At 37.0% G+C, this 1,153,433-nt stretch overlaps 1 long non-coding RNA gene and 3 pseudogenes across 1 annotated transcript; 3 read left to right on the forward strand and 1 right to left on the reverse strand.

The window, feature by feature from the left end:
• The first annotated feature begins 297 nt into the window (after positions 1-297).
• Positions 298-4,892, forward strand: LOC123383279 (annotated as a pseudogene).
• An 84,997-nt stretch (positions 4,893-89,889) lies between these two features.
• On the forward strand, positions 89,890-932,481 carry LOC111558713. Its single transcript, XR_002739813.2, has 6 exons — positions 89,890-90,715; positions 194,404-194,498; positions 198,867-199,076; positions 533,081-533,227; positions 773,079-773,196; positions 932,187-932,481. It is a non-coding gene; the product is annotated as an uncharacterized LOC111558713 (long non-coding RNA).
• On the forward strand, positions 448,125-450,578 carry LOC101095086 (annotated as a pseudogene).
• Positions 932,482-999,249: 66,768 nt separating the features above from the next.
• Positions 999,250-999,377, reverse strand: LOC111558891 (annotated as a pseudogene).
• Between the last annotated feature and the right edge of the window lie 154,056 nt (positions 999,378-1,153,433).

Here is a 1,153,433-nt window from a genome sequence, read left to right on the forward strand (position 1 = left end):
TCCCCCTTTCTGATAAAATGAGTATTCTTTTTCCCTACCCAATGCCCTTCTGAGCTTACCCTCTTGTTCTAATTGTAGAAGATAAGGAAAAAACAAAAAGTCTGCTTCACTTGAGTTAATGTAATATATCTTGCTACCAAACTTCACATACTTAACGACAGCAGACCACAGGGGGAAGGGCAGCACATTTTGTCCATTACCACCCAGTGTGTAGGAACCCAAGCTATACCAGGTCCATGGGATGGTGCAGAACTACCCCATTCTAAGATATGACTCCAACTTAGAAAATTGATGGTGATGATTAAAGTCAATAAGGTGAGAGGAGCCCAACCTCGCAGGAGATAATGAATGTATCTCTGAGTTCTCTGTTGATGGAAAGTAAAGAAGAGTGTAAGAGATCTGTCCTAAAAAAAAAAGAGGGGGGTGATGACTTGTAGCATTGGGGGCTAAATTGGTAGGTCCATAGGAATTAAATTTGGGATAAGGCAAGGTGAGGAATGAGTATTGGTGTCAAATTTGCCTCCGTAACACATTAACCCATGTCCAAGGAGGAAAAACTCCTTGTTTTTTGTATGGAGTAGTAGGAGGTAAAGGGTAACTGCGTATCAGTGCATGGATTGCCAGAATCTAGATGGGAAGATGGTATTTTTCTTTTTTTTTAAGTTTATTTATTTTGAGAGAGTGTGAGAGGGTTTAGGGCAGAGAGAGAGGGAAAGAGAGAATCCCAAGCAGACTCCTTGCTGTCAGCAGAGCCCAGTGTGGGGCTCAATCCTATGAGCTGCAAGATCATGACCCGAACAGAAACCAAGAGTCAGTTACTTATCAGACTGAGCCACCTAGTCACCCTGGAAAATGGTATTTTTATTGTGGAGTGGAAGTTACAACTTAAAATAAGGCAGAGAAAAGAATCACGATTAGTCCACCTCATGGTGATGTTGGCTATGCTCCATTCTATGTTGTATGCAGCTATAAGTCTTATGAAGTACCAAAATATTCACCTAATAGTACCTTTAAGTTAGAAAATAATGGTATTTGGAAACCACAAACCCAACACTGATTTTGCCAATGTCTTGCTAAGATTCTTAGAACTGTAATCTACCAAAAGGGAGGTGTGAGAGTTTTTAATCTCTTGATATTCCACTTGAGGAATTAGGTATTACTTCATGCCTACTTTGATTCTTCCCGGGAATCTGCATAGTTCAATTTTTTTTTGTCTATTGCTTTATAACGAGGTGACACTGTACCTGGGTATAAAATGGTTAGGTTACTTTCTTCTGTAAACATTGCTCCCTGTATTCTATCAGTGACTGTTGCAGTGAAGATTTTTGAAGCCAGACTGATATTTTCTTTTTATGGGCCTAAGATTCATCTTTTGCTTCACTGCACAGTGTCCTTTATCTCAAAGACTAGGAGTATTTTAAGCTATCTTTGTTTTTCTTTTGTACCAATTTTTCATCTGAGTGAAAGGAAACTTTCAATCTTACAGCTAAATCTTTTAGTCTGAATGATTTTCTGAATAAAATGTTTGCATTTCTTTCATCTTCTTCAGGAACATTTTTTTTGCATATGTTAGATAGTACTTTACTTAATTTCTCCTCTCTATTTTCAGCTGACTTTTCAGAGGCTTGTTTTCTGTATTTTTTATTATTTATTTATTTATTTTTAAGTTTATTTATTTTGAGAGAGAGAGAGAAAGCATGAGCTGGGCAGGGGCAGAGAGAGGGAGAGAGAATCTTAAGCAGGCTCTGCACTGGCAGCACAGAGCCTGACATAAGCCTTGATCCCATGAACTGTGAGATTATGACCTGAGCTGAGATCAAGAGCCAGATGCTTAACTGACCAAGCTACCCAGGTGCTCCTCACGTTTTTTTTTTCCTTTTTGAATATGGCATTTATTTTTATGATGGTTTCACTTTTCTCTACTATTTTTAAGCTTCTTTTCTGGAATCATTTTTCATATTTTTGAATTGCTTCATTATTTTTCTACTGTATTTCTATTTTGGGATTTTATTTAATGTCAACTTGGAATTACATTTTCAACTCCCAAAAAGTAGAGTTTAAAAACCAACATTTCCAAATTTAGTATAAGAAAATGACACTAAATTAAAATCTGTGACTTTCCTTAGACTAATTATATAACTTAGGTTATAGAGCAAACAAACATCCCCAAACCTAGAGAGATGTGTGTTTCTGAAGAGTCACTGTTAAGGTTGATTTATTTGTCTCATAAGCCATTAAAGCCATAAATTAGAAGGAAAATTTAAATGATCATTTTGATGAATTGCTAGAGGTTGATTTGTAACTATCATGACAGTAAAGAATTCCTGAGTGTTTCGGTGTTTCAGGAGTTTCCCGTACTTTCATGGGTTTATGTAAAGGAAGCCCATCAGGTTTTCATAATGCATATCCAAGGAAGGTCCACTTGCGTCTCTGAAAAAATTAGGGAAGAGTGATAATTGTGAAATATATCAAGAGCCTTTTTCATAACAAAATCATACTCCAGGGTTAAAGACCTTCAGGTATTTAGTCCATTTGTGTGAAGGGTATTTTGTTGATTCCATATCCCTTTAGTGTTTTGGTTTCACCTGTGGGCAAAAGATGTAGTCAAAAGAGTTGAAGGATTCAAGGAAATTGACTGGAATGCTGGAGCCAGGCATTGCAGAATAAATGAGCTGAGGAAAAAAGCTACACAAATGGAGTAACAGTTTTGAATGTCAAAGCAATTCAATATAGGCCCACTTAAAGATGGAGATTCAATCATAAGATTCTTTTTTTTTTTAATTGTATTCATTTATTTTGAGAGAGAGGGAGAATGCACATGAGTGGGAGAGGGGCAGAGAGAGAAGTACAGAGAGAATCCCAAGCAGGTTCAACCGTGTCAACACAGAGCCTGATGCAGGGCTCAATCTCATGAACTATGACATCGTTACCTGAGCTGAAATTAAGAGCCAGGAACTTAACCAACTATGCTTCCCAGGTGCCCCTTAATCATAAGATTCTTTAAATCCCCCCAACTTTACACTTTTTCCCCAGCTTTACAGTTTCCAACCATAACAATAGAGCACCAGTATAATAAAAATGGATTAAACCTGAAATTGCTATAGGAACCAGGTTCTTTCTGACTATAATACTTAAGGAATCCCATTGTGATGATGGGAAACAAAAGGAAGCCCATTGTGATGATAGGAAACAAAAGTGGACATTCAAGTAATTTGAAGCATCAGTCACTTATAGAAAGGGAATATGGAAAACACAATAGAAAGAGTAAAATAAAGCCTAATTAGAAAGGAGTATATATCTCCATTCATATTTCTGATGCATTTCCAGTATTCAAGAAAAATTTACAAGGGTGTTATAAACATGAGAAAACACAATATGAATTTTATGTATTGAGAAAATAGCCCATGTACCAGATTCAGACTTGATACAGATGTTGTAATTATCAGGTTGGCAGTTTGAAATCAGTACGATTATGTTATGGACTGAAATATAGAAACAGTAGATAAGATACAAGAAAAGATGAAAAAGAAAATCAGTTAAAAACTCTAAGAATCAAAAGGAAATGCTGGTAAGAAATAACCATTGTGATTCAGAATGCCATTGATGGCCTCAACATAGACTGGATATGGTAAAGGAAATAATCATTGACTTTGAAGATGGGTGTATAGAATCTTCCCAAACTGAAACACATGAACAGAGAATCATGAATATACAGAATAGAACATCTAGGGAAAATATAAAGAGTTGTAAGATGCATATAACTGGAATACCAGGAGGAGAAATAATGAGTACAATAAATATTTGGAGCAGTAATATATAAGAACTTTCCAAATTTAATGGCAGACAATGAACTACAGGTCCAGTATACTCAGAAATACCAAGTATTATCATTATCATTATCATTATCATTATCATTATCATTATCATTATCATTATTTTAAGTTTAGAGAGAGAGTGCATGAGAGGGGGAGGGACACAGAGAGAAGGGAAAAGAAAATCCTAAGTGGGGCTCGATCTAATAAACTGTGAGATCATGACCTGAGCTGAAACCAAGAGTCAGATGCTTAACTGACTGAGCTGCCTAGGCACTCCAAGAAATACCAAGTGTTATTTAAAAAACATACCTACAACTAGATATATATTCCAACTGCATAAAAAAAAATCACAATAGGGGCGCCTGGGTGGTGCAGTCGGTTAAGCGTCCGACTTCAGCCAGGTCACGATCCTATGGTCCGTGAGTTCGAGCCCCGCGTCAGGCTCTGGGCTGATGGCTCAGAGCCCGGAGCCTGTTTCGGATTCTGTGTCTCCCTCTCTCTCTGCCCCTCCCCCGTTCATGTTCTGTCTCTCTCTGTCCCAAAAATAAATAAACGTTGAAAAAAAATTTTAAAAAAAATCACAATAGAGAAAATCTTTAAAACATGATACACCAGACACCGTGTCTCTTCCTGCCTGGGCTCAGACCTAGTTTGGAGCATGTGACCTGGGTAAACGCACCAAGAAAGTCAGAATCCTCTGTAAAGGCAGGACCTGTTATATTGCTGCCTTAGGAAAATGTGGAAGAGGAGTAAAATAATTGAGCATGCCATGTAGACTTGCTCCTTCTATGGAAGAACAAAGATGGAAAGTCAAGCTATGGTGATCTGGCATTGTGGTTCCTGTATGAACATCATAGCTGGTGGTGTGTGAACCTACACCCCCGTTTCTGCTGTCACAATAAACTCTGCCATCAGAAGACTGAGGAGTTGAAAGACCAGTAGAAGCTCTGCCATTTGGAGCATTGCTAGCCTATAACAAAAGGGTTAATGTAAAAAACAAATAATAAAAATAAAGAAAAATGATACACCAAAAATCATACCTATAAAAAAACAAGCAGAGGGGGCACCTGGGTGGCTCAGTCGGTTAAGCATCTGACTTCAGCTTAGGTCATGATCTCATGGCTCGTGGGTTCAAGCCCCACATCAGGCTCTGTGCTTACAGCTCAGAGCCTGGAGCCAGCTTTGGATTCTGTGTCTCCCTCCCTCTCTGCTCTGCCCCTGCTTGCGCTCTCTTTCTCTCTCTCCCTCGAAAGTAAATAAACATTAAAAAAATTATTAAAAAAAACAAGCAGAAGAAATACAGTGGACTTATCCTCTGGAACTATTCAAGCAGCAAGTTAATCGAGTGCTGTAAAGATTTGAGAGAAATAAAACATGTAACAATATACATCCAGAGAAATTAATTCAAAGCAGAACGAGAAATTAGCAGACAAAAACTGAGAATATTCATTATCAGATCTCTCCTGATGGAAAAATGAAAAGAAGTTTCTTGTGCAGAAGGAAAATCATATTTGTTTGATGTTTAGATTTGCATTTCCTTAAATAAGGGTAGAGCATCAGAGAAAGATAAATGAAGTTAAAATATTTTTCTTAATTGACCTAAATGATGACTGTTTACTTAATGTAGAAAATAAGTATTGGGTCATTATAGCATGTACAAGTGGAATGAATGACAGCAATGTGACAATAGAAAGGAGGAATTAGCAAAATATTATAGGGTATCTGTATTGTACATGAAGTGGGTATGATGTTATTTGAAAGTGGATTTATACTTTTAAATTTTTTTTAAGTTTATTTTAAGAGAGAGAGCAAGTGAGCAGGAGAGGGGCAGAGAGGGAGGGAGAGAGAGAATCCCAAGCAGGCTCCACACTGTCAGCACAGAGCCTGATGCACAGCTCTAACTCATAAACCGTGAGATCATGACCTGAGCCAAAAACAAGTGTCGGACGCTTAACTGACTGAACCACCCAGGGGTCCTGAAAGTGGATTTGTATTATTAATAAGTTGTATTGTATACTCTAGGGCAACCAAGAAAACAACTTTTAAAAAGGAGGATATAAAGTGAAAATAGAGAAAATGCTCAATGAAAATATAAAGGGCAGGAAATGAAGGAAAAAGAAATTTTTAAAAAGCAGGTAGTAGAAAACTATTATAAATATAGTAAATATTAATGTAATTATAATCCACATGGCTTTAAATGTGAATGATCTGCATGCACCAGTGGAAGACAGAGATTCTCAGGGTTTGAAAGAAAACTCACAAATTTGATAGCTTACTGAAGTGGACCACTTATGTGATAGGCCAACTACCATAATTCACATGATGGGAAATTGCTAATATGAATAGTGTTAGTACATAACAGCATTTGAGTGAATATTAATAACCTTCCAGAAGGAAAGTGATATATGTTTTCTTGGTTAATCTGTAAGGGATTTAAGGAAGAAATTACAGCAATTTTATATAATCTATCCAGGAAACAGAAGTAGAGAGAACACTTCTAGCACATTCTGTGTAACTAGGATTAATAAAACCCAATAAAGATATTGCAGAAAAGGAAAACTCCAGACCAGTAATTCTTATGAACTTAGGTGCACAAATTCTCAACAAATTTTTAGTAAATTGAATCTAAAAATTGGTCCAGATGTGTTCCAGATATGTAAGACTGGTCCAACATTAAAAATTCAATGAGTGTAATCTATCATGGCAAGCTAAATAAGGAAAATCATATCAATTCATATAGGAAAAGTATTTTGCTCACTCATGATAAAACTCTCAGCAAGATAGAAATAAAAGAACGTTCTCATCTTGATAAGTGACATCTAAAAATGTGCATCTAACATTACTGTAAATGTTGATATACTGGACACTTTACTTTTATGATTGGAGAAAATTCATGGATTTTCTTCTTTACCACTTTTATCTGATTCGTAATGAAAAGCTCAGCTATTACAATAAGATTTCGTTTTTATGTTTTACACATTATAAGGGTGGAATAAAACAGCCTTTATTCCCATATATTATTCTCTATGTAGAAAACTCCACCTGAAAAACTACCCAAAATTTCCTGATTCAATTAATAAGTAAAGCAAATTAAACCCTGCTGGAACTAATAAGCATATATAGCAAGTTTTCAGGATATAGAATAAATATATAAAAGTGAATTGTTTATCTATATACCAGCAATTAACATTTGAAATTAGAGGTAAAAAAATAGTAACATTCACAATGGCACCAGAAATAAATACTGGAATATAAATTTAGTTCAGTATACTTGATTTGTATGCAGAAAACTATAAAACAGGGAAAAGAGAAAAAAAGGACATTTAAATAAATCTCAATTCATGAATTGTTACACTCATTATTGTTAATGTCAATTCTTCCCAATTTTATAGATTTAATGCAGAGCCAAATGAAATTACACCAAGCTATTTTGAAGATACTGAAAGACTGATTCTCAAAGTTATATAAAAAGGAAAATGAAGATTCAGTATAATAGTAAAGAACCAAATTGGAAGAATATCACAATAAAATTTCAAGATTTCTTTAATAATAAGTAACATAACCAAAACAGTATGGATTTGGTGAAAAATAGTAAGACATTTAAATCAGCATAGTAGTGTTGAAAATCTAAAAATAGATTCAAGCAAATACAATGAAATTATATTTGACAAAGACACCATAGTTAGTTAATGGAGAAAGTGTAGATTTTTCAACAAATGGTGCTGGAACAATTTGACATCAATACACACAAAAAATGTAACTAAACATAGATCTTAACCTTTTGACAAACATTAACTACACATGGATCATAGACTTAACTCCAAAATCTAAAACTATAAAACTTCTAGAAGATAACATACGAGCAAATCTATGTAACCTTGAGTTTGGTGATGAGATTTCGATACTAACTGCATCATCCATGAACAAAAAGGATTATAATTTGGATCTTATTGAAATGAAAATTTTCTTCTATGTAAAGGAAAATGTTTAAAGAATGAGAAGAAAAAAAAAAAAAAGAATGAGAAGACAAGCCACTAAGCAGGACAAGATATTTATAAAACATATAACCCCTAAAAGACTTAACCAAACACATACCAAAGAACTATTTTTTATTTGGGTATTATTGACATATATACTAATTACATGTATACAACATAATCATTTGATATTTGTATACACTGTCAATTGATCAACTCAACAGTAAAAAAACCAACCAGATTTTACAGATTGATGAAAGACCTTACCAGACTACTCCCCAAATAACTTCTAGAGACAAGTAACCATATAAAATGATGTTCTGCATTCTATGTGATTAGGGGAATGAAAATTGAATCAGCCACGTATTTCAGCTACACACGCGTTAGATTGGCTAAAATACAATATAACTGATGATGCCAATGCATGGCGAGGATGTGGAGTATCCTTCGTTGCTGGTGGGAATGGAAAAGGGTAAAACAACTGGAAAACATTTTGTTAGTTTCTTACATAACTAAGCATATTCTTACCTTTTTATATAGCAGTCGTGCTCCTAGGTGTTTTCTTAACTGATTTTAAAACTTTAGGCCAAAATTGTGGAAAGAGCCTAAATGTCCATCAACTGATGAATGGATAAAGAAATTGTGGTTTATATACACAATGGAGTACTACGTGGCAATGAGGAAGAATGAAATATGGCCCTTTGTAGCAATGTGGATGGAACTGGAGAGTGTGATGCTAAGTGAAATAAGCCATACAGAGAAAGACAGATACCATATGTTTCCACTCTTCTGTGGATCCTGAGAAACTTAACAGAAACCCATGGGGGGGGGGAGGAAAAAAAAAAGAGGTTAGAGTGGGAGAGAGCCAAAGCATGAGAGACTCTTAAAAACTGAGAACAAACTGAGGGTGGATGGCGGGGTGGGAGGGAGGGGAGGGTGGGTGATGGGTATTGAAGAGGGCATCTTTTGGGATGAGCACTGGGTGTTGTATGGAAACCAACTTGACAATAAATTTCATATATTAAAAAAAAACTTCGGGCCATACAAAACCTGCACAGGAATATTTGTAGTATATATATTCACAAAAATAAAACAGTGGAAGCAACCAAGATATTAAAAAATAGATTAATGTATAATTCAACTATGGTGTATCCATACAATGGAATGCTATTCAGTGGTAGAAAGAAGTGAGCTATAATGCCATGTAAAGACCTAGATAAATTATAAATGAATATTGTTAACAGGAAGAAAACCATCTGAAAAGGCTACGTACTATACCATTCCATTTATGTTACATCTTCTACAAGTAAAATTTTAAGAGATTACAGAGTAGGAGCTTCTATGTGTGCAAGGTGGGGAAAATTTAAGTAAATGTAGCACAGCATAGCTTTTAGAGCAGATCAACTTTTCTGTATGCTACTTTATTGGTAGCAACAACACAATATTTGTTAAAATGAATAGAACTTTACCACACAAGGACTGATCTTTAAGCAACTTTAAAAATCATTTGGGAAGCAAGTAGATCCCATGTTGGAATGGACACTATCCTAAAATACTCTAAATGAATTACATATATATTACATAAATTTACTAAATGGGGCTGGACAAAACTGTGCCAATCTTACTTTTGAATCGAATGGAGATTCTAGGACTAAAGGTAAAAGGAACTATACGTAAGCACTGTATTCTAATTGGTGATTTTTCCCATGGGGTTGTGGATCAACAATTCAGGAACCATTATACTTGTAAATGAGAATTGAAGAATTGTGTAAGGGGATTCCACACAGTAAGACCCAGGTTTTCCAGTGGCTACAGGTAAGGAAGGAACATGCCTCATTGCATTTAAGTTGATATCATTATGAATTTGTTTAGCCTAATATGGATATAAATGGATACATATCATAATAATTATAGTGTACTTGAGTTAGTATACACACACCTATTTCCTAGCCCTGCCCACTGATAGGGCTTAGAAGCAAACATAACTCGGTATGGATAAACCCATCTCATTCCCAGCTTTTGTTTTCTAATACTGTCCAATAAAGAAAAATAAATCTTGTTTTTTTTTAAGTATTATATATATCTCTCTACACAGACCTATATACATTTATTGTTTAAAAAATTGTTGATGTTTATATTTGAGAGAGAGAGAGAGAGAGAGAGAGAGAGAGAGCACAAGCTGGGGGGTGGGACAGAGAAAGAGAGGGAGACACAGAATCCCAAGCAGGCTCCAGGCTCTGAGCTGTCAGCACAGAGCTGATGCGGGGCTTGAACCCACCTGAGTGGAAGTCGGATGCTTAACCAACTGAGCCACCCAGGCGCCCCAGAAATAGAAATCTTTGAATAAGTAGTTTATTGTAGTGCTTTGCAATAGATATATATATACATGTATATAGTGTATATATGTATATATTTATATATATATTATATATGTATATATGTGCATGTATATATATTCTCTATATATGTATATATTCCATATACATATATTCTATATATATGTATATATACATATATATGTATATATGTATATATGTATATATGTATATATGTATATATATTATAGATGTATATATGTGCATGTACATATATTCTATATATATGTATATATGTATATGTATACATATATGTATATGTATATGTATATTCTATATATATGTATGTACCTACATATATATGTATGTATATACTGAAGCATCTTACACTGATAAAGAATAAGGAAGTTCTCCACATAAATAAACAACCCACACTAGTCAATGTATGTTAATGGGATACAGGATCCTATTGAAAGATATCCCAATGTTGAAATCTAGAACAATTTAAGTATCAAAATAAATATTAGATAAAAATTAAATAAGTATTGGATTTTGACATCAAATATAAATGTCTAAGAGCACATACTGCTACAAATGATTTAATCAGAAAATATTTGGGGGAGAATTATCAAATCTGCCATGCATATAATTTATATAGATTTTCCCTAGTCAAGGAGATAGAACATAAATTAAAAATTTTTTTATGTTGTTTATTTGAGAGAGAGTACAAACAGTGGAGGGGCAGGGAGAGAGGGAGACAGATGATCCAAAGCTGACTTTGTGCTAACAGCAGAGAGCCTGAATGTGGGGCTCAAACTCATGAACTGTGAGATCATGACCTGAGCTGAAGTTGGAAGCTCCCTGAGCCACCCAGGCACTCCTGTAACATAAATTCTTATTGCTTAAATGAGATGTACATAGTGACTTTCTGCTAAAATATACTGTAGATAGTGGAGTTAAACATTAACCATTACTGGATAAATCTGACAAACACTGCTTCAACCATGTGATCATGGTTTACATCAATAGTGATGTCATATTTTTTAATACTTTTTTAAAAAAAGCTTATGTATTTTGAGAGAGAGAGAGAGAGAGAGGGAGAGAGAGCAAGGGAGGGGCCGAGAGAGGGACATATAGAATACTAAGTAGGCTCCACACTAGCAGTGAGGAGCCTGCCACAGGGCTCGATCTCAGGAACAATGAGATCATTACCTGAGCCAAAATCAAGTCGCATGCTTAACCGACTGAGCGACCCAGGCTCCCCAAGTGATAAGTCATATTGATAATATGTTCCCATCATATGCCAAGATGAGGATAACACTTTAACTCTTTGATCTTCCACTTAAAAACCCATAACCCAAGTCTAACCATGAGAACATCATAAGCCAAACAACAATTGAAGGACATTAGAAAAAATACCTGAGCAGTGTTATTCCTTAAAAAGGTGATGATCACCAAAAGAAGCCTGAATAACTAATGGCCACAAGAAAGTTATAGACCCACGAATACAAAATATAATGTGGTTTACTGGATATAATATTATAAAAGGGAATGATAGTAGATAAAAACTAATGATATTTGAACATAATATGGACATTAGATATAATGTATTAATATTTGTTCATTAATATAATAAATACACCTTACCCCTGTAAAATGTTAAAATTAAGGGAAGTTGGGTATCAGGTATATGGGAAATCTGTAATATCCTTGCAAAGTTTCTGTAAATCAAATTCTAAAGTAAAGATTTACTTAATAAATGAATAAATAAATGCCTGGAAAAAATGCCACCATTTTTCATTAAGTTCTTTGAGTTAATTATTTAATTATAGAAGTTCTATAGAAACATTTTTCTTGTGTATGTTTGTTATCTGACATTTGCCTTTCCTGCTACTTGCTTTCCTTCTTTTAATGTTAGATACAGGATCTTGTTCTGGTTCCTGTTTTTATTACTCAACTTTAAATTAACTCATTTTTTATAGTTATTCAAAAGTAATTTTTGTGGACCATGGTTAAGGTTGAATTTCTAGGTAAGCAGGAATTTCTATTTCATACTGAAGTTCCTCATGACAAGTTTGAGAGATAATTTTTTTAGCTTTTATATCTCCACAGGGATTAGGAGATTCTGTGGCTGTTCATAATTCCAAGAATGTCCTCAACTCAATGTGATGGGGAAATGCATCCTGCCTGATGGCTTGCCTGTATGTTTCCTTCCCAACCTCACCTCTCATATTATTACTTGGAGTCACACTTTCTGTCAGAATAAATCTATGTCCCCAGACTAAATTGTGCCAACTTACTCATTTTCTCTCAAATTAACACAATTTCAATAACTATCCCTCTTGGAATTTAGGGGGTGTAAAATGCATTGTGAAGTTCAAGTGTAAGAAAACATATGCAGGAATGCCCATGAAAATTTTGGAAAGAGAATAGTTAGCAGAAATGTGTCATATCAGACACTATAATATTGTAGTAAAGATTCATTAACTAAAATATCGTGACACTGGCTTAGGAATGGACAGGGAGATCAGTGAAATAGAACACAAACTCATGAAGTATAATTTTTCTATGAATCTAATTTAGGGTAGACATCTCACCTTGAATACATCATTTTTTCCCATTGCATCATCCCATGTCCACTTTTATCCCCCTTAAATATTTTCTCCACAATGTAATATTAGAATGATCTAAAAATCACAGATACGATCTTATCATTTACCTGGTTAAAACTTACGGCAAGCAGTGCCCATATCTTGGTTTCTAAATATCAACATTCATTTAAAGTATTGAGGCTCCTTGGAGAAATGAGTAATTCTAGGGTTGAAGCAGAGAGCCTCACAACCAAAAAGTGTGTGTGTGTCAGAAGTGTATATGAGCTAACCTGAAAAAGTTACTTATGGTCAAAACTGGAATGTTTGGAGCAACAAAACAAATAAAACAGTATTAGATTATAATTTAAAGTGTAATATAACAATTACATGAGTCTATACTGACATCAGTAAAATATTCAGTAAATGAGGAAGAAGAGACAACTCTTCCTTACAGAAGATGTATACTCAGATGCTTTCCATTCCAGGAAGAGGAACTAAAACTTCCTTGAATGTGGACTGGATTTAGTGACTCTTTCCCAAAGAATATATTCCCCAAAGGGAAAAACGGTTAAGTTTTAATGGAGAAACTTGACAACTATTACTTTATTTATCAGTGAATGTTATCATCATCAGGATAAGTCATATGAATATTATGTACCTCTTAATAGGATTGGATATGGTACTTTCCAAATACTCAATACACATTCTAATCATGAGATGAACATTTCATAACACATATGAACTGTACTCCTCAAAACTGTAAAGTTCATGAAAAACTAGGAAAGAGACAACTAGAGGACACTAAGAGGAGTTACAGCAACTAAGTGCAATGTGTTATCTTAGATGGGATACTGAGACAGAAAAGGATATTAATAGAATAACTCATGAAATTTAAATAAAGCCTGGAGTTTCTCTAATAATAATATACCAACATTGCCTTCTTAATTTTGAGAAATGTACCACAGCAATGTAAGATTATCATGTTATACAACGGTGTGAAGTATATATAGGAAATCTTTGTATTGTCTTTGTAACTTTTCTGTAAATACACGTGTATTGAGAAACTAGATGCTTTCCCCCTAAGTCTGGGAAAAAGATAAGCACATTCTCTCTTTTCAGCCCAATTTGACATCATATTTAAGACCTAGGTAATGTAGTAAGAAAAAGGCATTAAAAGTACACAGATTGGGGAGTTCCTGGGTGGCTCAAGTCAGTTAAGCCTCCAACTCTTGATTTCGGCTCAGGTCATGATCTCACAGTCTGTGAGATTGAGCCCTGCATCAGGCTCCACGCCGTGGAGCCTGCTTCAGATCCTCTGTCTCCCTCTCTGCTCCTCCCTGCCCCTCTCAATTTCTTTCAAAATAAATAAATAAACTTTAAAAAGTTTTTTTTTAAGTACACAGATTTGGATGGTTGAAATAATAGCTCTTTGCCCATGATGACATTATTGTGTATAAATCCCAAAGAAGCAAGAACAACCAAAAATTGCTGGGACCAGTAAACAAGTATAAACAAGGTTGTAGGGTACAAAGTTAATGTCTAAAAGTCAATTTGAGATTTTCTGTATGTCAGAAATGAGCAAAAGTAATTTGAAATTAAAAACACATTTACATTAGCAAAACAAAAAAAAATACTTATGTATAAATCTAACAGAATTTATAGGATCTATAAGAGAAAAACTCTAAAACCCTGTTGAATGAAGTCAAACTGCATCTAAATAAATACAGAGATATTTGATGTCCATAAATAGGGAGAGTGAATATTATTAAGGTGTCAATTCTGTCCATCCTGATCTATTGATTCAATACAGTCTCCATCTAAATCCCTTCCACTTATTTTGTGTGTCTCAACAAACTGACTTTACATTTATATGGAAAATAAAAGACCTAGAATAGCCAACACAATATTGAAGATTGACAAATAAATGAATGAATTAAAGTATGAAGTTAAAGAATAGACCCATGTAAATAAAGTCATGTGATCCTTAAGAGTAAAGGCTGTACAAAAAGGATAATCTTTTGACAAATTGTACTAGAAAAATTGGACATCTGTATGCCTATAAAAAAATGTTGACGCAGACCTTACACTTTAAAATTTTTAACTCACTGGGGAACCTGGGTGGCTCAATCGATTGAGCATCTGATTTTTGATACCAGCTCAGGTCATGATCCCAGTGTCATGGGATCGAGCCCTGTGTCAGACTCTGCACTGGGCATGGAGTCTGCTTGGGATTCTCTCTCTATTTCTCTCTCTCTCCGTCCTTCTCCCCTACTCACATACTATGTCTGTAAAACTATATATACATAAAATTTAACTTAGAATGGATCATAGACTCAAATGTAAAATGCAAATCTACAATTTTTCTAGAAGGCGGCACAGGAGAAAAATTATGTGCCCTTAGGTTTGGCAATGAATTTTAGGTACAACACCAAAATCAAAATATATGAAAGGAAAAATGGCATGTTGGACTTGAATTTATGTTCTGTGAAATATTAAGGGAATGAAAACAAGAAATTATACTGATAAAAAATATGTGCAAAGTACATATCTGAAAGACTTGTATCCAAATATAAAAAGACTACTTAAAACTCAGCAATAAGAAAACAAATGATCCAGGAAGAAAATAGGCAATCATTCTGAACAGATACTTCACCAAAGAAAATAGTAGGAACAAAAAACATATGAAATGATGGTCAGGGGCACCTGGGTGGCTCAGTCGGTTAAGTGTCTGACTTCGGCTCAGGTCATGATCTCATGGTTTGTGGATTCGAGTTCCGCATCAGGCTCTGTGCTGACAGTGTGCAGCCTGCTTGGGATTCTCTCTCTCTTCCTCTCTCTCTGCCCCTCCCCCACTCATGCTTTTTTTCTCTCTCAAAGTAAATAAACTTGAAAAACCATTTAAAAATGATACTCATTATCGTGGGTAATTATGGTATTGTAGATTAAAGTAACAATGAGAAACGATCACATCCTTGTTAGAATGGCAAATATACAAAAACTGACAATACTAAACATTGTTGAGCATGCCAAGCAACAGGAACTGTCATTACTGGTCAGAATGCAAAATGTAGAGTCATGTAGGAAGTGAATTTCATTGTTTCTTGCAAACTACAAATAATCTGATGGTATGATCTGTCATTTGAACTTCCAGATATTTACCTTATTGACGTGAAAACTTATGTCCGTACCAAAACCTGTATGTATCAATATTTCTAATAGCCATATTCATTATTGGCAAAAAGTAAAAGCAATCCCGGTATCCCTTAATAGGTGAATGGATAAAGGGACAATGGTATATTCATGTAATGGAATATTATTCAGTGATGAAATGAAATGACCTATTAAGACACAACAGACATGAGTGGATCTTAAATGCGTATTGTTGAGTCAAAGAAGTAATTGTGGAAAGGTGGCATATGTGTTGCATGATTCCAACCTATATGACATTCTGGAAGAGGCAAAACTACAGAGATCAAGAGGGAGAGGTTTGATCAGATGCAACACACAGGAATTTTTGGTGTGATTATTATCCTGTATGATATTGAAATGGAGGACAGTTGGTTTATGCCTTTATGGAAGCCCTTAGAACTGTAGAACATAAAGAGTGGAACTTCCCATAAATGTATATGATGCTCATAGTTAATAATAACCTGTAAGCATTGGTTCATTAATTATAGCAAATACAACAAACACACTAATGTAAGATGTAAATAATATGGGAAACTGTAGGGTATAGTAAATGAGAACTTTATATTATCTGCTCATTTATTTTTTAGTATTCTTTTTTAGTATACTTTAGCTCGTATATTTTTTTAGTTTAAAAACTCAATGGCTATTTAAAGGGAAAATACAGGCAAGATTGCGAAGGCTACTAACATGACAGCTTTTCTCTATGTGATGAAGGGAAATTTTTTCATGTGACTGTCAGGTCCAGAAAATCATGACAGGACATCATATATCAGCCTTGACATGTGAGAGGAAAGTAGATTTTGTGAAGGAACCAATAACTTGGAAGAAATGTTTAATGTTTCATGTATATTCCCATCCAAATCTCAACAGATTTACATTCTTATTTTTTGACTATTTCAGTGTTCTAAGCAGTTTCTCTCTATGAATGTGAGATGTGATAGTACATGATCACGGTGGTGACGTGGCAAATTGTCAGTTTCACTTTGACTGATTTGTGTCCTAGAAATTTTTTTATCCTTTGCTTCCTCTGTAAAATGAGGTAGTTAGGCTATACAGTCTTCAGGAGCTTTTCTAATCCTAATGTTCTAATGTTTTAGAATTGATAGTTACCTTAATACTTTACTGTCTGTAAAGGAAAGTAATTCTTTCTCATCTCCTAGGGAAGTACCTAATAAACATAAAAGGGACAATTACATAATTGTGGTTAAGGTTATTTACTTATGGTTTCCTGGTAACATAAATACACTAAATTAAATTGTCTTCATAAAAACTTTAATGGGAACTTGACTAACTAGGACCCTGAGTCAACGTTTATTTTGACATTGCCTTTTGTTTTAGTAGAAATAAAATGACAAGAAAAAGTAATTGGAGAGCCACAATGAAAATAAAAACGTATTGTATCTTGCAGGCAGGTCTGTGTTCACTACAAAACATCATGTTATCTCTGTATCCGTTACTGCTTTTTTTAAAACCAGGGGTAGTGTTCTGAGGGAGCCAAAGAATGGAACCAACAAACAAGGTTAAGGGCAGCACATGCCCCAAGTGTATTAGGGTGACAATGAAACAAAAGAAAAAGACTCCTACTACCGGGGAGGGGCTCCTTATAGAGGAGGCCATGAAGGCTTCTGAGAAGGAGGCTTACATGGGTTTATAGTGGCGGGGCCTTTGGAGGGGGAGTAACTGTGCAGTTGCTGAGCCAGGATATGGTCTGGGCCGTTTGCTCCAGGGAGTGGGTATTTCAGAAGGTCCGGTACTCTCTGCTCCATTGTTGTTAACAAGGGGCCGCTTATCCCTATCTGCCCAAGGTCAGTCTATCTCCTGTCTTATATCCACATGTAATCCTGCGTGATGTGACAAAATGGCTTCCACATGATCCCGGAATTTAGAAGAGACTTTGAAACTTAAATTAATATTTCTGTTCACTTGATTCTACTTAATAAGGCAGAAGGACATATTAAGTAGACTTTTAGCATCTAATGTTATAGGAATAGGTTTTATATTTAAAATGGCATTCCATACTACCTGAGGTTACCTAGATATTTTTTATCATAATATTTATCCTAACATTTGAATGCCTTCAATGACCCCTGTTGAGCTCTTCTTGTCATGAATATTGAGTTCTTTTATTCCATTTGATGTTAGTACACATTATAAATTCTCAAGTACATACTTTTTTTTTTAAGTTTTATTTATTTCTGAGAGAGGAGGTGGGGGAGGGGCAGAGAGAGAGAGGAAGAGAGAGAGAGTATCTGAAGCAGGCTCCACACTGTCAGCACAGACCCTGCAGTGGGGCTCGAACCCACAAACCATGAAATCATGAGCTGAGCCAAAGTCGGACGCTTCACCGACTGAGCCACCCAGGCACCCCGTCAGGTACATCACTTCTATATCATGTCTCAGTTTATGGCCATGTGCAAAAAGATGCATATTTATATTTACTAATTTTAATGACATATATTTTGTATTTACTAGCATTATTTCCCTAAGTTTGTATTATATTTCAAAGAATCTTTTTCTCCTTGTGCTCATTCTTTTGAAGATAAGTTCATAAATGGGAAAATTAGAAAAGTCTAGGGTGCTTTATAATAGAATCTCCTGATTTCATTTTCTTTTTTTTTTTTTTTTAATTTTTTTTTTTTCAACGTTTATTTATTTTTGGGACAGAGAGAGACAGAGCATGAACGGGGGAGGGGCAGAGAGAGAGGGAGACACAGAATCGGAAACAGGCTCCAGGCTCTGAGCCATCAGCCCAGAGCCTGACGCGGGGCTCGAACTCACGGACCGCGAGATCGTGACCTGGCTGAAGTCGGACGCTTAACCGACTGCGCCACCCAGGCGCCCCTGATTTCATTTTCTAAAATTGATTTCTTCAAGTAATTTTGATACCTGTAATTATGAACATAAAAAATTGAAGTCTAAACTAGATTCCCCAGCTAATGAATTGTAGGCACCTTTAACATATCACTACTGACCTTGAGTGTGATCATATGGGGACATTTTTTTTATAGAGTAAGTAACTCAGTAATTCAGTTACCTTGTGATAAAATTCTGCTCGGATAAGCAGAAATTGCTTACCACTCTTAAATTCTGCCAATGTTACTATGTTCAAGAAAGTTCATCTCCTGGAACAGACCTGAAACAAGTTTGAGTTAGTATTATCAGCTGGGGAGAACATGGAATTAATTGCTCATGATGCTAATGTTTTGTGGGTTTTTTACACATATTTATAGGATGTCATGTAAGGGGAAAATATTACATGTTCCAAAGATAGCTGAACACTTACTGGAGTTCGTGTGCCAGCTTTCACTTAGATTTGGAGACTAAGTGAATGGAATATTAATACCTCCCTAAAATGCCTCCCATCTTTTGCTACTTAAGTAATCAAAGCACATTTTTTTGCTTTTGGTGAATTAGTGGAAATATCCACAGGCATGATGCTTATTGGATGGTAAATAAAACACCAGGGATCGCATCCCTTTGTTAATCACCAAAAGTCTCCAGGACTTTTAAATTGTAATTACCAATGTTCAGGGCCAGGACTAAGGTGAGCTGAGTGAGGTCTCTGGGGTACAGAATTTTTTTTCTTTGAGAGACAGCGCAGGGGAGAGGGGCAGAGGAGAAAAGAGAGAATCTTAAGCAGGCTGCATGCTCAGCACAGAGCCCAAAGTAGGGCTCAATCCCAGGACCCTGGGATCATGACCTGAGCCAAAATTAATAGTAGAAATTTCAACCAGCTGAGCCACCCAGGTGCTCCCCTGAGGTACAGAATTTAAGAGGGGGCTTATTCTCATGGCTATGACCCCTCAAATCCTGTGCCCAATCCTGGTCCTATACTATAGCCAAACATCTATAAAAATGATAATATGGATTTGGGTTTAATGTCAACTATGGATCACTAAAATGTTTTGAAATACTGTATTAATTTACCATACTATAAGAATTTAAAGCAATTTGAAAACCAAAGCAAACAATGAAGAAAAATGTCTGTTGTATGAATATGTAGCCAGACATACATGTTTTGGAATGCTAATAAAATTAAGGAATATCAGTGCATGAAAATTTTTTGAAATGAAGAGGAAACTCAGTCATGCTCACACTTTGGATTGAGTCCCTCATTTTTAAAAATCTGTTGTATTCATGGAAATTATCTTTCTGTTATATGACTTGCTTTATCTGGAATCAGTAGATTCTCCTGCTATAAATCTCATGTCATTCTGTACCCCAGTATCCAGGAGGTATATACTAGGGGTTGTCCTTGGGCTTGTTATGAAAATAAAAATCAAATATATATTTATATAAAATATGTAATTGTTAAATATAGAAATATACATTATATTAATTATATTTGTAATGAATATATAATTACATTTTAAAATAAATATATTTGTAATAAATGCAACATTCATAATTATGTATAATTATTAATATATAATAGTGTAATAAGCATAATTTATGTTTATTTGTTTATTTTTAATGAATTTGTATGTGCAAAGCATTTATTTGTTATTATTTTTAATGTTATTTTTTTTTTAGCGGGGCTACTGGAAGCAGGGCTCATGTTTTACCCAAAGCAGGGCTTGAGGTCACCCGATGTGGGACTCGAACTAACAAACTGTGAGACCATGACCTGAACCAAAGTCAGATGCTCAAAGACTGAACCACCCAGGTGCCCTTTTTAAAATTTTTTGAAGTAACCTCTACCCCCAATGTGGGGCTCAAACTTTCCACTCAGAGATCAAGAGTCACAGGTTCTACTGAATGAGCCAGCCATGCACCCCTATGTTTCTCTATTTATAGAAATAATTATAATTATATATGCATATATGTATATGTGTGTATATATATACACATATATGTATATGATATATACACATATATATGTACATGTATATGTATATATCATATATGTATATATGTATGTATATGTATACATATGCATATATATGTATATATACATATATGTATGTATATATGTATGTATACATATATGTATATGTATACATATATGTATATATATGTATATATATTATTAGCTCTTTGCATATCTCTGGGTATATATAATTTTGTTTTCCTCATCTGAAAAGTGACTTATGCCTTAAACTTAGGACTATTGGGGGATTAATGAAATAACAAATATAAAACAAGTGGAATGGTGTGTCATACTTGGTAATTCCTGAAAAAGCGATGATGCTAATCGTTTGTGAGCTATGTAATAGTGCATGTCACAATGAAGGAACGTCACTGAAACTAGACTTTTTCCTTTAGGAGAGCACTTCAGGACAGTTAGACAATGGCAATTTATCAGTAGTGTGTTTCACATGTATCCAAGTTTCCTTTTTTTTTTTTTTTTTTTTTAAATAACCTCTATGCCCAGTGTGGGGCTCCACCTCACAAGGCCTAAATCAAGGCCTTACTACTAACTGAGCCAGCCATGAGCCCCTCAAGTTTACATTTATATCATTTTTAACAGCCCCTCTGCAAATTGATTTTTTTCCATCAGGATTACTACAGCTTTTATTATTCAGATGAAGAAGACCTTTGGTAATGGGGATTATATAGCAATAGCTAGTTCTAGGAAGAGACCTATCTTTCATCTTTTCTGATGGTCTATTAAAGGGAGATTTCTCTGCTAGAAAAGGAAAAACACTCGGAATTATTTTTTTTTCTGAAATAAACCTGTTCATTAATTTTGATTGGTATCAGACAGGAAATAGAGTATGTTTCACAACTTGCGTTGTCAGGTTAAGAGTGGTCATCATTGATTGGTGTTACACATTCTTGTGTATCATATATTTTTGCTATAAAGAACTCTACATAGAATTTGGAGCTCAATGATTCTATTGATTTCATACCACTCACTAGTTTACTGCTCTAATTTTGGTTACCTTTGCGACTTTGTAGAAGTTACAATATTTTATACTCTCTGATTGGAATGTAATATACTTTTGCAATGATGGCAAGTTGCAGTGGTGTATGTTATTGATTTTAGTTAATGAAAATCTTGTTACTCTCTTATTTTAATGGGGTATTGCCAGAATTTTGTAACTATAAGCCTGTGTTTTTAATGAAGATTTTCTGTACTTTGAGGGGTTGGGAAGCATATAATGTCAAAGAGAAAATTTTGAAGCGCATTTATCAATATTGTCCCAAGGACTGTGCTTATAAGTTGAGCTGGGCTGGCACTAATAACTGAGAAAACAGACTCCATGTGATGAATAAGCAATTCTCTGACAGGTTCTGTTCCACTATTTGTTTGCTTTTGCAGTTTACAAGTATGTAATAAGCAATAAGTGGTACTTATTTAATTATGCCACAGTATCAATCTTGTTTATCCCAATTAAGTGGAGAAAGGAAAAGAAACAACGAGAATGTGACTTTCCCTAGATGAGAACTCTAAATCGGTGTTTCTGAAAATGTAGGTTGTAGACCACATTTATCAGTAGAGCGAAGGGGAGTTTGATTTCTTAATTGGTAGTTGTGTCTAGCGTCAGCTAAAAGGATAATTGCTAAGCTACCAAAGTTTCTTTTTGGTATTTTCTTACCTGTTCTTTTCACTTTTTCATGTGCTCAGCACCCATGACCTGCTCTTCAGTCGTCCACAGGTCCTCTCTTTTTTCATGCAATGCTCTAGGCTTTGGATGGATTAAATCCATCTCTCTGCACTGCTCCTGTTCCATAATTTCATCATCCAAACCTTCTTCTTTGGTATTCTGTTGTCTCTACGTAAACTAAGAAAGCTTTTGTCCTGAGAAAACATGGCCCATGATTTGTGGACAGCTAAAAGCCCTTTCACTCTTCCTATCATATATTACTATAGATGAACCTTGTTGGCCCATCATTATGTATCCTGGTAGAATTGTTTAAGAAAGTGTTAGAAAATGTCTTTATTGCCCCATGACTGTTTTTCCTGTTGTAGATTAATAAGAGGCCTATGATGCATACTCAGGCGGGTGAATAGAGACTAATAAGGGTATAAAAAATATTTATCCCAGTATTCACCATAAATAATTAAAAAGTTTGATTTCAGAGTCAAGTATGGCATGATGATTTTTCTAGACTAGAATTAAAAGTTGCTTGGAATTGCTAATGGATATGGGGTTTTCTTTTGTGGGAACAAAAGTGTTTTATCATTAGATTGTAGTTGCCAATTGTTCAACCCTGTTAATATACTAAATACCACTGAATTGTATACCTCTTACATGGGCAAATTGTATGGTGCATGAATTAAATCTTAGTAAAACTGTTTTTAAAGTATGTATTTTTGAGTAGATAGTAGAAATACTAATGATTGGGGTGCCTGGGTGGCGCAGTCGGTTAAGCGTCCGACTTCAGCCAGGTCACAATCTCGCGGTCCGTGAGTTCGAGCCCCGCGTCAGGCTCTGGGCTGATGGCTCGGAGCCTGGAGCCTGTTTCCGATTCTGTGTCTCCCTCTCTCTCTGCCCCTCCCCCGTCATGCTCTGTCTCTCTCTGTCCCAAAAATAAATAAAAAAAAACGTTGAAAAAAAAATTAAAAAAAAAAAAAAAGAAATACTAATGATTAAGAGGCTATAGATTATGCTGCGAAATCTGGTTAAGGTGAAGTTTAGATTCATCACTGATAATGATTCTAGGTAAGTTACTGAAATTCTCTGAGCCTTACTTTGCTCACCTGTGAAATGAGGCTAATATTTTCTCATGGTCTTTTTGAGGGTTGCATGGAGGTAATGCATTTAAGGTGCTTAAGAAGATGCCTGGCAACACTGTTATTATATTGATGTATTCATTTCTAAATGTATCTCCTTACATTTTGAAAGGTAACCCAACGTCCTTATTTCTACTCTCACTGCAGAGGCAGAGTAATATGAAGTGAATTGCAGAACCAGATAAAATACACAAACCTTCCTGCCATTGTTGTTTATTTACCATCTGTAGCATAATAATATTAATTACCCAGTAGAAGTGGTGTAAGAATTAATTTAAATTTCACCAGTACAATGATTTACGCAGTGTTCGGCACATAGCTTATAGTCAGTAAATGCCAATTCAATTGTGTAGTCATCCCTGACTAATGCTTCATTTTCTAGTTCCTAGTTTTGCATTAAACAAGGCTCTTAGATGGAAAAACATTGAAGCTACCTTCTGAAAAGTAGTGGGTATCACACACATTTATTCAGTCACTAAGTTGTTTATTTCTTTGGTAAATACTGATACAATGGTGAATAAAACAAACATAGCTGCTTTTCTGTAGAACTTCTAAAATCTTTTTAGTAATTTTCCTCTAGAGAAAAATCTAGGGTGGCCTGAGAGAGGTCTCCCAGGTTGAGAGAAGGGCGTCAAGGTCTGGAACGGCCACTCAGGAATAAAAACACATGTCATCAGAGCTGAAATCCGTGTTCCAGGGAGAGGGAGAGGATGTTGTGTCTGTCAATGCCATTCCTTAGTCATGTGTCAGTGCTTCTCAATATGTGAAGGCTGCCCTTGTTTCTGACCATTTTTTAGGAGTTCCATAGTCTGGCTGTGCTTGTAAGGAGCAGTTGCAACTGACTAAATGTTTCCTGGGACTGCCTTGACAGAGAAATATGAATTGTTTAGAAAATAATAATGATGAAATTGGCCTTTGGAGTTGGGGATATGGTAAAATGAATTCTGTCATTTATACACCGAAAGTGTGCACAATCAGTGTTGTTCTCTCAGGAGCCTAATCAATATCTTCTCGTGGTTCACATTGAGCTCTACTGACACTGACCAGAAAGGGGAAAAATGTTTTAAAATTATTTTGCTACCTCTGGTCATAACAGCCAGTCCAGGGGAATTCAGATATTTATATTTCTGACCAGACTCTGTCACATATATCATGTGGAACGAATTGGGAAACCATATGGCGACACCTATCAAGATAATATATTTATGTGTGTCCTGTAAGTAAGTGTATGTAATTATGACAATAATATATATGACTGACTTAGAATTGGAAGAATGAAGTATGCCCTTGTGTATAAAAACTTATAGGAGACTACTTAGGTCTTTCTGGTGTTTCCCAGCTATTGCAAAATTTGTTGGAAAGGTCCATTATAAAATGTATGTAAATGCATCTTGAAAATTATACACATGCAAAGTAATACTAGTCTGTGCCGAAGTGACTAACAGGTAATTGGACAAAAGAAATGTTTTTCAATATTTGTTTTTGTTGTGGCATATTTTTCAGAGTTCCTGCCTCCCTTGTATGCCCTTGACAACTCCTTTTTTCTTTTTGGTTTTCTAAATTTATGTGTTATTTACGCAAAGGTGTATCACAAATAAAAAGAAAACAAAAAACACATATGCTATCATCTTTGCTGATTGGTCACCATGGTACATTTGTCCTTACCATTTTTTTTAATGTTGATTTATTTTTGAGAGAAATTGAGAGGGAGAGAGAGCCCTGTGAGTGGGGGAGGGGCAGAGAAAGGGGAAGACAGAGGGTCCATAGCAGGCTCTGTGCTGACAGCAGAGAGCCCTGTGTGGGGCTTGAACTCTTGAAGCGTGAAATCATGACGTGAGCCGAAGTCGGGCACTTAACCAACTGAGCCACATAGGTGCCCCTGTCCTTACCATTTCTGTAACTCAAAATTAACAGATGTCAGTGGTATCTGGATTATGTGGCTTGCGGTATAACTTCTGATAAGTTCCATTTGAAATAGACTTGGAACTAAGGGCAATACATGGCAGTAATCAAGCAATGTGATTTTATAATCCAAATTTCATTACCCTACACTGAGAAAAGAGTTATTATACACATGAAAGAAAATCTTTTCTTTCATTAACATCTAGGTATATTAAATTTGGCAATAATTTTTTTGTCCTGAAACCAAAATTTCTGTCTTAGAATTTATTCATCCCAGAGGAAGAAATATTAGTCATGGATATATTTGGGCATTGAAATTATTTTGTATCACTTGTGATCAGTATTATATGATGAGTGTAAAATTGCTTATTTTTGAAAATGTTATCATTGGCAGCAAAAATATAGGCTCTAACATGTTTAAAGTTATATAGATAAAAAGGCTTCCTGTAATTGGACTTATTTTGAACTAAATTAGACACTTGCTGGGGGATCTAATGAGTGATTCTAAAATGTGGTAAAATATGGAGTCTTAACTCTTGTGTGGAAACTCAAGCTTCTGTGTATTGCCCCAAATTCCTAGAGATTAAGTCAGCCTGCTTTGTAGAAGCAACCTACCAGTGGTTAACACTTTGTGATTTCAGGGCGCCTGGGTGGCACAGTCGGTTAAGCATCAGATTCTTGATCTCGGCTCGTGTCATGATCTCACAGTTTGTAGTATTGAGCCCCGTGTCAGGCTCTGCGCTGACAGCGTGGATCCTGCTTGGGATTCTTCCTCTCTCTCTGCCCCTCCCCAGCTTGCTCTCTCTGTCTCTCAAAATAAATAAAAACTTAAAAAAATACTCTTCTGATTTCATTTTTCTGTATTTTTTTTGCCTACCCCCCTTTCCAAAACATGTGACCATTATTTCTTTATTTGGTTTTCCTTTTCTCTTATAACTTTAGTCACTTTTTTGAACACTGCACTTTTGTTGGAATGGTGGCTGTTATATAGTCAAGGCCATTAACTTACTGCTTGTGTATTGGAATAAGTTTCTTGAATGTAAATTATATCACACAGACCAGGAAATAAATGCAAACAACTTCCTTCTTGAATGGAAAAAAGTTACTGTGCATTGACAAAATGTAACTAATTTTACACATACTTGCAAAGATTGCTTTTTGCAATTCAGAATATCCTGTGCTATTAAATTTGTGTATGTTAAAGGAAAGCCATTTTCCTGAGATGAGATGTTTCACATTCAATTATGTCAAAATTCCTCATCTATGACTCCTGATTTTTGACTTCTCCATTTGTGCATCTATTGAATTTTAGACAGTATACAACAGAAATATTGTTTTCAATTTTGGTAAGTTATGCAGAGGAAGGGAACTATAAGTAAACAAAAACTAATTATATATGTTTTAGGTTTTTGAGCAAATACTCGTCTTAGAAATAGGAGACTGGTGCGATAAGTTGACTATATCGGGTTTTTGAATTTTTTTAAATGTTCATTTATTTTTGAGAGTGATAGACACAGAGTGCAAGTGGGGGAAGGGCAGACACACACACACACACACACACACACACACACACACACACACACACACACAGAATCCGAAGCAGGCTCCAGGCTCTGAGCTGTCAGCACAGAGCTCAATGCAGGGCTCCAACTCACCAACTGCAAGATCATGACCTGAGCCGAAGTTAGACACTTAACTGACTGAGCCACCCAGGCGCCCCTGGTTTTTGAATTTTTAAATATCACCTGCTGCTACCAGTCTGAGTGAGACTGAATGTGAGAAATAAAACAGAAAAAGCCGCTGTACTTTAGAGTACCCTTTTTGTGCCATTGATTACAAGATTCTTGTTCACAGGGAGACTGAAGGCCAGTAATTCTTTATGATTTATGTAATATAGATTGTAATTGTAGTCTGTTTGTCTTGTCCATAAATAGGCATAACCACAGCATAGAGAAAGTATCAAAGTCCAGTGGTGATACACAGAGTAATTTTCATCTCCAGTGTTCTGGAAAGAATGTAAGGCCATATCTGCTTTGTCTTCTTAGCCAGAGCCATGTAGACAGGAGCATCCTTCCTTTTAGGAAGGAAGTGGGGGATTAATTTGAAAGAGTCATGATGTGGGAATCATTTTCCAACTCATAGCTAAACCAAAGTTTTTTTATATTTCTTTTTTTTTAAGGTTTATATATTTATTTTGAGAGAGAGGCAGGGGCAGAGAGGGAGAGACAGAATCCCAAGCAGGCTCCATACTGTCAGAACGGAACCCAATGTGGGGCTCTAACTCATGAATCATGAGATCATAACCTGAGCTGAAACCAAGAGGCATTGGCCTGACTGAGCCACCCAGGTGCCCCTAAAGAAAATTCTTAAAAAGTGTATGAAGAAAATGTCTTCTTCACAAATGTTAAAATAACACTGACCTTACTTCCTATTTGATTATTAATACCATCAGTATGATTTTATTAACAAGGAAAATATATAGATAGAAAAATAGAGACGTGGAAATATATTTGACATATCTTCTATGTAAAAAGTAAGTTAACACACTAGATGTATAGAGCAATCCATTTGTATACCCTCTGCACATACAAAAAAGGTGTTTACCTATATGTAAATATATCTTCATGAATGATTTATGAACTAAACTGGTTATCTGTTATTACAAAACAAATCAGTCTTAAATGTAGTGGCTTAAAACTATTATTTTATTTCATTATTGTATCAGTCAACTTTGTTCAGCCACACAGTACTCACCTGACCTTCTCACATGTGTTTGTCATTAATGGTTGCTGAAATTAGAAGTCATTTGAAATTTGAGCCATTTGAAGGCATGTCTTGGTCTTTGAAATCCAGTATGGTGTAATTATATGCCTGGGAGTTGATGCCGACTCAGTTGGGTGTGTAAATTTAGCACCTACATGTGACAATTCTGAGTGCTGAGCTTTTCTAGTGCATGGTGGCTGGGTCCTGAAATGGAGTTTCACAGGAGAAACATACAAAATCCACGTGGAAGTTTTTGTTTAAAGGTCAGTGAAATAAAATATTTTTCTTTAAAAATATAGCTATAGATTTCCAACAACAACAAAATGTATGAGTTACAAAATAAATCGGCGTAAAGCAGTGTTCCTCAGAATGTCTTCTATGCATTGCTTACCCTTTGAAATAGAGTTCTGTAATATTGCCATGTCTGGTCCCTTTTTTATTTGTGTTTTTATTTTAATTCCATTTAGTTAACATACCATGTCGTATTAGTTTCAGGTGTACAATACAGTGATTCAACAGTTCCATACGCCACCAGTTGCTCATCATGACAAGTGCACTCCTTAATCCCCATCACCTGTTTAACCCAGCTCCCCACCCACCTCCCCTCTGGTAACCATCAGTTCCCTATAGATAAGAGTCTGTTTCTGGGTTTGTTCCTCTCTCTCTTTTTTTCCCCTTTTCTCAATTGTTTGTTTCTAAAATTCCACATATGAATGAAATCGTATGGTATTTGTCTTTTTCTGACTAATTTTGCTTAGCCTAATACTCTCTTGCTCTATCCATGTTTTTGTAAATGGTTAGATGTCCTTCTTTTTATGGCAGAGTAATATTTCATTGTGTTTGTGTGTGTGTATATATATATATGTGTATATATATATATATATATACACACATACATATAGTCCATTCATTTATAATCCATTCATCAGTTGATGGAAACTTGGGATTCTTACATATCTTGGTTATTGTAAATAATACTGCTACACGCATAGGGGTGAATATATCCCTTTGAATTAGTGTTTTTGTATTTGGGTAAATACCCAGTAGTGCAATTGCTAGATTGTAGGGTAGTTTGATTTTTAACTTTTTCAGGAACCTCTGGATTGTTTTCAACAGTGGCTGCACCAGTTTGCATTCCCATCACGAGTGTGTGAGTGTTTTTCTCTATATCCTTGTCAACACCTTTTGCCTCTTGTGTTGTTAATTTTAGCCATTCTGACAGGTGTGAGGTGATATCTCATTGTAGTTTTGATTTGCATTTCCCTGATGATAAGTGATGATGAAAATCTTTTCATGTGTTTGTTGGCCATCTGGATGTCTTCTTTGGAGAAATGTCTGTTCATGTCTTTTGCCCATTTTTTAAATTGGATTAATTCACTTTTGGGTGTTGGGTTGTATAAGTTCCTTTTATATTTTGAATACTAACCCTTTATCAGATAGGTTATTTGCAAATATATTCTCCTATTCCATACATTGCCTTTTAGTTTTGGTGATTTTTTCCTTTACTCTATAGAAGCTTTTTATTTTGATATGGTCCCAATAGTTTGGTTTTGATTTTGTTTCCGTTGCCACAGGTGACATAGCTAGAAAAAAAAGTTGCTAAGGCCTATAGCCCCTTTGCTGATAAAGGAAAATAATTTACTTAATTTAGTTATTCTAAGGTTTTCAAATGTATTTAACTGATATTTGTCAAATTACATATTGATGTCTTTTCATATCATAATTCTCAGAACTTACTGGAAAATGCTGCTCTAGTAGTACTTATTTTGTCACATAGGGCAGAAAGCATATAATAATTCATTTTGAAAACAACTAGTTAGCCATTTTGAGAGAAGTAAAATGTACCTGTACCTAAGTTTTTACCACAAATATAGCCTATGTGAATTAAATGTAAATAAACCCGGTGATCTTGATGAACCCTGAGGTGGCTGTTTAAAAATTTTTATGATGAGGAGAAAGTTTTGTAAGTATCATCTCCAATCTGGAAATTATAGCAGATAAATTTGAAAGAGTTATTCAAATTGAAAAAGGACACAAGGAAAAACCAATGACAATAAGAAAAGTTCCTTAATTCCAAAAGCAAGCATAAATAAAGATATAAAATGTTGGAAAATATTGAAAAGAGTAACATCCTTACCATTAAAACGTGTGGTAAACTAGGAGTGCCTGGGTGGCTCAGTCAGTTAAGCATCCAACTTTGGCCCAGGTCGTGATCTCATGGTTCGTGGGTTTGAGCCCAGCATCAGGTTCTGTGCTGACAGCTCAGAGCCTGGAGCCTGCTTCAGATTCTGTGTCTCCCTCTCTCTTTGCCCCTCCCCCCCCTCTCTCTCACAAAAATAACAAACATTAAAAAATATTTTTAAAAAGTGTAGTAAACTAATAGAAAAGTCAAGCATTCACAGAAACAAGGGGTACAAATAGTCATCTAACCAAACAAGAATTTTGAATGGCCAATAGAGTTGGAAAAAGGGTTTATTGTCTCTATTATATAAATACATATTAAAAGAACATGCAAGTTTTTTTACCTATTATGGCAAAAAAAGTATTTTGTCACTAACTGCTGATACAGTATGGAGATAACAAAGTTGATAGAGTTTGATAAGGGCATAAATTGACGAAACCATTCTGGTGGTTTGTGAAGCAATCGATATGAAAATTAAAATTTGGGGCATGCTTTGATGGCTCAATCAGTAGTGTGTGCAACTCTTGTTCTCAGGGTTATGAGTATGAGCCCCGTGTTGGATGTGGAGATTACTTCAATATAAAAAATTCTGAACAAAAATTAAAATTTTGCTTATAATTGTCATTTGTTTGCTAGAAAGAACAATTCTTATATCTCTTATTAAGCCCCTTTTCTAGTTACTTATAGACTTTAGTTAATATTTACTTTCTTCTAATTTGTTATGTTTGGTTTTTTTCTTATTTTTTTGTGGTTAATGCTTGCTTTGCTTACATCCCTCCTTTCTTCTATCATGATACACTTCAAAATGTTAAGAATCTGATTTTTTCTTTCAGTATATCTATGGCCCTATCCCAAAAGTTTCATAAGTTCTTTTTGTGTGTGTTATTTTTTTTTATGTTTTGTGATCCCAGCAACTTTTATTTATCTTCTGAATTTTACTAGTCCAGTCTGTTCCATCCCCAAAGCCCGAGTGACTTTTGAAATTGGTTAGCCTTTCATTGTCCACCAGTTGCACTTAGAATTCATTCCAAATTGTTTACCACAGTGTTTAAAGCTGAGAATAATCTGGCTCCTGACTAAAATTCCAACCTTACCTTGGCCTACACTCGTCTTTGCTTTTCATCATTTAGCCAGAGTATTCTTCCCATAGTGCCTTGAGTACACCAAATACTTGTATTTTCACACGCCCCACCTCTCTTAGTTGGCTGACTTCATTCTTCAGTTCTCTTCCTATCAAATCGTCAGGCTTTCTATCACGCTTCTTTGTTTATTTAAATACCTTTCTACAATTCATTCTGTATCTCATTTCTTTTCTTTAACCAAATAGAAATTGGAGTTATTTTTATCAGAGATTCTTTAAGAACACACAGTGTAAACAAATGAGATGTATTTTGCTGTGCAGATAACTGTGTTCTACATTTTCTTCTATAAAGCAACTGGATGAAAGCTCTGTGAGGACAGGGATCGTGTCTTACTCGCTACTTTTCTTTATTCCAACAAAAAGAGAGAGAAAACAAAATTGAAACATTTTAGAGGCAAAAAGGAGAGTAACCAGAAATCCCAAAGTGTTTCTAATAGTTTCAGGAAAGGAGAACAGTGAAAATGGAATAAAAGAAATACTGCAATTTAGAATAGAATGAAATTGTTGGTTTTTAAAATGAAACTATTGTCAATCAAATAATATCCAAATATTCAAATTGAAGAGGTCTATTGTGAGGGAAAATAGTTTAAGCATGTACTCATTTAAATATATGTTGGCAAATTTTTGCATCTTCAAAGATGAAAAGAAAATCCTAAAAGCTTTGAAGAAAGTAAATGGTGACAGTCTATAAAAGAAATAGAAACATACACAGGAACATAAATATTTGAAGAGACAGGGTTACAAACATGATTGACACATGTAAGGAATCAGAAATTTTTCCTATTACACGCTGAAAAATTTCCTGAGAATTCATTCTGGCAAAATGAAAAGTACATCTGTAAAAGATGACGTAGGTTTACATGAAGTAGAAATTATCAGTGATACTAGTGAAAGAAGTTATTTGTTCTAAACATGGGTTAATTCATAAAGTAAATTAAAATCAATAGCCATCGGGAATTAAAATCCCAGATTTTAAAATGTAGTACTCCCAATATTCAGAATGTTTGCTGGCATACCGTTTTTGCTCCATATACATTTGTGGAACAAATTAGGAGAACATTAGAAGGATGAGAAAGTGAGCCAAAATTCTTGTTAGAGTTAAACTGCTCCAAAAATACAAATACACTCATATTGGATTTTGAAAAATTAGGTATAATAATAAAAGGTCTAAAACAAAATGATGCAGTATGTTGAAATACCAGAATATAAAATATGCCAAGTACAGCATGTTAATCTTAAGTAAATTTCAACAGAAAATGGATTGAATTTAAAGATGAGTTCATGTAAATTACTAACACATATAAGCCACTATGAAAATATAGCTATGAACCTTTGCTATTAGCATCATACCTTTAGGATAAATTGACATAAGCAAATAATCCCCAAAATCATTGTGGGATAGCCTATATAGTAGAGATTTACATTGCAAAAATTAGAATCTACTTTTTTTTGTATTTCAAAATATTCTGGGAGAACTGGAGAAAGCAAGTTGGAAGCTCACATTACAAAACCTATCCGATAAAGGAACTGTTAGTGTTACTAATTATGCTTCCATCCAAGCCAGAAAAATGGATGCCCACCCAGATTGTGTTTGCACACATTGTTTCTTTATAAGTCTTGCATTGTTGTGTCTGATTAGTAGAACTTTGATCACATGCTTGAACTGTGGCTGCACAAGGTACTAAAAAAGAGAATTGTGTATATATTACCATGGCAAAATGGTACTAGTTCACTGTATCCTGTTGTAGTCAACCTAACTGGGCTGCTTCTGGAAACATCATATACCTTTCCACCATTTTTTCTTGTTCTAAGCAACAATAATATGGTTCTACAAAGTATAATGCAAGTAACCCACAAAGAAGTGAGTACACTTACACTCTTTCACTAAAGGGAGAGACCTAACGTTCTCGTCTTTTTAAGTCCAGAATGTTTGGATGTTGATCATTTGTTCTCTAGCTCAGATACATTTGTTTTTAACTGTAAATTGTCGACTAAAATGTACATTTTAGAAGCACAAATACACTATATGGTTACTATATTACTCATTTCTAGAACTGGTTAAGATGACATTTTTCATAGCTGTCTTTACTCCCTATACTCTCCATGTAGTGTTTGTCTTTGCCTGGGAAGTCAGCTGGTTCACATTTTTTACACGGTATCTTAATCTGTTTGGGCTGTTGTAACAAAAAAGCAGAGACTATGTACCTTACAAACAATAGAAATTTATTTATTTCAGTTCTGGAGATTGAATGTCTGAAGTCAAAGTATGAGCACTGTTCGATGAGAGCCTTCTTTTGGGTTGTAGACTTCTCGTATCCTTACATGGAGGAAGGGGCACGGAATCTCTCTTGAGCTTGTGCCCTCATGACCTAAACACCTCCCAAAGTTTCTACTTCCTAATACCATTACCTTTGGTGGTTAGGATTCAACATTTGAACTTTAGGAAGATCATATAAATGTTCATTCATGAGATATCTGTCATTAGTAGTCCTATCTGTGGGGAGTTCTGTGATTTTTCATTAATTGTGTTCCAAACATTCTTCTTGGTTGCAACACTTCATGGCAGAAATCCTATTTCTCCATGATAAGTCAGATAGGAAATATTTACTGAATGTTTTCTACATGCCAGATACTATTGCTGGGTGCTAAGATCCATCCATGAACAATACAGGAAAAGAAACATTCTAGTGTGATGACAAAGGCAATTAATACAATTAACTACCGCATAGGACTTTGTATGGTGACAAAATACTATGAACAAAACTAAAGAAAATAAGCAGGATAGAAAGATTTGCTAGAGCTAAACATGAGATTCTTCAATTTCAAAGTAGATTCTCAGACAAGACTGTGCTAGAAAGATATTTTAGCCTTCTCCAGATTTTACCACATCCAAGTCAGATTCTTTCCAAATGTCTGCCCATCTGCTCAAACAATTATCTACTACCACGAATCAGTATAGATCTTCATCCCGGATTGTCTCTTTATCTGTTCAGATAATGGAATTGACACAAAGGTTTGAAGGCAGAGGTAATTGTAAGTGTGACAATGGGAGAAAGAAAACTATATAATGGGTATTGTCGTTCTAGGTACCCACTTGGTTCCATACTAAGTTTTCCATTAGGTCACTCCAAAATTTAGTCAGCTACCTCTGTGAAATGGGGTTTGTGCTACAAACAGTAATTTCCTTGAGTTTTAGCTTAATGGTCTAATTTCTTTTGATGAAGACAGATCATGTGTCTTCATATTACATAAGGCTCTCACTGAGTTCATTTATGGTGTTGGATAGAAGCATAGTGTGAACATAAGAAAAATCCATATCCAGGTTATCTAGTTCATTGAGGAACGACCGCTGTTGTCTTTATGACAGAAGATCTACAGTATTCTCCACTTGCCAGTGCAGTCATTTCTAGTTATTCTAGGTAATAGCACTGTGTTTGGTATTCAGACTTGTTTTCTACCATTGCTGATTTGGGCACTGGAGCAGATTTCTTCAAATATCTCCATAATAATGTCTTTCATCCTATGTGCTCTTTATTGAAATTGACTTCTCCCTCCTCCATCAAGAAATGGAGTCTGTGCTCCTTTCTCTTGATTGTGGCTGACTACATGATTGACTTTACTAGTAGAGTATAGCATAAATGGAACTATGTCCACTCCAAGATTATGTCACAAAGAGGGCATTCCTAGGGATGCCCACTTTTTGAACCTAGTAACCATGCTACGAAGAAGCCAAGTAGTCCATGGAATTGAAGCTTCAAAGTTCAGCCTCAGCTGAGTTTCTAGCTAATAGTCGTTTGCAATTGCCAGTCATGCATATGGCATATTGGATGCCAATCTGCCAGTTCTTTTTTGAGCTTCCTTAGCTGATTCAAACAAAGAGGGGGCTTGTACTTAAATCCATGCCCAAATTGCAAATTTGTGAGCTAACTAAATTGTTTTTATTTTAAGCCACTAGGTTTCAGTGTGAATTTTTATGCAGCAATAGGTAACTTCAATAGGATCTAAAGAAGACAGTAGTTAACTCAGCAAGGTGAGAATATGGCAGTATATCATCTCTGCCACAATGACCACTATATGCTTCATCTCATTTGCAAAACATTGTATAGACTTGGGAAAGACACCATCATCTGCATGACCTATCATATTGTCCACTGAATTATTGACACCTTTTTCTGTAGATAGTTCTTTTGGTGAGTAATCATAATGGACACACATGTATTCACAGTTTTGCAAATTATAAAATGCCAATTTAGATACTTATTCTAAAGGCTTCTTTTTTTTTTATCAGCGTGCTAATCTCTGGCAATATGGCTAAGTCACAGACAATATGATCAAAGCATTATTTGCTACCCATTAATTAGTGTAGTTCCATCTCTCTGATCATCTATCCTTACAAGCAGTGAGGATAATGGTATTATTGCTCAAATTTGACGATGGAGAGGAGTTCCTGTCCCCACTGTTCATTGGGGCCACCATTCTGTGGGACCAAATTTTTGAGGCAATACACATCAGGAAGTTGCCAGCATGTTTGCATTGCCATCTTTATGTGAGCATTGACTCCTGCCCGCCCCACCCCTGCTCTTAAGGGATTCTGCACTGAGATCACAGGTGTAGTTATAAGAAATGAAGTCAGTGTGATGGAAGTAGGCACACTGGCTTTGTAAGCCACCTGCTGTGTTCAGCAACATGTGTGTCTCCAAGTGCAATCCCTCAAGACCTTGTCCACTTCATAATGCAATCCCACTGGGCATATATGATTTGTGATGGCTGTTATCTTTTTTTTTTTTTAATTTTTTTTTCAACGTTTATTTATTTTTGGGACAGGGAGAGACAGAGCATGAACGGGGGAGGGGCAGAGAGAGAGGGAGACACAGAATCGGAAACAGGCTCCAGCCTCCGAGCCATCAGCCCAGAGCCTGACGCGGGGCTCGAACTCAGGGACCGCGAGATCGTGACCTGGCTGAAGTCGGACACTTAACCGACTGCGCCACCCAGGCGCCCCTGTGATGGCTGTTTTCTTAAGAAGGTATTGCATTGTGAGGCATTCAGGCTCTAGCCTGGCCCAACATTAAGTCAAAAGTGTTTTCCATAAATAAAAAATAGATATTTACTAGAAGAAGCATGATTTTGCTGTAAAATAGTAGCTTTGAACCTTTTAGGGACTGGCATGAATTTTGTGCAGAATTTTGTATAATCCAATACACTTAAAAATTGGATAGTCTTAGACATAGTAGGCCAAGTGGGAAAGATGCTTGCACCATACTGTAGTCTGGAACATATGGAGATCCTTCAATATTTTTTATTTAATCTCTATCCAAAGCTATATATGTTACTTGATACATTGTTTGGAACAGCATACCCAAATCTGGTTTATGTAAATAGTCCCATCAAGTATTGTACCTCTTTTTTAAAGAAAAGTGGAGTAAGGTGTGGGACTTACCTTTACTTTGGTACCTTTACTTTACTTTGTACTGGGCCACTAGCCCCCCAGCAAATTTTATCAGTGTTTAAACTCCCAGTTTTTCCTGGGGTTTATCCTACATTCTGATAAGCATATGTTTGACCAATGTATCTAAGATAACTGATACTTTCTGCTCACCTTGTTCTGTTATCTTACTGTCCTCATAGTATAAATTAGTGTCATGTCCTGTAGCACGACGAAATGATTAAGGTTCCTATGAACTAAATTATAGCAGAAATCTGGAGAGATAACATATCCCTGGGCAAGATGGCAACCGTTAATGCTATACCTACCAGGTGAAAGCTAACTTATTTTTTCATTCTCTTTTTATTCATATGGGAGAAAAAGTAGTTGCCAGCACTATAGCTATATACCAGGTGCTAGAAATTATAATGATTGGTTCCAGAAAATTGACTTGTCTCCTTTGCAGCTGCAGTTGGAGTCACCACCGGATTAAGCTTAAAATATTTTGTTGTTTTTATCAAGATGACTTTGTCTCATGTACAGGCCGAAGATGTGATTTAAATGAAGATAGGAAAGGATGTATATATCTCAATCATATGATAGTGTCATTAATCACTATGATTCTCCTAGGCAATTTTTTTTGAAGGAGTGGGGAATCCGGAGAATTTTCCCATGAGCCATCTCCCCATGAGTGAAGGAACCAACATGGGTATTCTCATTTCTCAGTGTGTCTGTTCCATCTACATATAAGGAACTGGAGTAGATACTACCAGGCCATTTAGAGATATACTGAGCTCCAAAACTCCATTTTTCATTGGAGGTTATAAATCCCCTCTTTGACCAAAGGAATACTGTGGTGTTCTGAGTTCTCAGATACTAACTTTGTCTTAGAGCTAGTGTCCAGTGATACCTGAAAGGCAGGACTAATTTCTTTTCTCAAAGGCCCAATATTGGCAGAAGCCCTTGTGATTTTATCACCGGGTCTTTCCTCAAGGATAGGTCCCTCAATTTCATTCAAAGGTCATGAGTTTGTTAACTAGTTTTAGAGTTGTGGTCTGATTTAGTTGCGGTGACTCATTATTTTGATAGTTAAAGTTCAACTCCTGTAACCAGATTTATAATTGTTTTTCAGGTTTACAAGTGAAAAAACATATTACTGGGCTTCCTACTTGTTTCTGTCATAGGTGTCCAACCAGTTTTTTTCTACCAATGATCCTTGAGGGTTGATTCAATAGCATTAAAACGCTGGTCATGTCCATCAACTTAACCCTGCATATATTGTTAGTGGATGTCAAGTACTACTATTTGGCATCCTCCTCATTCAGATACCCTCTTCCCCATTAAAACGAGAAGGCTTAAAAATTTTTTTTGATGTTTATTTATTTTTGAGAGACAGAGAGAGAAAGGGAGAGAGAGAACATGAGTGAGGGAGGGGCAGAGAGAAAGGGAGACACAGAATCTGAAGCAGGCTCCAGGCTCTGGGCTGTCAGCACAGAGCCTGACACGGGATTTGAACGCATGAACTGGGGGATCATGACCTGAGCTGAAGTCAGACGCTTAGCTGACTGAGCCACCCAGGCACTCCTCGAGAAGTCATTTTAAATGTCAGCTTCTGCTTCTTTAATCTTCAATATTAGGAGGATACCCATTATACTACTTTTCAAAAGATGCTTATTCTACCTTTATCTATGGATTTCTCAATGTCTTTATAAAGGAAGTTTTCTGGATCCTCTGGTAGGACAGATTTAAAGGGTATGTTAGTATGTTACACTTGGGAATTCTATTCCAATGCTCTTATTTCCACATGAATTTGTATTTATTCCCTCTTTATTATAGCTACTGATTTCTTACATCATTATTTAGTGTAGGAGAAAACTGGTTAGTAAACTAACCAAGTACACATAAATGTCTATAACTCTTCGTATTAGCACTTGTAATCTAGAAACTCTGGTAAACTAATCCACAGAAATCAATTTATCTTGAAGAAAATTGTATTCCTCTCTCATCCCTCATCATCAGAATACATTTCCACACCTATGCCCCAGGAATTAGTTAAAATAATTAATACTCTTGAGACAAATCCTTTCGATCCAACATTTGTCCTTAAAGTTTGTCGCATTGCACATTCTATGATCTGACTCCAGTTACAATTTCAGTGACCATGTAGGCTCTTCACAGTGGGGCATCAGGATAATTGGCATACATGTGCAATGTCACTGCCTCAGGAGATGTTGTCACAGGATTCTTTAAGCATGGTTGATTGGCAGAAGGGTTTCTTCTGCTGGCAAGGGAATCTTACTGGTATTTGGATGTCAAAGGTAATCCAGTCCTTGGATGTGATCTTTCAGTGAGGTTTTGAGGTCTAGGGCTTTCTGAATCATCTGAATCCTCTCATCTGTTCCTGTATTATTTATTATAATTAACGCTAGGCACTGGAACAGGTAAATTATTTGATCTCAGTGGCTTAGTAAAATATAGAATTTCTTTAGAAAATATATATGAGAGAGTACAAACAAGGGAGAGGGGCAGAGGGAGAGGGAGAGAATCTCAAGCAGACTCCATACTGAGCATGGAGCCCCACGTGGGCCTTGATTCCATGACCCTGGGATCATGAGCCCAACCAAAATCAAGAGTCAACCAACCAAGCCACTCAGGTGTCCTGAATATAGACTTTTTTTTAACCATCACAGTTTGGTAATTCTTCTCTAAGTGATGATACTAGGGTCTGAGATCATTGTATCATGGAGTTCTGCCATCTTGAAAGATCTTCACATCTATTCACATGGACATGGTAAAGAAACAGGTGAATCTTACAGGATATTTTAAGGATTAGTTCTGAAATTTGTATGCGCCAGTTCAATCCACATTCCATCAGCCAGGAATGTGAGTTTACCCTAAATAAGTGTGGCTAGGCCCCAGGGAGATAAAATAAGATGGTGAAAATTTAAGCTGGTCTTGTCATAGTCTGCTTTTCCATACCCATCAGCTAGATGGTCTTAGACTGTAGTTTAAGCAATGTATCCAATTCAGAATACAAGGTGTCTGCTTAATAAGCATTATTCTGCAGTAGGCACTGATGTCACTTCCTTAGTGTCTCCTGAACTACAATGCAGGTTATCTGCCCACCACTCCATATACCATATATTTTGGTAGAGAATGTATGTAATAACTTCAGGAAACTCTCTTATTAGAAAAGGGGAAGAATGGGAAATGCACAGCACTCAAGTTTAAGTAGTCTAAAATCTTGCTGTGCATACCTTTGTAGGCTCATATATTGTATTATTTAGGGCTATTAATTGTAACCTTCTTTACAAAGTAAACCCCAAATTTCTGTGGCTTAGCCAAATCAAAATGTTTTTGTTTTCTTATTACTTTTATAGTCCAATTTCTGATGGGTGGCCTTTTTAGGTGGCTCTACCTAACTAGCAATTCAGGGAGTTTTTCTCCATTCATCTAGTGGCTTCAAATTTGTTTCTTTCTGTGTAGATATGAGAGCTAGAGAAAGAAGAAGTAATGAAAATAGGAAGGAAGGAAGGAAGGAAGGAAGGAAGGAAGGAAGGAAGGAAGGAAGGAAAGAAGGGAATAAAGATTGCACAGAAGATTTTAGAGCTTAGGCCCAAAAGTGGAAAAGGAATACATAATTTTACTCTCATTCCATTGGCCACAAGGATTAAACTCCTGCATGTAATTGCAAGGGAGCTAGGAAAGTAATCTTTCTGTAAGTATAGAAGGCAGAGGAAGTGGTGTGATGAATACAGCATTGTCTCTGCCACATTCACAATTCTAATTCTTGGGAGTTACATTGTTTCCTAGTAAATACCCTAATTTTTACCTGAGAGACATAAGTTTCACAATTCAGTGAACACTGAAATAAGTGAGCCAAGGGGATCAGAATGTGAATGTAATTTTTGTTTATGTATCTCCAAGGCTGCAAAAGATAACAGACTTTATACATTTTATTATAGAAATTCATATGATCATGACCCGATGTGGGAATATACAATTCTGGCCATGTCATTTTCTTTTTTAAAGTTCTGTCGTCTCCAAAGAAGATATCCAGATGGCTAACAGACACATGAAAAGATGCTCCAGATCAGTTATCATCAGGGAAATACAAATAAAAACTACAATGAGATCTCACCTCACACCTGTCAGAATGGCTAAAATGAACACTAGAGACAAGATGTGTTGGCGAAGATGTGGAGAAAGAGGAACCCTTTTGCACTGTTGGTGGGAATGCAAAGTGATAGACACTCTGGAAATCAGTACAGAAGTTCCTCACAAATTTAAAAATAGAACTATCCTGCAATTCAGCAACTGGATTTCTAGGTATTTACCCAAAGAGTATGAAAATACTCATTCAAAGGAATACATGCACCCCAATGTTTATAGCAGCATTATGTACAATAGCCAAATTATGGAAAGAGCCCAAATGTCCATTGGCTGATGAATGGATGAAGAAGATGTGGTGTATATATATATATATATATATATATATATATATATATATATAATGGAATATCACTCAGCCAAAAAAAAGAGTGAAATCTTGCTATTTGCAATGATGTGGATGGAGCCAGAGAGTATTATGCTAAGTGAAATAAGTCAGGGAAAGACAAATATCATATGATTTCACTCATATGTGGAATTTAAGAAACAAAACAGATGAACATATGGGAAGGGCAGAGAGAAGAGAGTGACACAAACCACAAGAGACTTTTTTTAAAGTATTTATTTTGAGAGAGAGCAAGTGGGGGAGGGGCAGAGAGAGAGAGAGAGAGAGAGAGAGAGAGAGAGAATCCCAAGCAGGCCCCACACTGGCAGCACAGTGCCCAATTCAGGGCTGGAACTCATGAACTATGAGATCATGACCTGAGCCAAAGTCAGACACTTAACCAACTGACCCATCCAGGCGCCCCACAAGGGACTCTTAACAATAGAGAACAAACTGAGGGTTGAGAGAGGAGGTGAGTGGGAGATGGACTTGCCTTCAGTAGATACTTTTTTTTTTTACTACTTAGTATAGGTTGTAATTTAAGTTACATTTTGCTGCTGCTTGAAATGGACTAATAAAGCTTCATTCTCTAATACCAAGAGAGTCATTTTTCATTAAAAGGCAGATCAAATAACCTATACCTAAAGCTCATTTCCCTAAGGGTCTGTGGCCTATAACCATTTATGGTACCAAGTCACACACTAGGAGGAGTTTTCTCTTGCAAACAACAGAATCCACCCTACTTAGTTTAAGAAGAATAGGAATTTATTAAACGCTATTAGGTAGTTTTAAAAATTATTAGGGGCACCTGGGTGGCTCAGTCGGTTAAGCATCCGACTTCAGCTCAGGTCGTGATCTCCCATTTCGTGGGTTTGAGCCCTGTGTCGGGCTCTGTGCCGACAGTTCAGAGCTTGGAGCCTGCTTTGGATTCTGTCTGTCTGTCTGTCTCTGCCCCTCCCCTGCTCATGCTGTCTCTCTCAAAAATAAATAAACATTAAAAATGTTTCTAAAATAAATGGATAGCAGGCTACAAGTCTGTTTTCTCATGTTACTAACTTCTGAGTCAAAGTCTCGCTTGGTTTAACGTGATTCACTATGTTCCATTCCTGTCACCTTATGGCTATGGCAGGTTGAATTGCACAGAAATCAGTGTGTAAGATGGAGGGTTCCTTGCAGAAAACGAACTGAGGAGTATTGTTATGGCCAAATCAGTTTGAGAGTGAAAGATTCAATGTCAGATAGAGGGCAAAGTTGAGGTGTGATGTGTTTGAAAGATGTCATCTAATTGTATGGTGGTCTCTGGAGGTGGAAATGACCTTCACAGTTATCTTCCATTGGGCAAGGGGCAAGAGTTCTATTCACCACAATAATCAGTGAATATATGCAGGTTCCCTCAGAACAGGACACAACGTTGGGTGAGATGACTCTGTTCAGTCAGGGGCAATCCTGGAGAAGGAGACAGCTGAGACCATTCTCAGTGGCTGGGATGAATGTCTTAGTTTTAATGGGGATAGTGGTGGAATATGGTTATTGCACCAAAAGATCCATGATAGTTCACCCTCTTATACCATTTGATGCCACTGAACATCTATTCCTGGATTATTTTTTAAATGTATATTTATTTTTTAATTTTAATTTTTAAAATTTGTTTTCAATGTTTATTTATTTTTGAGAGACAGAGACAGAGTGTGAGTAGGGAAGGGGCAGAGAGAGAGAGGGAGACACAGAATTCAAAGCAGGCTCTAGGCTCTGAGCTGTCAGCACAGAGCCCAACGCGGGGCTCGAACCCACGAAATGTGAGATCGTGACCTGGGCTGAAGTCGGACGACCAACCGACTGAGCCACCCAGGCACCCCTATTTATTTCTGATAGAAAGTGAGTGAGTGGGGGAGGGGCAGAGAGAGAGGGAAACAGAGAATATGAAGCAGGCATCCACGCTGTCAGTGCAAAGCCCGATGCAGGGCATGAACTCATGAACCATGAGATCATGACCTGAGCCAAAGTCAGATGCTCAACCAACTGAGACACCCAGGCGCCCCTATTCCTGGATTCTAATGGACCTCTTCTCCTGGGGGAAACATGTAAGATAGCAGTAATTTGGATGAAATAGGGGCGCCTGGGTGGCTCAGTGCCGGAGTCCAGCTCCAGCAGGTCCAGGGGTTCCCGAAGGAAGAACGGCGTCGGTGAAAATAAAACAAAACTAAAGTAAAAAACTAGAAAATAAAAAACTAAAATAAAAAACTAAAACTAAAATAAAAATGGACACAGACAACAGCAGTGTGTTGAACTGGCCAATTTATTGTCGTAAACGTGGCATTATATATGCTAGTGATTTCCTTGTAACATAAGTCATCTATGTTTTTCTAACATTACCTAATTTTGAAAATGTTCCTATGTGTAAACAACCTTTAAGAAATAACATGGTGATTTTCCCCTAACTTTCCCGCATACCCTTTGATTATAGATTAATTTCTCACATTATTCCATTATGCATCTGCATTTATCTATAATCTACAAAGCATTTGCTTTGCCGTTCTCGTGAAAGGCCCTCCATTTCTCAACACCTCAAGTGGAACAGTTACAGAGACATGACCTCCTAACCACATGAGGCCAGAAGAACAATGTGTTTGCCTCGGTCTGAGGTGCCAGAAAGGGGCTGAAAAAGCCTTAGAAACCCATGCCTCATACATTCTTAGAAAGACAATGCACCTAGGAACCAATGAACCGACTAGGTTCAGTCATCATCTGGAATGCCTCCGGGGGGGCCAGGTGGGCCTAGGGGTTGAAGTCACCTGTGCCCAGAGATATACTCCTTAGTTGCCGGAGTGAGGCTTTCAAATCCATATGTCTCTCCTTTACAGGCCCTCTTTGCTGGCAATTGTATGAGGCTTTCGTTCCTGTAAGTAGAGGAGTCTCCATAGGGGATGGCAAGGGCTAAATGTAAGGCCGCACAATTTCTTGTGGAACCTTATTTTCTTCCCTAATGGTTCTTTTCCCAGGGGGTCTGCCGAGGGCAATTCCCCAACAGACAATACCCCAGGTACTTTTAAGGCCAAATTACCTAAAAGCGGGAGTGCAAGAAGCTTCACTGTCGGTGGGCCTGGGCCGCCCTGCAGTCACCAATCCATTCACAGCCCGGGCCCTGCCACTCAGGCTGGGATAGCTCGGCTTCCAGCAGCTCAGTTGGTTAAGCGTCCGACTTCGGCTCAGGTCATGATCTCACAATCCGTGAGTTTGAGCCCTGCATCAGGCTCTGTGCTGACAGCTCAGAGCCTGGAGCCTGCTTCGGATTCTGTGTCTCCCTCTCTCTCTGACCCTCCCCCATTCATGTTCTCTCGTCTCAAAAATAAATAAACATTAAAAAAAATTTTTTTTTAAATTTGGATGAAAATAGAATTGCTACCACTCCAACTGGTCTTATGTTTGTAGCTTATACTAATTGTTTTTTTCTATCACCACATATCTAGATTCTGCTTTTCATAGACTAGTACTTCTGCTGGTCTTGATGGCTTTCTTGGGTGATCCAGACCCTCATCCTTAAGGTGTCTATCTCATGTACTTTTTAGGCTGTGGCTAATATACTTGTCCATTTATATTCAACACTGGGCATGGACATCCCAAGAGATTAAGAAATGGATCGCTAGGGTGTCAAATATATTCTTCTTTGCCACCAGTGAATCAAAAATCCCTACCTCCTCCTGATGCTCATGGTAAATTGTTCCTTCCAGATTGTTGACTATTTTACCTTCCTGCTGACATCTTGGCATAAAGAGCCTAATATGACTGGGATACAGCCATAGCTTCAGGTTAAATGGGATGCTTTTCATTTTACTTATTCGAAGCATTGCCCTCCATGAACTAAAACTTCTAAACATACAGATTTGAAGTATGGTAACAGGAAGGATGTGTTCCTTAAAGGGGTCATTGAAAGTAACATTGACCAGGGTCAGTCCTACTTTTATCGTTTAGTTCTTGGACTCATGTATTCTACCTAATGAGGATATAGTACTATAAATATGTAACTTATTTAAGTCAGTCGTTGCATCTTCTGCACTGGTTTTTCAACAGTCTTCATCAGCTTATTACTGTATCGGGACATCAGCTTAATAGTGGCATTGTATGTTATTATACCAGTGGATCCCACATTCATTTCTCACTGCCATACCTACTTTGCTATAATGTAGGCCCTTTGATCCAATTCAGTATTAGCAGGACTCAGTGCCTATAGATTAAATGATCTGTAATCCTTCAGAAAATAGTGATGGTTTGAGCTCTCACATTTAGGCAGGAGAACCTAAACCCCGAATATATATCAGTTGTATTCAGGGTGAAGAATTGCTGAAGTAAGTTTAATCTAGTCAACCTGCCCCCAAGTGGGTGGTTGATCTATTCCAGTGATGGTATCCTACTGAGAGCTCACTGTTCTGTTGCCAGCAGTTTGGATATTTGGCAATTTCAGTGGCTCGATCAACCATGGAGAGTGACAACCCATTCTTTTGGTTCAAGCATAGACTTTTTCACTTTCCCTAGGGCTAATCTGTATTGCATTCTTTTAGCTCTATGATAGTCAATTACGGAAACTTACGTACAATGGTCAAGTGATTGCATTTTAATGTTTAATCTCTTCTTTGATGGATGCTCTCTGATGGGCACTGAAATACAATACAGAGATCTTCACAACTTGTACTATGCCCATGGGTCAAAGTTTATGCCCAACCCCAGACATCCTTTTCCTTAGTATTCTAGACTACCTTCTTCAAGTACTTAGGCTATGTAGTCAAGCAGTCTGCCACTGCCGATGAATCCATGTACATCCTTACTGTAGTATGCTTCTAATTCCATAGAAAGTGAGTGACTGGGTATACCACATGGATCTCTATGCATTGGGAAGTTTTCTTCTCACTGCTGTCTTTTATAGCCACCCTTCGGTGGAGTTTCAGCGTAGACCTTCTTAATTTTGTGACTGTTCCCAAATACCTAACTGACCAATGTATGAGCCAGTCTTGGCCTTTTTCCTCCTTGCCTAGCTAATCGTAAGAAATTCACTTGAGACCATAAACATGGGTAAACGTAGAGGCATGAGTGAAACCGTGGTGGCTGTCATGGTGGTCATGGCCACCTGAAGTATATTAGTGCACTCTGGCCCTGCTTGTGCCTGATTATGGATGTACTCTTTCCATCTTAAAATGATTATTGTGAGTCTCATCCTATCTTTTTGAAAACATGAGTATCTAGATTGGCAGTTCTGGCTTCATAGTTCCTTGATACTCTATTGTCAGTTACTCTATCTCTGCCAAAGTGCTGTAATACACTAGGGTCTGCTTCTTTAAAGGTGTCTATTTTTCTATTGGGAACTGTATGGCCTTGATGCAGAACCCTAGATCTGCTACAAAGCCCATTCTTGTTCCATGATCCTCTCAAAACTGTTAGCCTTTCAAGTTATATCTTCTGCTAGTTTGTCACGGGATCAAAAAGGTCCTAATATTGCTTAAGGATCATGTCAAGGAATCTTGTGTTTTCAACTTTTTTGTGGCACTGGTGAATAGTGATCGAAAATCCATTTTAATTAAGTTTTCCAATAATATGGTCCCTGTGTGGAGAGTATCATGGACACTATGCTGTGCTACTCAGAATCCCCTCAGGAATGAAGGATTTATTCTCTTAGCTTCTCAGAGATGGGAAGAAAAGCTACTCACTGATGGGGGAGCTCATATCAAAGATTGATGAACAAAGGGATATAAGGATTCTTGCCCTACTATTCTGACCTGCCTCTGAATGTCCATACTGATGGATTTCACTGAGATCTTTGTTGGGGCTTCATGGCACCTCAACTTCTCCCTCTGGTTAATCCTGCTTCCTCTTAGTCCCTTCCACTCCACAGGTATTGATCCAAAGTGTGTTCTGATTTACTTCCTGCATGCTAATATTAGAGATGTCTTGGGGTGCCTGGGTGGCTCAGTTGGTTAAGCAACCAACTTTGGCTCAGATCACGACCTCATGCTTCGTGAGTTCAAGTCCCACGTCGGGCTCTGTGCTGACAACTCAGAGCCTGGAGCCTGCTTTGGAGTCTGTGTCTCCCTCTCTCTCTGCCACTCATCTGCTTGTGCTCTCTCTCTCTCTCTCTCTCTCTCTCTCAAATATAAATAAACGTTAAAAAATTTTTAATATTAGTGATATCTTGTCAGAGAACCTGATTTGCAACTGAGAGCACAAGCTCCTGAAGAAGGCATGAGAAGGCATGGGTAACGTGAAGAAAGACAGTTCGGAAGATCAGGAGGTGGATATACAGGGCACAAGTAGTTAATGAGGCACTAAGAGACTGATGGCAAACAGGAGGGTCAGTTGCATATTTCATATCTTTTTTGAGAACTAACCATGTTGGCCCCATGATGCAAATTCAGCTATTCAGTATATACAGTTTTATATGTGTGTGTTACATATATATATATATATATATATATATATATATATATACACGTATATATATATATACACGTATATATATATATATATATATACACGTATATATATATGCGTGTATGCAAACACTTAAATATGTGTTTGCATGCCATGTTGTTGTCAGAACAGTCAGTTGACTGATATTCCTTTCTACCAGTTGTTTTGTTTTGGCTTCATGTTATAAGTCCCAGAAAAGGGAAGGTTTTCTGACTAGGTATCTGGGAAAATAATTATGTTTAATTTTGCTGATAGGAAATTTAGCGGCATTCAGTAAAAATGCAAGGAAAGGTCTAGGATCTGAAAATTAGTGTTAACACGTGGAAAATCTCCCAGTCTTCACGAATTAGAGTATTTCGGCTGTCTTCCAAACACTTCCTGATTATTTTTGCTTTTCCTGTTGAATTCTGAGATCTGTCTTGAATGAGGACAGACAGGAGGCAACAGGGGAAGCAAAGAACAGCATTTCCTGTTCTTTGGAAAATTCTCATACAGCTTTGTGGAACATCCTGTCTTGATGTATGCTTTCCTGTCTCTCTTTTTTTTTATCTGCTCGATTGGCTAGCTGAGATCTGCTTCAAGCAGATTTTGCATAATGAAATGACAGAGCATAAATAGCCATGCATTCTGTCAGTATGTCCCTTTCAGTATTTATAATGAAATAAATATTGTTAAGTCTGTTTGTGGCACATCATTTATTCAGTTGGAACAGGTCTTACCTTTAAAAGCCGGATCTATTGAGAAGAATTAAAAGTTCACAAAGCAGGCACCTGGGTGACTCAGTTGGTTGAGTGTCTGATTTCGGCTTAGGTCATGATCTCATGGTTTGTGAGTTCTAGCCCCACATTGGGCTTGCTGCTGCCAGCATGGAGCCCACTTTGGATCCTCTGTCCCCATCTCTGTGCACCACCCCCCCATTCATACCCTCCCTCTCTCTCTCTCTCTCTCTCTCTCTCTCTCTCTCAAAAATAAACATTTTTTTTTAAGTTCACAAAGCAACTTTGTGCTGGAGCTTTTGCACAAGGACTCTCATGCCAAAGAGAAGACACAATCCTTGCCCCTTAGGAGTTTGCAGTCTCTTTGACCACATCAAGTATACACACATGAGGAAAACTGAAAATAGGAGATAATGATTTAATACAGTGCTTCTCAAAGTTGTCTAAATGAAAGGAAAAGTCAACTGATATACCAGGCAGTCTGTGGGATCTTATAAAAGTATATACCTTTACATATGAGGTGTTTTTTGTTTTGTCTTAAAATTGATATAAAAATCTGCTTTATTTTTAAAGTTTTCAGTGGTTTAGGAGAAAAAAGATATGTTCACCTGTTCCCATTCTTTTTTTAATTTTTTTTTACGTTTATTTATTATTGAGAGACAGAGAGACACAGAGTGCGAGCAGGGGAGGGGTGGAGAGAGGGGGAGACATAGAATCTGAAGTAGGCTCCAGGCTCTGAGCTATCAGCATAGAGCCCGACGCAGGGCTCAAACTCGCAAACTGTGAGATCATGACCTGAACCGAAGTCGGTCGCTTACCCAGCTGAGCCACCCAGGCGCCCCACCTGTTCCCATTCTTAATGTAAAATTGACATTCTGGGAACTTGCATTATGTTGTAGTGTGGGGTTTTTTTGGTGATTTTCCTAACATTTGGAATTATGGGGATGTGTATATTCCCTCTGGAAAAATATGGAGCTAATTTCTATTCCCTCAGTTGATCTGTTTCTATTAGAGTACAAGCCTTCTTCATTTCAAAAGACTTTGCATAGTTAACATTAACAAATGGGTCGGGGCGCCTGGGTGGCTTAGTCGCTTGAGCATCCAACTCTTGATCTCAGCTCAGGTCATGATGTCACAGTTCATGAGTTTGAGCCCCACGTCAGGCTGTGCACTAATAGCACAGGGCTTGCTTGGGATTCTGTCTCTCCTCCTCTCTGTCCCTCACTCTCTTGCTCAAAATAAATAAATGAAAATTAAAAAAAAATAAATGTGTCAAGCTTTTAAAAAGTATTTTTCTGTGGGAGGGCCTTTTTACAGCTCTCTGATAGGACTATATAAGTATCATTATAATGCTCTGGGAGGGTTTGTATATGTATATCATTGGTTGGGAATAACTAGAAAGAAACCGTAAGGTAAGTCTTCTTTTAGTCTCCAAGAGTGAATTATTTTGTGCCTGGACTTGTTTTGCTCAAGTGTATTATATTAGTATCCTATAGCTGTTGTAAGAAATTACCACAACCTTAGTGACTTAACACAACATAAATGTTTTATCTGAGTTCTGATGGTCAGAAGTCTGAATTGGCTCTCACTGGCCTAAAATGAAGCTGTCACCTGGCCTGTATCTTTTTCTTGGAGCTTCTACGGAAGCATCGTTTCTTGTTTTTCCAGCCTTTAAAGGCTTCCCACATCCTTTAGCTCTATGGGCACCCCCTGCTTTTTTTTCAAAGTCAGCAATTGCTGTTTAAGCCTTTTTGACATTTCATTACTTTGAAACTGACTCTTCTTCCTTCCTCTTTAACATTTAAGAACTTGTGTGATTATGTGGGGCCCTTCAAGATAATTCAGGATAATCATTTTATTTTAAGGTTACCTCCTGATTAGTGACCTTAATTCCATTCTACCACAATTTCTCTTTTCCTTGTAATTTAACATTCAAAGATACTGGCAATTAGGGCATTTTTGGAAGGACATTATTCTGACTACACTATATATTGTTGTTGACATGTTCTCTCTGAGATTGGAGGAAAACCTCTATTTCACCCTTGCATGTGCCTATGTGAAAAAGAAGTAAAAGCTCTACTCCAGTGGGAAAGATTTCTATGCGTGTGTCAAGTATTCTGGTGTTCCGGTCAAGTATTGATAAATAGCAAAACTGAAAGATCGCTTTGATAAAGCTTAAGCAAGTACATTTAGAATAGGCGAGGGTGTTTGAGTATTTAGTAGATTTTTGTTGTTGATTTGCTTTGGCTTGATTTTTTAATAGGGCATCTTTTGGGTAAGATGAAGGAAAGATCAATCTCATTCACTACCCCCAGCATGCCATACAAATGTTAGCATTATCCTTGCTGCATCATATGAAGACGGTGGGATGGATAGTCTTAATCCACATCTGGTGCCACATGTGGTTCCATGCATCCATGACAGACTGAAAAACCGCTGTCCCCTCTGAATACCTATCGCTTTCTGGATATTGTTGAAATGCTATCTCATCTGCTTTGCTCATTCTTTCTGAGTTTTACATTTTGTATTATCATCTAGGACACAGTTTGTTCACTGAATGGATAGCTTGTTATTTTTCTTTTATTGCTAATGTCCTAGATCAAAATCTGTATAAGTAGCTCATGAGGACAACACAGAACCATTTTTTTTTTATTGCATTGCAGGATGACAAAAATATCTCCTAAGTGTTCACTCCTGAGACTCTGATTCCAGTTTCTTCTATGGTCAGTGGCTGCATCTGAATGAAAGACTTGCTCATTGTGACTCACTGCTCATTATGCTAGAAGTACCAATCTCACTGCTGGAGGAGCCTTCCTGATTACTGGAATATAGGGAAGTGCTACAGTGCAGTTTTCCAGTCTAATATGATTCCCCTCGTGGATGCTACCATAGTCAGTGTGGCAGCTTATGGTTAGTCAGATTTCAATATGTCATGCTATTATGTTGACTATTTGTTTGGCAGGCATCGCCATCAGATTTTTAAGAAGCACTTAAATATGTACCAAATCTTCCTTTTTGCCAGGCATCCTGGGTGAGGAGGGGTTAGAAGAATGTGGGAGAATGAGAGTATCAGCCAGTGTAGGCTAGTTAGCAGTTGATTATGTGAGTGCTGTGAGACAATCACCGATTTAATCTGTCAATGGGCACCTTATTCAAATGCATAGTGCTATTTATAATCATTATTTTGTTGATCACTTAACAGGTTAGGCACCATGGTAAGCATCTTACATATAATATTGTATGTGATCGTTTTCAACAACCATGTGAGTTAAATGCTGTTATTATGTCCATTGACAGTTGAAGAAACCGATACTCAGAGACCTTTCATAAGCTGTTCAAGGTCACCCAGCTAATATGTGGCAGAACAATAATTTTGGTCGTAATCTGAAATAACGTGTAGTAATTTAGTTTCTCCTGAAAGGAAAGCATGTGACAAAGACTTGGGTCAAGGTAGTTTTTTGGGATGGGATCCCAGAAAGGAAAGTCAGAGTGTAGGGAGAATAAGACAGGAAAGAAAAGCCACTACAACAGTGCATTTTTAAGTCACTCATGTCAGTAGTAGAGGCTCAGTTTTACTGGGACCTCCTGAAAATTATACAAAATACTTCCCAAAATAACCTCCCTGAAAAGATAACTAGATGATTTATTCACTGATTCCCATCCTCCAGTGGTTGAGGGTTGTCCCCGGAAGAGTTAGTTGAAGTGCACTTCTGGGCTACATTTGTTCCAGGCCTAAGAGGCATACGAAAGGGCCTTGGGTTAGAAAGCAGAAAGCCCTCAAACAATGCAGGGTTAAGGGGGAAGAGCTGCCAGAAGGAATTTGTCTGAACTCTCCAGGAACTGTTCATCATATCTGCCGTTGAAATTGGAGGTGTTCCAAGAGGCTACGGCATGGGTCACCAGAGGCATTTGTTATAGAATTCTAAATCTTGTGCTCTAAGCCACGATTCGACTTTGATCAAATTGTTTCTCAGGGAAAGATTTTACTCTATGGGTTTTCTGATACTTTCCCTATATATTGATTAACTCTTTGCAAATATTAATTGTGCTCCTATTTTGTTCCAGATACCTTGCAGTATTATGAAGACCTAGAGATAAAAAAAAAAAAGCCAAGGTCTTACTTTCTAGGAAATGTTCATTTCCATGATTATCTGACAAACAGGTGGACAGGATTCAATTGGCTATTACAGGACAATGGAACAAAACTGATTATTTAGGCCTTGTTTGTGTGTGTCATGTATTCAAGTGTGTACATCTCTTTTTGCAAATTGCAGATATGAAACCAATTATGTTCAGAGGTAGAATGTGCTGGAATGTATGTCAAGATATTAAGAATTAACTAAGCCGGCAATAGAAAGTAGAGGTGGAGGATTAGGGGTGAGAAAACAGCTCTTTTCCTGGCAGCATGTGCAGCACATACTTTCCTTCACCTTTGACAACCTTGAACTCATCTTGAAATATCAGTTAAAGCCAGATCTCTGAATAACCTCTCTTGTAGCAATAAGACCCAATGTTTGATTTCCAGAGAATCAACAGACCTTCAAAGTATATGTGATCGTGGTTCGTGTGTATGTGTGCACGCATTCATGTGTGTCTACCTTTTATTTATTTATTTATTTATTTATTTATTTATTTATTTAATTTTAGACAAATCAGGAGTCGGACACTCAACCGACTGAACCCCCCCAGGCATCCCTGTGTCTACATTTTAAACGATGAAAGACAGGCCTGAGCCAGATGTGCGTGAAATACTCAAACTGTCATTCACATATATTTTATTATTCCCAGTCCAATAGGGGCAAAAATCTTAGCCATGTATCCCTGGCTATTTGTTGGTATTTCAAAGCTTCAGCAAGATGCTCTGTCCTTATTCATAAGCAGAGTAATTGGTTGTGTGATTTGAAGAACAGGTTTTGTGATTTGAAGAGGGGAAGAATAACCCCTCTTCCCAAGTAATCTTTTCTACCAAATTATTGTAGTACATCAAAATTCAATATTAGCCATTATTTCCTTTCCCATCATTTTTCTCTCAGATCATGGCACTGAAGTCCCCGATACGACTTAATATGTTAGTGCAATTAAGAGAGGTAACATGGTAAAATGCAAAGATTGTTAAAGGAGTGAAGTTCCATCTACCTGGGTTTTTTATACCAGGGGTACCACTGACTGTGGAATTTTTGGCCATTTACTTATCTGCTCTGAGAAGTATCAGTTTGTCTACCCTTGACATGTAAAGTGACCATTCTTACTACTTAGTTAATAATTGAAATGATGTATCTGAAAGTGCCTAGCAGAGTGAGTCTATACTAAGTGCTCAATAAAAGCCAGGATTTTCTTTCATTCATTGTAGGAGAAGAAGGCTGAGGGAAGTGTGCATATTGCTGATGGAGAGCAGCTAGCCCAGAAAGAAGTGATTGCTGTATTCTATACCTCTCAGCTATTGGCAATGGCCTGTGAGGCTAGGGGAAGAGGTCTTTATTTTATTTTTTTTAAGTTTATTTATTTTTTGAGAGTGGCAGAGAGCAGGGGAGGAGCAGAGACAGAGGGAGACAGAGGATCCAAAGCGGGCAGCACAGAGCCTGATGCGGGGCTCGAACTGACGAACCATGAGATCATGACCCGAGCCAAAGTCAGATGCTGAACCCACAGAGCCACCCAGGCACCCCAGAGAAGAGGTCTTTACAAAAGACATGGACTTAGAAGCCTTTGGCCTTTTTGTGCCTGTAGTCTTTTTCCTTTGTGATCTCTATGCCTCAGTTTATTTACCATCAAAATATGGAGGGAGCCAATTATTTTGACTTAGGTTCATAGAATGTCGCAAGGATACTATACCCAGCTGAGCCTTGGAAATCCTGTACAAGCAGGGGGCATGGCAGAATTAGGAGAATTATATGCAGGGAGAACAGCCACCAGGCTGGTAGAAGGTTGTCATCCCGCCTTCCCCCATCCCCTGCCTTTCCTCCTTAGGTTGGGGATCTGTGTTTGTTTAAGAAAAGGTCAGACAAAAAAGCTTCAAAATTTAGGTCAGCCTACTTCAATTAACTCTCAAGAACCAGGCACCCCACGCCTCATTATGCTGAGCCGTCATCGAGTTCTCTAAAGTAAGGGCATACTAAAATGCTTTACAAGATTCTCTGATTTGTCGCATGCTTGCACTAGAAAGATAAGGGTAGCAGAAAAAAAATTAGCCATCAAATATGAAGGGATCTACATAAACCAAACAAGTAACCCCATTATATAAAGAGGAGACTGCGATAATATGATGGCCTAAATTATTGAATTTTTATGGAATATATGTGTACAGATTGCAAGGGAAACAGTATTTACTGACAGGAAGCAGGTTTTGAGACTGGGGTTTTCTATTACATTTTTCTAAATTATTTTGGATATGAGAGAGCAGGTAAAAGGAAAGTGGATTAAAAATTGAGATTCAGATGATCTGGTTGCTAATTTCCAATTTGTTTGTAACTAGGTATATAAAGTTGAGCAAATATTTTAATCTTTACACGCAAAATAAAGGGATTTCTCTATCACAGATAGCCTCTAAAGTCCCTTTTTCCTATAGCATTTTGTGGCTCTATTTTTGTCAAAGTAATTGTGGGTCCAAATGAGATTTATATATATTTGTGATATATTATTGAGAATTGTAGAGCTAGAAAGTACGCTGGAGTTTGCCTTTAATAAATCATGTTTCATTGACTTTAAAAATTATTCAAAGAGATTTGTAAGATTGTGATGTCTTCCATATAGGGCAATTGCAATTGTAAATAGGAAAATACAAACCATCAGATGAAAGAGAGATACAGGTTTCAGAACTCTTGGGTAAGTTAATACCACAGCTAGAATATGAAATTTGGTTCTGAGCATCCTGGAAGCCAAGGGAACAAGTGAATTAAAGTGGGTTATATTTTATCTCGTTATTACATAAAATGAAAAAGAAAACTTTGCCTCAGGAGGGAAACTTTTCTAACCCTAAAATTAAAATTGCATAGGGAATTCACAGCTTGGATTCTTATATTAAGGGCCATTGGTAAAATTATCCAATGGAAAACCTCTTCAAAATTAGTTTGTGGAATATATAGATAAGTTTCCCCATTTTAGTTTTCTCATCTGCAAATTAGGAATAATTATCTAGGAATGAAAACATATGAGGATTCATCTACATATAGTAATACTATTGTTTAAGATGAGGTATGTATTGAGTTACATGAATTAAAACTTCAGAGATGTATCCAGGGCTTCAAGTAATATCCTGAAGTCTCAACCTCTTTTCCTTTCAAATTGGCTTCATTCTCTTGGAAAGGTCCCACTGGCAACTCTAGGTTCACATTTACTGTATAATCAATGATACCAGAAAAGACGACCTCATCCCTAAGTGTCCAGCCAATATCCTGAACATTTTGATATTGGACAAACTTGTATTGTGTATCAATCTCTGCGTAAATCACTACAGCTGGATTAAGAGAACGCTTTCCTCAGACAGGCATGAGTCAAGTAGCCGTCCATGGAAGAAGGGGCTAGAATGAGTCTCTCCAAACTACATGTATTTAGAACGAAAGTGGGGGTGGGGTGGAGTAAGGTGGGATGGAGAAGGTCCTTCATCAATGGTAGGGACGTCAGACAAAGGAAATAAAAATTATCTCAGTTACAATCAAGTCATATGCAAAACATTGACTGGTCAGTGTGGGAAGATCATGAGGAAATTTAATTGAACTGCAATGTTCAATGTATCAAGAAGGGATAAATTAAAGTATTCATTTTATCATAGGAATCCCCTTGCCATTTGGATGGGAGTTTTCATATCTCATTGACCTGGAAAGTTAATATTTCCTTCTATCATGAAATGTTTTCTATGTTTCCCACCTGCTGTCTTTTAATTGATAGACATCCACTAGGTATGTTAATTCTTCCCAATAATTTACAAACTCTTCCTGGCTTGGGAGTCTTCTCTTTAGGGGACTATATAATTGTCTCCAGTCCATTAGGTATTTTTATCTTTTTCTTTCAATTCAGAGGGCAATTTTATTTTCTCCATTTCTTCTTGGTTGGCTGGAAGCCTCAATTCGGGATTGTCACACTGGCATCAAACATTTCATTCCTCGCAGATTTGTTGTGAGGACCAGATGAGATAATATGAGATATTTGTAAAGTGCTTAGTTTGGCAATGATAGGCACTCAATAAATAGTACAATTAATATGAATATTGTTTAAGTAATAGTAAAATAAACCCCAAGGAACAGATGGTGATGGCACCCATTGTTTTCTTCAGCAGAACCTTGTTTTTTTAATGCCTTGTTGTTGTTTAATGGTACTGGTATCTTTCCAGTCAATCAGACTTAAAACTTCTATAATAATAATTTATTTATTTTTTGTATCTGGTTTCTAACATAATATTAGTGGACAAATTCCATTGGTTGGCTTCCTGGCATATCTCTTATCTATTATTTTTTTCTATCCGTGTGCCACTAATCCAGTTTGAACCTTATTCCTCATTCCCTTTAAAATAGCAATTTACACCTAAATAGCAGTCTCCTTATTTCCAGTCTGTACTCTATTCTGCAGCCAGATTGTTCATGTGATCATGCCACTTCATTGCTTAGAAATCAACGTCCTGGTGGCTTGTAAAGTCCCTACTCCCTCCCGATCCTTATATCTTCGGAGGAGATTTGAATCTAGCTTTTCTGTCTCATGAGTATCCCCCTTCACATACTGCATGATCATGATTCACCAAAAGTGAGCTATTCATATTTTTACATAAATTCCTTGTCATTTCCTGCCATCAGATGTGTGGTATTCTCTCCACTTGGAAAGCTCTTATCTCCTATCATAATGTACCTAAATTCTTCTTATTTATCAAGATCCGCATAAAATGCCGCCTTCTCCATGTAGCCAGCCCTGATTTTTGCAACAAAAAAGCAATCTTTCCTGTCCCTAATTGCCATTTCCTTACTTTGCATGGTATTTTCTACTTTATAATGCCATAAATATGTGAGGGATCTCACTTCTCTTGTCAATTCTATCCATTTTGACACAAATGGTAGAATTTCATTCCTTTTTATGGTTAATTATTATACCATTATGCATACGGCATACCGCGTTGTCTTTATTCATTGATTTAGCCATGGGCACTTTGTTTTCATCTGTTAAAATAAATAATGTCGCAATGATCATGGTGGTGCAGATATCCTTTTCAGGTTCTGATTTCATTTCTTTTAGAAAAATAACCCAAAGTAAAATTGCTTGATCGTATGGTAGTTCTAATTTTAATTTTTTGAGGAATCCATACTGCTTTCTACATTCCTGTACAAATTTACATTCCCACCAGTAGTGCATAAGGGTTCCTTTTTTTGACATCCTCACCAACACTCATTATCTTTTGTCTTTTGGACAATAGCCATTTTAATAGATGAAAGGTCATGTTGTTGTTTTGATTTGGATTTCTTTTAGGTTAGTCACGTTGAGCACCTTTTCATATACTCATTGGGCATTTGTATGTCTTCTTTGGAAAAATATCTATTCTAAATCCTGTCCCCATTTTTAAGTGGATTTTTTTTGTTGTTTAGTTTCATAAGTTCTTTATTTATTTTCAATATTAACCCCTTATGAGATATATGATTTGTTTCCCACATGTAACTTTAAAAATAATCTTTTATAAATTTTTCTTATTTTATTTTTATTTTTTTAATGTTTTCATTTATTTTTGAGCGAGAGAAAGAGCACGAGCAGGAGAGAGGCAGAGAGAGGGAGACACAGAATCTTTAGCAGGCTCCAGGCTTGGAGCTGTCAGCACAGAGCCCGACATGGGGCTTGAACCCACAAACCGTGAGATCATGACCTGAGTCAAAATCAGACACTTAACTGACTGAGCCACCCAGGCACCCCCAAACTTTTCTTATTTTAAAAGCATTGTAAAAGTTTTTAAGTGAAAATCAGGAAATACAAACTAACCACCCCACCTCCAAGAAAACCCACGTCATTCATCTAATCTAGTAGAAGCTGGGGCACCTGACTGGCTCAGTCGGTTGAGCCTCCAACTTCCGCTCAGGTCATAATCTCACAGTTCATGAGTTGGAGCTCCCTGTCTGGCTCTGTGCTGACAGCTCAGAGCCCAGAGCCTGCTTTGAATTCTGTGCTTCCCTCTCTCTCTCTGCCCCTCCCCTGCTTGTGCTCTGTCTCTCTGTCTCTCTCTTTCAGAAATAAACATTAAAAAAATTTAACCTAGTAGAAGCTGAATTATATTAAATTGCTATTTTATAATTTATTTATTTATTTATTTTAAATCAGTACAGGGGCCTCCCGGTAGGAGCCAAACTTAATGCTTTGATTTGGCCTGGTGTGACCCTGAATGGAGAACTATCTGAAGCATACTTGATTAGATCCTGACCCATGGAAACTGAGAGATGATAAATTGATATTTTAAGCTGCTAAATTTGTGATAATTTGTTACACATCGAAAGAAAACTAATATGGTTCCCTGTTATTTTTATCAAAATTGAGTAGATCACAAAGCAAATTCCAATGAATTCTCCAGGGTAAAAATATCACAAATCAAGTTCTGTACCACAAATCAATAACACTAGAGATAAATTTATTTATTTATTTATTTATTTTTTCATGTTTATTTTGAGAGAGAGAGCATGCACATGGGTGAGGGGCAGAGAGAAAGGGAGAGAAAAAGAATCCCAAGCAGGCTCTGCATGCTGTCCACAGAGAGCCCGATGCAGTGCTCAATCTCACAAACCCTGAAATCATAACCTGAGCTGAAATCAAGAGTTGAATGCTTAACCGACCGAGCCACCCAAGTGCCCCAAAACTGGAGATAAATTTAAATTAAAATACAGAATATCCAGTTGCTAAAAAATGTTCAGAACGATATACAAAAGTCTCGCCTTAAGTAAAACTGTTCAAAGAGAAAAGCTAAACCTTGGTTAAGAATGTTGAAGAAGGAGGTTTTTGGGTAATGAGAATGTTACACGCTGATACAGTTGGGATTGGAGAAATCTATAGTGAAATGCAAATTAAAATCCCCAAACATCATAAGGAGTTCAAAAATGAATCAGTATCATGACTCAAGAAAGTGGAAAGACAGTAAAACAGTAAACTAAGCTACAGGAATTAGATGCTAATAAAAATGAATAAATTAAGGGAGCCTGGTGGCTAAGTCAGGTAAGCAATAGGCTCTTGGTCTTGGCTCGGGTCATGATCTCATGGTTTGTAGGTTCGCACCCCACGTTGGGCTCTGCACTGACAACACGGAGCTTGCTTGGGATTCTCTCTCCTCTCTCTCTCTGCCCCTACCCTGCTTGCACTCTTTCTCTCTGTCTCTCGAAATAAATAACTTTTAAAAATTAATTAAAAATGAATAAATTGAAAGCAGAGAAACAGATTTGAAGAAGCTGATGCTAAATAATTTAATAAACAATACAAATGTTAAAGCAAAAGTTTTGATAATAAATTAGGAAGGCTGAAAGAATAGTATAATTTTGAATGAAAGAAGAAGAAATAACCACAGGTAAAAGTTTTAAAATAGTATATTGTGGATCTTTTTTGCTCATAAATTTTAAAACCAGGGTGAATATATGCAAATATTAATTTCCAAATTGACTCAGTAAGAGAGAAAAACTTAGAGAAAACATTATCCATAGACAGAAATTAGAACTCCATTAAAATTTTTGAGCCTGCAGAGTTTCCCTATAAAATTCATTCACACATTCAAATAAAAAAATAGTTTTTATTTATATTGTATCAGGCAATAGACAAAGTAGGGAAGTTCTTTTTCTGGAGAAAGCATTAGCTTAATAATAAAACCTGATAGTTAAAAAGAAAAACAGTAACAATTTTCAGTTCTGAATACAGGTGTGAATCTGAAGTAGGTTCTTAATAAATAGAATTTAAGAGTATAATAATGAATAAGAGAACATGAACGAGTAGATTTTATTCTGGGAATACAAGATAGTTCAGTGTTAGATAATCTGATGATATTTGCAATAGTACTAACAGGTACAAAAAGAAAACGTATACAGTCATTTGTATAGGTGCTAAAAATGATAAAATTCAACATCTCTTATGCATGAAAATATAACAAAATACTAATAGAAAGATGTTTCATTAAAGTAGTAGCTAGCATCATTTTTTATTCAGGTATAATTAACATACTGTATTCTGTTAGTTTCATTACTCAGTGCTCATCTTGATGAGTGTACACTTTTTTTTTATTCGTCTAAGTGTATTTATTCTGAGGGAAAGAGAGAGAAAGAGAGAGAGAGAGAGAGAGAGAGAGAGAGCAGAGGAGGGGCACAGAGAGAGGGAGAGGGAGAGAATTCCAAGGAGGGTCAGCATGGAGCATCACACAGGACTCGAACTCACAAACCATGAGATCATGACCTGAGCCAAAGCCAAGAGCCAGATGCTTAACCCCCTGAGTCACCCAGGCACCCCAGTGATGAGTGTACTCTTAATGCCCTTTATCTGTTCCTTTGTTTGTTTCTGACTTTGTGTCTTTGTTTTATAAATTCCATATATGAGTGAAATCATATGATATTTATCTTTATCTGAGTTATGTTACTTAGCATTATACCCTCCAGGTCCATCCATGTTGTTGCAAATGGCAAATTCTCATTCTCTTTTATGGCTGTGTAATATTCCATTGTGTGTATGTGAGTTTGTGTGTGTGTGTGTGTATGTATTCATATATATATGTATATATATGTATATATATATACATATATATTATATTTTCTTTAACCATTCATTTGTGAATAGACACTTGGTTGCTTTCATATCATTGGCTTTCTAAATAATGCTATAACAAGCATAGGGGTGTGTATATCTTTTCAAAGTAGTGTTATCATTTTCTTTGTGTAGATTCCCAGTAGCATTACTGGATCAGATTATAAGGCAATTATTATTTTTTTTGAGGAACCTCTGTGCTGTTTTCACTCATTTTTTCTTTAAAATTTTATTTAAATTCCAGTTAGAGGTGCCTGAGGGGCTCAGTCAGTTAAGTGTCCAATTCTTGATTTCGGCTCAGGTAATGATCTCAAGGTGCATTAGATCGAGCTCCACGTGGGGTTCTGTAATGAAAGCTTGGGGCCTGCTTGAGATTCTCTCTTTTCCCTCTCTCTCCACCCCCTCCCTTGTTCTCCATCCCCCCATTCTCTTCTGCCCCTCCCCTACTTGTACTTGCTCACTCACTCTCAAAAGAAACAAACTTAAAAAACATTCCTATTAACACAGTGTAATATTACTTGTACATGTACAATATAGTGATTCAACACTTCCATACAATACCTGGTGCTCATCACAGCAAGTACACTCCTTAATACCCATCACCTATTTTATGCTTCCCCACACATCCACCTCCCTCTAGTAACCATCAGGTTGTTCTCTATAGTTAAGAGTCTGTTTCTTGGTTTGCCTCCCTCTCTCTTTTTTTTTTTGTTTCATTTTGCTCCTTTGTTTTGTTTCTTAAATTCCACATATGAGAGATATCATATGGTCTTTGTCTTTCTCTAACTTATTTTGCTTGGCATAATATACTCTAGTGCCATCCACATCATTGCAAATGGTAAGATTTCATTCTTTTTTATAGCTGAGTAATATTCCCCTCTGTGTGTGTGTGTGTGTGTGTGTGTGTGTGTATCACATATTCTTTATTCATTCATCGGTCAGTGGACATCTCAGCTGTTTCCATAATTTGGCTATTTTAGATAATGCTGCTTTAAACATTGGGGTGGATATATTCCTTTGAATCAGTATTTTTGTATCCTTCTGGTAAATACCTAGATGTACAATTGCTGGATTGTAGAGTAGTTCTATTTTTAACATTTGAGGAACCTCCATACCGTTTTGCACAGTGGCTGCACCAGTTTGCATTCCCTCAAACAGATCAAGAGGGTTATCCTTTCTCCATATCTTCACCATCACCTGTTATTTCTTTTGTTGTTAATTTTAGCCATTTTGACAGGTGTGAGGTGATACCTCATTGTAGTTTTGATTTGTGTTTCCTTGGTGATGAGTGATGTTGGGCATCTTTTCATGTGTCAGCCATCTGGATGTCTTCTTTGGAAAAATGTCTGCTCATGTCTCTTGCCCATTTTTTTTTTTTTTGGTACTATTTCTTTTTTGGGTGGTAACTTTTATAAGCTCTTTATATATTTTTGATACTAGCTCCACATCAGGCATGTCATTTGCAAATATCTTCTCCCATTCTGTAGGTTGCCTTTTAGTTTTGTTGATTATTTCCTTTGGTGTGCGGAAGCTTTTTATCTTGATGAAGTCCCAAGAGTTCATTTTTGCTTTGTTTCCCTGGCCTCTGGAGACATATCTAGTAAGAAGTTCCTATGTCTGGTGTCAAAGAGGTTGCTGCCTGTGTTCTCCTCTAGTATTTTGGTTGTTTCCTATCTGCCATTTAGGTCTTTCATCCATTTTAAATTAATTTTTGTGTATAGTGTAAGAAAGTGGTCCAGTTTCATTTTTTTGCATGTTGCTGTCTAATTTTTCCAATAACATTTGTTAAGGAAACTGGTTTTTTTTCCCCATTTATTTTTGTTGTTCTCATTTTTTTCATCAATGTTTTATAGTTTTCAGAGTTTAGGTCTTTCACCTCTTTGGTTAAACTTATTCCTAGATATTTTATTATTTTTTGGTGGGATTGTAAATGGGGTTGTTTTCATAATTTCTCTTTCTGCTGCTTCATTATTGGTGTATAGAAATGCAATAGATTTCTGTACATTGAGTTTGTATCGTGCGACTTTACTGAGTTCATGTGTCAGTTCTAGCAGTTTTTCGGTGGAGTCTTTCAGGTTTTTTTTATATATAGAGTATCCTGTTGTCTGCAAAAAGTGAAAGTTTTATACCTCTTCCTTGTCAATTTGGATGTCTTTTATTTCTTATTGTTGTCTGATTGCTAAGGCTAGGATTTCCAGTACTATTTTCAGTACTAGTGGTGAGAATGGACATACCTGTCTTGTTCCTGACCATAGAGGAAAAGCTCTCACATTTCCCCCATTGAGGATGATATTAGCTGTGTGGTTTTTTTTGTATGTGGCCTTTACTGTGTTGAGGTATGTTCCCTCTATGCCTACTTTTTAAAATGTTTTTATCATGAATTGATGTTGTATTTTCTCAAATGGTTTTTCTGCATCTATTAAGAGGATCATATGGTTCTTATCCTTTCTTTTATTAATGCAGTGTATCATGTTGATTGATGTTCAATTGTTGAACCACCCTTGCAGCCCAGGAGTAAATCCTACTTGATTATGGTGAATGATTCCTTTAACGTACTGTTGGATATGATTTGCTAGTACTTTGTTAAGAATATTTGCATCCATGTTCATCAGGATATTGGCCTGTGGTTCTCTTTTTTAGTTGAGTCTTTATCTGTTATTGGTGTCCGTGTAATGGGGCCTTATAGAATGAATTTGGAAGTGTTCCTTCCATTTCTATTTTTCGAACAGTTTAGAGAAGAATAGGTATTAACTCTTCCTTAAATATTTGGTAGAGTACTCGTGTAAAGCAATTTGTCCCTAGACTTTTGATTGTTGGGAGTTTTTTGATTACTGATTCAGTTTCATTACTGGTTATTGTCTGTTCAAACTTTCTATTTTTTCCCGTTTTAGTTTTGGTAGTTTCTGTGTTTCTAGGATTTTTTCCATTTTATGCAGGTTGTTCAATTTGTTGGCATATAGTTTTTTTCCTAATATTCTCTCATAATTGTTTGTATTTCTGTGGTGTCAGTTGTTTTTTCTTTCTTATTTGTGATTTTATTTTATTTTATTTTTTGGTTCCTTTCTCTCTTCTTTTTGATAATTCTGATTAGGGGTATATCAATTTTATTAATTTTTTCAAAGAAGCAGCTCCTGGTTTCATTGATCTGTTCTGTGTTTTTTCTTTCTTTCTTTCTTTCTTTCTTTCTTTCTTTCTTTCTTTCTTTCGTTTCTATATCCTTTATTTCTGCTCTAAATTTTTTTCCCCTCCTTCTGACTTTAGGCTTTGTTTTTTGTTCTTTTTCTAACTCCTTTAGATGTATGGTTAGATTGATTATTTGAGATTTTTCTTGCTTCTTGATGTAAGTGTGTATTGCTTATTGACTTCCCTCTCAGGACCACTTTTGTTGTATCCGAAAGGTTTTGGACTGATGTGCTCTTATTTTCATTCTTGTCCATGTGTTTTTTTATTTCTTCTTTGATTTCCTGGTCGACCCATTCATCTTATATCATCTTGTTGGATTATCCCCTTTATGACTATGACTATATAATGCCCTTCTTTTTCTGTTTTTAGGATGTTTTTTTAAAGTCTAGTTAGTCTGATATAAGTAATGCTACTCTTATTTTATTTTGACCTCCATTTGAGTGATAAATGTTTCTCCACCCCCTAATTTTCAATCTGCAAGTGTCTTTAGGGTTAAAATGAGTCTCTTGTAGGCAGAATATAGATGAGTCTTGTATTTTTATCTATTCTGATACCTTATGTCTTTTGATTGGAGCATTTAGTCCATTTACATTCAAAGTAATTATTGATAGATATGTATTTTTACCATTTAATTACTTTTTTGCCTTTATTTTCTGGAGATTTTCTCTGATTCTTTCTTATCTTTGTCACTTTTGGTCTCTCCTTTGCATGGAAGGAGTCCCCTTTAACATTTCTTGCAGTACTGTTTTAGCGGTCCATGGACTCCTTTAGTCTATGTTTCTTTGGGAAACTCTTTATCTCTCCTTGTATTCTGAATGGTAGCCTTGATGTACAGAGGATTCCTGGCTGCAAATTTTTTCTATTTGGCACTTTGAATATATCATGCTACTCCCTTCTAGCTTGCCATGTTTCTGTTGAGAGATGTTTACCTAGCCTTATGGGTCTTCCCTTGTAAATTAAGGACTTCTTTTGTCTTGATGCCTTTAAGATGTTTTCTTTATCACTGTAATCTGCAAATTTAATTATAACATGTATTGGGGCTCACCTGCTTTTGTTGATTTTGATGGGATCCTGGATCTGGATGTCTGTTTCCTTCCCCAGATTAGGGAAGGAAATGTTGGGCTTCATTATTTTCCATTATTTTTTCTTCTAGGTCACTAGTTTGTTCCTCTGCATCTTTCAGCCTGCTGTTAACTTCATCAAGAATAATTCCAACCCCACTTATTGCATTCTTCACTTCTGATTGATTTTTTTAAAACTCTTTTATCTCTGGTAACCGTCTCCCTGATGTCTTCTTTTCTCAAGCACAGTGATTATCTGTATGATTTTTGCTTTAAATTCTCCATCAGGTTTATTACTTGTATTTATTTCATTTAGATCTCTTGGTATGGCCTTATCTTGTTCTTTCATTTGGGATGAATTTCTCTGTTTTAGAATTTTCTCTAAGTCTCTGCCTTCTTCTGTATGTTAAAAATTCCAGTTTTGTCTCCTGCTACTAAAAGTAATGACATTATGAAGAAGAGTTCATATAGTGCCCAGTGGCTGACACCGCAGAGTGTGTCTCAGATGTATGTTGTGTGCACTCTAATACCATGTTGTGGCAGCTCTATCCTTCCTGCCATTTTTCTGCATTTCCCCTCCTTGCCTGCTGTGGGCAGTATTTGGTCATTGGCCTGAATGTGCCACATTTTAACTAGGTATGCTGTGATCTGCTTGTGAAATGACACCTGATACCACTTTCACCAGAACTGGGGTCCTTCAGAACTCTCTGGTCAAGAATTGTGGTATGGGAAGGGGTTTGTGCTGGTCTTCTTGGGAAGAGGTCTGCCATGCTGGGACTGAGGCAAGTTTGATTAAGAAAGGCATTCCTGGGGCGCCTGGGTGGCTCATTCGGTTGAGCGTCTGACTTCAGCTGGGGTCATGATCTTGCAGTCTGTGAGTCTGAGCCCCGCATCGGGCTCTGTGCTGACAGCTCAGAGCCTGGAGCCTGCTTCAGATTCTGTGTCTCCCTCTCTTTCTGCCCCTCCCCCACTCATGCTCTGTCTCTCTCTCTCTGTCAAAAATAAACATTAAAAAAATTTTTTTTTTTTAAAAAAAGAAGGGCATTCCTCCCAGAGCATAGGAAAACGGGGCTTGGTGTAAGCAAGTTAGGTCACCAGTCTCCATGTTGACCTGCTTCCCCCAGGAGGATCTGTTTATATGCTGAGGAGCAGGAGAGTGTAATGGTGCCAGCCAGTTCCTTTGCTTTTGGAGATGCTTCTCCATAAATGTTGCCTTTCAGAGAAGAGCTTCTAGAATAGGGCATAATTTCCCCTTTGTGTGCTGCCCCAGATTATTTTTCAGATCACTGTTTCCATACTTTCTGCCTCCTGGTTTTTTCCTACCCTTTCTCTGGGAGAATAGTGCCCTTCTGGCTCTATCCCAGCCAAGGCTGCTGACCTTTAAAGCTCTAGGCATGGGGTGCCTGGGTGGCTCAGTTGGTTAAGCGTCCAACTTCAGCTCAGGTCACCATCTCAGGGTCCGTGAGTTCGAGCCCCGTGTCAGGCTCTGGGCTGATGGCTCAGAGCCTGGAGCCTGCTTCCGATTCTGTGTCTCCCTCTCTCTCTGCCTCTCCCCCATTCATGCTCTGTCTCTCTCTGTCTCAAAAATAAATAAATGTTAAAAAAATTTAAAATAAAACTCTAGGCTTTAGAGATGTGATTTGGTCAGGTTTGGGTAGGGATTTATGCTGGTTTACTGGGGGGGGGGGGGAGTCCTGCTGCCCTGGTACTGAGGCAAACTTGACCATGAAGGGTAGTCCTGCCAGAGCCTAGTGGGTTCAGGCTTGGTATAAGCTAGTTAGGCAGGCTGTGTCAGTGTTTTGCTCCTTGCTCACCTGTGGCTCTGTGTTTATGCTTTTTCGATATGGCTCCTTCTCTCTCTTTAGTTATGTAGTTTGTTCTGTCAGTCTTCAGGTCGATTTCTGGAGTATTTAGGATGATTTGATAGTTACCTAGTTGCATTCATGGGACGTGATGAGTCTAGGTTCTTCCTACTCCATTACCATCTTCTATATTCCTGTTCTGTTTTCCAGTCTGTCTGTACCAATTTATATTCTCACCAACAGTGTAGGAGTGTTCCTTTTTCTCTGCATTTTTGCCAACACCTGTTGTTTCTTGTGTCTTGGATTTTAGCCGTTCTGACAGCTATGAGGTAATACCTCGTTGTAGTTTTCCATTACATTTGCCTGATGATTAATAATGTTGAGCATCTTTTCATGTGTCTGTTTGTCATTTAATTGCCTTTGGAAAAATGTGTATTCAGATACACTGCCCATTTTAATTGGATTATTTAGCTAGCATCATAGTTAATGGTCAAATACTACAACTATTTCTAATATAATTAGGGATAAGGCAAGGATCTCAGAACTAACCAGTATTGTCTAAACCACTAAAGTATGAATATTTTTTGGAAGTGGCAAAATTACCATCATTTTCAGATGATTGTGTATCTAGAACATCCAGGAGCAGCTGATGAAAATGAATTTAATATGAGCAATTTGATAGTTTAGAAAAATATTTGTTTACTGCTTTGGAGTGTAAATTGTAACTGCCCCCAAATCGTATGTTGATGGTCTAAACCCCGCCCCCCACCGCCCCACAATGTGACTGTATTTTGATTTAAGATCTGAAGATGTAGTTGGAGTTAAATGAGGTCATAAAAATGGGCTCTGATATGATAGGATTAATGTTCTTATCAGTAGAGACACTAACAAGCTTGGATATGCTCTATCTCTGTTTCACATAAATAAGTGGTCTTGTGAACACAGTGGAGTGATGTCCTATAAGCCATCAGTGGAGATCTTAGAATGAGCCCTACTTTGCTAGCATCTTCTTGTGGGACTTTCCAGCCTCCAGAACTGTGAGAAATTAATTTCTATTGTTTTCGCCACCCTATTTATAGTACTTGTTGTGACACTCTGAGCTAATATAGCCACCAATTTAAGTAGACAAAATTAGTTCAATTCTCATATTGTAAGTTCATATTTGCACGTTGTATTTTTTCCTCATCCTTTATATATCATATATATATTCATATCTCTGAAATAACTTGTTACATATTTCTTAAATATACAATGTATGTTGGAGTAATACTGATGAAACTATTGAATAAAATCAGATGATCAATTATTATAATTTATAATTATAATTACGTAAGTATTATGTTCAAGTAAAATTGAAAAGGATAGAGTTCTCCATGTACACACACACACACACACACACACACTCACAAATCAGATCTCATTCATAATAGCATAAAAATATTAACAATACATGAAATATACATGAAATGAATAGAACCTGTAAGAAATAAGCTATAACATTTAGCCAAAAGACAAATACTTTGTTGCTTATTGGTTGAAGGTACTGCATATATATGGAGTCTTGGTTTGAATAAATATTTTTCTGCAAGTATTTATTACCAGTGAGTGGCTCTATATTTGTAGAGGTCTTGAAATGGGGCTCAAACAATTCATACATGGGCCTTGTTTGCTGGATGACATTTTTCTAGTTGCAGAGGGAGGGTGTTATGTCTGTTTGGCTAAGGTCTTCACTAATGACATTGAAAAGAATTTAAATGGTATGTTAATTAAATTTGAAATGGTAATAAAGGAGAAAATGTTGTGCACATTATGAGAATCCAAACAATAACCACTCCAGGAGAGGTTAAGGATGTGAGCAGATAAGAAAGCCAGATTTAACGTATCATGTAGATGGCAATCGTGCAGGGAAAATGATCAAAAATAAGATATTTTAGTCTAGGGAGTGTGCTAACTGGAAATCAGCCATGCTGTGAGCATTTGGCAGTCACCAGAATAGAATTAGGCTTAATAAAATTCTCCAGCAAGGAATGGAAAGATTCACACTGAATTTCTAACTTTTCTCTAAAAACAATTTGTTTTAACTTTGAAATGTTCTAAGTGTTGGCATAGCCCATGGTCAAAGGGTCACAGGTTGTGGAGATTGATCTGGATGATCAGACAGCATTCCATATCTGTTACTGAAGTGGAGAGAAATCTCTATACCATGAGTGAAATTTATTATCTGAGGAAAACCTGACTAGTACTTCACTTTTTAGAGAGTACTTTGGAAAAGGGTAAGTGATGATCTTTTAATCTGTCTTTCAGTGGGCCTTTCTGAAAGATCAATCCTTTTAGAACTACTGGAAATGCCTTTTAAAATTCAGATTTCTGGGCTCCACTCCTGACCTAATGAAACAGAGTGGTTGAATATGGGTACATGGAATATGCATTTTAAAAGGGGTGTTTTTTCCCTCTTATGTAATAACTTTTGGGAGCCACTGTTTTATGTTATCGGTACTAAAATTGGATGAATGGATAATAATGTACAAAATAATAACTATAGTTTAATATGGAATGCTTTTTCTGATGACTTGTAATATAAAGGCCCAGATTATCAGGAGGCAGCCATCTGTGCGTATAGAAAGAGAGGCATAGCAACATCGGAGTTAGTGTGTACAGCCTCACAAATTAAGTACTGCACGATTCCACGCGGCAACATTCATGTGAATTGCAACGTGAATGGAACAACCCAAGGTTGGTGCAGTATAGATCCTGAATTAGTATATACAAATTTTCCCATTTAGGACTAGCTTGGTTCTATTGTAAAGAAGAGGATTTAATTCATTTCTATCCTACTCCAAATGAAAAGACTTAGGTTTTCTTTGATCTGTGTTCACTAGAATTTACAAATTTGATATCTGAAGTGCCTTGATCCTGAGATAGGGATGTCATTGGAAGTAAGTTTATACCCTGTTATAATATTATACAGTCACATCTTCATTCATAAGTCGTTCTTCTAGATTTTGGTGAATCATAGTTTTATAACCTGTAGAGTTGAGGGCCATACCCTGGAGCAAGAAAGATGCAACTAAAATACGTTGATCTCACTGAAGCCACTGAAAATATCAGCTAGCTTTGCCCTTGTTATGATTACAGTTGCCATCCTATCATATTATGCATTTTAGTTTGTAAAGAAAAAAAAATTGGTGTTTAAGTATATAAGAAAAGTTGCAGACAGCTTGATGAGCCATAGATTACATTTAGAATATTTTCACTCAAATGCAATTTTTTTCTTTTTGCACCTGCAAGCAGATTGTAACCTTGAGAAGTATCTTATGCACAAAATTAGAGGCCACAGTGGAAAATTTACTTCTGAGAGTAGGTCATCAAAAAGAGCATGCTGAGTCCAGATGCAGAGGAAATTAGAACTTTTGTTTGTTCTCTCTTTGAGGACAATTGTGCCCTCTGTGAAAATTACATAGCCCCTCCTTACGCCGTTTGAGGGGGAGAGAAACCCATTAACAAAACAAGTACGGGAGATATTGGAACACAAAATCAGGAGGAGGAGTTAGGAAAATAATTGAGTTTGAAAACTGCTGAGTCATTATGACTGATTGTATAACCTCAGGGAAGAGAAGGGGAGGGAAAATAAGATACCTGAGTTACAGGAGTATATGGGACTGGGTGAAATAGTTCCTAACAGGGCATGGCTTCTTCCACAGGTTTCCCTTTTCCTGCAAATCATCTGTACTTGACCCTACTGCCCTTTTGGCTTCCTCCTTATTCCTTTCCTTCCTTTTACAACTAAACTTCTGTTTATCATTTGACTTTCTATCCTCTCCATACAGTCCCTCCTCATCCCCTACCTTAAATACGTTTCATCTGAAATTTCTTCCCACCATTATACCAAGTCTGTAATCCTAAAATTCATCAGTGCCATATCAAACCTATCAAATTTATTTCTCAGTCTGTTTCTGTTTTTCTAAATATCTGCTGGAATCTCTCCCTAAATATAACAGCCACAACAAAAGCAAAAACAGCCAAAGCATCACTAATAACAGGACAGATTTTTCATGGAGCACAGCCAGGCCCTTTTCCAGGTACTAACTAATTTGATTCTCCGGAGTCTATGAGGTAGGTGCTTCTATTGTCCTCACTGCGGTGTCTTAATGGGGTGTCTCTATTGGATGGGGGCTCCCAAATATGGGGTGACCTGGTGGAAGCTGGTGGCACAGGAGGTGAAAGAATTCACCTGAGACAGAACAAAGGAGATAGAAGTTTGTTGAATACACCACAAGAGAGCAGCAAGCAGGACAGCAAAGGAGAGGCTGTCTACACGGAGGCAGTGGGTGGAGTCTATTTTTAAAGGGGGAAGATCAGGAGATATGGGACATATGGAATTCTCCCTTTTTTGGTAACTGTGACTAGTTCTAAGTAGTCCATTGGTTAGTTAAGGCCTATGGATATTTTGAGTGTGTCACCTGATGGACCTGTCTGTGTTCAGCCAGGTGGTTGCTGTAGGCCCTCTCTAAGTTCCATTCTCAAGCTTCTTTGCCTAAAAGCAGCCTCTACACTCATAAAGTAACAAGTTTGGAGAGTATTCATAACTTCATCAAGGTCACGTAAAGTAGTAAATTGCAGAGCTAGGAACTAAACTTAGGTACTTTGACTTCTACGTGCTTGGCCACTTGTAAGCTTGCTTGCTGTATGCTTTGTTGGTTCAAATTCAGCATATCTTAAATTAAAGTCTTAAATATTTATCACTAACCCTAAGTGGGGTTTTTTACTTTTTCCACTTTCATGAAATCACCATTTTTTCCAAATCCTTTTATCATTATATTTAAGTATTGGTGATGGGAAATAAGGAGATTTCAACATTTTGATTTACCAATACATGAAAATGTTGATCAAAAACTTTACAACTTTTCCCATAACTATATGGTCAATTAATCTTTGACAAAGCAGGAAAGTATATTCAATGGAAAAAGACAATCTCTTTAAGAAATGGTGTTGGGAAAACTGGACAGTGACATGCAAAAGAATGAAACCAGACCACTTTCTTACACCATACACAAAAATAAATTCAAAATGTGTTAAAGACCCAAATGTGAGATCAGAAACTATAAAAATCCTGGAAGAGAACACAGGCAGTAATTTCTTTAACATCAGCCATAGCAATTTCCTTCTTGATATGTCTTCTGAGACAAGGGAAACAAAAGCAAAAATAAACTTTTGGGATTACATGAAAATAAAAAGCTTCTACACAGTGAAGGAAACAATCAACAAAACTGAAAGGCAACCTATGGAATGGGAGGAGATATTTGCAAATGACATACCTGAGAAACGGTTAGTATCCAAAACACGTGAAAAACTTATAAAACTCAATACCCCCAAAACAATGAATCCAACTTAAAAAAATGGGGAGGAGATATGAATAGACACTTTTCCAAAGAAGACATACAGATAACCAGCAGACACATGGAAAGATGCTCAACATCACTGGTCACCAGGGAAATGTAAATGAAAGAAACAACAGGTGTTAGAGAGGATGTGGAGAAAGGGGAACCCTCTTGCACTGGTGGTGGGAATGCAAACTAGTATAGTCACTCTGGAAAACAGTATGGAAGTTTCTCAAAAAGTTAAAAATGCCACTGCAATCCAGCAATTATGCTACTAGGTATTTATACAAGGAATACAAAAATACTAACTGAAAGTGATTTCTGTACCCCAATGTTTATAGCAGTATTATCTACAATAGCTAAATTATGAAAACAACCTAAGTGTCCATTGACTGATGAATGGATAAGGAAGACGTGGTATTTATATACAATGGAATATTACTCAGCCATCCAAAAGAATGGAATCTTGACATTTACAAAGACATGGATGGAGCTAGAGAGTATTATGCTAAGCAAAATAAGTCAGTCAGAGAAAGACAAATACCATATGATTTCACTCCTATGTGGAATGTAAGAAGTAAGACAAACGAGCAAAGAAAGAGCCAAACCAAGAAGCAGACTCTTTTTATTTTTAAAGTTTATTTATTTTGAGAGAAAAAGCATGAGAGGAGGCGGGCAGAAAGTGAGAGAGAGAAAATCCCAAGCAGGCTTCATGCTGGCAAGCACAGAGCCCAATGCGGGGCTTGATCCCACGAACCATGAGATCATGACCTGAGCCAAAGTCAGACACTTAACTGACTGAGCCAGCCAGGTGTCCCAAGACTTTTAACTATAGAGAACAAACTGGTGGTTACCAGATGGGAGGTGGGTGGGCAGATGGGTTGAATCGAGATGGGAATTTAAAAAAAAAGTACACAAAGAACAACTTCACACCTTTTTAGGCAGAATGTGGATAATTTGATACAGTAACTTATACACAGGTATTTCATAGTTTTTAAGTGTAGATTTCTGTTTTTAAACACTATAGATTTATTTTAATGCTTTTCTGCAAATGCAAATTTCACTTTTAATTCAATTTGATTTTATTTTAAGAAATCTGAGACTTTATTTTTTTAATGTTTATTCATTTTTGAAAGACAAAGAGAGACAGAGTACGAATTGGAGAGCAGGGGGCAGAGAGAGAGAGGGAGACACAGAATCCAAAACAGGCTCCAGGCTCTGAGCTGTTAGCACAGAGAGCGACACAGGGCTTGAACCCACGAACCACAAGATCATGACCTGAGCTGAAGTCGGCTGCTTAACCAACTGAGCCACCTTTATATTTTAACATTCTTTTCATAGCACGGCATCTCGCAGTGGGGTGTGGGGCTGGTATACTAAAAGATTGACTCAGTTCTGCCCATGAATACATCTGAACTGTAAAATAGCTGTAGTTTGAAAATTTCCACAAGTTCTGGCAGTAGTCCTATTCTCTAGTAAAGGGAATTAAAGTAATTATTGGCCAATAGCTCAAGACCAAGGTACTCTTGCTGAGCCTGACATTGTGACTTTGTACAATGACTGAGCCCTTTCTTGCCTTCTTGTGGAAAACTGACCTAAGTGCTTCAGAGTCAAAATATAATGGACACAGAGTCTGAGATAAAGAGGAACAATAGCTTTATCACTTTACAGGGCGAAGGAGGCTTCAGTAGGCTATGGCCTTCAAAAACTGCAACTCCAGAGGAAGGGGCTGGGAGGTTTTATAGGGAAATACAGGATCTAGCTGGTTTTGACAGGAATTGTCGATGTGCTACCAGCCTCCTTAGTCTTGTCTTTAGGGTGGTACAGGGTTCCTGAAACAAAAGGCTAAAAAGGGAGGAGGGGAGGTTTTGGGAAGAGAGGAAAAAAGTTACTTTAAAATCGAGCTTCGCTGAAGGGTTAGTACAGCCATTTTGATTTGTGTTCAACTTTATTCCTTTAAGCATTTTCATTCTTTCCTAAGATCAGGTAGGTCCCTGTGTCCTTCTCCAAAACCCATAACCAGCCTTGTGTTTCCTCCTGTGCTCCATCCTTTGCAAAGTATCCCGAGTTCCTCTAAAATTATGTTTTCTTTCTTTCTTTCTTTCTTTCTTTCTTTCTTTCTTTCTTTCTTTCTTTCTTTCTTTTTAATGTTTGTTTATTTTTGAGACAGAGACAGAGCATGAACAGGGGAGGGGCAGAGAGAGAGGGAGACACAGAATCTGAAACAGGCTCCTGGCTCTGAGCTGTCAGCACAGAGCCTGACGCGGGGCTGGAACCCACAAACAGCGAGATCATGACCTGAACCGAAACCAAGAGTTGGACACTTAACCGACTGAGCCACCCAGGTGCCCCTGAAATTTTGTTCCTAAGTTTTTTTTTATCATTATATATTCCCAGAGACTAGAATCCAAACTCAGAATTTAATTTCCCATGTCTTGACCCTTGAAATCTGCTACCTGATTTCTCTGGCACTTCCTATGTATCTGCCTAGACCTCATGGCTTTCGCATATGGCCCTGGAAGCTCAACACTGTGCAACTCCAGGGGGCACCATTGTGAAATTTGTGATCTGAATGTTGCCCCTGGAGTTGTGCAATGAGGCAGCGCTAAGTAGATCTTGATGTATTTTGTGTTGATAGATTTCTCTCCTTTTGTAACTGCCTTTTGTAACACCTTGCTCCCCCATGTCATGATTATTTGCCTAATATTTCTTACCAGGCTGCCCTGACCTCAGTTATCTACCTTCCTGGACCTCCTAATAATGCCTGCTCTTTAAATACTACTGGCAATGATTACAGATGCCATTTTTTTAAAAGCATCAAAATGGCACAGAAAAAAATCAACTTGTTAGAATGACAAAATTGCAAACCTCAGAATATGTGAAATAGCTTGTTGTCATGGTTCTGATTTTCACTCTGTTCCTTTGAGTGCATATATTATACACACACACACACACACACACACACACACACACACACACATATGCAGCATTGGTTGCTGAAAATATTTATTTAAAAAAATTTTTTTTTAGCATTTATTTATTTTTGAGAGACTGAGAGAGAGCACAAGCAGGGGAGGGGCAGAGAGAGAAGGAGACACAGAATCCAAAGCAGGCTCCGGGCTGTGAGCTGTCAGCACAGAGCCCAAAGTGGGGCTTGAACCCACGAACCATGAGATCATGACCTGAGCCAAAGTTGGATTCTTAAACGATTGAGCCACCCGGACACCCCACTTAAAACATTTTTCTAATTGCATTAATTTCAGTAAGCAGACTGTTTTGCATTTATACCCTCGTACCAGCAAAAACAAATCTAGACTAGTTCTTTGATGATTCAAATACATATACAATACTGGGAGTGTTTTTGCAGAGGGTCTAAGAATACAGCCTGAGTTGTAACTAGATTCTTTTGTGCAATTTTGCTTAAACTTTTGACTGAAAGGGTTGACCACAGTGGATAGTTCACATTCTGTTTGGTCAAGGAAAACTTTCTTCAGGCTGTGTTAGATGGTCATTTTTTAAATGATTTAAAAAGGAACGTGAAGAGGAATACTATTAGAGTTGCCATGATAAAGTACGTTATTTATACATTATATAAGTCAAATACTGTTCTATTGCAGTTAACTGTTTTAGGAGAAATCTAGACATTTCTTAAAAGCAAGTAACCAACTATTTGTTTAGTTGCACAAAATGAAATTTCCAAAGTGTAGAGATTACTTGAACAAATTAGTAGGATTGGTTAGACAGTTACCCTGCGGTTCTGTGAATGCTAGGAAGTTTATGACAGTGGCTCACGGATTTATTATAGTGCCTTTTCATTTCATTACCAACTATAATAAGTTCAAAATATACTTAAGGGCCCTAAACCTAAAGGCCTTTTTTCTCTCAACTGGTTTGAAAGCTCCTTTTTATTTTCATGAAATGTGGATATCATACACAAAAGAAGTAGAGCCATTCCCCATAACTATAAAGAGAGTGACGGAAGAGGTATCATTTTCTCACCTCATGTAAACTGCCTCATTGATGGAACGTTTTTGATTGTCTTGTGTTTTTGCAAAGTGCTGCTAATCAATATTGGCTGAGAGCACAGATTCATAGCAATCACTCTGCTCCAAGGCATATAATTGGAACATGTAATTCTCTAGCCTGCTTAATATAAATGATAACCAATACTATCATATCTTTGTTTAAAGTTTATTAAGTGGGTTGGAAATCACAAATATCTAAGATCCTTGCTGCTTCAATGACTAGACTGAGCACTTTTTTCTCTTCAGCCTCTTTCCATCATTCCCCAAAGGCAGCTTTATTGTATTAGCAAATTCTAGTTAGCTTCCTTCATTGAAGTTTATGATTGTAAGCAATAGCAATCTGACACAAAGTTGGTAGTACTGAAACGTTTAGCCTCAAGTTCTTTCCTTTATTCCTTGGTAACAAAACAAGGTAGATTTACTGTTTGTCCATGCCAAGAAACTTTATTCAGAGTATACCCTTTTTATTTTAGTGAAATGACCAAACAATGGAATATTTAGTGCTCAAAGCTAGGGTTATCTACATTTTATCAGAGGGCATTCAAAGGGAAACACCCATGCTGGTTTCTTATGCTGTGATGCAAGTTTTCCTAGGGAGTCAGGTCAAAGGAGTCTAGACCTAAATCTAGAACAGATTGTTCAAATCAGAGATTACAAATTTAAATGCCTGTAAGAACCAAACCGGTAACATAGATTTGTAATGAATCTAAAAGTGGCATTTTGGGGGGGCGCCTGTGTGGCTCAGTCAGTTGAGCATCTGACTCTTGGTTTCAGCTCAGGTTATGATCTCACGGTTTGTGGATTCATGCCTCACATCAGGTTCCATTCTGACAGTGGGCATCCTGCTTGGGATTCACTCTCTCTCCCTCTCTCTCTGCCCTTCTCTTGCTCGCTCTCTCTCTCAAAATAAATAAACTTAAAAAAATAAATGTAAGTGGCATTTTAAGTAATGGTAGGGTCTGCTATGAACTAGAGATTGTATTCCACTTTTAGATAAATCCAGGTGAGCCTGTGACACTATTTTAATGGAGTTTACATCATATCTATCCTCACACGGCAGCTTGTTAAACTATGGTATTAAAAAAACAAGCTAGTGGGATATTAAAGAATATTAAAGCCTTTGAGAAGTACCATAGTCAATAAACTTGTTTAACCAAGAGTTTCTCAAATGTGACAATGTGACCCTCCCTTCTCAGTATCACTATCCCGCCTCCTTTATGCCTGTGCATCCAACTGTGGGTATTTGGCAAACACACAGTGCCTATTTGTTTCCTGTGGGATTTTAGTTACTTTATGGGATGCAGTTTAGTAAATACTGTTCTTACGGAACCTACTTGAAGGGGTCATAAAAAAAAAACCAAGCAGTCAATTTAATGAAGTTTACTCCTCTTGGATACTATATAATGGGTTCTTGATCTCTGACTGTCCATATTGTGAAACACTAAATATTTGCACTGTCAATTCTTATGTATCTGAAAATCAATTCAAAAGAGTCACTTTCAAGTTGAAATTAGTCATCATGCAAGGTGCCAGTTATGAGCTTTGTAATTTTTCTCATCAGTTAATGTGATACATTGGTTAAGGAATGGGCTATGTTTTGATAGAAACGAGTCCAATAGAGTGATTCTAAAGAAAGACCAATAATTTTCTGTATCACAGAATTGTCCAAATCTATCAAGGGCAAGAAGGTTTTTCCTTTAGAAGTTGAACCAGGAACTGCACGCTGCATTTCCGACTCTATCCCATTATCTAGAACTTAATGTGGATACACCTAACTGTAGGGAGGGTTGGGAATATAGTTTATACCTGGGTTGCCCTGTTCCCAGCTGAAACTGAGAAGAAAAGAATGAGTATTATGGGGACATTTAGCAATCTCTCTTACACCCAGGAAACATTTATGGCCATGGTACAATGTATTAGGTAAGAAGCTTAATGAAAATTCAGTGAATGTCTATTGAAAAAAATGGTCATGTTTTGAGCATAATAATATACATATACACAAATATATTTACTGGATAGGAAAGACAGTATGATTTATCCTTCCCTTTTATATTGATAGGCACTTAATCTTAGTGAACCGCTTGTGTATGTTTATTAAACACTGAATATTAGGAACTTTCTTTATATCAGGCCCTCTACTATGGATTGCAGATGCCATGATGAATATATACATGGCTACTGTCTTGGAGAAGATCATAGCATAGTGAGGATATATATTGTTGCATGATCCCAGAATTTTTTGGCTATGGTCATTTTTTCTTGTTCCTAAAAGGAAAATAGTAAAATAACCCAGAAATCTTTTGGTGGGGAAGAAATTCCTATTGTTGGTATGCAATTCTTACTAAATAAGTTTTCATGTTACTCATTATCCTTATAGGGATTTATTTATTTATGTATTTATATATTTATTTATTTATTATTTTTGAGAAAGCACAAGTGGTGAAAGGGCAGAGAGAGGGGGACAGAAGATCCAAAGTGGGCTCAGCTCTGACACACTGACAATAGCAAGTGCGATGTGGGGTTCAAACTCATGAACCGTGAGATCATGACCTGAGGTAAAATCGGACACTCAACCAACCGAGCCATTCAGGTGCCCTAGGGCTTATTTATTTCTTTTAATAATGTTTCTACTTATTGAAACTCTCCGATGCAATGAAAATCTCAACAAGACCAAATATGTGATTTGTTAACAGAAAACATCTCTAAGAGTGCTACGTGATGATCCTACTTTTCACATTTCTATGATCCTGAAATGCAGTGTGATTGATATAGGACTTGGTTGGGAGTCAAGAAAACTAATTTTAGATTTTTTCAGTTGTCTCAGTTTTATAAAATGTATGATGGAGATAATGAAACTTCTTCCATGTATTTCATACACTGTGAGGTTCAAAAAAGTCAGTACATGTGAAAACGCTTTATAGCCCCTAAACTACTGTGCATTTATTATTACACTATCAAAACTTGGAGATTGATATCAGGACAGTTGTTATCCTTATCATAGCACTTTGATTACATGTTCTAAATATTTTTTGATTTCCTTTACAGTTTATAGGTAAGAGGTGGAGGGCAGTGATAAGAGATGTAAATTGAAAGGTAGAGATTATGTAGGCCATGTCAAGGAATTTGAAAACTTTTCCAAGTGAAATGATAAGTTATTGAATGGTGTGAAACAAGGAAGTAGTGTGATCTGTTTTCCTCTTCTGAAACATTTACTCTGGCTACTTTATGGAGTGTAAACTTTACAAGCAAAAATTAAAAGCAGGAAAAAGACCATCGAGACAATTTTACCACGGTCCAAGCAAAAAAAAAACAAAAACAAAAACAAAAACAAAAAAAAACCCCAAAAGTGGTGTTTGGGGTTAAGGTGTTGGCTGTGGGGATGGAGAGGACAGGGCAGATTTGGGAGATGTTGGAAGTAGAGCTGTTGCTATTATGTAATAATGAGTCTATAAGCAAACCCCTTATTATTATGGTAATAGTATAAATATTGTACTATTTATAGGTGGTATGTACTTGATGCTAGGTCTTTTATTTTTAATCTGTGCAATGCATTGTTTTTTATAAACAGCTTCCTGTCTCTCAATGTTACGTATCCCATGAATTAGTAGAATATCATGAATAATTGCTTCCAAGACCACTTCTTTGATTAAATGAAGTTGGGAGGACTTTTTCTGCCTCAGGTTTTTGTTTATGATTATCACGTAATCAGGTTGATTAGCAAGATTAAGACAGTTATTTAAAGCAGTAAATATAAGGGCACCTGGGTGACTCAGTCAGTTGAGTGTTGACTTCGGCTTAGGTCATGATCTCTCAGTTCATGGGTTCAAGCCCCATGTTGGACCGTGTGCTGACAACTCAGAGTCTGGAGCCTGCTTTGGATTCTGTGTCTCCTGCTCTCTCTGCCCCTCCCCCGCTCTCTGTCTCTCAAAACTAAACATTTAAATAAATAAATAAATAAATAAATAAATAAATAAACTGTAAATATATAGAAATGTGATGTTACACAAAATATTTGTGAAAAAGCAATTGTAATATTAAATAAACTTTCATGAGCAAATGTGGGAAAGCAAGGCCTTAAGGATGAAATCTGTTTTGGGGTTGGACTACTGAGTATATGGAGCAATTTAGAAATCATTGTAAGACTCAGAGAGTAACAGGCTTGTGGGGGAGAATTGCAAATTCTGTTTTGGGTATGTTGAGGTTGAGATGCCTGCTGGATACTCTAACCTGTGGAAGTTCTGAGTCAGCAGTTAAGAGTGTAAATGAGTTTAGGGATTAGATGTTGGGAGGAGATAAAGATATGGGAAATGTGTTTTTGAGTATATGATGAAGGAGATGCCTATTCTATTCTATTCTATTCTATTCTATTCTATTCTATTCTATCCTACTCAACCTGACCCAACCCAACCCTCCCCTCCCCTCCCCTCCCCTTCCTTTCCCTTCCCTTCCCTTCCCTTCCCTCCCCTCCCCTTCCCTCCCCTCCCCTTCCCTATCCTATCCTATCCTATCCTATCCTATCCTACCTATCCAAATAACCATGCCTAGTAGCAAGTTGAATATGTGTTTTTTACTAAGGAGAAAGAACTTGGATATAGATTTTGGAGTCTTCAGTGTATCCACAGCAATTGAAACCATGGAAATGTAAACAATTTTACACTAGCTAAAAATGTAGTGGAGAAAGAAAAGAGGGACCAGTACAGAATCTTGGGGAATACCAGGAGATGAAAGAAGAAGGGAATCCCTGGTAAAAAAAAAGGTAGGAGGAATACCAAAGGAAGAGGGTATTTTTAGGAGTAAGGATTTTTCAACATTATCAAATGTTTTTGGTGGCTCAAGTGTGAGAATGACTGATAACTGTTTTTGGATTTAATGTAAGGAGTTCCTTGACGTCCATGGCGAGAGATGCTTGGGTAAATCACTAGAGATAGAAACCAAATAATGTTGACATAGATTACTGATTGTAGATTCGAAATGGAGATAGTAATTGAACATATTTCTTATAAGAAGCTTGGTTGTGACCTGAAGGAGAAAAATAAGAAAGCAGCTGGACAGGGTTAGGGAGTTATGTTTTTAAGATAGGAGAAACTGAATTTACTTAAATGCTAATGGAAAGGACCTAGTACTTGGAGGTTGAAGATAAGAGAAAGGGTACAATCAATTTAGTATGATTTCTTTTATATGACTGGATACAAAGAATAAATGAAGGTATTAGTCTTAGGCAGAAGAGGAAGTAACTCTGTTGTAATAGGAAGGTAGAAGAAAAGGATGTATGGGTGTGAATGCCAGGGAAAAAAAAGTTAAAGTAGTGATTGGAAAATAACAGAGTCCCCATCCTATTGCTTTCTATGATCTGCGAAGTGGGAGGCAAGTTCACCTACTGAGAGTGAATAGTGGTGGATTAGGGTCAATAATGAGAGAGAATGCTGGAGAGCAAGCCTAAGCAGGAGACCAGAGCAATCCTGTCTTTTTTTCTTTTTAATTTACATTTCATTGCAAAATATTCAAACAGTGGTGAAGTTCATTTGCCAGAAAAGTTCCTTTTACTTCCCCTCAATCCTAACACCTAACTCATTCTTTTTTACTTTTTTAAAATAAATAATTTCAAACACAGCAAATGCAGAGAGAATATCACACTGGACCTCTGTAGCCACCTAGCAGTAATCTTTGATAGCGTCCTCACTTTCAGGCATGACAAGGTGTCCCAGGCTCACCTTGTAAATTTCCTACACCAGACCTAAAGTCAGGGCTTTCTCTTTCTTCATTTTACTGGAATATGGTGGTTAAAGACTGAGCAATATCTATTGACTTCTTTTACATAGATGAGGATTTTTCTTATGTCATTCCCTGTAATCAATAGTTAAATCGTAATTTTTGGTTAAATCAATATTTACTGATTATATTACTATGATCATGTAATATGATTCACACAATGTGTTGTAATTACATTTGTATTCTAGTACAACTTTCTGACTTCCTCCTAAATAATTATTATTCCTTTCTTTAATTTCCTTAAGTCTATGTACTTTGTTCTGTATCCTTGTTCTCAAGCCCTCTAGCTGTTTGTTAATGAACTTTTCCTCACAAATATATCAGAAAATCTATCATCTCCATTCTTTTTTTTTTTTAGATTCAAGTGTGTTAACATATAGTGTAGTATTGGTTTCAGGAGTAGAATTTAGTGATTCATCACTTACGTATAACACCCAGTGCTCATCCCAACAAATGCCCTCCTTAATGCCCATTACCCATTTAGCCCATCCCCCCACCCACCTCCCCTCCATCAACCCTGTTTGTTTGCTATATATAAGAGTGTCTTATGGTTTGCCTCCCTCTGTTTTTCTCTTATTTTATTTTTCCTTCCCTTTGCTTATAATCATCTGCTAAGTTTTTAAAATTCCACATGTGAGTGAAATCATGTGATATCTCTCTTTCTCTGACTGACTTATTACACTTAGTATAATACCCTCTAGTTCCATCCACCTTGTTGCAAATGGCAAGATTTCATTCTTTTTGATTGCTGAGTAGTATTCCATTGTCTATATATACCACATCTTAATCCATTCATCAGTTGTTGGACATTTGGGCTCTTTCCATACTTTGGCTATTGTTGATAGCACTGCTATAAACATTGGGGAGCATGTGCCCCTTCAAAACAGCACACTCATATTCTTTGGATAAATACCTAGTAGTGCTATTGCTAGGTCGTGGGGTTGTTCTCTTTTTAATTTTTGAGGAACCTCCATACTGTTTTCCAGAGTGGCTCCACCAGTTTGCATTGCTACCATCAGAGCAAAAGGGTCCCCCTTTCTCCACATCCTCGCCAATGTCTGTTGTTTCCTGAGTTGTTAATTATCACCATTCTGATGGGTGTGAGGTGATATCACAATGTGGTTTTGATTTGTGTTTCCCTGATGATGAGTGACGTTCATCATCTTTTCATGTGTAGGACAATTCCTTCTGTTTCTCTTTGATTACTTCTTGAATGGTCTTCATTTTTTCCTTTTTTTAAATTGAAAGATACTTGAAACATAATATTGTATATATTTAATGTATGCAATATGTTGATTTGATACATTTATGTAATGTAATATGATTTCACTGTAGTGGTAGCACAGCTATTGTATCATATAATTACCATTTATTTTTGTGATGAGAATAGTTAGGATTCAGTCTCTTGGGGTGTCTAGGTGACTGGGTCGGTTAAGTGTTCAACTTTGGCTCAGGTCATGATCTCGTGATTCATGGGATTGAGCCCCACATTGGGCTCTCTGTTGTCAGCATGGAGACTGTTTAGGATCCTCTGTCTCCCTGTCTCTCTGCCCCTTCCACACTCACACTGTCTCTCTCTCTCTCAAAAATAAGCAAACATGTAAAAAAAAAACCTAGTCTCTTAGCCAGTTTGATGATTATAATATAATATTGTTGTCTGTAACCCCTATACTCTATGTTGGATCTCTGGGACTTATTCATCTACTAGTTGCAAGTTTATAACCTTTAAATAACATCTATTTTATTTCTCTATCCCCAGCTTCTGGTAATCAGTATTTTATTGTTTTCGTGAGGTTGGCTGTTTTAGATTCTACATATAAGTGATACCATACAGTTTTTGTGTTTCTCTTTTGTGTGACTTTTCTTACTTGGCATGATGTCCCCTAGGTTCATCTATGTCTTCTTAAATCTATGGTCAAAGAGCAATACCTCCCCCAATGCAGTAATTGTTGTATTTTATTCTTAAGATTACATTGTCAGTCTTTTTTTTTTTTATGACTTAGCTGTGAGAGTTTGTATCAGCAGCTTCTTGCCAGATACCATTACTATTTAGAAACCTTTTCTGAAGGATTCCTCCTCTATGCAGTGAATTGGTTCTTAATAGATTATTTCCATCTATAAGAGGCCTATGAAAGGACATTAAATGCATTTGTAGCTGTGTAATTTTTTACAGGTGGCATTTTACCAACTACTACAGTTGACCCTTTAATATCATTGGCATTAGGGACATCACTCTCCCTGTCCTTACACACACATTTGAGAAATCCATTTATAACTTTTGTTTCCATAAAAACTTAACTACTAACAACTTATTGTTCACTGGAATCCTTACTGATAACATAAACAGTTGATTATCACATGTTTTGTTTCTTATTTGTGTTATATGCTATTGGATAAAAAGACCTTCCTCTGCCTTGTGGTCCTTCTAGCTGGCCTTAGAATCAAACTGACATGAGACAGATTAAAAGAAGAAAATCAAATTAAATAGGCATACATATGGAGAATCCACACAGAGAAGAGATTCGAAAGACAATGAGGCCACGTGAAGTTTATGTGGGCTAAAGAGAGGGTTGGGTCTGAGGATACAAAGGGGAGAAGGCCATTATCAAGAAGGTGAAAGGAGATGTTTGGAAAGACAAGGTTGCCTTACTATGCAGATTAAGTTCCTTAGGTAAAGGGGAGTCTATTTTAATAGCAGTCTTCCTTTTTCAGGCTCTCCTTTCCAATGTAAATTTAAGTAGTCATCTGGGAGTCAAAGAGCTTTTCCTTCATTTCCTGGGTTTTGATTACTTTTAACTCAAAATAATCTTTATGCCAAAGTGGTCCATCTTTGCACAGCCTGCCCCAGGTCTCTACAATGCTGTGTTTATACAATGAAGTAAGCTAGAAAAAAGAAAATGTTATTAAGGAAAGCATAAGGAAGAGAAAATACATTTCCAGGATTGTGCTGTATCAATACCATAGGTTTCTGTCATCTCTTTACAGGATGAATCGTCTGTCAGTTCATCAATATTGTCTTATGTGATACAGATCACTTTAGATGTTATAACTAGACATCAAAAATGAAAAAAAAATATATAGTCTGTAAGTGCTTGTAAATTTTGATAAATTTTAACTTTTTATAATAGAATCATGTATGTTATGGTAGTAAATGATTAAATAAACTAGTATCTACATATATTTTATCTGTTCATGACTCATCTAACTTTTTCTTAATTCTTTCAATATTTCTATGATATGTGATTTCTCTGTGAGTTTTCTCAAACTGTTACAAAAGCCCCCCCCCAAATTATCCAACATATTTATTGAAAAAAATCTACATATAAATGGCCCCATACATTTTAAGTCTTCATTGCTGAAGGGTCAACTGTACTTGTTACTGCTTGCCTCTTTTCCCTTGATGCCTCTGTTATAGAATCACAGGTGCATAACCATTTTGTGTTATCCTTGGAGGCATTTCTTATGTTCTTAAAAGTACTCTGTGTGCCCATCTTAGATATTATTTAGCTATTTTTTTTTTTAGTTTATTTATTTGTCTTGAGAGAGACAGCGAACACAGGGGAGGGGTAGAGAGAGAATCCCAAGCAGGCTCCATCCTGTCAGCACAGAGCCCGATGTAGGGCTTAGTCTCACCAACCATGGGATCATGACCTGAGCCGAAATCAAGAGTCAGACACTTAACTGACTGAGCCACCCAGGTGCCCCTGTTTAGCTCTTTTCTATAGTGTCTACTTTATTGCCATACTGTGATGATGCCTCAACTCTTCTCAGCCTTAGTTAATTTATAACTCCAGTGAGTCCTTTTTAAAAAAAATTTTTTTTAATGCTTATTTTTGAGAGAGAGAGACAGAGTGTGAGCAGTGGAGGGGCAGAGAGAGAGGGAGACACAGAATCTGAAGCAGGCTCCAGGCTCTGAGCTGTCAGCATAGAGCCCAAAGTGGGGCTCGAACTCACAAACTGAGATCATGACCTGAGCTGAAGTCAGATGCTTAACTGACTGAACCACCCAGGCACCCGACTCCAGTGAATCCTTAACTGGTCCATTCAAGCCTTGGATAACGCTGGTTCACCAACACAGTATAATCAAGTATAAATCTCTCCTTTGTTACAACAATGCCTAGGACAGAATTGTTTACAGAAACTCTTGGTAAATTACATGTTCCTTTCACTTATTTTCTTCTGCTTGAGACATATCTGTCCCTTTTTCTCCATTGAATCCTCTCATTTGTTCTCTTTTTCTTTTCTTTTCTTTTTTTAACGTTTATTAATTTTTGAGAGAGAGAGAGAACGAGCCAGCAAGCAAGAGGGGGAGGGGCAGAGAGAGAAAGAGAGAGTGAATCTCAAACAGGCTTCACATTGTCGGCTCAGAGCCTGATGCAGGGGTCAAACTCATGAACCATGAGTTCAGGACCTGAGCCAAAACCAAGAGTTAGACGCTTAGCTGACTAAGCCACCCAGGTGCCCCTCTTTTTATTATTTAAATATTCTCTACACCCCACGTGGGGCTTGAACTTAGGACCTTGAGATCAAAAGTGTATGCTCTTCTGACTGAGCCATCTAGGCGCCCTTGTTCTCTTTCTTATATCTATGTTTGGATAGCCTTTGTATACAGTGGTATTTGTCTAATTTTCCCACTAGCACAACTTTTTGAATGATCATCTTATTTTTATTATGTTTTTCCTGTCTTCTGTATTACATGGATATCTGTGTCATTTGTAAAATTTTGCTAATTAATTAAAGTCCATAATCTTTTATTAATTCCTGATGGATATTTACATTCAGTGTATTGTACTTATCATTTCTCTGTGGTCAAAGAAAGAAAAACTTAATTTAAGCCAACTTAAATACAAATGGAATTAATAAGCTGAAATAATTAAGAAACCTAAAGGTAGATACCTGTTAGTACCATATCTGGTGCTCTATTTCTCTCCGTACATCAGGATCATTTTTGGGAAAGCTCTTCACATGGCAAGGAAGATAGCTACCATCATACCAAAGTTTATATCTTTAGAGTTTGTAAATCATAAGGGAAGAGTTTCTCTCAATCACAGTGTGCATGTATCAGATTTTATGCAAGAGCTCTGCTTATTCATGCATTAGTCATGGGTCTATATAAGAGAAGAAGTATCTTGATTGGTAGGATGTGGGTCACATGCCCATGTATATATATCTTTAAGGAAGAATCAGGCATTATGTTTAATTGTCCCACTAGAACCATTTATTATGTGGGTAAAATAGATCCTCCAAGGAAAGAAAGTTAACAGTCAAAATTAACATTTAGTATTTATATGACGTTTTACATGATTTTTCTGTATTTTTGCCTTTAAGAATACATTTTTAAAAACTCAGTGGATGGCAGTACTCATGCCTGAAATCATGGTCTTTTCCAAATTTTTTTATTGAAAACTTATATAGTGATTAATATATACTAGACACTATTTTTAGTATTTTATAAATATTAATTCATTAGTATTAGAACCAATGAGGTAGCTACTATGTGCATATTTTAAAGATAAGGAAACTAAATCGTAGAGGGATTGAGTAATTTGCTTATGGCCCCATGGTCAATGAGCATGAAATCCCAATATTTGAACAGAGGCTGTCTGGACCCAATGCCTATGTGCTTAACCATTTCATCCTATGTACTATGCTCCCTCTTTGACACCCTCCTCCTGCCTCATTTATCTTGGTCACAGACTGTGTTGAGCTTAACTTCTATCACATTAATAAATTGCAACCATGTTCTATCTTCTAGAGCTCTCCATCCACTATTGACATTCCGTTCATTCATCCCTGGTACCTTGTTCATGTGTTGTTGTTGTTTTTCCTTTTTCTTTTTTCATGTGGCAAAGTGTTATAGTATTTTACCTGATCTTCTTTTTTTGAGTTCAGTCCTGTGAGACAGGTTTTCCAACTTCCTCTAGGGAAACTTTTCTAAAATACAAATCTAATCATTTGCTTTCCTGATGAAAACTATTAAATAGTTTCCCCAAATTTTAAAGTTAATATTCAAAATCTTTAACACAGCCTACAAAGCCATGAATAAGTTAACCTTTTTCTGATTTTTCAGATACTCCTGACACTCTCACACTTTTGCCTGATTTTTCATACACACCTCTTGCCACTTTCCTACCTATATCTCACATATTGCCCACACTATCTGGCTGTATGACCTTTGGAGAATCTTACTCTCTGACTGAGGTAGCTACTATGTGCATATTTTAAAGATGTCCTGAACTGTAAAATGATGAGGCTAGATTAGAACAGCCCTATGTACCTGTCAAACCCTTAGAAAATCTGTGAATCTAATTCTTTCCTTATCAACTCTTCCACTGTGATATATTTAGCTTTCTGGATCCTTTGTATATATCCATGATAAGTGCTCCTGGATACAAGTTTTAGCTATATATCCTTGGAGGAAGAAAATTTCTTAAGTTTTCCTTTTTTGTACTTTGAGACTAAGAAAGATTTTTAGGAGACACTCAATGTATGTATTTCTTTTGTACACTAATGATTTAAATTCTTAGACCAGAACGGGGTCTGATCTCACCAATTTTATAAGCTGAAGAAAAATACTGAGTTATTTACAGAGTGTCAGCAAATCCTGAAATCAAAGACTAGAATTCAATTTAAAGTTCAGAAACCACAAAGTTGGAATCTTTGTTAATAAATAAATTTCCATGATCATTTTCAATACCATCTTCACTTAAATTGTGTTCATTCATTCTGGTGACTTCCATAGTTTTCCCTTTCTGTTAGCTAAATTAAAGTCTTGTAGCTTTGACGTATATAAACACTAACAGACTCTGAAGGTCTGAGGATTGATTGTTTCTTGTTCTTTTCAGAGTCAATGTTTTGTAAACAGCATTGCAGAACAGACAAGACCTCCATGGCTAGTTGCTTTGTTACAGAGGGGGAAAAAATCCCAATGAACTCTGTATATGGAGGTGAAAGTATATTTTTGAATTTCAATTTAGTTTCCTTTTGTTTATGATTTTCCTAAAAAGGAACTTGCTGCATTTCTGGAGATTTATCATAAAGTGTGAAGATTGAGAAGGAGTTCCTAAGCATACTTTTCAGAAATGTGATTAACTGGCATTTTATAAAATGTAAGACAAATCGATCTCTAGTACCGTGCAGTGCAAGGTTTTTTTGAACAGAATTGGGGCCTGTAGGAAAGAAGAGAATTCAGAAAGGGATTGATTCTTTCCTGCCTCTTTCTGCTTTTCATTACTTGGCTTTTTTTTTTTTTTTTTTTTTCCTGGTAGTGTAGACTTTGGAAACAAGCTGATTAGCGTATGCATCCTGAGTCAGCTACTTCCTAGCTGAGACTGGGCAGTTATTTAACCTCTGTAAGCCTCAGTTTCCTCACAGTCAAGTGGGGATAATAAAAGTACTTATCTTGTAGGATTGTAATAATGATGAAATGGCATAATTCATGTTATGAGCTAGACACAATGTTCACAGTCAGCAAAGATTAGGTGTTGTTATTATTATTAAATATTGCTGCTGTCCCATGGATTGGGGAATATGAAAATTATATTTTATACCACACACCAAATTTAATTCACAATTACCCGTGGGATCTTTCAGTTTTCTTCCTGAAGTTTCTACGTGGCATTCCCGTGCCTCAGTTCACTTTTTAGCTCTCTTGCCTCACACAGGCTCTTAAATCTTCCCTGTTGCCTGAGTAATTCAGTTCTTTCCAAAAGTGCTTTTCCAGTTAACAAAATAAAGACAGGAGAATCACCTAACCTGCCTTTCATAGAAACCAGTTTGGCGCATGTTCAGTAATACTTCAAGCATGTGCCTTGTGGGGACTTGCCCTTTTACCTTGTGTTGCTTAAATGACCCTTTCATCCCCACCCCCACCTACTGTCCTTCCCTCACCACTCTTCTCCTTTCTAAAGAAGGAATTCTACTACTGTGAGCAATATGATTTCTCCAGTGGTAGAAATATTATTCTCCTCAACAGGCAGAAGATTTAGCTTTGGCATATATATTCTATGTAATTGCATTGTTTGGTTGTACCTTTAAGGTCTCAGATCACACACCGGAAGAAGGCCTGTTACTTTTGGAGGAACTTACTGACCAAAGGTAGTTCATGGCCATAGAAGATGGTGAGTTTTGACCATTTACTGGTCTAAATTCTCTATTCTGTATTCTCTGAAGCCTAAGTCGAAGCAACAGAAGTTACTATACCATACTATATCGGATTGGTGTGTTTAAGATATAGGGCATATTAGAAAAGGCCAGGCCTGGATTCACATCCTAGCTCAGACACTTACTGGCTGTGTGAACTTCACTTTTCTGACCTTTGTTATCATCTATGAAATGGGGAAAACACATCATAAGGTTATTTTGAGGATTAAATGTAATACAAATTTAAAGTCCCTGGTATATCCTATACATAATAAATGGTTCTGTAATTGCTTATATGTGCGTGCATATCTTACACATTCTTGGTTGAAGGAAATATCTAGAAGGATGGCCCAAAGTGATATACAGTTCACATCTGAGTATGTGTACCACTAGAAATTATAAACTGTCAAGAGCATAGATGGCTGCTATTAATAGCTATTAATAAATTAAGTCAATGTCAACATGTTTAGAAATGCTCTCTTGACCAGTCTTTTTGTGTGGACTCCGCATCGGCACCAGGACCACCCTGTAGGTCTGTTGTAGAATTGCAGTGTTGTGGGGTCTGCTTTGTAACAAAGTCTTTTTGCTATTTCAACTTCTAAGTAATTTATGTAATTCCTGAGTTCGCCATATCTAATGCTGAATTCTTCTTTATAACAAACAAAATGGTTATCTTTACCAGAGAAAAATAAACTCCTCTGCTTAAGGAGGAGATAGAAGGGAAAAAAAGGAGTCACACCAAAATAAGAGTGTCTTTTGCATGAAAATGTGGCCACTGCATGCTTTCTCAAGCAATCATTTGACAGGCAATGCTTGACAATTAAATGTTGATCCCCTCTTTTACTGTTAGGTCTTCAATACAAAATATCCTGTCAAGATGACAAATGAATCTAATGTGAGCTACAAAAAAAAAAAAAAAAAAAAAAAAAAAAAACCAAAACCCAAGACCTATCTACAGACTCCTCGTGTGAACAGCATGTTGTATATTGGATTAGCTGGAGTTTAATCAGATTTTTTTATAGTCACTGAAAGGAAGGAATCTTCTCCTTTCAAAGCCACTGGAATTACCTATCTATCAATTCTAGAGCATATACATATGTATTTTTTGAGTCCTCTTGGTTCCAGTATTACATGCTGCTTAACGCTGTGTGTAGGTATTATACCTTGTTTTGAATCAAGGTTCTCATTGCTCTTATTCTCTAGGGCCATTACTATCATTTGCTATCAGAGTACTTGAGTCTATCAGCCTGGCTGGCTGTTTTGACTACCAAGAGGAATGTTGGTAGGCTCATCAGCCTTGTCTAAAAGAAAAGAAAGAGAGCTGGGGAATGAGAATTCTTCCTATATCATGCAGACTTCACTTGGTCTTGAACACTCATACCCTACTGCACTTTGATTAGTTAGGGGCCGCTTACCATTCAGATCTTACTTTAAGCTTCATTTTCTGAAGGAAGCTTTCTCTGAAACCTAGAATAGATGAGGTTCCCTTAGTGTACACTCTAATTTTTTAAGTTCATTTATTTATTTTGAAAGATAGTGTGAGCGAGCATGAGCAGGGGGAGGGGCAGAGAGAATGGAGAGAAAGAATCCCAAGCAGGCTCCAAACTGTTAGTGCAGAGCCTGATGCAGAGCTCAAACCCACGAACTGTGAGATCGTGACCTGAGCCGAAACAGTCAGATGCTTAACTGACTGAGCCACCTGGCACCCCAGTATATACTCTAAATGTTCCCTCTACTTTTCCTTAATGACGGTCATCACAGTGTGTCATTATATTAAGTTGACACATAATGCTATTCATGTTGGTCAAAAACAGTGAACTATTGGTAGTTTCATATGGTCTAACCTAAAATAATTATTTGTGGAGTTATTTAATTTCTCTCTCCCTTAGTATACTCTAAGCTCCATCTAGTCAGAATCCAGTCTATTTGTTTACTTCTTTCTGCCTAGTATCTGGCAAAATGTCTGCCATGTAGCAGTTGCTCCATATACATTTGTTGAATGAGTGAATATGACCTGAATACCAATTCCAAGTATCATACATAAAGTCTTGAAATAAGTATTCAGAATACTCTAGACTAGGACAATAATACTGTGTGTGGAGGAACGATTATGCTTTATCGCGGTCGGGGGTACTTTCTAATATAAGTGACACTGCTTCTTCACTATAGATTCTCTTATGTTCCCTATGGTAGTATACGCTTTCCCACTTCACCTACACTCCCCCATCAGAATTACTATTGGATGTTTCTGTGCAGGATGGATGTCTATCGTCTCCCTCAGAGACTCAGTGTAAATACTCTGGCTTCTGACTACTACTTCCCTCACAAACCCGTGCTGTGAGATGAAGCTTTTACTGAAACCAAATCTTTCTGCTTGCTGTTCCCCATTTCTATTTTGGATTTCTTTCCATATGCATCCTTTCTCATGCCCCTGTTCTGTATCTACTAGTAGTCCACCCGTCTTTCAAAGCCCCATTCATGTTCCTCCATTCCTGAGTTGTTTCATGACCATTCAAGGAGGAGTTCTCCCTTCAGACTCCTAGAACACTTCCTTTGTGTCCCATACAATCCTCTTATCACTGAGTTACAACCTAGTTTGACAGTAATTTGGTCTTGTGTGGACTTGCTGTTCTCTTTATGCTTTGCACATTTTTATCCTTCACTGGCAATCATTTGGGAGATACATGCTGCTTTAGGGAAAGGGTTATCCACAAATTTATGTTTAAAAAGCTTAAGATATACTTGTTTTATTATACTAAGCATATTAAGTTTATGAGTTTTTATGTTTAGCAAAAGGCAGCATTCGATTGAAAAGTTGAGAAATGCTTCAAAAGGGAAAATAAGAAGCCACTCTTGGCATTATGTAGAAGTCAAAAACGTTACCTGGCCTGCGGAGAAGAGAAGATGGCACCTTTCCTTTTTCACCCCTCAGAATGTCAGGACATCACAACAACGTATAATGGAATCTTTCTTCATCATTCTTCTGTCTCTTCCTTTCCCAAGAGCCGCAGTTTGGGCTATTAGATTTGGACATAAGGAAGCAGTATAGGACTGAGGTGACTCTTGCTTGGAAGGTCCTTTAGAGGCAGAGTCCAACTTTAGCTACAGAGCGAAGTGAATGAAGTTGGGAGTTAGCTAGTTTCTCTCTAAATTATTAGCCTAGCTTGTTCAATTAGGAGAGAAAATATGAGACAGAACAGAAGTTCTGTCTATCCAAAGAGACTCATTAGGCTGGAGCAAGTTTAGGCTATTCTTTCAGATGTAATTTTGTCATAGACAATTAGACAGATGCATCATCAGTAAATGCCAGAGAAGCAGAAAAGTGTCTTGTCTCTCCAAGTACATTATCAGGTCCTTTAAAATAATGTTCATAGCTTGTACTTTTAGTATTTGAAGCATAGTACATTACAAGTAGTATGTTTTCAACAAATATTTCATTGAATAGCTGAAATTAGTTACTGAAATGACCCTAGGAATCATTAAATTCAATTTCTCCATTTTATAGTTCATGAATGCAACAGACATTTATAATGTGACTACTTTGTACCAAGTACTCTGTCCACTGAAGACCCAAGGACACATAACACAGTAATTGTGTTTGGGGAGTTATAGAGTGAGAAAATGGAAACTCAAAGAAGTAAATTCTTTTGCTTAAAATCATGAGGCTTAGGGTAAATTGGGTTATGAACAGTTAGTGCTATTTTCTTAAAAATGCCTTTCTTGAGTCTTTAGTGATCATACGAGGTAATTATGATCCCTAACTCGTGAACGTTATCCCTACCCCTTGAAAGTTATTCCTTGCTCCTGTTCTAACCCTAGAAGAGGAAATACAATTAGTAAAGCCTGGTACTCTGTTATATCTTACTGTGTATAAGTTACGAATTCCTTCTTAGAGTAAGTGAATCCTTTTATATGTTACTGTCTTTATTACAATAATTTATATAAAGATTTACATATCTGAGCCATCAGCTTAACTTTTGCTTCTATTTCTTTCTTTCTGTTTTTTAAAAGTAAATTCTGAGGACAACTGGGTGGCTCAGTCAGTTAAACATCCGACTTCAGCTCAGGTCATGATCTCATGGTTCATGAGTTTGAGCCCCATGTTGGGCTCTGTGCTGAAAGCTCAGAGCCTGGAGCCTGCTTCTGATTCGGTATCTCCCTCTCTCTCTCTGTCCCTCCCCAGCTTGTGCACACTCTCTCTCACTCTCTCAAAAAAGTAAATAAATAAACATTAAAAAACATTAAAAAGAAGTAAATTCTACACCTAACGTGGGGCTCAAACTCATGACCCTAAGATCAAGAGTCCCATGCTCCCTGACTGAGCCAGCCAGATGCCCCCCCCACCTTCTATATTTCTATTCAGGTTTCTCTTTATCTATGCTTTTGCCTCATTTTTAGAAAACCTGCCTCTGAAGAGTACTTTCTTTCATTTTTATCAAAATAATTTTTATTTATAACAAATATTTTTCAAAATATTTGTTGTAAATTTTAAAGATACAGAATATGTAAGGAAGAAAAAGAAACACCCATAATCGTTCATAACCAGATATGATTACCAAACTTTTTGACATGTTACTTTTGTTTTTGAAGTAAAGTGATGGTGGTTTAATTCTATAATTTTTTTTTAATTTTTTTTCAACTTTTTAAATTTATTTTTGGGACAGAGAGAGACAGAGCATGAACGGGGGAGGGGCAGAGAGAGAGGGAGACACAGAATCGGAAACAGGCTCCAGGCTCTGAGCCATCAGCCCAGAGCCTGACTCGGGGCTCGAACTCACGGACCACGAGATCGTGACCTGGCTGAAGTCGGACGCTTAACCGACTGCGCCACCCAGGCGCCCCATAATTCTATAATTTTTAATTCTGCAAATTGCTTTTTTCCATCAATAATCCTTCTATCATGTGACTGCTATGTGCATGGAATTATGCTTTAATGCAGAGGCATTTTTCATAAAAAATAATTCTAGTGAGAGAGACTTAGACATAGCCTATATACTTAGGTAACTCCAGATTCCATTTATGGAAAAATATGTTGCTTTTGTTTTGGTTTTTGTTGTTGTTGTTGTTTTGTTTTGTTTTGTTTTGCAGAAATACCTTGATAAGTATCTTGGGAGTAGAAGGTTGAATCTTATGCCAAGGCAATTTGAGAGCAAATTTGGCATGAATAGATTACTGAACTCCTTTGTGTAAGAAAATGTAGCAGGAATATAGGGCTAGAGGGTGAGGTGGGTTATGATAGAAATGACAGGACAGGAGAGAGGGAAGAAGTTAGGCAACATGGGAGGTGTCGAGAGCCATGAGAATGATGTGTCCCATGACCCCAAGTTAGTGGTAGGATTGTTGACAGACATTTAACAGCAAAAATCAATAATCAATGTTTATTTCTGTAGCTATAATGGAAAGTCATTTCCCCTTCTCAGACCTCTAGTAAAGTCTGATATACCTGTGTAATCTTGTGCATTCATGTTGCAATGGACTAAATTCGTGCAGATCTAGAGGGAAGTGTTATTTTACCCTCTGCCAACTCCACTGATGCTTTGTAAGTCTGTGGCATTGAATCACGAGATTGGTCTAGGAGTTCCTGGAAGTGACCACAACAATGTGTTCAGATGCTAAAGATGATAATCTGGGTAATGCATACAAAACACGGTTTTAACTTGTTTAGAGTGAAGAGTGTCCATTTTACAAAATCCTTCCTTCTGCTAGAAATAAATTGGAGAATTAGTCTTCGAAGCCTGGAATGTGTTGGGAAGCTGACGTAAAGGTTACATCATAGAATGTAATACATTCTGTAATAGGGGTATGATCAATATCTTTGTTGGTTCTAATGTGAATTGATATTTACATATAAAGATTCTCCATAGCAACTGTCAATTAAACTTTGGTTTGGAACTAGGAGTTAGGAAAATCGTGGCAGTAGTAGACACATTTTTCCACTAAAACACCTATTATCTTCCTTAGAACAACTTTGTCAATAAACTTCCTACAGTACTTAAAACATTTCTGAAAAGATAGCAAGATTCATCAATACAGAGTCAATTTAGTATCTTTTTCTGCCTATTGCCAAAAGATTCAACCTACTGCTTCTCTGTTGTGAGATTTTCCTGACATGCATATGAATCATGACTATCTTCATTTAGGGCTTAGTTGTAGTGCACCCTGTGTTCTAGTAACATAATGAAAACCTATTTTATTTTATTTTATTTTATTTTGTCATTATTATTTCTAAAATATTTATTTATTTTGAGAGAGAGAGAGAGAGAGAGAGAGAGAGAGAGAGAGAGAGAGACAGCGACAGCATGAGTGGGGAATGGTCAGAGAGAGAGGGAGACAGAGAATCCCAAACAGGCTCTCTGCTGTCAGTGCAGAGCCCAGGGTGGGGCTTGAACTCACGAACCACAAGATCATGACCTGAGCTGAAACCGAGAGTCAGACGCTTAACTGACTGAGCCACCCAGGTGCCCCTGGAAACCCATTTTAAAAGACCAATAGATATATCATAGGTCAAGACATCTTTCTAAAATAAGATGCTTTTGTATAGTAAAAACCTGTTATGGTTAACTTACCAAGACATATCTGTTATTCCTATATCCCTACCCCAGCATTATAAACGAGTTCTGCTTTATTGGATTGACTGATTTATCATAATGATTAAATGTGTGTGCCTTAATTCTTGTTCTTTTTCCTTTCTACTCCAATGAAATGCAACTTTTTGAGTTCCTATGAGATGTTGGTGGTTTGTAATGTTTTTCTAGCTGGTAGACGATATTCCATATTGTACTATTGATTGCATTTTTGTCAGGATCTGGAGGCCTGGAATATGGAAGCAGAATATCTCTGACCTGAGATTGAAATCTAGAACACAAGGATAGTTATCAAAAAAAACAAAAACAAACAAACAAACAAACAAACAAAAACCTTTGTAAGTATTTTCTGTACCAGAAGAAGCAGTTTGGAATTAGATCCCAAGTCAGAATGGAGTTATAGAAATGGAGAGCTGAAATGTAAAGTCATATAAGAAAGGAAGTAACTGGAATGGAAATGCGAGGATGTGCAAGGCAGTGAAAGGCAGATGAACTTGGAGTAATTTGTGACACGAAGCCTAGAGTGATACAGAAATTCTCTTCTTTGTTTTAAAGAGTATTGGCATAGTCATGTTGAGTCTAATTCAAAGCAGGGTTTCTGAACCTCAGCACCAGATAATTTTGGACCAGATAATTCTTTGCTGTGTGAGGCTTTCCTGTGTGCTGTTTGATGTTTAGCAGCATCCCTCACCTCTACCCACTAAAGGCCAATAGCACCTCTCCCCCATTGTGAGTTCCTCTGGTCCCCAAATTTCTCCACTCATTGTCACATGTCTCTTTAGGAAGTAGGGGTGAAATTGCCTAGATGAGAGCTAGTGATTGACGGTTTAACAGAAAGAAATTAGTCAAAAGGGTTATAATATGTACTAAGTCTGTATTTGCCAGATATAGATAAACTCCTAATACTGTCTTATTGTCTTTCTCTGTACCTCATAGTTCCAAGGTTGTATCATGTGTCCTTTCTCTCTTATAAAAATTAAGACTGTTGGCATGCCTGAGTGGCTCAGTCTGCTAAGCATCTGACTTCGGCTCAGGTCATGCTCTCACGGTTCACAGGTTTCAGCCCCAAGTTGGGCTCTGTGCTGACAGCTCAGAGCCTGAAGCCTGCTTTGGATTCTGTGTCTCCCTCTGTCTCTGCCCCTCCCCTGCTCACACTGTCTCTCTCGGTCTCTCAAAAATAAATAAATGTTAATTTTTTTTAAATTAAGACTGTTGATTACACTTTTACTGTTATCACAGTAATTCAGGTGATAACAATTATGATAAATTTCATATCCTTAGGTCAGGATATGTATTCAGGATCTACCTTCAAATGAAGAATGGTATCATCAGGCAAAGAAATCCTTAGAGGAATTTCTGACATTTACGCACTCTCAGTTGTGTGTAGGAAAAGTTCTAGACATAAAGGAAATAGGCATTCAAATATATTTTTGATGGGTTTTCTGTTTATGTGGTGCCCCAGCTTAACAGTGCAATATAACCTTTGTGCATGTGTGTGTGTGTGTGTGTGTGTGTGCGCATACGTGTTGATATTCAGAGTTTTGTTAGACTTTATTTCTGTTTGCTCTTACAGAGAATAAAAATGGAAAATAAAACAAGGCAGCTTCCCCCAGTGACACTACTATCCTAGTGTTATTTTGGTCTTCAATCCATCCAGTTTTTGGAGGTTTCCTGTCTGTAACTTTTCAACCATTTCATCCAAGACAGCTGAAAATATTACATAAAATGTTTTCCTTATTTGTTTGTTCACTTGGTTTTTAGAATTCAAGCAATGATCCCAAACTGTCCTCTTCCATTGATTTCTGCAATTACTCATTTTAATAGCTTCTCTTGGACAGCAGGGGATCATCTCTAGTGTTGTAAAGCAGCATTGCCTTTCCTTACTCAAAAACAATTTTAGTGATGAAGATTTATTGGCCTAAACTATTTATAACCTTTTGTTCTGTTTAAGTGCTAGCTGAGCTATATACTAGCATTCTTACTTCAGAACATGTAGGTTACTGTTAGTCCCTTATCCTTTGTTGACAGAACAATCAAGACTCATTTTTAACTCAATGCTATTATTTTTCACAATATTTTGTTTTTATATGGAAGATTTTGAGGACCTTATGTAAGTCCAAATTTTTCCTGAGCCTTCAGTATTTGATTTCTAGATTAATTTTCCATCTTGAAATATCTTATGTCATAAAATTTCCCAAATCTTTAATTTTGAATAGTTGATATGAAATTTGGTAAAATGATTTTAAAATTTCTCTAATGTGCTAAAATTATCCCCAAATTACAAAACTGCCTTGTACAGAAATATAACCACTCTGTGAAAATGCAATGAATGAAAATGTACTTTTACAATCAGTTTAATCAACTAGATGGCCCTTTGGTCCAGTTTTATTTATGTTTTCATGATAAAATTTTGTTCATTATACCCTCTTACACGGTTGGTAGGAATACAAAGTGGTGCAGCCACTCTGGAAAACAGAATGTAGGTTCCTCAAAAAGTTAAAAATAGAACTACTTTATGATCCAGCGATTGCACTACTGGGTATTTACCTAAAGGATACAAAAATACTTATCTGAAGGGGTATGTGCACCTGATATTTATACCAGCACTATCAATAATAGGCAAACGATGGAAGAAACCCAAGTGTCCATTGACTGATGAATAGATAAAAAAGAGGTGGTTGTGTGTGTACACACACACACACACACACACACACACACACACACGGAATATTACTTAGCCATCAAAAAGAATGAAATCTTGTCATTTGCAACAGCATGGATGGAGCTAGAGTGTATTATGCTAAATGAAATAAGTCAGAGAAAAATAAATACCATATGATTTCACTCATATGTAGAATTTAGGAAACAAAACAGATAACATATGGGAAGGGAAAAAAAAGAGAGAGGGAAGCAAACCATAAGAGACTCTTAACGATAGAAAACAAACTGAGAGTTGCTGGAGGGGAGGTGGGGGAGGATGGATGATGGGTATTAAGAAGGGCATTTGTGATGAGCATTGAGTGTTATATGTAAGTGATGAATCACTAAATTCTACTCCTGGAACCAATATTACCTTATATGTTAACTAACAAGCATTTAAATAAAAATTTGGGAGAAACAAAATTTTGTTCATTATAAATACTTAAATACAGATATTTGTGTATAAAAAGTGAAAGGCTTTTATTCATCTCATATCCTCTGCCCAATCCCTCTCTCCTGACATCCCTGCTGATTAAAGTTTGGTTTATAACTTAGAATTTTGTTTTAGGTATACAGAAATAATGTAAGAAATAAGCTATTTTCATGATATACATATATCCACTCACCGACCTATCCAACACATATCTATGTTTTTTAAACATGAAACATGTTCATCTTTTTAAAAATGTTTACTTATTTATTTTTTGAGAGAGAGTGCCTGTGATCGAGCATGCTTGTGTGAGCAGGGGAGGGGCACAGAGAGAAGGCATGCGAGAGAGACAGAGTGAGAGAGAGAGAGAGAGAGAGAGAGAGAGAGAGAGAGACAGAGAGAGAGAGAAACCCCAGCAGGTTCCATGCTGTCAATGCAGAGCTTGAACTCACAAACTGTGAGATCATGACGTGAGCTGAAATCAAGAGTCAGACACTCAACCGACTGAGCCACCCAGGAGCCCCTAATATATACCTAATTTTTTTAAACAACTGCTTGAATATTTCATTGTATAGGTGTAGTACAATTTTTTAAACTGATCCTTAAATGATGGAAATTTATTATAATCATTTTATAATTAAACAGATGATTTTTGAATATATATATCTGTTCTCTAAAAAGACTGAATTGGAGATGAGTAGCCAAAAGTTAAATTCCTAGGATATGCAGACATTATTGGAGGAGCGTATTAGACTTACAGTGCAGCTGGCATTTTAAGCCAAATTTACCCGGACCATAAGTGGAAGGTACTTGCAGTTGACATCTAGCTGTTAATGAGAACTAAATGACATGCTTTAAAGCTTAAAAGTGATCTAAGATAAATATAAAAAAGGAATCAAAGTATCGGGACTGCAGTTTACACAAGAAAATGGGTCATATATTGTTCACCACTTTGACTTAAATGTATTAAGCAATATGGTAAATATTTTTTTAATGGAAGAAAAGAAAAAGAGGAAATGAAGAGATGGAGGGAGAGAAGGAAGGGAAAAGAAAAGAAGGAAGGAAGGAAGGAAGGGAACTTATGAACATCCTTCTAAAAAATGCTTCTGTTTAGCATCAGAAAATCAAGATCTAAATTCAAAGACCTATTTAAATATTTGGGGATAGCTATGAAGTCTTAGATACATCCCTAATTTATGAATGTATGATTATATGCTTTAATAACATATCCTTCAGTGGTTCTGTAAGAGGTTAAACATTAAGCTGCATCCATTTATTTTTGCATTTAGTAAATATTTATTCAGTGGTCATTATGTATGTACCATGCTCTGTTGTGGGATACACATGATTATTGCCTTTAAATTGTGTATAATCTAGGCTTAAATGCACATGCACGTAATTTAATTGACTTAAGAGAACAAAAAGTAGCAATGGGCCAAAGGAGAAAATACATGAGTTTTTGAGTAAGATAGATTTAAGTTCAAATACTGAGTAGCATTGTGACCTTGGCATGTTCATACTACTATTAATCTTCGTTTTCTCATCTATAAAATGAGGAAATTAATATTATTGACCTCATAAGGCTATAATGAAAAAGAATATAATGTATTTAAATACTTAACCTATTGCTTGAAATCATGAAAACACATAATAATGTTGATATGATTATTAGTATTCAATAATAGTGAACACAGGATATGTCTGTAAACAGTATGTGATTAAGTGCCAAATTACAATTATAGATCAGCGGTCAGCAAAATTTTTTTCTGTAAAGGAATACATAGTAAATATTTTAGATTATGCAGACCACATATGATCTCTCTCACAAATTCATTATTTTTGATTAGAACTCTTTAAAAATATAAAAACTACTCTTAACTCAGAGGCTGTACAAAAATATGCCTATGGCTGGATTTAGCCAGAGACTATGGTTTCCAATCCCTGTTATAGATGATAAAGTTCTGTCAGATCTCAAAAAGGATACTAGCTGGCATGTTGAGATTTTGTAAGAGGTGGTGCTTGATTTGGTTCATAGAGAATGAATGGGATATAAATATAATTTGGAATGGTAATTCTCATGTTCTTAGAGCAACTGATAAAAATATTGCTCATAGTATCACCCTGAAAATATATGGACTGCAGACTGTAAATAACTGAAAACAGAATTTAGGAACAGGCTTTTAAATGATAGACCACTCAGTGAGTTTCCTGGACCTACAGATGGGGATAATCCTTGATTATCACCCCTTCTATGAAATTTCCCATAATAATTTTTCTCTATAAACTAGCCTTTTAAAAAATTTCATAAGTATGTATGGGGCACCTGAGTGGCTCAGTCGGTTAAGCCTCTGTCTTTGGCTCAGGTCATGATCTCACAGGTCGTGAGTTCGAGACCCATGCCAGGCTCTGTGCTGACAGCTCAGAGCCTGGAGCCTGCTTCAGATTCTGTGTCTCCCTCTCTCCCTGCCCCCCCCCTTGCGCATTCTCTCTCTCTCTCTCTCTCGATAAATAAATAAATGTTAAAAAAAATTTTAAATTTCATAAGGATGTAAAATTGAGAATTCAGGATATTTGAAAGAGTGGCACAAATATAAGAATAGTTGATTTATACCAAGTGATGTTCCAGGTGACTCACATTCATTAACTCATTTCTTACAATAACCTTATGATGTACATATCATTATTACCACCCCCATTTTACAAATGAGGAAACCAAGACTGAAAGAATTTAGGCAAGCTATCCTATATCTCATAGGATATGAGATTTAAACACAGGTAGTCTGGCTCTTGAGATAATACTCTGAGCATATTTTCTGGGGAGGGGGTTCTGATTCATTAGTGGTCTTAAGACCCATGAGATGGAAACTCAATTTTATATAATTAAAATTTTATCTTAGCTTATCTCCTAGAATATAAATTTTTATCAATAGATTTGAAAGATACACTGATGGAAGACAACTTTTTTGACCATCCACAAATTTCTATGATATTTGGTCTACATATACAACAGAGATAAATACTGTGGGTGGGGGAATATCATCACCTTAAAATATAGACGCTGATATAATCCTCATTTCACAAATGAGGACACAAATTTGGAGAGGTGAAGAAAGTTGTCCATGACATAGCTAATCAAATGGCAGACCCAAGATTTGACCTCAAGCCTGTGTGATGCTAGAGCCCAAGCTTTAACCATCTTACATACTGCCCCCAAGTAATTTACCCCCTGGTTGGGAGAGTAAGGGATATACATATGAAATTATACTAATAGCACCCAATGGTATTCATGAAATTAATTGAATAGACATTAAGTATTGTTCCCATTTAGAGGAAGGAGAGGACATTTTGGGCTGGACTGGACACAGAGGGAGTAACAGTGATGTTAATTTTTATAACAGTCAATCCAAAATTACCAAAGAATAAATTGCGATGTGGGAGTGGGATAGGATTGGCAAAAGTATTGGAGACATTGCAATGGATTTAAGACAATCGCAAATTGGAAAATATTATTTCTGCTGTAATTTATTGTTATGGAGGCAATATACACTAACAATAAATGTTCCAAAAACAAAGAACCAAAGACTAAAGGAAAATGGGAAGTGACATCTGAAATTTATCTCTAAAATATTAAATAATGAGTCATATGAAAACATTGAACAGGAAAGTTAAACATGATACCATTTTGCTACAATACAATCTTTTCATAGCATAGGAAGAAATTAGAATTAGGAATGCTGTATTTTTTTAAAAAGCAGCAACTGCTTTGTGGATACTGTCAACATTTAATAATATGCTAGTGATTTAACAGTTTTAATGCTATGGAACAGGTTATGATTTTTACACTAATAATTTTATTGCATCTTAAAAAATCATCCTATTTTAAACACCAACCTTCTTATTATCTATGTCTGTCCTTTATTATATTTTGATTTAGTCTCATAAGTGGATATAATTTAATGTTTCTAAAAAACTATTATCATCTATCAAGAAGTAAGATCTATTGTTGCATTCATTTTTCTGTTATTCTCTTGAAAAACAATGTGCGATTTCTTTTGCAATTCCTGATAAGGTGGGTATTTTTCTTTGGATTATAAGGTCATTACGAATCTCTGAGTAGATTGATGAAACTGTTAATTTACCTGTCAAGAGAGGGCCACAGATGTATCTGAAAGAGGTATACTAATGGCATAGCACTAATGCAATTTCACAAACGACTTAATGGAGCACATAAAGCATATTTCCTCTATTAAATACACATAGTGTAGAGTCATATCTTGCTTTACGGGCTGTGAAAAATATTTTTAATCAGCTAAAGGATGAAGAGACGCTTCAAGGTTATGCAGATTAAGTTATAAAAAGCCCTTAAACACATAATCCTCAATGAGTGTTCAGGAAGGAAAATTTCAATCAGGGATGTTTGTTTAGATTGACAACTTTTGTGAGTTTCTTAAGTTTCCAAGAGGATTTTAAAAAGAAAATTGGAATGTGAGTGTCATTTTTAAAAAACAAAATAGGGAAAATGCAAAGTTATTCAAGGCTTATGTTCATTAAAAATGTCTATTGCACTGTGATCCTAGATTATTGACCTCTCTTCTAGTCTGGATCAGAGCACAATTATAGCTATAGTTTTTGTTTGATTTCAATTACCTGACTCACCCGTGGATGTTCCTCACTGTCCTTGATACCATAGCCACGTCTTCCTTCTCCTTAGCAGCAATAATTATCAAAATATGTTTAAGTACCAACTTGCTGCCTTATGAGACAAACCCTTTTATACTTCATTCATTTATTCATTGATTCATTCACTTATTTACTCAACAAATCCATACCTAACTTGTAATATTCTCAGCACTCTAGTAGGCCCTTGAGACATAATGGGGTTCAAAATACTTCTATATGTCAATTATACATCAGTAAAATTCAATCTGTGTGACACTGATCTTATTGTGAAGTGGGCTGGGTATTAGACTGAGACGGTACCAGGTAGGGGTTCCAGCCCCTTAATACATAATTGAGGGGTGGCTGCTGTTCCATTTTAGTATGAATATTATGCAAGAAATGGGAAAATGGCATGTAAGGCAGACTTCAGGGAATTAGACATGCCTGGGATCAAGGAAAAAGTCTCTTAGTAGCTTGAGGCAAAAGTCAAAAAGCCTCCAATCACCTGTGGTGAGAGACAAGTGGAAGATCTCCCAGCCAGTGAATCAATCTCTATAACCTCTCCCTTAACTTCCAACTCTTATCTTGCCCCAGACAATAAATGACTATTAGTATCATCATGAGAGTTGTTGGTCTGAAAATTGAAGATCCTGAAGCATTAAGGTCTTTAATCATCCAAGAATAATTAAAATTGTTTTCAGCCAGTTATTCTCCCCCAGTCAATATAAACACACCCTCGAGAAGAGGTGATTCCAAAAGTGGCTTCTGCTTTATATTAAAACATTCTGAGAACTCCATCAGGGTCCCAGGAACTGAATGTTGGTTCCAGCTGGATTACTTCTGAAGTGTGTGATCTTGGGCATATCATGTGACTACCTAGACCTGCAGTTTCCATGTATAGAAAAAAATCTGACTCTGCTTAACATTTGGGATTGTTAGTAGTTCTGATGATATTAAATGTGTGAGCATTTTAAAATTTGTTCTGTGATGTACAAATGTAGGGAATTTTTATTTGAGAGTATCTTAGGCTCTGAAAAAGCCTGCCTTAGTACTTGAGCAGCAAACTGAGTAAGCGTCTCATCTGAAAGTTATTGTAGCAGTGGAAAGTATTTTAAGAGTTTATACTAAAAGTGGAAATGAGAGGTATTTTCATTTTGTTATGCAGGAGATGGAATGGCCCATCATCAGGTGAGTTTAGGGCTGACACTCTTATTCTTAATAAATTTTATATTGACTCTTTATAATACCTATTTAAAAAGCTGTTCTAGACTGTTGTGGCCCTCTTTATAGAAGGGGTTTTGTCTCATAGGTTGAACTGAAGGCCATTGTAGTGTATCAGACACAGGAGCACATTATCTACTCAGTACAGGAAGACAGACATAAAGGCCAGAGACCTAGTTTATGATGTCCCAGTTAATGGTCCCAGTTAATCAACACCACTAAGGTTTTGCAGCATGGAAAGTTTAGCAGTATATCCAGAAAGAAAAGAAAAGAAATTAAACCAAAACATCCTATTATATTTCACCAAAAGTTAAGAAATGTTGTTCTGCAATGAAAACATGCACATGTTTATGATCCCCTCTTTTCTTCCACCCAATTTTCAAGAAAATTTGTTTTCACTAGACTTGCATGTATACTTTATGATGTACAGTTAGGTCAGTTATGAAAAATGCATAAAGTCATGTAACCATTGCCACAATCTTGTGGCCTAAGAAAACTTCATCTTGTTGCCCCTTTGTAGTTAAACCCTACTTCCATTCATAACTCCTGTCAATCCATTCCCTGTCTCTATAGTTCTGCTTTTTCCAGAATGCTTCTTCCATTTATCAGTAAATTATTCCTTTTTATTCCTGAGTAGTATCCCTACTGTATTACTACAGTTCTTTAACACATTCACCTGTTGATGGACATTTGGGTTGTTTCCAATTTTTGGTGGTTATGAATAAAGCTGCTGTTAAACATTCTTATACTGGTTTTTGTGTCAATATAAGATTTCATTTCTCTTGCCATGAATACCTAGGAGTAGGATTGCTGGGTCAAATGAGAAGTATGTATTTAGTGTTACCAGAAACTACCTAATTGTTTTCTAAAGTGCCTGTACCATTTTCTCTTTTCATTTGCAAAGCGAGAGAGTTCCAGTTGCTCTGCATTCTCTCCAGGATTTGGCATTTTCATTGTAATAGATGTGTAATCCTATCTCATTGTGATCTGAATTTGTCTTTATTTCCCTAATGATTAATGAGACTGAGCACACAAAAATGTGCTTATGTACCATTTACATATCTCCTTTGGTGAAAAGTCTCTTCCTGTGGTTTACTCATTTATTTGGGGGGCTCAGTTGGTTAAACATAGGACTCTTGATTTCTGCTTAGGTCATGATCTCCTGGTTTGTGAGCTAGAGCCCCAAGTCAGGCTCTGCACTGACAGCAGGGAGCCTGCTTGGGATACTCTCTCTCTGTCCCTCCCCCACTCTCTCTGGTGTGCTCTCTCTCATAAAATAAATAAATAAACATTTAAAAAATAAATAAAATTAAATTTTGTTTTGTTTCTTTGATAGTTATTTATATATTGTGGATGTAATCCTTTGTCAGATATATGATTTGAGATTATTTTCTTTTAGAATGCAGCTTGTCTTTTCATCCTAGTAATGGAATTATTTTGAGTACAAACATTTTTAATTTTGATGAAGTCCAAATTATCATTACTTTCTCTTTAAATTTGTTGTGCTTTTGGTTTTATATCCAAGAGCTCTTCCAGATCTGAGTCCAGAAATATTTTGGTTCTATGTTTTCTAATGTTGGTTTTATACTTTCTCATTTTACATTTGGGTGTATGATCCATTTTGAGTTAATTTTTTGAATAAAATATAAACAATAGATTGAGGTTTTATTTTTTGCATATGACTGTTCAATTGTTCCAGAACCATGTGTTGAAAAGTTGTGCTATTAGGTACATACACCTTGAGGATTATGATTTCTTCCTGATGATTTGATCCTATTGTCATTATGTAATGTCCCTTTTTAGCCCTGGTAATTTTCCTCATCTGTAAGCCTGGTTTGTCACCTGTCAGCATAGTTACTCCAACTCTCAGTTTGTGTTTGCCAGGTATTTCTTTTTTTTAGACTTTTATTTTTAACCTATGTATATCTACTTCTTTAACATAAGTTTCTTATAGAGAGCATATAGTTGAGTCTTAAAAAGGGTGTTTAGGGGTCTTTTATGCAGCCTAACAGTGTCTGTTTTCGTACCATTTGTTAATGCGGGGTAAAGATAGAGGAGTTAGAGTCAAAAAGAATTTTTGCAGTTTAAAGCTTTATTGGGAACTAAGGTTCCGGGCGAGGTTCCGTGACTCAAGGAGAGAGTCAGGGAAGTCGTGCCCGGGTATGGTGGGGTAAGGTTTTTAAGCTGTAGCAGTTCTGGGTTTAGGCTCGGGTGGGTCTTGCTCTCGTGCCATGTTGTGCTGTTGCTCGGTAATTGGTTGACCTTCAGTTCGTTCTGGAGAGCCGCTTGGGGCTTTCCGTTGGGTTGTGCTGGCGCTCGGTGATTGGTTGCCCTTCAGTTTCTTCCTGCTACTGGCGATGTTTCTTCCCACGCGCTGGCGAGAAGGCCGTCCCCTTCCAGGGACATCCTAACACCATTTACGGTGCATTTTAACAATTTTTCTTGGATTGGGTCTCTAATTTTATTCTGTGTTTTCTGTTGGTCTCATTTTTTGGTGTCTCTGTTTTTCATACTTTGCCTTTTTAAAAAATATTTTGATGTGGTTTGAAGTGTTGGGGTTCAGAGCCGATGGCTAAGAAAGAATTTTTGAGATGTCTTTGGTGCAAAAACAGTGGTTTCATTAAAGCACAGGGACAGGGCTCATGGGCAAAAAGAGCTGCACTGGGGTAGTGAGGGGTGACTGATAGACACTTGGGAGTTGAAGGAGGTAAAGGCAAGGGGAAATTTCCAAAAGGACTTTCATATGCTAAAGAAGACTCTAGGGATACTGGAGGCCTAGCTATTGTCAAGCTAAGGTGGTTTTTCCCTCTAGCAAAACATTAACAGTAAGACTGTGGGAGTTGCTGGAAGAATGTCATATTCTGCTTATCTCAAGTATCTGTCAATGGGCTGCGGTTTATATGGAAATTTAATTTTATCTACAGTTCCTTCTGTATTTGTTTCCCACATCAATTTGAATAGCTTTTAGTATTCTGATTTAATTAATCTGTTTTTTTTCCTATATACCATCATAATTGCTAGTGGTTGCTCAAATTAAAATATACATATCTGTATTTTTGCAGTCTATTTGGAGTTAATATTTTACCACTTCAAGTAAAATGTAGAAGCCTTACAAAAATATAGGGTTCTTTATCTTTCCTCTTGTATGTTAATATTTCTTTGACTTTTGTGATTTCTCATGAAGTCCACCAATCATGCACATTCTCTTATATGTAGTCTCTGGATGCTTTCAATATTTCTTCTTTATTTTTGATTTTTACCTATTTGATTATCATGTATCTGGTATGGTTTTCTTTGGGTTTATCTTTTCTTAGTATGTTATACTTCTTTTTTTTTATAAATTTATTTCTTTCATTAAATTTGAGAGATTATAACTGTTATTTTGTTCAAACGTATTTTGTGTTCCAATCTTTTTCTCCTGTCACCCTGGGACTCCATTGACACAAGTATTAGACCTCTTCAAATTTTCCCACATGTCCTGAGGACTCTATACATTTTGTTAAAATTTGTTTCTCCCTATTATTCTGACTATATAATTTGCCTTAATGTATGTTTATGTTCGCCTCCTATTTCCTCTGTCATCTCCATTCTGCACTTGAGCCCAACCCAGTGAACTTTTTACTTTGGATACTGTGTTTTTCAGTTTTTCAGTTTCTGTTTGGATCTTTATTGTGATATACGTTTATCTGCTTTACATTTTGGTTTCTTATTTCAGGAGTGTTCACCTTTACCTCTTATTGGGTCATTAGAAAAGCTGCTCTAATTGTATTTTTGTGATAATTTCAATATCTAGTTCATCTCACATGTAGCATCTTTTGAATGTCCTTTCCCTTGAGAATTGGTCAGATTTTCCTGTATTTTCTTTTTAATGTCAAGTAATTTTGGATTGCATTCTGGGAATTACGATTATTATGTTACGGGGACAATGGGTTCTATTACAATCTGTTGGAGATTGTTGATATTGTTATTTTAGTATCTAATCAGCATAGTTATTTTCAGACTGTAAGTTCTAACTTGCTTTCTGTGGATAATAGCTTCATTGTTAATTTGTTTGTACAAACTTTTACTGTGCTGTCTGAATCTGAACATCACATGTACCACTCAGCAGTTACTCTGGAATTGAATGGTGGTTTATATCATATTTCAGTTCTCATTCCTTTCCTGTGTTTCTTTGTGTCTGTTCTTTGTATGTACAGACTGGAGTGAGCCTGTTATGTTATTTTCCTACATATATTTAAGGTGTTGGAAAGGAGGAAAGATCTTCCTTTGCCCTATGTTCCTTCTAAGTGGACTTAGAATCAAATTGTCATGATATTTTATGATTTCACTCATATGTGGAATTTGAGAAACTCAACAGATGAACATAGAGGAAGGGAAGGAAAAATAAGATAAAAACAGGGAGGCAAACCATAAGAGACTCTTAAATACATAGAACAAACTTAGGGTTGCGGAAGGGTTGATGGGGGTTGGGTAAATGGGTGATGGGTATTAAGGAGGGCACTTGCTGGGATGAGCACTGGGTGTCATATGTAAGTGATGAATCCCTGGGTTATACTCCTGAAGCCATGACTACACTGTATGTTCACTAACTTGAATTTAAATAAAAAAAAGTAATCAACTGTCATGAAACAGATTGACAAGAGCAAACCAAATTTTTATGTGTACCTATGAGAAATCTACACAGACGTAGAAATTCCAAAGACAGTGTGGCAACATGAACCTTATAGGAACTAATGAGAGGTGTAGGGTCTGAGGATACAAAGGGGAGAAGGCCATTAGCAGGAAGGTTAAAAGGAATTGTTTGGAAAAATAATGTCTCTCTATTTTTCAGATAAGTCCCTTAGGTAAGGCAGAGTCTCTCTCTCTTTTTTTTAAGTTTATTTATTTATTTTGAGAGAGAGGGGAAGAAAGAAAATCTGAAGCAGGCTCAGGCTCAGGGCTGTCACTGCAGGGCTTGGAGCAGAACCCTGAGATCATGACCTGAACCTAAATCAAGAGTGGGACTTTGGGGCACCTGGGTTGCTCAATTGGTTAAGCTGCCGACTTCGGTTCAGGTCATGATCTCGCGGTCTATGAGTTTGAGCCCCACATCAAGCTCTGTGCTGACGGTTCGGAGCCTAGAGCCTGCTTTGGATTCTGTGTCCCCCCTCTCTCTGCCCTTCCCGTGCTCATACTCTGTCTGTCTCTCTTTCAAAAACAAATAAACATTAAAAAAAAAGAGTCCTTTAAAAAAAAAAAAAGAGTGGGAGCTTAACCAACTGAGCCACCCAGGTGTGCCCCAAGGGCAGTCTCTGTTACATAGCTCTATTCCTGGTACAGGCTCTCCTTTCCAATATGAATTCAGGCAGTTGAGGGGAAGACAGAGAGCTTTTCCTGCATCTACTGGGTTTTGATTACTTCTAATTCAAAACAATCTTTATGCCAAAGTGGTCCATTTGGGGTAGCCAGTCCTGGGCCCTTACAATTTCCTCCTCTGAAACTTCCCTCAAATTTCACACATTAAAAGTTGAGCTAGTAAATTGTTCTGTCTTAGCGAACATTAAGTATGTCCTGACATTAGGTATGTTCAGTTAAACTCATTTCAGAATATGGTTATGCAGATGTGTTTTAGTTAGGCCTGTGGTTCAATAAATCAGGTATTAAACAAGAGGTAGCCTATGGAAACAAACAGAAAAAAAAAACCCAGCGGTTAATGATTAGCTCAGAATATAAATCAGTTTTTGATTTCTAAGGATAGTTTGTGGAGAAGATTTCTGGATGTCAAGCTTGAAGTATTTTCAGATAGAAGGAGAGCAGGCAGTGTGGCAGTATGACAGATTTTCCTGGTTTATATCTCAAATGTCTCTTGGTAATATTTCAATGGCCCACACGGCAATAGGCATGACGATTGTCTATACATGAGCTGTTGTGGTGATTTCTCTGAAGTTTACATCAAGTCGTTCATATTTAGTTTGCAGGGTTTCAGAAAATAGGGCAGTTTTATTTCTCAAATGAATCCAATTCAGAAAAGTAGGAGAAAAATAGAAAATGCTAGTTTGGAGAGTGGCAGTCAGGCACCAGAAGAAATCTGGATCTAGTCTAGTTGATAATAAACAGCATTAGAATGTAATATTTTCTCAGGTATGTTGTTCAAACATTTTTTTTCTCTGTATAATCCCCCTCATTTCTATCAAAGATAGCCAAGTTAACATCTGTTTGCAAAACAAGTTTAATCTTTACAGCTTGGCCTAATTAATTACATAAGCACAGCAAGAATAGTGATTTTAAATCTGTTTTGCTGGAACTTAAAAAAATCTGTTTATTTATTTATTTTGAGAGAGAGAGAGAGCATGAGCAGGGGAGGGGCAAAGAGAGAGGAAGAGAGAAAATCCCAAGCATGCTCCACGCTGTCAGCACAGAGCTTGACACAGACCTTGAACCCACGAAACGTGACATCATGACCTGACCTGAAACCAAAAGACTGACGCTTAACTGACTCAGCCACCCAGGAGCCCCTTGCTGGAACTTTTTATAAAGAATTTCTAGATTGAACTTTCCTTAGCCTCTCCAGGCCAGAAGCCAAGCCAAAACTTGCACCAAATGTTTCCAGACTTTGCCTGCAGTACCTACAGATACGGGTGATTTCCCCTCTTCTCCAGGTCTTGCAAATATCTTGAGGTTCTGGAATATTCCAAGAAGTATCCTTCTTTACTCACCAGGAAAGGCTGCTGGAAACTGTAGGGAAGGTCTGAGGCCAGCATCTCCATTGGCTCTATAAAGTCAACCTTAGTTCTTTAAATCTGATCATATCTGAGTTTATGCATATTTCTAATAAGATATTCTAGTCAAAGCCTGGATAATATAACCAGTGATTCCAATTGTATCCTGTTAGAAGAACAAATTCTTATCTTATGTAAATAAATATATAGCCATAAAAATATAACTGTACTCACTGAGTATTTCAATTCTGGAGGGTTCAGATAGGGAGAAAAGATAAATGTTTCAATTCTGCTTTTAATGGTATAATTTATCAAAATTGCCATTGCTTAGGTAGCTTAAGAAAAGATTTCCTTGGATCTGGTAAAACAAAACATTTCAAAAACTTGACAATGTTTAAAGAAGGTCATATAAATTATTATCTTTCTCAGTTCATTCAGTCTCATTAATTTTTATTTTGTTTGAATCCAGTTTTTTCCACTCTTTTGAAACTTTTACCTAATTCAGTTTGATGATTCTATGGTTATCAGAAACCTGTACTCAAAAGAGTTCTCTCTATGAGTCTCGCTGAAGAGGAAACACATTTGCAATAGCATTACTGTAAAACAGTAACTGTAATGACAAGACTTAAAAATGGTCATTGTTGAAGATTTGGTTAGAGTTCATTATGATGAAATTGGCAAGGTAGGTTGGTTATTTCTGTGACATATAGCACCTCAAGATAATAACATACCAGGACATCAGGTTTCTAGGGGTATTATATACTTTTAGAACACTTAATTACAATCTACACAAATATAATCTAATGAGGTTTAATATCTCTTATTTGCAATTCTTCTCATTTTATTTAACATACCAAATATGTCTAATTAATATAATTTCTCACAAAATGTTTGAAATGTTCCAGGAACATCTCAGTGTGCTTGTGGTCAAAAGAATTCATTTTAGAATTTGATTTGGGAAGCATAAGAGACTCTTAAAAACTGAGAACAAACTGAGGGTTGATGGGGGGTGGGAGGGAGGGGAGGGTGGGTGATGGGTATTGAGGAGGGCACCTTTTGGGATGAGCACTGGGTGTTGTATGGAAACCAATTTGACAATAAATTTCATATTAAAAAAAACAAATTTGATTTGGGAAGTATGTCAAAAAATATCCATAGAGTTTGAATTCAATTAAATAGGATCACAGATCGTTATAAAACAATATTTAATCATCCATTTAACCAAAGTGACAATAAAATATTTAAAACCAAATCCAGAAGTTTGCACAGCTGTGAGCAAAATTTTGTGTGTGTATGTTTTTTTTTAATATTAAGACTCAATTTTTTTTTAATAATCAAAAGACCTGATATACATAGGAAATTATTTTGGCAAAATCAAATCCTTGCTTTCTAGGCAGATAACTTTAAAGATAAAAACATTTACACCGTTTTAATAAGAGCAGATTCAATAGTTTAAGAAAAACAAGGTTTAATTTAGCACCAGTGTATTTTTTATATGAAAATTCATTTACTTACTAAAGTTTACTCTAATGTTATCCAGTATCGACCATACATAAAATTCCATTCAAAAGATCCCTTCTCTCTAAACCATCTACAACCTTCCTGTTTACATTCAGAGTTTGTCCTAAGTTTTCCTTCTTTAAATAACCAGTCTTACTTTAGGACAAAATTACCTTCTTTTCTGTTAACAAAAATGTATTCCTTTTACTCATATTTTTTCCCCAAAACACATATCTTACTTTGCTTGAATACAGAGTTATTTATCTTATTTTTGGTAACCTTAATCACATTTATTAGAATTCTTGATGTTTAGAAACTTTAATTTCCAGTGAAAACTATGTAGTAGGCACTTGTGAATGGGTTTGTTATACCAGTATTCTTTTTAAATTAGCAAATGTATGAATACATTTCATGATTTCTAGAAACACGTTTTTCTCATAGTACAATTTTAAAAATAAAGCACAATCTAAGTTTATTAATAGAACTGTATTTATCTTTACTTTTTCTGTAATAAGGGAAAAAGTAGACAAACATGCTCAGTTCTCAATGTTTTACAGTTTTATCTTATTTGTAAGTGATCAAGATATTTAATAAAGTCAATTCAACTCATCATCTAACTCAGTAAAACACCAAAATATCAGGTTAGTATAACTAAACCAAACCATTTGCTCCTTGATGAGTTCCAGATACACAAAGTGGAGTTGTTGCACAAGGTACTTTATTTTCAGCAAATAAAGAGATTATGGGGAATAACTTCCAAAGCCCTGTCCCCCTAAACAAGGGTGAGTTGGTTCCTTTTATTTTGGGTGAGGATAAATTTTCAGATAGGGAAGCCATGTTGTCATATATAGAAGTAGACATAAGGCTACACATGAACCTTAAGGAAACTTACTTATACATAGATTGTATGTTATGTAAATGAGGACTGTGCTCCTCCTTGGGCAGGGATTTTAGAATTATAATGTGGTAAAGGTAGTTGTAGGTCATTCTAGAGGTTACTCCATGGTCCACCTGTGTACACACAAGTCAGAGGTTACACTCATACTGGTCTGGTTGTTCTGGGCTGGTTGTAAGTCTTGTCAGAGCAGTCACTATAGCTTGTGGGGTGGTTTTGGTTTCCATTTCCCTGAGTTAAGATATATTCTGGAAAGAATAGTTTAAGGAGAAATGTGAGTCAAAGGTCAGTGAGTTCAAGCAGGTGGGCAATAAAGGTCAGGTCTTGGGGTGTAGCTGATGACATTACCAAACATTTTGGAAACCATCCAAAAGTTTACCTATAAAATTTTTGACCTTATTTAAATCTATTTAATCTACTTGTTTTTAACAATCATGTTTAGATTAGTCGCAAAATTTCATGACACATTAGACAAAGTCAACCATTATTCTAATTTTTTTGGACCAATGTGCAATAGATACAACAAGAACCCATTCAATGTTAATTAAGCAGGTAAAATAATAGTCTTACATTTAATACATAACTCTATAGACAATTTATTTTATTTTTTGTCTGGTTTTTTTTTTGTTTGTTTTTTTTTTTTTTTCAACGTTTATTTATTTTTGGGACAGAGAGAGACAGAGCATGAACGGGGGAGGGGCAGAGAGAGAGGGAGACACAGAATCGGAAACAGGCTCCAGGCTCTGAGCCATCAGCCCAGAGCCTGACGCGGGGCTCGAACTCACATACCGCGAGATCGTGACCTGGCTGAAGTCGGACGCTTAACCGACTGCGCCACCCAGGCGCCCCGACAATTTATTTTAACTAAACCAACAACCTTATATTAGCTGTAGTATTTACTAGAATATTTTCCAGATCACATGAATTTGAATATGATATTGCTTAGTTTTGATCTTTTAGAGTTTTGGAATGCCCAGTTCTTACAAGAACTTGCCTTCAATCCAACTAAATAGAGCTCTTTGCATATGAATTTTAGCAATACCATCTGGAGTAGAAAAACGATTTTACATTTATAACATATATAAACACATATACACAGGCAAGATGTATGTACATACATTCACAGACAAGATGCAATCTTCTAGCCTTAATTCTTACTAATATATGTAGAAAAGACTTTGAAAGCCAACTTTCTAAGGGGCTCCTGGGTGGCTCAGTTGGCTAAGTGTCCGAGTCTTGATTTCAGTTCAGTCATGATCTCACGATTTGTGGGATGGAGCCCTCCGTCAGGGTCTGTGGTGACAGTGCAGAGCCTGCTTGGGATTCTCTCTCTCTCCTCTCTCTCTGACTCTTCCCATTTTGACACTCTCTCTATCTCTCAAAATAAATACATAAAACATTAAAAAAAACCCACTTTACAAATGCTTTCTTCCTTTTTTCTTTTTCTTTTTGAAAAACTTTTCATAAGGTACTCCCTAATTCTTTATATTTCTAAGAGAAGTATAAAGTCCTGGAGTAGATGGAGGTGGTTGAAAATTTACATCACAAAGGCAGAAAAAGTATCCACATTTTCTCCAAAGTGGATATTTGATATGTATCTTCGGTTATGAGAGGTGCTAGAGTCAGGACTCAAAAGCCATTTTAGTAGCAGTTTATATTTTTAAAAAAGAAAACCTCTTTTTCCTTTTTATTTTTTTAGTTTCAGGCAATTGTGGTCTGTGTTTCTATTTTAAAGACATAAAATTCATAATTTCAAGGGACAGAAAGAATGTGAAACAATTTTTTTTCAAAGTTTCAGGGTTATTGTGATTTAAAATTCACCTTTCTTTCTCCTAAGTACAGGACAACTTGTTCCAATATCTTGACTCTTACAGTATCCTGAAACAATTTCAGAGGGGTAGGAATGGTTTGAAGATCAGTAAAGATAGGTAGGTTTTGACTGGTTTCTAGAGTTGCATTTCTGCTTTTGTAGAGAATTTAAGACAAAGAGTTGTTTTTAATTCCCCAAAGAACTAGATTACAGCCTGAATATCAAGCAAGTAGCCTGCCTTTTTAACTAAATTAGCTTCTTTATATTAGGGTGAACTTTAACTGAAATGGTAATTCAAAAGGTTTTTATCTGTATTAAGTATTTTAATAAAAGCCTTTATATTCAATCTTGGGTTCCATTAGTAAGAGGAACTAGAAGAAATGTTGGTCACCTTTTCTTCTGTAAAGGGAAGGTAGTGAATAACTTATTAACCTTTTGAATTTCTATCTAAATTTTGTAGGGTCTTTTTAATGTGAAGGGAAAAGGGCTTGACTAAAGATTTTGCTGCTATCCAGGAGACATGAATTCTTTTCTAGTAGTGGGTCAAGGGTACACCTGCAAGGACATTACATAGGAATGCCTGACACTGGCACAGGCTGATTATTAATCCACAGAAGGTAGGAACAAAGCAAGTGTTATTTCCATTTTCAGCTGCTTTGTTAAATGTATTCCTGTCTTTCAGCATTCACATGAGCAGTGTGTACACTTTGACCCTAGAAATTAGGCCTGAGTGCTCTTTGTAAATCTTTTAGGGAAAGGTAAGTTAAAATAGGCAGATGAGGCTAGATTTTAAGGAAAATTCACATTGTAGGTGGACATTTGTTTTTAAGTCTTAAGTCTAATATCTGTAATTTCATCTTGTCAGGGGATTCTCTATGTCTAGCCATTATACTAATAAGACGTTTGAGAGCTCTCTATAAAGAATATTTTTCTTTTCAATATAATCAGTTTAAAGGATCCATCATCTGGCTGTTGACGAGTAGGATCTAAATCGCAACTCAAACCCATAAGCCTTAACGGGCTACCCAAAAATGCAAGATGCATCCAAAATGCGCATAGGGGACACTGCCCTATGATCCAAATATTTACTCCCAAAATTATTCTAAGAAAGCATAGACCTTTGTTGCACAGGCGATAAGGGTTATGTGGTGAAAACGGTTTCTCCAGTCTCCCACAAAATGGTGAGACTCCTCCAGGCACAGACCCACTAATCTGTGGCACCAAGTAGGTGATTCCGGAATGGGATTTTACAGCACTAATAAGCAACAAAGGTTGACATGACAAAGGTTTCTTTTTTTTTAATTTTTAAAAATGCTTATTCACTTTTGTGAGAGAGAGAGAGAGAGACAGAGCACAAGTGGGGGTGGGCAAAGGAGAGAGGGAGACACAGAATCTGAAGCAGGCTCCAGGCTCTGAGGCATTAGCACAGAGCCTGATGTGGGGCTCCAACCCAGGAACCGCAAGATCATGACTTGAGCTGAAGTCGGATGCTCAACCAACTGAGCCACCCAGGTGCCCTGACATGACAAAGGTTTCTATGGGATAGAAACTTTCATGACAACACCTTTGCGAGATGGCATGGTCAGGCAGAGGTCAGGCAGAGATAGTCAGGGTCAGATCCCCAGTCTGTTTGACTAGCCCCCAAAGTGCATACTGGTAAGTGCACCCTCTGATGGTGGAGACCAAAGAGAATATTCTCACTGATCACAAAGCCAAACTCTTAGGACATAGAATAAGATGAAGGGGAAAATATATGCACATTAATAGTCTTGGCCAAGCCTTGGGACTCTTGGAGCCTAAAAGGGATGTGCCGTGGGGTTCGAGATTGTGTTGTTTTTACATCGTACTGTGATGCATGGACATTTTCTTGAGCTCCGTAGATGACATAGTGCCAATCTAACTGGTGCTATGGCCAACTTACCATATCACAGAAGTCTTTTTGACGTGGCAAGCACTCTAACATACTGTAAGTGCTCTACCACTATTATTTTGCAGCTTTGGCTTCCGAGAGGTTCCTTAGCAATAGCCTTTACCTCATGTGCACATGAAAAGATACAGAAAAAAAGAATACAGAGACCATATCTGGGATGAAATGGATCCAAAATCTGAGTACTTCACCCAATTTAACCTAAGAGTCACTAGGCCTAAGTAAGTAGTTCCACAATTAATTTCTCCTGCTAATCTAAGTGTAGAAAGGGAGAAAAAGGACTCCCAATATTCTTGCTCCATTGGATTCTATAGATAGAGACTCTGTAAGGCTGACATAGTAAGAAATCTCACTTTCTGCTAGCTGCTTGTTAGATATCCCAAGGATCTTTCAGCCACAGCACTGCCTGGAGTAAGCGGTGTCCAGTGAGGTCAAGTGTACTGCTGACAATACCACCTGTTGGGAAGGAAGAATTTCTGCCCTGTCATCCTTCTAGCTGGAGTTAGAGTCAAATTGTTATGACACAGATTAATAGAACAAAATAAAATTTAATAGGTTTATCTGTAGGAAATCCACACAGACTTGGAAATTCTAAAGACAGTGAGGCAACATGAAGTTTATATGAACTAAGGACAAGGGTAGGATCTTAGGATACAAAGGGGAGAAGGCCAGTTGCTAATGACCTTCCTGCTGGAAGGTGAAAGATGTTTGGAAAAACAATGTTGCCTGATTATGTAGATACATTTCTTTGGTAAAGGGAGTCTCTGTTAATAGCTCTCTTCCTGGTACAGGGTCTCCTGTGGAATGTAAATTTAGGCAGTTCAGAGGAAAGCAAAGAGCTTTTCCTGCAACTGCTGGATTTTGATTACTTTTAACTGAAAATAATCTCTAGGACAAAGTGGCTTTTCTTAGGACAGCTTGCCTTGGGCCCCTACATAGGGATCTTCTATTCTTGCTTTCTTCCATAAGGATTCTACCATGTTCTTTAGCAGCTGGAGTCCTGTTACTCCTGATTCCTCTGGCCAGAAAGATGGGCTGCTTTTCAAATTGGAGCCCTTCTTAAAAGATTTTAAATGGTGGGGCTGCTTCTACGGTGCCTATGCAACGTAAGGTTCAAGGATGTCCCCAGAGTCATGGTAAGACATAAAAGAGAGATGAAATGTAGCAAAATGATGGGGATGAAGACAATAACGAAATACCTGTACACACCTATTAGAATGACTGTAATACAGAAGACTGACAATACTAACTGCTGGTGAGAATGCAGAACAACAAGAATTCTCATTATTTCTAGTGGGAGTGCAAAATGATAATAAAGTGGAAGACAGGTTGACAGTTTCTTTCAAACTATACTTAGCCTTACCATGTAATCCAGCAATCTCTTTGGCATTTTCCCAAATGAGTTGAAAACTTATGTCTACACAAAACTGCACTTGAATATTTATAGCAGCCTTATGCATAATTGCCAAAACGTGGAAGCAACCAAAATGCCCTTCAGTAGTTGGGAGGATAAGTAAACTGTGGCCCATCTATACAATATAATATTATTCAGTGATGAAAAAATTAGCTATCAAGCCACCAGAAGGTATGGAGGAAACTTAAATGCATATGGTTAGAGTAAAAGAATCCAATCTGAAAAGAATGCATACTGCTCGATTACAGTCATATGATTTTTCTGGAAAAGTCCAATGCATCAAAGCAGTAAGAAAGGTGATGTTTGCCAGAGGACCATGGGAAGGGCTGAAGAGTTAAAACACCCTAGATTTGGTTTGGGTAGTGACACCATACTGTTACGGTGGCTAAATGACAGTATGCATTTATCAAAACCCAGAAAACTTCACAGTAAAGAGCAAATCTTAATGTATGGAAATTTAAAATCCTTTAGGAGCTTGAGAGATTGACAAATATGACAAAATAATCTGAATGTATCACAAATGTATGAAACAAGTGAACAGAGTTGGGGAACAAGGTGTTTACTAGTAATTTTAAAAATGGATGGAAACTATAAGACTAAAGTCATGCAGAACTGTATATAAGCATTGTATTCTAGTTGATACAATTGTTTCCCATGGCTTATGAGTTGACCACTTTGAAACCACTACACATGTATACAGCAATAAAACAATTAATTAAATAAATGGATTTCAGATGGTGAGAGCCAGTTTTCTCACTGTTGCCGTGGAAGGTTACAGAGAATTAAGGAGAAGAGACTAGAATGCTTTATGTGTTAATGGTTTAGAGTTGGAGATACTAGTGTGAACTCATAGATACACTTAATATAGATACACATGGATATATATATATATATATATATACATATATATAGAGAGAGAATTATATTTATATACATGAATTAGTATACATACATGTATTTTTTTCCTCTTTTAGTGGAGAAAGCAAAGAAATAACAAGAATCAAGTATCAATGCCATTGCTTATCATCCAGATCTTGGTTTCTAATACCATTGTCCAATAAAATAAACCCCTGATACCTTGGGAAATGCATAAAATGAGCTTGAAAAAAATGAGCTTGGTCCATCTTGTAGTGTCTAAAAATAAGAAAGTACTCCTCTCTAAAAAATAAAAGACCCAAAATTGCAATGGCAGATTATGTCAAAGGGTATCAGAAGCCAAATGAAAGAGCTTCCAATTGTGAAAGTTGAAACATTTTTAGCAATACAACAGCTAAAATAGCATTACATTATATCTTAAAAGATAAAATAAATATTCATGAATAAAACTGATATAAATAAATGATTGAAGAAATATATAAATGAGTAAGAATAGAAAAATCTCCCATGGAGAAAAATCTCAAATAATTTATGTAGCTACTCTGTCCTCAAAGAGGTAGAGAATAACTCTCCCTTTATTATGTTTGGCCTGCGCATAGTGACTATGTTCTAAAGAGTACATTATGGAAAGGGAGGAAAACAAGAGTAAGTTTACAGTGGCGAAACCTGACAAGGACACCTCAAGCCTAGTGATGAAGGTTAATATCAACAGTGATAAGACATATTGATAATATGTTACCTTGATATGATGGTACGTGAACGACTTCTTACCTTTGTGATCTTCTTCCCCAAAACATATTACATCAGAATCATCATAATTACAAGATCAGGAAAATCCCAATTGAGGGAAATTCTATAAAATACCTTGCCAGTAATTCCTCATATCTGTCAAGGTCATCAGAAATGAGGAATGTCTAAGAAACTCATAGGCAAGTAATGGAGGAGACATGTCATGTATATGAAATGCAGCATCCTATATGGCATCTTTGAACAGAAAAACTCCTTGGGGAAAAAGTGAGGAAATCTTACAGTATGGACCTTAATTAATAATAATGTACCAATATTGGTTCATTATTATGAAAATGTTACATGGTAATGTAAGATGTTAATAATTGGGTAAGTGTCAACTATAAGGGTATTCTTTGTACTATCTTTAGAAGAATTCTCGGGGCACCTGGGTGGCGCAGTCGGTTAAGCGTCCGACTTCAGCCAGGTCACGATCTCGCGGCCCGTGAGTTCGAGCCCCGCGTCGGGCTCTGGGCTGATGGCTCAGAGCCTGGAGCCTGTTTCCGATTCTGTGTCTCCCTCTCTCTCTGCCCCTCCCCCATTCATGCTCTGTCTCTCTCTGTCCCAAAAATAAATAAACGTTGAAAAAAAAATTAAAAATAAATAGAAGAATTCTGTTATCTAAAACATTTCTACAGTTTATTTAAAACGATTTTTAGAAAAGAGTGTGATTGTTCCACATTCTTCACCTTTTAGTGGTCTCCCTTACATGTCCTCTGACTATAAATAAGGAGTTACTCCTGGACTTTTTGTGTACAGTGCTTCCTATAGTGCATTTATATAGCCTTTCAAGTGTAATGCAGGATACAAGGAGGGGAGAAAATCTGTGAAACGTACTGTTATTTAAGTTGTGTCTACTGTCTCCAATCTGCTGCCTATTGTTTACTTTCCCCTGCCCTTAGGTGGAGACTTTTATATTTTGTTCAAAGATTGTAGGTGTAATCAGTGGGAGAGAGAAGGTGGAGGTTATGTACACCATCTTGACTAGGATTGGAAATCACAACACAATTTTATTTGGTTGAAAGGAGAACATGTATATCTTTGGATGATTTATTTTTCTTTTTGAAATATCTATATTATAGTCAACTTATTTCCTACGTGCTCAGACCCCACTGAATGTTTCCTATAGCTTCATTCAGAGAATCCCTGCGTGACTGCATCATTTTATGCACTAACCCACAAGTTTATCTGTCATTGATTATAATTCTACATTCAAAGATGAGAGAGATGCTATATATGTATATAAAAATGCCTATGTGTGTGGTGCATCCACCTTTCTATTTGTCTTAGGTATTTATGAGAGATAACCTTACTTAAGCACATGCACAAAATACAAAATATGTTGTATTTTTAACTTGTTTTTTTCAATAATATATATTGTGCATTTTATCATGTCCACACATGCAAATCAATCTCATTAGATTAAGTGGCTGCATGTGTATTTAAGGAAGTTAGATTTAACTCATGGGTAATGGGGAGTATTTAAACATAGTTACCCTCACCATTTACATACATAATTTTGGCTTAATACAGAAGGGAACAAGACAAGAAGTAGGGAGGCTAATAAAGAAGGTGAAGCTGGGGTCCTCCAGTCAATCAGGATGAGGACCTGGAATAAAGTACAGTTTGTTCCGGAAACACGCTTGTTATCCAAAGCACTTGGATATCGAAGCGAATTTCGAGAACCATTGGCTCAGCTGTGATCATGTGACATTCAGCGTCACGTACTACTCTTATTGTAAGACATCGCTTATTTATCAAGTTAAAATTTATTAGAAACGTTTGCTCCTCTTGCGGAACACTCTCAGACCAAGTTACTTGCAATCCAAGGTTTCACTTATTTTGGGGATAGATATGTTTGGATACATTTGAGAAGTGTTTGAGAAATTAACAAAAAAAGTTATGAGGGTTGAATAGGATTTAAGGTAGTGCTTAATTTTATACTATAGAAATGTCTTAATGAACTCTTTTAGCATTGGGTTGTTTTAAGTCCACATAGAGTTCAATATAGAGTTTATGTCAGCATTTCAGTGTGGAGTAACTTTATTTTTTTAATTTTTATTTTTTAAATGTTTATTTTTGGGAAGGAGAGAGAAAGAGAGAGACGGAGAGAGAGAGACAGAGCATGAGTGGGGGAGGGGCAGAGAAAGAGAAGGAGACACAGAATCTGAAATAGGCTCAACCTCTGACCTGTCAGCACCGAGCCCGATGTGGGGCTTGAACTCGGGAACAGCATGATCATGACCTAGGCCAAAGTCGGATGGTTAACCAACTGAGCCACCCAGGCACCCCAAGTGTGGAGTAACTTTAAATGTTCATGGCACAAGTACATTTCGATACCATATCATCTGTATAGTTTCATTCTGTTGATCTAAGGCTAGCTTTATGATTAGGGGGAAATGAAAATTGGTTAAGGAAATTGAGCTTGCATGAATGAAACACTATACTATGTTACTAGCCCTGTACTAAACATTTTATTTACTTGATTGCAGTGTATTAATCTGCTAAAGCTGCCATAACAAAATAATGTAGACTGGATGGTCCAAACAAAAGAAATTTATTTTCTTATACTTCTGAAGGCTATAAGTCCCAGATGCTGTTTTCCTGGCTTTATAGACACCTGCCTTTTTACTATGTTCTCACATGATCTTTACCCACTAGAGTGAGAAAGAGAAAGAGCTCTCTTTCTCTTCTTAAAAGGCCATGAGTCCTATCAGATTAGGGTCCTTCTTTTATGACCTCATTCAACCTTATTTACCTCCTAAAGTCTATCTCCAAAAAAGTTATATTGAGAATTATAGCTTTAACTTATTAATTTTGAGGTGACATGATTCAGTTCATAGCCATCATAGTTAATGCTCATGATAGCCCTACAAAATGTTATTGTCTATATTTTACACATGATGAAATGAAATCTGAAAGATGTTAAGTAAATGGCCTAGGGTTACTGGTCTAATAAGTAATATAATTGCTATTTGAGCCCCCCATCTCTCAGAATCATTCCACTAGACCAGGGGTTGGAAAACTATAGTTCATGAGCCAAAACTGATCCATCACCTGTTTTGTTGAAACATAGCCATGCTCATTTAATTATATATTCTCTAACTGCCTATGGCTGATTTCATGCTACAATGGCAAGTGGAGGAGTAGTGACAGGGTCCGTATGGCCCACAAAGCCTATTGTTTATTATCTGGCACGTTACAGAAAAGGTTTACTGGTCCCTGTACTATATCAAACTGCTATCCAACAAAATTTAATTTTTGATAATTTCCCCACGTCTTTATCAAATTATCACCTTTTTTAAAACCTGTCAGTTTGTGCTACCCTACTTTTCTATTGGTCCTAAGTTTTGTTTAGAGATGATGGCTAGCTAAGGCTGTTGTGTTCATGGATATTAATTGGTTAATGGAAGATGCTGAACCTCTGGCTTTCATGCTCTGCTAGGAAGCATAAATGAATGAACAAGAGAAACGTGTTTTGGAGACATAGACCCTGATGCTGTGAAAGTGGATGTGGAGAAGGTAAATTCTGGAGCACTGGACTAATTTCATGATGTAAAAATGTGTTTCACGAATACAGGTGTCTGGTGTCTGGCTCTCTTGGTAGAGATAGCTCTCCTTGAAACCAAATGTTTACTTTAACAATTTTCACTATAAAGTGGAAGAAATAAAATTGAAAATTGAGTATAGACTCAGCAAAAGCAACCCTAAAGGAATAATGTCATGACTAATTTTGATAGAGATGCTTACTTCTAAAAGGTTTGTGTTGCACAATCAAGTCTAAGTCAAATGCAGTAGAGCCTTAGGGTTATGTTGCCTACTGTTTTGCAGACCCAGATGTATTTTTTGTCAAATCATGTCTCAGGAATCATAACAACTCCATCCATTAGAAGCTAGCCATAATGTGATTTATGTAAATATTAGTCTTATTCTCTATATATAATTTTTGTAAAAGGTATTTATCTTACTGATTATGTGATATCTGTCCTTACAATGGATGACACTACACAGAAGAGAATTGCAACTGATAATATATAGATCACTGAAATATTAAGGTACTTTTATTTATTTTTTGTTTCTTTTTTATTATTTTAATGTTTATTTTTGAGAGAAAGAGGGAGAGTGTGAGTGGGGAAGGGGCTGAGAAAGAGGGAGACCTAGGATCTGGATGGGGTTCAATGCTGACAGCACAGAGCCCGATGTTGGGCTTGAACTCACCAACTGTGAAATGATCACCTAAGACAAAGTCAGACGCTTAAGCAACTGAGCCTCCCAGGCTCCCCTAAAGTACTTTTAAGGTAAATTACATACACACACACACACACACACACACACACACACACACACACGAATAATTGGGCTATTTTTGAATTGCAGTAAATTGTTATGTGACTTGATTTTCACAGTAGGAAAGAAGTCCATTTGATTTAGAATTATCAGGTGTCAGAATCAGAAGAACCATTATAGGTTATTTACTCCAGTATTTTCACTTGATACATGAGGTTAACTGTTGTCCAGAAAGGGAAAGAATTTTACCAAAGTCTCACAGTGTATTTCATGGCAGTGCTTGGACAAGAAGTTCTTAGTCCATTCAAAATATGTGATTTGAGGGGCACCTGTGTTGCTCAGTTGGTTAAGCATCGGACTTCGGCTCAGGTCATGATCTCACAGTTTGTAGGTTTGAACCTCACATCAGGCTGTCTGCTGTAAGTGCAGAGCCTGCTTCTGATCCTCTGTACCCCTCTCACTGCCCCTCCCCTGCTCACGCGCATGTGCTCTCTCTCTCTCTCAAAAATAAATAAACATTAAATAAAATAGGTGATTTCTGTTGCATACCATGTTATAACTAAATGTGATAGGTAGTGGTACAGGTAAAGAAATGATCCATTAGCATTTTTGAAAGAGTTTGTGCAATAGAGGGGACCACATTTGAGTAAAGAAGGGAGAGTATATTTTTAGTATGTCACAGGTAATAAAATCAGACTTCTCCTGGGGTTCCTCCTGTGTGGGGACCTTTCTTCCTACCAGCCCTCCATCTAATAAATGTGTTGCCTATGCCTAAAAGAGTCTTTGCACTGGAAGAATTTTCAGTAGACCTGTAGTATAAACACCCCCATCAGATAATGCAGTCCCCATGCTTTGCCATATATGTGTAGAAAAAGAGCACTTGACTTAAAGTCAGAAAACCTAGATTTAAGTGCTACCAGTGACACCATGGATAGGTCACTTCCCCTTTTTATGTTATTCTCTGTACATGTGAAGTGAAAGTGTTGTACTAGAAGATCATGTCTAAGATTCCTTTTAAGTCTCAAAACTCTGGATTTTTTAATCTTCTAAGTTGTTCATCAATCTCCACTTGACATCTGTGGTAGGAAGAAACTCATTATCTGTGTGGTTACCCGGTTTCAATTTTGGACATCCCTATTTATTAGAAAATAGTTTCCAGAGGCGCCTGGGTACCTCAGTCGGTTAAGCATCAGACTTTGGCTCAGGTCATGATCTCACGATTTGTGGGTTCAACCCCTGCATTGGACTCTGCGCTGGTGGTGTGGAGCCTGCTTGGGATTCTCTCTCTCCCCCTCTCTCTGCCTCTTCCCTGCTTGCATTCTCTCTCACTCTCTCTCAAAATAAATAACTTAAAAAAATTTTTAGAGAAAATAACTTCCATAGTTAGGTCCAAAATCTCTATTCTCATTGTTCCATCTATTAATCATATAAAGTGGAACAAATCTGGTTTCCTTATCTATATAACAGTCCAACAGATATTTGAAGGTACTCAAAATCCTTTTTTTTTTAACAGGCTCAGTCTCCTTAGTTCATTCATTCTGTTTTTTTTTTATATATTTATTTTTGAGAGAAAGAGACAGAGCATGAGCCAAGGAAGGGCAGAGAGAGAGAGGGAGACACAGAATCTGAAGCAGGTTCCAGGCTCTGAGCTGTCAGCACAGAATCTGACCTGGGGCTCGAACTCACGAACCGTGAGATCATGACCTGAGCCAAAGTCAGATGGTTAACTGACTGAGCCACCCAGGTGCCCCTTCTTGGTTCTTTCAACTGTCCTTCACATTATGGTTTATGCCTTCACAGCTATCTTATTGATCCTCCTGTGTATATGTGGTTTGCCACTGTGGAATCCATAAAGTTCCTAGCCCCAAATAACTCATTGGTTTGTTGGGCTATCCCAGAGTAGAAGAGGCCAATCTTTCTTGTTTTACTAATTATATTTATTGCATCACATTTATGTTTAAATAGGTGTATTACACAGCTGCTTTATAGTAAATGTAGAGTCAGTCTACCCAAACATGATTTTATTTACATGTGTGGCTTTAGACTCATATTTTCCTTAGTCTTTACTTGAAAAATTTATTAGACTCATGGTTAAGATTCTGCATAGTAAATAATGAATAATTCATCTTAATAGTTTTGTCCCTGTCTTGTTCATCCAATATGTTCACTCTCTTTTGAGTTCCCTATCATTGACAAAGTTGATATGCCAAACTTCAAAATTTTCTTCCAAATAATTAAGGATTATTTTGAATGAGCAGGATTATAGAATGCCACTGATGTTCTAAGTTGACACTGCTTCTCCTATAACCAAATTCTTGTAAATGTCTCAAAGACAAACCAATCTAATCCGTAGTTTGCTATTTTTTTTTTTTTTTGCATTAAGAGTATTGAGGCTGGTTTTGTTAGATGCCCTGCTGCTGGCCAGATGTTGTGTTCTTGACATTATTTTCCCAGTCATGCAAACCTTCCCTTTTGTAAAGGGAAATTATATTACTTTTGTGTAGCTTGTTATTAATGAGTACATGTGGAATCCTAGAAAAGTATTTATAAAATCCTCTTTTAAATGATTAATATATCACTTATCTTTTTCCTCTATGAAAAGTTAAGAGACATTCATATGTCTCTTGTCTTCCAACATCCATCCCAGGTTTATTCAAATATCACCATTGTCATATTGAAACAGGGCAGCCTGGTGTGTACACCAGAAAGAGAGTAGCCATGAAATCAGATTTGTATTCAACTTTTGTCTCCAATATTGTTCTTTAGCAGGTTAATTATAATGTCAGCCTCAATATTTTTCTTTTAAAATGTAAATAATGCCATCTACTTGGCAAGAAGGGTTGTGAAAGTCAGTAATACTGTATATAACATACCTATTTCATACTAAGAATTTCTGTTGGTGTTACTATTATTTCTTGGAATATATAATTTGTCATTGATACTATTCCTCTAGAATATAATTCATTTAGGTCTGGTTGTTTAATTTCATTGAAGATTATATTCTCTTAAACATTTTTTGTGTGTGGCTCAGGATTCCAATTTCTTCTTAATGACCATTCAAAACTTTTTAATCCAAAGATTATCCTCATACGCACTCTGGCTTTGGATTCCTACCCCGTTGTTGCTTCACGTATAGTCTTAAGGACTGTCTGAAGGTACAGTCTCAGAGGCTGAGGTTCTGAATCAGGGCTTCTCCTTGATGTTGCATGCACAGAGCACGTTCTTTTGTTACTCTTTTACCTTTTATCCTACCTTATTTTAATAATAAAACATATACTTTCCTCATGATTCTTCTTCCTTACTATCTTAGATTTTCACTTGTCGGTTCTTTTTCAGGCCTTTCTAGGTTTTCATAAAATCCAAACTGAAGTATTTGATCCTTGTTTCCTCCCTCTCCCCTTGAGCTCTATAGTTCTATAATAGAAGCCTGTAGAATGTTACAAAGGAAGATTTTTCCTGATTTAGATTGCATATGTATAAGTTCTATTTTCCATGTCACAAATGGCAACACATGATTAGAATGTGTTGGGTATATCTTCCTGATAGATAGTATTCTTCATTAAAATTGCTTTGTCCTAGTATCTGTTTTTAACGTGCACAGGATGGGGGCTAACATGACTGTGTACAGTGTAGAATTGTGCTCAGCAGTAGTAACATCTGGTTGGTTCATATTCAGATTGACCTTAAAATTTCCATGACTTCTCTGTAAAATAGAAATTGGTATCTGTAAATCAGACCATAGCCTCCTGGGGAAATCCCTAGAATCATAGTGAGAAATGAGTTCTGGAATATCTGTGTTTCCTTCTTCCTAGTTACTATGCTAATGAGTACATTTTAGTCCTCAGTCTCTCTTTAGGATTTGAAACTTTTCACTCTTCCTGCTTTCTTAAAAAGTTCTTTTCAATTGGCTTCTATATTTCACACTCCAGATTTTGTTACTTTTTTATATATCCCTTTTCTTTCTTATCTGTTCCTTCTTCTATCTACCCTTCAAACACACTAGTGTTATCTAAAATCCCATGTTCTACTTATTCCTTTCTAAATCCATCTACTCTCCCTGTGCTGTTCATTTCAACTACGTGTCTACCACTTGTAAGTTGACGATTTCTCAATCTTTATCTCTGTTCCAGAAGTCTCGTCCAACCTCTAGATGTGTATATCTAACTTCTTACTGGACATTTCTTTTTTTAAATTTTTTTAATGTTTATTTATTTTTGAGAGAGACAGAGTGTGAGTGGGAGAGGGACAGAGAGAGGGAGACGCAGAATCCAAAGCAAGCTCCAGGCTCTGAGCTGTCAGCACAGAGCACAACGTGGGGCTTGAACTCACAGACCATGAGATCATGACCTGAGCTGAAGTCGGATGCTTAACCGACTGAGCCACCCAGGGGCCCCTTACTGGACATTTCCACTTGGATTTTTCTTGACTTCTCAAGCTAAACATGAAGATAAAAATACCATGTATTATCTTTCTCCCAGTTCTACATTTCTCATAGTAAGCTCTAACTCCATGTATAGTATCACTATAGATCCATGAATTCATTAAATAATATGAATTCTTCCTTTCCCTATGTCCCACTGTGGTGGATTATAAAAGCCTAACATTGGGGTACTTGGGTGGCTCAGTCAGTTAAGCATCCAATGTTGATTTCAGCTCAGGTCATGATTTCATGGTTCATGAGATAGAGCCCCACGTCAGGCTCTGTGCTTACAGCGCACGGTTGTCTTGGGATTCTCTCTCTCCCTCTTTCTCTCTGCTCCTCTCCCACTCACATGCACTCACACGCTTTCTCTCTCAAAAATAAATAAATAAATAAATAAATAAATAAATAAACTTTAAAAAATAAAATAAAAGTCTAACATTTATTTTTATTTCTTCCCATCAAGAGGTGGTCTGTTTCCCCACCCTTTAAATGTGGACTGATGACTTTTTTAGGTGACTATTGGGTGATTTCTGAACCTTGGCCTCAGGCCTTGCAGCTTTACTCTCATTCTCTTAAAACCTGGTATTATCATGTATGAACGCCTAGGTTATCCTGCTGGTTGTCAAGAACAGCCTAGGTTAACTGTCTTCAGGATGAAGTGCAACCACTTGAGCATGATATACAAGATTCTGCATAATGTGGCCTAAGCCATGGTATTGCCACAGCCCTAGCAAGGTACAGTTGTAGTGTGACATATTTTCTTTAGGTCTATACCTTTTTGCCTACTCTTATGTATATAATTCTCTTCTGGAATTCAAGAATTAGTTCTATCATTACACCTCCTCTGATAAGTGTTTTTTGAGCCCCTATATTGCTAGTCTGAGTTTCTTCACCATCTTTGTTGTCCCTTAGCACCTGCTTTTGTCTCTATCCTCGTACTTTAAGCTATATTGTCAATGTACCTACCTATATTCCCAGTAGTCCATATGCTCTTTAAATACAAGCAATGTGCCTTATTCAATTCTCTATTTGTGGTACTTAAATAGTAAAGACTGAAGAGATGAAAATTTGATTAGAAGCATTTATCTAACCAATGTTAGAATGACAAGGAAGTACAGAATATCTAGGCCCTAAGGCTTGAAATAAGTATGTGCGAAGGACATTTATCAATCAGTGTATCCAAATAGATATGGCTGTAGAGATTGGGGGAAAATTTTTTTGTCATACGTTAAATAGTGGCAGTGTTTATGCATTGTGATATGTCTGATAGCAGAAGTAATTTTGGATGAGTGTACCATATTTCAGTTTGTGTTACAACAGTTGGCCTTATACATGGACACACACACATCATATATATATATATATATACATATATATATATACACACATATATACATATATACACACATATATACATATATACACATATATATAAATACACATACATACACACATATACACAGACACATATATATTATTCCTAAGAGAGCTCTAGATCCCAGAAAGTAAGTATAAACTTATTCAATTTTGAATTGTTGAATTTTGAACTATTGTGTTTATATATTATATATAAATGGCATTTAGACTAGTCATACATTTCGTTTGGTTGGAATGTTTATGTAATATAGAGACATGATACACCTGAGGGAGCAGTTTGGGAGAATGTCTGATTAACTGAGGATCTGAATCCATTTAAATGCATATTTATATCAAACAGATGCATGTGTTTATCTGTGTATACACATATAAACATTTTCTGTTTATATGCTCACATGATCTCTATATATAGACCTATGTTTATTGTGTACTGAATTGATGGAAAACTGCTGTATATTCACTTCTTTTAATATTCATCACCAGTGCAGTGTGCATGCTTGAAAGATTTTATGGGAATTATATCTATAGCATAGTGCTCTTGTAGAAAGCTGCCATTTTGTAATTGGTCATGAGTGTTCAGATTTATCCCTATCAAATTGGAGGAAACATTTATCTTTAGATGGTGGGATAGGGTGGAATTGCAAGTAAATTTCAAGTTCTATTCATTTGCATTTAAAATTTTCAATATTTAAGTGCGTATTTTACTTTTACAATCAGCAAAAAAGGAAAAGAAGACAATTTTAAAAAGACATTTGCCAGGGGTGCCTGGGTAGCTCAGTCAGTTAAGTTTCCAACTCTTGATTTCGGCTCAGGTCATTATCTTAAGGTTCAGGCTCTGCACTGTGTGGAACCTGCTCAGGAATCTCTTTCTCCCTCTCTCTGTCCCTTTCCCCTCACTCTGCCTCTCCCCTACTTGCTCACTCTCTCAAAATAAATAAATAAACTTAAAATAAAAGACGTTTGTCAGGTGAATTCTGACCTGAGTAGAACTAATAAAGTAGCAAACCCATTAGATACTGCAATATCATGTAGATTATGACAGCTTTGCTCAGATTTCTTTCAGAGATAAGGAAATTAGTGTCAAGATGACCCTGTATTTTATATTAAACCTACACCGTGTCCACATACTCAAATTTATGAAAATTTAGATTATAATGGGTGCGGCAATTTCAGATTTAACTATATGAATAATCAGAATAATAATTGAGTCCCTGATGATTGCACACTTACAAATTTTTTTGAAATCCATAGATGCACGTTTATATAACAAGAGGAAACTCGAAAATTGGAACCATCTACCTTAGTGTGTGAAGCCTTGATTTTCACAATAGTTTGGCCTATTTTTCATAATCATCTTATTTGCTTCTATTTTAGTGGTAGACTCCTGGTCATACCTCATACTTCATTTTGGGGAAAAAAAAATCAGTCTTCTATTGCCTTTGACAACGGGTAGCATTTTGTTTACCTTTTAAGAGAAAAAACATACAAATTTGATATACGGAGGTGTGCCATTCATTTTAACAGTGACCTTTGGAGTATAAATAACTGCAGTTGTGATCTAACTCATGAGACAATCTTTGAGTTAGACTGGATGATGTCAGGTATGGAATAGATTGGGGTGGGAAGCATCATATCACACCCCTCAAATCACTCTGTTCTTGAAAGTACTTATATCACTTACACCTGAGATGATCCCTCAGTGATAGCATCTGTGATTTGTTTATTCGTGAAAAATGGGATTTCCTGTTTATACAAGGGGGAAGATGCTAATTTGGCTCATCGAAGTAATCCAAGGACTCTTTGAATATAATGTATCACAAGAGGAAGAATTATGTTTTGATGAGTCAGTGTAAATGAATCAGGAACATGTGGGCCTGAACTTCCTTTTATTTAGAGACACAGGAAGGATTCTAAACATTTCAGCTAAAACATTATAAATCTCAATATCAATCCACCTATCAATCCACATCCATGTCATTTGGTTTGAAGCTCAAAAAATTTTGAACTGAAAACAAGGTCAGCCCTGTGTAGTCAGAGATGCATTTTTTACATTAGCTAGTGAACAGATGAAGTCCATTACATTCTGATTTTCCAGAGTTCTTAGTTTCTCCCATTATTAATTAGGTACAGTTTTCTACCTTATAATTTATTTAATTCATATACTTAGTTACCATTTGTTAAGGAAAACAAACCCTGCATAATGATAAATGCGTGTCTGAGTGCTTATTTTATATTAATGCAGTATTTTGCATAGCATAGATGTGAAATAGTCACTATATTAATTGGGTTATCTTTAGATTTTTATTTCTTGCACCAGTGCTCCCTATCATTAGTGCAAATAATCAGTATTTTGAATGGTCCGCAATACTATTCTTCCTCTTCTATTACTTTGTTATTATTTTGACTCTTAACAACTTTGGAAGAGCATGTAGTTATTCATGGAAGTTATATAAATTCCTTGCTCTAACTACATCAGTAGTCAAATATGGTTTTAGTATTTGAGAATGTGCTTCTCTGGAAAAAGAAAAAAGCATGCATTTTTCTTTTGCGCAGTAGGAAACGTTAGTGACTGCCAGCCAAACTTTTCTCCTTGCTGTGTTCTGAATTCTCAATTTCATTAAACAATTTGTAATCTCAGCCTTCAATCCAGTCTGAATAAATGTTGGTCATCTTATGTGATAGAACTCACTGATAGGGCCTCTCTTAATGAGAATTTTGCTGGAGGGGAGTTGGCAGGAACTGAAGAAATTTTGAGTAGTGTTTCTCTATCTTTTCTCAATGACTAGGTTCTGAGTATGAAGCTCAGAAGAAAGAAATGAAAACCTATCTGTTGGGACAGGAGTTTCATAAGAATTGGCTTAGGCACAATTCCTAGAGAGATAATCTAATTTGTTAAGGTATCCTGAAAATGCTGAGGTCATGGGTGTTTTTACTTTAGGACAGTATCAAGATACTTGGAAAGTGTCAGCAAAGAACAAATCTTGTGGGAAACTTACTCTAATAGGCTTTTTGAATTTGCTTTTCTAAAAAATAGTTTTAAAAAGGACAATGGCTTTTTCTTTTTATTTATTAAAATTTTTTTAACGTTTATTTATTATCAAGAGACAGAGAGAGACAGAGCCTGAGCATGGGAGGGGCAGAGAGAGGAGGAGACACAGAATCCGAAGCAGACTCCAGTCTCTGAGCTGTCAGCACAGAGCCCAACATGGGGCTTGAATTTACAAATTACAGGGCTTGAATTACAAACTGACTGAGCCACCTAGGTGCCCCAGACAACAACTTTTTCTTATTTCACTTACCCAAGAGAAACAAACATGCCTGAATCAGAGTGAAATTCATGATTTCATGTAAGGCACTCTTGGTACCAGTTCTGGTTGGGTACAATCATAGTAAAATTACTAGGTAACAATGATGCAGCATTATGAGTGCTGTGAAACATACAATACTTTTTTAAAAGGTGTCATTGACATATAATATTGTATTAGTTTCAGAGACATAACATGATTTGATACTTGCATCATAAAATGGTCACCATAATATATCTTGTTAACATCCATTATCACACATTGCTACTAATTTATTTTCCTTATGATGAGCACTTTTAAGATCTACTCTCTTAGAAACTTTCTAATATGCAATACGGTATTATTAACTATGGTGACCATGCTGTATATTACATTCCTATTACTTATGTTATTACTTACTGGAGATTTATACCAGTTGACCAACCCATTTCACTCACCCCCACCTCCCATGCCCAGGCTCTGGAAATCACCAATCTATTCTTTGTATCTGTGGTCTTAAATAAAAAGCCAAACTTTTGTGATGATGATTGAAGTCACCACTCACAGACCAGAAGGAAAAAATAGCATGCATCCAGAGCAATTCATTATGTGTGTGTGTGTTTGTGTGTCTATGTGTAATAGTTATTTAAGAATAGATTTTCCAGCTATGTTTTTTCTCCTTCTATGTTGAAGCCTAAAAAAAATAGCAGAAGTTAGGTAAATGAACAAGGGCTGGGAAGATGGGAATCAGTTCAGGGCATATGGAATAGCATATGCCACGTCCCAGACATGAAAAAGAACATGACACCTTTAACAACTGAAAAGAATTCAATACAACAGAAGCATATAATGCACTGGCATAAATAGAAGATGTGGGGTTGGGGAGAGAAGTAGGGACCATATCATAAAGGATCTTATGACCCAATGTGTGATTTCAGCCTGATTCTAAGGGTAATGGGTAACCACTGAAGGTTTAAGCAGGAAAGGGATGTTATCGGATTCATGATTTTTTTTAAGTTTATTTATTTCTTTTGAGAGAGAGAGAGTGCATGCGCACATGCAGGGCAGAGAGAGAAGGCCAGAGAGAGGGAAAGAGAGAGAATCCCAAGCGGGCTCTGCACTGATAGTGCAGATAGTTCAATGCTGGGCTCGAACTCATGAACCACGAGATCATGATCTGAGCCGATTTTGAACACTCAACCAACTGAGCCACTCAGGAGCCTCAGATAAATAATTTTTAATGCTCATGTGACTATACTGTAGAGGATGAATTTGAGGACTTAAAAATGGAAGTGGTGAGATGATTTGGGGGGGTTGTTGTAGTAATTAAGAATTTAATAATGAGTAAAGAAAAGTTCATAGCAAATTAAGTTACTCAGAGGCTACTGAGGCGTGAGGAATGATTCCATTGCCAAGGAAATTGAAATGTTCTTAATAAATGTGAAAATGAGATGGCAATAATGATTATCTAAAATGTACAGTACTGTACAGTTTCCAAATAACTTTAAGAACTGTTATCTAATGTAAACCTTTTTAATAGCTTCATAAGGTACATGTTTATATTATGATTATCATTTGTTATGCAAATATATGAATAAAAGTTTGCAGAAGTTCAATGAATGTTTAATGTTATACTGTCAAGAATTGTGAAAGGTTTTAGATTTCACCTACTTGTATCCTAACAAATTAGTTTGACACCGTTTCATGGAGGCTGGAAAAAAGCATAAGATTCCTGGGTCAAAGACAAAGGACTCTGTTACTCATGGCTTTATAGGCAGCATGACTATATTCACATCTGTTTTTGTTGCTGTCCAATTCCTATGGGAGTAATGTGAAATTGACTAACGTGGCTGCCCTACATTTAGTCGTGTGCTTCACAGCTGAGAAGACCTCATCCTAGGAAGCCCCAATATTTTAACCTCCCCCCTACCATTTGCACTGAAGGATGATATTATCTTTAGTATCTTAGACATTAAACAAATCTTCCCTCTGCCTTGGAGGAAGACACTATCTGCATCTCCCAAAGTTTCAAAAACCCTTGGGAACATGATAGTCTGGAACATAGGCTCTCAATGCTTCTGATGAGAAGATGTGTAGAAATGTAAGAAACCCATGGAAAATTATCTGCCAATGATAATCTTTGCTCTTGGATGCCAAGTCCCATGGATGTTCTGTACTCCTGGGTTTTTGTAGGATTTATAATTTTATGAGCACATTTGTAACATTGCATTAAGTCAGAACCTTTATATAGAGATGAGTTTGCTCTGTGACTTGGAGATTTATGCTCACAAATATACAAGTGTAGAATTGTGTATGCTTTCACAGAAATCTTCCCATATTTTTCCTTGTTCTAGCATCTGGGAGATTTTAATTATTGCTAGTGGCTGGATTTAGAGGAATGAAAACTAAAGGAGCATGGCTGAATGTTTGTTTATTTATTAGACTTTCTAAAGTGCTCATTCATGGTGATTGGAACTGCAGGAGAACATCAGTGCTGCCAGAACCATTCAGTGTGAAAGGAAATGACAGGAGCCACAAGGAGCAAGGGAAATGCTTTAGTAGTAGAATCTCAACAAATAATAAAGCTACAGTGGATGTATACATCAATGTTTTACGACTCAGTATCATATTCAGGTGGTATATCAGTTGCATACAGTGAGAAAACCCCATGTAGAGTCTCTAGAGTAAAGTGAAAGACTTACGCTACTTTATAAAGTGCTTGAAAAACTCCAAATCTGAATAAGTTTACAAAACTGGGAAGGAAGGAACCATGAGTTACAGATCACTTTCTGTATGCTGTGTGCTTGTATTCAATTTTTACTGCAACCCTATGAGGTCATTATTATTCTCATTTTAAAGAGGAAGAATATGTGGGACACCTGGCTGGCTCAGTCAATAGTGCATGTGACTCTTTTTTTAAAAGTTTATTTATTTATTTTGAGAGAGACAGAAAGCGTGAGTGGGGAGGAGTGGAGAGAGGGGGAGAGTCCCAAACAGCCTCCGTGCTGCCAGTGCAGAGCCCATAATGGCATTCGAACTCACAAAACTGCGAGATCTTGACCTGAGCCAAAAGCAAGAGTCAGATGTTTAACTGACTGAGCCACCCAGGTGCCCCAGTAGTTCATGAGACTCTTGATCTTATAGTTGTGAGTTCAAGCCGACATTGGGTGTAGAGCTTACTTATAAAAACAGCAATGAGAAAAAAAAAGAGAAATATGAATTTGGGAAAACTAACTTCTTCAAAATTTTACAATTGTCAACTGATCAATCTTAGATTTGAGGTTAGGTATAATTCCCAACACTTATGAGCACTCTATGCCATCACAATACCTATTTATAAATTCTTACACTTTTATAGGATAAGCAGAATTACTATTTTCCAAGAGTACTTGGAGACTCTTAATGCAATATGTTGACATGGTCAAGTTTATGGATTATCCTATTTGGGGAAACTTAAAAATATAGTCAAAAATAGGAAAATAGTGACTGTAATAGGTTGGGGGTGGGAAGAAGGAAAATCAACCATGACTCTATTTGTTAAAGAGTAGAAAACCCTCTAGATACCACCAATGTGTATTTGTATTAGCTAGTTGGATACAAAAGGATATATAAATCCTATCTACCCATCTCAGCCTAATAGAATGTGTTCACAATGGATATGGTTAGATTATCTAGACTACTCAATCAGATCAACTATCTGGAGATTGCTTCATTACTCAGAAATAGTTTATTACAGTAGTTAAAAATCTTGTGGTGGTATTGCCTATACTTTCTGTAAGAAATTGGTCAGTTCATTTATAGAGTTCAGTGAAACTGATTATTTGGGTCCTGTGGACAAATTAATAAAACAAAGTAGTGGTTTAAGGTATAGAATGTTTCCATCTCTAAAAGGATCCAGCATGTTGCCCTTTTATATAGCCTTATTCACTCCTATGTTATCTTCCAATCGCTGCCCCTCATTATTTCCTGGCAACCACTAATCTGTTACCCTTTCTATAATATTGTCATTTGAATAATTCTTTATGAATGAAATAATACAGCATATAATCTTTTCGACATTGGCTTCACTCATTCATCATAATTCTTTTCAGATCCATCCAGAAATGGTAGAATTGTACCATTAAAGTGTATATGTCAGATGTGTATTATTACCATAATTTCCCTTTCCTCTCTTTCTTTTTCTGAAATCACAACATTAGCCAGGATGGACAAACTAAAGGAGTAGCCCTGTAACCAGTCAAAGATGGTAGTGTGGGAACTAAAGAAAAGTTATCTCAAAACTTCAATTTGTAACCATTGTAGTTCCTATTTTTCATGGAAGACCAGAGGTAGGAATGAGGGCTGTAGGCTCCTGACTTTAATTTTCCTTTCAATTGATTCAGTAAGGCATCTTCTCTCCTGGGGAGGGAGATGAATACAGACATACACGTGTATGTGTGTGTGTGTGTGTGTGTGTGTGTGTGTGTGCATGTGTGTGTGTGTGCGTGTGTGTATAATTGTTATTGGAAGTTTATAATTTCTTGTACCTAAATGATAGTGGGAACTTGTTTGAGCATTTGTCAGATTTTTCAGGAATTAGAAATATGTGCAGGCAGCAGGCTTTCCTTCAATTGAATAACTATAATTTCACACTTAACCAAATCTTCCCTCTTCATTAAGTGTAGTACCAAGATAAGTGAAATAAAAATGTGGTGCCAAATAGGAAGACTTTCCTTATGTTTTCACAAAAGAGACAATTTAGAACGGGTATTCTTCTATGGGCTACTAGAATAATTGCAGTGTTAGGATGTTTGTATTCAGGATTGATATCATCTCCCTATTGCTGTGTTTTTAAGGAACATTTCACCTTTGTATCTGAAGCGTTAAAATACTTTTTAGAGACAGCAAAATGTTTCTTTAAGCCTTTTCTCCTACTGGATTTTGTAGAGAGAGGTGCTGTGTGGCTGGGCTCACACCCAGTATTTGGCATATTGCTTGCTATTCTGCAGATTTCAGTTTGTTCTTTCTGGAGAGCAAATCTCAGAGCTGAAACTCTTCTTGTCTATTTTCATTCACAGTGCCAGAATCTTTTGAAATGACTAGGTACATAGAACGGTGTTGGATGGGGGGATTGTGTGAATACATATATAAATGAAAATATACATATACATTTTTGCATTCTGACTAATATCAGTATTAATAGTTCTCAATCTTTTAGACTTAATGGATCTAAGTTATTAGCATCCTGCTGTGAGTGGAGAGGGAGTCGATTTAGGGATTAGGGCCTAACATACTTTAATATCATAGTTAGGAGCTTCATATTGATTCTGAGGAATTCTCATTATAACTACTTGGGAGACTGTTACAGAGAAGGTGGATATGACAAGGGAATGTCTGTAATGCTGACATTATTATTATTACTTAAAATAATAATAATGATTACTTTTTACATGAATTCTTAAATTCCCTATATGAACCAGCAAATTAATCACATCAACCAATATAAAAATGGGCATGCGAGTCGTGCAGTATGTTTCTTAGTCTAGTTTAATGATAAAAGTGGGGTTTACATTGCTTGAAAAACTGACAGTTTGCTTAGAGGATACTTCTGAGACTGAAGAATTTTTCTAATCAGTTTATATTCACTATGAGAAGCTGAGGAGTTCATCTATTTCCTAGAAATTCTGGGAGTTTCTATTTCCCTGATTTTGCTTTGAATATTAAAAGACAAGAGATAGGATAGGTTAGAGATAGAGAGATTGCATTAATGAATTAATATACAAATGGAAGAACTGAATTCTTCCACAGGAGTTACTATCTGCAGATGACTTTGGTATAACAGAGCTGGAGTTAAGAAAGGGAAGGTGAATTTGTAGATGGAAAAATAGATGTAAAAGGAAAGAATGAGCCAACCATCCAGGTGTTTTAGACTAATTTAGATGGCACATGAAAGGAGGTGGCTATTTGTAATTTTGCACATCCTTCATCAATGAATCTAGTCAATTTTTGGATGAAATTTTCATAGAAGCAGTTTTAGAAGTTATTCTAGGATATCAGTTTTTCAAATAGTCCATATGCAGCTTCATTCTTAGGGTATGTGAGTCTAAGGATTCATGTGTTTTAAGATAATCTTCATGGAAGATGTTCTTGAAGATCATCTTCAAGGCAAAATAATCCTTTTAGACACTAATTTCCTACTGTGTTTTTGTGTGTTTTTTAATTGATATGAAATTTGCTTTGTCTAGATAGTTCATATAAATAGAATTATATAAGATGTGACATATTGTGTCTGACTTCTTTCACTTAGCAAGACGTTTTCAAGGTCATCTACATTGCAGCATGTATCAGTACTTCAATCCATTTAACTGATGAATAATATTTCATTGTATGTGTTTGGGATTTTTCTTGTTTCTTGAGATAGGCCTGGATTGCAATGTATTTTCCTCTTAGGACTGCCTTTGCTGCATCCCAAAGGGTTTAGACTGTCATGTTTTCATTTTCATTTGTTTCCATATATTTTTTAATTTTCTCTTTAATCACCTGGTTGACCCATTCATTCTTTAGTAGGATGTCCTTTAACCTCCATGCATTTGGAGGTTTTCCAAACTTTTTCCTGTGGTTGATTTCAAGTTTCATAGCATCGTGATCTGAAAATGTGCATGGTATGGTCTCATTTCTTTTATATTTATTGAAGGCTGTTTTGTGACCCAGTATGTGATCTATCTTGGAGAATGTTCCATGTGCACTCGAGAAGAATGTGTATTCTGCTGCTTTTGGGTGCAAAGTTCTGAATATATCTGTCAAGTCCATCTGGTCCACTGTATCATTCAGGGCCATTGTTTCTTTATTGATTCTCTGTCTAGATGATCTATCCATTGTTGTAAGTGGATTATTAAAGTCCTCTGCAATTCCCACATTCTTATCAATGAGATTTCTTATGTTCATGATTGTTTCATATACTTGGGTGCTCTCATATTGGGTGCATAAGCATTTATAATTGTTAGCTCTCTTGATGGATAGACCCCATAATTATGATATAATGCCCTTCTTCATCTCTTGTTACAGTCTTTAGTTTAAAATCTAGTTTGTCTGATGGTCTACTCCAACTTTCTTTCGAATTCCAGTAGCCTGATAGATGGTTCTCCATCCCCTCACTTTCAATCTGAAGGTGTCCTCAGGTCTAAAATGGGTCTCTTGTAGACAGCAAATAGATGGGTCTTGTTCTTTTTTTTTCCATTCTGATATCCTGTGTCTTTTGATTGGAGCATTTAGTCCATTTACATTCAGTGTTATTACTGAAACATATGGATTTAGACTTATTGTGTTATCTGTAGGTTTCATGCTTGTAGTGATGTCTCTGGTCCTTTGTGGTCTTTGCAACGTTCCACTCACAGAGTCCCCCATAGGATCTCTTGTCAGGCTGGTTTAGTGGTGATGAACTCCTTCAGTTTTTGTTTGCCTTGGAAAACCTTTGTCTCTCCTTCTATTCTGAATGACAGCCTTCCTGGATAAAGGATTCTTGGCTGCATATTTTTCCTATTCAGCATATTGAATATTTCCTGCCATTCCCTTCTGGCCAGCCAAGTTTCAGTAGCTAGATCTGCTACTACTCTTATGTGTCTATCCTTGTAGGTTAAGGCCCGTTTGTCCCTAGCTGCTTTCCGAACTCTCTATCTTTGTATTTTGCCAGTTTCACTATATGTCGTGCAGAAGATCGATTCCTGTTATGTCTTAAGGGAGTTCTCTGTGCCTCCTGGATTTCAACGTCTGTTTTCTTCTCCAGATTGGGGGAGTTCTCAGCTATGATTTGTTCAAGTGCACCTTCTGCCCGCCCCCCCTTCTTCCTGAATTCCTATGATACAGATATTATTACGTTTCATTGAATCACTTAGTTCTCCAGTTCTCACCGTGTGTTCCAGAATTTTTTTATCTCTCTTTTTCTCAGCTTCATCTTTTTCCATAATTTTATCTTCTATTTCACTTATTCTCCCCTCTGCCTCTTCAATCCTCACTGTTACCGCCTCTAGTTTATTTTGCACCTCATTTATAGCATTTAATTTTTCATGACTATTTTTTAGTTCCTTGTTCTCTGAAGCAATAGATTCTCAGCTGTCTTCTATGCTTTTTTTCAAGTCCAGCGATTAATCTTAAGACTATTATTCTAAATTCTTGATCAGATATATTGTTTATATCTGTTTTGATTAATTCTTTAGATGTCATTTCTTCCAGGAATTTCTTTTGAGGAGAATTCTTCTGTTTCATCATTTTGGCTAGTTTGCTGTCCCTTATGTATTTTAAAAGCTTGTTATGTGTCCTGCACCTGCGAGCACTACTATATTAAAGAGGGGTCATACACGTCCAGGGCCTAGCCCTTCAGGAAGTGTTTTTTGGAGTGTGTTACTTGCTCTCTGTTGTTGTGGCTCTGGTTGCTTTATCTCCCTACTTGTAGTGATGTTTAGGACCCTCCACCAGGCATGCTTTGATTTGTTCACTGAAGTAGCCCTGGGGGGAAACAAACAAACAAACAAAAAACCAAAACAAACAAAACAAAAGAAAAAAAAACCCAAAACCCCCCAAACAACAGCCACAACAAAAAACCAAAGGAGTGGGGGCGGTGTTGGTTGAGGAGGCCTTATCCCATACAAAGAAAGAAATGACAGGGACAGGGAAAAAGAAAAGAGAAGAAAATTGGCCAAGCAGAGAAATGATACAGCTTAATCCAGAAAAAGAGAAAGGAAAATAAAGAAGGAGATATAGAACAGGTACAAAGAGAATAGATTAAATATATGTGCTTAAACAAACCAACAACCAGAATAACCAGACTAGAAGAGGGAAGAAATAAGAAGGAGAAAAGGAAGAGAAAAAAATATATATAATAAGAATTGTCCAAGAATTAAATCAGAAAATGCAAAACCGCTGGGTGCCTTAGAACCAGTGGCAGCGCTGGTCTGGAGGAGGGGCCATCTGGTTTGTCAGTGTCAATCCAGCTCCAGTAGATTTGCAGTTACCAGACGTGGAGGGGCGTGGTTAGGTGTGCGTGGGTCCCGTCTCCCCTGTGGGCGAGCTAGGGTTCCCTGAAGCCCCACCTTGTTGCTGATGGGGAGAAAAATGAGGACACCCCAGTCTCTCCTCCCTGGACCGGGTGCCCCAAACCACTGTCTTCAGGTAGTCCTCACGTTGCTATGTGGGCGCGAGTGGGCCGTTTTTGTTTCCGCTTTTCACGCCACAGTTTCCGGTGCCTCTCTGGGGCTTGTCTGCAATTCAAACCCAGATATCCCAAAGGGTCCCGCTCCCCACGCGCCCTGGTTCCAAGGAAGTGTCGCTCTGTCCCACCCATGGAGGGCCTCCTCCCATTGCTGTGTGGGTGCCAACGAGGCAGTTTGTCCTGCTCTGCTGACTCCCACACCTCCCTGGAGCTCTGCTGGGATTTAAACCCTGATGTCTTAAAGGGTCCCACTCCGTGCGTCCCAGTTCCAGGGAAGTGCCGCTGCGCCCGTCCAATAAATGGCTTCTGGTTGGTGGGCGCAGACAGGGTCCTTTGTCCTTTGAACGGCTATATATCCTCTTCCCACAGCACTCGAGGAAGGGGATCACTATTTCCCACTGCGTACTGTGCCTCTGAACTAGTTACGAAGCCCAGGGCTGGCTCCCCTCCTCCCCAGGTGTGCAAACACAGCAGCCGGCTCCAGTCTGGAGAAAGTCCCGCAGTTAGAAATTGGATCTTTCTCTGTTCCTGGTCCATGGTTTTTCTCTTGTCCGGATACAGTCCTATACTTTCACAGCCTCCCTTTCTCCTCCCTTTGTCTCTCCTCAGAAGGGGACCCCTCCCCTCCGTGCCTACACTGCCTGTTTTCTCTCTCCCAGTTCACAATCATGCACCTATGTCCCGCCAGGTTGTCCCCTTGGGCCCCTGGAGATGTCTCTGTCACTCTGGAGCCCGGACTCTTGGAATTCAAAGTCCTGTGGCCTCAACACTGCTGTGTTTGAGGGACGAGGGAACTTAGGGTCCTCCTGCTTCTCTGCCATGTTGGATATTTCATTTTATGTGTCTGCCACAATTATTTTACCCATTCATCTGTTGATGGGTATTTGTGTTGTTTCTACCATTTGGCTATTATGAATAATGTTGCTATAAACATTATTGTATAGTTTTTTAGTACTTGTTTTCAATTCTTTTGATTATATACTTAGAAGTGGCATTCTTGGGTTATATGGTAACTCTATGTTTAACTTCTTGAGAAATTAACTGTTTTCAACAGTAGCTGTTTATTCCCACCTCCCATGTATAAGAGTTCCAATTTCTCTGATTGATATCGGAATGAGACAGGTTTATTAGTTATATATAGTCACAGTGTAACAGAAGTGGGACATGTATCCTAGTCTTTCCAGTTGCAGCCCATTATCATTATATAACTTTTCTACTCCAATGATACCCTTTTGGAAACGGAGCAATAAGTGTTTGTGATTTGTGGTTATGGAGAAAAGGCTTGTGTGTTTATTAATAAAGGAACAGTACGAGGGATTTGTCAAGAATTCTATCATTTGTCAGGCTGTCTTAACCTGACATTAACATTTATTGTGGGTTAAATGTTATAATGATTAACTTTCCTAATATTGATGTCAGACTGTCCAAGATAATTCAAATACCATAAAATTCACTCTTTTTAATTGTAAAACTGAGTGATCTTTCTTTAGTACATTCAAAGAGTAATACAAATTTTAGTCCATCTAAGTTTAGAACATTTTCATCATCCCCAAAAAGTAACTTTGTATTCGTTGATAGTCACTCCCCATTTCACCTTCCCACTCAATCCCTGGCATTGACTAACCTACTTTCCATCTCTATCAGCATACCTATTCTGGTCATTTCATATCAATGCAATTGTACAACATATGGTCACTATTACTTTTTTTTTTCACTTAGCCTAACATTTTCAAGTTGATTCATACTGTAGCATGTACTTCATCTTTTATTATTGCCAAATGATATTCGATTGTACACATATAACATGTTTATTTATTTATTCGTCAATGTACATTAGGATTGTTTATACTTTTGGACAATTATGAATAGTGCTTACATGAATATCCATTTACAATCTTTGAGTAGAAATTTGTTTTCTTTTCTCTTAGTTACACACTTCAAAGTGGAATGACTGGATTATACCATAACTCTATGTTTAGCTTTTTGGTAAACTGCTAAACTTTATTTCCACAATGTCCAAACCATTTTATAATACCACTGCCAATGCATGAGTGTTTCAATTTTTCACATCCTTGCCATCATTTCTTATTGTCTGTCTTTTTAATTTTTTATTTTACTCAATCTAGTGGGTGTGAAATTATCACATTGTGGTTCTAATTTTCATTTACCTCGTAGATTATGATGTTGAGCATTTTTTCATGTATGAGTTGACCGTTTCTGTGTCTTCCTTGGAGAAATGTCTATTCGCATCCTTTACACATTTTAAATTGGTTCATTTATTTTTTATTTTTGAATTGTTACTATTATTTATATATTCTAGAAGCAAATGCTTTAGAAGGTATATGGTCACAAAGTGTCTTCTGTCATTCTGTGGGTTGTCTTCTCTTTCTTTGTGGTTTATTTTGAAACACAGAAGTGTTTAATTTTGACAACGTCAAATTTGTCTATATTTTGTTTTGTTGCTTTGCTTTTGGTGTCATATTTAAGAAAACTTTGTCTAACACAAGGTCTGGTGATTGACCCCTAGTTTTTTATACTAAGAATTTTGTTTTTAGTTCTTACATTTAAGTCCATGATCCAGTTTGAGTTAATGATTGTGTATGGTTCAAGGTTGGAGTTCAAATTTATTTCGCATGTATCAGGAATTGGCAGGTGTAAGGTTGGTAAATTACTACAGCAAACCAAACTGAAAATAACAATCAAGACTCTATTAACTTACTGTGATAGTGTGAGCAAGAGCCTAGAAAGGAGATGCCAGCTTCTCACAGTGTTCCATTTTTTCCTCACAAAGGTGCAGGACATGGTCACATTTTCCAGCAAATATTGGCAGTGGGGTGTTGGCTAGGGTGGTGGGTGATCTCACAGTCAAAAGGCTTCTGCTGTTTTATGGACCTGAGGGCTGGAGAGAATGAGAGAAGAAAGTGTTTGGAGTAGAAAAGTATCTAATACAGGAGGTAAAGCCCTTGATAAGTCTCCAATGAGGCACTTTGGATGGGAATAGAGATGGGCACTGGAGAATGGCCTTTGTTGGGGGATAGGTGACTGAGCCCCTTCAGAGGTTGACATGCATTAACTGTGCAACAAGTCTGGTGTGTAGAATGAAGCTTTCCCTTATGAGGCCTGCCAGATAAAGCCTTTGATAATTGCTTATGGTCTGAGCTGAGAAATCACATACAGCGTTTTGGTCTGGAGCCAGAATCTTCTGCATGTGGATTACCATTTGTCTCAGAAGTGTTTGTTGAAGGAACTATTTCTACACCTTTGAATTGTCTTGATACCCCTATTGAAAATCAACAAGGATTTAATTTAGGACTCTCAATTCTGCTCTATTGATCTAATTCTACTACATTGTTCTATCTTTATGTGATGTTACACTGTCTCAACTGTTGTAGCTGTGTAATATATATTGAAATCATGGACTGTGAGTCTTCCCATTTTGGTCTTCTTTAATAGGATTTTTTTGGCTATTTTGGGTTGCTTGCATTTTCATGTGAATTTTTGAATAATTTTTATCAACTCTTAAGGTCCTTCATCATAAAAAATGAAATTATTTTTTGGATAATGTATTACATTATATATTTTTGAAAATAAATACTTCAATGTGTCACATATAGTAGCTTTGTTAATAGAGCATGTCAGTACCTTGCTTGATTATCTTCTTAAAGAGAGGAGTTTTTATTGAAGAATAATGGAAAATAAATCTGTGAGATCATGGATTAATTACAAAAACATGTATAGGCCTATCTCATCACTTATTTAATTAGAATTTTTGGGCATGTATATAATATAAAGGCATCTGAAAAAATATTAAAATATAGGAGTTACTTAATAGATAGAAGCCATGAGGGAAAATTTTTGATCAAATGTAATAATTTTTTATGGAAAGGCAGTGATAATATTTAATGAAAAATAACAATTCATATTCACTTCATGATTGCTGACTTTAGTCTCACAACTCCCAATAAGAAGAGGAGAAGACCAATATTAATATTGAGTTTCACACAGATGGGAACTGGAGTTCTCAAATTTGAAGTTATTTGCCCCAAGTCACACTGGAAACCAGAGAGTGCCCCAAATGCATTTTTCCTCATCATAAGTAATGATGTTTCCTCTGAACCGTCTGACATCTCTTGGATATAAATTATCATTTTACTCAATACAAAAATATGTATCTGAGTTTAGAATTACATGAGATTTATTAATTATATAGTAGTCAGAGATTTAACCACTTGATGCTGTTCACCCAGTCCTTTATATGTATATACTTTGACCAGTCAGTCACTTTGAAGAGCTTAAACATCCTGCTGTATAGATTTACACGAGTATTTGAGGCAATTGGAGGGCCAAGTAGCTGGTAAAGAAAAGAATTAATGACATTCATAATGTGTAATGGTGAAAACGCCATTGGGGTTAATGGCAAAAGCTTTTTATTCAGACAGGAATCTAAAAGCTAAGTATTAAATATATTGACAGATTTGTTTCAGTAGATATGCTAGGCAATCTGAGATTGGAGTCTCCATCAGCGAAGCCCATCACCTATTTATGGCAGAATTTTCAGTGACTAGCACATTGGAATGTACAGAGTAGGTGCTCAATGAGATAAGTTGAGTAAATAGAAGAAATAAAGCATTCCACGCTGGGAGAACAACATGTATAAAAGTGTTAAGGTTGGGGTGGAGAAGAGGGTTGAAAGGACCTAAGTACTATAATACTAGATGACTTTTGATAACATATTCACTGATGTGGAAAAATTGTTGTCTTTCCATGATGTTTGGTCCTAACACAGAAAAGCTGTTTATTTCTCAAATTCTTAGAGAGTGATGCCTGGATTAGGCCTCAGATATAAATCTCTCTTCCCAGGAATAAGCTAAAAATCTCCATTTCCTCTGAGTTGTTGTTTTTGTTCTTTTTCTCTTTTTTCAATCATTTTCCAATTCACTCTTATTGCCCTTTTCCAATAATAGTTGTACCTTGTCCTTTGTGAGATGAATTTTAATAAACAATGAGCAATAAAGCTAAACCAAAATTTTAGATGGCTGGGGCAAGCTTTAGAGAAAACACAATAATGTCACGAAGATTTATATTCCAAATAACCTAGCCTCTGATAGCATGAAGCTAAGCTCCTTGGATGTCCCTTAAAGAATGTTCCATGTGACAGTCCTTACAAATGCCAGTGCAACCAGAACTCTGGAGCAGAAATCTTTCTTTTTGACCTCCCAGCAATAGAAGACCCAAGAGGAAGCAAGACAGATTGTGAGCTGGAGAGACAGATTCTTTTCTCGGGAAGAACAAAAGTGGATCGTCTTGTCTCTCAATCACATCAAGCAAATATAACTTAGAACTTGAAGTAATACTTCAAATATGATTTTCTTTATTTAGCTTTAGGATACTTTTTTCCCTCCAGGACCTTGAGAGCTGTTGATTATATCCAGTTAATGAAACTGCGATGATGGTTTTAAGCACCTGTGTTGACTTATGTACTTCTAAGCATAGATTACCTCTCCGAGGTTAAAAAACAAATAAACAGACTTCCCTCAAATTATGATCAGTTTGTTTTACTTAGGCAACTATGAATGAGATGAGAAATATTAAAGAATAGAGACTGGGCAGGAAGGATCCTTCCTTGTTAACTGTCTATTAGCAACAATAGGAAGGGAAGCTGATGTCGAAAATGAACATAGGTGAAATATGGAGATTTTCTCCTTGAGAATTTTGAATGACATATGCTGTTTTGATTTCTGCTCATGGTATGGGATAATTTAGACAGAGAAAGGGGGCTTTATTCTTCCATATTGGCTTGAGCCTGCTATCTTACAAATATGTGCTATTGGTTAAAAGGGAGTTTGTATTAGCAAGTACTCATTGTGGTTGGGTTAATTCAACCCCATGATTGACTCAAGTTTCTTGCCTTCCTGGTGGTGTTCAGTACAATATGTCATCGAGAATGAAAGACAGTTTTTGTCTTGAAATATGTGAACTGATAATACCATTGCAGTCAATATACCTACGTATTAAGTTAATCCTGGATAATAAAGAGTGTGCAGTGTGAGGGAGGTTTCAATCTGGCAATCTTTGTGTTTATTATGTCATATACATGCAAATACATTGCTTGAGCAAGAGGATGTCAACTTCCATATTGCTTCAAAGGAATGGAAATAGGTTTCACTTAAAAATCCAGATTTATGACTCCCTTTAAACCTAGAGGATGTTGCCACAGTGGTTTCTTGTTCATGTTGGCAATAGGAAGCTAGAGCTAAGAATAAGTACCTTCATCAGGAAGGGCAGGATCTCTAAAGATTGCCATCATGTCCGCCAATTTCTATTTTTTAGCACCCAGTCCACGTTGTGTATTTAGCTCACTATTCTTGCCACTGTAAGCAACTGTGTTTGAGAGGCCTGGAAACATTGCTATGTGGATAAAATCTAGCCTGAATTGGGTGAAAGATGAAAATTGCAATAATTTTTAAAGAAAAGCAGTTCTCTTCAGGCACATAATTTTTCAGAACCTGGAATCAATCATTGAATCACAGCTTGAATGTGATATTGCTTCCAGGTCCTTAGAAATTATCTAGTCAAATACCCTTAATTTATGAACCAGAAAACCTGAGGTCTGAAGAGTCAAAAAACTTGCCTAGGTCTTTATAGTTACTTTCTAAAACAACTGATATCAGAAATACTCATTCTTGGCCGTTTTTAACCATTCTGCTACTTCCAATTAATACATAGATGTGATATTTTCAAGTAGTACATGATTCAATCTCAACTCTATTTTAATGACCTCACTTACATTCTATCTCTTCTCTGAAGTCTCTCATGACTGGTCCAGGTTATAAGGGCCTACCCCAGTTCATCCCTCCTGTGAATTGTTTTGATATGTATATCCTGTACCACTCACTTGGGTACTTGCTCATTTATTGCCTGGTGCAATAAATAAATACTTAATAACAGTAGAAGTTTTGAGTTCCTCAAGGCACAGCAGTATTGTATATTTTTCTCCACATTAGCATCCAACACTTGGCTGAACACCTAGTAACTGATTAATAGTTGTTGGGTTGCAATGAATTGAACTGAATATCCAGGGCTGCAGCACAAATCAGGAAATTTTGTTTGCTTGAGTGTGCATAAAACAGCCAGGTGCCTCTCTCTAGAAGAGGAGGGTCCGTGCTTTAGTTGACATGCATGCTTTTGTTTTTTATCCACCAGCCACTGCCCAACCCTGGTCTCTGAGCTGTCAATAGGTATTTCTTTGGGTAGAAAGATGCTTCAAGGAAGGGTCTTTGGCATATAACTTTATAAGTAGAGAAATCTAGGAGACACTGTCATCACCTAACTGTCCCTTTTTGAATTTGGAATCCCACAATACCTTTCCTGTACCATTTCACAGCCTCTAACACTTTCTCCCTTGTATTACAACTTTCAACCTTTTATTACAACTATTTGTGGCAATTTAGACCTTGTTCAATAAAAATGGTTAATCAGGCAAAGAGAGTGGTAGATGAATACCCAAATCAATGATAACAATGCCAGATTCAGAAGTCCAAGAGAGCCCAGAAAGCAAATTCTCAGCATTTATGGGGGTGTACAGTGAGTATATACATCATTTCCTATTTGTAGTTTATCACTTCTAGCTCAGAAGTTACATTCTTTGCTTCCACGAAGCTATTGGACCACTGTTCATACTTCATTGACATTTAGGGGAAATATAATCAAACATGAGAACATACCTATTTTTGTTTTTTATTTTGCTTGTTTTGTTATTTAAAAGGTAGATGCCCTAGCATTGCTTGGGGACCAGTGGATGTCATATCTGAGAATAAGATAAGAGAATCTACTGTATATTGCTCCTTTCATCCCCTCAGAATAACAAAATTTTGTTTTGGAGGCCTGCAATTTAACAATTCCCTGATCATTAATATTTTGTCACAGCCATAATTTTTTTCACGAGAAATAAGATACTTAATTCTTTGGATGATATATTTTAGTATTAACTAAAAGCTGAGATGGTGTCTCAGCTAATTAGAATCTGAATCAAATTTGGGAGAGAAGCTTCAGAAATAATGAATAATTTCTTTGGCTGGCTTGTGATGTTCAATTTTCTGTGGAACTGACAACTACCCAATATTGATACCGACAGCCCATTTCAAATGTAAAATCACAAATACAAATAAAGGATTTAAGACCTTCACCATTTGATGTTTTTGAGTCCATCATGTGAAAATTAAGCCTGCCCTATCATGCTATCTTGCAATGAATCTGACACATGTTGGCTGTGCTTATTATAAAATGACCTGTTTTACTTCATTACTTCTTTATCAGAGAAATCTACTATCTCCTGGCAATTTAAAAATCTATCTTAAAATTTCATAGACTGATCATCCTGTTTCTTAGTGAAGTAGGACTTTAGGATCAGTGTAGTTATTTATTAGTTTACTGCAAACTGAAGATATGCCCATTTAGGCCATCCTTTAAAACCCAGGTTGAAGTGTGAAATGATTGATGGGAAACTTTGACATTGGGGCTTAACTGTTTTGGGCACATGTATGGCTACCGAGGTAAGAGCCTCTGAGACCTCTCTGCTTCTTTTGTTAACCCTCAAGCTTAGAAGCTCAAGAGAACAGAAGAAGGAAAGACGCATAAGTCAGAAGGGTAATATATAAAATAAACGAAGAAATTGTAGACTGTGGGATAGAGGAGTAGCAACTTAGCTTGACTGGGCTTATTATCTCTGCCATCCTTTTTGTTCCATCCACAAGCATTTATCAATTATTTACGATATCCTAGGCACTGTTGCATACTATTGTCAAATCTGTCTCCTAGATATTTGAGATATGGGGACTAAAGAGTTATATGCTTTTTAAGGACCCCAGTTGAGTCAGGAAGATAGACAGAAATTCTCTGTTACATTAACCTTTCTATTATACACACAGCATAGATAAAGTGTTTGAGAGTGATTTGAGTTAGTTGGATATAGTCATGGTAGAAGTCTTCATGCATAGTGCCTGGAGTGCAGTGCTAGTAGGGAATAGCCCAAATACAGTGAACACTTACTAGGTGTCAGGCACTCAACTAAGCCCTTAACGTGTATAAACATCCTTAATTCTCAGCAGCAATCCAATGAACTAGATACTATGATATCCATTTTATAGAAAATGAGGTACAGAGAGATTACCTAAATTGTCCAAGGTCACCCAGCTAGTAAGCTGTATAGTAGGGTTTTGAGCTCAGGTGACATGGCTTTAGAGACTAGGCTCCTAATTGATACATGGCACTGTCTCTAATTAAGTGTTAATTGATATCATTGTTGTTATTATGCATATTCTTTATCTGAAATGCCATTGTTACCCGGGTGACATCAAAGTGTGTGTGATTTTTCTTTGCTTTTACATTACTGGAAATTTTATAATTTTATAATTTCCATACCTTTGTGGAGTAAAGAAAATTGAGTTGTTTTACATTTTATATGATAGTGGGGATGACAACAATGATGGTAATAATAGTTAATTACTAGGTGCCAGACACTATCATAAATGCTCCATATTTTTCACACATATATCCTCATGACAACCCCTTTGCATAGGTACAATCAACACCCACTTTACATATAAGAAAAGGAGACTAGCGAAGCTAAATTACTCAAGGTCATATAGCTAAAAAGCAGCAGAGTAGGGATGCAATCCCAACCTTTTACCTCCACAGAGTTTGTGCTTAACCCCCATATGATCCAGTTCATGTAATCTTGACAGTTCTATCACACTGTTTTCCTTAGGAAGTTTGAGGATATTTATTATCCTCCCATCTCCCCCTGCAGTGTTATCTAGGTCCTCTGTGTTACTTAGTGGATAGCATGGTGATGTCTAGAAAACAGAGTATGTGAAGGATGTCCACACACCTCTTCCAATTCCTTACATAAAGAGGGTAGATGGAGGAGACCTTACTGGGATTGGCTTTTTAAACCATGGGTGTACAGCATGCAGTGTGGACAGTCATAGCTATGAACAAAAGGCACTTGAAGAGTCAACAAATACATATTGTGCATCTGCTCTGTATAAGGCAGTTTCCCAGCACTGAGGATAGAGCATGAAGCAAAATAGAGAAGTTTCTCTACCACCATGTGAATTGTATTCTAGTGGAGAAAGATGAACAATAAACAAATTATTAAAATTGCCATAGAGAAGAATAACCAGGAAGTAAGAATAGGAAATGTCATCCAGGAGTGAGGGGATGATATAATTTTAAATAGAATGGTTAGGGCAGGCCATGATGTGAAGGAGATATTTAATTAAAAAAAAAAGTGAGAGATATGTCCACATAAAAGCTTGTACATCAATGTACTACAGTGTATCTAGCATTATTGTTCAAAATATTCAAAAAGTTTATAACCAAATGCCCATCAGCGGATAAACGAGTAAATAAAATATTTATATCTACATGATAACATATTACAAATAAGAATGAATTCTGATATATGCCACAACATGAATGAACTTCAGAGACATGCTAAGTTAAAGGAGCAAGTCACAAAAGGACACAGATTGTATGTTCCATTTATATGAAATTTAGAGAATATGAAGATCCATAGAATCAGAAAGTAGATTAGCAGCTGCCAGGGTCTGGGAGGGAGAATGGGGAACGGTTGTTTTTGTGAATGGGGTTTATTTTTGGAATAATGAAAGTATTCTGAAAGTAGATAGTGGTGCTTACAGCATAACCTTTTGATTATGCTGAAAACTACTAAGCTATACACTATAAAATACTGAACTTTATAGTATGTGAATATTTTATTAATTTTAAAAACCTCAAGACAATATTATATTTAGCCATAGCCCAAGTACATATGGCCAAGTGTGGTTACTTTACGTTGAAGGGCATCCACACAGCCCCTGGAAGTAAAAGGTGGTAGAAACCCAGGTCCTTTCCTAAGCTGATGCCCATCTATCAACAGTAAAGGCAACCAATGCAGAGTATCCTGAGTATTGTGCTGGTCACTCCCAGGTGGGCGGATCTTTGAGAGGTATGATGTCACAAAGACCTCTCAGAACATACCAACCATCTTTGAGCACCATTACCCAAGTCTGTAACTGGGTTGACTATCTGACCGAATAGTACCTTGAAAAGAAAAAAAAATTCTGACACAGGTGTTTCTCTCATGGCCAAATTCCTTAAGTGTTCTCTTAATTCAGGTGAGATCCATAGTTATAACTACATTGGGTTAATCTTTAAGGTGCAGACTGAAAAGTTCATTGTTGTCCTAGAGATCTGGCTAACCCCACTCCAAATATAAGTTCTCAGAGGTAAGAGATTGATGAAAGTACATCATTCATGTATTTAATAAAACAAGAGCTAGATGGCAGTTTATTAAAAAATACTTGCTGGCAAATCCTTTACGTATCATTTTTACACAGCAATCTGTTCATATCATGTATAATCGACACTACCAATTATAATTGTAGATTCTCTAATGTTGAACATATTATACTTTAATACAGTTAATGTTTCTGTCCATCAATGGATGAAAAGAGAAACAGAATATTAGTGTATCTATACAATGCAATATTTTCATCCATAAAAATGAACGTGAAATACTGTTACTTGGTATAATATGGAGGAACCTAAAAAACATCGTGCTAAGTGAAAGAAGTCAGATATAAAAGGCCATATGTTATATGATTCTATTTGTATGAAATGACCAGAATAGACAAATCCACAGACAGAAAGTGAATAAATGGTTGCTACAGGCTGAAAAGATGAGGCAATGGGGAAGTTCAGGTTTAGTGACTATGAACTATCCTTTTGAGTTGTGGAAATTTTTCTGGAATTATACAATGGTGATTACTGTGCAACTGTGTAAAGATACTAAAAAACGCTGAATTTTACACCTTAACAAAGTGAATATTATGTAAATTTTGTCTTAATCAAAATATATTTACAGAAAAGAACTTCCCAAAAATGGTGAAGGTAGAAAAGGATGGAGCCATCCCAATAGCTGAGGAAAGAATTCAAGACGGTACAAATAACCAGTTCAAAGACTTCATAGCCAGAGCACACCTAGCATGTTTTAGAAACATCAAGTCGCCAGTGTTGGATGTAGTAAAGTGATCAGCCGGGACAGTAATAGGGGATGAGGTGTCGGAATTTACAGGGGGCCTTTGGGGGACTTGTAAACCATTTTGTAGACTTGTAGACTTTGACTTCTACTGTAATAAAATGTGGTAACATTGGAGATTTGAACAGAAGAGAAATATGATCTGACTTGAGTTTTTAGAGAGTCATTCTGTCTTTTCTATGGAAAAGAGAGTGTAGCAACACAAGATGTGAAGCAGGGAGGCCCATTAATGGGGCTTTTACAATAATCCAGGCAAAAAATGGTAGTTTTGATGAGAGTCTTAACAGTGGAGGGCATAAGAAATGTTTAGATTTGAGTGCACATTTTTTTGGTTTGAGAAAACAATTCCTAATAAGCTGGGTGGGGAACATAAGAGAAAGAGAAGTCAGTGATGACTCCTACTTTTTTGGCCCAAGCAACTAAAGAATGGAGTCAACTTTAACAATACAGGGAGGGGCGCCTGGGTGGCTCCGTTGGTTGAGTGCCTGACTTCAGCTCAGCTCATGATTTCCTGTTAGTGGGTTCAAGCCCCACATCAGGCTCTGTGCTGACAGCTCAGAACCTGGAGCCTACTCTGGATTCTGTGTCTCCCTCTCTGTCCCTCCTCTGCTTACACTCTGTCTCTCAAAAAAACAAAATAAAACATTAAAGAAAAACAATACAGGGAAATCTGTGATATCAGCAGCTTAGTGGTAGAAGTTTTGAACAATTACCTTTAGCATATCTCTTAGTTATTTCTTTAAAATTTTAGTAGGCAGTTGCATATATACAGCCTACCTATATGAGATACATACCGGTATCTCTTATGATTGGTTAATACCCTGGCAATACCACTCTTTATATATTTTAATATATCCTCTTTATATAAGTCTTCAGTTCAAGTGAAAGGTGTAGATCAGTGATATAATTTGGGCATCTTATCAGCAGACACACATAAATATATTTGTTTTTCAAAGCCATGGGTGTGTGTTTCTCAACGTATTTATTCTTTAATGTGTCAAGTACATGGATTGTAATAGAGAACATATGGTCTTCTAGCAAGGCCTGCATATCAAGGAGCAACAAAGCCCTAACTATTTGAGCTGAATGGTGTTAAGGGCAAATAAAAAAAAAAAAGTGATTTTTTTCCTTCTGCCAAGGGGGAAACTGATTTTCCCCCTCCCTTTTTCAGTACATTCTGTGAGAAACCTATTGTTTGTGACTCCTTCTACTTTTCCTTTGATATCTCTATAGATGTTCTTAGAGTCTAGGTAAGCCTCTTTTGAGCTTTATAACCCAGGAGTGTTTTTCTTAAGGGTCTGGGAGCCATCACTTTGAAATGTAAACATCAAGGAATACAGTGCTTCTATCTCCCTGTCACTGTGGGGATGCCTTGCTCTGAGCTATAACCAAATGCTTCTCCTAGTGATAGAAGTTTTATTTTTCCTTCATACAAAAGCAGTTAGCTAACACAAATGGCTACCACAACGCCAGGTAAATTTGGGATTAACTAAAAAAAAATGTATAACAAGTGGTGTTGTGAGGGCCTCTTATGGGAAGACAAGTTATAGTTAATTGTGGTAATATGTATATAATGGATTATAACTGCTTGCTGATATATATGGTAGAATTTCTCTGTCCTTGTAATCACACAGCATTGCCTATGATGCACATCGTAATCTGTTTTAATGCTTATTCAATAATAAAATGGTTTTCTTTCTTTTATATATCTCATGGAGAACATTCTCTGCCTTGACATGGTATTTTTAATGTGCCCATCATTGGTAATAAAGGGGTAAAAACCTTATAATTTTAAAGTTTCTGTGGGTGCCTTCTACTGATTACTTAAACATAAAAATAAATAAAATAAATCTTAGATGAGAGACCACTTTGTATAGCATACTACTGTATAGATTGAATTTCTGAATATGACAGACACCCAAAGTGGCAGTTCCCCTGTTCCAGAATTTAATGCTCTCCCAGTTTCAGGTTGCCCACTTAGCCTCTGATTCTCTGAAGTCAAAAATCTGTGGATATAGGTTAGGAAGCCTATTCACGTAATAATAGAAAATTATGGGGAACTATTATTTTATGGGTTGAGGATCTAATGAGTAAGAAGATGGAGTTTTCATGGAGCTAATAGTGTAGTTAGAAAGCTAGACAAACAGGTAATGAAAATACAGTAAGATTAAGTGGTTTGGTCGAGGCGCTCCTGAGTGCTCTGGTAAAATGAAAGGATATTTTATAGTCTTTGAGAGCCACAGGAGTCTTCCTGGAGGAAGACTGCTTTAGCTGAGAACTCTTAGCATTAGACAAGGCGATGGAGAGATGGTAAAGGGTGTTCCAGTCTTGTGAAAAATTCTGGATATGAGAGGAAATAACTATATGTGGAGTTGTAACCAGTTTGGTGTAATTAGAGCATGAAATATAGCTAAATAGGGATGGGGATGGTTAGTGACAAGACGTGATACTTGCAGTTCCATGCCTTGTTAAGGAATTTGAACTTAGCAAGTATTGGGAAGCCTTAAGGCAAGACATGGAATGGCATTTTCAAAAAGTTGATTCATTTAGAAAGATCAGTGATGCTGCAATATGAAAAGTAATTTTGAATCTGAAAAGATCGCATGCAGGAAGACTTGATATGATGCAGTGGTTCAGGTTAGAGAAGAGAGTAACTTGGGGATGGAGAGTAATGGCATATTGCAGGATATTTAGGAGGTACAATTCATCAAATACTGGTTTTGATTAGACACAGAGGTAAAGGATGACACAGAGGAAGGAAGTACAGTGCCCACTGTCACTTTCCTCCCCAAATCCCATTGTTGAAAATCCCGCTTTAAAAAAATTGAGTTCATTTTGGCATGTCCTTGATGCTTACCCACATGTATAAGAAACACACTGATACCTGGCAATGGGATGGCCTCCCCCTTTTCCAGAGAAACATGAGCTACAGTCGCATGTTCAAATTCTCTTTGACCTGAGAGACCATAAGTAAATGCATCCTACTTTGTATTATATTTTGAAGCATTTTACTCTTTACCTACTCAAACTCAAAATGATTTAAATGCATCATCTTAAAGAGTGGTGAATTTCCTTGTCACCATCACAGATGCCTAAAGACAGCCTCAAGCAGAATACATTATCAAGTAAAAAAAATAAGAAATGCAAATATTTACCAAAAGTACTCATAAGCTAGCATTCTGCTGATTGTTATAAATGTAACAACCGAAGTAAGAGAATTTAGAAATTGGTAACAATGTTAAAACCTTAATATAAAGTTTAACCTGTTAATTTTACATTTTTATTTAATATCTTTGAGTATGAAGACCAAAATTCATTCTGCCCAGCATAGGGAGATGGAGAAGATATTTAATGACACTCATAATTATTCTCAGTTGTCCATAATATTCAGACAACATTATTATTCACTGTCATTTCATCTGTAGTTCTTCCATAAAATATATATTTAACACTATTTCTTAAATAAAGGTAAAACATATGTACATTAACAATTCCCAATAATGATATCAAAATGATGCATTTAAGTGCCCAGAAATCCAAAACTAGACGTAATGTATCTTGGTTCCTTTAGTAATTTAGTATGCACTTTAGAATATTTTAAAAATTTAGGGACATCATATCATCATTTATAGGGATGATAATTGACCAGTATTTTAGTTACAAATGAAATGATATTAAATAATTCTGTCTTTGGTTCAGAATAGGCCCTGGAACATTTGTTTTTTAGTAAAAAAAATGTTTTTTCAATAAATCCTTGCCACCACTATGAATAGTTGTTACTTGTCTTTCATAGTTTCCAGGGTACCTGTAAAAATTACACTTATTTGGGTATCCTAATGGTTTGCCTTCAATAAAAGTTATTGTTTTTTGGTATTTTTATTTGCAAGGCATACTCAATCCCAGGGCTAAAAATTGCTTTATTAAATAATAAGTATTTCCAATACTCAGAATATTGTAACGCTCACCATCCATCCTCAATTGATTCAAGAGAATGAGAAGTAACATTCTATCATAATGAATAATAGTGTTTCCACTAGGATTACTTTATTCAGTGTTTTCTCCCATGCTAAAATATATTATGTTAAAATGGTATGCATTTATGCAACCTTGACTTTGCAAAAAGAAACACTTAAATAGTCATGTTTCTATTTAATTACAAATATTATATACTTCCTGCAGTCATCATTTTATACTTTAAACAGGTTTTATTTTTATTGCTTTAACAAGCATACTTCAAAAATTAAGGCTATATAGAAGCTTTTAAACAAAATAGCAGATTTATTAATGTCTTCTTTATCAGTCAGAGTCTTGTCAGGAGACAGAATCTAATGAGATGTTTCAAGATATCTATTAGAGAGGAATACTCAGGATAAGGGAACTGTATAACAATTGCAGAGGTTCCCAGGAACCAATCACAATAGGATGCCATTACTACCCTTAGGACTTAAGGTCCACAGGGAGAGAGAGAACAGTGTTACTGGAATTTAGAGTTTGGAGCTAAGAAGTCCTATACTTGAATAAACTGTGACTATAGAAGAACCACAGTTAGACACAGAGCCATTAAATGTGGGTAGAGTTCATAAATATAGGGATCTCTCTTTTCTACCCCTCCAATCTTTTCCTGGTACCTACTAACTAAAAGTAAGAAATAAATAAACGCAACTATCAAAAGTGCTCCAGTAATTCTTTTAAAAGAGAATAGTCTTCCAAGAGCACAGAGCAGCAGGTCAGAAAAAGGTAGAATGTGAATATGGGGAAGAATGGATAGGGACATACAGAGACTAGGAATGACAGCTTCAGAAGTTGAAACATTTTTTTTTCCCTGAACACATCTTGACTTCAAACAGATTTTTAAAAGCAAAGTATGACAACTTTGTTTTTAATGCACTACTCAGATATCTTGGGATCTTTTTGATGTCCTGAAACTTTGAAACTAAGAGTGACCATTTTCAAATAAGGAAAGTGAGAACAACAACAATAATTCCAAATGAGGGAATTAGCACTTTCCATTGTGGACTTTAAATTAGCACTTTAAATTAGCACTTTCCATTGTGGACAAGATCCTCCTTTCTTAGAAATTAGGAGATATTTAAAATATTTGACCACCATTTACTGTCTTAGTGTTCTTTCCTATTTTCCTTGAAATACACAAGTCTTCTCCATTTATCACACATTTTGAAAAAGTGAAGTAGTCTTATAAATGTTGGGGAAGAAAATATTTTCTATACACTTTAAGTTTCTTCTGGCTGACCTAAGAAGTTGACAGGACCATTGTTTGCGGGAGAAAAATCAAATGAAAGTGTCATAACATATGTACCTCCTAAATACATGAGAGAGAGCCAGGAAAATTGAATAACTCCTGAAATGACCAAAGTCATCACCTTAAATACCATCTTCAGATAAAGACAAAAGATGTTAAGGGTCGACAGTCCATTATGAGAGGTTACCAGTAAACACTCAGTAAACAAGAATTATGTTCATTTACAGATTTAAGTCTTTGCCTTCTCAAATGATAGTTTCTAGGGATTGAGTCATCACCCTCTTCTTAGGACATTGAGGTGATACTATTGCAAATGAAGATTTTCTTTGTAAATGTTTCTTACAAAAAGGTAATTTCTACTAGGTTTTCAGAGATTCTCCTGTGTTTACAATTTCTTAGAAATAACCATCTTAACATAGTCAATATGCCTAAGGGGGTTATCATGAATGGCAAAATTTGCTCCCCTACATAAGGAAAAGAATAGTACAAGTATACTGATAAAATGGCAACTACTGTTCATTGTCATATATATATTGGGTGGAAAATCTGGTGTAGAACTTTGGTAACAAACTGGAGGATACATGCACTTCTAAATAAGGCAGACACTAATCAATGATACTGATAATTATTTTCATTTATTAAGTGCTTAATATGTACTATGTTTTCTGTTCATTATCTAATTTAATCCCAATAACAATCTGTTATGTAGATATCCTAATCTATATTTTGCAGATGAAGAAATTAAGACTCAGAGTTGCAATGTGTATGGGCTAAGGGCAGGCTGCCCCAAGATGGACCATTTTGGCATAAAGAATATTTTGAGTTTGAAGGCAATCGAGCACATGTGGGTCAACAGAAACTTTTGCCCCGCCCATAACTATGTAGAAGAATCTAAAAGTGGGAGTGAGTTTTTCCTTGAATAAGTATTATCACCATAGATAAATTTTATCTGAGCCATCTGTATGGCAGGACAAACATCTAATTATCAGACATTTGCTCTTATCCTTATTATTCTGTACATTACTTTTCTTTCTTTTGAAATCCCAGAGCCCTTACCCCTTCTCCTTAGTTCATGAGGACATACATACCTCATTTTGTCTGATTGTCTTTGGATTTTCTATGACTCTGTGGATTCCCCGTGTATATGAAATTAAATTTTTTTCCTCCCGTTAATATGTGTTATGCTAATCTGATTCCTAGTCCATCTTAAAGGACCTTGAAGGGGACCAGAATTCTCACTTCCCTGGTTGTGACTTGCCCAAAGTCATTGTTTTCTGTTCAGGAATGTGAGTTTAGCCTTACCTGCTTTCAAGTTTTCAAAAGAAGTGCAGAATCTAGATATTTGTGTAAAAAGTTCTTTATGTTAAAAAAATTTTTTTTACATTTATTTATTTTTGAGAGACAGAGCACAAGTGGGGGAGGGGCAGAGAGAGAAGGAGACACAGAATCTGAAGCAGGCTCCAAGCTCTGAGCTGTCAGCACAGAGCCCAACGCAGGACTCGAACTCACACACTGTGAGATCATGACCTAAGCCAAAGTCGGACGCTTAACTGACTAAGCCACCCAGGCGCCCCAAAAGTTCTCTGTGTTTAAATGTAGATTAATTTTTTAAATTGTCTTGTGGTCAAGGAAAATACATGTGCAGGTCTGATCTATTTCATGGGCCATTATATGTAAGCTATTGTCCAGGTAGCTGATAAAATTATCATTACCAGAGTCTTTATAATCTCTATTCAAAGGTGTGAGTAATGTGAGGAATTCTGGGTCTTTTGAAGGGAAATATTTGGGGCAGTGGAGCCTTTTGGTGCTCATGAAATCATAGGGAGGCAACTTATTATTTGTAATTTCTGGGCACTTTAAAGGGAGAGGAAGTTCTTTCAAGGGAGAAGTCCCTGGAAATATCTTAATGCCTCATGTAACTATTGCTCTCCTATTATCTTGGGGTGGTAAAGCTGTCAACTTCATCTTATTTGGGACAGCACTGTAACAGTATATAACCCTGTGTTTCACAACAATCTAACAATTTATCTTGTTCACTCAATTCATTGTACAACCACATTATAATATGAACAAAAGCAAAAAGAATGTTCTTTTCCATTCATGTTAATTTTTTTTTCATTTTCCCCACTGATGCTGTAATCACTGGAAGTAGTTTTGGCAGATGTTAAGGCATTTCAGGGTCCCTGGTACTGGGGGATATATTAGTAGCTGGTAATTTCTTTCTCTATAATTTATTCTTTTCATTAGGATTTTTTTTGTAAATGTATAGCACAGAGCCATAATCTATAGTACTGATGGTAAATTTACGTTGAGAATGATAAATATATATTAGGGATAGAGAGCACACATGCAATTGTGTGTACAGGACCATACATTGCAGTGAGTGTGAGGCAAAAGAAAAGGTAGAAAGCTTGGTATGGACAGTTAAGTGCAACGAATCTGAAATTGGAGCAATACCTCAGTCATTTTAGAAGAAAGCTAGCTCTAACTATATTTTTTGATTGTTCATGCAGGCCATCTTTTCTACCTTCTCTACTGTAACACAGTACAGTAAATATAAGATGAAAAATATAGAAAAAAATTGTATTTCAAAATCCACTGTATAGTTCTACATACTATTATTTTGAATGAGAAAAGGCTTCTAATTCACCTGTGTTAAAGTGCTGCTGTAACCTGCCCAAGGGTGCAAGAGCACCCTGCTCTGGCAGTCCCAAGCAGACCAGATTTGGCTCTTTGCTGCTGACATAATCCAAAGGCAGAGATATTAGTGTTGGAGAAACAAAAAGGGAATTTATTTCAGTGAGGCCAACCCTTGGGAGATACTAGACTAATGTCTCAAAAGACTGTCTCCAATGTGTTGAAACGTCTTAAAGGTTTATATAAGGAAAATGTGGAACAAAGTTCACTGGGTACATGCAGGCAGGTGGTGAAGGTCAGGTTGATCATTGTCTCAGGGTCAGTTATGCTGAGTCTTGCTGGCATCTGGGCAGTCCTCATTGCTCGAGTGGGTAGTTTCCATTCCCATCACAGGATTCTTTGCCCTCCAGGTCTTTTGCTTGAGTCAAAAGATAGACTGGAAGGAAGAACTTAATGGGAAAGTACAGGGATGCCTGGCTGGCTCAGTTGGTTTAGAGCATGTGACTCTTGATCTTAGACTTGTGAGTTCAAGCTCCATGTTAGTGGTAGAGTTTACTTGAAAAAAAATTTTAAAAAGTACAAACTCACATCAAAATGGAGGTAGTTAAGGCAATAATAACTGGATCTTCTTTCACTACTATGTTTGAGAAAAGCTGTATTTTATAATATTGTTGAAGATTTTACATTTATTAATAAAACCACCTATTCTGGGCAAATTTTTGTACAGAGAAAAGCCCAGTTAACTTAAAATAATGTGGAAGGATTGTGGAAGAACCAGAAAATAAGGATAATTGGAACCCATCTATAATCCTTCTCATTTAAATCCTAGTTTCAATTTGTTTTGTCTTCAAATCATTTACCAAAACAGCTCACATTTAAGACAACAAGTCTGAATTTAAACCTTTTACCATGTAATTTACATGTGTGTCATAGAAGGATTTCCACTGCCCTTCAAAGTCATTCTAGCTGGAATGAGAATCAAAGTGACATGACACAGATTAACAAGTGAGAATAAAATTTAATAGCATAAACACAAGGAATCTACATGACATGGAAATTGCAAAGACAGTTAATCAACAGGACTCTTATTTGAGCTAAGGAGAGAGTTAGGGGGCTGAAGATACAAAGAGTATAAAGACCATTTGCAGGAAGGTGAGAGGAGTTGTTTGGGGGGAAAATGTTGCTTATTCTGCACATATGATTGTGAGGTTAAGAGCAATCTGCGTTAATAGGTCTTTTCTTGGTATAAGCAGGCAGTTGAAGGGGCAGTAAAGAGCTACTCCTGAATGAGTTGTGTTGTGATTGCTTTTAATTCAGAATAATGTTCTTGCCAAAGTGGCCCATCTTGGGGTGACCTGCCTTTGGCCCTTACAAATTTATGTATAAAACGATAAATGTATGAGGGGTAACACTGAGCTTCAGCCCCAAGGACTTAAATTAATGAGAGCTGAAATGGGAAATCAGCATATGGGAAGCACAGAAGAGTTACAAAATCACCTTTAACAGAAATGAAATGGCTTCCACCCCAGCAGGACTTGATATATAACCCACATGAAACTATTACTATAAGTTAAAAGTAAGTCAGTATCACTCAAAGTGGGCAAATTTGTCAGGCACAGAAGAATGGGAAATAGTGTAACATTGCTTCCCAAGGACTGTGCCAAGCTGATTAAAATGTCGAGTATACATGACATGTGCATCCTGTTACAAATATGACTACTTGATGGTTCTTAAACAGATTTGTTCTATTGGTGGACACTTAGAGGTTTTCCTATATTTTGGTATTACACACAGTACTATAGTGAACGTTCAATTACATGCCTCTTTTTACACTTATGTGTGTGTTTAATCTTGGCCTAATGATGAATATTTTTGAAAATTAAATGAGCATTAGGCATTTTCATGTTTAGTCATATAGGAGAATGTGCATGCTGTCAAAGAATCTCTATGATTGGAGAGTGAAATCTAACATATATGGATGATATAAATTATTCTATAAAGATGTGCAGAATTGTCAGATTATCTGTGTTCTGGGGATTTTGAGAGCCCTGGGGAGTGAGGAAAGTTTTATAGAAACTCTCTTAAACTCAAAAACTACGGTAGACCTTTGCCTGGATATAGAAGTTCGCAATACTGAAAGTTTCCAGTTAATCTCATAATGAAATTCTGCTCCAGTTAGCTGACTTCTGTAATTTTCCAAGTAGAATAATAAAAGTAGTTTTCTAATAACCTAAGGAAGACAATGCAACAAGCTTGTCTGTGAGTTAAATATGGAGTACCAGACTTGGATGGCTAGAGATTGAATTTCCTTAGGCAGTGTTCACATCTCCAAATCCTTCCAAAACAATTTCTGCATATAGAACCTTGATGCATTTATCAAAATGTAGGAAACATTTTTGATACCCCCTAACATGTAAATGCTATAACAAAAGCTACAGCATGAACTTTACTTCTCTCTGTTTTGCATACGTTTGTACTTTTGTACACACACATACACACAGAGCTAAATTTAATCCTCGCATATTTATATCTAGGTAGATACCATTAGTATTACATTTTTACTGAGGAGGTAACTGAGAATTTAGAAAAAGTAAATGACTAGGGGCGCCTGGGTGGCTCAGTCGTTTGAGCGTCTGACTTGGGTTTAAATCCTAGTTTCAGGTCATTCATGATCTCGCGGTTCGTGAGTTCAAGCCCCGTGTCGGGCTCTGTGCTGACAGCTCAGAGCCTAGAGTGTGCTTCAGATTCTGTGTCGCCCTCTCTCTCCGCTCACCCCTACTTGTGCTCTGTCTCTCTCTGTCTTAAAAAAAATGAATAAACATTAAAAAAAAGAAAAGAAAAGAAAAAGTAAATCACTCAACTAACTGGGACTGGCATAGCCATTGGCTCCAAATTTTAACTACTATACTGCAATTTATTTTCATGGTGTTTAGGAAGTTTGCAGATGCCTTGATCAAGAAGAGGAAAAGAATAACAAATTTTCCTTCCTCCATTTGCATTCATACTACGTGGTATGAGAGTCATTTTTGGACAAGTTTCTTTTTATCTACATAGCATTGTAAATAGGGATATTCTGGCTAATTTTACCTTAGTATTCTAGGGTAGAAAGTGATATATTGTGTTAGCTAAATGTGAGGTTTCTGGAGATAGGCTACCTAGATTTTTAATATGATGCTACCATGTATTATCTGTGTAACCTTGGGCAAGTTATTTTCTTTATTTGTAAAATTTAGAAAGTAGTACTTAACCACATTTGTATGTATTAAAATAAGAGAAAATACATCAAAGTAAGTACTCCAAATTGTTATCTATTATCATGCTCACCTGACTGCATTTCCAGGTAGCAAATTTGCTTAGAATAGTGGTTCCAAAATTTCAGTGCATCAGTATCCCCTAAGGATCATGTTAAAGCACAGATTATTGGTTTCCACACCCAGGTTTACTGATTCAGTAAAGCTTAGGCAGGCTTGAAAATTTGTATTTCTAACAAGTTCCCCCATGATGTTGATACTGTTGGTCCAGGGACCACACTTTCAGAATCTGTGGCTTAGAGTGCAGCATTAATAAAATCTAGATTGTACTTTTGGCCTTAATTTTGACCTTTTTATTTTTTTGGTTCTCTATCATCTGAAAACAAGATTATTTGCTTAGAATTGTCAGACCTATCAGAGGTAGGTACTCACATAGGAAGCTTCATGGTTACCAATCTTTGCATCAAGGAAAAATAACTTGAATTTGAAGGTAGAATATTAGGGAAAATCAAAATGTTAATCTTGACCATCTTTGGTTGGTGAGATTATAAATGCTTTGAATTTATGTGTTCTATTTTCAACACTTTTACACTGAAGTCCTATTTTATAAATTAAAGGATTTTTCAGGAACGTAGCCTACTTAAGAGGTCAGTCTGTCATGCCAACTCCAAGAGAAAACATATCTTTCTTTATTCTTGTACCAGTAAAACTTCATAGAATGTCACTCCAATTAGACTCCCTCACCCTGAAGCACCCATCTCTTGTATCTTTTTCTCATCTTGAAGTCAACTCTTGAACAGCTCATTGTAGCACATACTTAATTACAATATGGAGAATAACTCTCAGGTTGTAGGCTGTTATTTCAATGATTCATCGAATTCATTTTCTTACTCTCTTTATTTTGAAAACATCTATTTGTTATCCCTTTAAAAAATTCAGTCTTAAGTCTATTACTAGAGAGCCACCGCCTCCTCCTCCTCCTCCTCCTCCTCCTCCTCCTCCTCCTCCTCCTCCTCCTCCTTCTTCTTCTTCTTCTTCTTCTTCTTCTTCTTCTTCTTCTTCTTCTTCTTCTTCTTCTTTTTTAAATTGTGAGTACCCTGAGCTTGTATCTAGCATGAAACAGTGGGCTACTAATAAAAATGATGGGCCTTTTACATTTCAAGAAATAGTTCTTGATAAACTAAACTATCAAGGCAGTGCTTAATTTTAATGTATAAAGCAGGTGGCATAGGCTTCCCTACTGCTAGCATTAGTTTCTCTAAACTATTCCTGGGAATTCATTAGGGAACATTTGCCACAAAACTTAGCATTGAATGAGTGTAGATATTTAAAGCTGTAGAAGCCCAGCATATCTGGTCAACTTATTTTAAGATATATATAAAAATATAAATCTTTTAAATTCATCACTATGTATCAGGCATTGAACTAGGCACTTTATATGCATTAGTTTCTCACTTAATTCCCACAGCAGTTCTCAGTGGTAGATACTATTATTGTCTACCTTCTTCTGTTGGGGAAATTGAGACCTAATTTCAACTCTTATTTAATTCCAGAGTGTGTTTTAATGCTACCATCAATCACTTTCTTGTTAAGTGGAAATAAGAGCCTGAAGATGTTGTATGTTATATTGGAAAGAACATGGAATCAGACTGGGGTACACACCCTGACTCTGCCAACGCAATGTAGTAGTGTGTCTCTGTATGAAAGTTACATAATCTACCCGAGTCTCCTTATCTATATCTAAGCCTCATTTTTTTTTTTAATTTTTTTTCAACGTTTATTTATTTTTGGGACAGAGAGAGACAGAGCATGAACGGGGGAGGGGCAGAGAGAGAGGGAGACACAGCATCGGAAACAGGCTCCAGGCTCTGAGCCATCAGCCCAGAGCCCGACGTGGGGCTCGAACTCCCGGACCGCGAGATCGTGACCTGGCTGAAGTCGGACGCTTAACCGACTGCGCCACCCAGGCGCCCCCTAAGCCTCATTTTTTTAAAATTGGGAATAAAGTGTTCACTCCCCAGTGCAATGATATAGTTTATTGCATATCTATTGTATGCTTAGCTCTGTACTAGGTAATGTGTGGTTATTTTGGCCATGATTTGTATATACTCATTGGGGGTTTCATTGCAGTATAAACTCCTTTATCTTCATGGAAAAAATAACTGGTAGAAACAGTAAGTATTATAAGCATTCAGGGAGTTGGCATTTGAAACCCTAGCCCTGTCACTTTGCATTTTTTTGACCAAAAGCAAATCCTTTAACTACTCAGTGCCTCTATTTGTCTGTAAAAAAAGTAAATACTAATATTTCCTAATTCATGTGGTTTTTAAGAAGATTAAATGACTTAATATATGTAAAATTCCTGGTTCTAGGACTGGCATTTATTACATATGAGCCAAGATAATGCTAGAGTGACTATATTAATTTTAGATATAATACACTTTAGCTAAAAGAAATTACTAAATATATAGGGAGGGAATACATAGATAGAAGGGGTAAGTTCCTTAGGGAGATTGAGCCATTATAAACATTTTTTTCTTCCAATACTTTATTTATTATTATTATTTTTTAATAATTTATTGTCATGTTAGCTAACATACAGTGTATGCAGTGTACTCTTGGCTTCGGGAATAGGTTCCCATGATTCATCACTTACGTGAAACACCCAGTGCTCATCCCAACAAGTGCCTTCCTCAATGCCCATCTCCCATTTTCCCCACCCCCCAAACCCCCACTGTCATCATCCCTCAGTTTGTTCTCTATATTTAAGAGTCTCTTATGGTTTGCCTCCCTCTCTGTTTGTAACTTATTTTTCCTTCCCTTCCCGTATGGTCTTCTGTTAAGTTTCTCAAATTTCACATATGAGTGAAAACATATGATATCTGTCTTTTTCTGACTGGCTTATTTCACTTAGCATAATACCCTCCAGTTCCATCCATGTTGTTGCAAATGGCAAGATTTCATTCTTTTTTTTTTTAATTTTTTTTCAACGTTTTTATTTATTTTTGGGACAGAGAGAGACAGAGCATGAACGGGGGAGGGGCAGAGAGAGAGGGAGACACAGAATCGGAAACAGGCTCCAGGCTCCTAGCCATCAGCCCAGAGCCTGACGCGGGGCTCGAACTCACGGACCGTGAGATCGTGACCTGGCTGAAGTCGGATGCTTAACCGACTGCGCCACCCAGGCGCCCCAAGATTTCATTCTTTTTGATCGCTGAGTAATATTCCATTGTGTGTGTGTGTGTGTGTGTGTGTGTGTGTGTGTGTACACATCACATCTTCTTTATCCATTCATCAGCTGATGGACATTTGGGCTCTTTCCATACTTTGGCTATTATTGAAAGCACTGCTGTAAATATTGGGGTACATGTGACCCTATGAATCAGCACTCCTGTATCCTTTGGATAGATTCCTAGTAGTGCTATTGCTGGGTCTTAGGGTAATTCTATTTTTAATTTTTTGAGGGACCTCCACACTGTTTTCTGGAGTGGCTGCACTGGTTGGTATTCCTGCCAACAGTGCAAGAGGGTTCCCTTTCACATCCTCATCAAGATCTGTTGTTTCCTGGGTTGTTAATTTCAGCTATTCTGACAGGTGTGGTCACTGTGGTTTTGATTTGTATTTCCCTGATGGTGAGCGATGTTGAACATTAAGATTTTATTTAAATTCAAATTAGTTAACATATAGTGTCGTGTTGGTTTCAGGAGTAGAATTTAGTGATTTATCACTTATGTGTAACAGCCGGTGCTCATCACAAGTGCCCTTCTTAATGCCCATCACCTATTTAACCCATCTCCCACATACTTCCCCTCCAGCAACCCCAGTTTGTTGTCTATAGTTAAGAGTCCCTTATGGTTTGCCTCCTGCCTTGTTTTTATCTTATTTTATTTTTCCTTCCCTTTCCCAATGTTCATCTGTTTTGTTTCTTAAATTCCACATAGGAGTGAAATCCTATGGTATTTTTCTTTCTCTGACTGACTTATTTCACTTAGCATAATACACTTTAGTTCCATCCACATTGTTGCAAATGGCAAGATTTTATTCTTTTTCATCACTGAGTAGTATTCCATTGTATGTATGTATATATACATCACATCTTTTTTTTTAATGTTTATTTTTGAGAGAGAGAGAGAGAGAGAGAGAGAGAGAGAGAGCGTGCAAGCAGAAGAGGGGCAGAGAGAGAGGGAGACACAGAATCTGAAGCAGGCTCCAGGCTCCAAGCTGTCAGCATAGAGCCTGATGTGTGGCTCAAACCCACGGCCCCTGAGATCATGACCTGAGCCGAAGTCAGATGCTTAATCGACTGAGCCATGCAGGCACCCCATATGCCACATCTGTATCCATTCACCAGTCTATGGACATTGGGCTGTTTCCATAATTTGGCCACTGTTGATAGTGCTGCTATTAACATGAGGTGCATGTGCCCCTTCAAATCCGTAGTTTTGTATCCTTTGGGTAAATACCTAGTAGTGCAATTGCTGGGTTGTAGGATAGTTCTATCCTTAACTTTCTGAGGAACCTCTACACTGTTTTCCAGAATGGCTGTACCAGCTTGCATTCCCACCAACAGTGTGAGAGGGTTCCCCTTTCTCTGCATTCTCAACAATATCTGTTGTTCCTGAGTTGTTCAGTTTAGCCATTCTGTCAGGTGTGAAGTGGTATTTCATTGTGGTTTTGATTTGTATTTCCCTGATGATGAATGAGTGATGTTGAGCTGTTTTTCATGTGTCTGTTAGCCATTTGTATGTCTTGTCTAGAGAAGTGTCTGTTTATATCTTCTGCTCATTTCTTTTTTTTTAAATTTTTTTAAACTTTACTTATTTATTTTGAGGGGGAGGGAGGGTGCAGGGGAGGGGCAGAGAGAGAAGGAGAAAGAGAATCCCAAACAGGCTCCACACTGTTAGCACAGAGCCCAATGCAGGACTCAAACTCATGAACTGTGGGATCATGACTTGAGCTGAAACCAAGAGTCATACGCTTAAACGACTGAGCCACCCAGGCACCCCCTGCCCATTTCTTAACTATATTGTTTATTTTGGGGGTGTTGAGTTTGATAAGTTCTTTATCAATTTTGGATACCATCCCTTTATGCAATATGTCATTTGGAAATATCTTCTCCCATTCCATAGGTTGCCTTTTAGTTTTGTTGATTATTTCCTTTGTGAGCCCTTCTAAACTTGATTTCATCTAATAGCATAATTTTGATATAATTTTTTTAAATGGAAAGAAATGGAAGAATTCACCAAAGTATAGGGTGATTTTAACATAATTCTCTCAGTGTTTCATATTTCAGAGATTTTAAAAATAGTAAAATTACAGTTTTTCTATATTCCAATATTTATTTTATATAAAATAAACAAACTTAATCTAATTGACCTGTTTTCATGTGTGCAGTTGTTAAAAGGACTACATATATTAACTACAGACTGTTCATTATTTTTAAGGCTACATGGAACATATTTGAGAATTTACCATGTTTTTTGTCATAAAGCAAATTAGTTCAAATTTCAAAGTAGTATAAAGACCACATTTTGGGGGCTCCTGGTGGTTCATTTGGTTAGGCGTCTGACTCTTGATTTTGGCTCAGGTCATGATCTCATGGTTTGTGGGTTTGAGACCCTTGTGGGGCTCCGTGGAGCCTGCCTGGGATTCTGTCTCTCTCCCTATCTCTCTGCCTTTCCCTTGCTTGCTCTTTCTCTCTCAAAATAAATAAATAAACTTAAAAATTTTTAAAAAGACCACATTTTTCACCAAAACATAATTGAATTAGAAGCCAATAACCAATAGATAGCATGTAAAAATATATACCTAGAAACTGACAGGCACACATGTAAGTAACTCATGGTCAACAAAGAAAGTATAATGGAATTGAAAATTATTTTAACTGAGGATCATGAAATGCTATATATCAAACTTGTGTAAAGCAGCTAAAGTGGTATTTAGTGGAGCAGTTATAGTATTACATGTTTATTTTATTAAATAATAAAAGCTGCAAACTAGTGAGTCAAGCATATAAAACAAGAATTTTAAAAAAGCAATGTAAAAAACATAATTGAAGAGTGGAAAGTAAAAAAATAAAAAGACAAAAATACAATAGAGGAGATGAAAAAATCCCAATAGAAATTATAAAAACATGGACATATGTTTGTCAAGATTAATTAGAAAAAACAGAGAAGACACTCATTATTATAAGTAATGGCTAACTCATAAATACAAATGTAGGAAGGAATATAAAAATTGTGAGAACATTATGATCAGTAACATACCTTATTTATTGAAAGACAAAGGCCAAATGGACAAATTCCCAGGAAAAGATAAATCACCCAAACTGATTTAAGAAGAAGTAGACAGTTTTAATAGTCCTATAGGTATTAATGAATCTGAATCAGTAACTATGATGTTATATTGCCTCCTCATCAAGAATGAAGAAAAAACAAGTGTCTGGATATGATGCTCTGAAGGTAGGCTATGTGAATTTTAGATTCTGCAGTTGAAGAGTTCAAGGGTGCAAAGATTTGGCTTGGTCATCCATAGAATTATTGGGGTGACCCAAAATGATGGAAGGACTCCAGGGGACTGCAGTACTAAAAGGAGAGATTATTATCCAGATGCCAAAATCTTTTAAGAATGAAAGGAAAAATGGTTCATCCAGATGCCTTTTGTCTTGAAAAAACCAGTGTTTTTACACAAAGGTACAGGAGTAATTGTTTGAAAGTTACATTGGAAATTGAGATATGTATCATTTTAATTCCAAATACTGATCGTACAGGGTAGTTCTGAGAAAATTAATGAGCAGCTTTATCCTTTAAGTGTTGCTAAGGAAACAAGATTCAGTTAAGACATTGACAGCATCAATGAAGAATGGGAACCTTGAATTTAAAATTTAATCAATAATTTATGATCTGCAAGCATACCAGCAGTTTGCCTTGAAAAGAAGCTGTTGGGGGTCAGATGGGAGAAAGAGCATTCAACTGGGAATTTAGTTTTAGAGAGGAAAAGAAATAAAACACTTGTTTTTTCCTCTATTCTAGCTATAACGTGGTGGTTAGATGATAAGGAAGGCTAGAAAAATACTTCATAACTCCATCACTCCACTCTCCTCCTTTCTGCCAGTTTAGAATGTTATGAGATCAATTTTTTTTCTTTTTTGATTAAATATTCACAAAATATAACTTAAGATTTGGGATGGAGGCCAAAAAAAGTGAAGCTAAGACCTTTGCTTTGTTGATAACTGCATTTGTTCTCCGTCTAGTTGTAAAGACTTCCTCTTCATTTCAAAGGAGCAAGCATTCCTGCCATTTACCCTCTGCCAGGTCAGTAAGCCAAATCAGTATGGGTACAAGGCTGGTTAACCCTTTGGATTTGGTTCATTTTGTCCATAGCTTCTTGTTTCAGAGAAGCTAACCTGAGGTCTGTTCCAAAAGATTTTGGTTTTATTTTCTTTCTCTCTTGATAATAATGAATAGTTTTAGTTCTAGAATAACTAGAAAGTGGCAACCAGTGTTTTTTTCTTAATGCTAGAGATATGTGAGCTATGCATATACCTTTATTAAACTAACTTGTGAGAAATATACTGTATTTGTAGGGGTTGATAGCAGAGGGGTTTTATCTTTGAATAATTGTTCTTGTAACTTGGTACTTTCCCCAAAAAACTGAGTTGGAGTTAAAGTTATTTGACTTATGGAAACTTTAAAAAAATATATTGCTAAGAGAGTGACATGTCAAAATAGCTGAACATTAATATCATGCCATCTGACATCAATCTAATGATATATTTCTTAGAGAATGAATTTGCCAATTGAATAAAACTTGAAAAAACATTTTCATATGTCAGGCTAACAATGAGAGGGTGTTATAAATGTCCCATATTATGTGAGGGCCTTACACAGTAAAGTCAAATGACTGAATATCAACTTAGTTCATTATCAAGTGGATAAGAAAATTTATTATCTTTGGTGGGGCTTTCACTCTCCCATAGCAGTGCCAAAAAATCATAAGAATAAAAATATGTGAAGTGCTGAATTTACATGACATTTTCCTGATTTTCATGAACTTTGGAGAAATGTTTTGTCAAATATAAATATCTACTTCAGGCCTATTTTTAGTGCCAAAAAAAAAGTATTCCATGGTAGAAAAGCAATGTAGGCATCAATTTCACGAAACAAGACAATAATGGTATAAATCAAAAAAGAAAAGAGAACTCAAAGACAAACAGCTAAGCTTTTCCCTAGTAGATCCTCTTAGGCAAATTAATGCAAAAAGAAAACAAATCCAAGCACACATACAACTTTTTCCTTAAACTATAATAATTGTGGAATGGTTGTTAGTTGTAGGTTTGTCTAGTATTACAGGTTTGGGGTTAATTATATATTTTTAGTATCATCTAAGGACTGTGATTTTTTTTAAAAAAAATTTATTCTCAAGTTAGTTAACATACAGTGTAGTCTTGGCTTCAGAAGTAGAATCCAGTGATTTATCACTTACATATAATACCCAGTGCTCGGGGCACCTGGGTGGCTCAGGTCACGATCTCACTGTCCGTGAGTTCGAGCCCCACGTCGGGCTCTGGGCTGACTGCTCAGAGCCTGGAGCCTGTTTCGGATTCTGTGTCTCCCTCTCTCTCTGACCCTCCCCCGTTCATGCTCTGTCTCTCTCTGTCTCAAAAATAAATAAACGTTAAAAAAAAATTAATACCCAGTGCTCATCCCAACAAGTGCCCTCCTTAATGCTCATCTCCCATTTAGCTCATTCCCTCACCCACATCTCCTCCAGCAACCCTCAGTTTGTTCTCTGTCTTTAAGAGTCCCTTAGGGTTTGCCTCCCTCTCTGTTTTTATCATTTTTCCTTCCCTTTCTCTATGTTCATCTGTTAAGTTTCTCAAATTCCACATATGAATAAAATCATGATATCTATCTCTGATTTATTACAATTAGCATAATACCCTCTAGTTCCATCCATGTTGTTGCAAATGGTAAGATTTCATTTTTTTGTTCACCAAGTAGTATTCCATTATGTGTGTGTGTATTATATATATGTATGTATACATATATATATGCATGCATACATACATATATACATATATTATATATACAATATGTATATGTATACACACATATATACATATATTATATATACATATGTTATGTATATGTATGTATATCACATCTTCTTAATCCATACTTTGGCTATTGTTGATAGCATTGCTATAAACTTTGGGCTGCATGTGCCCCTTTGAATCATCACTCCTGTATCCTTTGGATAAATTCCTAGTAGTGCATTTGCTGGGTCTTAGGGTAATTCTACTTTTAATTTTTTGAGGAACCTTCACACTGTTTTCCAAAGTGGCTGCACCCATTTGCATTTCTGTCAACAGATCAAGAGGGTTCCCTTTTCTCCACATCCTCACCAACATCTGTTGTTTCCTGAGTTGTTAATTATAGCCATTTTGACAGGTATGAGGTGGTATCTCACTGTGGTTTTGATTTGTATTTCCCTGATGATGAGCAATGTTGAGCATCTTTTCATGTGTCTGTTAGCCATCTGGATGTCTTCTTTGGAAAAGTGTTCTGTAAGTCCTTTTAGTCTCTTCACTTTTCATAGTTATTTGTTTGTTGTTTTGTCCTGTTACTCAATTATTTCATCTATCCTCAAATCTGTATATTTATTATTATTTGGTTTTTTTTTTGCTTGATCAAGTCTTCATGTTGAATCAATATAATGAATTTTTAATTTATTACATTTTCAACTTCATAATTTCTGTTTTTTTTTCATTTTTATCTTTTCTCTTTGTTGATATTCTCATTTTGTTCATGTATGTTATTCCTGATTTCAATAGTTGTATATCTGTATTCTTTTTTAGCTTATTGAGCATCATCATGATCGTCACTTTAAATTTCTTGTCAGGTAGCTTATAGATTTATGTTTCTTTAGGGTTGGTTTCTGGCATTTTATTTTTTTTTCATTTTTTGGGGCCACATTTGCCTGTTTCTTTACATGCTTTTACAATTTTCTATGATTTGGTCTTTTGAAGAAACAACCATCTCTCCCAGTTTTTGTGTACTGGCTTTGTGTAAGAGAATACCTTCACAAATCATCCTGCCTGGTGGCTCCAGTTTGGCTCAATCCTTTTCTGATCTGTTGGTCTACCTGGTATCTGACTGCAGATCTTCAGCTCTAATGTGTCACTCACCTCTGTTTTTAGCAGTTTCTATATTTGCCTCCAGTCCCATTAGTATTCCAAGCCAGGTGAGACTTAAATGAACCCTTGTACCATCCCTTAGAGAAACCAGAATGTTGATTACACTGTCTTCTCTTTTGTGTCCATCCCAACGTAGGTGCTCCAGAATGGGTCATTTCTTCCTGGTTGCTTTGCACTATGCCATGCAGGGGGTGGGACAGGAATGGTTGTGATGAACACCATGCATTTTGCTGCCTCTTTTGCTGCAATTCTTTCTTGGTTTTACAATGCTCTGGGTGCTGTATCTTCTCGGTCTCTAGTGTTCTCACAGAGTTATTCTAATCTATACTATGTTGTTGACTTGGTGTCTCTTTGAGTAAAAGGGTCAGTAGCTCCCTACTCTGCCATCTTGCTGACCTAACTCTGCTTGAGTATTCTGAACTGTTCTGAATACCACTAATATTGTTTGTATTCATAGGGTGATCATAGACTACAGTTGAAACCAGCTCCAGATTGAAAAAGAGGGACAGAGAAGCTAAAATTGTTACCTGTTAACTATGAGTTCTGGGGGTAGGGTTAAGCTAATACATGTCTGGCCTATTAAGAATTAACTCTCCCAACAGTTGTGCCAGATAATTATTTCTCCAAGCTTATTCTTATGTGTAAATAGAATGGTTTGGCACTTAAGAAAAACATGTCAGATTATATTAATAATCAGCAGCATTTCTGAAGAAGGCTTTTTCACTCATGAGATTCAGGTTATTAATAAATAAGAGGAATTCATACAGCCCATTTCCCCCCAGGATTTGATTCCACTCTCTGAATCTTCGTTCCAACTGGATACTAAGCCAGCCCTTGGTACGGTTTGCTAGAGAATATCCAATATGTGAGAGCCATTGTAATTTTTCCTCTGGGGCGACAGGGTAAAAAGCTATTCTTACAGCTAATGGCAGCAGTGGTAGAAGGATTACTTTTGTATTGCTCAATGGAATATCACCAAATATCAGCACTAATTGTATTTTCACCCTCACATTAAGTATTTGAGCCAGTCCTCAATTTAGTAATAAAAGGAATAAAAGTATCCTTTGTTAATGGTAAAAATACAAGAGCCAATCCACTTGGGTTCAAATCTATACTCTTCTGTGTACTGGCTTTTGACTTAATGGAAGTCACATAACTTTTCTGTTCTATCTATGAAACAGGCTTAATACTACCTCATATGGTTATTATAAGAATTAAATGAGTTACTAACATGTAAAGCATTTAAAATTGTCTGGCATATCATAGGTATGCCTTTCCTATGAACAACAGTGGTCTTTTTCAAAGGAAGGATACTTAAACACTTCCATCCTGAAATCCTGGGGTCACCTGTTCTTCCTTTGGTATTTCTGACTTAAGGATGTCTTCTATTATTGGGTTGATAAAAGCTAACAACCTAATTTCAGTTTCCAGCTACATTACCTCCCAATTCATGCTGAAAGCACAAAACTTCTGGTATGAGCTTGATAAGTGATAAGGAATCATTTCAGCCACAGTGAAATGATGCTACTTTCTTTTATATCATTTTCTATTTTATTGATATAGAATAGTGTACAGTAATAATCCTGGACTAACAGGCTATCTCCTTCCTTTACTAAGTATGTCACTCTGAGTAAGTAACCTCTCTGAGTCTCAGTCACCTCATTGATAATGTTTCTTTCTTTTCTTTTCTTTTCTTTTCTTTTCTTTTCTTTTCTTTTCTTTTCTTTTCTTTTTTGAGAGAGTGAGTGAATGGGGGAGGGACAGATGGAAAGGGAGAGAGAGAATCTTAAGTAGGCTCTATGCCCAGCGCAGAGCCTGATATGAGGCTTGATCTCACAACCATGAGATCACGACCTGAGCAGAAATTGAGTTGGATGTTTAACGCACTGAGCCACCCAGGCACCCCTCTGTCACCTCATTGATAAAGTAGCATGAAACCATCCCTGACTACTAGTAGGATCTACTTAAACATGCAGTAAGTTTGTAGAAAACAATAAATATTACAGGAAAAGATGACTTTAGTCCATCGTTAATTTTATCCACATTACACATGTACTACACAAATACCCTAACCACTATCATAGATGGTACTTTTTCTTCCTTCATGTCATTTTCCCAGAAACTATTTCATGTCATTTTCCCAGAAAGTATTTCTCTGAGCACTGTATATAAAGTAGCCCACTTTCATCATCCTTTATGGTATTGTCCTGCTTATTGGTTTTATATTGCTTATCACAATCTATAATCATTTTCACTTATTTATTTGCCCATTTAATATCTGTATCAGGTAGCATGATGCTTTGTCCTCTCTGACCATTATGCAGTAGATATGTGGTAGCTTTTGATGGACTTCTGCGGGGTAGGGGAAAATGAGATTTAACTTTCTATTCCCCACTCCCCTTGTGTGGCTGCAGACGACACTAGTGTGCCCATTATCCCTTCTCTTCTACTCTCTCTTTTGAAAATCCTGTCTTCTGCAAGTCTCAGATTCTCTTCAGATTCAAAAGTGTCACTTGTAAGGGAAAGAATAAGATAATGGTTTTGAGTGTAGGAAGTTGGATGACATCATTTTGATGTTTCTATCTACTTTACCACTTCTGGGTGTGATGTGAGTACTGAAGCATGGGTCATCCTTCCTTCTGGCTTCTAATTCTTTCGAAATAATGCAAGTGTTATGACTAGTTATTGTAGCTGAATAGGGAAATTAAGCAGTGCATCTTTTGTCATGTTGTTTAATAGGATCTGTAGGACTCTGCAGACAAAGCATTTACAGTTTAAATGAGCATTTGTTCAGAGTAGGAACACAGTGAGTATAAATCCTTTGAGGAAGCAACTGAAAATTATTTGTCTTCAGACTTTTTGTGCCTTAGGTTTATGAATTGATGGATTCCACGTGCTCACCCCCTCCCTGCTCTATCAAATTCCTAAAAGATGTCTGCTAGGATGTCTTCCATTTGATTTCTTTAAATGTATGACTTGATTCAGAAGAAATTTCCTCATCTCTTTCAGATGTATCTTTTTTGTTAAAACTCAGGAACAGTGGGAAATATCACTTATCTTTGTGGAAATTATATAGAAAGTAGGGATATATACTGATTTACAATCATGAAGCTCAACTTTGTCCCAGTGACTCAGCACCCCCACCCCCGACACACACATACACACACTGTAGCATATCTCAACCTTCCAATCCCATCACTAGGCCTTGCTAGTGGCCAAATGGTGCTATTCAACTACCTCGATGCTTTTGCTTCTGCTGCTGCTATTCTAGCTGTTGGTGTCTGTGGGTATCCAGATGCCCCATACTATATCTCCAGGAGTTCAGTCATTAAAGCAAAACTATTCTTCCTCCGGGAGTTTGCAGCCTTCATAAATTAAACAGGCCCAATTTGCTGCAGATCCATCTTTTAGCTAATAGGTTCCTCCATGATTCCTGTGTAATATATTGCTCCAGCTAGTTCTTGCTTAAGCAGCTTCTCTAGAGCCCCCAGAGGTCTCTTATACAAATTCTGTCAATGGCAAATGAGGGATTTGAGTTGTTTCTTTCTTTTGATTTTTGTGAAGATCATAAAGGTAGAGAATGTTGGCTAAAGTATTCATTTTCCCTGAAACTGCTAGTCTCACCTTGAAATGAGAGTAGTTCACTAGGGGAATCAGTTTCAGATGCTTTTCTAATTATGTGTTCCGTGGTTATCTGGTATAATTGATAGGAAGGATTATCTTATTTCTGTCTACTTCTGCTTATTGTATTATGCTGTTTCTGAGTTATTTGAAAGAATAGGGGAAGGGACAACAGTTGGGGAAAAAGATTTGTTATGTGTCTGTATGGATTATAATATATAAAGAAGGGTAAGCTTTGCAGAATCAATGCATTAATCCAGTACAGCCATGACTTAAGCACAAGAAAATAGTAACTCAAATGGACATTGAGAACAATAGGTATAAGAAGAGAAGAGAAGCAGTTACAAGAGAAAAAATTCCAGACAGTGCCAGACACTTTACTTTTACTACAGTTTCACCTATCAGAAATAGTGCTAAGACATTTGAACCTAATAATTAAGGTTAGGCTTTAGGTTTTGAAAGAAGGCAGACTTAAATTTGAGACCTTGCTCTGCCATATTACAAAGTGACTTTGGTATATGTGTGCACTTTGTGAACTAAGACATATTAATAATTGTACTATTATTCCACATGGCTATTGTAAGAGGTAAACTTAATAATGCATGTAAGTGTTTGGTGGTTTCCTGGCATATATTGAGTATTATCAAAAGATGGCTCTTATTATTACTATCATTAGAAGCAGGCTAAACACAAAGAATTAACGTATGTTTTTCCTCACGTAAGAAGTAGGTACAAGTGGTCCCATCACTCACATATTTAGCCAATCTTGGGCAAATTAGTGAAAATCTCTGCATCTAAGTTTCCTCAAGTATCAAATGGGCATAAAGATGGGACTTGCCACATCAATGTTTAATGTTTAAATGAACTAATTTACTTAAATCTTAGGTATGTGTCTGGTGCCATAGTGAACGCTGTGTAAATGTTAGTGGCCATTTATTGCTCAACTGACCCCAGAAATCAATAGCTTGTGATTTCAAGGTAGAGGGTTCATTTATTCCATTCTCAGGCATTTATTAAATATATACTAGGTGACAGACACTGTTCTTAGGGGTAGAGATGCATCAACAAAAAAGGCAGAAGAATATCACTAACTTTTTTGTGTTTATTTTCTTTGGGAGACTTGTAAGCACACTTAATAAATACCTTATTATATGTTAGAAGGTGATAAGTCCTATGGGAAAAAAATGAGTAGGGAAAGGTATCAGTCGTGTTTGAATGGTGAGGGATAGAGATACTATTAATGAATAAATCAGAAGAGGCCTATTTGAAAAGGTGTCATTTGAGCAAAACTGTAGAAGAGATGAGGAAGGGATCCATCTGGCTCTCTAAAGAAAGTATGTTCCTGACGGAGGAAACATCCAGGAAAACTCTGAGCCAACAGTGTACCTGGTTTATTAAACAAATAGTAGGGGCGCCTGAGTGGCGCGGTCGGTTAAGCGTCCGACTTCAGCCAGGTCACGATCTCGCGGTCCGTGAGTTCGAGCCCCGCGTCAGGCTCTGGGCTGATGGCTCAGAGCCTGGAGCCTGTTTCCGATTCTGTGTCTCCCTCTCTCTCTGCCCCTCCCCCGTTCATGCTCTGTCTCTCTCTGTCCCAAAAATAAATAAAAATGTTGAAAAAAAATTAAAAAAAAATAGTAAAATTTTCAGTGTGCCTGAAGTGGAGTCAACAAGGAAAAGTGATGTAGGAGATGATACCAGAGCCATTCAGGAACCCAGATCACACAGGACCTTGTACATCACTGTATGAAATTTGGATCAGAAGCCATGGAAAGTATTTGAGCAAAGAAGTGATGTGAGCTGACTTATATTTAAATAGATCACAATGGCTGCTGTATTTAGAATAGACCATACGAGGGGGTGATAAAGATGAAAGTAAGGCAGTCAGTTAGGGAACTAGGAAGTAATCTAAGAGAAATTGTGGTTGCCTGTACAAGAGTGATACAAGTGGAAATGGTGAGATCTGGTGAGATTCTTTGTAGTTTGAGATAGGTTTGGCAGGATTTGCAGACTGATTGGATGGTGGAGTATGAAAGAAAGAGGAACCAGGAATAACACTAAGGTTTTTGGCTTGAGTGGAGTTGCCACAAACTCATTGTGGTAAATAGATTCTGAGAGAACTACATGTGGTTTCGGGCCTACTCATGTTTACTCCTTTGTGTGATCACCTCTCCTTGAGTGTGTGAGCGACCAATAACTTGCTTCTAACCAAGAGAATATGTCAAAAATGATGGGAAGTCACTTTCATGATTACATTATTGAAGATAGTCACTTCCATACTACTAGCAGACTCACCTGCTGGCTTTATGAAACAATCAGATATCTTAGAGACGTCCAGGTAGCAAAGAACTAAGGATGGCTTCGGATGGATAGTCAACAAGTATCTGAATCCTGCAAACAAACACATGCTGTTGGGAGTGTATCCTTCTCTCTCAAGCTTTTTAGTGACACCCCAAATATGCATAACACCTTGATTGCAGCTTCCTGAAGTCTCTGGAAACCTGAAGACCCAGCTAAGCCATATTCTGACCCCAAAACATGGTGAAATAACAAATGTGTGTTATGTTAAGTTACTAGGAATGTTGAAACCCATTTGAAAACCTGTGGGGTTATTTGTCTATTTACTGATGATTAGAATTGATAGCTCATATGTAATTCTATGTTTAACTTATTGAAGAACCTCCAAACAGGTTTCCTCAGCAATTTCATCATTTTATTGTCACATCAGGAATATATGAGCATTTTAATTTCTCTATATCCTTAAAAAACTTCTGATTTTTGGTTTTTAAATAATTATTTTAGCCATCTGAATTTGCTTATTAGCTATAAATTTTGTGTGTGTGTGATGTTAAAAGCACATAATATGAGTTCTACAGTCTTAAATTCAGTCTTGTTAACTGTAAGCACAATGTTATATGGCAGATATCTAGAAAATTTTCATCTTGAATGACTGAAACCTTATACTTATTCAACAGCAATTCTCTGTTTCTCCCTTCCCTCAGCCCTTGGCAGCCACCATTCTACTTTCTTCTTTAATGAATTTGACCTCTTTTTTAAAAATATTTTTTTTAATGTTTACTTATTTTTGAGAGAGAGTGACAGAGCATGAGTGGGGGAGGGGCAGAGAGAAAGGGAGACACAGAATCTGAAGCAGGCTCCAGGCTCTGAGCTGTCAGCGCAGAGCCGGATCGGGGGCACAAACTCATGAATTGGGAGATCATGACCTGAGCAGACCAACTGTGCCACCCAGGCACCTCGAATTTGACTTCTTTAGATACCTTATATAAGTGGTATCATGCAGTATTTATACTTTTATGACTATCTTATTTCAGTTAGTATATCTTCAAGGTTCATCCGTGTGTGGCTTACGACACAGGATTTCTTCCTTTTTATAGCCAAATACTATCCCATTGTATGTATATACCATATTTTCTTTATCCATTTATTCATTGATGGATGTTTAGGTTGTTTTACCTCTTGACTACAATGAATAATGTTGTAATGAACATGAGAATGCAGGTATCTCTGCCAAATCCTGACTTTAATCTAAATTTTTTTTTTCTGGCATGGAAACATAAAGAATATATACATACATCATCTTTAAGTACCTATTATAATAATTATTCAGAGTCCACAATTTGTATTATAGATCACTCTTGGTGTGAATTCTCTTCTTCCTTTCTAGTTTGATGCCTTTTATTAATTTTGTTCCTTGCATAATTCCTCTCTCCAAAACTGCTTGTAAAATATTAAATAGGAGTGTTGAGAGAAGATACTCTCTTCTTTCTGATAATAGGGAGAGCTTTCAGTCTTTCACCATTGAGAATGATAGTAGGCATGATTTTTCATAAATGACATATAATTTTGAAGATGGTTCCTTGTATTCTTACTCTGTGGAAAGTTTTTTTTTTTTGCATGAATTGTGTTGCATTTTGGCAAATGTGCTTTATGGATCAATAAAAATGATCATCGATTTTTTTCTTTATTCTGTTAACATGATGTATTACATTGATTGATTTTCATTTGATGACTTATCTGTGCATTCCAGGGATAAATCTCACTTTGTCAATATGTGTAACAATCTGCTTCATTTGTTATTTAATATTTTGTTGAAGATTTTTATGTCTATATTCATAAGGAACATTGCTCTATAGTTTTTCAATGATGCTTTAATTAATTTTAGGGTAATTCTGGCCTTATGCATTAGGAAGTATTAGCTTCTGTTTTTTTGGCAGGGATTTTGAAAGATTAGATTATTTCTTCTTTACATATTTGGTAGAATTCACTGATGAAGCTATCTTGTTCTGGGATATTTTATTGTTGGGAAATATTTGATTACTGATTGAATCTCATTACTTGTTATAAGTTCATTCGAATTCAGGTTTTCTCTTTGTTCTTCAGCCTATTTTTTTCTTTAATAAAATTGACTTCATTTTTTTTTCAGAGAAGTTTATTTTTTTCTGGTTGATTTTGTTTAATTGGCAGTTAGCTATAAATCAATACACTTTAAATTATAGATAATATAAAAATGTGCAAATTACTCTGATTAGTTTAGGAGTTCTCTGTCAAGGACAGTGAAAGTAAGTTGTTAATGTTACTTCTTGATTTTGTAAACCTCCAATATATTGCTTTGTTTCTTTGTTTTTTTTTTAATATAACTTATTGTCAAATTGGTTTCCATACAACACCCAGTGCTCTTCCCAATTCACAGCAGAAGTGAGCAAAGGTACACAGATGTTTAATATAACCGCTGTCCCCATATTTATATAGCATCCTCTGTTAACAACTTTTTCCACCAGACTGGTGTATGTGTTATAATTGATTAACCTTCATTAACATATCATAATCACCCAAAGTCCACAGTTTACAATACAGTTCGCTCTCAGTGTTGTGCATTCATTGGGTTTCGACAAATGTATAATGGCATGTTTCCATCATTTAGTAACATAGTGTATTTTCATTGCCCCAATACTCTATGCTCTGCCTATTCATTTCTTGGTACCATTCCCCCAAACCCAGGCACCAGTTGATCTTTTCACTGATTCCATACTTTTGCCTTTTCCAGAATGTCATATAGTTGGAACCATAGAGTATATATAGCCTTTTCAAATTAGCTTACTTCACTTAGCAATAATGCATTTAGTGTTTCTCCATTCCTTTTCTTGGCTTAATAGTTTATTTGTTTTTAGTGCAAAATAATATTACATTGTCTGGATGTACTACAGATTTTCCATTCATCTAGTCAAGGACATCTTGCTTGCTTTTATGTTTGGGCAGTTATGATGCAAGATGCCCTAAGTATAATAGTATAGAATTTTATGTGGATATAAGTTTTCCAGTTCACTTGGGTATATAGCAAGGAATGTGATTGCTGTATCACATAGTAAAAGTATATTGAATTTATATATACAATATATGTATATTATATATATATATATAATTGTGTAATATATATACCATATATTACACAATATAAATATTATATATATATAAAATATAATATATATATATATATAAACTACCAAGCTGTCTTCCAAATTGGTTGTGCCATTCTGCATTCTGACCAGCAGTGAATGAGTTCCTGAAACTGTGCATACTCATCAGCATTTGGTATTGTTAGTGTTTTGGAATTTGGGGATTCTAAGAAGTTTGTAGCAGTTTCTCATTATTGTTTTATTTTTTTTTTAATTTTTTTCAACGTTTATTTATTTTTGGGACAGAGAGAGACAGAGCATGAACGGGGGAGGGGCAGAGAGAGAGGGAGACACAGAATCGGAAACAGGCTCCAGGCTCCGAGCCATCAGCCCAGAGCCTGACGCGGGGCTTGAACTCACGGACTGCGAGATTGTGACCTGGCTGAAGTCGGACGCTTAACCGACTGCGCCACCCAGGCACCCCTCATTATTGTTTTAATTTGCATCTTTCTGATGGCATATGATGTGGCACATCTTTTCATAGTTTATTTATTTTGCCATCTGTATATCTCCTTTAGTGAGATGTCTGTTAAGGTCTTCAGCCCTTTTTCCTTGTTGCATTTTCAGAGTTCCTTGTGCATTTTGAATAACAATCCCTTTCACATGTGACTTTTGAAAATCCATATCCATGTCTGTGGCTTATTTTCTCATTCTCTTGGCATTGTCTTTTATAGAGCCGAAGTTTTTTTTTTTTTAGTTTGAAGAGGGGTAGATTATCAATTATTTCTTTCATGGATTGTCCCTTTACTATTGTATCTAAAAAGTCATCACCATACCCAAAGTCATCTGGGTTTTCTGCTATGTTTTATCCTAGTTTTATACTTTTGTATTTTACATTTATTCTGTGATACATTTTGATTTGATTTTTGTAAAGGGATTAAGGTTTTAATAGTTTTTTGTTTTGTTTTGTTTTGCATGTGGATGTACAGTTTTCCCTGCATCACTTGTTGAAAAGACAATCTTTGCTCCTTTGTGTTACCTTTGCTCTTTTGTCAAAGATCAGTTGACTATTATTTATGTGGTTTTACTTCTGGGCTTTCTTTTAGTTTCATTGCTCTATTTGTTTATCATTTTTTTAAGATTTTATTTTTTAAGTAATCTCTTCACCCAGTGTGGGGCTTGAACTCACAACCCCAAGAGCAAGAGTCACATGCTCTACCAACTGAGCCAGCCGGGTGTCCCTATTTGTTGTTGTTGTTGTTATTATTATTATTATTAATGCATATTTATTTTTGAGAGAGAGACAGAGACAGAGACAGAGCGTGAGCAGGGGAGGAGCAGAGAGTCAGGGAGACACAGAATCTGAAGCAGGCTCCAGGCTCTGAGGTGTCAGCACAGAGCCCAATGTGGAGCTTGAATTCACAGACCACGAGATCATGACCCGAGCCGAAGTCAGATGCCTAACTGACCGAGCCACCCAGGCTCCCTAGGGTGCCCCTGTTTGTTTATCGTTTAAACAATGCCATATTGTCTTGATTACCATAGCTTTATACTAACTATTGAAGTTGAGTGACAGCTTTCCAAGGTTGTTCTTCTGTAGTATTGTATTGGCTATTCTGGATTTTTTGCCTCTCCATATTAATTTAGCTATCACTTTCTTGATACCCACAAAACAATTTGATGGGATTTTGATTGAGATGTTAGTAAACCCATAGATCAAGTTGGGAAGAACTGATATCTTGACAATGAGTTTTCTATCCATGAATATGGAATTTCCCTCTATTTAGTTTTTCTATGGTTTTGTTCATCAGAGTTTTGCAGCTTTCCTCATGGATCTTGTACATATTTTGTTATATTTATACGTATGTATTTCATTTTACATGTTTTAATGTAAATGATATTCTGTTTTTTATTTGAAATTTCACTTGTTCATTGCTGGCAAATAAAAAGGCAATTTATGTTGATTGGACAAAAGTCCCCAAAAGTTCTGATTATTTTTCCCCCCCAAACCACAGTCATAGTTCTTTTGGAGAAGGCTGGGAGAATGATGAACAGTATAAATTTTGGGGATCGTACCAAGTTCCTTCCTCAAGAGGACCTGGAGTTATTTGCATTCTTTGTGTTCTGGGTATAAAATCTGGCTCAAGTCAGAATTGATTAAGGAACTTTTGACTCTCCTTTTTTTTTTTTTTTAATCATTCTAGTTACTCTTTTCTTCACTTGACAAATAACTTTTCTGATTGTATAGTTCAAGTAAGAATTTAATAGTTTTCTTATGTAGTTTACTTCTAGGAACATCATGATCAACTGGCCAATGCCATTGGGCAACAGGCAGACTATTTTCACTGCTGATTTTACTGTAATGTCCTTTACAACAACCATACCCATTTTGCTATCAGCAGTTGATTGCTGCGAATTAGTCAGTGCCAACCTGTGATCCGTTTACTCATATTGCTTGTAGGTTTCCCATTTTGTGAACCTAGTTCCCATTGCTAGGTCTGGTGTGCACAGAAAACCAATTATGGAGCTCATCAGAATTGGCAGGACCACCGTCACAAACGTATTTCTTACAGTATCAGTGAAAGGCATGTCTTCTGGATTTTCCTAGTGTGGGTTTATAAATCTTAAAAAATGCAATCTAGCATTCCAGTCTCCCTAAACCTTTGATTCATTTTCTCTACATGAAAACGAGGAATTTCTAGTATTTCCACTTCATTCACTCTGGGCCATGTTTTTACTGATATTTCCAGCTAGCCAATCACAGAAACTGTGAGAGCCCTTTATAATGCCTGAGCTACAATATCAAATGAAGAGTCTGCTTAGTTAGCCCATATCAATAAATCCCTCCTGATCCAAATTTGTGTTCCTTTCAATATTATCCCACATCCTTTGTATACATTCTTATTCATATTTCCGATATTGTTGTCTGTATAAGTTTGAAACCTGAGGCTGTTATTTTAGAGTGTAGCATATCTCATTACAGGTCACGCTTTGAACCTCACCTTTAGGGGCCTTCTGGGGCATGTGTTTAGTTATTAGACTAAAGGCAAAGAGAGGTGGTGTGGTTGAGTCCTGCAGAAAATCAGTATTATCTTGCAACTCACCTGCCTAAAGGCTGGCCAGTATTGTTTCCTCACATAATGAAGGGTTAAACCCTGCTTCCTATGGGAAGAGAGAAGGAGGCATCTTCCATTGGTAAAAATGGCTCAGGAGAATTTAGGGTGCTATTGACCCCAGCTTTGTTAAGTGCATTCTACATTTTCCCATCTCATTTTATAGGATCCCATTCTTTCCAAATCAATGTTCTCACTTTCACAATAGATAGCCTGTGAGGCTGGGAGTACAAATTGTGTTGTAATTCATCCAGTCAGGATGCGATTCTGTGTTTGATTTTTCATGTTCTCAGTGCTGTGGCTATACAAAATAAACGTGTCCTTCATGGCACACATAGAAGCTTTTTGGTCATTTATGTGGCACTTGAGCTGGAAATTGAAATCCCTGAGCTCATCCTTTTCTTTCACCACTTTGTCCAGTGATCTTGGGAGTAACCAATGAACCAGCCTCATTATATTTGTTCATTTTCCAAAAATGTTTGAAACTATTGTATACACAGGCACCCAGTTCTTTTTTTATGAAGTAGTTGATTAGGAATATCCAATGGAGCTAATTTGCATATACCTATTGCCAGATCATGCTATGGAGTATCAGTGTTTACTACTGGAAATACAGTCCTTAGAGTTTTTAAATCTAATCTAAAAACAGCAATTTCTATAAACCCTAAATCAATTTAGTCTTTAGAAAACAAATCCTTAAAGTTGTATTCCTCTAGAACCACTCCTTGTATCAAAATCTGTAATATTGAGAGTTTTCTAGATAAATAGAACCAATCATTAGGAGATATCTATATATTTATACATGCTATTTTCATGTAGTTTTATACATTTTTAGACTTACATATTTATATCTACTTTGTATTCCTGAAGACCCGGAAAAGCTAGTGCTGTACTTCTAATATGAGTCTGAAGGCCTGAAGATAACAAAAACCAATAGTGCATGTCCCAGTCTAAAGTCAGAAGACCAAGGACTCAACTCATACATTAGTTAGAAAGATGAAATTCTCCCTTCTTATACCTTTTCATGCTATTCAGGTCCTCAGTGCTTGGAATTGTGCCTACTCATTTTGGGGAGGGAAATCTGTTTTATTTCTTTTTTGGGTGTTGTGTTGAATAAATTCTTCATATATTTTGGGTACTAACCCTTCACATGATATGTCATTTGCAAATATCTTCTCCCATTCCGTATGTTGCTGTTTAGTTTTGTTGATTGTTTTCTTTGCTGTGCAGAAGCTTTGGTTTTGATGTAGTTCCAATAATTCATTTTTGCTTTTATTTCCCTTGCCTCAGGAGACGTATCTAGAAAAATGTTGCTATGGCTGATGTCAAAGAAATTACTGCCTGCGTTCTCTTCTAGGATTTTTATATTTTCAGGTCTCACATTTAGGTCTTAAATCCATTTTGAGTTTATTTTTGTGCATGGTGAAAGAAAGTGGTCTGGTTTTATTCTTTTGCATGTTGCTGTCCAATTTTCCCAGCACCATTTTTTGAAAGGACTGTCTTTTTCCCATTGTATATTCTTTCCTCTTTTGTCAAAAATTAATTGACCGTATAATTGTGGGGTTATTTCTCAGGTTTCTATTCTGTTCAACTATGGTGCCTTCTAAACCTTTTGATGTCCATTGAGATCACAAAAAATTTAATTTAATCCCAATTTACCAATTGATTTTTTATCTTGTCCTTTTTATGTCATATCTAAGGTTCATTCCTATATTTTCTTCTTAGAGTCTCATATTCTTTTTTTTTTTAAGTTTACTTATTTATTTTGAGAGAGAGAGAGGGAGGAGAGAGCACAAATGGAGAAGGGGCAAGGAGAGAGGGAGAGAGAAAATCCCAAGCAGGCTCGGCACTGTCAGTGCAGAGACTGAAGTGGGGCTTGCCTGACCCAAAGTCAGATGCTAAACTGACTAAACCACCCAGGTACCCCTAGAGTCATATTCTTAAAGAGATTTCTTAGGGCTCTTACATTTAGGTCTGCAGACCATTTTCAGTTTAGTTTTTTATGATGTGAGGAAGTCATTTAATTCCCTTCTTTTCCATGTGAATATCAAGTTGTACCAGAATCATTTGTTAAAAGCTATTCTTTCCACATTGAATCATCTTGACACTCTTGTCAAAAATTAGTTGGCCATAAACAAAGGGGTGTTACTTCTGGACTCCCATCTTCCATTCCATTGATCTGTGTGATTATCTGTATGCCATTATTTCTCTTTCTTGATTATTATAGCTGTGTTTCAAGTTTTGAAATCTGTAGCATGAGTCCTCCAACTTTATTCTTTTTTAAGATTGTTTTTGCTATTTGGGTTCCTTTGAATTTCCATATAAATTTTAGGATTAGTTTCTCAATTTCCTAAGAGACAGTTTGCATTTTTATAGATTGTATTGGATCTGTAGGTCAATTTGATGAGTTTTGTCATCTTAGCAATTTTAACTCTTCTGTTCTATGAACATGGGATTACTTTCCATGTATTTTGATCCTCTTTTATTTCTTTCAGCGACTTTTATAGTTTTCAGAGTTTATTCCTAGGCATTTTATTTTTATTGATGCTATTATAAGTTGAATTATTTTCTTTTTTGAAGTTTATTCATTTATTTTTGAGGGGGGCAGCTGGGGCAGAGAGAGGAAGAGAGAGAATCCCAAACAGGCTCCACACTCTGTCAGCACAGAGCTTAATGTGGGGCTCAAATCCACAAACTGTGAGATTATGCCCTGAGTCGAAATCAAGAGTCAGACACTTGACTGACTGAGCCACTCAGGCACCCTGAATTATTTTCTTAATTTAAATTTTTGGATTATTCATTGCTATTGCATGGAAAGTAAATTGATTTGCTTATATTGATTTTTTTATTTTTTTATTTTTTTACTTTTATTTTTTTCAACATTTATTTATTTTTGGGACAGAGAGAGACAGAGCATGAACGGGGGAGGGGCAGAGAGAGAGGGAGACACAGAATCGGAAACAGGCTCCAGGCTCTGAGCCATCAGCCCAGAGCCTGACGCGGGGCTCGAACTCACGGACCGCGAGATCGTGACCTGGCTGAAGTGGACGCTTAACCGACTGCGCCACCCAGGCGCCCCTATACTGATTTTTTTAAATGTTTATTTTTGATAGAGAGACAGAGCATGAGTGGGGGAGGGGCAGAGAGAGAGGGAGACACACAATCCGAATTAGGCTCCAGGCTCTGAGCTGTCAGCACAGAGCCCGATGCAAGGTTGAACTCATGTACAGTGTATGGTAAGACCATGACCTGAGCCGAAGTCAGACGCTCAACAGACTGAGCCACCCAGGTGCCCCTGCTTATATTGATTTTGTATCCTGCTAACTGGCTGAACTCATTTATTCTCTTAGCTTTTTGTGTGAATTCTGTAGGATTTAGTACATACAAAATCTTGCCATCTGCAAATAGAGGTCATGATATTTATTTCCAATATAGAAGCTTGTATATAGTTTTCTTGCACAATCGCTCTGGCTGGAAACTCCAGTACAGTGTTGAATAGGACTAATGAGAGTAGACATTCTTGTTATTCTTGAGTAAATCACTCAGTCTTTCATCATCAAGTATGATGTTAACTGTGTGGTTTTCACAGATGCCCTTTGTAAGCTCCTGTAACTTTCCTTTAGTTTGGTTTATTGGTTTTATTATGAAGGGATATTGTGTTTTGCCAAATTATTTTTCTATTTGTTGATAAAATCATGTGGGTTTTGTCTTTTATTTTCATGATATGGTATATTACATTAATTGATTTTCTGATGTTATAATGCCACACTTTGATGAGTGTATTTTCCTTTATCTTGGAAACAAATGAGACTAGTAGTTTGTGACCATTGGCCCTAATCAAGATATGCCAAAGTAATTGGAATTCAGAGATATGCAGTGAGAGAAAATAATAGCTTTTGAATTTGGCATAAGTTGTGTTTTGTGTTTTTTTTCCCTATAAGTATTTATGTAGTTACAATTTCCCTTTGAGTCCTGGGTAATACATGGGTTGTAATTTGATTTCACTTTGGTTGACAGTATCTACCCATGGAAATGAAGAAATGTATTAGAGCTTCCAGTGCTTTTTCTGGAATATCTACTCTGTAGTCTCTGCAGTGGCACTCCCATTGGCTGTAAGTAAAATCATTTTTGTCTACATCACAATCACTAATGGATTAGTGTCAATGCTGGACTTATGAGTATGTTACCACTGAGTATTTGTACAGTGGTTACCTGGATTTTGTGTGAGTATTTCACTGGGTAATGAAGCTTTAGGCCTTTTGACAAGTATCTGTATTGTATTGTCTCGATATTTCTACCTCATTGTGATCAAAACATCAAATGTAGTCTGACATAGAAAAAGGGAATTTATGTTGGTATATGTTCAATTATTCAAGTGAATACCAGTAATTCCACCTAGCTAGTTAATTTGTTCAACTATTTGAGATTCCCAGTAAGCAGTCGTATTTGAACGAAGTACTGCTTCAAATCAGATGGCCTACAACAAAGTGATAAGCTAGGATGATTTAAATTCATGGTAAGATTTTTGCTTAACTTTTTCTAGGTCAAGATGATCTCTTCTATGTCTTTTGATTTTGAACTCTGAGAATGCAAGAGGATTCCTGTTTAAGTACTAGAATAGATTAAAAAAAATTTTTTTAAGAAAACATTTGGCCATGCCTAAAGGCAATCCTGCAGGGAGTTCTATGTATAGGTGGGCTAGCTGCATGTCAGCAAGAATACAAGTTAGGTCTCTGAATTATCATACAGCAGAATGTCAGCATAGTCTTTAGCTTATCAGATGTCTAAAGTTTTTCTTTAATCGTAGCTTGGCACATCAGAATACTAGGCAGACTTCTGAGAGTTCAGTTTTGAAGTGACTGCTATCGAGCTCCTGACAAAAATGCAGTTGAGATAGCTGATATATGAGAGGGAATTACTGCACTGCATTAACTATCAATTCTTCTGGATTCTAGTCTCATACCAAGTTTGAACCATAGAATGCAATAGACCTGGACTCTATTAGCTGATTTCCTGGTGGAAATACTTCACTTGAGTTATTATTTAATGGATCAATTGTGGCTTTTATGTGTAGTCTAATAAGAAAGAACTATTTTAATAACCTCTTGTATTTTCTGGGAAAAAACAATCTGCAAGATATTGCTATCTATATTAATCAATATAAATATTAGATAATAATATAAATTATCAACTATTAGCCTCTCAATGATAATTCTGCAGATTGTCTTCTAAGAACATTTTGTTCAGCACAGCTTTGTTTTGAGGAAGGAAAATGTGATCGAGAAGTATATTGCATCAGAAAACTTCTCAGGAAGGGCAAGGCTGGTGCTTCTTTTGGTAGATTGGATGAGTATTGAAAACTAGTTTTGCAAAACACTGAAAACAAATTAGGAAGCAAATATGAAAATATACTTTATGGTAAGTATTAACCTGGTTTCTTAATGTAGTATTGTAGTATGAGTTTTATAGGAATCAATTTTGTAGAGGTCATTCATACTTCTTGAATAAGTTTGCCAGAGGCAAGTACCACATAAAGGACCACTACATTTTAAATTTTACATAGTTATCTGTGTGAATGTTGCACTCTGGGTTGTGCAATGTACACTTTGCTTAGTTTTACATGGCAGCCTTTCATCTTTCTCCATTAGCGTTATGATATTTTCAAAAGAATAATTAAAAATTACCAATAACATGTGTTTTTAAAAATCTGTGAACATATGTGTACTTGTGTGTTTGTGTATTGTGCATGCTTGCACTTTGTTCTGATTTTAGCTTAAATCCAATTTGGAAATTTTTTTAGTTTGTGCTGGTTAATTGATTTTCTATTTGTGTCTTTACTTTCAATTCCAGTAAGGGATTCCCAGATATTTCTAACTGAATAATCTGGGCTAACTGAGATTATATATATTTTTTTATGGATTCCCTTTATTAGGTTTATGAAATTTCCTTCTGCTACTAGTGTGCTGAAAGTTTTTATTTTAACTCTTAATTGGTATTAGGGTATGTGCAATGCTTTTTCTGCATCTATTAACTAGATAATACGACTTTAATTTTTGTCTACTTGTGAATTTCATTAATTGCTTTTAAAATGATAAATCAACTTTGTATCACTAGGATAAATCCTACTTAGTCATGATTGTATTATCTTTTTCATATATGGCTGATATGCTGATACTTATTTGTTGCTATTTTATAGAGGAATTTTCTTTCTATATTCATGAGTAATATCCATATCTAATTTTCTTTTGTCATTCTTTGTCAAGTTTTGTTAGTGGAAGTATGCTGGTCTCATAAAATGAGGTGGGAAATGTTCTCTTCTACTATAAGGTTTAAAGGAATTTGTGTATTTTTGGTGTTATTTTTCTTGAAATGTTTGATAGAAGTCACCAGAGAAATCACGTGGGCCTAAAGATTTCTTTGTGGGAACACTTTTGATTTTCTATTCTTTTTTTTTTTTTTAAATAAAGAGGCTGATTCACATTTTCTATTTTGAGTTTTGGTAGATTGTATCTTCCAAGGACTTTGATCATTTCCTCTCAGTTTTCATATTTATTAGCATAAAGCTCTTCATAACTTTTCCTTTTTATACTTTTAATGTCTGTAGGAACTGTAGTGATGCCCCTATTCATTCCCATTATAGGTAATTATTGTCATATTTCTTCTTTTCTTTATTCGTCCAATTAATGATTTACCAATCATATTAATTTTTAAAAGAAAACTGGTTGTATTGAGTTTTTGTATAATTTACCCACTTTCTATTTCATTGATTTTAGGGTTTTTCTATTTGTTGTGTTTAATTTCATATAATATCAACTAGCTTCCATACAGTGTAAGAATCTTAGTATAATTCCATATTGGCCTCTGTTATATATACTTGTGATATTTTTACTTACATTATAAACCTCATAATAAGTTGTTGTACACATATATAGAATGTTTTATTTTTGTTGAATATATGTTTTTATAGTTACCCACATACTTAACTTTTCTGGTGCTCTTCATTTTTTCCTTGACAATCTGGGATTTCATCTGGTATTATATACCCTTTTGCCTGAACAACTACTTTTTAAAATTATTTCTTGTGGTATAAGACCATTGGAGACAAATTCTTTGGCTTTTGCATGTCTGCAAATGTATTCATGTAATCTATTTTTGAAATATAATTTTGGGGGACACCTGGCTGACTCAGTTGGTAGAGTGTGTGACTCTTGATCTTGGGATTGTGAGTTTGAGCCCCATGTTGGGTGTTAAGATTACTTAAAAATAAAATCTTTTTTTAAAGAAATGTAATTTTGCCGTGCATAAAATTCTAACTTGACAGTTTTTTTCAACACTTGAAATATAAAATTTTATGGTCTTCTAGTATCTGTTTAATTTTTTAAAGACGTCAGCTGTTATTGTTCATATCTATGTAGAATTTAGTTTTTCTCTGGCAGATTTTAAGATTATCTTTTTCATTGGTTTGCAGGAATTTTACTCTATAGGCCTAGGTTGATCCAGTTTTCTTTGTTTGTGTCCAACTTGAGGGTTGAGTTTTTCCATTCTGTATGTTGCTGAGTTTGACAGATTGGTTGTCAACAAATTCTTTCCCTCCCAGTTTGGTCTGGTATTCTTCCTATAAATAGTAAAGAGGCCAATTTCACTCTTTTTGAAAATGGGTTGTCTTTGTAAGTTTTTGACTAATAGATTGCCATGGAAGTGATGCCTTGTTACTTTTGGGAACCACCATTCTGGGCCTGTGAACTTACTTTTTCTGCTCCCTTGGAGACCACCTGCAATTTTATAAGGTAGTCCATGCTATCCCTCTGCTGTGGAGGCCATGGAAAGAAGAACTGGAAGATGAGACAGTCTGTGGTATATAAGTGCCCTGCAGGAATCTTAGTTGCCCAGCTAACCTCCAAGGTGAATGCAGTCATATGAGTGACCCCAGTTGATACTATGTCGTTGAGAATTAATACTGAGTCAACCTAAAGACTTGCAAGAAGTAAGAAATCATTTTTGTTTTACTGTGTTTATGGTGCTTGTTAAACCATAATAGATAACTGAATAGAATTATCACAAAGAAGTGGAGTGTTACTTTAACAAAAACACAAAATATATACTATTGTCTTTGACACTGGAGGACAGGAGGAGTAGAGAGGAAGTTGTTGTTGAAGGCTGATAGAGCAGTGAGGAAACTGCTGTTGGCGCGTTTTGTGTAACGTATTGGTACAACATTGATAATATTGCTACTTTTTATAAGTTTGAAGGTAGAAAAAGTACCTAACAAACTTTTAGATCTGGATAAGGTGATTGTCAAAGATTCAAAGGTATGAGTTGGTTTCTTGTAGCTGTCTGTGTATAATAAAGTATGGGAAGTGGGAGAAGAGTTAAAGAAGAGAGTGTTCAGTGTTAAGAAATAATGTGAAGTAAATAGTACCAGTATATGACTTACTGGTTTAGAATTGATAAATCTTTTTTCTCACTTACCACCTTTCCAGCTAACAAATTGTTCTCAAGGTCAAGAATGGCCTCATGCAATTTGTTAAATCCCGAGCACTTCCGAGAATCAAAATCAAATCAAAGTGCAGATATGGAAGGTCCTGGAGGGAAAAGACATAATGAATGTGAAACGAGATTCCACAGTGAGGAGAACCAAGGCCTGGGCACTGCATTGCAGTAGAAGAACTACCCAGTCAACCCACAGAATTGTAAGAAATACTTTCTTTTTTGGTGTTTTAAAGTGCTAAGTCTTTGTAAGCTGTATCTGATATTTGGGCTAATGGTTAGCTTCTATTTAAAATTGCTTTCTCTTGACTATTGGTGGCATTTTCCTGCCTTTTTATTTCTCTCTTTTAAGTGACATATAATTTATTTCACAGTGTTAATGGTCACAAAGCGGGAGTGGCAGCAGTAGGTGAGAGGGGAGAATTTTCATTTTTACTCTATTGATTTGCATATTGTTGAGCTATTTTATCAAGCACTTCTACTTTTGTAAGATAAATACAATTTTAACTACTTTCAGTAAAGTAAAGAACTGTATACAAATTGGTATTCCTTTATGGAATAGAGGGGAGGGCTTGGTCTTCTATTCCTCCATACTGATATGGGCCGTAAAATACAATCCACTTTTTTCTCTTAAAGCTGGATGGGCTCAAAGATGTAGACACTGTTGTTCTGGCCATTTTTTTTTTTAAACTGAATTAATTGCAACCCTTTAAAACTCTTGATTTTTGCATGAAAACAAAATGTGAATAATGTGGATTGTTATTCTGCATGCATTTCTCACACACACATTTTTTGCTGAAAATTTTTATATTACATTTCGAAGTGGTACTTTAGGTATTTAGCTTTAGCTTTCACCGATCAGATATACTTAAATTAGATTTAAAAAGCAGATGTTCTAGCAGCTTCTGTTGGCAAACATGATCACAGAGGTTTTTGGTTTATCTCTAATAGTATTTCTGTCACCAGCTTTGAGGGAATCAAGAACCCGGGGCAGAAGACAAATCCTTTAGTTGTTGTTATTATTTCTGTTGCCAGTGTGGACCTAATATTAATGACATATGTCTGGAAATAACTATTAACTTCCTTACTTTATTGCTCTTGGTTTTGTCAATCAAGAAGACTAGCCTGTAAAACAATCAAAATGGTTTATTTGGTGTCTTAGAGATTGCAATCCAGGAGACACAGAGTGTTCCAAAATCAAAAATGTGCTCTGAATTGAAAGTAGGAAGTTCAGGCTTTGAAGGTAAAAACTAACAAAGTTACATCAGTTGTTTTGAAAGAATTATGATTGGTGGTGGTAAGATTTAAATTGACTGTCTAATACATGATTGATATTTGACTAAGGTGTTACATTATATTTATTTCACTCCAATGTAAAGCATATTTTGTGGGAGGTGGTTGAATTTGCAACTAATAGAAAGTCAATTTTCATGTCATCTAGAGAATTTAAACAGGAGATGTACATAGGCACTACTCCCTCAATATACTTCTGACTCTATTTTGAGTGACTCTTTTACCAATACTTATTCCATTTTGGAATATTTTTTTAAGTGTATTTATTTTGAGAGAGACAGAGACAGCACAAGTCGGGGAGGGGCAGAGAGAAATGGAGAGAGAGAAAGAATCCCAAGCAGGCTTCCAGCACAAAGCCCGATGCAAGGCTCAAACCCATGAAGCCACGAGATCATGACCTGAGCCAAAACCAAGACTGGGATGCTTAACTGACTGAGCCACCCAGGCACCCCCTGGATTTTAGAATCTTTCATAGAGTCAACAGTTCAAGGGAAAAATTCAGGATTTCTCACTTTCCACATTGAAGTTGGGTTGGCATTTTACTTGAGGTCAGATTCTTCATTGTTCTCCTGCCATTCATTCTTCGACACCCAGCCCAACAAATTGCCATCATTTGGTTTCTTTGTGTTGAAGCCCTTTATTTTTCATTCTTAAAAGAGTCTTAGTGGTTTATGGTTTCTTTTATCTCATCTCTGAGTGATATGCAAAGAAAAGTAAGAGATCTGGCAACATATGTCACATATTTTGGTTATAGTAAAAATCAACTAGTTGATAGTTATAGACTCTACCATACACCCAACCTCTCAAATGGAGGTAGCCATATGTTAAATATCATTTTTCATTGTATTTGTAGTTTTTTTTTAATTTAAAATATCCCATTTCTTTCATTTATTTTACTCTCCTGGTCCCTGTTGAGATTTGCTATACTTCTAACTCATCTAAAATTTGTTTGGAAAAAAAAAAAAAGAATTTTGATGAAGGATTGCTGAATATATGAAGGATATAATTCTTTCATTCTGTAAATACTAAAATTTGGCTCAAAGTCAAACCCAGGCCATCAGAAAGCTGTACACTCAAGCTTCGTTGTGTAGGTTGCAGATGCATGTAGTGTTATGGTATTAAACGTTACCATGATGTTAAACACATACACCATAAGAAATAGCTCTATGAAAGTAATTTTTAAAATCAACTTAAGGATGTTGGGCAAACTGTAATGTCACCATTATGAGGACACATAAAAGAGATTATTCACTTAAAGTTTTATCTTATAATTAAGTAATAGATCATATTTTGCTTTTTGCATTTGCTGTTGGAAAAAAAAGAGTTGAAGCTCACTTGAATGGTTGAATTCTTGTAAACATGAACGACTTCATGCATGCATCTGTATATTAAGCTTAAGAATGGCTTTGTCCTACTGTTTAACTTATGTTATTTTTAACCTTATTTCTTGAAGTAATTAAAAATAATCTTACTGTACAATATTTTGAAACCAGTATTGAAACCCCAATTGTTTTTCTCAGATACCAAAGCATTTGATATTTCAACTAGTGGTGTATTAGGTTTTCAATTTTTCAACAACCCCTACAGTCCTTGTTTTTCTTCCCTCCCTTCCTCCCTCCTTTTCCTTCCTTCCTTTCTTCCTTCCTTCTCTACCTCCTCTTCCTTATTATTATTATTATTATTATTATTATTATTATTATTATAGCTTTTCCAGTAAGGATGAAGTAATATCTCATTGTGGTTTTCATTTGAATTTTCCTAATGACTAATGTCGTTGACATTATTTTCTTATGCATACTGGCCATTCTGGAATATCTTTGGAGTAAGGTCAATTCAAGTCCTTCGCCCATTTTTAAATTGATTGTGTTTTTATTGTTGAGTTGAAGATTACTATTTATATTTTTTTCTACATACAAATTTCTTATGAGACATGATTTGAAAAAACTTATACTCATTCTTTATCTTTTTAGTTTCTTAATGAAGACCAAAAAGCAGAAAAGTTTTAAATTTTCTTTAGTGTAATTCATCTATTCTTTTATCACTTGTGCATTTTGTGTCATATCTTAACAAAGTATTGCCTTATGTAAGATCCTGGACTTTTTCTCTTGTATTTTCTCCTGAGAGGTTTACCACTTTAGCTCTTAAATATAGGTATATATTTCAGTTAATTTTTGCATATAGTGTAAGATGGAGGTCCAACTTCATTCTTTGCATAACAATACTCACTTATCACAGCAACATTTGTTAATAGAGACTATTTTTCTCTGTTGAATTGGCATGGCACCCTTGTTTAAATAAAATGACCATAGATTTATCAATTTATTTTCATGTGCTCAATTCCATTCCTTTGGTCCATATATCTATTCTTGTCCCAGTTTCACTTGAAAAAGATGTCACAATGTCACACACACTATAGCTTTGTAATAAGTGTTAAAATTGGGATATGTGAGTCCTCCAACTTGTTCTTCATTTTAAGTATCATTTTGTCTTTTCTGTTTTGTTTTGTTTTTACATTTCTGTACAAATATTATGATAATTTTGTACATTTCTGCATGAAAGTCAGCTGGGATTTTTAGATGATTAATTGGATATGTAGAATTTTTAGGGATTCTTGTCAATATTAAATTTCTGACCCATGAACATGGTTTGTCTTTCCATTTATTTAGATCTTCTATATTTACTTTTTTCCCATTTATTTTCTTTCTTTCTTTCTTTCTTTCTTTCTTTCTTTCTTTCTTTCTTTCTTTCTTTCTTCCTTTCTTTCTTTCATGAAATTTATTGTCAAATTGGTTTCCATACACCACCCAGTGTTCATCCCAACAGGTACCCTCCTCAATGCCCATCACCCACTTTCCCCTTCCCCCCACCCCCCATCAACCCTCAGTTTGTTCTCAGTATTTACTTTTTAGCAATGTTTTTTAGTTTTCAAAGGGTACGTTTGCAAATTTTTTTGTAAAGTTTTTTTCTACATATTTTATGCTTCTTCATGGCATGGTAATGGAGTCATTTTCTTAATTCCATTTCCAGAGTTTTCATAGCTAATGTATAGGTACAATTGATTTTTGTGTATTGATCTCATATCCTGTTACTTGGATGAAATTTTAATGAGTTTTAATAGTCTTTTAGTGGATTTGTTAGGATTTTCCTGATACAATATCATGTCATTTATTTAAAAATTTTTTTTAACGTTTATTCATTTTTTGGGAGACAGAGAGAGAGAGAGTGTGTGTGTGAGTGGGGGAGGGACAGAGAGAGAGGGAGACGCAGAATCCAAAGCAAGCTCCAGGCTCTGAACTGACAGCACAGAGCCCGATATGGGGCTCGAACTCATGGACCGTGAGATCATGGCCTGAGCCGAAGTTGGACGCGTAACTGACTGAGCCACCCAGGTGCCCCTATATCATGTCATTTATGATTAGAGAGTCTTCCTTTCCAATATGGTTTCCTTTTATTTTATTTTATTATTTTGCTTAAAGTGACCTGGTAAAAACCTCCAGTATAATGTTGAATGTAAGTGGCAAGAGAAACATCTCTGTCTTCTTTCCAGTCTTAGTAGGAAAGCACACAGTCTTCATAATTTAATATGATGTTACCTGTGGTTGTCCATAGATGTCTTATATGAGATTAAGGAAATTTCCTTATATATCTTTTTTTTTCATGAAAATATATAGGATTTTGTCAAATACTGGACCTGAGATTTATTCTTTAACATTTTATTTAATTTTTATTTTTAAAAATTTTTTATTTAAGTAATCTCTACACCCATTGTGGGGCTCAAACTCACAACTGAGAGGTGCCTGGGTGGCTCAGTTAATTGGGTATCTGACTCTTGATTTCAGCTCAGGTCATGATCTCACAGTTGGTGAGATCGAGCTCTGAGTGGGGCTGTGTGCCGGCAGTGTGTAGCCTGCTTGGGATTCTCTCTCTCTCTCTCTCTCTCTTTCTCTCTCTCTCTCTCTCTGCCCTTTCCCCACTCACATGCACACACACATACACACACACACATACACACACACAGTCTCTCTCTCTCTCTCAAAATAAATAAATAAACCGTAAAAAAATGTCGGGATTAAAAAATGACACTGAGGTCAAGAGTCACATGCTCTTCTGACTAAGCCAGATAGGCACCCCTATTCTTTAACATTTTAAATGCACAATACTATAATTGTATCTATAGGTACTAAGTTATTCAGCATATCTCTGGAACTTATTTATGTTGTATAGCTGAATATTTACGTGTTGAACAACAAGTACCTGTTTCCCTCTCCCTCTAATTCCTGGTACCAATTTCCTGCTTTTTCAATTGTCCGTTAAGTTTTATTGTGTCCTGGATGTTGTGAATACTATTTTGTTGTGTGTCTGTTTATTCTTGTCTCTCTATTTAAAAACAATGAATTTTATTCTGACAAGCTGTGAAGATATTTGTGAATTGGTTATATCCTTTTGAGTATTTTTTTAAAACATTCTTAGGGGTGGCTCTAGAATTGTATTTGCTAGTTCCAATTTAGTTCTGTCCCTATGTTATGACCTTCCTGGTGTCCATACTGAATGCTTTGTTAATTCAGTGATGTCCCTGTCCTCTGATTGCTGGACAATCAAAGAGCTCTCAGTCTTAGGAACGGTGATAGTTGTTCTGCTTGCTGCTGTCCTCTAGCAGTTGTCCCTTACCTGATACTTGTTCCTCGCCTGACCTTGTGAAGTTTCAATCTACGTTCATTCAGCTTAGTATTTATTGAAACATGCAAGGGAACCTTGTGCTCTTTTCTTGGGTTTTACTTTCTGTTTATTCATTTTTGGATGTCTCATCCTCCCTGAATTCTGATTTCATCCTCCTCATATCCAGCTGTCAAATTTCCAAACCACACAGACTTTTTTTCTTTTGCTCTGTAGCTCAAACACCAGCATTTTAAATCTTAGGATAATTTTCTCTGCTCTGTATGTAGCTCTACTTCAGCAAGCCTAGGTTTATGTATCTTCATCCTGCTAATGTGCCCTTATTCTTTGGTGGGCCATTTCTTACACTTGGTGAAGCCTCGTGTATCTCAACATCCTATAGTGGTTTAATGTCCCAACCATTGATGTGTCCATGCCATTAATTCAGTGATGGTCCTATTCACCTTTGAAGTTTTTCTCTCTCTCCTATCCTGTCAGCAGCCTTTGGTATGCTGCTGCTGTGCCCTTTGTGAAATGTCCATAAGAAAAGATTGGCAGTTGATGCAGATTGTCAAGTGACTAGGGCTTTGCAGGGTTCTACTCCAACATTCCAGCCCACACGCAGTGGCCAAAAGTTAGGAAATATATTGGCTTTTTGTTTTTTCTTCAGTCTGTAACAAGTTTGCTGCTCCTCTTGCTTTGCTTGGAAAATAAGTTATGTGTCTCTTGTCTCCTATGAAGGGTTCATGACTTTATGTAATTTAGATTATTTGGTATACCTTGCCTCCTCAGCCACCTTAATGTGTTAAAAATATGATCATTGTGGCTTTTACAACTTGTTCTCCTTTTTAGAGTGGGAAAGATATTCTCTTGTGACTTTCTAATCATAAACAAATGTGGAATTCTCCCATGGAGCATTTGCGGGTTTTTTATTGACATATTTTTCCTCCACACCACCTTCATCCCATGTGAACTCTGAAAAGAGATGTGCAGCTATGACCGTATGCTTTTATATGAAAAGAAAATTTTCAGTGTGCTTTTTTACTTGTAGGTCACCTCATCTGTGAGGCATCACTTTAGGGAAAGCATAAAAGGTTTTAGCTACTTGTTGAATTAAAAATAACTCTCACTCAAAGTAAAATATTGCTGTTTAAATTGAGGTAATAAGCAAAAAGTTATTAGTGCTAAGAATAAATACCCAAAGTCTGGTATTTATCATTGTTTCCCTTTAATTTCTGAGCTGACAAATGATAATTGCTCAGGCAATTAAAATAATTAGGAAAATGTGGAGTCACAAAAGGAGAAGCCTTTTAGAACGGCAATTTAAATGCATAAGGAGAAATTCTCATATGTTTGCTTCACCTTATCCTGGAATAGACTGATTACCAGGTGCTTTTTAGTGTGTAGACGATTGATAGATCACATGCCATCTGAGTTTTTTCTGGGACATAGGACCACTGGAAACAGGTCTTGAAAGATAGTTCTTATTTTAAAGAAAGATTTGGGGGATCTGGGCACTTATATTCTGTAAATGTCTTGGTAGTAAAGGATACTTTTAAGTTCCATATCTTGTAAACTTGTAGCGTGTGTGTGTGTGTGTGTGTGTGTGTGTGTGTGTGGTGGGAATACACTATTTTGTGCCATGTTTAAATGAAGATAAGAAAAATATGAGTTAAGGGGCACCTGGGTGGCTCAGTCGGTTGAGCGTCCGGCTTTGGCTCAGGGCATGATCTCACAGCTCGTGAGTTCGAGCCCCCATCGGGCTCTGTGCTGACAGCTCAGAGCCTGGAGCCTGCTTCAGATTCTGTGTCTCCCTCTCTCGCTGCCCCTCCCCTGCTCGTGCTCTCTGTCTGTCTCTCTCTCTGTCTCTCTCTCTCAAAAATAAATAAATATTAAAAAAAGAAAAACATGAGTGAAGTCACAGGATGATCTTACCATTTTAGAATGCTTATTCACTCTGTGACCTGCAGGAGGCCGTCTGAAGGGGGCTGTGGAAAGAATTAGAAGACTGACAATAGCTTTGTGAAAGAAATGACATTTTCTGTGAAGAAAAGAATATTCCTGGGTAAAATAGGGCAATCTTAATTTAGAGAGACTATACCTTAAAATCAATCAATGGGGGCATTTCCTCTGAGAACCAGTTTTGTGTGTGTGTGTGTGTGTATACAACAGATACTTAAGCTATTCCATATGCTGACTAGGATTGGTGTCAGAGATTGATTATACCAATTTCTAAGGGGAGACTACTTGCAAAGTAAACAGTTGGCATTTTACTACAATTTTGTAAAATTTGTTCTATTAGTCATGACTTAACTCACTTCGGGCATACTTTCTATTAAGTTATACATTCAGAATATTACACCAAAGTACTGAGAGTTATATGCAACAGTACCAAATTATTTATCTCAGGGAACATCCCCTTGATTTAACTCATTTAAGGCTCTATTCCTTCTAACTTAATATTGGCCTTCATTACCTAGAAAGTTTTTCTTTTCCACAAAAACTCATTTATCGTATTAGACTCCTGTCATGCAGGACATGACGTACTTTTGTGCACAGTACCTATTTATCTACTGTTCATGCACAGATGAAGTGAAATGATTTCAGCTCATGGCAAAATTTAGAACATGATGAGGTTTCAAAGGAGAGTATTCAGTGAATTTAGACAATTCACTATTAAAATGAAGCTCCTGATACTGGGGTCAGCAGTAGTCACTGGGGAGAGATTCTTGAATGTGATAATCTGGGAGGCTTATTTCAAAATAAATTATTATGCCATTTTGTTTTCCATTACATAAACATGATGAATGGTACCAAATGAATGACTTTGATTTGAAAACTAATTCTCCTGAGTGATTTTAGAAAAATGTTCAGAATAACAACTCTAGTCAATCAGCAATTATTTATTGACTGCTCACTTTATGTTAATTTTGTTATTAAGCATAAACATTTATTGAATGTCTGCTCTGTGCAGATCACACTGAAAGTTACACAGAACCCTTAACTAGGCATTACGGAATATGTGGGTTGTCTGTGAATAAACAGAAGGCATAGTCCTTAGTTAATAAGTGAGTGTAAATGCATGTAGTATAAAAATTAGATGTGCATCCACACAAAGCAAAGGGGTGATCTGAGTAGGGTAAATGTAACTAGAGAAAATTCCAACTGGGTTTGCATATAGGGTAAATTATTATGGTGTTAATAGGTATGTTCCATAAATAGGACTGTTTTGAAGCAGGACCAGAACACTCATTTTGTTCAACAAGGCAATCAACTTGTTTTTCCCTACTGGAAGTAGAAATATCCTTTAGGCCCATGAATGAATTTTCATCATACTTTCTCACAATATTTTTATGTATTCTTCAAATTTTGGACTTGAGGTGGACTACTAGTGATGATCTCAAGGGAAGAGAGAAGTCTAAAATAGATTGGTGTCATTTAACTTCTTACTCCCAGCCAAGGGACTGGAACAATGATTGTTGCACTGTGAGTATTGAGAACCACATCATGGAGTTATATTATCAACAGTTCTTCCCACCCATATCTCCTAGCCTTCTTGCAGATAATGGTCTTTGGATATTTTAAAATCTTGGCTAAAATTTATGTTGCTTTGGGACCGGAGCCATAGAAATACTATGTTAGAATATGGTGGAGAGAATCTCTACTTTGTGATATTGGGGAAGGTATAGTATAACCTTCTCAAATGTCTTTGGCAGCAGAAGCCCCTCTAACCAGTTACCTATCTGTTCCAAATGTGGATTTAGATAGATCTTGTTTTTGTGTCAACTTTGCTGTGAAATATGCTATGTGTATCTGATACTTTTTTCTGATTTTTCACCGGATACATTTTTCTGATTAGCTAAAGGTGAGTGTGATATCATTTTCGAAATAAGGGATAACATGTAGCAAGCCCAAAAATTATTTCTCAGTTTACAGATAAATTTCAAATGCAATAAATTTTAACTTATATCACACTTTGAGCCTAATCAGAAGACTTTTTGTGTGAAAACAGTTCACTTAGCTTGGCTCCCTGGGGCTAATTCTGAAGGTGTTAACTTAAACCAACTTATGTGTTTTAAATATATTTTTAATATTTAAAGCCCTTGACATCTTATAAACAAAGCATAACCTACAAGCTGAGTAGATAATAAATATGTTTTGAGGGGTAAAGGGCAGTTACTTGCCATATCTTGTAATTGTTCTTCCCTGCTGCGATCCCAATGCCGTGCAGAGTCTGTGTTAAGAATAATAATCCATTTATCATATCTTTCAATGAGTTCCAGTATGGAACTCTCCAATTTTTAGTAATACTTTAAACCATGGTAGTAGTCTGGAGTATATCTAGGTTGGGATTTTCTTTTCAAAACATTCTTTGAACAGAAACCCTTTTAAGCAACGAGCTCCTCCAGGATCTACTGTGAAGTTGCTGGCAAGGTGCTTCCATTAATAATCCATTCCCAAATTATCCTTCCACAGTGAATCATTTAGAATGATTTAAATGAGTGTGCAAGGATTGTCCAATATGAAGGCTTAAAAGTGGCAATAGCATATCTGTCCTTTCAAGCTACAATAGGCAGTATAACAGAATCTGGGATGCAAAAATACTATATGGAGGTTGGTGTTTGGCTTCTGGCAAAATAGTTACCCACTGGATTTTATGGAGAGTCAGAGAAGAAAGATTTAGCCTCAGTCAGATGATAGTTTATACCCAGGTATTAAATATAGTCCATTTTAACCCAGAGAGGGAAGAACTTTCTAATGAGGTTGAGTTATGTACATACTTACCATATCCTCATTCTTAGATTGATGTTCACAGAACTCGGGATCTGTATAACTACAATAAAACCTTAGATTGCAAGTAACTTATTCTGTGAGTGTTCTGCAAGATGAGAAAACATTTCTAATAACATTTATTTATTTATTTATTTATCAAGCTTGTTTAACTTGATAAACAAGCGATGTCTTGCAATACGAGTAGTATGTGATGTGGTATGTCACATGATCACAATTGAGCCAATGGTTCTTGAAATTTGCTTTGATACGCAAGTGTTTTGGATTACAAGCATGTTTCCGGAACAAATTATGCTCACAAACCAAGGCTTTATGGCATTTAAAATATACACATATATGTATAAGTGCTTTTATGTATAATTTTTTTTCTCAATTCATCTGTTACCTAATCTTGTGTGTGTGTGTGTGTGTGTGTCTGTGTGTGTGTGTGTGTGTGTGTGTGTTTAACCTCCTTTGAAAGGACTGTATAGATTTTTTGATACAGTAACATTATGAGATTGTAACAATCACTTGAAAAGGTAAATTGATTATTTTGTTTACTTGATAAAAAATTCACAGTTTGATTATACTTCCTCTGCTAGATAACAAACTTCCCACGAATCACTATGAGAACACTATGTGACATTGTTAACTACCTACTTTTAAGAACTCATCTATTTTGGTTTGGCATAGTTCTCTGTAGATTCTTCTTTTAACTCTCTGTTAATGTTCTTCATAGGCAACTCTCCGTTTATAGATTTCATGAGGTTTTTGTTCCCCAGACCTCTTTGCATAACTCTCATGTACTCTATCCTTCCTACCTTCATGGTTTATTTTAGTGAATTCGACTCTTCTCCTTATTTAATGATCCCTGTGTCTAACTATCACCCTTATATTTAATTTTGGACATGCATTTCACTCTGCTTTCTGCTTATATAACTTTTATGGATAAATTTGTGGAATTCAAACTCAATATGTATAAAATCAATTACATCATTACTTCTCTTAACCCGTGTTCTCAATCTCATATGTTGTTTCTGTTAGGACTTCACCATCTGTCCAGTCGCCACATGTTAAAAATGTAGCTATCCTTAATTTCATTTTCTCCTCTTTTTTCCCTTCCACAAATATCTCAATCGTTCGCAAAGTCTAACCTATTTTTCTTTGCAATATTTCATCCATCTCCTTTTTTTGTATCATTCCAATTCTGGTTCTTATTTTTTCTCATCTATTCATTTCCTACCTATGCCTGGATTTTTTTTTTAATGTCTTAAAACTTTTCTCAGGGACTGACTCAAACTCATCTACTGGTATAAGACTGTTTTCTCTGTGTTCCTCTTTTACATCATTGTGCACATGGTACTACATCTAAGTTTCTCTAATATAAGCTCATCTATATGTCTGCCTTTTCCTGTTAGATTTTAAGTTCTAAGATGTAGAGGCCATATGTATATATTTGTACCCCTTTGAGTATAATTTAGTGGTTTTTTCTTTCTTTTTTTTTTTTAATTTTTTTCCCAATGTTTATTTATTTTTGGGACAAAGAGAGACAGAGCATGAACGGGGGAGGGGCAGAGAGAGAGGGAGACACAGAATCGGAAACAGGCTCCAGGCTCTGAGCCATCAGCCCAGAGCCTGACGCGGGGCTCGAACTCACGGACCGCGAGATCGTGACCTGGCTGAAGTCGGAGGCTTAACCGACTGCGCCACCCAGGCGCCCCTATAATTCAGTGTTTATATGGAATAGATACTCTGTAAATATTTGTTTAAGTAAACAACGCAGAAAATTTTAATAATAAAGAGTTGATCATTGTGTTGGTCATATTGGCCTTTGTTTTCTATGGAGGAAAATATATCAGGAATTGTTTGGTTGGCAAATATATATTTGGGGAATATATATATATATATATATATATATATATATATAAGATGAAATGTAGTAGTTTTATATTTTTTTAAATTTACCTTTTTATTTTGTTTTATTTATATTTGAATGAGCTTATATCAAAGAGAAAGCAGTAGCTCCTTACAGGGGAGTATTACCATAAGTAACCAAATGCCTACCTAGTTGGCAACCATGAAGTAACTGAAGTCTCACCAAGGTACTGAGGTTCTAGAGTTAAGACTTTGTTCTGAAATTTCCAAAGTGCAGCCTTTTGTAAAATTCTTTTGTCAAGGACATCAGTGTGGGTCCTGGTATAAAAGTAATCTACTGGCCTTTGAGTGCATTCCCAATGAGTAGAGTAATAGGTGACTGGACTGCCAATACATTTCGCTTTGTGGAACCTTGGCCCTGAAAATCCCAGGGGACTTGTTATTTATACCCTATAGTTGTTCATTCCCTTTCTTCTTGTATATTACAATTTCCCCTGGCATTTTCTTTTTTTCATAGGGAAAGGCATCTGGAATGAATCTAAAGACTGAGGTCTCCAAGAAGCCATAGTTTGAAGTTGGTACTATGGCAGTTATCTATCCAAGATGAAACAGTGGAACATTTTAGAAAAATGAACTTAATGTTATTCAAATTTTCAAATGGCATGAATAACACAGTCCATTTGACTTTAAATACATCTTGTTACAGATGACTTGGCCATTAACCTTGGCAATGTCAATCTGTTCTTAGTATCATATTCCATTAAATTACTGTTCCTAATAATAGCTAGAGGTATATTTTACAAGGATCAATGCACTGCTGGCTTCTAAAACCAATATGAGGAAGGTAGGGCTGGGCAAGGGGGATAGAGTGGGGGAAGAGGAAGGGAGAGAGAGAGAAAAAGAAGAGAAGGTGGAGGGGAGATAGAACTATAAAAGGCAAACATTGTAAAAGAGGAATGAAAGAAACAAACACATAGACATGTGCTAATAAAAACAGTCAAATCTGTAAAGGTACAGATCACTGCCTGGAATAGTGAGTTCGTAGTACCTCAGAGGACTCACATCTCTTGCAGGTTCTGTGACAGATTGTCCAGGAGCTATGTCTTAGCCTTCTCGTACAGCCTACTGGTTGAGTAAAGGGTTATATGACTTAAAGTTCTGGCCACAGGTCACTGAACCAGGGACAGACAGCTGATCCAAGGAGAACAATTCATATTCTCTCTGCTAGGAATTTGGAATTGGGACACAACATTCTAGTTAGTCTCTCTTGGTCCCTTGAACTGAGAAGATATAGACTCAGGAACTGAGATTACCATTCTGGCAATGGTGTGTTTATATCATGTTTATGGAAAAGTTAAGAAAATCAATCTTCAGAGAAAGAGATAATACTGAAGCAGTATTCCAGAGAAGAATAGAGACAAGAGCTCATGTAACTACAGACATAGGAAAAGAATAATTAGAGCTCCTGTTAGTCTTCTCATTCCTGGTTTTATCCCATCATGTAGGCCAGCTACGTTTCTTGCCTTTGGTTTCTATACCTTTATTAGTCAGCTTTGGTTGCAGTAACAGAATGCAATAGAGTGAGTGGCTTAAATAACAAGAGATTCGTTTTTCAATGTTATGCAGGCTAGAATTCCTAAATTAGGGTGCCAGCATGGTCTTGTTCTGCTGAGAGCTCTCTTCCTGGCTGCAGACAGCCATGTACTTACTACTGTGTTATCTCGTGGCCAAGTGAGAGGTCTCTGGTGTCTTTTCCTCTTCTTAGAAGGGTACTAGCTCCATCATGACAGCCCCCTCCCATCACCTCATCTAAACCTAATTATCTCCCCATGGCCTCATTTCTAAATACCATCACATTGTGGGTTAGGGCTTCGAATTATGAATATATGGGGGATAAAATACCATCTATATCTTTTCAAAATAAGCAGAATCCTGTATTTATGTTTCAGGTATCTCCAATGGAAATGGCCTCAGAATCTTTATTATTGCTAAGTTCCTCTTGTCCTTCTGTTTCTATTTGTTTACAAGTTATAGTTGGAGAAATACTGTATCACAAGAATACAAAGAGTTGAATTAAGGAATCAAGATCAGCCAATAAATATTTAGATCAGTGTTGGCTGGAAAGAGGGACAACTCAAGAACAAGTCCATGGCTAACGAACAGCAAGAGAGTATTGTGGATAAATGTGAAATACTAAAGTGTTTATAGCTTCCTATGGTATATATGTAGGGACAAAAGGTGATTAGGACAGCCTAAATATATAGGGCCAGTGTAGAGCGATGCTGGCCTTATGCAGCTCTTGTTGTCTAACTGTTCAAACTTAAAATCTAAACAAACACCTATGTCTAAAACACCATCTATTGTATGTAATGAATTCACATAAACAAATGAAAAAAACAGCAAATCATTCTTAATTTCTCTCTTATCTTCGGGTGTTAAATTTAAATAATGCCCAAATTATATTCAGCACTACCTTCAAAACTTCCAGAATATGTCTTCTTTTTTTCTCCATCTTTACTACAACCGTATGACTTTATTTCTCACCTAAACTACTTTAATAGCTGTCCCTTTTGTCCTCTTGGCTGTCATTATTATTCATCCTCTCCAAACTATTTTCCCTAAAGTATCTGGAGAAATCTTTTTTTTTTTTATATGAAATTTATTGACAAATTAGTTTCCATACAACACCCAGTGCTCATCCCAAAAGGTGCCCTCCTCAATACCCATCACCCACCCTCTCCTCCCTCCCACCCCCCATCAACCCTCAGTTTCTTCTCAGTTTTTAAGAGTCTCTTATGCTTTGGCTCTCTCCCACTCTAACCTGTTTTTTTTTTTTTCCTTCCCCTCCCCCATGGGTTCCTGTTAATTTCTCAGGGTCCACATAAGAGTGAAACCATAAGGTATCTGTCTTTCTCTGTATGGCTTATTTCACTTAGCATCACACTCTCCAGTTCCATCCACGTTGCTACAAAAGGCCATATTTCATTTTTTCTCATTGCCACGTAATATTCCATTGTGTATATAAACCACAATTTCTTTATCCATTCATCAGTTGATGGACATTTAGGCTCTTTCCATAATTTGGCTATTGTTGAGAGTGCTGCTATGAACATTGGGGTACAAGTGGCCCTATGCATCAGTACTCCTGTATCCCTTGGATAAATTCCTAGCAGTGCTATTGCTGGGTCATAGGGTAGGTCTATTTTTAATTTTCTGAGGAACCTCCACACTGCTTTCCAGAGCGGCTGCACCAATTTGCATTCCCACCAACAGTGCAAGAGGGTTCCAGGTTTCTCCACATCCTCTCCAGCATCTAGAGTCTCCGGATTTGTTCATTTTGGCCACTCTGACTGGCGTGAGGTGATACCTGAGTGTGGTTTTGATTTGTATTTCCCTGATGAGGAGCGACGCTGAACATCTTTTCATGTGCCTGTTGGCCATCCGGATGTCTTCTTTAGAGAAGTGTCTATTCATGTTTTCTGCCCATTTCTTCACTGGGTTATTTGTTTTTCGGGTGTGGAGTTTGGTGAGCTCTTTATAGATTTTGGATACTAGCCCTTTGTCCGATATGTCATTTGTGAATATCTTTTCCCATTCCGTTGGTTGCCTTTTAGTTTTGTTGGTTGTTTCCTTTGCTGTGCAGAAGCTTTTTATCTTCATAAGGTCCCAGTAATTCACTTTTGCTTTTAATTCCCTTGCCTTTGGGGATGTGTCGAGTAAGAGATTGCTACGGCTGAGGTCAGAGAGGTCTTTTCCTGCTTTCTCCTCTAAGGTTTTGATGGTTTCCTGTCTCACGTTTAGGTCCTTTATCCATTTGGAGTTTATTTTTGTGAATGGTGTGAGAAAGTGGTCTAGTTTCAACCTTCTGCATGTTGCTGTCCAGTTCTCCCAGCACCATTTGTTAAAGAGACTTTCTTTTTTCCATTGGATGTTCTTTCCTGCTTTGTCAAAGATGAGTTGGCCATACGTTTGTGGGTCTAGTTCTGGGGTTTCTATTCTATTCCATTGGTCTATGTGTCTGTTTCTGTGCCAATACCATGCTGTCTTGATGATGACAGCTTTGTAGTAGAGGCTAAAGTCTGGGATTGTGATGCCTCCTGCTTTGGTCTTCTTCTTCAAAATTCCTTTGGCTATTCGGGGCCTTTTGTGGTTCCATATGAATTTTACGATTGCTTGTTCTCGTTTCAAGAAGAATGCTGGTGCAATTTTGATTGGGATTGCATTGAATGTGTAGATAGCTTTGGGTAGTATTGACATTTTGACAATATTTATTTTTCCAATCCATGAGCAGGGAATGTCTTTCCATTTCTTTAAATCTTCTTCAATTTCCTTCATAATCTTTCTATAGTTTTCAGCATACAGATCCTTTACATCTTTGGTTAGATTTATTCCTAGGTATTTTATGCTTCTTGGTGCAATTGTGAATGGGATCAGTTTCTTTATTTGTCTTTCTGTTGCTTCATTGTTAGTGTATAAGAATGCAACTGATTTCTGTACATTGATTTTGTATCCTGCAACTTTGCTGAATTCCTGTATCAGTTCTAGTAGACTTTTGGTGGAGTCTATCGGATTTTCCATGTATAATATCATGTCATCTGCAAAAAGCGAAAGCTTGACTTCGTCTTTGCCAATTTTGATGCCTTTGATTTCCTTTTGTTGTCTGATTGCTGATGCTAGACCTTCCAGCACTATGTTAAACAGCAGCGGTGAGAGTGGGCATCCTTGTCGTGTTCCTGATCTCAGGGAAAAAGCTCTCAGTTTTTCCCCGTTGAGGATGATGTTAGCTGTGGGCTTTTCATAAATGGCTTTTATGATCTTTAAGTATGTTCCTTCTATCCCGACTTTCTCAAGGTTTTTATTAAGAAAGGGTGCTGGATTTTGTCAAAGGCCTTTTCTGCATCGATTGACAGGATCATATGGTTCTTCTCTTTTTTTTTGTTAATGTGATGTATCACATTGATTGATTTGCGAATGTTGAACCAGCCCTGCATCCCAGGAATGAATCCCACTTGATCATGGTGGATAATTCTTTTTATATGCCGTTGAATTCGATTTGCTAGTATCTTATTGAGAATTTTTGCATCCATATTCATCAGGGATATTGGCCTGTAGTTCTCTTTTTTTACTGGGTCTCTGTCTGGTTTAGGAATCAAAGTAATACTGGCTTCATAGAATGAGTCTGGAAGTTTTCCTTCCCTTTCTATTTCTTGGAATAGCTTGAGAAGGATAGGTATTATCTCTGCTTTAAACGTCTGGTAGAACTCCCCTGGGAAGCCATCTGGTCCTGGGCTCTTATTTGTTGGGAGATTTTTGATAACCGATTCAATTTCTTCGCTGGTTATGGGTCTGTTCAAGCTTTCTATTTCCTCCTGATTGAGTTTTGGAAGAGTGTGGGTGTTCAGGAATTTGTCCATTTCTTCCAGGTTGTCCAATTTGTTGGCATATAATTTTTCATAGTATTCCCTGATAATTGTTTGTATCTCTGAGGGATTGGTTGTAATAATTCCATTTTCATTCATGATTTTATCTATTTGGGTCATCTCCCTTTTCTTTTTGAGAAGCCTGGCTAGAGGTTTGTCAATTTTGTTTATTTTTTCAAAAAACCAACTCTTGGTTTCGTTGATCTGCTCTACAGTTTTTTTAGATTCTATATTGTTTATTTCTGCTCTGATCTTTATTATTTCTCTTCTTCTGCTGGGTTTAGGCTGCCTTTGCTGTTCTGCTTCTAGTTCCTTTAGGTGTGCTGTTAGATTTTGTATTTGGGATTTTTCTTGTTTCTTGAGATAGGCCTGGATTGCAATGTATTTTCCTCTCAGGACTGCCTTCGCTGCGTCCCAAAGCGTTTGGATTGTTGTATTTTCATTTTTGTTTGTTTCCATATATTTTTTAATTTCTTCTCTAATTGCCTGGTTGACCCACTCATTCGTTAGTAGGGTGTTCTTTAACCTCCATGCCTTTGGAGGTTTTCCAGACTTTTTCCTGTGGTTGATTTCAAGCTTCATAGCATTGTGGTCTGAAAGTATGCATGGTATAATTTCAATTCTTGTAAACTTATGAAGGGCTGTTTTGTGACCCAGTATATGATCTATCTTGGAGAATGTTCCATGTGCACTCGAGAAGAAAGTATATTCTGTTGCTTTGGGATGCAGCGTTCTAAATATATCTGTCAAGTCCATCTGATCCAATGTCTCATTCAGGGCCCTTGTTTCTTTATTGACCGTGTGTCTAGATGATCTGTCCATTTCTGTAAGTGGGGTGTTAAAGTCCCCTGCAATTACCACATTCTTATCAATAAGGTTGCTTATGTTTATGAGTAATTGTTTTATATATTTGGGGGCTCCGGTATTCGGCGCATAGACATTTATAATTGTTAGCTCTTCCTGATGGATAGACCCTGTAACTATTATATAATGTCCTTCTTCATCTCTTGTTACAGCCTTTAATTTAAAGTCTAGTTTGTCTGATATAAGTATGGCTACTCCAGCTTTCTTTTGGCTTCCAGTCGCATGATAAATAGTTCTCCATCCCCTCACTCTCAATCTAAAGGTGTCCTCAGGTCTAAAATGAGTCTCTTGTAGACAGCAAATAGATGGGTCTTGTTTTTTTATCCATTCTGATACCCTATGTCTTTTGGTTGGTGCATTTAATCCATTTACATTCAGTGTTATTATAGAAAGATACGGGTTGAGAGTCATTGTGATGTCTGTATGTTTTATGCTTGTAGTGATGTCTCTGGGACTTTGTCTCACAGGGTCCCCCTTAGGATCTCTTGTAGGGCTGGTTTAGTGGTGACAAATTCCTTCAGTTTTGTTTGTTTGGGAAAACCTTTATCTCTCCTTCTATTCTAAATGGCAGACTTGCTGGGTAAGTCTGGGCTGCATATTTTTTCTGTCTAGCACCCTGAAAATCTCGTGCCAATTCTTTCTGGCCTGCCAAGTTTCAAAAGAGAGATCAGTTACGAGTCTTATAGGTCTCCCTTTATATGTGAGGGCACGTTTACCCCTTGCTGCTTTCAGAATTTTCTCTTTATCCTTGTATTTTGCCAGTTTCACTATGATATGTTGTGCAGAAGATCGATTCAAGTTACGTCTGAAGGGAGTTCTCTGTGCCTCTTGGATTTCAATGCCTTTTTCCTTCCCCAGTTCAGGGAAGTTCTCAGCTATTATTTCTTCAAGTACCCCTTCAGCACCTTTCCCTCTCTCTTCCTCCTCTGGGATACCAATTATGCGTATATTATTTCTTTTTAGTGTATCACTTAGTTCTCTAATTTTCCCCTCATACTCCTGGATTTTTTTATCTCTCTTTTTCTCAGCTTCCTCTTTTTCCATAACTTTATCCTCTAGTTCACCTATTCTCTCCTCTGCCTCTTCAAGTCGAGCTGTGGTGGTTTCCATTTTGTTATGCATTTCGTTTAAAGCGTTTTTCAGCTCCTCGTGACTGTTCCTTAGTCCCTTGATCTCTGTAGCAAGAGATTCTCTGCTGTCCTGTATACTGTTTTCAAGCCCAGCGATTAATTTTATGACTATTATTCTAAATTCACTTTCTGTTATATTGTTTAAATCGTTTTTGATCAGTTCGTTAGCTGTTGTTATTTCCTGGAGATTCTTCTGAGGGGAATTCTTCCGCTTGGTCATTTTGGATAGTTCCTGGCGTGGTGAGGACCTGCAGGGCCCTTCCCCTGTGTTGTGGTGTATAACTGGAGTTGGTGGGTGGGGCCGCAGTCAGACCTGATGTCTGCCCCCAGCCCACCGCTGGGGCCACAGTCAGACTGGTGTGTGCCTTCTCTTCCCCTCTCCTAGGGGCGGGATTCACTGTGGGGTGGTGTGGCCCGTCTGGGCTACTTGCACACTGCCAGGCTTGTGATGCTGGGGATCTGGCGTATTAGCTGGGGTGGGTAGGCAAGGTGCACGGGGGCAGGAGGGGCAGGCTTAGATCGCTTCTCCTTAGGTGCTCCTCTTCAGGAGGGGCCCTGTGGCCGCGGGAGGGAGTCAGATCCGCTGCCGGAGGTTTGGCTCCACAGAAGCACAGAGTTGGGTGTTTGCGAGGAGCGAGCAAGTTCCCTGGCAGGAACTGGTTCTCTTTGGGATTTTGGCTGGGGGATGGGCGGGGGAGATGGCGCTGGCGAGCGCCTTTGTTCCCCACCAAGCTGAGCTCTGTCGTCAGGGGGCTCAGCAGCTCTCCCTCCCTTTGTCCTCCAGCCTTCCCGCTTTCCGAGCAGAGCTGTTAACTTATGTCCTCCCAGACGCTAAGTCGTGCTTGTTGTGGGAACACAGTCCGTCAGGCCCCTCCGCTTTTGCCAGCCAGACTCGGGGGCTCTGCTTGGCCGGCGAGCCGCCCCTCCGCCCCGGCTCCCTCCCGCCAGTCCGTGGAGCGCGCACCGCCTCGCAGCCCTTCCTACCCTCTTCCGTGGGCCTCTCGTCTGCGTTTGGCTCCGGCGACTCCGTTCTGCTAATCCTCTGGCGGTTTTCTGGGTTATTTAGGCAGGTGTAGGTGGAATCTAAGTGATCAGCAGGACGCGCGGTGAGCCCAGCGTCCTCCTAAGCCGCCATCTTGCCGCTTCCCCTCCTGGAGAAATCTTTTAAAAAAGTACTATATCCCTTTTTCTGCTTAAAATAGTTCATTACTTCCAAATTGTCTGTTGGATAAATTTAAATCTCTGTTTCATGATTATAAGCCCCTCTATGATCCCTGCACTTTTATTTACCTCTTGTAAAAGTGGAAGAGGACTGGATTTCAGTAAAATTTAACTGTTTTTTGTTTCTCATCATATAACCGTCTCCCAGATGAAAAACAAGAACATGGATTCCCTTTACATTGCGTAAAATCTCTTCATAATCCCTCGAAGTATTTCATTCTCCCCAAACGTAACCACTATCACCATAGATTATTTTCACCACTTTTCCTAACTATGTAAATGAAATACGTGTATTACATTATATATGTCTGCTTGGCTCAACATTGTGAGATTTATCCATGTTGTTGCTTGATGCGATATTTCACATATTCTCACTGCTATGTAGGATTTCATTGTATCAATTTGCAACCATTTTAAAATTCATTATACTGTTTATGGACACTTTAGTAGTTTCCAGTTTAGGATTATTACAAATCAAGCTGTTATGATCATCCTCATATATGTCTCTTGATACATATGTACATTCATTTCTATTGGGTGTATACCTAAGAATGAATTATATTCTTTCTTATGATTCAACCCAACTTAAGTGTCATCTCCTTTAGGAAGGCTTCTCCACTCTTCAACCCCACTTTGGGTTAGTTGGTCATCTTCTTTGTGGCCATAGAATCCTATGCTTCTCTCTAAGAGAGTACTTATCACCTCTAATATGATGCATTTACAAGCATGTTTTCCTCAATACATTGTAAGTTCTTTAGGGGCAGGGAACCTACCTTGTTAATCTTTGTAGTTCTAGTACCTAGCAGAGTTCGTGGCACAAGGACCACGTAGAGTGATACATAAATATTAAAGTAATCGAAGAGTGCTGGAATTTTCTAAATAATAAACAAACTAGTTAAATTTATGATCACCTTTTGTGTAACGAGACTGGTGTTGGTGATGTTGGTGATACCAAGTAATAAAAACTGGATTCCTGACCTCAAGAAGCATACAGTTTTGCTCAGAAGGATGAGTTGATATTCATTAAATACTAGAAACAAATAAACTATATGGTAAAATGGATCTTAGTACAATTAGGTTTCAGAGAAAGGGCAAGACTTCTAAAGTTGAAACATTCTGTAGGATGAGCTAGGATGAGTGTTGAAGGAGGATTGTCATGTTTTAGGAAGGAATAATGGAGGGAGGCTGATGAATAGTAAAATGAACCCAGATCTGGTAAATTTATCTTTCATACTTCCCATCACTTCTGTGGACTAAACACTGTGTTTTGAGACAGATTTGCTTTAATACTGAGCTAAAGTAGATATGTCATAATTGTGGAGTCTTCCGTGCCTTGCTAAATAATAAATTGGCCTTTTATCCTTATATATATAGTGAGACTCCAACGGAAATATTTCATGAAAGGAGACGATAAATCTGTGGAACACGATGAGGGTCAGAATTATGGCAGTGATAGTGAAAGTATTGGAGAGAGAGAATGTGGAAGTCATTCAAAGGAAAGCTAAATAGAACATGGTGGTACCAGGATATAGTTGTAGGGTGCTTTTTAATGAAGCCAAAAGGACACTATGTGAATACATTACTTTCTTTTTTTGGGAGGGGGATATATTACTTTCAAAAGAAATATGTTTCTTAGTCAATTTGTGATGCAAAATATGTCAGTGGAACATGGCAACATATAATCATTTTTAAAAATATTTTTAAGTTTATTTATTCATTTTTGAGAGAAAAAGAGTGAACATGAGCAAGCGGGGAAGGGTCAAGTGGGGGGTGGGGACAGAGGATCTGAAGTGAGTTCTGTGCCAACAGCAGAGAGCCTGATGTGGAGTTTGAACCCACAAAACATAGGATCATGACCTGAGCTGAAGGCAGATACTTAATTGAGCCACTGATGTGCCCCAACATATGATCATTTTTAATACTGAGGTTCTTATGACTATGGAAAAAATTTATATTTATTTTTTAAAATTTTTAAAAAGTTTACTTTTATTTATTTTGAGAGAGGAAGAGACAGCATGAGTAGGGGAGGGGCGAAGAGAGAGAGAGAGAGAGAAACCCAAGGAAGCTCCATACTGCCAGTGGGGCTTGAACTCACAGAACTCACATGGGGCCCAAACTCACAAAACTGTGAAATCATGACCTGAGAGGAAACCGAGAGTGAGACGCTTAACCTACTGAGTCACCCAAGTGCCCTTGGTAATATCTTTTAGATCTAACTAAGATTTGACAACAAAATTCTTATACTGAAATGTTGTTTTGCTCCATTATAAGAAATGGCTTGCATTGATGTCTCATCAAAGGCTTTATGAGCTATGGATTTATATGTATATGTGTTTATATGTTATATGTATATGTGTTATATGTATAAGCACACATATACTTTAGAATGAAGGAGTAACAGGCATTTTTCATCAACAGATTGAGCAAGGTCTCCATAAGCAGGAGGTCTTAGGCTTTGAGAAGTGTTTGAACCAAAGATGACTCCAAAATTGCTGCCACAGTAGTAGTTTCTCACTGTACCAGCACATCAGCATCACAGGGTCAGAGATGAGCTTGTTGGGAAGGAAGATCTTCCTCTGCCCTGTGGTCCTTCTGGCTAGACTTTGAGTCAAATTGGTATGAGACAGATTAACAGGAAAAACCAAATTGAATAGGTGTATGCATGGGGAACCCACAGAGACATGAACTTCCAAAGACAAGGAGGGAACGTGGACTTATATGAGCTCAGGAGAGGGGTAGGGTCTAACAATACAAAGGGGAGAAGGCTCATTAGCAGGAATGTGAAAGGAGGAGATGTTTTGAAAAAAAGGGGTGCACTATTATGTACACAAGTTTCTTAGGTGAAGGGGAGTCTTCATCAGTAGCTGTCTTCCTGGCACAGGTTCTCCTTTCCAATATAAATTTAGGCAGTTGAGGGCAAGGCAGAGAGCTTTTCCTGCATCTGCTGGGTTTTGATTACTTTTAATTTGAAATAATCTGTATGCCAAAGTGGCCCATCTTAGGTGATGTGGAAATGGGTTTGGGGCACCTGGGTGGCTCACACAGTTAAGTGTCCAACTTTTGATTTCAGATGAAGTCATGGTCTCATGGTCATGGGATCAAGCCCCCCACCCCCACCCCATTGAGCTCTGAGCTGAGAGCATGGAGCCTGCTTGGGATTCTCTCTCTCCGTCTCTTTCTGCCCCTCCCCTGCTGTCTCTCTCTCTCTCTCTCTCTCTCTCTCTCTCTCTCTCTCTCTCAAAATAAATAAACTTAAAAAAAAAAGAAAGAAACAAATGTTGGAGTTCAGAGCCGATGGCCAAGAAAGGATTCTTGAGACATCTTTCTTTGGTGCAAAAAGGTGATTTTATTAAAGCACAGGGACAGGACCTGTGGGCAGAAAGAGCTGCACTGGAGTTGTGACAGGTGACTGATGATATACTTTCAAGTATATAACCCCTCGAGGGAGGGGGTTGGGAATTGCATAAGTCTCTAAGGAATTTTGGAAGCGAGGTGTCCAGGACCTTAAGGAGACTAGCTATTGTTAGGAAAAGGTCACTTACTACTGTCTAGGAAAACCTCAGTCATGAAACCATTCACATGTATATCAGTGAGCCATAAGCTTGAAGTATGATTGCCAACCTATATCTTAGGTGTTGTGGGTAGAGATAAAGGAAGTTTCCAAAGGAAGTTTTATATGTTAAAGTAGACTTACAGGATCCTGGAAGGTTGGGCTAAGATTGCCTTTTGGCCTTAGCAAAGTGTCATCATCAAGGCAGCTGAGTCATTCCTAGAGGAATGTCACTCTGCCTGTCTCAAAGACTTGTCATTGGGCTGTAAGTTGTAAGGAACTTAGATTTCTTGTAAGGAAATTTAATATTTTATCTTCTTTGTTTTCCACATCACTGGGGACATGTGCCCTTTTTCCCTACTAGCTTTAAAAATATTATTTCCTAGGTACCACCTCTATTGATTTTCATGAGTGACCTGAGAGTCACCATTGGATTTGGGATGATCTTTTAGATACAACACCAAATAATGATCCATGAAAGAAGAAATTGTAAGTTGGACTTCAGTAACATTAAGTACTTCTGCCCTGTGAAAGGCCCTCTTAAGATAATTAAAGTATAAGCCATGGTATAGGAGAAAAATCTTTGCAAAATACATATATGATAAAGTACCAATATCCAAAATATATAAAGAATCTATAAAAATTAAACAATAAGAAAACAAATCAATAAAAACAGGCACATCATCAAAGAAAATATGCAGATGGCAAAGAATCATGTGAAAAGATGCTCATCATACATCACATACCGTTAGTTAATTGCAAATTAAAACAATAATAAGATACTAGTACACACTATTTGAATGGCTAAAATTCAAAAGACTGAAAACTATGCAAGTAGAATGGGAAGCAGCGGGAATTCTCATTCATTCCTGATGGGAATGCTTAATGGTATAGCCCATTGGAAGGCAGTTTGATGGTTTCTTACAAAACTCAACATACTCATCATTCAATCTAGGAGTTTTGCTCTTTGGTATATACCCAAATAAGCTGAAAACTTGTATATACACAAAAACCTGCACATGAGTGTTTATAGCATCTTTATTATAATTGCCACAACACAAAACCAATCAAGATGTTCTTCAATAGTTGAATGGATAAACAAACTATGGTACATCTAGTGATGAAATATTATTTCAAGATAAAAAGAAATTAGCTATCAAACTATGAAAACACATGGAGGAACACTAAAAACATATTGCTAAGTGAAAGAAGCCGTCCGGAAAAAGCTATATATTTAATGATTCCAATTCTATGACATTGTGGTGAAGGCAATACTGTTGCAGGATTTTTTACCTCAATACCTGGGGTTCGTTTTCTTGCTACTTCGAAGAATGAAGAGTTGGACACAAAATGAGCAGCAAGCAAAAGTTTATTAGATATTAAATCAGAAACTAAGAATAATATGAAAGCTGTCTTTACAGAGAGGGGATGCTCGAACGTGAACGCCCGTGACTATAGGCAAGGGTCCTTTCTTTATAAGGTTCTGGTCAGCCCTCCCTTCCCTTCCCCCTCGTTCCTTCTCGGGTTCTACCCTTATTGGCTGGATAACTCTAGGTGCTGGGCTGTCCATTCCTGATTGGCTTGACTCCATTGTGTGAGGAGTCAGACTGGTCATACTGTCCCATGTATAACATAAGTTTTATGGTTTACTTTTTTTAGTTAGGTATTTTGATTGTGAAATTCCTGAGGAGAACCTGAGGATGAGTATGTGGTGTCTGTTACATTCTTAAGAGGGACCTTATGTCTGAGGGGTTTGCTGTAGTGAAATGCTCCTAGCCTTGTTCCAAAATAGGTGTTTTTCCCCACCCAGGGACCTCAGGTCCTAATCTTTCCCTTTCTGCCTATTTTAATCTAGCTTGCCCTATTATAATACTATGGAAACACTGAAAAGATCAGTGGTTGCCATAGGTAGTGGGTTAAGTGAGGGAGGGGTGAATAGGTATGGCACAGATATTTTGGGCAGTGCAACTATTGTGTATAATACAGTAATGATGGACATGTGTCATGCTATATCTTTTAAAACCCATAGAATGTGTAACACAAAGAGCAAATCGTAATGTAAACTCTGGCTTTAGTGAATAATAACGTGTCAATATTGATTCATCAGCTTTAACAATTGTACCACACTGATACAAGATGTAAAAATAATAACGGAAACTTCTCTTGAGACTGGGAGTATGTGGAGACTCTCTTTCCTTTCCTATCAATTTCCTTTCCTATCAAAAATACTCTTAAGATAACCAGTCTTTTATTTAAAAACAAACTATCTAGGTTACTTTAATGTGCTGACATTGTGGAGAATTAATGAACTAAGATGTCTGATCTGGGATCTGGAAGAAATTTGTGGCAATTTATCACAATAGGGAACTCAGCAGGAAAATTGGTGGTATAAATGATGGAGTTCTGCAGAAGATATTACTGTTTAGAATTGCCTGTTAACAATACAGGTAGAGATGCCCAGAAGACATTTCTTTCTTTCTATTACCATGTTTCATATACTATTTCAGATTCAAAACTTTTTTCCAACAACCATTATCCAAGCAATATTTGAAAAGCCAATCACAGTTTAGCATTTAAAAGCCTAATGGATTTGAAAAGAATGACTCAGAGCGAACTTCTAATTAGAAAATATTGCTGGGCTCAAGTTTCTATCCATAGCAACAATGCTTAAATGTTATCTCCTGCTTTGCCTGTAGGTATATATTTTGCCACAAAATAATATACTCTTCCTAGATTTGTAATTTTAACTTCGAAAGAGAGAGAGGTAGAGAGAAGGAAATAGGCACTAAAAACACCCCATACTGTTTGGCATAACAAAAGCATACATATGCATAGAAGAAATTCACATAACTAAACAGAGAAAATGAAATGTATTCCTCCAGAGACAGAAGTATTTCCTAGATAACCAAATAAAACTTCTGTTTAAAGATATTTCTTTCTTTTGTTTGTGGCTACTTAAAATGCTTTACAATTCTTTTCAAAGCAGTTAAGAACTGCATTTTGAACTCTGATGTTGGTTTCATTTATCCTTTCCCTTGCTGCAGACACTCTAGCCGTTCATCAAAATGCAATCTTATCTCTGGAATTTAGAATATTCCAAGCACTACTAAAAATGAATTGGTTTGGTAAGATAAAGCTGAAGTATCATTCTTTTCATTTCTATATAGTTAAAGTTGTCAGTCATCGAAGGTGAGATCTTTAAAGTTTTTCTTTATCTACAAAACGAAAAAAAGAGATTTGAAGTGATTATTGTCCAATAAGCATATTTTAATTGACATTACATTTACATTTGACAGGTAACATTGCAGAATATTAAGATGTATAATGTATTTCTTTGATACATTTAAATGTATTTGATGATGACGTGTATATGTATATATATATACAGTAAAGCCTTGGATTGTGAGTAACTTGTTCTGTGAATGTTCTATAAGACGAGCAAACATTTCTAATAAATTTTAACTTGATAAATGAGCGATGTCTTGCAATACAAGCAGTACGTGATGCTGAACCTCACATGATCACAAGTGAGCCAATGGTTCTTCTCTCTCTCACTCTCTCTCTCTTTCTCTCTCTCTCTTTGGGATTGTGGGTGATCATCTCCCATGCTCGGATGCTCAGTCTCAGGCCACTGTGTTTGGCAGAAATCAGTGATTTTTCAGAATGTTGGAAAGTGCCCACAACCAGCACTAGTGTATTTTTTTGTCACTTCAAAGCACCTCTGGACAGTCCTTTGCTTCATTCTAGGTCAGGCTGCCTGCAGGTATAGACCTTATTGCCAGTTACATTAAATACAGTATATGACAAGAGTTTGTTAATACTGTACTATAGTCAACATCTGTGCAAGTGTATACAATGGCCCCCCATGAAGAACAAGATTCCATTGAGCCAAGAGATAGCAGTGGTTCTGTTAGTGATAGTGAAAGTCGTTCTACACAATAACTCTCCTCTCTCTTGTCTCCCTCACACCAGCCACGAAGGGTTTCAAAATACAGGTTAATTTATTTTTTTTTATATTTTGTATTTTCTTTATGTTTTTGTATAGTTGTATTGTCTTTACATTATTACAGTATTGTAATCATTTTTTTTTTAATTTTTTTTTTCGTTTATTTATTTTTGGGACAGAGAGAGACAGAGCATGAATGGGGGAGGGGCAGAGAGAGAGGGAGACACAGAATCGGAAACAGGCTCCAGGCTCTGAGCCATCAGCCCAGAGCCCGACGCGGGGCTCGAACTCACGGACTGCGAGATCGTGACCTGGCTGAAGTCGGACGCTTAACCGACTGCGCCACCCAGGCGCCCCTATTGTAATCATTTTTATATGAATATTTTTGGGTTGTGGAATGAATCATCAGAGTTTCTATTTTTTCTTATGAGGAAATTCTCTTTGATATATAAATGCTTTGGATTACACACATGTTTCTGGAATGAATTACAACTGCAAACCAAGGTTCTACTGTATATTATTTCTCATGTGATGACATTTATTACATTACATAATTATAGTACAATATTATTGTCTATATTCATTATACTGTATGTTAGATCACTATAGCATACTTATTACTTGTTTTAGTGATAAGTTTGTATCCTTAAGCACTATCACTCTTCCTGCCCCATCCCCTGATAACTGCTATTGTACTATATGTTTTTTATAGGTTGAACTTTTAAAGTTTCCACATATAAGTGATATCATACACTACTTATTTTTCTCTGACTTATCTTGCTTAGTCTCATGTGTTCAAGTTTCATCTGTGTTGTGGCAAATGGGAGGATATCTTCCTTTCTCATGGTTGAATACTATTACGTTGCGTATATGTAGCACATCTTTTTTATCCATCAGTCCACTGATGGCCATTTTGTTTCCATATCTTGGCTACTGTAAATAATGCTGCATTAAACATGAGAGTGCAGATAGGTCATTGAAATCCTGTTTTTATTTTCTTTGGGTATATGTTCAGAAGTGCAATCACTGGATCTTATGGGAGGTCTATTAATTTGTTTGAGGAATCTCCATATTGTTTTCAATAATTGTTAGACCAATTTACATTCCCACCAACAATACATAAATGTTTTCTTTTCACACATCCTCACCAGCACCCGTTTTCTCTTGTCTTCTTGATGATTGTCATTCTGCCAGGTGTGAAATGATACTCCCCTGGATGTTTTGATTTACATTACCCTGGTGACTAGTGATTTTGAGTATATTTTCATATTTCTATTGTCCAATTTGATGTCCTCTTTGAAGATGTCCTCTTTAGTTCTTCTGTCCATTGTTTAGTTAAATGCTTTGGGGTTTTGTTATTGAATCGACTGAGTCCTTGACATATTTTGGATATTAACCCCTTGTCCAATATATGGTTTGCAAATGTTTTCTCTAATTCTATAGGTTGTATCTTCATTTTGTTTTTTCCATTTTTGTGTAGAAACTTTTGAGTTTGATGTAATGTCTGTTGATTTTTGCTTCTGTTGCTTGTGCTTCTGGCATCATGAAAAAAATTGTTGCCAAGAACAATATTGTTGAGTTTTTCCCTGTATTTTTTTTTCTAGGAATTTTATGGTATCAGGTCTTATTTCTTTTTAAGTTTATTTATTTATTTTGAGAGAGAGAGGGAGAGCATGAGTGTGCAAGCGAGGGAGGGGCAGAGAGAGAAGGAGAGACAGAATCCCAAGCAGGCTCTGCAATATCAGCACAGAGCCTGATGCGGGGCTGGAAAACACGAACTGTGAGATCATGGCCTGAGCTGAAATCAAGAGTTAGATGCTTAACCAACTGAGCCACCGAGATGCCCCTCAGGTCTTATATTTAAGACTGTTCCATTTGAAGTTAATTCTTGTCAGTGGTTTGAGATGGGGTCAATCTTATTGTTTTGCATGTGTTTCTCCAGTTTTCCCATTACTGTTGGTTGAAGTGACTATTCATTCTCCATTGGGTATTCTTGACTCCCTTGTCCTGTATTAGTTGACCATATGTGCTGGGGTTTAATTGTTCCATTTTGAATTTTTTTTTTTTTTTGTATAAGGTGTGAGGTTTTAGGTAAAAGTAGATTTCCTTAGGCTATAGATGTCCACTTGCTCTGGCACCATCTGTTTAAAATTCTTTCCTTCCTCTGTTGAATTGCTTTTGCACCTTTGTCAAAAGTAAGTTGAAGATATTTGTGTAGATGTATTTCTGGGTTCTCTATTTTGTTACCTTTCTCTATATGTCTGTGTCTTCACCAATACCACTCTTTCATTACTATTGCTGTGTAATACTTATCCTTGGGAAAAATGATTCTTTCCACTTCCTTTTCATCAAAAGTATTTTAGATTTGGGGCACCTGGGGGGCTCATTCAGTTGAGTGTCTGACTCTTGATTTTGGCTCAGGTCACGATTCCAGGGTCATGGGATCAAGCCCCACATCAAGCTCCACACTGAGCATAGAGCCTGCTTAAGATTCTCTCTCTCTCTCTCTCTCTCTCTCTCTCTCTCTCCCTCTGCCCCTGTCCTCTGCTCCCAGTCTCTCTCTCTCTAAAGTAAACAAAACAAAATGGTATTTTGGATTCTATAAGTCCTGTGCCTTTCCATATAAAGTTTTGAATAATTTTGTCTCCAAAAGTACTTGCTGGAAGTTTGATAGAAATTGTGCTAAATTTATATACCAATTTAGGCAGAATTGACATCTTTACTATTTTGAGTTTCACGATCCCTGAGTATGTTAAATCTTTTAAATTATGTATCTTATAATGTTTTGCTCAGTTTATACCTAAGAATTTTATTTTCCTAAAAGCAATAACTGATATTTTGTGCTATGACTAAGATGAGCTCTCTTGTTGATTCTAGGGAATTTTTGTTTATTTGTTTCGTAAAATAGAGTTGTTGAGATTCTTTACATGGATGATCAAGTCATCTGCAGAATAGACACAGTTTCACTTCTTTTTTTCAAATATGTATGTGTTTTGTTTTCTTTGCTTTATAGTGCTGATTCAAACTTCCAGTATTATTATGAATAAGATTAAAGACAGCAGTTGTCCTTGGCTTGTTCTGGATCAAAGGGGGAAAGCATTCAGTATTTCACCTTTAAATATGTTACTAGTTCTAGTTTGTTTTTAATGAAGCATATTCTAACATATGCGTTTATTGCTATAGATTTCCTTCCTAACTTTAACTGTATATATAACCATATTTTTTTTCTTCTGAAGTGTACTTGATCTGATATTAACAGAGCTACTCCCACTTACTTTTAGTTTAGTGTATTACAAATATATTTGTATTGAATTACAAATATATTTTGCATTCTTTTATACTCAACCAAGTTATTTCCTTGTTTGTATATGTAGAATACAGTTGGCTCCTGTTTTTTTTTTTTTTATCTATTCTGCTAATCTCTGTCTTTTCTTTGGTGTATTTATACCATTTACATGTGGTAATTATTATATGTGGTGCATAACTCTACCATTTTCATATTTGTTTACTGTTCCTTTGTTTTTTCTTGTTGCTCTCTCCTTTCAGTGGATGATTTGCATATTAATAATTTCATCTTTTTCAAAAATCTTCACTCCATATAGTTTTATTCATGGTTGCTATGTGAAATAAAATATACAAGCATAAAAACATTGAGTACCACATCAAATATGACTTAAGAAACAAATGATTACAAGAATGGTTTATTGTATTTGCACTTATTTTGTTTCTTTCCTTTCTTTTTCCTTTCTGAATTTCTAAGCCTTAATGTTTCATGTCATTTCTTTTTAGAGAACTTTCTGTAGCCATTTTGACATGCTAACTTGCTTTCTCAATTCCTCTTTTCCTCTTTTTTTTTTTTTTTGGATTCCCTTGATACAAATGTTGGATCTTTTGTTTTGTTTCACAGACTTCTGAGGCCCTGTTCTTTTTCTCTTACTCTGCTCTCTGCTTTTCAAATTGTGTGAATTCTACTGATCTGTCCTGAAGTTTACCGATTCTTTTCTCAGCCTCTTTCAGTTCTGTATTGAGATGATGCAATAATTTTTTATTTCATTTTTTTTTGCATTTTCCAGTTGTATGGTTTCCATTTGGGTTTTTTTTCCATACTTCTTTACGTTTGCTTAGATTTTATATTTTTTCATTTGTTTAAAGATAATTTATAATTTTTAGGTAAAGCATTTTTATGATGCCTCAGTCCCTGCTGGTTAGGCCCACGGGAGCAGAACGGACTCCCTATGCTTCATTGTGCCACCTGGGGTATGGGGAACACTGAGTTTGTGGGACAGAGAGCCTTTCCCCCAGCCTGCTGTCTGGGTTGCTCTTCAGGCCCGTGAGCTTCATGGCCAGACTCTGTCGGTTCTGCTGGGAAGAGAAAAATATCTACCTGGCCACTTCTGTCATTGCATGGGGCAGGGTGGTCGATAAATGTAGTAGTTTCTGGATCACCCTCTGGCACTAGGTTAGAGGTAAGGAAAAATCAGACCTGTTTTTTTTTCGGCGGGGGTTCCTACTATTGAGTGGTTAGATAGGAAACACCAAGTATGGACCATTGTCTCTTTGGTACAGAGCTGGGAAACATGACACTGTGTTTGCCTTTTGTTGCTGTGCGGATGTGTTCGAGATGGAGGACTTGGTGAGTGATGGGCTTGGAAACGTGAGCCTCGCTGGCGCCTCATTTGCTGGCACAGCTGGCCTCAGCTGCAGTCAAGCAGGCAAGGCACAAGGAATGTGCTGCTGTATTTCTGCTCTCATTGCCAGCGTGTGAAGTATGGCTCCATATTTGATTTTATTTGCTTTATTTTATTTTGTTTCATTTCATTTCATCTATCTATCTATCTATCTATCTATCTATTTATTTTGAGAGAGAGACAGAGAGAGTGAGCAAGGGAGGGGCAGAGAGAGAGGGAGAGAGAGAATCCCACTCAAGCTCCATACCGTCAGTGCAGAGCCTGACATGAGGCTCGAACTCACAACCATGAAATCACGACCTGAGCCGAAATCGAAGAGTCAGACGCTTAACTGACTGAGCCACCCAGGTGCCCCAGTATGGCTCCAACTTTATCTCATCTTCAGTGTTTCTCTATGCATATATAAAGTCTAATAGGGCTAGCCTGTTAATGACTTTTATCTATGGAAGGTGTCACATAATGTAGTTCAGGTGGGGAATTTCCCAAACTTTCATCTTAGAGTTATATGAAATAAATCTTATATGCTCTGGGAGTGTTGTAAAATTGTAATCTTATAATTATATATTAAATTAGCCTAGAAAAACGATGCATAGTTTTAGCCAACAGATTTGATTCAAGGTAGTAAGAAAAGTTTTTCTCTGTAAACATTAGGGAAGCAACTTATAATAAATGCTCTTCTAAGGATGCCTGAGTGACTCAGTTGGTTAAGCGTCTCTTGACTTTGGCTCGGGTCATGATCTCAGTGTTCATGAGACGGAGTCCCGTGTCAGGCTCTGCGCTGATAGTGCAGATCCTGCTTGGGATTCTGTGTCTCCCCATCTCTCTCTGCCCCTCCCCTACTCATGCTCTCTCTCTCTCTTAAAATAAATACATAAACCTAAAAAAAAAAAAAGAATAAATGCTCTTCTAAAGGTTCAAGAATTTCTGCAATACCAGCTCAGTTGCTTCACTGGAAAATGGTCAGGTTGATGTACATCATTTGTTAGATAACTGGCTGATTTCCTAGGAAATTACCATGGACAAACATTTCATACCAGTGATGTCTCTTGTCATCTGTGGCTGTTCTCACACATTGCCTTTACTAACTGCATGCTTACACTGTAGCTCATGAGTGTGTGTGTCTGTACATGTGTGCCCTTGCCTATGTGTGTGTAAGAATAGTAATGAAATGTAGGAAAAATAGGACTTATGTTGCTTTCATGACATTTTATATTACCATATATCTTTGGAATATATTCTTTGTGTAATACATTATTATTCTCTTCCACTCATTTCAAATTCCTGAAAGTCAGTTAACCTACATATTTTTAAATCTTATTTTTAAAAAATCGTATTTTTTAAAATCTTTAAAAAAATTTTTTTTAATGTTTACTTATTTTTGAGAGAGAAAGGCAGAGCGCAAGCAGGAAAGGGACAGAGAGAAAAGGAGACACAGAATCCAAGGCAGGCTCCAGGCTCCAGGCTGTCAGCACAGAGCCCAACACGAGGCTCAAACTCACAAACCGTGACATCATGCCCTGAGCTGTAGTCAGCTGCTTAACTGACTGAGCCACCCAGCACCCCTTAAATCTTATTTTCATATTTTCTACATATTTGGAAAGTTTCATACAATAAATTGTGGAGGCATTCTGATCCAGCAGACTAGTTTTTTAAAAATTACTGAATATTATGTTTCAATATTGAAACGTATAATTATCGTGGCATCTCAGATAAATCTTATTCACAGTTGGTACTGTTGATTGTAGCAGAAAAGTTTGTGACCAGATATAATTAATAATCCTTTATTCATTTTTCAGAAGCCTTTATTGAGCACCTAGTATATTCCAAGCCCAAGATAAAAACAGAAAAGGTTGATAAGACACTGAGTATGATTTTCAAATGCAAAATTTCAATGTTTTAAATGAGATCTTTCCTACTATAGAAATCCTGTTAATGGATAGCACTGTCTACTGGTTCTTCCTTTTCTCAAATACTCTGAGCAAACTCTTGGATGGGAAAAGGTAAGGCCCATTATTAACACGAGTATTGAATTTTATCTGTGTATTCTGTGATACAGTTTTGTGATATTAAAGTATATTGCTAGAAATGAATCTTTTACTAAGCCATGAGTTAGAATGTTTTTGGCTAGATTGGTTTTTTGTTTGAATTTTTTGTTGATTTTATTTTTGTGAGAAAGTTGATAGATCAATTGTATTAAGGGAGTTTTCAAAAGATAAAAATTCTTGGGGCATCTGGGTGGCTCAGTCAGTTAAGAACCCAACTTTGGCTCAGCTCAAGATCTCATGATTCATGAGTTCGACCCCACATTGGGCTCTCTGATGTCAGCCAGAGCCCGCTTCAGATCCTCTGTTCCTTCCTCTCTCTCTGCCCCTCCTCAGCTTGCGCTTTCTCTCTCTCTCAATAATAAACATTAACAAATAAATAAAAGAGAAAAATTCTATCCTAACAGAAGTTATTTTCATCCTTGTGTATTCCTTTCTTATCCTTATCCACTTACACACATGTTTTTACATAATTGCAATTTGTCGTACATATTGTTCTATGTTTTTTGTTTTGCATTTAAAGAGATATAACTCTTAACCACGGTTTATATAAAATAAACACTTTTAACAGCTGAATAGCAATCTAACATTCATGAAGGAGCTTTGTGTATGAAAGGCCAAGTAATGAGTTTAACATTTTTCTTCCCAGTTAACTGATTTTGTTTCAGATTTCACAAATTATTTTACTTGGGTATGAGTTAGTTGGGTTTGTATACTACAACTTTATGAATGTAGGCTTTTCACTGAATTCAGATGAGCTTAAGGCTGAGTCTATATAGATAAATTATTTCACTACCTAAAATAATCTTGAGAAAAAATAGTCACATTGGAGGGTCACACTTAGAGAAAATGGAGATGGGAATGGAGGTAATTAGCATAGGGGCACTCTTCCTTACTTTTTTTTTAACGTTTATTTATTTTGAGAGGGAGAGAGAGAGATAGGGAGAGAGAGAGAGAGAGAGAGAGAGAGAGAGAGAGAAAGAATGAGTCAGCGAGGGGCAGAGAGAGAGGGAGACAGAGAATCCTAAGCATGTTCCACACTGTAGGCGAAGAGCCCGATGTGGGGTTCAAACTGAGGGACTGTGAGATCATGACCTGAGCAGAAATCAAGAGTCGGATACTTAACCAACTGAGCCACCCAGGCACTCCTTCTTACATTCTCTTACAGGATGATTCTCCTTGTTTTAGATACTTGGCACTGTATCTTTATACTTCATCATATAGCACTCCTTGTAACCATGTTATTGTAGTATAAATTAGACGCTTATCACCTTAATTGAGTTGTGTTGAAGTCATATCCTTAATCCAAGAGCTTTAAATTCCACATTTCCTGGATATTACAACCACAGGATACCAATGTAATGTTAGTTACCAAAGGTAGTGAAAAGTGGTCTTTATGCTTTTTCCTTTGTTTATTTTCGACAAAGCAAATAATATTAGTAAGCTTCATTCTGATGCATTTATGCTATTAACTCAGTGAATTGTCTTATTTCAATTAAATGGCTTCATTCAGGTAGAACTTTTAAAGAAACAACTAAGTCTATTCCTATCCTTGTAAATTGCAAGCTCTTCAACATCTGATTGAGGTTTGTGTTGTTTTCTGATCTCATATTTTTTTCCTTGAATACCATATAGGAACCAACTTTGTGAACTCTAACCTTTTTTTTGTAAATGAAAATGAAAATTTCTATTTTGTAAGGGAAGGGACTTGTATTTTAATAAAAGAGTGCACTTGCTTCTTTCTGATACACAGTTCCAGGGGGATTAATTAGTAGAACTCTGATTAAAAATGTGTCATAGTACCTGCTCCTGAAGAATAGTGTTTCCTGCTGAGAGAATCTTGCAGTGCATAGAAGAGAGCTTATAACCCTGTACTTGGAGCTTTTTATTTATTTCATCTGGGAGGTAACATAATACACTTATAAATGGATCTTCATAAATGTAAACAGGGAGACATTTGGTGCAATTTACTCAACCTAAACTTATTATTATGTATATATGTCGTGTTGTCACCTTGTGGGTTCTCACACCATGACAGCCAGCATTAACCCTGTGTTCATCCTGCATGGAGAAAGTGCTTTTTCTTTCCTAGCTAAAACCCTAATTTTGCTCTTTATCTAGGACGCTGATTGATATTACATTTTTGACCAGGTGGGAAATGCTCTCCGCTCAATTTAACTGAATGCTTTTCTCATTTTGAAAAAGACTGTTAGATTCATTGATGACTGTATCTTAGTACTCTTAGGTACATCAATGAAAAATAACTTGTTTTTTCAGCTATCTAGATGTAAAGTGAAAATGAAAGGAAATAAGCAAGAGACATTATTAGAACAGGAACAGGGCATACTAGAGGCAAAAACAAATGAGGAATTGTGGGCAGGATACTTATTATGTCATTATTATGACATCTGTGATTTGTTCTACCAAATAAAATAGACTATGAGCATATTAGTAATATTAAGTCTGCACAAAATTCAAAATTTTGATTTGTCCCAGAAATGAAGAGTAATTGTTGCCATAGACATATTTTATTTGTCTTTATTAAGGGTCTCTCTGCACACAAACTATTGTATGTGGCATGGTAAAATATTAAATTGAAAAAACATTTCTTTCCCTCAGGGACACTGTAATCAAATCATGCTCTTACTCTAAATTGTTTCCATGTGATACCAAAGGATTAGAATGTGTATTTTGCCCTTAGGACAACTGATCTCTAAGCCAAATATTGAATTAAACTGTATCATGTATTAAACACCATAAAAAATCACACTCATTTGCTGAATTTTGATTAATCCTTCATCAGTTTTCTATCTTTATGTATCGTATATTTACATATCTATTAAACCATAAAGCACAGCCAGTTTTTCCAGAGCTTATAGTGAAGAGGATATGCAATGGAAGTAATATACTTTGTGTGAGTTTAGAACTAGAACAAAACTTCAACTTCTGTATGCCTTATATATACTCTAAATAAAATCATATATAAACTGATAAATCATTAGGTTCACTCCTCTTGAGTTTTTCCAGTTTATCTGTAACTTCCTCCTTTGAACTTCCAAATCATCTTACCTCTTTTATAGTTTCATTATCACTTTGCATTACATATTTATTATATCTACTTGTCTTATTCTTTCCACTAAATGGTAACTCCCTTTATCTGTCTGAATCTCCTAGACAATACAGTACAATATCTTATATCTGTTACTGATCTATAGGAGATATGTTATATAAATGACATATGTTATATGTAATACATATCAATATATACTAATAAGAAATGAAGTAATACATTTGACATCTATATATCTTTGACACACTTCTTCTTTTCTTATATGGGAAACTGGATATTCCTAACATCTTCAACTGATTGGATGAGGATCACCAACATCGTGGAGGGTAATCTCCTTTACATACACTCAACTGATTCCAAATGTTAACAACGTCTGTAAAATACTTTCGCAGCAACATTTAGGTCAGTGGGGACTACAGCCTAGCCACATTGGCACGTAAAATTAATTAAACACACACACACACACACACACACACACACACACACACACACACTGGGGCACCTGGATGGCTCAGTGAGTTAAACGTCAGACTTCGGCTCAGGTCATGATCTCATGGTTTGTGGGTTCGAGCCCCGCATTGGGCTCTGTGCTGACAGCTCAGAAACTGGAGCCTGCTTCAGATTCTATGTCTCCCTCTCCCACTCACGCTCTCTCTCTCTCTCTCTCTCAAAAATAAATAAACATTAAAAAACTAATCTTAAATACATACACACACAAACATATACTCAACTGAACCTTGTAAAACCCAGACTTTAGGAATGCTGAGCACCCCCATACAGTTTAAAATTTGCATATAGCTTTTGACACCCCCCCCAAATTATTTACTAATAGCATACTGTTGACTGGAGGCGTTACTGTTAACATAAATAGTGGATTAACTCGTATTTTATGTATGTATTATATATACTGTATTCTTATGTAGCAAACTAAAGAAAATGTTATTAAGAAAATTATAAGAAAGGACAAATACATTTCCAGTATTATACTATAAAAAGTTTGGGATAAGTGGACCCATCCACTTTAAACCAGCATTGTTCAAGGGTAAAGTGTGTATATATGTGTAGGGGGGAGAGAATATGCAACAGGAAGAGAGAGATTACAAAGAATCTGCTGACAATATTGTGGAAACTGGTCATGCAATTCCTGAATCCTGAGGACAGGCAGTCAGTAAGGGAAGATTATGAGATGGTTTGAATACCTGGGCATGGGCTAAATCAAATGATGTTCAGCAGTTCTTTTCTCCACAGATGAAACTTCAGTCCTGCGTTTAACTTCTTCCAAAAGACTTAGATAGACCCAGCTAAATTATCTGCACATGATAATCTGCCTTAAATTCAACTAATTAGGGACTTTAGTTACTTCTGCAAAATAAATTAATAGTAACATCTAGTTAGCATTTGATTAGTTCGGTCTGTTAATCAACTTAAATCAGGGAATTAATTACATTAATTATTAATTAAATTGACATAAAAATCACACTACTAGGAATCAATAAATAAATATTTCAGTGAAAAACTAAATGGATAAAGGTACTTATTTCAAATAGACTTAGGTGATTTAAAAAAAAAATTAATGTTTATTTATTTTGAAGGCAGGGGGCACACACGAGCAGAGAAGGGCAGAGAGAGAGGGAAAGGAGAAAGAATCCCAAGCAGACCCTGCCCTGCCAGCACAGAGCCAGATGTGGGGCTTGAAATCACAAACTGTGAGATCATGACCTGAGCCAAAATCAAGAGTCAGACACTTAACCGACTGAGCAACCCAAGCGCCCCTGGACTTGGGTGATTTAATGCTTTCCAAACTAAGACAATGATTCAAATTTACATGCAATTTTCAATAAACAGTGGAAATATACCACATGCCACTCAGACTTCAGAGTATATATGTGTAATCAAACAATTTATGTTCTGGAACAGCTTCTTTAAGTATCCTCAAGTTTTCTAGAAAGTTGACTAGATACAATGTGCTACTACCGGTGAAACAATCCTCCTTAGGTCACTAAGTTATACTAAATGGTGGCTGACTGAGCATGTGGAAGTAGAAGTTTCTCAGGAGGATGAGAGAAGGATGTGATTAAGGGCAGATGGATTAGGATTTGATGACTTTGATCAGGTTGGTTTCTTCCTCTTATCTTCCAAACATTCAGTTTCACATTGTGATATAGTAGCAAAAATCATCTCCTGGGAGGTTGGTACACTAATAGCTAGCTTGTATTGTGCAGTGCTTGAATTATGCTTTGGATTCCTGCTAGACAAAGTCCAAGGAAAGGATCAGAGGGAGATTTGGTTATCAAAGACAGCTTTGATAGCACAGTTTACAAAGAATTGCAAAAGTAGGCCATGTCACTTATTGTAATTGAAATGTGTGCAAATGGTAGAATCTTGAATGTTGTGGCTGGTTTGATCTTCTATCCAGACCATGAAAATTTTCTCCATGTCTGCAATAAGGCTGTTTTGCTTTCTTATTATTTGTAGGTTCACTGGAATAGCACTTTTAATTTTCTTCAAGAACGTTTCCTTTGCATTCAAAACTTAGCTGTTTGGCACAAAAGGCCAATGTTTCAGCCTATCTCAGCTTTTGAAATGCCTTCCTCACTAAGCTTAATCATTCCTCTTTTTTTTTAAAGTTTATTTTTTTGAGGGGGGAGAGGGGCAGAGAGAGAGGGAGGGAGAGATTCCCAAGTAGGCTCTGCCCTGATGTGGGGCTCAAACTCATGAGCTGTGAGATCATGACCTGAGCCGAAATCAAGAGTCAGATGCTTAGCCCACTGAGCCATCCAGGTGTTGCTAAACTTTTAATGTAAAGCAAGAAATATGTGTGACTCTGCCTAAACGCTTAAAGGCCATGGTAGAGTTATTAATTGGCCTAATTTCAATATTACTGTTTCTCAGAGATTAGGGAGGGCCAAGGAGTGGGAGAGGAACAGGGAAAGGCCAGTCAGTGGAGCAGTCAGAATACTCATGTAATTTATCGATTCAGTTTGCCATCTTCTATGGGTGTGGTTTGTGGTATGCCAAAATAATTAACAATAACACCATCAAAGATTACTGATCATAGATCAACATAAGAAGCATAATAATTAAAATGTTTGAAACATTGGGAGAGAATTACCAAAATGTCATATAGAGTTAAGAGGGGAACAAAATGCCATTGGAAAATTGTGTCTACAGACTTGCTGAATGCATGGTTGCCAAAACCTTCAATTCGTGAAAAATGCATTACCAGCAAAGGGCAATAAAACAAAACACAATAAAATAAGGTATGCTTACATAGAGAAAGTATTACATTTTTTCTTTCTTTTTTTAATTAAAATTTTTTTTCAAGTTTATTTATTTTTGAGAGAGACAGAGACAGCATGAGTTGGGGAGGGGCAGATAGAGAAGGTGAGAGAGAATCCCAAACAGGCTCCAAACTGCCAGCACAGAGCCCGATGTGGGGCTTGAACTCACAAAACCATGAGATCATGACCTGAGATGAAACCAAGAGTTGGACTCTAAACCAACTGAGCCACCCAGGCACCCCGAGAAAGGATTACATTTTTTATTTTCTAAGTTGAAATATGTCGTCACACAGTAGTCAGTCTAATTGCTGATTGTCTAGAGTGGTGCTTTTCAACTATAATATGTAAATGAATCACTTGAAGATCTTGTCAAAATGCAGATTCCAATTCACTAGATGGAAAATAAGCTCTCAGGAGATGCTAATGTCACTTGTCCATGGACCATACTTTAAGTAACTTAGGATACAAATATGTGTGAGTTTCCTAAGTGTTATACATTCGGGAATGAATAGCCTCATAAATTGGATAGTGTTAATTAATATGGCAAGTTAATTCCTTCAAATTCAATCCTGAAATAATGTGTAATGTTTTAACTGACAGTTTAAAGAGTTTTCTAGATAAAAGTACAGCCTCAGATTATACAATTTTGTCCTGTTTTTTTTTTTTATGTCTGACTACCTACCCCCTAGAACAATCATATTCTTATTATCCACAGTTCTCTTCCTTCAGCATCATAAGCAGGACTGAAATTGTGAGTTGGTTATTGTTGCAATTATAATTAGTATTATTCCATTTGATTTCTTGTACCATACACAAAACAGGTAGTATCATCCACTTTTTAAATTAAACTTTTTTGAAGTTAAAATTTTATGATCCGAATGACATAAAAGATTTGTTTTCCATGTTTCAACAAAAATGGTCTTAAGTATATCTTTGGCTTATCTGTTATTCCCTATACATCCCAACCTAAGTTTCTTGGTTCTCAACTTTCTCTATACCTGTGGGAAGCTTCATTGCCATCAGTGGGGAATGTTACGTGGCTTGGCAAATGTCACATAAGAAATAGGCAGCCTGTGAAACTGAAACCAAGCAGAAGTTTTTATTTCCAAAGTGAATCTTTTACTTTAAGATATTCTCATTTCACCATCACACTTATTTTGAGAAATTTAAATGATGAGTCTTTTGGTGTGGCCATAGAGAAATTCTCCATTATATTAAACTGTTTTATTGTAATAAAATTGTAGGTTCACATGCAGTTTTCAGAAAGAATAGAGAAAGATTCTGTGTACCCTTTAACCAGGTTCCCTGGGATAAAATCTTGCAAAATTAGAGTATGATGTCACAACTGGGACATTGACATTGATACGGTCATGACACAGGATATTTCCATCCCTGTAAGAATCCCTCATATCCTGGTATAGACATTTTCACTTCCTTCCCATCCTACCCTTACCTTCATTCATGACAACTAATTTGTTTTCCATTTATATAATTTTATCACTTCTGCAATGTTATGTATATTGGCCTTTTTCACTCAGTGTGTTTCCTTAGGATCCCCCCACCCCAGTTGTTGTATGCAGTATTGGCACGTGACACAGTCTGTTTAACCCTTCACCTGCTAAAGGGAAATTGGAATTGCTTCTAGAATTTAGCTATTATGAATAACATGTTATAAGAATTGAGGTATAAGTTTTCCTGAGAATGAACATTTTATTTTGGGGGATAATACCTGGGAGCGCAACTGCTGGGTTGCATGTCAGTTACAAGTTTTTTCAAAGAAAAAGTCTAGTTTTCTAAAAGAAACTTACAAACTACGTCCACAGTGACTGTAACATTTTTCATTCTTAGGAGTAACATGTAAACGATTGTTTCTTCACTTTATTTATTTTAGTGATCTTGATAGGCGAGGCAGCTTTCATTTACGTTACTCTAAAAGCTAGTAATATGAATAAATTTTCAAGTGAATATATCCTCTTTGCTGAAATATCTTCATATCTTCCGTTCATTTTCTAATTTTTAGATTTGTTTTGTTTTTTCATTTTCTTTTTTACTTTTTCTTATTTATTTATTATTTTTACTGTTGAAATTTGAGAGATACTAGCTCATTGTCGGATGTGTTTTATGAATATTTTCTCCCACTATGTAACTTTTTCTTTCATGGCCTTTTTTTTCTTAACAGGGCCTTTTGTAGATCAACAAACTTTAATTTTGATGCAGTACTATTTATCAATTTTTCTTTTATTGATTATGTTTTCGATGACAAGTCTAAGAACTGTTTGCCTTGCCATACATCCCAAAGATTTCACCTTTTCTATTTTTTAAAAAAGTTTTATGCTTTTAAATTTGACATTAAATTCCGTGATCTGTTTAGAGTTAATCGTGGTCTAAGTTGTAAGGTTTAGGTTGATGTGCATTTGTTTTCCAGTCATGTACAAATGCTTCAGCACCATTTGTTTAAAGGCCAGCTTAATTCCATTAAACTGCTTTTGCACTTTTGCCAAAAATCACATAAGCATATTCATGTGGGTCCATTTGCAGGTTCTTTATTCTGTTTCACTGACCCCTCTGCCCATATCCCCCTGCCATGATTTCTATAGCTGTGTAGTAACCCTTACTATTAGGTAGAGTGATGCCCCTCACATGTGATTCTACTTTTTGAAGACTGTTATAGTTATTTGAGGGCTAGAACATTTGTGTTTAAATTTTATAGTAAGCTTGTCTGTGTCTACACAAATTGTGCAAGTACTTTGATAGGAACTGTGGCAAATCTATAGATCAATTTGTGGGGAAACCATATCTTTACTGTCATGAGTATTCCAGTCTGTGAACACTGTGTCTTTTGACTTATTTTGGTATTTGATTTCTTTCACCTGCATTTTATAGTTTTCAGCAAACAAGTCATGAACATATGTTGTTAGATTTACACTTAAGTATTTTTTGAGCAATTGTAATCATATTACAGTTTAATATTAGTGTCCATGTATTCATTGATTATATATAGGCATATATTTGATATTTTATATTTGTCTTTTCTCCTGTGTCCTTGCTGAATAGACTTATTCTAACAGGGCTTTTTTGTAGGTTTGTTTGATTTCCTATCATATCATCTGCAAATATTGATAGTTTTATTTTTTCCTTTCTCTTTTCTATAGCTTTTAATTTTTTCTTGCTCTATTAGAAACTAGAACTTCTAGCACAGTAAGGATTAAGAATAGTCATAGTAGACATCCTTGCCTTGCTTCTAATCCTGGTGATGAAACATGTATCTTTAACTAGCAAGTGTAACGTTAGAAGATTTTTGTGTAGATGCTATTTATCAGATTGAGGAAGCTCTACTCTATTGTTAATGTTTTTAAAGTTTATTTTATTTCTTTTGAGGGGAAGTGGGGCAGAGAGAGAGGGAGAGAGAGAGAATCCCAAGCAGGCTCCACACTGTCAGCACAAAGCCCGACATGGGGCTCCATCTCATAAACCATGAGATCATGACCTGAGCAGATTTTAAGATGCAGGCGCTTAATCGACTGAGCCACCCAGGTGCCCCTGCTCTACTGTTATTTTTTTGACTGATTTTTTTTTTCATCATGAATCAGTGTTGAATTTTGTCATATGCTTTTGTATATGGCAATTAATGTGATCCTGTCATTCTTTAGTCTGTTAATATGGTAATTACATTGATTGATTTTTAAATATTAAGAGAATGTAGCATCCTTGGAATACAAATCAATTGTCAATGTGTATAATGGTTTTTCTATATTGTTGGGTTCTATTTGTTGATGTTTGGTTCCAGATTCTTGTGCCTATGTTCATTAGAAATTTTTGTACTTTTGGGGCGCCTGGGTGGCGCAGTCGGTTAAGCGTCCGACTTCAGCCAGGTCACGATCTCGCGGTCTGTGAGTTTGAGCCCCGCGTCGGGCTCTGGGCTGATGGCTCAGAGCCTGGAGCCTGTTTCTGATGCTGTGTCTGCCTCTCTCTCTGCCCCTCCCCCGTTCATGCTCTGTCTCTCTCTGTCCCAAAAATAAATAAACATTGGAAAAAAAAAAAAAGAAATTTTTGTACTTTTATTTATTGTACTCTTGTTTATAAAGTTGAACACTGGCTTTATCATAAGAATTGTGAATTATACCTTCCTCTTTGAATTTCTAGAAGAGATTTTGTATAATTTGTATTAATTCTTTCTTAAAGACTTGGTAAAGATACTGAGGCCATCTTGGACTTTATATTTGTTTTAGAGTTTTATAGTTAGAAGTTACATTTACTTAATAGTTATATGGCTATCAAAATATTTTTTTTACACATTGGGTCAGTTGTGGTAGTTTGTGTTTTTCAAATAATTGCTCTATTTTATCAAATTGCCAAATTTATGTGTGGAGATTTGTTTGTAGTATTTCTTTTCTTTTTTTTTTTTTTAATTTTTTTTTTCAACGTTTATTTATTTTTGGGACAGAGAGAGACAGAGCATGAACGGGGGAGGGGCAGAGAGAGAGGGAGACACAGAATCGGAAACAGGCTCCAGGCTCTGAGCCATCATCAGCACAGAGCCCGACGCGGGGCTCGAACTCCCGGACCGCGAGATCGTGACCTAGCTGAAGTCAGACGCTCAACCGACTGCGCCACCCAGGCGCCCCTTATTTTCTTTTTTAAAAAATATTTTATTTTTAACTAATCTCTACACCCACTGTGGGGCTCAAACCCACAACCCAAGATCAAGAGTTGCACACTCTTCCGACTGAGCCAGCCAGATGCCTCTGTAGGTTTTCTTTATTATTTTTGATGTCTGCAGATTCTGTAGTGGTAACTCCTGTTTCATTCTTGATAGTGGTGATTGGTATTTTCTTATTTTTTTTTCTTTATCAGTCTTGGTATAGGTTTATCAATTTTAATGATCTTTCAAAGAACCTACTCTGTGTTCCATTGACTTTATCTAATGTTTTTCTGCTTCAGGGTTCCTCGGGTGGCTCAGTCAGTTAAGCATCTGACTCTTGATTTTGGCTCGGGTCATGATCTCATGGTTCATGGATTCAAGCCCCACAGCAGGTTCTGCACTGGCGATGTGGAGCCTGCTCAGGATTTTCTTTCTCTCCCTCTCTCTCTGCCCCTCCTCTACTTGCACTCTCTTTTTCTTTCTCTGTTTCTCTATTTCAAAATAAATAAATCAACTTCATGTTTTTCCGCTTTCAATTTCATTGATTTCTGCTCTTATGCTTCTTTTTTGATAATGGATGCATTATTTAGTGGTATAAATATTTTTCCCCATACTTCTTTAGATATATGTTGCATATTTTGATATATTGCATTTTCACTTTCATTCTGTTTAGTGTGTTTTCTTATCCCTCTTGAGATTATTTTTTTGAAAATTTTATTTTATTTTATTGTAAGTCTATTTATTTCTTTTAGGAGAGAGAGAGAGAGAGAGAGAGAGAGAGAGAGAGAGGCTTGGGGAGGGGCAGAAAGAGAAGGAGAGAGAGAATCCCAAGCAGGCTTCATTCTGTCAGCTAGGAGCCCAACATGGGATCTTCACCTGAGCTGAAACCATGAGTTCGATGCTTAACTGACTCAGCTACCCAGGTGCCCCTTGAAGATTTTATTTTTAAGTAATCTCTACACCCAATATGGGACTCAAACTCATAACCACGAGATCAGAAGTCACAGCTCTGCAGACTGAGCCACCCTGAGCCAGCCAGGTGTCCCTAGATAGCTCTTTAATCTATGAATCACTCAGAAGTATGTTGGTTCATTTTAAAGTATTTGGTTATTTTACTGTTTTCTTTCTGAGTTTGCTTTCAAGTTTAAACCCATGGTGTTCAGAGAACACACTATATATGATATCAATTCTTTCAAATGTGTTGAGACTTATTTTATGGCCCAGAAAATTGTGTATCCTTTGCATATGTTTTGTGGGTGCTTTTTAAAAAAGTAATCTCTACACACAATGTGGGGCTTGAACTTAAATCCCTGAGATCAAGAGTTGTGCACTCTACATACTGAGTCTGCCAGGTGTCCCTGTATTTTGGGTACTTTATTTAAAAGAATGTGCATTGTGGTGGTGTTTGGTGGAGTGTTTTATAAATGCAAATTCGATCCTATGGTTCATGATGTTCTATTATTCTGTGTCACTGGTTACTTTATTTCTAGTTGTTCTGTCGAATGTTGAGGCAGGACGGGGGTGGGGTGGGGTGGGGGGGTGGGGTGGGGTGGGGGGGGTTGAAGTTGCCAATTATAATTGAGGGTTTGCTCTTGGTTCTTCCAGTTCTGTCGTTTTTTGCATCTCATATATTTTTGTTTGGTACATACACCTCATGGTTGCTAAGTTTTCTTAGTGGATTGACCCTTTTATTTCTGTGTAATATTTCTCTCTCTCTTTCTGTCTCTCATCTGTCTGATATCTACTTTACATGATCTTAATATAGCCATATCTTCTTTTCTTTTGATTAATGTATACTCAACATTCTTTTAGAATTTCATTTTGATCTATCTAGTCTTTTTTTTTTTAAATAAACCTCTTTGGGTAGCTTTTTAAATGGTTGCACTAGATTTTACATTCTATACATGTAACTTCTCACAATGTATTAATGTCATTACCAGTTATGAAGTGTAGAATGCTTACCTCCCTTTATTCTTTCCCATTTAAAATTCATTTGTCTTAAATAATTCTTGTATATACTTTTAAAAGTGCATCATACACTATTTTGTTTTTAATTTTTTAAATTTTATTTTTAATTTTTTAAAATTTACATCCAAATTAGTTAGCATATCATCATACACTCTTATAATTTTTGTTTCAATCATCCAATGTGTTTTAGATAATTCAACAGAAGAAAAATTTACTGTCATTACTCACCTTTTTGCATACTGTATTATTCATTTCTGATGTTCTAAGATTACTTTTTTTTTTTTTATCATTTCCCCTTTGTTAGTGAACTTCCTTTAGCTAGCCTTCCAGGGTAAATCTGCTGGTGACAAACTTCATTTTCCTTTATCAGAGAGTGTCTTGATTTTCTTTTCATTCCTGAAAGATATTTTTGCTCGATATAGGATTTTGCATTGATAGTTCTTTTATTTTTAGCCCTTGAAAAATATTGTGGAAATTCCTTGTGGCTTCCATCTTTTTGTTCACACATTTTGTCTTTCTCCTATAGGCAATGTATTGTGTATCTCTGGCTGCTTTCTTCCTTTCTTTTCTTTTCTTTTTTAAATGTTTACTTATTTTAGAAAGTGAGTGACAGAGTGCAAGCAGGGGAAGAGGCAGAGAGAGAGGGAGACATAATCCAAAGCAGGCTCCAGGCTCTGAGCTGTCAGCACAGAGCCTGACACAGGGCTCGAACTCACGGACTGTTGAGACCATGAACTGGGCTGAAGTGGGAATCCTAACCAATTGAGCCACCCAGGCTCCCCTCTCTGGCTGCTTTCTTTTCTTTCTTTATTTTTTTTTTTTTTAAATTTAATGTTTATTTGTGAGATAGAGAGAGACAGAGTGCAAGCAGGGGAGGGTCAGAGAGAGAGGGAGACACAGAATCTGAAGCAAGCTCCAGGCTCTGAGCTGTCAGCATAGAGCCCGACATGGGGCTCGAACTCGCGGACTGTGAGATCATGACCTGAGTGGAAGTCGGACGCTTAATCGACTGAGCCACCCAGGCTCCACTCAAGCATTCCTTTTAGAATGCTTTCTTTGTTTATGAAATTTAAAACTTTCAAATATGATTAATTTAGATTTTAATCAGTTTTCTTCATTTTTCTGTTCTCTGGTAAGTTCTTTCAACTTGTTGCTTTAATTCTCCATTCAACCCTCATTAAACTTTAATCCTATAATATCTCTGCTCATTACTATTTTACATTTGTCCTGGTCTATTTTTACCAGCTGTGTGGTGTGGGGCAAATTATTTAACCAGTGTGAGCTTTGGTTTCCTTATCTGTAAGATGGATACACAGCTGACCCTTGAACAACACGGGTTTGAACTGCATGGGTCCACTTATATATGGATTTTTTTCAATAAATTTATTGGAAAAAATTTTGGAGATTTGAAACAATTTGAGGAAATCTCATGGATGAACTGCATAGCCTAAAAATATGAAAAAATTAAAAAAAAGTTAGGCATGTCATGAATGCACAAAATATTTGTAGATAACTGGTCTATTTTATCATTTACTACCATAAAATACACATAAGTATGTTATAAAAAGTTAAAATTTATCAAAATTTATGCACACACCACACATGGCACCATTCCCAGTCAAGAGAAATATAAACAAATATAAAGATGCAGTATTAGGTCATAATTGTATAAAATTAACTATAGTAGTACTCTAACTGTATGATTTTATTTCATTTTATTTTTTTAAGTTTTTAAACGTGTATTTATCTTTGAGAGACACAGAGAGACAGAGTGTGAGCAGAGGAGGGGCAGAGAGAGAGGGAGACACAGAATTCAAAGCAGGCTCTAGGCTCTGAGCTGTCAGCACAGAACCTGATGCGGGGCTTGAACTCAAGAACCGCAAGATCATGATCTGAACCGAAGTCAGATGCTTAACTGTCTGAGCCACCCAGGTGCCCCTGGCTGCTTTCAAACTTACTCTTTTTCTTCTTTAGTTTTTGGAAGCCTGAATATGCTGTGCTATGATGTCACCTTCTTTGATTTTATCATGTTTAGCAATCTCTCAGGTTCTTAAAACTGTACTGTCTTCATATGATGAGTAATTTTTAATTGAGTCCTTGACAGTTTGAGTATTATACTTTGATATTCAAGATCTTACTCAAATCTTCTATTTTAGCTGACTTCCTCTGACACCTTTCCAACACTGGAATGGATAAAGGGTGACATTGTGGTAGGAGAGTGCTCTTACTGCCTGGTAGCATTGAAAGTCCTGGATTGTTGCTCAGCCTTTTCTGACATAATCTGCTGGGAATATTGGGGTGTTTCACTGCACCCTGGCAATGGTGGTAGTCTTGGTTCTTGACCTAATCTTTGCCAATATTGGTAGTGTTTGGGTCACTGTTTATTCCATGGTGTTTGGCTCGAGTAGAACTGTTATTTCCTAAATGTTTCTTGCCTTGCTAGGCTGCCTCTTTCATGGTTCTATGGCTAGAGAACAAGATTGTGGGGTTGTTTTTGTTTTTGTTTTTTTGGTTTTTTTTTTTTTTGGTCTGCATTCCTTGGCATTTCCAGATTGCTGTCTTCTTCATCTCCAAGTGTGTGATAGACGAAGAAAAGAAAGCCCAGAGAGTTTGCTATTGTGTTGTTCTTTTTGTCTTGAGTTTTCTAGCTGGTCTTCTATTCTCCACTTTTCAGTTTTCTTGTTTGCTTTATTTCTATATCTATCTAGGTATCTATCTATCTATATCATTTATATATAATGTCTAGGGGTTTTTAAATTTTATTTAGCAGTAGAAATAGGCAATTTTATCTAGGAAGTGGAAATCCCTACTATGCATTTTATAAATGAAGAAATAGATACTTAAAGGAGATACATAAATTACTCTAACAGAGCTAAGTCAACAGAATTGTGAGGCCTCTCTGTTCCTAATTTGTCATCATGTAACATTGTTATAATTACATTATAATGCTAATGCTAATCTTCTCTCTTATTTTAGGTCTTTGAATTTTATCATCAATAAAAAAATCACAAAATAATATTTATCTTTACACTTGCTTCTAGAACCACATGGCATATTCTAAAAGGCCCAATTAGCCATTTGTTGATCATTACTGATTTAGAGAAGTATGGTTTTAAAAGTTTTGAAAGTTATTTTAATTTGTCTTTTTGAAGTTCAATCAGATGTCGACCTCAGGGCTGGGGTTTTAATGAGTTTGTATTTCTTCACTTTTTTAGTAAATTATTTTTATGCATTGAACTGTTTTATTTGCTTGGTTTCAAAATACAGTTTCTTCAAATCAGTTCCCCTTCCCCTAGTATATTTAAATTATGATGCCATTTATTAACTACACAGAAAACTTTTTAGGACATGCCCTTCCTAATGGTGAGTTAATAATACCATTTTTCAAACATGAAAGACAAGACATTATGCATTTTTATTTGTGGGATGTGAATACCACTATAGTGGATATGACCCTTCATGCCATCCTCTGTCATTTTCCAAGTCAGTCCCAGAAAGGAGTTTTGCTCTTCGTGCTTCTTGAAATACAGTATGAATCCATTAATGTTTTAGATTTATAACCTTATTTCTTACCCTGCAGGATAGAGAGTGAACTGTCATATATCTGCAGAGGAAAGCATTTTGTGCAATAAAACAGAAAGAAGATACGCTCTTTGTTCACCCTTCTTTTTTCCCATCCTCCATACCATAGTTCCCATCCCCTTTTCAGCAACTATTCTAAGTATACATCAAAATATAAAAGCATATTCCCCTAAGTGTTAGTGAAGCCTAAAGATGTAAGAAGTCTTAAGAAAGTTTTAGAAGACGGCTTGGCAGCCAAAGTTTTATGAAAGGGTTATACCTGAGCCTGAAATAGATTCCCTAAGTCTTTAGATTGTGAAGTAGGGCTTGGGATAATCAAAGCCCCTGAGCTGGTGACACTCTGGCTATAAGCAGCATCTACATTTATCGTAGTGAAATTAGGTTTAGGAAGCACTGATTTAATTAGTGACATTCACAGAGGCCTCATTCATTCATTGATTAATTTTAGTTCATAAGCAGGATCTGAGGAGAGAATTCAAATCCTGTTTCACTATCTAGGAGAAATTGGGACACTTGAAATAGATTGGTAAACTTTGAGGTTATTACTAAGTTTTTGTAACATATGGTTCAGTGTCATTTTTAGGGACAAAATACCAGACTGGTGTGGCAATATAGAGTACGGCATAAAAATAAAGTTCTAGAGCAAGACAGCTGGGATGGATTCCTACCTTGGCTATTTTCTAGAATAGAGCAGAGGTTAATGCTATTGTCTTTGGAGTCAGATAAGCCTGGGATTTGAAACCAAGGTTTGGTAATTACCAACTTGGGTAAGTTTTTCAACATTGTCTCTGTCTCAGTTACTAATCTCTAAAATGATACTAATAGTAGTAACATATGTTACAATATCACTTTGTGATTAAAGGAATCAATACATAGTTAATAGTAAGCACAAAGAACGGAACTTGGCATATAAATGTTCAACAAGGATTGATTGTTATAAAATGGCATTGTGGCTATCATCATTAGCTGGATTGTAAAGATTACAGGATTCACTTTATGTGATGGAGTTTATGGTTAAAAGGGTAAACCCAGTTATAGTATTTTGTTAAAAAGAAATCCTTTGGTCATTAGGCGAGTGGAATGGGCTTCAAATGATGCTGTGTATTAGAGGTTGTCTATCTGTGTTCTGGATAGTGCGTGGTAAAAGAAGGGGGCAATCACATTTTTATCTCCTCAAAGTTCTAATCAATTACACTGATGAAACCATACTGCCACACCAATTCCTTGTATCGTAAGCTCTGATTAATTATATGATGCAAGTTCCTAGGCATAAGTAACTGATATCCTTGAATGTTCTTATTTGGAATTGTCATAATTATTATGTTGAAAATAAGTTTAGTATGTTGGTTTTATATATTTGTCACCAAGATAAATTCACCAGGAGGTGTTCTTACATGCCTTGTTAAATGTCAGTTCCTCTCAAAGGATAAACATTTCCCACCACAATTTCAAAGCTCCCTGTTTGGCTAGATTTTAAATTTTATCTTGAACAGGGCAAGGTAAAGATAAAAGATTGATTAGCAACTACACCCAATGGTATGACTCATTAAGTCTTTGTTGAATTAATCTTGTGAATTTGAATCATTATCCCAATAACCTAGAGTTAATCTGTTCAGTAAAGTTTAACTAGTAGATAACTTAATTTAGAAAAATACAGTTTTATACAGAGATCAAGATGTTTCTGTGTTGTAGACATCTACAGTCTCTGAATTCACTAAGTTTTTTTTGAAGGTTTCCCCAGAACACATTTGTATTTCTAGGTGTTATATACCAGAAAGATTAATGCAATTCTGGTGTAATTGAGAGACAATTGAAAACAACACAGACTCCTTATTTCTACTTACAGTGAACCACGGTACCTCCACATTTGGGATACGTTAAGAAATTATGATTATTGCAACTGAAGAAAGGTTGAACTGGATAAGTCAGGGAGGGGGAAACTGAAGGCACTGGTTAAGATTTATTTAAAAGGAAAAACAAAGCAATGGAAATGTGTCTTGGAAAAAACAGAACAGCATGAGCTCTCAAGGAAAGATGTGACATTACTAAGATGTCTCATAGGCAAGTGAAAGTAATTATATCACAGCTCTACTTAGTCATCTTTATCCTCAAATCTATGTCTTCCTTAGATTCTTTCACTCAATTAGCAGTACAAACATCCACTCAACCACCCGGCAAAGACACTTGGGAGTTGTGCAGAGTGGTCATTTTCATTCAGTCTTAACATCCAACCCATTGTCAGGTCCTGTCATTTTTACTTCCATCTTCTCTCTCTCTTTTTTGGTAACATTTTAAAAAATGTTTATTTTTTAATAAATAACACTGAAAGTGTCTAATAATAGAACCGAAAGAGAGTGCTCAGGGGCAGGGCAGAGAGAGAGGGAGAGAGAGAATCCCAAGCAGGTATCATACTGTGAGCCTGGAGCCTGATGTGGAGCTTGATCTGAAGAACCATGACATCATGACCTGAGCTGAAATCACGAGTCAGATGCTTAACCCGATGAGCCACCCAGGTGCCCTACTTCCATCTTATCTATTGAATCGAAAGTGTTTTTAAACAGATCCCTCTGCCAATGATTTATTTTGGGATCTCATTATTGTCCATACGTTTATATTAGTATCGTAGTGTTCTCTCCCTGGAATATACAGGCATACCTCTTTTTATTATGCTTTGTTTTAATTTACTTTTTTTTACTTTTACTATATTTTGTATCTCCTTTAGTTCTTCATGTTGTTTTCTGTGGTCTTTTTGTCTCTATTTTTATTATACTTGCTAAAGGTTTTTTGCCTCTTTTTTTTTTAAATGTTTACTTACTTATTTTTGAGAGAGAGAGAGAGCACAAGCTGGGGAGGGGCAGAGAGAGAGATGAAGACACAGAATCTGAAGCAGCTCCAAGTTGTCAGTACAGAGCCCGACACAGGGCTCCAACCCACAAGCTGCAAGATCATGACCTGAGCTGAAGTCAGATGCCTAACCAACTGAGCCACCCAGGTGCCCCTGCCTCTTTTTAGAGAAAAAAAAAAACTCTTGCATTTATCAATGTTGTCATTTTTTCTATTTTATGACTTAAGTATTTCTCAAATTAATTTCATTAATTTTTTCTCCTGTTCCCTAAGGGGCGATTTTATTATTTTGTAATTTCTTAAGTTGATTGAATAGTTTATTTTCATTTTTGTTATTTTATAATAAAGGCATTGAAAATAAATTATTTCACTTGGAACCGGTTTGGTGCCAAATCTCATGAATTTAGAATTTTTGTTATAATTTTTGTTTAAAATTTAGTATTAAATATTTCAAATATGTCGACAGTTTCAGAGAAAATACAGTAACAAACAGCACTTTGTAAAATATTATCATCCCATGTTTTGTCCAAATAGATTTTTTTTTAAATAACACCTTAGGGGTGTCTGGGTGGCTCAGTCAGATAAGCTTCTGACTTCGGTTCAGGTCATGATATGGTTCACGAGTTCGAGCCCCACTTTGGGCTCTGTGCTGACAGCTCAGAGCCTAGAGCCCGCTTGGGATTCTGGGTCTCCCTCTCTCTCTGCCCCTCCCCTGCTTACACTCTGTATCTCTCTCTCTCTCAAAAATAAATAAAAAGATTAAAAAAATAAAAATAAAAACGTAACACTTGAAAGATCAGCTGGAGACCCCTGTTTACCTCCTTCAAAGTTTAATCTCCCTCCATACCTTCCTTTAGTGTGAATTTCATGTTCATCTTCAACATGTATAGCTTCATACATTTACTATATGTTTAAATATCCTGCACAATATATAAGGCTTCTTATAGGTTTTTATACGTATATAAATTGTATCATTTTATAGATATGGTTCAGCAACTGGCTTTGTTTCCATTGCACTTTATGTTTTTGAGAGATGGCTGTTTATATATGAAAATCTCATTCATTTTAGTGGAGATACAGTATATTTTCAATAACATACCACAGGTTATTGATTGATGTTCTTATTTCTGAACTATGCATTCTTATTTATACCCCATGTGTGCTTGGGTAAGAATTTCTGTAGAGTATACTTTTAGATGTGAAATTAAAGCTTCCTAAGTTATTGCCATGTTCGACTTCAAAAGATTTTCCCAAATTATCATGATAACAATTTTTACCCTTCTCAGAAGTATATGAGAATTCCCATTCTTTATTTTTTCACATCCTTACCAACAATCATTTCAGGGAGTTTACAAAAAATATTTTGTGACTATACAGATATGAAACAGTATTTCATTCTTTTTGTATTTCACATTTCCGTAACAAATAATGAAGTCCTCAGCTATTCATATTTTATAGGCTGTTCAGCTTCCTTTTCTTTGAATTTCCTGTTCCTATTATTTGCAGAGTCCCACCATCCCTCCACAACAAACTAATAACCTTCATTGTATTTATTTTATAATCAAAAGAAAAAATTCATTATGAACAATTCAAACAAAGTAAAAATATGTAAAAAGGATACGAAAAATTCACATAAGTCTGCTACACATCTACTCTTGTTTTCAAGGAATCCCACTATTCTGAAATGTAATACTTAATTACCTTTTAAAAACTGATTTTTTTTTTCTTCCCTGTCTGTGTGTTGGCTGCTTCTTTTCCCCATGCTCTGTCAAAGGTGAGACAGTTCATATATTCCCTTTCTCTTTGGTGGGGCTTGTCACTCTTTGGAATTTCATTTATATGCTTGGTTGCCTTGTAATTTCAAGTCTCTTTCTGCCTTCAGGAAAACTTATGATTTTGAAGGTTATTTGGCTTTTCTTCATTATTAGTGTGGAAGCAATGATCTTCACAGCTTTCTGTGCTCCAAGTGGAGGCAGAAGTCTCCATCTTCATTTTTTGGTAATCCCTGTATTTAGACATAATTCACATCCCTTTATTTAGATATAATTCACATACCTAAAATTTACTCTTTTCACATGTAGAATTCTGTGGTTTTTTACATATTCAAAAACGTGCGCTCATTACCAGCATCTCATTCCAAAATATTTCTCTTACCCCAAAAAGCAACTCTATGTCCTTAGTAGTCACTCCTTATTTCCCCTAATCCCATGCCTCTGGCAACCACTCATCTACTTTCTAGCTCTATAAATTTGCCTATTCTAGACATTTCGTATAAGTGGAAGCACACGAGATGTGACCTATTTGTGTCTGACTTCTTTCACTCACCATAAGTTCATCCGTTTTGTACCAGGTATCAGTACTTTAATCCTTTTTATGGTCAAATATTCTAGTGCATGGACATCCTACGTTTCATTTATCTAGTTATCAATGAATGGACATTTGGGTTGTTTCTGCCTTTGGTTTTTATGTGTAATTTTGCTAAGAAAATTGGTTTCCTAGTATTTCTGTGGATACATGTTTCCATTTTTGGGAGCGCATACCTAAGAATGTAATTGCTGAGTCATCTGGTAACTCTCTGTCTTTAACTTTTTTTGAGAAACTGCCAGACTGTTTTCCAAAGTGGCTGCCCGATCTTCATTTTTAATGGATATTTTTTCCAGCATCCATATATCTAAGGTGACAGGGTTTAAATTTTTTTTTTCTTGGTCGTAGCATTTAAAGTTGCTCTTCCATTGTGTTTAGGCATTTATTGTATCTGTTAGGAAGTTGCCATCATTCTTAATGTTTTCACCTTCAAGACAAAGCTCCTTTTTTATATTAATGGTCCATGAAGATGTTTATCTTGTTTTGAACATGAATTTATACCATTTGGTTTCCCTCCCTTTATCTGGGCTCACAAATTTATTCCAAAAGGGACAAATAGTGAAGATTTTAGGCTTTTCAGGCCAAATGGTCTCTGTCATAACTACTCAATTGCCATTAGCATGAAAGTTGCCATGGAAACTATAAAAATGACTGGATTGATTGTGTTTCAATAAAATTTATTTATTAAAAAGTGTGGTGGGCCAGATTTTGCCTGTAGGCCACTGTGTGTTCAGTATTGCTCTTTATAGTTTGTCATTGTTAAGTGTAGGGGCCAAAGGTTTAATTGAAGTATAAATTCTTTGGGCCAAGACTGGAATCACCAATTTTTATCTACTCTGAGACTAGAGGTTTGATTTTTATAATGACCAAAATGTTAGAGTAATTTTTTTCAATTTTCATGTGGGTTTAGTTGTTTTGTTTTTGTTGTTGTTGTTATCCCCTGGTTGCTCATTTCTAGTTTTATTGCACTGGAGATATTATTGGAAACTGTAGGATTAATTTATTGGGCTCTTCTTTGTGTCTTCATATAAGATCAATTTAAAATCTATGGGCACAGGAGTAAAGTGCAATCTTAATTTCTTTTAATAATCCGTATATTACTGTTAAGTCAGTATTTTTACTTGTGGTATTTAGATCTTTATTATTCTGGTTTTTCTCAATTCAGTTGTGAGAAATTGTAAGAACCATCATTACTTTTCTAGGGATTTTTCCTTCCATTTATAACCATTACACCTTTATTTTTCACCTTTATATGTATAACAGAATATTGTATGGGTTTTCATATTTTCCTGAAAGTGGAGAGTTAGATTCCAAAACTGAGGACAAAAATTTGTCAAGTGATCCGCATTCTGAAATAAAGCCAGATACTCTCTTCAAGACTTATTAAAAGGCAATCAATCTGCTTTTGCTATCCATAGTCATCACCACTTGATTCTGCTGTTTTCCTTTTCCAGAATGTAGATATATAAATATAACATAAATAGTTGTTTGTGTTTGGGAGAGCTTTTTTTTGGAATCTAAGCCGTTGGCCTGTTGAGGTATGGTATGACTTTTCCCTGTTTTTTCCATAGGGAGAGGTAGAAATGCTTCTCCCATCTCCAAGCCTCTGAAGGGGGCTTTCCAAGGATTCTTTGTGGAGATTCATTGTACCTGCATGCAAAGTACATTGGTAACTCATTCACAGTTGGATACTTGCTTTTCTAGTTATTTTGTGCTTATAGACACATGGAGAAAAAGTGAATAGGGAAGTAATAGGTGGCTACGAGTGGGGGAGCAATGGAATACCTTGAAGTCCATGTTTGGTGTGGCAAGGATCCATTTCCATGGGTCAAGTGAGTGGATATTGAAGAAATTAGGTGACCCTGAGCTGTCTTTCCGTACTCCATTAAAAAGGGTAACCATGACACCATGCATGACACATACCATGACACCAGCAGCAAAGTCTAAGAAATACATTTTAGAGGTTTAGATCTTGGATTGAAAGTTGAAGAGGCCAACTTCACCTGTTACAAAGTTGCATTATTAGGAAGAATCATCTGTGAACAACCTGAAAAACCGATAAGGTGTCCTGCAAGACAACCTGCACTTGAGTACATAACAGAAGACATGAGTTGTCAGTGTTTATCAGTGATGAATTGGAGGAAAAGCAACTATCAATAAAGCAGTGAATTATGTAAAAGAACCCCTACTATTTTTCCTATTACCTTTTCTCAGGTATTACATCACAAACGAGCTGGAACCAGGAGAGAGGGATGGAGGGGTAAAAGAACATAAAACCACACTTCCTCCTCTCTGCTGTTACCTTTGTTTAAAAGTCAAGGAAAATCTGGAAATCAGGGAGAAAATGAGTTAAGAATATCAAATTTTGAGTTAAAAATTTTTTTTCTAATCACAGCTCTATTTATACTTCTTCACTTTATTACGAAAGTGACAGAAAAGTGTGAGGACAGACTCATTTGTATTCTTTAGAGTTAAAATATTTTATCAAATGAAGCTCCTGACAATATTGTTTTTCTTTATAAGTATACTTCAAAAATTAATGTCCCTTTTGTTTAAAGCAAGGTCTATGCCCAAATGTGGGGCTGAAACTCACAACCCCCTGAGATCAAGAGTCACATACTCTAAATGAGACAGCCAGGGGTCTCAGTTAATGTCCCTTTTAAATCACTATTTTCATTTATGGGAATTTATACTAAGGACATAGACTGTATTTCTGGGTATTTTCCAGGGGTGAAGTATGTTTAGAGGTTTTACTTTGAGTAATATGTGCTGTTTAGTAATCACTGAAAGTGACCAACTATGGAACCTACCTGAAATACCATTAAATGGATTTGGAAGACAGATTCAGCAGGACACAACTGAAAGCACTGACTGGAAAAAAATAATAAAAGTATTTATTATTCATACCTCACAAAGTTCAGAGGCTCAAGAAACCAGTTACTTATATTTTGTCAGATAATTATTTAATAATTAATTAATGGGCAAAGTGGGTGAATGTACATTTATATATTTATATTCTGCTTTCCTTTTCCAGAATATACATGTACAAATATAATATGAACAGTAGTTTGTAGAAAGATGTTTTGTAGTTCTAAGCCAATGTAGAACATAAAATTAATTTTATAAATGATTAAATTATTAATTATATTGTTAATTATTATTTTAGTACTATAGTTTAATAATTTAATAATCAAATACATTATTTAATACACAAAGAATCTTATGCTTTGTCAGTATAAAATAATCTTTTTGTCCCATTTAATTCTTTGTGTCTTGAATTTTACTTTTTTTTAGTATTCTGCAACCTCTACTTTCCTTTAGTTTGCATTTACATTGCCTTTTTTTGTTTACTACTTGTAAAGATTTCCTTTGACAAATTGTTTTTCAACTCAATGTAACACATACATACATATTTATCTATATGCCAACCTATCTAATCTAAAGCTCCATCCATGTCATTGCAAATAGCAAGATTTCATTCTTTTTGGTGGCTCAGTAATATTCCATTGTGTATATAGTACCACATCTTCTTTATCCATCCATCAGTCGATGAACATTTGGTTCTTTCCATAGTTTGGCTATTGTTGATAATCCTGCTATAAACATTGGGGTGCATATGCCCCTTCAAATCAGCATTTTTGTATCCTTTGGACAAATACCTAGTAGTGCAATTGCTGGATTGTAGGATAGTTCTATTTTTACTTTCTTTTTTTTTTCTTTTAAATTTTTTTTTCAACGTTTTTTATTTATTTTTGGGACAGAGAGAGACAGAGCATGAACGGGGGAGGGGCAGAGAGAGAGAGAGACACAGAATCAGAAACAGGCTCCAGGCTCTGAGCCATCAGCCCAGAGCCCGACGCGGGGCTCGAACCCACAAACCGCGAGATCGTGACCTGGCTGAAGTCGGACGCTTAACCGACTGCGCCACCCAGGCGCCCCTATTTTTACTTTCTTGAGGAACCTCCATACTGTTCTCCAGAGTGGCTGCACCAGTTATCATTCCCCCTAACAGTGCAAGAGGGTTCCCTTTCTCCAAATCATCACCAACACCTGTTTCTTGTGTTGTTCATTTTAGCCATTTTGGTAGGTGTGAGGTGGTATCTCATTGTGACTTTGATTTGTGTTTCCCTTATGATGAGTGATGTTGGGCATCTTTTCATTTGTCTATTACCCATCTCAATGTCTTCTTGGGAAAGTGTCTATTCATGTCTTCTGCCTGTTTCTTCACTGGATAATTTGTTTTTTGTGTGTTGAATTTGATAAGTTCTTTTTTTCTTAAGTTTATTTATTTATTTTGAGAGACAGAGAGAGAGCATGGTAGAGGCAGAGAGAGAGGGGGAAAGAGAGAATCCCAAGCAGGCTGTATGCCGACAGCACAGAACCCAATGTAGGGCTCGAACTCACAAACTGTGAGATCGTGACCTCGGTTGAAACCAAGAGCCAGATGTTTAACCAACTGAGCCACCCAGGTGCCCCAGAAGTTTTTTATCTTGATGAAGTCCCTGTAGTTCACTTTTTTTCCTTGGCCTCTAGCAAAATGTCTAGTAAGAAGTTACTCTGGCAGAGGTCAAAGAGGTTGCTGCCTGTGTTCTCCTTTAGGATTTTGATGGTTTTCTGTTTCACATTTAGGTCTTTCATCTAGTTTGAATTTATTTTTATGTATGATGTAAGAAAGTGGTCCAGTTTCATTCTTCCACATATTGCTCTCCAGTTTTCCCACCCCCATTTGTTGAAGGGATTGTCTTTTCTCCATTGGATATTCTTTCCTGTTTTATCTAAGAGGAGTTGACCATATACTTGTGGGTCTATTTCTGGGTTCTCTACGCTGTTCCATCAGTCTATGTGTCTGCTTTTGTGCCTATACCATACTGTCTTGATGACTACAGCTTTATAACATAGCTTGAAATCTGGAATCGTGATGCCTCCAGTTTTGTTTTTAATTTTCAGGATTGCTTTGGCTATTCGGGGTCTTTTGTGGTTCTGTACAAATTTTAGGATCGTTTGTTCTAGCTCTGTGAAAAATGCTGGTAGTGTTTTGATGGGGATTGCATTACATATGTATATTGCTGGGGTGCCTGGGTGGCTCAGTCGTTGGGCATCTGACTTCGGCTCAGGTCATGATCTCACAGTTGTGGGTTTGGGCCCTGCATCGGGCTCTGTGCTGACAGAATCAGAGCCTGGATCCTGCTTTGGATTTTGTGTCTCCCTCTCTCTCTCTGCCCCTCCCCTGCTCGCACTCTGTCTCTCTCTCTCTCTCTCACAATTACATAAACTGTAAAAAGAAATGTGTATATTGCTTTGGGTAGTATAAACATTTTAACAATGTTGTTCCAATTCGTGAGCATGGAATGTTTTTTCATTTCTTTGTGTCCTCTTCAGTTTCTGTCATAAAGGGTTCTATAGTTTTCCAAGGACAGATCTTTTACCTCTTTAGTTAGGTTTATTCCCAAGTATCTTATTGTTTTTGGTGCAATTGCAAATGAGATAAATTCCCTCATTTCTTTTTCTGCTGGTTCGTTATTTGTGTATAGAAATGCAACAGATTTCTGCATGTTGATTTTATATCCTGCCACTTTGCTGAATTCGTGTATTAGTTCTAGCAATTTTTTGGTGGAGTCTCTGAGTTTTCTACATAGAGTATCATGTTGTCTACAAATACTGAAAGTTTGACTTCTTCCTTGCTGATTTGGATACATTTTGCTTCTTTTGGTTGTCTGCCTGCTGAAGCTAAGACTTCTGGTACTATGTTAAATAGTAGTGGTGAGAATGGACATCCTTGTCTTGTTCCTGACCTTAGGGGAAAGGCCCTCAGTTTTTCCCCATTGAGGATGATATTAGCTATGGTCTTTCGTATATGACCTTTATGATGTTGAGGTATTTTCCTTCTATCTATACTTTGTTGAGGGCTTTTATCAAGAATAGGTGCTATAATTTGTCAAATGCTTTTTCTGCATCTATTGACAGGGTCATATAGTTCTTATCCTTTCTTTTACTGATGTGGCGTATCACAATGGTTGTCTTGTGAATATCAAACAAGTTCTGTAGACCAGGAATAAATCCCACTTGATCATGATGAATAATTCTTGTAATGTACTGTTGAATTTGATTTGCTAATATCTTGTTGAGAATTTTTGCATCCATGTTCATCAGGGTGTTGGCCTATAATTCTCCTTTTTAGTGGGGTCTTTTGTTTTGGAATCATGGTAATGTTAGCCTCGTAGGGTGAGTTTCAAAGTTTTCCTTCCATTTGCATTTTTTTGGAACAGTTTGAGAAGAATAGGTATTAACTCTTCTTTAACTGTCTGGAAGTATTCCCCTAGGAAGCCATCTTGCCCGGTACTCTTGTTTGTTGGGAGATTTTTGATTACTGATTCAATTTTTTGCTGGTTATGGCTCTATTCAAATTTTCTAATTCTTCTTGTTTAAGTTTTGGTACTTTGTAATTTTCTAGGAATTTGTCCATTTCTTCCAGATTGCCAGTTTTTTGGCATATAATTATTCATTATATTCTCTTATAATTTTTTGTATTTATGTGGTGTTTGTTGTGACCTCTGCTCTTTCATTTGTGATTTTATCTATTTGGGTCTTTTCTCTTTTCTTTATTTAAATCTGGCTAGGGGTCTATCAATTTTGTTAATTTTTTCGAAGAACCAGCTCTTAGTTTCGTTGATCTGTTCAACAACTGGTTTGTTGTTGTTGTTGTTGTTGTTGTTGTTGTTGTTTGTTTCTATATCATTGATTTCTGCTCTAATCTTAATTATTTCCCTCCTCTGGCTTTAGACTTTATTTGTAATCTTTATTATTTCCCTCCTTCTGCTGGCTTTAGACTTTTTTTGCTGTTCCTTTTCTAACTCCTTTAGGTATAAGGTTAGGTTATGTATTTAGGACCTTTCTTGCTTCTTAAGATAGGCTTGAATTGCAATATACTTCCCTCTTAGGACTGCATTTGCTGCATCCCAAAGGTTTTGGACTGTCATGTTTTCATTTTAATTTACATCCATGTATTTTTAAATTTCTTCTGGTTACCCCTTTTATTCTTTAGTAGGATGTTCTTTAAACTCCAGGTATTTGAGTGTTTTCCAAACGTTTTCTTGTGGTTGACTTCAAGTTTCATAGTGTTGTGACCCCCCAAAAAAATGCGTGGTATGATCTCGGTCTTTTCATACCTGTTGAGGGCTGGTTTATGACCCAGTATGTGATCTCTTCTGGAGAATGTTTCATGTGCAGCTGAGAAGAATGTGTATTCTGCTGCTTTAGGATGAAATGTTCTGAATATATCTGTTAAGTCTGTCCTGTCCAGTGTGTCATTCAAAGCCATTGCTTCCTTGTTGATTTTCTGCTGAGATGATCTGTCTTTTGCTGTAAGTGGGGTGTTAAACAATGATAAATTGATTTATATGTTTGGGTGTCAAGTTGGGGGCATAAATATTTACAATTGTTAGATCTTCTTGATGTATAGACCTCTTAATTATGATATAATACTCTTCTTCATCACTTGTTACAGCCTCCAGACTGGTAAGTCCACGCCTTCACAGACATGCGATCAATCACCCCTCCGGTGTCCCCTACTTCCATCTGCTCCTCACCTTCCCCCTGTCTTGTCCAAGCTGTCCGCCTACCAGGTGGTGCCTCACTTCAGAGTTTATCTCAGGTGCATCTGTGTTTCTAAACCCCACACTTCAGAGACCCCCGTGGCTCAGACCCACAGTGATCCTCTGGGGGGAGGGTCTCACTGTGCTGTGGCTAGGCTGGCTTGCCCAGGAAAGGGTTGCACCCCCACATAGTGGCAGTAGCTCGAGTTTATGGGAAATTTCAACATACAGCCAGCACCAGGTTTTGCTGCCCTCAGCTGGTGTCTTTGTTTCTCTATGCAAGAACATGATGGCTTAATGACACCCCCAGGTCTTTTGCCCGAGGAGAGGCCCTATCAACTCTACCAAATGCATTCCAAGCATGGGAATCACTTCTCCCAGTGCAACCCAGGGGATCCTCAGACCATGCTGCCCTCCTCCGGGGCTCCACCCTGCTTCCTTGCTGGAGCACCACCAGGGGCTCACCTCTGAAACATCAGACCATGCTCTCTGCTATTTATAAAAAACTGGTAGTATTGAAACTCTTTCCTTTTTCCCCCATCAGTGGTTTTGGGGAACAGTTTTCTTGTGCAGTCCCCTGTGCATGTTTTTACTCTTTCTCTCTAAGTGCTTTCAGGGAGAGTGCTTTCTTGTATAATAAACTCAATGTGCTACTCTCTCTCCCCCTTTGTCTTTCTCCTTATGTGAAAACAGCTCCCCCTCTCTGTGGCACAGCCGTTCTTCTGTCTCTCAGTTCACCTCTCCTGTGTTCTCTCCCTCAAATTATGCAGGTTTTTCTGTTCATCCTCAAATCAATTTCCTAGGTGTTCAAAATGGTTTGATGTTGATCTGTGTTTGAGAGATGAGACTCGCCCAGGGTCCCGTTACTACTCTGCCATCTTAACTCCTTCCCACATTTTTTCACTTACAGCTCTTCATGTTACTGAGTCAAAAATAAAATAGTGTTATGTGAATACTCCATATTTGTGATAGAATATTTAGAATACTTTTTATATTGTTTCTTCAATATCTCAATTGTTTCTATATTGGTATTTCTATTTAAATATTTGCTATTCCATTCATCTATCATATCTATATCCATATACTCATATATATAGTTATATATCTGCATTTTAAAAAGTATTTTTAAATTTTCGTTTAAAATGATTACATATGATAAAGATTTTTATCGTTGTATCTATTTTAAGTGATTTCAGCGCTCACCATTTTTCATATTTTATTTTGACTATACTCTCTTGGACTCTATTTTGCTAATCTCTTTGTCAGTTGCAGTGTTCTTTCAAATGTTTCTTTTTAAAAAAATTCATGAAGAGTATGTTTTCAGGTGCCTTCATATATAAGATTTTCTTTCACTTGTCATCACATATGAAAGATGAATAAACTGGGTATAAAATTTTGAGATTAAAAATATTTCCAATAACAGCTCTATTGATATTCTTTATTATGATATTGTTAGAAAAATTTGAAGAAAGCATGATTTTTATTCCTTTGTAGTTAAAATGTTCTATCAACTTGGATAGTGGACAGTGTGTTTTTCTTTATAAGTATAGTTCAAAAGTTAATGCCCTTTCTATTTATTGTTTTAAACATTTTTATTTTTAAGTAATCTTAAAGCCAACATAGTGCTGTACTTAAAACCCCAAGATCAAGAGTTGCATGCTCCACTGACTGAGCCAGCCAGGCGCCCCTGCCCTTTTTAAATCACCATTTTTATTTATGGGTATTTATTATAAGAAAATAAAAAGTATTTCTGAGTATTTTCCAAGCCATACAGAAAGTGTATTAGAATATAGAGAACTAGGAAATAGATGGGTAAGCAGATGATGCCAGCTTTGTGGACAGAATTCTTCCAGCTACAAATGAAGATTTTAGATCACAAAATGCTAGAAATTGCAAAATAGTTTTAACTCTTCTTTATTCTCATTAGAACAATCTCTGCAGGTTTGAATGGATTGTCCTCCCAGAAAGGGAGGACTTTATTCTATAGTTGGTTGTTTATATACTTTCTCCAGTTGAGAGACTGAGAGCACATGGTGATATTTAGTTATAATGTTTGTCTCTGGAGGCAACACATTGCTAATTTGCCTTGCTTTTTTTGAGTACAAAAAGCAGAATTTCACATAAGTGGTTAGAAGAGACAAGATTTTTCAAGAGCCTGATCCAGTGTACTTTGATCCTTCATTACTGGTCACTAGCTTCAGAAATGCAAATCTAACAGGAACGGGGCACACTGACCTTTGCTCAACTTTATTATGAACAGTTATCATAATGTGCCCTTTGTTCTACTAGGAAAAAAATAATGGCTAGGGTAATGCTTGGAACATTAGTCTGTCTCTTTGATAAAGCCCTATGAATAAAATAGGTTGGTCAAAACTGATAGAGATGTTAAAATTTGCAAACAGTGAGTTCCCTTTTTGATACAACCTTCCCTAACAGTAGTTTTAGCATCCTTTTTCATTTCTTTAATTCTGATTTGCAAAAATATTTTTGTTTTTGATTACAAATGATGTCACATAGTTTTTTTTGTGCTTGTTCACCACTTACATTTCTTCTTTTGCAAATTGCCATGTTTGATAAAATAATGTTTATATGTGCCTAAAAGGTTAATAAGCTTGTTGTTTGACATACTGATTGCAAGTTTTCCTAATTTGTTGGCTATATTTTATGTGCATGTGTGTGTGTGTGTGTGTGTGTGTGTATGTTGTTGTTTTACCTACATATTTTATAATTTTAATATTTCCATTTAGTTCAATTGGTAGTTCAACTACCAGCTTTTATTTCTGACTTTAATATTTTTAATATTTTTAAATGAATTTCTCAAACCAAATCTATAAAAATGATAACCTAAAATTTTTCTAGTGTTTTTTTCATTTGTATTTAAAACTTTGAACTCCTTATAAGTTGTTTTGATAAAATCAGTTTTTTTAGTTTTTTTTTGTTAGTGCACGACTGCTTATTGTAATGTGATAGTATTTATTAAATAACATATTTATTCAATAAATTTTAAATAAATTTCAATTTACTTAATAAATAAGTTTTTCTGTGTTGATTTGAAATGGCACATTTATCATGTATAAAGTCCCATGTATTCTCAGGTTTATTTAAATGCCCCATTCTGTTCTTATTGGTCTATTTGTTCTCCTACCAATACTATTTTGTTTGTAAAAATTTTTGTCAGTATGTAAAGTAATGTCAGTATGTAAAAAATTTTAATATATGGCAGGACAAGTCATTTTCTATATATAATATATGAAATCACATTTTCTATGTGATTTTATTTTGTTGTTTTGTTGTTTTGTTTTTTTTTTTTTTTTTAGCTGTTTGCTGCTCCTGTGGATTATTTTGTTCCACAGTATTTTCCATTTGGTTACTGTCAGAATATAGGAAAGATAGTAATTTTGAAAATTTTTTTCTAGTTTGCCCTACTGAACTCCTGTTTTCTCTAATAGATTTATATTTGAATCTGTTGGGTTTTTCAGACAGATAATCATATCTTATACAAATAATTATAATTCTGGTTCTTTTTAATAATATTTACAACTTCTATATTTTTCTAGTTTCTGAATGTTTTTTTTGTGTGGAAGTAGTAGAAATATAAATGCTAATAATTAGAGAGGGAATATTATCTTGGTGCTAATTTTAATGGCTACTGGTGGTGAGGAAAGGGATTATTAGACAATTGTATTTTATCTGCCATCTTACTAGTGCGTTGATCCCACCATTTTCAACTATTCATTCTGCTTTTCTTTCCAAATGTTTTAGCTTGAAAGGGACTTTCTGAAACAAATTTTTTGATTTGCTCTTAGCGGGCAGGGTCACATCATAGATTTGAGTGCATATTTCCACTCTGCCAAGGTATATTGTCAAAAGGAAGAGATGGGATATTTGAGATAAGAAACTTGAAGGCCTTATATGCTAGATGTGAAAGTATTACAAACAAACCAAATCGACAATGGTAAGTACGGGCAAGGTCCCAGTGCTATTTGAAGTCTCCTACATTGGTGCTAGTAATACAAAATGGTGGGCCAGCCAGTCTGGAGAATACACTGGCAATTTGTTGTAGAGTTAAACATGCGCTTAAGGTATGACCATCCATCTGACACTTAGAGATTTCTTATAGAGAAATGAAAATTTATGTTCACACAAAAACTTTTACATGAATATCTATTACAGCTTTATTCACAGTAAGTCCAAACTGGAAACAACCCAAATGTCCCCCAAGTGGAGATGGATCAACTGTGCCACAACCATACAATGGCATACTACTCAGCAATCAGTAATAAAAAGGATCAAACCACTGATACACATGACAACATAAATGGATCTCAAATATACTAGGCTAAACTATAGAACCCTGATTGAATAGTTAACATATTGTGTGATTCCATTTACATGTCATTCTGGAGAAAACAAAATTATAGGGATGAGGAACAGATTGTTGCCAGGAGGTGGGGTAAGTGTGTTTTTACCCCAAACATTTTGCACAAGGTAGTCTTTTGAGATAAGGACAAGTTTTGTATCCCGGTGGTGAAGATATTGGCATGCTGTATGTATATTATTAACATTTGCAGAAGTATACAGCTAAAAAGTGAATTTAACTGGATGTAAATAGTGAATTTTACTGGATGTAAATACAAAAATTTTAAAAATCACAAAATAGAGTCTTCCTTTGAGCTAACACTTGCTTCTCCCTCAGGCAGTTTACCTACAAGGAGCAGAGGTAAGCTTAGATACATCTGTGAGAAAAGCCTAACTGGGAGTTTTCTTCTTAGTGCATGAGTGACATGTAATTTTAACATTTTTTGTTTATTCAGCCACTCTTCTTAGAAAATAATAATATTCTTTAAAATGATATAAAGGTCTTAAGGAGAGATAAAGCGAAATAACAGCTGTAAGTATGAGAAATCATTGAGAACATTTCATATTACTCTACCGAATTTTTGGCATCAGCTTGCACTAGATATAATATTTGGTTATTTCATTAATTGGAATTAATGTTCTGGGTATTCTTGTGTCTTGTTAACTACAAGTTAAGTGCTATTCAAATAATAATACTTATCGGGAATCGTCACTCTAATTCTTCTGTAGTGTTTCTTTTTTATAATTTTTAGCAAGATAATATTTTAAAATATTGTCATGAAATTGTAACTTAGATTCTTTCTTCTTAATTATTCCCATTAAAAGGAATTAAAGAGATGTTCACCATCCAAATACAACAGTGACATACACTGTCTTGTGAGTTATAGAGACAGCGTAGTCAGGTTTCCTTCGACAACTCTAAATTCTGTCATTTGGGTGTCCATCATTTTTCATGATACATCCCATAACTAGATCAACACTTTTTCAATAATTTTTGTACATTCTGCCTCCTGGATTCCTCTTTTATATGTTACCTTTTCTTCTCTCCCACTCCCTTCCTCCAACATTTTTGTCCTAGATTACAGAAATAGTTTTCTACCTAGTTTCTCTTTCTCCTACATAAGCCTCCTTCCTCTTATCCACTAATAATTGTCAAATGAGTAAAGGTATATGAATTCAGGATTTACAGACTGGTATATGCAAATGTGATATGGCAGTCATCCAGACAATAAATATTAGAAACATTATAGCCAGCCCACAAACACTTGAACTTCAGATAATTGCAATCAAATAAATATTACAGTCCTTCTTTCACCCTTGAGATTGGAGAAAATTTAATATAAATGGCTGATAACTAGTTTTAACAGGTTTGAGAAGTAGGTATTATCATGAAGGTTGCTGGGATTGTGAATTGCTATAACCTTTTGGTAACGTAATTTGTTTTTGCACATTAATGTGAAAATAAGCCGTTTTTGGTCCAGAATTCCCACTCTTAGAAATCTATCTTATCTAAATAAAACATATGTACGATGCATACTGCACTATTATTTTAATTACAATGTAATTGTAAAATGTTTCCCTTCTGTAAGGGAATGGATGGCTAAATTATGGTATAGTTGTAGATGTTAAAGATAAAAGTTTACGTCTGTGTCTTTTGGCCGAGAAAGCTCTCTATAATATACGTTCTGTTGGAAAAATGTTGGAGAACAAGTGATATAAGGTGATTACATGTTTACGTAAAGAATAGAGAACCTAAATGTTAGTATTTTTTTGGTGTGTATTTGTAAAAGGCGAAAGATTTATACGATCTGAAGAGAAACCAGAGTATGGTGTGTGTTTGTAATATTACAGAGAAAGGCATGAGAATGGGGATGTTTACCACTCAAGGAAAGATTGTTTGCGTGTTTCAATAAAACAACTAAAATATCAGCACGGGAGTGCCTGGGTGGCTCAGTTGGTTGAGCGACCAACTCTTGATTTTGACTCAGGTCATAATCGCAGGGTCGTGGGATCAAGCCCTGCATTGTGCTCCACACTGAGCCTGTAGCCTGCTTAAGATTCTCTCTCTTTCTCTCTCTCTCTCTTCTCTCTCTCTCCCTCTGCCCCTCTCCCCTGCTCACATTCTGTCTAAAATGAAAAAAAAAACACATCTTTTAAAGAGGTTGAAAATAATTTCTTGTGTCATTAGACATGGCATGGTACTGGGAAGGATATACACCAAACTGGTTACTACTGAATGCTGGTGATTGCTTCCTGTAGCTTGTTGTGCACACTACCGGGCCAGTATAAGAGAGCTGTTAAGAACACAGGGCCTGTATTATAACTATGTGGGTTTGAATACTGGCTCCATTTTTTATAATGTGTGTGATCTCTGGCAAGTTTAGTAATTTACTCAGTGATTCAGTTCCCTCATCAGTAAAACAGGGTGGTAATAATACCTGCTGAATAACGTGGTTATAAGAATGATATGAATTAATATATGCTTAATGCTCAGAATATTCCCTTTTACAAAGTAAGCATTCAAATAAATGTTAGATGTTACTGTAGAATGGTAAGATTTATGTGTATATTTCACTTACTAAGACATGATGTTTTAAAATAAGTATATATGCAGGTAAATCCTATTTATATGTATATAATATTTATCAGCTCTTTGCCCTGAGAATAGGATAATGTCAGTTTAATTTATTTTTCGTAATTTAGAAAATGAATACATATCATTCTGATGAAAACCAAAAACTTATTACAAGCAATATATGCTTGATATTGAGGCAAATAAAGATAAATCACCATACAAACACATTTAAAGCCAAGTCCTAGATTTCAGCCAATTTTATTTCTACATTTCTTTAGCTATAACTTGGATGGCCAGATAATTTATCATCTAATCCCAGGCACGTTTGAGAGTAAAACAGGTCACTTGGAAATTACACCCCCAAAAAAGATCTTAATAGGGGCTGTCTGGATAACTAAGATATGTGGTTATGCTAGCCCCAGTTGAGTTTCCTGACGTACCTGCACTCACCCACTGTAGCCCACCTATATCTACCTTAGATTCACAGTGGTCTCTAAGGGCATCCTGGTTTAGGCTACTGTCGTTCTCCATTTGGATTAATTCAGTAGCTTTCTAAAAGACCTTCCTTCTTCTGCCCTTGTTTTCATTCACTAGTCATAGGTGCCAGAATGATTTTTTTAAATATGTTAAATCATGTCACTCTTCTGCTCAGTTCCTCCAATGACTTTTCGTTTCATTCAGAGTAAAATACAGAGTGTCCTTTCAGTTGTCTTTATAAGACCCTATCCTGTGTGCTGAACCCTGTATCCAAACAGGGATCCCATTTCTCCTCTAACCATATCTTCTACTATTCCCGTATCATTTGTTTACCTCCAGCAACACCACTCAGTTTTTTTGTTCTTCAGACATACCAGTCATGCTTCTACCTCAGGACCTTTGCACTTTCTTTTCTCACTGCATGGTGTGCTTTGTCTGCCAACATCTAAGGGATTTGCTTGCTGGTATTTTTTCAGTTATTTCTCAAAGTCTCCTTCCCCATGAATCCTATGCAACCACTTAATTTAAAAAGGCAAATCACTTGTCCCTGTGATACTCCCATCATTCTTCCCTATTTTATTATTTTCTCTTGTAATTCACCACAACATAAGCCTCTGTGAAGTTAAGAAGATCTTTTATGTCCACTGCTGTATCCATAGTACCCAGCACAGTTCTGGCCACATTGTTGGTACTTAATGAATTGACAATGAAGACAAGCTTTACCTGCTTCCCTAATTTTGTCAAACACAGAGTTATTTATCCTATTGCATTCCAGGAGCTAAACCATGTTCCTTTTGGAGTCATGCCTAATGGCATAACTTCTATGACCACATTGCCTATCCATTCTGAAAAAGCTCATGAATCCAGTCATGACCGCAACTATATGCCATGCCTGCGTGCCAATTTGTAAAGGAAATGTCGAGTTTTTAGAAACATCTTCTCTCTCACATAAGTTTTAAAATAGTTGAGGTAGGAACTGGGAGTCTGTTATCTGTAGTGGTGCAGATCTTTATTTTACAGCCACTAATTCCTCAGAGGAGTAATAATGGATGACAGCAAGAGAAGAAAGATCTCCAGACTCATTTTTGTAGGACACTTTGCCAAGAGGAACATTTATCAGGGCAGTGCACGCATCACATGGAGGTGGGGGCCATGGCGTGATGTGTGAATTTGTTGCCACCACCAAATTAACTCTGCTCAATTCTGTTGTCCTTCCAATTTTATATCCTTGAATTACACATTCATAAAACTGGCCCTCCTTTGGAACGTAAATACAACTGCTTCGAAAATATAATTGTGCATGTTTATCAAGTACCTAATTTGTTTACTTGCCAGTTACTAATTACATATGAAATATAAATGAATCGCAGGCCATATATTCTATGTTAACTACTGCAAGAAAGACGTGTTGTAGGTCCAGTCAACATTAAAGCTGCAGGCAGTAACAATGTTGAACATTTCTGATGTACTGCCCTTCTCAATCCATACATCCAGGTATGTACAATCAACAATTGTTTATATATACAATCACGAAATGTGGCAAAAGAACATATCCCACAGCAATTGTTTTTGAGAAGTTTTCCTGCCATAAGCAGGTACTTGAGCATAACTTATTTTAGTGCCAAGAGCCTGATCTATTCAGAGACTAAAGTTCACAAGGTCAGGACTCTTGTCCATCCTTCCATACTTAGGTGTATAGTTTCCTGAGGCCATTATAACAAATCATCATAAATGTAGTGGCTTAAAATAACAGAAATTTATTCTTTCACAGTTCTAGAGGTCAGAAATCTGAAATCAAGATGTGTCTAGGACCACACTCTTTGGAACCTCTTGGGGTAGGAGTTTTCCTTGCCTCTTTCTATTTCTAGCATCTACCCAGAATTCCTTGGTTTCCTTGGCTTGTGGTTTCTTAATTCCAATCTCTGCTTCCCTCTTTATGTTTTCTTTCCCTGTGTGTCCCTCAAAACGTCTCCTGCCTCTGTGTTGTAAGGATATATTCCATTACATACCTACATGGCGGATAAACCAGAATAAACCCCTCCTCTCCCGATGCTTTACTTTATCATATCTTTTGCAATATAAGGTAATATTCTCTATTTTGCATATAAATTAATATTTACAGGTTGGGGGGTTAGCAAGTGAACATATTTTGTGTGGAGATGATTGTTTTAGCCTACTACAGTAAGACAGTGCTTGACACATAATAGGAAAGTGATAAATTTGGTGCCTTCTATGGTTGAGCAAGTCTGTGTCTCTCTCTGATTTTTTTGGAGTTTGCTTATTGTGACATATCAGTCATTTTGAGGCAATGGAATAAGATTTGATAGACTTCATTTGCTAATCGTTTAGAAAATGGATATTCATTCTTCAACTACAAATGTGATAGTGAGAGAAGCCTCTTTAACCACATGATGCTTGCAATATGTTTATTAGACCATGGCACCAAACTTCTTTTTTTTAAGTTCATTTATTATTATTTATTTTGAGAGAGAGTACGAGCAAGGGAAGTGCAGAGAGAGAGGGAGAGAGAGAGAGTCACAAGCAGGCTCCATGCTGTCAATGCAGAGCCTTAGTGAAGGGCCCGATCTCACGAACCCTGAGAACATGGCCTGAGCAGAGAACAAGAGTCGGATTCAACTGACTGAGCCACCCAGAGGCCCCGGAACACCAAGTTTCTGACCATGAAGAACTACATTTGAATTCTTTTTTCCCCAATATTATGAAACAAAACACTGTAGGGGATGGTGACTATGATACCATAGAAAAGATACTTTCAAGAGCTAAAATATTAATGAAGTATAAACAGTTTGCAGTGGCCATGATTTCAAGACTTATTAGTTCGGTGCCAACTATATTTCAATTTAAAAAGTTATTGGAATTGTTGATATTTTAAAGTAAAAGTTTTACATCACTCTTATATGCATGTATTAAATCTAAATGCCATAGAAATTGGATAACTGCTATTATCCATTTAAAATATAAGTAAAGTTTTCTTTCAGAGTTTCTTTATGAGTAGGATATCTCCTTGTACCTTCATTTCCATTCAGCTATTCAAAAGATTTTTATCCCAATTTAATATATCTGCATGAAAATTGTTTTGTTGGTTTTCAACAAATGGCACTGGAACAATTGAACATCTACATGAAGAAAAAACAAGGAAGAATCTAGACACAGACCTTACAACCTTTACCAAAAATAACTCAAAATGGATCACAGACACAAATGGAAAGTGAAAAGTTACAAAACTCCTGGAAGATAGCATTGGAGAAAAGCTAGATGACCTTGAGGATGGTGATGACTTTTTAGATACAACACCAAACATATGATCCATGAAAGAAGTAATTGATAAGATGGGCTTCATTAAAATTGAAGACTTCTGCTCTGTGAATGACAATATCAAGAGGATGAGAAGATAAGCCATAGACTTTGATAAATATTTGTAGAAGACACAACTTATAAAGGAGTCATATCTAAAATATATAGATAATTCTTAAAATTTAGTAATAAGAAAATATCCCAGTTAAAAATGGGCCAAAGACCTTTTTTTTTAAAAAAAAATAATGTTTATTTCTTTTTGAAGGAGAGAGAGACAGAGCATGAGCACGGAAGGGGCAGAGAGAGAGGGAGACACAGAATCTGAAGTGGGCTCCAGGCTCTGAGCTGTCAGTACAGAGCCCAGTGTGGGGGTCCAACTCACAAGCTGTGAGATCATGACCTGAGCTGAAGTAGGATGCTTAACTGACTGAGCCACCCAAGCACCCAAAAAATAGGCCAAAGACCTTTAAGACACCACCTCAAAAGAGATATGCAGAGGGAAAAGAAGCATATGGAAAGATTCTCCACATATCATATTTCATCATGGAAATGAAATGAAGACAACACTAAGATATTACCACACACCTATTAGAATGGCTAAAATCCAGAACTCTGACAACACCAAATGCTGATGAGGATGTGGAACAATAGGAACTCTCATAGACTGACAGTGAGAATAAATAATGATGTAGCCACTTTGGGAAAAAAGCTTAGAATTTTCTTACAAAACTCAAGGTATTTTTACCATGTGATCCAGCACTCACACTCATTATATACCCAAATGAATTAGAAAACTTATGTTTACATAAAATACTACACTTTATAATTGCCAAGACTTAAAAGCAACCAAGATGTTCTTCAGTAGGTGAATGGATTAGTAAACAGTGGTACATCCAGACAATGGAATAGTATTCAGCACAGAATAAAGTGGACTATCAATCAATGAAAAGACATGGAAGAAACTGATATGTGTATTATGAAGTGAACCACAATCTGAGAAAGCTACATACTGTATGATTCCAATTATGAGAGTTCCCTGAAAAGGCAAAACTATGGAGAAAATAAAAAGATCAGTGGTTTCCAGGCGTTGGAAGTCACAGTGGACAGGGAGTGACCTATATGTAGAGCACAGAGGATTTTTAGGACAGTGAAAACATGATACCATAATTACAAAAAGCCATATGTATGTGTTCAAACCTGTAAATGTACAACACCAAGATGAGCCATAATGTAAACTATGAACTTTGTGTAACTACGATGTGGAATTGTAGTTTCATCAGTTATAGCAAATGTACCTCTGTGATGGGGAATGTTCATAACAGAGAGGCTATGTGCTAGGGCTTGGGTATATGGGAAGTTTCTGTACATTTATGTCACTTGCTGTAAATCTAAAGCTGCTCTAACAAAATAAAGTCTTTAAATTAAAAAAAATCATTTATTGGTCACCTCATTATTCCCTGCAACAAAAAACCAGGATATATACAATATTTTTTAAAAGTCTCATCAACGTTAGTTTCTAAGTGCTTAATTGTTTAGAGTGAATCATCATCACAGTTATAATTTTTATTGTTTCTCAATCAACTTAAATGTATTACAATTTAGTAATTATTACACATTATAAAGTAAAAGTTTATTGAAAATGCATCTGTTAATGAGATAATAGGGAGTTTTCTTTCAAATCAGCTGTCATATCTATGGATTTACAATATTTCTGGATGGAAAGAAAGGATTCAACAGAAATTTATAGCAATATGAAGGGGATATTTTGCACCAGTAAGTGTGGAGCTTACAAAAATTATAATCATTGATTGTTCAGTATTTTTAATTCATGGAGAATTCACAACAACATTTCCTTAATTTAAATATAATTAGGTATGTGATAAGAATGAAGAAATAAGCAAAATATTCATTTAGGAACAGCAGTAAGCAGGAGACAGGTTCCCAAGTTCAAAAAAAGGATACAGATTTGCAGTATTCAATAATCTTTCAGCAAATTGAGATCATTTCTCCTCAGTCTTAATAAGTGTTTAAAATATAAAATGGTACATATTTTTCCTGATATAGTCCTTTGCTAAAGATGTAACATTGTTCTCTCAAGAGGAAATGTGGAATTTCTCCCTCTGCCCTGAAATCTTGCAACATTTTCAAGTGAGACATAATTTAAGACAGAGTTATGGGAGTAATCACCGGGCTCTTTCTTACTACTGAGAATGTTGAAAATGCTGGATGAGCATTCTTTATAGCAAATTGGTATTTTCTGTGATGCTGTTACAAGTCTTCAATATTTTAATTATAAAATAAGTAGTGAACACAGCTTTGCATGTGTATTACCTGGATATAAAAGGAAGCTGCAGCCTTAAATATTTCTTATTGTCTGTTTTCTTTGGTTTTCTGGGACTCCATTTTAGAAGCAGTACATTGTTTGAAAATTCTTGGTGAGTTGAAGAGGAAAAGTCATTAAGCAGAAGTTATCATTATTCCCACTGTTGCACTCCTTAATACATTCAGTTTTTTCCCACACAGGTCAGCATATCCCCTTTCTATTCAATCATTTACTCCTAAAACAGTAGTGTATAAGATCTATTGTGTGTTTACAGTGTCTTTACTTGAAAGAGGCTTTACAAGCAATATTTATAATTTTTACTTTATCAGCTTGGAGATCTTACACAATGTACTCAATATAGTAAGATTAGGGGAAAATGACAAATGGGGTAAATGACAAATATGCTTTTGTAATGTGTATGGAAGATAACTATAGGCATGTTCTCAGTTATTTCAGTTTTAGGGAAGAGGGTATATTGGAATTGAATATCTAGAGATTGAATCTTTTAAAAAAATTCTTTCTTGTATGTCTCTTGGAAAATATCTGGGTAACACCAGACTTATGTATCCTTTAGTTCGAAGACTGCTAATTTAGTGATACAGATTTACTAGAAGACTGCATCTAAACAATATCAAAGGAGTCGAATATTTTATTCAAAACATTGAAAAATAATTTGTTCAAGATATGCTTTGGGCTGATGGGTAAAGAATCTTTCAGATTAGTTATTTGGTTTCATATAAATCAAAACTTACTTTTGTGGGATGCCTGGGTGGCTCAGTTGGTTGGTCTGACTTCAGCTCAAGTCATGATCTCACGGTTCATGAGTTCGAGCCCCACATGGGGCTCTGTGCTGACAGCTCAGAGCCTGGAGCCTGCTTCAGATTCTGTGTCTCCCCCTCTGTCTCTGCCCTCCCCTGCTTGTGTTCTGTCTGTCTGTCTGTCTCTCTCAAAAATAAAAAAACATTAAAAAAAATTAAAAACTTACTTTTGTACCAATAGATAAACTGGCTTAAAAGTTCAAGGCATTGGGGTGCGCCTGGGTGGCTCAGTCAGTTAAGCGTCTGACTTCGGCTCTGGTCATGATCTCAAGGTTCATGGGTTTGAGCCCTGCCTTGGGCTCTGTGCTGACAGCTCAGAGACTGGAGCCTGCTTCTGATTCTGTGTCTCCCTTTCTCTCTTCGCCTCCCCTGCTCATGCTCTGTCTCTCAAAAATAAATAAGGGAAAAAAAATTTTTAAAAAGTTCAAGACCTTTATTTATCTACTCATTTGGCCATATTAAAAATTAAGTTTTAAAAAAGTGTATTCAGTGATGTGGGGTTTCCTGCCAGGAGAGGAGGCATAGTTTAATGATTCCTTTGTTGTTGAACAGATATGTTTTAACTCTTTTGGCAAATGAACTGAACCATGTATGTTGATTACTTCTATTTCATTTGCCTTATGGTCCCATTCCAAAACATTTAAGTGAAATATTTTCAATTTCTTGTTTTATCCCATAATCTTTACTCATTTTCTTATATTCTTAACTGAAAGAACCAGATTTTCTGATCCTTTCAAAGCATGCAAACGTAGAATAATGATTTGAAGGGAAGAGCCAAATTATGCATACTGAATGTTTTAGATAACATTTGAATTTTTTTAGGGTTTTTATTGAAGAAATGCTAAATTCTAAATGTCACCGTCCTCTTCAGGATGCGGAGCTGCTGAACATTTTCACTTGTTTTTGGAAATTAGCAAAGTGCCATCACCTTGAATTTTGTCATGTCTTTGATCGTGACTGAAATTCAGAATTTGAGTTACATTAGTCCCTCCTTATATGCAGTTTTGTTTTCTTTCTGCCATCTTGCTTGCCCCAGGTCCACCTTGCTCAGGAAGCAGATGATCCTCCTTGTGATGAATCTTCAGACTGTCCATGGTAACCTAACTCTACCTCACAGTCCTTTAGCTCAGGTCATCTCATCTTATGGGCATCTTATCGTCTTACACCTTCTCGAGAAGAAGGGTGTTGACAGTACAATAAGATATGTTGAGAGAGAGAGAGAGAGAGAGAGAGAAAATTCACATAATCTTTATTATAGTTTATTATTATAATTGTTCTACTTTATCAGTTTTGTTAATTACTTACCGTGCCTAATTTATAAATTAAACTTTATCATAGATATGTATGTATCGGAAAAAACCATAGTATGTACACATTTTGGTATTATCCACAGTTTCAGGCATCCTGGGGTTCTTGGAATATATACCCAATGGATAAAGGTAGTGGGTGACTGTATTCAATAGTGTCCTCTTGATTTAACCCTCATTCAATCCTCTCATGGGACATGATAAGATACCACATCTTGCCAAGGGTGGTTTCCTTTTGCTTTTTTTTTTATATCAGTTTATAGAAAAGCATAAAATTTTCTTTTTCACTAACAATCAGGAAAATTTGGTAGAGGAAAAAAGCTGCTGGAACTGGTTGAAGTAGTGAAAATGTAGAATACTTCTTATATTATTTTTGCTTTTATAAGATAGGATACTGTGGCTTTTAAAAGACTATCCTTTCTCACCTTCCACGAATGTTTTTCCTCTTTTTTTTTGAGGTCTTTATTTGAATATAGTTGACACACAGTGTTACCTTAGTTTCAGGTGTACAACATAGTGATTTGACAAGTTTATGTCTTTGCTCTATTCACCACAAATGTGGCTACCATCTGTCCCATTACATCGTTATAATATCATTAACTGTATTCCTTATGCTGTGCCTTTTATCCTTGTGACTTATTCATTCCATAACTGGAAGCCTGTTTCTCCTAATTCCCTTCACCCATATTACCCAACCCCTCACCCCCTTCCTCTGGCAACTATTAGTTTCTTCACTGTATTTATAGTTATGATTCATCTTTTTGTTTATTCATTTTTAAGATTCCATTTATGATTGGAATCATATTTGTCTTTCTCCGTCTGACTTATTTCAGTTAGCATAATACTTTGTAGGTTCAATCATGTTGTTTCACGTGGCACAATCTCATCCTTTTTATGGCTGCATAACATTCCATTCTATCTATCTATCCACCATATTTTCCTTACTCATTCATCTGATGATGGACACTTAGTTTGCTTTTATGTCTTAACTATTGTAAATAAAGCTGCAATAAACAGGAGTGCATATATCTTTCGGCGTTAGTGTTCTCATTTTCCCTGGGCAGATACCTAATTGTGGAATTTTTGGATCATATGGTATTTCCATTTTTCATTTTTTGAGGGACCTCCATAGTATTTTCCACAGTGGTGGTACCAACATACAATCCCACAGACAATTTTGAGTATACTATTTATCTACAAATAATTCTTTTTAAATAGAAATTTATTACAAGTAAGTAGCATATCAACTCATATCCTCATATTTAGAAATTCCTTAATAGTGTTGCTGAATAAATTTGAATCCCTACTGTTTCTTTGTCTTGCACCTAGTATATTGTTTCATCTTTATTGTGGTATAATTGATAAATAAAATGGTAAGATATTTAAAGTGTACATTGTGATGATTTGATGTACAAATACGTCGTGGAGGGATTCCTTCCATCTAGTCAATTAGCATATCTATTATCTCACATATTTATCTGTTTTTTATTGGTGATAACATTTCAATTCTATTTTAGCAAATTTCAAGTACATGCTACAACGCTATTGACTATGGTTTCCCTATTATGGTTCCCACTTTCTGTGTCTGTAAATTTGAATCTTTTATTAAAGATTCCATATATAATTGATACCATGCTGTATTTGTCTTTCTCTGTCTGGCTTATTTCCCTTATCATAATGTCCTCCAGATTCATCCAATGTTGTTGCAAATGGCAGGATATCCTCTTTTTTTAAGTTTATTTGTTTATTTTGGGGGGTTTCAGAGAGAGGGAGAGAGAGAATCCCAAGCAGGCTCCACACTGTCAGCACAGAGCCCAATGTGGGGCTCCATCTCACAAACTGTGAGATCATGACCTGAGCCAAAATCAAGAGTCAGAAGCTTAACCGACTAAGCCACCCAGGCGCCCCAAGTATTTTTAAAAAATGGGTGAATGATATTACATTATATCTGCATATAACATGTTTTCTTTATCCGTTCATCCTTTGAGTGACATCTAATTTGTTTTCATATCTTGACTATTGTGAATAATGCTTCAGTGAACATGGGAGTTCTGGTATCTCTTCGAGATCCTATTTACTTTTCCTTTGACATATGTACATAAGTGAGATGTCTTGATCATTCGGTGGTGGTTTTAATTTGTTGAGGAACCTGCATACTGTTTTCTACTGTGTATGCAGCAATTTACATTCTCACCAGCAGTGCCCAAGTGTTCCCTTTCCTCCACATCCTCACCAACACCTTTTATGTCTTCTCATTTTGACGATAGCCGTTTTAACAGGTGTGAAATGATATCTCATCGTGGTTTGATTTGGATTTCTCTGATGATTAGTAATGTTGAACACCTTTTCATGCTCCTGTGTGCCATTTGTATGTCTTTGAGAAAATGTCTATTCTTTCATGCTGCCCAGTTTTTAATTGGATTGTTGTTGTGTGAGTTCTTTGTACATTTTGGATATTAACCCCTGATCAGATATATGATTTGAAAGTGTTTTCTCCCATTCTGTAAGTTGCCTTTTCATTTTATTGATAATTTCCTTTGCTGTGCAGAAGCTTTTAGTTTGATGTACTCACATATAATATAGAATAAAAATATTTCAACTAGAAATTCTTGTGAGTGAAGAGAACCATGACAGTTCTGTATGAAATATATTTTTCTACTTACCAATTGATTATAGCTTTTGACATAGCAAAAAAAAAGGGGGGGGTGGGAAGTTGGGTCTTGGATATTTGTAAGCTAACTTATTTCTCCAAGGCTTTTATTGCTATCTCATATGTTATTTATTCCCCTTTAAAATATTTACACTATGTCTTAAATGACTCAGCAGGTCTTTTTTTTTTTAAGTTTTTATGCAAATAATGTCCCTTGCTTGTTGTACGCAAGACTGCAAGTGTCACAGGATAAAATTAAGTATTGGATCAATGTCTTTGTGATCCATTAGTTTATTATAATGATGGTTTGTTGAAAAAAATGTAATAGAACAGAGACAGAACTAACTTAAATGTAAGATGTAGGTCAGTTTCAAAAGCGTAAATTCTTATTTAGTTAACAGCCATTGAGAAGTCAAGTTTATTTCTAATTCTGTTGTTGTCATAAAGCCTTAAAGCAAGGGTGCTAGTGTTTAAAAATAATATTCTTTCTTGTCATTTTCCATAGGCCTTATCTAATTAATTTAAGGTTTAGTTTAAAATTGTGTCAATGCTATAGATCCCATGTGTGTGGCATGTTTCATTGTTTTGTGTGTTGCTTGCAAAAACAGAAATAGTTTTATTTTCACTTATTGTAAATATATACCTTCATTTTTAATAAAACAAGGAACCACATCAACATGAATATCTATAAGGAATAAATTAATAGGACATCTAAATGTCACTTATTTCTACCATCCAAAGATAATTGGTAACATACTGTGATTTACATTTTTCCAGAAAATTTTATTGTTTATTTTGTCCATTTTAATTCTTTTATTAAACATTCATTAGAGAGGTGTTTTAATGCAAGTTAATAACATGGTATGTTTTTTTATTTAGATTTCAGGCACATAAAATTCAGTCAAAACTCAGTCAATCATATTGCTCACTTCCTGACACTGTCAGCGTTGATATCTGTGGTCAACTGCTGTTTTCTTGTATATCACTTTTTAACTTACCCTTTGTCCCACATAGGAATGCCCCTTCCCCTCCTTCTATCACTGATTCTACTCTAGTAGATTTGAATTAAGTGCTTTTATGGGTGCCTGGGTGGCTCAGTCGGTTAAGTGTCCGCCTTCGGCGCAGGTCATAATCTCACAGTTTGTGAGTTCAAGCCCCGCACCAGGCTCTGTGCTGACAGCTCGGAGCCTGGAGCCTACTTCAGATTCTGTCTCCCTCTCTCTCTGCCTCTGCCCTGCTCATACTTAGTCTCTGTCTCTCAAAAGGTGAATAAATGTTAAAAAAATAAATAAATTAAGTGCTTTTAACCTAGTTTCCATATCATTTTGGGGGATATATATGTGTATCTTTAAAATTATTCAGGGGCACCTGGGTGGCGCAGTCGGTTAAGCGTCCGACTTCAGCCAGGTCACGATCTCGCGCTCCGTGAGTTCGAGCCCCGCGTCGGGCTCTGGGCTGATGGCTCAGAGCCTGGAGCCTGTTTCCGATTCTGTGTCTCCCTCTCTCTCTGCCCCTCCCCCGTTCATGCTCTGTCTCTCTCTGTCCCAAAAATAAATAAACGTTGAAAAAAAATAAAATTATTCAGTATTGGTTTATGTGTGCTTTAAATTTTAAAAAATTATTTATTTATTTAAAATTTATATCTAAGTTAATTAGCATATAGTGCAACAATGATTTCAGGAGTAGATTCCTTAATGCCCCTTACCCATTTAGCCCATTCCCTTCCCACAACCCCTCCAGCAACCCTCTGTTTGTTCTCCATATTTAAGAGTCTCTTATGTTTTGTCCCCCCCCCCATTTTTATATTATTTTTGCTTCTCTTCCACTGTGTTCCTCTGTTCTGTGTCTTAAAGTCCTCATATGAGTGAAGTCATATGATATTTGTCTTTCTCTGACTTACTAATTTCGCTTAGCATAATACCCTCTAGTTCCATCCACGTAGTTGCAAATGGCAAGATTTCATTCTTTTTGATTGCCGAGTAATACTCCATTGTGTATATATTCCACATATTCTTTATCCATTCATCCAGTGATGGACATTTGGGCTCTTTGCATAATTTGGCTATTGTTGATAATGCTGCTGTAAACATCAGGTGCATGTGTCCCTTCAAATTAGTGTTTTTGTATCCTTTGAATGAATACATAATAGTGCAATTGCTGGATCATAGGGTAGTTCTATTTTTAACTTTTTTTGGAACCTCCATAGTGTTTTTCAGAGTGGCTGCACCAGTCTGCATTCCCACCAACAGTGTAAGAGGGTTATCTCTTATGTGTTACCTCTCAATGTGTCATTGCCTGAGCTGTTAATTTTAGCCATTCTGACAGGTGTGAAATGCTATCTCATCATAGTTTTGATTTGTATTTTCCTGATGATGAGTGATGTTGAGCATCTTTTCATGTGTCTGTTAACTGTCTGGATGTCTTCTTTGGAAATATGTCTATTCATGTCTTCTACCCATTACTTCACTGAATTATTTGCTTTTTGGATGTTGATTTTGATACGTTCTTTATAGATTTTGAATACTAAGCCTTTATCAGATATGGTATTTGCAAATACCTTCTGCCATATCATTGGTTGCTTTTTAGTTTTGTTCATTGTTTCCTTTACTGTGCAGAAGCTTTTTATCTTGATTTCTCAGTAGCTCATTTTTGCTTTTGTTTCCCTTGCCTCTGGATATGTGTCTAGTAAGAAGTTTCTATGGCTGGGGCACCTGGGTGGCTCAGTCACTTAAGCACCAGACTTCAGCTCAGGTCATGATCTCAGGGTTTGTGGGTTTGAGCCCCGCGTCGGGCTCTGTGTTGACAGCTCAGAGCCCGGAGCTTGGTTCAGATTCTGTGTCTCCCTCTTTCTGTACCTCCCCCATTCACCCTTTGTCTCTCTCTCAAAAATAAAAATAAACATTAAAAAAAAGAAGTTTCGATGGCTGATGTCAAAGAGGTTACTGCCTATGTTCTCATCTAGGATTTTGATAGCTTCTGCCTACCATTTAGGTCTTTCCTGCATATTGAATTTATTTTTGTGTATGGTGTAAGAAAGTGGTCCAGTTTCATTCTTTACCATGTTGCTATCCAGTTTTCCCAATACCATTTGTTGGAGAGACCTTTTTTTTCCATTGGATATCCTTTCTTGATTTGTTGAAGATAAATTGACCATATAGTTTTGGGTTCATTTCTGGGTTTTCTATCCTGTTCCATGGATCTATGTGTCTGTTTTTGTGTTAGTAGTGTACTGTCTTGATGACTACAGCTTTGTAGTATAGCTTAAAGTCTGGAATCATGATGCCTCCAGCTTTACTTTTATTTTTCAGGATTGCCTTGGCTATTTGGGGTCCTATGTGGTTCTGCACAAATTTTAGATTTGTTTGTTCTAGCTCTGTGAAAAATGCTGGTGATATTTTGATAGGGATTGCATTGACTGTCTACATTGCTTTGTGTAGTATGGACATTTTTTTTAGAGTTTATTCATTTATTTTGAGAGAGAGAGAAAGAAGGCACACATCTGAGTTGGGGAGAGGCAGAGAGGAGGGAGACAGAGAATCCGAAGCAGGCTCCGTGCTATTGGCACAGAGCTCAACATGGAGCTCAGTCCCATGAACTGTGAGATCATTACCTGAGCCAAAATTAAGAGTTGGCCACTTAATTGACTATGCCACCCAGGCACCCCTAGTATGGACATTTTAAGAATATCTATTCTTCTCGTCCATGAGCATGGAATGTTTTTCCCTTGTAGCATCTTTAATTTCTTTCATATGTGTTCTGTCATTTTCAGCATACAGATCTTTTACCTCTGTGGTTAGATTTGTTCCTAGTTATCTTATGAGTTTTGGTGCAATTGTAAATGGGACCAGTTCCTTGATTTCTCTTTCTGCTACTTCATTATTGGTGTACAGAAATGCAACTGATTTCTGTACATTGATTTTTGTATCCTGTGACTTTGCTGAATTTGTATATCAGTTCTAGCAAATTTTTGGTGGAGTCTTTTGGGTTTTGTACATAGAGTATCTTGTCATCTGTGAATAGTGAATTTTTACTTCTTCCTTGCCAGTTTGGATGCCTTTTGTTTTTGTTTTCTATTTGTTGAGGCTAGGAATTCCAGTACTATGTTAAATAACAGTAGTGAGTGTGGACATACTTGTCTTATTCCTGACTGTGGAGGAAAAGTTCTCATTTTTTCCCCATTGAGGATGATATTATCTGTGGGTCTTTCATGTTTGGCATTTATGATGTTGAGGTATGTTCTCTCTATTACTACTTTGTTGAGGGTTTTAATCAAGAATGGATGCTGTACTTTGTCAAATGCATTTTCTGCATCTGTTGAGAGGATCATATAATATTTATCCTTTCTTTTATTAATGTGATGTATCGTGGTGATTGGTTTGTGAATACTGTTACATTGGCTTTTTAATTTAATATCTATCAGGGAGAAGTCCCCCCCCCACCTTTAGGTGTTTTTTTTAATATTTTTTTATTATTTGTAGACTTTTCTCATTTCATAAAAATTTTAGACCTTATAGTCAGCTTTCTAATAAAATATTTCTAGCCTTTTAGTACAATTGGATTATTTATGTATCAATAGGAGGAGAATCAACATTTTTATATTTCTATGTCATCACAGTTTTTCAACCATGGTAAATCTCTCATTTTTTTTTTCAAGAATTTCCTCAATGTAGATATATCAAAATTACTAATGGCACACTGATACTCTGTGTTCTATGGCAGGAATAGATTGGAAGAGTAAGAGTGGAAGTAGTGTACATCTAAAGAGGTTGTTGCAATAGTCTTGGAAAGTGATTATAATTGGTGCCTAGCACTAATGTTATGGTTGTGGACATGGAAATCGAAGGACAGTCGTAGGAGATATTTTGGTGGTGGAGGCAGTATAACGTTTTGGTAATTAACTTTTCAATAGTTGATATGAAGTAATTGTGATGATCAAAGATTACACACAGCTTTCTGGCTTAGTCAACTTGGTAAATAAGGGGTGCCATTACTGAGTATGGAGCAGCCAGAGTTAACAGAAGGAAAGTCAAAAGTCTCATGTGGATGGCTTAGTTTTAAGGTGGGAATAAGCCTCTGTTGTATGCCATACCCGAGCAAATGAAACAAATGTGAGATATAGATTCATAAGCCCTTGTGAACTCAAAATCAATGTTATATACATAGTATTGTATTATTACTGTTATTAATCTTTAAGTTGTTTTATTCATACCTGATTTTTTGTTTCTGCATATCAAAACTGATAGAGTGGAAATCTTAGAAGTTTCTAAGTGTGAATCCCAGATCTGCCATTTTTTAGCTTCTTGAACTTGGGATAATTACTCAACTTTACTGAGTTTTTTATTTTCTTATCACTAAAATCAGTACAGTAGTATATATTTCATATAACTCTTGTGAGGATTAAATGAGAAATTGGTCATTGCACGGTTTTGGCACTGAACATAAGCTTCCAATCTCTCTCCTCTCACCCTCTTGCTTCTATAGATGAGATCTAACTAATAACATACTATAGATATTGTAACTTCTAACTTGCAGGGCAATGACTCTATAATTCTTGATATCTTGCTTACTATACCTTGGTGGACCTCATTTTATAAAATTGATGTGCTTATATAATGTGCATATTTCCTGAATAACATCATTTTCAAAAGTTTTGGAGATTATAACTTAATGAAATCCTATTATGAACCATATTGTAAAATGAAAAACCACTCTCTCCTTCATTTATTCTTTTTCTCCTACTCACATGTAGCTGTCATGATTATGTAGTTGTCATGTCATGATTATGCTTTTTATTATAAGTAATTCTCTTTATTAAAAAAGTTTATATAAGTAATTTAGAAATATATATCAGAACATGTCATTCTTTACAGAAAGTTTAAAAGTAAATGGCAAGACATCGAGGTAGAATATCCCACTATTATGGAATTTAGTTTGAGACTTGTGGAGAAAGGAAGAATGTGTTTACTTATTGCGGGTACTTATTTTGACAGATTCCATCATGCAACAGCATTGTTTTAAGTCATTCACTCTATGCTGTGCTGTCAGTTCTGATAACCAGAAATGCATATTGTTCCATGACAAGTTTAAAAAATGAATGACCATTATTTTGAGTAACAATCGTTATCAAATTGCATGTGAAGTTAAATCTCAAAGTGTGAATTTGCTGTTTTAAAAGAAGCTTATAAAGATGGAAAATGTCAAGTGTAAGTGTTTATTTAGTAGAATTTTGTGTTTTTGTTCTGTATTCTAGAAGTAACAAATCTTAGGTGGTTTTCCAAAATCAGAAAGTAGAAACATGCATAAAATTAAAAAAAAAACCATCAGTAATCAATATCTATTAGTATTTTACATGCTTTTGCAGTTGTTCCTTTGAATTATTTTGTATAATTAAGATAATTTCCTATATGTGTTTCTTGATCCTATCCTATATGTGTTTCTTGATCCCATGTAGTAAAACATTAAAAAAATACTTGTTTTTTGGGGGGTGCCTGGGTGGCTCGGTCAGTTGAGCATCTGACTTCAGCTCAGGTCATGATCTCATGATTTGTGAGTTCGAGCCCCACGTTGGGCTCTGTGCTGACAGCTCAGAGCCTGGAGCCTGCTTCGAATTCTGTGTCTTCTCTCTCTCTGCCCCTCCCATGCTCATGCTCTGTCTCTCTCTCTCAAAAATAAATAAACATTAAAAATACTTGTTTTTGAAGTTACAGATATAGATTTATCTAGATTGTTAAAATTATTTAAAAAATATTTTAATGGTATTAGAGATTCTATTTAATATATGTATCCTACTTTATTGAACACATCTAAGATTTTTGGCCATCAGAGCTGTTTATAATGTTTATACTTTTACTAGTTACCTATTATTTTCCTGTCCAATATCCCTCCCCCTTTTCTGGGATTTACTCCTACTCATTCTCTAGATACGTCATTACTAAAGGTGCTGTTATGTTCTTGTATAACCTTACCATCTAGGACATAGTTGAAAGGTCAAAGTGTTAGCACCTGACCTCAAACTTGGCTAATTATTTCCTTACATAGACCTTTTGGATTTCTAAACTAATAGAACATTGTTTTGTTATGGCTGAAAGTATAAGTTACACATTTTGGAAGCTGTTGGCAGCTGCAAATAGTGTCATATGATAAGGACAGATTTGTAGAGAAAGACAATCAGACATATATTCAGAGAAAAATAGACCTAAAATACATCATTTTAATTCTTGGTCCACTTGTTCCCGAGGAAAGTTGCTCTCCTGTCCTTTCCACAGCTTGGTTGTTCAATCCTTCTTTGGATTAATGAACTAATAATCTCCTCATTGTTAAAAGTTACTTTCAGTAGAGTTTCTGAAACTTACAACAAAATGAGACTTACTTTAAGCACTGTATTGAATACCTTTGAGGGTAGAAAATGATCTGCATTTGAGATGAATTCCTTAGAATATATAATCAAAATAGAATTGCCAGATTACAGTTTTGTATGTTTTAAGGTCTCTGACTAAGAAGATTTAATGTCACCAAGTTTAAAGCCACCAAAGGAGACAGTCCTGATCAAACATCAAGTTTTAGCCTATTCCTGAAGGTAATTGTGAAAAAGATAGCTGAGGAGTTTCAATCAGATAAAGAAGCAGTTGAATCTCACCATGAAAGAAGCCAGAACCATTATGAAAATTTCTATGGAGCAAAGGGCATATGTAAAAGAATGCATAGAAACAACAGTTATTCAACATTTGATATGAATTCTACTCATTTTAAGTGAAGTTAGACAGGATTGATGAATTTTGGGAGAAAAGCTTCCATAGCATCATGTTTTCAGAATGGCATAAAAATAAAGCAACCGTGTCTATGATGCCAAGTCTTACATTACTCAAGGAGATTTTTATGGCTGAACCAATGAATATAAACTACAAGTTAATATGAACTTGTTTTAGTTTGATATCAATGGTAATTCATCAAAATTTGTTTAATAAGGTTAGGTATCCTATCAATCTTCTCATATAAGAATTTGGGAAGAATTTTTAGTCTTGTGATTGGATTCTTCAGCATGACGATTTTCTGGCACATAGAATGTCTTCCTTAAAATGTTTTTGACCAAAGTATGATATTCAGATTGATCACCCATTTTCATTATCAAATTATGTTTATATATGACTGCGTATTTTTTCCCAACAGTGAAATCCATCTTCAAAGAGTAAAGATTTGCTACAGTTGAGGGTATAGAAAGAGACTAAAATGCCTAAAAGTATCAAGAAAGCTTTAGAAATGTATTTTTAAGTAGTGGCTGTCCTATTGTAATAAGTAAATTACCTATGATATGGCTAGTTTCAAGTGAATGTCACTTCTATAGATACATGTGGAGAAAATACATCATTTACTCGGGGGTCATATTTCTTATTTCTTATAACAGCATATCCTAATTTTATTCCATCTGAAGTTACCTTTGTAGCTAATGCCAAATCTTAATTTAGTAGCAAAAGGTTCTGTTATCGTTAGCACAATACTTTGCTTATAGAATGCCCTTTGCAAATACTCATTAAATATATGGGAAGTATAAAAGCCTCTTCAGTCCTATCTGTCCTTCAGTGTTCAGATTCTGTATTTCACTGAGATATCTCAAGAAAGTATTTCCTACATTTCTTTTCAGGAATGAAAACCTTTTCATTTAATTAAATAATCCCAAACTCCTTATGTAACATGTTTCTGCCTTAGGAAAAATTATATATAAGAACTTTTTTCAGTTGCATCTTTAAAATGACAAAATTCACTTACAAGTAGAATTTATAAAAATAGGTAAAAATTAAGTTGAATACCTATGTGTCAGACTCCATTATTGCTCTTTCCAGAGATCTTTTTCCTATAGACATCTTCCGGAAATAAAAATTATTTGTGGGAAAGAAGCTTACAATAAATATGCAGATATTTGTGCACTCTTTTCTGGCCTACCAAATTGGATCTGGTTACAAAACTTGCCTCAATTACATATGCTCTTGCTAAATCAGTCCTTTAGCACTGGATCATGGATTAAACAGATAAGAGCATCCCTCGTTAGTAAGGTTCCCAACTTCCCATCTGGTCTGTGTCCTCCACCCCATAGAATTCATACTATTAAGAACCTAGTAAGTTTCTGCCAACACACATGGGTGTTCCAGTCTTACTATATAGAAGAGGCTTAAGACTCAGCCATCTGATAGGAAGGTAGGTAAAGTACTTGTCTTAAAACTGCAATTACATAGGGCATACATGTATTTTACTTAGTCTGTATACTTATTCGAGATAGCTTGAGGATGCACTGATTGAGATTTTGGTGTGCTTTAACCAGCTACCTCATACTACTATTTGGTGTTACCACTGTCAAAAATCATCTCAGGTTTAACTACCATAAGCTATGTATGTAACTCCTTATTAGAAATAATAAAAATCTCTGGAATATCGAGACAAATTTCTCCAAGTTCAAATTATTTATGCTATTGGAATAGATCTTTATCAGTCTGAATTTCAGGAAGCCCAGAATACCAGGCACCTTGAAAGATTTGGGAAGGAAGGAAGAGGATCTTTACCAGAGATGATGAGAGAAACACAGTAAGGGAACACTGGATCCAGAGAACATGAATTTTAAGAGTTTGGTAGGAGAGGTACATGTGACAGTTTTTACGTTGGTGTAGTGGTATATATTCAATATTGAGCTAACGCAATGCAGATACTTGTTATGGCATGATAGAGAACTTTTAAATGAAATCTTTGGCATGCACATTTTAAGTATTAAGGTTTCTTTTCAGAGCTGAAATTAGTTCATAAAATTAACACACATCCCCCTAAGTATTTCAGGAAGAGGATAGAGAATAAGTAAATCTGAGTTGGGAAAAATTGTAAATGTCGTTTGATGCCTCTGACAACCTGATTTTCCAAAGTGAGTAAGAAGATACCTAAGTCAGTAGCAGAAATATTCCCTAAAAATTCAAAAATTGTTTTGTGGAGATGGATATCTCATGACTGTGGAATAGTCTGTTTCCTGTTACTCATTAATGAAGCCTGAACTGACAGAGTAAGGCCCATGAAGTAGAGAGGGATGCAGAAGGACTGGCTAAAACCGGTAGGAAACAGAAGAGGGTGGGCCATTTGACATATAGAAATGACCGAGACTGTGTTAGTTTGCTCCATCAAGGGTTTTCCCTCATTCTAACTTTTGCCTTTATCCCTGTGTAACAGTACCAAGTGAGAGTTCACTAAGTTGAACTCGGGTCCTGTCCTGGCCAAGAGCCTCGCTTATTAGGATCCCTTATTCCTATATTTGCTTCTTTCTGAGATTACAGTTGACCTTCATACTCAGTCTTGCTTTTTGTGCATGAAAGGGATCACCTTTCCATTTGCTGCATGTTGGGGTTGGGAGCGAAAATTTTAGTGGGTACAATACCAACCCTTTCCCTCTCATGGAATTGTAAGTGATCAATGATAGAAACTACAGAAGAAAATTTACTATTAAGATCGGAAATTTGAGTTCAGTAATCTCTGGTGTCAGCTGCAATTTTTTCAGTGTCTCTCAGAGAAGCAATCTTGGCATGAGGCAGAATTTGTGAGCACCCACAGCAAAAATTACTCAAAATGAGTTTATCAGTTGTAAATCTGCGAGGGACTCCTGTACCTGAGTCTTAAGTATCCTCCCACCCTGTGTACCTTACTTTCTTTTGTTTTTCTCCATATCTCTAGTCCTGTGTAGGGAAATATACCACTACCATGGGGGGACTAGGGTGAAAATCGCATATATATTCAGTGGGGAAAAAGTGAAAATGTTTCCATAAATCACTGCGCAGGTTTGAAAAAAGTAGATGACATCTCTGCCTTTCCCCCCAGGGTTTTTTTTTTTTTTGTTGTTTGTTTTTTTTTTTTTGTTTGTTTGTTTTTTTTTTGTGCTCCAGGGGATGTCAACTCCCCTCTGATTGAATGGCTCGCCTCTAATGTTCTTTGCCATCACCAGAAGGCTCTGCCCCACTGCTCGGCACAGTGTCTGCTGATGTTCTTTGGGTGCTGCTTCTTCCCAGCAGCAGAGAGGGCATCTTGCTTTTGTTAGCTCTTTCCTTGAAACTTGTTACGTGCAGCTGAGCTGCCTATTAGAGCAGTGGTGACATCATGCTGTGCTCTTGGAAGGACCCCGAGTCTAGGTTTAGGAGGTGGGGGATGGCTGAACATTTTTTGAATCCTTATAGCTATGCCAAAGAAGTCCAGGCCAAGACCAGAGAGAACCCTCCCTCTAAAGAGGCTAGATCAAAACCTTCCATTCGGGTGACAACTGCAGCATCAAAGTTTCTTTTTTGACTCTTATAGTAATTTCTACTGTTTTGTTATATAGCACTGGTGAATCCCTGGGTCCCTTGATGTCATATAGTTCAATGATTTTCAAATAGGTTTTACCTGATGCACAGTGAGTGATACAATTTGCATTACAACAGTATAGACATATATAAATATATAAGTAATTGAAACAAGAATTTCATGGAAATATACTAATTGTGAGTCTTTCTGGCATCTTCTGTTCTATCCCTTTTTTGCCAGTTTATTTATTTATTTTTATGTTTCAAATTTTTATTTAAATTCAAGTGAGTTAACATATGTGTAATATTGGTTTCAGGAGTAGAGTTAGTTGATTCATCCCTTACATATAACACTCAATGCTCATCACAAGTGCCCTCCTTAATGCCCATCACCCATTTCGCCTATCCTCTGCCCACCTCCCCTCCAGCAACCCTCAGTTTGTTCTCTATAGTTAAGAGTCTCTTATGGTTTGCCTCCCTCCTAGTTTATTAGAAATCTGCTTGTTACCCACACAATTGATTGCGAAACCTACCAATGGGTTGCCATCAACAAGTCAAGAACATTGATGTAATCCAATGATTTGATTCATAAGTTCCTTCCTTTGTATGTATTCATAAGTTGCTTGTTTTCTTCATTAAAAAAATGATTTTCAATGTCTGTGAGATTGTACTCAACTGTACCCTACATTGATGCCATTTAAAATCCAACAGCTGGGGAAGATGATGTCCTATGTTTCCTGTATCTCCTACATGTATAAGAGGGAGTCTGAGCATGTGAACAGCACACTGGATTGGGAGTGTCAGTCCTCGATTTGACACTATTTAGCTTTAAGACCATGATGCAAGTAGCATCCCCTCCCTAGGTCTCAATTTCCCCCACTGTTATAAAGAGACTAAATTATAAATTATTTCTCAGGCCTGTTTCAGATAGAATCTGTGACTTTATGTCACTTCTTTTGGAGAATTGCTATTCTGATGATCAGGGAAAACATGCATGACGTATTGGTAAGATTTTGTGACTCTCATTTGTTTATAACAAGTAGTGAATTTTATACCTATATTGTGCCTCCGTCCTGTGCCAGATATGTGACAGACTGGGCAAATGCAGTGAGCTAATATGCTGGCACAAATAATGATATCTGAGCTCATAGAACTCTGCTACATAAATCCAAGTCGGAAGGGCTCCTGAGTTTAGTTCTCAGTCTGTGACGCTAGTTGACTGTGAGTCTCACCTTCCTTATCAGTACAACGGACAAACAAAAATGGTGATAGAATCACATAATTATGATATCAGTTGTAGGAAAGAAGTTGGAGATTATTTAATTCTAAGTGCACAGTAGTGTGGTCCAGAGGATGTCCAGACTTGATAGACAAATGCAAAGCAAAAACATCAGTATGGGATGGATTTATTCAGCAGAGCAGAGGAATTACGAAATCTAAAACAGAGAGGAAGGCAAACCATAAGAGGCTCTTAAATACAGAGAAAAAACTGAGGGTTGATGGAGGGGAGGTGGGTGGGATAATGGGGTAAATGGATGACGGGCATTAAAGAGGGCACTTGTTGGGAGGAGCACTGGGTGTCATATGTAAAAGATGAATCACTGGGTTCTACTCCTGAAGCCAAGACTACACTGTATGTTAACTAACTTGAATATAAATAAAAATAAAGGTAAATAAGAAATTAAAAAAAATAATAAAAATGAAAGAAATCTCCCTTAAGTCGAGAGAGACTTTGCTTTTAATCACTTAATACAGTTTGAATGACATCATTGACAAGTTGATTCAGGAGCTGGGAACTAAAATTCTTTTTGGATTTTTGAATGTTTGGGAGAATACTTTTCCTTTGGTACATTATTTTTTCCTTTGGACTGAGTTCAAAATAGATTCTTATCTTTAACAACAGGTATAAAAGTGTGATCTCTGATCCTGAGAGGTCCTCTAGCTCTCACAAACAAAGCTGAAGACTTTATGGTGTCCATATGCAGTATTCAAATTAACCTTGTCCCAACTGTGGAAAGATAAGAAAATTGGTCTTTTATACCCTATTGGGGGACAGGTCCATATCAAAGGAAAAACATGTATGGAGAAGAATCTACTGGGGTAAACAGTGGGCACATATATATTTAATATGGCCTTTATACTTCCTGTGGCTCTTTTTGGGAAATGATCATTACCAAAGTTCTGTAGTTGAAGTGAGTGTTCGTGCACTATTCGGAAATTAGCAAGCATGCTGATTTAATTAGAAGTCAGGGTTGTTCAGCCAGCGTTCTGACTTTTTTCCATTAAGTTTAAAAAAAATAGCCAAGCAAACCTTTTTATTTATTTACGACAAGATAGAGTGCTTCATAATTGTTGGGGAGGATTTTAACTTCTTGATTACTCATTCTAAAGAAAACGAACAAGCCTTTGTCGGTAGGAAGCAATCTGCCTTTGTGACAAATAAGGCCATAAATAACCTATAAATTAATAAACCATTAAAAAAAATTCATAAAATTAAAGTTTCCTGAATTAACCAGTTATTTTAGCATAATATACACATGAATTTATGATACAAAGTATATTTGGGTTTGTTTTTGAAATCAGGGCCTCTGGACTCAATTTACTGTATTATATATCTGTTGGCCCCAGAGTCATCTGTCTTCTAACTGGCAGAGATTTAGGAGTGTATTGTAGAGACCAGTAAACTATGGCCAGTCATCTGTTTCTGTAAATAAAATAGCACACCCATTCATTTGTGTATTGTCTGTGACTGTCTTTGCTGTAGAATGGCAGAGCTGAGTAGTTGCCACAGAGACTGTGTGGCCTCAAAGCCTAAAGTATTTACTATCTGGCTCTCTTTGGAAAAAGTTTGAATACCTCTGGTATAATATACTTGGAAAATAGCATGGAGCAACCAAGCCAATTCATGTTTTAATGGCTGGTAATTCTTCCGCCTGGATTCTTTATCGGATTCCTTCCCATCTTTCTTTGGACTCTGTCCAGTGCGTCATCCTCTCTTTCCTGTATTTTCAACCTTTTCCTCTAATGAATGTCCCAAATCTGTAACATATACTACAGTCTCCCCTGACTTAACAGCAACAACAAAACACCCTAAAAAATAGGCTTTTGCCTTGTTTTACTCTTGCCCTTTGTTTGAGATGCTCCTTTTACTTCCTTACCACCAACCCACATTCCTCAAGGTACCACATCCTGGTTTCCGTGCTTCCACTTTACTGAAACAGGAAAAGGTGACCAGTCTATTGGACACTTACTACCGGATGCTTACAATACTTTATTATCTTGCATAACCTCTTTCCTGCATTTCATGTTACTTATCACTGCATCCTTGAAATTTTTCCTTTGATTTCCATGGTATCACTACACCCAGTGTATCTAGTCTTCGATAGTTTTTTTTTTTCCTCAGCTGCCTTTCTGAGTTTCTCTTTCCTTCATGATCTTGATATGGATGTTATTCTATGTTCTCTCCTTTATATAGTGATATACATAAAGGGAGAAATGCAGAGGCCTTATTCAGTCACATAAACTGAATATCTACCTCTATGCCTAAATCTAAAGCATGTATCTACAATCCAGACATTTTTCCTAAAGTCAGAATCATATCTGTCGTGTGTCATATTTTCCCGCCTAAATCTGTTTCCTAACCTGCCAAATGGTTTCACTATCCAACATGGCATATGCCACAGAAATCTTGTAGTTTTTGTCTTCAAATTATTCTGTTGTTCACTGCCTAAAACTAATTGATTGTTAGGTCTCACAATTATAGCTACTCCTTCTTAACATATCTTATATCTGCTCTCACCCATCAGTCTCCATGACTATAGCCTAGATTAATACGATAGTTTTTTGACCAATCCTGGATGCAGCTGCAAGAGGGTTATTTCTAAAAGTCAAATACAGTCCTTTCAACTTGCCTGCTTATAATTAATATTCATACACTGTAATGTCACCTATATGGCAAAGCACTAAAGACTATACTGCTGTATTTCTGTTGAGGTTTCCTTTGTAGCCTTTCCCCAGTGGCAGATTGTATGATTGCTTCCAATCATTTGTTCCTATCTTAACTGTAAAATGATTATACTTCCCAGTGCATTACTGTGTGATATAATGGCACTCTATGAGATGAACGTAATACCCCATTGTGAGGTTTGAGGTTTGAGTATGTGACTTACTTGGCCAATGAGATATAGATGGAAACAACACTAAATTCTTTCAAACAAGTTCAATCACCTATTTCGTGTTTGTTTGTTTGTTTCCCCCAGTTTGCTCGCTTTTTTCTTTTGTCATGAGATTGGCAAATTTCTATGCTGACTGGAGATGTTGCTCAACAATGACTAATGTAAGCCACCAAGAGTTACAGTTCATTCATAACCATAGCAAACCTAATTCACTTTCACTTTCAATTATTTTCTCAAGGCATCGTGAAGAATTATAATTTCTGTATCATGTCATAAACCGTACCTTCTCCCCATTTTATCGTCTTTTCCATAAAGCCTTTCTGATTCCTCTCCCCATCCCCATCCCAATTATTATCCCAGTCTGTCTCACAGATATATTTCTATCAGGAAAGAAAAAAGTTAACAGTATGTCTGTAACTCTGTCCTCCTTTCTCAAGAAGGTAATGTTGACCTCCACTAAACATACTTATAAACACGGTTGTGGAATTTGCCAACAGAAAGGTAACTAAGAAAACTCTAAGAACTCCTCAGATGGACACACCTGGTCTTTGAAGATTGCTTATTGGAAATAAAAATAAAATTTATAGATTTGTGGGATGCTGCTGCCTGAAGAATGGAAGATAGTTACACAGGTTTCCCATCTGTGTTTAACAAATGCAGTGTAAAAGCTAAGAATGAACTTGTACCATACTCAAAACATATTTGTCATCTTGAAACAAAGATGTGTCTCACTGTTGAAAAAGGGATTTTCAGGGAAGTTATGCTTGATGTAATGCAGCCCTTCCAAAGACAGATATTGCTATATTTGTTCTTGCTTTGTTGTGTTCATTGCCTGTCAGTAAAGTTTGGTGTTGCATATTTATAATTCATGTGGATCTGCTTTGACACTCAAACACTTTGTGATTCAGCATTATCAATTCCCGTAACACATTTTAAAAATAGATCTCAGGACACACCATCTTCACTGTTAATGCATGCTCCTATTCATTCAATTATTTATTCATTCATTTAAAATTATTTATTCATTCATTTAAAATTAAATTAAATCTTATAAACCCACCCAAGTGGAAAATGAGTTGGTTTCCATCTGTCCTTAGGATCCTCCACAATTCTTAACCTTTGGCCACCATACTTATAGTAAGTATTATCTTCAATATGATGTTCATTAATCTCATTTGTTAAAATGATTTTCTATAGTTCTGTGCCTAAAGAAAATGTTCTCTTGTAGTAGTTTTTGATCGTTATAATAAAGATATATATATCTTTGTATATATATATTTTGTATATAATCTGTATATAATCTACTTGGGCTTGCCTTTTTACCCCAAACTTCTATTCTAAAGTGATTGTACAGCTTTATGTCTCCACTGGCAACATAGAAGAGATCTGGTTGGTCTATAGTATTTCCTATACTGGATATTTTAAGAAACCTTAGTTTTTACAAATTTAATGCATATAAAATTATTTCTTATTGTGATTTTGGTTTGTATTTTCATGAATATTACTAAGGTCATTCATCTCTTCATATATTTACTGATATATGAATTTCATCAAGGGAACTCCTGTTTACATCTTTTGCTTTTTAAGAATAAATCTTTTGTTGGGGCGCCTGGGTGGCGCAGTCGGTTAAGCGTCCGACTTCAGCCAGGTCACGATCTCGCGATCCGTGAGTTCGAGCCCCGCGTCGGGCTCTGGGCTGATGGCTCAGAGCCTGGAGCCTGTTTCCGATTCTGTGTCTCCCTCTCTCTCTGCCCCTCCCCCGTTCATGCTCTGTCTCTCTCTGTCCCAAAAATAAATAAACGTTGAAGAATAAATCTTTTGTTGTCTTTTGTTTATTGTTTGTAATAATCATATATTTTCTGGATGATAATTTTCTTTTGGCGATATCTGTTGTACATATCTTCTCCAGTTTCAGGCTCACCTTTTTTATTTCCTTAGGAAAATTGCTGACCAGAAACTCTTAATTTTAATATTATCAATTTCATCAATTGTTTCTTCAAGAGTTAACACTTTTTATAATTTGTGTATGCTATCCTTCAGCACCCTGAGTACAGAAATATTTTCACCTATATTTTCTATTAAGATTCCCATAGCTTTTCTTCTGACATTTATGTCTTTAATCCAACTGGAATTGATTTCTTGTTCAAAGATAACTTTTTCACACCTTCGCTAATCGAATTGCAATTTTGTTTTAACAGATCTATGTCTCCTTCTTAATATAACAAAAATATTTATAATGAGTCTGTTTCTGATACTGCTCTTACATTCTACTGATAATTTTGTCTTTGTTTATGACAGACCTGCACTGTTTTATTATTATATCTTTAAAATATGTCCTGCTATCAAGCAGAAAATGTCTCTCTACAATTTTTGTCTTCAAAAGAAGAAGTTGACTGGTCTTGGATTTTATTATGTAAATTCTTCTAATCATCTTGTCAAGCTCTTCAAACAACCCAGTTGGTATTATAATTAGAAATTTGAGTAAATATATAAACTAATTTGGGATAACCGATATCTTTATTATGATAAATTTCCTGTCTTCTTTTATTTGGATCTTCTTTTTTTATAATTCTTTTTTTAATGTTTATTTATTTGAGAGAGAGAGAGAGAGAGTGCGAGCATGGCATGAGTCAGGGAGGGGCAAAAAGAGAAGGGAACAGAGGATCCAAAGTGGGCTCTGTGCTGACAGCTGCGAGCCCAAAATGGGGCTCGAACTCACGAACTGTGAGTTCCCACCTGAGCAGGCTCCTTACCTGAGCCAAAATAGGACACTCAACCAACTGAGCAACCCAGGCGCCCCTATTTGGATCTTCTGTAGTGTCATTCAGCAAAACATTATACTTTCTTATTCACACAGATGTTGCATATGTTTTGTTAGGCTTACTTTTAGGTACTTCATGGTTTTTCATTAATATGCATTTACCTTAAGCTGAGCTTTGCTAATTATTTGTGGTAGTGTATAGAAAAGCATTTGATTTGGGTAGGTGTAGTTATACCCAGTCACTTATTAAGTTATACAATTATTATTTTTAAAATGTTTTTATTTTTATGTATTTTGAGAGAGAGAGAGAGAGCACGCATGCACAAATGGGGAGGGACAGAGAGAGAGGGAGAGAGAGAATCCCAAGCAGGCTCCTCACTGTCAGTGTGGAACTGGATGAGGGGCTCAGTTCACCAACCATGAGATCTTGACCTGAGCTGAAATCAAGATTCGGAATCTTAACTGACTGAGGGCCCCTAAATTATACAATTACTGTAATAAATTACCGGCAGAATGTTTAGTGTTTTTAAGGAACAATTTATATTACCTCCATATAGTGAAAACTATATTTCTTCCTTTCCAATTCTTTTTTATTTAGTTTACTTTTCTTATTATGCCAATAGAGCCTCTCATACAATGTGAATGGAAGTATAACCTCTAACGTGTTCCTTATTTTAAAGCTAAAACTTTTAGTATTTCTTTCTTAAGATCATGTTTCTTGATATTCTTTATCAGTTTTTATAGATATATTTCATCAGGTAGAGGAAATTTCTTTCCATTCTAGTTTACAAAAAGCTTTTATCATAAATGAATGTTTAGTTACAAGTGCTTTCTTCTGTATTTATTTTCTTGAGGATATAACCAACCTTTTTGTATAATATTGGATTTCATTTGGAGTTTTTACAAATGTAATCATGAGTGAAATTGGTTTATATTGCTCTTTTCTCATATTGCCTCTTCTCTAGTTTCATATCAAGATTATAATAGCCTCAAAGAATGGTCTCAGAGATACTCATTTTCTATTTTATGTAACAACTCATATAAGACTGGAGCAATCTGTTAATTATAATTTGGTAGAGTTCATATATAAACCCATCTGAGCTTGGTATTTTCTATGCAAAAAAGCATTTAACTTTTTATGTCTTTTTTATTTAGTTTGATGGATAATATTTTCCTAAAATTTATCCGGTAAATCAAAGTTCTAAAATTACTGACATAAATTTTAAATAATAGATTCACTATTATAAATATATGCTTAATCTGTATTTCACCCTGTTCTGTTCATAATATTTATTTGTACCTTTTTCCCCTTCAATCAGGAAAGATGATTGTCTAGTTAATCTTTTCAAAGACAAAGCTGGCTTTAGCTTTCTTATTCTGTATTACATCTTGATATTCTATTTAATTGTATTATCTTGCTACTTTTCTAGATTTTTTTTTTTTTTGGATCATAAATATTCAACGGTTTCCCTTTTTTAACTTAAACATTCAAAGCTATAAAATGTCACATGGAAGATTATGTTTATTTTATTTTAAAAGTTATGGTACTTTTTGCCATTATTATGCAGTTCTAAGTTTTAGTTTTTAATTTTATTATGTGTTTTATTTGACCCCTATGCATGAGTTATTGACAAATTGTTTTAAGGCATATCTAGTGTATTATACTAATATATTTTCAGTAATAATCATGAAATGAAGCAAATAGTGATAATTTTACTTTTTTAATTTTTTTAATGTTTATTTTTGAGAGACAGAGAGAGAATGAGCATGAACAGGGGAGGGACAGAAACAGAGGGAGACACAGGATTCAAAGCAGGCCCCAGGCTCTGAGCTGTCAGCACAGAGCCCGACATGGGGCTCAAACCCACAAACCGTGAGATCGTGACCTGAGCGGAAGTCAGAAGCTTAACCAACTGAGCCACCCAGGCACCCCTAAAGAGTGATAATTTTAATTAAAATATGTTTACAGGGAATATTTTCTTATATTAAACTTTATATATATTATCATGCCAGTTAAAAATAGAAAGGAGAAAATAGATTGGATTAATAGTTTGAAATACATTCACTTTTTTGGAAAAATTGGTAAAACAAATTCCTACGTATTCATCTCTCAAAGTAATAATCAAATAACCATTTAACAACTGTAAAATATTTTCTTATATATAAGAAGAAGAATGTAACAAAGAATAAGTGCTTCTTAAAGCTGTTACTATCCTATAAGAAGGGAAAGAATTCAAGAAAGTATCCCAGATGAGAGCAGACTAATGAGATGTGACAACTGAATGCATTGTGGTATCTTGGATTAGATTCTGGCCCATGGGGAGCCTTGGTGGCACAGTGGGTTATATAGCCGACTCTTGATTTTGCTCAGGTCAAGATCTCATGGTTTGCGTGACTTCAAGCCCTGCGTCCGGCAGCGTGCAGAGCCTGCTTGAAATTCTCTCTCTACACCCCTCCCTCTCTCTGTCTCTCAAAATAAATAAACTTAAAAAAAACAGAATCTCAATATTTATATGGGGAAAGATTAATAAAAAAGAAATAGTTAACACACATATGAAAATTGTTCAACTCCATAAATATTAAAACTAACAATTTAAAAATAGATATTATTTACTAGATTTGTGCATATATTTAAGAATATAAAGTATCAGGGGCACCTGGGTGGCTCAGTCAGTTAAGCAACCAACTTCAGCTCGGGTCATGATTTCGCGGTTTGTGAGTTTGAGCCCTGCATTCTGCTCTGAGTTGTCAGTGCAGAGCTGCTTTGGATCCTCTGCCCGCCCACCCCCCTGCTTGCTTGCTCTCTGTCTCTCTTGCCAGTGCAAAAATAAACTTAAAAAAAAAAGAATATAAAATATCAGTCACTGGCAGTCATGCATGACATTATGTTGCTGGAATAGGCAGCATTTTGAAAAGCTAGTGTCATTAAAATGTCCTTAACTTTTATCCCAATAACTCCACTTCTGAGGCATTCATATACGAAAGTAATCGTTAAAAAATTTACAAAACCATAAAAATGAATACAAATTTGTTTAAGATCTTCCTACTCTAATGGGATGGTCTGGGTATGTTTCTGAAACATTACCTGAAACATTGTCAGGAATATTTATTTAGGCTTGACGTGATTTGGAAAGAAACCTACAGGGTTGCTTGGGTTGCTCAGTTGGCTAAGTGTCCCACTGTTGATCTCAACTCAGGGTTGTGAGGGTTGTGAGCCCTACGTTGGGCTCTGTGCTGAGCGTGGAGCCTACTTAAAAAAAAAAAAAACAACTATATTTTTACTGAGCCATTAAACTATTGGGATTTGTTAAAGCAGCTAGTATTACCTTAACCAAAACAATTTTATGGGAATTAAATTATATGCATAAAACATTGAAGACAGAGTCTGTCATAAGGAAAGCTATCAGTAAATATTATGTATTATTGTTGTAACTATTGTTTATAATACCAAAAAAAAATGAAAATAATCCAAGCAACTGTAATGGACATAGGTAATGATGGATGATACATCATTTCAATAGAATATTGGGCAAATATCAAAATATGAAAAAAAACATACACATAAGATATAGCAACATGGGAAATGTACGTTATAAGAAAATATTCCTGGTCACACTATGGACTTAATTTATATTTGGAACTATCACTAAAATCTAATAAACTAGGAATAGTTGAAAGCTACTTGAATGAAAGAGACAGAAGTGTTAACAGGCCATTACTTGTTACCAGTACTTGAGAATTACAGGGAGGAATCTTGGAAGAACTTGGAAATAAGGTTACATTATGACATTTACACGTAATAGATAAAAGCAGAAACATGAGAATCATCTTAAGAAAGGAGAATGTCTCTCAGTTTTTCAAGACGTTATTTTAATCTGATTGAATATATTAACATACAGTGCAGGAAAATATGTAACACTAGGAAATAGAAGGGTTGCAGAGTGGTCAGCCTGGAAGTCGTAGAGACACATTTAGTGTCCAATAAACCACAGTCCAAGGCAGGGAGTAGTAGTAAATCACTTTGATTAATCAAGAGGTCATAATAAAGTAACTGTCAGTGTTTCATTACATAAACACTCTTCTTGTGAAGTGGATGCATTAGCCACCTTTTCATGTTATCAGGAAGCATTAAATTTGATAGACATTTTGGAGAATATTTTGTGAGTTTATATGTTGCTGAAAAATAGAATGCGTTTAAGTAATTCAGTCAGGGGAACACAATCTAATCAAGACCATAAAGATATTAGGAAGATACATGAAAGATAAAATTTGCTTTATAACCAAACATATGGTCAGTTGCAATAAATATATCACATTCAGCTGAAAAAATGTGTTTTCTGTCATTCAATTGCTTTGACACCCTTACAGAAAATTATCTTCCCGTATTTGTATGGTCTTGTGTCCAGACTCTATTTTGTTCTTTTCATCTTTTTGCTTAATTTTCTGTTATACCACACTGCCTTGAACTTTGCACCTTGAAGTGCAGTAATGAAAATTCTCAAACTTTCTTCTATTTTTGCAAAATTGTTTTTGAAATCTTCTTGCCAATTTCTACAAAAAGTCCTGCTGGAATTCTTAGTGACCTTAAATGGAATCTATAGATCAAGTTAGGAAAACTGTTGTCTTTATAATATTGAGCTTTCCAATTTATAATGTAGCATATATCTTCATTTATTTAAGCTTTCTTAATTCCTGTATATTTAATTTACGCTTTTCCCCCTAGCTTTTTGTGGTATAAGCTTCAGGAAATTTTCTGTGGATAGAGAAGAAGTTTTTTTGATTTTCCCTTTACCTATAGTACTTTTAAGGAAGTTATTCCACAATCTTTAGCCATCCTTAGTTTCAGTTGAGAACTCTGTGGGCATTGATTGATATTCGTGTTCCTCTATGCTTCATATATCTTTTTTTCCTATATTAAAAAATTTCAGGGGTGCCTACGTGGCTTAGTTGGTTAAGTGGCCAACTTCGGCTCAGGTCATGATCTCGTGGTTCATGAGTTCGAGCCCCAGGTTGGACTGTGTGCCGACAGCTCAGAGCCTGGAGCCTGCTTCACATTCTGTGTCTCCCAATCTCTCTGTCACTTCCCTGCTCATGCTCTGTCTTTCTCTCTCTCAAAACTAAATTAAAAAAAAAATTAAAAATTTTTTAAAATTTTGTTTAATCTTTGGTTTCCAAAGATTATATTATGAGGTGTTTTGATGTTATTTTTCTTTGTATTTATCCTATTTGGGATTTGGTGTGATACATGGATTGTTTGTTTTTGATTAACTGTGAAAATGTTTTATTTAATATTTCTTCAAAAAATTTTATACCCCATATGCTATATTCTGAGTCTCCAGTTTCAAGTATGTTAGATCATTTCATAGTTGTCCCTGAAGTCATTGAGTCTTTGTTCATTCATTTCAATCATATATTTTAGTTAATTCAAATAGTTTTTACAACCTGCTTTTAAGTTCACTAGTCATTTCTTGTTTTGTGTCTAATTAGTTATTAATTGCATCCATTTTTGGTCCAGTTTAAACATTTCCATTTTGTTCTTTTTTTTTTTTTTTACATATTTTATATGTCTCTTTATATTCCCTATCCCTTCACCCATTATATTATGTAGCAGAACTTTTAACATATTTGTTATATTTATTTTAAAAGTCTTTTTCACCAATTTAATATTCTGTCTCTTGTGTGTCCAATTCTAATTTTCTCTTTCTTTGCATATTAATAATTTTATTGTATATTTTGTATATATTATATATTTCATATAATTATATTGTAAATTCAGGAAATCCTGAATTTGAATTTCTTTTTATGAGTATTTTGTCATCAGAAAATCAAATTTCGGGCATATTATGAACTTTTGGAGGCTTTGTTTTATTTTTGTACTTACTTTTTAATTTTTTTAATTAAAAATTTTTTTAATGTTTATTTATTTTTGACAGACACAGAGAGAGAGAGTACAAGGGAGGGAGGGGCAGAGAGAGAGGGAGACACAGAATCTGAAGCAGGCTCCAGGCTCCGAGCTCTCAGCACAGAGCCTGACAGGGGGCTCGAACTCACTGAACTGTGAGATCATGACTTGAGCCAAAGTCGGATGCTCAACCAACTGAGCCATCCAAGTGCCCCTTTTTAAATTTTTTTAATGTTTATTTTTATTTTTGAGACAGAAAGAGAGACAAAGAGTGAACAGGGGAGGCACAGAGAGAGTGAGACATGGAATCCCAAGCAGGCTCCAGTCTCTGAGCTGTCAGCACAGAGCCAAACAAACGCAGGGCTTGAATTCATAAACTGTGAGATCATGACCTGAGCTGAAGTGAGACGCTTAACCAACCAAGCCACCCAAGAGCCCCTTATGTATGTATGTATGTATGTATGTATGTATGTATGTATTTGTTTATTTAGAGGCGGGGGAGGAGCAGAGTGGAGGAGAGAGAGAATCTCAAGCAGGTTCCACACTGTCAACCCAGAACCCAATGTGGGGCTCGAACCCACGAACCATGAGATCATGATCTGAGCTGAAATCAAGAGTCAGAGGCTTAACTAACTGAACTACCCAGGTGCCCCAATGAAGCTTTATTTTATGACTTGTGTGAATTAACTCCTTAGACTTGTGTCATAATCCTTATTTCAAAGATATGTTCTTTTTGGTTTCAGTGGAAAATTCATAATGTTTATCATTGCATTCTAACTGGTCATGACTCAAACTGTAAGTTCTGTCTCTGTGGCGAAGGCAGCAGCAGAATTCTTTGTTCAGAATTTTCAGGTTTTTATCTTTTTTTCCCTGTTTGAGCTGTGAGGAATCTAGCCTCCACATGTACAGTTAGAAATAGGCTAAGGACTTGACAAAATTCAGAGGCAGATTTTGGTGCTTTCCTTTTTGTATCTTCCTTTTTTCTTTTAGCATTTCCCTCACTATTTGCCATCACTCTGGCAATCTAAACTGTATCCTTTGCCTCTCAGGTCTATAAGACTATGAGTTTTGCCTGAATTCTTGCTGTGCTACACGAAAGTTACTTAGGAGTGTTCCTCAGGAAAAGCCATGTAAACATTCATTTTATTCAGTGGTTACCATCTTTAAAGTATCAGATTGTCTCTAGATTCTGTCTGCTTTTTGTTGTTGTTTTTGCTTTTCTTTTTTTTTTTTGCCTTTGTAAAAAATTAGGTCTATTCTTAAAAGTATTATCTGTGGGAAAGTTAGTCTGATACACACAACTTTACCATTATCCTCTTGGTTCATTCTAATAGATTCATATTCTAATTTTTTTAATGTTTATTTACTTTTGAGAGAAAGAGAGAGACAGAGGCATGAGTGAGGGAGGGGCAGAGAGAGGGAGACACAGAATCCGAAGCAGGCTCCAGGCTCTGAGCTCTCAGCTCTCAGCAGAGAGCCCAATGAGGGGCTTGAACTCTCACAGTGAGATCATGACCTGAGCCAGAGTCAGACACTTAACCGACTGAGCCACCCAGGCACCCCCCCTAATAGATTCATATTCTTTAGTGAAATTCCCCATATTTGCATCTACTTTTGTATCTCTTCCTTTATTTTATGAATCATATTAATCAGTTTTATTTTTGTTAAGTGTTTTCTGGAAGCTCAAATATTTGGATCACCTATGGGTATTTCTTCATTTTTATTTTTTCTTTTTAAATTATTTTATTTATTTAGTTTTTAGTAGGTTCTTTTCCTTAGAATGCTCAGGAACTTTAAACAAGTGCTGGACATGTGTATAAAAATGTTTAGTAGTTCCAGACAGTGTTTTATTCTTTCAGAGACCTTTTTTTCCTTTAAATGTTTATTTGTTTTTGAGAGAGAGAGAGAGAGAGAAAGAGAGAGAGCTTCAGTGACCGAGAGAGAGGGAGACACAGGATCTGAAGCAGGCTCTAGGCTCTGAACTGTCAGTACAGACCCCGAAGTGGGGCCCGAACCCATGAACCATGAGATCATGACCTGAGCTGAAGTTGGACACTTAACCAACTGAATCACCCAGGTGCCCCTCTTTCAGAGATCTTTTATCTGCCAGGTAGATAAAGTTATTCCTTTCAGATACTTTGCTGAGTCTAGGCTGGGTTGCAGTTTTGACTGATGGTCTATGTATCTCTGGTTCATATGTGCCCCTTGGAGCTATCCTCTTAGAATCGCAACTGAAAATCTTACATGTCTAACCAGGGTCCATCCCTCTGACAGGTCTTAAATTTTATTCTTTATCTTCTCAGTACCGTGTCTGTGCTATGTATCATTTTTTTTATTATTCATTTGGATCTTTGCATTTATTTCTTTATATTTAGCTTTAACAAATGAGGTCATAAGGCTCATTCTTGTATATATATATTTGAATATTTTTTTCCATATACAAAAAGATTTTTTGAGAAAGACAAAATTCAATTTTAGAATTTTTATATTAAGATGTAATTCACACATTACAAACTCACCATTTTTACATCATTCAGTTCATTGGGTTTTAGTATATTCACAGAGTTTAGTATGTTCACAGAGTGTCCATTGCAAGACACAGATAAGGAAGAAGTGGGATACATATATACAATGGAATATTTCACAGCCATAAAAAAGGGTGAGATCTTGCCATTTGTGACAACATAGATCGACCAAAGGGTATTATACTAAGTGAAATAAGTCATAATAAGAAAGTCTAGTACAGTATGATTTCATTCATATGTGGATCTAAAAAATAAAATGATTAAGCAACCAAAAAATAGAATGTAACCTATAAATACAGAGAATAAACTGATAGTTGCCAGAGAGAAGGGGATGTAGTATGGGCAAAATGGGTGAATGGGAGTGGGAAATACAGGCTTTGAATTATGCGACGAATAAGTCATGGGCATAAAAGTGTTGAGTCACTGTGTTGTATACCTGAAACTACTAATGTAACATTGAGTGTCAACTATACTGAAAGAAAAGAAAATTAAATATTTAGTTATTTTCAGAGAGAGAGAGAGTACATGTGTACACAAGCAGGGGAAGGGCAGAGAGAGAGGGAGAGAGAGAATCCCAAGCAGGCTCTGTGCTGTCAGCACAGAGCTCCATGCATGGCTTGATCTCACAAATGGCCAGATCATGACCCAAGCCAAAAATAAATTAAAAAAAAAAATCAGCAGAATCTGGGATACCAGCGTGGCTCAGTTGGTTGAGCATCCAACTCTTGATCTCGGCTCAGGTCATGATCTCACGGCTCGTGGGATGGAGCCCCCTGTTGGGCTCTGTGCTGAAAGCATGGAGCCTGTTTGGAATTCTCTCTCTCCCTCTCTCTCTGCCCCTCCCCCTGCTTTTGTGCTCTCTCTCCTTCTCTTTCAAAATAAAAAAATGAACTTAAAAAATTATTTAAAAAGTTTCAGTGAATTAAAAATAAAAGTCTAGAAACAAATTAACAAATCTAGAAACAAATTAATTATTAAGATGTAATTTAAATTTCATAAATTTCACCTTTTCTATAGCATACAATTTTATGATTTTTAGTATATTCACAGAGTTATGCAACCATCACCATTATCTTGTTTCAGAACATTACCAATATAACCCTGGTAACCATGATCAGATACTTTCCAGTTCCCCTACCCCTGTCCTGTGGTAACTGCTGCTCAACTTTTAGTCCATATATTTGCCTATTTTGGACATTTTATATAAATGGAATAATGCAATATGTGACCTTTCAGGTCTGGCTTCTTCTATGTAGGATAATGTTTTCAAGATCCATATTGTAGCATTCATCAGTATTTTATATTCTATTGTATGGATACGCCACATTTTGTTTATCCATTCATTAGTTGATGGGAGTTCAGAGTGTTTCTACATTTTGGCTATTATGAATAATATTCCTTTGTACATGGATGTATACAATTTATTTATAAACATGTTTAGGGTATTGGGTTGTATTGGGTTGTAGTTGTAATATAACTATTAATTTAATTGCTCAGTCATAAAAAGTGGTTCTGTTTAACCTTTTATGGAACTCCCATACTGTTTTCTGATATTTTATTATGGAGTTTTTTGCTTAGCTTTTTACCGACTTCCTCATGCAGCAGCCCTCTGCCCAGGTCCAGCTTGTATATTCTCTTGAATCTATTCAAATAAAACCATTTCCCATGGGAAATGACACTTTCTCCCATTCAAGAATTATTTCCTCTCTGGCCCTCTCAGCTATTTTAATAGGTGTCTCTTACATTATATTAGAATAATTTTGTAATTAAAAAAAATTCTTTCTTTCTTTCTTTCTTTCTTTCTTTCTTTCTTTCTTCCTTCCTTCCTTCCTTCCTTCCTTCCTTCCTTCCTTCCTTCCTTTCTTTGGTGGAAACATTTGTGTGGAATAAATTGATATGTTCTGTCAGGCTGTGCTTTATTTGTATTTTATGCATGATATTTTTTTGCTATACAAAAATGTTCAAATTTAAGGTCACAGATTGTATCCATGGTGTTTTTAATTGGTTGTATTTCCCTCACTTTCATTAAAAAAATATTTTCCAACTCTGCGTATTTTTTAAGCACTCTCTAACGAGTTTCCATATGTCAGCTCTCCTCCACATCCCACACAGTTTTCTCCATTATAAACATTTGGGCATTACTGTGTACATTTGTTATGATTGATGAATCAGTATTGGTAAACTATGATCAAATGAACTCCATAGTTTACATTAGGTCTTTCACCAGTGTTTGTATAGTTCCGTGAGTTTGGACAAAGCAATTTTGTCATTTAAACAGCATTAGAATATCATGCAGACTAGTTTTATGACCTAAAAATACCCTGTGGTCCACTTATTCATCCCTCCTTCTATTCCACCATAGCCTGGAAACCACTGATATTTTTACTCTCTGTATAATTTTTCTTTTTTCAGAATGTCATAAATTTGGAATCATACAGTATATGGTCTTTTTAGAGTGGTTTCTTTAACTTGCCATTCATATTTAAGAGTCATACATATCTTTGCATGGTTTGTCAGGTCATTTTGTAATCACCAAGTAATATTCCACTGTATGAATGTACTGTGTTTGTTGATCCACTAACCTATTGAAAGACATCTTGATTTTTTTCTCACTTTTGTCAGTTCTAAATAAAGTGGAAGTAAATGTAAATAAATAAGTCATTTTTCAACTGAATGTCACCTAGATTTTCCCGTTATCTTCTAGAAGTTTTGCAGTTTTGTATTTTACATTTAGATCTATGATCCATTTTGAGTTAATTTTTGTGAAAAGTTTAAGGTCTGTGCCTGTATTTATTTTTTTTTTTTGAATGGGAACGTCCACTTGTTCCAGCACAATTTGCTGAAATAAATATTTTTGCTCCTTTGAATCGCTTGTCCTCCTGTAGATCAATTGGCTATTTTTATGTGTGTATTTTTCTGTACTTTCTGTATGGTTGCATTTATGTATTCTTTTACTAATTCAATGACATGGTTACTGTGTCTATATAGAATATCTTCAGATTGGATGGTTTTACTCCTCTTACTTTTTCCTTTTCCTTCAATATCATTTTAGCTACCATGACTCCTTTCCCTGTCCATGTAAACATTAAGTCAGTTTATCTAAATCAGTAAATTAACTTGCTGATATTTTGATTGGCACAACATTGAATCTACAGATAAAGTTGAGAAGAACTCATATCTTAATGTTATTGAGTCTTCTTGTACATGAACATGGAACATATTTCCACTTATTTGTATCTTATTTTATTTTTGTTATCAGAGTTTAAAGTTTTCCTCATGTAGATTTTATACTTATTTGTTATATTTATACCTAAGGGTTTTTTAATGCTTATGTAAATGTTGTTGTATTTAAAATTTTTTTGTTCATTTATTTATTTGAGAGAGAGAGAGAGAGAAAGTGCCGGGGTGTGGGCAGAGAGGGAGGGAGAGAGAGAGAGAGAGAGAGAGAGAGAGAGAATCCCAAGCAGGCTCCATGCTCAGTGCAGAGCCTGATGCGGAGCTCAATCCCATGATCCTGGGATCATGACCTGAGCTGAAATCAAGAATCAGACCCTCAACCAACTGAACCACCCAGGCGCCCCTGATGTTGTTGTATTTTAAATTTCAAATTAATTGTTCATTGCTGTTATATAGGAAAGCAACTGACCTCTTATCCTACAATTTTATCTTTTACTAGTTCTGGGAGGTTTTTTGTTGACTTGAGGCATTTCTATGTAGATAGTGATTTCATGTGCAAACAAAGGCAGTTTTATTTTCTTCCTTCCCAATTGATAATACTTTTTATTTCCTTCTCTTATTGCATTAGGTAGATCTTGCACTATGCTGTTGAATATGAGTGATGAAAAGAAACATGCTTTTCTTTTCTTGATCTTAGGGGTAATGCATCTAGTTTCTTGCCATTAAGTATAATGTTATCTTTAGGTTTATTGGAAATGTTCTTTGTCAAGTGAAGTAATTTCCTCTCTATTTCTTATTTGCTAAAAGTCTTTGTCATGAATAGGTATTATTCTTGTAAATATTTTAAGTTTGATTTTTACATTTATGTTTCTACTTTATTAGATATTGATTTTTAGTACGATATGATGAGAGCAGGGGGTTGATTTCTATTTTTTCCTTATGCATAACTCATTTTACCAGTGCCATCTATTTAGATTTACATTCTTATTCCATTGATTTTTAATGTCACTTCTATCATGTATTGTTTGTTCCATATATGTCTTTAAACTCTTCCGTATCATTTATTGTCTCAAATACCACACTGCCTTATTAAATTCTCTAGGAAGCCATGATTAAAGGAAGTATCAAAAAAAATCATGAAGAACATAAACTCAAAAAGCATATTGCCCGTGTTCAGATCTGCTCCTGCCTGTTGCTTGCCCTTGGAAAAATAATGTAACTTCTCCAGAGATATCCCAGATTCTTTTTCTGAAAAATAAGTATGAGAAATAAATGAGTTAATATACATAAAGTACTTAGAACAGTGCCAAACAAATAGGATGTGTTAAGTAAATGTTAGCTGTTATTAGTAAGCTCTTGTAAGCCCCACTTGGTAATTCTAAAAATTGTTTTATATGCCTTCCCTTTGCCTTTCTATGCAGGCTTGGGAACCAGATGTTAAGTTCTCAGAAAAAAAATGATTTAGGTTTGATTAAAACTTCATTGTATTTTATGGGGCACGTGGGTGGCACAGTTGGTTAAGTGCCCGACTTCGCCTCACTTCGCCTCAATCTCATGGATTGTGAGTTCAAGGCCTACGTCTAGCTCTTTGCTGTCAGCACAGAGCCCACTTCAGATCCTCTGTCCTCCTCTCTCTCTGCCCCTCTCCCCACTCTCAAAAATAAATAAAATTATTTTGAAACTACATTGAAGTTTTAGATGCATTTTAGAAAAAGAGACATCTTCATGATATTGAATAATTCTGTGCATAAACTTGGTTTATGTCTACTTTTAAAAATGTATTTTAAAACAATAATATTTTAGACATTTCCCCATAAACATCTTGCTCATTTTGTTAGATTTATAACTTAGCATTGTATTAATTCTTGTTAATAAATTAAACATGGTATTATATTTTGATAGTTTGATGTAGACACCTTTATGATGATAAGGGATGTTTCTTGCATTCATATGTTCTTATAGAATTTAATTATGATTGTTGAATTTATTTAAAATATCTTCCTCCATCAACTGAGATGAAGATATGTTTTATTGGTTTTAAATTTATGTTATGGTAAATTACTTTAAATAATTTTATTTACTCTATATTATTGTCATTTTCTAGGTAAACTTCAATTACACATAATGTATTATCATTTTTAATATATGGTTGAATTATATTTTCTTATATTTTATTTAGAATTTTTTCAACAATATTCATAAATAAGATTTTCTAATAAATTATTTTTATTTTATATTAGCTGGTTTCATTTGATATTAAGATTAAATTATATAAGAGGTGCCTGGGTGGCTCAGTCAGTTAAATATCTGACTCTTGGTTTTGGCTAAGGTCATGATCTCGTGGTTCATGAGATCAAGCCCTGCATCAGACTCTGTGCAGGCAGCATGAAGACTGCTTAGGATTCTCTCCCTCCCTCTCTCTCTACCCCTCCCCGCCAAAAATAAATAAACTTTAAAACAAGATTAAATTATATAATACTACCATAATAAAATGACATAAGTCGTGTTTCCTCCCCTTAAAAGTCTTCAAGATTTAGGTCATCTGGGTGCCCGAGTGGCTCAGTTGGTTAAGCGTCTGACAGTTGGTTTCTGCTCAGGTCATGATCTCACAGTTCGTGAGTTCAAGCCCCATATCAGGCTGTGCGCTGAAAGCACAGAGCCTGCTTGGGATTTCTCTCTCCTTCTGTCTCTGCCCTTCCCTGGATTGTTCTTTCTGTCTCTCTCAAAAAATAAATTAACATTAAAAAATAAAGATTTTGGTCATCTGGTCCTTTATTGACTGGTATACATTTTCAGGTAAAAACTACAAATCTGGTTTTCTTTGGTTAGGGGAATCTATAAAAATTATTGATACAAATTTTTATAGTTCTTTAAAAACCATTGAGATATGACTGATGTACACAGCTCGATTTTTTTTTAACATTTTAAACATTTACTTTATTTTTGAGATAGAGAGACAGAGCTTGAGTTGGGGAGGGGCAGGGAGAGAGGGAGACACAGGATCTAAAGCAGGCTCCTGGCTCTGAGCTGTCAGCACACAGCCCGACTCAGGGCTTGAACTCTTGAACCTTGAGATCGTGACCTGAGCTGAAATCAGTGCTTAACTGACTGAGCCACCCAAGTGCCCCTAAAGCTCCATGTTTCATTTAATGTGTATAATTTGGTGAGTTTGGAGATATGTATACTCCCATAAAACAATCACCACAATGTCATAACCATATCCATCAGCTTCAATAGTTTTTTCTTCCTTCTTTTTTAAGATATGTATGTATGTATAAATAAATAAACTTATTTATTTTTATTTTAGAGAGAGTGCAAGTGGAGGAGAGGGGCAGAGGGAGAGACAGAATCTTAAGCAGGCTCCGTGGTCAGCACAGAACCTAAGCAAGGTTAGATCCTGTGACCCTGGGTTAATGACCTGAGCTGAAATCAAGAGGTGAATGAAATCAAGAGGCTTAACCAACTGAGCCGCCTAGGCACCCCGTGTTTTAATTTTTATACCAGGGTTGAAAGTGATATATGCATCAACATTATGGTATTATACTATTCTGTATCTGCCTGTATATTTACCTTTACCAGTGTGATTTATTTCCTTTGTTCTCGTGTTGCAGTTTAAGGTCCTTTTATTTCAAATTGAAGGACTCCCTTTAGCACTTATGTCTAGTAGTGATGAGTTCCTTCATTTTTTTGATGTAGTAATTCTTTGTCTTCCCTTCATTTTCAAAGAGAATTTTGCAAATTACATTATTGTTAGCAGTTCATTTCTTCCAGTACTTTGAATATGTCATCCTACTCTTTTTTGGCCTACCAGATTTCTGCTGAGAAACCCATCCACTAATAGACCACTTTTCGATTGAGATATAATTGACATATGACATTATGTAGGCTTACAGTGTACAGCATATTGACTTGATACACTTACAGATTGCTGTATGATTATCACTGTAATGTTAGTTGTCACCTCCAGCATGTCAAATATTATCATTGTTTTCTTGTTTTGAGAACAGTTACTATCTGTTTTCAGCAACTTTCAAGTATATGATATATAGTTTCAAACTGCAATCAAAATACTGTGCATTAGGTCCCCAGAACTTACTCACTTTCTGAATGCCAGTTTGTACCCTTTGACAAGCATCTCTCCAATTCCTCTGCCCCAGAGTCCTCAGTAAGCACTATTTTGTTCCCTGTCTTTGGGTTTGGCTAATTTAGATTTCACATATAAATGATATCATACAATATTTGTCTTTCTATTTCTGATTTATCTCACTTATGATAATACTCTAAGGGGCCATCCATGTTGTTGCACATGGCAGAATTCTCTTTTTCTCATGGTTGAATAATATTTTGTTGTATGCATGTGTATATATATCATTTTAATTTTGTTTAATTTTGTGGATGGTTTTCTTTGCTGTGAAGAAACTTGCTTTAGGTTTTGTTGCTCATGCTTTGGTGTCTTATCCAAAAAAAAAAATCATTACCAAGAGCAATGTTAAGTATCCATGTGTATTCTTTTATGTGTTTTATCAGTTCAGGTGTTATGTTTACATATTCATTCTGTGTTAATTTTTGTTAATGATATAAGATAGAAGTCCAATTTTATTTTTCTGTATGTGGTTATCCAGTTTTCTTAGCATCATTTATTGAAGAGATTGTCTTGTCTTCATTGAATATTTTTGGCTCCCTTGTCAAATATTAGTTGAGTATGTACATGGGTTTATTGGTTGACTCTTGAATCTGTTCCATTGGTCTATGTGTCTGTTTTTATGGCAGTTTTTATGCTGTTTGATTACTGTAGCTTTGTAGTGTAGTTTGAAATGAGGAGATGTGATGGTCACAGCTTTGTTCTTAGGATTGCTATTCAGGGTCTTTTATGGTTCCATACAAATTTTTAGTATCCACCAAAAAATTTCTAGAACTGACACAGGAATTTGGTAAAGCCACAAGATACAAAATTAACATACAGAAATCTGTTACATTTCTATACATCAATGATGAAGCAGCAGAAAGAGAAATAAAGGAATTGATCCTATTTCAATTGTACCAAAAAACCATAAGATTCCTAGGAGTAAACTTAACCAGAGAGGTAAATGATCTGTACTTTGAAAGTTATAAAATACTTATGTAAGAAATTGAAGATGACCCAAAGAAGTAGAAAAACATTCCACGCTCATGGGTTGGAAGAGGAAATATCATTAAAATGTTTATAATACCCAAAGCGATCTACACATTTAATGCAATCTCTATCAAAATACCACCAGCATTTTTCACAGAGCTAGAACACACAATCCTAAAATTTGTATGGAACCACAGAAGACCCCAAATAGCCAAAGCAATCTTGAAAAAGAAAAGCAAAACTGGACACATCACAATTCTGGACTTCAAGTTATATTACCAAGCTGTAGTGATCAAGACAGTGTGGTACTGGCACAAGAACAGACACATAGATGAATGGAAGAGAATAGAAAAGCCAGAAATTAACCCACAACTCTATGGTCAACTAATCTTCAACAAAGCAGGAAAGAATATCCAATCGAAAAAAGACAATCTTTTCAACAAGTGGCAACAACATGCAAAGAATGAAACTGGAGCACTTTCTTATATCATACACAAAAATAAATTCAAAATGGATGAAAGACCTAATTGTGAGACAGGAAACCATCAAAATCCTAGAGGAGAACACAGGCAGCAACTTCTTTGATATCAGAAATAGTCTTCCTTTTTTTTATTTTGTAAAAAATGTCATTGGAATTTTATTGGATTTATAGGCTACTTGGGGTAATATGGACATTTTAACTATATTAATTCATTCAGTCCATGAACATAGAATGACTTTCCATTTGTTTGATGTTTAGTCAATAGCCTCATGATTTTCTTCGTAGGTCTTAAATGATTTTTAGTGTCAAGAGCTTTTACTTCCTTTTTTAAATGTATTCCTAAGTATTTTAATTCATCTTATTACAAATTGGGTAGTTTTCTTTATTTCTTTTTCAGATATTTTATTGTCAGTGTAGAGAAACATAACTGATTTCTGTATGCTGATCTTTATATCCCACAGTTTTACTGAATTTGTCGATTAATTCTAACTGTTGGTTGAGTCTTTAGCATTTTCTTTCTCTATACAAGATCATTTGTGGTGGGGTACATGAGCTGGCTGTCAGGGTCTGTGACCCATGTGGCCCAGGCACTGAAGGAGATTTACAGTCAGGCCAACAGGTTATCTGGGTGTGTAGGCAAAATGACCAGTGGGGTCCAATTTTTAATAGTCATAATCAAGTTTGCATTTTCTGTATTTTCTTGATTATATTTTGATATGGCAATTTTTAAAGGAATTTTTAAATGTTTTGTTAAAGTTTTCAAATAGAAAAGGATTAGTGTATTACCTTACAATTTTTAAAAACTTTCTGACCTCTATGGTTACATGTTTCATTTTCCCTTCCACTGTGATTTAATTATACATTTTGTTGAGAATTGTTAACATAGTCTTATCTCTCTATTGCTCTTTACACCCAAATGAGATTGGTTTTCATAGTCTCTATTTTGTCTTTTTTATTTATTACTTATTTCTCATATAACCTCTATTTATTTATACTTCCTTTCATTGCTGTGTTGTCTCATTTCTAAATCATTGGTTTGCAGGCTTAATTCATGAATATTTAATCCTCATTTTTGTATATAATCCTCTTTTATCTATAAAATTTCCATCCAGTCTTTTTTTTTTTTTTTTTAGTTTTTTTAATATATATTTATTTTTGAGACTGAGAGAGAGAGAGAGAGAGAGAGAGAGAGAGAGAGAGAGAATGCAGGGGAGGGGCAGAGAGAGAGAGGGAGACACAGAATCTGAAGCAGGCTCCAGCTCTGAATTGTCACCACAGAACCTGACATGGGGCTTGAACTCACAAACCATGAGATCATGACCTGAGCCAAAGTTGGATGCTGAACCAACTGAGCCACCCAGGTGCCATCCCCCCCCTTTTTTTAAAAATTTCATCCAGTCTTGATAAAAGTCAGAAATCAAAACATGATCTATTTTTACCATTAATTTTCAAACTGGATTATAATTCCATTTATGCTTCCTCTTTCAACTCATATTTTATTTATATATATTTTATAACCTCAAATATAGTGGTTTTATAAATTCTTTTTTGTTATTTATTACTAACATAGTGTTATTCTGGTAAGTAAACCTTGTCTGCATGACACCCATTCTTTGATATTTGTGAAATTTTGAACTGTGGTGATGATCCGTGCTGTACACATAAGGCTATTTTTTATTTTTATTTTAGAGAAAGAGACAGAGCGTGAGCAGGCAGAGGGGCAGAGGAAGAAAGAGTGAGGGAGAGAGGGGATCTTAAGCAGGCTCCATGCTCAGTGCAGAGTCCGACATGGGGTTCTATTCCACGACCCTGGCTGGGATCATGACCTGAGCCAAAATCAAGAGTTGAACACTCAACCGACTGAGCCAGCCATGCATCCCACGTGAGGCTATTTATAATTGAATTTACACTCTCCAGTTCCATCCACGTTGCTACAAAGGGCCATATTTCATTCTTTCTTATTGCCATGTAGTACTCCATTGTGTATATAAACCACAATTTCTTTATCCATTCATCAGTTGATGGACATTTAGTCTTTTTCACTCTTATGTGGATCCTGAGAAACTTAACAGAAACCCATGGGGGAGGGGAAGGAAAAAAAAAGAGGTTAGAGTGGGAGAGAGCCAAAGCATAAGAGACTCTTAAAAACTGAGAACAAACTGAGGGTTGATGGGGGGGGTGGGAGGGAGGGGAGGGTGGGTGATGGGTATTGAGGAGGGCACCTGTTGGGATGAGCACTGGGTGTTGTATGGAAACCAATTTGACAATAAATTTCATATATTAAAAAAAATAAAGTAAAATAAAATTGAATTTAAATGAAAAGTGAAGTCCTGGCATTTAAATTTTCATTAAATAAAATTAAATGCAATTTATTTTTTAATATATGAAATTTATTGTCAAATTGGTTTCCAAAAATTCAATGCAATTTAAAAATTAGTTAATTAGTTATAGTGGCCCTGTTGTCACTGTTCTAAATCCATATGTGATTAGTAGCTGCTAAATTGAATAGAACATTATCTTTATGACAGCAAGTTCTATTGGACAGAGCTTGGAAGAATGTGATCAATTCCAAAAATTTTCCTTATCTGCTTAAGAATAATATGCCCTCACTAAAATTGGTTGATATTGGTTTTATATTTTATTCTTTCTTTTATTTTTTCATCTATCAAACCTGAAAGGGGAGTGTTAGAAGCTCCCACAATGATTGTATATTTGCCATTTCCTACCTAAAATTTATTTAATTTTCACATTTCATCTTTAAAGTCTCTTACTAGATGAATACAAGTTTATAATGTTTATACCCACCTAGTTAATTATTTCCTTTTATTAGACATTGATCATCTTTACCTTTAATAATGCCTTTTTCTCAGAAACCTATTTTATTAATATAAACATAACTACATGTGCTTTCTTTTGATAAGTACTACCCTGGTTTTATTTATTTATTTATTTATTTATTTATTTATTTTAATATAATTTATTGTCAAATTGGCTTACATACAACACCCAGTGCTCATCCCAACAAGTGCCCTCCTCAATGCCCATCACCCCTTTTCCCTCTCCCCCATCCCCTTACCCTAATTTTATCTTATTCAATCTTTTTACCTTCAATCATTCCAAGTCCCTATATTTAAAAAAAATTTTTAATGTTTATTTATTTTTGAGAGAGAGAGAGAGACAGAGCGTGAGCGGGGGAAGGGTAGAGAGAAAGGGAGACACAGAATCCGAAGCAGGCTCCAGGCTCTGAGCTGTCAGTACACAGCCTGATGTGGGGCTTGAACTTATGAACCGTAAGATCATGAGCTGAGCTGAAGTCAGACACTTAACTGACTGAGCCACCCAGGAACCCCCTAAGTCCCTATATTTTATTTATATACCCTCACAGTTATCCAGAGCTTTTAGTCACATGTTTATCAATTTATTTTCTTCATTTTATTTCCCATTCCTATGTTCTCATTTCAGTTTTTTTCCTTTAACTTTTTGTTTGATTAGAAGAGGTCTGTATGTTGTGTTTGTTCAACAGTAATTTAACAAGTTACAAAATTGGGATTTTTTTTAGCAAGTTGACAGTAGCATGTCTTTGCCTACTGGATATATTGTTGCTATGGTGAAGACTGCTGTCAGTTTCATTGTTCTAGCCTAGTGGGCAATGTGTCTTTGATTATATATATATATATATATATATATATATATATATATATATTCTTTATATGTATTATATATTAGGGTTCCTAATATATATTAGGGTTTTTTTTGAAATACTAATTAGGATCATTTTGACAAGCATATCTGAGTGAGACCTCTAATTTTCAACAGTTTTCACACATTATCACTTTTATTATTCTTTCCCTCATTTTCCTTTGCTGTTTCAGAATGGCTTTTGGGTCATCTCAATCAATCTCTCCTATCTGTCTCACATTCTTATGCCCTTTTATCTCTGTGTTGCATTTGGTTTATTTCCTTTATTATTTTCTAGTTTATGGCTTTTGTCTTTAGCTGTGTATCATTTGATATCTGACTATATTGACTATATTTTTCCTTTCCAGGAACATTATATTTCAAACCTGCCTACTATTTTAAAAATAAAGTATGTTGTTTTTTTATGTTTTCATTTTCTCCTTTTGTATATTTATTTTTTATAACTTTATTGGAAGATTTTTCACAATTACACACTGCAGAACGTCCGACAAATTCCAAGGTAACATTAAACACCTTCACAAACAATGAACATTTTGCTGTACTTATTTTATCTATCTCCACTCTGTAATTCTTTGCTAGTATGTGTTTAAGCAAATCTCAGATGTCGTTTATTCCCCCACGCAAGTAACTTCAGTATATATTGCCAAACAATAAAACAAAAAAAAGTCAGGGTTTCTTTTTTCTTTCACATAGCCAAAATGACAAGAAAATTAATACTGGTTCCTTTATCTAAGTATCTAAGTCCATGTTCATATGCAATTTTTTCCCTAATTGTCTACGCTTTAGTTGCTTTCCAGTTGTTTTATTTCTATCAGTTTCCATGCAAAGTGTATTCATTGAAGGTGATTTTTATTTTCTTATGTCTTTTAAGTCTCCTTCAAATTGGACCAAATCAGATTTTCTCATTTTTGCTTTTTATTGGTTCATGAAACCAGATTATCCTGAACAATTACAGTCCATATTCTATATTTGGTTCAATGCTTTATCTTACATGTTGTATCATATTAAGAGACACATAATACCTGCATTTCTCACTTTTAGTGGTACTAACCAATGAGTTTAGGAGGTGACAGTCTGATTCTTTCATTGTAAAGTTCCCATTAATAATTATTGCCCAAATTTCATTTTTTGCTAAATGTTGATTTTTCAGTTTTATTATTTTTGCTGTATTTAATGTAGGAGATCATTTTACATTAACTTTTAATATTCTTCATTTCTTTTGTCCATTTGAAAGTATGCTTGCTTCCTTGTTAACTCAACTATGTTAATATAAATCTTTGCTGGGGCGCCTGGGTGGCTTAGTCGGTTGAGCATCTGACTCTTAACTTCAGCTCAACTTTGGCTCAGGTCGTGATCTCACAGTTCGTGACTTCAAGCCCTGCATTGGGCTCTGTGCTGACAGTGTGGAGCCTGCTTGGTATTTTCTTTGCCTCTCTCTCTGCCACTCCCCTGTTCACTCTGTCTCTCACAAAATAAATAAATAAACTTTAAAAAATCTTTGCAATATTTTATCTAGCATTTTGCTTTCTTTTAAATAATGGGAGAGTTTTTAGTTTTCCATGTTTTAAAAAGTGAAGTTTCCTAAGTATTAATTTTTATAGTTTCTGTCATCATATATTCGTATTTTAAATGTAATATATCATCGATTCATTACCTTTTTTTGTGATTTAAAAAAAAAATTTTAACATTTATTTATTTTTGAGACAGGGAGAGACAGCATGAATGGGGGAGGGTCAGAGAGAGAGGGAGACACAGAATCTGAAAAGGCTCCAGGCTCTGAGCTGTCAGCACAGAGCCCGACGCGGGGCTCGAACTCACGGACCGTGAGATCATGACTTGAGCCAAAGTCGGATGCTTAACCGACTGAGCCACCTAGGCGCCCCGATTAGTAGAATTGTATTTATGCATTTGTCATTTGGGGTGGTTTGATTTCATATCTATATTTTTCTACCTAAGTGACCTTTACTAAGTCGTCTCTTTTGGGTAGGAAATTGAAATTGTTTAATAAACCTTCCTGTACTTAAATATATTAACAGTCTAAATATTCTATATTTTCAAACAAGGTTTTATTGTTTTCTTTTTTTAATTGAATTTTAAATAGCCTCTGCACCCAACAAGGGCCTCAAATTTACAACCCCGAGATCAAGAATCACATGCTCTACTAACTGAGCCAGCCAGGCACCCTTATTGTTTTCTTAAGATAGATCATATCTATATTTTGTTAATCATGGTTCAATTTAGTATGACCCATAAGCTAGATCTCACCTACTGATTATTTTTTATTAAATCTGCAAAAGCATCCATTGTTTGAAAAATTAACAAATGTCTAAGCATTTTATTAAAGTCGAAGTCTAAGTAATACCTTCTCTTACGTGCTTAAAATGCATGAAAAGGAGACACCCAAAATTTCAAAATTCCCCCCCTTTTTCACATCTTATTTCTATTGTAAAAGACAGTAATAGCTGATATTTACACTTGACATGATATGTACTATCACCTTTTTATTGTAAAACACATATAACATAAAATGGACAGTTTCAAACATTTTGAAGTATGCAATTCAGTGGTATTAAGCATCATCATAGTGATGTGTAACCATCACCTGTATCTAGCCCCAGAAATTTTTCATCACCCCAGAAGGAAACTTCACACATATTAAGCAGTCTTCTCTATTATCCATTATTTTTGATGCTTCTGAACATGAAATTATTTTTTCTGACTTTCCTTTTCAGATTGTTCTTTGCTAGTGTATAGAAATATGACTTATTTTGTATATTTATATATCCTGAGACTTGGCTGAATTCATTTATTAACTCTAGTAATCTTGTGTGTGTGTGTGAATTTTTTTATATATATGATCAGGTTGCCTGCAATCATATTCTTGCTTCTTCCATTTCACGTTAGAGGAGCTTTGCTTCCTTTTCTTCTCTGTCTAGAACTTCCAGTACAATATTTACTAGAAATGGCAAAGGTGGGCATCCTTGTCTTTTTCCTGATTTTAGGAGGAAAGCTTCTAATATTTCATCTTTGAGTGTTAGGTTAACTGTGGGTTTTCCATAGATGTCCTTTATCATATTGAATAAGTTTCCTTATATTCCTACTTTTTTGAGTGTTTTCACCGTGAAAGATTGTTGAATTTTGACAAATGATTTTTCCATTAATTGGCATGTGATTTCCCCCCTTTTTTCTGTTAATACAGTATCTTATACAATTTGATTTTCATCTGTTGAACGACCCCTGCATTTCTGAAATAAATCCCACTTGGTCATAATAATCCTTTTACAATGTTTCTGAATTTGATTGGATGGTATCTTGTTAAGGATTTTTGGATTATATTCATGATGGATTTTGGTTGTAGTAGTCTTTTCTTGTGATTGGCTCTGGTATGTGTGCAATTCTGGCCTCACATAGAATGCTTTAGGAAGTGATTCTTTTCTATTCTGTGAAAATATTGAGGATGATTGGTTTTATTTCTTCCATAAATATTTAGTAGAATTCACTGGAAAGGACATATGGTCCTGCCTTTTCTTTGTTTGGAGACTAATTTGTTCAATGTCATTACTTGTTATAGGTATATTCAGGTTTTTTTAATTTCTTCTTAAGTAAGTTTTAGTGATTTGTGTGTATCTACCAATTTGTTCCTTTAACTTAGGTGTTTTAATGTGTGATTGTTCATAACATTTTCTCAAGAGCATTCTTATTTCTGTAAGCTTAGTAGCAATGGTCAAATTTTCATTGCTCATTTTAATAATTTAAATGAGTTTTTTTCTTGGCCATTCTATCTAAAGGTATGTAAATTTTGTTAGTCTTCTCAAAGAACCAACTTTTTTTTCACAGTTAATTTTCTATTCTCTGTTTTGTTTATCTCCACTCTAGTGTTCAATATTTCCTTTGTTCTGATAGCTTTGGTTTTTGTTTCCTTATCTTTTTCTAATATTTACAGTATAATATTAGGTTACTAATTAGAGGTTTTTTAACTTTAAAAAAATTTTGTTTAATATTTATTTAATTTTGAGAGAGGGAGAGAGACAGAGTGTGAGTGGGGGAAGGGCAGAGAGAGAGGGAGGAACAGAATCGGAAGCAGGCTCTGAGCTGTCAGCACAGACCCAGACGTGGGGCTTGAACCCATGAACCCATGAACCCAAGATCATGACCTGAGCCAAAGCCAGACACCCAACCGACTGAGTCACCCAGGTGCCCCAAGTTTTTTTTTTAATATAGCCATTTGCAGCTATAAATTTCTCCAAGCCATGCATTTGCTGCATCCTATAAGTTTTGATATATTCTGTTTTCATTTTCATTTCTCAAAATATATTTTCTAATTTCCTGTGTTATTTCTTCACTGGTCTATTCATTATTTGAGTGTCCTGTTTATTTTCTCACATTTGTGAAATTCCTTCTTTTCCTTTGTTTACTTATTCCTAGTTTCATTTTATTGTTGTCACAAACATACCTGTGTGATTTTAATCTTCTTAAATATATTGAGTCTTGTTTTGTTGCCTAACATATTCTTATCCTGAAGAATGTTCAATGTACACTTGGGAAGCATATATCTTCTACTCTTGTATGAAATGTTTTGTGTATTTTTGTTAGGTCCACTTGGTTTATAATGTTGTCAAGTCTTCTATTTCCTCATTGGTCTTTTTGGTCAGTATTGACAGTAAGTCTTTAAGTTTCCACATGTTATTGTAGAACTTTTTCCTTAATTCTGACAATGCCTGCTTCATATATTCTTAAGTTCAATGTTAGTTGTGTTAAGTTTATAATTGTTATATATTTTGGAATATACTGGTATATTCCAAGGTATATAAAGGTATATTGATACCTTTTTATCAATAAATAATGTCCTCCTTTGTCTATCGTAAGAGTTTAGTATAGCCACCCTAGCTCTCTTTTGGTTATCATTTTTAAATAATATCTTTGTCTAAATTTTTGATTTTATACTATTTGTTTCTTTTGATCTAACATGAGCTTTTTATAAACAGCATACAAATTGATAACTTTTTTCAAATTCATATTTCATTAATAATTTCACCAGCAATAACATTTACTACTACAACTATGTGCTTTACTTGTATTATCCCAAATTATTTAAATTGAATTGTAGTTTACATACAATGTTATATTAGTCTCTGGTACACAACACAGTAATTCAGTAATTCTATACAGTATGCAGTACTTATCACGATAAGTGGAGTCACCATCTGTCACCTTACATTGTTATTGCATTATTGACTATATTCCTTCTGCTGTACTTTTCATCTCCCTGACTTATTTATTTGATAACTGGAAATTTGTACCTCTTAATCCCTTCACCTATTTATTCCAGTCCCCCATCTACATCCCCTCTGGCAATCACAAGTTTGTTCTCTTTATTTAAGAGTCTGTTTTTGTTTTTTCATTTTTAGATACCACATATAAATGAGGTAATATAGTACTTGTCTTTCTCTCTCTAACTTATGGTAACATATGGTACTTGTCTTTCTCTATCTCTCTCTAACTTCACTTAGTATAATACCCGTTAGGTCCATCCACATTGTCACGATGAGATTATCACCTCACACCAGTCAGAAGGACTAGTGTCAAATAAGACAAGAAATAACAAGTGTTGACAAGGATGTGGAGAAAAGAAAAGCCTGGAAACTGTTGGTGGGAATGTAAATTGGTGCAATAACCCAGGAAAATAGTATAGAGATTCCTTTTAAAATTAAAAATTATAAGGGCTCCTGGGTGGCTCAGTCGGTTAAGCTTCTGACTTTGGCTCAGGTCATGATCTCACCGCTAGTGAGTTCAAGCCCCTCATCGGGCTCTGTGCTGACAGCTCAGAGCCTGGAACCTGCTTCAAATTCTGTGTTTCCCTCTGTCTCTGTCTCTCTCTCTCCCCCTCCCCTGCTTGTGCTCTTTGTGTCTCTCAAAAATAAATAAACATTAGGGGCGCCTGGGTGGCGCAGTCGGTTAAGCGTCCGACTTCAGCCAGGTCACGATCTTGCGGTCCGGGAGTTCGAGCCCCGCGTCAGGCTCTGGGCTGATGGCTCAGAGCCTGGAGCCTGTTTCCGCTTCTGTGTCTCCCTCTCTCTCTGCCCCTCCCCCATTCATGCTCTGTCTCTCTCTCTCCCAAAAATAAATAAACGTTGAAAAAAAAAATTTAAAAAAATAAATAAATAAATAAATAAATAAACATTAAAAAATGTTTTTAATTTTAAATTGTAATGCCATATGATCCAGTAATTCTGCTATTTACCTCCCCAAAAACACTCAAGATGTATGCACCCCTATATTTATTACATAATTATTTACAATAGCCAAGATAACGGAAGCAACGAAAGTATCCATCAATAGCTGAATGGATAAACAAGAATGGATATACCTACATGTACACACACACATATACACACCATTCAGTATTACTCAGCCATTAACAAGAATGAAATCTTGTCATTTGCGACAACAAATATATCATGTTTTTTTTTATCCATTTTGCTTATTTTTACCTGTTTGATTAGTGTAATTGTATTTTGCAACTACTGGTAAGAAAGGACTGGTTTCTGCCATTTGCTAGTCTTTTCCTGTGTTTCTTTTTTTTTTTTATTTTTTTTCAACGTTTTTTATTTATTTTTGGGACAGAGAGAGACAGAGCATGAATGGGGGAGGGGCAGAGAGAGAGGGAGACACAGAATCCGAAGCAGGCTCCAGGCTCCAAGCCATCAGCCCAGAGCCTGATGCGGGGCTCGAACTCACGGACCATGAGATCGTGACCTGGCTGAAGTCGGACGCTTAACTGACTGCGCCACCCAGGCGCCCCTTTTCCTGTGTTTCTTATTCCTATTTTTCAATTCCTTCGTTACAGTCTTCTTTTATATTTAATGTAACCCACCACATAGTCCCTAACAAGTCCAAACAAACTCAATTTTGAGAACAAGATATACTGTGCTCTGGAATCAAGAACTTAACACTGGAAACATTAGCTATTTCTTTGAGCTAATACTATATGGAGAGAGCACTGAGGCAAGTTAAAACATCATAAAGCTCTCCTGTGTTTTAGTTGTGTTTTCTTGATCAGGAATTCAGTTTGTTACTGTAAACCTTTGACTAGTTTTCAGTGTTTCAACAAAGTTGATTTTGGCAGTTTGGGCAGATTTTTCATTTTTTCTGTGGAGTAATGGTTCCTTGGAATTTCCTACTCTGACATTTTCAGTGTCCCTGGTCCCTACTGACTAGTTTTGCAAATAAAGTTTTATTGAAACCCTGCCCCACTCGTTTATTGATGTATGATCTCTGGCCACTTTTGCTCTATAATGGCAGAATTGAGTGGTTTCTACACAGACCTAATGGCCACAAAACCTAAAGTTGTGTTGTTTTCCCAATGAATTAAAATGCCAGTTTTATCTTATTCAAATATGGATTCATATTCCTGAGCCATCTGTTATTTTTTGTGTCCAAAAGCTCTGTTGAAGAGTACTATGCTATTTTAATTATTTTATTTATTTATTTATTTATTTATTTATTTATTTATTTATTTATTTTTGAGAGAGTGAGAGAGAGACAGAACACAAGCTGGGGACGGGCAGAGAGAGAGGGAGACACAGAATCTGAAGCAGGCTCCAGACTCTGAGCTGTCAGCCCAGAGCCTGATGCGGGGATCAAACACAAACTGCAAGATCATGACCTGAGCAAAAGTTGGACACTTAACCACTGAGCCACCCAGGCTTCCCTTAATTATTTTACTTTTAGAAGTAATTTTGATCAATGTGTCATTTCATTATGGGTGTTTACATTGTGTTTTTGCTATACGTTCTGGTGTCCTATACGTGGAGATTAGAATTACTTTATCAAAGCTTCTTCAATTCTCTACATTCCTTTTGAAAATTTGAATCATATGTAATATGTAATCTTTTCAGTGTTGAGTTTTTCTTTCCAAAAATATGTCAATTTATTTTTTCCCATCTCTTCCTGTGTTCTCTTTTCATATTCAAATTGAACTGATACATTTTTCTCAATAATTACCAGAATTTTATATTTTATTATTTTGTATAGGTTAATTCACCCCATGTTAAATAACAGTTGTTGTATACAGGCAACATGTTTTATTCCAGGCTATAACAGTAATAATTTTAGTCTTCTGGGGGAAAATAGGTTTCACGTTTTGTGCCAAATGTTACATACTGTTTATGTCTACCTGGGGTACTAGATTTTGGAAGGCTTTTTAGACTTTTGTAACTCAGCTCTAAAGAGGATTTTTATAGTTGATTTCATTAATTTTATGAATGTAGAATAGGGAATCGCAGCAAATATCCTAATTTTACGTATCCGCTTTTCTATTTCACCATTAAACATGACAAATAACTAATGTCACTTATACATTCTTAACAAGTTAAAGAAGTTTCCTCCTACTTTCTTTTTACTAAAAGTGTTATTTTGTCAGAAATTGGTATTTAAATTTATCAAATACAGCTTTTTACAACCATCAAAAATCAGATGGTTCTTTATTAAAGTAAAACAATATACAGAATAAGTTAAAGAATTTCTAATTATGACTCGTGTCATTTCTTGTGATAAAATCTGTTTTGTTGTACATTTTTGTATTAACACATGATAAGACTTGATTTGTTACTTATTTGGGATTTTTGTCTTATATTTATTAGTGGAATTTATCAGTATTTTCATTCTTTCTCTGACAGTGTATATCAGAGAATTAAAAATAATTCCATGCTTTCTATTTTTTTTTATGTCCTATACTATAAGGCATTTTGAGTAAAATAAGAGTGTCTTACTATTAGGCTTCAAGTAGTCTGAATAACACCATTGGTATCCAGTGTCACTCTTAGGAGTAATTCTTTGAGAACCTTTTCAACTTTTCTCATGGTTGCTGGTGTGTGTGTGTGTCATATATATTTATCTCTATCTATCTGTCTTCTATCTATCTATCTATCTATCTATCTATCTATCTATCATCTATGTATCTATCATCTATCTATCTATATTTTTTAATGGGCTCCATGACCATTGTGGAGCTTGAACTCACAACCCTAAGATCAAGAGTCAAATGCTCCACTAAATGGGCAAACCAGGTGCCCCAATGGTTGCTGGTATACTCTTTAAAAGTTAACAGTTATTTATATAAGTATTTTCTGATACATAAAAGTCCATTGTATCAGGTTTTTGTTTTTGTTTTAGTTTTTAGAGAGAATGAGAGTTGGGGAGAAGGGCAGAGAGAGGGAGAGAGAGAGAATCTTAAGTGGGTTCCATGCAGTGCAGAGTTTTATGTAGGCTTCGATCCTGACCCTGGGATCATGATCTGAGCTAAAATCAAGAGGTGGACACTCAAGTGTTTGAGCCACCTAGTTGCCCCCATTGTATAAGTTTTAAAATTTTTATTAGAATGCATTTGAGAATTTTTATACGTCTTTTCTAACTTCATAAATTAACATTTATTTTATTATATATATAAGTTTTGTAATTCACATTGTACTAAGGGCCTATATTGGATAACAATAGTACTTACATAAACATTCCCCTCTACAACCCTGTTGCCCAGATAAAACAACTTCAAACTGGTTAAATACTTTTTCTTCTAAAAAAATTAAGTTTTCCTTCTAGCATTACCTCTATGTTTCAAAGGTATATGCTCATGCCATTATTTATTTAGTGTTATTAGAAATTGTGTATTTATTTCCAGTTATGGCAAAAGAACATTTATCATATAATTCAGACTTAACTTTTATTCCATTTTCCATAGTTATAATTTTAGTGTTTATATTATTATGACTATGTTAATATCATTAACTGCTAAGCCAACCAGTATGCTATGAATGTTTCTTATTTTATAGTTTTGAATTTTCATGCAGTTAATAATTATCATTTTTTTCTTTTTTATTGTTTATTTTTGAGAGGGTGAGAGAGAGAGAACAAGCAAGGGAGGGGCAGAGAGAGAGAGGGGGACAGAGAATCTGAAGTGGGCTCTGTGCTGACAGCAGAGAGCCCTATGCAGGGCTAGAACTCATGAACCGCGAGATCATGATCTGAGCCAAAGTTGGATGCTTAATCAACTGAGCCACCTAGGCACCCCTATTGTGTTTTCTTGTTTTCTTATTAGCTACTTCTTAGTAATTGTTTCAACATTTTCTAAACAATCAAATGCATTGTTTAATCTAGCATTTCTGTTTTTTTTTTTTTTCCTAGGGACCCATTCCCCTTAATCCTTCCTGTCTTCTGCTCTATTCCATAATAATTGGTTTCTGGGTATACCGAAGGTTTGTTATCCTAGGAGTACTTTTTTTTTAAGTGTATTTATTTTGAGAGAGACAGAGAGAGAGAGAGAGTGAGAATCCCAAGCAAGCTCACTGGCTCACCTAGGCTCACCTATCAGTTGTCACCTGTCAGCACAGAGCTCAAGGCGGCATTCAACCTCAGGAATTGCAAGATCAGGACCTGAGCCTACATCAAGAGTCAGATGCTTAGGAGTGAGCCACCCAGGCATCCCTCCTAGGACAACTTTAATTCCTCTTCTATGTTGTTCTCCAAATTTTCTGAATCTGGTGAATATCCTGTTTACTCAACTGTTTTGTTGGAGCAAATTTACCAGTTCCTTCCTATGAAAGGAAATGTAAGGTTACACTTGAGAATTTGGGTGTTATTCTGTTTCTTAATCCTTTAGGATCATGTCTTCTACATACAGTGTTGTGAAATTTCACAATACTGTACCATGGTGTAGGCTTTTTACCAAGCATTTTGTTGGCACATGTTTGGTGTTTTCCATAAGGAGATTCATATCCTTTATGTCCATGAAATTTTTCCACTTTATTTCTTTGATAATTTTCTCTATTTCCTTAGTTTTTAATTTCAGGTTAGTCTACTAATAGACTGTTGTACTTTTTGAATTAATCCTTCAATTAAAAAATCTTCTCTCTCTCATTGTGCAATTTTGTTGTTGTGGTAAGTGTTATTTAAGTTTCTAGGACATTTCTATTTCAATTTCTAATGTTTGACTTAAAATTTTTAGGTCGTCTGGGTGTCTCAGACATTTGAGCGTCCAACTCTTGATTTCAGTTCAGGTCATGATCTCATGGTTGTGAGTTCAAGCCCTGCATTGAGCCCTGCGCTGACAGTGTGGAGCCTGCTTGGGATTTTCTTTCTTTCTCTCTCTCTCTCTTTTTCTCAAAATAAATAAATAAACACTAAAAAAAGTTTAATTCCAAGAACTCTTTATGTTTTCCTAATTCTTCCTCTTTTGGTAACAATCCGTTCTTACTTCAAAGATGAAATATTTTCTCTGAAGATGTTAATTATTGACATTTTTTAATGTTTATCTTTTTTTTCTTTTTATGTTGCTTCCTTTTCTCCTTTTTTTTTTTTTGAGGTGGGAGGGGGTGGGAGGTGTCACTATTCCATTTTCCATGAGTTCACTGGACTTCTAACTCATGGAACTGTTGGTTTACATTTAGGAGTAAACATTAAAGAATTGCTCAGAAGCTCTATGAGTGTGAACAGGACTTTCAAATAGCAAACTTTATTTTTTTTAATGTTTATTTTTGAGAGAGAGAGAGAGAGAGAGAGAGAGAGAGAGCAAGTGGGGGAGGAGAAGTGAGAGAGGGGGAGAGAGGATCCAAAGCTGACTCCGTGTTGACAGCAGAAAGCCCCAAGTGGGGCTTGAACCCGTGAACCACGAGATCATGACCTGAGCTGAAGTCAGATGCTTAACTGACTGAGCCACCCAGGTGCCCCTCAAATAGTAAACTTTAAATTACAGTACAGTAATCCAGCTCTTTCATTAAGAGAATTTACAAATATCTTCTGTAATGTCCTTCTATTTTTTCCATAGATAAATGATCTAATTACCTCCCTAGCAAGTTTAAGCCTGGCTGCTGAAATTCTGGAGGAAGAATAACACAGGGAGCCTAGAATTCCTTAGATTCAGTATGTACATTTTGTTTAATTTAAGCTACATGGTAGCTTTCCTTTTCACTCCATCCTCATTGTGCCCGATTATAAGTCTTTTTCTCACTTTTTATGGTGTCTTTGTTTTGAATTTGCAGTTTCATATCATTCTGTGTAAAGAATTAAAATCTTAAGTTACTAATGTAAATTTCACTGTTTATCTTCCTATTGTGCAATGCCAGTTTGAAATGCAAATATATGAGCATTTAAATCATATGTGAAATAACTGAAATTAAGCAATGTGTGTTTTGTAGGGCTCACACATGTGTATGCATTTCATTCTTATGACAGTAGTGAAAATGCTGCACAAACCTGACAAAACTCGTTTTGTTTCCCTTGTTAATATGTACACATTCTATAGACACTCTGCCTCTGGCTTATTGATGAGTGAGAAGGAATGAATGGAAAAGAAATTACGATTGCTTTATCTTTCCTTTTCCTTTTTAAAAAACAATTTTCAATGTGAGTAGTTGTATAGTGTGGGGTTAAAATTGAGTAGGGATATGGTGGGATTCCCTGGTTGTTCCTGTTTCTTACAATGCTATTGGGCTCATGGGGCCAGTGGGATATGTATGGGACCAGAGTGTGTACCATCAAGCTGTAGAGAGAGGTTCAGTCACAGGTTTATTCACGTAATGCAATTTGTGCTGCTGAATTTTAGGCTTGGATAGGATCTGATTCCAGAGGGGCCCTTGTCCCAAGAGCGAGGGCCTAAGGCCCCTTGACAAGAGGGTTCTTGGGTTTGAAGGAAGAAGGATTCAAGAGCAAGCAGTTTAGAGAAAAGGACATAGATTTATTAAGTAAAGAAGTAACAACAGAGCCACTTCACAGATAAAGTAGTGGTGTCTCCTTCCAGATGGGTAGAGGACCCCCCCTTTGCATCTAACAAAGGGTTATATAATTTTTTCAAATTAGGTTAACTATAAAGGGAGGGGCTTACTCCTTAACATTGGGTTTATCATTTATATTAGGCCATTAGTTTTTTCATTGTCCCCCTGTTGTGGAATTACACACAGGGAGCACTTTTAAGAATGTCTAGCCTTTGTGGCTTTTACTGTCTGAGTGAGTGGGGTCTTATGGTCTTCCATGAGTAGGATCTTGTGACCCTTTTAATGACCTGCTGACTTTTAGGTTAAGGGTCGGCCTAAACCCCACATAGCTTTACTTTGGTCAACTTATCTTCCTGGTCTACCTTCCTTCCTGCCTCAGATCTATGACCCCTTTATTCCTTCCAATTTCTCTCTTTTGGAATGGGGTTGTCTATCCATGCCTGTTACACCATGGTATTTTGGAAACATAACTTGTTTTCTAGTTTTACACGTCTACCTATAGAGAGGAATTTTGTCCCAAGATGTACCATAACCAGAGTATCACCCATAACTGATTAGATGATTAGAAAATGAGATTTAAGACTTTTTGAGTTTGTATGTAGATGAGATTTTGGCCTTAGAGTTAATGTTGGAATGGGTTAAGATGTTTAGGGATGTTGGGATGGTGGGAGTGTATTTTGCACGTGAGAAAGACAAGAATTGCTGGGAGGAATAGAGGATAGACTGTTTGGGGTTGAATTGTACCCTCCCCCAAAATATGTTGAAGTCTTATCCATTGGTATCCATAAAACATGACCTTATTTGGAAATAGGGTATTTGGTGATACAATCCCATTAATATGAGGTCATATTGGTTTAGAGTGGGTGCTCATAAAGTGACTGCTGTCTCTATAAAAGAAAGAGGAAGATTTGGACACTGAGACAAAGAGGAAACACAAAGGGCAGGAGGCCATGGGAAAAAAAAAATGGACTCAGAGATTAGAATTATGCTGCCACAAATGAAGGAATGAAAGATTGCTAGGAACCACCAAAAGCTAAAACAGGCAAGGAAAGAATGTTCCTTAGAAACTCTGGAGGGAAAATGGCCTTGCTGATATCTTGATTTCAGATATCTGGACTCTAGAATGTGAAAGAATACATTTCTGTTGCTTTAAGCCACCCATGTTTGTGGTACTTTTTTGTTTTTTGTTTTTTGTGGGGAGTTTTGGTGGTACTTTGTTTTGACACTCCTAGGAAACAAATATAAAATTATAACCTCTATTTTGTTCAATTTAGGAGAGATTAAATTTTGAGTCATTCTTAGGGAAATGCTCTAAAAATCCACCCAGAATTATAAAAAGGTGCCAGACATCTTTGAAATAAGACACTTGTAGAGGGCACTCTGGAGTTTTGCCCACACTGCTTAACTGTTTAAATCTCTCTGATTCCATGCAGTCTGGTAGCTTTCTTGATTCAGTGCTCTTTTTAAAAATAGGGATTCTTTTCCAAAGCTAAAAACCATTATTCTAGAGGTCCTGCCATCTTTATGCATGTCCATTATTTGTAAAAACAACAAACTTCTCAGTTCTTCTGAGTCTAGGAAAATTTTACCCTCCATAGCACTTACCATACGTGTTTATCAATCTCTTTCTGTCCTATGCTTTCATAAGTAAGGACCATTTACAAAATTATTCTGTATTACTCAAAGTTGTTATTAAGTAACTTCTGCTTGCAATACTTCAAACATGGCTGAAATAAGGGAGCTAAGGCCTAACTAGCTCCTTGGAACTGGAGAACAAAAAATCCACAGAACACAAATTTCTTCTTTCACTTATTTTAACAGCCGTTAATATAAAACAGAAATTAACATAATAATAAACTATACTTTCATATTTCTCATTAATTTTCTTTAAAACATTTAAAATAATTCCCCCACCCCCAGAATTTCATTTCATTGTAGTTGAATAAAATAGCACGCATGATTTTTGCTTGTCAGAGTATTAATTTGGATTACCATCATGTATCTGAGTGTTTCAGTGTGAGTGATGTGATTGAGGAAAGGCACATTAAAGGTAAAGAGTACATTTGAAAACAAAGGATACTGAAGTGCACCAAGACATTTAAAGATAAAAAGAAAATTCAGCCTGTTATCAGAGTCGAAGGCTTTTCAGCTCCCTGAGTCAGTATGAGAATTTACATCTGTAAAGGATACCTGCCACAAAGAGTGTTTATTTCGGGAGCAAGGACTCGACCTTTGCCTCAGCCTACTAACTTGTTTCCCTGCATCCATTTTTTCTCCCTTCTGTGAGAAGTAAGCCCACTGACCCAGTCAAAGGAGGGATGGGGAGACTTGAAGCGCAGTGAAGTGAGGCTTTAATCAGTGTTCTTGCCAGAGCTGCTGTCTGGCGGACAGGAACACTCCCGGCGTTTCAGGAGACAATTTATCTCCTAGTACGCAGGTCCTTCCCGTGCTTCCTCATTGGCTGAGTCCTACAGAGGTTACAACCTTACCCGGAGGTCGCCTATGCCCAGGTAAGGCGAAAGGTGGTCTGATTGGAACAAATGTACCTTCCCTGAGGTGACACAGAGGCTTTCAGTGCCTCCTCCCTTTATTCTATGGCGCATGCTCATTTCAAAGCCGCAAAAATAAGCCCTAGAAAATAAGCCCAAGAAACAGAGGGGAAGAACCAGGAAGTCAAGTGTCTAAGGGTGTGTGTGGGGCGGTGGGGGGTGGCGGGGTGGTTCATACATATTTCCAGTAGGTTGTAAACCTATTGTTAGCTATACAGCACAGCTTTTATTTGGTATTTCTGAAAATGAATCATCTCCCTTACTTCTCACACCTTCCATCCATTTTCTACAGTGTAGTTACAGGTTTCTTTCTAAAATACAGATCTCCCTATTTCACTTATCTATTTATACTTTTTTAATGTTTCTTTATTTTTGAGAGAGAGAGAGACAGAGACAGAGACAGAGCTCCAGCGAGGGAGGGGTAGAAAGAAAGGGGGAGGCAGAATGTGACGCGGAGCTCCAATTCGCAAACCACAAGATCATGACTTGAGCCAAAGTGGGCCGCTTAACTGACTGAGCCACCCAGGCGCCTCTCACTTACCTATTTAAATTCCTGGGGAGCCTGGGTGGCTCAGTCAGTTAATGACTCTTGATTGTGGCTCAGGTCATGATCTCACAGTTCGAGGATTCAACCCCACATCGGCCTCTGAACTGACATTGCTAAGCCTGCTTGGGTTTCTCTCTCTCTCTCTCTCTCTCTCTCTCTCTCTAATCCTCCCCTGCTTTTGCATGTACTCTCTCTCTCCCTCCCCCCCCCCCCCAGTCAAATAAATAAATAAATAAACATTAAGGGGCACCTGTGTGGCTCAGTCTGTTAAGTGTCAGACTTCAGCTCTGGTCATGATCTCATGGTTCGTGAGTTCAAGCTCTGCGTTGGGCTGTCTGCTGACAGCTCTCTTTGGATTCTGTGTCTCCCTCTCCCTTTGCCTCTCCCCCACTCATGCTCTGTCTTTCTGTCTCTCTCTCTCAAAAATAAATAAACATTAAAATAAATAAATAAACAAACGTTAAAAAAAAATTTAAAACCTTTCCAGTCCTTCCCATTACCCTTAGGATGAAGCTTGAAATCCTAAACATTCTGTGACCGTTAATTTTAGGAGCAAACTAACTGGCCCTGGGGTACTCAGATTAAACATTAGTTTGGATGTGTCTCCGAGGGTGTTTCCAGATTAGACCAGCATCTGAATCACTGATTTTACTAAAAGAGATTGTTCTCCTCAAAGTGCTTGAGTCTCCTCCAATCCATTTAGGGCCTGACTAGAACAAAAGGCAGAAAAGGAAAATTGGCCCTTTTTTACTTCCTGCTTGCCTGCATCAGGGAAGCAACTCATCTCATCTCTGGTTCTTAGAGTGAAATTCAAATCATCATGTCTTGGTTCTCAGACTCAAATTCAGACTGAATTATACCACCAGCTTTCCTAGATATTCAACTTACAGATGGGAGATCATGGGACTTCTCAACCTTTATAATTGCATGAGCCAGTTCCTTACAGTAAGTCTGTCTGTCTCTTTCTCTCTTTCCCTTATCTATATATTCTAATGGTTTTGTTTTTCTGGAAAACTCTGAGCAGTACACATTGCTTACAAATACTTCAAGTGTCCAAATGCTGTCTAACTCTCCAGTCTCATTTCTTGTCACAATTACTCTAGAATTATTTTATATACTACACAGTAAATGTCTTTCTTTTTAACTAAATACATAGGGTTTCCTTTTATTTGTATGCCAAGCTTGCTGATTCTCCTCCTTGTGGGTTATTCATAATCTACCATCTCATAATCTCCATTTTCCTGCTCTTTGGGAAATCCTTACCTCATTCTTAGATTCGGTTATATTCCTTGTAGATTTTGTGTCCTCTAACTTAATAGTTTATCATACATTGTTATAACATTTTGGTTTAGTTTTTACTTTTTCTAGATGTATACATTGATGGATTTTTAAAATTAATGCACTTTATTTTTTTAGGAGTTTTAGGTTACAGTGAAATTGGACAATATGGAATTCTTACATACTCCCTGCGAGTCCTTTCCCCACACCTCTCCACCCCCGCTCCCAATTTTCCTTATTATTAATACCTTGCTTTAGTGTGGTATATATGTCACAACTGATGAGTCAATATCGATACATCATTATTACCTAAAGTCCTAATGTTACATTAGGGTTACTCTCTGTGTTGTACATTGTATGAGTTTTGACAAATGTATGATGCCACCTATCTACCACTTCATTACCACTCAGAAGAGGTGTTCTTTCCTTTTTTTTGTTTTTGTTTTTGTTTTTATTGTGGTAAAAGCAGCCCATGTGAGATACACCCTCTTAGCAGATTTTTAACTGTACAATGTGGAACTGTCAACTATAGGCAAAATGGTTTGCAGATTTCTAAGACTTCTTTGTCTTGCATAACTGAATATTTATACCTGTGGAACATCAACTGCATTTCCTCCTACCCCCAGCCACTAGTAGCAAACATTCTACTCTTGGTTTCTATGAGTTTAACTATTTTAGACAGCTTATATAAGTGGATTCATGCATGATTTGTTCTTCTATAACTGGCTTATTTCACTTAGCATGATGTCTTTTAGGTATACCCATGTTGTTACATATGACAGGATTTCCCTCCATTTGAAGGACAAATAATATTCCACATGTATGTGGAATGTATATACCACACTTTCATTATCCATTGATCAGTCAATAGATATTTAAGTTGTTTCCATATCTTGGATGCTATGAATAAGGCTGCAGTGAATGTAGAAGTGCATATATCTCTGAATTCTTGATTCCAGTTCTTTTGGATATACATCCACAAGATGTATATGTATATGTGATTACTGAATCATATGGGAGTTTTATTTGTAATTTTCGGAGGAACCTCCATACTGTTTTACACAGTGGTGGCACCAGTGTATAGTCTCATCAACAGTTTACAAGCGTTCCATTTTCTCCACATTCTTGCCAACACTTAGTATCTTTTGATTCTGGATAATAGCCATTGGTGTGTGATTATATCACAGTGTGGTTTTGATTTGCATTTCCCTCATAATTAGTGACGTTATGCATCTTTTCATATAGCTGTTGCCCATTTGTATCTCTTCCTTTGAGAAATGTCCTTTACCAATTTTCTATTCCGATTGTTTTAGTTGTTACTGTGTCGATGGAGTTTCTTACATATTTTAGATATTAACCCCTAATCAGCTATGTAGTTTACAGATATTGTCTCCAATTCTGTACGTTGCCTTTTAATTCTTTTGATTGGTTCCTTTGCTATGCAGAAGCTTATTAGTTTGAATATTCCCAGTTGTATAATTTTGCTTGTAGCATCATATCCATAGAAATCATTAACAAATCATGAAGCTTTTCCTTTGTTTTCTTCTGAGTTTTATTGTTTCAGGTCTTACATATAAAATTTATTTCATTAAAAATTTGTCATATATATATATATATATATATAAAACAAATATATATATATATGGAGAGAGATATATATATATAACAAATATATATATATATATATATATATATATATATATATATATGGAGAGAGAGAGAACGCACAAGCAGGGGAGAGGGACAGAAAGGGAGAGAGAGGAAGAGAAAGAGAGAGAGAAAGAATGTCAAGCAGACCCCATGCTCAGCATGGAACCAGACATGGGGCTTAATCTGACGACCCTAAGCATGGCAGGAGCCAAAATCAAGAGTTGTATGCTCAACTGACTGAGCCACCTGGGTGCTCCTAAAATTTATTTCATTTTTAGTTGATTTTTGTGTATGGTGTATGATAAGGTTCCAGTTTCATTCTTTTCCATATGGGTATCCCATTTCCTTAACCCCATTTGTTGGAGAAACTATCCTTTTCTCATTGTGTATTCTTGGTACCCTTGTGAAAAATCGGTTGACCACATGTGCTTGTGTTTATTTCTGGGCTCTCTATTATGTTATATTGTGGGGACGTGGGAGGCTCAGTTGGTTAAGAGTCTGACTCTTGATCTCATTTCAGGTCTTGATGTCAAGGTCATGAATTCAAGCCCCATGCTGGGCTCCATGCCAGCATGGAATAAAATCTTTCTATTGTGTTACATTGGTCTATATGTCTATCTTTATGCCAGTATCATACTGTTTTAATAAGTATAGCTTTATAATATGTTCTGAAATCAGGAAGTATGATGTCTCCAGCTTTGTTTTCCTTTCTCAAGATTTTTTTGGATATTTGGGGTCATTCATGGTTCCATATGAATTTTAGAATTGTTTTTCCTATTTCTTTAAAAAAAATGCCATGAGAATTTTGACAGGGATTGCATTTGATCTGTAGATCACTTTGGATAGGATGGTCATTTTAACAGTATTATAAGTTCTAATCTATGAATACAGTATGTCTGTTCATTTGTGTCTTCTTTAATTTCATTAATGATTTATAGTTTTTAATATACAAGTTTTTCACCTCCTTAGTTAAGTTTATTCAGAGGTATTTTATTCCTTTTGAGATTACTGTAAATGGGATTATTTTCTTAATTTCTCTTTTAATATAGTTCATTGTTAGTGTATACAAACACAGCTGATGTTTGTTTCATGCTACTTTAGTGAATTTGTTTATTCTTTTTTTATTTTGTGGAATCTTTAGGGTTTGTACATAGAAGATCATGTCATCAGCCAATGAAGATAAATTTATTTCTTCTTTTATTATTTGGATGCATTTTATTTCTTTTTCTTTTGTAATTGCCCTGGCTAGAACTTACAGTAGTTTGTTGAATAGAAGTGGCAAGAATAAGCATCTTTAATCTCATTCCTGATCTTGGAGGAGAAGCTTTCAGTTTTCCTTCATTGATTATGATGTTAGCTGGACTTGTTATACATGGCTTTTATTATGTTTGGGCATATTCTCTCTATATCTAATTTGTTGAGATTTTTTTACCATGTAGATTCTTGAATTAGCAAATGCCTATTTTTGTATTATTTGAGACTTTTCTGTTTAAAAAACTTCCTTTAACCTTCAATGTAACTACAGATCTGCAGGGAGTAGTAGAATAGTGGCTTTCAGGGGCATGAGGGTAGGAAGGATGGGGAGATATGCTGGTCAAAAGGTATAAGCCTTCAGTGATAGGATAAATAAGCTCTGGGGATGTAATGGATACCATGAGACTATAATGTACTTAAGATTTGCTTTAAAACAATCAGTCATTAATTGTTCTGACCACACATACACAAAATGATAAGTATGTGAGGTGATGGATGTCTTAATTAATGATTAAGTCGTCATTTCACCAAGTATATGTATATCAAATCATATTGTGTACTTTAAATATGTAGTTTCATTTTTCAGTTATACTTCAGTAAAGCTGATAATTAAACAAAAGGGATAGATCTCCTGGTGACAAATTCTTTTTGTTTTTCTTCATGTGAGCATGTTTTTATATTCTCTGTTACTAAAAATGGTGGACAATTCTTTTCTTTCAGCACTTGAAATATTTTTGTAGCTTCTTTTTGGCCCCCATGGTTTCAAATGAGAAATGTGTTGTGTTATTTGTATTGGTGATTTTTTTTTAAAAAAATTTTAATGTTTATTTTTTAAATATTTATTTTTGAGAGACAGAGAGAGAGAGAGAGAGAGCAGGGGAGGGGCAAAGAGAGAGGGGGAAGAGAGAATCCCGTTTAGGCTCCATGCCGTCAAGCGCAGAGCCAAACACAAGGCTTGAGGGCACGAACCGTGAGATCATGACCTGAGCAGAAACCAAGAGTTGGACGCTTAACTGACTGAGCTACCCAGGTGCTCCATTGGTTTTTTAAAAGAGATAATGTGTTGTTTCTCTCTGCTGCTTTCAACATGTTTTCTTTGACTTTTGTTCTCAGAATATTAATTATGTGTCTTAGGCTGGATTTCATTGGACAGATTCTGTCTGATATTACTCACCTTTATGAATCTGTAAGTTTGTGTCTTTCATCACATTTTGGAAGTTTTCAGCTTTTATTTATTTGAATGTTCCTTTAACCCCGCTCTGTTTCTCCTCTCCTTCTGCCATTCTGATGTTACACATTTTTTGTTCCACAGGTCTTTGAAGCTCTTTTCATTTTTTTCAGCATATTCTCTATTATTTAGATGGTGTGAATTCTATTCATCTGTCTTCATTTTCACTAATTTTATCATTTGTCATCCCCACCCTAGTATTGAGCCTGTCCAGTGAGTTTTATTATATTAGTTCTTCGGCCACTCTTTGTAATGTGTCTTCCCAGAAACCTAAAAAAATGCAGATAGAATTTTCAAACTGTTAAGTTTTATTTATTCTTTTCCATTAATTATACTTTCTATTTATAATTTTTCTTTGCTTATTATATTGACTAGAGTCACGATTAAAATGCGTAATAGTAACAGTATCTTTAATATAGTCATGACCTTAATAAAAATCCTTCCAAAATTTTACCAGATATATGATCCTTTTGTAGTGTGTGTGTGTGTGTGTGTGTGTGTGTGTGTGTGTGTGTTTGCAGTTACCCTTCATGAACCTAATGAAATGTTCCTTTATCTTTAGTTTGCTAGGCATTTTTATAATGATGGTACATTGAATTTCATCAAGTACTTTTTCATATCACTGAGATGTTAACATTTTTCCTTTCCAATCTATTAAAGAAATGAACTACAGAGATATATTATCAAATGTTTGTGCCATCCCAAGATCCATCTGACTGGCTTTCACTGTATTACTATTTTAAAATCTTCCTGAATTCAGTTTGCTAATATTTTATTTAGGATTTTTGCTTTTATTAGTATGCACAAGTTTTAGTAATTGTTGTATGTAGTACAGTCTTGTCCAGGTTTGGTATCAAGATTGCGCTAACCACCTAAAGGAGATTACAGTTTACTCTTTTCTGAACTTCGGGAACACTATGTGTAAGGTGACAGTTATATGTTCCTTGATGTTTGTGTTTGAATACATTATAGAAGCATGAAATGGTAGTAAAATGTCTAGTGTCAAACATTTATTTATTTTATACTTTATTGATCTATTCAGATTTGCCACTTATAATTTTGGAAAATTTTGTATACTTTTATATTTTTAAACTATTGTCCACTCTATGTGGGCAAATGTAGTGGCTCAAATTTGTACATAGAAGTCTCATGATAGAGTAATCATCTCAGGTTTTGTCTTCTTTCAGATATACTTGTCAAAATTTCAGGGTTTTGTTTTCAGATTTATTGAGAAATAGACATACATCACTGAGTTTAAGGTATACAGTATGGTGGTTTGATTTACATATACTGTGGAATGATTACCCTGATAAGTTCAGCTTACATCATATAAATACAACAAAAAGAAAAGAAAGAAGGAAAGACTAAAGGAAAAAAAATTCCTTATGTAGAGAATTCATGGCTTTACACATGTAGCAACTTTCTTATATACCATACAGCAGTGTTAGGTACAGTCCCAATATTGTACATTATATCCCTTGTACTTACCTATCTTCTAAGTGCAGTTTTAAGCCTTTGGCCACCTTCCTCTAATTCTCCCTCCCCCCACTCTATACCTCTGGCAATCGTAAGTCTAATCACTTTTTACATGAGTTTTTGGTTATTTTTTATTATTATTTTTTTTGGATTCTACATATAAGTGGGATCATGCAGTATTTGTCTTTCTCTGTCTGATTTAATTCACTTAACATAGTACCTGTAAGGTTCATCCATGTTGTGGCAAATGGTAAGATTTCCCCCCCGCTTGTTTTTTGAGACTCAATAATATTCCATTGTATATATTACCACATCTTCCTTATCCATTCATCCTTTGATAGCCATTTAGGTTATTTCCATGTGTTGGCTACTGTAAATAATGCTGCTGTGAACATGCATTTCTTAATGTTTATCTTTTATTATTTATTTTGAAAGAGAGAGAGGGAGGGAGAGAGAGAGAGATTTTGGGCAAAGGGCAGAGAGAGAGAGAGAGATCTTGGTGGAAGGGCAGAGAGAGAGAGAAAGAGAGAATCCCAAGCAGACTGCACACTGTCAGAGCAGAGCCCAATGTGGGGCTCAAACCCATGAAATTGAGTCAAATGCTCAACTGACTGAGCTATCCAGGCACCCCTATTTTTAATTAGTTTTCAGAAATAACTAATTTTTTAAATCCTTAAAAAAATTTTTTTAATATTTATTTATTCTTGAGAGAGAGAGAGAGAGAGAGAGACAGAGCATGAGCAGGGAAAGGGCAGAGAGAGAGGGGGACACAGAATCCAAAGGAGGCTCCAAGAGCCGAATGTGGGGCTTGAACCCATGAACCATGAGATCATGACCTGAGCCGAAGTTGGACGCTTACCTGACTGAGCCACTCAGGCGTCCCTGAAATAACTCATTTTTAATGGATATTTTCTGCTTTTTTATTTTTTCATTTTCAGCTTTTACATTTGTCCTTTCATTCAGTTTTGTTTGTTCTCATTTTACAGTTCTCTTTCTAGTTTTATATTTCATTAACATAATTCATTTATTTTTAATCCACCATAGTCAATATTTTACCTTCTTAATACAATGTTGGCTACATTTCAGAGGTAGTGTTTTTATTTTCATTTATTTCTAAGTATAATTTATTTCTAAATACACTTTCTTCTTCAATTTCTCTTTAAGGAACAATATATTTGAAATGTCTTTCTTTAATTTCTAAGTTGAATGGAATTTAGGAATGGCCTTTTTAAAAATGATTTCTAAGTTTGTTGATTTGTGGCGTGTGTGAACATGGTTGGTACAATGTGATTACACTAAAAATTTGCATTGCAAGTAATTTTTTCTGTGAGTGTTCTGTAAGACGAGCAAACATTTCTAATAAATTTTAGCTTGGTAAATGAGCAATGTCTTGCAATACAAGTAGTACATGATGCCAAATGTCACACGATCAAAATTGAGCCACAGTTCTAAAAATTTGCTTTGACATATGAGTGCTTTGTATTACAAGCACGTTTCCGGAACAAATTATGGTTGCAAACCAAAGTTTTACTGTATTTTTAATTAGTTAAGACATCCTTTGTCAGTTTTTTAAAAATGTTTACTTACTTTGAGAGAGAGCAAGCGAGCAGGGAAGGGGCAGAGAGAGAGGGAGACAGAGAATCCCAAGCAAACTCCATGCTGTCAGGGCAGAGCCTGCCTTGGGGCTCAACCCCACGAACTGTGAGATCATGACCTGAGTGGAAATCAAGAGTTGGATGATTAACCGACTGAGCCACCCAGGCACCCCAAGACATCCTTTGTCAATTTTTGCAAATGTCTAAATATGTCTTTACCCTAGCTTCAGATATAGATTATGTTTTATTTCCACTTGTCTGTTAAATTTTGTTATTAAAATCCTCTAAAACCTTATTTAATTTATCTGAATTACTGGGTTTTGAGAAAGATCTGCTCAAATTTCTTACTTTTGCATAGTTTTCAAATTTTTCTTTGATAGTCAATATTTTCTTTAACAAAAATACGTTGGCTATGTGAATAAATGCTCATGAATTTTAAAAATCTTTTATATTTGTATATTTTAATTGATTTTCTTTTACCAGTGTATAATATCCTACTTTGTCCTACTTAATGCTTTCTGTAGTGAGACCTATTTTGTCAACACCTGCTTTTATTTTAACATTTACCTGACGTGAATTTTTTATTCATTTATTTTCCACCTTTTTTGCCATCTTATTTAGGTGCCAGTCTTATGAACAGTCATGCTTGGACTTTTTTTTTTTAACGTTTATTTATTTTTGAGACAGAGAGAGACAGAGCATGAACGGGGGAGGGGCAGAGAGAGAGAGAGACACAGAATGGGAAGCAGGCTCCAGGCTCTGAGCCATCAGCCCAGAGCCCGACACGGGGCTCGAAATCACCGACCGCGAGATTGTGACCTGAGCTGAAGTCGGACGCTTAACCGACTGAGCCACCCAGGCACCCCCATGCTTGGACTTTTAAAAAAATTTGAGGATCTCTGTCTTGTATTAGATCATTTTAGCTAATTAAAATTTATGTGAATAATGATACAGTTGGCTTTATTCCTGTCATCTTGTTTTGTGCTTTCTATTTCATTATGTTATCCTATTCTGTATTTGTTGGATGGTTAAACTTATTTACATATTTTTAAATTTTCCTGTTATTTGTTTGGAAATGGATTCTATCACTCTAATTTTTTAGGGTTAATCTACAAGTTAACAAAGACTCTTAATAAACATCTACGAAATAACATTAGTCTGCATTTCCTCTCTCTTCCATTCAATGCTCCTGTTTATTTGTATCACTCCCTTTCAATCTGCAAATTTAGGTCTTTCTTCATTTTAAATTTTAAATCCTATGTCTTTTATGTATTTCAGGTCTCTTCTTTTGGAACACGGTTATCTGAATTTGTTGCTAATAATCTATCTTCTGTTGGGGTGCCTGGGTGGCTCAGTGGGTTGAGTGTCTGGCTTCGGCTCAGGTCATGATCTCACAGCTTGTGAGTTGGAGCCCTGTGTCGGGCTCTGTACTGACAGCTCAGAGCCTGGAGCCTGTTTCGGATTCTGTGTCTCCCTATCTCTCTCTGCTACTCCCCCACTCGTGCTCTGTCTCTCTCTCTCTCTCTCAAAAATAAAAACATCAAAAAAAAATTAAAAAATCTATCTTCTGTAACTATCAGCTCTTATTTTATTCTCTTTGTACTTTGCCTTTTAGTTTTGTGCAATCTGAGAAAGCTGCTTTAGGTACTCTCCAGATGACTGATTTATTTTGTATTAATTATATCTGTTTGTAATGTTATTTTGAAACATGTTATAGTGTTCATTTCCCTCTGCCCCTTTTCCATTATACTATGTATCTCATTTATTGCAATCTTTTATTTCATCAGCACAGCTTTCATCTTCTCTATATAATTTCTGTCTGTTTCCTTCCCTGAGCACAATGCAGATGGTGGTTAACGTTTCCAACTATTTTAGCAATCATTTTAATGAACAATGTTCTTTTCTCTTTAGTATTAATTTTATTTCTTCATATTATTCAGAAAAATATTTTAATGGCCAACTTGTTAATTTGTTCTTTTGCATACTTGACTGTGGCGTAATATTTTTCCTAAAGTGCAGGTGGATTCTCCTTAGATTTCTTCATTAGTTTCCAGGATACTCATAGAAACTTTGCCAGCATCTTTAATTTTTGAATTGATTAAGATAAGTTTAAGTTACGAGTCTGATGTTTCAGTAACCCTATGGTAGGCATAAGATGCCCATGCAGTCAGAGGAGCCCTGGTACAGTAATTTCATGTTTTTGTGGATCTTATTTCAAGAATCAACTTTCTTCATCTAGTTTTCACTTTAGACTGACTTTCACTTCAACTACATTATAATTCATTGTCTGTGCTATTCCTGGTGCTACTGCCAATGTCAGAGAAAACCCTGATATCTTGAGAAGTAGTTGTGAAGATTTAAATAAATGAAGATTTACCCTTTGTTCATGGATTTGAAATTGCGCTCTTGTGGAGATGTTAACTATTCCCAAATTGATTCATAGAGTCAAATTATTGTCAATCAAATTCCTAGTAGGCTCTTTGTTTAGAAATTGAAAACTCATTCTACAATTCATAGGAAAGGCAAAGATACTGGAATAACCAAAATAGTTTTGAATAATACCTGATCTCAAATATTTTTATAAAGCTAAAGCCATCAAAACAGTGTGGTCTTGGCAAAGAGATACATGGAAATCAATGGAACAGGAGAGAGATCAGAAATAGACCCACAGAGGGGCTCAGTTGGGTTAATCATCTGACTGTTAATTTCGGCTTAGGTCATCATCCCATGGTTTATGGGATTGAACCCTGTGCTGGGCTCAGCGCTAACAGCATGGAGCCTGCTTGGGATTCTCTCTCTCCCTCTCTCTGCTCCTCTACACTCACACTCTCTCGCTCTTAAATAAACATTAAAGGAAATCTTAAGGGCACCTGGGTGGCTCAATTGGTTAAGCATCCTACTCTAGATTTTGGCTCAGGTCATGATCTCATGGTTTGTGAATTCAAGCCCCACATCAGGATCTGTGCTGACAGTGTGGAGTCTGCTTGGGATGTTCTCTCTCACTCTCTGTCTCTGCCTTTCCGCCCGCTCGTGGACGTGTTCTCTCCCTCTCTTTCTCAAAATAAACATTTTTTAAAAATCTTAAAAAAAAATAGACCCACACAAATTATGGCCATTTTATTTCTGACAATGATGTAAAGGTAATTAAATATAGCAAGAATAATCTTTTAAAGAAAATATGCTAAAACAATTGGACATTTATGAAAATAGGAATGTCAACATAAACTTCATGCCTTATATAAAAATTAACTGAAAATGGGTCACAGATCTAATTGTAAAATAAAAAGTTATAAAACTTTTAGAAGAAAACATAGGATAAAATGTATGACATTTGGAGTTGGTGATACAGTTTTAAGTAAAGTACAGACAGGTTGCCCATAAAATACAGGATATCAGTCATCTTTAAATTTCAGTTAAACAATGAAAAAATAGTATAAGTGTTCCCCAATTATGTATTTTTATTTGTGGAGAAAATAATAAACATTTTTGAAAAGTAAAAAGAAAAAAAAAGAATCAGGTATGCTGGGGAGACACCAAAGGATTTCTATTTGTTCTGCTCATACTTGCCTTTAATGTTCTTGGAGGTCACTGCTTCTCATTAGGTTCTGCAAAAGTAAGAAGATTCCAGGAGCATGTCTTCCAAATTCTAAAATACGTACCCTTACATCTTAATATTGGGGTTATTCGTGGTGGTTCCCAAGATCTTCACAATTCTTGTGATTGCACATTTTCCAGAGAAAATATTTGAGTAGGTGAAAGTTCATATCTTTTTTCAGTCATGTCTTTCTTGCCTATCTCAAAGAAAAGTTTCTTGTCCCTTTTGTCATTTGAGAGGTATCTTTGCCCAACATCTAATTCCATAGGATTTTCCATATTTTAACTAATTTTTGTCTGTTTCTGGGCAACAGAGTAGAGTCAGAAGGAATGGTTTGGAAGTCTCTTCTTATACCATTAACTTCTAGGAATACAAATCAGGATGGGAAATTGAGAAAGTAACTTGATTTTGCATTCTTGAATACATGCTTTTTTGGTTCATATTATAATTCAGAATTTTATTAGTTTGTGACTGTGTATGAGTTGATTTTCATTAGTGTATCCAGGACAAAGTTAGTAGTTTTGTTACTATTCTTAAGCATTTTTTTTTAGATCCAGAGAATTTCATTCCCAATGTTTAGTTTTTCCCTTCAAATGTTTTTGTTCCCCCTTTGGAACACGTACACTTTTTGCTTTCAATCTCTACTTTCTGTGCTCATTTACTAATTTATACCTCATATTGTTTTATGCTTATTCATAATTTTGCAGGATGCAGGATAAAAGAGACAGTATTAGATTTTCATCCATATCATGTATTTACAGGTGTTTTGTTTTTGTTTTACTTTTTACCATTTAGACCTAGAATTTCTATCTCTTTGTATTGTTTTATATATTATTTAGGTCTTCTTATTTTTCTGATTTTCAATTAAACTTGTCTTTTTCCTTAAATGCCATGTGCTTGTGCCTAAAATACCATGTCTTCCTAAAGTTATACTGAAGAAGTTAAGCATGGGAGATTTTCAGCACTTTTTCATGGGGCCCTTTTAAACGTTTTCCATTCTTTTCAATACTTCTCACTGTCTACTGAAGAAGATTGACATAAAGTTTCAATAAAATGTAATAATGGATACAGGTTCTGTTTCAAGATGGTGATGTAGGAAGATCCTGAATTCACCTCTGATACTGAATCAGCAACTGCATATGGACCAGTTTCCTCTGGAAAAAAAAAAAAAAAAACCCGAAAACTAGTTCAGAAACTCCTAAAGGATGAACAAACATGCAAAAACTACATCAAAGTTCATAAGAGAGGTGGAGACACAATCTCACCACAAACTCCACGCCAGTGCCTGACCCACAGTTGAGTGGGAATGCAAAACCCGGAGAGTTCTATTAGGAGTGAAGGCTTTAAAACCCATATCAGGCACTTCAGCTTTTCAGTGCTGTACCTGAGAGAAAATCCTCCAAAACATCTAGCTTTAAAAACAAAAATGTTCATTTATTTATTTTGAGAGAGAAAGAGGGAGAGAGGGAGAGAGAGCAGGGGAGGGACAGAGAGAGAGAGGGAGAGAGACAATCCCAAGAGGCTCTGCACTGTCAGCGCAGAGGGTGACACGGTCCTTGATCTCACTAATCATGAGGTCTCGACCGGAGCCGAAATCGAGAGTCAGATGCTTAACTGACTGAGCCACTCAGGCACCCCATGTCTAGATTTGTAAACCAATAGGGCTCGTGCCCACGTGACTCACATGGCTGTAGCAAACTGAGAAACTGTTCTTAAAGGGCTTGCATGCTCACATTCAATCTTCCCAGGCGCCAGTGCAGAGGCCGTCAACGAAAGACTCCCGGACTTTATGTGAAAGAGGCTTATTTGGTTGTCTAATTGTCAACCTGAGGCGCAGGCATCTAGTTTAGCACATATCTAGGGACTTGCTAGGTGACTCTTTCAGGACAGAGGCTGCTAGATGCCATCTTTGCGTTGTTTGTTTCTGTCTCATCCCAGCTTGCTGGCATCTCGCCTAAAGGAGCTTGTACCTCTGTGGCCCCCTGAGTTTTGTGGAGACACCTCTGGATCACCTGACTCTGGTGGCCAACAGGGCTTATGCTCTTTGGTTCCAGAGGACAATAACCAGCAGAGAAAGCTTTTGTAGCTGGCCTCCATACTCTGGACACAGCAAGAGGCAGCAGTCCAAGGAGCCTAGTCTTTCTGAGAAAGAAGCCTTAGGGACAGGTTTCTAATTCAACACTCATCTAAGGGCTGACTCAAACCCTTTCCAGAGACCTCAGTTTTTATGCTCTCCTTCTGCTCCCCTCCACAACACAAGCGTTTCCTAGAGGGGAGCTTTTACTCACGTCTGGTGCTGTGCTTTCTACGGCTGCCTCCCGGGGAGGGGAGGTGCCTCTTGTATACCTGCCTCCGTGGCCAAGGGGCTTGTGTTCCTCTGTGTCACAGGTCTGTAACAATGTGACAGAGAGTCAGCTCTGGGATGGCTGCCACCCACAGGAGCCTGTGCAAACAGCACGCTGAAACACATCCCTAGTGTTTCTTTGAAAGCAGCCTATTTGCCGGTTCTGGAGCTTCTGCCTGGGGGCAGACATCTGGCTTGGAACACATCTGTGGGCTTACTGAGATTCTCTTACTGGCCTGATGCCAGTAGACCTCATATGTGCGCTCTCCCTCTGTCTCACTTCAGCTCACTGGTATCCCCTAGAAATGAGCCTATACCCTCATCTGCACCCCAATATTTGCAACTGTCATCCAGAGGACACTTGTAGATTGCCTGGCTCTCATGGCCAGCAGGACTTACACTTATGGTCCCATGGGACTGTATTTATTTGCACACCTTAAAAGCTGCTGCTGAAGGTCTGACTTCCAGTCAGCCTGATTCTGGGTGCCGAGTGAGATCCTCCACTTTGGGACACTGCCAGGTCTCCGTTCACCATCAAGTACTGGAAGCCACTAAAAATAAAATAGCCTGCTTGGACAATGATGATGGTTTACTCTTTGTGCTGTGAAGTTCAATGAGCTTTGACATATGCTTAATGTCTTGTATCTACCATTATGATATTAGGCAGAACAGTTTCACTACACTAAGAAATCCCTCCCCCCTTTACCCAAACTCTTGGCAATCATTGATCGTCTTGTATCCTTTTGCCTTTTCCAGAATATCATATAATTGGGTTTATACACTACATAGACTTGTCAGACTGCTTCTTTCCCTTAGCAATATGTATTTAACATTTATCTATGTCATTTTATGACTTAATGGGTGGTTATTGTTATTATTATTATTATTATTAGTAGTAGTAGTAGTAGTATTTGTATTGCTGAATAAGATTCCATTGTATGGATGTGTCTTGGGTTGTTTATCCAGTCACCTTTTGAAGGGTGTTTTGGTGGTTTCTCATCTTTGGTGATTTCAAATTAGGCTGGTATATTTTTCAGTAGTATAATTTTATTTTTTTCTATAATATCTATTTCTTTGCAGAGATTTTCTTTTTTTTTCAATTATTTTAAGAGAATTATAATTGCCTGTTGAAGCATTTTATGACGTCTGATTTAAAACTGTGGCACGATTTCAATATCTGATTCATCTTAGTATTAGTATCATTTGATTGTTTTTTATGATTCCCAGCGCTGGTTTTCTGGTGCTTGGTAAGAGAGTTGATTTTGTATTGTGTCCTGCATAAATCTGGTATTAGGTGATTCTGTGTTCTATTTAAAATCTCTTAATTTTTTAGGTATTCACCGTGTTTAGTTTTAACGTGCAGATCTTAGCCAACTTTTGTGGGCTATGATTCCAATGACAATTTAATTATCAGAGCCCCTGTGGTACTATTTTGGTCTGCTTGGCTTATGTGTTGTTGCTATGGTTTCCACTGGTCCTGGCTAGTGCTGCAGTAATGGGCAGAAGGGCTTTCTCTAGGCTGGGCAGCCTGGTGATTCTGGGGGGAAGAAGATTCTGGCTTCAGGGGATGAAGAGATTTTCAGTGTCAGGTGATTATTGTGTCCAGTTCTCCATCTGTGATGGTTCCTGGCTTCCTGACGTCTTGAGGGGGTGCCGTAGGGGGTGTTAGTGTCAAGCGTGCAGGAACAAAGACGCAGGGGACTTTGTTTTGGCGAGGTCCTCCTTGCTGATTTATCTGCCACCCCTGCAGCCTGCTGTTTCTTGGTGTGGAGGAGTTTTGCTCAGGCTTTTAGGGGAAAGAGAGCACTTCTTGGGTTAGGCCCCTTGTTGTGGCTGGTCACTGTTGCCAGTGTTGTCTCGCCACTTGGTGAGGATCTTCATTCCAGTGCCATCCAGTTGTCTATTATCTCTAGGTAGATGACAGGGAGTCTCTGGCCTGGTGGAGAAGAGGGTTACTATCCCTTACCACTTGTTGTTACCTGCATTCCTGTTCCATAAAGCAAGCATGAGCCTACTTAGATTGCCTTCTTTTGCTAGAAGGTTCCTGGACCTTAGTCACCTTCTTCTGTAGGATGGGGTGTTGTAACATGTCCTGCTTCTGTGGTTTTCCCTCAGTCCTGATGTCCCTAAACAATTTGCCTTTCTCTTTCTAACTTTCATATCATCCATTGTTTACGACTTGTGTTATTTTCAGAGGTTATTGTTATACTTACAGGAGAAGAGGAGAAGAGCAGGAGGAGAAAGCAGTTTATGCCACCGTGTCTCTATAGGAAGGTAAAACCTTAATTCATAAGTGTTTCATCTCAGGCTTTCTTGTATGATCATTCAATAATTGAATTTTGGACACTTTCTTTTTCAGCTTCTATGTGTGTTGTTTCAAATGGAGTTTCTCCAATGTATAAATAGATAGACCCCCAGTGTTTTTATTGTTGATTAGTAAAATCCACCAAATTTCTGTGTATAAAGCCAGACTATGTATCATCACTCCAGCTTGACTCTTCATAAATGCCAGAATGTATGTTCTGTAGGCCAAAAATCTAACCTAATGATTTATACATCTAGCTAAGAAATACAATGGAGGGAATAAAAATGTTCTGCCTAGGAAGATGTGTCTTGTTTTCGAAAAGTATCCTTTGAAAGAATCTAAAGTAGCCAAATCAAAGACATACACTTAACCAAACTTATAACATCCACAATTTAGCTTTAGAGCTACATGCCCTAAGGCAATGAAAGACCCCTCTATTGGTTGATACATTCTCCAAATTTTGTTATAGCTGACCCTTCAACAACACAAAGGTTAGAGGTGTCAATTGCCCTCTCTGTCAAAAATCTGCATATAACTTTTGCCCCCCCCCCAAACTTAACTACTAATAGCCTGCTGTTTATGGGAAGCTTCACTGATAACATACTTAATGAATACTTACTTTATGTATGTATTATGTGCTGTATTCTTACCAGAAAGTAATCTAGAGAAAAGAAAATGTTATAAAGAAAATCATAAGGGAAAGAGATGCGGCGCCTGGGTGGTTCAGTCGGTTGAGCGACCAACTTCGGTTCCGGTCATGATCTCACAGTTCATGAGTTCAAGCCCTGCGTCAGAGTCTGTGCTGATGGCTCAGAGCCTGGAGCCTGCTTCGGATTCTGTGTCTCCCTCTCTCTGCCCCTTCCCCGCTCATGCTTTGTCTCTCTCTGTCTCTCAAAAATGAATAAACGTTAAAAAAATTAAAAAAAAAAGAAAATCATAAGGGAGAGAAAATAAATTTACACTATTGTATTTATTAGTACCCTAAGTTTACATCATCTCTTTAGATGATGACTCAGTGATCTGTTAGTACCACCTCAATATTGTCTCATATAATACATAGCACTGTAGATGTTATACACATTACTAACATTATACATCAAAAATGAAAAGACGTGAAAACGTAATTCTTACTATTTAGAGATGTAACCATTTATACATTGATAACAAAGTAGCAGCAATGATTGCTTTATGATAGCCTAGTATAATTGATACAGTTGCTTCACAGTAGCCTGGCCTATACGCCAATGAACAGATCATTATAAAATTTTTATGGCATACATTATTGTAGTCATATTCATAATACAGTTGGAAACAGTGTAACTTCTTTAAAAACAAAACATTTACCTGTGATGATAGGCTGATACGCAGTTTCTCTGATGTCTACACAATGAATACTTAGGTAATGATAATGATTTTGACACAAAAGTGTCTCTTACGGTTATTGCCATGCAGCTATTATGTTTTCATGTGAACTCACAAATACTACAGCTAATTTTATCAAATGTACGGCGTAATGATTATTATTTTTTAAATGGAAGTTGAGAATCATTGAGGTCTTCATCCTCATTGCACGTTGAGTAGGCTAAAGAGAAAAAGATAGGTATGTTGTCTCAGGGGTGGCAGAGGTGGAAAATGGGGAGGAGGTGGAAGGAGGGGCAGGAGAGGCAAGGAATACTTAGTGTAACTTGATAGAAATACAATGTAATTTCTGTCTGACATTTTTGTGTTTTCATTTTTCTCCAGTATCTTTGTCCAGTATCAGTCCTTCATCTGCCGTTTGCTTCGATATCAGTTTCTGTATCATAGAAGGTCCATGTTGTAAAAGAGGTCTAAAGCAGTCTTGAATAATTGAAACTCTTCTGCCAGATTGTCTAACATCAATTTGTTTTCTGGCACTGCTTCTTCTACGTCTTCTTCCTCATCATCTAGTGGTGGTTTGGAAATACTCATTTCTCTCAAGCCATCTTCTGTTAATTCCTCTGGCTTGTATCATTGAATGTCTCCATGATCCATACCTTTAAACCTTTTACTCTCCATCTTTGTTTTTTCCATATCCTCAATCTCTTTTATGATTTCCTTGATTTTCTCTGTCATAAATTCTGTGAAATCATGCACAACATTTGGGCATTCTTTTCTCCATCAGGAATTTATTGTTTTGGGATTAATGGCTTTCATGTTTTTTTCTTTAACATGATGGTATATTCAATGCTGTAATCCTTACAGACTTTCATAATGTTCTATCAGGGTTCTCTTCCATAGTGTTGGCAATCCTTTCAATAGAGTACCATGTCTAATGAGCCTTAATGGTCCTTATGACTCCCTGATCTAGAGGATGAATTAGAGATGTTGTGTTAAGGGGCAAGTAGGCCACTTTGACACCTTTGATGTTGAACTCATGGAGTTCTGGGTGGCCAGGGGCATTGTCTAATATCAGAAGAACTTTCTATTTTTTTTTAATTTAATTTTATTTCATGTTAGTTCCAGTATAGTTAACATACAGTATCATGTTAGTTTCAGGTGTACAATATAGTGATTCAATACTTCCATACATCACACAGTGCTCATCATGAGAAGTATACTCCTTAATCCCTATCACCTATTTAACCTGTTCCCCCAACCATCCCCTCTCTGTTAACCACCAATTTGTTCTCATTAGTTAAGAGTCTGATTCTTGGTTTGTTTCTCTCTCCCTCTCTCTCTCCTTCTCCCTCTGTCTCTCTCCCCCCCACCCTTGCTCATTTGTTTTGTTTCCTAAATTCCACATATGAGTGAAAACATATAGCATTTGTCTTTCTCTGACTGACTTCTTTTGCTTAGCATTGTAGTCTGTAGCTCCATGTCATTGCAAATGGAAAGATTCCATCCTTTGTAATGACTGAATAATATTCCTATGTATACATATGTATGCATATCCTCTTTATCCATTCATCAATCAGTGAACACTAAGGCTGTTTCTATAACTTGACTATTGTAAATAATGCTGCTATAAGGGTGCATGTGTCCTTTTGAATTTGTGTTTTTGTATACTTTGGGCTTGATTGCTGGATTGTAGCGTAGTTCTATTTTTAACTTTCTGAGGCAATTCCATACTGTTTTCCATAGTGGCTGCACCAGTTTGCATTCCTACCAACAGCGCATGAGTCTTTCTTTTTTGCCACATCCTCACCAATACCTGTTGTTTCTTGTATTGTTGATTTTAGCTGTTCTGACAAGGGGTTGATATTGCATTGTAGTTTTGATCAATAGGAACAGAACTTTAAAGGGCAGTCCCTTAATGGCAAGTGCTTCCTGACTTCAGGGACAAAACATTGATAGATCCATTCCAGAAAAATGGTTCTCAATGTCCAGGATTTCTTTTTGTACAACCAAAGACTGGCCACTAGTGTTCATCTATCCCCTTTGGGACTTGGGTATTCGCAGCTTTATAGATAAAGGCAATCCTAATCATAAACCTGGCTGCATTTTCATGAAACAGTAGAGGTTGCTTATCCTTTCCTGCCTTCAATCCTGGTTCTTGGTTCTCTCTCTAATAAATTTCCTTTGTGACATTTTCCCCCCACAACACAGCACTTTCATCTGCATTAAAAACCTACTCAAGTAGACATCTTTTGTCCTCAGTATTTTATTTAATGTTGTCTGGAAATTTGTCCGCTGCCTCTTGGTTGGCAAAAGCTTATTCTCCTGTTCTTTTGACATTTTTTTTAAAGCCAAGTTTCTTTCTAAAATTATTAAACCATCCTTTACTGGCATTAAATTCTCCAGCTTTAAATCCTTCATCTTTTGCTTTAAGTTGTCATATAATGACTTTGCTTTTTCTGGAGTCATATTAGAGTCATAGGCATGCCTTTCTTATAGCCATCCTGTACCCACATAAAGGCTGCATTTCAATATGATATACAAAGATGCTTTGCAAAAGTACAAGGTTTTTGCATCTGCTGGCATAGCTGTAGTAATGCCTTCATGAATTTCCTTTTTTCTTTCTTTTTTTTTTTTTGCAATGGTCCTTATGCTATATTCATTTATCTTGAAATGGTGAGCAACCATAGATGCAGACCTCAATCTGCACCATTTTGTATTTAGGGCCAAATGCGTTTTCTAAAGTTCCCTATGCACTTACACCCCAGGTCTCAACTGTGGGATAACCTAACCACATGAAGATTTAGGTCTGCAGAACAGCATTAGTATCTTGTGTCTGGAGAAAAGTGAGAACTAAAAATGGAATCAATTCTCAAATGCTTATTATTTTTTAACAGATTAGATCCAAACAATCAAGAAATATATACCAATGCCTTTTACTCTTCAACTAGGTTCCTCATTCTTCAGAGTTGCAAGTTAAGGGTAAGGCACTAGTCCAATAATATTAATCTGGGGAAGTTTTCCACATGGAAAAGAGAAAGAGTGGAAGATAAGCAATCTAGTAACACTTGGCATCATTAACTTTTTTAAATTGCCGACGTACTAGGCAAAACCTGACATCCCATTATTAGGAATTATATTTCTTTGATTATTATAGATGTTGGACTGCCTCTAATATTTTTTGTAACTATTAATTACCAACTGTTTTGATAATGTCCTGGGAGGCAAATGTCACATATCTCCCGAAATATCCAGTGGCACTTTTGTTACATGGGGTCCTGCATATACTGAGTGAACCAGGAGGCTGACCAATATGAAAATGTCTTTCTTTCATTTGAAATGACTTGCTAAATGCTGCATATTATATCTACATATAGTTTAGGAGACTCAGTCCATTTCTATAAATTGGGACGAAAGACAGGAGATACATCATTTTCTACTATGACTGTAATGTATCTGCTACTGGATATTGTCTGATCACATATAATAGGACTTGGTTATGCTTCTTGTTAACCACCAAAAGATGAACATGCAATTATAGTTCTTGATGATGAGAAGAACTCTAACAAATTTTCCATACCTATGTAGAAGACAACGTATTTCTAGATTTTACTAGCAGTTTACAGTTTGGTTTAAAAATCTAAGTTTATTCTCAGGGTGACTGGGTGGCTCAGTCGGTTAAGCATCCAACTTCAACTCAGGTCATGGTCTCGCAGTCCGTGAGTTCGAGCCCCGCGTCGGGCTCCGGGCTGATGGCTCAGAGCCTGGAGCCTGCTTCGGATTCTGTGTCTCCTCCTCTCTCTGCCCTTTCCATGCTCATGCTCTGTCTGTCTCTCTGTCTCTCAATAATAAATAAACGTTAAAAAAAAAGTTAAAAAATACCAAAGTTTATTCTCTGCATTCCTTGTTTGATTTACTGTGTATCATTCTTATTTCCTCTAAAAGTTTGAGTTTGCTCTTCTGTGAATATATAGAAGTAGTAGGAACTAGTGGTGGCATGGTCACATAGAGGGTTAGGAGTTGGTAGGTTTAAGCCTCAAGCAGTTAACATATTTATGGAACAACTCCCACAGTCCAAATTCTATTTAATCTGAACAGCTGAAGAGATGAAATCTATCTCTGCCATTTGCTAGTTTTTTAAATCTGTGAAAATCACTTCTTTTAGCTTTAATTTTTTCACTTATAGAGTCACTCAGATTAGAGAACAAAATAAAATTAAGGAAACTATTTTGTACATTTTAATTACAGTATACATGTTATAGATTGCTATTATTTTGCAGCCACATCCCCTCTTCTTTTAAATAACATTGTTATTTTTCCTTGTCTTATTTATACCAGCTGCAATTGAGATCACTTATTTCTGCACAGGGGTCAGCAGAGATGGTCTCTATGTACCTTTTCAGATTTCAATATGTCGAGACAGCTCAAGCTCCTAGGTGGTGTGTATGGTCAACTCAGAAATGTCCTTATAATGAGTGAGGCCAATTATTAAGTTTCAAATACTACCCACAGGGCTAGTTTTCACCTTAGTAAGGAATACCTCATTGAGGACCAAAGTTCATTTTCTTTTTTGATCAAACAGGCTTCTCTTGCTTGGATTAAAAATACACACTTAAAAAAAATACACACTTTTTGGAGACTGGTCAAACTCAAGACAAAATGCTCCTTCTATTAGAAGGCCTTTAGAAAATCACATCTTCCAGGATTTCAGGGCTTTTATATCCCTAAATAAGTGGTGTGTGGGAGAAAAATTTAGTTTTCATACTCTTTGGAAGAGAAAAAATACTGATTACAGAAAACCAGTAAGCCAAAGCCTTATTGCCAAATTCTGATGAACCCACCTGACCTTTGTATCTCAGGAGCTTTAATTGTAAGAGGGATATTGGTCTGAGATCTGAGCTTTCCCACTCAATCAGTCATACAAAATCACATTCATCTGTGGGCCCAAAGGAATACCACTCCCAATGGGCCCTCCCTCTTTAGCTAATAAAAAGTTATCTCCTGAAAAGCTTGAGTGATGTAGCTCAAAAGACACCACAACTGTGTGTATGTGTTTTAGAGAGTATGCAAGGCAAGTAAAAAGAAGCCCTTGATTGAGGGGAAAATTCAGATTGAAGACACAGGAATAGCAAAGTATCTAATTGGATATTTTTCAACCCAAATAAATTTATTATGTTTTTTTCATCAGTTAACACTGGTAATTTTAAAAATCAGCTTTATTGAAGCCTAATTTACATATAATAAAATTCACCGTTTTATGTTTATAACTTCGTGCACTTTCACAAAGATATTCAGACCTGTATCCACCACCATAATAAGATATAATGTGTTTATATCACCAGAAAAATTTCCCTCATGATTTCCGTCAGTCCGCTCTTCCCATCCGTAGCCCTTGGCAATCACTGATCTGTCACCGTGGTGTTACGTTTTCCAGAATTTCATATCAACCAGAGCATACGGTATGTCGACTTTTGTGTCTGGTGTCTTTCGCCTGGCATACTGCTTTTCAGATTCATCCATCCTGTTAAGTGTATTAGTAGCACAATCCTTAATTCTGAGTAGTAGTGCACTGTACGGACACTCACCAGCTGATGGACATTTGGTTTGTTCCAGTATTTGGCTTTATGAATAAAGCTGCCATGAATAGTCATGCACACATTTTCATGTGGATGTATGTTTTTATTTGTCCTGCGTTAAGAAATACCTAGCAACAGGATTATTGGATCATATGGTAATTCTTTATTTTGACTTTATAGGAAACGGGTGAACTGTTTGCCAAAGTAGCTGTGCCCTTTTCTGTTTCTATCACCAATATATGACTTACCATTGCTCCCCGTCCTCACCTTCAGTGTAGTTTGTCATTTTTATGCCTAGTCACTTTAGTGCATATGTAGCGGTATCATATTGAAAGTTTGAATTCAAAATTCAATAATGTGTTTTGTCTGAGCTTATTTTTCATTAGTATATCTTTGTCTAAGTTTCTGTTAAAATCTCTTGCATGTTTTAAAGGATCTATGTTCTTCTTACTGAGTTGTAAGAGTTTTTTTTAAATTTATTTTGAGAGAGAGAGCTTGCGTAAACAAATTTTGATTAGATATAAGGCTTGCAAAAATTTTTTTCTTAATCTTTTCTTTCCCTCCTTATTCTTTAAAGTCTCATAAAGTTCAGAAGTTTCTAATTTTCATGTATTTCTACTTATATTTCTTTTCTTTTACATTCTTTACTTAGCCTGAGATCACACAAAGTTTCTCTTATATTTTCTTTTAATAGATTGATAATTCTAGCCTAACCTTGGTGTCTATGTTACATTGCAAATCAATTTTTTGTGTAGTGTGAAAGAACATTAAGGTTATTTGTATTGGTTGCTTGTGGATCTGTAGTTTTCTAAGCACCCTTTGTGGAGAAGTCTTCATTTCCCCATTGAATTATTTCAGCATCATTTTAAAAAATAAAGTTGAGGGGCACCTGGGTGGCTCAGTTGGTTGAGCGACCAACTTTTGTTTTTGGCTCAAGTCATGATCCCAGGGTCGTGAGATCAAGCCCTGCATTGGGCTCTGTGCTGAGTGTGGGCCTGCTTAAGATTCTCTCTCCCTCTGTCTCTGTCTCTGTCTCTCTCTCTCCCTCTGCCCCTCTTCCCTGCTCACATGCACACTCTCTCTCTAAAATAAAATAAATTTTGAGTTGATCATATCATATATGTGTATATTTATTTTCGAATTCACATTTCTGTACTGATCTACATGTCAGTTTTTATGTGAGTGCCACAGTGTCTTGTTTACTATAGCTTTATAGTTAGTCTTAATGTAGTATAAGCTTTCCAACTTTTTCCTTCTATTTCACAATTGTAATGGTTATTCTGAATGTTTGTATTTCCATGTAAGGTTTATTTTTTTAAGTTTTTTTTTAATGTTTATTTATTTTTGAGACAGAGAGACACACACAGAGTGTGAACAGGGGAGGGGCAGAGAGAGGGAGACACAGAATCTGAGGCAGGCTCCGGGCTCTGAGCTGTCAGTACAGCTGACATGGGACTTGAACTCACAAACTGCGAGATCATGACCTGACGGGAAGTCGGACGCTTACCCGGCAGCCACCCAGGTGCCCCTCCATGTAAAGTTTAGAGTTATCTTGTCAATGTCTAAAAAAAAAAAAATAAGCATACAAGGATTTTATTTGGGGTTATATTGGATCTCAGATCAATTTAGAGAAAATTGATACTGTACAATATTGAGTCTTCCATCTTAGAGTTGTGGATCCCTCCTCTCACCCCCCAGAATCTGTGTCACGTAGTGTTATTCTTGTAAATATGTTACATTTCATGACAAAAAGAATTTGGACATGTCATTAAAGTTACTAGTCATTTGACCTTTAAATAGGGAGATTATACGAGGTGCCTGGGTGGCTCAGTCAGTTAAGCGCCCGACTGGCTCAGGTCATGATCTCGTGGTCCGTGGGTTCAAGCCCCACGTCGGGCTCTGTGCTGACAGCCCAGAGCCTGGAGCCTGCTTGGGTTTCTGTGTCTCCCTCTCTCTGCCTCTCCCACACTCACGCTCTGTCTTTCTCTCTCTCTCAAAAATAAACATTAAAATAAAATAAATAAATAAACAGGGAGATTATTCTGGACTATCTGGGAGAGCCAAATATAATCAATCACACGGGTCATTTAAAAGCATGAAACAGGGACAGAATTAGAACCGTTAGAAATCCAAATGTTAATTTTTCAAGCCAATATAGAGAGAACTAAGTGAAGAAAATTCTGTATCTCTTTAATGATTCACATCTCTTTTTTCTATTTGATTAAAGGCCTTGTATTGAGTTAAGTTGCAACTCATGCTGTGTAAGTAGTGGTGGTTGTTGCTGTGTTGATCAAACACGCTGAACATTACACATTGTTTCTGGGGGTTTGCTTTCTTCTCCCAAAATCCATCACCTCACTCTATTCATGGGAAAACAGCAGAGACACCCAAATTGAGGCCATTCTTTAAAATAAGTGATTAGTGTTTTCCAATAGTCTCAAAGTTAGAAACACTCAGGATGTGTCACAGACTGGAAGAGACTGGAGAGAAATAATAGTAAATCAAATGTGAGATGTCAGGTAGGATGCTGGAACAGAAAAAGGTTATTAGTGGAAAAACTGATGAAATTCTAATAAGATGTATGCTTTAGTGAATGATATAGTACAAATGCTGCTACCCCCCCCCCTTTTTTTTGATACTCGTTCCATGGTAATATAAGATATATAACATTAGGGGAATGTGGGTGAAGGATACAGGGGGATATTTTATACTATTCTCACAAGACTGAAGTTCCTTCAAATGAAAAAATGTAAAAAAAAGTTGTAGTAAAGAAATAAAATGGTCTACACATAGTAAAGTTTGGAGGGCATAAGCATATGACAGATAATCTTTGATTGGGGCATAGTCTGTCATTTGACTACAGTAAAGGTTGCCAGCCCTTATGGGCTGAACCTAAGAAACCTGGGTATGATCACAGAGCATAGATGGGTCAGAGCAGCACATAAAAGGAATTTTCATATTTTATTTCCAAGTTTACTGAATACTGCCTCTATGCTCAAGAAGTAACAGCTCACCTGAGGAACAAATCTGTACCAACTGGTTGGCCCATCCCACAAAGCAAAAATACATTTCCCTAATGAAGCCTTTCTGGGAAGTCCATGTCTTAACTAAAGGGAATAACCTTAGGATTAAGGATTTTAAGCATCAGCATAATGGATCATTCTATCTAAGATTTGGAAGCAGACAAGTTCTTGGAGCTATTCTTAATGTATTCTATTGTAGGTGGCTGCCTCTTCTGCTTCATGTATATCAGGGAGTCTGCATTAATCTGTTCTGACTGCTATCTTATTAAATATCTGGTATTTTTCTTCTTCATGCTTTCACTTTTTTTCTCTCTCTAACATTGTCTTTACATCTTCTGCATGATTAAATGGTATTCTTATTTACCTCAGTTATTCAAAGCCCTGGAAATGTACCTGTTTGAAGTGCACTAGCTAATGTACTATATTACATGGGCTTCAGCAGTCAGATTGTGGAACGATTCACAGTTGTTTGTGCTGGAAATTTTTGGTTTGTAATTATCTGCAGGGCACACTGGTAACTTTACAATCTTTATTTCTTAAAAATAATCTAAGACATGCAGAGTGCATGACTGTTGAAACGCACAGTGATTGACTGAAGTGGAAGAAAGATATGAAAAGAAGAAATAAATACCAGAAATGTCCTTCTTTTAAAAAAATTTTTTTTAATGTTTGTTTATTTAGAAAGAGAGAGAGAGAGAATGAGCGGAGGAGGTGCAGGGAGAGAGAGACACACAGAATCTGAAGCAGGCTCCAGGCTCAGAGCAGTCAGCACAGAGCCTGATGCAAGGCCTGAACTCACGAACTGCGAGCTAATGACCTGAGGTGAAGTCAGATGCTTAACAGACTGAGCCAGCCAGGCACCCTCAGAAATGTCCTTCTTAATGCAAGGGAAAAACTTTGCTAGTGTTATTTTCAGAAGGTGAACATTTTGAAGTATAAACCTGAGTTCAACGAACAGAAACTTCCCTGTTTTAAGATATACATATCTTCACCTCTCCATATTACTCTTGAATGCTACAGGAACATTGTTTTTCCTAACAACTAGCTAAAGGATACATTTATTTGACAATTCCGTCTCCAGTGGAAAAAAGTCTGAAAATGACATTCATGTAGCTCCTGAAAGGCCACAGAGCACTCTGTGGAATGCTCCATAAAACAGTAGCAAATACATGTTTAGTTGATTGAATGTAATGGGAAACTAAAAGTTAAGTTATATTTTAAATTCTCAGAAAATGGATGAGGTTTCATATGGATTATCTATGTCTCTTTTTTTCTCTTTCTTAATTGATCACATATGCACACACACACAGTTTTAGCTTGTTTTTCTAATATCTGGTGATTTTATTTGCTGCAAGCTTCATCCCAGTAACATAAATATAATTCAATTATAAAAATTAACAATGGGGGCGCCTGGGTGGCGCAGTCGGTTAAGCGTCCGACTTCAGCCAGGTCACGATCTCGTGGTCCGTGAGTTCGAGCCCCACGTCGGGCTCTGGGCTGATGGCTCAGAGCCTGGAGCCTGTTTCCGATTCTGTGTCTCCCTCTCTCTCTGCTCCTCCCCCGTTCATGCTTTGTCTCTCTCTGTCCCAAAAATGAATAAACGTTGAAAAAAAAATTTTAAAAATTAACAATGTAATTCATATTTTTACTAGGGCATAGAAATTACACATTTTCTCTTTATAAGCAGATAAAACTTTCAGAAAGTTCAGTAAAATCTGCATGAAAATATGAATTGATGAAACCATTATTGACTAAAGATTATTACTGAAAGGTTAAGGCAAATAATCATATTTAATGGAGGAGAATTAATACACTTTACCTTTAAGATCAGACACAAGACAAAAATGCTTTTTATTGCCATCACTGGTTAACATAGTCATGTAATCCTGCAACAGATATTACAATGACAAAATAAATAAGGAATACATGGATTGGAAGGAAAGAAAAAGTACTTACATTTTATATAGATGATATGCTCATTTATATATAGGAACTCCTATGGAATCAACATTCACATTATTAGAACTAATGCATGTTTTCACAGAGAAACAAAAATCAAGAGTCTTTCCGTACCTGGAATAGCTGACTAAGGTATTGTTTCTGTATGGATGAAATGTATTCCTTGCACTGTATTTTCTTCTAGTTTAATCAATGTTTCATAAGGAGACAATAGAGGTAATGAAGCAGAAGGAATATATGAATGATGATTGGCAATTGAGAATTTTCCAAAACTGTCAAAGGCCCTCACTCGATAAACATAAGAAGCACTGTAAAGTGAAGAAAGGATAAGTACAAAGATATTTAAACCAAGAAACATTGTAGTAAAGCTGCTGAAAGTGAACAACAAAGAGAAATCTTTAAAGAAGCTCAAGAAAATGGTTACACGGTATCATTAAGAACAACAATATAACTGGCAGCTTCCTTCTCAACATGAAGAAAAGAGTAAGAATGCAGGGAATAATAATCTTTAATATAAAAATAAAGTAAATGAAGATTTGAAATTCCATGCCGTATCAAACCTATCCATCATGGATCAAGGTGAATGAAATACATTTTGAAAAAAACACAGTGAAAGAATTTATCATCAGCAAACTTGCCCTGTATTTTAAAAGTAGTATTTTGGCTGATGGAAAATTATTCCTGATCATAGTTTATAGATGGAAGATGGAAAAAGTCAAATCTAAATGAATGTTGTAAATATTAATCTACAGAACATCATCAATAACATCTATAATGTTTCCTTAAATGTATATGAAAATAAAATATCCAAAACTTCAAAAGGGGTAAGTGAGGTTAAAGTAGCCTAAGGCCTTTGTATCTTTCAGGATTTGGTCAATGTAATCATTGATAATGGATTTTGAAGCAAAGATTCTTGTTGTAGTCTTTAGGATAAACATTAAAATAGGAGTGAAAGAATGTGCAGCTGAGAGGTTAACAGAGGAATAAAAAGGTATAATAAAACACAATAGATCAAAAAAGTCAGGGAAAGAGAAAAGAGGGTACAGAAGAGAGGTGAGACCAAGAGCAAGCACGTTATATGAGGGCAGATTTTAATTAAGCCCATTAAATATAAGTGAGCATAAAAAAAAATAAAAAAAATATGTATAAGTGAGCATGTCTTCATTAAAGATAAGGAAAGCCTGGTGAAAAAACTAGATACAATGTTTATTATTTTTAAATTTTTTTTAAGATTTTATTTTTAAGCAATCCCTACACCCAATGTGGCACTCGAACCTGCAACCCTGAGATCAAGAGTTGCATGCTCCATCAACTGAGCCAGCAAGGCTCCCCTAGAGATGCCTTTTAAATAGAGTAATAAACAGGTTGAAGAGTAAAATATGAAAAAGGATTACTATACAAACACCAGCAAAAAGAAAAGTGTTCTAGTGTTCTACGCTCATATGACAAAGGTTAAACATAAAAGTAGAAGCATTATTAGAGAGAGTTATTTCATAAGGATACATTCTCAAAATACCAGGGATATGTACACATTCTAACTTTGTATAAACTAATGAAATCTCAAAATATACAAAACAAAAGCTAATATAACTAAAGGAATAGATTAATCTATACTCCTAAGGGATATTTTAACACATATTTCATAGTAAGTTTAGAATAAAATGACAAAAAAATAATAACTTAAGACTGAAAAACACAGTTACCAAATTTGACTTAATGACAGTAGAATGAAGGAAATGATCAAAATAAAGGGAGACATACTAAAATATAAAACAACTATAAAAAATTGTAAATAAAGCCAAACGTCAGATCATTTATGATATGTTTAATTTGGGGATTTTTGTTTCTTTGTTTTTTTTACTCTGTCACAACCAACAAAAAATAAGACAGGACAGAAGTAACCATATGTGGAATAAAAAAGGGGCATCACTTCAGATCCTATGGATTATTATAAAGATATTAACGGAAATTTGAAGAAGTTTATGAGAATAAGTAGATAAAAGGAGAAAGTCTCTTTCAAAATACGTGTGAAAAACTGAAACAAGAGGACATGGAAAATGAGTAACTGTACCTATTAATGAGTTTGATGTCATAATTAATTTGAATCCCTAATGGAAACACTTTTCAATTAATGTCTGCTTATATATAGGATGAAGTGATTTGTGTCCCTCTGAGAACTAGTGGAAATGCCCAGTAATTTTTTTTTCATAATCCACTTAATGCATGAGAGAACAGGGGATAAGATTCTGTACAAGGTTGAAGCATGTAAAGGTAAGCTGAAGATTTGCAGTCATTCAATCATTCTTCCCCCTAGGAACAGCTGCAAATTTCAAATTAGGGAGGATGTTAAGGAATAGAAAGTTGAGAATAAATTGGAAGACAGAAACTAGCAAAACTCTTAGGAATCCTTAGCAGTGGAATGACAGAAAGGAGACTTTAGGGGCCATAGAAATCTGTAGTCTTCTGAAAACATTGGTTATATTCTGAACTTGTGCAGGGTAATAGATTAAAAAGCAAAGTAAAAAACAGGTGAAAAGCAGGAGTTGCAGAATCTTGCAATGTTGAAAATTAAAAGATTATACTTTATTATTCAACAGCAAGAGGAACCCTAATGAACAACACACCAGGCTTAAATTTGAAATTTCTGGTGAACTACCAGATAAGCACATGGTAAACTAGTTGTAAATTGAGGCTTACCAAACCTACAACCCAGCATTGACTCCCATGAGTCCTGTCTTCATTAAATTAGTCATTACCTCCAAATTTAACTGCCTAGCAGAGGATAGTATGAATACTGCTTGATATATGATAAAATCATTTGGAATCTCTAGCATTTTTCTTTTAATATACCATTTCTGGTATTCATAAAATTTCTTGGCATGCCTATAAAACAAGCTGAGAATAGAACAACTAGGCAGAAGATAACAAGGGAGGAGAAGACTTGGCCAACAATATACACAAATAAATAACAATACACACAATAAACACCTATAGAACCTTTCCCTAAAAGAGAGCAGAATACACATTCTTCTCAAGTACACATGGAACATTCTCCAACATAAACCATATACTTGTCCATTAAACAAGTTTGAGAAGACTTAAAGACTTTGGAATCCTACAAGATATGATTTCCTATCACAATAGTATGAAATTAGAAACTAACAACAAATTTACAAAATTCCCAAATAGTGCAAATTAAATAACATACTTCAAAATAACCAAAGGGTCAAAGAAGAAATTACAAAGAATAAAATAAAAGATACTTTGGAATAAATAATACTGAAGACACAACACAAAATATAAGGGATACAGCTAATGCAGTACTCAGAGGGAAACTTAGTTATAAATGCCTCCTTTAAAAAAGAAGAAATATGGGGCGCCTGGGTGGCTCTGTCAGTTAAGCCTCCGACTTTGGCTTAGGTCATGATCTTGTGGTCTATGAGCTCGAGCCCACATCGGGCTCTGTGGAGACAGCTCAGAGCCTGGAGCCTACTTTGGATTCTGTGTCTCCCCCTCTCTCTGCCTCTCCCCTGCTTGCACTCGGTCTCTCTCTCTCTCTCTCTCTCTCTCTCTCTCTCTCTCTCTCTCAAAAATAAACATTTTTAAAAAAACATTAAAAGAATACCACATCAACAACCTAACCTTCTACCTGAAGATACTAGGAAAAGAGCAAAGTGGACAACCCTTTAGCTTGACTGACCAAGAATAAGAAAAGAACTCAAATTACTAAAATCAGTAATGAATAAAAGGATACTGCTATTGATATTACAGAAAGAAAAGAAATGGAATACTATGAGCAACTCTATTACAACAAATTAAATAACTTTGATGAAATGGAAAAATTCCTAGAAAGACAAAAACTTCCTAAAGTCTCAAGAAGAGATGAACTATCTGAAAAGATCAAAAACAAGTTTTATGGGATGAATTTTACTCTCCCTGCACAAGATTCATATGTTGACAATCTTATCTCCAGTACCTCAGAATGTGACCTCATTTGGAAATAGGATCATTGCAGATGTAATTAGTTATGGTGAGGTCAAATGACTGGTGTCCTCATAAACATGAGAAATATGGACTCACATGCACACAGTAATAACACCAAATGATAATGAAAGCAGAGTGGAATGGTGTTTATACAAGCCAAGAAACACCAATGATTGATAGCAAACCAGCAGAAGCTAGAGAGAGGAAAGGAACAGATTTTTCCTCAGGACCCTCAGAAGGAACCAATCCTGCCAACACCTTGATCTCAAATTTCTACTGTCCAGAATTGTGAACATATAGGTTTTTATTGTTTAGGGTACCTAGTGTGTGGCATTTTGTTACAGCAGCCCTAGAAAACTAACATTAGCAGAATGATTAAATTAGTAATGACAAAATGACCCCCTCCACCACTAAAAAAAAGAAAAGCCCAGGCACAAATGGTCTCACTGGTGGATTTTACCAGGCACATAATGAAGAAATTCCAATTCTCCACAAAACCCTCCAAAAACATCAAAGATAAAGGAATATTTCTGTACTCATTCAGTAAAGCCAGCATTATTCTGATACCAAAGCCAGAAATTGAAATCACAAGGAGATTTCATTCTTTTTTATGGCTGAGTAATATTCCATTATATATATATATACATATATATACATACATACATATGTATATACATATATACTACATCTTCCTTATCTATTCATCAATCAATGGACATTGGGCTCTTTTCATAATTTGCTATTGTTGATAATGCTGCTATAAGCGTTGGGGTGTATGTGTCCCTTCGAATCAGTATCTTTGTCAATTGCTGGGTCATAAGGTAGTTCTATTTTTAACTTTTTGAGGAACCTCCATACTGTTTTCTAGAGTTGCTGCACCAGTTTTGCATTCTCAACAACAGTGTAAGAGGGTTCCCCTTTCTTCACATCTTTGCCAACACCTGTTGTTTCCTGTGTTGTTTATTTGAGCCATTCTGACAGTTGCGAGGTAATATATCATTGTAGTTTTGGTTTGTATTTCCCTAATGATGTGTGATGTTGAGCATCTTTTCATGTGTCTGTTAGCCATCTGGATGTCTTCTTTGAAAAATATCTGTCCATGTTTTCTGCCCATTTTTTAACTGGATTATTTGTTTTTTGGGTGTTGAATTTGATAAGTTCTTTACAGGTTCTGGATACTAGCCTTTTATCAGAAATGTCATTTGCAAATATCTTCTCTCATTCCATAAAACAGAATTAAATCTTGCCATTTACAAAGACATGGTTAGAGAGTATTATCCAAAGCTGAATAAGTCAGAGAAAGACAAATAAGTTATGATTTTGCTCACATGTGGAATGTTAGAAACAAAACAGATGAATATAGGGGATAAAAAGAGAAAGAAAGGCAAACTATAAAAGAGAGTCTTAAACTATAGAGAACAAACAGAGTTGCTGGAGGGGAGGTGGACAGGGGGATGTGTTAAATGAGTGATGATTATTAAGGAGGGCACTCGTGATGAGCACTGGGTGTTGTGTGTAAGTGATGAATCACTAAATTCTACACCTGAAACTAATATTACACTATATGTTAACTTAACTTGAATGTAAATTAAAGTTTGAAAAAAAACAATAAAATTTAATAACATGAGAAAAAAACAGAAATCACAAGGAGAGAAATCAGCCCAATATGCCTTAGGAACATAGATATAAAATCTTCAACAAAAACTAGAAAACTGCATCAAGTAATATATAAAAAGTATTATATACCTTGAAAAGGTGGCATTAAGATTGGTTTAAATATAATATTGGTTTAAATCCACAAATTAATTAATAAAACATATGATATTAATATAATAAAGAATAGAAACCTTATCATTACAATAGATGTAGAAAAAGCTTTTGACAAAGAAATAATTCAACAGCCCTCATGATTAAAAACTGAGAAAAAATTGGAATGAAAGGATCTTTTTCAATGTGATAAAAGGCATCTACAAAAATGCCCACAGCTAACATGCTGTATGGATACTTTCCCTATGAGATCAGGAACAAGAAAAGGATTATTGCTCTCACCACTTCTATTCACCATTGTACTTGAGGTATCAGGCAGGGCAATTAAATAGAAAATGAAACAAAAGTCACCCAGATTGGAAAAGAAAAAATATAACTACCTTCATTTGGAACTAAGAAACTAATTTAGTAAGATTACAGGGTACAAGATCAATGTCCAAAATGAATCATATTTCGATCCATTTACAATGAGTAAATAAAAAAATGTGATTAACAATTCCACTTATAACAGCATCAAAATAAATAAGATACTTAGGAATAAATTTAACCAAAAATTAAAATTGATACTCCAAAAACTATAATGCACTGCTGTAATAAATTTTAAAATACCTAGGGGCGCCTGGGTGGCGCAGTCGGTTAAGCGTCCGACTTCAGCCAGGTCACGATCTCACGGTCCGTGAGTTCAAGCCCCGCATCAGGCTCTGGGCTGATGGCTCGGAGCCTGGAGCCTGTTTCCGATTCTGTGTCTCCCTCTCTCTCTGCCCCTCCCCTGTTCATGCTCTGTCTCTCTCTGTCCCAAAAATAAATAAACGTTGAAAAAAAAATTAAAAAAAAATAAAATACCTAAATAAGTAGAAAGAAATTCCAGGTTCATAGGTCAGAAGAATTAATATTAAGATGGGAGTACCTTCAAAAGTGATCTACAGATTACATGTAATCTCTATCAAAATCTCAACAGACTTCTTTGTAGAAATTGACCAGATGACTCTACAATTAATTTGAAAGTTCAAGGGACTCTGAATAGCCACATAATCCTGAATAAAAAATAAAAGAACAAAGTTGGAGGACTTAGACTTCCTGATTTTAATGGTTTCTTGTCTCACATTTAGGTCTTTCATCTATTTTGTATTTATTTTTGTATATGGTATAAGAAAGTGGTCCAATTTCAGTCTTCTGCATGTCACTGTCCAGTTTTCCCAACACCAGTTGTTGAAGAGACTGTCTTCTTCCCATTGCATATTTTTCCTGCTTTGTCAAAGACTAGTTGACCATATAGTTGTAGGTCCATTTCTGCGTTTTCTATTCTTTTCCATTGATCTATGTATCTGTTTTTGTGCCAGTACCATACTCTTCTGATAATTGTACCTTTGTAATATAGCCTAAAGTCTAGAATTGTGATGCCTCCAGCTTTGCTTTTCATTTTCAAAGTTGCTTTGGCTATATGAGGTCTTTTGTGCTTCCATATAACTTTTAGGATTGTTTGTTCTAGCTACGTGAAAGATGCTGGTAGTATTTTGATAGGGATTGCATTAAACGTGTAGATTCCTTTGGATAGTGTAGACATTTTAACAATATTTGTTCTTCCAATTCATGAGCATGGAATATTTTTCCATTTCTTTGTGTCCTCTTCAATTTCTTTCATAAGTGTTCTACAGTTTTCAGAGTAAAGATCTTTTAACTCTTGGGTTAGGTTTATTCCTAGGTATTTTATCGTTTTGGGTGCATTATAAAAGGGATTGATTCCTTGATTTCTCTTTCTCCTGCTTCATTACTGGTGTGTAGAAATACAACAGATTTCTGTATATTGTTTTTATATGCTGTGGCTTTGCTGAATTCATGTATCAATTCTAGTAATTTTTTTGTGAAGTCTTTCAGGTTTTGTACATAGAGTATCATGCCATCCGCGAATAATGAAATATTGACTTATTCCTTGCTGATTTAAATGCCTTTTTTTTCTTTTTGTTGTCTGATTGCTGAGGCTAAGATTTCTGGTACTATGTTAAATAACAATGGTGAGAGTGGACATGCCTGTCTTGTTCCTGACCATAGAGGAAAAGTTCTCATTTTTTTCCCCACTGAGGATGATATTAGTTGTAGGTCTTTCATATATCGCCTTTATGATGTTGACCTATGTTCCTTTTACCCCTACTTTCTTGAGGGTTTTTATCAAAAATGGATGCTGTATTTAGTCAAATGCTTTTTTTGCATGTATTTAGAGGATCATATGTTTCTTATCCTTTCTTTTATTAATATGGCATATCACATTGATGGATTTGTGAATATTGAAGCACCCTTGCTGCCCAGAAATAAATCCCACTTGATCCTGGTAAATAATTCTTTTAATGTACTGTTGGATTTGATTTGCTAGTATCTTGTTGAGAATTTTTGCATCTATGTTCATCAGGGATATTGGCCTATAATTCTTTTTAGTGGGGTCTTTGTTGGGTTTGGGAATAAAGGTTATGCTGGCCTCATAGAGTGAGTTTGGAATTTTTCCTCTCATTTCTATTTTATGGAACATTTTGAGTAGAATAAGTATTAACTATTCTTTAAATATCTGGAAATTCCCAGAATTTCCCTGGGAAGCCAGCTGGCCCTGGGCTTTTGTTTGTTGTGAGATATTTGATTATTGATTCAATTTCTTTTCTGTTTATGGGTCTGTTCAAAATTCTACTTCTTCCTATTTCAGTTTTGGTAGTTTATATGTTTTCAGGAATTTATCCATTTCTTCCAGATTGTCCACCTTTTTGGCATATAATTTTACTTAATATTTTCTTATAATTGTTTGTATTTCTGTGGTGTTTGTTATGATCTCTCCTCTTTCATTCATGATTTTATTTATTTGAGTCCTTTTTCTCTTTTGATAAGTATGGCTAGGGGTTGATCAATGTCATTAATTCTTTTAAGGAACCCACTCCTAGTTTCATTGATTTGTTCTATTTTTTTTTGGTCCTATGTCATTTATTTCTATTCTAATATATTACATCTTCTTCTGGCTTTAGGCTTTATTTGCTATTACTTTTCTAGCTCTGTTAGGTGTAAGGTTAGGTTGTACATTTGAGATCTTTCTTGCTTCTTGAGTTAAGCCTCTTCCCTCTTATAACTTCTTTTGCTGCATCCCAAATGTCTTGGACTATTGTGTTTTCATTTTCATTTGCTTCTGTGTATTTTTTATTTATTATTTAATTTCCTGGTTAACCCATTCATTCTTTAATAGGACATTCTGCAACCTCTATGTATTTGTAGTCTTAATTTTTTTCTTATAGTTGATTTCAGGTTTCATAGAGTCGTGGCCTGAAAATAAACATGGCCTGATCTCAGTCTTTTTGCACTTGTTGAGGCCTGATTTGTGACCCAATATGTGATCTATTCTGGAAAATGTCCCATGTGCATTTGAGAAGAATGTGTATTCTGCTGCTTTAGGATAAAATGTTCTGAATACATCTGTTAAGTGCATCTCGTCCAGTGTGTCATTCAAAGTCATTGTTTCTTTGTTGATTTTCTGCCTAGATCTCTCCGTTGCTGTGAGTTGTTAAAGTCCTCTACTATTATTTATTATTATCAGTGAGTTTCTTTATGTTTGTTATTAATTGATTTATATGTTTGGGTGCTTCTAAGTTGGGAGCATAGTTATAATTGTTAGATCTTCTTGATGCCTAGACCCCTTAATTATGATATAATGCCCTTCTCCATCTCTTACGGTCTTTGTCTTAAAATTTAGTTTTTCTGATATAAGCATAACTACTCCAGCTCTCTTTTGGCATCCCATTAGCATGATAGATGACTCTCCATCCCCTTTCAATCTGCGGATGTCTTTAGGTCAAAAATGAATCTTTTGTAAGGTGGCATATAGATGGGTCTGGTTTTTTATCCATCCTGGTACCCTATGTATTTTGATTGGAGTATTTAGTACATTTACATTCAGAGTGATTATTGATAGATATGAATTTAGTACCATTGTATTACCTGTAAAGTTGTTGTTTCTGGAGATTTTCTCTTTTTAGTCTGTGTTGCTTTTGGTCTTTCTTTCCCACACAAAGTGTCCCCTTTAATATTTCTTGTAGGGCTCGTTCAGTGGTCGTGAACTCTTTTAGTTTTTGTCTGGGAAACTATCTCTCCTTCTATTCTGAATGACAGCCTTGCTGGAGAGAGTATTCTTGGCTGCGTATTTTCCCCATTCAGCACAGTGAATATATCATGCCACTCCCTTCTGGCTTGCCAAGTTGGTGTGGAAAGATCTACTGATAACCTTATTTGTCTTCCCTTATAGGTTAAGGATTTCTTTTTTCTTGCTGCTTTCAGGATTTTTTCCTTATCTCTGTATTTTGCACATTTTACTACCATGTCTTGGTGTTGGCCTGCTTTTGTTGACTTTGATGGGAGTTATCTGTGCCTCCTGGATTTGGATGTCTCTTTCCTCCTGCACATTAGGGAATTTTTCAGCTACAGTTTTCTCAAATAAACTTTCTGCCTCTTTCTCCTCTCTTCTCTTTCTGGGACTCCTATGATATGAATGTTATTATGCTTTATGGAGCCGCTGAGTTCCCTAAGTCCACATTCATGACCCAATATTTTTCTTTCCCTCTTCTATTCAGCTTCATTATTTTCTAGCATTTTATCTTTTATATCACTTATTCATTTCTGTTTTTTCCATCCTCGTGGTCATCACATTCAGTTGGTTTTGTATATCACTTATAGCATTTCTATTTCAGCCTATCAAATTTTTAGGTCTTTTGTCTCTGTGCTAGGGGACTCCCTGGTATCTTCTATGCTTGTCTCAATCTCAATACCCTAGTATCCTTATGATTATTATTTAAAAAATTTTTTTTACATTTATTTATTTTTGAGAGACAGAGTGTGAGCAGAGAAGGGGCAGAGAGAGAGAGGGAGACACAGAAACTGAATCAGGCTCCAGGCTCTGAGCTGTCAGCACAGAGCCCGATGCGGGGCTCGAACTCACAAACTGCAAGATCATGACCTGAGCCGAAGTTGGATGCTTAATCGACTCAGCTACCCAGGCGCCCCAATGGTTGTTATTTTAAATTCTGGTTCAAGCGTATTACTTATGCTTGACAGATCCTTGGCTGTGATTTCTTCTTGCTCTTTCTTTGGGGATGAATTCCTCCATCCTGGCACTATGTCTAGGTTTCTGTCTTCTGTGTGTTAGGAAGGTCTGTTATGTTTCCTGCTCCTGAGAGTAATGGCTATATTAAGAAGAGGTCGTGTACTGTGCAGGGCCCGATGCTTCAGGAAGTGTTTCTGGTGTACGCTATGTGCACTCTGTTGTTGTGTTTGGGCTGCTCTTTCCCTCAGGTCAGTCTTCTGCAGAGTCTCTCTTTGCTTGCAGTGGGGAGTATTTGAACCTTGTTCAGTGAGTAGTGAGTTTTACCTCGGTGTGTTTTGCTTGGCTTGTTAAAAGAGGCTAGATCCTATTTCCCCAAGAGCTGAAGCTTTGCAGCACTCTATGGTCAGTACACTTGGTGGGTGCAGGGGGTTTGTGCTGGTCTTCTGGGGGAGGGGCCCACTGCTACTCTGACTGTAAGGCATACTTGCTCTAGGAAAAAATCCCCTGAAGAGCACGGTGGGGCAGGATTTGATGTAAGCAGCTCAGGCCTGCACTGTGGATGTTGTGCTGCTCACTAAAGTCCATCCCGTGCTGATGGGTGGGGGTAAAAATGACATCAGTCATCTCTCTCACTCTTGAGAGGGGAGTTTGTGCCTGCAGCTCTTCAGGAATCCCTCACAGAAGAGTCTCTCTTCCTTTGTCCCAGGCTTCCCTCAAGTTCCTGCCTTTATTCTGTCCGTGTCTGAGCAGTCTGCCACCTGCTACTGCAGTGCTCCTGTGTTTTATCTCAAGTGCACCACCTGAGTTTCAGAACTCCAAATTTTATGGACCCGGCAAGAAATGAACCCCCACTGATCCTTTGGGGGAAGGTCTTGCCTTGCTGTGGCTGGTGCCAGTTTGTCCCAGAAGGGCAGTTGCACGAATGCACAGTGGCTTGCAGTTTATGGTAAAGTATAGCACAAAGCCGACGTCCAGGTAGATGCCCTCAACAGCTGCCTCTGCTCTTATGCTAATAAATGGGACAGCTTAATGGCACCTGCAGGCGCTTTTGTCCCTGGAGAGGCAGTGCCACCTCTCCCAAGTGTACTCCAAAATGAACTTTCTCCCAGTGCGGCCTAGGGGGATCCTGACTATACTGTCTGCTCCCAGGCCTCTGCCCTCCTCCACAGGAGTACCTATGCTGTAACTATAGCCAGGCTCCACCCTGGTGATGGCAGGGACTTCTAGAACTTCAGACTTTGAGCTCCACTGCTTGTAAAACTTTGCAACTATCAGCGCTCCTTGCTTTCCTCGTCATTGGTTTTGGGGGAGTGTTTCTCTTGTTCAGTGTCCTGTGTCCTGCTATCTCTCTCTTTCTGTCTCTTTCCCAGATCAGGGCTCCCTCCCTGCCACAGCACCAGTGATTCTTTTCTCCCCCCAGAGTCATGTCTCTGCACCTCCTTCCTACCTTCCATGATGTGGCCTCTTTTCTCCTAAATGTGCAGCTTATTCCCTCAGTCCTCAGATTGATTTCCTGGGTGTTCAGAAGCGTTTAATATTTATCTAGCTGTGTTCAAGGGACTAGGCAAAGATAAGGTCCTCCTACTATGCCATCTTAATTCCAGTTTATTGATCAATTTTCAAATGCTGAACCAACATTGTATAACTGTAGCAAATCTCTATTCGTTGTGTAAAATTCTTATGTTCTTATTATGTTTTTGGATTTGCTAATATTTAATTGATTTTTTGCATCATTGTTTATGAGACATATTGCTTGGTGATTTTCCTTTCTTGTAATGCCTTTAGTGTAGTTTTGGTAATAAGGTAATGCAGCCTCATGGAATGAGTTAGGAAATGTTCCTTCTGCTTGTATTTTCTGGAAGCATTTGTAGAGAATTGGTATCATTTCTTCATTATGTTTTGGTAGACTTTACCACTGAAATAATCTGGGCCTGTCACTCTTTTTTTGGAAGGTTATTAATTATTGATTCAATTTTTTAAGTACATACAGACTTACTTAGATGCTATGTTTCTTTTTGCATGTATTTTAGTGGTTTATGTCTTTCATGGAATTTCTCCATTCCATCTCTTGTGAAATTTATGGGCACAGAATTTTTCATAATTTGGGGGTGAAAGTTTGCCCTATAATGTGAGTTTTCTCGTGGGTCCTAGAAAAGTCACTGATTTTTAGTTTGTTCAGCCTTTTTTTTTATTATAAAGACTGGAGTGAAATTGGAAGTCATTTTTAAGTCTAAGGGAGCAGTGTTTACAACAGTGATTTGTGACAACTTTTTCAATGCCACAATAATTTGATGTAGCCTATGGACCCTCATTATAAAAACAAATTAACAAAATTATAATCGCAATATCGAATATAATTCTGTCCTGAAACCCATTCTTGGTGTCCCCTATACTAAGATAGTGTTTTCCAAAATTTCATATTCATGACCAATTTTAACAAAATTGGCCAGCGTTCTTTTTAAACACACAGAGCGATTGACTTGCACCAAACCTACTGAATAGGAATATTTGGGAGAGAGCTTAGAACTCTGTATTCATACAAGCATTACAAGTGATTGTGGTGCATAACATAGTATAAGAACTACTTCTCTTTCCAGATTGCTGCACTCTATGCAGCATTATCACTGCATTCTTTCTCAGTAGAATTCTTAGCATCAATATCCTATCCACATTTTCTTTTCACGCTATTCTTTCCAAATTTCTTTCTTGTCTCTGGTTCCAAGGTTCTCTATACTTGACACATCATCTTCACTTTCCTGGTTTCTAACATTAATGAGGACTTCACCACTTTTCTGTTTTTTACAGGAAGTCTGATTATTCAAATGCAGTGTCAGCTTTCTTTCCTCAAAACTCTTAAAGCTTTTAGTAGTATAATCACATAATATTGTGCTCTGAGGTTTTTTTTTCATATCTAAATATTTTTTGTTCTGAACAATTACCCTTTTAACTAAATATCATGACTAGCACATTTTCTCTCTGAGGGGATACAAAGTTGTTGTTATTAATTTTGATTAAACTTGATTATTGATTATTATCATTTTTGATTATCAATCATGAGTATACATATATATTACATTTATTTATATATGGATATATATATGGTATATATAAATATTGTGTATATATAAGTATCATTAGATATCAGGTGCCCATCTCACACTTTACAGCACTTTTGTGCCTTTTTAAACACTTGTTTTTCCTGTTTCTCCAATTCTCCCATAATATGACTGATTTTATTTTCCCTATGTTATTTACTATGAAGCAGAGTTGGTTATGCATTGTTCTCTAGTTCACATACTTTCTTATAATTCCATTTGTGTATTCACAATGGTTTCTCGCCATTTTTTAGCAAAATTTCAATTGGGAGACCAAAATTTTACTTTTTCTAATTTAAAATATTAAAAAAATTGGAGGCATACTGTGTTTAGTAGAAAGTGACTTCATAAATTAGCTGGCAAAAATTAACATTTAGATTAAAATAGATACACACTTAGAAAATCATGATATGAATGTAAGAAACAATGAAATTTTACAGCTAACCATTATACACACTGATATATACAGCATTGCCAACATCCTAGACAGTTTATTTCTGCTAACAGATCCTCCTTCCCAAAGTAACTACTTTCCTAATTTGTAAAACCTTAAATAAGGTTTTTATATTTTTGATTTTGATATAAATGTTATCACACAGTATACTCTTGTGTCCGATTTCATGTGCTCAGTATTATGTTTGAGCTTCATCAATACTGTGGCATATGATGGGTTGCAAATATTTTCTCCCAACCTGGAAAAAGCTTGCCTTTTCACTTTCTTCATGGAGATTTGTTTATGAAGTGGCTTTTAAATTTTGATGTCCAATTTATCAACTGTCTTATAGTTAGTATTTATGCCATCTTCACCTACTCCAAGATCATGAAGGTATTTTTAGATTATCCTCTATAAGATTGGGTTATCATTTACAAGACTTATTATATTACCTCTTTTTCTATTTCTTTTCTTTTTTTGATTTTATTTATTTAGAGAGAGAGAACATGAGTAGGGAGGGGCAGTGAGAGAGGGAGAGAGAGAGAATCCCAAGCAGGCTCTGCACTGACAGCATAGAGCCTGATGCAGGGCTTGAACTCACAAACTGCAAGATCATGACCTGAGCTGAAACCAAGAATTGGTTTCTTAACCGACTGAGCCACCCGGGTGCCCCTACTTCTTTGTATTTCTATCAACAGTCCCCTTGGAATTTAATTTTGTGTATGGTGTGAGGTATGAGTCAAGACTCTTATTTTCTTTTTAACTATAAAGATATCCAACTGACCCAACACCATTTATTGTTTTTTCTCTATTGTTCTATACTATACTTTTTCCAGTAATAAACTGCCAAATTTAGTGATAACTGTATCTTGCCTTGTTTACTAACAGTCTGTAATCATCATCATCATCATCATCATCATCAGGGAATGTTAGATTTAATTAAATGTTTTTTGTATTGAATGAAACTATCCTATGATTTTCTCTTTTGTTCTATTGATGTGAGAAATCCCATTATTACATAAAGTTTTTATTATGGTAAAAAATATATAACATAAATTTACTGTTTTAACCATCTTTAAGTATACAATTCAGTTGCACCAAGTACATGCACATTGTATAGCGATCACCATTTTCAGTTTCTAGAAGTTTTTTTTTTTAAGTTTGTTTATTTTACAGAGAAAGAGACAGAGAGCACATGTGTGAGTTGGGGAGGGGCAGAGAGAGAGAGAGAGGGAGAGAGAGAATCCCAAGCAGACTTCATGCTGTCAGCACAGAGCCTGATGCAGGTTTCGATCTCATGAACTGTGAGATCATGACATGAGCCAATATCAAGAGTTGGACATGTAACCGACTGAGCCACCCAGGAACCCCGTCTTTAGAACTTTTTAATCATCCCAAATTGGGTTGAGTTTTGAGCAATGGACATACATTCTTTCACTCTTTTTTGTGTACTACTCTAAAGATTGCAAAATGAAATCTTACCTTATTAATAAGCCTAATATAAATTAGAATACTTCCATTTTCTGACCAATTTAAAATGTTTAGAATAGGTTAACTCCACTTAGCTTGTTCTTGTCTTTGTGCTATCTTTGTAATATATTTTAATTTTACATAATCTGCAAATATTTTACACCCCACAGAATATCATTATTATTATTATTTCATGTATTCAACATGAATTTAGATTTTAACTTCACATTCATTCTTTCTCTTGTACATTCTTTCCTGCAATTCCTTCTTTCCATCAGAGATCAGTTTTATTCTGTGTGAACTTCTACATATTCCCTTTAATACTGGTGTGCTGATAGTGGATTTTCTACTTTTTTGTCTTTTGGAGTTTTTGTTTTTTGGTCTTAGAAAGTTGTCATACCTACTTCATTTTAGAAATTACCTTTCTAGGTATAAGTTGCATATAATAAGCTGTGAAAAAAGTTGAAACATGCATGGGTTTTACAAATATACACACCCATGAACCGGTACTCACTCAAGATTTAGAAAAGTTTCACCACTCAGGAAAGTTGCTTCCTGTCCCTCTGCAGTGTTGGGGAGGAAAACCTTTCTCTGCCCTATGGTTCTTCTAAACTAGACTTAGAATCAAATTGACATGAGACAGATTAACAGGAGAAAATCAAATTGAATAGGCATTCTTATGGGAAATCCACACATACATGAAATTCCAAAGATAATGAGGCAATAAGAAGCTTATCTGAACTATGGAGAGGGGTAGTATCTAAGCATACAAAAGGGAGAAACTCATTAGCCAGAAGGTGAAAGGAGATGTTTGGAAAATCAAGGTTGCCCTATTATGCAGGTAAGTTCTTTAGGTGACAGGAATCTCTGTTAATAGCAGCCTTCCTGGAAAGGCTCTCCTTTCCAATATAAATGTAGGCAGTTTTGGGAGAGGCAGAGAGCTTTTCCTGCATCTTTTGGATTTCAATTACTTTTAACTCAAAATAATTGTTATCCTAAGTGGCCGAATTTGGGGACACCTTCCCTGGGTCCCTGTGGCATTAACCACCTTCACCACCCAAGGTAACTACCATTCCCATGTGTATTATTACAGCATAATTTTGTCTAATGTAGAATTTCATATGCTTGGGCCCACATAGTAAATACTCCTTTATCTCTGGCTTCCTTAACAGAAAATACTCTTGTTATCATCTATGTACTAATATGTTCAAATAGTTTTTAATTTTTGTTTCTGAATAGTCTTCCATTATGTGGATATATCATAGTTCAAAATTCTCTTCTTAATGGCGATTTGTATTTTTCCCTATTTTAGTTCTAACTTGACAGCTTATTTTATTTATTTATTTTTTTTAAAGTTCACTTATTTTTGAGACTGAGAGAGACAGAGTACCAGTGGGGGAGGGACAGAGAGAGAGGGAGACACAGAATCCAAAGCCGGCTACAGGCTCTGAACTGTGAATACAGAGCCCAACGTGGGGCTTGAACTCACGGACTGCATGATCATGACCTGAGCTGAAGTCAGATATTTGACCAACTGAGCCACCCAGGTGCCCCTAGACAGCTTATTTTAAATAGAGAAGGTATGAAATTGCTATATAAGTCTTTCTGTGTACATAGGTTTTCATTTCCTTTTAGGAAATAACCAAGGGTAGAAATACTGGGTAATAAATAGGTAATAGGTCGAGGTTTAACTTGTATAAAAAAGTGAAAAATGTGTTTTTCAGATTTATAATTTATAAAATTCATATAATTTCAGATTTAAAAATCAAAAGGTGATTTATACCATTTTGTAATCACAGCCACAATGTATAAGGCTTTAAGCTATTCTACATCTTCACCCTAACTTGAATTTGCCATTTGTTTTCATTTTAGCTATTTTAATGAGGGTAAAGTGATGTCTTTTTGTGGTTTACTTTGTAACTCCCAAATGGCTACTGATGCTTAGCAGCTTTTCATGTTTTATTTAGCCATTCTATGTCTTCTGTCAAGTTTCTAATGAGAAGTATTGCCTACTTTTAAGTTAAAATTTCTGTCTTTTAAATTTCGAATTGTAGGCATTCTTTATATATTCTGAATACAACTTCTTTTTCATATTTATGTTATGAGTATAGTCTCCCAAGTCTATGGTCTGTCTTTATTTCCATAATAACATATTCTCAAGAGCAAAGGTTTTAATGTTGATAAGAGACAGAATTTTATATTTTATTTTAATGATATTTATTCTTTATGTCCTGTTTAAGAAATATTTTTCTACCCCCCAAATCATGAAGGAATTCTTTTGTTTTTCTTCTTGTAGTTTCATTATTTTTTTTTTAATGTTTGTTTATTTTTGAGAGAGAGAGAGACAGAGCGCAAGCAGGGGAGGGACAGAGAGAGAGGGAGACACAGAATCTGAAGCAGGCTCCAGGCTCTGAGCTGTCAGCACAGAGCCCGATGCGGGGATCGAACTCACAGACTGCAAGATCATGACCCCAGCTGAAGTCAGACACTCAACTGGTTGAGCCACCCAGGTGCCCCTTCATAATGTGAATTTTTACATTTATATATGTGATCTATCTTAATTTAATATTTGTGCACCTATCTTAATATTTGTTCATTTAAAAAAAAATAAAGACAGCTAGTTCTTCTGCTGCCAGTTATTGAGAAAAACTATCCTTTCCTCATTGTATTAGTTTGGCATCATTCTAATTTCTGTTTAATGACAGCTGCCAGTTTTCTTATTGCTATTTTTCTGATCATGCGCTTTTATCCATGATTACTCCTGTTTGCAGGAATTTTACTATGATCTTTCTATATGTGAATTTGCTTATACATATTCTTCTTTTGTTTCATAATTCTCACTGATACTGTGGCCTTCTATTCAAATATTTCTTCTGCCCTTTCCTCTGTCACCTCTCTTTTGGTTACTTGTCATGCACATGTATATAAATCATTTCTCCTAACTCTTTTTAAATTTCCCACCCTTCTTTCCCTCTTTGTCCTTTACTCAGTATACACATTATAAACCTGTGTGCCAGTTTAATAATCTTTGCCTCATCTGTGTTTAATACACTGTTTTGCACATCTTTGGAGTTCATTATTTTCAGTTGTTTTCTTTGTTAATTATATAATTTGTTGTTATGAATTCATATTTTATTTTTAAAGCCTTCTTTTTTTCTTGTTTTATTGAACATGTTGTATCAGTTATTCAGTTGATATTAGATTATCAACAATGCACGATATAGAAAAATTTCGAATATTACACTGAATGCTCTTACTGTATCCTACACATAAACTCATCAGCTATGCAGCTATTTTGCTGTGCTTGCTTTAGTGCTTTGTGTGCTTGTATTCATGCGTGTGTGTGTGTGCCACTTCATTATTATTTATTACTTTGCTGAACCTCTTAAGTGTGTTTTGCAAAGGTGACCCTCCACCCCTGTAGTTAGGTTGAATAGTGGCTCCCCACAATATATGCCAGACTAGAACCTCGGAATTACTATGTTATTTTGAATTAAGTTCTCTGCAGATGCACTTAAGATAAAGCCCTCAGATGAGATGATACTTGATTAGGATGGTCCTAAATCCAATGAATGATGTATTTATAAGAGACAGAAAAGGAAAAAAACAAAACAGACCCAGGAGAAAAGGCCATGTGGCGATGTAGGCTGAGACTGGAATGGAGACAATGATACTTGAGGAGCACCAGGAGCTCCCAGAACCTGGAAGAACCAAGGAAAGTTTCTGCCATAGAGCCCTTGGAGGTAGCATGGCCCTGCTGGCAATCTGATTTCAGGCTTCTGGCCTCTAGAACTCGAAGAGAATACATTTCTATTGTTTTAGGCCACCAAATATGTAGCAATTTGTTGTGGCCGCCCTAGCAAACTAATACAACCCCTAAATATCTCACCACATATATCTTGAGAACAAGGATATTCTTGTACACATGTAATACGATTATCAAATCAGAGCACTTAGCATTGTTACAACATTATTATCTAATATATAGTCCTTATCTAATTTCTCCAATTGCCTTACTAATATGATTCATTGAATTTAATTTTTTTCAATTCAAGATCCAAACCAGAATCACACCTTGCATTTACATATCTTTAGGCTACTTGAACCTGAAATAGTACCTCAACTTTTTTTTGTTGTTGTTGGTTTTTTTGATAAGAATGCAGTCCAGTTGTTTTATAGAACGTCCCTCAATCTCAGTTTATCTGATTGTATTCTCATTTCTAGTTTCACGTTTTATTTTAGAAGCAATACTAGATGAATGGTGCTGGTTTGGTCTCAATTCCTCAAATCGGGAGGCACATGGTATTAGGCTGTTCTATAATTGGTGATATTAACTTGGGTCACTTGTTTAAGTGGGGCCCTCCATATTTCTCTACTTAAATGTTACTCCATTTTTAATCAGTAAGTAATTTGTTCAGGGTTACTTGAGAACTGTGTAAATATATTGTTAACCAACAGGTTTTCACCCAATGATGTTAACATCCATTGATGATTATTGCCTTGATCAGCTATTACCTAATGCTTGCAAAATGGTGATTTTCTTACTATCCTATCCTATCCTGTACATTAGTCATCTTCTATGATGAATTAAAGTTTTCCCTTCTCCTTTCTCTTTTTTCTTCCTTCCTTTTACCTTTTCTTCTTCTCGCTCTGTCTCTATCTCTGTCCCTCTCTTTCTCTTTCTCTGTCTTGTTCTCCTCCTCTTTTGTCTTTAGATTTTCAATATGTGGGTTCTTGATTTTATTTTCAATTATGTTATTATCTATTAGACAAATTTTTCATTTTTGTTTTCATTGTACCAGATTTAGGCAGTATGTGCTAAAAATTTGTAATTCTAATCCAGTATTCAAGATCACATTATCTCGTTTGCCTTGTCTCTGCATATTTGTGTCGTTCTTCCTTTGCATTGAGAACCATGCCCCCTTCCAAAGGAAAGTATTTCCTTCTATGGAACACCAAAACCTAAAATGTACAGAATTACTTTACCTTTACCACTACCAAAAGAATACTAAATGAACACATACTAAATGAAGTTGATTTCATTACATTTTTTCCTATCTTTAGTCTGTGGGTATATGTCTGAGGTTGTGTGGGGTTTTTTTCCCTTAAGTCTTTATACATTTGATTCCATCGTGTTCAGTATTTTTGTTTTATTTGATTTGATTTTATGTTTATTGGTTTTGTTTTATTTTTTATAATATAATCAGTCAATATGCTTGTAAATTTCAAATTTATAGCAAAATGTCTCAGAGAAGTGTCACTTAGTCTCCTCTCCATTCTATCCTGTTCTTAGTCCTTGCCTGTGGATAGCCAGTTCACTGGATCTTGGTTATCCTTTTTATGGACTCTTTTTTAAAAAACTAAGCGAATTATATATTAAAGCAGCGTACTTTTTCCCCCTGAAAATTCATCTTGAAAATCACACCAAATCGGTCTATAGAGATCATCCTTATTCCTTTATAGCTACATAGTAATCCATTGTGTATAATTAGTACCCCATTACCCATGGTTTTCTTTCTATAGTTTCACTGATCTGTAGTCAAGCAAGTTCCCAAAGCAGATTATGCTCCTTCTCACATACCATCAGAAGGTCATGAATAGCCTGATGGTACATCACAATGCCTATGTCATTCACCTCACTTCATCTCATCACAGAGGCATTTCATTATCTCACATCATCACATGACAAAGCATGAAGATTACAGTACAGTATTTTGAGAGAGAACAGGTTCTTAGAACTTTTATTAAATTATGTTGCTATAATTATATTTTATTATTACTTATAGTTGTTAATCTCTTATTGTGCCTAATTTATAAATTAAAGTTTATCATAGCTATGTATGTGTAGGAAATCATAGTATATATAGGGTGTGGTACTATCTGCAGGCTCAGGCATCCACTGGGGGTTTGTAGAATGTATCCCTGTGGATAAGGATGGACTTCTGTATATAACATAGTTTAATCAACCTACTGCCGATGTTTGGAGTTTTGCATTGTTAAAACAATGATTTATTATTCGATAGAACAAATAATATTCCAAACCATAACAGCATACAAATGTATTTTCTTGATGTTGATGGCATATCTTGGAGCTAAATTTCTTGATATTGTTTGGTCAAAATGTAAATGCATATGAAATTTTGTTTGATATTGGTAAGTTCCTTTCCAGAAGAGTCGTAATATTTTGCATTTCCACCAGCAATATATGAGTGTTCTTGTTTCCCTACAGCCACTGCAATAGCTTGTGTTGTCTATATTTTGGACACTCCACAAGCTTAAAGATATGAAAGAATATCCTTTAATTCACATTTACCTTAGGTAAAGTTTAGCATTTTTATATTTCTTAAGTCCTCTTATAATATTTTTGTCATTTTTTTGTTGATGATTTTTTCCCATTTCCTATCAATTTTTGGTATTTTTTCCTTTTAAATATCTTTCCTTTTATATGTGATTTTTCTTGGGGCAACTGGGTGCCTCAGTCGGTTAAGTGTTCAACTTCAGCTCCGGTCATGATCTCGGTTCACGAGTTCAAGCCCCACATCAGGCTCTGTGCTGACAGCTTCAGATTCTGTGTCTCCCTCTCTCTCTGCCCTTCCCCACTCGCACTTTGCCTCTCTCTCAAAAGCATATGTGATTTTCCTTGATTATGTTGTTACAAATATGTTCTCCCAGTGTATTATCTATTGATACTGCTTTTTTCTTTTGCCATGGGCAGATTTGTTTAATTAATTTTTTTAAAGTTCATTTTATCAATATTTCTTTTTACTGTGTTGCCATTTGAGTCATTGCTATACACATTATTTTTCATAATCAGGTTACAAATGTCCCCACATTTCTTTCTTCTAATTGTATATATATATATATATATATATACATATATATATATATATATATATACATTATAGATAGATAGATAGATAGATAGATAATTGATTCATTTGGATTTTATTCCTGTGTATTGGGTGAGGTATGGATACAATTTTATCATTATCTACATTACTATTTAGTCATCCTGACATGGTTTGATAAAAATTCCTATATCTGTCCTGGATATTTGAGATGCTACCTTTGTTGTGTAATAAATTTTACTATGTTCTTATCTATTGGAATTTCTGTTCTATTCCACTGATCTCTCTTGTTGCTCAACCAATATAACCTGGTTTTATTTATTTTTTAGTTTATTTATTTATTTTGAGAGAGAGAGAGTACGCACATGTGTAGAGGAGGGGTAGAGAGAAGGAGAGAGAGAATCTGAAGCAGTCTCAGCACTGTCAGCAAGGACCACATGTGGCACTTGAACTCACAAATGTTGAGATCCATGACCTGAGCTGAAATCAAGTCAGACGCTTAACTGACTGAGCCACCCAGTTGCCCCTAACCTGGTTTTAATTTAGAAGCTTTACATTTCATTTCATTTTATTTATTTTTTTTAAACACTTCTTTATTATTGAGAGACAGAGAGAGACAGAGCATAAGCATGGGAGGGGCAGAGATACTGTAAGCAGTATCAATCTAAAGCAGGCTCCAGGCTCTGAGCTGTCAGCACAGAGCCCATTGCGGGGCTCGAACCCACAAAATGCGAGATCATGACCTGGGCCGAAGTTGGACGCCCAACCGACTGAGCCACCCAGGCAGCCCAGAAAAATAGTATATTTCAAAATTCCCTCCCCTCATTGCTCATATTTCTCCTAGTTGTCGTATGTGTTTGTGAATATTATTTTTTACATGAGCTTCAAAACTACCTTATCTAGTTATTGAAAAAAGTCTTCCTGGTATTGCTATTGAGATTTTATTAAATTTATACATTAACTTAGGAATTGGGGAGACATCAAATCTTTATTGTTTTGGCATGTCATAATCAAGAGCAAGTGATATTTTCCATTTTTGTGTATCATCCTCTTTTGTCTTCTAGGAGATGTTTATAGGTTTCCATATGTATATTTTATGTATTTATGTATTTGTTATTAAGTTTTCCCTAAGTATTATATAGAGTTTTATTAATATAAAGGCTATGTCTGACAAATCCATGATCTGTATCCCTTTTGGTTATCTTTGTATTTTTCATTTTTTTTCTTGACTTTGGATCATTTAATCTTGAGACTTTGTGTGTCTGCTACTTTTTAAAATTTTAATGTGAAATATCATATATGAAAAAATATAGAGATAGTTTGAGGCCTTTGCATCTGACCTCTTAGCTAGGTGGAGATCACTTTTATTCTATCAGTGTTTCAGCTGATTAAAGTCAGTCAAATCAAACTCAATTTGGGCAGAGTTTCAGTCTTTGGGAAGGCTGGTCTATTTTTTTTTTTTTTAATTTTTTTTTCCAACGTTTTTTATTTATTTTTGGGACAGAGAGAGACAGAGCATGAACAGGGGAGGGGCAGAGAGAGAGGGAGACACAGAATCTGAAACACAGAAACAGGCTCCAGGCTCCGAGCCATCAGCCCAGAGCCTGACACGGGGCTCGAACTCATGGACGGTGAGATCGTGACCTGGCTGAAGTCGGACGCTCAACCGACTACGCCACCCAGGCGCCCCTAGGCTGGTCTATTTTTGGTTCATCCTTAAACTAGATTATTTTATAAGGCCCAGCCATGTTGACCAGCCCTCAACTCCAATTTCTGTCTCTTTAGCTCCATGAAAATGTTTAAAGCGATGTTCAAATTCTTTGCTTTTTGGCTCTCAGTTATGAATTTGTAAATTCCTATAGAAGATGTGTAGTACCAAATGTTTGGTTCATGTCTCTGTGTTTCACTTCTCTCTAGGATCTTGACCCCTCTACTTTTGCCTTTATTTGTATTTTTCTGATACCTTCAGACATATTTTTTTTAACAAAAAGTTTTTGTTTTGGGGCACCGGGTGGCTCAGTCAGTTAAGTGACTGACTTCGGCTCATGTCATGATCTCATGGTTCCTGAGTTCGAGCCCCACATTGGGCTCTCTGCTGTCAGCACAGAGCCCATTTTGGGTCCTCTGTCCCCTTCTCTCTCTCTTCTCTCTCTGTGCCTTCCCCGCTCAAGCTCTCTCTCTTTTTCCCTTTCTCACAAAAATAAACATTAAAAAAGTTTTTAAAGTTTTTGTTTTAAAATAAATTGTAGTTTCATAGGAAGTTACAAAAATGGTACAGAGAGATACATTTTGCCCTTCATCCAGTTTCCTCCAGTGGTTTATTTTACATTGCTATAGTATATCAAAATAAGGATATTGACAGTGGTACAATACGTATATCTAGTTCTCTGCCATTGTATTGCATGTGTAGATCATGTAACCACCATTGCAATCAGTATAGAATATTCCAAAATTTAAAAAATATTAAAACAATATTTTACCCTGCTTCTCTGTTGATTTTTGAAAGTAAGGTTGTTCTAATTCAGCTAGTCAAATAGGGTCAAAAGCACATGTCCAAATATTAGCTTTATAATGTTTATTTTTTAATATTTATATTAGGAAACTTTCTGACTCTGAGATCATGTATATTATGTGAAAGTTGAAGATGTGAGTTCCAGAATTCTATTCTTTCACATATATGCCTAGTGTCAGGGAGCAAGAATTTCGTCTTCTCTCATGGTCCTTCAGGTTGGACTAAGAATCAAATTGACATAAGACAGATTAACAGAAGAAAATCAAATTTAATTTTGTATATAAGGAGAATCTATACAAAAATGGAAATTCCGAAGTCAGTCTGGCAAAATGAGGTACTTTTTGTCATTCTTAACTGAGGAGAAGCAGATAGGGGCCCAGGACTTCAAAGGGAAAAAATCCAATTCATAGCAAGATAAAAAAGAGTAAGTGGTATCAGGGAAAAAGACATTCCTCTGCCCTATGGTCCTTCTAGGTGGACTTAGAATCAAATTGACATGAGACAGATTAACAGGGGAAAAACAAATTTAGTAGTTATACATATGGGGAATCTACATAGAAGTGAAATTACAAAAACTGAGGCAACAAGATGATATGGGCTAAGGAGAGTGGTATGGCCTGAGCATACAAAGGGGAGAAAGCTAATTAGCAAGAAGGTGAAAAGAGATGTTTGGAAAAACACGATTGCCCTATTATGCAGATAAGTTCCTTAGTTAAAGGGGATTCTCCATTAATAGTGTTTTCCCTGTATATGCTGGGTTTTTTGATTACATATAACTCAAAATAATCTTTCTACCAAAGTGGCCTATCCTGGAGCACCCTGTCCTGGGCTCCTACTTTGGTAACCAAATGCTTTGTTGGTGCAATCAAACTAATTGAATTACAGTTGTCTTGTTTTTGGACAATTTTATCTTTGCATATATACATGTTTAAACTGTTCCTGTATGTTCCCCAAATCAAAACATTTAAATTAAATTGGTGGCTATGCTCCTGCTCTACTGTAGAAGAACTTAGTTTAAGGAATATGGGCACTTAATAGAGAACAAATAGATACTAGTGGCTACTCAGCAGAGTAACGATGCTTGATGAAACATACTTTAGGCACTGATTCTGTTAGAAGTGTACATTATAGCTAAAATATGAAAGGAAATATTACATGTGGAAATATTACAAATAGCCATGAGGTTGGACAAGGGTACCAATGATTTAGAATTTTATATCTGTTAGAATATTAGAGTTTAAGTCCATGATGTGTACTGAAAAGGAAAGAATAGGGAAAGTGGAATGCAAGTAGCAATTAGCATAGGGCAAGAAAACCAGTTCCTAGGCATATGAGTTATTTAAAATACCAAGTATTGGGCTTTGACATTTTTTAAATATAATTTGTCAAATTGGCTAATGTACAAAACTCAGTGCTCATCCCAACAAGTGCTCTCCTCAATGCCCATTACCCATTTTCCCTCTCCCCCACACACCCATCCACCCTCAGTTTGTTCTCTGTATTTAAGAGTCTCTTGTGGTTTGCCTCCCTCCCTCTCTGTTTGTGACTATTTTTTCCCCTTCCCTCCCACCATGGTCTTCTGTTAAGTTTCTCAAGATCCACATATATGTGGGAATTCAAACTGGTGCAGCCACTCTGGAAAACAGTGTGGAGGTTCCTCAAAAAATTAAAAATAGATCTACCCTATGACCCAGAAATAGCCCTGCTAAGAATTTACCCAAGGGATACAGGAGTGCTGATGCATAGGGGCACTTGTACCCCAATGTTTATAGCAGCACTTTCAACAATAGCCAAATGATGGAAAGAGCCTGAATGTCCAACAACTGATGAGTGGATAAAGAAGATATGGTTTATATATACAATGGAATACTACTTGGCAATGAGAAAGAATGAAATATGGCCTTTTGTAGCACTGTGGATGGAACTGGAGAGTGTTATGCTAAGTGAAATAAGTCATACAGAGAAAGACAGATACCATGTTTTCACTCTTCTGTGGATCTTGAGAAACATAACAGAAGGTCATGGGGGAGGGGAAGGGGGAAAAAAAGTTACAAACAGAGGAAGGGAGACGAACCATAAGAGACTCTTAAATACAGAGAGCAAACTGAGGGTTGATGGGGGGTTGGGGAGAGGGGAAAGTGGGTGATGCGCACTGAGGAGGGCACCTGTTGGGATGAGCACTAGGTATTGTATGGAAACCAATTTGACAATAAATTTCATATTAAAAAAAAGATCCGCATATGAATGAAAACATATGATATCTGTCCTTCTCTGACTTATTTCACTCTGTATAATACCTTCCAGTTCCATCCTCATGGATGTTCTAAATATATCTGAAGTTCTAAATATATCTGTCAAGCCCGTCTGGTCCAGTGTATCATTCAGGGCCATTGTTTCTTTATTGATTTTCTGTCTAGATTATCTGTCCTTTGTTGTAAGTGGAGTATTAAAGTCCCTTGAAATTACCACATTCTTACCAATAACATTGCTTATGTTTGTGATTGTTTTATATATTTGTGTACTCCCAAATTCGGTGCATAGACATTTATAATTGTTAGCTCTTCTTGATGGATAGACCCCATAATTATGATATAATGCCCTTCTTCATTTCTTGTTACAGCCTTTCGTTTAATATCTAGTTTGTCTGATATAAGTATGTCTACTCCAGCTTTCTTTTGACTTCCAGTAGTATGATAGATGGTTCTTCATCCCCTCACTTTCAATCTGAAGGTGTCCTCAGGTCTAAATGGGTCTCTTCTAGACAGCAACTAGATGGGTCTTGTTTTGTTTTGTTGTTGTTGTTGTTGTTGTTGTTGTTGTTTTTATACATTTGGATACCCTATGTCTCTTGATTGGAGCGTTTAGTCCATTTACATTCAGTGTTATTATTGAAAGATATGGGTTTAGAGTCATTGTGTTATCTACAGGTTTCATGTTTGTAGTGATGTCTCTGGTACTTTGTGGTCCTTGTAACATTTCACTCACAGAATCCCCCTTAGGATCTCTTGTAGGGCTGGTTTAGTGGTGATGAATTCCTTCAGTTTTTGTTTGTTTGGGAAAACCTTTATCTCTCCTTCTATTCTGAGTGACAAGTTTGCTGGATAAAGGATTCTTGACTGCATATTTTTCCTGCTCATCATGTTGAAAATTTCCTGCCACTCCTTTCTGGCCTGTCAAGTTTCAGTAGATAGGTCGGCTACTACCCTTATGTGTCTACCCTTGTAGGTTAAGTCCTGTTTGTCCCTAGCTGCTTTCAGAATTCTCTCTTTATCTTTGTATTTTGCCAGTTTCACTATAATATGTAATGAAGAATATCAATTCAAGTTACATCTGAAGGGGATGTCTGTGCCTCCTAGAATTCGGTGTCTGTTTTCTTTCCCAGATCGGGGAAGTTCTCAGCTATTATGTGTTCAAGCACATCTTTGGCCCCTTTCTCTCTCTTCTTCTGGAACTCCTATGATAGGGTTATTGTTCTGTTTCACTGAATGACTTAGTTCTCTAATTCTCCCCTCATGATCCAGAATTTTTTATCTCTCTTTTCCTCAGTTTCATCTTTTACCATAATTTTATCTTCTATTTCACCTATTTTCCCCTCTGTCTCTTCAATCCTGTCACCACCTCCCGTTTATTTTGCACCTCATTTATAGCATTTTTTAATTCATCATGAGTATTTTTCAGTTCCTTTGTCTCTGCAGCAGTAGATTCTGTGCTGTCTTCTATGCTTTTTTTCAAGCACAGCAATTAATCTTATGACTATTATTCTAAATTCTTGTTCAGTTATATTGTTTATATCTGTTTTGAGTAACTCTTTAGCTGTCATTTCTTCCTGGAATTTCTTTTGAGGAGAATTCTTCCATCATTTTGGCTACTTTTCTGTCCCTGTGTGTTTTAAAAGCTTGTTATATGCCTTGCACCTGTGAGCACTACCATATTAAAGAGGGATCATACACTCTCCAGGGCTTGGCCCTTCAGGAGGTGTTTTTTGGAGAGTGTGACTTTGGTTACTTCATCTCCCTACTTTTAGTGATGTTTTGGACCCTCCACCAGGTGTGCTTTGATTTGTTCCTTGAAGTAATCCTGGAAAAGAAAACAAACAAAAAACAAAAACATGCAAACACACAAACAAATACACACACACCACACACACACACACACACACACACACACACACACACACACACACACAAAACCAGAAACACTAGCTACAAGTAAACAACAAGGTAGAAGTGGTGCTGATGGAAGAGGCCTTATCCCATACAAAGAGAGAAATGACAGGGTTGGGTAAAAAGAAAAAATAAAAATTGACCAGGCAGACAAACTATAGACTTAATCCAGAGAGAGAGAAAGGAAAATAAAGGAGGCAGGGAAAAAGAAGATAAAGTTGTCCAGACAGAGAGAAACTATAGGGCTTAATCCAGAGAGACAGAAACAAAAATAAAGATGGGGGTGGGGAAAAAGAAGAGAAAATAAAATTGTATCAAAGAAACTAGAGGGCTTAATCCAGAGAGAGAGTAAGGAAATTAAAGAAGGAGGTGGGGAAAAATAAGATAAGATAAATTTGCCCAGACTGAGAAACTATATGGCTTAATCCAGAGAGAGACAAAGGAAAACAAGGAAGGAGGAGTAGAACATGTATCAAGAGAACGGGTGAAATATGTGTCCTTAAACAAACCAACAACCAGAATAACCAGACTAGAGGAGGGAAGAGATAAGAAGAAGAAAAGGAAGGAAGAATATATCTATATAATAAGAATTGTCCGACAATTAAACCAGGCAATGCAACAGTGCTGGTCTGGAGGAGGGGCCGTCTGGTTCATCAGCATCAATCCCCCTCCAGTAGGTATGTAGTTACCAGGAGTGGAGGAGCATGATTTGGTGTACATGGAACTGCCTCCACTGTGGGCACACTGTCTATTCCCTGAAGTGCCCCACCTATGGCCCATCAGGTTGTCACGCTAGGTCCCTAGAATCAACTGTGTCTCTTTTCCTCCCGGACTCTTGGGGTTCAAAGTTCTTTGGCCTCAAGACGGCTTTATTTGAGAGATGAGGGAACTTTGGTTCCCCCTACTTCTCTGCCATGTTAGCCCCTCTTTCCAACCCCTCCTTTCTGAGGAACTGCAGCGTTGACCTGCTCAGATCCTCTGGGGAAGGGTCTCGCTGAGCAATGTCCGGGTGCTGGCCCATCCCTAGGATCGTTCATGAGACCACATTGCTACCTGTGCCCAGAGACTGCAGCTGGGTGCCAGCCCGACCCAGAAAAAGTTCACATGATCATGTAGCAGCAGTATTTAAGGGTTTATGGAAAATCACAGCACACATCTAGCGCCAGGCTTCCCCCTTAACATCCCTGTTCCAACACCAGCAACCGTGGTTGTACTCCAGGGTCTGCTGGGACCTTTGCCTGTAGGGTGGGCTCTACCAAATGTCCTCCCCACAGGGGAACTGCCACTCCCTGTGTGGCCCGTGGACTCATCGTACCTCACTCTCTGCTCTTGGGTATTCGCCCTCCCCACCAGAGCACCTCCAGGTATCGAGCTGTGAAGTTTCAGACTCTGTGCTCCCCGTTTATAGAGTCTTGATGGAGTTTAAACCCTCTCCTGTCTCCTTTCTCCCTTTTTTGTTCAGTCCCTGAAACTATTTCCACTCTTCCACTTTCTCTCCAGCTGCTTATGTGGGTGGGGTGCTTTTCTCATACTCTCCCCCCATCTCCATCCTCTCTCTGCAAGCAAAACAGCTCCCTGCCCTCCATGGCTTCTCTCTCCCCTGGTTCACCTCTCCAGGCTGCATACCTGCCAAGTTCTGTGGTTCGAGTTGTGTAGATTGTTGTGTTAGTCCTCAGATCAGTTTCTAGGTGTGAAAAATGGTTTACTGTTGATCTGGCTGCATTTCAGCAATGAGAAATGCAAAAAAAACTTCCATGCTGTTCTGCCATCTTGGCCCCTCCTAATGGAATTTCATACACAAATCCAGACTTAAATAAGTAGAGATTTATTTAGAAGAAAGACTCTTGCAATAGTCTAGACCCTCTGATCTCAGAAATCTGCAAGTGTCTCAAAAGCAAACAAAAAGGCTTTTCTTTTTTAGGGAGGTGTAAGCAGTAAGTATGGGGAAGTCAGGCAAATGAGAGGAAATGATTCGAGAGGTCTGTCAGGAAATCAGTGTGTTTCACTGTAGTCAGCTGATTCTGAGGATAAGTTGATAAGGCAATATTTTTGGCTTTTTAGTGCTTGCTCAGATTTGAGGACTAGCAGAATTCAGGGACCTTTAGGGAAGAGAGATACCTTATTAAAGTTTGTTCAATACAAAGGAGAGCATTAAAAATGGGCAATTGTGAATACCTAATCAGGAGACAACACTACACAGTACACTCTGTTACTGTAGGAATTCCAATGGACATTAAATAGCCTCTTGTTAAGTATGATATAGAAGAAATTAGTTTTTAATCTGGTGGGAATTTGGCGTAGAGAACCTTTAAGAATTTATTCTAATTTGAAGAACAATTTTGTGTATGATTCAGTGAGGGTTAGTGTTTTCATAAAAAACAAAGAGGTGCCCTTTATGTACATTTTTGGATAATAAGATTTGCTACATCATCTAGTCATTTTATATAGTATCTTTCAATGAAAGTTAGTAAAATCCTTTAAAAGCAAGCTTTCCAATCATCATTTTGTAGATTGTATAAATGAATTATTCAGGACTAAGTATTTCAGAATATCTATTATTCTAGATTGAACAGAGTTGCTGTGTACAGGATATGCATTTCTTCCTAGGAATGCAATAATAGTATGGAAACGATGTGCAGTATTAACATTTAGATAGGTATCATGGGAAAAGCAAAGCTTAAAATGTACCTAGTATGGAGAAAAAAAGAAGAAAGGTTTTGGTTCAATCTTATCAGGCTCACCACTAGTCCATCAATTCAAAGTCAGTTTGGGGAGTGATGTTGCTTTTCAAGCCCTCATGAAAAGACTTCCTGATTCATAGAGGAGGCAAATTTATTTATGTAAATTGACTATTTGGCAATACTTCTGCTTCTTTTAGTGTTGACTGGTCCCACCTCTGATAAGACAGATCTAATTTCATTTCCATTAAAATGCAATAAAAGTACATTTATGAATTTAATAATTTCTTGCCTGAATTTGATAGGAGCATTAAAATTGTCAGCTATGGAGTGTTGTTAATAAATACTGCTTTTTTAATTAAAATAGACTAAAAAACACCTAGGTGGTCAAGGATATTTTTTTATATAGGTTATGAAAAAGAATGAGTTGGTAAAAGAAATAGTAATTTGCCCAAGGGTTTGTTTAATTGGACCCTTTTGCTTATCTCATTGTCAAATTATTTTCAAACCTGTGCTTTTCTTTATAATTTGAATATTGGTGTACTTTATTTTGCATAACTTATTCATCTTCTTGAAAGGAGCAGGAAGAAAATATAAATTTAGGCTTTATAACAAAGCATGAAAAGAGAAAACTGATGTAGTGAATTGTTACTATAATTTTTTGTTCAGAATGCTCTCTTCAAGTTTTATTTTCTGGCATAATTTCTACACTTTTATATGAATTGCTTATGTACATATCATTTTTCTGATACCTTTGTGTGCTTCCTGATATACAGTCTTCCTGATTAAGTACCATTTAGCTGAAGTTCTACATAATCTGAATAGTCAACAACCATTTGCTTTTTAGTAAATAAGGGAAAACGTGTGAAATTAAAAAAAAAATAGAAATGGCTTTTAACCATTATGAGAATCCTTAGTAGCTGAGCTGATCCTGATTTCCCACCTAGTTTAAGTTTCTGACTTCTTATTCCCAGGGGAAAAAAAGAAGAGCTTATCTTTTTTATCATTTAAAAGTCACTTGATTGAATTGGTAGGTCAGAAAGAGGAACAACTTTCATGACATCAAGAGACTTGTATCGGTTTCATAAGTCAGATAGAGAAAGACAAATATCAAATTGTTTCACTAATGTGGAATTAAAGAAATAAAACAAATTAACAAACCAAGAAAAAAAAAAGGAACCCCCCCCTCATATCCTTGAATACGGAGAACAAACTGGTGGTTGCCAGAGAGGAGGTGGGTGGGGGCATGTGTGAAATAGATAAAAGGGATTAAGAGAACACAGCTCCATGAGCACTGAATAATATATAGAAATGTTGAATCATATTGTATACCTGAGACTAATATAGCACTGTATGTTAATTATACTTCAATTTAAAAATGAAAAAAAAAGAGATGTGCATATTGGGGAAGAATATTGGTACCTGGTATCAAACAATTTTGGCTGACTTAATATGAATAGAACTTCCAGTTTAATCTAGATAGTTTGCATCTCTTAATGTTTTCATACTAACATCCCTTTTTATTATATAAATTTAAACTTGATTTAATTTTACTTATTCCACTAATTTATAATTAATTTAATTTAAATATATTTTTATTTTTATTTTTAAATTCAAAATTATAGTTTTACAACTTTTAATCTTAATTTATTATGCTATTTAATATTCATAATCAGTATGCATCTTGATGTATATTAAAAATTTATAGCAGGCTTGCCTGGCTGACCCAGTCAGAAGAGCATGCATCCCTTGGTCTAAGGGTTGTAAGTTCAAGTCCCACATTGGGTGTGGAGATTACTAAAAAAAATAATAAGTAAGCTTTAAAAACAATTTATAACAAATTAAGAGAGAACATCATTGATTTGATAAATGTGTCAAAACTATAAATGTAGAACAAAATCATGCTTAATACCAAAATATTAATAATTCATCCAAAATCAAGAATAACAATACAGGAGTGCTAATGCATAAGAGCACATGTACCCCAAAGTTAATAGAAGTACTTTGAACAATAGCCAAATTATGGAAAGAGCCAAAATGTCCATCAACTGATGAATGGATAAAGAAGATGTGGTTTATGCATACAATGGAATACTACTTGGTGATGAGAAAGAATGAAATCTGGCCATTTGCAGCAACGTGGATGGAACTGGAGGGTATTATGTTAAGTGAAATAAGTCAGTCAGAGAAGGATAGATATCATATGTTTTCACTCATATGTGGATCCTGAGAAACTTAACAGAAGACCAGGGGGCAGGGGAAGGGGAAAAAAAAGTTACAAATAGAGGAAGAGAGGCGAACCATAAGAGACTGTTAAATACAGAGAGCAAACTGAGGGTTGATGGGGGTTGGGGAGAGGGGAAAGTGGGTGATGGTCATTGAGGAGGGCACTTGTTGGGATGAGCATTGGGTGTTGTATGTAAGCCAATCTGACAAATTATATTAAAAAAGAAGAATAACATAATTATTTTTATAATTTTTTATTTTGCTGGAAGACCTAACCATTGCATTAAGACAAAAAATAAAGAGATATAAATATTGGAAATTGATAAAAACATAATTCTTTCAAATGGCTTGATTTTTCTGTCAAAAAATTACTAATACACTAGAAAGAATTTTCCAGTACATCTGCAATATCCAAATAGTTTATTATAAACAGAAAATAAAGATGCATATTAAAACAGGTTCAAGAATTAAAATTTTATTTTGCTATATAAATTTAACCACAAAGATGAAAACTTTATATCAAAAAAAACCAGTAAAACTTCCTGATAGACATACTGTTCTTATCTAAATAAGAAGACCAAACATTATCCTTTGATTCTAAAGATTTCTGAATTTTTTCAACTGTTGGAACTTTTTTTATTATAGTGTAGTTAATATACAGTGTTATATTAGTTTCAGGTGTACACTCTCATGATTCAATGGTTCCATATATTACTCAGTTTTCATCAAGAGAAACGTACTCTTAATCCCCTTCACCTATTTCACCCATCCCCCCATCTCTCTGTTAACTGTGTTTGGGTTTGTCTCTCTCTTTTTTCCTTCTTTGTTTGTTTGTTTTGTTTCTTAAATTTCATATATGTGAAGTCATATGGTGTTTGTTTTTCTCTGGAATATTTCAATTAGCATTACACTCTCTAGCTCTATCCACGTTGTTGCAATTGCAAATTTTCACTCTTTTTATGGCTGAATAGTATTCCATTGCATGTATCTATGTATCTATATCTCTATATCTATCTATCTCTATCTATCTCTATCTCTATCTATCTCTATCTCTATCTCTATCTCTATCATCTATCTATATCTATCTACTACATCTTCTTTACCCATTTATCTATCAATGGACAATTTGGCTGCTTCCACAGTTTGGCTATTGTAAATAACTCTGCAGTAAATATAGGGATGCATATATCTCTTCAAATTATTGCTTTCATATTCTTTGTGTAAAATGAAAAATAGAACTACTCTATGATCCAGTAATTGCAATACATTTTTTGTGGAATGTCCATACTGCCTTCCACAGTGGCTGCAGCAGTTTGCATTCCCACCAACAATACACAAGGGTTCCTTTTTTCCCCCATCCTCACCAATGCTTGTTTCTTGAGTTTTTATCTATTCTGATTGGTGTAAGAAAGTGATCCAATTTCATTCTTTTGCATGTACCTGTTCAATTTTCCCAGCATCATTTGTTGAAGCAACTATCTTTTGCCCATTGCATATTCTTGTCCCCTTTGTCAAAGACTAATTGACTATACGATTGTGGCTTTATTTCTTTATTCTGTTCTATTAATCTATGTGTCTATTTTTATGCCAGTGTCCTGCTGTTTTAATTAGTACAGCTATATAATATAACTTGAAGTCTGGAATTATGATGCCTCCAGTTTCGTTTTTCTTTTTTAAGATTGCTTTGGCTATTTTGGGTCTTTTGTGGTTCTACAAAAATCTTAGAATTGTTTCTTCTAGTTCTGTGAAAAATGCTAGTGGTATATTGATAGGGATTATATTAAATGTGTAGATTGCTTTGGGTAGTATATAAATTTCAACAATGTTTGTTCTTCTAATCCATGAGCATGGGATGCATTTACATTTCTTTGTGTTGTCTTCAATTTGTTTTATTAATGTTATATGGTTTTCAGAGTATGGATCTTTCAACTCTTTGGTTAAGTTTATTCTCAGATATTTTATTATTTTTGGTGTAATTGTAAATGGGATTTTTTTCTTATTTTCTCTTTCTGCTGCTATACTATTAGTATATAGAAATGCAATGGTTTTCTGTACATTAATTTTATATCCTGTGAATTTAATGAATGCATTTATTAGTTCTAGTATTTTTTTTTTGGTGAATTCTTTTGGGTTTTCTATGTACAGTACCATGTCATCTGCAAATAGGGAAAGTTTTACTTCTTCCTTACCAATGTGGATGCCTTTTCTTTTTCTTGTCTGATTTGTATGGCTAAGACTTCCAGGACCATATTGAATAAAAATGGTAAGACTCAACATCCTTGTCTTGTTCCTGACCCTAGGTGAAAAGCTCTAAGTTTTTTCCCCATTGAGTATGATATTAGTTGTGAGTTTTTTATCTATTACCTTTTTAATGTTGAAGTATGTTTCCTCAAAGCCTGTTTTTTGAGGTTTTTATCATAAGTGAATATTGTACTTTGTCAAATGCTTTTTCTGCATCTATAGAAATGATCACGTGGTTCTTATCCTTTCTCTTATTGATGTGATATATTACTTTGACTGATTTTGTGTATATTGAACAACCTTTGCCTTCCCAGAATAAATCCCACTTTATCGTCGTGAATGATTTTTTTAAATATGATTTTAAATGATTTAAAATATGATTTTAAATGATTTAAAAATGATTTTTTTGGATTCAGTTTGCTAGTATTTTGTTGCAGATTTTTGCATGTATGTTCATCAGAGATATTGGCCTGTAGTTCTCTTCTTTTAGTGTCTTTATCTGGTTTGGGGGTTAGGGTAATCCTGGCCTCACAGAATGAATTTGGAAGTTTTCCTTCCTTTTCTACTTTTTGGAATAGGTTGAGTAGAATAGGTATTAACTCTTCTAGTTATATATATAGAGGCTCTCTTTGCCTGTTCTGGGTAGAGCCTGTTCCTGGCCAGTGGGGTGCATTTTAACAAGGTGTACAGTGATCTGCTTGTGAAATGTGACCTGCCACCACAGCCACTAGAACCAAGTCCACACAAAAAACGGAAGTTGGAAAATGCGATGCTAGGGAGCTTTGCACAGGTCTTCTAGGGATGGGGGACTGTAGCACTAGGACTGAGGCAAGGGTGTCTTGGAAGTGAGGATCTGCAGAATCCCCAGGGGGTAGTGCTTGGTGTAAGCAAGTTAGGTAGGGAGTGTTGGTGCTGTTCTGGTTCCTGAAGGTGTCAATGCATTTATGCTGAGGAGCAGGAGAGGGAAATGGTGCCTGCTAGCTCTTTTGTTTCTGGAGGGGTCTCCCTACCATCCCTGCTTTTCCTGGACAAGCTTTGAGATGAGTAAATCACTCTCCCTCTCATGTGTCCCAGGCCTTTTTCAAACTGCTGGCTGTTTATTGTGCTGTGTCTCTTTAATGGTGGGTAAATTCCTGTTGTACTCCAGACTCCCAGAACCAAGCCTGCTGATTTTTAAAATTCCAGGCTTTAAGACCCACTGCTTGTAAGAACTTAGGAAATTTGGCTCCTCTTGCCTTGGTTGGTCTTGACCCATTTCACTCCTCATCTCATCTCTCCGGTTTTTTGGGTTTTTTTTAGCATCTTTGATGTGGCCTCTTCTCTACCTTCAGTAGAGTTTGTTCTGCCAGTCTTCAGGTTGTTTCGTTTTCTGGGTTATTTACACTGATGGGAGTTTTATCTAGTTGAATTTGTGGAATGAGGTGAGTTTAGGATATTCTTAATCTGCCATATTCCCAGACTTCTCTCCATTCAACCAACTTCTGGAAATTTTTCATATTCTTTTTTAATTTAATTTTTTTAATGTTTATTTGTTTTTGACAGACACAGAGACAGAATGCGAGTGGGTTAGAGGCAGAGAGAGAGAGAGAGAGAGAGAGAGAGAGAGAGAGAGACCCAGAATCCGAAGCAGGCTCCAGGCTCTGAGCTGTCAGCATAGAGCCTGTTGCGGGGCTCGAACTCAGGAGCTGTGAGATCATGACCTGAGCCGAAGTTGGATGCTCAACTGACTGAGCCACCCAGGTGCCCCTATCTTAATTCTTTAATAATTTTATCCTCTTTCTTTCTTCTGTTTACTGTTTTATAATTCTTCATAGTATATTGTGTTTATGGAATTGAACTTCTATGTCAGTTATCACTGCTTTTACCTTTATTTTACTTTTAACTTTCTCTCTACTACAATACTTGTATTTCCTCAGTGTTTTTTTTCCAGCAACTCTATTGGGTTACCTTCATATAAAAATCATATTTTTTCTAATACTTTTTCAACATTCAGTTTGGTTTTTAATTATGCTTTTCCTTTTGAGAAAATTGTAGATTGACATGCAGTTGTAAGAAGTAATAGAAATCCCATGTACCCCTTACCCAATTTTTCACAATGAGAGAATCTTGCAAAACTAAAATACAGTATCCTAACTGAGATATTGAAATTTATACAGTAAAGATAGAGGGCATTTCCATTACAAGGATACCTCATGTTGCCTTTTTATAGTCATAGTCAATTCTCTCCCATTCCACCCCTTCCTTACTTAATCTCTGGTGATGTTTAATCTGTTCACCATTTTTATAATTTTATAATTTCAAGAATTTCATATAAAACCTAATGTAAATACAGTGTTTACACAGTATGCATTTGGCTTTGTTCATGCAGCATAATTCTGTGGATATTCATACAGGTAGTTGCATCTATCATTATTTCCTTGCTTTTAATTGCTGAGTCATATTCCATCGTATGGATGTATTACTATTTAACCAATCATCCATTGAAGAATATTAGAATTGTTTCCAGCCTTGGGCTGTTACTAATAAAGCTAGTATAAACATTCATGTATTCGTGTTTGTATGAATATAAATTTTTATTTCTCTGATATAAATCCCCAGGAGTGCAATTGATAGCTTGTGTGGTAGTTGCATGTTCAGTTATTTAAGAAACTGTCAAATTGTTTTCCCAAGTGACTATACCATTTTACATTCCCACCAGCAGCATATGATGTTCTCATATTTATTTGAGGATATTAATTAAATTATTTTTAAATGTTTCTTCTCATTCCTGAACTATATTTATCCTGGGATCAATATTCTGCCATTGTTTTTAAGCTTACTATTTTATTCTGTTGATTTTTATTGTATGTGTTAAATCTTAGTCGCCTGCTCATATACTTCAGAATGAAGTGTTTGGTTGATTATTGTAGGTAGGTTGAAATTGGTTTTCTCTGCTATTGTGTAGGAAGGTGTTTTTCCTGATAAACTGCTCACGTGATTGTGAAGCCTAAATAGATGTTTTGTTTCTGGGGACATGGCTGAACATTTTTAATGGCAAGCTTCATTTTTAGAGATCTCTATGCAGCATGAGAATATTAGACTTGGTGTCCTGAGATGCCTGACTGGGGAATGCTTTAATTCACATGTCAAATTCAATATGTGAAGGTCTAACTACTCATGGAATTAAACGCTCCAGTTTTGGAGTGTGTGTGTGTGTGTGTGTGTGTGTGCGCGCGCGCACACACACGCACATTTTGAACATGGGGCAGGAGGCATGGAAATGGCCTTTCCATTTCTCTGCATGGAGGAGTAAGGCAGGATAGAATGAGTGTGGAGACTGGTCAGTTTTCCATAGATGGTCATTAAAATTAATATCCTTATAGCCTCACTTTTCATCTCTCTGGATCAGTTGGACAGAATGTGATAATAGTGGAGACTGGCACAATTTTATTATAGTCATTCAAATTAATACCTATATACTCCCTCTACATACTGACTTCAGGATAGATCCTCACTGGGGTTTTTCCATAAAGATTAACTCATACTCTACTCTAGCTACTATATTCATGTAGTCAAAACCACATTTAAAATACAGCAAAAGAGGTACCTCTCTGGGCTCCATGCTTTAGATGATTCCACATTACAAACACAAAAGACAGGTTAAATTCATTAAAAAAACATATAGCAACTTCTAAAGAAAAAAAAGAACATACAGCAACTTCTGTCACTTAGCATCTGCCACTCAGACGTGTATCCGTAAGCATAACCATAAGTTCAATGTGACTAACATTATTTGGATCCAGGAAAAAGACCCATTTTCCAACCTGTCTTGCTCTGTGTCAACATGTATCCAAATAGCAAGGAGTTTTATGAGTTGGATACGGATACTGCTTCAAAGTGTGAGAAACATTTGAATGCCCTATGTGACAAAAAACACAAATTAATTAACTAGTTCTATCTTTTGCCTCAGACAACATGAATCCAATAGATTTTTACTTAAGGGAGTATTGTTTCCTAGTAGTTTCAAGCATCCTTTTTGTTCCTTCTCTTTGTGTTCCAAATCCTGTATATGAAGAATGTGCAAATCTACATGATTTTTGTACCCATTGTACAGTGAAGCTGAGAAACACTTTGCAGCAGTTAATAATTTATATTACTCCTAAATGTGCATATATGCAGTTGAAGATGTTGTATGCATAAAGCATGATACCATTTCTTTACGTTGGTAATTAGGGCATTGAAAGAGGCTAAAGCAAGAAAGGGTTCTCCTACAGGTTTCAGAGGCAGATTGGCTCTGGTAACATATTGGTTTCAGACTTCTAGCCTCCAGAACTGAGACAATACATTTCTGTTGTTTTAAGTTACCTGTTTTATGGCACTTTGTTAGAGCTGGCCTAGGAAACTAATATGCTATTATTGTATGGTTTCAATTATGTTAAGTTTGTTGAAGATTTTCTTCTTATGGCCCAATGTATCTTATTTCTTGAATGTTCCCTGAACTCTTGCACATAAATGCTGTAGTTGTTGGTTATTAGCATTCTTTCAGTGTTGATTGGATCAAGTCTTTTGTAACTCCATTGATTTATTTTCTACATGTTCTATCAAGTACTGAGAGGGAAGTTAATTCTCTATTTATGAAAGTTGATTTTTCTATTTCTCCGTTTAGTTTGTCACGTTTTACTTTGTAGACCCAGTAGTTTTAATATGCTTCATATTCAATTTTTATACCTTTCCCTACAGTTTTGCAGTCACTCTGTGCCTTTTTTATTAAATTGTTTCCACTAAAAATCATATAGTTTATTCTTTATTTTAAATTTAATGTGACAATCTTTGCCTTTTTGTTCTAGTGTTAGTCCATTTGTTAACTGGACCAGTGTATTTATTTATTTTGCCTTTCCTGAAGTTCCAATTTTTCATCATGTATATAATTTCTCTTCAGTCTGATGAACTTTTTTCATCATTTATTATATTGTATGTCTGCTTGGGACAGATTCAGCTTGTACCTGAGAAAAATCCATAGGTTGTTTTTATTTCATATTTATCACTTGCAAAGATACCTTCCATGTGTTCATCTAGCTGGTATATAAATTCAGATTTTACATTTATGTTTATGATACAACTGAAATGAAATGTGTAGGACATAAAATAGGATCCAAGTTTATATTTTTTTACCATATTGATACCAGTTCTTCCAGTATCATTTGTTGATAAGAGTTTCTATTCCCCATTAAATTGTAGAGATAGGTTTGTGGAAAACCAAATGTGGAAAACCAAATCCATTTCTAAATTCTTGATTTTACTCCATTCATTGATTCATCTGTCCTTAGATTAATACCATCACTAGGTAAGCATTTTTGTAAGTTTTTTTAAGTTTATTTATTTATTTTGAAAGAGAGAGAGAGAGCATGAACTTTGGAGGGACGGAGAGGGAGAGGGAGAGACAGAGTCCCAAGCAGGCTGCGTGCCATCAGCATAGAGCCCAGTGCGGGGCTTGAACTCATGAACTGTGAGACCATGGCCTGAGCTGAGATCAAGAGTTGGATGCTTAACCAATTGAGCCACCCAGACACCCTGCATTTTTGTAAGTTTTGATATTTGGTAGTAAATGTCTCACAGCATCACTCTCCTTCTTGAAAAGTAGTGTTCAAAAAGTTGTATTGTATAAATTGTAGAATCAGCTTGTCAGTTTCTTCAGTATCTTAACAATATCAATTCTTTCACAATTATTTCACACAAATTATTTTTCCATTTATTTAATCATTCTTTAATATTCTTTATCTATGTTCTAGTTTTCAGTAGTGAGGTCTTAGGCAACTTTCATAAAATTTATTCCTATTCAATACTTGCATGCCATTTTAATGATATTTGGAAATTAAAATTCCACTATTCTGGAATTTTGGAATATATTGGAAAATTCCAATATTTTATTGAGATTATGTTTTAAAACAATTGCTTTTTTTGTATTTTAACTTATATCATGTTACCTTAAATATACTTACAGTTCTAATTTTTTTATTAATAGCTTCAAATATAGTTTTTAAAGCACATAACCATGTTATCTGCAAATAAAAATAGTTTTACTTCTTATCTAATATTTTTGCCTGCTAATTATTTTTCTTGTCTTGTTGCACTGGTTGGGACCTTGGCTATAATGTTGATTCAAAATAATGAGACCAAACATCCTTAGATTTTTCCTGTTATAAAACAGGCTGTTTGATATTATAATAGTGTCTTGTTAGCTTTAAGTCTTTGCTAGAAGCATTTTAGCAGACTGGGGGTGCCTTCTATTTATAATGTGCTGAAAATATTTATTAGGATTCAGTGTTGAATTTATAAAAAAAATTCTATCTCTATTAAGATTCATTATTTTTACTTCTTACTTTTAAAATGGATTTAGAGTCATTTAAATGGATTGTCGAATTTTAAGGCAACCTCACATTCATGATACAAACTCTACTTTGTTATAATCTATTTTCCTTTATCATTATTGATGGATTTAGGTCTATAATGATTTTGCAAGGAATTTTGATTCTATGTTTCTGAGTAATTTTTAACTCTAAGTTTATTTTCTTGTAATGTTCTTCTCAGGCTTTTGTATAAAGATTATATTTTCTCATACAGTCAATTGTGACATGTTTTCTTTTTTCTATTTTGTAAAAATGTTTATGCAAGATTGGTGTTATTTCTTACTTTAATGTTTGATGGTATCCACCAAGAAAACTGTCTGCACCTGTTTAAAATTACCTGGGCCTGCATCCAATGAGTCTTATTATGTTATGCTTTCATTATCATTCAGTATGATTTTTCCCTAAGTTTGTTTGATTTACTATTATGATTCATGTAATATTCATAAATGTACTTGTCAAATATTTGGTTACTTTCTAGGTATCTTATTTCTATTGATTTCAAATTTCATTCAATTATGGTCAATTTATGTGATATGATTTAAATTTTTTGATAGTTTTGAAATAAGCATGTTCTGCAGATGTAATATAGTGCTTCATACCTATTAATTAGTTAATTTCAATTTTTCAGAACCTTTCTTCTCTTCCACATACCTACTCTTTTTGGACCACTCATTCTATAAATTAACAAGTTATGAGGTTTAAAATTTCTGACTTTGTTGTGGATTTACTTGTTTCTCCCTTTAGTTCTGTCAGTTTTTGCTTTATACATTTTCAATTTAAAAAACAATCAGAATACAGATTCAGGATTGTTTTCTCTTCTTTTTTATTTTTGTTTATTAAATACTTTTTAAAGTTTTATTCATTTTGAAAGAGAGAGACAGCGAAAGTGGGGGAGGGATAGAGAGAGAGAGAGAAAATCCCAAATAGGCTTCACGTTGTTGTGTGCAGCCCAACACAGGGCTTGAATCCACAAACCATGAGATCATGACCTGAGGGGAAATGATGAGCCAGCGGCTTAACTGACTAAGCCATCCAGGCACCCCTGTTTTCTCTTCTTGATTAATTATCCCTTTTGTAATTATAAAGTTTTCTTTATATTTGGTGATATACCTTATCTTAAAGTCTACTCTGCCTGATTTTAAAGTAGTTCTTTCAACTTTCTTATTATTAGTATTTTCTGGGTCTATCCATCTGTGTCTTAATACTTAACGTAGGTTTATTGTTTTTTGACCAAACTTTCTATTTCTAAATTAGAATGATTACTCAATTTATATTTAATTAAGTTATTGATACAGTCATATTTAAATGAGCCCTGTTGGTAGATATTTTATGTTTTCAGCATATGTTCTCTGTTACTTTTATCTTTTCTTATCATTTTTGGATTAATCAAGCATTTTAAAATATATATAGTTTTTTTTTTAACTCCTAAGTTTTCTGCTATAGCTTTACATGATATTTTTCAGGTGTTATTCTAAAAATTGTAATATGAGTCTTTAACATCTCATCATTTGCCTTTGAATTATTTTATACTATCTTGTGAACAATATAACTACATAATGACACCGTAATTCTCCTACCTTTTGTGTTCTTGCTATAAACCCCCAGTGACTTTTTTCCATTTTTCTTTCCAAAAACACAAAATTTTGAAAGAAATAGAAGTATGTACATACAATAAAGATAATAAAAATTGTTTAATATTCAACCACATATTTACTTGGGTCTTGTGCTATCTCCTTTAGCATTTCTATTAGTGTAATTCTTCTTGGGATTAATTTTCTCAGCTTTTTAAAAAATGTCTATTTCCCTTCATTTTGAACTATATTTTTTGATGGAGATTTAGTTACGGTGAAAATTTTTTAAATGATTTTTTTTCTTGCCTTCTAGCACTTTAAATATGTCAGCCCATATTATTCTGGCTTCTATGTTTTTTATGAGTAATCAGCTGTCATTCTTATACTTGTCCAAGCTTCATAAATGTGAGGGAAGGGGTTGACTCATGCATCTCATGTTCCATCTTTTCTGAAGGGTTTCTCAGATGATTGCTTCTGTTTTGCCAGTCTTGGAGTTCTAAAAAGGCTAGCACAGTCTAATCACCAGTGTGAGAATAGAAGTGATACATTGGTTTGGTAGATTCCATTGAATACACATTCTTCTCAAGTGAACATGGATCTTTCCCCAAGATAGATCACATGTTATATCACAAAACAATTCTTAGATATTTAAAGGGCACCTGGCTGGCTCAGTCAATACAGCATGCAACTCTTGATCCCAGGGTTGGGAGTTTGAGCCACAAATTGGTTGTAGAGATACTTTTAAAAATAATAAAATAAAAAGAAATTTAAAAAGACTGAAATCAAACAAACTACCATTTCTAACCACAATGTAATGAAACTACCAACTGGTAGAGTGTAAACTGAAAAAGTTACAAATATGTGGCAATTAAACATCACATTCTTGAACAACTATTGTGTAATAACACAACAGTTCAAAGAGGAATCAAGGAAGAAATTATAAAATACCTCAAAACAAATAAAAATAAAACACAACATACCAAAACATGGGAGATGCAGATAAAGCAGTTCTAAGAGGGAAGTGGATAGTTATAAAAACCTACATTAAAATAGAAGAAAGATCTCATAAAACAACCTTACTTTGCTCATTAAGGACGTTGGAAAAGAAAAGCTAAGCCCAAAGTTATCAGAAGGGATGAAATAACAAAGATTAGAATAACAATAAACAAAATAGAAAATGGAAAAAAATAATAGAAGAAAATCAATGAAACTCAGAGGTTGTCTTTTTTTCCTTGAAAATATTTGAGCAATTGGAAAACTCTTGGGTACACTAAGAAAAAAATAGAGAAGACTTCAATCAAAATGAAAGATTAGATGTTATAACTGGTGTCATATTGATACAAAGGATTGTGGGAGACTACTTTGAATAATTATACACCAACAAATTGAATACCCTAGAAGAAATGGATTAAGTCTTGAAAACCTGCAACCTACCAAGACTAAACCATGAAGAAATAAAACATGAGGAATGTCTGAACAGACCTATAATCAGTATTGAGATTGAATCTGTAATCAAACACCTACCAACAAATAACAGCACAGGATCAGATGGTTTCACTGTTGAATTCATACCAAACATTTGAAGAAAAATTAATACCAATCTTTTGCAAAATCTTCTTAAAAATATGAAAGAAAGGTGGAATACTTCCAAACTCATTTTATGAGTCCAGTGCTACTCTGATGCTAAAGACAAAGTCACTACAAGAAAATAAATCTAAGGTCCATAAAAAATGATTCAAAAAAAGAAAGACAACTAAGGGCCAGTGTTCTTGATGGTTATAAATGAAAAACTCCTCGAAAAAAATGAGCAAACTAAGTCCTATAACACATTAAAAAGATTATATGTCATTACCAATTGAGATTTATTTCTGGGACATAAAGATGGTTCAACATATGAAATTCAATTAATTTGACACACAACATTAACAGAATAAAGGATAAAAAAATCACATGATCATCTCAACAAATGTAGAGAAAGTGTTGGACAACATTCAACACCACTTTATTATAAAAACCCTCAATGAACTAGGATTAGAAGGAAATTACCTAAACACAATAAAGGCCATATATATCGATCTTTAACTCAAGGTAAAGATTGAAAGCTTTTATTCTAAGATCAGGAACAAATCAAGGATATCTATTCTTGCACTTCATTTAACATAGCATTAGAATTCTTAGCCAGAGAAATAAAAGGCATTAAATTTAAAGGAAGTACAAGTGTCCCTGTTTTCAGGTAACATATTCTTTTATATAGAAAATTCTAAAGAGTTAAAAATATAACTAATAAAGGATTTCAATAAAGTTGTAAGATACAAACTCAACATACAAAAATCAGTTTTGTTTCTATATACTAGCAACAAAGTGAAAAAGAAATTAGTAAAATAGTCCTGTTTACAGTATCACTAAAAGAATAAAATACAAAAAAATAAACTTAAGAAGATGAGAGACTTGTCCTTTGAAAATGACAAAACATTGATGAAAGAAATTTAACAAGACACAAATGGAAAGACACTCCATGTTCATGGGCAGGAAGACACAATATTGGTTAAATGTTCATAATATCCAAAGTGGTAACACAGATTTAGTGCAGCCCTATCAAGATTCCAATGCCTTTTTTCCCATGGAAATAGAAATACTAATTCCAAAATTCATTTTGAGCCACAAATTGCCAACTCAATTTTGAGAAAAGAACAAAGCTCAAGGTATGACATTTTCTGATTCCAAATATATTACAATGTTATGATACTCAAAATGATACGATGCTGCATAAAGACAGGAATATTGACCAATGGAACAGAACAGAGGGCTCAGAAATAAGTCCGTGTATATATAGTTAGCTGATTGTTGACAAGAGTGCTAAGAATACACAATGGGGAAAAGATTGTCTCTTCAACAAATGGTGTTGTATAAACTAGATATCCACATGCAAAAGAATGAAACTGGACACTTACATTTCACCATACACGAATATCAACTCAAGTTGGATTAAAACCCTAAATATAATAACCAAAACTATAAAATTCCAGAAGAAAATATAGGGGGGAATCTACATACTGTGTAGATTAGGAATGATTTCATGGACATGACACCAAAAGCATAAGCAAGAAAAACAAAAATAAGTGGGATTAAAGTAAAAATTAAAACCTTCTGCACAGCAATGGAAATAATCAATAGAATGAAAAGACAATATATGGATAGAAGAAATGTTTCCAGCCATATATCTGATAAGAGCTGAATATGCAAAATATACTAGGGACTCCTAAAACTCAATGGTTAAAAAACAAAACTTAATAACCTGATTTAAAAATGGCACAATGGCTTGAATAGACGTTTGTGTGAAGAAGACACACAAGTGGACAATAGGTATGTGAAAAAATGCTCCACATCACTAATCATCACAGAAATGTAAAATGGAAACCACGATGAGATACCACTTTACACCTATCAAAGATGACAATTATCAAAACAAGAAACAAGTGTTAGTGATGATGTGGAGAAATCAGATCCCTTGCATACTGGTGATAGTGCAGAATGGTATAGCCATTATGGAAAACAATGTACAGGTTCTTCAAAAAATTAAAAATAGAACTTCCATATGATCCAGCAATTCCACTTCTGGATATTTAGGCAAAACGTTTGAAATCATAATCTCAAGGGGATATTATTATTGCTATGTTTATTATAGCACTGCCGGCATGCCTCATTTTATTGTGCTTCACTTTATTGTATATAGCAGATACTGTGTTTTTTTGCAAATTGAAGCCTTCTGGCAACCCTGTGTACAGCAAGTCTATTGGTGATATTTTTCCAATAGTATTTGCTCACTTCATGTCTCTGTGACATTTTGGTAATTATCACAATATTTCTAACTTTATTATTATTATATTCTTCATGGTGATCTTTGATCAGTTATTACATCTCACTGAAAGCTCAGATAATGGTTAGAATTTTTTTAGCAATAAAGTATTATTGGATTAATGTATGTACATTTTAGACATAATGCTATTACATACTTAATATACTACAGTATAGTGTAAACATAATTTTTATATGCAATAATAAATGAAAAAATTAATTTGACTTTCTTTATTGTGACATTAACTTTATTGCCATGGTCTGGGACTGAACCTGCAATATTTTTGACGTATGCCTTAATTCCCAATAGCCAAAATGTGGAAGCAACATAAATGTCCCTTGACAGGTAAATGTACCATTGACAGGTAAATGGATTACAAAAACATGTGCATACAATTGGATACAAGTCAGCCTTAAACAAGAAGGAAATTCTGAGATTTGCACAACATGGTTCAACTTTGAATAACCAGTCACAGAAAGACAAATTCTGAATGATGCTATTTACATGGGGTCTCTAAATTCGTCAAATGCATAGCATCAGTGATTAGAATGGTGGTTGCCAGAGGCTAGAGGGTAAGATGGGAAGTTCCTAACCATCAGGCATAGTCAAACAAGATGAATAAGCTCGAGAGATCTGCTGTACAAGCTTGTATCTATGATCAACAATTCTATACACATCAAAATTCTTAACGGATCTCATATATAAGTGTTCTTTCCACATTAAACTAAAAAATAGACCAATAATTCAATATATAAATGAGAAAAAGGCATGAGGAAATATTTCACAGTAGTAGAAATATAGCTGAACCTGAAGCAAGTGAATAGATTCTCAACTTCATGCATAACAGGAATGCAAATATAAACTTCATTAAGTTTTTAATTCACACAAAGATTTTTAAATGTCAACAGTGACATATACTGTTTGATATATACTGTTTGGTGATGTTTTGGAGAAACATTGCCAGTCATATATTGCAATGGGCAGCTACTTGACAATATGAAGAATGCAAATATGTAAAATCTATGATCTATAGTTCATCCATATATTTAATGGGTACAAAGTTATTGACCACCACATTGTTTTCAGTAGAAAAGTTGGAAACAACCCAAACAGTCATCAATATAAAGAGTAGACAAATAGGGGTGCCTGGCTGGCTTAGTCGGTTAAGTGTCTGACTTTGGCTCAGGTCTTGATCTCACAGTTCCTGAGTTCTAGCCCCATGTTGGGCTTGCTGCTGTCAATGCGGAGCTTGCTTTGGATCCTCTGTCTCCCTCTCTCTCTCCCACTCTGCCACTTTCCCATGCTCACTCGCTCTCTCTCTCTCTCTCTCTCTCAAAAATAAAAATAAACATTAAAAAAAGACAAATAAATTATGATACATCCACAGAGAGGAATATTATGCAGCTATAAAATGTGACAAAAGCACTCTAAGTACTTTTATGGAATTAGTTCCATGAGATGTTAGTGATATAATCAATAGGCAGTGATATATGTAATATACTGTTTTTTGCAAAAATAGGAAAATAAAAATGTGTATTCTTATTTACATGAGAAAGCACTGTTACATTAACCAAAAAGAAAAATAAGACATATTCCAGTGTTGTATATTGGAACCATGAGAGGAAAATGGTTAGTGGAAACACTGGGATTTTGGTAGGAGAAAGTCTTCTTAATGTAAATTGTGTGTGTGTGTGTGTGTGTGTGTGTGTGTGTGTGTGCACGCACACGTGCGTGTGCACGCAAATCGCAAGAATGCACTACCTCATCGAAAATAAAGATTGTGAAAAGAAAATTGGAAACAGTAAGGAAGAAATCCCAACAGTTTTGAGTATTTAATTTTATTATTGCTTTCCTTAAACATTTATAATATTTTTTTCTTGTGTAAGAAATCCTTCCCTCACCTTATTTCAGAGGCTTTGTTTTCTTTGTTTTGTTTTAAATATTTGCCTCTCAATTCAAGTATTTATTAAAACTACTTTTGATTTTTTGCATATATTGTGAGGAAGGAATAAAACTTATTTCCATCTTAAAAAGTCAATTGTTCTAGCATTATCTATTTTTATTTTGAGATAGAGTCTTCCTAGATAATAGTGCATAAAACACAATGTAAGGAATAATAATAAAGTGTGTGTGATCTGTGTAACCAACTCCAAGGTGAGAAAAATACATTATTTTCAGCATCCCAGAAATTCCTCATACATCTATCCTTTCCCCCACATTAAACATTTTGACATTTATGATAATTATTACATTGCTTTTCTTTATACTTTTTCCACTTATAAAAGTCTATAAATATATTTTTTACTCAATTTTGGGTTTGATGCAAATTGAGCTGTACTACTGTATTACTTACCATTTTAGTTATTGCATTATGTTTGTGAGAATTATGTTTGTGAGAAGTAAGCATCATTATGTGCAGCTATCATTATTTCATTTGTACTACTGCGTAGTATTCAATTATATGAGTATCTCCTAATTTGTTCATTCTACTATTGACAGATATTTGTAATTTTTCTTCCAATCAAGAATGATTATAAGTAGAATATACTGCCTGGTGAACATATGTGGGAGTCATTTTGCTCTGTATACCTAGATAGGACATTGCTATACTTCAAGTCAAGTATTTAAATTTTAGTATGTAATGCTAATAAAATATTTTCCAATGTAGTTGAGCAACTTAAACTTGACTAGTCTTGAATGAGATTCTCCATTGCTTCAAAATTTTACTAACAACTGGTATCATCAGAGGTTTTAGTAATTGCCAATCTGGTGTGTATGCAATACTGTCTCATTGAGACTTTAATTGAAAGTTGTCTGATTACTAATGAATGCATGTTCTTAGTTATTTTCATATATTTTAATATATTTACTGATATTTTCATATATTTTCTGATATTTTCACATATTTACTGGTCAATGTTATTTCCTTGTTTGTAAAGTCTAGTAAAACTTGTATTTAAAATTTGTAATTAATGCTTCATTGTAGTTTGTGTTTGTTCATATAATATACACAACCTTATTTAGCTAAGTATGTTGCAAGCATCATCTCCCCACTTTCTTTCTTTTTTATATTTGCTTAGACAATAAAAATTTATTTTGTCACATTTCTAGAAGCTAGAAATCCATGGTCAACGTGTCAGCAGGTTTGTCGTCTCCTGAGACCCCTTTCCATGGTTTGCAGATCGTCACCTTCTTCCTGTATCCTCACATGCTCATTTCTAAGTCTGTTCTAAATTGTTTAAAAATTTATTTCAGCAGAGTTAACATACAGTGTTATATTACTTTTAGTTGTACTATGTAGTTATTCAACAATTCTATACATTACTTATTGCACATCCTTATAAGTGTACTCTTTAATTCCCATCACCTATTTCACACATCCCCCCATCTACCTCCCCTCTGGTAATCATGTTTGTTCTCTATAGTTAAGAATCAACTTGAAAATATAAACATATTGTCTTATTTATCTTCTAAATAGTTTTGCATTTTATGTGTTGGCCATTTTTCTGTCTTGAGCTTACTTTTATAGCATTTGTAAAAATTGATGTATAATTCATGTAACATATAATTCAACATTTGAAAGTGTACACTTTACCAGTTTTTAGTATATTCCCTATGTTGTGTAACCCTCATCAGTATCTAATTCCAGAACATTTCCATTACTCCATAAAGAACCCATACTTACTAGAAGTTAGTGCCTATCAGTCATTCCTTCCACCTCCTGACAATCACTATTTGGCTTTTCAGTCTCTGGATTTGCCTAATCTAGAATTTTCATATAAATGTTATCATAACATAGAGGCACCTGGGTGGCTCAGTCAGTTGAGCGTCCTACTCTTGATTTCGACTCAGGTCATAATCTCATAATTCATGAGATTGAACCCCAAATTGGGCTCTGTGTTCATAGCATGGGGCTGCTTGAGATTGTCTCTCCTTCTCTCTCCACCCTTCCCCCACTTGTGTTTGCTCACTCTCTCTCAAAATAAATAAACATTAAAAAAATGTTATCATAAAATAGAAGACATTGGACAATGATAGATCTTCTAGATTTGCTTCCAGATACCAGGAATATTTTGCAGCTTTTCAAAACTTTAGGGGAAATCTCATTCCACAGCCTTCCCCTGTATTAATTTCTAGGGCTACCATAATAAAATACCATAGACTGTGTGACTGAAGCAACAGAAATTTATTTTTTTAATTATTTTTTAATGTTGATTTATTTACATTGAGAGAGAGAAAAGGAGAGAGAGAATCCTAAGCAGGCCCCACACTGTCAGCTCAGAGCTGGATGTGGGGCTCGAACCCATGAACAGTGAGATCATGACCTGAACAGAAACCAAGAGTCAGGCACTTAACTGACTGAGCCACCCAGGCACCCCAAGCAACAGAAATTTATTTTCTCACAGTTCTGGATGCTATAAGTCCTAGATCACGGTGTTGGAAGGTTTGATTTTCCCTAAGGTCTCTCTCCTTGGCTTGAAGATGGATTCTTTTTTGTTGTTGTTGTGTCTTCACATGGCTTTTGTCTCTGCACATGCATCCCTTGTTTCTCTCCCTGTCTTCAAATAGAGTCATATTCCAAGGTATTGACTGTTAGGGCTTCCACAGACAAGTTTGGGGGAGAGAAGGCATAATTACTTCCCAAGACTTCCCGAACTTTTTGGTTAGTCTATTGTTTATCCCACCTGTTACCTATCATTTATTATCTCAGGTGGAGGGAGCCTAACACTATCTTAGTCTGTAAATGTTTCCAGGAAATGCTGTTCCCTGCCCTGCAAGTAGCTTTAACACTAGACCAGTTACAGTCAAGTCACTAACATAAAGACAAACATTGAAGCCAGTTTTCCAGGAATACACCGATAAGGTCAGATCCAATAATTAATTGCAATGATTTTTGAATGAAGTTTGTTCTGTTTCTTTTGATACTGGGAAAGTGGACAGTTATTTTCATGGCTACCATTCAGTAGGGAGGCCAGGGATGGGAAAGGGGAAGTTAGAATACCACAAAACTTGCAGTTCTTACAGAGAATAAGTCTTTATTGTGAGGAGGGGAAGCATTTTCCAGGTTGTTATAAACTTTGGTCAATTACCAGATTCCAAAAAATTTGATTATGATGGTTTTGTCGTGTTTTTTCTTGCTTTTATGGATGGTAGAATTTTGGATTTTTATTCTGACATTTTTTAAAAATTTCAACCTGGAATTGATTTTTTCATATTGTATGAAGTGATAGTCCTGTTTCACATGATTCATAAATTGTCTCCATATGAATTTCTTGTAAAGTCCATCCTTTTTCACTCTTATGTAGGGCCACCTCTTTCATACATCAATTGTCTGTACATAGGTTAGTCAGTTTATAGGATTTTTATTTTGCCTAGATGGCATATTAGTCCATCCTTGTCCAAATATCATGGTTTTTTTTAAGTTATTTTACTTTATAATAAATATATATATTTAAACTATTAAAGCAACTTATTCAACCCTTTTATTTTCTTTCTGGAGGTACTTGGCTATTCTTGACCCTTTCTATTCCCATACAAGATATAAAATCAGGTGTGAAGTCCCACAGTACAATTTGTGAGATTTTTATTGCAGTTATATTCAATCTAAAATTGATGTGTTAATTGACATATTTAAAATGTACATCTGTACAATTCAGGGAATCTTTAATTCCACCTTTTAAATTTTGTAATTATACTCAAAAATGCCTTATGATGCTTAGATATATTTATTCTTATTTCATATTTTGACATTTTGAAAAACGGTATGTTTTAATTTTTTTGGTGACTGGCATTGATTATTTAAAGTTAATGTTTTAGCCAACAATCCTACTGAACTACCTTGCCTTTTAGCTAATTGTTTTATTAATGCTAAAATATTTATCAGGTGATTCTTTTTTAATTTTTTTACATACACAATTGTGGTAGGCAGAAATATGCCCCTTTCCTGCAAAGTCCACATCCTAATCACTAGGATGATGAGATTATCTTTTTAAAAAATGTTTATTTATTTTTGAGAAATAGAGCGCATGGGAAGTGCAAAGAGAGAGGGGGACACAGAATCCAAAGCAGGCTACGGAAGCCCCTATGCGGGGCTCAGACCCACAAACCATGAGATCATGACCTGAGCCAAAGTCAGATACCTAACCAACTCAGCTACCCAGGCGCCCCAGAGATTATCTTGAAGTATCCAGGAGGTCCACATGTAATCACACAAGCCCTTAAAAGCGAAAAACAAAGGCATAAGAAGAAATAAAAGAGATCCAAGTCATGGGAAGGATTCAACACATTATATTTGTCTTGTATAGCAAGGGATTCCCATGTCATCAAAATACAGCATATGTAGCACGTCCATTCTACCACCACAAGGAAGTGAGTTCTTTCAAGAATAAGTGAACTTTGCAGAGAAACCTGAGCTCCAGATGAGAAATGAACCCGTGGCCAGTATTTTGATTTTAGCCATCTGAGATCCTAAGCAGAGAATCTAGCCATGTTTTCTTCTAAGAGTTTTATAATTTTAGTTCTTACAGTTAGGCCCTTGATCTATTTTGTGTTGATATTTGTACAGCATGTACATTACGGTTCCAACTTTATTCTTTTGCATGTGGATATCCAATTTCCCCAGCACCATTTGTTGAAAGGACTATCCTTTCTTTCACTAATGGTCTTCTACCCTTGTTCTTACCTTATTTTTCTTTTCTGCTTTAATGTTGTTATTCCTTCCAGTATAATGTTGAGTATCAGAGCGATCTTCAAACTTTCACTGTTATGTTTGACGTTGGTTGTAGTTTTGGTTGTTGTGAGGATTATACATATGTTTGATCAGAGTAAGAGTGACTCCTTTTATGCCTAGTTTACTAAGCTTTAACACGATCTCATGTTAGATTTTATCAGATGCTTTTTCTGCATATTCTAAAATTTTCATATGATTTTCTCCTTTAATTGCCTAATGTAAATACTATACTAAACTGATTATCCGATATTAGACCAACATTATATTTCTCAGATAAATTCCATATCATGATGTAGTATACATTTTAGAAGTTACTGTTTTTGGTTTGCATTTTGTTTAGGATTTTTAGCTTAAAAGAATGACCTCTAAATTTTCCTTTATTACAATGCCATTGATAGATTTTGGATCAAGATTATTTATCTTAATAAAAAGATTTGATGCTTATACTCTCTTCTAGAGTCTGGAAGAATTTCTCTAATGTTATAATTGTTCCTTTGTGAACATTTGGTATGTTTTCTTAGTGGGAAGATTTATTATTAATATAATTTCATTTTTTTCATGTTCAAAGTACTAATATATTCAGATTTTCAAATTTTGTGAGTCAATTTTGTTGCTATATTATCTTATGAATGTATTTCGTTTAACTTTCCAAATGTATTAACATGAAGTTAATATTATCTTTTAAAGTATTAATGTCTAAAACCATCTTTAATTTTGTTAAGTTCTGATCTTTTTAATTCTTGATATTCATTATTTGTGCCATTGCATCTTTTTTTTTATTTTCCTACTCAACCTTGCCAGGGGATAAAGTTTTATTGATCTTTTCAAAGAACCCACTTTTTCTGAATATATCAGTGTCATATCTGGTTTTTATTTTTATTAATTTCTGCTCCTATACTTCTTTTATTTTTACCTTCTCTAAGTTCATTGTATTTTTCCTTTTGAAATGTATTGATATGCATTAATTTATATGCATAATTAATTTTCAGCCTTTTCCTTTTTCTGGTATGGACATTCAATATTACAAAATCTCTTCTTTATATTGCTTCATTTATATCCAATCATACTTGTTAAATTATGTTCTCATTATTGATCATTTTAACATATTTTCTAATGTCTATTATTTAAAATCTGGACCTATGTTGTTTAAAAACTGGAGTTCTAGTTTTCAAATATGATGTTTATCTAGTCATCTAAAAATTGATTTTTAACTTAAATGCATTGTGGTCAGAAAATGTGTTCTGTGATGTTTGCCATATGAAATTTTAATGGAATTTGTCTTATAATCTAGTATACAGTAAATTTTTATAAATGTCTCATGAACATCTTGCAGAGTGCATATGCTGCTGCAGTTAAACACAATAATCTATGCATGCACATAGGTTCAAGATTTTTAGTTTTGTTTTTCAAATCTTTTATAGCCTTAATTATGTATTTTCTACTTGTTCTATCATTGACTGAGAAAATTATTTGTATGTCTGGGTATGGCATGTATAGGATCAAAATAAACTTCTCACAGAACTGTGGGCAAATTGTCCTAATGTCTCATCTGATTCTTGTTTTGTTTTAGGGATTGTTTTTATATTTCCATTATGGAATTTAAAAAATTTTCCTTTAATTTTTTTAAAGTTTCATCCAAATGTTTCAGATTTTGAAACCTTAAAAAAAATTCTTCTTAGACTTCTCATTTGGACACTTAGTCATTCTTTTATTCAGATGTATTTTGCACTATTTATTTTCTTCCTCTTCAATGTCTGTTTTGATCTCTATTGAAAGGGTACTGGAATTATAATACTCATTTTATGTATCTCACTTTTTTTCGTCTCATCTTTTCATACTTTTACATTACATTCCTGGAAGATACCTCAATTTAATCTTACAGTTATTAATTTTATCTTCAGCTTGGGTCATTCTGCTATTCAGCCAAAATATTGAGATTTTATTTCAATAAAATTTGTAGAAATTAAAAATGACTGCTTCAGAGATTTGAGAAAATACAGCATTATAAAATGTAGAGTCAACAATGAGGTATTAATTTCAATATTAGTATTAATAGGAAAAGAGAAACTATTATATTAATGTTGTGTACTCTGTTCAATTTGCAGAATTTTGACATTTTGTTTCTTCAACTGTTGATTATTACTGATTGTATATGCATATTTGTATATAATGGTTAAGATTAATCAAACTGTGGTCACCTGGCTGGCTTAGTCCATAGAGCATGTGACTCTTGATCTTGTGGTGAGATCTACCACATTGGTGGTAGAGTTCTCATTAAAAAACAAAACAAAACAAACAAACAAACAAACACAAAAAAACGATTTATCTGACTGACTACTTTACTTAGATATAAATGATTCCCCTTTTCTTTTGTCTTGAATGCAGGTTAGAATTAAGAGGACACCCTTAGTTTGGGTACTTGTTGAGGTGCATATTTTAGTTACCAGGATTTCTTTAGAGTTTAGTTTCCTGACCTTCTGAATTTAGGGAATCCATGTCTTTTGTGGTGGCTGACAAGAATTAAAGTACTACTCATCTTCTTGTGTAAATAGTCATGTTTTAGAGTGTTCTACTTCTATTTTTATTCTGGGGTCAAAACACTGATAACAGCTACTGTAAGAAAGAAGGAATGAAATGTTTCCACTGTTCTTTAATTACATGGGAAAAGTACCTATTGTGATTTTTCTTATAGTTATATACAGGTTCTGCTAGCAGCAATAATTATTTGTAGGTACCCTTCTCTCTCTTTATGAGATAGAAGGTTCTTCAGCATTTTTTAGTTTTCTTATTAATCTGTTCCTAATTTTTTTGTACCTTTTAAAATTTCTTCTCTCTTCTTGTCTGTTAGAGACTTGCTTTCCTTTTTAGCATGAATGTTGGAGTTGTAATAGTCTATTATTTTAATGGATTTTGAGAGGATGTTAAAGTGACTATATGTTTTATGTTATCATTATTGAATTGAATTTCCTATTTATGTTATTAATATTTTAATTTTAAAAGCCACATGAACTCACTGTGACAAGTAGAATAATTTTTAAAATGCATAAATTAAATCTTAACCAAACTCTCTGCTTGTGTGGGAAGTTAATATAGGAGGCTTGGCTTTTATCCTTTAAAAGACCTGTTTAATTTTTCACAGAGCTAGAACAAACAGTTCTAAAATTTGTATGCAACCATGAAAGACCTCGAATAGCCAAATTAATGTTGAAGAAAAACCCAAAGCTGAAGGCATCACAATTCTGGACTTCAAGCTGTATATATAAAGTTGTAATCATCAAGACAGGATGGTACTGACACAAAAACAGACACATAGATCAATGGAACAGAATAGAGAACCCAGAAACAGACCCACAAATGTATGGCCAATTAATCTTTGACAAAGCAGTAAAGAGTATCCAATGGAAAAAAGACAGTCTCTTCAGCAAATGGTGTTGGGAAAACTGGACAGTGACATGCAGAAGAATGAACCTGGACTACTTTCTTACACCATACACAAAAATAAACTCAAAATGGATGAAAGACCTAAACATAAGATAGGAAACTATCAAAATCCTACAGGAGAAAACAAGCAACAACCTCTTTGACCTCAGCCACAGCAGTTTCTTACCAGATATGTCTCCAGAGGCAAGGGAAACAAAAGCAAAAATGAACTATTGGGACCACATCAAGATAAAAAGCTTCTGCACAGTGAAGGAAACAATCAACAAAACAAAAAGGCTATCTTCAGAATGGGAGGAGATATTTGCAAATGACATATTGGATAAAGGGTTGGTAACTAAAATCTGAAGAACTTATCAAACTCAACACCCAAAAAACAAGTAATCCAGTAAAGAAATGGGCAGAAGACATGAATAGACACTTTTCCAAAGAAGATGTCCAGATGGCTAACAGACAGGTGAAAAGATGCTCAATATCACTTATCATAAGAGAAATACAAATCAAAACCACAATGAGATACTACCTCAACCTGTCAGAGTGGTGAAAATTAACTCAGGAAAGAACAGATTTTGGCAAGGACATGGAAAAAGGGAAACGCTTTTTGAACTGTTGGTGGGAATTCAAACTGGGTGCAGCCACTCTGGAGAACAGTATGGAGGTTCCTCAAAAAATAAAACTAGAGTTACCCCTTGACCCATCAATTGCACTCCTATGTGTTTAGCCAAAGGACACAAAAATTCTGATTCGAAGAGGCACATGCACCCCAATGTTTATAGTAGCTCTATCAACAATAGCCAAATTATGGAAAGAGCCCAAATACCCATCGACTAATGAATGGATAAAGAAGCTGTGGTATGTGTACACACACACACACACACACACACACACACACACACACACACAATGGGATATTACTTGGTAATGAAATAGAATGAAATCTTGCTATTTGCCACAACATTGATGGAACTGGAATGTATCGTTCTAAGCGAAATAAGTAGGTGGAAAGAGACAAATATCAAATGATTTCATTCCTATGTGGAATTTAAGAAAAACAACAGATGAACATTGGGGAAGGGAAGGAAAAATAAGATAAAAACAGAGGGAGGCAAACCATAAGACACTCTCAAATACAGAGAACAAACTGAGGTTTGATAGAAGGGTGGTGGGTCAGGGGGATGGGCTAAATGGGTGATGGGCATTAAGAAGGGCACTTTTTGGGATGAATACTGGTTGTTATTTGTAAGTGATGAATCACTAAATTCTATTCCTAGAACCATTATTACACTATATGTTAACTAACTTGGATTTAAATAAAAGACAAAAATTAAGAAAATAAAAGGCCTGTTTAAATGGTTGACCCTGGGCCTTCATCTTAGAACTTGGATTTGGAGAAAGTTCCCAGTATTCAAGTGATAAAAGTGGCTTACTGTGTCTACACTCCTAGCAAATCTTCCAATCTGGGAGTGCTCTTTGGGACTCCTGACACACTGCTCTAATTTATATCTATCCTCTTGAATTAAACAAGTATTATTCTCTACACTCGTCTCCTCAAAGCTACAATTCATGTTTTGTGCAAACAACTGCAATAAATGCCCATCCCCATATGTGGCTTTGAGGAGACGAGTGTAGAGAACACTGACTGGTAGGGAGGATGTGAGTCAGGGAAAAAAGGAGGCAAATAAAGGTGTATTATTTTAGCACATTACGACTATAGTAAACTGACACTGAAAACTTCTGGGGAACTAGTGGAGGCAGCGTAGAGCCTATCTCAGAGTTATCTCACCCTGGGGGCCAAGGAAGCTGTGAAGGTTATGCTGCAATTACCCATCATTAGTTAAAGGCTGATCTGTCAGGCATTAACACTTAGGCAGTCCTGGCTTACCCCACCTGAAGATGAAGCAGAAGGGTGGAGAGCTGTAAATGCTTACATTAGTATGCTATCATTATTTACTTGAATAGTAAGTTGCTTAGGGGATATAAGCTGGTACAAATACCTTCTACTGCAAGGATTATGCTATATATAGTGTTTGCACTTTGTTTTAGACAAATATAGAACCATTTGTTCTTAATAATATTTGCATAATATTCCATAGCATAGAGGTGCCATAAACGTGCTCAGTGATACCTCTTTTGGTGGACATTTGTTCAAGCCCCCACTCCCTGCTAAAATGTTTACAATAAAAGCTGAAATATAACTTCTTGAGCACATATACTTTCAGAAAAGCACTTTTATTTCTCTAAGATTGATTCACAAAGGAAGGTTTAAGAGGTCATAGGGTATATGCATATTTTTCATTGACATTTCCAGAACAATTTTTGGAAAAAGGTTACTATATACTTTGTATACATATCTATACTACAATTGAATGTTCTCATTCTAGTTTTTAAAAAGTGTAGAAAATAACTCATCTTTAATTTGAAATATCCCGCCAATTAATAAGTCTAAGTATTTTTTCTTTTTTCCAGCTATACTGAAGTAAAAGGAACAAAACTTGTAAATATACTAAAGTTATAAAACAATAATGTTGTTGATATAAATGTACATTGTGAAATGATTAACACAATCAAGCCAATTAACCAGACCATTATATCTTTTAGTTACCATTGTGTGTGTGTGTGTGTGTGTGTGTGTGTGTGCACGCGTATGTTGAGAACACTTAAGATCTACTCAGCAAATTTTACTTACACAGTACAGTATTTTTAAAAAATTTTTTTAAACATTTATTTGTTTTTGAGGGAGAGAGAGAAAAGAGAGGGAGAAAGAACATGAGCGGGGTAGGGGCAGAAAGAGGGAGACAGAAGATCCGAAGCAGGCTCCACACAGCGCAAAGCCCAATGCAGGGCTGGAACCCATGACCATGAGGTCATGACCTGAGCTGAAATGAAGAGTCAGCTGCTTAACTGACTGAGCCACCCAAGCACTACCACAATATAGTATTGTTAAGTGCACATTAGATTTCCAGGTCTATGGAGTCACTATTCTATACATTAGATCTCCAGAACTGATATCTCTTGCATAATTGAAACTCTGTACTCTTTGACCAACATCTCCCCATTTCCCATTTCCCCATGCCTGGCAACCACCATTCTACTCTATACTTATATGAATTTTGACTGTTTTAGGTTCCACATAACTGAGATGGTACAGTATTTTTGTTTCTGCATCTGGCTTATTTTACATAGCTTAATGTCCTTCAAATTTATCTGTGTTGTCACAAGTGAGAATATTATCCTTTCTAAAGGCTGAATAATATTCCATTGTGTGTGTATGTGTAAGTTATCAGACTTTTTTATGTATTCATACATTGGTGGACATTGAGGCTGTTTCCATGTTTTGCCTATTGTCAGTAATACTGCAATGAGCATAAGAGTGTAAATGTGTATCCTGTTCTCATTTCTTTTGGATATATACCCAGAAGTGGAATTCCTGCATCATGTGGTATTTCTATTTTTAATTTTTTGAGAAACCTCCATAATGTTTTCTGTAGTGGCTGCAAAAACTTATATTCTCACAAACAGTATACAAGAGTTCCCTTTTTCCACATCTTTGCTAAAACTGTAAATTTTTTGTCGTTTTCATGATTGCCTTTCTAAACAGTGTGATGTGATATCTCATTGTGGTTTTCATCGGCATTATTCTGATGACTAGTGATGTGAACAACTTTTCATGTATCTGATGGCCATCTGTATGGCTTCTTCAGAAAAATGTCTACTGAGGCCCTCTGCTCTTTTTTCTTTTTTTCTTTTTCTTAATGTTTATTTATTTTTGACAGAGAGAGAGAGAGAGAGAGAGAGAGAGAAAGAGCATGAGCAGGAGAGGGGCAGACACAGAATACAAAGCAGGCTCCAGGCTCCAAGCTATCAGCATAGAGCCCATCACAAGGCTTGAACTCGTGAATTGTGAGATCATGACCAGAGCCGAAGTCGGATGCTTAAACAACTGAACCACCCAGGCTCCCCTCTTCTGCTCTTTTTCCAATTGGATTATTTTTTTGCTGTTGAGTTTATGGGTTGTTTATATATTTTGGATATTAAGCCCTTATCAGATATATGATTTGTAAATCTTTCTCCCATTTCATTGGTTCCCTTTTCATTTTGTTGATTATTTATTTTGCTGTGCAAAACCTCTTTAGTTTGATTTGGCCCCCTTTATTAATTTTTGTTTTTAGTGCTTGTGCTTTTAGCATCAGATCCAAAAAATCTCTGCCAAGACCAACATCAAGAAGGTTTTTCCTATTTTCTTCCAGAAGTTTTACTCTTTCAGATTTTATCTTTAAGTCTTTAATCTATATCAAGTTAATCTTTTCAATGGTGCAATCTAAGGGTACAATTTCATTTTTCTGCATGTGATTAGTTTACCTAGCATCATTTAGTGAAGAGACTATCCATTCCCTATTAAATATTCTTGGAGACCTTGTCAAATGTTAGTTAACCATATATCAAGGATGTATTTCTGGTGACTTTTTTTTGTTCTGTTTTCTGTGTGTCTATTTCTAGGTCAGTACCATATTGTTTTTGATTAGTATAGCTTTGTAACATAGTTTGAAATCAAGAAATATGAAATCAAGAATGAGATAGAAATCTAGTCCTATTATTCCTTTTCAACATTTCTTTGCTTTGTCTTTTTAGGGTCTTTTGTGTTTCCACCTGATTATAAGATTTTTTTTTTCTATTTCTCTAAAGAGTGTCATTGAAATTTTGGTAGGAATTGCATTGAATATGTAGATAACTTTGGGTACTATGGACATTTTAACATTAACTCTTCCAACCCATGAACATCATATGTGTTTACATTTGTCTGTGCTTTATTTTCTTAATGTTAGTTTATTTGAGAGAGAGTGTGTAAGTGAGGGAGGGGCAGAGGGGGAGAGAGAGAATCCCAAGCAGGCTGCACACTCAGCACAGAGCCCGACATGGGTCTTGATCTTATGACCACAGGGTCATGACCTGAGCCGAGATCAAGAATTATAGTCTCAACTGACTGAGCCACCCAGGATCCCTTGTCTGTGCCTTCTTTAATTTCCTACAGCAATTTTCTGTAATTTCCAGTATACAGTTCTTTCACCTATTTGATTAAATTTACCACTAAGTATTTGACTGTTGTTGTTGCTCTTATAAGTGGAACTGTTTCTGGATTTGCTTTTTGGATAGTTGATTGTGTATATACACAAAATTGATTTTTTTTAAAGTTTACTTATTTATTTTGAGAGAAAGAGAGAGAGAATGAGTTGGGGAGTGACAGACAGAGAGAGAGAAGAGAGAATATCCCAAGCAGACTCTGCACTGTTAGCACAGAGCCTAATGTGGAGCTAGATCTCCCGAACCGTGAGATCATGACCTGAGCTGAGATCAAGAGTTGGATGCTTAACTGACTGAGTCACCCAGGTACCCCTCTGAATGCCCTGGATTTTTTTCTTGATTATATATGCCAAAATATGCTGAGTATGTGTTTTAGTTATAACAGTTTGTTGTTGTTGTTGTTGTTGTTGAGTATTTAGAGTTTTCTGCATATGTGATGATGTTATCTGCAAACAGATAATTTTACCTCTTTTTTCTGAATAAGATGGCTTTTACTTAATTTTCTTGTCTAATTGCTTAGCTGGAGTCTCTAGTACTGTACTGAGTAAAAGTGGTTAGAGTGGGCATCTTTATTTTGTTTTAAACCTTAGAGGAAAAGCTTTCAGGTTTTCCCCATTGATTATGATGTTACTGCTTGGATCTGCATATATGGTCTCCATTAAGTTCAGGTAAATTCCTTTGATACCTATTTTATTGACAGTTTTTTAGCATGAATTGATGTTGAACTTTGTCAAATGCTTTTCCTGCATCTATTATGATGATCATGTATTTTTTATCCTTCATTTTGTTAATGTAATATGTCACAGTTAATGATTTGCATATGTAGTCATACTTGCATGCCAAGGATAAATCATCCTTGGCCATAGCATATACTTCAAACGTGCACTTGAGTTTGGTTTGAATATATTTAATTGCAGATGTTTCCGTGTATGTTCATCTGAAATATTGGCCTATGGTGTTCTTTTCCTGTAGTGTCTTTGTATGGCTTTATTATTGTTAAGATTCTGGCCTCTGTAAATGAGTTTGAATGGCTTCCTTCTTCTATTTCTTTGAAAAGTTCATTAATATTTAGGGGCTCCTGGCTGGATTAGTCGATAGAGCATATGCAACTGGTAATCTTAAGGTTGTAAATGCAAGCCTCACATTGTGTGTAGAGATTATGTTAAAAATAAAATCTTAAAATAAAAAGAATATTTAGAATTTAGTAGAATTCACCTGTGGTGTCTTCTAGTGCCGTGTTTTTCTTTGTTGGGAGGCTTTTTATCACAGGGTCAATCTTCTTATGTGCTATTGGTCTGTTCAGGCTTTCTAATTCTTCTTTATTCAACTATGGTAAGTTGTATGCTTCTAGGAACTTATTCATCTTTTGTAGGTTTTCAAATGTGTTGATATGTGATTGTTTATAATAGTTCCTTATGATAAGTTTTAATTCTGAGGCATCCATATGAATGTCTCCTTTTTCACTTCTGATATTTTATTTGAGTCTTCTTTCTTCTCTTCCTCCATTTTTTCCTGCACAGGGGAAATCATGGCAGAAGTGACTTCTTTTGGCACTGAGTTGTTACTGGTATGGGGCATAGGATGATGCAGGTGAAATCTTCCTACCCATTCTATGAATGTCTGGGTATGGTATTCTTGCACTGCCTTCTGTAGAAGTTGTTCCATTACCTCTTAGCTTCATTGTAGCCAATTAAATTTTGGTTTACATTGATACCTGAAATTTCAATACTGTATGGTATATGCTAGTCCTTCCCTATTCATATCTATCTATCTATCTATCTATCTATATGTGAATTTTCCCAACAGTGGGAAACTGGCTTTTCATTATTACACGTGTATGTATATATATATATGTGAATTTTCCCAACAGTGGGAAACTGGCTTTCATTATTTATTCATTTACTTAAGCAATAATACAGATATATAATTTCAGATTTGTGAATCTATAATATTGCAAAAAAATTCTGTTTTCTTACATTCAATATTTATATACATTTAATGTATAAAATTAATATTCAGTGAAAGACACACATTCTTTCAAAAGTACATTGGATGAGATTGATATATGCTCCAGAAAGTTTCTTCATATCTCTTCCCAGTAAATCTCCTCCAGGGGAAATCACTCTTCTTAATTTTTTAAGTCACAGATGATTTTTTTGCAATCTTTTATTTTATTTTATTTTATTTTATTTTATTTTATTTTAATCTTTTTAATGTTTATTTATTTTTGATAGGGAGAGTACAGGCATGGGAGGGGCAGAGAGAGAGGGAGACACAGAATCCAAAGCAGGCTCCAGGCTCTGAGCTGTCAGCACAGAGCCCAACACGGGGCTTGAAGTCACCAACTGTGAGATCATGACCTGAGCTGAAGTTGGATGCTGAACTGACTGAGCCACCCAGGTGCCCAGCAATCTATAATTTTATATAAAATAACTATATAGTATGTACTCTTTGTGTCTATTTTTCTTAGAATATTAACAGTGAGATTTATCCCAACTTATGTGTCAACATTTTTTACAGTATATTGTTCAATAGTAGTCCATGGTATGAATATGTTATAATATGTTTTTGCATTTTCCTCTTTAAGGACATTTGGGCTGTATGTCATTTTAAGCTATTTTGAATGAAGCCTTTATGAATATTCTTGTACATCTCTTTTTAGGGAGATATTTTTACATATCTCTTTAGTAAGTTTTTATCCTGTATAAAAAATGCAATCCTGATGGGGTTATGATGAAAATTGTTTTGAAACAATCTGTTCTATTCAGATCCACTGATCTATTTATCTATCTTTGTGTCACTACCACACTGTCTTGATTAGTGTAGTTAGAGAGTAACTTTGAATTGAAATAGTTCAAGGCCTCAAAATGTGTACTTATTTTCAAGATTGTTTTGGCCATTATAAGACTTTTACATTTCTACGTATGATTTAAGTCAGGTTTTAGTATACATGTTTTGGCTGTTGCTTGATTACTGTTAAATGATTTATAGTACTTAATATTTTAATTTTAATTTCATTTTGTTTGCTGTTATAATACAGAAGTAGAATTTATGTTATTGCTTTGACTGTGGGGAATAAGCTTAGGAATCTCCCGTGCTTACACCAATGGGTTAACAAGGCATAAAGAAGTAAAGAAGTATAAAGCCATAGGATGCCCACACTTGAGTTTGGGTAAACAAGATTAGGTGAATAATGATAGAGAAAGGGGGCTTAGGCCCCCAGAATAGAGACAGAGTGCACAGACCCCAGAATAGAGAGCAAGGGGCAAAGGCCCCAGAATAGGAAGGTGCAAAGGCACCAATATAGAACATAGGTATATGAAGTAAACAAGATTAGGTATTCAGGGCAGAAGTGCCCCCCATTTAATACTATAGCAGAAAGCTGCTTTCACAGGAAGGTAGGACCACGTTAGGTAAGGTAAATTGGGCTATAGACTGCTGATCTGTGGGTGAAGTTGCCCAGAGCGGAGATGATTAACAAAAGAAAAGTGCCTTGTTAACTCTGAGGTCACATGTCCTACCTGTCTCATCCCCAAGGCTAGCTAAGATAAACAGAGATGGTGCCTCATGTCCGATGTAAACAGCCTTCTGCCTGATTGCCCAGCGCCAGGATTTTGTTTTGTATTAACCCAAACCCCTAACCCTGAATATCTTCAAGACCCCCTTCCCCCATGTCCACTAGTTAATGTTCACAGATTCATTGTCTCTTTGTGCACATCCATTGCCATATTTGTAAGCCTTCTGATCCTAATAAAAACGGGGTAAGGACCCTTATCCGGGGCTCTTGTCTTTTCCTGGACATTAGCCATCTCTTACTTTTCATCCTGCATCCCACTCTTTTTCTAGACAAGAGAACTTTAGACTTAGAGTCTACTACATTTGACCTTATATTCTGGAATCTTGCTATATTAACCTATAGCAGTGACTTCTACCGTTCTTTTGGAAGTTATTACATAGATAGCCATGTCCTCTGCTATAAAGTAACAGTTTTATTTTATCCTTTCCAGTATTAGATCCTTTATTTCTATTGTCTTATTGCTGCAATGAAGATATCCAGTACAGTGCTCATTAGACATGATTAGTGAGAGTTTATCATCATCACTTTTTAGATCTTCAAGGGAACACATTCAATATTTCATTATCATTATGTTTATTGTAGGTTTTCCATTGATACTTCAGATTAAATAATTTCTATTCTTAATTTGTTAAGAGCTTCTATTGAATTCAATAAGATATTCAATAAGATACTATTGAATATTGTTGAATAACTTTCCTGCACATATTGAGATGATCATATATTTTTATCTTTCATTCTGTCAATGTCATAAATTACGTGGATAGACTTTCAAATGTGAAACTAACCTTGAATTCCTGTAATTAACTTTACATTGTAATGGTGTGTGATCATTTTGACATATTGCTAGATATATTATAGCAATGCTTTGTTAAGTATTTTTTATCTTAGTTCATAATGGCATTGGCCTGTAGTTTTCTATTCTTGTAACGTATTTTTCTGATTTTGTTACCAGTAATATTTTATCCTCAAAAAATGATTTGGGAAGTGTTCTCTCCTCTATTTTCTTTTTTCTTTTTTCCATTTGACTTGCTTTATTTTAGTGGCCAAGAACTGAACCCACAGTATATCCAAGGTATGCCAGTATCAACTAATTTTATTTTTTAATTTAAATTTATTTTTTAATTTATTGTTTAAATTCAAGTTATTTAACATACAATGTAGTATTGGTTTCAGGAGTAGCGCCCAGTGATTCATCACTTACATATAACACACAGTGCTCATCCCAACAGATGCCCTCCTTAATGCCCATCATCCATTTAGCCACTCCCCTCACCCACCTCCCCTCCAGAAACCCTGTTTGTTCTGTGTATTTAAGAGTCTTTTATGGTGTGTCTCCTTCTGTGTTTTTATCTTATTTTTTCTTTCCCTTCCCCTGTGCTCATCTGTTGTTTCTTAAATTCCACATATGAGTGAAATCATATGATACTCGTTTTTCTCTGTCTTACTTCACTTAGCATAATACTCTCTAGTTCCATCCACATTGTTACAAATGGCAATATTTCATTCTTTTTGTTTGATTGCCAACTAATATTCCATTGTGTGTGTGTCCGTGTGTATAATAATTTGGCTATTGTTGATAGTGCTGCTGTAAAAACTGGCTGAATGTGCCCCTTTGAATCAGCATTTTTGTATCCTTTGGATAAATACCAAGTAGTACAATTGCTGGGTCATAGGGTAGTTCAGTTTTAATTTTTTGAGGAACCTCCAAACTGTTTTCAGAGTAGCTGCACCAGTTTGCATTCCCACCCATAGTGCAAAAGTGTTCCCCTTTCTTCACATCCTCACCAACATCTGTTGTTTCCCGAGTTATTAATTTTCACCATTCTATCAGGTGTGAGTTCCATCGTGGGTTTGATCTGTATTTCTCTTATGATGAGTATTTTGAGCATCTTTTCATGTGTCTGTTAGCCATCTGAATGTCTTCTTTGGAAAAGTGTCTATTCATGTCTTCTGCCTATTTCTTCAATGGATTATTTCTTTTTTTGTGTTGAGTTTGACAACTCATTTATAGATTTTGGATACTAACCCTTTATCCAATATATCATTTGCAAATATCTTCTCCCATTCTGAAGATAGCCTTTTTGTTTTGTTGTTTCCTTCACTGTGCAGAAGCTTTTAATCTTGGTGAGGTCCCAATAGTTCATTAGTTCATTTTTTCTTTTATTTCCCTTGCCTCTGTGTTTGTTTTAGCTCTGTGAAGAATGCTGGCATTATTTTGATAGAGGTTGCATTGAATATGTAGATTGCTTTGGGTAATATAGACATTTGAGAATATTTGTCCTTCTAATCCATGAGCATTGGATGTTTTTCAATTTCTTTGTGTCTTCTTCAATTTCTTTCATAAGCTTTCTATACTTTTCAGCATACAGATCTTTTACCTGTTTGGTTAGGTTTATTCCTAGGTGTTTTATGGTTATTGGTGCAATTATAAATAGGATTAAATTCTTAATTTCTCTTTCTGCTGCTTCATTATTGGTGTATAGAAATGCAACCGATTTCTCTACATTGATTTTACATCCTGCAACTTTGCTGAAATCACGTCTCACTTCTAGTGATTTTTTGGTGGAGTCTTTCAGGTTTTCCATGTAAAGTATCATATCATTTGTGAAGAGTGAGTTTGATTTCTTTGTCAATTTGAATGCCTTTTATTTTTGTTGTCTGGTTGCTGAGGCTAGGACTTCCAGTACTTTTTTGAGTAACAGTGTTGGGAATGGACATCCCTGTTGTGTTCCTGACCTTTGGGAGAAAGCTCTCAGGTTTTCCCAAATGAGGGTGATATTAGCTGTGGGCCTTTAATATATAGCCTTTATGATGTTGAGGTATATTCCTTCTATCCCTACTTTCCTGAGGGCTTTTATCAAGAAAAGATGCCGTATTTTGTCAAATGCTTTTTCTGCATCTATTGAGAGAATCATATGGTTCTTATCCTTTTTTATTATTAATGTAGTGTATCATGTTGATTGATTTGTAAATATTAAACCAGCCCTGCAGCACAGGAATAAATCCCACTTGGTCATGGTGAGTAATTCTTTTTATGTACTGTTGAATTCGATTTGCTAATATCATGAGAATTTTTGCATCCATGTTCATCAGGGATATTGGCCTGTAATTCTCCTTTTTACTGGGGTCTCTATCTGGTTTTGGAATCAAGGTAATGCTGGTGTCATATAATGAGTCTGGAAACTTTCCTTTCATTTGTATTTTTTGGAACAGTTTGAGAAGAATTGATATTAACTCTTTAAATGTTTGGTAGAATTCCCCTAGGAAGCCATCTGGCCCAGGACTCTTGTTTGTTGGGAAATTTTTGATAACTGGTTCAATTTCTTTGCTGGTTATGGCCTGTTCAAAATTTTTATTTTTCCTGTTTCAGTTTTGGTAGTGTGTTAGTGTCTAGGAATTTGTCCATTTCTTTTACAGTGTCCAGATTTTGCATATAATTTTTCATAATATTCTGTTATAATTGTTTGTGTTTCTGTGGTGTTGTTTGTGATCTCTCCTTTTTCATTCATAATTTTATCTATTTGGGTCCTCTCTCTTTTCTTTTTGATAAGTCTAGCTAGGGGTTTGTTAATTCTTTTGAAGAGCCAGCTTTCAGTGCCATTCATCTGATCTACTTTTTTGTTTGTTTCTATATGATTTATTTCTGCTCAAATCTTTATTATTTCCCTTTTTCTGTGGGCTTTTGTCTTTATTTGCCTGCTCCTTTTCTAGTTCCTTTAGGTGTAAGGTTAGGTTGTATATTTGGGACCTTTCATGATTGTTGAGATAGGACTGAATTGCAATGTACTTTCCTCTTAGGACTGTATTTGCTGCATCCCAAAGTATTTTGACTGTCATGTTTTCATTTTCATTTGCTTCCATGTATTTTTTTTTAATTTCTTCTTTAATTTTCTGGTTAAACCATTCATTCTTTAGTAGGATATTCTTTAACTTTCATGTATTTGAGGGCTTTCCAAGTTTTTTCTTATGGTTGATTTCAAGTTTCATAGCATTGTGATCTGAAAATATGCATGATATGATCTGATCTTTTTGTATCTGTTGAGGGCTTGTTTATGACCCAGTATGTGATCTATTCTGGAGAATGTTTCATGTGCAACTGAGAAGAATGTGTATTCTGCTACTCTAGGATGAAATGTTCTGAATATTTTTGTCAAGTTTATCTGGTCCAGTGTGTCATTCAAAGACATTTTTTCCTTTTGATTTTCTGCTTAGATGACCTTTCCATTGTTATAAGTGAAGCATTAAAGTCTCCTACTGTTATGGTGTTATTATCAATGAATTTCTTTATGTTTGTTATTAATTGATTTATATATTTGGGTTGACCAAGTTGGGGGCATAAATATTTACAATTATTAGCTCTTGTGATGGATAGACCCCTTAATTATGATACAATGTCCTTCTTCGTCTCTTGTTACAGTCTTTCTTTTTAAATCTAGTTTAAATATGGCTACTGCAGCTTTCTTTTGATGTCCATTAGTATAATAGATGGTTCTCCATCCCCTCACTTTCAATCTGTAGGTGTTTTTAGATCTAGAATGAGTCTCTTATAAGCAGCCTGTAGATTGATTTTTTTTTAATCCATTCTATTACCCTATGTCTTTTGGCTGGAGCTTTTAGTGCATTTACATTCAGAGTGGATTATTGAAATACATGAAGTTAGTACCATTGTGTTACCTACATGAAGTTAGTACCATTGTGTTACCTATGGAGTTGGTGTTTCTGGTAATGTTTTCTGGTGCTTTGTAGACTCTGTTGCTTTGGTCTTCTCAGAGAGTCTCTCTTAAAATTTCTGGCAGGGCTAGTTTAGTGGTCATGAATTCCTTTAGTTTTTGTTTGTCTGGGAAACTCTTTATCTCTCCATTTATTCTAAATGACGGCCTTGGTGGATAAAGAATTCTTGGCTGCATATTTTCCCCATTTAGCACATTGAATATTTCCTGCCACTCCCTTCTGGCCTGCCACATTTCTGTGGACAGGTCTGCTCCTAACCTTATGTGTCTACCCTTGTAGGTTAAGGAACCCTTGTCCCAAGCTGCTTTCAGAATTCTTTTTATCTTTGTATTTTGTAAGTTTTACTGTGATGTGTCATGGTGTTGACCTTTTTAAATTGATTTTGGGGCAAGTTCTCTGTGCCTCTTGGACTTGAATGCCTGCTTCCTTCCCCAGATTAGGGAAATTCTCAGCTATAATTTGTTCAAATAAATCTTCTGCCCCCCCTTTCCCACTCTTCTTCTGGGAAGAGAACAACATTCTATTATGTGGATGTTGTTTCCTTTAATGTATTCACTTAGGTCTCTAAGTCTCCCCTCATGATCTAATTTCCTTTGCCTCTTTTTTTCAACTTCATTTTTTCCCATAATTCTATCTTCTATTTAACTTATCCTCTCTTCTGCTTCTTAAATTCTTTTTGTCACTCTATCTAGTTTGTTTTGCATCTCAGTTATAGCATTTTTTATTTCATTCTGAGTAGTTCTTATGTCTTTGATTTCTGCAACAAGGATTTCTCTAGTTTCTTCTGTGTTTTTTTTCAAGCCCAGCTAGTGGTTTTATGACAGTTATTCTAAATTCTTGTTGAGATATATTGCTTATATCTGTTTTGGTCAAGTGCCTGGCTTTCATTTCTTTTTGACCTTTCTTTTGGGGAGAATTCCTCCCTCTTGTCATTTTGGCTAACTTTTTGTCTTTTGTGTGTTTTTAAAGCTTGTTATGTTTCTTGCTCCTGAAAGTAGTGCTGTATTAAAAAGGGATAATATACTGTTCAAGGCCTGGCACTTCAAGAAGTTTTTCTGGTGTATGCTGTGTGCACTCTGATGTTGCATTTTGGCTGTTCTCACTGGTCAGTCCTCTGTAGAGCTTCTCTTTGCTTGCAGTGGTGGAGTGTTTGGACCTTTAACTAGGTGTGCTTTGATTTGTTTGTTGAATTAACCCTGAAAAAAGTGGAGGAGGGAGCCTGATACCCAAAAAAGCAAAAAGGAAAGGAAACAGAAAAGAACAAGCAGAGAATCAAAAAAATATAAGACTGATTCCAAAGAAAAAGAAAAAAGAAAGACAAAGAGAAAAAGAAAAAAAGTAAGAAAGCTGATCAAAAAGAGAGGGAGAGAGAGAGAGAGAGAGAAAAAGGAAATGAAAGAACAATGAAACCAGCAAGAAACTATGATTCTGATTCCAAAAGGAAAAAAGAAGAAGAAAGGGAAAGAAAAAACAGAAAAAATAACTACAGGTGTCATTTTGAAGCACTCAATTTTCAGTGCACTTGGTGCATGGGGAGTGCTAGCTGTGCTGGCCTTATGGAGGAGAGGCCTGTTGTGTTGGCTCAGAGTCAGTCTTGCCCCAGTAAATAAGCAATTGCCAGGCATGGGAGCGGGCAGGGTTTGGTGTAAGCAGGTTCCCCCTCCACTGGGGTCCTCTGTGTTGCTCTCTGATGTCCTATGGTCATGGTGTTGAGGGGAAAATAGCACCACCCCATTCTCTCATCCCTGGACTGGGGATCTCACACAACACCACTGTTCAGGCAGCCCTCACAGAATAGCAAGGGCAGTCAACTTGTCCTGCAACACAGCTCTCCTGCATTTGTTCTTTGATGCACGGCTGGGATTCAAAACCCAATGTCTTAAAGGACCCAGCACCATGGTGACCCACTCTCCACCTCTGGAGTAGAGCCTCTCTACCCTGATGATTAAAAGCCTTTGGCTGGATCTTTTGCAGGGTCTTTTGTCCTTGGGGAGGCAATAAACCCTCTTCCAGAAGTATTCTACGAAGGGGATTGTTCTCTCCCAATATACCTCTGAGATCTCTACACCACAATATGCACAACGAGGCCAGCTCCCTCCTTTCTAGGAGCATGGGCCACAGCTTCACTCTGGGGAAAGTCATATTCTTCCAAAACCTCAGAGTTTGAGTTCCAGATGCTGTTCATGAAAAAGAATTGGGACACTCAGTACTTCTCACTCACGAGTCCATGTTCCAGAGACGTTTTCCTCTTGTGCTAACTCGATGCCACACTTTCTCAAGCCCTCTCTCTTTCTCTCCCTTTGTCTCTCCATGGAAAGGGTTCCCTCCCCCCAATGGCACCTCTGTTTTTCTCTCCCCTAATTCACTTCCATAAACCTTGCACCTGCCAAGCAGTCTCCCTCCAACTGTAGAGATACTTCTGCCAGACCTCAGATCAATTTCCTCAGTGTTCCAAGTGATATGACGTCAATACAGCTGTGTTTGAGGGATGAGGAAAGGCCAGGGTCCCTCTACTTCTCCACCATCTTAACTCCCCCAACCTCCATTTTCTTAAGTAATTTTGTAGTTTGGAATTATAACATGTTAGCTACAATTCACATGAAACAATCTGGGTCTGTTGTTTCCTTTTTTTGGAGATTAATTGATTTAATTATTTTAATATGTAAAGGGTTATTTAATTTTTTATTTCCACTTGAGTAAGCTTGGTAATTGTTGCCTTTAAAATATTTTGTCCACTTTATCTAAATGTTTGAATTTATTGGCATAAAATTATTAATAATATTCCTTCATAATTTAAAGTCTACATGATTTGCAGAAATAGTCTCTTTTTTTTCTTGATACTGGAAATTTTTGTCTCCATCATGCTATTCTTATCTGCTTTTCTAAAAGTGCATCAATTTTATTGACCTTTTAGAAGAACTAACTTTGCCTTAATTGATTGTCCCTTTTTTGCGTGTATTTTCTATGTCATTGATTTCTGCCCTTATTTTTTTTCTATGTTCTTTCTTTTATTTTGAATTTCATTTGTTCTTCTTATAGTTTTATAAGGTAGAAGCTTATATCACTGATTTGGGGTAATTGGTCTTTTCTAATGTAAGCATTTAAAGCATAGCTTTCCGTCTATACACTGCTTTAGCTTCACTCATGGGTTATTTAAAAGTATGTTGTTTAATTTCCAAATAATTATGAAAATTCTATATATCTTTTTTGGTACTGGTTTCTAGTTTAATTTCCTTGAGTCAGAGAACATAGCCTGTAAGATTATAAAATTTAAAATTGATGGAGACTTGTTTTGTGGTCCAGCATATGGTCTATGATGAATATGTCATGTTCACTTGAAAAGAAATTTGTATCATGTAATTTGGGGCTAATATTTAAGAAATGAAAGCTAGGTGAATACTAGTGTTACTAACAATGACTGAGAGAAATTGCTATAATTTTGAGTTATGATAATGGATTTTTATCTAATTTTCTTTTTGTCCGTTTCTTTCTCTATGTGTTATTGGGCACACTGAAAATTGTGATTATTTTTTGTTTCCTTGTGAAGTGATAGTTTTTATCATTGGGAAATAGTTCTATCTGCGGAAAAGCTCCTCTTTTGAAATTTTCTTTATCTGACAATAGTGTAAACTGTTCAACTTTCTGAGTTTTGACTTTCAAATCAATGGAATGCTTTCAATTTTTCTTTTTTTTCTCATTTCTTATTTTTAACGTGAATTTCATGTATGCAACATATATCACTTTTTGTTTGTTATCCAACCAGACAATATTTGCCTTTGAAATGGAATATTTAAACTTTGGGCACTTAATCTAATTATCTATATGGTTGGATTATAGTTACTGTTTTGTTACATTTAAAAATATTTTTCCTATATGTCATTTGTATTTCTTGTCTTTTACTTTGGCTTTTAAAATATTTTTCAGTATTTTATTTTAATTCCTCTGGTGAACATTGAGACACACATCTTTGCCTTAATTTTTATATTGCTGCCTTTAAAATTAAAATATGCACTCTTAACTTATAGAAACATAAAGTTAATATTGTTTCTCTTTATGGTAAAATATAAAAGACTTGCAATATTGTAATTATACCCTCTCATTTGTGTGGTTGTTGTCATATACATTTCATTTACATGTTTTAAGCTACACAATACAGTGTTATAATTTTTACATTATAGAATCAATTGCGAACTACTGTCTCTGTTTTTGCTAGGGATACAGATTGTTGCAAGAGTATTTTGTCTGTATTTTCATAATGAAAAACTGCCAAATAATCTGCAAAATCATAACTCTTCTTGAAACCACCAGAGAGCTAAGCTCACAGGCAAATGAGAAATTTTATTTCCAAAAAATGACGAGGTTCTCTGAGGAGAGATAAGAAACATAAACTATTTTGCAGGAGGAAGAGGAAGCTGCCATGGAAGTACTTAACGTGAAACAATTAAAAGTTTTTACAAATTCCAAATGGTTGAATGTGGGCTAACATATCAGTATAGAACAATATAGAGCCCTCCCCCTTGCCCCCACAGAGGTAATATGCATTTACTTAGTCTTTTACATGGTGTCCACTTTTTACATACCAGTAAGTTTGGGGGTGGGACAGAAGACAAGATTGAGAGTAATTGTTGCAGGGGTACTGGCTCCACTGTCAGAAGAGTACAAAGTCTCATACTCTTCTTTGAATCCTCCTTCTCTTATACAAAGAAATTGCCTTTGGCCACTGGGGAAGGAGGAACAAACTATCTCACCCCGAATACTCAGGCAAAGATCCAGTTCTTTCAGAATGAAGGGTAGAAACATAACCATTTTGGCACAGGGTTCAGGGAAAAACCCTCATTTGGGGGGAAGGGTACAGGAAAATCCCTTCTGCTTCTGGACAAGGGGCAACAGCAAAAGTCATCTGCCAAGGGTAAGGGGCGTAGAAACCTCTCCTATAAAAGACCATCTCAAGATGCAAGACAGAATTTGCTGACACAGCATGAGAGGGATAGGAATGACAAGGAATGATAAAACTCATCCACATGAGCCAAGTGTGCAGGTCTTGCCTAAAATATGAGACTTGACAAGAAATACTGGTAATCTCTTTTGTCAACTCAATAAGCCTAACACCAAGTAACAAGCAGAAGTATGCAGCCTCTGGGCATGGGCAAGAGTACAAAGGAAGATCTCTTTTGTGGAAAAAGTGGGAAGGAGCTGCTAAATCTGAGCAGGAATGTTAAATATTACACGTTAGCAACCCAGCCTCACACTACAGATTAACAGCTGATCACTATGGGAAATAAAATATAAGATTGTGTTACACAGAATGTAGCAATATAACAAACTCCACTCTGCTACTGGCTACATTTAATCAAATCACCCAAATAGTGACTAGACAAAAGAAGTGTAAAAAAGAATAATAAAGTAAAATAAAAATAAAAGAAGTTAACCATTTGTGGTAATAAATACTACGTAATTCAGTCTATGCTCTTCTTCTAGATAGTAATTCTGGTATTCATTTACATAAAAATTCAGGAAAATCTATTCATTGTTATGAACTATAGCAGTAATTAGAAATAGACTCAGATGAACCAGAAATTGGAGCTATCAAATAGGGAATTAAAATAACTACTATGTGAGGTGATGGATATGTTAATTAGCTTGATTGTCGTAAGGTTTTCACAAAGTATACATATCTCAAGATATCACATTGGAAACCTTAATTTTTTACAGTTTTGTATGTAGATTACACCTCAAGAAAGCTAAAAAAAAGTAAACAATTGTCATTTTATGTAAAATAATCTAGTCATAAATGTGGACAACATGCATAAAGATATGTGGAATTTCAAAAGAAAGATGGAAACAATGCAAATCCTACAATAAGAAAAAAAGTGGTATCAGTGAAGATTTTCTTTTGGAGCTCCACAGCTTACTGGACAAAACTGAGATAAAAATAAAAGACTTTGAGAATAGATCATTTGTTTATCCACAAACATAAAGAGAAAAGGGACTGAAAGAGGATAAAAAGGAACAAAATATCAAAGAACTATAGAACAAATGAATTAATCTTACATGTAACTGGAAACCCAGACATAGAAGACAATGAGAATGGGAGAGAATAAATATTTGAAATGACAACTTTCCAAAAGTAATGAAAGACAACCAACCACAAATCCAAAAGCCTCACAGAATAGCAGACAGGATAAACACAAAAACACACAAATACCACTACCACCACCACCACAACAAAACCAACAAACACAGAAATTTTAGTCAAACTGCTCAATAACAAAGATAAAAATAAATTTGGGGGAACTCAGATGTGGAGAAGAAACAAAATCCGCAGTAACAAAAATAAAAATTCAACAGACTTCTCATAAGATACTCTGGAATGCACGAGACAATAGATTGAAATCTTCAAAATATGGAAAGAAAAATGTCAGCCAAGAATAATGTATTTTTTTAAAAATGAAGGTGAAATTAAACTTTTTCAGTGAAACAAGTTGAGAGAATTTTTTTGACAGCCTTCCTTCTCTGCAAAAAATTGCAGTCACATAATTAAGTTCTCTGAACACAACAGAATAAAACTAGAAGTCAACAATAGAAACAAATCTGGATACTCCTCAAATATTTTGAAATTAATATACTCTTAAAACTGATGAGATTGTATAATAAATTCTATACACAAACAACAAATTCTATATGCATATAATTATAATAAATTATTGAAATTATATACATGATTATATTTCTGATATACAGTATTTTAAAAAATTAAATGTTGAAATGTATTTGTAAATATCTAAATGTATATTTGTCTAAAACATATATAACAAATATTTATGTATCATTATATAATTTCAACTAAGTTTCTAGAAATCCCATTTATTTCTTTGTCAGATATGTCTAGTCATTCCGGATAATTACTTGTTGCTTTCTCATCCTTGTGACCCCAATCTTTATTTTTTAAAAGTATTTCTTCCATATTCTGCATCTAAATCTGTCAATTATAGCTTCTCCTGACTGTCTATTATAGTAGTTGACCTCCTTATGGTTTTGTGGATCTTTGATTTTGGAGTCTTATTTACTTGATTTAAATCTGTTGGGAATTTTTAGTTGCTAAATTTTGAATATTTTTCTCTGAATAGGATTTGTGTCTACTTCAACCATATTTCACATAGAGGTAATTATTTTATTCTTTCTTGAGATTCCTGGATTAATCTATATATCTTATTTTCAGCTTCTCCACCTTTTAATATATCAAAGCTTAGTATTATAATAACAGTGCTTCCATTGGCTTTTCCCTCATAATAATCTTGTTCTCCCTTCTTGCTATCTAATCACTTCTAGTTCAGATTTATTTTATGAATTTTACCTTTTTCAAAATGTGGGTAATTGTTGGGCTTTTGGAGATCCACCTCTATTTTGTGTTCTTTATGATATTTTAATTATATATCTTCTTTCTAAAATAGAATTGTTTTATAGTAGGATGATCTTTCAATATATCTAATCTGCCATACACTGGTAGCAGGTTTCATTTTCATCCCTTTTTTTTTTTTAACTTTCATTGAATTTTTTGAGGAAAAAAATTAGAGAGAGCATGAGTGGGGAAGGGGCAGAGACAGAGGGAGACACAGAATACGAAGCAGGCTCCAGTCTCTGAGCTGTCAGCACAGAGCCTAGTGCAGTGCTCAAACCCACGAACTGTGAGGTCATGACCTGAGCCAAAGTCGGATGCTTAACCAACTGAGCCACCAAGGCACCCCTACGTTTTGTTGAATTTTTGCCTGATCTCTAATATCTCTGTGATCCTTGGGACCAGTGTGCCCTCTGTTGTTAGACTTAGGGCTTAGATTATAGTGACAAAGCTATGTCACCAAGGGCTAGAAGCTAGAGACCAGAAATGTCTGCTCAGGTATGGCAGGCTAAGAGGTAGCCTGTCTGAGATATCAGGAAAGAGTTAGCCGGCTCAGGTTAGTGTTGGGTCTTTGTCAATAAGAAATTGACTGTGTGCTTGTCAAGCAGATGGTTAAGGAGAAAGGAATTTAAATGCTACTTGCAGTTATACTGGGCAAAGATAACCACAGTCTATTTCTATCAATGACTCTGGAAGCATTGACACTACTGGAGAAAGAACACTCCAGTCTCTAGAAGAACTCATAAAATTAGTCGTTTTGAACCTGGGTACTGTTTTGACATGCTGTTCAGAGTACCAAGATAGGGTCTTGATACAGGAGAATATGATTACGCTGATTACCTGATATAGGTTACAAGGCAAGAACATCAAAATAAGCAAAAAAAAAAAAAAAAAAAAAAAAAAGCCAACAACAAGGCAAAAACCTAGCTTATAATATATAAACAATGACATATAAGAAGGAAGATACCTCTCCTTGCCTTTCCCCCGCTTGCTTTTGTATTCCATCTCTCGGTTCCTTATCAAAACTGAAGAGTAAAAGGATGAATAGATAATTTGCATTTTATTTAAGCTCCCCTGTGTAATATCCTGTTGTCATGATTCAAATACCAATGTTACCTACCAGTAATTCTCATTTCTTTTGGTGTATGCAAATCATGACAATTCACTTTAATGCTTCTTAGCATGTGATAAACACTAATATAAGTACAGTTTTTGCTTTTTCCCAAAAGACTTCAATCTTTCTGAAGACTAGGTTCATATTTGCTTTGTTCATTACTCTTTTCCCATATATATTTCCATATTTTTGAATTAATTAATGATTAAGTATCAGGGAACTTACTATGTAGAATGTGTGGCCAAGGGCTATTTTGATACTATATCCAAAGTGACTGGGGCACCTGGGTGGCTCAGTTAAGCCTCAGACTCTTGATTTTGGCTCAGGCCCTAGCCTCAGGGTCATGAGATTGAGCCCCATGTTGGGCTCTGCACTGATAGTGCGGAGCCTGCTTGGAATTCTGTCTCCCTCTGTCTACCCCTGTCCCACTTGCATGAGCACACACTCTCTCTCAAAATATTTAAAAAAATAATAATAATGTAAAAAATGATTCTCCCTCTGCCCCTCCCCTGCTCGTGCGCATATGCTCTCTCTCAAAAACAAAACAAAACAAAAACAAAAACAAAGTGACAGGTAACATGATGTTCAAAGATAGTTGTTATAGCAATAGCTTTCTAGAAAATTCTTTTTTGTAGACTATGGTTCACTTTCTGGAAAAGATATCTTATTGGCAAATAAGAATAGGCAGACAAAGTTGCATTTTGAATATTCTTTTTTAACAGCTCTTTAATTTAGAATAACATACTCTTTGAGCCTCAGTTTCCTTGTCAATGAAATGGGGACAATAAAAACTGCCCTTTATTGCTACTCTATCTACTGTCCTACTACAGTCAGGAAAGATGAAAGAGAAATTGAACCACCTATATATAAGAAGGATAATTTGTGGGAAAGCATGGGTTGAAGGGGAAATCAATATAAGAAAGATCTTTCTCAAAGAGTAGTCAGTACTCCACGCCCAAGAAGGAAAAGTCTCAGTTGAATAGAAGGCAAGTGTGAAAATTTGGATACTAGGTCATGTTTGCATGTTTGTTTAAAAGGGTAAAGTGAGTCATTGTTAAGTTTTTCTTGAATTATCTAATCTCATCTATTTTGAATTATCTAATCTCACCTATTTTATACCTTACTTTATAATCCATCCATTGTCTTTTTATCTTCCCCTTTACCAAACAGTAATACATTTTATTAACTCTAGGAATGCATTATTTTCATCCAGACTTTGTTGTTTATTGTCACATGGAAGTGGCCTCATACCAATTCATAGACTTGCTGTTAGTATTGAAAAAATAGATTTATGACCCAAATGTATATTAAATTCACATTTCCACAGAATTTGAAAGTGTAAAAAGTATGTGCTGAGCTTTATATAAATCAGTCTAACTTTATATGAGGTACAAATATGATTCAGTATTTAGGAACATTAAAAAACATGTATGATTTTAATATCTGCTAACAGGTGAGCAAGGCATTCAATCTCAATTACTCTAAGTAAGAAATGTAAAGCATATTTATTTTTCATGATATTTATGTACTAAATAAAACCACATCTTAATTTGCTCTGAACTTCTGAGTCTCCAGTTGCTATACCTTGATTTTGGATCCAAAATTTTCAGAGCAAAGGTGACTTATCTGCATAGACATGTTTAGAGACCAGAGGAGAAAATAAGACATGCTGAAGTTATAGCATCATTTTAAGCTTAATTGTATGTACACTAGAAGTAGCCCATGAATTCATCTCCTTCTTAAAGGACATGAATAACTCTCTGGGATTATTTCCCAATATCCTTATTTATTAAAAATAAAACAGGGGCGCCTGGGTGGCGCAGTCGGTTAAGCGTCCGACTTCAGCCAGTTCATGATCTCACGGTCCGTGAGTTTGAGCCCCGCGTCGGGCTCTGGGCTGATGGCTCAGAGCCTGGAGCCTGTTTCCGATTCTGTGTCTCCCTCTGTCTCTGCCCCTCCCCCGTTCATGCTCTGTCTCTCTCTGTCCCAAAAATAAATAAATGTTGAAAAAAAAAATTTTAAAAATAAATAAATAAATAAAACAGAGAAAAACAGATATTTCTAAAACATAGATGGCAAAGACAGAGAAACTTGTAGAAGGACAGACTAAAGAACTGACATTTATCTCTGCCTTCCAATGTTCACTTTCAGCAAAAGCCAAGCAAACATATCCGATCATCCAAGATCTCTTTGCTTCAAATACAGCTGTAGGAAGGCTACTGTGTTGTAAATAATGGATTAGAGACAAGGCTGTTGGCTTTGAGGTTCAAAAGATCCTTAAAATGTTTTTTAAATGAGTATACATACCTAGTAAGAGATAAACGGTATTTAAATCATCCCCGGACCAGACTCTACCAGCCAAGGTAGAACATTAGAGCTTTTAAGAGACAGGAGAATAATTATGTTTACTTATTACAAGTTTTGATGGTGGAGTAAAGGGACCAAGGTGTCTGGAAAACAGTCAGGAGTCCGGTTCTGAGTAGATATTCTTGGGTTGGCTTTCAGAAACTAAAACTGGCTTTGGGCAACAGATTGAGATGTGATTATATGAACAGGGTTTGTGTGTATGTGTGTGTAAAAGAGATGGGGCAGAGGACAGGATTGGAATGTGGGTGGAATGTGGGTGGAATGTGGGTGGAATGTGGGTGGAATGTGGGTGGCAATAGTCACAGCATATTGAGGTTACAGCTAAGCAGAAATTAAGTTAGAATCGTTCATGATTGCTGTCAGGATTCACAGCTGGTACTTGGGCAGAAGGTATAGAGTTGAGTTAGTTATGGTTAAAACTGCGTGTAAGGAAGCAGCTGGGGCAGTTTCAGATCACGTGACTCAGGGATCAAACAAGAATGCCTATAAACACATTTGCCAGTCTTTACATACAAAATTAAGCTCTATCAAACCAGAGCAGACACCAGGCAGTTCTTCATATTGTAAGAGATGTAGGGTGACTGTGACAGAGGATTAAGAGTATACATGGGCCTTTGAAAGAAGCGTGGGTATTTCTCCCATCTTCATAATGGAAGACAATTAATATTCAAAGTCACGACTTTTCCTAACAGTCTATGTGATAAGGGTTCCCATCATACAAATGATTTTTTTTCTCTTTTCTTTAAAAATTTACTACAGGATTCCTTTGAATTATATATAGATTTGTAAAGTTTAGTTAAACAACTTTCCAGCAGTAATCCTCTGTTTTGAACGTTGATAGATCTTTGTAATTTTTGTGTAATACTTGCATTCTGACATTTAATGGAGTTACTTGTTTATCATTTTGGTCCACAAAAACATTGTTACGTGAGTTCTGTCAGAACAAGAATTTGTTTAGTTATTGCAAAGGAAAATTTTATAAACAAATATATACGTTAATAAATTTTCATAAAGTTTTAGACAATATTATAAATTAGTAACCACAAGCAATTTTACCATCAATAAAAAAAAACAACTATTAAAATGTTAGGGTAACTTTTTGTAATCTCCTTCAAAGTATATCTATGCTACTTTGTGGCCTGCTTCTTTCATTTAATAATGTATCTTGGACACGTAGCAATGATGTAAGACAAGAAAGTAATGAGTTAGCCCTATGTGTGCATACACTAGGGAATGGCAGGAAAATGGCACCACAGGGCCACACATCTGGGCAGCAAAGCAGAAGTGGGTGTGAGAGCAGAAGACACCTGCCAGGGCTGGGGCCTTGAGGGGACTGAACTTGTTGGTGAGGCAGGGGTGGGTTGACTTGGCAGGCAGGTTCAGGCTTGTAGGGAATGGGGGGGGGAGGTGTAGCCACCACCCTGATCCTGCTGGAGGTGAACAACCACATCATTGAGGAGATACTCACGCTCAAGTTCAAGAACCCAGCCACCAATAACAAACCAGAAGCAGTAGAAGTAACATTTGTAGATTTCGTTCAATGGAGTCTTCTATCATATTTCAAATCCTAATGGAGACAAAACAAAAGTGATGGTCAGTATTTCTTTGAAATTCTACAAGGAACTTCAGATATTTGGTGCTGATGAGTTATTAAAGAGGGTGTATGGGAGTTTCTTGGTAAATCCCAAATCAAGATACAATGTCTCTTTGCTATACAACCTTGAAAATCTGCCAGAATCCAAGGATTCCATTGTGTATCAGGCTGGCATGTTGAAACGAAATTATTTTGCCTCGGTCTTTGAGAAATACTTCCAATTCCAAGAAGAGGGCAAGGAAGGAGAGAACAGGGCAGTAATCCATTATAGGGATGGTGAGTATAAAAAAGACAGTCACAGTAGTCTTCAGTGTTTAAGGATAACGATGATTTAGTCATTGGAAAAGTGTTCATGCAGGAGTTCAGACAAGATCGGGCGCATTCAGGGTGGCATGGCCTTAGACTATGCAGGAGTTCAAAGGATGCAGAGCCAGCCACACGGTTGCACAGGTCCTCTTTAGACACAGGGCACCTCCTTTGGAGCCAGAAGATGTCAGTGCTGCGGTGGCAAGAACATTGGCTCTGTTAACCTTCATGCTGTTCCCTCGCCACACCAATACCAGTGCTCGAGACTACACCATCAACCTGATCCACACAGAGTTCTAGGACTCTGTGCACAACTGCATTAAGTGCTCTAAGGCCATATTCACACATGTGCACGGGCAAAAACTTCTGACTTCCTCAAGGTTCTGAACCGTGCATGCCCACATGCTCAGGAAAAAGAAATGAAAACAATCACGGGGAAGACCTTTTCGTCCCACTAAATCTTGAGAACAGTAAGAGGAGGCAGCCGACAACTTGCTACTAGATAATCGTAGCCTTTAATGTTGCACCTCTTCAGGTTCTTAAGGGATTCTCTGTTTTTGTTCCGTTTGGGACACGTTTGGAAAATAATTTGCAGAGAGTTGTGCTTGCAAGAACTTCATAGCTGTCAAAAATTAAAAGAATTCCACTTGATCATCTTAGTTCCTTTTCTTTACCTTCCTTCCCTCACACCCCTTCCATTCCTGCCTCTTTTCCAAGCTGTTTCACTTTGCAATATGTTACTACTAATGAGTTGCAGGATAATGCAATCTTAATTTGTTTTCTCCTAAGTATTTGCGCTCAAAGCTCCTATAATCTAAAGAAATACTGTTGAGGTCATGAATAAAGAAAAATCTATCTTTAAAAATAATGAGTTAAGAAATCTTAAAATATGTATGTATATGAATATATAAAATAACATATATACATATATCATCTGTATACTTCTATTTCGTATGCATGTACATATACATGAAAACAGTGGAGTTTGATTATGATTTCATAACTTCTCATGAAAAGACCTAAAAGCAAAGAAGAAAACAACATACATAGTGTACTTAGGAAAAGACCACAAGCAGAAACCACAGATTCTGAAAGTATAGGATCAAATTGAAGTATAATTTCATGATCTCTCACAATTCTTGTAAAATAAAGACATGTAGAATTTTGGAAAAGAGCCCCTTCAATTGTTAATGCCCCTTGAATTGTACAGATGATACTTTGGAAGTTGGAAATGAAAGCAACAAGAAGAGAGCATCACTTTGTAGATGACAAGTGCATTAAGTGCACAAAAGCCGGTATGTTTAGGTGAATGTTATTTATTTATTTATTTATTTATTTATTTATTTATTTATTTATCCATTCATTCATTTATTCATTTTTAAGTACTGCCTCATGGCATTGTCATAGTTTGATGAGTCAATGCATGTAAACATTTGTTTATTTATGAGAGAGAGAGAGAGAGAGCATAAACACATGAGCCAGGGAGGGGCAGAGAGAGTGGGAGAGAGACAGTCCCAAGCATGCATCGAGCCCCATGTGGGGCTCAGTCTTATGACCCTGTGAGATCATGACCTGAGCCATAATCAAGAGTTGGACGCTCAACTGACTGAGCCACCCAGGCACCCCATGAATGTTATTTTTTTAACTGCTACGTCTGTTACCTAAGAGAAATGACTTGGTAGCAAGACTAAACACGTTGGAAAAGGTACAAGGAGATACCTGAGTTTCAGCTTTACAGATGCTAAATAATGTCAGTAATAGCAGGTGAACCATAAAGTATCCAAGTGCTTCTTGTATTTCAGTGGTATTGAATGGATTGTGAAACCAAAAGAAAAACATTTTACTTTTTCCCATGTTGGTTTATGTTCAATGAAGTATAGACTCAACATACATCACTGTATGTCAGAGACCTGAAGAATGAGGCCTATGGAAGTTATGGGCAGTGCTTTAAAAACCTACACGAAGGAATAATTATTTAGAAGTTTCATATGGAAAGCAAAACCTAAGCCCTTAAAATGGGATAACTGGTTTCTCTTAATAAACCAGAACAAATGAAACAAAAAATATATGCATAATTAACTTTATTATGGAATGAAACTCCTCTGAAATAAAGGAATACTTGAATCTGTAGATTGAGTTGTCTCACCATATGCCAGGAAGAAATAAACAAGAATAATCCCTAGATGTCAAAATGGATGACTTTATTGGACTACATGTTTAAAAAATCCCACTGGTGGCCAAAGGAAATGAAAAAAACAACTTACTAAATGAAGTCAAGAATTTACCTTTTTTAAGATTTGTTTTATTTTTTTTTCTTATGGTTAGACTATGGTTATGTGTTTCTGCTAGGACCATAGGATTAACATACCATTTTATCACATAATATCAAGGCGATGTACTATCAATATGATTTATCACTATTCATGTTCATCTTGATCACCTGGCTGAAATAGTGTTTGTCAGATTTCTCCACCCTAAAATTACTCTTTTTTCCTCTTTTCCATACTGTATTCTGGAAATAAGTCACTGTGTATAGCCCACACTTAAAGAGAATGAGGAATTATTCTTGCTCTCCTTAAGGATGGAGTATCTACAAAAAATTTATTTGGAATTCTTCTTCATGACAGATTTGTCTCTTCTCTCCTATTTTTTTCATTTGGTTATTGGTGTATATAAGTATGGACTCATGTATATTTATATTACATTTTGGTTATAATTCAATACTTCTTTTTGTTGTTTTTACTGCTTGAATTGTTCCTGCTTGGCCAACTGAACTCTTTCAGTTGATTCTTGACCTTTTCACATTATTGTGGTGCATGTGTTTGTTTATCACTTTCTAACTTTCTAGACACAAGATGTTCCAGATTCATCATGTGTATTTCCTGTCCTGGTCCTAAAATCAGCCTTTTCTCTGAGGAGTCCTGGTTTCTTTTGTTGGCGAATAGTAGTAGAAATTAAAATCTGGGCAGACCACAAGAGACTCTTAAATACAGAGAACAAACTGAGGGTTGATGGGGGTGGGGAAAATGGATGATGGACAGTAAGGGGGCACTTGTTGGGATGAGAACTGGGTGTTATATGTAAATGATGAATCATTGGATTCTGATCTTGAAGCCAAGACTACACTGTATGTTAACTAACTTGAAAATGAACGAATGATTGAACGAACGAATGAATGAATGAATGAATAAAGAAATTAAAATCTGAGTGCTAGGTGTGATTATTACAACTACAATGTCTAGGTCCTTCAGCTAATAGAGCAAGGAAATATATGTATGTTTAGTTACCTGTGTACATACACAAATCTATGTTTCTATATGTAACTACTTCTATATTAAACTAAACATAAATTCATATCAATGTCTCCTGCTCTACTCCATTACCAGAGAAATGATTCTAGCCCCCTCCCAGTATTTATCTGTAACCTCTTACTCCAATAATGAGAAACCTGGTATTCATCCTTCACCATTCATTAATTTAATTGTTCAGTTCCTAGATATGTTGTAGATTGGTTTCAGATTCCATTAATTTTCAAACTTATTTAGGGTGCTTCCTTATTCTCCATCTCTTTAAGTGAGGTTTATACATTTAGATTATTTTGTCACATTCTGCATTTCATCTGAGATCTCCCAACCTTGTGAATGATTTTTTTAATTGTATACATTATTTCATTCATTGGGATATAAAGTTCTCTAATTTTGACCATCATTGATATCATGTATTTACTATTACAGTGCCATGCAGAATGAATCCATCACCTTAAAATTTAACTGCATGTGGGGAGCCTGGGTGGCTCAGTTGGTTAAGCATACGACTTTGCCTCAGGTTGTAATCTCACAGCTCCTGAGTTCGAGCCCCGCGTCTGGCTCTGTGCCAACAGCTCAGAGCCTGGAGCCTGCTTCTGATTGTGTGTCTCCCTCTCTCTCTCTCTGCCCTTACCCCCCTCATGCTCTGTCTCTCTCTGTCTCAAAAATAAACAAACATTAAAATAAAATTGAAAAAAAATTTTAAAAATTAACTGCATGTTATGAGATTATTAAATTAAGGTTTATTAAGTGGAGCATATTATGCCAAATGATGAGCTGTTGCTCAACAAGTTTGCAATAGAAATTTATGTAGAGAAATTTTTTTTTCATAGGTGTTTTAAGTATTGCCCGTCTGAGAGAGTGTTTCTCCTTAACATTTGAAGGATAATTTCACTGGATATAGAGCTCTTGGTCAGTAGGGTGTTTTGTTTTGTTTTGTTTTGTTTCTTGTTTTCCTCTCATGTCACTTACTTCTTGCTTCTTACTCCATGGTTTCTTTTCTTTCTTTTTTTTTTTGTAATTTTTTTAAATTATAGAGAGCAAGTAGGGGAGAGGGACATTGGGGGAGAGAGAGAGAGAGAGAGAGAGAGAGAGAGAGAGAGAGAGAGAGAGAATCTTAAGCAGGCTCCACGCTCAGCTCAGAGCCCAACATGAGGCTCAATCCCATGACCCTGGGATCATAACCTGAGCTGAAATCAAGAGCTGGACACTCAACCAACTGAGCCACCAGATGCCCCACTTCTTGCTTACATGGTTTCTAAAAAGCCATCTGTTGTAATTCATTTCTGTTCCTCTATAGGTAATGTTCCCACCCCTGCTCCAGCTTCTTTCAAATTTTTGATTGTGTCTTTGGTTTTGTATGGTTTGAATATAATATAACTAGGTATCAGTTTTTTGGTATTTATCCTGCTTGGTCTTCTAATTCAGATCTGTGGTTTGATCTTTCTCATCATTTTTAGAAAATTATGGGTTATTAATTCTCTGAGAATTTCTTCTGAATTGTTTATCTTCCTTGTGTTATTTCAAGTATATGTATATTACATGCTATGGAATTCAGCTCACTGATCATGGATGTTCTGGGATTTTTTTTGTTTCTTAACTCTTTATTTCAGTTTGGCAAGTTTCTATTGACCTGTATGTAAGCTCACTGATTCCATCCTCAACCATGTCCTATCTGCTGATTAAATGGTCATCAAAGACATTCCTCATTGCTTATATGGTATTTATTTTCTAGCATTTTCTTTTATTTCTTTCCTAAAATTTCCATCTTCTGTATATATTGCCCATATGCTTTTGCATGCCATCTACTTTTTCCATTGGAGACTTAAACATATTTATCATCATTAAGTTTCTTTCCTGATAATTTAATCATTGTGTCATACCTGTCTAGTTTGATGCTTGCTTTGTCTTTTCAGCCTGTATTTTTTTCTTGTTTATTTGAATTCCTTTTTTATTTTCTGTTGAAACTGGGAATTTCATGTCAAGTAATAGGAACTGAAGTAAGTAATCCCATAGTATGAAGATTCATGTTAATCTGGCTAATTGTTAGGCTTTTTCATGTTTCATGTTTTGTGTTTTCTGTAGGTGTATGTGCCCAAGGCTACACATTTCTCTTGTGCCCTTGCTTTGGTCTCCCTTGTTTACTTTGGAATTCCCTCAAATACTCATACTAATAGGGTCTGTGGCTTTCAACTCTTGGATCTGTAATCCACTCTTATTACGCTAGAGCCTTGTTGATGTAGTGATAAGTTCTGTAAACCTCAGTATTTTATTGTCCTGTGTCTTGAGACTATAACTTTCACAAGAATTTCTCTGCTCTCTCCCTTTTAGATAACAGAAAAGTTACAAAAGTCTCGGGTGATAGGAATGTCCCTTCAACACCTAGGATAAGGTTCTGGTAAATTCTTTTTCCCTGAAATACCATTTCTTATGAATAAGGCTCTGGATGTATTTCACAATTAAACTTCCCCTCTCCCTGCCAGAACCATTAGGGGACCTTTTTGGAGTTTCCACATGAGAACATGGTAAGATTACTAGAAGTAAAAGCAATGAAAGTGCGGGGCTCCTTCTCAGACTGTGGCTCCCAGCACTTTCTCACTCCCTCTGCCACTTCAGTTCAGTGATAAGTCCAAGGAAAGTTGATTTTAAGATGTTTAGATAATTCATGTAAGGATGGGATGGCAACTTCCATACTCTTCACATATTGGAGCTGAAATCAAGTTTTACCTTTAATTTTAATATAAATTAAATTGTGAGTTTATATTCTTTAATGGTTTTTATTTTTATTGCTGTGGGTTTATTAAATCATTTTTATTGTGTTATATATGACATAGACTTTGCCATTTTAATCACTTTCAATGTGCAATTCTGTGACATTAATTTTGTTTACAACATTGTTGTAACTTATCCTTTATCCCTTATCTGCATTTCTAAAACTTTTTCATCAACTTGAAGAGAAACTTTTTGTACCCATTAAGCAATAACTTCACATTTCACTTCCCCCTGCTCCTAGTAACCTCTGTTATAATTTCTCTCTCTTGAATTTACATGTTCTAGATGTTTCAAATTGGTGGTCATAAAACATTTTTCCTTTAGGGGCGCCTGGGTAGCGCAGTCGGTTAAGCGTCCGACTTCAGCCAGGTCACCATCTTGCGGTCCGTGAGTTCGAGCCCCGCATCAGGCTCTGGGCTGATGGCTCAGAGCCTGGAGCCTGCTTCCGATTCTGTGTCTCCTTCTCTCTCTGCCCCTCCCCCCTTCATGTTCTGTCTCTCTCTGTCTCAAAAATAAATAAACGTTAAAAAAAATTAAAAACATTTTTCCTTTAAATCTGGCTCATTTCATGTAGCATAACATTTTCAAATCCACCCATGATATGATATATACCAAAGTTCATTCCTTTCTATGGCTGGATACTATTATATTGTATATGGATATTATGTTTATCCATTTATCTGCCAATGAACACTTGGATTGTTTCCATCTTTTGGCTATTGCAAATAATGCTACAATGAACATTGGTGTACAGGCATCTGAGTCCTTATTTTCAATTCTTTTGGGTATATACCTAGGAGTCGAGTTGCTAGGTCATGTGGTAAGTATGTGGTTATATTTCTGAGGAACTGCCAAATTTTTTCTCCAAAGTGGTTGAAATATTTTGCAGTCCAGCCTTCAATGCATGAGGATTCCAATTGCTATGTATCCTTATCAACACCAATTTCATGCATTTTTTAAAAATCCTAGTTATCATAGTGTATGATAAGTTCTGTGTTCTTGTGGTTTTGATTTGTATTTACCTAATGACTAGTGATGTTGAGAATCTTTTCATATGTTTATTGGCCATTTGTGTATCCCTTTTGGAGAAATATGTATTCAAAACTTTTGCCAATTTTTAAATTCTGTTGTTTTTCTGTTGTTATAGTTCTTTGTATATTCTTGATATTAATCCCCTATAGGGGTGCCCGGGTGGCTCAGTTAGTTGAGCATCCAAGTAGGTTGATTTTGGCTTGGATTGTGATCCCGGGTAGTGTGATCAATTCTCACTTTGGGCTCTGCACTGACTGTGAAGCCTGCTTGAGATTGTCTCTCCCTCTCTCTCTCCCTCTCTCTCTCTGTCTCTCTCTCCCACTTGCATCCTCTCTCTCTTTCTCTAAAAATGAAAAAGAAAAAATAAAAATAAAATAAAGTAAAATAGGCCCCTATAAGAGATATGCTTTCAAAATATTTTCTCCCATTCTGTAGGTTGTCTTTTTGACACGGCTTATTTTGTTTCTGTGTTTGGACAATTTGATATTGTTTCTTTTGTAGATACCTAATTTTTCTTAGAGTTTGCTGAGCTTCTTGGATCCATACATTTATGTATTTCATCCAATTTGGGAAGTTTTCATCTATTATACGTCCAAATATTCTTTTTGATCCTTTCTCTTCTTATCAGACTCCTATAATTCATATGATGTTCCATTTGATGATGTTCTATAGTTACCTTAGGCTCTTTTCACTTTTCATCATTTTTTTGTCTTTCTGTTCCTCAGACACATTAATTTCAACTGTCCTGTATTTAAGGTTATTGATCCTTTTTTCTGCCTGATGAAATGTGCTGTAAATATCTCTTGTGACTTTTTTCATTTCATTCATTTGACTTCTCAGCTCCAGAATTTCTGTTTGGTTACTTTTATAATGTGAATCTCCTTATTGATATATTCATTTTGTTTTTGCATCATTTCCTTGATTTCATTTAGTTTTTTTTTTGTCCTTATTTACATTTTGGTGTGTGGGCATTCTTAAAACAATTGTTATAAAATCTTTGCCTAATAATTCCAGCATGTGGGCCTCCTCAGGGATGGTTTCTGTCAATTTATTTTGTTCCTTTGAATGGGCTATGCATTCTTGATTTTTTTTTGCCTTGTTATTTTTTGTTAAAAATTGGACATGTGGATATTAAATTATGGTAATTCTGAAAACGAAATTCTCCCTTCAGGTATACTGTGTTCTTTAATGGTTGAAGGTTGTGTAATCTATTTGATTAATGACTTTTCAAAACTAATTTGGAAAAGTCTTTATTCCTTGTGTATGATTACTGAGTTGTCTGTTCACTTTTATTGTGTTTAGCTAGTATTTTTAGCAATCTCCTTGAATGCCCAGAACCAAAGAAAACATCTCTCTCATTCTTTACAGATTGTCACTCTACTAGAGTGTTCCAACAGTTACCCATGCTTGTACTGAGCCTAAGGATCAGGCAAAGGCATAAGTCTCGGGTCTTCTCAGGTCTAATGTGTACATGTGTCTTCCCATGTTCTTGCTTGTAGCCTGCTAAATTTCCTTATAACCATGGGTGCTTTTGATTGACCGTTGTTTTAAAAAGAAACTCCACCTAGCTTTTCCTTCCAGACTTTAGGTGGTCTATTGTATGTCTCAACTTTAATCTCATGTCACAGGCTTCTGAGGTTGTTTGTTCACCTTGTAAAGTTTTTGAGAAATGACTGCCACTTTTCTGGCCTGAGTTAGTTCTCAGTTTGGTGAAACAGGGACAAGTGCCTGGTGACAATACTTCAGGTAATCACCAGACAGGTTAAAGCCAACATACACAATAATTGGTAAGGCCTGCTCTGCTTCTGATGTAACTTGAGAGAAGGTCTCACTCTGGGAATGCAAGCTATTGTCTTTAAGACTGCTGTCAAGCTGGTGAGGGGATGGAGGGAGAACAAGTAAAATGTCACAAAGTTTTGCTACCATGGATAAGTGGCTTTTTTCTTGATTCAATGTTTGTTTGGTTGCTGTAAACCTTTGATTCTTCTCCAGAATTATGACAAAGTTGGTTTTGACATGCTTGTTTTTTGGTTTTACTGTGGAGGGATGAGAGCATGGAGCTGGTTACTCTGCCATTTTGCTGATGTCGCTCCTACATATTTAATTTTACATGATGTGAACAACATGTTCAGAAATTTCATGAAAATTTACCATTCAGTTATCATGAGCTGATTTGAACTAGGTCTAGCACACCTGAGTTTAAACTCATTTAAAGGTATATTATCTATACTTTGAATTACATTATGCTATCCAAGTACAACTATGACCTTTGCCCTCAGAGAATTTCTGTTCTAAAGAAAGTTACTCTAAGTAGGGCATTGTGATATATGTATTAAAGAAAAATTTATGGATTTATGGGATATTAGGTTTCGTTTTGATATTTTCATAAATCATCCTCAATATTCTCTTGATCATAGCATTCTGACTTCTGGTCTCATCTTTGTGGTGTGTGTGTGTGTGAGTGCGTGCGTGTGCGTGTGTGTGTGTGTGTGTGTGTGTGTGTAATGGTTCTGTCATCTCTTCCTAATCATGGCTATTTCTCTCAGTTACAAGAATTTAAATGATTCCATGGGTTTTGCAAAGCTTAGCTAGATATTACTAATTCTCTAGTCAAATGGCAATCTTTCTGAGCCTAGGACTGGCCTTTCTCCCAATTTTCTTGCCTTTACTGGAATCCAATAGCACTGCTTTCATATTATCCTCTAAAATGGCTGAAAGTATACCCTAGTATAATAGTTGATCCACAAGAAGGCTTAATAAAGTTTGTTATACATTTAAAAATTGGTGTCTGCTCATGCCAAAATACTAATCATAGTAGGGGATTTATATGTTTATTATATATATTTTTAGTTGAAAAATAAAATCCTTTGATATTTTAAAAAATAAATACTTCCCATCTGTTATATCAATCCCTCTACAAGTTACAGGAAAAAGCAAGTCTGTCCTTTTTATACTTTCACATTCTAGTGCTATATCTTAAATAACAGGAGGAAATGATTGCTGAGCTGGGTTTGAATCAGATGTAATCAGTCATCCACTGCATATGTGAAGCTTGATTGTGTACTACTTTTGGTTTCCCAGTTAATTAGACATTACAATAGAAAAAATAATAAGATTACATAGGAGCAAAGCTACTTACCATAGAACCAGGTTTAGGTTTTCATATGATTTCAAAACTTATACTAAATAGGTTAATTTATATAATATATATTCAAGCCCATAAATAACTTTAGTTATTTTCTTCCATTCTCCAATCACTGTTGTCACTATTCTTTGAATTCAGAGACTTGCCAAAATTTACCCATTGGCACAGCTTTATTTTTAGGTATGTTGTTCTTTCTCAACTAAAAATCATTGATGCATAGAAATTTTCCATTTGTTCACTGATTTGAAAATAATAATACATAGTACTTTAGCAGCATGTCAAAGGAGCATACAATGCATTCTTTCTCCAAGCTGTAATTGCAGGCCATGCTTTAATGTAAAGCAATTTGCTTTTAAACATGAGAGAGCATATGGCCCAAGGAGAGAGAGAGTCAGTGCTAGAAGGTATTATTTCTTTTATTTATTCTGGAATCTTTCCAAAATCTTCTCTATATTGCTTGAAAGAAGCAAAGATGTTCACAAAGCCACCATAGACCAACATGTCCAAGTCTATAAGATCATCTCAAAATGCACTGAAAAATTCAAAAAAATATGCATAGTTTATATCATCAAGTGGTTGTAAAAACAAACACGCAGAAAATAGTTTGGGTCAGTGGAGCTTGAACATTTGCTCAGATGCCTGAGTCACACATAACTGCTTCTATTCAGAAGTCTCCTCAACAAAATGTGTTGAGGGGTAGAGCTGTCAGTGTAATGCTTCTTTTTATGTGGAATCATAGACGATGGATAAGATTAACCATAGAACATACACAGCTATCAGTTTCTTGGTACTAACTGGGTGTCGTACATTTTGGGGTAATTCCAGATAGCCAATTATGTTATAGTCATGAGAGTTTAGACCAAAAGGGAAATATGTGAGCAGTAAATTTGACCATTTGTGAATGAAAATTTGACCATGTGTGAATGAAAATTTGACCATGTGTGAATGAAAAAGCATGTGCTGTTTTAATGACCAAAGAATTATTGCCATTGCTTTTCTTTCTATCCCAATAAGTTTTGGAGTTCTCATGTAGAAATCTCCAAAGAAATGAGGAGCAGATTGGGGATAGAAAATAATTTTCCAGGAAGATACTTTCTGGAACCATTTGTTAATGTCATTATATCTCTCTGACCAAGCTGGAGCAGCATATCTCCTTTTCAGCCAGGCTCAAAGTAAAACTTATGTAACCATTTGACTCAAGTAATTAAAGATATCATTGTGTTGTATGAAAATGATCAGACTGTCTGGCTGATCATTTTTTTTCATCACTTGTTAAGGTATATTAGGACATTTTCTAAAACAAACTAGATGACATGGGCCATAGTTACCCAATGCATTGTCTACATGATAGTGTTAAAATGCTTTGCAATTGAAATATTGATAGAATTTATAATTTATGATGGACGGGAAACCCAAAATATTTGCAGCCAAAATGGGAGATTTCATAACACAGGCCCAGGGACAAAAGGGTAGGCAATATAACTGGGAAAAAGAGTTTGATATGCTGTTTAGAGAGCACTACCATAATGAGTTTGCCCACAGCTGTTATCAATTCCCACTCTACTCTAAAGGCAGTGAATTATGTGGGGATATGATGATGAATCTCAAGCACTCTCTATGTAACTAAAGCACCCCTGCCTGAGAATATTCCACTTGTGGTTTGATCCTAAATAACTAGTTTTCAAAGCGCAAATGAGCCCATCTATCAAATGTTGTCTTGTTCTTCAGCTTACCTTTCATATTACATTATAGATGGAGGAAAAAATCTATTTGAACTCTTCCATTTGAATTGTGGCCTGTGTTCAGGCAGCTTCTTACTCTAAAAGGGGCATTTTCTTCATTGTTAATAAAAAAAATGCCACAGTTCATACAATTGATGACTATTTAGAAAGCACTTGACCTTTGCTATTATCACCATTATGTGTCTCCAAAGGTCTCCTTTAAGGTGTCAAAGAAATTAGCATTAAAGTGACTAACATGCTTTCTATTTCAGCTGCTTTGACATAACCTTTAAGTAAAAAAGTGTTTGTTTTAGAAATAAATTAATATTTATTTCATTTATTCAGGAGATGCACTGAATGTTTTATAGTTGTCATGTACCATGCTAAATCCTTCCGTGTGCATCATTTCCTAATTCCCACAAAATTCTTTTTTAAAGAGGAAACTTGAGATATAGAGAGGTTTTGTAACCTAATTAAGGTCACATATCTAGTAAAAGGCAAAGCAATTATGTGAACCTATTATCTGAATGTTTAAGTCTGAATTTTTGCCACTATTTTCTGTTATTTTCTTCATTATAAAAATCTATCCCACCCTCATTACAATATTTTTAAAGTACCATTAGTTATGACGTAAAAGTAACACAGAAACTTCTAAACCAGGGTTTCTCAATCTGATCACTCTTGATATTTTGGCTGATTTGTGGTGGGAGGTATCATAAGGGGAGTTTCATACTGTGCATGGTAAGATGTTAGCAGTTTCTCTGGGTCGAACTATTAGCTGCCAAACCACTTACTCCTAGTTGTGACAACCAAAAATGCCTCCAGACAGTCCTGCGTGGGAAGAGGGTAAAATAACCCCTCCTTCTGCTCTGGAGAAAACAATGCCACGTTTCCTTTTTAAGACATTAAATTTGTTATTTTAGTTTTATAATTTTCAATAACCTGGTAGAATCAGAAGTCCATTAAAAATAGATAAATGTATTTTCTTTGATGTTATTTCCATGGAAACTAGGAGAAGGTCATCTTCTATTGTAGTCTTTTCTGGCTGAAGTTTTAAGTTACACAAATCTTGTGTGATTTATAAACATTTTAATTTTTTATTATTTTTTATATGTTTATTTATTTACTGAGAGAAAGAGTGTGCTTGTATGCAGGAGCAGGGGAGGGGCAGAGAGAGAGAGTCCCAAGCAGGCTCCACACTGTCACCGCAGAGCCCATGGGGGCTCAATCCCACGACTGTGAGATCATAACCTGAGCCAAAATCAAGAGTTGAGGCAAAATCAAAGAAAATTATATCATTGCTGAAGTTTTCCTCAAAGGTGGGATCTGAAGGGAAGTCTGTAGAAATCTCAGGCTTTAGAGCATTCTTGAAGTGCATGGTGTAATCTAAGCAGTACTATTAAAACTTGCTGCATGTAGTTTGTTATTCTACAAGCATCATAGTCTTAATTTAACCTTAAAGGCTCTGAATTCTTTAACTATAAATATTTTGGGGTTCCATGAGGTATCATTCATATATAGAGAGACTACCTGGGCATTGTAATTGGAATAGTACCCGCTCCCTTAAAATGTGCATATTTTATGTAGGCATTGTCACCTGTTAAGTTTATGTCAAATTCATGGGGGTACCTTATCTATGTTCATCATTCACCATCCCTTTATCTTCACTTTGAAAGTTATTCTTCAGTCTCAGTCCCCATCGGATAGCCCTCTGTCCCAGGGAGGATTGTCTGCTCACAAGTGTCCCAAATGTCTTCACAAAAGCCCTAAAATGTTTTGAAATGAAACAAATTTCTGGACTGACAACTAAGTGGCAGTTAATCTCTGGCAAATTATAATACATGGTTGTTCAAAGACCACATTGATGAGGGAGTGTGGGATAAGCTGAGGGCAAAATACAGCCCCCCCCCCACCAGGTGGGATATGTGTGATATTTCTCTGACACTTCTGACTACCCAAGAACAAAAGAAAGGGGTTTAAGTGCTTACCATGGTAATGTGGGAAACTAAGGCAAATGAAAAATTAAATTCTCTTATTGCCTACAGACCATTGACAAGCCCTTGAAACAGGCAGAATGACCTCCCTCTAGGAACTCAGCTGCCTCCATGATGACACTTTGCTAGGGGCAAAAGAAAATCTTGGCTTAACATTATCCTTACCCCCTAGGATCCTGTAAGTCTACTTTAACATATAAGGATTCCTTTGAAAACTTCCTTTATTTCAAATCCCCAAGATATATGCTGGCAATCATACTCCAAGCTTATGGCTCCTGATATACATTGGAGGGGTCTCATGACTGAGGTTTTACTAACCAGTAATAAATGGTGTTTCCCTAACAACAGCTAGCCCCTCGAGGTCTTGGAAACCTTGCTTCCAAAATTCCTTAGAGATTCTATCCCTAACCCCCTCCCAATATATAATCAGTTACCCATCGTGACCTCAGTGCAGCTTTTCCTGCCCACGGGTCCTTTCCTCGTGCTTTAATAAAATCACCTTTTTGCACCAAAGATGTCTTCAAGAATTCTTTCTTGGCCATCGGCTCTGGACCACTCCACCATCACCCCAAAACTTCATCACTATTAGGTTTTCCTAGAAATTCACCTTCCCAATTACCTAGTTGACTAATATTTGCTTCCAGATTCTCACTTTCAGGTGCTTCTGTTTTCACTGAGAAAGGAACTTCCTCACCCTCCCACCATCAAATCTACCCACCTATATGCATGTATAGCCATATCCCCTCCTGTGAAAATCACCTCCTATCTAATGCCAACATCTCCTCTTTTGTACTAGTACACAATAAGGTTGCAGCATCTTCCATTTTAAAAACTTCCTTTTGGAACAGAATAGAGAGCCCAGAAACAAACCACACAAGTATAGTCAACTGATTTTTGATAAAGAAGCAGAAGGCAATAAAATGGAGCAAAGATAGTCTTGACAACAAACAGTGCTGGAACAACAAGACATCCACATGCAAAAAAGAAAAAAAAAGAAAAAGAAAAAAGAGTCTAGACACAAACCTTACCCCTTTTACAAAAACTAACCCCAAATGTATTACATACCTACATAATACTTTGGTAATTCTTCTGTATGTGAGATATGTCTCTATTCCATTTATTTATTTATGTAATCATTTATTTATATCATAACTATTCATGGATATTTATTTTATACTTTGGAGTATAATCCAATACTAGTTGATTTTGTTGCTCAAATTCTTCCATTTTGGCCATTAGAAGCTCTGTCGGTTGGTTCCATGCTCAATTTTTAGTGACATAAGCAGAGTCTTACTTTTTTATGATACCCAAGGCCACTTCATTTGCTTCGCTAACTTTTTAACTGAGAAAAAATTTACAAAGAGTGGTTTTTTTCCCCCTAAAGTAAGATGGAATCAATAAGACATATTTTTGAGCCATTAGCTTTGTCTGAAAAGTTCCAATACTTACTCAATCCTGTAGAAAATCTGCCTCAGTTGCTACATCTGCATGGAAGAAGACTTATCTGTGTTTTATAGTGGGAGAAATTTGGGCCAAAGGAAACTTTCTGGAAATGTAAATTCAACCTATCTTTTAAGTTGACAATGTCCGAGTGATGGCTGTTCTTCAGTGATGAGTTGCTTTCATCTCACTGATTCCCCGTTTCCTCTGCACTGAAATGTAAATGTAAATGCTACAAAAGAATGCAGATTCTCTCTTCTTTCACCAGCCTTTCTCAGGAAGGCTCCATTTTATTTCCCTAGCAGTGCTAATTGCTCCCTATTACTTTGCCATTATGCTCCCCTTCCAAAATAAATAATATTTATGAAACATTGGAACAATAAATAAACTGTGTGTTTATTGTGTTTATTCAACACAGGCTTCCTTTCCAAATTGCATGGCTCAGCTCTGACTGCTGTTCAAGCAGAGCCATCATGCTTTCCAAACTGCCCTGCCAACTTGTTTGTCTTTGCATACGCATCTTTTTTTCTTTGAGACTTGGAGAATAGCAATTAGGCAATTCCAGGTGGTGTGGGTACCAGAAGATAATCACATTTTGGAGCCATTAGATGCTTCACACACACACACTTTGCAATTCTCAAGGGTATGATTATCTCCTCTCTACTCTTCTTCATGCCATGTCAATATCCCCTTTTCTTTTCACAGTACTAAGTTATAGATTCTTCAATCCCTTCCCCCCAATTATGTCCATTCAACCATATAATCATACTAAGAACAGTGTCAGAAAACAACCACCACCACAAAAACCAACACAACACTGTACTGAGCCAACATTCTGGTTTTTTTTTTTTTCAACATTTAATTGCAGTATGTGTTATATCTTCCAGTAATACATTGTTTTTGGGAAACTAACGGCACATTTGTAGACATCCAGAATCTAGAGGGATCAAATTTTGGCAGGATTTGTTTGTATCTCATTTTTGTCCTGTATTCCCACCTCATCCTGTTTCATACCTCCCCTAACATTTAGCACAGGGCGTGGGCTAGAGTAGACACCGAAGGGGAGCACAGTATGCTACCCCAGAATGTGCTACTTAGGCATGTGGATTATTTTGGGTTGAAGGTAATCAAGACCCAGGAGACTCAAGAAAATCTTTTACCTCTCCCTTAACTACCTAAAATAATACAGATATTAGACTTGTTTCAGAAAGAGAGCTATTACCAGAGGTAACTTTTAATCTGAAAGACCTATTTATATGGCAGGGCAACATCTAATTACCAAACATCTGCTCTTATTGTCTTGTGAATTGCACTCCTCCCCTTTGAAGCCCCAGGCCCCTATCCCAATCCTTAGGGAAGGCATATAAACATCAAGTGCCTGACTGTCTTTGAGTCTCAAATCTTTGGGGCTCTTGTATGTACAAAATTAAATTTGTTTTTCTTGTAATATGTCTAATGCCAATTTAATTATTAGACCAGCCAAAGAACCTAGAAAGGAAGAAGGGAAAAATTCTCTACCCCTACAGTACACAGTAGTTCATTCATCTTGCAAGTGTTTCCAATCACTTAACACAATACAGCAATGCTTAAAATAGTAACACCAAGCCTAAATATTAATTATCTTCAGAAATATTTTCCAAGGAGTCTCCATTTTTTAATGACTGTGTTTCCTAAACTGTATTCCATAATGCCATAGTGTGCCATAAAATGTTAATAGACCTTGGGGCGCCTGGGTGGCGCAGTTGGTTAAGCGTCCGACTTCAGCCAGGTCACCATCTTGCGGTCCGTGAGTTCGAGCCCCGCGTCGGGCTCTGGGCTGATGGCTCAGAGCCTGGAGCCTGTTTCTGATTCTGTGTCTCCCTCTCTCTCTGCCCCTCCCCCGTTCATGCTCTGTCTCTCTCTGTCCCAAAAAAAATAAATAAACGTTGAAAAAAAAATTAAAAAAAAATGTTAATAGACCATAGAAAATGAATTTCCATGGTTATTCAAGTTTTAAAATGTCTGGGTTAAATAAATTTCATTAATTTGTTAAAAGTTCTGATAAATGCTGTAGTTCTGTACAATGAGACTTCCAAGAGAGACTTTGTTTTTCCATGAAGGGTGTCTAAAATTTATTTGACTATAGAATCCTGTTTTATTTACATGATGCATTATAGGAATAGACCTCCGAAAAATGTTTGAAAACCCAATGAAATTTAATAGTGGAACTAAAAATGCCTAGGTTAGAGATTTATAGCCTGATCTCCATACATAGACTTTAGGGGATCAATGTTAGTATCTTTATTTTTCTGATCTAAACTTAATCTACTGTGGTGTGTGTGTGTGTGTGTGTGTGTGTGTGTGTGTGTGTGTTTGTAGTCCTATCAGATATATAATGCAGATTAATAAGAAATTAATTTCAGCTGGATGAGGTAAACCTGGGGAGGCCTAATTGGAGCAGGTGGCATTTATGTTTGGCTTTGAGAATCTCAAAAGTCAGAGATGGTAAAGAAAGAACATTCCAGCAAAAGTAGACAACTTAAACAAATGTATAGGAACAGTAAAATGCTGGGCATGTTTGAAGTATGGTGAGAGATCCCATTAGGTTTGAGGCTAGGATGCATTAGGTTGAGGTTTAGGATGCATGAGTGGTATAATGGGAAAAAATGTTTAAAAAGTAAATTGGAATCAGATTACGAATATTTTGAATTACATAATCAAGATTTTGGATTTTGATCATTCCGTTTACCCATTCATAACCATTCAGTGGTCTTCCTTTTTTTTTATATAACTTTCCATTTTAGAAAGTAATAGTGATATGATAGATTGTCGAAGAAGACAATGCTCACAAAATGATCAGAAGTTTAAGTGTAACATGATGAGGGCCCTAAATTGGGTAGTGGCAATAAGACGTGAAAAGAATTGTTTAGCTCTAGCTTTTCTACTGACCAGCATAACTGCCTAGTGAGGATCCACATGCCCTTTACTTACTCCATCTTAACACATGCACACCATCTAGACCTGCGCTGTGTAATATGGCAACCAGTAGCCACGTGTGACAATTTACGTTCACTTTTAAATTAATTAAAATTAAAAAAAGATTAGAAATTCAGTTCCTTATTGGCACTAGCCATATTTCAAGTGCCTAATTATGTATATGGGGCTAGTGGCTACCATCTTGGACAGTACAGATAGAGATTATTCCTATATCTGGAGACAGTTCTATTGGAAAACTCTCATGTAAGCTATAAAACATGCAGAAATGTAGCAGCCTGAAATGAATGATTATGCATAGCATAATTTCTGCCAGCGCTGGCCTTCATTGAATTCTGAAGCCGGAGAACCTGGTATTTAGTGTCTCCAACCTGCACTTTCTGCCAAGTCAGTGCTTGCTTTCTCACTCATGTGCTCTCTCTACATGTCTATGTCCTCTGTGTTCCCACAGCAGTCTGTGCTTATCTCTATTGGGGCCCTTAGGACACAGTTGAAACATCGATTTACTTGTTCTTCTCCTCCACTCTATTGTATCTTCCAGCATCTAGCACAGGGGGTGACACAAAGGAGCTCACAGAGGAATTGCCCAGTGAATTTTTGTGAATGAATGAAGAAAGTAACAAAGCCTAGTAGGTCATTAGCGGGGGCACGCATGGCATGAGATATTTTGCTACGAGTGCCTTCAGAAATGGATTTGAATGGAGTGGCTGTGTGGAGTAGGTATAGTGTCCCTCCATAGGAAAGAGGTCACAGTCACAAGCATACTAGAGATGAAGCTTTTCTGGAAGTCTGACAAGTAGAGAAGTGGAGAAGTGCAAGAGCAACTGATTTAGCATCTGGGAGGAAAGGCATAATCCCTTCTTTTCCTGCTGGGTGGGAAGATGTATCAGATTCCATGTACCAGTTGGGGCAAATCCAGGACTTGAAAGGCAGTGTATTGTGGCTAAGCATCCACAATGCTCTGTGTTCATTCATTTCCCAGGATTATCATTTGTGATTCTCCTTGTAATGAAATAATAAACGTACAGAGCCTGACTGAGTTGGGAAATAGAGAGATCACAGGCTGGCTCCCAGTGACATCTTTTGCCTCTCCATAAAAGTAGAGCTGGCTGACAAATAGAGAGGCTGGGACACCTGGGACTGTAGATTAAACAGCACAGCAAGTATGTAGACAAGATAGCTACCTTTGGTAATTAAAGCTGGCCTGCTTAGTACTGGGAGGTAACAAAGATGGCCTGTTTAGTTCTTTTATGTTTGCCTAAAACATGAAAAGCTCTCAGGATTTTTTTCCCCTCTAACCTCACAGGCAAGCAATACATTCCCTGACAAATGGGGCTGTGTTTCTAGGTAAAGCCTGAGTGTGGCTTCAAAATCTGTTAGAATAATGGTTCTCCTCCGTACCAGTCCATTTCCTGAAGTGGTTCCTAATTTGAAATCGCCAATTCTTGCATTTCCATCCCCCTTGTGAGAGCTCAGTTCTCACTGGTGTCAGCAGAAGTAGCTGATCAGTGTGGTGCAAGGAGCCTGATGGATGGCTTTAATTCGCTAGTCCCAGCCTGCCTTTACAGTTACTCAGGTCCTGGAGAGAGCTGGCCACCCAAGGCAGAAATCACTGCCTCTGTGTTTCCACACCTGCCTCAACAGCCTGAGGACGCGGGGATTGGTGCCAAGGAGGAGATACAGAAACAGATATTTCTCATGATCTCTGCCATGCTGGGTGCTGGCAGAACAGTAGAGAAGGTCTTGACATTACATCACCACTGACCACCATCTCCCATTTGCTACCATGGCAAGCTAAGGATGAAATAAGGGCTGCCCCCTTGTCATGACATTGATATAAGATGGGAAATACAGACAACTCTTCTCCAAACTTAAGTTTAGGACAAAGTTTAATTTGAATGCATAGAATGGGTAGCTCCTGGGAAGAAAGCTTTCTGTCAGAATTTCTTTGCTATCCTGTGCGTGGGAGAAATTTTTTTCTGCTCAGTTTGATTTTCCTTTATCAATTAATTTTACCTGTGTTACATTATTTATTGCTACACCTACACTATTGCTACACACTTAAAAAAAGATACCAGGAAAGTGGCAAACTGACTCTAACTAGGTATAATATTGGGCCGGACCCTTCTACTCCTTTAGCCTGGATTTGCCAAGAGATTGGGTTTCCTAAGTGGAGCAGCTTAGTCTTTCAGATGAGTGTATGAAACCACCTCGTTATCTAATTGCATTACACACTTTAGCTTTGTAAGTGATTAGGTACCTGTTATTTAAGAAGGGTATAGAGATGAGAGCAATTCATCACCAAACTAGAGCATTGCTTATCGTAAATTTGATCATCATAACCAGACTACGGAGAGCAAGCACTTCATGGTTTACAACGAATGTTCATGGCTATGATTTCCCTGAATTCTCATAAGAGCACTCTGAGAAAGATTGGTCTCAGGGATTAGTATTATCCTCATTTGACAGTGCAGCACAGTTATAAAAAAGTAGATCACAGGATTTAGAATCCATATTCCTAAGTATTCCAGTATCCCTTACACTGTGCTTCTGTAAGAGACAAATATCTATGTGGCTATATTGGCACTAGGCAAAATCCAAAATCTGGACAAAGGCAAACTGAATTCAGATGGCTATCTGAAGCTCTTCCTAGCAGACATTCTCTGGTATACATTGCTTGCTTCCTCCCTCCCAACTGCTGTGATCCCTGGCTTTGCAAAAACTGCGGGTTCAGCATTGCCCCAAGCTCTGGAACCCATCTGACCCCAGGATGGAAGGGTTTTTCATAGCTACAGGCCACTATTCTGGCACTACTATGTTGCCCGTGTTGCTGTTCCAGTCTTGATCTCACACCACAGTTATGGTAACTGGACCTTGTTCCCAGGATTCAGCTACACCCATCATTCTTTGGTTTGGATGATCAGATCCTTATCCTCTTAATTGTAAGTTCATTTTGTTTAACCTACCACACACTTTCAAGACCCTGTAGGACAGGGTTCAGTCTGCCTCTGTCAATAAAGATTTTTGTCACACAGCTATGCCATTCATTTATGTATTGCCTATGATTGCTTTTGCACCACTAAAGCAGAGTTGAGTAGTTTCAACAGAAACTGCATGTTTGCCTCCAAGTCTAAAGTGTTTACTGTTTGGACATCTATAGAAAAATGTCTGTTGACCCTAGAACCATAGTTCTGCTTTGTTCTTCTACTTGATGTTCTCTGGTAACAGAGAGCCTTTTCCTAAGCCTAGTGCAGTGGCTGGGATGTTCTAGGCCAAAAAGAAATTTCCCTTATGATTGTCTAAGTATGCTGGCTCATTGGCTATAACTAACAACTATCTATCCTTGATTTCCCCTTAACTGTAGCTGGTCTTGCTCCAGGCAGAATACCCCATCACCTAATGTTAGTTGCCCTCTTCCTGCTCACTATGGGCCTCGGACACAATCTGCATTTTAGCCCCCATTTTAATGAGTTCTACTTGTGGAATTAGGCTTCTTCCCATACCCTGTGTCCATGTCTATTCTATCCTCTCAGACCCTACTCTCCATTGTCCTGCATGTCTCAATAGATAGAACTGTTTCCAAGCCCGAGTTTCTCTGATCAGCTGATTCCAGTTGAAGTCAGCTATGTTCCAATTTCTCTGGGCCACTCTTCCTACACTTTTCTGGGAGAGAGAAGGAAAGGTTGAAGTTAGTTTGGACACATTTCTTTTTGAGTGTCTCTCCAATATATATAGCTCCACTCTGGCAAGTTCTTGTGACTATAGGCGATTTAGGGTCACAAGTACCTTAGAAGAATCCAGTTAAAATTGAGTTATAAAAATGTCGGAGCCTGATCATCTTGGTGCTAGGTGTACATGTATTTCCTTTTGACCCATTCTCATAATAGTTACCAATTTCACCCTCTGTCCTCCCCATCATTATTCCTGGAAATGGATTTTGATTCTTACTACACAGGGTCAATCAGTAGCAACTCAGAGCCCCCCACTGACAACAAACAGAGGCTCAAAAGCTTATCATTCAGAGCAGAATTTGAGTTTTATGAGTTGTTTTCTGTAACCTCAAACATCTTAGTAATTCTCTGATGAACCGTATGTGTACCCTAGTAGTAATTCTATCAATGAGCTGATATTAGAGTTTCCATGCTACACAATCTGATCTTTATCATAAGTAAATAATATTCCAGTGCCCTCAAATCAAAGGAATGGATTTAAACACTAGTGTGTTTGCCTTATCACCCCACTGGAGATAACTATATAGGTGACTACCCTCGCCTAAAATTGGAAGCTATACTGACAGCCTTTCCTGATGGCCACCACATGTTTACCTCTGTGTGGAAAGTATCTCACTAAGGTAGGCAGAGTCTCGCAGTCTTTCTTGTACATTTTAGTGCCTGTCGATCTGGTAAATAGGTGCAAATTATTGACCTTTGTTCTTCTTAGCACTGAGCTGTAAGTCAATCTAACAACATTTCTGAATACCCTCATTGTTTCCAACACATTTAGAATTCGTGAGACACTCCTTCCCCCACATGTAACTTTTTTTGTTTTGTAAGGAAAAACGCTGCTATTCCATAAAGCAGAATAATATATTATCTAAGTTAGTGTGCTATACCTTTTCCATCACCCAAATTTTATGGAAAATTTAGGCAAATTGAACGTAGGTGAAAACATCATTTGTGAAGAATTGACCAAGGTGATTGGCACCTTTAAGATTGCTGAAGGAGGGACGCCTGGGTGGTTCAGTTGGTTCAGCGGCCAACTTTGGCTCAGGTCATGATCTCGTGGTTTATGGGTTCGAGCCCTGTGTAGGGCTCTATGCTGACAGCTCAGAGCCTGGGGCCTGCTTCGGAGTCTGTGTCTCCCTCTCTCTCTGCCCCTCCTCAGCTCGCGCTCTGTCTGTCTCTGTCTCTTAAAAATGAATAAACGTTAAAAAAAAATTAAAAAAAAAAAGATTGCTGAAGGTTTCCCTGACCTTAAAAATCATACTGAGGTGGGCCTGGGCTTAGTGAAATCTGAGCGAAATCCCTGGAGATTTGTGTTACATACAGATCTTTTTGAAGTGCTAAGCATACATTTCTGTTTCCTATGGCAGGTTTTGGAAATATTGAACAAAGATGGGGAGAAAATGGCAGGAATCAGGGTTGGCTACTCATCAAACACTTCTGTATAATTGGCTCTGAAATGTAATGAGAGCATAGAATTTGATTTGTGGTTGTGCCCACAGTGGGGTGGGGGGGGGTCTCTTAGGCAGCGGCTGAGAGCAATTGGCCACATAACACATGAAAAAGATTATTGTATAATCAGGCTTTTTGATTCTTGACAAATATTATATTTGTTTGGAGGTAGCTAGATGGACAGAATTAGGAGCATACAGTTGGGCCCTTCTTCCTCAGATTGTAGAGTGGTATTAGGCATGGGAAGGAATTTGGAGATTAATTATTTATACCCTCTTATTTTGTGGATAAGGGAACTGTGGCCTGAGACAGAAAATTACCTGCCTGAGACATATAGTTATTTGGTAGTGCAACCAAGAATTGAACCCCATTTAATAAGGGGTTTCTTTGTTTGTTTGTTTTTGTTTTTGTTTTTGCACTATTTTACTTACCTTCTTTGCTGAGAATGCGACATGGCAAGTGACAAATCTCTACAGACTGTGTACTCCATCTGAATATTGGCCACAGGACATGGGTGAAATTGCTCCATTCTACAGGCAGACTTTTGCTAGATTTTTTTTTTTTTTTTACATGTACGGACTATACTGACCTTTCCCTGACTTCTTTGTTCCAGTCCAAAAAGTATGAAACGTTGGAATGCTTGTAAATATTCTGAACCGAGCTCACTTTGTGAGCTCTCCTTTGCTGGAATGCAAATCTGTGCAAAACGGCTCACTTGATTTAAGTTTCTGTCAACAGTGTTTCTCCTGATTACCTGCCCAGCCTGTGTGAGGAGAGTACTGAAATGCATAGTAGGCTCTATTTGTGTTGAAGACGCACGCCCCTGGTAATTCAATACATACTTTCCTCGACCGACCATCTTAGCACATTACCTGAGAAGAGAAGTTCCAAGATTATGGTTTGTGATTTTCCAACACAGTTATTTCTTACTGTTTTATTAGGGAGGGAGGACTACAGGGACATTTTGTCTTATTCCCATTTGGTGTCTAAATTATGTATCTGAATGGAGCTGCACACTTATATGATTATTAAATATTTGCAATAGGAATCAGAGAGGTGGAAAGGAACATCTAGACTGCTGGCTTTCAAAAACATCTCACCAGTAGCCTGTTTCTCACATATAATAATACGCAATATAGATTAATGTACAGCTACCACACTTAAAGCAAGTGTTGGGAATCTGGGTTTCTGCCTGTTTGCCCTCCTAACCCATACATAATTTGTAAGTTTTGTGGAGCTTTTAAAATTCCATGAAGAATGATTTTACAAATCCTTATAGACTGGAATACTGAGGAACAAACTAGTCTAAGAACTACCAGCGGGTTTGATGTCAGCAGGCCAGGTCTGCAGACCCACAGGCACATCTGCAGGACCCAGAAGGCTGTATGCAGGATACAAATCAAACACAAGCCAACAGGAGGTGAAAGCAGAGTTTATTTTTTTCTAAGTTTATTTATTTACATTGAGAGAGAGAGAGAGCACAAGCAGGGGAGGGGCAGAGAGAGAGAGCGGGAGAGAGAGATCCCAAGCAGGCTCTGCACTGTTAGCACAGAGCCCGATGCGGGGCTCAGACTCATGAATCGTGAGCTCATGACCTGAGCTGAAGTCAAAAGTCGGAAGCTTAACCAACTGAGCTACCCAGGCGCCCTGAAAGCAGAGTTTATTGAAAGTATAGAGAGAGTACAGGTATAGGCAGTGTCTGGGAGATTCAGAAAGGAAAAGGGGGCGTCTACTCTTTGCTTGGCATCTGGAGGTTTTTATTGAGGATCATGGCCTGGTGTATGTGTCCTCTCAGGCATCCAGGAACCAATTAGGACAAAGATGAAGACCTAGGTGTTATTTCTTTTTTTTTTTTAACGTTTTATTTATTTTTGAGACAGGGAGAGACAGAGCATGAACAGGGGAGGGTCAGAGAGAGGGAGACACAGAATCTGAAACAGGCTTCAGGCTCTGAGCTGTCAGCATAGAGCCCGACGCGGGGCTCGAACTCATGGACCGCGAGATCATGACCTGAGCCGAAGTCGGCCGCTTAACCGACTGAGCCACCCAGGCGCCCCTCTTTTTTTTTTTTTTAAGTTTATTTATTTTGAGAGAGAGAGCACTCACACACAAGTGGGGGAGGGGCAGAGAGACAGAATCCCAAGCAGGCTCGGCACAGCCAGCTCAGAGCCCCATGCAGGGCTTGAACCCACGAACTGAGAGATTATGACCTGAACCAAAGTTGGACACTCAATTGACTGAGCCACCCAGCCACCCCCGGGGGCATTATTTCTAGGAGCCAGAAGAGAGGGGAGGAAGGATGGGAGGGGGGTCTTGGCATTGAGATGTTTAGCACTGGTGGTCTGGAATACGCATATAACAATTTCCTCTGGTCATTATCATCTGGTCCGTCCTTATAAATAAATCATGAATTCCTTGTTCCTTACAAGGAGGACGTACACCATTTGCATTGTGAGGGATGTGTAAAGTGGGGGTGCAGGTCCAAGCAAGAGTAGAAGCAGAAAACTGAGCGAAGCAGGTTTTTATAGAGTCCTCCAGTTTCCCTGTTGAGAGCAAATTGATCACTGGGGTCCAGGTATGAATTGAAAACAGTTCAGCACTCTCTATTCTTCTTCCGAACAAGATAGTGAGATGCTAGTGAATGAAAACTGAGATATAAAATTTTGAATAATTGAGCAACTCACAGTGTGTGGTAGGTCCTAAAGTGCTCATTGTTCAATTATTATGTAAAATTAAATAAGGCTGAGCCCCCGAGAATTACCTCCTTCTACCACTATAACACCACATGTGATGAAACATTAGATACTTGTAGTCAGTGGCTTGCTATCTTCTAAAGGAAAAGATGTGTGTAACAATACAGAAAGTGGTACAAAATAGATTATAAAACTAGCAAAACTAAAACTGAAATTTTGAAAGTTTATTGAAATAATTTTAATTTGCTTCTTCTTAGCCTTATAAATCTTTACTTCGAGACTGCCTTTCTCTACATTGCCCAAGCAGACAGTACCTGTTTACTACCATTTTTAGTTAATATATGCTTTAAAACAATAAAATTTTCACTTTTTTAGTATACAGTTCTACAGATTTTGACAACTGCACGGTCAAAAAACACCCCAACCACATAATCAAGATCTAGAGCATTTGCATCACCCTTGTGAGCTCCCCTACGTCTTTTTCTACTTGGTTCTCTGCCCCAGCCTTGGCAATCACTGACCTGCTTGTGATCTCTTTAGTTTGTCCTTTTCCCAGAATTGTCATATGAAAGAAATCAAACACTGTGTTTCCTTTTGAATCTTGCTTTTTTCACCCAGCATAATACCTTTGAGATTTATCCTTGTTATGACCTGTATTAGTAGTTTTCTCCTTTGTTTTGCTGCATAGTATCCCATTATATGGATATACGTTCACCAATTGAAGGATATTTTGGTGGTTTCCAATTTGTGAATGAGGAGGAATAAAGCTGCTATAAACATTTGCGTCCTGATTTTGTGTGAATATAAGTTTTTGGTTTGTTTCTATAAATACCTAAGAGTATTAGTCAATGTAATTAATATGATATGATATGATATAATATAATATGACATGATATATAATTGATGTAATATAATATATAATTAATTTATATAAATACCTAGGAATGGGATGGCTGGGTTAAATGGTTTGTGAATGTCTACTTGTATAAGAAACTGTCAGTTTTTCAAAGTGACTGCAGCATTTTGCATTTACAATGAAATGTAGAAGAGTTAGTTGCACTACATCCTTGCTAAGCCTTTTGTATTGCCAGTGACTTTGTTTTTAACCCATCTCATAGGTGTTTAGTGATATCTCACAGTTTTATTTTCATTTCCCTAATGACTAATAATGTTGAGCATCATTTCATGTGTTACGTGAAATTTGTATATTTTCTTAACTGATACATCTGTGGCCATTTTTTTGTTGGGCTGCTTATTTTTATTACTGAGTTTTGAGAGTTTTTAAATACATTTTTTAGATACAAATCCTTTGACATGTAAATTGAAAATATATTCTCCCAATTTTTGCTTTTCTTTTCATTCTCTGTCTTTTGAAGGGCAAATGTTCTTAATTTTCATGAAGTTCAATTTATAAGAATCTATTTCATGATTTTGTGCCATGTTAAAGGAATTTTGCCTAACCTAAATTCACAAAAATTTTGTACTATGTTTTCTTCTAGAAATATTATTGTTTTAGATTTTACATTTAAGCCTGTGATATATTTTGTTATTTTTTGGTGTATGGGGTGATGAGTAGATTAAGGTTTCTTTTTTCTTCTGTGAGTTTGACTTTTTTTTTTAGATTCCACATATAAGTTTTACCATACAGTATTTGCTTTTTCTGTATCTGCCTTATTTCACTTACCATAATGCCCTCCAAATTCATCGATGTTGTAAGAAATAATAGGATTTCCTTATTTTTTTATGGCTTAGTAATATTGCATTGTAAATATACCACATTTTCTTTATCCGTTCACCCAGCAGTGGACACTTAGGCTGTTCCCATATCTTCAGTATTGTGAATAATTCTGCAACAAACACAATATTGTAGATATCCATTCAAGATAGTGGTTTCATTTCCTTTGGATGTATACCCAGAAGTGGGATTGCTGATCATTTTTTACTGTTTGTTTTTCTTTTCTTTTGAGTCTGGGTACCTAATTAATCTAACAAAATTTGTTGGAAAGAATATCCAATCTATTTAATTACTTTTATGCCTTAGTCCGAACTCAGTTGACCACAATAGCTACCTTTGAGCTCAGCAGAAGCCTATGAGACTGTCAGGCTGAGGGCTTTGCCAAAAAAAAAAAAAAAAAAAATGCTTCATACTAGATAATTGCCAATCAGAAACTTTCTTTAAAGGAAATGAAAGTTCTAATAGAAAGGGCAGGCACTATGGGGAAATCAGGAAGGGGAGAGTGAAGAGGTACAAAGGATAGTAGGCAGAATATATAAGCAGAGCGTCAGGAATTAAGAAAGTATTTGGAGAACTGAAAGCAGGAACAAAACATTGGGTCCTTCTAGTGGAGAGCTGGGGTTGGGAGTAATGGATCTCCACTGTTAGGGACCCTGAAGTAGGACTGAATTTCTATTGACAAGCTGTGTTCCAGATGATAGTCCAGTTTTCTATGAGACCGGTTGTAACATTCAGATTCTTTCCTGTCCTTTTGTACACCTTGCAGTATTCATAATATGAATCTTAATAATCTGTGTGTGCCTCTTTTCTCTGAACACAGGCTCAAAATAGAACGTCAGATTTATACCAGAACCAGGAGTAGGGTCTGGGTCTTTCGACCTGGTATACTGCTGACTCACAGATGAAATATCTTCTGAAGTCAGTGGTATTAAGGGCCAGATTTTGAGAAGGGCTGTTAATGTATCCATGTTGTTTGAATTTGTACAAGAATGAATTCATGTATTGTGTAATTGAAAATAAAGAAAATCAATTGACTATGAATCTGTTGGTCTATTTCAGTACTGTTTTTCCCACTGAAATATGTATCTATCCTTTTGCTATAACACTGGATGGAATATGTTTTATAGTGGGTCTAGAAATTGGGTAGTACAAATCCTAAGGGTTTTTTTTTCAAAGTTGTTTTAGCAATTCTAGTTCCTTTGCATTTTCATATGCATTTTAGAATTATCTTGCTGTTTTCTGCAGTAGTTCTTTTGGAATTCTCTTTAAGATTTTATTCAACGTATAAATGCATTTGGATAGAGTGGGCCATTTTAACAACACTGATTCTTGAAATTCATAACCAGACCATATCTTTATTTATTTAGGTCCTCTGGATTTCATTAATTATTATTTTGTATGTTTTTGCCTACAGATGGTACACATATTTTGTTAGATTATTACCTGAGTATTTGGGGGTTTTTTTGTGTGATATTATAAACTATACTTAAAAAAATAGATTTCTATAGGCGCCTGGATGACTCGGTCAGTTAAGCGTCTGACTCGGGATTTTGGATCAGGTCATGATATTATGGTTCGTACTTTGAGCCCCACATCAGGCTCCACTCTGGCAGTGTGGAGCCTGCTTAGGATTTCCTCTCTCTCTCTCTCTCTCTCTCTCTGTCCCTCCCCAGCTCACACACACACACACACTCTCTCTCTCAAAATGAATAAACACACAAATAAATAAAACGGATTTCTAACTTTTCATTACTAGATCTTATAGATAGATATAATGGATTCTTTTCTATATGAACCTGTATCTTTGATCATAATAATTCTAGTAGTGTGTTTTTTGTTTTTGTTGATTCTTTGAAATTTTCTCCTTGTCTGTATGAATAGGGTTTGTTTTATTTATTCCCTTCAATTCCGTATGCCATTTATTATTTATTTATTTATTTATTTATTTATTTATTTTTTCATTATGGCACTGATTAGAACCTCCAGTAGGATATTGAGTTGAGTGGAGAGAGCAGATAGTGTCTGTTTTACAACCTTAGAAGAAAGGCATTCAGCCTCTCACCATTCAGTGTGATTGAAGGTGATTTATTGAAGATGAACTTTATTAACTTAAAGTTCCTTTCCTTTCCTTTCCTTTCCTTTCCTTTCCTTTCCTCTCCTCTCCTCTCCTCTCCTTTCCTTTCCTTTCTAATTTGCTGAGCATTTTACCATGAATGAATGCTGAATTTTGTCAAATGTTTTTTCTCCATTTATTAAGACTACCGGGTACTTTTTCTTTTGTAGTCTATTGATATGATGAATTACATTGTTTGATTTCTGAGTGTTGAATGATCCTTGCATACCTAGAAAAGCCCCCTATTGATCATGATAGATTATTTACTTTATATATGTAGGATTGCATAGGCTGAAATATTTTTTTAAGTTAATTTATTTTTTTAGCAATCTGTACCCCCAATGTGAGGCTTGAATTTAGAACCTAGAGGTCAAGAGTCACTAGCTCTTCCAACTGAGCCAGCTAGGTGCTAAAACATTTTTAAGAATATTTGGATCTATGTTCATGAAGGAATAATGATCTGTAGTTATAGTTTCTTTAATTTTTATCATCATTTTCTAAGTAAGCTCTATGCCCAATGTGAGCCTTTAACTCATGACCCCAAGATCAAGGGTTGTGTGCTCCACCGACTGAGCCAGCCTGGTGCCCCTGTAGCCATATTTTCTTGTAATGAAATTATCTATTAATATTGCCCTCATAGAATGAGTTTTGAACTCTAGTTTCTTCTTCAGATCTCAGAAAGAGTTTTTTGTATAACTGATATTATTTTTTCTTTAAGTGAATGATAGAATTCCATGGAAAAATCATCTGGGGTTTGAGGAGGTGGTGTGTGTGTGTGTGTGTGTGTGTGTGTGTGTGTATGTGATAGTTTTAAAACACAAATTGATTTTTTATGCATACAATGCAATGTATGTTATTTGTTTCTTTTTGAGTGATCCTTGGTATTTTGTGCCTTTTAAGAAATTTGTTTCACCTATGTAGTCAACTGTATTTGCATAAAATTATTTATAATTCTCATTTATTATCTTTCTCTTTGGTGTCGATAGTGATGTCCCCTCTCATATTCTTAATATTGATAATTTGGGATTTTCTTTTTTTTAACTGGTTGATCGGGCTAGAGTTTTCTAAAGGTTACTGATCTTCTCAAATAATCAGTTTTTGGTTTCATTTATTTAATCCGTTGATATTTAATCTTGATATTATGTTTTCTATTTCATTTTTCAAATTCTTTGCTTTCCTTTTTGATTTAGTTTGCTTTTTGCTTTTAGTCTTTTTTTCTAGTTTTGAAAGCTTTCTTCTTTACTAACGTAGATACATAGTACTATTATTTCCCTCCTAACATTGCATTAGCTGCATTACAAAAATTGTGCTATGCTGTGTTTTTATTTTCATTTTATTCAAAATTCATTCTAAACCTCTCTTTGGTTACTTCTTAGGCTCATGGAAGTGTTATTCAGAAGTAGTCCCTCAGTTTCTAAATATTAAGGGATTTTCTGGGTATTTGTATATAGATTTCTAATGTAAATCCATTGTGTTCAGATAACAGACTTTGAGTTATTTAATAATTTTAAGTGTAATGTCATTCATATCTTTGTTCTTTTGTACTCATGTGTTTTTTCACTGGCTGCTTTTAAGGGTGATTTTTTTTTTTAATATTTTTTTTTTTAACATTTATTTATTTTTGAGACAGAGCATGAACAGGGGAGGGTCAGAGAGAGGGAGACACAGAATCCGAAACAGGTTCCAGGCTCTGAGCTGTCAGCACAGAGCCTGATGTGGGGCTCGAACTCACGGACCGCGAGATCATGACCTGAGCCGAAGTCGGCCGCTTAACTGACTGAGCCACCCAGGCGCCCCAAGGGTGTTTTAAATAACATTTAAAAACAATTTTTTTTATTACGTGATTTGATATAATACTGTTCAGAATTCCTTTCCTTTGTGTTCCTTGGTCTTGTTTCTCTATGAGTTTGCAATTGTTGTTAAATTTTATAAATTCGTTACTTATTAAAGTTTTATTATTTATTTAAAAAATTTCTTGGGAGCCTGGGTGGCTCAGTCATGATGCATCTGGCTTCAACTCAGGTCATGATCTCATGGTTTGTGAGTTCGAGCCCCACACTGGTGAGCTCAAGCCCCACTCCGGTTGAACACAGGCCCTGCTTCAAATGAGCCCCGCTTCTTTCTCTCTTCTCTCTTTCTGCCTCTCATTCACTTGCACCCCCCCCTCAAAAAACCAAAAAACAAAAACAAAAAAATAAAATTTTCTCTTATTTCTTTCTTCTGCTTCAATGACTTCAGTGACATGTATATCATGTCACTGGAAATTATGATAGGTCATTGATACTCTGTTCATTTTTTCCATGTATTTTTTCACTTGTTTCATTTTGTATCATTTCTATTGCTTTACCTTCAGATTTACAAAAAGTTTACTAATTTTTTTATTCTGAAATGTCTAATCTACTATTAATTCCATTTTAAGAACTTTTCTTATCAGAATTTGTATTTTTCATGTGTAAGTTCAGTTGAGGTCTTTTTAATATAATTTCTATGACTTTTTGTAACATTTGTGTTTCTTTATGCCTTCTTAAATATAGAAATATAATTATAGTAACTGGCTTAATGTCTCTATTTACTAATTCTATCATCATCTTTATCATTTCTGTGTTGATTTCAATTAATTAATCTTTTCCTCTCATTCTGTCATATTTTCCTGCATCTTTGAATATCTGGTAAGTGGATGCCAAACGTTACCTTTTTGCATGCTGAATATTATTGCATTTCTGTAAATATCATTTGAAATTTTGGGGGGAGAAATGTCAACTTACTTGCATACAGATTCAACCAAGGCCTCTGTCCTGATGGCACAGCTTCTTTTTCTTTTTTATTGGGCTCTTTATTTCTCATTGTCTTCACAACTGCATGTCATATCTCTGCTTTGCTTTGTGTACCTCCCACCCACATTTTTTCTACTGTACATAGACCTATTGATAGTGTATTGATTTTGAATACCAGAGCCTCCAGCTTAGCAACTCCACTTAACCTAGAAAGCTTATTTCACCCAATGTATTTATATCAACCACAGGAATGATTCTGATTTGCCTTCTGAAATCATGTAACTATTATTTGAGTTCATCATTGTTGCTCAGAAGAAGAACTGTTATGATTGACCTGGTCTAATCAGAAGAGACAGGAAATAGTAGTGAGTAGACAATACAACAAAACAAAATATAGTTCTCCAACTGTACTATGTCAGAGTAAGATTATATGCTCATCTATTACTGGAGGATAATTAGGTTGTAATATTCTTTGATAGGAACTCTCCAATATGTATCAGTAACTTTAAAAAAGTTTATATTTATCACCTATAAATTCCATTTCTTGGAGCTCATCTTAAGGAAATAGACAGATATACAAATATATAAAAGGGGCGCCTGGGTGGCTCAGTCAGTTAAGTGTCTGACTTCGGCTCAGGTCACGATATTACCGTTCAGAGTTGGAGCTTTGCTGACAGTGCGGAGCCTGCTTAGGATTCCATGCTGACAGTGTGGAGCCTGCTTAGGATTCTTTCTCTCCCTCGCTCTCTGCCCCTCCCCTGATCTCTGCCCCTCCCCTGGTCAGCTGTGTGTGTGTGTGTGTCTCTCTCTCTCTCAAAATAAATAAATGAAAAGCTTAAAAAAAGAAAAGAAATATTTATATAAAAGAATGTTTAGTACAGTATAATATAACAAAGGAAAATTGAAAACAATCTTAATGTCCAAGATTAAGACAATGTTTAAATAATATATGGAATAAATATAAAAAACATAATACAATATAATGGGCCATTAAATACTATTTGCATTTAATAATTTCTAATTTATTCATATTACATGAAAACTTGGATTTAAGCAGTAAAACTATAACTAGACTGTGATAACTTATGTGAGTTTACTATGTGTGTTGTACGTACACACATAAAAAACTTTAAAAAAAAAGACTAGATGGCAATACACTGACAAATTAATGGTTAATGTTACATGGCAATATACTTATGAGGGAATTTTATTTTTTTAAGTACTTTGGAATAATCTAAATTTTCAACAATGAACATCTGTTACCTTTTTCCCCTGATGTATATGAAACTTAACTATGACTGAATATCAGTTATTTCTATGGTTAAGAACAGAGGCCAAGGAAGACTGATTGGTTTAAGAAGTGAGAACATTACTCCAGCAGGCTCAATCAGACTCTTTCGCTGGCATTGATACACTGTCTATAGACCTTCATTCTACTCAGGTCTATGTCTTTATTGCTCCCAACATTTCTGCAAATGGTTTTCTTTGATTAGAAGAGAGACTTGGGGAAAATTGGATTAATTCAGTATAATTTTGTTCCAAGGCTAGAAATAGCTTCATATGTTGATGATCATTTTAGGCTTATATCTTCCTCAACATGTGACTATGTATTTATCTAGTAAATTTCCTCATGCAGATCAAACTGCATGAATTACTTCTTTTTAATTTTTTAAAAAAAATTCAAACATGCACAGGGGCACCTGGCTGGTTCAGTCAGTACAACATGCAACTCTTGATCTTGGAGTTGTGAGATTGAGCCCCACTTTGGAGGTAGAGATTACTTAAAAAAAAAAGACAAACAAACATATACAAATATGGATAAATGAGCCTCCAGATACCAACATCCACTTTCTAGAATTATCAAGTTTTGATAATTGCTTCATCTAGTTGCCCCATTATTTTAGTGAGGGACTTCAAAGAAAATTCCAGACATCTTGTAATTCCACTCCAAAACACTTCAGTGTGCATTTTCAAAACCATGAATATTTATTTAGATAAGCAAAATGTCATTATCACACATTTGAAAGTTGACAGAATTTTCTTGTTTTATACCAAAGGTAGTGGCAGAAAACAAATAACACTTTTCCAAAAGGGATAAAATGAACTTTAATAGAGGGATTATTTATAAAGTCATGGGGGGTTAAGAAAAACAACAAGGGATAGGATGGTACTCTGCTGCTGGTGGCACCAGGGACCCATTACTACTACACCTAAAAGACCAAGGAGAGAAAAACAATTGGCGATCTTAAGAATCTAGCTAAATGGAGAGGTTCAAAATGTGACCAACCATCCCTATTTTCCTAGGATTGAGAAATTTCTTGAAATGTGGGATTTGGGGTGCTAAAAATGGGTCAGTCCTAGGAAAACTGGGATAGCTTTGCCCCCTAGGTTCACTAGACAGGAGTTAGGTTTGGTAGAGAGATGCAACCAACATGCCAATCCTCTGGTCGTTTAGCACATCCCAGTGGATAAACCAAACTAGAAACTGAGAGCAGCAGCACTCTTTTATGTAGGTCCCTCAGGTCTGTCTCCATGTGCAGAAAATGAGTGGAGAGTGGATTAGGAGAGATAAGCACAGTTGTATTCACCTTATATCGGTCATTCCTCAAATACCTGATTGCCCAACATATCTACCTGAATTTGTTTTGTAGAATAAGAATCCAAAACATGGTATTTAGTTTAATTTCTTTCAAAGCTTTTAAAAAATCTCTGTAAGTAAACTCTCCTTCTCACGTGGGGCTCATACTCATGACCCTGAGACCAAGAGTTGCATGCTCTACCAAGGAAGCTAGCTAGGTACGCCTTTAAATTTTTTTTAAATGTCTTTTACATTTTAATCCAGAACATTCCTCCTTTGCCCCCCCCTTCTTTATTCTACTGACTTATTGAAGAATCAAGCTTACTTGTTTTATAACTCATAATCAAGATGTGTTTACTTCCCCATGATGTTTTTTAGCTTGTTCCTCTATACCTTTATTTCCTGTAAATAAGAAATTAAGACTTGACTTGCTATAGATTCAATTTTTTTTTGATAAGCATACATCATAGGTGGTAGTTTACAAGTCATATTGTATCACATCATGAGGCAGGTAATGCTTTGTTTTCCTATACTTATATAAAGTATTCAGTGCATTCAGATATCAGTATAATCCCTTTATTATGGCATTCCCCCCCAAATCTTTCATCTAATGGTTTTATCCACTGATGAATACCATTTAAATAAATTAATCCATAAAGGATTATAACATAATTATTTTTCTAAATCTACCATTTCTTCTACATGTGTGAGCAAGGAATCTACTGAGAGGAAGAACTTTTAGTCATAAATGAGGACTATGCCGTTAACCTGAAAGATAGTTTGTACTGTTAAAAGTCAGGAATAAGTTCTTAATTTTTTCTTTGTCTCTCTTGAAAGTAAAATATTGGATACCTACCTACAATAATAACTAATTTTTTTTTGCTTTCTTTCTTTGAGTATTGTTAAGATTGTGGTTTTCTTTTTTATTAATATATTTTTTATTTTCATAGTCTTTGTTGCTTTTGGTTTCTAGATTATATCTTGGAAATACCGCGAATTAGATTTTCTTGTTTTGTAAACTGAGATTCTACATTTAAAATTTTTTAATGTTTATTTTTTATTATTTTTTAATATAATTTATTGTCAAATTGGTTTCCATACAACAATTGTGGTTTTCAATATATTCAATAGAATTTGTTCCTGTTCATGAGTTTTAGTTATGTACTTGCTGTAAGTTCAAGTGTTTAGCTAATTAGATATTATAGATGGTAACTTGAATCTTCTTCTCTAGTATACAAACTATACATTCTGGTTCATCCATGACAATTCTAGTTTATTCCAATTTTCCTATCATAATTATCAATAGCTCTTTCTTTCTTTCTTTCTTCCTTCCTTCCTTCCTTCCTTCCTTCCTTCCTTCCTTCTCTCCCTCCCTCCCTCTGTTCTTTCTTTCTTTCTTTCTTTCTTTCTTTCTTTCTTTCTTTCTTGAATATGTCCCAATTTCAACTAGAAATTATATGGTTACTTTATGGTATGGCCAGCACTACTTTAGCTCTGTATCTTACAGTTCTCTTATACCAGAATTGTTCATATACATTAGACCCTGAAAGAGACAGCCAAGAAGGTAGAGGTAGAAGGGTTCTGTACCGTGTTTTTAGGTAGGTACTCTGGGATCCTGGCAGCCTCTGGAATCTCAAGCATTTTTAGCACTGCTTGCATGGTATGTTCATCCATCAGATACTAGAGAAGATTTGTTGATACTGTCTGTATGATACTTGCTATTAGAACTGCTACATTTCTCAAATGCCCAGCTACTCATTAAATTTAGTTCATTTTGTTCTTGCTCTACTGATAGCCTAATGATCAGTGTGTGCCCATGGAAAGTCACTTCAATTGCCTCAGTGCATAACAAGGGGAAAGACAGGCACAGTGTTCTTTCCTTTAAATTACAGGCCATTTTAACACCTTATCTCCAGAAAGGAAGAAAGTTCAGAACTGGTAAATAGCAACTTACATAATGTTTAAGTTGTTAAGGAGTATTTTATTAAGATGCTGCCTTCAGAGAACGGATTTTTTTAAAATGTTTTTTAGATTTTTTTGAAATTCTCTAGAGATCTTGAGTTACTTTCATAAAGAGTTGCAATATATGATAATGCTCATCGAAGCAGGGTGAGGTTGATTTAGGGCCTAAACAACATAGCAGCTCAGTTTTATTTTTGCACCCCTTCCATAAAAAATTCTTAAGTGACCCAATACCTCTAACCTCCTTCCTTCTAAATTGAGCACCACGAAAGGACCACTTTTTAGTGTCATGAGGAGGGAAACAGCATCATTAAATGAGCTAAGATCTTGAGAGGTTCTAAAACCTGTATTTCCATAGTTGCAACTTTCTAGAAGAAAGTCAATGGAAGAAAAGAAAAATACACATTAATTAGCTAATTAATACATTCAACAAATACATATTGAGAACTCATTATTTGCTGAGCACTGTTCTTGGCAGTGTGAATTCAGCAGTGTATATGAGAATATACCTAGACATTCCATTTTAGTCGGAGACAAAATAATAAGTACAACAGAATGAATAAAGAAGATAGTGAGACTTCTGGTGCTAGCTAAGATGGAGTAAGTCACCACAGTCTATTTCACCAATTAAATTACAACTAAAACTACTGTGTGGAATACAAAAAGCAACTGCGTGAAGATGCTAAAGACTAAATAATGACAGAGAGGTTGTTTTTTTTTTTTTTTTTCTCTTCTTTATCACTTGGCTTTAACTCAAATGTGAACCAAATTCCAGAACTGCACTTTGAGTTCACAAAGCAAAATTCTTGCGAGAAGCCATCTTTTTCTAGCCAGAAGACTAGGAAAAGGGGACACTGCAAGTCAAAGAGTATATGAAAAATTGTGCGTTTCTTTCCTTCCCTCCTCCCTCCTTCCTTTTTTCCTTCCTTCCTTTCTTCCTTCCTTCCTTTCTTTTTTCTTCTCTCTTCTTTCTGTCTGCCTATCTGTCCCTCTCTCTTCCCCTTTCTTTTCCTTATTTCTTTTTTTTTTTTTTTCAACGTTTATTTATTTTTTGGGACAGAGAGAGAGCATGAATGGGGGAGGGGCAGAGAGAGAGGGAGACACAGAATCGGAAACAGGCTCCAGGCTCTGAGCCATCAGCCCAGAGCCTGACGCGGGGCTCGAACTCACGGGCCGCGAGATCGTGACCTGGCTGAAGTCGGACGCTTAACCGACTGCGCCACCCAGGCGCCCCATCTTTTCCTTATTTCTACCAAGGTCTTGCCCTGAGGCAAATTCTAGACCGAAGCTACACAGTTTCAGTGACATTAGAGGAGGCAAAATGGACACCTAATGTCCTGAGGAAAAAACCTGCTTCTCTCTGGCTGAAGGAATCTGGAAAAGGAACCTCTGTGATCTGAAGAGGTGAGAAGTGGTATCCTGATGGAAGAAAGAATGAAAGAAGGGATCTCCAGATTCTTTGTATGAATCACTTAAGTCCCAGGCTCATCCCCAACCTATGCATACATAGAACAGACCCAAAGAAAACAAAGGCTTTAAGAATGGAACTGGAATACACAGTGCCACCCAAGTCCCAAACTAATAGCTGAGATGTTCTGTTCATGTACAGGATTGATAGGAAGAGTATGGTGAAGGCTTTGAAAACCAAATAGACATCTAAACTACTGTCTTCATAAAATGAGAAACAACTTGCAATCTACACATAACCAGATTGATTGCCTGCTTAAAAAAAAAAAAAAGACCAAAATCAACATTCTCAAGAGAATTTTAATAGGACCCAGACTCTTAACAACATAATATTCAAAATCTAAGGTAGAGTCCCAAATTACTCATCATATAAAAATCCAGGAAAATGTGGCCAGTTCTCAAGGGAAAAAGGAAATCAATACACGCTAACACTAAAATGACTTTGATGATAAAATTGTAAAATAAAGCCTTCAAAGCAGCTATTTTAACCATGCTTCATGAGAAAAAGGTGAATACTCTTCAAATGAATGGAAAGGAGACAGTTGTCAGTAGAGACTTACAAACTTATGAAAAAAAATGGACATTCCACGGTTTGAGTTTCTTGGCAATGTGCTTCAAAAACTATTTTATGGTAAATTACATTTTCAAAATTTTTAATGTTTATAGAACAACATTGTAGTAATTTAGCCATCAACACTATGGAGGGGAACAGTGAGAAGAAATATAATGCAAGATTCAGAGAGCTCTTCTGAATGAAGCTTTAGTTTTAATTTGAAGTGGCCTGGGTCATCACTGGACTAGAAATGCCAAGCATGGAGTTTTATGTAAAGGTATGGTATCCAGGGATGAAGATATGTAAGGAAGAGTCCTTGGCATAGAGTTATATTTAGAGCCATTGTGTTTGTTGAAATCACATAATATGAAAGTATAGACATAATGAATGGACATTCCAGGAATAAGTGTGAGGCACTCAATTAGAGGAGGCAGGGCAAGGAAAATAAACATTTGGAGGAGAAGCTAGAGAACTAGGAAGAAAGCCAGAAGTGTGTGGTGTCATGGAGAGCAAATGAAGACTGAATTTTGAGAGTGGGATAATAATCAACTCTTTAATGCTGCTGAAGAATGAGAAGATAAGAACTGGAAGGTAGTCACTGGATTTAACTAAATGAAGGTCATTGTTAATATTGAGAGGAATAGTTTCCTTGGGTTGGTAAAAGATGGGGAGGTGAGAAATATTAGCTGCCATTTTAAGAAAATAAATGAGTAGTAGCCCAGTTTTGAGAAAATTGGCTTGGAAGCAGAGGAATGAGGAAGTAGCTGGAAAGGAACCTGCAGTAAAGAGAGGTATCACAGGGTGCTGAAACTGGCTGGACCCAAACAGAGAAACTGAAGTTGAGTCAGGGAAAGTGACAAGCCACCTCAAAATTGGATGGTGGCAGCCAACTCTATTATTTACTATTGATTTTCTTCCTACTTGTTTCTTAAAATTTAAAAGTTAATGTGTTTACCTGTTTATTTTTCTGCATACTGAAAGAAACCAATTCAGAAGATTAAGCTGTAAAGAGGAAAACAGTCTCCTGTGAACTTCTCCTAAGAGCATACGATTAGAGTGCAGTTTACACTCTAATTTTTACAGTGTGAAAGGCACTGTTGGAAATCCAAAACATGTAGAATACCCATCTTCTGTCCTCAAAGGGTATAAAGTGACTGTAGTCTTTATGGAGTAAATGAGATGTACATAAATAACTACCTCAAAAGAGAAGTTAATCCTATGTTATTTCTTATTCTTTTATAGCATTTTTTTCATTCTGCATTTTCTGTAATGGTGAGTTGGCTGTCTCTTTCAATAGGCCACGAGCCCCTGGAGGGCAAAACGATGTCTTATCATCTATGTTAGTTTTCTTTCACCCACTGTCAGTACTCAGTACATATTTGTACATAAGAGGAACTTACATTATTGACTTACATTTAATTGGTGAATTAAAATTATGGTGAACATACAATGAAGCTGTGTTGTTGGCTAGATTAATATAATGTTCTCCCACGAACACTTTTTATGATGAATATAGAATTTACCCGTAAATAATTTTCTTAATACATTAACAAGGAATACATTTTTTTTTCTATTAGTAGCAGATCCATAACAAATGTCACTTTGACTCCAGTTAGAAACTTAGACTATGGCTTAAGAATTTCCATCATTTCAGGTGCTCAGTAGATTAAGTGTCCGACTTCGGCTCAGGTCATGAACTCGAAGTTCATCAGTTCAAGCCCCGCTTTGGGCTCTGTGCTGACAGCTCAGAGCCTGGAGCCTGCTTTGGATTCTGTGTCTCCCTCTCTCTCTGCCCCTCCCCCACTCACGCTCTGTCTCTCTCTCTCTCTCTCTGTCTCAAAAATAAATAAACAGTAAAAAAGATAAAAAATAAAATAATAAGAAAAGAATTTCCATTATTTAGATGTCTCCCCACCAGAACCACCAGACCTAATTTAAAAGTCTCTGCATAGAGTCACATACCCACACTGTCCTTGTGACTTAGGTGGACACAGATTTCCTAGTTTAACATAGGAAGTTTCTCCAATTAAGAATCTCAGATAATAATGCTGTGCTCTACTGTACAATGAAAAATCTGTCAAGAGAGTAGATATCATATTGAGTGTTCTTAGTACAATAAAATACAGGTTTTACAAAAAGAATCTGTTACTAAGCAGATTGGTTGGAAATATAAGTATTACTTTTGTTTTTTTTTTAACCATTCCTCTAAACTCTCACCTACTTCCATTCATCTTACATTTCTCATGTAAAATTTCCAAGGCACAGAGATTTGTGTCACTCATTATTTTCTATCAACTGACTGGTTGGCATTGTGTATGAAGCAATCAGTGAATGTACTGATTTTTTTCTCTATTTTTGGCCAGTTGAAGTGTGGTGTCACATGAAAATAGCCAACAATTCATCTCTAAGTTTAGTGAAAGTTTTTGGTCCACGAAGAAATTGGAAATTGATAATCAGTTTCTCCCTTAAGGAATGAGACAGGATTTACTAAAACTTCCTTAGTCTGTGCTATAGATTAAGGATATTGTAAGTACCAAAAGGGTTAAAGCTACATGACTTGACTAAAATAAATATTATTTAGCCATTGTTGAAATGAATTGATAAAAGGGCAAAAAGAATGAATTTATTTGAAAATTTGAGGTGAATCTTCCCCATGACTTTTAACTGCTCTGAGACAAAATGTGAAGATTTCCTAATCCTCTTACACAAGTTTATCTGTGAAACAGCAGGCTTATTCATGGTGCTCTCAGATAAGTGAATTTAAAGACATATGTTAGAAGGTGGGCAGGAGAATAGATTTGGAATCATAAGAATTCTGTTTCAAGATGGAATCTGATGAGTTGCTATTTACATAAGTGCTTCCTGGTGCTTATTTGAGTCTTTCATGGGGGAGGGGTAAGAATGTCAGGACAAACTCCAAGTGCATGAGAGCTAAAAACTTCTGCAGGATGCTAGCAGAAGGATTGGGACTGGAGGCAAAGGTGGTTTCCAGATGGGACTACTATTCGGTATGAATGAATCTGCTGCCTTTATCAAGCAAAACCAGGTTGGGGATTTTATGTCTTTCTGAGGGATTAGTGAATAGAGATGACTAGGAAGATTCTCACTTTGTATTTAGCAACTTTTACATTGAAATGTTCAAATAGAGTCATGTTTGATATCCTTGAGTTTTCCATGTCTTTGAACTTCACTAAGGTCAGAAAGAGCTTTTAGGCCCACTTTTTTATGTTTGTTTGTTTTTGGGAGAGAGAGACAGAGACAGAGAGAGACAGAGACAGAGAGAGAGAGAGAGACAGAGAGAGAGAGAGAGAGACACCACGAGTGGGGGGAGGGGCAGAGAGAGAGGGAGACACAGAATCTGAAACAGGCTCCAGGCTCCGAGCTGTCAGCACAGAGCTGACACAGAGCTGGGATTCACAAACCGTGAGATCATGACCTGAGCCGAAGTCAGATGCTTAACCGACTGAGCTACCCAGCTGCCCCTAGGCCCATTTTTTAAATGGTATTTTAAAAAATTTATTCTTGAGACAGAGAGAGACAGAGCATGAGCAGAGGGGCAGAGAGAGGGGGAGACACAGAATCCGAAGCAGGCTCCAGGCTTTGAGCTGTCAGCACAGAGCCTGACGCGGGGCTCATACTCACGGACTGTTGAGATCATGACCTGAGCTAAAGTGGGACGTTTAACCGACTGAGCCACCTCAGCACCACCCCCCCCCCCCAGGCCCATTTTTAAAAAAGGGCCCTCATTGCCCTCCCTGTAGCACAAACCATTTCTCCATTTTGTTACCCAGGGGTAAGTACTTCCTCTTTCTTCAAATACCATAAAGTCATTCTCTGTTTAGAAATGAAGCTGTGCTAAAGAAATGCAGTATAGGAAAGGGATCAGTATGGAAACATTTCATCAAAATATCTGGGTGGGAAATGGTTATAATGTAATGGTTGATAGCAGCACAGTCTTCATTCAGAATAAATTGGTTTAATCTTGGTCTTGCAAAGATAGCAAAATTTTAATTACTCAGAGTGCAATTAATAGGACATTTTAGTTAAGTGAATTTGAGAGGATTTTTTATACTTTGAAAGGAGGAGGCAAAGCATAATATAACAAACTCATGGTACACCGTACAGAACACTACTGAGCATTTGCCCAGGCTTAGTGGTAATGTGTGCTCTTGGAAAAATGTAGTCGTATTAGAAATAGTGATATTTAATTTCCTTTCCAAAAATCAGAGTGGTGACATTTTGCATAAACAAGCATTTAATACCTAACTTACAAATGACTTGTGCTCCAAAAATTCATTTGTAATAGAGTGGTTTGTTTCTATGGCAAAATGAGTTTTGAGTTTTAATGTTTTCAGTGCTTGGTGCTTAGGCCTTTAAGATTTAACCAACAATATACTTGAAATGTCTGCTAATAGCAGTATTTCAATAATACCTAACTGCCAGTGTGATTTATTTCTATAGCTAAAGCCAGTTTGAGTTACGATTTAGGATATCACAAATGCTTGTGGTCAACTCTTGAAATAACAAGTAGTCCAGCCTGATAAGTGCCATGGCTTGCACAAGATAGTGGTGGGAAAACAAATTTAGCCATATAGAATTGGGTGAAATTTTGGCAAGTCTCCAAGCTGAGACCAAGATATTTGCTAGTAAATTCATCTAAAAAGTCCAAACACTACCCTGTGGATGTCTGTGGCAAACCTTCTCCAATTTTTGTTTCTGTAAGTCAGGGGGAATAACTGCGTGTGTCTCCCAAATATATGGGATAAGCGAGATCTCATGGAAGGCACAGAAGCGTCTAGAGTAGAATGATGGTAGAGAGTATGACTGTAGGGACAGGATACTTCAGGAGACCAGGACTTTGCATATCTTGTTCACTACCAAAAGCCCAGCATCCAGCACAGCGTTCAGCAGATAATCTATGTGCAAACCAACTTGAAGAATGATTACATTGGAGACCTGTGGCAAAGAGAGGATCAAAGGGAGATTCCGGAGTTCTGAGCCAGGATGACTTTAACTCAGTTGATGGTTTAGGTCTCATTTCTGGGAATGACTCCTACTGGGGAATAGAGCATGATCTGTCACCCTGGGTTGAGAGCAACACCCACACCTAACCCCCATGTAAAATTTACGTAGATTAGTTGAGCTGTCATTTGTGGAACCTGGCACTCTCTGTTCATAAACTCACGATGTTCTTCTCATCTGGTGACATAATATGTTACTGTTTTAGTTTCTGTGAATTCAATATAAGATGATACCAAGTACTTCAGAGATTTGTCTCTATGATAAAATGTATAAAACTCCGAAATAGCTGGTGATTTGAGTAAAATGCATATGAAATTTAATAATGCTGACTATGTGGGGTGGTGTAGACAAAACATTCAAGCAGTTAATTAAAATTTGGTTAAAAATTAACAGGTGACTCAGCATCAAATATAATGTAGATATCTCTATTTGGAATTGTCATTATCAAGAAGCAAATTAGAAAGTTTTAGTGTCCTTTACATGCTATAATAGGAAAGGAAACAAGATTCCCAAAATTTTAAGTAGAAACCTCATTTTGAGGGTAGACTCTACAACATATTCAATTTGTTTCTTTGGTATATTTTTTCCTTTACTGAAATATGTTTATCAGGTTGCTTATAGCTGCAATTACAAAAAAAATAAGTAGCTAAAATAATAGGAACATTTTACTGTCTCTCTTAAAACATGTGAAACTCTGAGACACCAAGTTTTGGTTAAGAGATTCTATAATGTCATTAAAGATCCAGGTTCATTCCTTCTCTTCTGCTAATCTTAGCAATTTGACTATTCATGTTTGCACAATGATTGTAGCATTTTGTGACCCAGCCATCACATTCTCACATATTCTATTTCACAAATCTTTTTTTTTTTTTTTTTTTTTTTTTTTTTTTTGTGAGCAAGTAAATCTGTCCTGGAAATGTGAGAGAAATACTCTCATATTTCTCTGGGAAGAGAAATGAGATTACCTTGATTGGTGTAGACTCATCATGATTTCTCTCCTCAGACTGGAGAGAGCAAATCCCTGAATATTTGGCCATGTAATAGCCAAACAAAATTGGGATATGAGTCGCGAGGAATAAGGAGTAAATGTTTGCTGAGTAGGCAGACAATTGGATAACTAGTAGTACATGAGATTGTCTATTATATTAGTTACTTGAATGTTTTTTTGTAGCCTTTGGTTCTGTTTTTAAAGAAAGACCTGGGGGGTACTTGGGTGGCTCAGTTGGTTAAGTGTCCAACTTCGTCTCAGGTTATGATCTCATGGTTCTTGAGTTTGAGCCCCGTGTCGGGCTCTGTGCTGACAGCTCAGAGCCTGAAGTGTGCTTCAGATTCTGCATCTCTCTCTCTCTCTCTGTCCCTCCCCTCTTGCACTCTGTCTCTCTCTTTCAAAAATAAAGAAACAGTAAAAAAAAAAAAAAATTAAAGCGGGGCGCCTGGGTGGCTCAGTCGGTTGAGCGTCTGACTTTGGCTCAGGTCATGATCTCACTGTCATGAGTTCAAGCCCCGAGTCAGGCTCTGTGCTGACAGCTCAGAGCCTACAGCCTGTTTCAGATTCTGTGTCTCCGCAACTCTCTGCCCCTCCCCCACTCATGCTCTGTCTCTGTCTGTCAAAAATAAATAAACATTAAAAAAAATTTTTTTTTAATGAAAGGAAGACCTGGGGCCAGCATAGCGTTTAAATTTGTGTGGTTATGCCTGAAAAACTTTGAAGCCACAAGTTCATCAGTTATTAAAGCAGAGTACCTAAGCCAAAGAAAAAAACTGACCTCTATAAATATCTTAAAAGGAATCCTCCATTTTAATGAATGCAGATGCTGGCATTTAGAATTGATGAAGGACGAAATGCAATGGTTTATATGACTTAACCTTGGTGATGTCTATCAATTCCCGGGAGAACTTTTTTTTTTTTTTTTTACCGTTCTCTTTCGATAGATTGATCAATTTATTGATGGGATTAAAATAGTCTTGATTGTATTTTTAGTATAAATGAAATCACTGTGATGTTAAAATTTTTAAATGTGAGCAGTGGATTTGGCATCAGGTCAAGAGCATGATTTGTGCATAAGCAGTTGAAATAGAAATACAGAAAAAAGGCAAAAAGTGCTGTATCATTGTTTATTCCTGTATTCTCTTTTCTTGTTCTCACCACTACCAAATCTTTTTTAAAAAATAACAAACTACCTATTTAACAGTGGTGTAGCCGCTCAATACTGACTTCTAATGTTAAACATGTAGGCTGTGAGAGGAGAAAATGAAATTTCCCTTTTGTTGAGAATGTTAACACAAGCTCTGTCAAGGATGGCCTCACATAGAAATTGTAAACATCTTCGTATATGTGTGACCTCTATAAATCCCCATATTCTTTCTCACAGGCCTTCGATGACACTACACTTCTCCTTTTGTCTCAATTTTTTGCAACTAGAGGCTTCTTTATACAGAGGTCTATTGCATTTTGTTCCCTCAGAAGATAAAGGATCTAAAACTGAAAAGAAATGAGTCAAAAAGGAATGGAGATTGAAAGGATTCAAGCCAGAGAAAAAAAGAAGAGAATCCTGGAGTAAAAAAGTAAGAGAAGTTGTAGGAATGATGTGGTTGACTCCAAATCTTTTAGTTTACAGACGGTATGTGTGTGCCGGGGTGGGAGGGGTGATACTTCAAAGGGGCAAATGGCTTAACAAGGCTCACAAGGCTCATTTGCAAAAGATCTGGTACAAGAACTCAGGTCTTCCTGACTCTCTCTCTACATCACTTTCTTCACTGTCTTATCAAGGACTTCCTGAGTCCCACTGTCTTACAAAGGACTTCCTGAGTCCCCTCTACCTACTGCCACTGCAGGAGCCTCTGAGCTTTTATAGAGGCGGCCCCTCTGCTGGAGAGGACAGCTGCAGGAATCTGACACCAGCTAGCAAGAACGCACTGCAGCAACTGAGCCCAGAAGGAGTCCTTTCTCCAGCAAACTTCTTGGCAGGCTGCACAATGAGTCATCGATTGACATCGGTGAATAAAGTAGTTGCACCCATAGATTTTCTTTTCTCTTTCCCCATTTTCTTTCCCTTTTAGCAGATTCACTCGCTTTTCATATACATAGTGAGGTAGTGACAGTAATATCTGCCTTATTAAGGTCTTTTTCACACCTGAAGTGTCAAGATCATCACAAACAAGTTTCTGTTATTCCCAGAAAAGATTTAGAAAAACTAGGAAGCAAAATCTTAAGTGAAAGTCTGAATGACATGGAGATTTCATGCTTTCCTTTTATTTTTTTCATGTCTTTGTAATTTATTTATTTAATTAGTTTTTTAAATTTTTTAAATTTATTTTTAAGTTTACATCCAAATTAGCGTATAGTGCAACGATTTCAGTAGATTCCTTAATGCCCCTGACCCATTTAGCCCATCCCCCTCCCACACCCCCTCCAGCAACCCTTAGTTTGTTCTCCATATTTATGAGTCTCTTCTGTTTTGTCCCCTTCCCTGTTTTTATATTATTTTTGTTTCCCTTCTCTTATGTTCATCTGTTTTGTCTCTTAACATTCTCATATGAGTGAAGTTATATGATATTTGTCTTTCTCTGCCTGACTAATTTCACTTAGCATAATACCCTCCAGTTCCATTCACGTAGTTGCAAGTGGCAAGATTTCATTCTTTTAAAAAAATTTTTTTTTTACATTTATTTATTTTTGATAGAGTGAGACAGAGCATGAGTGAGGGAGGGGAAAAGAGAGGGAGACACAGAATCCGAAGCAGGCTCCAGGCTCTGAGCTGTCAGCACAGAGCCCGACATGGGGCTTGAACCCACAAACCGTGAGATCATGACCTGAGCCAAAGTCAGACACTTAACTGACTGAGCCACCCAGGCGCCCCAAGATTTCATTCTTTTTGATTGCCGAGTAAGATATACCACATCTTCTTTATCCATTCATCCATCGATGGACATTTGGGCTCTTTCCATACTTTGGCTATTGTCGATAGTGCTGCTATAAACACTGGGGTGCATGTGTCCCTTCTAAACAGCACACCTGTATCCCTTGGATAAATACCTAGTAGTGCAATTGCTGGGTCGTAGGGTAGTTCTATTTTTAGTTTTTTGAGGAACCTCCATACTGTTTTCCAGAGTGGCTGCACCAGCTTGCATTCCCATTTAATGTTTTTTTTTAATGTTTATTTTTGAAAGAGGCACAGAGCATGAGTGGGGGAGAGGCAGAGAGAGACAGAGACACAGAATCTGAAGCAGGCTCTAGTCCGTGAGCTGTCAATACAGAGCCTGACGCAGGACGTGAACCCACGAACCATGATATCATGACCTGAGCCGAAGTCGGATGCTTAACAAACTGAGCCACCCAGGCATCCCTTATTCTTAAACAACATTGCATGATGACTACAATATAAGTGGCACTACCCATGTATTTTAAATTGGCAGGTGCTGGGGAAAAAAGAAATTCTTACATAAATTTTAAGGCAACAATAATAAAAATGTCTCTCATTTAATTTTTTTCTGTAAGACTTGCCATTGATTTTGTTTCTTTTTCATTTGTTTACTAAAATTATTGGTGAAACTTCACTTTGTTAATCATTATTAGCTCCAAATTGGAGTTTTATTTTACACATTGTGTTGCTTCATTTGCCAAGCCAAAGAAGCTGGCCTTTATACGGATGAGTATGCATTTTCCTTAGAGTTTTAATTTTTTTAATGTTTATTTATTTTTGAAAGAGAGAGACAGAGTGTGAGTGGGGGAGGGGCAGAGAGAGAGGGAGACACAGAATCTAAAGCAGAATCCAAGCTCTGAGCTGGATGTCAGCATAGAGCCCGACATGAGGCTCAAACCCACGAACCATGAGATCATGACTTAAGCCGAAGTCGGATGACTTAACTGAGCCACCCAGCCACCCCTTCCTTAGGGTTTTAATGGCCATTAAAACTCTGGACCCTGAGGGTTGATGGGGGTGGGGAAAATTGGTGATGGGCATTAAGGAGCGCACTTGTTGGGATGAGCACTGGGTGTTATAAGTAAGGAATGAATCACTGGATTCTACTCCTGAAGCCAAGACTACACTGTATGTTAACTAACTTGAGAATAAACAAAACAAACAAAACAAAACAAAACAAAACTCAGGCCTCTGAAGTTTCTATGTGGGTAATGCTTATTTGTAGATCCAGATCCATAGTTTGGAAACCAAAGCTCATACTGTGCAAGGTCTGAGAATTACTTTTTTCATACCTTCTATCAATTATCTGAAAATTTCCAAGGTAGTTTCAGTGGGCTAGCCAATATTGTAGGAGTTAATTGCCATTACTTAAGCCAGATTTCTAAGAAGCCATGCTGTTTTAAAGAAACAAAGAATACAGACAACTAAAGATGGGGAGAGTTTTGATAAACATAATTGAATTCTTTAAGTACAAGTTGTTGGAACTAGTTTAGATGTGAAACATGTTGGCAAGATCTCTATCTCACATGAAGTTTATAAAACACCAAATGTATTGAAAATTTATAAAAAATTATTGTATAAAATATTGAGTCTACACTTGAATAAGAAGTAATTTCAAGACAAATAAGTAAGTATAGGACACCATGGGTTGAAACTCAGTTAACGCATGTCTCTTAAGAAATGGCACTGGCTGAAAATCCACTTTGCCCATTATGGTATTAATCCTAAACTTGTGATTTATTGACAAAGGCTATGAACTACCACATCGTATCTTTTAGAACAACTGTGTGCAAAAAAGTTATCTGGGCTGAATGAACCATGACTCAGATTTAATACCACAAGCAAGACCTTCATTTCATGTGTTAAGTCACATCTGTAGAAATCTATGCATTGTGAGATAGCTTTGCCCTGCTTTAAATGACTGGATGGATTCTGCTTAAATCCAAAGAATAATTCACTATTACTTTAATGCCAGTTTATCTGAAATTTGATCACAGGAAAATAAAGCAGTGAACCCATTAGAGGGATTACATTGGATATGAACTTTGCGGAGTTGATTTTGAAAGCCAGAACTGGTTTTCATTTGGCTGTGTCTACATTCTGCTTAGCTAGAGCCTCAGGTTAATTGTTAATCCATTGACTATTAGCACACTTTTATAAAGCATTGGACACTGTGGTTCATTTTGGATGGGTCTAAATGATGTTCCATGGTTGCGCTAACTCTTTCTGGTGATCTGTAGATAGCAGCACCTGTTTGCATAGATGCAGGTCTTTGCAGACAGGTGATGAGAAATACCTTTTTAATACATAGTGAAAAGCATAGAGATACAAATTAAATGATAGGCTCTTGTATGGGAGAAAACATTCACAAACAACAACTAGAAGGATCAGCACTTTTTAATGGGTTCCCTTTCTTTGGTTCCTTGGAGAGAAAGTATTTCAGTCAGATATTACCAGCATTAAAATCATTACCCAGTATATGGGCAGATGGCTGGCCGATAATTGTTTATAGGGACAGATGGCAGTTCCTTGTACCCTCTTTCTAGTTTCTGTGTTTTTAAAGCTCAGCAGTTGCAATGTGAAGCCTTCATAGGACCATAAAATACAAACCACTTTAAATAACTCTGAACCAGGATTTTGACTGATGTGCTTAAAAGAAATAGTCACAGTTTGAAACTCAATCTGCAGAGAGAATCTAGGTATATGGCCCTGCAGGTTATAATTTATAGGAATAGCAGGGAAATTTGGGCTAGGTCTACACACAGACACATAAATTGGCATCAATAAAAGAAAGAATTGAATACAAACAAGTATTTTTACCCTAAACCAGACAAAGGCAAATTTTAGTAAATACTCAATAATCCAGGGTCCCTGGGTGGCTCAGTCAGTTCAGTGTCCCAACTCTTGATTTTGGCTCAGGTCATGATCCTGGGGTCATGGGATTGAGTCCCACATCAGGCTCTTCACTGAGCGTGGAGCCTGCTTGGGATTCATTCTCTCTTTCTGTCTCTCTCTCTCTCTCCTCTCTCCTTCTCTCTCGTGCTCTCTCCCTCTACCCCTCCCCCACTCACACTCTTTCTCTCTCTAAAATAATAAATAAATTAATTAATTACTCAATAGTCAAACACCAGCATCTGTTGTGCACTTGGCTAGTGTTCACAAGGGCTACAAAAGACGAAACAGGCCTTGTCCTGATCTTAGCTGACAATCCAAGTAGGAAGTGAAATGATACCCAGAGAGAGAACATTTCAATACAAGACAGAGGGTGCTACATGCAAGTAAGTCGCATGGACTGTAGAGCTAGAGAAGTTCAAATAGAGTAATCACTTGGACGTGAGCACTTACTAGAGATGAGTCTGCATATGCTGGGCAAAGGAAGGTTCAGTGATATTTTTCCAGGTGAAGAGAATGATATATGCAAAGTCACAGGCACAGAGGCACAGACCTAGCCTGAAAATCTTGTATTATTTATTTTATTATGTTTATTAATTTCTCCTGTTTTGTCTCATAATGTGGTAAGGGACAGTAAATAATATGCCTCATTGATTAACGTGGAAGAAAAAAAGACTAATAGCTGAGTCTGAAATATGTAGTAACTGGAATTCTGGACTACAGATTTCAGACATTGTCCTTAAAATAATTGGCAGCGCCATTGAAGGTTTTGAGAAAATATGTGTACGAGTATTATTTTCATAGTATTTTGTCTGGCAGTGCTTTGTGAAGTAGATTGGAAAGGAAAAAACTGGAAAGAGACCATTTGTGAGATTACTGCCATACTTAAGACTAAAGATGATAAATATCTAAAATAGAGTAAAAACTGGGGGGCCCCTGAGTGGCTCAGTCAGTTAAGTGGCGGACTCGTGATTTCAGCTCAGGTCATGATCTCGTGTTTCGTGGGTTCCTGCTCCGTGTTGGGCTCTGCACTTACTGTGCGGAACCTGTTTGGGTTTTTCTCTCTCCCCCTCTCTCTCTGGCCCTCCCATGCATGCTCTCTTTCTCTCTCTCTCTCTCAAAACAAACAAACAAATAAATAAATAAATAAATAAATAAATAAATAAAATAGAGTAAAAACCATGGGCAACAGAAGAAAGATGATAGCCACTGTGCAGGAAGCATCAGCTTACATGATGATTGGCTACATGTGTACAGCCAAAATGAAGGACAATTGTCAGATCAGATGTTTACAACTTGAGTGACAGGAAAACAATTTTCCTTTACAGTAATAGAAATAAGGGAGACTGAGAGGAAAAGGAGAAACCATACATTTGAATTTGTTTCATATGCTACTGAGAAGTCAGGGTGGCGATGTATTGAAGTCAGCTAGAGAGGATTTGGAGAAAAGACAGATATAGAGGTAAAAATGACAGGGTCAGTTACTGGGAGTAATGGTTGAAATGGTATGTGGATGAGATCACAAAGGGAGAAGTGTATAAAGCAAATAGTGTTACAATGAAAACTAAAGCTTGGAAGCAATATCCAGATTTTAAAACTAGATTAAATGTCTGTTTCAGAGCAGATATTAATTCTTTCTCTGTGTGTGTGTGTGTGTGTGTGTGTGTGTGTGAGAGAGAGAGAGAGAGAGAGAGAGAGACAATCTTGTGATGTCTGCACATGAAAGTTTATATTTGTGTGTTCTTAGTGAATATAGAATCTTCATTTCTTTCTCCTTTTTATTATCCTACTGGAAACCATGGTATAAAGTCTGCAGGAAAAGCATTCCCTTGACTGGCTGTTACATTAAGAAAAGGCTGCCAAAAACAAAAACAATAACAACAAACCACAACAAATAAAAGTATATAAGTAGATGCTTGCATCAACAGAAAAATGTAGTTTTGATTCCACTGAAATTTTTTTCTGCATTTCAAGTGAAGCAAATGCAGTAGTAGTAATGTTATATCAAGGAGTTTCTTTTCCCTAAATGGTTCTCATCAGGGTCTAAAATAATAAATTTTACAGTCAATTTTCTGCAACTCTTATTGTTTTCATCATAGTTTAATTCCATTTCAAATCCCCAGGATCCTTGGCAGATACCAAATTCTGGGTATATAAACAACTCCTCCCATGCCCTCCCCCAAAACACCCACAGACAGATTTTGATATACTTTATGCTTGGGACTGAGCACACTGGAGGAGAAATAGTCTAATGGCTATTTGTTCTCTGGCCCTGACCCAAGACAGTATGCACTGCTTGAACAGGAGGAAGGAGGAAGACATAGAGTGGCTTTGTGGTATTTTATTTAAATTCAGTCATTATATAGAGTTTGCAGGGGCATTAGACAGCATATAGTCCAGTCTCCACAGTGCTTAGGATCTAAGCAAGCAGACAGAAACCTATATTTGATTATTCAAAGTGATAGGGAATCACAGCTATCCAAGTTAGTCCATTCTCTTTTCCAAAAACTGAGCAGGAGAAAGTTCTGGACTACATTGAGCTGAAATCACTGCTTGCACTATGAGTGACAGTTTGACATTATATAGAGAAAAAATATTAAGAAGTATTTTGTGCTTTTTGGTTGTATTTTTTAATGTTTATTTTATTTTTGAGAGAGAGAGCATGAGCAGGGGAGGGACAGAGAGAGGGACACAGAGGATCTGAAGCAGGCTCTGCGCTGACAGCAGAAACCCCAACGTGGGGCTTGAACTCCAGAACCGTGAGATCATGACCTGAGCTGAAATCAAGAGTTGGATGCTTAACCAACTGAGCCACCCAGGTGCCCCTTCGGTTGTGTTTTTAATTTGGGTTATGAGTTGCTTCTCTGTCTCCTCTTACCAACCAGTGCCTCTTGCTGTAATAAACTTTCCTAACACTCAGTTAATAGAGCTGGTTAGGAGGTGCATGGACAGTAGACTCTGAATTCTCTTGAGTGCAGAGATTATAAATTACTCTTTGTTGTTTCCGCCATAGGTAGCAGCTAGCACAGTGCCTGGCACATGGCAAGTGCTCGGTGAATGTGTAGTGAAAGCAGAAATGGAGGAAGAAAGGAGGAGAAAAAAAGGAAAAAATATATAGGAGAGTATTCATATATCTGCCAATTCTAACTTTTAATTCAGCAGAATCATTGAGTGCAGAGTGTTGACACTTGGTTGACACACTTTACATATTTATATAAATATACCTAAATATGTAATAGTTAAATGTAATATTTAAATATATGCTTAAATGTCATAAACATGGTTATTCATACAATTATATTTATATTAAACACATATTAAATATAAGTGTTAATATATAATCATAAATATATGCATTTCCATATTTTATATTTAGTTTGTATAATTTAATTTTTAATCATTTACTATTTAAATGAATATCAATTTATATATCAAATATATATAATTGTATAAATGTAAATATGAATTTGGTGGAAGTATTCATATAGGGTTTCTAGTATAAACTTATTTTGATCTTTTGTACTCAAGGATGTATTTTCTTTGACAGGTCTTCCTTTTAAAATAATCTCTTGAAATTCCTCAAACTTACCTTTGGGGTTTTATCACTGAATCTTACTACCATTATTCTACCTAAGCACATCAATTCCGAAATGGTATGACCTGAGGGAGTTGTAAGAAACCCTAACAATTCATCACAGCTAAAAATAATCTGAAGGAGTATGGGAATGCTTCCCTGGGTTGGTGGAACTTTGCCATATCTTGTATAGATGGAGAGGGCTATGGGCAGGAAGGTAATTCTTACATAATTATCATGGCTGCTTTGAATTTCATTTGGACATTTTCATGTATAAATCCCAACACAGCGGAAATGCTTATTAGATTTATACCTTGCTCCCATTTGAAATCCTGATGAATAGGGAAAGTAACTGGGAAGTCTGGTGGAGAACCAGATTAGCAGGCAAGAGACGATATTAAAAGCCCCTATTTGCTATATGTCAGCCAGCACAGTAGACAGAGGTATCTTGAGGACATTGTGCTAGTTGAGAAAAATCAACTAGGAAGCCAGCCGCTTTTAGGAGATTTTAAATTTTAGTACATAGTGAAGAGAGCAGGCAGTCTCTTTTATAGCAAATGCTTTTGGGTTACACAAAATGACAAGGATGTTACAGTACAAGGATGAGGAGTACCAGAAAGAGGAATCAAGTAGGTGGAATAGGTGGCAGGTGGATGTCCTGGTAAAGATATTGCAAAAAAAAAAATAAATAAGTTTATTGAAGCAGGAATATTAAGCAAAACCATGCAATATTCAGTTGTGTCCAAGTGCAATATGACTGTGTACCAAGTATACATACCCTTCCCTCCTACAAATGGATATGTACATTAGCCCCCTCCCTGCCCATGTATACATACATGCCCCCATACTGCCATCAACTCAACTGTAGTATAAAGTCTGCCCTTGTCCATGCTTATCCAAGTGTGACAGACATGTTTGAAATCGCTTCTGAGAAGAAAACCATAACAAAAAAGGTCTAATTTTGTCTTCAGTCGGCAGGATTCTTTTTCCTTTTTTGTGGTTGTTGTCTTTGGTGGTGTTGTTCCACAAAAACAGTATTGTGCTTATTGTATACCAGACACACTTTCATATATGAACTCATTTCATCCTCACAAAAGTCCTACGAAGGGAATATCGTGATCCATTTAAGAGATGAACAAAACATTATTCTACCTCCACCTTTCTCAGGTGTTTTTCTGCCACTCCCGTACTTCATTTACTGTGATATAAACTCTCGGGATGTTTAGGGTGCTCTTTGGGGCCTTGCCTGGAAGAGAGGCCTACTCAATCAAGAGGGATGGGGTGAACCTAGCCATTGGCTAACCTTGTGTCTTCTTTCCTTTGACAAGTACTGTTGACTTTCCATCAAATATTTGCGGAAGTAGAGTTCACTTCCTGCTTTAGTGACGTAGAACCTGCCTATTTTTATCTTTCCTCTTTCTTCTGTCATAGTCCAAAGCATATAAAAAACGCTCTCTTTTGTGTGCAGGTTGGTGTAGTATACATCTTTACACACTGAAACACCTAAATTAAGGGATAGTTCTCCACAGGTTAACCTATTCTTCTAGCTGGCACATCTCCAACCATCATCTTAGCAAGTAGTCCTTGCTTTGTGAAGCCCCGTAGGTTTTAAGAAGGTAGTAAACCATACTGTCAAGACAATGCCCTTATTCAGGTAGAAGATGACCTTTCATGGGCACCTGGGGGGCTCAGCTGGACTCTGGATCTCAGCTCAGGTCTTGATCTCAGGGTCATGAGTTTAAACCCTGCATTGGGCTCCAAGCTGGGCATGAAGCCTACTTAAAACAAACAAAAAAAAAATATTAAAAAAAAAAAAAGAAGGTGACCTTTCAGACTTGGAACTCAGAGAAACCACTCATCCTATATCTCCGCTGAGACAGGTATAGATGTCTAGAGGAGCCCACATTTGGGAAAGTGCTAACTGCTGCCTTTCCCGTTACATTTCAATTGTGATGGATCATTGGGAATAATAGGGCAACCACAAAATACTAAATTTTGAACATATAATGATTAACATAGGTGAAACATAAGGCATGGTTAAATCAAAGATTTTCTGGATTGAAAAGAGCCTTAAAGATCACATAGTCCAATGACTTCAACGTCCTTACTTGTGTAATAAAAGAGAAGGATCATGTCTTATTTATCTTTGTCACTTAACACCTGGCATAATGCCTTCCACAGTTGGTATTCAATACATGTTTGTGGAGCTGTTTTATACAGAGAAATGTGAATGGCTGGCCCAAGAATACACAGCTAGTAACGGAAAAGACTGGATCAGAACTCTCGTTTTATGCCCGTGGCTTGTGTTTCTACCACTTACAACAGGATAGGACCTATTGTAAGAGTCACATCTTGAACTCCTGGAACATTACCCCATAGAGCAAGGGCCTGCTCAGTCCTAGATGGCTATTAAGGTGATATTAGCCCTACCCTCTGAAAACTGCCATGGTAAGAGAATTTGGGGCATTTACTTCTAGCCACTCTTTGTAACCTTTGTTTTCAAAATGGAAAGGCCTCATGACTCTCTGATGCATAGCTGTGAGACTGAATTTCTTTTCTTCAGGGATAAGCAGTTTTAAAAATGTATAAACATAAGCAAATTCATCCGGAGAGGACAATGTCCTCATATTCCGGTTCCCTAGGAGTTCAGGCTGGGAAAATACAGCTCTTCATTTTAGCCATAATTAATTACTTTGAGAGTATTACCTATTTCACCTGAGGGACCACAAAGACAGGGTAGAAAGCAGGCCAAGTTAAAACAAGGCATCGTTCCCAGCATATTGCAAGAGCAAGTGACACTTAAGGGAATAGCCACACAGCCTCAGTCAAACAGCGCATTCTCTCAGGTTAATATTATTGGAATTATTAACTTCTGAATTGCTTCTAGGAGGAGCTACTTTGTGCATGACAGGACCCCTGTGGTTAAGTGGAAAGAGAAGCCGATAAATTACCAAGCCGCACACATGATTAAGGAGTGGAGCAGGGAAAGAAAAGGCTTGAGGAAGTTTGAATGTGTGGTCAGCACACAGATAAGTTAAGCAATAAAGAAAGATAACCAAAAGCCCTTGCGTCCCAGTCTTTGCCTGCCCCAAGCCCTGTCAGGTGCAGTCTTGAGAATGTTCCACCAACCACAGGATCGGCAGTGCCCAGTTCTTGAGGCAGTTCTGACAAAAGCCTCCAGAACATCATTAATAATAGCGAGAGCGATTGGTGCCAGGCATTGTTCAAAAATCTTCTAAAGATGAAGCCTTTCTTTTAATTAAAAAAAAAAGTTTATTTTTGAGATAGAGAGCATAAGCAGGTAAGGGGCAGAAAGAGAGGGGGGGACAGAGGATCTGAAGTGGGCTCTGGGCTGACAGCAGCAAGCCAGATGTGGGGTGGAACTCCTGAACCCTGACATCATGACCTGAGGCAAAGTCGGATGCTTAACCGACTGAGCCACCCAGGTGCCCCTCTTTCTTTTCCTTAATCTCTATGCCCAGCATGGGGCTTGAACTCCTGACCCTCAGATCCAGAGTCACATGCTCTACTGACTAAGACAGCCAGGCACCCAAAGATGAACTCTTTTAATCCTCACAATAACCCTATGAGGTAGATACTATTACCGATTTTACAGAAAGAAGAGTAAACCAAAACACAAAGATGTTAAATAATTTGCCCAAATGTATCAGTTAAGATAATTCTAAAGGCTATAATATTAATTAGTCTCCCCTAAAGCTCAGGACTTAACAGAAGTTTATTTTTCACACACGAAACTTTGCACAGCTTGTAAATGGCAAAGTACCTAACTCAAAATCAGTTGCCTCATGATTGAATTAATTTTCCAACTATTATTTAACCCCTATATTGTAGGGCAAAGACAACTTACATACCTGAAACAAAGAATGAATATATTGCCTGTATGGTTGTGATAATGGTGAGATAACAAATGTGTTTAAATTGGTATGATAACTACGTAGATTTAAAAATTACTTTTTGGATCAGAATAAAATGTGCCCTAGTTAGTAATAGAGCCCTAGTTATGTGAGGCATACCTAAGTACTTTATTATAATCTCCCAGTTAAGGTAGTTCTTCTATTATTGCTATTTAAAAAGTAGTATGAATGCAGGGCATCTGGCTGGCTCAGTGGGTAGAACGTGCGAGTCTTGATCTCGAAGTTGTGGGTTTGATCCCACATTGGGTGTAGAGATTACTTAAAACTAAAACCCTGAAAAAAATATTGTGAATGTATGCCTCTCTCTAATCAATTAACTTTTTAATGTTTGTACTGTAAAATAAAAAACACAGATTGTAAAAACACACTGAACAAATACATGGCATAATGAGTTATTTACCATAAGGCAAACTCACATGTACCCAACTCAGGTCAGGAAACAGAATTACACCAGCCACCCTAGAAGCCCTTCCATTTTTCCTCCTATTAAAACCTCTTTCATTCCCTTCTAAAGTAATTTCTATGTTTGTTTTATAATAATCGTTTCCTTGTATTCATTTACAGTTTCATCCATTTTTATGACACTTTTTTTATTGAAGTATAGTTGACACACAATGTTATGTTAGTTTCAGAAAACTTATGTTTTAAATGTTTTTTTTTTAATCTGTAGATTTTCCTTCATTATTACTCTTTACTTTAAAAATTTATTATGGGGGGGCACCTAGGTGGCTCAGTCGGTTGAGCGACCGGCTTTGGCTCAGGTCATGATCTCGTGGTTTTTGGGTTTGAGCCCCGCGTTGGGCTCTGTGCTGACAGCTCAGAGGCTGGGGCCTGCTTCGGATTCTGTGTCTCCCTCTCTCTCTGCCCCTCCCCATCTTGTGCTCTCTCTCTCAGAAATAAATAAACATAAATAAAAAAATAAAAAAAATAAATTTATTATGGGATGAAGAACCCAAGGAATATGTTGCATATTCCTGGTGTAATTATGTTCTTCTGTCCTTAGTATTTCCTGTGAATTGGCAGCTGGACCTGAAGCCTGCATCAGACTCAACTTTGGTCTTTTTACTAAAATTCTAGGCAATATTCATGAGGCACCGGGGCACCTGGGTGGCTCAATTGGTTGAGCATCTGATTTTTGATTTTGGCTCAGGTCATGTTCCCAAGGTCCTGGGATCCATCTCTATTTAAGATTCTTTGTCCCTCCTCCTACTTGCTCGCTGTCTCTAAAATAAACAAAGAAAAATTAAAATTAAATAAAAAGTAAAAAATAAATCACGAGGCACCAAATGTTTGGTTCTATATCTTTTTATAATGTTAGCAGCTGTTACTGCTCAGTGTCTAGATTGAGTAATTAACTAGGGATTGGACATGGTAAATATTTGAATTCAGTTTTTACCTATATGTAGTTCACTTATAAGTGGACGCATCCTCTCATCTTCCAATAAATTAGTGAGGGGTAAAATTCACATAGAAGGGGCAGGATTAATACTTTATCTTTCCTTTTATTTACCCATCTTAAAAATTCATTTATTTATTTATTTATTTATTTATTTATTTATTTATTTATTTATTTATGAAAGAGAGAGCACAAGCAGGGGAGGGGCAGAGAGAGAGAAAGGGAGAGAATCCCAAGCAGGCTCTGTAATATCAGCACAGAGGCGGAAGTAGGGCTCTGTCTCCTGAACCGTGAGATCATGACGTGAGCCAAAATCAAGAGTCTGACGCTTAACCCACTGAGCTTCCCAGGCACCCCTACCCATTTTGATATAAAGAAAGGTGAACTTCCACAGGTGAACAATTTACTTATTATTTAATATCATTTGGTACTCATAGATTTAACATATTTAATAGATTTCAACCCATTGTAATCTTCTTTTTGAAATTTTTGAGATTATATATGTATCACGTAAGATTTATAATTTTAAGCATTTTTAAGTGTACAATTCAATTCAGTGGCATTACATATCATCGTTATGTACTTTCTAGTCTTATGTTTTTTTTTCTTTGTATTAGGCCAGTGTTGGATTATGTCAAATGTTTGTTTTTGTTTTTGTTTTTGTTTTATCAATTGAGAAAATCGTGGGTTTTTTCTTTATTGTATAATGTAGTATATTACATTGATTTTCTTATGTTGAACCACCCTTGTATTCCTGTGAGAAATCCTATTTGGTAATGTGTAATCTGTTAGAATCAGTATGCTGGTATTTTGAGGATTTTTGCATTTTTATTCACAGGGAATATTGTTCTGTAACTTTGTGTGTGTGTGTGATGTCTTTTTTTGGCTTTAGTATCATAGAATGAATCACTAAGTGGTCTCGTTTCTTTTTAAAATTTTGGTGGAAATTACCTATGAAGCCACCGGGTGCAGTTATTTTCTTTGCTGGGAGATTTTCAATTATTGATTCTTGTTAAAGAACTGTTCTGTTTTTGTATTTCTTCTTGCATCAATTTAGGTAATTTTTGTGTTTTCGGATATTGGTCCACTTTATGCAGAAGATTTAATTTTGGTTTACAATTGTTTACAATATTCTCATATAATCCTTTTTAATTTGTATGGTTGGAAATAACATTTTTTCTACTTTCATTTCTGATTTTAATTATGTGTGTTATCTTTCTTTTTTCGTTGTCAGTCTAGCTCAAAGTTTGTCAATTTTGCTGATTTTTCAAAGAATTAACTTTTGTATTTAAAACCTCTATATTTTTCTTTTCTCTATTTTATTTATTTCTGCTCTAATTTTCATTATTCTTTTCTTCTAACTTTAGTTTTAAATCGCTCTACAGTTTTTTACTTCCTTAAGTTTATCTAGTTCCTCAGTTCATCTATTTAAGATCCTTTTATTTTAACAACAGCATTTACAGCTATAAATTTCCCTCTGAACACTGCCTTTGCTGTATTCCATGTATTTTCATGTTGGTTTGTCCCTAAGTATTATCTAATATCCCTGTGATTTCTCCTTTGACACATGGATTGTTTACGAATGTTTTGTTTATTCTTCACATATCTGTGAATGTGCCAGTTGTCCATCTGTTATTGATTTAGCTTCATTCCATTGTGGTCAGAAAAGATACTTTTTATGATTTCAATCTTAAATTTATTAAGACTCATGGCTTAACAGAGGGTCTATCCTGTAGAATGTTTCATGTGAACTTTAGAAGAATGTGTATTCTACTGTTGCTGGGATAGCATGTTTTTTTAATTTTATTTATTTTGAGAAAGAGAGAGAGAGTGAGAGAGAGTGAGCAGGGCAGAGCAAAAAGAGAGGGAGACAGAATCCCAAGTAGGCTCCCTGCTGTCAGCACAGAGCCCTCCCTATGCAGGGCTCGAACCCACGAACCAAGAGATCATGACCTGAGCTGAAATCAAGAGTCAGATGCTTAACCTACCCAGGCACCCCTGGGATAGCATGTTTTTTATGTGATTAATACATGTCATTGGTTTATAGTGTTTTTCAAGACCTCTATTTCCTTATTCTTCTGTATCTTGTCATTCTGTTATTGTATGTGGTATATTAAGGTCTCCTACTGATATTGTACAGCTATCTATTTTTCACTTCAGTTCTCTCAATGTTTGCTTCATATATTTTGGTGCTCTTCTTTGGTACGTATCTGTTTATAATGGTTATATCTTTTTAATTAATTGAGCCTTTTATAAATATATGATGTCTTTCTTTGTCTCTTATAACAGTTTTAGACTTGAAGTCTATTTGTCTGATATTAGTATAGGCCCCCTGTACTCTTCCTTTTGGTTACTATTTACATGGAAAGTCTTTTTTCATTCTTTCACTTTTAAGATATTTATGTCTTTAGATCTCTTGTAGCAGTCTATAGTTGGATAATGGTTCCTGTTTTCATTCTCTTACTCTTTGTTTTTTGAGTTTAAACCATTTACATTTTGAGTAATTACTGAAAGAACAGACATACTTCTGCCATTTTACTATTTGTTTTGTGCATGTCTCAGTCATCATTGTTACTCATATCCTTCCTTACTGCCTTTCTTGGTGTTTAGTTGATATTTTGTGTTGTTTATCCTCGTATATATGTATTTTTGTATATATTTTTAACATACTTTCTTTGTGGTTACCAATGGGATTATATTGAACATCCTAAATTTATAGCAATTTAGTTTGAATTAAAAATAATATAGCTTTGGGGCGCCTGGGTGGCTCAGTCGGTTAAGTGTCCGACTTCAGCTCAGGTCACGATCTCGCGGTCCGTGGGTTTGAGCCCCGCGTCTGGCTCTGGGCTGATGGCTCAGAGCCTGGAGCCTGCTTCTGATTCTGTGTCTCCCTCTCTCTCTGCCCCTCCCCCATTCATGCTCTGTCTCTCTCTGTCTCAAAAATAAATAAACGTTAAAAATAATAATAATAATATAGCTTCAACAGAATGAAAAGACTTTGCTCCTATAAAGTTCCATTTTCCCCCCTTTATGTTACAAACCACATCTTTATATGTAATGTACACGCTAACATGGATTCATAATTATTTTATGTTTATGTTTTTAAATCCTCTAGGATATAATGGAGTCACAACCTCAAAATACAATAATGCTGACTTCCATATTCACCCATGTATTTACCTTTACCATAGTTCTATTTCTTCATGCAGCTTTGATTTACTGTCTAGTGTCCCTTTTTCTCATCCTAAAGGAATCTTTTTAGTATTTCTTGTAGAGCACATCTAGTGGTAGGAAATTCCATCTTTTGTGTATCTTGGAATGTCTTATTATTTTCTCCTTCATTTTTTTAAGTTTTGTTTTTTTTAAATTTTTTTTTAATGTTTTTATTTATTTTTGAGACAGAGAGAGACAGCATGAACAGGGTAGGGTCAGCGGGAGGGAGACACAGAATCTGAAACAGGCTTCAGGCTCTGAGCTGTCAGCACAGAGCCCGACACGGGGCTCGAACTCATGGACCACGAGATCATGACCTGAGCCGAAGTCGGCCGCTTAACCGACTGAGCCACCCAGGCGCCCCTAAGTTTTGTTTTTATTTAAGTAATCTCTACCCCCAGCATGGGCCTCAAACTCATGACCCAGAGATCAAGAATTGCATGCTCTAGTGACTGAGCCAGCCAGGCACCCCTATTTCCTCCTTCATTTTTGAAGGACAGTTTTGCCAGATGTGTAATTCTTGGTTGACATTTTTTTTCTTTCTGCATATTAAGTATGTCATCCCTGTCTTCCTGCCTCCATTGCTTCACATGAGAAATAGACTGTTCTCTTATGGAGAATCCCTTGTGTGTGATGAGTCACCTCTTTCTTGCTGCATTCAAGATTCTCTTTTTTTTTCCTCTGGCCTTCAATAGTTAGATTGTAATATATTGGTGGGGGTCTCTTTGATTTATCCTACTTGAAGTTCATTGATATTCCTGGGTTTGTAGAGACATATCTCTCATGAAATTTGGGAACTTTTTGTCCATTATTTCTTCCTATATTCTTTATTTCCTTCCCCCCCTTTTTTTTCCTGTATTCTCCCTCTGGGACTCCCATGATGTATGTGTTGTTCTGTTTGATGGTATTCTATAGGTCCCTTAAGTTTGGTTCACTTTTCTTTATTTTATCATTCTCCTTCTCAGATTCTATAATTTCAATTGTCCTATCTTCAAGTTCTTTGATTGTTTCTTCTGTCTGCTCAATTCTTCTGTTGAGCCCTTTAAAATTTTTCATTTCAGTTATTGTTTCAGGTATTATTTTTCTACTCTGGAATCTTTGGTTTATTTTTATAATTTCTATCCCTTTACAGATGTTCTCATTTTGTTTATATTTTGTCTTCCTTGTTTCCTTTAGTTCTTTTTTCATGTTTTATTTAGCTCTTTGAGCGTATTTCATGTAGTTGTTTTAAAAGCTTTTTCTAGGAACTCCAACGTCTGGACTTCCTCAGATATGGTTTGTGTTACTTTGTTGTTTGTTTGAATTGGACATACTTTCCTGTTTGTTTGTATGTCTTTTAATTTGTTGTTGTTGCAAATGGGAAACTTGAATATTATAATGTAGTAACTCTGGAAATCAAATTCTTTCCTTACCCCAGGGTTTGCTTTTGTTGTGGTTGTTGAGGGCTATAGTAGTTCTTTTTTTTAGTGACATTCTTCAACTATTTTTTTGTAGATAGTAGATACTATATTCATTGTTGTATGTAATCACTATTTTTTTCTTCCTTAGTATGTGTTCAGGTGGTATTTTGTTGTTGTTGAAGTATAATTGACATACAATGTTACATTAGTTTCAGGTGTACAACATAGTGATTTGTCTTTTCTATATATTACCCTATGTTCACCAGAAGTGTAGCTACCATGTATCCCCATGTGACACTATTACAGTATCACTGACTATATTCCCTATGCTGTTCCTTTTATCCTATAGCTTATTCATTCCATAATTGGAAGCTTGTACCTCTCACTCGTCCTCACCCATTTTGCTCATGCCCCTACTATTCTTACTTCTGGCAACACCATGTGCTCTCTGTATTTATGAATCTATTTCTGAATTGTTTATTCATTTGTATTGCTCTTGTTGTTGTTTTTAGATTCCACATATGAGTGAAATCATATGGTATTTGCCTTTCTCTTTCTGACTTATTTCACTTAGCATAATACCCTCATCCATGTTTTCACAAAGGGCAAGTTCTCATTCTTTTTTCATGGTTGATTAATATTCCATTGTATGAATTTATATTGTCATATAAATTTCTTTGAATGCCAGGACCTAAAAATATATGGGGCGTAAAAAAACAGCCCCCCACACAAACACAAAACACTTCTTCCAGTCTGAAGATTTTCTCTGTGTAGCAACATTCCTTCTACACTTAGCCAGGGTTGAACTGAACTTAGGGATCAGCCTTAGTTGAAAGCTTGGTCTTCTTGGGTCTCTACTACATATGCGTGTGGCTTTCTAAATTTCCATGTGTATACAGATCCTTTTAAATACTGATTTCCCAAAGACACTCCCCAGTTTTGTGTACTGGACCTTATGCAGACTTGTATATTTTGTCTCCAGGCATCTGTGGGTTGATACTTAGCTTGCAACAGTTTTGAGTAAAGCCTACCACTTCCTAGCTTGACTTCTGAGTTAGGTGAAACTGAGATAATTGCCTTATATTTATTTTTCAGGTGTCCTCCAGGTAGGTTAGAACAGACATACACAATAATTTGTGAATAAGGTCTATTCTGCTCCATTTGGATCCAGAGAGCAGAATCCTACACTAAGAATTCAGATTTCGGTTTTGAAGACTGCCACAATGTTCTGGGGAGGGAATGAGTCAAGGACTAGTAAAAATTCCATAAAGCTTTCCTAGTTTTTCAAAGTTGCCCTTTTTCTTTCAGTCTGTGTCAGTTGGTTGCTCTAAATCTTTGTTTTCCACAGTTCTAACAAAGTTGGTTCTGACAATTTCTGGTTGTTTTGTGATGTTTCTTTAGTAGAGGCAGCTTGGAGCTATATACTGTGCCATTTTGCTGACATTACCCCCCATTGCAATCCTTTTTGAATCTCAAACTTTCCCGTATTCAGCCAGTAAGATCTTTTTCACATTGGCCCATGAGTTCTTTTAACATGATGCTAATAGTTTTTTGATAGCATTTTCACTATCTGGTATGATCAGATGTGGCTGACCTAGAATCTTAGATGCTGCACTATCTTTTGATGGAACACTGTATTTTAAGTCCACAATCTGGGTGTTAGACAACTTATTACTACTTGTTTATCCAATGTTTCTAGGCCTTTTCTATATATAAAGCTGGTGAAGATAGAAAAATGATTGATAGGTAGGAAAGAAAGGAAGGAAGGAAGGAGGAAAGGAAGGGAGGAAGGAAGAAGGGAAGGAAGGAAGGAAGAGATAAAGATGAAGGAAGGAAGGGAGGGAGGAAGAAAGAAAACTTGATTTCGTATGTATACTTCCAATTCCAATTCATTGCTCCAAGGTTTTTACTTAACCTCTTTTATATTACATCTTTATGTCCTTTCTTCTATTCCCCATCCAGTTTCAGGTTGTGTTCTCAATTTAGTCTGCTCTGTTTCCACTGAACACTTTCAGGCTAGTTTGGGACTCTTATGTTCTAAGATCCATCAGATCTGTTGCTTCCCTCTGTTTTATTCTACATATCTCCTAATATCATGCTGGTCTTGCCATATTAACATTTGTCCTGTTTATCTGCTAGTATTTAGAGGTTGCGAGGGTATCTTGTCAGTTTCTCTTGTTATAAATGTTGCTCATGGGTTTTTAAAAGTTTTTATGTGTTTACTTTTTAATGTAATCTCTACCCCCAGCATGGGGCTTGAACTCATGACCCTTGAGGTTAAGAGTCACATGATTTACTGACTAAACCAGCCAGGTGCCCCTGTTGCTCATAAGTTTGAACTTTGATACCTAGTTTTTCTGTGTGCTTTTATCAGAGGATTCAGAGAGACTCAAGACTATTTTGCTGTTTTTGCTGTTGCCACAACTTCCCCAAATCTGTTCTTGTTATTACCATTTTACATAAGGGCAAGTTGACATGCAGAGAATAAGTGACTTTTTCAATGTTCCAGAATAATTAGCAAAGCCGGAATTCAAGTACTTGCAATTTAAGTGGAGCCCATACACTTTAACCTCAAGTCTTTGCTGCCAAGTTAAGAAAGTACATATTTATCATTATCTGGGGATGGGAGACTTTTTCACTTATCCCATGGTTGCTGCATAGTACTTTATATAAGGGGACTTGTACTGCATAGTACTTTATATAAGGGGACTTCTACTTCTTTTTGTGGGGAAGATAAGGAGAGTTATTTTGGAGAGAGTATTTCTGGTTTCTCTTTTAAACTCTACATACTCTTTCTCAAGGGACTCCCCAAGAGTTTTAACCAGAAGACAGAATAAATGTATTTAAAAGGCAAGGCAGGCTTATCTCAATCTCTTTCTGTCTCTGTATCTCTCTCTTTCCTTCCCCTTGGACTCCCTCTGCTCAAACAAGGTGAATTTCATAAATGCTTATAGTCTTTATGGGATAAACAGATCAGTTCTAGTGGCTTTCGACTACTGTTCTGCTCTCTCTTCTCTAACTTATCCATCTGTATTGATAAATCATGCCTCCCCTTTAGTGGGGACCATTATCTTAAGATTGGGAGTATTGAGTATGTAGGAAGCTCAATTTTAGCTTTAGAACTAAATCCAGTTTTCAAATCTAGTTTGACCATCAATAAAGCTGATTATTTGAATGCCATTTGACTTCTTGTGCCCATTTTCATTTCAGAATGATAAATATTTGTTATCTGAAATTGCACCATTACCAAATACAGCATTATAGAGTTTTAGTCATTGAGAGTAATCTTGTCCAGCCAGTTTTTTGATAATCAAGTGCCTGTACATGAAATGTCAGTAAGTAACCTCTTTTGAACACTTGCAATTATACAGCTATAAACTTGGGTCAAAATGACTAGTTTTACCTTGTCAAGCATTTTTTTCTTTGGCCTATTTTCTTTTTTTTAATGTTTGTTTATTTTGAGAGAGAGAGAGAGAGAGAAAGGGAGAGCAGTAGAGGGGCAGAGAGAGAGGGAGAGAGAGAGAGGGAGAGAGAGAGAATCCCAAGCAGACTCCCCGCTGTCAGTGCAGAGTTGGACGTGGGGCTCCATCTCGCAAATCATGACATCATGACCTGAGCTGAAATCCAGAGTCAGACGCTTAACTGACTGAGCCAACCAGGTGCCCTGGCCTATTTTCTTAATAAGTGTAGAGGTACTATGATGTAACAATTAAGAACAAAAGAGACAAACCAAAATATAGACTGTTAACTAAAGAGAACAAACTGATGGTTACCAGAAGGGAGGTGAATGGGGGATGGGTGAAATATGTGAAGGGGATTAAGAGTGCACTTATCATGATGAGCACTGAGTAATGTATAGAATTGTTGAATTACTGTACTGTGCACTTGAAACTAATACAACACTATGTTAATTATACTAGAATTAAAAGGAAACATTTTTTAAAGGAAATATAAATACATACATACATATGTACAGCATTATATCAGACACATCTGTAGCTTTCAAACCTCGGACAAAGTACCTATCGTATATTAACCCTTTGTCCTTATCATGAAAATGGGACTAATATTAGCTTCCTAATAATGTCGCTGTGAGGTTTAAATTAGATCATATATGGAAATCTCATAGCAGTTCCCAAAGTAAGGATACAAAAATATGTTGATTTCCCTTCATTTCCCTTCATATCCCTTTCACTTTCATTTGGTTGGCTTATTTAATACACAAATCTGCATATTAGATATTAATCTTCCCATGGACCAGGATCATCAGCATTATGTAGGAGCATATTAGAAATGGGGACTCTCAGGCCCCACCCCAGCTTTCTATATTAGAATCTGCATGTTAAGATCTCCCTCCCCCAACCCCATCACCACCAACAACAAAAAAAGAAGATCCCCTGGTGATACTTATGCATATTGAAGTGTGAGAAACACTGCCTTTAATGATTATCATACACTGCTTCACCCTTTAAGGAGACACCAATCTTTAATTGAATAAATTGAATCTGTGGAATAGTAAAAGGGCCAGAGGCTGGTGAAAATATGCAACACCTGAAGGAAGCTAGTAGTTGGAGAAAGCAGCTGAAATGAAACCACAATTGGGAGATAACACCAGAGAAGAATGTAGCTGAGGCTTCATTTTGCAGTGTGGTGATGGCTTTACCATGGACATGGATGTAGAATCAGAAGCAGTTCTAGGTCCTTGCTCGACCAGAACACAGGTAGGTTAAGGACTGCTATGTATCAACTGGGGGCTCTGTTGCCTTGTAGGTCACCTAGATATCTCAGCTGGATATTGATTGACTTTGACGGGATATCCCTCAGAAACATCAGGGCAAGGCAGAGGCTGTTTTGTGGTTGTATATTTATTTCCTTTTCACTCTGACCATGGGACTTATTACCAGGCATCAGAGGAGAGAAGAGGAGGGAGGTCTGATAATGTAAGAAACCCCAGAAATGTGGAGAGCTTAATCCTAATAGATTAGGATTACCCTGGCTCTTATTTTCTAGGTACTAGAAAATGAATGTTATATAAATGTATATTGCTTGAAACAAGTGGGCCACCTCTCAAGACTTAGAAATATTTGTTAAACAACAATTTCCATCACAATATTATTTAAGCTATGGTTACTGTGACATAAGAGCTCTAACGGCTACACTTTACGGTGATGAAGAGTACTGATGTATGAGGTATATGGGCAACTACCATTGAATCACAGTAGTCTGTAGTCTGTATTTGTAAATGTTTGCAGCAGGCCAGCCTTCCATGTAGGCTAAGTATTTGTTAGAGAATATTATGAATTTACAGCTATGCTTAGAAGGGCCCTTGTAACAAAAGATGCTGTACTCATCTGCTTTGCTGATGACACAATCTTTAGCCGAAGATAAAACATCTTGTTCCTTGATGAGAGAAATGCTGTGAAATGAAATAACAAACAAGGAAGGAAGAAAATAAGTAGAGGAGGAGAAAGTCAGACGGCCCAGGTTGTGGGTGTTCAATGATGGACAAGGGATTGAGTGTTCCTGTTCAGTTGGAAATAAGAGGGAGGCCTAGAGTGTGCACGTGTACAAACACACTCACACACCCTTCATCTGCTGACCTTGAGGTACACCTATGTGTTGTTGTTCCATTTGTATGCCAAGGCAGAGTGCACTGTAATCTCTAAGTAAACAAGATCAAGCACCCACTGAGCCTGTACCTGTAGTACAGATGTTTTCCAACTTCCAAACAAAAGATATTTGCCCTTACAGACAAACCTCAACCTGGCACGCAGCCTATGTTCCGACACTTTAAGTGATGTCTGGCTTCCCCAGCCAGTCCACAAGAGCTGATTTGATTGCTAAGCAGTAAAACTAATAGCATAAACTTGAGAGCTGAAATCCAAGGGCAGTGGACCATTTAGAGTAGAGGAAGGCAAGGAAAAAGGGAAAGTAGGCAGAAAAGTAGGGAGTATGGAAGAAGAAAAATGATGAATAAAATTGAGGGGAGACAGAAGCTATTCCAAAGTCCCCTAAGACTGCCCATGTAAAGTATGGCCTCCCGCCCTTTCATCTATTCTCTACTTTCTTTCTGGAGTGATAGAATAAAACTGTAAGTGAAATCATGATGCCCCATTGCTTATAAATTGCTTCTAAATAATTATTATTGCAATAAAATCCTAGAGCATTCAAGGTCTAGTCTGATTTGGACCCTACCTATATATTCAATCTAATGATTCTATGTTTCTTTTGCTAAGGAATCACTTTTCTTTGAATACTTTGCAGATGCCAAGTTCTTATCCCCAGGCAAGAATAGGAATTGGAAAAAGAGCGATTGATACAAGCTATCCACCCTTCAGGCCTTAGTTTAAATGTCCTTTATCTATGTGGCCAGTATTGATTCCCTACACCCCACCACTCCATTCTAGATTAGGATTTCTTGATATATACTTGCAGAATATCCTGTGGTTTTCTTTTTTGTTGCTTATCAGAATTATAACTTCTTGTGAGTATATCTTTAATTCTTGTTTTCCCCCACTAAACTATAGTTTCCGTGGGAAGAGAAACCAAGTTCTGATTATTCACTACTGCATTCTCAACATCCATTCTAGTACCTGACTCAAAAATGTAAAATGAATGAATGAATGAATTAATTAATTAATATAGGGACTAGAGAAGAGTTATTTACTTCCTATTTGCTGTGTATGAGTCAGGAAGTTTCTAGTAAAGATTTCAGAATAAATAAGCATTAGGAAACCTGTCATGCTCCAAAAACTCCTCTCTTCCAAGGTCCTAAATGTCCTCGTACTAACTTGAACTTTTCTAACTTTTCCCTCTTTTCAATTCAACCTTACAACTTAAGTCTTCTATATTCTAGAGGGTTTTTTTAAATTTTCTATTCTATCCTTTTTTCCATTTACTGAAAGTTCCTTAAAAGCTTCACTTTAGTTTTTTTAAATTAATTTATGTAAATTCAACTTAGTTAACATATAGGGTACTAATGATTTCAAGAGTAGAATTTAGTGACTCATCACTTACATATGACACCCAGTGTTCATCCCAACAAGTGCCCTCCTTAATGCCCATCATCCATCTAGCCCATCCCCCACCCAACAGCCCGCCAGCAACCCTCAGTTTGTTCTCTGTATTTAAGAGTCTCCTATGGTTTGCCTCCTTCTCTGTTTTTATCTTATTTTTCCTTCCCTTCCCCCATGTTCATCTGTTGTGTTTCTTAAATTCCACATATGAGTAAAATCATATACTATTTGTCTTTCTCTGACTGACTTATTACTCTTAGCATTATACCCTCTAGTTCCATCCATGTCATTGCAAATGGCAGGATTTCATTCTTTTTGATAGCTGAGTATTATTCCATTGTATATATATACCATCTTCTTTATCCATTCATCAGTTGATGGACATTTGGGATCTTTCCCTCATTTGGCTATTGTTGATAGCGCTGTAAACATTGGGGTGCATTTGCCCCTTCAAATCAGCACTTTTGTATCCTTTGGATAAATAGTTAGTAGTGCAATTGCTGGGTCATAGGGTAATTCTATTTTTAATTTTTTGATGAACCTCCATACTGTTCTCCAGAGTGGCTACACTGGTTTGCATTCCCATCAATGCAAAAGTGTTCCCCTTTCTCTGCATCCTCACCAACATCTGTTGTTTCCTGAGTTGTTAATTTTCACCATTCTGACAGATATGATGTGGTACCTCATTGTGGTTTTGATTTTTATTTTTCTGATGATGAGTGATATTGAACTTCACTTTAGTTTTTGTAGGGCATCTGCCTTCTGAGATCTCCAGTGAAGATGGATGGAGAACAAGAGGGTGGAAGGGAGCAGAAGGTACCTGATGGACATTTGCATGGGTTAATTTTGTGTTCATTGACATTTTACAAGTCAAATGCTACCATAGGCCAAGGGTTGAGAAACTTTTTCTATGAAGAACCACATAGTAAACAGTTTTGTCTGTGTGGGCTATATGGTCTCTGGTACAACAACTCGATTCTGCTACTGTAATGGCAAAGCAGTCATAGACAATATCTAAATGAATAGGTGTGGCTGTGTTCCAATAAAGCTATGTTTACAAAAACAGATGGCAATCTGGATTTGGCCCACAGGCCATAGTTTACCCACTCTTGTGTCTAGAGAGCTATTAGCCAGAGGCAGGGTGCCTTTTCTCATCACCTTAGACTTGACTTGGTCACTCCTCAGATTAGAGGATATCCCCTGAGGAAGAATTCCTTAGTTGTGGAACTAAGAATTCCTTAGTCCTAAGAATTCCTTAGGACACAGATGTCAGGCCTTTCTTCTCCTTTCATACCAGTATTATAAAGGAGTAGTATGTGAGAGGAGTGGATAATCTACTTGCACCATTTCAAACCCTGACCTTTCTACAGCTAGTGTAATTAATTACTAACATGGTGCTCCATTAATACAGCAAGAGGTTTGATCTTTTCTCTTTTCTCTCTCTCCCTCTCTCTTTCTTTCTTTCTTTTTTTTTTTTTTTGTGTGTGAATTGGATTTCTAGAGAACCAAACAGTACTTAAAACTCCTCAGGTATATCACAAGCTTGAGAACAAATATATGCAATTTATTACTGCATTTATTTCCTGAAGAATTCAGGAGGAGAGGAAGATATGGAATTGTTTGTTTAGGGGAGAGCTCCATGAGGAATGAAAAAGCATGCTAGGGAAGGTTACAGAAGATGAACCAGTTCAGAAGAAGCTGGTGACTTTATCTGGGACCACGTGGCATAAATTGGTGGAGAGTCCACAATATTACCTTGGGCTCAGGCCACCTACTGCCCCTTCAAATCAGGCCCTGCGTGCTGCAGGAGATAGCTCTTTGCCAAGTGGCATTATCCAGGAACAAAATTCTGTCTACTTCTCTTCGTTAGTTACTGCAGTATCTTCTCATGGAGTGTTAAGAGTAAACACAATACAACAAATTTAAAATATGAATACAACATGGGTATTTATATCCTAGTTGGATGAAGAACTCTGGACATTCTGACTTTGAGTGCCCAAGATCAGGTTAGGATATATGGTATGCCTCTCATCAAATATAGCATAGTACTTTAGAAAGTACACTCTGAAATTAAGGAGTCTACATTCAAATCCTGGTTCCTCCATTTACTATGTGACTTGGACATGTTACCTAAGCTCCCTGGACCTCGTTTTCTGTAACTTTAAGTAGAGATAATGTGTGCGAAGTGCTTGGTTCACTACATAACACATAGACTCAACATTTTAGCTGTTATTATTTCCTCTTTACTTTTCTGAGCTTTTGCCAAAATGAATGTGAGAGTGTGTGGAAGAGTGAAAAGGGAGCAGTATTGGAATGAGACAAATCTCAGTTTAAATACTGATTCAAAAACTTATTCACTGTGTGAGTAAGAATAGGTTACATACATTAGCTTAGTCAATCTCATTGAACTTAAGTTTCCTTCTCTGTAAAAATGGGGATAGGGGCGCCTGGGTGGCGCAGTCGGTTAAGCGTCCGACCTCAGCCAGGTCACGATCTCGCGGTCCGTGAGTTCGAGCCCCGCATCGGGCTCTGGGCTGATGGCTCAGAGCCTGGAGCCTGTTTCCGATTCTGTGTCTCCCTCTCTCTCTGCCCCTCCCCCGTTCATGCTCTGTCTCTCTCTGTCCCAAAAATAAATAAACGTTGAAAAAAAAAAATTTTTTTTAAATAAATAAATAAAAAATATAAATGGGGATAATTTCATAAATATGATAATAATAGTAATAAGGATAATAATTGTGAAGATTTAATCTTATTAAATGTTAATTCTTCCCCCAACACTCACCTCAAAATAGGTTAAACAGTAAAATATATTTTGTGTGTATTTTCTGTGTTTTCCATATGATCCTGCATGTATTATAATGCCTCCTTGTCCGTGTGGATTCTTACTATAGTTTCTTACCTTAATTCCTCCATCTACAGTATTCTGGGTTTCAGAACTCTGCAGGTCCTGGACCCTAGGTGATAAGAATCCAAGGATGGTGACACACTCCCATCTTGGAATGGAAGGCTAGACTATAGACATAGAGGAAAATCACTGTAAATGAACAGAGCTATAGATTACATCCACTATGACTCAGTACCAAAGCGATATCTTCCTTAGGGTTTCTTTTTTTTAATGTTTATTTATTTATTTTGAGAAGTGGGTGGGGCAGAGAAAGGGGGAGAGAGAGAGAATCCCCAGAAGGCTCTGTGCTGTCAGTGCAGAGCCCTATGCAGAGCTTGAACCCATGAACCGTGAGATCCTGACTTGAACTGAAATCAAGAGTCGGATGCCTAACTGACGGAGCCACCCAGGTGCCCCTTCCTTGGGGGTTCTATTGGGAAATACACAGCCCTATATTTCTCAGACCCAGTACAGGAGATACTTCCCTTTTCCAAACCTGTACAACTGTTGGCAGGATATTCTCCAAGGATTTCCCAAAACCCCATCACACTTTTTTCCTGTACTAGCTTAGAGTATCACCTGATAAGAAGTTGTTTTCTTTGGCAATGCCTGACTGGGTACTTCTAGGCTCAACGTTTCTGAACATATAATCTAGTAAGGATCGGTGTTTGTATAGATGACCCTTGGACCCTACCTGTAAGATCCTAAAGAGCTTTGTGATTCATCAAAGAAAGGTAAACTGAATTGAATTGAAAGAATTTAAGCACACAGAGTTTTGAGCTCTTAATCTGTATTCAATGACTTGGATTGTGCTCACATTTTGTAACTGTTGCTAAACCCTCTGTGTTTGCATGGTGAGTGTACAGAACATTCAATTAACCGAAACAGTCCATTACTGCTGGACTGCTGGAAGACCAAGAATGGGCTGAATTAGATTGTTCTACTGTAACAATCTGTTACTAAATAACATTGGACTTGATAGCAACCTGCTGTTACACTGTATACTAAATAGAAGAATGTCTTCTCAGGAACAGAAGGTGGACCCCCTTTACATGTGTTATTAAAAGGATATATTTACTCAGTGGCTTTTAATATCTCCGTGGGTAAAATTAAGGTTTTTAAATACTGTTCTATTGCAGCTTCCCTTATAAAGGAAGCCTACTACATAAGTATATACACAGGCAGCTGTTATGTGTTGGGCTATATCTAAAACCTGTGCCCTCCACGCCATTATCTGATCCAGTCTGCCTCTTCAGTTTAATTCCCCATTGCTACCCAACAAAGAGTCTAGATTTCATTAAGGTTCACTGACACTGGCATGTTATGTTTATTCCTATTTTTACTTATTGTTCTTTCTGCCTGCAGTGTCCTTTCATTTCTTTTTCCCTATGCAGGCAAATATCGGTAATATTTTTTTTTAATGTTTGTTTATTTATTTTGAGAGAGAGAGCATGTGAGCAGGGAAGGGGCAGAGAGTGAGGGAGAGAGAGAGAGAGTCCCAAGCAGGTTCTGTGCTGTCAGCACAGAGCTTGATGCAGGGCTCGATCTCATGAACCGTGAAATCATGACCTGAGCCAAAAGCAAGAGTCAGACGCCCAGCTGACTGAGCCACTCAGGTGTCCCCCATCTTGGTAATCTTTGAAAGCCCATTTCAAGACACCTCCTTCAAGAAGCCTTTCCTGACTTCTGTAGCCTTCACACATATTATTACTTATATGTGGAACATGTTTTTTACTGCCCTTCTTGTCTAATTCCCACATCTGGCATGGATTTTTCTACCTCAGGAGGCCTTTCTTGACACATCAGACAACATCAGTGTTTGGGTTTTTTAAGACACATTCTTACAAACATTTGTGGATTTCCCTGGCTATCATTGTGTTGTTAAATTTCAGTTTAATTCCACGGTGGTCAGTGAACATATTAAGTATGATTTTAATCATTTAAAATTTGTTGAGACTTGCTTTATGATGCAGCATATGGTCTATTTTGATAAATGTTTCATGTGCACTTAGAAACAATGTGTATGGGATAGTTTTTCAGTTCAGTGTCCTATAAATGTCAATGAGGTCATTTTTGTTCATTGTTGTAGCAGATGCCATGAGTACCTCACACATATTCTTGGGACACTGCCATGTGCCCTGGCTTACTTGGAATTGCCAGCGACTTGCAGCTCTGTGACCAAGGGCTTTTTCCAAAATGGTGGAAGGTCTTGCTGCCCACATGCACGTTGTAGGCCCTAAGTGCTAGAGATTGATACCCCTGGAGAGCAGCCCTCAACTGATTACTCTTGGGAGTAGGTGTATAAATATGCCAGGTCTGCTACCCCTCGGTTGGGATAATGCTGAGGGATATTTTTTTTAACGGCTTCTCAGTGATGACTCATAACAATTAGTCCCATTGCCCACAGTACAATGTAGCAGTAACCGGCTTTTCTTTTCTTTAACAATTCCCCAGTCCACTACCAGTATTCCCTAAACCTCATGAGTCAGTTGCTAGCACTTAAATCCTTATATCCAGATCTGCTTCTGGGAAAGCCCCAACTGAGACAACTTGTTTATATCTTCTATATCCTCACTATTTTGTTTTGTTTTGTTTTGTTTTGGTCTGGTTGTCGTGTCATTTAGGGAGAGAGATGTGTTAATATCTCCTAATCTGATTGTGGATTTGTACATTTTTTTCCCTTTTGCCAACATACGATTAATACATTTTCAAACTATGTTATTGGTTATATGCAGATTTAGAATTGTTCCTTCCTGTTGAGGTGACATTTTGTCATTGTGAAATTTGCCTCTTTGTCTCCTTTCCTGTCTATTTTCTTACTTTAAAGTCTGATATTAATACAGCTACATTAGCTCCCTTTGAGTTAATTGTATCCAATGGGATATCTTTTATACTCTTTATTTTCAACTTTTATATTTTCCTTATATTTAAGGTATGTCTTTGGTAAGCAAAACATGTTTGGGTTTTGTTTTCATTGTTAGTCTGGCAATATTTGTCTTTTATTTAGAGTCTTTAATGATTTTTATTTAGTGTCATTATTGATGTATGGGTTTTTTTATCTACCAATTTACCATGTACTTTCTTTTGGGCATGTCTTGGCTGTGTTCCTCTCTTTACCTTGCCTTGGATTCTTCTGAATTAAGTGTTATTTTTAAAAAATTGTTAATGTTTATTTATTTTTCAGAGAGAGAGAGAGAGAGAGAGAGAGAGAGAGAGAGAGAGAGCGGGGGAGGGGCAGAGAGAGAGAGAGGGAGACACAGAATCCAAAGCAGGCTCCAGGCTTCGAGCTGTCAGCACAGAGCCCAATGTGGGGCTTGAACCCACAAACCTTGAGATCATGACCTGAGCCTAAGTCAGATGCTTAACCAACTAAGCCACCCAGGCACCCCATAAGTGTTTTTTTTATTCTATTTCCTTTATTATCTTGTTAGTAATAAATCATTCATATTGTTTAGTGGTTACCCTAGAGATTACAACATGCATCCTTGTCTCATTAAAGTGTAATATAAATTACTGCTTTTATTACTTCCCAAAGATACAAGGACCTCTTAATACTTTACCTCTATTCATTTTCCTCTTATATTTTGTGACATTGTTGCCAAGAATCTTGATTTTATGCATATTTAAAGCCACATAATATAGAATTACTCTTACTTTAAATGGTCAATATCCATTTAAGTTTACCTTTTCATGAGTTGACATTCTTTTTTTTTTTTTTAGTTTTTTCAATGTTTATTTATTTTTGAGAGAGAAGGAGACAGAGCATGAACAGGGGAGGGGCAGAGAAAGAGGGAGACACAGAATCCTTAACAGGGTCCACACTCTGAGCTGTCAGCACAGAGCCTGACTTGGGGCTTGAACCTACAAACCGCGAGATCATGACCTGAGCTGAAGTCAAACGCTTACCCAACTGAGCCACCCAGGCGCCCCAGGAGTTGTCATTCTTTGCTGCATTGCTGTACTTCTATCTTAGATTGTTTCTGTCCCATAAATATTTCCTTTTTAGTATGTATTTTAGTGCAAATTTGCTAGTAATTCTTTGAGCTTTTGTTTGTCTGAAGATGTTTTATTTTGCTTGCATGTGTGAAGATATTTTCATTGTAAATTGTATGGTGAGTTTGTAGGTATTTGCTTTCAGTCCCTTAAAGAACTATATTATTCTTCCTTTAGGCTTTCCTAGAAAATAAAAAAATAATAAAAAAAACCCAGCTGTTAGTCTTATTGGTGCTCTTTGGAATGTAATGGAACTTTAAAAACAATCCTTTGGCTATTTTTAAACATTGTCTTTGATTTATAGAAGTTTTACTGTCATGTGCTGTGTGTGTGTGTGTGTGTGTGTGTGTATACATGTATATAGATATATATACTGCTTGTGTTCATAGATACCCTCTTATCTATGGTTGATTGTGTTAATCACCTTTGGAAAACTTCAGAAAGCTGTTGGCTGATATCATTCTAAATATTCTTTTGATCCATTCTCTCTCTTCTCTTCTTAGATTCCATTTACACATATAATAGACCTTTTATATTTTTCTTTTTTTCCTTCCTATGCTTTACTCTGTACCTTTTTTACTAACCTGTCTTCCAGTTTAGTATTTGTCGATTCTGCTATGTATGATCTGCTATTAAATCAATCAAATTCTTAATTGGGTTATTTTAATTTTTATTCATTTTAAAGCTTATTTCTAAGATTTTCATCTGATTATTTTTATTATTTATTTGTGAAAATTTCCATCTTTTTGTCCATATACTTGAAGATTCTCATCATAGTTCTTCATAAATCTGAATCTGATAGCTTCAGTATCTGGTTTACCAGTGGTTGTGTTTCTATTGACCATCTTTTCTCTTGGATTTCAGTCATTGGTCCTGTTTCATGCCATGCCTATCAATTTTATGTTGAATAGTAGACATTATACAAGTAAAAATTAAGAGGCTCTGGATCCTATTGTCTTCCCTTAGAGAAGATACACCTTTATTCTTGCAGGAAGATAGAGTATGGTCAAATTACCTAGATCGTATTGAGACTGGTCTGTTTACATTTTGATCTTTCTCTAGGATATATCCTTTTTAGAGTATTAGCAAAAAGCCTTGGTCATTTACCATGCTACTTTTTCCTTTGTAGGCCCTGAACTCTGTATTTTATCTCCTCTTACAGGTACTTTTTGTTTGGTTTTTCAGAATAACCCTCTTCACAAGTGCAGCTTATGACTCATAAAATTGTTTCAAGGGAAAAGTATGCATAGTATGTTAGACTTACTTCTCTGTAATTCCCTTTTCTCTGAACTGTTGTCCCTTAGATTATGGCTTTTTTAGTAGCCCTAAATGCAAATATTTGTGTTATAAGCCCAGAGAGACTGCTGCAAGCTCAAGAAATCTGCATTCTGTTAGCTTTCATGTTCCTTGCAAGAAATGGCAAATGTCCTAAGAAGTAAAATAGCCATAATTTTAGAGTTTCCTTCAATGTGTCTTCATTTTCCCTTGAGCTTGATGCCTCAAGTACTAGCTGCCTTTGCTGAACTCTGAACATTATAATGTTTTCTTGGGGTTGTTTGATACCTGCTATTCCATCTAGGTCAGAAGGAGACTTTTAAACCTACATTTTAAAGTCTCTTCTTGCTACTTATAGAAATATAGGTTAACAACTATTTTCTTTTAGAACGTTGGACATGTTATTACACTGTTTCAGTTAATAAGTTATCTATAGTCATTTTGTTAGTCCTGTGAAGCCAAAATGTCTTTTCTCTGGCTAGATTTAATATATTCCCTTTGTCTTTGATTGTTACTAGTTTCCTTATGATGTGTCTATGTATCATTTTATTTGTATTCATATTCCTGTGATTTATAGTACTTCTTGAATTTGTGGCTTAATGTCTTTTATCTGTTTGGGATATTTTCAGACATTACATCTTCATTGTTATTTTTGCCCACTTTTCTTTCTCCTTTCCAATCATACATATTTATGATTGTTATATGTCTATCTATGTATTGTTGTGGTATTGGGTATATGTATGTTATATATTGTTATATATCATGGTTTATATATCTATACGATTATATGTATGTGTGTGTGTATATATACATATATATGCTTTTTGTTTATTCATTTGTTTCATTTAGATTACACTTGTGAGTGAAATTATATGGTATTTGTCTTTCTCAATCTGACTTATTTCACTTAGTATAGTACCTTCTCTGTCCATTTATGTTGTTTCAAATAACATGATCTCATCTTTTCTATAGCTGCATAAACATTTATCTATTGATGGACATTCAAGTTGCTTCTATATCTTGGCTATTATACATAATGCTTTAATAAACATAGATATAAAGCATATATCTTTTTGAGTTCCTGTTCTCATTTTCTTCAGGTAAATACACAATAGTGGAATTATTGGATCACATGGTATTTCTATTTTTTAATGTTTATTTTGAGAGAGTGTGAACAAGGGAGGGGCAGAAAGAGGGGGACAGAGAATCTGAAGCTGGCTTCGTGCTGACAGCAGCGAGCGAGTCTGATGTGAGGCTCAAACTCACAAACTGCAAGATCATGACCTGAGCTGAAGTCAGATGCTCAACCAACTGAGCCACCTAGGCACCTGGTGGTATTTCTATTTTTAATTTTTTGAGGAACCTCCATACTGTTTTGCACAGTGGCTGCACCAATTTACATTCGTACACCAATCGGGGGTTTCTTTTTCTCCACATCTTTGTCAACACTTGTTACTTCTTGTCTTTTTGATTTTAGCCATTCTAACATGCATAAGGTGGTATCTGGTTGTTGATTTGATTTACATTCCATGATGATGAGTAATGTTGAACATCTTTCATGTGTCTGTTGGTCATCTGTGTGTCTTCTTTGGAAAAATGTCTGTTCAGGTCCTCTGCCCATTTTTTAGTTGGATTGTCTGGGTTTTTTGGGGGGTTGAGTTGTGTAATTATTTTTCATTATATATTTTGGAAACTAACCCCTGATTAGATATATAATTTAAATATATTGACCCATTCCACAGGTTGCCTTTTTCTGTTGTTGATTGTTTCCTTTGCTGTGAAAAAGCTTTTTATTTTTCCTATATATTTTTATTAAAACTTTTTTTTCAAAAGCTTTTTATTCTGATGTAGTCTCAATAATTTAGTTTTGCTTTTGTTTCCCTTGCCTTAGGAGCCACATCTAGGAAAATGTTGCTACAACCAGTGTCAGAGAAATTACTGCCTGTGCTCTTTTGTACAATTTTTATGGTTTCAGGGCTCACATTTAGGTCTTTAATCCATTTTGAGTTTGTTTTTGTGTATGGTGTTAAAAGGTGGTCCAGTTTCATTGTTTTACATGTAGCTGTCCAGTTTTTCCAGCACCATTTATTGAAGAAATTATCTTTTCACCATTGTATATTCTTGCCTCTGTTGTCATATATTAATTGACCAAATAATTGTAAGTTTCTTTCTGGGCTCTCTATTCTTTTATATTGATATATGTGTCTACTTTTATGCCAGTACCATACTGTTTTAATTACAACAGCTTTGTAATGTATCTTGAAATCTAAAATTGTGATGCCTCCAGCTTGTTTTTTTTTTTTTTTCAAGATTGCTTTAGCTATTAGAGGTATTTTGGAGTTCCATACACATTTTAGTATTATTCTAGCTTTGTGAAAATGCTGTTGATATTTTAATAGGGATTTCATTGAATCTGTAGATTGCTTTGGGTAATATCAGCATTTTAACATTATTAATTTTTCTAGTTCATCAACATGGAATATCTTTCCATTTATTTGTGTCATCTTCAATTTCTTTCATGTTTTATAGTTTACAGAGGACAGGTCTTTGACCTAATTGGTTAAGTGTACTCCTAAATATTTTATTCTTTTTGGTGCACTTATAAATGGTGTTGTTTTTCTAATTTCTCTTTCTGCTACTTTGTTATTAGTGTATAGAAACACTACTGATTTCTGGGTATTAGTTTTGTATGCTACAACTTTAGAGTTCGTTTTTTATTTCTACTAGCTTCTTGGTGGTCTTTAGGATTTTCTATGTATAGTATCCTTAAACCTATTTTTTGAGTTCTTACTTGAATTAGTGTATCTCTAAATTCCAGAATTTCCATATGATTCTTAGTTTTTAGTTTTAGCTTTCTGCCAGTTTTTTTTCCTTCTGCCAATTTCTAAATTTTTTCTTTATATTCCTTAACTATAGAAGTCATAATTGATAATTCCAATATATAAATCTCCTATTTGTCTATTGGCAGGGTGTATTTTTTCTTTAATTTCTCAAATTCTTTATTTGTGTATAGTTGCTTATATTTTGCTTAAAGCCAAAGAATTGTGTATAAAATGTTAGATAAATTTGAGGTTTGGCACAGTGTTCTCATCCTCCAAAAATGACTTAATTTTCATTCTGGCAAATAGTTAAGTGAAGGCACTAACAATCCCAGATTTCTTTGAGTCCCCTTGTGAGGGCTTGTCTGGTCTATACCCTGGAATATAGCCCTCCGAATTCCCTACTGAAAATCTTAGGTGTTTACTGGAATCCTCTTTTATTCATCCTGAACTAAAATTTGTAGTTTTTATGGAAAAATTAAATATACATTCTGTATTTAATTTACATTACATTATATTATTTTATATCAAAGTGTTATTTTTATGTTTTATCTAGATTTTCTTGGTGTCCTCAGTAGATGGATTGTTCTGAAAGTCAGTAGGCTGCCAATGTTAGAAACATAAGTCTACGAAGACTAATGAAGTAAAGCTGGAGAGAGCCTGCAGAACTACCAACAAATCTGGACTTGAAGAAAACTTCAAGGTGAGTGAAAAATAAATTTCACAAAGGCCTACTTTATTACAGTTATTTTAGTCAAATGTTTATACATAACGTATTTCATTATATGAAGGTGTTTATATTTTGAAAATACTGGCTGATGAATGAATGCTATAAACTTTTTAAAAACAAATTTTTAAAAAATATTTCCATTTGGCTTTTTTTATATAATGACATTTTTTTCAGTGCATATGTGGGTGAGAAAATATGCTTATCCATCAGTGAATTATGGAGCACCTCTTATATGGAACATGTAATGCTGACTGTTATATAAGTTGACTATTCCTATAGGACATCCTGCTGTTTACACCATAAGCCCAAAGGCCAGGAGCCACTGTAGACCTACTGGCCAACAGTTAAAATAAGTTGCTGAATACCTAGGAAAGAATACAAAGAAGTATAACTACTATTATAAAAACCCAATCATAAAAGTAATAGTAAATGGCATAGCTGATCAAAGATTAGGATATTATTTTATTTTCATGTAGTAGTTCTAAGGAAGATTGTTTTCCTGAGGATTTGACTGATTATTGTAGCCTCATTAGTCCAGTGCTATACCAGCTAGCCCTTTTCAGATATGCTATTCGTAACGCCAATATGAGAACTGGAAGGAGAAAATTTAGCATACAGTAGGTAATCACCCTGTCATAATTCCCTTATTCTACATATATGTATTGAGTACCCCTTATAACCCAGATTTTTATGTGAGGTGCTTTGGCTACAAACCTATGACTCTGTTTTCATATTGTTTAAATATGTATATAAAAGTCATAGAAACAGATGAGATTTTTCATGGAGTTTAGGTGGAGTAGAAAGAAAGTGAGGCCAGAATTAGTTTGATTATCTGAAAGAAAACATGTAAGTCAAGAAACAGAAAGTAACTATGAATGAGACTGAAGTTAGTTAGGCAGGAATGATGGCACGATAGTTGGCAATAGAAGGAAATTTTGGTGTATGAGTGGTATTGGAGCTTTAGTTTTTTTTAAGAGCTGGAATCCTTCCTGAGGGGCACCTGGGTGGCTCAGTCATTTGAGTATCTGACTCTTGATTTCAGTTCAAGTCATAATCTCATCATGGTTTGTGGGTTTGATGAGCTCTGTGCTGTCAACATGAAGCCTGCTTGGGGTTCTCTCTCTCTCCCTCTCCCTGCTCTTCCCCGGCTCATGCTTGCTTGCTCACTCTCTCTCTCTCTCAAAATAAATACAAAAACATTAAATATATATGTATAACAGGTGGAATACTTCCTGATAATCATTTTCTATCCAATAAAGGGTCACAAGAATGATTGTCTTATGTGGGTTGATTGTGAGTTTAAAGAGTCAAGAAAGCCGAAGCCAGGGATTTGGATGTGTGAACAACACAAATGTTGAGTTCCTATAGTCCGCAGCTGAATTGTGTGCTCGTAGCTATTATACAGGTAGGAAAGAACAGATGAGGATAACCGAGCAGGTAGCATAGGCCACACAGGGACAGGAGTGCTTACGTGAAGATGTATGAGTAATTGTGTGTAAGTGGCAATGTTAGCAGTAGACTTTCAGAAGATAGCAATTGATTTCTGTCATATTCTTATTATAGGATATCTAATTTAAGATCAGGTTCAAAAGAGCACCAATAATCAGCAGACCATAATTTTTTTTTTAATATATGAAATTTATTGTCAAATTGGTTTCCATACAACACCCAGTGCTCATCCCAAAAGATGCCCTCTTCAATGCCCATCACCTACCCTTCCCTCCCTCCTACCCCCCCATCAACCCTCAGTTTGTTCTCGGTTTTTAAGAGTCTCTTACGCTTTGGCTCTCTCCCACTCTAACCTCTTTTTTTTTTCCTTCCCCTCCCCCATGGGTTTCTGTTAAGTTTCTCAGGATCCACATAAGAGTGAAAACATATGGTATCTGTCTTTCTCTGTATGGCTTATTTCACTTAGCATCACACTCTCCAGTTCCATCCACGTTGCTACAAAAGGCCATATTTCATTCTTTCTCATTGCCACATAGGACGCCATTGTGTATATAAACCACAATTTCTTTATCCATTCATCAATTGATGGACATTTAGGCTCTTTCCACAATTTGGCTATTGTTGAGAGTGCTGCTATAAACATTGGGGTACAAGTGCCCCTATGCATCAGCACTCCTGTATCCCTTGGGTAAATTCCTAGCAGTGCTACTGCTGGGTCATAGGGCAGGCCTATTTTTAATTTTTTCAGGAACCTCCACACTGTTTTCCAGAGTGGCTGCACCAGTTTGCATTCCCACCAACAGTGCAAGAGGGTTCCCGTTTCTCCACATCCTCTCCAGCATCTATAGTCTCCTGATTTGTTCATTTTGGCCACTCTGACTGGCGTGAGGTGATATCTGAGTGTGGTTTTGATTTGTATTTCCCTGATGAGGACCGATGTTGAGCATCTTTTCATGTGCCTGTTGGCCATCTGGATGTCTTCTTTAGAGAAGTGTCTATTCATGTTTTTTGCCCATTTCTTCACTGGATTATTTGTTTTTTGGGTGTGGAGTTTGGTGAGCTCTTTATAGATTTTGGATACTAGCCCTTTGTCCGATATGTCATTTCCAAATATCTTTTCCCATTCCGTTGGTTGCCTTTTAGTTTTGCTGATTGTTTCCTTTGCTGTGCAGAAGCTTTTTATCTTCATGAGGTCCCAATATCTCATTTTTGCTTTTAATTCCCTTGTCTTTGGGGATGTGTCAAGTAAGAAATTGCTGCGGCTGAGGTCAGAGAGGTCTTTTCCTGCTTTCTCCTCTAGGGTTTTGATGGTTTCCTGTCTCACATTCAGGTCCTTTATCCATTTTGAGTTTATTTTTGTGAATGGTGTCAGAAAGTGGTCTAGTTTCAACCTTCTGCATGTTACTGTCCAGTTCTCCCAGCACCATTTGTTAAAGAGACTGTCTTTTTTCCATTGGATATTCTTTCCTGCTTTGTCAAAGATTAGTTGGCCATCCTTTTGTGGGTCTAGTTCTGGGGTTTCTATTCTATTCCATTGGAGCAGACCATAATTTTAATCTCAGGTTTGCCATCTACTACTGTGATAATTGAGGTGACTATATAATTTATAATCCAAATTGGGGATCTTGGAGAATGAAAAAGGATATCATTCAAAACTACATCAAACGAACAGGTATAAGTTCAGACTGTCCAGGGCCGAAAGGTATATATTGTTATCATATGGGCAGTTCACATTGCGTCACCTGTAAAATGTGGACAATGTCCACGTTAAATGCTTGATCGATTGATTGAGTGAATTACACTGTGTGAATGTACCAAATCCCTTAGTGAATGAGTGCTCAACAAATTGGAATATTGTATGCTATCTTGGTCCAGGAACTGCAAGTTCATTGAAATCAGAGGTTGCACCTACTTTTTTCTTTATATCTCCATAATAATTAGTACAAAACTGTGCATTCATTGGGTATCCAATAAGTGTAACTTTTTGTGTCTTTGTAACTTTATTTGTAGCAGACTGTAATATGCTTTCATGCCTTGATTATTTTGAATATAAAACTTATGTTAATATAGATAAGGAAATAGGAGTGGGAAAGTTTTATAAATTAGCAAACGTATGTAAACTGTTATGAAAACAAGGTTTTGAAATGACATTTAGGTTTGTATCAGTGCCTCAGGATCTGGAGTTCACCCAGTTCTTTTTCATTCAATCTCGTGAAGGGCTGTTCTGCCCTGTGGGCACTAAAACTGATTGGTCCCAGACAGATGGAACTATTTTGGGCATGAGTCTGACTTCCATTTTGCCCATTCCTGGTGATACGTAACCCAAATACTATGTGTCAAGGACAAGCTTAAAGTTTCTGTCTTGGATGGTACAGAAATTTGTCACAGGCAAACTTAGGGTTAATACTTGTCACTGATCTTGTCTGGATACTTGGCATTTCAGTTACCCTGGTGACTTAAACACTTTTCTTGAGGCACAGAGGAATAGGCATATTTTTTGTCATCCTTTTGGTAAACATGTAAGAATTAATTTAATGCTTGAATTACTTTACCATCCTCAGCGACTGTTTCTCATTCTCTTCTAAAATGGTCTTTCTTCATCCATGGCTGATCTCTTATCCGAGGCTGCTTCAAAAGTGACTTGACAGCTTACATCACTTGTTACACTAACCTCAGATTAATTTTGGTTTCTCTCCTGCCATATGGCTCTCCTTATTTTGCTATTTTAAAATTCTTCTATTACTTTTTTGATAATGAATGTAAGATTTTCAAACTTCCTCATATCAAAATATTTTATGACCCTACAGAATCATAGACATTAAAAACAGAATTGGAAGGGACCCTAAAGGCCATATCATCCAAACCCTTTCTCGTACTTCAAAAATTTGAATCCTCTCCACAACATTTACGATATATCTTTACACAGATTGCTTTGCGTTATTTGGGGATTTTCATCAAAGTCTACTTCTTGTTTTATGCCATTCCATCTTTAGGCTGGTATGACTTTAAATAGTTTTTTCTTATATTAAACCTAAACGTGTAATGTTACCTATTGATCCTTGTAACTTCCCGGGGCTATACAGAAGAAAATGAAAGCAAGTCTTTAAGTATACTCAGAAGAATTTATCACGCCTTCTCCAGAATCTTCTCCAGGATAAATTGCTGAAACCCTTTAGCATTTCTTTCTAAAACATGGCTTCAAGTTCTCCCCAGGGTTACCAACTTGTTTTGGTTTGATTTTTTGGTTTTAGTACTAAAAGTCCTGTATCCTGGGAACTCCCTTAATCCCCCGCAAACTGGCAATAGGTCACTTTAGTTTTCTCACTGTCTTGGTCACTCTGTTTGGAACATACTCTAGTGTAGTGCTACTCTTTTCAAATGTAATACCCAGAGGTAGATACAGTACAACTCACCATTGAACAAAATTCAGTATTATCTGAGACATTTATCCAATGCATTGCCTAAAGAAACATTATTTTTTCATCCAAGTCCAATGGCACCTGGTGAGTTATAAATTATCTTTTTTAAGCATACCAGAGTATGAGATACCTACTAAAATCTAGGCAGCGGAATTTATATTTGTTTCAGCAGAATAATTGACATACACTATCGAATTCATTTCAGGTGTACAACATAGTCATTTGATACTTATATGCATTATAAAATGTTTACCACAGTAAGTGTAGTTACCATCTGTCGCCATACAAAGTTGTTATAATATTATTGACTATATTCCCTAAGCTGCACTGTACATTCCCAAATCATTTTTACTAAGCTTCCTATGTCTCTATATCTTCACACACTCTTTATTTCCTTACAGTACTGGGAAAGATCAAACTAAGTGGTTTACCAAAACACTAGCTATTTTTAGGTAGATAGTCGGTGCTGCTATGTAGGGTTACTTTGACTGAACTTCCTAATTTGTGTCTTCTGCATCAAGCTTAGTCTTTTCTTTAACGACTTCTTTTCAGCATTGTATGTATGCATATTTAGGGAAAACCCTATATTTCCATGGAAACCAACATATATGGGAAATACTAGAAGGAGAGATCAGGTCTTATGTCAGATTTTCATTAAGCCTATAGTAATTTGAATTAGGTTTTGGCCAGATTGAACCTTCCTAAATTGTGTATTTGCATGGTCATCATGAAACCAAGAGAAATACCTAGATACAAACATAGTATAATTGAAAGATGAAAGTTCTTGAAATATGTGTTAATTTCCAACTCACTGCCATGTTAGTTATTTGTGATGTAATGAAATTGAAATTAAAAACCATCTATCCTGTGTACTCCCATGTTCATATCAGCATTAGTCATAGTGGCTAGGTTATGGAAACAACATAAGGCTTCTTTGACAAATCAGTGGATAAAGAAACTGTGAGCCTGGAGAGCATTATGCTAAGTGACATAAGCCAGACAAAGAAAAACGAATACCACATGATACCACTTATATGTAGAATCTTTTTTTAAAAAGAAAAGTCAATGGGGCGCCTGGGTGGCTCTGTCGGTTAAGCGTCCAACTTTCAGCTCAGGTCATGATCTCACGGTTCATGGATTCCAGCCCTGCATCAAGCTCTGTGCTGACAGCTCAGAGCCTGGAGCCTGCTTCGGATTCTGTGTCTCCCTCTCTCTCTGCCCCTCCCCTCTTGCACTCTGTCTCTTAAAAATGAATAAACGTTAAAAAAAAGGAGTATAAACTTTCAGTTATGAATAAGAACCGAGAATCTAATGTATAACATGGTGACTATAGTTGACAACATTGTATTATATAATTAAAATTTGTTAAGAGTAGAACTCATATGTTCCTACCCAAATTTTCAAAACTAGGTAAGTATGGGAGGTGATGGATATGAGATGTTTTATCAAACTCAATTGGCAAGAATCTTTTCACCATCAAAACATTGCATTGGCCACTTTAAACATCTCACAATTTTATTTGTCAGTTATACTTCAATAAAGATGGAAAAAAATTTAAATCCTCTGTATACAAAGGTCTAAAGCAAACATCACAAACTGGCAGCCTATGGGTCAGATCCAGCTTGTGCTCATGGACATTTGTGTGTGTGTGTGAATCCAGATAGTAATGGTCTTCTCAGCATTTTGTTTGTTTTATTTTTCATTGAGTTGCTTTCAAATAATTAAAAAGCCAGAGATTTCACCTGAGAGTAGCTGCTTTTATATACATATATATGATGCCTTACAACTCCCGACACTCCCTAGAACAGCCAGGTATCTTCACCCACACTGGCTTCATTAATTCATTATATTGCCTTTCTGACCTCTAAAGGCATTGGATACTGAAAATCCATCTAAGTTTTCATCCCTTTGAACTATTTCTTGGTTTTCCATATGTTCCACTCCAAAAAATATGTGTTTTTTAAAAAATATTTATTTTTGAGAGAGCACAAGCAGGGGAGGGGCAGAGAGAGGGGGAGAGAGGATCTGAAGTGGGCTCTGTGCTGACAGGCTGACAGCAGCGAGTCCGATGTGGGGCTCGAACTCACGAACTGTGAGATCATGACCTGAGCCGAAGTCGGACACTCAACTGACTGAGCCACCCAGGTGCCCCTGTGGTTTCTTTTAGCCATTCTTAGTGAAAACAAAAAAGTCATAGGAATTTCTTTTCCTGTAGATGTCTGTCATAATGCCAGGATAAAGTATGTTAACACGTTTGAGGCAATTATATAACAAGTATTTTAGACTGAATTAATGGCCCCAACTTTTCATGTCTCCCTGTGTCAATATCATCTGGCAGCGCCTTCTCATATTAACTCTGAGTTTGACCGTGAAACTTGTTTTGGCCAATGAAATGTTAGAAAATTTGACATAATCAGTGGCTTGAAAAAGTATGTGGTGTTTCCACTTCTCTTTTTTCTTGGCCTTTACCATGATAAAACTCCCAGACTAACCTACTGGATAAGGTGAGACACATGGCCCAGTCATGGCTTTTACCCTGGTTGACAGTCAGCCAGCTTTCAAACCTGTGAGTGAGTTCAACCAAGACCAGAAGAATGACCCAAATAAGTCCATCCTAAATCATTAACTCACAGACTTGTATGCTAAATAAATGCTTAGTGACTTAAATCTCTGAGTTGGAGTTGTTTTGTTATATGGCATTATTATAGTGGTAGATAACAAATACAGAAATTTGTTTTTAGAAACAAAGTATTATAATAAAAATATAAATATGTGTCAATTGCTTTGTGAAAGGCAGTGGGGAGAGACTGGAAAAACAGCATTGAAAGAGAGGAGGCTGGAAAAATAGTGAGGAATCTGCTATAGCAGTCTAGATAAGTGGCAAACTATGTTATCTACTGGTGAAGCATTTGGTAAAATGTGGTAACTTAGAATATAGAAAATATACCAACTTAACCTTTATACTTTAGTAAAGATATTTCTAGACAGAATGTTGAAAATATCACCTGCTCTTACTAGCTGCATGTGATAAGGTGCAAATAGAAAAAGATGCATTAAAGAAAGAACTGAACAGTTTGTGAGTAAAATTTAGAGAATACAAGAACTTAATGGATTAGAAAAAAGTATTTTTTTCTTATTTCTACCCTCTTAGTCTAGATCAAATCCAAGGAGCTGCCAGAAACATGTGGTCTTAGTATTAAAGACCGAAAGAGGTTTGTCAGACTGTGTTAAGACTTTTGAATAAATTAAGGTGTTGCTAAGTAGGCCCTCTCAACTAGACTGAAGTGTTTCCAGAAGTTTTAAGGGCATTATCTTACAGCACCCCAAGAAGCCCAAAGAAACACTGATAAAATCGAGAGAGAGCCTTACTTCAAAAGGAATTATGGTTGTGACTTTTGCCAATGGAGTGGACTTAAACTTTATTTTTATGACACTCAAGAGGTTTTAAGGGAGTTGTATGGGCAAAAGTGCTACCATACTGGATTAAAGGAGAATGAAATTGTATGAAACTCAGAAAAGCACTTGGTCTTCAGTATTTTATGAGCAAGAAGCAGGCTAAAAAGTTGCTCAGAAAGCATATTTTTAAATGCCCTCTTCAAAAGTGACCAAGGATAATGGAAAAAGAATAATATTTTGAATAAAGTTAAGGGCCATGGAGAACAATGGACTGGTGGTCCACTCTTAGGAAGCATGATGGGGTATAGTTAAGAAACATCCCCTACCCCTACCTTGTAGGGTCCTGGCCACATTTGTCCAGTGGAAATTGTTATACATGTATACTAGGGCTAGGTGCTTCCTATATTATTCCCTTTCTGAAAGAGAGCATTTTTGTAATTATCTGGTCCCTCTGTCATCACTGAATGTTGGGTATGTGAGTGGCCAATAAATTATCATTTTAGTTCATTGGGCTTTGAATCCTCATCTGAGGAGACATATCAGTACCTGATTGTAGATCACAACATAATGGATTTTTGACCGGATGGTGTGACTAAATGGGATGTTTGAGATCTTTTGAGGGAAGCATGTTTTGCATGTAGGAAGGATGTGAATAATTAATTATGAAAAGAGTGGAATATGATGCATAGTTTAGACTGCTGCTACATGTGGCCTTGACACTCCTATCATGCAACTACCAACCACCAACCACTAGACATATGAATAAACCCATCTAAGACCAGGAGAACCATCTGTCTGAGTTCAGCTTAAATTGCCAGACACCTGACCTAAATAAAAGCTTATTATCTTAAAGCCCCTGTGGTTTGTTACACAGCATTATCATGGCAATAAATAACTGATAAAAACAAGTTACTGTATAATCAAGGGAGGGATGGAGGGAATAATCTGTATCTTTTGTCATTTGATGCCCATAGATAATGAGGAAGCCTCCTTTTTCTGAGCTACTACATCTTATATCAGTATATTTCAATAATCCAGCTATTTACAAATAGAGCAAACTATGGCTTGGATTTTATTACAATGACCGATTCAGTTCATTTAGCAAAAATTAAATTTGACACACCCAAAGCCTAACCAAAAGCAGGATTTCATAATTCTGCCTTTATTCTAATAATTTTGAAAAGGGCTTTACAAAGTGAAAATCATTATGACAAAAGCTGCTTCAGAAAAGGAAATGGTTGGGGAAAAGGACGTCAGCACCAAAATGCCTCCAGTTGCTAAACCACCAAAGTAGGCATTAAGACTCTTTGGAATATAGGGACTCGGATTCCAGTTCTATAACCATTTTTCTGAGCTTTAGTTTTCCCATCTATTAAATGGTAATGGTACTATATAACTTGAAGGGCTGTCCTAAAAATAAGAAGTAATATGTGTAAAGTACTTGACATATAGCAGACACAAATCAATTATTAATATCTTCTCAGAATTCTATAACTTTGCACCCTTTTCTCTTGAAACCCTGAAAGCAAAAGATGTCTGTAGATAAAATATAGCATATACAAAATGTCAGAAGAAACTGCTTTCTTCACCATATAAATGCAGAGCTCAGCTCACTTATTTCAAGGGTCCATCACATTTCTACCTGTTTCAGGGGTTAGGCTCCATTCCTGGATGGGACTCAAATGCACTGGGATGGTAGAGCAGACGCTTTGAGTTCAAATTCCTTCTTGGCCATCTTGTTAATTGGGTAACCAAAGGCAAATTACCTAACCTCTCTAAGCCTCAGTGTCTACATTTATATAGGCTTCTGTGAATATTAATTGAGGTAATCAATGTAAAGTACTAGCAAGACATAAGGAAACAAAACATGACTGCTAATATTGATAATTATTCTTTGTCATCTTATAATAATATTACCACAATATTATGGTTTGAGTGATATTTTCAGCTTTGTTGTTGTTGTTATATCAGCCATGGCCCAGCCTGCATTCTTTTATGGCTTTCTGAGAATTGGAGCTCCTACTGAGAAATTTTCAAGCTTTCAAAAATCTTTCTGCCTTCTGAATGCTAGTTCCTGTGAATGTTTCCAAAGGCAAAATGGCATTTCAGGAGCAATGATAAGTGTACTTCCAAAATAGAATACACGCTAGGCAGTTTCCTAGGACAGAATAATGTCCTGGTGAGAGCAGCTGGGCTGGTTAGGGGAACAAATGGTCAAATGTAATTCCTGAGGATGTTCTGTGAGGCTGAGGGCAATAGCAACCTCATGAGCTTTTTTCTTTGATACTTTTTTAGTTTCCCAAAGTGCTTGGCCCCTTTCTCCTGAATGTGGAAGCTTTGTGCTCAAAAGTGAGGGCAATTTCCTGAAGATTATTAGTAATACTTTATGATCATTCAGCATCAGTGACTACTTCCACTGTTTGGAAAGAGTCTACAGAAATTTTGAAGATATCCCAGAGAGGAGAAATACACTCTCACAATGAATTCCTCTGTTTTTTTTTTTTTTTGAAATTTATTAATTTGTGTGTGTGTGTGAACCCCCTGTACTTTCTTACCTGTCAGCTTTATTTCCCCATGTTGCTCAGCAAAAGGATACTCATTATAAAGATGGTTGTCCTCTATGATCAGCCTATATGAATCATTCACATCATATGTCCAGAGCCTTTCTTCTCCTTATTGGTTGGGGCCAGTGGCCAGAAATTGAGAAAAATATTTTACTTTCAGTTGGCTCCACCCTGGAACTGGGTGCACATCCAAGTACTGAGAAGAGGAATTGCTGAGTTGGGAACCTGAAATCGGTGCTTCTTCTATGCATGTGGTAGTGACATGGGAGCTTTGCTTCAGGTGTTTACCTTTGTTCCCAAACCATTACATAGGTCTCTGAAAGATAGAGACCATGAATATGTTTTGTAACCTCCTTTCCCAGTCTAGAGCTAGATACATATAAAGGTATATTCAAAGAATATTTAAAAATATACTTTCCTTTTATGTGAAAAAGGAGTTACATGTCTATCTTGTCCGTAAAACCATAACATCTCCAGTTTGTCCACGCTATTATATAATGGCCATAAGTAAATGCACCTTTTATGTTCCAGGTACTAGGTGAGAAACTTTGGTATCTCATTTAATTCTCTAAACAGTTCACAAAGTAGCTGTTGTTATCCTCATTTTACTGATGTGGATATTCAAATAAGGCATGTGACAGAAGAAAGGTTGTAATCTAGCCTTTTCTGATTGCAGACCAATGGTTCCACCCTAAAATATCATCTTGCTCAGCTATAAGCTAGTGCTTCCATGAAACTAAGGCACCCAGATCAACCGTCTTTCAAGTCACTTCCAAAGCATCAGTCAGAGGTATACTGCTGTGGGGTGAAAGGCAGTCTCAAGTGACTCCTCAGTGGTAATAGAATTTTCCAGGATATGAGAAGTTAGAGAATATGATGAGTTTCTGCAACTTTGGTTCTACCCCAGGACAATAGCAATGCTTGTTCCAGACTAATTTTTTGAGTGTACAACTCTAAAGCGTACCTTTCTGACCATGAGAATGCAGATACAGGGCATAGGATATGTATGGTAAGTAGTGGTCGATGAGGCTGAACATGTAGGCAGGTGGCATATCCTCTTTCTTTGCCATGCTAAAGATTTTGAACATCATTCTGAAGATAACAGGAAGTCATTGAACAATTATAAGTAAAGCAGTTACTGGGTCAGATATATGTGCTAAAAGATCACTGTCTCTGATGGCAGTGACAGATACAAATTTAAAATGGAAGTTCATGGGGTGCCGGCATGGCTCGGTGAGTTAAGCGTCCAACTTCGACTCAGGTCATGATCTCATGGTTTGTGAGTTCGAGCCCTTCATTGGGCTGTCTGCTGTCAGCACGGAGCCTATTTCCAATCCTCTGTCCCCTTCTCGTGCTTGCTCTAGCTCTTTCTCTCTCTCAAAAATGAATAAACATTTTTTTAAAAAAGTAAAATAAAATGGAAGTTCCTATAGCCATATAATTGAGAAGAAGGCTGTGTAATAGTTATGGGGAGAAATAAATAGGGGTCAGTGAGGATGGAATGTACGGGGCCAATAACTCAGGTTTTTATGATGTTGAACTGACTAGAGTTAGTGATCACCTGACTATAGGTTATAAAAGAAAGAAAGGAGTGTAGGACAAACATTTAGATTCTTATGTGGATTCCCAAGCGTATGGGGATACATTTATCATGATTATAAATACAAGAGGAGTAGATTTAGACTGTCTGGGGGTGGAGGAAATGATTATAAATTTAGTTTTCAAAATGTTGAGATTGAGTTATGTATGGGACATAGTGAAAATGTTGTTAAATAGTGTGGTGCAAAAATCTAGTTTCACGAAGTGGGTTGGACTAGAAATGAAGCTCTCAGAGTCATCGTGCATAGGTGATGATAGAATTCTTAGCAATGAATGAATGAGATGGCTGAGGGGAGAGAGTGAGGAGTGAGAAGGGTGGTTAGGGGTGGCCAAAGAGAGAAGTCTGGGGATGATCTGACGTTACAGTGTGAGTGTTTTAGTCAATCAGTGGGCATCTTCATGAACCAACAGCATGTTAACATAATACAAGGCATACTAAGGGTGGAGGAGGAATAATACAGTAATAAAAGATATAGCTGTGATCATGAACTGCCTTGGTAAATCCTTTTATGTTAGATATTATGTGTCCTACAAGAAAAGAAGTGTTATCATGGAAACCAAGAGAGCACCAATATTAAGAAGGACTGGTGAGCACTATGCAAAGTCAAAGAGAGATGGAGATGGAAACACATTATTGGAATACACCTTAGGTGTTTGAGGGGAGCACTTGGTTCTACTTTAAGAAGGTATGGGGAATGTTCAGTAAGAGATTAAAGCTGTGATTGTTTATTACCTAACAGTTGTCCTAGAGATTCCAGTGAAAAGACTGGGAGTCACGTAGGCAGTGAGAAAATGCAGAGTAGTAAGAAGAAAAGTGTATGAGTAGAAAGTTGGGTGAAGTTCCATTTTAACTAATATGATGCTATTCTTATAGAGGTATAAGTTCGTGTTTCTAGTAAGATTAAGGGCAGAATGAAGTTTGTGATCTTTTGAGACAGCTGATCTAGCTTAAGGGCGTAGTATGAGACAGAGGAATAGATTTTCTCTGGTAATTATCCCACATGAAGGTTGAATTTGTCTTTTTTTTTCCATCCAGGGTTACCTAAATGTGATGGCCAGCCCTAAGTATTTGTTCTGAGACAGTCAACACCATTCCTTAAGCACACACTATGTTGATCTCAAAATTAGCTAAGGTAAAGGGGTAGAGAGCTTTAAAAAAAAGAAGCATGGAAGCTGTAGCTATATTAGGGAATACATTGGTGTGTGCTTTTCTGTTAGATACCTCATGTCCATCAAGGGTATATGTCCATATGCACAGAACATGTATGAGTATGAATTGAAGAAAGTTTGAGACTGGAATAGAAATTTGGCATTAGATGATTAAGGTGTCCTAGTTTAGAGTAAAAAAGGAAGGATTCAGGAAAAATGATTCAAGAGAAGCAAGATTTTAACAGAAGTACAGGCAAAAGAAAGCTTACTGAGATAGGCCTAGAAAGACTGAGAGAAAAGAATCACCTCAGTGAGTTTGATTGAATTAGGAGATTCATCTAGCCCAGTGTTTGTTAACATTTAGGCATACTCAACAGTTAGAGGGCTTTTACTACACATGGTACTGCCACTTTCAGGTAAGTATAAAAAGTAATTAAAATTTGTAAATAACAACAAAATAATATTTTTAATTAATTTATTGCTTGTAAACTTTCACAGATATGACTATAGCCTGTTCAGTTATAGCCTGACCTATTGAGTCATCTTTTCTTAGACTTTATTTCTATGAAGTTTAAAAAATTTTAATTTTCTTGCAGTATTCCCCTATGAAATATAATTATGTGTCATGACTCCATCAAATACTGGTACATATTTGTATCAAACTTAGATCCCAAAACTATTAAAAAGATATTTCTCATTTAAGAATGCTTTCAGCACTTTGTCAGTAGCTAAATTGATGAACATATCATATGTAAAAGTCGGATGGTTACATGTTCACACTGTCTGATAGATATAAATGGATTGCTAATCTGCTTTCTGGTTTTTTTCAATTCTACAAAATGTGTCTTAATCTTTTGCGAAATTTAGATATGGTTTTTAAATATAGCCAAAGAAGTGTCATTGATTTCTTTCTCTGATGAGTAAAGAATATTACAAAATGTTCCAAAAGATTCAAACTCTTGGTAATCAAGCTCTTTGTATCATAGTTGAGTTTTTTTAATACAGTCCTGCTATTTTATTTTCAACATCTAAGTAAGAAGCTATCTGATCTCTGAAATGATAGGCTATATATAGGAAATTCATGATAATGGATCACTGTTGAGGTATGCCAATTGAGCAAACTGTTTGAAATCATAGAAATTCATCTTCAACCCACCTCATCATTTTTGTCTGTTTCCTTAAAGTCATCATATATGCAAAGTCATGTGTGCTATCATATATATATATATATATATATATATATATATATATATATATAACCATGATTTGCATTTATGCCTGTTCTGAGCTACAGTATTTATATCAGTATTTTTACTATTATTTTCATGTTTTGATGTACAAATTTTGCACCATTGATCCACTTTTGTCATTTGGGGATTTAACAAAATAATAAGAATTCAAAAGGAAAATATAATAAAGGAAAATAGTAATAAATTATTTGAATACATATTAATGTATATGAAATGAATCATGTTAAATGTTAGACAAAAAAAGTAGTTATAATTCTAACACATTTCTCTTTTTAAAAAATTTATTTATTCTGAGAGAGAGAGAGAGAGAGTGTGAGCAGGGGAGGGGCAGAGAGGGAGGGAGACACAGAATCCTAAGCAGGCTTTGTGATGTTAGTGCAGAGCCCCACATGGGGCTCAGTTCAAGAAACCATGAGATCATGACCCCAGCCAAAAATCAAGAGTCAGACATTCAACCGACTAAGCCACCTGGGCGCCCCTCACATTTCTAACCTTTAAGAATGCAAGAATTTCTAAGACTGTAATAAGATTTCTCTGTGGGGCACCTGGGTGACTCAGTCAGTTAAGTGTCTGACTCTTGATTTTGGCTCTGGTCATGATCCCAGGCTTGTGGGATCAAGCCCCATGTCTGGCTCTGTGCTGACAGTGTGGAACCTGCTTGGGATTCTCTCTCACCCTCTCTCTCTCACCCCGCCTCTGCTCATGCTGTCTCTTTCTCACTCAAAATGAATAAACTTAACAAAAAAAAATTTCTCTGAAAATCACATGTATCTTATATTTTACATTTATAAAATGTATATCTATAAACAATACATAGATACTAAGTAATTCACTCACTTATTACTGTACTCAATGCTATGGTAGTAATAAAGGCAGTGATGGCAAGAACACATGACTGTGAGTCACCCCAAGGGGCACACAGTCCTCTGAATAAGATATATACTTTCATATGAAATGAATCATATTCAGCAGTTGAATGTTTTGTCATCTCCCTTTACCGTCTTTGCAACATGGTGGACTTAAATTAGATCATTTGTTTTAAGAGGAATAAAGTCAGATATAGGAGCATCCACATGGGGAGACATAATTCCCCCTTCACTTTTCCATACCTTTCAGTGGGGAAAACAAAGCGTGTGGTATAGTGGAAAGGGTACTAAACTAGAAATCACTCTAGATTTTAGGCCTGACTTTACCACTTAGCAACTATGCAATTCAGAAATCCCTTCACCTTGTAGAGATAATTGTCCTTATATGTGAAGTGTAGTTGGTAGATTTGACCAGATGCACTATCTATAGCTTAAGCTATTGACAATTCTGTGATCCATGGATCCCTTGCTATTCCATATGGAAGTTTTGGTGAAAATCTCTACCTAGAGTAACTTTTTTTTTTTTTGTATTGAGAATTTTCCTTGGAAAAAAATATTCTCCTTTTTCTCTTGGTGTGTAAACAGAAAATGATTTCCATCCTGTGAACTAGGGGGTGTAAAATTGTAACTTCTCCCTTCATTTGTTTCAGGAGGTAGTTATTCCTCTTTATTAAGCAACCTCATTACTTAATTGCCAGCTGTGGGGGCCTTTCTGTTCCCCAGCCTCTCATTTTGTTTGACATATGTCAGCTTGTTTTTCTTTTATAAGACACGTGACAGATAATGAGAATTATTTCTTATTCCTGAAATTTGTGATCTAAATTCTTTCCCATTCATTTCATCAGAGAATCTGCCTAATTTGTAATGAGTCCCTGTGTTGAGGCTAGCAACAATGTCAGTGAATTAAAATGAAACAATCAGGAAATGACAGCTGAACAGATGTCCACTAATAAACGTGCATAATGGGCCAGACCCCAAATCCCCACCTTGCTCTGGGGCACCACCAAAGTGCCATTGGCTCAATATTTGGACTGCCCTGAGAGTCACCAAATCCCCATTTCCAGGAGTATAACTTGAGAAGGATTTCCCTGGATGAGAATTGAAAAAAGAAATGCCCGGATGTATTCCATCTGTCAGCTCATTAACATGCAGAAATGGGTTGAATATTGCCTTACCTCACTGCCACTCCCTCCCCTGGCACACCCAGAATCAGCGGAAAAGGAAAAGGTAGGGAAAGAACAAGTTGTTCATTAAAAAGGAAACATAAATGGAGCAAGAGACAAAAGTATAATCTTTCTAACTTCTCATAAAATTGACAGAAGATTATAAGGGAAAAAAGGTGTCTATTCTTTGCATTTTTCAGAGTAATAATTCTTTACAGACATGGAGCATGTATAGAAAATGAATCTCAAGCAACATGCAGTGACCTGCTTAATGTCCATAATATATAAGTACAAAGTTAGGTTTATAACTCAAGTCCTTTGAATTCCAGTCCAGGGCTTTTCATTAGACCTCACTCATGCATTGATGTTATTTTAAGTTTATTTATTTATTTATTTTGAGAGAGAGAGAGAGAGAGAGAGAGCGAGCGAGCGAGCGAACTGGGGAGGGGCAGAGAGACAGAGAATCCCAAGTAGGCTCCATGCTGTCAGCTCTTCAAGAGACAGTCGCCCAACTGACTGAGTCACCTAGGCGCCCTGCATTGATGTTTTCTTTTTGCTAAAGACCAAGGAACCTTACCTGGACTACAGCACACAACGGCTACCATCTGCTCTTTTAAAATTGGGTTAACATTGACCTACAAGCCACCACAACTTTCCTGGATCCCAAATAAACTAAGCTGTTAAACAATATATTTTAATCATGTAGAATAACCCAGTATCCAAAGACATAGTTTGCCTAACAAGGGAAAACTTTACCCTGCCCCCATTCTCTGTGAGACATGAAGGTTATTTGAACAAATCCTAGCATCATGCTTAAGAATTTAGACTTCAGTGTTACTAAGATCAAGATTAGAATCCTAACTCTGTCACATGTTGTTAAACTTTGGGCAGATTACTTTGCCTCTCTGAACATCAATTTCTTCATCTGTAAAATAGGGATAAATAATGTGTCCTTCAGAGAGTTATTTATGAGGACTAAGGAAATGGGATAATAAATGTTAAGCATTTAGCATTTACGGTATCTGGCATACACGATTCACAACATGCTAGTCACTATTATCAGTATCCTTCGTTCAAGTCTGGTAAAAATGTGTGTGTGTGTGTGTGTGTGTGTGTGTGTGTGTGTGTGTAAAACTTGTTTCTTTTTTTATCTCCCTTGTTAGAAGATAGAATTCATAAGAACAGGAATTGTGTTTATATTGTTTATTGTTGTATGACAACATCTAGATGAGTACTTTCTGATAGCCTAGGAGATCAGCATATAATTGTTTAATAGGTGAGTGTGTCAGGTGGCTCCTATCACATAAAGATCCACTGGGCTAGAGTATGAATTAACATAAAGGGAACTAATTTTTTTCAAACTTGTTTTTTGGCTGTGGGTAAATCATAATATTGCTACTCCTCTCTAATATTTAACATCCACTCCTCTTCTATGGGGACCATCTTCTTTCGTGATAGAAGGCAATTAATCCTGCCCTGCCATGTTTTCAAAGATTCATTCTCTTCTTAATTCCTTCTCCTCATGAAATGTACTCTTTTGCCATATGTTGAAATAATTTGTAAATTAAATTGAGCAAGACCATCAGGTTTCGTTATGATGGGTAGTCGTTATTCACCTTTTTATTCAATCATATTATTGATGATGAGGAGGAGGATGAATGGCCTGTCTTTAAAAATTGTAATCAAAGGATTAATGGAGACAATAGAATATATTCATATCAAATATCTGTATTTTTGCTGTCAATCTAGACAAAGAAAGTCTGTCTGATGCCTTGCCACTTTCCTTCATCACCCTCCTTACTCCCACCATATAGACACATACACACACAGCCTTCCTCCATAGTCTTCCCTGCTCTGTTAGGTTCCCATGCATCTGGAATGAGAATGACCAAAGAATATAGGAAGGGTGTGAATCCTAAGGAAGAATTGCACTAAATCACGGAGTTTAGACAAAGACTAATAGACTGCACAAGGGAAGCCTGTTATCCAAATCTCTTTTCCACAGTTACACACATTGGAGTTGTTTCCTTGCTGGTCTGTTTGTTTTCATGGTTATCCATATTCTAGTTCTTTTTTTGGGGGGGTACAAGTAAATGAGGGGCAGAGAGAGAGAGAATCCCAGGAGGGGTAGAGAGAGTTAGAAAGAGAGAGAGAGGGAGGTAGTATGAGAGGGAGGGAGGGAGAGAGAGAGAAGCAAGGCTCACCTGATGTGGGGCTTGAGCTCACCCAATGTGGGACTCGAACTCATGAACTGTGAGATCATGACCAGAGCCAAAGTCAGATGCTTAACGACTGAGTCACCCATGTGCCCCATATTCTATTTCAATAGCTCTCATTTCACAATGACCCCACTTAGGCTACTTTTTAAAAAAAGTCCTATTTAATACTGACTTTTTTTTTTAAGCTGAGCTTAAGAGTCAGAAAGCCATGTATGTCCGCTCCACTACAGGAAAAGTGCATAATACAAAAATATTAAACAGTTAAATCTACTACCTACCCACCTAATCAAATAACACATCCCAAAACAATGTAATGATGTATTAGCTCTTATTTCAGGTTGCTCATGACTCCACCCAAAGTCTTTGAATATGCAAGCACTGTTAAATAACATTCGTGGCCGCAGTCTATACTTTATATCATAGTAAGAGCAATGTTTACCTACCCCACCCCAATACCTTAAAATAGCTATCTTATAATGGTCAGAAGGTGTATGATATACCAAAGTGAGCTGGATATCAAGCAGCCTGGGTTCTAGTCCTATGTCCACTACTAATTTATGTCACCGTAGACCAGTTATTTCCTCCCTAGATCTAGGTTACATAATTTATAAATGGGGAAGATGACTTTTAATGCTCAATTTCTTTTTCATAGTCTATGATTCTCTGAGATTCTTTGGTAACTTAAAAAGGAGTACAAGTTAGTTTTCCCTTGGCTAATTCTATTCTATAGCAAACCTTTTACAAAACTCGTGGAGTAGTTTAATTTGAATGCTTGCAATACAGTATCTGGCAAAGATAGTTGTCCCCCCGTTTGAAACATCTCAAGTCTTTAAGTAATGTTTTACTAATTTTACTATTATTTAATATCTTTAATATTTTTAGTAATGTGTGCAAAATTATTACTTATAATCTGATTAAGTGCAGCACACATGCACATTAAGGCCTTAAAATATGTCTGTGCTGTTGACTACTTTAAAAGGTAATGGAAGGGGCGCCTGGGTGGCGCAGTCGGTTAAGCATCCGACTTCAGCCAGGTCACGATCTCGCGGTCCGGGAGTTGGAGCCCCGTGTCAGGCTCTGGGCTGATTGCTCAGAGCCTGGAGCCTGTTTCCGATGCTGTGTCTCCCTCTCTCTCTGCCCCTTGCCCGTTCATGCTCTGTCTCTCTCTGTCCCAAAAATAAATAAATGTTGAAAAAAAAATTTAAAAGGTAATGGAAGAATTAGCATGACATTTGCAATTCATCTCAGATAACTTTTTTTTAATGCAACAAGTAACATTTGTTAGGAAAACAAACAGGAGGCTTAAAAGTGTTTTCTTTGATCCAGGAAGAAGTATCGTCAGATGATTGGTATTAAAGACATGCATGTGCTTAGACCAGTTCTCTTCTTAAAAAATCTTCTACAGAAGAACTCTTGGGAACCCAGGATACTGGTACAGAAACCACATACTTTTTGCTCTGCTTGTCTGTTACTCAAGACTGCTTCAGGAGTTTTCCTCCAAACTAGCAAGTAGGATATGGATATAGTTCTCACATGGCTACCATCCACAGGACAAAGACATTGAGGGAAACAGAGCCCTGGGAGGCACGATGTCATTTATTTGATCTGATACCTTGATGAAGATGGCGACTGCTAGTTTTCTCACTTCAGTTTTGCTTTTGGGTGTTGACGCCAGGTTTTATGTTTGCCTCAAGTGAAAAGGCAATTCTTGTTGCGTAGTGAATCCCCAATTCTCTAGACCTCTCCTAGAGATGACCGAAACTTTTTCTCAGTTGTCAGTTTCTTAAATCAAATGCCCTTGTATAGCAACCTATTTTTCACCAGATGCTAGGTCTATAACTTCCAGAGGTCTTTTCTTAAAAGATTAAAAATAAATTTAAGTGATCTCTTCACCCAACATGGGGCTCGAATTCATAACCCCAAGATTGAGTTGCATGCTCTACTGACTGAGCCAGCCAGGTGCCCCTCACAGCCAGAAATCTTAATGTTGCTTTTAGCCCACAATTCTTTCAAGATTTTACTAAAATGCTATTTTTCTCTGTATTGACTTCCTGCTTACTTTCCACACAGCTTCTATTAACTTCTAACATACATTATAATATGCCTATTATGCTTATTGTCCCTCTCACCACACTTGAAGATAAGCTTTGGAAGGACAGGGATTTTTGCCTTTATGCTTCTCTGACATATTCCCTGAACCTAGAAGGCTACCTGGTATATAGAAAGTGCTCAATAAACATTTGTTGAATTAATGAATCTAGCCCAATCTCTTTCATATCAGATTTTTCAGATATTGACAACTACCTGAATTAAATAGCCTGGTCCATACCTTCTTCAATTTGTGATTTCAAGTTTTAATCCTGCCTCCTACAGATGAGACCATCTCCATTCCTATTCATTTTCTTTATGCCCTGCTAACAGAGATCTAACCTGGGATTCCTATTATCTTGTCAGAAGTATCTCAAATATTTCATGGATCACTCTAGTGGAGGGGAATCCGGGAAGGACCACCTTAACGATTCACATATTTTACATCTCACAAAACCTGGCATTAAAGTCATCCCTCCCATGAAGCCTTTTACAATTTTATCCACTAAACTCCTTTGCCTGCTCTCTGTACTACATCTTCTCTCCCATTGTGTGCATTTGCACACACATACTTGTACCCATAGGTGCATGTGAACCTTTTCTCCCTTCATGAATGTTCAGATAGCAGGTTTACTTGAAAGGATTGCTCAGATCCTACCGGGACCATCCCACTCCCGCCTTGTATGCCCACATAAGTCTCCTTCTCTTTAGATATACAAAGTAATTTTAATAGGGGCACCTGGATGGCTCAGTCGGTTGAGCTTCCAACTTCGGCTCAGGTCATGATCTCGATTCATGAGATGGATCTCCACACTGGGCTTTGCACTGACAGCTCAGAGCCTGGAGCCTGCTTTGGATTCTGTGTCTCCCTCTCTCACTGTCCCTCCCCTGCTTGTACTGTCTCTCTCTCTCTCTCTCTCTCTCTCTCTCTCTCTCTCTCTATCTCAAAAATAAACATTAAAAAATTAAAAAAAAAACAAAGTAATTTTAATAAATCAAGATCATTTTCCTTGGTAAAGGTGAACATGCAATTTTGCTTCTTAGAAACAATGTTTACCACATAATTTTCTTAAGAAATAAGAGCTGGAGAGCTGGAGAATTTGCTCTTCAAAGATCAGGATCAAAAGAGATTCTTCAGGATGTTAGGAGAATGTGAATCCCAGTCTCATTTCTCCTTGTGCTGTTTATTTGAGTCTTGGTGGCAATTTTTGGCTCCATCTGTGCGGACGAGGTCAGCACATGCAAGTACAGTACGTGCTTTCTCAGATGAGTGGCTTTTTGATGCTACGTTTGCCGCAATGATTCTACTTAAGGTAAGACCTTGGAAAAGACGAGAAGCAGAGAAAGGACAAAACATATGACATGTTACTTTGTGGCCTCATCTAAGATACCCTAATTCAGAAGGGAAATTACAAGTACAAAAATCAGCGATTTGTATTCTTTCAAAGGAAGTAATAGAAAGCTTACACAAATACTTTCCTATTCAGTGATATTCTGCAGACATAGAATTCAGGCTTAAAACAGTTTTTTAATTAAGTTTATTTATTTATTTTGAGAGGGGGGAGGGGTAGAGAGAGACGGGGAGAGAGAGAACCCCAAGCAGGCTCTGCACTGTCAGCTCAGAGCCTGATGTGGGGCTCAGACTCACAAACCACACCATTATGACCTGAGCCCAAATCAAAAGCCAGATCCTCAACTGACTGAGCCACCCAGGGGCCTCAGTAAAATTCAGGTTTAAATATCATCTGAAGCTAAAAACAAAGAAGAAAGGGTATGTTGAGGGTGCAGAGTATGGGAGTAAATAAAGTACAATAAATAGAAATAAAGCTTGTAATACGGATTTAAACTGATTCCTTTTCAGGGCGCCTGGGTGGCTCAGTCAGGTAAGCATCTGACTTCAGTTCAGGTCATGATCTCATGGGTTTGCGAGTTCAAGCCCAGCATCAGGCTCTGAGCTGACCGCGCCTGTGTCTCTGTCTCTCTCTGCCCCCTCCCCTGCTTGTGCTCTCTCTCTCAAAAATAGGTAAACATTAAATAAATAAATTGATTCCTTCTCCCTTGACAAGAATCCCTTGTGATTTATTTGTTCTCTTCCAGAGAGGGTGACCCTCTTACAAATGGAGATTTTCTTTATAATTGTAAATGCCCCTTACGAAAGTGTAAATTCTACTTTGTTTTCATAGCTTCTTCTGTGTCACTGTTTCCTAAAATATTCGGCTCAAAATTATCTTTATGCTAAAGAGGCATCTTTTGGAGTGGCATATTTTACCACCCTTTATTTCTTGGCTTTGTACCTTACTTAAAAAGTTTCATAGTTCAGAAAGTGAGTTGGTAGACTGCTCCATATCTCATTGAAGTAGTCTCTTTGTCCTAAGAATAGATCACTTCAGTTAAACAGTTGTCTCTTATTTCTGGAGAGGAGGTTGCTGGTACACTCCCAAAGTTAGGCATGTGTATGCTGTAAGTAACCTGGCATTTCTATGAAAAGGAAAAAAAAAAGAAAAAAAACAAAGGTTAATAGTTGGAAACCTAGTTTGTAAATCTGAAGAGCAGCCAGTGGAGATTTCTAGATTTCGGCTCAAAACATCTTTTGTGGCTTGCGTGGCTTTGATGGTGTCATCTGGTGTTTCAGTGAATTTTATGCATGCCTCCTGCAGCAGCAGGGGTGAGAGTTGTCCATACATGGACTGTTGTGATTTCTCTGAAGTGTATGTCAAGTCACCCAGCTTCTGCTTGCAGAGTTTTAGGGAAAAGGCACTTTTGTTTTTAGTGAGTCCAACCGAAAGGAGCACAAGAAAATCTGAGCTACTAGTTTGTGTGGTGTCTGCCTCTGTTGGATGGGGGCCCCCAGATGTGGGGCCACCTGATCAGGTGGCAGCCAGCGGCATAGGTGGTGAAAGAATTCATCCGAGGCAGAACAAAGGAGATAGGAATTCATTGAATACACCACAAGGGAGTGGTGGGCAGGACAGCAAAGGGGAGACTGTGCACTGAGGCAGTGGGTGGGGGCTGTATTTAAAAGGAGGAAGATGAGGAAGTATGGGGACATAGGGAATTTTCCCATTTTTGGAAACTGTGCCTGTTGGAAGTAGACCATTGGTTAGTTAGGACCTGTGATACTCTGCGGTGGGTTTGTATTCAGCCAGGTGGTCCCTGTGGGCCTTTCTACCTTACTCACGTTTCCCTTGCTCAAGCCTATTGTCTAAAAGCTGCCTCTGCAGTTCGGAGGTTGTAATCAGGTATTTGAGGAAACTAGAAGAAGGTCCCCAATTGTGTAGCTATTACAAGTGAACACAGTCTTATTGAAATTATGCAAATAATGACATTGCTATAAAAATAAGAATAGTCAATAACAGCTTCTAAATTGTGGAAGGAACTGGTACAGTGAGGGAAGTTTCCATTCTGTTTGCCAAGGTATAATTTACCACATAGCTGTAAATTATAAATACCTTGACAAAAAGGGTGTCTTTATATTTGGAACACAAAATATTAAATAACCAATAATTTTCAAACAACATTTCATAACAATTATAATCCTCTCATCAATTCATTTAGTTTCAATTTGATTAAATTTGGTTTTCCTTGATCTTGGATTAGCAGTTTTGAGTGCATTTTTTTATTATTGTAAATTCTTACCCAGTTCAATGGTATCATCTTTTTTAAAAAAAATTTTTAGTGTTTATTTATTTTTGAGAGAGAGAGAGCACAAGCCTGGAGGGCAGAGAGAGGGAGACACAGAATCTGAGACAGTCTCCAGGCTGTCAGCACAGAGCCCGATGCGGGGCTTGAACTCACCAACCAAGACATCAGACCTGAGCCAAAGTCGGAAGCTTAACCTGAGCCACCCAGGTGCCCCTCAATGGTATCATCATAAAGTGATCTGAATCCTATACCTGTCAAAGTCTTTTCCATCCATCTCTCTTTGAGGATGAGCTCTTTTGTTTGTAGTTGATAGCAATAGCTTTTAGGGAAGCATCAGAGTAAACAATAACTGTTTGTGAATGTCAAAAGACTTAAAAATGGCCTTGGGTAAGGATCTAATGAGAGTTAATTACAATGTAACTGACAAGGAGACTTGGTTATTTCTGTGACATACAACATTTTAAGCAAATATTTGGAATTATGACTGGTTATCTGAACAATAAAGATGTTGGCAGATAGCTTAGGAATTTTATACAATTTCTACAACACATGTTAATATAAATATGACCATACAAATATAACCTAAAGAAGGTTGAACATCACTCCTTATTTGAAAATACTTCCTATGCAATTTAACATAGCATCTCTTCTTTCTATAAGGAGAGAGAACAGATTCCTTTGAGATTGCCCAAAGACTCTCTTTGAAATCCAAATGTTAGTCCAAACTCTAAAAAAATTAATATAGAAGTTGGTTTTGAGAAGTTATTTAAAATGTCAAAAGGTTTAAAATACTTGATTAAATAGGATCACAAATTACTATGAAAACATAGTTATCTGATTAATCAAAGTGACAATTAAAAGCTTTCACAGACAACCACAGTTACATAGTCAAAGAAACTTTAGCTTTTTTTTAATAGGAAAACACAGTTTTCTTAAGTAATCAAAGACCTGATAAAGACAATATGAAACACAGGAAATTATTTTGATAAGACATAAAATCTTTGTTTTCTAAGCTAATTACTTAATAGATTAAAAAAATCTTGTATAATAATCCAAGAAAACTTCTCTCTTTCTCTCTCTCCATCCCGCTTTCTATTTACATTTAGTGCTGCTTCTCTATTCTCCTTTCTCTCATTTAGGAACATTCAATTGTTCTGCTCTAAGAAAAATTATTCTCTTTTCCCTTAACAAAACTACATCTTTCATACCTTATGGCTTAAAAAAAAAACCCTTCCATACCTTATAGCTTTCCTTACCAAAAACACTTCTGGCTTTCCTGGTATACTTTGCATACACATTTGTGTCCCTTATTATTTCTAGTCATTTTAATTACATACATTACTTAGAATTTTTTTTTTTTTAATTTTAGAGAGAGGGCAGGGGAGAAGGGCAGATAGAGAGAATGAATGTTAAGCAGGCTCCATACTCAGTGCAGAGCCCAATGTGGGGTCCTATCCCATGACCCTGGGCTCATGACCTGAGACCCTCAACTGACTGAGCCACCCAGGCACCCCACACATTAATTGGAATTCTTAATCCTTAGTAATCTTAATTTCTAGAGAAAAATAGGAGGTAAGCAACGGTGAACTGTCACACCAGCATTTTGTAGACTGGCAAACATGAATGCACTGTTTCCTAATTTCTGTAGTGTATGCTTCCTCATAGTGATGAGGAAGCGTGGGGCAAACTGAGCACAAAAAACAGGCTGGCACACACATACACCCCACCCCCTCAAGGTGGAATATGTGTCATATTCCTTGTGTTGCGGAACCTGGTCTGGATCACCTGGTGGAAGAACCAAGGGGCACTCTTAGATCTTGGAAGGCAGGAGGATTATTTCAGGCTCAGAGATCACTCTCCAGAGGGCTGAGCTCCAAGGGTAAGCAGAGAGAACAATTTATAGACTGTGACTACCACATTCACCTTCCACATTAGTAGTAATTTGGTGCCTGCGGCAAGCGGGGTAGGAAGAGGAACCCAGAAGGGGAGTCTTTGATCGGGGACAGGAATGTCCCTATCAGTCCTGTCAGCCATCTTATAAATAGATTTTTCCCTATTACTTGGACATTCCTGGCTACCCAAGAACAAAGGAACAGGGTTTAAGTGCTTGTCATGGTAATGTGGAAAACTAAGGCAAATGAAAAATTAAATTCCCTTACTGCCTACAGCTCATTGACAAGTCCTTGAAACTGGCAGAGCGACCTCCCTCTAGGAGCTCAGCTGCCTCGATGATGACACTTTACTAGGGGCAAAAGAGAACCTTGGCCTACCATTTTCCCAACCTCAAGGATCCTGTAAGTCTACTTCCTTTACCTCAACTGCCCCAAGATATATGCTGGCAATCATACTCCAAGCTTATGGCTCCCCAATATGCATCTGAAGGGTTTCATGACTGTGGCTTTATTAAACGGTGATAAATGGCATTTCTCTAGCAACAGTTAACCCCTCAAGGTCCTGAAAACCTTGATTCCAAAATTCCTTAGAGACATACTCTATCCCTGACCCCTTCCCAACCTGAGGGTACATAATGAGTTACCTTTCACAACCCCAGTGCAGCTCTTCCTGCCCATGGGTCCTGTCCCCATGCTTTAATAAAATCACCTTTTTTGCACCAAAGACATCTTCAAGAATTCTTTCTTCGCCGTCAGCTCTGGACCCCACAAACCTGCATCACCCCAAAACTTCATCAATAGCATTATTTTTAAATGTGGCACAGGACATGTTTACTAACAGACCCAAAGGTCTACTAATAAATAACCTAAGTATCTTTAGTCTCTCTGTAAAAATTTAGAAGCAAAAAGTAGATAAATATAAACTTATATTTAGCAATTAATGCTTCACTATTTTATCTTATTTGAAAAAGATCTAGATAATCAATAAATATTCACCATTTAACTTTAACTTAGCAAAACTCTAAGGGTTTATGTTACCAAAGAAATTTCAGAATTATTAAAAAATGTTTTTAATTTTTTTATTTATTTTTGAGACAGAGAGACAGAGCGTGAGCAGGGGAAGGGCAGAGAGAGAGGGAGACAAAGAATCTGAAGCAGGCTCCAGGCTCTGAGCTGTCAGTGCAGAGCCCAATGTGGGGCTTGAACTCACAGACCATGAGATCATGACCTGAGCTGAAGTTGGACGCTTAACCGACTGAGCCACCTAGGCGCCCCTAGAATTATTTTTAAGTAGACATATTATAAAGATCTTATAAAACATAATTGTTGAAAAGTTCATTTATAACTAATTTTATCCCACTTAAATCTTTTTAATTCAGCTTTTTAAACAAGTTTGCTTGTATTAATCATGATACTTTCGTGAAACATTAAACAGCTAGCTATCATCTTAAGTTGATTTCCTTGCTGACAAATTTGGTAACACAGAGACAGCATTTCTCTAGTAAACTTCGGTAGATTAAATGTTATTTGTGTAGGGGCCATGGACAAGCTACCCCAAAGTGGGCCTCTTTGGCATGAATATTATTTTGAGTTAAAAGTAATCAAAACCCAACAGATGTAGCCAAAGCTCTCTTCTTGGTCTTCAATTGCCTAAATTTACACAGGAAAAGAGAGCCTATAACAGGAAGAGAGCTATTAACAGAGATTCCCTTTTACCTAAGGAACTCCTTTGCATAATAGAGCAAACTTATTTATTTTTCAAACATCTTTCACCTTCTTGCTAAAGAGCTTTCTCCCCTTTGAATCCTCAGGGGCCTACCCCTCTCCTAGGCTCTTATAAGCTTCATGTTGCTTCATTGTTTTTGTAATTTCACGTCTACATGGATTCCCCAGACATACACCTATTAAATTTAATTTTCTCCTGTTAATTGGTCTCATATCAATTTGATTCTAAGTCCAGCTAGAAGGACCTTTTAGGGAACAGAAATTCTTGCTCTTTGACATACGTGTGCATATGTTTAATGCTAACAGATAGGAAGGTATACTCATTTTTTTTGTGTTGTTTTTTTGTTTTGTTTTATTAAACTATTAGTGTTCTCATTTCCCAAAGATTACCAAAGCCACGTGAACTTGAAAAGCATTTAGATTAGTTCCCACTTTTCTAAGAGAATATTTAATTTATTTAAGTGTTTATTTTTCTTTTTGAGCTCTTTTACAAATTAATTTTGGCAATACCAAAAAGAGGTTGAAAAATATCACCTATGTGTGTGTGTATACACACACACACACACACACACACACACACACACATGAACCCTACAGACAGGCACAAACAGAGGTCTTATGGCTTTCATTTAAAAATTTTAGGCATGTATCAGGTATAATAACACAAAACTCACTAGTTTATAAAAGAGTAAGTGAAACCCAAATTGTGTTTCTTGCAGAAGGAATAAGTTAAATTTCCCCACCCAGATAACTAAAACTTTTTAATAATATTTTTAGAGAAGACCTTTAAGATTTTTTATGTGTACATTTTGTTTCCAATTATCTCTTCTTTTCCCCATTCTGGTGAGTCATCTCCCTGAAGTTCACATTACAAAGGGTCCCAGAGAATACCGGGGGAGAAAATTTACATCTCAACTGTGACAAGAAAGGATATAACTTTTCTCCCAGAAGGAGTTGTGGGTCCTAATTGCCTATTATCACAGATCTGGGGTAATTAAGTTTATCCTTTTTACTTTTTTCTTAATTGTAGGACAGTTCTGTTTCAAATGTGGTGATCTTTTGCAATATCTGAAAGCATTTTGAGATTAATAGGGGAGGTCTGGGGTTGGTAAGAAAGATAGGTAGTCTTTGAATTGTTTCTAGAGCTACATTTCTGTTCTTGTAAAGATTGTTAGAAAAGGACAGTTGTTGTTTAATTCCCCAAAGAATTGGATCTGCAGCCAGAATGTTAAAGAGCAGAACCACCCATCCAACTATATCATCTTCAGTTTACTTCTTTATATCAGGCAGAAGATTTCCAGCTAAGGTGGAAATGAAAAGATTTCTATGTTCTAGATTTAGAGCTATGTGTCTTGGTAATGTTTTAATAAATTGTTCCACAAAGGATTAAAGAGGTTTCTTTCCCTTTGAGTACATTGTTCCATTTTAGCATATGAGAGAATACCTTTAAAAAAATCGTTCCAGAGTGATGTCAGCAAGATGGTGGAGTGGGAGATCCTCACACTCATTACCCTACATAAAACAACTAGGCAGCTATCTATTGGGACCTGTGGTCGGATATATGTAGATTTGAATCTAGTTCTGCAATTCAGAACCATATGACCTTGGGTAAATCACTAATTCATTGTGAGTGTCAAATTCAATATTTGTATAAGGAACATGATGATACATGTCTTACAGGATCACTTCGGTGATTAAATGTGATTGTGTATGTCATGATCCTAATCAATGCTATAACATTATAAATAATAAAAAATGATTAAACCTGTTGTTATTGTTTTTCCTAGACTCTAAGAGTCTACCTTCGGAACCATATCTGTTTTTTTAACCCCCAATCACCTAGTACAGGATTTCTTTATCATTTGCCAAAGGACTGGATTAATCCGCTAATCAGTGTCCTTATCCTGTAAATTTTGGTTGAGTGCTTCTATTATATTTTGAAGATATTTTAGGTACAACCGTAGCCTTTCGCTTAGAAGTAAGTTACAAATGACTTACTCCATCACTCTAACATTTACCTTGAGGATTTGCCTCTCTCCAACAATATCACAGCAAGTAGTTCCAGGAGAACTCAAAGGATTTACTTCTGTGTGCTCAAGTTATTTGTGAGAGAAAAAGAAATTGTGAGTGAATGCTGCCTTACCAAAACACAGAAAAAACCTCGTACTTTCCCTTTTAAATACTAGTCCTTTCTATGCCTCAGCCGTCAATACTGAAATAATTTTCCTTGAAGACGAAGGGCAATATGAAGCATTGCCATGCTCTCAGACACCTTCAGCAGATGGCTGGAGCACATGCTGTGATTCCCTAGGCTGGCAGTTTACACTTTCTGACCCTTCCAGAGAGTAACCATGCAATGATTAATATTCAAACATCAAAGGTGTCTCTGTTTCTTTTTATGAAACTCAGTAGCTGTTAAGATTCCTCTTTTAATGCCTCTGATTCATTTCCATCTTTCTTGATAACTGACCACACCTGAGCTTTTAAGCCTACTTAGTACAAAATGAGTGTTAGCAATTTGACAAACTTTTATTCTGGCTTTGTTACTAGGGCCCTTAGGCTGTGGAGCACTCTTTAAAGCATGGATTTGTTTCTAGCAGATGTAGACACTTGACTTGTTTACAAAAAGGAATCTGTGTCAGCTTGCCAAGGAGCACATGAGTCCCTCTGAATGTATGAGCAGTGTCATCATTGTCCTTGAGGGAGAACACCTGCTGTGGTGCCATCACCAATTAGCTCTTCTCTTTCTCCCTCTCTCCCTCTCCAGGAGGCACACTCTTTAGTTACTTCTGTTCTCAAGTTTCACAGGATTGTTTTCTGTGGGGAATTATGTGAATCAATACTACATGGTCTTTCTAAAATGTTTGTGACTCCTTGGATACAGAGACTACGTGGTCTTCTGTGGCAATGTCTATGAAACCAAAATGATGTTGTTGTTTTTTTAAAGAAATCTAACTGAGGACTTTATAGGTCGTTTATTAAAATAGTAAAATATGTGACTGATTATTAGATTATTCTTTATAATTAAACATTGAAATTTACCTTGGTCTAGTGAAAAAAAAAAAACTGGTTTGAAAGCAGCTATATAAAGAGTAGTTTATTTCCCCTAAAGCAGGCCTTGATGAGTATCAGGATATTTTCCCCGATACAGGGTTCTCAAAGTCTCATCTGTAGATTGCGGACTAGCTGTAGCATAAACAATCAAAACAGCTGGTTGAGGTGTGTTTTGCATGGTCCATACTGCTGAGTTGGTCTATGTGATGTTTTAACTTTTATTTAGTTACAGATATTTAAAATCAGGAAGTTTCACATAATAACTGCATAAATTGCTTCTTTTGAACATTAAAAATATAGGATCTGGTACATTGGGCCTGCATTCCTACATAACAACGTTTGGCTGGGACTGAGTGACAGACGGCCTGTGGAGAGGCATGCAGTTTACATTCTTCCACTATCTTCATCACTTTCTGTTGTCTCTTCGACTATAAAGCTTGGTGTTCATTGCCATTTATCATCTTAAATATGGCCTTTGAGCATGAAACCCTTGGTATGCTTTTAAGGTGCCTTTGATGTATTGTGTATCTAAGTTTCAAAAAAATAAATGTCTAGATTTGTGGATCTTTGGATAGAGAAAATATAGGGCATCAATATAGCCATATGTATTAGTTTCCTATTGCTGTTATAACAAACACATTAGTATAAACTTACTGATGTATAACAACACAAATTTATTCTCTTATAGTTCTAAATGTCAGATATCTTAAATGAATCTTAGAGGTAAAAACCAAGGTGCATACAGGGCTGATTCTTTCTCCAAACCAGGCTTAGTCTTTAAGATTCCAGAGGAAGAATCTATTTCCTTGCCTTTTGCATCTTTTACACAGTGTTCCTTGGCTCATAGTCAATGCCTGACATCGCTCCAATCTCTTATTTCCATTGTAACACTTTGTTCTCTGACTTTGATTCTCCTACCTCCCTTTTATAAAAATACCCATGTGATTATTATTCATCTCCTCAGGGAAATCCAGGGTAACTTCCCAATATCAAGATACTTAACTTCATCATACCTATAACATTCCTTTTGCCATGTAAGATAATTTACAGGTTCTAGGGATTCGGATGTAGACACCTTTGTGAGCCATCTAAGCCAGCCATATTGTGTCATCATTCAGGCCAGCCATTCATGGAGGTAAAGTTATTACTGGGGGATGTTTATTCAGCCGAGATTTTTCAACTTAAAGAGAAGTCCATAATAAAGAAATGGTACAGAATTCAGGAAGATACAGTCAGCTATCTGTAGCTACCCAGCAAAAAATTACAAAGGCACATTTGTCCAGATAATTTGCAACCTAAAAATTATTCAAGGGGCTCTTGGGTGGCTTAGTCGGTTAAGCATCTGACTTCAGCTCAGGTCATGATCTCGCAGTTCGTGGGTTCAAGCCCTGCATCAGGCTCTGTGCTGACAGCTCAGAGCCTGGAGCCTGCTTTGGATTCTGTGTTTTCATCTCTCTCTGCCCCTCTTCCGCTCACACTCTGTCTCTCAAAAAACAAACATTAAAAAATTTATTTTAAACGATGAATTTGTTAGAAATTTTACCTTGTCCATCACAAACCTAAACTTTTTCAATATTTTATTCACACAAATGCCTCTGTTTAGGAATTTTCAGTCAATGAGACATTTGTAGGTTGACCTTTGACTTCCTTCCTTATCTGTAGGATTTCTGCGGCAGTGAAAAATGCTTCTTTAAACAAAAATGATGCTCATAAATAAGCTAACCATTCCTGTAGATCACAAATTGAAAAGGAATACACAGATGTAAACAAAGGTTAACATTATGGCCCACTAAACTTAAGGTCTGGAAATATGTTGAAATGCCCCAGAGATCAATTACTGTGGAAGACAAAAGTACTGCTCCTAGGACTAGACAAATGATCAATGAGTGAAATCAAAGACCTGAAGTGGTGTTCTCCCTACCATGAATAGAACCTGAAAAATTCTGTTACTGGTGTCCTGTGCAACAGATACTATAAAGTTTAATAACTGGACTGATGGGTAGAAGCAGAAAAAGTCACAGAAAAGAAGGACCTGGACTAGCCAAATGACATGCTTAGTGACTTTGTCTTACTCTGGATTTGCAGAAAACAGATCATGAGGCAGAGTGCTATTTTTTTTTTTAATTATGGAGTCCTATCTCAGGAGTGGAAAGGAAGAAAAGAAAAGAAAAGAAAAGAAAAGAAAAGAAAAGAAAAGAAAAGAAAAGAAAAGAAAAGAAAGAAAGAAAAGAAGGAAGGAAGAAAGAAAGAAAGAAAGAAAGAAAGAAAGAAAGAAAAGAAAAGAAAAGAAAAGAAAAGAAAAGAAAAGAAAAGAAAAGAAAAGAAGACTAAGGCAGAGAAAAAGGAAAAGTCAATATCGGGTTGAGATACCCAACCTGCCCCCACTAAATTCAACTAGTTTCTCAATCTTATAGAATCTTCTTGCAGGAGTCCAAATACTTGTTTCTTGGCCAAGTCCACTATGGGGAGAAAATAAGAAGAATTTATATGACAGCTCCTATCTTTCATTGGTGAAAGGTTTATCCCTGAGATTTTAATTCCAACACTTTGGTGGAGCATGTGCTAATATAAGCTTCAGTGTCAAGCCTTAGCAAAGAAAATGAAGGATCTTAATGCATACTGAGGTGAGGTCTATTCAGATAGTTCGAATTTGAAGTTGGGTACTCAGTGACAGCTTGTGCTGGAATCAATGGCCAAAGACCCTGACAACAAATGAGGCTTAGGAATCTAAAAAGAAAACACATGAAAGCCATTTGACACATTGGAATTGTTATATTTTGTATATTGCCATGGCTTCATGGGTCCCAAGTCACTAATATAAGATGTCACTCTGGGATAGAGTGAAAAGAAAACTCCACTCAAGATGACCCTTCTTAGTAAAATTTCAAAGTATAAAGAACAGATAACATTAAGAAATGCAATTACTTAACTGATGAGAAATAAATGTATTTACCCATAACAAAGGACAAATAATAGATCAAATTCAAATCACACCAACAAATCATATGTTTAATATCTTCTAAGATGGGTTAAACTCTAACTCACTAAATATTTTTATACAGCCAGAAAACTGAAAACAATTTATGCATTTTGAAATACCTAAAATAATCAAAATAATAATATTTTGTGACACATGAAAATTATATGAAATTCAAATTTCAGTGTCTGTAAATAAAGTTCTTTTGAAACATAGCCATTATTTTTATCTATTATATATGATCGCTTTCACATTATAAAGGTAGAGTTAAGTACTTGCAGTAGAGAACATACAGCCTGAAAAGTCTCATATATTTACAATTTGGTTCTTTACAGAAAAAGTTAGGTGATCTCAGATCTAAGACATAAAGAAGGAAATAAAATCCAAGAAGAAGAATATTAAGTTATGAAATAAAAGCATGCAACTATGAATCATGAACAGATGGACATGAAAAATAAGTAATTGGAAACTCAATAAAGGAAACAGACAGTCATTTAAATGGAAAAAAGAGACTAAAAAATGGAACTGGCTCTGTTTTCAACAAAGGTGAAAAAACAATTCATGAATGGTAAACTAGTACTGGGGAATTAGAACACATGGCAGACAAAGAGAAGAAAATATGGAAGAAAAAATAACCTTGAAAAACTCATGAGCCTGCAGAAAATTCAAAATAATCAAGAACAAACTCCTAGAATTAATAACCAATTATAGCAAGGTTGTAGGATGTAAGGTTAAAATAGAAAAGTCAGTCAATAGTTTTCCTATATACTAGCAATGAACAAGTGGAATTTGAATTTAAAAACATGATACCAGTTACATTAGCACTTCAAAAATGAATTGCTTAGGTATAAATCAAGCAAAAGTACATGTAATATCTGTAATGAGGAAAACTAAAAAAGTCTGGTGAACAAAATCAAAGAAGTAAATAAATGGAAAGGTACTCCATTTTCAAGGATAAGAAGATTCAATATGGTCAAGATGTCAATTCATCCCAATTTGATCTATATATTCAATGTAAGCCCAATGAAAATCCCAGGAAGATAGTTTATAGATACTAATAAATTGCTTCTAAAGTATATACGGAAAGGTGAAATACCCAGAATATTCAACACAGTATTGAAGGAGAAGAAAGGTGGAAGACTGACACTACCTGACCTCAACACTTGCTATGAATCTATAGTAACCAAGACAATGTGGTATTGGTGAAATAATAGACAAGTAGATCAGTAGAACAGAATAGACAACCTACAGATAGACTCATTACATACTCAATTGATCTTTGATAAAGGAACAAAGGCAGTACAATAAATGAAGATATCCTTTTCAACCAAAGGTGCTGGAACAACTGGACACCCACATGCAAAAAAGGAATCTGCACACAGACCTTATACCCTTTACAAAGACTAAATCAAAATGGATCCTACACCTAAATGTAGAACAAAACTATAAAATTCCTGGACAAAACCCTAGGAGAAAACCTAGATGGCCTTGGGCATGGTAATGACTTTTTAGGTACAACACAAAAAGCTTGATCTATGAAAGAGATGATTGATAGGCTGGACTTTATTAAAATGTACAAAGTCTGCTCTGTGAAACACAGTGTCAAAAGAATAAGAAAACAAGCCACATAGTGGAAGAAAATATTTGCAGAAGACATATCTGATAAAGGACTGTTACTCAAAATATATGGAGAACTCTGAAAACTCAACAACAATGACAAAAATCTCAAATAACTCACTTTAAAAATGGGCCAAAGATCTTATCAGACACTTCACCAAAGAGGATACCCAGATGGCAAATAAACATATGAAGAGATGCTCCGCATCATAGGTCTTCAGGGAAATACAAATTAAAACAACAAACACACACCTATTAGAACGGCCCAGATCCAGAATACTGGCACTGCCAAATGCTGGCAAGGATCTAGAGCAAGGAAAACTCTCATTCATTGCTAGTGGGAATGCAAAATGGCACAGTTGCTTTAGAAGACTGTTCGGCGGTCTCTTACAAACTAAACATACTTTTACCATACAATCCAATAGTCATATTCATTGGTATTTACCCACAGGTGTTGAAAACATATGTCCACATGGAAACCTGGACATGAATGTTTATAGCAGCTTCCTTGATAATTGTCCAAACATGGAAGCAACCAAAATATTCTTCAGTAAGTGAATTCATAGTTATATATTTAAACAATGGAATATTATCCATCACTAAAAGGAAAGGAACTATTAAGTCATGAAAAGTTATGGAGGAAGTTTCACTTCATACTACTAAGTGCAAGAAACAAATCTGAAAATTCTACATACTGTATGATTCCAACTACATAGAAAAGGCACAACTATGGAGGCAATAAAAAGATCCTTTGTTGCATGGCTTAGGGTGTTCTGCAGGATGAATAGGTGGAGCACATGGAATTCCTAGGACAGTGAAACTACTCTGGATGATACTATAATGGTGGATATATGTCATTATATATTTGTCTAAACCTGTAGAAAGTTCATTATATATTTGTCTAAACCTATAGAAAGTACAGTCTCAAGAGTGAACCCGAAGGTAAACTATGGACTTCAGGTGATTATCATTTTTCAGTGTAGGTTCATGAATTGTAAGAAGTATAGCCTTCTATGAGACCTGTGAGATGTTATCAAACCTACCAGTATTCAAATTATGTGAGTCCAATGAGAGGAGGAGAGAGAGCAAGGGGCAGAAAGAATTTTTGATGAGATAATAGACCAAATCTTTTAAAAGTTTGATAATTTGGTACAATACATAAATTTACACATCCTAACTTTGGTTTCTTTTTCTTTTATTATAAAGACACCAGTCAGATTGGGTTAAGGCCCCACCCTTATGACCTCATTTAAAATTAATTACTTCTTTAAGGGCCATATCTCCTAATACAGCCCCATTGGGGGTTAGGGCTTAAACATGAATTTTGAGGGGCCACAATTCAGTCCCTAACACTTGGGTAGTCCAAGAACACAATTACAAAATTATTGACTGTCCTATCTGATCTACTCTTTTATTATATTTATGTCACTTTTTATTTTTTTTATGTTTATTTATTTATTTTTGAGCGAGAGAGCAGGTGAGTGACAGAGAGAGAGGGAAAGAGAGAAACCCAAGCTCCACATCCCCGATGTGGGGCTTGATCTCAGGAACTGTGAGATCATGACCTGAGCCAAATCAAGTGTTGGATGCTTAACTGATTGAGCCACCCAGGCACCCCTGTCGCTTTTTCTTTTCTTGAATAATTATATTAGCCAAAGTTCCAGGAAACATTTAAGTGATAATAATGGTGCTTAGTCCTCCTGCCTAATTCTGGTCTTTAATACAAAGCAATTGTAGTTCTCCACCATATGCATATAAGCATGTGTTACTTATATGTGTATATATAATATGTGTGTGTGTGTATATATATACACATACAATTAAAAATACCTATTACTACTTTACTGTTTACTAAAGATATTCTTCCTTTTATCTGCTTGCTCATCTGCTTCCTTCCTTTATTTTTTTCATTCTACTCATGAAGTTTAGCTATTATTGAATGGCTTTTTTGAATTTATTGAAATAAGTGTGCTCTTTCCTGCTTTATGCTTAAGATGGTGAATTATATTAATATGTTTTATAATACTGAACTATTTTTACATTTCTATAATGCAAACAAAATCACTGGGTTTTGGTGAATTATTATTTTACTACAGTTTTTGAATTATATTTTTATTTTATACATGATTTCTTCTATGTGCAAATTAGACTCTCCATTCTGTTTTTTTACAGATATGGATAAAAATAAAGATATCATTTAGCTACTTTCCCTATTTTTCTCTGCTCTCTTAAAATTTAATTATATTGGGATTTTCTGCTCCTTGAAAAGTTTGACAGAATGTGCTTATGAAATTCATTGGCACTTTAAAACGTGGGGAGATGGACATATTAGCCCTTAGAAAATCATAAAAGACCAGTTAGTATAGATACAATTGGGAAGATTTGGAAACCTTCTTCAGTCAACAGTTTTTGATAAAATACACTTTCCAATAAAAACCATCTGTTTTATTCTGTTTTTCAAATTTCTATTTGTCTTGTTTATGCCATAATGTTTATCATAGCTAGTTCTTCATCATGGATTTTAATTTCTTACTTTATTCATTCTTTGGTAGTTTATTGTTTCAACAAATATATATTGAGGCTTCATTGAAATGAGATGGTTTCTGTCAATTTAATTTGTTCCTTTCACTGAGCCATAGTCACTTTTTTTCTGTGTATAGCTTAAGATTTTTGTTGAAAATTAGAATTTGGCTATTTTAATGGATAATTCTGAAAATCAGATTCTCTCCCTTCCCCAGGGTTTGCTGTTTTCTTTTTATTCTTTCTTGCTTGCTTTCTTCCATTCTTTCTTTTTATGTATTTATTAGTTTTTTTAATTTATTTTGAGAGAGAGGGAGAGAGAGAATCCCAAGCAGGCTCCACCCTGTCAGCACAGAGCCTGATGCAGGACTCGATCCCAAAACAATGAGACCATGACCTGAGCCTGAATCAAGTGTCAGACACTCAACCAACTGAGCCACTCATGTGCCCCCCTTTATTGCTTTTGACTATTGAAAGCATTAGTAGTCCATTTGCTTTATGGTTTTCCAAATTATTTTGAAAAACTATTCCTTGTTGTATTTGATCCTCAAAGTCTCTCTTCCTTTACCTCATGTTCAGCTAATCTTTTGACAGAGATTTCCTTGAATAGCAGGAGATAAAACAAACAGCACACCAAAATTAAAAAAAAAAAGATAGAAAGAAAAAAAAGGAAGAAAGAAGCCAACAAACAAAAAGAAGAAAAATAACCTCTCCCAGTCTTTTCAGATTGGCTCTGTGCTGATACACTCTTTTAGTGCTTACCTAGGCTTGCTCATCTGGGGATCTGACCAAGGTGAAAGCTGAAGGCTTTCTCAGGTCTTTTCTGAGCATGTATATTGTCGGAGATGTACGTGACTTTCTAAATTTCCTCCTATACACTGTTGCTTTTGATCTAATTTCCCAGAGTCTCACTCCAGCATCTTCCTCATGCCTTAAACGATCTGTGTCATGTATTCACCAATAATCTCTTGTCCCAAGCATCACGGGGCAGGGCAGAGTGGTCTATAACTCACCTAACAGCTTTTTTTTAACATTTATTTATTTTTGAGAGAGAGAGAGAGAATGCGCATGCATGAGCAGGGGAAGGGCAAAGAGAGGGAGACAGAGGATCCAAAGCAGGGTCCACGCTGATGGCAGAGAGCCTGATATGGGGCAGAACTCATGGAAAGGTGAGATTATGACCTGACCCAAAGTCCTCGGCAGCTTTTATTGACAGTGCCCACTGCTTTTCCTGCCTGACTTCTGAGGTAGGTTCAGAGTCAAGCACCACACATCAGTCTTTCAGGTATCCTTCATATAGTTTAATACAGATATACACAATAAACCTTTGTTTTCCAAAAAGATCCAGACAGTTGTGTTTGTTTGTTTGCTTTAGCATTGTTGAGAAGAGAGCTTAGAGCTTCCCAGTCCACTGTTTGGCTCCATATGGTCCACGTCTAGCTTGTAAAAGGTATTGGTTATCAGTTTTTGTCTTTTTGAATTGTTTTGATGATCTTGATGAGAACTTAGTAAAAAGCCTACCAAAAACTTATAACCTGTTACCAAGTTGCTTTGGACTTTCAAATACCTCATTTTTAATGTATACAAAAATAAATTCATCAATTTTCCTTCCAACTGGTGACTTTTGTTTTTAGCTTTCTTGGTTCCACAAGGAGAACAAATGAAAATCCAGTTATTCTAGTTGGAAAATGTCTTGTCAATGTTGACCCTTCTTATAGCCTTATATGATATTTTGCTAAGACCTGCTGTATTCATTGTACCTACCAAAATATGAAATAAAATGTTTGAAACCTCTAGCTCTAATCTCCCATTCCCTTGTCCCTCCCCTGGTCCAATACTGTTTATACCCCAGCATAGAATATTGCTTCATTGAATGATTACTCTATCCCTCGGAACTCTCTTATCTCTAAATTTCTATCACACTTACATTATAAACATAGATTATAATACTAATACTCAACTGTCTCATGTTGTTATCTTTGGAATGAAAAGACAGAGGGAAGAGAGAAGGAAAAGAACATGAATTGAGAATTTCCTACCTCTCAGTTTTAGACATATGAGAGTTTAGATAACTTGTACAAAGTTACATAATTGTTAGGTAGGTGAACAGAACTGGGTCTGCCAGACTGCGGTATCCAACATGTTTCCCAATACACAGGCTATCTCAGAATAGGTAGTATCTTACAAGAGCTTTAACATCTTTACCATTGTTTCACCTCTAAGCTTACCTTTCTATTTTTGCCACCATCTGCTCCAGGTTTACATCACTTCACCCCTGCAATAGTCTCATAATTTTCCTATTTTTCCCACCTACTTCCTGCCTTATACACAGAGTCAAAACTATATAATAAAACAAAACAACTAAACACCAACATCTCAATATTTCACATTTTCTCAGAACTGTTTATTGTGCATTGGCTCCAGGTTATGGTGTACATCCCTTAGTCTAGAATTCAACGCTCTCTATGATTTTGAGCCCTCTCTTAATGATCCCATTTATAAATCCCATATGACATATAAACCAAAATGCTTACTATTACTGATACTTCCACTGCATCCTATACAATTTTACTGTTTCAGGCTTTTAGAAAGTTTTGTGTGGCTGTGCTTGCCGGAATAGCATACCTGCAGTCTCTTCTCCGGATGTTCAGATCCTCCTCAGTGCTTTAGTTTATGTACATCAGAAAGATAGAAAAGACTATAGCAGAATATAGAAAATGATAAATCCTATCTTATGTTGCCTGATAAATGGTACGCTTTCTAAAAATTTATCTTCCCAAATCTCCATATGCAACTGGCACAGCATAGGTATCCAACAATTGCATATTGAATGAATGTACCAATGCCGCAGTTAGGTGACTGAAACGTAATTTAAAGCAAAATCACCTCTCTCCCCTTTTCCTTGTATCACATTTAAAAAATGAGAGAATCACTCTTGAATATGAAATATAAATGTAAAATATAAGACTGCTCCCTAACATGCAACCTAGTGTAGTGTTTAAGAACACGGACGTGGAAGTCAGACAACCAACATTTAAATCCTTATTATAATAGTTACTAGGTGTAAGACCTCGGATTTAACCTCTTTTTTCATTGTAGTTTCCTCATCTGTAAAATAAGGATAGACATAATTCTCACTGCATGGGGTAGTTATAAGGCCTGAAATGTCTTTATTTCTAGAGCTTACTCTGTTCTAGAACTCAGACACAATGTCCAGACTGAAATGAACCTTTGAAGGGGTAGAAAATTTTTTTCTGTTATTCCAATAGGAACCACAATAACCATTCTATCACATCTGGGAATTCCATTTTTTCCCTAGATTGAAGCTGGGTTGCTCTGTTTTCCTATAATCATTCTGTCATGAACTGAGTCTCATCCAAGGCTACTGTGGACAATGTTTCCTATCCTCAACATTTTCACTGTTTATGTTAGAAATGCCACTAATTAACAAGCACTGATTTAAGCTTATAATCATAACTTGTCCTTTAGTGATACAAAGAAGCCCCATTAGTTTTCATTGAGCTATGAGGAGTGTATATGTACACTTAATGCTATAAAATATCCTACTTTTTAAAAAATTTTTCTGAAGCTGCATCAATAGCACTAAATGGCATCTTTACTAGGGAAGTAACTCATATTAAATATAATTTGTCTCCTCTGCAAGGCATACTTCTTTTTTTTAAGTGTATTTATTTTGAGAGAGAGAGATTGAGAGCAGGGGAAGGGCAGAGAGAGAGAGGGAGAGAGAGGATCCCAAGCAGACTCTCCTCAGCACAGAGCCTGATGTGGGGCTTGATCTCACAACTGTGAGATCATGACCTGAGCAGATATCAAGAGTCGGATGCTTAACCGACTGAGCCACCCAGTTGCCCCACTGCAATGCATAGTTCTTCGTGCTGCCCTCCGTTATGACTCCATTAGAGCTGGAATTATTCCAAGAATAAAACAAGTGAAATGAAGTGGGTGCTAACAAGCAGGATGGTGAAAGGCCCCTTCCTAACAAATTACCAGCACATCCTTCTGATCTCAAATTTCTTAATTCTATATGGAGGTGTATGGGGAGGGAGAGAGGCTTACTCATCATATATCAAAATATTGGAAGAATGAATCCTCCTAGGAACTAGAGTATAGTAAATTATAGCTGAATAAAAACCAGTCCACATAAGCAGAGGCCAATATAATAAATACACCAAAATAGAAGAGGTTATATTATATTGTAGAATATCCAAAAGGGAAATAATCTCAATTTACTTTGAACTTATTTATGAATGGGTGTTCTTTAAATGGTCATTAAAGGAAGTCAGTTGCTTTCCCCATATTAACATTGATATTTACCATGACCCCCAAGTGTGCTTTGTTCAAAAAATAATCTTGGATAAATGCAATATAAAACTAGCTGGGTAAGATTTCTGAAGTCCCCCTTTAAGAAACTTAGAAGTCACTCCCCAATTCTATGCATCCAATCAACTACTAAATCCTTTAATTCTGCCTCCTGAATGTTTTTTTCTTCTCTATCCTTTTATATACATTCCCAGAGTTACTTCCTTAGACCGGGCCAATACTTTCTCTTTATTGAAGCTTTGCAATACCCATGTCTACCTGTAGCCTAACCCTCAGCAATTAGTACCTCATATTGCCAATGGAGTGACCTTTGTAAAACATAAATATGATCATTTTCTTCTACTTAAAACTCCTTATTATATGCCTATTGCCTCCTCTAGAAAACATGCTCTTTTTCTCCTCACTCTCCCACCTACTGTCCCCATAACATAATACGTTTAACCCTAGTCTTCTACTTAAAAAGTAGATGGGAGATAATAGCCTGTGATTCTTTTGAGTACACAGATTATGTCATTATTTCATCGCCAGTGCCCAGCTCATTTTCTATCACATATGAAGCATTAAGTTTCTGTTGAATGATTAAATGGAATTTTTCTAATATATGGGCTAGAGATCAGGATAAATGAGGATTTGGGATTTACAAGCATAATGACCAGAAGCTTCCACTCCCCCCACCCCCACCGATAGTGATCATAAACCTTTGAAATTTCTCTTAATACTAGCTGTAATCTGTTGACTCCATACCCTATCCTAGACTCTGGTGTTAGAAAACAAAGAAAACCCTTGCAGTGAGCCTGTGTCATTACAATGTCAATATGCTCAATAAAGGGGCTAAATATCCAATCATTCTGCTTGGTCTTTGGTCTACACAGTTCCATATAACTACTTGTAATTATGTGGTTTTATCCAGCCTCCCTTACACTAAAATAATATATTTTTTTAAATTTATTCTTAAGTAATCTCTACACCCAACATGGGACTCGAACTCACAACCCTGAAAGCAAGAGTTGTATACTCTTACAACTGAGCCAGCCAAGTACCCTAAAATTTAGCTTTTGATCGTATTTAACATTTGGTGTGAAGAGAGGGGGTATGGGTAAAGTATCACAGGAGTGTGAAAAGTCTCACTGAGATAACTTAAATATTTTCCCTCTTGGTACATCTTGAAATTGGTGTGGAAGAGATTATTGGCTTTCTTTGTAACTGTTTAGATGAGCAATATTGCGAAGGCAAGATGATAATTATCCTTGTAATACAATAGAGTTACAATGGCCTCTAAGGAGCCTATTCAATTCTGCCAGCCTATTTCTCCTGGAGATCATGTTATTTTGCTAGTTGACATTTTGTAGAAATTAATAGCCAGGTCATACTTACTGGCCTTTAAGAAATGTTCCAATTGCTTTTGTGGTGCTCAAGCATTTATTTTTGTTGCAAACAGAAATCTCAGCCCACTTCCCATGGTGTTATGTTCTCTAACTTTGCAGCTTTGTGTGATATTGGGCCATAATTTGCGGTGGATTATTGTTATTATTGGAATGAAGAGCAATTTTCAGAACATTTTTAGCAAAGATGAGGGTTCAAAAGCAAATTCCTTTCTTCTGTTTATATAAATTTAATAGCTAATTGAAAAAAGTTGTCTTTGACATTTCAGAGAAGCAACCTGACTACATGTGAGTTGTTAAAAATGCTATAAATATAGTCTGCATTGCCATTGAGTTTAACATATCAAACTGAGTTCTAGAATTACTTGCTCCTAATAAGATGGCAATAAATATAAACAGTTCAGTTGGTAATAGTTATTATCACCATCATTATTTATTGAAATGTCTATTCTTTGAATATAATATAATATTTAGATATATTCTTTTTTAAGTTAATTAATTTATTTATTTAGAGAGAGAGATAGAGCACAAGCAGGGGAGGGGCAGAGAGAGAGAGAGAGAGAGAGAGAGAGAGAGAGAGAAAGAACCCCAAGCAGGCTCCCCACTGTCAGCACAGAACCCAGTGTAGGAATGGAACTCACAAACAATGAGATCATGACCTGAGCCTAAATCGAGTCGGACACTTAATCAACTGAGTCACCTAGGCACTCCTAAATATCTTCTTTAATAATATGTAGAATTTTATAATAATTACTTTTTAATCACATTATGTTAAGAAGATTCCCCTAAGAGGTGGTCCAAATATCTCCTAGGAAAATAGAACTTTCAAGGCAATTTCTATTATCCAGCATTTCTTCAGGTATAATAGTTATCCATGATAAATTCATTAGGCAGAATTTCTTTTATGGCAGGACTCATCTTAAGCTGTGGGATGTGAAGTCCAAATCCTAATTGTTTAATGTCCACTGTTGACTGAATTACTTTATTCTACCGACTGGCAAGAAATGGATGCCAGGGGGTATACCTGAAGATAGATAGATTATATATATATTCTATCTATCTATCTATCTATCTATCTATCTCTCTCTCTCTATCTATGAGAGTAAGTATGATATGTTCTATATATATAAGTATGATATATTCTATTTATATATAAGAGTAATTATGATATATATATATGATATAAGCATGATATATTCATGTAAGTATGATATATTCTATCTATATATCTATCTATATATGAGAGTAAGCATGATATATATCATATATCAAGTATGATCAAGTATGCTATATATCATACTTACTCTCATAAAACATAATTTAGTGAAGGAGATGGATACACAATTGACTATAGGACAATGTATGAAAATCTATGACAATATACTCAAATTGAAGTTCTGCTAGCCTTGTTTACTGTTCTTGCTCTTCCTCATTTTTATCATGAAATATCAGGGCAGGAAATAAACTAAATGATGTATGAAAAAAAGCCTAGTAAACAATAGTGTGTAAAAATATACTTCAGAAAAAGGGTTACTCCAGGAATTCAGAAATATTTGGCAGAAGACTCAGATCAAGAGTGTATGAAGAACTTTTATAAGTCAATACGGAGATAAACAGCCCAGTTAAAAACTGGCAAACAATTTGAACACATACTTCACAAAGTAGTCCTATAAATGATAAGTAAGCGCATTAAAAGAATCTCACCATCATTCATAATGAAGGAAATCCAAATCAATGCCACAATATGATACCAGTGTACTTCTAGTCTAACAGCTAACATTTAGAAGACTCAAAATACCAAGTGTTGGCAAGGATGTGGAACAGCTGGAACTCTCATGCATTACTGGTAGAAATGTAAAAAGGTACAGCAATCTTTTAAAATAATTTGGCAGTTTTTTTAGAGTTAGGCATATACTTACTATATGACCCAGAATTCTACTTTTAGGTACTTACTTAAGAGAAATGAAAGTGTGTGTCCAGACTGACTTATCTACAGATGTTCATAGCAGATTTATTCCTAATAGTCAAAACCTGGAAACAAAATAAATGATCATCAACAGATTTGATAAACAGATTGTGATAAATCTTTAAAATGGAATACTACTTGGTCTCCTAGGTGGCTCAGTCGGTTAAGCAACAACTTCAGCTCATATCATGATCTCATGATCGGTGGGTTCGAGCCCCGTGTCTGGCTCTGAACTGACAGCTCAGAGCCTGGAGCCTCCTTCAGATTTTGTCTCCCTCTCTTTCTCTCTCAGCCCCTCCCCTGCTTGTGCTCACACTCTCTCTCTTTCTCAAAGATAAATAAGTATTAAAAAAATGGAATGCTACTCAGAAAAAAAGAAACATACTGTTGATAAATGTAATAATACAACTAAATCTCAAACAGAGTATACAAATGAAAGAAACCAGATACAAAAGAATGCAAACTGTATGGTTCTACTTATATAAAACTATAAGTAGAATAATCTACTTACAGTAGAAGATCAGTTTGCCTGGGACAGGAGCTGAGAATAAGAACTAACTGGGAAGGACACAATGAAAGCTTTTAGAGATGATGGAAATTATCTGTCTTGATTGTGGTAGTGTTTACATGTGTGTGTGAATTTATTAAAACTCAATGAACTGTGCACTCATTATATTTGTACATTTTATGTAAATTATATCATACACATACACATTCTTTTATCCTCACTAAAACACACCAAAACCATTAAATAATGGAAGGTAGAAGAGAAAACTCTGTAATAAAATTATGTAACAGCTAAAACCTGAAACTAGAGATATGAAAGAAATGTAACAGTAAAATCTGGACCAAACTGAGAAGCTAATATTCAATACATATACACTTCTGTAGGTGTCACAAAAGTAATGTTTTCTCTAAAGTAGGTTATGGATCCTAAAACAAGTAATTAATGATTCTTTACTTTCTTAGGCAAGGACTATGGCAATGGATGTCATTCAAGGAAAATGGAGTCTATCCCCATAAAAATTCAGGTCTACACAGAATGGTGGTGGGATAAAAATGACTGAAGGACTCAAGTATTTGTACAGACACACCATATATATTTCCTTTAAGCTCTTGTCTATGATAAGTGTTGTGGAGAATCTGTGATATCTGCAGCTTTACTGTGAGTTGTGTTTCCCTGCTACAGGAATAACTTATTTATTCCAAAGAGGGAAATGACAAAATCAAGTAGAAGATATTTACCTACAGATGCTATGAAAATCTATTGTTTTGAGACAACATACTCCAGTTGAATTTGTGGCTGACTGGGTTTGCTCCTCTTGTTCATCCTCATTTCATTTTAATTTTAATTACTCTTCCCCATTTTTATCTTGAACAAATAGCAGAGCAGGAAATGGGAGGTGTTAAGGGAAGGAGCATAGTAAACAAGAGTATGTGAAAAATATACCTGACAAAAAAATTTTTAAGTCATTAAATAGAACATTGAGACTAATGAATAAAATTATATCTATCTATCTACCATCTATCATCTCTATCTATCTATCAATCTAGATATGAGGTCAGTAGTGATATAAAGAAACAAATATATGAACATTAAGTAATTACTCATTTCTTATGGGAAACATGAAGAAAAAATTAACCATCAAAAATAAAAGCTATCTTAAACACATCAATAATTAGAATATATTCTGCTACAAAAAGAACCATTGATACAATTAAAGGACCTGAGAAAATCAAGCAGATTTGTGAGTAAAATAAGATCAAAGCAATTTGAAATGTTCAAAATTCATGTTATATTCCTAAGATAAAATATAAAAACATTCATGTATGTGATAGAAGAAAAACTTAGACTTCAATTTCCAGATCAAAAGGTGATGTTTTGCAGTTAAAAAGTCATGGTCAGTCTTAGCTTAGACACATAAAGAACTTAGAAGTCATCATTTCAATCCTCACAGCAAGAGAAAAGCTGAACAAACCAAAAATAAACTACTTTTCTTGGACCCATCAGAGAATTGAAGTAACAGGGTAAACTGCCACTCTCAAATCTGTAGAAGTAGACAAATACAGAGATCAGCCTACCTGGAGAAGAAGAAGCCACCGCAATCATAATCTGGTAGGAAAACTAAAGGGGTAATTTTGAGAAATAGCCAACGGCCATGATCTTGCTTGAGAGTGAGAAATTTCTTGAGGTCCAGTCTTAAGGATGTCCCTGCATTTTTTAGGGTTTTTATCTTCAGGAATTCTACTGGGTTCTCATGGTAGAAGCCCAAGAAAAATACCATCTCATTTCAGGATTGTGGAGGAAAAAAGTAACCATTTTGAAAAACACTGATTTTGTTCTCCATAACAAAGGCCAACTCTCCAAAGGAAATAAATCTTTACAAAGATTTTTATCTGATCCATGGAAAGGGCGGCTAGCCAACTCAAGCCCCCTGGAGCCTTCTTGTTTCACATAAGGCCAGAGAATAATGGCTAAGAAACACTTCAAAATGCCACCTTCTGAGGACTCAGGCCCACTAAGAGATTTGATAATAAGAATGATTCCCCACCCTCACACCTTGCCACCATATTAACAGGGCTTCAGAATAATAACAGTGGGTTATAGTGAAAAGAGTAAAAGACAGACTCTATTTAAGAAGGGGTTCTTATGGACACCCAAAGACTAGAAAAGAGAGAAAAATAAGGACTCTTGAGGAATTTGAGCCCTCTGGAACTTAAAGCTATAGAAAACATTAAATATAGCCCAACTCATAGGTAGATTAATATAGAACTTCACACTAAGGTTCTTTTATATCAGTTCTAATTACCCAGTGCATCATATCTGGCTTTCAACAGTACAACACATGGGAAATGCAAAGAAAAAAACACAGTCTGAAGAGACAAAAACAAGCCTAAGTACCAGACTCATACATGAAATGATTTTTTTTAATTATCAGGTAATTTTAAATAATTATAGTTAACATGATAGGGACTCTAATGGAAACAATATGCAAGATCAAAGGAGTAATGTAAGAAGAGATATGGAAACAATTAGAAATTATGAAAAAGGAATACTCTTTGTTAAGCTCATGGGTAGAATAGACAACTGAGAAACTATTTAGTAAGCCTAAAAATTTCTCAATAGAAACTTCCCAAACTGAAAGAGAAGACAGAATTAAAAACAATGACAGAATATTCAGTTATGGTGGAAGAACTTCAAAATGTTCAATATATGAGTAATTTGGGGAAAAAAGGACAAAGAAGGAAGAAAGAATGGATCAGAAGAAACATTTGAAGTAATAATAGCTAAGCATTTTCCAAAATTAATGTCAGACATGAAACCTTACATCCAGAGTTCAACTCTTAGAGAAAAAAAAACATATAAGTAAATTTTCATGAACTTTTACTTGGCAATGTATTCTTAAATGGGAAACTAAAATCTCATACAACAAAGGAAGAAATAGACAGACTTCTCTGAAATTAAACTTTTGTACATGGAAGAACACTATTAAGAATGTGAAAAGACAATATATAGAATGGGAGAAAATACTTGCAAATCAAATATCTGTTAAGATTCTAGTTCTAGAACATATAAAGAACTCTTAAAACAACAAAGAAAGTCAAACAACCCAATTTGAAGATCAGTAAAAGACTTGAATAGACATTCTCTAAAGACATACAAATGGCCAACAAGCACATGAAATAATGTTCAACATCATTGGTCATTAGGAAAATGCAAAGAAAACCACAGTGAGGTGCCTCTTTATACCGACATACTTGGCTATAATTTTTTTAAAAAGGGAGATAACCAATGATGTTGAGGAAATGGAGAAATTGGAGCCCCTATATATTGCTAGTGGAAAGGTAAAATGGTGCAGCAGCCGAGGAAAACAGTTTGGTTGGTGTTTCCTCAAAAAGTTAGACATAGAATTACCATAAGACCCAGCAATTCCACTTCTAGATATACACCCAAAAGATTTGAAAACAGGTATTCAAGCAAACACATGTATATGCATATTCATGACAGCAACATTCACAATAGCCAAAAGGTGGAAACAACACATATGTCCTTCAACTGGTGAATGGATAAACACAGTGTGGTATACTCATACAAATGGATTATTATTCAGCTATAAAAAGGAATGGGGTACAAGTATATCCTATAACACTGATGAACCTTGGAAACATTATGCTAATTAAAAAAGACAAAAGATAATACATTGTATAATTCCATGTACATAGAATATCCAAATTATACAAATCTTTGGAGACAGAAAGCAGGTTATTCATTGCCAGTGCCTGAGGGGAGGAGGGAATCTGCTTAATGGCTATAGATTTTCTTTTTAGAAGTGATGAAATATCTTAGAGCTAGATAGAGGTAATGGTTTTGCAACATTTTTAATGTACCAAATATCACTGGTTTTTTTTCCTTTAAATGGTTAATTTTATATAAAACTTATCTCAATTAAAAAGCATGGTCCATGAAAGAAAAAAAAATTAATAAGTTGGGCTTTATTCAAATTAAAAACTTCTGCTCTCCAAGAGACCATTTTTTTTAATATTTGTAAATGTTTTTATTCATTTTTGAGAGGAGCATGCGCGAGAGTGTGCATGTGAGCAGGGGAGGGGCAGAGAGAGAGAGGAAATAGAGGATCCTAAGCGAGCTCTGAGCTGACTGCAGCGAGCCTGATGTAGGGCTTGAACTCACAGACTGCAAGATCGTGAACTGAGCTGAAATCGGGAGTTAGACACTTAACCAACTGAGTCACCCAGGTGCCCCTCCAAGAGACTATTAAGTGAATGAAAAGACAAGCCACAGACTAGTAGAAAATATTTGTAAAACATACATCTAATAAAGGACTTGTATCCAAAATGTACAAAGCAAACTTAAAATTCAGCAATAAACAAACAAAAACCCAACTAAAAATGCTCAAAATGTCTGATAATACCTAATGCTCTCTCTGATGTATTACATAGAAACTCATTCATTGTTGGTGGAAATACAAAATAATAAACTATCTTTTCACTTGGCAAGATACTTTATTAGTTTCTTACAATACTGAACATAGTCCTACATATGATTCTGCAATCCTGCTCCTAGATATTTATCAACCAATTTGGAAATTTATGCCCACAAAAACTTACATGTGAATATTTATAGCAATTTTACTTATGATCACCAAAACCCACAAATAACCAAGATGTTTTTAAATTTTTTTTTCAACGTTTATTTATTTTTGGGACAGAGAGAGACAGAGCATGAACGGGGGAGGGACAGAGAGAGAGGGAGACACAGAATCGGAAACAGGCTCCAGGCTCTGAGCCATCAGCCCAGAGCCTGACATGGGGCTCGAACTCCCGGACCGCGAGATCGTGACCTGGCTGAAGTCGGATGCTTAACCGACTGCGCCACCCAGGCGCCCCAACCAAGATGTCTTTAAATAGATGAATGGATAAATAAGTTGTGGTACCATCACACAATGAAATACTACTGAGCATTAAAAAGATACAAGCAGGGCACCTGTGTGACTCAAGTCATGATCTCATAGTTTGTGGGTTCGAGCCCTATGTCGGCTCTGTGCTGACAGCTCAGAGCCTGGAGCCTGCTTTAGATTCTGTCTCCTTCTGTCACTCTCTCAGCACCTCCCCCACTTGTCCTCTCTCTTGAAAATAAATAAATAAGCATTAAAAAAAAAAAAGAAAGAAGCTGTTTGGTACTGATTGCTTATGTGACCTTGAGCAAGTGACTTAACTTCAATGAACTTTGGCTTTTTTCATCTGGAAAATGTGGCATATTATAAATGCTCAACGAACATTAACAATTATTATTATTATTATTAAAGCAGTCAGAAGTGCCCAAATGTTTCTTCATGTAACAAATACTTAATGTGCATTTACTGCGTGTCAGCTCTTGTTAAGTACAGTTGACCCTTGAACAACACGAGTGTCAGGAGCATCAACTCCTGCACAGTCAAAAATCTGTGTATAGCTTTGGACTCCCCCACAACAGCTACTAATAGCCTACTATACACCAGAAGACTTACAAATAATAAAAATAGTTAACACATATTTGGTATATATATTATTTATCGTATTCTTACAATAAACTAGAGAAAATGTTATTAAGATTATAGGAAAGAAAATGTATTTACAATACTGTACTTAGCAAAAACAATCCATGTATAAGTGGACCTGTGCAGTTCAAACCTGCATTGTTCAAGAGTCAAGTGTATTGGTAATTAGGAATCAGCACCTCTGTTGGGTCTGTATGACTATTTCTGCTTATTGACCTTACTACTTGAAAGATAAAACTTTATGGTGGTTCATTCACTTAAACAGATCAACCTATTTCCGTGTTTGAAAAGTTTAAAGGCTGGAGCACCTGGGTGGCTCGGTGTCAGTTAAGCAGCCAACTCTTGATTTCAGCTCAGGTCTTGATCTCAGAGTCGTGAGTTCAAGCCCTGAGTTGGGCTCCATGCTGGGCGTGAAGCCTACTTAAAAAAAATAGTTTGAAGGCTAATATACTTAGGGACACTTAATTAACAACTGTGGCAGCAACACATAAAGAAATTCAACTAAGAAAAGAAAGAAAAAACCTACCAAGCCATGAAAACACATGGATAAATTTTCAATGCATATTGCTAAGTAAAAGAAGCCATTCTGAAAGCCTACATACTGTATGATTTCAATTACATGATATTCTGGAAAAAGCAAAAGTGCAGAGACAGTAAAAAGATCAGTGGTTGCCAGGGGAAAATGGGGGGGAAAGTGTTAGTAAATAGATCAAAGCACAGGAGATTTTTATGATGGCGTAACTATTCTGTGTGACACTTTAATTATGTATATATGACATTATACATATGTCAAAACCTATAGAACTTTATACCATAGCATGAAGAGTGAACCCTAATGTACGAAAATTGAAAAATATATTTAGCAAGTTGGGAGATCCCAAGAGAGGATGCAAGCTATGTATTGTAAGTGTTTGAGACAACCTTACTGAAGGGTTTTTGAGGATGGGCACTGCCATAAGTAGCTTGAGAAATGAGTGGGGTCTAAAAGAAAACACAAAGGAACTTCACTCCAGTTGGTAAAATTCTTCCTCATGGGGGTACACGTTAACCATTTTCATACTTCTTTACACTATACTGTCCTAGAATAATTTAATAAAGGATGGGTGGTGTGAACCAAGTTTTTAACTGTTAGAGTGGGAGTTCCGTATCAGTAAGGGTAGGAAGCTAGAATGATTCATATGGTAATCAATTAGGTTTGGAGACATCAATATGAACTCATGTTCAGCTTAATATACATATAGACAGTTGCACACATTTATAGATATATATAGATACACAGTTTAATACACACACATATTTTCTTGCTCTGTCCTCTGAGAGACCCTAGAAGAAATGATATGCAAGTAGGAACAAGTACATCTAGGGCCCGGGTGTTGATTTCCATTCTCCAAGACTTTTGGAGAAATAACTGATTCTAGACCGTTATAGGAAATATACAAAATGAGTCTAGGGCATTCTGTAGTGTCATAAAACAAGCAGGTTCTCAAAAGGGAAATGACCACTTTGATGAGATTATGTCAAAGAGACATAGGAACCAATGTAAATAGCTCCCAATGACCAAAGTTGGAAGATATTTGAGTAATAAAATCATATTGGATTGTAAACCAAAGTATAAAATAAATATTCACAAATCCATGCTTCTTACGTTAATATTGAGTAAATAAATAAATGTGATAGAATATATAGATCTTCCATGCAGAATTCCAAATAATTTATGTAGCTAATCCTCCCTCAAGAAGGTGAAACATAACTCCCCACTTTTTAAGTATAGGCAAAGTGACTTCCTTCCAGAAAGTACACTGTAGGAAGAAGGAAGAAAGAGTACGCCTGCATTGGATGATTCTAACAAATTACCTCAGCCAGATTATCAAAATTAACATCAACAGCATTAATTGTATGTACCCTTGATATGATGCATTGAACATGGCACTGCATCTCTGTGGGCTTCCCTGCAAGAGGACACAACCACAGTCTCATCAGGAGAAAAATATCAGATAAATTCCAGTTGAGGGACATTCTACAAAATGCCTGACCAATATTCCTCAAAACTATCAAAGTCATTCAAAACAAGCAAATTCTGAAAACTTGTCACAGCCAAGAGAATCCAAAGGGTACATGATGACTAGACTTCATGTGGCATTCGGAAAAAGGTCCTGAAACAGAGAAAGAGCATTAGGCAAATGATAAGGTAATCTGAATAAAGTATGGACTTTAGTTAATCATAATGTATTTATATATAAGAGCAATTAAATAAACACAAGTAATGTAGCTCATTCATTTTACGAATGTACCATAATAAGGCAGGTTGTTAATAATAGGGGAAACTGTAGAGTACATGGTTACTCCTTGTACAATCTTCTCAATTTTTATGTAATCTGAAACTGTTTTAGGGGCACCTGGGTAGCTCAGTCAGTTGAGCATCCAACGCTTGATTTTGGCTCAGGTTACTATCCCGGGGTCGTAGAGTTGAGCCCCACATCGAGCTCCACCTAACATTATCTTTTAACAGAGCCTGCTTAACATTATCTTTTTCTCTCCCTCTGCCCCTCTCTCCTACTTGCGCGTGTGTAAGCTGTCTCTCTCTCTAAACTAAAAAAATAAATGAAAACTAAAAAATAAAACTTTTAAATAGAAAGTCTATTTGATAATGTGAAGATTAAATTTAGACATATTTTTCATAATCTACTGAATTTTAAGTATAAAGCAACTATCTTCATATATATCCAGGCACAGTAAAAAAAAGTCATCTACAAGGACAAAAATTCAGGCTGGTTTCATAACTTCATAGAAACATCTGGTGTCAAAGTAAAACTGCAGTAGAAGAAGAAGGTGGAGTGTCATGATGTATGACTCAAGAATCTCATACCTATCCAAGTTAATGTTCTAGTATAAAATGTTTGACAAAAGATACTGTGAACATAAAAAGGACTGCAAATTCATAGTATACACAAGTATGTTTTGAAATATTTTCTTGAACTAGTCAATGGATCAAAGAAGGTCAGATCTTGTAAATGTGGAGATGGGGCTAGCAAAAAACCAGCAGGAATCACTGAAGAAAATAATTATAGAATTAAGTACAAAGATTTGTGGGTATTTTATTAAGGAACAGGACCTAAAGTTTTAGTGATAGGTAATGTAAGTGTGTAATGCATCTAACAAAAATCAAGAGGTTGAGGAGGAAAAGATAGATGAACTTTGAAATTGCAATTTTCCTCACTTTTTATAGCTAGAGGTTAGTTTTCTGAGGATAGGTATTTTGTTTTTTCTCACCAATACCTAATCAGCACTTAAATAGTGCCTGCTATATAGTAGGCACTCAATAACTTGTTATTGAATGAATAACAGAGTATCAATTAATAGCATCTAAAGCTGACAAATCAATAACTAGAGATTGACAGGTATTTCACTTTTCAAGGATATAGTCCTTTCAAATGATCAGAAGTTTGCAAAAAAATCAAGTACACACAAATGTTATGTAAAAGAAAGTTCAGAAATTGTATTACTAGCAAAGGTGATTTTTAACAACACTTTCCATGATGTACAGAGTATATTCCACAATAAATTCTAGCATGCATCTTTATGCAACGAAATAACTTAGCATTAAAATACATAAAGAAAAAATCTTAAATAGAAGTAATCACTGCTGCTCACTGTTCTCCATTCCAGGTAATCCCCTTTTTTATTTCCTCAACCTCAGCAAGATGTAATTGACATGTAACATTGTGTAACTTTAAGGTGTACAATAGGATTTAATGCATTTATAGATTGCAATATATTTACCGCCACAGGGTTCCCTAAGATCTTCATCATGTCATATAATTACCATTTCTTTTTGGGGGTGAGAAAATTTAAGATATACTCTTTTAGTAACTTTTGGGTTTATGGTTCAGTATGTGTTGTACATTAGATTCCAAAAACATACTCATCTTCTAACTGGAAGGTTGTACCCTGACCAGCATCTCCCTATTACCCCCACCCCTTGCCCCTGGTAACCACCACCACCACCTTCCTTTTTGTTTGTACAAGTTCAGCTCTCATAGACTTCAAACATAAGAGAAATCATACAATATTTGTCTTTGTCTAACTTACTTTACTTAACATAATGTTCTCCAGGATCATTCATGTTGTCGCAAAGGTAGGATTTCCTTCTTTATCATGCCTAAATAATATTTCATAGTATAAATGTGTGTGTATACCATATATATGTGTTTGTATGTGTATGTATATCACATCTTATTTATCCATTCATTGATCGAAGGACACTTAGGTTGTTTCCATATCTTGGTGATTCTGAATGATCTTGCAATAAGTGTGGGAATGCAGATATCTCTTCAATATCCTGTTTCCATTTCCTTTGGATATATACGCAGAATGAGATTGCTGGAGCATATCGTAGTTCTATTTTTAATTTTTTAGTAACCTCCATTTTGTTTTCCACAATGACTGTGTCAATTTACAGTGCATAAAGTTTCCCATTTCTCCACATCCTCTGCAGTGCTTATTATCTCTTGTCTTCTTGATGATAGTTATCCTAACAGGTATGAGGTGATATTGTGGTTTTGATTTGCATTTCCTTGATAATTAGTAATGTCATCATTCCATGTACCTATTCCAGGTCATGCCCATCCCCTTAATGCATATAACCAAAATTATTAAATAGATGAATTCTTGTGAAACTTTAATAAATACAAAATATGAATACTGTATGAACTTTTCCAAGACCAAAACTAGAAAAATTTAAAATATAATCTACAACATCATGATAATGCTGATAATGACCCCTTACAAAAAGGCACCCAAAAAACCTATAAATTACTCTCTCTGTATAATTTTGATGCAAATATCTTAAATGGAATATTAGCAAATAGAATCAGGCAGTTAATTAAGTATATATTAAACCATGAACAACTAGAGCATTTATTTTAAAATGTAAGGGTGGGGGCGCCTGGGTGGCTCAGTCCGTTGAGCGTCTGACTTCGGCTCAGGTCATGATCTCGTGGTCCGTGAGTTCGAGCCCCGCGTCCGGCTCTGTGCTGACAGCTCAGAGCCTGGAGCCTGCTTGGGATTCTGTGTCTCCCTCTCTCTCTGCCCCTCCCCTGCTCATGCTCTGTCTCTCTCTCTGTCAAAAATAAATAAACATTAAAATTTTTTTTTTAAAGTAAGGGTGGTTCTGTATTAAGAAATCATCATTACTTATCATATCAATAAGCCAAAGGGAGAAAAACATAGTTATCCCAATGAATTACAAAGTAGCATTTTAATATACTTCAATATCCGTCACTGATTTTTAAAAACAAACCTTATAGAAATTTATTTATCATCAGCAGTGATGTCCTAGAAGCTTTCCCATTAAAATCAGAAGCAGGAAGTCTATTTTCTCACACTGTATCAATTTGATAGGTTTTGGGAATACTAGCCAAAGTAATTAGACTAAAATAAATCATTTTGGCAAATGAACAGTGGAAACAAAATTATTATTTATAAATGATAGGATTGTATGTTTTGAAAATGCAAGAAAATCAACAAGAATTCTTAGAAACAAAATTATTTAGGATGGTGACTGGTTGTGAAATTAATACACAAAAGCCAATTATCTTTTCTATAAATAAAAACTAGTTTCAAAAGATTATGAAATCTTATTTACAATAGTACAACATCAACAGTTTATGTGTATATTTAACATGGAATGTCTATGACTGATAAGAAAATATGTAAAACCTCTATTATATTACATGGAAAAGCTACTTTGTTGTTGTCTAAGAAGATACTCTATTCCAAATATTTAGCCTCTCTAATTTAGTTATTAAATCAAATATGATTCTATTACCATATTATTAAGATTTTTACATTTTTATTGTCTTTTAGTGATGACAAAATGAGTCTAAAATTTTCATAAAAATAAATATGTGAAAATAACAAGGAAATTTAAAGAGAAATAATGAGGCAAGACTAAGTCTATTATATATCAGTTAGGTAATAGTCCAAGAATAGATCAAATAATAGAAAAGAATAGAGAAAGTCAGAAACAAATTCATGGGGGTTCAGTATATTCTAAATAAGCAGGAATAAAATGGATTAGTCAATAAATTTTGTTGAGACAATTGACTAGCTTTTTTTTGAAAAATTAATAAACTTGCATTTTTGTCTCAAACTTTATAGCGAGATAAATTCCATTTTGATAAATAATAATAACAAAGTTCTAAAATAAAACAGGATTCCATATGATTCCAAAAAATATTTCTTATAATCTCAGACAAGACTTTTCAAAACAAGACATGGAAACTATAAACCCCCCCCAAAAAAAAACCTCAGTACTTTTTTGTATATCAAGTCTCCAAATATACTATAAAGTCAGAAGATAGAAAATAAACTGAATAAAAATATTTACAGTGTATTGATAAACAATTAATTTCACTAATATAGAAGGGGATCATATAAATGAGAAAATATGAAGTAGCGATAGAAAAATGGGCAGAGTATATGAACGAAAAGCACACAACAAAAGAAATGAATATGAGATGTTCACCCTTACAATTCAAAATTATGATATTAAAATTGGCAAATATGTGTAAAGTCTGACAGCACCCCATTTCTCAGTATTTAAGAGTGGACCCAATAAACATCACTTCTCAATCCTCTGTAATTTCTGTGCAAATTAAGAAATAAAAGTAAAGATGAAGGCAGAGTTAAACAGTTACCTGACTTAACAGTGCTGGTCCAAGACAGGACTGTCCCTTGTCTCCATTAGTAGATGTTGTATTCTCTGTGAGCAGCCTAATCATAAAACAAAGGGAAATTGAATGGACCAGACCAAGTATGGCCAATTAATTCTTCCCAAAGTTACCAAATATGTAAATTATTCCAAGTCCATGAAGAAGTGGAGAAAAGGCAAACCTGTGATATGAATTACTTTCCACATAGAAGAAAGTATCAGTGCTGGAAGAAACATGTTCTTTAATTAGTCTTCTGACCTTTGTAATTTTAGCTCATTAACCTTGGCCATTAAATCTATGTTTACCCCATGATTTGGCTATTTACCTCAGTGGAAGAGATTGGCAGTCTTTCAAGACAGTCCTGTGCCCACCTTTCCAAGGCTAACTCTCCCATACCAACCACTCATTTTTTGGTATCTTTCTGACCTGCTGTCAGTCAGTATAGATTTTACCTGCAAAAAGTTCTGAAATAAATCAGAAGCCAGGCCAAAATTTATGCCTTATTCTATTTTCCACCTGAAGTTATGTCCAGCCATTATGTGGAACATATCCTCTCAGAGGTTCTGCACTTTGAATAAAAGGCATTATTAAAATACTCTAACAATAAAATGCCAGCCATAAGATCACCCACATTGGAATATGTTGCCCCATTATCAAATTCCCAGGGAGAAATAAAAGTTCAAGAATTAATTCTCCTAGAAAGTTAATGTCCAAGGATATTAAAGTTCAAGATACTAAAGACCCTAGATTAAATTACTTTGCTCTTGCTAGTTAAAAGTCCAAATTAAAATTTTCTCCAGTTTCTTACCCCCTAAATCTGAGACATAGAGCTCATAAATACCTGGATAGAATCAGCATTATTTTGGCAACTTCACCCTGGTCACTTGGTGAAATGGGTGTAGTTCCTTCAGATCCTCAGTACTTTCATTGCCAAGTCTTTCATGAGCCTTGATTTTTAAATAATTCAAAGAGTTCATAGGATACGCAATTATCATAATGCCAGCCACAAACATGCCAAATTTAATTTTTTAAAAACGCCATTCGAGGGGCGCCTGGGTGGCGCAGTCGGTTAAGCATCCGACTTCAGCCAGGTCACGATCTCGCGGTCCGTGAGTTCGAGCCCCGCATACGGCTCTGGGCGGATGGCTCAGAGCCTGGAGCCTGTTTCTGATTCTGTGTCTCCCTCTCTCTCTGCCCCTCCCCCGTTCATGCTCTGTCTCTCTCTGTCCCAAAAATAAATAAACGTTGAAAAAAAAAAATTTTTTAAAAACGCCATTCGATTAGCCGTGATGCCAAGCAAAATCATATTCCTTGACTGTAGTACTTAATTGTGTAAAACCTATAGCAAAGACTCAGTAGTGTCTGAGAGAAGAAGGATAGAAAAAACATTTCCTAATTTTAGCTTTACTAACACATTAGTTGGAGGACAGTTGTCCCAAATCTACAACCTATAGACTTGAACTTAACTGGGAGAAATCTTCACATAAAAAGCAAATTTTGGCACTATCTAAAATACTTAGTTTCTATTTGGGGTAGGGTAATCCACTTATGCGAGTTGGGACCTCTCTCAGAAGCATTTGAGATATCCTACCTTTATTCCAAGGTTTTATTATGCAAATTTTATACATTGAAGATGAAAGAATTTTATAATGAGCAGCCAGATAACCACCCTCTAGATTCTACCATTAACACTTTACTATACTTGATTTATAACATATCTATCCATTTTTTCATTCCTCTATCCATCAATTCACTTTATATTTGTAGAATATCACTATAGTATATAAGTGTGCAATCATTAACAAGAATGATCAATATTTGTTTACAGTAATTTTTCTTTTGATGTAAAATGTACATGCAAGTAAAGACACAGATATTAAGAGTACAATCACTGCATTTTGACAAGTACATTCATTTGTATAAGTCAAATCTTTGTGAAAGTATAGAATATTAATACCAGCCCAGAAGATTTTCCTGTGCCTTTCTGAGTTTATCTCCATTCCTACCACCCTAAGAGAAAACCAACATATATATCTTTGCCTGTTCTAGAACATCATATAAATAGAACCATAGAGTATATGTACTCTCTTGCTTCCTTCTCTTTTATTCAGCATAATGTTTTGAAAGCTAATGCATTTGTCTAGCTGTTATTCATTGCATTTTACTGCCATGTTAGCATACCTTTGACAACTTCAACCTGGGCTCTCAGTAGGATGGGTATAGTTCCTTCATATGGATAACACAATTTGTTAATCCATTCTTCTTTTGATATACACATGAGCTGATTACAGTTTTGACTATTTTGAATAAAGCTGCTATGAACATTCACGGACAAGCTCTTTTGTGAAATATATAATTATTTCTCTTGGAAAAAAAAAAACCCTAGGGTGGAATTGTTGTGTCATAAGGTAGGGGTAGGTTAGTTTTATGAGAAACTGCCAAGATAAGGATCTTATACACCCACCTACAACATATGAGGGTTTCAGTTGCTTCGCAGCCTCACCGACATTTGGTGCTTTTAGTAATTTTATTTTTAGACTGTATGTGTACAGTGTTAATTCATTGTGGCTTTAAATTGAATTTCCCTGAGGACAAATGATATTGAAGATTTTTTATTTGCTTATTGGTCAATAGTGTGCCTTATTTTGCAAAGTTCCTGCTCAAATATTTTGACCATTTTTATTATGGTTTTTCTTTTTATTATTGATATATGAGTTCTTCATATAACCTGTACAGAATTCTCTTATATGTTTTGAGAATATTTTTCACTGTTTGTCGCTTTCCTTTTCATTTGAACTGTGTCTTTTGATAAGCCAAATTTAAAATTTTTGGTGAAGTATAATTTATCATATTTTTATAGTTATTGCCTTTCTCCAATTCATCTAAAAATCTTTGCCTATACTAAAATCACAAAAGTATTCCCCTCTTTTTCTCTAAAAGCTTTATAATTTTTTAAATGTTTATTTATTTTGAGAGAGAGTGAGAGAAAGGGGGGGGGGGAGGAGAGAACATGAATGAGGGAGGGGCAGAGAGACAGGGAGAGAGAGAGAATCCCAAGCAGGCTCTGTGCTATCAGTACAAAGCCAGCCATGGGACTTGATCCCATGAACCATGAACTGAGCCACCCAGGTGCCTCTCAAATCTTTATAATTTTTGAGTTTATGTTTTTCTGTAATTAATGTTGAATTAGTGAGTGTGTGTGCTGTGATGTAGAGTTTATTATGCCGATTTTTCTCCATCAATATACACTTATTTCAGCTCATTTTGTTAAAAAAAATTTCCTTTCTCCATTGGATTGCCTTGACACTTTTGCTAAAAACCAAAAACCAAATGACCTTATATGTGTTGGTGTAGGTCTAATCTCTCTAGTCTGTTCCATTAATCTATTCTCAAACACTATTCAAATAAAACAATCTATTTCTCAAACATTATTCAAATGAAACACTGTCTTCATTTGTCTAGATTTATACTCAACCTTGAAATCAGAAAATTTTATTCCTCTGATTTTCTTCTTTTTTAAGATTGTATTGGATAATCTGTGTCCTTATTTTTTCAATATAAATTTAGCATAACTTTGAAATTTGGGGGGACTCTAGGGGCTGCTGGGATTTTGATTGAGATTGTACTGAATCTGTTGATAATTTTGTGGAAAAACTGACCTCTTAATGAAATGGGTTCTTTTAACCCATGAGCAAATATATCTATTTCTTTAGATTTTCCTTAAGTTCTTTAAGAAATGCCTTTTACTTGTAGAAACGTTGCTAAATTGACTTATTAGTTATAGTAGTTGCTTTGTAGACTACTTAGGCTTTTCTACATAAAAAAATGTTGTCATCTTCTAATAGATTTTTACTTTTGATTTAAAAAAATGTGTTAATGTTTGTTTATTTTTGAGAGAGAGAGAGAGAGAGAGAGAACACCCACAAGCAGGGGAGGGGTATAGATAGAGGGAGACACAGAATCCAAAGCAGCCTCCAGGCTCTGAGCTGTCAGGACAGAGCCCCACATGGGGCTTGAACCCACAAACTGCAAGATCATGACCTGAGCTGAAGTCAGATGCTTAACTGACTGAGCCACCCAGGCACCCCTGTACTTTTGATTTTTATGCCTTTAATTTTTTCTTGTCTCATTGTAATGGCTGAAACAATCATTACAGTGTTGAATAGGAATGGTAAGAACGGTCAGCCTTACCTTGTTCTTGATCTCACAGGAAAACTGTTTAATGTTTCACCATTAAGTATAATTGTAACTTTTTTTAAGATACCCTTTTCTATATTCAAGAAGTTGCCTTTTTATTCCAAGTTTAATAAGTTTCTTTTTATCATGATTGAATATGGAGTATTGTCAACTTTATTTTTCTTCTTTTATTTAAAAAAATTTTTTTTAATGTTTATTTACTTTTGAGAGAGAGAGAGCACAAGCAGGGAAGGGACAGAGAGAGAGGGAGGCACAGAATCTGAAGCAGGCTCCAGGCTGTGAGCTATCAGCACAGAGCCTGACACAGGGCTTGAACCCATGAACTGTGAGATCATGACCTGAACTGAAGTCGGACGCTGAACTAAGCGACCCAGATGCCCCTATATTTCTTCTCTTAAAGTTATTATATGGTTTCTCTCCATTATCCTGTTAATATTGTGAAAAGCATTAATTAGTGTTTGAATATTAAGCCAACTTGCAATTTTGGAATAAACTGCACTTGGTCATGCTATATTATCCTTTTTATATACTGTTTAAGTCTATTTTCTAATACTTTATTCAGGAATTTTTCTCTCTATATATATGTTTATAAGAGATATTGATCTGTATTTTTACATATGTTACTGTCAAATTTTGGTGTTAGGAGTATACTAGATTATAAAATAGAGTGAGAAGTATTTTCTTCTACTCTGCTTAATGAATTTATTCTTTTTAAATTGAAAAAAATATTTACTTATTTTTGAGAGAGAGAGAGGTGAGGGAGGGGAAGAGAGAGAGGGAGATACAGAATCTGAAGCAGGATCCTGGCTCTGAGCTGTCAGCACAGAGCCTGACATGGGGCTCAAACACATGGACCATGAGATCATGACCTGAGCCAAAGTCGGATGCTTAACCAACTGAGCCACCCAGGTGCCCCAATGAATTTATGTATTTCTGATATTATTTCTTCCTTAAATATTTGATAGACTTTCTCAGAGAGGAGGAGTTTCCTCTGCCCTTAAATGTCCTTCTAGACAGACTAAGAGTCAAATTGACATGAGACAGACAATAGGAAAATACCAAATTCAATTTTGTACATACAAGGAATCCACACAGACATGAAATTCCAGAGGCAGTCAGGTAAAATGAGATACATCATGCTGAACTAAGGGCTTCAAAGGGAGGTAATAGAATTCACAGGAAGATGAAAAAGAGTAAATATTTGGTTAACAAATGTTTGCTGGGCCACTCAGAAACAATGGGACATAGAAGACTGATCAAACAGGTCTTGCTAGGTTTCCCTCTACCATCCCTAGTTCATGTCATAATGTAGTTATCTGTGATCATAGCTCTTCCTGGAGCAGTTCCTCTACCTAAATTCTTTTTAGGCCATTGAGGAAGGAGGTGAAGAGCTTTTCCAGTATCTGCTGGATTTTGATTGCATTTTGATTTCTTTTTAGCTCAAAATAATCTTCATGCCAGACTGGCTCATCTTGGGGCAGTCTATCCCTGGCCCCTGCAACTTCATCAGTGAATCCATCTGTGCTTACAGTTTTCGTTGTGGGAAAGTTTGGTAGTAAATTTAATTCATTTTATTGATGTAGGGCTGTTTAGACTTTATGTTTTATTGTGTATTAATCTTGGTAAATTGGTATTTTTTCTAGAAATTTATCTATCTATGGAAGTTGTTGAATTCTCTACAACAAAATGATGTATACATTCTTTCATTCCTGAAGTTAGTAATCTGAGTTCTTGCTCCTATTTTCTTAGTCATCTTATCTACGGACCTATTAATTTTGTGTCTCTTTTCCAAGACCAGCTTTTGGCTTAATCCGTGTGTTTGACTATCTTTAATTTTATTTATTTATTGCTCATTATTATCATTTTCCTTTCACTTTCTCTTCTTTTTCCTAACTTTAGAAGGTGGAATCTTGAATCATTTGTAGATTTTAGGGCTACCTTTTTTTTCATGTAAACATTTAAAGTATAGATTTTCCTATAAGCACTGCTTAACTATATTTCATAAATTTTGGTATGTTGTTTCAGTTTCATTATAATTCATTTTGAAATATTTTCTAATTTCTCTCATGATTTCTTCTTTGAGCTGTGAATTATCTACAAGTGTTTTAATTTAAAAATACGTAGTATTTTTTAGATATCTTATTGCTATTTATTTTTAATTTCATTTTATTGTTGCAAGAGAACACAATCTGTATTTTAGTTCCTTTAAATTTATTAAGATTACTGCTGTGGCCCAGCACAGGGTCTATCCCATTTTGGTAAATGCACATACCCACTTGAAAATAATTATGTTCAGCACTACTAGATGATAGTGTACCATAAATATTAATTAGGTCATGTCAATCAATAGTGTTCAGATTCTCTATATTTTTATTGATTTTTGCTAGTTCTACCATTTGCTGAGTGATAAGTGTTAAATTATCAATTGTTGTTATGGAATTGACTGGTTTCCCCTTTATTTTGGCCAAATTTTGCTTCCTGTATTGTGAAGCTGTGTTATCAGTGATGTGGGAAACAAAGATAAAAGAAAAGACAAATAAATTAAATTTCCGGGGTGCCGGGGTTGCTCAGTGAATTGATCCTTCTATTGTTACAAAGTAGCTCACTTTTTATCTCTTAATCTCTTTGTCTTGAAGATTTGTCTGATTATTAAATTAGCTCCTCCAGCCTTATGTTTACATTATAACCTTTTTAGAAAGTGTGTATATCTGCAAAGCTGACAATCCTTTTCACCAGATATTATTTGAGGCTATTTTATTGCTTTTTCAATTCATCTTTATTCACCATTACATTTTGAGCCTGTATTTTTTTCACTGATTTGGACTCTTTCTTGCAAAATAGTGTGCACGTGGTTTTATAAGCAGGAATTTATTGTCCTAGGTCCCAGTGGTAACTTGGACTGTTGCTTGTTTAGTTCTCAGAACTAAACTGCATAGTTAATGAATCTAGATTCATGCTGAGACCACATGTTTGAGAGTGACTCTTGAGCCTGTGGACAATCTACATGAATCTAAATTTGTCTCCTTCACCATTGCTCTCTAGGCACCGAAGGCAGCATATATAGGGCTGCCTTTGTAAGGTTGTGACAATTTTTACATGAAAACTCTAGAACTTTATAATGTCTGAGGAATTCAGCTGTCTTTCAATTTAAAAGCAATAAATTTTGTTCTATCAGTGGCTAAAAGGCATGTACGTGGAAAGATTCTCCTTTATTTATGTTTGAATCTTTGCCTCAATTGTACCCACTTAACAGAGGCTTCAGTGACCCAGCCATGTCTGTTGAGGCATCTTCAACTCCACACACATGTGCTAAGGTCAGTGCCTTTGTAGTTTAAATTTTAGTTGTAGTCTGTATCTTAAATTCCCCACAATGTGGTAAAGTCTGTTTACTAAGTGTGAGATTTTTGAGGCCTACACCTTTGCTGACCCCAGTGTAGGTAGTATTTGCTTGCTAAGCCCCATATGGTCATTGTTTTCTGAGGCCAGACCACGGCTGTGGCCCCTGTAACCTCTTTCTTTGCCGAGGTCCAAAGTTCTAAAAATTTTCACCTACACCATTGATGAGATCTGAAACCCCAGGTTTGTGCCTTACTGAAGGCCTTATATATGCAGTGCCTCTAAAGAAACATTTGTTTAAGAAAAGACTGCATAAGCTATATTCACCTGCCTAGGTCAAAGCACAACATAGCCTAAGGGCACAGCAGTTAAAAGCTATTCTTCACAACTGTTGAAAACAGCCATTTTGTGCCATACAGGCCACTGTCAACTTCAAGGTCAAAAACCCATGTGTCCTGCACTTAATATAATGCCGCCAAACTTTAATGTCATCCATAAAGGGCATGTGATACACCTTAACCTCCAGAAATTATTTTGTCCTCCCAGACCTCCCAGAGGTCTCTTTATCAATATTTCTGACTGAACCAAGTGGAAATAAGACAAAAAAATAAATATAGGGATTAAAATATAACCTTTATTACTGAAAATTGATGGTGTAGAATGTGGCTTGTATCTCTAAGGTTCCATATATTATATTCCACTAAAATATAAGAGCAAATGATTCTGATCAGGGAGCAAAATTTCAATATTAAAGATTATAGAGCTGGGGCACCTGGGTAGCTCAGTGGGTTGAGTGTCCGACTTCGGCTCAGGTAATGATCTCAAGGTTCATAAGTTCAAACCCCACATCAGGCTCACTGCTGTCAGCCTGTCAGCGTAGAACCCACTTCAGATCCTCTCTCCCTCTCTCTCTCTGCCCCTCCCCTGCTTGTGCTTTCCCAAAAATAAATATAAATTTTTAAAAAAGATTACAGAGCTGGAGCAATTTCTGATGTCCTATTACTGATATGCCAATTGTGATTGGCTGCCTCTGGAGGAACAGAAGAGAACAGGTGCTCCTTGTAGACAATTTATTCTCAAGTGACAAAAACGAGAAAAGTGTTGGTCCTAAGAATTTTCTCTTTCCAAAAATTACTAATCATATTATATAACTCCTCATCCCCTAAGGCAAAATGAGTAAAGAAATGGAAAGAAGCCAGGAGTGTTATGCTAATAGATGTCTCTTCACATAAAAAGAAACATTGGGAATGAGGAAGAAGCATTTCCTCTTAATTCCAGATCCAAGATATATAATTACAATGCAAAAGCAAACTGTAACTGGGTCTTGGTCTTATTTGTTTACTAAAGAAAATGCATTACAGCTAAGCCATGTGGACATGAACAGTGTCTTGAAAGATAGCAAAGTTTTGAGAAGAAGAAAGGAGGTAAATGCATGCATGCATTTTAGAGTACTTTTTCCATGTTTGACTAGGGAAGGAAAAAAAAGATATAAGAGTATCTTGAGGGCAGCACTGTTCTTTAGAACGAGGAAGATCGTCATGGTTAGTGGAGAGGACAATATTAATGCTAAGGAAGAAATTGAAGACATGAAAGGAAAAGGAAATTATTGTTGACTCCACCCATTTTCTTTTCTACAAGTTTCTTCTACTAGTCCATATGAATAATTCTGTGTAGTTTAGTTTACGAAACAATTTGGAGTATTCATTTTCTGAAACAGGTATAAAAGAGTTAAGGATGAGTGGAGATGTAGGTGAGCATAAATCAAGCTCACACTGATTGTAGAAAATATTTGTCTTCTATTTGCCTTAAAAAAGAGGCTAAAAGTGTTGAAAATAGTGCAACGGGAGGACTTGAGGATTGCCGTGAAGTTGGAAGAACTGTAGGGAAAATATTTTTATGATGCTTTCCTGCAAGCGCCTCTCTTTTCTCATAACTGAAACCACCCAAATCCTCTGTCGAAGCAGTTAGCTTATATTCACATGTTTGTCATATTATTTGCTGATTAGCTACTTGATCAAACTGATCAAATATGCTGCCTCTTCTCTAGGAATTTAGATTTGGGACACTGGGAGACTGTTCCAGGGAGTTGTGGGAATCTGAGAGGAAAATAATGTAAATGAACCAAGAAAAGCCAAGAAAGATCATGTGGCCTGAGAGGGAGCCAGAGACAGGGAGATTGAAAGAGACAGAGAGAATTGGAACCATAGTACATGATGGCATCCAGTTACCAACTGTGAGTCACTTTGAATCTGGATATATTAATATTCATGAGGTCTCTGTACTTTTTCAATACTTTATCCCCCATGTTTTCAACTTAATTTGAGTTATCTAAAAACCAAAAGAACCTGTTTAGAAAAGGGAATACCAAGAATGAATGACACAATTGTTTAATGGTATAGAGGTCCTAGCTGAAATATTGGAAATGATGCATTTTCACTGGAGCCAGTCACCATGTGTTGTATAACATTCTCTGGCAATGCTCAGAAGCCTAGAAGTAGTCAGAGAGAAACCAGACATGTAGACTAGGGTTTTAGAATTAATTGACTAGGCAGATACTGTGTGAGGAAAAAGAAATTCAAGTTGCTGGTAAGAGTGCACTATCCATGAGTGTTTAGGTAATATAGGAAGTTATGAGAAGTGGTAACAGAGGATTGTAGGTTTTGATGAAATAAAAAACTAGGCTATTTAGGATGCAAGAGTAGGAGAAATTAAATGATAGAAGAATGCAATGGGAGAAATTTCAAAGTTAAATATTATAGAAGTGGAATAGTTCTGAGTGATGGTAATTTCTAGGGAATATCATTGTGAATTAATTGCAGAATTTATGCAGGCAGGCTAAGTCCAAGGACCCAGAGAGTATCCTGCAGGACCAGCCAGTAGGATCCCTGGCTGCGTGCAAGATAGAAATCAATTGCTAGCCAGCAGGAGGTAAAAGCAGAGTTTACTGAAGGGAGAGAAAGAGAGAGAGAGAGAGAGAGAGAGAGAGCGTGCACGCAAGAGAGAGAGAGCACGTGCGAGAGAGAGAGAGCACGTGCGAGAGAGAGAGCAAGTACAGAGTACCTGAGAGACTCAGAAAGGGGAGAGTGTCTTTGCTCAGGGCCTGGGGTTTTTTTTGAGGATTATGGTCTGGTGTACATGTCTTCTCAGGCATCTAGGAACTGGTTAAAACAAAGACAAGGATCCAGGTGTGTTATTCCTTGGAGCCAGAGGGTCTTGGCATTGAGATGTCTATTGCCAGTGGTCTGGAATACACATACGATAGCTTTATCTGGTCATTCTCACCTGATCCTTCCTTAGATATTATCTATTCTAAAGAAATACAAGGAGATGGGGTGCCTGGGTGGCTTAGTTGGTTGAGCTTCCGACTTCAGCTCAGGTTATGATCTCACAGTTCATGAATTTGAGCCCCACGTGGGGCTCCATGTTGACAGCTCCGAGCCTGGAGCCTGCCTCAGATTCTGTGTCTCCCTCTCTCTGTCCCTCCCCAGCTTGCACTCTTTCTGTCTTTCTCAAAAATAAATAAACATTAAAAAATAATAAAAAAAAGAAATACAAGGAGGACATACACTATCTGCATTATGAGGCATGCATAAAGTGGGGGTACAGGTCCTAGCAAGAATAGAAGCAAGAAAAGGAGCAAAAGCAGATTTTTATGGAGTCCTTCAGTTTCCCCATCTCAGAAATAGAATGTGGAAGAGGATCAAGGAAGCATAAGGGAGTCATGGATATGCCATCTATTTTTTAGCTGAAATATCATAGGATTACTGTGATGATGAAAAAACGGATGCCAACATCTTCAAAGATTGTAGAAGAGTGACTTGAAAATGAAACCAGATAGGAAATATGTAGTTTTATAAGTTTCAAGTGAGTATGGGATATTGAGCAAAGGTGATGAAACCATATCTGAAAGATAGTAAAGGGAAGTCAGAGGTATTCCAACCCATTTTCCTGGACCTAATATATGTCCACTGTGGGAGAATAAGGAAATGTCAGTTGACAGTGTCATAGGGGAATCAGTGTCCATGAAGGAGAATCTGGTTCCAGTTAAATAAAAAAAGAAAAAAAAAAGATGAATAGACAAAGTGGTCAAGAAAAAGTTGGATATATAAACATACCTCTTTAAAACAGAATTAGGTTAGAGGTTGGGGGCATGACATTATGTTGTTAGTACAGTTTGAAGTATTATGTGTACCCTAAATTACATTTATTTGGAAGAACATACTCTTCCACTAAATCAGAGGCTTTTCTCCTCAAATTAGTCCAATTTATTGAGACTCCAGGGCACTGCTCTTTACTGTCATTCATGTAGCCATGCAGTATAAAGCAACAAATTAAATTGGCTGGAGTTAGAATCCAATTTTTCACCAACAGATTTGGAAATAAGAAATTCATCCAACTCTAATTAAAACTCATTCGGATCACATGGCTTCAACATGCGTTGGAATCATACATTCTTAAGTCCTATTAATCACCCTAATTATGTAACCTATTTTTCAGCACCTGTACAGTTAGGCACCTTGGAGATAATTTGCAAAAATGTACAAATTGGATCCAATTTTCTTCTGTTTCTTTAAAAAGGGTAATAGAAGCAAAAGTATTGTTTTAAATAAACCTCAGGTTTATGCTAACTTATAACATCGTCATTAGCATTATTCTTTTTCTTTTTGAATGATGTAATATAAAAGACCACTGAATTTCATGTCAGAATGTATAAATTCTACTCCCAGCCTTATCTTCTTTGTGCTGGTCCCTTTACCTATACAGAGTTTAGTTCTTTCATCTGTCCAATGTAGAAGGTAATGTGAATAATCTTTAAGGGATTTTCCAGCTTGAAATTGCGTTGGCTCCTTTCACTCTGTGTATACGTCTCTTCTTTTTGCTTAAATACAAGGAAAAATGTAGAAGCAGACATTAGATTAGTCATGGCTCTCCAAAGAAACAGATTTAATGTTATTTATATTTATGTACATATATATAATACTATAATAATTCATATATATTATACTGTATACCATATGTAAAATATTAGATGTATAATTATATATATTATATATTATTGTGTTTTATATATTATAATTTTCTATGTATATACAGACAGTCTCCAACTTAGGATTTTGTGATTTTACAATGGCATGAAAGCAGTACGCATTCATTAGAAACCATACTTCAGGGGCTCCTGGGTGGCTTAGTCAGTTGAGCATCCAACTTCAGCTCAAGTCATGATCTCATTGTTCTTGATTTGGAGCCCCATATCAGGCTCACTGCTATCAGTGTGAAGCCTGCTTCAGATCCTCTGTCCCTCTCTCTCTGTCCTGCTTGTGCTCTCTCCATCAAAAATAAATAAAATACATTAAAAAAAAGAAGCCATACTTCAAATTTTGAATTTTGATCTTTTCCTGGGTTAGCCTTGTATGGTATGATACTCTCTCATAACACTGGCTATGCAGCTGATACACTTATAACCATTCTGTACCATACAACCATTGTTTTCCACTTTTAGTGTAATATTAAATAAATTACATGAGATATTCAATGCTTTATTGTAAAATAAGCTTTGTGTTACATGATTTTGCCCAACTGTAGTCTAATGAAAGTGTTCTGAGCACATTTAAGGTAGGCTAGGGTAAACTATGATGTTTGTTACCTTAGGTGTATTTTTTTAAGTTTATTTATTTATTTTGAGAGAGAGAGCAAGAGGATGGGAGGGACAGAGAGAGTTGGAGAGAGAGAGAATCCCAAGCAGGCTCCATGCTGTCAGTGCAGAGCCTGACATGGGACTTGAACCCCACAAACTGTGAGATCATGACCTGAGCCGAAATCAAGAGTTGGATGCTTAACTGACTGAGCCACACTGGCACCCCAGCTAGGTGTATTATTTTTATTGGGACATAATTCTATCGTAAGTTGAGGAAGATCTGTGTGTGTGTGTGTGTGTGTGTGTGTGTGTGTGTGTGTGTGTGTACAATGTGATTTTTTTTTAAGGAATTGTCTCATGAGACTATAGAGGCTGCAAAGAGTCCCATGATCTGCTGTCTAAAAGCCAGAGACCCAGGAAAGTGGGTGCTATAAAGTCCAGTCTGAGTCCTAAGGCCTGAGAACCAGAATTGGTACCAATGATATTTAAATCCTAGTGCAAGGACAGAAAACCTATGTTAGCTCTTTAGTCAGGCAGAGAAATAATCCAGCCTTCCTTTGCCTTTTTGTTCTATTCATTCCCTCCATGGATTAGATAATGCCCACTGCACTCGGGAGGGCAGTGTGCTTTGCTCAGTCCACCAATTCAAATATAGTAATTACTCCCAAAAACACCCTACAGACAGACCCAGAAATAGTGTTTAATCAGATATGTGAGTATCCTCTGGCATAATCAAATTGATAAAAGAAATTAGCCATCACAATTCCACTCCTGTCAAGTTGGCGTTAATGCACACCTCCTTAAATCATACTTAATCTCCAAAGAAAGGCAATAACAAGGCCATTATTTTAACATGATACAACTATCCTGCATACAACCAAAAATGCACTAACCCCTTCTAAAACCAGAGGTAAAGTCCTTGAGTGATTACTCTTCTCTTTGATGTCCATAACTTAAATACTGTGATGTAAAATTAACAATACTTAAATACTGTGATATAAAGTCAATAATACATCTTATGTGATGAGGGAATAAGAAAAAAACAAAGATATTTAATATACACATACATAATAAAGTATATTTAAAAATAAAATATATAACAAAATAAAATAAGGAGGAAATAATCATTGCATTTGTAGTCCTTGTTTCTGGAACTGGTCACGTGGTTATAGCTTGTATTTATCATTACCTTTTCCACTACCCGTTCTGTGTTTCCTTTGCCTTCAGGAAGTACCTCATCTCATTGTGGTTCTTTACATGATGGGGTGATCCAAAGCCTCATTCCTGAAGGGCCTTGGACATTAGTGATCCTGGTTAAATTGAGTGGTTGTAGTTTTCCACTGATTTTTGTCACAGGGCATGATAATACTAAGAGACACCTGAAGGGATCTTCTGTATTCCACACATAGTCTTACCTCCTTTGTGCAGTAGTAATCTGACTTCCCCTTAGCAGTCAGGATCGATTACCGCCACCAGCACTGTCAGTCACCTGGTGATCCAGAGGCATGAAGAGCCCAAAGTGGTTGGGCAGCAGTCTTAACTTTCCAGTTTAATAGAGTCATTGTTGTATTTCTGGTGGAAGTATTCCTCCCTGTGGAACTAAGACCTCAAGGCCAGCAAAACATAAGGTTGTGAAGGAAAAATTCTTCCTCTACTGTTCAAGATTTTTCAGCTGGACTAAGAACTAAATTTACATGAAATAGATTAACAGGAGAAAAAATTCCAAAGTTTTATGATGTGTGCACAGAGTCCCAATAATGAAATTGAGAACCAAAGAAATGACCAAGGCAGGTAGTTTTTATACTTTTGAGACAAAGAGACAATATATCTGTAAGGAACTGACAGGACAAAGAAAACTTAACTTTGGGAGCTTTGATTAGGAATGTATTTCTAAATACCTTAGAATTTGGGCTAAGGTAGTAAATTAGTAAAAATAACCAGGCTTGTTTATATAGCCTTCTCGGCTTTAAATTTCCTATCTCTGGTGATAAGGATGTCTCTTTACCTCCTGGTACACATAGGCCACCTTTTACATGGGAGATTTATTTCTTGCTTTCATGGGGGCGGAGGAGGGTCTGAGTTTCTTTCTTGTACAGGCTGTCTCTTAAGTAACTTTTATTTAACATAATTAATATGCAATGGGGCCCCTGGGTGGCTCAGTCAGTTAAGCATCTGACTCTTGATTTCAGCTCAGATCTTGATCTCTCACGGTTTGTGAGTTTGAGCCCTGCATAGGCTCTACACTAACAGTTTAGAGCTTGCTTGGGATTCTCTCTCTCTCTCTCTCTCTCTCTCTCTCTCTCTCTCTCTCTCTCTTTCTCTGTCTCTATGTCTCTCTCTGCCCCTACCCCACTTTTGTGTGTACATGTGCTCCCCCACCCTCTCAAAAATAAACTTTAAAATAATCAATATGCCACAGTGGCACATTTTGGGTTGGCCTGACCTTGGCTCTTATAGTTGCAAAAAAAGGAAACAAAAATGTTGCTAGTGGGTCACAAGAGGTAATAGTGAGTGATGCCACTCCATTTCTACCCCTTGATTCCTAGACCTGTGAATCCTATCAGAGAAACAGCACCACATATTGGCCTTGCATTCAGAGCATATATAACCTTCTAGAAAACTTCACCCTAGGCCTCCAATGTATTGCCACCTAGCTGGCACTATAACTGAGTTTTCGGAAGGCCATTCTACAGTTCTGTCAAGCCAGCGGATGGTGGAAAACAGGGTAAGACCAATGAATTTTATGAGTATAGGCCCATTGCCACACTTTGGCTATGAAGTGAGTTCTTTCCTTAGAAGTGGTACTATACAGGAGCATCTGGGTGGCTCAGTTGGTTAAGCGCCAGACTTCAGCTCAGATCATGATCTCACAGTTCATGGGTTTGAGCCCCGCGTCAGGCTCTGTGCTGACAGCTTGGAGCCTGGAGCCTGGTTCGGTTTCTGTGTCTCCCTCTCTCTCTGCCCCTCCTCTGCTCATGCTCTGTCTCTCTCTCTCAAAAATAAACATTAAAATTAATTGAAACAAAGAAGCAGTGCTGTATAAAATACCATGGTAATGCAGAAGGCATTCTATAAATTCATGGATGGTAGTTTTGTCATGGAAGAAAGGCAAATCTATCTCCAGAGTGTCTATTCCAGTAAGAACAAAATGCCACCACTTCCAAGATGGAAGCAGTGCAATATAATCAGCCTGCCACCAGATAGCTGACAGATCTCTCTTGGGGATGGCACCATATCGGGAACTCAATGTTAGTCACTTCTGTAGGCAGATGGGGTGCTCAGTCGTGGTCATAGCCAGGTTAGCCTTGGTGGATGAAGGTGCATGTTGATGAGCTTCATCATCATAACCTTCATCCCTGTATAACCTTCATCTCTGTCACCGTGGACACTTTTCCGTGAGGCCGCTAGACAATCATAGGGGTGACTGGGGAAAGAGGCTGACTGGCATGTACAGAATAGGTCATTCTATCCATTTGATGATGAAAATTCTCCTCTGCTGAGGTCACGCTTTGGTGAGCATTAACACTGGACACAAATATCATCATGTTTTTTTGCTCATTCAGAGATGTGTCTCCATATACCTCTTCCCCAGATTTCTTTGTCATCAGTTTCCAAGCATGTTCCTTCTAAGTCCCTGAACATCTAGCAAAACCACTGGCCACAGCACATGTATGGCCATTTCTCCTTCCAAGCAAAGTGCAAAGCAAAGTGCCCTGTTTCAAGTTCTGCCCACTTGAGAGGATTTAGCTTCCCCAAGGTCCTTTAGGGCTGCAATCACAGAGCCCTTTGAGGATGCCAGTTACTCTCACACATTGATTTCTCACATATGTCTTCCAAACCCTCCCAGTGTGGGTGAATAAGTCTTAAATGACAAGTCCACTCTATATTTCTTTTTTTTCAACGTTTTTATTTATTTTTGGGACAGAGAGAGACAGAGCATGAACGGGGGAGGGGCAGAGAGAGAGGGAGACACAGAATCGGAAACAGGCTCCAGGCTCTGAGCCATCAGCCCAGAGCCTGACGCGGGGCTCGAACTCACGGACCGCGAGATCGTGACCTGGCTGAAGTCGGACGCTCAACCGACTGCGCCACCCAGGTGCCCCTGTATTTCAATAGTCCTAAGCCTTTGAATCCCTTCCTTGGGATTATAATGTGCAATTAATTCCCTCCCACTGGTGGAAAGGCCAGTAAGACTGCAGGGTAGAGAGGCTGGTATCACTGGGGATGGAGATGTTGTTGCCACTAGGGGTGGAGAGGCTGTTTCTGCTTTGAGTGGGGGGATCTCTTCCACTTGCATTAGAATTTAGAGGTTCAGTGCATGTGTCCCCATCTCAATTTACAGGATCTTGTTCTTTCTCAGTCAATGACCTCACTTTAACAATAGACACTCTGAGAGGCTGGGAGTTCAGCTTAAGTTGTAATTCACCTGGTTTCCTCATGAGATTCTGCATGTGATTTTCTGCAATGTCAGCCCCATGGCTATAGGAGATAAGGCTCTCCTTCAGGACCCATGGAGACGCCCTCAGGTCATTTATGTGATACTTGAATTGGGAATTTGAGTCTCTGAGCTTCTTCTTTTCTTTCACCACTTTGTCCAGTGACATTAGGGGCAACTTGCCAATCTCATTATATTTGTATAATTTTTCAGATATGTTTAAAAGTATTATATACACATTCAGTCACTCAGCTCCTTGCTTCCTATGAGTGGCTGATTAGCAATATCCAATGCAGATATTTTGCATATCTCTGTTGTCAGATAATGCCATGGACCATCAGTGCTCTCTTTACTATTGGCAATAAAATCATTAGAGTCCTTACATCTACTCAGATTCGAGAGCCAATTCTAGAAACCCTAGAACCAATTCAAAAAACTCAACCTTAAAATTCTGTTGCTGTAGAGCCACTCTTGGTGCCCAAATCTGTACTAGCTAGGGTTCTCCAGAGAAACAGAACCAAATGTGTGTGTGTGTGTGTGTGTGTGTGTGTGTGTATAAAATCTATTGAAATATACTGATGTATATAAAAATACATATAATATATACAATACATAATATAATACATAAAATGAGATTTATTATAAGGAATTGTCTCATGTGATTGCAGAGGCTAGGTTCCACAGTGTACCATCTATATGCTGGATACCCAGGAATGCCAATACTGTAAATTCCAGTCCTAGTCCTAAGGAGTGCCAGTGGTAGGTTACATTCAAGGGCAGGAGACTAGTGTCAGTTCATACAGTCAGGCAGAGGGAGAGAGAAGGAGAGAGAGAGAAAATATTAGTTCAGCCTTCCTCAACCTTTTTGTTCTATTCAAGCTCTTAATGGATTGGATGATGCCTACCCACATTGGGGAGGGCAATCTGTTTTACCCCGTCTGCCAATTTAAATGTTAATCTCTGCCATCTGGAACACGCTTACAGATATACCCCAAAATAATATTTAACCAGATTTGTGGCCAGCCCTCAGCCTAGTCAAGTTGACACATAAAATTAGCCATCATAGCCATGCACAAATAACTCAGAGTTATTCTTAAATAATTACTCTTAATATTTTAATGAAAGAATTACTCCTAGAATTACTCATAATCCTTTATTTTAAAATTTTTTTAATGTTTTTATTTATTTTTGGCAGAGAGAGAGAGACAGAGCATGAGCAAGGGAGGGTCAGAGAGAGAGGGAGACACAGAATCCGAAGCAGGCTCCAGGCTCTGAGCCATCAGCACAGAGCCCGATGCGGGGCTCAAACTCACAGACTGCGAGATCATGACCTGAGCCGAAGTCGGACGCTCAACCGACTGAGCCACCCAGGCGCCCCCATAATCCTTTATTTTAAAAGCATTTTTGCTTTTAAATGAAAAGGACTATCAGTTCCAAAAACTCTTACATTTTGATCATGTGAGGCCATATCTATGTATAAATATGGAATTTATTATTTGAATTGTGTTATTTTGCCTAGGTGTGTGATTTCATGAGGTATGACCTTTATCATGTTTCTAGAAATGTAGTCCATACTCAGGAGTCTTGTAAGAAAATATGTTTGTACAAAGCATTGTAATAAAATGCATTTTTTGTACAACCAAAACATAAGAAACCTCTTTCAGGGTATTTCAGCAGCAAAATAGTGATACTTGATATTAAGGTTCTGCAGGCAGGAGAGGGCCTTCTGAGTCCTCCCACAAACATGAAATGCTGTTTGGTCTACATTTAGTGTTCTTCATATTTTCCAGAAGTTTCTCATCTTTAAGAACTAATGAGTTATACAGCAGATTTAAAACTGCTTCATAGATAACTAGTGATTTCTTGTATGTGTCTCATTCACTTACTCATTCAAAATTATTACTTGAATGTCTGCTATGGACCAGGCACTATGGTAAATGCAGTATGGTAGTGGGATGATTAGAGAAAGCTGGATGATAAGGACAGAAAGTTGTATATCTGCCACTGCTTTAACCAAATCAGGCCTGCTTTTGCTATTTTATATTTTGGACTTCTGCAAAAGATTTCTGTGACCAAAAAACATGAAAATCACTGGTGTGGATAATAATAAAGTACCAGAATATCCACTCCCTCATCTTGTCAGCTAAAATTTCAGTGGATTTACATACATTTTCAGTCTCTGGTGAAGTTACATTGCTTTGGATTCTTCATGTACTGTATCACATTGTGAAATTCTCAGTGTCTTCCAAAGTGAATTGCTATGGTTACCCAATTGAGGAATGATCCAAAGCATGGGTAATGAATGCATTTTGTTTCTGGTACTCAGGAAAGGTCACAAACCTGTGAACAGTTTCCTGTCTATTATCATGAACCTCACAGTTCTTTCCAAATATCCTAAGTGGTAAAAAAGAGAATAGCTCCAAATAGCCTGTGAAGATGGCTAATTCTAATTAAATTTTATGTTTATTTTTTGGTTTTCTGTAAAGCTCTGCTTTTATATCTGAGCACAAGGCTTACTTCCCTGACTGGCTACTGAAAGGGTTGTTGTTATATCAATTAATGTCATTTCTTTTTGTGGCAAGTTGACTAACAATAGTTACATGGTTATTTAAATTAAAATTTAAAGATTTTCTTCGACTTTCTAAATTTCTATTTCTCCATTTGTACATTTGTGGCATCTTCATTTTTTTGGATTTTATTTTATTTTTTAAAAATTGTTTTTTTTTTTTAGAGAGAAAGAGAAACAGACCACGAGTGGGGGAGGGGCAGAGAGAGAGAGGGAGACACAGAATGTGAAGCAGGCTCCAGGATCTGAGCTGTCAGCACAGAGCCCAATGGAGGGCTTGAACCTGTGAACTGCAAGATCATGACCTGAGCCAAAGTTGCACGCTTAACCGACTGAGCCACCCAGGTTCCCCTTAAAAATCTTAAGTAATCTCTAGATCCAATGTAGGACTCAAACTTAAAACCTGAAATCAAGAGTTGCATGCTCTATCCACTGAGCTATCCATGCACCCCCATTTGTGGCATCTTTGACTGACTTCTAACAATGCTTGAATTTTGTTTTGGCCAAAAGAATAAGATTTGAATAGACAAGGAGAAAAAATTCTGAGCTAGCAAGGAAGACAAAAGATATTCAAAACATCTAAATTCATCAGTAAGCTCCAGGCAGGTATAAATGGGGAAATAAACTCCCAATGTCTTTCTTAGCTGTTGGTTAAAATGATATGAGTTCACTATTTCTCCAGAGTACAGCAGCTAATTGTATCTCAACCACTAAACCCCCTAACCCCCCCGAAAACAACCGGCTCTTCTAAACTGACCAAAATGTTTCCCTCATTCAGTCTTGGTTATCAAAATCTAAATCTACTTTATTTTCTTAACTATTAAGTAAGTCCAACAGAAGCAGCCACCCGTAAGAACAGCATTCTATATTTTTATACATTTCATTTCATATAAAAATATGCTGCTGTGGGTCTATGGACACATACACACAAATACACACATACACATCGCCCTGCCATATCTACCAGAAGAAAAATACTTAAAATTACAGGAATTCAGAAGTTTGTAAGACTTAGATCTATTTAGCGATTTTTCTTTTTTAACATCTAAATGAACTCAAATGGCCATGAACTCTTTTTTTAAGCAGCTCACATGGTCAGTCTCTTTAAGGTCATCAAGAATGAAAGAAGCCTTGTCAGTGGGAAGAGTTCAGAATATATGGCATAACCTTTCTAGGAAGGCTGAATTGGAGTTTTTCTTCCAAAAAATAGGCACTCTGGGGGCACCTGGGTGGCTCAGTTAAGTGTCCGACTTTGGCTCGGGTCATGATCTCATGGTTCATGGGTTTGAGCCCTGCATCGGGCTCTGTGCTGATGGCTCAGAGCCTGGAGCTGCTTTGGATTCTGTCTCCCTCTCTCTCTGTCCCTCCCCCCCTCTCAACAGTAAATACACATTAAAGAAAATTAATTTAAAAAATAAAATAAAAGTATGCACTCTGGGGGCTTCATCAACAGAGGACTCACCAGTATCTGAGCTGCCACCATAAACAATTTAGCACAGACTTGCAGAATATTTACTTAGGTTAGACTGCTAAGTGGCTTAAAAGGGTTTAGGACGCAGCACTTCTTCAAATTGTGGGGCTTCTTCCCTACTTTCCAAGTAAGAGGATTGCATGTTCCTTACATCTAGGTTGTAAAGTTCCCCAAGTAGAGACCATGGTCCTGCCTCTGGGACTCAATCCCCATCATTGGAGAAAATACATTATGTTTCTAATTGTCTTCCTTCTGAACTCAGCATACTTTTTCTTAAAGTACCAGAGAGTAAATAGTTTAAGCTCTGTGGGTCGTAAGACCATTGTAACTACTATTCAACTTTACCACCATTGCCATAAGTCAGCCATAGACAATATGTAAACAAAGGAGTGTGGCTGTGTCCTAATAAATGTTATTTGTGGGGGCCTGGGTGGCTCAGTCAGTTGAGCGTCCACCTCTTGATTTTGGCTCAGGTCATGATCCCAGGGTTTTAGGATCAAGCCCCATGTCAGGCTCTGTGCTGAGAGTGGAGCCTGCTTAAGACGCTCTCTCTCTCTCTCTCTCTCTCTCTCCCTCTGCCCCTCCCTCTGCTTGCATGCTCTCTCTCTCTCTTTAAAATAAAAAAAATAAAAATAAAAATATTTGAAAAAGCAGTCAGCTGACCAGATTTGGTTTATAAGCTGTAATTTGAAGACCTCTTGGCTTTTCTTTAGAGAGTTAGTGATCTCGACATAATGCTAGCCCCTAGGGGTTTATATATATATATATATACATATATATATATATACACACACACACATATATATATACATATATATATATCTATATAATTACTACATGGTTTTCAATCTCTCTCTTTCTTTCTCTCTTGCTCTCACTCTCTTCCTTCTCTCCTCACTTTCTGCCTATCTCACTCTCAACTGGTGCCTTATCTTCCTCATGCACTATGACATGCTATTTATTCATTTGGACTGGCTCGTTTTTTATCAAAGTTTCCATGTTCCACTATTGCCTTTCCTTTTTCACTCTGTATTCTTCATCAAGCATAGCTTAGTGAGCCAGCCGTCGAATCAGGGGAGTGTTCATCTCACCCTAACCACACCTGAGGATGTCACAGTCAGAAGCCACATTCTCTTTAAATGATGTGGAGTGCCCGGCTCTTTGATTCCTAGCGATGCTCTGTATGGAAGAAATAAGGAACAGTACTGAGGGCTGGGTTAGGGGCAGGGAGGCTTGGTTTCTAGAGGGATGTCTGTGTTTCGTCTATCTGCCTTAGGCTGAGGGTCTTATCATTGTCTCCAGGGCCAGAATCGGAGTCATTTGACATTAGAGTGGCATAGCCAGCTACCGTGCAGTGTGATATGTTGACCAGTGCAAGACCTATGACAGACTATTATCCTACGCTGTCTACTCACTTCTTATCATTAGCTGTAAAAAAAAAAAAAGGGGAGGGGGTTGCTGGACATACATCTTCCTCAATCATGAATCTTGATAATTTCCTCTTCCCACAACTTCATTACAATGGGCTTTTACAGTAACTTCGATTGAGTCCCTAGTAACTTAGCAGAGAGCAGAGCTCTAAGAAAATAAGACCCAGGACAGAAGAAAAAAATGATAAAGAAGGAAAATCTAGAGCATAAAGCGATGTCGAGGATGGCCCGGTGAAATTGTGGGAAGCTTCAGGCAGTCAGAGCTCAGAATGAGGATTCTGAGTGCCTGAAGGAATAGAATAAGTCAATAGATAATTCTCTATCACAAAATTGCCTGAGGTAGGTTATATAGCGATGTTTTAAATATGAGAAATAAGGAAAGAGAGTTGCTATGTGTGACTTCAGTTTGAAAACTGCTAATCAAGATTGGCTCATCTATAGCCTAGTTGTAGCTAGACTATCTGTTAAATTGTAGAAGGCCAATTGCAAACCCTCCTATAGTAACGTCCTATTATGTACCAGGCCCCATGTCAAGTGCTCAAGACACGGAGATAAAAAGACATACTCTCTCTCCATAAGGATTTTGCCATTTACCTGTTTTTTTCCTAATAGACTATTAAAACAATGCACCGTATCCTACATGAACATAGAGGAAGGGATGCCTCTCTTTTATAGTCAAGTAATGCTTGCTGGAATAAGCTATACTTGCCATGCGATTTAAACAAATACATTTCAGATTATAGGAGTAGCAAGTTGACACAGCCTAAGGTTGATAGAAGTATGGCACATTCTCGGAATTGAAAGAAGTTCAGTATGGCTGCAGAGGGCGGTGAGGTGCGAGCATGCGCAAGTAGCTGTGTGAGCAGGGACAGCCAGAGATGGCAGCACTTATGGGCTGAACGTTGACCCCGACTGATTTGCCCCCAAAAATACTGAGTCCCACTGCCGTCCCAGAAACCTCATGAAATCCTCCATGGGATCAACCACCTATCCAAGTGGAAGCGATGAGTAAGTCTAATTTGGGCATAAATGTCAATGTGACTTCATGTGCCATTATGCTCATGAGGCCTGGGGACATCCAGTTTACATAAGGTTGATTTCCAGCCAGGGCATTAGGGCATTTGTGGGTTACAAAAAAAATCCCTTACTACCCTTTCCTATTTGTGTTTGAAGGTTAAAAATACAATTAACTAGTGAGAAAAAGGGGCACCAAGAGTGTGTTTTGGCTACCAGTTAGGGGAGGGGATCTGTCAAGCCCTCCAGCAAGGACAGTCCAGCCTTTACACAGAATTCGTATTGATACACAACATAGTTGGCCCTAAGGACTCCTGGAGCTCACAGCTGAGAGCTGATAGTGATTTCCTCTTCTAGCTTATGTCCATACACACACAGGAAAAACTCTTGTCCGTAATTTCAAACATTTTGATTACTAGAGAATTTGGTGTCTCATATTACAAGTTTCAAAGAATAACATATACTTGGCACTAAAAGGAGATTAAATTTCTTGGTCTGTTTACCTAGCCCCATTTTTTTCATTCAGTTGCCTCAATGTGAGTTCTTCAGAACATTTGTTTCATTTGAATCAGCTTGGGAAATACCCAGTTAAGGAACTGGTTTTGTCATTATTGTCATTTCTTTCTTATTGTACAACATATCAGGGGCTTCAATATGCCAATATGAATTCTGGATCTACAAGAGAGGTCTATTTTACACATCCTCTGTTCCCCGCATGACTTTAAACCTTGTGTGAGACCAGAGATTATGTCTATTGCTCATTGCTATATCCCTATATCCAGTGCCTTACCTGGCACCTAGTAGGCACTTTTAATATTTGTAAAATGAATGAATAACCATTTCAAAGGCTGATGTTCCAAGAAAAACATTACTCGAATATATTAAGCAAATCTTTCTTTAAAAGACCAGCTAGTTAATTCTATCACACTTATACTTTATATCCAATCTGTAAAGCATTTTGGTAAAATGTATATTGGTAGCATCTACACTGATGCCAGAAAGTATCGAGATACCACATTGAGACAATAGTAAATTTTCAGAGCCAGTTAATAGATGAGAATCCTGCATCCTGACTGTAATTTTTATTCTGCTCCTAAACATTTTTTGTTTGTTAACTGGACATATAGTACATAAGTACTATATAATCATCAAAGAACGATTGTTTTCCAAATCTCCCTGGGAATATTGAGAAAGTAAGTTAGGTTGCTTGTTTTTGATTTTAGTAGCCTCTCAAACAAAAATAAATAAGATCTCTTGGGAATGAAGATATTTTATAAATAAATTGGATATGCATCCTGGATATCCATGCATTCTGGATGACAGATGCTGAGTTCAGAAACCTTTTGTCACTTTTTATTGGGAGCACCATCTTGCAATGCACAATATGCTAATATGTCCTCCTATGATTAGAAGAGTCACTGCCAGTTACTGATGTGAACAGACAGCAACTGCTAATCCCAAAGCTCTGTTGTTTAGATCATGAAATGAAAACCCCTTAATTAAACCCCATAGCCAATTTATAATCACCCATGCAGAGGGCATTCCTAATAATTTTTGCTTTAAGTATGCAGTAAGTCCTTAGCATCTGTTCTTCTGTGATGATTCAGTTTAGGAACTCTACCACGTGTGTGAAACTGTACGGTGGAGCCGGGGGGTGGGGGTGGAGGTGCGGAGAGCAGGTAAAGGAAGGGATTCTTGCTTTTTTTCTCCAACTGTTAATCTTGAGCAGATCTTTGCACCGTATAGTATGTTCTGCTGGTGAAGTCAATAAATTTACTTCTCTTCTTCTTGGAAAGTATTCAAAGATGCAAATATTTGTGTCTGCTTGCCTGTTTCTTTAAGTGATACAGGCTAAGAGAAAGTAAAGTAGTGGCAGTAAGAATTGAGAAGAGGTTGACATTTGTGCTGTGCCTAAGACATTATAGCTGAATGTGACCTTGAAGAATTTCCTGGACCGTGAAGGATACATGGCTTTAACTGGGGTGCCAGTTCTGATTGTTTGTAGCTGCCTGAAAAAGTGTGTTAGGCAAGATTCTAGCGTGGTCTTGAGATAGATGGGAAAGGTTGCCTTGATTAAAGTGCGTGTCGTGGGGGAATGCTAGTGTAATGATTCCAAATCTATGATCTTTAGTTATTGCAAGTACTTCACATGGGGGAAGTTATGCACTGAACCATATTATAAGTGTGAAACTTGTCAGAATTCTGGAGCAGTGTATGTCTCCAAAGCAACATCAGCGTACTGATAAGCGTTATCTCTTTTACACTTCTAGACTTATTGCAGGTAAATGCTCTGCTACAAGAGCAATATGGTTGTGTGCATGTGGATGATGAATTATAAGCTATAGCTGTATCTTTAAGACTCCTTGGTATGCGGGACTCCCATCGGCCACAGGCTATGCGAAGCAAGGTTCAAAAGGCTTCCTTGCATAGAAGTTTTCAAACTTTCTTACTCATCTATTTGAGTAATTCTGTGGAGCTCTGGGAATCTACCAAAGTGTCTCAAGGGCAAGGGCTGACAGGTATGGTTCCAGGCTCTTCACCCATGCCAATATGTGTGCTTTGAAACTTCAATGAGAAACATCTGAGCACATTGTTGTTCTTTTAGCAGCAGAATTTGTTTAAAAAATATATTTAAATCATTGATTTAGACTCTGGTTTGTTTTCTGATTATGTTTTGTGAATTATGCCCTAGAACCTTTCATGAAATTATTTTATTTATTTATTTATTTATTTACTTACTTATTTATTATTAAGTAAGCTTTACACTCAATGTGGGGCTCGAATTCACAGCCCTGAGATTGATCCACATGCTCTATTGACGGAGCCAGCCCGGTGCCCCATGAGATCACTATTTTAAGTATTAATCTCTACGAATACATTGAGTTACCAATTCCCAAACGATACATCAAAACAGACTTCCTATTTGGATAGTCTAATTTATATTTTACTTTTTCTCCTGAAGCTCTCCTTCTGAAAATGAGAATGGGCTGCTCAATATTGAGAGTGAAGGAAATGGTCTCGCTAAGGAAGACTACCTATCTCCTCCATACCCAAATGTAATACTATGTTTATTTAATTTCACTAGCCCTGCTCTATTGACTGTAACCAGTGGTTTGCTAGTATTTTTTTGTATGAGTTTGGGAGAGGCTATGGTTAAATTTTTAATAATTTCACAAGCCAAGTATGAAACAGCCATTATTGTAAAATATAAATTATGTAAATTTACAACTAAATAAATTATATTAAAAACAAAGACAATAAGGGTGCCTGGTTGGCCCAGTCTGTAAGGCATGTAACTCTTGATCTCGGGGTCATGAGTTCAAGCCCCACGTTGGATATGGAGCCTACTTTTTAAAGAAAATAAAAAATAATAAAAAAAATAAATACTCAAAACTCACAACTTCCTAATTATTCTGCAAAAGTTTTACTGTTATCTATGCTCTTGAGGTTATGTACATCTCTTGCATGTGTGTGGTGGAAATACCTATAATGGTGTGATGCTCTGTATCTCTTCCCAACCCCTCCTTCAGTTAGGTCATGTTCACTGCATGAAATTGGAAAGCAGCAAATGCTACAAATTATAGTTATCCCCTTCCTTAATTTGAAATGATGTTTCTACTTTCCCTTTATCTAGACTTATCTGCTTTCTCTTCCATTTCCACAGTGTATTTTTTTTCCTTGATCAGACAAATTATTCTGTGGTAACGAGTGAAAGAAAAATAAAGTCGTCCTGTGTTATTTCTGTTTGGATAGTTTTCTCCCAGTACAAACCATTGTTCAGTGTGTGTCTCTCTTCTCACCTAATGGGATTTTTTTTCACAGGGATGATAGGCTGCACTGACTGACCCCTCTAGAACTATATGGTTCAGTTTGTGAAATGAATGACACAAAGAAATTGTTCACATCATAATGGTAACTAACCGAACTAACTAGATTTTCACCTTGAAGCTGAAATCTTGGTTTACCAGCTCGTTCTTGGTTTTAAACCCTGATCCCTTTAGGTGTTCATCCTAGGATAATTAATATCTGGTAGGAAAAATTTTATATGAAGTTATCAAGACAGTTTCTTTAAAATGTGTACTTGTTCAGAGAATACTTTGTAGTAACCAGACTATTTCTAGGAGGACCTATGATAACATGTTAATCCTTAGTATTTCTCTAGCGCTCTCCTGTATAGCAGCTATTTCTAGATGATATAAAGTAAGAAATCAGGGTAGATGATGCTGCTTAGGCATAGACACCTTCATTTCCCAGGTCAAGGTTGAGTTTAGTAGTCAGAATTGGTGAAAGAAGTAATACCAACAGAACGTGTAGTTCAGTGCAATGATTGTTTCACTGTCAGCAAGTTAATCATGGTTCAGGGGTGTTTTCTAAGGCCTCCTTCAGATCTTGATACAGCAAAAATAAGCACAGCAAAATATGTTGTGCCATCATGGAATTTTTATCAGTTTCTCTCTGATAGCTTATCAGCTTGGTAGGTACTTATTAAGCTATCATTTTAAGGCAGGTGGCCTGGTCAATGGAAATAACATTCTTGTATCTTCAGAAAATCAAGCTTTTTGTTTGTTTGTAATCAACATTTTCCTCATCCTTATGGGTCCTTGTTTGGAGGGGATAGAGTGTTCATAATTATTGCTGTAATTACTTGCCAAATAAGCTTTCATAATTCAGTAGAAACATTAATAAATGATGATATGAGAAGAATAATACTGATAGAATAAAGCCAAAACAGATGGTTAGATGCCAGTTAGTTCTTAGTTACTCAACAGTAACAGGAAAATGTTTGACCATAAAACTCCAACTTCAATCTGGAAATTGGAGGCTCATGTTCCTAAATGTCCAAATAAGAAAGGCCTCCAGAGTGATAGGAACTCATTACTTTGGTAGGTGGCTGATCACTCACTTTTTAGCCTCCTCCTTTAGCCTACTGAGAGGGCCATTAGTGCTTGTTTTTCCCTGGTTTTGGAGGATGAGTTTCCTAATGTCATAGTGCATGAGCAACATAGATGTGTAAAGACACCAATAAGCAGCTGATTTCCCAATAAGTTTCATTCAAACTTGAAGTATAGATATTGGCTCCTCACCTTCCTATCACAAATGTATCCACATCATACTGAGTTTCTAGATGTAGGAGAGTTCCAGAGTGTTCCTCTAGTTTCTTCTAAATAACTGCTAGCTTTTCTTTCCTTTTTAAAAAAAGTATTTATTTATTTATTTATTTGTTTGTTTATTTGTTTATTTATTTATTTACAGTGCTCGTGAGCAGGGGAGGGTCAAGGAGAGAGGGTGAGAGAGAGAGAATCCCAAACAGGTTCCGTGCCGACATGTCAGCACAGAGCCTGATGTGGGGCTCAGACCCACGAACTGTGAGATCATAACCTGAGCTGAAACCAAGAGTTGGTCGCTCAACCCACTGAGCCACACAGGTGCCCCCAACTGTTAGCTTTTCAATTGCCCTGAGTCTCATTGCCAGTTTTCTCCTGGTGACTCAGGAACAGAATTCAGGAATACTGGATACTCTACCAAATGTGGGACAATCCCAACCAATAAATCCTGTGTCCCCCATATGACTTTTGAATTTTTTCCCTGGATATTCATGTAGCATAAAAGGGGGGAAAAAGCTAGTAATAATAATCTGAATCTGGAGCACCTGGCTGGCTTAGTCGGTAGAGCATGCGACTATTGATCTCGGGTTCTGAGTTTGAGCCCCACGTTAGGTGTAGAGATTACTTAAAAACAAAAACTTAAAAACAATAATCTTGAATCTAGACTTCAAATGTTTTGCTTGCAAACCTAAGACATTTTTTTCACATGTTTAATAGACACTGAATTTTTGAGGAATAAAACTACCAAGTAAATTAAGGGAAGACTATACTTTCTTTTGTTTAGAAAGTTACAAATCTTATTCATCACTCTGGAAAATGATATTGCCAATAATAATGCCACTTGTGGTATTTGAGTCAATAGTATGACACACTTGGATCAGACAGTATTTATAGCTGTCATATTCATAGTGATGTGTGACATTAGGTACGAGCCTCTGATAACTTTGCCATAGCTTCTGGCATAGTTTTGCCCAAGTATATGTACACTGAAGTATGTATTATCTCATTATAAATTAGTTATCTTGTATTTATTATTTTTATTACAGTTGAGGCAATATATTTATTTTAAAAAATAAGCGTGTAGTTAGGTTTAGGTTTTCTGGGAATTTAATTTCAGTATAGTAAGGGAGGGAACTATTATATATTTGATGTTAAGAAGGAAAAGGAACATTCAGTTTTACAGGATTGAAAAACACTGATATACATCAAACTCCAGACCTCACTACAAAACTCCAGAAAGGCAATTAAGTATGTGCCTGAATGGATGAAATTTCACAGTATGACAAGTGCACCTCTATCATCACAGCCCGTGTGTACTTGGCACCTCAAAATTCATCCCCTTTAAATGAATAGAGTAATGTACAAAGGAGTAAAAGTGTAATAGAGCTGGGATTTGAATCTCTCAGTATAGCCCATTAAGTCATACAGTTTCTTACACCCTGTAGATGTGACTATAGGTTCTTCAGGAAGGTGCATTCTCAATCCCCAATGTCCTCCGGTGAGAGGTTTTTCTTATTGCCACATCTATCACTTAGTACAATTTATATGACAAATAAAAGAAGATTCAATTCAAGCCTGCTTAAATAGTAAGAAATTTATTGCCAGAGGTAAGATGGCTCCAGAATTTCATCTAGTAGTTCCAGTGTGTCACCTAGCACCTGATTTCTTTTCGACAGTTCACTCTGCTTTTGAGGTGACCAATTAATTCTTTAGATGGCCCTCTTCTGCTTGCATGATCACTGCCATTATCAACCAGGGCTATATACTTTCTCCACTGTTTACAGAGAGTGGGAACATCTCTTCTTCAACTATTGAACAAATTTCCATGATGTTCTATGCCTTCCCCTGACTCAATCCTTATGACATAAGTAATCATATACTGGTGGGCTTTGACCAATTAGGACTCACCCAAGGATCCTACCTAAAGTAAATTTTGCCTAAACTACATGGAAGCTTCACAGTTAGGAGAGCAATAAAAAGGGGTTGGGGAGGCAACAAACTCTATTTCCCCACTATTTGTCATCTAAGCCTTAGCATGCAATCGATTTTAAGTAAAAAAAAAAAAAAATTAATACCTGACAACATGGGCTGTACTGATTTTTCTGAGGTAGACTCCTTTATTTATTATTTGTTTTTACCATCATTCATTCCCCAAAGGAATTTATACATGCCACGTATATTATTATAGAAAAAGAAAACATGTACTCTTAAGTACTGAGGAATGTTCTGAGGGAAGCCAGTTGCCAGGCTATAAGGACACTCAAGAAGCCTATGGAGAGATCCACAAGGTAAGGAACTAAGCCCTTCTAACAACCATGTCAATGAATTTGGAAGCCAGTTCTTCCCCACATGACTACATGCTCATTGCAACTTGATTATAAACTTATGAGTGACTCTGGTGAAAGAAATTGAAGAAGATACAATCAGAAAAATGTCCCATGTTCATATTGGAAGAATTAATATTATTATGTCCATACTACCCAAAGCCATCTACAGATTCAGTGTGATCTCTATCAAAATTACACTGGCATTGGGGCACCTGGGTGGTTCAGTTGGTTGAGTGTCCAACTTTGGTTCAGGTCGTGATCTCAGTTTGTGAGTTTGAGCCCTGTACCAGGCTCTTTGCTGTCAGCACAGAGCCCACTTCAGATCCTCTGTCTCACCCTCATTCTGCCCCTCTGCTCACACATGCTCTCTCAAAAATAAATAAACATTTAAAAAATTGCACTGGCATTTTTCACAGAAATAGAAAAAAAATCCTAAAATTTATATGGAACCACCTAACACCCTGAATAGCCAAAGCAGTCCTGAAAAAGAATAAACCTAAAGGAATTATACATCCTGATTTTCAACTATACTACAAAGCTATAATAGTGAGAACAGTATGGTACTGGCATAAAAATAGACACATAGACCAGTGGAACGAAATTAAGAGTCCAGAAATAAACCCCTGCATATACCATCAACTAATATTTGACAAGGAGCTAAGAACAATGAGGAAGATAGTTTCTTCAATAATTGCTGTTGGAAAACCATATAACCACATTTAGAAAAATGAAATTAGAACCTTATCTTACACCACTCACAAAAATTAATTTGAAATGGATTCCAAACACAAACGTAAGATCTGAAACTGTAAAACTTCTACAAGGAGACATAAGGAGAAAACTCCTTGACATTGGTCTTGGCAATGATTTTTTTGGATATGACACCAAAAGCACAAGCAACAAAGGCAGCAACAAATAACTGGGACTGCATCAAACTAAAAAGCCTTCTTCACAGCAAAAGAAACAATTAACAAAATGAAAAGTCCACCTAGAAAATGGAAGAAAATAATTTCAAAGCATATATATGATAAAGAATCAATATCCAAATTATATAAAAAACTCATGCAACACAGCAGCAAAAACAGAAAAATCTGATTAAAAAATGGATAGAAGAACTGGTCACTTTTCCAGATATATACAGATGGCCAACAGGTACATAAAAAGATGTTCCACACCACTAATCATCAGGGAAATGCAAATCAAAACCACGAAGAGCTATCGCCTCACACCTGTTAAAGTGGTTTTCATCAGAGACAAGAGATAACAAGTATTGGTGAGGCTGTAGAGAAAAGGAAAACTTTGTGCACTGTTGGTGGGGATACAAATTGGTACAACTACTATAGAAAACAGTATAGATATTCCTCAAAAAATTAAAAATAGAAATACCATATGATCCAGCAATCTCACTTCTGGTATAGCTCCCAAGGAAATGAAATCAGAATTTCGAAGAGAGATCTGCACTCCTATGTTTATTGCAGCATTATTCACAACAGTCAACCTGTTTGCCATGGAAACAACCTGAATGCCTGTCAGTGCATGAATGGATAAAAAAGATACCCCCCCCCCACACACACGGGAGTATTATTCAGCCATGAAAAAGGAAATCCTGCCATTTGTGACAACATGGATGGACCTTGAGGGTACTATTTTATAAAGTGAAATAAGTCAGAGAATGACAAATACTGTATGATATTCTTTATATGTGAAATCTATAAAATTCAAACTTGTAGAAACAGAGAAGAGAATAGTGGTGATTATCAGGGGCTGGGAATTGAGGACATGTTGGTCAAAGGGCACAATCTTCCAGTTAGAAGATGAATAAGTTCTGGGACTCTAATGCATAGCAATGTGATTATTGTTAATAATACTCTATTGTATACTTGGAAGTTGCAAAGAGAGTAGATCTTAAATGTTCTCATCACAAAAACGAAATGGTAATCATGTGATGTGATTGAGGCGTTACCCTGTTAAGATGGTAATCATATTACATATGTGTTTATCAAATGAACATATTGTATACCTTAAACTTACACAATGTTATATGTCAATTATGTCTCAATAAAGCTGGGAGGAAAATTATCAGGGATAAAGACAGTTATTGCGTAATGATAAAGGAGTCAATTCTCCAAGAAGACAACAATCCTTTATGCATATACACCTAAAAATATAGTGGCAAGATATGTTTGACAAAAACTAAGAGATCCATGTGGAGAAATGAGTGAATTCACTATTATACTTGGATGCTTCAACACCCCTCTATCAATAATTGATAGATCCAACAAGGAGAAAATTGATAAGAGCATAGTTAAACTAAACAGCCCCATCAATCAATTGGATTGAATTGATATCTATAGATTATTTCATCCAACAAAAGCAGAAAACACATTCTTCTCTAACTCACCTGGAACCTTTTCCATTTGCATAACACATTCTGAGACATAAAACGCACCTTAGCAAATTTAAAAGTATAGAAACTATACAATATATGCTCTAAGAACACATGGAATTAAAATTGAATTTGTGAAATCCCAGAGTATTTGCAAAAAAAAAAAACCAAGCTTCTAAATAACACTTGTATCAAAGAAGCCTCAAGAAATTAACAAATATTTTGAATTAAATGAGACTGAAGGTACAACTTTTCAAAATGTGTGGGGTACAGCAAAGCAGTGGTTAGTGGGAAATTTATAGCATTGAATGCATATATTAGATAAGAAGAAAAATCTACAATCAATAATCTAAGCTTGTACCTTAGGAAACTGAAAAAGAAGAGACAATCAAATAATCCACATTAAGGAGAAGAAAAGAAATAATAAAGTGTGAATATACCATTTGAGACCATGGTAAAGCACTCAAATTGTGCAGGTGTCCACTGATATTATTTAGTAAATTTCTGTAGTTTTTTCTATAAATACTTGTCATTCTTCTGCTTATGTTTATTCCTAGGTATTTAATATTTCTGAAGAGGCACCACAGTGTGTCTCTATGTGGGCTTATTATTTTTTATGTTTTTGTATATGTCCTGAAGGATATTCAATACATCCTTCAGAGCATTTAAGTCTATCTTCGTTTGTGGACAATTCTAGTTAGCTCATTATTTTTCTCTAAATATTGTCTCACTCCACTCCCTCTATTCCTGCTCTCTGGAACTTTGATTTTAAAGATGTTGAAATTTATATACTTATTTTACATTTCCCTTCATTTGTCCTTGACATGGCATCTGTTTATCTCTTTATACTCTCTTCTGGTGAAATTTTGCAAGTGGGCCATCCAGTTCATTAATTCACTCTTTTGCTTTGTTTATTTTTTGTACTATTTTTTTGTACTATCCATTCATTTGATCAATATTCAATAACTATGTATTGAATCAAGTATATTGTTATGTAATTACATTACATGTGCCTGTTACATATTAATGAGTGCTGAAAGAAAAACAAAAGTACACTAGAGAATGGAAAGTGAGGGAGGTACTATTTTAGATGGAGTGATTAGACAGGCCTCTTGGAGGAAGTGACACCTGAATAGAGGCTTCAATCAAGGGAGAGTGTGGATGCAGTGTACTTGACGCAAGATTAGATGCAAATGCACTGAGGGGAACATGCAACAAGGAAGTCACTGTGACTGGATCCTATGGAGGAAGAAGAGAATGAAAAGAGGGTGAAAGTTGAACTTGGACAGATTATACAGAGTACTCAAGGTCATCAGGAGGGCTTTTGATTTTATTCATGTGTGACAATCAGCCGGTGGAGTGTTTTGAATAGGGGAGAGACATAAGCTTATTTATATTATTAATGGATCTCTCATGGTACCTATTAAGAACAGGTTTGGGTGGGGGGGACAATTTTGGGAGCAAGGAGACCAATTTAGGAGACAACTATGTTAACTCCAGCAGGAAATGATGGTGGTTTGGTGTTATGGACTGAATGTTTCCTTTTTTTTTTTTTTTTTTTTTAATTTTGGTAATGTTTATTTTTGAGAGAGAGAGAGAGAGGGAGTGAGGGAGGGGCAGAGAGAGAAGGAGACGCAGAATCTGAAGCAGGCTCCAGGCTCTGAGCTTGTCAGCACAGAGCCCCACGTGGGCCTTGAACACACGAACCACAAGATCGTGACATGTGCTGAAGTCAGACGCTTAACTGACTGAGTCACCCAGGCGCTCCTGGACTGCATGTATCTATACCCCCAAAATTTATATGGTGAAATCTTACTCCCAATCCCCCATCATTTTTTTAAATGTTTGTTTGTTTGTTTGTTTGTTTGTTTATTGAGAGAGTGAGAGAAAGTGCAAGCAGGGTAAGGGCAGAAAGAGAGAGAGACAGAATCCTAAGCAGGCTCCATGCTGTCAGCATAGAGCCTGACACAAGCCTTCAACGCACGAACCATGAGATCATGACCTGAGCTGAAATCAAGAGTCAGTTGCTTAACAGACTGAGCCACCCAGGAGCCCCTCCAATCCTCCATTATGATGATTTTAGGAGGTAAGGCCTTTGGGAGGCAATTTTGACTCAATGAGGTCGTAAGGGCTCTTAGGAGTGCGATTATCACCCTTTTAAGAGTTGAAGAGTGTTTACTCAAGTCTGCTCTCAGCCATGAGAGTATTCAGTGAGGGGTTAGCAGTCTACAACTCGGAAAAGCACCCGCACCAGAATTCTACGATGCTGGCACCAGAATCTCACACTTCCAGCCTCCGGGACCGTGAGAAATAAGTTTCTGGTGTTTTGAAGCCATTCAGTCTATAGCACTTTGTTGTAACAGCCCGAATAGACCAAAACACTTGGTCTTGGGGTTTCTCATTGCAGCAATTTCCCCATGATCTCTAATTGCTTCTGCCATTTGGCCTTAAAGGGGGAAGCAGGTGTCTACAATACAGGAATTGGACAGCCTAGAAAAGTGTGCGGAGAGAGCCATCTAATTAATTTCTTAGTTTCTCTTAAGTCCCTGCCTGCTTCCGGGTTCTTCTGTTTCCAGATATGGAACACCTTTAGTGCTGATCCTCTCTTTCTGGTAGCCTAAAGTTCTCAAACTTCACTTTCCAGCTTTCTTCTGAGAGTCTGTCTTTCCCCTGATATTTAATGTCTACTTTCCAGTTTCAAGTCCACTGAGAAAATCTTTTATTGTTTGCCAATGCTTGTGTGTGTGTCTCCCCCACATCTTTTTGTGTGTGTTTGTGTGTTTGTATATGTACCTGTTAAATATATTTCCATTGGGACCTATAATTTCATGAGTTTAGTGCCAGAAGGAAAAATACTTGTCTCTGTACTTAAGTGAAAGGTAGATTTGTAAATAAAGTTTTAAAAAATGTTTGCTTGAACAAAATGTACTATACATGAAGTTCCAGGCTTGCCAGGATTTCAGGGTTGCACTGTGTATATACTTGTGATGATCAGTGTAGATGTTTTTCTTGACATGTGATGTTTCAGAAGAAATTTAGTAATCTGTGGTTGATGTTGGTTACTAAATGCTGAGGCGTTATCACTGCACTGTAGCCATTTAAGAGAAAGATTATTCAGAAGTTCATGTTTTAGGTAGTGAGGTCCATTGTCCCTTATCTCTGTGTGGTTATTTTTGTGGATAAGAACACAAAATAAGTGAGATTCATATTCACTAGGCATAGTTTTCTGTGTTGTAGAGCCCCAGACAAAAGCCCTAGCTCTGACCAGCCATCTCTAGGAGGGGAGATTGAGGTTACCAGTTACCTTCTGTATCCTCTCAAAAGCAGGAGCATCACAGAACACATACCTTAACGATGGACAAGTCTTCTGTTTCCTCTTCTGTCCTAAGACTGCAGAGAAGGCAGTATTAGAGTGGAGAGCTACAGACTCTATGTCCTCTTGATTGTTCCCTGTCCTCTAGCATATTCTTCTTCTTATAATTCAAATAACAACTGCTCACCTGAGGACTCCTCGGGCATCCTCCTCCTTGAGTGATGGGCCCAAAGGAAAGATCCCTAGATGGATCTCTTGTTGGGACATAGCAGAGGTGTACATAATGAATGAAGGCATTGTAGCCCAGGTCCTAGAGAAAAGAAACTGTATTGTGGAATTTTCAGTAAGGAGGCCTAGGATTTTCCGTTGGGATAAATGGAGACAGAGTAGCAGTGGGCCCTGCCATCAGTCACTTCTAAATGTTGACACACTATGGAGACATGCAACAGTGTAGAGAAATTGGGTCTGCCGATTTGTAAAATAGCTTCTGGGGGAAAGAGGTAAAAATTATAGTTCAGTAAATGTGTGGCCTCCATCAGCAGTTTTCAATTATTTTAGGAAGAAAGGTAGCTTCATTCATTCATTAAAAAGACCATTAGGTAACAATCCTGCCTTACTATGAAAAAGCTTATGATCCTAGGGGCACCTGGGTGGCTCAGTTGTTGGGCATCCAACTTCGGCTCAGGTCATGATCTCATAGCTTGTGAGTTGGAACCCCGCATCAGGCTCTGTGCTGGTAGCTCAGAGCTTGAAGCTTGTTTTGGATTCTGTGTCTCCCTCTCTCTGCCCCTCCCCCACTCATACTCTGTGTCTCAAAAATTAATAACCATTAGAAAAAAGAAGGGGCGTCTGACTGGCTTAGTGTGTAGAGCATATGACTCTTGATCTCAGGGTGGTGAGTTTGAGCCCCATGTTGGGCAGAGAGCTTACTTTAAAAAAAATAATTAAAAGCTCGTGGTCCTAACGAATGGAGATAATAATTCTGGTTTAGTAGCATCCCATGGAGAAAGATGGTAAGTGTATTGCTAATTGATACCTGAAGCCTGTCAGTATGGTGTTACATCATTGTTAACATCAGGCTGTCTACAGACCCCTCACGTTGCTTACAAAGAATTTCTTGCCTACACAAAAGTAGTACTGCATGAGTGGGAAAAACCAGGTTGACTGCTGCAAAATTGCTGGGAGTAAATATTGGGTAGACACACCCAAGTATAATTGTTAGGACTGGTTGTAATAATATAATAATAATAAATATGATGATGATCATGATGATTCTCCTTTAATATAACCTCAACTCAGTGAAACACTGGTATGATCACAACCAAGAGAAAAATACATTACAAAGAAACACTTTTCTCCTCTGGATCCTATAAGAATGACTCATCATTGTGTAGCTCCAAGTCCAACAATCATGAGGTGTGCTCCCTGAGTATTAATCTTCCTCCTTTTCTTCCCCTTTTCCCTTGCTCCTTCCCTTCCCCATTTCTTCTCTCCCTCCCTTCATCAAATACAATTCGACAAGCTTATGGATGACATGAACCTAATGGGAGGACATTTCCACTGACATTTGGATGATCCCATCCCCTTCGAAATATGCTGACCCGCATGAAATCTCACCATTCTTTCCTCAGAATCAGGTCTCCTCCTCACAATTTTAGGAAATAACTAGAAAAGAATTAAGAAAAGAAGAGGGTTTACTGGAGTTTTCCCCATCGTTTGAATCTCACGTACAAGGATTAATGAGCAGTAGATGGAAGCTTTTGTTATAGGACTAGAGTAAGACTTAGAGCCTTTATAACGACTATTTGTTGATTTAGTAGAAATTGTGTTTCACTAGCAGGGTCATTCATCAGCATGAGGCACTAGCAGCAATGTGCCCTGGAAAATCAATTTTCTAGAAGACTCAGAGCTTACCAGAAGTCTTATGCTCTGAAGGCAGGAGATTCAGTTTGGTGGCTGACGAGTAAAAAGGAAGAATAAAAATGAGCATTTTAAACCAAGGCACACATCATCATCTTGCTGTGTCAAGTTTTATCAGTCAAAGCTGTTTAACAAAATTTTATGGATTTAGTAACCTTTCTATAGTGGAAATAAATCATTTGAGTTTCCGAAAACCTGAAGCACCCAGTGCCACAGGTGGACTTTCTTTCTGAATATGAGAATTCATCATACTCATCGTGATCATCATCATCATCATCATCATCTTCATCATCATAACTATTTATCACTCGGGTTAATTATTGACTGTAAAAGTGATAATAGTTTATTGCTCTCAAGACCATAATAAAGATGCATACTCTTTAATTACTCATTCATTAGCATTTTCATATCTATTTTCTACCCAACAATTTTTCATTCACTTTTGGGATTAGGGAGAGGGCTTATTGCAGTTAAGTTTTTCATCCAGGGTACAGTCGTCACTACCCGCAGCTCATTTATCTCTCCCCATGTTTTGAGGACATGTCGTTTGAGAAAATGGCAGCTGAAGTGAACCATGAGTGAAGCTATGTAGTTTGTGTAGGACACTTAAAGAGAGGGTGAAAATGACTGTACTTAGAAACCCCCTACTTCTCAGTATTACTGAGAGCTGACACTATAAAAATCTGAACTGCATATTGATCATGTAACACCCCAGAAAGGAAGGCTCAGGACTCATTTAGCTTGAAAAGGTATAATTAGGCTACCAATTCTTTTGTGATAGCAGATGACATCCTGCTTAATAAATTCCACTCATACAGTAAAATTGTATCTTCTAACTTTATGGACGATAAAACTGAGCCTCAGAGAAGGAAGAAATTCACCCAAGATCATCCAGGCAGGAAGTAGAGAAATAGGACTAGAAGCCAGGTCTTAGGAATCCCAGCCGTGAGCATCTTCCTATCATTGATTGTTTCTGCAGCTGGCAGAATATGAGACCAAGTGCCAGAAAGCTAATACCATCCTTTTAAAATGTATCTGTTCAAAGTCCTAGGCTGTCCTGACCCCAGGGGACAGAAGAAATTGCATTTTCTGGTTACAGTGTCTTCACCTCTGAAATTTTGTGCCTCCATTACTCTTACTCGGGAAACAGTCCCTCCTCAAGCCAAGTTTGGTATTACTGGCAATACTATTTCTTGGGAAACTGCTTTGGTGTTCTATTTATGGTCTTAATGGATTCAAAGGACTCAGAGGATCTCTCCCTGTCTCTGTCTCTGAGATATCCACGTTAGCCTTTTCGGGGATTATCATTATTTTTTGTTAATATTTTTTAGTACTCCCATTTTGTAATTAGATACACAAATCCCTAAACAGTGGCATGTTCCTCAAGGCCACATAGTTAAGAAGCTGTGGAATAGGGAGCAAAACTTCAGCTCCTACTTTTACAGTGTTTTGCATTTTCTACCCTTGACTGTGAATAACTCTCTTGAGATACACTGGATGGAGACTGAGATTAGCTCCTCTGAAAATAAAATGAACGGAAACCTCTATGACTTATGCATGTGTTTCATAATTAGAGTGTGTGTGGTAGACAGTGATAGGAGCTGAGCCATTACCTCAAAGAACCAGGGTAAGAAAGAAACTGACAACAAAAAGTTCTATGATCAGGAACAAAATATTTCCTGAAATAGGAAATGTTGGCTACACAGGGGAAACAGGAAATGAAGATCGATGGCTATTTTCCACAAATCTTTTTGAAAGCTCCATCCCTTAGGGAAGTAACTATTCATTTTATGGAATTATGAGATATTTACACTTCATGATTTATTCAGAACCAAGTACTGAGATGCAATAAGCAATGTGTGCTCATTAATGAAAAAAGGGTCTTCAGGGGCCAATTGGATATTAAACTTAATTCTTCCCATAAAAGTGCATTCTGTGATAGGACACCTTTATTCGCTGAAATTGACATTTTGTTCAATTTTAAATAGGAGGTGCAGCGAACATTTCTTATTCAGCGTATTTTGGAATGGATTGGATAACTGTAACAAATGATTTTTAATGAAGTGCTACTTTTTATTATTTATGGTGGTTTTATTTTATGGCAACACAAGGACTTGAGAACTATGTGAACTTTAGTTTCTGAACCTGATTCCATCAAGCAGCTGTAAGAAGAAAAATATTTGCTGTGGAAATATACGAAGATTTTTTCTGGAATGATGGTAGAAAATGGCTGCATGTAGGGTCCTGAACATTTAGCTATGTTCTCTGGTTACTAGAAGATGCTTGCGTCCATGCCTGAAATCCTATGCATGGTTCTGATCTCTGCCACACAGAGAACTGTCCCTGCAGTCTTGTCTCATCCATCCAACACACATGGAACCATCTTCATGGGACAGCTTTTACCAAGTTTCATCAAAATTAAGGATCTTCAATAGCTCCCAATAATTGGCAAGAAGATTGTCCAGGAAGATGCCTCATATGGTAGAAATAACATAGGATTTGTAGTTAGACAAAGCTGCATGATAATCCATGCTCTGCCAATGTGTAATATTTGCAAGTCATTCAAACTTTCTGAACTTCTGGGGTGCCTGGGTGGCTCAGTTGGTTGGACAGCTGACTACAGCTCAGGTCATGATCTTGCAGTCTGTGGGTTCAAGCCCCGTGTCAGGTTCTGTGCTGACAGCTCAGAGCCTGGAACCTGTTTCCGATTCTGTGGCTCCCTCTGTCTCTGCCCCTGCCCTGCTTGCTCTCTGTCTCTCTGTCTCTCTCTCAGAAATAATAAACAATAAAAAAATTAAAAAACAAACTTTCTGAACTTCTTTTTTTGCCTCTCTAAAGTGTGAATATACATATCTACCTTCCTGGTTATTTTGAAGAGTGGTGATAATGTTGATGTAGATTGTTTTAAAAGAGCCTCAATCATTCTTCCCATTCCTTCATGCGTGTCACTTTTCAATGTGGCTTTGCAGCTCCTTCCCTCAAAAAGCAGTCTATTTCTCCACTTTTTAAATCTGAAATTGACCATGTGATAAACTGTGCTCAATTAAACATTAGCAAACATGTTTCAAGCAGAGGCTTGAAAAATGCTTCAACATTGAATCTTGCCCTCTCCTTCCTCTTTTGGAACCTAGCCACCAAATAAAAGGAGCCTGAGCTAGCCTTCTGGACGATAAGAAATACCTGACCCATCCACGCATATTGTTACAGTTGACAAGAAGCCAACTTCCAGACGCTAACTACAGAAGTATGAATGAGCCCAACCAAGATAATCAAAAAAGCTGTCCAGATGAGCCCAGCCCAAATTCCCAACCTGCAAAATCATGAACCAAATACAGTAAAACCTTGGTTTGCGAGCATAATTCATTCCAGAAAGATGCTTGTAATCCAAAGCACTTGTATATCAAAGTGAATTTCCCCATAAGAAATAATGGGAACTCAGATGATTTGTTCCACACCCAAAAATATTCATATAAAAATGATTACAATACTGTAATATGATACAAAATAATAAAGAAAATACAAACTATAAGGAAAAATCAACAAATTAACCTGCACTTAACCTTTGAAATCCTTTGTGGCTGGTGTGAGGGAGATGAGAGAGGAGGGTTATTGTGTACGATGACTTTCACTATCACTAATGGAATCACTGCTATCTATTGGCTCCAATGGAGTCTCTTTCTTTTCATGCAAATTTAACAAGGAACCTATTCCAACCTATCCAACTTGCTTTTGCCTCCTTTTGAGGATTTTGCAGAAATGTGACATTGCCTTGACAATCACCCACTATCCTGCAGTAAGAGAGACAGAGAGACAAAGAGAGAAGAACCATCGGCTCAGTTGTGATCATGTGATATTCAGTGTCACGAACTACTCATATTGCAAGACATTGCTCATTTATCAAGTTAAGATTTATTAGAAATGTTGGCTTGTCTTGCAGAACACTCACAGAACAAGTTATTCACAATTCAAGGTTATACTGTACATGTTTCTCATTTTTAAGTCACCAGGTTTTGAGATAGACTGTTATATAGCAAAAGTTACATGAGACAAATATATGTAAAAATCAGACATAGTCCATGGGATGCAATAGATGCCTGAAAGTGATATGTCCCCATCCTTCCTAATATAGCTTGACCTGAACTTTCCAAATAGTTTCTCTCATGGGTTAAGAAATAATTCAGAGGCTTCCTCTTTGTCTTAGCCTACAATACAAATACCTCATCTACGGGTCCCTGAAGAAACTGTCACTAATAGATCTTTACAAGTTCCACTCATACTTGACTCAACTCTGTGCTATTTATGTTCTAGCCATCCTGGCCTTCTCAGTTAGAATGTGCTAATCCCTCTCCTGGACCTTTAACACCTGGTTTTCCCTCTGCCTAGAGTGTTCCCCTCCTCTGTGAGTCCCCTTCATCCCTGTATCTGACCAAATCTTCATCCTTCAGGTTTCAGCTCAAGTATCACTTTTTATTTTTAATTTTTAATTTTAGAGAGTGGGAGAGCACATGTGTGCAGGGTGGGGGGGGGAGGGAAAGAGAGAGAGGGAGAGAGAGAATCTTAAGCAGGCTCCATGCCCCATGCAGAGCCAGACACGGGGCTTGATCTCATGACTTGAGTTGAAATTGAGTCGGATGCTCAACCAACTGAGTCACCAGGTGCCCCAGCTCAAGTATCACTGCGTAAAGAAGGAAACCATGAATCCCCAGACTGTCAGATCCTCCTATTCAAGACACTTACAGAATTGTGTGCATGTATATAATATTTTAATTACATATTTACCTTTTGTCTTTTCCTCTAGAGTGATAATTCCCTAATAAGACTCTCTTGTTTACTGCCTTGTCCCCAGTGGTGACGGACATATAGTAGGCATTCACAATGTTCATTCATTAATTTCAGTAAATGTATTATTTGGTGAGGAGTCTGTGTCTGTCCTATGTAGAAATGACTATTGTGTTGTGGTGCAAAACATTCCATTTGGTGTTGTAGTATGGCTTTAAATAACATCATGCTTGAAACAGATCTATGCACATTATATCCACTCTGCCCTTGGGTCCATGCTGTACATTCAGTATCTTGATTGAGAACGAGAGATATGTGAGTCTGAGCAGTCAGTGGCAATGCAAACATTTCACTTCCATCCACTTGGCGCTGCCTAAAAATAAATGATATATTGATTATGGGAAATGTAATTGTTTCTTTTCTTTCTTTTCTTTCTTTCTTTCTTTCTTTAAAACAAGTCAGCTAATGTTTGCTACTTTAAGCTTTCTTTAAGAAGGTCTGAGAAGCCATTTCCATCAACTTCCAAGGATATTCTATTTTCTAAAAAGGAGCCTATTTGGTCATGAAATGTTTGTTGGATAATATTTGTTTTTGGTAGATGTTACCCTTTATATGTGTTTTTCCACGGAGTTAATAACTAATGTTTTCCAACTCTTAAAAAATAATAAAGTCACTGAATCATCGTCAGTGGAAATTGTTGTTTGGAACTATTCACAATCTTTAATTAATTACATTCTGTAAACGAAATTGTGTTCAGAATGCTGACTCCAGGAAGCCTAACACAAAGGTTAAAACGTGGATCTTGTAGTCAGATAAAACTGGGTTTGAGTTCAAGCTTTGCCATTATGTAGTGTGTCCCATGGGACTTTGAACAAATTACTTAACCTTTTTGTCTTGAGTTTCTTATCTGTGAAAGGCATCATAATCTTATCTGCCTCATTGGGTTGTTGCAAGGATTAGAGGAGATAATCCATGTTAAGCACTTAACTAAAATCAACTGTGTGCTTACTATTTACTCCATGCAATTATTTAGTATCAAAATTCTTGATATTGATTATATAAGGAGAAAGGATTAGGGAGACCATTTTAAGCAAAGGAATTGAATTAACAAATGCATACAACTAGGGCTACCAAAATAGTATGAAGTATATTTAGGGGTCAGTGAGGAGAAGCCTCTACCTTTTTTGACAGAGTTTATGAAGGAGACTAATATGACCAGATTAGGGATATGCATGTTGAGGATAAAAAATTGAAACTCTAAACAACAGGGAGTCACTGAAGTAACATTTCTTCTAAACAGCACCGGGTTTGCAGTATATATTCTGCTATAATTTCAAAGTATCAGGGGAAGCTTTAGTTTTTTTTTTTTACCAACTCCCTCCCCCAATTCATATGTTAAGACCCTAACACTGCTCCCCCGCAAACCCACGTGATGGTATTTGGAGTGGGGCCTTTGGGAAGTGATTAGGTTTAGATGAAGTAATGAGAATGGGACCCTCACGATGGGATTGGTGCCCTTATAAGAGGAGAAAGAGGCATCAGAGCCATCTTCTCCCTGCCATGTGAGGACATGGTGAAAAAATGGCAGTCTACAAGGCAGGAAGAGAGCCCTCACCAGAAAACAACCACGCTGGTGCTCTGACCTTGGACTTCCAGCTTCCAGAACTGTGAGCAAATTAATTTCTGTGGTTTAAACTGCCCAGTCTGTGATATTTTGTTATGACAGCCTAAGCCAACTTCAAATACCAACCATTGAGAAATAACTGTTTGAAAAATCACATATTTTTTTAAAATGTGCTTTTAAATGATATCTTGGTATGGCACAAATTCACAGCTGCAAATTCTTTAATAATTATCAGTGGTTTTCAGAGTATCAAATACATTTGCTTTCTGAGTCATAGATGTTAAGAACAATTTGATACAATGTAATCAGTAAACACCTATCAGGAGAACACTGATAAACACGGAAAATTACTGCTCTCAGAGCAGAAGTTGGTCTCAAATATTCATGCTTCTGATAAACAGATATACCAGGTGACCATAATCACCAATCTCTTCTTTATGCCACCAAGACACAGGAATGGGAAAAGTCGAGCCCCAAAGAAAAAGAACCCAAAACCTAGGGAAAAAAATTTTAGAAGCAAAGCAAAGGGAAAGAAATAATAACAGAGTAGTTGTAGATTCATTCATTCATTGAGCAGGTGTTTGTTGTTCACTTATAACTTCTACTTGGTAAAGTCCACTTATACCTTCAAGACAGTTGTAGACAATCTTGGGTGAGTCAAGAAGGTAGTAGCAGGGCACCTGGGTGGCTCAGTCGGTTAAGTGTCTGACCCTTGATCTCAGTCAGGTCTTGATCTCAGCGTCATGAGTTCAAGACCTGCTTTGGGCTCCATGCTGGGTGTAGAACCTACTTTAAAAAAAAAAGGTAACAGCACAAGGCTCAGAGATAATGTTATGCCCTCTCAATTTAGGTAAGTAGATAACCAAAAAGATAAAATAAGTCTTTTGTTTATGAGAGTGGTAAGCCATCACCAAAAAAATGTAAAAGTCCAATGTGATGACTTAATATCCAGTTGTCATCACTGCTTCATATATAGTCAGAGAAATTTTAAGTTTAAATACTGAAAATGAGCCGATTTTTAACTCTGAGGAAAGTTTAAGTGGTGATGTATCTTTAACTCTTCTCAGAGGCTTACCAAAATATACAAATCCATAAATGTCTTTAGATTGTGCTATAGTTTATTTCCTCTTTACTGATGATGCTTTAACAAAAAATACACCCAACTGTTGAACAAGGAGTCCTTTTTTGCCTTGAAGTATTTTGAGTGTAAAAGCCTGACTCCTTTAACCACAACCGTGGAACATCATTATTCCAAATACAATGCTACTATTGTGACACTGGCAACATGGTTAGAGCTGATAGTAGTTGGGAGACAAATATATAAGCACAAATGGTGTTTTTCCAGCATTTCAAAAACACCATTAAAAACAAACAACTAGTTATTTTGAAAACAACCAGTTTATAACCATTGTTTCGTTGAAAACAGAGCACTGCTTTTTAAGTCGGTTCATTTTTGGACCTACAACCTCAGAGTGATGTCAGTCGTAAATTTTTGGAACTACTGTTATCTTTTATTACCTTTGGCACACATATTTTATTTTTTAAAATATTTTTTAAAGTTTTTATTTATTTTTAAGAGAAAGAGCAGGAGCAGGGGAGAAACAGAGAGAGACACACAGAGAATCCAAAGCAGCCTCCAGGCTCTGAGCTGTCAGCACAGAGCCTGATGCGGGGCTCAAATTCACGAACTATGAGATCATGATCTGAGCCGAAGTCAGATGCTCAACTGACTGAGCCACCCAGGCACCCCTAAGCCACATTTTCAAATACACTCTGTATATTCAAGGCATTTAAAAGGGGTAGTCATTTAATAACACTTATTTGTTTATAAGTGCCTAACTTTACATTTCAGAAGTATTTTACATACACTTTCTCATATGATATGAACAACAGTCTTTGAGGCTTTTCCTCCTCATTTTACAGACATGTTAATTTGATGCTTAGGAAAGTTAAGTGGTTCACCCAAAGTCACACAGTGAGCACATGGCAGAAATATCACTAGAATTCAGGCATCTAACTCTCAGTCCTGTGCTGCTTCCATTTTACCAAGCCAAGCATCTCTTTTCTCAGAGAAAAGTGAGAAGGTCATCACCTTGAAGTCCTTTCTTTAGAAAGACTTTAGTTTTTTGCTCTTTTCCTCATTAATCTTCGTATTTCCTTATGTCTCTTCAATCATGGCCTTCTGTCACTATCAACAACATCCAGAGTTTTATGCTTCTCCTGCCAAGGTAGAATCACAGCTTTCTTCATAGAGAAACTCCTACAGGCAATTTTTTATGGTATTTGTAAGAAGAATACTCTGGAAACAGCAGTTCATCATTGAGACACTGGGAGTCTATTCTGATGACTAGCATAGGATGTGGACAATTCTGGATAGAAAAGAAAAGTTATGTAACTGTGTCATATTCTTCATATGTTGAGTTTTTGAAACCACAGCTCCAAGGGATTGAACAGAATAGGATTCCCAGTAGGTCCTAGGTGTGCTGATTGATTGGCAGAAGGATCTGAATCTCTTAGGAGACTATATGGAAATTGATAAAGATGAGCAGTCATATAGATCAGCATTGTCCAATAGAAATATAATACAAGCTGTATATGTAATTTTACATTTTTTAACTAGACACATTTAAGAAGTAAAAACAGATAAGATGGATTTAATGATATATTTCATTTAACCCAAGATACTGAAACATTTTAATTTTAATATATAATAATTCAAAAGCTATTAATGATATACCTTACTTTTTAAAAATAGTTAAGTTTTTGAAATCTGGTGAATATTTTATACTTATAGCACATATCAGTTTGGAACAACCATATTTCAAGTGTATCATATATGGCCAACGTCTGCTTTATTGGACAGAAAAGCCTAAATTTTTACTGAGAACTGTTTCAGGTACGGTCATGGAAACACTGAGTGGCTACTATCATTTGGAAATGAATGAAAATACAATTCCATGCCTCTGGATGTGAGCATTCACGTAAGATGAGGATAGATGTAACTAAAGCATGGTTTCTCAACTTTAACACTGTTGACATTTTGGGGCAGAAAATTGTTGTGGGAGGCTGTCCTGTGCATTATAGAATGTTTAGCAGTATCCCTGGCCTCCACCCATTAGATGTCAGTAAGACTCTCTCCAGTTGTAACAACCAAAAAATGCCTCCAGAATATGCTAAATATCCCCTCGGGGTTTGGGGTGTTGGAAAATTGTGCCTCCTAGTTGACAACCAGTGATCTAAAGAATGCTTTTTTTGTTGTTTTTTAATGTTTATTTATTTTGAGACAGAGAGAGAGAGAGAGAAAGAAAGAAAGGAGGTGCAGAGAGAGAGGGAGAGAGAGGATCCCAAACAGACTCCACACTATCAGCATGGAGCCCAACACGGGGCTCGAACTCATGAACTGTGAGATCATGACCTGAGCCAAAATCAAGAGTCAGATGCTCAACCCACTGTGCCACCCAGGGACCCCTAAAGAATGCTTCTAATCAATTTTTTTTAGATTCAGAATGGATGATACACAAAGTAAAGATTCTCAAACTCTGAGCCCTAAATATCAGTCCTCTATTTCATTGTCCAGGTGTGCATCTTGGATAGTTGGATAAAAGGGCCAACATGATTTGCTAACTTTTCAATATCTGATGATATTTAAGATAAGGATTTTGAACCTAGATTGAATTGGCTAGCTTTCCTTTCTTTGGAAGAGGGAGGATATTCTTGAACCTCTCCCCAAAGTAACCAGAAGACATAAATAAAGAGTGGATGGTTCAGAGAAAACCAGCTTAAACAATTGAGGAATAAAACAGTGTATCTTGCAAATGGTAAATTGTAAAAGTTATAGGCATGTATACTTTATCCAGCCTTAGAAACATTGCTCAGCTTTCAAACCCTTCCAAAATCTGAACTGATTAAAGGGAAAAGTTAAGCTACAATGCAGCTCCAATAGCCTCATCCAACCCCATAAGGAGCTCTAGAACTAGAATAGTCTTCATTTGGCCAAAATTGCTAGACTTTGATAACTCTACCTCAGAAAGGTCATTATATGGGTTTCCCCTAACAGGGTATAACTTTGGATAGTTCCTGAAAGGACTGAGTGCACTTTTATCAGCTAGGTCAACAAACAAATCCTTCTTTGAGGAGAGAATCTAGACAATATGTTTCTATAGACATATAGAAGGAGTTCAGTGAATGTTTATTGAACGCTAGAAGACTTTGCAGTGGTGCTAACTTGCAGGATAATGAATCAGGGGAAGTTTTGTCCATCAATTTCGCTGTGTGCGTCCATTTGATAGCCAGATGGCTTTTCTAAGGAACACAACCTTTCCTAGATAAGAGAAGTGACTCAGTGTTTGTGACACACCCCAAATTGCTCCATCAATTATAATGGTTTTGAAATATCTCAAATAAGTGTTACATTACCAAAAAGAACTTGAGACTGAGTTGCATAAAAACTTTGCAGGATATGTCAGGAATTGAGTTAGCCTACTATAAGTGCTAAATGACCATGTTTAAGCTGTGGGGTCAGTGATGTTAAAAGAAAAGCAAATAAACTAAGCTCTCAATTCCTGAATCTACCATTTCCTTTCTTCTATAGACAAAAGAAAGAATGGCTAGGGTAGGGTGGTGGACAACATATTTATGTAGTTGATGCCATATATCAAATCCTTCATATGCTTATCTGTTTACTCCTGGGAAATAGGTAGCATTATCTCTAGTTTTACAGATTAGGGGTCTATAACTCTGAGATGTAAATGATCTCTCATCCCACCACCACTACCACCATCACCATTATCATGATCACGATCATCATTCTCATCAATATGACCTAATCATACGTAGTGGTTACTTTGTGCTAGACATTCTCCTAAGTGTTTTATATATGTAAAGTCATTTACTTCTAAGAACTACATATGAAATAGAAGCTATGGTTATTCATACTTTACAGATAAACTAACTGAGGCACAGAGAAGTTTAGTAACTTGCTCAGGATCATCTAAATAGTGGTAATGCTGAAGTTTGAAATCAGGCTGCTTGTCTCTAGGCTCTTTCCTTTTAACCACGATGCAAACTTGCCTAGTTAGGAAGAGGTAGAAGGGAGGCATAAAATCAAGTCTGTCTTATTCCAAAGGCAACCATTTTTCACTACACAGGGATGGCTCTAAGGACAGTGTGCTTGTGCATTTTGAGGAATCATTCTCTCTTGATGGCAAGCTAGGCCTACGTGGCAAATTGGTGGAATGATTATGAGGTGACCTTTATGAAAGATGTGCATTTTCTGTTGGTGGGAATGCAAATTGGTGCAGCCACTCTGGAAAACAGTGTGGAGGTTCCTCAAAAAATTAAAAATAGACCTACCCTATGACCCAGCAATAGCACTTCTAGGAATTTACCCAAGGGATACAGGAGTGCTGATGCATAGGGGCACTTGTACCCCAATGTTTATAGCAGCACTTTCAACAATAGCCAAATCGTGGAAAGAGCCTAAATGTCCATCAATTGATGAATGGTTAAAGAAATTGTGGTTTATATACACAATGGAGTACTACATGGCAATGAGAAAGAATGAAGTATGGCCCTTTGTAGCCACATGGATGGAACTGGAGAGTGTGATGCTAAGTGAAATAAGCCATACAGAGAAAGACAGATACCATATGGTTTCACTCTTATGTGGATCCTGAGAAACTTAACAGAAACCCATGGGGGAGGGAAAGGAAAAAAAAAAGGTTAGAGTGGAAGAGAGCCAAAGCATAAGAGACTCTTAAACACTGAGAACAAACTGAGGGTTGATGGGGAGTGGGAGGGAGTAGAGGGTGGGTGATGGGTATTGAGGAGGGCACCTTTTGGGATGAGCACTGGGTGTTGTATGGAAACCAATTTGACAATAAATTTCAAAAGAAAAAAAGAAAGATGTGCATTTTAGTACGTTACTGAAGATAACTTCTTTTCAGAAATTATGGGATTTCGGCAAAGGTCGGTGAGAATCAGGTTTCACACTTGATGTCTTCTGGAAAATAATATTTTTCTCATTCTAATTAGTGTACCCATTGAAAATTTCTGAGGCTTATTTGGCCTTGTTTAGAACGTATTGCCATGTTTGACTGCCCCAAGTGACAGGAGAAGGCCAAAAACAAGTCCCAGCAACAGGGGTTTTAGCAGGATTGCATCTGCCAGAATCAATCGTGACAGAAACTTAGCCAACTCCCACAGAATTGCCCTCCAATTGTATCCTCTATGTGTGGCCTGTCTCTCCAAGTGAATTGCAACTCATCCAGAGCCGAGAGTGTATTACTTGTATCCCCAAGCCCTTCTACAACAGAGGGTAAATGAGGTTTTGAAACCATGCCTATCGAAGCTTACCAGTAACTGAATCACAAGACTTGTATTTCCTTGATCATGTTGAAAATACTTTGTCCCCCCAAATCCCATGCGACATATTAAAATGAAATGCTTTCACCCTCAGGTTTCTTCAGATCACAGACTGAGGAAAATTGAATGGGTGCCAAGGATCCCCACATCTTAAAGTAACAGGCTATCTTAACATTCAAGACCAAAATACCGTGCCAATTTATCGTGAAACAGGTTTTGTTACCATTAGCCAGCCTGAGATTCCATGTAGGGAAAGAGAAGGAGGAATGCGTCAACATTGTGAATTTGGAGAATCAAGGTGAAAATGAAGAAAGTTACTTCCTCCTTGAAGTTCATTCCATTAAACTCCACTGCTTTCCGTAAACTCAGTGACATGAAATTTCCCATGAGTGGCACGATGATCTTTTCTATGAGTACTTCAGCCCTTGAAGTCTATTATCTTAGGAATTTCATTTCCATAGGAGAATTATAATTATCCTCTGCCCTACCCAGACTCTGATAGAAGTATCCCTTTCCAATAAAATTAATTCTTTGGGGGACAAATTGTAACTATACACCAGGCTTTATGTCAAGCCAACATACATAGAAACCAATAGTGTATTCAGATTTAGCTGGAAATCAAAATGTTGAGGCCAAAAGCTGGCTTATCACTAAACGTGGCAGGACTAATACTTAAAGATGGAGGCTGCGAATCTTCTATAAGCAGGATAAACACATTCACAGGGACCAGTCAAAAGAATCAAAATGTCTTAAGCCACTGATCCTACTTTTTCCAGAAAAGAACAGCAAAATGTTAAAGGTAGTTTGCAAAGTAACAGGGAGACAGAGCTGGATTGGGAATGGCCTGAATTTCCAGAGTTCATATTCACTAGTGACTTCCAATTCACTAATAATCAACAGACTCCAAATTAAAACATTTATTTTACAAATCAGATTTGGAAAAACATAAAAAGAATGATAATACCTAAGGGAGAAGAGGAGGTGGAGAAATAAGATACATAAAGGACTAGTGGTGAGAGTTTACATTGGTAAAATATTTCTGGAGGTTAATTCAGCAATAATTGTCAAAAGTTTTAAAAATGGGCCTCTCTTTTAATACGGACAATCCACATCTAAGAAATTTCCCTATTGGAATTATGAATATAGGTATAGATATAGATATTCAATGTAATGTTGTCTATACTTATGAAAAAAACAGATAGATATTCAATGTAATGTTGTCTATGCTTATGAAAAAATCAGAAACAGCCTATGGACTAATCATTAGGGAGTTAAATTATGATGCAGCCATTTAACTGAATACCATGGGACCATTAAAAACTGTGATGTCTATTTATATACATTAGCATAGAACAATGTGAAAAACATTGAAAAGTTCAGTTTATGTAACAGTGTGTATAGTATAATCCCATTGTTTTGATTAACAATACCTGAAATATATAAATATGTATGAATGTACATGTACAACATGGGAAAATTTTGAGAAGAATACATTTATCATCCTTGGTCTCCCTAGAGATCCAAACACCTCACACTAAGAATCCCTGTCATATCAATTTTCCCACTACATTTTGCATTGCACCTTTTTGCAGGTTGAAACTATTTACCTCTGTTCCCTCTTTTGAAATCTTGCACACTCTAGTATTTTCAAAAGTTAAAGCCCTATTGTTTTTTCTTCCAAAATTTTAAAAGATATTAGCACCAATATAAATTTTCTCTATAGAGTTTGTACTATATGCTAAGGCAGAGATAGTATAGTAAAATTATTGTTTTATCACCCAGATGTCTTGTACACAATAACATGGACTTTAGATGCATGTAAGTTATATAATCCTTATGTTGAGGAAAATTTTAAGATATTCATAGCCAGCTATGGGGTCAACCCATATTGAGAAATAGAATAACTGGAACTGTCAAACAATGAATTCATTTGACTATGCCTCCCTGGACGTATGGACCAGAACATAACTACTGTCACTATCATCTTAGCATAGATTAATTTTTACAGCATATTTGGGACTCACTAAAAAATGGAGTTTCAATCAAATGAGACTGTCAATACCTGCATTCTCAGACTTTCTGTTATTGGCAGCTATTAAATGACATCATTTATGTTGAATTTGGCCTTACTGTTTGGGGGGAGTGATTTCATAACCTTTCTAACTGGATCCAATGTCATTGATTTAACTGAAATGTATGAATTCAGTAGGATTAAACCCTGGATTCTTTAGCACAAATATATTGCCAAATGCAACCTTTCTATAAAATGTCACCTCCTGTAAATCTCAGTAATTCCTTTACAGACCTGTAGGCAGGTCTCCATTTAGTAAGTGGAATTTTCAGTTGGGTTTATTTTTCTTTAAGCTACTCTGAGTGGTACAATTAAGTACTTTATAAGCAGTCTATTATTCATGTATATACATTGTTAAATATTCTGGGATTCATTGTGTTTATGACTAGACCACAAAGGTTCTAATGATTGTTGGCTAGGTATTGAGAGAGATCTTTTTTTTTTTCCAAAGGAAAACAGTATTTTTAATATGTCTTAAGATTCAGCTTAGACTATCCATATGGCAAACCTCATTTCAAGGAGAAAGTCAGCTTTTTCATTCAAACTGAGTAGATGTTGGTTCACCTAGGGAAAAAAAATCTTAGAAAGCTTTTGCATGCATTCCCAGTACATTTCCCAAAGACAGTTTTAAGACATTTTTAAAAGAAGTGTATTTCATGCTTCAAGTTAACTTTTCAATAAGGATTAGTGCTAGCTTGGAATTTAATTATCTCGTTGAGGTAAGAACATATTTTAGTAAGCTCCAGAATTGTTTACTAATTCACGTTAATTGCTGGAAATTCGTGATATAAGAAAACAAACAAGGTAGCCAAGAAAGTGGTCTTGTCTCCCTTATTGTAGAGAAAAAGCAGCAAATTAGTGTTAAATCTTTATTAAAGCACTGCAGAAGGCACAAGGAAAATTTCTGTCGCGTATCTGAAAACAAAAATACAAGTTTGCAATATTACCTGCCATTAAATCTGTACATAGCAAAAGGGGACTCGGGTTGCCTTATGGGTAACTTAAAGGTGACTTAAAGGTTATACACAGGCCAAGTAGAACTAGGCAATGCCTGCAGCTTTATTATACTTTTTGTTAAATATAGCAATTGTATATGGAAATGGTTACTCCAACTGTTGTACCCTTAGCTAAGTCTCTAGCACACATTTCTATTTTATTGGTACCCTATTTCACATATGATAATCGACCAGCTAATCTAAACTGAATATTCAATTCAAAGTATTCAGGAAATGTATTTGAATGCATTGGGGCTAAAGCATCAGACTTTGATAAGCCATTCTGAAAAACACTTCTGATGCCTCAAAAGTGAACATTTGTACATTCAAACATGTAAAAAGTTACCCTTCCTTAACTGAACATTTGCATAGCTAGCAGATGAAAAAGTCACAGTTTTCTTTTCAGCCCATCTTGTGGGTTTCCGTGGATCATGATAAAGCAGACAGATTTGGGGTTCCATATCAGAATCCTGTGGAAGTATAATATGTGTGCTAGTTAAAAACTTATGTGAAGACATAACTATTTTCCTGTGTAAAATAAAGCAAAAAAGAAGTACCCTCATTGTCAAAAATAATGAAGGGGGTAATTAGAGAGGGGAAGGAGAAAGAATGCTAGAAACTTAGAGATAGAAGGAGCCATAATAAGTTATGGGGACCTGATTCCAACCACACAGGACATAGCATTATCTGTTTTCTTTCTGATGCCCTCTAAGAAATAGATTTCATGGACTCTGTGGTTTGTTTCCCATGTTTTATCAAAGTAGCTCATAATAGCTCTTTAATTTAATTGAAATGGAATGTCACCCCTTCTTCACAACAAAACAACTCTATTTCCATATTAAATTTCCTTAGGGGGATTTGATTCTATTATCTAAATATTAGCTTTTACTACTCCAAATAATTTCCAGACAATTTGTATCTTCTTAAAGATGTGATGAGCTAAAATGACACCAACTATTCTTGTAACTCTCTTCTCCATCCTTACTATGACTGTGGTCTCAACTATCATATATGGCTTTTGGCTTCTAGATTTGATCTTCCTCACAAGCATTAGTTTTGCTTGTGTGCTGGCTATCATTGCTTGAATATTCCAATGTCATTACTTGACATTCCAATATTGATATTCCAATATCATTACTTGAATATTCTGATATTCCAATGTCCTTCATTGGATCTAAAAGAAAATGACTTTTCTTTTGCCCAAGAAAGCCTTTTTTGTCATTTCTATAGTTCTATTAAGGAGATTTCATTCTCCAAGTCATCCAGAGCCATCCTGGAAGACATGATGACTTATCATACCTCCAAAACTGCATGGAACAAGGTCAGGATGTAAGGGCAGGATTGAGGATGGGGGCCATGCAGTTTCTAGCATAAGGCAGAAAAAGAAGGGCTAAGTTGGCCAGATCAAATGTCACCTGTGCTTTGCTGTTGATGATGTCAGTATTTAGTATACTGAAAGTGGCACCTTTTATAAATACATCTCAAATTGCAAACCATCTAAACCCTGACTATTGTATAAGGGAGAACATTTGAGTGTGTTGATCCAAGAAAAAAAGAGATAATGATTGCTTAAAAAGAGAAAGCTTTCATTTGGGATAACTGTTTCCTCTAGATTATCATGGATCTTGGCATAATCAGCATTTTAGATGGACACTTTGCAGAACTGTCCATATAAAAAACCCCCAAACTATCCATATCATTAACTGACTCATTAAAACACACACACACACACACACACACACACACACACACACAACTAGTAGTAAAAGCAAACTTGAAAGATTTTAATTTGGCATGGCCCTTCAATTTTTGAATCTTTATGATGTTAGGACTTTATCTCTGATATTCAGGCCATAAGGTTAGAGCATTTCCCCCATCTCCAATTCAGGATTTTAAAAGTAAGATTAATTTGCCTAGTTCTAGTATAGTAACCAATCAAAATATTGCTAGCACCAGTCACATATGGTGTTTCTGTTAATGTTTTGTGCTCAGAAAATTATTCATGACTCTCTAGAAAAAGCGCAAGTAATTTTGCTCTACATTAGTGGTCTCTTTGGCTTTTGGCCTCAGATGGGTCTGTGTGATGGTAAAGAAATATTTTGGTGGAATGCCCTGGTGAGGCTGGTGTTTTGGTGCCTTTAGCTAGGGACAAAGGTATGCTCCTCACATGCTGACCTAGAAGCCATGAAACAGTCATTTAAAAACTTTATTTTGAATTTATTTTATTTCCACTCTAATGGAATTTTTTATTGTAACACTTTTTTCATTGGCTGAGAGTTAGTGTCCTTTTTTTTTGAAAGTTTATTTATTTTGGAGGGGGAGGGGCAGAGAGAGACAGAGAAAGAGAATCTCAAGCAGGTTTGGTGCTGCCAGTACAGAGCATAAACTGTGAGATCATGACCTGAGCTGAAATCAAGAGTCAGACACTTAACAAACTGAGCCACCCAAGCACCCTGAGAGTTAATGTCTTTTTAGCTGTAATATATTCTGACTCATTTACAGGAAAGAGTACAAAGAGCACATTTCAGACCAGTGGTTTTCAAAAGAAGTGCCACTAACCCCTAGAGATCATTTTGGAAATTGCAGGGGACAGTTTCCATCATAATTGTGGGGAGTGGGCTCTAATGGCATTTAGTGAGCAGGGACTCCCTGGCTCAGGAACCACAGAAAATGGTCCTGTGTCTTGAGCAACTTTTGAAAGCCCTTTTAGACATTCATGTAAGTCATATTGAATTAAATGAATATCTGGAAAACTATGTGAGCCTAGAACCAAACTCCACGATACATACAAACAAAGTCATTTTGATTAATTTGGGTAAACACAATTTTTAAAGAATGTAACTAGCATGTAAATTGAGATAATAATTGAGGGAATACTGTACATTGTACATTGGTTTGTTTAGAACTTATCAAGACCTGCCCATCATTCAGAAAATTACATGGCATTTGAATTGGCAATTCAAAATTCCTGAATTGGTTTGCATTTTAGCTCTGACATTTGTGGTCCTGCTATATACAGGTACAATTATTGAACTACTTTATTGTGTCATCTTTTGTAGTTGAGTCCAAGTATCTACATATTGACACACTTACCATTTTAGTACATATACTTTTAAAATCCTTCCTTGGGTTATATACGCCACATTGAGTTTTTATGTATATGCATAGATTATGTTAACTATGAGCTTAATTTTAGCCTAGTAAAGGAGATGACACATTTGTTATTAAAATAAGTTCATTTGATCTGAAAGCTCATTGGAATTGTTTTCCTATAAAGATTGAAGTATGAGAATATTGCTTTCTGTCGAGATAACTTTAATTATCTGTAAAATCAAAGTAAAAATCATATCTAGCCCATTGTGATGTTGTTAGGATTACATGCATGTAGGTCATGCATGTAAAGCACTAATTATGCTGTCTGTTACATAGAAAGTATTCCATAAAAATAGTTTATCATCATCATCTGAATTTGTCTTCTTTGGTAATTTATGAATATATATGGTATAGAATATATATTCCATTTGACCTGGTTTAATACCTATCCTCCATAAACACCTTCGTTTGGTTTATGGATCCCCCAAAACTCTTGAATTTTCTCTTATATTATGATCTGATCCTTCCCAGTCTCCTTTTCTCATTCACCTCATCCCCATAACCTCTTAATTTTGGTGGGGCTCAGAGCTTGGACATCTTGTTTGCCCTATACACACTCTATTGGTGATGTCATCCTGTCCGATGGTTTTAAACAGACAATATCTATATAGTGCTGAATCCTGAATCCATATGTTCAGCTAGAAATTTTTCCTGAACTCCAGCCTCATATATACAACTGCTGTGTTGCTATCTGTAAGTGTGTATCTAATATACATCTGAAATGAAGATTCTAAAACAAAACTTCTGATATCTCCTCATCTAAAAATAATAATTTATCTCTACTATCTTTCCTGTCTGTTATTGAATCTACAGCCTCCAATTACTTACAAAAAGAAACCCTTGAAACACACTTAACTCCTCTCTTGTACTCACACTGTATATAACCCAGTCTATCAGTAAATCCTCCTGTTGGCTCTACACTCAAAAAACATCTTGACTGTGACCATTCTCACCACCTCTACTGCTGCCAACCTCATCTAAATCACCATCATCTCAGGTCTGGGTGATTACAATATCACTCTGTTCTCCCTTCTTTCACCTTGGCCCCTCATCCATACTGCATTCACACAGCATACTAGCCAGACTAATCCTTTTAAAACATAAGCATTTCAGTGGTAGCCCATGTTGGTCAAAGTAAATGCCAAAGCTGTACAATGGCCTATGACTTCCTGAACAATATGGCTTTCTGTTACCTTTCCAACCTTACTAATTAGCTATTTTCCCCCTTGATCTCTTACTCCAATTACCCTGATCTTGGTGCTGATCCTGGGAAATCATCCTACTCAAGGACCTTTGCACATTCTGTTTACTATACCCAGACCTTTATTTCCCCAATTACCATCTGCAGGTAATTGCTCTAATATCAAATGCTTTCACTGAGATCTTCCCTGACCATCCTATTCAAAACTGAACAAACTCACATCAATACTCTTTTTTCCTTACCTGATTTATTTTTTTCTTTATAACACTAACCACTAACCTACTATATAATTTACTTGTTTATTTTGTTCATTGTCTGTCTTTCTCTACTAGAATATGAGGACCACAGGAACAGATATTTATATTTTTATTCATTTCTGTATCCCCTGCACTTGGAATAATGTCTGGCACTTAGTAGGTGCTCAACAAATATTTATCAAATAAATTCATGAATATTCTGCCTTTTATTTAACACATGACTTAACACAGCATCAATAAAATATCACCCCCTCCAGGATGTCAACACTACTTACATAAATTATTTCAGGGAAAAACTTCATTTAAAATTATTGTTGTATATACATCTATTCGCTATGTAAAGCAAAACAAATAAAAATGAAAGCCAGCACTTTTATAAAGTACTTTAAAACAGAAGTACACAAAATTATTTCACGTCTATTTTTCTCCATGAATCTAACCATATTGTGTAGTATATATAGGAAATATTATCTTCATGTAACTGAGGAGGAATCAAAGTTATAGAAAATAAGTGATTAGTCAAGGAACCTGTGTCTTCTCATTTCTGGTCACTCTACTGTCCCTATTAGTGCTGTATATGCACTTTTATCTATGATTTTGTGCACCAGGCTTACTAGAACAACTATTTAAATGGATTTAATCGGCCAGTCAACCCATAATTAATTCTGCCTAATAATCCATTTGCTATTTTTATTGTGGAATGGAAAAAAAGTGACCTAGTTGTGTTAACACTGCCAACTTTTTTGTACGTGTCTGTCATTAGCTCTACATGAGTGGTATTCACAGAATCTGCACTGGAAAAACCAGGAGACACAAGGTCATGTCTTTTCCGTGTTTTGTTAACCCTTGTCATCATTAAGATTTTTTTGTTTGTTTTGTGTGGTTTTTTTTTGTGGCAGGAGCTCAATAAATATATCTTTGTGAGGGATGAAAGCCCAAGTGGGTACAAGTAAATTATGACCAACAATGTAAATTTTCTTTCCTTACCTCCACATGTAATAGTAATATTTGTAGGATACAATGTCAGTTTCCAAAAGAACTAGCTAAAAGAATGCAGTTTCAATAGATAATCTATCCATTGCTTTAAATAGATGATGTGATCTTAGGGGAAATAAGAGATCCAGTTGATGATAAATCAGTTAATAATACCAAATGTCAACAAAATTATATAGAATATATATATATATATATATATATATATATATGTATATATATAATCTCAATACACATTGGAAAGATGACACTTGGAGATATTTTATCCCTGGATGAATAAAATATCTGACCATAAAGATCGACTAAACTAAAATATCTGTATATATATGTGTATATATTAACTAACATATGCATTATGACATTTGATTAACCACTAATCTGACATCTGTGTACTGTGGATTAAGAGTGTTTTCAATACAAGTTGAACTCCGAAAAAGCTAAAGTTAATATTTACATAGTCAACTAATAATTGATAAAGGAGCCAGGAACATCTAGTGGGGAAAGGATAGTCTCTAAAAGATAGCACTAAGAATTAACACATCATTTGGATAATACATTTATTCAGACAATGTAGATACATAAAAGACCAACAGTAATTGTTTCATCCCATTTCATTTTCTCCTTGATTTCAGTGAGTCTAAGGGTAGAGTCAGTAACGTTCTCTCTTGTTTAAGTTGCCTTGTGAATAATATGGGAGAGAAAAATTCTACTGTACTATCTGGTGATAGTAAACACATGGTGCTTGAAATGCATGTTTAGGGGGCGCCTGGGTGGCTCGGTCGGTTAAGTGTCCAACTTCGGCTCAGGTCATGATCTCACGGTCCGTGAGTTTGAGCCTCGCGTCGGGCTCTATGCTGACAGCTCAGAGCCTGGAGCCTGTTTCAGATTCTGTGTCTCCCTCTCTCTCTGCCCCTCCCCTGTCTCTCTCTGTCTCAAAAATAAATAAATGTTAAAAAAAAATTAAAAGAAAAAGAAATGCATGTTTAGTAATGAACAATGAGAAAAAAATGAAAGGTTGTTTTGTAGGCATTATAAAATTCAAGGTGCTCCTTGGGAAAAGGGCTATTCCTGATGAGACATTTTCATTTATGAAAAATAAGATGTAGTACTGTATTGGTATTTAAAACTATTAAACGAACCTGTCCTTTGATTATATAGCCAGGGCTGGGTATTTAATATATTTAATATAAATGTTAAAATGGTCATTAATAAGATTCTTAACACTGATTTCACATTTGAGAAGTAACCATAGACCCATGGTCTATGTTCTAAGTTGATAATTATGCTAGAAAATTAATTTCTGTTTTATGAGAGGCACTGGTTTTTGTCTCTGTTTAAAGGTATTATGATTTGCTCTCTTGTAATGGTCCATCATCCACTGAGTAGTGACACAACTATTGTTAATAGGAACTTATATTATTAATAGTTAGCCCAAGAAACTCTTCATGTGGCTATATTTCAGAAATATATATCACACAGGAATAATTCCTCTTGGTTATAATGTATAATGTATAATCCTTTTAATATGCTGCTGAATTTGGTTTGATAGTATTTTGTTGAGAATTTTTACATCAATATTCATAAGGGATATTGATCTATAGTTTTCTTGTAGTGTAGTATATTTGCCTGGCATTGGTATGAGTGTGATGTTGGTCTCATACACTAAGTTCAGAAATGTTCCCTTCCCCTTAATTTTTGGAAGAGTTGGAGAAGAACTAGTGTTATATCTTCTCTAAATATTTGATAGAATTCACCAGTGAAGCAATGCAGATCAAATATTATTTTTGTTGTGTGTCTCTTGGGAGGAAGGTTATAACTGGATTTCTTACTAATCATAAGTCTATTAGGAGTTTCTATTTCTTCATGATTCAGTTTTGGTAGGCTGTGTATTTCTGGAAATCTATCCATTTCATCTAGATTATCTGATGCCATTCTATTTCTTTTGATTTCTTTAAAACAGGTCATAATGTTCCCAGTTCCATTTCCAACTTTAGTAATTTCAGCATTCTTTTTTTTAGTTAATCTAACTAAAGATTAGTCACTTTTCTTGATTTTTACAAAGGAACAACTTATGGTTTCATTGATTATTCTCTATTGCTTTTCTATTCTCGATCTTCACTGAAATCATTATTTTCTTTCTTCTCCTAGCTTTGGGTTTAGTATGTTTTTCTAGTTTCTTAAGCTATAGATTATTTATTGGAAGTCTCTCTTCTTTTTTAATGTAAGTATTTTAAAATTTCCTTCTTAATATTACTTATGCTGCATTACATGAATTTTAGTAGGTCATATTTTGTTTTCACTTAAGATATTTTCTAATTTCCCTTGTGATTTCTGCCTTGACTCATTGGTTGTCTAAGTGTGATTAAATATGTTTAATTTGCACATATTTCTGAATTTTCCAGTTTTCCTTCTGTTACTGATATCTAGTTTCATTCCATCATGACTGGAAAAGATACTTTTTTATGATTTCAATCTTTTTACACTTATTAAGACTTGTTTTCTGGTCTAACATATGGATGGCCTATCCTGGAGAATGTTCCATGTTCACTTGAGAAGAGTGTGTATTCTGCTATTGCAGTATGGAGTGTTTTATATATGTCTAATTAGGTCCAAGACGTTTATGATATTTTTCAAGTCTTCTATTTCCTTATTAATCATCTTTCTGGATGGTTTATCCTTTATTGAAAGTGAAGTAATAAAGTCTGCAACTATTATTGTAGAAATATCTTTTTATCCCTATAATTCTATCAGTATGTGTCTCATATATTTTGGAGTGCTGATTTTTTGGTGTATGTATGTTCATAATTGTTATATCTTCTTGCCTAATTGACCATTTTATCAATATAGTAGGTCTTTTTTTTTGTCTCTTGTGCTAATTTTTGACTTGCAGTCAATTTTCTTTTGTATTAGTATTTCCTTCCCCACCCTCTTTTGGCTACTATTTACATGGGATATCTTTTTCCATCCATTCGCTGTCAACCATTAAAGTAATTTCATCTAGACTGCATATCATTGGACCATGGTTTTTGTTTTTGGCTTTTATCCATTTTGCCAATCTATGTCTTTTTATTGGGGGGGTTGCATTTAATATACTTACACTTAAACTAAATACTGATGGAGCACCTGGATGGCTTGGTCAGTGGAACATGTGATTCTTGGTCTCAGGGTTGTGAGTTTGAGACCATGTTGGTTGTAGAGATTACTTAAAAATAAATAAGTAAATAAATAAATAAATAAAGTAAATACAGATAAGGAAGGACTTACTTTTGTTATTTTTTACTTATTTTCTATATGTCTTATAGGTTTTTTAAGGTTTTTTAAATGCCTTTGATTTCTTTTTTTAAAATATTTATTTAGAGAGAGAGAGAGAGAGAGCAGGGAAGGGGCAGAGAGAGTGGGGGGGAGAGAGAGAATCCCAAGCAAGCTCCATGCTCAACATGGAGCCCAATGTGAGGCTCGATCTCATGACTATGAATGAGGCCACAACCTGAGCTGATATCGAGTCTGATGCTTAATCCACTGAGCCACTCAGGTGCCCCAACCTCTGATTTCTTCTATTATTCCCTTTTTGTGTGTTTATTGATTCTGTAGTGAGACATTTAGATTCCCTTCTTATTTTCTTTTGTGTGCATTTTATAGATGATTTCTTTATGGTTACTATGGAGATTACATATGACAATTTAAAGTTTTAACAACCTAATTTGAATTGATACCAACTTAACTAACTGCATACAAAACCTCTACTTATACATTGTTCTCTTCTCACTTTATGTTACTGATGTCACAAATCACATCTTTATACATTGTGTATTTATTATCATAGATTTGTAATTCATTTTATACCTTTGTCTCTTATCCTGTAAGAAATCAAAAGTGAACTTACAAGCTAAATGTACAATAACACTAGTTTTGTATATTTCCTAGTTATGTGGATTTAGCTTTCCTAGAGATATTTATATTTTCATATGGCTTTAAGTTACTATCTAGTGTCAGTTCATGTCAATTTGAAGGACTCCTTTAAGCACTTCTTGTAAGGCAGGTCTAGTGGCAATGGATTCCCTTGGCTTTTGATTATCTGGGAATGTCTTAATTTCTCTCTCATTTTTGAAGAGTTTTGCTAGATATAGAATTCTGTGTTGCCAGTTTTTTTTGATGGTTTCTATTTTTTAAAATTTTATTTTAGAGAGAGAAAGCACAGAAGCAGGGGAGAGGGCAGAGAGGGAGAGAGAGAGAATCTTAAGTAGACTCCACTCCCAGTGTGTATTCCAACATGGAGCTTGATCCCATGACTCGGATCATGACCTGAGCTGAAATCAAGGGTCTGATGCCCAACTGACTGAACCAACCAGGAGTCCCTGTTTGTTTTCTTTCAGCAACTTCAATGTATCCTTCCACTGCCTTCTAGACTCCAAGGGTTTTGCTGGTAAATCAGCTGATAGTCTTATTGAGGATTCCTTGTATGTGACAAAACTTTTCTCTCTTCTGCTTTAAAGATTCTGTTTTTGACTTTTAACAGTTTCATTATAATATGTCTTAGTGTGAATCTCTTTGGTATTCTGCTTGTAAGTACATTGAGCTTTTTGGATTTGTAGATTCATCTTTCCTCAAATTTGGGAAGTTTATAATCAATATTTTTTCAAACAATCTCTCTGTCCCTTTTCTCTTTCTGCTCTTTCTGGGACTCCCTTAATGTATATATTGCTCCTCATGATGGTATGCCAAATGTCTCTTAGGCTCTGTCCTTTTTCTTCATTCTTTATCATTCTGCTCCTCACATGATAATTTCGAATGTCTTGCATTCAAATTCACTGACTCTGTTTTCTGCTCACTAAAATCTACTGTTAAACCTCTATATTGAATTTTTCAATTCAGTTACTGTATTTTTTATTTCCATAATTCCTGTTTGGTTCTTTTTTATAATTTCTATCACTTTGTAGGTCATCTAATTTTTCCATATATCATTTTCCTGATTTCTTTTAATTTTTTTCCTTGTTTTTCTTTAGCAATTTGAGCATAATTTAGCTTTTTAAAAATATTTGTCTATTAAATCTGATGTCTGTGCTTCCTCGGGTACAGTTTCTGCCAATTATTTTCTTTCTTTTAAGTGGACCACAATTTGCTGCTTCTTTGTGTGCCTTATGATTTTTTGTTGTTGTGTTGTTGGAAATTGGGCATTTGAACAAATAGCTACCTCTTTTAGTCTTTGCACATAGGGTTTGGGATGAAGCGATCTTCACTGATTAGGTAGACTTGCTTTGGCCTGCATTTAGCTTTCTCAATCCCTCTGTATACACAGCTACTTTGAATGATTTCCCTAAATTATACTCCAACTCTTCCTTGGGGTCTTTGATGGTCTATTTTATGTGTACATGGTAAAATCTTGTCCCAGATATCTGTGGTTCTTTAGTCCCCTTGCAATTTTTACAAACAGTGGCCACCCTTTTTCCTGAGATCTGAGTTAGGCAAGATAGAAACTAGTCCTTTAGGTAGCTTCCAGGCAGCTTAGAACATGTGAATAATGTCTCTTTGGCTTCCTCAAGTTCAAAGGAGGAAATTTGGAACTGGTCTGCTACCTCTTTTAGACAAAGACCACCTGGGCCTGGAGGGAGCTGGCACAAGATCATTTAAAAATACCAAAGACTTTCCTTTCATTTTGAATGTGACTTTATCTCAATTGGGCAACTACTTGGTTGCTATAGACCTTTAACCTTTTTCCAGAGCTGCTATAAGTTTAAGTCAGCCACTTTCTGATTGGTTTTTGATATTTCCATGGAGGAAAAGGGCTGTGAAATTCAAGTCTGCCATTTTTTCTAAGTTTCCTTGAAAAATACTCAAGTGATTTGCACAGCTCCTGTATCACTAACTTGGTCAAAGCCTAAATGACAAAGTAGTATTCTGTTGGCTGCATCTCCTTAGGCTTAAGTAAAAAGATTAACTTGCAATAGATAGTCTCCAGAGAATTTCCACTTCTGTTCCTGAAATTATCACTAGTCTTTTGAGTTATAGGAAGGTCATTTCTAATAAATTACTTTAAAAAACCCACAAAGTAGATACTTTTCAATTAGTGAGTAAATGGAAGTATAAACACCAAAGACATACTGGCCAGCAAGTCCAAGCAAAGAAATGTAGAGGCTAGAAAGGCAAAGAGGCATTGAACCTCTGAAAAAAAAGAAGTAGAAATAAAAATACTGAAAGGGATGTTTAAAAATGTAAGACTAACAAAAGTTGGTGTCAGCTTATATTTTTTTAATGCTTGTTTCATTGCTTTTTTCTTAATTTTTTTCCCTTTTGTGTTTTCAGACAGTAAATATGAAACAAAGTGTAGCCTTATCTAAGGAATGCCATTTGTATCTGGCAAGAGAACTTATTAAAATACTTTGCACAAAATGATGAGAAGTATAATTGTTCCAAGAATTACTTTGTTAAAACTATAAACATGAATAAGTAAATCTTTCAAGTATATTCACAGTGTGTCAAAAATTCAAGTACACACACAATTTTAGTGTGGGAAGCTAAAACCCTAAAAATTTCATGTGTGTGTCAAGATAGTTCTTGGGTGAGTTGAACAGTCTTCCTTAACTGTGGCCTCATGGTTCTAAGACGGAGATGTTGAATTTTATTGCATAGTCTGTATTTGGTGGTGAACAAATAGAGGTTTTCAGAGAAAATGCTCATTCTTCTCAAAAATTCATAATAATTGTCAATGTTCTCAGGTAAGTTATCCAAACTGGCTGTCTTGAGAAAGTCGTACACAGGGAAAATCTAAATCAAGATATAGTAAAAGGTAGGAAAAATAGGAAGATAGATAGATAGATAGATAGATGGATGGATAGATAGATATGTATATGTATTCTAAAAATAACCCATGTCTTGGGTGGGTTTTATTCATTATCTCTTGTTATAGATCATGGTTAAGATTACTCATATCTCTTTATAGAATGCATGTCTATATGCTTACACTATGAACAATTCTAGGACCTGTATCAGAATAAAATGATTTTACTTATTTTATACAATAATATTAACTATAACTATAACTAAAGGTCATATGGCCTGGTCATGAGATGCTGAGCATGAAGGACAAGCCTGTGACATGTCTTTTTTTCTGGGTCAAATATTTGAAGTAAAGAGAGCAAGTAACAGACAAAGAGGATTAATTTTTCAAGGAGAAGTAAGTCTCTAGGTAATGTCAGTCTGGGGCTGAAGAATTAATGCATCAGGGAAGGGCTCTCTGGAGTTTGCTGAAGAAATCTAAACTATAGCTACTCCAATAGTTGTCAGAGAGTTTCTCTGGGCATTGAAATCAAAGCAACTGTATCCTGCTTTTCTCAAGCATTCCTATGCAATCCAATGTAATTAATTTTAATGAACTGATCACCTACTGGGTTGCTATGGGCAATGATCTTTTTTTTTTTTTAAGAACATGGCTGGAAAGTTTAAATTCACATGAAAATGACTCAAGGGAAACCATCCAGACCATGCATTTCTGATCCATTCCCATGGTACTTACCACAAAGGGAACATATTATTGCTGGAGTTATCTAATATAGTGGGTTAAGGTCATGTGGGCTTTTTGTGACATCTCTGATATCAGTAGAAGTGCATGCTAATTACTAAACTGGACACAAATACCATTTATGAAATAAGATAACTAAGTCAATCCTAAAAAAATCTCAGTTGGATATGAAATGTGAACAATTTGCTGAAATTAAAACATTATTTTAAAAAAAGATTTAGAAAGACCACTTCAGGTTCATTCTAAAAAATCTATTCAGAAATTCAACTAAAATGATAAGTTGATTGGTCACTAGGGATTTCCAATCAGATAGCTCGGATTTTCCCCTCAGGGAATCTGCTCCAAATGTCTGTTTCCTCTGGTAAGTGTATTTCTCATCACATGAAAACCCCATGGTTATTTATTAGGAGGAAATTCATCATGGGGTTTCTTATAGGATGCAGAAGGCAAAATGAGTAGATTTAACCTGACTTTGCAATTTTGTTTTTTTTCAGCTATCTTCAACATTGAGAGTTATCTTTTTACATAAGCTCAATTGTATAACTTCCCTGCAGAAAACCTTTTATTTTTTTTTAAGTTTATTTATTGATTTTGAAAGAGAGAGAGCATGCACATGTGAGCAGGGGAGGGGCAGAGAGGGAAAGAATACCAAGCAGCCTCAATGCTGTCAGTGTGGAGCCCGACGTGGGGCTCGATCCCATGAAACCATGGGATCATGACCTGAGCTGAAATCGAGATGCTAACAGACTGAGCCACCCAGACACCCCAGAAAACCTTTTAAATTCCCCTTCCAAAGAGAATGTATCCAGCTCTTGATTGCCCTACATATGAGAGAGGACAGAATCTAGATAATACCAGATACATCCTTATGAACTCCCGAATCTCCATATCACAAGATACAGCACTTAGTTCTCTTACACTTCTCAGCCCCCTTAGAAGATGCATCTGCTGATGGGACATGGTGGTTTTGTTATTGTGTCAATATAGTTAACCTTGAACCCTGTGTACTTTTGGATTTGAGTTTACCACAAAAATAATTTGCACAAAATTTGGAAAGTAGGAGTGGGTCATCTAATTGGCACGGGGCTGTGGGTGGTCAGACAACTCTCCAATGTCCACTTGATCTCCACCTTCAACTTCTCCAAGTCCTGATCCAGGCACATACGTAGTTCCATGGTAAGGACATCAACCCATTCTTCAGGTCACCTGTGTTTTTGAAGACAGAAGTGATAGGGACAAACATGGATTGTAATTTGTCCTTGTAAATTCTAGTTTGTTTTCATCAATTCCAATTTGATCTCATGGATTCCAGTTTGTTCATATCCTCTCCTTTATGACATTCAGCCTTTCTTCCCAAGTGTTGGCCCTGCTGATTACAGCAACTTCAGGAATACCACCAGATACAGAGACAGCCTTCCATAGACATTTTTATAAGTTTCTCCATTTGCATAAGAACTAACCTGTATGATAAACCTCTTCTTTTGTAACCCTCAGTGATTCTGCATCTCTGATTGCAACCTAACTGACACACTATGTTACAGCTAAGTTATAGTGTCCTTAATGTGAGAAGATGCCACCACAATCCATATTACTTCTGCTTTTCTGGACAATTTTTAATAGCATTGTAACGTGTTTGGTAGGTCAGAAACTTACGTATGGGAGATAGCTTCCAAATACTAATTCTATAAGAAATACAAGCTGTTACTCTTGCATTTACTGACTAGGACATTTGGCATTCTTTTAAATGAAGATCTTACTATTTTGTAGCCCAGGGCAATGCTTTGACCTTTTCAATATTCCATAATTAGATTGGCTGCAGTTCTACTTTGCCTCCTGTTTACAGCCTAGCAGCCTCTGGGAAAGGGGCAGAGTGGCCAGCTGTTCACTATTGAAAATATTTTAAAGGTCAAAGAAATAGAGCATTTCAACTGTCTATTCTACTGAAATATATTCACTTTTTTCAGGGGAATCTAAAGAAAGGGGGAGTATGCTCTCTATACAACAAAGCTGATATCATGAAATTTTGCTACTTCATTTAAGACCTAGGTAGCTGTCTGAGCTCTTAGAGAGTGATGTGCTTCTCAAGCTATTTTGGCCTATACCTTCCTTGTCACCCCTCCCCCAACTCATGGTGTGCTTCCTCCTATTTATCATTGCAGAAATTAGATACCTCAACAAAATGTGAAGAAAAGTCCAGTGCTTCCCTCTAATAAGATGAATGAAATGATTGATTTTTGAGAGAATCATGTTTCAAGAAATGCATGTGTTAATGATTAGATTGTTTTATCTAACAAAATTTGTGCGTTTAACCACAATTATTTATACTTCACCCTTTGTTTCTAAATCACTTAAACATATTTTCCTCTGAATGAGTTGATGCTAATGAATACATTTAATGCTGCCTTGATAATTGAGGCACTCATATTTATATCAACACTAATATTCTAAGATTGGATTTGAAGATGTGAATTCCCAAAAGAAGTACTGATGATCTCAGAGGATCATATGAAAGTTGTTTTTTTTTTTGTTTGCTTCTTTGTTTTCTTTGTTTTAAACTCAACCAAATAATAAGAAAACAAGTTTGTATCAGGGATATTTTTTTCTCTACTAAAGTAAATATCCAAAAGCTATTTGCAGATAAATTAATATTCTCACTGGGTTGATCCCAGATAATTGAGGTTTAACATATTAGGGGTTACTATTACTATACTTACTGTTGCCTGAACTTGAAAACTAAACATATACTTTAGTGTATATGAAAAATTCTTCAAGAGATAATGAATGACACTCAGCAGTGCCATTGCTTATTTTACTGAATGGAACAGTTAAATTAAAATTTTTGTAAAATTAATATTTTTTCTGGATTAAAATTTGCCTCTGTGTTAATTTATACTATGGAAGACAGGGTTATTTCTGAGAAAAAATTGGGTACTTTGCCAAACTACCTGCCGTAAGAAGTACAGTGAGGGAGCTCTTATCTGATCTACCTCAAGAAATAATCCTCAGAGGCCTGATAACTATAACTTATGAAAAGACGTGGGAAGGGAGTAGGAGAACATTCCTTCCACTGCCTGGAGTAGTTCAGAAAAACAGCTGCGCTGTTACACCATCATGCTTCCCTAGGGGACTCATTGATTTCATGACAAGAGCTACAAGTTAATAACTTTCACCAGGGTTACCAGTTAGTCTGGGAGAGTCAACTACAACAACTAGAAAAGCCCTCCTAAAATCCTGCTATTACATAGTTATAAAAACTCCGGGGAAACATGGTCAACAAAAGCTTTAAACTACTGCCAGAAAAACATCATCAGGAGTGCCAGGAACAACCATGACTCTGTGTAGAAGAGGGCCTGTTGTGAGACAAGCATATAAATCGTGGTGATATTGTCCAGAAGTCACCAAACCTGGGTTCTTGGTGCCGTTCACCAAGGTTAAAGATTGTCACTGAGCTAGTGTAAGTCTTCTAAAGCATGATCAAACAAAGACTATTGATAAGCTTTGGCTAGTATGGAAATAATAGCGATTGATGACTGTTGTATTTCTAGACGGGTATAACATAAGAAAGAGCAGACACCGAAAAAAAGACCTTGTAAACTCTCCACCCAGATAAGTAGCATCCATTGGCTGGCTCGAAATACCAGGTTCCTTTTCTATGCCTCTGTTGACACTCCAGTATTAGGCAAAGATTTACTGGGCATAATCCTTTACTGGGAACGTTACCAGTAATCTTAACGAGGACAAAAATTTTCTTTCAAATATGATGCAGTTGAGATTGAGCAATTCAAGACTGTAGCTTAATTTCCACAATAAACTACTGGGAAGATTTAATATAACCCTGAAGGGAATAATTAAGAAGTATGTAGATAATCATGCTAATAATTTAGATGAGAAGTTTTATCACTTCTGTCATTTACATATAGAGAGGTCTCATAGGAATTATTTTATTTTTTATAATTTAGAGTTATACAATGAAGGAAGAAAGAGGTGAGTCCTTTTAAATCCATAACTAGGTTATTCCTGCCAGAGCAGTACACTAAATTGTAAAGTCAGATATATACATATACATATACATATACATATACATATACATATACATACACACACACATATATATGTCATATATAAATATGTCATATTTACTAAATTGTAAAGTCAGATATATACATATACATATACATATACATACACACACACATAAAGATGTCATATATAAATATGTCATATTTACTAAATTGTAAAGTCAGATATATACATATACATATACATACACACACACATATATATGACATCATTTTTAAGGTAAGTGACTTAAATATCAACTTGATAATAATGTAGAGCTTATTATAGTCTCATGATTTGTATAACCTCTTAGAGGCATCAGACACGACTTACTGTTTATATGTTTTATTATTTAAACTATCCTCTGTAATTTATACACAAGGATTAAAATTTTTAAAAAATTAACACATATTGTCTAAAAAGTGACACTATATAATCTATAAAAATATACACAATTATATATATACATATATATAGTTCTATTTATACATATATTGCCATGACATATACTATTATATTTATATTCCTACCAAATGTCAACTTGTTTCCAGATACCAGATTTAAGGAGGCTTCTCACTATTGGACAAATGTAAACAAAACCAGAAATTTAAAAACAATTGGAACACATTCTCATATAATGAAAATTGCTGATTAAATGAGTAACTAGAGATGAGAAACATGCAAAAAAACTGCAATTTACTAAAGGAAAGGGAAACTTTCAGAATATAATGTGCCAATAATACAATGTAATTTATTTAAACATTATAAAACAATGAAAAAAACGTGTCTTTTGGAGTAAAACAAAAATGTGGAAATTTCATTAGCAAACTAGAGGTCATAAATTTAGAAAACAACACATTATAATTCTTGAAAGGAGGAAGGATGGTATTCTGACCATATATAAAGGTTAGTGATAGATTACTGGAGAGATCTATCTATGATCCCAAACTAACTAGATGAAAAATCTTACGTGATTTTTCTTGAATAAGTCACCAGAGAAACCGCAAAGGGCATACGTAAGCTAAATCCATTTTTCAATACTAATAAACATAATTACATAAGGATTTTAAAAATATATAATTATTGAATTCTACCACTACAGATTCTGATGAAGTGGGTCCTTTGTAGAGCCCAAGGTTATATATATTTTTTTAACAAAACTTGTCATCATAATGAAGGGATCCCAACTACAAAATTTCAGACACATTAGAAACCTCAGAAAGTCTAGTTCTAGATCCAGAACAAATCAGATGCCTGATGAAACCCAAAATCAATCAGATGCCTGATAAAACCCAAAATCAAAGGCTGAAGAAAATCATGGCATTCTTGCACATCCTCTAAAGAGAGTAAGTCCTAAAATAATGAAGAGAGTCTGAGAACACGTTCTAATTGTATTGTTTACAGCACAGATATTTATTTTCCATTTTGATGTAGTTCAGTTTGCCTGTTTCTTTTTTATAACATGTAAGAAAGAGTTATGTCTGTGCTAAGAGAGATCATAGCTGTACTTCGCTGAAAACCATGTAGAAGCAGTTTGGCTGTCTATGTAGAGGAGATGATAATCCAATTATGCTGCCAATTTCTTAAATGAATGGAAGTGTTTTAGATTAAATCACAATAGTGGTGAGAAAGTAAAATAAGGGATTAACCAAATGTCTCAATTTCTCATTTTCTCCCTTGATTTTGTTTCTCAATAGAAAACACATTAAGTCTGTATGTATCATAGATAATTGAATTCCATAACAATACTTGATGTGTATCCTATGCCCAAAATTACTACACTATTTGATCAACTGGGGACCAGTAAAGTTATTTCAACTATCGATTATGGTAATGGCTATATTTTAAAAATATCTTTATTGAGGTATAACATAAAACGCACTCATGTAAGTTGTACAATCCAAAAATTTTAAGTAGATACACAGAATTGTACAACCATTATCATCTAATCATCTAACCATCAACCATCTAGCTTTAGAACATTCTCATCACCCCAGAAGGAAATCCCAAGTACATTAGCTATTCCCCATTCGACCGTCACATCCCTCTCATCCTGAGGCACAGTGATATACCTAATGTCTCCATAGAACTATCCATTTATTCTATTCTATACAAATGAAATAATAATACTGATCTTTTGTGACTCATTTCTTTTATATAGTAAATTGTTTTCAATGTCCATGTATATTATAACATGTATGAGTACTTTATTAATTTTTATTACCAATCAATATCTCATTATATAGTTATATCACATTTCAGGTGATTTTCACATTTTGGCTATTATAGGTAATAATGGTATGAATATTTGCATAAATGTTTTTATGTTGACATGTTTTTATCTACCAAGGAGTTAAATTGCTGGGTTATATGGTAATTCCATGTTTTACATTCCGAGGAACTGCCAGACTGTATTCCAAGGTGGTTGCACCATTTTACAGTCTCACTAACAATTTATGAGGGCTCCAATCTCTCCACATCCCATCAACACTTCCTAGTTTCTATTTTATTACAACCATCCTAGTGAATGTGAACTGGTACTCTTTGTGGTTTTGATTTGCATTTCTGTAATGATTAATGATATTAAGTAGTTTTTCAAGTTCACATTGGCCATTTTTTACTCTTCTTTGGAGAAATGTTTATCAGATCATTAGCCCTTTTGAAAATTAAGCTATTTATCTTTTCATTATTGAATTATAAGCATTTTGTATATATTCTGGGTACAAATCCTTTATCAGATATGTGCTATGAAAATTTTTTTCCATTCTGTGACTTGTATTTTCATCTTCTTAGTGGTATTGTTTATAGCGCAGATGTTTTTAATTAATGTATTACAATTTATCTATTTTTTGTGGCTTGTGCTTTCTGTGTCATATCTGAGAAATTATTGCCTAACCCAAGATCATGAAGATTTACTCCTATATTTTCTTCTGTGACTTTTATAGTTTTACCACTTACATCTAATTTTATAATTATTTTGAGTTATTTTCTTATTCATGAGGAAAGGCCCAACTTCATTCTTTTGCATGTGGTTATACAATTTTCCCAGTACCATTTGTTAAAAAGATTATTATTTCCTCTTTGAAATGACATGACACCATGTTGGGAATAATTGCCTTAAGTGTAAGGGTTTATTTCTGAACTCTCAATTCTGTGGCCTTTATCTACATATCTGTACTTATGCCACTATCACATTTTGTTGATTACTGTATATTTGTAACAAGTTTTGAAACTGGAAGTGTAAGTCTCCAAAATTTTCTTTTTTTTTTCCTTTTTGATCTCTTAAGATGTTTTGACTAATCTGAGTCCTTTGTATTTCAATGTGAATTTAAAATTAGGGTGTCAATTTCTGCCAAAAAACATAGAGCTGATATTTTATAATAATTGTGTTAAATATGTAGATCAATTTGGGGGAGTATTGCTGTCTTAACAACACTGTCTTCCAAACCATGAGCATGGGATATCCTTCCATTTTTTGTGTCTTTTATCTTTTCCTCAGAATTTTGTGAGTTTTAGTGAACAAGTCTTGAACATTATTAAAGTTACTACTGATTACTTATTATGCTATTGTAAATAACTTCTTAATTTTATTTTCAGACTGTTCATTGTTCATGTATGGAAATACAGTTGGGTTTTTTTGTATATTGATCTTATATCATGCAAATTTGCTGAACTCACACTAGTTCTAATGTTTTTTTTTTTTTTTTTTAAAGTGGATTCCTTAGGATTTTCCACATACTAGGTTATGTCATCTCCAAATAGATATGATTTTATTCCATACTTTCCAATCAGAATACCTTTTATTTTTATTTACTGCCTAACTGCAGTGGTTAGAACCTCCAGCACAAGATTGAATATATTTGGTAAAAGCAGACATCCTTAGCTTCTTCCTGATCATAGGAGTAAGCATTCAGTCTTTCACAATTAAGTGTGAAATTAACTGATGTGTTTTTGTAGATGGCCTTTACCAGAGTGAGTAAGTTCCCTTTTATATCTAGTTGAATGAGTAGTTTTTATCATAAAATGGTGTTGGATTTTGTCAAATGCTTTATCTGTCTAATGAGATAATCATGTGGTGTTTGTCCTTTGTTCCAATGATGTGATTTATTACATTAATGTTTTCAGATGTTAACCAATTTTTAATTCCTCACATAAATCCTATTTAGTCATGGTATGTATTCCTTTTTATATTTTTCTGGACTGAGTTTTCTAGTTACTTTGTTGATAATTTTGGCATCAATATTTTTAAGGAATATTGGTTTCTACTTTTCTCGTGATGTTTTCTTATGTTTGCTTGTAATGTGTGGTTTTGCTTCCCGGGTAATTTATAGCCTCATAAAATGAGCTGGGAATTATTTCCTCCTCTATTTTTTGGAAGAGTTTGTGAAGAATTGGTTTTAATTCTTTTTAAATTTGGTTTTAGACTAAAAAATGTTTCTGGACCTGGGCTTTTCTTTATACTAAGTTCTGTATTTAGTCACTAAATTTCTTTTGGTTGTTATCATACATCTAATAAGGTTTTCTGTTTTTTCTTGAGTCAGTGTTAGTAGTTTGTGTTTCTCCAGGAATTTTTCCATTTTATCTAATTTGTTGGAATACAATTGTATATAGTATTTCTGTATAATCCTTTCACTTCTGTAATGTCAATAGCGATGTCTCTTCATTCACCCTTTCTTTTTTTTAAGGAAAGTATTTTTTAAGTTTATTTATTTATTTAGAAAGAAAGAGAGCACAAGTGGAGAAGGGGCAGAGAGAGAGAGAGAGAGAGAGAGAGAGACAGAATCCCAAGCAGGCTCTGCACTGTCAGTGCAGACTCCAACACGGGGGCTTGATCTCACGAACCATGAGATCATGACCTGAGCCAAGATCATGAGTCAGATGCTCAACCAACTGAGTCACCCAGGCACCCCTCTCCATTCATCCTTTCATCCTCTTTTGTTGGTGGTGAGTCCAGCAAAAGTTTGTCAGTTTTGTTATTCTTTGGAAAGGAGAAATTTTTGGGTTGTTGATTTCCCTATTGTTTTTAGATTCTATATGCATTAATTTTGGTTCTACTCTATTCTTTTCTTCGTTCAACCTATTTTGGAGTTATTTGCTCTCCTTTGTTTTAGTTTCTTAAGGTGAAAATTTAGATTATTAATGTGAGATCCTTCGTTTTTAAAAATTTAAATATATCAGTATATATATTAGCGTATGTATATGAGAATATTATATTAGTTTTGGATATACAACATAGTGATTCAGTAATTATAAACATTATAAATGTTCACCACAATAAGGGTGGTTACCATCTGTCACGATACAAAGTTATTACAATATTATTGTCTGTTTTCCCTATGTTGTACTTTTCATCCCCATGACTTATTTATTTTATAACTGAAAGTTTGCACCTCTAAATTCCCTTCATGAATTTCACCCATCTTCTCCCCACCCCTCGCCCCTGTCAACCACCAGATTGTTCCCTATGTTTATGTATCTCTTTCTATTTTCATTGTTGTTGTTTTATTCCACATATAAGTGAAATTATATGGTATGTGTCTTTTTCTTTCTGACTTATTTCACTTAACATAATGTCCTCTAGGTCCATGCATGTTGTTGCAAGATTTCATTCTTTCTTATGGGTAAATAATATTTCATTATACACACACACACACACACACACGTGCGTGCGCATGCACACACATACCACATCTTCTTTATCTGTTCATCTATTGATGGACGCTTGGGTTGCTTTCATATCTTGGTTATTGTAAATAATGTGCAATAAACATAGGGGTGCATATATCTTTTTGAATTGGTGTTTTTTTTTCTTTTTTTAGTAAATACCCAGCAGTGGAATTACTGGGTTGTATGGTATTTTTACCGTTAACTTTTTGAGGAACCTCTATACTGTTTTCCCTAGTGGCTGCACCAATTTATGTTCCCACCAACATTGCAGGAGGGTTCTTTTTTCTCCAAATCTTCACCAACACTTGTTATATCTTGTCTTGTTTTGATACTGGCTATTCTGACTGGTATGAGGTGATAGCTTATGGTTTTGATTTGCATTTCCCTGTTTTTCAGAATGCCTAATATCTAACATTGTATCTTCAAATTACCTGATTCTCTCTCTACAGGCTCTAATTTACTATTGAACACCCCAGTGATTTTTAAAATTTTTATTGTACTTTTCAACTCCAGAATTTCCATCTTTCTTTGTTATAATTTCTATATCTTTATTTATAGTCTTTTTTGATGTTACATTGTCATCACGCCTTCTTTTAACTCTTTAAATGGGTTTTAATGTAGATATTTGAACATATTTATAATAGCTGCTTTGAAGTCTTTGCTGTACTTCACAGCAATCCCATCAAAGGCAGATTTTTTGCCTTTTTTAAAAACTATCTGACACACCCTTTCCTGTATCTCTATGTGGCTCATCATATTTCATTGAAAACTGTACATTTTAGTTAATATATTATAGTAACATAGATGATAACTGTTCCTTCCTGGGACTTGTTTTTACTGTTTTCCCTTTCAGTTATTTACTTTTTAATGACTTTTAATGGATAGAAAACTTCAGTGAGGTCTTCCTGACCTGGGTCTTCCTGACCACCATTGATGACTATGGTTCTAGGCAGACCCTCTTTGACAGTCTCTTTCCCTCATGTCTCTGTTAAGTTTATGGTTGGCCTACATGTATTGGTATCACACCCAGCTGTAAATTTGCATGAATTGCAAGCTGATTTATTTATAGTTTTCAGCAAGACCCTGTGGCCTGCCTTATATGGGTCCATAGTCTGATCTCATTAAAGTTGGATCCTTGGCAGGGGTGGGCTGTTCCAGTTTTTTGCGACATGATTCCACCCTCCTCCAGGCAGAACTCTGGGTTACAGAGCAGGAGCTGTGGTGAACGGGAAAAGGAACCGGTGTCCCCAGGTGGCCGCGGCCACTTCCCAGATGGATGTTTCTCAGCTCAGTTCTAGGGAGGATGTTCACCAGCTAATGAATCCCCCGAGATTAAATGTACATTCCAGGAACACAGGGGAGATAAGAGCTTCCCTCTAATGCCAAGACCACCTGAGAAGGTCTTCTACGACACTGTGCTGTGTGGGAAAGAAGGGCTGCACGCTTCACCGGCTGCCCTCTCCAGACACTCCCTGTGGAGCAGGAGTTGGGGGTGGAGTAGTAAGGGCTGCTTGGCTGCTGCCATCCACTAGACAGGTGCCTTCTGTAGCACAAAGCTGTGGAAAATAGGATCCGCTGATGTTCGCCAGCTGCTGAAAGAACTGAGAATAGCTCTCGCACTCCAGGGATTTAAGGGAGATGGGAACTGCCATTCAGCTGACATTCTTGCTGAAACAGTTTTTCCAGGATGCAGAGCCGTGTGGGCATGGGCGTAGTCCCTGTCTTGAATGCCACAGCCTCCCACTCTTACTGACTTTCTGTAAATGTGTTTTAAACGCTTCTCGGTTGGTTGTAAGCCCTTTGATCAAATTCCAGAGATTTTGAAAGTTTGTCTTTGCTAATTTTGATCAGTCTAATAGTTGTCTCTCTGGGGAGAAGTTTCCCTGAGCTCCTAGTATTGACACATTTCAGAAGTCTCTTTATAGTTTTGAAAATAAAAACAGATGAGGAACACAAGAACAACTTGTTATAGATTTTTTTTTTTTCACACACACACAGGGTTCCTTGGTCAAATCAGTCTGGAACAATCTGGCTTTAAAAAAATCTAGAGGTTTTTTTTGTTTGTTTGTTTTTAACTATAGGTTCCCTCAGAGTCTTAATATGCTGATGTGCAATTCTTAGTCTCCAGAAGGATAGTGTAGTATACGTCTTGTCCAAAATGTATGTGACCAATTAATCATTTTGTTCTATGTTTTTATTTGCTTTTTAATTTGTTTTCATTGAGTATTTCTTAAGACACATGTTATTGAGAATAGATACTCTTTGGAAAACACTGGTTTAGTATATTACCCTTTTATTTTATTTTATTTTATTTTATTTTATTTTTATTATGCTTTAAACCAAAAAACTCACCAGACTCTTTCCAATGCCTGGTTGACAGTTTAATCTGGGAACTATGGCATTTTCTGTAAACTGCATGATTACCTAACTCTATATATCCATAGTAGATACGAACATCAGGAGTACCCCAGAGTGTTGCTAAAATGCTAGCTGCCAAAATGGATTTATGGAAAAACTTAAAAATGCCAATTAGATTTCCAAATGTCAAATACTAAGGACACACCATGATTACTGAGCCCCAGACCCCATTGTTGAATACAGAGAACTATTGAATTGTCAGCTAAGATATAAGGAGATCATTCTGAGGACTACCGTAATTTTACAAGAAGGTTTATCCCCATATTGAGACCATAGTAGTACCAATTCCCAACTAACACATGGAGTAATATTTTAAAACTTCAGAGTCTCAAAAATATTCTGAAAATATGAAATAGTTTTCTTCCCAATATTTGAAAATAAAATTTCTTAGATGAAAGAGCATGGATTTTAAGAATCAAAGAAACAACATAGGTTCATATCCTTACTCTGCCCTTACTAGTAGTTGTGACCACTGACAAATTTCTTACCTTTAAAAAAAATTTTTTTTGATGTTTATTTATGTTTTGAGGGGGGGGACAGGGTGCAAGTAGGGGAGGGGCAGAGAGAGAAGGAGACCTAGAATCTGAAGCAGGCTCCAGGCTCTGAGCTGTCAGCACAAAGCCCGACACATGGGGCTTGAACTCATAGAAAATGAGATCATGACCTGAGCCGAAGTTGGACGCTCAACCGACTGAACCACCCAGGTGCCCCTGACAAGCTTCTTATCTTATCTGAGCCTCCATTCCCTCATCTATAAATTGGGGATGATAATGCTTATTAGGATTGCTTAGAAATTTAAACTCTAGGAAATTTCAAGTGCTTAGCACATAGCATAGTTACCATCTATTAGCCCAAGCATTTCAGCTCTCTTCAATGTAGTTAATGATGTGTTCTGTACCAAAATTGTTCTAGGCAATATAAATGTAATACATTCTTAGCTACTAACATAATGTCTGGAATGTAATGAGGATTAGTAAGTGTTTATTTAATTGAACAGAAAGATGCAAATGGAAAGAAACATTTATTTAGTATCAACAGTATACTAGGCACTCTACATGAATTATTTCTCTCAAGTTGAATCATCACAATATTTATGTCAGCACTATTATTCCTATTTTATAAACAAGAAAATAAAGGTTCAGAAAATTCTTTGACCTGCTCATGCTTGGTACTTAGCTATAGGAGGTAAAGCCAAGATATAAGTTTATCTAACTCCAAATCTTATGATCCTTCTAATGTGCCAGGGTGCTATTTAAATAAATTTGGAAACTTTTCCTAAACCTGGATCATATTTTTCTGGCCAGGGTATTATTCATATTATGTGATTAAAAATGAAAAACTCTCATAGCATGTTGCCAATATGGCTGTGAAATTTCTGGATTTTCTTGATAAACATTTAGTATATTTCTAAATGTGTGAATGCCCTGGCAGGTAAGCTTTCTGACAATAGGATAGGAAAGCATAAATACCTTGTGGCTCTACATCCAACTAAATGAATTCTACCTTAACACAAATTTAGAGTATGAGTACCATGGTAAAGGGAAAATATTTAAAAAAAAAACCCACCATATATTTATACTAAAGTACTTAATTCTGTCAGGTAAAAAATTTATTTTAAAACTTAAAAAATTTTTTTTAAGTTTATTTATTTTGTGTGTGTGAGAGAGAGAGAGAGAGGAAGGGAGAGCAAGCATGAGTAGGGGAGGAGCAGAGAGAGAGGGAGAGAGAGAATCTGAAGCAGGCTCCGCATTCTCAGCACAAAGCTTGATGCGGGACTCAAACCCACCAACCGTGAGATCATGACCTGAACCGAAATCAAGAGTCAGTCGCTTAACCAACTGAGCCACCCAGATGCCCCTTAAAAATTTTTATTGTAATGTAAAAGAGTAGGTTTTATAAGGACAGCTGATCTAAAAGCAGTTTATATCATGAAAACAGAAGTCACGAAGGTTCTGGAATATCTTTAAATAAAGCTGAGAAAAATTGTAAGTGTCACAAATTTAAAAACTGAAAATATCACAAATAAGGAAATATTTTTATAAGTTCAGTCACTGTGTGGGAAGCCATAAATTCAACTTAATGACTGCTGTTCAATACTCTTGTCTCTGATAAAACGTAGGGATAAAGACCACTACGTTTGGGAAGTGGCTGAAACAAGACGCTTTAGGGTTTTCAGACCCTGTTAGAAGCAGCAGAACTGGAAATAGCTCAGGCACACTGCAAATGAAAAAAGTTGAATGTAAACATAGGCTTGAGATAACTAGTGAGAAAAAAATTAAACCATGAGATAGTAAGAGGGCAAACATGTCAAATTTCTTAGAACTTGCTTCAAATGTTAGGTTTACAGAAAAAAAATGTTTAGTAAAAATACCACGCATGTCATTTGACTCCATTATATTATCATTGTTGTCATCGCCGTTGGTCCTAATTTTCAGGGAAAAAGTCATATTTAAATGTCAACCATCAGTTCTCTGGAAAAGAGCTTAATCATCTGACTTGCATTCTGTAACATGAGCATCCAGTTTACCTGGCGGAGGATACTTTGTAGAGGAGCAGTGAAACTCCTTCCAAAAATGGGTCCCCTGAAAATGTCTCAGTATTTCTATGGTAACAGTTGTCACAAAAAAGTGCATAAGAACACTTGTATGAGTCTGGGAGCAAAATCATCTTGAAAGAAACATTAATTTTATTAATTAATTTAAGACTCTTAAATGTTGTTTTTAATTTAATTTAACTCAATAATGGCCATTATTCTTGCCAAACAAAAATCCTCAAAATAAAAATATATGTGATGGACACACTGTACTTTTCTTTTTGCACTCTCTTTTTATGCTATTGCAACATTGCCATTTATCGAAAGCTTTCCATAAAACCTGATGTAGCTGATTGATGCAATTCATTTAACATTCCAAACATTCACAAAGTTGCTTTTTTGTATTTGGAATGCAATTGTAGTGGGCAATTATAATGGTTTAAAAGTTATTAGTTTTAGGGTAATCTATTCTTATATGTCTGATTCAGAACAACCTTAATTTATCACTACAAGTACAACCCTGAAGGGACAAAAAAAGAGTACTTTGTAACGTAAAGAATACTTTACTAATGTAAATTGCACATTGAATCCAAGTAGTATTGTATTTTACTTTATGTTTTTGATGGGTATATGATAAAAACTAAGAACATTCCAAAGCCATGATTCATAAAAGTTTTCTTACAACATTCACAAGGAATGACAGTTATTCCATTTAGTTATTTCAAAATATGTGCACTAAATGGTAAATACAAAATGCATTAAGTTAGTACTAAACCAACGTTGTGCGCAATAAACTTGTTCACGTTAAAATGCATAGCAGCCAATCTTTTGAAAAAGCTGGCTTTCAGAACTGTAGGTAACCAGGCTCTAAACTTCATCATACTTACTACCTATGTAGGTTTTACCCTGAAGCTTTACTCAGTAGAGTACGGTGAATTTAAAAAGACTTTGAACCAAGTGTCAGTCTGTGTTCCAAAGGCGAGAATCAGTTATTTTGCTTAGATGTGCCATACCCTGACTTCTTCCTCACTGATCAGAGATAATAATAGGTATGCCTTGGTTCCTTATAATGCATTTTAAAGTTATCTTTCAAAACTTTTAATTTAAAAAGTCAAAAATTTCACATTTCCTTTCTGTGACTGAAAAGCATAGGTTTAATTGCTAATTAATTAACTTGGTAGCTATGTTCTTACAATAGAGAAACTCTCTGATGTCATAACTTTTATTTCCATAATCCCTGGTAGGCACCATGTTATGTATTTTCTCCCAAATATGAAATACAATGAAAAAAAGATATTTTATAGACAATTGCTAACCACTGCATATTCCATTTTAGCTCCTTTTTCTGATTATGATAAATCATTGCATTTTAAAATCCAGGGAAAGATATACAAGTTTCCTTCCAAGTCAGTACTTGGAATATCTCTGCTTTCAATTTTGTAATGTTTCAAGAATATTCTTTGCTATTTTTAAAAGTAAAATCAGCAGATTTGAGGTAACAGATGTCAGAAATTATCAAGGCCGTTACAAGCTAATTATTTACCCAAACATCATTTTAAAGGCAAAGTATTCAGAAATAATTATGGCTTTCTATATTTCTCATTGCAGCCATTAGAAATTTCTTTGAGGTCCAAGACTAAAGATTTTTCCAATTCCTCTTTCTGTCCCACTTAGCACTGAATCAGACAGTGAGACACCTGCTTCCAGCTGCATGGAAGATGAACACATAGAAAATTCTTTTGACTTATTATTCTAATATCCCCTGGAAATGTTTCACTGAGAATTGTTGAACAATCTAGAAAAGCAGTGTGATAAAAACCAATATACACCAGAATCACATTAGCTTCTCCCTCAAAATTTAGAAAACTTCTATATTCCACCTTTTCCAAACACATATAGTAATGCAGTTAGGTACATGACCATTAATACAGCTTCAAGTTACTGATCTTAGGATTCTCACAGTTCAAAATTAATAGTCTGTGCTTTTAGACATAGTTATCTAGAGGGAACATGCCAGACCTATATAGAAGAAACAGCAAGTCCTTATGGAAAAAGGGTACTTCAACTCCGAGTTATGTTCTGTTTTATGCTATCATATCATAAATAGGTTTCATCTCCAATGCCAATTTCAGTTGACTACTTGGAGTACCAGCTGAAAAATAATCTCCAGCTATGTCACTCTTCATCAAGAAAGGCTATCATGATCAGTTTATCTGACAAGGATACAGGAGTGAGTAGCAAACTTGCCCATGCAAGTAATTAGCCATCTTTCAATAGTAAACATGTTACCACTTAAAGGTTCCCTTGTGAGAGAAGGATCACCATTAGGGTAAACAAGGTAGCAGTCAAAAGAAGAAGGAAAAGAAAAGTAATAAAACAGTTTTAAAACATAAAACTTCACTCCCCATATTCCCCTCAAAACTTAAATGTTATTTTTGCGTATTCCCAGCTACTTCATCAACTTTTAAAAATTCTTTTCAAAAGCTAAAACAGTTGGGAAAAACAAAACTATGTTTTATCATTCAGGGGAATAAAAGGCTTAGTAGTTGAGTACATTTTGTATTATTTTTAAAGTAGTTAATTGTCAGGCTAAAAACTAGCTTATCAATAACCTCTTTACAACAAGTAGTTTTCCTTATGTAGTATTTCCCTATATAAAAGGAAACTAATTTTGTGCTGTTTAAAAAATTAGAAATGTAGGGACGCCTGGGTGGCTCAGTTGGTTAAGCGTCCGACTTGAGCTCAGGTCAAGATCTCACAGTTTGTGAGTTCAAGCCCTGCATCAGGCTCTGTGCTGACAGCTCAGAGCCTAGAGCCTGCTCAGATTCTGGGTCTCCTTCTCTCTCTGCCCCTCCCCCACTTGTGCTCTGTCTCTATCAAAAACAAATGTAAAAAAGTTTTTTTAAAAAATTAGAAATGTCTACTAGACTTCTGTTGAACTTTCAGCATACTGGGTTATTTCTACAAAAAGCAGATCTTGCTCAGTGGTGGAAAACTTGTCTGCCTAAGGTGAAAATTTACACTAGAGATTATCCAAATTGATTTGCCACAGTTTAGTGAACATATGTCCTACTGCAAAGCTGCTTTCTCCCTCCCTAACATATCCATAGGAGCACAAAAATAGATGGCAGAAGAAGGGATATACGACAGATTTTATTATCACTGGTCAGACAGTAACAGCTGTCACATGAAGCTAGGTTTGCCAAGAAGAAAAAGTATATGTTTTTTTTCCCTGTGACTTAAGATGATACATAATTTCTCCACCCCCCCAAAACACACACACCTTTATTTTAGATATATTTCTATAAAGTCCAAATAATTACCTTTTCTATTTTGCATTTTAATGTTAGTCCTAGCCAGCAGAATAAGGCAAGAAAAATAAAATGGCAGGGATTGGTAAAAGAAAACTGTCATTATTTGCTGTTGATAATTGTATATATAGAAACTATAAAAGAATATAGAGACAAAATATTTGTGTTAACAAGAAGGTTTATCAACATTTATTGATTTAAAATCAATATTTGAAAATAAGTAGTTTTATATATCCCAGAAAAATAATTAGAAAATGAAAATTTTACACTGAGAAGTAGAGTCCTGGACCTTAGCTAAGAAGGACAATTCTTCTTCTGTAGAGCAGGCTTAAAGAAAGGATGAATATCGATGAATCAATGTATGGCTTACCATCTAGACCTAAAAAGAAAGAAAGAGGACTTCTGGGGAAGTGGAGTAGTAGAGTGGAGACCCTAAGCTCACCTTGTTTCATGAATACTAGATGATACCCACATCAATGTGAATAACCCAAAAAAAAGACGTGAAGACTCGCAGAGAAAACTCTCCAGAGCTAAATGTAGAGAAGAGGTCACATTGAAGAGGGTAGGAAGGGTGGAGCCATGGTGGGCAGCTACATGGATCTCCAGGACAGTCTGCAGGAGGGAGGCATGCTGTGGGCCAAAGATGAGATAGAAAGAGACTCTCACACAAGGGATCCCACATGGTTAAGACAAGCCCCTATGACATTTGGCTTTGAAACCCAGAGGGGCTGGATTTTGCAAATTCTTACAATCACTGAGGCTTAAAATCTGGAATTTAAAAATTAGTGGACTCTGCTCTGGGAGATCCCAGAGAGTGAAAGGAAACTGAGTCCTTGCCTTTAAAGAGACAGCACAACAAACAGCCCTATGGAGACACAACATAGAAGCAGCAGTTTGAAAAACACCCTGGGGTATATGGGACAGGGATTTATTTACTAATCTCAGAGCATGAGCTGAAGAGACAAGGATCCTTGTGAGACTTCTCTAGGAGCAAAGGAGATGGCAGGTACCATTCCCCTTCCCTGTCCCCAGCCTAAATATAAGGACACCTGTGGGGAACTAGCACTGCACCAACACTACCTAACTTGCTAACAGTGCACCCCACCCACACATTCTCCTGCAGACATGCCCCCTCCATCCATTTCTTGGTCCCAGGTCTCCTCCCACAGCAGACCCACTCAAACTTAGTAACACTTCCTACTGTGTGCCCTGCCCCCTCCAATACACTATTGGCCAGAGCCTATCCGAAGTGGTGACATAAGACTGACAGGGTGCAAGCAGCCCTGACAGTGGCCACACTACTCCAAGGTGATTCCTGTTCCAGGTAGAAGGGAAGATAACCACACATATCAGTTAGTCTATGACCCCACTGGTGGGCTGGAGCAGACATCTCATATGATTGCGGGCTCTGACCACCAACCAAAGTTCCTCAGGGAACAACAGAGAAAGTGCCCTACAGTTTGGTTACTGTATCCCTGGTAAATACCTGATCTGACTCAACTCAAGCCCAAGGTGACCCCAGACTGGCCCACTAACAACATAGGGACCAAACCCTGCCCACAACAGGCAAAGAGCAGTATTTCAGACAACTGGACTGAAGGCAAACGTGACTTAGACACAGTAGTAGTGTGCACACAACACAGATAGGAGATGCCACTGAAGTGCCAGTTTCTGGTAAATAGGGGACATTGCACTGCAGGGCACAACAGGATGTCTTCTTCACAAGGTCACTACTTTCAAGAACAGAAGACATAGCTGAATTCCCTATACATGGAAATAGACACAGAGTTAAACAAAATGAGGAAACAGAGGTATATGTCCCAAATGAAAGAACGGGACAAAATCACAGCAACAGAGTTAAATGAAATGGAGATAAGTTTTATGTCTGATAGAGAATTTAAAGTAATGATAATAAAGATACTCACTGGACTTGAGAAGAGTGGAGGTCCTCAGTAAGACTCCCAACAAAGAGAAAACATGAAAATGAACAAATTAGAGATGAACCAAATACCAGAAATTAAAAATTAAAAATACACTAGAGGGAATAAATAGACTAGAGGAAGAACATGTTAGTGATCTGGAGGACAGAGTAATGGAAAACAATCAAGCTGAACAGAAGAGAGAAAAATAATTTAAAAAATGAAAAAGACTTAGAGAAGTTGTTGACAACATCAAGGGTAATAACATTTGCAATATATATGGATTCCAAAAAAAGAAGACAGAGAAAAGTGGCCAGAAAATGTATGTTAAGAAGTAATATCTGGTAACATTCTCAATCTTGGGAAGGAAACAGAAATCCAGATGCAGGAGGCACAGAGAATCTCCAACAAAATCAACCCAAAGAGGTCCATGCCAAAATACAAAGTAATTAAATGGCAAAAAGTAGTGACAAAGAATTTAATTTAATTTAATTTAATTTTGTTTTGTTTTGTTTTATTTTAGTTTTGTTTTTGTTTTAGAGAGACTGTATGTCAACAGGAGAGAGGGGCAGAGGGAAACAGAGAGAGAGAGAGAGAGAGAGAGAGAGAATCCAAAGCAGTCTCCATGCTCAACATAGAGCGTGACATGGGGCTCAATCACACAACTCTGGAATCATGACCTAAGCTGAAATCAAGAGTTGGACACTCAACCAACTGAGCCACCCAGGTGCCCCTAAAGACAGAATTTTAAAAGCATTAACAGAAAAGAATGTAGTTACATACAAGGAAAATCCCATAACGCTGTCAGCTGATTTTCAGCAAAACTTTGTGGGCCAGATGGGAGTGACATGATATATTCAAAATGCTGGGAAAAAACCCTTAAACCAAGAATACTCTATCCAGCAAGGCTATAATTCATAATAGAAGGAGAGATGAGAGTTTCCCAGACAAACAAAAGTTAAAGGAATTCATTATCATTAAACTGGCCCTATAAGAAATGTTAAAGGGGATTCTTTGAGTGGAAAGGAAAGACCATAAGTAGAAGAAAAGTAGGAAGAACAAAAGCAGTAAAATTAAGTATATCTGTAAAAATCAGTAAAGGGATTCACAAGATAAAATGATATAAAGTATGACACCATATGCCTAAAATTTTGGTGGGGGGGGAGGAGTAAAGAGTAGTTTCAAACTTAAGTGACAACTTAATATAGACTGCTATATGAATAAGATGTTGTATAGAAACCTAATGGTAATCACAAATCAAAAATCAATAATAGATATGAAAAAATGAGAAGGGAATCCAAGTATATCACTAAAGGAAGTAAACTAATTGTGAGAGAAGAGAGCAAGAGAAGAAAACAAAAATGTACAAAAACAAACAACAAAATGGCAATAAGTAGCTACCTATCAATAACTACTTTGAATGTAAATGGGCCAAATGCTCCAAAAGAAAGACATAGGGTGACAGAATGGATAAAAATGCAAGACCCATCTATATTCTGCTTACAAGGGACTTATTTCAGACATAAAGACACATGCAGATTGAAAATGAAAGGATGGAGGGGTACTAGGGTGGCTCAGTCAGTTAGTTAAGCATTCAACTTCGACTCAGGTCATGATCTCACAGTTCGCGAGTTCGAGCCCCGCATCAGGCTCTGTGCTGACAGCTCAGAGCCTGGAGCCTACTTCAGATTCAGATATTTTTTTTAATGTTTATTTATTTTTGAGAGAGTGACAGAGACAGAGTGGAAGTGTGAGAGGGACAGAGAGAGAGGAAGACACACAACCTGAAGCAGGCTCCAGGCTCTGAGCTGTCAGCACAGAGCCCAACTCAGGGCCCAAATCCATGAACTGTGAGATCCTGACCTGAGCCGAAGTCAGATGCTTAACAGACTGAGCCACCCAGGCACCCCTATTGATGACTTTTTAGATATAATACCAAAGGAAATAACTGATAAACTACACTTAATTAACATAAAATAATTATGCTCTACAAAAGTTAAGAGAATGAAAAGTTAGTGCACAGACTGGGGGAAGGAAATACTTGCAATGATATATATGATAAAGAACTGTTATCAAAAAACATAGAAAGGCTTAAAACTCAACTGTAAGAAAACAAAATAACCTGATTGATGGTCCAAAGGCCTTAATAGATACCACATGAAAGAAAATACACAAGTGGGAAATAACCATATGAAAAGATGCTCTGCATCATACGCCATAAGGGAAATGCAAATTAAAACAATGAGCTGTCACTACACTCCTATCAGAATGGCTAATATGCCAGAAAACTGACAACACCAAATGCTTGTGAACATCAGAAGCCATAGGAACTCTCATTACTTATTGTCAGGTATTAAAAATTGTACACACTTTGGAAGGCAGTTGGGTAGTTTCATAGAAAATTGAACATATTCTTACTATATGATCTAGTACTTATGCTCCTTTGCATTTAACCAAAGGAGTTGAAAATATGTCCATACAGGGATATTTATAGCAGCTTTATTCATAATTGCCATAACTTGGAAGCAACCTGGATGTCCTTTAGTAGATTAATGGGTAAATAAAATGTGATATATCTAGACAATGGAATATTATTCAGCACTACAAATAAATGAGCTATTCAGCCATAAAAAACATGGACAAATCTTAAATACATATTAATAAGTGAAAAAAGTCAATGTGAAAAAGCTGCATACTGTATGATTCTAGCTATATGACATTCTGGTAAAGGAAATCTATGGAGACAGTAAAAAAATCAGTGGTTGCTAGTGGTAAGGCAGGGAGGGAGGGATGAATAGTTAGATAGCAGAGGATTTTTAGGGCAATAAATCTGTTCTATTTGATACTATACTGGAGAATACATGCCATTATACATTTGTCCAACCCCTAGAATGTATAACACCAAAGGTGAACCCTAATGTAAAATATGGATTCTGGGTGATAATGATATATCAGTGTAGGTTCATCAATTCTAACAAATTTACCACTCTGGTGAGGTATGTTGATAATGAGAGAGGTTATGCATATGAGGGGGAAGGAGATATATGAGAATTCTCAGTACCTTCTGCTCAATTTTGCTATAAATCTAAAACTTCCCTAAAAAATAAAGTCTATTAAAATAATAAGTAGATAATTTAAAGCAGCTGTTGCAATGGAGGAGGGGTTTTGGAGAAGGCCCTAACCCTGACAATACTCATTTGAGACTCTTGGTAGGAAGAAACTCATGACTGTAAATATGACCAGAGTAAAAAAGACTCCTCTGCAGAATGTAACCACACACAGCTTTTAATCTGTACTCTTCCCTCTCCTTTTTTGTTTTATATCTGGTCAAGCTGATTTAAAAAAAAAAAGCATAGGTGCTCCCTCTTTTTGTGCCAGTGGGAGATTCAAACTACGCAAACCTCTGTCCATGTGCAGGAACCCTTACGCCAGCCCCACCCTCTTACTACAATAAAACCCCAGGCCGGTCTCTTTTATCTGCCTCTCAAGCAATTAGTTCTTCTTGGGAACATACTCTCTTCTCCCCAGAAAGCCTTATTCTCTAAGAAATAAACTTTTTATATCCTTTTTTAAAAAGTTTATTTATTTTGACAGAGACACAGTGAGTGGGGGAGGATCACAGAGAGAGGAAGAGAGAGGATGCCAAGCAGGCTCCACAGTGTCAGTGCGAAGCCTGATGGGGGCTCGAACTCATGAACTGTGGGATCATGACCTGAGCTGAAATCAAAGTTGGATGCTCAAACAATTGAGCCACCCAGGTGTCCCCTTTTCATATCCTTTGAGTATATTTGTGCTATCATCAGTTTTGACATCTGAACCAAATTTTTGCGTTGGAGGTCCATCTCATTTTTGTGAGTGACAACAATATTACCACAATTAACTGGATTTTACTCTAGAATAGAACATTTATGTCACCTCAGAACTTAGTATCACACAAGTATATTCTCTCTGTTGTGGTGTAGACAGTCTGGTCATACGGAACTTTATCAATGAGTCCATAGGTGTTCAGACCCAAAGATCAAATAGTCTGAATTATTCTCATGACATTGTTATTAACACCATTGTCATTAAACAAAAAACACAACTTTTACTTATGTCCTAGAAACATGTAATATTCAACTTGATGTCGGTACATAGGAGTTAGCTTATAGCAGAGCCTCAGAACACTAGTCAAGTGACCTGCTTGTTTAAGGATCCTAAGGTTCCTGGAGAAGACAGGGCAGGATATTAAAACCAACTGGTTCAGGAGTAGAGTAGTAAATCAGTTTTTCTTAGCCATACAAAAAGGTTCTGAAAGCCTGTAAATCATGTCATCTAATTCCTATGATGACTCAAAGCATTCTATTCTAGAGCAAAATCTAGTTAATTCTTTTAATATTTCACAAGTGACCCTTTTGTTTTTCTCTATATCCACAATTAAATAACACAAAAGGTCTCTTTCATGAAATGGAATTTGAGTGGCACAGAATAACCATGACTTTGATGGAAAGTATGATTTCATGTCTTTGATGACAGTGTTAATCAAAATCAAGTGGAAAGATTGACCTACATGCTCACACTATAGCCTAGTTTTATGGATTAGTTTGCTTGCTTATTGCATTGGCCAAAAATATCTCTGATTGCTGTCACTTCATGGGGAAACATTTTCAGGATTAGAAAAATAATGACTTTTCCCCCTGAGATAACAAATTAGGAAATGCTATTCTGCCACAGATACTCAGCTTTCTACCTCATTAACCATGAAGGACAATGCTTTGCACTGAAATGGGAGATCCATTAGAATGGGTAGTAATCTGAGAGTCCATAATGGCTCTAAAGAAAATTTATCCACACCCCAAATTAAACTGATCATGCTCTGACTGTACTTTGCAGCTGAATTTTGAGATTTAAAGCACATTTTAAATAAATTGCAAATTTTCTATAACTCAGAAGCTGTTCCTATGGAGTCTCCTTGAAGGAGATGAGATTGATTTGGTACTTTAATGTGGCTCAAATCAGGTCAAATTAAAATTCTCTCTGATAAAAGAAAAATGCAATACAACCTCAAATGAAATTTCTATTTACCACTGGTATCACCAGTTCACCAATCAGAATATAATGTTCTGATTTTAACCTTCTAACTTAGCTTCATGCATTGTTCTTTCCTGTACCTTTCTTTTTTGATAAATCAAACAATACACTCTCAATATACATATATATGCATATATGTGTATATATGTATATATATATGTAAATGTGCTTGTCTGAGAAAAGGGCAGAGAGAGAAGATTTAATCAGTGACTACTGTGCTAGCTTTGTTATTTCTTTTATATATGTCCTATGTTTTTTAAAATTCTTCCATTACTCCATTACTATCTTTTTTTGTGTTAAATATATTTTCTTCTATACCATTTTCATTCCCTTCTTTTTTATTTTACTCTATTGTTTTCTAAGTCCTTTTTTAGTGGTCACCGTAAGAGTTGCAATTAACATATTAATATTAACAATTAGCATATTAACATTAATACCAATTTTATTTCAATTGTATACAAAAAATTTGCTGCAATATAGCAACTCTTCTTCCTCCAACTTTGTGCTATTATAGTCATTCCAATGACGTATTTTTATAAGTCCATCTGAACAGTAGTATAATTTTTGCTTTATGTAGTTGTTTTTTTTTAAATCAGGTAGGAGAAAAAAAGAATGACAAATAATAGTACATTTTATATTTACTCATGCAGTTATCTTTGCCGTTGGTCTTTATTTCTTTAAGTGGATTTAAGTTATTTCTAGTTTCCTTTCTTTTCACTTTGAAGACTCCTTTTAATAATTCTTGTAGGGCTGGTCTGCTAAAAACAAATTCTCTCAGTCTTTGTTGATCTGAGACTATCATGTTTTTTAACCATATTTGAATGATACTTATTAGGATATACAATTCTCAGTTGATTTTTTTTTCTCTGTCAGTGGTTTGAATATGCCATCCCACTCTCTTCTGGCTTCTATGGTTTTAATAAAAAGGCAGTTAATTTTGCTGAGGATCTCCTCTATATAATTAATCATTTCTTTTTTTGCAGGTTTCAGTATTGTGGGGTTTTTTTAGGTTTTGGCTTTTGACATTTTGATTACGATGTGTCTGGGTGTGGATCTCTTTTGAGGTTTCCTTTTTGGAGTTTATAGAGATTCTTTGATACATAGATTCATGTCCCTTATCACATTTGAGAGGTTTCAGACATTTCTTCAAATATTCTTTGTGCTCTGTATTAGTTTCCTAGGACTATAGTAATAAAATACCACAAATTGGGTGGCTTAGAGCAACAGAAATTTTGTTCCTCACAGTTCTGGAGGCTAAAAGTCTGAAATCAATGTGGCAGCAGGGTCATACTCACTATAAAACTTGCAGGGGAAGGATCTTTCCATGCCTCTTCCAGCTTCTGATAGCCACAGACATTTCATAACTTGTGGCACCATAATTCCAATCTCTGCCCCTATCTTCATATGGCATTCCCTCTGTGTCTCTTCACATGATCTTCCCTATGCTTCTGTGTCCAAATTTCCTCGTTTAATGAGGACACCAGACGTATACCATCAGGACCCAGCCTAATGACCTCATTTTAATTTGATTACATCTATATAGATTATATAAGGTCACATTCTGAGGAACTGAAGACTATGACTTCAAGTTATCTTTTGGTGTTAATAAAATTCATCCTGTAACATGCCCCTTTCTCTATCATCTTAGAGAGTCTCATTATATATATGGTGGTATGCTTATTTGCATCCCACACATTTCTAAAACTTTGTTCTTTGTTTTTCATTTTTTTCCTGCTCCCCAAACTGGATAAACTCAGCTGACATATGTTCAAGTTCACTGATTCTTCTCCCTGCTTTAGTCGGCTATGGGGCCCCTCTCATGCATTTTTAATTTTAGTGATCTGTGTTTTCAATTTCAGAATTTCCATTTGATTCTTATGATGTGTATCTCTTTATTGACATTGTCTATTAGGTTAAACATTTTTTCATACTTTCTTGTAATTCTTTTTTTTTTTAATTTTTTTTTCCAGATGTTTATTTATTTTTGGGACAGAGAGAGACAGAGCATGAACGGGGGAGGGGCAGAGAGAGAGGGAGACACAGAATCGGAAGCAGTCTTGTAATTCTTTAAACATGGTTGCATTTCATTATTTGAAAGCATAAGTAATAGTTGATTTAATGTCTTTGCCTAGTGGGCTTCCTCAGGGACAGTTTCTATTTATTGCCTTTTTCCTGTGTTTGAACCATATTTCCCTATTTCTTTGTGCATCTCACAATTTTTTAATGAAAATTTCAAATATTATCATATAGCAACTATGGAAATTAAATTGCCTACATGGTTCTTTGTTACTAATTTTTGTTATTGTCAGTTATTGATTATTTACTGATTTTACTTGACTAATTCTGCACAGCCTTTATTCCTTGTGATGTGTAGCCACTGAAGTTTCTTAGGAGGTTAGCTAATGACCAGAAAGAGATTTCCTTAAGTGTCTTGAACCAATACGTTTCCCAGTCTTTGCCAGTGGGCTCTGTGAGTGTGTTGGGGCACACCTTACATGGTCTGCTCTGGAAGACTCCTTTAGAATTTACTTCCTGCTAGTGTAGACACTGAAGGTCAGCCAGAGATGAGAGATTATAACCTTCTCAGATTTTTCTTGGGCTGATGCACGGCCCTTCTCATGTGCATGGCCTTCTAAAGTCTCTGACATCTTTTGCAGCTTTTCAAAGTCCCTATTATAAATCTAATTCCCTAGTCACGCCATTTAAGTTTGTGATCAGCTTTTCATTAGACCAAGTGGTATCACACCTCAAGCACCTATGTTGTCAAACAATTGCAACTGATTGTTTTTAGCAGATGTGTTAGGGCTATTCACAGAGTCAGATATGAGTCAGCTTAAATACACTCAAGCCTTGAGGATGGAATTTTTCAGGGATCTTCCAGACAGATCAAATAGTGACTTGACTGTTCTCTGAGAATGGGCCTTTTGGGGAGGTATAAGTCCATTCTGCCCTCTTCAGTGGCTCCTACAATTATGATTTTCACAGCTTTGAGAATTGTAAGGCTATTAGTTTTCAGAACTGTTACGGATTGAGGTGGGGGATAGGAATAGGCAAGTTCAAATGCCACAAAGATCATCTTACTGAGATTTAGCCAATTTTCTTGAATAAAAGTTGCTTGGAATGTTATAAGCCTTTGCTTAATTTACAGAGTTCTGGAAAAGTTGATTTGGACAACTTTTGCCATTATTCTCTTTATTCTTATCGAGGAGCAAGTTTTTGGGGGTCTTTGCTCTGCCTTTTCAGAAGTGCTTATTAATGAATTCATTTCCTTAGACAGTCACTTTGATGACTACATTTTCTAGTTTTATTTCCATATAAGGACAAACTCTGGTAATTTTGACTTGAATGGCATATATCCCAAGTCTCTTATGACCCATATTTATAAAGTCCATTTGTGAAAAGAAAATGTCACTCCTTCCATCATCAATTTTTATAGTTATACTACTAGAAATTTTCTTAACTTTATTACATGAGTGACTTTCTCCCTCCTCCCCTACACATATATGTTACTTTTGAGTTTTCAGTTTGTCTGAATGCATGTGTGACTCTTTGGTTTACGTGGGAGTGAATCTTATAATTTAGTAAAAGTAAATACGAGCTAATGAATTCCTGAGTTTGGTCATGGCATCCCCAGTAATAGGAACAAATAAAGTACTGAAAAAGTTTCTGACTTAGGTTACTCAGCCCAGAATTAGGCCTGTCTAGAGAAGCATATTATGCCAACAATTGCTTTAGAGAAGAGATTAAAATGGTATGACAATTTGTATATCTGTGCTATACCTCAATGGAAAAACATCTAAATCCTAAAATTTGGGACAAAAGTCCTTTTCACATGAATCCTATCTCAGAGCATGCTAGGAATCTTCAAAATGTATCCTTCTCTCATCCCCCTCACTTGTTCTACTTACAAATATTTAACATTGAAATACACTTCCTCCTTCCCACCACTTCTGATCTTCCGTGATCAAGTGAGATTCATTCCTGGGTTGCAACGGTTGGTTCAATATTCACAAATCCATCAGAGTGATACACCACATTAATAAAAGAAATGATAAAGAGCATATGATCCTTTCAATAGATGCAGAAAAACCATTTGACAAAGTGCAACATCCATTCATGATAAAAGCCCTCAACAAAGTAGGTTTAAAGAGAACATACGTCAACATCATATGGGCCATATGTGTAAAACCCACAGCTAATATCATCCTAAATGTGAAAAAAGGAGCCTTTCCCCTAAGGTCAGGAACAAGACAAGGATGTCCACTCTCACCACTTTTATTCAACATAGTACTGGAAGTCCTAGCCACAGCTATTAGACAACAAAAAGAAATAAAAGGCATCCAAATTGGTAAGGAAGAAGTAAAACTTTCACCATTTGCCGATGACATGATACTCTACAAAGAAAACCGAAAGACTCCACCAAAAAAAATACTAGAACTCTATTCCTTTTTAAAATTTTGCCTTTTTTTCAACATTTCGTATAATCTCACAGCAAAGCCATAATTATATGGCCTTTTCACTATTTTTATAATTGTATTTCTCCCTCTGCTTTAATTTAAACTCTTCATGGAGAGAGATCTTTGTATTCTTTACCGATATAGCCCAAATTGAGACAGTGTCTAGTATAAAGTACATGCTTAGTAAATATTTACTGAATAAATAAATGTATTAAAAAAATGAAGATCTTGGAGTGCTGGTCACAGCCTAGGTATTCCTGTTAAATTGACTACTTTCTCTTGTCTATGAAGACATCAGAACTGTGTGAACTAAACCCTTTCCCTTACATCATATCCAGTCAAGAAATTGATGGGATTTCTTGTCATACTTTTTGCCTGGATGCATTTTTGCCAATAGGAGTCATTTCAGGGTATAATTAGCACCTAGCCACAGTATGATGTATGTTTGTTATTCACCATGTCTGTGACAAACTGTATGATACTGAATATAGTAATAGGAGGGCTCATCTGAGTCTAATCTAGCACATCTAAATGCATATGTCTAAACCTTCATGACAACAGTTTATACTGTCAGGGCAGCTACTTCTAGAAATATTTTTTTCTATTTAAATTCTTTAAGTTTAAATTTTGCATCTGCAGCCATCTGGTTTAAATCTGATTAATCTATCTATGACAGAGAACCTAGAAATCTTGAAAGCTTTCGCTTTTGCCAATAATTGTGTCCTGGGCCATACTGTATCTAAGCTCCTGCATGAAGACATTGCCTATTTCTTCTCTGCACAGTTTACAAAGAAAAAAATCACAGAATTTTTAGTATTGTTACCTTGCTTTTGTCTAGGGGCTTAGTAGCCTTACAAGTTACCAATAAGAAAGTCCTTGACACCTTATTTACAACTTGCTTTTCTTTACCATGTTTTTCTAGTATTTCAAAATATTTCCTATTCATGTAGAAATATAAAAACAGATATACTTCTGTTTGGTTTCTTTTGCCTTTTTAGTTGTCAGCTCAACAAGCTACTCCTTACATAAAAATTCCCAAACATTGGGGTGCCTGGGTGGCTCAGTCGGTTAAGTGTCTGACTTCAGCCCAGGTCACGATCTCATGGCTTGTGAGTTCAAGCCCTGCCTCAGGCTCTGTGCTGACAGCTCAGAGCCTGGAGCCTGCTTCAGACTTTGTGTCTCCCTCTCTCTCTGCCCCTCCCCATTCTCTCTCTCTCTCTCTCTCTCTCTCTCAAAAATAAATAAATATTTAAAAAATTCCCAAACATTTGTGCCACTCAGTTGTACATTGTATTTGCTATTGTAATTTGCAGTTACACATCATTGTTATTATTGCTAACTCCCCTCACAGAACAGGAAATGACAAGCATGAAGCCACAACTATTGATGAAAGGTGTGTTAATACCCTAGAAAGGTAATTGTGCTTAATATAAAAGAATAAAGAATTCTAAAGGAAATTATGCTTAAATATAAAATGATCAAGAATTCTAAAATCAGAAATTGTTAATTGACACCTAGGGTCATATACTATGAGACCCTTAAAATGTTTTTAAACATGATGGCTCTACACATCTGATAATTACAAAAGAGTTCTGGCTCCCTTTCAAAGTAGTGAAGCAAGACTATTTTCCTACAAGTTTTGTGACTGCCGATATAGGTGAAGAACAGAAAGCAGTCCTCGAAAAGTGCTTCTTTTTTTTAAGTTTATTTATTTATTTTGAGAGAGTGCACACAGAAGGGGCAGAGAGAGAGAATCCCAAGAGAATCCCACGCTGACAGTGTGGAGCCCAACGCAGGGCTCAAACTCACAAACCATGAGATCATGACCTGAGCTGAAGCCAGACGCTTAACCCATCTGAGCCACCTAGGCACCCCTCCAATAGTGGGTCTCAATGAGGGCCATATGACCACTTAGTGGATGTTTGGGAAATGTGTAGGGATGTGTTTTGGTTATTACAATGATAGAGATTCCATGCTGTATTTAGGGGGTGGAGGTTAGGAAATCTAGAAGTTCTGCAATGTGTGCCACTGATCCACACAGCAAAGAACTGCTTTACATTCTGCAGGATTTTCAACTATATTCACTTAGTCATATAAGAAAAAGCCTATTTGAAATTACTTGAACCAAGAACCTAATGATTTGGGGGATATGGCTTTAATATATATTTTCACAATTGAAGCCCTTGGTCTCATAAAGATATGGCAAACAACAGTTGAAACCACCTTGACACAAAAAGAATAGATTAAAATGGTGAGAAAAGACTTATGACCTGAGCTGGTTTGTTCTGGGATATCTCAGCTTAGACTGAGCAGTTGAATGGTTGACTTTTGTTTGAATATAACTTTCAAATAACAAAAATAAATTTCAAAAAACATAAGACAGGATTTTACATTTGGACATCCATGTAAGATATGAAAGTTAGGAAATATTTCAAATAGGGGAAACCTTTCCCCTCCATACCAAATGAAGAGTAGTCAAGCTTTAATCCAGTTTCTGGTTCCAGTCTGTTAAAATCATCATAAACCTTTATAAAGTGATCTCTCCCATCTGTCAATACCTGTCTTTCCTATTTCCATAGCATCTGCTACAACCTTTGCATTGCCTGAGAATGTTATGATGTTGACCCACACTAATTTCTCCACTTTTTTTCTACCTCCCACAGCTTTTATTATTTGTACCAAACTTGTTAACATTTGATTACATTCTGCCTTGTATTGTTCTAATGATTCATATTTGTGAGGTTTTTCTGCTTAAAGAAAATATTGATGCTAACTTGTATTATCAAGAGGGCTTAAGACAGGAATGTGAATGAATATGGATGCCAGTATATATGGAGGTCCTGAGATCTAGTACGTTTGGGAAATGAGACTGGCCACAGTTCTGTAGGAGTAGTTCTGAGAAATCACCTGAGGTTAAGAGTTTCTTTGGAAACACCAAAGAATACTGGATGAAGAGAAAAGGCAGCAATATTAATTAGGGTGGCTATCAGGTTTGGCCTTTATCCTATGTTGCTTTTTTTTACCTTTTTTCATGGAGGCTTCAATTATATCAAGGCAATGATGTGCTAATTCCCACATAAATGGGTTATAGGTTAAATCTTGGAAGCAATAATATCTGATGATGGGATCTCACGGGTATCACCTTCCTTCTTACTTTTTCTATGATTTCCGTTTATACACTGGGGCATTGCTCCATTTCTGCACCAATTCTTTAAGCTGCTGTCCTTAATATGTTACCAATTCATCTGCCTCTAAGTAGCATATATTTGTGCTTTTGATGTACTAGTCCATAAATTTAGAAAGTACACACAAATACACATTTCTTTATTTATCAATATTCATTGGGAATTGTGATGCAAAGCATGCGTGTGTATTCATACTGAGACCACCCAGGACTCAATTCATATTGTGTTTAGTGAAAAGAAGATTTAGTGGAGATTTATCTGAAAGCAGAAGTGGTAAGACAGATCTGAATTTTACGTCTGATCTCTGCTCCTACCTGACAAGGGCTCAAGGGTGTCTAATAGAAACTTCAAACAGTCTGAAATTGACCCTCTGTTAATCCCCCTCAATCCCAAACCAGCTACTTCTGCAGTCTTTCTAAGCTCTAGGTCACAAATATCCGTGCTTTTGATATAACAGTCCAAAAATTTAGCTTGTATGCATCCATGGTAATTCCATTTTGTTACGTTTTTGTTGTTGTTCTTGTTGTTGTTCTTTTCAGATCAAAATGCTAGTGTTCTTTTCTCTTTATTTCACACTATGCATCCAAAGTGCCAGCAAATCCTGTCAGTTCCATCTTCAAAATAGATCTGGAATTAAATAACTTCTTGCCACTGACACAGCCATGAACTTGATTCTAGCAACCATTGTCATTTGCTTTTGTTAGTATAATAGCCTTCTAACTGGCCCTCCTGCTTCTGACCTTGGCCTCCTGCCATCTGTTCTCAAGCCAACAACCAATGTAATCTTGTTAAAACATAAGTGAGATCATGTTACTTCTCTGGTCAGAACTGTCCAATGGATTTCCATCTCATTCATATTACCCAGAGTAAAAGTCAAAGTCCTTACTAAGATTCATAGAAGCCCTATGTAATCTGGCTCCATTAGCTTCTGTGATTGTGTTTTTTTAATACTTTCTTGTTGCTCATTTTCAGTAACGTTGGGATCCTTGCTGTGCCACAGATACACCAGGCACACTCTCACCTGGTAACCGTTACACTTGCTATCCTCTGTATTAGAATGTTCCTCCCCCAAATATGTGCATGACTAGTACCTATATTTCCTCCGGATTTTTACTCTAAAATCATTTTCTCATGAGGACTACTGTGGTTAGTCTATCTAAAATTTGAAAACCCTTTGACAATTTAATTATCCTTATCAGAAAATAGGCTTAATTTTTCCTGCTTAACACTTCCCACTATCTAAAATACTATTTTTTACTTGTTATCTTGTAAATTGTCTTTCTTCCCCCACTAAAATATATTCCCCAAAGGCACAATTTTTTTCAACACTGTATCCCCATTACCTAGAAGTTTGCCTGGCTTTTGACATATGACACTCAAATATTTGCTAAATGAATAAGTGAAAGGACAGTAATGAAAATGCTCACGTTTGATATGAGGAGAGACTCTTGATTTGGGAGAGAAGTTATTTCACTTCTTGGCATTCAATTAAGTCTTCCACTTCTTAGCAGTTAAGGTAAAACACAATGAGACTTTGCATTTAGGAATCCAGGTAGAAATCAGAAGAAATAGAAAATGGAGGCAATTTGGCTTTCAAATATCTCTTTACTGGTAGTGAAAAATCTTAACTATGTTCTGTAGAAATGTAAAAGAAAAAAATTGTGTTGGAAAACAGATCCTTCTAGCACTATGACAACATCATTAATGGATCATGCTGTTCTTTTCTGCTGAACTCAAAGTGTTAGAATCCTTAACACATTACTACAGATAGTCAGCTCTCAATCATTTGAAGGTCACACACAAACTGAAACTTATTTCCACTCTTGAATGTTCTTTGCATGTATTTAGAGGTGCCTTATCTGGTCTTAGGCTTCCTTACATATTAGAGGATTCCAAAGCAACAGGAACAAAATTAACTAACAAAGATTTTGATGACTTCTTTTGTGGCCAGCATTGTTGGAGGTTGCAAAGCAATATAAAAGACAACTTTAGCACTCAAAAAAATTGTTTTCTGAAAAATGTATAGTAAGAGGAAAGGATAATGAGATACCTTTAAACAGATTCGCATATGAAAATGGTGATCTCTCCCTTCCAAGATCTGTATTTAGCAACACAAATATAGAAGTGAAAACTGAAATGCTGATACTTTTTTTTTTTCCTATGGAGCTTAGCCCTGCTGCTTTTCCTTTTTCCTTTCACTTTTTTCTTTTTCTTTCATTCCCTTTCTTTTTTTTTTTTTTTTTTTTGACTATCTCAAAACTATGTTGAATCAAATCAGGTAGTTAAATTTGGCAAATGAATTTGATTATGTTAAAATTAAAACTTAAGTTTATCAAATGATTGAATTATGAGATGAAAGAGAAAGCCCTAGAGTGGAAGACAAGATTTGAAATACATATATTAATACCGAACCTGTAGAAATAACTCTTAGAAGTTAATAAGAAAAATACAAACAAGCTGACAGAAAACTAGGCAAGAGACTTGATCAAACATTTCACAATATGGAATAGACTCTTGCTGAGCAAAAGTAACAAAATGTGGATAAGAAACAAACAAGCACTATTTGTTTGAATATGCTAGAGAGTTCTTGGGGCAAAAAAGACTTGAGCCATATGTGAAGAAGGAAATTTCGATGTGTTGAACAAAACTTTGTACACACCGCTTTTCCTTTCTGGACATTTACCAAATCATTGCATGGGGAAGGAGACTGAGTAGCAGAGTAGAGTTGGTGGCTAAGAGACAGGGAAGCCAGATCTCATAGTTCTGGGAAGGAAAATATTATAAATCAGGACTGACAAGGAAACCAGGGCTTGAGAAGCCAAGATTCTTGAGGACATAATATGTGAGACCACGGATCAGCAGTAGTTTCCCCTTTGAAACATTGGCTAATTAAGGCATTGGGGTAGGAGTAGAAGATCAGCAAAAAGCTGTGAGAAAGCAAAGCAAAGATTTTGAAGTCTTCCTGTGCTAGAAAGAAAAAATTCAAAGTCAAGACACACTAAGAAGAAAGAACCCTAGGGAGGAAGAAAGAGTTGCCCATTGGGATGTCTAGAAAGCTACACCTAAGGATAGGGCCAAACTCTGGGTAGACAAAGCACTATAAACCCTGCAAACCAGCCCTGGGTCAGTTCAGTCTGTGATTATATTGAAGCAATCTGTCCCTCCACTTCCTGCTAGGGCAGCAGTTCCCATACATTTTGTTTTTAGGTTCCCTTTGCAGTCTTAAAATTATTGAGGACTCCTGAAAACTTTTGTTTATATGAGTTATATCTATTGCTATTTGCCATATTCGACTGAAACTGAGACATTTTAAAAATGCTTATTTATTCATTCAAAAAATAATGAACTCGTGTCATATAATTAACATAGTGTAAGAAATAACTTTTCCAAAAGCAGAATATAATGAGAAGTGTGCCACTGCTTAACATTTTTCAAATCTCTTTTATGTCTGGATTGAAAGAAGACAGCTGAATTCTCATATCTGCTTCTTCATTTGATCTCTTACAATTTTTTGTCTTGGTTGAAGTATTTGAAGAGAATGTGTTTGTATTCAGATATATAGTCGGAAAAAAGGAAGAGTAACTTATGAACCCTTTCAGATAATTATGATACTATTTGATACTACACTAAAATTCAACAAGTGATAATTTTCTTAAAGATGAGTTGAAATGTGGAATCTCAAGTCATATTGATGAACTTTTTTACTCTGTGAAATTAAAATGCACTCATCTATCTTGCATTTTAAGTGAAACTTTTATTCACTTAAAATTTTGCAATGTCATGGATTGTTTATGGAAAATATAGATTCACTAAGGTTTGCAGATCATCTACTTAAGACCACCTCACATTTACCTTTGCTGTGAAAGTGATGTGAGAGAAATTAAAGTATGTAGAGTCTATTGTAAAACAACCTCACTAACACCTGAACATTTTTCAGAGAAAATTCTGTAGGCATTCCATTTTGAGTTCCCTTTTACCACAATACTATTTGAAAGCAAGAATCCCAGGGTAGCCACATCAAACTAAAATCCATCAGGGCTTCTCACAGACATGTTAAGTTTCTTTCCTGATATAGCTTATTTTAACACCAAGAAGGGGATCTGATATACTTTATACCATGTATATAGAATAAAGACTTACCAAAAAAAGCTTAGGTGTGTAAACATGACCCATAGAGAGGTTGTCTCAATTATCGAGAAAAAGCATAATGAAGAAGTATGCAGTTACTCTGCATTTTCAATCATAGCCACATCAGTCCCCTCTGATCATGTTAATGTTGAGATTAACTTATATCACGAGGCCTTTGGAGTAAGATCTGAAATAAGGATTAAAATAGCATTAGACAGACATTATGGAAAATCAAAATATTTTTGAATAATCATTTATTTAATAAGGAAGAAAGTGTACAAGCCTGGGTAACTGAAAAAGCATGGAGACAATTATATGAGTCTGGAACATAAAAACGGCAAATGGCATAGCATTCAACAAACAAAGAGAATTCCCGAGGGGGGAAAAATGCAATGAAAAAAAAAAGCATGCTTTTGGCAATGTCAGTTTCTTGCCATCAATAAAGCATCAGAAAAAAGTGGACTCCAAGTATACCATTGTAGTTAAATAAGATATTATCTTATTAAAGACTAATATAAAAGTTGTAAAATTTGGCTTCAGAAACCACAAGGGAGATAAGAAACCAATAATGCCTTCGCAAATTTTGATACAATATTGAAATAAGTATGTAGTATCAATATTACAGAAGAAAGAATCAATGAGATAGAGGACAAATATAAGCCTCTCTCAGAACTCAAAGTAAAAGGAACATAAATGAAAATGTTAAAAGAACAGTAAATATAGAAGATAGGGAAAAGAGATCCAACTTACAGGAAGAAAAAATTTAGGATAGAAGATAAAAAAATTTTAAATGATACTGGATTGAGGAATATCTGCCTGTAAAATTGGTTGTACTCATTAAAGATCAAGCAAAATTAATAATGATGCACACCTCTATTTATGTAAAAAATGTGGGATGAAGGAAATAAATATATAAATATTCAGGCAAGGGAGGAATCAAATTACTTACAATGAAGGAAATTAGGTTGATCTCAAACATTTTTGGAGATATTAAATGTAACAATACAATGAAGCAAAAGGTACAGTTTTGAGAAAGTAAGTTTATACATAAAGGATTATACACCCCATCAAGTGAGTAAAGTTCATATTTCTACTACTTTCATGCATGAAATATACTTTCCAACTTAACCCTTCCCTGAAAACAAAGATATACCCTAGAGACCAAGAGATGATATATAAAATAAAGTGTTTGACAAAATTCAGCATCCCTTCATGATAAAAACTGATAATAAATTGGGTATAGAATGAACATAACTCAACATAATAAAGGCCATATGTGACAAGCCAATAGCCTACATCATACTCAATGGTGAAAGGTTGAAATCTTTCCCTCTAATATTAGGAACAAGACAAAGGCACTCATTCTCACCACTCCTACTCAATGTATTACTGGAAGTCCTTGCCAGAGAAATTAGGCAAGAAGAAATAAAAGTCATCCAAATTGAAAGGAAGAGGTAAAATTGTCTTTGTTTTCTGATAGCATTGATCTTGCCTTTAGAAAACCCTAAAGACTCTACCAGAAATTCTGATACCTAATATATTAATTCAGTAAGGTTACAGGATACAAAATAAACATACAAAACTGAGTTTCATTTCTATGCGGGAACAATGAACTATCTGAAAAAAAATACAGAAAACAATCCCATTTACAATAGCATCAAAAACAATAAAATAATAAATTTAAGCAAGAAATTGAAAAATCTATACACTGAAAACCATAAGACATTGAGGAAATAAACCAAAGAAGACACATAGAAATGGAAAGATATCCAGTGTTCATGTATTGAAAGGGTTAATATTGTTAAAATGTCCATATTTCCCAAAGCCATCTATATAGATTCAATGCAATCTCTATAAAATTGCAATGGCATTTTTCACTGAAATAGAAAAAAGCATCCTTAAATTCTTATGGAACCACAAAAGACCTCAAATAGCCAAAGCAATCTTGAGAAAGAACAAAGCTGGAGATATCACATTTCCTAATTTCAAATTATATTACCAGACTATAATAATCAAAACAGTATGGTACTGGCATAAAAACAAACATAGACCAATGGAACAGAATTGATAGCCCAGAAATTAACCCCCACATATATGGTTAACTAATATTTGACAAGGGAGCTAAAAATACTTTTAGGAAAAGTATAGTCTCTTAAGTAAATGGCATTGGGAAGACTGGATATACACATGCAAAAGAATGAAATTTGAGCCTTATTTTATACCACTCACAAAAATTACCTTGTGTTAGGATTTAAATGTAAGGGTTGCAATCCTAAAACTCTAGAAGGAAACATAGTAAAAAGGCTCCTTGACCTTGGTCTTGGCAATCATTTTTTTTGTATATGACACCAAAAGCATGAAGAACAAAACCAAAAATCAACAAGTGGAAGTGCATCAAACAAAAAAGCTCCTGCACAGAAAAGAAACAATGAACAAAATGAAAAGTCAATCTATTGCCTGGGAAGACATATTTGCAAGTCTAGTATCAGATAGTTAATATCCCAAATACATAAGGAACACATACAGCTGTTTAAAAAATCTGATTCAAAAATTGGCCGAGGAACTGAATAGACATTATTCCAAAGACATAAAAATGGCCAACAAATACATGAAAAGGTGCCTGGTATAACTAATCATCAGGGAATTGCAAATCAAAATCACAAGATATCACCTCATACCTGTTAGAATGGCTATTACCAAAATGACAAGAGATAAAAAATGCTGGCAGAGATGTGGAGAAGAGGGAAGCCTGGTCTACTGTTGGTGGCAATGTAAATTGATAGATCCACTATGGAAAACAGTTTGGAGGTTCTTCAAAAATTTTTAAAATAGAACTACCATATATTCCAGCCATTCCACGTCTGAGTATATATCTGAAGAAGTTAAAATTGCTATCTTAAAGAGATGTCTACTCTCCCATGTTCATTGAAGCATTATTCATGATAGCCAAGACATGGAAACAATCCGGATGTCAACCAAAAGATGAATAAATAAAATCTGGGGGGAGGGTGGAGGAAAGAGAGAGAGGTACACACATACATAATGGATTATTATTCAGGCATAAAAAATAAGGAATAAAAAAATAAGGAAATCCTGTTTTGTAACAAACATCAATGGACCTTGGGAGCATTACTCCAAGTGAAATAAATCAGACAGAGAAAGCCAAATATGTATGATCTTATATGTGGAATCTAAAAACATCAAATTGGTAGAAACAGGGAAAAAAATGGTTGTTTCCAGAGCCTCAAGGGTAGGGAGAAATGGGGAGATGTTGGTCAAAAGCTACACATTTTCAGCTATAAAATGAATAAGTTCCTGGAATTTAATGTACAGCTTGGTGACTATAGTAACAATAATGTATTGTATACTTCAAGTTGCTATGGGAGTAGCACTTTAATATTCTCACCATAACAACAACACATGGTAATTATGTGAGATGAAGAATGTGCTAACTAATCTTATTGTGGTAAACATTTTGCAATATATATGGGTATCAAATCATCACACTGTGTACTTTAAACTTATGCAATGTTACATGTCAATTATATCTCAGTAAAGCTGGAAACAAGAATCATTATGAAAACTTTGGTAGTAAGAAAAATGCAAAGCTGAAGAATTGTGTCAAAACAATAGCTGTAAGTATGATTAGTAAACTAAATTTACATGGCCAAAATTCTTGAAAGACATTGTAAAAATAATTTAACAATAATAGATGAAAAGTGTGAAAAGAAGAGAAATGCTAACTTTCTTTTCCTATATAGATAGGATATAGTATATATGTATATAGTATATAGATACTGTTTTATTCTTGATGTTGGTAATTAAGGTTTTGTAAACTTACTTGAACTTCTGTTTCTCTTAAAAGAACAAATAGAATAATTGAGTTCAAACACCTTATGCTCAATTAAAGCAGAATATAAATCTTTCACATAATTAAATGGGCAATGAGAAAAACAACAAATCCTTTGTCAGCATATTAAGAGAGAAAACAAAGAAAGAGCAGAAAATATATTTACCTAAATTCAAAAACAAAATCGCTAAAAGGAAATTTGAAAATATAATTTGTGACAGTGAATGTAAATAATTGAATCTCTCTGTTAAAATATAGAGATTCAAATAGGGATTTTAAAAATGTACTTTACAAGAACAAAAGCTAAAATGAAGTGATTCAGAATTGTTAAAATTTGCAACAACTAAACAAAGCAGAACCAAGCATCATAATGTTAATGCCATAGAAAGTAGAGTTTATTATAAGAAATATTAAATAAGACAGAGGGTAGTTGTTTATTAATGAGGGATCAAAATACATAGACTGGACACTGTTTAAAAAATCCAAAGGTAAAGCGTCAAAAAAGAAACAATAATAGAGGATGATTGAAATACACATTTTAAAATTAAAATATAACATTAAAAATTTTAAATATAGAGGTGTTGAAAATTTAATTATTCACATCATGTATGTAAAATTTTGCCCAAGAGAATAAACATTCTTTTCAAGCACATAATGAACATTTATACGTTGATCATAAATGTCAAAACCAGAAATTGTAGTCTCTATCTCTAAATAACACTATAAAATCTGAATCCATGTCTACAACACAATCTACTAACTAAAATTAATAAATAATTTTTGGATCAAAGAGTAATCAAAATTTTAATTACCAACTCATTGAGTAATACTGGAGTTCTTTTCTTCTTCCTCTTTTCTTTCCCTTCCCTTCCTTTCTCATATCTTTCTTTCCCTTCCCTTCTTTTCCCTATACTTCCTTCCCTTCCATTCCATTAACAGTTCAGTCCTAAATTTCCTAGGTGTGGCATAGCAAGATAGGCATAGGAGTTGATAGTTTGTGTTGAGGGGTCCCACAGTGGATCAGTACTCGGCATCAGATCCTGAATGAAATAAAGAAGACATCCCAACTGAGGAGTAAGTTGGCATTGAGTGTGAGAGCCCAAGTAAAACAAGGACAGCATTCATGAGGTAAATGGTGGAGGAAAGTGGGGGGGCAGTGGTGTGCATCCATGGAAAGTTAGAGTCTAAAGAGGTTTAGAAGGGTTTTCACAAGGAGGAGGAGGAGCCTGATGTGGGATGCTAGAGTCAGAAAGAGCTAGGGACAGTGTCCATACATTGGGGTGGCATATAAGAGCCTAGCAGAATGAGCAGGGTGTCTATGAGAGGGAGTGGACACACAAGGTTAGAAAAGCATCTACATGGGGAAAGTGTTTTAATTCAAGATGTCAAAGCCCATGCAGTATGAGGAAAAATGAAAGTGGGGGAGCCGCCTGGCTTTAGGAGACAACCATAACAAGGTGAGGATGATATCTGGTCAGACCAGTGGTGGAAGAAGAAAAGAGAGATTGGTTACCTACAGTGCAACAGATCAAATGAGTAACCATTTTAAGGATAATGGAAGCCAAGCTTCTCACCATTGGAGGAAAGATTTACAAATATGGAGAGTAAGTGAATTTGAACTCTGATGTTGGGTTGGAATTGAAGATTGCAACTTGAATTTAGAGTTTTCCATATAGATACATATAAATTATATGTTTGTATTTGTATAGGTATGTGTGCGTGTGTGTGTGTGTGTGTGTGTGTGTGTTTCATATATGTATATCTATGTATTCCACAGCTCTGAACACTGAGAGCCTGGGATCAGCAACACCTAATAGCAATGAGCACATCGAGTTCCCACATCTTTCTATGTAATATTTTTACTAAATAAATTCAGGTCTTTTTTGAGAAATAGCTGATTCCATAGCTAGAAAAAAGATGATATAAGATGGACCTGGAACTACTTCTTATGCTAGAAAGTAGGGAAGCGCTCAAAAAATAATGGGTTGATGTCCAAGGGACATAAAAATTAGATTTAATGGGTTTCCATTGGCCAAATTGGGGACAGTCTGAATATTAAAATAAATAATAGTAGTAACAGAATAAAATAGGAAACCACAAGTTCACAATGTGACTTATTTGATGTTGTATAATGAAATGTGCCAGCATTCAAAAGAGCTGGATAACTCAATGAACCATTATTTTACAAATGATTTTATAACATCATGCATGAGTAAAGGACCATTCAAAATGCAAGATAGGCCAATGGATTTTAATGTAACATAGTACCAAAAGTTCACTGGTATAGAATCTGATTTGACATTGCAACTAAGCTTTAAGAAATTACCACTTATTGAGTTTCAATATAATATCAAGCAAAAATATCTATAGTGATCTAAAAAGGCAGTAAAGTTCTCCCTTTTCCAACCAAAATAAATCACATGTTGGAAAGTAGAAAAAGATACAAGTCCGGCTGTCTTCACATAAACTAGATATTATAGAGGTTACAAAAATTTAAAACAATATCCCTTTTTCACTATTTTTTTGTTTTGGAAAAATATAGTAATTTTTAATAAAAATATTTATGTTAACATGTAATTTTATAAATGAATAAACTAATATTCTAAGTATTTCTCAGTTTTAATTTCAAATATTCAGATAGACATAATCCACATAAACCAAACCTGTATAGGGTCTTTAATGTTTCAGAATGTAAAGGGATGTCTTGATACCAAAATGTTTGAGGATCATTGGACTATGAAAGTAAAATATGCTTCCTGGACAGCCTTGAAGGCCTAGTTAAGATATGTGGTCAACCTGTTGTATGGTTTTCTCCACTAGTAACTGATGGCAAAAACTGCACATGAGTCAGCCATGATTTTCTAAGCAAAAGTGTTTAAAGTGTATTAAAAAGAAGTGCTTGTAGTAAGTAAATGTTGAATTTAACCTGGGTAATGAGTGAAAAGAGATAATCAAGATGATGAGGGAGTTGGAAGTCCTGAAATGTTGAAGGCTTGCTGAGGTAAGAAAAAGGAAACTGGAAAGATAGAATATGGTGGTCAGAACATGGAATTAATTAAGTTACAGTTATAAAAAGGTTACAGTTCTTGGTAATAAGTCTATCATATGATCGTGGCAGTGAGTGTTGGACAGAGAGTGAAAAACAAGATCACTTGAAGAAGAGAAGGTCAAGGAACTGAAGAACTTGATAGAAGAACATTTTGTATATTGAATTTACCAAAATTGAAGCAAGAATAGTATTGGAGATAGTGACAGTGAGTCTGGTCCTAAAATCATTAAGAAATTTGTCTGTCAGGGAAGTGAGAGGTGATGTAGTAATTGGTACATGACACAAACAATAAAAGGCAAAGCATGGTATAGTATTATGGCATGAGGTTCAAAGTTTATTAATAATTAAATAAGTGATGAAGTAAAGAATGGCATATTGAGATGATGGAATACCATCCATAATTATTTTATAAAATGGTATTCAGCAACATGGGGAAATATTTCTGTATGTAAGTAAAGAAAATATTATGTAATAGTTTTTATTGTATGATTCTAGTTTAGTAACATACACAAAATTACTACAGTAGGGTGTACATGCACATACATATACTTGTGAGAATTCACAGAAAATAAAAAAGACTAGAAAGCTAAACACCAAAATGCACGTCAATTAAATCTAGATTGTTGTATTAAAAGGAATTATAATTTCCTTCTGTGTACCTTGCTCTATTTCTCAGTTTTTCTATAATGATTATAAATTACTTTTATAATCAGGAAAAAACTAACATTTTATTTAAGTTAGAGAAAGTAGTTTGGAGCCTTTATAGCTGGCAATCTTCATGTAATACAGTTAGTTTTCCATTATTGGGCATAGCAGATTAGTATTTTTCTCAAATATTTTTGCAGACTTCTCTTTAAAGGTATCAAATTTCCAATCAGATTATTTGACCAATCCTAGAAATAGACAGTGCCATTAAAATATGTCCCTACCCCATCATCTTACAGTGACTAGAATTTCCACTATTAGCTTATCATCTAAGAACTTTCTTTTTCTTAATATGAAATTTATTGTCAAATTGGTTTCCATACAACACCCAGTGTTCATCCCAACAGGTGCCCTCTCAATACCCATCACCCACCCTCCCTCCCTCCCACCCCCCAACAACCCTCAGTTTGTTCTCAGTTTTTAAGAGTCTCTTATGTTTTAGATCCCTCCCTCTCTAGCCTTTTTTTTCCCCTTCCCCTCCCCCATGGTCTTCTGTTAAGTTTCTCAGGATCCACAAATATATTTCTTAGAAAAAGTAAAATGTTCTTTAATATATGAGTAATGTTATTTATTTTTGTTCTGTTTTGGCTGTTGGTGTTTCATTTTGTTTTTATTAAAATCATTATCTGTTATCTCTCAGAATATAACCAAGTCTTTAGTGAGTCCATCTTCTACAACTAAGAAGAAAAGTCTGGACTCTGAGGGATTTTTATGGATCACTATGGGGGAGGGTACCATAGTTACTAAGTATAAGTAACATAGTCACTTACTATTTAACTACCCTTCTTTACGTCATTCCTTTTTCTGCTAGATAAAAATCTTCAGCAGCATCACATGCTTTCTTTCATGGAATCTGTACTGGCCTCCCACTATCTTTTATTTTTTTTAATTTTATTTTTTTTTAATTTACATCCAAATTAGTTAGCATATAGTGCAACAATGATTTCCGGAGTAGATTCCTTAGTGCCCCTTACCCATTTAGCCCATCCCCCCTCCCACACCCCCTCTAGTAACCCTCTGTTTGTTCTCCATGTTTATGAGTCTCTTCTGTTTTGTCCTCCTCCCTGTTTTTACATTATTTTTGTTTCCCTTCCCTTAAGTTCGTCTATTTTGTCTCTTAAAGCCCTCATATGAGTGAAGTCACATAATTTTTGACTTTCTCTGACTAATTTCACTTAGCATAATACCCTCTAGTTCCAACCATGTAGTTGCAAATGGGAAGATTTCATTCTTTTTGATTGCCGAGTAATACTCCATTGTATATATATACCACATCTTCTTTATCCATTCATCCATCGATGGACATTTGGGCTCTTTCCATACTTTGGCTATTGTTGATAGTGCTGCTATAAACATTGGGTGCATGTGTCCCTTCAAAACAGCACAGCTGTGTCCCTTGGATAAATACCTAGTAGTGCAATTGCTGGGACATAGGGTAGTTCTATTTTTAGTTTTTTGAGGAACCTCCATACTGTTTTCCAGAGTGGCTTCACCAGCTTGCATTCCCACCAACAATTCAAAAGAGATCCTCTTTCTCTGCATCCTTGCCAACATCTGTTTTCGCCTGAGTTGTTAATGTTAGCCATTCTGACAGGTGTAAGGTGGTATCTCATTGTGGTTTTGATTTGTATTTCCCTGATGATGAGTGATGTGGAGCATTTTTTCATGTGTCAGTTGGCCTTCTGGATGTCTTCTGTGGAGAAGTGTCTATTCATGTCTTCTGCCCATTTCTTCACTGGATTATTTGTTTTTGGATTTTGAGTTTGATAAGTTCTTTATAGATTTTGGATACTAACCCTTTATCTGATATGTCATTTGCAAATATCTTCTCCCATTCCATCGTTTGCCTTTTAGTTTTGCTGATTGTTTCCTTCGCTGTGCAGAAGCTTTTTATTTTGATGAGGTCCCAGTAGTTCATTTTTGTTTTTGTTTCCTTAGCCTCTGGAGACGTGTTGAGTAAGAAGTTGCTGTGGCCAAGCTCAAAGAGGTTTTTGTCAGCTTTCCCCTCAAGGATTTTGATGGCTTCCTGTCTTACATTGAGATCTTTTATCCATTTTGAGTTTATTTTTGTGTATGATGTAATAAAGTGGTCCAGGTTCATTCTTCTGCATGTTGCTCTCCAGTTCTCCCAGCACCATTTGCTAAAGAGACTGTCTTTTTTCCCTTGGATACTCTTCCTGCTTTGTCAAAGATTAGTTGGCCTTACATTTGTGGGTCCATTTCTGGGTTCTCTATTCTGTTCCATTGATCTGAGTGTCTGTTCTTGTGCCAGTACCATACTGTCTTGATGACTACAGCTTTGTAGTATAGCTTGAAGTCCGGGACTGTGATGCCTACTGCTTTGGTTTTCTTTTTCAAGATTGCTTTGGCTCTTTGGGGTCTTTTCTGGTTCCATAAAAATTTTAGGATTATTTGTTCTAGCTCTGTGAAGAATTCCAGTGTTATTTTGATAGGGATGGCTTCCACTATCTTAAAAGTTCCCTTGTACTGGCTTCACTGCTTTAAAATCTTGGCTTAATTTTTCCTCTTTCTCTTTCATTAGATAAGTTGACCCCAGGCTATTTACCTTGCTGCTACTAACCAGGTGGCCCCAGTAATTCTCTCCATAGCCTCACAAAATGCGTACCAATAATTTATGCATTACTCCCTTGCAAGGGACCTACTGCATTCTCTTATTAATTTAGGGAGGAGGCCAAATAACTTCAATGACCTTGGACACTTAGCGGGTAGGGAAAAAGCCAGGGAACTCAAAAGACAGCCAATGCCTGTTTCCAATATTGTGCTGGTAGCCAGGTCTGTAGGGAGAAACAGCCCTGAATTATAGCATTTTTCTATTTCCACTGTGTAAATACAGCCGCTATGGCCAATTTCAAGCTACCAGTGTGATGTTGCTAAAATTTGGAAAGAAGTACTAATAGTTGGCTTTCCCTATGAACAGACTCCATATTTCATTGTTGCTTTGGGACAACCTCATAAATTATGACGTGCTTTTCAAGGTGTTTATTTTTTTTAACTTTAGTAAAATCTTAGGTCACTGTTTCTCTAACTGTTGTGATGCTGGTTGGACCACCAGCAGCTAACTGGGAAGTTTGTTAAAATGTAGAAGGCTATGTCCCATCATAGACTTAAAACTGTGCCTTAGATTTCATAATTTTAACATCCTTCCAAGTGATTCTGATGTACACACAAGTTTGCTATTCACTGTCTTAAATGCTCACTTCCATTTAATTACCATGGAAGTGTGTGCAATTGAAAACTGAAACAGCAAAGCTGCTGAGGTCTAATCCTCCTAAAGAGTAGACATATGAGTTACTACCATATCTCTAAAATGTCTATCTGCATCAAGACTTAATGAAAACTTTCAACTATTTACATTATCACCCATTTAGAATTGAGTTAGAATCAATTTTGTATTAGTTTGCTAGGGCTGCCATAATGAAGTACTATAGACTGGGTATCTTAAATAATACAAATTTATTTTCTCACAATTCTGGAGGCTAAAGTCCAAGATTGATGTGTCAGCACTCTTGGTTTCATCCAGAGGTCTCTCTTCTTAGTTTGTAGATGGCCATCTTTTCCCCTTGTCTTCACATGGTCTTCACTTTGTGTGTGTCTGTGTCCTAATTTCCCCTTCTTATAAGGAGACCAATCATACTGAATTAGCGCCCTCCCTAATGATGTCATTTATCCTTAATTACCTATCTCTATCTCCACATACAGTCACATTCTGAGGTACTAGGGGTTAGAACTTCAAGATATGAATTTGGAGGGAACACAATTCAGCCCATAAAATTCCTAAATAAGCTACAAGTAAGAAACATATATAGAAATTTATACTGAGCCATTAAATGTGACACACAGATTCAAGCCTTGGCATATTTAAGCATCTTAGCTTGAATATATCTGGCATCAACAAATGTTAGCATCTTTGTCACAATGAGCTATCAGCTTGCAGAATGTCTCTGGCATGAATCCAAGCACACAGACCTTTAGATTTCATGGAACAGTTCATTCACTTACAAAGATGAGGACTAATTCATAAACATCTTGTGGAAAGCTGAAGGCAAAATGATATTTATTCTTTAGTTGATCAACATTTTGATCCATGATTTCAGGAGCTTAGGGAGAAATATGTCTTTGAAGCAGAATCTGGGACCTGTACTTCTCTTATATTACTATCCCTAATAGGTACAAGTTGTATCCCCAGAACAAGAAATTTTCCAAGAGGGAAATGCTATTGGAAACACTTCTTATCTTTTTTTCACATACCTTTAAAATGTATTGTTCAAGTCTGGATGATCTATTTCAACTACATCTCCTGCCTGACTTCATAACATATTAAAGTTTTTGTGTCAGACATGGTTCCATATAATCTCCATGAGTACTTTACCATTTGTTTATATCCTCATTCAACATTAAACAAGTAATTTTTGGCAGCTGTCTTACATTTTCATGCTACGAGCTAGAGGATACAGATGTGAATAAATCATGGTTCTGTACTTGTGGAGCTCATAGTTTAATGAGAGACCCAAATAATGAAACATGTGCTATAATAGACATAGTATCAGAATGTTATGGGGGCAGGGAAAAGAAATTGATTGGCTTTGCCTGAGGGAAGTGGGGAAAGTTTCACAAGACGGTATTACATTTTATCTACATCCTAAAGAATGTTTGGAAGGTTGCTAATGAGAAAAGGGAGAACATCCACTCCAATGAGAGCAAATAGTGTGTAAAGCACCATGTCACTGGGGAAGCTGCAAATTATTTAATAAGCTAATAGTAATTGATGGAGGCTAAAAATGCAGACTAGATTTACATCATTCAGCACTCTGTACACTATCCTGAGGTGTTTGAATTTTATTCCAGAATCAAAGAACGGTTTTTGCTGTGAAGTGACATGATTAGATTTGTGTTTTAGAAAGATCCCCAAACCAAGTCCTTGATCTTCTCCTACTCCAAATTTGTTTCTTACAGTCTTCCTCTGTCTCAGTTAACTCCATCCTTCCAGCTACACAGAGTAGAATCCTTGAAGTTATGTTTGCCTCACAGGACCCCACATCCTGTCAAGAAATCCTCTAAGTTCTATCTTAAAATTATATACACAACTTGAACACTTCTCAATCCCCATCACTACTACCAAGTCACCATCATGTATTACTTAGATTATTTCAATAGGCTATTAATTTGTGCCCCTGATTCCACTTTGCACAGCCACCTTGCCACCAGATTTGTTCTTAACGTAGAACTCAGAGCAATTGGGCTGAAATGTTATTGAGATCCTATTACCCTTTGCTCAAATCTAATCACTGACTTCCTATCTCACTCAGAGTAAAAGTCAGAATCCTCACAATGAATTAAGAAGTTTTAAACAATCTGAATTCTCTGACGTACTTCATAACATTCACTGTCACACACCCCCAACCTATTCTCTGCTCCACATGCATTGGACTCCTTGCTGTTTCTAGAATATGCCACAAACATTCCCATTTCCTCACCTTTGCAGTTGCTGTTCCCTCTGCCTGGAATCTTCACCTAGATATCTGCGTGAACTTTTCTGTCACCTCCTTCATTCAAAGGTCATGTTAGTAATATGAGCCCTAACCATCCTATTTGAAATTTCACTCCATCCTTCAACACTGTTGTTGTTCCTTCTATTTTTTCCCCATGGCATTTATCACCTATGGTATACTATATCATTCACTCCACTCATTTATCATTTGTGTATTCCCACTAGAATATGAGCTCCATGAGGGCAAAGCCTTTTTTTCTTGGTTTGTTTTTGTTTTGTATCTTTGGGCATAAAATAATTCCTAAAATGGTATCTGGCATAAGAAGAGCTTAATAAATATTTGTAGAAAGTTGAATGAAACTCTCAAGAGTGGTGTGAATTGAGTAGATAGGATCGATGTGCATTTTTAGAATACTCTACAGTGTTAATAACTATTATGCTAAATATCTACCATGTATTCCGCATTTTTCTAGTTTCTGTAAAGCATAGGAATACATGAGAAACCTCTCCGGCTATTATGTGGAATAAAAGAATAGTTTCTGCCAAGCTGCATGCCTGTTTCTTGCCCTTTGTTTTGGTTAGAATGTCTTCCTTTTTGTCTTTGCTGTCACCATTTTCAAATCTTCTAATCACATTCAATTTCATTTTTATTATTCCATTTTATCCCTTTTGTTTCTTTGTTTGCTGTTTCCTTGATGCTAGCTCTGTTGGGCTGATTTTCTCTTTTGATCATCCATTTGTATAAAATGTTACATGGATTTTTAATTGGGAGACAAGAAGTAACACAACTACACATTTTGCTATCTGTGCATGAACTGAATAACACATGTGAAGTGACCAATCAACTCAAGTCTTTGAAAGAAATGGTATGATTGATCACTGATCATACTGTGCTTCTGTTATTCACATAGCACTTTATGAGATGAAAAACTAGCAGCAAAGTTTGTACTTTATGCAATTATTTCTAGTTAATATACATTGGCAATGAATTTATTTATTATTGTTTTTTAATATGATTTATTTTAAAGTTGGCTCACATATGGTGTGTACAGTGTGCTCTTGGTTTTGGGGGTAGATTCCCATGATTCATTGCTTACATACAACACCCAGTGCTCATCCCAACAAGTGCCCTCCTCAATGCCCATCACCCACTTTCCCCTCTCTCCCACTGCCCCCATTAACCCTCAGTTTGTTTTCTGTATTTAAGAGTCTCTTATGGTTTGCTTCCCTCCCTCTCTGTCACTATTTTTCCCCTTCCTTCCCCCATGGGCTTCTGTTAAGATTCTCAAGTTCGACAAATAAATGAAAACATATGATATCTGTCTTTCTCTGACTTATTTCGCATAGCATAATACCCTTTAGTTCCATCCATGTTGCTGCAAATGGCAGCATTTCATTCTTTCTCATTGCCAAGTAGTATTCCATTGTATATATAAACCACATCTTCTTTATCTATCCATCAGTTGGTGGACATTTAGGCTCTTTCTATAATCTGGCTATTGTTGAAAGTGCTGCTATAACATTGGGGTACATGTGCCCCTATGCATTAGCACTCCTGTATCCTTTGGATAAATTCCTAGTAGTGCTATTGCAGGGTTGTAGGGTAGTTCTATTTTGAATTTTTTGAGTAACTTCCACACTGTTTTCCACAGCAGCTGTACCAGTTTGCATTCCCACCAACAGTGCAAGAGGGTTCCCATTTCTCCACATTTGCACCAGCATCTGTTGTTTCCTGAGTTAATTTTAGCCACTCTGACTGGTGTGAGGTGGTATCTCAGTATGGTTTTGATTTGTATTTCCCTGATGATGAGTGATGTTGAGCATCTTTTCATGTGTTTGTTGGCCTTCTGGATGTCTTCTTTGGAAAAGTGTCTATTCATGTCTTCTGCCCATTTTTTCACTGGATTATTTGTTTTTTGGGTGTTGAGTTTGGTAAGTTCTTGATAGATTTTGTATACTAACCCTTTATCCAATATGTCATTTGCAAATATTTTTTTCCCATTCTGTTGTTTGCCTTTTAGTTTTATTCATTGTTTCCTTTGCAGTGCAGAAGCTTTTTATTTTGGTGAGGTCCCAATAATTCCTTTTTGCTTTTAATTCCCGTGACTTTGGAGATATGTTGAGCAAGAAATTGCTGCAGCTGAGGTCAAAGAGGTTATTGTCTGTTTTTTTCTTCTAGGGTTTTGATGGTTTCCTGTCTCACATTTAGGTTTTTCATCCATTTTGAGTTTATTTTTGTCTATGGTGTAAGAAAGTGGTCTAGTTTCATTGTTCTGCATGTTGCTGTCCAGTTCTCCCAGCACCATTTGCTAAAGAGACTGTCTTTTTTCCATTGGATACTCTTTCCTGCTTTGTCAAAGATTAGTTGGCCTTACATTTGTGGGTCCATTTCTGGGTTCTCTATTCTATTCCATTGGTCTATGTGTCTGTTTTTGTGCTAATACCATACTGTCTCGATGATTACAGCTTTGTAGTAGAGGCTAATGTCTGGGATAGTGATGCCTCCTGCTTTGGTTTTCCTTTTCAACACTACTTTGGCTCTTCGGAATCTTTTGTAGTTCCATACAAATTTTAGGATTGTTTGTTCTAGCTTTGAGAAGAATTCCAGTGCAATTTTGATTGGGATTGCATTGAATGTGTAGATTGCTTTAGGTAACATTGACATTTTAGCAATATGTATTCTTCCAATCCATCAGCATGGGAAGTTTTTCCATTTCTTTATGTCTTCTTCAATTTCCTTCATAAGTTTTCTATAGTTTTCAGCATACAGATCTTTTACATCTTTGGTTAGGTTTATTCCTAGGTATTTTATGGTTCTTAGTGCAATTGTAAATGGGATAGAGTTCTTGATTTGTCTTTCTGTTGCTTCATTATTGGTGTATAGAAATGCAACTGAATTCCTGTGAGTTTGCTGAATTCATGTATGCATTCTAGCAGATTTTTGGTGGTGTCTTTCCAGTTTTCCATGTAGAGTATCATATTGTCTGCAAAAAGTGAAAGTTTAACTTCTTCTTTGCCAATATTGATGCCTTTTATTTCATTTTATTGTCTGATTACTGATGCTAGGACTTCCAACACTATGTTAAACAACAGTGGCAAGAGTGGACATCCCTGTCATGTTCCCAATCTCAAGGGTAAAGCTCTCAGTTTTTCCCCATTGAGGATGATATTAGCTATGGGATTTTCATATATGGCTCTTATGATGTTTAAGTTTGTTCCTTCTATCCTGACTATCTTGAGGGTTTTTATTAAGAAAGGATGCTGTATTTTGTTGAATGCTTTCTCTGCGTCTATTGACAGAATCATATGGTTCTTATCCTTTCTTTTATTAATGTGATGTATCACATTTATTGATTTGCAGATATTGAACCAGCTCTGCAGCCCAGGAATAAATCCCACTTGATCATGGTGGATAATTCTTTTTATATGCTGTTGAGTTCGATTTGCTAGTATCTTGTTGAGAATTTTTGTATCCATGTTCTTCAGGGATATTGGCCTATAATTCTCCTTTTTTGTGGGGTCTCTGTCTGGTTTGGGAATCAAGGGAATGCTGGCTTCACAGAGTGAGTCCAAAAGCTTTCCTTCCTATTTTTTGGAACAGCTTTAGAAGGATAGGTATTAACTCTGCGTTAAATGCCTGGTATAATTCCCCTGAGAGGCCATCTGGCCCAGGACTCTTATTTGTTGGGAGATTTTTTTTTTTAATTTTTTTAACGTTTATTTTATTTTTGAGACAGAGAGAGACAGAGCATGAATGGGGGAGGGGCAGAGAGAGAGGGAGACACAGAATCCGAAACAGGTTCCAGGCTCTGAGCGGTCAGCACAGAGCCCGACACGGGGCTCGAACTCACGGACCGCGAGATCATGACCTGAGCCGAAGTCGGAGGCCCAACCGACTGAGCCACCCGGGCGCCCCTGTTGGGAGATTTTTGATAACTGATTCAATTTCTTCACTAGTTGTAGGTCTGTTAAAATTTTCTATTTCTTCCCATTTGAGTTTTGGTAGTGTGTGCGTGTCTAGGAATTTATCCACTTCTTCCAGGTTGTCCAGTTTGTTGGCATATAATTTTTCATAGTATTCTCTGATAATTTTTTTGTGTTTCTGAGGAGTTGGTTATAATAGGTCCAATTTCATTTGTGATTTTATCTATTTGGGTCCTCTGTCTTTTCCTTTTGAGAAGTCTGGCTAGGGGGTTATCATTTTTGTTTATTTTTTCAAAAAAATCAGCTCCTAGTTTCATTGATCTGTTCAACTGTTTTTTTGGATTCTATATTGTTTATTCTGCTCTAGTCTTTACTATTTCTCTTCTGCTGGCCTTAGGGTTTCTTTGCTGTTCTGCTTCTAGTTCCTTTAGGTGTGCTGTTAGATTTTGTATTTGGGATTTTTCTTGTCTCTTGAGATAGGCTTGGATTGCAATGTATTTTCCTCTTAGGACTACCTTTGCTGCATACCAAAGGGTTTCGGACTTTTGTGTTTTCATTTTTATTTGTTTCCATACATTTTTTAAATTTCTTCTTTAATTTCCTAGTTGACCCATTCATTCTTTAGTAGGACGTTCTTTAACCTCCATGCATTTGGAGGTTTTCCAAACTTTTTCCTGTGGTTGATTTCAAGTTTCATAGCATCGTGTTCGGAAAATGTGCATGGAATGATCTGAATTCTTTTTTATTTATTCAAGGCTATTTTGTGACCCAGTATGTGATCTATCTTGGAGAATGTTCCATGTGCACTTGAGAAGAGTGTGTATTCTGCTGCTTTTGGATGAAAAGTTCTGAATATATCTGTCAAGTCCATCTGGTCCAGTGTCTCATTCAGGGCCATTGTTTCTTTACTGATTTTCTGTCTAGATGATCTGTCCATTGCTATAAGTGAAGTATTAAAGTCCTCTGCAATTGCCTCATTCTTATCAATAAAATTGCTTATGTTTGTGATTGCTTTATATATTTCAGTTCTTCTGAATTGGGTGCATAAACATTTATAATTGTTATCTCTTCTTGAAGGATAGATCCTGTAATTGTGATATAATGCCCTTCTTCATCTCTTGTTACAGCCTTTAATTTAAAATCTAGTGTGTCTGATATAGGTATGGCTACTCCAGCTTTCTTTTGACTTCCAGTAGCATGATAGATGGTTCTTGATTCCCTTGCTTTCCATCTGAAGGTGTCCTTGGGTCTTACATGGGTCTCTTGTAGACAGCAAATAGATGGGTCTTTTTTTTTTATGCATTCTGATATCTGATGTCTTTTTATTGGAGCATTTGGTCCATTTATACTCAGTGTTATTATTGAAAGATATGGATTTAGTGTCATTGTGTTATCTGTAGGTTTCATGCTTGTAATGCTGTCTCTGGTCCTTTGTAGTCTTTGCAACATTCCACTCACAGAGTCCCCCTTAGGATCTCTTGTAGGGCTGGTTTAGTGGTGATGAACTCCTTCAGTTTTTGTTTGGTATAACTTTTAGCTCTCCTTCTATTCTGAATGACAGCCTTGCTGGATAAAGGCTTCTTGGCTGCATATTTTTCCTATTAAGCACATTGAATATTACCTGATACTCCTTTAAGGCCTGCCAAGTTTCAGTAGATAGGTCTGCTACAACCCTTGTGTGTCTACCCTTGTAGGTTAAGGCCCATTTGTCCCTAGCTGCTTTCAGAATTCTCTCTTTATCTTTGTATTTTGCCAGTTTCACTATGATATGTCATACAGAAGATCGCTTCAAGTAACATCTGAAGGGAGTTCTCTGTGCCTCCTGGACTCCAATGTCTGTTTCCTTCCCCAGATTGGGGAAGTTCTCTGCTATGGTTTGCTCAAATACATCTTCTGCCCCTTTCTCTCTCTCTTCTTCTTCAGAAACTCCTATGATATGGATATTATTCCGTTTCATTGAATCACTTAGTTCTCTATTTCTCCCCTTGTGGTCCAGAATTTTTTATCTCTCTTTTTCTCAGCTTCATCTTTTTCCATAATTTTATCTTCTATTTCACTTATTCTCCCATCTGCCTCTTCAATCCTCACTGTCACTGCCTCTAGTTTATTTTGCACCTCATTTACAGCATTTAAAAAATTTTTCCTGACAATTTTTTAGTTCCTTGATCTCTGTAGCAATAGATTCTCTGCTGCCTTCTATGCTTTTTTCAAGCCCAGCAATTAATCTTGTGACTATTATTCTAAATTCTTGATCAGATATATTGTTTATCTGTTTTGCACAATTCTTTAGCTGTCATTTCTTCCTGGAATTTCTTTTGAGGAGAATTCTTCTGTTGTGTCATTTTGGCTATTTTTCTGTCCTTAATGTGTTTTAAAAGCTTGTTATGTGTCCTGTACCTGCAAGCACTACTATATTAAAGAGGGGTCATACACTGTCCAGAGCCAGGCCCTTCAGGAGGTGTTTTTTGGGGTATTACATGCTCTCTGTTGTTGTGACTCTGGTTGCTTTATCTCCCTACTCGTAATGATGTTTTGGAGTCTCCACCAGGTGTGATTTTATTTGTTTGTTGAAGTAGCCCTGGAAAATTTTTTTTTTAATTTGGTGCAGGGTGTGGTGGTGGGAGAGGCCTTATCCCATACAAACAGAGAAATGACAGGGGTGGGGAAAATGAAAATAAAGTAAAATTGCCCAGGCAGAGAAATCATACAGCTTAATCCAGAGAGAGAGAGGAAAATAAAGAAGGAGATATAGAACAGGTATAAAGAGAATAGATTAAATGTGTCTGCTTAAACAAACCAACAACCAAAATAACCAGACTAGAGGAAGGAAGAAAAAGAAGGAGAAAAGGAAGAAAAAAAAGTATATATATATATATATATATATATATATATATATATATATATATGGTAAGAATTGCCCAAGAATTAAATCAGAAAATGCAAAACTGCTGGGTGCCTTGGACCCAGTTGCAGCGCAGGTCTGGAGGAGGGGCCATCTGATTCATCACCATCAATCTCACTCCAGTATATATGCAATTACCAGGCATGGAGGGGCGTTGTTTTGTGTAGGCAGGCCCGCCTCCACTGTGGGCCCACTGGTTCCCTGAAGTCCCACCTTGTTGGTGATAGGGAGAAAAATGGTGACACTCCAGTCTCTCCCCCACTAACCGGGCGCCCTAACCCACTCTGTTCAGGCAGTCCTCACAGTGCTGTGTGGGCATGCATGGGCCGTTTCCCACCCACCCCCCCCCCCCACTCCACAGTTTCCTGTACCTCCCTGGGGCTTATCCGGGATTCAAACCCAGATATCCCAAAGGGTCCCACTCCATGCACCCGATTCCAGGGTAGTGCCACTCTGCCCCACCGATGGAGGGCCTCCTCCCATTCCTGTGTGGGTGAGAACGAGGCAGTTCGTCCTGCTCTGCCAACTCCCACTCCTCCCTGGCGCTCTGCTGGGATTTAAGCCCTGATGTCTTAATGGGTCCTGCTTCATGCGCCCCAGTTCCTGGGAAGTGCTGCTACACCCCTCCGATAAGCGGCTTCTGGCTGGTGGATGCAGACAGGGTCCTTTGTCCTTTGAATGGCTATATACCCTCTTCCCACAGCACTCAAGGGAGGGGATTGCTTTCTCCCACTGTGGACTGTACCTCTGAACTAGTTACCCAGCAGGGGCCTGGCTCCCCTCCTCCCCAGGTGCATGAACACGGCAGCCGGCCCCAGTCTGGAGAAAGCCCCCCAGTTAATTAGATCTTTCTCCGTTTTTTTTCCAATCTCGGGTCTTTGGTTTTTCTCTTGTCCAAATACAGTCCTACACTTCTACAGCCTCTCTTTCCTTTCTCTTCCCTTTTTCTCTCCACAGAAGGGGTTCCCTTCCCTCTGTGCCTACACTGCCCATTTTGTCTCTCCCAGTTAAAAATCACACACAGAAATGTTTCTGTCACTCTGCACCTCAGACTCTTGGAATTCAAAGTCCTATGGCCTCTAGACTGCTGTGTTTGTGGGACGAGGGAACTCTGGGTCCCCCTACTTCTCTGGCATGTTGGATCTCCCCATTGGTAATGAATTTGAACTGTGTCATTTGGGGGCTGGTGTTATTTAAGCCACAGGTAACCAAATGCAAGCATATCAGATCCTTGCAAAGCTTTTGCTTTGCTGCCTATGTGTGTGTGTTCCATAAAAGTGCTATAGACACCCATATGGAATATTATGTAATTTCAGTTTCAAATTTTATAAATAGATTGTTGTACTGTATTAAATTCTGTGAGATTTATCCTTTTTTACCTGTTATATGTTACAATTTATAAAATGAGTCTGTTTTCAAGTTCTCTACCCTATTCTGTCGTTCCTCATACCAAATATCACACATTCTTTTAAAAAAATTTTAATGTTTATTGATTTTTGAGAGATGGAGATAGACAGAGCATGAGTGGGGAAGGAGCAGAGAGAGAGAGAGAGAGAGGGAGACATAGAATCCAAAGTAGGCTCTAGGCTCCAAGCTGTCAGCACAGACCCTGACACTGGGCTCAAGCTCACAAACCATGAGATCATGACCTGAGCCAAAGTCGGATGCCTAACTGACTGAGCCACCTAGGTGCCCCTAAATATCACACATTATTAATTACAGTAGTGTTCTTATCAATTTGAGAATTGTCAAGGAGCAAGTATTATCTGTCCCCTTCAAGGTCTTTCTACAGTCAAATGCTCTACCACTGCGCTATACCCCCGCTCACCTTCAAGGCCTTTCTAGCTGGACTACAGATCATATTGACATGAGATGACTTAGAGAAAATAAAATTCAATTTCACAGACATGAAAATACCAAAGATTGGCAAAATTAGGTATATTTGTCATTCTGAACTAAGGAGAAGGGGGAAAAGGGGTCTAGGACTTCAAAGGGAAGGAATGCAATTCACAGGAGGATGAAAAAGAGTCAATGTGTGGTAAACAAGTGTTTGCTGTACCACCGGGAAACAATGGGACATAAAGGAATTTGATCAAACAGGTCTTGCTAGGTTCTTCCCTGTGTAGCATACCTAGTTCATAGTATAATGTAGTTATCTATGGTGTTAGGCCTCTTGCTAGAACATGTCCTCTATCTTAACACTATTTAATAATGTTTCCTTTAGAAATAATGCACACCTTTTGTTGTTTTTTTTCAGATACTTATATTCTGTGATACTATTATAAAAGGTATTTTATTTTTACTTACATTTTATAATTTCTATTTTAAATCACTTTCGATAATGTAAGTCTTCCAATATAAGTTAATATATTTTTCAAATATGTTGGCAATTAGTGGTTTACAAAAGAACTTTGAGTCTTATAATAACCTTTCAGAAAGGCTAAATCAACAACAGAAGAAACAACAAGAGTTGGCGAGGATGCAGAAAAAAGGGAACACTCTTGAGCTGGTAGTGGGAATGCAAACTGGTGCAGCCACTCTGGAAAATAGTATGGAGGTTCCTCAAAAAAGTTAACAGTAGAACTACCCTATGACCCAGCTGTCACACTACTAGGTGTTTACCCAAAGGATACAAAAATATGAATTCAAAGAGATACATGCACCCTGGTGTTTATAATAGCATTATCTACAATAGCCACATTATGGAAACTGCTCAAGTGTCCATCAACTGACGAATGGATAAAGAAGATATAGAGATGTGATATATACATATATATATGTATATACATATATACATAAATATATATGTATATGCATATATACATGCATATATACATATATATGTATATACATATATACATATACATATATACATATATACATATATATGTATATGCATTAAATATATAATTGAATATTATTAAGCTATAAAAAAGAATGAAATCTTGCTATTTGCAATGATGTGGATGGAGCCAGAGAGTATTATGCTAAGTGAAATAAGTCAGAGAAAGACAAATATTATATTATTTCACTCATATGTGGAATTTATGAAACAAAACAAATGAGCAAAGGGACATAAAGAGAGAAAGAGACAAACCAAAAACAGCCTCTTGGGGCACCTGGATGGCTTAGTCAGTTGTGTCCCACTTTTGATTTCAGCTCAAGTCATGATCTCACAGTTGTGAGATAGAGCTCTGTGTAGGGCTCCATGCAGGGTGTGGGGCCTGCTTAAGATTCTCTCTCTCCTTCTGCCTCTGCCCCTTCCCTACTTGTGCTCACACATGCACACACACTGTCTCTCTTTCTCTCTCTTCAAAAAAAGAGAGAGGGAGAAAGAGAGAGAGAGAGAGAGACTCAACTACAGAGAACAAACTTGTGGTTTCCAGAAGGGAGGTGGGGCGTGGAGTGATGGATTAAATAGGTGATGGGAATTAAGGAGTGCACTTGTGATTTGCACCAGATGTTTGGGTTTGGTTTAGAGGTGTTGGGTCACTGTGTTGTACACCTGAAACTAGTATTACACTGTATGTTAACTACCTGGAATTTAAATAAAGACTTTAGAGTTATTTGTAGTTAAAACATTGTTTCACTATTGGGGCACCTGGGTGGCTCAGTCGATTAAGCATCAGACTCTTGGTTTCGGCTTAGGCCATGGTCTCACAATTTCATGGGTTTGAGCCCTGAATTGGGCTCTGCACTGACAGCTTGGAGCCTGCTTGGGATTCTGTCTCTCTCTGTCTCTCTCTCTCTCTCTGTCTCTCTCTCTCTGCCCCTCCCCAGCTCATGCTGTCTCTCTCTTTCTCAAAATAAATAAATAAACTTTAAGAAAAACAAATATCATTTCACTGTTAATATCATTTAACTAGAGTGTCTCTCACTTATTTTTGGCCAATATTGCCACCATTTTGTCTATTTCTTTAAGTGTTTGAAAGAATTTACTTTGGTTCGTTTGAAATATATTATGAATTACTAGATTAAATATCTCATGACTTTCAACTTAGCTCAAAATACTATAGAGTTATGTATTTGTTTCTGTTTGCTTATTTTTAATGTCTCTAAATGTATTATCTTCTTACTAACATTAATAAACATTTAGGACATCTACATCATTACATTTAGGACAAGATTATGATTAACAAGATTGTAGTGGATATACATTCATTTGATAAAAAATCTTGTTGACAATTTTGAACAATTTGGCCAACTTATAAGAGCTGATTATATCTTCATTACTTTTTACCACCTAATTGGCTGATGAAGAAGTTCTACTAGCAATAGGAAAGTTGCCTTTTTCTGTGTTTCAATTATGCTTGTATTATTACTATTTTCTTTAGCCTGCAGTTTTTTGTTTTGTTTTGTTTTGGTCATTATCCTGTAACCTCATTGCACTGAAGACAAATGAGAGAGTATCACTGTCAACTCTCTGCACTATAAAGAAGGATGAAGTTCATTCCAGGCCAAGGGAGTATCTGCAAAGTCCCTAGGTTAGAAAAGGATGAAGTGTGTTTTATGCAATAAGCAGAAGTCAGTGTGTAAAGAATGAGGAAAATATGTTTTCCAGAACAGTGTTAACAGCGAGTCTTTTCTCCTAATTAGGATATATTTATCCTCAGGGGTCTCATATTAGTGTTTGGCAAAAGCTCTGAAAGAGAGGATATTTTGATCTACAGTCTTGCTAACCATCCCCTTAGTAATGCCAAATATATCCCATTCCTTTGCAAAATTTGGAAAACAAGGTACATAAATCTTATCTACCAACTTATAAAATGGAATACAAAATTCTTCCTGATTCTTGTATTCCTTGAAATGGAAATTAAGATATTAAGCGGCTGTGATAATGCCAAGTCTGTAGAACAAAGCAGGGGGAAATAATCAGCCAAGGTAAGTTTTCCTGTAGTGATCACTTACAATCGACCTAAAATAAGCCACCAAAAATTTGAGCATCTTCCTTTCAAAACTTTTCTCAACAATGACATCTGCAAGGAAGGATTTTAGTATGAGTAATTTCTTGGCAGTATTTAATATAGATTGAAGTAGCAGAAATAGAAAGCAGGAAAATTGAGTAGGATATAGATATAATAGTCTGGAAAGATGATAATGAAGGTTGTATTCAGCTAGAGGCAATAAGACTGCTAAGGAAAAAGCAAAGAATCAGATCTGTGACAGAATGGTAAACTACCATCAGCTGCTGGCTTCCTACCATGAAATGACATAGAAACTCCAAAACAAAAATCAAAATCCCCAAATACCAGACGTGGTTTGATGAATCTGTTAAATTAATTCCACCTGTGAAGATTCTGTAGCATGATAGAAGTTGACTGTGTCCAAGGTTGAGGGGGATGAGAAGAGGAGAAGGAGCTCATTAAGGAACCAGAGGCAGGAGACAAGGTAGAAAAGAGAGTTTTTGCTTAGTTTTGTTTTTTCAATGCCTGCCCCTTTTTTTTCTCTCCCACATATACCTAGACAGACAATTAGCTTCCCTGTCATCATTGCGAGGAAGAAAAATAGTCAACAGGGAGGCAGTATTTCCCATACAGTAGATAAAACTTTGTCAAGTTCTCCCCCCTGCAAAACAAACCTTCAATTAAACTGGACAGAATCATGAGGAACAACCGTGTCAGAGATGTGTACATCCACATAAGCATAAAATAAGTTTAGAAGTGTTTATTTAAGAAAAAACACCAGGGGTGCCTGGGTGGCGCAGTCGGCTAAGCGTCCGACTTCAGCCAGGTCACGATCTCGCAGTCTGGGAGTTCGAGCCCCGCGTCAGGCTCTGGGCTGATGGCTCAGAGCCTGGAGCCTGTTTCCCATTCTGTGTCTCCCTCTCTCTCTGCCCCTCCCCCGTTCATCCTCTGTCTCTCTCTGTCCCAAAAATAAATAAACATTGAAAAAAAAATTTTTTTAATTAAAAAAAAAGAAAAAACACCAAATCTTGAGTGAGAACAGTGAGTGGAATATGTGGCATTCTTGTCCGTGCCTGTTCCTATACCCTTCCTACCCATAGCTCAGTTGGCTCAGTAGTTCTACAAAAGCTCTCTCTGAGAACAAGGTCACTGGGTTTCATGACTTACCCTGACTTCTCATTAGAAACAATGAATGCCAGAAGGCAGTAAAATGACATATCCAAAGAGCTAAAGGAATAAAACTGTCAATGAAAATATCTACACAGTAATATATAAAAAGGGTAATACATCCTGAACGAGTGGGAGATTATTCCAAGAATGTAGGGTTGGTTTAACATTTAAATATAAATCAAGATAATTAAATACATTGATAAAAAAAAAAGAAAAGCCATAGGATAATTCTCAATAGATGGAGAAAAAACATTGGACAGAATATAAATAGCCATTCCAGAAAAAAACTTACAGCAAACTAGGAATATAAAGGAACTTCCTCAACCTGTCAAAGGTCCTTTATGAAAAACTTTCATCTAACATCATACTTAATGGTGAAAGACAGAATCCTTTCATCCTAAGATCAGGAATAAGGCAAGGATATCTGCTGTTACCACTTCTATCTAACATCGTACGGGAGGTTCTAGTCAGTGCAATCAAGAAAAAGAACTAAAAGTCATACAGCTTTGAAGGAAAATCAAATGTGTATTTGCAGATTACATGATCACCTATGTAGAAAATCTAATAGAATTTACAGAAAAGCTATTAGGATAAGCAGGTGAGCTTAGCAGGGTTGAAGGATTAAAGGTCAAATGCAAAAATCATTTGTTTTTCTATATAACAGCAAAGAACAAGTGGCTATCGAAATTAAAAATAGAACATTTACAGTTGCATCAAAATTAAATATTTATCGATGAGTCTGACAAAGATTTGTACTTGTACACTGAAAAGCAAAACAAAAACAAAAAAAAAAACAAACACCAAAAATAAGCATCATTGAGTAAAGAATGCCTAAATAAAATGGAAATACACCTTGTTTATCGTTTGGAAGACTTAATATTGTTAAGATGTTAATTCTGTCCAAATTCATCTATAGATTTCTCACAATACCAAACAAAATATCAACAGGTTTTTATCATAAAAATTGGCAAGCTGATTCTAAAATGTATGTAGGGGTGCCTGAATGGCTTAGTTGGTTGAGGGTCTGACACTTGGTTTTGGCTCAGGTCATGATCTCACAGTTTGTGGATTTGAGCCCCACATCAGACTCTGTGCTGACAGTGTAGAGCCTGCTTGGGATTCTCTTTCTCCTTCTCTCTTTGCCTCTCTCTCTCTCTCTCAAATAAACTTTAAAAAAGTCTTTAAAAAAATAAAATGTATCCAGAAATATAAAGGAACTAGAGTAGCCCCCACCCCTCCCCAAAAGTGGAAAAGAACAAAGTTTGAGAACTAATACTAGATTATTTAAAGGCTTACTATAATGCTACAGTAACCATTATAGTGTGATATTTAACTAAATATTGACACTGGAGGGGACCGGAAGATGGTGGCTTAGGAGGATGCTGGGCTCACCCCGCGTCATGCTGATCACTTAGATTCCACCTACACCTGCCTAACTAACCCAGAAAACCACCAGAAACTAGCAGAACGGAGTCTCCAGAGCCAAGCGCAGACGAGAGGCCCACGGATGAGGGTAGGAAGGGCAGAGAGGCGGTGCGCGCTCCAGGGACTAGTGGGAGGGAGCCGGGGCGGAGGGGCGGCCCGCCGGCCAAGCAGAGCCCCGAGTCTGGCTTGCAAAAGCGGAGGGGCCTGACGGAGTGTGTTCCGACAGCAAGCAGGACTTGCTTAGCATCTGGGAGGTCATAAGTTAACAGCTCTGCTCGGAAAGCGGGAAGGCTGGGGGACAAAGGGAGGGAGAGTTGCTGAGCCCCGGAACGACAGAGCTCAGTTTGGCAGGGAACAAAGGCGCTTGCCAGCGCCATCTCCCTCGCCCATCCCCAGCCAAGATCCCAAAGGGAACCAGTTCCTGCCAGGGAACTTGCTAGCTCTGCGCACCCAACACGGTGCTTCTGCGGAGCCACCCCTCCAGCAGCGGGTCTGACTCCCTCCCGCTGCCACAGGACCCCTCCTGAAGTGGATCACCGAAGGAGAAGCGAACTAAGCCTGCCCCTCCTGCCCCCCTGCACCTTGCCTACCCACCCCAGCTAATACGCCAGATCCCCAGCACCACAAGCCTGGCAGTGTGCAAGTAGCCCAGACGGGCCACGCCACCCCACAGTGAATCCCGCCCCTAGGAGAGGGGAAGAGAAGGCACACACCAGTCTGAATGTGGCCCCAGCGGTGGGCTGGGGGCAGACATCAGGTCTGACTGCGGCCCCACCCACCAACTCCAGTTATACACCACAGCACAGGGGAAGTGCCCTGCAGGTCCTCACCATGCCAGTGACTATCCAAAATGACCAAGCGGAAGAATTCCCCTCAGAAGAATCTCCAGGAAATAACAACAGCTAATGAGCTGATCAAAAAGGATTTAAATAATATAACAGAAAGTGAATTTAGAATAATAGTCATAAAATTAATCGCTGGGCTTGAAAACAGTGTAGAGGACAGCAGAGAATCTCTTGCTACAGAGATCAAGGGACTCAGGAACAGTCAGGAGGAGCTGAAAAACGCTTTCAATGAAATGCAAAACAAAATGGAAACAACGTCGGCTCGGATTGAAGAGGCAGAGGAGAGAATAGGTGAACTAGAAGATAAAGTTATGGAAAAAGAGGAAGCTGAGAAAAAGAGAGATAAAAAAATCCAGGAGTATGAGGGGAAAATTAGAGAACTAAGTGATACACTAAAAAGAAATAATATACGCATAATTGGTATCCCAGAGGAGGAAGAGAGAGGGAAAGGTGCTGAAGGTGTACTTGAAGAAATAATAGCTGAGAACTTCCCTGAACTGGGGAAGGAAAAAGGCATTGAAATCCAAGAGGCACAGAGAACTCCCTTCAAACGTAACTTGAATCGATCTGCACGACATATCATAGTCAAACTGGCAAAATACAAGGATAAAGAGAAAATTCTGAAAGCAGCAAGGGATAAACGTGCCCTAACTTATAAAAGGAGACCTATAAGACTCTTGACTGATCTTTCTTTTGAAACTTGGCTGGCCAGAAAGGATTGGCACGAGATCTTCAATGTATTAAACAGAAAAAAATATGCAGCCGAGAATCCTTTATCCAGCAAGTCTGTCATTTAGAATAGAAGGAGAGATAAAGGTCTTCCCAAACAAACAAAAACTGCAGGAATTTGTCACCACTAAACCAGCCCTACAAGAGATCCTAAGGGGGACCCTGTGAGACAAAGTCCCAGAGACATCGCTACAAGCATAAAACATACAGACATCACAATGACTCTAAACCCGTATCTTTCTATAATAACACTGAATGTAAATGGATTAAATGCGCCAACCAAAAGACATAGGGTATCAGAATGGATAAAAAAACAAGACCCATCTATTTCCTGTCTACAAGAGACTCATTTTAGACCTGAGGACACCTTTAGATTGAGAGTGAGGGGATGGAGAACTATTTATCATGCGACTGGAAGCCAAAAGAAAGCTGGAGTAGCCATACTTATATCAGACAAACTAGGCTTTAAATTAAAGGCTGTAACAAGAGATGAAGAAGGGCATTATATAATAATTACAGGGTCTATCCATCAGAAAGAGCTAACAATTATAAATGTCTATGCGCCAAATACCGGAGCCCCCAAATATATAAAACAATTACTCACAAACATAAGCAACCTTATTGATAAGAATGTGGTAATTGCAGGGGACTTTAACACTCCACTTACAGAAATGGATAGATCATCTAGACACACGGTCAATAAAGAAACAAGGGCCCTGAATGACACATTGGATCAGATGGACTTCACAGATATATTTAGAACTGTGCATCCCAAAGCAACAGAATATACTTTCTTCTCGAGTGCACATGGAACATTCTCCAAGATAGATCATATACTGGGTCACAAAACAGCCCTTCATAAGTATACAAGAATTGAAATTATACCATGCATACTTTCAGACCACAATGCCATGAAGCTTGAAATCAACGACAGGAAAAAGTCTGGAAAACCTCTAAAAGCATGGAGGTTAAAGAACACCCTACTAACGAATGAGTGGGTCAACCAGGCAATTAGAGAAGAAATTTAAAAATATATGGAAACAAACGAAAATGAAAATACAACAATCCAAACGCTTTGGGACGCAGCGAAGGCAGTCCTGAGAGGAAAATACATTGCAATCCAGGCCTATCTCAAGAAACAAGAAAAATCCCAAATACAAAATCTGACAGCACACCTAAAGGAAATAGAAGCAGAACAGCAAAGGCAGCCTAAACCCAGCAGAAGAAGAGAAATAATAAAGATCAGAGCAGAAATAAACAATATAGAATCTAAAAAAACTGTGGACCAGATCAACGAAACCAAGAGTTGGTTTTTTGAAAAAATAAACAAAATTGACAAACCTCTAGCCAGGCTTCTCAAAAAGAAAAGGGAGATGACCCAAATAGGTAAAATCATGAATGAAAATGGAATTATTACAACCAATCCCTCAGAGATACAAACAATTATCAGGGAATACTATGAAAAATTATATGCCAACAAAGTGGACAACCTGGAAGAAATGGACAAATTCCTAAACAACCACACTCTTCCAAAACTCAATCAGGAGGAAATAGAAAGCTTGAACAGACCCGTAACCAGCGAAGAAATTGAATCGGTTATCAAAAATCTCCCAACAAATAAGAGTCCAGGACCAGATGGCTTCCCAGGGAAGTTCTACCAGACGTTTAAAACAGAGATAATACCTATCCTTCTCAAGCTAATCCAAGAAATAGAAAGGAAAGGAAAACTTCCAGACTCATTCTATGAAGCCAGTATTACTTTGATTCCTAAACCAGACAGAGACCCAGTAAAAAAACAGAACTACAGGCCAATATCCCTGATGAATATGGATGCAAAAATTCTCCACAAGATACTAGCAAATCGAATTCAGCAGCGTATAAAAAGAATTATTCACCATGATCAAGTGGGATTCATTCCTGGGATGCATGGCTGGTTCAACATTCGCAAATCAATCAACGTGATACATCACATTAATAAAAGAATAGATAAGAACCATATGATCCTGTCAATCGATGCAGAAAAGGCCTTTGACAAAATTCAGAATCCTTTCTTAATAAAAACCCTTGAGAAAGTCGGGATAGAAGGAACCTACTTAAACATCATAAAAGCCATTTATGAAAAGCCCACAGCTAACATCATCCTCAATGGGGAAAAACTGAGAGCTTTTTCCCTGAGATCAGGAACACGACAGGGATGCCCACTCTCACTGCTGTTGTTTAACATAGGGTTGGAAGTTCTAGCATCAGCAATCAGACAACAAAAGGAAATCAAAGGCATCAAAATTGGCAAAGATGGAGTCAAGCTTTCGCTTTTTGCAGATGACATGATATTATCCATGGAAAATCCGATAGACTCCACCAAAAGTCTGCTAGAACTGATACATGAATTCAGCAAAGTTGCAGGATACAAAATCAATGTACAGAAATCAGTTGCATTCTTATACACTAACAATGAAGCAACAGAAAGACAAATAAAGAAACTGATCCCGTTCACAATTGCACCAAGAAGCATAAAATACCTAGGAATAAATCTAACCAAAGATGTGAAAGATCTGTATGCTGAAAACTATAGAAAGCTTATGAAGGTCATTGAAGAAGATATAAAGAAATGGAAAGACATTCCCTGCTCATGGATTGGAAGAATATATATTGTCAAAATGTCAATACTACCCAAAGCTATCTACACATTCAATTCAATCCCAATCAAAATTGCACCAGCATTCTTCTCAAAGCTAGAACAAGCAATTCTAAAATTCATATGGAAACACAAAAGGCCCCGAATAGCCAAAGTAATTTTGAAGAAGAAGACCAAAGCAGGAGGCATCACAATCCCAGACTTTAGCCTCTACTACAAAGCTGTAATCATCAAGACAGCATGGTATTGGCACAAAAACAGACACATAGACCAATGGAATAGAATAGAAACCCCGGAACTAGACCCACAAACGTATGGCCAACTAATCTTTGACAAAGCAGGAAAGAACATCCAATGGAAAAAAGACAGCCTCTTTAACAAATGGTGCTGGGAGAACTGGACAGCAACATGCAGAAGGTTGAAACTAGACCACTTTCTGACACCATTCATAAAAATAAACTCAAAATGGATAAAGGACCTGAATGTGAGACAGGAAACCATCCAAACCCTAGAGGAGAAAGCAGGAAAAGACCTCTCTGACCTTAGCCGTAGCAGTCTCTTACTCGACCCATCCCCAAAGGCAAGGGAATTAAAAGCAAAAGTGAATTACTGGGACCTTATGAAGATAAAAAGCTTCTGCACAGCAAAGGAAACAACCAACAAAACTAAAAGGCAACCAATGGAATGGGAAAAGATATTTGCAAATGACATATCGGACAAAGGGCTAGTATCCAAAATCTATAAAGAGCTCACCAAACTCCACACCCGAAAAACAAATAACCCAGTGAAGAAATGGGCAAGAAACATGAAAAGACACTTCTCTAAAGAAGACATCCAGATGGCCAACAGGCACATGAAAAGATGCTCAACATTGCTCCTCATCAGGGAAATACAAATCAAAACCACACTCAGATATCACCTCACGCCAGTCAGAGTGGCCAAAATGAACAAATCAGGAGACTATAGACGCTGGAGAGGATGTGGAGAAACGGGAACCCTCTTGCACTGTTGGTGGGAATGCAAACTGGTGCAGCCACTCTGGAAAACAGTGTGGAGGTTCCTCAGAAAATTAAAAATAGACCTACCCTATGACCCAGCAATAGCACTGCTAGGAATTTACCCAAGGGATACAGGAGTACTGATGCATAGGGGCACTTGTACCCCAATGTTTATAGCAGCACTTTCAACAATAGCCAAATTATGGAAAGAGCCTAAATGTCCATTAACTGATGAATGGATAAAGAAATTGTGGTTTATATACAGAATGGAATATTACGTGGCAATGAGAAAGAACGAAATATGGCTTTGTAGCAACGTGGATGGAACTGGAGAGTGTGATGCTAAGTGAAATAAGCCATACAGAGAAAGACAGATACCATATGGTTTCACTTTTATGTGGATCCTGAGAAACTTAACAGAAACCCATGGGGGAGGGGAAGGAAAAAAAAAAAGAGGATAGAGTGGGAGAAAGCCAAAGCATAAGAGACTCTTAAAAACTGAGAACAAACTGAGGGTTGAGGGGGGGTTGGAGGGAGGGGAGGGTGGGTGATGGGTATTGAGGAGGGCACCTTTTGGGATGAGCACTGGGTGTTGTATGGAAACCAATTTGACAATAAATTTCATATATTGGAAAAATAAATAAGTATTGACACTGGAACAGAATAGAAAGAGAAATAGACTCATACACGTATATGTTCATGAATACACATGTATGAACTTCTATCCATAACTCATATCTTATACAAAAATTAACCATTAATGGATTGTAGACCCAAATATAAAAATTAAAATTATAAGACTTTTAGAAAAACAGTAGAAGAAAATCTTTGTGTTCTTGGGCTAGGTAAAGATTTCCTAGACATGAGATGTAAACCATAATCCATAAAAGACAAATTGTTAAATTGGAATTCATCAAAGTTAAAAACTTTTGTTCTGGAAAATACACATGTAAGAGAATTAAAAACAGCCCCCAGATGGGGGGAAAATATTTGCATATCAAACTTAATACCCAACAATATCATATATACAGACCCATAAAAGGTCTAATATGGAGATATACATCACAGCATTACTTAGGTTTCCATTATTTGAGGAAATAAGTAAAATTTAGTCAGTAAGTACTCTAGAGTACTTTGCATCAATCAGAAGTACTGAACTAAAGGTCAAATAGCAACATAATCGATCATTAAAATACACTATTGGTTTAAAAAATGTGAAACAGTGATATTTATTATAAATAACATTGAAGTGTAAAACATGCAAATATGAACCAGTTACAGAGAAAGAGTGGCATTAAAGTAAGTGCCTATAGGCAGAAAGAGAAGCCTGGAAGGTGAAATCAAGGAAAGCAGGAAGAAAGGGAAAAATAGAACTGTTATAAAACCAAAGAAAAGTCTAACAATGGTTATCAATGTGCCATGGTCTAAAACATGTGATTGATTTAACCCTCTGCACTTGATGCCCAAAAGCCCCATTCAAAAAAAGATATCTGAAAGTACAATTATGAAAATTTACATGAAGAAAGAACTGACAGAATTTGAATCTTCTCTGTGCCTAAAAATTCTCTTTGCCAAGGGTGAAACCCAAGATTCTTATTTCTTATTTTTTGTCTGATTCCTGTGCCTAGGACTTCCAGTACTATGTTAAATAACAGTAGTTAGAGTGGACATCCTTGTCTTGTTCATGACTTTAGGGGAAAGCTCTTAGTTTTTCCCCATTGAGTGTGATGTTAGCTGTGGGTTTTTCATATATGGCCTTTATTATGTTGAGGTATGTTCCTTCTGAACCTCCTGTGTAGAGAGGCTTTATCATGAATGGATGTTGTACTTTGTCAAATGATTTTTTTTGCTTCATCTCCTTTCTCTTATTGATGTAATGTGTCACGTTGATTGATTTGTGAATATTGAACCACCCTTGAAGCCCAGGAATAAATCTCAATTGATCATGGTGAATGATTTTTGAATGATATTTAAAAAAAAATTTTTTTTACATTTACTTATTTTTGAGGGACAGAGAGAGAGACGGTGCGAGACAGAGCATGAGAAGGGGAGGGGCAGAGAGAGAGGGAGACACAGAATCTGGAAGCAGGCTTCGCGCTCCGAGCTGTCAGCACCGAGCCCGATGTGGGGCTCGAACTCACGAATATCAGTGATATCCTCTTTTTTTTTTTGAATGACTAATCTGTTAACATAAAATGGCTAGGATTCCCAAGGAAGCCAACTAAATACCTAAGCCCTATGTGAAAAAAAATTTTCAGATTATTCTGAAAGATACTCATACAACAACTTCTGACCTTTCCCAGTTATCCTTTTGACAGCACCCACCCCCAAATCATTTATATTCCTCGTTTGATTAGTGCTATTCTTATGTTTAGTAGCAATATATCTATCTAGATTTTAGAGGTGAAGTATATGGAAATAAAAAGAAATATATCGTCTTCATTAATATCATCTGTTCTTCTGCTCCTTTTCTACAACTTTCATGAATACCTGGAGGTCTACCTTCATATTTTCCTCCTTTTTTCTTTGACAATGACTGCATCTCCCCTCATGGTTAATTATGTGAACTCTTTTCCTATGCTCTGTTTTATGTTTTCCAAAATCACTGTGCTGTTATCAAAAGAGACCAGGGCTAACTTTGTTCTCTAGGCTGATTGATGACAAGTGCTAATGATACTGGTGATTCAATTCTGTCATCACTTTGGTTTTTGAGTATACACAGCTTGAGGCAGCATTATAGAAGAGAGAAGAACACAGGAAACAGAGGGGCAGTACAAAATGAGCTTGATTCTTTCCAAATCTCCAGCTACTGACTGGTCATAAATCATCTATCACAATTCTTTCAGGGCCCTCGAGTATCATTTGGGACAACAGTTTGTAGGCATCTATGCTGCCTTTCCATGCTGGAATTCTCATCTTTAATCAGATCAAATACTGAGGATATGTAGTGGTGGGAACAGACACTGAGAGGGAAGCTTATCGTGTTTTTGGATAGATGGTCCCTTACATAAAAGTGCATGCCCTATTTATTGACTCCCCCTTATTAGATTTTTTTTCTCAGAATTTAGTTCCCAGTACACCATCTATTATGTCAGAATTGTGAGTTGGTCTCCCATTGATAGTTTAAGAACACAAGTCCCAAGAATATCATTGTATAACTTATTGATACTCATAATTACAAGCCACAGAGTGTTTACATGTTAATTACATTCTTCTAATATAAGTCATTTTTGCAAAGAATTAGTAAATGGTAGCTTTATTGAGATTTACTGAAGAAAAGAATGAGGCTTATAGAAGCTACTGACATGTAAGGAACAAATTGGGGAGTGGGGCATTTTTATTTTCCTGAGAAGGAAGCCTAACTCTTAAAATCAAAGTCACCACTGCTTTTTAACAATGTAAGAATCATTTATCCCCTACAGAAGACCCAACACAACTGGACAAGGTAGCATCGAACTGCTTATTCAATCACCAATATAATAATAGAATCTAGGGCACCTGGGCGGCTCAGTCAGTTAAATATCTAACTCTTAATTTTGGCGTGGGTCATGATCTCACAGTTCATGAAACCAAGGCCCACGTTGGGCTCTGTGCTGACAGTGTGGAGCCTGCTTGGGATTTTCTCTGTCCTCTCTCTGCCCCTCCCCTGCTCACGCGCACACTCTCAGGCTCACTCTCTCTTTCTCTCTCTCAAAATAAATAAACATTTAAACAAATAATAGAATCTAGATATCAGCATGCTAAAACCTATTAACAATCATCTGGAGGCATGAAGTATAGTCCATAATGTTTGTGGCACTGAAGTCATTTTGAAAACTCTAAAATCTCAAGTATTATAGATGCTTCTAGCAACAGAGATGCATCAAGCAAACCTCTTAGAATGTATATACAAATCGCCTAGGCAAACTTTTGCTGTCCTCATTATTACTTTACTTAATATTCCACATTTACCCACCAAGGAAGATCTAATTCAAATTTCACCTGGTATGTGAAAGCTCCAGCTGCAGAACTCCAAAAGAATCACCTGGTTTTACTGTGTACTTATATAGATAAGTGCTACCCAATTGTGAAATCCCCAGAAACTGCCTTAATTTATTCTTCAGTTTTACCGTGTGTACAAGTCTTACTTCTTAAATCAGATTACAAGGTGGAAATACTCCCAAATTCTGTTATGTACAACTCAGAATGTAAAAATTGGTAGGAAACTTACAGGCCTTCAAAAATATCTCCCAATTTATTTATTAAAACTGACTCTTGTAACTGAGATAACATAGCTCTCAGTCATGGTGAAAACACCTCTCTTAAGTGACTAATGTGTTATACTGATGGGAATTAGGCCTTAGAGGAAATAAATAAAGCTGATCATAACTATCTATAGCAGTTGCTCTTGACCTTGGCTACATACTGGAAGCAGATAGGGAGTTTTAAAAAGTATTGATGACTGGCTCCCTCCCCCAGAGATTCTGAATTAATTTTTCTTATATGAATTCTGAGCATTGGAATTTTTTAAATGTTCTAGGTAACTCCAATGTGCAGCCAAAGTTGAGAAGCACCAGTCTACAGCAATATGGGCTTTACCTTGCTCTTGATTAGTGGCTGTTTTTGCGACTATAGTTGTTCTCCCACAATCAAAGCTGTAGTTCAGGAACAATATTATTTGCAGGTATATATTTCCTTTGATTAGAAAAATGTAATTTCAGGGTTCCTGGGTGGCTCAGTAGGTTAAGCGCCTGACTTTTGATTTTTGCTCAGGTCTTGATCTCACAGTGAGATCAAGCCCCTCATCGGACTTTGCACTGATGGTGTGGAGTCTGCTTGGGATTCTCTTTCTCCCTCTCTTTCTGCCCCTCCCCCTACTCTCTCTCTCTCTCTCTCTCTCTCTCAAGTAAATAAACATTAAAAAATGTAATTTCAGGGGCACCTGGGTGGCTCAGTCAGTTAAGCTTTCGTCATCAGCTCAGGTATGATCTTGAGATTCATGGGTTTGAGCCTTGTGTCAGGCTCTGTGCAGACAGCTTGGAGCCTGGAGCCTGCTTTGGATTCTCTCTCTCTCTTTCTGTCTCTCTCTCTCTATCTCTCTCTCTCTGTCTCTGTCTCTCCTCTTCCCACACTCATGCTCAGTCTCTATCTCAAAAATAAATAGACATGAAAAAAATTTTAATTGTAATTTCAACATAAAGAGACTGTGAAAGCACAAATCTCTTTTGAGGAAAATAGTGAAGATCCATAATCACCTGAAATTATGTTGCAAATGGACTTCTGCATTCTACAACATATGTTCTCATGAATAACTTCTATGTGGATGACCCCTACACCACAAGCTCCTAATTAAGACATGATAACTACTCTACCGATTAATATATTATTTGTTTCCTCATGCTGTAAGAAACTTTCTTTCCAATTGTTTTTTACCTGAAAAACTCTAGCCTCAATAGTTACGGCAAAAATGATCCTGCTGAGACTGACTTGCTTCTACAATTCATTCCTTTTAGTCATCTACTGGAGCTGAAACGGACTTTGAATTTTCTTCTTTTACCTGGCTACTGTGTTGGTACAGTGGAACTTGTTTTAAACATGGTTTAAACATGTGCCTTCAGACTCCCCCCTCCCCAGCTTTTTTTAGCACCTAGTGAATTTCAGATCCTCTGCAAAAAAAAAAAAAGTATCTCAATTCTCCAAAGGGTCACCTTCCATAAGTATCCTGATTTTCCAACTATTATTTATTTCAAAACGAATTATTAAATATTTTCACTGAGTGGACATTCTATCCTTTGCTCCTGTGACCTTTGCCTAGAAAGATTTTATACTAGAAAACTGGAAGTTTATTCAGCAATGAGGTTAAAATCACTGAATATTAGATCTAGGTGACATTTTCATCAATATTATTTACCTTTTTGAAATGGTAAAATTGATAAATCAGCTACTTCCTAGAGCAGCATGTTATAAGAGTAGGAACCAACTACTCTAGTAGATGTGATAGAACTGGTTTGGACACAAACCCTGACATCCTTTTAAACTTATCTACTCAAAGCAAGGTGTTGAGTTCTTCCCTAATAGGCTTTTAAATAAAAATTTGGAGAGGTTAGCATACTTAACTACAAAATATCTGTTGCCTTACTTGTAAACTGAGGATGACAATTCTTACCACATTGAGTTATAGAGAAGATTAAATGAAATGATTTGTACAATAGCTTCTAAGTGAGCTACTTGCCACATGGTTGATTCTCAATAAATATTAAAAGGAAAGGATAAAAATGAATCCCCTTATTTTAAAGTTGAAGAAAATTAATCCAAGAGAGATAAACGAACTTGTTTGAAGCTTCCAAGTTAGTAAGGGGGTAGGCTTAAAGCTGGAGGCCAATCAGCCAATAAATATTTAGTGAGTCATAGTATCCTTTCCTATATGAGAAATTTCATCCAGAAAATTTATTTCTAAATTTAGATGAACTGCTTATTTTTCACATTTGTGACAGGACTGCCATGAAGGTTTATTTACATTTTTATCTGTTTAGCACTAGTATAGAATTGATACAACAACAGAAACTTACTAATTTCTGTCCCATTACTATCCTTTGCAAGGCCAACTAATACTTTAACTTAAGTTTTAAAAAGATATTTCACTCTTAATTCATCCTTTCCAAAATATTTATTTAAAAAATTTAAGAGTTTTTTTTAATGATACATTCTTCTTTAATGTAAATACATGACCAATTTCTTGCATTTCCCCCACATATACATCCTATGTACATGACTATGAGTTGACATGGAAGAAACACATTGTTTTACTAACTTTTGTTCATTCCTTCATCCTTTCTTTATATTTTTTCCTTGCTGCTTTATTATTCTAATCCTTTCTTTATTCTTTGCTCTTAAAAACTTTTTTCCATGATTCAGTTTTTCAATACTGAAATAGAAATACAAGAAAAATGAATAAGATATCTGGTTTCAAGTTCGACACACAAGGAGCTTGGAAGTAGTCACTCCATCCTGTCAAGTAAAAAGCTGAACAAATTGAAAAATCAACTCTTCTTAGATCTATAAGAGAAGTTAGGTCACAGGACAAACAAGGCACCCAAAATTGAAATGGCAGACAAGTGAACCCAGAGAATTACAACTTACTAGTGTAAAACCCTGTGGGAATCAGTGCTAGGGTAGGAAAATCTGAACTGTAATTAAAAAATTGTTAGAGACCCAGTGTAGACCAGTCTGAGTAAATTCCAGGGGGATCCAGGTCAGTAAATTCCAGGGGGAAATTGGGAGAGGAGTACACTTGTGAACTGTACCTCCAAGAGCTTGGCTGGATTCTAACAGCGAATATCAGTGACACATCCCCATGTCTCTTTCAGGGTGATGGGGAAAGGAACCATTTTAAACCACAACACAGCATTCTGTTCTTCCAAACAGGTTCTATCCTCAGGAGAAACTAGCCAGAACTTAACTTGCTGGAATTTTAACCTAACCTAATTGATCTGGTGGGAAGGGTAATATCCAACTCCAGCCAGTTCTAGCCTGTGGGGGAAGGGAAATACTCAACTCCAACATCCTCTAGCCAATCTGTCTCAACTAAGGGAAAGAGAGAAAACTGAGAAGCACAAGCAAAGCTCACAATATAGAAGAACAAGCTCACTAAAAGTTTGAGACTTAATCATAGGATTATAGAATGTTTCCCTGACCCCCACATCTTACAACCACATTACTAAAGGCTTATATGCAGCAGTTCCTTTTACCTCGTACATTATGTCCAGATAGGAAGGCACAAAACACAGTTTTAAAGGACAGAAAAATATTGGGACTAAAATCAGATATGGCAGGTATGTTAGAATTATCAGATTGGGGATTTGAAGCAACTATGATTAATATGCTAAGGGCTATGATGAATAAATATACAATGTGCAAGAACAAATGGATAATGTAAGCAGAAAGCTGGAAATTCTAAGAAAGAACCAAAAAAAAAAGAATGGAGACAAAAATTACTATAACAGAAATGTAGAATGACTTTGTTGGGCTTATTAGTAGACTGGACATAGCTGAAGAAAGAATCTATGAGTGTGAGGATATCTCAATAGAAAACTCCTAAACTGAAAATTAAGATGAAAAAAGACTAAAAGGCACAAAATGCAATATCTGAGAATTGTGGGACAACTAAAAAAAAGGTATAACATATGTAATAAGAACACCATAAGGAGAAGAGAAAAAGGAACAGAAAGAGAGGAAGGAAATATTCAAAACAGTAATGACTGAGAATTTCCTGAAATTAATGTCAGATATCCAATCATAGATCCAGGAAGCTCAGAGAACATCAAGCAGGAAAAATGTTTGTTTGTTTTTTAAAACTATACCAAGGTATATCATATTCAAATTTCGGAAAACCACAAGTTTAAAAAAAATCTTAAAAAGCCTAAGGGGGAGAAAAACCTAATGAAAGAGCAAAGATAAGCATTATATATGACTTCTTCTCAGAAACCATGCAAGTAAGATATTGGAGTAAAATATTCAAAGTGTTGAGAGAGAAGAAACAACACTGACCAAGAATTCTGTGCCTTGTGAAATTATCCGTCAAAATGGAAAGAGAAAACAAGCCATTCTGAAACAAACAAAAATTGAAAGAACTTGTTGCCAGTACACTGCCTTACAAGCAATGTTAAAAGTTCTTTGGAGGGAAAAAAAAACTATGTAGGTCAGAAACTTGGTCTACATGAAGAAAGGAAGAGTCTAAGAGAAGGAAATAAGTGAAGGTAAAATAAAGCTTTTGTATTTCCTACTCATAATTGACTTACTTAACAGATAACAGTTTGTTCTAAATAACAGCACCAATGTATTAAGTCATGTAGGCTTATGGTGTATATTTATGTGTAAGCAAAATGAATGACAGAAATGATGCAAATAATGGGAAAGAGGAATTAGGAATAATTTGTTATTATAAGGCACTCACACTACCCCACTCTAAACATCAAGAGTCTAAATGTACCAATTATAAGACAAATATTATCAGGAAAGATAAAAAATAAGACCCAACCCTATGCTCCATCGGTTGAGCATCTGACTCTTGATTTTGGTTCAGATTATGATCTCACAGTTTCATGGGTTCGAGAACCATGTTGGGCTCTGTGCTGACAGCTCAGAGCTTGCTTGGGATTCTCTCTTTCTCCTTTTTTCCCTGCCCCTCCCCGACTCATGCTGTCTCTGTCTCTCTCAAATAGAAAAATAAAAACTTCAACAAAATTTAAAAAAAGAAACCAATTTTAAATATAAAAGCACATATAGATTAATAGTAAATGGTAGAAAAAGATTTACTATGCTAACAGTAATTAAAAGAAAGCAGGAGTAGCTATATTAATTTCAGACAGATCAAACTTCAGAGCAAAGAAATTTATTAAGGATAAAGAAGGGCATAAAAAAAAAAAGGGGGCGCCTGGGTGGCGCAGTCGGTTAAGCGTCTGACTTCAGCCAGGTCACGATCTCGTGGTCCGGGAGTTCGAGCCCCGTGTCAGGCCCTGGGCTGATGGCTCAGAGCCTGGAGCCTGTTTCCAATTCCATGTCTCCCTCTCTCTCTGCCCCTCGCCCATTCATGCTCTGTCTCTCTCTGTCCCAAAAATAAAAATTAAAAAAAAAAGGATAAAGAAGGGCATTAAATAATGATAAAGGAGTCACATCTTCAAGAAGACATAACAATCTTTAATATGTATGCACATGATAAAACAATCTTTAACATGTATGCACAAAATACTTAAATCAACAACTTACAGAACTATGAGAAGTAGATACATCCACTTTTCTAGTTGGAAACTTCACAGTCCTCTATCAGAGATGGAAAGACACAGCAGGCAGAATTTCTGTCAGGACATAGCTGAATTCGACATTACCACCAATCAACTGGATATAATTGTCATCTATAAACTACTTCATTTAACAACAGCAGACTACATGTTCTTCTCAAACTCATAGGAGCATTCACCTTGAAGACCACATTCTGGGCACCTTAATCGACACATTCTGAGTTTCTATCTTAGAAAACTAGAAAAAGAAGAGCAAATTAAATTCAAAGAAAAATGAAAAGATAATGAAAAATGAGAGCTGAAATCAATGAAATTGATTTCACAGGAAGTCAATAGAGAAAAATCAATGAAATATAAACCTAGTTCTTTGAAAAGATCAATAAAATCGATAATCCTCTAGCCAATCTAAATAAGAAAAAAAGAGAATACAAATTACTAATATCACCAGGCCACAGCAACTTCTTACTTGATGTGTCTCCAGAGGCAAGGGAAATAAAAGCAAAAATGAACTATTGGGACCTCATCAAGATAAAAAGCTTCTGCACAGCAAAGGAAACAGCTGACAAGACTAAAAGGCAACTGACAGAATGAGAGAAATATTTGCAAATGACATTGGATAAAAGGTTAGTATCCAAAATCTATAAAGACCTTACCAAGCTCAACATCCAAAAAACAAATAATCCAGTGAAGAAATAGGCAGAAGTCATGAATAGACACTTTTCCAAAGAAGACATACAGATGGCTAACAGATACATGAAAAAATGCTCAACATCACTCATCATCAGAAAAACACAAATCAAAACCACACTGGGATACCACCTCACACCTGTTGGAATAGCCAAAATTAACAACTCAGGAAACAGCAGATGTTGGCAAGGATGTGGAGAAAGGGAAGCTTTTTGCACTGTTGGTGGGAATGCAAATTGCTGCAGCCACTCTGGAAAACTGTATGGAGTTTCCTCAAAAAGTTAAAAATAGAACTACCCTATGACCCAGCAATTGCAGTACTAGGAATTTATCCAAAGGGTACAAAAATGTTGACTCAGGGGGACACATTCACCCCCATTTTTATAGCTGCACTATCAACAATAGCCAAATAATGGAAAGAGTCCAAATGTCCATCAACAGATGAATGGATAAAGAAGATGTGGTTTATACCATGGAATACTACTCGGTGATCAAAAAGAATGAAACCTTGCCATTTGGAACAATGTGGATGGAACCAGAGTGTATCATGGTAAGCAAAATAAGTCAGAGAAAGACAAATATATGATTTCACTCACATATGGAATTTGAGAAACGCAACAGATGAACATACGGGAAGGGAAGGAAAAATAAGATAAAAACAGAGAAGGAGGCAAACCATAAGACTCTTAAAATAGAGAACAAACTGGGGATTGCTGGAGGAGGGGGGTTAAATGGGTGATGGTCATTAAGAGTGCACTTTTTGGGATGAGCACTGGGTGTCACATGTAAGAGATGAATCATTGAGTTCTGCTCCTAAAGCCAAGACTGCACTCTTGTTAACTAATTTGAATTTAAATGAAAAAGTAAAATAAAATAATTAAAAACTTAAAAAAAGAAATGAAAGAGGAGATATCTCTACACATTGCATGGACATTAAAAGGATAATAAAAGAATATTATTAGGAAGTCTATGCCCACAAATTGGTGACCTAGATGAAATGGACCAATTTTTTGAAAGATACAATCTGCCAAAACTCACACAGAAGAAATAGACCCTCTTATCAGGGCTATATTTTTTAAATAGGTTGAACCAATAATTAATAACTTTATAAAGCAGAAAGCATCAGGCCTTGACAAGTTCACTGGTAAATTCTATCAAATATTTAGGGAAGAAATTATACCAATCCTATACAATATTTTTCAGAAGATGGAAGCAGAGGGATACTTCTTAAATCATTCTATAAGGGCAGCATTAGCCTAATATCCAAACCAGGCAAAGACATTACAGAAAAGAAAACTAGAGACCAGTATCTCTCGTGAACATAGATGCAAAAATCATCAAAAAATATTAGCAAATCAAATCCAACAATGTATAAAAAATTATACATCGTGACCAAGTGGGATTTATCTCAGGCATGCGAGGTTGGTTTTGCATCACAAAACCAATTAATGTAATCCATTACATCAACAGACTAAGGAAGAAAAATTCCATGATTCTATTAATAGATGCAGAAAAAGCATTTGACAAGATCCAGTAGCCATTCACAATAAAAACTCTCAGTAAACAATGTGTGAATAGAGAGGAACTTCCTCAAATTGATAAATATGTCTACAAAATCCTACAGCTAAGATAATACTTAATGGTACGAAACTCAAAACTCTAAGATCAGGAAAAAGAAAGGATATTCCCTTTCACCACTCATTTTCGACTTCATACTGGAAGCCCTAGCTAATACAGTAAGACAAGAAAAGTTACACAAATTTTGTAGGAAGAAATAAAACGGTCTTTGTTCACAGATGACATGACTGTCGAGGTACAAAGTCTGAAAGAATCAAGAAAAAAACTAGAACTAATACGTGATTATAGCCAAGTTGCAGGATGTAAGATGAATATATGAAAGTCTATTGTTTACCTAAATACCAGCAATGAGCAAATAGAATTTGAAATTAAAAAAAAATACCATTTTCATAGCATCCTAAAACATGAAATACTTAAATATAAATCTCATAAAAATATAGGAGATCTGTATGAGGAAAACTACAAAACTCTGATAAAATAGATCAAAGAACTGAGTAAATGCAGAGCTATTCCATGTTCATGGATAGAAAGACTCAATATTGTCAAGATGTCAGTGTTTCCCAATTCGTGTATTTATTCAATGCAATCCCAATGAAAATGCCAACAATTGCTTTGTGGATATCAACAAATCGATTCTAAAGTTGATATGGAGAAGCAAAAGACCAGAATAGACAATACAATATTGAAGGAAAAGAACGATGCTGGAAGAATGATACTACCTTACTTCAAGACTTACTATAAAGCTATAGTAAAAAGTGTGGTATTGGTGAAAGGATAGACAAATAGTTTAATGGAACAAAATATCAAACTCAGAAGTAGACCCACATACATATAGTCAACTGATCTGTCACAAAGAAACAAAGAAATTACAATAGAGGAAAGATAGTCTTTTCAACAAATGGTGCTGGACATCCATTTGCAAAAAGGAATCTAGACCCAGGCATTACTACCTTCACAAGTATTAACTCAAAATGCATCATAGACATAAATGGAAAATGGAAAACTATAAAATTCCTAGAAGACAACATAAGACAAACCTTAGATGTCCTTAGGCTTGGCAGTGACGTTTTAGATATAATACCAAAGATATGATCTTTGAAATAAGTTTTAATAAGCTGGACTTAATTAAAAGTAAACATTCTGGGAGTGGCTGGGTGGCTCAGTTGGTTAAGCATCTGACTTCAGCTCAGGTCATGATCTCCTTGTTTGCGAGTTCAAGCCCCACATCAGGCTCTGTGCTGATAGCTCAGAGTGGAACCTGCTTCAGATTCTGTCCGAAGATTCTCTCTGCCCCTCCCCTGCTCACATTCTGTCTGTCTCTCTCTCTCTCCAAAATAAATAAACATAAAAAAAAATTTTTTAAGTAAACATTCTGCTCTGCAAAAGACACTGTCAAGAGAATGACAAGGCAATCCATGGACTGGGAGAAAATATTTGCAAAAGATATATCTGATAGGAGCCTGGAGCCTGTTTCCGATTCTGTGTCTCCCTCTCTCTCTGCCCCTCCCCCGTTCATGCTCTGTCTCTCTCTGTCCCAAAAATAAAAGATATATCTGATAAAGGACTTTTCTCCAAAATACAGAAAGAACTTTTAAAAATCAACAGTAAGAAAATAAACGACCTGATTAAAAAGAGCCAAAGACCTTAACAGACACTTCACCAAAGAAGATATGCAGATGACAATTAAGCATTTGAAAAGATGCTCTACATCATATGTTATTAGGGAAATGCAAATTAAAACAACAATGAGATAGTACTATACACCTATTAGGAGGTCCAAATCCAGAACACTAATGACACCAAATACTGGCAAGGATGTAGAGCAACAGGAACTCTCATTCATTGCTGGTAGGTATCCAAAATGGTACAGCCACTATGGAAGACAGCTGGCAGCTTTTACAAAACTAGTCTTATTTATCATATGATCCAGAAGTCACACTCCTTGGTATTTACCCAAAGGAGCTGAAACTTATATCTACACAAAAATCTGCACACAATGTCTATAGCAGCTTAACTCATAATTGCCAAAACTTGGAAGCAACTGAGATGTCTTTTGGTATGCTAATGGATAAATACACTTTGGTACATCCAGACAATGGAATGTTATTCAACAATAAAAGGAAATGAGTTATCAAGCCATGAAAAGACATAGAGGAAACTTAAATGCATATTACTAAGTGAAAGAAGCCAATCTGAAAAGGCTGTATGTTGTACAATTGCAACTATGACATTCTGGAAAAAGCAAAACTATGGATATAAAAAGCTCAGTGGTTTCCAGGGGTTAGGAGGGAGGGAAGAATGACTAGGTGGAGTGTAGAAGATATTTAGGGCAGTGAAACTACTCTTTGTAATACTATGATGGTGCATACATATTATAAATTTGTCCAAATCCATAGGAGGTACAACACCAAGAGTGAACCCTAATGTAAACAATGGACTTTAGGTACTAATGATACACCATATAGGTTCATCAATTGATACACCATATAGGTTCATCAATTGATACACCATATAGGTTCATCAATTGTAACAAATGTACCATGCTAATTGGGATGTTGATAATCAGTGAGGATATGCATGTGTGAGAGCAGGGGTATATGGAAAATCTCTGTATTTTCTGCTTATTTTTACTGTGAACCTAGAACTGCTCTATAAAGTTTATTATAAAAATATCAATGACAAGATGATTAATAGATGAAATACTAATACAAGAAAAGAGTGAGTTATAGAATAGAAATAAAATACAAGATGAAAAGAAAAAATGAATAAAATGTGTAGAGTGAAAAAAGAAATTGATCTTTTTGAGACAAGATGATTATCAACATAGGAGATCCAAAGAATCATCTGAAAACCTTTAAAATCAATAAGACAAATTATCAAGGCACCTGGATAATATTATCAGTAACTTTCCAAATTGCCAGTAATACCCAAAATTTTCTTATTCATAGTAGTAACAAAAATATGAAGTACATATACAAAGAATTATGGGAGAAATTTGTAAAGAAAAATATCCCCCAAATTTGAACAATTTAGAAATAATAATGTATATCTTTTTAAAATATTTATTTACTTATTTTTGAGAAAGAGAGTATGTGAGCATGTGCAAGGCAGGGGCAAAGAGAGAGAGAGAGAGAGAGAGAGAGAGAGAGAGAGAGAGAGAGAATCCCAAGCAGGCTCTGTGCTGTCAGCAGACTGTGAGATCTCACCAACTGTGAGTTCATGACATGAGCCAAAACCAACAGTTGGACAATTAACAAATTCAGCCACCCAGGCACCCTTATAATGTATATTTTTGAAATTCACGAATTTAATAGTCACAGTTTGAATCATTTCCAAGCAGCCTTGAATATCCATTGCATATAATTGGTTGGGGCATAAAAATTATTCTATCTATTTGATCTATCTAGCCAAAAGTCAGTATTTTATCCCAAAATAGCTATGGTATTTATTCATAATCACATGTACATTTTATGGATAAGTTATAATAGTGTTACAGTGTATATTTTTCTAAATCACATGGTTCCATTATGCTTCTTTACTCACAAAATGAAGATTAAGTTCTATTTATAATTTTGACTCCTGCTTTTTTCTTTAAATTTTATTTTGAGCATGATCATAATATATTAAATACTCTTTGAAAATGTCCACCATGTTAAATAATCTTTGAAAATATTTACCAAGTTAAATATCTGCAGCCTGTGAATGTACCACAATGCACTTAACCATTATTCTCTCTCATCTAGCATTTTCTCCTCAATCAGCATTTCACCCCTAACAAGCTACTAAAACTTGTTGTCAAGATCTCCAGTCACTTCCAATATTACTATATCCATTAGTCACTGTTCTGGCTCAACTTTCTCAACCCATAAGCACTATTTAACAAAGTTTAACACTCACTCCCTGACTTCTACCTCCAGAATACACCTGGAATCCATCCACTTCCCTCAGTCTGCACTAACGCCCTAGTCTAAGGCCACATTAGCTTTCATCTAGACTATGGTAATAACTTTCAAAATAATTCTTCTGTTTCTTATTTTGTTTCCTATATTTCATCCAAAAAACAACCAAAGTGAACCTTTAAAATATAATCAATTTATGTTATATTCTTTTCAAGATCTTTCAATAATTTCTCATCACATTTAGAATAAAATTCAAATTCCTTACTGGGCCTACGAGGTCCTATGTAAATCTTCCCTGTCTAATTGATTGCACAGAACCAGCCATCTGTCTATCACTCAGATATGCAAAATGTTTTTCTGTCTTGGAGTTTTACTTCAATCTCACTTTAAATACCATCATCTGACTATCTAAAGTAGTCCCCAGTTTCTCTCCATCAGCTCATCATGTTTTTCTTCATTATGGTGCTTGTCAGTACTTGAGTTTTTCTTTCTTCTTTGTTTATTGCCTGTCTTCCTCCAATAAAATGTAAACTTTTTGAGAGAAGTGATTTTTTGTGTGCCGTTACTATATTCCCAGGGTCTCAAACAGTGTCTGCCATGTTGTAGCTGGTGAACAAATAATTGTGATTGAATTTATGAATGAATAAATGAGTGAATGACATTTTGGTAATTTGAATTATTTTCAACTATTAACATTGTGCTGCTATTACTATTTTCATATAAACATTTTCCTGTTTTAATAAGTGAGGCAAGATTCCTAGGAAAATAATTAGGGTCAGAGGGTACATGTATCTGGAAGCTAGAATTTGCTAACAAATTTATCTTCAGAAAGGTTGTAATAATTTTTACTTTATAAGAAATATATGAGTGGTCATCTCCACTAGTATTATTACCATTTATTAATACATGATAATTTAATAAGCAAAGAGGGTGTATCATTGCTGTTTTAATTTAAAATTATTTGATTACTAAAAAGATTGGACACGTTTTAATACAGTTATGCTTTACATACTTTTAACATAGTTCTCTGAATTAGCTGTTCATATCCTTTGACCATTTAATTTTAAACCCTCTCCTTTCTCCTTTCTCCATTTTCCTTTATCCATTTTTGGTTTAGTCCCTGCCGCTGTTTCCAATTTTCCACTTTCTCTCCAGCTGCTTTTGGGGAGGGGTGCTTTTCCTGTATTCTCCACCCCTCCCGAGTCTCCATCCTCTCTCTGCCCGCAAAAGCGGTTCCCTAACTTTCGCGGCTTCTCACTCCCCAAATTTACCTCTCCACACCATGTACCTGCTGAATTCTGTGGTTCAGGTTGTGCAGATTGTTGTGTTAATCCTCCAATCAGTTTTCTAGGTGTGTAGGATGGTTTAGTGTTGGTCTGGCTGTAATTCGTGGACGTGAGACACACAAAAAATTTCCATGCTGTTCTGCCATCTTGGCTCCTCCCCCTTTGCCCATTGAATTTTATTTATGATACATTTTGTAGTAGTTAGATCATAAATCTGTAGAATCAAGCATTTATAGCCAGACTGTACAATTTTCAAGTTCCATCACTACAATTTACTAGCTATGAGTCCTTAGGCAAGCTATTTGACCTCTCTGTGACTTCGTTTACCCATATGTAAAATGGGGATAATAGTAGTAGCTACCTAATAGGGTTGTCATGAGAATTAAATGAGTCACTACAGGTAAAACAACAATAAGAAACTTAGAACACTACCTAGCTCATAGTAAGTACAGAAAATATTGCCCTTTGGCCTCTCTTATACCATACACAAAAGTCAATTAAAAATAGATTAAAGACTTAAGCATAAAACTTGAAATCATAAAACTCTTAGAAAAAATCATAGGGGAAACTCCCTGACATTTGTCTTGGCAATAATTTTTTTTTGGGGGGGGGGATTCGAGATCACAAGCAAAGGGAAGAAAAACAAAAATAAATAAGTGGAACTATATCAAACTGAAAACTTTCTGTACAACAAAGCAAACTAACAAAATGGAAAGGCAACTTATAGAATGAAAGAAAACATTTGCAAGCCACATATTTGATAAGGGGTGAATATTCAAAATATACAAGAAACGCAACTCAATAGCAAAGAAACAAAAAGCCCAATTTAAAAATGGGCAAAGGAGCTGCATAGACATTTTCCCAAAGACAATGGTTTTTTGACATACAAGTGGCCAATGCTCAACATCACTAATCATTTTAGAACTCCCATGTAATTCAGCAATCCCACTTTTAGTATATATCCAGAAGAAACAAAATCACTAAAATCATCTCAAAGAGATGTCTGTAGTCCTATGTTCTTGCAGCATTATTCAGAATAGCCAAGATATGAAAATAACCTAAATATCAGTTGACAGATTAATGGATTAAGAAAATTTAGTGTGTGTACACACACACACACACACACACACACACACACACACTGGAATATTATTTAACCTTTATAAAGACAAAATACCTGCCACTTGTGCCCTGGAGTACATTATGCTAAGTGTAATAAAATAGAGAAAGACAAATACTGTATGATATCACTTATGTGTGGAATCTTAAAAAAAGTTGGACTCATAGAAACAGAGAGTAGATTCATGGTTACCAGGGATGGGGGTGCGTAAGGGCAATGGGCAAAATTTGTCAAAGGTGGATCATGACTAACTGCATGTATTTCTCAAGTCTGTCAATTCATTTTTGCTCTTCAATTTGACCTGTGTACCTTTTCATATATTGGCATTTAAAATTATGCAGGCTTCTGGTTCATAATTTTTTTTCCTGTTGAAGACTCATTGAAATTAGAGGAAAAAGAAAACATATATAATGAAAACATATATGAGCTCTCTTGATATTTTTAGATGTGGGGGTATCTTTGGAGATAAGATCTTAATGAATTTCAAAAAAAAATTAAAAACATAATCAAGTCATTTATATCATATTTTTGGATAAATCAGGATGAGTATTCAACCCAGAAACTAACAACAAATAAGAAAAAAGTAGAGGTGGGATCATTTTTTCCTTGGAGGCAAAACCACAAAGATGGTCCAAAATTGGATTCAATATTGTGAAGATTATGAGTAGCTAAGAGCCATAAGTAATGGTAAATAATTAAAGTCTTACCTACAGAAAATCAGTGTGAATTAGCTTATGCCACAATTTCCTTTGTACATCATGTATAACCCTCAGAATATAACTGGAGATTTAATCTATAAATAATTTCCACCTGTGGAAAGCTAGCGCTCCTAGTGTTGCTGTTGATAGCCTAGAGTAAAACAACTTTCTTAGTCTTAGCTTTAGTGTTTGAGGGATGTGTATTCTGCCTGCAAGATTCATACATACATATACAGTAAAATGAACGCTGTATGTTGACATGATCTGCTGATATTCCAAAACTGTGTCAGCTCCTCCACTGGAGAAACCTGTTGGGGAAAATTAGACAATGCAAAGCAAAGGAAACCCACTCCAGCTACTTATATAAGGAAAATTATTCCTGCATTCTTAAATACAAATTGACAACAAAGAAATGCTAGATGTTTGAAAAAAAAAATCTACTGTCACAAAAGAGAACCAAAGTAAATAAATGAAATTATTGACTATAGGAAAAATGAAGATATATGAAATTGTCAAAAGAAATACACACACACATACATATTATGATAAATACTGTAAAAGTTTCAAGAAGATACTGCTCACACAACTTAAAAATATGGTGTGGGGGCACCTAGTGGCTCAGTCGAGCATCCAACTCTTGATTTTGATTCAGGTCATATCACAGTTCGTGGGATTGGGCCCCACATCAGGTTCTGTGCTGACAGCGCGAAGCCTGCTTGAGATTCTCTCTCCCTCTCTCTGCCCCTCCCCTGCTAGTGCTCACTCTCAAAATAAATAATAATAAAAAAGCATGTTTTTAAAAAAGAATATGGTGTGGTGAGAAAGAATCAAGAAATAACTCAAAAAACTTTGAAATTAAATATATGATACCAAATATTAAAAAGGAGGTACAAAAGATGGAGTCAAGGGAATTTCCTGGAATAAAAATGAAAGTATTTGAATATGAGAATAAAGACAGGAAATACCTAGAAACCAATATATAATAATGATGTCACAGAAGATTAATAAAAGAAGAAATTCTAAAAAAAAAATACACAAGAAAATTTACTAGACCTGAAGAAAGACATGTGTCTTCAAATTGAAAAAGTTCATTGAAGGGCACCTGGGTGGCACAGTCGGTTAAGCGTCCAACTTCAGCCAGGTCACGATCTCGCGGTCCTTGAGTTCGAGCCCCGTGTCAGGCTCTGGGCTGATGGCTCAGAGCCTGGAGCCTGTTTCCGATTCTGTGTCTCCCTCTCTCTCTGCCCCTCCCCCGTTCATGCTCTGTCTCTCTCTGTCCCAAAAATAAATAAACGTTGAAAAAAAAAAAAGTTCATTGAGTGCCAAGAAGGATGCATGAAAAAAAAAATACCTAAACACAATATTGAGAAATTACAGTAAACTAAGTACAAAGAAGAGATCCTAAAAATTTCTTAAGGAAAAAGAGGTGTTCCACTACAAAGAAACAATAATTAGACTATCATACAATTCCTCTATGAGCAGAAATAGATTGCAGCAGATAATACAGCATACCTTCAACAATGTTAGCAAAATTATACTGAATCGTAAGTCAACTATGAGAAATGAATAAGGCCATTTTCAAACATTTAACTACTCATAAAGCTTACTATTCACTTACATTTATAAAAGAAGTGTGAGTGTATTTTTGTAACAAGAGCACAAATAATTTAAGAAAAAATGGAAATATTGTAAATGTTCCAAACAGTTGGAAAATTATAAAATATAATGAATAATAAAAAATAAAGAATTTTAATAGGGTCAAAAGCCTAAAATACTTAGAACTAAATAAAGGGAAAGATCTGCAAGATCTCTGTACTAAAAAGTAGAAAACACTGCTGAAACAAATTATAGGAGACTGACATAAATTCGGAGATAAATCACACTCATGGATTGGAAGATTGAATATTATTTTTTATTTTTTGGAAGATATAATATTTTTGACCTGTCATTTGCCACAAGTCAACCTGTAAGTGCAAAATGAAATGTCTATCGTAATGCCAGCAAACTTTATAACTTTATCTTAAAAATTTATAAACTGATTCTAGAATGTATATAGAAATACAAAAAAAAAGACAAAACTCCACAGAATTCTATAAAGAAAAGAATAAGGTTGGATTACTTACACTTGTAAATTCAAAACTTATAAAAATATAGTCACCAAGATTGAGTATAAGGACAACTAGATTAATGAAACAGAATAATATACAATAGCGAAACAACTGTATATGTGAAGCATCGACCTCTCTCCATACTATATACCAAATTTAAACAAAGATCGTTTATAAATCTAAATATAATATCCGAAAGTATAAAGCTATTAGGAGATGACATAGGAGAATGCAGTTATTGCTTTGTGGTTAACAAAAAAGGATTAACCATAAGATATGATAAATTGTACTTCAACAAAAATTTTGCTTATAAAAAGGATATCATGGAAATGAAGAGTGGTGATACAAACTGTGAGAAAATGTGTGCCATGCATGTATCTGAGAAAGGACTTTGTCCAGAATATATAAAAAGTCCTACAATTCAATAATAAAAAGGCAAACAGTTAACAAATGGACAACAGTCTTAAACAGACACCACCAAAGAAGACATATGAAAGCACAATAAATGTAGAGATATCTCATTTCAGTTTGGATTCTCCTAATGACTAACAACAATAAGCACGTTTTTACATGCTTATTGATATCCCAATATCTTCTTTGGTGAAGTATCTGTTCAAATATTTTGCCATTTTTTAAAATTGGCATGTGTGTCATATAAAATAAGACTTCCTTACATCTTCTAAATACAAGTCCTTTATCTAATGTTTTGCAACTATTTTCTCCTAGTGGCTTGTATTTGCATTTTCTTAACATCTTTCAAGGAACAGAAGTTCTTAGTTTTGATAAATTCTAATTTATAATTATTTTCTTTCATAATCTGCTTTTTGTATCTTACCTCAGAAATATTTGCTTAATCTCAACTCACGATGATTTTCTCCTCTGTTTTCTTCAAGAAGCCTTATATGAGCCTTATATCTCACATGATCCATTTTGTATTAATCTTTGTATATGGTAAGACATAAGGATCAGGATTCATCATTATGGAAATGAGTATCCAAATATTCCAGCAATATTTGTTGAAAAGACTATCGTTCCACCCACTGAGTTACATTTATTGCAAATCAATTGGCCATACATGTAGGTATATTTTGGGACTCTATTTTTTCCATATATCTATTCTCATACCAATATCACACTGTCTTAATTACTTTTGCTTTAGAGGAACTTTTTGAATAAATTAGAGGGAGTCCCCTAATTTTATTATTTTTCAAAATTATTTTTGTAGTTTTAAGTTCCTTTTGATTTCTCTATAAATTTTAGTATCTAGTTGTCAATTTCTACCAAAATCCTTCTGGAGTATCAGCTAGATGGCAGAATAGGAGGTCCTTGGCTTTTTATTCCCTTTCACAGGAAGAGCAATTAGCAACTATCCATAGACAACAACACCTTTGTGAAAATTCCAGAACCCAGGGGTGAACCTAAATCACCCCCTCGGACCACAGAAAAATGAGAAAATCTGCATTAGAAGGGTAAGAGGAGCAGTTTCATTTTGACCATATCACCCCTCCCCTAGGTCAGCACAACACCACACTGAGAGGGTTCCCCTGGGCCTATGGTTTCTCCAGTAGGGAAAAGAGATCCTGAAGTAGGCATCCAACTTTTTCTAGCATTCTGGGGAGCTTCCTGGGAGGCCACTTCTCTCTCAATTCATGGGGAACACTGGGAGGATGAGCAGGACTAGACTGCCAAGGGTCAGCTAAAAGCAAAGAAAGGAGCAGGACTCAAGCAACCAGTACAGGGATCTTGGCAGATGGGGTTCCATCTGGTAGAAGCACCTGCCCAGAGAGCCCAGCCAATTGCTATGTTCACTCATGGAGCCAAGCCAGTGGTCCTATCCAGCTAAGGAGCATGGTTGGTCACCATTTCTTTCTGGCTTGGGTACCCAACAGTCTGGCCCAGTCATAGATCCCACAATGTGGCCCTGCCCAAGCAAGCCAGCACCAGTGCCCGAATGCAGAGCATAGCCACTGGCCTCACCTGAAGAGGGAGCCCAGTCAGCGATCTAGCCCAATTGTGCAGCATAGAGCCCACAGAACCCAGCTTACAGTTTCACCCAACTGTGGGTACAGCCTGTGGCTACACCCAATCATGAAACCCTTTGGAGGCTCCATCCAACTGTGGAACATAGCTTGAGATCCCCTCCAGTGATGGAGCCAACTCTGCAGCTGCACCTGAATGCACTCTAACCAGTCGCACTACTTGACCAGGGAGCTCAACCTGCAGCCCCAGTCAGGAGTATAATCAGCAGCAACACTCAACCAAAGAGCCGAGCCAGCAGCCCCTCCCAACCTCATGACATGAGCCTTACCCAATGAGAGACTGCCAAGAGCAAGACCTTCTTGCCCACAGATGCTACCAGCTGGCTTGCCATTCCAGAGTCCTGGGTTGTGCTGACTGGTGAAGGTCTTTCCTTAAAGTGAAAATGTTTTTTCTGATATTTTAGCTTGATAAATTTTTGCTCCTTTATTCAATACTAAAATCAGTTCTCTTCTCAATGAAGTATTTCTAGACCACTCAAGTTCCCAATGATCTTTCTTACCTCCTAGTTCATAATAAGGATAGTAGATAATTAATAATTGAAGTATCTCTTCCAAAGTGCATTGTAGTTGCTTTACATTCATAAAATATTTTGCAGTTGAGTTGGGGAAATGTGAAATGCCTTTCCCTAGTTCAATAAGAAGAATCTGAGGCCCAACAATTTTTTTTTAAGTAGGCTCCATGCCCAACCTGGGGCTTGAACTCATGACCCTAATATCAGGAGTCAGATGCTGTACTAAGCCAGCCAGGTGCCCCAAAGGCCCCATAATTTTTAATGACATAGGTAAAATCAAATATTAAAAAGTGGTAAATTTAAGGATTAGAATCCAGGACTTTGATGCTCAAAACCCAAACTCCTTCGACCACTTCCCAACTTATAACACTTAAAAAAACAACATCCTGTAAAACACTCATACTTCAGCAGTCACTATGCTCAGCATCATAGTGAAAGTCCAATAAAATTATCCTCGCCTTTGCTTTGCTCACAGCCTAGTATAGGAATTTAACAGATGCACAGGTAGAGTGGTTTTAATTAAAACTTCATGTGTGTCTTGGAGATTGAGAGGCAGAGCTGCAAAGATATGCTGTGAATGAACTGTACAAAAATAAGTGACCCAAAATGCCAACTGAAATACTAGTATTTTGGAATGAACGGACTTGATGTTAATCCTCTCTGGGAATCTGGAAACATGAAAATGAGCCTGATGAAAGAAACATATTTATTGTGTCTTGACCCTCCTTTGGGACGTGCAATATGCTTCCTGGTTGAAGTAAAACACTTATTGCAGAATCAAGCTATGCCATTTGATATCACTGTTAAGTCCTTGAAGTAGCTTCATAAAAGTTGATGTATTTGATTGAAATCTGTTTTATTTTAGTTTTTTTTTAATTATAGAATGAGATATGATTTATGGAGGGAGAAGAGAAAAGCACAGTCATCAACAGTGTGGCACCCTGAGGCACAATGAAGACATTTTAGGTTTTGAGATGGTATTTTTAACCAACTAAGACAAACAACTGTCATCAGTAACTATAGGATTTAATTTGCAAACAGCTCAAGTTGTCTCTTTGACAGTTGCCAATGCCTGAGCATATAGTCAATCCATGTGTTGTGTTTTCTCTCCTTCTCTGGCATACAGAAGGGTGTGAGATGGCGTGTTCTAGGTGGCTCTCATTATAAATTCTATTCTTCACTCTGAAATTGTTTTCAGACCTTTCATGTTTCTGTGATATCTTTTGAGAAGCCTATGATGTGGGACCAGGATGAGTTTATACTCCCACACATAGCGAAAAGAAAACATCTTTGACTTACAATGGGGTTTATGTCCTGATAAACCCATTGTAAATTAAAATGATCATAAATTGAAAATGATACCTACTGAACATCATAGCTTTACCTACTGAACATCATAGCTTAGCCTAGCCTACCTTAAACATGCTCAGAACATTTACATTAACCAACAGTTGGACAAAATCATCTAACACGAAGCCTATTTTACAATAAAGTGTCGACTCTCTCATGTAATTTATGTAATACTGGACTGAAAGTGAAAAACAGAATGCCTGTATGGGTACACAATAGTTCTACATGTGTCAGTTGTTTATCCTCGTGATTATGTGGCTGTTTGGGAGCTCTGTCTCACTGCTGTGGTGAAGCATCACGAGAGGGTATTGTAATACATATTGCTATCTTGGGAAAAGATCAAATTTCAAAATTTGAAGTACAGTTTCTACTGAATGCATATTGGTTTTGCAAAATCATAAAGTCAAAAAATCATGAGTTGAACCATTCTATGTCAGGGACTATCTATATACCTCTTGTATCAGCCCTGTGTTTTAGCTATCCTGGAATACATTCAACATTCCCACATCAGTTCATTCAGTTTTCATTGTCATTGTTAGCACCTTTTATCTGTAAGAAAACATAGCAGGCATGGGTAATGCAAAATTGAATAAGAAATGATCCATATTTTCAAGAAAATGACTGTTTAGAGGAGGGATATTATATTTGTAACCTTAAATAGCCAATGTTTCATCAGCACATGAGTACAAACTAAGGTCAGCAAAATCAATGCAACGCATTATCTTACTACTTCATCTCTGTTTAATTTTAGGGTAGGACATTATTTACCACTCTTAAATTCCTTCTGTTCTATTGTATTTTAGAAGAATTCATGGGAGGGTCTATTTGTGTGCCCAAGCCAGTCCTGGTCAATGCCTGTGTATCTGCCACCATTCCATCTTAAATTATAAGTCCCAGTATTCTTCTCAGGCTATGTCATAGTTGATAATTTGCTCTAAACTATGGTCACAATGCCTTTTTTTTTTTTGGCCTACTGTATGAACCACTGTTCCTTAAATTATATTAAACATTTGCTAATATGTTGATCAAGCAAATGCCCCTATCTTGCATAGGTCTGCCACTCTTGCACCAAAAGATAACTTCACCCAACTTTCTTCAAGATTATACTCTCATAGTAGGCATGACAGCATAATTTCTTGGGTTCAAGGTGTTTTGGCTTTTCAAATTTTAAACACCCATTTCTTTCCAAGGCTTGCACATACCAGTTGTCAGGATCATGGTATGTTTGGGTAAAAGCCATAATTTATTTCTGGTAGGTTCTAATAAAAGGCCTCAACTGTGTCCAGAACCACTACTCACCTTTGAAAGTCTGAATCTGTTGTTGAGTCATGTGAGATTCCATCATTTGGGGTCAATTTTCTTCCTGAGTTTTGCCTATCTCTCCTCTCAAGTTCTCATTCAACTTAACATGCCTGTATATGTCTGAACAGCCACATATGGTTCATGCAATTCAGTGAATGTAAATAAAAACATGAATATTTCATTAAATTCCATATATGCATGATATGTCCATATCCCAGCTCCAGGGTACCTCCTGTAAATATAAACATATAAGTATAATAAAATGCTGAAAATATCTTGATAGAAAATAAAATGGAATGGAGGTGGTATAAATTCTATGAGGTGGGGTTAGGTATAACAAAAGTCAACACAGAGGAAGTGATCTGGAAGATGCATGTTGAATGATTTCAGTAGAACATGAAGAAAAGTGAAAGGTAACATACTCTAGGTAGAGAAAGCAATATGAGCAAAGGCAGAGGCTATTGAAAGAGCATGTTATGTTCACTCATCTGTGAGTTGTTCATTATAGATAGAGGAAAGGAGAGAATGATGAGACTTTAGATATGAGTTTAAGGTAACTGTAGAGCATCCAAGGGGAGAAAACCAATAGGCATTTGAAGCTGAGGCATAAGTTTGGCTGAATATAGACACTTAGTCATAAGCACATGTGGTAACTTAAGCCATGGGAATAGATGCTCAGGAGGAACATTTGGATAAAGAAAAAATTGGGGTAAGAATGAAACTCTGCCAAAATCCAACATTTAAGGGGAAACATATTAGTGACAATTTGGCTGCAAGGGCAGGATCTTTCCCAAAGTTAACAAGATAGAAGAGCTTTTGTTTTAAGGAAACAGTGATAATGTAGAACTAAGGTCTACAATTTTAGCTAAACATCATAAGAGATGATAACTGGAAACATCTCAGGTACTGGGGTTTCTTCCTGTACTCTCCATGGCTGCAGTCTGCTGTCTCCCTGAATGTTGGCTTATTATCTCTTGAACTTTTTGGCTTCACACACAAATGGAATATGTACAATACCCCAATTCTGGATTTGGACGACTTCCCAATTCAACAAAAACTAACTTAGTCTCAAGTTTAGACTTAAAGCAGTGGCTTATTGGCTTGTTTCAGTTCAAATCTCCTGCTGCAGTTGATAAATAAAACACACATACACATGTATTTATACAGACAAGTATTTGAGGACACCTGGCTGGCTAAACTGGAGGAGCATGTGACTCTTGATCTAGGGGTTATGAATTAGAGCCCCACACGAGGTGTAGAGTTCACTTAAATAAATAAAACGTAAACAATAAAAGTATTTGTTTCAACACACTGGAGAGATGCCAAGGCAGCCATAACTTGTGGAACTAGATTTTAGAGAGAAAGAAAGTCCATAGAGGAGAGTCTAAAACTTGCATATGCTTTGCTACTGGTTTGCTAATTTGAAAGTGGCAGCTACGCAATTGAGAAGCTGACCAGACATTTCAGGAGTAACTTGGGGTTGCAGGAGAAGCATTGGAGTCCACGGATCACTAAAGAGGAGGAATCATAGAAAACACTGCAGACTTCCAAATGGAACCCTGATAAACTACACCTTAGGTAAAAAGGATAAGCCACAACAAAGGCCAATGCTCACAAAAACTAGAATCTAACTTTTAATCACCTTCATCCCTGATTGAATTAAGTTGATCTATCATCAATTGCCTGCCAGAAGCAAGAGTAAATCATTTCTTGTGGAAGATAGTATCAAGTTTAACCCCAAATTATCTCCACAAACTATTATATACAGTGTCAGTCCATCAAAAATAACAAGGTCTAAAAATGACAATAAATAACCAAATACAATAGAAAAAAACATACAATAGAAACAGACTGATAGGTGATCCACATATGATATAGAAGTTATCAGAAACAGGCTTTAAAATATTGTCTCCACAAACTGTGGCCTATAGGACAAATCCAGGCTGCTTCCTGATTCTGTGAATAAATTTTATTAGAAATTAACCATGCTTAGTTTCTTACATAGAGTTTATAATCATTTTCATGCTAGAATGGCAGAGTTAAGTTATTGCAACAATCGCAACAGAAACCATATGTTCTTCAAAGCTGAAAATATTCAGTATATAGCCTTTTATGCTAAAGTTTGCCAACCACTACTTTACATTTGATTAGTATATCCATGAAATTAAATAAAAAGATTGAGATTATTGGCAGAGAACTGCAAACATGAAGAATACTAGAATAGAACATTTACAACTAAAAAACTACAGTAACTGAAATTACATCTCCATGGATGGGTTTAATAGATACAGTGCAGCTGAAGAGATAATTAAACTTGAAGACAGCAATAAGAAAACATAGAGACTGAAACATGGAGAACAAAAGTGTGGAAAACAAGAAAGAGCTTAAAATACATATGAAACGGTGAAAAAAAATCATTCATATAACTGGCATCACAGAAAGATTAGAGAGAGATGAAGTGCAAGTACTATTTGAAGAAATAATGACTGAAAAAATTCCCAAACTGCTAAAAGATATCAAACTACACATTCACAAGGACAAAAAACCCTGAACAAGATAAACATTTAGAAGACCACATTAAAGGGGATCATGGTAAAACTGCCCAAAAGAAAAAGATGAAGATAAAATCTTAAAAACAGCGGGGAAATGCAGTCGTATTGTATCCAAAAGATTAGCAATAAGAATGATAACTGCATGTTCAACAGAAATCATGGAAGTCATCTTTAAGTTGAATAAAGAAAATAACATCCAATGTAACCTAAATTGTAGGCATGAGCCCAATTCCAGAATAAGGAGAGACTAAGTCCTGTGCTACTCCAAGGCCCAAAGGGGTAGATGCCAGAAATAGGAGGGGTTCATGGGTCATCCAAAAGGGTAACCTGGTTGGTGTGCACCAGTGAGAGCAGTCAGGCAAGTGGACGTTTCCCTCTCAGGTTTTGATGGGTTATGTTTTCATTGTTGCTTTCTTCTATATAGTCTGTTTATTTCCTTAACACAATACTTATTTAGAAATGAAAATGTGGACTTGAAACAAGATCCCTAGTTTGTACATTGGTTTTAGTTCTCCTTTCTAATTCTATTGTTTCATGATTCACAAATGTGTCCTGATTTCTGTTTAGGCACAAAAAAATTGCAATGTCATTTGTGGCCAAATTATGTGGAAAAGTTGTGTCAATGTATCAAGCATCAAGTGTTTGACAAGAATATTTGTTTTTCTGTTGAGCGTACAATTTATATATTTTTTTAAAGAAGGTTGTTAGTTAAAATATTCAAATACTCTATATCCTGGCTTATATTTTGAGTGTGGATTCATAAATTTATTTTTGTATTCCTATCATTTCTTCCTTTCTATACTTTGAAGATTTTTAAAAGATATATAGAAATCATAACTAGTATACTGACCTGATAGATCATTTATCAATATGAAGTATCTCTTTTTTCTCCTCACATATATTCTAAATTCTAGTTGGCCTCATATTAACATGGTGACATCTGATTTTATTGTTACTATTCTCTTGATATATGTGTTCTTATTTCTAAATTGTCAGTCATTTTCACTTTTTGGATTTGTTTCTTTTTGTTATCATGTATCTAATTTTATTTTTTGAAATTCACTATGAGTCATTGAGTCTCCTAAAGGACAATTTTTTAAATTCATTTATTTAAATTCAAATTAGTTAACATACAGTGTAGTATTGGTCTCAATAGAACCCAGTGATTGATTCATCACTTACATATAACACCCAGTGCTCACTCCCAACAACTGCCTTCCTTAATGTCCATCACCCATTTAGCCCATCTCCCTACCTCCTCCCCTCCATAAACCCTCAGTTTGTTCTCTGTATTTAAGTCTCTTATGGTTTGCTTCCCTCTCTGTTTTTATCTTATTTTTACTTCCCTTTCCCCCATGGTCATCTGTTTTATTTCTTAAATTCCACATATGAGTAAAATCATATATTTGTCTTTCTCTGACTTATTTCACTTACCATAATACACTCTAGTTCCATCTACATTGCTACAGATGGCAAGATTTCATTCTTTTTGATCGCTGAGTAGTATCCCATTATATATATATATATATATATATACATATACATATACATATACATACATATATATACATATATACATATGTAAATATACCGCATCTTTATCCATTCATCAGTTGATGGATATTTGGGCTTTTTCCATAATTTGGCTATTGTTGATAGCATTGCTATAAACATTGGAGTGCTTATGCCCCTTCAAATCAGCATTTTTGTATCCTTTGGATAAATACCTAGTAGTGCAATTGCTTTGTCATAGGGTAGTTCTGTTTTTAATTTTTTGATGAACCTCCATTTTTTTCCAGAGTGTCTGCACCAGTTTGCATTCCCACTAACAGTGCAAAAGGGTTCCTAAAGGCAATTATTGATATAGATGACTGATAGATACATAGACAAATAGATGGATAAATAAATAGATATAGAGGTAGATACACACGTTTTTTTTTGTTTTTGCATACTGATTTGTTTTCTTTTTTCCTTCTCTTGTATTTTGTTATATTGATTATGATTTCCCTATTCCCTTTTCTTGGTAAATGTATAAATATATAAATGTATTGCCTATATAAAATAAATATTTAGGTTTTCATTCAAGTAAACTGAAAAAGCAGTAAAATAAATTGAAATAAAGTAAAATGAAAAAATTCAAAGTAAATAATGGAATTTTTAAAAATATTTTTTAAAAGAATAGCAATGTTCAACAGAAATGATGAAAGTTACCTTCACATTTACTAAAGAAAATAACTTTTTTAATGTTTATTTTTAAGAGAGAGAGAGAGACAGAGGTGAGTGGGAGAGGGTCAGAGAGAGAGGGAAACACAGAATCCAAGCCATCAGCACAGAGCTTATTGCGGGGTTCAAACTTACGAACCATGAGATCATGACCTGAACCGAAGTTGGACGCTTAACCAACTGAGCCACCCAGGTGCCCCTAAAGAAAATAACTTTCAACTCAGAGTTCTATACCTTGGGAAAGCATCCTTCATGAACAAAAACAAATTAAAGACATTGTCAGACTAATAAAACTAAGAGAGTTTATTAGCAGATCTGCACTAAAAAAAATATTAAAGTGAGTTCTTCAAATAGAAAAAAAATAATCTTAGATGCAAGTGTTGAAAAGCAAGAAATAATGAAGAGCAAAGATAAGAGTAAATGTGTGAGTAAATATAAATGAATGTTGATTGTATGATATATATGATATGTTATATGTATGTTCTATATGTTATATACATCATATATAGTGTATTATATACAATTAATATGTATATAATTAAAATATACACCAAAAATTAGCACAAGAGGAAGAGATGAACTGATTTAAAGTGTTCTAAGAATCTTTCATTGTCCAGAAAGTGGTAAAAATACTAATTTAGATTACACTTAAATAAGTTAAGGATGCATACTGTAATTTCCAGGGTACCACTAAAAGAATAGGAAAAGATTTATAACAAGTAAGAATATAAGGGTAGAATGAAACAATAAATTATTAATTCATAGTAATTATTTTCATCATTGGAAAGCCAATAATAAGAAGGCAAATAAACCCAAATACATTAGTAATTACATTAAATTTAAATGAACAAAATACTCTTAATTAAAATACAGATATTATCACAATAAATTAAAGTGTTTAGCAGAAACTCTCAATGACATCTTTTTGTGTCCCTCTGGGTTGGAGTGCTGCCTTTGTTGAAACACTTTCCACTTCCATACACTGGATGAAATCTGCTTTTCAACAGATGATTTGGTTTACTACACAGGGGTCAGATGATGTAATTTCGAAGTGCATGTACCTCTCCATATAAAACCCATGAACGGGGAATTTGGAGGGTCTTAACAGATAAACTATTTTCCTTCTCCCCTTCCACACACTACTTTAAGCTGCATTTTCTCCTTGAAACATTTTTAGAAATGTCCTGCATAAATGAACAAGCTTGTTGAACAGTTTTTCTGTGCCTATTGTTTCAAAGTGATGGTCAGCATCATAACCCATTATATAGCATCACTTTACATGTCTCCTTGTCTTCGTTTTCCATTTTTCCTTAAAGCCACTGTCCTAGATTAAACCTAAAATTGGTAAATGTAAATGAAGGAGACAAATTCCTGGGAAAACACCATTTAAAGAAGCCAACACAAGAATAAATAGATGTTCTGAATAGAATACACCTAAAATGAAGAAATTGGATCCAGAATTTAAAGCCTTCTTATGAAAACAATTCTAGGGCCATAGAATTTCACCAGTGAATTCATTAAACATTCAAGGATAAAATTAAAACCTATAATATTACACAAACTCTTAAAAGAGAAAAAGGGAATACTACCCACTTTGTTTTAGGCCACTTTAACTTGACTACTACAATGTGAAAATGATATCACAAGAAGCAAAACATGGACCCATCTTTCTTGTGTAGACACACAAAAGATTACAAAACTGAATCTAGTGATTCATAAAAGGGGTAATATATCATGAAATTTTGGATCCATTACAGGAATATAAGATTGGTTTAACATTCAAAATTAATTAGTCACTTCCCACATAAACAGAATGAAGAAAAAATGTATCTCAAAAAAACGTATAAAAAGTGCAATCTGTAGAAACCAGTATCTATTAATCCCCATTGGCAAAATGTGAATATAAGGGCACTACCATAACCTAACAAGGGATATTTACAGAAACTTATGTCAAACATCACACTTAATTGTTAAATATTAAAAGTTTTCCTCTTGAGATCAGGAATGATGCAAGAAAATCAGCCATAAGTACCTGTGTTTAAAATTGTGCTGGAGTTCCTAGTCAGCACAGCAAGGTATGGAAATATTAAAGCTATAAGAGACTGAAATGGGAAGAAATAAAATTAACATTATTTGCAGAAAACATGAATACAGGATTTGGAGAGGAAGATGGCAGCATAGGAGGACGCTGGGCTCACTGTGTCCTGCTGACCACTTAGATTCCACCCACATCTGCTTAAATAACCCGGAAAACTGCCAGAATACTAGCAGAATGGATTCTCTGGAGCCAAGCGTAGACGAGAGGCCCACGGAAGAGGGTAGGAAGGGTGGAGAGGTGGTGTGCGCTACACGAACTGGCAGGAGGGAGCCAGGGTGGTGGAGGGGCAGCCTGCCCAGCAATGCAGAGCCCCTGAGTCTGGCTTGCAAAAGTGAAGGGGCCAGACGGAATGTGTTCTGACAGCCAGCAGGATTTAACATCTGGAATAAGTCAACAGCTCTGCTCAGAGAGCGGGAGGGAGAGTTGTTGAGCCCCAGAGGACAGAGCTCAGCGTGGCAGGGAACAAAGGTGCTGGGAAGCGCCTTCTTCCTCACTCATCCCCCAGCCAAAATCCCAAAGGGAACCAGTTCCCATCATGGAACTCGCTTGCACCGTGCAAACACCCAACGCTGTGCTTCTGCAGATCCATCTCTCAGACAGGTCTGCCTCCCTCCTGGTGCCACAGGGCCCCTCCCGAAGCAGACCACTGAAGGCAAAGTGAGCTGAACCTGCCCCTCCCGCCCCCGTGCACCTTGTGGATCCACCCCAGCTAACACGCCGGATCCCATTGAAGCAGCACCACAAGCCTGGCAGTGTGCCAGTAGCCCAGACAAGGGCCACACCACTCCACAGTGAGTCCTGCCCCTGGGAGAGGGGAAGATAAGGTACACACCAGTCTGACTGTGGCCCCAGCGGTGGGCCGGGGGCAGACATCAGGTCTGACTGCGGCCCTGCCCATCATCGCAAGTTACTCCAGACAGCACAGAGGAAGAGCCCTGAAGTTCCCTGCCACTCCAGGGACTATCCAAAATGATGCAACGGAGGAAGTCTCCTCAAGAGAAACTCCAGGAAGTAGCGACAGCTAATGAACTGATCAAAAACAATTTAAGCAATGTAACAGAAAATGAATTTAAAATAATAGTCATAAAATTAATCACTGGGCTTAAAAAAAGTATAGAGGACAGCAGAGAATCTATTGCTACAGAGATCAAGGGATTAAGAAACAGTCAGGAGGAGCTAAAAAATGCTCTAAATGAGGTGCAAAATAAAATGGAGGCGACCACAACTCGGATTCAAGAGACAGAGGAGAGAATTGGTGAATTAGAAGATAAAATTATGGAAAAGAGGAAGCTGAGAAAAAGAGAGAGAAAAAAAATCCAGGAGTATGAGAGGAGAATTAGAGAACTAAGTGACACAATTAAACGTAATATCATATGCATAATTGGGATTCCAGACAAGGAAGAGAGAGGGAAAGGTGCTGAAGGGGTACTTGAAGAAATAATAGCTGAGAACTTCCCTGATCTGGGGAAGGAAAAAGGCATTGAAATCCAAGAGGCACAGAGAACTCCCTTCAGATGTAACTTGAATCGATCTTCTGCACGACATATCATAGTGAAACTGGCAAAATACAAGGATAAAGAGAAAATTATGAAAGCAGCTAGGGAGAAACATGCTCTACATATAAAGGGATATCTATAAGACTAGTGACAGATTTATCTACTGAAACTTGGCAGGCCAGAAAGGAATGGCAGGAAATCTTCAATGTGATGAACAGAAAAAATATGCAGCCAAGAATCCTTTATCCAGCAAGTCTGTCATTTAGAATAGAAAGAGAGATAAAGGTCTTCCCAAACAAAAACTGAAGGAATTTGTCATCACTAAACCAGCCCTACAAGAGATCCTAAGGGGGATCCTGTGAGACAAGGTACCAGAGACATCACTACAAGCATGAAACCTACAGACATCACAATGACTCTAAACCCATATCTTTCTATAATAACACTGAATGTAAATGGACTAAATGCTCCAACCAAAAGACATAAGGTATCAGAATGGACAACAAAACAAGACCCATCTATTTCCTGTCTACAAGAGACTCGTTTTAGACCTGAGGACACATTCAGATTGAAAGTGAGGAGATGGAGAACTAGCTATCATGCTACTGGAAGTCAAAAGAAAGCTGGAGTAGCCATACTTATATCAGACAAACTAGACTTTAAATTAAAGGTTGTAACAAGAGATGAGGAAGGGCATTATATAATAATCACAGGGTCTATCCATCAGGAAGAGCTAACAATTATAAATGTGTACACGCCGAATAGGGGGCCCCCAATTATATAAAACAATTAATCACAAACATAAGCAACCTTATTGATAAGAATGTGGTAATTGCAGGGGACTTTAATACTCCACTTACAACAATGGATAGATCATCTAGACACAGGATCAATAAAGAAACAAGGGCCCTTGAATGATACATTGGATCAGATGGACTTGACAGATATATTTAGAACTGTGCATCCCAAAGCAACAGAATATACTTTCTTCTCGAGTGCACATAGGACATTCTCCAAGATAGATCACATACTGGGTCACAAAACAGCTCTTCATAAGTATACAAGACTTGAGATCATACCATGCATACTTTCAGACCACAATGCTATGAAGCTTGATATCAACCACAGGAAAAAGTCTGGAAAACCTCTGAAAGCACGGAGGTTAAAGAACACCTTACTAAAGAATGAATGGGTCAACCAGTCAATTAGAGAAGAAATTTAAAAATATATGGAAACAAATGAAAATGAAAATACAACAATCCAAACGCTTTGGGATGCAGTGAAGGCAGTCCTGAGAGGAAAATACATTGCCATCCAGGCCTATCTCAAGAAACAAGAAAAATCCCAAATACAAAATCTAACAGCACACCTAAAGGAAGTAGAATCAGAACAGCAAAGACACCCCAAACCCAGCAGAAGAAGAGAAATAATAAAGATCAGAGAAGAAATAATATAGAGTCTAAAAAAACTATACAGCAGATCAACGAAACGAAGAGTTGGTTTTTTGAAAAAATAAACAAAATTGATAAACCTCTAGCCAGGCTCCTCAAAAAGAAAAGGGAGATGACCCAAATAGATAAAATCATGAATGAAAATGGAATTATTACAACCAATCCCTCAGAGATACAATTATCAGGGAATACTATGAAAAATTATATGCCAACAAATTGGACAACCTGGAAGAAATGGACAAATTCCTAAACACCCACACAATCCCAAAACTCGAACAGGAAGAAATAGAAAACTTGAACAGACCCATAACCAGTGAAGAAATTGAATCAGTTATCAAAAATCTCCCAACAAATAAGAGTCCAGGACCAGATGGCTTCTCTGGGGAATTCTAGCAGACATTTAAAGCAGAGATAATACCTATCCTTATCAAGCTATTCCAAAAAATAAAAAGGGAAGGAAAACTTCCAGACTCATTCTATGAAGCCAGCATTACTTTGATTCCTAAACCAGACAGAGACCCAGTAAAAAAAGAGAACTACAGGCCGATATCCCTGATGAATATGGATGCAAAAATTCTCAACAAGATACTAGCAAATCGAATTCAACAGCATATAAAAAGAATTACTCACCATGATCAAGTGGATTCATTCCTGGGATGCAGGGCTGCTTCAACATTTGCAAATCAATCAACGTGATACATCACATTAATAAAAGAAAAAATAAGAACCATATGATCCTGTCAATTGATGCAGAAAAAGCATTTGACAAAATCCAGCATCCTTTCTTAATAAACCCCCTCAAGAAAGTCGGGATATAAGGAACATATTTAAGATCATAAAAGCCATTTATGAAAAGCCCACAGCTAATATCATCCTCAATGGGGAAAAACTGAGAGCTTTCCCCCCTGAGATCAGGAACACAACAGGGATGTCCACTCTGACCGTTGTTGTTTCACATAGTGTTGGAAGTTCTAGCATCAGCAATCAGACAACAAAAGGAAATCGAAGGCATCAAAATTGGCGAAGATGAAGTTAAGCTTTCACTTTTTGCAGATGACATGATATTATACATCAAAAATCCAATAGACTCCACCAAAAGTCTGCTAGAACTGATACATGAATTAAGCAAAGTCATAGGATACAAAATCAATGTACAGAAATCAGTTGCATTCTTATACGCTAATAATGAAGCAACAGAAAGACAAATAAATAAACTGATCCCATTCACAATTGCACCAAGAAGCATAAAATACCTAGGAATAAACCTAACCAAAGATGTGAAAGATCTGTATGCTGAAAACTATAGAAAGCTTATGAAGGAAATTGAAGAAGATACAAAGAAATGGAAAAAAATTCTGTGCTCATGGATTGGAAGAATAAATATTGTTAAAATGTCAATACTACCCAAAGCTATCTACACATTCAATGCAATCCCAATCAAAATTGCACCAGCATTCTTCTCAAAGCTAGAACAAGCAATCCTAAAATTTGTATGGAACCACAAAAGGCCCCGAATAGCCAAAGTAATTTTGAAGAAGAAGACCAAAGCAGGAGGCATCACAATCCCAGACTTTAGCCTCTACTACAAATCTGTAATCATCAAGACAGCATGGTATTGGCACAAAAACAGACACATAGACCAATGGAATAGAATAGAAACCCCAGAACTAGACCCACAAGAGTATGGCCAACTAATCTTTGACAAAGCAGGAAAGAATATCCAATGGAAAAAAGACAGTCTCTTTAACAAACGGTGCTGGGAGAACTGGACAGCAACATGCAGAAGAGTGAAACTAGACCACTGTCTTACACCATTCACAAAAACAAACTCAAAATGGATAAAGGACTTAAATGTGAGACAGGAAACCATCAAAACCCTAGAGGACAAAGCAGGAAAAATCCTCTCTGACCTCAGCTGCAGCAATTTCTTACTTGACACATCCCCAAAGGCAAGGGAATTAAAAGCAAAAATGAACTATTGGGACCTCATGAAGATAAAAAGCTTCTGCACAGCAAAGGAAACAACCAACAAAACTAAAAGCAACCCACGGAATGGGAAAAGATATTTGCAAATGACATATCGGACAAAGGGCTAGTATCCAAAATCTATAAAGAGCTCACCAAACTCCACATCCAAAAAACAAATAATCCAGTGAAGAAATGGGCAAGAAACATGAATAGACACTTCTCTAAAGAAGACATCCAGATGGCCAACAGGCACATGAAAAGATGCTCAACATCGCTCCTCATCAGGGAAATACAAATCAAAACCACACTCAGGTATCACCTCACGCCAGTCAGAGTGGCCAAAATGAACAAATCAGGAGACTATAGATGCTGGAGAGGATGTGGAGAAATAGGAACCCTCTTGCACTGTTGGTGGGAATGCAAACTGGTGCAGCCGCTCTGGAAAACAGTTTGGAGGGTCCTCAAAAAATTAAAAATAGACCTACCCTATGACCCAGCAGAGGCACTGTTAGGAATTTACCCAAGGGATACAGGAGTACTGATGCATAGGGGCACTTGTACCCCAATGTTTATAGCAGCACTTTCAACAATAGCCAAATTGTGGAAAGAGCCTAAATGTCCATCAACTGATGAATGGATAAAGAAATTGTGGTTTATATACACAATGGAATACTATGTGGCAATGAGGAAGAATGAAGTATGGCCCTTTGTAGCAACATGGATGGAACTGGAGAGTATTATGTTAAGTAAAATAAGTCATACAAAGACAGATACCATATGTCTTCACTCTTTTGTGGATCTTGAGAAACTTAACAGAAGTCTGTGGAGGAGGGGAAGAAAAAAAAAAAGAGGTTAGAGTGGGAGAGAGCCAAAGCATAAGAGAGTCTTAAAAACTGAGAACAAACTGAGAGTTGATGGGGGGGTGGGAGGGAGGGGAGGGTGGGTGATGGGTATTGAGGAGGGCACCTTTTGGGATGAACACTGGGTGTTGTATGGAAACCAATTTCACATTAAATTTCCTATTAAAAAAAAGAAAAAGAAAAGAAAACATGAATACATACGTAGAAAATCCAAAGAGATCTACAGATAAGTGTTAAATTTAATAAGTGAATTTGACAAGGTCTTAAGATATGATATCAATATATATAAGAAAAATCTATTGAATTTCTGTATAATAACAACAGGTAATTAGAAAATAATAACTTTGAAATAATGGCATTTATGGTAGCATCAAAAGTACCAGATAACTAGGAATGAGTCCAATACATAATTAGAAAAACCTCTACACAGAGAACTCTGAAACATTATTGAGAGAAAAATGTACAAATGAAAATGGAGAGACAAATCACATTCATGGGTTTGAAGACTCATTGTTGTCAAGATGCTAATCCTCCCAAAATTCATGTATAGCTTCAATGCTTTCCTCATAAAACCTCCAGTAGTATTCTTATGGAATTTGATGCTCATTCTAAATTATTTACACAAATGCAAAGCACAAAAATAGGCAAGAAAATAATAAAGAAAAATAAAGATGATGGAATCACATTACCAGATGTTAGTGTTATTGTAAGTTTATAGTAAATTAGACACTGTGGTGTTAGCACCAGGGTTTGAAATAGACAAATGAAACAAGAGAGAACAAGTCCAGAAACAATCCCTCACACATAAAGGCACTTGTTTATGACAAAGGTGGCATAACAGACCATAGAGAAATGATGGTTTTTGGAATAAATGGTGCTGGGTCAATTTGATAGCTATGTGGAAAAAATGAAATGACCCCTATCTCATATTACATACAAAAGGGAACCCCAGGTTGATTGAAAATCCAATTTTTTAAAAAGTTTCAGTATAGTTGGTACACCATGTTACATCAGTTTCAGTTGTACAACGTAGTGATTCAACTTACCTTTCAGTTGTGCTGTGCTCACCACAAGTGCAGCTACCGTCTGTCCCTATACAGTGTTATTATAATATCACTGACTATATTCCCCATGCTGTAACTTTTTTTTTTAATAATTTTTAAGGGTATTTATTTTGAGAGAGAGGAAAAAAATATGAGTGGGGGAGGGGCAGAGAGAGAGGGAGAAAGAATCCCAAGCAGTCTCTGCACTGACAGTGCAGAGCCCAAAGGAGGGCTTGAACTCACACCATGAGCTCATGACCTGAGCTGAAATCAAGAGTCCCATGCTTAACCAACTCAGTTACCCAGGCACCTCTACTTATGCTGTACCTTTTATCCCTGTGACTTATTCATTCCATTTCTGGAAGCCTGTATCACCTACTCCCCTTCACTCATTTTTCCTGTCTCCCACATTCCTCCCCAGCAATCATCAGTTTGCTCTTTGTACTTAAGGGTCTGTTTCTGCTTTGTGTTTTTTTGCTTAGATTCCAGTTATGAGTGAAATATTATGGTATTTGTGTTTCTCAGTCTGACTTATTTCACTTAGCATAATACCCTCTAGATCCATCCGTATTGTTGCAAATGGCAAGAGCTCATTCTTCTTTATGACTGAATAATATTCCTGTGTGTGTGTGTGTGTGTGTGTGTGTGTGTGTATCACATCTTCTTTATCCATTCTTCTATCAATAGGCGTGGGTTGCTTCCATATCTTAGCTGATGTAAATAATGCTGCAATAAACACAAGGGTGCATATATCTTTTTGAATTAGTGTTTTCATTTTCTTTGGATAAATGCCCAGTAGTGGAATTACTGGATCATATTGTAGTTCTATTTTTAATTTTGTGAGGAAGCTCCATACTGTTTTGCACAGTGGTTTCACAAATTTACATTCCCACCAACAGTGCACAAGTGTTCCTTTTTCTTCACATTCTTGACAACACTTGTTATTTCCTGTGTTTTTGAATTTAGCCATTCTGACAGGTCTAAAGTGATATCTCATTGTGGTTTTGACTTGCATCTCCCTGATGATTAGTGATATTGGGCATCTTTCCATGTGTCTGTTTGCCAAGATTTAAAATTTTCAAGTAGTTGTATTTTTAGAAGTTTTCATAGGAGAATATTTTCATGACTTTTAGATAAGGAAAGGTCCCATAAAGAGGACACAAGTATGTCTAAAATAAATGAAAACTTGATTAATGACCATAAAGAAAGGGAAAAGTCAAACCACCCAATGGGACAAGATAGTTGCAATACATATAATTAAAAAATGTGGGGTCCCTGGCTGGCTCAGTTGGAAAAGCATGTGACTCTTAACCTCAGAGTCATGAGTTCAAGCCCCATGTTGGGTGTAGAGATCATTTGAACAAACAAGCAACCTTAAAAAAACATATGAAAACTAGCTTAGTTTATTTTGTAATGAAGGAAATTTAAAACCAGAATTATATATTATTAAGTTTACAGAGGAATGGCTAAAATGAAAACATCTGACAACATAAACCATTAGCAATGGTGTGGAGCAACCAAAACTCCTCTGTTGCCGATGGGAATGCAAACTGATACATCCCCGTGGAAAACTCTTCAGTAATATCTGCGAAAAGGGAACATGTATTTATCCTATAGCCCTGTAAATTACACTCCTAAATATGTATAAAATTGAACTGTGTATATGTGTGCACAAATAAACATGTAGAAGAATACCTAAAGAAGCGTTCTTTATAGATAGCTGCAAACTGGAAGCAACCCAAATGTCAGCAGTAGAATGGACACATTTTGGCATACTCATCACACAATGGAATACTACTTATCAATGAAAATTAAAGAAGTACAGTTGCACAGAACAACGTGGACTCTCACAAACATAATTATGGGTGAAATAGCGAAATCTATTTAGCTATAGAAAATTCAAAACTAGACAAAACCAATCTATTATGTTAGAAGTTAAAATGGCATTTATCTTTGGAGAGGTGTCAAGGAATAGTGACTGACAACGGATGTAACGATAGCTTCTGAGTTGTTGCTAATGTTCTTCCTGTTACATGAATGTGAAAATTTATCAAGTAGATAATGGAGTTATGAATTCTCTCTATATTTTAACTATGATTTTAAAATCTCTTAATTCTCCAGAAAAGAGATTCAGTTGGCTTAAATTTACCCATGTATCAACCCTGATCTAGTCAGCTGAGGTCACTCTGTTGGCTTCACATAGCCTGCACCTCATTTATCATGGGCTGTGGGATGACACACTTTCACAAGGGGGTGTAGGTGGGGCTGTGAGTGAATCCAACAATTAGGAAAATGGCAGCGGTCATACCCAGGAACTGTCAGCTACAAATAAGCATCAAGCATGTGAACCTGAAAAATAGATTGAGAAGGAATTGTGGTAGTATCAGAAGAAACAAGAGGGAAAAGTGCATTTATTATTTTATTTAAATGTTTATTTATTTATTTGGAGGGGAGAGGGGCAGAAAGAGAGGAAGAGAGAAAATCCCAAGCCGGCTCCCCAGTGTCAGTGCGGAGCCCAATGCGGGGCTCAAATTCACGAACTGTGAGATCATGACCTGAGGCGAACTCAAGAGTCTAACACTCAACTGACTGAGACAACCAGGTGCCCTGAAACATACATGTAAAATAAAGCTAGGTAGTGTTTCAAAAACAAGAAAACGTTGAAAGGAGTAAAAATGCTGACATGAGCTCAAGTAAGATAACATTGAAAGGAGTCTGTCACTGGTGACCTTGGTGATGAAATTTCCAGTGGTATGAGGGGGAAGAAGCCTGATTGTAAGCAACGGCCCAATTGTAGTAGGATGATGAATAAACAAATGAGAAGATATGGAAGATGTATGAAGGCTATGGCCCTTCTTGCCAGAACACATATGCATGCATACACAAAATAATTTCCTCCATTTCAAGAGGACCTCCATTTCAAGGAGGTCCATGTACCTCCTAAAGCCCATTTATCAATTCCAATTTAAGCAAACTTAGTGCAGGATATTCTTATGAAGATCTTGGTCACAAAGAGGAGGTGAGCCTGCAGTACCTAGAGCAGGCAAAGTGTTGGGAAAGGTTTGTGGTTTGAATGTGTTTTGTTTTTAATAAGAGACTCTGGGCATAGTCAGAAACTTTGGAAAGTGCAGAAATAGAGAAGGATGAGGTTGTAACACATGTGTAAACACGTGAGACAGAGGAAATAACAGAAGGATCAAGGTCACTACAGCAATGCTCCCTTATCCACGGTTTCACTTCTGCTCATTTCAGGTACCTGAGGTCAACTACGGTCTGGAAGCAGATGATCCTTTTCCTGACATATCATCATCATAAAGTCAGCCTAACTTTATGTCACAAGCCTGTCATTCACCTCACTTCGCTTCATCAGGTAGGCATTTCATCATTTCACACCACCACAAGAAGAAGGGTGAGTACAGTACAAGAAGACATTTTGAGAGGGAGAGACCACATTCACACCACTTTTATTACAGTATGATGTTATAATTGCTCGATTTTAGTTTTAGTTATTGTTGTTCGTCTCTGACTGTGCCCAATTTATGTTAAACTTTATCATATGCACATTCTGTATTGGGGGTAGGGGTAGTAGTATATACACGTTTCAGTACGGTCTGCAGTTTCAGGCAACCACTGGGGGTCTTGGAACATATTCCCCCGGGGATCAGGGGGAGATTATTGTATTATGGAGACAATGCGAAGGGATAAAAATAAGGCCAAAGGCAGAGGCAATAACCAGAAAGATCACCTCTTCTTCTGAGATTGGAGGGAATGCTTTGATGGCTGGTGCCACTATAAATAAATTTATAGATACAAGAGTAGGAAATTGTATAACTTCACTGCCATTCAACTCAATGTTTTTATGAAGAAATAAAAGCAACATCTACAGAATGGTGGGCAAGAAGATAAAGAGCCCCGAGAGGTTTATTTTAAGATTCAAATCATCTTCCTGATATTTATCCCAAATGTTTTCATTGAGAAAATGATTTCACGTGTTTCAGGCATTGTGCTAAGATACAAAACTAAGACATGGTCCTTGACTTAGAGGAATTCACTGTGTAAATTACAGAACATGTTCCCTCCCATGACAAGGGCTACATGAAATGCCAAGATAAGAACTGTGAAGCTTGGCCTCAGCTTGCTAGGAAGGGGTGTGTGTCAGCAGGAAGGGAGACTGCCATCCCTTTTGCCCATGCGGTAGTTTAAGGCTTGCGTGGTACTAAAAGCACATAATCACCTATAATAACCTATGAGGTGCATAGTTCCGGCATTATGTCAATTTTATTTCAATTTTAATCACTTTGAAATATTAGCTCCCCTAAATGTGCATCTTCTGTAAAGTAAGATTTCCTGTTTTGTCCTAAATGTACCTTTGCCTAGTCAAAAGTACCCTCCAGTTCTAGCACTTTTTGTCTCGATTCAACAGATTTTAATCAAGCATTTAAGTCTCACTCAACCTTTTCAAACTGAAGCAGTCTCATCATTTGTGTTTCCTGCATACAATTCCTGCAATTCTTTTTATGAATGGTTTGCATAATAATAGGAATATTCTATTTTTTTAAGTTTATTTGGAAAGAGACAGAGACAGCGTGAGTGGGGGAGGAGCAGAGAGAGAGGGAGACAAGAGAATCCCAAGCAGGCTCTGGGCTGCCAGCACAGAGCCCGATGCAGGGCTTGAACTCGCAAAACTGTGAGATCATGACATGAGCCAAAACCACGAGTCAGACACTTAACCAGCTGAGCCACCCAGGTGCCCCAGAACTATTGTAATTATCAAAACAAATAAGCACTCTTTGGTTATTTATGCACATGTGAGATAATGCATGGACAGAACATCATACTTAATAAATGTAGGCCATTCCTCATTATAATTTTTATTACAAATTTTTGCTCTCTTGTCTATTGTTTACCTTCCTTTCCATTGTTCCTTCCTTTTATAATTTTCCTTTAATGCTTTGCTTCCTTTGCCCTAGACCTTCCAGTAGACTTCTGTAAGCAGCGCTTTCGTTGTCCACCCTTCCACGATTGTATTCATGGTTCGATGATATCCTGTACTAGACTAGTGTGCATCTAAATGGCCCCCCAAAATAAGCCAGATTATTTCAAAGTGCAGTGATTCTATTTACTGAGAGTGTCACCCGAAAACTCTGAAATGATACATCATGGTACAAAGGAAAGTGTTCAAGGTGAGAGTCTGGTAGCCTGGATTCTAATTCCCAATCTGCTATTAATGCTGTGTGTACTTGGGCAAGTCACTTCATCAATTCCAGTTGGCTTCATCAACAGCAGTATATATTTGGGAGGTTGGAGGGATTTGAGATTCATTAGAATAGTATTTAAAAGTTATACTAAAATATACATATATATAATATATATTTTTATGTATATATATAATATATATATTTTAGATACTAAAATATACTATTCTTATATGTAAGAATAGTATCTAAAACACAAATCCTACACTTTATATACAAGCTACGCACGGAAAAGCAAATAAGATATATTTTATTGTTCTTCTTTGATTCATCCTTCAAATAACCCAGAATTGAAAGCCAACTGGGTTCTAACTTGAGTTCTATTAATTATCTGTGGGTTCTTAAAAATTGAGAACTCTTTGGGTCACAATTTTATCCCATGAGTGTTATAGGAATTAGAAGGGAAAGCATATTCAAGTCAAAGGAATCACCAGGAGGAAACCTCAGAAGACAACTGATAAACTCAATCTGCTCATTGCCCAAGACTTTGACATACTGATACAATGAAGTTCTCAAGAGCCTGATGGCAATTTAGCAAATTGGCATCATTATTTTATGCCTAAAATTGTTAATGGAAGCAGTTGCTTATATGAGCCTGAGCATAATCAGGGAACAATGTTTCTAGAGACACACTACTAAGGGAGTGAAAAACGAATCAGAAGCCTGTTTGAGAATATAATGATTTGGATGATTTGAATATTGGGTGGCTTTGAAGTAAGACAGCCAAATGTGCTCTGTCTACAAAAGGCAAATGGTTCTGTTAATAATACCTTCCATTAAGTCTTGCTCTGACCTAGAAGACAAAGCTTCTGTAAGGTGACTTTTCCTCTTTATTCTCTGGTCCATTATGTGTTGTTTTGTTTTCTTAGCAGATCTCTCAGAGGGCAAACTCATTTCCAAATTCCTGGAAAACATCACACTGTTTTTACCCTTTATTACAGGGATATTAAAACCTGCCTTCATAGAACTGCTGTAGTTTTCAAAAGAGATAATATGTTTCACAGCATTGAATCTTGTTTAAGACTATTGTTATAATACTGTTATTTGGTACTGAAGGAGAAACTAACAGAGTAGAAGGCAATATTGTTTCCCTGAAAGAGCTTAAATTTTTGAAAATAATAGATTTGTACACATAAGTTAACAATAATAATAATTACTGATAGTATATTGAGTTCTCAGCCTGTTCCAGACACTGTACTAAGTATGTAACATATCATCTTCAAAACAACCATACAAGAAAGGTACTTCTATTATTCCGCTTTTACAGATGAGGAAAAGGAAACCTAAATGGATTCAGCAACTTTCACAGGGTCACATAGCCAGTAAGGAATTGAACCTCTATAGCTGATTCTGGAAAAGAGAATCAAAGCATGTGTTTGGGAGATCTAAGAAAACTTCTCTTTAAGATAGAATATTGCTATTAAATTACTAGTCCATTAACTATTGGAAACAATAAAGTCGCATCCTTAGATTTTGCCCTGCAAGGTTGTGCAGTAATTGGTACTTGGTGTTTTAAACATGAGACGGTAAAGCCATTTCTAACTCAAAAATGTTATTAAAACTAAGGAACTTCACAACTTTAGTTGCAGTCTCAGATTCCACTTAGTTTGCTCTATGACAATCATGCTATTTTTCTCTCTCAAACTTACAAAGTTTCAATTACTGATTACAACTAACAAAAGACTGGCTGATGGCTTCACACAGGTGCTCAACATGTGTCCTAAATGTTTACATTTGATGAATTTGGAAACTGTCCTCTCTGCCTTCACATGACTAAAATATGCTTTAAGCTGTGATCATCTTATTTCTGACAACTAAATAACATTTGAATAATTGAAATTACTGTCTTCTGATCAAACCTTCAGAGGGGCAATTGCCAACAGGGCTTTCCTTTTTTTCCATAGCTGAATGATATGACAGAGATGTATTAGATTCCTTCTTCCTTGGGCCACCTTAGGACAATAACCGTAAACTTTGTAACCAAGAGGGTAGAAATTGTGACAGATTTATTTCTGTCGCAGCCTTTGTTCAACAGTAAATTCTTTCAGGACAGAGTCGTGTCAGTTATATTTCTCTGCTTCCTATAACATCTAATGCATTTGATGCATAGTAAGGGTTCAATAAATATACATTGCATATATGAATGGAGATACAGTAGTGGAGCTTTTGTAATTGCTTTACCTGTCTGTCTCCCCACTTGCAAACAGACAAATTAAATTCTGCGTCATTGCTCATTTATTGTGTATCTGATATATATGAAAATGGATTGAATTACAATCAGGATAGCCCTAGAAAGTCCACACTTTGAACATTCCCTCTCTGGTTGAACCCAGAGCAATGAGAGAATACTAAAGGAGAAAAATTCAACTATGCCGTTGATCTCAAAAATAAGATAAATCTTTCTGTGGGCGATAAATGAAATAGAAATTCAAATTGGTGTCAGACTGAAGCTACAAGACTTCTGGGCTTTGGGTTCAAAAGCAGAGACAGTTCTTTGGCTCCTGTGAATACTGTAGAGCAAGTGTCTTTGCATAAATTAGCATGGAAATAAGCCCCCTGCTTGAAACTGGGGGCCTTGTTGGGGCTTTCCTGCTTGTTAATACAAGTTGAAAAATAGTCCTGTGGATTGGCCTAGGACTATAATTTATTAAATGTTGAGGATTTAGGCATGAAAAAGACACACATATAACCTTATGACTCCCCTCTGTGATCTGTCCAAATCATTATAGGGCAGGAACCCTGTACCACCAATATATGGTCTGACTCTAGATTGGAGTGCATAAAAACACATTAAAGCAATTGGAAAATCTGTAAATAAAGAGCGTTGAGGATAGAGGAAGCAGGGGTGTGAGACACCCACATGCTTGCATGTGTGTTTATGTGTGTTTGAGAGAGAATGAGAATGAACCATGGAAGAGAGACTGCAACCCAAAGTTTTTAAATTCATGAAGATGATCAAGTGAGGCCTCTCCACACACACACATACACACACACACACACACACACACACACACACACACACACACACATTAATTCACTACAGAATAAATAAAACTAATAGAACAATTGGGAAGAATCTTTCAAAATAAATATACTAAGGATGTTCAAAGAAATAAATGAAGAAATGATATCTTTTAATTAAAAACTTGTTAATTTTCATCCTCTATTTTTTTAAATACCTCAAAATTTGTAAATATACCTCTAAGTGCCTTTTTCTGAAACTCACAAATGTTCGTAGGTATTACTTTCAATGTCATTTGATTCTCAATATTATGTCCTTTCCAAGTGTTTTCTTCTAACACTTGGATTATATAGGAGTACAATTTTGAGTTTCCACACATATGGAGTTTTTAACTATCTTTTTATAGTTAGTAACTACTGCCATTGTATTTTTTTTCAGGGCAGGTGGTCTTCATATTGATTGATATTGGAAACTAGTTGGGAACTCCTTTGTAACCTAATAAGTCATTGATCTTTATAAATGTTCCCAGTGTACTCAAAAAGCATGCCTTTGTTAGGTGAATAGTTCCATATATATCCATTAATTCAAGTCTAATTTTATTGTTCAAATATTCCATATCCTTATTAATATTTTGGCTCCTTGATCTACCAGTTTTAAGGTAAAATATATTAAAATATCCTACTCTCAGGGCGCCTGGGTGGCTCAGTCGGTTGAGCGTCCGACTTTGGCTCAGGTCATGATCTCATGGTCCATGAGTTGGAGCCCTGCATCAGACTCTGTGATGAGAGCTTGGAGCCTGGAGCCTGCTTCAGATTCTGTGTCTCCCTCTCTCTCTGCCCCTCCCACACTCATGCTCTGTCTGTCTCTGTCAAAAATAAATAAACATTTAAAAAATTTAAAAAAAAATCCTACTCTGCTGGTGGGTCAATTTCTCCTGGAAGTTCTATCTGCTTTTTTTTTTCCCCTTTGGTAATGAGGTAAAATTCCATAACATAAAATTAATCATTTTAAAGTATACAATTCAGTAGTATTCAATACATTTCAGTGTTATAAAACTATCAATTTAGTTCCAAAACATTTTCATCACCCAAAAGAAACCTGTTAAGCAGTCACTCTCCTCCCTCAACCCACTGGCAAACACTAGTCTGCTTTCTGAGTCAATGGATTTACTTATTTTAGATGTTTCATATAAATGGAATTATACAATATGTGGTCTTTGTGTCTGGTCTTCTTTCGCTAAGCATAAAGTTTTAGAGGTTCATCCACATTGTTGCATGTATCAATATTTCAGTCCTTTTTGTTTTGTTTTGGTTTTTGCATCTGCATTTTTGTTTTAATGAGAGATGGAGAGATTGTTAGTAAAAGCAGCATTAAACCCAGTTTAGTCCCAGTGAATTAAGCATACAGCTATTCACATAACCTCCTACAGATAACTTTTTTTTTAATGTTTATTTATTTTTGAGACAGAGACAGTGCGCTAGCATGGGAGGGGCAGAGAGAGAGAGAGAGAGGGAGACACAGAATCTGAAGCAGGCTCTGGGCTCTGAGCTGTCAGCACTGAGCTGGACATGGGGCGCGGACCCAGGAGCCACAAGATCATGACCCGAGCCAAAGTCGGACGCCTAACTGACTGAGCCACCCAGGAGCCCCTCCTGCAGATAACTTTCACAAACACTTGTATCTTAATGAAACATGTTACTTAAAGGACACACTAATACACAATGTACTTTCTTTTAGGGGGAGGGGGCTCTAAGTACTCTTTCTTTTCTTTTTTTAAGTTTTTATTTAAATTCCAGTTAGTTAACATACAGTATAACATTAGTTTCAGGTGTACAATTTAGTGATTCAACACTTACTTAATTTAATGATTCACCCAGTGCTCATCACAGCAAGTTCCACCCTTAATCCCCATCACCAATTTTCCCCATCTCCACACCCACCTCCCCTCTGGTAATCATCAGTTTGTTCTCTGGTTAACAGTCTATTTCTTGGTTTACCCCCCTCTCTTTTTCTGTCCCTTTGCTCATTTGTTTTGTTTCTTAAATTCCACATATGAGTGAAATCATATGGTATTTGTCTTTCTCTGACTTAATTAACCTTGCATTATACTCTCTAGCTCCATCCATGTCATTGCAAATGGCAAGATTTCATTCTTTTTTATGGCTGAGTAGTATTCCATTGTGTATACATACCACATCTTTATACAATCTTTATGACTGAATAATTGTCCTTTGCATGCATGTACCCCATTTAGTTTGTCCATTCATGCTAATGAACATTTGGGTTATTTCCACATTTTGAATATTGTGAATAATGGTGCTATATACATTCATGTATAAGTTTTTGTTTGAATACCTGTTTTCAGGTCTTTTGTGTACACATCTAGGAATGGAATTCCTGGGTCATATCATAGCTGTATGTTTAACTGCTACAGGAACTGTCAAACAGATTTCTACAGTGGCTGAGAACCATTTCACATCCCCACCAGCAATGTATGAGTTCTCCAATTTCTCCAATTTCTTCACATCTTCACTTGTTATTTTCTGTTTTGGCCATTCTAAGAGTGTGTGAAATAGAATCTCATTTTAATATTTTTTGTTTTCATTTTAGTTTATATTTGCATTTTTCTAATATCTAATGATGTTAGGCATCTTTTCATGTGAATATTCGGCATTTGTATAGTTTTTTTTAGAAAAATGTCTATTCGAGTCCTTTGGCCATTTAAAAATTGGTGTTGTTTTACTTTTTGTCATTGAACTGCAAGAATTCCTTCTGGATGCTAAATTCTTATCTGATATACGATTTTCTTTTTTTTTTTTAATTTTTTTTTTCAACGTTTATTTATTTTTAGGACAGAGAGAGACAGAGCATGAACAGGGGAGGGGCAGAGAGAGAGGGAGACACAGAATGGGAAACAGGCTCCAGGCTCTGAGCCACCAGCCCAGAGCCTGACGCGGGGCTCGAACTCACGGACCGCGAGATCGTGACCTGGCTGAAGTCGGACACTTAACCGACTGCGCCACCCAGGCGCCCCTCTGATATACGATTTTCAAATATTTTCCCCAATTGTATATGTTGCCTTTTCACCTTCTTTATAATTCCTTTTGATGCACAGAAGTTCTACATTTTGATGAAGTTTTTCATTCTTTTTTTTTTTTTTTAACTTTTGTTGCTTGTGCTTTGGTGTTGATTCTAAAATCCTTTGCCAAATCTAAGATGTAAGGTCATAAAGATATATAAGGGTGATTGTTCCTTTTAATATAAATAGCATCTCTTCTATTAATGCTTATTTCCTTGCACTCTACTTTTACGGATGGGCATACTGCTTCATAAGCTTTATTTTAGTTAATATTCCATGGCTATATTTTTCATCCATGAATTAATATTCACCTTTTATGAGTGGTTTTGTTTCAGTTGTCATTTTAAGTGCTATACAGTTGAATGTCTGGAAATATCTTTATTTTGCCTTCATGCTTGCATATTAGTTTGGCTGAGTATGGAATTCTTCATTGAAAGTTATTTTTGCTCTCTCTCAGCCATGTGTTGCTGTGATGAGAGATCTATAGCCTGTCTTTAGTAAGTAATTACAATCTTTGTAGGTAATTAATATTTTCCTCCTGTTAGTTTTTATGACTTTGCTTGATGGTCTTTAGTTCTAAAGCAATAGTCTAGGTACTTCATCTTTATGATGCTTAGTACTTATAGTACACCATTGAGAATTCATATCTTTTTTTAATTCTGGGAAAATTTTTACTGTTCTGTTTTCAAATACTACTTTCCACTTTATTTTTTCTGAACCTCTCTTACACATATTTTGAAATCTCTCGATCAAGTGTACGTCTTTAAACTACATTTCTTTTATTTTTTCCTCTTGCATTATGAATTAATACCTCAGTGTTCTCTTCCAAGTCACTGTACCAAGCCCACAAATCTAATCTAAAACTAATTAGATTTGTTTTGCTTTGATGATTGTATTCTTTATTATCAATATTTTTATTTTTCATTACTACCTATTCTGGTTTCATTTCTAACTTTTGATCTTCAATTCCTTTTCCTTTTTCAGTTGACATGGCTGTATTTACCTTTTTGAGCATGCAACCAATACAATCTATTGTTTTATTCCTTGTATTTAATTAAATTGATTTTATTAGGTTATTGCATATGATTGTGATTTCTGTTTACACACTCGTTTTGAGTGAGTGGTTATTTATGTTTTTCCCTTTATATTTCCCTCTCTCTCTCTTGCCTCTATGTGTCCACCGGGCTCTCAATGAAGAGCCACTCTTAGAATCATTTTTAGAAATTCCTAGTCTTGTGGTGATATTGAGATGTTTCAAATTCCATAAATATACCAGTGGAGAGCTTAGTTCACTTCCTGGGTCTCTGTCTACTTCCTAGAGCCACAGCTTCTTATAAAGCAATACCCCCAAGTTGAATGTCAACAATAGGCTTCTCAGCATCTTTTCAGTGTGAGAGGCCTCACTTGAGCTCTTGGCTACGGGCAGTATGACTGTCTACGGTACCCATTTCTCATTTGTAGGACTTATTTTTTCATTATCTTGAAAGAGCTCAGCTTCATAGGTCTGTGAGAATTGAGTTTCACTCTCTACATTGTGTCTCCATTCTGTTTACTGTCAGGCTGAGTCATGTTTTCTAAATTTCAGTCTTGCATTTTATCTTTGCTATTTGATGAAGAAAAGCTATATCACAGAATAAAATTGTGGAAACTTTTAAACCAGATGTTCTTTATTTATGCTTCAACTTATTTCCAGCTGATTTTAATCCTCATTATTTCACTGAGAATGCCCTTATCAAGGTAACTGAAAGCTTTTATGTTGCTCAAAGCAACAACATTGTTCTGTCTTCATCTTACTCAACCTCTCAGCAGAATTCGACAGATTTTGCCATCCTTCCTTCTTAAAATACTCACCATATACACACCTGATTTTCTACTATCTCACTCTCTACTCCTTTATCTCTATTTTTGACTCCTCCTTCTCTGATAGGCCTCTCTCATGCTGGAATTCTTTAAGAAAATCCTGGGTTTTCTTCTCTTCCCCATCTATACTCTCTCTAGTTTTCAATAATTTCCACAGTATCAATTACTAATTATGTGGAGATCAGCTCATAAATGTATATCTCTAGCCTAGACATTTCTCCTAGGTTTAAGGCACTTATATCAAATACCTTATTTTAACATATGTTATGTGTCCACAGATATTTCAGTCAGGAGATGTTAACACTAAACTTTCTATTTTCCCTAAGACTTGTTCATTTCCTAGTCTTACTCATCTCAGAAAACCACAGCTCCAATTACTTGCTCAAATCAGAAAGTTAGAGTCATCTTTGTTCCTCTCCTTTCCTCACAGTCCATACACATACATGTACATACTTCTAACCCATCAGAAAATCCTGGTGATACTGCCTCTCAGGTACCTCTGAATTTCATCTACTTTTCTCCGTATCCACTGTCACACTTCACAGGCTCATCTCTCATCTGGCTTGCCATAATAGCCTTCAAATCGGTCTACTGGTCTACTGTTTCTATTCTGCTTTTCCCACCAGCCCGTAACAATCCATTCCACACACAAAGTAGCCAGGGTGATCTTTTTAATATATAACAGTGTAAACCTTGAATGGTTTTCAAATTCACTAAGAATAAAATTGAAACTCTTTACTGGGGCCCATAAACACTGAATGACTTAGCCCTTAAGCAACTCACCAGTTTTACTTCACTCCCTCATTCATTATGTCTTAAATACAATGACCTTCTCTTAGTTCCCAAGAGAAAACAACCTCAGGGCTTTAGTTTGCTCAGTGCTTGCTCTACAATCTTCCTTCGAAGTTTTTTTTTTCTTTCATTTTTCATTCATTTTATTATTTTTTTCTTTTTTCATTAAAGCATAATTGATATACCATGTTACATTAGTTTCAGGTGTACAACATAATGATTTGACAACTGTATACATTATGCCATGTTCACCACAAGCGTAACTATCATCTGTCACCCTACAACACAATTATAATATCATTGACTATATTCCCTATGCTGTACCGTTATTCTCCATGACTTATTCATTCCATAACTGGAAGACTGTATCTCCCATTCCCCTTCACTCATTTCACCCACCCCCCAACTCCTCCACTCTTCTGGCAGCCACCAATTTGTTCTATTTATGGGTCTGTTTCTATTTGTTGTTGTTGTTGTTGTTGTTGTTTTCATTTGTTTTGTTTTTTAGATTCCACATATGGTGAAATCACATGGTATTTGTCTTTCTCAGTCTGACTTATTTCACTTAGCATGATACCATTAGGTCCATCCATGTTGTTGCAAATGGCAAGATTTTATCCTTTTTAATGTCTGAGTAATATTCCATTGTAAATATACCACATCTTCTTTATCCATTTGTCTACTGATGGACATTTTTGTTGCTTCCATACCTTGGTTATTGTAAATAATACTGCAATAAACATAGCAATGCACATATTTTGAATTAGTGTTTTTATTTTTCTTGGTTAAATACCCCGCAGTGGAATTACTAGATCATATATTTCTATTTTTAATTTTTTGAAGAACATCATGCTATTTTCCACAGTGGTTGCACCAATTTACATTCCCACCAACAGTATACAAGGGTATCCTTTTTTCCATATCCTTGCCAAGTCTTGTTATTTCTTGTCTTTTTGATTTTAGTCATCCTGAGAGGTGTAAGGCAATATCTCTTCCTTCAGAGCTTCTTAACAAGTTCCTTGCAGGACTACTTCTTATCATTAAGGTCTCAATTTATATGCCACTTTTACATAAGGCCCTTTCATGATCATTTTGAACAGTGCCCCCACATTATTCTCTGTCATAAGGTTCTTTGTTTCCTTCCCAGCACTTATTAAAGGCTATTACTCTTGAGTTTGCATATTTATTTATTACAAAATATTACAGGCTAGTTCTTAGTTATTACTGGGTTCATATCGGTCAGTAAAATATCTAACACCTCCTCTACTTCAAAAGCAAAATGGTTAGTGACCTGCCACATATCTTTCAGATAGATGCAAAAAGAGAAGTCAGTGGGAAAGCACTATGACTCTCCAAGTCCATGTTCAGATTCTCAGAGGAAAGGAATTTCCACTTTTCTGTGACATATTTCCTGGGAGATTTCCCAGAAAAGGGGGACAGACAGACAAAAGAGGATATTCCCTTTACATTACTTTTTTCAAAGACTATGTTCAACACAGAAGACTATTCTCATTAAAAATATTCAAACCATTGAACATCAGTGTCTGCATTAACAGACACAGCAGCATGCATGGATTCAACATTATCTACTAATTTTTTGGTGGGAAAATGTCATTTGGAATCAAGTCTATGCTGATATAAGTGCTGTTATCACACACACACACACACACACACACACACACACACACTTGACATCTCTAAGAACTAATCTCAAATTCCTTTTCTCACTCTAATAGGTCCTAACAAAAACTTAATGGTATTTGATTTAATCAATGACTTGCTAACATTTTGATTACTATCATTAAAGTACCTGGCACAAAGGGCTTTAAGGTCAGTCAGTATCATTTTATAAGCTATGCAAGAAATATAAAACAAAGATTTACATATGGACACTTTGTGTTTAATAGTCTTTTGAATAACACTTCAATGGCAATTGAGTGCTGCAGCTGTTTGTAATCAACATAGCACTGAGATCTCTTGAGAATGTATGATATGTAACTGCTGCTGAATTTTGTTTTCAAGCTGGTCTAAATCAGGTTCGGTTCTTTTAAAACTAGTGTATTCTATAGGGGCAAAATATGAATAATAAGATGTATTCAAACTGCCTGTGATTTGGAAGCAATGTTATTCATGAATTCTTTTCTCTCATTTTTCTGCTAGAAACAAGCTACTTAAGACAAATTTCCATGCAGCTAAAAATAATGCTACTAATGTGCAATCTATACTATGCTCAGTTTCCCAATTGAAGAGACAATCTTAACTGAGTCACATATAGTCTCTCAAATGGTCCATCCTGTGACCAAAAATTAGCATTTGCCATATGTACAGGGGGGAAAGGACTAGGAAATTAAAAATCTATACATGGAAGTTGTGACTGATATTGAATGTGACCAGACCTCCTTAAACTCATTGAAGGAAAGAAACTAGGACTCACTCAATAAACATTTCCAAACTATCTGTGATCAGAAAGATAATATTTAAATTTTCTGAAAATGTCATATATATGGGTCATCCGTGTGACTTAATGCCACTTGGAATCTCACTATCTCACTGGTTATATCACTCTTATCACTAAAAACAGAGCTTATAAACCCTTTATTCTGTCCAGTAGTGATCACTAGCAGAAGTTTCAAGACTTATATTTTAGTTTAACTCTTTATTTTTTGCTGGGCACTCAAGACTTTACTTTTGGTGCCTGGTAACTCATGGCTGTCTAGGACATGACAATCCATCTTTCAAAGCCTTCTCTCACAGTTTCTTATGTTTCAGATCTTTCACATTTTCTATAAAAGTGTCCCGTTTCTACCCCAAATTTGCTATTACCTAGAGCTTTTCTTAGAAAAATTTGTTGTTCATTAACATTCTGTACCTTAAGCTGAAAGAATCAATAAAGGCAACAATTTCAGATCCCTACAGATTATCCAAAGAGGTATAATTGGATCCTTAGGTGACATTGATTCTATTCATAGGACAGATGTTTATTGAGCCTGTAATACTTACATGTAACTATACATATAAAAATGAAAGCTTTAAAAAAATGAAGGATTTAGGTTCTTATGTCATCTATCAAATTCTCTCATATTAAACCAAAGCAGGAAAAAGAAAGATGTACTATAGATGTTTGATGGTAAAATATGATTTTCAAACAGTGTGATCAGGATAGTATTAATGTGACATTTGACCCAGATTTTGAAAAATGGATAGGATTTCCATGTCTAGAGATTAGAGGTAAAGGATATCCAAGGGGGAACAAAAGATAAAGGATAGAAGTGATATAAAGATGGAAAAGCACAGGCCTTTAGGAAATGGCAAATAGCTCAATTTGACTAGAGCATAATGTGGTTGCATGAGAGATGATGACGAAAAAGGATCTGAAGTATCAGGATAAAAGAGTTTGGATATTATTTATTGAATGTTCTTGAGGGAAAGACTTAATACAGGGTCAATGTCACACTAACTATGCTGATTACATCACCGTTGTTAATCGATGGAACAATCTGTTCATAAATATTGTTATTACCATTTGCAATATAAAGACATGAAAACTGAGAGAGATAAAGCGACTTGTATAGTATCACACAGCAATGGCAGGCAAAGATTGAGCTGAAAACAGGCCTGTTTTCCTCCAAAGCTGAAGCTTTTAAAAAAATAGGTTTGGTGTAGTTAATATAACGTTACATTAGTTTCAGGTGTACAACATAATTATTTGACAAGTCTATACATTATGCCATGCTCATTGTAAGTGTGGCTACCATCTGTCCCCACACAATACTATTACAATATCATTTACTATATTCCCAATGCTATACTTTTTATTCCATTGACTTATTCATTCCATAACTGGAAGCCTGTATCCACCACTTTGCTTTACTCATTTTGTCCATCCCCCCAACCCTCCTCCCCTCTGGCAACCACTAGTTTGTTCTCTGTATTTATTAGGTCTCAATCTGCCAAAGCTGGAGCTCTTAATGACTATATAACCTCCCTAAGTTTGAAGGAGATTGATGAATCTTTCTCACAAACATAAGACTAAAGTGAACGGGAAGCAAATACAATGAATTTATTTGGGAAACGTTTGTAGTATGTCAGGTTTTGAACTTAAGTGGCAATAGTGAGTGTTAAATTAAAGAAGAGGAGCAAGAGTTACTGGAAAGGAAGGGTAGTATTTAATGACTCATAGGACATGGTAAGAATGGAATGAGTCAATGATCAATGGGATGATGATAGTTCTACTCACAGAAATAGGAACGTCAAAAAGGAATGTGCAGCAAATCAAAACCACAATGAGATATCACCTTACACCTGTCAGAATGGCTAAAATCAAAAAGATAAGAAATAACAAATTTTGGCAAGGATATGGGGGAAAAAAGAACCATTGTGCAGTCTTGGTGGGGATACAAATTGGTACATTCATTGTGGAAAACATTATAGATGTTCCTCACCAAATTAAAAATAGAAATATCATATCCAATAATTCCACTACTGCATATTTACCCAAAGAAAATGAGAACACTAAGTCAGTTCATATAAGATATATGCATATAAGATAAGATATATATCATAAGATATATGCTGTTTATTACAGCATTATTTAGAATAGCCAAGATTTGGAAGCAAACCGAGTATTCATCAATAGATGAATGGGATGCCTGGCTGGCTCAGTCAGTAAAGCATGTGACTCTTGATCTCAGGGTTGTGAGTTCAAACCCCATGCTGAGCATAGAGCTTACTTTTAAAAAATACATGAATGGGTAAAGATGATGAGATATATACATACAATGCAATATTATGCAGCCACATAAAGGAATGCGATCTTGCCATTTGCGACAACATAGATGGACCTAGAAGGTATTATGGCAGTGGAAATAAGTCAGACTGAGAAAGACAAATACCATGTGATTTCACTCATCTGTGGAATCCAGAAAACAAACCACGTGAGTAAAAAAAAAAAAACAAACAAAAAGCACAGACCTATAAATACAGAGAACAAACTGATGGTAACATAATGTACAGAGATGTTGAATCACTGTGTTGTACACATGAAATTAATATAACATTTGTGTCAACTACACTCAAATGTTTAAAAAAGTTTTAGAACTATCAGTATGAACTCCTGTTGAGCTTAATATAAATATAGATGAATAGAGATGCATGTCTATTAGTATACACACATATGTTTTCTAGCTCTGTCCACTAAAAGGGACTAGTAGCAAGGATCACACCCAGGACCCAGATATTGGTTTCTAATGCCATTCTCCAATAAAAGGAAGCATGGGTCCTTGGAGAAATGGCTGAACTAGAACCACGGCAGTAAATATAATAGGTGAGTATGGAAAAGAAAGTAAGGAAATGTTAAAAATACATCCATACATAAATACATTCATATATACCTTACAATGATGAGACTATGCCAAAAGGACAAAGAAAGCAACCAAGAGTTCTCTATGGCCGAAACTGGAAAATTTTGAGCAAAAAAAATCAATTAGTATTACAGCAACTAGAATATAGTGCCATACACTACATATAGTATATAGTTTAGTCAGTAGTATTATAACCCAAAGTACAAAATAAATATAAATCCATACCATTATAAATATAGAGTAAATAAGTAAATAAATGGAGGGAAACAGAGAAATCTCATGTGCAGAATTCCAAGTAATTTATGTAGATACTTTGTCCTTACGGAAGTAAAGCATAGCTCCCCACTTCTTAAGTGTGCTCTGTGTGGAGGTGACAGCCTTAAAAATAATACATATGCAAAAGGGGTAAAGCAGTAACTTTATAAGTGGAGACATCTAACAAACACTACTTCAGCCAAATGATCAAGTTCAATGTCAACAGTCATAAATCATGTTGATAGTATGTTTCATTGATATGATGTGACAAAAATGGCACATTACCTGTGTGGTCTTCCTTCAAAATCCTATAACCCCAACTAACAACAAGAAAAACATGAGACAAGTCCCAACTGAGGGGATATTCTACAAAATACCTGACCAGTACTCTTCAGAACTGTGAAGGACATTGAAACAAGTGGAGTCGAAGAAGCTGCCACAGTCTAGAGGAGCCTAAGGAGGCATGATGGCTAAATGTTATCATGGATGAGATCCTGGGACAGAAAAAAGACAGTAGCTAAAAAGTAATAATATTTGAATAAAATATGGACATTAATTGATAATAATGTTTTGATATTGGTTCATTAATTGTAAGAAATGGATCATAATGGGAAAGGTTAATAATAGAGGAAACTGGATGTGTAGTATATGGGAATTCTGTGTACTATCATTATAATTTTTCTATAAATTTAAAGCTCATTGTTAGTAACACTGTGGGGAAATAGGCACTCATATATATGGCTCCGCATTCTAGTGGGAATACAAATTGCTGCAACCCTCATAAAAGGGAAATAGAAAATACCTATCAAAGTTATACATCTGTTTATCACTCAAACCATCAACCCAATTTCTAGGATTTCACCCTGAAAATACATCTTCAACAATATAAAAATAGGTATAGTCCAGGTTATTTGCTTCAACATTTTTTTTGTAAAATTCACAAACTGGGAATATCCTCTAAATGCTTGCACTTAAGAGAATGGTTGAATAAACTATGGTAGATCCACATGATGGGGTATTATACAATGATGAAAAGGAATGAGAAGCATCTTTGAACTGATATGGAGTGACTTCCAGGATATACTGTTAAACAAAAAATTCAAAGTATGAAGATTATGTATGGTATGTTACTTCTATGGAATGAAAATGGGGAAATAATAATGTACACATATCTGTTACTTTTGCAAAAAGAAACACAGGAAAGATAAAGAGGAAACTAAAGGAATTGGTTACCTATAGAGAGTGAATAGGAACAATCAATTAGAAGGGATTGGAGTAGGAGTGAGACTTCTCTGAGTGTATCTTTCTGAATAGTTTTAAGTTGTGTAACCACCTGATTTACATACTCAGAAATAAACAAAAATACGTACATGTATACATATATACATTTAACAAAGATGGAAAGGGGATCAGAAATTAAATAAAAACAAAAACAAATGAAGCTGTTTGTCAAATGGATGCATAACACAATCACACTGAAGGTAGATGGGAGTGGTAACTTACCCAAGTATAACTCCAAGGACATACAGCACTATAAACAAATTCTGTTCTCTAGTAAGTAGGTTGGCTTTTCATAGAACTAAGAGTTAGCAATTATAAAACTACTTTATATGTTTAGGATTGGGCACATTTGTAAATATATTGTAGATAATGAGAGCTAGTTTTCTCACTGTCATCAAATGAATTACAAATGAGGAAATAGGGCAGACTAGAATGGCCCCCATGGCATAGGATTGGAATCAGTATTAACTCAGTGTTTTTAACATATGAACAGATAGCTATAGAAATAGAGGTGTCTCTGTGTATGTATATACATACTTTATGTTTCTCTGTCCACTAAGAGGACCTACAAACAAGGATACCCAGTACCAGTGAACATACTAAGTACAAAAGGGAGCCAAGGCTCAGCCTAGAGTCTAGCATAGTACTTAGACCTCAATGTTTAATAAATGATAAATATCATCAATTTATTTTAGCATCATGATAAGGCAAGCTGATTGCCTGCACAGAGAAACATTAAGCAAATAGTGAAAGAATGAAGACAAGGTCAATGAAGGGATAATTGAAATACCAACTTTTGGACAGAGTGGAAAAGGAAAGCTTTTTTTAAATGAGAAATTTTCACTGTGAAAAAGAAAACAGTTATGTCTGCGTCTCATAGAGGAGGGATGAAGAGGAAATGATTGAAGACATACATACACATTTTAACATTGAAAAGACCTTTGATCTCTTCAGAAGAATATGAAGTGAAATCACCCAATGAGAACAATGGATATAGAGGGATAAAGGTCCAGATTAAAGTTAGGAATATTTGGACTATGTTAGAATCACTCTTCTGGAGAAATGTGATATACAGACAAGATATAACTATAAAGGTCTTCAGAGCAGCAGAGTGCCTACCTTAAGTAACATGAGTTTGTAGTAAATTTAATTTCCTAGCAGTATTAGAATTATTATCAAAAACATTGTTTAGTATTTAATTGGTCTCAATGTTTTTTCTTAATTGTGATATAATTGATACGCAACATTATATTGGTCTCAGGTATATAACATAATACTTCAATATTTGTATATATTACAAAATGACCACTACAATAAGTCTAGTTAATATCCATCATCATATATAGCTACAGAATGTTTGTGTTTGTGATGAGAACTTTTAAAATCTACTTTCTTAACAGCTTTCAAATATGCAATGGAGTTTTATTAACTATAGTCACTATGTTGTACATTACATGATCAAGACTTATTTATTTTATAACTGGAAGTTTGTACCTTTTGACTCCTTTCACCCATTTTACCTACCCCGCCTCCATGTCTGGCAACCACCAATTTGTTTTCACTATCTATGAACTTGGTTTTCTTTTCTTTTTTCTTTTTTTAAGATTTCACATATACGTGAGATCATAGACTATATGTCTTTCTCTGACTTACGTCAGGTAACACAATGCTCTCAAGGTCCATCCATGTTGTTGCAAATGGCAAGATTTTATTCTTTTTATGACTGAATAATATTCCATTGTGTGTGTATGTATGTGTGTGTGTGTTTATTAAAATTTTTTAATGTTTATTTTTGAGAGAGAGAGAGAGAGAGCGAGCAGGGGAGGGGCAGAGACATAAGCAGACACAGAATCCGAAGCAGGCTCCAGGCTCTGAGCTGTCAGCACAGAGCCCGACATGGGGCTTGAACCCATGAGCCATGAGATCATGACCTGAGCCAAAGGTGGACGCTTAACCGACTGAGCCACCCAGGAGCCCCTATATAATATATACTATACTTTATCCATTCATCTTTCAGTGGACACTCAGGTTGTTTCCATATCTTGGCTATTATAAATAATGCTACACTGAACACAGGGTGCATATACTTTTTGAGTTAGTGTTTTCATTTTCTTTAAACACCCAGAAGTGAAATTATTGGATCATAGGGTAGCTCTATTTTTCATTTTTTGAGGAACCTCCATTGTGTTTTCCATAGCGGCTTCACCTAATTTACATTCCCACCAACAGTGCCCAAGGCTTCCCTTTTCTCCACAACCTCACCAACACTTGTTATTTCTTGTCTTTTTGATAATGGCCATTTTGACAGGTGTGAGATGATATCTCATTGTGGCTTTGATTTGCATTTTCCTGATGATTAGTGATGTTGAACATCTTTTCAGGTACCTGTTGGCTATCTGCATCTCTTCTTTGGAAAAATATCTATTTAGATCCTCTGTCCACTCTTTATTGGATTATTTGGGGTTCTCTGATATTGAATTGTATAAATTCTTTATATATTTTGGACATTAACCCCTTATAAGATACATGATTTGCAAATACTTTCTCCCATTAAGTAGGTTACCTTTTCATTTTGCTGATGGTTTTCTTTGCTGTTCAGAAGCTTTTTAGTTTAATGTTGTCCCACTTGTTTATTTTTGCCTTGCTGCATTTGCTTTGGTGTCAAATTTAAAAGAGATCATCACCAGGACTCATGTCAGGGAGCTTACCACCGAAGTTTTCTTCTAGGAGTTTTATGACTTTAGGTCTTACAGTCTTTAATCCATTTTTGAGTTAATGCTTGTGTGTGGTGTAAAATAGTGGCCCAGTTTCATTCTTTTGGCCACATCATTTATTGCAGAGGCTGTCCTTTCCCCACTGTACACTCTTGGCTCCTTCAATATAAATGAATTGACCATATGCATGGTTTTATTTCAGAGCCCTTTATTTTGTTCTATTGATCTATATGTCAGTTTTTATGCCAATATCACACTCTTTTGATTACTACAGCTTTGTAATATACTTTCAAGTCTTGGAGCATGATGTCTCCAGCTTTATTCATCTTTCTTAAGATTGCTTTCGTTATTCAGCATCCTTTGTGGTTCCATACAAATCTTAAGATTGTTTGTTCCATTTCTGTGAAAAATGCCATTGGAACTTTGATAGGGATTGAATTGTATCTATCGATTGCTTGGACATTTTAGTATGGACATTTAAAAAGCAATGTTAATTCTTCCAGTCCATGAGTATGGAATATCCTTCCATTTACTTGTGTCTTCCTCAGTTTCTTTCATCAGTCCCTTATAGTTTTTAGCATATAGGTCTCCCACTTCCTTGGTTAAATTTATACCTAGATACTTTATTCTTTTCAATGCAGTTGTAAGTGGGATTGTTTTCCTAATTTCTCGCTATTGTTAATGTATAGAACCACAGCGGATTTCTATATATTGATTTTGTATCCTACCACTTTACTGAATTTATTATCAGTTCTAACATTTTTTTGTGAAGTCTTCATTGATTTTCTTCTTATGCATTAACTTTGTCTCTCCAATTGTAACTTTCTTAGGCAAGAAAATATTTCTTATATAGAATTTATATTTTCTATCACACATACCCAGCAGAAGACTGAAAACATGTAAGCAACTATATTTTCAACTTAGACCTTGTGATAGCCCTACTTCTGGATTTTTCTTCCATCATTTTCCAAGCAGATCAGAGAATGATATGAATTCTTTTATAGGAATTGATTGATTCCCAAGGCTCTTCTCAGAGAGAAGGAAGGACTACATAGCCACCCTTGCATTTTCTTAGTGTTGGTTATCTATAGTAAATGCTTCATTCTGGGACAGCTTTCTTTAGTGCATGCGTACACAGGAGAATAAAAAGTTATTTTTAACGTCGTCCTAAGAGTAATGTAATGAAGAAGGGAAGCCACTTTTCAGAAATCCAAATTTCCACTCCAAAGTCTAATTGACATTTGGATTGTTCACTATTTTGAATTATCCACATCAACCCTCCTTTGTCACTATTAGGGGGTGTCAAAGATACGGCTATACGTTAAGTGCTAAGCACTCCTTCCAGGTTGTGGACTAGAGACATGGGCAGCAAGTCTCTTATCAGAAAAGGACATTTTGAACTGCAGCTTTTCTCCCGACTCACAGGTTTAATTCCAACCTAACAGCTGCACTGCAGTCCATGAAATATTTACATTGTTTCTTGCTAAATTATATACATTATTTACCATATCATCTATTAAATATTTACCACCTTTCCAAATATGCCATGTATTGCACTCCACTGCTCTTGTTTCTTTTAGCATTAAAATAGAAAAGACCAAACCCTGTGGAAGCTTGGAGAAAGTGGCTGTGACCAAGAAGAAAGCAGATGAGGAAAAATGTAAAAAGAAGTAGATAGCAGCTATTTGAAAAAGGGCTCTCTGTTATGCCCACGCTGTTTTCTCAACTTTCCCTTCCTCTAGCTAGGATAATCATTCCTGTCACCTAGAGAAGATGCATATTTTCCCAGTAATATAAACAATCTGATAGAAACTACTCTGGAAATGAACTACATTGTCCTCAGGAGCCATGCTTTAGGGTGGCCAGATAGGTAAAATTATAGAAGAAAGACTTATGGTGACATCAAGAGTCAAGACACCTGCTCACCTTATTCAGAACACTTTCCTACAGGAAATAGTGACATACGTTCAACTCTGTCTAAGAAATGTGATGTTTCACTCTCTTGAAAATACGAAAACCATCAATAGATGTGTTGTCGATAGTATATATGTGGTACTTGTGATCAGTAAGAGATACCCAACTATGACATCCTTTTGCTGCTCTGAAGGATACCAAAAACACAAAACAAAAAAACAAAACAAACAAACAAAACCCACTAATTGCTCTCCACTCAAGAACTTTAACTTGCTCATTGTTCCTTAAGTTTTTCATTGTCCTCAAAGTAAGCATCACAGAGATTGCTAATTAACCACCTATTAATTATGCATTATCCTCTTCCATTGAAGGTAACATAATCTTGATTTTTAGAGAGCCACACCCATACTTAAAAGACTGTATTTCTCCTCCTGCCTAGCACTTGAGGGTGGCACATGACTAAGTTCTGACCACAGAGGAGTACGTGGAAGTGTTATGTGGGACTTCTAGAGGTTTCTTTATAAGAGACAGGGGACTTGGCCTTCTTCCTTATTTCCTCCATCCTGCTGCTTGAAACCTGAAATTAATGGCACCAGTAGCCATCTTGAACCATAATAATAAAAGCCATATTCTAGGAATCAAACAGTATATAGCGGGTAAAGTCTCAGTCTGATAACCATAGAACTTCTATAGCAACCCTTCACTGCCAATCTCGGAACTTATTTTACGTGATGAAGAAATGACTTTCTGTCAGAGTTAAGCTACTTTGTTTTAGGTTTCTACTACATGTAGCCAGACTTAATCTATACTAATACAGCTAGGTTTATGTGCTATTTCTCACTCTCAACCATTTCAACCTACAGGCATTGAGTACCCTTATGTATGTCTATTTGCTATCAAAACTTTTTCTGAGAGCAATCACTCATTACTCCGAGAGCAAACATAGTCCTATAGGTTATTTCAATCATATTTAGCTATATGCTGTTCTTGAAATGCTGTCTTTGTTTCTGCTTATCTGAAGTCAGAGGATACCCTTTTACAGTAATTATCAACACCCTAAATTGGTTTTCTGCCGGTATATATTGGGCTGGTTTTAAAATGGATTAATGCTGTCAATATCCTGAAACATATTATCGATGTCCACATCCTTGGAGCAGTCAAGGCTTTGCTGGTTAATTTTTATTTGTTAGGTTGGCTAGTTATTTGCAGTTGCTGTGCAGATACGAATGTGTCAACACATTTGACTTACACAACACTAAACTCTGAAAGTCTCATTTGTTTCACATACAAAATTGTTTGAAAATTTCCTTAAACTACATTTCAGGTCAACAGACATTTCTTGAATGCTTATTATATGTTAGGAAATAAAAGGCAAACTGGTCTGAAATTCAACAAGTCTGAAGCTCATAAGTAGAATTTCAAGAGAGAGGGGGATGCGGGCAATTTGGGGGGAGGCCTTTGAATTGAAATTATCTTTAAATGAATGGGTGCCGTAAGTGCAGTCTTGCCTTAAATGTAGTCATCTATGGCATCAATACCTCTTTAAAATGTTTCTACATTTTCTCGTTTGTTTTGCTGAAGCACATTGAATCACCTCATACTGCAGCTGAGATTTCCTGAAATCTCTGCTCTCTAACATTAGAAATCCCCAAAGTGCATTGCAGGTGTTTTTATAGGAAGGATATTCTTTAAAATCGACTTGAATAGATCATAAAAGCTTTTGATTAAAACTGATGGTTTTATAAACCCTCTACAAGACTGTGTTTCTATACTAGCAACTTCTTCAGAAAAATCAGGTGAATGGCATTGACCTTGACTATTTCAATATTTAAGGTGAAAAGGTCTATTTTATGTCATAAATAATCTAGATGATTGCCTGAGTTCTCTTTACAAGGCTGGACAGAGCAAAATTGTTCTCAAGGCTGTATTCACAAATAGTATACTGTTCTATAGTTAACCAAATGCTACAGTATGAAACAGAAGGATCGGCAAGAATAACCATAATGGATGGCACTGTTTTTAGGTTTATAAGTTTAAGGTAATCTTATTTAGTTTTGTCTAACCTATTTTTTCCCTTTAGACTGAGTAAATCAGCTCTGTGCCCTCTTCAGTGTGGAGTCAGTCTCTGTGTTTTTGCATAAGCCATTTTTGTGATTTGTTAACATATAGACTTGATAGTTTCTGGGCTCCCCATTGACTTCTTGGGAATGGGAACCGGCTATTAAACCACTGCGCAGGGATGGTAAGGATTCCAAATCTACCTTATGTGTGTGAGCACTGTTCTATTCTGGAACCTTTAATTGCATAACATGACAAGCTAATTGATGACACTATGGGATTTTGAACTCTAAACCCCAACCCAGTATGAACCGTGTGGATGATTTGCTGTATTTCCAACCTGATCTATGTTTTTTTAATGAAGTATGAAATTGTGAATTACTTTATTTTAAAACTGAGGAAGCTGTTTAAATGAGAGCAAAAGCTTATATATTATTGATATTCCATGAACCAAAATAAGACTGAACTATCCATGGATTTCCTGAAGTGAGCTGCCATTTCATTTGATTCAAGAGTCTAATTGTGAGAAGATTTAAAAATGAATTTGGAGAATTATTCAGACTTCAAGAGGCATTTATCCAAAGGGGTCTCTAAAATTCAATGCCTAAAATGCACCTGAATGGTCACAGACTCAAGATGAATGACCTATTTCTTTTTATAGCCCTAGTTGTTGTATCTCTGTAGTTCTTCCTCTCCGCACCAGTGTACTTTCAATTGAACCTATTTACAGTGTTTTGGAGAGGATCAGAGACGAGAGAGCTGAGTGAGGTCCAAGGTTTTAATGGAGATTTTCTTCAGACTGACTTTTTCACTGATGTTTTCATGCTTGAGATTAGAAAAGAGAGAAATCAAAGGGCAGCTCTTTCTATAACACTATTTTTCTTCTATTCCATCCCATCTAGAAATCTTCTCAGCTCACTAATTTTAGGCAATTTAAAATCTATTTTCTAAATTGGCATTTAGAAATTAAGTATTTATATGCAAAATAATGTTTTAAAGGACTATATAGAGAATAGGAACAAAATTAAATAAAACTCAAGCTTTATCAGTTCATTCATTAGGAACAAACTGGTTTTGGAAAAAATATGAAATTAAATGATATTTAAAAGTGTAAGAAAAGCTCAATTTCACCAAAGAAAGAAACCAGCTCTGGCATTCAACCAATTCCACGGGCTTCCTTGGGGGCTAAGTTCTTTCTTCACATCAGTGAAAGAATCAGTATTTGAGACACGAAGTAACTTTTTGGCAGACATTGAAAAAGGCACCAAATGGTCTCTGTCTTTGCTGTGATCAACTGTGAAATGAAAACCTACCACTTAAATCACTTCTACTGCAACCTAATTCGTTCTCCCTGAACATAGTACAGAATAAGTCTCAGTGCCCTCTGGCCCGTGGAATTTTTCTTAAAATGCAGCCAACAATGTTAAGTTTCTGTGATTGGAACATCTCCCCAATCAGCAAGTATACTTGGTATTTAAACTGTAGTTTGAAATTTAGTCCATTGGTGAGATGTCTGGTCTGCATAATGCCAACCTCATTTAAGTCAAGGTTTTACCACTAAGTAGCTTTATGGCCTTGGTCAAGTCATTTCTCTTTAACAGCCTTTATTTTCTTCACCTATAAATAAAAAATTAAACTGGCTCTAAATGTCCTTTCCAGCTCTAAGGGTCTATGAATGCAACTAATTTTTCACTATATAAAACAGTTATCTGGTAGGATTTAGACATGGTTTTAAAATGCCTGCCCTCCCTCCTCCCACCAAATTTCAATTATCAAGCACAATTTTACAAAAGTATTTAGCTACTGATCTATAAGGAAGGACCAGCTTTAGATATCCAAGGAATAGGTAACTGCCTTCAGATATGCTCTTAGGTCACACAAAGGCCCTCTACAGTGGAGAAAACCTCCAGAGCACCTCATATTTGCATTTCTTTATCTTATGATAGTTTTGCCTAAATGCCAACTAATTCTTAGAGCTGGAAAGAATGAGATCCTGTGGCGCCTGGGTGGCGCAGTCGGTTGGTTAAGCGTCCGACTTCAGCAAGGTCACGATCTCGCGGTCCGTGAGTTCGAGCCCCGCGTCAAGCTCTGGGCTGATGGCTCGGAGCCTGGAGCCTGTTTCCGATGCTGTGTCTCCCTCTCTCTCTGCCCCTCCCCCGTTCATGCTCTGTCTCTCTCTGTCCCAAAAATAAATAAATGTTGAAAAAAATTAAAAAAAAAAAAAAGAAAGAATGAGATCCTTCATTGAAAGCAAGCATAGTCTTAATTTGGGCTTGCAACCATGATAGAGGAGTATATTTGTGTTGGGAAGAAGACCTTCCTTTGCCCTATGGTCTAGCTGGACTTAGAATCAAATTGACATGAGACAGATTAATAGGAGAAAATCAAGTTTAATAGGCATGTAATTCCAAAGATAATGAAGCAACATGAAGTTTCTGTGAGCTAAGGAGAGGGGAGGGGTCTGAGGATACAAAGGGGAGAAAACACATTAGCAAGAAGGTGAAAGGAGATGTTTGGAAAAACTAGGTTTCCCTATTGTGCAGGTAAGTTCCTTAGGTAAAAGGGGAGTCTCTCAGCCTCTGTTAATAGCTGTCTTCCTGGTACAGGCTCTCCTTTCCAATGCAGGCAACTTAGGCAGTTGTGGGGGAGTCAAAAAGCTTTTCTTGCATCAGGTGGGTTTTGATTACTTTTAACTTAAAATAATCTTTCTGCCAAAGTGGCACATTTTGGGCTATCTCATGCTGCACCCCTTGGCTTGGTTATTAAACATAATTATGGACTCTATGAGAGGACAGAGTTGTAAGAGAGGTGAATAGTCTCTATTTGTAAAGGTGAATGTAGTCACTGGATTTAGGAGACATTGTGTAAACCTCTAGATGAAGGAAGTCTCTGCAAGCTAAATTTGAAGTCAGACAATGAAGGAATTTAATAGTCTGGGGAAAAGCAGGTGAGGGTGCTTAGATTGATCAAATATTATAATTGATAAAATGCAGTACAAAATTACTGGAGTACCAAAATCCTGATGAAAAATCTCATTACTTCCTTTATTTTTACTCAGTCTATTGACAGATATAAATGTATGTATTCCACGTTGGCTTCATATAAACAAATATAGATATTTGTGAGAAAATTGGATTCAATTAGCAGAAATTTATTTAATGCAGCTCTCCTTACCAGAGTACTATTCTGGCTAAAGTAGATAAGTTTATCTCAAAGAAATGTCTCAAGATTTCAAATGCATTTATAGAATATATAGTTCCCTTGTGGGAAAGTTGTTGGAATCTCTCATTTCTTACTAATACTCTATTTTCAAGACTCTGTTCTTACTGGGACTTTTTAGTCCTCTGCCATGGACTAATGTGCCTCATCTCTTACCAGGATTCTGTTTTTTTCCCCAGTATAACATAAAGGTATTTAATATTTCCTTGTCCTTTTTTTCGTATGTTCCCTAAGTGTTTGATGTGCTAGGTTCTTCCACACAGTGGGAAAAAGACTTCATTGCAATGGATAGACACTGGCAAAATTATTAATTCTTCCTGGGAAGCCAAAATTAGGCAAATATGCACCAACTGTTCTATAGCTTTGCACATAGAAAAATGGTCAACCAAATTAAAGAGTACACAGTGATGTGGGGGCAACATAATCCCACTCAGTGATCTACAATGTGGTTTTTCCCATCCATCCTCATTTTCAGTTGGCTTCAGTACCAGATATTTTGGGATTTCAAGCATCTTAACATCATCCAAATAGCTGCATGAGTAATTGAGGCATATGTTGGTGTGTGTACATGCATGTGTGCATATGCATGCATGCGTGCATGTGTGTGGTCTTGGAAATGTTCTCGTCTGCCAATCCCTACATTCAAGTCTAAGAATAGAGAATCTGAAAACAGTAGAAAGGGATTTTGTTTGAAGTAAGGCAAAGCTGGGTTTAAATTTACCTACTAATTTTCATCTTTGTGACCTCAATTAAATTACCAAATGTGGTGTCTCAGTTTTTCCATCTATAGAAGAGGGATAATAGTCCCAATTTTATAGGGCTGTCTGAGAATAAAGTTCATTAATGTAAGACACCTCATACAGTGCCTTCAACAAAGAAAGCAATTAGTAAATAGTAATTTTACATCAAAGATCTTTGGAAATTTGAAAGATTTTGGAGAGAATCCATAAGGGAGGAGAAAATACAAACAAATGGCATTTTCATTATGGATTCAACATGTACTAGAATTTACATTACTGGCACATATTAGATGGGAAAGCCAATGTAGTGCTTAAGCACATGATCTCTGCAATCATACAGATTGGAGTGCAAATCCTCACTCTTTCAGCTGGTAAAATTGGACAAATTATGTAATATCTCTGAGCTCTCAGATTTTTGCTTAAAGAAATAGTGGTTATAATAGTTCCTACCTCACTGTGTGGTGAACACCAAATGAGCACTAAATTCATAGAAGTCATTCACAGTACATAATACATAGTAAGCATGTAATAAATGGCAGCCATTATCATTATTGTCATTGTGTTCCTCAACAACTTAAAGAATGGCAATGGTGGAAAGAACCTTAGAGATCATCTGGTGCATGAATTGAAAACCATCCTTTTACATATGGCGCAAATTAGCCTAAAGAAAGGAAGTGACCAGACTAAGGTCATTTAGTTCGTTACAAAGCTGTCTGTGTAATCTAGTTTTCTTGCCCCATAGTTAGTATTATTTCCACTCTATTGGAGATGTCTGTGGAAATAGCACAGATTTTCCAAGCAGGCTTCAAAAGTTGCCATGCTCATGAATTCAGCCCCTACACCACTACTTTGGAATTTCTTAAATGTTATATTATCTTTATTATTCCCTGTCATGAAAGATGCAATTATCCCATGTTCTTCTCTGTGTTAAGTGGCAGCTAAATGTTTCCTAGTTTCAGGTAGATGCTCTGGCCACAGGTCACTTCTAAAGGTTTCAACCTCACAGTTGGGGTCATTGGTTTTACCCTGCCCCTAACATCTCCAACAAACCATTGTGTTTATGAAGGCAGACTTAACATGGATTCAATGCTTTCACATGCATTTATTATCATTCTCATATAAACTGCCTTTGGCTTCTTTCTCCCTCTCTTTCTCTAATAGTTCCTTTCATATTTTTATAGTTCAAATTAGAAATATGTAGCCATAAAACCCTTTTCTTTTTTTTTTTTTAATAAAGATTTTTTTTTCAATGTTTATTTATTTTTGGGACAGAGAGAGACAGAGCATGAACGGGCGAGGGGCAGAGAGAGAGGGAGACACAGAATCGGAAACAGGCTCCAGGCTCTGAGCCATCAGCCCAGAGCCCGACGCGGGGCTCGAACTCCCGGACCGCGAGATCGTGACCTGGCTGAAGTCGGACGCTTAACCGACTGCGCCACCCAGGCGCCCCCATAAAACCCTTTTCCATTCATTCTTTGAAGAACAGCTTCAGAGTGATTTGACAAACAAGATTCCCGAAATTGCAACTTGGAATTGTTTTTTGTTTTTTGTTTTTAATTTATGGATTAAAAAAGTTAGATTCAGGGGCATCTGGGTGGCCCAGTTGATTACGCATCTGACTCATGATTTCGGCTCAAGTCATGATCTCATGGTTCCTGGGATCGAGCCCCGTGCTGATGGCACAGAGACTGATTGGGATTCTCTCTCCCTCTCTGCCCCTCCCCTGATCATACTCTTTCTTACTCAAAGTAATAAATAAACATTAAAAAAGGTTAGATTCAATGAACACATAGGGCCCAAATCAGAATTAAAATGAGACCAAATAGAGGTCCCTCCTAGAATCTTATGGTTGGAAGAATTCTTGGAAACCATTAGTTCAACCTGTTATTCAATAAGGAATGCTTCTTTACTGCCCCCCCAACAGAACAGTCACTGAGCTTATATGTTAAGAATCATAGCAGCAAGGACTTTTCGAGGCTATCTAATTTAACACATTCATTTGCTAGATGAGAAGACAAAAAGCACTAGAGGAAAATCCACTCCTCCAGCCTTCTAGTTAATTCTTTAGATTAAAAAAAGGGGCAAAACAACAATTTTCTTCCCATTAGATTTTTCTTTGGGGATTAAAGGAATGTGATAAATGGTTTGGGTTTCCTTTCCTTTCACAAATTGATTCTGTTTCCAGAACATTTGCTAATCCTATCTGAGGTGTAGGACACAGTGATAACAGGAGGAAGGTGAAGTCTTATCTTGATGGGATGGGGGAAAAGAGAAGGAATATTTAAAGGCATAAACTTTGAGAGTTCATATTCCTCAAATAAAAATAATTATTAAGATAAACATTTTCTTCCAGTCATTTTTCTGGTTAGCTGTTACTGCAGAGCAGTGCTGCCCATTAAAATTTTCTGTGATTATAGAAATGTTCTATTTCTGTGCCATCCAATATGGTAGTTATTGACCATATGTGGTTATAGTGTGACTGATTGACTGAATTTTAATTTTTATTTAATTTTAATTAATTAAATTTAAATAGTCACATGTGGCTAGTGGCTACCATACTGGACAGAGCAGCTCTAGAGGCTAATAGCAATATATTTTTTTTTATTCAGACCAGATAACCCTCCATGTCTTATGTCAAGAAATTGTTTCTGAAGAAGGAACACATCTTTTCTGATGCATTTTGTGGTGACAAAAATTACAAATGTTACCTCTGAGTAATCACAATAACTTAAGTAGGATCTTTTCCTCTCCAAGACTAGTTCACCCATTCCCATGCCAACAATCTAAATTATAGTATAAGTTCCATGGTAGGTATGATGTAGATTCATGTCTTAATGCAAAACTCGGATTAAAACTGTTCTACCTTTCCTTGCAATATCGCTTTTCTATGATGTAGACTCTATCTTATCTATCTCACAGAAGTGTTGTGAGCATCTATAGCAATACTTGATATAGAATAATTTTATTTTTTTAAGTTTATTTATTTATTTTTAAAGAGAGAGAGAGAAGGAGAGAGAAAATCCCAACCAGTCTCCACACTGTCCACGCAGAGCCTGACGCAGGGTTCGAACTCACAAGCCATGAGATCATGAGCTGAGCTGAAATCAAGAGTTGGATGCTTAACTGACTGAGCTACTCAGGCACCCCTAGAATAATTTTAAATAAAATGTTGTGAAAGGTAAAGCAGAGATTATCCACACAGTGAAGTTTGAGAGCCACTGTTTTAATGAAAACATACTCTTCACAGAGCAATCTTCTTGGTCTAGGGCAAATGAAAAAGACAATCCAAAAATATAATTCCTTAGATAGGTGACAAGTTATAGTCATCTGAGCATAACTCATACTTATCTTATTTTCAAATTTGAATTAATTCACAGCAGTAACCAAATAAGTAGAAGAGAGTGAAAGAAATTGTGGCAGATCTGAAACAACATTTTTGGCTAAAATACGCACATAACATCTCTATACAGTTAATCTAATTTATTGCTACATATATTATTATAAAAATTCCAGACCCAAGATGCTATGCTGTAATAGTAGACATTTTTTTTTATCAGCATCACTAACTTTATAAATTAAATAAGACATTACAGGTACCCAATACGTATAAAGTACACAGTTTGGCACTATAGTCTGAGGCTGAGTAGTGGGTCCTAAGGAGGCCTTGGTGAAAAATGGTTCATGTAATATTTCCTGAAAATAGAATATCGTCAACCTGAGCATTTGTCTATTAGCTCTATACTCTCCCACTTCCTTCAGGAACTGTTTATCCAATAAGACCAGGGCAGGTAAGATGAATACTGAGTGTGTGTGTGTGTGGGGGGGGGGGGGCAAAGTAAAGTCAACATATGTCTGAATCTGCATTTTTATTTTTTTAAGTTTATTTATTTTATTTTATTTTTTATTTTTGAGAGAAAGAGAGAGAGAGAAAGAGAGGGGGGAGGGGCAGAGAGAGAGGAGGGAGAGAGAGGATCCAAAGCAGGCTCCATGCTGACAGCAGCAAGCCTGATGGGGGGCTCGGACCCACGAACTGTGAGATCATGACCTGAGCCAAAGTAGGACGTTCAACCAGCTGAGCCACCCGGGCGCCCCCCAAATGCATTTTTAAACATCACTCTACAGGGTTTGCATAAGTCTGATTTCTGATAGTTTAGAAGCAAGTAATTCCAGTGCTTACAATATTCTATATGGTTGTGCAGCAACAGATGTAAAACCAATTTACCTCTTATCATTTCAAGTGTTTATGAGTGGAAATAATTTTGCAAGAAGTTAACTTGTGCCTACATATATCTGTTATGAATGAAATTGTAGTTAGCGTTGGGAAATTAAACATACTTACTCTGAATTATCATTTGAATGTTCGATGTACAGGGTGCAGGAAAAAAAAATCAAACCTATTTCAGTCCAGAAAAAGACTCAGCACAGCTAGGATGAGAAAATATATTTGGGAGTATCCCTGTTTGTGGATATTTTTATACAACAGCTATTATTTTCAACTGAGTCAGAGCATGATGCCAGCCAAGATGGATGACATCATGGAAGTAGACTTTATTCTACCTATCAGTGGTTTTCCAGTCTAGCTGGAGAGATAAAAGAATTCCTATGGCAGAAGCACCTGGGTGCTGGTGAAACTTCTGACTTCATCTCACGTCATGATCTCGCGGTCTGTGACTTTGAGCCCCACATCAGGTTCTGTGCTGACAGCTCAGAACCTGAAGCCTGCTTTAGACTCTGTGTCTCCCTCTCTCTGCCCCTTGCCCCACTCACACTCTGTGTGTCTCTCTCTCAAAAATAAATAAACATAAAAAATTAAAAAAAGAAAGAATTCCTGTGGAAAAAATTTGGTGTCTACAGGACCAATGATAAGCAAATACAAGTTCATATAATGCCCACCATATATAACTCCTAGAGAAAGCACTACGTCAGATGCTAAATGTCTGGAGAGGTTAACCTAGAAGGGCCTCCTGGAGGCCCTACCAGAAACTTCATAACTATGTGCTAAGCACTGAGGATACAGTAGTGAACGAGTTAAATATAAGTTCCACTCTCACAGGCCTTGGTCTAGTGGAGAAGATAGATGCTAAATAAATAAAATAGGTGTGAAGAATATTACAAATAGGAACTACAGTTCCTATGGTGGTTCCAACCCAGTTTTGAGGCCAGGGAATGCCTCCCTGAGGAGCTGAAGGCCCTGAGGCACAAGTGAGCATAATGTGTCCAAGGAACTGACAGAAAAGCTGTCAGGTTGGAGCAAAGAATTTGAGGTAGAAATAGAAAAAAAAAAAATGAGGCTAGAGAGGCACATGAATTAAACTGAAAAGAGCATGTGGGATTTAACATAACATCTCAGAGTTAACATCAAATCTGCAAAATGGGATTAAATGGAACTTTTCTTATTCAGTGGCCTGGAATTAAATGCAAATGGCAAGACTTTCCCCCTCCTCCTGTTTTGTTCTAATAGGCTATTTATGCAAGAGAATCTGGACCCATGAATGATGCATCAAAGGAATTTTTAGGAAGGAATTGCTGACATTAACTAATCTCTAGATTTTTAGATACTTCAATTTTAAAAATGTTTCTTAATGTTTATTTATTCTTGAGAGAGAGAGAGAGACAGAGCATGAGTGAGGGAGGAGCAGAGAGAGAGAGAGGGAGACACAAATCTGAAGCAGGCTCCAGGCTCTGAGCTGTCAACACAGAGCCCAAAGCCAGGCTTGAACGCACAAACTGTGAGATCATGACCTGAGCTGAAGTTGGATGCTTATCCAACTGAGCCACCCAGGCGCCCCATAGATACTTCAATTTTAGCATGATTTCAAATAGCACTGCTAGGAATTTACCCAAGGGATACAGGAGTGCTGATGCATAGGGGCACTTGTACCCAATGTTTATAGCAGCACTTTCAACAACAGCCAAATTATGGAAAGAGCCTAAATGTCCATCAACTGATGAATGGATAAAGAAATTGGTTTATATACATAATGGAATACTACGTGGCAATGAGAAAGAATGAAATATGGCCTTTTGTAGCAACGTGGATGGAACTGGAGAGTGTTATACTAAGTGAAATAAGTGATACAGAGAAAGACAGACCATATGTTTTCACTCTTATGTGGATCCTGAGAAACTTATCAGAAGACCATGGGGGAGGGGAAGGAAAAAAAAAAAAGAAAGTTTAGAGAGGGAGGGAGCCAAAACATAAGAGACTCTTAAAAACTGAGAACAAACTGAGGGTTGATGGGGGGTGAGAGGGAGGGGAGGGTGGGTGATGGGCATTGAGGAGGGCACCTATTGGGATGAGCACTGGGTGTTGTATGGAAACCAATTTGGCAATAAATTTCATATTAAAAAAAAAAAGAAACAAAACAAAGGAAAACAAAAGAAAACCAGCAAAAAAAAATACTTTAGCATGATTTCAATCTGTTTTTAAAGTTAAGTTGTTTCAGGATCTGCCAGATTGTTTTGTCAATACATGAGTACTATTATTTCAAGTCATAACATTTCCAAATTTCCAGACCCAGGTTGCAAATACGGTCATGCAAGACAATGTAAAGATTTAATGGATAAAATGTCAGTGTTTTAAGATCCATGGTGTGATGTATCCCATCACTCACGTTTGGAGACCATTTAGGCAAAGAAATGAAAGCTAAGCTGTAAAGTCTCCCACATGCTGATGCTATTGTGTACATCTGACAAATGACATTTCAGGAGCACATTTGACTTAGTAAATATTTTTAATGACTTAAAAGAGATGTAGCTAAATTCTACAGACCTCATCATGTTCTAAAACAAATTGATGGTGGGGAGAGGGACAGGATGTTCATAGCAGAGGTTTTACTCATCTATTTGCTTCCAAGATGGGTAAGCAAGAGTACTGGGGCCTGAGTTATTTCTCACATAATAAGTGGTGGTGAAATCCACAATGGGCCCAGTTTGAGAAATAATTCCATTTTTTAAGCTGGAAACTGTCGCATAGGCACCAAAAATTAGAAGTCCCCAAATCACTGGTGTTAGCAAGAGTCAGTATTATAATTCAAGCCTATGACTCTTGGATAACTCTATGCTATATTTTACGCTATAAGTTTGGCACTTAACATATTAAAAAATACTACAGAAGGTTGCCTGGGTGGCTCAGTTGGTTAAGCGTCCAACTTCAACTCAAGTCATGATCTTGTGCTTCATGAGTTCAAGCCCCACGTCGGACTCCCTTCAGTCAGCACCCAGCCTGCTTCAGGTCCTCTGTCTCTCTCTCTCTGCCTCTCGCTTTCTCTCTCTCTCTCTCTCAAAAATAAAATAAAACATTCAAAAATACTATAGAGCAAAAACATTGAAAAACTTCTCGGATTTGTCAATGCAAGTAATAATTATTTCATTTACTTCTCTCTAATGATTATTGTTCTCCACACCTTTTTAAATATGACTTAAGTCTGTTTCTTTAACATTTCATAGGAAAAGAGATTAATCTCTCCTTACCTCCTCTATGATGATAATTCAAACTACCTAAGCCACATAGCCAGCTGAAACTTCATAGCATCTTGTCATTGGAGAAGGTGGAGGCATCTGCAGCCTCAAGGTATAGGACCTGTGGGAAAGGAACTTGGTTCATTAAAGTGCATATTAGGCATAAGAATATGGGAGAGCTGGTTAGGATTTGGTCAAGATTAGAGGAGGTTTACTATTAGAGGAGGTCTAATATAAACAGCAAGTCATAGTAGCTAGATTACAAATAAGACAAAGACAATAGACAACACTGCCATAATTCTAGTGTATTATTTCATCCTCAGTACTTGAGTTAGTTACTAGAGGACATAGAGTAAATATGACTCCTTCAAAGAAATGGTAGTGCTAAACAAGGAAAGTAAGGTATATAGATTACAGACAAATCCTGGCCCCTAGCAGCTGGTGGGTTAAGACTATTAAGATCAAAGTACTTCTCAGGGCACCTGGGTGGCTCAGTTGGTTAAGCGTCAGACTTTAGCTCAGGTCGTGATCTTAAGGTTCATGAGTTTGAGCCCTGCTTTGGGCTCTGTGCTGAAAGCTCAGAGCCTGGAGCCTGCTTTGGAGTCTGTGTCTCCATCTCTCTCTGCCCCTCCCCTGCCCATGCTCTGTCTCTCTCTCTCAAAAATGAATGACCACTAAAAATTTTTTTTAAACAATCAAAGTACTTATCATTATAGTCAGAGCTGCATAGCTTGGACTAAACAAGATACAGGATACGGGGGAGGATGTCAGGGGCTCTAGCTATAGGGCTCAATATAAATAGATAGACCATGCCACTCGAAGTACTTGCCATATCCAAAGTGGTAGAGTATAAAAAGTGCTACTTTCCATAGAAAGTTCCAGACTTCTTGTCCTACTGACCTCAACCACACTGAACTAGCTGTTTAGAATAGATCAGAAATTAATTTGTCCCTGAACAAAAGGGAGAGTTACTGGAACTTACTGGGCAGAACTGTTCGATAGAGGCATTCTAAAATGGACAGTGACTAATGAATCAGTCAGATAATCAAATCCTCTCTTGGGTAACTTGAATATGAGCATATATCTTAGAACTTCTGACCATTCACCTACATGCCCCTGTGTCTCTTCTCATTCTATCCCCTGAACACCTTTTAATCTTTTTCCCTTCTGGTAAAATCCTAAACCTTTAAAGCTTATTTCAAAATGTTATCTGCTCTGTGAAGCCTTTCATGAACCCTCAGGTAGGTTTAGTACCATCCTTTTTTGTTTGCCTTTCTAACTTCTTCCCAAAGTCTCCAAATCCCCTGAAGGCAGAGTTGATCGCTTATCTATTCTTATTCCTCAATGCTTAACACAGTGTTAAATTAATAATACTAAGAACTAACCTTTTTTTCAAGCTCATTTATTAATTTTGAGAGAGAGAGAAAGAGAGAGAGAGAGAGAAAGAATGAGTGGGGAAGGGGCAGAGAGAGAGAGAGAGAGAGAGAGAGAATCCCAAGCAGGCTCTGCATCACCAGCACAGAACCCAATGCGGGGCCAGAACCCATGAACCATGAAATCATGACCTGAGCTGAAACAGAGTCAGCCACTCACTAAAGTGAGCCACCCAGGTGACCCTTAAGAACTAACCTTTAAAAAAATATTCCGTGGCAGAAACTATTACAAACACTTTAAATGTATCAACTCATCTAATCTTCATAGTAACTCTATCATGTAGTTACTGTTATTATAGATGAGAAAACCAAGGCACAGAGGTCGCACAACTTATCTGTGGCAAGCAGGATTCAAATTCAGACAGTCTGCCTCCAAGGATTAGCAAGTGTTCAATAAATATTTGTAGTGGGCAATGAAACATAACAATAGAAAGTGAAATTCGATTTTGGAATTTCTTTTTTTACAGATGGGAAAAATGATACCTGGAAAGTTGGCAAAGAAAGGGTTAGCTAGTTAGTGGTAAAAAGGAAATTATAATTTGGAATTTGTTTTCCTATTTTCACTGCTAGATGTTACTCTCCTCAAAGGCTGTCTCTAAGATAGTTGAAAAATAATTTCCAAGTACCCATCAAAATTATCTCTTATTGTGCAACTGAATTCAATTCTCTTTCCCTGAATCAAATATGGCAAAAATGACAAGGGAGGAAATCACCTATACTCATAGAAGGGAGGCCCTTAAGTCCTCACTCTATTATTTATTATGTATATGTGTTATTATTCAAATACAAGTAAGGCCACTTGCTAAATCAAAAATCCATTTTTAAGAGATCATGATACTAATTTCTGTGCATCCATAGTAATGCAAGTTTCCCAAATCTCTATCTTGCCCCCCAAATAGCCATTAGTCTATTTTGTGTCCTGTTTTTAGTAGACACTTTTACATGAACTTTCACATACATTCAACAATTGTTTCTTCTGTATTTTTCTTTTTTGCGCCTTCCTTCCATTCCTAGACTTGTGCATTCCCCTAAAATGCCAGTCCCAGAGACCTTAGTGTTCTCTTAACTTTCTTCTGAATTTGACATTTGTCATCCATAGACAGCAAGAGTCATTTCTCATGCTAAAGTGATTGGGTTGGCAGAAAGTTTTCTCCTTTGTGTGCAAAACTGACCAAGTGAATTATTTTCTTTCCCCCCTTCAAAAGAGGTTGAGAGTGAGTGAATCTCCTTGTCTTGAAAAACCAATGGGTTGTCCTGATGGGCATATATTTCTTGTTAAAGGCTGGCTGACTTTCATAGCCTGAATGTGTATGTGTAGTGATTTTTTTCTGCTCTTTTGCAGGTAGAAACAAGATAGTAGAATTTTACTGTGCTCTAGAAAAAGCAATAAACCCTTCTTCAAACTTCAGAAGCTAGCACAGTAAAAGGAACTCTACACCAGTAGGACATTTTCCGTTCAAAATAACAAAGCAGAACACAAAGTAAGCCAAAGCATATTAACAGAGAAAGGAAGTCAGTTATCTTTGAAACTGAACTTCAGAAATGACTTACTTGAAAAGAGTTCCTCAGAATGGCTTGAAGTCTACAGACAAATCATTTGTCATCAACTTCTATTCTCTTTCCTCACAGTCCGAGATACAAAGCTAGAGAAAACTGAGAGTGACATACTCAGATAGACAGTATTCCATCTAGAACCAGAAAAATCTTCTACATTGAGTATTGTGTTAACTTTCCAACTTACCTCAGAAAACTGTGGTATTTTATTTTATTTTATTTATTCTATTTTATTTTTTCCTTAAAAAATTTTTGGTTATTTATTTATTTATTTATTTATTTTGAGAAAGAGTGAGAGAGCTTAAGTGGGGGAGGGGCAGAGAGAGAGAGGAAGAGAGAGAATCCCAAGTTGGCTCTGTGCTGTCAGTGCAGAGCCTGTCTTGGGTCTTGAACTCATGAACTGTGAGATCATGACTGAGATGAAACCAAGAGTCGGATGCTCCACCATCTGAACCAACCAGATGCCCCCTCTATTTTATTTTATTTTATTTTTTTATTTGACTTCTTCCCAGTGAGAATATAGACCTCAGGGTCTAGCAACATAGAAAGCAAGTTTTTATCCAGCTGGTTGGAGGTCATTTGGGGGAACAATGACATTTATTATTGAGTATCTCACAGCCATCACCTATCAAAATAAATCTTTCACATAGAATTCTCTGCCACAATAAATTTGGATGGTGCATATTCTAGAATAGGAATCACAACAGTGTCACTTCTTGACGTTGCTGAGTAATTTACAATGCATGGAGATGATTTTAATATAGGTCCCAATGGAGACCTTGTGAAGGAAGCTCAAAGCTATTCTGACAAAGCAGTAGCTAATGCTAGCAGGGCAGGGACTGAGGCACTTTGAAAAAACCCAGAAGCTCTTTCGATATGCAGCCACTACGAAAAAAAGAAATAAAAGAAAAGCTTCATTGCTGAACCTTTTCATTTTATATAGTTGCTCAAACTTTAGAAACTTCACAGGCCATAATCCATTAAAACAGCACCTATTACATCAAGTTCCAGTTGCTAAACTTGCTAGTAAAGCCTTGGGGTAAAAGGATTGGATCTCTTCCATCTTCCATAAAGCTGATTTGGAAAACTGAAAAGAAAAGAATCCACGAGACAATCTGGTGGATCACTCACTATTCCTGATCTGTGTTCTCTTACGTTCTTAGCCTTACCTCTGTAACTGATTAAAAAGGTTAGCTAAGTCCTTCCCTGTCTCTTAAAGAAATCATCATATATTACAAGGTTTTACTTTTATTGCAATTTTTCAGTCCAGTTCAAGGTTAAAGAAAATGGTACTGTCAGCCCCAATTTTTTTCACTCACCTCCCTTTTCAAATGCATTTGTGTGTTACCACATATACGTGCAGTTTTTCACAATTTTGTGAGGGAAAAATTTAGACAATCTTTTAAAAATACACAATAAACCAAGCTTGAATCCACAGTCTTTTAAAAAGTATACAATGTGCCCCATTTGAGTGGATATCAGTGTTTTTTGTTAAAGTGCCGATATAGCATTTTACAACTATTTTTTTTATCATCTTTTCTACTCTTGATCTTTTACAGCCAGCACCATTTCAGTCAAGTTCAGCACTGCACTATCCAAAAGAATCAGACACAATGAAATGCTTCACAAATAAGGAACCATGTATAAGTACTGAGGTACAAGGTTTAAGTAAAGGATTTCAACAATGACTTACAGTCCATATTCCCATGCTTAGAGCAAGGATTATTTTGCCTCATTAGTCTTAATCTACATTAACCCGATAAACCTAAATTCTCCCACAGGTTTCAGTGATGTCCTGAATGTGATAAAAACTTCCTGAAAGCTTTTCCAGCAAAGCACATCTGTGAATTTTTTTTTAATGTTTATTTTTGAGAGGCGGGGGGAGAGAGACACACACAGAGCATGAGTGGGGGAGGGGCAGAGAGCGGGAAAGACACAGACTCTGAAGCAGGCTCCAGGCTCTGAGATGTTAGCACAGAGCCTGACGCAGGGCTTGAACCCACGAACCGTGAGATCACGACCTGAGCCGAAGTTGGACGCTTAACTGACCAAGCCACTCAGGTGCCCCAGCACATCTGTAATATTACTGCTGCCTCCCCTACTTAGCCACAGTTAACTCCTATTATTTCTCCAATACACTTCTCATATTATCACCCTGTGAAGTCTTCCCTGGTTGTTCCATGCATGCCTGCTTCCTCTGCTGGGCTCTAAAAAACTGTGTATACCTATGTTATATTATATAGTTCAGTGCTTATCACAAATTTACAATAGAGGATTTTTGTTATTAAATGAGAATAAAATTGAACCTCCAAAGAATCTGGATGAATTAGAGCAAGGTGACTTCAAACCAGTATGAAATTTCTGGAAATCTAGTGTTTTATCTTATAAAAATATATGCAAATGTTTTATGCTATTCTGTTAAATAGCAGTTTATTATAAATTTATAATGTTATTTCAAATTGTCATTAATGAAATTGAAGCTTAAAAGTATTTTTAATATTCAGTCTGTGGTTTTGTGTTCCCTTTATAAAACTACTTTATACATTCAGTTTGACAAGTAACTTTTTGGATCATCAACCAATCACAAAACAATATTTGTACAAAATACAAATATTCTGTAAAAAACAACACAATACTGAGAAGAAAATTTACAGCATTAAACACATATATTAGAAACAAAAGATCTCATCAATGACATCAGCTTCCACCTTAAACTAAACAAAAGACAAATTAAACCCAAAGTAAACAGAAGAAAACAAATGATAAATATTAGAGAAGAAATCAATGAAACAGAAAACAGAAATGGAGAAAATCAATGAAACTGAACTGGGTTTTTTTGAGATCAATAAAATTGATAAACATTTAGCCAAAATATTCAGAAAAAAATGAACACAAATTATCAATATCAGTAATGAGAGAGGTGACATGGCTACAGATTTTACTGATGTTAAAATAAAAAAATATGAAAAACTTTATGACAATAAATATTGTTTTATTTTTTTAAAGGTCTGTTTCTTTTTGGAAGAGACAATGTGAGCAGTGGAGGGGCTGACAGAGAGGGGGACAGAGGATCCAAAGCAGGCTCTGTGCTGATAGCAGCAAGCCCAATACAGTGCTTGAACTCACAAACGGTGAGATCATGACCTGAGCTAAAGTTGGACACTCAACTGATTGAGCCACCCAGGCACCCCGAAAATAAATTTTAAAACTTAGATGAAATAAATGGATTCCTTGAAATAAGCTAGTAAAGATGACTCATGAAAAAATAGAAAACCTAAATAGCCTCATATCTATTAACAAAATTGAATTTATAGTTAAAGATCTTCTGACAAAAAAATTCCAAGCTCCATATGGCTTCGCTGGTGGATTCTATGAAATATTTTTAAAAGATATAATACCAGTTTTCTAAAAACTCTTCTAGGAAATCAAAGAAGGTAAATTATCTCTGAACCCATTCTATGATGCCAGCATTACCCTAAGACCAAAACCAGGTGAAAAAATTACATGAAAAGTTTTACAAACCAATAATTCTCATGAATATAGATGCAAAAATAATTCTTTAAAAATTTTAGTAAATTGCGTCAAATAATATTTTGAAATAATAATATATCATAGTCCAATGGAGTTTAGTCCAGCAATGCCAGATTGGCTTAACATTCAAAATCAATGTAATTCACTATATTAACAGATTAAAAAAATCATCTCAATATATGCATAAGGAGAATTTGTCAAAACCAACATCTATTCCTGTTAAAAAGCTCTCAACAGAGCTGGGAATAAAAGGGAATTTCCTCAACCTGATAAAGAGTCACCTATGAAAAACATACAGCCAACATCTATTATACTTACTGGTGAAAGACTAAATGCTTTTCATCTAAGATTATAAATACAGAGAACAAACTGATTGTTGCCAGAGGGAAGGGAGTAAGGGGATGGGTAAAATGGGCTTAGGGGAGTGGGAGACACAGGTTTCCAGTTGTATAATGAATAAGTCAAAGAAATAAAAGGCACAGCATAAGGAATCTAATCGATGATATTGTAATAGCACTGTATGGTGACAGATGGTAGCTACACTTGTGAGCATAGCATAACATATATAGAAGTTGGATCACTATATTGTATACTTGAAACTAATGTAACCTTTTGTGTCGATTATACTCAAATAAAAACGTTTTTAAGTAAAAATAAATTTTAAAAAGAATAAAGGAATTATGTTTGCCTACAACACTTCTATTCACCATTATACTGAATGTTGTAGCCAGACAAGAAAAAGAAATGAAAAGCTTTTAGACTGGAAAGAAAGAAGTAAAATTGTCCTTATTCTCATATAACATGATCATCGAGGCAGACAACCTATGTGTCTTACAAAAAAGCTTCTAGAACTAATAAGTGAATTTAGCATGTTTGTAGGATACAAGATCGGTGTTTAAAAAATCAACTGTATTTCTTTATACCTGCAACAAAAAATAGGAAATTGGAATTTAAAACATGTTATTTATAGTAACATTATGCATATGAAACAAGTAGGCATAGCTTTGAAAATGTATAATTCCTGTACACTTAAAAGTACAAAACATTGTCAAGATAAATTAAAGGAGACTTGAATGAGTGGGAGAGATACACATGTTTATGGTTTGAAAGACTTAATATTGTTAAAATGTCAATTCTCCTCAAGTTGATGTATAAATTTAATGCAGTCCAAATCAAAATCCCAGAATGCTTTTTTTTTGTAGAAACTGACAAGCTGATTCTAAACTTAATATGGAAAATGTGAAAGATACAGAATAGCCAAAACAATTTGAAAAAGAACAAAATTGGAGAGATTACACTACTCAATTTCAAGACCTTTTATAAATCTGCAGCAATCAAGGTTGTGTGATATCAGCAAGGAGATAGAACTATTGTATCAATGAAACAAAATAAAGTATACAAATAGACCTATATATTTATGGTCAATTGAATTTTGACAAAGATTCAAAGACAGGTCAGAGGAGAAGGGATAGTCTTTTCAAAAAAATTGTGCTTGGAACAATGAGATAATCTGTATAAAAGGAGAAAGAGGGGGGCAAACCTCAATCAATACCACACACTGTATACAAAAATTAACTCAAAATGATCATAGACCTAATGTAAGTGCTAAAACTATAAACTTCTTAAAAGTAAACCTTCATGACCTTGGATTAGGCAATGGTTTCTTAAACACAACACCAAAAGCACTCTCCATAAAATAAAATTGATAAATTAGGCTTCATCAGAATTAGGAATTTATGTTCTTTGAAAGACCCAGATAAGACAAATAAATAAATGACAAGCCACTGACTGGAAGAAACCATTTTCAATTCATATAACTGATAAAGAATATGTATCTAAAATATGTAAAGAATTCTCAAAACTTAATAAGAAAATAAATAAGCAATAAGCAATAGACAAAAGATTTGAACAGCTACAACACCAAAGAAGATGTAATTAAAACTGTAAAGAGGCGCCTGGGTGTCTCAGTCAGTTAAGCATCTGACTCTTGATTTCGGCTCAGGTCATGCTCTTACTGTCCTGAGATGGAACACCATGTGGGGCTCCGTGCTGCGCATGGAGCTTGCTTAGGATTCTCTCTCTTTCTCTGCCCCCTCTTGCTTACGCTCTCTCTCTTCCTTTCAAGATAAATTAACTTAAAAAAAAACATACAAAGATGCTCAACATATAAGCCATTGAGTGTACGCAAATCAAAACCACAGTGAGATTCTAATACACACCAATTAGAGTAGCAAAAATTTATAAAGTGTACCCATTCCAAGGGTTGGTGAGTATATGTTGGAGCTAGAACTCTCATATACTGTTGGTGAAAGTGTAAAATGGCACAACCACTTTGGTAGTATTCTAAAAAGATATATGTATACCTATCATATTATTTAACCATTTTACTCCTTGGTGTTTACCCAAGACAAATCAAAGTATGTGTCCACAAAACCACTTGTTCGTGAACGTTCACAGTAGCTATGTGTGTGACAGCCAAAGACTAGAAACAACCCACATGTCCATCAACAGGTGATTGGATGAATTTTTGTTATATCCATAGAATGGAATACTACTCATCAGTAAAAAGAAGTGAACCATTAGTACACATAATAACATGGACAAATGTCAATAATTTTGCAGAGTAAAATAACCCAGACAAAAAAGAGTTCATACTCATTTATGTAAAATTCTAGAGAATGAAAATTGATCTATAGTAACAGAAAAAAGTTCTGTTTTTTGCTTGGGCAGGGAAGCAGCGGACGGAAGAGGTACATGAAAACTTTTGGAGTGATGGATATATTCATTATCTTGATTGTGGCAACAGTTTCATAGGTGTAGAAATGTGTCAAACTTACTGGATTATGCATTTTTAATATGTGCAGTTTACTTCAAGAAAGCTTTGAAAAACATCATACAAATGGTGCATAGTATTCCATTTTAGGTCAGTTCATTCTAAGAATTAACATATTATTTTAAGCTGTTTGCCACTGCATAAAATTGATGTTCAAAATCTTTTTCTGCATTTAGCCTTTGATTTTATGTTCCCATCGTAGTGCTGCTCATATATGCATTTGAGATCCATCTTCTCACAAAACTGTCCTGTCATATCAGAAAGTGACTTCCTCAAAGGCATGGACTGGGTTTGTTTTAGATCTTGACTCCTAGCTTCAAGCACAGAGCCTAGCACACAGCAGAAATTCAATGATGTTAGTTGAATGGACTAGAAGCTCTGCTACTCTGTCTCCTCTTATGTGTCACATTGAATGACATCCATAACTCATTCTAATGGTAGTGAAGCTATGGATATAAAACCGGAGGACATCTTTTCTTCCTTCAGTTTATTTCCGCTCTGTTATTTGCCTCATTTTCTCACCGGCAGTGCTCTCACTCACTTCCAAATTTAGACAAAGAAAAATTCCAGATTATCGTAGGTTCGACTCTCTTTTCTGACAATACTGACGTGGTCTTGAGAAATTTACTTGACTTCTCTGAGTCTCAGTTTCTTCGTTATAATGTGGACTTCATAATACCTATTTCTAGGACTTCATAATACCTTCATAATACCTATAATACCATAATACCTATGAATACTCAATTCATAAGTTCATGAATTGAGGCTTGTAATACCTGAGCTGTAGTAAACATCCAACAAGTGCTAATTTTCTTCCTCTCTGGGTCCCACTATACACAACTTCCTCATGAAAATCTTCCCATCCAGTGTTTCATCTCTTCTGGACTTGGTCCTCTTATAAGACTGAGTGATATAGATTAATCAACAAGTGCCTAATATTTCAATAACTTTTCCCAGAGAATGGAATGTTTGTTCAGAATTATCGAGTGGGAAAATGAAATATTATAGCAGGATTTTGTATATATGGGGGTAGAGGGGTGGGGACATAGATGGCAACATTTTTTTTTCTACTCAACTTATTCCATGTAGACAGATGTCCATTCTGCCTATGCTTAAAGCTGGATTTGATATCTGCAAATGTCTCATGCTCAAGGTCCTGCCACTTGCCCTATTACCCTTTGCCCCCAAACACCTTTTCTCCTATTCATACAGCCCAAACCTGAGTATCATTATGCTTGAATAGAAACGTATTTGCTATACTATTTCCACTGCAAAATGATGACTTTTCATAAGCCTAATGTTGAATTTCCTGACACATACAGGTGTTCTAGTCCTTAAGAGTTTATCCCTTCACTTTATCTGGAAGAAGAAAAAAAGGAAGGGAGGAAGGGAGGAAGGGAGGAAGGGAGGAAGGGGGAAGGAATTTTTTCTGTTCACCACAAGTTCAAGAGATAACATTTGGAGTAGTATGAAAAGTCCAAAGTGACTTCTTTTTAAAAATTAGAAAAAAATGAGTAGATAAAAGGATCCTTCAGCCATTCTCCCAATCCTAAAACTATGTTTAAACCCATACCATGACAAACAGCTGGAACGATAATAACTAAAATTATCTGACCATTTACTATTTACCTGTCCTAAGCACTTTACATGAAATGACCCACTTGATCCCAACAACATTCTGCATTAGGTACTGTTATCATTCTCATTTAACAGAAGAGAGGGGTGCTTGGGTGACTCAGTCAGTTAAGCGTCCGACTTCAGCTCAGGTCATGATATCACAGTTCATGGGTTTGAGGCCCGCATCGGGCTCTGTGCTGATAGCTCAGAGCCTAGAGGCTACTTTGAGTTTTGTGTCTCCCTCTCTCTCTCTGCCCCTCTGCTGTTCGTGTTCTTTCTCTGTCTCTCAAAAATAAATAAACATTTAAAAAAATAAGAGAAAATGGAAACTGAGGATCACAACGGTGAAGATACATATCCATCACATTATTAAGATGAAGATTGAGCCTAGTTAAGAATCCACATTCTTAACCCCTAGAGTTGACTAATACATTTAATTGTAGTAAGATTGCAATTAATCAGAACTCTACCAACTGAAGCCCTTAGGTAAATGTCTCTTCTTTTACGAGAAAGGAACACATTGTAAAATTAAAGCTCATGTTGTAGGCGTTGTTTAAACAAAAATTTCTGGAAAACTAGCCTCTTGTTCTGCAAGATTCCTAGTCAACAAAGATTTAGTTGTTACTAGACTTTACTAAGGGGATGAAATACTTTGACCATTTAGAAAAATAGCCACTAACCAAAGAGTAAAACAAACACATTTTTGTTGCTATTTTTAACCCTCAGGTCACTAGAATAATCAGCTAACCAGAACCACTCTTTTTATGTAATCTGTTTAACTGAGATTTTCCTGTATCCTGACATTTATAGATAGATAGATAGATAGATAGATAGATAGATAGATAGATGTTAGATGCCAGGTAAGCAAAATATCTGCCTCTCTAACTAAATATTTTCCATTATTTAGCTAAATGAAGAACATAGTTGACAATTTTCCTTCAGAAATAAGGTATAAGAGGGATACCTGGGTGGCTCAGTCGGTTGAGCATCTGACTTCGGCTCAGGTCATGATCACACAGTTTGTGGGTTTGAGCCCCTTGTAAGGCTCTATGCTGACAGCTTGGTGCCTGGAACCTGCTTCAGATTCTGTGTCTCCCTTTCTCATGTATAGAATGGTCACTACTGAATAAAGGTTACTGCTTGCTAATGTATCCTTCCATTTCTATACATTTAAATTCTTTTTTAATTTAAATTCTTCTAAATAGAAAAGAGAGATTATTCATTTATTGATCACTGATCAATATTGATCACCTATTGATTCATCTATCGAGATTGTTCATTGATTGGTAAAAATTATGAATCTGAAATAAAAGAGTTAAAAATATTCAGAGGAAGGGCACCTGGATAGTTCAGTCAGTTGAGCGTCCAGCCCTTGATTTTGGCTCAGGTCATGATCCCAGGGTCACAGGATCGAGCCCCATGTTGGGCTCTTCACTGAGTGTGGAGCCTGCTTAAGACTCTTTCTCTCCCTCTGCCCCTCTCCCCCACTCATGCTCTGTCTAAAAATAAAAAAAATATATTAAAAAATGTTCAGAGGAAGTTCATAAGGGAATTATTCAATGTGATGTAAAAGATAATTTAATAAATACTCAATATAATAATATAACTGGTGACACTTGGGTATTGAAGTGTGAAGAAGCAGTAAAATTGGGTTGTTAAAGTCCAAAAGCTTGATGAGATAATTCACAATTGGCATTTGAACTAGTGAGAAAATTGTGGAAAGGCAACATTATCAACTTGAAATGAATTCACTTGTCTTTCCAAGACACCATCAAATTACTGTCTAGCTGGTGACAAAATAGCTGATATATCATCTGGAAAAGTGACTTGGCAAAAATATCAGGCAAGATGTCTTTCATAAAACACATACACATACATGAACACACACAGTTCACCTATAAAATAATCTCATAAAAAGTCTCATATGATGATCAAAAAAAATCTTCCATAAGATTAAGAAGTAGGCTTGGAAGATTATCATATACAGCTCATCTCTCTACATAGTCTGGTTTCTCTTGGAAAATCACTGGACCATATTTTTCTTAGAGGCTGTCAACTGATTATATATGTTAGTACTAAATTTCTCTCTTCCTCTACCTTCACCTTAATTTTTTTCCCTGCTTTTATTTTATTCAAAAGTGGTAGTTTGCATAAAGATCTAGGGAAAAGATTATCCAGTATTATTGTTCTTCAGGTCATGCCCTGAGTAAGCCTCAAAGTCATTGTAAGAAAATGAAAAAATATACAACATAAGGAGAAAGCCAGACTTTCATATATGGAGCGTGCATGCGTGCGTGTGTGTGTGTGTGTGTGTGAAGGAGGCCACAAGGTCTCATATATACGTACATAGATTCAGAGAAACAATGCCATAAAACCACCTACTGATTCTACAATGTCATTTACTTCCCTATATTCCTTTTGAATATATTGCTTTTGTGTGGACAGATGCAGACAACACTTTCAGTAAAAAACAAAAAATAGATAAGTGCTTGCATGGTCACAGACTTGTTCAGGTCAACCTAATTTTATCCACTAGTATTTGAGTAACCTACTTTGTGCACCCCATAAAGAGTTTATCAGTCGTTTGAAAACTAGTCCAGTTTTTTCCGGATCTAATTACTACCAAAGTCTGTCTTAAAATCTCTTCCATCCTATAGAAACCACCGAATTGTACAATTCAAACAGGTGAATTGTATGACATATGAATTCTTTGTCAATAAAGCTGTTATTTAAAAATCTATTGTGTAAACATTATGGCCACTATTTATTATTTATCATATACTAAGTGCTTTGCATATGTTGACTCATAACCAATTTATGGGTAGGGTTTATAACTCCAGTTTCACAGACAAAGAGATTGAGGCCTAGAAACATGAAATAACTTGCCTAAGGATACCTAGCTAGCAAGTGATGGATTCAGGATTCCACCTGTGTGTTTGACTCCAAAGTCCTTACCCTTTCACATCACCAGAGGCTGCTTCTGTGCCCGTCTGCCTACCTAACAGAAGTAAGCTGGACCTGATGATTTCTTCAGGTTGCTTGGAGCTTAAATTTATGATCTTTTAAATATTTCTTCCAATTCCTTAGATGGTTCTAGTTTTCTGTTTATAGCTCAGAGTCTGAAGCTATAATAACTTAGAAAAGTCCCGATTTCCCTGGTTCTGGGAAATGGATTCCAATCCACTCTTCAAGCAGGGGATATCAAGTCACACAGTAACACTCAGTAAGTACTTTTCGCTTAAGCCTCGCCAATGTCAATGCGGAAACATTTCTGACTCAACTACTTCTTTACAACTTGCCGTTAAGTGTAGGTGTTGTTGTTTCCTGGATGCTGCTTTTCTCACCAGCTTGATTCATTTTGAAAATTTTCTTTCTCTAGACGTACGCATGATTTTGTTTTCAGCTAGGAATTCAGGGATTCCTAAAGGATGGTGTCTGATGGAAGATTTGACTAGATAGAGGGGCAAGGACTTTGCAACACTGAGATACTATTGTGGACACATAGTAATGATCCCTGATAGTGCCCCATCACCAAGTCAAATTACCAAGGCTTCCTATCCAGGTACAAACGGGAGAGAAAGGGCCAGGGAATTCAAAGGACTCAAGTCAAATATCTGATTGCCACCGGGGATGGTAGCAACAATAGAAGACATAGGAAATTAAAGTTACTTTCAACTTTCACTTTCAATTTAAAGTTATTTTCAAATCCATCACTGCTGCTATTACACGGACCCAAAGCAAGCCTTCCCTCTCACTGAAGCTACTGTCACAGCTTCCTGCCTGAACTCACTGTTATTTGTCTTGGTCCCTACAGACCATTCTTCTCATAGCATTAACCACAGTTAGGACATCTCTCTGGATCTCTAGTAGAAACAAGTTCAAAGCAGTACTCTCAATTTGTTTTTTAAAGTAAACTCTACCCCCAGAGCGGGTTTTGAACTCACGACTGAGAGATCAAGAGTTGCATGCTGTGTGGACTGAGCCAGCCAGGAGCCCCCAGCACTCTTGATTTTTACCTCCCACCAACCCGACCCTTCCCCAGTCTTCCCCATTGCAGGTAATGCCACCACTGTCCAGCTGCCAATACCAGAAATCTGGGTGTCACAGACTACCCCCCAACATCTAATCCGTTAGTCAGTCAAGGAGATGTTATTTCAAAATATATCCAGAATGCAGCCATTTCCCTCCACCTCCACCACTACCATCCTAGGCTGGATCACTGTGATCTTCCACGGCAACTATGATGATAGCCTCCTAACTGGTCTCATTGTTCCAGTTGTAGCACTCCGCACGATCTGTAGTAGTCGGTGATGTTTTTTGAGCTTACATCATTTTCTTCTCATGATTAAAATCATTTGGTGATCAGTATAATGAAACCTAAACCTCTCATCTTCATCTTCAGGGCCCTATATGCCTCTCCACACGCATCTCACCTCTCCCACTTACTAAACTGCTCAGCCTCTCATCCTGGCACTTGCTATGCTCTGGTCATATTGACATCCCTGCTGTTCTTAGGACGAGCATCCATTGTGTTTTAGGGAGTTGTAATTCTCTTCTATCTGACTGGCATGTCCATCTCTCAACTCTTGGCATTATTAGCTCCGTGTAATCTATCTGGTCTCAGTTTATAGATCACCTTCTCGGAGACTTCCTTGATTATTTAGCATTCTCTGCCATTGATAATTTCCTTTGAAGCACATGTCACTTATCACTATTAAAAACTCACATTTGGGGCACCTGGGCGGTTCAATCGGTTAAGTGTCCAACTCTTGATTTCGGCTCAGGTCATGATCTCAAGGTTCATGAGCTCGAGCCCTGCATCAGGCTCTGCACTGATGGCGTGGAGCCTGCTTGGCATTCTCTCTCTCCCTCTCTCTACCCTTCCCCAGCTCGCTCTCTCAAAATAAATGAACATTTTTTTAATTCATACTTACTTGTGTGATAAATTGATCAATGCCCCTCTCCTCCCCTCCACACACAGAGTAATTTAACTACCATGAGTCGCTGGTTCACCATTATATCCACAGTTTTTTATCTGAGGGCCTAGAACCTGGTAGGTCTTCAAGAAATATTTTTGAAATAAATACACTGCCAGTATGTTCATTCTACCACAGGAAAAATGTGGTAAGGCTGGAGACAAGGGAGAGGGGAATAGAAGGTCCAGACAGGTAACCTCTGTGAAGTCATCCACCTGAGCTTCTAGAATTCTCTCCTCCAAGAGGACACATCCTACTCATCAACTGCTTTTAGTACCAGTGATCTTTTAGGCCTGCTATACTGTTACTTTGAGGGAAATAAAGCTGAGGATGTACAACTAAGTCTTTATGAGAAGACAGGATTAAAACATATCTAATTAATATATTTATAACATATTTATTTATTCTCTAATGCCCCTTATTCTTCTCAGCCACAGTGACTCTCAACAAGAACAAAAGCTCAAGAAACAGCAGGCCTAAAGCATAGACACAGCTGAGGATAGAGGTCTGTTTCTCTAAAATAAGATTTTGACAGCCTCAAGGGTCCTTAAGCACAGGGCAATGGATTTCTTGGTGAGCATTAAGTACTGAATCAACTCTGGTCACTGTTTACCCAAATTCAGGAGCTACAAAGAATTCAGCAATTCAGAAAGGAAGGCCTATGTGTATCAGTAAAGGGCCCCGAGTCCAGACTCTTTTCAAATATATATTTTGTTCCTTTTAGGGTCTACGGTACATTGATTAGATATGTTTTTCGATAGATACGAATTATTTTTGTTAACACATCAAACATTACTGGTGTTTGAATAAGGCGGGCAGAAGCCAGATCGCAGTGTGACTTGTACGCCATACTCAGAGCTTATACCCTTCCTGAAAATTATAATCACTGACGGAATTTTAGCAGAGAAATGACATCAAATTGGAGATCATGTTTCACGTAGAGCTCAGTTTGGGAGCAGTGAGAAGGATAGATCGGAGAAGAAAGAGCAAGTCGCAGCATTGGTAATTAGGAGGCTGCAGCCGTATTCTTGTTGGAACATGATTAATACCAGAAACTGTGCTATTAGGAACGGAGGAGAAGGCATAGATTTAGGTGATATTGAGGACGGAGAAATAACTGAAGCTCCATGTAAGGAAGTTGGCTGTGGCAGATGAGAAAAGGGGACAAGTCATAGGTCCTTTGTAGGTTTCTTATTTGGGAACAGTGTGGATGGCAGGGCCCTGTCTCCTCCCCTGAAGGCAGGTGGAAGAGCAGGTTTGGATAGGAAGATCATCTGGGATATATTGAATCTGATGCTGGTGAAATAGAACAGCGAGAACAGTTACATGCTATTTGAAGTGAGTTACACTTCTTCCCTTCTAACTTTACCCTATGGAATTACAGGATTAGAGTCTCTGCAGGTGCTCAAATATAGTTGTGGATTTGATTTGCATACACCGTACCCCGAGCCACCGGCAACAGCCACCTGGGCAAGGGGAATGGGAAGAAAGGGAGTGTTCATCTAGCCTGACAGAGCAGGGCTGGAGTCTGCAAATTATCCCTGCTGTCAGCGCAATTCCTTGAGCTGCTCAGCAGATGCCTGGAGAGAAGGTGGGCCTACACCATTTGCAGAGGCGGCTTGGTTGTCATGACTGCGTGTTGTGCTGCGGCAGAGCCGCCTCTCCTAAACTCCCTCACTTATTTCCTTCTCTGGAACTGCGCTATGGCCAAAACACATCTGTGGCCCTGAAAGGAAAACGAGTCGAGTGAAGATGAAGGAACTAGCTATTTCTTCACTGGAAATTTAAATAATAGGCAAAGCAGCTCTTCAATGCTGTACCCAATTACAGTACAGCCCAATCAGCTGCCATTTGTTGGAGTAAATGGACTATTTAGGGTGTATTTTAAAATAGGGCTTGCATCTCCTACTAAGATGATTTTTACCGTACAATAGTGCCATATTGTTGCTGTATTTAAACTACTCATTTTGAGTCTGCACGGACTGTGACAGCAACTTAGGAAGACAACTTTTCCACTTGCCACTTTATCACATTGTCCTTCATGAGGGTGAATGCCCATTTTGCCATCTGAACAGATACACCGATTCATCCCTGCAGCCATCCCAGAGTTCTTGACACTGGAGCTGGCCTTTCCATAGAAAAACAGGTTTACTTTAATGGCGTGGCCTTTGAGACCCAAGAGATGGCTTTGGTGACCCAATGCAAAACTACAAAGAATGCCAACCCCAACAGAATGAAATCAATATCTATTTTGGAATGGCTGGGCGATTTTTCACACCCAGGACCTACATCTTTACCTAGGAAGGACTGAGTCCCATTTCACAGACTCTACCAGGTGCTAAGCCTTGGAGGGGGTGTCTGGACATGAATCCTAGCCCTGGATCCGATGCTGGCTAGCCGGACAACCTTGGACAAGTTACCTTCTCTCTCTAGATCTCAGTTTTCCTGCCTGAAAATTGATGAGGCTGGAAATGATGGCCTCAGTTTCTCCTGGAACTATCATAGATTCAATTCCTAATCCTATGCTGAGGCAGATGCCTACCTCTGTTGCTTTACCTTTTCGCTTTCGGTTAGGAGGATGGGAGCGGAAAGAAAAACCCTACCCGTTACCCCTGCCCCACCCCGTCCCTCATCCCCCAAGGTTGTCTGGTCTGGCTGATTGCCAGACCTATTACTTCTGCCTTTTTGAGGACATTTCCCTAGTATCTCCGCTCAGCAAAATGGTCTGTGGGGCCACATGAGCACTGTTTTGGATGAGAGTCTTTCAAAAGGAAGAGAAAAGTGGAAGTCGTCTATCAATGAAGGTCAGAACCCTGGTGGCCAGACTTCTTCAAGAGCTATTAAAAAATCTACTAGTTTGAAGTGCTTTGCTCTTCGGTACTTTCAGCTATCGAAATAGGAAGTCACTTGTTGTGGAGGTTGGGAAGATTTGCCTTGAATTTAAATGACAGCATTCAGGTTCATTCTGGCACTGTAAAACATCAGTAGTTTTGAATGCATGGTTTAAAAAAGTCATATGTGGCTTTTAAACGTATTTTTTCAGGAATGGCTCTAACAGCGACAATATGCACTCAATCATTTGGTTGTAGAATGCCTAAATATTAGCAGTCAGTCTTCAGAAGTTTGTAGTAGGTCGAGAATCTTTTGACATTTCAGGCATCTCAGATATCTAAGCTGTTTTCAAACAGCGCTACATTGTTTCTCCTCCACTTTGGTTACCCAGCCCCAAGAACATTAGCCGGGAGTGTCCTAATTGCTTAACTTCCGGAGCTGCTATGGTAGCCAATCAGGGTTACGTTACAGAAAACGAAGTGTTCTTATGTTTTTGAAAAGCCCATTTCAAATTTTTTCATGGTCCATTTTTTGGCATTGTATTTCCTCCGTGTTATTTTAGATAACCATTTTATTTAAATAACACTGCGTGCTGTGGACTACAGCATGCATTTCGAATGCCTGTCTGCTCTACTCTGGATTAATTCCCTCATTCAGCGATAACCCATTTCCTGCCTCTTTAGTGACCATTTTTAAATATCTTCATTTAGCTTTCTACTGAAGAAGAGGGAGGGGGGATGGGGTGAAGGGAGAGCTCAAAGAACGAGTTCCTTAACAAAGAAAGGTTGTTGGAGGGAGAGAAAAGAAAGAGATTTAAACTGCAGTATGAAAATTTCAGAAGTGCTCTGAAAATAAGAGGCAAAGCATTTCAATTTTCTTCTGGTCTATAGAAAATCGACCAAAACGTAAAATGACATTATTTGAGTCTAGGCAGGAAGGAAGATTATCAAAACTACCGCTTGTAGGTGTACATTTATTAGTATGAAATTGACCTGCTATATTCAGATGAAAACTTGTAGCTCCGCCGGGGAAGGGACTTCAGATACATGCTAATCATTTGCCTGAGCCCTTGAAAGAACCCCTGGGCAGCCCTTCTTAGGTGTTTGCGCTTGTCTCCCATACCCTGTACTTTGAACCAGATACCAAATTCTCTTCAGCTCATAATTATAGGAAGTAACCAAGTGCTTAACTTCCGTGTCTTGGGCACAAACTGATGTCTCTTTAATAGATCCATCTGTTAAAGAACATATACTATTCAAAAGACTATAGACACAAGCCTCATTTACAAAATAAATCTTAGTTTGGGGCCCCTGGGTGGTGAAGGGATTCGTGGGTCCCAATGACCACAACCTAGAAAGTAATCTGGCTGGAAAAGACATCAGGCTAGAAAAAAAAGAGAGGTTTCTTCTTTGTTTTCTTCCCAGGTTACTTTGGGGTCAGTTTCCATTAGACACCCTATTGATGAATGGATATCATTGCCTTGAGATGCTGGGTTCAATTTTCTTCTCCTATCAGCTTATTCTGCTATTCTTATCATCATCTCTGAAGGATCTCCATGCTGTTCTGTGCCCCAACCTCAAGCACTTAATGTTTTGTTAAATGCAGCAAAGAAGTTATTAGAAGAAATCCTAGATTTCCATGTGATGAGATTACATGAAAACAAATCTATGTCTTCAGATTCTTTCTTTGGCCAGCTTGAATGTTGGTATTTGGGATTTCAAAAGCACTTCCCCCTTCCCTTTCTAGCAGACAATACCTTTATGTTGCACATGACATGTCCCATGGGACACTGCCTCAAACTCTCATATTGTTTTTTCCTCCCATTCTTCTCCCCACTGTAGCATACATACATTCCTCTCTCCAAATAAAAATTGTCCTTTCATCTAGGCTCTTGTTTAAGGTACAAAAGAGAAAAGGACTTGGTATCACTCACTAATCTGAAATAACTATTTTATGCTTGAATTTGCAAAACAAATTGTGCAGTTTTAAATCTCTAAAGGTGGTATTTCATATATTGATGTGTGGACTTGGGGGGCGGGGGTTGGGGAAAGATTTCCTGCCACTCTTCATATTCAGTTCTTACTCTGCCTGTATGTGATAGCAGCTTTGTTGCAGGCCAAATAGTTTCTGAAAATGACAAGTCCATGATAAATTCTATTTGCCAAGCTGAATTATAGAGTGTGGACTGGGGTATATAATGGGACTAAGCCTTTGATTGATTTTCTACTACATACACTATTTCTCCCTGATTTCTTTTCTATAGAATTTATAAAATGGAGGGATCCCAGATGCTTTTGCTTTTCCTCCTGTTCAATTTTCTATTTTGATTCCTAGACAGCAACAAATGGCTCTAGGATATAGATTCCAGAGGTTTTTAACTTCAACCCCCTTCCAGAAAAAAAAAAAAAAAAAAAAAAACGAAGAAGAAGAAAAAGAAAGAACATAGCTGTAGTTTCTATGAAAAACAGGTCCATTAGTTGCATTATGTAGATAATTTTAAAAGTCAACTTCTCTCTGCCCTAAAACACTAGCATATTAATTTTAGTGTAGGTAGTAACGATATGTCATCTGTTCAGTTGTTTGAGTTAAGCATAGTTGATTCTTTCCATTTATCTATCTTGGGGAACCTGCCACTCAAAAAGGATATGACAAGATGGAGTGCAATGTGAATACAAAAAGGGAAGTTCGCAGGTGTGAACCTGCTTTTAAGTCATCATTTTTCCAGATTTCCCAAGTGTATCAACAATAATTTCTTTACTTGCCCACTGCACTCTTTACTCCTCCTTCCTCCTCTCATATTTTTATAGAACATTTTTTAAAGTATAGTTGACACACGATGTTACATTAGGTTTAGGTGTACAACTTAGTGATTTGACAAATGTCTACATGATGCTATGCTCACCATAAGTACAGCTACCATCTGTCCCATTGCTTCTCCTCATCTTGACCCACACCTTGCAAACAGTGCACATATTTGGAACTTTATTTTCTTGTCTAGAAGGAGCAGATAGCCTACATATGATATGGCTATGGAAGATAATTTCTCTACAGAAAGATCGGGTGCTCTTCCACCTGGAAGGAGAAAATTCCATATATGCTTTTATATGTCATAATGCAAAGTCAGTGCTCTTACCTGTTCCTTTTGTTTTGTTTTGTTTTGTTTTAAATGTATTGTTTATTTTTTGAGAAAAAGAGCACCAGTGGGGGAGGGGCAGAGAGAGAGGGGGACCGAGTATCCGAAGTGAGATCTGTGCTGACAAAGGTGAGTCCAATGTGGGGCACGAACTCATGAAACATGAGATCATGACCTGAGCCGAAGTCGGACGCTCAGCTGACTGAGCCAGCCAAGTGCCCCTGCTCCTTTTGTCCCTAAAGTAAACAGATCTATTTCCAGTCAACAATATAGAATAATAGCCTGCCAGTGTTTGTTTTTGAAAAAAGAAAGTATGACCTCCAAATTTTGTGAGAGAAGTGATGTTCAGGAAAGTTACAGAGAAGTGCCGTTCATTCTCTCTTCTCCTCTACTCACTGTAGTCATTTCCTATTTGCTCCCTAGCTTCCATTCCCCCATCCTAACAGGACTTGAATCTCTCAGGCATGAGACTTGGGTGGGATTGGCTCTACCCACTTCCAGTTATATCTCCAAAAGGACCTTAATTGGCTTAAGCTAATTGGTGTATCCTCTTCCTATGGAGACACTATTTTTGGCCCAGAGATGAATATATGAAAAAATTGAACTATTTATATTTGGAGAAACACTTGCTGAGAGTTCCTGAGGAAGAAAATTTCCTCTCACTTCAATGGAAGATACATAAAAAGATGTTCTCTCACACACACTAAATATGAACAAAGAAGTTTATAAACCCAGGAGCTACAGGCAGCCATCTTTAGATTTAGAATGAGTCAGTTTTAGAATGAAGCTGACATCATGGAAAGAAGAGAGTCAGAAATAAAAGGGATATTCCTTTGTTGTTGACCTACTAGATCAATCCTTGCCTGAAGCATAACCTACCTCTAGAATTTAAGTTATATGTGCCAATAATGTGCCTTTATTTTTAAACCAATGAGAACTATGCCATTCTTGTGACTTCCAACTGAAAGTAAATGAACTGAAATAGTACTCTAAGGTGGATTATGGAAAAAACTGAAAACAGAAGCATAGTAACCACACAAGCTTTGCTCATACATGGTCACCTTCACTGAGATAAATTTTAATGTTATGAGCACAGTTTTTATCAGGGGTTTTTATTTTTTCAATTGTAATATGAAGATCCTCCTATATATGCTGTAAAAATGTCCCCCAAAGATATTGCTTATTTTATTTTCAGTCTTCTTTATATTAGATACCACAGAAGAAGGTTCTTTTAGAATTTAACAGCACAGTAATCCATATCTTTCTTGAGGGATTACTGTGTAATCTCTTGTCTCATAATATGAACTATGTCATTCAACAGATTTCTCTTTGTGTAGTGAATATTAAGAAGATCTGAGCCAAATACGAGTAATTTTATAGCATCTTGACAGGGTTCTCTACTTCCAATCTTGATCCACTTTAACTTATACTCAACACAGCAGTCAGAGCTATCTTTTTAGATATAGATTTTTTAAAGATTTATTTACTTATTTTGAGAGAAAGAAAGTGTGAGCAGAGGGAGGGGCAGAGAGAGAAGGAGAGAGAGAATGCCAAGCAGGCTCCAGGCTGTCAGCACAGAGCCTGACATGCAGCTCAGTCCCACAGACCATGAGATCATGACCTGAGCTGAATTCAAGTCAGAGGCTTAACCGACTGAGCCACCCAAGCACCCCAGAGCTGTTTTTTAAATATAGCTCAGATCACATCACCTCTCTGTTCAAAGCACTCCAGTGGAGGCTCCACTTGTGCTTAGTGTGCAAAAAAAAAAAACCCCTCAAGGTAACGTTAATCCCACCTAATACTGAGAAAAGACTGAATAATTACAAAATAATATTTCTTGAGCCCATCAGAAAGTTGAGGTTTCAATGCAGGAAACTTGAGAGAACACCACCTCTGTGGTAAAGGCATAAAAAGATAATTGGATTCCATCTGGAGACAGATAAAACAGCATCTCCTTTCTTGGGCCTTCTCTCATATGAAGCAAAGTCTCTAAGCCACTTGGGACGGGCAGAAAATACTCCAGTCCCCAGGATTTAAGCAAAGATCATTTGCGTCGAGGAAGGGTAGGAGCTAACAATTCTTTCTCTGAGAAAGGGATAGGAAACACCCCTACTTAAAGAAGACAAGAAATCATATGCTATTTCAGGAGAATAGAAGAAACAAAAGTTCTATGCTCCTGAAGGAGGGACAGGAAACCCTCTTGGGTTCAGGATCCTATACAAATACGTGGAAGAAGGGAAGAAACCCTTTCCCACCTAAAACCTTCCACAAATATGAGGGAGAGTTTGGCTGACACCGGAAGTGGGAAGTAATGCTGCTGAGAAAGACTGATCCCCAAAGTCCAGATATGCAGGTCATGCTAAAGACTGACGCTGGACGAGGAGAACTTAGAGAAACCCTCAACCCCATGACAAGCGTAGAAATGACTGACAAGCAGCAGAAGTCTTCCTGTTTCTTGGAGAGAGATCTCTTCTGTAGAGCAGAAGGTGGGGCACATTGAGAAAAACCTTCCAGAAGTCCAGTCCTCATTCTAAATACAAAGTAAGAGCCATACACTACTATTTGCTGCCTGTGGTTTGCTGAAGGTAAAGATAGAAAGAAGTAAACAAAACCCAGCTCAATCCCTGACTAGATTGACCAAACATTCTGTCCAGAAATGTTGGGGCACCTGGGTGGCTCAGTTGGTTAAGCATTTGACTCTTGACTTTGGCTTAGGTCATGATCTCACAGTTCATGGGATTGAGCCCCATACTGGGCTCTGTGCTAACAGCTCGGAGCCTGCTTGTTCTCTCGCCTTCTTTCTCTGACCCTCCCCTGCTCACGAGCTCTCTCTTTCAAAATAAATAAATAAACTTAAAAAAAAACAGAAAAGTTGATCATTTGTCCAGTAAAGAAACAATGAGCCCTGGGGCACCTGGATGGCTCAGTTGGTTGAGCATCTGACTCTTGGTTTTGGCCCAGGTCATGATCCCAGGGTCATGGGATTAAGCTCCGCGTAGAGTCTGCTTAAGATTGTGTCTCTCTTTGCCCCTCTCCCAACTTGCACTCTCTCTCTCTCTAAAAAAAATTTTTTTAAAGAAACAATGAGCCCTTATTAAACACAGATAGTATTACATACACAGAGCAACTACAAGAGCAGCCAAACCCAAGAGTTTACCATACAGGGGATCCCTGTTTCCCTTGTCCAATAGGACAATAATGGCAGAAAAAAAGTTCAGATGGCTGCACCACAAGTGGTGAGATGCAGCAGGCTGTGCCATAGCGTTTAAATTAGTTTTGGGGTGCCTGAATGTCTCAGTGGGTTAAGCATCCGACTTCGGCTCAGGCCATGATCTCACAGTTTGTGGGTTCGAGCCCCACATTGGGCTCTGTGCTGACAGCTCAGAGCCTGGAGCCTGCTTCAGATTCTGTGTCTCCCTCTCTCTCTGCCCCTCCCCTGCTTCCACTCAGTGTCTCTGTCTCTCTCTCTCTCTCTCTCTCTCTCTCTCAAAAATAAATAAACATTAAAAAAATCTTAGTTTTAAATCCTGTAGCTCTACCCTAAAGAGAACAATAAAAAAATTTTCATACCTCATCAGAACCTGGGAGGCAATGAGAAGCCATTTCCTGACAGCCTCCTAGGAAGATAGGGAGGCAAGTTAGAAATGGCCTACTAGGAGATTCTCACAAGTATCTTATGCTCTCATTTTCTGGAAGTATCACAGGGCATTCTGCAAAGAACTAGAACAACTGCAGTGAAGCCTTGGCTATGTGGCCTGTGTGAGTAAGTGCAAAGTCATCAGGGCACTGACACACAGCTCTTTCCCTATATACCCCGCCCTAACAGCCTAATAGGAAGAGAAACATATTCATTTCTGGGTATAAATGCTATTTATATCACTTTTTACTGTTTCTAAATACAATTTCCAGAATTAAATAAAAAAATATGATACATTAAAAATCAAGAAAAAAACCCTAACCTAAGGTTGAGATAATGCAAACCAATAGAATGTGATTTAGACACAAAAATTGGAGCCATCAGAACAATTCACTTTTTCAAAACTGTCTTCGGAGTGCCCGGTGGCTTAGTTGGTTAAGCCTCCAAGTCTTGGTTTCGGCTCAGGTCTTGATCTAACAGTTTGTGGATTCGAGCCCTGTATCAGGCTCTGTGCTGACAGGGCAGATCCTGCTTGGGATTCTCTCTCTCTCTCTCTCTCTCCTCCTCCTCCCCTGTTTGTTCTCTCTCTCTCTCTCTCTCTCTCAAAATAAATAAATAAACTAACAAAATTAAAAAATAACAATAAATAAAACTGTCATAAATGAAATAGAAATTAAGACATTGTCAGATAAAGAAAAGGTGAGGAGTTTATCACTAGTAGCCCTGCCCTAAAATAAATGCTAAAAGGAGACTTCCAGGCTTATATGAAAGGACGCTAGACATTAACACAAAGACGCATGAAAAAAAACCAAAAAGAACAATAGTAAAGGTAGTTGTGCAGTTAAATATAAAAGCCAGTAATATCGCATATTTAGTTGGTAATTGCACTTTATATTTTCCTACATGATTTAAAAGGCAAAAGCATAAAATAGTAATTATAAAGCTATAGTAATAAGCATGCAATGTATAAAGATATAATTTGTGACAATTATACAAAACGAGGTAAGGGAGTGTAATGCAGCAGATATTGTATACTATTGAATCAAAGTTGGTATCAATTCAAACTTCACTGTTATAAATTTAAGATGTTAATTGTAATACACGAGGTAGCCACTGAGGAAAAAATAATTACAGAAAAAGAAGCTAGATGAAATCAAGAATCCACTAAAAAAAATTGTTAGTCACAAAGTAAGTCAGTAATGAAGGAACTGAATAACACAATAAAGGTGTATGGCATATAGAAAAGAAATAGCAAAATTGCAGAAGTCTTTCCTTATTAGTAATTACTTTGAATGCAAAAGGATGAAACACTCCACTTAAAAGGCAGAGATTGGCAGAATGAATGAAAAAGATGATCCAACCATATGCTCGATACAAGAGATTCACTTTAGACCTGAAGACATAAGAAGACTGAAAGTGAAAGGAGGGAAAAAAGATACACCATACAAAAATAACCAAAAAGAGCTGGGATGGCTTTATTAATATCAGACAAAATAGATTTTAAACCAAACTGTTACAAGAGACAAAAAAATATATTATACGTTGATAAAAGGTTCAATTCGCCAAGAAAATATGGCAATTATAAACATGTGCATCAAAGAAGAAAGGATTTAAAAAAATGACACCAGGGGCACCTGGGTGGTGTAGTTGGTTAAGCATTCTGCTCTCAATTTCTGCTCAAGTCATGAGCTCATGGTTCCTAAGTTCAAGCCCCCCATGGGGCTGTGTGCTGACAGTACAGAGCCTGCTTGGGATTCTCTCTCCCTCTGTCTCTGCCCCTCTCCCCCGAAATAAATAAACATTTAAAAAAATGACACCAAAAACTAACAGAATTGAAGGAAAATATACAGTTCTACAATGACAGTTGGAGATTTCAACACCCCATTCTCAAAGAAATAAAGAACTTGAACAGTACTACACTACAAACCAATTAGAACAGACATATACAGGTGGCCCTTGAACAACACTGGAGTTAAGGGTGCCAACCCCCACCTCCCGCAACTTTTGACTTCCTAAAAACTTAATACTATAGTTTGCTGTTGACCAGAAGCCTTACTGAAAACATAAAACAGTTGATTAACACATATCTTGTATGTTATATGTATTATATACTATATTCTTACAATAATGTAATCTAGAGAAAAGAAAATGTTATTAAGAAAATCCCAAGGAAGGGAAAATACATTTACAGTTCCGTACCATACTTATTTTAAAAAACATCACACATAAGTGGGCCTGCACAGTTCAAATCCATGTTGTGCAAGGTTCAACTATAAGTAAAATAAAAAATGAAATTGGGAACATTAGTACCAACCTTATGGAAATAAAAAAAGTTATAAAAGAATATAAAAGAAGAGATTTGGGGATAGTGGGCCCTCGGGTGGCATGGAAGCTCTGCACCCCCTCCCCAGACCTTGCTGTGGGCAGATCTCCCTCTGGCTGCCCCTAAGTAAAAAAAAGAAAAAAGAAAAAAAGAATACTAAGAACAATTGTATGTCACAAATTATGTAATATAGATGAAATGGACAAATCCTTAGAAACACTCACATTACCCCTCCCCCACTCATGCTCTGTCTGTCTCTGTCTCAGAAATAAATAAACATTAAAAAAAATCTCCCAATAAAGAAAGCCCTGGACCAGATGGCTTCACTGGTGAATTCTACCAAACTTTTAGAGAATCTACTACTACTGCCACTACTACTAATCCTACTCAAATTCTTTAAAAAGATAGAAGAGGAAGAAATGCTTCCTAATTCTTTCTATGAGGCCATTATTGTCCTGTTATCAAAAACCAAATAAAGATATCACAAGAAAAGAAAATTACAGACCAAAATCATTTATGAATATAGATGAAAAAAATCCTCAACAAAATATTAGCAAACCAACCATGAGCAAGTAGGATTTATTCCAGGAATGCAAGAATGGTTCAACTGAAGGAAATCAATTAATATAATACACCAAATAACAGACTGAAGGGTAAAAATTTACCATCTTAGTTGATACAGCAAAGGCATTTGGCAAAATCCAACATTGTTTTTCATGGTAATAGAACTCAAAAAACTAGTAATATGCGATTTCTTCAACACGATAAATGACATTTGTGGGAAAACCACAGATAGCAACATATTCAATGGTGAAAGACTAAAAGTTTTCTAAGATCAGGAACAAGATATGGATGCCCACTTTGATCACTGCTATCCATCATTGTACTGGAAGTTTTAGAGCAATTAGCCGTGGAAAAAAATAATAAAAGTCTTCCAGAGTGGAAAGGAGTAAAACTATATTCCTAGATAATCCACACACAAAAAAAAGAGCTGATGAACATTGTGCAAAATTGCGGTCTCCAAAATCAACACCCCCAAGTCGGTTTTGTTTCTATACACTATCATTGAACAATCTTAAAAGGCTATTACATTTTAAATAGCATCTAAAAGAAGAAAAAGCCTAGAAACATATTTAAGAAAGTGAAAGACATGTCCACTGAAACTAGTTAAATGAAGAGACATCCTGTGTTCATGGATTAGAAAACTTAATGTTGATAAGATTTCAATAATATCCAAACTAATCTACAGACAAAACACTATCCCTATCAAAGTTCTAACAGGCATTTTTTTGTAGAAAAGGAAAGTGTAATCCTAAAATTCATATGGAGTTTCAAGGAGCCCTAATAACCAGAACAATCTGGAAAAAGAACAAAATTGGAGGGCTCACATTTCCTGATTTAAACATTTATTGCAAAGCTTCAGCAATCAAAATGATGTCATATTGACATAAGGATAGACATGGAATAGAGTTGAGAGTTAATAAATAAATCCATATACCTCTGGCCAATTGATTTTTTTGTTTGTTTGTTTGTTTGTTTGTTTAGAGAGAATCAGGAAGGGGAAGAGAGAAAAGGAGAGAGAGAATCCCAGGCAGGCTCTACACCGTGAGTGTAGAGACCAATGTGGAGTTCAAATTCATGAACCGTGAGATCGTGACCTGAGCTGAAGTCATATGCTTAACTGACTGAGCCACCCAGGTGCCCCCCAGTTGATTTTTAATAAGGGTGCCAAGTTCATTCAGTGAGGAAAGAATAGTCTCTTCAACAGATAGTTTTGGGACAACTGGATTTTCACAAGCAAAAATGTAAATTTGGGCCCTTATCTCACACAATAATAAAAGTTAACTCAAAATGGACTAAAATTCATAAATATAAGAGCTAAATAAAACTCTTAGAGAAAACACAGGAGTAAATCTTCATGACCTTGGATTCTTCACCATGATACTAAAAGCACAAGTAACAAACAAAAGAGATAGATTAGGTTTAATAAAAATTGAATACTTCTGTATATCAAAGGACATCATCTTGGGGCGCCTGGGTGGCGCAGTCGGTTAAGCCTCCGACTTCAGCCAGGTCACGATCTCGCGGTCCGTGAGTTCGAGCCCCGCGTCAGGCTCTGGGCTGATGGCTCAGAGCCTGGAGCCTGTTTCCGATTCTGTGTCTCCCTCTCTCTCTGCACCTCCCCCGTTCATGCTCTGTCTCTCTCTGTCCCAAAAAAAAAAAATAAAATAAAATAAAATAATAACAAAGGACATCATCAAGAAAGTAAAAATATAACCTATAGAGTAAAACATTTGCAAATCCTGTATTTATTAACTGTTTAATATCCAGAGTATATGAAGAGCTACTGAAACTCAACAACAAATTGACACCCCAATTAAAAAAAAAAATGGTCAAGGAGTTCAATAGACATTTCTCCAGAAAAGGCATCCAAATGAAAAATAAGTACATGAAAAGCTGAACATCATTAGCCATCAAGTAAATTAAAATAAAAACCACAATGAGATACCACAACACACCTAATAGGATGGCTATAATAAAAAGAAAACAGAGGCGCCTGGGTGGCTCAGTTGGTTCGACGTCCAACTCTTGGTTTTTGGCTCAGGTCATGATCTCACAGTTCATGGATTTGAGCCCTGTGTCAGTCTCTGCACTGATGGCATGGAACCTGCCAGTTTACTTATATATATAAAAGAAAACAAAATATATATATTATATATAATATATATATATAAAAGAAAACAAGTAGAAAACAAAATAACAAGTGTTGGTCAGGATGTGGAGAAATTCAACCCTTGTATACTACTGTAGTATATATAAAAAGAAAATGTGAAAAATAGTTTGGTGGCTCCTCCAAAAGTTAAATACAAACTTATCATATGACCCAGCATTTCCATTCCTTAGTATGTACCCAAAAGAATTCAAACAGGGAATCAAACTGATATTTTTATGCCAATGTGCACTGGAGTATTATTCACAATAGCAAAAAGGTAGAAAGAATCCAAATGTCCAGCAACAGATGAATGGATAAACAAAAACACATGTATACAATGGTATATGTAAAAAAGGCCATATTTTTTATTTGTCTGTAAAAAAAAAATGAAGTTCTAACACAGACTACATACCGTGGTTGAACCTTGAAAACATTATGCTAGTGAAATATCAGACATAAAAGGAAAAATATTGTAGGACTGCACTTTTATGAAATGTCTAGGTTCAGCAAATTCATAGAGACAGAAAATAGATTCGAATTTACCAGGAGCTTGGGGGAAGGTGGGGGGAATAGTTACTGCTTAATGAGTTTTCCTGTTTGGGAAGATAAAAAATTTTGGAAGGTAGAAGGAAAGTTCCCAAACATGTGGAAACTAAACTACACACTTCCAAATAGCCCAAGGGTCAAAAAGAAGTCTCAAGGGAAGTTAAAAGAAATTGAACTGAATGGAAATAATACACAACATAGCAAATTTTGTGGGCTGAGAGGCTGACAGGAACATTTATAGCACCAAATTTGTACATTAGAGAAAGGAAACATTTCAAATCAATACTATAGTAATATAATAATCCCACCTGAAAAATCTAGAAAAGGGAGAGCATAATTAATAATATTAAAGCAATCAGAATGAAGGAAATGATAAAAAGTAGAATCAATGAAATTTAAAAGAGAAAGGCAATAGAGAAAGTCAATGAGACAAAAAGCTCATTCTTTCTTTGAAAATATCAATAAAATTGACAAACCTGTAGTATGAACGACAGAAAAACTAATTCATAGTCAAAGAGATGCTAGAATATATTTGGAATTAAATGAAAACAAAATCACAATATATAAAAATTTGTGGGACACATCTGAAGCAATGCTGAGAATGAAGCATATAAAATTAAATGTTTATATTAGTAAAAAAGAAAGATATAAAATGAATAAGTTAAAATTGTCCCTGAGGAAACTAGCAAAAGAAGGGGCACCTGACTGGCTAAATCAGAAGAGCGTGCGACCATTTTTTTTTTTTAAGTTTACTTATCTGAGAGAGAGAGAGAAAATCCCAAGCAGGCTTCAGACTGCCAGCGTGAAGCCTGATGTGGGGCTCAAACTCATGAACCCTGAGATCATGACCCAAGCTGAAGTTGGATGCTTAACTGACTGAGCCACCCTGGCGCCCCAAGAGTGTGAGACTCTTGATCTCGGCATTGTGAATTTGAGCCCCACACTGAGTGTAGAGATTACTTAAATAAATATTTGAAAAAAGAAATGTAGAATGAAGAAAATAATAAAGGTAAGAGCAGAAATCAATAAAATTTAAAATGGATAAAATCAATGAAACTAAATGTCGATTGTTCTGAATGATAAAAAAAAAAAAGGTATACCTCTAAACAAATTAATGAAGACCAAAAAAAGGGCAAACATAAATTACCAATATCAGAAATGAAAGAGCAGGCATCACTACACATGCTCCAGGAATCAAAAACATAATAAGAAAATATTAAGAAAAATTCTATGCCAATGAATTTCATAACTTATTTTTAAGTAATCTCTATACCCAACATGGGGCTCAAATTCACAGCCTCGAGATCAAGAGTTGCATACTCTTCCGACTGAGCCAGCCAGGTGCCCTTCATAACTTAAACTGTACAAAATCCTTGAAAGTCACAAATTACCAAAAGTCATTGAAGAAGGAATTGATAACCTAAAAAAATGGGTTTACAGTACAAGGGAATTTTTAGTTACAATTTTTTGCACACAGAAAAGTCCAGGCCTAAATTACTTCATTGGTGATGTCTGTTAGACATTTAAGGGATAACTAACACTGATGCTACAAGAAATCTTCTGGAAAATAAAAAAGAAGGGACACTCCCAAGTCATTTTATGAAGTCAAAATTACTCTGAGACCAAATAGGACAAAGATATTTTAAGAAAAGGTGATTAAAGACCATTATCCTTCATGAACTTTGACACAAAAATCCTTAACAATATATTAGCAAATCAAATCCAGCAATGTATAAGAGGGATATTGTTATATATGGCCAAGTAGTCATAATGATATGTAAATGACCAAGTAAGAGTTTATTACAAGACTACCAGGTCAAAGCAACACTGGAAAATCAATCAATGTGATTCATGATATCAGCAAGCAGAAAACGAAAAGTATATATGAGTATCACTATAGATGTAGAAAAGGAATTTGACAATTTGAACATCTATTCAAAAATTCTCAGCAAACTAGGAATGTAAGGAGATTTCCCCAACCTCATGAAAGGCATGTGTGAAATATCAACAGCTGACATTGGCCTTCACTGAATGTTTTCCTCTTCAGATCAGGAATTAGACAAAGATATTCACGGTCACCACTTATACTTAACATTTTACTGTAGCTCCTAACCAATGCCATCAGGTACACAAAAGCTGATATAAAAGGCAACTAGATTTGAAAGAAGAAATTAAACTATCTTTTTTTTTTTTAAATTTTTTTTCAACGTTTATTTATTTTTGGGATAGAGAGAGACAGAGCATGAACGGGGGAGGGGCAGAGAGAGAGGGAGACACAGAATCGGAAACAGGCTCCAGGCTCTGAGCCATCAGCCCAGAGCCTGACGCGGGGCTCGAACTCACGGACCGCGAGATCGTGACCTGGCTGAAGTCGGACGCTTAACCGACTGCGCCACCCAGGCGCCCCAAACTATCTTTATTCTCAAATGACAAATTCTAAAATTAGTTGAAATCCCCTATACCAGCAATACAAGTTGCAAATTAAAACAAAGAAAACAGTACCATTTATAACAGCATCAAAATATGAAATACTCATAATAGGAATAAATTAACAAAATAAGTGCAATGTTTGTGTGACAAAAGGTACAAAACATTTTTGTGAGAAATTTAGAAAGACCTAAGTAAGTGGAGACAGGCATACTGTTATCATAAGATTAGAAAACAATATGTGAAGATGTCAATTCCCCTCTAATGAAAAACTTTATATAGAAAAGATATGTATGAAATGCATGTGTTTATATATATACAAATATATATATAGTCTTTGAAAAATAGTCTTCAAAAATGGTGCTGGAAAATTTATCTATCTAACTATATATCAATCATCTATCTATACCTTGAAGAAGCTTGGCCCATATATCACTGTATCTACAAAAATTAAATAAAATATATTATAGTCTAAATATAAAACATAAAAGTATAAAATGTCTAAAAGAAACCCTAGGAAAAAATATTTCTGACTTTGACAATACAAATATTTCACAGATCATGCATGAGAATACAAACCATGAAAGAAAAAAATTGGTAAGTTAGGCGTAATAAAAATTAAAAACTCCTACTCCTCAAAAGACAACTTTACAAAAATGAAAAGGTGGCCACAGACAAAGAGAAAATATTTGCCAAATACTTATCAGATAAAGCGCTTGTATCCAGAATATAAAAAGAATACCTACAATTCAATAATAGTAAGACAAACACCAAAATTTAAAATGAGCAAAGATTTAAACATAACTCATCGGGGAGGGTGGGTGATGGGCATTGAGGAGGGCACCTTTTGGGATGAGCACTGGGTGTTGTATGGAAACCAATTTGACAATAAATTTGATATTAAAAAATAATAATAATAATATAAATAAATAAATAAATAAAATAAACATAACTCATCAAAGACTAGATACAGATGGCAGATGAACACATGAAAGGTTGGTCAGTATCATAAACCGTTAGGAAAATGTAAATTAAAATGACCACTACACATTTACTAGATTATCTAATTTTTAAAAACTGTAAATATCATGTGCTAGCAAGAATGAAGAACAAATCGACTCTCATACATTGAAATTATGCAGGCATTTTAGAAAAGAGTTTAGTTTCATCTGAAACTAAACATACACTTATCATATGACCCCATTGCTTCAATTCTAGTAATTTGCCCAAGAGAAATGAAAACATATGTCCACACAAAGACCTCTACACAAATGTTCATAGCAGCTTCATAATAGCCTCATAATAGCCCCAAACTGGAAACAATCCAAATCCTCATCAACTGGTGAATGGCTAAACAAACTGATATAGTTACACAATGATAATTATTTAGCAATAAAAAGGAATGAACTACTAATACACAACAGCGTAGAAGAGTCTCAGAAATATTATTCTAATTATAAGGAGCTAGACACAAAATTACATATACAAATATATATATATATATATATATATATATATATATATATATACACACACACATACATATGATGCCATTCTGGAAAAGGCAGAATTACAAAGACAGAAATCAGATCAATGTTTGCCTGGGACCAGGCTTTTCACTTCAAAGCCTTCCAGTGGCCTACAAAGGCCTATGCAATTTGACACCCCCATTACCTCTCTGACCTCATTTCCTGTTCCTCTCTGATCACTCACTCCATCTCAGCCACTCTGGACTCCTGGCTTTTCTTCAAACACACTAGGCACACTGCCATTGTAGGGCTTTTGCACTGGTTATAGTCTATGCCTAGAATATTCTTTTCCAAGATACCCGGTTAGTTTAATCCCTCTCCAGCCTCAAATCTCACCTTCTCCAGGAGGCCTACCCTGATCACCCGGTTTAATACTGACTCCTCCTTTCCAAATATTCCAGACACTTGTCATCTTCTCACATACTCAGTAATTTACTCATTTTGTTTATTCTTATGTGTCTTCCCCTGATAGAATGTGAACATCACAAGGGCAGAGATCCTTGCCTGGTTTGTCTAGTGGTTTATCCCAAGCACATAAGAGAGTGGGAGTTCAGTGCACAGTAGGCTGAGACATTTATTAAATGAATGAGTGTTACAGAAATGAAAATAAATAATTGTACTAGTTATAAGAGAATGATTGCCTTCTTCTCATTTTCATGGCCTGGAATTTTTTTGTTAAGTTTATTTATTTATTTTGATAGACATAGAGATATCATGAGTGGGGGGCAGGGGAGAGAAGGAGAGAGAGAGAATCCCAAGCAGGCTCTGCACTGTTAGAAACTGTCATGAAACCATGAGATCGTGACCTGAGCTGAAACCAAGAGTCAGACTCAACTGATTGAGCCATCCAGGAGCCGCTCATGGTCCAGAATTTTTATTGCAACTTGGTTTATCTTGTTAAGTAAGTAAAGCATGTAACATATATGGCTGTTGGAGATTATATATATATATATATGGAAACTCAAATGCCTTTTGAGAAAGAGTCTAGGTCTTAATACATAATGAAGATGGTAAATAAACCACTTTGGCAAATTTGCCTGTTTCATCTCCTATAATAAGCCTTACTTGACTATTCCCATCCCATCCTGATTCTGCTTTTGCCCATACCTCTTCATAGTAGCTTGATTTGTCTACCTAAGGGATTGTCAAACCTGGCTGGTTGTCAGGGTCATTGAAGGAACTTTTAAAAAATACTTCACTCCAAAGGTATTGAACAATGATCATTAGACATAGAAACTTGAGATCTGTATTTTTAAGTATCTATCTGCATGACTTGGGTGATCACCCAAGTTTAGGACAAACTGCTTCTAATATTTCCTGGCCATGAATCATAACTCCACAGCTAGATTCTACCTTCCTAAAGCACTGTAACGAGGTCTCCTCTGCCTACCACAAGACTGATCAGATACTAGGACTCTTAATAAGTGGGTGCTTGATGATCAGAACTAGTTAATTTGTTCACGATATTTCATTTCCATGGCAAGAGTAAATCCTCCCATTTTTTGGGCGTAAACCACTCCACTTCCAGGACTATTCATGGGCCATCATGTCATTCCCGCAGGGCTCTGTGTTTGAAATTCCATCCTCTAAACTATCCTAGTCAAACTTTTGCTTGGTAAACAGTGATTACATGAGGTTTTGGTTTATCATGCTGATCAAACTCACAGATCGAATAGATAGAATCCTACTATACACTGAATGATGTATGAGATCTGTAATTTCCCCAACATGTGAAAATGCTCAGCCAGAACCAAAATAGCGCAATTTGAGAGAGATTGATAAAATTATTACATCCTACTCCATTCGACTTTTAAGATTCTCTCTTGAAAAGAATCAGAATTAAGAAGCACATAGTCAGTAAGTTTTATGTACAAAGATGTTTATCACAATACTATTTAAATATGCAAATAATTTTTATCCTAATTTTTAAACAACAGATTTAAGGAATGTTGAAAGGTACAGAGAGGAACAATTAAATACCATCCACAAATATTCCATGTAGAAACCACCAATGTTCACGTTGATGTATTGCCTTTCATTTTTATTACTATAGTTTTTTTCTTGCAAAACTGTAATTACACGTACATAATATATTCTGCTTTTCTCAAATGGCATTGTTAGCATCTCCCCATTACATTAAATAGACAATTATTAAAACTATGTTTGGAAGAATCTTATTGCATACTGTAATTGTATTTCCATATTTCCTTAGTGTTAAGCATTTAGATTAGGTAACAAATACTCTTATTCATGCATATATGTCCATATCTTTATTATCTTAGGATATACTCTTAGAGGAGAAATTATTATATTAAGCGTTGTGCTCTTGTTTAAGGCATTTGATATATATTACAAGATAAATCTCCAGACAGGTTGTACCAGTTCATATACAGTACAAAATATCTGATTTTTGTTTTAATACTGCTTTCACAATAACTAGTAAGAAAGGACAGTTTATATTATAGCTGCTAGTGAACCATATTTTTTTGGCAAACTAACTCTTAATGTTTCTTACACATTACACCACTAGGGCTTTAATGTTTTTAATATTTATTTGTATGGTTGTTTTATACCTTATGAATTCAGATCATCATTTTTAAAATTTTTTTAACATTTATTTATTATTGAGAGACAGAGCATGAGCATGGGAGGGGCACAGAGAGGAGGATACCCGGAATCTGAAGCAGGTTCCAGGCTCTGAGCTGTCAGCACAGAGCCTGACGCAGGGCTCGAACTCACAAACCGAGATCATGACCCAAGCCGAAGTCGGATGCTTAACCGACTGAGCCACCCAGGCGCCCCCAGATCATCATTTAAAATGTTTTTTTTTTCACAAAATGTGATATACTGTTTCTTTTCAGATATGATGTTTTTTGATATTTAGAATTTCTAACTTTCACATAATCAAATGTATTGATTTTTCCTTTTATGCTTTCTTATATAAGTTCTTTCCCATCAGGTAAAAACTTTCCCACTGGCATTTCTTATTACATAGAACTCTTTAATTCTTATGAAATTTATTTTGTTGTGTCCTGTGAGAAAAAAGTATAATTGTACTTTTTTCAAATAGATAATCCATTGCCTCAGTGCATTACCTAACTGTCACAGTGCCAACATTATTTAACCTTTTTGAAACAGTAAAATTGAGGGGTGCCTGGGTGGCTCAGTCATGATCTCACGGTTTGTGAGTGGGAGCCCCGTGTCAGGCTCTGTGCTGACAGCTCAGAGCCTGGAGCCTGCTTCGGATTCTGTGCCTCCTTCTCTCCCTGCCCCTCCCCAACTTGTGCTATGTCTCTCTATGCCTTTCAAAAGATAAATAAATGTAAAAAAAATTTTTTTAATAAAAAAATAAACAGTAAAATTGAGAACAAAATCTTTCAAGAGGGAAATTACTAAATGCGACCCAATGGCACTATAGAATAAAGGACATATGTTTACCACTTTTGAAGAATTTTAAGAGCCTGGAAACATTCACTGACATAATGTTAAGTAAAAAATCGGAAACTAGGGTTCCTGGGTGACTCAGTAGGTTAAGCCTCCAGCCCTTGGTTCTTCGTTTCAGCTCAGGTCATGATCTCATTGTTCATGAGTTCAGGCCCTGTGTCAGGCTCTGCACTATCAGTGCAGAGCCTGCTTGGGATTCTCTCTCTCTGCCCCTTCCCTGCTCTCTCTCTCTCAAAATAAAGAAATAAACTTAAAGAATCATAATGTAAAAATATTCATACATGTCATAGTCCATTCAGGCTGCTGTGACAAAATATACAAACTGGATAGCTTACAAACAACATAAATTTATTTCTTACCGTTCTGAAGGCTGGAAGTCCAAGATTGGGGTATCCACGTGGTCAGATTAAGGCCTGCTTTCAGGTTGCAGACTTCTCATTGTATCCTCGCCTGGAAGAAAAGGCAAGGGATCTCTCTGGGATGTCTTATGTATGAACATTAGACCCATTCATGAGGTCTCTACTGTCATGACCTAAGCACCTCCAGAGGCCCCATCTCTTAATACCATCACATTGGATGTTAGGATTTAGACATGTGAATTTTGGGGAGACACAAACATTCAAACCATAGCAATACAGTATAGCTTCTGTTACCTAAATATCAAAAGTGGAAGGAAATATACCAAAGTATCAATGATTATGATATATATTATATTATATATTAATATATAGTATATTATATATATGATTGGATTATGTATTTTCTTTTGTATATGTTATGCATTTTACAGGTTGTATTTAATAGTATGCATTATTTACATTGCTTTTAGGTATTTAGAAAAATCAATTTTCTAGTGACAGCCGAAAGGAATTCAAACTGGGCAGGGACTCATGTGAAAAAGATTCTTGGAGTCTTAATTGACACAAGATTAATATAAAAGAATTATCCTTGTTCACTAGCTATCCAGACATCTATATCAACAGAAATATAGTGTCCAAGTCATGGGTAACAATAGTCTGACACATTTCTGTGATGGCCACTCAACAAAGATTATACTGCATTTGGTTCTAGGTTTTGTATTTTAAAGAGAATTGACAAACTGGAAAACATCCAGAAAAGGTTTAATGGAGTAGTTAAGATTCAATTATTTTTTTATTTCTTATTTTTTAGTATGGAGAATGGTTAAAAGAACCAAGGATGCCAATCAGGACAAGACTAAGAAAGAAATGATTTTCAAATATTTGAAGACTGTCTTAGACAAGAGGCAGTTTTCTACCACCCCAAACAAACAAAAAAAGACAGAACTGAAACCAAAGTTAGAGAAATGAATTTCACATAGTAGTTCAGACAGAAACAAGTTGATCACCTGTCAGGATCACTACAGAAAGATTCCTGCTTTAAGTGGCAAGGTATATTGGATGAACCAAAATGTTTCTTTCAACCTTGAGATTCTCTGACTCTTAGATTACTGATCACCTTTGCTTCAGAAAATATACTTTTCTATACCATTTACTATCATCCAGAACATGACAGATTCAACTTTGACTCACTTATTCACGGGTCACTTAAATCTGTTTGGGGCTACGAATTGTAATGTCCTTATGATGAAAATGTGTATACTGATGCTACAAAAGAATTTCCAACAAAAGCAAAAGTTAAGTTTCTAAATTTAATAATGAAAAGCTCTGAAGAGTCATTCAAATAATGGTATTTCAATTAGTATAAGAGATATTTATTATGATACTGTTCACATGATACTAATAATGCTTTATACATGACAGAAAATATGAATTATAGACAAAATTCTAGTACAATAGCATCATCATGGTATCAAAGGCCATCATTGCTCTCATAATTCATAGGGAGAAAATATCATTATGATTTAAGAATTAAATGTCACTCAAACCTTTTTATTATGATGAAAGATGTGTAATTACACTTTTTGAAAGGCATTCAATCTAACGACATTAGAGAATATAAGGCAAAACAAGGGTTCTACCAATGAGAACTTGAGTTATTTATCAATTTGGCATAAAACTTCTGTGCTCAGATCAGAACTGTGTCTGTTTTGTCAATGCATAGCCCAGATGACAGGTTCATTTGGAGTCACTTCGCTTGAACAACCTCTAAGCATTACTGAATACCAATGGAGATCAGGGCAACCACAGGGTAGTTGATCTAGCCAGGTCGCCCATTGTGAAAACAGGAGCTCCGATGTCCTGACTGGGCTCATTTTGACACGTTAATTGATTCATTAATCATTAACTAAGTTCTTAATATTTCCCATCTAGACCTTAAAGATGGTAGTGCTATTAAGTACCTTACAGTTTAATCAACCTTGTAAGATTTATGCACAAATAAATAATGCAGGGTACAAGGTGATGCAAACCATAAAAGAAGGGGAAATTAAAGTGTTTTGCTAATTCAGAGGAGAGAAATGTTGCTTTTGAATAGGAGGAATATGGAAGAAATGGTATTTGACTTAAGCCTAAAAAAAGATATTTAGGATTTGGACATGGAGAGAGGAGGACAATTGAGGAGAATATTTTAGGAGACGGAAGATGGCACACACGCACACACACACACACACACACACACACACACACACAAGTGCTGAGAAGTAGAAAGCATATTTCGTAACCATAATTAGTGCTGTAACCGTGAAGGGAATGGCAGTAAGCAATGTACTGAAAGATAAGACTGGAAAGATAAGTTGAGAGCAGACACTGGGGGAGGGAGCCTAGAGTGCGTTGCTAAACAAATTGGAAATTGCTTGGTACTGAGAAGCTTCTAGGGATTGGGAAACTAAAGACACCAAGATGCCTCAACTCCTGGAAATGGCTTCACTGGATGCCCGACAGGAGAGGGAGATGGGCAAATGTTCCTCTTTCATCGGCTCCCAAGCACTTCTGATTGGACTGCAGCATCTGTCCAAGTACAGCCTTGATTTTTGAGGGAGCTCAGGAACTAATCAGAGTGTACCTGAAGCTCTGTGCTGAGGAGAAATCTGGTTCTTTTCTCTCCAGACCCCATTTCACTTTTACTTACATTGCTACATACAATGGTTATTGAGTGGCATAGGATGTCTGAGCTCAGGGGGAAGAAAAGAACAGCAACATCAGATTAAATATTATAGGCAGAAAGGGAAATCTTCAGCCAAATGAAATGATTTACTGTATGGTTTTGAATAATGTGCTTTGTCATGTTATCCATGTTTGTTCCCCTTAATGAATATAAGTAGCTGACAGCTGCCTACATTTCGATCCAGGAATGAAAATAAGGCTGAAATGTAACTCAACGTCAGTTATCACACACATAGTCAATTTCTGCATCTGACATATGTCAATAAGGCTCCTCACCAGGGATGGCAGAATTGAATTAGTAATATATATAAAGGCCGTGACGCATCACTGACAAAGACAGCATAGGCGGTAAATAAGAGCAATATAATTGCAAGGCAAGAAGCAGATTGATTACCTTTAACAGATACATCTTGAGCACTTTGCTTCTTGTTTAGCATAGATTGTGGGGTACAGCCAAAAGGGAACTAGATAAAGTGACCTATAATTTATTGTTGAAACCAGAATGCTTTTGAGAAAAAAGAGGGTCACTGTGAAGTTAAAATGGAACAATAAGTAATAAACAAGGACTGTCCTGAGAAAACTGAGATGTATGGGTATTCTAGATTTTTAAAAGTCCAGTCTGTATGTAGCTTGATGGAGTTGGCACGTCAAAAATTTTCAGTGTACCAAGTGGCATACAACCAAACATGAAATGACAAGAGTTGGAAAAAAAAAAAAAAGTTCTGAGAATGAACTGTAATGATCGAGAAAGTAAGGTTTGCAGTTTGGGCAGATGAAAAACTTTTGACTAGGCATAGACATCAAGGTAAAGAGGAGGTAGAAGCTGCAAGAAATCTGTAATTAAAAGTGGAAGGTAGATGTGAATTGGATGTGAGAGGGAGCCTGAGGAAGTATGCCTGACCTGAATCTATGCTTATTTTAGTGGAATGGATATCTGAAAGGAATTTTTTAAGGCTGACTCCATTGACTCCCATTGGCTCCCCTTGAAAAGCAGTCTTAAAAGATAGCACTCCTTACTTCTCCTGTAAGAAGCGATTTCGCTCTTTAGAAAGCCAACTCCAATGATGGATTTCATGCATGTCAGACTCAATAGGCAGGGATATGATTACATCAGAAAGTGGTATGCAGTGTATGCACTTTAAAATTACTAGGAGAATAATAGTTTGCAATCTTTATGTAAATCGGTAAGCTTTTCTGCCTCTATCGCGCCCTCTCAGCATGGCAGGAAAAGTGCAAACCTCATGCTTTTGGAAAGAAAATGACTGATGAAATATTAATAAAGATTACTAACAAAGTAAGCACTATGACTCAGGTTGTAGAGAGTGTGGGATCTAGATGGCGAACAAATTTATTCAACAGCAGGGCACGTTATTCAGATGTTTTAAAGCAGATGACACCAGCTCTGTAAGCTGCAGGAAGCTTTTGGGAGTGAGGCAGCGTGGGGATATAGGGGGAGGGGATGCTTGGAAGAAGGGAGCTATGTTACTGGGATTAAATAGTATGCAAAAAAGAAGGAGAATTTCACTGAAAAGTTCACAGCACATCCGCAGGGTAGTATGCAGGTCCTCATTTCCTCTCTAAAATGATTGCATTTCCCCTAGTCTTGTCTTTTTGACCATCACAGGGATTGATTTCAGCCATACATGTTCTTGGGCACAAGGCTGTGGTGCTGAGGCTTTCAGATCATAGGCTCGTGTGACTGGCCAAAGTGGATTTTTTTATCAAACGAAAATCAAATAGTGAGACTTGGAAATCTTCAGTGATAGGTGAAACAAGATAACAGACGGTTTTACCCATTTTTATGAATTTTTGCTCCAACTATCTTAGTTTCCACTGCTATAATAAAATAACACTACTGGGTAGCTTGAATGACAGACATTTATTTTCTCACGGTTCTGGAGGCTGAAAGTCTGCCATCAGGGTGCCAGATTGGTTGGATAGTGGTGAGGGCCCTCTTCCTGACTTATAGACAGCTACCTTCTCACAGGAGCTCACATGGCCTTTCCTTGGTCATGCATTTGGAAAGAGGGAGCTCTGGTGTCTCTTCCTCTTATGAGGACACTGATCCCATTATGGGGGCTCCACCCTCATGACTTCATTAAAACTTAATTACTTCCCAAAGGCTCCATCTCCAAATACCATCATATTGGGGGTGAGGGCTTCAACATATGGATTTTGTGGGGGCGTACGTTTAGTCCATAATAGAAACTTAGCTAGTGACAGACTCAGGGAAAAGCCAGAAGGGAACCACTGCCTCTTAAATGTAGAATCAACACATATCCTGTCCTCCCCAACATTTCCTGAACTCAAGGGTAATTTACCCTTGCCAACACAGAGACTGAGATGGAGAAACAAAGATAAAGGAAAAGATTGAGCACCAACTTTAGCAGGGTAGTAATCATGTTCATAAGCTGAGGGTTCAATGGCGGCCACTGTGTATCATGTCTGGGGATCCCTCAAGCTTTGCAAGGTAGGGAATTGCTACGTATGCATCTGTGGTATCTTTGTTTGGGCTGCTATAACAAAAATATTATAGACTGGGTGGCTTATAAACAACAAAAATTTATTTCTTACAGTACTGGAGGCTGGGGGAGTCCAAGATCAGGGCACTGGTAGATTCTGTGTCTGGTGAGAATCTGCTACCTGGTTCATAGATACCCATCTCCTCACTGTATCCTCACCAGGCAGAAGGAATGGGGAGCTCTCTGGGGTCTTTTTTTATCAGGGCTTTAATCCCATTCTTGAGGGCTCCACTCTCATGACCTAACCACTACATAATACATAAGCCACGAGCCAAAGGAGAGATTCTTCCCATGAGTAAATGTCAACATTATTGGAGAGATAAAATTAGACAGCATACCTTAATCAAGAGATATACCCATTTTTAGAAGTGAAGAATTTGAGGCCGAGGGAGGCCTTTAGTGACTTACTCAAGGTCAAGAAATGAGTTACCAAGGAAACACAAAGAATAATCCAGGTCTTCTGAATCCTAGCAGAGTTCCCTTCTTCAAAAGCATAATGCTGACCTGAAAGCTTAAAAGACTCCTAGGGCCTCCTTTGATAGGTATTCTCCTATAGGCTAGAAAGGCACCGAAGGTCATTTTTATAAAAGAAAGGTAATTAAAGAAAGGTAAGATTGCTGCTATTTCTCAAAGATTTGTAGTTCGTCTGTATCTGTCACAGTGAATAACTCATGGAACAGGGAACACAGGTGAGAGTCCAGAGGAAAGAGTGAGGCTCTCCTGACCTCAAATTTTTCAATCAAAAAAGGGAAGCTTCATTATTATTTTAAAGGAGATTAGAGGATTGTTGTGCTACTGTTGCATGATGCCAGTAGAATGAGAAGCCAAAAGAATAGAATAGACACTGTTTGTGACTCTGGGGGTTTAATAAGGAGGGAGCCCTAGGGTGTCAAGGTACAAGTGTGCACTACACAAGATTGACTGAGCTTATTGCAAAATGAATGATTGCTATTAGTAAATACGTTCAATAAATATATTTAAAATTCTATTGCTTTTACATAAAACCACGAGTCTTCCAGAGAACCCTTCACTCAAACTGTTGGCTTGGATTCGGACCCTGCTAGGCTATGTAGTTCATATACATTAGCAAAATTTAAGCACTGTTTTGCTTTTTTTTTTTAATTTTTTTTTTTAATTTTTTTTCAACGTTTTTATTTATTTTTGGGACAGAGAGAGACAGAGCATGAACGGGGGAGGGGCAGAGAGAGAGGGAGACACAGAATCGGAAACAGGCTCCAGGCTCCGAGCCATCAGCCCAGAGCCTGACGCGGGGCTCAAACTCACGGACCCCGAGATCATGACCTGGCTGAAGTCAGACGCTTAACCGACTGCGCCACCCAGGCGCCCCATCACATATTGATATATCTTTATCAATACGTAGACATCTATATATTTTTGTACACAAGCAAAATAAACTTACTTATTTCATTTTCCAATCTATAGAAGATTAGAAGCAGCAAATTATAAACTACAAGCAAATTAAGAAAGTTGTCATTTCAGGCTGACATACCACAGTGAAAAATGACAGACATTCTTGTAGCAATCTAGAGGGTAAAACTTCTAAGACTATGCTCAAGCAGTTAAAAGCACTGAAATTTGGGGCTATTTGAAGATGTAACATATCTCAATAAACACCAAGGACATGATAATGTGTTGCATGGTCTGATATTTGATGGTCATATTGATCTGTTTCTTGAATCATCACGTGAAATGTTTTCATAGTCTATTTTTTATCATCTTGGATATGAATTTGTATAAAATATAATCCATTTCTTGCTGCCTTTCTAAACATTTCAGTTCTTAAAGAGGCAAGTTTAAGTATTTTCTGAAAATTAACATTTTTTAGAATATCTCCATTGATGATGCTAGATTAAAAGAAAATTACCATGTGTATATGTGTATGAGAGAGGAAATGCAAATCCATAGTACAGGGAAAGAAATAGAACTTGGGTGCTTGGATAAATGGAAGTGGGGCCATTTCTAGGTTGTAGAGTGGAGGAGCCTGGGTAAGTAATTTATGTGGGATCTCCGACTATAAACACAACTTAATTTTAAAACATACTAGTAAATCAATGGGCCCATATGAAGTATAGTGATTTATGGTTGAATATTTAGAATACTAGATAGATGAAGATTTTGACTAATGGATACAGAGGAGGTACATTTGCATTTGTTTCTTAAACAAAAAATACAGGTGAAGAATCTTAGTCATGTCTGGGCACTGTTTCTTTCTGTTCAGGTCTAGAAGCAATCTCTTTGTGTATTTGATTGTCAAATGTGCCATTCCTGGCTAATTTCATATCTCTCAACTTAAAAAAAAACATAGCAATACTGGTATTATTCATAATACCATGGCTCTTTACAACCAGTTGGTTATGAAATAATGTAGATCTTGCCTCTGCAGTTCCCTAATACCATTTGTTTAATGCTGGTCATGCCATCACTCATGACACTACATTATCCATCCTGCCTCTTCTGAATACTTGTTTCTGGTGACTCTCTTTTAAGTCATTACTGTGCTCTGTTGATGGTGACCACAAATGCAAGGCTTGCCCAGAGTATGCAGAAAAATGTGAAGCAATAATTTGTTTTCTGGTCATGTATAATTTATTATCCAGAATCTTATAATATAAACTTAAAGAAATACATCTTCCAATCATGTCTTCCTTTGAACTTCTCAGGCCATAATCACTGCCAGATAAAATCCATCGGAAAGTCCTGAAAATTCTCCCTGAAAAATATATCCAAAATCGGACCTTTCTCCGCTGTCTCAATTTCTACAGTTCTAATCCAAGCCTTCTCACTTAAGATACTGGCACTCACTAGCCCATAACAAGCTTCCCCAATTCTACTCCTGTGTCTTTATGTTCTTTCTTACACAGCAGTCAGAGTAATATTCACGAAACAGATCAAACTGCGTCCTTGCATAATACTGATTAAGTGGCTTCCCGTCACAATTTGAATGAAGTTCAAATTCTTAACAATGTACAAAAGAAGAGCCCTCACGATCTACCCTTGCCTACCTCCTAACTTTGTTTCTCACCCCGCCCCCTTGCACACTCTGCTCCGTATGGATTCCTTATATACACCACTAAAGGGCCTATGCACTTTGTTTCCTCTTCTCTACTCCACAAATCAATCTCTATCATAATCCCTTTTATTTTCCTCGTAGCACTCACCACCTACTGAAATTCTCTTGATTATCAAATTGCTTCCTGTTTATTTCCTCCTCCCACCCCACTAGATGTAAGGTCCGTGAAAGCAGGAATGTTCTCTATTGTGCCCACTGTGGTATTCCTTATAGTATAGTTGGGATTCGAACCTAGACCCAAAGACTCAGTCCAATTCTTCCTTCAGGACTTTTAAAACCTATTTAGGGAGACATGAAGCACATTAAGAGTCATGTAACACAGTCCTCAGTTAGGTACTGACTGTTTAAAATGTACTGAAAGTGATAATGTCAGAAAAGACTGAGATTAGTATAGCCAGGAGTCCTGAGGGTAGATATTACAGAGGAGGTAGATTAAGTGTCTTCATTGTCAGAGAGCCAAGACAAATATGAAAGTTAAAAAGTGAAATATACATGTGTGGAATCATTATTTTGTATGTGGACAAAATTTACTCTGTAAAAAGAACTCAAATTAAAACCTCCCAACTTTTGATTCTTGCCATATAATGTTTCTACTCAGTGCCGTTCTATGTTTTCAGAAAAAAAATCACAACTTAGGTACTTGTATTCTGAGCTTTACCAATTCACAAGAAAGAACCGCTTGAAATGTAAATTTTCTTCTTCCCACCAGACTCCCAGAAGCACCTGTGAACTAGGGACTGACCCCGGATAACGTCAGGCTCCAATATGTTACAATTAAGATGTGATCTTAAGTATATTCTAATTTGTGAGAAAGGGCCATGAAACTTTCAGGGAGAAAATGATGTTGTCATTAACATGCAAACCAGTCCTGTGGTTAGCACCAGTCTGTGCAAAAGACATATGCTGTGTATGCACAGGGAATGAGTTATCAGTTGGATTGTGTGGGCTGCTTACAACAGGAGACAGAGTTGTAAACAGCTAAGAGAACTTTTTATAAATCTGATCAGGCAAGAAAGACCATAGAAGCAATAGAATAAGCCGTTTTTGATCAAGAAAAAGGGACTCTGAATGTCAGGCATTGTATTGTGGGGGTAGAAGACAGAGGCTGCAGCTTTCATTTGAAGAGCTGAACTGTTTAATACAATGAAAACAAAATATTAAGCCCATTTTTGCCTCTCTTTTGGCCTCAGCCCGAAGCAAAGGCCCAAGACAAGGGCAGAAAAGATGAGAGAGAGAGAGAGAGAGAGAGAGAGAGAGAGAGAGAGATTCCTAGGCGCAGACTTTGGCTGACAAAGGCAATGATGATGGGAGAGGCTGCACACTTGCATTAAGAAAGTTGAGTATCATGAGATTTTTCTTGTGACCTGACTCAACATATATTCAGGTTTCTCATGAGGTATCTATGCTGTATTGTGTATTCACGTGAATTCTGTGTGCTGAAAACATCAAATCTTAGGGGGTAAGAACAACGGATTCGCTTATGATCCTGAAACAAGAAAAGGAACCTATTCTCTAAGGCTTCTGGCTGCTTGGGGATGACTGTGGGAGGAAGTGCGCCATCTCACCAGATGAAGGCTTGTCTGGCTTCCCAAACTAGGACAGCACATGCACTGGGGTATTTTTCTAACAAATGTATCAGGCTGTTTTACGTGATTTTAAATATTATATAATGAGCATGACCCTTTCTTCTTTTATAACGAAGAAAACGCTAGACATTAATCATCTCGCAATCCAGGGATGAGCACTATTAACAATTGATGTATTTCCTTCCATTCTTTTTATTCCCGGTTACAAATATGCACTGTGTCATCTGATTTGGAGTACAAACTAAAGCAACATCTCTTCTGATATTCAAAGCAATACAAGTCTGGATCTCATATCACAAATTTCCATCGGTTCTTTTGTTCTCTTAGACATTGCTTTCCCCAGCATTCCTCAGAATCCTATGGTGGGCACAATAATTTCATTGACCACTTGAGCCATATTACATAGAATGAGAGGCAGGCCATTTTCCAAGTGGAAAACAAATTGTTATTAAAAAGAATGAATGGGGGCGCCTGGGTGGCTCAGTTTGTTAAGCGTCTGACTTGGGCTCAGGTCATGACCTCACTGCCCCTGATTGCAGAGCCCGAAGCCTGCTTCGGATTCTGTGTCTCCCTCTCTCTCTGCCCCTGCCCCCCCCTCTCAAAAATAAATAAACATAAAAAAATAAAAATAAAAATATATAAAGGATGAATGAATTCTACGTGGCTGAGGGGTGTCTGCAACAAATGTGCACTCTATTTCCATGGCTTCTCAAGAAAAAGGGATTCAGAATTTCAGGCATTGAATTTTTAGGGTATTGCACAGAGGCCGCAGCTTTCATTTGAGGAGTTGAGCTGTTTAATACAAATAAAACAAATACTAAGCTCATTTTTGCCTCTTAACTATATTTTCCTCCTCCAGACTGTCATTATTTTTCTTAAACTACAATTTAAAAGTAAACTAGGGCTTGAACTGGTTTCCTTTCAGATGCCTTTTCTGAATCATTAGCCACCTTAGTTTGCATTTGATTTTGACCATTCACTCATTTCCATGGTGATTTAGAAGCAGTAGAAAATAACAGATAAAAATCTGTCATCTTAAGCAACAGTAGAGGTGAAGACAGAAAGCAGGAAAGTAGACTTGTGTAAGTGTCATTCAGGCTACGTGACCCATTATATTGACGGTAAGCAAGGCACCGTACTGGCTGCCACTTCTGCTTCTGCTAATGTTGCCACTATTGAATTACCATGCCCTGAGGGGGTACGGTGGCAAATGTAGGACAAGTTCCAGGTCTCCAAAAGGTGTGATGCATTGTGGATGCATTAGAGGCTTCTGGCAGGAATTAGAGCATCTTCCACATTTAGAATATACACCCAACTAGTGACCGTCTCACATTAGTAATTTGGAGTTGGGGACCGACCGAATCCAGCCAGCCTAAAGCCAGATTGTGAAATCAGTAACATATAATTGCAGAGTCTACAATCTTTGCTTCCATATATCCATCCTCTTTTGTGGTCTGCAAAAGGCCTCACAATAACTGGGACTTCTTTCTGCGGTACCATCTTAGAACTAAGTATTCACACACTATCGAATTTTCCTCATCTCTTTCTTCCCTGACAAACATTGCCATCCAGATTTCATTCTCTTGGGATCCTCCAAGAAAATGGAGGAATGTTGCTATGGCAACATTTTGATAAGGATATTTAATATCTAGACCGATCATCTTCAACTATTTCTTAATCTCGGAACACTTTCCCCAAATAATGTTTTACAGATTCACTAGTACTGTGAGTGTGGACTGCCCATGTGTCATTGAGAAATTTGTAGCAATTTTTGTGGACTTGGAGATTTTTCTGATTACAGAAGTAACACATGATCCTTGCAAATGAAAAAGCATGGCGGAATGCAGAAAGCATAAGGAAGAAAAACTAAAGATCACCCATAACCCATCACCTGAAGGTAGTTACTGTTAACATTTTGGAGATATTCTTCAAAACCATATAGCTTTAATGAAGAAGCCGAGGCTGAAAATTACATGAACACAGCAGAATATAAGTAATTGAATAATATAATAAAAACACCTAGAATGATGCCTGGCACACAGAAGACCCTAAATGAATGTAACTATAGTTTGTCAATTTCACATTTTTAGTCTCATTTGATTCCCCATGCCGTCACCCTGGTGTAAATGAAATCAACAGTGTTTATGGACTGAATGTGTCATCAAAAAATTCATACTTCGAAATCCTAACCCCAATGTGGTAGCGTTAGGAGGTAGGGCCTTTGGGAGGTAATTCGGTTATGAGAGTAGAATCCTTATGAATGGGATTAATGCCCAGAGACCCCAGAGAGCTTTCTTGTCCCTTCTGCTGTGAAGACACAGCAAGAAAATGGTGTATATGAATCAAGAAGTAGGTCCCCACCAGACACCAAATCTACCAGTGACTCGATCGTGAAGTTCCCAGGCTCTAGACCTGTGAGGAATAAATATTTGCTGTTTAAACCACCTAGTCTACAGTAGTTTTGTTATAGCACTCCAAATGGACCAAGATAAACAGTATTAGCATTAATTTTTGTCTAAATGACTCTTGTTAAGAACAGAGATTTCTAGGGGTGCCTGGGTGGCGCAGTCGGTTAAGCGTCCGACTTCAGCCAGGTCACGATCTCACGGTCCGTGAGTTCGAGCCCCGCGTCGGGCTCTGGGCTGATGGCTCAGAGCCTGGAGCCTGTTTCCGATTCTGTGTCTCCCTCTCTCTCTGCCCCTCCCCCGTTCATGCTCTATCTCTCTGTCCCAAAAATAAATAAACGTTGAAAAAAAAAAAAAAAAAAGAACAGAGATTTCTAGGCGCCAAATACCTGAAGATTTTCAATTCGGTAGATCTGAGTAGGATCCTGGTCTTTTGTACCTGACAATATTTCAACACATTAATCTGGTGCAGAGTCAGATTTGAGAACCTTTTCTTTAGAGATATCACTCAGTGAAAGTTCAATGGGCGTACCTCAAACCTTCTCCTGAAAATATTGACTAAAATTCAAAACAACTCACTACAAGGTAGGTGTTGGTGGTGATTCTGAGCCCTCTTGACACATGACCTTGAGAACTTTTGCCTTACACCCAGTGTCTTCTGGTCATGTGCTTATATCCTTGAATGTGCTCTGTTATTTTCCACCTGTGTGTTATCCCCAATTTATGCTCTTTATTAGCAGCCCAAGGAGAGCAAATCTGTACTCCTGATGTCTTTATGTATCCCCACATTACTTAGCATAATGTGTTGCACCCAGCCACAGATCAATCGATATTATTGACTCACCAAATGATGAATTTGAAGCAACCAATCAATACTACATTAGTCCTAAGGGAAAAGACCATGGAATGCACTTGTTTTGAACAACCTCCAAATGCCCATTGTTGCTGGAACAACCACTCCCTCTGGGCAGAGTGAAGTACAGCTCCCTCCACCCTCTGTCAGATTTGTCCTTCTCCAGCCCCTCCTGACTATAGTCCACAAATCAAACCTCTGGCTAACATTTCCTTTAAACTAGTATAATGTGAGCCATTGAAGAAACTCACAGAAATAGGCCTAAAAAAATAACCTAGCCTATCTCTGATAGGCCTCTGGTCAACTGGCCCACAGAAGTTCTTTTACTACTCTCTTCTAGAAGCTCTGAAGTAATGGAATATACAGAACTCCCTTAAGCTGCCAATTCTTATACTCTAGTTGTTATTAGTGTGGCCTCTGGAATCAGACTGTCTCAAGTGGAATGCATGCTCCTACTCCAACCCTGGGCATGCTCACTGTCCAACCTTGGGCAAGGTTCTCTCTTCTCTATGCATCAGTTTCTCTGTTAAAAAAAAAAGTGGGGGTCATAATATCAGTATCTACCCCACAAAGTGGGGGTCATAATATCAGTATCTACCCCACAAAGCTTTTGTGAGGATTAAATTTCATAATCCTCATAAAGAAAGCACTGTGCCTGACACATGATAAGTGCTCTGCAAGTGTTTAGAAAAGGTGGTGTTAGCATTGGCAGCGGGAGAGCTGTGCGAAATTTGCTGGTGTCAGGACCCTGGGCGCCAAGAAGTCACATCCGGCTGTCCTGACAACAGAGGTCGGAGTGGGAAACAGGTACTGAATCTGGGGCAGCAGCAGTGCAAGCACTGAAGGGGGAACCTGATAGAGAAGTGAGGGTTTGGCTTTTCTGTGAGGTTCTTACATACTTTCAGCAAGGACCTGCGGGCGAAGCAGTAAATGATTACTCCGGGCTGGATGGGAAGTTGAGGATTTCAGTCTAACGTCAGCGTTCCCTTCCCAAGATGTGTTGTGACAGGTTCTGAATTGCTGGTGCTTAACTCAGAAAAAAAAATACTTACTGACTTGGTTTGGGGTTTTTTTACCCCCAAAGTAGGAAACTGGTACATTAAGTGGCCAATTGGATCTCCCTGTGTGAATGTGGGGGGAGAAAAGGCTACAGTAAAGGGATAGTGCCCTTCTTTGGTAGAACCATAGGGACTGTATCGACTCCACCACTGTCCATAGTCAGTGCCATCATGCAGCATCTCTGTTGACAACAGCTCTGCTACACAGGCTGAGAGGAGTAGAGGTGGCAGCAAATGATGTTGGCCATCCATGAATCTTCCCATTGCACCCTTACACTGTCCACGACACAGACAGCCCCTCCTCCATCTTTGAAAGCATCATTAAGAAGAATATGGGCGCCTATGTGGCTCAGTCCTTTGTGCATTTGACTCTTGATTTCGGCTCAGGTCATGATCTCAGAGTTTGTGAGTTCGAGCCCTGCGTCCAGCTCTGTGCGGACAGCACAGAACCTTCTTGAGATTCTCTCTCCTTCTCTGTCTGCCCCTCCCCTGCTCTCTCTTTCTCTCTCTTTCCTTCTCTCTCTCAAAATAAGCAAACTTAAAAAAAAAGAATGTGTTAACTAACATTATTGTGGTAACGATTTCACAATATATACACGTGTCAAATCATCACATAGTACACTTAAGCTTACACAACGTTATATGTCTATTATATCTCAGTAAAGCTGAGAGGGAAAAAGAGCTGTATTGTAGGTAGTCAGCAAGGCTCTCAGCTTTCAGGGCTACTTTTCCCTTGAGGCTGGACCAGATCCTACTTTTCAGCAGGTATTTGGAAAGGCACATTTTCTCCCTTTCTTGCTCAGGAAGAAAATATATCAAATATCACTGTAAATGTTGGAAGCCACAACACTGAAACTTGAACCTCTCAGTTGGTACAGCAAACCTCTGTAACCCCACCACTCACTGTCTATGCTACACCTCCAGAATCATGGCCCAGGAAGAGTTCTAGACAACTCTGTCACCCTTCCACTAAGCGGAGCATCTTCTCTTTGCCTCTCTTCCTGCCCTAGTAACATGGGCTAGACCAGTCTCTGTTAACCTCTTGCCAGGTACAGGCACTGGGAGCCTTGCGGTTCCATTAATAATTTATCCTCATCCTACTTCCCTCCCACTCCTTTCCTCACTGCTGCCAATGTACACTATAAATTCCTTCTCCATCATGTTACTTAGGCGATTTCCTCCCCCTGCGATGCACTCCCTCCTCCTCCCTGCCTCTTCAAGTTCTACTCAGCTTTCAACACCCGGCTCAGCTTCTAACTCACTAATTAAGCCTCTTCTGCTGGTTCTAGCACACTCTGGCACATTGATCTTAATCTCCCCGGAGTTGATCTAATAAATGAGTGTAAATGAGTCACTAAGTCAAGTGTTTTTTTTGTTTTTTTTTTTTTTTAAACCAAGTATATATGTCACCGGTGGTAATGTTTTCTATATATAAAATTCTGGTCTTCCTGGCGAATTATAGGTTCTGGAGGGCAATTGTATTTTTTTTTTTCTAAGTTTATTTTTAATTATTTTGAGAGAGAGAGAGAGAGCAAGCTGGGGTGGGGCAGAGAAAGAGAGGGAGGTAGAATCCCAAGCAGGATCCGTGCTGTCAGCACAGAACCCAGTGCAGGGATCAAAGCCACGAACTGTGAGATCATGACCTGAGCCGAAGTTAAGAGTTGCTTAACCAACTGAGCCCCCCAGATGCCCCTGGAGGGCAATTTTATATTCAATGCTTCAGTATTTCCCACAGCATTTTATTTATTTATTTATTTATTTATTTATTTATTTATGTACTTATCTTTATTATTGAAGTACAGTTAACATACAATATTATATTAGTTTCAGGTGTACAGTGTAGTGATTTGACAATTCTAGACATTAGTCAGTGCTCACCTCAGTCAGGGTAGTCACCATCTGTCACCATAGAATGTTACTGCAATATTATTGACTATGTTCCCTTTGCTGTACTTTTCACCTCCGTGACTTACTTATTTTATAACTGGAAGTTTGTGCCTCTTAATCCTCGTTATCTATTTCACCCATCCCACCACCCACCTCACCTCTGGCAACCACCCATTTGTTCTCTGTATTTAAGAGTCACCTGGCTGGCTCAGTCAGAAGAGCATGCAGCTCTTGATCTTGGGGTCGTGAGTTTGAGCCCCACGTTGGGTGCAGAGATTACTGAACAAGAAAAATCAATAAACTTAAAAACAAGAGTCTGTGTTTATTTGTTTGTTTTATTTTTTTTTTTTTTAGATTCCACATATAAGTGAAATCGTATGGTACTTGTCTTTCTTGTCTAGCTTCTTTTACTTAATGTAATGCCCTCTAGGGCCTCAAAAGTTAAACAGAAATACTATATGATCCAGTAATTCCACTACTAAGAATTTACCCAGAGAAAATGAAAACACTAATTTGAAAAAATGTATGCACCCCAATGTTTATTGTAGCATGATTTATAATAGCCAAGTTAGAGAAGCAGCCCAAGTGTCCTGTAGCACTTTGCACAGATTGTAGCACTTTAAACATATATAGTCGGTTAAGCATCTGACTCTTGATATCGGCTCAGGTCATGATCTCACGATTTGTGAGTTCGAGCCCTGCATCAGGCTCTGCACTGCAGTGTGGAGCCTGCTTGGGATTCTGTCTCTCTCTCTCTCTCTCTTTCTCTCTCTCTCTGTTCCTTCCCTGCTTGTGCTCTCTCTCTCTCTCTCTCTCTCTCTCTCTCTCTCTCAATAGATAAATTAACTTTTAAAAAAAGTAATTAATTAGCATCTATTGAGAGCTTTCCAGACTTCAAATGTTTGGATTTACTTCTTCAAGCAACAATCCCATGAAGGGAATTTTATTCCCATTTTACAAACAAGGAAAGTGAAACATAGCAAGGTTAAGCAACTTGTCAGTTGCAGTAAGTAAGTTGTAGTAAGTAAGTCGCAGAGCCAGAATCTCAACCCTGATCTGGCTTTATTCCAGTGCCCATATTCATAATTGCCATGCTATGTGGTCTTGCGTTTCTCTGGGCTGGCTGAGGGCTCAGGTGGACAGATTTACTCCCTGTATCTAATCAGAACTCGGGAAAGCAGGATCTTAACAGGGTTATGTGATTCCAATGTATTTAACACTACAGGTAAAATTTACTATAGGTGAGGCATCACTGTATGGAATAAAAATCAGGGACTTTGAAGTCAGACGAGCTGGTTTACAGTCCCTAATTTTGCCACTAATTAGCTATGTGACAGTAGGCAAGTCATTTAACTTGTTTTAGCCTCAGATGTTTTTTGTTTTTTTGTTTTGTTTTGGTCTCATCTAAGAGATGAGGGAATTGGACTAGGTGATCTCTAAGGTTCCTTTTAACTCTGATATTCTCTGAATTGAATATCAAAATTATTACCCCAAAATAAAAGAGACAGTTGCTTAAGGATCTGCAATTAAACCAACGAAAGGAAAAATCTGGCTCAATAGATTTAAATATATGTGTTAAGCTAAATTTAGTGTTTTAGCACTCACAGACAATTTTGTCTTGCGAGTTAATACAGGAATCAGTGTGAATGGTTAAGTTTTCCTAACTCGAAGAAGAAAATATCTTGTTATAATATCACCAAAACAAATCCAGCCGTTAAAAAGGCCAGAAATGTGATTAGGAATCCACATTTACATCTTGAGTAAATGAGGTTATGGTATAGAAAGTAGAGTATCTCTGCATGTCTCAGAGGTTTGAGCTGAGAACTCTTCATGAATAAAACATTCGAATGCAATGCACACTCTAGTCTTTTACCTTTCCTCAGCCTTTCGATTCAAGAAAAGCATTTCATCTAAACCTCCCTGTGTTGATTTTGGCTGTTTATCTACACTTATCTTGTCTGAGCATTCAGACTCTAAGCTTCTAGGGACAAAGCTCTTCAGAAAGAAAAAAATAATTTATGGCCAGATTTATAGCCAGATGCCTTAAAGTATGATTTAACGTGACTTCTTTTGTAGCTTCATACCCACAGTAAACCTAAATCACACTGCTTTCTCAGTGGTAAAAATATTAAGCCACAATGTTTTGTTAACCACTGACCTAATATCCGATGGGAATAAGATGAAGATTAGGGCTCCATGGATAGAAAGAATAACTCCATCTGTCTGCATTTGATTTATGATTGATTAGAAGTAGTTACCACTACTCAATACCTTTCATTTGAAAGGATCTCAGGTTGAAATTTGTAAATGACAGAAGATTCTAATTGGGCAATTTCATATAATGTGAATACTATCTGACATACAAAGGCGTATGGGAAGGGAGCCAAAGAAATGTAGACTTCGGCTGCCCCACTCCCGTGGTTCCTCATTTAAATCCAAGTTTTTCAATGTGTTTAAGGGTGAGATGTTTATGATCGTGTGTCTATGTGTGTGATTAAGTGGAGAGACACAGACGGAGAGATGGAGAGAGACAGGGAGAGGGAAGCAAAGACTATCATCCATATATTAGGTTCTGTTGCAAAGCATGTTCAACATCGTATTCAGCTTTGGGGACTGTGGTAAATATTGTTTTTTGATTTACTCCATTGCCACTTACTCTACTCCCTTCCTAAAAGATTCTGTTTGTTAAAATGTGCCTAGGCCCAGGAAATAAATCATGGTCGGTCTAAGCCAATTATGGCAATCCAGTCCCCCTTTCCCAGTGAATGGGCTGGTCAGAAATATATGATGCAATTCTGGCTAATAGAATTCAAAAAGAAGTCTGCTGGGAGCTTCTGGAAAAGATTTTCTTCCCCTAGAACCTCCCAGCAAGCTCATATCTATCATGATTCATCTCCTGGTACTGGGCATATTTTAGCTTTAACAAAATCCAGGCTTTTGTTTTCCTGTGTTCCTTCCTGCTTTGAACATTCTCGTATGAGGACATGATGCTTGCAGCTATTTCAGTCACCTAGTGACCACAAGAGAGGGCAAAAATAATTCCCGAGATGCCTATCCAGGTCCCTGGCATCATCATTCTGTTGAATTAATCCTACCTCCAGATTTTTCCTTTAGAGAACACTAAATGTTCTTATGGTTTAAGTCACCGTTAGTCTGTTTTTCTATTATTTGTAGCCAGAAATATCCTCAATAATACAGGAACCTGCCCAGAAACATGAACCACTTCTAAATAGCTGGAATCCAATCAAAAGGCCAATATCTATTATGTTGCAGAACATAGAAACTCCCAAATCCTTCATGACTTCTACTTCAGCTCAGTCATGAAGTGTTCCCAACCTTGGTCTTAGTCATCCTTTGTCGTTCCAGACCATTCTAACGTACACACACTGTGGCACTTAACTGTGTGGAGATTTGTGTGCTTTATTTCTATCTTCTAAATTCATGTCACATTTCTAACAATATGTTAAGCTCCTTTTGGACTGTAGCCCTCTTCTCTGTCCTGCTTGTGCTAGAGACTCTGAAACTCAGTCTCCCCCTTCGAGATGGATGCCAGTGGAAGCGTGATCTTTGCCATTAGGTTCTGGAGGGAGAGTCCTCTGCTCCTTTCCCCATCCCCCTTCATGTAGGTAGTTGTTAAATGAATAATACTATCAAGGTAAATAGCGGCACTTTTATCACCTCAGGCCTCTGCTTTGCCAAAATCAATCTGTCATTTATGTAACTCATGTCATGTTTGTGCACCACAGCCCAGGCAGCTTGAGAATGCGATCAGAGAAGGGGCATATCAGTGGATATTTTAATGATCCAAACAATGGTATAGAGCTCCTGTCAGCTAAATTAAAAGCCTTGATGAAATTCACCAATGTTTCTATTATTCCAACTAAGAGCAGAGCCTTGGGGATTATGAAGACACTCAAATCCTTTTGAGTATTTGCTTGTACTTTTCCTTAGCCTCAGGTCACAGGTTAATTAAGCAATTGTGCAGGTTTTAAATTAAATAAAAAAAGAAACACACACAAGCATTGTTTCTACAGCTTTTGTAACATTCTCAGCGTCTAAAGAAATGCGAAGTCAGAATCAAGCATTTTTAGTGTTGTGGTTGACTCCTAGGAACTTTTGTTTCCCTAAAAACATTCAGGTTTTGCAGCTATATAGATGGCCCCAAATCGACATCTTCAACTGAAACACTGGATTTTGGACACTCCACAAAAGTAGATGTTCTTGCCTTCTTTTCCTCTTACTATAAACCAAGTGCAGGTTTTCCCCCCAGATCATTAACAACTTAAAGTGGATTACTTTGAGAAATGATGCATCATCCTCACCAATAGATGGCTTGAGTCCGTGACTTCTAAAAGGCCTTTATTTTATTTTTTTTAAAGGACTTTATTTTACTTTGGTTTCTTTCCTATCCATTCTGTTCCTTTTACTGTGATCATTATGTTTTATGTGAAAGAGTCAAAGAGAATGTCTTTCTTTGAGCAATTCTAAGATGAATGTCCGGAAAAACAGGCAATTAGAATTTTAGCACCTGCACAATTGAATTCCACAGCACTTTAAACAACAGTGCTAAATTTACTATAGAAAAGCCAATGTTTATCTTAAATATGGTTTAATCCTCTTTTCCAGGAAGCTTACGTAACAAGAAATACAGCTGGAGGCTATAGTGACCCATTTATAACCATAGTTGGGTTTGTTACCAGGGAACCTGTCAAAATCAGCTTAGCTTGTTTGAATGGCTCATTCTGGCTCTCTCTGTGCCTTTCTTCTCGTTTGATTTTAGGAGCTCAAACTGGTTTAGTGATGCCAGCCAGGGGAAATGGGTTTCTTTGACTCTGCCAACTCGGCAGGACTAGAATAAATGGAATAGATGGCTATCCACATGATGTGATGTTTCAGGGGTTTCTCGTTTGTCTCTTCTTCTCCCCAATGATTTTTTTCACCAGGATAGCTTTAGATTCCTTCCTCAAAGTCATCACTGTAAGATAAAACAAAACCTACAGCAAGTTACGTATGACATGTAAGTGTATCTCTCTTAGGGAATAAGCCAATGTCTTAGACTGATGACACCTGACTGGAGGAAAGGACAAGAAGGTAGGTTAGTGTGAGACTCAAATGCCAGCACTTAAGGTTTAAGCAACCACCTTTCACTCCCTGATGAAGAGGAGACAAGGACTGGAGTCAAATTAGCCACAGCTGCTCTTGCTCTCATCTTTTTTTCTTCAGAACTCGGCACCAATACATTCCTTGCTTGTGATTCATTTCCTTCTTTATTAAACAGGGCCATCCAATGACAACCTTCTGTATTCATTTTCTATTGCTGCATTACAAAGTCCTACAAATTTACAGGCTTAAAACCACATCCATTTATTAGCTTACAGTTCTAAAGTTCAGAAATCCAGGCAGGCATGACTGAGTTCTCTTCTGGGTCTCCTAAGGCTGTAATCAAGTTGTGTTGGCCAGAATGGGCTCTTATCTGGAGCATATGGGGAAAAACTGACTTTGAAAGTCATTTAGCTTATTCACAGAATTCAGTTCCTTGTGGTTGTAGGAGTGAGGTTCCCATTTCCTTGAAGACTGTTGGTTGGGGTCCACTCCCAGCTCTCTACAATCCTTCAACATGGTCCCCTCCACTTTGAAGGCAGCAGCAGCATGTACCTGGAAAGTTTCTGACTTGCTCTTTGGCTACCAGCCGGAGAGAACTTTGCTTTTAAAGGGAAAGAATCATGTGATTAGATTAGCCATGTCCAGATCATCTCCCTTTTGCCATGTGATGTGACATAACTGAGGGAGTAACACCTTTACACTCTCATCCATTGCTGATGAGAATGGGAAATAATACAGTGACTTTGGAAAACAGCTTGGGAGTTTTCCACAAAGCTAAACATAGACTTAGCATCTGATTTAGTAATCACACTCCTAGATGTTTACTCAACTGATTTGAAAACTTATGTCCACAGAAAACCTCTACTTGAGTGTTTATAGCAGATTTAATAATAATCACCAAAACCTGAACAAAACCAGGATGTGTTTCAATAGGTGAACGGATAAGCAAACTGTGGCATATCCATACAATGGAACACTACGTAGTGATAAGCAGTGCACTATGGATCCTCACAACAATATGGATGAATCCTAAATGCATATCGCTAAGTGAAAGAAGCCAGTCAGAAAAGTCCCCATACATGACCTTCTGGAAAATAAGCAGATCAGTGGTCATGAGGGGTTTATACCAAAGAGGGGGTTAAATACTTGAAGCACAAGAGACTTTTCAAAGTGGTAAAACTATTCTGTATGACACTGTAATGATGGCTATATGACACGATGTATTTGTCAAAACCCATCCAACTTTGCATCACAAAGAGTGAACTTGAATGTATACAAGTTTAAAAAACACTTGAAGAGGTCAAGGGATATAAGGAACAAGCGCACACTATGTTAAGAAAATCTAGCTGTATTACAAATATGGCCACTTTGCTGAAGTAGGGGTGGGGAGGAAAGTGCTGACCCAAGCAACTTTGAAAATGAGTGAAATCTCCAAGACTGAAACCCAAAGGAACTGTACTCTAGTTAGTCAAGATGGTTACACATAGAAATATTTATGGTCATGTGTATACATATATACAACATAGTATACACACATTTTTTTTTTTGCACTGTTAGCTAGGGGGACCTATAAGCAATTAACTCCAGTAGCAATGAGCATGCCTAGCATCAAGACTTTGGTTTCTGTGGAAATAGTAAAGATGAACCAAATGAGAACTGGGGAAGGTTATTTGTTCAAAGCTTGCTGGGGAGTCAGCTTCCATCACGCCCATTTTGATTCACAGGCAGGCAGAGAAGTAGGAAAGCTTTACAGTAGAAAAAAGGGAGCGGTGCCTAGGTGGCTCAGTCAGTTAAGCGTCTGACTTCCGCTCAGGTCATGATCTCACAGTCCGTGAGTTTGAACTCTGCATTGGGCCCTGTGCTGACAGCTCGGAGCCTGGAGCCTGCTTTGAATTCGGTGTCTCCTTCTCTCTCTCTGCCCCTCCCCCACTCAAGTTCTGTCTCTCCCTCTCTCTCTCAACAATAAATAAACATTAAAAATTAAAAAAAAACAAAACAAAAAAGAAAAAATGGAAAGTTTCAGCTGTGTCCTGATTGGAGGCAGTTGGCGTGGGAACGCTACACATAGGCAGGCTAACTAAGTGAGGTATCTTGTGTGGTTAGTTAGGGGTTCCTAGTCATAATTAGCTTTCTCTGGATGGGTCTAAGCTGGAAGCAGGGACAAAAAGTAGGGAAGTTGTCAGTCCTGACAACAATTAAGTCTTGGCCATTTGGGACCAGTTGTTGACCTTGATCAGCTGGCTGAGGTAGTATTTGTCAGGTTTCTCCATTGTAAAGTCCTTCCCTCCGCCGCTTTTCATACTATGCTCTTTGGAAGGAAGTCACTATGTGTAGCACATCCTAGAGGAGCGGGGAATTATAGCTCCACCTCCTCGGGAGAGGGTATCTACGTAAATCATAGAAGGGTTGTTTATTCTCCCCACTTATTAAATTGACTAAATATTCAATGATTGCTTTATATCAGTATAGACTCATGAGTATCTATTTGATACTCTGAGTTATAACCCAGTACTTGTTTTTTGAATCAAATATTTATTTTGTGGCTCAAGTTGTTTCAACTTTAACAACTGGAAGTTCCTACTGTTGGCTCCTCTGTCCCTTTGACATACTACCATCATTATGAGGTTGTTATTGTTGTTATCATCCCCCACTCTCCAGCACTAAAATATGCTCCAGGATCATTTTGTATATTTCTTGTCCCACTCCTATAATCAGTCATTTGTGCACAAAGCTCTAGTTCTTTTTATTACAGACTTTCTAAGCTGATTGCCAGGAATAATGGTCTGACTTCCTAGAAGTCTGACTCTTAGTAAGCTGCCTTCCTGGGATGCTTCCTATAGACAATGAGTTGGTTTTCTGGGCTGGTTGCTACAGACGGTGGGGCAGATTTCCATTTTTATATGTGGTCTGGCTATCATCTCATTGTATATGAAATCTGCCATTTTTAATACCATTCTGTAATAAAAAGAACTAGAGCTTTGTGCACAAATGACTGATTATAGGAGTGGGACAAGAAATATACAAAATGATCCTGGAGCATATTTTAGTGCTGGAGAGTGGGGGATGATAACAACAATAACAACCTCATAATGATGGTAGTATGTCAAAGGGACAGAGGAGCCAACAGTAGGAACTTCCAGTTGTTAAAGTTGAAACAACTTGAGCCACAAAATAAATATTTGATTCAAAAAACAAGTACTGGGTTATAACTCAGAGTATCAAATAGATACTCATGAGTCTATACTGATATAAAGCAATCATTGAATATTTAGTCAATTTAATAAGTGGGGAGAATAAACAACCCTTCTATGATTTACGTAGATACCCTCTCCCGAGGAGGTGGAGCTATAATTCCCCGCTCCTCTAGGATGTGCTACACATAGTGACTTCCTTCCAAAGAGCATAGTATGAAAAGCGGCGGAGGGAAGGACTTTACAATGGAGAAACCTGACAAATACTACCTCAGCCAGCTGATCAAGGTCAACATCAAGAATCATAAATAATGTTGATAATATGTACCCTTAAGAGGATGTGATGGCACTTTACCTCTCTGGTTTTTATCCCCAAATTATATCATCCCAGTATAACCATAAGAAAAACATTGGACAGATCCTGGTTGCTACAATTCTGCAAAACACCTGACCAGCCTTTCTCAAAACTGACAAGGTCATCAAAATGAGGAAAGTCTGAGAGAAACTGTCACAAACAAGAGGAGCCTAAGGAGACATGACTAAATGTAGTGTGGAATCCTGGATAGGAGCCTGCATTAGACAAAGGAACATAGGTAAATACTAAGAAATCCTGAATGAAGTAAGGACTCTAGCTAATAATAATGTATTAGTATCAGTTCAGTAGTTATGAGAAAAGTACCACACGAACAGTAAGATGTTGACTGTAAGGGAGACTGAGTGTGGGGTATGTGAAAACTCTGCGTTCTATCTTTACAACTTTTCTCTAAAGCTATTCCAAAATAAAAAGTTTATTTAAAAAACACACTGTGGGCTCAGCTGCGAGGACAAAACAAACAGCTTGCTGGGTTCCAGAAGGCTACCTCTGATGTAACACGATCACCGAAAAGCAGAAACTCTGTTGGATTCCCCTAGGGTCGGCAGGAGTTTAGATACTACAGAGTGGGTACTGCTGAAGACCTGAGGCAGGGGAAATGAATCAAATCCACTGCTGAGGTGAGACCGGAGCAGAATCCAGTGACTTTAAGGCAGAGGTCGGGGGAGACAGGGTATGTAAATACAGTAGTCACAGCAGTTCAGCAGACTACTTCTAGAGCAGCCCAGATGTGAAAAGGAAGCTGGCTTTAAGGCCATGTGGAGTACATCACGTGGTTACTGGTAGAAGGGGAAGGGCACCTTGCAAGGGACTACATCTGACAGAATGTGCTTTGAGCTTTGCAAACCGAAATAAAGAATGTTAGCTTTCTAATTAAAGTGCCATAGAAGGCAAGATGGATCTGAGAGTGACCATTCCCACAGCGGCATTAACTGAGCAAAAATAGAACTCTGCCTTGATTGATAATTTGGGGATAGGAAAGATAATCCAGGATAAATTCAAGAATTCACAGTTCTTATGAAACCTTTTTTGTGGATACACCGAGGGTAAGTGCCTAGTGGGGAAACAGACACGGTGAGGGGAGCGAGGGGGGCACTGGCACAGGAACATTAATCATCCTCACCTTTTTGGGATGAAGTCCTCCTTAGAGAAATCAATCTCATAAAACACGATCTAGGGGAAAGCCCGGAGTAAACCTCTGGTGTGATCATTTTGTTTTTACTCTGGGCTGATAGCCAGATTGTTTTAAATCAATTGACTATGGACTCCAGTGGAATTGGGCTTGTGGATTGTTTGAGACCAACAGGAAGTGTTTTATTAATCCATAACTCAGGGTACACTTGTACAGTACTTCACAAAGATTATTTTTAAAGTCCATTTCCTATACGTTATTTCACTTTGGTTCTTACAACTGGAAAAGGTGGAAAGCAACTTTTCTGATGTTCATTACAAAAGATGAAAAAAAAAAAAAAAACGAGGAGAGAAATTTGGTAATTAGTTGGAGGTACCACAAACAGAAAGTTGCGAACACAGACTTGGACTCTTGACTCTGGGCCCAGTGCTCTTTCCCCTCTGCCATGCCACTTCTCATACACGTCCTAGAACCTGAACCTGACTGGCTTTTCCCACTTAGCAAGCTACCTTAAAGTTTCAGAGAGATTTGGGATGAGCACACGATGCAGCCGGCAGTGATCCTTTATGTAACTGGAACTGAAATAGGAGGGAAATCATCCGGGCTATAGTCATGAATGACACCTGATTGTTTCTTCCTGACCAGCACCACCTGTTACCTGAAGCAGCTCATAGCATCTCTGTCTATTGAGACTACTTTGGGGGCATTTGGCTGGTAATTTGTCACAAGGACCTAGGTAAGATGCACTTTCAACCAGGAATGTCAGTGATATAAAGACCTTTATTATTATTATTATTATTATTATTATTATCACCTGCCTGACAGAGTTGCAGCATAAGCTAAGGGCATCTTTTGGATTCCAAATTAGATTTGGCATTAGGAAGACTTAGCCAAACCAGGATATTCATTTGAGTATTTGTTTGATTAATTAGACATGATCTGATTCTCAGGGTTTGTATGGGGTTTTGCTTAATTCATCCCCATCCTTTACATGGACATTTAGGGGCGCCTGGGTGGCTCAGTCACTTAAGCATCCGACTCTTGATTTCGGTTCAGGTCATGATCTCGCAGTTCATGAGTTCAAGCCTCACTCACTGCACTGTCAGTGCAGAGCATCAGATCCTCTATCCCTCTCTCTGTCTCTACCCCACCTCCCCTCAGAAAAAAAAACACTAAAAAAATGTCCATTTAGTGTCATGGAGGGTAAGGGATAAGGAGATGGTGAGGGGAGGCACCGACCCTGTAACTGGAGGTAGGACAAATCCTCCCAATTACCAGATGGCTCTAGACCTCTGCTTTCCTCTTCAAGCAAGAGGAACAATCTGAGCAGCCAAGTCAGTGATGCTGTGGGGAATGATGCCTGGATACAACAGGAGAGCAGGGCATCGGCTCCAGCACTGAGAGTGAAACAAGGTTTGGAAAAGAAGCCCGAGTCTGGAGTGACTTCGGATCTGATTTTATTGCTGTTGTTTATATATTTAGTTCAAGTTTTTATTTAGTTTTAAGTTTTATTTATTTATTTTGAGAGAGAGAGACAGAGAGAGAGAGCACAAGCTGGGGAGAGGGGCAGAGGGAGAGGATCCCAAGCAGGCTCCACACCACCAGTGCAGAGCCCGACTCCAGGCTCAAACCCACGAACCTGAGATCATGACCTGAGCCAAAACCAAGAGTCAGCCACTCAAACCACTGAGCCACCCAGGCTCCCCGAGTTCAAGATATTTTAATTGTCTAATGTGGACACCCCAGACAGGAAGGCTGTGTCCAACTACCCAAATTATCTGACCTACTTCAAACAAACTACAATTAAAAGGCAATAGTTGAATACCAACACGTAAGGATTTTTCAATCTTCAACTGATTGTTTCAGCAACATGTATGATAGCCAGCCTAGGAATAGATATAAAACTCATGTGGCTCTGGCTGGTGGAATTGTGGATGATTTTTAAAAATCTTTTTTGGGATTATTTGTGTTTTATAGTTTGGGTCAGTGAAAATATTATTTTAATATTGTAAGTTTTTTAAATGTAAAAAATAATATAATACTTTATCATCAAATTATAGATCATAAGAGTTGGGAAATATTAAAAAGTCCTCAAGAGAGCCTCTGCTCCATATCCTACCCCTTAGGCAGACCTGAGTCAAACTTACTAAAGTGGTACCTCTTGAGCTTACCAAGTCATTTATTGCTTAAACCCCTCTATTTTACCAATGAGGAAATAAACATCCAGGGCAGATCAATACTTTGCTCCCAGGCACACAGTTAGTTGGTGGCAGAGACGAATATGGATTGCTGAAATTTGACATCACTGCCATTTCATCTTTTCCTACACTCCCTGCCTCTGCAAGCCATTACCACCTTCCTTCCTGTGACTCCACCTTCCTCGGGGTCTATGTTTAAGGAACTCTGTATAGACAAGTGGTTTGAAAATACTATTGCCCCGAGAACACACTGTGTGGACAAGATTCTATGTATTAGCCCCATTCATATGCATCAGCAGCTTATATTACATGTTGTAAAGACAAAGGTACCCCCGCACTCCCAAAACCCTGACTAAAAAGATCGTCTTCATCATTCTGCCACAGTGCCTGAAATTTGCATCCTGCCCTACCTATAGAGCCATAGATGCAACATTCAAACAATCATCTATAAGAAGTTTGTTAAGAACAAACCATATGAGGGGCACCTGGGTGGCTCAGTCAGTTAAGTGCCCGACTTCAGCTCAGGCCACGATCTCACAGTTTGCAAGTTCGAGCCCCTCATCGGGCTCTGTGCTGACAGCTCAGAGCCTGGGCCTGCTTCAGATTCTCCCCCTTTCTCTGCCCTTCCCCCACTCACACTCTGTCTCTCTCTTCTCTCAAAAATAAATAAATATTAATTTTTTTTTAAAAAAAGAGCAAACCGTATGATAGGAAGTACTCGTAAGATATGGGGATTCAGAGATGAGCATACCCTGGCTCTTCCCTTGAGGAACTGATATAACATCTGTGAAGAAAAGCAAGTAAAAAGACCATCAAAAGTTGTAATAGAGAAATCGATCCCATGAAAATGCACAGTTAATATACCTAAGTCAGCAGGGGATACTCAAGGAAGGCTTCCTGGAGGAAGTGACATCTAATATATATTTTAAAGCAGGTAAAATGGGGAAAGTTGAGGGAGGCGTCCTTTGCAGAAGAAACTTGTAAAGGATCGGACACATTAGAGCACATGGTTCATTGAGGAGCTGAAAGTAGTTCAGCACAGCTAATGAAAAGCATGATATAATGGAATAGAGACATAAAGATAGAAAGGAAAACAGAGGTCAAGTTATAGAGGGCCTTGTGGACCATGCTAAGGAGTTTTGACTCTCTCTAAAGTGATCTATGGTCACTGAAGGATTTTAAATAGGAGAATGCATTAGAATTGGGTTCACAGCATTGTATTATCTGAAAGGGCCTCCATATTAGCATGAGTGATTTTTAGCCAGGAGCTAATCACTAAAGGAGTGGGAACGGTATTAGGGACAGCAGGTGTAGGTCAGGTACACTGAATGCTAACCAGAATTGGGTAATGACAAATTCTATTCATCTTGGGACTTTGGAATACGTGGGCTCACATTTTTACAGTAGAACTCATCCCTCTCAATGGTATATCCCTTCTGTCTGTGTCACCTTCCCCACTTTGAGTCCTGATAGTGAGCAATCAAACAGGACTCATAAATGAGAACTTTACCCGACATCTTTACTGCCTCTACACGAATACAGCTTGATATCAAAGAGAAGACCACTCATAATGTCGGCTTGGCTCAGCTTTAGAGTTACACTGTCCCCATTAGCTGCTTTCTCAGTTACACATTGGGTTAGTTACCTAGAAAGCCAGCCACTCTTAGCAAAAGTGTAGTCTCTCCCATTCAGGGTTGAAATACATTCCATGAGACAGAGTAGAGCCCCATTAGGGCATAAGCGTTTAAAGTACATGTTTATTCTCCAACCTTTACATCTAATTAGCAATCAGCAGGGCATAATCAGGGACCAAACCTCTGCTAGCCCCCTCTCAGCCATTGACACAGACTTTGGGCACTAGTCAGGCTGAAAATAATACCGCCTGCACTAATATTTAATTCTGATTTCCATCTGTAAGAGCTATAAAAACTTTAGAGGGTTACCAATTATAGGAATAAAGAAGAGAGCTCAGCTTTCAAATGTACTAATGGTGCCCCTGATTTTGGAGAAATGTGTGCCAGTGTTCAGGGAAATTGCAGATTAATAATTTGAATGAGGGCGTTTTTTATCTAAATTAGCTAAGGAAGACTGTGGCATAAATATATTTTATGATATTGCTTGCCATAGCTTGCTGCCATTCATTCACATATATTTTAAGGAAAAGATCTCCATCTTCTTTTTTTGATCTTTATTCATTGGAGAGAGAGAGAGAGAGAGAGAGAGAGAGAGAGAGAGAATCCCAAGCAGGCTCCACTCTGTCACCGCAGAGCCCCATGTGGGGCTCAATCCCACAAACCATGAGATCATGACCTGAGCTGATATCGAGAGCAGGTCGCTCAACCGACTGGGCCACCAGGCGCCCCAAATCTCCATCTTCTAACAGAGAGCTTCAAACAAGCAGTAAAGGAAAATTAAGGGCTTAAAAGTTACTGGACTGGTGCCACTTTGAGATGTGGCAAAACTGGTACCTGGAACCTGTTCTTCCAGTACCTCATTAAGTGACCTTGGGGAAGTTTCTCAAAATCTCGATCGACCTCTTTTCCTTCACGTATGAAATTTTAAAATGATTTAAAGATGAGGTGATAAATATTAAAATGTTAAATATGTATTTATACAACGTGCTGATGAGGGTCTGGGTATGAGTGAATCATTGAATGAATCCTAGGACTTGAGAGCTGGAAGAGATCTTCATGTTCATCAATTCAACCCACTCCTTTTAGAGATGAAAAATTTGAGCCCATAGAGGGAAAATGACTTGCCCAATGTCAATTTTCCACTGAGAACCACCTGCCACTCAGTTTGGCTCCCACTCCTACTGACCACTTGGCTTCACGTTATTTAGAAAAGGGACAGGTCAGACAAACTTGGCAGGAGAAGAGTAAGGTAAAGAGCGCAACATTCCTGAGCCTGGACAACAGAAAACAGTGCTAGCAATTAGAGATCATGCTGACACTCAGTGTGCTACTTTTTAAAAAAAAATTTAATGTTGGGGTGCTTGGGTGGCTCAGTCACTTAAGCATCCGACATCAGCTCAGGTCATCATCTCAGGGTTGTGAGTTTGAGCCCCGCTCAGATCATGAACTCACAGTCTGTGAGTTCGAGCTCCGCATTGGGCTCTGTGCTGACAGCTCGGAGCCTGGAGCCTGCTTTGGATTCTGGGTCTCCCTCTCTCTCTGCCCTTACCCCGTTCATGCTCTGCCTCTCTGTGTCTCTCAAAAATGAATAAACGTTAAAGTTTTTTTTTTAAATTAATGTTTATTTATATTTGAGAGAGAGAGCTTGAGCGGGGGAGAGGCAGAGAGACAGAGACAGAATCTGAAGCAGGCTCCAGGCTTCGAGCTGCGAGCTGTCGGCACAGAGCCTGACATGGGGCTTGAACTCAAGAGCAGTGAGATCATGACCTGAGCCGAAGTCGGTCGCTAACCGACTGAGCCACCCAGGTGCCCCTCAGTGTAGTACTTAGTGATATTGCAGTGAAAGACCTAAGAACAGCAGAACTTTGAACCCCTCCCTATAATAGTCACATGCAACGGGGAATGGTGACAATGACAAGCAAAGTAGCATTTTCTGGGACTTTGGTCACAAGTCCCGCTGCAGAGAATTCTGAGTTGGGCTAGACCACATAGAATGCTTTTGACTACATCAGACTGTGTGTCCTGGTCTATAGAATTTGATCACTTCCTAACACCTCCACTGCTACCACCCTATTCGAAGCCACCTCACCTCCCACTGGAGTTAGTACAATGGCCTCTTAACGGGTCTCCCTGCTTTCGCTCTTGCTTTCTATAATCTATTCTCGAAAACAACCAGTGATTCTGTTAAAATGTGAGTCAGATCATGTCACGTTCCAACTTCAAACACTCCGAACTCATCCCAGGGGCTGTCAGCACCCGATGCATCATCTTCCCCGTTATCTCTCTGCCTCATCTCCTGCTGCTTCTCCACCTCAGTCGCCGCTCCAGTCCCACCGGTCTCTGTGCTGTTACTTGAACTGCACCAACCGTCCTCGGGACCTGTCATTTGTTGTTTCCTGTGTCTGGAATGCCCTTTCTCCAGATAGTGTGCTTACTTCGCAAGGATTTCTATTCACGTGTCACGTAGAGAGGTCTTTCTTGGTCTCTATAAAAATAGCAACAGCCACCCACCCCTTCCCATCCCTACATTTCTTCAGCCTGCTGTATTGGTCTCCGTTGCACTTTTGCCATCTTTCTGTCTCCGCCCACTGGAATGTAAGTGCCATAAGGTCAGGGACTTGAGTGTTTTTGTCCTGTTTTGGTTTGACTTTCCTTCATTAATATATCTTAATGCCTAAAACAAGGTCTGGAATATACTAGACATGCAAGAAATATTCGTTGAACACATTGGCTGAATGAGCACTTAAAAATGCCACCTGTGTTTATGTGACAGGCACTGTGCTAAGTACTTTGCATTCGTTATCTCACTTAATTCTTACACATACAAAAATGGCACGAGGAAGTTATCTTACTCCTGGAGGAGAACCTTGAGAGGTTAAGTAATTTGTGCAAGGCCACAGAGCTACTGGTAGCACACCTAGGACTCATTAAAATCCAAGTATGCCTGACCCCAAAGCCCATGTGCTTAGCTACCATAAAATACTGCCTTCTTAGTTCTAATCTGAACCTCAATTTGCTTGTCTGTTCTCTCTTCTTTCTTGCCCTGTTTTATGGGAATAGTTGACTTTGTATATATGTCACTATCCAGGAAAGTCTCTCCCTGTCTACTGATTACCAGTCCAGTAGGTGATGGGATTCCAAGCAGGACATTCTTCGGTTTCAACAAATGATGCTGAATGCTGACGAGCTAGCCTGGGGAAAGGACACAAGTGCTGGGAGCATGCAGTGCATAGGGGCCTGACCAGCCGACTGGCCCCATGTGATTTCAGTGCTTATCTGAAGCTTGGCATACCAGAGAGCTTTTGCATATCCTGGGAATTGGAACACAAACAGCCCCAGAAAGCACCGAGTTTGGGCCATAAATTTCAAATCCTCGTGTCAAGCTGTCACCTCACTGAACACAACACTTGTAGCGGTCCGTGTGCCTGTTGACAATAATATTTGCTTGAGAAAGAAAACAGGTGAGAAATTATCTAATCCAGACAAGCCACCCATAGACTCTAGGGAGAAGAGGTGAACTTATTGGTGCCTGGAGCTTTATCGAAAGCATTGAGGGTCATAGGATGACCGTTGCGCACATTAATAATAATTGTATGTTTATTGCTCCTGCCCTTGACAATTTTTAAAGTGCTTTTATCTATAATACCTTAGTTTAAGCTTTTAACAGCTGTTTGAGGAATGCAAGCAAAGAAACCAAGTCCCCGAGTGTGATGACTAGTAAGCGGCACAGCCCGAGCTAGTACCTAGGTCTTCTAATCCCAGCCCAGTGTTCCTATCTCCGTACCATACAACATTCCTGATAATTCTTCTGTGGGATCTTTGCGATGATTATTTTTTAAAGATGTTGTTTTTTAACGAATCTCTACACCCAGGTTGGGGCTCAAGCTTATAACCCCGAGATCAAGAGTCGCATGATCCACCAACAGAGCCAGCCAGGCGCCTCCCTTTTTCTTCAACCCTCACGTTGGGTGCAGAGATTACTTAAAAATAAATAAATAAAGGGGTACCTGGGTGGCTCGGTTGGTTGAGCGTCTGACTTCGGCTCAGGTCATGATCTCACCGCACGTGAGTTCGAGCCCCACGTCAGGCCCTGTGCTGACAGCTCGGAGACTGGAGCCTGCTTCGGATTCTGTGTCTCCCTCTCTCTCTGCCCCTAACCCGCTCGCATTCTGTCTCTGTCTCTCTCAAAAATAAACATTAAAAAAAATTTTTTTAATAAATAAATAAACAAATAAACAAACAATAAAATTAAAAAAAAAGGAACTGGAAGGCTTTGGAATGCCTGACTGGCTCAGTCAGTAAAGCAAATGACTCTTGATCTCAGTCATGAATCCAAGTCCCATGATGGGCAGAAAGCTAACTGTAGAAAAAAATCTTCGCATGAGTTATACACTGGCTCGAGGCACATTGAAGTTTGATAGCCATAAAATGCTACCAAAGTTTGCTCAACAGAAGCAACATAGGAACACTGTTAACTGGAGTGATAAGAAGAGTACTACATTGCCCCTTGCCCCAAATTTTTGCTTCCACCAGTTTGACCTGAGACCTTATGTTTCCTTATTCAGTTAGGCCATTGGAGGAGAACCATGTGAAATAGACGGTAACTCCATATAGTAAATCAATATGACCAGTTGGCTTCAGTAGTGCAGCAATATCTTAAAGAACAGGCCACTAGACAGATATATTTCAGTGGGAGAAAGGGGGAGAGACAGAACAGCTTTGAATAAAGAATCCCAGACAAATAGCCTAGGTATCCAGAAGACACTATGGGAACACACAATTCCTGGAGTAGGAAAGGCAGAATGTGTCGGGGGAGTGAGGAACATGTACAGCAGAAAGGAAAAGGGTCCAGGAGTTCAAACCATGACTGAGTGATTTTCCTTTGGGCTAGCTTTGATGGAAAAACAAGTTGTAATCTGATGCAAGACAAATTAAAATGAGTATGCAAAGACAAAATGTTGTTTGTAAATACCACAGAAAAGAATTCATTCCTGAATTAAAGTGTTTTGAAAAGATATAGATACATATATATGTATATGAAAATAGTAAGGAGTTTGTAAGAAAGCACTAAAAACCTCTACGGTTACAAATGATAAAAAGAATCTATCAGGCAGTTGTTATCTTAATTCTTTAAATGTTCCATGGTAGGAACCATCATTTGGTCAATAATTACTGTGAGTGAAGTAAAAAGGAAACAAGAACTGTTCACGGATATTCCTTTAAAGAAACGTTTTTAGAACATCTTGAGTAACACATTTTTCCTGTGTCATCTTTTAGCTCTGCTCTTGTGATACCTATGGAATTCTATTCTGAAATCAAATGTATTTACCAATGAATCAGGAGAGTATGTTAAGAGAAATGGTATCACTAATCACACTAATCACAAGACCCTCTTATTCATCACATCCAAATGTCTTTGAAACTAGAACTTTTCAAAGACATTTTTTGTTAGTTTCAAACAGAAATAACTTCTATGAAGTTTCTCATAATATAGTGAGGTTGATTGTTTTTCCACAGAGGACATCTTCTAAAACTGGGATGGCACATAGGTTTCTTTTCATATACCAGTTCCAGCTGATTCGTGGTGGCTGCCTGGGGTACTGCTAAGAAGAATTCTAAGGCTGTTTCCAGGCTCAGCCAGAAAGAATCCCATGATTAATTTTGTCATGTCCATGGCTGAAGAAGGGAAGTGGTATTACAAGTGTCAAATATTTCCCATCTCATCTCTAGAGACTTTTTTTATTTTCTTAAGCCTGATGACTAAAATTTGGGTGTCTTCTGCCAGTGGGCAGTGATAATTTCTGTTGGAATAATTAATGTAGTCCACTCTTGGACTCTTCTCAGAGGTGTATAAGTGAGAGGTGTGGAGGAGAAATCATTGTTCCATTATATAAAAATGTAACATAATTTGATATCTAGGTTTCATAACCCTTAAGGAAAAATATGACTGGAGCAAGATTCAAAGAAATAGAAAATCTATGTGCAAGGCAATTCATTAGTCTTATTAAAATAAGCTACTTTGATATCCTTAACTTCAGTTTTTGTTTGGACTTAAAAAAATGTGCTAAATTATTTCTCTTAATGTGTTTCTAGGCTCTGTAAAGAGGCTTCTGGGCCTAGTCGCTTCTGTGGAGCAAAAGCAAGCGGTATAAATTTTGATGCTAAAACTCCACATGCGCTGTCTTCCACTGCAAGTATTAATTGGGTACCCTCTGGCTTGCTTGGCTCCTCACCTTGTCCTTAGACGTACCTCTCACTTAGACATACCTCTCACTATGGTAACTTTCAGTAAAATCTTACAATGTTTTCCCCTATTTCCTCCATTCTTTAGTCTGCCCCTTTCTAGGCCGAGAACACAAAAAGAAGGGGAATCATCACACTGATTCTCTTTTTCCTCAGGCTTCTCACAACCTTATCACTCTCACCCTCCAACATGGTTCTGGTTACCCAGATAACTAAATTACTGATATGGTTTAACTTCTATCCGCTCTTCTTCAACAAACCCAGTCCCAGAATTTCTTTATTCTCCTGTCCTGTTTAATGAGAGCTTCATCTACAAAGAAAATCCTCTTTTTTAGCCAAACGTGCTTTTTTGCAATGGTTCTTCCCAACTCGTCCCTTAAAGGAAAATTACCATTTTTCATTGTTTTTAATCCTTAAAGGAACAGTTTTCAAGTACATTCACCATTTCCTTGTTAATGGTATCATTATCATCTGCCCATTTCAGTCTCAGTCCCTGGCAGCCACCATGCTCCTGTTTCTCTAAATTTGGTGTTTTTAGATTCCACACGTAAGTGAGATCATACAGTATTTGTCTTTCTTTCACTTAGCATAATATCCTCAAGGTCTCCTCCATGTTGCCACAAACGGCAGGATTTTTTTTTAATGAATAATATTCATTCATTGAATTTATTCACTGATAAATATTCATTATATACGTACACATATCACATTTTCTTTATCCATTCATCTATCGATGGACACTTAGATGGTTTCCATGTCTTTGCTAGATCACATGATAGTTCTATTTTTAATTTTTTGAGAAACCCCTGTAATGTCACTATCTGTATCAACCTACATTCCTACCAGTCGTACCCCAGGATTCCCTTTTCTCTCCACAATCCTGCCAGCATTTGTTATCTCTTGCCTTTTTGATACTAGCCATTCAAACAGGTCTGTTATGATATCTAATTGTGTTTTTCATTTGCATTTCCCTGATGATGAGTGATATTGAGCATCTTCTCATGGACTTGTTGGTCATTTGTATGTCTTCGTTGGAAAAATGTCTATTCAAGTCCTCTGTCCATTTTTTAATTGGGTAGTTTGTTTTTTGGCTATGAGTTGCATGAGTACCTTATATATTTTGGACATTAACTCCTTAACAGATATATGGTTTGCAAATATTCTCCCATTACATAAGTTGTCTTTTCATTTTGTTAATTGTTGCTTTTGCTGTGCAGAAGCTTTTTAGTTTGCTATATATAGTCCCACTTTTTGATTTGTGCAACTGTTGCTTGTGATTTTGGTGTCATAATAAAAAAAAAATTGCCAAGACTGAAGTCAAAGAGCTTTCTCCATGTGTTTTCTTCTAGAAGTTTTACAATTTCAAATCTTACATTTAATCTTAGTTAATTTTTATAAGTGCTATAAGGGTTCAATTTCATTCTTTTGCATGTGAATATTCAGTTTTCTCAACACCAATTACCAAAGAGACTATCTTTTCCCCATTCTTGACTCCCTTGTTAAATATTGGTTGACAATATATGCATGGGTTAAGTGGGACACTTAACTAACTGATCCACCCAGGTACCCCTTTATTGACCTTTTCTATTGTTTTCTATTCTTTCTTTCATTTATTTCTGCTTTGATCTTTGTTATCTCCTTTCTGCTAACTTTGGGCTAGTTTGTTCCTATTTTTCTAATTTCTTGAGGTGTAAAATTAGGTTGTTTATTTGAAATTTTTCTTGTGTCTTATAAATTTTCCTTTTTGATTTCATATTTGACCCACTGGCTGTTCAGGAGCATGTTGCTTAATTTCCACATACTTACAGATTTTCTGGTCTTCTTTCTGTTATTGATTTCCAGTTTTATACCATTGAGGTCAGAAAAGATACTTGGTATGATTTCAATTTTTAAAAATTTTCTGAGACTTGTTTTGTGACCTGAAATATAACCTATACTGGAGAATATCCCTGTGCACTTGAGAGGAATGTGTATTATGCTGCTATTTGATGAAGCATTCTGTATGTGTCTATTAGCTAGATTTGTTCAAAAGTATAAAGTCTAGTGTCTCCATATTAATTTTCTGTTTGATCTATCCATTGTTGAAAGTGGGTTATTAAAGTTTCCTACTAGTAATGATATATATTACTCCCTTCAAATCTTTTAGTATTTGCTTCATATATTTAGGTGCTTCAATGTTGAGTGCATATATATTTACAATTGTTACATCCTCTTGGTGAGTTAACCCCTTTATCATTATATAATGAGCTCCTTTGTCTCACGTTATACTTTTTGACCTAAAGTCTATTTTGCCTGATAAAAGTGTAGATATTCCTGCTCTCTTTTTATTTCCATTGAAATATATTTTTCCATCCCTTTACTTTGAGCCTATATGTGTCCTTGATGCTGAAGTGCATCTCTTGTAGGGAACATTTAGTAGGGTCCTGTTTTTTTTAATCCATTCAGCCATTCTATGGCTTTTAAATAGTAAATATAATCCATTTACATTTAAAGTAATTATTAATAGGCAAGGATTTACTATTGTGATCTTGTTAATTGTTTTCTGGCTGTTTTGTTCTTTCTTCCTTTCTGTCTCTCCTGCTGTCTTCCTTTGTGAATTGATTATTACCTGTAGTGGTATATTTTGATTTTGTTTTCTTTATCTTGTGCATATCTATTATAGACTTTTGTTTTGTGGTTACAGAGAATCTGATCTGAAATATCTTATAGATATAAAAGTCTATTTTAACCTGATGGAAACTTAACTTCAATTTCATACAAAATTTCCCTTTATTCCCTACCCCCACATTTTATGTTTTTGATGTCACAATTTCCATCTTTTTATATTGTGTATCTATTAACACATTACAGATATAGCTATTTTTTATATTTTTCCTTCCATTTTTGTAGTAGTGGTGGTTATAATAGAATTAAGTGGTGGTTAAGACATCACCATATTACAGTATTAGATTATTCTGAATCTGACTATATACTTATTTTAAAAGTGTGTTGTTTCTTTTCAGTTTTTCAGTTTATTTTCAGTTACTAATGTTTTTTAGTTTCAGCTTAGTGTTTTTTAGTTTCAGCTTAAAGAATTCCTTTCAGCATTTTTTAAAGGCATATCTACTGGTGATAAACTCCCTTGGCTTTTGTTTGAGTGGGAAAATCTTTTTCTGACCTTCATTTCTGAAGGACAACTTTGCTGGGCAAAGTATTCTTCGTTGGCAGTTTCTTTCTTTTAACACTTTGAATAGATCATCCCATTCTTCTCTGTACTGCAGATCTCACTAAGAAAACCATTGATGACCTTATGGGGCTTCCCTTGTATAAAATAATTTTTTTCCTTTATTGATTTTAAAATTACTTATCTTTGATTTTAAATACTTTTATTATAGTGTGTCTTAGAGAAGATATTTTGGGATTGAAATTTGGGATGACCGGGGTGCCTGGGTGGCTCAGTCAGTTAAGCGTCTCATTCTTGGTTTCCGCTCAGGCCATAATCTCATTGTTCATAGGTTCAAGCCCCATGTTGGGCTCTGTGCTGCAGAGCCTGCTTGGGATTCTCTCTCTCTCCATCTTCTCTTCACCCCACCCTTACTTGAGTATGTGCTCTCTCTCTCCCTCTCTCTCAAAAATAAATAAACTTAAAAAAAAGAAATTTGGGGTGACCTATTGGCTGCATAAACTTAAGTGATTAAATCTGCCCCCAGTTTTGGGATGGTCTCAGCCACAATTCTTTTTTTTTAATTTTTAAATTTTAACTAAGTTAACATACAGAGTTATCTTAGTTTCAGGTGTAAAATATAGTGATTCAAAAATTCTACACATTATTCAGTGCTCATCATAATAAGTATATGCTTAATCCCTTTTACCTATTTCACCCATTCCTCCACCTACTCACCTCTGTTAACCATCAGTTAGCTATAGTTAAGAGTCTATTTCTTAAAATTAAAAAAAACTGTTAATTGGTTTGTCTTTTTTCTTTGTTCATTTGTCTTGTTTCTTAAATTACACATGTGTGAATTTAGAAAGACAGTATTTGTCTTTCTCTGACTATTTCACTTAGCATTATACCCTCTAGATCTATCCATGCTGCAATGGCAAGATTTCTTTTTTATGGCTGAGTAATATTCCATCACACACACACACACACACACACACACACACACACACACACACACATCTTCTTTATCCATTTGGCTATTATAAATAATACTGAATAAACATATGGGTGCATATATCTTTTAGAATTACTGTTTTCATATTCTTTGGGTAAATATCCAGTAGTAAAATTACTGGATCATATGGTAATTCTATTTTCAATTTTATTGAGGAACCTGCATACTGTTTTCCACAATGGCTGCACCAGTTTGCATTTCTACCAACAGTTCACAAGGGCTCCTTGTTCACGTCTTCACCAACACTTGTTTCTTGAGTTTTTGATTTTAGTCATTCTGATAGGTATGAGGTGATATTGTGTTTTTGATTTTCATTTTCCCTGATGAGGAGTGATGTTAAGCATTTTTTCATGTCTCTGTTGACCATCTATCTATATGTCTTCTTTCAAGAAATGTCTGCTCATGTCTTCTGCCCATTTTTAAGTGGATTATTTGTTTTTTGTGTGTTGAGTTGTATCAGTTCTTTATATATTTTGGATACTAACCCTTTCTTGAATATGTCATTTGCAAATATTTTCTCCCTTTCAGTAGTCTTTTAGTTTTGTTGACTGTTTCCTTTGTTGCACAGAAACTTTTTATACTGATATAGTCACAATAGTTTATTTTTGATTTTTTTCTCCTTGCCTCAAAGACATATCTAGAAAATGTTGCTATGGCCAATGTCAGAGACATTACTGCCTGTGCTCTCTTCCAGGATTTTTATGCTTTCAGGTCTCACATTTAGGTCTTAATCCATTTTGAGTTTATTTTTGTGTATAGTGTGAGAAAATGGTCTAGTTTCATTCTTTTCCATGTAACTGTATAGTTTTCCCAAAACCATTTGTTGAAGAGACTGTCTTTCCCATTGCATACTCTTGCCTCCTTTGTTGAAGATTAACTGACCATATAACCATAGGTTTACTTCTGGGCTCTCTGTTTTATTCTAGTGATCTGTGTGTCTATTTTTGTACCAGTGCCATACTGTTTTGATTGCTACATCTTTGTAGTATAACTTGATATCTGAGATTGTGATACCTTCAGTTTTCTTCTTTTTCAAGATTTTTTTGGCTATTTGAGGTCTTTTGTGGTTCCATACAAATTTTAAGATTACTTGTTCCAGTGCTGTGAAAAATGGTATTGGTATTTTGATAGGGATTGCTTTAAATCTGTAGATTGGTTTGGATAGTATGGACATTTTAGCAATATTTGTTCTCCTAATCCATGAGCATAGAATATCTTCCCATTTGTTTGTGTTGTCTTCAATTACTGTCATCAATGTTTTATAGTTTTTAGAGTACGGGTCTTTCACCTCCCTGGTTAAGTTTGTTTCTAAGTATTTTATTATTTTTGGAGCAATTATACATGTGATTGCTTTTTTCACTTCTCTTTCTGCTACTTCAATATTAGTGTATAGAAATGCAATGGGTTTCTGTACATTGATTTTGTATCCTACAACCTTACTGAATTCACTCATCGGTTCTAGTAGGTTTTTGGTGGAGTCTTGAGGGTTTTCTATATATCATGTCATGGCATCTGCAAACAGTGAAAGTTTTACTTCTTCGTTGACAATTTGTATGCCCTTTATTTCTTTTTGTTGTCCAATTGCTGTGCCTAGAACTTCCAGCACTATGTTGGAAAAAAGTGATGAGAGTGGACATCCTTGTCTTATTTCTGATCTTAGAGGGAAATGCTCTGTTTTCCCATATTGACTATGATGTGAGGTGTGGGTTTTTCATATATGGCCTTTATTTTGTTGAGATATGTTCTAAGTCTACTTTAATGAGGGTTTTTATCATGAATGGATGTTCTACATTTTCAAATGCTTTTCCTACATCTTTTGAAATGATTATATGGCTTTTATCCTTTGTCTTAGTGATGTGATGTATCTCGTTGATTGATTTGCAAATATAAAATACCACCTTTGTTTGCATCCCAGGAATAAATTTCACTTGACAGTGGTGAAATATTTTTTAATGTGTTGTTGGATTCAGTTTGCTAATTTTGTTGAGGATTTGTGCATATGTGTTCATCACAGATATTGGTCTGTAGTTCTCTTTTTGTGTAATGCCTTTGGTTTTAGTATTAGGGTAATACTGGCCTCATAGAATGAATTTGGAAGCTTTCCTTCCTCTTTTATTTTTTGGAATAGTTTGAGAAGAATAGGTATGAACTCTTCTTTAAATGTCTGCAAAAATTCACTTGTGAACCCATCTTGTCCTGTACTTTTGTTTTTTGGAAGTTTTTTGATTACTGATTCAACTTCATTGCTGGTAATTCGTCTGTTTAAGTTTTCAACTTTTTCCTGATTCAGTTTGTGGAGGTTTATGTTTCTAGGAATTTATTCATTTCTTGTAGGTTGTCCAATTTGTTGGCATGTAATTTTTCATAATATTCTCTTACAGTCTTTTGTATTTCTGTGATGTTGATTGTTATTTCTCTTCTTTCATTTGTGATTTTGTTTGAGTTCTCTCTCTCTTTTTCTTTTTGATGAGTCTGGCTAAAGGTTTGTTAATTTTGTTACTCTTTTCAAAGAATCAGCTCCTGTTTTCGTTGATCTCTTCTGTTGTTTTTTGTTTGTTTTAGTTTCTATTTTGCTTATTTCTGCTCTAAGCTTTATTATGTTCTTCTACTGGTTTTGGATTTTGTTTCTTGTCTCTTTCCAGCTCCTTTAGGTGTAAGGTAGTTTGTTTATTTGAGAATTTCCTTGCTTCTTGAGGTAGTCCTGTATTACTGTACATCTCCCTCTTAGAACAGCTTTTGCTGCATCCGAAATATTTTGCACTGTTGTGTTTTCATTTTCGTTTGTTTCCATAGATTTTTTATTTCCTCTTTGATTTTTTGGTTCACCCATTCATTGTTTAGTAGCATGCTATTTTATCTCCATGTGGTTGTGTTCTTTCCAGATTTTTTCTTGTGATTGATTTCTAGTTTCATAGCATTGTGTTTAGGAAAGATGCATGATATGTCTTCAATATTTTTCAATTTGTTGAGATTTATTCTGGGCCTAATATGTGATGTATTCTGGAGAATGTTCCATGTGCATTTGAAAAGAATGTGAATTCAACTATTTTAGGATGGAATGTTCTGAATATATTTGTTAAATCTATCTGGTCCAATGTGTCATTCAAAGCCACCTTTTTCTTGTTGGTTTTCTGGTTTGATTTTACATCCATTGATGTAAATAGGGTGTTAAAGTTCCCTACTATTATTGTATTACTACTGACTACTACCTTTATGTTTGTTTTAGCTGCTTTATGTATTTGGGTGCTCCCATGTTGGATGCATATTGAAAAATCATCTGATAGCCTTTTGGGGTTTCCCTTGTATGTAACTGTATTCTTTTCTATTGTTGCTTTTAATATTCTCTATCACTAATTTTTGCCATTTAATTACTATGTGTATTGGTGTGGACCTCCTTTGGGTTGATTTTGTTGGGGGCTGTCTGTGACTCCTGCATCTGTATTTCTGTTTTTTTCCCCCAGATTTGGGAAGTTTTCAGGTATTATTTCTTCAAATACATTTTTCCTCCCTTTTCTCTCTTCTCCTTCTGGGATTCCTATAATGCAAATGCTATTATGCTTGTGATGTTTTCATTGAATTCCCTTGGTTTATTTTAATTTATTATTTTTTTTTTCTGTTTCCTGTTCACTTTGATTGCTTTTCATTACTCCAACCCTCAGGTCACTGATCTGTTCTGCTTCCTGTAGTCTACCATTTATTCCTTCTAGTGTATGTTTAATTTCAGTTATTGAGTTCTTTATCTCTAATTGGTTCTTTTTTGTGTTTTTTATCTCTTTGTTGAGGGTCTCATTGAGGTCCTCCATCTTTTCTCAAGTCCAGTGAGTATTTTATGACCATTTACTTTAAATTCTCTATTATACATATAACTTAATCTCCATTTTGTTTAGCTCTCTTGCTATGATTTTGTCCTGTTCTTTCATTTGGGACATATTCCTGTCTCCCCTTTGTCGAATTCTCTGTGTCTATTTCTATGTGTTGGTAATGTCAGCTACATCTCCTACTCTTGAAAGGAGTGGCTTTATGAAGAAGAGGTCCCATAGTTCCCTGCAGTGCAGTGTCCCCTATTTGCCAGAACCTGGCATTTCAGGAGTGTCTCCTATCTGTGTTGTGTGTGCCCTACTGTTTATGGCTGAGCCAAGTTTGCCTTCAGTCTAGATGTCTGCAATGGCTCTCTTTGTTGGTTGTGGGCAGAGTTTGGCCTCTGTGTTGTTAGTGGGCCGGTCTGGGACCCCCTTAGGCTTGAGTTGAATCAGACCAGGCATTTGCCAGAGATGCATTAACATCAAGCTGCACAGGAATTTCCCTATGTTGTCCCCTGAGAAGCTTTCATTGGTGGTCAGGGCCTGTAGTCAGAACAGATATCTGCCACAAGCCCACTGCTGGGGACACGATTGGACTGGCGTGTGTGGTTATCTTCCCCTCTCCTTGGGTCTGGAGTCACTTTGGAGTGGTGTTGGCCCCTGTCAGGGCTGGTTGCACGCTGCCAGGCTTGTGGCACCACTTTGGATGGGCTCTGGCCAAAGGCGTATTGGTGGGGGCTGATCCACAGGACACAGGGTGGATCCCATTGTTAGCAAGCTAGGTGGAAAGTGTTGTGCTTGGATGGTTCCCACAGGTATTCCTGCATCTAGGCTTGGGGTCCTAGAGGGAAATGGTGCCCATCAGCTCTTTTGTTCTTGGAGAGGTCTCCCACAGATCCCTGCCCCTCCAGCACACTCTCTGAGATTACTAAGTAAATCTTTTCCCCACATATCCAGGTGTTTTTTCAAACTACTGCTTCTATGTTATATCTCTGCGGGGTTGTATGTTGTACTGTCTCTTTAAGGGTCGGGTCTCAATTTCTTGTTGCCCTCAGGCTCTCCCAGAACCAAGCCTACTGGTTTTTAAAGTTCCATGTGTTAAGCCCCACAGAGTGTTGAGTCTCTCTGGTTTACAAAGCCAAATGTTATGGGAATTCATCTTTCCTGTGTGGGTCCCTCATGCCTGGGGTTCCTGGCTTGGGGATGTGCTCCTCTCTCTTCTCTATGCCCATGGCATCCCTCCTTCCCATGGAAAGTCTCTTGGGTCCATTTGGCTCCTGACTTTGTCTCCACCCCTCCTACCCTCTTCAATGTGGCCTCTTGTCTACATTTTAGTTGTGGTGTGTCTATTCTGCCAGTCTTCGGTTTATTTTCTGGGTTATTTACACTGATGTCAGTATTATCTAGGTGTATCCATGGGATGAGGTGAGCTTAGGATCCTCCTACTCTGCCATCTTCCTCAGGAGTTCTCAGCAATTATTTATTTAAATAAGTATTCTCTCTTTCTCCCTTTCTTCTCCTTCCTGAACTCCAATGATGGAGGCTAGGGTGTCCTACTCCATCATGTTGGTAACATCACTCTCTTGGCACTAGTTTTAATTCATATTTGAAGGTCTAGCTGGAACCATCTTGTCCAGGTAAAGCCAGTAAAATTGTCCACAATCTTCATCTTCACTATGTAAAGCTCAGAAACATATTTTCTTCTGTAGAGTTTTTTATGTACAATTCCAAGATGCAGAATAACACTGCTGGTTGAAAGTACCTAAGAGACTTTGCAAAATAATTGTCCAAATACAGTCTCCAATCACTCTCTTTGCATTCTCTCTAGAATCTATTCCAGTTGGACTTTCTCCATCCCTCCCCTGCCAAAACTGCTCTTGATAAGGTTCTCCATGACCCATGCCTTGTTAAATTCAATAATTTTTATATATGATGTCACTCTCCCCTTCCAGGAAAAATTTTTTTCTTCATCTCTGACACCATGCTGTCTTATTTCATAGACCACTCATCTTCATCTCCTTTGCTAGTGTTTCTTTGTGGCAGAGACTGGCTAGATGTTCATTAAACCCATTTCCTCTTCTTGGCACACACTTCAACTACATTTCCCAGTTTCCCTGAAGTTCACTGTAGCCACATAAACAAGTTTTTACTAATGGAAAATGAGTATGAGTTATGTGCTCATATTTCAAGGTTGGCCCATAAAGTACTCCCACTCACAATCCTCCAAATTCATTCTTCTACCAGCCTGATGCACTATGATGAAGTTTAAATTTGTGATTTTGACCTGGGAAGCTTGGTAATTAAGGATAGCAGAAACACAAGTTAGGTCACTGGGGAAAAGCCCCCACTCTATGAGTAGCACTCATGTTGGAATTTGCATAAGACAGATATGAACTTCTTTTAAAAAAAAAAACACATCTAAGGGCACCTGGCTGGCTCAGTTGGTAAAGCATGTGACTCTTGATCTCAGGGCCCTGAGTTCAAGCCCCATGCTGGGTGTGGAGCCTACTTTAAAAAAATAGCATTTAACAATTGCTTTTTAGAACAACTAATATTTATTTAACTAATGTGTGCTTTATTTTTCTGACTCCTTAATGTTACATTGCTTCGGGCATTAGTCCATGCACCTCTTACCTCCTTTGGTGATCTCATCCAGACTGTATACAAATGATTCACAAATTTACATCTCTAGCCTGGACCTCTCCTATACAATCAGACCTTTATAAACAATTGTTTACCTGATACTTCTAAATAAGTTTAAAACTTAATATGCCCAAAACCTGAACCCATGATTATCCCCCTAAAACTTGTTCCTCACACTCCTTCCCAGCTCAATTTTTGGCTACTGCCTCCTTCTATTAATAAGGCCAAAATCCTTGGAGTTGACTCATTTCTTTTTTGACATCTTCACATCACATTTGTCTGAAACTCCTGATGGTTCTGCCTTCAAAATATATTCAGAATTCAGTCACTTCTCACCACCTCCATCATTACTACCTTAGTCCCCAAATCCTCATCTCTCATTTGCGTTACTGCAGCAGTCTCCTAACTATTCTCACAGTTTTCTTTCTCACTTCCCTCCAGTCTATTCATCACACAACAGGGTGAGCTCTTAAAATATGAATTACATAATATCACTTCTTTGTTTAGAAACCTTCAATACCCTCCCATCTCTCCCATGTTAAGAGCCAACATCCTTTCAATGGCTTATGAGGCTTTAATCTGACCTTTGATCTTTTTTCCTACTATCGTCTGCCTTCCTCGCTCTTCTATAACCACACTGACCTCCTCATTATTCCCTGAATGTATCAGTTCAGTTACACTCCTACTGCAAGTCCCATTGTATTTCTTATTCCCGTTGCCTACAATTCTTGTCCCCAAGATATTAGAACAGTTAATATCCCCACCTTCTTTAAGTCTTTACTCAAATTCAGCCTCCTCGGTTAAACCAATCCCCACCACCCTTTGAAAGTTGTAAATTCCCCCAACAGTCCCCCACACACTCTATCCCCTCTCTGCTTTATTTTCCTCCATATCACTTATCACCAACTAATGTACTATATGTTTTACTTCCTACTTACTTTGTTATGTTCCACACACTAGAATGAGAGCAGGACTCTTGTTCAGTGCTATACTCCCAACACCAAGCACAAGCCCATAGTGGGTTCACAATAAATATGAGTTAGATGGATGCATTTTCAATCATTGCTCTCTTAAATTCTTTCAACCAGAATCAAGCAGACCTTTTCCCACTATCCACAAATCCTTGTAGCAAATGGCAGGGCAAGAAGCCATCCCCTTCTTTGTCTGTCACCTGTGTGGAAAACTAGCCACTCACCAAGGTGGCTTACAACAGCGAATTCCCATGCCACTGGAATCGCCGTCCATCACACAGCTGCACTGTTGTGCTACTCGGGCTGTGGCTGAAAGGTCTGTCCTCAGGGCCCCTTGGCCTGGCAGAATCCATCTCTACTGACTTCTATTCAATATCCTGCCAGCCTATTTAAGCCTCTGTTGCTGTAGTAGGGGCTGATAAATAACTATCATCTGCCTGACATTGCAGGTTTTTCTTCCTTCCTGAGATTCACCTGATTAGTTTTTACAGCAAATTCTTGGAAGGAAGGAGATTTCTGTTTCATTTCTTGATTTTCGGTTTCGTTACCTCTGTTCCTATTGTGCTGAAATCGGTAAGTCAGTTGTCTGCATCTCCTTACAGGTTTTTCTTACAGGTTTTGGGGTGGGTTTTTTTTGGCGTTTGATCACTCTTTTTTCTGTGTTCTACTTTCCCCTAGAGCATTGGACCATATTATTACTTTCTTGGGTATTCAATTTTGAGTATAAAATAATCTGAGTAAATATTTTTATAAAACAAAATAATTTTGATATTTTGGATGATTACATGTGAGAGTTGTAAGCACATTTAGAATTCTCCTTTTCCAACACATTCATTTTTCTAGAAGGGGAAACTGAGTCCAGAGAATCTGAGTGACCGTAGCTACTTAGCATTTGCAAAGTGCTTTTGCAAATATCTTCATGCTTTAATATCTCTGTGGGACAATAGTTATTATCCTCATTTTACATATAAGGAACCTGGACACGGGGGCTCTGAAAGGTTGAGTGACTTCCAAATGTCATACACACAGCAGAGGAAGGACTCCTATGCTCTTTCCATTATACCTCATTGCTTCCTACACATACCTCAGAAAAAAATAAGTGCTAAGTTGTTAAGTTTGTGGGGCGCAAAGGGGGAGAAAGAAGGGTTGTGCAAGGAACAAGGTGACTCACAGTGAAATCGCTTATCCTCTGGAATTACAGTCTACTTCTCCATGTTGTCACTACTCTTCTGATAGCTAGCGCGGTGCTGATAAGTTGCCGAGGGCACAAACGATACAAAGACTGGTTTAGACACAAAACAGCAAGGGTGAGTTCATTGGTCCTTAAAGGAGACCTTATCCCCATGCAGTTTCAGCATTGCCATTTGCCAGGCACAAGCAGTGGTCAAAGCCATGTTTTGTAAGTCACTGTTGGTAAGTAGGAAGCGTTAGACTAGCTGTCTCTGCTTCATGTGAGGCTTTGCTCTCCGAATTCTAAGATCAGAAGGAATATACCATATTCCCTCACTTACATTTTCCTTCTTTTTCTCAGACATTTTACTGTTAACACAAGAGGCAGCAAATTTGAGATGTGAAGTACGTCTGTATGTCTGTGTGTATTGTAATAGTGATGGTAAACTCTGGTAGAGTTTGAGTTCAGGTATAAAGTCTTTCCAGCAGTATGTTGTTCAAAACACTCTTTCAGCATAGAACCTTCAATCACTTGGTAAGACATGAACAGTGTAAACAGTGGTTAAGGTCTCTATAGACCTCTATTCAGTCGAGTGGATTTAATGCAACACAATTACCCTTTTTTCACCTATTGTCATCTAGATTCTAGAAGTTTCAGACACCTTTCGGGGACATATCACAGATCCCATTGTTGAGCTATATTATATATTTATTCAAGGTACAATATTTGGCATGAGCTATGAAATTCAAGCAATTATCTTACACAGTTATATGAATTCTATATTTTGCCTTTCCCTACAATGCCTTTGGCTTATTCAGCATTTTCATCTGTGAACAAAAGTAATCAACACACATCTTATCTAAAGGCAGTGGGATAAATCAAAGAGATAACAAAACTTGAATACCTCTGTCTTATAGTAAGCTGTCTTATACTCAGTTATGCCTCAGGAACTTTGTATAATGAAACTAATGCCCCCAAAAAAGTACCTAACTGTATCATACCGAAACAAACATAAGTTATTTTATTCGATTGGCAAATTATTTTCTCTACACTGAAAACATAAATAGAAATAACCACAAAGATGAAATGACTGGTTATTCTTCCCTTCGGAAGCAATGACTAGAATTAGATCTTTAGCCAAAAATGTAACTATTATTCTGGTTGCTTGTACTTTGGGATGATAGCGAAAGTCAGGGCCACAGAAACCAGAAAGTTTAGGTAACTATCATCACAGAAAATTTCCAAGAAGGAAATTGGAACTTTTCAGGTATGCATCACATATTCAGCTATTGATTTGTGAAAATAATTTTTTTCTATCGATTTGTGAAAACTGGCCCTCCTGCCCCTTCATTCAATTCTCCACACTATTACTGGAGCAATCATTTTAAAATGCAAATTTGAAAATATGTAAATTACTGTCACTCTCTTGTTTAGATCTATTCAGTGGATTCATGTTGAATTTTGGATAAAGTCCAAATGTCTTAACATGACCTAAATAAACCCGCATGATCTAAAACCTGACTAATTCTCTAGCTTCAATCAATACACCCCAACAATACTAAATATCTCAGTTATAATTAATTAACTTCTGTTTGTACATGTTGTTCCCTCTGCTTGAAACACACTCCTTAGTGAGTTTCCACTCTCTCTCCACCCACACTCCCCTCCTATTTGTCTCTTTGTCTTGATAGCTCACTCTCATCCTTCAAGTCTCAGCTCAGATGTTCACTTCTAGACTTTCTAGACGATGTTAGGTAGCCCTGTAACATACTCTCATGACATCCTATAAATCCCATATCATAGATCACAGTGTATTACAACTGCTTGATTTAAATTTTTAGTCTATTTTGCTGGACTATGAAGTCCTTTAAGTCAGAGACTTTCTCATTCACTATCGTAAACAGTTTAACATAGTAGCTAAGAGTGCAGGCTCTGGAATAACTGCCTGGCTCCATCACTTTGGCCCTGGGCAGATTATTTGACCTGCCAGTTTCCATTTTCTCATTTAAAAAGTGAGATAATAATGGAACCTATCTCATATGGTTACTAGGAGGATTACACGAGTTAACACATGTAATGTACTTAAAACGGTGCTAGGCACACATTAAGTGCTTAATCCATATTAGTCGCTATTTGTTTTTATCCACACACAATGCCTAAACACAATGTCTGACACATAGCACATGCTCAGTAAATGTCAGATGAGTGAATGATTGAGTGAACAAGGAGTACAATCAGGTAAGTCTTATTGCTAAGCAGTAAGCTCTGTGAGGGTAGGAACACAACTTATCCTTCTCATAATTGAATTCTTTTTTTCTATTTCAGAGAGAGAGAGAAGAAGAGAGAGACAGCACAAGCAGGGAAGAGGGGCAGAGGGGGAGGGAGGGAGAGAGAGAAAGAATCTTAAGCAGGCTCCATGCTTAGTGTGGAGCACAATGTGGGGCTCAGTCCCACAGCCCTGGGATCATGACCTGAGCCGAAATCAAGAGTCAGTTGCACAGCCAACTGAGCCACCCAGGCGTCCCTCTCATAATTGAATTCTTAAAGCCTAGCACAGGTTCAGGCACCATGTAGTTCTTTAATCTGTATGAGTTGTATGGGCTCATGAGATGAAGAACTCTAACTTTGTACATATGTTTATTACGGTTAGTGAAAATTATATTCAAAACTTTAATAAACAAGTTTCTAAAATCAAACAGAAATGTAGAACCCAAATCTGCTCTTGTAAATCATTGTACTAGATATTTTATTATCTTTGGGGATGGAGTCAGATTATAGTTGGTTCTCAGTGAAACTAGCCAGCAGTATGACTCATACCAAAATAAAAGGCAGAAAAAGAAAGAAAGAAAGAAAGAAAGAAAGAAAGAAAGAAAGCCTCACAAAATTCCTTTCTGCCTTTGAAAACATTAAAGGTATTACTTCCAAAGTGCTACTTTCAAGTGAATACCCCCACTGATTAGTACAAGTTCGCCCTGATGGAAAGTAGCTTTGAAGGTTGGATTTGAACTTCCCAGCTGAGCCAGTAGTGCTCAGGGGAAGAGTGAGCAGAACTGTTCTCCCCTGAACAGTCATATACGGGAAAGATGTACAGTCTTTGACACAGCCTAGTAGAAGACGGCCAGGGGTTCATCCTAGTGCTATAACTTCTTAATCCTGTACACCTGAGCAAGTTACTTGCATTCTGTAACCCTCTGTGTTTTCCTCTGTGAAATGGGAATAAGATGAACATCACACTACACAATTGCTATTTGTAAATGATATGGAAATATGATTATGTATATAGTGTGCATAACATGGTGCCTGGCATATGGTAGGTACTCAACAAAAGGTAGCTATTTTTATCATGGTGGGCTTTAACCTTGACATTTCAATTTGTTGGCTGGATCACTTGAGCAAGAGTACTGTAGTCATTTGCCAAATGTAAACACTTAGCACCTTAGTGAGATTTTGCAGCAGTCTTTCCATATAGGTAGCATAGAAAGTCTTTTATATCACCATATTTAAATAGAAAATATGTAGAGCCCTGGCTGTTAAGTTTCTAGCTCTATGACCTTGGTCAAGTTACCTATAACCTCTTTGTGCCTTAGTTTCCTCTTTCATAAAATGGAATAGTAATGGTATCTAGTTCATAGGGTTGTTATGCAGATTAGATGAAATTGTTTACTATAGCCCTTAACAAGAGAACCAGCACATTCTACAAACTTAGCAAATGTTAGCAATGATAATGGCCTAAAAGATTCATTCCTGGACCTTGAAATCTAATATTCTTTTGATATGATTTTTTTTTGAGAGAGAGAGAGAGCACATGCATGTGAGCAGGGGAGGGGTAGAGGGAGAGGAAGAGAGACAGAGAGAGAAAAACCCAAGCAGGCTCCACACCCTGCACAAGAGCCCTACTAATGGCTCCATCTCACAACCCTGAGATCGTGACCTGAGCCGAAATCAAGAGGTGGATGTTTAACTGACTGAGCCACCCAGGCGTCCCTAGTATAATATTCTTAATATTCTTTTGATATAATGAAGATTCATATGAAATTATAAATATATTCTTGAGAAGAAGAATATATTGAGTGTGAAAGAGCTGCTCCATTTATTAAGTATCTACTATATCCAGGGTATTTTTCTAGGTGCCCCATAGACATTACTTTCATCTTCACAGCAATGGGTTGTGGTGGACACGATTATTCCCATTTTAAAAACACATCAACTAACATATTTTAAGAAAGCCACCGAAGACCACACATCTAAGAAATAGATTAAGAAAGAGGCAGAATTGGGATCTGAGCCCAGGTCTGTCTGACACCAAAGCCTCTGTTCTTTTCACTACATCTTTAATCCTTCGTTATGAATTTGTTTACCAGATTAGCTAGCTATCATCAGTAAGAGAGAGGGCCCCTGAGGATGAGACAGAGGACAAGAAAGTTCAAGAAGGAAAGAGAACAAAAGAAAACAGCTCAAACATGGCTTGGCCTCAGGCCAGTCCTGTCAAAGGCTCTAGTCTCTGGCACTTTGTCTAGTCGCCTCAAGGTACATTGAATTTGCTTGTGCTTTTTGCCCTAGGTTTATATTTATTTCCCAACCTATGAAAGCTGATTCTAAATCTCATTATTTTAATATCCATAGCACTATGTGCAATGTTCTGAGTTTCTTTGCTTTGCTTGTTGACTTGATTTCTTTTTCTTTTTGAACCATATAAAACTTCTTTTCACCTTTTTATTACATAGCATGTTCTGTCCCTCCCCTGCTCTGCCATTGACCTGATTCTCTCCCAGCGCCTACGCTGCTGGTGATAACTGCACATCTCTATCAAGTAGACATTAGGAAAAAAACAGCATCATACAGGGGCAGAGGGTACTATTTAAATGCAGCATATGGACAATCTGCCTTGGTTTTTGTTTTGTTCTGTCACTGTTTCATCTGCTTTGCCATCAGCTCCCTTACCACTGAGGAAGGTATTTAATTTACATTTCTTTTTCTGTCCATTAGAGTTAAGGTCCGCTTCTCCCTTCTTACATTCTAGACGTGTAGGCTGATTTGTGACATCATGGTTATAGCCAGACAGAAAATTGCAAAGTTACCCATACTAAATAGGTTTACAGTGGAGAAGGTGCCAGAGCAAGGAAGTGACTCAGGAATGCAGCATCCAAGAAACTGAAATATTTCTGAAAATTCTAGAGCCCTAAAAACTGGACGGTGGACTCACTGAGGTACTTAAGAGGTACCTCACACATGTTAGGTATTTAGGTAGCCTGAGAATCTCTGAAAATTCACACCAGTGATATGCTGTTGTAAATAAAGCACCTCCAGGAGAGAAGTAAACAAGACAGTCAACTTTTAAGCAATTGTGGCTCTTGTCACATGGACAAATCTTTTTTCTTAAACCACCCTTACAGGCTTCCCCCCAATATCTCTCAATGCACTTCTATTTAAGGTATAATTCAAACAAAGAAAGAAAAGCGTGCTCTATACTCTTAGATCTGCAAATTTCTCCTTCCTCCCTCACCCATGGATCTGACTTGGTGAAACTGAGTTAACAAGTAGGGGGTTAAAGAGACTAGCTGAAGGAACTGCTTTCAAACCTTCAGGAAAGTAATGGGTTAGATTGAGACTTTGCAATCTGGTGTATCCAGATACAGAGCTATCCTAGATCGAGGTAGGACTTGAGAAAAATCAATAAGGAAGACAAACCTATTAAGAGATGGATTCATTGGAGTCCTGTTGACATTTCTATCACCTAGTGGAATGATGTGTTTGCTTGAATTTATGCCCCTTTTCCTTTATTACAGCCAGTCATGACCATCTGTTTAAAAAGAGTAGGTTTCACCACCATAAGCGAATTGCATACTTCCATTTCCTGAGGAACATCTAACTTTAGTCAGTATTTTCACAGTATAATAAGCCTTAATAAGAGGGTATATAGTATGAGTAAAGTTTATAGAGATGGCTATCCCACACAAAAGTACTATAAACAAGACCCTAATTGACCCTAAATTTGCTAATAGTTGTCCCCTGTTCTTGGGCATTAGTCAAGTTCATCTTTGAGCCAGGATAGCTTTTCAGTGAAAACCACCAGATTAAAAACAGTCAAACAGGTCTTTCTGGCTGATTCGGCAGCCAACTCCCTTTAAGGACACAGCTAATCTCTTCCCTTGTTACCACTGCGCTCCCTCCATCACCTTTCCACATCCACGCTCCCAACTTTTTTGCTTTCTTTTCCTCATGCCAGAGCCAAAACCATTTGCCAACTTTACATCCCTACTCTGAATTGTGAAGAGGAGAAGAAATGTTCCCATTGAGGGACTGCGACCAATGCCTTTTTGGCTTTGCCTACAAAGAAGGCTCCAGAGGCAGCAGGAGTGTTTTTGAAGTTAAAAAAAAGGGGGGGGGGGGTGTCCAATGTTCATTGTTAGTGTAGAAGTACCTAAGTGTGTCCTCTGTTTTCCTTTGTTGGACATTAGCATCTCCATATCTAACCAGATGGAATTTAGTGCAATTTGTCAGTGTGCTAAGATGATGGAAACTCATATATTATGAAATGGCAGCTCGAAAACTATTAAAGAAACATGAGCAGTTTCTATCCCTTCCATAAAGAGATTTGCCACACACTTAAAGAGAATTGAGTCTGTGTATTTATATCCTTTAGATGTTTTTCCTTTTCATTGGCATTTTAAGCAATTTACGAATATTTTATTTCCCTTCCCATGATCCATTCTTTCATGCTCTTTCTCACTAGATGGCAGAGTGCAAGTGAGTTTGCCACTGCTCTTGCTACGTATCCTGACTTAGTGAAGTGAAACAATGCTCTTCCATCCAGCCATGTCTAGGCCAGCTTAAAGCTTATTGATACCCCTGGTCCACAGATTATGTGATATGAGCATAACAGATCTGCCTGCCATCCTCAAACTCCTAATTGGCTTTCAAAATCCATTTCAAAAAATCTTTGAATGATACTATCTTTGCAACTTTTCTATAAACCTACAAATATTTCCGAATGAAAAGAGGAAACCCAAAAGAAAACAAATAGACTAGGCTCTCTTTATTAAGTTCTAGATGTCAGTCTAAATTGTGTGGGAAAATGATTTTATTTGCTATGGCCCAGACTAGTGAGCAGAAACGGTCTGGGAGCAGACCTGGTAAGTAGTTAGAGTACATGGCAAGGAATAGTAAAATAACAGCTGTCCATATAAATTATCACCAAGTATCAAAGCAAGTAAGAATGCCATGATTTGGGACTCATGGAGAAGGTGTGACAGATATCAGACAAAAGAAGTCAGACACAGGGGTAGATCCTATGGCTGTTGATAAGCAGTCTGTATGTTACTAGCATCTATTTATGGCTTTGAATTACTTTTCTATTACTACTGTAACAAAGTACCACAAATAGTGGCTTAAAATGACAATCATTTATTATCTGATGGTGTTCTAGGACAAGAGGCCAGATGGGCTTGCTGGGTATTGTGCTTAGGGTCTCACAAGACCAAAGTCAAGGTGTCAGCCAATGGCTTCTCTGTAAGCTCTGGAGGAGACTCTGCTTCCGAGATCATTCAGATTGTTGGCAGAATTCAGTTCCATGCAGCTGTCAGGCTGACCTCCTGTTTCTTTGTAAGTTCTCAGCTGGAGATTGTTCTCAGCTTCTAGAGTCTGTCCATATTCCTTGGCTCATGGCTCCTTTCATCTTCAAAACCAGCAATGGTGTGGTGTCTGGAAAACTTCTTATGCTTCAGATATTTCTGACTTCCCTTTATGCATTCGTCTGCTTTTAAAGGCTCATGTGATCACATTGTTCCATCTCATCTACTCCAGATAATCTAGGATAATCTCCCTATTTTAAAATCGACTGATTAATAACCTAACCGTGGCAAAGTTCATTTTGCCATATAGGATAACCTGTCAGGTATATACACAGTCCTGGGGATTATTGAGTGGAATCTTCTTGGAGACATTTCTATCTACCGCAGGCTTTCAGGTTGGGTGCATCCTAAAGTCACGTCCTGTGCAGCCTCTGCCGGCATCTAATGCCCTTTGCGCTCACTGACTCTTCACATACACGATGATCTTTATGCATCAGGAGTAAATGCAACTGATAGAACTCTGCCGAGTTCCATTTCCCATAATGCCACTGCATTTGCGAGGCAAACATTGAACATTGATTAAATATAAAATTATCTGAAAGTACTCAAACTATGAAGGGCTCTAAGAATGTATTTAACTGTAAATGACTATGTCAGTAGCTTCTTATTTCATACAACTCTTGAAACAGTGCTTATGTGGGTGTAGAAAAAGACACTTTCAAATAAAGCCTCTGTATACAGTGCTCGGCAAACTAAGCTTGTTAATAAGAGAGGGAACCGTCTTGGAGCTGAAATCCTGTCCCATCAAAAGTGTAGGAAGGAGATACACATTGTTTGACATTTCCCATGAACCTGAACAGAGATAACTACCTTCTTTGTAGAAAAAAAAATTCAAAGCTCAGGAGCCCACCCTGGAAAAGGACTAGTGATGGCACTAAAAGCCCCTTTGTAAATCCATTTGTCGAAGAAGAAACAACCAAGAGAGCCTCTAATCTATCCCTTCTGAAATACCTCTGTAATTGATTTTTTCCTCTAGTTTTTATGAACTGACTACAGAACCTGACTACAAGGCTAGCCTACTGACAGAATGTAAAAAAATTTATAAACCATGCACAAAACACAAGAAATCACAGCACCATCCTCTCCAGGGATGTTCCAAAGTACTAATCCCGACACTATCTGATCCACGTAGCTCAGTCATACAATTTCTGCATTTTGAAATGTAAATTGATTTGGTGAATCATTTAAGTTTACTTTAACTGATTATTATTAATATTGCAATAAAGGGCTTAAGAATATGAAAAATTAAAATTCTTTTAACTCTCCTCGAGAGGGGCAAAGTGTTCATTTGCAAGGCTTTTCCTATCAACAACTCCGATTGGCCTGTCTGTGTGTTTTTGGAAGAACCCTTCATTTAATGACTACTAAGTAACTTGGTTTGTCAGGGAAGAGGGGCTTCATTACCATTGCAAATCATTCACTTGCAGGAAAACATTGTCTGCTCTATTTCCACAGCTGTTTTGTCTTAAATACCTACCCATTAATGCTCTGTATCTCAGCAGACATGTTTACTTAACTCGAGGAAACAATAGTTGTCTTAAAGGATTAAGGAATATTTTCTTGGCTTTCATGGGAATATCATTTTTTCCCTTTGTGTGTGTGATTTTCATTTGCACTTCAGTTCCCCTATGTTGTTTTCTTTAACCCTAAATTCAGAAATGACTGTTTGATATGCTATATGCCATTTTACTCATAGCTAATATTTCTTCTACCCCTAACACTTTCTGAACCTTCACATTTAAAGACAATGAATTTGCTATGCTTGGACTCTATAAATAGAGATGGTAAATCTTAATTACACTTTCAAATTGCAGTGTCTGTTTCCAGCTGTGCATATGAATGTTTCTGATCAGGATGTATGTTCCAGTATGTTTATTTTTAATCCCAAATTACATCCTTCACAAGCCAAGACCAAATGTAAAATGATCAACTTTTATTTACAGACACGTGTCAACTGCTTGTTAATAGTTCCATTCTTGTACCTTTCTTGATATAGCTCTCTGAGAGTTTCCCCTTGCCTGTAGTCTGGGGGAATACATGAGCCTGAAAGATTTCTCACTGAAAGGGTGGGTGTGCCTACAATACTTCCCAAAGCTTACCAAGTGAGGTACCCCCAACCTTGTTGGGTATGGGGTGTTTCCATGGGCTTCTCTGGATCTTCTATGGAGAATCATAAGAGATTTTGAGAAAGCTACACAATCTAAGAAGGAGATTTAGCTCTGAAAGTTGAATCAAGATGCACTGTCAGTCTATTCACAAGATTATCAGTATGCAGTATGCAACATAGATTTTAAACATCTTCTAATGTGGCTTCAAACTAATGAAAGACAAAAAAAAAAAAAAGAAATAAAAACCTACAATGTAACATCCAAGGGAAGAGCATGCTTAAAACTCATCTACAGTATTACCTCATTTATTTCCTATTCTTCTTTAGTCACTCACAGAGGCTAAGACCTACTTTTTTCTCCACCCTATATCCCATTTTAACTAAAAAATTTGCATTTTTGATAATTTGATACTCCAAGGCTTTCAGCATTCTTCTTAAAAGACTTACAGAAACTAGTACTTGGGGAACATGTAAAGTTTTATGAATGGTTCCACAGAGATCATAAAGAGGAAAAAAAAAAGCAGTGGGTTTCAGACCAAATGACCAGTAAGCAAAGATAGTAAAAGTATTTATTATTATAAAAGGTATGGCCTTAGAGATTGCCTATTGCCAATGTTATCTATATATAACAGAAGACTACTGGGCCTACTTTGTGGACACATTGGGTATTTATAAAAATTATTAGTCTTTTTGCTAAAGCAATACCAACTCAGGAGTATTTAGTTGAAAATGTATATTGATGGTTTTTGATAAGGAAAGGGACATGTTGTTTGGTTAGTCAATAGTTTGTGAGTAGAGACTTCCAAACACTGAAGAGTTGAGGCAAAGGAAGCAAAGAAAAAACAAACTATTGGGACTACATCAAAATAAAAAGCTTCTGCACAACAAAGGAAACAATCAACAAAACTAAAAGACATCTTACGGGATGGGAGAAGATATTTGCAAATGATATATCTGATAAAGGGTTAGTATCCAAAATCTATAAAGAACTTATCCAACTCAACACTTAAAAAAATGAATAATCCAAATAAAAATGGGCAGAAGACAATGAACATACATTGTTCCAAAGAAGACATACAGATGGCCAACAGACACATAAAAAAATGCTCAACATCACTCATCATCAAGGAAATATAAATCAAAACTACAATGAGAAATCACCTCACACCTGTCAGAATGGCTAAAATCAACAACACAAGAAACAACAAAAACCCTCTTGCACTGCTGGTGGGAATGCAAACTGGTACAGCCACCCTGGAAAAGAGTATTCCTCAAAGTGGAAATGAAAATCTCAAAAGAAATTCCTCAAAAAGTTAAAAATAGAACTACCCTATGATCCAGCAATCACACCACTAGGTATTTACCCCAAAAATACAAAAATACTAATTCAAAGGGATACATGCACCCCAATATTTATAACAGCATTATCTATAATAGCCAAAGTGTGGAAACAGCCCAAGTGTCCACTGACTGATAATGGATAAAGAAGAAGTGGCATATATACACAATGGAATATTATTTAGCCACAAAAATAATTACCTCTTGCCATTTGCAACAACACGGATGGAGCTAGAGAGTACTATGCTAAGCAAAATAAGTCAGTCAGAGAAAGACAAACACCATATGATTTCACTCATGTTTAATTTAAGAAACAAAACAAATGAGCAAAGGAGGAAAAAGAGAGAGAGAGAAGCAAATCAAGAAACAGAGTCATAACTATAGAGAGCAAACTGATACTTACCAGAGGGGACATGGGTGGGGGGATGGATGAAATGGGTGATGGGGATTAAGGAGTGCACTTGCAATGACCATAGGGTGATGTATTGAAGTGTTAAATTCCTATATTGTTACATCTGAAACTAATATAACACTGTATGTTAACTAACTGGAATTAAAATAAAAACTTTAAAAAAAGTAAAACACTGAAGAGTTAATCAAGCAAAAACAATCCCAGCAACAAAGGTTAACTTTACATAAATACAATAGTTATTATTGTATTTACACTGATAAATCTCTTTTCCATTTGACAAATCCACATCCCTTTAAAGATCTGAATTTGACTTTATAAAACCGTAGTCATGGTAGCAGAAAGCATGTTAAATTTCCAGGTACTGAATTTCATTTCATTTGAAAACCCAAGATTCTGAGTATGCAAGAATGCTAGTTACTGGGGCACCTGGCTAGCTCGGTCAGTAGAGCATGTGACGCTTGATTCCAGAGTCGTGAGTTCAAGCCCCATGTTGGATGCAGAGTTTACTTAATAAAAATATATACATATTAAAAAGAATGATACTAAAAGTAATGCCTACATAGCAGTCCAAAAGTGCTTCAAAGTACCTCCAGGGTGAGGGGGATATGCACAGTAATTGGTGTTCAAATTTAATATACTTTTTTAATAGGCACTTAAAATTTAACATTTCCAAAACTGAACACTTGATTTTTCCCCTTTCCAAAAAAAGCACCCTCCACCATTCTTCTTCTTATAAGTAAATGGTATCGTTAGCTCAAGCAAAACCTAGATTTTATTACTGATTTTACTCTCCCCTCACACATCTCACTATTGAATTCACCAAGTCCTGCTTACTTACTCCAGAAGTTGGATTGAGTCTGACCATTCATCTTGATGTCTGCCATCCAATCCAAGCCACCATCATTTCTCACTTGGAGTACTGCAACTGAACCATAAATGTTCTCTCTGCTTCTATTTTTTATTCCCTCTATTCTAATTTCTTTAGAGTAAAATAGTAATATCTTAAAAACGTAATTCACATAGCACTCTGCTACTCAAAACATACCAATGACTTCCAATTATCACTGTACATAGAATAAAGTCAAGCTTCCTATCACTTAAGGCCCTACAGATCGAATTACTGCCTACTTCTTCAACCTCATTTTGTAACACTCTCCCCTCATTCACTACACTGCAACTACCATGGCCTTCTTTGTATTTTTTTCAAATGGCCATGCATATTACAACCACATAGCCTCTGCACTTGTGTTTCCCTCTGCCTGTAACCGTCTGCCTGATATGACACAGAGATGGTTCTTTGTGGCCATTCCAGTCTCAGCTTAAATGTTACCCTCCCGTATAAACTTACTCTGGCCACTCAGTCTCAAGTAGATCTTTACTCTTTCATTCAATCTAACGTAGATCCTTCCTCTTTCCTTTTTGATCCATTAACCTATAACCTATTTTTTTTTTACATGCCACATAGTAGGAGCACTGTCTTTCTGGCTAGCTGCTATATGCCCAGAGTCTATTGTTGGACACATAGTAGGTACTTAACTATTTGTTGAATAAATACATATTTTTGCTTTAGTTGAATGCCACTACTATTTATTTTATTTGTGTTTGGTATTGTTTTGCTTTCTTTCTTTTTTTTTTTCAAATCACACAGAGACAGTCAAACTAATTTTTTGAAAGTTTTTTTTTTCCTCTCAAGCCTAGATTACTGGATCTACCATCAAATCTGGAGTATGGAATCAGTAAACAATTGCCAAGGATGTCCATATGTACACAGACACTATGTATACTCTAAATGCATCTGGTTTTTGTAAGCTCTCTCAAAGATTTTCTCTGTTCAGTGAGAACATCATTTTGCCCTGATCACTTTGAATTGTTGATTTCATGTATATATGGAGACCCATTCCATTTCAAATTCAAATTGTCCCTTCTGTGCCTAATTTGTTTTTAGTTTGGGGTTTCTCTAGAGATTAGAACCTTTATGTAAAATGAATCATCTTAATATAGGTGATGACAAATGACAAACACCAATATTAGATGAATAACAACTCTTTTTAACCTACGGAAAATTAAGTTCTCTTATTTGTAACTCAGTTTCCTTGTCTGTAAATGGAGCTGGACTAGATGAACTCTAAGATCCCATCTTTCTCTGTTGTTCTTTGCTATTACAGAGGTCTTCCTAGTCCCTAGGCAGTACTTTATGTACAAGTGACATTCTGCTAAGGATGAAGAAGAGGCTGTGGTAGCAGTGACTCAGCTAAGTAAATGCTTGTTACTATATACATGGAAAGACTGTTGGACAGATCTGTTAAAAATTGTTCCAAACAAGTGGAGAAAAGATTCAACAAATGGCGTTGAAGCAACTGGTAGCTATCTAGAAATAAGTGAAATTTGGATCCCTACTTCATATACCACCACATGATAAATTCCAGGTGGATCACATATTTAAATTTATGAAATTAAATAATACAATTACGAGGGAAAAACACGGGGGGACTCTTTCTAAACATAAAGTAGTAAGGCCTTTCTGAGGTTGCTACAAGACCCAGAAGACATAATTTAAAAGCCAAAATTTTAATAACTCATAGTTACCACTAAATAAATCTAAAAACTACACATTAAAGTCAAATGACAATAATAAACTAGGGAAACATTTACAACTCATATCACAATTAAAGTACTAATTCCCTTATTAAATAAAGAAATCCTCAAAATCAATAAGGAAATAAATGATAACCCAACAGAAAATGGTAAAAAATATATGACTAAGCATTGCACAGAAACGAAAATACAAATAGCTATTAAATATGTGAAAGTCTTTCAATCTCATTCTTAATTGAAAATATATGTAAATTAAAACTACAATGAGATAATATGTTTTACTTCAAAGACTGGCAGAGATTAAAAAGTGTTAAGATATATTATACTAGTGAGGGTTTGGCAAAACACCCTTATACACTGTTGGTGGGAGTATAAATTGGTGCAAAGTCTAAGAAGGGCAAGTAGGATATAACCACAAAACTTACAAATATACATTAGTCAAGGTTCTCTAGAGAAATAGAACCAATAGGAGATTATATTGCATAATTATGTGTGTGTATATATATATATATATATATATATATAAAATGGGATTTATTCTGATAAACTGGTTCATGCTATTATGGAGGTTGAGAACTCCCATGATCTGTCATCTGTAAGCTGGAGACCCAGGAAACAAGGAAAGCTGATGGTATAAATCCCAGTCCAAGAGCAGAGTAGTCTTGCAGAGATGGAGAATTCAGCCCTCCATCTTTTGTTCTGTTCAGGCCTTCAATGGATTCTATGATGCCCACCCCACACTGGGGAGAGTGATCAACTTTTTTTAGTTTGCCAATTCAAATGCTAATCTATTCTGTAAACACCCTCACAGACCCACCCAGAAGTAATGTTAACCACATATCTGGGCATCCCTTTGCCCAGCCAAGTTGACATATAAAATTAACCACCACACATGTATTTTTGACTCACCAATTCAATTTCTAAATATTTATCCTGCAGATATGCTCATATGTGAACACAATTAACTATGGAAAAGTATATTTCTAGCAGCACTCTTTGTAATATGTATTCAAAAAGGAAATTATATATTTAAAAGAGAAAGAGAGAAATGTCTGTTAGGAAATTATATCAGGCAAAACTGGAAATGCAGAGAATTAGAATTCTTTCTGTGTTTCTGATCCTCTCTATCCTTTCAGTACTGTCCTCTTCCACAAGGCCCTTCTTCCCACACTCGGGACCATGTCCTTTTTCTATACTTTCCCCTAACAAATAGGTACTTAATTTGTGGCTCATTTATTTAAGACCTTTATAGGTGATCAAGAATCATCTATTTTTCTTACTCTCACTAGGGTGTTAATGGCTGACAATGTGATCTATTACTCTTTCCAAATAAATTTTATATTTAAACATAAGCTTTCAGCCAAAGGTAAGAACCCAAGAATTTTTACATTATGGAGGAGAAAGCAGTGATCTCCCCTTAACACATATCACCTTGAATTTGAGCATCGTAAGGACTGTTACCGGTCATGTGCCTAAAAAATATCTAAAGTCAAAATATTGTGTGTCTAGAGAGGCTTAGTGTTGGTAGAACACAAAGAGAAAGTCCTGGAACCCAACTAACGTGAGTTACTCCTTGGTGAGTCACAAATAGAAACTATACCAGGTAGAGTTGTTACACAAAGGAAACTTTATTTGCAGCAGATAAGGAGATCTCAGAAAATAATTTCCAAAGCCATGACTCCCCAGGCAAAGGTGAATGGGTTCCTTTTATTTAGGGTTAGGGTGAATATTTAGAAAGGGGAGTCCTGTCATCATGTGTAGAGGTGGGCACACTAGCACCTTAAGAAAACATGCCTATACGTACATTATATGTTATGTAAATGAAGCTTGCATTCCTCCTTAGGTGATTTTAGAGTCACAGTGAGGTTAAGGTGACTATCGGTCGCTCCATAGGTGACTCCATGGTCCATCTGCACAGGCATGAGTTGGGGGGCTAAGCTCAAACTGGTCTGGGTCATCTGGGCTGCCAGAGCTCTTTGTCCAGGCAGTTGTTATTGCTTGAGAGGTAGTTTTGGTTTCCATCGCTGCATGATAGGCAGGCCAGGTCTTTTGCCTGAGTTAAGAGATAAGCTGGAAAGAAGGCCTTAAGGAAAAATGCGGGACAAAGTTTGGGTGAGTACAAACAGGTGAGCAGTAAAAGTGAGCTCTTGGGGTCTAGCTGGTGACAGTACTGCATTGAGGGCGATTTGTATTTTCACCAATGGCAGGGAAAAGTTGCATTTTCTCACGGGACATATGTGAACCCCACAAAAAGTGACCAGCTGTGAACCATACTATAAAGGAGACTACTAAACAAGGCTTCCTGCCAGATGACCTCAGACAGGATGCTGGATGTATCCTGCGGGAAACTGTAACTTGATCTCCCCAGCTGGAGAATATCAAATATACCCAAGAAAATGGGGTGCCTGGGTGGCTTAGTCAGTTAAGCATCCGACTCTTGATTTCCACTCAGGTCATGATGTCGTGGTTTCTGAATTCAAGCCCTGTGTCGAGCTCTGTGCTGACAGCTCAGAGCCAGCTTCAGATTCTCTCTCCCCCTCTCTGTGTCCCTCCCCTGCTAGCTCTCACTCTCTAAAAATAAATAAATAAATAAATAAATAAATAAATAAATAAATAAGTACCCAAGAAAAGAAAGAATTAGCATTTGGGATATTGGCCATACGCGGAGGGCATTAATATCAGATGACATCAGTACTGGTCAAGTAAGTCCTTTCTGGTCCTTTGTGTGTGCTTTCCTCTATACCTCCAACCTTAGAGGAGCAAGAGTCAGTGCAGTGATTTGAGGAAGAGGAAAGAGGAAAAAAGGGAAGGACTACTCACTCTTATCTGTTCCTCCCTTGCTTCTCCGACCATCATCACTCCTCATTTGTTGACTGGCCTTGACAGGTTGGTATCAGCAAGGATTCTATCCTGGGCCTAGCAGTCTTCACATACTATGTGGTTTCCTAGAAACACATCTACTTCCACAGTTTCAAACATGGTTTGTTTATTTTCTAACACTTATTACTCTCTGAATTTCAGTTTGTTTTACATACTTATCATCTGTCCTTCTCTGCTAGGATATAAACTTGATGGCAGGGACTTGGCTGAATCTCCAGGAAAATGCCCAGTGTATAGATATAAGAAGTCACTAAGTGAACAGAACTATGACAAATGGGACGCAGAGGTAAACGAGGCATGACCTTTGCCCTTCAGGAATTCACTACCTAATAAGTGAGAAAGCCACATATGAACAGATAACTGTCTTATAGTCAGTCAAGTTAATACACAACATGGAATACACAACATGGTTTAGGAAAAGGGGTGACTAATTGCATGGGACAGTCATGTAAGTCTTCAAAGAGAAGTTTCATGTTAGCCATATCTTAGAGGGTAAATAAGAAATTTATCAGGTGGAAAAAGGAGAAAAGGGGAAGAGCAGGAGCAGAGGCATGAAAACATGAAAACAAATGACCCAATCTCATCCTTAAAATAGTTTACAGTAATTGAAAAGAGGGAAGATAAACTGTGAGGCTTCAGCTCTCCTTCTATAGGAGGTCATAAGATAAGCCAATATATGTCGACCAGGAGCCGGGCTCACTCTAGTTGCAAAATCATGTCCATAACCCTTTTCATTCCTAGGCTGGATCTGTCAGGCTAGTTACCTGTTTCAGTCTGCAACTTTTTAAATGGTTTATTTATTTGAGAGAGAGAAAGAGAGAGAGAGAGAGAGAGAGAGAGAGAGAGAGAGAGAGAAGGGGAGGGGCAGAGAGAGAGGGAGAGAGAATCCCAGGCAGGCTCCACACCATCAGCGTGGAGCCTAATGTGGGGCTCGATCCCATGCACTGTGAGATCATGACCTAAGCCAAAGTCAGACTTAACAGACTGAGCCACCCAGGAGCCCCTCGGTTTGCAACTTCTAACAAAGAAGTACTTCAGACTAGTTGTAATACATGGAAATAGACAGCTGCCACTCCCTGACAGCTGAATCTATGGAATGGGCCCTGGCTGGGCAGCTCATTAAAGAACCCTGCAGGCTCCTGGCAAGCTGTCCTTGAAATTCAAACCACTTATGTGTTTCAGCTTGGGAACAATGCCACTCAGACTCCATTGGTCAACCTAATCAGGCACAGGTGCCCATGCGTGGATGCCTACATGCACGGGTGTGCCCTGCCCTCATGAAAGTCTCAGATAAAAATAGGTTGAATTTGTTAATTCCCTTTTCACATTTGTTTCCTTCCACCATTATCTGTGATTACTTGGGGAGTCCTCCCCTCTTGGCAAGTCCCCATCACATCACATTTCCACGACAACTATCTTCGAAGGAGGAGAATAGGGAAATATGGTGGGTGTGCTGGGACTTGTGGGAAACCCTTTACACATTATATAGTATTAAATCTTGGCCTGTTGTGCTGCTTTCCTGTGCTTCTACAATAATCCCTTTGCTTTTTTTGTTCCTCAGCTTCCTCTTCTAGAAAATGGGAATTAAAGTACGGTTCTCTGCTTTTCCCTCTCTGCTACCTAATACATAGACATGGTATTGTGCTCATTAAGATGCCGTAAAACATTTTAGAGGCTCTGAAACTCATTTGGACACATCAGAGACAAAAGCTTTTAACATGTTACTATTACGGGTTCTATAAAACATTAACCCTTCTTTTAGATTCTCCTTCCTTCCCCAAATAGGCAATCATTTGATCTTTCTATTTAAATATGGTACTCCTCAAATGAATTGAGCCAGATATATTGCATTCTCTTGATACATTTATTCCAGTTCCATTCTGTACTTTAGCTGAAAAAAATGGGTCATTTCCCAGTAGACAATCATAATAAAAATAGTCTATCCTCAAATAATAAGTACGTCCAGATACCAGACAATATTAGTTTTTAAGGAAAACCCAATTGCGGCCTTTATGGGTATAAAGTTTCTGACTTCCTTATATTTTAATGTAGTTATGGCTGTTTAAACTGCCATAGTAAGTATTGTTAATAACACACATAATATTGTTGCTTTGGCATGGGGTAAGTATGAAAATAGATATTATTCTCTAGGCTAAGAGGAAGACATTTAATAAGAAGATATGAGCTGAAAAAACCACAGTAGCTTTACCCTGGTGTATGGGGCAGGCTGTTAGTTTATTGGCAAGTATCAGGTGCAATTGGAGCCCTGTTTTTTCATTAGCAACTTAATTTCAGTCACATTCTCCCTATGAATACACAGGATATTATTCATTAATTAGGATGTAATTGTAAAGTTGCCATAGTTATCTAACAAATGTGTTAATTAGGCCCTCTCTAAATTACGGTGATTACGTTTACTTCCTTTGGTGACATGTTCTTGAAATGTAAATGGACTCTGACACCCATGTTTGGCTCTCTCTGTGAAAAGTGTGCAAGCACAGCTACTTTCCCATTCTGCCCTAGTTCACATGGACACAAGCCTCCTTGGGGTAAGGGCTGGCATTTAGTGAAGTTGTAAACTAAAAGGTCTTGTGGCTTAGGGCCAATAAAATACAATGTCAGCCAATGCAACCCTTGTAAATCGCATTCTGAGGCTCCCTATTTCCTATCCATTGAGGGAATATATGCACTAAAGGACCCCTTCCCAGTCATTCAGCAGCAGCACGAGGAGATAGGATGGTTAGGTGAATAAAGAGGCTTGTCTTTGATTGAGGACACCTCCTTGTCCATCCCTGCCTCCTTTGCCCCACCCTCTCAAAAAGGTTGCATGACCAAATACTGTCCTTGGCTGCCCATTGAGAGAACTTTTCTCTAGGCCTTCCCTTCCCACTTACTCCACATTCCAGACCATTCCTTCACTTTTCTCCTCTCTTCTTTGTCTCATAGGGCTAATCTGATGGGCAGTACCAACTCTCCCTCCATATCCACGATCTCCAAAACATATTTCCCTTTTCCTAGGGTCTTCTGTGTCTTAACTCAAATGAGTGACTATAGGTGCCTGTGTTAAGCACAATACAGATCTCAGGAAATTGCCTGATTGTTATATGCAAAGAGTAAGTACTCCTGGGCCCTCTCCTTCATTTTCTTTACCTCCCTGAAGAGGTTCTCTTCTTTTTTCCGGTCTTTGCGTTCTTCAGTTGTAAAATTATGTTCATTAGTTTCAACCAAAAATTGAAAAGCAGTTATCAGGGAACATCTGGAAGAGTTGTCAGAGACCATCTGGACTAGAAACGGTATAGGTTTCATCCCAAGGGCCAACTTCGTTCTATCGATCCTGGCTGTCTGTGGTGCAGTTGGAGTTCTGAGGCCCTGCCTAGGTTCAGTGGTACAGAATGTCATGATTGATAAAGCATTTTCTACCACTGGTGTGAAAATGGGTTGTGGCAGCCTGTGTCTCAGGTATTTTGTGTATTTTTTCTTTCCATTTTATACCAGAGATGTCTCAAAAAGCCTGCCATCTTTCTATGTTGTGAGGCACAAGCATAATTAGAGATGTGAACACTTTGTAGCTGAGAGATGGTACCAACCGATGGATCGTATGTCCTATTTCTTTCTTTCCCTCCAAAATTGTGTTTCCAGGTACTTTGGAATTTATAACAATATACTCTAGTAGGGCAAATGTTACACCTAAGCAGTTTTGGAGATGGCTTGAAACAGCAGCCAAAAGCCCTGGGAATTGCCACCATTACGGTCACTTTTTTTTTATGAAGGTAGTGAAGATCTTATAACAAGATGTAACTATGTTCCAGGCATGGCAGAACATAGAAAGTTCTCCTTAGCCACTACTGTTGACATTGGTGATAGTATCAGAGTGGCTCCTGTTGTCTACTGGTAGGCAACTTTGGGCCACGGAGAGGACAGGGTATTTTGCTGTAGAATAAAATAAAATAGAAGGGTTACAATTTGGGGCACAGCCTGGGATATACAGATCCTGGTGTGGAAGAGCTGGCTTGAGAGTTCCAGGCATCAGAGACACGAGGACACAAAGAGGGAAAGTCAGACACCCAATGTCAACATGTTTTCTCCTCCACAGGTTGTGAGTTTTGAAACAGATAACGCTCTATGTATGATGTGTGTGTGATAGAGGGAGTTGGTTGAAAAAGTAGACAGAGGTCAAAACTAACACAGCTGCTCATCTATATTATCCAGTATTAGCCATGGCTTCTCCCACACTTGCTTGGGCATACGGTCAATCTGGTTCATAATATCTGGCAGCTGTGTTTTTGGAGTACAGACTTCAGGGGTTAGAAGCTTCAAAGGAAGTCACAAGCATGTTAACAATGGTTAGCAGCAGCACTGAGAACATGATTAACCAGAAGGCAGAGTCCCCCAGTTCCATAAAAAACACAGTCAAGTTTACCTTCTGGGCTATCCTCTAAAGCTAGACAAGCCCGAGTTCATGTTTCTAGGGCAGTGATACCAAAGGCAGCATCACTTACTTGTCCAGATAACGTTTTTTTTTTTTTTTGCATTATATAATTAAACTGGGAACGTGCTTTTAAAAATTAAAATTATGATTTAGCTCTAGGGTTCAGAGTGGACTGAATTATTTTCTGCCCTACTTACCCTATACTAGAATGTTGGTTAAGAACATGGGGTTTGGAATCAGGCTTTGGTTTGGAGAACATGCACAACTTATTTAAAATTCTTTGCCTCATTTTCTTCATCTTTTCTTGTGAACCTGGACCATCATGTAACTAATCAGTTGCTCAAACCAGAAACCCATGGTATGTATTCTCTGAGGTTAACATACCAAGACGTTACAGACCATGTGGTTGAAATATTTGTTTCTCACAGTTCTGGAGGCTACAAATCTGAGATCAAGGTGCTGGCAGCTTTGGTTCCTCCTGAGGCCTCTTTCCTTGCCTTCCAAATGATTGCCTTCTGTCTGTGTCCTCACGTGGTTGTCACTCTGTGCACACACATCCCTCTTCTTAGAAGGACGCTAGTCCCTGTTGGATTAGAACCCACCCTTATGACTTCATGTACCCTTAATTACCTCTTCAAAGATCCCATCTGCAAATATAGTCACACTGGGGGTAAGGGCTTCAACCTATGGATTTGGGGAGACATAATTTAGTTCATAACCAAGTAATTATTAACATTTATTCCATGAATTTAATGTATCACCAAGGCCTGTCCTTTATAATGAATTAAATGTATCTGAATCAAATCCACTCCGCATCTGCCACAACCAGTTCATCCAAACTCTCATGGTCACCTTTGGCCTGAATGAATATAATCATCTCCTAAATGGTCTTCCTGCAGCTACTCTCTTCCTCCCCTAATGTATTCTCCATTCAGCCAGAATGATTGCTTTAAAACATGCATTTGAACAGGTCATTCTCCTCTAGAATATTTCACTGGCCTCTTATGGCCCCAAATCCTCAACACACTTGGCACATGATCTGGCCCTTCCCTAACTTTCCGGCCTCCATATACAACAAGCTCAGGTTTATTCTTTCTGCTCCTGCCACACTGGCCTACTTTCAGTTTTCCAAAAGCCCCGTGCCCCCTCCCCTCTACTTTCAGTTTTCCAAAAGCCCCACGCCCCCTCCCCTACAAGCTTTTGCACATGCTATTTCCCACTCTCTCTCCCTTGGGGAAGTCTTCCTCGATCTTTATGACTAGGGCAATCCCCCTAATTATACATTCTTGTAGCCATTTTTAAGACTTGTCACAGTTGCAATTTTAATTTATTTATGAGATTATTTGATTATTATCTGCTTCTCCCACCAGACTGTACGTTCTTTCAAAGAATTGCTGTGAAGATTGAATGAGATAATGAATATAAATACTTTATTCAGAGCCTGGCACTTAGTAAGTGCTGAATTGATTTTAGCTTTTATCATTATTATTGGAGTAGGGGGGCATTCTCAGCCACTGCATATATTCTATTGGTTGAGCTTCGTTTTCAACTCATTTTCATCACCTGGTTTCTATCTTTTTATGAAAAACTGCCACAGTATCTGGTATGTAGTACCTGGTTAGCTTTCAATAATTGTTTGCTAGTATTGTTATTATTACATATTGCGATTCTCTTCTATGTACTGTTCTATCTTTGCCACTTACTGGTACTGTGACCTTGGGCAACTTGCCTAACTTCCCTGATGATAATGAGGCCTACTTTAGCCAGCTGCTATAAAAATTAGCCAAATACATTGACCTAGAGAGAATGGGTGCTGAGCTATATTATTTTCCTTCCCTCGTGTTCTGTGTGAAAGATTTATGCCTTCCTTTCTTGGAGATCTGCAAAGCAAAAAAAAAAAAAAAAAAAAAATCTTAGAAAATACATTTTATACTCAAGTAAAACAAACCATTGCTTTTACTCCAGGAGAGCTGATTTCAGACTCACATTGGGAGTCAACACAATTCTATCTTCCTCAAGTGCCAGGAGAATATTCATTTTCTTTCAATGATGTGGCTAGAAGGAATGTGAGCAGGCACTGCTTCTGCCCCGGTGGAAGCACTCGGGCCCGAATGCGTTCACCTCCATTTCCAGCTTGCCTTTGTCTTTTCTATGGCTGACAGCTGGGCCTTCAACACATGCTGCAGATGGGGCCACTTTAAGACAATAATATACCAAACAAATCCAAACTTCCAAAACATCAATTTTGGAGTGATTCTTCCCTTTACATGATTCTGTCTTGACAAAAAGATTAACCATAAGATAACGTTTAATAGCAATCTCTCCCAGTGAATTGAAGTGTTCACTCACACATCACTGACTGAAAGAGAGGACTTGGGGAGATGGTAGCCAACTGAGAGGAAAGAGCAAAATTACTTAAGTTGCAGCTTTAGGAACTATGTCATGACAGAATGATGTAAATAAAAAGTAAGCAACTCTGCAATTATGAGCACGTGGAGGAATGCGAAATGATTTACAAACCCTCCATTCGTAGACACCTTTTCGGGAGTTGCTGTGGATGCCCTCTTAGAATTCAAGAATGTCAGAGCGGAGCAGAACCACACACAGACGCACAAATGTGCACACGTCACAGCGGACTTAGAAATTCACTTAGATTTCACTACCATTTAAGAACGTGCCTGCAACATGGCAAGTGCTGAAACATGGGATGTGCGTGGCTCGACAGGAGGGGAAACATGGAGTAATTATGGAATCTGTCGGCTCTCAGTAGCATACCTGTTCTCTGACTTCCTCTTCACTAAGCAGCTTGTGATATAGTGTAGTAGTTAAGACTACAGGTGGCCAACATTGGAATCCTTACTTACACCTTGCTTACTAGCTATTGTAAACTCAGGTAAGTGATTTAACTTCGTGATCTCAGTTTTCTCATCTTTAAAATAGGGATACACATAGGATGTGTAGTAAGGTTACAAGGATTAAATCTATGTAAAACACTTAGCACACTACCTGGCACATAGTAGGTACTCAACAATATGAACAATATATATTATTTATTAGTATTAAATAGTCTGAGTGTTGTTAATATTAAATACCAACTTCCTGAATGTGGCCAGACTCACTGCACACGTTAAAAGCAACGTGTCTATATAAAATGTCTCCAATACTGTGATTCAGTATTAGAGAAGGACATAGTTGCAGTAGAATTTTTTTACTTCTTTGGGAAAGTTCATTTAGCAAATCAAAAGCAAAATGAATGGTAGTTACATAAAGGGAATGTTAAAATGTGGGAAAAGTGTATTCATACTGTCAAACAATGGAATACAAGGCATTATGCAAAAAGTCTGTGGAGGAATGGGAAATGATCTATCTATTGAGAAAGAATATTTAATGATATAAAAAGATAAGAACAATGGGTAATTAAGTAAGACAAAGCAGGCGATAAAATAGTGTGCACAGTATGATCTATCCCACATGTACATACACAGACTAACACACACATTTAAACAAAATGTGTTTAATTTGGAAGAGATACACAAAGTCATTAGCATAACTATATCTGAATGGGTGGATTATGACTTTAAATTTTTTTTTAATTTTTTTTAGTTTTAATTTTTTTTGAGAGAGAGCACACTCACAAGTCTGAGAGGGGCAGAGGGACAGAGAGAGGATCTTAAGCAGGCTCCACAGTCAGCATGGAGCCCCACATGGGGCTTGGTCTAACGACCATGAGATCATGACCTGAGCCGAAATCAAGAGTCCGATGCTTAACCAACTGAGCCACTCAAGAGCCCCAAACTTTAAAAAATTATAATCTGTATTTAAAAAATTTCTCTGCATGGAGGAATCATCTGGTTGTTTCACTCTGTCTCTTCAAGTGTGTGCCAAATTCTTATTGAGGGTGGGAAAGAGAAAAGAATAAACATTAATTAGATGCCTCCTATGTATTAGGCAAATATATATACATATGCATATATATATATAACATATACACATACACACACACATATATATACATGCACATGTGGATATCTGTGTGTATATATATATATATATATTTATACACACATATGTATGTAAATTAAATTACATAATAACCTTGCAAATTAAGAACCATTATCCCAATTTTACATATGTCAAGAAGTTAAATGACAGGAGCAGGGACTGAGTCTCGGATTTCATATACTAATTTTTAGAGTCTAACTCCAAATTGGACATGCATTGACAGCTGATGATAGAAATGAGCTAATCATTTCCAAATGTTCTTTGAAACTTATAATAATGTAACCTAGCCTATACCTACTCCATATACTTGTAACAATTATAAATTTCACTGAGTGAGATTTTCTTCTATTTTGAAGGATAAGTTTTAAAATTGTAGAATTATGTGAAGCAAATGTAATATGAATGGGAATGAAAATAGAGTAGGATTTCAAATTGTTTGGCCCCAATCTCTCAGACTGAACTTCTACATTTTTCTAGATATGAATAAAATAAAATATTGTTTCTTAGTGTTTACCCAGTGGATCTTTGTTTCAATTCATGCAACCAGGACGCTTGTGATTGTCAATTTGGCTCAAATATTTGTCAAAATATAAATTCATTTAATCCAACAAATGATCTGCCTGCTATTCTAATGTAAGAAATTGTTTTTTAACTAAATCGATCACAATAAATTCAGTCAACTGGGTGGACATTCGGGCTGTCAGACAGCAAATAAAAAATCCATATCTACTGCCTAGCTTGCACTCCACAAATCTAAACCTACCACCAAGAAAATCATGCCTCTGAAATAGAATTTCCCACAATAAGAGCTCAATCGCGAATTCTCCCAGTAGGCAGCCACTGTAACTATGGTGTGTCTGTGCATCCACATTAGTCTGCTCTGCAGCACATACTAAGGGGCTGACATGCTTCCTGCCCTCACAGAGCCTGCATGCCAACAAAACTTTACTTTTAGCACTTCCTGTTTTTTGTGACCATAGGTTGTGTTGCCACTTCTCTGTGACTCCTTTTCCTTTCCACAACCCTAATACCATTGGACTTAAATATGCACATATCGCATGCATGCATTCCTGTAACTACCATTCTTTCTTCAAAGCCTTCATTGGATTTCCATTGCCTTCCAAGAAAAATCCACGTGTCCCTCAACGTGACATTACAAGGCCCTTCATGATCTGCCCTTTATCTATGACTCAAGGCTTATGTGCCCTTCACCAGGTCTGAACAAGGTTCTTACAGTTTCCTAAGTGTGTTTCATCATTTTTGCACACGTGTTTTCCCCTTTTTGGAAAGCCAGGTCTAGCTATAATTTCCTAACTGCTTTCCTTTTTAATTATGAAAAATAAAAACGGATTATAGAGAGTAACACAGAAAATGTCTATGAATCTAAAACCTGTAAAAAAAATGTTAAAAAGAAGAGATCCCTTGTGTTTAAGTTCCTTAAGCTGTTCCTCTCACACCACAGGCAGTCACTTATGTAAATTATAGATATATTTTCTCATCCTCCACTTTATACACACATTGCATACATTTGTGTCCATGAAACTAGCTATAGAATTCTTTTGTATGATTTAAAATTTATAAAAGTAGTATAATTTGCATATATAACTTTGCGACTAACCTTTTTTCAGTCAACAAGTTTTTTATTTCAATTTCAATTTATAGGCTAATTGGATGTAATTACCCAATATGTTATGATTCATCTAATCCCTTATTGATGGACATTTTAGTTTTTTTCCAATTTCTGTTTGTTACAAACAGTGCCATATTAAGCATCCTTGTACACATCTCCTTGTATACATTTACAAGACACTTTCTAGGGCATCTAGAAGTAAAAATGCACATTTTCAATTTTACTCAAATTTAACTTTATTCCATTTGTTTCCCAAGCAATTATAACAATTTACATTCCTACCAGTGTGTCTAAATGTTCTTTTTTCCCTCCACTTTTTCTCACATTTGATGTTACTGGGCAGATCTTTTAATTTTAAACAACATTCAACATTATTAATATATAACTAGCCCTTCACATTGACGGGAATTTGGTAGGTTGTAGGGAGTTTCTTGCCTCTTATGAATAAAGCTGCTATGAAGATTCATGCATAAGTCTTTGTGTAGACGTGTTTTCTTTTATCGTAAGCAAATACCTAGAAGTAGAATTGTTGGGTCAACTCCATGTCCGGAAATATGGCATAGGTATACTTTCCCCTATTTTTCCCACCAAGCACAACTAAAAACTTTGGACATTAATTATATATAAAACAAGCATAAGAAGACAGAAGAAGAAAAACTAGCTACTTATCTCAGGTCACAAGGAATAACATAGTGGTAAGTTCCCTAGATTTTCTTTTTGCTTCATATATCCTGAATTGGAGCTAAAGAAACTGGCAATATGTTAACACCAGCAGGTACAAATTAAAAAAAAATATCTCCCCTCTCCACCAAAAGCCTGCTTTCTCTAAACAAAGGACTAGGAAAGGAACAACCTAGATGGAAAATTATTAGACAATAGCCACTCTAATCCAGCCAGTACCACACAGAACACTGTGGCCCCACCTCTACTGACATCAGCAAAATTTGAGTGGGAAGCCTCGATTTTTACCTTTGCTGGGATGTAATAAGGTGCCCAAACACCCCTGTTGGAGTGATATCAAAGAAGGTCAACTAGAGAGCCTAGACTTTCATCCCCCATGGTATCAGTAGAAACCAAGGGAGACCCCACACCCTTGAGTGTCAACAGAAACCAAGTGGGGGAATCTAGATTTGTACCTTCTTCTGACCATAATAAGGTGGTACCCACCTGTCCCATGCCAGAGCACTGTAAAAAGAAAAGTAAAATAAGTAAAGAAAAATTAAAGAATGTTAGTCTCAAAACATAATACCCAAACTATCCAGATTTCAATAAAAAGTCACCCATAATACCAAGAACTGGGAATACTGAGATAAGTGAAAAAAGATCATTAATAGATATAAATATTGAAATGACAGAAATGTTAGAATTATCTGACAAAATTTCTAAGGCAGTCCTAATAAAAATGCTTCATCAAACAATTATGAATTTGTTTGAAACAGATGAAAGATGAAGACTTTTAGTAAAGAAAGTATCAGTAAAAAAATACAAAATATAAAGACGAACCTAATGAAAATTTTAGAACTAAAAAATACAATAATTGAAATAAAAATCTCAGTAGAAGAAGAAAATCTTAAGGATCTAGGGCTAGGCAAAAAGTTCTTAGATTTGTCACCTAAAGCATAATTCGTTAGAGGAAAAATGGATAAATTGGGTTTTATAAAAATTTAAAACTTTTGCCCTGTGAAAGACCCTGTTAACAGGATGAAAATATAAGCCACAGATGTGGAGAGTATATTATCAAACCACATATCAGATAAAGGACTAGTATCCAAAATATATAAAGAACACTCAAAAGTCAACAATAAAAAAAGCAAACAATACAGTCAGAAAATGGGGAAAAGACATACACAGACATTTCACCGCAGAGGATGGATAGACACAGGACAAATAAGCACATGGAAAGATGTTCAGGATCATTAGCCAACAGGGAAATGGAAATTAAAGCTACAAGAAGATCACGACATGCATATACAGAACGCACACAATAAAAAATAGTTACAACACAAAATACTGACAAGGGTATAGAAAAACTGGATTCATTTCCAGTGGAAACATAGAATGGCACAGTCACTCTAGAAAAAAACTTTCAGTTTCTGAAAAAACAAAATACGCAACTAACATACAACCCATGAATTTCACTCCTGGACATTTATCCCAGAGAAAGGAAGACTTATGTTTATGCAGAAACTTGCACACAGATGTTTATAGCATCTTTATTCATAATAGCCTCAAAGTGAAAATAACCTAGATGACATCCAGTTGGTGAATGGTTAAACAAACTGTGGTACATTCAGAATACTGCTCTACAGTAAAAATGAATAAACTATTGACACACACAACAACCTGGATTATTCTCTTTTTTCCTGGTTCCCAATTTGAAAGGGAATATTCTTTTTTATTGAAGTATCATTAACATGTAATATCCTATTAGTTTCAGGTGTACATCATAGTGATTCAGTATTTTTATATATTATGAAGTGATCTCTATTGTTAGTCTAGCTACTGTCCCCATACAAAGTTATTACAGTATTATTGACTATATTCCCTATGCTGTACATTGTATCACCATGACTTACTTATTTTATAACTGGAAGTCTGTACTTCTTAATCCCCTTCATCTATTTTGCCTTCATCCCCCCTACCACTGGTAACCATCAGTTTGTTTTGTGTATCCGTGAAGTCTGTTTCTGTTTTGTTTTGTTTGTTTTGTTTTTTAGATTTCACAAAGAAGTGAAATCATACAGTATTTGCCTTTCTGTGATTCATTGTACTTAGCATAATACCCTTTAGATCCATCCATATTGTTGCAAATGACAAGATTCCATTCTTTTTATAGCTGAGTAATATTCCGTTGTATATATATATCATGTCTTCTTTATCCTTGCATCTATTGATTGACAGGTTGCTTTCATATCTTGGCTATTGTAGATAATGCTGCAATGAACGTAGTGGTGTATATATCTTTTTTAATTGGTGTTTTTTATTTTCTTCAGATAAATACCCAGAAGTAGAATTGCTGGACTGTATGGTGGTTCTATTTTTAATTTTTGAGGAATCTCCATACTGCTTTACATAACGGCTGCACCAGTTGATATTCCCAGCAACAGTGCATAAGGATCCCCTTCCTCCCACATCATCGCCAACACTGTTGTTTTTTTTTTTCTTTTTGATAAAAGTCAATCTGACAGTTGTGAGGTGATATCTCATTGTGGTTTTGATTTGCATTTCCTTCATGGCTAGTGATGTTGAGCATCATTTTGTGTGCCTATTGGCCATCTGTGCTTATTAATAAAAATGTCTATTCACACCTGGATTACTCTTAAGAAAGTAATGTGGGGGATGGGCGAGATCATAAAAAGCTATATTGCCTATGATTTAATTTATATAACATTCTTCATATGACAAAATTATAGAAATGAAAAATATATTAGTGGTTGCCATGGGTAAAAGACGGGTGAATGTGTGCATGCCCAAAGCTGCACCTTTTGAGAAACCACATCAAAGGCTTCACATTGCTGGGGAATTAGACTTTACTCAAATATCCAAGTAACTAAGCAAAGAATAAAACAACAGCAAACACAAGCCTCCAAAAGTGAGGAGAAAAAAATCATCAGCCAGAGTTGCTAGATATATTGCCTAAAATATTCAGATTTCAACAAAAAATTACAACACACATGAAGAAATTTTATATGAGGCCCACTTTATAATCAAAATGGGCTCACCATTTTTGCAAGGATCAGCTTCCCGAGACTAAATGAATTTCCAAAAACATGTAATTATACAACAAACAAACAAAAACTTGCTCTACTGGGATTGGGAAAAGCTATTAAGAGAGTCTAGTAGCTTCAGATGCAAGTAAATTAATATGCCAACAACAAGTCCATCTTCTGGTGGCAAGTATTAAGATTTTTTACTTTAGGGGCACCTGGGTTAAGGGTCGGTTAAGGGTCCGACTTCGGCTCAGGTCATGATCTCGCGTTTCATGGGTTCAAGCCCCGCATCGGGCTCTGTGCTGACAGCTCAGAGCCTACAGAGCCTGGAGCCTGCTTCGGATTCTGTGTCTCCCTCTCTCTCTGCCCTTCCCAGGGCTCATGCTCTGGCTCTCTCTCTCCCTCCCTCTCTCAAAAATAAACATTAAATTAAAAAAAAAAAAACATTTTTTACTTTAGGTCAGTGCTTCCCAAACTTTGCTACACATTGGAATCACCTAGCTTCTACCTCAGGCTATTCTGAGGTATTCTAATTAATTAAATTAATTAATTTGGGATACAACTTGGGCATCACAAATTTTAAAATCTCCCCCTATGATTCTCATGGGAAACAAAATTTGGGAACCACTGTTTTATGTTGCTATTATTATTTAGAATAATAGTAATACATATTTTTTTTGTGCATCTATTTCTGGCTGAGAATACAGAACTCTTTATGTTATGCTTAGAATTATAAAGCCTATCTTATAGGCAAAATGAGCTCAGAGTAGTTAACGACTTTCCCAAAGTCACATACCTAGGAAATACCAGATTCAGGATTCAAAATCAAGTATATTTAATTTGATAATGCACTATGCATAATGCACTATATTGAGGTAGTAACAGTGCAGTAACCATATTATTGAAAACTTGTATGGATATCATATCTTGGTATATTGAATGATATTTTAAATGCATCAGGGAGCTTGTTATTTATAACAGCCCTGTAGTGAATACATGTTCATCTTGTATATTACTTTTGGGAACATGGCTTAGCAAGAATAGCTCTTGTAAAGGAGACTTCAGGATTTAATAGACAGTAAGCTCAGAATGATTCAGTAAATGTGATACAAACACCGAAACAAGTAAAGTGGTTATTCTTAGGTTGTGTTACTAAAAGTATAATATCTAGACTGGGGGAGGTGACTAATTGGGCCGCGCTGTGATCAGAACATGCTCAAGTATTATCTACGGTTTCTGGGCTTTGCCATTCTTTTTTATTATTACAATAAAGTATTATAAGCTTACTTTGTCATTCTTTTTTTTATTACAATAAAGTATTATAAGCTTACAATACATTATCTAAAATACTTACAGCCAGATATGTTTCAAAAACTCAAAAATTTTCAGGATTTAAAAAGATAATACAGTGCTATACGCTGTATATTATTTAGCATGCCCAGTAGGGTCTGGAATAGCACCCCCAAATCAAACACATTAATATTTTTGGAACAAAATCAATGAATATACATACAATATTGCAATAACGAAGATTATAAACAGCTCTACATCAGTTCAGGTTTTCTGAATAATTACCAAGTTATTCAGATTAAGTGAAGCTTAATGGCCAAATGATATGAAAAAACTTTTCTCTCTCAGAGTTTTTTGGGCTTCTGAATTACATATAAGGCATCGTGGAAGTGTATATGCCCTTAATAATAAAGATTCAAACAATCCAGAAGAGCACAAAAGGAGAAAAGAGCTCTCCCTCTTTATCCCTCGTCTCAGTCTCAGAGCAGTCAACTATTCTTCATTATTTCTCTTTAGAAGGTTCCTGCTGGTTGTAACCACAGCACAAAACATGTACTTATACATCTTCTGGATTTATAAACTTTTAAAATAACATAGTAGCTTCCTGCCAATAAAGAGCGAGTTCATTCTCCTCTCCCACTTCTTCCCTAATCATCCCCCCAAACCCTGCTATTCACGTTTTTATTTTTAGAGATAACTGTGTATACTGTACTTAAATTTATTTTCTTAACCTTTACAGTTTGGGTGGTACCTTTACCTTCCACTTTATATAGAATGGAATACCAGGCCCCGTGCTTTCAAAAGGGAATAACCACAAGTATCAGAGAGACATAAACCAATGCCATATAAGAAACATAAAGTCTAAAGAAGAAGTGACCCAAGAAAAAGATGGAAGTTGTCATCAAATCGTTGAAGGGCCATCATGAAGATGAGAGAACAGTGTGTTCTGCGTATCGTCAAGAGGGTAGAACTAGAAATAACAGAGAGAATCTACAGAACAGATTTTGGATCAGTATGAGCAAAATTTTATAAGAATAAGCAAGGGCAATCCAGAGAAGGTATAGACAACTTCATTAAGTAATGAGTGCCTTATCACTAAAGGTATTTACACAAGAGTTTGGTAACCTCTTGGCTGGGAAGTTATAGAGGAATTTAAACATCCATTGGGCAAAATGGACTAGGTAACATTTAAGACTCCTGCTCTGGGAGTCTATGATGCAGTGACTAATCAGTGTCTAGGGTCTCTTACAATTTAAAATATCTCCAATCCCGTTAGTCTCAATAGCATTATGGTTAAACTCATTAGCCAATTTTCCAGAAAGTTAACGACCTGCCATATATTGAATCAGAGCCCTAAACTTTTCTTTCAGGGAGTCTCCAGATTCTTCCTGACATGATTTTTGCCAAGACACAATTAGTTCTTTTGAGACACCAAAGGAATCAAAAAAATGTTTGTAGTCATTTCTCTTATAAGCCATAGTCAGGAGACTGGAAAAGAGAGAAAGAAAGAGGAAAGAAAGAGAACCAAGGTGGGGCGAGAGTGATTATGTCTGAGGGCTGGAGATTTGGATGTGAAGGAGCAGGAAGGTAAATTTTTAAGACCTCTAGAGCGTCCTAGGAGTTCTTATTTATCCAATGTTTGCCTGGTGGGAAAAAAAATGTTCCAAATTTAAAGCCCAGGCCTCCAATTTATTATTTTTCATTCTTGATGAGAAGACAGCTATTCACAGGAGAAACACTGCTGCAGGTGAGTGTGCAGGGAATCTCCCTAACGCTCAACCTTGAAAACTACAGAGGTGGATGGAGATGGTTCAGGAACACGTACTAATAAAGGGAAGTTAAAAGGGGGTGAGAGATCTTCATATTTGCTACCTAACCAGCTTCATTAATGAATTCTTTTCTTTCTTATTTTATTTTTATTTTTATTCAAAGCTTTAAAAGGGGGCACCTGGGTGGCTCAGTCAGTTAAGCATCTGTCTTCAGCTCAGGTCATGATCTTGCAGTTCATGGGTTCTAGCCCCCACGTGGAGCTCTGTGCTGACAGCTCGGAGCCTGGAGCCTGCTTCCGATTCTGTGTCTCCCTCTCTCTCTCTCTGTCCCTCCTCCGCTTATACTCTGTCTCTCTCTCAAAAATAAATAAACATTTTTTAAAAAGCTTTAAACAAAGTCTAATTAAGCCTGAAATCTCAATGAAATAGCAAATAGTGTTTTTCCTTTTTTTTTCTTGCAGGCATATCTATGGTAAATTTCAAGAGGAAATATTGTTTTGCATATTCCTACCTTATCTCCTCAGTATTTGATATTATGGAATCACAGGAAGTAATGCCTACCACTGAATGACTGACTCACCCATGTATATGTGTGCACTCATGCAAAGCCTCCTAATTTGTCATGAATACAAATGTATGCACACCTTCAAATGCATGAGTGAAAATTAAATATGTACAGTGAAAATTTTTTAAGGTATTTGAATAATTCCAATGAAATAGTATTATTTTCAGCAGAATAGCAGAGAATCCAAAGCAATTTTTCTACTTTTTTGTATTTTCCCCTGAGTCACCAGAATGTTTTATTTAAATGGTGACATTAAATTAAGTCCCCCACCACCCTAACTCCCTCCCACATACATATACATGTGCACGTGCATGCGCGTGCACACACACACACATACACACACCACACATACTTCTGCTCATATTCAGAACATTTCTTCACTCACAGATTTGGAGCCAAGGAGCAAATGTACAATACATCTATTTCTTTTTTGGAAGCAAGGGTGGTTATAAATTGGTTGGAGTAGGCCTAGAGAAATATATCTAAGTTGACCAAGAAGGAGCCTATTCACCAAGGCTGGTTAATAAGGTGAACCCTCTAATCTAGAAAAACAAGGACTGAGAGAGTGAAGTGGTAGATAGTCCTATATTCATTAAAGGAGATAGGGAGAATGACCTTGACTGTCAAACTCCACAGTATGGAATTAGAGGAGAGATGCACAAACATAAATAAGAAATTGGAGAAGGCTAAGACTGTTACCAAGGAAAGGAATTTTGTATTACATAACAGTGGGAGGGTACATTAATAGGATTTCCTACCTTAAGAGTCTGTATCACCCTGAGTTTCAAAACTTATTTCGGTTATGCCTTACATAAGTCACAATGATGTGTAAGCCACTCACATGAGGTATAAGTTAAGATTTCATGGAACATAATCATCTTTGAAAATGCTCACCTTTCAAGGTAGCTCTTCCATTTTTCTGTGTTGTTCTTCATGAACCGAAGTCATAAGATACTTTAAAGATATATGGTTGGTAATATTAATGAAATATTAGCCAGTTACTTATACACTAATATCTTGGGATGCCCTGTGTCATGTAAGTGTTCCCAAATGCCCTGTGCAGGGTGTTTTAGGGGAATGAGGCAGTCAAGAGGCCTTGTATCAAATAAATATGACTAACAGCAGGACAAACTCGATCTACATTTGGGGGAAACTGGATGAAAAGTACATGTGACCTCTCTGTACATTTTTTTTTGCAAATTCCTACAAATCTATAATTATTTCAAAGTAGAAACTTAAACAAAATCCATGGTGAGCAAATGTGAGTGAACCTGAAGAAACCTATAGGATTTGGGAAATGAGAAAGAAGGAAAATCCTAACCTAGACGGTGACAGAATTTACAAATCGACCACACTGGGACTGTTTTCAGTCTCTGCACAGTAGTCTCCCACTTATCCTTGGTTTTGCTTTATACTGTTTCAGTTACCGGCTGTCAACCACAGTCTGGAAGCAGATGATCCTCCTACTGACATATGGTCGGAAAGTCGATAGTACCCGAAAACTACATCATCCTGCTTACATCATTCACCTCACTTCACCTCATCAGGTAGGCATTTTATTATTTCACATCATCCCAAGAAGAAAGGTGAGTGCAGTACAATAAGATTTTGAGAGAAAGAGACCACATTCACATAACTTTTATTACAGTATATTGTTATAATTATTCTATCCATTACTAGTTATTGTTCTTAATCTTTTACTGTGCCTAATTTATAAATTAAACTTTATCCAAGGTATGTATGTGTAAGGAAAAAACAGTATAATAGGGTTCGGTCCTACCCACAGTATCAGGCATCCACTGGGGGTCTCAGAATGTATCCCCTGTGGGTAAGAGGGAAGTACTGTACATGATCCAGAAAATGAATGGCATAATAGGGGTGTTTTTTTTTTTTTCCAATTCTTAGCTCAAGAAGTAAGCAAGTGTGGTAGGGGACTTCTGATAATCACAGAGATTATTTATAGATACTGACTATTATCTAAAGTTCTGCTACTTAGAAGACAGGATGGGAGCACCTGGGTGGCTCAGTGGGTTAAGCGTTTGACTCTTGATTTCAGCTCAGGTCATGTTCTCATAGCTGGGAGACTGAGCCTTGCCTCGGGCTGCATGCTGGGCATGGAACCTGCTTAAGATTCTCTCTCTCTCTCTCTCTCTCTCTCTCTCTCTCTCTCTCCCCTTCTGCCTTTCCCCTACTCGTGTATGCATGTGTACACACACGTGCACACACACTCTCTCTCTCAAAAAACAAAAAAAAAAAGAAGAAGAAGAAGATAGAAATCTGTTTTGGGGGCCCATGACAGAAACAGAACATGGGTTGTTCCCATGCATGCACTAGCCCCTCATTCCCTTCCCTCCATGGCCAAACCCACTTAAGAAATTACTGTGCTCTAATGTATAATGATGCCATATCCTTTCACGATAGCTGGGATGTATGAAGAGACTTCTGTGTATACACCTACCCATAAGTAGAGTTAACTTGAAAGGATTTCCCCAAATCCTTTCTGTACCACAGATGACCCCACCAGTCCCCCCTAGAGCCTCTCTTGGCAATAAGTAGGATATCCTCTCCCATTTAAAGATGAGGTTGCTGTACAAAACTATTTTTCCCAAGACAGTGAGCTATGCATGGGTAAATCCAGCAAGCTAAACAGGATGCTTCCCCTACATTCCTGGTGGCTTCTTTTTTAATTCCAATGCTTTGCACCCCCAAGCCCACCGATTCCTGAAAACCCAAATGCATTACTTGTATGTGGGATGGAAAGGCATGTCTGTTGATGTACAAGCCCCCATGCAGGCCTTGTATTGGATCAGTTTTGTAGTCAATGTTTCCAGTATGTGCCGAGTACTAATTTTTATTTATTAGTGGAGATAAAAACTGCCAGGAAGAAAGGGTGTAGGGTAAGGAGGTGGGGATAAAGGAGGCCCAAAGTCTTCAGTATATTGTCCTGGGCCATACTTGGGATTCAGACTGGCTAATGACACAAAGTTCTCTCCAGGTGTCAGTGAGTCACCTGACAAGCTGGCAATCACTCCCACAGCCTGTTCAAGTCTGTCTTTAAATAAAATACTCCTTAAACCCCTCACCTCTGCCTCTCATGTCAATTGCAGCAAGATAAATGTTACATTAGATCCCATCACATACTTTCAATTAACGAGGCTTTGGAGCATGTTGGTGTAATTTGAATGCAGGCGTTTCAGTTTTTGAAGCTGGGGAAACGATAAAGCTTGCTTCTTTGGTGCCTAATGAACAGCCTGAGTCATTAACCAGGTGAATAAAGACTGAGGGTATGGATGGGCCTCCTCCTCCTCCCCATCCCTTTTACATTTTAATTTGGGATTCAAACTAATGCCTTATTGCAGGGAGCGATTCTGCCACTGACAGCACATTTCCTGTCCCTCCTGCCTGAGTCACCAACCGACAAGGAGAAAGTTTGCCAAGTCACAGTGAATATCTCTACCATTAGCTTGTCCCATATCTAGAATTTGGCTATCTGTGACATCAAAAGAAGGTTACAAAAAGGTCACTAAGAGGGAAAAAGGAAATTGAATTCAGAAAAGGAGCCAAAGGTAGAGAAAATTCAGTGACAAACAGAGTTCCTTTAGGGCCCTAGTGGCACTAGGCTTTTGGGGCATATGGTTTGGATGGTCAAGTAGGAATCATACATTTCCACAGATACCTGGAAGCTGAAATAATACAGGAGGGTCTTTCATGGATGCAGCATGCAAATCCAGAGTGATGCAAAACACATGGGCTTGAATTCTTTCAAAGGCTTCCACGTTGCATCTTTTATTCTTAACTGCAAACCTTCCTACAAAGGAGGTAATAGTGCCTACAGGTGGGAGAGAGAGAGAGGAATCACTCAGGAATGTCCAAAAGAGACTAAAGGTAAGAAGACACACTCAGCAGTGTGGCTTTAAATAAGTTCAGCAGCAACCAGCCATCTATACAGAATCTCTGGCCTCTCTGTGGTCCATATTATTGAGAGGGACTGAACACCTATGCACACACGGATATCCATCCAGGTTTGGGCAACCTTCCCTTTGCCGCTATGCCCTACCAAAGTCTCAGAAATCAGCCAAGCACCATCTTGCCATGGTTCAAAATAGGAAAATTCAGAAACAGGCCAGATATCTACAATGAGCCTATTAACAACAGAACTCCGCTTATTATAATACACACTGAAGCACAACATTTCTTCAAGTATCTTCACGGCATTTGGGGCCTGAGTACACTTAAAAGAGCTCAGGTATGGCCAAGGTCAGACAGTAGGAAACCAAAGTCAAGCATAAGACAAAACAGCCACGTAATTTGTGGGTCCCCATGGCAAAATTAAAATGTGAGACCCTGGTTCAAAAGTTATTAAGAATCTCAAGACAGCAGAGCATTAAGCCAACAGTGGGATTCTTCTGAGCATAAAGCCCTGTTGGACAGTGTAAGACCCAGGCCCATGAAGCAGATTCTGGTGCACCTTATGGGTTCTAAAGGAGATGCCTCCAAACAAGTCCATCTATCGGACACGTATTTTTCCTCAGATCATCTATTTGCCATGAATGACAACGTGGAAGGGCCGTGAGAGGGAGCAAACTATGAAGCAAACAAAACCAAACCAACCAACCAAACAAAGCAACCCACATCGTGTTGTCATCATTGGATTTTGAATATTTTATTTGGGTTTTTTGTTATTGTTGTTCTTCATTCCCTGGATGGGATTTTTATGAAGACCGTAGTGAGAAAATCAAATATGTCTGACAGGAGTTAAGCTTGAACTCAGGTACATGGCCCACAGCCCCTCCTGAGAGGAAGAGGGACAAGCTCCGTTTTGCACATCTTGAGGATTAATCACTGTACTGCATTAGCAATCCTAGATTCAACTACAGTTAAACTGTGCAATGCTCAAATAATTTATGGCCTTCCTGTGGCATACTGAATAATTCATACCATTGTTTCTCTCAGGGAAAAAATAAAGGCCTTGAGATACTAAGCCTGCTACTGGTTCCTGTGAAATCTTGGTAGAGACAGTAAAGGCTTTGGTTATCTTTCTGAGAGGAAGCTCCCCAGTCCCAAATAGAGTCCCATATGACCTGGAAACATGAAGCAGTCTGGTCCTGCCATGAAGACACAGCATAGTGTGTTAGAGGGAAAAATAGGTCTGTTGCTTACAGGATCAAGGTCACAGATATTAGCCCAGGTGTGTCCATTCACTTTTTTAATGTAATCATAGAATGAATACAAACCGGCCTTCAGACTGAGCCCTGGCCTCGGTCACCTTACAGCTCTATCACTAATCACAGCAAGATTTATGAGAGAGAGGATGCATGATCCAGTATGTTTTATTCTACTATATCTTTAATCCGGATCTCTTTTCTGAGCTTCATGCCTGTCTCCCTATCTGCCTCTTTAACTTCCACCTGGATTTTCCCAAGGAAACCTTAAACTCAACATGCCTAGAATTAAACCTCTCTCCCATTCCAATCCTTATCCCATCCCTGCATCCATCCAGTAGTACAAAATAAGTCTTTAAAGTTATATTTGATTCTTCCTTTGCTCATTTCCAGTCCCTTAGGGCTAAGGTGAAACTAGCTGGAGAAGTTAGGTATTAGGGGACAAGTAATATAAGTTATTACCCAAAGACATGCCAATATTGAGGAAGAAAAATGATTCCAGAATGGGTGGTCCATCCACATGGTGTGTGGTGTGGGTAAATGAACAGGAGAACTATAGTAGCTGAAGTACAGTATCAAATGGAGGTCAAAGAACCAGTGGCAATAAAAGCAAGAAACAAAGAATAGCATCAAAAACACAACTGGATTTGAATCCCAGCAACACTACCGATGAGCGTTTTTCCCCTTCCTTACTCATGAAGTAGGAAGGGGTCAGCAAAGTTTTTGTTTTGTTTTGGTAAAAGGCCAAGTAACAAATATTTCAGGTTTTGCAGGCCACGTCGTCTCTGTAGCAACTATTTAACTCTGCAATTGTAGCATGAAAGTAATCATAGGGACATGATGTGAATGTTTGGGTGGCGCTGTGTTCCAATCAAACTTTGTTTACAAAAACAGGTGGCAGGTCATTTTTGACCCACTGGCTGTAATTTGGCAACCACTGCCATAGCCTATCCTGTGGTGACAAATTAACTCTCTAATCTTAGGGATTGAACACAAAGTTTATTTCTTGCTCATATTGTACACATGATGGATGAGGATATCTTACCCCATCTTGTACATAGTATCAATGGAACAGGTAGCCTCCAAGATGACACAGAGGGAAAGAGAAGCCTGAAGGATCCCATTAGTACAGGAAGTAGCTTACATATTTTTAGCCCATATCCACTGGCCAAAACTCAGTCTTATAACCCAACTCCACTGAAAGGGAGGCTAGTGGAGTATATTAATATTTGGTGAGCAATTCAGCCATTGCCATATGAAGCAACAATAATTTCTCTCTTGTATAGTTATTAGGATAAAACATGTAGAAAACATTTAGCACAATGCCTCACACATAAGCAGCACTCAATAAATAATCCAGTGTTCCCAATCCCTCCCTTCTAATCACTCTACTCCTTGGCATACTAAGCAATGCCCTTCACACCCAGACAGAGCTATTTATTGAATCAACATCCACTTGCCTTTTCCATTCTATTTCCTTTACTCTTCCCTCTTTGTTATTTCCACCCTACTAATACATATTCACTTACCTTTCCTACTCCTGCTCAAATGACATTTGACATTTAACATTTCCTTCATTTAACTTTCCCAGGCTGAGTGGCTTGGGCTCCTCCTCTTGTGCTGCCACACTTAGTACACACCATGCATAATGAGTATGTTGTGATGTCCTTAATTGGACATGCATGCCTTTTCCATCAGGCCGTGAACTCCAGGAGGACAGAGCAATGTCATATTCTTGTCTTTAGCATTTACCACAGAGTCTTTAATACTGATCGACAATCCATAAGTGTTCATTAAACTCAACCGGTTAATCTTAATGGTGGGAATTCTGGTTGTAGGTATCCTATCCTCATGGTAGGAGCAGCTTGAGACATGTGAAGAGCTTTTCTTGTTTATGGCAGCAATAACTCCAGAGCCTTATTAGTAGCTCCACAAAATGAGGTTTGGCACAGAAGAAGCACTTAAATGTTTGCTAAAATCTACAGAAAAGAGAAAAGCATAAAAGGTAGTTATTTGTCCTATGTAGGCCCCCCAATTTCTTTATTTTTTATAAAATCCAGTCCATTGAGGGGAAGAGTTGACTAAATTCAGGCAAAGTGATGGGTGTGAATAGTGTATATGCCCCAGAGCATATTCGTTGTCATTTCAGAATGGGTCCATCAAGTATACTTGTGAAACTATATCGAGCCGGCCATCTGTAGCCCAGGGCCAAGTGACCCTGACACCTGGGACTTCTCACTGTTGAGTGCTGAGCATTTCTGTTTAGAGAGACTCCCAGAGCGGCGTCAACACTATCTATCTTGCTACACCCCTCGCTTTCAGTGGAAATCAACAAAAAAATACTGTTAAAAAAAAACAAACAAAAAACCCTTGCGTATCTTAGTCAGGCCTTGGTCTCTTGGCTCACCTTTCCGGAAGCCATATCAAATAATGCCTTTGATTTTTTTTAATCATCCATTGCATTTGGTGCTTCTCTATCCTTATTACTGTTATTTTAAAAAGCAATAGCAATCATAGCCATTTGTGGAGCAGACTCAATGTAACAGGGACTTTATATAAATTCCACTAAGCACTTTGAAAGCTTAAAAATACCTCTTCTGACACAGGGACTGTTGATTTGGCCTACTGTTCTATTTAGCTAACAGGGAAAATCACCATCTCATTCAAACATTGAAAATAGTAATGCATGGTCTCTGCATCTCAGGGTTAGGCCCTCACTGATAGGAAAGGCTACAAGTAAAGGGGAGGCAGTATATAGTGTCCAAATCTTAGGTGTGATACTAATTATATGGCCTCGAACCAGTTGCTTGACTTCTCTGAGACAGCTTCCGTGTATGTAACATGGAACTAATCATAAGGCCTATTTTGAGTTATTCTAAAGGGTAAGCCAGATAATGTTTATAAAGCACTCAACAAACTTTTGGGTACATAATAAGCACCCACTAAATATAAGCTATTATTATTTTGACGATGTGGATAAAATAGGCTAGAGATGATCATGGGGGAGTGGAACAATACCCCACCCTGAGGGCAGATAAGGAAGCAGATGTAGGTTCTCATCATACTCTGGGAAGAACATCAGTATATCTGGTGGTGAGAACCATGAGAGCATCAGAGAGGAAACACTGGTGGACAGCATGATAAGCAGTAATGTTTGGATGAATAATTCTGGAGACATTTGTTAAGTGATATCTGAGTAGGCCCCAGAGATGATATGGGCGTAGGAAGGCTGATTGTGTCTCACTTCCATTCCGGGAGAAATAATACAAGAGAGCGCTTGGGCTGTCCTTAAGGTGAGGCTCACCTTATCAAGGTAAAGGAAGGCAGAAGTCAAGGTAAGAAAACCTGTGAATTAAAAAGGGTGGAATTTTTGACAACATGGATGGATCTTGAGGGCATTATGCTAAGTGAAGGAAGTCAGACAGAGAAAGACCAATACCATATGGTCTCACTTGTATGTGCAATCTTAAAAAGAAAAACAAAAACAAGGTCACAAATACAGAGAACAGATTGTTGCCAGAGGTAGGGGTAGGGGGTGGGCAAAATTGGTGAAGGGGTCAAAAGGTATAAACTTCCAGTTATAAAATAAATAAGTTATAAGTATGCAATGTAAAACATGGTGACCATACTTAGCAATAGTGTATTGTATATTTAAAAGTTCTCATCACAAGAAAAACAATAGAACTATATGTGGTGATGGATGTTAACTAGACATTGTGATGACCATTTCATAATATATACAAATATCGAATCATTATGTTGTATACTTGAAACGAATGTAATGTTATATGTCAATTACATTTAAATAAAACATAAATAAATAGGTAAATAAATACATAGAAATATTTATGATATCACAGAATGGAATTCCCCTCACTCTTTTACTTTTTCTTCTTTAAGCCCTGAGTACTCAAGAAATGTGAGTTTCTGCTTTTCCCGTTAACTGTCTTAATAGGAGTTCTTCAACTTTTTATTATGGAAAATATCAAACATTGCAAAAATAGAGTACTATAACAAACCTCCATTCTTTTATCACCCACTTTCAACAATTCTCAATTCATGGACAATCTCATTTAAACTATACCTCACCTAATTCTTGACCCCATACCTTGGATTATTTGTGGCATATCATAGGCATCAGATAATTTGGGTTTTTAAAATTTTTTTAAACGTTTATTTATTTTTTGAGAGACTGAGAGAGACAGAGCATGAGCAGGGGAGGGATAGAGACAGAGAGAGAGGAAGTCACAGAATCCAAAGCAAGCTCCAGGCTCTGAGCTGTCAGCACAGAGCCCGACGCAGGGCTCGAACTCACGAGCTGTGAGATCATGACCTGAGCTGAAGTCGGACGCTTAACGAACTGAGCCACCAGGTGCCCCATAGGCATCAGATAATTTGATTAGTTAATATTTCAGTATTTAGGTCCAAAAGTACAGATTAAAAAATAATAACCACAATACTATTATCATGCCTAAAGAAATAAACCATAATTCAGTTGGCTAAGTGTGGGACTCTTGATCTCAGCTCAGGTCTTGATCTTAGGGTTGTGAGTTCAAGCTCTGCATTGGGCTCCATACTGGATGTGGAGCCTACTTTAAAAAAACGAAATGAGCCATAAATTTTAAATTTTATCAAATATTCTGTCAGTGTTTAGATACTTTCTCCACTTTGCTGTTTTTCACTTAACATTGCATCATGGAAATAATTCCACAATACTGTACAGAGATATTTAAAAGAACCTTTTAATATAATAAAGCATTCAGGTTTTCCCATGTAGAAAGAAAGCTGTATTAGCAAGATAAGGACTTACTTGTCTTGTAGATGATCCACTCAGAATAATCTGAGAGATCCAAACACTTCCCACACTAAGTAGGGGCCATTCCATAATGGAGTCATCAGTAATGTACTTCTTATTCTTGACCTGGATGGGAAGGGCAGAGGGGCAGAAGAAAAAAAGGGAGAAGGGAGACTAGAGAGAGAAGTAGCTCTCAGGACTCGTATAGAGCTAAAAGTTGACCAGATGGAAATAAAAAAAGGAATATTCACCGTTGTCCAGCTGCCATTTTGTATTTATGATGATCTAGTAGTAATGTTGCTTCTTTTCCGTTAGTGGGCTACACATGCAAGTCCCACAAAGTGTTGTTGAGCACAGTGGGCTAACATTTATTTAGGCATCTCTGGCACTAACTGTGACCTTGGAAAATCACTACTTCTCTGGGTCTCAGTTGTATCATCTGTAAATTTTGAGACTAGGTTATATAATTTTGGATGCTCCTTCAAACTCTTACATTCTATCTTTCTTTCAAACAAATTGAAATTAAAAACAATCAAACTCACCAGAATTATTTGTGGATATGTAAAGTGAAAAAATCAGGGCTTCACTTTTTGCAGAGGGAACTTCACTCTTTGAAACCAAGAACAGAAGATTTAAATTAAACATAGGGGCACCTGGGTGGCTCAGTTAGTTAAGCATCCGACTTCAGTTTAGGTCATGATCTCGTGGTTCGTGGGTTCAAGCCTCATGTCGGGCTCTTCTCTGACAGTTCAGAGCCTGGAGCCTGCTTCTGATTCAGTGTCTTCCCTCTCTCTCTGCCCCTCTCCCCCTCACATTCTGTCTCTTTCTCTCAAAAAATAAACCTTAAAAAAAACACACACACACTGCTAACAACAATGCAGCTGTAAAGACAAATACATATAAATATAAATATAAATGGGTAGATGCATTTGGCTGGGATTTTAAGCTGCTCTTTTGAGAATCTCACCAATTAAACCAGGTACATAAATAGCAGATACATAAATACCTGAACATGGTAGACAGCGGCAGTGGCAGTAGAAAAGAAGAAAAGAAGGAAGGAATGTCCACCAGTGAATATCTGTTAACAAACATCAGAGATTATGGGTCAAATATGATATGACTCAAAATGATAAATACTTATGTGTCATTTCCATGTGCAATGCTAAGCACAAGTTTGGATATGTGGGAAATGATCTTCAAGGTTTTCAAGAAAGATGGGTGAAAAACTCAAGGAATTCTAAATTTCACAATGTATAATAAGCATACTTCTCTCTAGAGGTAGGATAGGTAACATAAAAATAGCATCATGCTTGGTTGACAGAACCATATTATTTTAACATGTATTTTACTACTAAGGGAAGAGACTGGAATGATCAAGTGACATCCAGCACTTGTCAAATCAGTGGCAGCATATATAATGTTTTCTCCATCTGAGATAGAGCATGATCCAGGGTGACATTTCCAGAGTATTGTGATCTGATGTGGAGGGCAATATAAAGGGTTCTAAATGGGAAGAGTCCAGAAGTTTAAGTCTTAGTTAAGGATAAATTCTAAGTTTCCTAAATAATCTTTGGAAGTAATTCAGCTACTCTGGTTCTTAGTTTTCTCGTCTGTAAAACTAAAACATTTTGTTTTAGTTCATTAAGAGAATACATTGCTTGGTTTGAGTTTAAAAATACAGGGGCGCCTGGGTGGCGCAGTCGGTTAAGTGTCCGACCTCAGCCAGGTCACGATCTCGCGGTCCGTGAGTTCGAGCCCCGCGTCGGTCTCTGGGCTGATGGCCCGGAGCCTGGAGCCTGTTTCCGATTCTGTGTCTCCCTCTCTCTCTGCCCCTCCCCCGTTCATGCTCTGTCTCTCTCTGTCCCAAAAATAAATAAACGTTGAAAAAAAAATTAAAAAAAAATAAATAAAAAAAATAAAAATACAGTAATAAATAATATTATTATTAATAATAATTAATGACTGCCAAACGAAGAGTGGTGCTGGTAGCAATGCCCACTGTAACCTATTGAGAAATGTCTTCATCAAATTGCTTGATTGGTATTCTATTGCCTGGTGACCTCCTCTTTTTTTTTTTTTTTGGCTTTTTAAGGTTTTATTTTAATTCCAGTATATTTAACACAGTGTTATATTAGTTTAATGTGTACAATATAGTGATTCAATAGTTCTGTGCATCATTCAGTGCTCATGAACACAAGTGAACTCCTTAATCCTCATTACCTATTTAACCCATCCCCCAACCCCTCCCCTCTGATCGCCATCAATTTGTTTTCTATAATTAAGAGCCTGTTTCTTTCTTTTTTTTTTTGAAGTTCATTTATTTTGAAAGAGAGAGAGAGAAAGAGAGAGAGCATGAGTAGGGGAGGAACAGAAAGAGGGAAGACTGAAACAGAGGGTAGACTCTGATGCAGGACTCCAACTCACGAACCACGAGATCTTGACCTGAGCTGAAATCAAGACTGAGGCGCTTAACCAAATGAGCCACTCAGGCACCGCAAGTGTCTGTTTCTTGATTTGTCCCTCTCCTGCCCCTGTTTTTCCCTTTGCTTGTTTGTTTTCTTTCTTAAATTCCACAGTGAGTGAAATTATATGGTACTTGTCTTTCTCTGACTTACTTCGTTCAGCATTATACTCTCTAGCTCCATCCATGTCATTACAAATGACAAGATTTCATTCTTTTTAACTTTTGGGGGAACTTCTGTACTATTTTCCACAGTAGCTGCACCAGTTTGCATTCCCACCAATAGTGCACAAGGATTCCTTTTTCTCCACATCCTTGCCAATACCTATTATTTCTTGTGTTGTTGATTTTAGTCATTCTGACAGGTGTGTGGTGATTTCTCATTATAGTTTTGATTTACATTTCCCTGATAGTATGTGATGTTGAGCATCTTTTCATGTATCTGTTGACCATCTGAAAGTTTTCATTGTAGAAATGTCTGTTCATGTCTTCTTCCCATTAACAAAAAATATTTTTAAGTTTTTAAAATTTATTTTGAGAGATTGAGAGAGACAGAGAGAGAGAGAGAGAGAGAATGCACAAGCAGGAGAGGGGCAAAGAGAAAGAGAGAGAATCCCAAGCAGGCTCCGTACTGTCAGTGCAGAACTCGATGCAGGGCTCAAACTCACGAACTGTGAGGTCATGATCTGTGCTGAAACCAAGAGCCTGACACCTAACCGACTGAGCCACCCAGGCACCCCTGCCCATTTTTAAATTGGATTATTTGCTTTTTGGGTGTTGAGTTTTATAAGTTCTTTATATATTTTGGAATCTAACCCTTTATCAGATATGTCATTTGGAAATATCTTCTCCCATCCTGTAGGATGCCTTTTAGTTTTGTTGATTGTTTCATTTGCTGTGCAGAAGCTTTTTATTTTGATGTTGTCCCAGTAGTTTATTTTTGTTTTTATTTCCCTTGCCTCAGGAGACATATCTAGAAAAACAGTGCTATGACCAATGTCAAAGAAGTTACTGCCTGTGTTCTCTACTAGGATTTCTATGGTTTCAGGTCCCACATTTAGGTTTTTAATCCATTTTGAATTTATCTTTGTGTATGGTAAAAGCAAGTGGTCCAGTTTCTTTCTTTTGTATATTGCTGTCCAGTTTTCCTAACACCATTTGTTGAAGAAACTGTCTTTTTCCCATTGGATATTCTTTCCTGCTTTCTCAAAGCTTAACTGATCATATACTTCTGGGTTTTCTATGCTGTTCTACTGATCTATGTGTCTGTTTTTGTGCCAGTGCCATACTGTTTTTATCACTACAGCTTAATAATATAACTTGAAGTCTGAATTGTGATGTCTCCAGCTTTACTTGTGGCTCCATGCAAATTTTAGGATTGTTTGTTCTAGTTCTGTGAAAAAAGCTGTTAGTATTTTGATAGGGACTGCATTAAGTGTATAAATTGCTTTGGATAATGTAGACATTTTAACAATATTTTTTTCTAATCCATGAGCATGCAATGTGCTTCCATTTCTTTGTGTCTTCTTCAATTTATTTTATCAGGGGTTTATAGTTTTCAGAGTACACGTCTTTTACCTCTTTGGTTAGGTTTATGCCTCGATATCTTACTAGTCTTGGTATAATTGTAAATGGAAGTGTTTTCTTAATTTATCTTTCTGTTGCTTCATTATTGGTGTATAGAAATGCAACTGATTTCTGTACATTGATTTTGTATCCTGTGACTTTACTGAATTTGTTTACCAGTTCTAGCAGTTTTTTGCTGGAGTCTTTTGGGTTTTCTATATAAAGTATCACATAATCTGTAAATAGTGAAAGATTTACTTTTTCCTTACAGATTTGGATGCCTTTTATTTCCTTTTGTTGTCTGATAGCTGTGCCTAGGACTTCCAGTACTATGTTGAATAGAAGTGGTGAGAGTGGACATTCTTGTCTTGTTCCTGGTCTTAGGGGGAATGCTCTCAGTTTTTCCCCATGAAGGATGATGTTAGCTGTGGGTTTTTCATCTATGGACTTTATTATATTGAGGTATGTTCCCTCTAAACCTACTTTGTTGAGGGTTTTGATCATAAATAGATGTTGTACTTTGCCAAGTGCTTTGTCTACATCTATTGAAATAATCATATGGTCTTTATTCTTTCTTTTATTGATGGGATGTATCACGTTGATTCATTTGCAAATATTGAACCACACTTGCAACCCAGAAATAAATCCCACTTGATTGTAGTGAATGATTATTTAATGTATTGCTGGTTTCATTTTGCTAGTATTTTGGTGAGGATTTTTGCATCTCTGTTCATTAGGGGTACTGGCCTGTAGTTCTCTTTTTTAGTGGTGTCTTTATCTGGTTTGGGTATCAGAGCAATGCTGGCCTCATAGAATGAATTTGGAGGTTTTCCTTCCTTTTCAATTTTTGGAATAGTTTGAGAAGAATAGGTATTGACTCTTCTTTAAATGTTTGGTAGAATTGGCCTAGGATTTTGTTTGTTGGGAATTTTTTGATTACTGATGCAATTTCTTTGCTGGTTATCAGTCTTTTCAAATTTTCTATATTGTCCTCTTTCTGTTTTGGTAGTTTTTATGTTTTTAGAAATTTATCCTTTCTTCTAGGTCATCCAATTTTTTGGCATATAGTTTTTCATACTACTCTCTTATAATTGTATTTCTGTGGTGTTGGTTGTTATTTTCTCCTCTCTTCTTTGTGATTTTGTTACTTGAGTCATCTCTCTTTTTTCTTGATAAGTCTGGCTAAAGGGTTATCAATTTTATTGATTTATAAAAAAACCAGCTTCTGGTTTCATTGATCTGTTCTACTGTTTCTTTTGTGTCTATATTATTTATTTCTGCTCTAATCTTTATTTCTTTCCTTCTGCTGGTTTTAGGTTTTGTTTGTTGTTCTTTCTCTAGCATCTTTAGGTGTAAGGTTAGGTTGTTTATTTGAATTTTTTCTTGCTTCTTGAGGTAGGCCTGTATTGCCATAAACTTCTGTCTTAGAACTGCATTTGCTACATCCCAAAGGTTTTGGACAATTGTGTTTTCATTTTTGTTTCCATGTACTTTTTAATTTAATTTTCTGGTTGACCAATACATTGTTTAACAGCATGTTATTTAGCCTCTATGTATTTGTGGTCTTTCTGGATTTTTTCTTGTGGTTGACTTCCAGTTTCATAGCATTGAGGTCAGAAAAGATGTATGGTATGACTTCAAACTTTTTGAATTTGTTGAGGTTGGTTTGTGGACTAATATGTGATCCATTCCAGAGAATGTTCCATTTGCACATGAAAAGAATGTGTATTCTGCTATTTTAGGATGGAATGTTCTGAATATATCTGTTAAGTCTATCTGCTATAGTGTGTTATTCAAAGCCATTCTTTCCTTGATGTTCTGTTTAGATGATATGTCCATTGATGTAGACAGGGTGTTAAAACTCCCTACTATTATTGTATTTTATTGATTAGTTCCTTTATGTTTGCTATTAACTGTTTTATTTATTGAGTGCTCCCATCTTGAGTGCATATATATTTACAATTGTTATGTATTCTTGTTGGATTGCTCCCCTTATTATTATATAGGGTCCTTTTTCTCGTTACAGTCTTTGTGTTAAAGTCTATTTTATCCTATATAAGTATTGCTACTTAAGCTTACTTTTGTCATCCATTTGTATCATACATGTTTCTGCATCCCCTCACTTTCAATCTGCACAAGTCTTGAGGTCTAAAATGAATCTCTTGTGTGCAGCATAGAGATGGGTCTTGTTTTTTTATCCATTCTGTCACCCTGTGTCTTTACATTGGAGTTTTTAGTCCATTTACATTCAAATTATTGATAGATATATATATTTTTGTCATTTTACTATTTGTTTTGTGGTTGTTCCTGAAGATTTTCTCTGATCCTTTCTTGTCTTTCTCTCTTTCATAGTTTGCTGCTTTTCTTTAGTGATATATTTGGATTTCTTTCCCTTTATTCTTTGCATATATATTAGTGGCTTTTTTATTCTTAAGTTTTTTTTCCATTTGTTTAATAAGTTATTTTATTTTGTTTTGTTTTTAATATAATGTATTGTCAAATTGGCTAACATACAGTGTGTAAAGAGTGCTCTTGGTTTGGGGGTAGATTCCTGTGGCTCATCGCTTCCATTCAACACCCAGTGCTCATCCCAAGTACCCTCCTCAATGCCCATCACCCATTTCCCCTCTCCCCTACCCCCCATCAACCCTTAGATTGTTCTCTGTATTTAATAATCTCTTATGGTTTGCCTCCATCCCTCTCTGTTTATAACTATTTTTCCCCTTCCCTTCCCCCCATGGTGTTTTTAAGTTTCTCAAGATCCACATGTGAGTGAAAACATATGATATCTGTCTTTCTCTGAGTGATTTATTTCACTTAGTATAATACCTTCCAGTTCCATCCACGTTGCTGCAAATGGCATGATTTCATTCTTTCTCATTGCCAAGTAGTATTCCATTGTATATATAAACCACAACTTCTTTATCCATTCATCAGTTGATGGATATTTAGGCTCTTTCCATAATTTGGCTATTGTTGAAAGTGCTGCTATAAACATTGGGGTACATATGCCCTATGAATCAGCACTCCTGTATCCTTTGGATAAATTCCTAGTAGTGCTATTACTCGGTTGTAGGGTAGTTCTATTTTGAATTTTTTGAGGAACCTCCACACTGTTTTCCAGAGCGGCTGCATCAGTTCACATTCCCACCAACAGTGCAAGAAAGTTCCCTTTTATGGTTACCATTAGGTTTGTATATAACCTCTATGGCATATAACAATCTGTATTAAGTTCATGGTCATTTTCATTTGTACCCAATCTTTACTTTTCTCCCCCTCACATTTACATATATGCTGTCATATTTTACATTCTTTTATATTGTGAGTTCCTTGAGTCATGTTTTACAGAAATATTCACTTTTTCCTCGTTATATATTTCCTACCTTTATATTGTCACTTTTGGTCTCTTTTCAAATCAAAGAGTCCCCTTTAACATTTCTTGCAGGCTGGTTTAGTGGTCACAAACACCTTTAGTTTTTGTTTGTCTGGGAAACTACCTCTCCTGTTCTGAATGATAGCCTTGCTGGATAGAATATTCTTGGCTGCAGATTTTTCCCGTTTAGCATTTTGAATATATCATGCCACTCCCTTGTAGCTTGCTAAGTTTCTGTTGAAAAATCTCCTGCTAGCTTTATGGGTTTGCCATTGTAAGTTACTGTCTTATTTTGTCTTGCTTGCTTTAAAACGTTTTTTTCTTTATCACTATATTTTGCAATTTTAATTACAATATATCTTGGTGTGGATCTGCTTTTGTTGATTTTTATGGGGGTTCTCTATGCCTCCTGGATATGGATATCTATTTACATCCCCAGATTAGGTACATTTTTGCTATTATTTCTTCAAATAAATTTCTTGCACCCTTTTATCTCCCTTCTTCTTCTGGGACTCCTATAATATGAATGTTATTACATTTGATGGAACCACTGTGTTCCCTAAGTCTATTCTCATTTTACATAATTCTTTTTTTCTCTATTTTATTCAGCTTGATTGTTTTCCATTACTCTGCCTTCTAGCCCTCTAGGTCATTATTTCCTTCCTCTACTTCTTCCAGGCTGCTGTTTATTCCACCAGTTATGTTTCTCATTTCATTTACTGAGGCTTTTATCTCTTTTATGTTATTCCTTATCTCTGTGTTATGGGTCTCAGTCTTCCAGTCTTTTCTTATGTTCAGTGAGTATCCTTATGATCATTACTTTAAATTCTTTATCAGAGATGTCACTTATAACTTTTTTGCTTAGATCTCTGGCTGTGGCTTTGTTCTGTTCTTTCTTTTGGGATACATTTCTCTATTATCATTTTGTCTAAGTCTTTGTGCCTGTTTCTATGTGTTAGGAAAGTCAGCTATAACTCCTGTTGTTTATGGGTAATGGATTTATGAAAAAGCGTTCCTGTAGAGCCCTACCATATTGTCACCTCTCCCCCACAGCCTGGCCCTTCCAGGAATGTCTGTAATGTGTTGTGCTCTGCTGTTTTGTCCTGGCTGCTTTATCCTTCAGGCCAGTCATCTGCAGAGGCTCTCCTTGCCTGCTGTGGGCAGTGTTTAGTCCTTGGCCTGAATGTGGCACATTTTCACTAGGTGTACTCTAGTCTACTTGTGAAATAAGACCTATCACCACCACTGCTGGAGCCAATGCTCTCAAAAACTCCTGACTTGGGAGACACAGTGTGGGCAAGGGTTTGGACCATTCTTCTGTGGGTGGGGGCCTGCCTTGCTGGGACTGAGGCAAGAGTGACTGGAGGGGCAATTCTACCAGATCATAAGGGGGTGGGGCTTGGTGTAAGCAAGTTAGGTTGCAAACATGGGTGCTGAGCTGATTCTTGCAGGTAGCCCTGTGCTTATGTTGAGGGGTGTGGGAGGCAAATGGCACTGGCCAGTTCCTTTGTTCCTGGAGGGTCTCTTCAAGAATGTTGTCTTTCTGGTATATGCTCTGAGATGAATAAATAACCTCCCCACTGTGTGCCCCAGACAGTCCTCAGATAGCTGTTTCCACACTGTATGTCCATGGGTTGTTGGCCTGCCTTCCCTCCAAGAGTAATGCAATGCTCTCTGGGTTCTATCCCAGTCATGCCCACTGACCTTTAAATCTCCAGGCTGTTTGTAAGAACTCATGAAGCTTGAACCCTCTTGCTTTCCAAGAAAATTGCTATAGTGATTCATTTCCCCCATGTGCTCCCCTGTGTGCTAATCTGTCTCTCATCTTTCTTTGTGATCATGGCTCCTTCCTCACCACAAAGACCATGATCCATTTCCCTCCTAAACCATGTCTCCACACTACCTACTTTCTTTGAGGTGGCCTCTTCTCTACCTCTCGTTATGGAATTTGTTCCACAAGTCTTCAGGTCAATTTCTGGAGTATTTAGGATTATTTGATAGTTATCTTCATCGTGATAGTTGTATACATCGTGTGAGGCAAGCCTAGGGTCCTCCTACTCCACCACCATCTCCCCACCATAAGGATGGTGACCTCCTATTAAAGTGAGCTGGTATTCATTTCACTGAAGCAGAGCAGTTCCCTGACTCTGAGTGCTCAACTTTCTTTGACCAAAGCCAGTACTAAACTTAATATTCAGCTTCTCTGTAGTGTTGAAAATTTAAAAAACATGAGAACAGTTGATTGTTCAGAGACAGAATCCTTTGTATAAAATATGCCAACTACCTAGTATCTTCTCAGGCTAACTAGTACCTTCTTTGAGAATGAGCAATGGAACAACGATCTCTATATAGAAACACATTCTCATGCAAATTGAGCCATGAGCACAAAGCATTTTTACAACCTTTCTGAGGTGCACATATGAAGGCCTAAATTTGTAGTGGTATCCCACTGGGTTGTGGGGAGGCAGAGCAGAGGGAGCTGGAATGAGTTCAGTTACACTTAAGTGACTCAAGATTAAAAGAGATATATACAAGAATCCAACCTCTGCTGAAAGGAATAAGTGCTTAAATAAAGACTTGGCTTTAAATACCCATTCCACCTCTGAAATCTTCACTTTCTCGCATGTAAAATGGGGTAGTCATTCTTACCTCACATGGCTGATGTGAAGATTCACAGTAGATGCTAAATGAAAGTTTCTTCATATACACATTCAACCTTCTAGCATAGCACAAAGGAGTTAGAAAAGATTTGACAGAGAGAATTTCCAAGAACCTAGCACTGACTCTTTCAATTGTTAATGTTGTTAATGGACCACTGTTTTAAAGAAAGAGGTGGAGGGGTTTCAACAATAAAGGAGATATGGCTTGTTCTTGCAAGAGGTGATGAGTAAATTCTTCCCAGGAATACTAGGGGGACATGAAAGTGGCAACAATTATGTATGTATAACTGGATTTTAATCATGAGAAAACGTCAAGAAACCCAAATAGATGCCCATTATACAATGTAACTGGCCTGCACTCTTAAAAAATATTAGATCAGTAAAGACAAAGGCTTAGAAACTGTTCCAAATTAAAGCAGTCTAAAGAGATATGACAACTCAATGCAATATGTAATCTTGGAATGGATCCTGGACTGGTAAAAATAACTATAAGGACATTATTTAAATTATCGACAAAATTTGATTATGGACTATGAATTAGATAATAGAACTTTATCAAAATTAAATTTCCTGTCATTTATAATTATACTATATTTATGTAAAATAAGGTATCATTCTTTAGAAATATATACTGAAGTATTTATGGGTAAAGGGGAATAATGTCTACAACTTAGTCTCAAATGGTAGAAGGAGAGAGAATGGTAAAATAAATAGGGCAAAATGGAAATTAATCGGCCAATATGGATAAAGTGTGAATCATTGCAAATTTTCTCTAGGTTTAAAATTTAAAAATAGGATGAGAGACATAAAGAGGACAGTACGGTGCTGTAGCAAGATGTATATAACAGGTTTACCCAATGTCTTGAATGGAAGAAAGGGTCAGGGAAGACTCAACAGAAGAACTGACATCTAAGCTATGATATGAAGAGTAAGTCATTTTTTTTTTTAGATGAAGTGGTATAGTGGGTGGAAAATGTTATAAAGAGCAGCATATATGAAGGCCTGGAGGCAAGTAAGAGTATGACGGATGTGAGTAACTGAATATACAAAAGAGGTCAGTGGTGAGCGACAAAGCTGGAAATGTAGGCTGGATCCAGATTATAGTGGGAATTCTGGGGAGTAAATATTTGAGAGGAGGCTTGTAAAAACCCATAGGATGTGAGGGAAAGTTAGTGGTATTTTTGCCCATGGTTTTCTGGCAAAGGATTTTTAGGAGATTTTCTAGATAAGGATTTTTAGATTATCTGGCTGTAGGCTTTTTGAGGTGAGGTGTTGGGGAGTTTTCTTGAGGTTATTTATTAATACAATTGACTAAGAAAAGAAAGTAGGGAAAAATCCCAAACATTGTTTTACACATAAATTCTAATTCTTTGGAAGTGCTCTGCTACATGTCACAATACCATATCACCAGTGATAGAAGACATTGTTCTCAAGAACTCTGTTCTCAAGGAAATCACAGAACCAATATCGGGATAAGGCTGGAGAAGGGAGGGTTGGGGGATATGCTCCTCAACATAGGAAGCACTTTATTGTACAGATTTGGTCTTTTGGATAGAGTTTAGTACATAAGATAAAAATTAGAATAACCATAACGCACAGGGAAGCTTAACATATATAAGTAAAGTGGATCAGATATAAGAAAAGCAGTGTGCAGTCCAGAAAACATGTGTATAGACTCATCCCTCCCTGTTTGTCCATCCATATACCTTGGACAGGATCTGTACTAAGTACAGCTATAAACCTTGGAAACAATGTAAGATAAAACCCAAAGAGAAATCTGAAATGTGGAAAGAGGAGGGTGAACTGGTTGGGGACACCAAGATTGAAGAAACAAATAGCAGCAAAGTGTCTTAAGACACCACTCAACACAACAGGGCAATCCAGGTCCAGCATCTGCCAACTTAACCTAGAAACAAGTAGTTCAAATAAGCACATTCCTCCTCTGCATGATGGAACAGTGGTCCTAACAGTAGCAGGCACTCCCATTGGCACCAGAAAAGAGGATAGATCAAGAACCCCACTGATAAGAAGCATCCAGGGGAAGCACTCTCCTACCCTGCTGGGCCAGATATCCCCCTCTCTTACACAGAGACACCTGGAAGCTGGATAGCACTAGCAAGGGGAAACCTGTGACAACAGCACCCAGGTAGGCAGTGGTCTTTAAATAAACCAGAGAATTCCTTCTTCTACTGAAAAACACTGGACACCTGAGTGACACTGGCAGTGGGGATCCCACAATAATAAGTGGTCCAATCCGTGAAGCTGTCCCTGTACCTGCTGGCCCTGAGACTATCCTCCCCCACCCAGAGACTCTGAGTGATACTGGCAGGGAAGTTGTCTTTATCTCTGCAGTCTGGACATTCCCTTCAGACAAACCAAGCAAACCAAAATAGCATTACCAAGGCTCAAAAAATTAAATTATCATTAGAACTACAGACCACAAAAGTAAGCCAGGACCTGTGTGCTAAATATAAACAGAGTGGCTGCTTGCTACAATAAAAGATTTAAAAGGTTCCCTGAGTCTTCTAACATAAATAGTCAAAATGCTTAGGATACAATAGAAAATGAGCCATCATACCAAAAACCAGGTAAGTCACAAATTGAGTGAGAAAAGGAAATGAACTGACAACACACCCAAGATGAACCAGATGCTGGAATTATCTGGCAAGGATTTTAAAGCAGCCATCATAAAAGTGCTTCAAAAGCAATCACAAATCCTCTTGAAACAAATTTTAATATGGGGCACCTGGGTGGCTTAGTTGAGTGTCCGACTTTGGCCTAGGTCATGATTTCGCCTTTCCTGAGTTTGAGCCCCACATTGGGCTCTGTGGTGACAGCTCAGAGCCTGGAGCCTGTTTCAGATTCTGTGTCTCCATCTCTCTCTCTGCCCCTTCCTCATGTGTGCTATCTCTATCTCTCACAAATAAACATTAAACAAAAAATCTTTAAAATGAAAAAAAAAGAAACAAATGTTTATATAGAAAATCTCACCCAACAGATGGAATTTCTTTTTCAAAATGGAAATTATACCAAAACTGAAAAAAAAATACAATAACTGGAAGAAAAAACTCATCGGAGTGGGCCAATAATAGAGTGAAGATGACCCAGGATAAAGTCATTGAACTTGTAGTCAAATGTATCAATTTTTTTTTCAACGTTTATTTATTTTTGGGACAGAGAGAGACAGAGCATGAACGGGGGAGGGGCAGAGAGAGAGGGAGACACAGAATCGGAAACAGGCTCCAGGCTCTGAGCCATCAGCCCAGAGCCCGACGCGGGGCTCGAACTCACAGACTGCGAGATCGTGACCTGGCTGAAGTTGGACGCTTAACCGACTGCGCCACCCAGGCACCCCTGTAGTCAAATGTATCAAATCTGAACAGAGAAAATAAACTGGGGCAGGGGGGAATAAAAAGATTCTCCAGGTCTGACAGACAATGAGAGAAGATTTAAAGTTCCTATTATCAGAGTTCCAGAAGGAGAGGGAAGAGTAGAGCTAAAAACAGTATTCAAAGAAATAATGAGCTGAAAACTTCCTGAATTTGGCAAAATACATAAGCTTTCAGGTGCAAGAAGCTATATGAAATCTCAAACAAAATTTTGAAAAACAATGACACAGATGTGATTATAAATTTCAAGTGATCTTCTGCAGAGTCAAGAAATAATAAGTAGTGGGGACTGTGGTGAACTGGAGAATACATGTGTTGTCTAGAAGGGCAGGTCCTGTTCAGCACCAGCTGGTTATATATATGGGAATTTAGACTGTATTTCTTTGTGTAAAATATTAACTTTAATTGTAAGCAACTAATTCTTTACATTTTAAATCCGTCTGCCAGTTTTGTACTGAAAGGGAGTAGTGGCTTCGTACCTGAGTTTGAATCCTTACTCTACCATACAATCCTGGACAAATCCATAAACTTTGAGTCTCAGAATCCTCATCTATAAAATATTTTATTTTTTTAAAAAAAATTTTTTTCAACTTTTTTTTTATTTATTTTTGGGACAGAGAGACAGAGCATGAATGGGGGAGGGGCAGAGAGAGAGGGAGACACAGAATCGGAAACAGGCTCCAGGCTCCGAGCCATCAGCCCAGAGCCTGACGCGGGGCTCGAACTCACGGACTGCGAGATCGTGACCTGGCTGAAGTCGGACGCTTAACCGACTGCGCCATCCAGGCGCCCCTATAAAATATTTTAATAAAGAGTCTGACTTCATTTTTTTGATGTTTGGGCACTGATACCTTTAAATCTCATCCTTCTTTCTTCCCCTTCTGCCCCGTATATGGGAAAGCTAATAAGAGAAGTGCTCCCTCCTTTGGTGGCCATGGGAGAGTGAAACTATGCAAACTCCCTGACCATGAATAGGAACTCTGACACAAGCCCACCCCTAACCACAATAAAAATTCAAACCAATCTCCTTTCTCCAGTCTCTCAAGTGATTTTCAGACCAGCTTGAGAAACCTTCCCTGCTGTCCTTAGAATCCTCATTATGTAACTAATTAACTTTTTCGTAACTTCTTGGTGTGTGCCTGTGTGTGTGTGTGTGTGTGTGTGTGTCTACCTCTGGACAGAATTTTGGATGAGGTTCTACCCTTTATCTGTAAAGTGCCACAACAAATAGAAATTATAATATTTACACTGAAAAGTTTCTGTGAGGAACAAATAATGCCCTGGCCACAATACATGCTCAACAAATAGCAATTACCATGGTGACTAGAGTTAATGAATAGAAGTTTCCCCAGGCCCTCTTTTTGCTTTTCAAAAACATGCCCTTTCCTTTCTTTCAAGAACACATTTCAAAGAGTCTCAGGCCCAGGCACTGGATAGAAGCAAGACCAGCCACTAGGGATTAAAACTGATATGGTTTGCTTGCAATCCTTATGTGCTCCTAATACATGCCCTCAAACTTGATGTGGTATACTCATTCAGAATGCTTAAAGAAAACACAAAACAAAACTGACCCACAGAAGAGTTTTTTGGGGGGCTACACAATGTTGTTGTTTTCTAAAATATTTCTTATGAGCCAGGGGCACCTGGGTGGCTCAATCGATTGAGCATCCAGCTCTTGATTTCAGCTCAGGTCACGATCTTGTGGTTCATTGGATCAAGCTCCATATCGAGCTCTGAGCTGACTGCACAGAACCTGCTTGGGATTCTCTCTCCTTCTCTCTCTGCCCCTTTCCTGCTTGTGCTCTGTCTCTCAAAAATAAATAAATGAACTTTAAAAAATATTTTTTTATTAACCAACAATAATAAAGTAACAATATTTTAAAATCAGGAGATGTCATATAAAATCTAGGTTTCCAGTTCTCTTGAAAATATGGAAGATCTGATATCACTGTTCTCATATTCCTGCTTAGCTGAATACTAGCTAGCTGCCACCTTTAGATGGAATGTGAGCTCTCCATTCTACTTGAGTCCCCACCATTTCTTACTATTTTTATTAATAAGGCCCAGTGTCAAATGCCATTTATCATTATAATTTCACTGCTGATTTTTCTAATATCTGAGAATTATTTACCTACACCAGTTTATAACAAAGGTAGGAGATAAAAGATTGATCAGGAGGGTTACATTTTTCAAGAAAAATAGAAAAGTGGTTAAAGCCATTGTGCTATGTTTAATGATACAATCTTCCTGGTCCCCATTACTACCATGAGGACATCTATTTTACCCTTTCACTTGTAGATGAAGGTTCTCAGATTTCATGAGGAAATTTCATACAAGTTTTTATTCTCTTCCTGCACATTGAGATTATAGGAGGAATCTGTAAGCTAAAATGGTTGGGAGAGCCAGTGCTGTTTTTTGTTTTTAGTGAGAGTTATCAGAGAAGCCGAAGGTTACCTCTTTTATGTAATTAGGATCTTTGGTTCAAACAGAAGATCCCATGGGGCACTAATGAAATAAAGGCCTCTTCCAATATGTATTTAATTATTGAATACATCAACTTTATGAGATATTTCAAAAGGACCAAAGGTAAATTCTTTTCATTGTTCTTTAGACACCTGATTTATGACTTAACTTTATTTAATGCATTGCTTAACACCCAAACATATATTCACCATATTTCACTGTTTCATTTTGTATCAAGTTTTGGACAGAAGGAAGTTTCATATTAAAAAAAATGGAAAAATTTAAGATTCTTGGATTTCTGATCCAGGGATATAATTTTCCAGGTGCTGCAGGGAAGCCCCAGTACAAGACCTATCCAAAATATGACTTCCAACAGCCTGCTATAATATAATTCTGCATTACAGTTTTTCTTTTAGATTAAAACATAGAAGTTATATACAAAATGTAAACCTAATGAGGTTAGGAATCAATGGGTACCCTTGTAGAATCATACATCCTAAATTGACCCTAAGACCTGTTGGATAGCAATTTTTATATGAATTATGGAAAAGCTAAAAAAAATAAAGATTTTAAATCTAGAATCTTACACTCAAGACAAACCATAAAAGGCATCTATGCTAGCCCCATAATGCAGGTATATTGTCCTCGACAGCATACCTAACATGGGACCATAAAGCCTCCAGCTTCTGCTTTAATACCTCCAGGGGCAGAAAGCCTGCTGCTTCAAGAAGTACCCCCATTTCATTGTTCTTAGTTCTAATCATCAAGTAATTTTCTCTTTATTGAGCCAAAATACAGCTGTCTCTATGTTACATTCACTCACTCAATTTCAAAATTTGGGGAAAACAGAAAACAGAAAAATTTTTAAATTTTTAAAAATTTTTTCATATGAGAGTTTATACTCCCATATTTTTACATAAGCATGCCATTAACCTGAGTAGAAGTAGTAGCCAGAATCACATTTATACCAGAGTACTCCTCTCCCATTTTGAGTTTCTCTGTGATTAATTTTCAAAGTATAGAAAGATAGCTTTTCTCAATGAGTTTCTTAGAGAGCAGAATGAGTTTGAGTCAAATGCAAATCAAATAATCAGACAATCAAAAAGGAAAAATTCAGTAGTTTGAAATCTGAAGCTATTAACAGTTTCTGATTTTTCACCGGGTTACAAGTGGTGATAATTATTCCTCCATGAACAAATCTGAGGATTGAGCAAGACTGCTGAGATTAGGAAATGGGAAATTGCTCACAGTGATTATTATTTCATCCTTATTAACCAAAAACTAATGGGTTTGGTTTTTAAGTAGCACTTGGGTTTTTCTTCTGTAATTTCCTACTTAATAATAAGGATTACTATGAAAGCATACCTGTGAGTTATGGCTTCAGCCTACTGGAAATGCTTACATACATCCATATACTGAGAACCCTGAGCTTCCCACAAAGCATCCTGCCAAGAGCTGCTGACAGTATTTTCCAATAGACCTCTTTGGGTCATGCCACCAATTTCATGCTCTGCATAAATCTCATGTTGCTTAAACCTTCTGGATAATCAGAATAAAATGACGAATCTGTTTCCATTAATTAAACATATTACCTAAATGTTGCATTAGGAATGCAATATATTTTCCCTCTCTTTCTTTTACAAGACACAACAAGGTAAGAGAATTAAACAGAGGGAATTGGCATATGAGAATGAATTTCTCCACTGAGTGATTTTAAATAAATCAGTCTTTGGATTCAATTTTCATTTACTGTGTGAACAAGTTATTATTGACAAAAGGAAATAAATGACAATTGCGCCCACACCCCAAACTACTTTCAGTGACAAAATTTTCAAAATTTGTCAATGAGTAATATAAACAATTTCTATATTCAGCTGTATGGTAATCTATGAAGTCACTAATGTCTGATTTCTATAGAAGGATTAACCAGAGATTAATTCATTAGTAAAGAATAACAAAGCAATTGGGATTTGATAACAAGGATAGCTAATTTTAGTGCATGGGTAAATTTTTTACACTCCTCACGCTAATGGCATTTTTTTTTTTTTTTTGGTTTTAAGTCTTTTTCTTCTTTGTTGACTTTCAAAACACAAGCTTGCCAAATGCTTGACCGACTGTGCCACCCAGGCTCCCCACAAGCTTGCCAAATGAAACACAAGCCTGATTTACTGGCCATCCCCTATATGAATTTTTTTAACACCCGTGTTACGTTGAAACTGTAATATTTGGCTCAGAAAAAAAAACCCACGGGTTAGCCATAGGTAAATAGTTGCTAGACATGAAAAGACCAGGTTATTCAGTCTCCAGATCCTATCCGTTCACTAGCTTTAAAATGAGTGGAGAGTCCTAAGGTGCCTTCCAGTTTGAAGATTTATTTAAGGTCTTATCTATTCTCATATCTTATATCTTATATCTGAACATGTCTTGATTGTACTGACTAATCTTTGAAATGCCAAACCAAATAGTTTTGAAAATTAGCAACTAGCCTTGAAACTAAGTCATAAACTTAATTTATTTTATCAGCTTTTTGGGCCTTAGAAAAAGTACTATTTGGGGTTGCATCTATATGACAAAATGAAAACCATTTGGGTATAAAAGAGGAAAAGAGTGGAGCACTTTGAAGATGACCAAACTGTTTTCAAAGAAAATCAAAGTTACAACCATAGTTAAGATAGTCATCCTCACCCCTAAATCCCCTTAGGGTTATGCTCCTAAATTTGCTATCTTATTGGCTAGGGGCTGGAACTGATTGATAGGTATGCCAAAGCCACAAGGGAAGCTTTCTGTAAAGGGAATTACTGGCTTTGAAAACACAGCTATTAACCTTGAGCATCTTTAATCGCCCACCAATTAAGAATAAGCACCCTTAAGCTCCCAGTGATTAACCTTTATTACCCCAAGTTGCTCCCACAGGCTCTCCTACTTACTTAAATACAAAATAGCAAAATGACAGACTGTAATACTGTTAACCTTTTCATAGTATATTCAGGTTCTACTGATATAAAAAAATATCTTCTTGCCCTTGAAAATGTGTTGGTTGCCACAATGAAGAACAATGTCCTAAGGTGTCTAACATATTTGAGTTCAGACTCTGGGCAAACCTAGCTTTAGAGGAAGCAGTCTCTTGGCTGATATAACTAGAAAAGCAATAGACTAAAAGTCAGGAGACCTTGATTTCAGATCCAATTCGGTATGAGCATAATGTGTAAGGAGTCATCAAAATTCTCTGGGCCTCAGTCTCTCCAGATGAAACTGAGGACAGTAGTATTGATAATCTCTAATGTCCTCGTCAGTTATACTATTCTGCGAGTCTAATCTGTGCTTCCGTGATGAGCTAACAGGCACTAATTCAGACAAGCCATTTTATTCGAGTACAGAACGATGAAGATAGGTATGCTCAATTACTCTCCTGATTGCATTTGGACATTAGCCAGTTCCAAGAATATATGCTGAGGTGTATATCCCCAAAGTGAAAGCACAGGACGTTAGCAACATAACAGCAATGCAGTTTTAGAGAATTTCAGAGGCCCTCACAGAATTTCTTATTTGTTTTCCTTGTACAGGTTTGGATTTATAGATCTAGAACTTCTGAGGGAATTTCTCTGTAACTACCATGCACATTGTCTAGGAAAGTGCTGCCAGGCAGAGATTCGTACCAGAGGAGTTCATGGCCTTCCCATGGATAGCTAAGGATAAGGTGTCCCATGGCTGGGGAAAAGATGAATGTGTGACAGATCATTTTATAATACTCTGCCCAATAATCCTTTTTCTATAATAGATACAACCTTTTTCATAGTTTTCATAGCAAATAATAGCATTTATTACCATATTGTTAGTGTTTACTAATCACCATATTGATAAGTAACAGATTTTTAAAAACATGATTCTAAGCCAGAGATAAAATACCTTGAAAAGTCCATTTGGGTTTGAAAGGGTAAGACTGAAATATGAAATAGGCCCTGTACCTAGTGATAGTATTTGTTCTGAATGAGACAATGGGAAATTGTCTGTGTATTTACTCTTGAGTGGAAACAATGAACAATCTTGAGAGAGCAGAGGAAGTAGGAGAAACAACAAACAAGGTAGGAAGCTGAAGCCAGAGCTATTTGAAAAACCCAAGAAACTTTTTTTTTAAGGTTCTTAATTACTCAATTTAAAAATCCCTTGCATTGCTAACTGGTGCAGCCACTGTGGAAAACAGTATTGAGGTTCCTCAAAGAGTTAAAAATAGAACTAGCCTACAATCCAACAATTTCATTACTAGGTATTTACCCAAAGGATATAAAAATACTGATTTGAAGGGATACATGCACCCCAATGTTTATAGCAGCATTATCAACAATAGCCAAATTATGGAAAAAGCCCAAATGTCCATCAACTGGTGAATGCATAAAGAAGATGTGATATAATGGATATATATATATATATATATATATATATAATGGAATATTTACTCAGCCATAAAAAACAGTGAAATCTTTCCATTTGCAATGATGTGGATGGAGGTAGAGAGTATTATGCTAAGCAAGTCAGAAAAGACAAGTACTATATAATTCCACTCATATGTGGAATCTAAGAAACAAAATAAATGAACCTAGGGGAGAAAGAAAAAGAGGCAAACCGGGAAGCAGACTCTTAACTAAGGGTTACGAGAACAAACTGAGGGTTACTGGAGGGGAGGTGGGCAGGGGGATTGGTTAAATAGGTGATGGATATTAAGGACGGCACTTGTGATGAGCACTGGGTGTTTTATGTAAGTGATAAATCACTAAATTTTACACCTGGAAGTAATATTACTCTGTATGTTAATTAACTAGAATTTAAAGATTTGGAGAAAGAAAAAACATCCCTTGCACTACTGAAATGATAACACTCTTTCATCCCTATAATCCTTCAGAAAATTTTTCTACAAAGACTTTATGTGAATGTTGTCTGTTGAGACATCAAGGAAAAGGAACTGAACTTCAAATCTGAGCCAGAGTGGAGCTGGCTTAAGAAAGAAATGCAAGATATAGAAAAAAAAAAATCTTGACAGAAGCCAGAAATCAGAGGCAGAAAAAAAAAAAAACAGAAAAGATAAGATCATTTTTTCTTTCTAAGTATCCCTTCTCAGATTCTGGTAGCCTAATACCATCTTCCTTAGGGGAATTGTCTTTCCCCAATTTCTTGTGGTACTTTTGATCTAATCATATTATCCACCCCATTCCACATGGCCACAGAGGTAGTCTGTGACCCACGCTGGGCCAATCACAATTTCCCTTTCCCTTGGCTATAGGTTCTGGTCCAAGGGATGGCCAACACAATGCCAGTTAGAGGCCTTCCCTTTAAGAAATTTCAGATGACAGATAGAACTAACCTTGCCTAGATAGTATTTTATTGTGGTGAAATATAAATAACATGTAATTTACCATTTCAACCCTTTTTGAATGTACAATTTAGTGACATTAAGTATATTTCTATTGCTCTGAAACTATCACCACAATCCATGTCCAGAGCTTTTTCATCATTCCAAACTGAAACTCCATATCCATTAAACAATAATTTTCCATCCTCCCTCCACTCAGGCCCTAATAACCACTAGTCTACTTACTCTCTTTATGAATTTTTCTAATCTAGGTACCACATATAAGTGGAATTATCTAATATTTGCCCTTTTGTGTCTGTCTTATTTCACTTAGCAAAATGTTTTCAAGATTCATCCATTTTGTAACATATATTAGAATTGATTCCTTTTTATCATGCTAAATATATATAAAATAAAACTTTTTAATCATTTTAATCATTGTAAGTGTACAATTTGGAGACATTAAGTGTATTCACATTGTTGTGCAACTATCAACAACACCATTCTCCAGAATTTTTTCATCTCCCCAGTCTTCATACCTGTTAAAAAATAATCCCCCTATTCCTGTCTCCCCCCACCCCAGCAAGAACAATTCTACTTTCTATATCTATGAATTTGACTACTCCAGGTCCCTCATATAAAAGGAATCATACAATGTTTGCCCTTTTGTGACTGGCTTATTTCATGTAGCATAATATTTTCAAGTTTCATCTATGTTATAGCATGTGTCATAATTTCCTTCCCTTTTAATGCTAAATAACATTCCATTATATGTATATACCCATGGTATATACCATCCGTTCCATTCATCCATCACCAAACAGGTTGCTTCCACCTTTTGGCATTGTGAATAATGCTGCTATGAATATGGGTGTAAAAATGTCTGTTCAAGAACCCGCTCTCAATTCTTTTTGATATATATCCAGCAGAGTAAATATCATATGGAATTCTATGTTTAATTTTTGAGGAATCACCATACTGTTTTCCATAGTAGCTGCACCACTTTACATTTCCAGAAGCGATGCACAAGGGTCCTAATTTTTTCACATCCTCACCAACACTTAATAGTTTCTGTTTTGTTTGTTTCTTTATTGTTTTTTATTTTTTAATATTTATTTTTGAGAGAGACAGCACAAGTTGGGGAGGGGCAGAAAGAGAGAGAGGTAGACAGAGAATCTGAAGCAGGCTTTAGGCTCTGAGCTGTTAGCACAGAGCTTGATGTGGGGCTTGAACTCACAGACCATGAGATCATGACCTGAGCCAAAGTCAGACGCTTACCCAAGTAAGCCACCCAGGCACCCTTTGTTTGGTTTTTAATAATAGCCGTTCTAACAGACGTGAGCTGGTATCTTGTGGTTGGATTTGAATCGCCCTAATGGCTAGAGATTTTGAACATCTTTTCACAGGTTTATTGGCCATTTGTGTATTCTCCTTCAATAAATATCTATTTAAGCCCTTTGTCCATTTTTAAAATCAAGTTTATTATTTCAGGTGTAGGAATTCTTTATATATTCGGGATATTAATCCTTTATCAGATGTTGGATTTGCTGATATTTGCTTCCATCTTATGTGTTGCCTTTTCACTCTGTTGGTAGTGTTTTGATGCACAAATTTTTACATTTTGATTAAGTACAATTTATGTATTTCTCTTTTGTTGCCTGTGCTTTTGGTATCGTATCCAAGAAATCACTGCAAATCCAATGCTTGAAACTTTCCTCCTGTGTTTTTTTTTCCCAAGAGTTTTATAGTTTTAGCTTTTATGTTAGGGTCTTTGATCCAATTTGAGTTCATTTTTGTATACAGTCTAAGGTAAAGGTCCAATTTCATTCTTTTGCATATTGATATCAAGTTCTCCCAACAGCATTTGTTGAAGACTATCCTTTTCCTATTGAATAGTCTTAACATTCCTGTTGAAAATAATCTGAATATATATGTGATGGTTTATTTCTAGGGTCTACATTATATTATATTGGTATATATAATACGTCAGTACCACCCTGTTTTAATTACTATATTTTGTAGTACCTTTTAAAATCAGGGAGAGGCGAGGCCTCAAACTTGGTTCTTTTTCAAGATTGTTTTGACTATTTGGAGTCTCTCGAGATTGTATACTAACTGTAGGGTGGGGTTTTCTATTTCTACAAAAAAAATTGTAGATTTTGAAATGATTTTTGAAAGGAATTGCACTGAAACTATAGATTGTATTTGGTACTATTGACATCTTAACAATATTCTTTGATTCCATGAACATGGGATGTCTTTCCATGTGTTTATGTCTTCTTTAATTTCTTCCAGCAAATGTTTTATAGTAGTCAGTGAACAAGCTTTTTACCTCCTCAGTGATGTTTATTCTTAAGTATTTTATTCCTTTTGATGCTGCTATAAATGGAGTTATTTTTTTTAATTTCCTTTTAAAGTTGTTCATTATTGGGAGGAGTTAAGATGTCAGAGAAGTAGGGGGACCTTGGGCTTTCCTTGTCCCTCAAAAACAGCTGTATTTAGGTCTGATTACTTGTAACACTGAGGAAATCTGTCTGAGGACTGGCAGAAGGATCTCCACAGTGGGAGGGAGACAGCTTGGCAGATGCAAAATGGTGGAAGTGGATAGGGGGAGAGAAAAATGACAGTGCCATGGAGGGGATGAAACCCTTTCCATGGAGAGACAAAAGGGAAAGAAAGAGAGAGGGGTCGAGAAAGTGAGTCATCAAGTTCACACAAGAGGAAAACTTCTCTGGATCATCGACTGGGAGTGAGAAGTACTGAGTGTCCCAGTTCTTTTTTGCAAACAGATTTTGGAGCTCAAATTCTGAGGTTTTCTCTGAAGTGGAGCTGTGGTGTGTGCTCTTGGGTAGGAGGGAGCTGGCCCCAGAGTGCATAGCATAGTGTAGAAATCTCCAGAGTGCACTGGGAGAGAACAGTCTCTTCCAAAGCATTTGGAAGATGCTTTATTGCCCTGCCAAGGACAAAAGACCCTGCAGGTGCCAGCCAAAGGCCTTTCATCAGCAGGGTGGAGAGGATCTACTCTGGAAGAGAGGAGTGAATCCACATTTTGTGGGTGCTTTAAAACTTTGGGTTTTGAATCCCAGCCATGTGCCAAAGAAAAAATGTGGGAGAGTTGTGTTGCAGGACAAGCTGACTGCCCTCACTATTCTGAACAGCAGGGAATGAGATCCCTAGTCTGGGGATGAGAGATTGGGGTGGTGCCATTTTCACCCCAACATTAACACAGTGGGACCTCAGAGAGCAACACAGTGGACCCCAATGGAGGCAGGACCCATGTAACCCAAATCCTGTCCCTTCATGCCTGTCAACTGCTTATTTACTAGGGCAAGACTGACTCTGAGCCAAAAGAGCCAGCCCTGCCTCCAGACTAGCACAGCCACCACCTCCCAGGCACCAACAGACAGCTCTTTTTTTATTATTATTTTTTCTCTCTTCTTTTTTTCTTTTGGAATCAGGCTCATAGTTTCTTTTATTTATTTTTTTTTCATTTCCTTTTCTCCTTTGGGGGGGATTGGGCTTTTTTATGATTTTCTTTTTCCTTTTTTCTTTTCCTCTGCTTCCCCCCCCCCCTTTTCTTTTCCTTTCTTTTTCTTTGGAATTGGCCTTATAGTTTTTTGATTCACTGTTTGGGTTTTTTTGTTCCCTTTCCTTTTCTCTTTTTCTAGGATCTGGCTTTCCCCCCACCTCCTTTTTTTTCCAGAATTGCTTCAACAAACAGATCAAAGCACACCTAATTAAAGGTCCAAACACTCCACCACTGTAAGAAAAAGCTCTGCAGAGGACTGATCAGTGGGAAAGTGCAAAGTGCAACAGCAGAGTGCACACAGCATACATCAGAAACACTTCCTGAAGTGCCAGTCCCTGGACAGTGTTTGATCCTTTTTTAATATAGTAGTACTTTCAGGTGCAGGAAACGTAAGAAGCTTTTAAAACATACAAAGGATAGAAACTTAGCCAAAATGACAAGATGGAGGATTTTCCCCAAAAGAAAGGTCAAGAAGAAATCACAGCCAGGGACTTCCTCAAAACTGGTTAAGATGAATTAAAAAATCCTATAACTGAGATGCAAAACAAAGTAGATACAGTGACAAAAAAGATTGAATAAGCAGAGGAGAAAATAGGTGAAATAGAAGATAAAATTATGGAAAATAATGAAGCTGAAAAAAAGAGGGAAAGGAAATTGTTAGATCACCAGGGAAGACTTAGAGAACTAAATGATACCACGAAACCAAACAATATCCATATCATAGGAGTCTTAGAAAAAGAGAGGGGGTGGGGCGCCTGGGTGGCGCAGTCGGTTAAGCGTCCGACTTCAGCCAGGTCACGATCCCGCGGTCCGCGAGTTCGAGCCCCGCGTCAGGCTCTGGGCTGATGGCTCGGAGCCTGGAGCCTGTTTCCGATTCTGTGTCTCCCTCTCTCTCTGCCCCTCCCCCGTTCATGCTCTGTCTCTCGCTGTCCCAAAAATAAATAAACGTTGAAAAAAAATATTAAAAAAAAAGAAAAAGAGAGGGGGAAACGAGGCAGAAGGTTTATTTTAACAAATTATAGCTGAGAATTCCCCTAATCTGGGGAAGGAAACAGGCATCCAAGTCCAAGAAGCACAGAGAACTCCCTTCAAAATCAACAAAAACAAGTCAATACCATGACATATCATAGTGAAACTTGCAAAATACAAAGATAAGGAGAGAACTCTGAAAGCAGCTAGGGACAAAGGGTCCTTAACGTACAAGGGTAGACACATAAGGTTAGTAACAGGTCTATCCACAGAAACTTGGCAGGCCAGAAGGGAATGGCAGGAAATATTCAATGTGATGAATAGGAAAAATATGCAGCCAAGAATCCTTTATCCAGCAAAACTGTCATTCAGAATAGAAGGAGAGATAAAGACTTTCCCAGACAAAAACTAAAGGAATTCATGACCACTAAACCAGCTCTTAAGAAATTTCAAGGGGGACTCTCTGGAGAGAAAAAAAAACAAACTGGACAATGACATGCAGAAGAATGAAACTGGACCACTTTCTTACAACATACACAAAAATAAATTCAAAATGGATGAAAGACCTAAATGTGAGACAGGAAACCATCAAAATCCTACAGGAGAAAACAGGCAGCAACCGCTTTGACCTCAGCCAAAGCAACTTCTTACTAGACATGTCTCTGGGGGCAAGGGAAATAAAAGTGAAAATGAACTATTGGGGCCTCATCAAGATAAGAAGCTTCTGCACAGAGAAGAAAACAATCAGCAAAATGAAAAGGAACCAATGGAATGGGAGAGGATATTTGCAAATGACATATCAGATAAAGGATTAGTATCCAAAATCTATAAAGAAATTTTCAAACTCAACACCCAAAAAACAATCCAGTGAAGAAATGGGCAGAAGACATGAATAGACACTTTTCCAAAGAAGACATCCAAATGACTAACAGACATGTGAAAATATACTCAACATACTCATCATCAGAGAAATACAAATCAAAACCACAATAAGATACCATGTCACACCTGTCAGAATGGCAAAAATTAACAACTCAGGAAACAACAGATGTTGGAGAGGATGCGGACAAAGGGGAAACTTTTGCACTATTGGTGGGAATGCAAACTACTGCAGTCACTCTGGAAAACAATATGGAGGTTCCTCAAAAAATTAAAAATAGAGCTACCTTACCACCCAGCAATTGTTCTACTAGGAATTTATGCAAAGAATAGAAAAATGCTGATCTGAAGGGGCACATGCACCCCAATGTTTACAGCAGTGCTTACAGCAATAGTCAAATTATGGAAAGAGCCTAAATGTCCATCGACTGATGAATGGATAAAGAAGATGTGGTATACAATGGAATATTACTCAGTGATGAAATAGAATGAAATCTTGCCATTTGCAACAACATGGATGGAACTAGAACGTATTATGCTAAGCAAAATGAGTCAGTCAGAGAAAGACAGATATCATATGATTTCACTCATATGTGTAATTTAAGAAACACAACAAATGAACATAGGGAAAGGAAAGGAAAAATAAGATAAAAACAGAGAGGGAGGCAAACCATAAAAGACTCTTAAATAGAACAAACAGAGGTTTGTTGGAGGGGTGGTGGGTAGGGGGATGTGCTAAATGATATGAAGGGGGAGATGACAGATGATATTAGGAGTAGGGTCCATAAAAATCACTGGAAGAGGAATAGAGTGGAGTCATCAAGAGTTATCACCTACTTCATAATTTTTCTTTTCAGCGGCTTTGCTCCTTTTCCACAACCTTCCAGTACTACAGAAAATGTCCAAGGCATTCCTGGAAATGGTCATTTAGTATCCTAAACAAGTAAAAAGTTTAATTGTTTATCATGGCCCCTTGTTTCACTTTTACTCTATGAATACAAACCTGCCAGAATTACTTTGTCAAGTTTTAAGGCCCCCGTTAGATTTAACGTTCTAAAATTTTAAGACTTGCACATCATAAATATGAATATAACAGGGAAGAAGAATAACAATGGAATACTTGAGACTTCTTACAAAGAAGGAATATTATTTCTTTGCTAGCTAGATTCCTAGGCCATTGTGGTGCGGGGCAGGTTAATTGATGAAAGAAAAGACTAAAACCAAGCTGATTAACTTACCAAATTGTTCAATGAGCTGAGAGTTTCTTAGGGAAGAGAAAAGTATAAATGGAAAAGGGGAACGCAGAGTGAGATATTATGGAAAAGACTAATGCCAGCTACTGGTTTTGAGAAAAAAAATTGAAGGTATTTATGAAGAAAAGTGGAAGGATTATGGTCATCTGCTTTGCTAAATGGGGTTTTTGTGCATAGATGCCTGAGGAGGATTTTTTAAAGTTTTACTGGGTGTTATGATGGAAACTCTGTTTAGAATGTTCTCAGAGAATTCAGTAAAGATGTATTGGATATTAGACATGTGTTCTGTAGCATGAAAAATCATATGGTTCCTTAGGCCACAAGTAGGCCACATATCAACTAGTATATTTCTAATTTTCAGTCCTATGTATAAAAATCATCAGTTTACCCCGTTTATTTTCTGGAAATTTATGCATCAGTTTATGCATTCTGTTAGAGGTAACTGAAAACCCAAGGTGGTGTAAACCATTTAAATGATTTATCAGCTAATGATGGGTTTGTAAGTCCAGAGGAAAGACAGAGACAACAGGATTGTCTGATTCAGTGTCTCAATAATGTGAAGCATCTGGTTTCTTTCCACCTCTCCATCCTGCCATAGTCTTAGTATGATGCTAAATCTGATTTCTATCATGGGTGTAATACTGCTGTACTAGCTGAGACTTTAAATCCACATACAGTACCACTCAAGTGAAAAAAAGTATTCTTACTTAAAATTTCAAGGAAGAATGTTGAAATTCATCCTGAACGACCCACTTAGAAGACATGCCAAACCCAGAACCAATGATTTGGCCAAGTCAGGATAATGAAATGTGTTAATTGACTTAAGCTACTCCTAGTGCCGGGGGTCAACTCCTCCCCAGAGTACATCACAGAGAAAGGATGATGGATGAAAATGCAGACACAGTAAACAAGGGAGAATGAGTGCAGATGCTAGGTAGGCAATTATCAACACCTACTACGGTTACAGCTCTTGCTCAAATTTGTCTGATGTCTTCAACAATGTCATATAATTTGCAAATTCATCAATTAATTTCTCATTCTTTGTAATCAAAAGGAAATACTTAGTTATTTTTCTTTAAGCCCATACATGACTAAGTATTTAACTTTTTCAAAATATCATTAAGGCAATATATGACAGTGAAATTTCTTAAGGTCAGAAACCTGAGTTAAATTCATAGATCTATAGTTTCTTAACTTGGTAAGCTTGAGTGACTCACTAAACCTCTCTGATTCACAAGTTTCTAATTTGTGCATCATAAAGATCATCAGAATTCTTTTTCTTCAGAGCAGAGATCTATCAACACCTTTCTACCAGACACCTAATAATAGAAGTTGGCATTTAGGATAGAAGAGAAGATCTAGAAGCCTATGTGATGAAGTTTTCATCAAAATATATTCTATTTCCCCAATGTTAGGAGAGGATACTATTCTCCATTTTTCCTATTTCCATGTGGTGAGATCACCACAAGAGTAATTCCTCTGTCCCCTCTCCCGTGTCACTTCCTTTACTACTCCACATGGATAAGGAGAATTTTACATGGTTGGTGGGCAACAGCCATTTATCCTTTTCTGATTGTGAAGAATTAATCTACTAAAGCCTTACAAAATCAACTCCATGTATCAGCGAAAATGTAGAGTAGGGAACTCTAAGGGCCTACCTTTCTACAGAAACAGTCAAAATGAGCAAAAGAACTCTCAAAATGAACTTTTGTGGGAATTCTGGGAAGTAGTTAAAGGTTACAGAAACCAAGCGAACCCCGAATCAAGACAAAAAGATGACTTAAACATGGTAGGAGAGCATTGTGGCTTTTTAACATACCCTCACCCCGCATCCTTTTCCAGTTTGATGATGGTCCTGAAGATAGCATCCCAAATTCCCAGTGTGTGTCTCTGGAGGGAACAGAGTAGACCTTGCTATAATTGTGTATTTCTGTTTTGACCTGTCTCAGGGCTCTCTGAAGGACTGACGCAAGGCATTTGCCTTTGTTTTATCTGATTCAGAACTTTCTCAGGGGGGGAAAGTGGCTAAGCAGAGGGTATTCCTTAAAAACTTTGAAGGGCAAAAGAATGAACTACTGCCACTTGCCACCTAAAAGAATAGTCCTCAAGAGTTATCACCTTCTTCACAACTTTTCTTTTGCCCAGATTTCTCCCTTTCCTGCAGTTTTCCAATACTATAGAAACTGTCAGAGACCCCTGAGAATGGTCATTTGGCTACATAAGCAAATGAAATAGGAAGCGTCTAATATGTTTTATTGTGGAATTTTATTTCATTTTTACTCTATGGAGGTCTGGTACAAAATAGTACAGTTGGAGAAAATAATTCTTCCCACACAACCTGGGAAGAAAACCTGGAGAGAGATGCTTTAGGGGATAACTTTTGAAAACCTTTTACATATACTAGGGCATCTAGAAAGCCAGATGCATAGCCAGGACAAGATGGAAGTTGGGAAAAGACCTGATAAGAGCCTGTGCTTTCAACTCAGTGAAACCAGAAAGGGAAGGCTAAAAGCATTGATATAAATGACGTGGATAAGCTTTGGAGGGCCCAACACAGAACTAACCTGCTGCAAAGACTATGTAAGCATTTCTTTCCCTTCCTTGCCTTGCCTGGCTTTGCCTTCCCTTCCCTTCCCTTCCCTTCCCTTCCCTTCCCTTCCCTTCCCTTTCCTTCCCTTCCCTTCCCTGCGCTGCCCTGCCCTGCCCTGCCTCTCCTTCCCTTTTACTTCTTTCTCTTCCTCCTTCCCTCTCATAGACCACACATCGTTGAATCACGTTTCTTGCCCATTATGCCAATGTCTGCCTTTTAATTGGAGTTTTAATTCATATTCATATAATGTAATTATTGATGAGTGAGGATTTACATCTGCCATTTTGCTGTTTGTTTTCTGCTAGTTTTATAGTCTTTTATTTCTCTTCTATTATTGCCACTTTTATGATAAATAGATATTTTCTAGTGTGCCATTTTAATTCCTATGTTGTTTCTTATACATATATATACAACTTATATATATATATATGTTTATATATACCAATACTATATATATACTTATATATACAAGTATAACTTATATACTATATATAGTATAACATATATATATGTGTGTGTGTTTATATATACCAATACTATATATATACTTATATATATGAGTATAACTTATATACTCATATATATAAGTTTATAATACCATTTTGTAAAAGTTTATATATACAAGTTTATATATATAAATTCCTTTCTTAGTGGTTACCCTGGGGATTATAATTACTGTGTCAATAATACCAACCTACTTCAGATTAATACCAATTAATATTAATTGTATATAAAAACTTTAAATTGAAAAACAGACTCTTAACTATAGAGAATAAATGGATGGTTAGCAGAAGGGAAGTAGGTGGGAGAATGGGTGAAATAGATGAAGGCAATTAGCAGTGCACTTGTCTTGATGAATGCTGAGTAATGTATGGAATTATTGGATTCCTATATTATACATCTGAAACTAATACAGCACAGTATTAGCTACACTGGAATTGAAAGTTTAAAAAAGAAAGAAAAAAACTTTACTTCTATCCTTTGTGCTGTTATTGTCATACAAATTATATCTTTATGTGCTGTTTGCCCATCAATACAGATTTATAATTGTTGCTTTACGTAGCTGTGTTTTAAATTCGAAGAAAAATGAGCTCTCAAAAATGCATTATTCTATAATTTATATTTACCCATGTAGTTACCTCTACTGGTGATATTTATTTCTTCATGTAGATTTTACTCACTAGTGCCCTTTCATTTCAGCCTGAAGAATTTAGTATTTCTCATAGGGTAGGTTAGGTTTTCTAGCCACAAACTCTCTCAGGTTTGTTCATCTGAGAATGTCTTAATTTCTCTTTTACTTTTGAAGGATAGTGTTGCTGAGCATAAAACTCCTGGTTAGTCTTTTTCTTTGAGCCCTTTGAAGATATATCATCCCACTGTCTTTTGGCCTACATGGTTTATGATGAGAAATCAGTTGCGAATATATTGAGGGTCCTTGTTATGGAACGAATTCTTTATCTCCTGATGCTATCACGATTCTCTGTATTTGTCTTTTAACAATATGATTGTGACGCGTATAGGTATGGATCTCTTTGAGTTTACTCTTTTGTAAGTTCATTGAGCTTCTTGGATGTATAGATTAAGCACATTTGGGAAGTTTTCATCCATTTTTCCTTCAAATGTTTTTTCCCCTTTCATTCTCTCATCTCCATTTGGACTTACATTATGGCTATGTTGTTACACTTTACAGTGTCTCACAGGCCATTTAGGCACTATTCATCTTTATTCATTCTTTTTTCTTTCTGTTTTTCGGACAGGGCAATCTCAGCTGATTTATCTCAGCTTTTCTGATGGTTCTATCTTCTCAAATATACTGTTAAGCTTCTCTAGTGAATTTTTTATTTCAGCTATTGTTACTTTTCAACTCTGAAAATTCTATCAGGTCATTTTTTCTTTATTTACATCTGCCTTTTGGTATTCTCTGTTTGGTGAGACATTGCCCTCAAATTTTCCTTTAGTTCTTTAAACTGACTTCCTGTAATTCTTTGAACATATTTAAAATTGTTGATTTAAAGTGTTTGTGTCATAATCCTAAGATCTGGAACAAATTCTGTTGACTGGTTTCTTCCCCTGTGTATAGACCATTCTTTCTTGTTTCTTTGCATGTCTTGTGATGTTCTGTTGAAAACTAAACACTTTGAATATTGTAATATGGCAACTCTAGATGTTAGATTGTCCCCTCCCAAGGGTTTTGGTTTTGTAGCTGTTTTGTCATTGTTTATTTTCTTTTGACTTTTCTGAACTAATTCTGTAAATTCTGTAGTCTTTGTCATATGTAGTTGCTGATGTTTCTGCTTTGTTAGCTAAGTGATCAAATAATGATTATACAAAAATTTCCTCAAAAGCCTGGAACTAATAATATGTCTCCCAGTCTTTGCTGAGGGACTCTATGCACATACTTGGGCTTATTTTCAACACACCCCCAGGCGGTGTCCATCTCCACCTTTCTCTTCACTTCCTGTTTATACAAAGCCGCATGATTAGCCAGAGGTGAGAGCTTAGAGCCTTTTTGGTTTTGTCGTAGGCATGTTCACAGCCCTACACGTGCTTGTGACCTTCTAGACTTCCAGGAATATGTTAGGGATTTTTAAAGACTCTTATAAACATCTCTTTCCCAGCTTTTCCTTTTAAGCTTTTTGATTAGCCTATTATTTGACCCAACTGTTACCACTGCTTCAGGAAGCCATGATGTTCATTAATTGCTTCTGATTGTTTTCCGCCAACATGCCCGGGGTAAAAAGACTGTTTTTATTGGGAGAGGTCTGAGTCGGGTCAAATAAAGTCAGCCTTGTGAGTGTAATCTTCCAGGGAATCTCCAGACAATTGAAATCATATTAAATTTTTGGAAATGAGGTTCTGGAGAAGCTCTAATCCTATTCTGTTCCCTCAAGTGGCAACTAAGCTGCCATTTGTCTTCAAGGCTACCACAGACTTGGAGAGGATAAGATGGGAGTAGGGCATATTAAAATGCCACAAAGCACATTGTTCTGGTGGAGATTAAGCCATTTTCCTGAGTAAATGCCCCCTGGATTACTGCACGCCTTTGGTTAATTCTGAGTTCAGCAAAAGTTGATTCTGACAATGTTTGTCAGTGTTCTTATTGATTTTATAGAGGAGAGAATTTTTGAAGGTCATCACTCCACTACTCTTGCTGACATCAGTGAAGATTTAGATATTAGAAACCCCTATATCCTTGACGGAGATATATGCAGCTTTTATAAAGCCCCACTCATTTTTTTGCATTTATTGTGACTTCAGGTCCTGTAGTTCTTTGTAAGTATTCCAGGCTATGTCGGCTAGCAAAGCTAGAAGTACTAGCTTGCTTTCTTCACTATTTATTGTATGCTTTGTTAACTGAAAGGCCAGCAACTAGATGTAGCTAAAGAAAGAAAGATGGTTGATGAAAGTAAAGTAACAAATTGCTGAGTACCTCTTGATCCTACAGAAGTTTGGACGTCTGTATATTTTAATGCTTCCCAAAGCACTTACTGCCAAAAGACATCCATCATAAAAGTTACCAGAGGAAGGTAAGAAACAATCCACATGGACGTTGTTGGTAACAGAATGATAGATCTATTGACAAAATAATTTTGCTAAGATAGAGAATATAGTCAGTGGTATTGTAATAGCATTGTATGGTGACAGATGGTGGCTACACTTGTGGTGAGCATAGCATAATGTATAAACTTGTTGAATCACTATGCTGTACATCTGAAACTAATGTAACATTGTGTGTCAACTATATTCAGATTTTTAAAAAATGACTTTGCTAGCTCTCCCTTTGAACATTCAAGATGATTAACAGCATTCACATGTGCTTCCTTTCTCTGAGCTTCTTCTGCATAGTGGTATAACTTTGAACATGCTGTTAGCAGGTGATCTATAGCTACTCAAGGACTCGAAATCTTAGCAAGCAAATGCACAATACAATACTCTTGGCCTCTCATTTTCTTTCTGCCTCCCTGCCTTCCTGTTTCCTTCCTTCCTCCCTTCCTTCCTTCCATCCATCCTTCCTTCTGGTCTTTCTGTCTTTCCAAAGTTCTTGGATGATAGCTGAGAAGCTGCAATGATATTGAATAAGCTAAACACCTCCACCCCGCCAATGGAAGTAATCTTAAAATGCCCACAATGATGTATTACCACCAAATGGTGCTTGAATTAAACCTCCTAGTTCACTCCCTACTCAGAAAGAGCAGTGGGAAGATTGCATTAATAAGGATATATTTCAGTAATCACCTATTAAATATTTCTGCCCTACAGATACAGGGAATTTTACAGGGCTGATGTTTATAACGGTTAACAATTGACAATTTCATCACACGTGGTCCTAATTAACAAGAATAATCTGGGCAATCATTTGCTCGTATTTAATAAAACGTCAGCCATTATTCATACCATTTGCAAGCCATGAGTAAGTGATAATGTCACACATTTCAGAGGGAGGGCCTACACCCCAGTAAAACTTTCTCATCAACACATATCAGAAGGATTTAACTTGATCTAAGAAATTATTTTCCTTCTTATTTGAAATACAAACAGAAATTGGCTGGTTCTTTGCTTGGAAATATTAGATGCTGTTTGGCTTATAACTAATTTAAGTAATGAGTCTGTTACTTTTCAATATGCTCATTTGGATGGTGAAACAGGAAAAATAATGCTGGCAGGTTAAGAGAATAGAATCAAATGATCTTAATTGACAGCATGGACACCCTATAACTAAACTATCTGGAGTCGACTGTACTTGGAATGTCCTTATAAAAAGCTACTACTTTGAGTAGCTCTTGATTTTCTCTTTAAACAAGAAAGAATTCAAGAAGGGGCTCAAGGAGATTGGAAGAGAAATGTGTGCTGACAGATGGGCGAGCCTTCCAGTGCTCTGCTGCCAGGTAAAATGAGTCCACTGGAGTTGCGATCCGTTTCTTCCACAGCTGCGAGGCGGCTGGAGGCACATTTCACTACTTGTTAGTGCAGACCCAGTCCATTTGGAAACTGTCACGGGAAATAACAATTTGACGTTTAATAATTCATTCATTGCTAAAGCCAATATTTTGGGATGGTATGTGAGGCATCCCACATTTAATAGCAAGAGCTTGAGCTATTGCTGGCAAGGTCATCACAACTTACTAGCTTTCGAGGCTTGGAATTTAATAGTTCAAACACAAAAAGGATGGCTCTTTATATACACATAACAACACATGGGAAGTTTTGCCCTTTTAGTTTGGCAAAAAGGTAAAAACTTCATTTTAAAAATTAGCAATGTGTTAGTGAAAATACACAGTTTATGGGATACTCCTTTCTGGCAGAGCATGCTTGTAGAAAGGGTTACACTTACTCATGTGATGAAGATGGGAAGAGAGGGGGATGGAATTTACATATTCACTGTGCTAAGAACTTTATGTGTCTTCTATCATTTAATCCTCAAAACAAACAAAAACCCATTTCACAGGTAAAGACAATGAGGTGATAAAAACACTAATTTAGTTGCAAAAGATAACACAATTAATTAGTGAATTAACTGTACTTAAAGGTAAGTTTGTCTAATTCCAAAGCCTGTATAACTTCTATTATATCATGCTATTCCTCAAGCATTGTAATCTTATATTATCAAAGATTAATGGTCATTGGGAAAGTTTTGATGGTTAAAAAAGAATACATTTTAAAAAGGATAAAAGATAAGAATATTACTTCAATGCCCGGAGAACTGCTTAAAATCTACCATTATGAATTTGTTTTCTTTTAATGCTTTATAATCAGTCACAAAGGAAAAAAAAAAGAAACCCTGAATAACACACTAGGTGGGCCAAAATTCTCCAAATTTTGGTCCATAGAACATTAATACTGAAGGAATTTTTAAAGGATTGTTATCTGACAGAAGGGTTAAATTAGTTTGGCAAGATGCTGGGTGAAACAAAGCTAAACAGATTTCTTCTGTGTTGAACTTTTCCAAGCTTTTAATGTGTTAAAATGCATGGCAAAGTTCCAAGAGGTACTATGGAAACACAGGTTTCCTAAATGTATCTTTCCACAGGAACTTTAGCAAATTTGTTCCACAGAACACCAGCTTGAGAAATACCCGTCTGTGTTGTTTCAGTGACTTGACACCTAGGGTGAAGGAAGAGAAGCAGGTTTGCTAAGGAAAAGAGGGGCAAGTGCTCAAGCCCCTGAGAGCCACGGAGATGTCTCCAAAAGCGGAAGAGTTTAGGGAATCTAGAGCTTTCTCTGACAAACCATCTACTTTATAATTTTGTATAGGGTTGGCTGTACTTGAAGAAATACCAAGGAAGCAGTACTTTTGAGGTCTGATCACCCAGCATATAGTTTTATCTTTCTAGACTAATATATGATGACCAGTTGCAAACTGGGGTCTTGAATCTGTTTCCATGGCCACTTCAGTGTGACCAGTGACAATTCAATAGCAACTTTCTCCATTGGTTCGGCACATGACAACAGCTGACCAAATGCAGGTGGCCAAGCCCCAGAGCATGCTGATGGAATTATGCCAACCTAGACCAAACTGAATGAGTAGAGCTGCCATTCATTTGCCAGTATTAGCTTTATGTATAGTTAGAGTAGGTGATTATTCAAATGTCATCATTTGGGCCATCCTGCCCCGGAATATTGTCTCCTCTATACCCCCAAGAAATCATAGTGCCTGGAAATCTTTCACTGAAGATATATTCTTTGGGTTAAGTATTGCTTCCTCAAGACATCCATTTAGAAATGAAAATACCTCCAGAAGAGTAACATGAAATTCTGTATCACAATTTATTTATGAGATACTTTTCTTCTGTGATAAGAGGAATGGGGTCCCATATATGGAAATGGGATAATGGGTTGTTGTAGAACACGAAAGAAAAACTTTAACTACTTCTTAATTTGACCACAGGCACTAAGCCAAACAAAAATTGCCTCCCTCAACCCTTTCTTTTTCCCCTTCTCGAATAGCCAGTGACCTTTATGACTGTGGATAGAAAATCAGCAATCTTGACATTCCAGTTTCATGACCAATGTAGAAGGTCACACTGTTGATAAAAGCTCTGCCCTGGTTGTCATTTGGAAAGCCTCCCAAATATATATTTGTGGAGAGAATTAAATCCATGGTATAACTAAGGGCTAAAATATGTGATACTAACCATAAAGATAATAAGATTGTCCAATGAAGAAAAATGAGTGTAGACTGGAACAATCAAGAAAACTTACTGGAAGAGGGAAGACTTGAGCTGACTTTTTGAGTCTCCAAGCCCAGAATGAGATACAGAAGTTATAGTTGTTTCATAGGATCAAGCAGAGTTAGCAAATTGGTTTCATCTTGTGCTAATTCCACAAAATAGATAGTGGCTGCTTCTGCCTAGAGCACTGTGTTGGGGAGGATGCTGAAACTGCTTCCAGGCTTGGATAAAAGAGTGCCAGGATCAATTAAGTGATATCTGCCATGGGCTACAAACATCTTATCTGGTTATGGAAGCAAAAGTCTCCAAGGACAATTTTGAACTGATAGTGTTAAGATCAAACATCTGAACCCCACCTGAGCTAAAATAAATCAATAGAATATATTCTCCACCACTGGGAAATTCTTATCCTTTACATTTACAGAATTGTAAATGGGGAATCTCCATAACTGTCATTCAGCATTACGTCTTTAAACAGGTAAGCAGGTGCCACTTTGTAACATGGAAATTTTAATTTTCAGTTTAGTTGAGTGTAATGGTTTAAAAAATAATTAACATGGGCTTAGATAAAAAATGATGTATGCAGTGAGAATGTTAAAACACAGCCTGCTTAAATGTCTACCTCCATTTGGTGCCAATTTCTGGTTCCACACCAGATGGGCCTACTAATGGCTGTGGTTCTGTGGGTTCTAAGAGGAAATGGAGACAGAGAAGTTCTTAATGCTTCTCCTCACTACCCTCAGTATGGCTCTTCTCATAATTACATCTCCTCAATGATCAAAGAACTATAAGTCCTTTTCAGTATATCCTTGGTATTTATGAAGCTAAGATTATATTTAAATATATTATGTTGGGTGAGTTTTGCTTTAATCTCCAACAAATTGTCATGTTTCCCTTTAAGAGAACACTTTGCATTCTGTTGTCATAGCAACAAAATGTGCCAGTGGGCTGAAAAACTGACATTTCCCCCTGATGTTTATTATTCAGGATGCAGACACCATTTCCCCCATCACCTACATCAGCACTAAAGGGTCTCTCTATTTAAATGTAAATTGACCATAAAAAGATAAAAGACTCCAATTTTACTGGCCATGAAAGATGTCTGTCTTTGCTCTGCCTTTAAAAAAAAATTATTTCTACAGTGCTACTGATTCAATACTTGCCTAAAGAAGATGCTCTTTAAAAGTTGAAGGGACATTTACCATTCCACCAAAATCTGGGACTTTTCTTATGTTCATAATATGTCAAAAGAGAGGGAAAATTGTTCTTACCAAAAGAAGGAATAACCATGGCTAACATTTATACATGTAAATTTACACTTTCAAAGTATTTGCACAAACATCTCAACCAACTCTCTCTTGTGGACACTAGACAGGCTCAAAATGCAATGCCTTCTCAACAGTCTTCAAACCAAGGACACGCACAACCAGCCTGCTTCTAGTTTAGAAATAAGACATTCACACTCCTTTACAGAGAATTCATAAAAGGGTGGTTTTCTATGCAGATGGTCTCTGTGAGACCAGAAAAAGTAGGCTTCTAAGTAGCCTCATCCAACCACTCTTTCCTCAGACAACCTGATCAGCACATGATGCCTTCTTTCCAGAATATGGATCCAAAGAAGGTAAGAGCATCAGCCCATGCTATAGTTGTATGATGTAAAACCTGAAAGCAAATACACTCAGTGAATTTCTCTTTCTTTGTTTATTTACATTTTTAGATCTCTTAAGTAAACAAAGAATAATCCTTTTACTTTTCAGTATTTGTGAAATCTAATAAGTAGGTCTGAGAATTTGAACATAAATGTAAATGTATTGAAAGACTAAATAATTGTATGAACTTGAAGAATGTTTTCTTGAAAGCTTTGGAAATTTTTTTCCAAAGTTAACCCCAACTCCAAGTCCTTAGAATTTTGAAGTAGTTTCACATCAGTAGAGTGATCGTACAAATAGTCAGAAGGCTGTGAGTAGAAAATAGAAATTACCCTCATTTCTCCTCATTTGGAATTTAGAAAATTCCAAATTCATAGCTGCACACTCCTGCCTCAATAAGTAGAGATCAAAAGAAGTGATTGCTTTTTCTTTTTTTCTTTCTTTATTGTTGTTGATGCTCGTATAAGACCTTAAGTTGTATACTGGAAGCATCAGTGATTACAGTGGCAAGATGATGTGGCAATATAGTTAGATGCTCAAGCAATAAAATTAGAGACACATTGTTTTGAGTTCTTGCAATGCCATTCACTAGCTATGGGATCCTGGGAAGATAAACTTAACCTTGCTGGGCCTTAGTTTCCTCACCAGTAAAGTATATATCTTGTATTAGTGTTAATTTCATTTATCCTTGTGAACATTAAATAATATAATTGATATTAAGTGCTTAGCCCAATATCTGCCATACAGTAAATGTTTACTGGATGTCAGGTAATTTTATTAATATAAGAACAGGAGCTAAGCATGGATATCCCCTGGAATGTCATTTCAACCAGGTCCTAGATATGAACTTATTTATTGATATTTGCCTCTTTGACTTCCTCAAAACAGAGGGATGGAGAGGCCATTACAAGGCAACCAAATCATTAAATTTGTCAGTGAATGATTTTCACCACAGCCCCAAATAGCTTCATAGAACCAAAATAAGAGAGCACTTAAGAGTCACCTAGTTAGAAACTTTCAGATATGTAGTCACCTTGATCTTAAAAATCAGTAGTAAAGAATTCTATTTTCAAGCAGCCTTTTCTTGGATCTAATTGGAAACCCTCTGGCTAATATTTAAAATAATTTCCTCTTCTTTATTCTTTGATGATGAAGAATCACTGATCTCCGTGATTGTTTTAATAATCTTTCACAGTGCCAGAATTTAATCAAAAAATTATGGGTATCAGATTTAGAAATGGTATTACATATTTGCTAGTCTGAAGAATTCATTATAAAGATGGGGAAAAAACATGTCATGAGAATTAACATCCCCAAGGTCATGAAGTTAGTGAATGATGGACTCAGGTTGGAACACAAACCTCCTGGCTCCCAGTCCATTCCATGAGGCACTAGCTCTGGGGTAGACATCACTAACTGTCTTAATGTGGGCTATCCTGATAGAAGAGCCTGAAGCAAGAGCAGGGATACAGATACTTTATGTGAGAAGTGATCCTAAGAAGTGTAAGTAAATAAGACAGAGAAAGGAGAGAAGCCAATAAAGCGTATGCTGTTGAGTTGGTTCCCCTCTGAACAAGATGGAATCAATCCCTTTGGAGACCTTGAAAGAAACCATTTAGAAAGCACCTCAGAAATTTCACTCTGAAGGATTGGATGGTTGGAACTTTTGTCCACTGACCTCCTAGCCTCCTTAGGCTATCCTCCTAAGGGTTAGCCTCAAGCACTTTAACTTCATCACCTTCCCAGGCTATACCTTTGTGTGAGTTGAGTAGCCTTCCAACATTTTGGAGATAGCTTTGAGGTGCCAAGTAGAGACGCTCTATAGAGTGCTTGGGGGTGAGATAAACTGTCTATTATAGCTGTGCTGAAATCATATGGGCTGTGAGAATGTTACATGGGACAATGCAAGTGTCTGCTATCTTACTGCGCACCACTATCAGTTATCTTCTCTTTCTGAATAGAGAAGGGAAAGACTGCGCTTCTCGGCTTTTATGTAATAAGGTAGAGCCATGTGAAAATAAAATATGAGCAGTAATACCCTATCACTTCTGGTCTGAAACAGTTAAAAATCATGTGTAATTCTCCAGTACCTCTTCTTCCCTGCCATAGCACTCATGAAGGAGGCCTTGAGAAGGCAAGGCCAAAAGACCAAATCACCTGAACTGCAGAGTCATCATATGGGAGACAAATACCTTTAGGAGTCATCTAGGACCCATAGTGGACTCTGTCTAAATAAGAAGTAAACTTTTGTTGTATTAAAGCCACTGATATTTGTGATCTTGTTTGTCACTGCAACGTACTTAGCCTATCCTGACTCATATAGGCACTCCCCTCTGCAAGTCATTTATCTTAAGATATTTCTGACGTTGTAAGAATGTGCCATTGTGAAACATCTCACGTTATCTCAACTATTCTCCATGATGATTGTCAGTATATTCTTCCAGAGACTGGTCAAGATTAGGGCTGAAATCTGTGACCAGAGTAAAAAGTAAATCATATGTGGAGATATGTATTCTTAATCTCATTATCATCATACTCTAATAATTCAGATAATAAGCCTCAGTCAAACTATAGACTGACTAATAAAACGGCTCTGCTGTGGTTGCAATAGTTGCACCCAATGCCAGCACTTCAATACAGTGATAAAGAAAACAACTCCATCACTGGTTCATTTGTCTATCCATTAAAAACCTCTGGTTTTTTGGCGTTGTAATAGTCTATGCCTTTTTAAATGTTTATTTATGTATTTTTTGAGAGAGAGAGTGCAAGTTGGGTAGAGGCAGAGAGAGAGGGGGACAAAGAGAGAGGGAGAGAACGAATACCAAGCAAGTTCCATGCCATCAGCACAGAGCCAAACATGGGGCTTGATCTCATGAATGGCGAGATCATGACCTGAGCCAAAATCAAGAGTCAGACACTTAACTGACTGCCACCCAGGTGGCCCTAGGCTATGCCTTTTTAAGACTACTTCCCTCATGAGAACATTTAGAACATCTTTATTAGTGAAGATTCAAGATGTTCAAAGACACTGTTAGATTACAGAGATGCTATAGTTATCACCCCACTGAGTTCCTTTACATCATTCTCCTTTTTCCTTCTATTGAGAGAAAACACACTTCCAAGGATCGAGAGGCATGCCTTCAAGGCTTTCTGGAGATGTACTCAGAGCAGAGAAACACATCTCTCAAACGTCTGGTTTGGATTCACCTCCTTGCAACACCTGTGTATTTACATGGACTTTGCCAACTCAGCCTTGATGGTTTCTGTTCCTATTGAGGTATATGATTCTGACCAAACCCCTGAATTTACTTTTTCTTCATATGCCAGCTTTTGTTTCTCTGTCTCTCTCAGGCCTGTTCTTTACTTTTCTACTTCTACTCAGCACTGACATCAATGCAGCAAATTCTAATGAGACACGGATAAGATAATCATTGAGCATTTTACTTCCATCAGGGCATCTAGAGGTTTCTCAGATAGCTGGATATTAGACCCTGTCCCAGCAGTATTTGTGCACGAGGCAGTTTTGGTAAAGAAATTCCAACACACATTTGCAAATGTCACGTAAAAGTTTCTCAGAGTCCCAAACTCGAAGATGACTGTGCCAGCATGCGTTTCTTTTTTCTCCCATTTACTCTCAGGAGTAAATTGGCCCATTTATTATACAGCCCTTTACCTACATGAACATGACCATCCCCCTTAAGCAAAGCAAAGGAAGGGTGTTCAATGCTCAGACTTCCTTCAAAATGATTTCAGCATATTTGGGCCTAATGGTGGTATTTAAGTCGTGTTCTTTCTTATACTATAATTAAATTAACTTTAATTAGTTTCTATTCTACCCCACCCCCATCCTCAATGCTTCATATAATTGCTATGAGTCATCTCATAAAGGGACTACTAACATGGTTGTTAAAATAACACTGAAAGACACTGTATAATGAATAACTGGCAGAGGTCAGGGAAAAAGAGGAGGAGGAATCGTGAAATTATTTTTGTTAATTATAATGCTTTCATTTCTTATTTATTCACTGGATGTCTATTATGTGTGACACAGTTCTAGGCATAGTCAGTGATATGGAGTCATATGAAGCAAGTACACTCATAGTTCTCCAGGAAAAGAGTACACACACACACACACACACACACACACACATATATATATATATATATATATATACAATGTGGGGGTATACACATGTATTGAAATGACAGGAAAGAATTCAGAAAAGTTTCCAAATTTCCATTCAAACTAAGTCTTGAAGGAAAAATAGTATTTCTTCTGGTCTAGATAGGACAGTGGGGAAATATTTTAGGCAAAGGGAATAAATAGCACAAAGAAAAGAATCAAGGTGGCAAATGAAAGTAAATACTTCAGGTTGGCTGGGGCCCATGATGCATGAAGAAGAGTAGTAGCTGGTAAGACTGCAAGGGCAGACTCAAAACCAGATCACAGAATTCCCTGAGTGACAGACTGAAGAATTTTGACTCACTACAGTAAGTTATGGTGTGCCACTGATGATTTTTGAACTGGAAAGTCATATGATGTGACTGCTTTTGGGTGGTTAACCTGGCAGCAGTGTATATAAAGGATTCGAGTTGAGCAGAAATATGTGGGGGAGGGGAGAAATCACTGCAAACTAAAGTGGAGGCACTTTTTAGTGTGTGTGTGTGCGTGTGCGCCTACCTTTAACTTATACATATTTAATTACGTAAAAATAGAAAAAGGAAAATAACATTTTGAAAACATTGTGATATTTTTTGTACGCCATTTGACTCAAGAAATGTATACCCTGCAGTGAGCGTGAGAGGGGAGCATGTTTCCTCGGCAGGTCTCTCAGTTCTTCTGGGACCCTCGTATTATGAGTATCTCACCATGCTGAGCATGATTCTAGAATTAAAACATATGCATTTTGTTTTGCTGTAACATTGCTCCTCAGCTCAGACAATTGCTTTATCTAGTGCTCAAAAGAGGAGTGAGCCAGTCCAATCCTAAAGCAACCATTGGCTGCACTGGGTCATTTGTGACATGATGTCTGTTTCCAAAGTGATGTGTTCTTAAAATAGTTTTCAAATGATTGTCTTATGCACTGACTTTTATACCCTAAACTCTATAAACTTTGTGATTCCAGCATCTTGTGATTACCTAAATGATATGTAATGGGGTTATGGGAGCCTGGGTGAACCTGGTGGTAAAGGGAGTAGAAAAAGAGAGATCAAAATGATTTCTATATCACAAATATCATCTATAGTAGTTGTTCAGCTGATTGATAACTTTTAAGTTTGAGGCCTGGGTAACATATAGAAATATGGAACTTGAGACAAATACCAGATTGTTGGGGGAGAGGTAATGAGATGAACCTTGGGAAAGTTTAATTTGAAGAGATATCCAGATTTCTAACAGAAAGTTGTAAGGAGGTACCTGGACCTAAGTCAGTGGTTCCCAAAATTTGCCACGCTGGAATCACTTGGGGCATCTTTTAAAATAATGATGTTTGGTTATTATTATTTAACCAGTATTGTGTGCAATCTTGGCATTGAAAGTTTTATGACACCTCTAGGTGATTTTAATGGGTACCAACTTTGGGGAACACTGAGATAGGCAGAGAAATAGTTCAAGATGAAAACTCACAACTAATATACAGAAAGATGATGATGGAAGCTATAAGAGTGTTGGTAATTGCTTAGCAGGTATACTAAGAGAATAATAAAGGGTAGAATTCTGGAAGATTCCTGTCTCCTTACTGGCTATGAGAAAATATTAAATGATGGACAGCTAGGGTTAAGGATGCAGCCTCTGGCCACAGGCAGAATAAAACTACCAGAGTAATATCCAGGACCCCATCTCACCAACATTAATAATTATAATTACTTCTATGTGCCAAACACTACACTTATGACTCTATCATTATAATCATCCCCATCGTAAGCATCATCATCATCAATATTATCCAACAGTCATTGAATGATTAGTATGTGACAACTTGCACACATTATTTCATTTAATCTTCACAACAATCCTATAAGGTCCTATTTTGTAAATAAGGAAAATGAGTGGTGCCCGGGTGGCTCAGTAGGCTAAGCATCCAACTTCGGCTCAGGTCATGATCTCACGTTTTGTGAGTTCAAGCCCCGTGTCAAGCTCTGTGCTGACAGCTCAGAGCCCGGAGCCTGCTTCGGATTCTGTGTCTCCCTCTCTCTCTGCCCCTTTCCTGCTCATGCTCTGTCTCTCTCTCTCTCTCTCAAAAATAAATAAACATTAACAATTTAAAAAAAAAAAAAAAAAGGAAAATGAGGCTTAGAGAGATTAAGTAACTTGCCCAGATTCTGCCCATTGGCAGAACTAGGCCTTGAATCCATAAATATCTGACTACTGATCCTGAGATGCATTCATTATGTTCTACCAGTTTAGGTAAGTACCTTTAGTAATAACAGAAAATAAATTGACATTAATTTTCCAAAGCATTTTCATATCCCTTCTTTCACTTGATTCATTTAGAGAGAATATTATTGGCCTGATTTTACCAATGAGAGAACTGATACCCACAGAGGTTACATGATGTCCTTAAGGTCACACGATTTTATTGGTGGAGTCTGAGTTAGGTTAGTACAGAGTCATAGATTTTATACAATTTCTTACTGAAAGATTTCCGTAACCCACCGCCTCTCCCTGACTAGATCAGATGCCTGTCTTCTGTGTTCCCAAGGCGCTCTGTGGTTTGCGTTATCAGAGTACTTCCCATATTGCTTACCCATCTCTCATTAGACTGTGAACTTAGTGAAGGCAAGACACTTCTATTACTCAGTCTTGTGTCTAAAGCCTTAAAACTGTAAAAAAAAAAAAAAGCCTTAAAACTGTACCTAACATCTAGTGGGTATTCAATAAATATGGGTTGAAGTGAATTTGAATTTATTGAGGCCCTTCTAGGTGGTCTGTAGGGTATAGAAAGATGAGGCCAGCAGTCCTTGTCCTCTATCTAGACAAGCTTAAAAATGATGGTATTATTTATGCATTACAATAGTCTTCAAAAAAGTTGCAAGAGCAGATAGGGATATTGTGTACAGCCACAGAATTTTCTAGCTTCTGCCTCATGAAACCCAGAAGCTTCCTCTCCATTTTTAAGCCCCAGGCTAGTGTGACTGGACAGCACAAAGGGGTAAAACAAAGGGCCAGTAATGAAGCCAAAGTAAGCGTTAGTTTCCCAAGTAGGAAATCGACTACATTCTCTATTAATTACTATTGATGCGGGAAAGGAAAAGGAACAAGGTGTCAAATTGGGTTTACTATCAATTGAGCCTAAAACAGAGACGGAGGGTTTCACATTTGTGAGTTTGTCTAAATCCCTAGTGTGAACTAGTTTTAGTAAATATTCTTTTTCCTCAAGGCAGAGGGCACATTTATAAGAGAGATAATAAAGGTCCTATTCAGTTTGACTCCAGTTTGCATCGTGTATGGTGATGCAAAATATGGACAACATGGACCCTGCCTTGGGGGAGAATTCCAGCTGAGCTAGAGAAATTGGTCTGACATGAAACCACCTAAACTAGCCACTTAAGGATTATATGAGAGCAACTGCGTCAAGATGCCGAATGTATACATAAATGTAGTAGTGTAATTAAGTATCAGAAAGAGCAGATAGGGGACTAAAGGAGAATCCATGAATGTGGGCAGAATCACAAGAGAAGAAAGTAGATTGAGGTAGAGACCTGACTCGGGGCTTACCGAAGCGACGGCACTCAGACACCCTGAATCCTACTGACACATTTAAGGCTACTTTCAGGAAGAAATAGGGAAGGATTTTATTATGGCTTCAAATGGGGAAACAAGTTTTAGCGTCAAGGGAAAATTAGTAAAATTAATTAAATGGTAAGCCAGGGCATTGGCACTTGTGGGCTTGTGAAACAAGAAGATTTCGGGAAGAGTTCAAATTCTGTGACTTTCTCCGCTGGCTCAGAGAAATGTCTCTGAATGCCGAATCCCATACTTTATTGCCAGAACGCCCACCAGTCTGCAGTGGGTTTGGTTTATGCTAAGCAAAGGAAGAAAATGAACTCCCGGAAATTCTGCAGGAACCATTTTAATACTGAAATTTTACATGTTGTGATAAATTTTAAAAAAGAACAGGAATTTGTGCCACCGTTTTTCAGTTTCTGCAAAACAGGTCAATTTGGGGAATGAAAGAGCAACAAGTCAGTCATGAAGGAACAGAAAGATTTGGAACACAGATTTCAAAGGACCCAAAGTAGGAAATCAGGCAGATGATTCATCATATTAGGGTTTTCATAGGAAATTATGAATTGGAACAATTTTCTGCATAAGCCGAAGTATGCTGCAGAAGGTACTGGGCCCAGACACCTAGGAACAAAGATACTTGCTGCCACCCAGAGCAAATGTAAAATGACTGGCAGGCAAAATGTAAATTGCCAAGGGCATCTTTCACTACGCAGAAGGGGACATTTTGGGGGCTCCGATTTTCCGCTTGCTAGAGAACAAGAAACCTACTGCTCTCCATTCTATTTCAGCCACCCATTCCCAGTCACATGTTAGGACCACCTTGTTGTCATAAGAATCTGCATCCTCTTTGATATCACTAACTTAGATCTCACTCTCCAACACAACTTCCTGTTCTTCCAGTTCACTTGCTCACATAGTTTTGCTGAGACAGGTCTTCATTAAGATCTCCATTGACACGTTAAAAAAAAAAAAAAAAAGGAGGGGCGCCTGCGTGGCTCAGTCGGTTGAGTGTCTGACTTTGGCTCAGGTCATGATCTCGCAGTTCGTGAGTTCGAACCCCACGTCGGGCTCTGTGCTGACAGCTCAGAGCCTGGAGCTTGCTTCGGATTCTGGGTCTCCCTCTCTGTCTGCCCCTTCCCCACTCATACTCTGTCTCTCTCTGTCTCTCAAAAATGAATAAAAGTTTAAAAAAATTTTTTTTAAAAGATCTCCATTGACATCTTCATTTTCTATCCCTCAGTTCCCTCCTACCTCACTTTCTCCTTACTCATATCTGATGGTTCATCATTACTACTGACCTTTTGAAAATGCTGAAAATGCTGTTAATGCTCTTTTCTTTTCCTTCGTTTTTACACCAGTAAAATACAACACTGGATGAAACCTACCACTCCCATCATCTGTGATTGCAATTGGAAGGTTGATAGAGAAAATTCCAGAGCCATAAAAGTTGGGCAATGCTTATACATTTGTGACAAATTATCAACTTGGCATTAAACGCTGCAAAAGTCTTATTATGTTTCTCTGGTTAAGTTTGCTCTCTTTCTGCAAGAACTAGTTTTTTTTTTTTTTTCCTTTCTTCTAACTCACCAAACTTACCTTCCCTCACTGCTTAACTTCCTTCTCTTGAGGATGATCTTGCCTGATATATCAAAAATAGCCCTCAGACAGGCATTACCCCATCTTGCATCTGTGATTATCTTCTTCCTCTTCCCTTTGACTACAATGGAAAAGTAGCCCTCATGCTAACAAAGCCCAGATCTTTTGCATGTGCTCTGCTTCCCACCTCACCCCACCTCTTACAAGACCTTTATTATAAGTGTTTAAAGATATTTATTAGCTCCCATCTAAAATACTTTTTTTGCTCCCATCTTCCATCCTGTTATTGATCTGTGTCTATTCTAAACAAAGTCAAGCTTCCCCAAAGAGCTATCTATACACTAACTCCACTTTCGCACTTCCCATTCAGTTTTCCATGGTTTCAATCCTCATCACTCCCCTGAAATATCTCTTGCTTAAGCAGTCCCTATTGACTTCCATGTTGCTAAATCTAGTAGATGCTTTTCATTTCTCATCTTTCTTGATGTTTTGACATTGATATTTGACTGAGTTGACCACTCTGTGCATTTGAAACTCCCTAGTTTTCCTTCTGACTTTGTGGTTCTCCCTTCTCAGGTTTTGGGTTTTTTGTTTGTTTGGTTGGTTGGTTGATTTTTTACCTGTTGTTACCACCTCTGCTTTGAGCTCCAGATGTGTACTGAATATTTATATGCTTACTTGGCATTTGATTTCTTACAGGCATATCAAACTCGACATGTCTAAAATGGGACTTAATCTTTTTATCCCACCAAAAGAGATCTGCCCCTTTTCCAATGTTCCCGGTCTCTGTAAATAATACCACCTGCCTCTCATTAACTTAAAAGAAAACAAGGCCCTGAATTACCAACCTCTGATAACCTCTCCAGCCACATCTCTGGTCAGCGCTGTTTCCTACTCACTAAGATCTAGCCCTACTAGCTTCCTTTTTGTTCTTCAAACAATATATTTTAAGACTTTGGTGCATACTGTTCTTATGTTTGAAATCTTTTTTCTTAAATAACTCCTGCATATTAAGACTCAACTTAAATGTTTGTTATTCAGGGTAGATTTTCCTGATATGTAGTTTAAATTAGATCATCTCAGAATTTGTTACTATCAATTTATTTTCATAATTGTTTATTTAACATACACGTAACCTTGAAATTGCTCATTCCATGAGGGCAAGGAATACTTTTTGTTCATCACTGTATGTCTAACACCTAGTACAGTGCTATTACATGGTAGGTAATTAAAAATAGTTAATGAAGGAATGAATGAATGACTAATAATAGGACTTTAATGGAATTCTCAATATTAAGAAAATGGTGTCCTGTATTACCACAAATTTTAATATACCTCTAAAATTTTTGGCCAACTCAAGAAGACACAATAAAAGAAACAAGGGCTTTAATGATGGCAAAAGAGCTGAAAAAATTTTTATTGACTCACTGCCTATTTAGAAAAACAGTGAGTTCCCACAGAAAAATTAATAGAACCCTTAAATGGCTTAATAAGGTAACTAGGTTCACACTAAATATATAAATCAAATATTTTTCCACCAGAAATAACCCGTTATAAAGTAGACTATAGAAAAGATTTATTTCAAATAGTAAGAAAAAATACTTAGCAATCAAGTATAAATAAGTTCAGGTTGCAGATGTCAAAGCAAAGATAACTTGGTCAGATGCTCTTCTCTGAAACCAGCTGAAACCAATGAGGAAAGTGAAAAATAGAGAAAAAATCAGATTCTCATTAAAAGTAAGATACACACAAACCTCAAATCACAATCTATGAATAAGGTTGTCCAATGCAGAGATAATTTGAACTGGTTGAATGAGAAAACCGAGAATAGAACACAAGTCTCAGTGAATCTCTGGTAACATGGAAGGTTCTATAAAAAGGGATGCACCTCCTTACAGTCCAAACCAATAGTCTCTTAAAAATAGTCAATGTGTTCTGAGCTCTGTTAAACCTGTGGAATGACAGAGGAATAACGGCTGAATGAGGGAATATACAGACACAGGTGAGATGGGGGAATAAAGGTCACTGGCAGTCAGCTCTGATATAATTACACAGAAAACCTGTAACACAGGCTTTATTGCCAATAAGTCAGTACTCCAGGGATTCTCAACTGAGTGTAGTACAACCTTCCACTCCCCAGGGCAAGGTGTCTTGATCTCGATGCTACTGATATCTTTGTACCACATAATTCCTTGTTGTGGGTGGTATCCTGTGCACTGTAGGATGTTTAGCGTTATCCTTGACCTCCCCAGTTGGGACAATAAACAATATCTCTAGATACTGCCAAATGTCTCTTAGAGAACAAAACCAAAACCATCTGGGTTGAAAACACTCACTGCCAGAGGACTTTTGTAAATGTGTGGGGGTGTTTCAGAGTGTCACGATGACTGAGGTGGGGGTGTTGCTGGCATTTAGTAAGTGTGAATATATATATATATATATATATATATATATATATATATATTAACCTTTCATTCGTTCTCTCTGCCCCACGAGAAGCAGTAGAGTGACCCCTTTCCTAATGCAAATTTCCAAGCCTAGTCAGGGCCTGAGCTGAAGAAAAAAAGTTTAAAGTTGTATGTAAGAAATTTTATTTAGCTTATATTGAGTCTTTGATATATAAAAATTAGATGTTTTTATTAATACCCTAGAGTGACCAAAAAGCTATTATAGCTACCCAATATGTCACCCAGGGGCAAGAAATAAATGTCCAATAAAGCATCCTTGAAGACAGTGGTGAAAGATAAATAAAATTGATTATTATATTCGTTAAATCCAGCCCATTTGATAATTAAGTTATTAAAAGAAGACCTGAGTATACACATTGAAGGGGCCCATGGTGTTCCAAAGAAAGATTGATATAGAAATATTAACAGAACAAATCTTGGTAAAATTACCTAACTTCAAAATCAAAGCATTCTATTGACATTCATGCAAAATGATCACTTATAATGGAAATAAGAACTTATAAATGGAAATAAGGTCTCAAGCTTCCTGCTAAAATTTTGTAGAATAATGTTAAGAAAATCTTCAGGGAAAGATAATGTGACTCAAGAATGGTATGCCCATGCAAACTTTCAAACATAAAGGTAATTGAGAACCATCTCTAATATGTAAAAGCACAAGACATAGAGTAGACATGAGCAATCCTGAGAAATACTTGAAGTCAAAATCAAGGCAAACTAGAGAAGGATGGAAAAAATGTAAAGGGATTGATAGTGAGCCTTAAATCTGTTAAATACAGAACTACTATTAAACAATGATTGGAATTATAGAACACACAAAAGTATATGCTTATATACATATAGAAAAATTAGTATAAAAAACAAAAGACAGAAACTGTTAACAGTGACAGATGATAGGAGGAAGCAAGCACTGCTAGTTGCCTATCAATATCTATTCTCCATTCCTTTCTTATTAGCAAAACTCCACTTTTATTTGGGAAAGCAGTGCGTCCAGTTAAAAGTATTCACTTTCTCAGACTTTCCTTCCATCTTGGCTGGACATATGATCAAATTCTGGCCAATTAGATATAAGTTTCTAGATGGTTCCAGGAAAGCTTAATGGGACAGACTCAGTTGGCTAACATGCCCTTTACTCCTTGGTCCTCCCTATAACATAAACTTGAGGCTGGTGGTTTAATACCATGAGTTGACAAGCATGAAGGTGAATGCTACATGCTACATGCTATAGGAAACAGGGTAAAAAGATATGAAAGACGGCTGGGTCCCTGATGGCTTCTCTGAGCCATACTAGCTCCAGATTGCCTACTACTGGAGTTCTTACTGTATAGAATGAACAAGCCACTGTCTATTTAATCCACTATTAGTAGGACATTCCATTATTCGTAGACAAATGCATTCTAAAATCATACTGGGGGACTAGAGATATGATATTATGAGGAAGATATACTTCCATTGTACATTTTTCTGTACTGTTAATGTGCTTTGCTATGTGAATATCTTACTTTGCTTAAGTTATTTTTAACCTAGAAAATAGTAATCAAAAATGAGTAGTAATAAACATGAATTCAGAATATATATAACAAATGGGTGACCTTACTGAAGTACATACGAGAATATATTCACACATGATAAGATGACTTAGAAAGAAATTAATTATCCCACAGCAAAACTTGAAATATATTTTTCTTTTAAATTTACAAAGAGTTGGGGCGCCTGGGTGGCGCAGTCGGTTAAGCGTCCGACTTCAGCCAGGTCATGATCTCGCGGTCTGGGAGTTCGAGCCCCGCGTTGGGCTCTGGGCTGATGGCTCAGAGCCTGGAGCCTGTTTCCGATTCTGTGTCTCCCTCTCTCTCTGCCCCTCGCCCGTTCATGCTCTGTCTCTCTCTGTCCCAAAAAAGTAAATAAACGTTGAAAAAAAAAATTAAATTTACAAAGAGTTTTCAAAATTCATCAGGAAAAATAAACATAAAAATAGTCAATAAAATTTTGCAAAGGATGAGTAATGAAGAGGCTGTTAAATCACCTGGCATTAATGTATATTCTAAAACTCTAACAATTAGGACAATAAGATATAAATACAAGAATAGACATACATATCTATACGACATTATAAATGTCTCAGAAATAGATCTTAATCTATAGAAAAATGGAGTATATGACAAAGCACCATGTCAAATCAATGAGGAAAAAGGAACTTTTCAATGCTGATGCTGGAACGGTTGGTTGGCAATTTGGAAAATTTAAAAAAATAGGTTTGTTAGTTTGTACCATCCACCAAGAATAATTACAAGTGGATTCGAAATATTAATTACAGACTTCAACTTCTAGCAAAATGATGCACCAATTTCAGTGACAAAATAAAAACAAGAATTTTTTTTTGAATTCATGCTTGTACTCTCAAAGAAAGCGGAAGTAGTAGGTGACAGAAGCAAGGAGAAGTAGGCAATAAGCTCACAAGCTGACTATCAAAAATCTTTGAGAATAAATAAAATTTAAGCAATCCAATAGAAGACATGAAATGGAAAAGACCACATTAAAACATGGTAAATAGAAAAGGTAAAATAAGATGGCAAACATAAATTCAAGTATATCAGTAATCACAATAAATATTAATTGACTAAACTATCAGGTTGAAAGATACTCATAAAAAGGAATTTTTTTTTAAATCAGCTATATGTTATTTACAAGAGGCCTGCCTAAAACTTTGGGCAATAAAATGACTGAATGTCAAGGATGGATAAAAATAGATGACTCACAAAATCAAACATGGGTCACCTCTGTGTATATCAGAAAAGTTAACTTGAAAATAAACAGCATTGGAGGAGCTTGGGAAGATGATGGAGTAGGAGGACGCTGAGCTCACTCTGTCCATGTTTACAATAGATATCATCCCTATCCAGGTAGATAAACTTGAGAGAAATCTGAAGACCAGAACAAACTCCACAACTAAATATAAAGAAGAAGCTGCATCCAGAAGGTTAGGAAGGTCAGAAAGGTGAAGGGAGGTTGCCCCTAGGAAGGAGAGAGCTGAATGTGCAGAAGGCAGAGAAATGGGCCCTCATATCAGGGAGCTCACACAGGAAAGACTTATCCCCATAAAGTCTGGCTTTAAAAACCAGAGTGGCTGAATTCTGCGAGTTTGTAAAACCAGTGGTACTTGGGGCCTGTAGCTTTCAACATCAGCTGACTCGCCACTGGACAAGCCAGGAAGATGAGTGATAGCTGGGTTGCCACCCCGCATGGAGCGGCAACATAAAAAAGGCAGTTTACACAACACCATGGGGCAAACAGGAAACAGATGTGTTCATACTGATTTCAGAACAAGTTGTGGGACTTCTCTGAAAATGAGGGACCCGACAGGTGCCATTTTCCTCCCCCACGCCGCAGCATAAACACAGAGCCACCTGGAGAAGGCAGCTCTACACAGACACTTGCTCTCTAACCTGCTAGCAGTGCACTGTGTCCTCAAGTTTTTCTGAGAAGTCACCCCCTCCAAGCCTGCTAGCCTCGGTCCTGGACTCAGGACAAATTATTTTAAAGCCTTATGCACATCCCACCCAGTTGCTATCTTGCACTGGGCCCAGCCTCATCCCCCTGGCCACTCCTGTGTGCAGCCCCCAGCCACTGCAGTGCTTCAGTGGCTCTGGTATAGGACTAGCCACCCAGTGCAAATTGTGCTAACACTGCTGCCCCACTCCCAAGTTCCCTAGGGGCATGCCTACTCAGAGCTGGCCTATCTGAGCCCCATTGACACCACACTGAGCAAGCACAGCCCATAGCTCTCAGAGAGTAAGTGCAGACAACTGCACTGAAAGGAAAAGTGACTCAGATACAATAGCAAGGCATAAGCAGCACACATAGGACACTCTTCTGAAGTGCCAGGTGCTGGTGAACAGGGGACACCGCCCTGCAGGGCACTCCATGATCTCCTCTTGATAAAATCACTACTTTCAAGAGCTGAAGACATAGCTTGCTTTGTGAACACACAGAAACAGACACCCAGAGACAGACAAAATGAGGAGAAAATGAAGTTTATCCAAAATGAAAGAACAGGAGAAGGCCATCACCAGAGATCTGAGCAAAACAGATATAAGTAACATGTCTGATGGAATATTTAAAGCAGTGATCATGAGGGTACTCACTGGACTTGAAAAAAAGAGTGGAAGACATGAGTGAGACCCTTAACAGAGAGGTAAGGAATAACATAGCAGAGATAAAGGGCTTAATGAACAAAATGAGAAAAAAGCTAAATGAAATCAGCAGCAGTCTGGAAAAAGCAGAGGAACAAATTAGTGACATAGAGAACAGAGTAATGGAGAGTAATCAAGCTGAACAAAAGAGAAAAAATAGTTACGCAGAATAAGAATAGACTTAGGAAACTCAGTGACTCTATCAACCATAAAAACATTCATATTATAGGAGTCCCAAAAGAGGAAGAGAGAGAAAAGGGGGCAGGTTATTTACTTGAAGAAATAATATCTGAAAACATCCCTCGTCTGGGGACGGACACAGATGTCCAAATCTAGAAGCCACAGAGAACTCCCATCAAAATCAACAAAAGCAGGCAAGCAGCAAGATATATTGTCATTAAATTTGCAAAATACAGTGATAAAAAATCTTAAAAGCAGCAAGACAGAAGAAGACAGTAACTTACAATGGAAAACCCATAAGTCTAGCAGGAGACTTTTCAACAGAAACTTAGCAAGCCAGAGGCAGTGGCATGATATATTCAAAGTGCTGAATGGGAAAAATCTGCAGCCAAGAATACTCTATCCAGCAAGGCTGTCATTCAGAACAGAAGGGGAGATAAAGAGTACCAGACTATTTATCCCAGCAATCAACAAAACTAATAAGCTAATAACCTATGGAACTGGAGATGATATTTGCAAATGACATATCTGATAAAGAGCTAGTATCCAAAATATATAAAGAACTGATAAAACTCAATACCCAAAACCCAAATAATCCAATTAAAAATGGGCAGAAGACATGAACAGACATTTCTCCAAAGAAGACATCCAGATGGCCAACAGACATGAAAAGATGTTCCTCATCACTTAAGGGAAATGCAAATCAAAACTACAATGAGAAATCACCTCACACCTGTCAGAATGACTAAAATCAACAACACAAGAAACAACAAGAGCTGGAAAATATGTGGAGAAAAGGGGACACTTGTGCACTGTCAGCAGGCATGCAAACTGGGGCCGCCTCTATGGAAAACAGTATGGAAGTTCCTCAAATAGAACCACCCTAGACCCACTAATCACACTATGGGGTATTTACCCAAGGAATACAAAAACACTAATTCAAAGGGATACATGCACCCCTATGTTCACAGCAACATTTTTTACAATAGCCAAGATATGGAAGCAGCACATGTTTCTATTGATTGATGAATGGACAAGAAAGAAGTCATATTATATGCAATGGAATATTATTCAGCTATAAAAAAGAATGAAATCTTGCCATTTGCAACAACATGGAAGGAGCCAGGGAGTACAATGCTAAGTGAAATAAGTCAATCAGAAAAAGACAAATACAAAATGATTTCATTCATATGTGGAATTTAAGAAGCAAAACAAATGAATAAAGGGAAAAAGAGGTAGAGAGAGACAGAAACCAAGAAACAGACTCTTAACTATAGAGAACAAACTGATGGTTACCAGGGTGGAGGGGTAGGCAGGGATGGGTTAAATAGGTGATGGGGATTAAGGAATGCACTTGTTGTGATGAGTACTAGGTGGGGTATGGAATCGTTGAATCACTATATTTATACTTGAAACTAATATAATACTGTTAACTAACTGGAATTAAAAGAAAAACTTACAAAAAAGTAAATAGCATTAAAAGGTATAAAAAGTATTAGTTACATAATAGCAAAATAATCAGTTGACTAGAATATAAAATAATCATTAAGTTTCATGAACCAAAAAACATAGTCTCAAATAAATAAGAAGAAAAAATTGATGGAAGTGGAAAGAAAAATGGACAAATCCACAATTATAATGGGAGATTTTAATATTGCTCTCTCAATAACTGATCAATCAAGGAGACAAAAATAGTAAGGCTACAAAAAAATTGAACTACACAATTAACAAGAATTTGGTCTAACTGACATATATATTACCTCACACAAAGCCATCAGAAAATATAGTCTTCTCAAGTTTATTGGGTAATATATAAACAGTGAACATGACTAGATTGAGCCTCATCTCTATAAATACCAAAATACAAAACAAAAAAACCCAAATGTACAAAAAAGCAGATATCACACAGAACAGTTTCTATGACCACAATGCAATAGCTATAGAAAGCATTAACAAAAGAGGGCATATATATATATATATATATATATATATATAGGAGAGAGAAAGAGATGAGTTCATATGTGTATATATATATGAATAGTTCAAAGAAAACATTGTAATGGGAATTTGAAAAAATTTAAAATTTAAAACCAATGAAAGCATGAATCGTTAACTCAAGAGATGCAGATACAGCGGTACATAACTAATACATTTATAGGCTGATAAGTAGGCCTTAGAAAATATTAAGCATTAAAAATTGGAAGAAGTTAGAAAATGAAGCGCAAACCTAAGAAAATTAGAAAAAATAAAATCATAATACAAAGGAAATTAATGAGATAGAAAATAATACAGATCATCAACAAACCAAATCCTGGTCTTTTGAAAAGACTAGTAAAATATGGAAACCACATAGTGAATATATTTATAAAAAAAGAAAGAAAAAGCATGTTAAAAATATAAGGAATGAAAAGCAGGGATATAATTAGAGATACTGAGGAGACTAAAAATTCATATGGAAATATCATGACCAACTTCATGCCAATAAATCTGAAAACATAAGAAATGAATTTTCTAAGAAATAATTACTAAAACTGGCTTAAGAAATAACAGAAAAAAACCTTGAATATATCTATATAACCAATAAAGAAACTGAATAAACATTTTAGAATCTACATACAAAATCACCAGGCCAGACAATTTCACAGACAAATTCTACCCAAATTTCACAGAACAAATATTTTCTTTCTTATGCTCTTGAAGAACAGACAAGCTCTATCCTACACAAACTGTTCTAGAGCAGTGGTTCTCTAACCTGGCTTTACATTATAGTCACCTGGGGAGCATTTTAAAATATTGATGTTTGGATCCACCTCGAGAGATTCTGATTTATTTGGTATGGGCCAGAAAACCCTGAGCATTATTTTATAAACAAACAAAAATCAAAAAACAAAAATTACCCCAAGTAATCCAAATGCTCATCTGGGAATCAGTGAACGAGTGAATAAAATAATAAATAGGTAAAGCTCACTTTTTGAGGCAAATACAAATAATACAAAATCCCAACTCAAAAAATACAAGGAAAATATCATAGATTAATCTCATTTATATAATTGCAAAATTCTGAATAAAATAGTAGAAAAATCAAACATGCATTAAAAAAACACATGATGACCATGCATGGCTTAACCTAGGAATGCAAAGATCTTTTAAGCTGATAAGAACAGATACTACACTTGATTTTAGCCAAAAAGCTGAGACGTAATACAAAGGTCTTTTAATATTAACATATTTATTACTACAAATCATTGTTTTAACAGATTAAAGGGGGAAATCTTATCATATTGTGGCTACAAATTTTTTTGGAGAAAATCCAAAGCCTACTCAAGAATGAAATAACTTTTAGCAAACTACAAAGATCTGGGATCTTCCTTAACCTGATAAAAGCTATCAACGCCTGGGGTGCCTGGGTGGCTCAGTTGGTTAACTGTCCACCTTGCACTCAGACCATGATCTCGCAGTTCATGAGTTTGAGCCCTGCATGGGCATTGGGCTCTCTGCTCTCAGAACAGAGCCCACGTCAGATCCTTTGTCCCACCCCCACCAACCCGTTGCACATTCTCTCAAAAATAAATAAACATTAAAAAAAAAAAGAGCTATCAACCCCCAAACCAACAGCAGACACCTTACTTACTGGGAAAGTATTCAAAATACAGTATTTCTTTTAAAGTTGAGAAAGTGACAAGAATGACACTATTGTTACTTTTATTAAGCATATAGTAGAGCTCCTAGCTGGTGCAAAGAGACAAGGAAAATAAAGTGCACAATTGAATACAAAGAGCCACAGCTGTGATCACTCACAAATGACAGTGCTATAAGAGATGACCAATATGGGGATTTGTATCATGCTTGTTGATCAGGAAAAAATATTTGAAAGGTCACAATTGTTTCCAAGTTAATCAATAAATTCGAGGGAATTCCAATTTAAGTTCTAAAAGGGCATTTGACTGAAAGGGACAAACTGACCCTGGAATTTACTAGGAGACATGAAAGATCAAAAAATAATCAAGAAAGTGTCAAAGAATGATTTTTATAAAAGGGAGAACTTTCCCTACCAGATATTGAGATTCATCATAAAGCTATAGTAATTAACAGTGGCTGTTGAATCAGGGCTCAACAAATATAACAATGGAACAGAATAGAAAGCCCAGAAAAAGACCAATATTTATATGGCAACTTGGTATATGATAGAAATAGCATGATTACTCCGTGTGGGCAAAATGTACTCAATAAATAGTGCTGTGGCAGTTTGCTATTTATTTGGAAAAAACATGAAAACCCTACCCCACATCACATAGAATAATAATTCCATGTGAATCAAATACCTAAATTTGACAATAGAAACTTAAAAATTTTTAGAGCATGGAATATTTTCACATCATTGAATTAAGATACAATTTTTTAATAAGACAAAATAATATGTCATAAAGGCAATAGTTGATAAATGTACCACATTAAAATTAAAAACTTGTGTACGTCATAAAATGTCATAAACTAAAAAGACAAGTCATAGACTTGGAACAGGTATTTGCTTTTTTTTTACTTGAGGATAGAATTTTATTTTATTTTGTTTTATTTTATTTTATTTTATTTTATTTTATTTTATATTTTATTTAAATTCAAGTTAGTTAACATAGAGTGTAGTCTTGTCTTCAGGAGAACCCAGTGATTCATGTCATACATACAATACCCAGTGCTCATCCCCAAAACTGCCTTCCTTTTTTTTTTTTTTAATTTTTTTTTAACGTTTATTCATTTTTGAGACAGAGAGAGACAGAGCATGAATGGGGGAGGGGCAGAGAGAGAGGGAGACACAGAATCAGAAGCAGGCTCCGGGCTCCGAGCTGTCAGCACAGAGCCCAACGCGGGGCTCGAACTCACGGACTGCGAGATCATGACCTGAGGCGAAGTCGGACGCCCAACCGACTGAGCCACCCAGGCGCCCCAAAACTGCCTTCCTTAATGCCCATCACCCCTTTAGCACATCTCCCAAACACCCACCCTCCATAAACCCTCTGTTTGTTCTCTGTATTTAAGAGTCTCTTCTGGTTTGTCTCCCTGTTTTTATCTTATTTTCCTTCCCTTCCCCGATGTTCATCTGTTGAGTTTCTCAAATTCCACAAATGAGTGCAATCATATGATATCTGTCTTTCTCTGACTGACTTATTTCGCTTAGCATAATACCGTCTAGTTTTATCCATGTTGTTGCAAATGGCAAGATTTCTTTCTTTTTCATCTTCAAGTAGTATTCCATTATATACATATACCATATCTTCTTTATCCGTTCATCAGTTAATGGGTATTTGGGCTGTTTTCATAATTTGGCTATTGCTGATAGCACTGCTATAAACATTGGAGCACACGCTATGCCCCTTTGAATTAGCATTTTTGTATCCTTTGGATAAATTCCTAGTAGTGCAATTGCTGGATCGTAGGTAGTTCTATTTTGAATTTTTTGAGGAACCTCCACACTGTTTTGCAGAGTGGTTGTACCAGTTGGCATTCCCACCAGCAGTGTAAAAGGGTTCCCCTTTCTCCATATCCTCACCAACATCTGTTGTTTCCTGAGCTGTTAATTTTAGCCATTCTGACCCATGTGAGGTGGTATCTCATTGTGGTTTTGATTTGTATTTCCCTGATGATGAGTGTAGCACACAGGGATTTGAGTCAAGAATAAATAATTCCAACAATCCAGAATTCACAGAAAGCCAACAACGCAATAAAAAATGAACAAGTGATGTGAACAGACAATTCACAAAGAGCACTCCAATTCATCCAATTGTATGTGATAAAGTAGTAAAAATGTATCAACTCGAAATTATGGACATCTATCAGGATAAATCCTGAAAGTACAATATTGAATGACAAAAGTCAGTTGGAAAGGATTCTACTTAGGTAAAAATTTTAAAGCTCGCAAAACAATACTTCATAATGCATATGGTTGTAAACATATATAAATAATATAGAAACATGCAGGTAAATTACATACACAAATTTTAGCATAGGTAGGGAAAGGGATGGAGATAGGTCTTTAGCTACAGCTATAGCTGTATTTTTTATGAAAAAAAACTTAGTAAATATGGCAAACTGTTAGCATCTGTTAAATCGAAATGTTTGATTAATGGGTGCTTGTTATATTAAATTTATATACTTCTCTTATGCTTGAAATATATCATGATTTAAATTACATTAAAAAAAACTTTTAAACCTTAAATGACTGTGAGAAAATATGGGTGAATATTTATCTGCTCATGGGAAAAGGGAAGGCCTTTTAAATATAAAAAAAAATAAATCAGAAAGGAAAAGGTTGATAAATGTGACTACATAAAAATGTAAAAACCCTAAGTAAAAACACTTCAAAAGTTTTTTTTTATTTCTTTATTTTGAGACAGACAGAGACAGCATGAGCGTCAGGAGGGGCAGAGAGAGAGGGAGAGAAAGAGAGAATCCCAAGCAGGCTCCTCACTGTCCACGCAGAGCCCAACATGGGGCTCCAACCCACAAACCTGTGAGGTCATGACTTGAGCTGAAACCCAGAATCTGATGCTTAACTGACTGAGCCACCCAGGCACCCCAGCACTTCAAAAGTTTTAATTACAAGAGTGAATAAAATGTTTATAATATGTATAAATTATATATACATATATACAAAATCAGCATTAATGTAACAAAGCACTCAATATCAATTTGTTCATCAAATGTGAATATTAATAAACAAGAATACTTAAGGTTGATGAGTATGCAGTGAGATCGGCACTTTTATCAACTGCTAGTGGGAATTAAAAGGACCGATCTTTGGGGACAGCAATGGACAACGCTAAAAGGACCATTATAATTGTTCTTATTAAAAATAGACATTAACCTAATAAAAATTATGATCTCTGAGGGGTGAGAAAGCAGAAATGACTTACATTTCCTATGTTGTATACTTCTTTGTTTTTTTAGCATCTGGTATATTTTGCTTTTATCATTTAAACTCATAATTACTTTTTACTTTAAAACATTTCAGTAAGAAAACAACAAGTTGTATCTTTTAGCCTCTAATTCCACTTCTAAAGACACCATCCTAGGGAAATAATTAGATGTGTGCACAAAACTTAATATGCCAGATGACCCTTGTCAGTTTTACAATGCTGAAACATAGACACAGTCTAAATATTAAGCATTAGAGGAATAATTAAATGCACTATTGTGCAAAAACATAAAGAGGTGATATGCTGATGTTTAAAAATATGTTTTTAAAAATTATCACACAAGAAAATGCTTACTGTATGAATGTATGAAAAAAGAAAGGATAGCTCAGGGATGCCATTCGGTGTCAAGCTAATGAAAAAGCTTTGAAATGTAATCCAAGTTGAGAAGGGGACAAATGAATGGTCTTTGTTATAATAAGACCATAGTTATGCTGACGAGGGAGCCATCCATCTCCTTTGTAGACCCAGGGAAGGATTCGGGCAGGAAAGAAATTCTCCCTGTGAGATGTGCCTTTAATTTTTTTTTTTTTTTTGTTCTTCCCAAGAACATAAAAATATCAAAAAGCAGACTGCGAGCTGGAACATAGGATCACCCTGACATTCTTCCTCCCTCTGCCATTCCCTCCTCCATTTATGGGATTCACACCTCACCACTGTCCCTCTATCTGGCAGAACAGCTGCAACAGACAACCCATGTTGGAGACCAACATTTTCCCAGGAGAGAGAGAGAGAGAGAGAGAGAGAGAGAGATTGGCATTAGCCTAGAACTTGCAAATAACAGACCCAGAAGAAACAGGTCACCAGAGGCCCTGAGGAAAGAGTAGTTTGAGCTCTTTTCTTGCAAATTTCTGTGACGTTCATTTGTGAGGGTCATAAGATAGTAACTGCTATGAGGAGGAAAATATCCATTCCCACTCCCACAGGAGGGCAAAGAATGGTCTACAGGGCTTTAGGAAGATAGGCCCAGAAGTTGATAACTGAGCCAAAACATTTGCCCTTGATCGCCAGCTCCACCAAGAATATCTAAAGATAACTCATATAGGTCAAAAAAATAAGAAGCCTACCTTGCATCCTGTATACACATAAAATATATCATATTTGTAGGCATAGAAAAAGAGCAAAGGGAGAGACAACTAAAATATTAGTGTTTTTCCCAGGGTTTGAAATTACAAGTGATTTTTATTTTCTTCTATAGCACAGCATTTTAAAATATTAATTGATGCTTGTTTTCTTTCTTGATAATCCTTGCTGCCCTGCAGTACAGCCCACAATTAAAATTAGACACTAGCAACTGAAGTTTATTGCCCCAGGGAAGGGAGAACAAGAAATAACCCAGCAAAACAATGAGTCAAAATTTTTACAGTTGAGTTTCAAACTAAAACTGTAAAGTCCTTAGCTAGGATGAGAGTCTGAAAGCCAAAGAAACTTTGATTTGCTAGAGTGAGGCACCCAAGAGAGAAAAATAACATTATGCAATTCTAAAAACTTGCTGTTCACGAAGACTGGTGGACCCAGGATTTATATCATAGCTCATTTATTTAGTAGAGAAGAATTTGTAATGCAATAGGAGTGGTTTTCCAGCCATAAAAAGAAGAATCCCTTCTGTACTCTTAGATGTTTGGAGAGGTTTGAGAGACTACAGATGCCCTCTACCCAGGTCAAAAGCCACTGACACGGGGATGAAAAGTTAAAAACAAATATCAGATCGATTTGAGAATTCTCAATGTGCCGCATTTCTCAACTGCATCTTTTGGAGGAGGCGGCCTCTAAGATTGTGCCCCGTGACAGTGGAGTAGCTGTGTTGGAGTCAAAATGGCAGCATAGCATGTCTGGAATATGATATATTGCCATCTTTTCCTGAATCTCCCCTGGTTTTCAAGGACTCTGTAGACCATCTGAAAAATCCCCATGTGTCTGAAGGGAGCAAGGAAAATTACCAAGAACTGAGAAATAGTGTGACTGCCAGGGGGTTATCATAGCCCAGTGACAAAGAACAGAGTAGCAGAAGACACAGACTGGACAGCCACAGTGAACTTGACTGAGTCTCAACAACACAGTTTATCTGTATGAGCTGAAAAGGGGGTTCAATTAGCCTGAGATTGCTGCCAGGCTTCCCATTCCTCCACTCACACTACCCTCAAATCATTACTGTGCGTTACCCACACCAAGAGAAGTACACAAGTAAGCACATCAACATTGAATACTGAGGAGCTGATACACAAGCCTGGGCTCAACAAGCTACGCACACCTCAGTGGAGGTCAGTCAGCATAGAGGGTTGATGTTCTCACACCCAAAAGAGATTAGAACACCCAGAAAGAAGGAAGGAGCAGTTGAATTCTTCAAAAAGGACTGAGCTTAATATCAGAAGTACTTAGGGCTCCTGGGTGGCTCAGTTGGTTAAGCGTCCAACTCTTGGTTTTGGCTCAGGTCATGATCTCACGGTATCCTGGGTTCAAGCCCCGCGTCGGGCTCTGTGCTGACAGCATGGAACCTGCTTGGAATTCTCTGTCTCCCTGTCTCTCTCTGCCCCTCTCCTACTTGCGCTGTCTCGGTCTCTCCCAAAATAAAGAAATGAACTTCAAAAAACAACCTCAGAAATCCCTAAGATATATTGTAGAACTAAGTTTACTGCAGAAAATTGAAATGCAAGTTAAAAAGCTAGGTGAATTTCAGTTGTCTGGAAATAAAGAACATTGCTGTCTTGTACATTTGAGTTGTGATTTTGAAGTTTTCTGCTTCTATATTTCTTTAAACTTTCTGGAATTTTCCAAATGTACTGCACATTTGCACTTCTCCTTTCAAACCTAAACAAAACAAACATTAACATAAAGCTACCAACGTTTTCAAAGACGCAGATTACTTTATGTCAGTTTTTAAAGTTCTGGGCTGGTAGAAGTCTGAATTTACATCTAGAGGGTGTCCTGCTGTCAGCATGCAGAGTGCAAAAGTTAGAAGCTGATAGGGACTTGCTGAACATGTTTTATTTTTTTTCTTCAAATTTTTAGTTAAATTCTAGTTAACATATAGAGTAATACTGGTTTCAGGAGTAGAATTTAGTGATTCAACACTTACATATAACCCCCAGTGCTCATCCCAACAAGTGCCCTCCTTAATGCCCATCACCCATCTAGCCCACCCCCCACCTACTTCCCCTCCAGCAACCCTCAGTTTGTTCTCTACGGTTAAGAGTGTCTTATGGTTTGCCTCCCTCTCTTTTTTCCCCCCTTCCCCTATGTTCATCTGTTTTGTTTCTTAAGTCAGCACCCATTAAAACCATTAGAAGTTGTTGAAATCCGTAAGTGTCTGGAGTCTTTTGTTCTAAGAGAAAGTGAAAAATTCCTCATTTCAAATAGGAAAAAGAGTGACATTTGATAAACAACTTGCTAAAGGTATAAACAAAGTGTTATGGGAGCAAATCCAGGGGAGTCATTAGTTCCTTTGAGAGGTTCATAAATCTCTTGCAAGTTGAATCTGCAAACCTAAACATATAAAGTGATGACAGTGAACACGGATAGTTCCTTTTCTTTGACAAATCCCCATAATAGGCATGTGAGCTAATGTTAAGGTAGAGAGGACATAATCGAGGATGCTTCTTGCTGTCTTGGAATATATGTGGTCTTACAAAGGATACATTTTCCCTGTTGTTAGAATCAGTTCAGGGGTTGCAAATGCTTAGCACCCTGGCTGACCCGGCCCACAGACATGTTTATTCTAGCACACGATTTTCTTTAAAATAGATTTAAGGGGCGCCTGGGTAGCTCAGTCAGTTAAGTGTCTGACTCTTTTTTTTTTTGAGTAAATATTTTTATTTTTTAATTTTATTTTTGAGAGAGAGAAACAGACAGAGTGTGAGCGGGGAAGGGGCAGGGAAAGGGGGAGACACAGAATACAAAGCAGGCTCTAGACTCTGAACTGTTGGCACTGAGCCTGATGGGGGCTCAAACTCAGGGATGATGAGATCATGACGTGAGCCAAAGTCGGATGTTTAACTGACTGACCTACCCAGGCACCCCATTGTCTGACTCTTGATTTTGGTTCAGGTCATGATCTCATGCTTTGTGAGATCAAGCCCCGTGTCAGACTCCACACTGACAGCTTAGAGCCTTCTTGGGATTCTCTTCCTCCCTCTGTCCCTGCCCCCCTCTCTCTCTTAAAATAAATAAATTAAAAAATAACAACAATAAATTTAAGAGTCCATAGGTTTATCATACTCGTTCCAGATCACCACTGGACTCATCAGTCCCTTTTGGAAAATCAACACCTCTCAATGATTAAGAATAGAGACACAAATAGAGTACTTGAGTTGAAACTCAAGATCTGTCACTTACTAATCATGTGATCTTTGGAAAATGATTTAACCTCTTTGTGCCTTGATTGTCTCATCTATAGAATGGGAATAGTAATAGTAGGGTTGTAGTGAGAATTAGGTGAATTAATACTTATAAAGCATTTAGAATAACGCCCAACACACAGTAAGCACTGTGTAAAGATTTGTTAAATAAAGTATTAGCTATTAGCTTACCTCTAGCCGAATTATGTTCCCTCTTTGGTCCCTGTAAGCATTTAAGCTTATGCCTTTGGCTTAATTTTATCCTCAAGAAAGCTCTCACCCTGGCCCTTCATGTAAGCAATTTGGGTGTCCCTCCCTACAGGGTGTGAAATGAGGGATCCCAAGAGTTCTTTTCCACATGTCTCCCATATATGCGCTACATGACTGATTCATTACCATCATCATAAAAATCTTTTGAGCTCCTTAAACACTAGAGACACTAAGGAACACAAGATACAGTCTGTCTTCAGGAGATTACTGCCCAGTGAGAGAGACTGGGATTTTGTGTGAAAAATAAGGCAGTGGAAGATTGCATATGACAAATGCCAGATGACTGGAGAAAGCAGTGACCACAGAGGGATGGGTAGACCAGGTAGGTTCTATAGAGGGTATGGGGCTTGAGGTAGTTCTTGAAGGAAGAGTAGAACTTACATCTGGCTGGGGATTAGATAGAGGAAGTCATTCTGAACAAGATCTACGGAGGCAAGAACATATCTGGAAGCTTGAGAAATTACACACACATCTAGTATGAGTAAGGAGTAGGTTACGTGTTGGAAATTATAGGAGATGAAGCTAGGCCCATAGGTGAGGACTGGATTGTGAAGAGCACTGAATGACAGATGAAGGACTCAAGGTTTTATCTTGAAAGCAATAGGAAGTCAATGAAGATTCCAGAGCTGGGGAGGTGGTAGGGAAAGAATAATGATTTATACAAAGAAATATTTTATGAAGATTAATCTATTAACAAGGTGGAATATGGGCGGGGGGCAATGGATAGCAGGGAAGCTAAGACACCGGAAAGGTAGTTTGAAGACTGGCTGAGAGACTATTTTGATAAACAGTCTGAGATTAAGTTGACCTAGGTCTGGATCAAGGTGGGGCCATGAACCTAGAGAGAAAAGGCTATAAACGAAAGACATTATTAAAGAAATGAAGCCTCTCAATTATTTTGCCCAAATAACTTCTATTCATCCATCAAAAGGAAGAGTTAGTGGGGCTCCTAGATGGCTCAGTCGGCTAACAGTCTGACTTTGGCTCAGGTCATGATCTCACAGCTCTTGAGTTTGAGCCCCACATTGGGCTCTGTGTTGACGGCTCAGAGACTGGAACCCACTTCAGATTCTGTCTCTCTCTCTCTCTCTCTCTCTCTCTCTCTCTCCCCCCCTCCCCTGCTCATACTCTTTCTCTCAAAAATAAAATAAAAACATTAAAAAGATTTTAATGAAGAGTTAGCTCTTCAAGAACTGTGTTTTCCCACAGCTTTGTGTGCATTTGTCCATACTATAGTACGCTAAAATGTTCTGTTAACACATGTATTTCTTCTTAACTTAAAACCTCCTCCAGGTTATGAGGTTTGTGTGATGTTGTTTGTTTCTCTAGAACCCAGCACTGTGCCTGACACATATTAAAGTTTCTAAAAGTGTAAAACTGAACTGAAGAATCAATAGGACTAGGTAGCTTTTGATGAATGGGGAAAGAAGTAACTTTTGAGGCTACTTGGTACTTAAAAGACCAAGACAATACGACAAAAAGAATTCTGGAAGAGGATCAGACCTGGGTGGGAGGATAGGGTAATTTCCAGGTGGGAGAGCTTTGAAAATTTCTCTCTCTCCCTCCTCCCCCCCCCCATCCTCTTCTCTGTCCTTTTCCTCTCCCTCTCCTTCCCTCTCTCCTTCCTGCCCTGTCTCAATAGGAAGTTACTACTTAGGAGGAATAACAAAGCAATATATTTTAATAACTTTGTACACAGTTACTATAAAAAACAGTAAGGAATAGAGTCCCATTGGGGAATGGGACACAGGAGCAACCAGTTTGAGATTAGAATGTAGATAAAAACAGAGAATCTGGTGACCTGTATGAAATGGAGGGGTCAGGGAACCTGAGATGGGATACTTAAAAAGCAGCAGGGGGATCTAAATGAGTAAAGTATTTCCTAGCCAAGAAAACAATCAGGTTAATGTCACCATGACTATCAGCTTTAGGTTTGACCTACCATTGTCCCTGAAAAGATCAAGTTACATATCATTAAAGGAAACGGGAGAAAGAGATTTCAAATGTAATCACGCTAACTTGTAGACTACGCCTTGTCCTTCCCACTCCATAGGACCACAATTGTCCTTCCCACTCCATAGACCCAGGGACACTGCCTATCTCATGGACTATCTTCGAACAGTTAAAAAATGCATGAAACTATCTTTTATCTACTGGAGGCCAATGGGTTTCCAAGTTAAAAGATCTTAGGAAACTAGGCAGTTTCCCAGTGGCAAGGCATGGCCTTTTCACTGAAGTGCTCAAGAGGTATCTGCTCTCTTTTATCCTGAGAGATAACTGTGAAATGATATGGCTACAATCTAATTCTATGATAATATCTCTGATGGCCCAAATGAGTCATCACCATCAGTGAGGCATGGACTTTGCATAGGGTGGGGCATACACTGATGCTTACTAAATGTTTCTGGAGTTAACCAGAATTACTCGTGTCCTGGTGGTGACGAATTTGTCCATATCTAGCTACATGTGGCCAAGGAACCCAGCTGTGATATTTCTGGTCAAGGTTTAGGTACACACAGTGGCCAAAAAATGAAGTAAATAAACCTGACAAAATGAATGAGGCAGAGTGGAGAACTAGAAATTTCAAGGGTATTACAATAAGATATACCTGGATTTCAGCTCTGGCTTTACCACTTCCTAGCTATGTGAACTTGGGCACATTTACTAACTTCGATGAGCTCCACTTCTGCATCTTCAAAATGAGATTGTAATAATACTTACCTCATAATAGTTGTTATAAGGATTATATTACATAGTCCATCATCATCAGTGTGGTACTTATATAAGAGCATCAGACCAGCAATATTGGCTTCATGAACTTAGGTACCCTAACCAAGTAAGCAAAGCATTGTTATCATTCCAGCTAGATTGGTGTGGTAGACAGAATAATGCTCCGTAAGGCTGTCCATGTCCTAATATCTAGAACCGTTGAATATGTTACCTTACGTGGCACAGGGGATTTTTTTCAGACATGACTAAGTTAAAGATCTTGAGATGGGGAGATTATACTGCATTATTTAGGTGGGCTCAATGTAAATACAGGGGTCCTGGGGTGCCTGGATCGCTCAGTTGGTTTTAAGCATCTGACTCTTGATTTCAGCACAGGTCATGATCTTGCAGTTTCGTGAGACAGAGCCCTGGGTTGGGCTCTTATGCTGACAGTGATGAGCCTGCTTGGGATTCTCTCTCTCCCCCTCTCTCTGCCCCTCCCCTGCTTGTATGCTTTCTCTCTCTCTCTCTCTCTCTCTCAAAATAAATAAGTAGACATTTAAATACAGGAGTCCTTTTAAGAGGGATGCATGAGGGTCAAAGGCAGACAAAGGAGAAATGATAATGGAAGCTGAGGTCGAAGGTAGGGAAGGGGCATAAGCCAAGGAGTGCAGCTTCTAGAAGCTGGAAAAAGCAAGGAAATGGATTCTCCCCTAGAGCCTGCCAAAAGAACGCAGCCCTACAGACACCTTGATTTTAAGACTTCTTACTCCAGAATGTAACAGAATACATTTGTGTTGTTTGAAGCCACTAAGTTTGTGGTGATTTGTTACAGCAACCACAAGAAACTAATATATCTGAATTTGGTGAAGACAATGAAGTGTCCTATCATCATCCTCCAGAAAGTCAGCTTTAGGGCGGGTATCACCAAGTATCTCCATAGTTTGGTGCCATAGCGGCTGTTGCCCATAAAAAAGCAAAAACAAAAACAAAGCCGGAAGTCCTCTTCCAGATAACATAGTGCCACTCTGGAATACAAGCCCTTGACTGCTGTCACTCGTAACATCTCTTAGAACGTTGTCTCATGGCTATATGGGCCCAAAGGAGAAGTTTGTATTGATATTTTTGACCTTCCTCGTGGATGATTTTCATTCTGGGGCTGCAAAAATAGCAAAAAAAGGTGGTCATCGGGTTTCTTTACCCTCTAAGGAAAAGTGGCCTGCTTTACCCACGTGTGTCTAAGAGGTGGCACCAACTGAGTGACTGGCTGGCACTGTTCTTATGGCCAGTGTGAGCCTCCTGGTTCTTGCTCATCGGAATCCAATCGCATTTAATGCTGTGGCGATATGGGCACCACCTCAACTCTGCAAGGATGCCGTTCGTACAGCTTTGGTGTAAGACAGAGATGCAAGGTATCTGAGCTTCGCGGAAACGTGCCTGGCTGAGTTGCTTGCCACGGGTCGTGTGCATAATTTCAGAAGAAAATGAGACCCTGTGGAATGATCACTTTCACTAGATTAGGAATGTGCTACTTTCAATTTTACAAAAGCCACTGAAGCATTTTGCTCAATACGGAACCCACACTGACTTGTTTTTGAAAAAGACTACCTCACCACGTAATGCATTTTAACTGTGAAAAGCATGGTGAGGCGTCCTCTTCCTTCTTTCATTATGTTGCATTTTTTAAAATGTAGCATCAATGTAAAAGTCGCTACGGACACGATGTTTACATTCTCCTGCCAGTATCAATACATTAAGCTTTATCTTTTAAAAAGGCCAGCTTCTGTCTTTTGGAAATAACATTTTTTTCAAGTTAACTTTTTTTTTATTATTTGAGTACAGTGGACACACAATGTCACATTAGTTTCAGGTGCACAACATAGTGTTTCAACATCCTTATACATTATGCTGTGGTCACTTCAAGTGTCGCTACCATCTGTCGCCATACAAGATCATCAGCTATATTCCCTATGCTTGCCTTTTATTTATGTGACTTAGTCATTCCATAACCAGAGGCCTGTATCCTCCTCTCCCCTTCACCCATTTTGCCCATTCCCCTCTTCCCTCAAACCATCAGTTTGTTCTCTGTATTTATAATTCTGATTCTGTTTATTTGCTTTGTTTTTTTAGAGTCCACACGGGAGTAAAATCAGATGATATTTGTCTTTCTCATTCTGACCTATTTCACTTAGCATAATATCCTCTTATGGCAAGATCTCATCTTTTTTTATGGAAATAAAATCTTAACCATGAAGTTATTGGGGAAAAATAGCAGATATAACCTGAGAAGACCAAACTTTGTATTTTCCATACACTTTGTATACGGACAAATTCCAGAAGTCTAAGAGTCAGAAGCACATAACTTTCAGCCAACTAATAGAATCCGCACACTCACTCCTCCCTTTGAGGTAAATGACCAAAATTAGAAGTCAAGTTCATATGCTGGAGCTCAGTACAGTGCCTGGCATTCATTCTCAGGATGATAACCCTGAGATCTTCAATGATGATCACTATATTTTTCATAAGGCAGGAAAGTGGACTCAGTTCTAACAAGAGTTGGGAATAACAGGGAGTTCTATGTCATCTTAAATCCAATTATATCAGAATCAGTGTGAAATAGTGGTTTCCAAAGAACATGGGATATAGAGCGAGAGAGCCTATATTTAAATCTCAGCTCTGTCATGTGCATTTGGGCACTTCTCTAAGCCTTTATGTTTAAAACGGAGATAATAATACGAGCCTACCAGGGTTCTGAGAATGAAATGAGACAATGCACATAAATCAATTACCATAAGGCCCAATACATAGCTTTCAGTAAAACTAGTAGTTGTTGTTATTATTGGTTTTGGTGCTGTTATGCTGATTTCCCCCAAATTCAGTTAACTAAGAATTTACTATATCCCGGCCACCCATACTTAATGGGCTTTCCACTGTAAACACAAAAGAAAACAGGTCACAGAAAACAAAATATGACTTTGGTTCTCTTCCTGAGCCATATCTCCTCCATGGTGTCTTCTTCCCCTCTTCAGTTCTAAACGTTATTACAATCTCTCTCTCTCCCTCTCCCTCTTCCCTCTCCCTCCCTCTCTCTCTCTCTTTCTGATTCTCTCTCTCTCTCACACACACACACACACACACACACACATTAGGCCAGAGTTGGCATGACCTGAGATAATTTGTTGAGAAAGATCCTGAAATTGCATTGGGAATCAACATTTAAAAGTAGCATGATTGATTAGTAATGCCTATTAAGGGCTTAGATTAGTAAGTGATAGCATGCATTCTATATATTTGGCATCCATGCTCTTCACTGGCAAGAAAGGATAGATCATTAACACATCAGTATGACTTTTACTCTATTTTCTTCCCTTTTTTAAAAATTTTTGGAGTACACACATGCCTTTTATGTTTTAGTATTTATTGTGGAATAAAAGTCTTAGCTTCCTATGAAGTAAATTTCCAGCATTGGGAAGCAAGGAATGGAGATACTTGGTTGGGAGGACAGCACTGACTTTATGAAATTGTGTCATATGAGGGGCGCCTGGGTGGTGCAGTCGGGTAAGCTCTTGATCTCAGCTCAGTTCATGATCTCATGGTTCATGAGCTCGAGCCCCGCATCACCTCTGCATGGACAGCACGGAGCCTGCTTGGTATTCTGTCTCCCTCTCTCTGCCCCTCACCCACTTGTGGTCTCTCTCTCTCAAAATAAATAAATAAATGAACTTTAAAAAATTGTGTCATATGATACAACAACCTCCTTCACTCTTGCTTAAGTTGCTCCTTCATTTTTGTGATTCTACAAATGTATTTGCCTTAGACAAATGTAAGATTTCCCTTAGTAAACTCGTGTTAATAAAAGCTCTGCTAACAACCTATCAAAGAGATAACATTGTGTATTTAAACAATGGAATACTAATCAGCAATTTAAAGTAAAGGAATTATACATGCAACAATAGGGATAAATTTCAAAGATACTTTGCTGAGAAAAAAAAAAAAAAAGGCCAGACACAAAAGAATACATACTATATGATTCTAAAGCACACAAAACTCTGTGCAGCTCTTCTCAAACTTGGTTGTACAACAGAATCATCTGGAGAGCTTGTTAAAACATAGTTTTCTAGGCCCCACTCTCAGGGTTTCGAATTCAGTTAGGCTGGGGTGGGGCCTGAGAATTTGCATCTCTAACAAGTTCCCCTGTGATGCTGATGCTATCCGTCCCAGGTCCACACTTTGAAAACCACTGATACAAGGCGATAGAAATCAGAACAGAGGCTACCTTGGGGTAGTGGGGGGGGGGGGTTGGTGTCGACTGGAAAGGGGCACAAAAGAACTTCCTGGGAGGATGCAAATGTTCTACATCATGACCTGGTGGTGATCATGTAGGTATATACTATGTAAAATATTATTCAGTTGTATCTTTCAGATTTATGTCATTTACTGCACGTAAACTACACCTTTAAGTAGAGGGAAGAGTGTGAGCTTTAGAATCAAACAGATGAAGTTGAAATTCCCAGCCCGGCCATCTATCAATTCTGTGACATTTGACAACTTATTTCACTTGCCCAAGCCTTACTATTTTCATATATAAAATAGGGTTCACAATAGAACTACTTCAAAAACATTGTAAGAATTCAGTAAGATACTCATTGTAAGGTGCTGAGGCCAGTGCTTGGCATAGAGTAAGCACTGTAAATGTTTGCTTTTATTTTCAAACATGAGTCTAAATGATAGGAATCAAGTAGTTCCTCCCTTCTGTCTCTGTCTGTCTGTCTCTCTCTTTCACACACACACACATTCGTATCCCTCTTCTCCACTTGCCCTGGTGTCCTTTATCTTAGAATGCCCTTATTTTTTAACATCGCTTTGACTAGTGGAGTTTCTACCGAAACAAAACTATTTATTTCACTGTGATAACGCCAGTACGTGCTGGCCTGGAACCACCTGCCTCCCTGCTCAGCAAATGAGCAGCTGTATCAATTGAGACAGGTGCACCTTAGTGCTCACCATGGGCACAGAGTGTTCCCTGAATGTTACTGAGAGTCCCTGGACTAGGTAAACCACCCATGAAATCCAATTCAACTTGGGGAAATAGATTATAAATATGACTCAATGAAGACATGTCTCCGAGGAGCAAATCCTGGCAGTCAGTAACTCCAAGGACACAGACTGAAGGCAAACACGTCCAAGCCACAGATTCCAGCTCTATGTCCCTGTTTGCAGTGCTGCTACAGCTGACAGCCTCCATATTTCCTGCTTTTAGGCTCTTTAAATACTGCGAGTTCTCAAAATCCACTCTAATGGGGACATTCACTTGATAAACCCATCACTGCCGCTGTCTCATCTCATGATATCAAGTTCCCCTCAGCATTTCATTCGATTCCAGAAAAAGAGGCCGAGCCCTTTCTCTGCATTGAGCGTGGTCCTGCCTGATACAGATACAGACCCAAAGCATACCTGATCCCTATCCTTGAGCGTTCTATGAATGGGGCAAGAAAGCCCTGTACACAGTGACAGACAAAGCAAGGTGTATTAAGGTAACACAGAAGAGAAGTAGCTAAATCTATATGGGAAGGCAGGGAGTGTGGGAGAGAGCTAAGAAATGTTTCCTGGGAGGAATCGCCTTTTAAAACCTTTAGAATCAGAGGAATAGGCCAAAGGAAGGAGCCCCTTTCAGCATAAAAGAAAAAGAAGAGGCAGGGTATTGTTTGGATGTTTGGATAGGGATGGGAAAGGGAGTTTGAGCCCCAGACTTTTGAGTGCAGGCTGGTATGAAATAATCCGGGAGGCGATTAAGAAATAATGGCTCTGGATGGGCCTGGAAGGCATGGATCTCACCACTCTGTCTAATGCTTGAGCTTCTCAAGAGCAGAGCTAGATCAAGACTCTTCTCTGCACACCTTTTTGTGTGCTTCTACTCTGCATGCCCAACCCCCAAATTATCCCTCAAATTAACTGATTGCTCCTATTGAAATGCCAATGACTTTGAAAACAGCCCCATGACAAATGGTTCCGAAAACTAGAGACATCTATGAGTCCTGCTCTGCTCTTCCCGCCCATCTTCACCCAACGTACGGAAAAGAAAATAAATAAATAACCATTTACAAATTGAGGAGCTGAAGAGCCAAGAAGAGGTGCAATAAAATATGTTGCTTTTGAAGATTGATTTTGTGCTTATTTGTGGGGAAAAAAGCAGCTTCGCTTTTATTATGAAGCCCTGCAATTGATTAGACAGAGTGAGGACTCATCATTTTTTCCCAGTGTTTTTATTAAAATGAGTAAGGCATTTTGTTTTTCACAAGATTATTATGTAATTGCACAGCACATTTTTTTCCACCCCTCTGTTTTAGAAGATTTTTCCTGCAGGCAGGCCTGTTATGTAACCCTAACCCTGGCCCTATATAATTGATCATGTCACAGACGTACTAACTCACCATCCTCCAAGCAAGCACGTGAAATGTCATCCCTGAAAACTGGGGCCGTTCTCAAGATTCTCTTTGGAGGCCCATCATTCATCCTCTGGCCATAATAATGATGCCCTTTGAAAAGTCGTGTCTGGGCAGATCAGACATTTTTCCCTCTCCACCCATATTCAGGGAGGAAAAAGGCTGACCAGATTCCACCAATACTTTATATATATGGAGGGTAAGTGATAATTGATGGAGGAAAAACACGAACAAAAGCATCAGGAAGTGAAACTGTCAAACATGTACGTGAGTGTGTGTGTCTGTGTGTGTCTGTGTGTGTGTGTAAAGAGAGAGAGAATGGAAAGGAGAAAGCAAACCGTATATGAAAGCCCCTAAATCCTTTACCTAAATCATAAGGCAGAGGAAGTCCTTTAGCCAGGTAATGTATTTTACTTCCAAGGAAAGTGAATCCTGCCATATATGCAGTATTTTGGCCACCGAAATAGCAGTGTGACCTTGATCAAGTTAATTCCGTTTTCTGAGCTTCAGTTTCTTCATCCATAAAAAGAGTAAAGACTGAGCACCGAAAGGCCCTTCCAGCAGTGATTTCATACGACCTTAGATTGGAGTTACTCCGTGTTAGTGACACATGAGGCCGGGGCCCAGAGCTGCGTTCGTTACCACAGCTGGCTTCAGCGCTGCTGCAGTGCCCAAGCCTGACTCAGAACAACGTACGTGCAGAGGTCGGGGCGGGTTTGTAGGCTTTGTTTTATTCTTTAGCCATAAGCTGTTAAGATATCCCTACCAGATGCCCCACTAAGCATATTCCTGGCCACAGAAGAATCGGGGGAGAAGGGGGCTGTGGGTCCAACTGTAAGCATTGGTCTCTGCGTCCTTGAGCCTACAACGAGCCCTCTTTCTCCCAGATGCTTTCTGTAGCACTCATTCTCTGTAGCACTCTTCTATACTGCATGTTTCCATGCGCATTCCTGAATGTGGGGTGGGGGGACAGGAAGAGAGACAGAGAGAGAGAAAGAGAGTATGCATCTCCCCAGTCAGTCTCTAAACTCTTCAAGAGCAAGGATCTCTGGCTTCAAATCCCAGCCTCATCACTTATAAGAGGTGTGAAATTTAACAAGTATTCTAACCTCTCTGGGCCTCAGTTTTCTGATCTGTAGAATGGGGATGCTAATGATTTTTGACTGCTACGGACTGAATGTTTACGTCCGCCCTGAAATTCAGATGTTAAAATCTTAATCCCTAATGTGGTATTTGGAGGTAGGGCCTTTGGGAAGCGATTAGGTCATGAGAGTGAAACCCTCAGGACTGGGGCTGGTGTCCTTTAAAAGAGACCCCAGAGAGCTTCCTCACCCCTCTCATCATGTGAGGACATAGCGAGAAAACAGCAGTCTGTGAACCAGGAAGTGGGCCCTCACTAGACACCAAATCTGCTGGTGCCTCTTGGACTTCTTAGCCTCCAGAACAGTGAGAAATAAATTTCTGTTTTTTATAAGCCACCCAGTATATGACATTTTTGTTACAGCAGCCTGAACAGACCAAGACCACCTCATGAGGATCTTGTGAAGATTATATGAGTTAATATATGCAAGGCGCTTGGAACATCGCCTGGCACATTAGGAAACAATAAATGTTTGTTATTATCATGATTATGATTATCTGAAAAGTGAGAAAATGTAGAGCAAGCAGGGGCTAGAAGTGACTAGGCCCATCTATCCTATACATGTGTTTCATTATTTACTTAAGGATTGGAACAGCAGAACATGTTCATCTAAAGAATTTCGAATAATGCAGACATCTACAAAGTAAACAGGGAAAGTGACTCTTCAAGATTCCCCACACCCTGCCTGGGTAACTCAGCTGATTGGGCATCAGACTCTTGATATCGGCTCAGGTCATGATCTCACAGTTCATGGGCTCCAGCCTTGCGTCGGGCTCTGTGCCGACAGCACACAGCCTGCTTGGAATTCTCTCTCTCCCTCTCTCTCACCCTTCCTCCCCTGCCTCATGTGCACACATAGGTGCATGCGCACGCGCATGCACACACACACACACACACACACACGCACACAATGGTGTACTCTCTCTTACTCAAAACAAACACTTGAAAAAAGGATCCCCCCCATCAACAGCACTGTCATCCCCATTCCCCAGGGGTAACTCCTATCCTTCCAGACTTTTTTCTATGCAAATACAAGTATATACCATTTCCTGAAATTCTTACAAAATAAATTTGATATCGTGCTACAAACACTGTGCTGAAACTTGCTTTTATTTTTTTTTAACATTTATTTATTTTTGGGACAGAGAGAGACAGAGCATGAACGGGGGAGGGGCAGAGAGAGAGGGAGACACAGAATCGGAAACAGGCTCCAGGCTCCGAGCCATCAGCCCAGAGCCTGACGCGGGGCTCGAACTCCCGGACCGCGAGATCGTGACCTGGCTGAAGTCGGACGCTTAACCGACTGCACCACCCAGGCGCCCCTGAAACTTGCTTTTAAATCCCAGCAATGAAGCATAAGAATACTCCCATGTCTCTGCATCTAGTACATCTCATTTTTAAATGGCTGCCTAATATTTCATTACGTGAATGTGCCCTAATATTTAACCACTCCAACTAATGAGCAGTCAGGCTATTGCAACGAAATCTACAATAATCATCCTTTGTATGTATCTCCAAATGCACACAGGGGTAGTTCTCTGGGATGTATACATAGATGTGGAACTGCTGGGCTGTTGTAAAGGCCCGTTTTAATATTTTAGAGAGGCTACCAAACCGTCTTCCAGAGGGCTGTGCCTATTTTCCTTCCCACCGGCAGCGTATGTGAGTGCATTTTCCCTGCATCCTCTTCACACTAAAGACTGTTTATTTTTGTCCGTTTGAATAGCTACAATGATATGGTGGTGTTTGAATGGGAATTTTTCCCTGATTGCTAGTGACAACCCACATTGAAAATCTTGCCCAAGTAAGCACTTCCTTTCTTGGTACACAGGGATGGCTCTGGTACAGTAGGCATGTGCTGGAGGGCCTCTTGCTATATTTGCTAGTGACCAGAATGTCAGTGCCAACTGGATTAGGTGTCCCGTGCTGCCATCGTCTTTCGGTGACTATCTCTTTCTTCCAGGCCCCGCAGTCAGCTTGCTCCCCGAGACAGCGTAGCATAAACCATATTTAGAGATTGTATTATCTTTGTCTCCACACTTACATCATGCTTTCAGTGCTGCTTCATCTTCATGAGGATTGATTTGCATGAGCCGTGGCTCCCGTCCCTCTACATTTCGGTCTTCCTTTTCTACCTCGGCGTAGCTCTTCCACTGAGGGGAAGGAATGGAGCTAGCACTTTCCAGCATCTGCTATATGCCAGGAACTGTACGAGGTACTCACATATGGAATCATACTGAAGCCTCAAGCGACCTCTATGAGGCAGGCAAGTAGTGTCCTTCTCCCCATTTTACAGATGACAAAACTGAAAGTAAGTCATGGAGAGGTTAAGTAACTCGCCCGGGACGGTTTCCGAAGCTCATGCTCTTTCCCCTGCACCACAGCGTCTTTCCATTTTCTGGAGGCACCCAGATTTTTGCATGGCCAGAGTGCTTCTTGGAGAACACCTGGATGGAACTTTTGTAAACTGAATTCATCAACCGATTAGTTCCCAGTGTGAGCCAAGTGCCATTCTGTGTTTCGCAAGTTAGAAACACACTCAGAAGTGTGCTGTCTTTCCACTACAAGGTTTTAGGTGTGTTCAGTGAACTTTTTCGGGACTTTGTTCAGGCTGCTGAACAGTCGGTTGTGGCCCTTTGTCTCACTGCTTACGGTGCAAGCATCAGCGAGCTGGGGGCACAAATAATCAATGCTAAAGAAACACCACCAGTTAGCTGCTCAGCAATTCTGTCCCTGTCGAGATGGAGATACTCAGAGTCGGGCCATGGAGCAAAGGGAGGTAAAAGGGAAGTAATGCCAGTCTTTGGCCCTCTTGCCTGCCTCTGCCTCTGCCTCTGGACACGGAGGTGCCATCACCCCAGTCACCCAAAGCCCACGTGTTTACCTCGCCTCCCACCTCTGCCATCTCACCACTGGCCAAAACACACATCTAAAAGGTCTCTCAGGGCATTGTCGGTTAAGCATCCGACTCTTGATCTCAGCTCGGGTCATGATCTCGCAGTTTGTGGGATCAAGCCCCATGTGGTGCTCCGTGCTGACAGTGCAGGGCCTGCTTGGGATTCTCTCTCTCTCTCCCTCTGCCCCTCCCCTGCTCTGTTTCACTCACTCTCTCTCAAAATAAATAAATAAACATAAATAAATAAATAACTCTCTCTCTCTCCTAGCTCACATTTTAGATCTAACCCTTGAATAACATTAAGTAACCCCCAACTTCCTCAGACCTCACGTTAGTGAATAAACTACAGTTAAGGAACTGATTGTCATCGAATGCCTCTCCCAAATAGTACTGACATTTTAACGATAAACCTCCAAAGATACCATGTCTTAGCCCAAGGATGGAGAATTTTCTAAGCTACCTGAGCTTCCCCTCTGCGACTGAGAACAGACACAAACCAAGAGACACAGAGCGGAGGAAGTACAAGTTTATCTACTCTGCTCCTGTTCCATGGTGCACACGTGGTTGGCTGCTCTGCCCCAGTAACACTCAGTGCCAGAGAATACAGATCCCTGACCCTGACAGTCACATTCATTTGTAAGACACATTACCATTCATGTCTTTCTGAAGCAAAGGTAGCCGACTCCTCTAGTATGGCACCCTTGGGTATTATTTAGGTCTTTCAATGGTCAGATGCCAAATTCCTCTCTGAATCTTACATTCTGGACCTATTAAGATCGTCTCTTTGAGCCTGGACGGTCCAGTAGCATAGATCTTTGCTGGAGAAAAGTTACATTAAAGCGAAAGGCATAGAAAGTAAGGAGTCACATTGGCCTTGGTGATTCGTCTCTCTGGAGAATTACCTATGTTTATCACACTATTTACGAATCCATCTTGGAAGTCCAACATAGAAAGGAAGGCTAATGGTTGACTTGACTGACAATTTTAGCAATCCTCGAATCATAGCACCTAGGTAAATTATCTACTTTACCCAACGATGTGGCTAGCCCTGGTTGAATTAACCTAACAAAAAAAGAGGCAGCATAAAATAGTGGCTGGGAATATAGTTTCCAAAGACAGGCACACTTAGATTCAAATCCTGGCTCAGCCAGTTGCTAACTATATAACCCTGAGTAGGCCTTGTGGTCTTTCTGAGGTCAGTCGTCTCACTTGTAAATGGGGATAATAATAATAGTGTTCACGTCAGAAGGTGGCTTGTGAGGATTAAATTAAACAAGTGCATTTAAAGTGCCTGAGAGATGTGGAGAAACGGGAACCCTCCTGCACTGTTGGTGGGAATGCAAACTGGTGCAGCTGCTCTGGAAAACAGTATGGAGGTTCCTCAAAAAATTAAAAATAGAGCTACCCTACGACCCCAGCAATAGCACTACTAAAAATTTATCCAAAGGATACAGGAGTGCCGATGCATAGGGCCACATATACCCTGATGTTTATAACAGCGCTTTCCACAACAGCCAAATTATGGAGAGGGCCTAAATGCCCACCAACTGATGAATAGATAAAGATATGGTTTATATATACAATGGAATACTACTCGGCAATGAGAAAGAATGAAATCCTGCCATTTGCAGCAACGTGGATGGAACTGGAAGGTATTATGCTAAGTGAAATAAGTCAGTCAGAAAAGGGCAGATAGCATATGTTTTCACTCGTATGTGGAACTTGAGAAACTTAACAGAAGACCTGCGGGAAGGGAAGGGGAAAAAACAGTTACAGAGAGGGAAGGAGGCAAACCATAAAAGCCTCTCAAATACAGAGAACAAACTGAGGGTTGATGGGGGGCGACGGAGGGGAGAAAATGGGAGATAGGCATGGAGGAAGGCACTTGGTGGGATGAGCACTGGGTGTTGCATGTAAGCGATGAATCACGGGAGTCTACCCCAAAACCAAGAGCACCCTGTACACACTGTATGTTAGCCAACTTGACAAGTAATTATATTTTAAAAAACCAAAGTGCCTGAAATGGAGTAAGCCCTCACTGATCGCCGGCTATTGATAATGCTGATACCACTTATAACAAGATATTTCCCTATACACTACCTTCTCTGGGCTGGGGATCCAAGGTAGGATAAGCCACAGACCTGCTCTGGAGCAGTTAGTCATCTATATGCTCTCACCTCAGATTGCTAAAACCATCTGAAACTTGCTGCTGTGAAGACCTGTTAAATGTAAGTCCTCATCTATAGATGGTTTCGTTGTGTTCTACTGGCCCGTCCCACCATCACAAATTGGCCTCATGCCTTCAGATCATAAATGGCGGAGCCAGATGGGAGAGAGAAGCCTCTTGCCGAGAGTCACCTTTAATAGAACTGCTACCGTCTTTGACCTTTACCTAGTATTTGCTAAAGAGAATCCTCAGAAAACAAAAAGCTGCTCAAAAGCCTCTCCAGTTTCCTAAGTTGAGGAAGATGCTGCTCTACTCAGGCTGAGCACTACGATGCTGCCCAGTGGTCATTAACTATTTCCCCCAGGTGACACGAGAGCTGCTCTTGTGGCAGGAGGTATAGTCCAGGCACAGTCACCTTTGGACACAAGACTCCTTCTTCTTTCGGGAATGAAACTACAAAACAGAAGAGATGAAAGAACTCTTATAGGCTGAGCACGAGGATATTAAACTAGAACTTCCTCATTCTGACAAATGAGGAAACAGAGGCCCAAAGAGAAAAATTGACTTCACCCAGTGAATCACTGGCAAAATCAGGTCTAGAACTCTGATCTCCTGGTTCCCAGTGAAGTTCTTGAGGAGTCCAGCTCCAGACTAAAATCCCATGTTGATCTTTCCAGCCTGGCCACAGGCAATTACAAGGTTTTCCTTGGCAGGCCTCGTGAGTCAAAACTGCTCTCCCCACGCTAGATTTGGTACACAGCCATCACATTGCAATTTTCTGGAGGGAGTTGCAGTCACGGACTCAGACTGCCCACACTCCGGGCTGGCCATGCTCATTTGTATCTCTGCATTCACGGCCCAAGCACCCAAATTTGGAGGCCTCCTTATGAGGAGCTTCAGCTGAGGCATCTTTCCCACATTTCCAGCGTGATCTCCTTGTAAGGGGGCCTCGGCTGAAGTGCTCTTGTCTGCTTTGTCTCAGTACCTTTCCACTACTGGCCCTTGTCCCTCCTCTTATCTCCAGGCCATAGGTCCATGAAAAGGAAGGAGCCTTTTGTTAGGCGCTCCTCAGTAGCAGGATGATTACCCCCATGGGCACTGCGTCCATCTGACCTTTGCCCGGTGCCATTCCATGGGGGAAAATGGAACACTAGAGAGTTGGCCACAATTTTGCTTCTTGCTTGCAGTATCACAGTAAGTAAATAAAGGCTTGATTATGGCTTTCAGTTTGTTTCATTGTCCTAATTGACCATCCTGACATCTGACAGCTAGAGTCCTCTTTCTAAGGCACTGCCCTGTTCTCCTGCCTGAGAGTGCCAGGGGTTATTTTGAAGGAAGCCTATTGTGTTGTACTTAAAAAATCACAACATGCAGCATAGAGTCTGGGGTACCTGTAAGTTGAATATATCCTTGTGATCTTATTAATCTGTAGAATCCATGTTTTGGTGGTTCTCAAACTTTAAACGGCATTGGAACTATGTGGAGACCTTTTTAAAATGCGTATCATCAGGCTGTAAACCTATACATTTTGGTTCAGTAGGTTTGGGATGGGTGTCATGAATCCACATTTTGAACAAGGATCATTGCTGTAGAAGTACTGAATTAAAGGAAATAGTCTTAAAAATATGACTCTGTATAGAAAAAAATAGCCTATTACTCTGTACACACACACACACACACACACACACACACACACACAAAACAAACATAATTTTGATACCTTCAAATAGCCGGATAGATTGGATAGATTCCCAATTGCCTTCTTAACCAGATATTTGATATCTACCAGGCACTCACTGGAGTTTCTTAGAACCATTTCCATTAATAAAATATAAGGCACTATCAGACACAATGTGGGACTCTTAGTGATCATTTTTCCAAGAGAAATCTCAATGTGTGGTATGCTGAGCTAAGCAGAATCAATTCAAGCCTGCTTGATGCCATATTTCAGTGGCAGAAGCTGTTTCTGTGTCAAAAAGAAATGGCTGGCCAACTTCAAATAATAGCGGGAAGATCCCGAATGGAGCCAATGCTCCTGGGATGCAGGATTAATGGGTGCCCTTAAAGAGGAGTCATTAAGGTTCACAGCTTAACCTGGTGCTACAAAGGGAATCATAGACTTCCCTTCTGATCTTTTTTGAACTCCATGCCTCATCACCAATGATATATACAGATCTGTGGATGCTACTGCTCTGCTGGACACTCCCATTGGTTCCTACAGAGTAAAGTGTAAAGTCTCTGACTTTGGTACTGGTGAAAATTTAATTTTAGATCTCTTCTCCCACCAAATTCACCACACACACTTTAACTATTTTGAGCTTCTTACAATCTCCAGACATTCTATGATCTTTCACAGCTCCCTGCTTTTGCTCACGCTGTTTCCCCTGCATGGACTGGCTTTCTTATGAATCTTTCTTACGAATCGTATGAATCCTTACTCATTCTTCCAGATCCACCTTAAATGTCACCTCTTTTATTAAGCCTCCCCTGACACAGAAAATGCTGGAGAGTCTTGCTGGAATTCTCTCCTCGGGCTCAGCGCAGACTTCGTGACCACAGAAGGAGCCACTTGAAGGATATGTGTAATTCTGTCATGTAAAACAAAGAATAAGCTCTAGAAAGGCAGAAATATTATCTTTTTTCCATACATCCTATTGTCTGTTGAAAATACCACTGGCACTAAAGTCATTATCTTTTCTCTAAGCAGATTCCTCCTTCCCAATTCCCTATTATAAATGATGACATCAACATCTACTCAATATCTCAAAGTCAAAAACACAGACTTTACTCCTTGATTCTTCCCTCTCCTTCCACCCCACTCATGTTTGCTAATCTCTAAATTCTGCAGCTTCTGCCTTAGAATTATCTCCCAAATATATTATTATCTTCCCATCCCCACTATCATCTCTTGATCAGATTATTACAACAGTCTCCTAAGCAGTCTTTCTGCTTTTTACTCCATGCTCCAGACTGCTACCAGAGTAATTATTTTTTAATGCAAAACCGATCATATTTCTCACCAACTTGAAACCTTTAAATGGCTGCTCATTTCGCTCATTTCGCCTGGCCAAAACTGTCGCCAGGGCACGCAGTGGTCCTTCACAGTCACCCGGCTCACCTCCAGGCTCATCTTTCACTATGACTCCCCGAAATGTTCATACCCAATAAACTCAGCATTCTGCAGAGATCATGAGGCACACATGCAATTTCATCTGAGTTTCTACACATGTGACGTTTCTATGGCTTCACTGTTTTCCTGTGCTTTCTGCCCAGCTCTGACTGATCCTTCCCTCAATACCCAGACCGTATTCATTCACCTTGTGAAGCTTCAAGTCTCATTCAAACCCCACAAAGCTGAGTTAGGTCACAGTAACCATTTATTTGGCCCTTCAACTGTTTTGTAAATACTTATATATCTTGGCACTTATCTGGTTACCGGTCTGTATCCCTCATTAGTCTATGAGTTGCTCCAGGGCAGTGATCTGCCTTCGTTCATCCTTATTATAGTCAGTATCTATCAAGAGCCAAACCAAAAGTCATTCTAAAAACATCCACTTAGTGCCTACTAACTGTATTTTTCACAGCTCTTAATGCAGAAGTGGGCACATAAGTTCAGCAAATGCTTGCTGACGAATTAATTCCCCTGATGGGTTCCAAGAAGCACCCACTTCATTCCAAATTCCCTTCAACAGCAAATAAAGTTATCACACATTTTCAAATTATTTCTTTTGCCAGAAATTGTTATTGAATGTTAAAAATGATTTTATTTTTGTTTTTGTAATTGAGGCTGTGACTATGTACATAAAGCAAAACTATCAAGTCAAGCCACCAAATACAAATGGAAATAAATCAGTTAGGATACCTGGATTTGCTGTGTTTCTGTCCACTTGAGGCATTAAAAGGCAGCCTGGGCGGCGGGGGGGGGGGGGGCGCCTGGGTGACTCAATGGGTTAAGCTCAGGTCATGATCTCATATTTCACGAATTTGAGCCCCATGTCGGGATCTGTGCTGACAGCTCAGAGCCTGGAGCCTGCTTTGGATTCTGTGTCTCCCTCTCTCTCTGCCCCTTCTCCCAACTTGCACTCTGTATCTCTCTCTCTCTCTCTCTCTCTCTCTCTCTCTCTCTCTCAATAATAAATAAACATTAAGAAAAAAAACTTAAAAAGAAAAAAAGGCAGCCTGGTAGCTTACCCCTCCTGCTTAAGCCAAATAAACATGACATAATAAAAGTAATCCATTATTATGAATTTGTACATGCTGCTTTCTTATGCATTGACTTATTTGATTTTCACAATAATCCTGAGAAGCTGTCAGGGAGGTTCTATCATATTTCTTTGTCTCTAAGATGCCATAAATTATAAGATGAACTATCAATTTAATTTTAACTTTTCTCAGAAAAATAAATGTCTTGTAAATGGATCATAAGACTTATTCCAATTTCAAGAACTTTAAAGTATGAAAACAAAACTTTTTTAAAAAAAATAGGCTCCATGCCCAGTGTGGAGCTTGAACTCATGACCCTGAGATCAAGAGTTGCATGCTCTACTGACTGAGCCAGCCAGAACCCCTGAAAACAAAACTACTGTCTTAGACCTTAACACATGTTGTATGATCCCCTTTTGAAACGGAAAAATGAGGCCTAGTGGACTAACACCATGTCACATACTATTAAGTAGGAGATTCAGAGAGGATATTGATTCTTTTAATAAGGAGTTTTTATTCTACTAAACTTCTCCACTGCCTGTTCGATAGAATAATAATCTTGTAGGAATGTTAATGGGGGGGGGAAGCTTCTGTAATTAACTCAATTTGAGAAACTCAGAGTTAGAAAGAAATAGGTTCTTTAACTGTATAACTTCTCAGAGCTTTTCCTATGTTAATTAATGTACATCATGAATTTCCAAAATAGGACTGTACCATACAACATTACGCAAAGTTGTTTGATCGTAGAACCGTTTTCTTTCTCTTATAAAGTATCTTGTGGAACTAGTGCTCTGTATAACACACTGTGGAAAACCACACTATACCAAGGTAGAATGTCATCAGCCTCCAAAATGCATGAATGAACCACAACTCCGAATTTGTTAACTGTCAATTTCAAAGTTCACATGCGATGAAATACTAAGTGGTAGATCCTATTGCTTAACTCTTGATCCGATTTGGCTATTAAGAATGTTGAAGCAAGAACTTTCATTCAACAAGACCTAAGGAAAGAGTCATCTACATAGTGACATTGGCCAAAGCAGTACTATTCTGACATCATTTGTCATACAACAAATATGACCTAAAACAATCAGCGTTCTCTAAAGTCGACCTCCCACTGGGAATATAATATTCACCAACTTCTTGAGACAAAAGATATCCTTGAAAATGTCTGGCAGATTTTTTATGTTGTTTTTCAGTAGCGCATACAGAAATGTCTACTAGTCACTAGAAACTTCCATTTGTTCATCCAACAAATAATCCTGGAGAGCCTAGCATTTACCAGGCACTATCCGGACACCAGGAATATAACAGTCCAAAGGACAGATCAGTCCCTGCTCTCATGATGCTTGAGCCTGGCTTGGGAAAAATTGATATACAAAATACAATCTAACAAACATTTCAATCAAGTCTGGACATGCAGAATGACACAGAGCAGGGGATATTTACCTGCATAATTCATGCCCCCAAAAGTCTCCGTCTGAAATATCTGAATCAGTAATGCCAAAATAGAGCCATGGGCTTGACCTGATGGGACGATGGGCCCAGCGCTCTGGTTTACATTGTCGGCAAAGTGCGGCTTTTACCCATGCCACACAGTTGCAAAGACTAACAAAAACATCTAACATCCTTACCAGTGCCACAATTTTATCTTCACTCATGGTAAAGAGCAAACATGTCAAAATGTATTTACAGAAATCTACCTGCCAGGTCCTGATGAACAATTGTTTATTCCAAAGATATTGGAATTTCCTCCAAGTTTAGCAATCCAATGGGTGCACCATAAGGAAATTAGAGATATAAAATACCTGCTAGACTACTACCAATCTGTCTCCCAGCCAGTGCCAAAAAGCAACAGAAGCACTGAGTCCCTCTCAGCATTAAAGCATTAAACAGTACTCTGCCGCCTGGAGGTTTTTTTCTTCCTTCTTGTCATTCATATGCCACCTGATACGTTTATTCATTTTTATACAGAAGGACACATCAATCTAATGACTGCCTTCACTGATTGAACATTTTATGTCCTTTTTACCCTTAAATGATCTGCTATAATTTTTTACATATCTATAAACCTAGTGAACTCTCTCTCTCTCTCTCTCTCTCATTTCTATGAATTACTGGGTTTGTTCCTATCTCTATCCTGTTTGCATTCTCCCTTTTACCACCAGCTTTTGTTTCTGATTCCAGAACTTTGATGACGGCACTTGTACAGGAAGATTGAGGACGAATGTATATATTTGTCCAAAAGGCCACAGGGCACTTGTTTGTGCGGTCAATTCAAAATAATGTTTTCTTACGTTTCTTCTTTTCAATCTGTTGGAGCCTTTCTCCCTCAACACAGCAGGTTATTGTGGAGTGCTTCTTGCTGAGTGTGCTGGCAGGGGCCAGGCTTATCAAGTGATTCATGGGCTTCCCTAAATTCCAGCCTGAGCACTGCTTAGGTTTATGAGAATGGCTTTTACAGAGGGATGGCATGGATCGCAATCATCAGATTCATTCATTTACAGTTACCGTTGGCCGAGACACTTGAACTATGAGCTCCTGTAACTATGAGGCCTTTATTAAGCACAGTGAACTGGTAATATTGTATATGATAGAAATAATAACAGTAGGTATTATTAGTACCTTATTATATTATATCTTAGTTCAGTAAGTTCTAGTGTGCTTGCTATTTGCCAGACACTGTTGCAAACACTTCACATGTATGGACATTTAATTGTCACAAATGCCCTATGGGGGTGCTGTTTTGAAATCCCAACTTCACAGATGGAGAAACTGTCGCACAGGGATATTTACCCACAATGGCAGTTAATAAATGACCAAGCTTGGCTCTCGTAGCTGTTAACAGCTTCATAGTCGCCCTTTTTCTTCCCCTCCCCTGCTCTGCTCTTCATGACAGCAACTATGTTCTCAGGTTCCCCTGTCCTCTGGCTTTGAGTAGGTTTTATCAATGGGAGGCACTGGTAAAAAGAAAATTGTAGAATAAGAATTGGAGAAAGGCCTCTCTCTCTCTCTCCTTCCTATAGCATCTCTGGAACCAGCTGCGTCTCCACCAACTACAGGTAGATGCCTCTCCTACCATAGCCCACGGTCTATCTGGGAAGCCCCTGCCTGGGTTTTAGCTCCAACCACATCACCTGGCTTCCAGGTTTTGCTAACACCACCTCCCTCCCATCGCCCATCCAGCCCTAGAAGTGAAAGCAGCTTCCTGTAATCTCTTGGTGCCCTCATCATTCCTTGCTTGATTTCTCAATAAGTCTTGCTCATTTAACACCTCCTCTGTATTAAATTCCCTCTAGCTGAAAGATCTAGCAGTTTCCATTTTCTTGGCAAGACACTAACAGATAAAGCTTTGAATTCAGTCTAGTCCCAGAGTCCATGCACTTAAACACCAGCTATTTATGCGTCCATAGAAGAGTTTCCTTCCATGGAGTTTTCCAAAGGATCTTAGAGTGGAATAATCTAGCTGACTTCCTTCAGTTCTGGTTGATCAAGTGCAGCCTATAACTACCCCCAGGACCCCACACTAGAAAGTAAGCTCCTTGAGGACAGCAGCTGTGCATACTTTCTTCATTGCTGTGTCCCCAGCACATGACACAATGCCTGACACATAGGAAGTGTACATACAGTACATGTTTGCTGAAATCCACTTCCTTTGGTTCTCTTGTAAGTAAAATTGATAATAAAGTTTGTCTCAAAATTATTCAGCATTGCATATATATAAGACATTATATGTGCGTTATATGTATTCATGGGCTTAGGAATCAGACTGTCTGGATTCAATCCCAGCTCTGCCATTCCCTAGCTACGTGAATTTGGGCATGTTGGTTGATCTCTCTGACCTCCTAAAATGAGGATAACCTTGGGATCTATTTCATAGAGTTAGTGTAAGAATTAAATGAGATACTAAATATATATAAACTGCCGAGTACAGGCCTGGAGCATGGTAATTACTCATTAAATAGAAGCAGATCCTGCTATTACTATGGTTGCTACGTTGTTACTATTATTGTTACCATTACTGCTGTTGTTATTATTTATATTTTCCCCTTTAGGAAATGAATGCTTATGTTGGAACATTGCTTCAGCAGCCACAGACTGATGTTAACTGATTTAGTCCCTGTAAGACCCTTCAGCCTCTGCTTTCTCCATGCCTCCCTGCTGTACCGGCTGAAACCTTTATAATTGCAGACTTAAGTCCACTGAGTCCTTGAGCCTCACTGCCAGTGGACAGGATTTTGAATGATTTTATCTGTCCTAAGCCTGATACCAGCACAGTGTTACCACATATCCCATTAGTCTCAACTTCCCTACTGCTTCCTGCTAGGTTTAGCTGGTATATATATAACTGGGATTCTGCCTCTGTTTTCACATTGCACTGCAGTTTCTCTGGTGGCTCTAGAGCCTGAATCTCTGACTATGTGATTACCCCTACTGATGGGAACATTACCATCATTTCTTGCTTTCAATCAAATGGACCTTATAGAACCACACTGCTGCCATATTTCTGCACACAAACCTAAGTGTTCTTCGGAAACTTCTGTTTTCCATCCCATCATATTAGACCACCCCTCTCCTTTGGGAATTTATGCCAGCTCGGCCTGAACTTGCTCTACTGCTATGGACACCATGACATTAACCACTAGCTTGCTCCTTTCAAAACTATTGCTAAACTGATTTAGTTCCACGGCCCTGACCATGTTCTCTCCTGGATTATTTTCCTCTCCCACTGGCCCTCTAAAATCCTAGTGGGTTTTGTAGCCCAGCTTGTAAGGATTATAACAGTGTTCATCCCAGAACCCTATGCAGTAAGGTATATCCCACACATTTTGTAAATGAGAATGCTGGGTTTATTGGACCCAAAACCATTCAGCTAAGTCTGCTCATTTGGTCATTTCCCTTCCTTCCTTCCTCCCTTCCTTCCTTCCTTCCTTCCTCCTCCCCTTCCTTCTTTCCTTCTTTTAAAAACATTTATTGAACACTTCCTGTGTGTACTCTACTAGGTACAGGAGTTACAGTGGTGAATAAAACAAATCTATAACCTCGAGGAATTTACCTTCCACTCAAGGGTTGGGGCTCAACAGGAAAACTTTCTGCAAGATTCCCAGGCCTTTGCCTGTTCTTTCTATCCTTCTAGAAAATGATTTCAGAGATCATATATTACTAATTTACTGGCTTCCACAGTGATTCCCTCACAAAGAAAGTGAATTTTGTGCTACCAATAACATCAGGAATAAAAGTGATGAGCACCCACACACTAAGTTATTAGTACTAAGGGAAAATAATTATTCTCATTTCACTGAAAACTGTGCTCCGAAGTGTCAAAGTAGCTACAGATTTGGTTCTATTTAAGAATGGAAGAACTAATGACCAAGTTAATTGGGCTCATCGAGTGAGATATTCGACAACAATCTGTAAGTCAGGAAAATAAAATGAGGGGGATGTCAGACCAGCCTCCAAGTCAGCAGCTCCCCTCTGTAATCGAGCTCACAAACCATTCAGAATGTCCAGTCCAATCCAGAATAACTAGGATGACCAGACAAATTTTCCAAGAGCAAAAAACTCCATCATTTCCTCTTGTTTGCATCTTTCATTGTCAATAGGTAATTAATCACCAGGTTCCACCTCGGCACTATAGGAATTTTTCTAATGGTTTATTGTATGAATAGCTCGAAAGAAAAAAAAAAGTCTCCAATGACATAATATGCATAATGTGCATTTTAATTGGAAGGCAATTTAGATATTTATTTAGGCCATGTTCATGTGCAAGTTATTTCTAATGATGGAAAGCTGCTTTGGTGGAACTAATTATAATAAATTAATAACAGTGGTTGTAAACATTAGGTGTTCAGCCAAAGTGATCAATAGACCAAAAGCCAAGCTTAGAAATAGTTGCAAATTCTATATATGAACTTCTTATGGAGTTAAAAAGGGTCCCCTTTATCTTGTTCTAGCAAAGAATGAGTCCTTCAAGCCAAGAGCATTAAGATCTTCTCAGCACTGGCAAAGCTGTCTTAAGACAGAAACGTAGGAGTCCCTAGGCCCCCAGGAATGGGACCCTGGTCTTTCCCATAATGCACTTACTTCTCAGAAGAACTGAGGTTCTAAGACAATGTTGAAATACCCCAAGTGAACTTCGCTTTGCTCAAAAATCAATTTTATCTTGGTACAAGTGGTACCACGCTTGATGGAAACCCGTTAGATGAAAATTTAATTTTGCAAATCGTTCATTTATTCTCACATTTGCCGTCAGTGAGAAAAGAAAATAGGGCAATTTCCGGATGCCCACAAATCAAATGCAATAGAAATGTACTTAGAACCATGCAAGGTCCATTTAAAAATGGGCTGGATAATTGGAGTCCTTGCTGTCCAAAACAATCTTGCTGAAGAGTAGAGCTATTTTTCTGCTTCAGACTTCATCACAAAAGCACCTGGCTCTGTGCACTGTAAAATCTTCTAAGGTCAGTAGGACCTCCCACTTTTGCTTGGTATTTTGAAGGCATGGAATCAAGCACAACACAATGAGAACAGGCCGTGCACAGAAATGCTAGTTCCCGGATTGCCAGAGAATGCCCTGGGTATACAGTTTTTAAATGGATGTTTCCGTATTTAAGAACTGCAAGAGGCAAAGCAAATAATTCAAACACTCTCCTATCTCCCGTTCAGTTTGTGAAATACAACATCACAGATATAAATGAAGCCACCTGCTCTGTGCTTCTCTTCCTTTTCCTATCCCCTTCCTCCCTCCCCAGAAGTAAACACTGTTGTAAATTTGGTATTTGCTATTTCCATGTGTGTTTTATACTGTTTTTTATACATACATACCCATAAACAACCACATAATATTGTTTTGTGTTTTATGGTGTCACACTGTATGTATTTTTCCATAAATTACATTCTTTTACTCAGTCAACATTGGGATTTTTGAGATTCATCCATGTGGATGTGCATTTGTATTTCTGTATGTACTGTCTCATATTCCTACACCACAAATTTATAGCTTCTCACCATACACACATTCAGGTTGCTTCTACCTTTCTAGTATTACAAATAATGCTACCGTAAGCATGTTTCCTGACATTCATGTTCAAGAGTTTCTCTAGGGTATATACCTGAGCACAGAATTTCCGGGCTGCAGGGTATACGCACATCTCTAGCTTTACCAAATAATGCCAAGTTGTTTTCCAGAACAATTGTACCAATCTACATGCCCACCAGCAGTGTAAGAGGGCTTCCACTGCATATTTTCCAAAAGTCTTTCCTTTTCTCAAAAAGTTATACCTTTGTTACAGCAACATTACTTGTTCCTTCAGTTCCTATAATACTGAAAAAAATTTAAATGTGGTCCCAAGGAAGTCAGTTTGATTGGCTGGGGGGTACACTTGGAGACCCAAATGGATCATATCAAGCTCCTACTCATCAGTTCAGCCAATCTCAGAGCAAAGTGGGGAGTCACGTGACATCCACCTTTGGTAAGTTCCACCCCTCCCTCTGCATTTGCAGCTCCCAGTGATTTGATGTCTTACCGCTAGTATAGCCATGCCATTCCCATTCCAGCCAGCTCCCACTCTCATCATAGCTCGCCTGTCAGTTGATGACCCATTCATTCATTCATTCATTCAACAAATACGTACTGAGCGTTTAAAATCTGCCAGACTCTGTAAAATGGGGTTAAAAATAGAAGGGAAGGGTCAGAGTGAACAAGACTGGTACCTTATGTTCCAATGCTCTTCTCTTTGTCAGAAAATTGGATCAATTAAATCAAGGTGAATAAGAAAAGGGCAAGTATTAATTGAGCACCTACTCTGAGCTAATGTGTCTGTGGCTGAAAATGACCATATGTTCACTCTTACATGTAACGTACATATACAAGAATGTGGCCATCAATGACACAAAAGAATGCAAGTAGAAAGTAAGCCATTATTTATTATCAGTGTGTTTCAAGCACAAAGTTATCTCCTTTCAATTCTACAACAGTACTGTGACATAAGGGGTATTATTATTTGCAATTGGCGATGAGGAAACTGATCCTCAGAGAAAATCAGTGACTTGCCCAAGGTCTAATAGTAAAATCTTGATCTAAGATTCAAAGCCTAGTCCCCATTAGTCCAAGTCCTCTTACGACTGATGGTAGGAATTTTAAACATCATGAACCAGACAAGAAAAACACAGTTTCCCATTCCAAGCCACTATATGCAGGCCAGACAGACAGGATGTAATTTGCTGATGTGATTTTTGCCAAGAAAACATCAAAGGAATCTTTAATCACTGTGAGTGAGCTGAGGTTCCATTGCCCATTATAGATGCTGCCTCCTTTAGGACAAGGTCGCAGTACACAAGTCTTGATTCACTGCCCAGTCTGGTTTCGTGTCGTGAGAGCTAAGGACTGTATCTCTGGCTTCAGGCTACTTCCACAAAGAAAATTTCCCTAACATCCCCTAATGAAGGACAGGGCCAAGCCAGAACTGCTGGGAGGCCATGGGCAGTCTCTGAAGTCTCTTTTCAATGCATAGGATTTCTCTGGACTCAGCAACTACAAGGACAAACTGGGTGAAAGAAAAAATGACACTATGGAGTCAATCCCAGAGGATTAAAGAATGGCACCTGTCAGCAATCTTATTGCCACCGGGAAGAACCTGGAGGTCAGATCTCAGTTTAGACGTCACCTCTTCGGGGAAGTTTTTCCACACCACCAAGCTCAAACTTGGTGTCCATCTTGTGTGCTTCCTCAGAGCCCTGTGCTGACCCCGCTGCCTTGCAATTGGTTACCTGCCTGTCTCTTCCATCAAGACTGCAAGCTCCATAAGAGAAGGAAGGGACCATACTTGTGTTCACTCTTACATTTGTAGTGTCTAACAGAGTGGCCAGTACCAATGAGGTGCTCAGTGGGTATTTGGTGAAGAAGTTAGTGAATGTACAAATGAAATTAGGGCTGAAAAATCGATCTCCCTTTCTCCTCAGAGGAAGAGATCCAGAAGTAGTCTGAAGCATTACAAGAAGCTGAAATTTAGGACTCCATTGACCCACAAAACATCCATAGCACTTAATTAGCACTTGCTACATACCAGGCACTGTCATAAGTGATTTTATATTTATTGATTCACTTAACCCTCACAACAATTGAGTGAGATAACTGTCATTATTATCCCCATTTAACACATAAGGAAACTGAAGCATAGAAAGAGAGAGGTTCAATGACTAACCCAACATCATTCAGCCAGGAAGTGTTGGAGCTGGGGTTTGTACCCAAACGGTGTGGGTTCAATGTCTGTGCTCCTGATCACCTGGGTAAACCATAAAGTACAAACCCCTTTATTGATTTTCGTCCCGGTATAAAATGCTGAGAACTTAAGAGCCACCGTAGTTTCCTCTGTCTAGACCCTAAAATCCCTCTTAGACCAGACTGTGTTCTCCTTGAGTAACACAACCCTATCCTGGGCCTAATACATTTTGGTTGTTCTGAAAAACTGCCATGCTAAGTTCTACACGAGGACACCTGTAGTTGGGTAAGACTATCATTGTACCCTGGGTAAATTATCTTGGGCTCTGGCACTAGGCAAAACCGGGTTTAAGTACTAGCTCTAACATTTGCTAACAGAGGGTTCTTAAAACACTTAAACTCTCTAAATTTGCTTCTACTCTGTAAAGAGATAGTGACAGTATCTATCTCAAAGAATGCTCTGCACACCAAGTGTGAGAAACTAGGTAAAATGCTTAGTGCAGTGCCTGGCACAGAGGGAATGGTCAACAAACGTTGGGAAGTGTTATCTGTGAGATTCATTTTCTCTCTCTCTTTTTAAAAGATTTACTTATTCGCGGCGGGGGCGGGGGGGGGGCAGAAAATCCCAAGCAGGCCCTGCACTGACAGCAGCGAGCTCCATGTGGGGCTCAAACTCACGAACCATGAGATCATGACCTGACGCTGAACCAACTGAGCCACCCAGGTGCCCCTCGTTTTCTTTTTTGAAAAACTGGGATCCTACTACATATTTCCTGGGATTGTTGCAAGCCCTGAAGGAGGCAGAGGAAGTATGCCTCCAATAAGCCATCTTACCCATTGCCTCCCTCTTCACCCCGTGTTCTCTTCCTTTAGGAATCCAGCTGTAGACTTACCAACATCTGCTACTGCAGCCACGAGAGCTCGCTCTGTGTGGATAAGCCCCAAATTTATGACTCTGACCTTAACCTCAACTGAGCCTGAGTCTTGAATTTCTGTTTGTTGCTAGATGTCAAGCTTGGTGATCTCACTTCCCCTTCTCTTTTAATCAGCAGGTCCTCCCATGTTTCTTGTTTTCAGTTATGGTCTCACCACCCTCCCAAGCCAGCAGAACTTGAAACTGTACTAATCCCTTTCAGCTGTAGCCCTTATTATTTCTTGTCCAAACTAGACTAGTAGTTACCAAGTAAGGCTCACTGACCAGCCTCCACCTGCTCTATCCTGCCCTCTACCTGGTTACAACACCATAGACCTAACAGAGCCCCTCCCCAGTCTAGAAGTATGCATAGACTCAACAGTGCCAGACTGAAAATTTCAAACCCCTTCACCCAGCGCTCTTGCCTTCAAAGTCCTTTACCAATTCAACCCCCTTCTAAACAATATCATTCCCCTTGGTATGTTCGAAAGCTGACCTAACCTTTCCCACAGGATTTCATACGTTTATGTTGTTCTTTCTGTTTAGTCTATCCGGTGTAAGTAAGTCTCCCTTTCTTCGAAGACACATTTCAAATGCACACTCATCCTTTAAGCTGACATAAAATCCCACCTCAACCACATAGCCATCTTAAAATGCCTCAGTGCAAATTTCTCTCTCTTTCCCTTACAATCCCATGGCACCTAATTTTTTACCTCTGTTATAGAGCTTTCCATGGTTCATCTTATGTTACAATTATTTAAATCTAGATCTTCCTCATGGACTGGATTATAAGCTATTTGAGGACAAGGAAGACCCTATATGTTTTTATTCATAAATTGCCCACAGAATCAAACAAACGGCTTTACATATGGTAGGAACTCAGGAGGGGTGTGTGTGTGTGTGTTTGTGTGTGTGCGTGCGCGTGCAGGTTTTCATGGAACTGAGCTTTATGTTATGATCTCTGCAATCCTCATCAAAGAAGTCCATGGAGTCCTGTGTGCTCCCTGGGTGGATGGACTTTAGAAGCCTTCCCTGAGCTCCAGAACCCAGTGAAGCAAATGGCCTGGGTAGGGGACTGAACTCGTAAGCCTCTACCTCACTATCAGCAGCCTGTAACCAGAAACTAGTTCGGCCACATAATTTGACAATTTGGAGAAGCCACCAGCTGAGAAAATCTTAGGAATCTCACTGAAGCCTTACATAAATGTATTAACATTGTCTGTATGTCAAGCATATGGTGGGCAGCCTCCCATCATGGGTTTACTAATTCACCCTTCAGATTTAAAGTGATACCATTATGATAAGCATTAATAACTCCCAGCATAATAATAGTGATAACAGCAGGTACTGTTTAAAAACTACTACCCATATTTCAGTAACACATCCTGAATGTTGCGCTTAAGGCAGTTTCTTGAGTAGAGTTGGAAATGGAAATATTCCAGTAATAACAATTCATAGTATTAATAGTTTAGAGCTCTAGCTTGAAGTTGGTTGTGTGTATCTTTTCTTTTTTGAGCCTCTGAGTAACATCACTTATGGAATCTCATTTTCAAAAGTACAGGCATGAACTGAACTCACTTGGTAATGCTGAAGTCATAGAATGGCTACAGTCCAAATAGTTTCTAAAAATCATAGAGCCTCAGAAAATGTTAGTGGCCCCCAAATACCAAACTACAATGTATGGAATTCCTTTATTGTTGTTGTTAGAAGGGTCTGCTCTGTACCAATGGATTATTTAGGAATAGAAAATTTGGAAAAAATACTGAGATTCAGTGGAAAAAAGCAATAGATTTGGAGTCTGTCAAAGCTGGGTTTCAACCCTTGGCTTGGTCACTTCCTTTTGGCAAGTCACTTAACATACCTTCTGTTAAGCTTCTTGCAAGATGGAGCTAATGACACTCATCTTGGTGGAAAGATTATGTGAGATAATATGTATAAAGCACCTGAAACACAAGAAGAACTCACTCTACAGCTGTTAGTCTTCTCACTTTGAGTTGGTACATGGTATAAATAAGCCCAAAGTTGTGAACTCTGATCTCCATATGGGTCAGTTCATATATTCATGATTTTATTCAACAAACTTTTCCCCTGAGCCAGGCACTGGGGAGCCAGCCCTAGGGGTCCCTGCCCCTTTTCAGATCATAGTGTAGAGGGCATTAGTGAAAGATGTCTGCTACATGATGTGATAAATGCTACCACAGAACATACATAGTACAGTAGATCTTAGAGAAGGTTTCTTGGAGGAGGTTGGGCCTAAGTTTAGAATAGCTATTTCTAGGATGGAGAAAAGAGGCTTTTCCCAGAGGAGACAGCATGAGCAAAGACTAGCTGATTTTTCTGTTTTAATAGACTGGATCCCAGTCTCAACCAGTATCTCATGGGTCCCTTCGATAGAGAGAGAGAACAGCTGGATCAGAGAAAACTCATCCTGTCCCTCTGAGAATAACTCAGAGATCTATCCTTCTGATAGAGTGGGGGAGTTTGCAGCATTATCTCTATGTAATTAGGATAACAAATCATTTCCATCGGGCTCTCAAAGACCTTCAAGATACCAATAAACATAGCATTTAATGGGACCAAAAGACAAAGTCACTTCAGCTAAACTTAGTAAACTGAAGACATTTTCAACTTACTAAAAATTAGATCTAAGAGATTTTAAGGTGTATGACAATTTGAGATACCTAGGAAAACTACTATGTGGGTCTGAATCAGGAAGATGATCTTCGTCAGTTCTCATCTAGATGAGAGAATTTTTAACCCATGTACAAGGGTTACAGGTGTGCTAAGACCACCCCTAACATTCAGGAGACCGGGAGGGGCCTGGGGCAGCCAGAACCCTGAACTGTTCAGCTCTGGCAGTGAGAAGTTCTTTCCTTTTACTGTACGTGAAAATAATATTATTCAGTCTTCGATGTACAAGATAATAATTGACAAACTGCTGTGGAGTTGCTTCTCTAAATGAACTTCTCTAAAGAAATGTCAGCCTGAGTTATATTGGGGCTAGAGAGTTAAGGGCATTATCATCATCACCGTCATCAGTAGTAATTCTATTTTTTAAATTAAATTAAATTAAAGTTTTATTTAAATTTCAGTATAGTTAACATACAGTATTGTATTACTTTCAAGCGTACAATATAGTGATTCAACACGTGCATATATTACTCAATGCTCATCCAGATAAGTGTACTCTTAGGGTGCCTGGGTGGCTCAGTCAGTTGAGAGTCCAGCTCTTGATTTTGGCTTGAATCATGACCCCAGGGTTGTGGGATCGAGTCTTAACATCAGACTCCACACTAAGTGTGGAGCCTGCTTAAGATTCTCTCTACCTTTGCCCCTCTCCCCTACTCACACTCTAAAATATTAATTAATTAACTAATTTAAAAAGATAAGTGTATTCTTTAATCCCCTTCACCTATTTTATCCATTGCCCTTCTGACCATCTGTTTTGTACAGTTGAGTCTGGTTTTTGCTTTGTCTCTCTCTTTTTTCCCCTTTGTTCACTGTTTCATTTCTTAAATTCCACATATCAATGAAATCATACGGTATTTGTCTTTTCTAACTGGCTTATTTCTCTTAGCTTTATACTCTCTAGATCAATCCATGCTGTTGCAAATGACAAAATTTCATTCTTTTTATGGCTGAATACTATTCCTTTGTGTATATATACCACTTCTTCTGTATCCATTCATGTACCAATGGACACTTGGGATGCTTCCATAGTTTGGGTATTGTAAATAATGCTTTTATAAACATAGGGGTACATGTATCCCTTTGAATTAGTGTTTTTGTATTCTTTGGGTGAATACCCAGTAGTGTGACTGCTGGATCTAAGGTAGTTTTATTTTTTAACTTTCTGAGGAACCTCCATGCTATTTTCCACAGTGGCTGCACCAGTTTGCATTCCCACCAACAATGCACAAGTGTTCCTTTTCCTCCACATCCTTGCCAACATTTGTTGTTTTGTGTGTTGTTGATTTTAGCCATTCTGATGGGTGTGAGGTGTTATCTCATTGTGGTTTTGCTTTGCATTTCCCTGATGAGGAGTGATGTTCAGTATCTTTTCATGTGTCTATTGGCCATCTTGATGTCTCTTCTTTGGAGAAATGTTTGTTCATGTCTTCTGACCATTTTTAACTGGATTATTTGTTTTGTGAGTGTTGCATTTTATAAGTTCTCTATATAGTTTGGATACTAACCCTTTATCAGATATGTCATTTGCAAATATGTCTCCTATTCAGTAGGTTGTCTTTTAGTTTTGTCGGTTGTTTCCTTTGCTGTGCAGAAGCTTTTTGTTTTGATGTAGTCCCAATAGTTTATTTTTGCTTTTGTTTCTCTTGCTTCAGGAGACATATCTAGAAAAATGTTGTGAAGACTGACGTCCTCCTCTCTTCTAGGATTTTTATGGTTTCAGGTCTCATATTTAGGTCTTAAACCAACTTGAGTTTATTTTTGTATATGGTGTAAGAAAGTGGTCCAGTTTCTTTATTTTGCATGTAGCTGTCCAGTTTTCCCAACACCGTTTTTTCAAGAGACAGCCTTTTGCCCATTGGATATTTTTGTCTCCTCTATCGAAGATTAATTGACCATATAATTGCGGGTTTGTTTCTGGGCTTTCTATTCTGTTCCATTGAGCTATGTCTCTATTTTTGTACCAGTACCATGCTATTTTTATTACTACAGCTTTGTAATATAACTTGAAGTCTGGAATTGTGATACCTCCAGTTTTGTTTTTCTTTTTTCAATATTGTTGTGGGTATTTGGAGTCTTTTGTGGTTCTATACATATTTTAAGATTGTTTGTTCTAGTTCTGTGAAAAATGCTGTTGGTATTCTGATAGGGATTGCTTTAAATGTGTAGCCTGCTGGGGCACCTGGGTGGCTCAGTTGGTTGAGCATCTGACTTCGTCTCAGGCCACTATCTCACGGTTTGTGAGTTAGAGCCCCGTGATGGGCTCTGTGCTGACAGCTCAGAGCCTGGGGCCTGCTTCGAATTCTGTGTCTCCCCCTCTCTCTGCTCCTCCCCAACTCATGCTCTGTCTTTGTCTCTCAAAAATAAACATTTCAAAAATTTAAAAAAAATAAATGTGTAGACTGCTTTGGGTAGTGTAGACATTGTAACAGTATTTGTTCTTCTAATCCATGAGCATGGAATGTCTTTCTATCTCCTTTTGTCGTCTTCAGTTTCTTTATTCAATATTTTATAGTTTTCAGAGTATAGTCTTTCACCTCTTTGGTTAAGTTTATTCCTAGGTATTTTATTTTTTGGTGAAGTTGTAAATGGAATTGTTTTCTTAATTTCTCTTTCTGCTGCTTCATTGTTAGTGTAGAGAAATGCTATGGATTTCTGTTCATTGATTTTGTACCCAGCGACTTTACTGAATTCATGTATCAGTTCTAATATAGTTTTTTGTAAAGGCTTTAGGGTTTTCTATATATAGCATCGTGTCATCTGCAAATAATGGAAGTTTGACTCCTTCCTTACTATTTTGAATGCCTTTTATTTCTTTTTCTTCTCTGATTGCTGTGGCCAGGACTTCCAGTACTATGTTAAATAAAAGTGGTGAGAGTGGACATCCTTGTCTTGTTCCTGACCTTAGGGGAGAAGCTCTCATTTCCCCCCATTGATGATGGTGGTTTTTTTTTATATGGCCTTTATTATGTTGAGGTATGTTCCCTCTAAACCTACTTTGTTGAGGGTTTTTATCGTGAATGGATATTGTACTATGTCAAAGGCTTTTTCTGCATCTATTGAAAGGATCATATGGTTTTTATCCTTTCTCTTACTGATGTGATGTATCATGTTGATTGATTGGTGAATATTGAACCACTTTGCATCCCAAGAATAAATCCCAGTTGATCATGGTGAACAATTTTTTCTAATGAATTGTTGGATTTGGTTTGCCAATATTTTGTTGAGGATTTTTGGATCTATGTTCATCAGAGATATTGCCCTTTAGTTCTCCTTTTTAGTGGTATCTTTATCTGGTTTTGGTATTAGGGTGATGCTGACCTCATGGAATGAATATGGAAGTTTTTCTTCCTCTTGTATTTTTTGGAATAGTTTAAGAATAGATATTAACTCTTCTTTAAATGTTTGGTAAAATTTACCTGTGAAGCAACCTTGTCCTGGACTTTTGTTTGTTGGAAGTTTTTTTGTTACTGATTCAATTTTGTCGCTGGTAATCAGTCTGTTCAAGTTTTCTATTTCTTCCTGATTCAGTTTGTGGAGGTTATATGTTTCTAGGAATTTATCCATTTCTTCTAGGTTGCCCAATTTATTGGTTTGTAATTTTTTTGTAATATTCTCTTATAGTTGTATGTATTTCTTTAGTGTTGGTTGCTATTTCTCCTCTTTAATTTGTGATTTGGTTTCTTTTCTCTTTCATTTGTGATTTTGTTTGAGTCCTTTCTCCACACATCTCCTCCTCCTGCTGCTGCTTCTCTTTCTTCTTAGGAGTCTGGCTTGAGATTTATCAATTTTGTTTATATTTTCAAAGGACCAGCTCCTGGTTTCATTGATCTTTTCTATTGTTTTTTTGGTTTTTGATTTCTTTTATCAGTTTCTGTATCATTTATTTCTGCTCTAATATTTATTATTTCCTTCTTTCTGCTGGTTTTAGGTTTTGCTTGTTTGTTTTCTAGCTCCTTTAGCTCTAATCTCCTTTAGGTTAGGTTGTTTATTTGAGATTTTTCTTGCTTCTTGAGGTAGGCTTGTATTGCTATAAGCTTCCCTCACAGAACCACTTCTGCTGCATCCCAGAGATTTTGTACCATTGTGTTTTCATTTTCCTTTATCCCATTTTTTACATTTCCTCTTTGATTTCTTGGTTGACCCATTTGTTGTTTAGTATCATGTTATTTAAACTCCACGTCTTTGTGCTCTTCCCAGATTTATTTTTTTGTGGTTGATTTCTGGTTTCATAGCATCATGTTCAGAAAAGATGGTATGAATGCAATCTTTTTGAATCTGTTGAGACTTGTTTTGTCACCTAATATGTGATCTATTCTAGAGAATGTTTTATGTGCATTTGAAAAGAATATGTATTCTGCTATTTTAGGATGGAATGTTCTAAATATATGTTAAATCCATCTGGTCTAGTATGTCATTCAAAGTCATTGTTTCCTTGTTGATTTTCTGCTTGAATAATGTGTCCATTGCTGTAAGTGGGGCATCTCTGAGAGAGAGAAAGAGAGAACAAATGCATGAGTGGGGCAGGGTTAGAGGCAGAGAAAGGGAGAATATTAAGTAGGCCTGATGCAGGGCTTGATCTTACAACCCTGGGCTCATGACTTGAGCCCAAATCAAGAGTTAGATGCTCAACGAACTGAGCCACCCAGGCACCCTTATATACTGTCCTTCTTTGTCTCTTGTTACAGTCTTTGTTTTAAAGTCTATTCTGTTCTATACAAGCTTTGTTACCCTGGCTTTCTTCTCGCTTCCACTTGCCTGATAAATGTTTCTTCATCCCCTCACTTTCAATCTGCAGGTGTCTTTAGGTTAAAATGAGTCTCTTGTAGGCAGCATATAGATGGGTTTTGTTTATCCATTTTGTCACCCTATGTCTTTTCATTGGAGCATTTAGTCCATTTACATTTGAGGTAACTATTGATAGATGTGTACTTATTGCCATATTGTTATTTGACTTATGGTTGTTTTTGTAGTTCTCCTCTGTTCCTTTCTTCTCTCCCAGTTTGCTGGGTTTCTTTAGTGATATACTTGGGTTCCTTTCTCTTTCATTGCATCAAACATATTTTTACTGTTCCTAATCTCATTTATTGCCCTCTTCATCTCTGATTGGTTCTTTTTAATCTCTTTATTAAGGGTCTTACTGATGTCCTCCATTCTTTTCTCAAGTCCAGTGAATATCTTTATGATCATTGTTTTAAATACTCCATCAGACATGTTCCTTAACATCTGTTTAATTTAGATCTCTGGCTGTGGCCTTGTCCTGTTCTTTCATTTGGGATAAATTTCTCTGTCTCATCATTTTGTCTAACTCTACGTGTCTGTGCATTAGGGAAGTCAGCTATGTGTCCTGCTCTTAAAAATAATGACCTTGGGGCGCCTGGGTGGCGCAGTCGGTTAAGCGTCCGACTTCAGCCAGGTCACGATCTCGCGGTCCGTGGGTTCGAGCCCCGCATCAGGCTCTGGGCTGATGGCTCAGAGCCTGGAGCCTGTTTCCGATTCTGTGTCTCCCTCTCTCTCTGCCCCTCCCCCGTTCATGCTCTGTCTTTCTCTGTCCCAAAAATAAATAAAAGTTGAAAAAAAAATTAAAAAAAAAAATAATGACCTTATGAAGAAGAGGTCTTGTAGTGCCCTACAGTGCCATGTGCCCTGTTCGCCAGAACCTGGCATGTCAGGGGTGTCTCCTATGTGTGTGGCGTGCACCAGCTGTGGTGTCCTGGCCGCTTTTGCCTTTACTCCGGTCATCTGCAGAGGCTCCCTTTGCCTGTTGTGGGCAGTGTTTGGTCTGCAGCCAGGGTGGAGTGCACAGTTTTAACAAGATATGGGCTGATCTTGTGAAATGAGCCATGCTGCCGCCCCAGCCAGGACTGGGGTTATGTGGGCACAGTGAGTAATTTTAACAAGGAGTGCCTTGGGCTTCCACAGGGCCACTGCCACCACCAGACCGAGGCCGCGTGAAACCCACAGATCGGCAGACACAGTGTTGGCACGGGTTGTACCCATCTTCTGGGGGTGGGGACGGCAGTGCCCTGACTGAGGCAAATGTGACTGGGAAAGGCTGATCCACCAAAGCATGGGCGACCCGGCTTGGTGTGAGCAAGTTAGGTCGTGTGGGTGGGTAAGGCCCCACTCCCGCAGGTGGCACGTGTTTATGGCGGGGGGGGGGGGTAGGGGAGGGAAATGATGCCTGCCAGCTCCTTTGTTTCTGGAGAAGTCCGTCTGCGAACACTGCCCCTCCAGGATTTGCTCTGAGATTAGTAACTAACTCTCCCGCCTGTAAGCCCCAGGCGTTTTCCAAACTGCTGCTTCTATGTTGTATCTCCGTGGGCTGCTTGTCGTGCTGTGTCTTTAAGGGCAGCAACTCAGCTTCCTAACACCCTCTGGGCTCTCCCAGAGCTGAGCCCACTGATTTTTAAAATTCTAGGCTTTAAGTCTCACTGGTTGCAGGAACTCAAGAAATTTGGCCCCTCTGGCTTTCAAAGCCAAATGTTATGGGGATTTGTCTTCCCTGTGTGGGTTCCCCTCCACACACCCCGACCCCACTCCTTCCCCCACCCCATGTGATAGTCTGGTTCTTGCCCTGCTCGGCACCCGCAGCTCCCTCCCTACCCCGTTGGACACATCTCCCCCTTTCCTACTCTCTTCAAGGTGGCGACTTCTCTCAGTTGTAGAGTTTGTTCTACCAGGCTTCAGGTTGTTTTCTGGGTTGTTTACACGGATGTGAGTGTTATGTAGTTGTGTCTGTGGGACAAGGTGAGCTTAGGGTCCTCCTACTAGGTCATCTTGCCCCCCCCCAGTACTATTTCTATTATTAAAGCATATAATTAAAGCTTAGAAAGGATTTCTTGTTCTGAGTCACTTGTCTTCTCCCAAATATCTTGCCCTACTCCTGCCCATGACCAGGATGAATGTCATGGGAATATGATTTATAATATAGAGGAGACCATCAATCTTAATCAGAAGCCATTGTAGCTGTGACTAATTCTTGATGCTGTCACTCATAAAATAAGCATGTGTTTGGACTGAGCGTTCATCTGTCACCATATGAAGGAGCCCTAAATATGGCTGTACAGGTATATGGAGGCATCCTGGAGATGTGGTCTCTCTTTATACAAGAGCAAATAAATATTCCATTTGGAAAGAGAATGATGGAAACAGAAGCAAGAAATCACGAAATCCTCTATTCACTGCCCCTTCTTTTCTACTGCAAGCAAAAACTCCCAACTGACCTTTCTACATATCACAGTTTGGGCTTTTCCATCCAAAACCTCATTTCAAGGGCCACGTCGGGGAATGTTTCACCCTGGCCAGGTTACTCTGGATTTGTAACTCTCCTGTCACTCCAAGGTAGACTCCCAGCGGAAGCCTCCTAATTGGCTGTCAGCGAGTCACTTTTATGCACAGACTTTTCTTTAAAACCTTTTCCACTTCGGTAACATGGCCTCTCTACAGCAGCCGCCAAACGCATTGAAAGCATAGGTGTGGGTCTGGGGAGAAAGGAAGGACGGAAACCACACTGAACCTTTGCTTCAACACTTGTGAATATTTTCCAAACGTTCTCACTGCGAAAGTGCTTCAGTCACGTTAAGACAGTCAAAACAGTTTGACAAGTTTCTGTTTGGCTCTGGTGTCGGCTACTGTGTTCCTGACCCGATTAGCTAGTGCCTAGAAGGGATTTTCAAGAGTGGCAAATGCACGGAGACAGCTCTTTGTAAAGGGAATTTACGGCTGTGTAATACAGTGATTAACCCTAAGCACCCACAAGCTGTTACCCAGGGCACAACTTCTTCAGAGCCAAGGAAAGCAGAAGAATGGAATCAAACATTTTCTGCATGTAAATGTGTCCACCCTCCAAACACACTCGCTCGCCTTTGAATATGGCTTTATTGCTGCCAGTTAGAATTTGGAGCTGAATTTGAATCTTGGTTCTGCTGCCTGATAGGTGACCCTGAGTGAGGTACTTAACCTTTCTGAGGCTCATGTTCTTGTCTCTTAAAATTGGCCTGTCGATTTCCCACCCCCAGGATGGTTCTGACTTTGCATGCAGGAGCAACAGTGCTGGGTTCCAGGTAGGCAATCAGTACATGTTGATTTCCTTCCTTTCCTTGACCACGACGTTTGAGTTAGGGCTTGTGCCCATTACGAGCACGAGACTTACAATACAGAGAAGGCAGTTGAGGCCTGAATCGTCTACCCTATGCGATACACCAAAATGATATCCCAAATCTTAAAATCTCTCTCTTCTGACTAGCTGATGCTGGTTTTCCTAACGGGATGCAATCTGCCACTACATCCGTTATCCATAGGAAGTTACCTCCAGGATTTAATATTCTTTTTTGGCTGCTCTTGGGCATTGATCTCTGAAGATGAGCTGAGTAGAATTCTTTTAACATTATCTTTGCACATGGAGCACTTAGCCTTCTTAAAGGTCTTCCCTCTGCTGCTACTGACTAACTGACCCTCTGGCACATAAGGGCCAGCAAATCCCCTTGCTCTTGAAATATCTTCGACTTTCAGGTCATATTGCCTGGGGAGATGGAGTGCTGAGAAAGGAAATAGGGTATGACAGAAAATTAAATTGAGCTCATATTTTCTCATTAGGATTATTTGTGAGGTTGAGATGCTCAGAACTGGGTTGAACCCTTCTGTCGCCCATTCCTTCTTTTGCTTATCGAAGTATTTACCTTACTGTATTATTATTGATCTCAGAGATCCTTCGGGTCAGGGACTGTGTCTGGAACTTTGTCACAAACCTGGCAACTTACATAATGCCTGGCACATGATAGGCGCTCAGCTAATACAATTTTTAAGTGACAGAATAAATGAAGAAAAGAATGAATATTGGCAAAACTATTCATAAACATTCTCAAGATCTGCAAGAGCTTCCTAGCCTCATCTTCCACTCCCCAATTTTGCCCAAATGTGCAGAATCCAATATGGGGAAATAAATCTTTCTCCTCCTCCCTGAGAAAAATAAATGAATTACGACCAGAGTCCTAATATGCCAACCATGCTGACCGATCCCCAGTTAAATACACAGTGCATTACTGAACACCAGGGAAAAGCGAACAGAAATAACCGAAACCCGGGCAAACTGGAACTCTCTGTTCTGTGCCATTTTACCTTTCTGGCCTCCGCTCTCACTGTTCCTCAGCCTGAACATACATTGCAAAGGTGCCATTCTTCCTTAGGTCTAGTTTGCAACGCCAACCCCCTGAGAATGATTCTCACCACGTATTGAGCCTATAAATCTGCAGTTGAATGGCCGTGCCTTGGATGTGACAGCAGAGGTCCAATGAGAAAGCTGTTTCCACAAGACTACTGAGAACTTTTAATGAGATAGTGGATGCAAGGCACCCAGCACACTGCTTGTCGCATAAGTGCTTGATGTATGTGAGCTGGCTAGCTGATTTTCTGCTCCTCGGAGAGGGCGTCAAGTGGTCTTCTTAACCCTTCAACTCACTCTTCAATGCACCTTCAAAGAAAGATCCAGAACAGAGTCACAGACCACATTTCTTTCTACACTAATTATTTGTTGTTCCAATACAGAAAAGGTTACTAGATAGACCGTAACTGTGTAAAATGCCAATTCATTCACTTTTGGCCGGCGCCACCACCAATGCCCCTCCTTTTTTAACCTGTTTTATTTTTGTTTGAAGAGGTCATTGCCCTTGCTACCACTTTACAGTTTTTTTACAATCCGTTAAAGCTTTACCTGTATTAAAGAAACCAGAATTCTATTTTTAAAAGAATGCTTAATAAGATCGTATGGAGACAAAACCATTTATTTTAACAAAGCTATACACAGCAATTGTTTTCTAGCATACCGGGTGCTTAGTCCTGCTACCCTGTATTCACAGTGAGCTTGTCCCTGCCAACACCAGTTCACTTGTATTTTTACTTCTCTTGGCCTCTTCCGACGCTTGCAATACAACACCCACAACTTAGCCCTTGATTTCAATTTCATAGTTTCTTGGAGATGTCTGGAGTTTCTTCAGATTAGATGATTTTTCTTCCACTCCTTTTGAATTTCCACTAACATATTGCCTTCGGATAGTTCTTGGCACCAAACAGGGGCTTACTGAATGAACGTTGAATGAACATATGTTCTTCAGGTGGGGGAATTAGCCTGGAAATGGGTGAGGCTCAGGTAAGGACGGCTCCATTCTCCTTGTGGTCAGTCCCCCCACTGCAGCTGTTTCTGTCCCATCTGGTGGCTTTGAGCCTAAGGAAACATCCTCAGTGCTGTTCCACCAGGCCTATGCAGAGCTGGGAAGAGATGGCTCTCTTAGGTGATTTTCTTTCCAATATGGAAGTTCAGTGAGAAAGCCAAGGAAACAGACGCTCCATCCATCCAGGTTTTCTTGTCCTCTTGCCTGCAAAAGACAGACTTTCATCAGCTAAATACTCTCTAATATAGCCAGCACCTGGCAACATGAAAACAGGGAAATTTGCTGCCTTGATGGGGAAAAAAAAGCATTTTTTATTTAGCCTAGAAAAACAACTTAGTAGCCAATGAATACAGTTGGGCCCTAAGGGTAAACAAGTGCATCTATACTAAATGGAGGAAGAAAAGAACCACAATTTAGAGATTAGAAAGCACCATTCAGAATTAGGCCAGTGCTGGCTAACTAAGGGGAAGGGACTACTAATAATGGTATTCGTTTCTCCCTGTGTGATGCTCCTACATACCATTTGAGTTTACTAATGAAGGGGGGATGCATCGCACAACTGAGTGTCTCCTAGCTGACACTCTTCTAGAAGTTTCGAGGAAATTCTGATGATGTTTTGGATCTATCTAAAGATAAAACTGCTGGAATAAAGCCAAGAGGCTCAAAAAAGATTCGAAAAGTACTTAGTGAGGAAGAGGTAGAAAAAAAGAATACAACACATGATACCTCCTTTAATCTTCACAACTCTATGAGGTAGGTACTATTATTATCTCCATTTTAGAGATGAGGAAACAGAAGTTAAGAAAATCAAGGATGACTAGTACGCTACCCACCTTTTTAAGCTCCTTTCTTTTCCAGCCCTTTCTTTTCCAATATGTCCTTTTACTCTTTATCTTCAACTTGTAGGATATGATCTAATATTTGTATCTTCTATTCACCCATTTATTCAAATGGTATTTATTGAGTGTCAGGGCTGCGCTATTCTAGGCACTGGGCCCTAAAATAGAGAATAAAATAGACAAGACAAAATTCTAGCTCTGTTGGCATTTGAAATCTGGTGAGCAACAGAGACATTAATGAAATCATCAACAAATAGCCACCAACCACCAACCATTAATACGATTAAGGGGTTCTACAGAGTATAAAAGTGTATAACAGGGGGAATAATTTGGTTTGAATGGGCTGTGTTCAGGAAGGGCCTTTCAAGGAAATGACTATCAAGTAGAGATCAGAAATAGAATCGGGGACCCCATCAGGGCCCAGTATTACCAATCTGGGGCCTAATGTGTTTAATAATTTCATTCATTCAATACAATTTGGTGTTTATCCACTTAAGTATTTTATCTGGCCAAGTCATTTCATTTTCAACCATCTAGTATAGAGTTGGATGCTTCGGAAAAGTTTTCTGATGGTAATTATGTAAAAGAATCAAAGTCAGTCTCAAAGAGCATAGATGATTATCTCACACATTGATTAGGTAGCTGCACCTAAAGACTGGTTGCCAAAAAGTTTACAAACTGCCTTTAAAGTAAGGACGTTACTTGAACAAAGGCACCAAAATGTGCCTTTACGAATCCCACCTGAAATGATCAAATGAGTCTGCCCAATGGGATTATCAGCAATCCCAGTTCTCTCCCCATGTATTTCTTCCAGTAGTATCATTGCACTAATTTAAATTGTTATCGGTTAGCCATTCAGGTTAAGGTAGGATAAGATCATTATGACAGCACACAGCTAAATAAAGAATGTGGAAAGAATCTACCCACTCATTTGAGTGGCATATTCCAGGCTGAGATAAATCCTCCTCATTCAAAAATGAATTGAACTTGAAACTAACACAAGGTCAATGAAATTCTGCCGCAACATAAAAAGAAACGGAAAAAATGAAGCAAGTGGTGGAAGAGGAGCATTCAGATTTTTGAAAAAGATTTACTATAGGAAGCAGAAGTTAATTTAAAACAGTATCTGTTTTGTACAGAATAAAATGAGAGGAAATTTAAGCTCAACTCTTATTGCAGATTGATTAAAACACAAAACAATTAGATTTAAAAAGGAAATTGGCTGAGGCAAAGAACGTACAGAAGGAAATAATGCTAAAACAGATTTTAATGGTATTATAAGATTTTGCTTTGGTGTTTAATAATGAATCTGCTCTTAAACATCATTTTATGTTACTTCCATAAATCTATGGAAAGAAAAAAAAGCCCTCAAACTAAGCAAAAGTCCTTTCCTAACTAGCAAGAAAATGTACCAGTGCATATGCCAGTTGGGAAAATGGTAACAGTATCTGTGTGATCATGTTCAGTGGGTTAAATATGACAAGGTTGATAAGCCATTTCAATTTCTTCTTACAAACATAATGAAGTATTGTCATTAAAATTATACCACGGTTAGAGGTTACATTTCATAGGTGATAAGACCAATCTTTTAAAGGTAAAATATTTCAAAAGAGTTTTGCAAAAACAAATTAGTTAAGAATTCAATGTGATGATGACAAGGTACAGATTAAGTATTGATTAAACTTTAGCTGGCCAGCTAATATTCTTTCTGGTTCTTCATACCTGATTTGTAGATATTATCTGGCTGATCCTTATCTTTACAACAAAGAATGCTATGTGGTACAGCTCTTTGCATTCTTAAAAACTCTTTTGTCACATCCTGTAGAAAAATTGGAGAGATATAATGGTTTGCACAAAAATGCAAATACTCTGTAAACATTTGAAACATAAAACTGCCAATTAGACCTATATCGTGATACTATTTTTCACCTATCAAGTTGGCAGAAATCCAAAAGTTTAGTAATATCACTGTGTTGGTGGGACTATAGGAAAGCAGACACGATCATACACAGCTAATGGCAATGCAAGATGAGAAGCCTACTATACAGGGAAATTTGCCAAGATTTAGCAAATTACACATTCGTTTACCCTTTGACTCGGCAATCCCACCTCTAGGGGTCTATCCCAGTGACGCACTGTCAAATATATAAAATGACATATAGTGAAAGCTACTCAATGTACCACCATTTGTAATAGCAAAAGACTCGAAACACTCCAAATGCAGATTAGTGAGAAACTATTTTAATAAACTGGGGCATCCATACAGTGGAGTACCTTGCGGCCATATGAAAGAAATAAGGCAGAGCTCCTTAAACTATCATGATCTCATAAATATATTATTTTCTACAAAACTCTGGTGCAGAACAGTGTGTTATATTATGCTCCTTTTATATAAGAAAGTGCCACAAGTTATGAGTTATAATTTTATTTTTTTCTTATATCTTAAAAAGGAAATAATGGAAGGGTAAGCTAAAACTATTTTTTTAATGGTTCTTTATAATAGGGACAGAGGGAACAGGATGGAAGGGATAGGAGACAAGCTAGACTTCTTTTAATGTACCTTGCTTTTGTATTCTTTGGAATGATGTGAGTGTTTTACACAATTAGAAAACAAAGTTAAATTTAAAAAGCAATTGTTGAAAAATAAAAATAAAATAAATGAACTTACGTATATGTCAAGTTGTTGGCATAACTACAAAAATAATTATTTCAAGGGACTTTAAAACACAGTAGGTTGATTACACATTCTGGCAGAATATACCCTAAGGACAAAAAATTTTTAAAGATCGGCAAAGAATTCTCAAATTGCTCTCAGTAATCACTTTATTTCTAATAATGTTGATTGCTTTCAGTAAGCACTCTATTAGTAATAATATATTTATATTATTGTTTTGAAAGTATACATACCAAAGAAGCAATTATATTAATTAGTAGGGACCCAAGATTTCCATGTAAGGTAAAAGACAGTAAGTAAAATTTGTAAATTTGAGTGGGCAGTATGAATATAAAGTCATGATATATTTTTCTAGCTCTGGCCACTGAAAATGTTTAAAAGGCACTCTGGAGGTGCCTGGGCTGCTCAGGTGGTCAAGCGTCTGACTTCGGTTCAGGTTCTCATGGTTCGTGAGTTTGAGCCCTGCATTGGGCTCTGTGCTGACAGCTCAGAGCCTGAAGCCTGCTTCAGATTCTGTGTCTCCCTCTCTCTCTGCCTCTCCCCTGTTCATGCTCTGTCTGCCTCTCTCTCTCTCTCTCAAAAATAAACATTAAAAAAATTAAATAAAAAAAATGATGACTCTGTTCTGAGTACTGGAGATACAACGACAGACAAGATAGGATGGGCCCGTACAATGCCCAGAGTAGAGCCTAGTAAAGAAAGCAGACAAAATGTACATACAGTTCAACAGTTCAGTAGATGGCATTCAGTAGGGTAGATAAGTACCATGGTAAGTGAAATAGTTTCTCTAGAATGCAAAATAAATGGTAATGAAAAACAAAAGAATAAATTAAAGATGCACTATCTACAGGATGAAATTGCTGTACTTACAGAAGCAAAGTTATAAGGAAGAAAGCTTTCCTGATGTGGACAAAGACCTAAGTCAGCAGATGGAAAAGGCTCACTACATACCGGGCTAAAATGGCTTTCAAGGACTAATTCCTAAACATATTCAAATATCCAAATAATGTGTTTGGTCTTTTTACCTGCACAGATAAAGAAAGGATCTAATAAGTATCCAGACACATTTTTAAAAGTTTTTTTAGGGGCTCCTGGGTGCTCAGTCGGTTAAGTGTCTAACTTTGGCTCAGGTCACAATCTCCCAGTTCGTGGGTTGGAGCCCCACATTGGGCTCTGTGCTGACAGCTCAGAGCCTGGAGCCTGCTTCAGATTCTGTGTCTCCCTATCTCTGCCCCTCCCTGGTTCTCTCTCTCTCTCTCTCTCTCTCAATAATAAATAAACATTAAAAAAATTTTTAAGGTTTTTTTTTTATGTACAAAGAAATAAAATCAGTTTTACCCTCTGCAAACCAAAGAACTATGAGTAGACTGCATGTTTACCATAAGATGGATGTGTAGAAACTAAGCAATTCCAAAATATTAAAAGTAAAAGAATAAGCAAAGGTGATTCAGACAAATACAAAGAAAATGAAATCAGACTTGTCAATATTAACATTCAAGGCAAAAAGTAGAATCCAAGGCAAGAACCACTAAAGATGACAAGGAAAGTCAATGTTTATTGATAATGGTTTCATGACAAATCCTCATTGTGAACTTCATCCTTAATGTGTCAAATAAAATAAGACTGGAATAAGTAAATAATGATTAAAATATAAAATAGATCTTTTTCTTACTGGTAACCAAAAACATAAATAATTTTTTAGCCAAAAAAAAAAGTGTAGGAACCTCTAAGAAGTATATTTTTTAAATGGGAGACAAAATAGTCCATAAAAAAAGGGATAAATCATTTTCCAGGTTGAAAAAACCTTGCATTAAAAACACGTTAGGGGCGCCTGGGTGGTTCAGTTGGTTGAATGCCCAACTCTTGATTTTGGCTCACGTCATGATCCCAGGGTCTTGGGATCGAGCCCCGTGATGGGCTCGGCACTGAGCATGGAGCCTGCTTAAGATTCTCTCTCCCTCTGCCCCTCTCCCCAGCTCACTCTCTCTCTCTCTGAAAAAATAAAAACAAACACATGTTAATTCTTCCCATATATATTAATTTAATGAAATTTGAACCCAAAGCACATGGATTTTTTTTTAATTTCCACTAGGTGTTTATTTATTTTTCAGAGAGACACAGAACATGAACAAGGGATAGGCAGGAGGGGGTGGGGGGGCACAGAATCCAAAGCGTGCTTCAGGCTCCGAACTGTCAGCACAGAGCCAGACACAGGACTCGAACTCACAAACTGTGAGATCATGACCTGAAGGTCTGATGCTTAACCAACTGAGCCACCCAGGCACCCCTGAATTTCCACTAAATGTTTTTGAAGTCTATGTAAAGGAAATTACAGGATGAATTTGCATCATTAAACACTGATGCATATTATTCTGACAATAGAAACACTAAAGTACTTGAACAGAAATAGACATATCAATAAAACCAATTGGAAAGCCCAGGAAAATAAACAGTATATTTGAGCATTTAGTATGTAATAACAATGGCATTACAATGCAATTGAGATGGATTGCTTACAGTAATGTCACAATTGGTGAACATTTTCTAAAAATATAAAAGGATTATATATTCCATAATGAAATGTAAGTGATTTCACGAAAATTTTATGAATATCTGGTGTTTGGGTATGAAGACCTAAGTATAAACATGAAAAAAGAAATGACACAGAGAAAACATGACAGATTTGATCAATTTACAACCTAAATAAAAGTGGCACCATAAATAAAATTAAGGCAAACAATAAATAAGAAATATACCAAGAGAATATTATATTCATATTTTATATTATAATATATATTTTATAGCATTTTACATATATCATCTAATACAGAATATCTTATAAATCAGTAAGAAATGAAATTAATAAATAAATTAATTAATTAATTAAGTAGGACAGAAAACAAAAGCAAACATCAATTAAAACAAGACCAATTTGACAGTTGAACAGCTATACTATAATGATTGAGATGATAATATCCTGAAATTGTGAAGGTTTGGTGAAATAGATAAATTATACAACCATTAAGAGTTGTATAAATTGCCCAATATTTCTGTAAAGAAATGTGTTACAGGTACCTGCCCATACTCTCTCAAAAAAAAACTCAAAAAATGCACATACATTTGACCCAGTAGTGCAATCACTAGGAATTTACAAGCAATGTAAAATAGTGTAAATTAAAAACATCTGTGATATAATGTAATGTAAAAAAAGACAAGTCATGACATAATAGTAATAATGTAAAAAAAAAACAGTTACAATAGTAATAATACTCTTCACTATTTACTGAGAGCTTTTAACATGCCCGACACTGTATGAAGCACTTTGGGGGTTTTCTGTTTGTATTTATTTATTTATTCATTTAATTGTTTTTTTGAGAGAGAGAGAAAGAGTGTGTGCGCATGAGAGAGAGAGAACAAGAGAGGGGCGGAGGGTGGGGAGAGAGAGAATCTTAAGCAGGCTCCACGCACAGCGTGGAGCCCAACACCGGGCTCGATCCCACAACTGTGAGATCATGACCTGAGCTGAAATCAAGAGTCTGCCGCTTAACCCACTGAGCCACACAGGTGCCCCACATATGAAGCACTTTGTATACACAATCTCTTTTAATGTCCTTGACAACCCAAAAGGTAGCTAGTATTTTCCATTCCATTTTACAAATGAAGAATAGGAGAGTTATAGAAGTTAAGTGACTTTTCAAGATCACAAAGCCAGTGAGCATCAAATCCAGGATCCCAACACAGGCACTATCCCCCTATTGTTGTAAATAATATAGTGGTTAATAAATTATGATATATCCACACAAAAGACCGCCACACAGCTATTAAAATTACAGGCCATCATATTTAATGACAGGAATGTGCTCATAATCTACTAAGTGAAAAAATGTTTTACGTTTTGGAGCACGTGTCCACGTATCTTAACATGTATGTCATTTCAAGGGAACAAAAACAAACAAAAAAATGCGAAATCTGTGCCAACAGAGGATAATGGAAAAAGCAGAAGACAGGAGTAAGCTTGTTCTATCCACCTTTCTCACTAAAGCCGGCTTGTGCTTCTGATACAATGCAGGCAGTTGAGGTCATGTCCATTGTGAGCAGGCAGCAGATATCACCGGTGGTGGTTTCTCTGCGATCCTCACACATCCTTGTTTCCCGAAAGCAATCTCCTAACATTCTTTACCACAGTCCTTCCAATGGAACAAAAGCTTTTAATTCCCCGAATCACTCTCTGTGTACCTCTCTATATATGTAAAATACCCCAAATGACTGCTGCTTTTCTGAATGGACCCTGACTGATACAGGATTTAATATGAGAAGATGGTGATACATGCCTGCTATGAGACGCCAGAGGCATCACAATCTCGTAAAAGGGATTGAATGTCGTCGTGTGGGCTAATGTTCAGTTTTTCTTTAACCTCTTCAGTAGCAGAACCTCTGTTCGTCAGTAATAAGAACATTCATGGAGAAAAAAAAATTACCAGCACTAGTCAACCCTATGAACGTCAAAAAGATCCACCCAGCAGACGTGTCCCTAAATATAGATGTTGAATTTGAGTGTCTTCGGGACCCCATTGAGGGAACATCAGTCTTAGTCCACTGAGGTTTGCAGTAAACAGATCTGACCTGTTTCTTATAATTATCATTGTTATTATTTATAGATTGCTTTACTGAACTAGAATTAAATTGAAGATCAGATTAAGCAGAATTCAAACTAAGTCGAGTTGAAAGCCTAGAATAAAGGGCCAAAAGGGAACAGCAGTGAGAGATCGTAATAATAATAACACCTTGGATTTATATAGCTCTCATCCTCCCACAAGCGTAATGTGAATGTGAACAGCATATATAAGTGGATGAAGAAGTAAATGCGGTTTGGGTTTTTCAAGTCTGGATTTAAAAAGATGTGGCAGAAGAGGCTAGCAAATGGAGAATCAGGATCTTAAGACCAATTTGGAAAAGCTCCTCATAGAAACACATACTTTGAAAATTTGTTTGCTATTCCCGTTAAAGGGGCAGCATTCTCAAAGTAAAGCCAAGGCTTTTATGTCAAAGAGAAGGGGATCAAAATAAAGAAACAAATAAGAGAGGCTATATCAGTAATTGTCCCTGAGGTATGACAATCAAAATACTGTCTTGTCCATGAAAATTTGCCTAAATTGCCCCAGCTACAAGTGATCTCTGAACTCCTGAAATTTTCCATATGTTTCCTGGGACACGCAGTAAGCACATTCTACCTTGTGTGGGGACTATTTATGTATATTCTTATCTCTTTCACCAGACTACTAGTTCCCAAACTTAATACTCTTTAGAATCACGGTAGGAATGTATTAAGGTCTAGATTTGGGGGCCTTATTCTCAGATTCTTATTCAGTGAGTCTTGGGTGGGCCCCAGAACCAGCCCTTTTCACATTCACTTCCAGTAATCTGGGGTGCATGGCTCAGGCCTAGATTGTGACTTCGTGAAGGCAGAGACCTTGTTCCATATCATGTATGACTGGATATCACTGAAGCTTTTTATATGATGCTGTGCATGTAAGAAGAGATTGCTCAGTAAGTATTCATGCAATGGATGAATAAAGATGAAATAACTAAATATACCAGGTTATGTATTTAGAGGCTAAAAGAAGCAGGGTAATTTTCAAATGCTGTGAATTCAGAGAAAGGTAATCTTATGGGCTAAAATGATGGGAGTTCTCATGGAGGTAGGCATTCCTTAAACTGGCCTCTGAAGAAAAGGGGGTATTTATTAGAATGGGGCGGGGGGGAAAAGAGAACGGAAGGCGGTAGAAAGAGTAAGCAATGGTACAAAGGTAGGAATACATGGGGTATGTTTAGATAATGGTTATTAGAAATTCCTGGCTGTATTTCTTCTTTTTTCAAAGTCAGAAGTTATAGATTCCTTTTAATTTAATGCATAATCAACAGATATTTGCTCTGCTCTGCTCATGAGAACCAAGTGACTTCCCTTTTTATAACATGACTCCCAAGTGTCTTCAGTTTAAAAATTCCAACTCCTTAGCATGTCATTTATAGACCTTCAGAATCTAGTCCTTTCACATACTTGTCCTAAACACACACACACACACACACACACACACACACACATACACACACACACGCACACACACACACACACACACACACACACACTACCTCCTTTCCAATTATACTCAACTGCCTGCAGTTTTTTTAAGACACAGTGCCTGTATGTCCTTCTCCCTCCTGCACCCCATCTTTTTAGCCAGAGTTACTCCTCACTTCAAAACAAGGATCAGATATCACATCATCTAACGTCAATTATTTGACTACACATCAAGGTACTTCCAGCATTAAAGTACCTCCCCGACACTACCATAGCTTCCTGAGCAATCCCAATCACATCACATATTATACTGTATGATAATTTAGCTTTTTTACTACAAACATTTCATCCTCCATAGACATAGTCGAAAAGAGAAGATAGAATATCTATAGCCTGGGAAATTCTCTCTGTGCCCAGCAGCCTCTGAGACGGCCCCCAATAACCCCTGCCTCCTGGTATTCACACCCTTGCGTGATCCCCTGCCCTTGAGTGTGGTTGGAATTATTGGCTCTTCATAATGAAAAGAATACAGTGGAAGTCATGGGATTCCACTTTCAAGATTGGTTACAAAAAGACTATGGCTTCCATCTTGAATACTGTTTAGCATATTCTCTCTCTTGTCATCATTGGTTGCCATATTTGGAGAACACTCAGGCCCATGTAATGAGGATCCAAAGCCTTTCAGCAACCACATAAATAAAATGGAATCTGGTCTTCCTAGTCGACAGATATGTGAGTGTGACTAGAAGCAAATTCTCCAGTCCAAGCCAAGACCTGATAGGACTACTATTGCTCTGACCAATGGCTTGGCTGTAACTTCATAAAAGACCTGGATTGGGAAGCAGCCAGCTAAACTGGGCCCAGGATTCCTGACCCACAGAAACTGGGAGTTAAATCTTTGCTGTTTTAAGCAGCTATGTTTTGGTAAATTTGTTAAAGAGCAATAGATAAGTTCTACACTCTCCTGGGTTTCACTAATACTTTTCTGGGTGCACTCTGGAAGACAGAATCTGAAGTTTGGTTTCCCTGTTTCTTTCTTATTTTTTAACAGTTCTATTGAAATATGATGTCCATGCAATTCAATCCACCCATTAAAAAGCATACCATTCCATAGTTTCTGGTATATTCAGAGTTCTGCATCTATCACCACAAAAAATTTTAGAACATGTTTCTTCCTGTGCTGTATGCCCTTAGGACAATTTCCAGAAACTTTATATTGTTTTTAAAAAATAATTGTCACCAGTTTCTCTGAGGAGCAGTTTCAAAGAGCTCCTTACTGTCATGCCAGAAGTGGAACCCCTCTCCCCTTCCTTCTACAGGTAACGAGGACCTAACTCAACCTGGAGCAGTCTCAGGATAAATGATGCCAGATAAACTAGGTATTACTTTTTGCAATTTCTCTCCTGAGAGATATCCCTTTTTGTATAAGTCAAAAGTAGCTACAAAGAAGAAGCCAGGCCCTTCCACAACAAGGATGTGGGGAATATCCTGGTGAATGCAGGGAGGGGAGGCTTGAGCCTTTTTAGGCCAGAGAGGCTGTGTTTAGAGTACTTGTCCAATCACTTGGGCAAAATAAAGAATTATTATTTCTTTTCCAGTAGCAAAAACAATTCCTAGATTTCTCAGGCACTCTTGAATTTATGCTCAGAATTTCCAGATACCGTGGCCTTTACAGTTTAGACCTTAAATGAGGTTAGCAACTTAGAAAGGCAATCTACAATTCCAGGAATATTTATTGGGCACCTATTATGAGTACAGGACTATCATTAAACATTCTATGACTATAAAGAAGAAGTTAATGACATGGGGAGCTTGCCAGATAGTGAGAAAGAAAGTGGATATTTGTGAAATAGCCAGAAAAATCATTTTATAACAATCTTAACAACATTGATAAGTTTAAGCAGCCTTGCACTCTATAAACAGTATGCCCAGTATGAAAAAAGTATGTTTGGAGCATGGCATCTTAGTGAGATCATGACCTGAGCTGAAATCAAGAGTCTGCCGCTTAACCCACTGAAAGAGGTGATATGGATTAACGTTTATATGGTTAAAAAACTTACAACACCGTGTTGCAATTAGATAATCTAATCCTAATTTATCTCTCTGTATTCATAATTATTGCCAGAACAGCAAATATCATGCTTTAGGACAGCATAAATAGTAATTTTGATATATTTTAGAATTTTGAAGAGTAAATGAAATGATGGTCTCATTACATTACAGGCAGTTATTCAAGTAAACACAGTTGTGTATACACTCATCCATTCTTCCTATCCTGGTTATTTACAAACCAACACCTTTGGTATGTAAATTTTGTTTAATGACACTCGCCAGACATTTAATTATTGGATGTTACACAGAATGTGTAGACATTTTTAATTGTAAAAGCTTAAAATCCTGTCATTCTGTCAACAGCCACATTTACAATATGTCTCTTTTTTTTTAAGTCAGAAGCTATAGATCTGCCTCAATTTAATGCATGATCAACAGGTTTTCACAGTTAACAAATAAACAAACTGGAACACATACTGTAAATGCCTAACACCATTCCAACAATATTATGAGATTTCAACAGGCCCAATTTCCTGCACAGCGAAATTGTGAAAATGATAATGGATAAAAGATTTTATTTTTGTAAGAGTGAAAGAGAGAGAAATAGGTTATTTAAGTCCCTGTCTTCATGAAGCCTAAACAACTGTCTGAAATGTGAGAAATTTAATCAATCGGTCTGGAATAACACCCAGAATTCATGCTAGACTTCTTTCTCTACAATCCCCATATGCCTCACCTTCCAGCCCAAAGGAACTTCCATCATAGTATAGTGTTAAAGAGCATGGGGGACAGAATCATAGTTAATGTCAGTTAATATCCCAGATCTGCCACTAAATGGTTATCCCACCTTAGGCAAGTTATTTAACATCTTCCCATGGTAGTCGCCCATCTGTAAAATGGGAACATTAAGATCTACTTAATGGGTGTGTTAAGTGGACTGAGTGAGTTAATATATATAAAGAATATAATGTTTATGTACAGTGGCCAAGCACACAATAAATGCTCAATAAGTAGCATTAGGCGCTTGATAAATATCTGGTGACTAAACTGAATGAATCTAACTTCCCATAACGATGTCTTAACTCAAAACCATTCAGGTGTAAGTATTTCCTTTAGAGTGGAGTTATCCCTAAGTGGGTGTTATAGACTGAATATTTGTGTCCCCCAACAATTTATATATTGAAACCCCACCGCCCAATGTGATAGTATTAGGAGGTGGGGCCCTTGGGAGGTAATTAGGATTAGATGAACTCAGGAAGGTGGCGCCTCATGAATGGCGTTAGTGTCCTTTTAGGAGTCACAACAGCTTGCCTCCTCTCTCTGCTCTCTGCCATAGAAGGGTGCAATAGGAAGCTGGCAGTCCGCAATTCAGAAGAGGGCCCTCACCAGAATTCCACCACGCGTGCACCCAGATTGATCTCTGACTTCCTGCCTCCACAACTGCTGGAAGTGAAGTTTCTGTTGTTTATAAGCCACCCGATCTGTGGCACTTTGTTATAGCAGCCCAAACAAAGCCGGCAAGTGAGAACTGTGAGAGCTACTCAATCAGGTGAGAATTACACCAGACTGAGATTGTAGGGCGACTCGTAGGGTTTCACAACGACTTAATCAGAGATCACCACAACATGGTCATTTGAAGAGCTACTACTGCCTCCGTGAGCTTTGCAATGTAAACTAAAAACCTACTCTGTGAGGTCCCACCATAGTTAGGATCATCATCTGATCTTCACCCTTTGCTCAGGCAACGTCTCCCTGCTCCAGATTGAACCTGTTTCTGGGGTAATGGTTGGAGTTTCCAGCACTGAAGCATTTTTTAAAGACTTTTTAAAATTGGGGTAAAAGTCACATAACGTAAGATTCATCATTTTAATCATCTTCAAGCGAGCAATTCAGTGGTTTTTAGTATCTTCAAGATACTGTGCAACCATCACCAATATCTAACTCCAGACCATTTTCATCGCCTTATGAAGAAATCTTGTGTCTGTTACACTCGTTTTTAATTCCGCACTCCCTCAAACCCTGGTAACCACTAATCTCCTTTCTGTCTCTATGGATTTACCACTCTGAATATTTCATATATATGAATCATATTGTCTTCATCTATTCAGGCTGCTATAACGAAATACCACAGAGTGGGTAACTTATAAACAATAAAAATTTATTTATCGCAGTTCTGGAGGCTGGGGAGTCAAGATTAAAATGCCAGCATGGTTGAGTTCTGGTGAGAACCTTCTTCCTGGTTCATACCCAACTCCTTTTGCAGTGTCTTCACATGATGGGAGGGGCTAGGGATCTCTCTGGAGCCTCTTTTATAAAGCACTAATCCAATTCGTGAGAGCTCCACCCTTATGACTTTAGCATCTCCCACAGGCCCCACCTCCTACTACCATCACTTTTGGAGGTTAGGATTCCAACATACAAGCTTGGGAGGACATAAACATTCACACCATAGCACATAGAATATGTAAACTTTTGTGTCTGGCTTCTTTCACTTAATGTGTTTTTTTTTTTTTTTAATTTTTATTTATTTTTGAGAGAGAGAGACAGAGCATGAGCAGGAGAGGGGCACAGGGAGAGAAGGAGACACAGAATCTGAAGCAGGCTCCAGGCTCTGAGCTGTCAGCACAGAGCCCAATGCAGGGCTCGAACCCACAAGCCATGAGATCATGACCTGAGCTGAAGTCAGACACTTAACCAACTGAGCCACCCAGGTGCCCCACTTAGTGTGTTTTCAAAGGTTCATCCATGTTTTAGCATGTATCAGTACTTCATTCTTTTATGGCTGAGTAATAGTACATTTGGATTTACCACACTGTGTCTATCCATTCATCAGATGACGGACATTTGGGTTGTTTACACTTCGGGTTAGTATGAATAATTCTGCCATGAGCATACATGTACAAGTTTCTGTTTGAACATGTTTTCAATTATCTAGGTATATGCCTAGGAATGAAATTTCTGGGCCCTATGGCAATTCTATGTTTAAGTTTTAGGAACTGCTATACTGTTGTCCACAGTGGTCTCACCAGTTTACATTCCCACCAGCGATGTATGAGGGTTCCAATCTCTCCACATCCTCACCAACCACTGTTATTTTCCTTTTTCTAATTCCAGCCTTCCAATCTCACTGTAATTTTGATTTACATTTCCTTGATGACTAATGTTAAGCATCATGGGTTTGTTGGCTATTTGTATACCTTCTTTGGAGATGTGTCTTTTCAAATGTTTCCCCCATTTTTTAATTGAGTCATTTGTCTTTTTGTTGTTGAGTTGTAAGAGCTCTTTATAGATTCTGGATACTAGACTTCTATCAAGTGTATGATTTGCATTCTGTCAATTATCTTTTTATTGTATTGATAGTATCCTTCAATGCATGACAGTTTTTAATTTTGGTGAGGCATATTTATATGTTTTTCTTTAGTTGTTTGTACTTTTCATACCATATTTAAGAAAACATTGATTAATAAAAGGCCATAAACATTCATGCTTATTTTTTCTTCCAAAGGTTTTTTAATTTTAGCTTTTTGTTTTGGTCTTTTATCCATTTTGAATTAATTTTTTATATGGTGTGATACAGGTTTCTAAATTCATTCTTTTGCATATGGTTAGCAGTTTTTCAGGGACCACTTATTGAAAACACTACTCCTTCCACATTGAAGGGCTTGGAGTCCTTGTCAAAGATCAATTGATCATCAATGAATGGGTTTATTTCCAAACTGTCAATTCTATTCCATGCATCTCTGTATCTATGCTTATGCCAGGCTCACATCATTTTGATTACTGCAGCTTTGTATTAATTATTGAAATTGAAAAATGTGAATTCTTTCACTTCGTTTTTCTTTCTGATTATTATTTTTGCGATTTTGTGTCCCTTGCTATTCCATGTGAATTTTTGGATAATCTTGTATACTTCCACACACACATAAAAAAGGCAGTAGGAAGTTTAACACAGATTGCATTGAATTCATGGATAAATCTGTTGAGTATTGTCATTTACTTATCCATGATCATGAAATGTCTTTCCATTTCATTTTTTTCAACAATGTTTTGTAGTTTTCAGTATTTAAGTCTTGCACATCCTTTGTTGAAGTTATTTTTAACTGTCTTATTATTTTAGATGCTGTTATAAATGAAATTGTTTTTATTAAGTTCATTTCTGGGTTGCTTATTTCTCGTGTAGACAAATACAGCTAGCTTTGGTAAATTGATCTTGTTTCCTGAAACTATGTTGAATTTGTTTATTAACTCTCAGAGTGTTTTGTGGTTTCATTAAGATTTTTTATATAAAAGATCATATCGACTGGAAATAGATATAATTTTACTACTTCCTTTTTGATTTGGATGCTTTTTTCTCTTTTTCTTTTTTCTTTTTTGCCTAATTTCCCTGACTAGAACTTGTAGTACAATGTTTGAATAAAAGCAGTGAGAGCAGACATCATGTCATGTCTAATATTAAGTGGAAGACTTTCAGTCTTTCAGCACTAAGTATGAGGTTAATGGTGGGTATTTCATAGATGCCTTTATCATATTGAGGAAGTTTCCTTCTACTCACAGTTTAAGTGGTTTTTTTTCAATGTTTATTTATTTTTGAGACAAAGAGAGGGCATGCATGCGTGCTGGAGTGGGGGAGGGGCCAAGAGAGAGGGAGAGAGAGAATCCCAAGCTGGCTCTACACTGTCAGCACAGAGCCTGGCACAGGGTTCAATCCCATGAGCTGTGAGATCATGACCTGAGCCGAAATCAAGAGTCCAACGCTTGACTAACTGAGCCACCCAGGCGCCCCACTAAGTATGATGTTAATTGTGGGTATTTCATAGATGCCCTTTATCATTTTGAGGAGGCTTCTCTCTGCTCGTAGTTTGAGTGTCTTTATCACTGAAGGGCATTGGATTTTGCTAAATGGTTTTTCTGCATCTGAGATGATCATGTAGGGTTTTTCCTTAATTTTATTAATATGTTGTATTGAATTGACTAAACTTCATATATGGAACCCGCCTTGTACTCTTGGGATAAAGCCCTTTTGGTCATGGTACATAATCCTCTTAATGTGTTGCTAGATTTGGTTTTCTAGTATTTTGTTGAGAAGTTTTGCATTCATATTCCTAAGAGATATTGGTCTATGTTTTTTTTGTAATATCTTTTTCAGGATTTGGTATCAGAATAACATTGGCCTCATAGAATTAGTTCAGAAATGTGCCTTTCTCTTCTATGTTTTAGGAGACTCTGAGAATGGTTGGTGTTAATTCTTTAAACATTTGGTAGAATTCAGCAATGAAGCCATCTGCTTCTGGGTTTTGTTGTTGCTGCTGTTGTTGTTGGGAGGTTTTTGATTACTAATTCAATCTCTACTTGTTAGAGTGCTATTCAGAATTCTCCTTCTTGTGTCAATTTTGGTTATTTGTGTGTCATTAAGAACTTTTCCATTACATCTAGGTTATCTAATTTGTTGGCCTACAATTGTTCTTAGTATTTTCTTGTGATCATTTTTGTTTCTGTGAGATCAGTAGTAATGAGCCTACTTTCTTTTCTGATTTTGTTAATTTGAGGATTCTGTCTTTTTTATTGGTAGCTCTAGCTAAATATTTTTCAATTTTGTTGACCTTTTTAAAGAAACAACTTTGGGACTTGTTGATTCTTTCTACTTACAATTTTTTATTATCCATTTCACTTATATCTGAACTGATCTTTATTATTTCCTTTTCTCTATACAGACAGAAAAGTAGATCAGTGGTTTCCTAGTCATGGCTGAAAATAGGGAATGACTTCAAATAGGTATGAGGGATCTTTTTTTTAGAGTGATGAAAATGCCCTAAAATTAGACTATGGTAATAGATGCACAATTCTGTAAATTTACCAAAAATTATTGAGTTGTACACTTAAAATGGGTACATTTTGTTATATGCAAATTTTATCTCAATAAAGCTGTTTTTAAAAAATCTCCAGCTCTGCCACTTAGTAATTAGGTAATCTTGGACAACATATTTAATTACTCTAAGCTGAATTTTCCTCATCTGTTAAGTGAGAAAATAGCTTCTACTTCAGAAGTTTATCTTGAGTTAGACACCATGTACACAGAATTAGAGATAATGTATTTAAGCATCTAACACAACTCTTGGCACATTGTAGATCTTCAATAAATACCAATTACCTTTCTACTTCTCCTAAATTTGTTGGTTGTGATGATATTGAGGAGGAGGAGAAGGAGGAGGAGAATCTCACTCTGCTCAGGCAGATATTTGAAGCACATACAATTCTTACTCAACCCAGAGTCAGCTGGGAGAACACTAGAGTAGAACCAAATTTGCACTTGAAGAAAAATGGCTTCTAAAGTGTATCCTGAAAAATACTTTGATTTTTCAAAAGTATCTGTAATACAAAAGCAATTTTGATATAAAATTCAGTCTTAAGGAGAATAGCATGTTTTGCTCTAGTATGGAGTTCATAGTTTGGTTCAAGTATCTAGCTTGGGAAAAAGAAACATGCTTTTTGGCTTGGGCCTGATTCCATAGGTCTTAAGTTGTGGAAGACAAAGAAGCCCTCAAAATTTTTACTCTGAGAGTACTTTCAAGACTTAAGTTCCCCCCAAATGGCTATTTGGGGGCTAGGGCCCAGACCACTTTTTGCACAAAAATAGTCTCCACTCCCTGTTCAAAGTCTAAAAAGGGTAGGAGATGGTGGGCTATTGCAGAGCTTTACTCTGAGCAGTTTGGAAGCTAAGCAATCACATACACTCAGCCTTGGGACTGAACTATCTCTGGGAATATCTGACATAGAAGCTCATTGCCAAGTATCATCTCAAGTTCCTGGAAGAGTAGGCAAACCTGCTGACTCTATATTGTTGTAGTTCTACATAAGTTCCCATTCAGAAGTTGTTCCATTCCCCACAGAGCTACAGAGATACAGAGTAAGGTGGGAAGAGAGGCAGGAGGCAGGTCAGTACACTAGAATGGCCCTTTTCTCAACAACTGCTTAGCAAGTCTGATCACCACTAAAATTCCCTCTTCCCTGGGACTAAGCACTAGGGAGAGAAAATAAGATATATATTCTTATAAAATTCAAAAGTTGCAGGAGGGAAAGAAAAGGAAGACCTAACACCGTCTGGCAATGTAGGAAGTGTGTTTTTAGGGTGTCTCTCATTCTAACACTAAATCCCTTCTCAAGGACTTGCCTCTTTCCTTGGCTTGGCCTTCAGTCATAGATCTGCTACTAAGCAGCTGTGACTTTGAACACATAACTTGAACCTCTCTGAGCCTCAGTTACTTCATATATAGGATGGGGAAAATAATGAAATTTATCTTACAGTGTCCTTATAAGGATTCACAAGGTAATAAAAACAACTGGAAAATACCTAGTTCGGTGGTTGGCACATAAAATATACTTACTTAAATTTCTGTTGAATCCCAAGTCCATTTGGTAAACTTGTCACTTCAGATGGCAATGAGCACTATGTTTATATGTTCTTTCTTCTCTATAGCATGCATGCATTTTAAGTCTTTCACTGTCTCAAGTTGAAAGACTGACTAACTACCAATATATATTTCAGAAAAGATACAAAGCAATAAAGAAGGTTTTTGAGGGAAGCAAAGGGCCTTTCCATTCTCCTCTGGCCCTCAAGAGAAACTGTAGTAGGGGCGCCTGGGTGGTGCAGTCGGTTAAGCATCCGACTTCAGCCAGGTCACGATCTCGCGGTCTGTGAGTTCGAGCCCCACGTCGGGCTCTGGGCTGATGGCTCAGAGCCTGGAGCCTGTTTCCGATTCTGTGTCTCCCTCTCTCTCTGCCCTTCCCCCGTTCATGCTCTGTCTCTCTCTGTCCCAAAAATAAAAATAAACGTTGAAAAAAAATTTTAAAAAAAAGAGAAACTGTAGTAAAGTAATTAGCCCCAGGTGACCTGTCAGGGTCAAAGTTCTAAGTCCTTGCAGGGATGGGAATATACGATACCACTTCTTTACTAGAGAGTAAAGAATTAGGATCATTAACTCTACCTAACACAATAGAAGAAAGTAAAAGGCAGTGAAAACTGGAGCATAGGTCAATAGTATACATGGGGTATAGGGGTAGAAGAGAGGGGCAAGAATTATAGGGAGAGGGGTTAGCATAAGACATGTAATACAAGGCTACATTATGGATGCTTCTGATTTCCAGGACATGGTATTTGGAATAGTTTAGCTCTTCAATTGTTGACTTAAAAGAAGAATCTGAATCAATGTGAGATAGGTCTATTGCTTACATATGCCCCGGCAAACCTTAAAAAAACTACGTGATTGGCAAGAAGAGAATGAGTATATGGTGATTTCAGTGTAATTCTTGGGCCCTTCCTAGAACCATCTGTGAGGTGAGTCTTGGCAAAAAAGCAAATTAAATAATGATGTCATTAAGCAACATGCATATTCATGCAGACGCTATTGTTTACACATTCTTTCCTGTCATAGCTAAATAAAACACAGCACCATTTATGTGCAAATCACCACATAATGATTCTACAACCCTTCTAAAAGACTGAGGAGAGTGTTATTGGGTACAGGCTTTCCAAGTCTTTAGGAATTATGATAAGCCATCCAATAAAAGTCAGTTGGTATGCTCCATTGGATCAAGAAACGAAGGATAGCAAGAACGTGAGCCCAGGGAGGAATGGCATCTATAAATCAAAAAAAGTCTGGGCAATGATGAATCAGAGACCAGTACGCCACAGATATCAAGAGGTCCCACTGAGAAGAATGAGACGAAAGAGAAGAGAACTGTTGTTACTGAGTGTCTACAATATATCAGGTGCTATGCTAGGTGTTTTGTACACATTATCTCAAGTATTGTATTCCCATTTTACAGACAAACTGAGATTCATCAAGGTTTGCCTTGGTGACACCAGCTACTATGCCATAAAGCTGAACCTAGTTCTCTCTGAACCCAAAGTCTATATCCTTCTACCACAGCATGTTATCTCCACAGAAACGGAACCAAGATGTTTGGGAAATGGCCAGGGAATCAGTACACGGTAAGTTCCCAGGAAACAAGCAAAGAATGGGGTACGGTGAGGTACAATCCAAGTCAGCAGATAGGAGAAGCCAGTAAAAAAGTAGCACAAAGAGCAAAAGAATAACCCTAGGTTGTCTTGACATCTCTCTCCATCAGTTAAGGACCGATCCTGAGTGAGATTCGCCTGGAACCGTAAGAGGACAAATAGAAACACAAGCCTGAATGCTCAGCGCCGTTGATTGGCCAGCTGGGCCCTGCATTCAAAGAATTCTCTGTTAGAGGCTCTTCCCTGATTCAGCCGTTATATAGATATTAGCACAACTGGCTTCTTTGGCCTTTCAAACCAGTGAGTAGCTTGTGTAAATATTAAACTGGAGAGAAATGCCATTGTGTGAACTCAATGTTTGTTCCTCTGCTGGCCCCATGAACATTAGCGTTTGCAGAAAAAGTTGTTGACAACTGCTTACTCTGGTCCTCTAAGCAAAGAGCACTAGAAGACTAGTATTTGTATTAGGAAGCCACCATATTGACACCCGAAGGAGAAGAGCATCAGATAGAGCTCCTCTTTTTCTGGGAAGCTGAAAGGCTTTTTGAAAGCACTGGCTGTGAGGAAAAAGAAAGGAAGTCCGGCATAATACCAAAAGATAGAATTTATCGTAAAGTTTTGTGTGAGCCAGTTTGGTGTTGGTTGAGAATACTTGAATTACAGGAAATGGTCAGATAAAGCCTTTTCTGTTTGCTAGCACAGCTGAACACACATGTAAGTGATCTGAGTTAGGGGTTGATCAGTTGATTTTAGGCCATTTGTTCATTAAAACATAAAATTCCATTTTTAAGATTCAGTCCATCCAATTGAAAAGCATTTTGATCCCTGTTAAAATGTAAACATCCTTGGGCAGGGTAACTCTTATATAAGTTAATTCTTTTATCAGCTGTGCTTTTCTGGACCTTTTTATCTCAAGCAGGGTCAGAAAACTTTTCCTGTAAAGGACCAGGTAATAAACATTTTTAGTTTTGTCATGATTACTCAACTCTGGAATTGTAAGGAAAAAAGCAGCCACAGACAATGTATAAACAAATGGGTGTGGCAGTATTCCAATAAAACTTTATTTTACATCCCCCCCTTTCTGCCAACTGGGCAAATTTTGTCAACCCTTGATGTAAACACAACTTCTCTGAATAGGAAGACTAAAGTCCCTCCTAGGTAGAAGTAGAAAAAAAGGGAGAGGCTGTCCTACAAGGCATCTAAATGGGCTAAAGATGTCACAGGCCATTATTATTTATCCAGATATGCAAAAGGCAAATGAAAATTCTATCTAAAGAACATGGAATTAAAATGTTGTAAGAGTGTACATTTTTCTGAAAAGAAGGTCCTTTTCTTTCATCAGATTTCAAAAGGATTGATAACCCCATAAAGGGTGGAAGCCCATAGTACATAGGGGATCATCGTGCCCTGAAAGCTTACCTTCTCTAAGTCAGCCTCTCACTCCAGTCTTCCAGGAAAGCCCAGTGACCACTAGTATGTCTGCTCCTATGCCTTTCTGCAATCAACCTAGAAAAAACATATGTTTTATATTTTATTTCCTCTAAACTCCTTTTGGTGGCTATTTATTTATAGTGATTGCCAAAAAAAAAGCATATATTCATCCCTAAAAGGTTGAGTTTAGGATTCTACCCATTCTTAACCTGATCCTGGGTAATGAAAATAAGATGATGCACTTACAGTTAATGAGCCAATTAATGTTCTACCAGACACTGGACCTATCTTTCATCCTTTTATTAGGAGCATAAATTAATTCTAGACACACAGAGATATTGTCATCAGAATCAGCCTTACTCAAAGCTAGCAGAAGTAGCGGAGTGAAGGGGTAGATTGAGGCCATGGTTTGGGATATAAAAAGATGAGTTTTGGGTTCAGATCATGCAAAGATCTTGGAAATTGTCACTCTTCCTGGAAAAAAAAAAGCCAGACAAACAGAAAAAAAATCAATGACATTTCTTGGACCCATGAAAGAACTGACGTTGCAGGGCAAATATTACCCCAAAATTTGGAGAGACAGTCACATCCAGAATGACAGAACCCTTGAAATTCGCTTATCTGGAAGAAAAGTCCCCGAAATCCGTAAGCTGGTAGGGATATTTAAATGACTATTTTGACAAATTTCTGGAGGCTAAGAGCAAACTACCTTGAGATTGTCAAACTCCTCGGGGTTGCAGTCACAGGAGGGCTCCTCACACCTATGTGGGCTTTCACTGCAGTAATTCACCAGGAACTCTGAGAATCTAAAGAAGATCTCCTGGGGCACCTGGGTGGCTCAGTTGGTTGAGCATCTGACTCTCGATTTTGGCTCAGATCATGATCCCAGGGTCCTGAGATTGAGCCCCGTGTCAAGCTCAGTGCTGGACATGGAGCCTGCTTGGGATTCCCTCTCTCTCTCCCTCTCTCTCCCCCCATCTCTCTCTCTCTCTCTCCCTGTCCCTCCCCCACTCGCATATGTGTGCACACTCTCTAAATACAAACATACATACATACAAAAAAAATAAAAATGAAAAAGATCTCCTGGTGGTCATGGCTGAAATTATCAACAGATAATTAATACTATTTAAAATGTTTTAAAAAGAAGTATAAATGATATGCTGAGAGAAGAGATAAAATGAAATCACATAAAATACTCAATTAAAACCACAGGAGATAGAAAAAGATGGTGAAAAAAGAAATAGAGCAAATATGAAGCTAATGGAAAACAGTTGCAAAGATGGTATCTAGAATCCAACTATGTAAATAATCAATTTAATTTTAATTTTTCACCAGTTAATGTGGTACGGAGTATAGGCGAAGTCTGTGATATTCTTGCAACGTTTTTGTATGTGTAAAACTATTCTAGAATTAAAAGTTTATTAAGTGTTATTTTTAAAAGGCACACTTCATCCCAAAATCTATCTTCCTGGCCCACTGCTCAGGATCCAAAGTGCCACCACAGAGAGCCATCACCTCTAATTCTTATTGTGGAAAGGAAGCTTTCCTGGGTATCATGTTAAGCATTATTGCCATCTGGATAAACACTGTGGCAGATGTTCTTCTCTCTTGTAACCAGCTAAGGAGGGGACTGAAGGAACTAAGCTCCTCACTGAGAAGGAAGGGTTACTATGGAGCTGACGTGGCCAGGAAGGCAGGGGTAAGTAAGGTGCCCCAGCAGGGATTACCAATCCTGAGGGCCCAGGCCCTGTGTTTGTGGAAGCCTATGGAACATGGTAGACACAGAGGCAAATTGACGCAGTTCCAACGTGCATGTGAGAGGAGGGTCTGTTGGCCCCTGGTGACTTCTACCCCAAAGGCCTTAGGTTAGTGTCCTTGGACTTCTTCTAGTGACACCCTCTCAAAGCAGTTCACAACATCTTAAATTGAAAGCAGACTCTCCCTGGTGATTTATTACTTTAGAACTCTAGACAAATGGTGAGGGAATCTCAGTAGCACTTGACTGTCTGTTTTGTCACAAGTTATAGGAAGCCCGGGAAGAAATGGTTAGGGAGTGGGTAATTATGGAAAGCAATACAAACTCAGATGCTTAGCCTCCCAGATATGTTCCAACTTGTCTGGGTTCAGCTTAGCATAGGTGAAATCTCACTTAGCCAAATCAACATGCTTGTGAAAATATCCAGGGGATGAGGGTGACAGAATCAAATTTTTATCAGGCAAATGCTGTTTTCTCCTTGGGTTCAACATCACTTCAGAAATGCTGTATATTCATATCTTCTGGATCTTCAATGTGTTACGATCCCCTAACACGAATTACAGATCCTTCTGCCTCCTCCTCTACTTTCTCTGTCACCTAGTTAAGTGTAATTCTGTAAATAAATAATTAAAAACAGTAGGAGAGCCTCTTATTTAATGGTTTGCCACTGTGACTCTTCTCCTTAAACGAATTTTTCTGGCTGTGTCAATAACCTTTTCCCTGGGCATCTGCAGGCCTTGGTTTTCTTCGGCAGAGCATGTCTGTCATCCTGTGAGTTTTTCGCAAAGAAGCCTTTTACAGGCAGAGCTGGACAAAAAGAGAAACAGCTGGTCCAACAATTTTTAGACCTAGATGATCATCAGAATCACCTGCAAAGCTGGTTAAATATACAGATTTCCAGGCCATGCCTCTTCACCTACTGAATCCCTGGAGGTAGGACCTTGGAAATAGTGTGCTAAAAAGCATTACAATTGCAGATTTGATTAACTGTAAGAGCCCTCCCCACCCAGGTAATTCTGGTGACTAGCCAGTTTTAAAAACACTGGTCTAGTCCAAAATCTCAACTAGAGGTTTAGCAGTCGGGACAACAGAGCAATCCCATATGGCTGGAATATTTCTGAGGAACTCAGTAGCATATTGATAGAGGAGACCCAAGTTCTTAGATTCTATCCATTTATGTTAACAATTTTTCTGCCCCGGGGGACAGAGCCAAATTTACCATCTATCTACAATCAATATAAGTATAATGTATTTTCCTTTGCTTCAGCTCAAGAAAATTTGACCATCCTAGTTCTGAACTCAAAGCCCCTAGAAATCACTCTAGAATCATCCCATTTCTTCACGTTAGTCTGCCAGACAACATGGGGTCGGTACCAGAATTTAAATATCAACTCATAATCTACCAACTATAAACAGAAACATTCACAGGGAAGCACTCAGAATTTTCCAGAGGAGATGACTCTAAATTTGGTTGGGCACAAGAGGCCAAATTACTAGGCAAAGCGTCATGGTGGTTGAGCTACAGTACTCCTTTCACTCTCAGTTGGAAGATCTCCAAGAGAATAGGTTCCTCTACTCCATACAACTGTCTTTGAGTGTAATCTACAAATATTGACCCTAGCATTTCATTTCTTGAGCTACATTACAATAAGCACTGCACTTGGAGTTAGGAGACACCTGGTTGGGTAATCTTAGCTAAAGCACTTTTCCTCTTTGAACCTTTGTTTTCACATCTATAAAATGAAAGAATTAAACTGAACAATATTTTAGAATTATAGCTCTAATATTTAATTGAACCCAGTAGGGCCTTTTGTAGTATGGGTTCTGGACATTTCATAGTCCCAGTTATGTGTAAGGGATATGAAAAGGACTCTAAGAGTTACTTTCTTGGTATTAAAATCAGCCCCAAAGGGGCGCCTCCGTCAGGTAAGTGTCTGACTCTTGATTTTGGTTCACGTCATGATATCACAGTTCCTGGGATCAAGCCCCATGTTGGGCTCTGCACTGACATCATAGATCCTGCTTGGTATTCTCTCTCTCCATCTCTCTCCACCCCTCCCCTGCCTGCACTCTCTCAAAATAAACATTTTTAAAATAAAAAAAAAATCAGATCCAAAGAACTTCCAACTTTTCATCCCAGCTCACCTTGCACTGGACCCACCATCTTGGCCAATAACCTACATGCCTGCAAGGCAAGAGAGCCAGAAAAAAGAGTCTGTTAACATCGCTGCTCTAAGAGGGCCTATCAGGAAACCCATGGCTTCCAACATAATTGAGTTCCATGAATGCCAAAGGAAATGGTTTAAAGGTTATTATCTCAATCCAGAATCCCCCAAATTAGATAAAATCCTAAAAATCTTTTCATTAGAACAAGGATTGTTCAACTTTAGCACCGGATGATAGCAATAAAGACAGACCCCCATGCCTATTGTCTGGTCTCTTAAAGCAAAAAGACCAAATTAACATTGGTGAGTGGTCAATAGGCTCACTCAAGCTCTATAGAAGGATCTTTTCCTCTCCCCACCCCCTCCCCCCCCTTTCTTCTGGGTCCTTATTCTACTTAGTCTCAATCAGATGATTTCTTTGCTGTCCAGATCTTCTTTGCTGTCAGTTTCCCAGCTATCTTCTTACTGAGATCATCATTTCTGTGGAAACAATCCTCTCTTTCTGACCAAACCAGAGACACAGATTTCTGTTTAGTTTGGGCATAGTGATCTTTTTCTTCTTTCTTTTCTTTCTTCCTTTCTTTCTTTTTTCTTTCTTTTTCTGGTGTGGGTTGGCAGGAGGAAGCAAGGATATTATTTTGGTCCCGAAAGCATAGCTCAAGTTTCTCACACTATAAAGCTAACCAGCTTCATAAAACATCATGACAACATCTCGCCTCTTCTACTGAAAGCCCATAAATAACAGAAGAGGCCACTGGAAGTCCATTTCTCCAAAAAAAACCATACAAGTATCTTTTTATAATACTGTTTCCAGAGGTTAGGACCCACACCCAAATATATAATACTACTGAATGGCATGGTTATGTTGGGGAGACATGGTTTGATGGGTAGTAATGCAAACTGCCATCATAGCACACTGTTCTTTACCTGAAAAAGGCATTTCCCATCACCAAATGAGGCTACCTCTCCAGGAAACTATGAAGTCTCTGACCACCCACAGCATCAGCACAAATTTACTATACCTATATTACCAAAATGGGTGGACTATTTTTTTCCACTGCCTGGGTCACCACTGCCATAATTATAAAAGTCAGGAAAAAAACAAAACAACAACAACAAAAAAAAAACTCTGCTATTCAAGGTTCCCATGTTCTACATGCTCATTCTGTGGCCTACTTCTAGGAACTTCCAGGATCACTTTCTGTTTCCTAATAGGTCTGTTTGGACTCTAGGCCTTAGTTGTCTTTGTTCTGGATTATCGCACTACTACCCAAGGCCCAGTTCTGACAGTCCGGAAAGTCTCAGAGTGACTAGGATCTCAACTGGGAGTGCCCATGACCCATAGCTAATCCTACTCACTATTAGTAGCCAGCAACCTAGATTGGCCATCTGGCTACATTCCAAATGATGGGGGGAGGAGCAGGGAACAAAGAAAGCTTCTGTTTATGGCAAGAAGACAACAGTGTTGTCCTTGACTACCATATCAATAACCTAAGGCATGTCTTCATGACTCCTGGGTATAAACCTGCATGCCACACCACACATGTAACATAGTCTTGGGCCCATATACAAGATCCCATCAGATGTTCTTGTATCTTATCATATACCTTGGGATAGTGGTCATTCTTACTAAGGACCTAACACAAAGGTCATTCATGACAAGTCTTCATTGTTTAGGTTTTGCTTTGGTCTACTCAATCTCCATCCACTCTGGCCAGAGATTATCACTTCACTCTACTGAAATGGCGCTAATAGCCTGATGATCATCATACCCACTTACCTATGAGGATCTTACTCCAGGGTGTAAATATCCAGAGAATTTGTCACATATCTGATGAAATCCCAGGGTTCTCAGTGATCTCTTTTGACTCAGATCCTGGACACAAGACCAGAAACTCGTCTTTCTGAGAGACTCTAGTCCAGAGGATACCCAGCCTTTTGTTTCTCAGAAGCCTGAAATACTCATATAAAGACTCATAGCCCCTTGATTCAAATCTGAAACACTGATATTAAAACCCATAGCTCCTGTATTCACTTGTCCATTCATTTATTTACTCATTCATTCAACAAATATTATTAAACACCTAACATGCGTCATTCATTGGGATTCAACAAGAAATAAAGTCCCCACTGTCATGAACATCAGAGTGTAGCAGGAATAGACAGACATTAAACAAATGAAATTAACTAATTGATTAATATTATATTGTGATGGGGGCTATAGAAAAAATAAATCGGGTCAGGGAAGAAGAATGGTGTCTTGTGGGCAGGGGGGTGCAATTTTAAATAAAGTGGTCAGAATAGCCCTTAATAATACGTGGTATTTGAGCAAAGACCTGAAGCAGATCAGGGAGAGAACCACATGGATATCTGAGGGGAAGAGCCTTTCAGACAAAGGGTACAGCTGGGACAGAAAACCTGGAGCAGGTGTGTGCTTGGTGTGTTTGAGGAACTAAGAAGGCCAGTGTGGCTGACGTCACATGAACTGAGGAAAACGTAGCAAAGGGGTGGGATAAGGAACTAGGACCCAATCATAGTCCACTGTGAAGACTTTGGATTTTACTAAAATTGGGATGGGAAGCCATGGAGGTTTTGAGCAGAAAAATGGCAGGAGTTGATTTACGTTTAAACGATACCACACTGGCTGCTATGTGGATACTAGATTGAAGGGGGCAAGGGGAGAAGCCAGAAGACCAGTAAGGAGACTATTACTCTAGTCCAGGTAAGAGGCTTCAGTGGCTAAGACCAGGGAGATAGATTCAGGAAGGTTGTCAAAGTCTGTTGCCTCTGTTGACTAGCACACCAGAATCCCTGGGCCTGCCTTTGCTGACCTTACTGCTGCTAAAGTTTACAGAATCCATCCTCTTTTGCGGCTCTCTACCTGCCTAAGCAACTAGCAAGGTCATCTATTTGCCAATCTAGCCTCAGCCCAGTTCTAGTCACTTCAGGACTGCTACCTGTTCTGTGCCTGGAGACTGAAAAATATGCTTCAGTGGTGTTCCTTTAGTTCCTTTAGCCAGGAAACTAGAATTTCACTTGCCTTCATAAACCAGAGACCAGCCCATGAGGCATTAGGTGTTGCTCCACAGAAACTCAAGAAGCCACCCCCACTCCCACAGCACAGCTGAGTGTCATTCTCCAGCAACCCCAAGTAAAGAAGCTATATTATTATAACATTGTTTCGAGTGCTTATTATGTAAGCAAGCATCGTGCAGAATTCTCTACGTGGATTATTTCATTTAAACCTTTTAACAAGGCCATGAGATGGATTCTTTTATTACTCACTGGAGATGTCAACCTGACTAGGCTATAGTATCCAGTTTTTCAATCAAACACTAATCTAGCTACTACTGTAAAGGTATTTTGTAGATGTGGTTAACATACACAATCAGTTGACTTTATGTAAAGGACGTTATTCTTAATGACATGGATGGACTTCACCCAATCAGTTGGGAGGTCTTAAAAAGCAAAACTGGGTTTTCTCAGAGAAGAAGAAATCCTGCCTCAATCTGCAGCATCAACTCCTGCCTGAGTTTCCAGCCTCCCAGCCTGTTGTGCAGATTTCAGATGTTCCAGCCTTCACAATCAAGTGAACTGCTAGATCTATCTATCTATCTATCTATCTATATCCTAGTGGTTCTGTTTCTCTGGAGAACATTGACTGATAGACCACATTGACAGATGAATAATGAGATTCAAAGTAGTTAAGCAAGTTGCTCTGGATCACAACAGCTACTAAATGTAAAGAATTTGACCCGAGTAGACTGACTCCAAAGCACACATCCCATCCCCTGCTTCCTCTAAAATGTCTGAATCCATTTAAAAAATATTTTGATGCTGAGAAATCTCATGGGAGCACTTCAAGGGTCTGTGTACTTATATTACAACATGAATAGCTTATCATTATTTATACTTATATACTTATTATACTTATGAGTGATAATTATACTTAGTATTTATTAAGTGATTCCTGTATGCAGGCATTGTGACGAGCATTTTGCATGCATTACTTATCTTATATAACCCTTACAACAACCATATAAGGTAGTTAATGTTACCATCATTTTATATATGTCAAATATGAGGATCAGAGATACTAAGTAACTAGTCAAAAATCACACAGCTAGTAAAAGACAGTGCTGGGATTCAATATCATTGCTGTGGCCTGACTTCTCCTGAACTAGTGTGAGAAGAACCCAATGATTCTACAGCCTTAAATTCTAAGGAGCCACCGTTAAGCCACTGAATCAGTTTATTATGTGCCCACAGACCACGTCTCTGCTTGCTTAGGGTCCTTGATTCCTCACTCACCTCTAGAATCAATTAAATTTCTAGAACAGTCCCTAAAAGTACTGGCTCTGCCATTTCTACTTTGGATTAAGTAGTTATAAGTACTGGGCCCTGCCCTAGGAAGGCACAATTTATGAGGTCAATGGCTCTTATAAAAAGGCATTAAGGAATAGAGAGGCCATGTCTTCTGACTCTATGGAATAAGCTTTGAAGTCAGAACACTTAGGTTCAAATTCATGCTCTGTGACTTTGAGCACATTAGCTAACTTTTCTGAGCTTTCTTTTCTTCATCTGTAAAGTGGAAATGATAATTGCTATAGAACTGCTTTGAAGATTAAAAAAGGTTATATGAGGAAAACATCAGACCAGAGTATGGGCTCACCAAATGTGAGCTATATGAAACCAGTTATAGAACATTCAGCTCTGACTATGGGGCTTCACCTTGACCTGAACACCTCAGCAGGCACCCTGGGAGCTGTGACCGAGCTCCAAACTGGAATAAACTGCTTAAGCACAAATAGCCATGTCTGTATAATTTGCTGGGTAGATCTCATGCTTAGCAAGTGGCATTTTAAACCCCAGTTGCCCCAAACAGAGTTAGAGAAGAAACCAATGGTGTGTTGTGATCATCATTCCAGTACTATTTATACTGTATACTAAGAGAGAGCACTCCGTCATGAGTTCAATTCGACTCTTATTTTCAGAGCTCCTACTCTGTGTCAGATCCTGTGCTAGGTATCAGGGTTATAGGGAAGAATAAGGCATCATCTTGCCCTCAATAAGTTCCTAGTCTAATGGGTTTATGGGTGTGGGAGAGTGAGAAGACATGAACAAGAGTGTTTCACCTCGCCAATACTTATGGCACATCATTTGTGTCAAGTACTCTTCTAACCACTCGTTAAAATTTTCTATCAACTCAATGAAGGAGTTAATATTATTGTTATTATTGTCATTCTTGTTTTACAGATGAGGAAACTGATACATAGAAACATAGAGTGGCTTGTCCAAGGTCACACTAATAAGTGGCCAAGCCAAGATTTGAGCATACTTCACCATACTATTGTACTCCAAGAAGACTTCTTTGTTACTTATATGGTGATGGGGGTACCTCCCGGGGATGACTAGGAGAGCCCCCAAAAGGCTCCAGAAACTCTAGAGTATCGGTACATGTTGTTATCCTCCAAGAAGTGGACAAATTCCCTGATCACAAAGCAGAGTACAACCAAAACACCAAATAATGATTTTGGATGTATGTAGCCATAGAATAGGCCAAAATATGTAACAGGTAAAAATATTTGTCTCTATATTAGTTATCTTTTGTGTCATTATTAATTACCCCCAAACTCAGCTGTTTAAAACAACAAACACTTACTATCTCACAGTTGCTGTAGGTCAGGAATTTATGCATAGCTTAGCTAGGTGCCTTGGGCTCAAGGTCTTTTATGAGGTCACAGTCAAACTGTCCACTAGGGCTGCAATCTCATCTGAAAGCTTGACTGAAAGGGAAAAGATTACACAGGACATAAATATCAGGAGTTGGGGACCTTCAGGGGCCATCTTAGAAGCTGTGTCGCATAGTCTCTAATATCATCCAAAGGCAGGAAACTCTGCATTGGCCCTCCCAGTAAATCATTAGTCTAGCTCGTTGCCCTCCAGTACTGGAGTGTCCTGCACCATTGAATTCAGAAGAAATTTTTATACTGAGAATCAGACACTAAGTCTAATAATACAAACTACATTAAGATTTTACTTGCACTTCTATGATTTTCATTAGTTTCATTTGTGCCCTTATTTCCAGTTTTTGCCAGATAGGCTTTTGAAAAGTTCTATAAAACTAGACTTTTCCTTCCCTAACTTGTTACCATTTCAGTTACACCCTTCAAAACACAGCTCTTGACTCAGATCCAGGAAGATCTCCCTAACTAATCTTGCCTGCCACAAGGGGATTCTCTTGCCTGAGACCTAAGTGAGTTCCTTTAAGATACACATATAACCAATAATAGCAGGTCATGTGTGGAATTTGGAATAGACAAGATCGGTGATGCTTTTTTCCTGCTTCAAGTAGAATCAGGTATACCCACAGACTTCTAAGCATTTAATATATATAACACTTGTGAAAACCAGGTTACACTCACTGGTACAAAGAACAAAAGTGGAGTGTGTTCTTCTCTAAGACAAGTGCTAACTTCAGTATTTCTTGCTTATTGTTGTCAACATTTCTAATTTTCTGGACTCTGGGCCTACATAGATCTCCTTAACTCTTCCTGTCTTAGCTGGCCTAACAAGTTGTGACTTCTGAGCTGCTTAGCTGTCTAACACTGCTGCCTTTCATTAACTAAGCTTGCCTATCAGCAAAGTCAACTTGATTTTTCATAGCCAGTTTGTTCCTCCAAGCTGCAACATTTTGCTGATCCCACTTTTTCTAATCAAATTACAAGTTCTAGCCCCTCTTAACCATCCTCTGTTCTGTCACCACTTATTCTATACTGTGAAAACTACCCTCTTTCACCTGGAGCCAATTCTTGGCCTCTATCAGAAAACGAATGCCTTTGAGCCGAGACTCCTTGTTACAACCTTACCCACACTTGCCCCTTCTAAGTTCATGTCAAACTTGAAAATATTATTTCCAATTTCTGCATACACCATAAAATTCACCTGTTCCCTGATGAGTGCCCTCAGCACCCTCTACCTGCAAAAACTGACTCATTCTGAGTTATTGATCATTGGGAATACCTTGATGAGTTACCCTACGCAAAAAGATTCCCACTTTAGTTATTGAAGAAAAAAATGCCAGAGCACAAAGTGAATATCTATGGTAGAGTTTCTGGTGCTCTGGCAGCATAGTAGGATTATTACTTGGGATATAAGGACATAACAGTGTTACCCTTCATGTTATACTACAGGTACCCTCCACTTAGGCAAAGGGCCAGTCTTTTATAGAAGATAAATAAGCTAGAAATAAATTGTCCTAAAAAAGCATCTCATCACATTGACCTGCTAAAGCTGTCTTTACCCACATAGCTCTAAATATTTGGAAATATCCTTAGAAAACCAGGAGTTTCTGTAAGTCTTTTAATTTTAAAAATGGGCAACAGTATATTGCATGGGAAAGTATACAACTTTACTTATTGTCCAGACCAACATCTTTTGACTGGCTTTCCTTTCAGGCCTTTGAAAGCATAATTACTGCCAGCCATCACGTTCCTATGGAACATAAGATTACACAAAAGAATCATAAGCATTCTATCATCTCTATTGTAGAGAAAAATGAAGTGCCATTTTTATACAGCATTATTTCCAAGGCACAGTATGTTCCAAGTTACAAAAACTGCTTGATAGATGAACTTTTGGAAGTCAACCCATTTGCAAGTTAGGAACTGCTTATGTTATGTGCGTGGCATTTTCCCAGGTTTTGAAACACTATACTATAGAAGATCCTGTGGTTTTTTGTTTTTTGGGTTTTTTTTTTTTGCTAATCAGAAGAAATCCACATCTTTTGCATGGTGATATTTGCTTCATCTCACCAGTGTATAGTGAGAGCATCTCTTAGACTGGGTATAAGGATGCCTTGGTGCATTACAAAAATATCCTCAGTGGGTCAAGTCATATTGAACTGTCTCGATCTCTCCTGCCTCCACATGTACACGCTTTCCCAGATGACCCCTAAACAAACAAAATCTACCCCAAATTTTCAAACAAATGGCATTATTAATATCCTTCCCTTATTATTATCCTTCCATTATTAATATCCTTCCCTTTGGAAGAGACAAAACCAAAGCCCAAATTAAAGACTTAGTCACAGACCACTCGAAGGGGATATTAACACCACACAACTTGATCCCCATCTCCTCTCCTTGGTACCTGGGGGACAGAGACTGATCTCCTCAGCCTAGCTTACACGTCCTTTCACAACCAGGCCCCAGTTTTTCCCAGGCCCTTTTCTCTTTATCCCCACACACAAATCCTGTCCGTACCAGTCAGATGTTCCCTTCATTGGTCCCTGAATATAAGTTCCTATATACATTTGCTTGCATCAACTCTGCTGCCTAATTGTCTCAGACTGCTTCTCTTCACTAACAAGAGGCAAGTCTGGTATGTAGAAAGGAGAATGAGTTCTAGAGTGTGAAAAGTCCAGGATTTAGATCCTGGCTCTGCCACTTAACAGTTGTGTGCTTTTAGGTAACGTTCCTTAGTTTCTCTAAACCTCAGTTCCCTCACCTGAAAAGTGGGGATGATCACGTTCTCCACCTTGTAGGAATATTAGTGAGTTAAATGAGATAATGCATGTAAAGCACCCAGGCCATGTAAGGTTTCCAACAAATAGGATATATCGTCATCATTATTGTCCTTTTTCATTTTTTAAGTCATAACTCATAGCTCAACCTCCAGCCCAGCCCACAGGGGCACCTGCTTTCTCTGAACTCTAATAGCTTGTGGCATCTATATTACATGTCTGATACTTTAATATCATTAGTTTTATTTATGGGTGCAAATATTTTATCTACCCAAGTACACCGAAAGGTCATTTAGGACTAGGGTTATGTCAACCTTCTCTGTATTCTCCCAGATCATCTTTTATACAAAAGTAGAACCCCCCAAAATATCTGTTGATTGTCTAAGACTACAGATGTAGAATCAGTAAGCACTGACTGGCGGGATGGTGACATATGGCTTGAATAAAATTAAATAATAAATAATGTCATTTGCAGCTAACATTTTATTGAACACTTCCAGTTACTAAAAACAGTATATGAGAAGTATTTCCTGCATGGCAGAAAGTCTGTCAGGCATTGACAGATAGGTCGTTTCATCCTCAGAACAACGCTGTGAGGTAGGTATTACTAGTTGCACTTTACAGAGAAGGAAACTGAGTCTCACGGAAGTTATGTAACTTTTCTGGGATTACGTAGCTAGTAAGTGGAGGAGACAGGACCCGTATCATTTGATTCCAGAATCTGAGTTTTAAACCAGTAGGCATACTGCCTAACTAAGGGACAGATACTATCCTAAGAACTTGACAAATGATCAAAGCCTACTTCACTGTTGGTAACCAGAGTGCACCTGGCTAAGGTGGAAAAGCGTACCTAAGAGGAAGACGCTCAGCATTCATGGTTGAAAACAGACAGAGAGCTCTATCTCAGCAGACCATCCCCACATTTATCCGCTGCATGTGATTCCTGATCATTCTTGAACTGAGGATCCAATCTATGTGGAGGAAGAGGGGAGGCTGATCGAGAGGAGGCACATAAATGGGCAGATGGCTGGAGGAGTGGATGGCCATGTGGGAGAGTACAGGGACTGTCGCCTGCTGTGTCCCAGGAAGGCTCAATGTCCATCAGGGAAAGAAAACGATTGGGAAACCTTCACAGTGCAACACAACAAATGGAACAAGAGCCTATTCATCCACTTGGAGCAAGAAAAAAGTCACAGTGCCCACTGCCTGTGTGGGTGTTCTTGGCCTTTTCCAGCAAGGTGTGCGTTTAAAAAAAGATTAGTACAATAGGGCACGAACAGTCCTATTGAAAACAGCCGCCTGCATAGACTTGGCAGATTTGTACTGTGGAACAGTTCCGTCTGACATTTAAAATGTGGCAAAACTACTTAAATTCAGTTTAAAAATAAGTTTTCTATAGCCCCTTATTTTCTTCTTATAAGCATGAGTTCAATGAAGATAGCATCATGAGCTTTACAGGATGCACCTCAGAATGAATGCTTGCCAAAGACGAGAATATGTGGCACTAAGGGATGACAAGCTGATTAGGCTGCAATGATTCCGGGGCTCGTGCCCGAGAAGACTACTCTCTCAAGAAAGAAAACTTGTGGGTGGAATTTTGATTGGGGTTTAGACTGGGATACAGCTCCAAATCACTGCAGCCAAGTTCACAAAAGGAACATGAGATTGAGATCTTTTCTTTGGTAAAGAATGATTCATTTTAATCAACAAATGGCAAAGAGTAAAGGGAGCAGAGAGGGACATTTCTGTAATGTCACCAAGGGACAAATGGCTTGGGCCTGCATCCTGATTTTTTCACAGTGGTCGAATTTGGTGAAAAGGATTGCAAAACTCTGGTTGAATAGGTCATGTAGCATAGCTATTGGCCTATTCTCATTCCACAGCAGAAAGATTTGAAATGCTTCTTGAGGAACTCAAGAGATAGGCTTTGTTTTTCTCCAGTGAGATACTGGCTCAAAAGAATCTATCTACATCCTCTAAATTATCTCCCTGCCTTCTCCTGGATGCCTTCTACTAGAACCATGGCCAGGAGCTAGGGAACATACTGTCACCATATTACAAAAGTTTCTTTGCTCTGAGTATCGCAGAGGGGGAAATTCCACTCTTCTCTTGAAACTTCTTCCTCTGTCTGTCCCCTTAACAGCACTTCGACAAGGGAAAAAGAATTGATATACTTATTGGTCAAAGCCTGAAACGTACATCGTGTTACATTTGAACAGTGCATATAGTTATTGTTCCAGAACCCGTTCGTGACACTCTCTCACTTGTACCTCTAGAAAGGATCTATATCATTGGTGCAGAGCCAATCAACCTTTTTCTGCACCTTTCTCTTTCTTACCTTCTTGCCTCAGGAACAAATTTGGCATTCTTTTTGTCTCCTATCTGTGCCACTCCATATAGCTTGTTGAGTCAAGGGACTCAGGGCCCCTCTTGAGATCTGGCTGCTCTCTCTCTCCCCCCCTCACCCTCCACTTACCTCCTGCCCCAAACAGGCACATCTGAGTTCTCAAGATTAGGATTAGAGTGGGGGTGAGTAAGAGACTCCGTTAAGCCACCAGTCTAGTCCCATTATCCCTTTTGCTTTTATTAAAGGATTAATGAGTATTGACTCAGCTATTACTGAAATTGTAATTAGATTCCCACTTGGTTATTGTTCTTTGTCCATAGCCTCCTTGACACAGAACACTGCAAGAAGGAGGGGTCACTGAGAGTGCAGGAACCAAGAATTTTAGAGTCCCAATCTATAATACCAAACTGAGACTATCAAAATGCTATCTGTAACTACTCTTCTGAGTTGGAAATATATCTCGCCTGGATTACTAAAACAGACACCTGTCTATTCCCCCCACCTACATTCCCGGGCTCGTGCCCGAGAATCTCATCTCATTTCACCTATCCATCTCATGATAGCTAGGATGAACTTCCTAATTAGAAAATCTTTTCATATCACTCTTTTCCTTGAAACAATTTGTTTATTCATTTATCCCTAGCATGATTTTGAAGACTCTTGCTTCAACTGTAAGACTCTGGTCAACTGTAAATGAGGGGTCCTCAAAATGTATGTCAATAAGAATCACTTGGTATGTTTGTCCTAATCCAGAAATAGGCTCAGTAAGTCTGAGGAGAAGCCTGGAAATCTGCCATGGAACAAGTGCCTTAGATTCTGACACAGATATTCTGACTACCACATCTTGAGAAGCACTTGCAGACTGGCCTTCCCTCACCATCTTCCTCTCCTCCTCAGCTGATTGCCTCTACTCTTCCTGAAATCCTGCATTCGTAAACTCATAAAGTCTTGAGTGGGAGTAAACCTTAAAGATCAGTGAAGTGCCTTTCACCCTCTCTGTAGGCACCTCCTCAGCTTGCCTCAAAGGTAGGTCTTCAGCCCCTGTACCTGATCACACTGTTGAATGCCTCTAAAAAGTCCAAATTTCATCCAACAAGAGAAACATCTCGGGGTAGTGGAGAAAGCACTGGATCTTTAGTCAGAATTTGGATCCTGACTGCCACTTTTTAGCTGAGTGATCTTAAACAAATCACTCGATCTAGCCACAACTCGGTTTCCTCCTCTGTAGAAAGGTGCTCATGCGAAAGGCGGTGTAGTGTAACAGTTAAGAGTGCGGACTGGAGTCCGGACCGAAGGGAATCAAACTTTGGCTCTGCCAGCTGCCAGTGTGTGATCTTGGGAATGTTTGTTACCTAACCCCTTCATGCCTCAGCTTTGTTGTCTGTGAGGTGTACCTGAGAATAGGAGCAACTAACTCGTGATGAAATATAAACGAGTTCATATGTGCAAAATGGTTGGTACACAGTAAGCACAATAGAAGTGTTAGCTGTGACTAGTTTTCATTAAATTGGGGCAAAATTCCAGCAGTAACTAGGGTTGGCAAAAAAAAAAATCATTTGAAGGGATGTATGATAAAGTGCTCAATAAACTATAAAGTGCCATATGAATGTTATCAGACCTAGTTGAAATTTGTTCTAAAACGAACCTCATACTGCACAGCATGTCTGATACCTCTTCTGCATAACAATATCTGGAGACAGATTACCATGTACCCTCAGTTTTAACAGCTTCAGTATTTTCAACAGTTCCTTATATCACATAGCCTATGGCCTCTTCCTCATCCTGGTCATGTTTTATGGATGTGTTATATTTGGTTATTCTTTTTATTCATCCAACATTTCATGAACACCTACTACATTCTAAGCATTATGCTACATATTGGGGATACACCAATGACTAAAACAATTCCTATCCTCAAAAAAATGTTATTCAATGGTCAAAAACATTTCTTAAAATAGGACATTAGAACCAAATGTTACCAGGAGTGCCTGGCTGCCTCAGTTGGAAGAGCATGTGACTCTTGGTCTCAGGATCGTGGGGTCAAGCCCCACATTGGGCACAGAGTTGACGTAAATAAATAAATACATACATACACACATACATACATACATAAATATTTAAAAAAAAACAAATGTTATGAAAGGACTGTTTGGGCCAACGCATCCCTCCTGTTCTGTATATTATATTTCTACCAGTGTAGCCTAAGGCTCCATCAGCATGGCTGGTCAGTGGTAATTCATACTGAGCATGCAGTCAGATAATCCTCTAGGATTTGCACGTAAAATCTCCTATTGGACCCGATCTTCTGCACCCTACATTTGTACAGTTGATTTTAAACACAAGAGCTGGGACTTGAAATTTGCACATATTAAATGAGCCAGTATTATTATTACTTTCACTCTATCTTTCTAGGTCTCTTTTAACGTCTACAGAGTTAATAGGCTTATATCTAAACATTCAGCCATTTCATTGATAAAAATGATGAACAAGGCACCATGAGAAATTTCTTGTCTGACTGACATAAATTCCTGAAGGCAGCTTTGCACTGGAGTTATTCAGCTAGTTATGGAGCCACCTAACACTGTTGCCCTACGGCTCACATTCCAGGCACCCAAATAATAATAGTTAATGGTTTTTGACCAATTACTAGATATTGCTCTAAAGCCCTTAGCTACTGTTCAAAAAATTGTACCTGTATAAACACTTCTTACATTCACAAAAATCCCATGAAATAAGTGCTACTTTTATTTTGATATTACAGATCAGAAAACCGGGGAACAAAGAGATGATTTCAACTGCCTGAGACCGCACAGCTAATAAGTGGTACAGCTGTGACTTAAAACCTGAAGTGTACTGCTAGAGCCCGCATGCAATCACGGTGATACTCCTTTGTTTGTTACTGGCCAAATGAAATGGGATTAACTATGCATAACTGAACCCTTGGTGAAGCCATACTGGGTCCTCGTGATCACCACTGCCTTTTCTTAGTGTTTGCGACCATTTCTTTATGAGTCCACTAGAGATTTCCACTAAAGATTGATGTCAACATCACTGGCCTATAATTTCTAGAATCTAATCCCCTCTTTTTGGAAAAATCATATTAGCATTACTTTTATAATTGCATTCAGTCAGAGACTCCTCTCATTGGATTACTATGGTGTTTCTCTGACCTATGACTAAGCAGCCTGCTTGCATATCATAATTAAAAGTCAACTTCCAGAATTTCATTAAATATTTAATGAATGTCCTTGGCAGAAAAGCAGAAAGCCTAACTAAAATCTCAAAAATGGCTCTTTAAACCCATTCACTGGGAAAGAAAATGAAGCAGAAGACAAGAAAGTTTATATTCCGAGCAGACATTGGTAATTATCACATTGGACCACGCATCTGTCTAGCCACCTTCTGTTCACAAGATGAAATTAAAACTGTTGGTGTGCTGGCTTGCTATTCCTGTTAGTTACAGTCTCCTCCTATGAGCCTGCAGGTAGAAACGCTCTGCATTGCTATTTCATTTCACTGACATTTTCAGGAAGTAGAGTGACCCCTCTGTTTTCATTTCCTTGTCCCTAATAGGGTCTGTTACCAGATTGCCCCCAGAAAAAAAGCTATTTATTGCTATCTCCTCTTAGTGTTTTTCTTTTTATCTTTCTGATAACTTTCCATGGAGAAACTTGATGTGAGCACTTGATTGGGTGAGAGATGGGAAAGTGGGAAGAAAGAAAATAAATTGCTGGCTTTTATTCTTGGATATGCATTGTGGCAGCTTTTTGGTCAAAATTGTTCAAGCCTCTATCGATTTTATGGGAAATTATGAACCCCAAAATTGAAAAAGTAAATCCTCAAAAATTTAGATCATCCTTTTCCAACTTGTGTACCACAGACCATGACTTCAGAGTTAATTTTGTTTAAGTGTGTGTTGAAGGGAGGAGGTTGCATTCTCAAACAGGTTTGGGGAATTTTTATATCATATTATTACATACATGGACATGATTTATAATCTCAATGCATTTTAATAATTTCAATTATCTACAATTTCAATTATTATTTATAATTTCAATTGAGCAAATATTTCAGGAACTATTGCATGATCTGGAGACAGAATGGTGAATAAGGCAGTTGTGGTCCCTGCCCTCATGAAGCTAATATCTTGGGTGGAAAGACAGAAAATATGCAAGTCAATGAATAAATAAATGAGAGAATCTTGGTCTGATAATAAACGCTTTGAATTAAATAAAACAGAGGGATGTGATTGAGCATGGCAGGAGGATGTGTTGGAACCATTTTAGACAGAATCATCAAGGAAGAGTTCTCCAAGAGGTGATATTTGATCTGAAACTTATAGGCTGTCCCATTGGAGTAGCAAGGGGAAGAGTCAGGCATAGAGAACAGTGAATACTGGAAATGCCCTGAGGCAAGAAAGAGTTTAACGTGTTCAAGGAATAGCAAGTAAACTAATATGCTGGAGGGTAGTTTTAAGGGGAAGAGGGATACCAGATGACACTGAAAAGGAAGGCAGGGGGCGGCTCATGTAGGGCCTTGTAAACTGTGGTAGGGATTAAATGGTTTTGAGCAGGAAAGTGGCTTTACTCAATTTACATCAAGACTTTGAGAAGAAGTCCCACCTTAAAGAAATCTGCTTAGCATTTTTAATCTAGCAGTTCCCAAGCACGTTTGATCACTAAAGACTTTTATCCCTATAGAACACATTTGAACATCTTGTATAATGGTATACCATAGCACACCATTTTAGGAAACTCTTGAGATAAATTTGTGAGTGAAATATCCATTGTTCAGTGTTATGGGATGTTTGAAAATGTACTAAAAATATGGATATAAAGATGAATATAGGCAGACAGATGATATAGACAAATACTGACCTTTTTGCCTGAGTTTTAAATAGGGCACTGAGTAAATCTCAGAGTTGGGTTGGGTTGGGTGGAGGTTAAAATTTTCATAGTCTTCCAACATAACCACATTTTCTTTTCAAAAACACTGACACTGATTGTGGTCAGGAAGACTTCTATGTTACCTGTCCTCCCTCCAACTTTTTCCCATACTGGGCTCCAGAGGAAAAGCCGTTGGACCCAGAGCAATGTTTGTGTGGTTTACTTTGGGAAATCAATCAGTAATGCACAATTATTTCTCGCAATATGCATCTTTCAGAATAGGAAAGGAAAGATGGGGAAGTGAGTAGGAAAGGACAGCTGAGTGATGGGTGAGAGAAAGGAGATGTTCAAGTTGAATCTATGTAGCTCAAAACATGATGGATGCCAGGGTCTTTCCACATCATGTCACCTCCTTCTTGTGTGATATCAGAGGATGAAGACAACGTGAACTTGAAAGGAAAAGAGGAATTGATGGGATTCAACCATCAGTTGAATGGTTAAGAGCATGGGCTTTAAAAACAGGCCGGGGATCCAGGCCCAGTTCCTAGCTGTGTGGCTTCAGACACGTTATTTAATCTCTCTGAGACTTGGTTTCCTCATCTATGAAACGAAGATGATAGTAGTATCTAGCTCATAAGAATGTTGAGGGGATTAAATGAGATTACACATGTAAAAAGCTGAGTGCAGTGCCTGGATAAGATGCATTAAAAAATGTTTCTGTTGTCAAATTTATGAATGTCTAGGCCTTTGGGAGAAAGGGGAATAGAATTGTAATTCAGTGGTGTCAAACGAAACTTTCTGTAATAATACAAAATATCTTTTATTGGGGCGCCTGGGTGGCTCAGTGGGCTGAGCGTCCGACTTCGGCTCAGGTCACGATCTCGCGGTCCATGAGTTCGAGCCCCGCGTCGGGCTCTGGGCTGACGGCTCAGAGCCTGGAGCCTGTTTCCGATTCTGTGTCTCCCTCTCTCTCTGCCCCTCCCCCATTCATGCTCTGTCTCTCCCTGTCTCAAAAATAAATAAAGGTTAAAAAAAATTTTTTTTTAAAAAGAAATATCTTTTATCTGAGCTGTAGTAGCTTAGCCACTAGTCACATGGGACCATCGAGCACTTGAGATTTTTCTAGTGCAACTGAGGTACTAAAATACTGATTTCATTTAATTTTAATTGAATTTAAATTTCAGTAGCCATGTGTATCTACTGGCTACTGTATTGAACAGTGCAGCTCTAGGTGCTCAGAATTCTGTGACTGGTGGGGAGAGAAAATACTTGAAATGCCTCTGGATTTGGAAGGGGAAGGAACAAAGAGGGGGAAAAAGAGGGTAGATTTTAAAGAGATAAAGAGAAGGAATGACACTTCCAAAAGAATTAAGATGAGAATATAAGAAATGCCATTCCTTAAGAGACTCTTAAAAACTGAGAACAAACTGAGGGTCGATGGGGGGGTGGGAGGGAGGCAAGTGTAGGTGATGGGCATTGAAGAGAGCATCTTTTGGGATGAGCACTGGGTTGTGTGGAAACCAATTTGACAATAAATTTCATATATTTAAAAAAAATAAAACAATTTGTTTTAATCAAAAAAAAAATGCCATTCTTGGTTCCATCATCAAGCCAAATGGGAACCTTTTTTTTTTTAATGTTTATGTATTTTTGAGAGAAAGAGAGCATGAGCAGGGGAAGAGCAGAGAGAGAGGGAGACACAGAATCCAAAGCAGGCTTCAGGCTCTGAGCTGTTGGCACAGAGCACGACATGGGGCTCGAACCCACGAAGCATGAAATCATGACCTGAGCTGAAGTTGGTCGCTTAACCGACTGAGCCACCCAGGCACCCCCGGCCAAATAGAAACCTTATAAGAGGGTGTCACCTATGGCATCCCCTTAAGAGGTTGAAAGGTCCATGACATATGTATCTTTCCCTTGGATATAAAATCCAAAAATTTCTCTCAGCCCTTCTTGACCCTTTTCCTATTTTTAGCCTGCATCACTTCCTAAAGTAATGGGTTCCATATGTTTACCACCTTCTGGATAAAGCGGTATTTCTACTTTATTGCTTTCAAGTTACCTAGTAATAGTACTTGTCTTTGATGAGTTTCAAGTGCTTTAAAGATGTCCCCAAATAACCCAGTAACAAGTGAGCATTCGATTCCTCTCCTGAGAGTCTTGGCTAACATAACTGCGTTTGGTTTTCAAGGGACTCGGGGTCAGATGGGCCACTCTGAAGTGTCCTGGTTTGTCCAATCCTGCCTTAGCACTTGAAATCACCTCTGAATAGGGTTTTCTGTTAGGTAAAGGCTTTGCTTTTAAAAACCCATTAAAATGCAAGGATGCCACACTTGAAACCAGAAGCCACCACTTAACACCTTGACTTATTTTTTTTTCCACATTGGTTTTTGAGAACCTGGGACTATGTCCATTTGGATTTTGAAAGAGTATATGGGGAAAGACCCAAGTCATAGAGGGTCTGCTGTATAATACAGGGCACCACAAAAGAGTAAGTACAACAGTTCCATGCACCTATACAGAAATCAAAAAGAGACAAGTGAAGAAAGGCATCAAATAACACCGATGTCAGCACAATTTAAGTTTTTACCTCTTCCACGTTGGGGCTCTTTTTGTTGCTTCTTTGTTTCAAATGGCTGGACCAAGCTACAGGTCCAGAAGCCACAAGATGAAGCTGTTCTAACTCCCTTCACAAACAACTGAAATGATTCACTGGTGATAAACAGTAAAAACTAATGCTTCATTGGACTGATCATCTTTCTGAGAACTTTATTTGGCCTTTGAGTGTTTTCCACTCAATCTTCTTTATGTAGAGATTTTAATTGACTCCATAAAGCCCTCAGTTTGGCCTCTTTTGACTCCATCCTCCCTGAATCTGTCAGTAAAATAGCAATACATCATTTTGCCCCAGACCTACATCTTGTTGATGACACTGGCCCAGTACAAATGGAGTTCAAATATAATCAGTATTCAAGTAATGACACTGTTTATAGGACACTGTTTTCCATTACATTTAACAAATAGTTCTTGAGCATCTATTATGTAGGGCTATAAGGGACATGAGCATAAATTTAGAAAAGAAGTTCCTGTCTTCAAGATATGGAGTATGATTTTCCTCTTCTCTAGGTCATTCAATATTTATTTATCACATTTTTATTTAGTATCTACTGAAGTATCTACTTTAGCCAGAAGCTGTGCTAGGAACTGAGCGGATGATGGAGAACAAGATAGACACATTCCCTGTCCTCACAGAGCTTTGTATCCCACAGACATTTGTTATTTACTTTGGTGTGAGATTCAGTTCATCTTAGTTTACCTAGCATGAAAGCCATCTATTTGGGTATTTGTCTTGTATCTCCCTTAGGAAAGGCATGAAAAGAAGAGATGATATTTAACATACGGTTGAAAGGATGTTAGCAAACAAGTATGAAAAAGAGGGCATTTGAGTTAGAAAAAACAGCATGACTAGAGTATCGGATGTGTCCAAGATATGCAAGTACTCAAGTTTCAAAGGATGGTAGGGTTCGTGAAGTGGGTAATAAAAAGTAAATCTGGAAAATGATATAATACCAAGCGGTATAATACCACTGAGAGCTTTGAAAGTGAGGGTGAGATTCCATACTTAATTTGGTAGACAAGGTTCAAATATACAGGGCCATACATACCTTGTGGGTCTAGAGTTTTTTGAATGGAGAAATTATATGACCAAATATGAACTCTAAGAAGATTAACCTGGCATCCTGTATTTGGATGACTAGGAGGTGAGAAAGGAGGCAAGGAGACATGTAAGGTTTCTGTAAAAGTCCAGATGAAAGGCAATGAAAGTCTTTATTAGAAGAATGTCAGTGGACATAGAAAGGACATAGAAATACAACCTGTATGACTTGGTAAGTGACTAGTTTTAGGTTGAAGAAATCAAAGAGGTTGCCAAAGGTGGAGTGGAAGAACGAATCATATTTGCACATTAGTTAAATATTCAAGGTTTGTAAACAAAGTTTGTCTCAATTTCTGGGTTCTTTCTGAAGTGTTTATCATTTCAGAAAGGGCTCAGTAATGTTAAAAGCAAATTGGTGCATTCAATCCCTGTATCTATGGGTATGACTATGTTCAATTCAAACATGCTTATTGAGCATTTATTATGTCCTAAGCAGGCTTCAAGACGGGCTAAAATGCTGAAGGAAAGTAGGCATGGTTTCCTCCCCTAAAAGCTATAGTCTTTTGAAGTAGATAAGAATAAAATAGTTATTAATTCAATATTAATATAAAGATAAGGATGCATATTGTGTATTTAATGAATGTGTACTCTATTCCGGACTAAGTGCTGAAAATACAACAATGAGCAAAACAGACAAAAATTTCTACCCTCATGGAGGTTATATTATAGTAGAGGAGACTGACCCCTCAAAAGTAAACAAACAAATAAGATGATTTCAGATAATGAGAATTGCTGTAAAAGTGGAACTAGGTAAAAAATATATATATAAGTGGCAGATGGGGTTTACTTTAGACAAGGTGGCCAGTGAAGGGCTCTTTGAGGAGGGAGCAAACCATGCAAAATACACAGGGAAGAACACTCCAGCCAAAGGGAAGAGCCAGCACCAAGGTCCTTATTAGAGAAAGAACATGGTGAGTTCAAGAGACAGAAACATAGAGTAGAATAAGCAAGAGGAAGAGAGGTAAGCAGGGGCAGGTTCATGGAGGGTTCTGTAGGTCATGGTAATGAATTTGGTCTTACTCTGAATGTATAGAGGATTTTAGAAGTAAGATGATTTAGTTTACATTTTTAAAAGGGTCGCTTTGGCTGCTGTGCTGAGAATAGACTCTAGATGAATAGGGGTGGAAGCAGGGAGACCTACTAGGAGGCTATGAATAAACATGTATATCTGTATGTCTCTTGTCTTTTTATTGCAAAACACAACATATAAAGACGTTTTAATCACTCATCATTTTTTGTTCCAATATCCATCAATAAAACAATCCTTTAAAGGTAAGTGGCAAAATAATTATATCAAATCTTGGCTATTTAAGTGATTGATTCATTCACTGAACAAATATTTATTGAGTGGCTGCTACGTGCCACGCGCTGTGTTAGACCCTGGGGATACAAATCTGAGCAAAACAGAAGTAATACTTTCTCTCATGGAGTTTTTGCTCTTTTATGAAGATGGATATCTAGGAAATAATTATACACATACATGGTGACAAACCATGATAACTACTATGAAAGGAAAATAGGCTGTTCTGCAAGGTTTAGCTACTATATGATTTTTTTTTACAATGAGGTCCACAATGTGGTCATCTGCATTGCTGTTTAATACTAGGACACATGTGAAAGGGACAATCCATCTAGGAAAGACCTTAACTCAGATTTTCAATCTATCACTAGATATCTACTCTCGAGTATTAATTATTACCGCATTCCCAATATCAGGAAAAGAATGAAGTATAACTGACTACATTAAAATAAGGGGGTAGCCCCAGAAAGGACATATGACAATGCCAGACAGAGCCTACTTGGTACACAGCATAGGGCTGGAGGGTTCTGCAGAGGAAAACTCATCAGGCAAGGACTTTGCCATAAAGAAGTTACAGTGTCAAGTCCTCAAAGAGTCTTTTCCTGATTGTCCTTAGCATTCCAAATCTGAGTAAGGCACACTTCCCTGGGGTCCACTAGCACCTGCTCTGCACTCTATGACTGTGACTATAATCCTATGGCCGTCGCTTTTTAAATTGGGAACTAAAAAATGCCAAGTGCGCTTATTAAACTAAAAGAAGCACGGCATTATTGGGCAAAAAGAACGTGAGAAGAAGTGGTGGGAAGTGAGTTTGGAAAGGCAGGTTCAAGGCTGAAGTGGTAAAGGGCCTTGATTGTCAGACTCAGGGGTTTGATCATTTCACACCTGGCCCAATCCACTACAACATACAGGACTGAAATGAGAAAATCTGGATTCTAGTGCATGCTCTGCCATTTGCTGGCTATGTAATCGAAGGAAAACTATTATACTCTGATGGCCCGAGCCTGTGTATCATTAATACAATATGCAAAAATGGGAAATATAGTAAGGGAAAGGGGAAGATGATGAGTTCATTTTTATATCTGTCAAATTTGAGGGCCCCCTATGACATCCAATTGGATACATCCATTGAACAGTAGAAATATTGGGGGGGGGGATTTAAAAGAAGGAGAGGGAGGATAGAAATATTGGTTTAGTAGTCACAAAAACACAGAAGTGATAGTTGAGCTCACAATTTTTAAATAAAGAGAAATAATAATCCAAGTCAATATCTGGAAAATGATTTTGTTCAAAAATGCCTTTGATCAATTCAGATTTAGTTCAAGAAACATATTTGAAGGGAGAAAAAACCTCAGGCCATCCTTTCACTAGTAGCCTTCTGCTGCTGGATACTCTTGTAGCCATGGAGATACCAGCGACCCAAACCAATTCCAGACATATGCAACCTTTTTTTAGCCACTCAAAACCTGTATTTCCTCTCATCACAGAAGCCAAACATCTATAGTGAGAGAAGCTATATATTATATATATCTTACATATGTATCTTTATATATCTTGTATAAATTATATCATATATTATATGATATATATCTTATATAAGTTATATGTGATTTATAGTATATCTTTATATATCTTATTTAAGTTATATCATATATTTGTTATATATAAGATTATATACACAATTCTTATTTTTTATCATTGCCACCTAAAGCTCATCCATACTTTTTGAATTCCATTATAGATTATTTGGTTCAAAAAAATTCCTTAAAAATACTCTCAGAAAGTAGTAATTTTCTCTCCATAACCCTTATATTAGGGAGTTCATCTTAGCAGAAGTAACTGAATAAATTTGGGCCTCTCGGACCCCCATCCCTCACTCAATGCTCTAAATTCTTAGAAGATCATGGCATTTAAGTTTCAAGTGTTACCTTCGAGTCAGTTTGTCTACCTTTCTGCTTCTGGGTAGGCAGGTAAATAATCCCTTGTAGACACTGTGTTAACCTCAGCCCCATGTGACTGGGATCCTGATTCCCTGTTGAGCAATTGCCAACTTCTCTTACTTAAGGGATGAATTTTGTCTTTGTACTTTCAGCTACAGCCTGGAGACCTGCTTCATCCTGAAGGATTTTTCCAACTACATCCTTGTCTCCTGAATGACTATATATATCATCAACTCTTAAAGTAATGCCAGTTCACTTTGGACTTTGGGTCCCCTTCCAAAATGCAATACTACAGGTGCGTCATTCATCTTGGGCCTTGATCCTGTCATGTCCCAAGCTTCTTCTCTTTCCCCACTGCTCTGGGCTGCTGAAGTACCATGCATACCCTGCAATTAAGCCACTAGAAATTTGTGAACAAATGTGTACATTACTCAGTGCAAATCCATTCTCCACTATTAGAAGGACAACATATATGCCATTTGTATTTTCCACAGTGATAAGGCGAAGCCAAAATGCGTCTTAATCAAATAATCAGTGGTGGATCACTAACCATCTTCACACAGCCTCCTACAATAAAATACTCCACCCCTATATATATATATATATATATATATATATATATATACACACACAAGTACTTAAAAACAAGGGCAATAAAACTGCCTTCAGAATTAATAAGAAAACAGAATAAATGAAAAGAATAATAGGCAAAATCGTTGTCAAAACTGAATTTTTGTAGGCCAAACAGAATCATACTGTCACCTGATTAACTTTACTAACATAGCTACAGGAAGAATGTGTGCTATGAGAAGGGGGAATTGAACAGACAGACACAGGAAAAATGATAGTCAATGAACAAATATTGGCCTTTGACGGTGCCCAGCCCAGGACAAGAAAATACCTTAGCCAAAGGATTTTGCATTCTGATTCCATTAGCAAGACTTTCCATCTCTATTGTGATAATGACTATAAGAACTTTGAGACAATGGAAATCAAGTATGTCATTCCTGTTGCAAGACCTCCCCTTATCTGAGATGTATCAGTCTTCATTTTATTCCATTAAATATTCATTTCATCTGCCTCACCTTAACCTGATTCAAAGCTAAATAAATTTCATGATTAAATGACTGGCTAAAGGTCCCACAATTTTGACTTGATTTCCCATATCCATCTGCCTATATTGGTCATAAAGACTTTATATATTCCAGTTCCTATGAAATTTATTTCTTGTTGTGATTTAATACACTGACACTCTGATTATGGTTTGGCTTCCCATGTAGATTGTCCTGAAGGCAAGAATTTCTGGTCATGCCAAAACAAGTTTTTTTTTGGTCTGTGTAGCAGTCATGTTGTTCATCATTCATTAATACACTGACATTCTAGTTTTATACATTACTCTTGCGAGAATAGTTAGTATGCATCTGCCTCTAAGTGACAGATCTATTCCAAATACACTGACAATACCCGATGTTTAAACAAACAGGCTGAAGGCTAAATCTCAAACCAAAGTACAAGACCCAGTGTACTAAATGCTACCCAATGAACTATTTGGGGAAAATAGTCAAATGGCCATTACCCAGGCACAGGACCAGCCATCTCCAATGTCATTTGTGATTACCAGCAAACATTTGTTGTCTCTATAATTGTTCATACTATAATTTGCCATAATGTAAGTGAATGCATTGAGCAGCATATCAAGAGTCTTACATAAATTATTTCCAATATTTAAGTAACTATGTTAAGTAGATATTATTGTAATTCTTCCAATGTTAAGTAGATATTATTGTAATTCTTCCAATTTACAAAGGAGAAAACTGAGACTCAGAGAAGTGAAGTAACGTCTCTATTCTCTAATTCAAAAATCCATACTCTTTCAAGACTATTATAATTTTGGGGGGTTATCAATGCTACTTTTGATATATTCACTTACACACCAATTTATTTGCTCAAAAATCTGTTTTGCTTCTCATGCCTTCCCTCTCGGTTCAATTTTCTTTTTCCTGAAGTACATCCTTTGGTGGTTCTTTCAGTGATGTTTATTTGAAAATACCTTTGTTTTATTCACACTATTCGTATTAATTGGTATTAGATTCAGCCACAAATAGGATAATAATAATAATAATGTAAACAAAATAGAAGTGTATCTCTCTCTTATGTTAACGCAGAAAATCAAGGGCCACTGTGGTGGCTCCATTATCATCAGGAATCCAGGTCCCAGATCTATCTCACTTGTCCATAATTCTCAATTTTAGGCTTTTAGCTCATGATTCAAAGTATCTCCTGCAAGTGTAGTCATCACAGGGGGTTTGAAGACCTTCTCTCCCCATCCTCCTTTCTGCTGGCTGGAATTTGGACATGATGGCAGAATTGCTCCCATGGAACATTTGGCAGCAAATGTCAGCACTTTTATGTTATTGTTTCTTGCTTATACATTTCTGGACTACGCAAGGAGTTTGAATTCAAACTCCAAAGCCACCCAGTTTTCCATGGAGGTCTTGGCCTCGACTCTCACACTGTGCGTGGGTGTTAGAACACAAACCTGGGTCACTCATATCCAAATTTCCAACACGCCCAGGGAAACCACAGTGTTAACTCATGGGTATCACCATGGCTTACAGTTTCTTCTTTCTGCTTGGCCCCTGGAAATGTCTTTCTGTCTTGAAAACTTGTATACCTTGAAAACCAGGTTTGTCCTATTCACCAGAATGTAACTCCGCAAGGTCAGGAATTTGGGTCTATTTGGCTTACTTATTTCTGCAGCACCTAGAACACTGCCTGGCACATAGAAAAGGTGTTCAATAGCTAAGGGGTATGGTATCTCTTTTCGAGGTCATGAAAATATTCTAAAATTGACTATGGTAAAGTTTGCATACATCTGTGAGCAGACTACAAAAATATTTTACCTGTACGCTTTAAACGAGTGAATTATATAGTATATAAATGATAAGTCAATACGTCTCTTATTTAAAAAAAATACTTGGTGAATGAATAAGCTAATTTATCCAGTATTTCTGGTGTTCCATAGCTGAGAGTGGGGTGAGAGTTTCCAGGTTATCTAATATATGATAGTGCTAGAAATGGAAGTCAAATCCATGCCATTCTCACTATACTTCACTATCATTCATGCTTACAGGTAGAGTGAGATTTTCAGAGCGCATCTCCAAAGTCACCCTATGCCCAATGAGAGTGGACACGAAAACAATATCCAGAGAGAAATAATAACTTTGCAGGCTCATCTTAACTACCACATTCTACTAAGACATTGGATTCTCCAGTTGCATAGGAACAGTACAACAAGATGATGCCTATAGGTAAATTCTAACGCAGTACCAGATGACAACAAAGAGCTTGCTAGAAGCTTTCTTAGAAATTTCTCTAGATACAACTGTCTCTCCTCAACAAACCTCCATATATTACCCCAGAGTAATAACAGAACCATTTACTGCACACTTACTACATGCCAGGTACTCTTGCAAATGCTTATTTGCAGATGCAGAAACTGAAGCGCAAAGAGGTGAAGTAATTTGCCAAAGGCCAAATAGATAACAGCAGAGTCAGGGTTTCTCCAGGCAGACTGGCTCCAAAGTACACGAGCTTAACAATTTTGCCCTGCTGTCCCATATTTACTTGCTTTATCTAGTCTCATCCCCAATCGCACTCTAAAAGGAATTTTAATGCTCAAGTAGTAAAATATGATTATAGGTCCAAATCTCTTTATTCTTTCTTCACAAAGCCAGAAGTTAATCTATAGCGTGATCTGCCCCCAGCACGGCCAAAATAGGGTTTGTCAGAGTAATAGAAGTGTGAACAGTGGCTAGAGCATGCATTCTTGCCTTCCAGCACACAGGATCATTCAGATTTCTATTGAGGACATCACAAGGAAAAGCAAGAAAAAGTATCGTATTAACTCTTCAAAACTGGGAGGGAGGATGCAGTGTGAATACCTATATAGTATTTATCACTCCAATGCCTCACTCAAAAAAAAAATCTGTTTTTAAATATAGGACTCTTTTTGGGTTCTTCAGTCAGGAAAATGATTTAGTCTGAAACCCATCAAAGAATGTATGAGACTGGCTTCAACTAGCAGCTGCAGAGGAAGATTTAGAGAACAGTTAGTTTAAAGTTGGAAAATCGCTAGAATATCCAGGCAACATATCAACCTTGGTCTGAGTTTACTAAGCCCAATAAATGGAAATGTTTAAGGACATTAAGGATGATGCATGAATGATGCAAATCGATTCAACTTTATTACTTTTTCTGTACTGTTTTCCTAATAGCTGCACATTCACACTGCTCACACATCCGAGGGGGCATTTCAGCAGTTGATTCTACAGTAATTACAGATATTAAGGATTCAGCACACTGAGGAAATATCTCAGTGAGAGACAGTCTACGTGGGACACAATTAGAAAATACCATATATAAACACTGGTTGCATTTTTCTGTAAGTTATACGTGATACAGAAGAAATGGACAAGCAGTGAAATGAGACAGATACTGGCTGCAAAGAAAAGGAAAATGCTAGTGACAACAAACACTGGCTATGTTCCAGGCACTGGATTTATTATGTGAATTTTATTATATAGATTTATTGTAGCTAATATACACTAAAACCTGGGATGTGGTTCCTATTACTATTCCCATTTTATAGGTGAGGAAACTGAGATAAACAGAAGTGACTTTCCGAAGGTCATAGCACTCGTAAGTACTAGAGCTGGGACTTAACCCCGGGCACTGTGGTTCCAGAGTATGTTCTTAGTCACTCACCTGTACTGCCTCACATAGCAAAAGATGCAAATATTAAGACATCCTTCAACAAACTCTACTGAGTGCTTGTGATGTATCTCCCACTGTGATAAGCACTGAGACTATAAGAGGCAGAGAATTAAAGAGAACAAGCACTACTGCTTTTCAAATATCTTGGAGATTGGAAGGGCTTTAAGATGACCTCCATACAAGCTTCTGAAAGGGACATAGAAACATTAGAAAATGACATTCATCGTATCATAAAGTGAGCCCTCCTCAGGCTCTGTCTGCTTCAGCAGCAAGACTTCAGCTCAAAGTCTGTCCAGATGGCATGCAATGAATGCAACTAAACCAAAACAACGACAACAACAGCAGCAGCAGCAGCAGCAAAAACCAAACATAAAACAAAACAAAAGAATCTCTGGACAGGTTCTAACAGTCTTAAGATGCCCGTGGAGGTTCTCATGTTTGAGGCACATTTCAGAACATTACATTCAAGCAGTGGTCATTTCCATTTTATTTTTATCAATGTTGTCCCATTGAAAACATTCGATCCATTAGTTGTATGAGCATCTAGCATGACATCAGACATTACGAGGGGTACAATAATGTAGGAGACACAGTCCTTGCCAACAAAGAATCTACAACCTAGTGAATAGACAAGGCATTCCCCTGAAGCCTTTAGAATTAGAATTATTAGAAAAGACATTTTACGATAAAATGCTCATTTATGCAGTACAAACAATACTTAAGGGAGGCAGACAAGGGAGAAACACTAAATTGAATTATTCAGAGAAGGCCTTGTGGAGACTAGGAATCCAGTGAGGCCTTGAAGGACTTGAAGCGATAGAAGAAAAGACCAAGGGCACTCCTAAATCTGCAGGAACAATCTGACCTCGGTCTTATGGGGCAAGGGAGTAATACAAGGACCTGAACAGAAACTGGAGCCATGTCTGATCAGGGCCCCAAATCAACCAATGCAATCTGAGAAGTAAATGTGTTAATTAAAGGCATGAATCAAACTAGAGAGCCCAGAAGCTAAAGAGCAGCAAAGGAGAAAAGTACTGGGAACCAGAGAGGGCCAACAGCGGCCAGGACCCAGGCTACATATTTTGTGACCAGAATGACCGAGGTTTAAATTCTACTTTGCTCCATATTCTCTATGTCAGCTCTGTCAAGATATTGAACTCTTCTAAGCCCATTTCCTCATCAGTGGAACAGGGATATCAATACCTACCATATGGTGTGTTAGAGGGGAATTAAATATATATGTAAAAGAGTTTTAATACTGTAAAGTTTTATGTGACTGTCAGTATTATCTGTTGTTATATGGTAGACAAAACCAAATCTTAGAAGATCCTGGAAGCAAGAAAGTTGACAGTGATTCTTTGTGACATATGGGCAGCTGCCTACAGAAGTGAATCAGAATCTCTGGGGTCTTGTTGTTTCTTTCCTTCTTTCTTCATACATTTGTTTTGTTTGTTTCAAGACATAGCTCCTTTAGATTCTGATAAATTCCTTTCCACCGTACATGTCCAGATGATAATCACTACAATGGGGAACCACTTTACTGATAAGCTGATAAGAACATGTCATATCCCCTTTATGTTGAGGCAATAAAAAGGTTAAAATCTCATTGATCTAGAAATGTATTTCAGTATTTTGAATATGAAGTGATTAATGATAGTGGTAGCAATGGAACAAATTAGAAAGATATTGTAAGGGAAGATGAAAAAAAGGAAAGAAACATTTTTTGAGTACTTACTACAAGATATTTTATCGCTGAGGAAAATGAGCTAGTGAGAAGCACTGGCAGAATTTGAACCTAGTTCTGGTGGACTTAAAAGAAAGAACTTTTCCTTGGATCAGATGTAAAGGAAAAAGGGAAGAGACAGAACAATGGTTATAAGGTTTTTTATACTGAAAGATTGAACAGAACAGAAATCAGCAAGCTGAGAAGATTAACTTATCTAGAAGGTAACTCTGTGTGAGTTCTGAATTATATGACATCAGAATCTTACTCTTTTAAAATCAGTTTACTCTTAACACCTCTGGCAATATTCTCAGCAATTTTTCCCTAAGTTAGCCACCTCCTGACTCTGTCTTCCATCGACCATGTTTTTGCCCTTTTGATCCCCATAAGTAGTGCTTAGGGCTGATTGCTTAGTAGGGAAGTTAATGCCTAAGTCAGGCATGCCCTTTTTAACCAAAGATGCACATTTGGGGGCCGACCAGATAGGACAAAAGGTGCCATCTTGAATGCTTGAGAATCCACCTTATAGTCAGCCAACAGAATTATCAACCCCAAATTAGGGAACTAAATGCAAAATGTCTGAATAATAGGTTTATAACGCATATGATTTTTGCGGCACATTTTTTGATATTATTTGTCTTAAAATAGTCTGAGTCAAGTTTGGGTACAGATATAAAGGTCATTTTGTTGTCATTTTAGTTAGAGTTTTTTATTTGCTGTTTGCTTTTATTTTATTTTATTTGTTTTGTTTTGTTTTGTTTTGTTTTTGTTGTGGGTGGTTGTTTATTTTTTTGCTCCAGAGTTCATAAAGCTGGGAAAGAAAGCTACGACAGAATTAAGATTCATATTACTCAATTAGGTACAACAAGTATCCCAAATCAACAGAGCCAAATTAAAGACGATTCTTATGTATATTCAAAAATTGAGTCAACAAAGGCAAACTGAGTAAAGACTTTCTAGAGATTTACATCCAAAAAGACTGGAAGTCTGTGTTGACCACAACGCTAATATAAGCCCAAATTATGACATGACTGGTAAAAGGCCCAAAATAATCTTAGGTTTATTTACTCAAAAATCTTTGTTGTGCACAATAGATCATGGGTACAGGAAATAAGGAAGTACATCATCAGTAAGGAATTTTAAACCAATAACACTGACTTTAGTAGCTCTTTTTGATGATTAACATAAGCTGGCAATGCTAAACATGCCAGAGAAATAATTTCTCTACCTGCCTGGGAGGATCACTCCGACCAATTTTCCTCCAGTCCCCAACCCTGGGTACACTTTTGGAAACCAGATTTGTGTAATTGTAAAATACATGCTTTTCACATTGAAGTAGTATGTTTCAAACCTTTTGACCACGAGCTTTTGTAAGAAATATATTTCACATATGACCCAGTAAAAGCACACACACATGACACATACATGATAGACACACACGCACGTGCACACACACACACGCATACACAGACTATGAGCACAAGATTCACACAAAAAGTCATAAAATAATACTACCATTACCGTGGGCCATGCACTCTAATATTTTCTACTCTGTTTTGTTTCACTAAAAAAAAAGAAAGAAAAGGCAAAAAATAGGTGAGTCTTATCCTACTACATTTATCTCACAATTCACTAATGGGCTGTGACCACAGTTTGAAAAACAGCGCAGTGCAGTGTAGAAAAGCATTCTCCCTTCAAGATACAGGTGGGAAGAATGCAGGGTGGCAGGGAGATGTCAGCCTGGGTTTAAACATTAGCCACAGGATTCCTCAAAGTAGAAAATTGCAGGACTGCTTTTGCACACTCTGCCTCTGAATTTTGTTTCTGTATTATATTCCAAATAGCTTTTATTCTCCTAACCCCAAAACCTTGAAAAAATTTGGTGTTTTTGGTTCGGTTTGGTTTTTTATAGCCCACCTACAGAATTCAACTTATATTCTGACACCATTCTGGACTGCAGTGACATGGTTAGCTTTTGAGGGAGAAGTAAAAATCTTAATTTGCTTTTCTTTGAGGAAAAAAAAATCTTTGAAATTTATTCAGGGCAGGAGCCAGGCAATGGGGAAATAATTTATACTGTAATCCTCAAAGGAGTAGAACATGAATCGAATTAATGTTTCTTCAGGATATGGGATTCTCTTCTTATGAATAAAATCTTTTGAGATCAGGTAGGAAGTTGTAACCATTTTTCTCTTTTATTACTTTTTCTGATACATTGCTTTGAATATTTGGTTTTATACTGGCAGTGAGAGATGACCAACAAACCATCCTGACTGTGCAATACTATTTTCCTGTATAGATTCTATTCAGCAGGGTCTTTTCCAGTATGGACAACCGAAGGAAACAGATTACACTTGTTACACCATTTGGTTCAATCATTTAATAGTTTGCCTTGACCACCTTCAGGGTTCATGGACCTCTTATGTATGTGCTACCTATGTGTATGTTTTTGTTAATTAGATTAAAAAAATGCAGCCCCTTAAAAGTGTGTGCCTCTATGAAGTTACGGTATTGGTTGGTTAATTCGGCCAAAATGATCAGTCAAATAATTCAAAATGAATCAAAATGAAAGATGAACTAAACTTACCCTCAGCTGGATGAAACTTACTGATAGACTGGCAAACCATTGCAACTGCTTTACTTGATTCAGTCATATCAGCCAAAGCTTGCCCTTTGTGCCCCTCTGATGAAGTCTTATTATATCTCTTAACTAGCTTATATGGTTCCTATCTACGGTAGAGTAGTTCAAACTATTTCCTTGGCTGGTTTTGACAGTCTTGACCAGCTGAGGAAAGTTTGAACTAGTTAATAAGAACTAAGATGAATAGTGGTTTGATTAAAATGACTAGCTTGCCTGACTGAACTTGTTTGTTGTTGCACTATAACAGGTCAGCTATTTGACCAAATCAGTATTTCCCTAAATTGATTAGTCAATTCTATCTGGAATTGAAATAACTATGGCAAGTAGGAAAACCTGAAAAAAATATTTTTATTGAATTCTTCTAATTATACATAGTCTTACCATTTTTGAGAAAAGAGTAGCTTCTCTGTATTAGACAGGGCTCTCAAGAGAAACAAAATTGGGACGCCTGGGTGGTTCAGTTGGTTAAGTATCCAACTCTTGGTTTTGACTCAGGTTATGATCTCATGGTTTGTGAGACTGAGCCCTGCATTGGGCTCCACACTAACAGCATAGAGACCACTTGGGACTCTCTCTCTCCCTCCCTCTCTCTCTGCCCCTTCCCCGCTTGTGCACACACATGTTCTCTTGAAAGAAAGAAAGAAAGAAGAAAGAAAGAAAGAAAGAAAGAAGAAAAAAAGAAAGAAAAAAGAAAGAAAAAAGGAAGAAAAAGAAAGAATAAGTCTATTTATAATATGGAACTGGCTCATACCCTTATGGAGGCTGAACAGCCCCAAGATCTGCAGCCAGTAAGCTAAGATCCAGGAAAGACAATGTGCAGTTCCAGTCTGAGTCCAAAAGCCTGAGAGCTAGGGAAGCAATGCTGTAAGTTTCAATCTGGAAGCTTATAGACTCAAGACCCAAGAAGTGCCAGTGTTTCACTCTGACTCTGAAGGCTGGAAAAGTTCAATGTCCCAGCTCAACTGTCAACCTAGAGGAGTGCCCTCTTACTCAGCCTTTTTGTTGTATTCAGATATTCAGTTGATTGGGTGAGACTCACCCACATACGGGAGGGCAATTTGTTCTACTCAGTCTACCCATTCAAATGTTAATCACATCCAGAGACATCCTCACACACACCCAAATAATGTTTGTCCAAATGTCTGGGCACCCCATGGCTCAGTCAAGTTGACACATATAATTAACCATCACTCTCCCTGATTGTTATTCTGCTGGCTGACTTTTAAGGGAGTCCCATGATATTGTCACCTTAAAGGTTTGATTTACATGATATGAGCAAGCTTCATTTATAGCCAGAGTCAATGACAGCCTAAATTCTGTGGTATATGGAGTATACCTACATTTAGAGGTATATATGGAGTGTATATGGTATATATGGAGTATAACTACATACAGAATAATTCCTACTGAAAAAAACCTTGAGAACTAGTTGAACAGATTCTTCCAAAACAAGGAATGAAAGGGCCACATCAAGATGAGTAGGAGAGGCAGAGATGTAGTCTCATAAAAAAAAAACCCATCCCCCTGGCATGGTAACACCCAATAGGAGGGGATCTCATGACCCAGAGCTTCCTGAGGAGCAAGTAGTTTGTGCCTCATATTAGGCACTCCAATCCTTGGGACCTACACCAGAGAGGTGCAGACTCAAAAACATCTAACTTTGGAAACCCATGAGGCTTACATCCAGGAGACCTACAGAGCTGTGTAGATCTGAGGCACTCCTTTTGAAGGGCTCACACATGGACTCACTCGTCCCAGGAACCAGCACAGAGGCAGCAGTTTGAAAGGCCATTGGATTATATGCGAAGGAAATTCAGTTGCTAATCTTAAAGCATCTGCTGGACAGGCAAGAATTAGTTGGGATTGCCCTCAGACAGAGGTGCTGGAGAATGCCATTTTCTTGTATGCCCCCTCTACCTTACTACAGCAGATGAGCATGTGCAGGTACAACCTTGTTAAAGCTGAAGGCATCCCTCGTTCTCAACACTTTTCTCCAGCCTTGCTAAAGCCATAGGTGGCCCTGCCCCCAATACTCTTCTCTGACATTGCTAAAACTATGAGCATGCCTTGCTCCCAACACTCTTTTCCTAGCCTCATGAAAGCCACAAGCTGTGGCCCACCCCCAACAGCCTCCTGCAGCTTTGCTAAAGCCATTGGGTGGGAACAGTCCACACAGGGACACCTCTTGGTTGTCTGGCTCTGGTGGCCAGAGGTGATTGTACTCCTGGGCCCCATGGGACTGTATCAGTAGAAAGACAGGATACCACACCCAGGGCATAACACATACTACAACCAAAACACATCCCCAGTCTGTATGTGAAAAAGGCTCATTTAATTGTCCTGGAGCTTCAACCTGAAGGACGGGCTTCAGGTTTACCACACATCTAAAGGCTACAGAGGCACTCTCAGGGGGAACATAGGTAGAGAACTATCTTTGTGCCCTCTGTTAGCCTCACTGCAGCTTGTTGGTACCTCCCAGAAATGAGCTTATACATTTATCTGAAGCTTCAGTTCTTGCAAGTGTCATCCGGGAGATACATTTTGATATCCTGAGGTGGAAGTCACCAGAGTCTATGATTGCAGTCCCATAGGACTATACATATTTGCATGCTTTATTTTTGTTTTTATTTTTATTTTTTCTAAAAAAATGTTAACATTTATTTATTATTGAGAGACATAGAGAGAGACAGAGCATGGGCATGGGAGGGGCAGAGAGAGAGGGAGAATCCAAAGCAAGCTCCAGGCTCCAAGCTGTCAGCACAGAGCCCGACGCGGGACTCAAACTCACAGACCGTGAGATCATGACCTGAGCTGAAGTCGGAAACTGCACCTACTGAGCCACCCAGGTGCCCCAATACATATTTTCATACTTTAAAGCTGCAGCCTGAAGATCTGGTTTTCAATCAGCCTTAATCTAGGTGCTAACATCACTCCTTTTAGAATATTGACAAATCCTGTCATAGCCTCAACAACTGAGACCTGTCAAGAATAAATCTGGCTACTTAGACAATAATAATGTTTCAAGAGATAACCAAAAGCTAGAACAAGTTTGAACAGTAAGATTCACCTCCACACAAGGCCACTCCTTCAAGACTGGGAGAGGTAGCTGGTTCACCGAATATATGGAAACACAGAGTGTCAAGCAAAATGAGGAAATAGATGAATATATTCCAAATGAAAGAATAAGACAAAACACCAGTAAAAGGCCTTATAATGAAATGGAGATAAGTAATCTCTCTGATAAAGAGTTCAAAGGAATTCAAAAAGATGCTCACTAAACTCAGAGAAAAATGGACGGACATATTGCAAGCTGCAAAAAAGAGATACAAAATATAAGAAAATACAAAACAGAAGTCACAGAGCTGAAGAATATAATAACTGAACTGATAAATACACTAGAGGGGCTCAATAACAGACTAGGCAAATTAAAAGAACAAATAAGCAACCTGAAAGACAGGGAAGTTGAAATCACCCAAATAGAGAAGCCAAAAGAACAAAATTTAAAAAGCAAAGAGAGTTTAAGAGATCTGTGGGACAACACCAAGCAGAGTAACATTCCCAGAAGGAGAAGAAAAAGAGAAAGGGGCAGAAAATTCACTTGAAGAAATAACGGCTGAAAACTTATTAACCTGTGAAAGGAAGCAAGAGAGTTCCAAATAAGATGAACCCAAAGAGATCCACACCAAGACATTAATTAAAATGTCAAAAGTTACAAATAAAGACAGAAACTTAAAAGTGGCAAAAAAAAAAAAAACCCACAACTTATTATGTATAGTGAACTCCCATAAAACTGTCAGCTGAGTTTTCAGTGGAAACTCTGCAATTCAGAAGGGAGTGGCATGATATACTCAAAGTGCTGAAGTAAAGAACTTTCAACTAAGAATGCTGTACCCAGCAAAGCTACCGTTCAGAAGTGAAAGAGAAATAAGTTTTTCAGGCAAGTAAAAGTTAAAGGAGTTCATCACCACTAAATGAGCCCTACAAGAAATGTTAAAGGATCTTCTTTAAGCTGAAAAGAAAGGCACTAACTAATAGAAAGGATACATATGAAAGTAAAAATCTCACTGGTAAAAGCAAATATATAGTAAAGGTAGGAGATTAACCACTTATAAAGCTAGTGTGAAGGTTAAAAGTCACAAGTAGTAAAAATTAGTTATAACTATGATAATTAGTTAAGAGATACACAAAATAAAAAGATATAAAGTATATCAAAAACATAAAGCATGAGGAAGGCGTAGGAAAATGTAGAGTTTTTAGAATACATTCAAATTTAAGTTGCTACCAACTTAAAATAGACTGTGATGATAGATAGATAGATAGATAACAGATGATAGATAGATATAGATATAGATAGACAGAACCTCATGGTAACCACAAAGCAAAAACCTACAGTAGATACACAAAAAGTGAGAAAGGAATCTAAGCATAACACTAAAATTCATCAAACCATAAGGGAAAAGAGCAAGAGAAAAAAGGAACAGAGAGAAACTACAAAACAGCCAGAAAACAATTAACAAAATGGCAATAAGTACATACCTATTAATAATTACTTTAAATGTAAATGGATTAAATTCTCCAATCAAAATATGTATAGTGGTTAAATAGATAAAACACAACAACAATACTCATCTATATGTTGCCTGAAAGAGACTCATTTCAGATCTAAGGACACACATGGACTGAAAGTGAAGGGAAGGAAAAAGACTTTCCACGAAAATAGAAATGGAAAGAAAGTTGGGGTAGCTATACTTATATCAGACAAAATGGACTTTAAAACAAAGACTGTAATAAAAGACAAAAAAAAAGGGCATTACATAGTATTTTTCACAGAACTAGAAAAAATAATTCTAAAATTTGTATGGGACCACAAAAGACCCTAAATAGCCAAAGCAATTTTGAGAAAGAAGGACAAAGGTGAAGGTATCATGCTCCCTGATTTCAAACTATACTACAAAGCTATAGTAATCAAGACAGTATGGTACTGGCATAAAAACAGACACATAGATCAATGGAACAGAATAATGAGCCCAGAAATAAATCCACACATATATGGTCAATTAATTTATGACAAAAGAGGTAAGAATATACAATGGGAAAAGGACAGCCTATTCAATAAATGGTATTGGGGAAATTGTACAGCCATATGCAATAGAATGAAACTAGATCACCATCTTATGTAAAAATTAACTCAAAGTGGATTACAGACTTGAAAGTAAAGATAGAAACTGTAGTGTCTCCCTCTCTCTCTGCCCCTCCCCCGTTCATGCTCTGTTTCTCTCCGTCCCAAAAATAAATAAACGTTGAAAAAAAAATTAAAAAAAAAAAAAAAGATAGAAACTGTAAAACTCCTAGAAGAAAACATAGGCAATAACTCCTTGACATTGCTTTTGGCAAAAAATTTTTTGATTATGACTCCAAAAGCCATGGCAATGAAAGCAAAAATAAACAAACAAGATTACATTAAACTAAGAAGCTTCTGCACAATGAAGGACATCATCCAAAAATAAAAAGGCAACCTACTGGATAGGAAAAGATATTTGCAAATCATATATTCAATAAGGCTTATATGAAAAATATATGAAGAACTCATACAATTCCAAAATAAAACAAACAAAAAACAATCTGATTTTAAAATAGGCAGAGAATCTAAAGAGACATTTTTCCAAAGACAACTTAGCAGATGGCCAACAGTCACATGAAAAGATGCTTAATATCAGTAATCATCAGGGAAATGCAAATCAAAACCACAAAGAGATATATCTGTCAGAATGGCTACTATCAAAAAGACAAGAAATAAAAAGTATTGGAGATGTTGTAGAGAAAAAAGAACCCTCATGCACTGTTAGTGGGAATATAAATTGATGCTGTCATTATAGAAACAGTATGAAGATTCCTCAAAAAATTAAAAATAGAACTACTATATTATTCAGCTATTCCACTTCTGAGTACTTATCTGAAGAAAGCAAATCACTAATTTGAAAAGTTATATATATGTACCCCTATGTTCATTGAAGCATTATCTATGATAGCCAAGATATGTAAATGACCTAAGTGTCTCTCAATGGATGAATGAATAAAGAAGATGTGGTAAATATACACAATAGAATATTACTCAGCCATGGAAACAGAAGGAAATCTTGCCATGTGTGACAACATGGATGGACCCTGAGAGTTTTATGCTAAATGAAATAAGTCAGACACAAAAATACAAATATTGTATGATTTAACTTATGTGTAGAATATAAAAACAAAATAAATGAACAAACAAAGCAAAATTTATAGATACAGAAAGCAGACTGGCGGTTATCAAATGGGAAGGGATGGGGGTGGGTGCAAAGTGTGAAAGGGGTCAATTCTATTGTGATGAATGGTAACTAGAATTATGGTGGTGATCCCTTTGTAATGCATACAAATATGGAATTACTATGTTGTATACCTGAAATTAATTTAAGGTTATATATATTTTTTAACTTACTAAAAAATAAAGTTCCCTCTGTAAATGAAAATTGAAAAGGAAGATTTGGAGACACAAGATCTAAGCTGGATAAGTGGGAAGGAACCAAAAACTATTACTACTACTAAAACGAAATACTATTTTATCATTTCTTTCTGAACCTGTTTTGATGGTATTACCAGGTAGATTTTTAAAAAGCCAAGTGATATATATATACAAAGTAATATTACTCAGCCATTAAAAATAATGAGATCTTGCCATTTGGGACAACATGGATGGACCTAGAGGGTATAATGCTACGTGAAATAAGTCAGAGAAAGACAAATACTGTATGGTTTCACTTATACATGGAATCTGAAAATCAAAACAAACTTATAAACAAACAAAAGCAGAAACAGAGAACAAACTGATGGTTGCTGGAGGGGAGGGTGGTAGGGAGATGGGCATAATGAATGAAGGGGAGTGGGAGGTACAGGCTTCCAGTTATGGAATGAATAAGTCATGGGAATGAAAGGCCCAGCATAGGGAACATAGTCAATGATGTAATCAAACCCAAGTCTGTCTGCCTGAGGCCCAGCAAAGCCAATCATTGAGACATCAGGTATGCAGCAAGGAGAGGGTATGTGAGGCAGCCAAACAAGGAAATACGAGGCAAGGCTCAAATCCACCTCATAATCACGATGGTTGAGATTACATATTGCATTGATGAAAAAGATGAGGAATCTTGTGACTATTCATGAGGAAAGATGGCGCATGTGCACTGAGCAAACATGTATGTAACATATATCCCATGTTCACTGTTGGGGTGCACACATCATAACAAGGCAACCTTTAGCTACTGATACCAGGAGGTTCTCTCAGCACAGGAAGAAGGGGCCATGGGCATGCTCTGAGAGGTGGTATAAACTGGATGGAGTCTTGGGCTTGTTATCTTGGGTAAAGAATGCAGGGCCTTGCTTGTTCCTCGGCTAGAACAATATCAGGTGATCTTGAGTCCAGACTTCTGCAGAGACAGCTAGTGAGTTTGCTGGTGGGATTAAAGAGGCACAATAGCTGATTGGGGGAAGGCTGTTCTCAGAAAAACAACTTTAAACTTTCTGCTAGTTTCAACCTCAGTAACCTTATGGGGCATGGTTTCAACGATATTGCAATAGCGTTGTTTGGTGACGGATGGATGGTAGCTACACTCGTGGTGAGCACAGCACAACCTAGAGAGCAGCTGAATCACTATGTTGTACACCTGAACCTAACATAACATTGTGTGTCAACTATACTTCAATTCTTAAAAAATGGCCAAGGGATTCAGTCAATAACACTTTCTGTGGCTCATTTCTATGGTCTGGTGAGAGGCAAAGACTGAGCAACAGTTTGCTATTCAGGAGCTACAGTGGAAGCAATCTGACCATTTGAATGCAAATCAACTCTTTCCTAATACCCAGTCTGCAACTTCCAGCAACTCTGTCATTTCACCCATCTTCTCTCCAATGCTACATATCTTTCTAAGGCTCAGTTATATTTGTATTTATCTAAACGTCTCAGGCTATGTGCATGAGAATCAGAAGACTCCCTATAGTTCACACAGAGTCCTAGCTTTGGAAAGCTCATTCTTCATAGGAGGGGCACACAGTGAAATTGCCCAATGCTCTTCAAATCATGAAACATTAGGGAAGCAGGAGGAGACTGTTCCACCGGATATATTTTTTATTCTTTTAATTAATCATTGTCCAAACCACAGCATTATACGAGACCCAGAAAGTCTTGCTCAGAAGACCTACCATGAGTAAAAATTAATTGGTTTATTGGGCTCTTTACTAGCTGGTTTACAATGTTTTGCAGGTGGCCAAACGATATTAATTATCTTGAGCAAAGGGAGGACATTCCTAAATGAACTGAAAGGTAGAATGTGGCCTAATATATTATGCAGAATCAATTCCCAGTGAGCACTAATAGTCTTTATAACTGCACCAGCAGAGGCTTTGTAGGTACATGCAACAATTAGTTTGTGCTCAATGGGAGGGAGCCCGGTGTGCAAAGAGGAGGGTATTTGTATCTTTTTCATTCAACAATGTTTGAGATGAAGAGGAAAAATTTGGACACTGAACAAACGGGAAGAGACTGGCCACATTGAGTAATTCTGTGAATGCCCTTCAAAAGCATCTTGGAGACCACAGATAGACCATGACAAAATATTGTAGTAGCACCTACAAGTATCTATTGACCCTGTGAAGAACAAAAATTAATCAACAAAATCAAGACTATACATTGGCAAAATCCTTCAGGCAAGACTCTCCCTTAGTTGAGTGTAGGGTCAGTGCCTAGTGAATGATTAATTTGGAGAAGAGAAAATATTGTAGGAGCCACCTCCAGCTTCCATGCTTTTGTTGCTAAGAAAGCCCTGATTCCTGGGAACAGGTCTGAAACTTTGGCTTCGGTGTTGCTAGAAGCTGGTCTGGCACTCACAGACAGGCCATGTTGTTTCCCTGCTGGGCATAAACTATCTTCCTGAATGACAATATCAGACTGTGACCACAATAATATAGGAAAACAGGTGACTTTATAATTTTCCTCTAAGCACAAACAAAAACATGAATATTTCCCAAGCCACAAAATACCAAATATCTTTCTCTCCTGGCTAATACAAGGAGCTAAGTCTTCTTTACCATTTACAGCTTCAGCCTCAACTCTGGATTGGGATATCCAATGATAGAACTGTCCCCACTTGCTGCCAACACCCAACTCAGAGAGAATACCTGCTTCCTTAGGCCCTCCCTCAAATTACCTAATCACAGCCCAAATCCTACAATAAGTCCTTTCCAATGCTCTCTCACTGAGGAACCCCATGGTTCTCTATGGTTTCTGTTCTTCCTCATTGCAATGAGTATTAACTCCAACTTATTCAACTAGAGGTGTGCTCCTGGTGGTCTTTGGTCAAACAAGACACTACCTCTAGAGAGAAGTGGGGAAAGTAAGGGAGAGATGTTGGTAGGTTGGCTAAAGCAACAGACTCTGATCCCCTGTCTTTTGCTCTTCTCCTTTCATAATTCCCAAACCAGTAAGAATCTGTACAAAATTGAAACAAATGCCAAAACTATAATAGATGCTTTTGTTAGTCCCCCTTGGAGGTTTCCAGCAGATAAGATCTTTTGGCAAACTTTACAGCAATTAGTTTATAGACTGTGTAAGTGTACATTTTCCAGGGCACTTTTGTTATTTCAGCTATTGTACTTATGTCCATTCTTCACTATATGCAGCAAGCCTATCCCAGTAAATATCTTTTCACTCAGTGGTTTTAAATTTATGGTTTATATTATGGTAAGACAGGTCAAAGAGACATTCTTCAGGTTATTTTCTCCAAATTATCTCCTTTTTATTGAGCTCCCACTATTTACCAGGCAAAATTGTAGGTTCTGGGAATACAATGATAAATAAGGCTGTCTTTGCCCTCATGGAACTTGAATTCTAGGAAGTTAGGAAATAGACAGCTAAATAATTTAAGTATCACCACCTTATTTTTCTCGACAACCCAGCCCAACTCAACTCTCCTTTCTCTTTACTTCTAAATTAAGGACTCTTTGTGTCATAAAATTTTATGCTTATTCATTGTCTTTTAATAGAATTGTTGAGGGAACAAGATAAGGTTTTTAAAAATAAGAAGAGAAATTCTATGACACATAGCTACTACTTTCAATATCACATGAATGAAGGCAGTACACTTACGATGAGTGGTGTCAAGGAGAAGAATTTGGTGGCCAAGTACATGACCTCCAGAATTAATGAGATCCCTATTACTATAGGCATTCAAACAGATACCAGGTAACCTTTTAACTGATATGATTGAGGAATATGAGAGCACCAGAGTGTTGGTTGACTTAGATGCTTTTTAAGGTCCCTTAAGGTTCTAGGAATCAATGATTTTGTGCATTGTTCTCTATGTATATAAGACTCCCACCCACCCCACCCCCCTCCATTACACTGGAAGCTAATTGTGAGCAAGAATCTTGCCTTTCTTATCATTTTATTCCCCAGATTCCTACTGTTTATAACAAAGTTCAGGGTCTACAATGAGAGCATAATAATTACTTCCTTACTTCAGTATTCCCACTAGAAGAAGGCCACTGCTAACTGGGCCACCACCCTCTGGGACTTCCAGCAGTAGTGGGCAAGATCTGAATTGAAAATATAGAGCTGAGGTCATTATGCCACACTTTTTTTTAAGATTATATTTTTTAAGGAGCCAGTGTTCCAAGATAATAGGCCATATATGTGTTTTCACAGACTCATTGCCATGTCCACACAAGTTGCAAAGCTCTCCAAATATCCCTATCTTACCTACCAACTATAATCTTGACCCTGACAACAAGCAGCCTTATTATTTATTTTCTATACTGATTTGTTTCCATCCTATATCCACATTTTGTCACATCCCCTCTTTATTCCACCAGAATACATAGAGACGTAGGCATGGTGGTTAGATTGATATTAACCCAAAGTAGCATGGGGCTACAGAGGCTAGATCCTCCTCTGGGCTGAGCAAGCACGCAAGTGTCTATCTACCAGCTGATTGATGAGGTGTCCATTAATTAGCATCTTAAGGCTAACACCCGGGAAAAACCATGGCCCGTGAACAAAGCTTGTGATTCATGATTCCCCTCCTTTTAACTTTATTGCTATTACCTCACAGGAGACCACTGTAGTAAGCTCGTTAAGCACTGAAAAGCCATTTGAGGAGGTAGATTGAAGAGTCCGTTATGAAGGGGGACCTAAAAAACTTGCTTGAGAAACAAATTATGATTAACTGAATGCAAACCTGAAGCCAAACATAACAATCACAACACAATTAAATGCAGCCGTGTTCCTTTCCTTCCGCCTCAGAGCACCAGCTACAATTGCACTCCTTCCCTCTTATTTATTGACCTGTAATAAAATCTTGTTGGATGGGCATAATGGGAATTTGCAGAGTTGAGGGACTGTATAGTGTCTGGGCATACAGATGGTAATCACCTTTATTTATCTATGACCCTGAAGTCACACCTACCCCACGATAACTACCAAAGAGACTATTAGCTTCTGTTCTGCCTTGAAATCTCAGTAGCAATAAAGAGCGTCTTCCCACACTTGATCAGTCCTCGAAATGATCCTCTTGTACCGTGTTTTATCTAGCCTCATATTTTATCAGGGTTGATATTGTCTGGGAATTCAATCCTTAAGCTGAATGAGCCAAGGCTAGGTTTTTCCTGTTTTCAATTTGGCTTTTCGAGAGCGACTCAAGCAATTCAATCGAAGTTGGGTTGCTTGGGATATTTTGTGAAGCATATTTTTTTTTGAATACCAAATTCTGTGTCTACATGCACAAAGTAGGCTGACCAAATTCAGAACGCAGACAGGTTGGGTTCAACTAACTAAAGGCAATGCGTAGAAAGGAGTGGGGGGTAGTTTTAATAAATGCCAAAAATCCATTTTTGACTGAATTGTTGAACCCAGTGAACATCTGGTTCAGGTGCGTTATAGGCAAACCTAATGTCTGCATCACTTCTTCCTTTTCAAGAGAGAAATGCAAAAAAGAGTAAATTGGGGTGATCCTAAACTAGCATCTAGCACAATGATGGACACAGTATGGATACTCAGTAAATACCTCTCACAGTACCCTGAAACACCACCCCAACAGCTTTTGGAGGGTGAGGGGATTAATCATATCTCTAGGGATAGAGATAAAGTAAAATGGTCTTTTAGGGGTTTTTTTTTTTGTTTGTCTTTCTAGAAACATTTCATTTTCTCTGCCTGGGTTCTGCCACTTAGCATTTCACAGTATGTGTACTTTTTTGTTAGTCTATCTTTTAGACTTCACACACACACACACACACACACAAAACAAATAAAATGATCAAGAATTTTCTTTAGAGCAAAAACCCCACAGAACATAATAACAATATTTCACTTCAGCAGTGTCATAATTGACTGGGTCTTTAATAATGTAACTTTTACAGAATGAAGAAAGGTCAGACTTCTATCCCTAAATCACCTTTATGGTAATGGAGGTTTTTGTTCTTCCCCACTATTGTAAGATCAATCCTAGCCATCCAGAGGTCAATGTTTTCATTATTTAGTACTTGGGTATGATTTAGATGCCTTTTCCCCTAAATCTAATGCTTTCTCCCAGATATTTCCCCAAACTTCGAATAACATGATTAAGGAAGAAAAGAAATTTAGGGTTGCATTTCCCTCTGCTTTTTCCTCATTGCATCTCATACAAAAATAAGCCAAAACTGGTATTCTGCCTGTGCTCCCAGGGACTATGGTAAATGAATCTTAGATCCACTAAAAACAAAAGATTTTTTTTTAAGTTCACCACCCTGACCTCTGCACTGAGATCATACTCAGAGTGCAAATGGGATTCAAAGGTATGTGAATATTGTTTAAAAGCATCTAAAAACAAGGGCATCATCCAATAGCAGCTGATCTGCATTCCTTTTGGGTTAAATAAATCAAATGTATTTAGGATGTCATATCTGTATACCAGCGACTCCAGGGAAGGAGTTTTTCACATCTGAAGCCTAGCCTAAATGATTAAGTTGAATGGATGACTTCACACATCAGCAGTTCTTAAACTTGTGGATAAATGTCACCTTGTATGTTAAAATGCAGATTCTCAGATCTTGCCCTCAAATATTCTGAATCAGCTAATTTAGTAGAGAGTCAGTTAATCTACACTTTTAATACAGTCCTTCGAGTGAGTTCAATGTAGTTGGTCGGTAGGCCACCCTTTGAGAAACACCAGCAAACATAGTGAGTTTCATTATTCTAAAAAGGTCACTGACCTTTCTACATGCTAGAAAGTTATCGTGTAAGATCAGATCCCCTTGGAATACCACAGCAGACATTATGCCAAAGTATGTAAGATTCTTCCCACTTGACAACAGATTTGGGTGGGAAAGGAGCATTGGATGCCTGAAAAAACAAACTCTGCAAATCTGACTTATTGTTTAGATCCTGTCCTATTCTTTCTAGTAGACTACATGATCCCTGAAGGCATGGCCACATCTAAGACAAAATTTTCAAAGGCAATGCTTCATAGCGTGTTCACTAGACAAAAAAAAAAAAAAAAAAAAAAAAAAAGATAACATGTCAGAACTACATAGGTACTCAGGGATCGTGGAGGCCAACCTAATTCTTTGATTGCTATCCCTACACTCCACTGGGCTGCTCCTTGGGTTGCTTTCCCCTTTGTCCAAGAATTTGATCCCTTTGCCTCATTTTGATCATCTCATTTCTTGATCACTGACTTTGATACCTGTTTTTGGCCCTTACCACTTTCCAGTGCTGGCTTACAATTTCATGATTTAATTGCTGTTCAAGAACTTGCCTGATCAGTGACCCATCTGATTTATCAACTGCTGATCTTCTGCCTAATCCTGTAGTTTCTCTGATATGATATTCCACCAGAATCTTTGTCTTTAATTATACCTCGTAGAAACTCCATAAGGTTTAGTTTCCCTCTTCCAGCAAATGAGAGAAAGTAAAAGGCCTTAATCCCTACAAAGAACCAGGGTGCCAGGAGCTAGGAAGGTTACTCCTTCATCTCTAGTTTCTTGATTTTATCTGTGGCTTCTGGTAGATGGTTTCATGGCATCCTATTGATCAGACACTTGGACCCCTGGCCCTCAACACTTTGGGCCATGGCCATCAAGTCACCACTGCTTAGGATTCCCACCTTCTCTACAAATGCCAATGAACTTTTGAAGCTTTCCATTCTCCTTGGAGGCTATTTGCATCTTCCTAGCATCGGGTATGGTTGATCACTTCCTCCTCCTTGAAACACTTTCCCTTCTTGGCTCCTAGCACAAAACTACCACATTTTTCTGGTAAAAATGGAGTTTTTCTGATTGAAGCAGAGTAGGAGTAGGGTCCCTGAGCCACACCCCCAAGCCTCCCAGTTTCCTTCCCTTACACATAATGGCCTTCTAGTAACCCAATATTATCCTTAAAGCCTCTAGAAGTTTCAAAAGTACAAACTATGAAAAGACATGTTCCAAGAACAATTCTAGGTGAAACATATATAGTATTTGCACTTTATATCACTCAAAGTTATACTAAATTTTGTCACAATAATCAGATGACCATCACTAATCAAAGACTTAGATGTGTTTTACACACACACACACACACACACACACACACACACCCCTGTGTATCCAGTTAAGAAGCATATATTTTCAGATATTTTCATTATGAGAAGTTAGTAATAATGAAAACAATAATAGCAACTAACATTTATAGGCCAAAGACTATGTGTCAGGCACCATATTTTGCTTTACCTTCTATGTATCTTTTATTATTCACAACAACCATGCAAGACAACCATGACCACTCCCATTTTACAGATGATGGAAATGGGTTTGGAGAGCCTAAGCAGTTTGCTTAAATGACATCTAAGTGACAAATTTTCACGCAAGCCTTGCTGACCCTAAAGCCTTTTCTTCTTTTCAACGTACCATGCAGCACTGAAATCCTGGCTCAATAGAATGTCTAAAAAGCATTTCCTTGAAATTCTGTATTTATCACCAGTAGAGACAATACAGCAGTAAAGCAGGAAGATTTAAAAATAAAAGCTGAGCCAAGTAGCATTGGGAAACAAACTCATAACAAGTTGGGTGTTTCAAAGCAAAGGAGTCCAATGTGCCACAAATCTTTTCAATATTGAACCACTCAAATGCTCTCTCTAATCAGCAGCAGTGCAGACATTTTGGGTTTCACTTTTGATATGAATATGAAAATTCTGGGTCTAGTATCTCAACACAGCTGTTCCAAGGTCCCTAGGGAAGGGCACTGAGAAAGAAGGCAGTGTGGGCATAGTGGAGATTTTTGCCAGATGGTTCCTCTCCACATTAGACTCTCCTCAGCATATTTTATTTATTTAACCCTATTCTCTCTGATCCCTCGCAAAAAAAAAAAAAAAAGTTTTCTTCCAAAGGCAATTTTTCCCTGGATCCTTGTGGTACTTGACATTTTAACATGCACCACTGTGTATTCTAATTTCATAAATAATAGGTCAGCTTTTTTATACCCTCAGTCATTTAACTGCTGCTTTCCCAGCAGGATATTTTTTTCTATAGTCTGTCCCTTATTTGTTTATATAAGTTCTCAAACTGAGGTTGGCACCTCACTCACTTCTCTCTCTCTCTCTCTCTCTCTCTCTCTCTCTCTCCCCTTCTCTTTCTCTCCTTCCTTCCCCCCTGCCCTTCCTATTTTCTATCTGTTCCTTACCTCTTGGGGAATCCTGCACACCTGTCCTTCTTTCTGTTTGCCTGGTCTTGAAGGTGTCATTTACCTTAACCTTCCTTCTTTGTGGGAAGCTCTGATTTAATTGCCTGCATGGGTCTGACTCCTATGTCCATACTTTTCCCCAATACTTAAATGAGTTTCCACTCCAGAATGCTCCAATTCTTCCTTCCTCCAGGTCCATCCTTCACCATAGGTTTCTGAGCCCTGCTTTGAGTGCTGTGTGCCCGTGTGCTAATCGTATACTCCTGTGATTTTCAAACTACTAGAAGTCTTGAGGGTTCTACTAAGTTACTTCAAGGCCACTGTGGAGTAAAGAGGACACTCAGGGGACATGGCTCACAGACCCCCACCAATGAGAGCTTTAACCAGAGCAACTCCATTTTTATCTTTTAAAAAATATATTGAGTTTCACAGAAAATTTCATTTGGAACAAACAATCTACTAAAAAGATTTGAAGTCTATATGCCACTAGCCTAGACTTGATAACTCTACCTTTAATTTACGACTCAATCCATAATTCTGGTGCTGACAGGTAAGAAGCTACAAATTATTATATAAAGAAAGACAGGACATCAGCTCAAAGCAGAAGATGGGCTTGAGCTCCATGTTGTCAACATTTGATACTGTTGAATTTTGTTTCATTTAAAAAATATATAGGGATAGATTTGAGAATTCCAATAAATGCTGTATCCCTGGACAAAGGGTAAGCTTCAGGTACCTCTACAAGAAATAATATGAATGCAGTAATAATATTAAAGCTTTATTTCTGTAACTAGCTAAGGCATTAAAGTTTGAAATATTGCAGAAAGGAACTATGAGTGGCAATAGCATCCTCACCATACCATAATTTAAACCTCATTTATAAGCATGGTTTCTCTTTGAAGCCCGAGAGAAAAGGAAGATGGTGACCTGGATGCCAATGGAGTCACTATGGCTTCTGAATTTCTTTCATGAAGACAAGTGAGAGAAGGCAGGAATGGCTTCCAGAAGAAAAATACATGTGGCATTTGGCTATATGAGTCTGAGATAGCTGGATCTGGCTCCCTAAATATAATATCTGCCTGTGAATATTCAAGAGGCCTTTAGACCTGAGCTAAGTGGATGCCACCATGGGGGGAGATGATGCCATTGAATACACAGAAGTGATGCCGCTACAGGTGTTAGCAAACCTAGTAAAGTCTGATTCTCTTCCAGGAGAAACCAATGGGACTTTAGGAATTCATTGAGGTGCAAAAAGCAGTTTCTTTCCATCCAGTTCATAGCAAATATTTTATATAACCTCACGTTCGGAGAAAATGATTTTGTCTATGCAGCACACATAGTAGCTGATTTGCCTGCACCTTCCTAAAGCCTTACTCAGAGTTTGTTCCCACAGCCCCTGCTGAGAATGACCTTTCTTTCAAGCGCTATAATCGCTTGTACCTAGGATGGAAAATTGATCACAAACTGAGTTCAAGACCCAGATATGACTCCTACTGACTGTATGACATTGAGCAAGCTGCTTAAGCTCTCCGAACTTCATTTACATCGTCTATAAAATGAAAATAATAGCAAACACATCCTATTGTTACAGTGGGATTCAAGGGAGATAATGTGAGTAAAATGCTGTACAAATATCAATTGTCTTTAATATCATTGATTTTTCTTCCAGAGAGAAAAACTATTTCATTTCACCAATGTTAGGTGAAATGTTAGGTTAGTTCGCCAATGACTTAGCTGGTATTTTTATTTATATGGATTGTTTGTATTTCTGTGTTTTGTTAAACTGAACTGAATGGGATACATTTAGAAACGTAAAATGTTTTAAATGGCTCCAACTATATTCCTCCCAAACTCAAAAGCTTCCAGGACCCTGGTAGGGGACATTGATGTGTGACTTGGGTCAAGAAGAATATGGGGGGAGGGGGGAGGGTGCACCTGGGTGGCTCAGTTGGTTAAGCGTCTGATTCTTAATCTAGGCTCAGGTCATGATATCACAGTTTGTAAGATTGAGCCCCGCTTCGGGCTCTGTGCTGTTGGGCACAGAGCCTGCTTGCGATTCTATAATGAATGAATAAATAAATAAACACACAAACAAACTTAAAAAAAAAAGAATACAGGGGCACCTGGATGTCTCGTTTGGTGGAGCATGTGACTCTTGATCTCAAGGTCATGAGTTTGAGCCCCACATTGGGCATGGAGCCTACTTAATTAAAAGAAGGAGGAGAAGGAGGAGAAGGAGAAGAAGAAGACAATGACGATGATGACAACAGCAACAATTATGCAGTAGGGAGCAGTTGGCCCTCTGTCAAACAATAGAGCATTCAAATTGAGGATATTTGAGTATGAATACACACACACACACACACACACACACACACACACACACAATTCTCTCTCTCTCTCTCTCTCTCTCTGTCCCCCCCCCCCCACACACACACACTCTCATGTTGGGCTAGAGCTAGCCAATTTTCATCCTCTGCTGAGGAGGCTGAGCAAAAATCATCTTAACTGCACTTGTTACCTTTTCACTCTTATTTTCATATCTTCAAGGCACACCCCCATCTGAAGCCGCAAGAATTAAATGGTACTGCAAATAAATGCTGTTGAGGGAATTGCTCCTAGTTTTCCTTCTACTTCACTGGCTGCTTTTTCTTAGTCTCTTTTGCTGGCCCCTCCCCTTCTTCCAAATGAGGTGTCCCACAGCTCAGTTCTCAGACATCTCTTTTCCACATTGTCTCTGTAGGTGATGTCATCCAGTCTTATGACATTAAATACCCTTTATGCTGATGTTGCCCAAATTTATATAGCCAGTCTGGACTTTTCCCTGAACAACAGACTATTATGTTCAACTTCCTACTTGACATTGTCTAGTGGACATCTCAAAATTACTGTGTCCAAAACCAAAAATCTTGATTTTTCTCTCTAAGCCTACTTCTCCTCATCTCAATTAACGCTTATTTTATTCATCCAGTTGCTCAGATTAGAAACTTGGAGTCATCCCTGACTCTTCTCTTTCACATTCCATATCCAGAAAATATCCAGAATATCCAACCTCCACTGGCACTACAAAGGACCAAGACACCTTCATGTCTCCCCCAGATTATTGCAGTAGCCACGTAACTGATTTTCCTTCTTCTGCCCTTGCTCTTATATAGTCTATTCTCCCAAAAGCAGCCAAGGTGATTCTTTTTTTTTTTTAACGTTTTATTTATTTTTGAGACAGAGAGAGACAGAGCACGAACGGGGCAGGGGCAGAGAGAGAGGGAGACACAGAATCGGAAGCAGGCTTCAGGCTCTGAGTCATCAGCCCAGAGCCCGACGCAGGGCTCGAACTCATGGACTGCGAGATCGTGACCTGAACTGAAGTCGGACGCTTAACCGACTGAGCCACCCAGGCGTCCCAAGGTGATTCTTTTAAATTCAGATCCATACAAAAGCCTTTAAGACTGTCCATGATCATATATATTTCCTGACCTCATTTCCTATCAGTATATCCCCTCATTCTGCTCAGCTACAGTGACCTCTGTAGTAAGGAATCTTTTTTTAATGTTTGTTTATTTATTTTTGAGAGAGAGACAGAGACAGAGAGAATAAGAGAGAGAAAGAGCACATGAGTGGGAGAGGGGCAGAGAGAAGAGAGAGAATCCCAACATGGGGCTCCATTTTACGAACCTTGAGATCATGACCTGAGCCAAGATAAGGTTGGAATGCTTAACCAACTGAGCCATCAGGTGCCCTAGTAGTAAGTTTTTTTTTTTTAATGGCCCCCAATGAGCCTTGCTGCTTAGTATTCACATCCTCCTGTAATCTCTTCTTCTGTGGAGACTGGACTTAGTGACTTGCTTTTAAGAAATAGAATATGACAGGAGTGATGGGATCACTTTAGAGATTGGGTTACAAAAAGAATCTGGACCGAATCTTTACCCTCTCTTGCTTTCTAACTCTGAGGAAGCCAGCTCCTACATGGTGAGCTTCCCCAAGGAGAGGGCCACGTGATGGGGGGGGGTGGGAGGGAGGGGAAGGGAGGTGATGGGCATTGAGCAGGGTACCTGTTGGGATGAGCACTGGGTGTTGTATGGAAACCGATTTGACAATAAATTTCATATTAAAAACAAAAAAAAATGGAGAGGGCCACATGAAAAGAGCCTTCTGAGCAACAGCCAGCAAAGAAATGAGACCTTCAGTCCAGCATCTTGCAAGAACTGAAGCTTGCCAGAAGCTGTATGAGTAAGCTAAGTGGATCCTACCCGAGGCTAACAACTTGGCTGTAGCCTTTGGAGACAGAGGTACATCAGTTAAGTCACATCTAGATATTTTACCTACAGACACTGTGAGATAATAAATAATTTTCATCTAAAGCCACTAGGTTTTGGGGTAATGTATTCCACAGTAATAGATAAGTAACACAGCCCCACTGAACACACCAGGAGCACTCTTACTTTAGGGCTTTAGTAGTAACTGTTCTCTCTACCTGGAACACCCATGAGATAGGTACATGGCTCTCTTCCCCCCAGCTATGTTCAAATGTCACCTTCCCAGAGTAGCTTTCCATAACTACCATTTATAAAAATGGCAGACACGCCCCAGTGCTTCTGATACCCCCATACTTGTTTTTATGTTGCCATCAATTATCCCACATGACAAATTATATATTAACTTATTGTCTGTCTTCCTCCATTAGAACACAAGTTCTATAGAGGGCCATGCCAGTATTTATTTTGTTCATGCTATATCCCCATTACCTAGAACTATTCATTATACATGGGGGCACTCTATAAACGTTTGTTGAATGAATGGATGAGTTGCCAGCTGCACAGGCACAGTCACAGGAAGTTCTAAAAACTAGTGTTCAGGGGTGAGGTTTGAATCAAGAGTCTAGCAAATATGTCAACTGGAGCATCAGTTTCAAGGCTTAGGAAGAGGAATGCAAAGATGCAGAAGTCTAGAAACACCAGGACAAAAACAATAGAATTCTATTAGGAGGGTAAAAGATGGATCCTGCAGCAGTATTGTGGAACTAGGGTGGTAAAGGTGGAGGTGTTTAGAAATAGTCATACGAGGGCATATTTTGAGCCAAAGCTGACAGAATTCAGTGATGAATTAAATACTGCAGTGTGAGAAAAAGAGAGGACTTACAGATAACTCCAAGTCCTTTGGCTTGAATAATTAATGAATGGTTTTGTGGCCTTTTATGGAATTAGTTAACATTATGGAAGGAAAAGTTTTGTGGGATGTGGGGCAGTAAGAAAACCAGTAATTCTTGTTTGGGTATGTTAAGCTTGAGGCATTTTTTAAGATTTCCAAATAAAGGAGTTGTAAATTATAGTATAAATCTGTGTATCATCCATCGGACTGTGTGAATTCCACTAAGTAGTATGCACAGATAACAAAAAGAGTGGAGGGTTTAGTCCTGGAAATACTCTGGCCATTACAGTTAGAAAGAAGAGGAGGATCAACAAGAAACACTGAGAAGGTGGGAAATCGAAAGAATACGGCATCCAAGAAACCAAGTAAAGAAAGTGTTTCAAAAAGAAAGGAGTGTGTGTGGCCATGTCAATGTTCCATTCAACCTACCTTCGGGGATATAGTTGACCAATAACCCCAGCTTCCATCTTTCTGTATCCACCAGGCCATTTGTGTTCAGGCCACACTTCCCTTGCCAGCCAATGAGTGAGCACAGTAGAGAGTTCTACCATAGGATGTGGAACTCCAAATGGGCAACCCTGGTTCACTGACTCCTCTGAGCCTCTTCCTACTTTGTATTCTTTCCCTTATCTCTTTTCACATGCCTCTGATGTACATCACAGACTGCAGCTTTCCCTACCTTCTCCGAACGTTCCCTTCCTTTTATTACTTATAGGTATTGCCCTCAATAATTCTCTTGCATCTTTAATCCCACCTTGCATCTGCTCCTCCAAGGACTCAAATTGTATCAATGATATTGAAAGACAAGTTAAGATGAGGAAAGATATTTGACCATTGGATTGAACAAGATAATGGTCATTTTTTGATGTTAACAGAAGCCATTTTAGTCAAAGGATGGCAATGAGAGTCTGATTCAAGTTTGTTCAAGAAAGAATGGGAGACAGTGACAGGGAGTACAGATATCTATTTTTAGAATTTTTGTTATAAAAGAAAGCAGCGACATAAGGTGGAGGCTGGAAGTCAATGAAGGAATATTTCTTAAGATGAAACAAATTATGTGCTTGTGCATTAATGATAATGATCCTTGAGAGGGAGAAATCTAATTTTGAAAGAGAAATAGAAGGTAACTGTAGGGCAAAATAGTTGAGAAAGTGAGAGACTGAAAGGGGATGAGATCCAGTACGTATGCAGAAGGCTGGCCTTAGATGAAACCAGGGGCAGTTTATCAATCGTAAGAAGACATCAGAGGTGGGTTGGTAGATATGGAGGTGGGAAGATGAAGTAGCTTCATTCTGATTGCTTTTGTTTTTTCAATGAAATAAGATTGCCAGCTCAGGTTGAGGAATAAAGAAGCTGTTGGAAGTTTCTAAGGGGAACAGGTGAAAATATCTTCTGGGAACATGGGAGTGCAAGTATGTTGGGAGTGCAAGTATGTTGGGAGTGCAAGAAGTATGTTGGGACAGTGAAATTTATAGATTAAAATTTAAGCTTAATCCAGTCAGGAGAGCTGTGATTTTTTTTCCAGTCAGGTTTGACTGCTTAGGTGTAGACTCTGAATTGGTGGAGTGTCAGACTGAACCAGGGTTAATGGTTTTCCAGGTAAACATGATCGAGGTAGAGAGAAATAAAGTCATCCAGTATTTTGCAAAGCTGGGATTATAGTGATAGAACATGAAATCTACATTTGGTAAGGAGGAAATGAGGGTATGAAGGGAATCGTGGACAGTTGAACAAGGTGAGGAGTCAATGGATTGGAGATCCCAAAGTATTTAAAGAATTGTTAGTTAGAGTTACCAAATTAAGTAAGCCAGAAAGATAGGAAGCAGTGCTCGGGGAGTAAGACGCTCTAAGTCAAATTTCAGGAGGGAGGGCAGTTTATTAGTAATGACAAGGTCTAAACTATGACAATGAGTAGTGTTGGCGAAGGTGGAGTGAATGTCAAGATAACTCAAAGAGAATATGTGAAGAAATAGAGAAGGCAGAGAGTTGGAAGGATGCCTACCTGGACACTTAAGTCACCATGAATGATGAAAGGAAAGGGAATAGAGAGAAAGTAGTGAGTCAAAAGCTAAAATTTGCAGTGAATGTGGATAATAACCAGGAATTCAGTAGGTGACTTTAACAAGGAGGAGTGGTTGGTCAAATGTCTCTGGTTTCAATAAACTTTCTAAAGGCCTCCTTTGTAGACTGCAGGAGCAATGTTGGAAAAGGGCTTACCAGAAACTTTGGAACCTCTCATGAATCCTTTTAGGTGTTTTTAGGTATTACATTGAAAAAAAGAAGAGAAATCATGGTCAAATAAGTTTGGGAACTGCTTGTTTCAATAAGGTTAAAGAGATTTCTCTTCTGCAGAACATAGCAGAATCCTTAATATGGTAATGTGAATTGTGTAAAGGGAGATCGAATATTTAGGTAAGGAGGCATGTAAGCCATGAAAGTCCTCCAGAATCACCAACCAGACCTAGGTTTAAAGGAGTGGAAGGGAGAGCCTTGGACTTGAATCCTGTGCTCAAGAGAGGAGACGGGATCTATGTATAGACTTGCAATGTAATGTGCTACCAAAAACACATAAAATAAATGGGACTTTTGTCAATTCAACCATATTTCCCATTGGTCTGCACAATCATTTAGAGTTATTCTCTTTTCTGAAGGACTTTCAAAGGGAAGTAGCTTCCAACACCTGAGTTCTTAGTTTAACTTCCAACAGTGAATCACTAAACACCTAAATGCATTTGTTGTTGTAAAGTGAATAACCCTTTTTTTAACATGTAAGGTGAATAACTCTCTTCAATTCATGTGGTAGATATGTGAAACCATAAATCAGAATCTGCAGGAATAACAATTAGTTGGTTCAAAATGACAGAGAGGAAAAAAACTGACTGCCTATCACTGTCAACTTTGCCCATTTATACATCCTATCAATTTGACCCATTCTTTAGACTGAAGTCACAAAAAAGGTTGATATTCTATAGTTATACAACATAATGTAATGAGGCCTCTACAATAAAAAAAAATTAAAATCACCGTCATTACTAGTCAGTCAGTGTCTTCAAGCTACATTTTATATAGCACAAAGAAAAAATCATATTTGAAGAATAAATCACATGTCATTTTAAAGTACCACTTCCGTTCTCTCCTTTTCATAAGACAATGGCATAAAATATGGGTTGCATATTTTAATGTGTATTCCCTAAAGAGAGATGGAGCTCTGTCTCTTTAAAGTGGCCTTTAATTAATGTCTTGTAACTGGCAGGTGGTAGAGAAATAAAAATTCAAAATACATGATGCGATTTGCTGGTTATGGCCCTATCTCCATTCTATTAGACTTAGCAACCTTACAGTTCTTGTTGTTTAATGGAAGAGTTTAATACAATGGAGAACACAGAGCTGGCATACCTGAAATTTTTGCTATTCCAAGCAAAAAAAAAAAAAAAAAAAGAAAAAGAAATATGAGCTTGGAGTTAAACAATTACCTTAAGTAGTAATAATAAAACAAATGCATTTTAGACAAAATTCTGTATAAATGCAGGGAATCTTGTTATTGGAATTTTCAAGTTTTCAGAAGATAATAACCGAAAATTTAATTTGGATTTTGCATCATTGCTAAACATCTTTTTTAAACATGCTACCTACTTTCCTGCCTGAATAAATCCAGTCTAGAAACCACTTGGAACATGTGAGTGATGAGTGGTTACCCTATAGGAACTCAAGGCCATCAATCTGCCAAAGCCTGGGATAAAGACTAAGAGAGCGAGAGAAGGGGATCACTTGTACCATGCATTAGGAGTTGTTTTAGGCACTTTACATACTTTGTTTCATTGGATTATCAGATAATCTATGGATGAGGATAAATTAAGTGATTTAGTAGAGGCAGAGCGAGGATGCAATCCCAGCTCTATGTCATATTGGTTAAATGTACACCCATTCTAGAACATGCTCCAAAAAGTTGTTTCCCTTTTTACAAAATCCTAAATATAAATTTATCTTCCAGTCATTTATCTTCTTTTCTAAAAAAGCAAAATGTAGCAGGGGAAAAAAAAGAGAAAATCTGGTTAATTGAGGGTCCCTGTTACATAAACTCTGTTCAAATGAGTTTCTACTGAAATTACATTTTAAGAACCAAGCAAAGCATAAACTCCAAATGAGTGAACAAAATGCATACATTTGAAGAATGTATTACATACTACTTGGTCTATAATGACAAACATTAGAATGTTTTAGGATGTACTATGTGCAGGGAACTGTGCTAAGCATTCTATATGTAGTACCTTGTCAGAGTCCAAAGAAACAGATGGCACACTCAAATGGGCTAATTAAGAGCTTAATGAAGAGATTATTTGCAAAAGGGTGAGCAAGGTTGAAGGATGATGCAGTACTCCAGGGATAGCAAGAGCCAGAAACTCTTTCTCACCTATGCTGAAGGGACAAGGGGTTAGGCTTTTACTGGGATTGAGAAAATATTACAGCTGTGGCTGTAGCTCTAAGAGAGGGCCATCTGACAGGAGCTGCGACTTTAAGTTAGAAGAACACAACCACTGCCAACTCATGACAAACCATCAGAGGAAACCCAGGGAATAAATACGCATGCTCTCCTCTTGACTTCTGACCTCCTGCTGGCTGAACCCAACCAGAAGCTGGAAGGCAAGGGAGCCCCTTGATGAAGGCACTGCAAGCCAGCCTCTTAGGACATAGAACAGAAAAGAGCTGGGATTTGGGGGGGAAATGGGAGACAATTCAGCACACATGTGTTTTGAATGTCTACAACATTGGCACAAGGGAAGTCTCCTATAATCCTCACTTTACAGATTAATAAACTGAAGGTTCGAGAGGTTAATTTGCCCAAGATCACAATGCCAGTAACTGGAGCCAAGACTCATACTGCAGTCTATCTGAATACAGAGCCAATGCTCATGACCACTGTCCTTACAGCACAGCCGAATTACCCGTGGAACATTGTAAAATTATATCACCTAGGGCCACATCAATAAGCTACTGAAATCAAAATCTCCTAGGGAGCCCTGGAATGTGTATACTTTTTTTTTGAAGTTTCACACATGGAAGACAGTTCTCAACACCAGGGTTAAGAAATGCTGGCTTTTGTTATACCTTTCCTAAAAAGTAACTTTAGGTTAAGTCACTTAACCTCTTTGATCTTCAGTTATGTTATCTTTAAACTGTGGGTAACTACTAGCATTACAGATCTATTGTTACAATTACATATGATAATATACATATATAATACCTAACAGTTTCTGACACATGGAAAGTGCTTGATAAAATGTTTCCTTTTCTTTCCCATGTCTTTTGCCATGCCTACCTTCAGAGTGGCTGGCCTGATCACCCAAAGATACTAAGGTTTTACATTTTTGTAGTGTCAAATCTTTCAAAATCCTGACCCCTGACCCCAATAAGGTAGAGTATAACCCTCACCCAGGACCCACGAGTCACAAATTACTGTCTGTATGTTAAACCCAGAATAATGAAAACGTACCAAACATCTAAGAAATAAAATAGAAACAGGTAAGAACATTAAAAATGCTAGTGGCCTTATAAATTATGTATGATTTTACAAAATAATAGAGATTATTTTCTTTGCTCCATGAAAGTAATGTCTTCAGCAATAAAACATGCCTTTAATTGTTCTTCTTTCCTTAAATATCACCCTATATATGTGGTTTTAACTACCACTTTTATGCTGATGGTTCACACATTTATAAATTCAGTCTGAACTCTCTTCTGAGTCCCAGACTCAAATATTCAAATGCCTACTACACATCTCTACCTAGATGTTCCACAAACACCTCCTACACATGTCCACTGAACTGAAAAAAAAAAAAAACTGAACTCCCAACCACACCTCCTCTATTCCCTTTCTTAGCTAAATGGTACCAGCACCCACCCAAGTGTGAAATCTGGAGTCATATCTTCTATTCAAACGGTTACCAAATGCTATTAATTCTTTGACTACATTATAATTTATCGTTTCTCCATTTAACAAATATTTAGGCTTTCTCAGTTTTTTGTTGATAAAAATGATTGATACTGCAATAGACATTCTTTTGCATGTTTCTTTGCTTTTATTAAGTCATAAAATCATGATCTCGCTTTTTTTAATTTAGTTTTTGAATAAGTAAAACATCGACATGGCTCCAAATTCCTTCCTACTCCATCCATCATCCACCCAGAAATCACTCCACCCATATCCCCAGGTAACCACTCTTAGTAATTATTTGTGTATCCTTCCAGGGCATTTTATTCATTTAAAAAGGAACATGGATATGTATTTTTATGCCCCCTTTTTGTACAAAATATTGCATATTTTTATTTTAAAATCAATTTTTAAATTAAATAACGTGGTATCAGAGTTTTATATGAGTTGACCATGAAAACTTGATTCTAGAGAAATTAAAACCTGGAGATGAGTAAGAGAAATGAAAATAAAGATGGATATGACTGGGCCAATTTCATTGGCTCTTATTAAGTGAATGTAAATACCTTCGATCATCTACATTGAAAGGTGTTACAGACCTTTTTAGGTGTAAACGAGTTAATGACCTTAGCATTTGATAGAAATATATATGGGATTTTTATTAGATTAGTTGTCTACAACTTATGACTACTGCCATGTGCACTGATTGGTAATATTTCTTAATTATGCTCGTTAAAATGTTTTGTGGGAAAACGGTAACCCAGGGAGATGGAAAACTAAAGACAACCTTCATTTATTGCAGGAGTCACTTTGCTCAATAACTAGGGAACATCCTATCCTCAAAGGTAAAAGCAAACCACAACAACTTTGAGGGAAAGTCATTTGGTAAATGTATCAAAATCTTTTTTTTAAATTTATTTTCTTGTATCAAAATCTTTTTAAATGATGTACATAACTTCTAACCTAGTAAACTCATTCCTCAGGGTATAAACCAAGCTGCAAAAAATTTTGATAGAAATTATTATTTTCTAAGGGTGAGATTTGGAAACAAATGTCTATGAAGGAGGTGATACATTTTGATACGTCGGTAAAAGAAAAATTGTCATTAAAAATAGTTTCTACAAAAAGAAACATGAAGAACTCATCAAATGATTTTAGTGAAAAAAAGCAGATATTGAGAGAATTGTGTTCTCATGGTTGGTTCATGAAGAATGCTGGAAAGTTCATATCTATAGTTCCCAATTTTACAGTAAACACAGGAAAATTAATGGAAAGAAATGCACAAGACAATAAATGGGTTATTCCTATATATTAGCATTATGAGTAATTTTAAGGTTAATAATATATACTTTTTGATTTGTTCTAATTTTTACAAAAAAGCATATGTTATTTTACAATCATAACAAAGTTATTTTTGAGTACAAACTGCACACTCCTAGGAGAAAGTACTTGGCAATTGTCAGATAAAAAACAAAAGCCTTCTACTTCTGGCTGTTATGAACTAGTTTGTAGAAGACCAGTTCTCCATCCCAAAACAAAGAGAAAAGTGGCTTCTCTTTGACATCTGCCATTCTAGACCAACGACTTGCTCCTTCACTGTCTTCTGTTCATTCTTCTGGTTCTACTCTTACCTCTGTCTCCTGACCTGTTTCCCTTGCCCAAGGTTTGGCCCATGTCTCTCCGTGTACTCTCTTTTCTTGAAGTGTTTTCCACTCCCTTGGCTTAACTATCACCTTTGTGAAGATGAACATAATCTTTATTTCTAAGCCCAACCATTCCTGCCAGCTCTAAACTTCTGTATCTGCCTATCTACTGGACATCTCCACCTGGATTCTACAGAAACCTCCAACAATACAAATTAAACTCAGTGTTTGTCTCACCGACCCAGTGGTTTCTCATTTCTGTTGAGAACACCGTACATCACCCAGAATTAAAAACTGAATGACTATGAATTCTTCATTACTTCTCCCTCCCAATATCCAGTCAGCTGCCTGAAACTGTACGTTGACTATAATGTATCTTTTTGTATTCTCTTCCTTGGCATTCTCAATGTCATCTCTGTAATTTAGGCCCCAGTCTTCTCATGGCCAGAGGACTGCTTCAGGCTCTTAGTTATCGTGCCTGCTTCTATTTATTTATGTATTTCTTTTAAGTAAGCTTCATGCCCAGCACAGAGCCCAACATGGGGCTTGAACTCACAACCCTGAGATCAAGACCTGAGCTGGGATCAAGAGTCAGACACTTAATAGACTGAGCCACTCAGGTGTTCCCTGCCTGCTTCTAGAATCTCCTCCCTAAATCATTCAGCAAATCTCCACCTGTTTAATTGTATTAATAACTCTATTCAAAAATTTCTATACCTATCTGCCAAGTAAAAATTAAAACCTAAACTACTTTGCTTGGCATTTAAATTCCCTATAGGGCACCCTTCACTATCTTTCCAGTCTTATTTTCCAATAATTTCCAATATGAATCATAAACCCCAATCAAAAACTCCTACTCACTGTTTACCCAAATGCCCTGTGTCTTCTCATTTCTATGACTTTGATCATGACATTCTCTCTTCCTAGGTAATTTTCCCTTTGCTAACTAAACCATGAGATCTAGCTCAAATAGCATATATTACCTAATCACCCCTTCTTAAAGTAGTCAGGCTTTCTTCCCTAACACATCATTTATATTGTTCATATGATATTTATCTTATACTGCATTGTTTCGTATTCATATAAGTATATATCTAATATACCCACACTAAGTTATAAACTCTTTGAGCTTATAATGACCTAGCAAAGTGCTTGGGACAGGGTAGGACTTTAAGACATATGTGTTGAATGAATGAATGAAGCCATATATATATATATATATATATATATATATGTATATATATATAGGAGAGAGATTTGTGGGAGGTTTCTCTCATATATATATATATATATATATATATATATATACCCCAGAGTTTCCCAGAAATAAATAGCTGCAATAATACAATAATATTTTTAAATGTTTACACATCTAATTGGCATGGGGGCTACAAACATGAGGCCTTGCTCAGGCCTGTCTTGTTCTTAGGCAACAATAACAGTAGGCTGGGGTGCATATATGAATCCTCACAAGCCCTGGCAGTCCTTCTTAAGAGCTTTCTTCCTAAGCAGAACTGAGCATTTGCAATGCCAATGACATGAGTATGTTATTGTTAGAAGTAACATTTCTATGGATTTCTGGGAAACCAATACTAACTAATCTTCTAAAATGTTATGGATTCATAGCAATATACAAACTACAAAAGCACATGAGCCCGAAGTAAAATAGATGAATCTCAAATTATGAACCAGGGGTGATATTGGTGGTAAGAATTAGCAACACATCAGAATAACTGGTGTTCAAATGTCAAATCCTTAGCCCAGCACTGTCCTTTACTTTCTCCCAAGGTGAAGGTCAAAGGGTATTTCTTTGCCCTGGAAGAAAACAAGATGAAGGACTACTTCACAAACAATATTTGCCCTAGATGAAAAATGTTTGAAGTGAGAGTGCCATTAAAATTAGAGTACCATTAAGTTGAGATTTGTGCAGTGGAAAAAAATCACATCACTGCACTTAGGACCAGAATTTAAGTGTTTGGTTTATTTGTTTAGAAGCTTCATAAGGAAGTGATGCTAGAATTTAACATTAACTAATATTACTGATAAAATTTTCAGATAAGGGCTTGAAACAACTCAAATGAAAAAGTTTCTATTTAAAAGCTCATGGGGGTGGGACAATTTCCTAACCATACTTGATTAATCATAATCTCTTCCTAAAACCCAACTATAATTATAGTAAACAAATTTTAAAAATAGATAAAGTCCCAGGAACAGAAGAAAAAAAGAAACAGTGGGCTAGAGATCTTAATGAAATTTTTGAAGACCAAAAGTATATGAGAGTGAGGTAATTAATTTAGCAGAGCATGTTACAATCTAAGAACCTACAAAGAGAGATTATATTCTTTAGAGGAAAATCAGTTTTCCCTATAGAACAAAGGAAATGTCATGTCTTGGAGGCACCAGGTACCACAAAAGGCAGGAATGTGCAAAGGAGAGGAAACAATGAGATTTGTTCAAAGTCTTTTTACTGAGCAGTTGGACCTCCATGTACCAAACCTCTACCCTGAGCAGCCAAGTCACTATCCTCCCTCATAAAGGAGACAAGAGGTTTATTATTTTTTTTAAGATATTGAAGCTGAGAGGCTTTGAATGTGGTACCACCAGACAGGAGTGGGGCGTAAGGCTGAAAACAGGGAAATTAAGTGAAAGTCTACCTTCCTAGTGAATAGTGAAATCTGAGTACAGAAAACGGAAGTTGAATTCCCCAAGAATGGCTGAGTAAATCTCTGAGGAAGAAGCAATCAAGAAGGAACCTTGTACCCAGGAGTACTACCTTTTATTTTTTTTTTTATTCCAAGATTTTATTTAAATTCAAATTAGTTAACATGTAGTATAGTATTGGTTTCAGGAGTAGAACCCAGTGATTTATCACTTACATATAACACCCAGTGCTCATCACAAGCGCCCTCCTTAATGCCCATCACCCACTTAGCCCATCCCCCCACCCACCTCTCCTCCCGCAACCCTTAGTTTGTTCTCTATTGTTAAGAGTCTTTCATGGTTCGCCTCCCTCTCTGTTTTTATCTTATTTTATTTTTCCTTTCCTTCCCTTATGTTCATCTGTTTTGTTTCTTTTTTTTTAATTTTTTTACTATTTATTTCTTTTTGAAAGACAGAGAGTGCGAGTGGGAGGAGAGGCAGAGAGAGAGGGAGACACAGAATCTGAAGCAGGCTCCAGGCTCTGAGCTGTCAGCACAGAGCCCGACATGGGGCTTGAACTGATGAACTGTGAGATCATGACCTGAGCTGAAATCAGATGCTTAAAACACTGAGCCACCCTGTTTTGTTTCTTAAATTCCACATATGAATGAAATCATATGGTATTTGTCTTTCTCTGACTGACTTCTTTCACTTAGCATAATACACTCTAGCTCCATCCACATCATTGCAAAGGGCACACACACACCACACCTTCTTTCTCCATTCATCAGTTGATGGACATTTGGGCTCTTTCCATAATTTCTATAATTTGATAAGCAGCACCATCTTTTAAACCCCTTCTGGATCATGCATAGGTTGACTGACCTTGCTCTCGCCCAACCAGGTACCTGGTAGGCCTTACCATTATGTATCAATGTATAGTCTTTTATACATTTTATAAATGGTATACCTTATAAATGGTAAGGTCAGTAATTGAAGAAAGATAACATTCATGAGATCTGGATTCAGCTTATCTAGATTCTATTTCTGACTCTACTTTTCTCTAGTTGTATGATAGAGAGCTACTTTAACCTCCCTCAGCCTCAGTTCCCATCTGTAAAATGGGAATGATAATGACAGTCTCATATTCATAACACTGTAATGAAGATTAAATAAGGTATTTATCACAGTGTCATCACGTAGCCAAGACTCACTAATGTAAACTATGAGAATTATTATTGACATATTTGAAAAAAAAATGTGTTAGTTTGCATTTTATGTCAAGATGGTGTACTGATCCACAAATCATATTTTCTGTGCATCTTGCCACATTTTAGGCTTGCCCTTTGATTAGAGATATAAGATACGGTGGTTTTCTGGCTCTAGGCCCTTCTGAGAAGACCTGCCTTCCTTGAACTGCCCCTGCAGGTCACGTGACGTTGTTCTTTTTTCACCAGTACCACCACCTTAACAATGGCTGATTGGACCAGGTGGACACCCGACCCAAAGCAAAGCAATTCAATGGCTTTCCATAGACTAATGAGAGATTTCCCTATGTGAAGAATTGGAACCAAGAGACCGTATGTAGTTGGCCATGTGCACTGGACAAAGGTGAGGCAGACAAAGGTCTGGCAGTGAAACTGGGCAATGTACAGCTGGGGACTGGATGGCAGGGAGGGAAGGAGAAGCAGAAATGAAAGAGATAATTTCAACTTTTTTTCCATGAGCTAATTGCCACAATATTGCTGCAGAATAAACAACCAGAAAATCTTAGTAGCACTCAAGAATAAATATCTATTTTTGGTCTTGAGTTTCTGTGTTGGCTACGCAGTTCTTTTGATCCAACCAAGCGTCCATGGCATCCTTTGTGGATCTACGGCCAAATGTGCGTTAGTTAGGTAGCTTTGCTAATATTATCTGGACTTTCTCACATATTTAGAGCTTCAGCTGAGACAACCAAGCTGACTTGGCTGTGTTCCATGTGTATCATTGTCCTGCAGGTTAACCTGGGCCTGTTCTCATGGCAAAGTCAGAGGAGTAAGACAGGAAATGCGTGCATACTTTTCAAGTCTCTGCTGACATCATGCATGCTAATATCCTACTGGCCAAAGTAAGTCAAGTGGCTGAGCCCAGAGTCAGAGCAGGAAAGGGCTTCAAAGTTACAGGGCACGGGGTGAATATATAGGAATACCATTAATCCATTAATCAGAACCATAATGCAATATATCTTCCACAACCTCTGACAAAAAATAGAAAAGAATGTCTTTGGTTTAGTACCTTCCCAACTCTACTTCCTAAGAGTTGTGACTATACTCTGGTTCCTAGGTCCGTGACATTGGCTAGATTACTTAGAACAAATCCTCCTTACCTGAACTTTCTTGAGTGAATGTCTTTTCTCTGCAATCAAGAGATCCCTTATTAAAAGAGTCCTCAATTTTAGAAGAAATAATTCAGGGACAACCAAATACAGGACATGGTACCAAATGGCAAGAAGTTGGACTAAAACAGAAACCTCTATTCCGTTGGTCAACTAAATCGGGTACTTGCCTCATTAAGCACTGACAAACGGTTGTTTAAAGATGCCACTTTTTCTTTTTAATTTTGCTTTGCTTTCTTCTTTCCTAATCTCTTGGATTTCAGAAGAATTCACTAATTTTATGGTAAATCACCAGGACATGCACATTTGACAATTCCTGTGTGATTTTTTTCAAATTTATGCTGCCCTACACAGACAAACCCAGTACTGCCGGTTATCTATTTCCAAGCCGCCTGTTTCAGCTTCAAGAGATATCTGGGAATATTTCACTCGCTTCAGAACTTCCATAAATATTCAATGAGACTGAGTGACCAGAATAGATCTGCACATTTCTTCTCTTTGCAGAACATGTAAAGAGTGGGGAGACGCTGTGCTGATTTCCAGCTTTGATTCAGAAAAATCTTGGCTCCCAGAGCTCTGAGCATCTGTAACTCCACACCCACCTGAGCTAATCTTGAATCAGCTGCTAAGACACATCCAAGGCTTTGAACACTCACACAGACTCAATAAAAGCTCTTCACATGGACCCTCTCGCCATCGGCTCCAATGTATCATTTAATAGAGACTGCTATAAGGCTTCTAAACACCCTCCAGTGCTGGGACTTATCTAAGTATGAAGAAGCCAACCTTCTAAGGGGTCTAAACCCTGGGAAATTTTACATCATTACTATTAATGAGACAATTTCAAGTGATTGGTTTGGATTGTGCCCCCTCCCAAACCTAAGTTCCAACAGGTACCATAAAGCCCACATGAGATTAGCCCGACTGTGACACACCATTTTCCATCCAATCTGGGGTTCTCTCACAAAAGAATTCCAGATTTGCTTATGGCTTTAACCCTAATATCTGAAGCCACAGAATCGTGCAGTGCTGTAGATCATTGCATTTTTTGCTTGGCAGGCATCCTACTGATTTAAGATTGGTTACCCAGAGCCTCAGCAACATATGTCTATGGTGAAGAGAAAAGGAAGTGCAATCCACACGGTGCTAGGCAGAGTATATGTTTTCACAAATGATCTATTGACAGTTATTTCAGGCCAATACGCAAACACAGCCCTTTCCTCTAATTCGCAGACTATGTCAGTAACTTTGATCAGGGAGACAATAAATGGACTCTCCGTGGTTACAATCACAAGGCTTTGAAAGTTTTAGTAGAATCAGTCAAGTCCTTTTAGCGTATAGCAAATCTTCTCCCGTCAAGATTAAAGAATGCAAAAGAAAAAAGGTACAAATATGGAGGGAACATTAGAATATTTTCATCATTATCATTTGCTTTTTTTCTCCTGCAGAAGGAAGATGAGAGGATTCAAAGCAGCCACTTGGAAAAAGCCTAGGGTCCCAGAGTTCCAAGACTTGTCTGAAGACCTTTGTGAGCAGCCATCTCCTATTGCAGTGAGAGTGGAGATGAAGCCCAAATGCTTGGATTTTCCAACTGGCAGTGAATGAAACTAACCCTTCCGTTTAACAAGCAATAGGCCAAAGGCAAATTGTGGGCAATGCTGGCCCCGCTTAAAGTTTTTTTGAGGGCTGAAACAAAAGCCTTATTTTGAAATGTACATGACTGTTACATCAGCAAATGGCACTACTGAGGTACCATAAATCGTGTTGCTTTAAAAAAAAACCTTCAGTGGCTCCAAACACACTTCAGGATGTAGTTCTTTTACAACCTGTAATGTCCTTGGCAATTTTGTCCCTTCCTACTTTCACAACCTCATCTGCTGCCATTCCCCCAAACCTCCCTGAAAATACCTCACTCCTGACACCTGGAGATAACTTGCCATCTCTCTAACTCACCAGGCACTTTCAGGCCTCTTTGCCTTCACCCCTGCTCTTTCCCTCATTCGTACTCTTCTCTAATCATCATCGAAGACCTAGCCTTGGGAAGGCATCCCAGCATCACCATGTACAGTCATTCCCTTAACCTTGTTTACCAAGCTCTGTGGAAATCCCATCACTTTGTTTATTTGCCACGTACACTAGTGAGCACACCTGCGAGTTCAGCCATCTGCATACACGTGCACATATCCACACGTACATACACACACTTCTTTGAACATGGAACTCATTTCTTTAGTTGAAGTCACTACAAACAATAGTGAGGTTTATGGTTGCTTCCTGCTATCTTTTCACTTCTCTGGGGCTCAGCCTTTTACACAAGATCCCAAGAAGCCCCGAGCTGCCCTGTGCACTCTGTAGTCTGTTCATTGGTTCCAGGGTGATCTTCTGAGAGAGGGGCAATGCATTTCATACCCTCAAGTATCTAGCAAAATGCCTGGCAAAGAGTAAATATTCAGAAATACGGTGGAATTTATGATGCTCGCGGGTAGGTATGGATTTGCACTGTGTACACAGAATCTCTTTCCTGGAATTCTTTGTGAGTGACTGATAACGTATGTTTGCCAACTGGTGTGTCTATGGGTGCCTGGGTGGTTCGGTCGGTTAGGCATCCAACTCTTGATCTCAGGGTTATGAGTTCAGGCCCCACATTGGACTCCGCACTGGGTGTGAAGCCTACTTTAAAAAAAAGTCAGCAATGGACAAAATTAAAAAAAAAAAAAAAAAGGTGTAGTGAACTGGTCCAGTTGGGAAAGGAATCCTTCACCAGAACTTAAATCTCATACACTAATCATGTAAGCCCCTGCCATAGACAAACTTTTTCAATACGAGAACCTACTCAGATACGAGTGTCATTATTTCCCCACTCCCAGGCTTTCTTGTTCTTGGGACACAAACCACGATTTTCATTAGTTTTGTTTTTTTCAGCTCTTTCCCTGAGCTCCTTAATCCTTCCCCATTTATAGAGTTATTTATGATGATTTGGCAGACACAAAGCTCTTTGCCATGACTCAATTGGCATTTTAAATTATTTTAATTTCAAGAGAAGCAGCAGTGATGCAACCATTTTTAACCACGAACTACTTAGAAACTTCCCCACTTAGGCAAATCCATGCTTGCAAGTAGAATGGATTTCATGATGAATTGAATCACCAGCCCACATGTCAAACCAAAGAGACTTTTCTTTCCACCACACTGCATTGATATTTGGAAAAGAGTTCTTGGGTAGCTTTAGAGTACCTACTACTACTGTTAAAAGAAAACCCCTAAGTCAATATTCAGCCCAAAGATAGTAAAAAAAAATTATAATGAACCTATAGTTGGGATAACCGCCCCTCTCTCAAATGATCACCCTACAACCAATGAACAGACCCTAGAGAGCAAAGGGAAGCTTGGGACTTCTTGGATCTTCTTTAAAAGGCTGAGCCCCAGAGAAGTGAAAAGATAGCAGGAAGTAATTATAAAACCCTCTGGAGTATAAATTGATTGTTTATAGTGACTTCAATTAAAGAAGAAACAACTTCCCATTCCTATCTCCACCACATGAAGACAACTTCATCAATTGACTGACACGTGTGGAAAATGTATGCATCCAAAATGCACAAGTGCATACAGGCATGTGCACACCCACTCACAGCCCTACACGCACACACACATACACACAGTCCTCACAAAAAGAAAAGGATTTCTCATCCCAGAAGCCTGAGTACAGAAACCAAAGCAAAACATATGACATGTTAAACCATAAAGGACTGGCCTCCTCCTTTCCCTGTACTTGGAAATTCACCTAAAAACATAATGGGACATATAAACAGACACTAGTTAACAACGTTTATTTTATAGAGGGGAGTGGGATTGGGTGAGAAATTGAAGGTGAACTTTCATCTTTTACTAAATATTCTCCTATACTTTTTGCTTATTTTTACAAGCATGCATTCGTATATTATTTGCACCACAAACAAAAACAAGAAAAATAATGAAGGGGAGAAAAATAGTGTGGCTTAAGCTACTGATATCTGTGGCACATATCAGAGATTGTGCCAGAGTTTCCCTTCTTTGTTCAAAATTTTTCATACCTGTAACTCTGCTAAGACTCATTTTTTGATGCAAGAAATCCCTTTGCTACAACCCATCAGACGTCCACTACCATGGGTGGATTTGCTGCCATTTTCCTCAAATACATTCTAACAAACAGGCATATAAGCAGGCGCACCCATCCACACATACCTGCCCTCTCACCGTCACCTTCAAGCCATTTACAAAAATCATCAGAAAGTGAGACAATCCAGAACTTCATTTAAAAAAAAAAAAAACAAGGTCATCGCCACAACAAAACGAACAACTGAGTTAGAATACAGTGAGTTAGCCAGTCGGAATAATTGAGTCTATATTTCTAAACCTAAGTCTCACTGTTTTGTGTAGTCTGTGTTTGTGTGTGTGTGTTACTTCATTTTTCAAATTAAGTTTTCCCAGATTCTTCATAGGTACATTCTTTTTCTGAAATATATATAATAGATAAGTAGATAGATACATACCAACATACATACGTACATACGTATTTACATACATAAATGTGTATGAGAGAGAGAGCTCTACAATTTTTTGGCTCTAAGATCCTAGAATTAATAAAAAGCCTAAAGCATAATATCCATGCACAAAGATCGGTCACATCTTTAACAGGTTTAGTTTGACATCCCAGATGTATTCAGATAAATGCATTTGATGCTAGACACACCTACCATCTTCAGCAACGGAGCGGCAGCTTTCATATTTCAGTCTTGCAGATTCGTATGTGCAACAACTCGCGCCGAGAAAGCCCTCCTGGGTTACAACAGTGTAATTCCCTTCAAAGACTACTGTTTCTTTTCCCGAATTACGTTAAAAAAGAAACTCCCGGGGCGCCTGGGTGGCGCAGTCGGTTAAGCGTCCGACTTCAGCCAGGTCACGATCTCGCGGTCCGTGAGTTCGAGCCCCGCGTCAGGCTCTGGGCTGATGGCTCAGAGCCTGGAGCCTGTTTCCGATTCTGTGTCTCCCTCTCTCTCTGCCCCTCCCCCGTTCATGCTCTGTCTCTCTCTGTCCCAAAAATAAATAAACGTTGAAAAAAAAATTAAAAAAAAAAAAAAAAGAAACTCCCAATGCAAAGGGCATCCTTGGATACCGATGATTGCAATATTGGGGATTATGCAAAATTAAATGAGGTCTGGGGAGGCAGGTATGGTCTCATGTATTTCAATGAGAAGCCTTGGGAACTCTTTGAGATTGAATTTTGGTGACCCCAATGCCAAACAACACGCAGAGAGACATTCTTGCAAATATGTTGGCATATGTACTGCATAGTATATTTGTTCATCAAGAGATGAAAAAGAAGAGTGAATTATCACTGAATACCCAAAAATAACAGAATAAATAATGAGATGAAGGAATCAAGTCAACAAACATTTACTGTAGGTTCCTAAAAGGATTGGCAGTGATGGAAAAAGTACAAAGGAATTTGAAGATGAGCCCTGCCTTCAAGAAACTTCCATTGAGATCCAAAGGAAAGATTCATCTATATGAATCATGTAGAGCAGTTAATTGCCAGAATTAATTTAGGCCCTTATAACAATTCAGATTCCTGGGCCCACCACCAACTTACTGAATCAAAATCTCTGGTGGTAGAGATCAGAAATCTCTATTTTTAACAAGCTCTTCCAGGAATTCTAATAATCAGTCCAATTGGGGGTACCACTAAAAGAGAGACAACACAAAAGGGTACATAAAGGAGTGATAGATTAATTTGGGAGGAGGGGAGAAATAATCAAAATTCTCCAGGAAGTAAGAAAATAATAGGATCAATGAGGCAGGAGGAATCAGGAAAGGCTTCCCAGAGAAGGTGAGACCAGAGGTGTACCCCTAATGAAGGGTAAGGTTTGGATTGGCAAAAAGGAAAAGGGGTCACCTTTCCAGATGGATGATATAACATGACCAGAAGGGCGGATATGAAAATGAACAGCTTCAGAGCACAGGAACAGACCAGAAGTTGCAAAGGGATCACTATTGACAAATAGAGTGAAAGAAGACTGGATCTGTAAGAGGAGATTAGGATACTAAAACCAGTACACCAATGATGTCTACAGCAAAAACGGTACCGTATGGTACCTCTGTATAGCATAATTATGATAGTCTTTGCAACCAGACATTCCTTCAGTTGCAGGAAAGACAATGAGATCTGGCATAGACAAGGGACACGGGAATAAATGGTAAATGCAGTATCTTCTCTCGAGGCACAAAGTTACCCCAGATTCCACAATAACTCTCCAAAACCATCAGGTGATAGTTCCAGACCAAATGCTTAAAATTCTTCAGTGGTTTCCCATTTCCCTTAGGGCAAAGTTCAAATTTGTGGACATAGTTTACAAGGTGCTTTATGATCTGCCCCTGCTTATTTCTTTCATCATGTGTGTTATCACTCCCCTCACTGCACTCTATGCCCTAGTTCTATTGAGCTATTTTCCATGCTTCTCCCCTCCCTGCCTCTCTGCACCTATTTCCCTACTCTTCCAATTTTCTTAGCTAATTTTCACTTACTTTCAAATTTTCTCATATAACTGATCTCATCCAGGAAGCCTTCCTTGAACCTTAGATTTCGTATTCTGTCCCTCTTCGGTCACATATGTTCTGTTCACTGTTGTAGCTGTTAGAGCCCAGAAGAATGGCTAGCATACATCAGGTGCCCAATAAACACCCCTTGAATAAACAGTGGATTTTTAAGTTCGTTTGTTTAATTAATTAATTAGTTAATTAATTAAGTGAATACTAGTGTCACTGGGACAAGTCAAATCACCCATACACGGCCCCCAGGCTGGACCAGAATGACAAAATCAAACTTGCAGTCATCCCACAATTAGCAAAAGAAACCCAAGCAAGAATTCTGTGCATTTGCTTTTTTCTCCAATGCACCAGAAGCGATTCAGAACTTTCATTTTCCCCTCTACATTATCAGTGGCCAGGAGATGGATCAAAATTTAAAAACAATTTTCTCCTAATAATAATGAGCAGTCAGGTGCTGTCGTCACACCTTCTACACAGAAGGCTGTGGAACCTGCCTTTATAATAGAAGTGAAGCCAACACTCCTGCAAGACTTGATTATTTTATACTCAGATACTACAACATTCATCTGGCTCTGCTAATTGGGTTTCAATCTTTGGCCAAATCGAGCCCCATTACCCACCATTTGATGTACAATGCAACTGAGACAAACCACAGAAGTAATAGTGTTTAGCGGTTTTAGTTTCCTATTAGAGATTCAATGACCGCTAACATCAAATGAGGAACCATTTGATACCATAGACGTGCCCTGATTAAGCTAAGGCAATATACAAAACATTCCAATTCATCCCAAAGACCAATTTAAAAGTGAGTGGTTATTTGCTTCCCCAAAAACAGTCTAAAAAAAAGAAACCCCCCAAAAAAGAGATTTTACTGTTTTTCAAACAAACGCACAATAGGATGCTCAGATAGTGAGCCTCCCTCATGCTTTGGAAACAGCATCGTATTTACAGCTGTCCTACTTAAATGTCAGTTCTTGGTAATACTGTTCAGGAAAGTGGAAAGAGCAGAGGCTTTGAAGATGAGGGATTTAAATCCCCACTCTTCCACTGCCCTCTCTGCCACTTATGTGTGCACAGTCTGAGGTTCAGAAAAGGTGACATAACTTGCCCAGTCTCCTCATGTAAAAATGGGGATAATCCCAATGCCTACCTCATAGAGCTGCTAGGATAATACATGAGATAATAAGGGCAAAGTGTTTGGTAACTGTGAGGCTCTCCATGAGTTCTGTCTTCTGTGACTGGCACTTTACAGTAATTATTATTTCATTCATTTTCTAAATTTCTTAACTATGTTTTCCGCAGGGCAATGTGGTGGAATACATGGGCTTTGGCATCAGGTGGCCCTGGAATCAAATCGCCATTCCACTGCTAACTGCTTTCCATTAAGCAAGTTATTCAGCATCACTGAGCTTCCACTTAGCTACAAAATGGATTTAGTAAAACCTACCTCCTGGAGGGTATTAGGAAGAATGAGGAAACATGGAAGGCACCTGTTATCACAATGCCTGGTACATTGAAAATCTTCCATAAATGGTAGCTATCAATATTATCTAAGTACCATTATTCTTTATTACATAATGAAGTACGTTTGTTGAATTACCAAAGGAAACCTCAGCCAGGCCAAAAAAAGAAAAAAATAAATAAATAATCCTGGGGCTATTTCAACAGCTGATTTGGGCCATCTGATTCTTATAAAAAGTCAATTTAGTAAAACCAGTACAAAGTGAAACAAAACAGCCTTCAACCCATAATAGATGAGCAGCACGGACCCAGAAAGTTGTTGGAGAAATTATCCCTGTTTGGCTGATTGTGTTATTATGGCGTATTACGGTGTACTAGCCTAATGTTGGCTCCAATTGACCGGAACCAATTATTTGATGTTGTTCTACCTACCTTAAAGTAAGAATCCACATTCCTTTTTAGGGTTGCATATTCCAGTGAGCAAAGCAGTCAGCAGGATGTACAAGAAAAAGCAATATGCAATAACAGTATGGAGGGGACATCTGCCATGGGTTGGAAGTCAACCTACATAACTTCTAAATTCCCTTCAAAGTGAGACTCTGTGAATCTCTGGAATTTCACTTGCTGTGTGCCCATGACCAAGCAACTTCACCTCTCTGGGTCTGGGGTTTTCCATCTGTAAAATGAGAGAGATGGCTCTAATATTTTGTGGTTCTACTTTAAAATTGAAATCATTGTGCAATAGCCACAAGGGCAGAAAAGCTGAGACTCCTGCAACCATTGCTTGGAGCAAAATCAACTCTAAATAAAGCCTTAGAAAACATTCTCTCCTTTCCCTTTTTCATTGCCCTCTCTTTGTCCAGGCCCTAAGTGATTGGTTATAACGTCACTGTAAAGCAATTACTAATATACTCACCAAACTCAGAAAAGAATAAAAACAAATCAGAATCCTCAACAAATGCCCTTCACTCCAGAAAAGGAGTTTCATTTAGCAAAAGTAAACAAACAAACAAAAAACAAAACCTCTTTTCAAGAAGCCTATGCTGATACCGCAGGTAAGAACAGTTAACCTTTGGAAACATTCTCAAATACCATACAGTTCAACTCCTCTTGATAATCTAAGCAGGAGAGAACTGGAGATATACTTCATAAGGATGCTTTAGGGGAGAAAAAAATATTGAAATTTCTACGCGAAATATGAACCAAACTCTTCCCAAGAGACAAGATGGGTACTAGATTTTTTTTTTCAGTGCTTTCAGAGACACCCACTAGAACTTTGATTAACCAGGACTCTATAAATACAAACTTCAGATTTCCAGAATTTTCTCGCTACACTCTCCTCTAAGGAAAATACAGCCAGTCTTGGGCTCTCTGATCAGCCCTGAGAGGGTGACAACAGTGATGATGACAGATGACCTAGCCCCAGAGCATTCACATGCCCCTCTCGACTTTTTATGTAGCCAGAGGAGGGAATATATAGATAATCTTCCTATAGATAACACTTGTATCATTTACATATGTATATTATGTTCATGTTATAGATAACATTTATACCATTTTCGTGTATATATTATGTTCGTATTATAATATCTTATGGATAATATTTACTGACGGCTTACCCTATGCCAGGCCCCATGCTAAGTGTTTTTATTAAGCCTTAGCTCACTTATAAGACTGATAATGAAGGAAACCCTATCAGAAACCAGCAAGAGCTCTCTAAACCCGGAGGGGTTAGCCAGGAGGGGTGGGAGTCAAGCCATGAGGTATAGCTGCTGTGGCATAAAGGATTACAGACACCTTCAGAAAGCAGTCACGACAACTATGACCTTAGATCTCTCCTGGCAGCCACCTGGACAGGTTCCTGAGAAGGCTGTACAGCGATCCTTTGAGCTTGGCTGCTGCAGGTGTCCCATAGAGTTCCTGGACTTTCAGTCAGCCACTCGAACTTAAAAATTAGGCCTCTTGGACCTTGCACTGATCCCTGGTTCCACAGTATTTAGTGCCAGCCTGCATTTGCCTCGCGCTGAGCAAGAGAGGAAACTAAGAGAGCTAACAGAAGACTATTACACTGGTCCACTTAAAAGAGGTTTCAAAGCCGGGGTGGGGGAAGCGGGCAGCAGCGGAGCGGGAGAGACAGGAGCATATCTGAGCTATCTTTTGAGGACAGTAAAATTGGCGTGTCTTTCTCTGTGTTTTTTATGTTCACAACGAACGCCTAATTGTTCCATCTGATTTGGCTGCTTTCTGGTGTATTTGTTTCAACACACCAACCAAAATAAATCCCACTTTAGAGACTAGATTTCTCACTTTTAAATACTTTTGGTGATATGTGGATACAACCTAAGACTTAACAATTCCAAGAAAAGTGAAGAAGAGAGCATAAATATAAGTGATAATTCAATCCAAAAGACCACAAAGATGATAGTGTGCCTTGATCCAAAACCTTCTTTCATAAAATATTAATAGTCTCAAATGGAAATATTACCTATGATGCACACTGAGTGCTACTCAAGTGGCAACTGGCCAAGAAGAGAATTTTTTTAACACCAATACATTAAGCTCTGTAAAAAATTGTTTACCGCTAGAACTTGTACACAAAGAATTAGAAACAGAATCAATGAAGCATATGCCTCAGCATATCTTTTTAATCAGTCTCTTCCATGCATTAATTTAACTCCCATTGTTATATTTCATCCCTGTTGGAATGGGTTTTACTTTGCCTTGTTGGAGCCCCAAAAGTTGGACGTTTAGAAGTAATCGAAATCACCAGCAAATGGACAGGCCCATGTAGCCCAACACCTATTTTGATACCAAAACTGTATCTCTTAAGCCAAGGGACATCCAGAAGAAAACTAGAAAAGCCAAGCAATTATTTAGATAGATACTCAAAAAATGGTGGCATTTAGAAGATTTGGATGCTTCCTGAATTTTTTTTTCCATCTCAATCCAGATGTTTGCTGTTTCCACCACTGGTCTTAGATGTTTGCCCTGTGGGGCTGGCATGCTTTGGTTTACCGACAGCCTGTTCAGAAATGCTTGTAAATACTTGACATGTCTCCAGGAGATTTCTGGCAGATGAATCAACAAAAAATTCCATCCTTTTTTTTTTTAAAAGATATACTCTTATATACTTTGATGATTATTTATCAGACATTTATCAGGAAATCATTAATTTAGAAGGTGGTATTTCCAGGCTCCTTTGACTGAACTCTGAACTTAACTCGTTAGTTTAGTTAAGCAACTGTTTTGACACATGCTTTCTAACAAATTTCCCAGTTGTTTTGAGGCCCATCCTGAAAGGAGACCCCCTAGGCACAGGCTGGCACAATTATTGTAACCAGTTGACATGATTAGACCTAAGGACTATCTTTCAGGGAGATTTCATTTCCAGATTTCATTAAACTAGCCGAAAGACTCACGTCTTTTTATGTTCTAATGTTCGCCTACAAACCCGTAGTTATAGTAACCGAGAGCAAATGCTCAGCCTCAAAGGATTATCAGATTTGAAGCAATGGACTAGATTTGGCGGCTTCTCTGCTGTCCAAGATGTTTAGGGACTCAGAGGCAAAATAGTCTCCTACTCTTTTTCTTCCTTACTCTGAAATGACAGTTGAAATGCCCACTTTCTGGGTAATGCCAATCTATTTTCCATGTACCCCCCACCAAAGTAGGCAGCAGAGAGAAGAAGTAAAATGTCAGGTAAGAAGACATACAGGGTTGATGGTTACTATAAAAAATAATTAAGGGAAGACTCCACATAGAAGCTGGGCCTGGAGCTA

The sequence above is a fragment of the Felis catus genome, chromosome X, assembly GCF_018350175.1.
Source record: "Felis catus isolate Fca126 chromosome X, F.catus_Fca126_mat1.0, whole genome shotgun sequence".
NCBI lineage: Eukaryota > Metazoa > Chordata > Mammalia > Carnivora > Felidae > Felis > Felis catus.